General features: G+C 43.1%; 60 protein-coding genes and 1 long non-coding RNA gene across 200 annotated transcripts in view; 29 read left to right on the top strand and 32 right to left on the bottom strand.

Moving 5' to 3' along the window:
- Positions 1 to 1,830: 1,830 nt before the first annotated feature.
- LOC126869268 (uncharacterized) lies at positions 1,831 to 6,947 on the bottom strand. Of its 3 annotated transcripts, XM_050625564.1 has the most exons (11): positions 6,613 to 6,945; positions 6,149 to 6,293; positions 5,629 to 5,751; positions 5,145 to 5,344; positions 4,663 to 4,872; positions 3,191 to 3,356; positions 3,047 to 3,113; positions 2,816 to 2,975; positions 2,501 to 2,638; positions 2,291 to 2,404; positions 1,831 to 2,188 (listed from the first exon to the last, which is right to left on the bottom strand). In XM_050625564.1, the coding sequence occupies exons 1-11, from the start codon at positions 6,684 to 6,686 to the stop codon at positions 1,966 to 1,968; spliced, it is 1,620 nt and encodes a 539-aa protein (XP_050481521.1). In that variant the 5' UTR covers positions 6,687 to 6,945; the 3' UTR covers positions 1,831 to 1,965. The 3 variants fall into 3 exon arrangements, with proteins under 3 accessions (XP_050481521.1, XP_050481523.1, XP_050481522.1); XM_050625566.1 differs by lacking the exon at positions 4,663 to 4,872 and having other exon boundaries at positions 6,613 to 6,947; XM_050625565.1 differs by lacking the exon at positions 5,629 to 5,751 and having other exon boundaries at positions 6,613 to 6,946.
- Positions 6,948 to 7,090: 143 nt separating this feature from the next.
- On the bottom strand, positions 7,091 to 9,411 carry LOC126869271 (HIG1 domain family member 1C-like). The gene is made up of 3 exons (XM_050625574.1): positions 9,245 to 9,411; positions 7,885 to 8,027; positions 7,091 to 7,696 (listed from the first exon to the last, which is right to left on the bottom strand). The coding sequence occupies exons 2-3, from the start codon at positions 8,018 to 8,020 to the stop codon at positions 7,512 to 7,514; spliced, it is 321 nt and encodes a 106-aa protein (XP_050481531.1). The 5' UTR covers positions 8,021 to 8,027; positions 9,245 to 9,411; the 3' UTR covers positions 7,091 to 7,511.
- A 187-nt stretch (positions 9,412 to 9,598) lies between these two features.
- LOC126869272 (uncharacterized) lies at positions 9,599 to 10,505 on the top strand. The gene is made up of 2 exons (XR_007690872.1): positions 9,599 to 10,119; positions 10,336 to 10,505. It is a non-coding gene; the product is annotated as an uncharacterized LOC126869272 (long non-coding RNA).
- On the bottom strand, positions 10,448 to 16,635 carry LOC126869267 (uncharacterized). Of its 3 annotated transcripts, none has more exons than XM_050625562.1 (13): positions 16,388 to 16,635; positions 14,880 to 16,307; positions 14,442 to 14,800; positions 13,960 to 14,313; positions 13,606 to 13,876; positions 13,116 to 13,531; positions 12,797 to 13,021; positions 12,242 to 12,717; positions 12,056 to 12,167; positions 11,239 to 11,715; positions 11,028 to 11,169; positions 10,754 to 10,866; positions 10,448 to 10,678 (listed from the first exon to the last, which is right to left on the bottom strand). In XM_050625562.1, exons 1-10 carry the CDS (start codon positions 16,401 to 16,403, stop codon positions 11,560 to 11,562), a joined length of 3,813 nt encoding a protein of 1,270 aa, XP_050481519.1. In that variant the 5' UTR covers positions 16,404 to 16,635; the 3' UTR covers positions 10,448 to 10,678; positions 10,754 to 10,866; positions 11,028 to 11,169; positions 11,239 to 11,559. The 3 variants fall into 3 exon arrangements, with proteins under 3 accessions (XP_050481519.1, XP_050481518.1, XP_050481520.1); XM_050625561.1 differs by having other exon boundaries at positions 10,754 to 10,849; XM_050625563.1 differs by lacking the exons at positions 10,448 to 10,678; positions 10,754 to 10,866; positions 11,028 to 11,169; positions 11,239 to 11,715; positions 12,056 to 12,167 and having other exon boundaries at positions 12,596 to 12,727.
- A 280-nt stretch (positions 16,636 to 16,915) lies between these two features.
- Positions 16,916 to 19,820, bottom strand: LOC126869259 (major facilitator superfamily domain-containing protein 12-like). Of its 2 annotated transcripts, none has more exons than XM_050625543.1 (8): positions 19,463 to 19,820; positions 18,869 to 19,195; positions 18,590 to 18,797; positions 18,302 to 18,513; positions 17,861 to 18,220; positions 17,628 to 17,778; positions 17,410 to 17,528; positions 16,916 to 17,097 (listed from the first exon to the last, which is right to left on the bottom strand). In XM_050625543.1, the coding sequence occupies exons 2-8, from the start codon at positions 19,170 to 19,172 to the stop codon at positions 16,985 to 16,987; spliced, it is 1,467 nt and encodes a 488-aa protein (XP_050481500.1). In that variant the 5' UTR covers positions 19,173 to 19,195; positions 19,463 to 19,820; the 3' UTR covers positions 16,916 to 16,984. The 2 variants fall into 2 exon arrangements, with proteins under 2 accessions (XP_050481500.1, XP_050481501.1); XM_050625544.1 differs by having other exon boundaries at positions 17,410 to 17,525.
- A 149-nt stretch (positions 19,821 to 19,969) lies between these two features.
- On the bottom strand, positions 19,970 to 20,994 carry LOC126869265 (ribonuclease kappa-B). Its single transcript, XM_050625559.1, has 2 exons — positions 20,799 to 20,994; positions 19,970 to 20,468 (listed from the first exon to the last, which is right to left on the bottom strand). The coding sequence occupies exons 1-2, from the start codon at positions 20,865 to 20,867 to the stop codon at positions 20,244 to 20,246; spliced, it is 294 nt and encodes a 97-aa protein (XP_050481516.1). The 5' UTR covers positions 20,868 to 20,994; the 3' UTR covers positions 19,970 to 20,243.
- A 249-nt stretch (positions 20,995 to 21,243) lies between these two features.
- LOC126869261 (pleckstrin homology domain-containing family F member 2) lies at positions 21,244 to 24,079 on the top strand. Its single transcript, XM_050625546.1, has 8 exons — positions 21,244 to 21,399; positions 21,741 to 21,805; positions 21,958 to 22,095; positions 22,220 to 22,283; positions 22,661 to 22,786; positions 22,858 to 22,964; positions 23,048 to 23,308; positions 23,390 to 24,079. Exons 1-8 carry the CDS (start codon positions 21,336 to 21,338, stop codon positions 23,417 to 23,419), a joined length of 855 nt encoding a protein of 284 aa, XP_050481503.1. The 5' UTR covers positions 21,244 to 21,335; the 3' UTR covers positions 23,420 to 24,079.
- A 137-nt stretch (positions 24,080 to 24,216) lies between these two features.
- On the top strand, positions 24,217 to 26,205 carry LOC126869262 (exosome complex component RRP43-like). The gene is made up of 7 exons (XM_050625547.1): positions 24,217 to 24,474; positions 24,795 to 24,831; positions 24,904 to 25,041; positions 25,237 to 25,531; positions 25,611 to 25,731; positions 25,809 to 25,912; positions 26,005 to 26,205. The coding sequence occupies exons 1-7, from the start codon at positions 24,458 to 24,460 to the stop codon at positions 26,127 to 26,129; spliced, it is 837 nt and encodes a 278-aa protein (XP_050481504.1). The 5' UTR covers positions 24,217 to 24,457; the 3' UTR covers positions 26,130 to 26,205.
- LOC126869264 (uncharacterized) lies at positions 26,183 to 28,025 on the bottom strand. 2 transcript variants are annotated; one of them, XM_050625557.1, is made up of 2 exons: positions 27,879 to 28,025; positions 26,183 to 26,941 (listed from the first exon to the last, which is right to left on the bottom strand). In XM_050625557.1, the coding sequence occupies exons 1-2, from the start codon at positions 27,884 to 27,886 to the stop codon at positions 26,446 to 26,448; spliced, it is 504 nt and encodes a 167-aa protein (XP_050481514.1). In that variant the 5' UTR covers positions 27,887 to 28,025; the 3' UTR covers positions 26,183 to 26,445. The 2 variants fall into 2 exon arrangements, with proteins under 2 accessions (XP_050481514.1, XP_050481513.1); XM_050625556.1 differs by lacking the exon at positions 27,879 to 28,025 and adding an exon at positions 27,036 to 27,184 and having other exon boundaries at positions 26,183 to 26,955.
- Positions 28,026 to 28,092: 67 nt separating this feature from the next.
- Positions 28,093 to 33,672, top strand: LOC126869252 (putative uncharacterized protein DDB_G0282133). Its single transcript, XM_050625515.1, has 10 exons — positions 28,093 to 28,240; positions 28,563 to 29,134; positions 29,242 to 29,455; positions 29,530 to 29,726; positions 29,809 to 29,907; positions 30,004 to 32,311; positions 32,383 to 32,636; positions 32,712 to 32,947; positions 33,036 to 33,285; positions 33,363 to 33,672. The coding sequence occupies exons 2-10, from the start codon at positions 28,613 to 28,615 to the stop codon at positions 33,393 to 33,395; spliced, it is 4,113 nt and encodes a 1,370-aa protein (XP_050481472.1). The 5' UTR covers positions 28,093 to 28,240; positions 28,563 to 28,612; the 3' UTR covers positions 33,396 to 33,672.
- Positions 33,673 to 33,889: 217 nt separating this feature from the next.
- LOC126869258 (phosphopentomutase) lies at positions 33,890 to 37,214 on the bottom strand. Of its 4 annotated transcripts, none has more exons than XM_050625539.1 (10): positions 37,066 to 37,214; positions 36,422 to 36,532; positions 36,080 to 36,336; positions 35,487 to 35,949; positions 35,198 to 35,385; positions 34,944 to 35,121; positions 34,647 to 34,870; positions 34,435 to 34,540; positions 34,139 to 34,365; positions 33,890 to 34,060 (listed from the first exon to the last, which is right to left on the bottom strand). In XM_050625539.1, the coding sequence occupies exons 2-10, from the start codon at positions 36,497 to 36,499 to the stop codon at positions 33,958 to 33,960; spliced, it is 1,824 nt and encodes a 607-aa protein (XP_050481496.1). In that variant the 5' UTR covers positions 36,500 to 36,532; positions 37,066 to 37,214; the 3' UTR covers positions 33,890 to 33,957. The 4 variants fall into 4 exon arrangements, with proteins under 4 accessions (XP_050481496.1, XP_050481497.1, XP_050481499.1 ...); XM_050625540.1 differs by having other exon boundaries at positions 36,977 to 37,110; XM_050625542.1 differs by lacking the exon at positions 37,066 to 37,214 and adding an exon at positions 36,593 to 36,848.
- On the top strand, positions 37,112 to 41,634 carry LOC126869263 (START domain-containing protein 10-like). 9 transcript variants are annotated; one of them, XR_007690871.1, is made up of 9 exons: positions 37,112 to 37,260; positions 37,517 to 37,683; positions 37,768 to 37,981; positions 38,073 to 38,220; positions 38,355 to 38,507; positions 38,582 to 38,706; positions 38,781 to 38,903; positions 40,654 to 40,720; positions 40,824 to 41,634. XR_007690871.1 is itself a non-coding variant. In XM_050625554.1 (8 exons), the coding sequence occupies exons 3-8, from the start codon at positions 37,826 to 37,828 to the stop codon at positions 39,105 to 39,107; spliced, it is 690 nt and encodes a 229-aa protein (XP_050481511.1). In that variant the 5' UTR covers positions 37,112 to 37,260; positions 37,517 to 37,683; positions 37,768 to 37,825; the 3' UTR covers positions 39,108 to 41,634. The 9 variants fall into 9 exon arrangements, 7 of the variants coding, with proteins under 7 accessions (XP_050481511.1, XP_050481509.1, XP_050481505.1 ...); XR_007690870.1 differs by having other exon boundaries at positions 39,018 to 40,720; XM_050625554.1 differs by having other exon boundaries at positions 38,460 to 38,507; positions 39,018 to 41,634.
- Positions 41,635 to 41,989: 355 nt separating this feature from the next.
- Positions 41,990 to 46,217, bottom strand: LOC126869256 (protein HIRA homolog). 2 transcript variants are annotated; one of them, XM_050625533.1, is made up of 12 exons: positions 45,876 to 46,217; positions 45,716 to 45,814; positions 45,573 to 45,635; positions 45,315 to 45,425; positions 44,616 to 45,214; positions 44,248 to 44,523; positions 43,917 to 44,182; positions 43,299 to 43,842; positions 43,025 to 43,214; positions 42,664 to 42,948; positions 42,454 to 42,548; positions 41,990 to 42,346 (listed from the first exon to the last, which is right to left on the bottom strand). In XM_050625533.1, exons 2-12 carry the CDS (start codon positions 45,750 to 45,752, stop codon positions 42,224 to 42,226), a joined length of 2,589 nt encoding a protein of 862 aa, XP_050481490.1. In that variant the 5' UTR covers positions 45,753 to 45,814; positions 45,876 to 46,217; the 3' UTR covers positions 41,990 to 42,223. The 2 variants fall into 2 exon arrangements, with proteins under 2 accessions (XP_050481490.1, XP_050481489.1); XM_050625532.1 differs by having other exon boundaries at positions 45,716 to 46,216.
- A 233-nt stretch (positions 46,218 to 46,450) lies between these two features.
- Positions 46,451 to 108,236, bottom strand: LOC126869257 (uncharacterized). 4 transcript variants are annotated; one of them, XM_050625538.1, is made up of 8 exons: positions 108,088 to 108,236; positions 48,539 to 48,610; positions 48,280 to 48,433; positions 48,060 to 48,202; positions 47,777 to 47,973; positions 47,315 to 47,699; positions 47,005 to 47,253; positions 46,451 to 46,946 (listed from the first exon to the last, which is right to left on the bottom strand). In XM_050625538.1, exons 2-8 carry the CDS (start codon positions 48,585 to 48,587, stop codon positions 46,522 to 46,524), a joined length of 1,602 nt encoding a protein of 533 aa, XP_050481495.1. In that variant the 5' UTR covers positions 48,588 to 48,610; positions 108,088 to 108,236; the 3' UTR covers positions 46,451 to 46,521. The 4 variants fall into 4 exon arrangements, with proteins under 4 accessions (XP_050481495.1, XP_050481491.1, XP_050481494.1 ...); XM_050625534.1 differs by lacking the exon at positions 108,088 to 108,236 and adding an exon at positions 48,947 to 49,633 and having other exon boundaries at positions 48,539 to 48,836; XM_050625537.1 differs by lacking the exon at positions 108,088 to 108,236 and adding an exon at positions 48,709 to 48,836.
- LOC126869255 (thrombospondin type-1 domain-containing protein 4-like) lies at positions 63,205 to 103,021 on the top strand. Of its 4 annotated transcripts, none has more exons than XM_050625529.1 (18): positions 63,205 to 63,669; positions 64,748 to 64,891; positions 93,458 to 93,609; positions 94,614 to 94,716; positions 96,226 to 96,328; positions 96,726 to 96,898; positions 97,301 to 97,505; positions 97,608 to 97,774; positions 97,959 to 98,052; positions 98,157 to 98,229; positions 98,345 to 98,553; positions 99,310 to 99,442; positions 99,536 to 99,785; positions 99,970 to 100,146; positions 100,224 to 100,388; positions 100,520 to 100,696; positions 100,818 to 100,983; positions 101,066 to 103,021. In XM_050625529.1, exons 2-18 carry the CDS (start codon positions 64,847 to 64,849, stop codon positions 101,182 to 101,184), a joined length of 2,511 nt encoding a protein of 836 aa, XP_050481486.1. In that variant the 5' UTR covers positions 63,205 to 63,669; positions 64,748 to 64,846; the 3' UTR covers positions 101,185 to 103,021. The 4 variants fall into 4 exon arrangements, with proteins under 4 accessions (XP_050481486.1, XP_050481488.1, XP_050481487.1 ...); XM_050625531.1 differs by lacking the exon at positions 63,205 to 63,669 and adding an exon at positions 63,746 to 63,880; XM_050625530.1 differs by lacking the exon at positions 63,205 to 63,669 and adding an exon at positions 64,504 to 64,647.
- On the bottom strand, positions 104,901 to 107,361 carry LOC126869260 (armadillo repeat-containing protein 6 homolog). Its single transcript, XM_050625545.1, has 5 exons — positions 107,118 to 107,361; positions 106,325 to 106,656; positions 105,946 to 106,241; positions 105,601 to 105,866; positions 104,901 to 105,507 (listed from the first exon to the last, which is right to left on the bottom strand). The coding sequence occupies exons 1-5, from the start codon at positions 107,232 to 107,234 to the stop codon at positions 105,142 to 105,144; spliced, it is 1,377 nt and encodes a 458-aa protein (XP_050481502.1). The 5' UTR covers positions 107,235 to 107,361; the 3' UTR covers positions 104,901 to 105,141.
- On the top strand, positions 108,023 to 145,024 carry LOC126869253 (phosphatidylinositol 3-kinase regulatory subunit gamma). Of its 10 annotated transcripts, none has more exons than XM_050625522.1 (19): positions 108,023 to 108,171; positions 108,873 to 108,945; positions 109,379 to 109,709; positions 109,787 to 109,900; positions 109,974 to 110,063; positions 110,136 to 110,183; positions 124,588 to 124,697; positions 127,401 to 127,535; positions 130,216 to 130,504; positions 130,793 to 130,891; positions 134,046 to 134,231; positions 134,343 to 134,471; positions 134,566 to 134,773; positions 134,855 to 135,088; positions 135,174 to 135,498; positions 135,596 to 135,843; positions 135,917 to 136,093; positions 136,165 to 136,419; positions 136,510 to 145,024. In XM_050625522.1, the coding sequence occupies exons 4-19, from the start codon at positions 109,816 to 109,818 to the stop codon at positions 136,805 to 136,807; spliced, it is 2,916 nt and encodes a 971-aa protein (XP_050481479.1). In that variant the 5' UTR covers positions 108,023 to 108,171; positions 108,873 to 108,945; positions 109,379 to 109,709; positions 109,787 to 109,815; the 3' UTR covers positions 136,808 to 145,024. The 10 variants fall into 10 exon arrangements, 9 of the variants coding, with proteins under 9 accessions (XP_050481479.1, XP_050481478.1, XP_050481481.1 ...); XM_050625521.1 differs by having other exon boundaries at positions 109,242 to 109,709; XM_050625524.1 differs by having other exon boundaries at positions 108,122 to 108,264.
- A 4,253-nt stretch (positions 145,025 to 149,277) lies between these two features.
- LOC126869254 (uncharacterized) lies at positions 149,278 to 370,314 on the top strand. Its single transcript, XM_050625527.1, has 17 exons — positions 149,278 to 150,574; positions 237,174 to 237,296; positions 251,679 to 251,849; positions 255,853 to 255,997; positions 319,185 to 319,312; positions 323,559 to 324,521; positions 325,377 to 325,553; positions 335,068 to 335,173; positions 335,418 to 335,570; positions 337,582 to 337,716; positions 339,123 to 339,328; positions 340,767 to 341,027; positions 341,565 to 341,629; positions 342,746 to 342,950; positions 343,283 to 343,428; positions 343,793 to 343,921; positions 362,874 to 370,314. The coding sequence occupies exons 1-17, from the start codon at positions 150,229 to 150,231 to the stop codon at positions 363,102 to 363,104; spliced, it is 3,690 nt and encodes a 1,229-aa protein (XP_050481484.1). The 5' UTR covers positions 149,278 to 150,228; the 3' UTR covers positions 363,105 to 370,314.
- Positions 370,315 to 373,776: 3,462 nt separating this feature from the next.
- LOC126869278 (potassium voltage-gated channel protein Shal) lies at positions 373,777 to 489,942 on the bottom strand. Of its 14 annotated transcripts, none has more exons than XR_007690877.1 (7): positions 485,489 to 489,938; positions 450,373 to 450,535; positions 433,482 to 433,670; positions 422,506 to 422,658; positions 405,982 to 406,065; positions 399,797 to 400,090; positions 389,383 to 395,655 (listed from the first exon to the last, which is right to left on the bottom strand). XR_007690877.1 is itself a non-coding variant. In XM_050625595.1 (6 exons), exons 1-6 carry the CDS (start codon positions 486,601 to 486,603, stop codon positions 399,947 to 399,949), a joined length of 1,848 nt encoding a protein of 615 aa, XP_050481552.1. In that variant the 5' UTR covers positions 486,604 to 489,939; the 3' UTR covers positions 399,796 to 399,946. The 14 variants fall into 14 exon arrangements, 5 of the variants coding, with proteins under 5 accessions (XP_050481557.1, XP_050481552.1, XP_050481558.1 ...); XR_007690879.1 differs by lacking the exon at positions 405,982 to 406,065 and adding an exon at positions 411,291 to 411,341 and having other exon boundaries at positions 485,489 to 489,925; XR_007690878.1 differs by having other exon boundaries at positions 395,571 to 399,556; positions 485,489 to 489,939.
- Positions 374,607 to 386,903, top strand: LOC126869283 (glycine receptor subunit alpha-4). Of its 4 annotated transcripts, XM_050625615.1 has the most exons (9): positions 374,607 to 374,942; positions 375,620 to 375,695; positions 376,159 to 376,290; positions 378,650 to 378,827; positions 379,327 to 379,553; positions 379,621 to 379,703; positions 380,196 to 380,507; positions 381,229 to 381,434; positions 384,391 to 386,903. In XM_050625615.1, the coding sequence occupies exons 2-9, from the start codon at positions 375,622 to 375,624 to the stop codon at positions 384,565 to 384,567; spliced, it is 1,389 nt and encodes a 462-aa protein (XP_050481572.1). In that variant the 5' UTR covers positions 374,607 to 374,942; positions 375,620 to 375,621; the 3' UTR covers positions 384,568 to 386,903. The 4 variants fall into 4 exon arrangements, with proteins under 4 accessions (XP_050481572.1, XP_050481573.1, XP_050481571.1 ...); XM_050625616.1 differs by lacking the exon at positions 376,159 to 376,290; XM_050625614.1 differs by having other exon boundaries at positions 375,620 to 376,290.
- A 6,414-nt stretch (positions 489,943 to 496,356) lies between the features above and the next one.
- LOC126869273 (rho GTPase-activating protein 190) lies at positions 496,357 to 507,981 on the bottom strand. Of its 5 annotated transcripts, none has more exons than XM_050625576.1 (25): positions 507,710 to 507,981; positions 506,712 to 506,833; positions 506,131 to 506,477; positions 505,139 to 506,049; positions 504,852 to 505,061; positions 504,616 to 504,627; positions 504,224 to 504,410; positions 504,020 to 504,135; positions 503,795 to 503,947; positions 503,473 to 503,711; positions 503,184 to 503,385; positions 502,943 to 503,113; positions 502,617 to 502,868; positions 502,370 to 502,548; positions 502,072 to 502,255; positions 501,769 to 501,977; positions 501,263 to 501,676; positions 500,944 to 501,183; positions 500,674 to 500,865; positions 500,211 to 500,263; positions 499,771 to 500,128; positions 499,561 to 499,692; positions 499,440 to 499,490; positions 499,260 to 499,356; positions 496,357 to 499,184 (listed from the first exon to the last, which is right to left on the bottom strand). In XM_050625576.1, exons 3-25 carry the CDS (start codon positions 506,299 to 506,301, stop codon positions 498,986 to 498,988), a joined length of 4,932 nt encoding a protein of 1,643 aa, XP_050481533.1. In that variant the 5' UTR covers positions 506,302 to 506,477; positions 506,712 to 506,833; positions 507,710 to 507,981; the 3' UTR covers positions 496,357 to 498,985. The 5 variants fall into 5 exon arrangements, with proteins under 5 accessions (XP_050481533.1, XP_050481535.1, XP_050481537.1 ...); XM_050625578.1 differs by having other exon boundaries at positions 506,753 to 506,833; XM_050625580.1 differs by having other exon boundaries at positions 501,769 to 501,959; positions 506,131 to 506,833.
- A 444-nt stretch (positions 507,982 to 508,425) lies between these two features.
- Positions 508,426 to 513,613, top strand: LOC126869280 (adenosylhomocysteinase-like 1). 4 transcript variants are annotated; one of them, XM_050625604.1, is made up of 11 exons: positions 508,426 to 508,589; positions 510,132 to 510,179; positions 510,587 to 510,671; positions 510,763 to 510,944; positions 511,018 to 511,342; positions 511,398 to 511,548; positions 511,627 to 511,779; positions 511,856 to 512,021; positions 512,190 to 512,436; positions 512,512 to 512,632; positions 512,710 to 513,613. In XM_050625604.1, the coding sequence occupies exons 1-11, from the start codon at positions 508,488 to 508,490 to the stop codon at positions 512,714 to 512,716; spliced, it is 1,587 nt and encodes a 528-aa protein (XP_050481561.1). In that variant the 5' UTR covers positions 508,426 to 508,487; the 3' UTR covers positions 512,717 to 513,613. The 4 variants fall into 4 exon arrangements, with proteins under 4 accessions (XP_050481561.1, XP_050481560.1, XP_050481563.1 ...); XM_050625603.1 differs by having other exon boundaries at positions 510,751 to 510,944; XM_050625606.1 differs by lacking the exon at positions 510,132 to 510,179 and having other exon boundaries at positions 508,436 to 508,589.
- Positions 513,614 to 514,006: 393 nt separating this feature from the next.
- LOC126869274 (uncharacterized) lies at positions 514,007 to 527,299 on the bottom strand. 4 transcript variants are annotated; one of them, XM_050625585.1, is made up of 14 exons: positions 526,502 to 527,299; positions 524,195 to 524,789; positions 523,550 to 523,849; positions 522,810 to 523,142; positions 522,571 to 522,728; positions 522,325 to 522,496; positions 521,931 to 522,239; positions 521,695 to 521,843; positions 520,732 to 521,623; positions 520,510 to 520,656; positions 520,242 to 520,332; positions 520,079 to 520,154; positions 518,718 to 520,003; positions 514,007 to 518,298 (listed from the first exon to the last, which is right to left on the bottom strand). In XM_050625585.1, the coding sequence occupies exons 2-14, from the start codon at positions 524,772 to 524,774 to the stop codon at positions 518,277 to 518,279; spliced, it is 4,515 nt and encodes a 1,504-aa protein (XP_050481542.1). In that variant the 5' UTR covers positions 524,775 to 524,789; positions 526,502 to 527,299; the 3' UTR covers positions 514,007 to 518,276. The 4 variants fall into 4 exon arrangements, with proteins under 4 accessions (XP_050481542.1, XP_050481540.1, XP_050481538.1 ...); XM_050625583.1 differs by having other exon boundaries at positions 514,007 to 520,003; positions 520,085 to 520,154; positions 526,502 to 527,298; XM_050625581.1 differs by having other exon boundaries at positions 514,007 to 520,003; positions 526,502 to 527,297.
- A 373-nt stretch (positions 527,300 to 527,672) lies between these two features.
- On the bottom strand, positions 527,673 to 534,935 carry LOC126869275 (membrane-associated guanylate kinase, WW and PDZ domain-containing protein 1-like). Of its 8 annotated transcripts, none has more exons than XR_007690875.1 (12): positions 534,739 to 534,935; positions 533,761 to 533,840; positions 533,457 to 533,682; positions 532,963 to 533,366; positions 532,695 to 532,883; positions 531,494 to 532,634; positions 531,285 to 531,420; positions 530,675 to 531,217; positions 530,422 to 530,592; positions 530,224 to 530,358; positions 529,832 to 529,963; positions 529,047 to 529,527 (listed from the first exon to the last, which is right to left on the bottom strand). XR_007690875.1 is itself a non-coding variant. In XM_050625586.1 (11 exons), the coding sequence occupies exons 2-11, from the start codon at positions 533,807 to 533,809 to the stop codon at positions 529,111 to 529,113; spliced, it is 3,159 nt and encodes a 1,052-aa protein (XP_050481543.1). In that variant the 5' UTR covers positions 533,810 to 533,840; positions 534,739 to 534,935; the 3' UTR covers positions 527,673 to 529,110. The 8 variants fall into 8 exon arrangements, 4 of the variants coding, with proteins under 4 accessions (XP_050481543.1, XP_050481544.1, XP_050481545.1 ...); XR_007690876.1 differs by having other exon boundaries at positions 529,047 to 529,275; XM_050625586.1 differs by lacking the exon at positions 529,832 to 529,963 and having other exon boundaries at positions 527,673 to 529,275.
- A 155-nt stretch (positions 534,936 to 535,090) lies between these two features.
- LOC126869284 (senecionine N-oxygenase-like) lies at positions 535,091 to 539,289 on the bottom strand. The gene is made up of 8 exons (XM_050625617.1): positions 537,521 to 539,289; positions 536,827 to 537,043; positions 536,595 to 536,733; positions 536,259 to 536,520; positions 536,080 to 536,183; positions 535,927 to 536,014; positions 535,704 to 535,867; positions 535,091 to 535,617 (listed from the first exon to the last, which is right to left on the bottom strand). Exons 2-8 carry the CDS (start codon positions 537,018 to 537,020, stop codon positions 535,309 to 535,311), a joined length of 1,260 nt encoding a protein of 419 aa, XP_050481574.1. The 5' UTR covers positions 537,021 to 537,043; positions 537,521 to 539,289; the 3' UTR covers positions 535,091 to 535,308.
- Positions 539,290 to 539,436: 147 nt separating this feature from the next.
- On the bottom strand, positions 539,437 to 541,529 carry LOC126869288 (RNA exonuclease 4). Of its 3 annotated transcripts, none has more exons than XM_050625630.1 (2): positions 541,384 to 541,529; positions 539,437 to 540,821 (listed from the first exon to the last, which is right to left on the bottom strand). In XM_050625630.1, exons 1-2 carry the CDS (start codon positions 541,434 to 541,436, stop codon positions 539,993 to 539,995), a joined length of 882 nt encoding a protein of 293 aa, XP_050481587.1. In that variant the 5' UTR covers positions 541,437 to 541,529; the 3' UTR covers positions 539,437 to 539,992. The 3 variants fall into 3 exon arrangements, with proteins under 3 accessions (XP_050481587.1, XP_050481588.1, XP_050481590.1); XM_050625631.1 differs by lacking the exon at positions 541,384 to 541,529 and adding an exon at positions 540,933 to 541,357; XM_050625633.1 differs by lacking the exon at positions 541,384 to 541,529 and adding an exon at positions 540,923 to 541,354.
- A 1-nt stretch (position 541,530) lies between these two features.
- LOC126869281 (rho guanine nucleotide exchange factor 3-like) lies at positions 541,531 to 543,743 on the top strand. Its single transcript, XM_050625607.1, has 5 exons — positions 541,531 to 541,679; positions 541,923 to 542,170; positions 542,249 to 542,612; positions 542,718 to 543,146; positions 543,238 to 543,743. The coding sequence occupies exons 1-5, from the start codon at positions 541,614 to 541,616 to the stop codon at positions 543,649 to 543,651; spliced, it is 1,521 nt and encodes a 506-aa protein (XP_050481564.1). The 5' UTR covers positions 541,531 to 541,613; the 3' UTR covers positions 543,652 to 543,743.
- LOC126869279 (N6-adenosine-methyltransferase catalytic subunit) lies at positions 543,642 to 546,517 on the bottom strand. Its single transcript, XM_050625602.1, has 6 exons — positions 546,374 to 546,517; positions 546,128 to 546,289; positions 545,811 to 546,009; positions 545,235 to 545,741; positions 544,355 to 545,155; positions 543,642 to 543,835 (listed from the first exon to the last, which is right to left on the bottom strand). The coding sequence occupies exons 2-6, from the start codon at positions 546,285 to 546,287 to the stop codon at positions 543,811 to 543,813; spliced, it is 1,692 nt and encodes a 563-aa protein (XP_050481559.1). The 5' UTR covers positions 546,288 to 546,289; positions 546,374 to 546,517; the 3' UTR covers positions 543,642 to 543,810.
- Positions 546,513 to 547,589, top strand: LOC126869289 (uncharacterized). The gene is made up of 3 exons (XM_050625634.1): positions 546,513 to 546,714; positions 546,820 to 546,901; positions 546,982 to 547,589. Exons 1-3 carry the CDS (start codon positions 546,646 to 546,648, stop codon positions 547,308 to 547,310), a joined length of 480 nt encoding a protein of 159 aa, XP_050481591.1. The 5' UTR covers positions 546,513 to 546,645; the 3' UTR covers positions 547,311 to 547,589.
- LOC126869276 (patched domain-containing protein 3-like) lies at positions 547,317 to 552,593 on the bottom strand. 2 transcript variants are annotated; one of them, XM_050625590.1, is made up of 12 exons: positions 552,320 to 552,593; positions 550,709 to 550,955; positions 550,465 to 550,535; positions 550,166 to 550,381; positions 549,520 to 550,097; positions 548,814 to 549,437; positions 548,622 to 548,749; positions 548,383 to 548,544; positions 548,049 to 548,319; positions 547,851 to 547,972; positions 547,610 to 547,775; positions 547,317 to 547,524 (listed from the first exon to the last, which is right to left on the bottom strand). In XM_050625590.1, exons 1-12 carry the CDS (start codon positions 552,502 to 552,504, stop codon positions 547,499 to 547,501), a joined length of 2,796 nt encoding a protein of 931 aa, XP_050481547.1. In that variant the 5' UTR covers positions 552,505 to 552,593; the 3' UTR covers positions 547,317 to 547,498. The 2 variants fall into 2 exon arrangements, with proteins under 2 accessions (XP_050481547.1, XP_050481548.1); XM_050625591.1 differs by lacking the exon at positions 552,320 to 552,593 and having other exon boundaries at positions 550,670 to 550,847.
- A 354-nt stretch (positions 552,594 to 552,947) lies between these two features.
- Positions 552,948 to 558,571, top strand: LOC126869282 (uncharacterized). Of its 4 annotated transcripts, none has more exons than XM_050625612.1 (3): positions 552,948 to 553,094; positions 556,291 to 557,165; positions 557,535 to 558,571. In XM_050625612.1, exons 2-3 carry the CDS (start codon positions 556,295 to 556,297, stop codon positions 558,077 to 558,079), a joined length of 1,416 nt encoding a protein of 471 aa, XP_050481569.1. In that variant the 5' UTR covers positions 552,948 to 553,094; positions 556,291 to 556,294; the 3' UTR covers positions 558,080 to 558,571. The 4 variants fall into 4 exon arrangements, with proteins under 4 accessions (XP_050481569.1, XP_050481568.1, XP_050481567.1 ...); XM_050625611.1 differs by lacking the exon at positions 552,948 to 553,094 and adding an exon at positions 554,330 to 554,478; XM_050625610.1 differs by lacking the exon at positions 552,948 to 553,094 and adding an exon at positions 554,472 to 555,810.
- Positions 558,572 to 560,883: 2,312 nt separating this feature from the next.
- LOC126869285 (haloacid dehalogenase-like hydrolase domain-containing 5) lies at positions 560,884 to 564,738 on the bottom strand. Its single transcript, XM_050625619.1, has 4 exons — positions 564,596 to 564,738; positions 564,284 to 564,530; positions 562,701 to 563,518; positions 560,884 to 562,619 (listed from the first exon to the last, which is right to left on the bottom strand). Exons 2-4 carry the CDS (start codon positions 564,338 to 564,340, stop codon positions 562,307 to 562,309), a joined length of 1,188 nt encoding a protein of 395 aa, XP_050481576.1. The 5' UTR covers positions 564,341 to 564,530; positions 564,596 to 564,738; the 3' UTR covers positions 560,884 to 562,306.
- Positions 564,739 to 564,930: 192 nt separating this feature from the next.
- Positions 564,931 to 568,919, top strand: LOC126869277 (eukaryotic translation initiation factor 2D). Of its 2 annotated transcripts, none has more exons than XM_050625594.1 (8): positions 564,931 to 565,552; positions 565,642 to 566,029; positions 566,105 to 566,731; positions 566,804 to 566,949; positions 567,118 to 567,198; positions 567,270 to 567,474; positions 567,554 to 567,722; positions 567,796 to 568,919. In XM_050625594.1, the coding sequence occupies exons 1-8, from the start codon at positions 565,497 to 565,499 to the stop codon at positions 567,870 to 567,872; spliced, it is 1,749 nt and encodes a 582-aa protein (XP_050481551.1). In that variant the 5' UTR covers positions 564,931 to 565,496; the 3' UTR covers positions 567,873 to 568,919. The 2 variants fall into 2 exon arrangements, with proteins under 2 accessions (XP_050481551.1, XP_050481550.1); XM_050625593.1 differs by having other exon boundaries at positions 567,010 to 567,198.
- Positions 568,920 to 573,547: 4,628 nt separating this feature from the next.
- Positions 573,548 to 624,904, bottom strand: LOC126869286 (ELAV-like protein 2). Of its 10 annotated transcripts, none has more exons than XM_050625622.1 (8): positions 624,219 to 624,904; positions 599,968 to 600,203; positions 598,763 to 598,866; positions 597,945 to 598,098; positions 596,234 to 596,272; positions 594,676 to 594,931; positions 592,257 to 592,298; positions 573,548 to 589,134 (listed from the first exon to the last, which is right to left on the bottom strand). In XM_050625622.1, the coding sequence occupies exons 2-8, from the start codon at positions 600,161 to 600,163 to the stop codon at positions 588,810 to 588,812; spliced, it is 1,116 nt and encodes a 371-aa protein (XP_050481579.1). In that variant the 5' UTR covers positions 600,164 to 600,203; positions 624,219 to 624,904; the 3' UTR covers positions 573,548 to 588,809. The 10 variants fall into 10 exon arrangements, with proteins under 10 accessions (XP_050481579.1, XP_050481578.1, XP_050481580.1 ...); XM_050625621.1 differs by lacking the exon at positions 624,219 to 624,904 and adding an exon at positions 610,691 to 612,208; XM_050625623.1 differs by lacking the exon at positions 624,219 to 624,904 and adding an exon at positions 609,666 to 610,669.
- On the top strand, positions 619,728 to 624,182 carry LOC126869532 (cytosolic carboxypeptidase 6). The gene is made up of 7 exons (XM_050626183.1): positions 619,728 to 619,785; positions 619,858 to 620,285; positions 620,353 to 620,789; positions 620,853 to 621,056; positions 621,177 to 621,400; positions 622,488 to 622,683; positions 622,912 to 624,182. The coding sequence occupies exons 1-7, from the start codon at positions 619,728 to 619,730 to the stop codon at positions 623,213 to 623,215; spliced, it is 1,851 nt and encodes a 616-aa protein (XP_050482140.1). The 3' UTR covers positions 623,216 to 624,182.
- Positions 624,905 to 627,992: 3,088 nt separating the features above from the next.
- On the top strand, positions 627,993 to 635,142 carry LOC126869667 (RNA-binding protein 5-like). The gene is made up of 8 exons (XM_050626506.1): positions 627,993 to 628,150; positions 628,898 to 629,497; positions 629,595 to 629,664; positions 630,888 to 630,961; positions 631,830 to 631,943; positions 632,018 to 632,765; positions 632,848 to 633,011; positions 633,087 to 635,142. Exons 2-8 carry the CDS (start codon positions 628,913 to 628,915, stop codon positions 634,104 to 634,106), a joined length of 2,775 nt encoding a protein of 924 aa, XP_050482463.1. The 5' UTR covers positions 627,993 to 628,150; positions 628,898 to 628,912; the 3' UTR covers positions 634,107 to 635,142.
- Positions 635,143 to 636,008: 866 nt separating this feature from the next.
- On the bottom strand, positions 636,009 to 637,691 carry LOC126869671 (beta-1,4-N-acetylgalactosaminyltransferase bre-4-like). Its single transcript, XM_050626514.1, has 2 exons — positions 636,679 to 637,691; positions 636,009 to 636,584 (listed from the first exon to the last, which is right to left on the bottom strand). The coding sequence occupies exons 1-2, from the start codon at positions 637,510 to 637,512 to the stop codon at positions 636,390 to 636,392; spliced, it is 1,029 nt and encodes a 342-aa protein (XP_050482471.1). The 5' UTR covers positions 637,513 to 637,691; the 3' UTR covers positions 636,009 to 636,389.
- Positions 637,692 to 637,847: 156 nt separating this feature from the next.
- LOC126869668 (IWS1-like protein) lies at positions 637,848 to 641,865 on the bottom strand. 4 transcript variants are annotated; one of them, XM_050626509.1, is made up of 9 exons: positions 641,714 to 641,865; positions 641,384 to 641,493; positions 641,074 to 641,185; positions 639,335 to 640,996; positions 639,235 to 639,249; positions 638,749 to 639,109; positions 638,370 to 638,659; positions 638,182 to 638,293; positions 637,848 to 638,107 (listed from the first exon to the last, which is right to left on the bottom strand). In XM_050626509.1, the coding sequence occupies exons 2-9, from the start codon at positions 641,394 to 641,396 to the stop codon at positions 637,985 to 637,987; spliced, it is 2,688 nt and encodes an 895-aa protein (XP_050482466.1). In that variant the 5' UTR covers positions 641,397 to 641,493; positions 641,714 to 641,865; the 3' UTR covers positions 637,848 to 637,984. The 4 variants fall into 4 exon arrangements, with proteins under 4 accessions (XP_050482466.1, XP_050482465.1, XP_050482464.1 ...); XM_050626508.1 differs by having other exon boundaries at positions 641,570 to 641,718; XM_050626507.1 differs by lacking the exon at positions 641,714 to 641,865 and having other exon boundaries at positions 641,384 to 641,707.
- Positions 641,866 to 642,000: 135 nt separating this feature from the next.
- LOC126869670 (mothers against decapentaplegic homolog 3) lies at positions 642,001 to 659,179 on the top strand. Of its 2 annotated transcripts, XR_007690967.1 has the most exons (8): positions 642,001 to 642,425; positions 650,219 to 650,427; positions 650,605 to 650,828; positions 650,918 to 651,141; positions 651,281 to 651,594; positions 651,710 to 651,979; positions 657,962 to 658,457; positions 658,556 to 659,179. XR_007690967.1 is itself a non-coding variant. In XM_050626513.1 (7 exons), exons 1-6 carry the CDS (start codon positions 642,226 to 642,228, stop codon positions 651,976 to 651,978), a joined length of 1,440 nt encoding a protein of 479 aa, XP_050482470.1. In that variant the 5' UTR covers positions 642,002 to 642,225; the 3' UTR covers position 651,979; positions 654,864 to 656,242. The 2 variants fall into 2 exon arrangements, 1 of the variants encoding a protein (XP_050482470.1); XM_050626513.1 differs by lacking the exons at positions 657,962 to 658,457; positions 658,556 to 659,179 and adding an exon at positions 654,864 to 656,242 and having other exon boundaries at positions 642,002 to 642,425.
- Positions 659,180 to 659,572: 393 nt separating this feature from the next.
- Positions 659,573 to 664,701, top strand: LOC126869669 (integrin beta-PS-like). Its single transcript, XM_050626512.1, has 15 exons — positions 659,573 to 659,922; positions 659,994 to 660,202; positions 660,291 to 660,518; positions 660,591 to 660,690; positions 660,779 to 660,949; positions 661,018 to 661,116; positions 661,197 to 661,361; positions 661,434 to 661,592; positions 661,685 to 661,816; positions 661,886 to 662,185; positions 662,729 to 662,950; positions 663,036 to 663,152; positions 663,233 to 663,425; positions 663,499 to 663,638; positions 663,714 to 664,701. Exons 1-15 carry the CDS (start codon positions 659,776 to 659,778, stop codon positions 663,786 to 663,788), a joined length of 2,457 nt encoding a protein of 818 aa, XP_050482469.1. The 5' UTR covers positions 659,573 to 659,775; the 3' UTR covers positions 663,789 to 664,701.
- Positions 664,702 to 679,826: 15,125 nt separating this feature from the next.
- On the bottom strand, positions 679,827 to 742,498 carry LOC126869551 (homeobox protein aristaless-like). Of its 4 annotated transcripts, none has more exons than XM_050626234.1 (5): positions 740,959 to 742,498; positions 693,113 to 693,225; positions 692,823 to 693,028; positions 685,929 to 685,974; positions 679,827 to 682,474 (listed from the first exon to the last, which is right to left on the bottom strand). In XM_050626234.1, exons 1-5 carry the CDS (start codon positions 741,101 to 741,103, stop codon positions 681,884 to 681,886), a joined length of 1,101 nt encoding a protein of 366 aa, XP_050482191.1. In that variant the 5' UTR covers positions 741,104 to 742,498; the 3' UTR covers positions 679,827 to 681,883. The 4 variants fall into 4 exon arrangements, with proteins under 4 accessions (XP_050482191.1, XP_050482193.1, XP_050482190.1 ...); XM_050626236.1 differs by lacking the exon at positions 740,959 to 742,498 and adding an exon at positions 698,410 to 698,854; XM_050626233.1 differs by having other exon boundaries at positions 692,823 to 693,225; positions 740,959 to 742,492.
- A 343-nt stretch (positions 742,499 to 742,841) lies between these two features.
- Positions 742,842 to 768,083, bottom strand: LOC126869548 (leucine-rich repeat and calponin homology domain-containing protein). Of its 2 annotated transcripts, none has more exons than XM_050626228.1 (13): positions 767,724 to 768,082; positions 754,801 to 754,945; positions 754,483 to 754,715; positions 754,148 to 754,284; positions 753,841 to 754,056; positions 753,397 to 753,558; positions 752,893 to 753,014; positions 752,621 to 752,770; positions 752,148 to 752,548; positions 751,905 to 752,056; positions 751,685 to 751,822; positions 751,529 to 751,606; positions 742,842 to 745,668 (listed from the first exon to the last, which is right to left on the bottom strand). In XM_050626228.1, exons 1-13 carry the CDS (start codon positions 767,908 to 767,910, stop codon positions 745,516 to 745,518), a joined length of 2,274 nt encoding a protein of 757 aa, XP_050482185.1. In that variant the 5' UTR covers positions 767,911 to 768,082; the 3' UTR covers positions 742,842 to 745,515. The 2 variants fall into 2 exon arrangements, with proteins under 2 accessions (XP_050482185.1, XP_050482184.1); XM_050626227.1 differs by lacking the exon at positions 742,842 to 745,668 and adding an exon at positions 745,790 to 750,474 and having other exon boundaries at positions 767,724 to 768,083.
- A 347-nt stretch (positions 768,084 to 768,430) lies between these two features.
- On the bottom strand, positions 768,431 to 771,676 carry LOC126869549 (elongation factor G, mitochondrial). Its single transcript, XM_050626229.1, has 9 exons — positions 771,454 to 771,676; positions 771,208 to 771,366; positions 770,644 to 771,142; positions 770,280 to 770,538; positions 770,030 to 770,201; positions 769,672 to 769,962; positions 769,371 to 769,574; positions 768,995 to 769,306; positions 768,431 to 768,923 (listed from the first exon to the last, which is right to left on the bottom strand). The coding sequence occupies exons 1-9, from the start codon at positions 771,523 to 771,525 to the stop codon at positions 768,654 to 768,656; spliced, it is 2,238 nt and encodes a 745-aa protein (XP_050482186.1). The 5' UTR covers positions 771,526 to 771,676; the 3' UTR covers positions 768,431 to 768,653.
- Positions 771,677 to 771,725: 49 nt separating this feature from the next.
- Positions 771,726 to 777,237, bottom strand: LOC126869547 (bone morphogenetic protein receptor type-2). Of its 3 annotated transcripts, XM_050626225.1 has the most exons (12): positions 777,001 to 777,234; positions 776,779 to 776,916; positions 776,162 to 776,455; positions 775,969 to 776,071; positions 775,696 to 775,893; positions 775,383 to 775,619; positions 775,149 to 775,304; positions 774,885 to 775,067; positions 774,644 to 774,813; positions 774,170 to 774,566; positions 773,869 to 774,090; positions 771,726 to 773,786 (listed from the first exon to the last, which is right to left on the bottom strand). In XM_050626225.1, exons 3-12 carry the CDS (start codon positions 776,339 to 776,341, stop codon positions 772,759 to 772,761), a joined length of 2,874 nt encoding a protein of 957 aa, XP_050482182.1. In that variant the 5' UTR covers positions 776,342 to 776,455; positions 776,779 to 776,916; positions 777,001 to 777,234; the 3' UTR covers positions 771,726 to 772,758. The 3 variants fall into 3 exon arrangements, with proteins under 3 accessions (XP_050482182.1, XP_050482183.1, XP_050482181.1); XM_050626226.1 differs by lacking the exon at positions 776,779 to 776,916 and having other exon boundaries at positions 773,869 to 774,036; positions 777,001 to 777,237; XM_050626224.1 differs by lacking the exon at positions 776,779 to 776,916.
- Positions 777,238 to 777,599: 362 nt separating this feature from the next.
- Positions 777,600 to 782,558, top strand: LOC126869550 (PC4 and SFRS1-interacting protein). Of its 2 annotated transcripts, none has more exons than XM_050626232.1 (12): positions 777,600 to 777,894; positions 778,202 to 778,272; positions 778,417 to 778,574; positions 778,644 to 778,789; positions 779,059 to 779,263; positions 779,338 to 779,430; positions 779,520 to 779,853; positions 779,918 to 780,092; positions 780,169 to 780,222; positions 780,314 to 780,379; positions 780,551 to 780,683; positions 780,892 to 782,558. In XM_050626232.1, the coding sequence occupies exons 1-12, from the start codon at positions 777,814 to 777,816 to the stop codon at positions 781,020 to 781,022; spliced, it is 1,647 nt and encodes a 548-aa protein (XP_050482189.1). In that variant the 5' UTR covers positions 777,600 to 777,813; the 3' UTR covers positions 781,023 to 782,558. The 2 variants fall into 2 exon arrangements, with proteins under 2 accessions (XP_050482189.1, XP_050482187.1); XM_050626230.1 differs by having other exon boundaries at positions 779,505 to 779,853.
- A 644-nt stretch (positions 782,559 to 783,202) lies between these two features.
- LOC126869531 (putative gustatory receptor 28a) lies at positions 783,203 to 784,359 on the top strand (the record flags this gene model as incomplete). Its single annotated transcript, XM_050626182.1, has 3 exons — positions 783,203 to 784,009; positions 784,082 to 784,150; positions 784,218 to 784,359. Coding segments are annotated over 3 exons (1,011 nt in total), but the record flags the coding sequence as incomplete, so codon positions are not given.
- Positions 784,360 to 784,396: 37 nt separating this feature from the next.
- On the bottom strand, positions 784,397 to 811,739 carry LOC126869546 (electroneutral sodium bicarbonate exchanger 1). 26 transcript variants are annotated; one of them, XM_050626208.1, is made up of 24 exons: positions 811,619 to 811,739; positions 810,446 to 810,663; positions 803,977 to 804,107; positions 803,215 to 803,355; positions 801,504 to 801,569; positions 799,987 to 800,125; positions 799,669 to 799,888; positions 799,438 to 799,561; positions 798,880 to 799,056; positions 797,550 to 797,654; positions 796,728 to 796,831; positions 796,466 to 796,651; positions 792,770 to 792,976; positions 792,278 to 792,690; positions 792,046 to 792,211; positions 791,501 to 791,659; positions 791,225 to 791,374; positions 790,848 to 791,127; positions 790,383 to 790,768; positions 790,191 to 790,298; positions 789,987 to 790,121; positions 787,991 to 788,169; positions 787,794 to 787,917; positions 784,684 to 787,091 (listed from the first exon to the last, which is right to left on the bottom strand). In XM_050626208.1, the coding sequence occupies exons 3-24, from the start codon at positions 804,098 to 804,100 to the stop codon at positions 787,014 to 787,016; spliced, it is 3,771 nt and encodes a 1,256-aa protein (XP_050482165.1). In that variant the 5' UTR covers positions 804,101 to 804,107; positions 810,446 to 810,663; positions 811,619 to 811,739; the 3' UTR covers positions 784,684 to 787,013. The 26 variants fall into 26 exon arrangements, 23 of the variants coding, with proteins under 23 accessions (XP_050482160.1, XP_050482161.1, XP_050482165.1 ...); XM_050626207.1 differs by having other exon boundaries at positions 811,421 to 811,680; XM_050626206.1 differs by having other exon boundaries at positions 811,426 to 811,680.
- LOC126869552 (uncharacterized) lies at positions 792,983 to 796,459 on the top strand. Its single transcript, XM_050626237.1, has 2 exons — positions 792,983 to 794,167; positions 794,473 to 796,459. The coding sequence occupies exons 1-2, from the start codon at positions 793,957 to 793,959 to the stop codon at positions 794,580 to 794,582; spliced, it is 321 nt and encodes a 106-aa protein (XP_050482194.1). The 5' UTR covers positions 792,983 to 793,956; the 3' UTR covers positions 794,583 to 796,459.
- A 34,505-nt stretch (positions 811,740 to 846,244) lies between the features above and the next one.
- LOC126869500 (protein Wnt-1) lies at positions 846,245 to 860,456 on the top strand. Its single transcript, XM_050626128.1, has 4 exons — positions 846,245 to 850,392; positions 853,410 to 853,672; positions 858,598 to 858,872; positions 858,958 to 860,456. Exons 1-4 carry the CDS (start codon positions 850,199 to 850,201, stop codon positions 859,513 to 859,515), a joined length of 1,290 nt encoding a protein of 429 aa, XP_050482085.1. The 5' UTR covers positions 846,245 to 850,198; the 3' UTR covers positions 859,516 to 860,456.
- A 10,784-nt stretch (positions 860,457 to 871,240) lies between these two features.
- LOC126869491 (protein Wnt-6-like) lies at positions 871,241 to 928,001 on the bottom strand. 3 transcript variants are annotated; one of them, XM_050626108.1, is made up of 8 exons: positions 926,777 to 928,001; positions 925,468 to 925,673; positions 891,435 to 891,577; positions 889,512 to 889,763; positions 881,787 to 882,007; positions 872,495 to 872,614; positions 872,222 to 872,421; positions 871,241 to 872,140 (listed from the first exon to the last, which is right to left on the bottom strand). In XM_050626108.1, exons 2-8 carry the CDS (start codon positions 925,552 to 925,554, stop codon positions 871,679 to 871,681), a joined length of 1,485 nt encoding a protein of 494 aa, XP_050482065.1. In that variant the 5' UTR covers positions 925,555 to 925,673; positions 926,777 to 928,001; the 3' UTR covers positions 871,241 to 871,678. The 3 variants fall into 3 exon arrangements, with proteins under 3 accessions (XP_050482065.1, XP_050482066.1, XP_050482067.1); XM_050626109.1 differs by lacking the exons at positions 925,468 to 925,673; positions 926,777 to 928,001 and adding an exon at positions 891,650 to 893,344 and having other exon boundaries at positions 871,246 to 872,140; XM_050626110.1 differs by lacking the exon at positions 889,512 to 889,763 and having other exon boundaries at positions 871,249 to 872,140; positions 926,777 to 927,999.
- Positions 905,410 to 919,675, top strand: LOC126869494 (protein Wnt-10b). The gene is made up of 4 exons (XM_050626115.1): positions 905,410 to 910,124; positions 913,502 to 913,755; positions 917,584 to 917,867; positions 918,510 to 919,675. The coding sequence occupies exons 1-4, from the start codon at positions 910,018 to 910,020 to the stop codon at positions 919,080 to 919,082; spliced, it is 1,218 nt and encodes a 405-aa protein (XP_050482072.1). The 5' UTR covers positions 905,410 to 910,017; the 3' UTR covers positions 919,083 to 919,675.
- LOC126869485 (neither inactivation nor afterpotential protein C) lies at positions 921,246 to 937,953 on the top strand. Of its 7 annotated transcripts, none has more exons than XM_050626087.1 (24): positions 921,246 to 921,404; positions 925,971 to 926,207; positions 926,285 to 926,466; positions 928,016 to 928,120; positions 930,286 to 930,674; positions 930,749 to 930,839; positions 930,916 to 931,011; positions 931,080 to 931,265; positions 931,337 to 931,525; positions 931,601 to 931,800; positions 931,987 to 932,327; positions 932,389 to 932,599; positions 932,664 to 932,805; positions 932,877 to 933,338; positions 933,527 to 933,816; positions 933,876 to 934,138; positions 934,270 to 934,344; positions 934,500 to 934,681; positions 934,763 to 934,959; positions 935,318 to 935,418; positions 935,953 to 936,170; positions 936,231 to 936,430; positions 936,508 to 936,598; positions 936,673 to 937,953. In XM_050626087.1, exons 2-24 carry the CDS (start codon positions 925,994 to 925,996, stop codon positions 937,006 to 937,008), a joined length of 4,761 nt encoding a protein of 1,586 aa, XP_050482044.1. In that variant the 5' UTR covers positions 921,246 to 921,404; positions 925,971 to 925,993; the 3' UTR covers positions 937,009 to 937,953. The 7 variants fall into 7 exon arrangements, 6 of the variants coding, with proteins under 6 accessions (XP_050482044.1, XP_050482046.1, XP_050482047.1 ...); XM_050626088.1 differs by lacking the exon at positions 921,246 to 921,404 and adding an exon at positions 924,466 to 924,835; XM_050626089.1 differs by lacking the exon at positions 934,270 to 934,344.
- A 91-nt stretch (positions 937,954 to 938,044) lies between these two features.
- On the bottom strand, positions 938,045 to 947,917 carry LOC126869493 (modifier of mdg4-like). 3 transcript variants are annotated; one of them, XM_050626111.1, is made up of 6 exons: positions 947,770 to 947,917; positions 942,830 to 943,340; positions 942,116 to 942,553; positions 941,926 to 942,028; positions 938,675 to 939,105; positions 938,045 to 938,611 (listed from the first exon to the last, which is right to left on the bottom strand). In XM_050626111.1, exons 2-6 carry the CDS (start codon positions 943,007 to 943,009, stop codon positions 938,399 to 938,401), a joined length of 1,365 nt encoding a protein of 454 aa, XP_050482068.1. In that variant the 5' UTR covers positions 943,010 to 943,340; positions 947,770 to 947,917; the 3' UTR covers positions 938,045 to 938,398. The 3 variants fall into 3 exon arrangements, with proteins under 3 accessions (XP_050482068.1, XP_050482069.1, XP_050482070.1); XM_050626112.1 differs by lacking the exons at positions 938,045 to 938,611; positions 938,675 to 939,105 and adding an exon at positions 939,480 to 941,023; XM_050626113.1 differs by lacking the exons at positions 938,045 to 938,611; positions 938,675 to 939,105 and adding an exon at positions 939,480 to 940,978.
- Positions 945,566 to 948,126, top strand: LOC126869490 (uncharacterized). 2 transcript variants are annotated; one of them, XM_050626106.1, is made up of 3 exons: positions 945,566 to 945,714; positions 946,256 to 947,446; positions 947,537 to 948,126. In XM_050626106.1, exons 1-3 carry the CDS (start codon positions 945,646 to 945,648, stop codon positions 947,924 to 947,926), a joined length of 1,650 nt encoding a protein of 549 aa, XP_050482063.1. In that variant the 5' UTR covers positions 945,566 to 945,645; the 3' UTR covers positions 947,927 to 948,126. The 2 variants fall into 2 exon arrangements, with proteins under 2 accessions (XP_050482063.1, XP_050482064.1); XM_050626107.1 differs by lacking the exon at positions 945,566 to 945,714 and having other exon boundaries at positions 946,272 to 946,418; positions 946,493 to 947,446.
- Positions 948,127 to 950,567, bottom strand: LOC126869489 (cell division cycle protein 23 homolog). 2 transcript variants are annotated; one of them, XM_050626104.1, is made up of 7 exons: positions 950,301 to 950,567; positions 949,556 to 950,217; positions 949,297 to 949,476; positions 949,056 to 949,220; positions 948,737 to 948,983; positions 948,404 to 948,665; positions 948,127 to 948,330 (listed from the first exon to the last, which is right to left on the bottom strand). In XM_050626104.1, the coding sequence occupies exons 1-7, from the start codon at positions 950,399 to 950,401 to the stop codon at positions 948,220 to 948,222; spliced, it is 1,728 nt and encodes a 575-aa protein (XP_050482061.1). In that variant the 5' UTR covers positions 950,402 to 950,567; the 3' UTR covers positions 948,127 to 948,219. The 2 variants fall into 2 exon arrangements, with proteins under 2 accessions (XP_050482061.1, XP_050482062.1); XM_050626105.1 differs by lacking the exon at positions 948,127 to 948,330 and having other exon boundaries at positions 948,507 to 948,648.
- A 245-nt stretch (positions 950,568 to 950,812) lies between these two features.
- On the top strand, positions 950,813 to 952,960 carry LOC126869496 (uncharacterized). Of its 2 annotated transcripts, XM_050626118.1 has the most exons (7): positions 950,813 to 950,960; positions 951,269 to 951,836; positions 951,933 to 952,157; positions 952,236 to 952,388; positions 952,461 to 952,609; positions 952,702 to 952,736; positions 952,801 to 952,960. In XM_050626118.1, the coding sequence occupies exons 1-6, from the start codon at positions 950,937 to 950,939 to the stop codon at positions 952,720 to 952,722; spliced, it is 1,140 nt and encodes a 379-aa protein (XP_050482075.1). In that variant the 5' UTR covers positions 950,813 to 950,936; the 3' UTR covers positions 952,723 to 952,736; positions 952,801 to 952,960. The 2 variants fall into 2 exon arrangements, with proteins under 2 accessions (XP_050482075.1, XP_050482074.1); XM_050626117.1 differs by having other exon boundaries at positions 952,731 to 952,960.
- On the top strand, positions 952,811 to 954,882 carry LOC126869497 (CBY1-interacting BAR domain-containing protein 1-A). Of its 3 annotated transcripts, XM_050626119.1 has the most exons (9): positions 952,811 to 952,959; positions 953,043 to 953,144; positions 953,248 to 953,376; positions 953,462 to 953,642; positions 953,737 to 953,961; positions 954,094 to 954,126; positions 954,243 to 954,410; positions 954,499 to 954,606; positions 954,678 to 954,882. In XM_050626119.1, exons 1-9 carry the CDS (start codon positions 952,928 to 952,930, stop codon positions 954,795 to 954,797), a joined length of 1,098 nt encoding a protein of 365 aa, XP_050482076.1. In that variant the 5' UTR covers positions 952,811 to 952,927; the 3' UTR covers positions 954,798 to 954,882. The 3 variants fall into 3 exon arrangements, with proteins under 3 accessions (XP_050482076.1, XP_050482077.1, XP_050482078.1); XM_050626120.1 differs by lacking the exon at positions 954,094 to 954,126; XM_050626121.1 differs by having other exon boundaries at positions 954,499 to 954,882.
- Positions 954,883 to 954,884: 2 nt separating this feature from the next.
- Positions 954,885 to 955,865, bottom strand: LOC126869499 (heat shock factor-binding protein 1). Its single transcript, XM_050626127.1, has 3 exons — positions 955,500 to 955,865; positions 955,340 to 955,406; positions 954,885 to 955,137 (listed from the first exon to the last, which is right to left on the bottom strand). The coding sequence occupies exons 1-3, from the start codon at positions 955,596 to 955,598 to the stop codon at positions 955,049 to 955,051; spliced, it is 255 nt and encodes an 84-aa protein (XP_050482084.1). The 5' UTR covers positions 955,599 to 955,865; the 3' UTR covers positions 954,885 to 955,048.
- A 157-nt stretch (positions 955,866 to 956,022) lies between these two features.
- LOC126869495 (endoplasmic reticulum-Golgi intermediate compartment protein 2) lies at positions 956,023 to 957,915 on the bottom strand. The gene is made up of 6 exons (XM_050626116.1): positions 957,767 to 957,915; positions 957,505 to 957,672; positions 957,049 to 957,421; positions 956,730 to 956,980; positions 956,398 to 956,658; positions 956,023 to 956,330 (listed from the first exon to the last, which is right to left on the bottom strand). Exons 2-6 carry the CDS (start codon positions 957,605 to 957,607, stop codon positions 956,140 to 956,142), a joined length of 1,179 nt encoding a protein of 392 aa, XP_050482073.1. The 5' UTR covers positions 957,608 to 957,672; positions 957,767 to 957,915; the 3' UTR covers positions 956,023 to 956,139.
- A 1,023-nt stretch (positions 957,916 to 958,938) lies between these two features.
- LOC126869487 (E3 ubiquitin-protein ligase Nedd-4) lies at positions 958,939 to 966,017 on the top strand. Of its 6 annotated transcripts, none has more exons than XM_050626097.1 (16): positions 958,939 to 959,105; positions 960,510 to 960,710; positions 960,788 to 960,948; positions 961,302 to 961,470; positions 961,567 to 961,682; positions 961,782 to 961,905; positions 962,466 to 962,615; positions 963,059 to 963,109; positions 963,196 to 963,472; positions 963,558 to 963,616; positions 963,697 to 963,762; positions 963,833 to 964,062; positions 964,137 to 964,258; positions 964,342 to 964,981; positions 965,135 to 965,267; positions 965,347 to 966,017. In XM_050626097.1, exons 1-15 carry the CDS (start codon positions 958,953 to 958,955, stop codon positions 965,235 to 965,237), a joined length of 2,622 nt encoding a protein of 873 aa, XP_050482054.1. In that variant the 5' UTR covers positions 958,939 to 958,952; the 3' UTR covers positions 965,238 to 965,267; positions 965,347 to 966,017. The 6 variants fall into 6 exon arrangements, with proteins under 6 accessions (XP_050482054.1, XP_050482052.1, XP_050482055.1 ...); XM_050626095.1 differs by having other exon boundaries at positions 965,135 to 965,277; XM_050626098.1 differs by having other exon boundaries at positions 961,314 to 961,470; positions 965,135 to 966,017.
- A 2,016-nt stretch (positions 966,018 to 968,033) lies between these two features.
- The window catches only part of LOC126869488 (semaphorin-1A), a 142,286-nt gene continuing 135,144 nt past the window's right edge, over positions 968,034 to 975,175 (top strand). Inside the window, exon 1 of one of the 2 annotated variants that reach the window (XM_050626103.1) lies at positions 968,034 to 968,331. The gene's annotated coding sequence lies outside the window, so the exon portion shown is untranslated. The remainder of the gene's footprint in view (positions 968,332 to 975,175) is intronic. The other variant, XM_050626102.1, reaches the window with a different exon arrangement.

The following is a 975,175-nucleotide window of genomic DNA, read 5'->3' as shown; positions in this document are numbered from 1 at the left end:
ATGCCAAGCAGATAACAGATCATTATTGATGCTTACAGAGAGAAGCGGGGGGGGGGGGCCTATAAGACATTAATAATATATAATAAGATACATATATATATAACTTTTGAAACGTTGAATTTTATATTTTTTGCTTCCTTTTCCTTAATCCAAGTAAAGGTGAATAAATTATATTACATTGTAACAATATGTATCTTAATGTGTCAAAAGAACTCATAGAACTAATTATTTTTACTATAATATTTTATATTTAAGGAATGTATGTAGACTTTTGTAATTGACTGTATCTCGTTTGCTATCTTATAGACAAACAATTAAAATTTATTTTTGATGTAAAATTAATATTCTATAGTGAACATATAAAATATTAACTTGTAATAAAGTAACCAAATATTTATATTAATATAACTTCAATACGAACATATAACAAATGACTTTGAATTTAGCAATATAGAATTAACAATAATTGTTTATTTGAATTAATGGTACTAAAATTGGAAGCTTTTATTCAATATATACGAAATTAAGAAATGGATATTTCAAATAATTAACGTTCAATTGATTTATAACTATAAATTTGTATAATTTATATGAAGATATTGAATAAAAAGCAGTTTAAATAAAACAGTATGTAACCAGAAGTATGAAACCGGAATTTTCCTATAGATGGCCCTAGCTGATAATGTAGTTAGACTAAACTGCGTCTTTGATGCCAAAAGTCTTTGTTGACATCTCACAAACATTTTCGACTCAGAACAATACAAATTTCATACAACAGCATAGTTTGTAATAGCGTTGAACATGTCAAATTTTGTGCCTGGAAACTACGATTTGCGGACAGCATTGATTTTCTGTTACCATTTGAAGAAAACTGCTGCAGAATCGCATCGAATGCTTGTCGAAGCTTACGGTGAGCATGCTCTTGGTAAATCACAGTGCTTTGAGTGGTTTAAAAAATTCAGAAGTGGCAATTTTGACGTGAGGAACGAAGAACGTGGAAGACCACCGAAAAAGTTTCAAGACAGCGAATTGCAAGCATTGTTGGATGAGGATGACGCTCAAACGCAACAACAACTCGCTGATCAATTAAACGTGACACGAGAAGCCGTCTCCATGCGTTTGAAAGCCATGGGAAAGATTCAGAAGGTGGAAAAATGGGTTCTACATGAACTGAATGAAAGACAGCAGGAAAACCGAAAAACCACTTGTGAAATGCTGCTCGCCAGATACAAAAGAAAGTCATTTCTCCACCGAATTGTGACTGGCGATAAAAAGTGGATATATTTTGAGAATCTTAAGCGTAAAAGATCATGGGTAGCTCCAGGCGAACCACCGACATCGACTACAAGACCAAATCGTTATGGACAGAAGACAATGCTCTGTGTTTGGTGGGATCAGAAGGGTGTGATCTATTATGAGCTGTTAAAACCTGGCGAAACCATTAATACTGAGCGCTACCGACAACAAATGATCGATTTGAATCAAGCTTTGCGTGAGAAACGACCAGAATATCAAAAAAGGCAACACAAAGTAATTTTGCTTCATGATAATGCACCATCACATACAGCAAAACCGGTCAAGGAAACGATTGAAGCGTTCAGTTGGGAAATACTTCCGCACGCGGCTTACTCACCAGACTTGGCTCCGTCCGATTACTATTTATTTGCAACGATGGAACATGCACTTTCTGACCAGCACTTCACTTCTTACGAAAATGTACGAAAATGGCTCGATGACTGGTTTGCCTCAAAAGAGCAACAGTTTTTTTGGCGTGGCATCCACCAATTGCCAGACAGGTGGGAAAAATGTATAGCTAGCGATGGGCAATACTTCGAATAAAATATTTTTAATCATTTTCATACAATAAACGTGTTTCCTACACAAAAATTCCGGTTTCATATTTACATACCTGGTACTTTCAACTTAGCAAACATAAAAATTAACAAAGAGACAATTACACATATTTCATTTACCACGACTTTCTGTATTCGAAATATTTCTTTGAGAATATATAGAACCTTGAGTTAATTCTCTCAATGCACCTTTTCTTAATTCTGAATTAGGTCCTTTGGCAACACACCGATTTCCAAAAAGCAAAGTAGCATCATGTCCATTAGCTATTGTTTTGTTATATAACTCTTTACTTAAAAAACTCGGATCTGGTCCTGACCATGGTGCATAATCAGGTCTAAAAAAATTGTAATAACAATAATTCTATTTATTTTTTATTTCAATCATACATATCTATAGCAAAAATATTAATTTATCGAAATAAAAATGTTTAACTTACAAAAGTAAGTCATTATTAGCTCCTTTTGGTAAATCAGGATTTGGTCCAACTGGTTTTGTCAAATATGGAGATTTATATTCATTATCCTCTGTGGTACTAGTTCCTCGAGAAACTCTAAAAATATTATTAGTTATTATATTCTTTATTTTTTTTTTTCTAAATATGAAAAATATTATGAACATGAAAAGATATGATAAAATTTTTTTGTACTTTGGTATTTCTATTTTATTTTTTGAACGTTTAGATTTTTCCGAATTTGCATCCTTAACTATTTTCTTAATTGGAGAAGCAGTTAATTTTACAGCTTCAGTTACTGGTGGACTGTCTTTCCTTTCGTCACTTCTACTGCTGCAAATGTTACATATACTTAATAAGATGTTATATTTTCATAAAATACGATAGATTTACATATAAAACAATTGGAACACTATATTTATTTATAAAAAGTTTCTTAAAACTCTACTATACATGTAAGTAAAAAATATTAATTTTTCAATTTACTACTATTTAGATATGTTGTGTTACCTTGGACTGCTTGATGTACACAAGGGTCTTGTAGCTTCTTCTGTAACCATGATATCTAATATGTGTATTGCTCTCTCTTCATCATAATCAACACTGTCCATAGCAAGCATTATTACTCTTTCTGGTACTGATTTATATTTCTCCATCAATCGCGTTTTCACTAATAAGTTATATTTCAAAAATTCAAATATTGCTATTAATATTTTAAGGAATAATGTTAAATATACCTACTTTTATTTTTCTCTTCTAAACTTTTCATACGCGGTGGCGGAGTAGGTACAGTTTGTTCATTGTTTATCTGTGAAGATAAAATATAAATTAGTTCCTAAAATGACAATGTCAACTAAACCTACAAATAAATGTAATATATATTACCTGTTCCTCCTCTTTTCTTCTTAAAGATTTAGGAGCTGTAGGATTTCGTTTTTCATAGCCCAGATCGATTAATTTTTCAGAAGCTTTTTGAACATTGTTGTCACTTTGTTCCAAAATATCAAGCAACATGGTTTCTTCTACTTTTGGGAATACATTTTTCAGGTACCTGTACATATAGTATTTTGGTATATAACATTTACTGCAATTGTTTTACAATGTACAGAATATAAATATGGACAGTCTACAATACAGGACTGAATTGTGCAAATGATAATTGATTTATAAATCAGACATAGATATGATGCAAATAATTATTAAAACAAATTGCATATTAAAATAACATTATTTTTAATGATTAGTAACTAAAATTTACATAAAACAGTAGTAACAATAATTATTTTGGTATGCACATGTGATTGATAATTTGACATTATACAATATACAATGTTATTACAAATTTATTAATATCGGCAAATTGATTTTAAAAATAGTAAAATGACATATTTTGAATAAGTATAGATATAAACAAATATAGATATTTAAAATTACAGTACACATGCACATACTGTCATGCTTAAACCACATTTTTATTGAATAAATGAGTTTCTTATTGCATGCATAATATATTAATATTCTCTTTTTCCGATTTTGTTGATAATACATAAGAATGATATTGTACATTCCTAGGAAACTCATTTACTACTATAAAGATTTGGATTACAACAGGCAAACAATATATGAAAGAAAAACAAATTTTATGATCGCTACTAAAAACTAAAGCAAAGAATACATTGATGATATAGAACTAAAACCAACCTATCTATGATTTGTGTAAAGTTTACACTATCCAACATGTGGTGTACTGTAAACCAGGAAGAAACTGAAATGAAAAATGAATTCCAAATGACAATACTACGCATAAAAAAAGACCAAATACAAATTATAAAAATAAAAAATTAAACATAGAAAGGAAACGATTAAAAAATAAAAAAAGAATTACTGGTCTTTTGATATCATTCTTTGAAAACTACTTAATACAAATTTATCTACTACACAAGATGTAAATTCTTACAACATATTGCTATAATTATTTTATAAAAAAATTTTGCATTCTCACATTGATTGATTGTTATATTATTGCTTATAAAATTATAACAAATTTTAACACATTGCAGATGAACAAATTTTTAATTTCTGATCATACAATGTATAGAATTAAATATATAGATTTACTTATAAATAAAAGATCTTTGAGAAAGATTATATAAATAGTCTGCAATGTGTACTGACACATGCTATTACTACACAGCACTGTATGGTCATATACATAAAATATATCAGATATTCAAAATAAATCAATATTTATAGTATCCTATCTTGTTATCTGATATATTTCTTTGCAACTATCACAAGATACAATATCAACATCTAGCATCCATATCTGGTGAAATTTATATAAGTATGGGAAAAACCTAAGTTTTATTTTGGGGGAGTTAGGGGCTGGCCGAGCCCCACGAGGTGGACTCAATGTTAGAGCTGCATGTATAGCATGTGGTGGTAATCGCCATCTTGGTATTGCATAGTTTGAATGCACTCCCACAGGTGTGCATGGTCCTGGCGCACAAAGAGGATTCTTTTCCACTTGTAAAGCGCTGACAACCAAAGCTGCTCTGTTATGGTATCTGAAAGATATCAGCTACCACCTTAGCACTATAATTAATACAGTGCTAACAAAACTCATTGAAAAGAAACTAATATATAATTAGAAAAAATGTAACTAAATATGCATGAAAGCATAATTTTATGTGTGTATGTTAATATGGTTTGGGTTTAAAGACATAGAAATTTACATTAATATAAGTAAAAGATTAATCAACATTTTTGTTAATAATAATATATGGTAACATGAATAAAGATCTAAATGTACATACGCATACTGAATTCTAAAACTTACTTTTTCAAAAGAAGTCGAATATGAGTATCAGAAACTGTGGGAAACATAGCATTGATTTTAGCAACTTGTAATTCAGAATCCGAGTTCTGTGTTAAGTATGTTTCCATATTCTTTACTGGAGTTGGAGATCCCAACGTCATATCCCCAAGCCTGTTTGTCATTGCACTAACTGATTTCAGTGATAATGGAGTTTTCAGATCCTATATAAATTACTTTCGTTAGATATTGTTAGATGCATTAATTTCATATTTAATATTAGAAAAATATGTTTAATAAACAGATACATAATAAAGTTATAAAATTACTTAATATAAAAATTTCGTATATATATACATATAAAGTAATGTTCTTTACAATTTATCTATCCACATAATTATTTTTCTATGATGAAAACTTATTAATAAAAATTTAATTGTATCTTCAATTCAATATCAAAGTATCATATAACATACACAATGTACATGTACAATTATAAGTTACCTACCTGTAAACTAGGAGGTAAAAATGCAAGTTGTGGATTATGATAAGGAGACAGTGTTGGATAAATTTGCGGAGCTCTGTGAGCTCCAGCATAACCTAAATGTCCACCACCTCCATTTCCTCCAGTCTATTATTTTGTTGTACGTGTTATATTTTATCCAAATGCAGCATGTGCATATGACAAAAACACATATATTGGAAGTGCAATTATGATCATTTTAATACATGCATAAGTGCAATTTTAAAACACCCAAGTATTTCTTCAGATATAAGAATGGATATATTTATTGTATGATCATTAGGCTGTAGTTTATGGAAAATTTAAAAGTATAAAAATGTACATAATACATATAATATGCAAAAATGTATTATAATAATAATCAACAAGTAAAATTAATCTCTACTTATTATTTATACATCATTAGTTATGTTCACAAAAATATGAATTTTCACACATATTTGTGGTCTACTGATGATCCAATAAATTTTACAGTTTTAACATACAGCAGAAATTATCTACTGACCTGCATAGGTATATCTTGGGAAGTAATAGTTGTAGCAGAACTCAGTGCCATTGAATTTTGTGATTGTATATACTGAGAATACTGCCAATATCTTACTCTTGGATCTTCCCATGTTGTTGTACGGTTAAAATGATTTATAAAATATCTGAAAAATGTTTTAAATTGATTTGTATAATAACTAATAAGTTATTTATTGCACATTTATCACGTAAGATTTGATTGTAACCATGTATAATATTTGATATATCATATATTGCAAGTAAACGAAAAAGATCATTTAATAAAAATAATCATATTCATTAATATTTTCTTTACTAGTTTGTATACATTAAAAAATCGAATAATCAGTAAATCGTGATTGCGTAATATTAGCTTTTTGCAACAAATAAATACTCCCACTCAGATTTATTTCTTCTAACATTAGATAACGAAACAATCGAAGATTTTCTAAAAAATTTACATACGGACGACCACTTCGAATGTCATATCTGCATTCCCAACCGGGTGGCAATTGACTCCTGTCACTTTCTTCAGCCATCTTTGCGTATTTTGATAACTCGAAGTAAGTTCTTCCGGAACTAATGTTACGTACTCACTATTACGATTAATTAAATTTAGTTATATGAAAACACAATTCAATCGTAACTAATCTGATTTCAATTTAAATTGCTATATTTATTAATTCCTAAATATAAAAATTTAAAGTATTATTAATTATTACATTTATTATATATTAAAAAACTACTGAACATTCACCAATAACAAAAATCTATGTAATTTACATATGATATACAACACATAAAGGTAAAGTTACATATCGTTAATGATATTTAACAATATGTGAATTTAATAAAAATTAAGTATTTGCAATGTAATTAAGTTGAAATATTTTCTCTTGTTCTGAAATTTAAAATTGTCTGATATTTTTACTAAATACAATCATATATGTACATATTTTATTTAAATAGACATACATATAGTGAGATATTTAATACAAAAAAAATTCTAATTTTTCACTTAAATATTTATTTTATTACATTTTGTTTAATTTTTACAGCTCTTTTTTCTTGAAACATTATTTATCTTATGAGACACTATATTTCAAGAACAATAATTTATGTAATAAATAGTATCTTTAAATGTAGTATTTAAATAATACTAAACTATTATTGCACATAATTGCATATTGTTTATAGTATTTTTCTACAGAATTTGATAATCACATAAAGTATCTAAATTTAATAATCATAAATAGCTTTCAAGCTCCATTTTACTAAAAATAAGCATATTTTATTTTACTCTTTGAACACGATTGAATGTTCAAATTGTCTCCTTATTTCTTTCTAACATTAAATGATGAATGTTATTCTGTCTTCTTCTTCTTTATATAATCGTTATACATGCCATAAAACATTCCTAAGCTGATGATACCAAGTGCTGTAGCCTGAGCTGCAACTCTGAATTGTACAATAAATATAGAAGGTTTTACTGTTCGTGTTCTCCACTTATATGCACCTATTCCACAAACAGTAGTTAAACCAACTATACCTATAAAGACAATTGTATTTTCACAATAGTATTGTGTATAAAGTAATATTAATATTATAAAGTAAACAATTATATTCCAGTATTGATTGTATCAAAATAAGATAATTATTATAGAATACTCATTTCAATTTAAAATGATATGATATAATATATATTTAAATAAAACATTTTTGGTACTAAAAACATACCAGCTAAAAGAAATGGTGATCGTTTTGCAAATAAATAAAACCTGTCTGATAATGATATTTCATTCTCTAATGCTATCTTAATAGCCTCTTCTGGAATCTCGACTGCTTCACCGATTTTCCAAGTATTGTCGCCCATTACTCACCTGTACATATTATTCATACATATACTTATTATAGAAAAAAATAATTTTATAATACAATTGTTATATATTAGATATGTATATAGGCATAAGATACAGTACAAAAAATATTATATAATTATTAAAAACAATAATATTTTTAATAATTTTATGAAATAAATACTTTATCAAATTTAAAATATTATCTTTTAATTCGTACAATTATATATGTATACACAATAATTTATCTAAAAAAGTAATAAGTTCAAATAATTATTATAAATTATTTAGTGCATATTTATTAAAATGGCTTTGGAATTAAGAAATCAATGTTATATATTGTATAACACAAGAATGTACATTGTTACATTGTAATTAATATATAATTCTTTCTATTAAAAAATTCAAAGATAAATTGACTTTAAAGAACATATTAGTAAAAATCATTTTTCAAATATATAAACACAAATTTCATGTAATATTTAATACATATTGTACTATGTATATTTATATATGTTGTTAATTAACACGAAGTAAAAGATTAAATTATTTATAAAACAATAAATTTTATTTTATATATTTTTATAAAATATGCACGCGCGCGCACACGCAAAATAAAATTGAATACTTCATTTTAGGTTATTCTAATGTTAAGAATAAGTAACAAGCATTAACAATGAGTATTTTTACAATGGTAATAAATTTTACATGCATCTATTATATCATAAGCATTGCATTTGTACCGAGATATCGCACATTTTTGTTATGAAATGTTCTAACAGATTGTAATTATGTACTATATATGTGTATTCGGATTTTCATTTCTTATACATAACTTGTTTTCGTATAACATTGCCCTTTTCATTGATTTTCAATATATCATTCACACATGTCGTTGAATATTACAATCGTAATACTTAAAATAATTCGAAATTAATAATAGCATTATATCAATAGTTCCTTTATACCAATACAAAAATATATGTGTCTTACAGATTATTTATAATAATTATATATTTTTACTTAATTTTTCAGAAATGTAAAACACAATAGCTTTAATTTATAAAATCATTTTGGATATAGCATTATTCTTTATGTAACAGTTATACTTGAACAATTATAATAACACGTTGAGATAAATTTAATATTTTATAATTTCTATACAAAATGTTCTGAAAACTCATAAATTATATATTCCAATTTCGTAACACACTTATATAAAAAATGAATAAACAGTTTACCTTTATTCTTTGAACAATGTAAAAATTTTAAAACATTAAGCTTTTGTCCTTTCGTCCCTTTCGACCGATGTGCTTATGAATAATTCTAAATCTTATGACTCGTATCTGTGATCTGTGACTGCGACCATGCTGTGACCAGCCTGTGTGCACGCTGGGTGTCCCCACCACGAGAGTTGCCAGTGTGCGAATACAACGACGATCCAAACATAATAAACCAACCTTAATACAAAATTACCATGGACATAGGATATATATATATATGACATATTTTTATACCCAGGGTAATTACAATTACTAACATGTAATGTGTAACATGACCTTGACAGGGATAAATCGATATCACCAAGTAAATCGATATTGATACCTTTATTCATTGGTTATATCCAATGAAAGTATCGATACTTACTTGATATCAAAACAGAAGTATTTCACTAGTGAGCAGCCAATAGTTGCAGCTGCAGTAATCAACTTTTGTTTACGTTTATTACCTTATCTCGTTGAGAATCATTGGACAGACTGTAGATTTTTACAATTACTGCAAATGTCATTCTTTTCATAAACCTTGAAAAAAATAATTTTTTAACAAAAAAATGTCAATAACAGATTTTTATTTCATTTAATTGAGGTTGGTGTAACTGATACCAAAAATAGTAATAATTTGAACATCCCATCATAGTTGGCAATTACAGGCATAAGAATATTCCTATGTCCATGGTGGCAATAGAGCAAAGGCAATCCTTTATTAAGCTATTATATCGTACTTCAAACAATAGTTAGATTTATAAATTGCCTTGAAATTTTAAGTGCGGACGTTTGTTACAAAAGTGCCGAAGAATGCAAGTAGGAAAGAGACATTTTGAAATTGCTACGAAATGGTAAATGTTTAATTTATTCTTTAAATGATATATGAATCCACTCATTATTAAAACATGTAATAATATATATAGCTTCTTAAACTGAATATAATAATTAATGTTAAAATTATATAACACTTTCTAGAAAGTATCATATCAATCATATAATATAACACTAAATTTACATTTTTATAAATTTGTACACCACGATATTTAATGTAATTTTTTATGATATAGGATCCCATCTGCATTAACTTATGGAGGAGCAGCTGGTTTGGCACTGATTTATTTTACCGATTGGAAAGTAGTAGCTAGATACATACCATTTTATGGAAGCAAATTCGACAACTAAATTGTAAAATATATTTATTGTAATATGTTACTTAATAAATTATAGTATTATATAATTCAATGGATTATTTATTAAATATATGCGTTACATTCTGTATCTACAGTACAAATATTTTAGTTGATATTGACCCTTGATAGATTTGTTTCTCTTTGCTTTTCATACAATATATTCGTTTCTCTTTCGACTTCCTCCCTTTTGCGTGATGAAACATGATTCTTAAACTTGAATCTGTATATAAATATACGTTTATTATATATCTCATTTCTCACTAGTTGACAATACAAACAATATAATTATATTTACCTATAAGCAGCCAAAGATATTAGAATAACAGATGAAATAAGAAATGTCTTAGTTTGAATATTTATGCTGAATTTGCCTTTCGTCATGAGATGTTTGCTTTAAAATAGGAAGTACTTTTAAAAATTACATTAATAATAAATTAGACAGGTTATCTTATTGAGACTAGGAATATGAACTATACTAAATTTGTTATTTTATGTATATTAAAAATAAAAATCAATTATTTATTCTCAATATTATCGTATAAATCTTTTTTGTAATGCAGGAAACCTACCTTATTTAAGTCTTTGTTATTATAATTTTTTTCAGCGTATTGTTTTAATGGTTCATTCCAAATATAATAACCACTACAAACTCCTAATATAGTGGCCACAATAGCATTAATACGTGTTTGGGAAATTACCATTGCTAATTACCTAAGAAATTTATAGTTACTATCGCAATATTAAATATCTTTGATAAAATTATAAAACGCGGAAGATAACCTTTGTTAAACGAAAAGGCATGTAACCGCCACAGGCGTCGAATAGGCGGTAGGTACTACTATACAATGTTACATAATTTGAATTTTCTATATTTTTAATGCTGAAAATTTTTGAATTTCTATACAAACATATACGAATATTAAAGAATATATATGATCTTGGTAAATACTGTTGTCATTATGGATTTAGTTTAGTAATATTTAAAAGATTACTTTTTCCAATAAAAAAATTATTTAATAACTTTATTACAAATATCTTTTTAATCAATATTAAAATACACTATCATATACAAATTTGTGAATATTGTTTTATAATGATCATTCAGATTTTTCCAATAAATTTATAAAATTTGTTATATGTATCTAACTGAGTTTTGAAAATTTCTTGCATTGAAACAGGTAGTGTTCGTGATAATAAAGCAAGTCCATGTTGATCACACACACTGATTAATTGATTTATACAATTTTGTATAGACATCTAAAATAAAAAGTTGAAGTATATTATATTAATTGTTAACAGGAAATATGGTATTGCTTGCTTAAGAATCCGCTATTCTGAGACTATACCCGAACGTTTATCTGAGCAAATAGAAATTTTAAAAATTGAACAAGAAATGATGTAGGTGAATGGGATGCTGATATCAACATTTAACACATGTATACCAACTACATATCAATGACAACTTAGCATTTCAACAGTATGAATACATAATTCATGGAGATTGTTATAGATAGCAAAACGATGTTCGGATGCTTATGCAGTGAGTACGGTATACGATGCTACATTGTTAAATAAAGTATATCATAAAGAAATTTACCTTAATAAAGTTTGGTATTGAACTTTCTGACAATAATTTTAGTAAATCTGCTACTAAATAAGGAGTTATTCGAATCATATCTTTCTTTAACTTTACTAAAGAACTAGTAAACCTGTATGCAAAATATAATAGTTTGAAGTACGTTTATGATTTTTTCTGTTAGATAAATAAAAGATTTTTACTTACTTTTCAATATCTAATGCAAGACATTTAAATGTGTGTTCTTCGGATTTATTAATAATAGATTTGGATTTATGTATAAAAATACTTAATATTTGTCTGTACAATATTAACAATAAAGGTATCTTGTCGCTAATTAGATTTGTTCTCATTTTGAGCAGTACATTGCACAATGCTAATGAATCACTAAAAATTAGTATTGTATTTGCTTGCAATGATTTTAAACTAACAATTATACTCATATCAATAATATAACCAGGAAGATACAAATGTTTAGCAGCAACAATATTGTGTATTAGTTTCAACAAAGTTGGCCAAAATTTTTCTAGTATATTTACAGTTTGTATTGTTTGAATTAAGTTATTGATAGCTATTAAGCGTAGCTTATTGCGATCATTGGACATATTTGTTTTTAATATAGCGTTCCATATAATACAAATATTTTCTAGATTATTTTCTTGTTTACCTAAAAGTGTTTTAACCTATAACAAACTAAAGTAGTAAATATTTTGTTGATGACAACATTATGCTATATAATATGTATAAAATTATTGAACATACCAACTGATCGTGTAATTCTTCGGTAAATTCAGAAAGTTCATTCAGTTCACTTGATGCTAATAATGGTGTAAGTACATCTATACATGGGTATTTAAATAATGCATACCAAATTGCTCTTATAGTTTGATTTGTAACATGAAATACTTTTTTATTATGTAAAATAACAACCATAAGTTGTAGACCATCTTGCAATAATTCATTTGTAATCTCATTATTTGTATTATTCTGTTAAATAAATACTTTATTTTTATATGATGTAATTTTATTTTAAATTTATCACAAATATGTTTCGTTTATATTTATGTATATTTATATTTACCACAAATATGTGTTCAATTGTTGATTCTGTAACATCCTTTAATTTTTCATCAATGTTTTCATCTTTAATACCAATTCTTAATAGCAGATTTAATATTTTCATGTCATATGAATTTTTCATTTCAAAGGATAGAGTCTCCATTGCAATTCTGATTAATTTTTTTTCCGCCTTTTTAATTATTATTTTTTGGTCAACATTTAATTTTGATTTAACGCGTTCCATAGATTCTAATAAGAAAAACATATTTTCCTTGGAATTAGTGGAACATTTTATAAATTTGTTTAAACTTTTATATGAACAATTCTTGAGAAACAGTTCCAATGATTTTTTGAATGTTTTGTTTTGTGGTAGTAATTGTAGCAACAAAAAAGGATCTATATATTGAAATATATCAATATTAGGCTTTTCCAAGAGATCTAAAAACAGAACAGTTTTTCATACATTATTCACTTTTGATTAGATATCTTATCTGTATAATCATGAAATGTACCTGAAAACATTATATTGCATAAAAAGACTATTTCATTACTCTGATTACATTCCATTCTAACAGCAAATATGAACATAAGTGTTATAACTTTTAAATTAGTATTCAAAAATATTAGTGGTAGATGAAGTAATATTTCTAAATATACTTTAATTTTATGTAAAAGTATATTTTGCATTTGTACCCATTTGTTTACTAGCAATTCTTCCTTTAAAGACATTAATACATCATTTATTTTTTCACATTCAACAATTTCAGCTTCAAGTAGCAATTCCTAAAAGGATAAAAAATTTTTGTCCAATTATTTAATTAATTTTATATAATATATTTGAATATCAATAAAAAATGTATACTCACTGCATCAAGATATTTACTAATAGATTTTGTTATACCTTCTGTTGCTAAATATCCAATTTGTGTAAAAACACCAGTTAATATGAATATCATTAATCTTTTATTTTCTTTTAAATCATTTTTATGTAATACTTTCACCCATTCATTAAAATTATCTGCATTAGAAACCATGTCTGCTAATAATAAATGTGTTAATTTTAACACTTGTTCATTACTTAAAGATGGTATTATTTCTGTATCAAATTTTAATATTAAACCCCAACAACGTTCTATACCACCTATCAAACTCTTGAGTATCACAGGAGATTCAGTTAATGTATTTTGAGACATCTTAACTTGTTGTAAAATGAGTTTGTTCTGAAATTTTATGTAAATATAATTTTCATACATTTCTAATATACAATATGATGAAAAATAAACAAACAAATAAATATTAATTTGATAAAAATAATAAAAGAAGTAATGATAAAATTTTGATAACATACCATATTATTCTTACAATCTTCATTACCAAATTTTTTAATTTTTTTGATCAGTTGATGCCACTGAGTCTCAGATATTGGTAATATCAAATTTTCTGAAATAGTATTTGGCACATAGTATTTTAGAGCTCTTTGTGTTTCATTCCATGAGAATATCGCAGTTAATAATATTACAACTTCTTCATCCTGATTTGAACTCAATGTTTTAACCAGTAAAAGTGATAGAATATTTCTTACATCATCAAAAGTATTTACAAATTTTGTGTAGGAAGTAGATGTTCTACTATATTCAAAAATGCATATACCATCTAACAGTGTAATGAGTAATTCAACTATAGCACGTAATATTAAAACATTTCCACCTATAATAGAAAATATTTAAAATATCATATATAAGAAGATACTAAAATATATAAAAATCAATGATGGTTCCATTCTTACTAGTATTATTAGATTCCAACATTTGTAAACAATCAGTCTTTAAATGGTATGTCAGTGTTCTTAACATAACTACACTTTGTGAATTTGTTACATTATTTACAGCTTTCATTAACTTCTCTTTGAATTCACTTGGAAAACATATACTACTTCCTGATGATATATGATGTGATACATGAGACAAACTATCTTTTAATGCTATTAATATTGCTGAAATTAATTTTTCTTCTTCCCTTAAGTGTATAAAAGCATCCAAAATAGAAATCATTAAATGTTTATATTCTAATACTGATTTTTCTATAAACATTTTTCTTAGTATATCTTTAACTTTTCTTTCAATTATGAGAGGATTAAAATAACAAAATTGTATTAAGAGATTGTAATCTGCATTACTCATGCTTTTACTTATTAAAATATCATTAATTATATTTTGACAATAATCAAATAATGTGATTTCATGTACTTTATTATCAAAATTAAAAGTTATGTCATTTAAACATTTTAAAAAAGTATTCAAAACTTCTCTTTTATGTGTCCCAGAACATTCTACTAATTTTCTTAATATTATATCTAATGTAACAGTGTCTGATTTGAAAGTAATTACTGCAACACGGAAGAGAAAAGTAAATGTCATTAAATTACTTTGGAAATCTTTTGTCTTTGCATGTCCTGTCAAAATAGATAGTAAGTTTTTAAATTGTGTTATATCTTCATCTTTTAGAAATTCTCCACTTTGAGTATGTTTTCTACCAAATATTAATTGTTGAATACATTTATGTGTTATTGCACCTAATCTATTGGTATTATCAGTACAGTCGTGGTCAATTATAACACACAAAGGATATAAGATATCATGTATAAACATGATTCTCAAACTATCTTTTGTAATAAAAGCAGATTTATAAATTTGTATTATATTTTCTACGACATTAATTACTGTATTATATGCTGTCAGTATCAATCCATTGCTTTTGTTAATTAATGAAATCTTTATTCCTTCCGTTGATTTTTCTCCAATGTTAAAGGTGTGTTTAAAAACACTATTTACACATTCTAATAAGGACTTTGTTAAAAGTCCTAAATCTTTTGGCTTATTAATAAAATATTGTGCAATCCTGTTATTAAAAGTTAATAATCGACAGCATTCGAAAACATCCTCACGTATATGTTTTACATCTTTTTGAAATGTTTCAACGAATAATTTTATCAATAATTTTATTACATCACTTTTAATATCCAAATATTCGGTTTTCAAACAATTTTTTAATGAATCCCAAGCTTCTTGGTCCATGGGACACATATTACAAAGCCATTGCAGAATAAGATCTTCTTTATGTATTATTGGTATATCAATGGCACAGAATGCATTTTCTGCTAATTTTAAACGTTTGGGTAAAGGTTCTTCGTCTGAATTTAGACGTCTTAATAATTCTGTCAAATAAAAAAATATATATGTAATTATGTCTTACTAAATTTTAAAAGGTTAGAATTCTACTCACGTGGTAACTTACCTACTGATAAAGACATTTCAAATATATTTACGTACTATATTGATACATTCAATTAACACATTTTAACATATTTTAACACATTTTTCAATATTCTTTTGTACAAACGAATTATTTTAATACATTATATACACAATTAACATGTTACAATTTTCACTTGCGTTTTTTTGTTGTAATGTCTGCCACCTTTAAGATAGTGGAAGTAACCGGCCATCTTATGGCGGCCGGAGTATGAAACATAACCCAAATCTAATCCATTGCATGCATTGTATACAATCCACATGCATTGTATACAACCAGCGACTCACTGGAGTAATCATCGATAGAAGTCAATATGGCGTCATTATTACTTACCTGTAAAATATGCTGAAAATGCTTGATTTTTACATACGCGTAACTTTTCAACCAGTGGATTCCTGCATATTTGGATTTTTCTCGTCAAATTCTGTCAGAATATATACGAAAGGATCAATAATTTTTGAGCCTCCATAGAAAACTACAGCCAGATATTTAAATAAAGATTTACACAAGTAATATATAAAGTATATATTTAGGATTTAACATCAAATGAACAAAATTTTAATTACTATCTTTTTTATACTATGTAACATTTTCTTGACTTATTGAATTGTCAGGTTCATTTTCTATTGTTTCTGTAGTAATAAATATATTATCATGTTCTATAGTTTGTTCACAGTGTAATGTATTATATACTGAAATAATTTATATTAATATTATATCATTATTATAATTAATTTAATAGATAATTTAAGATATTCTTCCAAATGACATAGGTGACCAAACAAGATGTAATTTAATGAGTATCATGAGAAAAGATTATGCAGTATCTAATAATAACAAAAATTTATTATACATATAAATCTGTTTCTTCAAAATGCATAATTTGTTAAAATTTTGATTTCATATTTTTTCATAACATTTCTCTATGATACCTATCAAATTTCATCTGAATTAACTACCAGTGCCTTTCAGAAATACAGTTATGATTTATTATAAATGTATACCTGTATTGTGATGAAATGGTTTTATACATAATATCATTAATAAGCCAACCATTGCAGATGTAGCACAAACATAAACTAAAACACTTTTATAGTAATTTTTACAATCAATCCAAGAGCTTCTGAAAACATAAAAAAGAGAATTGCTTATTTTTGTTTACTTTTTAAAAATTTACTTTTATCATCATTTAAATAATTAATATTTTAAGCTATATACTAACAAATATTGAATAAGCATAACTGCTAATCCATTGCAAAGTTTGTCTGTAAAACTCATAATTCCATATACAAATGCACCACTATTTACATTTTGTCCAATAAAATCTGCAGTAACACCAAGACTAGTCACCAACATAATAGAGCCCGCAGATCCTATAATAAAACAAATTAGTATTTGGATATATTTCATTTATATTTAATTTTAAGGACTTTAAAAAAAATTATGTAATATTACCTAATATTAAGGAAACTGGATAGATTTGATATTTTGTGTATGTTAAGCCAGTACCTAATTGTATCCAAATACAAGCAAATACACCTAACAAAACTCCAAAACAATATGAAACTTTTCGACCCAGTTTTGTATTCAATTTTTCTATAATTAAAGACATCACAAAACTACTCAAATACATTATTAAAGGAATTGTAGCCAAAGATGTAGCTGGCATATTTAACGATTTGTGTAAATACAAAGGAATATAAATTTGTGATAAGTTTACAAACAAACGAGTAGGCATATATATACAAGCTACTTGATATAATTGAACATCTTTTAATAGTACTAATACTGTTCTTGAATTTCTATTCAACGAACCTAAAATAAATGTGATAAAACAGATATTATAATAAACAAAATTTTTAATCACAGAGTGAGTAAATATAAAAATAATTTTACCATCAGAATTATTAACAAAGTTTTCTTTGACAAAGGTATGAAATAAAATAGACGTTACAGCTCCTACTCCAATTCCAATAAATACAACTTCCTGGAATTTCTTTGCATCATCGGGCCCAATTTGGGAATTGGAAGCATTAGTATCTGTTACATGTAATACTGCCCATGTAATACAGTAAACAAAAATATTTGAGAGAACAGTAAAGCTGTATCTAAATAAAATTGTAATAAATATTTAGGGTTATAATTCAACTTTAAATATCTCCCTTCCAATAATTAAAGGCATACCTGATCGCTATAAGTTCTGTTCTTTCATATTCAGAAGGTGTGAGTTCTGGAACTAGGGACAAATGAGATATTTGTACAGCAGCCCACCCAAACTGAAAGATTATCACAAATGCTGCATAATAGATTAATTGAGCCCACTCATGAGAAGTTTCACAACCAATACAACGTGAAAATATAAAAGGAAATGCAAATAATATGCATAAGGTACCTAAAATAAATTGTTTGAAAAAATTACATGATATAATAAATAACATATAAGGAAATAATAACGATATATACCTATTAAATGCCATGTTTTTCTCCTCCCATATTTACATAATCCAAAGTTATCATCCTTATCAGAATGAAAACCAACAAAAGGAGTAGCCAAAGCATCTGCTACTTGACCAATGAGTAAAATTATTCCAGCTGAGATTGAATTAAATCCCAATACCAAATGAAAAAAAACTAATAAATATGTAAACCACATAGAAGCACAAATATCATTCAAAACATGTCCTATTCCATATAAAAGTTTCCGAGAAAAAGGAAGACGTTGTATTATTTCACTATAGTCATCAGTTACAATGTGTTCATTTTCCATTGTATTTAATGCAGTGTAATACTCTACAATGGAATACAAATCAGTTTAATGATTTATATGATATATTTTAATATTTGATATATTAATAATGATACAAAGCAATTGAAATTTAAATTTTTAAGCAATTAAAATTTATTAAAACATTCTGGTACATAATGGCAATCAGATGGAATGATTTTTTACGTTCAAAAACATTTTAGTTTTACTTTGCTTATTACAAAATATTTTATTTGCAATGTATAATACGAGATAATTAAAATGACTTAAATTTTATAGTTATTATACATAACCTATCACTTATTGTTGATAGTGTTACAATTCTACATGCACAATTCATGTAATTTTGACCTTCTTTCTAGATAACAATATAGTAAATATTAAAAAGCATGTTTTAAGATTTTACATGTTACGACAATTCAAAATTTGAAACCTCTCTCTTTATTTCGGCATATGACGTATATTAAATTTGAACACAGTACAAACGTAATCGAAAATGACTCATTGTCGATAATGAATGTATTGTTTTTCGTAAATATTATACGTAGCAATTACATATTTACAAAATCTTTAAAATTAAAATAATGGTATCAAATTCAATCTTTTTTTAATATTCAAAATAAAATAAATTCTTTAAAATTGTTGTGTTGCATAAACATGAAATTTTACTATATCAGTTGTAAATTGCTGTTGATTCCAGCAATTATGTTCATTAATTTAACGCAGTTAAAGATTTCTAATACTACTAATAAATAAGAGAAAAAGAGAAATACATATTTCACATTATGATGAAAAATAAGTTCAACAATAATTTTTTGGTATATTTTCATATATATACATACATAATATGAAATAATCTATATTCTTCTATTTTACACACTTATATTGTAGTATAATTTATTATATGTTCTTTAAATAAACACAAATTCTTAATATTAGAATGCAATCAAAAAATCTGTTATTGAAATTTGTATTTAGCATATTCCTAAATTCCTGTTTTTATATTTATAATGTATCACTATACTATATACTTATATGTACTTTTATTTATTGTATTCACATGCTAATAATATTTTAAACGCTTAAAGATGATCTAGAATTTATATAAAATTGATGTCCAGAAAATAAGAATGTAAGGACATAGATACAAGCTGCAATCCAACAATTATATGCATTTTGTTTATAACCCCTCTCTGCTACAGCATAAAAATCTGTAGGTTTATTAAAAGTCTGTTCTCCCAACGGAAGGTCTTCTATTAAAGCTACACTGTTGTAGTAAAAGAATATTCCCATCAGGAGCTGAAAAATAAATGAATTTTCTTCCAGATTACAATTTTTGAAAAATGTACAATAATATTTGCTTTATATATATGAATAAATAACATGAAATAAAAGAATATACTGATTAATTCAATGAATCCTATAATTACTAAAAGACTGATTATAAATAAAAGATAACTAATTTGTTTTCCCCAAATAATAAAATTCAAATAAACAAGGAGAAACAACATCTGAATATATAAAATATATAAAATGTATTTTTTTGCAATTTTTTATACATGATGCACAATTATTTATTTTAAAATTTCTTAATACATTTAAAATTATTAGGTTAAAGAAGTGACTTACTAATTGGAATATACCCCAAGTAGATAATATCAGGCCACATAGGGCATACTTAGGTCCACATATCTTCATTTTTTTTGTCAAAGTTATCTTCTATTACTTTTGTATAAAATAATCTAAATAGAAGTCTACCACTACTTGTAATTTGCTAGTTTGCTACACCCTTAATAATCATATGATTTTTATTGACCAGTAATATTAGATATCGATATCTCGAAAGGGTATATCCGGTATTTGAAAATCTGTGATACATACATATTGGTTAGAATAATGTATACTGTTATTCTATTAACATTTGCTTATTAATTAAATAGAACTGGAAAATTTAAAGTGAAAATAAATACAAAATTATATAATATGTGTATCATTTGTATTTTATGATAGACAATATTTATTTAAAAATCATAAATCTTATACTATTTTAAATATTACATATTTAAGCGACATAACAAAGATTTTCTTATATGATTCTTTAAATACATTAATTGTTCTTATAATATTTCAAATATTATCCACTGTTAATACTGACAAATATTAAACATGTTCATGATTCATACTTCCTTGTTGTCAGCCCTGATTCATAGGACCATGGTTGACCGATTGGGTTAGTTTGTATTTCATTTATTATCAATTAATTAATGTTATATTCTGTATGCAAAGTTTAATTTATTTTTATTATATAACTTTAATATATAGAATATTTACTTCGATTATTAAATTAGAAAATTCATAATCTACTTATTCTATGATTTTTGAAATTGCTTCGGGTAACGGTGTAATTTAGTAGTTTGTGATTTTGACAGTTGAACACGTAATATATAAAACGTATTACAGAAATGATTAATCTTTTAGTGAATTATATTTGTTGCCGCATATTATGGGTTTTACTAAAATCTTTACCTGAAAGTAACTAAAGGTTATTTATTTATATATGGTTTATTGCAGTAAATAGCGAGGCTAATGCCAGGCGTATTGCTATGGTCGAAAACTGCTTTGGCAGTTCTGGCCAGGTAAGATTGATATTAAAAATCTTAATTTTTCTTATGTTATGCCTTATATTTTCGAAGAACACAACTAAGCAATATAATTTGACGTATGTGGCATCGTTCAAAGCACAAAGATGTTATCTATTAAGTTTACATTAATCTATTACATATTTCAGCCACTTGCAGTACCTGGAAGAGTTTTAGTTGGAGAAGGTGTATTAACCAAAATGTGTAGAAAAAAGCCTAAGCCTAGGCAATTCTTTTTATTTAATGATATATTGGTTTATGGAAACATTGTAATGAACAAGAAAAAGGTAAACATGTATGAAAATTAATAATTATACTAAATATAGTTTTAACTTATTTATTAAAATATAATAGTTTAAAACAATATATTAATTTATTAGAGATATTAAGAAGATTTATATATGTTAACAGTACAACAAACAACATATTATACCACTTGAGGAAGTCAAACTTGAATCTTTAGCTGATGATGGTCGTAAGTTATATTTTCCATCCATTTATTAAATTATGTTTTGTACTTTATTACAAATCAGTTTGTAGTTAGATTTTAATTTTATATTATATAGAAAATATCTTAAATATTCTAGAAGTTTCAAGAATCTATATTATACAAAATAAAAATAACATTAACAGAGTTTGTTGTTAACTAAATATGATTTATACTGTACATATTTATGAAATATTTTGTTTTATTTCTACAAAAAGTTCTTTGTTTTCGGTTAGATTACCATTTATAATAATGTTAGGACTAATTTTTGGATTATTAATTTGTTGTGTATCAAGTACAGACACCATTGAAAAATATATATATAGTTATATAAAAGCAATATATTAGTTTATTATTATTTATAGAATATCGCAATGGCTGGCTCATAAAGACAGTAACAAAGTCATTTGCTGTTTATGCTGCCACTCCAACAGAGAAACAAGAATGGATGGCTCATATTACAAAATGTATTGAAGACTTATTAAGAAAAAGTAAGTAATTATTATTATGATAATTTATTTATTTATGTAATATATAATATGTACCTGTATTCTTTTAATAGGTGGTAAGAAACCAGTTGAAGTTCATGCAGCTGTTTGGGTTCCAGATAACGAAGCTACAATTTGTATGCATTGTAATAAGACACAATTTACAGTTTTAAATAGACGGGTATTCATACATTAATTGTGTTTCCAAACCATTAAATATATTATATTCTCTAAATATTTATATTGTTAATAAATCATTTTCAGCATCATTGTAGGCAATGTGGAGCTGTTGTATGTGGGCCTTGCAGCAATAAGAAGTTATTATTGCCTGGACAAGGAAACGGAAAAGCAGTTAGAGTTTGTTTACAATGTTATGATGCAGCTAGTAAAGTAAAAGCATCATCTCCTTCTGCTGTTGATAACCTAAATAACAAAGATCAACAACGTAATTCTGTAGATAGTTCAGGAGGTGATAGTTCTGGTGATGATGATGATGGAAATAAAGAAGAAAATCATGATCATGAGGTAAGTGACTTTAAAAGTACTGATAATGAATAAATTCAATAAATTTTCAGTGATTTTATTATATATTTTATTTTCTTACAGCCTAAATTTTATTCTACACTTGCCCGATGAAGTTAATTACATCACATTACTATGAACAGCAATACAAACGGGAACATTATTCAGAACTATATTTTTAAAAGTTAATAACATTAAATTGTCAATAATATTACAACTAATAGTAATTTAAAGTTTGTTGAAATTACTCTTAAATTATATTTATACAAAAAACATGTCTGTGTGTATAAAGAATTCAAATAATTTTATATTAAATTTAAAAAATTTATATCTTTGATATATATATGTAATTTACGTGAATGACTTCGGAGGTATCTTCGACATTAAAAGTTATATAGTTACACAGGCATTTAAAGATAGAGAAGACTATTTTTTTAACTCTGTATTTTATAAAATTTTAACCATTTATACTTGTATTATCTTGTTATATTGTACTATTTTGCTATTTACTCTCAGTAGATTCTAATTTCCGTTAATATAATATTTTAAGAATATATGCCACATTGTGCCTTTCTAAATAGAACACTTGTCTTTTCTATTGTTTGTAAGCAATTGATACTAATCTAATGTTAATTTCAAAAAGAAAAAGTACATTGTAATAAATTTTTAAATGTATAAAACTAAAACTATTCGGTTGTGTGTTTATATTATAAGATTAAATGGAATCTTTACGAAATATCATATATTTACAACAAATAAAATTTAATAACATAATTCAGATGAATTTCCTCAGTTAATCTTCTCTTTGAAATTTAAATTAATATAGAGAGCGTCTGTCCATGCATTGTCAAATAAATAGAAAAAAATTAAAAATTCAAATACTTTCTGTCATAAGATTAAAATAAAGCTATAGCATATTTATTTTATCAGAATTTTAATTTTTAAGAAACAATGTCAATATAATTATTTATTAAATATGACAAACTTGACAACTCCCTCTCTAAATGTTTATCGTTTTTTATTTTAGTTCTCACTTATATTTTGTAAAAAACCCATTTTATATATATATTACATATTTTATATATGTATAATGTAACTGAGTTTTTCAATTAATACAAGAAGAACTGTAACTTAGTAGTTAAAATTGAAGTAATGGATTCACAATATAAGTTGGTATTTTCTATCAGTTACATTATATTACATGATTTTTTATTAATTTAATATGTATACTTAAAATAAATTTTCATATAACAGATGCATTATAAAATATAAAATTTTAAATTTGTATATATTGAGTAATTAGTCTTTTAAATACATTATTTAGTTTAACATAACCTTTTTACTTCCATTTCTAAATAATATCGCATTGTATGGAGATAAATTTATATCGTCGTAAGCTAATATAGCACAATATATTATTAACTATGTTTTAAACATACTTTTAACAGTTTTTTCTTTGCAATAAAATTTAATTAAACATAAATTACAGAATTATACATCCTGTGAAATATTTACAAGACCATTTGGTATGTATATAGTTATACATTAATATTGTAAATTGCACTTAAATTACTATTTTAATTTTTTTATTTTTTAAGGCACAAGATATTCGACCAGATGGTAGGCAGTTTTTATCTTTTCGCCCAATAAGTGTAAATATATCATCAATTACTCATGCCGATAGCTCAGCCATATTCAAAATTGGTAACACAACAGTTGTATGTGGTATTAAAGCAGTAAGTAACATCCACTGGATATTTTTGTTTATATTCTATTTGTTTGTACTAATAGAAATGAATATTAGGAATATAAAATTGAAAGGTAAAAAATAATATAAAAATTTTAATTTTTTATAGTAATAATTTACTATTTTTATATGTGAATATATAGATATGTATCATAATTCCTATTACAATAAAATACAATTATAGGAGTTAGCAGCACCTAAAGCAGAATCTCCGGAGTGTGGTTACATTGTGCCAAATATTGAACTTCCTCCATTATGTTCTCCTAAATTTCGGCCAGGCCCACCAAGTGACCAAGCACAAGTCATTACAAAATTAGTAGAAAATATTTTAAGAAATTCAGCAGCTATTGATTTAAAAGATCTTTGTGTCTATAAGGGTAAACTAGTATGGGTCTTATACTGTGACCTTGTATGTATTAACTATGATGGTTCAATAATTGATGCTTGCATTGGAGCATTGACTGCTACACTTAGTACTTGTAAGTTTTAAATAATTTAAAATAATATGGTTCGAATATACTTAACTATATACCTTCAATATATACATTTTTTTTATAGTAACCTTACCTGAAACACTTTATAATGTAGAAACTGGAAGAGTATCTGTAAATTCCACAAAAAGAATAAGGTTCCTGGTTAAAGCATTACCAGTTTCTATAACTTTTGCAATATTTAATGAGTAAGTTATATTTAATTTGAAATCCAACGTTAGAATAGTTAACAAATAAAATTATGAATTCATATTAATATTTTTAGTCAATTATTGGTTGCCGATCCTACTGATGATGAAGAAAGTTTATGTTTAGGAAGATTGACAATTGTAATGAATGAAGAAAAGATTTGTTGCATACACAAACCTGGTATAAATTTATTTGCTATTTAAAGAAGTAAATTTAAGCATATTGTGTTTATTATTGAAACTAATATAACATACTATACATTCTTTATTTAGGTGGAATCCCAATTTCACAAGATTTATTTTCAAAAAGTTTAAGTAAATGTAAGAAAAGAGCAGAGTTGATAAGGTCATTAATTGATGCTGCTATATCAACAATCAAACAAGAAACTTTTAAATAAATGAAAAGTTGTACAAAATTTTGAAGTATATAATAATAAAGTAATAAGTAAAAAATAATTAAATTTTTTATAATTATTTTGTACTGTTTATGAACAAAATATTTAATATTTTTCCAATATCTCTAAGTTAATATCAGTGTATACTATTATATACTATTAACTATTATTTATATTTAGTATTGTGTATCATTATATAAAATAAAGTTAGCTTTTAAATCGAAATAATTGATAATAGTAATGTCTTACACAAATCACACAAGCAACTTGCAGACAAAAGCAATCTTTACAGAATAATTCAAAAATAAATAATGAAATGCTAATACAAACTAGTTTTCTTCATAATACGTAAAAACTCTTCTTGAGAAACTTCTCCGTCCCCATCTTTATCTGCCTCATCAATCATTTCTTGCAGCTCTTCATCTGTAAGATTTTCTCCTAATTCTCGAGCAACTCTTTTTAAATTTTTAAAAGTTATTTTTCCTGTATTGTCATCATCAAAAAGACGGAATGCTTTTAAAACTTCTTCTTTTGTGTCCTTTTCTAACATTTTTGTAGACATTAAATTTAAAAATTCTTCAAATGATAATGTGCCAAGACCATCTGGATCAACATCAGCTATAAGTTTTTTTATCTCTTCTTTTTTTGGTTCAAATCCAAGAGCTCTAATAGCCACTTTAAGTTCTTTGGTAGCTATTCTTCCAGTGCCATCTGGATCAAATAAGTCAAATGCTTCTTTTATATCATCTTTTTGTTCAGCAGTCAATTCCATTTTTGGTACACCTCTTTTTCTAGTTCCAATTGTAGTTTGTCTTCTAGAAGTAGAAGCCTAAAGTAAAATCAGAAACATATATAGAATTTTCAAGAACATAAAAGGTAATAAAATAAATGATAAAATGAGATACATACCATATTTAACTAATTAATTGGAGAGTACAAAAATATAGCTAATATTTTTATATTTCATAAAAATCAGTTACTTTTTATATAATCATCAATTATCTTTAAATTCATTTTTGTCAATTTTGTTACATATTGAAAAACATTTTAGGAAAATTAAAATTCTTAAAACTAATATTTACGATTTTTTATTTGTGTTGATTTAACGGGATTATTAAATCAAAAGAATCGAAGTTCAACCATTTGAAGGTTTATTTTATGGAATAAACAACAGAGAGCGTGACGTATGTATGTATATATTTAAAGTAAATGTACTTGAGTAATATATTATTTATTCAATATTTCTGGCTTATTTATGTAAAAAAATATGTTATATATTTTAAAGTTTAAAATATTTTAGTGCAAGGACCGTTAGTAGAAATTAATTGTAATAAATACTCATTATTTTGTATTGTATATTAGATTATGCAACTTCAAATTTTCCTATGGTAACACTGTATGATATAAGAACATTGTACATTATATCTAGCAATTGCAAAAGTATATTTTGTACACAAAATGTATGAACCAGTGGTTTTAAAAAAAAAGCAACCACAAACTCTCGCTGGAACTCCGGCTGGTAAAGCATTTATAATTACAACTTTAATAAAAATTCTTATCCCTACTGCATTCTTCTATGTACTTGGGTGAATATTCCTTATAACTTTACTATAATTAACTATTATTTATGTATTATGTATTACAATTCTTTTATAAGTTTGAAATATTGCATATAAAAGTTAAACTGAGAGTGAAATAATATATTATATGAATTATAAACATTTAATTTATGAAACAGACGATATATTTAACCTTATCATGTATTGTTGAAACAATTATGAAATCAACAAGTTTTGATGAAATAGTGAATATTACAATTCTTAAATATATAATATTTAACGTTTAACATATTATATTACAGTGAATCTGTGCAAAATAGAAAAAAACTTATTGTTGAACTTGAAGAAGGTTATCGTAATAGAAAAAAGACTTTATATGACGAATTTAAGGAAACACAGGAGTTCTGGAATGAACCAATGTATAGCAATATTGTTTCGCATGTACTTACAAAAGAAGCACAAAAATTATTAAATATTGACAACCTTAAGTCATCTTTAGAAGGAGATAAAGCCAATAATTAATTGGTTTGTACATCAAGACATTTTATTAAAAAAGTAATTCTATTTTAATGTAATAATAATTTGTGAACTTTATACTATGGAGATGGATAACATTTAAAAAGAAATAATATGAAAATACATCTCTTATGTATAGATATCAAATACTTTCATTTTATAGTATTTAAATAATGTAATATTCAATAAAATAAATTATTTAATCTATAAGATATGTTGAAATATTATTTAGAGATTGTTATTTTTTTGTAATGTTTTCTACCTTTTAATATTTGGTATAAAAAATATACTTATACATAAAATATTAATATATTATTAAATATAATATAATATTTATATTTACTACATATATTTATTACAGTATACCTAAGAAAATAGAATTTCTTATATATCATTTTTGAGAAACATAAAATGAATGAACAGCTTGAAAAAAATAAACTTTTATATAATATATCTGTTTTGAATGAAGATGACAGTATATTAGATTTTAAAAGCCCAGAACAATCTCCTAAAGCAAATCCAACTGAATTCAGTCATTGCGACTTACATAAAAAAAAAAAAACAGCTGTAAAATTCAAGAATTTTGTTAAAAATCACAAAGGAGAAAAGTATAGACAACAGCCTGAGAGAAAAAGAAGTTCACAACAGCCTTCGATAGAATCATCATTTTTTAAACCTAAAACTAACTGCGATGATTCCTCTACTGATGTAAAAGTAGCTCTTGTATGTCCTTTATGTTTTAAAACATTTAAAGATCTCAACTCTCGTTCATTACATATGAAGATTTGTGCATTCAAGAATAATATTACCACGAAAAAATTATTAGATGCCATTGAACTTCAAAAGCGACAGGAGAATGAAAGAAAATCATTAGGTTTGCTTGTTGCACCTGTAGTACAAGATAAAAAGAAACCAACTCCATCATGTAGAAAAGTATGTAATTTTTAATATTAATTATAATTATGAAAAGATTTCTTAAATACTTAAAATAATTTTCATCTATACTTTTTCTTTTATGAAATATTTACAAATTTATATAGAATTTATGTGAAGAAACTGATCTTCAACTTGCATTAGCATTATCAAAATCTCTTCAGGAAGCAGAAGAATTAGATAAAATTAATGAAATTGAAAGTTTACCTAAAATATTAAATCAATTTGTACCAGAAATAGATAAATCAGTTTACGAAGGGCAGTTGGAAAAATTTGGATTCGCAAACAGTAAACCCCCATCATTAATAAAAAATAGAAAGAGTATGTTAAATTAAAATGTACATTTTTCTTTTAAATAAAGTTAAACTAATAGCTTTAATACTTTTTCCTAATAGGAAAGAATAATGAAAGAACTTTACTTCAAACACGTTCTCAAGAAGAGAGAAATCATATTTTAACTGAAAAAATTTCAGAAATTCTAATGGGAAATGAACCAGTTACTCAAAATGAAAATGAAGCAATTAAGTGTAATCGTATGATTGAAAAAAAAAATAATCTAAAAAGTCATTCTCTTCAGGAATTTTGTAATAAGGTATGAATACTGCTTGATTATATTTTTACAATTTATGCATTTACTTTTTATTATATTATATTTTCTTTCTATCGTTCAAAAGGATGAAAAATTATGGAATAAAGCTAAACTATCTTCAGATCAAAAGTGTTTTTACGTATCAAGTTTATCAAATTATATAACTCCAGGAAGAAAACAAGTAGTAAGTAAGATAAATAATAAATCTGTTAATATTATAAATTACATTTTTATAAATATTTTTACGATATTACAAACCATACTAATATTGTATTTATAGAAAGAAGAAACGATTTTAGATTTTGCAAATACATGCAACATCTATGATATGGAATCAAGTCAGTACCAAACAAAGCTCTGCAATTATAGTAAAAAAATACATGAAATACCGCATACAGAAGCATGTTTTGTAAATGAAAAATTCGAAAATTATCAAAATATACAGTTTACTGATACCATAATAACAAACTGGAGTAATGCATTAAATGATAGTTCTGCAAGTGATATAATAATATTCGTTAACAACGATAAATATATTTGGGCACATAAATTAGTTCTCTATGTACAGTGTTCAAATATACTACTTGATGTAACACCTAATGATACTTTATTTTTTACTAAAATTAAGGAAAAAATTTCTTGGGGAAATATATCTTATAATATTGCTTTAGCATTTTTGGAATTTATTTATTGTGGAATTATAAAAAAATATTTAGATGTTTTGGATGATTTAGCAAGTTTTCCATTTTTAAGAAATCTAGCAAGGAAATATAAAGTAACAAAATTATTTGTTTTCCTAGAAAAGAAAGAAGTTGAAATTAAACAAATGAAAAGTCAAATGCATAATAAACAGGACCAAGAACTAATTTCTAAGGAGAAAGATAACTTGGAATTAACTAATAATAATATACAAAATGTATTCTATGACATTAAAGATTCCAAATTGGATGATGATAAAGAATTAAATAAGTGTCACTTAGATAAGTACATAAATAAACCAGATTTTGTTGAAATAGAATTGAGAAAAGATACGTATACAGATAAATTATTGCAAGAAGAAATTAACTGTTTAAGTGATACAAATACTATTCGAAATACTAATACATCTCCTGATTTATTTGATGATATCAATAATATAACACAGAGTGAAGTAATAAAGAATAAAACAAAATATGTTAATGAAGTCGTAAATAGTAAAAAAGCAAAAGATAATGAAAGTTCTAGCTTAATTGGCTCAGTTAATCAAGTAATGATTGATCCTGCTAACATTTCTACATCTGGAAATACAATATTTAAAAGTACTGAACAAGATGTAAATTTATTTTCAGATACAACCTATTTTGCTACACCAAAAAAAGATCATTCAAATATACTAGAGTTAAAAAGTAACCTTAGTATATTTATTGAGCAAGTTCAAAGAGAAAATGCAAGATCAGACTCTGATATAGATTCTGATGTTTCAGTAATACCAACATGTTCTAAGTTATACAGAAATCCATTCAATATCGGACAAAATGATTCTCTCAAGGACACTATTATAAAAGAAACATTTAATGCAAAAAGCGATATTTTAAGTATATTTGATTGTAATACAACTTCTAAATCAGGTATCAAAATGTCATATGAAGAAAATAATTCGGATATATGTCATAGTTTTGAGTCAATAGATAGTATAAGTCAATCATCTGAATCTAACATAGAAAAATGTGCAAAGAGGTGTAAGAATAGTTCAATAAACAAAAGTATAAATAATGCGCACAAGGATCTACAAGATGAAGTAATACATTCCATATCTAAAGAAAATGAAAATGAAAATAATGTATTTTCAGACTCTGATACAGATTCTATTGCAGAAAATGAAATATCTATGTACTCAAGATACAAAAAAGGACATGAAAATAATAGTATAGTAAAATATCGAAATTTTACACAGAAACATATATCAAAAAATAACGTAAAAGCTAATATAACATATGATGAATACCAAGAAAAGAACAATATAGGCAATGATATTTTACTATTAGATATAGACAGAGACTCAGAATTTCAAATAAGTCAGATAAAAAAATGCGATGAGAATGAAGACGAAACTAAAAAAATAATTTCTGATTTTGAAGAGGATAAAAAAATATCTCAGCAAAATCTGTGTAATTTTAACAACGAGTACGTTACATTTGATGAGAATAATTACTTCTGTACAAATGTTGAATCTTTAAATACTCAAAAAGATGTTCTTAAAGACCAAAGATTGAATAATTCTAATAAATTAAGATACAGTAAATCAGAAAGTAATATAGATTTACAAGCAGTTAAAAAAAATTCATTCACATCATTAGAATCAAGTACAAATAAGTATAATTCAGTAGAAACCTCAATATTGGTATGTTCCAGTCCTGAATTAGATTATAATATCTTGGAGATGCATAAATATGAAGAAAACAAGAGAAATACAAGTGGTTCATATTGCAAAAGTTCTGAAGATAATAGTCATGTTTTTGAGAATGATACTTATTTAGCAAATGCTTACATTGATAATAGTGATGATAACATTAATACTCCATTGTTTACCAAAAAAGTAAATCAATTAGGTAAACAAATTGTATTCATTGTAATAATTAATAAAAATAATAAATTAACAGTAATAATGATTCTTTTGCAGAAAAATTCAAGAGTAATGGAGGATCATTAAGTACAAAAAAATATAGTAGAAAATTTCAAAGAAAATCACTATCAGAAACAAGTTTACGTATTGATACAAGACATACTAAGAATGATATACCTGAATCTTACAATAATTCTCAATGTATATGTAATTATAAAGAAAAGTTGAAGGCAATTACGTCACCTGAAATTATTCGAGATAGCATCACTCCTCCTCCTAATTATAATGACATGAAAACATCTGAACTTCAGGTTAACGAATTATATTATTCTAATATATTAATATATACATTTATCACACATTTTAATACATTAATTTGATTTCAGATGGAATTAAATAAATATGGATTGAAAATACAGAAACGGAAAAGGGCAGTAAAATTATTAACATACATTTATAACGAATTGCATCCTACAATTAATACTTCAAAGGACACAGAATCTGAATTGACAATAATAAGTAGTGAAGATGATGAACCACCAATGAAAAAAACAAATAATAAAAAGGATGATGTTGATTGTATACATAATTATGAATCTCAATTAACATCCTTCCCCATAAAGTATATTGCATATACCTAATACTGATTTCATTATTTAAATCCTAAAATATTTTCATAAATTAATAGAAATTCCATAATTTTCGAACAGTGCAGATAAACAATTATCAATAAATACAATTGACGAAATAAATCAGTTTGATGAACCTGAATTTACTCCAGTAATTGATAATGCATCAAATATTAAAGACATGTTTTTAAAATTTCTTACTGCTAGAACTGAACTATATAATAAAATTTTGGCTTATGAACCAATATGCATTAATTCTTTGCATTCTATGTTAAAGACAGAAGGTTTCAAATGCAGAATGAGTATCCTTATGGATTTTTTAGATGAACAGGTATCTTTCTATTTTTTTTTAAAGAAGATGTGAAATATTGAATTACATTCAATGTAATAAGATTCCAATCTTTTCAGTGTATTACATTTTATGTTCAGGAAACAAAATAGGAAAAGGTAAACTGATTTCTAAGTAAAAAATATACGCGTTTACATATATTAAATGATTGAAATATGTGCATGTATATTAATTATAAATAAATTTATTAAAAATTAAATAGTTACTGTTTTACTAAAAAATAACATTAGTTATTAATATATATTATTGAAATCAAATATCACTGTATATGTTTGCACGTAATAATGCTTATTTCCATATATAAATCGAATTTTATTTGCTTTTTAATTTATTTAATATGTTGTCTTTTTGAAGAATTATGTAAAAATTTATAAAATTGTTAACAATATTTAACTTATTGTTCTACATTATCACATTTTGTACATGATATAATTAATTGTATTCTATTTAATAAAAAAAAGTTAATTGCTGAATTTTTTTCAGTGGCTAATAGCATTATAAGTTAAATATAATCTCTTCTAACAACAAGCAATTACAAAAAGTAACCAATTAATTAAGTTGAATATAAGTAATTAACACGAGAACATGTCATAAAAAAATATAATATAATTAATTTGTCGAATTAAATAATAATTTTTATGTTTATAATATTATTTAACTAATACGAGGTAGAAGACAGTTTATTTCAGGTTGAAGAAACTCCATCACAACAGCTGATACCATCTCATCAAGAATGCCTTTCAAGGCTTCAATATCTCTGAAAATAGTTATATAAGGTTAATAAATTACTTTAAAATTATTTATACTATAAATATGAAAAATATAAACAACTTACTGTTCATCAGGAGAAGCACATAATTCACTGTAATATTTAATTTTGGGCTCAGTACCGCTAGTTCTTAACGTTATAACCAAGCCATTTTTAAATGTAAATGTTATCATTTGACTAGATTTCGAAGTAGGTAAAACAGCAGTATTTTCTGGTTTTGTGTTATCATAGCCAGTTGTTAGATCACGCACACCTATTATAATATACTTCCCATTAAGAATATTTGTTGGATACTAGAAAATGTTTAAAGTTAAAGTAATAACATTGATATTCTGTACATATACATATGTGTATTTCCTTACTGTATTTGGTTTGCCAGAGTATGTTCGTAATCTTTCAAATATTTTCTTGATTACACTTGGCTCATGACAAATCCAATATGAATTTTTAGAAATATGGTGTCCATATCTAAATCAAATATATTTTTTTAATAAACATGTATGTAAAGTGTGGAATAATAAATAGAATATTCATTCAAATAAATATTTCAAATGTAAATTGTGCGATAGCATACTGAGTATATATTTCGTTTAACAAGTCGTGAAGAGTGAGTCCCATAGTTTCAAGATAGGCTGATAATTCTGCTATGTGCATTCCAGCACTTATGCCATCTTTATCACGAACTTTTGAACCACACATAAACCCTATAGCTTCTTCATATGCAAACAAAACTACTTTACCCATTTTTTCTAATTCTACAGTTCTATTACCCATCCACTTAAAACCCGTTAAAGTTTCCTTTAGAAACAAAAAGGAACATATAAGAATAAAAATAACAAAAATACTTCAAATTTATTTTCATCATACTCACTTCAAAATTAAATCCTTCGTGTTTAGCCATTGATGCTAAAATTTTACTTGAGACTGTTGATGCCAACATGTATACATTTGAGAAATCTGTATCAGGATGTTGTACTTGATACTTATGCATCATCCACCATCCCAAAAGCGCTCCCAATTCATTACCAGAGAAAATATACCATTCATCACTATTAGAGAAATGCAAAAACTTATTAAATGGTAGATATGTATGTACATTGTTAACAAAAGAAACAAATAACATACTTTTTCATTTTTGTAGCACAAGCTAGTCTATCTGCATCAGGGTCATTGGCAAGAATAACAGAAGAAGAATTTTTATCTGCTACTTGTATGCTAAGATCTAAAGCACTTTTTCCTTCTTCTGGATTTGGAAATTTAACAGTTGGAAATTCTGGATCAGGTAACTTTTGCTCTTCAACTACTATAAATGGCTGTAATATATAGAGTAACATTTTAATGAATTATTTGAAATAGAATAGAAGTATACAATTTCTTTGATATATAATAAACATTCAAACCATTAAAGCAATACCTTAAAATTTGCAGCATTAAAAGCTGCAGTCATATATTGATATCCTACACCATGCATAGGAGTGTAAGTAAATTTTAATATTGTATTTTTATTCACTTCTGGATATAAAACAGTTTCTTTGAGATCATTAAAATAAGATTGCATAACATCATCCCATGGATCTTGATATAAAGAACTGTGATGGACTTTTGTTACTTCCCATGAAGATTCCATTGGTTCAAGATTTTTGAGTATATATTTTTGGATTTCTTTATCGTGTGGTGATATTATTTGTGCACCATTTTCCCAATAAACTTTATATCCATTATCATTCTTAGGATTGTGAGATGCTGTAATCATTATTCCAGCTGCACACTTATATTTTAATACACCATAAGGTATAAAGGGAGTTGGTACAACTTTTGAAAACAGATATACTTTTATATTTCTTGCCACAAAAATTGCAGCAGTCAATTCTGCAAATCTAAAATGATATGTAAATCTTACATAACATTAATAAAATTTTACAGACATAATCCATATTTATGTAATATATAATAAATCAAATAGATTCTATAATAACTAATAATTGTAAATTGAATATCCTGATTAACCTTTTACTGCAATGACGTCCATCATATCCTATTATGACACCTTTTTCAGTTACATCAACAATGCTATCAAGTAAATACATTGATAACCCTTGGCCAGTTTGAACTATAACTAAATCATTCATTTGACTATATCCTGGACCCATACAACCTCTTAAGCCAGCTGTACCAAATTCAAGCCTTTTTAAAAATAAATTAAACAAAACTTTATTATTATTGTTAAGAAGTAGCTCTTGAATTTCATGTTCAGCAACTGCATCCTAAAACATATTTCATAAACAATGTAAATATTTAAAGATTAACATAAAAAATACATTTTACATAAAATATCATTAAATTAGAAACCTTGTTCCATTTTAACCATTCATTAATTTTATTATCCAACTCAATATTTCCAGTATTAACAGAAATTTTTACAGCCATGTTAAAAATACATATATCCCAATACAGAATAACCTAAAATATAATTTATAATTATGCATAAAATATTTAATATATTATCCATATTAATTGTACTTAAAAATGTAAACAATAGGCGATGGAGAAGTAAATTTCCATAGCTTAAAAAATGATGTATTCTTGTATCATAATATATACGGTAACTGAAATAACGATCGCAAACGAACTTCAATGATCAGTAATAATCATTGTTCATAATCAGTAATTATCATTAACAAATATTGTATTGCTATTTTTATAATTGTAATTAACAGGTTTAAATAAAAATAGAAAAAGATACATAGCTTGCAAACATATATAGAAAGTCATACTAATATTGAAATATTATTAATATATATTTATGTACATGTATACATGGAGGGTAAAAAGATTATAATACAGTAATAAATTCGTTGATATCTACTTAAAAATTAAAATATTTACGAATGAAATAAAACGTACCTCAAATAAATAGTAAAATGATAAATGTATAATGAAAAACTGGAACTCACGTAAAGATAATCTGAATAGTATGTTAGATACTGACTAACCTGTTATCAGTATATATCATACCCGTAACACAAATCAGTTGATTCTTCCAATGCGAATTTTTGTTAAATGTTAATTTTTCAAATATTTAATGGACAATTTATATTAATTCATAAGTTGAGTATACAAAATAAGTTGTTTCTAATTTGTAGAAACATTTTTCGACTGTAAGCGGTGGTCAGTTCAATATACATGAGGTATGTACATATACACGTAGAAAATTCATTCAGATTGTTTTTACTTTCAAGAGAATGTACGTAACAATGTTTGTGCGGGCTGTTTAAATTTTTGTATTTATTTATATTGTTATTACTTAATAGACTTAATAGATCGATCAGAGATGACAGAATTTACCAATATTAAAATGCTACTAGACAAGAGGTTACATTTCAACCTCTGATTTCAACCTACTATACTAACTTATCAATTATCATATTTTTATTTTCTTTTTAGCATGAATGAAATTCAAGAATAGTATATTTAATTTTTATCTTTGGAAAAGAAAACAATGATTAAGACTGACCAAATACTTCTCTGGCATAAGTGTAAGGCTTATTACATACAAAAACTGAACATGCATTGGTTTTTTATTAAATTGCTAAGAACTCTATGAATAACAGGTATTTTTGTGCTTGCATTTTTATCAGGTTGTGTTAATAAATTATAAAATTAAAAAATTGTGTCATTGTATATTTTATTTTTAGAAATTGTGCATTTAAGTATTAGTTATGTTAATTGTGTCATAGACAATATTCTTATAAAATGGATATTGGAATAGTTAAAATTGCTGAAGATAAGGATTTTGAGAAGTTGAAACATTTATATGATGATAATAATGATTGGAGATTAGATTATAATAAACCTGATTTATCAGTTTGGACAAAATCTGTATCAGGAATTAGTTTTAGAATGGTAAAGGTATGTATTATTTCTGTTATTTGCAACTGAGTTTTCTATTTCTTTTACATATTTATAGATATTTAATATTACTAATGGAAATATTTTTCAGATTAGAACACGTTTTGCCGATGTTCTACCAGAAACATTATATGATGTGTTACATGATCCTGAGTATAGAAAGGTTTGGGACACCCATATGATTGAATCAAAAGACATAGGCTTTTTTAATCCAAATAACGATATTGGTTATTATTCAAGCAAGTATTTAATATTATTGACTAATTCTATTTGTATTTATATAGAAATTATAGTTGTTTGTATACAAATAATGTATATATATATATATATAATATATATGTGTATATCTATGTATATATATATAATCAATTAGTGGCCTGTCCATCTCCATTGAAAAACAGAGATTTTGTTCTACAAAGATCATGGCTTGATACTGGTATAGAGCAATTAATTTTGAATCATTCTGTTTTTCATAAAGATTATCCACCAAGAAAACAATTTGTACGAGCAACATCTTATCTTACAGGTATGATTTAAATATTGAAATAAAATTTATTTATCTCTGTGTATTTTATTACTTATTTATTTATCTTATTTAAGGATATATAGTAAGACCATCTCGAAATGGTGATGGCTCTGAATTAGGCTATGTCTCTCATACTGATCCACATGGAAAATTACCAGTATGGTTGGTTAATAAAGTTACGCAAATATTTGCTCCAAGAGTATGTAACTTTTGTGTTAATTACAATTGAAACCTTTATTTATATTAAATTCTCAAATTAATTTCTTGTTTTAGATGGTTAAAAAATTACATAAAGCTTCTGTAGCTTATCCTAATTGGAAATTACTTAATAACCCAAATTATAAACCTTGGCATTTCCCTGAACAAATTGCATCACCACGTATAAGAATTGAGGATGTAAGTCTTTCTTCTGTAATTTCTAACATCGAGCATTATAGGCAAATTACGTTTTATGATAAAATAGTAATTATGATTTTAGATACAATAAATTTATTTATAAATTGTTTGCAGTGTGTAAAGTCTGCAGAAGAAAAAAATTCAAAAAATTATTATGTTGATGAATCAGAATTAAAAGAGTCAGTTACAATGGACAGTGATTAGTTTTATTCATGAAGTAGATGTTTCCATTGTTAACATTAAGAAAATAATATAATAGTTGAAATTATAAAATGCAGTATTATAGAAGTTTGTAGTATCAACAGAGCTTGATGAAAATTAATTTATTCGTGTAAATGTGTATATAACTATATATTATCTATATACACATCCACACATCTAACTGCAATTCATTAATTATATTGGTAATATTAGTATCACAAATAGTTATATGGCCTATTGCAATGAATGACAGTATGATTAATAAGAATACATCATGGCCTGTCTTGTATTAAATATTATATAGTTATAGTTCCTTATTGAATCGGTGATGTATGTGTTGTTGAAAGTATAATTTGTTACATGTGATTCGACATAACGCACAATATGCAGGTTGTAATTTTTAATTTATGTGTTTATCTATTTTTATTGTTTTATGTGAGTATTTAAGTATTACATATAATAATTTTTGTATATATGTATAAAAATTATCATTGAAGGTACAAAAGATTTACATATTGTCTACATTAAATATTTATTAAGATTAATGCATTATAGCTCGATACATAGATAATGATTGTAGCATCTTAATATTACAAGTGCAATTTTAGGAATATTAGAGAAATCTTAGTGTTTGGATACAAAAATAGCGATCACATACAACAATATAATTATTAATTTTCTTAAAAATGATACTGCATAATATTATTAGTTATAGTTATTAGTTTTGTACTTTGTAATATATAATTGTTGACTTATTTTGTTTTATTTATGTTAAAATTTATGTTACTTATCATATTTTTTATATTACATCTCTATATATAACTTGTCTAGACAATAGGTAAATATATATCTAGTAAATTATGTAAATTTTCTTGCTTTTACCATAGTGTAGTTCTTCTATTTAGAACCTTTTACACATTGTAAAAAGAATTAAGATTTTCTATATTTATTAAATATTCTGCTTCAATTAATGCAATTAACATATCCTATTTATATAATGTCCTATTTACATTTATACAATTATGACATTTATCTCTTATAATAACACATACGTTTTGTGATTTTCTATATCTAATAGTAATAACTAGTTTTCCAAAGTATATGTACATGCATATTTATACTTACATAAATTATCAGAATATACATTGGTATTTAATGTGTTATTTATGAATTTTTTCAATGTGATGAATATTTCAATTTTTTGGAGATAAACTGATTCTACATATTTAATTTTATATGTCATCTTTCGTACATTTAATTATTTAAATGTTTAAAGTCTAATTGCATTTGCTTTAGAATGTAATGGCCTTGATAAATTTAAGATAAAATTTATTTGTGTATATTCAGTACATTCTAGTCATACTAAATATTTTTATTTCCTAAATTACAGTGTCAATTGAAAGACAAATAACTTGAAATTTCTGTATATACATATACTCATGTATTTATGTGATTAGAATTTTTACATTATACATATATATTTCTGTATGTACTTACATAGCAAAAGATAGTTATTATATCAGAATAATATTTGTGATATTATTTTTAGGAATTTTGAAGATGGTTAATGAAGATTTAAAAAAGATGAGAATTGTATTACTTTTTAAATCTACCAAGTAATTATTATCTTTGTACGAAATGTATTGCAGCAGAACAGATAATATGTATTTTATTCAATTTAAAATAATCTATATTCTTATATTACGTCATTCATTGTAGTTTGGCTGATATTGATATCCTGGTGCAAGTTTATATATACAAAGATGATATAAAAGTACATAAATCAATTGTGGATTATTAATTGATTCTTATGTATTATTTTTTTACTTGTTTTAAATGGCCTCTATTTGTATACAATACAATTATATGTATGATTAGTGCAATTCATTATTGAGGTAATTGTTATTTTTATCTGTTATGTGAAAATAATAATGATATACTCTATACATTTTTATCCGAATATATTTAGCAAATTGTTAGAAACAAAATATCAAAATAATGATTGGATTCCATATAAGCATTACTCTTCAATGAAAGGGTTTGATTTGATGTATTTCATAAATTTGACGTAACTGTTATTAAGTTTACGATGAGAAGAAAAAGTTCTAGTATAGGTAATTGTAAACTTATTTTGTACCAGGAAGCTACTGCAGGGCCGGAAGACAAACGGAAATAAAGAATATATATATAATTATAAATTTATTTCTGTCCATTATCACTAATTTTACAATTTTATTATTAAGAGGGTTAACAAATTTCATGTCTATCATATAACAAATTATATGAAATACATCAAATAATTTTTGTATTGTACTATATTTGTGAGTATATTATATTAGTGTAAGTATTTTTTATATTAATATTAAAGTTTAATGTAGTGTGTTATACATTGCCTGACACTTGATTTGTTTAAAATGTACTGTATGAAGATGATATAAAATTGTTAAAATTTCTAATTAATTGGTATGTTTTATTTTCCCTTTATACTTCTGTATAATATTGCATAAAAAGGAAGTTTTTTAGTAGAATGGATAAAATTGTTTAATAACAAATATTTATTAAATGTTAAAATAAAAAACATCATTTATTTAATATAAAATATTACTATTATCATTCAGATATTTTTATTATTATATCATGTATGATATAAAAAGACTGTACAATTTTCTTATTTCATAAAGATTTGTTCTTAAACATATACAAGAAATACAAAATAATTCTAAAATGGTGCTTGAAATTTTGTATCCGTTTTCTATAATTAAAAATAAATAATGAAGTTTCAATAATCACAAACTCACACATTCTTTGATTTGAAAACGTTCTGCATAAAATAAAAGAGGCATTAAAAATTCACAAAGTATGGAATCGAATTATTATTTAAGTGCATATTTATGCTGATTATATATAGGGAAAAAATGTATCATTTTAAGTTTAAAATTAGCAATTCACATGTTACAGTTGTTACAGAAATCAGAAGTTTATGAAATTATGTTCATTATTATATTTTTATTATAGATATGTTTAATAAAATAATTATGTTTTTCAAGTTTCTAGACACCATTTTAGAATGTATAATGATCACGATATAAATTCTATACCTATATGTTGAAAAATTACTTTTAATTAGTTTGATTTTTCAGTGTTGTTAATTGTTCCGTGTACTCAAGATACAATCTTTGCCAGCGAAGATGTCCTCCAATAACAGATAATACATCTTCCAAAAGTTTATGCTTTTTAATCCCCTATATAAAATACAGAAATATGATACTATGCTTGTAACTAATAATAGCATATATAACACATAAAGAAATAGAAACAAATAAATGAAGAATATATACTGAGATAGTACCAAAATTAAAGGATCCCATATGCTCTTAGAAGCTGTTGTGTGACTTGGACCCAAAAATTCATCTAGAATTAACCTTAGACGTTTCTCTAATCCGTCTGAAAGAATATTATTTTGTGAAATATGATAAATAATTAAAATATAAAAAAGGGCATATACATATTTGTATATATGCTTTTTTATATTTTAATTTTTATAATTTAATATATATACCTTGAGTTAATAAAAATGATACTAAAGCCATGAGCCAATGTATGTATTCTTGAGCACTTCCAAGAGCTTTGGAAGCAAGTAGCTGTTGTTCTAAATATGATACTACACTTGGAGCACTATGAGGTAACCTCGGATTGGGTAAAGTATTTCCAGCTGTTCTAAACAGTCCTTCCTGCAAAGAAGATAATGGACCTCTAGGTGCTCTATTTCCAGATGCACTTGATGCATTAAATGAAGCCCAACGCCATATAGGATCTTGACTGTCACCAATGAGTAGCCATGTACCTAACAAGTTATTTTAATAAATGTATTGTATGTAATGTACAATAAATAACCTTATTAGTTAATATAATTTATATACCCATTTCTTTATGATATATATATGCTCTAGCGTTCGTGAAAGCTAAATGGGGCATTCCATTATATAAAGTACAGGATAATAAAGAGGTACCAGGTACTGCTAAATGTGCAGCAGATGTAGAAACTATCATTCTACACGAGTATCCTATTTCCCATACACGCACAGCACCACAGCTTGAAATAACCATTACCTAAAAACGTTTATGTGTATTAAACAATAATTATTCTTAAATTAAAAAAAAAAGTAAAAAGGAAATTAAAAAAGGAATTAATACTGCATTTCCAACTGCATGAACTTTTGCAAGTGGTGCAGGCGGTGCTAATGGAGGTGCTGGACGGCATCCTTTTGTAGGATGAAATGTATGGAGGCTACCATCTTCTAACCCAAGTGCTATAACTGTCGGTGATGCTGCAAGCGCTACAGCGCTATATCCCAGATACAAATCCCAAGTAGGTTCAGAATCTGTGCCTTTAAATACTTGTAAATGAGCTAAACCTTGGCTGTTAGTAACAGTTACTGCATAGTGACCAGCTTGTTGAGACAATGAACTGGACGGTTTTAATGGAGGAAATATAACTTGATTTATATTTCTTTCAGATGCAATTTTTGGTTTCTTGTTAAATGGTGTATGATATGATTTTGGAGTCGACTGGTCGCGACGTTTTAAGGTAAGTGTAGAAGCTTGACTGTTTATATTTGTTGAATTTAAAGATGAAGTAACATTAGGCGTTACGACGTCGTTTCGTTTCTCAATAACAATGGAACTTTTTACTTGGCTTGTAAATGTTGGAGTTCCTAGTCTATTATTTGACGAATCCCTGAGTGAAAATTATTAATATAAACTAAAGAACATATAGAAATTATAATTTCGTAAAATTACAGTCTAACTCACATTGTATCAGATGGTGGTGGTATAAACATTGGTGTTATTCGCCTTTTACCATCTGATGTTCTTGTTTCAATTTGCTTATTAATTGGACCTTTAGCAGGAGTAGTTGTAGTAGTATTGGGTGGATGTACTAAATTTATATTTGGAGGTGCTGAAGTTGGTTGTGTCGATGGTGTCGATGTTTTTAGATTAAGAAGCTCGGGTGCTTCCATTACAGTACAACCTCCTTGAACCAACGGTTTACCATATAATCGTTCATGAAGACTACTCTGTAATGAAATAGAAATAACTATTTATTTATTACTATTTGAAACAATTCATGTAGGCTGCATACTTGTTCAGCAGGATCTAATGGTTGACCTAATTCCTGCTGTGTGAATTCAATAAGTACAACAGATCCATCCCAAGAACAAGCAGCTAATCGAAGACCACATGGTGACCAACTAGCATCTAAGACTGAATGTGTAAATAATTCATGTATTACTACTAAAGGCCTTTTTAAGGACGTCAACCAGACGGATAAAGAACGATCGCGTGATCCTATAGCAACACAGCAATACTGTTTAGAGGAACCTGGTTGCTTTTTTTGTAAAATGTTACCATTAAATCTCTGCAACATGTGGAAAGTTAATAAATTAATTACTTAATAAGTAATTTGACACATGTAAATCATGAAATTTATATCTTGTGCTTAATATATACCACGCAAGTAACAGCTTTACGATGACCAACAAAGTCTTTATCTTGTGTCCATCCATCTCTTTCAATTATTTGAGCTGTGGGACCTCCACCATTCATTGCATGAGCTGATACTAAATATTGTCCATCTGGACTCCAAGAAAGTCTTAGAACATGTGTTGTTCCACCACATTCATCAAATGGTTCTGATATCAATGCTGCTTCTGTCCAATCTGTCGTACGCCATACTCTTAACGTCTTATCATCAGATTGTGATGCCAAATATTTTCCTACTGGATCCCATGTAATTCCTTTTACAAATCCTGTATGGCCCTTTAATACAGCTACTATAGCTGGAAATTTTGATGCATCCCACACAATTACGCTATTGTCCACTGATGCAGAAGCTAACCACGGACTATGTGGTGCCCATGCAAGATCAAGTACATCAGCTTCATGAGAACGTAATGTAGCTATGCAACGCCATGTTTCAATACTGGATTTTCCACCAAATATTGAACTTCCACCTGACCCACCTGACAATCTCCAAATCATGATCAGTTTATCTACACCACCTGATGCTAGCAAACCATTGTTACTCCATCTTACACAATTGACACAAGCTATAAAAGTATTATATATATTTATTAATATGATATACATATTTATATACATGTAATAACATATGAAAAGGATAAATTAAATTTTAACTTGTTTTCATACCAAGATGATTATCTAATTGACACAACATTTTTGGTATATTTTCATCTAATTCAGCAATTTCACTAATTACTGGCTCCATATTCCATATAACAACCCTTCCAGAATCTCCACCTATAATTAATTTTAAGAATAATATAATAAATATACCATAAAATTATAATTCAATTAAATATACTGTAGGTATAAAGGAAAAACTAACAAATTCAACTATTTCCACAAAACAATATTAGGTATAAATTGAAAATATTAATATTATACCTTGCCCACCAGTAGCAAGCCTTTTTCCATCTGGGTGTATATCCACGGAAAAAATTGGATATCCTGAAAAATAAACATTTTATGTTACATTTCAATTGTAAACATTGCAGAAAATAAATCCAAGTAAAACATTTTGTACAAACCATCGTGCGTAACCCAATTAGGTTTTACTAGTTTCATGTTGTTGTATCTATTAAAACTTTGTCGATTCAATGATTATTATCCATAATTGATTTTAAGCACTGTAACATTCAATTAGAATCTAAATTTTCTAAAATATAACTCTTTATTATGTAGTATAACCTTAAATTAGAATCCAAACACATTTTACTACCGGCAATACATTTTGGCGAATTTCTATGAAAACATGAAAGGTGTATTATCGTAATACATAGAAATGTCGCGTACTTTTTAATAAAAAACGATTTATACACATTGTTTACTTGTATGCAATATACTGTCTTACAACAGGACTACCAATATAAGCATGGTGAATATTATAAAGATTACTCAAAGATTGTATGCTATATACAAAATATACGTATTTTAAAATCAATTTTCCAAATATCTAAATCTCAGATGATCGATTTTTATTCTATATTTTGGGTTTATTTTTATTTTTATCTTCTTGAATTATTTTGTATACTTTTCGTAAAAATAAAACTAAGATGTGTTTATAATTGTGGGATATACTATTTACAATGTATGCCATAATTACTTTAAAAATTTTTGCAAAACTGAATCCATTAGCAACACACCGAAATGAAGATATTTACATATATATATACATATGTACTTTCAAAATTAATTTCTTAACGATAAACTAAATGCATCTTATTTTATGGGAATTCAATAAAAAGCCAAGAAAATGATAAAACTTCATTTAAAAAAAAAATATAAAAATGTATTTCATTGCATACATGTTTGTAAATTCTTACAATTATTTATTTTATGTAACTAATTTTTGATTTGATGTCCGATTGCTTAATTCAAGTAACTTTTTATAACGTTCAACTAAATCACCGATTGAACGTCTGCGATGTTTACTTTGTTCGGTTTTACTGATAGCATCATCGTCATTATTTTTAATCTCTACATCTATTGTGTCACATATATCAATCACATTAGCTTTATTTGGAAGATCATTTACTACATCTTCCATTTCCAATATGTTTTCAGATTTATCTTGTTCGGCGACCAATTTTTTTGGTGTGGCAAATTCTACATTTATGTTACAAAGACTTTTTGTTGAAATGTTTAGACTAAGCTCTGATATATCATGCATTTCTTCAATTATGCAATTTGTAATTGCTGTAGAATTCGCATTTGAAGAACAAGGTATAGATATTATGCTTGAGTTTGCTGCTGCTGTTGCTGCACAAAAAAAAGAAGAGTTTGTAACTTTTTAAAAGATTTAATGTTGGTTACGTACCTGTTATATTATTTCTTTTTATACGAGTCGAAAATAATCGTGAATATTTTTCTGCATGTTTGGAAGACAATACATTTTTTTTAGATAAGACCATATGCGTATCTAAGGATGACTGTTCACTATTTACACTTGTAATTGTGTCTTTAAAATTGATTCGTGATACTAATAAATTTTCTCTTAATTTTGGTCCATGTGATGCTCGATTTTGTTTTAGCCGTTCATACCTCGAAAATAGTGATTTATGTGGAGCTGAAAAGAATTTTCGCATAAATATATTATTCAATAATTTTATAAATAGCTTTAGTCTTACCTTCTACTGGAGTTAATTGCAGTCGTTTCTGAAGATTACTTCCTTCATCACTATAATCAGTATCAATTTTAATGAGAGGCGATGACATGACCACATTCATCATAGGTAATATATCATCATCATGGATTTGTATTATATTTTTCTGACATAAAATATCTTGTGTCTCAGATACTATTTTAGTGATATCTGTCAGATATGTTTGAATTATATCGAGCGCTGCTTTTAGATCTGTATGACTAGCTTCTATTTGTAATAAACATTCCGAAAAGTCCTCTAATATATTTAATTTCAATTGGTTTTGCAACTGAGTCAGGAGAAAATTAAATAATAGAATAAAATTATTTAGCATTAATTTATCATCCTTATATAATTGAAATAGAAGACACTGAAATGTGAAATATGTTTAATGTGTTACTCTTCAGTTTATTAATATTTATTAGTAAATGGTAAACAAGTACTTACTTGCATATCTGGAGAAAATAATTCTGAAATTTCCAAATGATTTATTTTTTGTAATGGTTTTGCATTTAATATTTTAATATCACTACTATTATTTGTGATTATATTATTCACTTCATACATGACCTGCTCTACATCTCTTAAAGCTTTATTTTGTATTTGTATTTTGTTTAAGCTTTTACTTATATTCATTTTCCATGCTAGAATTAATAAATAATTAATATTTTGAGAAAGCTAAAACATAAGTATATACATAAATTTAAAAACATGGATTAAATGTATCAACTTTTTATTATTTTATCATTATTTATGTCCCTTAAATATTTCTTAATTGAATCATGTACAGGTGCAGTTTCTGAGAGACTTGCAATTAATAGTTCTTTTTCAAAAATATCTGCTATAATATTATCTAATGTTTCCTTCTCGTTCCTGAAAAATGAGATTTAAATTAAATAAGGAAAATTAGACAACAAATGTATCAATAAAAACAGAAGTAAAAATATTACTTTAAAACAGATTCAACTATATCCTTCATTCTGGATAAATTTTTATGTTGATTCAAAATATTGGAATCAATTCTTGCATTAATTTCTTGTAAAAATTGTTTTGCTAGATTTCCTTTATTTCCTACTTGTGGTGCAAACGCAACATCATAGATAGCTAAACAAGTAAGAACCAGCAATATAATGGAATTTCAATATATTTTATAATAATTGATGAAAAAGATGCGTTAAAAAAATATTTTCTATAGAAAAAATATCTTACTTTCTCGCATAATATATCTTCTTACAACTACTTGGGATAATTTCCACATAATGATTGTAAATTTACTTCCACCTGCATGAATTAAGTGAGATATAAGTATACTTGGAAAACCAATGTCAGGATTTTCTGCAGATATAATTACTAAGTAGTCTTTGACACTGTTACGATACTTTGCTTCAGTCTTTTTGCAAATTATAGGCCATTCAATTAGCTTTTTAAAACGTTCTGAATCATATATTGTTAATAAGTAATATGAAATATGTAAAAAGCCTACTGTGTTGGGTTTGTCAAACATTCCCTATAAATTGAAACATTATAATAAATTAAAATAACGGAAGTATAGAAAAAGATAATATATTAAAAAATATTTTCTAATAAATGTATTTATTTTCTAATAAAAAAATATACCTCGCGAAAATATTTCTTGAACTCATCACTAGGTTGAATTACTTGAGATAGTAAAAGTACATTTCGATGGAAAGATGCACTTACGGCCATTACATCGATATAAAATTGATAGCTTCGTACAGAATTAGGTAATTAGGTAATATCAATTATAATGACAGAATTATAAAGAACATAATTCAATCGGTAAATATTTAGATCACTTTATAACATAATACAAGATGAAGGAAAATCTTGTTATTAACGGCTGTGTTAGAGCATTTGAATTTTAAAACCACATACTTGCTCCATTACAGAAGCGAAACTGATATAGTAAATAGATGACTGCTCTATACATATGTATGTCTATTTAATTTATGATCTTGGGTTTTAATAAACGGATATTTATAATTGTATCAAATTTGAAACTTTGAAAATTTCTTGTTTGTAGTAAATTTGTATATTTTATGGAAAAGCAAGCTGTTCTGTAATTAAAGTCTCGAAAGTATTTTAAATAAATAAATTGGTATGTATTATTGTATGTATTATTGGTATGTATTATCAGAAAGGAAATTTCCTCTCTAGTATTATTATTGTACATACTAAATAGTATAATATATGAACTTGTAATTTGTAATTAATAACATAAATGCTGTATCATGTAGATCTGATGTTCGATACACTTTTTTGTCTCATTATTGTAACCAAAAGTAGATTTGTCATTTTATGAAATTCAATATTCTGAATTTCCGATCATTACGATCGGTAAAAGCGATTACAAATAAAGATACTGTTATGCCATCTATGATTTCGAACGATGAGGTAGGGAATTACATACATACAATCGCAATAAGTTATCAATTATAGGTAAAGTTTGCCTCAGTAAATATAAAATGTTGGAATCATAGACGAAATAGGTATAAAATAAACGTGACATCACAGACGAATATACATATCTTATTCGTAGTCAATAACGACATGCAATATGCAATGTTTTTTCGCGTTCCACATTTTGGAGGTTACCTGACCCTCTTACCATTTTCCTGTCACGTACGACGTTATCGATTCAGTATAATTACTAGTTCAAATTAAAACTAAAGTCTTGTATGAAATTATAAATAAAATGTAGAAATAACATATCCTATAATTGCAACGAAGTATAAAATTTTATACTTTCGCAATACTTCAGAAAGCATTACTATACACCTAACTTACTTAATTTACTAATACAATAATAGTTAAGTGATTCGTATAATTAGTTTCAATAGGATTACGAAGAACATCAAATTACCTACTTGCTCAAGTACCGAAGTATCGAGTAAGAAGTAAGCAACGCTGCAAATCCTCGAATGGACTTCATAAGCTTCGTGATGACAATTCCTGCAACTCGACGTAATTGGCGAACGATCATCGAGTAGTCACAAAGGCCATAGGTGTTTTCAGAGCAACTTACGAATATAAACGGTTATCGAGTGCACGTTGATCCGCGTGCATTCAGAAAACGCGCGAGCGAGTACGTCACGCAATAGTTCGAAGGAACGGAATGATCGCGATCTGATAATCCGCGAGAATAATTTGTTCTATGTGATAAGCGAGAGAGGCAAGGGAGAAGAGATTTTTATTTTTAGTTCCAAGTCAGATAAGCGCACTATTGTATAGAATGAGCTCACAATGGGCTTAACATAGGTATCTATCTTATGGTCAATTCTAACTAAAACACACGATGTTCCTGCGATATCTTACGGTGTCCCACGTCACTCTTCTTAACTTAAATGTTATAAATTAATGGCAGAATGTTATAGATTAATCGTAGATTTTTCGCAATTCTTTTACGAGAGTTCTAATTCTTTCTTCCCTAATACCCTCCTTTCCTTACTTTGATAATTTCGTTTACATGTTTTACGCGATCCACAAGAGAGACCATTAAATGAGAGAAACTCACGTTAAATAATTCTAGGATAGAACAACTTAACAAATCGTGGCAAGCATTTTGCTTCACCGTTTCATTGATTGACAATGATCGTATTGTGGTCACGATACCCATCGAATGGGATTATCAGCGTGAAATGCCTGCGAACAAAATCTGTCTTAATAACGTATGATACGCCAAAGAATACCGTGGCTATCGAGCAACGATTCGTCTCAATCGTGTCACAGGATCATCGTAGTTGATTTATGCTCTTGAGATCCAGCATACAGTTCAAAACCGTCCCTTCTTCCCTTCGTGTGTCACCCACCCTCTCATTTTAACCGAATGCACCCCATGGCGCTGACATATCTCGCGTATGGGTCAATATCCATAGTATTCGTAATCAAATGCACGAAATCTCGTCACGGTGTTATGCATACGAGAAATCTATATGATAGATATCGCTGGATCGTAAATAAAACGCTAATGCAGGAGATACAATGGAGAAAAACGATCTGTGGATGAGTCGTTAATAAGAAACAATTCGCAGCTGTTTTTGAACGTTTACAATCCGAAGCTAGATTCGTTTTATAGGTAGATGTTTCTAATTGAGCCGATGACCTCGTTCTCACATCATGTGGAACGTGGATACGCAGCATCGAACGAACTGTTATCTCTAGATACGTTCCATGCGTATATTGACAAAGGACGAATAAAAACTCTGTGAAGATTCCGACGCTTACAAAGTATCGTTCTTAGTATAAAAATCTAACCAACTATGTAGATCATCGTCTGTGATCCGCGATGTTCTAATCAACCAGTAGATCGTCAAATACATCGCGCTCCTCGAGGCAGCCGTCTATGTTTGGAGATCTCGCAAGCGATCTCGTGATGGCCAAAAAATGCGTGGGTGCGGGTGATCGTCCTCGTGGTACATTGTCAACTGTTGGTTGACAGGGCACAGGATGCGCCTTTTCCGTTCGGAAAGAGTTTCGCTGGCCACTCCCATCCCATAGAATTACGTTCAATCGTCCATCGATCGAACGTGACCGTATCGTCAGCTATACTTATCGATTGACCCTCGCCGCGTATCTTTCCGCGCGACGTTTCGCTCGAAAAATGATAGAGGCTCCGGTTCCGTCTTCTCCCATCGATTTGCCCGTCAAATAATTCTTCTGCACGCTGCGGGCCTCGCGATTACGACTCTTTCGCCGTTCAGCTCGCGTCCGCTTCGCATCGATTGACGCAACGTTACCAAAACGCGATTTACGACGAATCATTTGCCCGGTAATTCGATTTCGTGTTGCACGCGCGCATCGCTGTCGACGACGATGATATCGGAATGATAGAAAATTGATAATATCCATACGAATCTCTGCGTTACGCTATGGGAAATCGACGCGCATTCCACGCTTTCCGCATGATGGCATATACGCGGTAAACGACTGAATCGGTGATGCAAACGAAAGATCGACTCACAATGCAATTTCTTTGTTTGTCCGTGCGACTACTTAATCGTTGCAATTATTCACAACGTCGCTTACATCTTTCTTCCACGGTAGGGGACGACTTACTTGGTCCATTTACACGTCGAGATAGCGTGCGGATCCATCGAAGGAACGTACCTTCGATTTCACCGGCAACGACGCGCCCAGCTCACAGAAAAAAAATTCCTAATGTCCCCATTTACGTGACGCAACATCCGGCCCGTTCGTGTTTCAGTCTTCATCGTGCATCGTCTTCATTGTAATCGTCGTTGAGTCTATATACGATTTTTCTATACGAAAATTCCGCCCTTTGTGCAGTCTGGTGTATCGATTCTTTTTTCTCTCGTGCGAACGAAGAGAAAAAGAACGGCTCCTGCGTTGCGTTCAATGCATCGTCGAGAGAGCGCAAATATTTTGTGAATTCCCGGGTATACGTCGACGAGTGCCATTCAGCTGGATTCATCGACGATATTTGTAGCAAACTCCGAGTCGCAAAGCTTTTTAATACACGTGTTCGTTTTCACGCACTGTGCACCGTGCTTCGATTGTAAGGGTGAGCCAGAGAGTTGCATTGTCAGCAGACTCGTCCTTTATATCCATACACGTGCATCGACTCGTCGTCTTCCACCTCTTCGATTTCCTCGGGTTTCTCTCGGTTACCTGCATCGTTCAAAGGTTTAAACCTTCAGGAAACGATTCTTTGTCACCAGCGGGGATTTATTGGTGCAGCTAAAAACCTAGGAACCGCATGAGCAGGGGTCGGGGGACAGAAATCTGAGCCCCGTCTGTAAAATCACGTTACAGAGAAATTGTCTCGGTGGGTGGACTGCGTTTTTGCGGTTGCCAGAATCCTCCCATGCCTGCTTTTTACCGCGAACCTCGCTGTCGACTCATCGGCACTACTTTCACGGTTAGTTCCAACCTTCTGGACCCACGAGGAACGAAAACAGGGCCGTGAATATTTTCCAGAGGCAACTTTCCCAATAATCTCGTCTTGTTCTCGTTGTTTCGGAGAGGTAACCGCGATAAGAGTCATCTTCACGATTGCGGGGATCGTGCTTCGTCGGCGAAGGAAGAGAATCCCGGGTTCGCATTTAAGCGACTCAATTGATGCGAATAATTACGAAGCCCTCAAAAAGAGCATTCGCGATAGTAGCCAGTTACCGCGTCTAATTATGTAAATCGCGATCGAGTCGTAAATTAATTAGCCTCGCTGACTAATTGAAGGTAGCCGGACTGGCTTGATCGATCGCGAGTCAGCAACCTCGCCGGAGAATTGCATTCGCGTCGAGTCCCGGCTCACGGAATTCTTCGTCGTCACGGATCGATCCATCCTATCAACTTGCTCGGGTGGATCGTAGCGTTTTTCACGGTTCGACCGTAACACGGAAACGTCTGTGTCGCGAGTCGAACATTGGAAAGTGGCGCGAAGCATGATTCATGAAAGGAATGATGAAACAGAACGTTTCGTAATTGAGTTTGAACGATAGTTGATTCGGTAGGAGGTTTCGAGAAGGTCAAAAACAAAACTTCCAAGATTTACCAACGATCTTATCGTTATCTAGCGAGATAATCGATGATAAGAAAATCGACTTCGTTTGTCAAGCACTTCTTTTTAGAAGACTTGTGCTAACTATGAAATTCAGATTTATTAGCTTGATAAGAGTAACGTTTTTCCGCTAAAAAAAAAAAAGTGATTCGGATGGAATAGAAGAAAGTTTGCAGCAACTTCAGCGGTAAGTTCTGTAATCTTAAACTCGTGTAAAAAGATCGCGCGATTATTCCGATCATTCGTGACAGTCAAGATCAATCAGGTTCCGATATTTTTATTACACGTTCCCTTAACATCGAATATAGCTGATTTACAGCAAGTTATTTCTTCCTTTAAGCGATCGAGTACCAATCGAGTAGCATTTGCAAGAGAAAATTTGAGTATAATAACGTTCTTCAAACATATTAATAATTAACGATTCTATTAAATTGATTAATTACCAAAATTACCATTATACACTTACATAGGCGCGAAACTAAATTCAATTTTCTCTTCAATTCTCGTATCTCGAACGAAGGGAGAATAGAAAACGACGAGGTAAGGAAATCTGGTGAAAGACAGAGGAAGAGAAGAATCAACGAGGAAGTGGCAATCCGAACAGTGTCTTTTAAGTTCTCGCTATTGGATCGTGGTAGGCGTCGCGAGTATATACCGCAGGCACCGTAATCACTGTTATTTCATCGTGAACGGTAATGCTCTGGCTTAAAGCCGCCCTACTTATACGTATTACCCGGGCAAAAGCAACGCGGACCGCGTCCCCGGGCAATCATCGTTCTCCAGCGTCATTACGAAATTGCTTTGGCAAATGAAATGCGCGGTTATGCGCGAGTACGAACGATCCTCTTAAATTGAGATTTATTGGAAAATCGAGCGTACCGATTTCCGGTGTGTCCATAAACAGGCCCAAGAGTGGACGGAGCCTTCTTTTGCATCGGGTTACGAAGTCGCGATTACGCGTCCGATGATTCCGACGATTTAAACGCGACCAGCAAGAAATCTCCATCGCGAAATTGCTTCCATTTTTCCACGCTACCTCCTACTATTTGCCTTCCCGTAGTTACGATCTGGCGAGGCGATCAAACGCGTTTCGATCGTTGAAATAAGCGGTCGAAGCGACGGAAGACTTCGAAAGACGTCGAGAGAGGATTTCATTTAAAGAGGAACGAAAGAAGTTGTAACGACTTTCGAGAAACGTCTTTCTCGACGAATTTCATTAAACTCGGTGAAAAAACGACGAATGAAATGAAAGTTCTTGTGCAGATCTGTATGCGTTTGCATGCGCTCGGACAAACATTTGCCGAGTAAACCGATGAATTCCATTTTCACGAGATTTCACTGTTTTAGTTCCAGAATAGACGTCATTTTTCAGGAACCGTCGATTAACTTCGACGGAACTCGTTAACCCAACTTCCGCGGCCTCGATTCCAAGTTTTCCTACGTCGTTCGAACAGTTGACGCGTATTACGCGAGACGAATCGAAACTCGCTACGATGGCGTCGAATCGCCAGTACAACTCTGAAGCTTAGAGACGCGGAGTTAAGCTCGCGGGATCGTCGATGAAGTTTCAGTTTCGTGCCTGTGTAAGCCTCTCGGTAATCCATACCGTTTTCTTCAATAAGTGTCTCTTTCGAAGGGCTCGTATCGACGATAACGTACTATTGCGGTTGCCCGGATGGTTTCGATATCTGGTTACGTAGCGGAATCTTGGTTGCATTCGCAGCGGATGCAGCCGGTAGCCAGCGGAGCAGGGTATATTGATTTGCCCGGATGCCGGGCCTGGCGCGACGTTCAACGCGCTTCGAGAGGATAATGGCGAGAAGCATTTGCCGAAGCGGACTTTTCCTAACGAGTACAACTTGCCACGATAAACGCGAGTCACGTGCGTAAACATCAGCCGTCTGTCGCTTTTTAACTCGACGATGGAAATCGCGGGTAACCGAAGAACCATTGGCGGCGATTGCTTTTCTTGCGATCGATCGGATCAATGGCTACCGACCATTACGCGCTACTTACGAGATTAATATCGCGATACCGTGCAATGAGAAATTTACCAGCGCGGAGTATGCTACGATACGAGGTTTTCAAGTAAAAAGAACAGAAGCATAAATTGCTAGTGAATTTTTGTGAAAGCCATCCATCGATGGTCATATCGGTCATGGTTTTTGGGGAACGAAGATAACACAGTTGTAACAGCCGCACTATCTAAATAGCGTGCCCTGCTAATTCGTTAATGGGACATCCTGGCTGACACGCACTTTAATCAGTTTTCAGCACACCGATAACAGGCTATTATTAAGTGGCCTTCGGGAGAATGGTCACCGTGTGGTTCGTCGTACGAGTTTATCGCGGCGGATCGCGAAGGATCGCTTTACTACGCCATGTAAAAGAAAAGAAAAAAAAAAGAAAGAAGAAAAATTCCCTCGCAACTTAGAATCTTCGCTTCCAAAAAGCTGACAAGTAAAGACTGCCAAAAAAAAAAAAAAAAAAAAAAATTGAGAAAAGATGATTAAAAGTAAAAAAGGCGCTCGAGTATAGACCGTTTCGTCGAGATAGCTCGCAATTACGTACGCTAGTGCCGCTTATTACCGGCGTGTAGCAAAATGGTCATCGGAAACTGATACATTAATTGTCGTTTCGGACGTAGTCATGAAACGCAGTTGCAGTGGAAGGAGGTTGGCTTTCCGTAGCCGCAAATTAAGGCATAACGCGACGTAAGGGCGAGGGACTGGGCAAAGGCAAACGATGTTGCCGGTGTTCGTTCAACTTGGTCTGAAAATGAATTTACGAGGCCATAATCGCCAATTGAGATGAGTACTTGTTGCGTGCAATCGGCCCGGCTCAGACCTTGTGCCGAAGCGTTGCACTCTTCTCGTGTTAGGAACTGTGCTACCACGACTACGTACAGCTCGTCGCAAAATTCCGCGAAAATTAGCCGGGACTCGATCGATCGATTCCCACCGCGATATTCGAACCGATACGGTAAGCAATCGATCGATCCAGCGATTTGTTTGCTCGCGTGTTTCAACGCGACCGCGTTATTCGCTTCGTCATGCCGCGACAAGAAAGCAAACTTGTCGTCGTCGCCTCGACAAAAACCAATTCCAGCGAAACTGTGTGAAAGGAAGGCGACTTGGTGGATCGCGAACGTGGGAGGAGATCGAACGTATTTCGAACTTGCGACACGCTGTACCCGGGCAAATTCAGCGACGATGACGCAAAGACGATTATGCCGAGCGCAACGTCGAACGTCAAGATTAGCGAGCCGTAGTTCGAACCTTAAATGAGAAAGATTTTTCGAGCGTGTCTGTTTTATGTAAACGACCGGTTCGATCGCGACTGGCATATTTTGTTCATCTGCGGATTGTCAATTCGAGCATTCACACGAACGCAGTTTCGTTTGTCCGACGTTTTTCGACGATGCTTCAAATATCCTTCTGAGTTACCTTCTTTTACGATTCTTTAGAAGGGCGTGGTAACTTCTGAATTTCGTCGACGTGTCGCGGTTTCTTTCTGTTTATCGTAAAGAAGCGCGAATCTCGAACGAATATATGGAGGAAAGGCACGTTAATAACGCAAGCGAGACTCGATGTTCTCGAGAGAATGCGAATATCGAATATCGCGTGTATCCGAGAAACAAATGTTCGGCTGTTTAAGTCGATGAAATATTGAGAAGCGAGAGAGAAGGTTCAGCGTTTGTCGGAGGAACGTATTGAAAGACCGCCATTCCACGATTCCCTTGTATTTTTATATTGTTGCAGCTGGTTACAGTTCGATCGGTTGCGAATTTTTTGAACAACGACTACTCGGATTTGCTCTGGGAAACGTAGTTCGTTCGATCTTATCCGTAACAAAGAGACTAGCCGGGACAGACCTCACACGTCGATGCCAACGTTTCATCGAGCTTCACTCTTATCGATGTAATGGCACTTATCGAATTTATAGATACGAAAAATCGCGGAAGAACGCATGGACGAAAAAGGATACATTCGTTCGAAACGCGCATCGAACGGACGCAATTAGCGTGCCTATTTGTCTCCGAATGGGGGGATGTAACGTTATCCCTTTTATCGACGGCTATGCCTCCCAGAATGATCATCGTGTACAAGAAAGCTCTCGAAGGGGCAGATTAAATTCGACAGGAGGTGTTCGACACGATATTTGAATAACAAAGTGTTTGCTCGTCGGCGTTACGTGAAATCATGGAAATTTTACACCGGGGAGAGGTCAACGGAGGGAGAAAATAAAAGTGACGGCAGTGGTAGACGGGGACGCGGACAGGCCAAAGGAGGGATGGGTGAAGGAAGAAAGTTGGTTCGGTGCATTATGACGCCCCGTAAGATGGTCGACTACACGCAGATCCGATCAGATCATACGTGTACCGTGTATTATAATCTCGTGGAAGGGCTGTTAGCCGATAAATTCTTCATCTAGGTGGAACCACTTACAAAAGGGAACACCTTTTCGTGATTGCATGCTTACGGCATGTGAAATAGTGTCCAAATTATAGGTCACGGCGTATAATTCGACGAAGCGTTGAGCAGGGTCGTGCTTCGCCAAAAAGGAAGAAGGACAAAAGGAGAAGAGAGGAGAAGAAAAATAACCGTGGAACATGGGACCCATTTCTTCTTCGTAGATACGTGAGACGCGCTTCCACCTCTTTTCTTTCTCAGCTCGTCTGATCGTCAGTCCTTTCCTTTCTCTCTTTCTGTCGATGTCGCACGATTCTTCCGGACGTTTCGATGACAACCACGAGCGTAATTAACCGATGATTAAAATGGCTCTACGAAAATACCTGAATGAGTAATAGGTACGCGTTTGGCCGTTGATTAATCGTCCTTCCGTCGAATGTATCGATATATCGACACGATGGACTGCGCGAGAACGCTTTTAGCGTAGTCAGTCACTGAAAATGATAATAACTAGCCGACTTCGCTAGTTGACGATCGTAAGTCTCTCTTAATGAGGTTAATGGGAGTCACAACCAGTCAGTTTTTCTTCGGGTTTCACTGGTTCGCTGGTGTAGCGATCGCCAGGCACGGTATAGAAATAGTTGGAACGAACGTTTTTCATGCGCGACGAAAGAAAAGTCGAGTCAAGCTTTGTACATAACTACAAAATTGTTCAGATCTGTTCTTATTCCCGTACAACGCGTTAATCGTAACGTTAACGCGCTAACTCATAGATGTTCGCGTTATCCGGTGAATGACTCTTCTTTTTTTTTTTTTTCATTCATAAAGAGACGAAATCGTACGGAACCGCGTTGTTGGCTCCTATCCAGGGACTTCCTTTTGTTCCGACGAATTATCGCACGGTGCTGCGACTTATCGTTTGAACGCGCGCGCCCTGTGCATGTAAATGTTGACAGAGGCTGGAGCGGGAAGAGAAACAACCCGAAACGGTATGATATAACCAGTTAAGAGGCCATTGGGCCAACGTTCAAGCCGCAACTCCGACTTCACTGCACGAAGCAATAACTGCTCGTTGTACGCGCGTCTTGCATTCACTTTATCGCTTCGTTCACCCTTAACTAACTTTACCCTTCTTTTATTTTACGCTTGCACGAGTCGCCATCTGGCTCGTCCTGCGAAACGTTTCATTAGCTTCTTTGTAGAACTCGAACGATCGTTTAATTACTATTAATCATCGTCAATACCCGACATTCATTCGTTGGTGCACCGCAATGCCAACGGTTGAAAACAACCGGCGCTAAAAATAGAAAAGAAGTGTACCTATCGAGGTATGTTTTAGCCGTTCTAAACTTTACTGTCTGACTAATTTATTAATTATTCGTTTGAACACGCGTCGAAGGTCAGTGTGACGCTATCAATTGTCTCTCGGCCGAGTTATAAGTTATAAATAGTAACTTCGGTACTAAAAAAAGAGAAAAAAGAAAAAAAGAAGAAGAAAAAGTAATACAGTGATACCGAAGGTTCCAGAAACGTCGATACGATGAAATTCTAAGGATTTCTAATACGCTGGAAATCCGAGAATGAAGAGTTTTACGCGGTTAGTCGTCGATATGAAAACGTAATACGATATACGCGAATTATATACGACCGGTAGAGAGCGTTATATAGCCAATAAGAAACAGTACTCGGAACTCGCGGTAATACGTCTGAAAGCGAAGGGACGAGCCGATGGCGCGAAATTGCACGGCGCGAGTTCCATCGACGATGTCCAACGCGTGTGTTATTCTCCGAATGAATCTCGGCGAGTAATAAAATGACTCGGGGCTAGCGGCGACCGAGCGGACGCGCTGATTACTTAGCGCGGACTGTTGTTCACGTTGACATCCGTAATCGGTGGGCTCACGCGGTGGTCGAAATAATAAACGGAAAAGCGTACACGAGCGATCCATTAGTCACGCTACTATTACAACGTTCGGTGGATTTCTCGTATGAAGGACGCACGGTAGAAATATCGCGGTCACGATTCAACCTTCCTCGGTAATTCAAACCGCGATTTAGGCAATTAGATGTTGCGCGCGATTTTAATTGACCGACGATGAAACGAGAAACGATCGGCCTGACTCGGCGTCACGAGTTTAATTCCATTTAGACGCATCGTTCCGGTGAATCGTCGAGAATAGAACTGTTGTAATAAATTTCTCCAAGGTTTAGAACATTCCAACGTGAGGCAAGACCGCGAAACAACGCGTCGCATAAATTAATTAGACCCATTTTATTACGGTCGTGAGGTGACGCGATCGTAAACTCTGATACGCGTTATTGCGAACGAACGAACGAACGAATAGAAATGCTTCGTTAGATTTTTATGCCCTTCTGCGATTCACTGAGAAACTAGACAAGACTTTGGACAACGCTTATTCAAACGTTTTTACGCGAATCACGCATATTTTAAACGACTGATGGTGGTATGATTCGTTCAGCCACGGACGGAATCTAACACCGTCGGTGATCTTCATTTTCGTAATTGGCTCTTTCTCCCTAGTTTCCGTCGAGCTGCCAGACACGCGCCAAACGCGTTTTCCTATCGTTGAATTTGGCCTAACCCTGAACGCAACGAGACCATATGTTTGTCTTTGTTGTTCTTAAAAGGAAAACAAAGAAAGACATATGTTCATAGGAAGATCGAGCGATAAACGTCGCTCGTGTGCGTTCGAGATAAAAGTGCAATTATATCGTATGTATTTCGAGCGTATGCGGCATATTTAAATCGAGAAGCGACGAGAAAATAAATAACCGTGCCGAAAGCGTTCCTTGAATCGTCATTGAACGCGTATTTACTTAGAAACGTTGAGTTCGGTGGTAGGCTGCATCGAACATGCATCGTGTCGTACCGAAATTATTTAAACCTGCCACTGCGAATATCAACCGGCGCTGTTTGTCGAAATTAATGAATTATACGTGGGGTAGCAGTATATTTTAATAAATACATATTTAACGTGGGCAAACAGCGACCAGGATGATTGCTGGCCGAGCATATTCTGTCTATCCGGATCTTCGTATTCGGTCGATCGAAAGTTAATTAATCCGCTATTTATTCGATTTATACGATACAACGCGGCCCGATACAGATTCCCGACATGGATGTAACAACGTAGAAAGATACGCTTTTCCTGGGCTGTGTAACGACGCATCGCCTCCGCGAACGATCCCACTGGCGCCAGACTAATATCCCATGCGCATCGCAAGAACGCGAGTTCGTCTTCAGCGGCGAACGGATGTGTCGAAAGTGTTCGAACAGAACGTTTACGCATATCTTAACGCTGAGATTTGCTGGCGTACAGTTGAAAAACGAAGCGCTCGGGTGGCTATTCTACGGTTTTATTTACCGGTTACGCAAGTTTCCTCGCGCGCTTTTATCGCGTGCCATGGTTATCGCGATGCAAGTACGTTTTGGACTAACGAAGGACTCGCAAAGATCGTTGGTTTCACTTCGAACAGGATTCTCTCGGAATTAGTTTTCAACACTACGCAGGTACAGCAGCACTTCGATAATTGGTCACGATCAGTTGACAAAGTAAACTCGCTAAATTTCATTCACTAGTTGCGTCACTTTCTTTTTGCGAGTCGCAGCAGTGAATATCGTACCTCCGATCCTATCGTGGTGAAAAAGCTACTTAAGAAATGTGCAATTCAAAGAGAAAAAAGAAAAAATCTTGAGTGCCACAGATCCTTGTCACTTGACGCGAAAAAACGGTAATGTAATATAAAAGCTTTTCCGAGAGGAGACGATCGAAGGCCTTGTTCGTTGATAGCACGATCGAAACACAGCTTTTTTTTCAGTCTCGACACCATTCTGGAACGTCGAGTCGATTCGTTATGGTATTTAGTGGCGCGATTCGCTTGGTCGGTGGGCGAAATGTCACGATCGATTCGCGATGCGCGGCGTGCGGGATGCGACGAGCAAAAATGAAAAGCGGAAACGGGAAAAGGTAGAGTCGCGCGTGGCTTCGGGGCGTCACGCTGTCGACGGTGCAATATTCGCGGCATCACGCCCGTAGCACCGTTACCCAGCTATCGATAACCGAAGAAAAACCGCTAGCGTAATCTCACCGGCTAAATTTTACGGGTATTTGTACCACGCTCGCGGTTCGTTGGAACAACTTACAGCCGTAGAAACTGTCAGAATCGTGTCAGTTATTTCGAGACGTTTATTTCACATGTACCTACTGTTTCTATTGTTGCTTCATCGCGGCGAATTCTTCATACGTACGAATGCTTGTGCCACGCGAAAGCGAGAGAGTTCGTTTATCGTCGAATTGCCACTCATAAAAGGAAATGTTCTACCTCCATTTTCGCGTACGCGTAGTTTGTAAAGGGTCGTTTTGCACCTACGTGCGAACAAACAAGCCTAAGAGACAGGCGGTATCGAATAAAACTGCAAGATCCGAGTGCTAAGAGCATCCCTGCTACTTTGAAATCTGCCATTATTAACGTTCAACCTTCGATACCATTTACACGGCGCAATTTAAATGTCGCACGTACTCGTAAATGACGTGACAAATACACCGTGCTTCGATCAAGCTTGCGCGACGAAGTCGGTCGTGACAGGTAAAATATTTACTCTCGTGAATCGGAGATTGAAGAAAGGGAAGGACAAAAATCGAGCGTGCGAGGTGTCCCGAAAAAGGAGGGCACTCGTGACCGTGGCCGATGGAACTCTTCCTTTTTCGATCCGTTTCTCGGGGATGCGTCCCCGTGCACCGGCTGGTGCATGTGCATCGTGACAGGCCGTGCGTAAACACGTGCGTGGCGGCGCGCGTGTGCGTGCACACAGGCGCCGAGGGATGCGTCGACGGACCTCCGCCTCCTTCCTCCTCAGATCCACCACCACCCTGCGGACCTATATATTTCCCGGAGGGTCTCCCACTTTCGCCACTATCATTCCTGTCGCGGCTGCGCCAGCCCGTGAGCGCGCAAACGTGAGTCCGTTCTCGGCTTTCCTCTTCGGAGTTTCCTCGCTGGATGATTACGCGCAAACACCTGCCTTGCCTCGCGTTTACACGTCGATTTTCCACCGGTGGAAACGCCATCGTTCGGTGCAATCGTGTCGCGACGAGTTATTCAGTGCGGTTTCGAGGGAATTCGTAGGAACTGTTCGTCGATGTCAATCGATCGATCGTGAACGGAGGAATTGATTTTCGATAGCGTTAGATCTACTTTTTCCGTTCTTGCTCTTTTCTTCTGTTGTCCAAGATAGAGAGTATCGATCTCGATCGGACGAGTTTTTTCCCGCGGGGGCTCGTGTTTCTTGGGAAATGTGTGCCACGTGTAGTGAGCCCGCGAGTCCACCTGCTGCACCTACTGAATGGGATTAGATGAGGTGCACGACGGTACGTCAAAGTGTTTGCTAGATATTCTTTAACGTTCGTCGTTATTTATGAAAATTTTATCGTATACGAACTCGATGGTATTTTATCGGGCAACGATACCGTACGAAACTCTTTTGGTTATCGCCAACGAAGTTTGCCTTTACACCTTGGAGTCGTATTTGCCACGAAGTTCCAAAGTGGAAAAATATTTTCCTTTGCTGTCAGAGTAACGGTGAGAATAACCGATAGAAGTTTCGCTAAGAAGGCGTCGACAAGGCGAAAATGAATTTATCGAAACAAACTGTGAACGTCTGCACCGAACCGCGAGAAATTTTCCTTGTGGTTTGTCGTAGAATCGCACGTTTAATACCGCGCGAGAATCGAATAAGCAGAGGCGCATTCTTCACAGCTGTTCATACAACAAAACGCGCGCGTTGTCGCGGAGCAAGAAATCGTGAATATAGATGCCTCTTTATACCAGTATTCGCCAAGTAGCGACTTAATATATCGCCTTGTAAATTACTTTCGTATGACTTTTATCGTCGCCTCCACCTAACACCGAATTTTTCCGGAATTTTCGAACGAGTCAAAACGATTCATCGATCGAAAGTTCCCCACGCAAACACCAATCGCTAGAGAATAAATCAACCTCGTTTCTTCCTAACCTTGCAATGCATTAGTCCATATACATAATTCATCGTTCTTTTTATCAATGTTGCGACCGATTCGAAATAATATTTTTTCTTACAAAACTAGGAAACTCATCGACCATCCGGATGTCGTGTTTCCTCCGTGCGACGCGATCATTGGCTACGTAGATGTTAGATAGATAAAGAAAGCTAGGAAAGGTGGAGTTATTGAACACCTTTGCGATGAGCAGATGGCACGGCAAGGGTTTATTATACAATGAGAGAAGATAAAACTTGGACATCTAGAGCCTGAGTCTTAAGGCGATCAACCTTAACCGGTCTAAAGCCGTCCCTCGTGTTTCCGTGCGCGGTACGCAGTGATTTGTTGCGTCGCGTCCTTCTTACGCTCTATATCATTCAGCTGGTAATGAGCTTTGCCTTTAACGCATCGCGACGTTTCTCATGCGCAGGATGGCCTGAGCCTCGGAGCAAATCTTCATGGATCGTTCACGAAAATCGAAAAATGACCGGCCGCCGTGGAGTCCCGCGGAAGTGCCGCGGCGTCGACGATGCGCGCCGCGACGCACCAATATGACCAAAATCAGGAATTTCGGGTAAGTGAGCACGTATTTTTATAGAAATATTCTTCTAAGAAATGTTCAACGTTTTTTTTATTAAAGTAAACACGAGACTAAATCCACGTAACGCGACACGTCTACAACTCTATAAATATTAATGACATGTTGATTTCTGTCGATAATTTTTACCATCGGGACGAAGCAACGAAACGTAGCGTATTGTACGCAGACTTCCTTGGATAGAAAGATTTGTAAAATTCAAGATAACAGAAAATACTCGATAGTTTGATATCCTCGACTCGCAGATATTCAATTATTCATATCCATCCGCCTCTACGATACAATTAATCAAGTTGAAAGGTTCGTGACTGTTCGAGCTGACCAGAGTTGACGTATAAAATTGCTGAAATATTAGCTTAGATTTCCTCGCTGATCGACGATCATCGATCGACACCTCGTGTAGCTCAAAAAATATGTCTGTTTAGAGAACGCTTCTGGCTCACGCGAATGTTATTTAACGGGCAGCTGCAAATGACGTTCGTTGAATGTGTAAACGCTAGGGGCTTGATCGAGGCCTCCCGTTTTGTTTAAAAGTTTTACGCGATATCGTCTTGGAAACGTGAAACCGTAAAAACTATCGATCGAACGTTAACCTAATGTTTCGCTTACCAAGAGCCAAACACGAATCGAACCTTATTGTGTTACTTGCGAGCCGATGAAATACGTAATCGAGGTGCTCGATGTCGCGATTAGAAGTGGATTGTTGCGACAGCTAAACGATTCCGGTTATCAGCTTTTCGTCGCTATATATTTAAAAGCTATCGTCTCGATACCGGCTTTCTGCCCTATATCCAAGCTTAGTGCTTCCGTGTCGCAATCGATCTCGATTAACCTGGTGTCTCCGCTAATCGGAAAGAAAAACTTTGAACGATTCAGAATTGATGATATTAAAAAGGGGGCGGCGGAGGTGGAACACAAAAGCGTGCAAAAGCGCTGGTGATCGCGTTGACGCAAGCTCTCGAGGGCTCAACGATCGGTTAAAGCGTTTAGCCCGGAACACGATACTCGAACGAGCGCACGCGAGCAAACAACACGGTCGAGCGCGATGCGAAATTTGTACACGATTTGTATCGTCGATCCCGTAACCGCGAGCGTGCGGTTCGCCAGAGGAAAATGGAAAAAAAAAAGAAGAAAGGAAAAAGAGAAATGGAACCGAGAACAGCCGAAACACGATCGCCCCTCGATAACTCGTCATTTTAACGAGGATATCTCTCTCCCTTGTGCTGTACCGTGGCTATACCGGCAGTTTATTTTAATACAGACACCTCGTAATAATTCTCAATGTACATCGTACGGAATGAACGGACATCAATCCTTGCCCTCGTTACTTTCGATGCTCCAGGCAGAGGGTCCCTTGTTATATCCGCGCAGTCTCCTTTGTACGGCGTGCATGCCAATGTCCGCGCATAATTACCGGTTTCGATTACAGATCGGCCATGGCAAGTGCGTCAGATTTTCCGCTCGTGCTGGGAAACGTTTTACCCTAACCGTCGTATCCTTCCTTTCTTTTATCCATCCGTCGATCTCTCGCGTGAGTTCCACGGGTTGGACTCGTACACCCTCGTCTCTGCTCCCTTTCATAATTGTCAATCGTGCTTTTTCTTTTCCACTTTTTTCTCTTTAATTATACCTTGTGCCTATATTCGCGATCGTCGATAATCCGTCCGGAAATCTCGGAATAAAAGCTTTCGTATCGCACGTTTTGGCGAATATATTAACATACCCTGGAGTAACGTGATTTCTCAGCGACCGTAACACGAGATTCCCAGGCGTAGTCTCAAAGCACCGACATGTCTGGCAGCGCACAGTTCCCGCTGATAACCGTGAAAGTAACTCATGCATCACGCTCTGTGACACTAATCCCCTGAGTAGGGGGGTGGATAGGGCTCCGAAAGAGTCGACGAGGAACGTAAAAAAGGGGAGAAGGAAGCCATGCGAACAATAAGCAATCTGTAGCGAATATATACGCTAATTATGTATGTTGAGTCTAGACGCACGCGTGCGATTATACGTACGTCTCTCCCGTGGTTCACATGCGGTATACATTACGTATGGTATGTGGTCGAGTTCTCCATGGCTCGCGTGTGTACGGGTCCCTTCCCGTCTCTGATAATACGCGGTGACGGAAAAATACGACCCGTCCGACTCGTCGGTCGAGAAAGTTTTTGCTCGCCTTGAGAACTTTTCGTCGCGACGTTCCGCTCGTCGATAATTATGCTCGTTTCATTTTTCCCCTCTCGAGATCCAACTAGCTCTGTTCGTTTCGACCCTGACAATTTTCGCAGATGTCGAAACCGGAGACTCGTTTCTCGCGCGAGTACGTCGCTTAAATTTCGCCATCCGTTTCCCTTCGTACTACCGTTTCAGAATCGATAAACCGTTCGGAACCTTCGAAACTATAATTCACGATGAAAACGATAGAAAACGTACACCGTTGATTTTCTCCTTCGGCTATGTACGAATACTGTTCGCTTCGGACCTAAGAGGATCTAACTTAACGATCACCCTTTGGGTTCACATGTTGCATAATGCTCGCGTGTGCTCGCGAATGCGTGCCATTACACGGTCGGTATGGTCGCGTAAAACTTACGCCGCGAAGCTTTCTATCTGATGTATCAGGGCGGAGCGTAGCGATATCCCGAAGCGAACCGGAAAGACCATCGACGGCTCTCGGATCCCTGAGGTGCGAACCGCGAAGTCGACTCGAATATCGATTATTTACGAGACGAGTGCGGGAGGTGGGCACCGTAGTCGGAAGAACACGCGAGAAGAAAAAGCACGGGGGTGGAAGGACAAACAAATAGAGGTGCATTAGCCGGCGACCGTGTCAGGAATGTGAAGAGCAGTTGGCACACGGCCTACCTCGCGATCTACCTCCCACTTTGATCTTCGCCGCTGTATCGCGAAATACCACGACATAGGCTGTCGGGGCAAAATACATCTCTGTGCGTGTTGTTACGCCCTGCCCTCTTCCTTCCTGCGCCTTTCTCTTTGTCTCTTAACCCTGGAGCCACGTGTTCTCTTCGTCCCTTCCCCGACGCTGTTCGAGTGCGAGGTACTGTTAATCGGCGTCGAAAGACCGGGTCGTTCGTCCTCGATGACGTAGGACGATCGATCATGCGCCAGTCAATGCGTTTCCGTTCGAAATTCGTGGCGATACGCGCTACTGCCCGGCCGACGTATATTCCGAGGGTCCGTTATCGAATATGACTGTTGGACGAAAAAACCCAACAACTTCCCGGGGCATTGGTATATAGCTGAATGAATCGACAATTGCGCCGTCGTCGTTGCGCGTTAATTAACATCAGCCACCGTTCGCGTTTCCACTTTCATTTCGCATTCTAACAGATTGTGGAACGGTGTTGAAAGCGAGGAAAAAAGGAGTAGAACGTGGTTGCTCGAGTCGAAGGCGAAATAGGAACGCGTCGATCGGAATTTCGTTCGGTCATTCAGGGGCAATAAACGCACCTTTCAGAGTGAGGAGTATCGTTTAATTACGGATCAGCTGTTTCAGTCGGAGCGTGACGGGTTCGCGCGTGTGTGCACGCGTGTCCCGATCGATTTATTTCAAGTATGTATCGAGAGGCTCGCGGGCACCCGAGCGATCCCATCTCGGGATCGAAGACAGAATTACCGTGGAAGGCAGCAATAAACGCGGTCCACTCACGTACAACGAGTACTATTCATAAGTCGGATTGAAGCTAAGGGCCGTAAGTCCGCTCTGAGAGTGGCGCCTTCGACCACCTCGTAATTCTCGTCCGGAGACTTTTCTTCTTCACGGAGGCTCACAATTAACTTCATTATGTACGCACATGTTCCCCACGTTTCCGTTGATTAGCGCGCGTCACGCGGCGCTCTCTATGCTACCGCCTCCGTTCAATGCATCTTCGATCTCATTCAACCGCTTTTTTATTCGAACCGATTGCTTTATGTCTTCTCACAGGGACTAGAACACGGCAAGTGTTCCGCGTTTTCTTTTTCTCTCGTTTCTTTGCTTTAATTTCCTTTCATTCATTAACGTTGTACCGTGCTACCGACGCAGCAATTTCAACAAGCAACGAGACCATGAAGACTAATTGTCGCCGCGATACCTCTTACCAATTGGTTATCGAGTTTTCGTTAAGTCAATTTCCATGTCGTTATCCGGGCCTATTAAAAGGGTCACCGTACTCACTTTCGACCACGGCTATCGGACGGTGGTCTGGCATCGATCGACTCGTCGAAAGAGACGGACTAATTGGAGGGCCTACCTTAACTGTAACTTTTCGATAAGAGATCCCCTTCATTTTCGACGAAGCGATCTCCGATGGCAAGTTGTCTAGGCTAGACGATAATTTTTATTATACCCATATGAATGTTTAGTCGTTGGAAGAACGTCGAAAACACGGAGAGTGCGACAAGGAAGAAAACCTTGTATGGAACATGTGCGACCATAACGAATGTTTACGCGTAACTTCCGGAAACATTAAGAATAACGATTGCACTGGCGCATATGGTTCTCGCAATGACTAGTGACGCTCATAAATGTTGATTAATTTCACCATGGAAAGGCACGACAAGGTCGTGTTTTAATTTCTTTCGTCGAATTCGTACGCGATTGAATTATGCTGCTTGCTGGTAATTTGCTTCTTTCCGAGTGGTCAAAGGTGATTGCACGAGACGAAAATTAAATGGAAGAATGAAGAGAACCAACGACGGCTATAAGCGAGCTTACGAGCCGTAAAACACCACGAAAGTCGTAAAATCGTCAAACAATAGATTACACGGTAGTTAAAGCATTGGCAAACAGTGCTGGCTGTTGGTCATTTTCTTTGAAGGCTCGCGAAGAATCAAATCGCTATGCGGTTTCCCTGCTTATAACAATAGCGCAGCACTCGCTATTGTTCGAAGAAATGGCTTTATAAAGACCCTGATTTCGTTTCCAAAAGCTCAACTCTTTGCTCTTTGCCTGCGCATGAATTTTATAGCTTCGAATTTTCCCAGCAATGGAAAGGCTACGCTGCAATTAATCTTAGAAATGCTCGCTGACGCACGCGAGCGGTTTTTACTTTCTGACGCTGACAACCGCATTACGCTTAACCACGGTGGTGGACCGTGCGCGAACAACCGCGAGTCATTGACTCCCATTTACATCGATTCTCTCCAACTATGGTATTTGCTTCTCTCGATTTGCGTACGCAACGCGGCGCAATGATCGAAGACCACACTCGCCGATTTAACTCGCTCGTAGATATCGACACTTCGAGCATGAGCGAAAAATATTTTTAAATTCACCACGAAGCGACTGGACATTCTTTCGATTTTTCACCGTCTTTGCTGCTTTTAGCCTCCATTGTGCGTATCTTCCGCAATTCTATTGTCAAACATGGCGAAACCTTTCCTTAGTGGAGAAAGACCTTTCGATTTATCGTGCGCCCGTGAGAAGAAAATACGGAGACCGGGCATTTCGATCCCCGGCTCGTGTGCAATTGTCTGACATTCGAGATTCTTTCGGAGCGGAATATTTCGAGGAAAGTTTGCATCTCTCGACGAGGTTCCTCGGATTCTTTATTAGAATTTCTAGGGTCATCTTGAAATTCAGTGACCTGCATAGACCTGCATACGTGACCCTAGATCGACGGAATCCGACTCGCCCTTTTATAAAGATAGAAAAAGAAACGAATGATATAACAACGTTGACACGAGGGTAATGACAGCAATATCGAGCTAATCGTAAACGTCTATTAAGAAACAGTGACCCGTGACGTTTGCAGAGGGTGGGGCGTCTAATGCCGTGTTACCTAAAATATCTCTGATGTCCGACGTCTGTTACAAACAACGTTGTGATTTACAGCGTTACAACCTTCGAAACAGCCTCGAGTGCACGCTATTTTCTCGTACTTACATACGGAGTTATCATTACATTCGACTGTTCGAAAGCAAGGCTTCCTTCGATAAAACCAAAAGGAACGTGCATCGGCGAGAGAGCGTAGGATGAAACAAGCACTTCCGTTAAAGACGCTGCGATTTCTTGGCACGATCGAACGTCGTCCGGAGAGTGGTCGATGCACGAGCGAGAAAAGGCTAAAAGAGATCCATTGGCAGGTATCGATAGGAAGGTGGTACGAAAGGGTGCTGAACGCGAAGGCGGGCGAGAATCGGTGACGTTGATTCGCATCGAGTCCCGCTGCGAAGACCTTGACAGTTTCGAGACGCGCTGACAGCCACGGACGCTTGGCACCGCAGCGAGACGCAACCCCGTGTCTCAACGATGCGTATTCTATCAACGTCCGTAGAGCACGATAACCTCGGCAACTGCATGTTGAATGAGCCGTACGAGAAACGGCGGATCGTTGCGTCTCGTTTCGCGTTACCGTCCCTTTTCTGCAACAATGGCCTTTATGCGCGGGACGCTATTCTAGCGCAGCACGAAACGAGAAAAGGGAGAGAACGACGACGGGCTGATCCACGTCGGCACGGACAAAGCTCTTCCTTTCGCCATATAGGAACCGAGTCGGACAGCCAAGATTTAAATTGATTTCGAGATAAGTGCGTGGAATTAAAGATGCATTCGGACGATCATCCGCGCTCGCTCAACCCTTCGTTCCATTCCCGATACTTGTCTTCCACTTTGCGTACGATACCACCGGCTCTAACAATCGCGCACTGTGTTCCTTTCGTTTCCTCTCCCTCTCTTTCTCCTCCTCTCTTCCTCTCTCCCCTTGTCTCGGGGGAATCCCCCGGTTACCGAGACCTCTCCAGGGTATATCTGTCGTTGTTGAAGAATTAAGAGGATAAACTCGTAGTTTCCTGGTTCGAAGGCAGAAACGAGTGATTAAGGGCTCGAGGAAGCTCGAGCACGAATCGCGTATAAATAACGAGCGACGAAAAGGGGAATGGCGTACGGTCGTTCCCATCGACAACGGCTTGTTTGATGGAAGGCCTGTCGTCGCTGTACGCGATCGTCCCGATCCCGGGCAAGTCGAGCGCGTGTTCTACGTATGGACGCGTGCGCGGCCGTTTCAGCCGGCTTGAAAGTGAAACGAAGTGGTTTCTCGGCTGCTCGTGATTCCACGCATAAGTAAAGCCGTTAACACCTACTCCGCGAGCACCGTTACGTTCACCAAGCGTGAACTAGTAAATCTATGCACTTGACCTTTCGGTGGCCCGTCCAGCTCTCTAAACTCTGTTTCACCGTTCCTTCGGTCGCTTAGGTATTCGTCCTTTGTTACGGAAATTTACATCTTCGGGAATAAGGTCACGAAAGTGGGAATGATTCCGGAGAACTTGAGAATAATAAATTATCAATGACAAAATAGAGTTAGCGTTATGCAAGACAATTTGTTAATGTACGCGTGACGCCAGCTAGAACAACGTTCTCTATTGTTTTGTATTTTAGACCGTCGCGAGAAGATAATCTCGGAAAAAATAGGCTACACGATCTTTTATCGGCGTTCCACGACGCCACGACGAATTCTCTCGACGGTGAAGTCAACGATAACGCGTTGCCGTTGTGTGGGTGTGCGTCTAAGTAGGAGATGAGATACGACGCACTGTAATTGGTTATTATCCGTGATATGACGGTGTACGACGCATCGTAGATTTGCGGTTTCATTGACGAAAGTTCAATAACGAAGACAGACTGAAAAGCGACCATTATCGGTGAGCATTGTACTCGGAAGATGTATCGTTTCGCAATACATTGCTTACATCTTATCGGAACTCGTCCGCTTGCTTGCTTAGAATGAACGAGCGTACAGATATCGGGGTAATTATAGAGTGATACGAAACTAATGTCTATCTGTAATTTAAAATTAGTATACAATCATTTACGAGGAAATATTTACCATTGTATTCATTACTGATTTCTAGAATAAGGATCAATGTGGCGGGGTGAAATTTCATTCTGGAATATAGTTAACGCGATTTTCTTCGGCGATAGCGCGTGAGAGTTAAATTTTGGGCCATAAAGCATTACCACGGGCCACGGAAACGATTTGAAAACGAAGTATCATACTCGCAGATATAAATCCTTCGACCGGGACAATCAGTCGTGTTCCACATTAGGGTGAAAAAGTGTTGTAAATATGGCCGGCAGTCATCAGCCAGTTAGGTATTGTATGCCGTGCATGCACAGGATGCATACCGGATGCATCAGATAAGAGCGTTCGCGAGGTCTCGTAACTCCTTCGTCCGGGAAGGAGGCGTACGGCTCGAAAGCGGCATTAAACGGTGCCTTCTCGTTTATTTTTCAGTGAGCGCGAGATAGCGTGGTTTGACGTGAACCACCGCTACCGCCAGCGGTGCCATCTCATGTCTTACCCATTCGCGTACGCGAAACCTATAATTATTCTTTCGAACGAGATCGTGGGCGAGTGGAGCCAAGCACAGAGCCGCGTGCACGCTCCCGACTGCAATTTCGATTTCGCCAGTTTCGACCTTTCCTTTTGTCTGCTTACCTTGCTTACCAGGCCCGGGCATTACGGTGACGATTTCATTTATGACACGAATCGCGTGTGGTCCGAACCGGATTATTATTTGAAAGTTCGAACATTGAAGAAATCAAATCAACTTTTGATGTACGTATTTCTTCGTTTCTTCTTGTTTCGTGGATACAAATCGATCTCGGACAATTTATCGCCATACAACGAGCAAATTGGATGTAAAAATCTATTGCTATAGATAGCGATCTAAAATGATCAAAAAGAAAAGAAAAGAAAAAAAGGAGGAACGATACTCCAAATGAAGATATTGCAGAATTATTTATTCATTTATTCAAGGATAGACGAGTTAAATCCCCATTAATGTACAATGTTAGAATTAAAGAAGCTACATGCAGTACACAGGAAGCGTACAGTTAGAATGGGCCAATTATAAGGAATTGTTAGAGTATTAACGTCCGTGAAGTAACTAGATACTCTGTGAACGAATGCAAGAGTTCTGAACGCGCGATACAGCGCGAAAAATCTTCCAGAAGAATCTCGTACATCCGTGACTCGGAAAACCAATATGCCTCGTAGTAGTCGCGTTAAACACTCGCAAGGTTTTCTTAATTGATGCGCGAATGATCGATCCGGTATGAGCGGTTTTCTCATATCACGGTGCGTTTGTCAGCTGCCGAATAAGCAAAACATTTTGGTCCATGAGTTCTCTCGTTTCTACACGGCGGTATACCGTACATGATATCGACAAGATATCAAAAGCCGTTTTCCCACGGGCTACGTCGCTCGGAGAGCACCGGGGATTATCGAGCTGCGATGATTATACATCATGCGCAGCTCTGTTATTATACGGAACGTAGAAACAGAACTGTTAATTAGCTGTTGCACGTTCCGCTGACACGATCGACCGAGTCGTATTAATTGAAATCGACTCGAATTTGCTTGACTGGAACTTCAGGTGTTAAAATAATACGAGTAAAGCTATCCGAACCGACGCGTTTCCATTTTAGATGGAAGAACCATTAATTAGCGATCGACATCGTTGATTTACCGCTGTACGCTCGAAATTTAAGCAGCTTACGCTTGTTTGCGCGACCTGACGTGCCGTAAATTTACGTTGAATCGTAACAACGAAAGTGATAATAGAGACTCTCGAGGAATTCGCGAACGCAGGGATCAATTCTCTTCGATTGTTTATAAATCATGCTACCATTTTCAATTTCCACCCTATCTCAATCTCTCGGTTTATTAACCGTACAAAATTGCGGATAAGAGATCGCTCATCAGGATCGCGTTTCGCAGCACGATCGCCAGTAAACATCGTCACGGGAATGCCTCGTTAAAGCGTCCATCGATGTGCTGCTATTACGGTCGTCTCGAAATAGACGTTCGAATACAAGACATAGCCAGAAACGACTATTCACCAAGCCGCACGGCGCTGTCTCGCGGAATCATGCGTCGAGACGCGCGGTCTCTGTTGTTCTTGTCCTACTATTTTCATCGTTTCCCGTGTTGGAAGTCTTTTGGCGCGAGTTTAATGGAAGTTCCGCCGTGTCTTAATCATCAGCTGCTGGCCCACGGGGTGAACCGTTACAGTTCCGAGGCTTAGAACAACTTTAAGCCAGCTTTCGTGGTCGATGTCGGCCAACTCGAAATAGAGAGTCGAGCAAATTTCACGCTTTACCAGTAACAGCCGGAAACCGACGACGACGGACAGGCAAGTTTTCGAGCTTTGAGGATTAACAAACAAACAACTGTTAATGCAACGCTTAGCTGCCCCCTGTTTATCCATGGCCCTGACTCTCGTTTTTCCCCGACATAGTTTTAACGCGATTACACTGCGCGGCCGTAAGCTCGTTCACAATTACGCGCGAGCGTACACACCCTGTGCACATATTTGCACGCGGATCTACGTGCAAATATACGGGCGCTCGTGCACGCGTACAATGGACGCCGGCGTTTCTGCGTGCTGCGACGCGCACGGATCTTCTTAGGCACGGGTAAACGTTTATCTTCGTGTCGGCGCATGTTAAAACTCGCGGCTAATTTTTCTCGTGGAAATCCGCTTCGTGGGAACCGCAAATTTTTTGGAGTTTCCTCCGTGTACATTTTGCACGATGCGGAGCAACGAACGTTGGTGCGACGGTCTTTTTACGTTCGGCATCAGGAGCATGGACATTGAATAATTATCTGTCAGAAATATACCCTCTGATCTTGTATCTACCGTCTAGAGAAACGGAAGGTAGTTTTACCGACGAATCCAATAGCGAGGCCTAGACGAAACATTCTCTCCCTTTCGTTTAATCACAGCGCTGGCGATTGTGGTGTCGATTTCGGTCCAGCTGTACACGACAGATCAAAGTATCGCGACTTCTACAGCCACTGTTTCATCCTATAATTAGTCGAAGCTTCCGAGTGCATGTTGCGTCTGTAGAAACGTTGTTCTCACGGTTCGCTGACGTTATGGGCGTCTTCATCGGGATCCAAACCATGACATCAGTGACCAACAAACGAGCATTGAATCTTAATTCAACGTACTTATACTTGGATCGATAATGGATCGGAGACGATTTCCATTCGGGAGAGACTACCGTGCCACGACGTATCGAAAATCCTACGAGCTCGTTGGGATCCATAGTTAGAATCATTGTCAGGGACAAGAGTGACAGTGCAGAAAGGCGGCATATTTATGACGGCCGTTCTTCCACGCACGCGAAGAACGCGAAAATCAAGAGAAGAGGAGGGCCTGAGCGATCGCACACGTGCATCGCTTCTGTTTTGCATCGGATATACGGCTGACCGGTGAGCGTGTGCCCCATTAAGCTGTTCGTTTTACGAGACTCCCAAACGATATGATCAATAACGAGGCCATGGTCCGTGTCGTAAAGAACGCCAAGACCAACAAGCCCTTAACAGTTTGCAAACGTTTCCTCCGAGTAATTACGTCGTCTCGTTGGAAACGAGACCGGGATTGGAATCCTAGAGCTGCTGACGCTGAACATTCTTCATTCTTCCCCTCTCGCCTCTTCTTTTCGTAAGATTTACGACGGTCACGGTCCGACCGCAAGTTTAATAAAGCCGTAGATGAGAATGGAATGCAGTGTGCGCGTGGAAAGAATTGGCCGGGCTCCTCCGCAAAATTTTCAGCGGTGAATTCATTTTAATTGCTAGGATGCCTCTCTTCGTTGCTCGCCTAGCGTCGAGGTTTATTTAACCCCGTTGAGCCTTTGCGTATTGCGCGAATGCTGGAATTTCAGCTATTCTGTACGAGCATGGATCATGCAAAGAAGAGTTTGAAGCAACGGAGAATAGTCGAAACGCGCTTGTGCCAGGCCAAACAAAAGCTTCTCATGGAGCACCATGGATAACGCGTACCCGCTAGATCGTAAGAAGATCATGGAACAAAAGCTACGGCTTCTAATTCCGCGAGATCTCGAGGTCTCGAGTAAATTCCATCAAGAGATCTGCCAGCTCGTGATATTTCTCACAAATTCGTTACAAAACTCGCGACACGCTCGTAAACTAACAAGCAAAAAATCAGCGAAACTCAATGATTCTCGAGCACCTAACACTCCTGAGATCCGTACATCGCGTTGTGGCAACGCCACCGAGAAAGATTCATCATATTCGTTCTCTATTCTGTGCGTGCTGCCGCAATTGTAGAAATAAGCCGTAGATCGGAGAGTTTCTTATTCAGATGGTAGCAAAGGCTCAGAGTCGATCGATGGATCCCGAGGATATAGCGAGATACGGAACACGCACACTTCTGCGTTCGTTACACGTATATCTCTTTTGTTTTCACACGAAGCCTCTCTCTATCTTTCTGCGACCCTCGGGGGAATCTCTATAGGGCGCACAGCTTCCGCCATTCCATCGATGCTTATATCGACTATTTACGATCCGAGCGCAGCCGGATATTTGATTCCGCGAAATAACGGTTCGAAATTGACGAAGGCCTCTTTTTTTTTTTTGTTCGCTGGATGCGCACCACGGATCGAAACCAACGATAGGAGAGTTTGGATCGCGGAACGTTAAAGCAGAAATATTCGCTCGCTTTTTGAAAAATAATTGGTTTCACGAAGCATCTCGATGCGTTTCGAGCATTCGTGCTCACGGTCGCGGTGCACGAATCGCGGTGTGCGCGCACGGTTCGCGAGTATCGTTTTATTTCAAAGCTATGCAAACAAAGGCCAGCAAGGGATACGATCGATATACGATAAAAGCTTTGCGCAACCGTAATCGCATCTGTAATTCTATGTCGTTCATATATACCTCATCTTACCGGTTGCGTGTTGGTAGGCATTGTATTCGTAAGTCTCTTTTGTTTTGCGTAGATTTGTTCGTCCGCGAACGAGACCGCACGCGGTTCCGATTCGGGATAGAAAACGCGAAAACGTTCGAGGGGAGCAGAGATCAAAATCGTGGAACGGCAAGATAGCGTGGTTTCCGCCGTTCCCGAGCCAGAAACAACAACGGTGGTATACGTGAGCTTTTCGATATACGTGTTCGCCGTTCGTTAAATGAGCGAACCGCGCTTGTTCGACCAAAACAATAGTCTTGTACGCTGGCTACGTGTATTGTGTGCGAGCGCATCGAAAGGCCACGCAAGGCATAGCAAAAGGTTCGAACACCGGCGTAAAAGTCGATTGGAAGTCATACCGGTCTGTCCTCAGCGTCCACGCCACCGCCTACCAACGATCATATCCGGTCGTAGCTAATTATTTCCTGCTGTGGAAAAGCATTAAGCTTGCTCAACGCCATTTACCGCCGCGCTTCTGCGATCGTTGTTCCTTTCGTGCGACAGCCCGAACGATTTAATGAACGACCTCCGATTCGTCGATTTTCGACGCGTACCGAAAATCCTGGCGAGAATTTTAATGATTCTGGGGGAAGAGTTAAAAGACGACAGGTTGGAACGTAGAATTTGGAGAGGAAGTTCTCTTCTTTTTACGGCGACTATTTACGATACCGAAAAACCACCTTACCTTTAGGGGCTCGTTCGAAGGAAAAGCGAGGGAAACGACGGTGACGTTTGCACAGGTGGATGTGGACACACGCGAGCGTTCCCCGTTTTCTTTTAAGATACGGACCCTCTCTTCCGCGGCCGTGTTACTCCGTTTTTCCCCCGAAAACCCTTCGTCCTATCGCGAGCAACAGGTTTAACAGATTCAAGTTCGTATCGCAGATGGTGTGACATTAAAACGTTCACACTTCCACGTTTGGTTCTCGGCAGCAGCGGCGCATTCTGCACGGTTGCCCTTTCCGGCACATTATCTTGGATCGGCGCCTTTGTACGTGACATTCTCGACGCCTGTACCGGCAAGGAAGGGGAGATACCCGTCCACGGAGACGAAAGGTAGAAATTTACGGTCATTAAACGGCGTTCAAAGGCTCACGAGTGGCTCGACACGGCCTCACGTTCGCCCCGCGTGTCCATCTTCCACGGATCAAATGCAAGTGTAATTGCTGTTAAAGCGTTCATTCGTATTACAGCTTCCACACGCTGCATCGCCAGATGCGATTATCGTCCGTTTCGAGGTCAAGACGAACTTCCCCGTTCCGACTTCTCTCTACTACGTGGGAATTAAATCTCTTTGAAAACGTTCCCTGAACGTCTGACCGTAACTGCACGATTCTCCTGGCAAATTCTCATCCTTACGGTATCAAAGGCTCGCGTTTACGCTCGGTTTCGATTCGCAAAGGAACGATAAGCCAGGGTACGGCAATCAGAAGCGATAAATCGGCTGTAAGAGCCGATTCGAGAGGGCACTCGTGCCAACCGATCTAGTTTGCCAAGGAAATTACAAACAGATCCATCTCATCGGGTCGGTCGCGGCGAATTCATGTCCTCCTGGGTTAGATAACGGGCCCACCGAGGCGGCGACTTCCTTATCGTATTATTTACGACACTTTCAGCTGGTCGAGGGGAGAAAAAAAAAGCATCTCGATGGGATCGCTACACGTTGTACACGCTGCATCGAACGATGCAAGTCTCGAATCCGAAGCCCTGGTGGCGCCTGCCCTGCTGCCCTCTTCCTTCGATCTAATCGATTTAATGGTCGATGGCAGCGGCCGATGAAATTGGTCGGACGATGCTTTCGTGCAGCGTCAACGAGTAATTAGTTTAGCGGTTCGATAACGACAAAAGCAACCCGGTTGCCGGTAGTAGATAAAATTAGGGCTTGTGCTCCCGTTACCTTTGCGTCCCGAAAGAAAATAACGTTTCTATTTCTCGATTGCACGGGCATGCCTCTGCCGTGAAAAAGTTGTTAATCTTGTCATTCTAATACCGTTACCAGCTGTTCAAGCTGTACGGTTCCGTAACGTTATTTTGCCTGAACTTTTCGTAAACAATTTTTCCAGAAAATATGTGTCCCCTGATATTCCGTGTATTTTCGTTCGTATATTCCTCGTTAACGCGCCCCAGAGAAGCTTCGCTTCTCAGAACAGAATTTCCGCTATTTTTTTCCGGACTTGGTTTTCTATTCGTTTCCACGAATTCGCCTCTGTGACGCTCGTTTACCTAGCGGCAACGAGACTCGACTGGGTTCGCCTTTTCGGTTAATCGTCGGTGGAAATATCGGGCTTAGGATTTTCCCTGGGAAATCTGTGCTGGTGCCGGTTCAAAAAGAGCCGCGTGCTTGAAAAGGGCGCGATACCGGCCACAAAGCCGGCGCTTATGCCCGGCGTAAATAATAGCCGCGGTGGAAAATGTACGACTGCACGAGCGTACGCTTTCGATTCTCGCAGCTAAATCGAAAGGTCGCGATTTCCAGGCAGTGCTTTGACCCGAGATAAGGGTGCGCGGGAGAACGCTGGGCGGAAAATCGGTTCGTTTTGCTGCCGATTGCGCGGCGTTCCACCGTGCCGCTGGAAAAGGCAATCGGTAATCGTTTGGAGCGAATCGAAACGCGGAACATCGTCGGCGCATTTACCTGTCGGTTATTTTTACGCCAACTCGTGCGAATTGAAGAACGTTTCGCCTTTACGATACACACGTACACGCGCGAATCACAAATGGTACTTCCGAAGGGCCGGTAAAAATAGACTATGAACCAAGTGGAATTCGATGTCCGATCCTTTGCGAGAGGGAATGCACGACGAGGTGGTTAAACGCGACGGAATTTGCTTTTATCGCGAGTAGAAGTCTAGAGGCTAGTTAACGCCCCCTCGTCGATCGTGCGCTAGCAACGGAAATTAATTGATTTAAGTGGCTGTTCGCCAGCCCGTCGAACGTTCCAATACCCTCGAACCTGATACTTAACCCGGATTCCACGGACATCGACAGTATATCCATGTAAACGCGAAAGTAATTTCTTCATCTGCGTGGCACGCAACCGGTGTTCCCTCATCTACGGCACCGAGCGGGCTACCAGTTATCGTGAAATTGTTAATCCAAGCTGGATTAACCAACTGAAAAATCAAACCAGCGTTTCAGACCTGTTCGATTAGGCTGCAATTATCCCTGCAATTTTATGTTTTAATTTATTTGTATCTTTATATTAAGGATACCTTCGTTTGCCAGTATCACATCAGATTCTTTGTAATTATTTAATTCCACCGTATCGTTATTAACGCAGAATGAGCTGTGCAAGTTGATTACCGCTAATTTCCACGTAAATGATAAATAGGATAAATAAATAATGAGAATACAAGAAAGTTTAAGCTATTATCTTTGCATAAACACGCGTGTTCTTATGTCGTTTCTTTAATATCATCGCGTTCTACTTGATCGTCGCATTTTGAACTTTGTCGACGCTTAACATTTCGTCTAACGACCTTCTATCGACAGGGGTTCCGCTGCAGGCGGCTAACTTTTAAAGTGTTCCATAGGTCAGTGAAATGTCGCGGGCAGAGGCCCGAACCAAAAGTCGATCTCGCTAAATGGTCCCCGGACGATCGAGCGCGATGGAACTGAAGAAATAAGAGTGGCGCGACCTTAACGGCGTTTCATGTGATAGTTTCGAAGGCAGCGGCCGCGTTTCACGGAGGCGAGGCTGGCTCGTAACTCGCACGCTCGTATATAATATAACCTGGCCGTAGAATGGAGGATCTCGAAGACTGCCGCGAGCTACGGACCGGTTCTTAATAATTAACATATGCAACGTTAATTTTACGGAATTATAATTTCACGTCACTCGGTGGCGGCAGGAGAGGCCGACGGGTGAAACGTACACATCGACGCGGTGTACGAAGCGCATAGCCCTATAGCCATAGGACGAGGAAGGAGAGAAGAAGGACGTCGCGTGCAATGGACGAAGGCGAGAGAAGGTCAGGACGCAGCGTGCAGGTCCTGTCTTTCAGCTACCGGCTTCTCTTCGAAGATCGCACGAAGGAGGAAAAGGGAAAAGAAATAGAAAGGGGAGATGAAAGAGCAGTCTTTTTGCGTTTCGGGACGAGGTGAATTAAAGGAGTCGGTAGAAAGGCTCGTTATAATTTTTCCTAGTCAAGATTGAGATAATTTCCCGTCCCTGTCTTTATTACGATATACGAACGATTCTAATTGCCAGTCATTAACCATTTAATAACTATTGTACGCGCGCTACATATTAACGTTTCGACGTGTCTGGTGGTCTCTGTCACGACCTGATCGAACGTAATCGACGGCACGATTAAATCGTCTGTATCGAAACAAGAACGTACAATCCCGACAAACCCCGGCTTAATTTCGCGGAGATGTAATTTCTTCGCTGATAGAGGAAACGGACAAACGGCTAAAAGAACGAAGACGTTACCTAAGGCCATTCTTCCTCTTCTTCTTTCATATTTTTCCTCTTCGATTTTCTCTTTTTTACCCGATCTGTTGGTTTCGACGTTTTTCTGAACACGCTCCGAGCCGCAGGGCCAAAGAATGAGGTTTCAACGGCGAACGATGACAAGAAACGCACAAACGATATTTCATGGCGTCGCGTCGTGGCAAAGTGGATCGGGTCAGGAACGACGTCGGATAAAAAGCACCTTGTTGAAAGACAAGCAGTCGCCCAGCCAAAACGTCCTACGTCTAAAGCTATATACAGCGTGTATTCTAAAACTATCTACAGCGTGTCTTCTAAAGCCATTGACAAATGCGCTCGTTGTCGAGCGTGTACGTTGTTGTTCGTTATAATCTACGTTCCTCTGGGAAAATTCTTTTCGCGACAACAAACCCAAGCAACCTAGAATTGTTCCGACCTATGCAAACATCACGAACCTCGTTGCTTGGAATTTAAAAGGGATCAATCTCTTTACCGGATCTCATCAGACCGCAATTTCGCAGTCCATTACAACGTTCGCGATGCATCGAACTACCTGACTACGAATCGAGAAAAACAGGATGTTGGCGAGTGGCGGGCAAAAACAGGCGGAAAAGACAAGAAGGTGGAAGAGGGTATAAAGTTAGCGCAGACTGGCTGCGGGCGGTATTCACCTACGATGAAGATGGTTCATCTACGTTCAACGTGTCTTGTTAACTGCACGCACCACTGGGCATACGTGGCTCTCGCGTTCGCGTGAAACTTAATATACCGAAAACGAGTTGAACGGATGAACGAAGAAACGGGGATACAAAGGATCACAGGTGGAACCAAGACGGATGAAAGTTCCGAAAACGGTGAAAGGGTGCACCGAAAAGCTTGGAAATTGCACGCTGTACACGCGACCACACGTGCTTTGGGTTAGGTCTGGGTACGCGCGGAAAATCTCGCCGTTCGTATCTTTGCTTCGAGAACACAGTGACCTATTTGCGCCTGAAATTTGTAGCCCGCGTTTATCTATCGCTTGAAACTCTACTTCGCTCGTCTTCGCTTTTAACGAATGTCGCGCGGCTTAATTCGAAGCACAGCTTTGAGCCTTACCAGGTTCTTGAAACACGATTGCGCAATACATTGGTATTCGTTCTGTAACACGCTGGAGGAATTGCACGAGGTACGTAGTTTCTGCCGTTAATTAATCGAAACGAAGGCTTCGATGTCGAATTCACGAGCCAAAGGAGCGGAATGTAGGTTAACGAAGCGGAGGACGTTTAAGATCGCGAAGCTGATAATTCGAGGTCGAGTGAGACGCGATTACACCTGGTCCATTGGCGCACATTCTCAAGTGAGAAAGTTGATGTCGTGGCTTCGTTATTCGTCTCACGTACCACTCTCGCATCCTCCCACGCTTCTATTAATAACACCATCAAGAGGTGCGTATTTATAGGCATGTCACGATAGGCATTATCGTGCCGGGCTGAAAAAGGCGCTATATCTAAATGAGTTTTGGAATTCTCTATCGAACTTAAGGGATGATTCGCACTAGCGATCACGGTACGGCCAAGTGAAAAGAAAATCTCTTGTTCAGTGGCCTGTCTTGGTGCGACCTTCTATTTAGAACTTATTTTGATCGATCGACCAAGCCTGTTCTTTGATCCTCTCTCGAGAATTATTCTCCGTGCTTTTGCTTCCTCAGTCTTCAAAAAATAAACTCATTAGAGAGGATTACAAGGTATTATATACTTACTCGCTATAACAGAGGATCGAATGAAACGGCTATGTCGATAACAAGACGCAACACTCGAGACGGATAACAGAGTTTCGTTAGTAGGAGAATTTATTGCACGGCATCGAAGCAGGAAAATTCGCCTTCCCTAAGACTGTTGAACGATCAGCTCCCGATAGGGATTTATTAATACTAAGAGCTATCGAATTAAGATTCCGCCGCGACGGGGGCAACCATGCATAGATCATCCGATTAGACTCGACAATGAGACGAGCATTATAAAGGGTCAATCGGGGTGCTCTTATATTTCATTCCTTCTCGACATTCAACTCGTGGCTGATTATCGCTGTGCAAAAAGTTCGGATGAATCGATAACGATCGATGGAACGCAAAGTTCACGACTGGCCAACCACTGCGTCCACTTACGTTTGTTAGTTCACGACTCTATGTACCGACGTCTTAGCAAAGAATTTCTTAGTGAACTCGTCGCGTTATAACGTCACAAAAATGATTTGTCGAGCTCTGCTTTTCAAGTCTATCGATCCTCTAAGGAAGATAAGTTTGCGAAGGAGGAAAAAGATAATCAGAATGCGATATCGAATCAACCCCCCGAAGACTTTAACGAAGATGTAAAAAAATTAACATCACTGGCCTAACTAAATGGACAGGATAATTAAATATGTACTTTTCTTTTTACGTACAATTAAGTTGAACAATACGAGGAACGTGACACGAATCTTCGGTGTTACATCTCCTCATTATGGAGCCCACGTTCGAACTGTCGTAAAAAGGAAACGGCATCGATCGGTAACCATCGTTGAAACGTGGGTTCCGCATCGGAGTCGAGAAATGCTTTCACTCTATATCCTTTTCATCCTGGCCTGTGCTACGAAACTAATAAACCAACGGACATAGAAGAGGAAGTATTTGCATTTACACGCGACAGCGTACTACAGAGGCGAATGGGCTATGCTAATTCAATGAAATTTTTCGATACCGTGCGCTGAATTTAATTATTTTTATCGGAAAACGTGTTATCGTCAGGGATTCCGGGACAAAGGTGCTATGCCGATAACACGCGTATCGTCGCAATGAAAAATAAAAACGTTATATCCAACGAAATTCCGTCCGCAGTCCGTCGTTATATTCGCGAGTTTCAACGTTTTCACGAAGACCACACGCGTCGTATAAATCGATTAGGAGAGTTTACTGCGAATGGCTCGCGTATTCGCCAAAGGGAGACGTCGTTGTTCACGCGATGTACATTGAGCTTTATTTCTCAGCTGGTCGTCGCCAAGGCGAGGATAATTAACCAGAGCAATTTTGGAACGTTGCCCTTTCGTTTAACCAGCCAGTCGATTTATGGAGACCGCCAGGGTCGTTATGGAGGACCTTGAAAGAGGAGCAGCCAGCTTCCACGTACGCGTACGTTGCGATTCCCATCTGTTTAAATTTGCCTTGGCACGTACCGCTCTGGTATCATCGCGTAAATGTGACTGCCCCGTAAAAATGCGGACAGATCGTGGCTGTACGCCGATTACCTTCGTGTGGCGTCGCAGTCAAGGTGAGAGGGCCGAAACGTGTTTGGCGATACGGTTTTTGTACTGACTATCAAAGACCTGATTCCACGCTTATTAATGCGTTAACTGTTACAAGGTAAGGTCCGTTCAACCAGAAGCATTGTCCCGCGTGCCATCTGCGCGTTTTCAGCTCGTTTCCTGTGAATAGCATCAGATATTCTTACATCAAACACCGACGACCTCCACCTATTTTTCGATTTCTTTACAAGTCGATTGTTCGATCTGTCCATAGAAAATCTAAATTGTACGGAATTTCTAGGGAATCAGTTCTATCGTTGGAGAAAATTACAACGACACAGTTCTCACCGATGTACGCGGAGAAGTACTGCAGTCGATTTTCCTCAATTACGAGTCGTTAGGAAATTTTTCCAACGAATTATCTCCGTAACTGCTACCTACCTGCAGTCGAAAGTACACGTCTGCCGCGACTCATTTGCTTTCTTTTCGAGCAGCCACCACGTTCACAGCAATCTTCCTCAAAATAGAGCTGGCGCTCGGAGGATTTTCCCAGCCACCCTTCTTCGCGTGTATCAACACGCGGAAGGCGCCTGCGGTGCTGTTCCCGACTATGTAACGAGGCAAGAGGAAGACGAACGAGCCTACGAGGACGGAAGAGCCTTACATCGCGGAGGAACTCGCGAGAAAAGATGGGGACAACGATGAATCAAGGGAACAAGAGAAAAATGCGCGACAATACGGTAGACAACCAGAACGGAGAACGACGTGTAGAAAGCTAGAAGTACGCCACGAGGGAGAGACCGAGAGAGAGAGACACGCGAGAAGAAACGAGAGGAACGAGGTAGAATGTTTATGGCGACAACAACGGCAACTGCAGCGTGACAGCGGCTTGGTTATCGGAAACCGACGGTGACGGGGTTCTAGTGCAATAACAACGTCGCAAAACATCTCCCCGCTCTTGGTTGACACAGCAACGCGACAGTAACGACGATGTTTCGATCGCACCAATGCCATTTTACATGCAACGAATTCCTCTGCTTCTAGCCAACATCGAATATTCCCACAGTTCGTGACAAACCAATTATTCTCGTCGAGAACGAATACATTCCACGTGTCTTAGCCTCTCGAGTAATCATAATGCTTTATCAGGTGTAGATCTACCTTTCTTACAGCTACCTACCTAATCCTTCTCATTTCCTTTTCCACCGTATTCTTCTATATTTCGATAAGACATGGCTTCAAGCTGTATAACATATGTCTACGTATTACTGCAACGATTTACCAGCGGTATAGCCAGCTTCGTTCGCATCGCAGGGACTCCATGATCCCTCGTTGAGCGAAATGAAACGTCGGAATAACATCGCATCAAAGACGCGGCCTATACCCGGAAGCTTCAACCGGTAACAACAAGAACACCGACTGTGTTGAAGATCGTCGGATACTCGCTTCTCTACCTGTCGTACTTTCCTTGGCAAATTCTCACATTCTCGTGATACCATTGTTTCGTTTTCAATAAAAGCACGACAAACGGAAAGGAGAAAGCGAGGGAGAGAAAAAAGGAAAGGAGAAGGAAAAAGAAGTCGGAGCGTGCGCGGTAATGCACGCGTAAACTGGAACGTTCGCAGCTTTGCAGTAACGCTTGCATTTATACGCTGTTCGATCGAGGTGCTCCGGTATCATTAGAGGAGCCATTCGAGACTCACGCCCCCATTGTCCGAGGGCGACTTCTTGCTCCTTTCCCTCGGTTAACGCCGGAGATGCTCAACAGCCTACCGAGACAATGCTGTACGTGTATCGTGCATCATATTTCACGGTCATTCTTTTTTGTGTCCGGCGCGTACGTATCGTCTCTGGTCCCCCTGCTGGAGACGAAAATCCCTCGTCTCGGACCACCGTGGTTAAAATGATTTCGCCGGCCTCCCGCGACGCCAGGCTGGTCAGTTATTCTTATCCGCCTTTTGCCCGCAGAAACGCCGCGATTTATCGAACGAATTCCACCGAGCATTGGAAAGTTATACGTCGTCCTTGGAGAGAGCGCCGTTTCATTGTTATCGCGACTAATTGTTATTGGTCGAGATGCTTTTATTTGCTGTTCGATGATATCCTCGACGAGATTAATGAAGTTTCACTAAACGTTAACGATCGGTTTCTACAGGCTTTCAGACGTCGAATCGCGCGATAACTTTTCATAGATTACAACCAAGGAACGAATCGTAGAACAAAGCGTTTAAGACGCGAAGATTTCACAGTCAAGTAGAAAATGAAAATATACCATAACCAAGATAGCGCGAAATATCAAACTACAAGTTATAATTGCAAAAACATTGACGGCTACTGGGAGCAGTTTTGTCAGATTATACCGGCCTCGAATATATTAAAAGACGTCGATAAAGTTCGTTGGCTATGCTGGTCGATAAAATATCGAGTTCGTGTTATCGTTCGTCGCTGATCATACGTACTTGTCACGTTGAATCTGGTATTTGCACCCTATCGTCCCGCCCGTGTTCACTGACCCTAACTCGTTTCAATGAAATATCTCCGGGAGGAGCGAGTGCTAATCGGGCGCAATCGTTGTCTCGCGGGGATCATTATCGGATCATTGCACCAGCTAAAATTAATTTTGCTCGGCGAGCCGTGCGGATTCGTGAAATTCCGGGAAAATATCAGTATCGGATAAATTATCATGTTCCCGTGAGATACTCGACAAAAGCGTCCGGCGAGATCTGGGAACGTAAATCAGACTGTGTGTGTGTTCGCAACGCAATCCAGAGCTGTTTTCTTCATCTCCTACTTTTCCTCTTTTTTTCTTCGAACGTATCGACCTTATAGCGAGAGATCTCACAGTCGAGGGTCGTATCTACGACCCGTTACGACTTGGCTATCGCTGTAGTCGGTGCGTTACATGCCGCGATAAACAATGTCTGTCTTGTTTTCAATGGCGTAGGAATGCTAAAAACCGATGAATAAAGAGTGCACGCGCGTTTCTTGATGCGCTAGTTACAAGCATAGAATCCTTGGCTCGAGGACAAGCGCGATAGGTGACAGCCCGTGGCAGACGTCGAGTCAAAGAATTTCAACGATTTCCACGAACAACGCCGGATATAGCCGAACCTTTTGTCATTCGAATAACGCAAGATATTATTCTCCCTATTTATCTTGCGCCGAGGCGTCGCTACGACGATAATTAGTACGCGAAACACGAAAATGCAGATAAGTGCGATTTCGAGGGAAAAGTTCTACTTCTCTCGAATATCTTGGAAATATCTTCGAAGATATAAAACGAGGCGACGATCGGCGATTGTCTGGTTACGAAGTACACGCTGTACCGATAATACCGAGAAGACGGCGATAATTCTTACCGGGAAGAAAAATTCGTTGTGTAAGCGAGAAAACGAGAAGCAAAAAGGGTAGCTTGAAACAGAGCGGTTCAACGATTTTACGGCGATCTTGCGATCTGTTTAGCGTTACAAAGAATGGCGAGGAACACGTGTTCGCCGTTGCGGCTGGACACGATTGCTCTCGAGCGGCTAGCCATAGCAGTTCCAGGCAAGTGCAATGCTTCATCGCGCCGCTTGCGTGCACCGTGAACGTCCCTTTCTTAGGCGCTATGCATACCGAGACACACAGTCTAGCTCTGTCGTCGTTTATTATTCAATAAACTACATCGCTGTAATTCACAATAATCATACCTAATGGAGATAGGGAGCGCGATATATGTTTGTTTACGAGGTAATTGATCGTCGTAATAGGGAGACAATAAAGCTGCGCGGTTGGTAATTGTAAATCTATACGATAACCTTTTCATCGTTGCAAATCACGTTCTTCGATTCTGCTCTCACGCTTCGCTTTGCCTTTTCCTTCTCTATACTTTTATGTCCTCCTGTTTTCTCACATTTCGTCACTTCAAACGTTCCTTATTTTCTTCTCATTTTACGATATAGAATACTTGTACGAACTATTTGATCATTTCTAAGACAGTACTTTTGAACTTCGATGTAATTCGCTACGGTTAAAAGCTCAAGATTAAGGTAAACGAGTATCCAAAACTGTGCCAACGTTGTCATGGACGCTGTCTGGACGAGAAATAATCTTGAAAGCTTTCGCTCGAAACAGGACACTCCTCTATATCTGGTACGAGACGAGAACGACGTTTAACGTTGATGATCAATGGAGCTCCTGTACACCTGTCGAGCCGACCACTTCTCGTTTCATGCTACATCTTTAAAATGGTACTTGTAGCAAACCGGCCCTCGTGCCAGAGTACTACTATTAATTTTATTCTACTTTACACGGGGCAGTATGTACGGAGCCTTACACGCGATCCGCAAGAACATTGCGTGGAAAGCCGCGATGCGGCTTTTTCTGATTTCGTCGCAGTAATGTGCGTTTACACGTGTTTTCTGTGTGCGTTTCACGCACGCGAGTAGGCGACTACTTCAGTGGCTGCGGGCGGTCCGACTCTCCTGACCCTTCTTCTCTTGTACTCGCTCTTTCTCTCTCTTTAGTATCCTCCTCCGCCACACAGGGGCGTAATGATTAATTAAGCTTTCCAAGAAAACGCAACAAGTGAAACGTTATTAGTGCTTAGTGGCACAGTTTACTTGTTCCAGCGTCGCTGCTCCTCTCTAGCTCCCTTCCTTCATTCTTCTCCCTCTCTCTCTCTCTCTCTCTCTCTCTCTCTCTCTCTCCGTCTCACATTCATCCCCTCTTCTTCTTCAATTTCCTCGTCTATTTCTCCTACCCGATCGGTAGATGCATCCCCGGTGCAGTTTTAATAATTACCATGGCAAAACGAACTGGCGCCTGGCCGCTGCGGTACTATACGCTTCGCATCCTAGATGCATGCACGCCATTTGTGCCGTGAAAATCGAGAACTTTTGAAATCTATGACGGCGATTATCCGCCGTAGGAACGAAGTGGATGATGGAGAACACATGCTTGGCTATTCGTTTCGCGTGAAATCGTTCTAAAAACGCCATAGCCCGTGAGAGGGGCGGATTCTCGTAGCGATTTTCATCGCTATTTAGAGCAGTTTAATTCTGTTTGAACCTTAATATCGTAAAATTCATGGTAATCGTACGATCCTTGATCGTGTTTCTAAATATGCAAGCGCAGCATCTGCGCGAAATTACTGGCCAGTCGTTATTAATCTGGAATCGCGATGGATAAATCAGCGGGGTACATTCGATTAATCGCGGGTTTCGATTCGGAAGCAAGACACGTTCGTTTGTTCGGTATTCAATCTAAACACCATCTATTCGTATCGATACCATTAATCCTTGTCGCGATCCTTTAGTTTCTGTTCTTTTTTTTTTTTTTTTTTGCCTTTTCCCTCGTTGGTAAATGATTTACAGGGGACGAATGCATTAACGAGTCCCGGCGATGTACAAGCAGAATTATCCAGTCCCTCGGACGGGCAGTGTTTTACATCGTCATACTATGCAACGTTACTCATCCGAGGAAGATTATCACATTCTTGAAATATCTAACCCGTTGAAGCCAGCTGAAAGATAGATATTTTACGCGATAAGGGGATAATTGGCTCGGTTCAACAGTCGGCGACCGTTCGTGCAAACCGCTTCTAGATTGACAACGACGATAACAAATTGCATTCCATTACGTCGGATTAATTAAGGCATCTTTGCAATCTCTGTTTCAGATCGATTCTAGCTTTGACAATGCTGACTGCGGCCAGTGTCTCCTCTACCCACGTGCCCGACAAGTATCCCATCGAGGTAACTTTCCATTATGGTTGATTAAGATGTAGTATCGGTTACTCGATCCGTCGACTTTGGACCCTTGTAATTCGAAAACGATGTAATTCTCGGAAGCTCCGATTACATCTGTTACGACTTACAAAAGATGTGGAAGGTATTTTAATTTTGACATGGATACGCGAAAGGTGATCTCCTTCGGGATATGTTCATTAAGTAAAGCAGCTCGTCCAAGTTGGATTTCCAGGATAATTTAATACATAACTTCTTGCCGTTTAACTTACTGCCATAATAACGTTATCATAGCTATCTCGTTCATTAAGATATTTTATCTCGAACGTACGGTTCGTCGGTGAATATTAATTTAATCCACTTACCGGAATTAATAAGCAATTACGTAGACGTTATTCTGGGTGGCACGAAGAGGATAATTAATTGACACTGGAGGAACTTCCTAAATTACACTCGAGCTGGCTGCATCCTCAAGGCCGGCCGAACGATGAGCGTGAAACGCTAACACTCTGGTGTACACAGCTCTCGCAATGACATCGCGTTTCTTGTTACGTCGACTTCTTCTGATCGTTTAAATGGATCGTTTGTTTTGGAAAATATTGCAATATCGTTCTTGGCCTCGAGATCATCATGGTTGGTCGCGAAGATTACATTAAAAAAAAAAAAAAAAAAAAAAAAAAGAGAAACACTGGACGTTCTCAGTTAACGCTCTCGCTCAATCCGCCGTTTCTTTACGACGGTTCGCGGTCGTTTTTAACGAGCACGGCGATACACGATTGTACTCCGCGTTAGTTCTACACGCGCGGTCTACGTTGCAAAGCACACACCTTTGTGTACATCGAGCCTAATCTGTAAAATTTTTCAATCGATCTAGTTAACCAGCATAGAATGCCGACAATTTGGTGGCAACCTGTTGAACCCGGAGCAACCGGGATAACGGCGCTTATCGTTGATTAAACTTACATACTTTGAACGATCGTTCCAGTTAATCGTAATGATTGGTCGACCGGCCAATTTCAATCGTTCTTCGCTAACAAGCGCGACCTTACAGCTTTCTATCGTATCAGAGGTACCTACCGGGAAGAGGAGGTATTCTCCTCACGCGAGTCTCTCTCTCTCTCTCTCTCTCTCTCTCTGTCTCTTGATATTCGTTTCGCGAACGAAGTCGAGAGACTCTCTTCGGGATAGTAGTCTGTTCCAAATAATTCTGAAAATTTCGGCGAATTTTTAAAGAGGCGGCCGCCGTCTATCTATAATTCTCTTCTTATGAAACGTCGCCGTAATACGAGCTTCTTATCCGTCGTAAAGACGTTCGTTACGCCCGTAAGGATCCCTTTGAAAGCTCCCGGGACAATGAGATTAAGATCGTTCATCGTGGAAAGACTCTTGAAACGCGGCTCCATTATTCAGGCCGTTGCGCGATGCCGACCGTTCCAGCCCTCCCCCCTGTTACCCCTTTGTCGAGTATTTTCGCGTTTCCTCCTCTCCATATATACGCATATTCCCGCGCATGTGTACGAAGCAAGTTCATGCGCGGCGCGATTAACGTGCCGGAGTTAATGTCGGTCATCAAGCAAGTATTACTTCGTTTTAACGGGTTAACGACTTTTTGAAAGCTGCTCGAATTTTGAATTGAGGCGGGGCTCGCGCTGAAACCAATCGCGGCTCGCCAACAATTCACAACGCGTTATTAGAGATGCCATTAAATTGGCATTCTTTACCGCGAAATGGTGCGTCGTTAACCTTAGAAAGCTAATTTCGAAATTTCAACGCGATTAGAGGCCGAGACGTATCGACCGAACAAACGTTCTAATTTTCCTTTAGTACAATTTCCATAGCGGATCTTTTCGCGTAATGGCGGTTTTCAGCGAACAACGAATGACGTATTCCGCGATATGCTCGGTTACGAACACCAGCGGATTTTACATCTGCGTACCAATATTGACGGGCGCCACGGATCCGTCTTTCAATTAATTACGGCCTCGCGGGTGATCTGAATCGCGGAAGTACCGATATTAATTATTGAACAAACAGTTCGGATGTCGTCGTTGCAGAGTTACCGTCTCTCCCTCCTCCTTCCGCTCCGTTGTAATTAACGCGGCTGGATTACAACGCGAGGACCTGCCGTTTGATTATCAGGCAATTTTGTTCGCCACCCTTTGATTGATTAATCCGAAGGTGCTTCGAATAAAATTAATTATATCGCGGCCCGCGCGTGATTACATAACGTCTCAAATTCCTCGCACACGAGACGATGAATAATGACTGCGCTGCATAATGAGGGTCTGCGTCAAAGCTTTGACGAGTAATTCGATGCCAGCCGTGAATCGTCGCGATTGCAAATCGACGAGGCATCGACCAGTCGAGACACAACGGTGACAAACGCGTTGAAATCTTTTCCAGGTCTATCACATGCTACGGGAGAAGACTCAATTCAATCTTGGCCGAGATAATCGTATAAGAGGAACCTGGGGACCGTGGAGTGCTTGGAGCGAGTGTTCACGGACCTGTGGTACGGGTATTCAGTCGCAGTCCCGCGAATGCGTGCCATATCAGTAAGTAAAATATATTTTCCTAAGCTGCATCGAAGTTGCTGCGCTTTTCGTGCGAATTACTCCCAAACAGAACGCAATGTATGGAACGTGGTTAAATAATCGATCGCAAAGCAGGGAATCGTGCGTTTTAGTATCAGCTTCGACGATAATCACAGGTTTCGCGATACCGTTAACGTTTCGCGCGACCCAAGATCGTGAGCAACTGCTCCATGACTTCGCGAAACGGTCCAAGAAACACCTAATCCTAGCCATACGAGAATCATAGACGTTGCCGTTTCCTTCCGCGAGATCTCTCTGGCCTTGAATCGATCGGTCTCTGTGAGCTCGATATTCCGAAGCTTGACACGTTCGTAGCACTTGGAGTATACGAGCGAAGAGCACCGAGTGTCGAACAAATTGCAGATCGGTAGCAGAGGAAGATTACACGCTGGCATGCCGACGAGTCGCGCGAGCGGCCCCGAAACGTGTTATCGTCGCTGACATTTACACCTCTGTAACGCTACCTGCGCGGTTACGTGACTTTGCGCAGGATTTATCGATGGACCCGTGAGTTTCTCGACCGGCGATAAAATAGTTTAAGACCTGTTGTACCGTTAAAGTATTTTTCCCCGTCAGTCGACGGTAATAAACGAAAAACTTTTTCACTCTCCCCTGTCTTACGTTTAAAGTCTCTGCATTTTATTCTTCTACGTGTTCCGTAATTGTTTTTAGATAAGAAAAGGAAAAAATAACATATTGATAAACGTCTTTCATCCGTTAAAAAAAAAAAGAAAAATACACGCTTTAAGTGGAATAAATTTTACGTGACGATAAAAAACGGGACTGAAATAGGCAACGTTAATGCGATGCACGTACGTGCACCGTTTCATGTATACACTCTTGCTGCCTTCTAACCGAAAAGTACGTTGAACATGAAACGCGTTAAAGATCGCGAAAATGGTGTACGGAAAGCAAAGATAAATCGTTGGTCGATAGGTAGGAGTAATGCGACCGATTTGTTTCAGGCGACTGTTAAGGAAGCGGAGCATTATCTCGGAGAATGGCACGAGCAACTCGCGGCCCATTTGCATCGGTACATACAAGCGTTACCACACGTGCAACACGCAGGTAAATCAACGCGACACGTAATGTGAATCGATGTTTACGCCTTTGCGTCCTGTCTAGACGCGTGATAAATTAACGTTTGTATTTCAATGACTCCGTGCGTGGTGAACTTTTTCGGTTAACAGCGGGGTTATTAATAAGCAGATCTCGCAGTGAAATAACGAATAACCAGAAACGATCGTCGACTTGTGCTTCTTTTTATCTAATGATCGTAAAAAAACGACATATCTCCGTCGCCACTTGAATTTTGCGTGGAGCGCGCACAACTCGTTAGAAGGATCGTTAGAAGTTTTCAACACGAGGAAGAGCTGCATTTACACAGTGAGCGAGAGTATGTAAGTGCATCTATCATGGGGTCGTAGGCAGGCATAGAGAACAGATGCATATCGAAGATCGCTGGAGGGTTTCTTTTCGACGGTACGTCACGAGTCGCGAACAAATCATCGCAGAGGCCAATTAAGGATACCCACGATGGCAATTTATATGGCTAGCTAAGCCAAGTACACCGGTGTTGTTTAAAATTCATAAGAATAATCACCACCTGCGGAGTTAAAGACTCGTTGGTAATGGACGACTTTGGCCTCTGTCCAGGTACTCGCCAGCGATAATTAGGCCTTCGTGGATATAAAGATACCCGTGACTATTATATCTATGTATATGTGTATAATAAAGACTCGCGTTCGTGAAATCAATACTTCCGGTTTGATTTCAAAGCGTTTCGAATCGACGAATCGTTGATCATTTCGAGTATGCGATCGAATGGAATTCCTTTGAAATTGCTGGTGCACGTACGTTCGTGGGGTTCAAAGGGTCTCGAACGAAAATGAATTTAAATGAAAAATTGAAAATTCACCGTCGGAATCGATCAGCCGTCGACTGATCTAGACACGATACTCGTGGTCGACAATGAATCCATCCTTGTGACGAGCGTAAATTTTAATTGCCTACTCCGAGAGATCTTGTTTCGAAGCAGACAAATTTTTTACGGCTTGTTGCCGACTGAACGCATGCTAGTTAATTTCCTGCGCGTAAACGCGGCATTGCAATTAAAAACTTTGCATGTTAACCACTTGTCTCTTTTTTCGCTACGGCGCCACGACTCGGCTAGATTTACCTCGGAAACGGTGGTTTACAAACATGCGAGACTATTCACGGTTTTACTGGCCGGTAATTAATCTTCCACCCGGAAATTACCAGGGTTACGCTTCTCCTCTACGTACGCGTCGGTATTCTCGTTTCAGTGTATTCGTTCCGAGTGCGCGGCTCCTTTTTGAAGCCACTGAAATCCATTATAAATGCATGGAATTGGGTGGAAATTTAAAGAAATTCGGACGGCTTCTGTTCTCGTGTTACGTTTCGTAGCGCAAAAAATCGTAAAATGCTTCTGGAAAAAATTCTCTCGTATTTCGATCGAGCCGTGGGTCGTCAGACGCCCCAAGTGACAGCGTAACAACTTTCCCAACGATCGATCGTTAATTACCTGGAGTTTAATTAAGCCATTGCTTGCAACAGAAATGCCCGAACTTCCCGGAGGATTTGCGGGCCGAACAATGTGCCAAGTACAACGGAAGAAACTACAAGGGCGAGAGCTACGATTGGGTTCCATTCTTGGACGGTAAGCTAAAGTCGCTGCGAGCTTCGTCTTGCCACTTTGTCGACAATTTAGTGTTAAAGCACGACGTTGTATTGTACTTATCTTAGTACGCTTCGAACGCGTCTGTTTCGAGTCAGCTTTGTACAGCGTTTGGCATTGCTTGTACGGGATGACCGAAATAAAATCATCGAGATAACTTACTTTAAATTCTTTTTGAATCTGCAGCGGAGTTAAAACAAGAAAACGATGACTAACGTAGAAATAACATTATAAAAATTGCTCCGTGTAATTTCAATTTTTTTTCTCTAACTACTCGTCCGTTATAAATTTTTCTCGCGTAATTGAACGTTTCACGAATCGTTCCTTCAAAAGGATCCAGTGTCTCTTTTTTTTTTTAACTGTTATTACTGTTGACCAGTACCGAATTCTTGCGCGCTCAATTGCCGCGCCGTTGGCGAGCGTTTTTATGCAACGCTTGAACCGGCAGTAATGGACGGCGCACCCTGCGACGCTCCGAATCTTCGTGGACATAATACCGGAATTTCTATGGAACGCACAGACCGATGGCTCTGTGTCGCCGGACAATGCAAGGTACGATGAGTCAAGCCAAAGTATTCCTCCACGTCACGACGGGAAATTAATCGTGATTCCTCGTCGATGTGATCGGTCAAATCGGCGCGCGACGTTTTTTTCTTTCCCTTTGCATTTTTTTAATTACACCCGATTTGATGGCGACGCGACTAGTTAACCGTGTCCCCTTTGTTCGTTCCGCTAGTTTCTTCTCTCCCTCCCTTCTGTCCGACGTTGTTTCGCGTTGTGTTGCTTCCCGTTGTTCGATGGTATGTCGTTTCACGCTAATTTTCGAATTGTTTCAGCCCATTAATCCCTTCTGTTATCGTTGAAACGTCGTGTTACGCTCACGGTATAAAACACAAGTCCATTTTCAAGTGCTTGTATATTTTTACTCTTTCGTTTTTTTTTTTTTTTTCACAGTCCGTGGGTTGCGACGGTGTGGTAGGTTCCGGCGTTACGATGGACGCTTGTGGTGTCTGCGGTGGTCAGGGTAAAGGTTGTAGACTGTACGAGGGTATTTTTATGGAACCAATCCTGCCGAGGGGTCATCAACCCGTAACCACCATCCCGAAAGGCGCCATGTCTCTCAACATCTCCGAACTACGTTTCAGTAGTAACTTCTTAGGTATTTCATGAAAAAACACGCTCGAAACCGCGTTTATTTAGGGCTATGAAAGCAATGCCTCTTTCCCTCCATGCTTTGTTAACGAATAATCCGATGTGTTAGCGTTGAAAGACAGCAACGGTAGTTACATCCTGAACGGACCCTTGGCTTACAGTCCAAGCGGCACTTATAAAGCGGCTGGCACGACATTAACATACCAGAGGGGTGACAAAAACCGCATGGAGTGTATCTTGGCAACCGGGCCACTGAACGATTCTTTGCATTTAGAGGTACGCCCATAAAGAAGTCTCTGATATCTCGCTCGTTCGAATTTATTGGATCGACCATCTATTTTCTTTTTTTTTTTTTCTTTTTCTTTTCCATCGAGGATCGTTTCTCGACTTGATATTGTACTTTAACCGCGATGTCATACGTCGATGTCGCGAGTATTGTACTTTTAAATCGCTTCTCCAGATTCTGGCGCAGGAAATGAACCCTGGAGTGCTTTACAAATACATGATGCCGTTCAATGGAAAGCCAGTGATAGCACCGCCGTTCTTTCCGATAGGTAATTCATCGAGGAAGGTTTTCAGGACGATACCTTTATGTAACTGACTTTGGGCGAAGCGCAGAATGATCTTTGAATGATTTGGTATCTTGCCCTTTTCGCAGGATCCGTCGATCGCGGCAACGAAATCCCCGATTCGGATGCTCGCATCCGGCCAACCTTTCCGGTCACTAGAATGTAAATATTCGCAAATATTTACACTTGTTAAATTTGTTTTATCAAGATCGATTATTCGAATTAGTTGAACGAAACGATTCGTACGTCAAGGTAGACAGCACTTTCGCCTTTTCAGATCCAATCAAAAAGCAGATTTATCACCGACGAGTCATAATCAAGATCGAGCACGGGCTCGCGAGAAAGGACGGAAGGAAGAGATGAGGCATTCGCCTACTACGGTGATGGCCGGGGATCAGCCAAAATCGAAGAACAAAAAGAAGAAACGTCTGCGATTCTCTTGGAAGATGTTCGGAGTGACTCCTTGCTCCAAGGAATGCGGTGGAGGTATGAGATTTCTCAATTTCTTCGTCGTTTATTTCGTAAGACGAATAACGAAAGAAGATGTTGCACATAATCGAAGTTACAACGCTTCCCACACGATTCTAATCTGTATCAATGTTTCAACTGGTGATGGGGTCACGAGCTCGATTTTTCGGACACGGTAATTAAACGTTCAATTAGGAAAAAAGCGCGTAGACAATTAAAACGAGCTTTAGCAACGAACAAGCAGCTCGACTAATCGAGACGCGCGTGGGAAGTCGGCCGAGACTCGTTCGTTTCGGTATTATCGCCGGAGTTCGGAGGGCCGTGAGATTACAACGCTCGATTCGCTCATCGCCATCGCGGAAGTGCCATCCAATTCATGAAATTTATTAGCAGGAAGCCCCACATCCGTGACCAACGTTCGCGTTATTATTTTCCAGCGGTCGGCTCTCCGTTCTCTCTCTCTTTGACGTCGGAACGTTTACACGCGACCGTGTCCGATGCCGCATCGCGAAGCCAGGACCACCGAGATTTTTTTCATTTAGACTGACGGCTCATACGGGCGAGTCCGAGATAACGTCGAGACAGCTGTCACGGACCCTTTCTTAATTTCCATTCTCGACAACGACGATAACTGGCCTCGAATACCGCGCGACCCTTCGATCCTTTCGAGCAAGTTGCGATCTCGGCGAACATCACACGGCCGGAAGAATTACGTTCGAATGAAAATCGTAAAAAGAAACGAAGATAGCGTTAAAATGCCACTTCCGTTTCTAGGCGTTCAGACGGCGATCTTCAAGTGCTTCCGCGAGAACAGGCAGATGATCGTGAACGACAAACGTTGTCGTAGCGTGGAAAAACCGCAACAACCGCCCCCGTTGCGTTGCAACGACAACCCCTGTCCGCCTAGGTAACTCGCTTTCTTATGGTAATTCGCCTGCAAAATTGGCTCGCAAAACGATCTCGCGCGTTAAATTTGCAAACGAATTGTACGTGGTTGCAGGTGGAGGGCCGAGCCGTGGGGCGAATGTTCGGTCAGCTGCGGCATCGGGACAAGGAGTCGGAAATTGGAGTGCGTACAGGAACTAAATGCGAATTTGACGATGCGAGTGGCAGCCGGTGCGTGCGTACAACCGCCTGACCTTAGAAGCGTGGAAACCTGTACGAAACCGGCTTGCACGAACGGTCCGGAATTGAGGCACATGCACTCTCAGCACGACACACCCAGATGGGACGTCGGCGCCTGGGGCCCAGTACGTCGTTCCTTTTTTCTTGTTTTTTTCCCTTCCATACAGATAGAGCGCTCCTTGTAAAGTAGCTTTGCCGCTTCCTTTCGCTTAGAAAAGTGGCCCGAAGCCCGGCTAATGCAACGGTTAAGCGAAATGCATTTTGTACTCGAACGGCTGACACGGTTTCAGCGGGCTTTTACGATTTCAGTGCTCGACAACTTGTGGAACGGGAATTCGTAACAGAACGGTGACATGCATCACGTCGGGGGATGCCTGTTCCGCGTTCAACAAACCCGACTCTCGGAAAATCTGCGAATCCGCGCCTTGTATGCGCACCGGGATCGAGCACAGTGCTCCTTGGCTCTACTCGCAATGGTCGTCCAAGGTAAAATCAATAATCGAAAAGGAAGGATTGTAAGACACGGGATATCCACCGAACGCGTCTCTTTATCTTTGATTCAGTGCTCGGCAGAATGTGGTAGCGGAGTGGAAACGAGGCAAGTGGCCTGTGCCGATGGTAGCGAGCTGTTCTGCAATCCCAAAGAGAGGCCGGAAACGGAGAGACAATGTTTCGGAAGAGAATCGAACTGCGATAGCGCGAAATGGTTCACCGGACCATGGTCATTCGTTAGTAACAGATAACCAAACACAGAGTAACTCTCGTGGCTCGTCGTCGAATCTTTGGTGATGACAAAACGACGCCACCGTATCAGTTGCTATCGTCTCGATTGAACAAGCATCGACAAATATGGTTTCAGTGTTCCGTGTCTTGCGGAGTGGGTGTCCAGTATCGAGAAGTTCTTTGCGTCGCAAGGACGAACAAAGAATTAGTCGTGTCGCCGGCGAGCAATTGCAACGGTTCGAGGCCAGCAAACGAACAAGTATGCAGAGCGAGCGCGTGTACACCGACATGGTTCACCTCGAACTGGTCGAAGGTAAATCGCCAGAGTCGAGTCGGGCGCGTAGATTTACGATCGCTCGACCACCGTGACTTTTTGACTTTGCGATATAAATACCCATATAAATATGGATATAAATACCAACACGGTTTTTCAGTGCTCGGTGACATGCGGCACCGGAGTGCAAACCAGGCTGGTTCGTTGTATTCTCGAGGGTGTCAGCAACTCGAATTGCGAGGATGTTGCGAAACCTAGCGGCCACCAGCAGTGCAGTTTGGATCCGTGTAAAAAGGATCCTTCGTCGTCGAGCAAACCACCGAAAAGTAAGCTTTTTGGTCCTTCGTATTTCATTCGGTTCGTATTGCAACGTGTGTTAACGAATCTATAAATTGTTGACAATTTCAGAAGCTTACGAGGCGTCGTCGGAGTGCGTCGACAAACATCCAAATTGTGCGTTGGTCGTGAAGAACGGTCTGTGCCGCATCAAGTACTACAAGTATTCGTGCTGTCGGTGTCGTGAATAGTCGTTCGACGGCGAGAACAAGCCACCGTTTCAGGCAGGTCCACCCAACCATGGTCGCGGCCGTTTTGTGTTCGATTAAACTCGTTGCTTTCCTCCCTTAGCTAAATGTAAACGGGGAAACTTGAACGGGGGATTTCAGCGACCAATAAGACTGTGACAAAGGAACGACCCTCTTACATGTATAATTTTATTTAACGCGATAACAAGCTAACCCCGCGTAACTTTATTCCTTCTGTTATCTTATTCCGACGCGGCACGTTGCGGAAGAACGATTATTTAATTGCCCGCGAAAATGCAGAAAATAGATGAAAATTCGCTAGTACGGAAGAATCAACTAGTCGTTGGAGAATAAACGAGTGTACCGAGGGCGTTTGTAAATGGAACGCCAGACAGCATGATGCGTCTGTGCACCAGAAACTCGTATCGTACGGCATGTATGCACGTGTGTTGCGTGTGTAGATATCTCTCAGTGTGACCGCGTGAACAGCCAGCTGCAGGGGCGTAATTTTGTCAATGCATCGATCTTGGCCCCGCACTCCAATTCCGCCGTGTTCGACCAAGACCGATGACACCGATAATTCGACTTCGAGATCTCGAGTCGTGCGTTTAGAACGAGAGCGAAGCAAACGTTTCTAAAGCAAAAGCATGTGAGCATCGATAAAGGCTATGGGCGGGGGAAGTTGCTATCGAATTTTTCCGAAATCCTGCGATACCGTAGATTTAGTAGGGACCGATAAATACGCTCGATCGTCGGCAAGGAACGAGGGATTATCATTGTTACGCCCCTGGATGAGTTGCGGTCCCATTTGCATGCGCGTTCCATGTGAAACCTGTACGCCCATGTATCCATTTAGGTAAACCTGCGAGCTTGTGCCTGGACAAGCGTGCGTGGACACGCGAAACGAAACGAGCTCCGAGCGAGTACACGAGCTGCCTGCGGTGTCTCCGCGAAAAGAAGAAGCAAAACGTGTCGATCGATACGACTGCATGTGCTCTCGATGTACTACGATAGGTAGGCTGTATTAGTTGCAAAACTTTATTTATGTGCCCGTATAGACTATTTGTACCACGATGGATGCAGGCCGCGGGTAATTTCTGTTATCTGAGCATTTAATTAACATATCGAATCGAATGAATCTGGCGATTTTGATTTACGAACCCGACTTATTAACAAATTCATCCGCGACAAGGACAGCACGGCAACTCCGAACCGGAAGCACGCCGACATCCTTTCCCCTCGTTAACGTTCCTGTCTCGAGGAACGAGTTCGAGAAACGCGTTCGATCTCTAGGAAAATATTTCACCTCGGGCTAACCACGAAAAAGTATCAAGACGTTCGTGTATTCGTCGTTCTATGTGGTCGATGTCAACTCAACTGATTCGCCTGTTCTTAATATGCGAGCATAGTCGTAGGATATTAACTATAGCAATGGTATTGAATCAAATATACGCTTGTCTCTGTGTAGAAAGTATAAAGTCACTGGTATACTGTATACGTAGAATCGAATTTAATTTTCGTCGTCCCTGGTAGAAGTCGCGAGAGGTTTTCGACGTATTATTAATCGATGAATTAATCGCGCGTACAAACACCTTTATAAGATATATGAACGTTGAGTTAATTTTAAGTAGGTAACGTTTTCAAACGATTAACGGAAACCTCGTGAAAACTGCGTGGGCAATCGATTCTCAGTGTCAATTAAATCGCATTCCGGTTTGCCTTCTCGACATCAAGGAAATCTGCGGACACCGTACCATACTCCGAGCCCGCTTTGTGTCTCTCGAGAAGCTGTTCTAATTTCTGTTGCAATTCGTTTCAATAAACTTTCCGTTTTTCCTTGTATCGTTTATTTAATTTACACCGACACAGGCTGATTCACAGGTAAGTGTCGATTACCCGAATTATTTTAGACGAGGTAGAATTTTCTATTCTTCTCGTTCGTTCGGTTCTTTTCCATTTTACTTTCGATTTCCTTCTTTTTTTTGTTTTTCTTTTTGTTCATTTGCTAGTCTTCGTTTTTTATACGCACGTTGTAGCTACCGATTCGAAATACGTGTACTGCATGCGTGTACGAAACAGTTCCGCAAGTTCTAATTACAGACTTATTACCGATTCAACAAAACGCATCTAATTACATGGTTGGTAATGACTTTCGTGCCAGATTGGAGAAAAGTTGCTCAACCGAACGTCAGCTCTTACAGTAGATCTGTATACCTATAACTGTACCGTATCCCGTTTACTATTTGAGTATTAATATTTATGGCTGTGACGCGCACCATGAATGGTAAATGTACGTGTCTCGGCGAAGGGCATCCCCCTACCTACGGTATGTTATTTAAATGGCCAGCAAGTGCTGACTTGTGTTGCAAGGATAGGAATAGAAAAGGAGTAGTCGAGCAACATTGAAAAAAGAAAAAGAAAAAAAAAAGTTTCAAGTACCTTACGATGTGGGCATGCGTTTCGTAGAGATACAAGCGGTGTATACATTTCACCATGTAACGTACCCACACGAGCATTACGTTTGTCTCTACACTTAGAAACGATCACTTGCACAAATCGAAACCGATTCTAGCTATCGAAGGATCGTTGGATTAATAGGATAGCAGCGTAGTTAAAATTCATTTTCCAAAGGCTGTATTTATATTTTCTTCTAGTAGATTTTTCAAATATATACATATATATATTTTCTTACGCGATTGCTTTAACCAAAAGTACACTTGGATCTATGAAAGTAAACGTAGAGATCTAAGCTGTGATTCATTTTCGAACTCACGATATTTTGCGTCTACTTTCGATCACTTTTTAGTAAATAAAGGTATGTTTATTGTATTATCACATTCGCTCGAGACGTATAGAGCTCGCCAGCAAATGTGACCTCGTCAAAGACTGTGATATAATCGTAGTCTCTTGCAGGAGTGAAGTACAACGAAGAATAATTAACAATGGTTTATCGATGTAAGGAAATGTCGCGGACCGACCGCCAGTTCCTCATCGTAAATGTGTATTCTATGATATTCAAAGAACATTGTCTATAACATGAGAAGTTTTCATCAATTTTAACCCCCTAATTCTTAATGTTTTAAATCCTTACCAAAGCCTATTGAGAACAATATCTATTACGTCGAGTACATTTATCACTATTGTTAAAACAGTCGGAGGGGTAATTTCATGGAAACTTCATCCCGATGGTTTATCATTGTATCTGTTGTAGAGACGTGTAAAGGAAAAATGGAGAGTATAGACTGATCGGCAAAATTCAATGTTGTACAGTGTACATCATACATGGATGTGTTTACGTGTTTAAACGTGGATGTAATTTCGGATATTATTCCCAATAATCGGATACATGTATATTATACACCTGACGTTGCTCAAAAGGACCTTGAAAATCCGAAATGACAAAATATTAAAAATCGAGCTTATACTTTACGAAAATACCGAATCAGATTGGTAACCGAATTGAAAAGTTTGTCTGAAATGTCTAGCAAATAAGATACATTCTTCGCGTAATTGTTATTAACCGAATCTCAATTTTTCGGAAATGTATTGTTCCCGTGTTGGCAAACAAGATTTTGTGTTTGTTCAATAAAAAGAAAGAAAAGATAAAACTATGAAAATCCGATTTTTTGAAACAATATCAGCAAACAAGCTGTCACGATAAGAATTATATCAGTGGTTTTCATGCGCAATCGTGAATCATCAATCACATTTTTATCGTATTAAAGATAAAAGTTTATTATAAATTTATAATAATACACAACATATAAATATATCTAGTATATAAAAAACAAGTTAAAAAAACAATATATATATATATATATATAATACATATAAATACGAGTGCTATGAAAAATACTAATATCAGCTGTTAAGTTTTGATATATATTTGACATTTTTTCAAGCAAAATGTAAAAAATGTTTGAAACATTTTCAAGTCGCATATGGTCGCAATGACAATGATTAATTGTTCATGGATACACCTTTACCGGTCCATCGTTCTTTCAATTCTACTTTCAGTCCCAGGTCCCTCAAAGCCGCCTTCACGTCACTTTCGACCTTAGAACCGTGTAGTTTAAGGGCACTTGTCAAGACGTCCTCTATACCATGAGTAATAAATTCTGAACATTCTGCCTTATTTCGTACAGACATATTGCGTACAGCCCAAGCAGCTTGTTTCAACAGAGTCACGCTTTTAGGATAAGCTTTCATCGCGTCTACGATTACAAGCGGCGCTCCACAATCGTAAAACACACCAGCGTTTGAGGGACACCTCAGTGTTAATGCGGAAATGCATGCAAGTCCTGCGGTCACTACACACTCAGATTCCTATGATGTGATCAACGTTTCAATACAACGATCTAGACTAATTACTGGACAACGTGTTTCATTAAAAGCAACGTCAGAAAAATGCAAACTTACTCTCATTCTACTGATAGCAGAAACAATCAAAGGGCCACAGCCTGATGTTATAATATGAGACTTTACATCGTCATTTCCAGCTAAGGCTTTCAACAATTTTAAGGCTTGCCAATTTAATTTCTCTGAATCTGGATGATCGATCATAACATCTATGACGAACTTTAGCCCTCCTGCATCTTCTACTTCCTGACAAAATTCGTTCCGCACGATTAGCGCCGCTAAAGTTATCATTAAGTCACCCACGACCCCTTTATCTTTCTTATATCCTATATACAATAAAATACAATGTTAAAACTTCATGTACACAATTACTTCTAAACACAGGAACGATTAAATGCTATTTACTTGGCAACAACCCAGTAAGGACATTGAGGGCTCCTTTTGCAATAACACTTGCATGCTCATGAGCTTTTCCATATTCGTGTCTAATATCATCATCTAACACCAAGGCTCTAATTACAGCACAAGCATCTCTTAACTCGGGTCCAGACGTATCATCACGAATCAATATTTTTTTAAGCTTGTTAAAGATATCCGCATTAAAAATACCTTGTCTATTAAGCTCGTGTTTTATACAACATTCTCTTATCCACCGTAAAAGTAATTGTAATGTTGAAATATCTGGATATCTATCTAAAATCCTAACAAATGGAACGATGGAATAATGTACAGATGAAGAACTATTACCCATTATATCTGATCATAACTAATAATAACTTCTTACTGTATTTGCAAGGCTATTCCCTCATCATTCAACAAGTCTGGATTACCATTCATTAATGAAGTAATAGCTTTCAATGCCGATTTTATGATAGTAGCATTATTAAGACAGGCTTTCATTAATTTTATTAAAGTATTATATGCCCCCTTCTTTCCAGCATATATTCTACGTGCGATATCTTTGTCTAATTCATTTCTCAATTTGTCTAATGTATGATGAACATTTTCATAATTCTGATCCTCTATAGCATTATTAATTTGATTTAAAGAAGATACGATTAATTCGCTGTCATCATTGAGAATTAAATCTTTAATGATGTTGCTCAAGTCTACACCCTATAAAAATAGAGGTGATAAAAACAACCATGTACTTATGTAACATGTGCTAGATTATTTGAATTCTAGTATTCTTGCACATCATACTCTGAAATGTACAATCAATTCAGTGTAATAAAGATTGACATTTATATGGTAGTTAGCTATTAGTATGAAAAGACATTAATTAATTCCAAACGATATAAAAATAATATAAGTTTGATCTTATTATCGTACAATCACTACCTATGAAACACAATTAACTTAATGGAAAATATGCCTTTAACATAATAGTATAGATGCACTATTTGTTTAAGCTTAAACTACAATTTCAAGAACTTCTATGTGCTAAATAACATTAAAATTTTAATTATTCTTCTGAATGACACATTATACAATTTGCAGTAGACTTCATAACAAATGAACAAGCGCTTCTCACAAATCTCTAAGTTATAAAAACAGAAATAAACAAATCTGAATACCTGAGCTTCGAATTGTTTTACCGCGTCTTCTATAGCTTCTTTAGGAGTCATCGAAAATTGCTCCATATTTTCGTTAACAACTTCATCGTAAGTTTCCTGAGTAATTACGCGAACCATTGCTATACCTTTGTTCACCGTGTCCTGAATCTCTATATTAGGAAATGAATGCTGTCTTGCGAGAGTACGATATGCGTTATCCTTATCCACGTGAGAGCAAAAAGACAAATGTCAATCTGATCGTGTTCTGTAATACGTTATACTAAATACCTATCACGATCGGATCGCAGAATGGTGGGGGCAAATCTAGGGACCCTAAGATACTACTTTTGCTTTATTAAAATAAAGTAAAATATTTTAGCTTCGTTAAAATAGAGTAAACTATATTTATTCTATTTACATTATAAAACTGCGTGTTTTACAATAATTTGTTTCGATATTATCTTAATGAAAGAAACGTGAAAGCGGCTAATAAATAATTTTATTCAATAATTAATATTAATTCATTTACTATATCTTTGATTAACGTTAATTGAAGAAATGATTTTCGAATGTAAACGATAGGTTCACCAACATACTAGACAATATAAAAAATATACATATATAAAAATGAGAGCAAATGAAATGAGTGCGTATCTAGCTTAATATATCACAGATATGATTGTGTGTCAGTTTAATACTTTTGGCGCAAGCTTTCAATACTGTGAAATTATATATATGTATATGTATGTACATATTCATTTGCAACCTGCTCATTCTTAACAGAAATAAAATTATTTATGTTTGTTACCAAAACATATTTAAATGATCGACGTAACGGAGGTAAAGAGGATTGAAAATAAATTTGAACCAGTGGGTTTCTCATCCTGGCAAAACGTAAGCAATGATTGATTGCAGCGCCCTCAGCTGCTTAGCCTGGCCTAACCGTGTTCGTACGTGTTGCGATCGAGGGAAACAATTCTTTGTCACTTACTATTTGATCCTTCCAAGTTTTCTCGTCGATTTGTTGGCAGCCGAAATTGAAAACCTCAAGAATTCGATGTACCGAAGTGCGAAGGTAGTGTTTCTGACGTTTATCGGCTACACGATACCTATATTGTCAAGTCTCGTTCTCGCATCCCCACCGATAGCTCCGCTGAGTTTCTTGCTCGTAAGAAGCCTAATCTTTTCCGAATCACTTTTGGGCGTTGTGTTTTTCATTGTGCTAACAACGCGACGATTTTTACGTGCATCTGAAAAGTGAATGCTTTATGAGAGCTCAAGAAGCATTGCTCTTACGATTATTTACTTATCACGCGTGTAAACTTCGCTATGCTCCATTCATCATCAAAGGCGTGCACTATACAATTTTGTACGTATAAAAGTCGCCATGTGATTAAAATGAATTGTGATATTTACAAATTAATTTTTTAGTGCAACAGAGCAACGAGTTTCATAAAATTATAACATTTCATTGATTATAACTTGGCCACTTTTAAACGCTACGTACTCCATTCACGTCATTCGTTGAATAGATATTATGTTTTTCGTATTTTCCATTCGCAATTTCCATCATAAAAAGTTAATTTGTGTATTCTTTGTAAAGATTATCACAGTATTTTTGATTTAACAGATATTTTAGTATATATTATTCAATGTAATTGTAATGTTTTCACATATTGAAAAATACATTGGTTTATAAAGTGTAGCTATGATATTTTATGAATTTATCTGTAGAGAATTGCGCAAAGAATCTCATAAATATTATTTCTGTTTCAGAAATAGCATTAGGCTTGAAGAGGCGATAGTGGATATGACACGGCATGAAATAAATGTTCATTCGAAGGAAGAGGTATATTTGAACTGTGGATCTCCACAAAAGAAATACAAGAAAGAATGATAAAATCATGATACATCACATTGTCATGCATGACTAGTTATCGTTGTGTTCATATCAAGTTACTTTGATAAATTTTGTGTGTCCAAGGAGCCGACACTCAAAGTATCATAGTTCATCATTTACATTGCTATACATATATATATATATACATATATATATACATATACATATATATATATATATACATATATTATATATATTTATCAAACAAGATTTTTAAATATAATTCTATACATACACGCGAGTAGCCTTAAAAAAGAGTTACTGTAAGTTTTTAATAATTCGGGTGCTGTTTGACATATAATCAACAAAAAAATCAAATTTATAAAATGAGAAAAATCACTTTTTAAATGATGCTCAAACTGCTACAAATAGTTTTAACTAGTGTACATCGATTATTGAATAAGAATCTGTTCTGACACAATCAATGGTATAAATAAAGTCAGATAAAAATGTATCAAGTCTAAGAAGAGGATGCACAACGGTCAGAAGAGATTATGTTCTGTGATTATAGTGTTGTGCAAAATTATTTGTGTTTACATACAATGTATGACTGACAAATGAGTTAATTCTAATATATTTTTCCATGGAGAAAATAATATGTTAATGTGATCGTTTCTTAATAAACTTCGGATAACGCTCCGTTTTCGAGGAAAGAGAAACGGTGCTCGTGATTGTGTGAGCAACAGGAGACCTAAGAGCAAGACTTTGTACCGGTATGAAAATTTGTCAGATTTTAAGATCTCAAATTTATAAAATCGAACGATTAAAACAACGACCGTTTTATTTTCAGACGTTGGAGGTACACGCGAGGAAGTCCTAATGCTGAAAGGAAACTTATCACCGTACTTAGACACTCATAATGAAGAAGAGTCGTCTTATGTAACCCTCAGCAATAGGCCATTTGGTATTTGATAATTTCTAATTGCAATAAGACTAAAGTACATAAAATATGTACTAATTCGTCATTTTTGTTGCAGTATATGTAGCCGAGTCTTCTAATATAAAACCCAAGAGTAATCACGTCCTCATAGATATATATTTTTTAACCCCTATCCTTTGTAAGCATTGTAAGTATCACAGTATTCTGTGAGCTACATCTTTTTTTACAATTATATTTATTTTTTTACTGATTGCTATAGGTGACGATTATGTTTGGGGCACTGGAAGAGTGGGAGTTAAGTGTAAAGGTGAGTCCTTTTAATATTTTTTACGATAAATATTACTGCAATAGTAATTCAAATTTAAAGGATTACCTTGCAATTCGTTCGTGTCATACGTAGATCCGAAAGAAATTTGTTTACGATTTGATTCGATCGAACAAACACGTTTAAAACCGTAAAAAACCGAAACATTTCGAACCGATGCGAACATTGAATTTCAACTAATGGTTTTCACGAGATTCGTAAGAAAAGCGATTATCGAGATATCGATAATTTTTTGAATGTGTTTCGTGAATCATAAGTGGTACCGACCGCGTAAAGAAATTCGCGACATGATCGTCCTCTTCAAAGACAAATCGCGTGCGCCGATAACGCAGTTCATCGTCGTTTCTTCGATCACCGTCGAGGGCGGCAGCGTAGCATAGTAACACATGCAGTCGCGGTGATTTCAAGTGGCGTACTATCGTGTCCCCCTTCACCTTACCTCGCTTCGTTTCCAGCTCAGCCGGCAGTTTCTTTTCTGAAACTCCACAACCCTCTCCTGTCCCTCTTGTTCCCCACCACTGACGTTTTGCCATCGTACGACTCAGGAACGTATCTACTCTCTACCGAGCTTCGTCCCTATGCCGCTTAAATATATAAAATTTCTTAAATATTCGTCAAACCACCGCCATTATGCTCGTTTGCATTCGATCGATACTATTTAACGACTATTAATAATTCTACCAGCTTTGTCATTTAATATGCCGATTGCAAAGAGAGAAACAGATAGCGTACTATTATCCCCCACCTCCTGCTCTTTGATTATACTCTCTTATTATAACGATTGCATTTTAAAATAACTTTTACTGCTATTTCGGTCCTTGACATCGGAGAATCTCCTGTTCCTGGTACCCTTCCCGATACAGATGTGCATCGACTTCGATGAAAATGACATCGAATGAATTTCCGCGATGCGTCATATCCCTCGCGATAAGTCCAGAACTATTTCATGATAATTCGGGCATCTTTGGCGGGCGTGTATGCCGAATATAGACGAGGCTCGCCACGAATACGTGGAAGATACAAAATTAGCGAGCAGAGAGATAGAAGAGCACAGAGGTTTTCTTCGGGTCGTTCCTTGCGAGCGTATATTGGCGTATAGGCCAGCCAGCAGCAGATATCATAGGCTGGCAACTGTGCAAACGAAATTACTTACATTTCGTTGGATTTCACGCTCGGAAAAGGAAACTACCGTGCGGCGATCACGTAGCAGACAAGCGTGCGAGGCGAGTGCTTTTTCACTCAGTCGCATTAGCACGAAATCGTACGAAAGAAAGCAGAAATCCGAGATGTAGTTGATGTGATGCGCTCACGCGTACAATGGTCGCTTTGCACGCTCCTCGGCGGCGTGTTACTCCTTGTCGTAATCAGGCGAGTATCAACCAGGCCTCCCGTGGTTAATCATTGAAAATCTGTGCATTCGATTACCGGGGTCACCTAACCGCGATGTTCAAGTACTCCTACGTGCTTCTCAGCGCGTTTGTTCCGTGTCCGATATCGACGCTTTTGCTTGGTGGAAACTGGAATAAGAAGAACAGAGAGAGAGAGAGAGAGAGAGAGAGAGAGAGAGAGAGAGAGAGAGAGAGGAAAAATAAAAGGAAAGGAAAAGTCGTATCACGATAAAACGGTTTTTTTTTCTTGTCCCTAAGACACGTTTCTGAACGTCTACACCCTTCCATGACCTACGTTCCGCTCGATACGTCCTTGCAACTCCGATTTAGCACGTTGGATTTCACGGACACCTGATGACTGTTCGCTTTTACGATTAGCTTTTTTTTTTTTTTCTTGGGAACGATTAACCCTGGAATACTATAGCGGGGTTCTGCATTCTTTACTCGTGCTGGATTTGGCTATTTTTAAAAGATAAATGTCCTTTATCGTTTATATTTTTTTTAGTAATTTTGTTGTATTAAGATTTTTATCATGCGTGTGGAATTATTTGAAACGGTTGTCGTCGTGTTAAGAAAATGCTGTTTTCACATATTTTCATGATCAGACTGTATATAATTCGCTCGTATAGCGTTAATTGGATTGTGTATGGATGTAATACCGCAGGGTTAACATTGGTACATTATATTCAATATAAAGTCGTACGTGATTCATAAGCAGACGCGTGTACCAGAGAAAGAGAGGAAAATAGAGCATTTCTAAATAACAGATGGAACGATCATCTCAAAGTATAATTTTTTTAATTCAATAGAGAAAAAGGAAGCAGGAGTGAAAGTCCGTGCAATCGCATAGTTATGGTAGAAACTAAGCGCGGGAAAAAAGCGTAGACTGGAAAGAAACGGGATGAAAGAGTCGCATCAAAGTATACTCTCGTATGGTCTGAAATAAGAGGACCGTGGACCGTAGATTATTCAGTTCGCAAATATACTTCCATTCTTTATATGAAACGGTGACTTTTTCGTTTTGTCGTTGAAAAGGAACGCGTTCGCTTCAGAGTCACCGAACAAAAATTCACAGAATCTGACTAAAAAATTCCTCGAAATTCCTTTCTTTCTTCTACTCGAGAAGAAATTTTCGTCGACTTTGGTTGAAAGTTATACGGGGAACCACCGATCGAGATTTGGCAGCGTTTTCGTGGCTCTCGTGACTTTCGCCTCTCGATTCGCGGGAAACTCTGTCAGGAAAATCCGCAAGTGCATTTTCACGAAAATAATTCCTGATCGCAATTAGAATTCTTTCCCGGTACAGTTCGTTTGGCAAATTGTTGGTGCGCTTCTTGGAAAAACGGGACCCAGATGTATTTTAATTAGAATATATCGTAACGAGACAATATCGAAATTATTCTATTCATCGACGAGCGCTGTTCAGGTACGTGCCACTTAACGTCCATATCGTGGCTTTCTTCGCGCATCGATCTGCTCGTAAAATTAAACTCGTGCGTCATTCGTGATCGACGCTTTCGAAATTCATCGACGTTTAGGACCTGTCTTTTTTTGAGTGGCGCCAGAGGTTGAAATTTTGCGCGCGTAAAAAACGTTAGCCGTCTGATATTTTCGTCGGTGATACTCTTCGACTATGCGCGACGAGCTAGAATAGATTATAAAAACGGAGAATCATCGTCCGGCAGAAAGTAAAGTCTTATCGAAACGAAGATGGTACACGCGTTAAGGTTAAAGAGGAGTGATGCTTAAGTGCGATTCAACGATGCGTTTCACTTCTCTCGGTCGACAAAGCGGGAGAAAACGATGAGGCACCGAGTTGTTTCGAAGGACAATCGAACGGGGTCAAAAGTCCTTCTGTTGCTACGTGAAACGAACGAAGCCATGGAAACGAGCTCGTCGCGCAAGCGCTTCGCCCTTCCGCCGCTTTCCCCCCTTTTTTCCTCGATTTCCGGCTTCCCCGGTTCGTGTCTCCCTTCCCCTCTGCCCGAGCAGATACACGAGTTTTTCCACTTTTTAACCATACACCGAACGACGAATCGACGCGTATCGAAATTTTTCGTTCTCGCCAACGAACCGAACGAAAAAGAATCTTTTCTTGTTGCTCGATGTATCCGGCGATGCGACGAAAACCTCGCTCTCTCTCGTGGATTCGTGCTGTCGAACCTAGGCGCGTTCGAACGTTCGTGGCTCGTTACTCGTCCAGGTACTTACTTCGACATTCCCTCCTCTAATTTGTATTCGATTCATCTCTGGAGAACGCCCTGCACATTCTTATCGACGAGGGAACATTTAACTTCCGTATTTGTTGCTGGTAAGCAACGATGCATCGTTTTGCTATGCGGCAAAGATACGAGAGCCTCTCGATAGCGGCTGGATCGTCGACGATCTTAATCGACCACGACGTCGTCAGACGCGTACGAAAGGGTCAGTGGAAAGTGTCTTTTCTACGTTCGTCGCTCGATGTCGGGCCCGATGATTGTTCCGTAGCCTGTGGCCTTAATTGAATGATTTCGATCCGAACGACCTCGAACCCTCCCTCGCCCGTTCCATTTACACGGCCGATCCGAATGCACTTTGACTGTGAAACGGAAGCCTCTCGCACCCGCTACAGTTATGCTACGAGTATCATCCGGTTAAGTTTAAACGGTCGAGTCTTACGCGTTTACGTGGGGGATCGTCGAAGAGATACACGCGTTCGTCTCCAGGCGTTTCCAGCGGCCCTCCTAAATAACTGAGTAAATAATTCGAATAAATAATTACCGGTATCAAAGTGAACGGTTTACGTAGCAAGCTATTTATCTGGAATAGCCGAATACACGCGTGGAACCGCTGCATCGAGTCACGTAGAGATTCCTGTATCCTGAAGTTCGTGACGCGTTGTCCAAGAGTCGGGAAACTCGAAAGTGAATTCCATGGTGGGGAAAAGCAGCGGTTGTCGAAGTTACACGTAAGCCAGCGACGCATAACAAGTCCTTCCGTATGTATAGAAGGCGTGCTTTGACTCGGTCTCGAGTGCGCGGATACGTACTGCCTACTTACGTACGTGCACCGGCGCTTGTACACGAGCTTCTCGTATCAGGTCGGTCGATTAAACTAAAATTAACTCGTCCACCTCGAACAGGCGAGTTCCCTCTTTCGGAGCACCTTCGAGCACCATGCGGATCATTCGTGTCTCGGTGCTTAGCCGCTCTCCGCTCTGTCTTCTTGCCTTTTTCTTTTTCTTCTCGCATTTTCAATTTCAGCCACGCATTTTTTCGATGTATCAGTCTCTTTTAACGGACGACGAAGCTCTTTCTCTCGATGCGCGGTCCACCTAAATAATTCTTTGTGTTTTTCTACTCGACCAAGTTTTTCGATCGTGCAACGCGCAGTTACCGGCTTTTTTCTTTCTGCCTGTTGGCGTTCGCGAGAGAAAGGAGCGGTCGTTGCACGAGCCGGAGTTCGGGCATTTTTGTAGGATTCCCTCGCTAGGAGTTTCTTCGTTCAGCTTTTACGGTTTCGGCGAGAAAACCTTTACTCGACTTGCAGCCGTCTACTCCTCTACCTACCTGGTTCTTCGTGTTCTTTATTTTCATAGCTCGTCGATCTTTTCCCTCCACCGAACCTCGCGAGTTCGAGATCGATTTCTTGCCAGATTCGCAGCATCGTTCGCCGTTTCTTCTCTCGTTCACCCCACGGTTAACCTCGAGTATCGGCGAGTATGCGACACCGGTCACGAACAGCGTTATACTTTTCGCTATTCACGTTATGCGAACGGTGCGAGAAAGTCACGCGGTCGCGCGGCGATTGAAATTGATGGATGAAGGAAACGCGTTGACTCGCCGCTTCTAATAAACGTGGCCGTTGCAATAATTTTCGACCGTAATAAGTTTCGATAGCGCCAGATAGCTCGAGCACACGCCTATCGTTTTTCTTTCGCCGCGGCTCAACCCTCTCTTCGCCCTGCTGACACAATACGATTCATTCATCATCCTTTTGTTCCATTTTTTGATACGCTTCCAGCGGTCTTGGCGCATAACCGATTTACGATATATACATATTTATGAGCGGAATATTTGTATAGCTGGAAAGAGTCGGCCAGAGTTATTCGAGCAATGTTCCAACTAGACTCGCGGAAGTCGCGGATAAAACTAGAACTCCCTATCTCGTCGTGTTCCTCGAGTTTTTTTACCACGCGATATCGAGATTCAACTGGAATCGTACGTGCGCGCGAGCGCACGGATACGCTTCCTCCCTCGCTCTTCGCTCTACGCTAAAATTAATGTATTCAAATTGACCACGGGAGAATAAATGGCTCGCTCGGCTTTATCCGATCTTAAAGGATAAACGGAACTGACGCTTCGTAAAATACAAGACGCGTTGTTAGTTGGCAATCGCTAATGAATTGCATCGCGTTCGCTTTCGGTATAACGGCTCGTGTTCCCGTTCCATACGGATCGACGTGTCTCTATTTTCTCGTGTAACATGTAAATTACGCGGTAGACAGACGCGCGAGACAGTGGAGAAGACGGAAAACAAGGCGATAGGAAACGATCACGCGTGCTTATTTTCTCTACAGCAGCAATCGTTGCGTGACCATTCCGATTAGGCTACCGACTGTATTTCGGCGACTGTTATATCTACATGTAACCGTGTACACGTGCACACACACATGGGACCGGGATGCACGCAATGGAGCTGCATTGATTCGCAGATATAGAAGCCCCCAGGCTCAGGGCGGAGGTCATGGGTAATGGAGTGCACCGTCACGTTGCTATGGGAAATTCAGGATTACCGGGGTAAACGATGGAGTCGACACGAGGAGAATAGGACATATTTCGCGAGTTTCCTAGTTTACGGGTGACATGGGTCGCTGATGGTGTTCCCGTTGAATTAAAACGCCGGTATTTATGCGGACCAGACCGTCAATTTCGTCTTGCGAGGTAATCTCGACGTTGCGACGATACGTCTTCCTGCCCGATATGTTTCCAAGAGATGTTCGCTTGGAATTTCGAAGAAAATCCTCGTGAAAATAATTCCGTTTCGAAAATAGAATCGACGATTTATCTTTCGAGCTTCTCGCAAAGATACATACATATGTACATGCCGAGATGATTAAACCGAAGGACGAGTGCACGCGATTCGCGTTCGCGGATCGAGCACGTACGTTTCCTAGCGGTCACTTTCCGTTCGGTGATTATATTCGTTTGTTAATTATTAGCGTCCAAGCACCCGCAATTTTGTCGATTACGTACCGCTGTAACGTAACTCGTCTCATTACCGAGAATCTGCTGCCTACGCTTCCTCCTATTTTCCTATATGTCATTGTTCGCGATTCCTTGAATCGAAACTGAGCAATTAAGGAGGGAAAGACCGAAGTTTCTCTCTCGCTCTCTGTTCTCTCGCTTTGACTTCTGCTTCAACACGTTTTCAACGTTATAATGGAAACGTCGGCGTATCCCGACCGAACGTAGAATGTGCGTATAAGAGGAAAAAAAAAAAAAAAAAAAAAGAGAACAACACGATATCAAGCATGAATCCGTTTATACGAATCAATTTACATGGTTAAGTAATCGATGGAATCGACTTGCCGTTGCTTTGATCGCTGCTTTTCCCCCAGTGTGCAGCTCTCTGTTGGAATTATTTTGCGCGTTAACTCTTTCGATATGCGCGCGTACGACGACGCGCGAGACGACGAAAGTATCAGCCAGTCAAAGAGCGGAATAAAAAACGAGTTACCGGCACTCTCGTATTATACGGGTGCAGCAGAGCGTGTCTTCGTCACGTTGCCGTATTTAAACATTGACGGAAGCAAAAGGGAGCACGCGTTGCATTATACGAATCGACGCGATCGACCGATTTCATAAGCACGCGAAACGGCTCTTTCCATCCCTAGCATCTGCCCATATTAAGCCGCTTTGTTTGTATATACGCGCCCATCTACTTACTTACGTTGCTGGGGAAAAGTTTCAGTACTCGTCGTCGATGAGATTCGACATCGACGATTCTTTATTATTTATCTTTAATAAATATGCTCTTTATCGTATCGATAAATATTTCTTAAGCCGTGCCGAACAGTCGATAGTGCCCCCAGCGAGCCCCCCTGTGTCGGTTCAGTACAATGCCGCGTATTGTTATCGCGATGTCCATTTAAATACTCGCAACGATTCGCGACTAATCGAACTAGAGCGCCGTGAAAAAAGTTCTTCATTTTGTTTATATCGCTCGATACCGCGACCATGCACGGTCGCCAAGATAAGATTTGTATGCAGAAAGTGACGACAAAGTTCTCTTTGTAATCGGGTATCGGCGTGTTCGTGTGCGTGTGCACGCGCTAACGCGTGACGATCCATCGCGCGCAAGCTTACGATGATCCCTTCGACCATCGTTGTCTTCGAACCGATCGATCGACCGATCGATCTACCATCGGTACCTACATTAAGGATGCCGCTTTTGTACGCGATCACGATCTGGGAGGTTGTTCGGGGCGTGTCGTTTAGGCGTTTAGACCACGCGTATAATTCTGTTCTCGGTGCGTTTCCTCCCATCTGGCTAAGCGAGTTTTTGTCGTAGCTTTTATTTCAGCAGCTACGAGACTCGAGCCGCGCATAGTTGAAAGTTATCAAGCAAGGTTCGCGCAATAGAGATATTTAATAACGTGCGTGGAGCGCGCGTGAAAAGCGCGCCGCGCCTCTTTCGACCTGATTTAAAACATACCACCGACTCGCGCCAAAAGGAAACGCGATTCTTGCCGCAACATCGACAACGTCGGATATCTAAGGATTTCTTCGCTCTCACGATGCACACCTACCAACGTGAAATCGAGAATGCCTCTTAAAACGTTCTCTCGCCTCTCGGTCTAATCCACGCTAGGAAAATCTACTGGAACGGAACGCCATATCGTTCATCGTTCTCTTGGATGCGCCAGAAATACTTTTTCGGTTTTTAAGATCCATTAACATCGTTGCTCGGCAAATCGCACGTCTGTTCCGCTTGACGTATCCGTATCCTATAGAGGATACTAAATACAACGAAAAGAAAAGGAAAAAAAAAAGAATATTTCGTGCGTTTCCGGAACAAAACGAAAACGTTGAAAATATCGGTAAACCAGAGAAACGATTATGGACCCGTCGATTGAAATTTAATCCCTCTCCCTCGTAGCTGTACGACGAGAAAGGGTCTATCATTTGGCTTTCCGATGGGGAATCGATCGGTCCTTTTGTGCCTAAAATGCAGGGCGAAGGGTTGGTACGGCGTTGGTACTGTGACCTTGAACAGGATACCCGGAGCAGGGCGCATGCGCGGCCGAATTCGATCATCCCACGTCCGGGGATCCTTGTATCGCACCGCCTCTCCCCGCGTGTCCCCTCTTTTACCATGGAAAGTCGCTTTTCACTTTCACGTCCCTTTCTTCCCTTTCAAGTACACGCGCGGCCCTTTCATGTGACTCGAGTAGCGGGAGGCCCTTGGTGCGCGCGAGAGCACGTGCGTACGCACTTGAGCGTATCGCATGCAGCGCTTTCACGATAAGAGCGAGAGTAAAGACTGATCGTAAAGAATGAAATCTTATTCTAGTATCGTCAGCATTGACATTTACGACGCGGGAAAAGGGGACGGGATTTTCGATTCGTCTCTCCTCCTTGTCTCCGATTCTCGGGCATAGAAGAGAGAAGTTTAGAGTCACGTCTCTCCATCCCCCTCTTTTCACCAAAGGATTTTCGCCCATTGAATTTCCGTGGAGGCGAATAAGTTTATCCCGAGGCCCGATTCGTTTTATCACCGATTTATTTTTACGCGTTCGAGTCGATGGAATTTTTACCTATTCCGGATCTTTGAGTCATCAAACGGAGGATCTACGTCCGACGCGAACGATCGCCGGGAATTGAACGTTTTGCAAACAAGACACGTGGCTTTCAACGGTACACGACATCGGTCCAGCTCGATTTAGTCACGAACGACAGCGCGAATGGTGTCTCTACTTTTTTTTTTCAAGCGTCACTTTTATATCAGCTATTTGATCGGGATCTTTATTCCATCGTCTGCCTAGAAACTGCAGATACGCTCGCTCCGAGACTTTATCGCAGCTGGTCCTAGATAAGAATAAGCCCGAGTTGACAGACCGATTGTAATTCGATGATAATTTTTAATTAATCGTTCGAACGTATTCCGAACGTACTCTGCGCCAAGTCGACGATTACTTTATACCGTAAGAGAGAAATAAAAAAGAAAGGAGGGAGCTAAACGAACGAAGATTTAATTTGCGTGGACAATCTCGGTTTTACATGATACAAGTCGTCAACCTTTGTCACCAATCAGACTGTAGAATTTCGATAATGTTCAGCCCACCCGTGTATTAGCTTTAGTCGATAATCCAACGGAAAAATCGTGCGCTCCGTGGAACGGAAGTCTGTTTCCACTCGAAGTGAAATAAGACGAGATCCCGCGAGCGTGAGAAGCGTGTAAGCCGAGAGTAGAGAATGGTCGAGGAATTTCCACGAAGCCTCTTCGATCGCTCGGCAAGCCCGGGGTCCGGTAGTCGTTATGTACATTGGTGGCTCGCATAAAGGCCACGGAAAGAGCCGAAACGAGACGGAAGGGACCGAAGTGTAACGCCGACGGTCGAGCACGAGCAACCCTCGGCAGGCTGCGACTGCTATGGCTATTGACCGAACTTGGCGGACCGGCCGGTCAGCTGTGCGCCGAGCCGCCGGAGATATTTTCTCTGGCAGGAAATCGTCAGCGTAGATGTATGATTCGCGGCCGGTGGCAACGGCAAAGAAAAGCCTGCCGGAGAGAACGGAGTCGTCGAGTGTGTCGGACGAGATCCGTGGAAAAGTTTGACGCTTCGGCAACGATCGGCGAATGTGGAAAGGCAGAAGAAACCCAGAGAGACGATATCGGACAGCTAGACAGAGAGTCCGTGCCAAGTATCGTAGTATGTGACCGGTGATTGGACAAGAAATTCGTGGTGCGACTTAACGCTGTGTGTACTTTGGGAAATCATCAAAGAACACTGACTGATTTCTCGCGACTTTGGCGACCGCGATCGAGTGAAAGCCGAAAACTTGGAAACGTTCTCCTTATGCTTGTGAATGATGGAATAAACTTGCACGGAGTAGGAGGACGTCGGTGTGTCACGAAAAAGAGCAGAAGAAATATAGAGGAGAAAAAGGGGAAGAAGTTGAAGACTTGGCCCGCGGTTGGTAGTCGGCACGTAGACCGGCTGTACTCGGCCAGCAGACGAGTGTGAAACAGAGAAGTGGAAGAGAGCAAGGGAACGAAACGCGAGAGAAAGAAACAATAGTAGCGAGGGTAGAAAAAGAGAGGGCGACGAAAAGAGTGAAGGAACGAGAACGGTGGTCGGGAAAGAGAAAGAGTATATCGCAGAGGAAAAAGACAGACGTATAGATAGGTGTCGTGCACATACGTGCAGAAAGTGACGTGTGTACCGTCGTCGTGTGTGCAGGTGTGCGCGTGGTGCAGGCTGCCGGTGCAAAAAGTGCAGTGCCCAGTGGACTTTTCCATCTCGTGCGTGCGCTGTTTCTGCGAGTAGGCACGTATATGCCGGTGTTCCGGTGTGGACTGATCGGAGAACGAATAGGACGGTAAGAGAGTTCGATACTATGGTTTTCTTATGCCAGAAGCTCGATTAATGAAAGAAAAGTCTCGTTTCAAGTGCATCGTAGCTTTTCGCAGTATTGTCGAAATTCGGCTGTGTCATTTTGTAGGAATTGGAAAATCGAGAAGCAAGAATCTTTTAGTATCGATTTAAAAAGCCTACTTGAATCGTTTGTCTCGACGGAACGGTCTATCAAGGAGAAAAGGATATACGTGTGGCGAGAAAAGAAACGAGGTAATAAGATCGTCCGTGACGAACTGCTTTACCGACAGACCCGTTGACTCACTGTTGGTAAGGTGGCTCCATAGTGATCTATCGACGAGGAAGAACGCCAGGCAGACCGAGGAGACGCAGCAGTCGCGGATTACTGGTGGTCGTGATAAGGGCAACCGCGGATGTGTTCCGTTTTGTGATCGACGATCTTTGCGCGGATCGTTTGAATCGACGTCTACTGTTTATTACACAAAGAACGAAGAATATGGAAACGTTGTTAATTGGTTTTATCGTACGGTCGATGACCGACTGTGAGAATTAAAAAAGGAAGAGAAGTCGCCAGATTCTCGCGCAACGTTACGTGTGACTTGGTGAACTCATGAGATTAGCTGAGCACGTTTCTACCATGAACGACCGCTCCTCTGTTCGTCCCTCGCCGCAACTCGAGAACTACTTTGTAACTATATCTAACTCGTGTTGAATTAACGCACGCTATCAAGACGGCAGACAGAAGCCGGTTGTTTTACCGCAATTAACGACTACGATCGAAGGTTACGAAGATCCAGAGCACCAACAACGTCCTTTTTCCAACGCGCTCTCTGTCTCTCCATCTCGATCTTGAAAAGGCAGTGATCGATTTCCCACGGGAGACTAAGAGGTTAGAAGAAGTAACACGAAAGGAGCAACAAAGCAACGAATAAACGTTAACGGGCACGTTTGCTTCGGTAGGCAGAAATAATCGGAGATCGAGGCGCGCGCATGTCGTTGGATCCGCGACCGATTCGATCTGAAGCGTGCGCGAGCAGAAAATCTTGTTCGACCGCATTGGTAAAATAATTCGATCTAATTGACGAAGGGAACCGCTTTAAGGTCATCTGGACTTGCTCTCTCGAATAACCCACGAGGATCTCTCTTCTCTCGTCTATACAGGCTCGCGGGACTACGTTGAAAATCGTTCGGTGTCGTTGCTTGACGAAACCGGTTTCGTTCGGCTCGGCGAATCTCGGCGTTTATACAAAGGTCGTGTGTGCGCGCACGAGAGAGAGAGTGGTAGGAGTGAGATTTATGGAAAACGAATTTACACGAGGTCACACCCACGGCAGCGACTCTCTCTCTCTCTCTCTCTCTCTCTCTCTGTTTTTTTTTATTTTCTCTTCTTTATCTGTGGTGTCCATCTATTTCCACTTGGAGAGTATATTAATAATAAAGGACGAAGTTGAGGAATGCAGCTCGATTCACGTCATTGGATCACGTCGTTGGATCACGCCGACCGAGAAGAGGTTACCCATTGGAAATTCGACGGACCTCCTCTCCCTCCTTTACGCTCTCTATCTCTTTTCATGCTAATAACGAGTGGAATCTTTCCTTCTCAAAGATATCGACGTGTTCGACGATAAGCTAACCATCGAATACGAAACGACACGTTTCTCCGCAGCTGATTGGCAATTAACATTGCGGCGATTGGACGGAGCCGGTTTTCAGCGACGACTAGAAGAAGCCCTTCGAATAGAACACAGAGAAGATCGAGGATCGCGCGTTATCGTTTGGCCGTGAGAAAAAAGAACGGACATACCGGCGAATCGACGAATCACGACCTACTCTACTACTACGTCTGTCTCGGACGAATATCCGATCGCTGAATTGCTCTCTGCCGCGTCTCGGAAATAGAAAACGAAAGGAAAGAAGAAAGTGTGCAGCGAAGCTGGATCACGGCTGCGTTGGTGGCGGCGACATGCGAATGACCTTGAAACGCGACTCGACCGAAGCGATCACGTTTTTAACACGCGAGAATCTGACAACGACGACGAGAACGTACCGTCCCGGAGGGCAGTGGAGACAGGCGAGTAAGTAAAGTAAGTAGTTTGTGTGTGTTCCGTGAGACGGAACCGAAAGGCGGAACCTCGAGAGGAAACCTCGCCAGAGGCAGACGAGGCGAACGCGAAGGCGACGATGACGGGCGACTCGCGTCGATCGAGGGAGGCTCAGGACTCGCCGGAAAGTAACAACTCGAAATCGACAGCCTCAGTGGAACCGTTTAATAAAACCTAGTCGTGGCTGGAGCTTTGATGATCGTGATAGGCCTCAGCGATGAAGCGGGCGTCGAGTGCATCCGCCGCAGCTGCTGCGACCGCTGCTGCCTCGCAGGTGCAGCCTGCGGTCAGCTTACACGGCAGGATACACGATCTCTTTAGCCCGATAACGACGGCGAGCTACGCGGACAAGGAGGAATACGAGAAGCTCGCCGAAACCAAGTTCAGGACCGACACGACCAAAGTATTGCCCAAGGGAAACCCGAACGATGACACTAAAGCTAAATCCACGGCCATGTCGCGGCTCTTAGCCGTCGATTCTGACAATTACATGCTTCGCAAAGGCGCCACCTCGGCGAACGCCGCCGTCGCCTCGACGTCCGCCGTCTCCGCGACGATCGTGCCGCCAACCTCGGTACCGAACGCCTCCACCTCGATCGCCCCTAATCTGCAACTTCATCCCAGACAGATACAACCGCCACGTAATTTTCACGCCAACCTTCTCGCCATTAACAGCAACGGAGCCTACGGTGATCTTCAAAGTACCATTACGATCAGCGCAGCGACGAGTCCCGCCAACTCCACCAAATCTCTGCCCACCAACGAGCCATCGTCACCCCCAGAACCAGTCAGACCTAAAGGAAGTGCCGCGTTGTCCTTGCTCAAACGATACTCCGCTAACCAGCAACAAACCCACTCTGTCAATAATACCACTTCCTCCTCTTGTTCCGCAAATTTCACGAACGTTCCCGTAATCCGAAAACAACAAGTTTTGAAGTCATCGTTGACCGCCTTTGTGGACGAGTTTCGATCCGATCCAACGTTGAAAAGCACGTCGAAGGAATTGCCGGAAAGTTCAGAGGAATTCGCGCGTCTCTGGCCGAGCGGGCTGTTTCCTTGCGCGAGAGCAGCGTCGTTCCATCAATATCTGTGTTCGTGCGAGAATCTCCTGCGGCAACAAAACGGCGAAACGTCGATGAACGGTGTCGCGTACGATCTAGTGACAGAGAATGGCGTCTATTCGAATTCAATCGGTCACGAGGGCTTGGGCGGTGATAGCGGGCAGCGTGCCCTTGACAAGGGCACTGGAGCCGGCCGTGAGCCGGCTGCTATGCGTAATCTATGCTGTTGCATGTGCGGTTCTCTATGTCCTCCAGAGTGCCATGCGTGCTTCCACGTGGTCTGCTCGGAGCACAGCGGGCAGCACCTCTGCCAATGGAGTAGCAAGGGTCACGCGCTACCGGGCCAGGTTCTCGACAAGGACAAGGTCAGTACGATCTTTTGTTTTCCCGCTTCAACTACATTTCTTTTTTACACTTTTTATCTCTTTGCTCTTTCTGTTCCTTTTGTTGCCAACACGTGACGAACGTCGCTGATAAATCACCGGTCGGAGTAAAGTTGCTCTTATCCGTGAACAAACATCACGCTACACGTACGAACGTTTTTTTTTTTTTTTTGCACGGATGTCTATCGTTTGAAAAAGAAAGTTAAGAAGCAAAGGATGTCGTTCATTTTCGCGCTTAGAGATCGCCGACGTGATTCATTTGGAATTTGAAATTGTTTGCAAACGAATTTAATTACTCGAAAGCTACACGCTTTCGTTAAATGGCTTTTCGTCTTCTCGTCGGCAACCAATTCTGTTTACAGTCGAAGTTCGGGTATACGATGGCGACGACGATTTTCTATCCGGTTCTCGTCGCGAGCAAGGTCACGTCCGTGATTTAATCGTTCTGTATTCTACTTAAAATAGTGTCGGTTCGGTGTATTTAAGCGACGATGTGTTGTTTCGAGAGAACGGAGGAATGCTTTTGTTCGTGGCTCGCGGTGCACGGTAGCTGAAACGCGCTGGTTTACAAGGAAAATTGTTTATCGTGCTGCTGTTACTCGGAGGTGAACCAACTGGTTCCACGTTTGAATTTATCTCCGTAACTCTGTTTAATTTGCATAAATCGCAGACACATAATCGCCACCGTTTCCGAGCATTCGAGGTCTGCTTTGAACACGCGCTTTCCCCTTTACTCGTCTCCTGTCTGTTCAGAACATGACTTTGTACACAAACACTAGCCGGGTTTCGTTATCAGAGCGAAACCTTCTCGAGATTCGATGGCGTAACGACCTAAATCGTAACGCTGCTGCTGTCTCTGCATAAAATTTCGAAAAAAGAATCAGATCGCTCGGTGCTCCCGCGTGAGACCTCTTCATTTTTTTTTTTTATCGTTGATCTTCGTCGTCACTGAGTTTATCTATAACTTTCCACGTGCAGAGGTTCCAGACGACGCGACGGCGAACGATTAGGCCAACGATCTAATCTACACTGTTAATTACAGAGTAATACACGCTTTCCGGCAATTTCTCTGTTTACGAATCCAGGTAAACACTCGAGTAGCAACGCGTTCGAATCTACACGCACACCACCCAACAGCACGATATTTTGGCATGGTAATTTCCGACCTGGCGCCAAAGCCAAAGAAAAGACGCGTTCGTTCACTTAATCGTGCACACGTAGCTCTTGTTTCGTCCAACACTCAGTCTATGTTCTTTTAACTACATTTTCGGATTTACGCAATTTCCCCCGAGCGATACGGAACGAGCTCCATTTACGGCGCGGTTTTTTCACCGTTTATCGTTTACATTCGATTATATCGCGCAGCTCCAAACAACGTAGTAGTAATTTAAAGATGAAAATCGTTCGCGTAACGATCGAAGCGTATTCACCGCGTGAATATTCGCAGGAGATAAATGGGCTCGCGACTGTTCTTCAGTGGGTGATACGCTCTGTTATCTCGTTCGTGTCGTCACGACCGTAGACTTAAGGTTACGAGAGAAGGTTACGTTTTCTTTTCCCCTTAGTTTTTACGCTTTCGTTTTATCGGAGCATTCTCGATATTGGCGCTCGCGCTCGTCCCTCGTCCTCTTTCTGTTGCGCCAGTCCTATCTAATCTGAGTTTCTGGTCGCGTGGTAGACGCGCTCGCAGCCACGCTCGCCTCCGCCAACAGCATCCTCACGATTGTGCTCACCGATCCCAGGGATAAACTATATATCTTCTGTAGTGTTTTTCATTGAAATTGTAATTCGGCTTTTGTGCAAGCGGTATACTTACGTCGATGTTTGGTCGCAACTATAGAAAGGACGACGAAAAACGAGCAGCTGGGTAAGCGTCTTCTGTCGCCGTGTCTGATCATAAAGCGGACGAATCTACTTACTCGCTTTCTCGGTGCTTTCTCGTACGGTAAACGGTACGACGAATAAAAGAATTCGTATTAACCCTCTGTAACGCCATAGCTACACCTTTTTTAAAATTTTAAATAGATCGATCCTGTTTTTCGAAAATTTTTTAATTTTAGTATCGCAGTGTTTATGTAACTCTTTGGAAATCAAATATTCAACTCGATTTGCGTATTATTTTATTATTATACCATCGCACTGGCGCTAAATCACTCGTACGATAACTATCACTCCTGAAGAGAAGAATTGTAACGGATTGTAACTTCTTTCTCCGAATGAAATTCTTCTTACCGAAACGGAATTCCAGTTATGGAGGGTTAACCTTTATTTTTGGCACGGGCTAAAAGTAATTTCGCAACTTTCTCAAATATTTTTACCAACGATTTTTAATATCGATGACTAGTGGAATAATAATGATCGGAATTTTTCTGCAAGATATTATCTGTTCTATTTGCACAAGAATTCTTGACCGAGAAAATATTTTTAAATGGGAAAACGCGTCATCGAGATTTATCGGCGCGGAATTCGCGGTGAACGATTACCGGAACCTTACGTAATAATTCCATTCGTGAGAAAGATGATTAATTGTATCTGTGAATATTCGTCCCATGGCCCATGCGCGTGTGAATTTTACTTGTGTAAAAGTTTTCCTCCTGAGTTTTGCACCTGAATTGGGGCTTCTCTCGAGTTCCTGGTACATATCTGAAAAGAACCGTTTGACCGGTATCACGCTTCTTCCAACAGCCCGTAAGCGAGTGGACGTCCCTAAACGTCGTCGAATGGATGGCTGCTCTAAATCTCTACCGCTATGCGGATGTTTTCAAGTCTAAGGACGTCAAGGGGAGCGATCTTCCTTTTCTGGACCGGGATAAGCTGATGGTAAGTGGATTTTTAAGCTTCATCTTTTTCACTCCTTTAAAATCTTTTTCTACGTTTACTCTTTCTCTTCTATTTAATCATTTATTTTTCGTAACTGTTGAAACATTCGGTCGTTCGTCGTTGCTAGCTGGATCGGGAATATCTCAGATCGTTTAAAACCGATAGAGTTTCTCGTTGAGAAGCGAAGGTAAAGGGAGTTGTCGGCCGCGAATTTTTGCCTGGTTTTGCTTGTTTCAAGTCAGAGAACCGTGTCGGGAACGGAATCAACCACGGTGGGAGATCGAAAATTCTTTGGCTAGTACTCAAAGGCGATGACCTCGACTCAAGAGTATCTGGACGACGTTTTCCTTGGCCCGTTGACCCTGTAATTGCCCTGTAGCGTCTGCTCTACAGCACAGTCGACTCTTTATAGTGTCGTCCTCCCTTCCTCCAGTTTATTTTTTCTTTTCCTATCTTTCTTTCTTTTCTTTTCTTTCTTTTTTTTTTTTTTTTTTTTATCGATTATCGAGAGTACTCGAATGCTTTCTCGTTATCTTCCAGCGCATGACTTCGCGAAGCGTTACCTTTCTGCATTTCTGCACGAAACGAAGTTCTTCGAGTTTCTCGACGAGTAAACAAATTAAACGATTGTCCTTTTTTATATTCAACCATAAAATGTCGCAACCTGTTCTACGCCCGTTCAAGAATCCTCTGAGGTGGAATCGGTCGGAGCCCTGGCAAGGATCTTTCGCAAATTTAGTCACGACGCGTCTCGATGGTCGTGTCCGGGCGAAAAGAATAAAAATACTCGTCTGGCCAAGGTTTCTCCGGGTGTAAATCGCATATTACCATGCTAATCGACTCGTAAATCGTCTGGAAGTGTCCTTTCGGCGCGAGAAATCGTCCGATTCCCATTCGCTTCGTCCTTCGTGTCGATATTCGAGCCTCGACCGAAGGAAAACGCATTTCGATGCCACCTCGGGTACCTTAGATCAATTTTAAATCGATTCGTTCGCCCGATACGTTGCATCGATGCTCTCTATCCTTCTCCTAATTGCCAAATTGATCCGGCAAAGTAGATCCTTCCTCTTCGTCGAGAACGTTTCGTATCGGTATCGTCGTCTCCAAGACACGGCTCGATATATTGAAAATATATTAAGGTCGTACTATCTTGGTAGCAACAGCGACACCCGCATCTTCCTTTATCGACGATGGAGCGTAACGATTTAACGACCACCTCGTGTAATATGCCGTGTATCTTCCGGCGGCAGTGCTGAATAAATTCGGAGGATTGATGCGTCCCGTATAATTAACACTCGACGCCGGGTGTCAGCTTGATAAATTACGCGTTGCTCTGTGCCCCTTATCTCGTTGACTGATTCGAGCAAAAATCCTACGCTCTCGATGCTCGTTTTTTGCCCCAGTCACGAGAGAGGCAAATTATTTTTCGTCTTCGTTCGTCGTCGGTTCTTTCATCGTCTGTAGACTCACAGAGATAATCTGGCACGCTGGCTGGACGCGAAACAATATAATTACGCGTCAGATTTGACGGTTGCACGAACTTGTGGACCTCGTAATCACGCGTTCCGTGTATAACACGCGTGCACATCGGTCGTTCTACGCTTCGGCTGCGCGTGCGGTGCTAAGAATAACGTTTGGCCCAGTACAACTCGTGGCGCCGGAGGAACACGTTCTTGCCGGCACATTTTAAAATAGCCCGCGCGAGCGTGCCCCCGAATACCATAATTTGGAAAAAATATTTGCCAGTCACCCGTTGCCGGAAATGGCGATCCGTGTCCTGCCTCTCAGCGAGTAGAATCGCGTCTTATAATTTTTACGACGCTTTTGCGACAACCTTTGGTTCGTAATGGAAATTACGTAACTTGCCTAATTTACACTGGAGCAACACGCTGTTATCGAACAAGGATATCTCTGTATGTTTGAGTTTCCTCGCGCGTGAAAATATTCGATTCGCCAGAGGGGCATGGCTAAGCGTAAAAATCGGCCAGGTGAAGGATGACGTGCGATTATCCTATTCGCTAACTTTTATCCCCGCGGTACATTGTATGTAGGATCGTGCACAGAGCCGTGTATCGCGAGGCACATGTGTACCTGACACCTGTTGGCTCAGGAAACAACTGCACCTGGAAAACGAGATGTCAGTCGCGAAAGACGTTACGACACGTATAAATTACGATCGCCTCGTCGTGTTCACCCTTTTACGAGGTCGTCCCCCGTAACGTTCGCTCTTGTTCGTTACGTCATCGAGACGCCCGTTCGACGGCGTTGCGAGGACCGCTTCCTTGATGCGTGAAAAATCGCAAATCGTTTCGGAGGTCACGTTCGTCGTTCTCGAAAACGGCTCGTTTTCTGGCTTGAAAAACACGCGAGAAGAGAAGGTGTGACAAGGGGGGTTGTGAAAGATTCTTTGAATCTCAGTCCTCTCGCGAGGGAACTTTTGAACACACTTTTATGCCAGCTATATGTCTGTCATATACGCTACGAGCGTGTCAGTTCGTAACTGTACTTCGCCGTTAGGAAATGTCTTTTTTGCGCGACATACAGCCCCCTTAAAATTGAAAATATCGGTGGATGATGCGTTTACGAGAGGAGACGTAACACGAAAGTGAACGTCGTCCGTGATCCGGTAGTTTCAGTTAGCGTCGAACATCTCGTTACAATGCTTGGATGTTGTTCGCAGAATATGGGCATCAAGGATGACTTCCACCAGAAGACCATTTTAGCCTGCATCGAGGAGCTCTGTCATGCTACGTCTGCAAGCGCCACGTTGTCAGAGGCGGCCGTCACGGCTACGCCGAACTCGTCCTCCGGTACCGTGGTCAACGAGGCGATCACCGGTGGTAGCGGCACCGTAGCCACCGGCAATTCGCCGCACACCCTCATGCCTCAGAGCTTTAGCGTGTTGGAGAAGTGCGATAAGTGCCATAAATACCTGAGGGGCCTGCTGCACCAAGGCTTTCTCTGTCTAGGTACGTGTGAAGCATCGATACATCGATGGCCTGATAATCTATATCGAGATAGCGTTTCTTAAACCTTTCCTTTTTTTCCTCTCGCTTTTTTTGCTTCACCGCGATTGCGCTTAGTTGGAGCTGTCGCGTATCGTGGGATGGTCGACGAATCAGTATCTATCGACGTTTCGAGACAACGAGGCGCTGCGCTGACACGAAGATTTGTCCATTAAAGTTTTGGAATTTAATCGTGTTTTCCATCGTCTGACCTACTTGTATCGTAATCGTGTTATTTTTCTTATGCGATAGATTGCGGCCTGGTAGCTCACAGGACTTGTACAGCAACGGGTTTACCCTCCAACTGCATACCAGTCGACTCGGAAAACCGTAGCCATAGATTTACTCCAGGTAAGTGGCGTGTACAGAGAGCGTGATCGCGCGTACGTTGTGTACAACGCACGCACACGCGTGTGCCAGCTTCCAGTTTCGTAATGTGACATTGGTACGGCTTGGTCGTAACACGCCCATTACTTCTTCGTTACGTTAATGGACGGAACACGGAAACAATTTAAAAATTCAGATGTCTTTTAGTTGACTATCCCGGATTGCATCAGAAACGTGTTCGCTGACGCTGGAACTGCTTTGCAATCGCGCGCCGGAGTCGATTATGAAGTTTGTAGCAAGGACATACGATGTGGCGCATTACTTGTCGTTCTAATATCTGAATAACTAAATATTCATGCGTCTTTCGATTGAAATCGCTGGTGACCAGGTTATGGGAGGGGAGAAAATGTTATTTCATCGGTCGCGCTCTTTCCTCTTTGCTCTTTTCTTTTATTCGAATTTGACCGCGAGAGAGAGAGAGAGAGAGAGAGAGCATCATCGTCGCTTTCATACCGAGTTCGACGCCTACGGACGATGAAAGTTGACGGACACGTGGTTCGTCTACGCGCGTTTACGCATTCGCGAGAAGGTAGACGGTTTTCCGAGAAATTCCGTGGCTACTCTCGGAATCGTCATCGAGCACGAGCGGACGGCCACATGATAGATAAAACCGAGCGAGCGGTATGACTGGGTACGGGTACGTATCGGTATCGTCCTCCGAACTTCACGCGCACTCTTGGGCTTGTAAATGCGTGTCGGTTGTTCGACCAAGAAGGAGTGGTAGTGGTAGTTTCATTAAGTTGTCGGTCGCGTCGCGCGTTGTCCACGCGATGCGCAACTACTATATATGGAGAGTGGCAGGGAATCGCGAACGGCGCCAATGGTCAGAGCCGCGGGACGAAGTCTCCGCGTGGTCGCATTATTTATGAAATTCGCACGCGCAAAGTGCGATATATGAACGCAGTTGTTTCGTTAGAAACTGGTCGTGCTTGCAAGAGTTCGAGCGCCGAGAGAAAGAGAGAGAGAGAGAGAGAGAGAGACAGACAGACAGACAGACAGAGACAGAAAGAGACAGAGAGGTTGCACGGCGTTTTACCGAAGGAGGAACGTGGAAGAATCGCGAGCGGCCGGGCCTGACAATAAAAGCATTTCCACGTACTGCTCGTAAAATTGGAACGTCCTCGTTTCGAATTCTATGGCGCCGGTCGCGCGTTCCCTGGTATGCTCGCTGATACGCTCGCCGTTCGCCGATATTGCAGCTTTCCTTCGGGGACCCCGTGACCAGTCAACCGATTGTCCAGGCCCGGTCGAACAACCGTGACGAATATCGAATTTCCGTATTGACCTCCATCCAACGACGTGCCACCTTCGATTCGTACCTTATATACAGCGAATATCGTCGCATGCCTTTTAATTCCAACTTTTCTCTCGCGTCTCTCTCGCCTCGAGCCTGCAGAGAGAAAGATAGGCTACTCGTGAAGAAACAAAATGTCGCTAACGCGGTCGTAAAAATAAATTTGTTTCTCCTTCCCCTCCTACCTCTCCTGTGTGAAATTCTCTCGGTCTTCTCCTCCTCCTCTGTCTCATCCTCCTTCACCTTCTTTTCCTCCCTCTCCCCCCTCCACTATCTCTCCCACTCCTCCCCCCTCTCTCTCCCTCCCTACCACCCCCTCTCCTCTCTGGCGTTTCGTCTCTCTTTCTCTATTTCTTGGTCTCCTTCTTATAATGCATGCGTACACGCCTTTGATTGTACAAGTGGTGTATGCGGTATCGACGATAAGTCGCTTCGAGTCGCGCGGCTCGTTCGAAAATACGACCGCGGCCGAGCTTTGAGTCGCATTCTCGCGCAGATAAGGAATCAGAATATAACCATCGAATAGAATAGAGATCTGGTCGATCGCGTATCGAGACTGGAAAGGCTAGGGCACACCGAAATGGCGATCGAAGGACGCGTAGAATCTGGTACCTGGCTATTAGCCTTTTCGACCACGCAGAAAATACTTGGTGGAATGTTTCGGCGAAGCAACAATGAGATTACGTAATTCCAGAAACGTACACGCATACGCTCCCCTTTGACCCGATTATTTTCATCCGATCGTACCGAATGGAAGAAAAAGCGAGAATCGGAGTCACCGCTTCCTTGAAACGCACGTTCCCTCGCCATGAGCTCTGCCCGGCTTCTTTACGATTTTACGTGTCTCTCGTCTCTGGTCGTCTGGAATGCGTCTGTGAGATGTCAGGAATTTTTTCTTACCAGCATGTCCATAAAAACGGACGAATCTCTTGCAGATGTCGGCAAACTCGCGGCTCCCTCGCGAAGCAAACGCTCTTTCTCCTCCCTCGCCGGCATTTCCAACTTCGTTGCGAGCGTTCCCCGCCACGAATAATAATTTATACGACCAATTAATCTAGCTCCGCGATTATTTCCCCTGTAGCGGGTGGGTTAACGACTCGGACAGTGTATCTCTTCCACGTGCACCTGTTTCCATTTTTTTCGTTTCGTTCCTCTTCTCTTTGACACGCGCGTTACTCCGATTCGCATCGCTTTCGAGTCCCGCGAAATCCTTCCGGCATCGTTCTCATTCTCCTCCTCGTATTCGTCCATGTTCTCGTTCTCGTTCTCGTTCTCGTTCTCGTTGTCCGCATCATTGTCCACATCATTGCCCACGTCGACGTCGTTCATTTCCAGAACTATCGCCGGATAGAGACGATCGTGTGCGATACTCGTATCGTTTACAGTCAAGGAGGTCACGCGACCGTTTAGCTAACGCACAAACCAGAGATATCGCGTATGTATCGAACAAATGAAAGTTTTATTATCGGCCGCTGGTTGAAAAATTCTCACGCGCGCATACAGAGGCTCGCGCGGAGGAAGCGACCAAGTTTCTTAGACTTAGAGGCCGCGGTAATAAATAGAACAGTGAAAGGTAGAGCTTCGTGGTTCTTTTTTTTTTCCTCTTTCTCTTTTTTCCTTTTTCATTTGAACGTCGCCAGGGTACGATTTGATGCTGCTAGATCGTATGAGCGTACAATTTTTTAAATACCCTGTTGCTATGCCCGGCTGTTCGGTAAAGGACGAACTCGAGACGGTGAAAAGTAACCTTTTTTGTTCTCGTTACTCGAAACGGTATCGATTCTTATTCAACACGGTCTGCAACTAGCAATTTATCGTTTACAGTATTCGGTCTTGGCCTGTGTTCGCAATTCGACATCTCCTCGCGCTCGGCTCCGCTGTTGGTGGAACGATGCACTAGTGTCTTGGAGGAGAAGGCATTCGAGGACAGCACGCTGGATCTGTACAAAGTCTACCACAGTAGTCCTCCCAACGAGCAAACTTTGGAACTGCGGCAAAAATTAAACGAAGGTAAATTCTGTTTATTTCCAGCTGCCACGGCGGGGATTATGTTGATTCTGAGATGATCGCGTGTTAATATCGTTGATGTTCGGGTAGTCACGTTCGTCATTGACTTTTCAGATGTGTGTAACGCTGATCTAAGTTCGTATAGTGCTCAATGCGTAGCGAGCGTATTGAAGAAATTTCTACGAGAGTTGCCAGATCCTGTGATTCCTGTACAGTTTTACGACAGATTTATAGAAGCATCCAGTGAGTATCGTAAGCGGGCATCAAAGTAATAACGCTTTATTTAAATCATGGATCGTGCAGATCACGTCTGTCTAATTCTTCTTTTATTATACAGATACGAAAAACGATGAGCAGTGTGCAGCACGCCTGGGACAGCTCGTTTCAGAACTTCCAGATCATCACCGTAGTACTTTGTTTCACTTGATGGCTCATTTCTGTCGTATCTGTCAATTACAACACGGAAGGGGTTACACGGAACCTCCCACAATCCTTATACAAGTGCTGTGTCATATTTTTGTTAGACCTCCTTGGGAACGGATCGTGTAAGCGCGCTTAAGATTGACGTAATCGCTTTGACATATTCTCTGGTCAAATTCATTAATAACCGGTCGTTCGTTTTGCAGACAAATAGTACATAATATCGAGGCGCATATACGAATAGTGGAAGTGTTGTTGTTGCATGGTGATTGGAACGAGAGACTGCCTCAATTTGCGAGCCCACCGCAATTACCACCGCGAAAAGTTTCGAGGCCGCAATTTCCAGTTTTAGATCCGTTCTCCGTTCTCGACGAGGATAATTCGATGGACCGAACGGTGTCAGTCTCGGAAAGCAAGGAGTCTCAGCAGCAACCCCACAGGTAAACGACCGTTTATTTTTACGCACCCTATACAATCGTTGTATTTCTGGTTACTATAGTTCGCTGTATGTTTTGTTTCGAGAAGGCCACGCACGCTTCAGGAGGCTGAATGGTATTGGGGAGATATCACGAGGGACGAAGTGAACGAGAAGATGATTGATTCGCCGGATGGCACTTTCCTAGTACGCGATGCGTCTTCGAAGGGTGGGGAATACACACTGACGTTGCGTAAAGGTGGGACCAACAAGCTTATCAAGATTTGTCAACGGAACGGAAAATATGGCTTCTCGGAGCCGTATAACTTTCATTCGGTTATCGAGCTGGTGGATCATTACAGGAATTGTTCTTTGACGCAGTATAATTCCACGCTGGACATTAAACTGTTGTACCCTATATCCCGGTTTCAACAGGTAATTTTTGCAGAAATTTCATTGTGTTTGATCGTGACAGTTTTAGTATAAATTTAGTTTGTAATACGAATTACACGGAGCCTTTTGTTTCGATTAGGACGATGAAATTGCAAGTACAACGGACATGGCGAACGTTGCACAGAAATATGTAGAACTTGATAAAGAGATAACCGACGCGTTGAAAGAGTATAGAGAACTTTCGGAATTGTACAATAGAACGTCTTTCGAGGTCCAGTTGAAACGGCAAGCGTTAGAAGCTTTTTCGGAGGCTATCAAAATGTTCGAGGATCAAATGAAATTGCAAGAGAAATTTCAGAAAGAAGCTCAACCGCATGAAATATCAACGTGAGTTTTTGTTAATAGTTACGTTCCCATGCACCTCCGGTCGTGTATGCAAATTTGCCGACTATGTTTATAGATTAACTGATAATGCCGAGTTGTTAAAACGAAGACTGAAATCCTTAGAAGATAGCAGGGAGCTGTTGGACTGCGGTTTGAAGGAACAGATCGCCTACAATAGAACTCTGGAAAGAGAAATGCACAAATTGAAACCCGAGCTATTGCAACTCGTACGTCAAAGGGATAAACATCTAATGTACGTATGCTGATCTTTTGACTGTTACGTGTCCATTTACGGTTTAATATTGTTTTATTATCGTGTTATAGATGGTTGAAAAAGAACGGTATGAAACAGAATAAAATAAGCCAACTCGTGCTAAATCATTCGTTGTCGAATCCTTTGTTGGGTGACTTGGCGTACGGAGATCTTCAAGAAGTGGATCTTGAAGTCCATTCCGACGAAACGACTTGGCTATATCTCGAATGTTCTCGGTCCGACGCCGATCGGATACTCGCTGAGAGGCCAGATGGTACTTTCCTTATTCGAACATCAAGAACAGGACAATACGCACTTTCCATCATGTATGTATATTAATCGTTTCTTTTTTCGAATTTCTTTTTATCAACGTTGACGACATAGACAGATTGCAATCGATTTTTTATTCGTTACAGGTGTAACGGTACAGTGAATCATTGCATAATATATGGTACCGAACGTGGTTTTGGATTCGCTGAACCGTACAACATCCACAAGAGCTTGAAACATTTGGTGCTACATTACGCACAGAATTCCCTGGAGGAACACAATGAAAGTCTTAACACGACTCTGGCTTATCCAGCTTTTGCCTCGCCCGCTGCATTGTCGCAGTTGCAGGCTCAACAAATGCAGTTACAGATGAAAATGCACACGCAAAACCAATTACAGCTAACACGTCCCCTCGAAAATCAACATTACATGACGCACACGTAATGCTGGTGTGTCGATCAATAGAATTACAGAATTAATTAGGATGTACGTGTGCATGAATGTTTCCGAGATTAACGTCGAGGTGTGATTTAGAAATTGGAAATTAACGAGGTGATGACAAATGGTATTTCGAGGAGGGCCCTGTGAAATTTCTATTCGTTTTAATCGGTACGGTGGTATTATCTAGGGAAAAACAAGACGCGATAATTGATCGTTCCATTTTTATAGGTCGGAGGTAAACGCTTCCTTAAACAAAGTACAGTGGTATCCATAACGAAGGGAGAAACATTGGTAGCGGTAGCAACTCTCAGAAGCTATAGTTTATAATGTAATTATATACGTATGTTACCGTGGCGCAGCAAATAATTGTTTCGGTCTACAGGACCGCACTGCATAGATTTTACTATTCTCTCGGGGTTTGCAGACCTTTTTGATAGATCTTATGGATGATCGACTGAAAAAATTTACTTGAGCAAGTTTGCGAGACCCTGAGTACTGAGAAATAATCTTTTGTTGTCAGTTTGTATCTTCGATATAGGGAGAATCGTTTGGGTGTTGGAACGTGATACGTTGCATTTTTCAAGATGCACTTATTCGATCGAATACGTCAGAGTAACAGAGGCATATATCTAGTCTTACAGGCAATTTGATGGAAGAAACAAATACGATAGAGCAGAACGAAACATAAGTCTGACCACGCTCAAACTACTCGCAGTTTCGATTGGTAATCAGGGTAGTTGCATTTCGTAAAAATTTGATACTAATCTAAGGTTGATGAACGCATCCGTTCTTCTCGGGGCTAACGAATAAACACAACACATTTCGTAGACCGCTGTACTTCTGACTTCTTCGATAATTTTTTGTGAATATTTCCCAGACCTCCGTTTGTGTAACGCGCGGTACGCGATACGCGCGGGCATCGTTTATCGTGAATATGATTCACAAAGTATAAGATCTACAACAGTGATATTAGAATATATAATTAGAACGCGTCGCATAGAACATATAACTGAGCCTTTTGGATGCTTACGGAATGTTTTTGGTAGTGATATACTAAAGTAGCATCGATCACGGTTGAACAACTGGACGACGAGGCTGGTTTTCGGATATTTCGATCCACGCTACTTCCGATCGATTTTCCATTTGAAACGTGCCCGCCCGCGTTGCTTACGAACTTCATTACAACGAAAAGGAAAAAAGAAAAAAAAAAAAAAAACAAAAACAAAGTTTTTCACGGATGCGCGGGAACTTTTTTATATATATATGTTAGATTTCAAGTGCTGTGCCAGATCTGTATAGGCTACTACGCGTGTCGAAACACGTGTGTGTGCTAAGGGAGAGAGTGAGAGAGAGAGAGAGAGAGAGAGAGAGAGAGAGAGAGAGAGCGAGTGGGAGAGAGAGAGCGAGTGGGAGAGAGAAAGGGAAATCGTTTTTCGAAAAGTTAAACATATTGTCTGTGATTTCGGATTGCCGAGAAAGGATATATATATATGTATATGTATATACATATATATGTATGCATATATATTATACCGTGTCTATAATTTTCCAATTGATTTTTGCAATTCGCTTTTCTTCTCTATCACTACTTGTTTTTTCCCTTTAAGGTTTACGAAGCGTGTGATCGTTGGTTTAATACGCGCGTCGATTTCGACGAATATAGGTAGAATTATATTGCGACGGAATGTGCAGAAGCTAATGGTGATTTTATTAATTGTAACTTTTTCTTACGTTCGGTACTTCCTTTCTGTGCGTCGTGTCGAGAGTCTTACGAGTCTCGTCGCGCTCTTTTCTCTATTCGACTCGGTGTATTGCAGTCCCTGAAACGTCACGAGACGTCGTTTTCATTTGATTTTATCCGTATTCCCATTGCACCGAATACCGGTAAAATCTATGCACGCAGAACGCGATGTTCTCGTAAACGTGGAACAGGGTCGATCTCTTTCTCGCTCTTAAATGTCAAAGCTCATTGTGCTCTTTGAATGATCTCAAAAGGTAACGGTAGTCTCGTTGGTTGGCACGGCAACGAGAAGAATCACGGTTGAACCGGTCGCGATTGAATCGATACTCGAGAAATTTTACGTATTACATTGCGGTCCGTAATCGTAAAAGTGTATCGAGGGCGATCCACGCGAACAATGGTTTCACGACTTGTAGCGGTCACTTGAGTCGAAAACGACGATTCTTCCCGTTCTCGTTTCTTCCCGCGTGATTCTCGCTACCGCATAGTCAAAAGAAAACTGAACCGATATAATATAATGGATCGATGGACGAGCGAGAAACGATCTCGAGCTTGAAAGAGTTGAAAGCAGCGACGAGCTTCAATTTTTTGTTCTTCTCTTTTCTTTTTTCTTTTCTTGGTCGTTCGTTTGTTCCGTATAGGATGATGAATTTCGAGGATAGGCAAGATAGATGGACAAAGACGCAAGCGACAGAAGGGGGGAAAACAGACTGTTTAAAGAAGAGAAAGGCTCGTTGCTCATCCTAAAGGCTTCGAATTACGTAGATTTAGGTAGCTTAGGTTTTTTATACGAGAGAAACAAATTAAGTGCCCTGGCGCTGATAGGCTTATATATCGTAGATTCCGTGATCGTCCAATCGCGTACAGGTGCAGTATTCGATCGTTGTTCAATCGCATCGTCACCGGGTCGCCCGCTTCTTCGACGTTTCGATTATTCAAGTCATTGAACGTTTTGCTTTCGGAAGTCGATAGTTTCCTTTGCATTTTAATCCGTTTATCGTTCGACGTGTTTCGTCGATTCTAACATAGGTCTTTATGTTTATCATTCTGCACGACTGTGAAAGATAGAAAGAAACACTAGGAGAAGAAACTCGAAGACAACGTTTATACCGTCGATAGGAAGAAGGAAGAGCTACGATAGAATCGACAGCGGAATTAAACATGTAATTATAATTTCAAATGGCTGATTAGAATGGTAAAGAAAGCCACGACTTGCCTCGAATAATTAATGACAGCGAAGCAGACGGAAACGTGCAATCCGATGACGGGAAGCGTAGCTTTTACGTGGTATGACCAGCTGTAACGGCGACGAGTTCGAGATCCGCGTTGAACATTCACTGGAATATTCGAATCGTCGAATCCTCGTTGAAATCTTCAAATAGAAATAAAAGATACGCGCGTAGAGAGAGAGAGAGAGAGAGAGAGAGAGAGAGAGAGAGATCTTCGAAACCCACGACCATTACTGCTCTTTTTGTAGTTGGTTCTCGAGTTTGGGAGAACACAGACCGGTTGCTTGTTCCAACGGGATCCATCGGGTTTCTCGCGACTCGCTCTCGTCGTCCTTTCTCAGGAGCAGGAGTAACGCAATCCACACAAGTTAAAAGTACACGACTACACACACGCGACCATCGTACATTATCAAATACATATAAACACACGTAAACAAAGTGTGCGCAGATGCATGCCCTTGTGCGCGAAATACAAACAGTGAGTTAGAGATAAAGAAGAAGAAGAAGAAGAAAAAAAAAAAACATAAAAAAGAAAAAAAAGATACATTCGTTGGCGAAAGAGTATATGTCGTGGAAGTATGATGAAAAAGAGGAGAATGATTTGAGAAAAATGGAAAAAAATATATGAACATATATATATTATATATATTATATATCTATATATTTTTACTTACTTTGAAAACAAACCTTTAATTGATTATTTATAATATATTCGTGCGTATGTTGTATACATATGTGTATATACATATATTATATCGTAGCATCGTGGTGTACCATTCGAAGGTACGTAAACCTTGACGATCGCGTTTTCCACGAGGAACGACGCGCATCGTGGAACGCGAGATCCGCAAGGCTCGTGCGTTTTCGAATATCGTCGATGAAAGGCAACGTGCACGCGTGCACACACACACACACACGTTCAACAATTTTTCCAGGGAAAGACCAGGCATCTTTTTGTAATAACGTGCGCGTTTGTCTGTGACAAGCGTCGACGATTAATAAGCGCGACCGAAGACGTTTCTATTTTTAAGGCCGAGCGAAATACGCTTTGGCATCGCTCGATCGGAACGTGATCGCGAACGGCTGCGCAACATCGACTGGAATCGTTTCAATTTTCACGCGCCCATATTCGAAAAACGCTATTGGCTTGTCTTGACCGATCCTTTCTTTCTTTCATCGTGTGCACGCGTTTACGTCGATAGATTGGATCGCAGGCGGTTTATTTGGAGCATCGATGGAGGCGAATAAGATTAAGAAAGAACGCGAGATGCTCGCGCGCAGGTGAAACCAAGGTCGGGGTAAATTAAGTGCAACAAATACTCTGTGTATAGAACGAATACGGAACGAACTGGGCATCGGAGAAAATTCAAATATTCAGTGGTTATCGTAGTGGCGAGGGAATTTACCGGGTCAACGAAAGGAAATTATGTTTGCAACTATGAACGAAACAGGACGAGACCGAATCATTCCAAGTATTTGTCCTTTGGGCTTGATTTACCTCGATCGTATTTAATCCACTGTACGGAGTGGGCTATATCCGATCTATCCGAGTCGATTTTTCACGTAGACTCGATCACGATCGACCGCGAGACGTTGATCTCTCGCGGTGTCCTTTTGTATTTTTCGAAAAGGGGACGAGTCCTCGTTTGAGATTTTATGGCATAATAAAAAAAGAGAGTCAGGCAACGCTGATTGTCCGATACAAAACACGTGTCACATCACGATGTACATAGAAATATATCCGAGCTATGGTGGTGAGGCTCTTTTATATATATATATATCAATATATATATATATAAAACAAACAAATACTAATAATAAAAGAAAAAAGGGAAGAAAAAAGAAGGAAAAGAGAATGATTTGGAAATTAACGTGGACTTCTCGGCGGGACCGGTCCAACAATTTCTTTCACGAGCCGAAACTTTAGCGAACGCTCGACCATTTCCACGACGGTGTTACCTTCGCGACACTTGTTCGGTCCGATGATCCTTGGAACGATCGATATCCTTTTTTTACATTTGTGCCAGCGTGTCGACCGCCGTGCCTCGTCGAGTCGACGAGTCAATTTCGGGGAACCAAAAGAAATTCGAAGATACGAGGAGAACTACAGAGAAATCGGATCGACTGGACGAGGCACCATGATTTTTGTCGGCGATTCAACGGGTGCTCGCTCTGGATCGAAACGAGATCGATGGTTGGAAAAAGGGATGAGAATCGTTGGATGGTTTGGCGATTGAAGAAGAAAGAGGGAATTTTAAGGGGACGAAAAACGGTTGGGAAGAGAAAAGAAAAGAATGATGCGAGATGAGAGAAGATAACGTGTAAAGTTGCCTTAGTTTTTCTACAAGTTGAACAGGTGCGATATGTGAGCGAGAGAGAGTGAGAGAGAGAGAGAGAGAGAGCGTGCAAGAAAGAGAAAGTAGAAAGGTAGAGGAACAGAGAGGGACGAGATATTTCGTACGGTGCGAATCGTCGATAGACGATCGATCGACGATCAACGAGAATATATTGTACGACGGCAAAAGAAAAGAAAAGAGTGACAAGAGATGATCGATCGAGAGAGTGAGATATTCTGGTGTGCTCGTCACGAAATGAAGAGCCTTGCAACATAAAGAAAGAAATTTTCTGCGAAACATTGATAATCAAATCGTATCGATAACACCTATCGTAATCGAAACCATAATTTCTAATACATAAATAGCGATTCCTGTAATAGTATGCGAGCGCCGATTTTTCCTGACATTTGGAAAACTCATATAGAGGATACGACGAACAGTTTCTCTGGACGTTCGTAGACACTCTTTTTCTAATATTTGCAGCAATATGTATAAATAATATATTACTCTGGCGGTTTAGCTATGGGCAAAACTCTCAGGTTCCAGTTACTAACGAGATATTTAAACTAACCTAACGAACTATTGTACACGGAGAAAACGAGTAATTTAAGCGTTACGATACGTCCTTTTATCGAGTAAACCGATGAAACATGGATTCGATTCCTCTCTTTTGTCAATGCTAACGATTTAAGTAGAAAGAAACAGGCCAATAGGAAATAGAAACTAGTGGAAAGAACGAAGGATCGCCGTAGACCAATATATTGTTACCCTAGGCATAACGAATTAATTGTAAATTGTAAAATCGGAGTATCTCTTGACGCCTCTGCTCCAGAAATGGCTGAGATCGGGGAAAGACGATTCCAAGAGAAAGTACGAGAGTCTGGCGAGAGAAGCGTGTGTATGTTTGAGAAGATGCGAGAAGTTAAAGAGCAAGAATGTTAAAGATCACGCAAGAACGTCGTGTAACGATCTTCGCAATTTACCCAAGTCTGTGTCCAAATTACAGAAGAAAAGAGGTGAAAGGAGAATTCGTTGATCGTGTTGCATATCGGGGGCAACTATCACCGTCTGATATGCTTGAAAAACTTCACAGAATTGGGCGTTATTCTCTAACGAATTTTTCATTTAAAGTTCAAAGGAAACCGAAGACGACTGTGCGTATAAATCGAAGTTGATTCATCGGTAAGCGTGGCTGCTCACTTAGCAAAGTGTTGCGAATATGCGCGACGTAAAATCGTATTCTTGGCGCGTGATGGATCGTCGAGGAATTCGCGTACGCTCTCGAGGACAACGTTCGCCGAATAAAATATTGCCCAACTCTGATCTCTTGCCAGTTAAGTAAAAACACGATACATCCCACTTGGGGGGATATCTCGACCGTCTATAATATACAATACGCGTTCGAACCGCGAGAGCACGGCTTTAAGGCGATTTCGCCCCTATCGATCGTCTGTGTTAAAATAAAGCGCGTGTGTGTTTGTGTGCGTGAGAAAGAGAGGGAGAGAGAGAGAGAGAGAGAGAGAGAGATCGGTCGCACGCGAAACCGTCTTAAAATCGTGTTCGACGGTCGACAGATTTCGTGTACGTCCATTTGGATCCTTGCCAGTCTTTTTCTTTCTTCGTTTTCCGTGGCCGGGTATCGTGTGAGATTCAAATGTGTCGGTGGACATCGGGGCGCCTGTATGCGAGTGAAAAAGCACGATCGTGTGGTGGTTGCGCTGCAAGGCGATAATCGCTGATCATTAAACGAATCGGTTCAGCGAATGGATTCTATTTCGCGGATATGCGAGAGAGAGAGAGAGTGAGAGAGAGAGAAAGAGAGAGAGAGAGGGTGGGTGGGGAGGGGAGGGAAGGGAAAGGGATGAGAAAAAGTCGAGAGGGGCGGGTTTCGGATACCTGGGGCTTATGGGATGGGGATTACACGGGGAGGGTGTTACAAAAGAAGGTAGAGAAGAAGTTATCGATATACAATTATTACGTTATTAACGAATGTATGCTGTCCCACTGTGATAAAACTTTTTGTTTTTGCATGTAAAATATACTATTATTGTCATAAGTATATGAGACGATGGAAAAGAACAAAAGGAAAAAAAAAAGTGAAATCATATTATAAAAACGGTGCATGTATATAGATATATGCGCCGAGGCATGCGCGATCTTAGAACGATCTATGTATGTGTACTTATATATCTATATATGTGCAGGCACACAGACACGAAGACACCTACACAGCAGACACATGTAACACAACACGAGCATCATACATATATTGTGATTGAGTGTGCACGCAGTAAAAGTGTATACTACTACAAAGAATACAAATTTTAATTACCGGACCGACCTGTCTTCATGCGCTTGCGATCGATGGTCGGAGCGAGGGTGGACGGGTGGCGGGATCGTTCGTCGTTCGACGATTTGGTGCAATCCGAGCGGGCGCCAGCGCGTTTTACAAATTTGCAAAAATTTTCTAGCGATTCGAATGCTCTCGCGTTCCAAGGACCGAGATACGATTTGCATATTTTTCTTTTTTTTTCTATTCGAACTACGGATCGGGAGAACAGCTTGCAGTGGTATTCTGTCGAAATTGCGATTGGTACATAGCGGCTCGTTCATTTCGATGTCGTCTCCCGTTGGAGACTGATCGAGGAAACGAACGGTTTAGACGGTCGACGAAATTCTCCGCGAATATATCTCGTTTGTTTTTCGAACAACAACGCGTATAAATTATATTCGGTTTTAATGGGACACGTGGAATTTGACGGATTCTGTCGAAGTGCATGAAAACTGGTGGTACAATGAATGTTTACTCGCTTTTTCGCGCAACGGTCATCCTCATATTGTACCGTTTATTTGGTAGTTCTACCATGTAAAACCATTTATATTTGCATATGATTAATATGTTTTACTTATAACACTCTGTCGTTCCATGTTATTTCGCAATTCGACTCGTCACCAAATCTATTCCTTTCCATAGATCCGAGACATCCGACGAGTAACGATCCTCCCAGTAACAACCCTTCGGAAATTGCCACGCAACGAATCACGAGGCTCGTAAAGTACAGAATGTCAAAATATCAATCTAGATACGAGGAAATTGTTGTCCGTCGCTTTGCTTACCGATTCGATTCGACGTTGTTTCAGATACGAGCTAACGGGAGAAATTAACACGCGAGCAGAGTTGCAAGAAATTACGAAGTCGAGTCCGAGTGGCAGAGTTATTAACGGCGGCGAAATTACGAATTCGAAAGAAATCGTGAGAATCGCGTGCCTTAGTTCGAAAGACGTACCTGCCTGACATTGTTGCGAGGATAGAGATCGGTGGTGGCGACGGCGGTGGTGATCGTACGATGGCCGTGGCGATGGTGTAGGTGGCAGAGGCAATGGTAGTGGAGAATTTAGCTGCTCGTGTCGGTGTATCTAACGCGACGAAACAACGTTCCGATTGGCAGTGTGCATCGCGTAGCGAGCTTGCGCGCCGCATTGCACGGCTGCAGTCGAGTCATTATGCAGGTACTGGCTGTCACTTCTACTCACTGTAACCGCAGACCGACGTTGACTATCGTCGAGTTCTCTATGCATCCGACCCCTCGACGGTTTCGTCGCCCGATACAGCGGCACACCGCTGAATATATTACAGCTCGTTTAAACCTGATTTCTAATGCACCCTTCAAGTATCACTGCGTCGACACTGATTCACGGAATCCCCTTCCCTTTCCTTCGTTACGGTCGTACGCGAGCGCGCGTTCGCTTTTGCTTTTCTTTTCGCTCTTTCTACACAGTCGGCTCTATAGCCCAAGTTTACATCGGGTGTACAACGCAAGACTGCAGTTAGTATCTAGAAATACAAACCTTACGCTTCGGAGAGGGAGACATCGACTGTGATTAGAGGGTAAAATAAATGGCAGTTCGATCGCGAGCAGGGAATTACAGCACACTGCACCCTGTTCTTCGCGACTGGATCATTCCGATGGTTGGATCGCGATACCTTCGCGTGATACCGGTGCACGCGGGTCTCAGTGTTCGGTTGGCACGCGACTAACTTCGCGTTTTAATCAGAGGCGTCGCGTCGCTTTAGAACCGCGGTAATAATCGTCGGCATGTGGAAGAATAACGTAGAATCGAAGAGAATTCGAGCCTCGTTTCGAAAAATGCAGCGAAGGATTGTCGCACTTCCGTTCGCGACGTCCGCTAAAATTTATCGCCACGAAATTTACCATCGTTCCGATTGCATAATTTTCCGCTTTTAAGTCATTCGATCGATCGTTACGAGTCGCTACGAATCGTCGTTACCGTCCGTCTTTTCGGCCAGCGGAATGAGTCGTTGGAACGAAATCGATTCCTCGAGACATTTCCACGACTCGAAACTCAACCGCGTCACGACTATAAATCACGAACCTGGTGTTCGCGGTTGCTTATATTAAATCACTGAATTCGGCGAACAGCTTCCTACGTCAGAATCGTACACGATCGTATCGCGTGACCGCGATCTATCGACCTTTCGGATTTCTTTTCAGGTCTGTCGGTTTACGATTGCGCGCGCGGTGTCCCCGAAACAAACGTCCGAAACGAACGGTCGTCTCGAAGGCGTCTGTTCGCCGTTTTAAACGATCGAATTGCTAACAGCGATTCCCCAAGAACGAGCGACCCGCACGTTCCTCCAAGAAGCATTCTGCTTCTTCTTCGGGCAATCTCAAGTTCCCCCTCGACTTTCGCCTGGACTCGTTACCTTTTCTTCAAATTACACGGCAATTAACGCGGAATAAGGTTCTCTTTACGCGCACTTCTCCCCGACTCCGAGTAAGAGCAGCCTGGGTTGATTATTCGTACAAGTGCTGACTCGGACTCCCCTGCAACCGACGTGATCCGTCCGACCAGCCACCAACTTCTACCACTATCGAATATACCACTCTCGCCTGACCAGTGGCGCGCTTATACCACTGGTTCCAGCCAGCGATTCAGCTTTGTCAGTAAAATCTTTTGAAATCTAGCAACATCCTGCGATTTATTGACGTACGAGAAGTTCGTTCGCCGTTCGTATCGGTTTTTACCGTTTGTCGTTTTTCCGCGGATAACGTACGCGTTTTTCACGGAAGAAACTACGTCGATCGTGTTAAACGGCCGAGTCGGCATACAGAGCGTTCGCGCGAACAACGAAATAATTACACCGCGCGGGCATAAAACTCGATTAATATTACACGTCAATATTAGTTCGGTTCTATTTAACGCGACCAATCGAATCGCGATTATGCGGTGGTCCGGTGCGCAGTCAGTTGCGTTTTTCTGTTGGCGGACTCGAATATCGGATTTTCGGGACGTCGCGACGAGAATTAATAATACCGTGCGCCTCTGCATTATGCGGCGCATCTCGATCGTTCGACGTCCGTGAATTCCAGCAATCACCCTTCCTAATTGATAATGTTTGATTCGCGGACGATGACACCGGTCATTCCGTTGCGCTGGCCGAAATTATCCAGACGAGCTTATGGTTCCTGTCACCGCGAACAACCCTCGGAACGTCTGGCTTCCTCCAACTTCGTCAATTTGTTTGATATTCATGGGGGCGGTCCCTTAACCGATCACGATCCTTAACAACCGCCATCGTTTATTAAGATCGCGTAACCGAGAAGCTACGACGATGGGACCGGTTGAAATTTCCAACCTGTCTCTGACCCGATTCGTTCCCGCAACCATGAAAATTTCACAACCTTTCGTAGATTGGTTCTCCATCTTCAGCTTCGTCGAGTATAGAGAAACTTCGCCGCGAACAAGTGGCTGCTTGCGAACGAGAAATTCGGGCAACCTCTTGGCGAAACTGTCGAAGAAGCGTTATCTCGCGTCTTGTGTCTCTTTCGCGGGCCGTTAGTAGCGCGATGAGAGTGCGATCGCGAACAACCCGGAACGACGTGACGATGGTTAAGGGTTAAGCCGGTTTTCAGGGGTGGACCGGTTCGACGGGGTTCGGCGAGCATTTCCGCGTAACCGACCTCGACAAACCGAGCGAAACGAGGTCAGGAACGGCGCGTACGAGGAACGAGGGATGTCGGTGGGTCGGTGGCTGGTCGGCCGCCTGCCCACCCCCCGGCCAGGGGATGTTTCTCCGCTCGGAATCCCTCGGATCCGCTCGGACGTTGTCGTTTCTACGAACTGCCGTGGAATCGTGTTACATCGACACGTACGCCAGCAGCACGACGCGTACCGCCACATCGGCGAACATCCGAATGTACGTGCTCGATTCCGACACACCGACACGGTCCACACGATGTGCACGCCGGCCCAATAACTACGGACACCGATATCGGGCCAAGCCGAACTTACGAGCAAGGAACACGCAACGAGTACGAGCGCGCCTACGCGCTCCACCACGTGGCGGACGCGTATTCTTCATTTTTCATATCGTAGCGACATCCGTTTGTAAGAGAAAGGATATTCCATGAGAAAACGTATATAGAATACATAGAAAGCAGCATAGTTGGAAATTTTTAACGATCGCAGGTATCGCTGTGTTCTATTTCGAATTGCTGGAAAAGTACCGCATCGTTCCTTACTCTCTTCTTGTCCACTTTGCGGTCAGGTCTTCTAGTAACAACGTCCCTATGCTTTGAAACAGCGTAGCGTCGTTTCGCTTGCCATCCTTGAACTCTTTGCACGCTCGAAAGCTGAGCATCTGTACAATCTCACGCGCACTGGACCACCACCTCCGACGATCCTTAAAAATGCATCGCGACTAATGCGTTGGTCACTCGAACGAGACAGAACCCACGCGGTCTCACGTCGTTGTCTCAACCTGCAAAAGTAAAAAAAAGCTTTCGAGAGAAAAAAACGGAAGGAAGAGGGAGAATAGAATGGAGAAGCGCGAACGAGGCGAAGCTAGATAGATAAGAGTGGCCATCGGGGATTGCGCCTGCGAATCAGGTACGCGTTTCGCGCGTGCACCCCGGAGACCAGTAGCGCTGGCAGGTGTGCGTTCCCCTGCGAGCACCTGAATGCCGTGTTACGAGCGGCTACAAAGGGGAACACACGGAGAGGTTAGTCCCGGTCTGCGCATACGAGCCTGGGGCAAAGCGTAAGGCGAACGTGGAGCGAGCGTAGCGTGCAAGGACACGTAGAGGCAAAGCGGGAGAACGCCGCTCTCGCAGCCTTCGGAACGCGAAGAGCGCGCACACTTTCGCGCAGAAACTATCGTGTGTAAGTTGTGTCGGGGGAGAGTAGGGGGAGAGAGAGCAGGTAGCGACGGTAGAAGCAGGGCGGCAGAGGGTTGGCGGGGCGGTGGTAGTCGCGCGGCCGTCGGACTAACACGGTGCGGTCGTCATTGGGCGTCGGGACGCCGTGGCGACGCGGTCTCGACTCGAAAGCACGCTCGGTTGGCGAGCACGCGCGCGCCAAGTGTGTTCGGAACGCGACACGAGGACCGAGTGCGCGAATTTTGCCGCATCGTTTTCTGCAGCCACGTTAACACCCCGCCGTACTCCAAATCGCCGCACACTTTTCCACGCACGGAGCCATACACACACACACGCGCGCGCGCGCACACATCTTCCTGTACACGGTCACATATCGTCCGAAGCGTGAGTCGCGATCCTCGTCGTGATCGGCAGAGTTGGTGCGGATTTCCGTTTGTTTCTCGATACCGTCCAGCATCGCGGTTGGTTCGCGTGCCGCGTCGTGGCTCGCGCGTGTGATCGATCGAAGATTCTTTCGCGAACGGAATCACGAGATCGGGCCGAGGTTGAAGAGGCTGTTCGGTGCGTCGCGTCGGGACGAAGTTCACGCCACGCGAACTAGGTCCTCGATCACCGTACGAAGATCCTCTTTTTAGGTTGTTCTCGAGTACAAGTTCCACGTTGGTCGTGCAATCGCGAGGAAAGTGTTTGATCGATCGTGATCGGCAATCGTAGAATCCTGCAAAGTGTGCGCGTTTTGCCTCGTACGAGCGAGAGAGAGAGAGGAGAAGAAAGCGAAAGATAGAGAAATAGAAAGGTAGAGAGAAAGAAGGGGAAAATAAGTGTGGACACGATCGCCGGCCGATATCCCGGCGTGGATACAACGACGAGTGTTCGGTTTGGTTGGATCTCATCGAAGGTGGAGGAGACGTCGCACGATGAGACGGACGACGAGAGAATGTCGCGCGGATGCCGCGGGATTCGTCTCAGTCGTCCGACTGGTCGACCGGTGGCCGTTGAAAGCGTCGAAGAGGAGCGCGTTGCGGAGAGGCTGAAGGGCAGCAGGTCGTCCTCAATGCCGTATCATGATCTGATGGGACGAGTCATGTCACGTGTCGTCGGGACGCTGCTCGCGCGCTCGACGCTGCTGACGAGCGTCGCCGCGGCTCTCGTCGTGCTCTTCTGCTGCTGCAGGTGCACTCGCGCCAGCGAGTTCCCCGAGAGAGAGTGCTGCGACCTGATATTCCCGATCCCGGAGCCAACCGGAAGATCCACGTCCGCGCCGACGCCAACGGGGAGAAGCGGTAAGTTTCGTTCTAAGATTTATTCCTTGAATATCGTTTTCAGAATTTTGTCTGGCGTTTTGAAAAAAATCCCACTTTTCTTAGGCTATACTTTTCCGTTTGCGTTGCCTGCGATTCGACGAAACTGCCCTTTGCTCGAAATATCTCGGTCAACTTTGTCGCGTAATCAACAAGAAGAACACGCTCGTCGGTAGGGAATCGCGTTTGTTGACATTGGCTGGCCGGGACTGATTCGTAAACAGTCGCGGTACCTCGATCCCGCGTGTTCGTTCGATACAAAGTCGAAGGTCGTCCGCTATTTGTTTCGCGAAGTTAGTTTCGCTGCTCTTTAGCACCGCGCAGAGTACAATCGCGAATCGGTGATACTTTGGGAAAAACTTCGCAACGTACTTTCGTCGTTGGATTTGCGCTCGTTGATTAATCGAATACGCGAATGTAGGTAAAGCGGTAGTTTCGGTATGGGGAAGTGTGTTCGACGAAGCTCGTTTCAGCTTTTTTTTTTATGAACATTCGTTTTGCCGGTGATTTGATAGAACATTCCAATGGAGACGAGGCGAAGGGCGAGGGGAGAGATAGAAGGGAAGTCAATAATTGAACAGGAACCAATAACTGTACGTATAGCTTGGCCGTATTTTGTTAGCCACCGAGCAGCTATTACAATTTCCGTAGAGGGATGAGCGGATTATTAATTCAATTAGGATCAGTTATTAATTCAACAACGACGGTTTATCGACGCGAGTTCAATGCGGTGGTAATTTAAGTGGCGAAACAACCGCGTAATCGAGTGGCCTGTTTTCAAGCGGAATGCGAGTCACCCCCGACCACCCCTTCGTCTTTTCTCGCAGCCTTTTCAGATCTCCTTCTACTTTCAATTTCTTTCCCCGAAGAAATACCGGGAAGAAACGAGTCGGCTCTTCTTTCTCCATTCTGATTTTTCCGCTAATTAACCAACCAACGTTTCCGTCACATATTAATCTTCGTCCAAGCTACGGATGCTCGAACAAACGTCGAACTAACCGTCGACGTCGTGGCTTTTCATCCGCGAAAACTAGCTCGAAAATATTCTTTACGCTGCCTCCTGGATCGATATCTTTAATTAAGTCGAATTTATGGGCCACGGTCTTTTCAACGTGCCTGTTCGTTATTCATATTCGCGGATTATACGACCAGCTTCGGAACCACCTTCTACCGCCCTCGTCAACTCTTTCTCCACCCTTCTTTTCTCCGTATTCAAGAAACCACAAACCTCGTTACCCCTTAATCTTCCTCTGCCGCTATATTTGATCATTGCTTCTCTTTCGTTTCTCTTCGAACGAGTACCCATTGTCGGAAACGAACGTTACTCGCTCGACCAACCTCCATATCGTAGCTCTACGACTCCAAGTTCACGGAACTAAAAACAAAGGATAGATAGAGCGCACCGGTCGCTGGTATTTTATCGTTGCCGCAGTTGCTCGTTGCGGCGGAAACCAGGACGATTCGTTCTTTTAAGTCTTCTCGGTTTCGGCGAGGTTAATGGAGACAACGGTACTTAGCGGGACACACGCGAACAGTCGGCGGTCGACGTTGTCGTAGGAAGCGAGCGGTGTCTGCGGGCATTTCGGCCCCTACATGGGATGAACTTGGATCGAGGTCAGCCACGATCGAAGGTTATCCGGCGCGTCTATAGACGGTGAGTAAGTTTCAGGGAGGAAGTCATTTATACCCCATCACGGAATTCCTCGCTGGCGAAATATCGCGTACGTGCTCATAGAGTGTTAGTAATGAAAGACGATCGGCTTCATCGGCCTTTTATATTCCTGCTCTCTCTTTCTGTCGAAGGTCGAGGGTGAACGATACCTCGTCCACCTCTTTTCGTTTCGTTCCGCCCTCGTTGCTCCGTTCTTCGGTCTCGTCGTTGCGTTCACGAGAATGGAAATCGCCCCTTTGCTTCTGACGTATCTCGAAGGAGTTTCACGAGTGATGGATTTGATTCGATTCCGATGTAACTGTAAAAAAAAACAGCGTTAACCTTAACGTTGGAGTTTAAACGGGACGGTAGTTTTCAATTTCAATCGGGCATGCTAGAACGAATGTAATTGGTTCTACCACCTCGTTCGTTATAGCGTTGCTGCGTTCGTATATACCGAATGTATTTATATTTCCAGATAATCAATTGCGCAAAATTAATTTATATGTAGATACAACTATATATATATATATATTTATATGTAAATATATAACTTTTGCGATCCTTGCATATCAAATCACGATTAAACTCGATAGAAAATGTGAACGATCTAACGCGATTGACGTGACATATGTGTTCGATACAGTATCCTGATTCCATCGAGGAAAACTGTAACGATATTCGTTCGCTATAGCGTTGTTCGTTCCTCTTCCGGACACACCGCATCTTTCTTGTAAATCGATCGGGGCAGCGTGACCACGCTTTAAACCGCCGAACTAATTAACCGGTCCGAAGAAACGTCGTGTTGAATTCGTAGCGGAGCGCAGTCGCTTGAAAACGAAACTTAAGGTCGGCACAGAGCGAGAAAGGGATGGGCGCCGAGACGAGAGAGGGCGACGTTGCGAAGCGTGGAGGCACGAAAGCGTGCGGAACAGAAGGCGACAGCCCGTCGAGGAGGAATCCTTCTTCGAAAAAAGCGCAGGCACGCTCGCTCGCTATCTCGCTCGCTCGTGGCCACAGCGGGCAAAGATTTTCCCAAGCGCTCGCCACCGTCGTTGTACGACTCCTGGCTTAAATGTCGCGAGTCAGCTCGCAAAAAGGAAGAAACGCGCGGAAAGGGGAGAGGGAGAGGACGGGCTGCGCCCGAGAAAAAGGAGGCGCGCGCGGTCTACGGATAAAAAGAAAAGAGGGGAACGAGAAGTGGCCCATTGACGTTAAATCGCACGGTGAGGCGCTTTTAAACGTCCTCGCTATTTTCATGCGACCTACTTTGCCAGCCGCACCGTAACGAGGTTGCTTTCGCATAAATTCGGAGTGCCTTCGAGTTCCTCTGCTCCACCCCCTGGTCACCTTCTCGTTTATCCCATCGCGATTCTCAAATTTTTCGCATCGGTCGAATCGAATCGACGTTCGCCGCAAGAATAAACAACCCTTGGTTTCTTCCCTGCGCTCGGTGTTCGACGATCGTGCGTATCCCGCTACTCGAACATCTCTCGTGGTCGATCGTATCTCCTGGGAAACTGAACTTTCAGTGGAAACGCGTATCTACCGTAGTTCTGCGCGAGAAAATCTTAAGCGCTGTGCCGCTTCGATGGACATCTATAGTCCGGCGTGATTAATTAATCGCGGTAGAGTGATCGAATACGCTGGAGGATACTGTTTACGTTTGGAGCGGTCTGTTTCCCTTACTCTGGCGTTTCCATCGGTGATTCTGCTCTAGGGTTTTCTAAAGCACCTAGATTTTACACGTACACCTTCTCGAACGATTCGTTTCTCTTCTTTTTAGCGTTATTAATTGCTCGAGGAAAAGAGTAAAAAAAAAGAACGAGGCTGCACGCTCGCATCTTGTATAAAACTTAATATTCCACGTAAGCCACGCAACGCATAAGAGTCAGGCTGGTCGTTGCCCTGCGTACGTATTCCATTTGGTTTTACTCTTTCGGTAGCCAGCCTTGGAAACGTATGCGCATATTTTCGCGCGCGGCAATGCCATTAGTCGGACGAGGGCGCGATTTAAAAGAACGCTTCGATATCGCAACGAACGGTTCCGATAGCGGCTCGCTCCATTAAATTACGGAACAGTTTGATTTCCCGGGCCTCGATCCCCGTAATTAATTATTCGGCAAAATTTCATTATCGAAAATAAATTCGTACGTCGTGTGCTGGCTTCCATAGAGCACTGTGATAGCACCAGTTCGATTCTAAACATTCTGCATCGAACTCGCTCGCGGCAGAGTCCGCTACGATAGCGCGAAACGTGACCTACGCCATACGTGTTCGCGAGACGACAATTGCGCGCCGTTTGCCGTTCAAAATCGCCGTTTCTGCTCTCTGTCGTCGTCCTGATCGACTCTCGGAGAAGACGCAGTTATTCGATGAAAAATTTACACGGTCGTTTTATCGATTCGTTAACAAACGCGTACTAGGCGAGTCCCATAAATATTTACGGGTGTTTTATCGAGTTAGCGCGTTGTACGCGCGATCCTCGATTTCAAGCAAGTTGCCTCGGAAACGAAGATCGTGCCGGAAGATGGTCCCGCGCTCTCCTATTTTATTTGACTCGACCTCGTTTCGCTTCCTCGACGAACGATTCCGCTGGCCGCGCCGTCAGTTCGAAGAGGCGCTGTTATTACTACTCGTATCGCGGCAAAGAGAACACCTCGAACTACGAGAATCCTCGTCAAAGAAATGACTAATTAATTGGCTGGCAACCTCGGCCTCCTTGACCCGATATATACGGCGGTTCCCTTTGAACTCGTCCCTTCGCCGTGACCTCGATCGTTGAAACGATTCGCGAGCCTTCTTGTTGACTTTCCGATTGCAAACGGGACGCGTTTATTCGTCCTGGAATTTTTATTTCTGCTGGCTCGACAACGCCACTCGACTGTTTCTGGCGTGGATACGGCTAGAAGTCGTTGGCTCGTGAAAACACGAAACGTCAGCTCGGGAATCTAGACTTATCCATCTTGGTACTTTTGCGTTTCCGTCGGTTGCGCCGAGGATTAATCGCAGAAGGAAACAGATTCGAAATCTCGTTTGCCGATATTATTAGAGAATTACAGAACGTCTCCGGCGCGCAGCGGATCGAGGGAAATCGGGTCGGCCGATAGACCAGGCGGCTCGATTTGATTAAACGACCGCGTTTGATTAATCCTCGATCTTGAAGATTGCCGCGCGTAATTCGGTCGTCGCCCGTAACCGGGACACGCTTTATACATATTTCATAGGGAATCCCGAACGGAAAAACAAAGACAACCCCCGGACGCTTAATCCCCGAAGTATTTGCTCTGTCGCTGCTCGAAATTAATTCCGTGATCGTTAATCACGCGGGATGACGTTTCGTGTACACCGCGCGAGGAATTGACTTTCAACGGCGTTCACTCGCGAGCAAGTGGCGCATTCCTTCCAGCAATTTCTTCGTCGTTGCTCGGGAACCAGCGCCAGTCGGCCGGCTCTTTCTCGTTTTCCGCTTTCCGTATTTCCCATTTACGCCCTTTTTCCAAGGTTTTTCGCCTTGCCGACCGAGTCGAACTTTCCAAGTGAGTCGAATCGCCGTATCCTTCGCGACTCTTCCCCTATGGAATTTTACTTGCCAACTTCTTTCCACGTTTAGAAGGTTCCAGCATCGAGTTTAACTTTGTTCTTGTCGAAGATTTTCCCTTCTTAACGATGCTTAAACAGCGATTAGAAATCCAATAAGCAGACGAAAAAACAGACGAAGAAGTTGGTAACAGACGATACGGTTGGCTGTTTGATTTTTATCGGTTGTAATTCGAGACGATGGTCGTTCGAGATCGATTTCTCTCGAACAAAGCCCATTAATACCGAATCCAACGACGAGAAAGCGAAGGAGTCGCTTTTTGCTTCGTTCTCCTATACGCTTCGGTTGTCCTGTGAAAACGCTAAAACGCCGCTTGCCGCACTCTCCTCGTTTAATTGGGCAGATTTTTGCTTTACCTCGGTCAAGGGTCGCTCTTTTAATGTAATGAAATTTGCGTTTGATTAACAGAAATGGAAATTAGCCGGATTGCGTTTGACCCTCGCCGGCTTGTTCCACTGTGTACCGCTGCCAGTGGAAGAGCTCGGTTACGGTCAGCCACTCGGGACCCGGTCGTCGGGTGAAATATATTTTTGAAAAATTTTGTTGCCACGCGGCGATGCTTCGGATCGTCGTAGCTGTATACTTTATTATCGTGGTTTGCACGCGTCACGTTTAACCGTGCTGTTGTACGAAAGCGTCGCGCAGTCGATGGAAAGAGCCGACTAGCTTTTACGAACGACGCTTTATTCCTCGTATTTTCCCGCGATTCGGTTTTCCAGTAATTTTCTTCGTTGCAACGCTCGCGTATTCCAGTTGATATATTATATACAAAAGGTCGTCGAAAGTAACCGTAGCTATCCTTCATGCACGTAGATACATTTTATTATACGTATTATTCCGTTGTACGAAACATTTTGAAATTTCATCAGTATTGTTGTACAACTCTACTATCATTACGATCGTGTGGATGAAGTTTGAAACAATTTCGGAAATTATATAGGGATTACAAGATATTCAGTACAAGTACGCATCTCGCAGAGATCACAAACGTATTTAAACAGTCAGTTACCCATCGTATTAACGAAGCTCAGTATGCAGTGCAGCTATATTTATCGCGCGCTTAAAATGGATATTCATGCTGCGTACTACTTTTCTATCAAACACACGTTCGCGATGAATATCGTCTAACCTCTATGTACCTTGTCAAATTGATTTCAAATCGTACCGATGTGATCAGGATAGTCGTGTCTCATTAAAAGTCGCGTCGATGAAATTTTTATATTGAACGTTTTATATTTCGTGCGACACGATAAACTACAACGAACGTTCAAACAGGTGTGTCTAGTTTCGGATATTCGAGAATTTTATCGCGTGAAAAGTGTACCAGTCTTGCGATCAACTCGTATTCCAATTTGCCGAACGAAGTTGATTTGTCGGACATCGAATGACCGTAACGACGTAGTATAGAGAAACGAGCGTCGTAAGAGGGCGCGAAAAGAGAGGTAAATAACGTTGCGAGGAAATCAATATCGACGAGGACTGGAGCGTCGTACAGACACAAGTTCTCTTGCTTGAAACTCGGCCTGCGAGCCAACCTTCTGACGAAAGTGTTGCCCAAGAAGAAGGGAACGGGGTAGGATGAGGTCCGCGATACCCATAACTGCCATTGATCATCCTACAGATATTATGTGCGGGAAATTTCACGTGCTCGCAAAAAGGCTATTCGTGTTTATAAATCGAGTTGTACGAGTCGCAGAAGTGGGTATTTATACGGGAACATCGACCCTCGTTCAATAAGATTACAAGGCAAGGTGGTATCTTATTCTTCGAATATTCGATGTCATTCATATCGTAGGAGATACCAGTTCACGTATATATATATATATCGAGTCGTATTTCCTGATCGACAACTTACGTTTTCCCATTGGTAGAATTTGTCGCGCTATTTTCTTCGTATATTCATATTTCCTCCTTTGGCAAAATCTTTGCATCCTTCTTTATTACTGCAATCGCTTTTTTAAATGTTTTTTATCGCCCTTTCTATTATTGCAATTCCACTGTTCGCATTCCAGCATCGTTTTTCGCCGCTTCGACTTCTGTTTTCGGAGTTCCCGCATTCTTTTTTATCGCAGAAATTCATCCCCTGGAAAATTGGATGGTTCTTGTCGGTAGAATTTCTCATAGAATCGTTCCGTTCCGATTATTCTTCGAAATAGAGATTTTTTCCAAGCCTCGGAAACGTATTCTCGAACGTCGAAATGGTACGTTAAGTTCTGTCGTTGAAATTCGTGGTGGACACTGTTCGTGCGAGTAGCTGGCAACTCTGGGAAAATGTTCACGGTGGTCAGACAGCAGAGACGAAGAATTTTGCAGAGAGCGACCAGTAGCCAACACCGACTGACCGCTACTGAGTGCACACGTCGGTCATGTCGGACGATACTTACCCAGAAGGATACTTTGGTAGCTTCGGACATCTTGGTACTGGGAAAAATGGAAGACGAAGAAATGGATTCGAATCCCTCGTGAAAATCGTCGATGGCTAACCATCCTCCCGTGAATGTTGAGCAAGTGACGTTTAACCTGCAACGGCATCTGGTCCCTGGCAAATGCTCCGCCGTAACTTTCCACTCAAATTGATTATTCCTTAATAAGTTACATAACGCGCAACAAAGTTTCTGCTAATTTCGATCCGTACGACGTACGTCAGTCGTTGCGCGCTGCTACGTAGCTCGATCTGCCAATAAATAAATCATACTCGCAAGTCAAAGTTTACAGCTTGCTCCATTTACCATTCGCTCGATATTTTCGACGAGCAAATTGGTAGAAAATGGCGAATACGCGATGTAAATTCGCCAGCTTATAAACGCGACAAGCACATTTCGGCTTTGATTCAGTACCCGCTGAAAGCGCTAGGATGCTTCGTATTCCTTATCGTCACTGGTTCGACCGGTCTTTGATGCTTTAATTTAAGAGTATCGTGGAAGCTGTAAATTTCTAACACAAAGGAGACACTATTTATACCGTGTCTGCTACTCGATCCGAGCGAAAGGAACGTAAGTTTAATAGCGACGCGCGTAGTTACATCTGACTACCTGTAGTACAACAGGTTAAAGCTATACGTTTAAAGTATCCGCCTGCAAGAAGATCGATCTATCAACCCGATGAAGTTAATCCTTTCGCGTAAAAGACGTTGGCGAGAAGTTTCCGAAGCAGCTCACGCTGTGCTCGCCTTCTAAAATACCGTGTTTAAAGAGACTCTTTACAAAATTTCCATCCACCGATCTTCTCGTTTATCGATGATTAAGCGCCCAACTTGCGAGTCTCTTCTAGTGCGTTCGTAAACGTTGGTCGTTCGGTATTTAACGATGGATATCGTCGAAAGCTAGATAGAAGGAGAGATGGAGAGAGAGAGAGAGAGAGAGAGAGAGAAGAGATGCAAAGCCGAGTATCTCGACGATGCACGGCTGTTTTCACGCGGCCTTCGCGATCTCTGTGAACTTGGCAGCGTTATTTACGAGGCATCAACGAACCGGGTAATCGAGTTCAACGAAACTACCTCTCGTTTAGTCACCGGGGTCAGATTCGAGCGATCGTAACGCGAGACCCGAGGGTCGAGGATCGATCAGGAGATTCGATCGGGATCGACAGGTCCTCTTTAAAACGCGAGCGAAGCCGCTCTCGCTCGCGAGCAACAGCGAGTGTTTTAACGTCCGCCGGACTTCAGCCCCTCGTATATTATAGCTGCCCGGGGCTGAACAGAGATTGACAACGAATCTGATTCCGACCATTGTTCGGTGGATTTTGAAAACCATACCGTGAATTCAGTACCTGTTTCAGCTGCAACCAGCGTAAAATTAAAATCGTTGCTTTTTTCTCCCGTCTGCTTTTTCGACCCGTTATCGGATACTTTTGGCTTCGGATGCGCGTTCGCCTGGAACAGATGATCTTCCCTCGTTTGGTAACGCGATTCTCGGTGACACGACGAAAAAAAAGGCGCGTGGAGAACAAAAAAAAAAGAAGAAAAAATGCGCTGCTATTTATCAGCGAGCCAACCGAGCGAGCTGCTTATATTGGAATATACAATGGAGATCCTGAAATTCATCGGATTATACGTCGAACTCGCATCGTTACAAATCTACCATGTTATTTATTCATTTGTTTACTGTAAACGGTCTGGTCTCTTTCGTATATGTATGTACTCATATATGCGCGTGTACATGGATGTGGAAATTCGATATGTCGGTCATTGAGTGCGTTGGATAAATGTTAGATTTAAAACGGGACGCCGAATCGTTCGAAAAATTGTAGATATCGGCGTTTATTAGTTAGGCTGGATAATCTGCTGACGACGTCGACGCGTGTCCAAGTCGAGAGTGAATCGATAACGTGGGAAGATGTCGACGATCGGTACAGGTGAATTTAATATTAGCAAGAATCGTCGCACAGTTAACATATTCTTTAAATATACTGCGAAAGTGAGTGAAACAATCCGCCGCGATACTTAGCATTCTAACATCAAAGCGATTGTGATCGGTGGCGAATATCGATCGAGTAAACAGCGCGTCTAAGAAATTTGCGATTTTTGTACTTCTCTCGATCGGTGCTAGTCTCTTCGGCGAATAGTCGTTTCCACGCGATATAATACGATATAATCGTACTCGTTGGACTTGGGTATCGTTCGAATTCAATAATTCTCCCTGTTCGGCAGTTCGTTGCTCGTAAACCAGCCGGATGCGACACAACGTGTGCACCGGCTTTGCGAGATGATGCGCGAATGGCCGCGAACGGTCCTGGATAAGAGATACGATGGTGACGATGTAAGGCTTGCAGTGGAATACAGCCGTCTAAACGAGAGAGAGAGAGAGAGAGAGAGAGAGAGAGAGAGAGAGAGAGAGACCGGATAGACTTTTTTACGGGCTCGTGAAATACGCGCGAAGAACCGGGAGCGAGCAACGGTTGGTCGTTCGACGAGCGTAACTTTCTCTTCTCCACGAGGTTCGAACGATTACTCTTTATACGGGTGAACGATTTCGGTGCGAGCTTGCGATAAACGTCCCTGTAAACGTTCCTTCCTTTTGACGCGAGCTCGTTCAAAGAGATTTGCCATTCCACTCCCCCGCGCGATCGCTCGCTCTTCAAGCACAATGCAATTATTTTCTTCTGGAAAGGGCGTTCTTTGACGCGAGTATAACTAGACGGAATCGTGGTTCACCGGAGAATTGGTGATTTCGAGGAGTTCCGATAATGAACCACTGGCGGATAAATAATTCGGCTAAACGTGGAAGGTAGTCTGGATTTGTTAGCCGGCGAAGAAGTTTGTTCGAAGAACGCGAGATCGGGGAGAAGAGAGCGGCAGCCAGCCAAAGTTGGCGTTGGTATTTCGAGGTCGAACACTCCATTCTCATAGACGATTCGGACGAATAAAATCCTTTGATCGGCGAGCGGATAGGGGTTATCAGGTTTCTGGGTTAGCCGAGGGATTAACGGCGCGCCGTGGGAAATAACGAAAGCCGTGACATTGGTAGGCTCCGGACCAATTAACGCAATCGTCGGTATTATTCGGTGCTGGTGTCGGCACGGTGTTTTTCTCCCGGCGTAAAACGCTCGACGTCGATATGACTTTTAAATAAATCCACTGACAAGTAGGGCGTGAATATCCTCGGCCTTTGACGCGATTTATCGAACGACACCCGCCTATGGCAGTCCGTTCTCGCTTCTTCTGTGAAATGTAATTAGCATCGCAATTATCGACACGAACAAACAACGGCTCGATATACGCGCGCGTATATTTAATTAACCGTTCGTCGAGGGTGGAGCTGCGCTGAAATGCCGCCGGCGTTTACGTTCTTTACGCGTTTCAAAGCCGTCGATGCGCTAAGTTTTCATTTTCTACTCCGGTTACAGAGAACACCCGTTTTCTTCCGATCGCTCGAAATACCGAAAACGTTCGGTTGAAAGCCATCGGGAACGCGCCACGTACGGAACGCCGATAGACCATAAATGGAAGCTATAAACAAAGAAAAGAAGGACGGTTGGCCCGTGGATTAACCTTTTTCTTTGTAACCGCGCGCGAAAGTTAAATAAAGAGACACGATAGAATCGCGAGGGGCCTCGGCCGTTAAACTTTTCCATTTTCTTTCGAGGGAATTTTTCATACGTTTTCCGACGCGAAAAGGCCAGGGGAAGGAATAAAATAGCCGTGCGACTTGAATCGACCCCAGCGCGCCGTGCACGTTGCTTTCACGCGATGCCAACCGAACCGAATCGTATCGCGTTCGCGTTTAAAGCCACGGCCAAACGTAAATGCTCGCCGTGGGAAAAGTCGATTTCCCTCCTTGGAACGGCGAATTATGAATTATACCGGCGGATTTGTGGGTAAGCTCGACGTAAACAGGGCGTAAATATTCGCAAGCCCTTCGGCACGACTTATCGAACGTGCCCGGCCTCGGTACATGCGCCAGCTATGTAACGCAATTACCCAGGTGTCTAACGCGTTTGTGTGTCCTTTCGCGCGTTGATGTGTTTGCAGGAACGCGCCACGATCCTCTCTATCTCGCGTCTTGATCCGCATACATCGACACCAGCTGCATCAATAATATCTTTCTCCGACGAACCAGGTTCGTTTTGTAACCGGATTTAATAATCGATCATCCACGCTCCATCGACCATGTAACCGCGGCGTAACTGAATATTTCAACGCTGAACGCGTGCACGCGGTTACGCGCCGTGACGACGGCAAAGGGTGGCGCGAAAGCTTCGCTCATTAAAATTCGACAGCGAGCGTAAAGATTTTCGAGCAAAATAAGTCAAAGTTACACGTGCGATCAATTGTTTTCGAGCTCTGTTTTCGAGGAGATCGATCTCGAATAATCACTGGGTACGCGCGCGCTTGAACTATGCGTCAAAGAGATCTCGATCGAGCGATATGTTATTTACAAGTAGCGATAACGTCATACGTTATGTCGATTCCTTATCAGTCTTACCCGTGTGCCGCTATCTGCCTCTGCTATCTGTCTGCTTAGAAAGGATTTGAGAATGGAAATGGGACGCGTAATATTTAAAGCTCGTTCTAGTAACGTGGCGATTGTTCGAAACGCTACTCAGGGCGCTGCATGTACGCTCCGTATTAAATAACCACGCGTTTTCATCGTACTTTGCGTCCCTGATTCTCCAGATACCGATAGAATTCTCGCTTCGAGTCGGTGAATTATCGTCCGGTATACGGTACAGAGCTTCGATCATAGCCGGCGATTCATTTACCTTTGAAAATTCGAAGTAAGCGTATCGCTGCGCGGAGGGTTTTCCGAATCTTGATGAAGGGAAATCGGAACTGGATGTTGTCTGCGCCACATTGTTACGTGGAACCGGTAGGATTTGTGAAAATTGAACAATCTGCGGTAGTTGGATCGCGGCGCGTTATTGAAATTCCGTTGTTTATGCCGGCGGGATTCGCGGGCTGCCGATCGCGGGATCTGCCGCAAGCCGGATTCCATACGGGCGGGCAATTAAATCACGCGCTAGCTTTGAAATTTTAGCCAGAGCGTAGGCAGCGTCTAGGCGCCGATTCACCGCCATGCCACGTCGTGCACTCGTGTACATCGTGCCAATTAACCACGCAGAACGCACTCCTCCAAGCTTCGAATCTCCGTGTAATGCTTCGAGTAATTGATAACATAAGCCGCTTGAAGCGAGCACCTCGTTTCCGTTGCTCGACGACTCGGAATCTTCCCAGATACACGATCGAACATCCGTGCAATTAACTCTCGAATTCTAGTCGATCGTTCCTCGCGCTCGAGTCCATCGATGCACCTCGTTCGAACGATAATCGCCATTTCCAGTGGGATTTTGCTCGCGGTTACGTTACGCTCTCCGATTCGAATAGCACGTGCCGGAAAGATTATCGAGGCCGGCGGTCGATTAAAATTCCGATCTAGTAGGCGAACGTATCGCCGTGTAATCAAGTTTGACGCTCAACTCTGCGGAGTCACGGGCGCAAGCAACGTCGTCGTCGTCGAGCAACGCTTACGGAGAAATTATCGGCCGGAGGAAAAAAGAAACGAAGAACGTCGTCCGCCCGTTGGACGCGATAGGCAGGAAATCTCGGTGGCCGAGAGCCTCGTAAGGAGAGGAGAGGAGGGTGGTGGCCACGTTCCTGTGCCAATGTTCGACACGAAAGCTTCGCTTCGCGAGCGCGTTTGCAGGCCTTATCGCGAAAAGAGGCTAGCCTGGTCGAAGGGTTCGGCTCGGCTCGCCACACCGCCAGATCTAATCGCGACCGGTTTCCTTCGCTCGCCAACCGGCTGCTCGTTCTCGTGCCGTTACCTCTTATATTCTTGGAACTCGTGCCACCCGTTTCAGCCCCATTTCCAGTCCCTCTGTTCTACGTCGAATGCCCCGTCACCGGTTCCGCCACGAATTTACGCGCGTCGATCGTTCCACGAATTCCCGTTCTAAGGTTACCGTCCATTTACGGACACACAGCATCACGAGTCGCCAACTGCATACTTAATCTATCGACCGATTATACTTCCCATTAGTTTCTCCGATTGTACCTCTTTTATGTCCCTTTTATATTCCCTTACAAATAATATAGTGCCTATTCGCGCGTTACGATACTGTTGCCATCCCTCGACTAGTTGGCGATCAGTTAAATCGTAACTGTTCGGTTGGGGTCACGAACCCTGCACGATATTAACGCTCAAGGTGGAGGGTAGATCAAAGAGTATGACTGTGATTTTGTATGCCTATTCGAAGAGTTTCAATATGATCGTGATGTTCAAGTCCTGTGTACTCTCGAGTCTCCTTCGAAGCCTCTCTTCAAGTATCTTGCATGGTGCGTTGTACGATGATCTTTGTACCATCTAAGTATCATTTAAGTATCTTATTCTCGAAACGTCTGGTGCTTATATTTTAGGTGTCGGTTCAGGGGGTGTATTTTCGTCGACCTTTCCGCCAGATGCAAGTCCACGTCTCTCCAGTCATGTGACTGTGGAAATGTCGCGAGCGTCTCGCGAGTGCTGCGTCCTGTGCGTACTTGTTCGAGGGTGCGTAGCGTAACGTCCGGTGGTCTATCTCTCATTTTGTGTCACCATCCGTCATGTTGTGTGCTTAGGATGCTAAATAGATGGTGCACGTGGTCCGCACTGTACATTCTATAACTTGCAATATAGGAAATTTCTCATTTCAACTTCTCAAAAATAGCAGTTGAATAGCAGTCTGTATCGTAAAATTGGCATAATCTTACATCCTCAACAGCTATTATAGGTATTATCATTATAATAGCTATTATAGCTAATATTAGGTGGATGCCAGGTTTTATTCGTTTGCCTTCGATTGCTTCCTGCGTATAGGTAACGCGATCGCGACGTGCCAATGCACAAAGGGCGAAGTTGACGAATTTGAAAACGTGACTACGCTGCAGATTCTTTTAGCCGGTTCGTGTACGTGTTCGCCGATGCTTAGCGGAAAAGGTTATCGGAATAAATTGCACGCGTTCGAGTTCTTTCGCTTCTGCAGTCGTAGGATATTTTACTGGCGATTGTCGCAGCAATTCCTCATAGACTTCAGAGAAAAGGCTGTTGGTTGTTCCGCCATACGTCGCATCGCGCGCCAACTTTGACAACTGCGTAAATCGTTTTCGCGCGAGTTTCACTGTAAACCACCACGGAGTCGATTTCTTCTACCAACGAGTCTGCCTCTTTTTACGCTAACCCTCTTTATTCCAGTGTACGCGCCAAGCGGATCAAAGAGTCCCTTCGACGACTAGACGCGCGACAATTATGTTCGCGAGCGACGCGACCGCGTTACCGCGGAAACGTTACGAGGCAACTTTTCATTAGTGTGGAAACGTGGCGCGTTATACGAACGTTCCTCCTCTAAATATTTTTTCTAAATAACGCGTCTTAACCGCGGATTACGACGCGACGCCACGAACAGTCGGAGAATCGAACGTTTCCTGGGGCAACGCGAATACGCGCGCGGTAAACGACGTCGTTGGAAAATAACGAAATGGAGGAGACCTACGATATCGAAACAGAAGATCGATCGATGTTCCTAGATAGTCTATCGCAGTCACGGCTTAGCGTCGTAAAAGAACGCGCCGTGGCGCATACGCCGGCGATAGCTCCTCTGGATGTTTTCTCGATATCGGCGGTAAACGATGCCTCGTCGACATCGATGGTACAATTTTCTATTCAATTGGTACAATTTTCTTCCGCAAGAGCCCATACGAGCTTCTTGTTTCGCACGGAGGGCAAATTTCCCCGAGGATAAAAGTCAAGCGGACCATCCGGTCGTAAAAATTTCGGTCCATTATAGGGCCGCTGGCAAGCGAGGGAAAGAGGGTGCGTGCCGCGGTGGGAGAAAATTTCAAGAATTACGACGTTCGTATAGTTCGACGTTACGGGGCTGGTAATTTTTTCGCCAGTCCCGCTGGCGCGCGTAATCACGGAGGAATCATGGTTGACCGTTTACTGCCGAGCGAGAAGCGAGGGCCCGCTCGATGACGACGAATTTGCACGCCACGCGACCGCCGCACACGCGATTCCTCCGTTGCGAACATCGTTACCGCGAGTTCGTCATGCGAACGGGAAATCAGGGGGCCGCCTCCTCTGTGTATCGAAGGAATGCGTTTACGCGAGATCGCCACGCGACTGCCTCGCTTCTATCGCGGCTCGTAAAAGCGTCGGAATTGCAGCACCGCCCCTCGTGCCGGCTCCTTTTTAATCCTTCGACTTAAGGCTACGGCAAATCTCGCGAAAACGTGCCTCTCGACCATTTCGCTGGCTTTGCACACACCGATGAAAAATCCGCGATCCGACGATCGAGAAGACGCCGTTGAAAAATTGATCGACGGAAAAATTGAGCAGCGTGCAGAGAAATCGGACAGCGGAAAAGTTGGAAAGTTCGCGTCGCGTGACTGTTGTTGCGTCAGCGCGTCGATTCGTCGGCGAGTCGTTACCGATCGTGGACACTCGGTGATCGCGTACGAGTCGCGAGCACGAGGTATTTCCATTTTTAACGTCGGTGCGATTGCACGCGATACGCGGTTCTAAATTTGATCAGCCTCGGTAGGAGCTCGCCTCTGCGGTGCGCTCACGCGAAAGGAAAGTGAAAACACCGAGTTTCTCCGACTATCGTGCGATTCGTCGCGTTCGATACCGTGCTCGTTATTTCCAGTCGAGAAAATTTCCGTAGACCTCGAACGTTATTTATAACGACTCGTCGTCGGCCTGTTACTTCGAGTGACACGATTCCATCTCGATTCGATCGTTCTACGTTCGAGACTTTTCTCAGCAACCGGGAAACTATAGCGTCCGTTATGGAGGACGCATTTGGAATTCTCTTTCACGGGGTTAAGCTGCGGACTGGCGACGCTCTGTAATCTAGAACACGTGTTCGCCGTACGTGCGCGTTATCAACCCGCAAATATGCATTAGGGCAAATACGAAGGCTCGTTTTGCAAACAGCGACGCGTTATAACGTGTATGAGAAATTGTATCGCTCGGCGATGGCGCGTTGTTTGTAAAAGGACCGAAACGTGGATCACGTCGTCGTGGGTGTTTGGCGGCTGGTCTGACTAGTCCCGTCCGACTCTACTTCGAGCCGATCAACGTCGTACGAAAACGCACGGATCGTCCAACGTAATTGTCTTCTTTTTCGCTATCGTTCGTTATGAAAACGTGGCCCAGAAGGGAAGCATCGCTGAACACCCATTCGATTCGCGTTTCTTTACCGTTTGTTACGGTATTTTTTTTTCGGGGACCGTGTTCGCTCGAAATTTACAGCGTCCGTTATTAATATCTCGCGAGCAGGCTTTCGCGGCTGTTAGCCGGCGATTTTTCGACCAACGAGAGGAAAACAATTCTACGCAAATTTACGCATTTTTTTTTATATCCTCCTCTTCCTCGTCTGGCTTCTCCCATCTCTCACTCGATGCTTTTTACACGCGTCAGAACCGGTCGGGAATTTCGTGTTAGCTATGAAATGGCTGGTCCGCTGTAAAAACGCTGGAAGCCGGCTACAATTATTCAGTGGTTTCTGGTTTTTTAGTTATTTCGTTTTAATTAATTCTTGTTAGCGTCGCGGCAACCCTGCTGCATTGTATCGGCATTCCTCGCGACTCGTCGTTGTTTTAACTATCGTCTCGTGTAATAATACAGACGCGTGTCGATCAGTCGATAATTATCTCGTTCTTATCGTCACGAACGTCCATCGGGCTTCGCCTCGTCGTTTCTTTTTCTCGATAAATTCGTTTAAATTATCGAACCTGGGCTTTTAAAAGGTAATCAGAACGCGATACATCGGTGTTCGTCTCACGCGATAGGTAATTAATTAAACTGGCGATCGAGAACACGATTGATTCGCGAGGCAAACAAGCCTGGCAAAAAATACGTGCGGCAGATGCAAGTCTTGCGCGGTGCAGCGACCGCCTGCTCGCGCTCCCTCGTTCGATACGGTTTATCGAAAATCAGGGAATAACTGTTTATAGCGACCCATCGTAACGTACGATTAGATATTGCATCTGTCCATAGTTAATCGCACGCTAACAGCTACCTTTGCAGTGTACACGCGCGCGCGCGCGCTCGTGTTTCGCTCGACATAAATTAGTCGGAGGGCAAGTCTCAGGTGTGCCGGGAAATTATAAATAATCCTCGGTTGGATTAACGTATTCCCAAAATACTTTGCGGCACGCGTATTTAGTTTTCTCGAATCGCGCCATTTTGCGGTGAAAAGTGGGAGGAGCTACGAAATTCTCTGCAAGCTCGAATCGATATCCATACCGTAGAACGGAAACTATAACCCTATAGCGTTCGCGAGGCTAGTTCATCCTCGTCGATCTACGTGGATTCGACACAGAAACGATCGATTTCCGACAACACCTGCAACTTCCAACTTCCACGAACTAGCAACTTAACAACGAGTGTCACAGGGAGCCGTTTCCAAGTCCGAACAACAGGAAGAACGCGATCGTTCCCGATGTCCGCGAGCATTCGACGCTCGTCCACGAAGAGGCCAGACGGACTTAGGTGGGATTTGCGAATTACGGAAGTTCGGATGGTCGGACACCGCACCGAGAACTACCGCCGCGTGGGTAATAAAAGCTTCGCGTTGTTCTTCGGTTAATTCGACGACCTTACAACCTCGACCGCGCCACGTCGCAGCGGAGCTCTTTAATAGCGGCTTGTCAACGGATTACCGCGGTGAAAATGGATGCAATGCAAATAAAATTAATCTTTCGTTCTCCGTTTCCCACTTTCCAAGCTAACCCCGAATGGAAAAGTAAGGCCGGCTACCCTGCGAATTAGCACTTCGAGTTTGTTTCGACGAATCTGTGTCACGGACATGGCGCGACGCCAGACGTCCTCAGACTGACGCAATTAGCCGAAGCTTCGTTTTGACGAGCTCACCGGATACTCTGGCCGGGGTTAATTTCAGGCTTAACGGCGTCGCTCTCGGTGTTCCCTCGTTTGCGCGGCCCTAGTCGAGTGCTTTGTGCGTTGCCGAGAACTTGGCCAGTCGAAATCGTTAAAAAGGGTGTCGCCGTTGCCTCACACTCCTCTAAATATCCTTAGGCAATCAGTTATATTAGCCGAGATCGGTTGTTTGCGTGAAAGTACGAATCACACCGAGACATTAACATTCGTTGATACGACTCGCCATCTTTCCATGACGATCTGGTTTAACCTGGTAATTTGAGTAGTGGGCGCCAAACACATTTACGGGGATCGACGTCAACCGACGATCGATCAGTACCCTTAAATACCGTTATTCTTTAACGTTCAACAGAGCCAGGATTTTTCACATAGCGAGACAAATATAACCTGGCGACGAAACGTCGAAGAGGTCGGCACGATCGATGCTCTGCACGAAACCGAGGTCACGAGATTCTGTCGTTTCGTTTATAATTTCGCCGCGGTGCCCGGGGAAACAAATCGCGCGAAATAGCGGACAGGAAACGCTGCGGACCCGATGAAAATCGATAGCCAGGACAGGCTTGGTTTCGTTTCGCAACCGCCGCTGACGGATGAGCGTCTTCCGTGAACCGACACTCTTTGATCACCGGCTACCGATCGTCGTTCTAACGTCGTTTTCGAATTCTCTCTCTCTCTCTCTCTATTCTTCTCTTTCTGTCTTTCAACTTCTCCGACACTCCCTCGATACTCTGACTCTTCGTCGAACAGTCCCAACCGTTTCGTCCGGCCAACTCCAGTAAGACGAGGTCCCGGTGTAACTTTTATCTTGCGCCACGAAGAATCTCTTGGAAAGTTGTTTGGCAAAAATTTTTTTACCTCTCTCCTGTTCTTTCGAACGACCTGCTACTCAGGATTTCGCGTGCAGGTGGTGAATTTTTGAGATATCGCTGAGAAGTCGAGACGTTATTGAATCGCGCGAATTTTCAAGTCGAACGCGCAAGCTCTTCCCTCGGACGAAGGATAGACGTGGCACGAGCAGCAATTTCACTCGGAATTTACTCGCGTGGTTCCCGTTTTATTTTCTCTCGTAATCAGGAGAACCGACGGGTATCGCTCTTCCCAGAGACGCTCGGGACACAAAGGAGCGGAGAAAGAAAAAAGGACGAAAGTGGAGTAGAAGAGTAGAAAAGTAGAAAACTAGGAGAAAGGAGAGAAAAACAGCGTTCCTTCCGACCGTCTACACGTATGTGTCGTTCTCGTCGATTTTCGTCTAAACAACTAGCAAAGAATTCGCCTGGTAAACAAAGAACGGAGCCAGGTCTTCGCTCGTTCTCGCAATCCGTTACGGTTTTTCGCCTTCTCTTTTCCCTCTTCGCCCTCGCGTGGAAGAAACGATAACGCGAAGGCGCGTTATCTTTATGTCGCTATCTTGATGCTTCACCCGTGCAGACGATGTATAGATCGAGAGATCGAAACAGAATAACCAGAGAACCGATCCTCCCTGTTTACCGCGTCTTTTCAATTAGTTTCGCCGCGTTGGTTTAAACAGGTTACGTCAACGAACGATCGTGATTTACTTTATTAAAAACGACGAGTCGAATTCCGATTCGAACGAGAATCACCGTGAATAATCTGCTGAATCTACGTTATCCGCGATCGTACTTTGACTTGGAAAAACGCAGGCGAAGGAAACTCGGTCTAGCGGAAGGAAAAAGGTACGAGTTCGTTGAATTCTCGAGGAGAACTTTCTCCGTTCTCCGTTGAACGACAAAGAGGCAGCGAGCAGTTCGGGAAACGACGTTGTCGTTCGCCCTGTTCAATTTTGCATCGTGACAAGTTGCGAGGTCGCGTTAAATAAGCATTCTCGCGGAACAGCCGCAACGCCATTTTCGAATGGTATTTGCAGGGTGCGCGTAATGGAGCTTACCGGAGAAATCCTGTTTTCGTAAAGCTAACCCAAGTCGCGACGACGACGTTCCGGAGAAACTGAAGGCATGTGCGGCCAGCTTCTGCACTTAAGTCGAAAGTTTCTCTTCGCAGCCACCGTGTTTTCTTTGTCGACAATTTCTCCTATTCTCTCTCTCTCTTTCTCTGAATTCGCGTACATTAGAAATGCATCGACGCACACGCTGGTTCCTTCGGCTTGTAAACGAGATAGTTTCTAGCCAAGATTTCTATTCTCCTCTCGATTTTCTTTCCAATTAAACCGCGCAGCCTGCACACTCTTCCATTAATTTTCGCAACGAATTGGAATCGATCCTCCAGCGGACGATCGACTACAAATACAGCGATATCGAATCGGTAACGTTATCCAGAAATATCGCTTATTTATGTAGCATCGTGGAAAAAAGGCCTGTGGCGGCACTCGATAACAAATACCATCACTCGACACTAACTAGTGTCGGACGACGGCAGCGCAGTGGTTAGCGCCTTAGGTTGCGAACGTTCGGAACCCGGGTTCGAATCCCGGCGACCGGAGTTCGATTTTTCTTCCACGATTAAAAAAAAAAAATGAGAAGAAAAGCGGCCGTACTCAGCAGCGACATCTACTACAGCCTTAAATACTCGCGATATAACTACATTTATTGTTTGCGCTATATATATTCGAATCCGTTAAAAAATAATTAGCAACGTTCAGCGACTAAAACGAGTGGAAACGCATCATCTGGAATTCGCAGTTATCGCGTTACCGGAGTGAAATCGGAAGGCGGGTATCAACGAGAATAGACCCGACCGGAACGGTGGACCAGCTTAATCCGGAAGTTGATCTCCGGAAGGCAGCGCTGTTTTCTTTGGTAGTAGTTTAACTTGGCAGGGTGCATCGGGCCGGCGCGCGCGCGCGGTCGCATGGCTGCATAAGGGCCGAGGGAGCAACGGGTCGTATTAAGGCTGCATCCTCTCGCGCTAATCCGACTGTTATTCCCGGGACTTTAGACAAGGGACAAGCCTCGAACTAACCCAACCTAACTTGTGGCCGCGTCGAGAGATGCAAGGAGAGAGAGAGAGAGAGAGGTTCAGGAGAACTATTTCCTAACCGTTGCTGGCTCGATTGAACCGGTCGCGCGTCTCTCCACCGATGAAATATGCATCGGTTTTGAAGCGCGGCTGCTTCCGGCTGCTAATTAGAGGGAAAAACAGCCGGCAAAGAAGTCTGTTTGTCCGACGCCGGTCGGTCGACCGCTTCTTTTTGTTCGGCCACCCTTTGACTTCTCCCTCTTTCCTCTTTTTTTCGGCCGTCACGAATGGATACGAAAAGGAAAGGCCCGTTTAATTCGTTTAGCATTCGTTCCCTGTACTTTCTGAAAGCAGTTCGGGAGTTTCTATAGCACAGCGAGTTCCGTGTACCGATGCTTTTTTTCGCACACCATGTTTGCCTCGTTTTAACGTATTCTTCTTCTGTTTTCTTCTGTTTTTGCGGTTTTATAAAGTGGCACGTGAAATTCAAATACGGAGGCGGTATCGTTACAACGTTGAGTTCGTACGTACGCTTCGAGTCGCGGGATGTTTGTTCTTTCCAGAATTTACACGAACGAATCTTTTCTCGTTGCTGTGTACGACGGAGAGCCGTATGACGTAGAAACTTGGTCCGTCGAGATGCTTTCCGGTGGAAAACATTTTCGAGGAACGACAGTCGAATCGGAAAGCGAGAGAGGAAGACGTTTGAAAATTTCAAAACGCATCAGCAACGAGCGTGTTTGACATGGACTCGCGGTTTCCCGGAGAATCTAACGGGATACGTCGTCATATTTATTCGAGAAAGTCCACCGTCACTTCCATCCGCTCGCCGCATCTTCGTCCGTATCGTTCTCGCTATTTTTCCAAACAGGTACGCAACAACGCTCGAGCGAATGGAAGCAAACACGTCAAAGCAGCCGATGATCTGCATCGCCTGTACGATTTCGCGAGACGAGTTACGTCGAGTGTGTTGGTGAATCCGTGGCTCTTCGACGCCGCAACTTAGCTGGCGTTAAGGGGATACTTGAGCCGAGTTCATTTATTTCGCCACTACTCGGCTAACAACCAAGCACCGGCAGATGCGAGCACGCGAATGCAAAGCGAATTATATATCGGTCGCGAAGCAACAACTTCCTGCTGCTAATTAGCGAGGAAGACAATGCCGGAAGAACGGCCGTATCCCCTTTGTTTCCATTGTCCCTCCCGCGTATTATTCGCCGGGTATAATTGTAAAGGTGATTGTAATCGAAGCTCGTTGCACGCTGCAAAACTTCGGGCTATAATTTGTCGCGACAGGGACGAACCCGGTCTGCTGACAACCGAAGACGAACCTCGTCACGAAACCTGTCACCGACTCTCGTTCTCGCTCGTTTCCACTCCAGTCGAGCCTAATCTACTTTAGTCTCGAAATTCTCCGGTTAGTTAAAGTATATGTCGGCGTCGCGACGCGTTCGTTTCGTTCCATCTCCGTCGAACCGCTTTTAATAGAACTTCGAGCGTACGTACTTGGTGGACGTAACCTACTGGCGCGAAGCTGGCACACTCTTCGAAGTTCTTTTCTCCCGACGAAGGAATCAGAAAGCATAGGAGAACGAAACGAAATCTTATTTGCCTGGCCGCCAGGGTCGTTCGTCTCTTCGGGAGGGATCACGAGGATACGGACTGCAGAAAGAACGGCTGGTTTCGCAGCAAGGATCTTTACGTGTCTTGACCATAGAACCGGTACAATAGCCTTCGCCAAACAACCGGTCGTAACTCGCGACCAGATAAAAGATACCATCCATCCTTCGTTTTCTCTCTGTTCTTTCCTTTTGACCTCTTTCCGGTGCTGGGGCATTTTCTTTCTACCTCGTACTTGGTTCGTTGGCACGGTACTGCCAAAACGTGCCTAGAAACGAATACCTTGCGTACGAGGATCGTCGTATACACGATGCCGTTCGTCCTGGCCTTCTTCTTATAGGATTCGTCCAGCCGATGAGTACTTGTGTAATCTTACCTGTGTTTTATCTTATCAAGCTTGAAGGAGAGAGAGAGACGGCTCTCTTTTTAGAGATCTCTCTGCTTATTTTGTACGTTGATAAAGCTTTTATTACTATCGCGGTGGTGCTCCATATCGTTCATTTTATGCACCGTAGTTTACTTCGGGAAACCAGCGTAGTAGGTGAAATATTAGTTAGAACCGAACGAATCGGTTTATTAGAGAGTTTCAGTAGGTGAGAGTTGCTAAGTCCGACTAGCGGCGGAGTTACACTACTGAGTCCTTTGGTTCTGCTTACTTGGCTTCCTTTTGGGACTACAAGATCCCTCGAAACGAACGTTCCCGTGTTTATTATTTAACCATAACCGTTCATTACTTCTCGTAAATTGGTTAAATAGTTAAAACTTTTATTCATTGGCGCGACTAATTATATTAGAACTTCGAATAATTGAACAAAATGGAAATTTATTTGACGGGACTCGAACCCGAGTCATTCCGGTGCTAGTTGGCGATGGTACTTGATAGACCATCAACTTCTTCGCGAACGTTCTCTACGTTTACGAGCTTTTCTTGCTTAGCCGTATAAAGCTGCAGCGCGAACCTTTTTTGCCGGTTCCAGTAGTTACAATTTAATGTTCTACTCCTAGAGACGAGCTAATTCCAACACGGGTCGATCATTTTGTCTACGATACGACCGTACATATTCAATTTTCCCAAGTTTCCATCGGTAACCTAATACAGAGTCTTCCGACTTTGACGATCTAAAATCGCAGAAGTAACAAACGATCAGCTATTTTGCAATACTCGACGGACCGTACTTTCCACCAGCGTCTTTCAGCCAGCGCAACTAAAGAAACTCGATTCTACTCGCTCGTGGGAATACGAATGTCAGCGGGGCGATTGAAAATTTCAACGAACAGCTCGTTTTCGGTGTTTCGCCCTCCGAGCGTTAGCTCAAAGGACGCATCGCGAAATACCGTGTCATCGGGACGAGTTCACCGACGAACGTATTCGCTCGTCGCCGCGTATCTAACGAAATACGCTTCGTGTCGCGAGACTGTTGTAGATTTAAACGCGCGGAAACATTCGTCCCGAGGTAAAAGCCGTGCGATTGTCGTCGCGCAGCTCGTAACAAAGAGGTTGGAATTCGATTTGATCCACAAAGTTGCCAGCGTGGCGGTTTGAAACTTCGTCGCGGAGGACCGCCGAGGCGGAGCCACGTAGCCCGAAGCATCAAGGTGTTCATAGTATTCTGTGGCGTTACGCGGTTGGATCGTTGTTGTGGGTCGTCGTTGTCGTCGTCGTGCACCGGAGAAACGCAGAGAAGCGAGATCTCGAGACGGCCGGCAGGAAAACGTGATAAATTTCGAGGGACTTTTATTGCGAGAGCCCCCGAGTTAGAGTCCGCCTTAACGTTCGTGATTCTGACGCTTTATCGGCTCTTTGAAAAGTTTCACGGCCACGGCGAAGTTTTACATGGTCGCGCAATAAGCGACCATGAACCGAGATAAGACAAAGCGGGGATAACTGGGCCGCAAAATTACCGTTCCTTGCGGATTGTCGTCTCGAACCATCGAGAAGTTCTTTTCAACAATATCGCGAGCGATTCGTCGTGAAACTTGAACGTCTGTTTTCGAAATTCTACATCAGCAACGGTTCTTCCAATCCCTACCGAACAACGTGAACTTTCGCGTGAGCTCGAAGCGAGCGAGCGCTGTTCTTAACACGCTGGCTAAAAGTAACTCTCTTTCACCTCGCCAACTTCATCGTGGGAAATTATTCTCAGCGTTGTAAACCTGCCCGAAACCATGTTCCGCTGGAGAAGCAAAGTTTTTACGACGACAGTCTGTGGATAGAGATGTCGAAAAACCCTGTCCTCCGGTGGTAGCAGCAATTAGGTGGTCCGAGACTGGGAACACCTCTCCGCTTATAGAGGCTTTATCGGTCTTCTTTCGCGTACTCTCGACGTACATCAGCCTTTTACGCTGTACATATGTCACGCTTGCGGAGAGCGCATAATACGGACGTTGCGCGTGGTTGCTGGTTATTGCCGGAACGTGTAACATCGCGTGGCAAGCGCTAAAGCCGCGACTTTTTATTACGCTTTTGCCTCCGTCGTTCGGCGTGCCGTGTAACAGCCGTACGAATGTAACGTGGCCCGCCGTTGTCTATGATATTTTCACGAGTTCGTCGCGAATAGTTTAAGGGATGTCTTTTAACGGCATTTAATTTCGCTGTAGAGATGGCTTAGCGAAAACTGTTTTTATTAGAGAACGGGACGTTCCCGCCAGCACGAAATCTTCAGAAACTTTGTCGGAAAGTTTACGATCGCGAACGGAGTCAGTTCTTCGACGATCGTTCGAATCGACGGCGTGTAACCACGATCATACAGTTTTCTTGGCAGGGCGACGATCTGTTTGCCTCGAAGAGTGACAGCGTCGGGGCGAGACGCGACTCGACTCGCGAAGCCGGCGCATTTTGAAAATTTGCCTGCGTCCTCGGCCCGCAGCTATTGGATTTCGCGTACATTGCTTCGCACTGCGCTTTCCAATACCTTCCGAACGAGTGAGATTCAGCGGGAAGAGCGAAGAAAGAGGCTTCAGTCATCAGAATGGATGCCCGGCGACGTGTTTTGCATGCTGCTATTCAGACGATCAGGAAAGTGCCAGGTTCTTTGAATCGCGAGCGGACCAAAGAAGTCTACCGACTTTAGAAACGCGTTCAGCGAAAATCGTTAAGCCGTAAAAGAAAAATTTCACGCGTTCTCGTCGCGTAAAACGTACAGGCTCTTGTCGGTGCGCCAAATTCCATAAACGTATAAAGAAGTTTTCAGATTATATGAGTGGGAACGTCGCGACACGGTTTCTTGGATAGCTGCGCCGAGTACTGTGTGTGTCGCAGCCGAGTCAAAAAAGATACAAACCGTATCTCGCAGAGAGAGAGAGAGAGAGAGAGAGAGAGAAAGGCAAAGAGAGGAAGATAGAGAATCGGAGACTCGAAACGCGCAATGTCCCAGGAAGCAAAGAAGGATTAAGGTTTTCCGTGTACCGGACGGGCGTCGAATCAGCATGCAAGGGTTCCGGTTGCCCGTGACTAGCCGTTATTATTCGCCAGGAATTACATTGATTTACGCTCGTTATTCGTCATCGTCGCCGCTACTAACAAAGTCGGATGTTTTACAATAGGCTAAATGACGCGCTTCATCCAGAGCCCATTTGATATCGCGTTCGAATGGTAATACCGAACGAGCTGGCGCACGGATCGCTTCATTTGCCGTGAATTATTTCCGAACATAATTTCATTTCGAAACGCGTCGCGCCTGTTGCGAATCGGCAGCCTGCGTTTCGCGATACCGTCGTTTGGCCTGGCGAGAGGATCCTCGAATCGTGTCGCGTTCTTCCTTCGAAAACTTAAATCTCCATCTCCGCGGATGTACGCAGAGAGCGTAGTGGAACGATTTTCGCGAAAATCGCGAAAATAAACGGAAGATTCCACGGAAACGTCGCCTCGAAATATGGGAAATCCGATAGTTTTTCGAGTTTGGCCAGGCTTACGGTGGAAAAAAGCGACACAATATGGTCGTCGAACGATCGAGGTGACGCTGTATCGAGAGAATGGCCGCCTATGGAGCTTAAATACGGATAACCGTCACACGAACGCGTTCGAATCAATTGAAACGAAGTCAGCGATACGGTTTTATTCGCGGTAGTGAATAAAATAATATGTATTTTGACGGACAAGCTCGCGTAAGCTGAAATAATGAAATCTAGCAGCATAGCCAGAAATCGCGTCTGCGACTGAAATAAATTTCAGCCAGGCGTTCGCGTTTCACGCACGCTGGTCGATTTACAGCCGCGTATTCGCGAAAACATCGTCTCGTCCAGCGTCGCGTTGCCGTAACGCGATATTCGTCGTCGTTTTGTTCGAAACTCGCGGCGCGTGATACTCTCATCCAATATGGAAAACTATCGCGACGAGATTTTAGAATTAGACTTTAAAAACGGAAATCGCCGCTGTTGACTTGCTTAGGTTTGCCATGATATTTTCGGATGTTTCGACTCGTCGTTTCTCACGCGTAACATACGATTTTCGAATTTGTAAAAAAATTCAAACGTGGCGCGTAAGAAAATCGTAAGCATCGCACGCGACGCGTTCGATCACTCTGGTACGCTGGGGGCATCGACGTCGCGTCGCGACGCGTCGCACCGATCCTTTTACGGTTCCGCTGGTGAGTGTCGTTCGCGGTCGGATTCCCTTTCGCGGCCGTGCATTTGTTGCTGCCGGCGAAACTTTTCTCGTCTTCGAACTGAAAGCGTTTTCTGATAATCCGATACTCGGGAAACGCAATTTTCTCCACGCCCTCTTCCTTTTCCTCTCTGTGCTTGGTCGCCAACGCTACACCCTTCTCGTCTCGAACGCGTCGCTGTAATTTCTTCTCTTCCGGCACTCTAATTAAAAATTAGCGACGTGTTTGCGCTTTCCACCCACCACGATGATCAAGCGTTTCGTTGGTTCTACGATCGCGCGAAGTTACCGCCTCCTGGAAACGATATTATGGTCATTCGCGAATATATTCCCGATCTGTAGACTCGTGGCGTCTCGCTTAGAACGATGGTCACGCGTTTCCACGACTACGTCGTGTACGTTCGTAGCCTAATTGGACTTAAAATTCACAATTTGCTCGAGACGCGTTGTCCGTGCTCGTTAAAACGACAGGTGTCTCCACACGCGCGAAGATGTAGCTAAAAAGATACTTGAAACCAGGTTTATTGACAAAGACTACCAATAAGGGTGACTTATCGCGCGACAGAAGGTGTGTTTTTAATGCCATCAGCGGCGCTATTACTTCCGGCAAGGGCTGCAACACCGTTATCGTCGTGGCTATTGCTCCAGCCAGCGCTACTATTACTGCCGCTGCTCTTTACGATACCGTTATTCTACCTTCTGCCACCATAATCGTTTACACGCCGCTTCTGGTAGCGTGTACCGTCTCGGGTTAAGTAAATGGAAGCGTGTGCGGCAATGTAAATAGTAGCGCGAATGGCAGCAATCGTGTAATCATAACGGTGAATGCCAACGGCCAGGTTCGCTTAATTACCACGGTTGCCGATTAAGCAATTACCGATGCGAATAGCCAGAATGGGCGTAGTACACGTGTAAGCTTTCCAGCTACACGGGGAATAAAAGACATCGGTTGTTGCCTCTCTTACGTCTCTATGCGACCAGACGACGACGAGAAAAAGTTCAATCGTAAAGGAAAATTCGAGTGGCCGAGACCAGATAGAACGAGGATGGTCTGCCACGGTGGCCGAGTGGACAACGAAAAGGTAAAGAAGAGAACGGTGAACCGCGAGGAAAGGAAGGGAAAAATGGGAATGAGCCGAAAGGATGGTAGTTGGCCGTGTGTTTTGCGGCCGAATCGATATCGTTAAAAGATCCACGGAGTTCAACCACGACCCGGATAACTCTGTGGAACCTCGGAACGAGATTATTTTCTCATTTGCGGCGACGAGACGAGCTCTTGTAACGATTTTTACCGAGAGATTCGACACGGATCGATACCCGGTTATACGCTATCTTTTCTTCGTTTTCTTAATGCAACGTGACAGGGCCACGCCAACTCGTTTCTCGAACGATCGACAAAAATCTATCCCGTTGTCCTTTGCTTCGAATCGGTCGTTTCATTTATTCGTAAAGCTCCGTCCGGTTGAACTCGTTACGTTCGTTGGATTAATCGGAATATCTATTACGGGAGGAAAGAGGAAGAGGAAGAAGGGCTTCCGGCGTGAAATATTCGCAAGGACGTGGAGCAGATGCGCTTTCTCATGGCTTTCTTCCGCTCCTCGTGGAAGAGAGGGCACGGTCAGCGGACGACGGAAACGCTTCCTGTCGAGCTGACACGACGGGAAACTTACTCGCCGCTCACCGGATGTTTACTCGCCGCGAGAGTAAACTGGACGTAAAAGCGATAACGGGCTGCACGTCCAGCCGAAATCGGATACGTTTTTCGGGTTTCCGTCTAAAAGCTCGATGGTTTCCCTCCATTTGCCGACGACGACGTTTCTCCGACTATCGGCCGGGTCTACCGGTTTATTTTTCCACCCGAAGAAAGCGTGCTTTCTCGCCGTACCACCTCGGATATGTGTATCGTTCTCTCGGAGTCTTCGGTCGTTAACGATCGCCGATTCATTTTCGGCTCGTCCAAGTATTCCGCCAAGTCCTTCGATCTTTTTCTTTCCATTCAGTGTCGGCCGCCCCTTAATAGCGTGTCAAAGGGTGTTCGATTAATTGCGCCGTTCGAGCGTTATTAGAATTCCGCTTGTTAAAGCCTGTCAGCGTTGCGTAAGCTGCGAGTTTATGCGCGTGGGCGTTATTGGAATTCAACGTTGTTACAATGGAATAATAGCCAGTCATTGTAGATAACCGACGTGCATTAACATACCGGTATTCTACGGGAGAAAAATGGAAAAAAAAAAAAAAAAGAAAAACCAGCAATTCCATCTATGGAACTTTATTACGAGCGTTTCACGATCGAATCCGATTGTAACGAGAAACGGAAATCTCGACCGGTTGTCCGACATATTTTACACCTAGCCGACACGGTTTGAGCGCGCGGATCGATCGCATCCGATTACAAAATGCCTAGCTAGATGTAGCTGCATCGGATTATCGATTCGTGACAGTTTTATTAATCCGTTTGGTTCCGAGGATCGTTCGCAGGATCGGCGACGTTATCGCGCGTGTAGATTTCGGGATCCGGCGATCCTGTTATTAGAACGCGCCGGTCGTTAATCATATTAATTTTAGTAACAGTTGCGTGCCGGACCACCAGAAATATGCTTCAATAACTTTGAGCTTTAATTACGGGCCTGCTTGTAACGCATTCAACACAATGCCATCCTCTCGCATAATTACACGTACGCGTTTAATTAAATCACCTCGTCAAGAGTCACCGATTGCCGACCCCGAGCGACCGACGCTCCATCTAATGCTTCGAATCAATTAGGTATAATGCGCGTATACATACATCGACGACGTGAATTTCGAGTCAGCTCCGCCTACGGTTATTCAGAAATTACTGGCACCGTACTGCGCGCCATCGTCGGACACTGTCACAGGGAACGTGCAAGTTGCGAGACAGGTCAGGGATCATTAGGAACGCGTTTTGTATTCGTTGGACGAATGACAAAACGATACACCGGTCTCCTTCTCTAACGTTTAACGATAACGTTTCTTCCCTTTTCATCGCTTGGCGTTACGGTGTTTTCTGTGCACGTTTTGCAATCGTTTTAACCAAACCGTTGCATTACACGCTTTTTTATCCGGCAGATTGGTCTCTTTTACGTTTTTTTTTTTTTTTTCGTCAATCTTTGTCTCTCTTTTCCATCTGTCGATTTTTTTATGCCCCTACCTTTTTATCGTTTTTATTACGCTTTCTTTTTCATTTGGTTTTATAGTTTTTTATTTTTTGACTTGCATTCGAGTGCAGTGTGTACAAACCATTTATCTAATGAACGCATAAAGTTGTGGAACACGATCGATGCCGTTGAATTTTTTCGAATCTGAATACGTCTGACGAGTTATCGACTCGTTCTACCGCCAGCCTGACCAGTCTTTTAACTCGCTTTTCAGATCCCTCTTCATATTTTATTCGGAAATTTCCTCGTCATTTCATCGTTGTTATTCATTTGCGATTCCAATTTAAATTCACGAATTTTCACGAAATGATTTTTCTATCGTTCGAACGTTAAGGATCACGGTGTAATTGTGATTAGTTGAGAAAAATTCTCAGTCTATCGGAATGTGCAAGTTTGGCCAGTTTCGTAGCAGATGTGGACTTTGCTACCGACGCTATGCACGATTTTTCTCTCCCTCTTTTCCACAGTTTTCAAAAATTCGTTTCTAATAATCCGCTACTTCACGGTGTACCATACGTAGACTCAGCAGTGGAAGAAGCCAGCCAAGGGATTCTTCGTAGAATCTCCAGCACCTTTTTTGCCATGGATCCCTGTAGAACACTATAACTGTATTCAAAACGAGATCGCTGGTTTCCGTATTCTACGCGAGTTTTCGCGAAACGTTCGGGCAAAAACACTTTGAATAACGATTGTTACGAAGATGTTGCATCGTAAGATTGAAAATCGTTCGTTTCCTCCAGCCGACAGAAATTCGCCGAGCTTAACGAGAAGCTTGCCAACGAGTGGCTGCCCCTACGTGGCCCGAATGCCAACGTTCCTCGTGACTTTCCCTCCCAGTGTACTGGAATATCTTCATCGTGACTCTTCGTCGTCGATTTCCTTACGTCCAAGTAACGTGCGCCCCAAACTTGAAACACGATCGCCTGGCCAGTGTTGCTGGTCTCACGATTCCATAATTTTAATAGCGCGCGAAGATTTATCGAAAATCCATTACGAAGCATTCCGAGGCAGTCGATATTCAAAAATTCATTGTCTTCAGCTACGTTGCGTCTCCTTCTATTCTTCAGCCGTCGCTCTTTCCCCGACGCACCGCAATAACGAAACGAAGGAAATTATGGGAAAGACACGGGCGCGTTCCCGCGCGGGACAAACGTAGGGGCGTGCGTGGCGTACTCCGAATTCCGACTAGCAGCTAATTAACGCCGCCAGTAGGTATCCGCGTGGACAGTTGCCACGACTGAGATATCGGAATGCAATATTCATAGCTTGCGCGTGCTCGTGCATCCTCCGATACATCCACGAGATAGATACGGAACAGATAGCTCGTCGCGCGACGTCGATCCCGCCAGCTACGCGGAAATCGATCTCCCTCGCTCCTGGCAATTTCATCCAACGCGACTTTTCTTCTAACGCTTCTTCTTCCTCCGCTTTTCTCTCGTCCTGCCTGCGGTGTAAGCCTTGCGCTCTTCCGGCACCCTCGTTATTTCCATCGAGCAACGCGGAAATTCCAACGCCGCCGTTGTTTACGGAGAATCCGATCGTTATCACGAGCTTCGTCGGTTCCCAATCTGTCAGCGCGTAATCCCCGAGCGGCAGTTGCCGCGTTTAACGTCGCTGTACCGTAAACGTAAACGCGTGGCACCGATGTGACCGCTTGAAAATTGAGTTTTCTCTCGTTACTGGTATCGCGGGCGAAATTTCCTCCGCTTCTACCGCGTTCTCGCGAATCGTCGTCGAACTTCCGCGAATATTCTTGATTTTCTTGCTGTCGACGGGGCTCTCCGGTTCGTTATACGTTGAAAAGGACAAGACATCGACGCGGTTATATCGATTGCCACGATCGGCAAGGAGAAGAATCAACGAATCGGTTTTGCCTCGGGCCACGTTTTTCTCCGCGTTGCTCGTTTGCGCGACTGGCAAAGTGAAACCGGCCGAAGACAAAGCGACAGGGAGGAGAGTGCGCAGGAAGAAGACGCTCGGTAGTCGGCGTGCATTTTCTTCCGGGCGTTTTCTAACGACAAATGAATTTTCCGCGACTGCGAGCAGGCCGAAAGTGCGGCGCGATTACGTGGAAGGAATTGGATTGCGGACGAGCCGCCTTCGGACTTCGAGGAATGTCTTTCGTTTAAGAGATTCGGATAAATAGAAGGTAGTTTTGGTGATTTTTCAGCGGTGACCGCTCGATTTCACGTAGCCCGTCCGTTTCGAATTAAGAAGCATCTCTGTATTTTTCCATCTCCATTTACGCAACGGTCGATTAAGATGGAAAATAAACGCGCGCAAAGGGGAAACTCTCGTTTAATCGAAGAAGTTGCTCTTTTCTCTTTGCGTCTGTTTCACGGTTAAGAACTCTTCTGATTTTGCCTGCCTACGCGCGACGATCTTCGCGTCGTTTAGAGGCGAAACTGTGTTAAACTGCGTTTTTATCGTTACGACGCCTTTTCCCGAGGGGTCGAGAAAGTGGCGCCTTAAGAAGTCCGTCTAAAGGTCGTAAAAGCCTGCGGTTGCGCTCCTTCTGTATACAGATTCCACTCCCCATTTGCATACTCGCGATACCGTTGAAGATACGCTTTCTTTTTAACGAGCAATCTGTATCGGAGATATCGATCTCCGCGAAGGGGATACAAATGGCAGAGAATCTTCGGAAACTCGTCGCGTCTCATCGAGTATTTTCACCAACCGAGAATTTAGTTGCTACGAAATACGAAAAGTAACGAACGGAACACGAGTGGAGAGCAAAAGCGCGGTAACAACGAGAGGCCAAGACGAGGAAGAGAACTGGCATTGGAAAAGGGGGAAAAAAGGTAGGGTCGCGCTATGGCCGGGACTGGTGCGCGCGAATTCGCCATAATAATTATCGCGGAGCTTTCTTCCTGGCGTAGCGGTGGGTGCAACAGGTGGCCGTGAGCGAACAAATCGTTCAGGATAACGACGAATCCGAATCGAAGTTCGGTGATTACCGTCCCAATGGAAATTCGATTTCGGGGTGACCGTCGAATGGCCAAAAGGCGAGGCGAGTTCGGTCGGTCCGCCATCTCTTTTTCTCTTCTTGGTTTCTCTGTTGCATCGACCCGCATCGAGGACCGATGAAAAAGGAGCAAAAGGGAAGGAAAACTGGGTCATGGATGTGCTCGATGTTTCCCTTGTCCAGGGCTGCGCATATTTTCCTTGGCTCGTGAAACATCGCCACCGGGGCCACGTTAACGGTGTGTTCGTTTGGCGTACGGGCGAAATACGCCGCAGAGAAATTCACGGCGAATGAATGGGGCACGCGCGCTTTGCAAACCGATGCCTCGATTCGCTTCGATTCGCTTGCCTTTTTCATTTACCTTGCAACGGGATTAGACCGATCCCTATTTTACCGATATTTCAAATATACATATTGCAGGTCGTACAACAAAGGCCAATTTACATGTTTTAATTCCAGAGTGTGACGCAACGCGTCCTCTGCAAATGATTCGAATATCAATATTTAATGTTTGCTTTAAATATTCAATAGCGTTGGAGGTAGACTATATTTCAGTCGTTTCGGTTGGTTGATTGTAAAGCACAACGATAATCGTTCGGCTCACAATGCGCGTTTATTTTTTAATTCGCCAGCTTTTCTATCGATATCACTGGCGAACCGGCGAGCGAATATTTGCGTAGATAAAATCTCGTCGATTTTCGACGATACTACAGAGCTTGTTTTTTTCTTTTTCAAGCGATAACGAGACGATCGATATACTCGAATCGACGTAATCGAACGTGGATAGAGATAAGAGAACGAGGGAGAAAGATAAGGAAGGCTAGATTCTGCGAGTGACGTCTATCATGGAAGTTCGACACGGCCATTGAATCGGTCCCTTAATCGATACGCGTCCCCTCGAGCTGATCGACGCGTCTGTCTCTCCAGATTACGATGCTGGTTGCGAGATTATCGGTTAGGAACAATGTAAATTGGTCCTGCTCTTGGATACGCATCCCGATTAATGGGAAACTGTTACGTGTCGCACAGCCGGCATCGTTATCGACCAAATTGTCAACCACTGCCACTGCCACCATGATTATTCCTATAAATTGTTCGTTAATTATTTACTCGTAGGCAGATCATAGCCCTAGATAATTTCTCATGAAACGATAGGTCCGATTAAAAATATTAAATTCACCGGCGACCGATTCCGAGAGCGACCGCACAAAGCCGCTTGCTAATTAGATCGGTCGTTGAAAGAGAAACGACGTGGAATCTCCGAGTCTTTGTGACCGGGATTTAACCCGATTTTCGTGGTTGCCTACGATTCCAAAGAACACGATCCTCGAAAGCTATCCTCGTTCTTCCGTTTGTTCGCCGTGGCACGTGACGTGCACGGGCGGTGGCGCGCGCGAGTGCTCGAGTTTCCTTTCTGTTTGTCCGGAGATCGTCGTGTCAAAGTGGCCGTGTCTCTTGGCGTTTTCAAAGCCCTGGAACCAGAGTTCCAGAGTACAAAACGCCACGATAATGGTAACTACCCGCTAATAAGCATTTTCCATGCATCAGTCTTTCAGCATTTAAATCGCTTTCTGCTTTAATTGGCCCGTTGGTTCGCTTCTTTCCGCGTCTACCTTCGCCTTTTGCGCCACACTTTGTTCGCGCTCGTTGAATTCAACCCTCTCTCTGCCAGCCGCTTTTTTCTCCCCCGTGCTTTTCTTCTCTTTCACTTTCTTCTTCCCTCTACCCTGTCCCGGTTTCGCGCGTTCGCCACTCTCTGCTCCCTTCCTTTCCTTTCCCCGCTCTCCGATTCGCGATTACTCATCCGTATTACTTTTTACTTTACCGTACGCGTTCGCTCGTGCATCGAGCTTCGCTGTTCTGCCTTTCTACGCGCGTTGCGAGGTCATCGTCTAGCAGGAAAGCGAGAGACGCGATCGACTTGTTTCCCGTTTCGACTTCGATGCGTTCCTTTTGTCTTGGACCGTTTCACACGCTGCCACTCCGTTTCGTTTTCCACCAGGTCACTGAAAATCGTCCCTGACATCGAATCACGCGATCAATCCATTCGTTTCTTCGTCGCTAACAACGCTATCGATCCTGTACGTGTCTCTCCACTTTTTCTTTCAATTTCCCATCCGCTCTAGGCTACGACTTCATTGGTCAGCAGCTCGTTATTCATTCTCGCGTAACGTCGTCCAGTCTCGTCCTTTATCCGTGATAATCACCGGCAACGGAGCAAAAAGTAGACGAGCCGAAGGACACCGTTCACCTACGTTTTTCCAACCTCCTTTTAATTACACATATTCGTCGCCGTGCCGGCTGAATCCGATGGGAAATGCGTCCGCGAGGAGACGCGATCGGACGATGAGATTTATAGGCGAACTCGGAACGACAGCTGCAACGAGAATTGACGGATTAATGGCGGACGCCGGGGACGTCGGATAAACACGGCGGCGTGCGAATTATATTCCCTCTGGCGCGTCGTTTCCATCGGCGAGCATCAGGCCAGTCATTTCTCGTTTCCATCGAGTTCGCCACGTTTCCTTTCGACTTTGTCCATGCTGCAACTTCGCCAATATCTTGCATCGAAATCGTATTCTCGCGACGCACAGTGAAACGAAGAAATATCCCGAGTGGCCGATAAATAGTTAATTAGAGTTTCGGCTCGATAGAAATTACTTTCCGCAGTGGAAGATCCGCCCCTTCGATCTTCGTCGCGCCAAGGGTTTTCATTTCCATTCGGCCATTCGTTTTTCGGAGTTACGGTTCAATAATGTTAATGGATTTGTTGGATCCGTTCAACTGCCGCCACTCCCTCGTCTGTTCGCTTCGCTCTGAAAACGAGCACCGGCCGAATCAACGAAATAAATCGGACCCGAGTCTGCCGCAGCACCGACGAATCGCTAAACACGCTGGTGTTTCCAATTTTTCGGCGACGACGTGTTGCTTCCATGGTTCGCCACGATCCATCATCCGACGTCCGAGAAATTCAAACTCGGATCTTTCAGCCTCCCGAAGACTGGCACGAAAATTTACCCGACCATTCTCACGATCGAGCGGAATAAAGTTGGAATTATCGCAAGGACCGTCGTCGTCACCTCGATTTCTCGTGCTTTATTATATTCAAAGTGCGATTCGGTGTCGCTTCTCACGGTCCCGCAAAGCGATAGCTAATGGGATTCGATTAAGGAGAAGATAAATTCGTTGACGGCGCGATAACGCTCGAATTAAATAAGAGACTGCTGAAAAATAATATGGAGCGGAAGGCGGCATAGTAGGTTAGTGGGAGAAAAATCGTAGCTAGTTTAAGAGCCTTTAATTTCGTTCGGATAAATGGTCATCAAGGAACAGCACGCGTACCCATGATTATCTTGAACGGCGCTGAAGCAATTTCGCCCGTAATGCCGACGAATCTAATTTCCTCCGGAAGATCTCTTACTGGAATTCCGCCTTTCAGCGTCTTCTTTCAGCAATTTCTTAATTTTTCCACGCTATATTTCTCTCGCTTTCTTTCTCTCGCTTCGATTTCCCTCCGCGAAGTCCTCTATTTTTTTCGCCTTTCCCGACTACTTTCGTCCTCGCTAACTCACCGAGGTTATTACTCCGGCACTCGGTGGACGCATTGTTGCCCCGCACGAAACTTTTCATTTACTCGCCATCTCCGCTGACAGTAGCCTCTCAATTACGAATTATTCCACGGCTGGTTTCATCGCTCGGTTACTCTCGAATCAATCGCTCCTTTCTTGGACCTCCTTGCTTCTTCCTCGGAACATTTCGTAGTAAAATGAGACGCAAAGTGAGACAGAGAGAGAGAGAGAGAGAGAGAGAGAGGGAGAAATGCAGAAAGAAATCAAGATTTCTGTCTCGTTGACGCAATAAAAGCAACCCCGTACTCGCAGAGAATAACGTTTCTTCTCTTTGACCGTTGACGCTGGGATCCGTTTCAAAGGGAATTGTTATCGGAGGACGATTGATGTTCCGCGGAATGTTTCACGGTGGGCAAAGCTAGAGGACACATCCGGGCCGTTTCATCGGCTTACATCGAACGGCTCTTTGCCGAGAAATTGGATCACGAAGTTGATCAAAGAGCCACTCGTTTTTCGCTTCCACTCATTTGCAGCGGATCGCCGTCGAGATCTCTGCGGAGACCTGCCCCGTCAAAGGCCACTTGTCCAAGAGGACGCTCGGTTTCGAGCTTGTCCTACCGAGCGCGACTCGTACAGTTACATTTTCCTATGGTCGTTCGGTCCGCGTTTTGCGCCGCGGACGCGTGATTTCTTGCAGCGATGGTCAGGACGGAGGATGTGGAGGTGCGCGGCGAAACTTATTAAAACGAAAGAGAGTAGCCGGCGATGGAGCCGGGCGCTTATAAAAATTTCAGCCGCGAACCGAGAAACAGCGGGTCAGGTTGAAGAAAGGCAGAGCGAGCGAAGAAGAAGTTGGAAAATCTTAAAGAGAAAAGTAAAAACTGGGCCAACGAGGACAGGCAGCAGGGGCGAGCAACAACGCGGTTAATGTTTTTTTAATGGATAAATTTCTCCTGGGTGGATACCTGGCTCCGTAAATAATCTTGCAGATAGGATATCCAGCGACCTTTTGAAATCTGAAACTTTGCGAATCGTGTCTACGCTGTACGTTCGATTCTTGAACACGAACGGACGGCCGGACAATGCATTTAGAAAGATAGAAAATTGATCCGTCCATGGGAACTCGACGAGTTGGTCCGCTCCGAGGATCCTACGTAGACGCGAAACCGTGCTCCCGGAAGGAGACGAAAGGAGACGAGGATGAACCGGCGCCTTGGCATTCGCGACGGTCCGCAGCTTTCCCGGAGGCGCATTATTCAACGACTTTATCAATCTTTCATCCGAGTAGGCGGAAGGGGATCGAGGACGCGGCTGACCCCGGGGTCGAAGGGAGCGCTTGAAAAACGAGCGCCGAGGTCGTGGCCTAATCTCGAGCAGAAGGTGCAGCGTGTATCCAGCAAGATCTGCCCGCAGCATCGTCGAGATTCGTCCCGGCCGTGGTACGGCTCGCTAAGCGATTATTTTATCTATCGCCGGCGATCTGCCAAACTCTGTACGAACACCACGCTTTTTCCACCCTCCTCGAGCCGGCATTTCCGTCCAACCATTGTCCGCGTCTTTGTTCCATCTTCCACGGTCTTATCGAAAGATTATCGTTGGCCGAGCGACAGAGCCCCTACCGCCTGAGAATTCTGGCAGGCAGAATTTTATGTGCTCGTTGTCGAATCGGGGGAATCGATGGATCAGACTCGGGTTTAAGAGGATTTAAGGAGGCGAATATTCCGAATTCAAGGTTTCTCGAGTCGTTCGACCGGGCCAAACGTTGCAACAGCATCGAGGATGTTTCCAGGCGAACGGTAATGAAATTTGAACGGAAGCAAAAGACTAAGCAAACAACGAGTCGAGGACTAAAACGAAGCCTGGATCGAACAAGAATCGAGGAGCATCGAATCGTGCTCCGTTCACTTTCGCCTTGATTTTCCATGCTCGTGAAACTTTCCTTGTTTGTATTTCCATCTCGTTATCGTAGTTATCGAAGCGTCGTCGAGTGGCGGCCAACCGAAGACGATCTGGAACAGCTCCGCTCCGAGGCCGGAAACCTGGCGGTGCTCGAAAGGAAGCGTTTTAATATCAATCTCCATATCGTAAAAATGATTGCGCGGTGGTTCGGAGCTCATTCGGGTCGCGAAACTCGTTTAAGTTGCGTAATTAAGGAACACCGGTTTCTCCGAGTGAAGCAACTTTTTCCTTTGGAGTAGGTTCGTTCTCTATATTATGTCTTTCACGCAGTTTATCAGCGATTGCTGTGCTCGCCGGCGGCGCAGCAACGCGGTAAACTAATTAAGCGGACTGGAAAATATTCCCTCGCGAGGAAAATTGCGTTAGGAGAGCGAGTCGGTCTCTCTGGCTAAAAAAGAGAGAGAGAGAGAGAGACAGAGAGCAAAAGGAAGGTTTGAACAGCGGCCCAGCACCGGACGAAATTATTCATCGTAAGGAGGTGATAAGAGAGCGAATCCGCTCGGGGAACACGACAAGCTCCTAAGGTATTCCAGGAAAATTGCTTCGAACGGCGTTTTCCGGAACCGTCGAACCGTCGTCGCCCAACTTCCGCCTCGGGAACCTGGAAAACTTGCCGATGGAATTCACGATGGCGAAGTAAGCTTGGCAACTTTCGAGATTTCGAGTGTCCGCAACGTTCAGTAGGAAGTTGGACGTGGCGTTGACAAGTCCGTCCGCGAGGTCGCCTCCGCGACACCGGAAACGCATCGATACCAGAGAAATAAGCGACGCGTGCACGTCTACGTGAGCCGAGTCCTCCGACAAATTGGACGATGGACACGGAGATAATCGGCCTTGTGACATAGCCAATTTCTTAGGGGAAACACGTTCGTCGCTGATCGAACTTTTGTCGTAAGTTGATAACTCGAAACAATTGCGGCATCGTTTTAATATCGAAATTTTATTTACGAGGTTCTATCGATCGTCGAATAATCGTAATTTTTCGCGAGTTCAAGCGGTCAATTTGTTCCGTGGAAATTATTTAAACGAGCACATGGAGCACATTAAGTAGTTGAAAGGAGCGTAACGACGCGACGTTTAACGATGCTCTTCGCGTTGCCTGATTCTATCAGATTTAGTTGCATGCTCGCCGAGATTTACCAGTTATTGCGTCTTGCCGCAATTCTTCCGCTTCCGTTTTCCTTCTATACTTTGCTACCTATCTCATCGAGCCAGCGGCAACCCCGAACAATTGTTCTCTATTGTAGCAGCTATGGGGGGGGGGGTGGTGTATAGAGAAGCGCGGAAAACGAATTCCTGCCATTGTAGGATACGCAGCGAGTAATTCGAACACGAAGAGGAGCTGCTCCCGATCATTCTTACGGATTCGAGAAATCGAATTGCTCCCATGTCGTCGTGCCCGTCCGACGTCATTTTCCCGGACGAATTATTTTGTTAAAACGCGATCGTACAAAATTGCTCTTCCGCCAACGACAAAAGATACGACTTATCGCTTTTTTATCCTATCCCCTTTATATTTGATCGTTGCAGCGTATTCGCGGCAAGATGAGAAAACATGTTCACGTAAACCATGTATTGGAGAAAATTCGCGAAACACCCGACCGAATGGCTTTTCCGCGATCGATGAAATTACTCGGAGATAATTTATGACCGGAATGGCGCCTTGCAGCTTGTCGTCGTGCGGTGTCGGACCGCGTCGAGAAACAGAAGCGGAGCCGCGTTATCCCGTCCTAAGATCTTATATTTCTCAACGCAAAGTTTCAACTGCGAGCTCGACTCCGGCTTATCCACGAAAACGTTTGATCCTCGCCTCACGCCCGGTTCTTCATCCCTTAATCCCGCGGGTTAAGCTCCTTGCGGTGGCGACAAAACGACGAAAAGGATCAATCTGCCCGCTGTTGCCAGTTTATTCGCCTTAGACGATTTCGCTTTGTGTACGAAAATCCATCGTTCGCACTCGCTCATCTCGATTAAAAACTCACAGAGGTGCGGTTAGCGAATGAGACCATACGTCTCTGGCAGAAAGGAAGAGATTTGCCGCGTAACGGTTTGCGAATATGCCGGGATATCGCGTTTTCAAAGTAAATTCTCCGCCGCGTAAAAATCAATCTTGTTCCAAGCTTGTTTGCCCTGTGTTTTTTTCCAGTCGTTTCTCTTCCCGCGATCCGAATTGCCCAGTGTTTTCCATTCATAGCCCTGGCGTCCATATAAAGCGAAGGTTCTCGTTTTGTTTCCTAAATTACTCGCAAGAAACGAACACGATCGTTATCGATACCCGGAGGACGATCGGATTCTGCTGCAGTAGCATTGGATTCTTTGTGTTCGATTCGACGAGCTAGTAATTATGCCATCGTGTAAATTGGCAAAGTTGCTGTAAGCGGAAGGGCGGTTCGCGTGGAAAAGCTTGAAAATGGCACGGTAAAGCGAGCTGTCTGATCGCGATACACGCGACAAAGGCTGTCCGTGGCCAGACCAGCCGCTTTGTAACGACAGAACGTTAATTGATACGATAATTAATTTTGTGGCTTTTCGAACGACCAGCCTTTGCGAGGTCTCTTTTTTTTTCAAATTCGTCATCGCCGATAAGAATTTCAGTTTTCCGCGTGTTCGATTTATCCGCGTGGAAAATTCTGCGGCGAGCGTCGTTTCCTCGTGAAATGTCTATGAAACGTCTATGATGTCTATGAGAGAGAGAGAGAGAGAGAGAGAGAGAGAGAGAGAGAGAGAAAGAGAGAAAGAGAAATCGGTCGGAAGGGAAACTAAGGGAACTCAATCAAGAATGCTGAAGTGGATAAGTAACTGGCGTCACGAAGTTCCAGGCCGACGCGGCAGTCGGCAGAATCAATTTCCCGAATTGAAGCGTTCGTAAACGTGCTCGATGTCTCTCCCCTATCCATGGATGGGTCCTTTAGCGCCGCGTTTCCGACTCTGTCCGACCGATGCGAACCGTTTTCCGCTCGCCACGGAATTAATACCGAGAAACCAGGGCTGTTTCAGGAAGATTTAACCAGACAGGACAAGAGAAATTGAGAGAGAGAGAGGGAGAGGGAGAGGGAGAGAGAGAGAGAGAGAGAGAGAGAGAGAGAGGGGCCATGCGACACGTTACGATCTTCCTTTCTGCATGGAACACCGATTCTAATTCGATTCCGGTATCCTGGGTCCACGCACGTAAATCCACGTTCGCGTGTTGCGTCGCCGCGGGTTAACGTAATCGGGGCACTGACTGGAAAATTAGCCAACAGGGCTGAAAACTCACGCGCCTCCGAGACATTCTGTCGCGCCACGTATGCACATGCCAGCCAATTTTTCCTTCACGCGTCATTCGTTCGACGATGTTCGCTTTGCCTCGTTACCCTCGCCGCACGAATTTCCCTAAAATCTCGGAAAAATTGCAGCAAATTATCGAACAAAGTGCTACCTACCTTCGCGGAATGATCGCTGAAAATTTCAATCTATCGGACGTAATTTTTCTAAATTGAATATCAAGCGCGGAACAATTTTTCGGATATTTTACAGATACCGCGAGATTTTTTCATTTTCTAGCTGTTTGCAACGGGACAAAGGGCGCGGTGACTTTGACGGGGCGAGGACGAACAAGCGGATTGATCTTGCAGATCGGTGTGCAGATGGCATTTCATCAGAGCGCGGGCCACCGCATCAGCCCCTTAATCCGATTAAACGCAATTGCAACGTGGCCGTTATTATCCGGTTGCGTTCCCGTTATTGTCGCGAGCGTCGACTAGTACCAGCGAATACAGCGCGATTTATCGCGCGGATCGATTTCGTCGTTTCGCTCGCAGTTGTAAACAAGAACGCCAGTTTAATTAGTTAGCCCGACGCTAACGCGCAGTCCCGGGTAATTAAAGCACGCGTTGCCTCGTGTTCGCGCGATATTTTCGCTCGTTATCGCGCCGTAATATCGAGAAATAAATTCAGAAACGGAGCATCCACGAAAGACATCGATTTCTATTTCTCTTCCCTTGTTGGACAATCGTCCGTGGTTTTCTAGCATCGTGGAAATCATCGCGGTGGATCCCTCGTCGTGGGATACACGTTCAAACAACAGTCCAGCACCGATATTGAAAGATCAGGGTACATGGTGGCGGAAGGACGCCGAACGCGCGTACTTTGTCGCTAATCGATGGTTCTATGAATTTTAGATATTCCGAAGAAACGGTGGATCGCGTCGCGCTGGCTCGCTAGGCCGACTAAATTATGAATTTCGAAGAAAGTAAGACGAACGAATATCTCTCCGTTCACGACAAGTTCGACAGACTCTGCGCGAATGGCGAAGGCAGAGAGGAGAGCCAATGGAGAAAGGAGCGAAGTATGGTCGATCAGGTTCATAAATATCGATGGAAGTCCCGAGATATTCCTGGAGGATTTGCAATCCCTCGTCTAGTTGGAAACTCGGTCGTTTTCTGCGATATAAACGTTCCACGTGATCTAAAAGAAACCTACCGACTAACAATGAGAAACACGAAAGCAGAGATCGATTTTCCTTGAGCGAAAAGCACGTCGGAACATAGACGAACGATCGTGCGAGATTTTTGCACAATGTTACGAAACGAAGCTGCGATGATCGTTTACTCGTTTACAACATCCTTCGGTTAGTTTGTGAAACAATCCGAGGACAACAAAATTCGTTACATATTTGATTAGTTTATTTCCATGGACGAGGATGGAGGCCGATTTTTGGATGAGCGAGCGTAGGGTTGCAACGACAGGGTACAATTCAAGGGAAAGTTCGGAGGCGGAAAGGAAAACAGACGAGGTTGAGCGGCGAGAAACGGTCGTACGGTGAAAGAAAGGAACCGGAGAGTGAAACGGCTGTTCTCCGGTTACCTTACTTATATTGACCTCCGAGAACCTGTTTAACGTTCGACCGTCGATCCGCTTCTCCCGAGATTTCGTTCTCTATGAAACAAGGAATCGAAGGATTTCCGGCTGAGCTAAGATTTGTTTGCCCGGATCGGTCGATTTTCATTTTATCCCAACGTTACGAATAGAGTATCGACCATCGAGAAGCTTTTTATGAAACGAAGGAACGCCGCGGCGCAGCAGATCGCGATGCTCGTTTGAATATTTATTCCCGGTGTTTTCGGAGGGTCTCAAAGGAAGGAAGATTGGGAAACGTCCGTGAGAATCGCGGAATACGCGTTGTGGGGAAAATTTCAAGCGACGTTTCGGTATTTTACTCGGAACCAGGTGGTTTTTCGAGGTGCAACGAGCGTGATGTGGACATCGGAACGACGATGTTTCTCGTCGGTGATGGCGGGTGCACGAGGAAATGGGGTGGGTTCGGGGGTGTCAGAGATTGGTTCGCGTCAGTTCGTGGCTCAACGACGAGGCACGAGTCGCATCTGTCTTCTCTCAGCCCTATCACGGTTGGGAGGAGGGCTAGGGGAAGCTCGGGGGCCGCGGCAGGGTCGTTCGAACTAGCGTGATGGATACGCGAGCTCGGGGTGGAGGCAGCCTTTCGCATATCAACTACACGAGGTGGCTGCTACCGTCCTCGCGCACCACCCTTCCACACGTTCCTCCACTTGCGGCTTGCCATCTCGAGCGAGCCTCGCCGCCGACCACCTTCTTTCCCCTTTTCTATCCCTCGAGACGTACCCCATCGTTCCGCGTCTTCCTCCTTTTTCTATCGTTCTCTTTCTTTCGTTCGCCGACGAATTCAGGCTCGTCTCCTCTTTGTCTTCTATCGCCTCCTTTTTCCGATTTCACCGGTTCGCCTTTCTTACCATTATTCTTCGTTCGTTCGGTATCTGCAGCTTCTTCTTCGTTCCTTTGTTCGACTAGTCGCATCTTCTCCACTCGTGTCGCCCTTTTCCCTACCCTTTCCAGTTGGCTCGCGACCAAAGACCTGCTTTGGCTCTTTGGCTCTTTCGGACGTCTTTTATTTTTCTTCCATTTTTGCTCTTTGCATCTCACCGCTTCCCCGACTACAGCTTTGCGTTTCTTCGCCACGATCGCGCGTCTTTCGGATGTTCGCGGGTATCGCGTTAGATCGCGACGCCTCGCTTTTCACTTTCGCCTTCTTCTGCCCCCCCCCTACCTCCTGATCGTCGTCCTCAGGGATTTTCGTACTTCCGATCGAACGTCGGCTCTATTTCACCGTCGCGCCTTTCCTACGGACTTCAGCCGGTCTCTCGATCGTTCTGTCGATACGTCATCGTGCCGATAATTTGTCACGGAAGGATCCGACTGTCTGGAAGTTGGTCAGTCGAGGCGTTCGCTCCGCGCCTGGTTTTTGCATAGCCAACTTTTTCCACGACCTTCTCTCTTTGCGTCCCTGACATCGATCTTCCAAAGTACTCGAACAGCGAACGTCTCGACAAAGCGTGTTCGACGCTTCTTGTCTCGTCGCTGAAAGCGCCGTGTTACCAACGTTGCACAGTTTCGACAGTCATGTTTCCCTGCGGTAACGATTCCATTAAGCCAAGTCGGCTAGACGAGTTTCGTGAGCTCGGGACTCGCCAAAGAAATACATTTCTCGAGCGTATGATTAACAGGAAAACGGGATGCCCCTCCGAGTTTCGTTTAATCCGACGTAAAATTCGAGCTCGGTATCTTTTGACTCGAACGAGAACGAATCTCAAGTAGGAGAAGCGCCCAAAGGGCTTTTGAATTCGTCCAGCGTAGCCGAGCAATATCCTCGCGTACCGAAACAAGAGTGGAATCCGTTTCCAGGTTTCCTCGTCTGGTCCTCGCGAGGAATCCTCTCGGAGAGTGAAAGGTCGGCGCATCGCAGGGGTAAAGGGCGTGTCTGGGTGTATACAGAAACGAGAAAAGAGGCTGGAAAGGGTCGCGCGACAGGGTTGAAAGTCACTTGGCCGATGCTCGAGTGCGCGCCACGGAACAACCCTCTCGATGACGATGAATCAAAGCAGTGCTGGCAGACAATAGAGGGAAAGGTGCGGGGGAGAAGAGAGGGCCAGACGGTAGCGCCGGCCAACGTCGACAACGGCCAGCGCTAGGAGTAAGCAGGGGGATTGGTAGAGGGAGGGATGAGTTCGAGGGCTCGCAGAAAGCGGAGGCACGATGGTACCGGAGGAAGAACTTCTGGAAGAATCGGCTGGAGTGTCATACATCGTGGTATGAGCATTGTTCGACGCGCGCCGAACGGTTTTCTATGGGCGAAAGGTCTCATCCCCATCGCGACACCGTCGAGCACCCTCGAAACCGGGGACAGACGAGGAAAGACAAAGGGGATTATGATTAGTCACGCCAGCGATTTCCAGCTTTCTCTATGGTTTCCACGGACTACGGCTGCCACCGTTTTGCGACTGTCGCGGGAAACGACGCTCCACCGAGGCGAATTTTTACCATCCACTTTTTCGCACAGATTCTAAGTTGTACCGATCGATGCGACGACACTCGGTGTATTTAGCAGAGTCGCGTCCTTTTCTCAGGACGCAGGAAAACACAAGGAGGAGCAAAACGTCCTCGAAATTCTTAGGAAGCGCGTGTCAGAGACTCGTTAGAAAGCGTCGGATGGAACGGCGTCGATGGGAGAATACGAGCTAGTTTACGCGAAGTATACGGTCTTTCCATCTGGAACTCGCTGCGCGGTATTCTAAATATTCCTCTCTTTTCTTTGTTTCGTCGTTCTATACCGGGTACGTGGTACAACGCCAATGTTCGTCCCGATCGTTCGTTGTCCGGTCGTTCGCGCTTTATCTTGGCGATCTCTGCGATCGAGTACGCCCGACCACACAATAGACCGAAAATCATAAGCATCGTAACTTTATTTCTCGACAATGGCTAGTAGCAACCACACGACGGCACAATCAAAAACAGCGACAAATAGGAAGGAGGAGGGGGCTCGTTTCGTCACGGTCCGCGTTCCACGGTCACGAGGTTTAATCAAAATCGGACAATACGCTTCGTCCCCGTCCCTCTTTTTCTCCGTGATGCTGCGTTACCATTGGTGCTTGTCCATTTTTGTTCCATCACGTCGCCGTAGATCTTTCTGGACTTCTCCGCGGTGAATGCGCGCCGTTCCGTCGATTCCGTTGGCCCGTCGAAGCAAAATAGCATCGCGATTGAATGGCACGGTTGCTGAATGGCCCATAACCTGACAGTCGAAACGTGTGGTTGTAAAACAGAAGTCGGGAACGTTTCATGATCCCGCCGTTGCATTTACCGAAACGCGCCGATTCAACGATACCAAGCCGTGGTTGTCCGATCGGTCAGCTAACGTTGATCAGAATTTGGAAATGACGTTCCATTAGCGATAATTATTTGCACGCTCGGCGGTTCTCGGCTAAGCCTGTGGCTCGCGTCTATGCTTTTTGTTTCGAGATCGTTGGATTTCGATTAGCTTTGATCCTCGACCCGACGAAAACGCGGAGAATGCGCGAGGATCTCGGTCACCGATGAAAAAAGACGCTGATTTAGTAGGATGCTATCTCAAAAGTTTTCGTGACAGTCGTGGGTAATGTCTCAGCGGACAGCAAAGTAAGAGAAGGTCTTCTATGCGCTCGACGTTGATCCAATGGGATGAACTTCTCGGCGACGAGATAAATCATGACAACGCTCTCCAAGGACGGACAGGTCTAAAAGGGTAAAAGCGCGCGTATTCCCGTTCCAACGTTGCAACGCCAGTTCAACAGTCGCCGCAGAATCGTACTTTCTCGTTGGTTTTCAAAACCTTTTGATTCTGCGACAACTTCGACCGACACGTTTTCCCATACAGTACGGAGAATAGAAAATTTTCCAGCCAGTCTTTTCCGACTCTTTCGTCAGATTTCGGCCAAGGAGGACGCGGATTGAGTAAAAAGGATCGTGGAACTCCGAGCTCTCGTGTATCGTTTTTAAAATCGTTCCGATTTATCGAAGAACCTAGTCGGGGCCGAGGTGAGAACGAAGGGAAGGCGGACGAATAAATTTCGTGGCTCGATATTGGCCGACAAATAGGGAAGGAAACGGTCTTTTCCACGCTGCCGAGTCCCGTAAACCGAGGCTTTTATCTTTCCCCGGGCTGGTGATATCATGATTAATCGAGAATACGATTCGATCTACCGGTTCTGGATGCTCGGTTCGACAAATGATGATTAATGGGACCGTTCTTGGTTGCCGCTCGAGTCCTGGAATCATATCTGAGATCTCGCGGCTTCCATTCGTCCCCCGGCTCGTAACCTCGATACACAAATTAACGCGTTCTCAAGACCGAACATTTGGCGATGAATATTTTGGTCATCGTACAGATGCTAAGTAAGTGAAATTGCTCGAAACGTCTCCCTGGAACCTGTCTCCGCCAGTTTCTCTCGTGTAAATCTCCGGGGTGCGCGCGAGAAAGGGGCGGTCTTGGAGGACGATGGCGAGAAATCGCAGAGGCGCGGGAACAAGTCTAATTTTTCCCCACGTCAGCCGGCGGTAAGTTCCGTCGTTAAGTCGCCTATAAAGCTTGCCGGAGTTTTTTCCTCTGGCGTTCGCATCGCGGCTCAGCTCCGGGCGAAGATGTTCTTGGACAGTTGGGAAACGAAGAGGGAAGCGAAACGATAGTGCGAGAGAGAAAGAGAGAGAGAGAGAGAGAGAGAGAGAGAAGTGGAACGAACGGGGCGGAGATAAAGGGTGGAGGTTGGGAATGGGGCAGAGTTTTCTTCAGACTTAAGCACTAAGCTGACTTTAAAGTTTCTGTTGTGTCAAGAAGTTCCGCACGGGCACTCCCCGGGCGAAAGCTTGCCGGCGAATTCGGCCCGTAACAACGCTGCTGAATTCGCGAGCAACCTTAATTGCAGCGGGCATTATGAATTAATTCGTGCTCCTCTGGCTGCAAGGATGTTGCGTCACCTTGATCCCGCTGTCTTAACGATTTCCATCGCCGTGTCTTTCCTTGCCTTGTTTTCGGCACGCGGAGTTCCGTTCCAGTTCGCTGCGAGAACATCGGGCGAAACGATCGACGGGGCTGTCGATAAGGACTGACGCCTACGATTTGTCTTTTTGCGGCACAAATTCAATAATACTCGCAGTGCGTTTAAAGCGAAGTAGAAAAATTAGATATCGATGGAACGATTGAAACGTCGGAACGACAGAGCTCGTTAGCCGTGACGCGGCAACGATAAGTAGCAAGGTTGGGGAAATAACACTGGAGTGTAACTAATCCGACGAAAAATTGCCGTACACCGCCGCTTTCCTATTTATCGTTAAATCCTTCGCGTAATTTGAAATATTTCCACGCGTGCCGTTGGATTTAGAGCGAAAGGTGCTCTGATGCATCAATTTTTTGCGACGTCTCGATTTTTACCATTCGTTTTTATTTCATTATCCCCGCCGCAGATCCGTCACTGTCGTTTCGCCCGTACAGCGTAACGATCATACAACGAAACACGTTGAAATTTCTCTTCCTATTTTTTAATTCCACGTCTTCCCGGATAATCCAGCTAGCTTACAAAAACAGCTATCGTTCCAGCTACGAGGAACAAGTACATCGCGTGAAAAATTCGTTATCAGTTTTTCCATCAGGGATCGTCGCCTTACGATCTGCCGTAGCCGCTTTCGCTTCGCTTGTTTTCGACGATAAAAACCTGGTCTCTCGACCACGTAACTTTTTCCATCGCTGATTTATAAAAGATGAACAGGGTCGGTACGTATGCGAGCCAATCAAAAATTCGTTTGACAATCATCGGGAACGAGCCTGCTGTGGAACCCGGTGAACACGATGTTCGATACGATCTCGTTGGAACCAAGCGGCTCCACTCGACCGCGCGTCGGGTTGAACGCGTTTTAATCGCAACGCTGGCGAATTTTAAAACCGAATCATCTCGAATTACTTGAATTGTTCGCTCCCTCTAATTCCCCGGGAATTTTTGACTCGTGCGCTTCGCGTAAAAAGAGCGACGGTTAGCGGAGCCTAGGACGTGAGCAGCGGTGGAAGAAAATCGGCGACGAATCGGCATTTTTTTCCGCCCGCGAACTCGATGAAAATCGTGGGTGGGACGGTGGATGATGGAAAAGCGAAATAAAAGCCCGAAGCTTAAATTACACGGCACGTCGGCGGAGTTGTTGCGGCCGAAATGGCGCGCCGTGTAATCGATGTACCGAATCGAGCAAAATGTTTCTCCACGCGTCACCTCGCCACACACTGTTCTCGTATCGTCTAATTGGACAGGCTTCCGCCGGATTTCCTATTGAAACGCCCACGCTTTTCGCCAACTTTCAGCCAACTTCGACTTCGCGGGTCGCGAGTTACGAGGGTTCGTAGGATCAAGCTCGGTGCACGGACTCGAAACGGAACGACAAAACGAACGATCTGGTCGGTGAAAGTTGAAAACCAACGATGTAACGAACGATACTCTGTATGAATTATTGCTACTTTGTCTTCAGAAAACACGAAAGTATTTAAGGCTTCTCTTTGAAATAGAAGCGTTCTTTTCGAATTACTTAACAGCCGTGTGCGCGGCTAAGCTCGCGGATTAACGACTGCTTTTCCAAGTATAAGCCATTTTCGGTATCTTTGGCCGAAATATTTCCGAGGATTAAGCATTGCGAGCATATGGGTCAGGTGGTTAAACCTTCGACGACTGGCTGACCATCCGGGCCGAGCGACTGGTTTATCTACCGGGTAAAGCCAGTCGAAAAGTCCGGTATTATAAAACGCGCAACGATTCGAAGATTCGCGAAATGCCGAACGAATCAGGAGTCTGGAAAGTCTGCTTTAATTTCCGCGTTCGACGCGCAACATTTCGCCGACAGGTTGGAAGAGCGTCGCGGGGAGAATGCAGTTTCGATGGCTGCAGGAAGAATTCCACGGATTCAATTTCGTTGATGGACAAAGTTGCTGGAACACGGAGATGAGTGACACTCGGCGAACGCCGGAACGATTCCGCGACCCGATTCACATAATTGAACGAACTTTGGCGAGGAATGGGCTTTTCTTGGATGACTGGCGCGAGCTCACGGTTCATTACATTCCGAATAAACCGTCTTGATTTTACGCGTGTCGCCAGTCAATCGATCGCCGGTGTTCGAAGCGTTCGGCGATAAAGAGCCTCGATATAAACAATGAGAACGCGCAACGAGAAATGGAAACAAGCGTTTCTTTCGCGTATAGAAAGAAAACTGCCGGTTCATTTCTAGAATGGATGCAACTTTCTTCGCGACAACTTCTCCAATTAATCGAGCGTTTCAATCGACTCGTTTCGTTGGCGTTCCGCTTCAAACGACGAGGATTTCGGTGGCGATCGCAATTCACTGGGAGACCGGGAAACAAACGGGCACGTTCGTATTCGTATCTTAAACGAGTTCGAGAGAAGACAATTCGGTTAAGTCGACACAGTTGTACCGTCGGGGGAAACTAGCGCCGTCTCGAGGAGGCATCTTCCTCGTTTTAGTCCGGGAGATAGCGTCGGATGCCGGCTTTACGTTGGGCGCAATTCGAAGAAAGTTCGCGGAAGTCGTTAAAGAACCGAGTGACCCGCTGTGAAATAGTGGTCCCAGTACACAATTGAGTAAGACTAGATTTCCTACTTTCGCGGAAACAAGTTGACGCGTCGCACGCGGAATGTACTCTATGCCCGACCATCGCTTTCTCGCTCTGTGAGAATAGATTGCTACTATTTAGTCATCGTTAGAATTGTAATTTTTGCTCTTAAGTCTATTGCTCCGTAATTCAACCGTAAACGTCTGTTTTAACGCGTAATTGCTTTAACCGCATCTTTTTCTGGCGTTTCGTATTATATTTCCGCGTATTATAATGATAATAATAATTTCATATTATAACGGTTGGCCGTGTATCGCCGGTTGTTAACGTTGTTAGCGTGACAGTTGATTAACGGGAAATGGATCTACGCTATTTCGAAACGGAAAGATTATTTACAGGCTAAAAGTTCCCACGGTGTCTCCGTAGAACGATGGAAAATCTAGCTGTCGATAATATTTTCCCGTGTAATTTTTCCACATCCACGGAAGGATTGAAACGCCAGGCCGAAGCAGCACGCGTTGATCGTCGGGGCGATTTATTTTGGCCGCGGTCCACCGGCCCGACATAATTTTCGACGCGGCCGGTTTTAGTCGAGAGAGCGCGCGATCCACGCCGAAATTTTAATTACTTCGCCGGTGATTTCGTCGCCGGTCGAAATAAACGGCGCGCGTTAATTGCACTGGTCGATTAGCGAATTCGCAAGGTGGCTGAGATTTTTTCATAAATTACACGATGATCCATTCTAGTTTCGATCGCAATTTTTCAACGTGCAACATAGACTGTTCGTAAAAATGGGGAAGGTTATAATGACTTTCGGCGAAAGTACTTGCTCGTGCTTTTTACAAGAGGCGCGGTTCGGTATTAATTTTCCATTAACTATGTAATCGCGCAACGAAAGAGGATGGGACGGTATAATATCAAGAGAATCAACAGAGTTTCCGTTCTCTTTTGTGTGGATTTTCCACGCGTTCTTCGTTAAACAAACGCGAATCGCCTTTGAATAGATCGATCCCGTAATTAGGCGATTCATTCGATAGAGTCGGATCGTTTAAACGAGTTCACGATGTAAATGTGCCGAGGATTTCGATGGCATTTCGAGACGACGCTGCATTGAAATCGGTATTTGCATATATCTGTGTTAGAGATATATCTATTTATTTATATCGATCATTTAAGCATCGCATAATATAATTCTAGATTTATTATTCGCGGCTTGGAGAACGAATTCGTAGAAGTGTTCCTGGAGAAACGAGTGTGTCGAAATTCGTTGGGGAACCGTAACGCAGCCAGCTGGCGCCATTTCCTGAATTGGTCGTTGAAACACAATGGTCGTGAATCGCCGGCATTAATAGCTCATTAAGTAATCGTTCGGTGAAAAACGAACGAAAAACCAGCAACACTCTTTCCCGTTGGGGAGGGCGGACAACAGGTTCTGTTGATGCAATTTTAATTAGAGGTAGCTGCCGCGTAATCGTTGTGCGTACGTACGAAACGGCGACTGAACACGGTGCCGCGGCAATTTCCGCATAGCTAGCGTGCCTTATTATGCAAGCCAGTGGAGAATCGCTGCAGCCACTCGTTAACGTCGATTCGCGCATCGTTTTCCTTCGCGCCCACGCAAATTCCCAGTGAATGCAAGTAGTTTGCGAAACTTGTCCGCGTAAACAGCTGCCGGATGCTTCCGTCTTTGGTAATCACGCGCCGGAACGTGACTCCTGCCACGGTAAGCATCAGAAACGGGTCTCGCGTTTACGTTCGAACCGCGAGGTTCGACTGTGTTAGACGTTCTTCAGCCGCGAACCACGTGCGACTTCATTTTCTTTAGGAATTTCAGACATGTTGCCCCATCGAGGTTAACGCGAGGCCAACGCGCTTCATGCATACCTCGGGCACCCGGCGTTATTACGTAGAACGCTTCGTGTATCATGATTATGAAAAGGCGAGGCGCGCACGTAGATAGTGTCTTTGAAAAATGTTCGACCGACGCGTTAAAAGCTCGATTATGAGCGTAGAGGCGGCCAGGTGTGGAGGCGACGGGCCGAGAGAAACTAACGAGATCACCGGTGCTAATCCGGTCGTTTTATTAATCCGTGGATAGATCAAAGAGGGTTTAGACGCGGTGCGTTCGGCGAGAAGTCGGAATTTTTCAACGATAGCCGAGGAATATCGAAGCTGGCGTCTCGTCCCCTCTGGCGTTCCATCTTGAATAGCCGATTAGCCGGGTTCAATTAAATCGCCGTAAACGGATTCAGCGTCTCGAACAAAAGAGCCGAGATGCTCGGTTCGATCAACCGTGCGCCCCTGACAGGGACTTTGTAGATAGACTTGTGCCACCCCCACCGGCAGGGATACTTCTTATACTCTTTTATAGTCTTTATCCCGATTCTGTGGAAAGTTTCGCAGAAGAAGCCCTCGCGCAGTCCAATCTTCCAGCCGTACGCGTTTAATCCCGATCTCGATCCGGACGAAACGAGCCTCGGTGATGGAGGCAGGTATTGTTATTTTTAGAAAGAAAAGCGGCCACGGAGATCGTCGCTAATTTATTCTTGATCGACGCGGAAACTGGCTTGAAATCGAGTTCGAAGCAAGCTTTAACGTTATCCGAAGCGAACGAAGCAGGGAATGGCCGTGGCTAGAGGGATTTATCGTGTTTGTATCTCGTCTGGCGCGATTGTAAATCATTCGGATTGTCGCGCACGGCAATGGATGACCTTAATTAGGCTCGTGACAAGGAACGAGGCCACGGCTCGAATAAATCGTATTATAGTTGAAATGGAAACGCGAATAGCCTAGTCGCCTAGTTAATTAATATCGGCTCGTTATTACGCACACTTGACCGATTATCAAACGATATCAAACACGTAACCGAAAAACGATTTAAACATCGTTGGGATTTTAGAAGAAGCGAATGTTTTTCATATACGGGACAGCACGTTTGCTATTGAGAATAATTGAAAATCTTGGGGCCGTATCGTTCGATCTTGGGAAGCTACTTCGACGACATGCTACATCATCGCGGGAATCGAGATTTTCGTTGACACGAAATCTCGTGGATTTTCAATTGCCATTAATTTTTCACGATAATACCGATCGTATGTAATAGCAATTTCGTGCGCGCTTGAATAAATTTTACCAGGAAAAGAAATGGAGAACGATAATGGAACAGATAGATCAAGTTTTAATTGATCCGAGTTTGACTTGACGCTGGATCGAAAGCTGTTGACCGGTGGGCGAAATTTCTTCGGAAAAATCCATTTATTAAACTAAAACGCTGAATAGACGAACTCTTGTAATTATCTTCGCAGCGATAAGATGAAAGTTTAGGCAGGAGAAACTCCAAGTAATCGACCGGTCGAGTCTCGATGAAACTTGTTCACGAGTGTTCGAATGGTCCTTTTAGTTAAAACGTCACTAAGGGCGGATACGGTCGGTTAAAACCAGCAACCTTGGCAGAGGGGAAGCCGCGACACCGTAACTGTAACCGAGACTATACCTAAATCTCGTTAATTCGAAGTCGCAGGCATTTCGACCGAGCGTTTCAACTCGAGAACCTCACTTTCTCCGCCTACCGACGTGGCGCATAGTTCATATTCGGAGTGTTTCAAATTCCCGAAAAGTCACGTTTCACATGCTAATTCAGAGTTGGAAACAATTCTGTGAAGTCTGACCATCGGATCTTCCAACTCGATCGGAAAATCACCGGAGGATTTCAGCAACATTAACTTCAGGCGTATCCGTCGATCGTTCAGAGCTGGCGCGATAGCGAGAAAATTCGGAGGAAGCGCGATCAGCCTGAAGCGACACTCGAAGGAAGAGATTTTTTCCTGGGATCGACGAAGCTCGGGCCTCGCAACGGAGGCTTTCGAGCCGTCAAAGCGGCACTAAACGCAGTTACAAACTCGCAGGTTAGACCGCCGCATTACCGGCTTAACCAGAAGCAGACCAAAGCTCGTTAACCTCTAGTCAGAGTGTGACCCACCGCGACAGACACGTGGGTTAGCCACTTATTTACTTAGCCGAAGGCGGAACGGTAAAAGCAGTGCTGTCAAATGGCGCACGAAATAGAGTGCAAAGTCGCGTTCTACGGATTTCGTACAAACGTGGCGGCGAGATTGAATCGAGTCCTCGTGTTTAAAATCGAAACCGAGAGCTGATATTTGGGCGCACGAGCGGCAAAAATACTAAAATCGAGTATAAACCGAGATCGAGAGGAGAAACTCGAACCGACGCTTCTAATCAGGATCCTCGCATCGGTCGGAAAATAAGCAGAGATGAAATTCTACTCGAAGTGTCGTAGATCAGTTACGTTTAGACTAGTGGAACTGCGGCAATTCCAAGTCGATGTACGATAAAATCTACATATATAGCGTCGATCTTGGTGCTCGAAATCGCGTGGATATCTCCGGATAGAAAGGCGCGTATAAACAATATGGCTACTTAAGCTACGGTGGAAGTACAATCTAATATTTGTCGACGACGTGAACCGGCTTAGTGCTTAAACTACGACGACAAACTGATCGAATTTCTGGTTAAACTGTTGGTCAGCTAGAGTCCCGGGGGGAGCAGTTCCCCGTACTGTGAACTAGGACCACTAACTACCTGCGGAACTGTAGCGAAATCACGGACCAGGCAAGTTCATCTCAGCCTTAATTGTTTAACCAGAATCGCGTCGCGTCTCATCCGTGAACGAAGACGATACCCTGGAGAAGCAAGGCGAGCGCTCGTGGCTAGAATGCACGGCACATTGGTACGAGAACGACTTTGCTCGACAAGGTCGAACGCCAGCGTGTCCTCCGATATCAAAGCTGTTTAAAGCTTATCGCGACCCAGCTTAGATTAAACGGTTCTGTCTATCGAGCCAGCCAAATGATAAATTTATCAATTTGCGTTAGGCATCGTCGATCAACGAGTATTAATTTGTATTCTCGTACAGGTAACGAAGCCACTCGTATGGCGGCATCTCCGAGCCGCAAGCGCTCTATTTGTACTAAACATCGTCTTAAGACAGGCGATACGAGAATCGAATTGAAACGGCCTTAAAGTTTCTTCGGGATAAAGCGAGGGGAAGACGGCGCTAGAGTCGGTCTTAGACGGAATTGGCCGTAGAAACGAGCGCGGGACCTTGGCGGTATTATTTCGGTAGAAATTCAGCGAAACTCGTTTCCTACTCGATGGGTAGACTCGTCGAGTTCGGATGGAGTTCCTCTGTCTCGGTAAATCCCAGAGGAGGATATCGGGGCTAGAGAGCGGCTTGGTTACGCCGGGAATTCCGAGGCAAAATACTCGTTCTGTGTACATTCGTTGCAGCCAAAACGTCACACAACTCGGAGCTCGTTACCCTAAGCCGAGGTGTGACCTCCTATTAAACGCGTAAGCGTTATTTGCTCGGTAGAAAGTCGTGTCGACGATCGACTAATATACTCGACCTTCTGGTCTTCCTTTCCTCTCTTGTTCCTCCGATCGAACGCTTTCGTCGATGAAAAATGAACGAGCGATTCGGAGAAATTGGAGTCGTTGGTGGCGAACGAATTTTTGATCGACCAACGAGTTACCGTATTTTCCCTGCCGATCGAATCGCGAGGGGGAATTAAAGCTTTATGAGGGATTCCCTGGTTGAATTTACTCGATGCAATAGTATCGTGAAATTTTTAGCTCGAACATCTATGGCTAAGGTCAATTTTAGTTTGTTTCCGGTGTATTCTTTATAACCATAAAGTCGATTTAAATTCTATTTCAGCTGAAATAGCTCCGCTTTCGGTTAATTCGATTCGCCGGTTCGCTATCGTCCGAACAATGTTTGAAAAATAGTCTTCGAGGTTGTTGCGTATCGCGATATTTCTCCTCGATATTTCATCCTACCAGCTCGGTCCGTTTTCTATATCCACGATATCGGCGTTTAGCTGGAAGCACTTTGTTGCCTCAGCGGCTCGGTGAAATTGCATTTGTTGACGAGGAAATGACGGCCCGGTCCCTCCTCCCTCCCAGCCACCCCCGTGACAGGGAGGAAAGGTTTTTTCCTAAGCAAACAGCGCCGTTCGATTATACAAATTTTGAATCTTAACGAGGCTGGGGTTGTGAGACCGCCGGGGAAGAGACCATTACGGCCGCAGTCGTTTATCAACGCGGCCACATTATGCACTTGACTCACGACCCCGCTGGCGTGTCCCCTTCCGTGGATAATATCACCATTATGGACAATCGATCGTAGATAACAATTTAAGGCGTGCTCAGTGGAAAATGTTTCCAAGCCTGCCACCATTCCGACACGCGTTCATTCTGTGTATCAAGAAAGATGGACGATCACCAGGGGCTCGACACAATTTATACGACAAACATCGCGATTAGTTTTTAATTAACAATAGCTTTGCCCTGTCCGTGTTATCCTCTGTTTTCCGACGATTAATCGTTCCGTTCGAAAGAAGCGACGTTGATGACGTTAATCCGAGATTAATGTGGAATCTACTACGATCGCAGATGCTTTCTTTACCTTCGCAAGCAACACGAACGATTAATAAACACGTAGATCGTAGAATCAAGCAGAGCTCTATAGTACTTTTGTACACGCCCTTCAATTCGAAACTCCCAGGTGACTCACGTCAACCGTTCCTCTTGGTTGTTTCACCGTTGATACGCAATCGGCGAGCAGCGGACTGTCACGAAATGCTCGCAAAAACTCAGAAACCGTGTCTAAGGAGGGCGCGTACTCCTTGGCGTACGATCGCTGCTAGAAATTACGACGCAGAGTGAATCGTTAGCAAGGACTAAATTCGGTTACGCGTTCCGGATCGCAACTGAAGTCGATGAGTCGCAGTGGATCCCAGCAGTGCGATATAAGTCGCCGTGCAACTAATCGGAAACGTTCGACCAGCTCGTTCACGCACACGGATGCTCGTGAGTCAGGAATCGATCTTCTACCACGAACGCAAAAAAATGTAGAAGGGTGTCGCGATGAAGCGGTTGACGCGTGGTCCCTTCGATTACTCTAACTCACCTTTCTCAAAAAGTTTGATAAGATTTTCAGATGGCCCGTTAGTAAGATCGACATGCCACTGAATTTTTCGTTCAAAATGTATTATCCCAGTTCGAGGATGATCAGCTAAAACGTCAGACTGAACAGGCCAGTCCAACTAGTTGGGAGCGAAATCGAGTTGACCGAGCGTAACCTTACGAGCCAGTTCCTTCGAACAAGTAAATGTATTCATATTCGTCGAAACCGCGATTATCGTGGTATGGTCGTGTTTGATTGATACCTTGTTCGCGTGATCGCGGGAAAAAGGGGTGTACTGAACAAGGACGCTGAGGGTAGTTCGACGTTGACGAGTTCAATAGCGACAACGAGCACGTCGACAGCACGAAGGAATCGCTAGAAAATTCGTTTCGACATGGAGGAGGTTCGACCGCGTTCGAATTTCCCTGTGAAACTTCCCCTCTGTCTGCCATTTGAATTTCTCGAAGGATTTTTTCTCTTCTTCTCGCGCCAGAACTCTCCAAACATCTTAAACTTTCTTAAACTCCTTAATTCCATACTAATCTAATGTTCTGGCGCGTATAAATATCATGCGATTTTTAACTGTGTTAGAAACTGTTGGGAAAAAAGGTTTCACTTAGAGATTCAGAAACTTTCACGTCGCGCAAGTTCGCGTTTAATGGTTTTACTAAGACGATCGTCAACGGGATGGTTGTTGCGTTAAAACGAGCTGGACGACCACGAGGCGAGCTCGGTAAAAATATTCCGGGAAACAACGTTTCTGCCTAACGTCGTGGACGAGGAAACGAGGAACGATTGTCGATACTCTCGAAGGCTTTAAACGAGAGGTCAGAGGAGGAGTCGATATTACGGCAAATGGTAGTAGCTCGATCGAGTCACGACGAATACTGCTAGGCTAATTTTCTAATTTCCACCTCTTGCGTTCCAATTCGCCGACTAATATCCCATTAAGCTGTGCCAGCCCCTTGCCTGAGTCGTTAATGTCTAATCAGCCACCGGGCTTAGACGATCTACCATCTACAGTTTGGCGACAATCTCCATGTATTCGACTACCGCTCTGCCCAGCTGGCTGTTATCGTGTTAATTTCCAACTTTTGTCAAGTTTACTCGATAATTGTTTCGATGAAGTAAGTCGTATCTCGTAGCCATGATCCATATCGAATCCTTTCACTTCTATTATAAATACCAGGCTTAATTGTTGTTAGAAACTGTGCGTAATTTTTCTTTTTTTTTTAACGTTAGCGTTCTCAAGGGCCACGTGTCTTTCGATCGCTAAGATCGTGTTAATCCATCAAGACGATCCCACGAGCTAGCTCGACCTTCTTGAAATTTATGTGAAAGCCAAGTTTCTTGAAAAAGGCAGCAAGGTGCCGGTGAAAGAAACGTATCTTCCTCGGGGAGGTGAGCATGTGTTCGAATGAAAGTGTCATTTATGAGACGTAAAATATTCATGAGTAACGATAAATTCAATTGGAATTTTTAGTGCGACGAATGAGGAGATAAACGTCTAAGAAACAGTCTACGAGATCGCTTCTCCACATTAAGGAAGCTATGTCTATTAAACACCATGACGACAAAGATTCCAGGTACTCGGGACGCTTGTTATTTACCGGGTCGAATAGACAGCGTGTAATCGATTCTTCCACTCCCACGTACTTTTCATCATAGTTTTACGAGACAAGAACCTTCCCTCTATTTTCCGGGACAAGGCTCCGTTTCCAGTTATTCGGCCGAGACAAACGATCGAAGGAATTCCGTTTAATTGCTCCGCTCACAGCCCCTGCAAACGTTCCGTTCTTCCGATCCTTTTCACTCTGCCCTTCCCCGACTACGGCCAAGTAACTGCCAAACAACCTCTTATTTGCTCTCGTCCCTTCGGCCAGCACAATTCTTCTCGTTCGTCGTTTCCTGTCCCATGCGAAGGTTACAATTTTGATCGTGGCCAAGACAAAAGTTTGACCATTTTTCACTCGAACAGCGAAAGCGTGGTGCGAACTTGAAATTATACACACGCGATTTTACGCAGGAAAAATGTGTCAAAATATCGTCGAGAAGAACGTATTTTCGAAAGGTTTTCCTTGATAGTTCGCTAATTCGAACGGAAGCTTCTGGATGATACTATTTTGCAATTTTTCATTATGAAAAAACCGTATCACGATCTATGGTCTTTCATAAAATGAAAAGAATGTTAAGACGGTAGCTGCGGATGAATAAAATTCGCGTGTCGAGCGATACTTGTTGGAAAAAGAACGAGGAGCATATAAATTTGAGATCCCTGGCTTTTCACAGTGAAAAGAAACCTTGGAAAAAGAAGCAAACGAAAATTTTGCGCCCGTTCGTTCGCCGTTCGGAAAGTACAGTTTGATTAACGAGTCCGTTATTGGAACTACTTATCCGTAACAAGACCTCGCAGACATTTTTTCCACCATGCCACACCAATTTACTTTCCACTTTTCCTCTCTGACATGGCGAAATGACGGTAGCTGCTCGCCGGAGAAGAACGTAAACGTTGAGGAAAAAATCGATGGAAAAACGTTCGAGTTAAAGATATTCAAAGTGTGGTTTGTTCGAGGAAGATAGCACTTTGTCAGGATCTAATTCTTGTAGCGACGTGTTCCGGCGACGCTCGGCTGGTGTCGATGCAGGTGACGCCCCAATCACCGATAAATTTATGCGAAAACTTGGCTGACTTTCGAACGAGCCAACATAAATCGTCGTGAGAGAAGACGGCGCCATTGGCTTCGAGTGGAGATGTCTGACGAAGACGATGAAAATTCCGGCTGAAAGTATCGGGAAGTTTGAAAAGATAGTTAGCGGCTTGATACCCCTCGAGGATTAGAGCGCACTTCGCAGAACTCGATCGAGGCACCCGCACTTGCAGCTGGTTTGTCGTGTCAGCTGATTTAGGGACCACGAGAATATTTCATGCGACAAGTGTCCTCTTCTCCTTCGTGTGTCTAGCAGGTTCAATCTTCTCGAAAATATCATAGGCGATATCTGTCGTGAGCCACCAAGAGAGCATTTTCAGCTAAACATCGACCCTCGTTTCTTTTCCGAAATAAATCGTGTTCACGGATCGCGTCGCGTCGAACAGAGAGGGAAGAGGGGAAGAAAAGTGCCGGAAATATGTCGAGAAGTTTTAAAGAGACTGATCCAGGCCGGAAAAGGGCGGCGCAAGGATTGACGCGAGAGAGAACGGTAATATGAGAGTCGATCGTGTAGAAAGGCGACCACCGGCGATCGAACAACGACGCTCTGAGAAATTTCAGTTTTATGGTCGGCTGAAAAATCGATGCCGGCGTTTGGCTGGCGTGAAAAATTACCAAGGAGTCCGTGGGATTCACGGCTGATCGTCCTTTTCAGACCTTTGATCACGGTGCCCGGTAGCTCGCTCCTTTTTCATCGAATATTCAGCCACACGTACCACCGGCTGCCTCTTCCACAATCGGCTGACTCGCCCCGAGAATAAAACGCGTGTCCGATTTGGTCCTCCGTTTAAATTACCAAGGAAACGCGGATCGATAAACGGTCATTCGATCGACAATGAGCAAATTGCTTATTCAGGTGGCGTCAAACGGGAAGTACCACAAAATTGTGGTAATACCGAGCGAGCTAGCTCGTGAAACACTGCGGATCGTGCTTACAGAATAGTCAGCAGGATCAAACAGTGTTTGTAAACAGTTAAGGGGAATTGGTGGCTGGGTTAGCTTAGCGCATCCAATTGCAGCGGCACAATTGGCTGTAACTTAGAAACAAGGTATACAGAGCGTAGGAAATATACGCGCGCAAACTTGTTCTATTATCTTTAACTGTTGGAGCGTTCTGCCGTGGGAGATGGAGGTCGGCCACGTGGAATGCACCGCAAAGTGGATGGACGTGTATCGAGATCGCATGTTGACCCGGTTAAGACGGTCAGTGATGGATAAACTTTTGAATAATTATCGCGCGAGCGATGATATATCGGGGACAGACTGATTATATATAGGTCGGATCAGGCAGCCAGAAAATTGGAATTGGTTCGATCGGCGACCGTGCCAATAATTCGCTTCGTTACCCAGCCGAGGGCTCTCGAGGACGTTCCTCGATACGTGCTCCAAGAGGAAGGCGACGAAGCGGCCTCGACGCTCGTCGCTCGACGCTCGACGCTCGTCGCGGAAAACGAGCAAAATCTCCCGCTGGCTTCGCCAAGCTCGGACGTTTTGGAAATTAGGAAAGTTAGATGGGGATTCGGGGTGAAAATAAAAATTCTGGAAGACAGGTTGACATATAAATGAGGAGGAGTTACACATCCTCTCCCAACTTTTTCATCCTCGAATCGTGATTGAAATTCGTTCGTTGATCGAACGATACGAGATCGCGTGTGCCGGGCACTTCGTCGACCCTCCATCGATCAGTTTCGCAGTCAGTCGTCGTCGTCGGAGTTAGGCGCGCGTTTGAACGTATAACGCGACGTATTCGCGAAACCGTAATGTGTCACAGATAAATTTCGAGACTCTCTTTTGTTCGTTCTCGCGTTGACAGCCGCTTCGGAAAGGCAAAGTTGCGGCGGAACTGCAATCGGAATATCACTCACATTCGCCGTGTGACGTTAATTATGTTTAATTAATCTAATAGCGTAATTTGCATATGCGCGAGGCAACGCTCGTGTCAAGCCGTACAGGCATACCCATATGCACGATCTGCATGTTATATCAGCGAAGGAACGATCGAACTTCGATATTGCGCTGGTTTTACAATAAACGCCAACCGTGTGTACGGACTTTCAAGCCTCCGCGATCACGTGAAATTTCGATACACACCCGGCCGTTATTCGGCCATTAATCCTGAAAGTGGCAGGCGTCGCGTGATTTTGATCGCGTCGTCGTTCGACCCTTTGCGAGCTCGTTCTCGTTCAGAAAATAATAATTCTTCGGTCATTGAACGTGTAAAACGTTACATCGCCAGATCTTCGTGTGTTAGTCGACGCGACGATCGATAGTTCTGTTTCTTTTTCCCTTATGTTATGTACATCGATGCGTTTCGTAACGAATTCAATGCTGGAACGCCATGACGATAAAAACATCGGGGGAAGCGTATCGTTCCTGTTCGATCGGACTGTAATCCTGGAACTTCGGATGTCTAGCCCGTAGCAAACGTTAATACATGTTTCGATTTTCTTTGCAGACGCGTGTTCCGCTTTCTCGAGCGCGAATAAGATTGGGAGGGGAGGAGGGCGGTGAAACGAAAAGAACGAGTTCGGCGCATGGTTTTCCGGCCTCTTGTCGAGATCTCCTGTTCTCGAACGTTGTTTTTCTCGAATGGCACACGTCGCGCAGGAAATTGCTACTCCCACCCCGGCTTTTCAGAACCAGTGACGTAATCGTCTGTATCTTTCGTGAGCAGATTACTCGGAGGGATATTAAATATTCGGACTACGCAATACAGTATCGAACCTCGCGCGAATACTTCCGAGCAGTATGCAATTCAGTCAAACGATGAATTCGCGCGGTAGTTTATCGCGTAATTGCTTTTACGAGCCGGTCGTAATTTTTTTTTTTTTTATGATCTTTCCGATCGCTTTTTGATCGGTCTGTCTAATTTCAGCATGTTCGATCGCGCGAACGATTGCCCGTTCTTGTGCGATGCACCGAGTTTCCAGTACATCTGTCCAGCGAATCTAATAGAAGGGTTCGACCAACCGAATGATAAACACAGTTTCGATGAAACTCTTCAGATAACCGTAAACTCGACTGTCGTCGTTTTCATCGAGTCTGACGACGGATTAATCGCTAACAAAATGACGTTGATTTTTATATTTTATTCACGCCATTATTCACATGTATTACGTTTTTTACGCTAACTCAACGTCTCGAACTAGTCGTCGATTTGCGCGTATCTGTTCGCTGATTGCGTGCGTCTACCGTAAATATCTACGGCAAAGAGAAGAAAATAAGCATGGTATTAACGAAACTAGCAGTTGCGTTTCTCGTAGACTGCGGCGTATTGTGCCGTACGTCTCGTGGGTCTCATCTCACGAGCATTGTCAGAACAATGTGGCGGCTTGTTGTCGAGGCCAAACACTTGTCAGCGTGTGTACGGTTATGCGCGACGCTGTTTCCGCTCAATTGTCGACACGAGAGAAATTCATGAAAAAATTTCTCCTGCCGTGGGAAGCACGCTACTCTTTCGAAACGGCGACTCGACCGACTGCCACCAATTATCTCGTGCCCTGTAAAAATTTCTCGCCACGAAGGAGCTATAACATTTTCAACCTTTTCGCTTCTTTCTCGGAGGTTAACTCGTTCAGTGTTTCTTTCCGGTGCTACCCGTTAGATAGGAACGCGATCCCGATCAGAGAATCGTTTTAGGCAATCTTAAAATTTCTGCTTTGCAATTTCTCGCTCTACCGTGCGGAATACAGAGAGAATCCCGATTGGAATGGAGCGGCTGGATGCAAAGCGAATCGATGAAACATCAGCGGTAACATCTGCAGGGGCGGTAGATTATTTAAACCCGGGATAGAAGTGACTATAAAGTCAGCAGTTATGTCTGGCTATCATATGCATAATACCTTCTATTAGAACGATTACTCGTGTTTATCTTGGTACAAGGCACAGCGTACGTGGCCGAATCCTCCGCTGTAGTTAACCAATGTAATTGGGCATGCAGAAATACGCGAAGCGCGTACGTGCAAACGTTTCGATCACAGAAAAATCGCGAACTCGTCTGTATTGTTCGCATTGTTCCCAATGTTCGAAAATAGTTGGTCGATAATTAAATATTTGATTGGTATTTTTATTTTATTTCATTTCATTGGTATTTCTATCGCTGGTACTTTTAGTATTTGTGGCAGCTATTGTACGGTACAATTTTAAATACTTTCACCGTTCCAAATTATATTTTTTTGCCTGTTATAAAAAGTTTTAAAATAGTTCAATATATCCCTCGAATATACGTTTCCCGTTCTATTGCTTCGTTATGCCAAGTTTTAAAGGAAGCAGTGACTTGCAGCTGAAAAATTAGCCAAGTCGAACTGTTTGCTCGCTCTCTCCTGTCTATCTGAATTCACCACTCATCCATCCTACTTGTAAGGAATATTTACCGTGTAATTTCGTTCTCAGGCACAGTCTTCACTCTCGTATTCCGCGTTAACTCCAGCGTGACGGAAGTATCGGATTGTTTCAATAAAAGTTCGAGCCACGATTTAAAACGTACATACATCTGTTCCAACGAACGAAAAAATTACTGCGGAAACGTGCGAACGTACGACACGATCGTCTGTGTAAGCTCGTAAAGAGCTGCTCAGAATAGCCTCGTAAAGGGAAGCTGGAAAGCTTCGTAAGTTTCTTTCTGTTGCCAGCTCGTATGACCCGCACTCACTTAGCTACCAGCTCCAGCACCCTGCACTCGCTTACTTGCCACGCTGAGCGGCCGCACCGACTTATCTGCCAGCCCAAAAAATTCCACATTTTCATGAATTTTGCCAAATGGATGACGTCTTTATGTATTTTACGTGCACTTAATGGTCCCGCACCTGAGGAATACGGATCAGTCGGTATTTACAAAAACCGGATTGACTTAGTTGCCAGCGCATAGTTCTTTCTGTACTTCGAATTTATTCGGCTGGTTGCGTTCGGTTGAGTCGATCGTTCGGACGAACGTGCAATCGTTTCTCTCCAGGCTCTGTCGATCGATCGCTACAAGATCCTAGGCAGCGATTTTTCGATCTTCCAATCGTGGACTATCCTCTGATTCACGGTGGTCGTCGAGCTTCTGACGAGGTTAAACGTAACTGCTCGGTGAATCGTGTTTTCTCGTTCTCGAAATTCCAACTTGGAGCAAATTTTTCCAAACATCGTGATTGCGTTTTCGAATCACGATGCCGATTCCGCGCAGATCGAGAAGAAAATCTGTGTTTTCTAATGGCGCGATATGAGATTCGGTTGACCTAGGATGTATTTCGTCCTATGTTTACTTACGTGTGTTCACTCGCCATAAAGGAGAGATTGTCGACCGCTAGATAGTGAAAAAAAGAGGATACTAACGAACACGGTGAATATCGAAAGGGTGCAGTCAACTGCAACGTCCGGGAAACAAGTATCGTCGACCGAGCCAGTGATCCACGATAGCTTGGAACGCCGACTGAAATATGGAAATTACGGCGGAACGCGGGCGAGTAGAAAATGCCAAATGGTACGGTACTCTGCAGGTCACGTGAGCTGCGTAATATCCAGTCACGTTATGCGTTCGACTGCAAACCCTTTAAGCCGGCAATAAAATCCAACGATTTTCGTCGTGTGCATCCGCCGTTGTGGCATCCTTTTTCCAGGCCGCGGTACCGTAACGGACCGCCATACCATCCCTTCCTTCCAGCATCCACGTCCTTACATTCACTATTTCGTCCTTATGCCAGCGGGCGCGCATTTGTAAGTCGAAACACGTCTTGAATATACGATAAAATTTTCCCCTAGATTTGGGTTCATCCCGAACTCCCGGCCCTGGCTGCTTCTCTTTGTCCCTTCCAAGTATGTGGATCCACCGTTTCGCATTCACCTATTTGCATATACGCGAATCCAGTAGCGTCTTTGCTTTGTAGCCCATTGTCTTTTCGAATCATCGGGAAGGCTACGTTCGTACTTTAAATAGAAATGGTTTGTTCGTGTACGTGTTGCCAATTTCACGCGACTTAACTCATTGTTATTGTTTGGTCTCGGCATTCGAATTCCAGCAAAGCGGTATTAGATTCGACCAGTTTGTCCAAAAAGTATTTATCCATGTTAGCAAACTGTATTTTCCACGTCAAGGCGGTTGTATTTTTCCTCGTTCTTCCTTCCTCGTTCTTCGGTCGCTTGCACGACACGATTGAAAGCATACAGCGATGCACAGGAAGCTCTCTTTCTACCCGTCCTTCCCCATTCTATCCCGAAGTTTCACAGGGTCAAGCTTCTTCCGACATTTATGGCCGGGCGACCTTACAGATTCACGCCGGAGGAGACCGGACAGGTTGGCCGGTTTTTTTTGCCCTATATAAAAGCTCCAGAGTAAAAAGCTACCGGCCCGTAGGAACGTCTGTGTCGTACAAAATTTTCCACTGGATCGGTGCCTACTGTAATTAAGAAGATGCAACCTCGCCGAAACTGATTATCTTGATGAAGTGCCTCTGAAAGATTTCCTGTGACGGAAATGAATTAAGTAATTAGATCTGATTATGCTTTGCAGCTATGTCGCACTAGTTATAGTGTAACGAAGCCAACCTCATTCAAAAGCCCTCAACGATATTACAAATATTGTACATCGATTTATGTAATCTACATGAGAAGTAACCTATATAATTACTGGGCGCAGCCGAAAGTTATGTACAGGCGGGCACGAGCCGATTCCTCGTGAAAAAATAGGCAAAGATATAAAATAAAATGTTTCCCTCCGAAGCTTAGCTTTCGGGGAAATCTAGTTTGAAAATTTATCGAGCACACTCGAGCACGGTTTGGGCAGTTCCGGACTGGACAGGACTAAATAATCGACAGGACGCGTGAAAGTAAAGTAATCGGAAATGCGGAATAAAATTTGTTCATAAGACGCTTTGTTCTGAGTATTTTCTGGAGAAGGAAGCCTTAAACGGAAGAATTTTATTCTACGCTTTTTACTCATTCTCGCATCTAGAATAACATCCTATCGATCGTTTATACTTAACAAACTTTCAAACTCGAATTTCTTGAAAGCTAAGCTTTGGAGGAAAAAGTTTTATTCTATATTTTCTTTTTATTCTTTTCATATGGAATCACCCCTTGCCTATATATAACGCACATGTGTCCAAGAAACGTTGATATTCCTTCTGTAAATAATATAGAGGAAGTTGAACGATCTCGAGGTTAGGAACATCTAAAACACAAGCAAGTCACGAGCTCGGTTATTCAGTCACATGTTTGAAGCGAGAAATTGAGCGTGATGACTTGCCGCGTTTCGTGCAATTTCTGCGTGTAATTAAAACGAGACTCGTACCGTAGCGCGTGACTTTTTCCGAAAGGTAGCGCCGTAATGAAATGCTGGTTTGCGTTGGAAAATAACCGCGACTTCGGCCCATGCATTGTCGAATAGACTCTTTGCGTGTCAGAGTTCCGTAAACGAACTTAATTACGATATGCCGATTGAAAATCCGGTTTTCCTTTGTGTACGATGCTTCATACAAAAAGCTGCGTTTCAACTCTTCGATTTATTCTTTATCGACTGTTAACCGATCGGGAGAAATTAATCTGCGCGTAAAGATACGGAAATAAGAAAGCAATATATAAGCGAATGTTTGCGACGATGCTCTCGGAGAAAGACCGTGAAATCGTTGTAAAACTGCTGACCGAAAAGGAAACGTGGCTTGATCATTTTCTTATAAGCAACATCGCCGGCAATTTCTCCGTCAAGATTTTACGCGGAGTCGTAACGTTGCGCGAGAAGAAACTGTAAAAAAATTTACGACATCAAGTTCCGCGCGGTATCGTCGAAAAATGGTCGGACGCTAACGAGAAGAAGCAATTTTTCCGATTTTGATTGTGCCTTCGAGAAGAACGTGGTTCCGCACGTACGGCCCGCTCGTAATAACTGATGTAGACAGCGTAACGTGGCTCGGGCGATGCTAGCCGTGGCGGAAAATATCGCCGCGATGAAGGAAATCGCAATAAACTAGGTACTCCAGTTAACTTCCTTTTGTACGGATAAGCGTGCTCTCTCTCTCTCTCTCTCTGTCTCTCTCTCTTCCTTTCTCTCGCTTCAATTTCTTTGATACGAGCCGAACGGGGTACGGTGTCAAAAAGTAATTACGGGAGTGGTCACGAGGAACGTTTATGAAAAGCTCGGCGTGGCGAACGACAATAATAAAACAGGAGGAAGTGGGTAATAATTCTTGGGACAGAGGGGATACCTCTGTCTCGACATTTCCTCTGAGACTTTGAGTACCACGGCCGGCCATTACTGCCACCGGCAAGAAACGGAAGAGGAATTTTTCATGGCGGCAACCCTCGCTCGTGCAACTTCCTTTTGCTTACGTGTACTCCTGCGATACTTGAAAACTTTCCTGACCAAGTTTCAGACGTAACGCGTCAACGAATACAGAGCTTTAGGTCTGACAAGGAAACCAGACTGTGAATTAGAGTGAGAACCGTTTTAAATCCAAGACGAACTTGTTAAAAGGAAAAAATTCTCGTTTTCCGGATCTTAACGTCGCACGTTTCATTCGATTTCGCGTCGATTAATCCAGGAGTGTAGGTTTCTCACGGAGCTGCCACTAATATTAGACAGGTTACTTCTATGCATTGAAGCGACACGAACCGTACTTCCGTTGGAACTTATAGCACGTAGAGAACGATGCGTCCAACCTTCTCCAGAAATCTGGTTACATCGTGTGTACTCTTTGAGCTACCATATTCACTCCATTAATTTTGAAAACCATCAGTGAAATCTATGTTCGCAACTTTGATACGCTCTCATCTAATTTCCTCTGCGGTTGGTGCATCTGACAGGTAGTCCGATCTCGTTGGATGCGTTCAAAGTCGATTGATATAAGATGGGTTTCGTGATAAAGATAACTTTGTGGATCGTATATTACCAAGATGCATCTACTACGAACGTATAATTATCAAGCGACTCTGAATATTTCCGGTTTTAGTATCGTTGCGTTGATGTTCCTATTAACGAGAGCATCGGCGCACTGTTGACGTTTATAGATGAAATTTCTTAAAAATAAATATTTTCAACAAACGGAGAATCGTCGAAGGCGCTTTCCACCGCGTTTCGATCACAGCTTCGACGAAGGAGAGGTTCGCGTGCAATTTTTCGAAAATCTCTGGACGCTTCCGTAGCTGTTCGCGTCGTTGCTCCTCGGGACAGCCGCCTAAGCGAAGTGTCGATCGACGTGAGTAAGACAAGTGCGAAAGTAACCCCCGTCCAATCAATCTTACGGCATATCAAACCCCATCTCCTTGCCCACTCGAAGCTCGGGAATATCCACGTTCCCTGACGTTCGTTCTTCGTTTCCCATCGACCACCCCGTTCTACCCCACGAGCAGCAGCATCTTTCATCCCTTCTTCTTCCGACATGTCTTTCTTCTGGCTCTCCTCAGTCACCGCGAAATCCTCCGTTAACAAAAAGGGCGACACGTTCGGGGTTGTTATCCACAGACCAGTGAGCCGCCCTCGCAAAAAACTTCTATGTTCCTATCTCGTTGTATAGGAAACACGATTGGGATTGTTATCCGTGGAGTGATAGCTGCACATCCACTTTGCTCCACGGCGAAAAACTTGGTAGAGTGGCCGACACCTCGGATGGATGGATCTCCCCGGGTCAAGAATGTCCTACATTTACTTTCACGCTCTCGTTTCGCCTTGCCTTGTGTTTTTTAGCGAGAACGATATACGCCACGCGGGACCTAAAAGTATCAACACGAATCTCTAAGTTACACTTCTTTCTTTACGCTTTAGGCTGTACTTAGAGCGGATACCTGTTCTGATAAATGAAAGATAAAACACGATACACGTAGCTAGTTTCGTAAGAATTTCATTATTCTGACGTATTTGCCAGGAAGACAGTAAGCCAGCATCCGCATCCGCTGTGACCATAACCGCAGCCGTCTTTGCGTTCGACGTTCAATCGACCTCGTCACTGGTACATTCGTCTCTTCTAAAGGACCCCTTATCCAACGAGACAGAGAAGTTAGGGAATCCTTGCGCGCGACAAAAGAGGGGAACGCGTTAGGTTCTTTATCCTGAACGCGATACGACGACGTCGAGGGGAAAGTTGCGGCAGATAGGCAGTATGGTCGAAGCTTGTTGTAGGGAAAGGAGCAAGGAACGCATTATCCGGCGGGATCGAATTGTCCTGGTCGTCATTCAAATTCGTTTAAACTCCCTCGCGCACTTCGTCGTATCCCGGAAGGTATGAAAGCTCTCCTCGTACGTCTTATCTCGCTGGAGGCGGAAGCTTCGGGATCGATCTTTTTCCCACACTCGCTACCGAGTACTTTCGAAGGGTTAAGAGCGCCGTTTAAGAGACAAGAAGCAGAAACCGTTCTTCGAAAGCTCGCTCGTAAAGGATTCTCATCTGTTTCGCTATTAGCGATCCGTTGTTTTCGTCCCTTCACGCTACAGCGAATTCACCCACCGTTCATTTATCTTTTTTTCTTTCGGGCAAATTTCGCAAACGTTCGCGCAGCTTCTATTACGCTAATCGTACGCGCGTCGAGCTTCTCTCTTTGACAAATTAATTTCGATTCTTCGCCGGAGTTAATTCAGAAAAGAATCGTCCTGTGTAATTACGACGTGGAACCTGCAACGATTGCGCTCTTCAAGTTGAATTTCGTTCATTATCCCGGGTTGTATATTTTTTCCGATTAAAAATAAGCACAGGGAGCGATTCATCATGCGGTATTAAATCTCACGTGTCCCGCAAACACACATCGGAACACGAGAGCGTTTTCATCCTTTGTCGTGCTATAATTAAATTGCTTCCTCTTTCCATTTTTCCCTTCGTTCCTCTCTGCTTGCTACATCCCCTTTACCGGGAGGATTTTACACGAACTTTTCGTTGTTTTTATATTTCCTCGAAAGAGAGCGAGAGAGACGAGGAGCGAATGGAACACGGAAGAAAGCAAGAGTGCGCTCGCCGACGTCGTTCATTAGTTCGAGTGATTTAGTATGTTTTTCCTTGGACGGTCTAGCGATGAAGAGACAGTGCACGAACCTCGTCGTGATTGCATGCATCTGTTGTTCGCAAGAATTAAATAAAATCCTCGTCCTCGTTCTGCACAGCTTTGCTTTTTCCAACGAGTCTTACAAATTGGACGCTTAAAAGTGCATGGTTCGAGCGGGCGAGCGATCCCGGTTAATAATTCCGCCCATGCCATCGACCTATCGCTTCCGTTTCGACGTTTGAATTTATTCGCCATCGCGCCGCAATCAAACTTTCATCCTGTTCGATCCATACGTAGATCTCTAACGAACGATCTATGGTCGTGATGTTTTTTTTAAAAGCAATTCGTTCACAATCGTTGGTCGGCATTTTCGAAGTCTCGCTTGTTTTCGATAACTGATCGCAATTGCATGCTACTAATCGGCGCCATAAATCAGTTCACAATGGATCTCTATACGAGCAAATTAATCATTGTAATTAATGATTTGCCGGCGACGAACGGATCGCGCGCTGCCACGTACATATTAATTTTATAACGCAACGCGCCTGCATTCTGATCGCGCGGCGCGTGCTCTAAGTGCGCGATCATGCCATTTCAAAATTTCTGCTTTTCGTAGTCGGGTATTACGTAGATTACTAGTACCGCTTGGGTGTCGATTGACCTCTGAATAATCAAACGCGCCGCCGGTCAGCTTTCCTGCTCCAGTCGTCAACTGGTAAGTGAGGTTAAAACCAATTATTGAATTATTCAACTGGTTTATACGCGAGTTAGTCAAACTTGTGTTACCTATCGAGGATGAAAACTATCACCGCTAAAAGCGAGTTAACGGAAAACGATGTTACGAAGGTAAATCGCGCGAGGAGAGAATAAAACGTATGAGAGTACTCCTCCAGATTGATCGAGAGTACTGAAAGTACGAGAATCGTCCGCAAGCGACGGTACATTAGCTTTAGTCGGTTCTCATCGATGAAAGGAGCGCGGCTATGGTCAGAAGGAAACGTCGACTAAACAAGAAATGGAGCATAAAGGGAGTGAACGTTTGGTAGGTACGTGGGCAAACACCGGAATCGACCTTAAGACTCGGCCATTGACTGGTGTACACAGAGGTACGATGTATTTAAGTGACATCGCATTACGGCAAATCTATCGTAAATAGCTGGGTCGAGATGAAACCAGAGGGACTCGAGGATCGAATCGGAGACGAAACATCGTTACAGTCCGAGCTTTACGATTTTCTTACGTAATTCAACTAAATCTCGTTATCGAAGTTTCGAGCCTGTGTGTTCTTCTCACTTGCGCGAACTTCGATTTGCGATGGCAGGTAGAAGTTTGATGGCATGCGATTTCTATCTGGCGAAATGGCCCGAAGCTCAAGAATTTTATTATTAATAGAGCATCGTCGTGAAACGACCGGTTCGACCGATCTCCCAGAACGATTGAATTTCTTTGTCATTGATTCAGGGATTATCGTCGCTCTAGCGGATTCGAACAGACGTCTATCGTCGAGCCGTTCGTTCGCAAAATGCTGCCTTCGAACTTCTTTCTTAGCCTGTCCACGTTGACGAGCGGAAACGAACGAGAGAGTAAAAGTTATTATCGTAGAAGAGCGAACGTCCGATCTCCTAACGGCATCGAGTCGATTAATAGCGTGTAAACAGGCACGCGCGCAAACTACAGGTTGGAACTCGAAAGCAGCTTATACCGGAGAGAAAAATTAAAGGAGAATGGTACGGCCATTTGGTTGGTTATCGCGTGCAATTTGCAAACACGATCGGTTCTCGTCGACGTCTTCGAAGATTGCCTCGGGCCGAAGAAATTCGAATAACCGTCTATCGTTCGGCGACGTTGGCCGATTCTTTCGGTTGGAATGCCCGGCGTTCCTTCGAGACCGTTTCCTCCTCGGCGTTTTCACCGCGGAAACAGCGGCCGTGAAATGAAATGAAATCGATAATGGGGTACGCTCGTGCGCGAATCGTTGTGAGATAAAAGCTGTTAAGGAGACAAAGTGCGCCGGAGAAAAATAGAGGAGAAGCTTGCCGACTAGGAGGCGGCGCGGCGGTGGCATTGCCGATGGTGGCGAGGTACCGAAGGACGCCGTAAAGGACCGCGCCTTCTTGCGGAAACTCGTGGCTCGCCGAGTTCCGCAGGCTCCCGAACTTTTAAAAACGTCCCCGCAGACTGAAACTAACTTACCGAAGTGTCGTTCCTTTTCTACGCCCTCCACCCTCGCCCTCGCGACTTCTCGATAGCGATATGGCAACTTCGCTTGGATACCGTTCCCCTTTTTCACGGTGAACGCCTAGCCATTTGTAGGTACGTCGGATGCATTATCCTACAGGGCTTCTACGATTTTAGCTTGTCCCCGGGACTTTCTACTTGATAAATGCGGACGACTATTCGTTGACTGTTGGAGATTTTGATCGATAGCAGGTATTTATATTGGCGGCTGAACGTAAGGAAATTTCTGCTTATCCTGCTATATGCTTGTTTCGAAAGGTTGATAGAGTGGAAGAGCGACACAGGGATAAGCGGGAATTCGTAGTCCGAAAACTGACGACGAAAAAGGGTATAGAGAGTAAAAATAGGGTGGAAGGTCGTTCGTGCACACGATAGGTTCCCTCGTGGCACGGCGGCGACAAATCGATTCGTGCCTGGCAATTAAAGTCTTCCACGTTGGCGTGTGCCTAGATGCGATCATTATCTGCGTCGTGATTGGCTTCGCTACCGTCAAACAGCCCCACACAATGATTTTTGTTCGCACGTATCGCGTTTGGTTGATTCAATAACGAAATCTACGTGTAAAAAGAAAATCAACCCTCGAGAGCTCGTTTATTTTTGCTCTGCCAGGCAAAGCTTTAGAAACGCTAGTTAGTTTTAACTTTTATTAAAGCGGAGAACCGAGGCATAGCCGAACGATAGAACCTCCTCTGTTATTCTAGATTTTTCACCGACAAATTTCTATCGCACAGGGTCTACTTAATCTTCCAATCAATCGCCTGATAGATTATGCATTATCTTTAGCCAAAACCGGGCCCCTGTGAAATTATAATTATGCATGTTGATAAATTATTAACGTGGACCGCGACCTTTCCCTATAGTTCGTCTATTCTGTCCAATTAGATGTATCTCATGGATAACTTCTAAATCTAACCGTAGCTTGCGTTATTTACTTCTTTTGTGATTCGCGCAACGAAATAAATATAGTCGATTAGATTAAAAAAGGAAAGCAAGAAATATACGCTACTGGCTGTTCTTCGATCGAAACTTTAACAGCTACCAGAGGTATACGTGCCACGGAATCGCGTACGATCATTCACCGGTCTAAATAAAAGTCGGTTTCGCCGAATAAAATTCTTAAAATTCATTTCTCTGTTAATGGCAAAGAGAAGCTGCGTGCTTCGAGCAGCAACTAGACTGACTCGAATTTGTTATCGATTCGATAAATTTTCGACCGCGATCAACGTAAATTCGACTTTAGGCGAGTTTCTTCGATGCTCGGGAAAGGTCGGCTAGTTATCAAGGCCAATTTAGGGTGTATCGGGAGCGATGACGCGCAACCGTGTGCTCAAGTGTAATGCCTCTCGTTATCGATACATAGTTCTGGACGATTATATCGTCGGAATAATAACCGAGGCTGACCTAACTTCGCGAGATATGATAGCGGCTCGGTTGAACGGCTGAATGCTTTTCAAGCAGAGGCTTGCACGTGCCTTCGTTATCCGGAAAGGTCTTTCACCTTGTCGGGTAGCGGTAATGTTAGGGTTGCGATTTTTCGAGACAACGATCGTACGAGAATTTTCAATTCTACAACACTCGCATCTAGATCGAGTCTCGAATATCGTGAATTAACATAGTGAAAGTTTGTCGTAAAATGTGAGAGAATGGGTCTTTGAAGCGTAGGTCCGAAGATCGCGATATACTGCCTCGTTTTTCCATTGATTACTCTCGTGATGCAGTAGCGAGCGCGTGGCAAAAAGACCCGCGCTCGAGAAGCATATCTGCCGGTTGAAATCGCGATTGGAAATGGGTGTGCTATCGGCGGGTCGATCGAACGATTGTCAAATATTTGAAAATAAAGCAATCATTTTTATAGAATCCTATCCGATGTTGCGAAAAAAGATTTTGCGGTGCGCGTCCGTCCGTGCTACAGTGGAAAGAAAAGCAGAATACTTTCGGTTTAATTAAATCGAGCGGAATATTATTGTCAATGCGTGCCCGCGTATCCTTTCATCCCGTAATCCTGATTTATTCGGTTGTACATCGCTACGAAGCAATCGGAACTTTATCGAAATTAAATGTATTCCCTCACTGACAACAAAAACTGCAACAAATTCATACTGTCCACGTATAACGAGAATCGTTGGCGCAAAGGGATAGGAAAAAGGAAGGAAAATATGGAACTTGGAGAGAAACGGGCAAACCGTATTAATAGCTACCATCGGTTTGAAAGGAGTATTAGTTTCTTTCTGGTTGCCTGCGGGGAAGACGAGCCAACCGGGCCGATTAAACGAGCGAACAGTTTTTCGATTTTTTTTCCACAGGGATTCCGTTGTTTCGCGAAATGCGATTATACCGGATGATTAGCTGAGCACGATAACATCATCAGCACGGCGATCATACTTCGCAACAGGATCTGGATTTATTCCGGCGAGACAGCGGGGCTTACACGACCTTCTATCGAAATTAAACAGGGATTTCGCGTTCCCGCTGACCCCCTTTCCGTCCGCGTACGCGCCTCGTGTTACACGCGTGCACGCGTGCACACCGTGACAACGCACCCCTACATCTCTATACATCGCTATCTCTCAATCTATCTGTATCCATCGCGCAAGCTGGCGAACATTTTAATCGCGTTCCACCGAATTCCACAGGAAATCCCTTGCAAATCCGTGAGGCGCGGCTCCCGCGAACTTCGTTGTCCTCTGGAACAGTGATTTTTTGTGCCATTGCACGCGTTCGAAGGATAATCTCGATGCTTCTTGCCGGATTTTAGTTGTACGCGACTTCTTCGACACCCGGAGATCGGCGGTGCAGCAACGTATTAAGCGCGACTTTTACCGTCCGTTCCTTTCTCGTTCGTCCAACAGCTCCATGTTTCGAATCGTTCGCTGTACGCCGGTAATGCGTTTTATCTGAAAACATATAGGTAGAGGATTTACAGGAAGATTCGTTTTCGATACGTTCTTCTACGCCGATGAAAATGTCCGATCGGTTTTAATTAACGCATTAATCGTGGAAGCTCGTTGATTGGTTTTGTAAGCGATCGTACAAAAATACCTGCATTTCTTTCGATCGTACGTACGCGTCTCGTCGATAAATGACGAAAATAAGGAAGCGAAGGATACATCGCGGGATATCACGTGCGAAATAAGATCGGGCAAAATAGTAATTCGTGGAAAATGCTAGGCGGAGAAAGTCGGATAAAGTTAGGCGCGTCCGTCGTACGCTCTGGTCGATGGAAAACACTTTAATCGTGGTTGAACGATCGACGAATCGGTTCGAGGGAAAATCTCCGGACAAATTCTGACGCGGACTGATATTCCTGAAGAGGATCAAGCATCATCCGCGTCGTCGGTTGCGCCGAAAACGATAACATCTCATGATCTGTTGGTCAGCTACGGATGAACAGCAGCGGCGCACGAGTTTCCTACCGAACCGATAATTGAAAATCACTGTCCCATATATCGATTCGTAGGATTGTCCGCTGGACGTGGTGGTTCCTCCTTCATCCTCTATCCTCGTGTTCGTTCGCTCTATCCCTGTCTCCTTCTCTCCGCTTTCCACCCTTCTCCTGATCGGTTGTCCACCGGCGAGCAAACAAAGTTACGAATTTTTGGTTGAATTTTTTAGTCGGTTTTGTTTGTTTATTAAGCGGACGATAGAGTCTACCGTCGGTATACGGGATGTAACAGACGACGTTGCAAGGTTACAAACCCGAATCACGTTCGATAAAAAAGACAGGAAAACGGGGACAAAGCAGAGACGAAAATCGGAATAACGAAGTTTCGGGGACAAGGGGGAGTTTTCTGTACGGTGATGTGATCAAAGGAACGACAGACTGTACGGCGATCTCGGCTCCGACTAAAGGTTATAAAAAGGGATGCAAAATTGCATAGTTAGTTGATGTAAATTCTTGCTCTCTACTCTCCGGCGTTCTAGCCAGCACCGAATCTCTATTGTTCGCCGAATAAACTGGCGAATCACTCACTTGTAACTAGCGAAGGAGATTAGACATTTATCGTTTGTTTCTTTACAGCTTTCTAATCGGGCGTTAATTCGATACTTCCAGAAGATGGGAATTAATTATTAAATAATAAATTAATTTCATTATCCGCGTTAACGAAACCCGTTCTAAATTTCGACACAGATTCTATCGATTCGATTCAGCGAGATGGCAAAAACCGTGCGCACCTGTGAAATAAGCATTCACTCCAGTTATTTTCCTTTTGTGATCGTTCCAAACCTTGGTGTACAACGAACGCAACTTTCGGCCGGGAAACGTATTTTCTCGCGTGGATTTCTCCGAACCGTGACAGGCGTCCCTTTAAAAAACGGGCATTTTTTGATAGTGCGTGCGCACGATATTAAGAGAATTTCCAAAATCTCGAGAACAAACGAGCTGCGAAAAAGACACTCGACAAATTATGCGATGCTCGCATTCTTGCGAGATAACGGTAGTGAAAAATCACGGCTTCCTGGCCGCGAGATAAGGTAGGTCGGAAAAAGAGTGCCGTATAATGAAAAGGCACGCCTCTGGTCTACCCGACTGATTTAAACGTCTGGAGATAGCTCGCAACGTGTATTCTAGTGGAAATATTTCTTACGCGTCGAAGCTTTCGGAGAAAAATTGCGAAGTATGCACGAATTTCGAGTTTATTAGGACCCGTAGTTTTTAATTTTTCCAATATAATCGTTCGAATGGTTTTGCGATATTCGTGCATTAGTCAATTAAACGCAGCGACGTGGAAAACACGTGCAATGGAAGCAGAAAGACTATCCAAGTCTCCCGATGCAGATTGACCCTGTAACTCGATTGTTTGAAAATTAATCGAACCGCGATAATGTCATTTTATCTGCCAATGGTATTTGAGGTATTTATTGGGTCATCCTCTGACCATATGTACTGAATACAGTTTAACGTTGATTAATATAAAATTCCTTTTCGTCGGATTCATTTCCAGAGACGAGTGAAAAGACCGTGATAACCGATTGTTTGTATCATGAAAATAGTATAATAATAATTAGTAATTTGTAGATTTGTAAATGATGTCTATTATCTTGTTGGTGCACCGCGCATTTGTGACAAATCAACTAACAAAGCGGATCATTTGCGCAAACAATGAGATAATGGTCTGTATATTTGTGGTCTCGATGTTGAAAAATTTGAGGCTACCAGACGTAAGTATTTCGACCAAAGACGATCAAAGTGCGGTTCTTCTCGCTGCGAACTATATTTGTTATCGTTGCTCCGCCGCACGTACTGCAGCGTCGAACAAACGGCGGAAGTATAGCCTCGCGTTTCCGATAGAGGCGGAAGGAGAAGAATCCATTTCATCAGAAAAGAAAGAACGCGAGACAGAACGTGTAATATCGACTCGCTTAAGCGTGGCTAGCTTGGGAAGGGATAAGAAGGGCGGAAAGAAGGCCGAACGACGAGAACAGAGAAGCTGTGTAAGGCGGCGGAAGTAACCGCTCAGGCGGAAGTTCCAATTGCCAGCTAGATCTATATATAATAAGACAGGAGAGTTATACTTTCTGCCAGGCGTCGTAACGCAGTTCGAGTGCAAAAGTTTCGGCCCTTCCCCGGCGACCTTCTGGAATTATCTCTAGCACCTTTCGTCCACCATCGTCGAGATAATTAAATATATCCGTGCACTGAAATGCTCAAACGGATTTTCTCCGGACGAAGGCGGCCACGATAAAGGATTTTCTCCTCTAAGACGAAACTCGGGATTGAAGGGAAAAAGTTTTCCTTGTTTGTCCTTTTGCGTTAAACCCACATTCTTCTGCGATTTCGAAACCCGGCAAATAGAGTCTGACTCCCAATTCCTTTTGACATCTGTTCTTCCTTCAATGAAACAACGATTAAAGTAGAATATTGTCCTGCGTTATATTACCTGGACAAAGTTGGTGCGAACGAAGGACCATAGGCTTCATCATAATTAACTCGGAAGTTGAACTTCTACGATCTTAGCTATCGATAACGCGACCTCGATGATCCCTCGTGACCGTACAGTGATGTGTATTTCCATGCACGTACAAAATGGAATCCCCTGATACTTGTTTCTAACGACACAGAGTTCCTGTGAATAAATATTATTAGAAAGTATATTTGCCTGGAAACGTCGAGAATTTTCAAGCTTATCTAATGAAGTAGTCTTGGTTCACGTAACTTACCAACAGAAAATCAGTGTTCTAATTTGTCAGACCATTTTAGAAAAGGTGTTGAGGTCCGCGGAAAGCTGCCATAGTTCTGTACTTTGAGAAATTTGATTTCGGGAAACGTGGTGAAATTTTCCGGTATATTCGTACTCGTCGGTCGGGCCGGCTCTAGGCACGAACAGAGTGTGGCTTTGGAAAATTGTTGCAGTGGCTGCAGCTCTCTTGGGAGGAGCCATTAAGTTTCATTTTTTCTCTCGTTCTTCGCCCTCTCGCAATTGGGTTAGCCGCGCGAACTTCCATTCCATAAAGTTAGCTACCACCGAAGGACGATAATTATTATGCCGCATAGCGCGACTCGGCTTGTGCCACGGCACTGCGACAACTAGGTGCTTTGGGACCTTGTTCCCGTCCACTTCATTCGTGAAACCGCCTTTGATAAGAATGCCATTCCTACTCCTTTTTTCCTCGTTGAAAGTGTGTTACCACCTGTCTGCGTCCAATCGTTTGCAATTCAACTTCCACGACTTCTTTTTCCTATTTAATTATTCTCTACGCAGCTGATTAAGAGCGGTGACAATTTTTCTTAAAAATTAAGCATATCATAATGCACACGAGTTACTATGCAACGAAGGTAAACAAGGTTGATACGTTCAGAAATGACTAGTTTTCTGAAACTATCCGACAGAATGGCACGTTGAAATCACCCCGATCGGAAGGCCAGGCACGTATTTTAAAGCCAGTGAGGTCGGTTAGAAATTAGTATACTCCGTCCTCGTCTGCGATGTCTACGACTTTTTAATTTATTCAAGGAAAGTTTGCCAGAATTCGTGCAGTTCGAAGCCCAGCTTTTCAGGATCCCGTCTGAATACCGACCGACTATTCCAGGAAGCAGATGCAACGTTTGTTATTTTTGCGTTCCGTTCCATTAAATCTTTTCCATTGTTCTCATTTTGCCTGACAGCGTTCGCTTCTGCGAGACTCGAGCAAGATGAAATGAGATATTCTTTATAAACAACCAACCCTACGCAAAACGAATCTACCTACGACTTAACTTGCCACGTATTTCCAACTCATGCTTGGATTTCTTAAAAGCTAACAACTTTTTATCGAGAGATCTACTTATAGCAAGATATCGTCGATAAATCTCAACAAGCATGTACGTTTTACCATCACCTACTAACGACTCCATGGATGAGTCAATATTTTTACACGAAATCGAAAATTTGTTAGCCCTTGGTTACTATTATAACGGTAGGCCGATTTTCAAGCATGATTGAAAGCAGAAACAGGCTAAGCTGTATGACCGCGTGTACGATCACGACGTGTACACTCGTGTATCCGTGCGCTCGCACAGCTGGACTTTATCGTGCTCGCGTGCGATCGTGAATCATAATGCGTCGCGCGATTACGCATTACGCGCCTCCCTATCTAGCCACTCGTAACGCATTACTGTCCGAGTGGGTTCGTCAATATGCCGGCGAACTGGATTATGGCTATATCCGTGGCGATGCTTTATCGTTCTGTAACGCTCGCGTGTCGCCCGTTTTCTCCCCCTTCCTTCGTTCCTCACACTCACGTGTTTCACTCTCACAGAAATAAAACGCTCGACCTGGCCATGAGACTCTTTCGCGACGAATACTCTGGTTCTCGTATCGATTCGACTGTGTTTGTTCGGTATCGTGACGTGCGAGTTATTCCACGCCACTTTGTTTTCTGTATTCGCATGATTTCGCGTGAATTCCCGGCTCACTGCTGACACCGTTTCTTTAACCTTTCGTTCCCGCCTATTTAGAACGTTTTCGCGTTCTACCGTGTCTCTCTCGAGAACATCAAGAGAATCCAAGAGTACCCAGTTGAGAGAAGAAGTAATTTTCGAGTTCGAGATCTCTTCGGATTCAACGAGAGTGATTTAGCAGGTCCAGCTGACTGAGGAGAGGCTACGATAGGATCCGACAATTAACGGAGTCAGCTGGAATTACTCGGAAGATTGTATTAGCACGTCGCTGATAGTAACGCTGGCGCATGAGCGCAGCGATAGAGTGTTACAGCGCCGTCGTCGAATATTGGCAATATTATCAAACGTTAGTTCTGTTAAGCGACGTATATCAGTTCAGCGAACAATACCCGTCCATTGTCTATAGATTTTTCGGTTAGGCAAGAAACGATGTGTTCGCAGTCAGTCCAGCAATACCGGCATGGCAATCCGACCGTGCTCGCTTTCGACACGAGTAAATCACGATTAATCGCAATTTCATGGACGTTCTGCGTAAGTCATGAAATTAATGTAACGGTATAACTCGCGATTACGTATTACGTGGTTGCATATCTCTCCACTTGTTACCGTTACTACCGTTGCCTGGCTAGTTCAATATGCCGGAATACACAGTTGTTCTCATGCTTTATCGCGTGGTTATAAACCGCTGATACGCTAGGGAATAAGGAGTACGCCAGTCCTCGATAGAAATATACTCGTTACGATACCAATATCTGTATCGTTTTGCGGGGCATTACGCGTCCACAATTAGAGAAGTTATGCGTATCTTTCCACAACTGGATATCGATGTACTTCGATATACCGAGATGCTACTTCCAAAAACATGGAAAATATTTTAACGTTGGGAATATTCTCATCGTATTCTAGTCGTGACGTCGAAGCTAGACTATGATCAATGGGGTTACTTTGCGAATCGATCTGGGTCGCGAACAATCGTTACCAGAGGTACACCGATGGTATACGGTTGTGTAAGTCGTCGCATGATTCGCCTGGCCGCGATATTTGTGCTTTTCATTTGAATTTTGTCTTCCTGATCTTTCTCGGCTGGTTTGCTTCTCTTGTGTTTTCGTCAGACAGGGATGCTCGTCGTAAAAAGCAAAAACAGAAAAGAAACGTGCTTCTGCCTTGGTGCACTTAAAACAAACGTCTCATTATAAGGCGGCGCCGAAAAGAAAGACGGCATAGTAGCGATGAATAATTATCTGGCTGAAAGAAGCGAGATGGTAAAAGTAGTGAGTTCAAGAGCAAGGGAAGTTAAATGGAAATATTATTCTACTCTGGTCGCGCACGTTTTACTTACTATTCGCTGCTACTCTTTTTAAGGACTTCTATTATTTTAGCTTTCTTCATCGTGTCGATAAATTGTTCTTAAATACTTAGCTTTACCAACTTAATTAATCGCATCGAATTATAAATGTAATTGCTGTTTCTCTTCCTTCACTTTAACCTGTTATACACAGAAACGTACTTTAACAGAATAACCTATCTTTTCGGTTGCAGCATTTTATAGTAACGCATAGCGTGTATAAAACATATTTTGCACGTAATTTTTCTGGTGCATCTTGAAGTACAATAAAATATAAATTCTAAAACGAAAAAAAGATTTACATTCTACTCACCGAACGTTGTTGGACGTAGCAATTAATACTACCTTAAATAGCCCGCAAAACACGAAATTGACGTTTAATATCTTCAATAATTTTCACTTTCCACTTAATTTTCACATTCACTTTACCACTTGTCAAAACACTGACGAAACGTTGTCGTAAGGGAAACATACTGTAATATGAAGATAAACATAGACTCAATAGAGCAACTATTTCAATAGTTTTAGACATTCATAAAAAGTTATACCATTAATAATTTAACGTAAATGAGAACGAAAAATATCTTAAAATACATCACTGACACCTTTTCGATTAGAGAATATATTTTCGAGTAATATAATTAGGCGAATTAAAGTTTCTACTTGAATCGTATGGTGGCGGCAGTTGCGATCGCGACGCCATCTGCGCCACATATTTGAAACATCTTGTCTTAAAGACAGGCGATTCTTTTTCGTCCGACGGCTTGTGGAAAGCGGCTGTATGAGCGTCGTTCTACTTCATGTAAGTAACATGAAACAAATTTACATTCACGGCAAAAACGAGCAGTTCCATCACGGAGCGTTGTAAACTTCCACGGCATGCCCGTACACGTTGTTAAACATTCATATTTTCTCGTACGCATGAAATATTCCGTGGAAAGTTTCCTTTGGCGTCCCGTGGCCCGCGTTACTTTTCGTTTCGCGACTCAAAACAATAGAAAGAAGGAAATTGCTGTATTTGTTTGGCCTCGTTCGCCTCTTCTCGGAGCACGCTTCGATTCATTCGCGAAATAAGGGACAGAATAACAAAAGTGAAGCGTTTGAGCAGTCTGTGTGTGTCTCTCTCTCTCTCTCGACTGTTATTGCGTCTTAATAATACATGACACAATAATGGCCGCCTAATTCGTGTTCACCGGTCGTATATATCTGTCTTTTCGCGTTCAACGAGTACGAAAAGACATGCCATGCCCGGCGTGCATTAAGCAAAGACATTTTTCATTCTCTTGGAATCTGTCGAGTATGGTTAATTTCGAAATATCTTGACTGTGCATCGAGCGAGATCAGCCGATGAAAAATGTGTCCACGAAGTCGTAAAATACGAGACCGGAAGTGGCGATCCTTAGCCCGGTGGAACTCGAAAGAGTGGTGCCATGTTAAAAGGTCTGAATTCGATTTACGATTCGAAAAATCCGTCTATCTTCCTAGTGCACTGCTTCAGGATATGCACGGACAACTGTCATGAGAGGGAATATATACGGTGGTACATTTTTTTATGGCTGTTTCCAGCGGTAGCGAACGTTTCGTAATTAATTACAGGGGGGGTGCACTCTTCTTTTATCGACTACCATTTCGCGAATGGCTCGTAAAAATCCGTGAGGGTCCGTGCAGTTTTCCTGTCTCTTTCGTGCCTCGTTTTCCATTTTCTCTCTCTGCTTTCGTTTTTTCTCGTGTGACCGCATCTCCATCTCCTCCCTCCCCCCGTTCCCTTTCTTTCATGCTCTTGGCCATGGGTGCCGCTTTTAAATGTCGTTACGAATTTTCTTTTTTCAATTCTTCACGATGTACGTAAGAAGTAGATGAATAATTTCGAACGTTGAGATAGCCGGTTGTAAAGCCAATCGAATTGGAAATCTCGATTGCTTTTCTCTTTGTGCTTTCGTTTTCAATTTACTCGAGTGTGCTTTTATTGTGCCTTTACACGTATCAACGAGCGAAAGTTGCGTGAATATTTTATTTTTCCACGTATTGTTGATTTAGAGCAAAATTAAGTTGCGTTATCTCTTGAATCTGTAGCTTCGATCGAACTAGTCTACCATTGTAACTTCGATTATTCGTTTATCTTGATTCGCGTCGAGTAATATCGAGCGATATCGAGTGAAAAAAATGTTGCGAAGGAAAAATCTTGATCATTTGCGTTCGATGAATAAACGCGATTTTTCGTGACTGAGTTACTTCGCTAATATTACTGTCGCCTATAAATAATAAAAACGCTTTGCTGGATGGTGTATTAAATTGCGATCGTAACTTTCCATTGTTTTCCTCGCGCGAATTTTCTCCCTTTCTCGTCCTGTTCTATTTTCCAATTGTTTCGGTTGATTCGTTTGAATATCTTCGATTTCCTATAATCAGAATGCATTTCGACGTTCCATTATACGTATGTTTTCTTAGCAGCGCGATGGTGATTACTAAGTATTTTCTGTGCGATCGAAGCTCTGTTCGCTCATCCATTTTCCACTTTCATTCTCTGTATACCCTCATAAAGATATTTTATTTCTTCTTTATTACTAACGTCTGCCATGATATTTCTGCTTTCAGGATCCGACATCAAAGTACCGGTTGCAATACTGAACTGTCTTTACGCGCGTCAATTGTGCTTCGAGGATCCATCCTGCAGCGCCATTCTCGAGATTATACCGAGGGTCTGTGGTCCAGAACTGGGTGAGTACTAACCAACTATTCTTTTAGATTGTTTTTAACTGGTATTAGAGAAAGGAGGGAGAAGCAAACATCTTTATACGTCGCAAACAAGTCGAATTCAACTTCCTGTAGAGCTTTCGTTAGAGTCGGAAGCGATTTCTGAACCGGCTCTCAACTGTTTTCTTTGATTTAAATAATTGCAGCCGAGGGGCACGATTGGATCAAGCTAGAGGCTCGCGAAGTCGAACGGTGTCGAGTAGTGGAAGCAGCTTTCCCTTAGCCCAATGTAACGAGAAATAAAAAAGCGGAGCGGACCGAGGATACGGTCGACGACCTCGTACATTTCGCACTTCTTTCTCTTCTCTTCTTTACGGTTCTTCCTCTTTTCTCTTCTGATTATTGTATCCGCAGAAACTGCAACGGAAATCAGGTTATCCACTGTCACATTGTAAATTATTTTGAAGCTAGATATCAATAGACGTAATATATTATCGACGAAGACGATTATATTCTTCGGTATTACTATTAACGAACATTTTACGAGTTTAGAACGAGATTAATATATAATTGATCGCGAACAGTTTCGGGTACTTTTACTTAAAAAGAGAGTTATAAATGATCCATTATAAACAGAAGCTATGTTAACAAATATCGTTTATCGAGAACCGACAATTATATCCGAGAATGAGCGTAATTTGGATAAAATGTAAACCGCGAGTATCAAGAAATCCAATATTAATAATTGGAATAGTACTGGCATGGTTTGATATCCATGACACGTTGTCTGAGCGACGCTGCTCCGATTTCGTTTACTGTAATCTCTTTTGGCGAACAAAATGCCCGGCCGTGTCGTGCAAATAATTAAATCCAAACCGTGGCCAGATTAAATCTCCAACTTTTTGAATATTACGTATCCTCTAATCAGGTGCTCTTTTTTTCCCGATGTTCTTTTTCCCAAAGCTCGTAGTTTTACACGTCGCGCGAGTTATAACTCGGATAACTGTATTATGAAGTTTTCGCGCCGGGGGAATTACGTTTAAATTTAATGAACGACCCCAAAAATCGGGGCAAATACAGCCCTAACGTGGCTGGAAATTAAAACAAACAGAAGGACGGCCCTTCAACATAATAATGGAATTAGATACGTTTTACTTTAACGAAAGTAAAATGTAGGAAAGACCGTTAAAACGTGCTCTTTCGTACGCGTCTCGGGAAAATGGGATTAATTCGTATTTAATTTACCGAGTAAACGAGGCTGGAAGCGTGATATCGTCGTGGTACACGTGCGACCGCGAGCATGAACAGAGAAACGCTTTGCAAAGCGAAGTAGATTAACATGCAGAACTTCTCCTGTGAATTACGTGTAATTAAAAAATTCTCAGCACATTGATTGGCACATTTTAAATCGCGTGCAACTTTACTAGCCCCTCCTTTCCCTCGCAAAATCATTATATTTTTTCAAGGATTCACGTAGGAGACGAACGATCGAAATCTCGGCGTAATTTAGATATTTATCGTCGATCGGTAATTCGATGATAGAAACTACCATTCATTCCATAGTCGAGGGAGCCTTTTTTTCTTGAAAAATTAAATCGTTATTCTAAATAAAACGTTGGAAGTATGAAACACGGTGGAAAAAATCGCGTAGCCAAACGGGAGAGCAGCAGCAGTTGTCGAGCGAAACGGTTTATTTTCCGAATGACTGCTTCGGCGAATTAATTAGCGCGTTTTCTCGTGATTCAAAGCAAACGCTTGGAAAAGTCCAGTTGGCCGGAAAGGTTCCAGTCCGAAATTAACAATTCGCGATTCAGCTGACGCACCGGCCTCGAAAAAATGACGAAAACTATCGACTGTCGAGTCACCACCACCACCACCACCACCGGTCATGGTTTTCATTACAAATTAACTATTTCCTCGTCCATGGCAAAATCGCTTAACATCGTGAAAAATATTAATTTCGAGTAGAATCGTAAGTCTACGTGCACGCTGGATTACATACGCTTGAATGAATCGTCGGCGAAAGTGTTTTTTCAACCATGAAACGTTCATTGCGTTTCGCTTCAGAGATCACTAATGAACAATCATCGATTAAATTTTTAATTCTGTTCCGCTTAGAAAATGCACATGCCAGTTACCGTGTATTTAACAAATCATGACTTCGATGAAAAGCTAAGCCGCTTCTTACGCTATCGTGAAAATAAGTAGTACAAGTAAATGAATCGGCCGACTTACGGTTATTAAGAGAGAGTTAGCAAAGAGATTTCTATTTCGTCGATTCGCCGACCATCAGAAACGAATAATCTATGCTAGGAGCGTGCTATGTAATTTCGATATTTCATTGCGCAGAGATTCAACAGATACGAAAGAAGCTAGCGGTATCGCCTTCTGAGACCGTATCGAGGGAGACTGGCGTAAATTCTTCAGCTTGGAAATTCTGGGACTGTGATAATTTTCAGAATACCCCTGGGAAATCCAAGTGAAAGGGCATCGACGCGCTTTTTACCTTTTAGATACTACTTTCCTACTTTTACCGCGTATTTACTCGACTATTTTTATGGACAGACCCGTTCCCTTTTTGTTTTCCTATTGCTCTCCGTCTGTAGACTGGAACTCGGTCGTGTAATTAGAAAGTTTTTATTTATATGCGCGGCACTGATTCCCATGGCGATCGAGGTTATCGTAAATTACGCTAAAATTACAATTCCCGGTTGCAATATTCCAGCATTTATGCTATTCTCGCGTTCGTTGGCTCGTCGGATTCACCGATGGACATTCATCGAGCTCATAATCATCCGTCCATAAACAGTGTGGCCCCCGGTACACGAATCGAGATATCGATCCGTGAGGCTTCCTGTTCACGGTCGGCGCCAGTCGAAATTTCAGCTGCGGAACGCATAGAGATAGGTCAAGCGGAAGTTGTCGATGTACTCGACGCATTTCCAACCATATACCGCTGTTGTCTCTTAGATAGTCCCGTGCACTGCAATTTCATCAGCGCAATTACACTCGTAAAAGAAGTTTCGTAGTTAGCGGAGTTAGCGTTGCTTTGAAACTTATCGTTAGCTATGTTTTGCGAATAATTGCTGTTGAAAAAGTTACATTGTTATCTCCACTTTCGATAATCGAATCAAATAGCGTACGAGCATAATATCTATATGACAAAACTGTAAAAAATCTGTATCGGCGGTCAGAAAATGTTTCTTTTTAAGGTGATGATAATAGAAAAACTTGTAAGAAATGTAATATCGATCGGAGCGACGATTTGTCGAATATTTGTAAGTCAGCAGAAAACTGTGGATAAGAAACACGATATAGAAAGTACCAATATGAACGGTTTTCCAGATCGTTAACATTCCCTGAACAACCACAGGAGCTGCCATAATCTTATCCGCAACCCTTATTTCGCGCGCTAGTGCCCCATACGATGAATATTGTCGACCATAGCGGACCTCCATTTCGTGTTAACCTTATCGATGAAAATGATCGCTGGATTCTAGGAAAATCTTCGCAGATAGGAAGCTGTTATTCCGTAAACTGCTTTCGGCGTTGATCTTACACTTAAAGCTTATTCATTCTCGACAAACTGTCTGTGCCAGTTGAATGTTTATTCGATATCGCTTGCATAATTCTGATTGAACGATCGTTTAATTGCGCAACTTGAATGGCCCGCTTCGTTCCCTTTGTGCACATTTCGCTCCTGTGCACTGTCCTATTTTAATTTACGTAATCGATTTGTTGTTACCTGCAACCTGATTAATAAATGCTTTTACTTTATTCGAAAGTAGCGACGATTCGTCACTGATTTTCACGGCGCTCACGAATAATTCCAGTTTCAATGGAACGCTTAAATTCATTGTTTCTCTGTCACATATCGCAAAATATTCGTTCCATTTTGCTTTCGTTGATCGCAAAATTCAAAGAATTTGCGTTTCATTCGGCGAGTTTTGTCTCTTCGAGTATCCGGCTTTATCTGCTCAATACATTTTCATTGAAAATTTCCCGGCAAATAGCGCAACTACGAACGTACTCTGTTCTTGATATCGAAGAAACGAGCTTTCTTTCACTGTTCCTCTTCTCTTCTACGAACGTGCTAACTGTTACAAACGGACCAACGTTAAACCTTAAAACCGCCAGTGGAAAGTCGACGATGAAAACGAATAAAGTACCGCGGCTCGTCATCGTGTTAACGAAGAAAGTCCATGATAAATCAGCGGGTGGACATCGTATTCGCTGCATTCAGCCATTCTGGCCGACAACAAGGATTCAGTTTCCATTTTGCTGTCCGAAGTGAAATTTCGTGAGCGTACCTTTCCAGTTTCCTGAGGGTTGTGCGCTTGACAGCCGACCCGCTAGAGAGGCTTGTCCAGAAAATCGGTCGATAGAGGATGCGTGGGAAGGGGATTCCTAGTCGATTTGGGATTTCGTGACTTCTCGGAACCTCGGTCCATGTGTACGGATACTTGTGAACCGGCTGAACCTTATATGAGCCGGTCGTTCCGTTTGAGCACTCTTTTTCCACCTATCTATTTGCAGTTACACGCCACGTCATACCGTGTAGGCTGCGATCCTCAGCAGGAGTTGCTTCTCGGTGATGGAGGCACAGACGGAGGCGTACCAAGTATGCAGACGTCCAAAGTAATAACGCGTCGACCAGAGGATATGGTATGGCAAGACTCTCTTATTAAAAGGCATCGGTGGCATTTTGCGGCTGGTGCTACTTACGTCCTTAAATAACGACCACCCCTTCCATGTTCTATCTCGTGAGTTTTCTTTTCTCCTCTGTAATCTTTCGATTACGTTGCGTTCCAGGTTCGAGAAGGTACGATCATCGAGACGCCTGTGGTTTGTGTGTCTTTTAATTTCTGGGATTCTCTTGGATGATTGATTTTGAGGTTGTCAGGGCAAACCAATAGTCTGTTTATCGAATAAAGACGATCGTACTAATGAGAATCGAGCGATATGATTATAGGAGATTTCCTGCAAACTTGACAGTTATGTAAATTATTCATTGATCGTTCTGATTCGAAGGGAATAAGTAATCAAGTAAAATAGATTAGAGCGATTCCTTGGGATTATAATTGCTAAGCTAATTGCTTGTTTCAAGCTATTTGTGTTGCGCGAAAAGTCATTACTATGCAAATTGCGGTATACTTGGAAAATTTCTAATTGACTTACAAATAACGCGTACAACTTTTATAATAGCAATCCCTCGAACCAAAGTTGTTTCGATACATTATAAATTAAAGGCTGACAAATCGGTTTAGCTTATTGTTAGTCGAATCGAGGATAGGAGTGGCTGCATTGTTAAGGGCCAATTTTCCCAGCCAAGATTAAGCTTTCCAATCTCGGTTGAAGCGTCACGTACGCGCCGAGATTTATGAGTTCCAGCACGTGCAGATTTTTATTCAAGCGTTTCCCTTTATCCCAGAAGCATCGAGCATTTTCTATGCTTAGTACTAATTCCTTCATATCTCCAGCTAGTTTTCCAGTTCTAAACTATTTTTACCCGGATAACGTTTTTCTCCGTTTTGTTATACCGACCCTATAAAATTAATTTTCACTATATATATATATATATATGTATATCTGAATGTAAATAATCGAATAATTATTTTACAAATTACTCCGGTTTAAGTAAGTAGCGTGCGCACAATTTTAGCCAAGCGGCGCAGAAATTACCTGTCGGCCGCGTAATAATGCACAGACTAGATTTAACTTTAAAATTCAAATGTCAAGTCGTCGTTAGAGGACCCTTGTCCTGTGCCACCGCTGAATCATACGTCAGAACAATGAATAACGCGAAAAGGAATATTAACCGAAGAGAAAGGGATATTCGAATTCGCTTTGGAATCGCGATTGTTTGAAATCTGCAAGGCAGAAGAGGTTCCAAACGTTTATTTGGATTTATGAATCTTCCTGCACTTTTCCCATCGTGTCCCTTTCGCTTGCTCTCTCCGTTTCTCTGTTCGCCTTGCTTTGCTGCCTCATCTCCTTTGCATTTCCGATTTCTCCTTCTGTCTACCGCTTCCTTCTCTTTTCGATTCTCCGCTTCGTCGACTAAGTAAAACGTTAAAAGGGATAGCGTGGACGTTCAAATTAATTCTGATTTATCGCCACATACTAATCCCGATGCTTTCGGGGCTTATCACTAACGCCGCGAAAGGTACACGCGCCGACCATTACGATCGATTCCACTGAATGTATACGTACTGTGGGAAACTTAGAACGAGAGCTTGCCGGGCAATAGCTTCGCTTTTTAACGAGCCGATACCAATTTATAGAATCGACGGGGATAAATTCATTAACATTTTCTTCTAGGCCATTACCTAAATTCTTGACATTATCGAACTAGTCGAATCCTACGTCTGGCTAATTTTTAATCAGATTTCAGCAATATCGTTTACACGCGATTGTTCGAAACAATTGGCAAGCTTAAATGATTGTCATAATTAACGTAACGCGAAATCGTCGTGTTATTTATGCTCGCAGTAAATACCGCGTACAAATCGCGGCGCGTGTAACTGCACAAGCCGAAGTTTATGTTTCCTGTCCCATATTCGACAGTCTGGTTAAAGGTTAAACCGAGCCCGCACCGGGAATCCCCGTGTCATTTGAAATAACGCTTTCATTTGGTCAACAGTTGGCCGAGCGAATGATTGATTGTTTGAACTCGAGCCAAATCATCGATTACGCCTGAAGGTATAAACGAATTTACTTGCCGTAACTGCGAGCCAAATTAATTCAGCGGAAACAAAATAATACTCGACGATCCTATCAGGCTTGCGTTTCTTCGCGATGGATAGCTTCTATCTTACGTTGTTCGCGTTCTCCTTTAGGCGAACTGGGATCATCACGGACCGATCATTCGCGTCTCATGCGGCCCATTTCAATCGAAACGAGATGTAACGTTCAGAATGCGTTCAGAATCTTTTTGATTATAATAGGCGGCCTCCGTTACACGCGTTAGCCAACGCCAGCTTCGTTACTTTCAGCCTCGCGTTTCAGCAACCAGAGCTTAGGGTGTAATTTTTCCTCGAGTCAAGGAGAAAGGCAATTAATAGGAGAGGAATTCCGGACAGATTTTCAGTTTAGAAACGCTCGCGTTTCAGCGCGAATTCCAACGATGCCGGACGAAACTGATGACAAAGTAAAATCGTAGGATGTCTTGTGTGACTTTCGCATCTCGGATCAACGTTCGAAACTTGCAATATAATACCCTGAATTTTGTGTATTCGCGTTGGTCGCTGTAACTGCGATCGATTCGTTTTTATTTCGAAATAAAATGGCGAAAGGTTCCCGAAAATATATTCCAAGCCTGGGCAGCTTCATGAATCGAAGGCGTTCCTCCTTTGGAGGCGAGAGTTTTTCAGTAGGTGTACTCTCAAGGAGAAGCTCGGCTCGGGAAGAAGCCATTTTCATTTAGTCGCTATCGGGGCTTCTATCTTAAGGACGTTTTTTACACAACGTTCCGACGATCGTTTAGTTTTCATAGAAACTTAAGGAAAAAGATTGCCGCACGACGTAGTGGGTATCGTTAGCCAGGCGCTTTAACGTAAAAGTCTCCTGTAAACGTAATTTCGTTGCTGACCGGATTATCTCGTTAACAGTGTATCGATAAGAAACTGCTTTAGAAAATCGAGAACAACCTTAATTCTTCCTTGGCCGGGTTTGTTCGCTTCCCCTTTGGCTCGCTACTTTTTCCAAACTTCGAACAAGTGACCAAGTTGCTGACGACGCGAATCGATGCGTACGAAAATCATATGTTGCGTGGTAAAAAATATCGATCGGGCGACCTCGTGAAAATCGTTGCGTAAAATTCGCAAGGCAGAAAAACCGATCGTTGGCTCGATGGCCACTTATCGAAATGCAAAAACTCATGGAAAATCCAGATAGATTTCTCGATTGGCCGATAACGAGGCAACTTAAAACTGCTTATCCTCGAGTATGGTAAGCCAGCATTGTTTAATTGTACGGTGTCGCGTAGAAATTTACGCGTTTGATTACGTGCACGATCGCACACGATTTTGCAACGATATAATCGGTGAGCACGATTACATTTATTGGGTTTAGCATGAGCCGTAGGGGCAATCAATTTGCTGCTTAAACGTTTATACGGTAAAATGATCCGGAATATACGAGCACGCGGCCCTTCGTCCCTTGTTATGGCAACCGGTAGACAAACCACCCTTCCGTTAAACCCTCGATCGTCGTTCTACCCCGTTCGTCGGGGGAAAATTCTGCCTCGTCGTTGGTTATTATGCGCACGAACGAAAATCACTTTGCGAACGAATACGGCAATATCGTTTCACGAGGACGTTGCGTACAATCTAATTTCTACGACGAAATAACTTGCCAGCCAAGTACACGCGACATTCTAGTCGTTACCCTGCTATTCGTCGAATTTATCGACGACCGTTATCGGCCAGAGAAAAGAAGAAATTTTGAGTCGTTTTGGCACGAGGCTTCCGAATCGTTGCTTTTTTATTCTACGTTATTTCTAGCGGAACTTTCTTCTCGGGGATTCTACGGTGTAAGGAACGCGAGGCGAGCGCAAACTTTCCCATTGGTTCATTGGTTGCAAATCACGGACTGTACAATGAGGACAAGCTGATTAGTCGGTCGCTGTGTTTCCCGAGACCCGGTCGGTTACTGCCTCCACTTTAAGAGCTTCTTTCGAATCCGCGCGCACTTTCCTTCAAATGAAACGGTTAATTATTTCGTCGGCCGAGCTTTACCGGAGAACGGGAAACGTTACTTTTAAACGCGCAGGATTGACGATGCCGAGAATCCGGATGAAATCCGAGGAGGAAAGTTCAGCAAGTTTCATCGCCGTGAAACATCACGGACGTTTCTTTCGTCTCTTTTATATTTTCATGCTCCGTAACTTTTTAATCGTTCCGTGAAAGGCGCCACGGCTGCGGGATATTCCGTTGCGATCGCGAGAATCTCTCGGAATTTCGATTTTTCAAGCGAACGTTCGTTCGTGTCGTAGACAGAGGTTATTGTGAGAGCAAATAACAGGATCCTCGGGTTATTTAATTAATGGAACAAAGAATCGGCAGAGTATTATGCTGCCGGAGTCTCGCGGAAACGTAATTGAGGAGGAAATAAAGTCGGGTCTTTTAGGAAAAGCGTGGAAGAGAATCTGGGCTACCGACGTCGAAACGAATCGGTTCTCGTTGATTCGCGAATAGCAATCCTCGAGAAAACTTCTGGAAGAAAGAGCAAGGAGATAATTTTAAAAGGAACGATGCCGGAATAAAACGCGACTGTTCGAAATCGAAGCTCAACGGTCGCTTGCCGCTTGCCGCCATTAATAAGCGCGGAAAGCGTGGTCTTGCCGTGGAAAAAAGCACCGATAAGGTGGCAAAGAGGGTGGAAACGGTGATGGGGACGGTAGAAGGATCCTCCCATTGTTCGAAAATACAATGTACGTTGTTACGGCAAAGCGCCGTGCACAGTTCTTGAGCACAATGGCCTAGGTAGGAGAAAGATAGCGACGGAGGAGGGGAAATTGTATGGCTGTGTACGGGATTCACACGTTGTGCACGTGTCTGCGTGTGTTCCTAGGTGAACATACGCCGGAGAGAAGCGGATAGAAAAAAGGAAAACGCGAGGATAGAAAGGAAAAGAGAAAGAGGCTGGTGTCGCGTATCCTGCCTCCGATTTGTTCGAGATCGCGAGCTATCCATTGGTTGCACATATTTTTTCGCTTTTCATTTTTCGCCGCCGATGAATTATAACAGAGGCTCGCGCCGGCCCTGGCCACGATCGGTTGTGCTTTTTATCAACGCACCGGTCTCTTCATCACGGCACGGTATTTCCGGAACGTATTCTGATAATTAAAGCGCGACGTGGAACAAGAGAGAACGGAAGGGAGCCCCACGCCGCGCATCAATGACGAACGGACAAGCACGACGATGAAAAACTCAGAATAATACAGAGATAAAAATAGAAATTCCAGGATTTATGCCGTTAATTTAATGTTTTGCGAAAGTTTTTTCCACGCCCCGTTTTTTTTTTTCTCTTTTCAATAGCTGAAATATTACGAGGCAAGCAATATTTTTACCGTTCGAGAAACGAATATAGAAGCGCACGGGTCACACAGATTTTATGATAATTATAGAAGAGAATGAGAATCGAGACAATAGGGATCCGACGCGATCAAAAGCCGATGTCGCTCGCTTTGTAACCGTTCGAATCTAAAGCTTTTTCCGAGGCTGTTTAATAAAAATCGGGGAAACGCGTGGCCATTTGATCGCGGAAGATTTAATAAACGTTGCAATTACATTTGCGGTGTGCGCCCTTTTTACCTTCGACGTCCGAACATCGGCTACATCCTTTGAACTTTCATATTTTTACATCGCTTTAATCGTTCGATCCGGTGGTTACTTTGATGTAACAAATCCCAATAGATCGCGATACAGTCCTACGATTTCCATGTGTCCTGTGGGATACGCGTTTGTACTAGAACAAAACGGCTGCATTTTCACTTGTAGATGCTATGGTAAATTAGATAGTCGAAATATCGAGACTGAAATGGAGACAAAGCGATTCGACCCGTCGATAGAGAACGCAATTGTGCAAGTATCGATAAATTCATCCACATCGATTTCTCGAAGCGCGCGGTACGTTTTTTCACAAACGCATTTCCCCGCGTTTCTATTTTCCTGACAACGTCGTCACTCTAATTTGTTATGTTTCGTTCTGCTCGATTCCATAAAAATACCGTACGTTACCTTAATTGAATTTCGATCTTTTATTTTTCGTCAACTTTCGAACGAAATTGAAAGAAGAAGAAATAAAATAGACACGCGCGCGCGGTCGTCCTCAATTAAACAATTCAAAAAGGAAAGAAACTAATTAGCTATTCTGGCGTTTATGATATAATGGATAAGAGAAACTAATAGCCGACCTGGCGTACGAGTACGAAATGAAAAACAGACGGGAAGACTAAAAGAAAAGAAAAAAAAAGAGATAATAATTCTCTTTTTTTGGCGCACGTAACGAATATGGAAGTTCAGGTTGAATAATACAAAGCAGAACTATCGCGTTCAAATCTCCGAGTGTGTATTGCGAAGAACATTTCGCAACATAGAGACGAGAGTCCTGGTAAAAAGTTGCTAACCAGGATCTCGATATAATAAGGTCGTTATCTCCGGTAAAAAGCAGGACATTTTCATCCGAATTAAAGTCGTTACTTAGGAAATAATTCGGCCGTTTTAATGAAAGCCCATCGAGAAACGTTTTCCTCACTCTGACGATTTCCACAGCGGTTATAAAAATAGTAAAGAAGCTACGAGTTTCTTGCGACGTTCCTTCGTAAGACAAAAGAAGATTCATTTAGCCAGGCTAACCATCCGTTTCTTGCGAAGAAAACGTTTGATCGAAAAATGAGACTTAAAGGAAAAAGGATCGGCAAATTGAATCGTTTAGGCGGAATTTTCAACTATCGAGCTAGCTCTGTATCAATTTTATGATTACCCAGGCTAAGATTATCGACCATCTTTCGATATTATCAAACGAAACAGACACCGTTTCTGCCTATCGTAGTGAAAATTCCTATTTAATTCGGTTAAAAGGTAAAATCGAGCACGGCGGTTAGCTTTGAATAGAGATGAAGGTATCACCTGTGCTATTCATGGAGACAAGGGCACATGTTTCGGATAGTGGTTGGTGGTCCACCTCGCAGAACGCAGATGGGTGGTGCACAATCGTACAAACGTATGTACGTATGATCTCGTGGCGTTCTCTCTCCTGCTTTCTCTGCAGCGCGTAGCTCCCTGAAACCGCTATCTAACAGTGACCATGCGAGTTCTCGTAGAGCATGGTGCATAGGCGCGGTATGGGAGCATTAAACGGGAGAGACAGGACGGTATCAGCGTCGGTGCAGCTGCAACTGCAGCTGCCAGATCCTCGGTTTTGTGCAATATCGTGCATTGTGACGATTTGAGCGTGTTCACGACTTCTACGCTACCATCGATTCAACCCCCGTAGGATAATACGAAGCAAGTTTTACTACGTTGTTTCCGTTGTTTTTCCTCCTTTTTTTTTTTTTTTTTTTATTGGTTCCCTTTTGTTTTCAGAGAACAATCAATCTTCTAACCGTGTCGTTTCTAGTCGATAGCGAACCGTATACTTTTTATTTTCGCCACGGTTGATTTGTTTCCTGTTTTATTAAATCTGTTTTGATATTGCCTTGCAGTTTTCGAATCGTATCGGTTTCGAATGTTGCCGAATTTTATTTTCATTGGCGATCCACCGCGATCGTGTTATTCTCGCTGAAACTATTTCCCGCCGATCGGTTTCTGTTTCGCTTCGTTACGATCCGCAACTTTCCACGTATTACGGGATAGGAGATCGGTTGATACGATTATTCTAAAGTGGTACTAAATTGTCAGATTTAAATATCAAAGAGCGAGCAAGGTACCGGGTCAGAGTCGGTCAGGCCGTTTAAGGACAAAGCAGCGTTTCAATTTCGCAAATTGGCCGCCTAAGCATCTGCAATTCCTGAAAAGTTCCTAGGAGACGTCACTATGGTTTCAATAATCTTATGCCGCGTTCGTACGTATTTATTTTGATATTTATTTGCTATTTATTCACCGAGAACGTTGTTTCTTACGAGAACGAAAGAGCGAGATATCGGCCGAGCAACCTTCCTAGACTACTCGCGCAACGATTTTAACGGTTAAAATATTTCCTCGTTAAAGCAGTTTCAACTCGCTCTCTTCCTCGTCTTTTTCCTGCTCGCGCGAGATTCCCCCGTACGCAGATTAATTAGTACAGCGTCGTTCGGAGAAAGAATAGGAACGAGAGTGCGCCTTAATTACTATTCCAAGACATCGTAAGTTTCGTAATAACCGTGCAGCAGCGGCGATGGGGTATAAGTAATGAATCCAGATGTCGTCGTCATCGTCGAATGTCAGATCGAAAAATAATGACCGAAGTGGAAGTTTCAATTGCGCTTTTCCACCCGCTAACGGAATATTAGCACGGCTCTGCGATCCGATAATCTCGATTTATCTCGATAACAAATCGCGTCTGCAATACGATGCAGAAATGGAAAGAGAAGAGAGTTGCTAACCTGGGAGGAGGTGACCCATTTCTTTATCGCGACCAGCCTTTTAGACGTTGACTCGAAGGACGCCGATGATACGATTTTCGTTGGGTGAATTTTTTGAGAAGACTCGGCGAAGACGGCAACGTGTAACTTGTGGCATAGATTCGTCGCGAACCGATGAAAACGACGTTAACCATCGGCGGCGTCGACGTCGTCGCGACCTAATTTAAACGTTCCGTCGACGAGGAAATAAGAGTGCTGGTGCTGGCATGGCAGAGAAATAAAGGGAATGCCACCGGGGAGGAAAGAAGAAAAAGATTCGTACGAGTCGGAGTTCCGGCTACAAAGCGGAAAGTAAAATTCTCTGGCAGCCAGAAGTTAATGTTTAATTTAAGATAGAGCACTGACTCTTCGTTTGCCATCTTTCCACGGTCTTCTAGGAAAGTTATACCCGGTGTCCTAAAAGCCTGGTTTCCCGGATCGATTGGATTCTCGGCCGGCTAAGTAATGGCCAGGCAAAGTTTACGACGCGACTCCAGGCGAAATCACCTTTCTCAGGCGGCAAATTAATTTTTAACTGTCGCGAAACGAATATATCATGACGTGAAATGCCTCGTCTCGCATATATCGCCTTCTATAAGTTCTTTTTCGCGTTCAGCAATTTCGTAATGTAATATCTCTGTGTTCTTCCCTCGGGTGAAATTTTTCTAAGCGTGTACATTCCTCGCGTATCGCATCGACGACGACAGTCGATGGATCTTACCGTCGCGTCGTGGCAACAAGGAAAAGGGGTTACGTTTACACAGAAGGTTGAACTGTTGTTGCTGAAACGATCGAGGCACCTCGAGTGTTATCCTCGGTTTTCCGACTATAGGACTTCCCATTGCTCCCTACGGTGTAACGCGACCGTTCCATTCTTGCACGATAATCTCTCTGTCGAGCCTTGTTCGGCTCCCGTTACGCCCAATTCCTCGATGGGATTTCCCAGTCTTCGCAGCAACGCGTTACCGACGTTTGTCGCGTCTTCCACTAATTATTGTCCTGTGAAATATAATCCTGCCGAATCCACCGTACACGAGACACGTACACGTGCGACTTTGTCGATTCGATTTTCTTCTGTTTTCGTTTAATCGCACGCGCAATTACGGGCTTGTGTTTCGTCCGACGTCATTCGCACGTTCGAATTGCGCGTTTCATTTCCCTACCGTAACTGTCACGTGTTTACGAGAAGCATTTGATACGAGAGAGGTACGCAAAATTTATTCGTACTCGCGCCTCGTTAAGGAGACGTATTTGTCATCGGCAATGAGCATGCTTGCTTAATAATAATTTAACTGTTTCAGTGGCTTGTTCGACGGTGACAGTGACAAAGTGTCAAGCGGCCCTGCACACTCTGCAAGCTTTCCCTTTCTTCCGCCCAACGTGCCTCTGCAGGGAACCGCATGTAGATCCGGATTGCAACAGTTTTCAGAATTTCCTCTTCGACCACCCTTGCATCTACGTCTCAAAGAAAGGTAAGTTTTCATCGGAGAAAAATTTACATTTTTCGATAGATACTATCCGAAGGAATTGCAACAGCTTTCAGCGTACTTCAACGGGCCAGATACGATCGCCAATCTTTCCACGAATATAAAGTCGTCGAGTTTTTCTATTATCAGAAAATAGGATTCTATAGGCGGGAACAGAGGAAATCAATTAAGATCGATCTAGTCGCCGTGAAAAAGGGATCGAGCTGGACACGCGTTAATCTTCTAACAAGCGTTTAATCGCGAGGTCGTGATTGCAACGAGAGATTCCGAGCGAGCGTCGGGGAAATTCCTCTCGGCGGTCTCGGTCTGTCGCCCATCGACGATGCTCGGAAACTTTTAACGAGTCGTACACGCGCGACGTTTCCAATAATCTGTCCCATCGTTCGTTTCTTGTTTAACCTTAACTTCTATCTGGCGTTGTACGCACTCGAAGCAAGCCGCCAACCGGAAGAACGAGAACGTTGGTCGAAGCTCGAGCGTCCTCGAAAGCGGAATCCGTCCCGTTCGTCTTTACCTGCGAAATCGTCGACGATATTTACCGTTCGCATTCCCCGTGATTGCCCTTCGCACGAGCAAGATTATCCGAATGCCTTTCGACTAGCACGGAGCTTGTAGTCGGATATTTTTTACTAGGATCCCCTTCAGCAATACGCTTTCTCGTTGGATCGACCGGCACGTCCGTCGTCAGTAACTACATATTTTCTATTTTAACTCGGTTTCGCCTGGTTAGACCTTTCGGCCGAGGAAAATTGGAAATACAATTATTCTTATCTATTTTTTCGCATGTCACTCCGCTCGTTCACAACTGGGTCATGTAAGGTCGCTTTTCGTGCCCGGTACTCGCATCGTGTATTCGCTCCTCCATTTCTAATTCATCATCCGCGGTCATTCGATTTTTTAAAACGTCCACAGTGAAAAATCGCATCTCTCTGCTCTCTGTTCGATTGATACAAGATAGAGTTACGGTCATCGATCCGCTTTTCTCTTTTTCAAAATTCCCAACGAGGTGTCTAATTTCGGGATACGCTCGCGAATGCCGGTGTCGGTTAACCCTCTTAATTATTTCGTAGCCTCGACTCGATAATAGGATGGGCGATTTAATTCGGTCGAAACGCTGCCGCAGTATAGCTCGTGGATGAAAAACGAAGGTGGCGAGGCAGAGCCGGATGATCGTAGATGCAACACGTTACGCTCGGCGCATCGAGGCGAAAGCTTAGAACCGATTTCTTCGTTCTTTTTGCGATCTTTTTATGCCTCGTCGAAAGCTTCAAAGGCCTCGGCTGCATAAGCTACAACGCGTTGCTTTTCACTGGATTCTGGAACTGACGTTGACTTCGAGAGGAGGAGAACGCGCGGATCTTTGCGCGTTTAACGGAGGGAAAAGGGAAGAGCTGCTGCGTGCCTTTGCCAGGCCTCCTTTCTCCTTCTGCTTCTTTTTTTTTTCGCCACCCGGAAGCCAGTTCTCCCTTTTCTTCGTTTCCTTTTTTCGAAGCAGGAGGGCGAATTTAATCTCATTAAGTGCCGAAGCTTCCTGGTTTTCGTAGCGGCTGCGGCACGGGGCTTTCATTATCCGCGTTGCCTTTCCCGTATGACCGGCTTTCACCGGACCATACCGGCTTATACACTGGGATAAATGTAATTAAGATTCTGGCCAAACTCTTCTAATTGCTCGACTCATTACTTCCAAATTATTCCTGCTCCTTCGGCCTCGAGGATCGCAATGGCTCGCGTTTCCTCCTTCGTTCTTGATCTCTTGAAACATCCATCCTTCGCTATCTTATTCGTATTTGGCGAGCAATTATATTTTCAGTTACGTTGAGCATGTCGACGCTAAAGCGTTCGTGCGGGAGTTCGGTATATCAGTTTGACGAATGCTTTGGTAACCTTGTCGATCATCCATAAATTCCCTACACCGTCAATCTTTGCTCAAAGTATTTCTACTGCAAAGTTCCGCTTTTTCTTCTCCCTGTTTTAATAGCAAAATTATATTTCAAGGCGGAGTTCACGGGCGGTGAAATCTTGGCTCCTGACCTTAATTTATTTTTCTCTTAATTGCTTCCTTTTCGAGACATTTCCGTTTTCCTTTTGAAATTAACATTTTCACGTCCCATGAATACCGACCCTCGATTCCTGATCCTCTTTCGTTTCGCGTTTGCGGACAAATTTAATGAATATTTTATCGGTACAAAACGCAGCCGCCCCTAATATGTCATTGTCATTTTCCGATAAAGTACATTCGACGCGTATCAACTATCTGAAACGCGATTTAACACCGATCGAATGCTTGATGGATGTTTAGTCCGTTGGATAATTTTACCATGGAAACGAATCTATCGGAAACATTTATCTTTAGGTTTGCCCGTGACGTATCAGATGAAGTTAGGTTAATCGTAGGAAAGTTATCTGGTAAGTTGGCGGAGACAACGTAGCGGAAGTTGTAACGGACATCGTACGACACAAGAAAATTTGATCGAGGTGCCACTCAGCCGGACATTTCCCTTCGATGAAAAGAGAGGATCGGACGCGGCTCTCGTGCAAGAAACAAAAGGATCGCGATATCTTTGACTGCGGCCTCTTATATAACCTCCGCGCCATTGCGGCTTTTCCTACGGTCTCCATTGTTCATTTTCCCGAGGGCTCGCTCGTCCGGGCCGTCGAGCCTTTTGAGCATTTTCGAACGATTCACGGATAATTCCCAATACGCTTCTTTTCACTCACACTCGCTGTTCCAGCCGCGATCCTTCCACCCCCGCCCCTTACTACCTTCTATTCCCCAGCTTTCTCAGCTTTTCTCGCTCTTTCCCCTTTCGTTATCTTTCTCCTTTTTCGTTTTCACTCTTAGCGACGCCAATAGAATGCCTCTCCTCTTTCCTGTCGATTCCGCGAGACGAATTCTTCTCTTTATCTGGTCCTCCCTCTCGCCCATCTATCCCTCCATCTTCCATTATTCTTATTTCGTCGACTCTTCTTTTTTACGTATATCTCACGCGCGTTTGCTAATCATTTTCACCTCCGTTCTTAATTTACAAAGCAGATTGTAAATGCTGCGACTTGACTTCTTCTTTCTCCGATTTTTATCCATTTTTCTTCAACTATCCGCTTACGGATCTCTCCGGCCTTAAACGAATTAATCCGGCGTTTAATTGTGATCGTTTTTGTTATCGCGGAATTCGTGAGCGGAATAAGAGGAGAGGGATGGCGGTCTTTGAAATTATTCACAGGAAATTTCCGGATCCTCTTCCCTTTATCCGCGAAAAATCTCTCCTCGCCTCTTAACACACCCATCCGGACTCTTCTTTCCCCCTTTGATAAGAGAATACCTTTATTATTTTCTGATTCTTCTTTTTATCCAGACCCAGGTGCCCGCACCGGCGACTTATTCTCTTATTTCTCATTGGGTTTCGCGCAGATACGTCTTTTCGTTATATTTGTACGTCCGAGAGCCTCAATTTATTTCGCCGCGATTTCTAGGGCTGCGAACGGTACCATGAATTTTCTGCTTGCTAATAAGGAACGGTAATTTCATTCGAGGAATTTTTTAATTACTCCACCACCAATTACCGCGCTCCTTTAACAAACGCGAACTCAATGTACGCGTAACCCGTTCGTGTTTATTCGTTTCTTTCGAGCGAGCAAAGAGGTGTATCAGATTTTTAGTAGAATTTTTCGTCCATCCGTTCTGTTTAAATTTTACCTCTACTCGTCGCGTCGCGGGCGGTGACTATCTCTTTCGAAAAATAGTTTTCTTTTTTTAAGAAAGGAACATGCTTCGGTGTTTCATTTCCGTCAGCAACGATGCTATGTAAAACTTTAACAAGCTGCACGTCAGATACTCGCAGACAATATTTTCATTTATCCCCATGAAATTGGCGAGCGTCGTAATTCTCCTGCCACACTTCTGGCCCATCGACGTTGTCACTTAGCAAGCCGTCGTTCAACGGAAACACGAACTGAAAATATTGCATTAACTTCTTGATGCTCGTTCCAGATAAGGATCCGTACGCCATCGACGCTCTGCCAACCTGCAATCATGCGCTGAGCGTCTGTTTACGCGGCAAATCGTGCAGCCAGATTTTCGAGGACTTCAAAAGCAACTGCAAAGCGCGGGAGGGCAAGTGCAGGATGGAGAGTCGGTGAGTGAAAACGTTGCATCATTACCATAGTTTATTCTACTTTTGGCGATCGAGCGAATGCAGGCGAACCCACACGAACGAACCAGCGGAAACCGTATGCCACGCGTTCGCCACGGGTTCGCCCCATTTTCCAGACGGCCGTAAGTCCGGAAGTCAATATTTACGTCCGCCTCTTCTCAAAAATGTTCCCTCGGAGGTTTCGTCGGCTTTTCCTATGCTCCTTCTATTCATAATTCAACTTAAAGAAAGCGTCGAGTGTTCCTTTTGAATGTCAATCAAAGAAGTAAATTTCTTTGCTTCTCGCGCTGAATTTCGTTCTTTGCGCCTCTGTATATCTATACGTCCTACCGTTCGTTCAGCCATTCACCGTTCGTCTTCAAACACCGACCAACTTCCCCTTTTTTCAATGTCAGTCGACCCACAGCCTACGTCGGACCTAATGCTTCTCCCTCGATGCCGACGAATTTCTTTATGAAGAGGCAGGTCGAGAGGTAGCGATGATACGTATTTTTTTTATCGCCGGTGGTAAGCGATCGCGCGATATTCAAAGGTTCGATACGCGGAGAAGTTTGACGGGGCTAATTCGAAGCTGTGATATGAGATTGAAAAGCAACGCGGCAAATCGAAACGTTAAGCTCCCTCGAACATTCAATCTCGGCGAACGTGCTGGTAACAACGAAAAGTTAAAGGGGAGTTGGCAAATGAAGTTCCGTTGTCGACTGACAGACCGTCTGACGTAATTTTACACCCATTAGATGTACTGCTTAGCTTCCGTGTAGAATTTCTACGATCGCTCCTCTATTTCGATCAAATCGATATCCTAGGTGATATGGATCGTGCCAGAATACTTTTACCTGTATATAGTAGCGATTCAAATTAGAATGAAATTAGTACGTCGGTGTAGTTACTTATTTCGTGGTTGCTAACGTTTATCGCGACAGAAATACTGCAAACGATATACGACAAGTTAACTCGGGCCTGTGATTCTTTCCGTGACAATGTTTTATAAAATTATTCATCGCGACCTCTCAATTTTACGCGAACGCTACGCCGGTATAATTTACACGTTCGTCCAACGTGTTGCATAGTGTGCCCTGACGGTACGTTTTAAATTAGTTAAGGCTAAAGAGACGCGTGCCGTGATGTGAAAATAAAGGAAAATTTATACAGCAACTTAATCTATCTTTATCTACGTCTTAACGTTAATACTCGTAGTTTATTCCAGATTTTCAAAGTATAAAAGGAACTTACAAAATCTGGATTAAACGGCAAATATATTACACTCAGTGTGCAGTTCTTAGCTTAGCATCGTTTCCCACGAGAAGATGATTATACAAGAGATCCATTTTATGGACCCTAACCTCAACGACCCTTCGACATTTTCGCGTTAAAGAAATCGATAGGCGTTATAGTTCAGAACATTTTTATCCTTCTCAGCCTCGTTTGCCTAAGATTTAGCACAGCGGAAGATCGGCCAGTTTCCACAGGTTTTTTCATCAGTCTGCTTCCCTTCTCTCCGCTCCGTCGTAAAGCCATTAGCGATCGAGCGCGTGTGCGAGCACACGCTTTTAATTACACAAGTTGCTGGCGCGTCGAAAGTTTACGACCGCCTCCCTTGATCTTTCTTCTTGAGTAATCGCCTCGCATTTTTCTTGTCACTTTCATCGTTTGACGTACCGTTCTATGATACGATTATTATCATTACCGAAGCTTTTCTGAATAGCAAAGCAAAGAAAAAAAAGGGGGGGGGAGGGATACAAAACTGCGCTAACTGCACTTTATACGGGAATAACGCGTAAAAACTTGAACAATGACTTTCGTCGAAGCGATTTATAGCGAGTTCCAAGTACGATGCATCATCGTCTCGCTCGGAAAGCGGACACTTTCGTTGAAAAAAGCTCGTAACAATTTCTGAGTACGTTGCATCATCATTATCAACCGCCTCCTACTTGGTTGAGTTTTCCTGGTGGCGCAACGGAAGCGCGATGGTAAACGATGTTTAAGGTAACAACGCGAATGGCACGGTAACGTGGCCGTTAAAGGACGGTAAAACGAACGTGAAATCGCGAACAGTGTGGAAATACTAGCAGTCACTTTCCGCGAAGCAACCGATCCACGCACGGCCCGCCAACGTTGCATGCGACGCCTAAGTAATTTCTTCGCGGAAACGTTGTAACCCCTGCATCGTTCATAACTGACGCGCGTTCTCTCGCACCCTCCAAGTACGTGGCAGAAACTCGTTTCTTCCGTGAACGACTTCCTCTCGGTTGAAAAGGATAGCGGCAGAACGCGAAAAACATCACTACGCGGCATACAACGCCGTTCCACCAACGTGTGGAACGTGTACCGGCCAAGTTTTCGGGCTAAAATTAATTAGACGTTTACTCGGCTCGGTGACTAGCGTAGAAAGTTAGCCGAGTTATTAATAAAACAGCGGAACGCGCACTTCTAATAACAAGTTTATGATTTGTTGCGAATAAACTGCGTTTGAATCGCCATTAAATTGCCACATTTCCATTGGCAAGGGAAGAAATTTGTCAACAGGGTGAAATTCGATTACTTGCTAATAAATGACATCGAACCTTTCTATCGCATATCGTCGTGTTTTCCTCGTTGGCGGGATAAATGCGCGAAATAAACGTTTGTGTCAAGAAGAATCGTCTTTTTCACCCCAGAATTCTTGTTACGCGAAAGAGACAGCTACTTCTCTTGAAACGTACGAATTCCTTTCGTTGCTGCCATTTCCAAAGGAACAAGTTATTCCTCCCCTGTAACGTTCGCGTGACACACAGCATAGAAGGGCTACTGTGCGCGATGCAAGCGAAGCGGTGAAATCTTATCGAAGGATTGGGGAGGGAAGAAAGGCAGAAACGATACGATGTTAAGTACAGGGAAACGTTTCACGTATCCTCTCATTGAAAGGTTCTCAATTCCGCTAATTGAACTGACAAATGCAATAAGAAGACGATTCGGTCTATTCCATCGTTTCAATTTCTATCCGCGTTTCCTTTCATTCTTTGACAGCTACATCTTTTTCTTCGTGCCGGTTACAGTTATTTCTGACAGTTTTGATATACGCTACTCGAAGCGATTAAACGAGAAGAGATACAAAACGACGTGCGGGATTCGCGATATCGCGACGATCGGTGGTGCTGTTGTATTATCGCAAGAGCTTGCGAACGGAATTTGCCGTATCATCTGCTTTACTTCAGCCGTTTTACTCGGATCTAGGCTTACAGATTAAGAGAAAATTGGAACAAGACTGAAAGACGATGATCAGGAATACGCTATCGGTTGGTTTACTTTTATAGAGCGGCACGTTGGATTGAATTTCAATGTTATTACGGACCGGGACCCTGGGAACGTGGATACAGCACGCAGAGAAAGTATTCCGAAACTTCACGGATTTCTTCTGAATTTAAAAACACGCGCGTGACGTGACTCGCGTATTTCTCTCATCATTTCATACCGTTGGTGTTATTTCACTGGAAATAACCCAGTTATTCCTCTACGATCGAATACAAAAAATTCATGTGTTTGCTCGAACGCTACGATAAAGTCACAAAGTCACAGCAAAAGATCAATTTCCCCTGCAAATGATAATTCTTCTATGACTCATAGAAAATGTATACGTGCTTCGATAGTGCGCAAGCACGAATTTCGTAAAGTGCGAAACACCTGTGTACTATTGGATTCTACGTGGTTCGTTCAGTAAGATTAATTTGCCGGGGTGCAAAGTTTCTCAGTTTCCTAGTCTCCTCTAAAATAAATTCGACGAAGTTAGCGGCGTTTTCGTTCTTTATTTCCGCGAATAGGTTGTCGAACATCCGCTCGATATGACAACGACCAGAGGCGATCCATCCGTTACGATACGTTTCTTGTTTGTTTAATTTATAAACCGGCAGAGTTCCATGCACGGGGCCCCTTGCTTTCTAGGATTTGCGGCGATACGGGACGCGTAAGGTTCAAGAAGTGCGCGTGACCACAACTAATGATCCCGTTAATCTAATTAATGCTTGCCATAAAGTTCGCGGTTCGTTACGCCTGGTATAAGTAGACTCGCAGCGTTTCGCAAGAAAAGGGGACAAAAATAGCCGTGTTAGAGGCGACAAATATACGTTTGCCGGTTAAACTGTTCCTCGACTGCATCGCACAGGGATCAAGGCGGATTAAATTCGTATTCGGAATTGGAGTAAAAATTTCTGTTTGGTGATCGGTACGCGATATCGTTCGATGGGAATTGTAGCAGATTGCAGATTGATTTTTGTGGAAAGGAGGCAGGGGTATATTTTTCATTGAACAGCGAGGCGAGAAACACGTGGATTAGCGAAATTGGTATTAATTAGCGGGCTGAGTTGCATCGAGGTTTCTACACAGGCTGATCTACCTGGCTTAACTATCCATTTTCGTGTTTCCCGAAACTTTAGATCCCGCGGGCGTAGACAGTAGCTGATTTTAACCCCTCGTTACCTCCTCTACTTCCATTCTTCCTCTACTTCCCTGTACAAGTACCATCAGAACATACAAGCGATAGGAGAAATACCCGAGGAAGATATCTTTAAGAAGATACTTTAGTTTCGACATAGTTCGAGACTGAAGGTATTCTGACTCGGATTACAATCGACGACAGGCCGACAACCACGCTATAAGACATTCGCGATGTTTTATAAAAAATTACTCTCGGTAGTAGTCAAACGAAACGTTTGAAACGCGCAGAGTTGCACGAACATTGAAACTAAAATATTCGCAGTTGTTAAAGCCTTTGGTTTAACGTTCGAAGTAAGAAGAAGCGAGGTTGAAAGACGGGGTAGTAAATAAATTCTCGTATGACGTTTTATTAAAAAGAGGCGAACGGGAAGCAGTCGACGGGTTGGAATTTTTTTCTCCCTCCTCCGTTGGTTGAAGATATTCATTTTTCAAGCGGCAATGCACCATCTTTTCTGGTGCTGAGTGGATCGTTTCCACGAGAGGACGGACAGGAGAATGCGCTTTCTAAAAAGCTACCACTTTCCCGCTCCTTTCGTCTGTCTTGACGAAGACAAACCTGCTTCCATAGCGTGATCCGGCTCGCGAGCCTCCGACCGAACACAACCTCTTGGAAAGTAAGAGAAAAGAAAGCGAAACGAGAGATAACCACTTATCTTCGGTACGCTCGCTTCGCGCGATACTGCTAGCACGCGCTAATGAAAACGTATCACACCGACGACTCTGTTCTGTGTCCGACATTTTGTCTCTCGTTGCGAGACATTCGTCGCGAAAAAAATCGAAGATTTTCGAATTTATATTCGCTGCAGTCAGCAAACGTATCGTCAACGGAATCTGAACGATGATGCGGATTTCCTGTGGAGAAACGCAGTCCGAAAATCAACGAAGAGTAAAAGTGGCTGACGATTAATAGCTACACGGTTAAGCGTATTTCTCGCGATCAAACGGAAAATAAAAGTATAGAGCGAAAGGGAAGCGGAGAGACTGAGACACCGATAGAAAAGTTGGAAGTCAGCGTCGCGTACAAGCTGTTGACATTTAATTTAAATCAAGTCGGAAGGGGAAAGTTTTGCGCTATCGATCCAAAGTAGTTACAAGAGGACAAGCAAGTAGTTAGGTCTGGTGAACTTTCGTCTCGCGACGTTGGAATTTCGTGCACGGGAAGTACCGGAAACGATGGCCAATGACGATCGTTTCGAAAAAATGAACGTCAATATGTAGCCTTCCAGGGGCAAAGAAACTTTCGTGGAATTTCAAAGTTGAGGAACGAAGGATGGCTTGGTGGAGAACCGGGCGGTCTGGCGCTCGAGTAATGAAACCGGGAATGGCAGGGGAAAATCAATTTCTGCCGAAAAATGCCACCGGCGAACGCGTAATTAAGCATCGAGACTCGGGTATTTTTTAAATTAAATTTATACGAACTCTGGTCGCGCACTCGCGCGTCGCTCGCGCCCTGGTTAACTGAAAAGCGAAAATCGCTAAAAGTTCGGCGATGTAAAAACGAAAAGGAGATACATAGCGTTAAACAGACGGTGGTAACAATACCGTGGTACGATACGCGTCGCGTCCCATCGAAAATATTCACCGCGCGAAATGGCCGAGTTGTGTAGTACGTTAATTAGCTCTGCCACCAACTTCCCAAGGGATAGGAAAGCGAAGATAATTACGGACGTGTCGACGATACTGTCGGTCCCTGACGAAGGAGTTGACGTTTGAAAACGAATGGATTCCATCGACCAGGCCGGTGTTCCGCTATCGAGTTATCCTCGAATACTCGAAACGATCGCGCGTGACAAATGTTGCCGGCTCTTTCGACACTTCGTTCGACGGGGAGGCGCGCTCGAAAATAAACACAGATCGCTGCCGAACGCGTTTGATAAACTATTTTAATAAAGGACGTACATTATATCTTTCATAGAATCGCCGACAGGTTAACAAACGTTTGGATAACAATTAAACATGCAAACGTTTCATTTTCCATATCTTCCAATGGAATTTCATAAATTCCGAAAACGAGGTAAAAACGAATCGGTTTGTAGAATCGCGCCTGTATCGTAGCCTTCGCGAAGAAAAATTATACGCAAGCGTAACGACGGACGAATTTCAAATATTTCCATATTTTCGTCACGCTATCGTTTCTCAGGAATTATTCCCGTCATTATCTTTCCACTTACCATGTCGACGTTCTTCCGGTCGCAAGACGTAGCAACCCAATCGTATTTAAGTCGATCTGCATAGAGGTATCGCGAAAAGCGTTAGGCACAACGCCGTCGAAACAGCAAGATAATTATTTTCGTTGGCGAACAGACCTTGCACGTAACCGCCGGTTCTCTGTTCCGTCGATAGTAAGAATCGCACGAAACTGCCAAAATGCCACTCGTGAATGTTACGGAATACAAGTGGCGGAATACGAGAAATAGGCAGCAGTCACGAAAAGAGTCGATCAGAGACGACGAGATTTAGACGAAGTGTCGTCGGGGGAGAAGATGTTATATCGAAACTCGATGAAATATCGGTATATTTATTTCTTGGGAAAAAAAGAGAAAGAGAAAATAAAAAGTAGAAAATAAGATTGCTCTCGGGGATTTCTATTCTTTAATCTCCTCCTCGAGGAGAAGCGAACGGGGCTTATTTCAGAAAAAAGGAGAAAGTGAAACGGTAGAGAGGCAAGCGGACGAAGAAGGATGGAACTAGGGGAGGGACGGAGGAATCGAAGTGCTCGATGAACGGCTAACGAGGTCCAACTTTGCCGGAAATGACGATGTACCGCTCCGCTTGGAGCTCGAACCGGTGACTTCAGGATCAAACCGCCTCTCTTTCGTTCCGGCAGTTGAACCGGTGTGAAATTGCCGGTGAATTTCTCCTCCCGTTCGGCTTGATAACCAAGAGATCCTCCAGACAAAAGAAACCTCCAGACCCCCGGATCAAAGTAATTTCAAACGAGAGAGCGAGAAGCAACGGCACCGCTGCGCATTTCACCATTCTGTCTTCGATTTTTCCCATTCTTCGAGGTTTGTCGGTCTCCTAACTCCCACTGACGTGGGACGTGTATGCGCGTTCTCACGCGAAGAGGTTAGGACGCGAGCAAAACGTTGGCAAACGTACAAGGAGCATAGGATAAAAGGCTCTCGCGGCCAAGTAAATCGAATCGGCCAATTCCGCGGGCGGAACTGTAAAAGCGCATCGATGCATCGTTGGAATTGTATATGGCGGTATTTCGCCAGGAATATGGGCGAACTCGAGCCTGTAAGAAACCGTCGTGCGGTTCTTACGGGAAATAAACGCGCCGACTGTCCGAACCATCGGAGAACATGGACGAATAATTCACAGAACCAGCCGTTTCTCTTTTAGCGCGATCTCTGCTACGATTCAGCCGGTTTCACCGTGCTTGAATCACGTGGAATTGCACGGAGGCAGGATTAGTAGAAATACCAGGATCGATGCTCCGGTATCAAGCCCTCGTATCGCGTCCAGACAGATTTCGAAAGCAGCAGATTTCAATAAATACTCGGAACACCGATACTTATGGAAAGTTCGCGCTGTGTATGGAAATTTCGACGTCTGGATTTTCTCGCGTGCTCGCCAATCCGGGAGCTCGTATCTTCGTCGGACAGAAGTCGAGTTGAATTGTATAGAGTTTAGGGCGTCGGGATAAGAAGAGGGGAAAGAGAAGGGATGGAAGTCGAGAAGCGCCGGTGGCTAAAGCCGATTGAAACAATCGGCGATCAGTGTTCGGTGATCCCACTTGGAAATGGCGAAGGGTTGGAAACGAAATCGTCTTGACATCGAACCTCACCCCCGCGACCATTCTACTCGAACGATTCGTGTGCTCGAGGCGTCGACTGACTAAAATTTCTCGCAACTGCTGCATCTCTCTTTCTCTCTCTCTCTCTCTCTCTCTCTCTCTCTCTCTCGAGTACACACGACACGACAAGGGAAACAGTTTCGAGTAGTTGTTGTTTGCTTGTCACGTCGTGCATTGGTCTATATTTTTATCTCATTCGGCCCGTCTTTTATCAATCGATTCGGTCGACCTGATCGATAGTCGAAATGTTTGTAATGTTCGTTAGATTTCGTAGAACAGATTTCGACGACGAAAACCGCATTATTTCCGATAGAAATAAATATGGACGAATCGTAGCTGAACGTTGGTGTAAAATTACTGACCTCGTTTAACCGGAACGGACAAAAGATAATTACATACTAGCGATATTGGAAGATTAACATTGCGCCAAATGATCGATGGAACCATGCGCTCTCCGCTCGATCAGGATTACATCGGAGTCGATCAAATTTCGGAAGGTTATGAGCGATGATACGTGTGGAGTATTATGAACAAATAGTAAATTAAGTCAACGCGATTCGCGAGGATCTTGGCCGGGCTTCGATAGGCGATAAAACACGTCGGGCTCGATGGGAATGAATATTTGCACGTTGGTGAATAATTCAGAACGATGGAAGAAAACAGGATTCGCTGAATAATATGCAATCGGTGAAATGTTTCGCTGCATGCGCGGCGTGCACTTGAAAACTGATACGTTTGATAACCCACAGAGGGTGCATTCGAGTGGATAAATGCGTTATTGGAAACCAATCGGGAGGATAACGTAATTGTTGAAGTGTGTGCGTGATACAGAGAGAGAGTTGTCATAACGGGCCGGCCCTTTAACGTGCTCTAGGAAAGGTAAAATCATAATATGTACAACGGATGAACGCCATTCTATATTTACATATTTATTATTATTATTTCCAGCGATAATTTTAATCATTCGCAGCGTCTAGTCGATGGTTCGCGATTGCCTGCGAATCGAGTTTCATTCACAGCCACACAGATAACGAAACTTTTAAAGGGAACAATTATCTCTTTGATGTCTGGTTATTTTAGATTCTTTGCCTTGTCACGCAGTATCGATAGCTTGCCGTACGAACGAAACGCAATATTTATTCGGTTTTTAATTTTCCAACCACGTTTTCGGATCGCCAAAGTACCGGTCTCTCTTGTGTTTTAATCGTCAAACGACGAAGCCGAAAATGAAAATTAAGAAAGGCGGAGCACGGAGGTCGTGAAAGGGGTAGGTAGGGGTGCGAGCACGAATCGTGAAAATGGAAACGAGAATGGAAAGTGGGCGAGTAAAATGCTATCCACCTGGGGGCCGGATAAATATTAACTCTTTTATAAATATGAAACGTGGCCGGAACTTCCTCTTGTTACGTCAGCTGGATAAAGAGAGTCGTGGTCAGGACGAAGGAAGATGACGAAGAGACGAGTGACTACCGATTGGAAAGAGAAACGATCCTCCGGAGATGGACGCGAGGGGTGAGACAAATAAGCAGAAACAACAAGACAAGCTCCATACTTTCTGCATGCGGGAAGAAAGAGAGACCAAACGAAGGAGAGAGAAAGAGAGGCTGACGTGTTGGAGAAATATCGTGGATGTGTGTGTATGTGTGGACGGGCACGCAGAAACAGGGAGATAAATTCCTGCGGATTGCATGGAATCGGCAGAGCGGAGTTTATTTTACGGCTCCGGAGAATATTCCTGTCTCGATGTAATTGTAATGATGATTTATCGCGATAAGAGAATCGATTTTCTTCCGGGATTTGGATGTTTCTGCGAGCTGAAACGGAACCAAGGGTCCATTATATCTCGTGGACGTATATTTATACTCGAGGATGTGTTCGCGCGCTGTTCGCAATATTTCTCGGCAATCTTTTTTCGTCAAAAACCTTTTCGACTTGAGGAAGATTACAAACTCTGATCAAAGGATTCATGACTCGAGTATGAAGGTATCTCGGTGCACCTGGTCGATCGCCGCGATGTAAGCTCGACTAGGTACAACTCCCGTGGTGTGAAGTATCGCTTGTCGGAGTTCACGCAACGGTAACATCTTCTACGTGGATTGTCATTAATTTTCTACGTCTTTGACTGCAAATACTTACGTATATACATATATGGGTACTTCATCGATGCGCTCGAACAACAGGAAATTTGACCAATTTTCGATATCAGTTACATCGGTTTAACAGAGACCGCTTTAACGAAATTTGTTTTTAAATGGAACACGATTCCGAAAACGAGGACACTTAGATCCGGTAGCGATTAAACACCGACGAAAGAACCCTGTCTGCCGCCGAGGATCACGAAATTGCAGCCGTTTCAGTAATCATCGACATATTGTAGCCGAAACTCGAACATCGGGGTAGCAGAGGAAAGGAGACGGGACAGGTTAGCGTTTAGCAGCGTACAGCAGCGTGTAGCAGTGAAAAGGACCGTCGGAACAATTAGCGCGAATTCCGCGTCTGATGCAGTTTTCGCGTCCGTCCGATTGTTTTGGCGCCGTTGAATTTTCCGGGCACGGCCGTAGGAGGCTGGCACGGCAGTTAAGCCGAATTCACACCAGAAATTAGTGCCCGGTTCGAGTCGTTCACCCCTCGGTCACAACCTCCCCTCATCGGGGACTCCGCTTGAAACTCGAACCCGTACGAGGAAAACGTCCACGACCTCGATTGTTTCGGGCATGCAAAAAGGAAAAAACCGCGCTATAGGATTTCCATTCCACCCGCCCCTTCCACTTCCCTTCTACTCCTATTCCATAGTATTCGCAACCCCGAGAACGAGCATAGTGTATTTTTTTCGTTCTTTTCATTTGCCAAGTCCGTAGAAACGGTGGAAGTTCATTTGTCAGCCGAATAACATCCACGGACTGATACGTCAATCCGAAATCGAATTAAAGCCGAGGAGCAACGTCACGAACGTCAGTCGCGGTATCATCTATTTCCAACTTTTAAGCGACGCCACGCTCGGAAAAGTCAAGAATATTTCTTCGCAAACAAGACATCTATCTTTCATTCTATCGACCAGTGCTGCTTCGATCTTCGCGGTCGTTTCGCTCGAAAGTTCTCCAAGAACTTTGTCTCGTCCGAACGCTACTGCAGAAAAATTTGCACAATCGAGGAACATCGTCTCTCCCCTCTGGCAACATTAGTCGCAGTCTCGGCGCGAAATCTTGCTTGCAGCGAAATCGCGGTCCCGCGACCGTATGAAATTTATGTCCACGCTGTATCTTCGGCATTCACGATCAAGTCGAAGCTGAAAGAAAAGCCGAGCACGTTTTTCTCGCCTACCAAACTCGACCTTCGAATTATCGCCATTCGGTTCTTTTCACGCGAATAACGTCGAACTTTGACATTTCCAGTCTTCCTTTTTTCTTTCGATTTCAATTTGCTAAAAATTAGTAACGAACGCCACTACGTATATATCAAGTGCTATAGTCTCTCGAAATCTCGAAACGTCGAAGCTTTGCGAGTTCGCGAGCGATCGACGCAACGGCGAGTGAAAAATAAATTGGGAACGAGTAACTAAGTTTCACTTAGGTAGAAAGTCCGTTTCAATGAAAAAGGGGCGATAGTTTCGGATTCAAGCAATTAACTCGCGTGGCACCGTTACACCGTTATATACACGCTGCAACGAGACCAAGACACTCCAAGTCCGCTGTAATTGTGTTCGTTAATTAAGATTACGATCAGGACGAGGCTGAACGTCTGACCTGGTTCTCCCAATGTTCGTCAATTTTGTAGAGACCTAGCGGCACGGCGAATCCGAAGAATTACTCGGAATAATACGTAGCATCGTGTGCATCGTAGTTTTTATTCTCGCTCGTTTTTCTCTTCTTTTGTTTCGTGTATACCGTGCTTTTCGTTCGAATCGCTCTTTCCAAAGCTACACACTCGGTTTCTTCTTTTCTCTCCGCTCCCTTGAACTTCGCGTTCACTGATTGTTCTTGAACTCGTTCGATAAACAATACAACCGCTACAGGGTCGATTAAAATATTGGTCAGGTAGTTGGAGTGCTCTGGCATTGGTGTGTCTATGTTTCAGAATTTCGCAGGAGTCGGGCCGCTCGCTGCTTGTTTGAACATGAAATCGAGCCAGCGAGGCGCGAGCCGGGTATAATGAAATTGTATCACAAACTGATGGAAATGTGGGTTAACTTCATGCTCTGACAATCACAATTTGCCTTTGATTGAATCGAGGCCTTTGATACGAATTTTTCGTCAGTCGGGGCAGTCGCCAGCGTACATTAAACGTCATTCCACCTTCGTAGAATATCCTCTTCCAATGTAACGACCATCGCGATATTTTGCGAGAAAATTACTGACACGCGCGGCGTTAATCGCTGATGCGAATGTTTCGGAGACTTTTGCAAAATTCACGGACACCGATCTTTACACGTACGTTGATGATCGTTCACGCGCTAGGCACTGATGGTCGACGGTTGATTTAAGCGTACAAGAATAAAAAGCACGATACTTGGTTCTGCTGCTACATGCAACGAGGAAAATAAATACTCCGCGGAACGATATATAATGAAAATCGTGAGCCGCGTGGGATCGATTTGAATACGAGTTTAAAGAGATCGTCAGGGAAGTCGGATATTTCTCGTGAAATATGAATTCGTGCCGATGCACGGCTCGTGAAACAATGCGAGTAGCTTAAAAGGATTAATTAATCGTTGCGTTAAGCGAGGATGAATTAAAAGTCCGAAGCTCGGAATGGAACAGAGAGAGAGTTGCCTCTTCTTTTCAAAACGAACAGGTAGAGACACAATCGATGCTTCTGCCCCTTTGTGTTTCGCTCGCTCCCCGACGCGATTCGATGGTAATCGAATTTTAGAAATCGTGCCGCAACGCGCTCCACTCGTGTCGTACAATGTCGAACGAGGTCGGTAGCGGCGCTCTTTTATCCCATTGTCCCGAAAGATATCCAATGGACACAGTGTGATAGAGCTGCACGCGCAACCAATCCACAAGGGAATTCTTCAAGTGCTGTAAAACCTCGTTATTATCCCGATATAAAAGCTCGACCGGTGGACAGATTGCCACCGATTATAACCTTTACTCGCAACACCATCGTGGCACGAATAAGTTTTCTTCTCTTTCGTCCATTTGTCCATGTTCACCGAGCGTAACTGGAACTTTCACCAGCGAAGAGAAACATAGCGGAAGACACGCGGTGTACTTTGAATATCGTCGAGATCGACTTACGTCTATCGCGCGATTATTTTCCAGCTCGTAGAATGGAAAGAGGTTTCCGAGTGTGTACGGTGATAAACGTAATGGCGGTATCGAGGTCATTAATTCTAGAGCGGGATCGTTAGTTAAGTCATAATCCAGAGTAGATATCCGGTAACTTGGCCCCAAAAAGCAAGAGTTATCGTTTGAAATATGTTTACACGTGGCATGCAGAATTTAGCGAAACGCCATGGAAAACGCAAACGGTGAAACGTCAGCAGTAACATGTTTAAACAGCACCGGTGGAACAGCAGCTACGGTCTAACACGATCAAACGTGAACAAGCACGTATTCACCGTGTTCTCGGGATGTAGTCACGGTGCCGTACCCGCCGGGTTGTTATTTATAAATATACGAATCTCGTGGAACATCTCTTTGGTTAAATATCGCTACGGTGCCGCGGTGGCACGTTTTCTACCTATATTGCTCCACGTGGACGTTAATTTATTCTACGGATGGAGAATCGAGCGGAGCCTGGTCTAACGAACGTACCGATGCGTTTGCAAATGGACGGAGAAGAGCGCAGGTCGAGTTCTCCGCCGAGAAAACGGTGACGACCTTCTTTCGAGCTGTCGACGCTCGCAATATCGATATTAAAAGTTCAAGAGGAAGATAAATGAAGCAAAGGCTCGAATGGATGACCGATAATTAAATTTATATTCTCCGTATAATGAGAAATTGCAAACGGATTGGAACAGGCGGAGAGGTTCTGCCGGTGGGAAAAAGTTTTCTCGGTGGCCGATTTCGAAGGGGATTGGTAACGTCCGACGCAGACACGACTACGGATGGAAATAAATCGAGCAGAGATTTGCGATACAAGGCGGTAAAGTTCGTCGAAGCGTATCAACGTAATCTCTTCGGAACGATTATCAATTTAGCCACTCTCGAAAACGTTCCCGACACGATAGATCGTTTAGACGTAATCACAGTAATAAGGCGTGCCGCGTTGCTCCGTCGACGATGTAATTTTGTTGTAAACTCATCAACATTTACGAGCTACCGCTTCTGACTATACCGTGTCCCCTCGTCCTCGCGTGCATTTTCATTTCAACGGCGAATATATTACATTTAATATATTCATGCGTCTTCGGGATACGTTAACCGAATTTCTGTGTCGGGGGCCTCTTCTCGAATTAAGGGCTTTCACGATGAATCGTAAAATCAAGCGGGTTTAGTCTCGGTGCGTCTCTTTTTTTTTTTTTTTTTTTTTTTTTTGACGCGGCCTTTCCCACAGTTTGCCACCGCGCTTTAAAATAGCGTCCCCAGGGAAAGAGAAAGAGGAGAAAGGATATCCTCGTCTCGGTGAACGAGAACGCGAGGCTCTCTCGCGTCATTAGAGTCGAATCTGTTGGAAGTTGCGATGGAACATCGTTCGTTTCTCTTGTTCGCTGTGGTGTGGACACTCGGCGCGACTCGGAAACGTTAATTGAGAGAATAAGACAAAGTATGGTGGAAGTTTCGGAGCGTGAATCTTTCTTCGGTCTCTTGTAAAGTTGCAACACGTTGGCAGAATTTTAACGAGGACTGGCGGGATGCGGCCGATCGCCTGGTGCTTACAAATCACGAGGTGATACATCGTACGCTTGTTCCCTCAGCTTATTCTCTTGCCCCCATACCGAACCCATCCGTCTGCCTCCAGGTAAAAGGCTTTTCATCCCCGTAATGGCTATCGCGTCTAATTAGTCGATCGAGGTATCGATTCCTCAAACGTGTCCAGACTGTTTACCCGCGATTTTTCTACGGAATTCCGCCGCCGTGAGATTGATCCTTCCTTCTTCAAGAAAATCACGCGTCTGCCCCGTCGACGTTCGCAATGATTGTTCTTTTAAAGCGATCGACGTGGAATGGAATATCGTAATAAGAAATAATACCACGAAAAAATAAATTTTTTAATCAAACGTTGCTTCGTTGCCGATGAATAAGGAGTCGTATTAATTAAAGAGACGCTTCAGAGTTTGCTTAATTTAATATGCAAAATTGGTATCAGTCGGGCGGTTTGTGAGAACGGACGTTCGACATCTTTCCCATCGAAGTTCCTCGTTATTGGAAAAGTCTATAAACTTGGTGAAAGCCGGCGAAACGCGAGAACAAGTTACGGGCATATCAATGTTCCATGATTTTCTTAATTCGCTGGGAACGTTGGCGATCGCCGAGTAATTTCGTGCAACTAACGTACCTACTCGGACAATAACCGAACCGTTTTCCACGGTTCCGTCGGGCAATCGAAGAAAGTTTAACGTCACTTCCTACCGGATTCGTTAAACTTCGACTTTCGAGAGTTTTTACTTTGCCGTTTCATAAACGTTCCACGGCAAATTCTCGACCAAGTTGCTTTTTAATTGGACACGAAGTTTACCATACACGCTTATCCCCTCATTCATTCAATTATGTTTTCGTAAATGTTGAATCGCGCACGGGATGAACAACGCTCGCGTGTAACGCCGCTTTTGCTCATTATTAAACGACCTTAATAGCCTGTAATCAGACAAAGCTAGTTATGCCACCTTTTTTCTGCGATATAATCAAAATGTGGAATCAACTAGGGGAATAATCGTAGCGTAATAAGCCAAGTGTCACGATCACGTGCAATTAACAGGACAAAACGCATCGACCACGCTAGAGGTAATAACGAAAAAAAAAAAGGAAATAATAAAATAAAAACGAACGTGCAGTGCAATAAATTTAGATCGAATGTATCGGTGGTCGGGCGTTCATTAATATCGTCTGCGCGGTCGAACGCAGACGGATTGCATATTTCATTTCGCGGCGTGTATAAAACACTCAGCTCAATAAGCGTTTAATAAGTGCATTCGAACCGGCGCGGAAAGATGAAATACTACGCCATCCTCTTCACATTTCGTATTAGCCTTGTAGGATTTTCGACTACTATTCGAAATTTAACCACGTGTCAGCTGTGAAATATAAGTGACAACAGGAGTATCGACCGCGTTTTAATTAATCTGCCTAGGTTTATTAAAGTTGCTATACAAAATTTCACGCTGCAATGAGTTGCGTTAGATACGCTATACCAAACGATCAGATTGTGAAAAATTAGCCAAGAGTTACGGTTGAAATCGCTTTCGCGGAAGAATAACAGCAAGAAAACAACAACAAGAGAACCTATACAAAAAAAAAAAAAAATAAGATAAGAAAGAAGACCGTGTTGCTTAATTCGACTAACTAGTGGACGATACAAAACTTGAAGATTACATTCTGACCATCGAACTACCCTCGCCTTGTTTTCTAAGATTTTTCATCGTCGCTACACTCACAGCTACGCACAATGGAAAAGCAATGAGACGAGCCGCGGCGCCGATGTATCGTTGATTTTTCAATTTACGAGGTTGTTGCCGGGATGGCGCGTATCACCGGGAAATTTCAGTGAAACAAGGTTCGCTTAAAATAACTCCCGTGTGAGGAGCATACAAGCGTGCTGGTGTATAATAAATGAGGAAGAAGGGTAGCCAGGGCCGTGATGGCGTCACCTTATTAAAATCGGGAGAGAACCGATATCGGGCCGCCAGATGATCGAGTATCGATTCTCAATTACGCCTTAATGGCAACGTGCGGCAACCGTATCGGCCGGGCGTAGCAGATCCCTAACTTTAGGAGTAGATCATCTATCGTGACGGCAAATAGACACGGATGATGGACCGGACGGATGAAAGGTAATATTTTACGCATTAGCGCGTGCTATGTATTATCGAGGGAAACTTCGCGACGGGATATCGATGGGTATGCAAATTGTCCAACGGAAGAAATCAGTGAAATGATTAAAATACAATTCCGCGTGTGCGTGGAGAAAATGGCCAGTGGAACAGAATGACGAGGATGAAAGAGATTAGTTTCTCCCTCGGCTGGTCTTATCTCGCTTAATGAACCTAGCCAGAGTTGGTTCATGATCCTCGTACGAGAGAACTCGTCCATGTTGTATATACTGACCTGACTGAGAACCGATGTGTTAGCAACTTTGCTCGCGTTACTCGAGTTGCATGCTTGCAAAGGCTCTCTCTTCACCAACGAGCATCTCTCTCTCATGCACACACGCGCACACGCTTTGCCTTCATTGCACCTTCTCTCTGCAATGTTCTTGACATCTCTGAAACTGTTATTCCGGATAGACTCAGAGATTTGATTCTCCTAGGCTCAGTTTGTAGCGGACGTCCGTTCAGAAACAACCAGCAAACGCTGTTCAATGCTTGTTAATCTGCTCGCCGATTCTCTGCGATTAAACAATTAAAATCATAGCTCTGTTCTTAGACGATAGAATCGTGAAGACGAGGAATAAAGATATTGGTTGCTGGTTGGTTGCTGGGGTAGGGGGGAAGTTGTGTGACGGAGGGAAGTTTCTATAGCGAAATATTCTTCACCCCTTTAGGCTGATCTATAGAGACGCTATGAATTATCCTGAATTAAAATTTCCACTCGACGCTTCTCATAAAAGTTGGGGCATAAAACTCACGTTTGAAATTATAGCAGTTTCAAGTTATATCGAGACGTCGCGGATCGAATAAGTAGGAGCGTGGAAACGATTATTTCTCGAAAATGCTCGAGAACAGTTTCCCGGACATTCGTTTATTATCTTAGCGAACGCAATTACGTTGCTTCCCGGAACAGACGAAAGTCGTCATTACGAAAAGAGGGAAATTTTCCTTGCTGTCCGGAGAGTCGCGCGTCTTAATAGAGAATCGAGGCACTGTTAATATAACCGTATCCGCGATAGTACGCGATAAAGCTTTATTACCGTGTAATATTGTTGTTAACGTGATTATGCACGGCTGGTTGATTGAAACATCGCAGGACGAGTTGTATAGGGACACGACGTATTGAAAGGACACGGCGAGATATCAATTTCGAAAGTACTCGTTAAGAACCTTTGTGGTTCTTTGTTTAATTACCGCGGTGTTGTCGACAAAGCAAATTGTTCAGCGTAGCTCATTACGATATAAACTCGAGCGAAGAAAGGAAGCTTTTGTGAGGGAATTTGTCTGGTTTCGAAGCGAGACTTACTTAAGAATTCCAAGGGAAAGATGTATCGAGCTACGAAATTTCTAAAGAACCACGAAACCGGCATATGTACAAAGAACGATCAAAAGGAATATTCGGTTTCGTTGTACGCGGCCGTGGAAAATTGTTGATATCCGTGGTATTCGGAACCGGAAATCCAGGATTGCCCCGTCTTTTGGCCGAGAGAGATCTCGGGTACTTTGAACGAAATCGTTGAATTCGTTGGATCGTGGGAATGGTTTTTGGCGACGACGAAGTGACAAAAATTCTGGAAAACAAGAACCGGCCCGGACAACCGCCTTCATATATCCGCTTTGCCGGCGACGGTTTACCAGGTAATCCCGTGAAATCGACTCGGTTCTTCGGTATAAACTGCTCTGTCTACGAATCGAATGAGACGCTTTTCAAAAGCAGAGGAAACACAAAGCGTGGAAAGATTGATATTTGCGGTATTTCAATAGCGAAAAGTTGATGTCGGTGCAAATAGAGGGCAGCTTTCCTCTGGGACATGGTCGATGGTAGAAAAAGTTCTCGTGGAACGGATGATTGTTCGCAAACATTGTTACAGCCGCGGCTTTCAGTTGCTGATACAAAATGTCAGATTATGTCGCGTCGGGTGCACTTAAAAGTTCAAGCACTCCGGACAGGACTGAATCTTTAACGCTTCGAGATGGTTACCCACTCTTGATATTTACCCTTCCATTAACAAGGGAGATCCAACTTCCCATGCCGTGCCAGTTCCGAAGTAATTAAACCGCTCTTCCGTCGTTTTTCTTGGTCTAGCCTTTAAACTCTCGTACGCAGTCTGCTTCTCGTTACCTTCAACGCTTTCTCCCTCCTATTCCGTTACGTTCGTCGAAACAATCTTCGATATACTTGGAAAGCAAAAGTTGCTCCAGTTTCCTCATTTCTTTTCTCTCTATCCTTTCGCTTCCCCTTTATTAATAAAGCACGGTTATTGTCGTGCATCGATCGAGTTTGTTACTTTAGTAAACGAAACGGATACCGGTGAACGAACGTCGCAAAGATGCAGAATTTCTCATTAATCCTCGCAGTGTCTCTCCGCAAAGTGCAAAGAATATAAAAAAATAATAAAAAGGTAAGAAAATGCAAAAAAAAAAAAATAAATATAAGAAAAACAGCGATTGCAGCCTCCGTAATTAATTATATCTCTCGTTGGACGCCGCTCCTTTTTTCCCAGCTGAAACCCATTTCGTGCGGCGTGCTCGCGCGTTTTCCTTCCCTTTGTCGCGTTCTTCGTCGCGACGATCGAAGGGAAATTGAACGCGAACCCATTTTCTTTCGAACCGGCGTTAACGGGGAGAAACGAACGCCAGAGAAGAATGGGAAGAACAAGGCAGCTTTGTGCCTTCCGCGGTTTTATCTCGCGTACAAATTCGCACATTGTTGCTTTTATTCGCAAGTTCCGGCGACGTCGGAGGGAGCGGATTGTCAGCTGGTAGCGCGAGCTTGCAACGCCAGCTTTCTTTTCAACCGCGATTCTTTTTATTTGTTGCCGCAGTGTGGTTGCACGTACGTGCAAACACGACGTTATGGGACAAACGAGAAGGGGTAAGATAGAGAGAAAAAGAGAGAGAGAGAGAAGGAAAAAAATAAAGCGGGTCGAGACTGCTTTCATGCGGTGCCCCATTCACCGGGAAATTAGGGCAAGCGCTTTAAAGTTCATTGAAAAACTTGCACGACGAATCCGAATGAAAAGAAAAAGTTCTTGCGCGAGCGAATTTCGAGAGTTCCTTATTTCGTTCCTGAAAGAGCGCGAAAGTAGCTGTTTCGCGTCACATCCGGTATTTGTTATCGCCCTTTATCTCAATTATCCTGCCTTGAAAATGTTCACAATCATTGAAACACTCCTTGTTTCCTGCTGGATGTTCACTCTTCCGTTGCTTGTTACCCGTATAAGTTGTGGAATCTTCTTTCGGAGAACTGTTTTCTCGTAATTATCTGCTCCTTGGTACACCTTTCCATAATTAAAGGGGACAGTGTTCTTCCATTCCAAGCTACCATCGACCCTTTCACAATTTCCTTATAATTATCACCGTCTGCCAATTTTGTCATTTCAAATTTTAAAATAGAAACCTCTCTCGAGGCGGAAGTTCGAGCTCGTTACATCGAGCTACACCGGAATGTCGTCGCATTTACTGAACGCGACGATTCGTCTTGCTCGCTCTATTTCCATCCAACAACGCGCTCAACCAAAATTTCGCTAGCTCGAACCCCTTGGCCGGCTGCGACAACTCAGAATCAAATTCTTCGGACTGTGCGCTAGACAACCGTTACGAGAATCGAACTAATATCGTAGAACGATAATGGGAAAGTATAGTTGACACATGGATCGGTGCAAAATGGCGGACATCCGACGTCCACCGTGGACACGAACACGGGGCGTAGTAAAGGGGGTGGACAAAATTTACCACTCGCAGCTGGACAAGCGGACACGTAATTAAGCCGAGCAGATAAACACGCAATTACCTCAACGACGACGAGAATCGAGAACTCAGCGCGGCTGGTTGAAGTTGCGTCGTGGAATTGCAGCCAGGCCGGCGTCCGTCTATCGTCCGGCAGCTACCAAAGAAAAACAGATTCTTCCGGCCACCGATCAATCTGTAAATTTGACAATCGTTAGTTAGACGTTAAATTTTATTTGTGCAGTCGGTTTACCTACGGACTTTGAGCACAGCAACGAGGGGTTTATTGGTTAAACACAACGATTACCGGTGTCGATGAACATCTCTTCTTCCTTCCTTTTCATCGCTGCCGGCGTGTTGTACACAGCAGCGTAAGGTAAACTTAAAAGCTGCGATTTCATAGAAACCAATAATGAATTATGCGTAGCTGTAAATATTAGTCTATCGATTGTTTTCTCGTCGCCGAGAGTACATTGTAGCGGTGTTGTTCTAAAAAATTTTCATTCAAAAAGTTTTACACGGGTTTCCTGTTATGCTAACACACGCGTGCACTCTCGGACGAAAATATCGTTGTTCCAGTGCGTTGTCTCTCGTAATGTGGAGAAAGGAAAAGTAGAAGTTCGCGCGCATTCGGAAACGATCTTGGCAGAGAGTTACTGCGAACGTAGAAAGAAACGTAAATTCGTAGGACGGAGTCTTTTTTTTCGCGTGGTCCTTTGCGAGAGATCCCGCTTTCCTTCACTTTAGTAACCTCTGCACTTTGCAGCCCGTCCGTGTTACTTCGCTAACGACTGGCCGTAATTTTTTACTGGGATTTAGGCAAACAGGGGAGATAGAAATCCCGCGTGCCGGTGGAAAGTTTCACGAGTGGAACTCCATAGAGGAAGGAAAGCATAGAGGGAAGAACGAGATTACGCTTGGTGTATCGCGTAAAACCATTTCATGATTTAGTTTAATTCTCGAACGACCATAAAATTCGCCAAGATAAACGAGAGATTGAATAAGATCTCACTGCTCCAGCATCTCGTTCCGTGTGATTCCAGAGTTTAACAACTCTGCCTACGTGCTCGATATCTCAGTTTGCATATCGCGTCTATAATGATTCAACGAAAATTCGAAATTACGTCTTTCCCGTCCGGTGTATAATTCTCGTTGCGTCAAGCTGGTCAGTCATAGAAGTGTCACATTAACAACGACACCCGGAGGCGTTTCGTTCCGTGGCTAAGTAAGTGGCAACGCGAGCGACGTGTTGCTTACCAAGCCCGATGTTCCGCAAGCGAGGGAAATTAGACGTGGCCGTCACTCGTCCGACAAGTAGAATAATAATTCTGACCGGCGTAGTTCGCTCGTCAATTTCACCGTTTATTCCCTCATCATTGGATACCCGATTCGCGGAACCAAGCTTGCAGTTTACTTTGCTTAACGAGCCTCGTTAGTTTCCTGATAGACACGGCAGGATGTTTCCATTTGTCTTAAATAACGGATCGCGGTAGGTTGGACCAGTTGGAAACGGTCGAATCGTGACGCCTAAACGAAGAAGGTCACGTATTTCGGTTCGCATCCTGGCCACGAAGAAATTTAACGGTCGACGAACGAGACGAGGATCGTAAATTTACGCGTTCTATTTTTAATATCTTCGGCCGCGTAGTGGCGTGCTTCAGCGGGCAAAAATAAGGGAGATACGTCGCTGAAAGGAGATGCCAGAAGCGGCGGATTCAGCAGGAAAGAACATTCGCCGGAGGAATTTTCGTATAGCATCGCGCAGATGCCGAAAAGGCCAGACAGTTATCGGATGATAACTTTCGGAGGCATCGCGGACGAAAGCGAGCGCGCGATAATAACCGTAGCAGGCAAGAGACGTCGTTAAACGGTGGCACGGGCAAACATAAATCTTGGGAAAAACACGCGTGGCAAAATTGCCACGGGCCAACCTTGCTCTCGGAAAATATGTATCACCCCCGGTACCTCTTTCGCGTCTCTCTTCCGCCAGCCTCCCTTCTTCCCTCCACCTCCTTCGGTAACAGGTTCACGTATTTTCCGAAACCAGAGAGGAAGGAAGAAATCCTGCGACGTTATCCTGGAAATCCGAAAAGAAAATTCGGTCCATCGAAATTTCACATCAGCGACAACGAAATCACGCGACTCCTTTTCAAATTGTCTAGCCGGTGTACCGTTGTTCTCGTTATTTGTCCGTTCCTGTACTTCCAAGTAGCTTTCCTTCGCCTCTCGATACCACGGCGTGGATCGAACATTACAGAAACCGCCCTCCCCATCGGAAACTAGCAACTAAAGTCTCTACCGTTTCGTCGATCTTCTTGCCTCGTTCGCCGAGTTTCAATCTCAGATCGCCGTTCTGTAACGTGCGTCTTGGTATGACGCAATACCGGGGCATTATCGGCGTTTTAATTATCAATTAGCCGCGTAGCAAGGAAACTAGACACGGATGATCCACGTTCGAAATTCGAGAACTCGATAAATCGCGGCCGCCCTCGCTCCATCTCTTTCCGGCGGTGCGAGCTACTTCTCGGAGCGCACGCTGTCTGGCATATGGAGGAGGTACTGCAATGCAGTTGCTCGCCGCGCTGAGCCTGCCGGGTATTCAGGCATAGCCAGGCACGAGAGTCAGCCACGAGTCAGCCGCGCAGGGAATCAACCACGGTATATATAAGACGGCCAAGCAGAACAGGAAGGCCGGCCAATAGCGTAGACATTCGTTGAATTTTGATTCTTCTTTCCACGATTCGTTTCTCCGTGCCGTGTCGGCTATGGCAACTTTCTTTTCAGTTATCACAACTCGCTGGAAAAGAATCGTAAGGAGAACTCCTATCTCCGGAGTATAGACACGTTCCGGTTATTTAATTAATAAGATTTCTTTTTAATCAGGTACGAAGGGTGAAAAGATAGCGAAAGAAGGATTCCAGTCCCTCGGAGGTTACGACACTGCGTTTGACCTGGCGTGTCGTAACGTCGGTTGTTTTTAAAGTGGCCACTCCACGACATCGCGAGCACCTAGATCGTATTAATACCGATACTTGTGCCCTTCGGCTACCTTTAATTACAGAAACGAAGTGACGATAATCGTCATTATGAACACGGGGGAAGCGGATTCAGTCGGCTGGCTCTCCATTGATCTGTCCCTCGGTGTTATCGACGCGTTAATCGCGCAGTAATTACCATTCCGCTGCATATATCGTGTCGACCCTTCGTGTTGCCACGTTTGCGTTACGACTTATCAGCTTTCTATCAAAATCCACGTTCCCTTTGTCCTATTTCGCGTCGCTCGAACGATCGAACTCGCGCCACTTTCCTAATGGAATAATTTTCATCGTGGCCGATTACCATCTTTCGATGTGGTTTTCATTAATCCGGGTGAAAGGAGAGCAGCCTACGCCAGTGTCGACGAGGTAAAGCGTCGCGGCGCGGAGCGTCGGCCGTTTTTAAGGCGGCCTTTAATATTGCACACGCGGCAGAACGCTCGAAACGGAGCCTCGAAGCCGAGTCTTCGAAGCGGGTCGTGACGAGGTTGAACGGCAAGCCGCGGGCTACGACTCCCTCGCGATAAGACACGACTTAAATCTACAATTCCTCTAGCCACCCTTCTTACGAGCCTCTGGCGACACACACGACCACGTGTACCGCCCACTCGAGCTTACTTGTAGATCCTCCCACGCCGAGCATGCACGCTGGTTATATAGATATTCGAACATTGGCGTATAATCTGTTGCCGAACTTTGGTTGAAAGCTGGCGTCGAAATACGCCAGCGAAACGCACCAACGCTACGATGCAATACGATCGTGTTTCTCGACGTAGAATGTCGATGTACGTCGAACTGCGAGGACGTCCGTCAAGTAAATTCATCGAAATATCGACAGACTTCGTAAAAGCAATCGCACTTTGTCCTCTTTTAGCATTCGAAACGGACAGACTTCGTTGTATCGCGCGAGAAATATTCCTTTGATCCGTTGTTCCATAACATTTGGCAAATGGAAAATAATAAAACAAAGGCGATGAAATTTGATGCTTCTAAACATAGATTTGCAATTACACAGATGTCGTGGATCGAGCTTTTTTCCTTGAAATGATTCTACAAAATAACCAGCGTCTTCGATTTCCCCGAAGCCATAGCTAGCGACGCCAATGACTTCTTGGAGGAGCATCGTAGCAGAGGTCGTTTTCTTTTAATGCTCGGACTTGTCGTTCGATGGGCCACGTTTCCATCGCCTTCGCCGGGATATCGTGCCCCTTATGGCATTCGTTTCGGCGCGAACTGAGACCTCGTTGTCGTCTTATTCGCACGGTATCGTGTCGGGACACACTCCGTCAGTCGTATAATTTCTCGAAATCGTCAGTCCCATTCAATTTGCACGACCTTTACGATTCTCGCAAAAGCATCGCGCGAATTTTCCAACCGAGGGAATACCAAACAGAAATTTCGGAGCTCGCATTGTTTGCCAGGGTTCGACGCCGTCACAGAATGGAACGACGGCCCGTAATCGGTCGGTGTTTTTGCGCATCCAGCCTGTATTGTACAAGTATTTAGTAAAACATCGTTAACTCGCCGCTCAGGCAATATTATTTCGCTCGCATTCCCTTCAAAACTGTGTGTGGATCGTTCCGTTTTCGGTTGCCGGCGAAATATAGATTAACGATAACGCTGAGCATAACTGCGTCGGAAACGGTGGAACGAGGCCGATACGAAGGAAACAATAACCCGATAATGATGAAATATCGTTTTTCTTTCGAAACCGGACGTATATTAAATATAAATCGTTATTCGACGCCGGCACCGTTTTGTTTGCTGATTAATATCATCGAATCACGGAACCGCCTGCTGGAGAAATTTTCGCCGTTATTCACTTGCTTCTTTGTTGACCGTAACATATAGGGCAAAGGTGTGACGTAACATCGGACGATAAAAAAGCGGAGAAAAGAAAGAAGCAGTGTAAACGTAACGTGCAATGAAATAACGTGGCATGCAACCGCGGTATAACCTCTTTGTCGGTGACACATCAGGCTGTTCTTTATTAAAAATATCGTTCAACCAATCGCGCTACGCTTCTCCTGGGGAGCTAGCGCATCGTAAACATTGCGGCCGGTGCAAACAGGTGGCTCAATATCGGTCGTGTTTGCAGCCGGATTAGCGATTCTGTTGGATACTTTATTCCCGGTCGCCTCTTCTCGCGCGATTCGTCCGCAAAATTAAGAACGAAATGGAACGCTGCGAGATTTATCTTTCCCTCTCGGTTGCGCGAAAAGGAACAGCTGGTGCGCGCGGAATGGGCCGTGTTACTCCGTTAACGAGAAATACGTAACGGGATTGTCGTTTCTATTCGATTTTTAAACAGCAACGCTTGCTAGTTTATTTAGCGTCCGTTTACCTTTGTCGAACTCTGATTATTTCACCCTCGAATTCTTACTATAACTCTGTCGGTTTTATTGCTGTTATGGTTTTGACGTATTGTCTGGGAAATTGGTACACAGGAAATGGCGAAATACATGACGAAAAGCGGACTGTGTGGAATATTCCCTTTGTTTCTAGCGTATCCATCGGTGTAATGCACGTAATGGGTGCAAACTCGATCAAATGGTTCTCCTAAAGCTTAGCTCACTCGTTAATATCGTAATAGTCGGAACAGGTCGACGTCCAGCGTGTCGTGTGCGTGGGTAAAAGAGGGAAGGAGAGGAAGAGGGAACCGCGCGTGCTAGCGACACGGAAATTCTCTCAAATAGAGGTACACGCATTGCCTACACACGTGCTTAGGTCAATTCTCGTTGGGCGAGAGAGCGGAGTAAAAGCGAAGAGAGACGAATCGACATTGGGTTTCACTCGGCTGGATTTCGGCAACGCGTCGCGATAGATCTTTTGATCGATCGTCCGTAGAAACGCGTACGGTTAATCTACGATCGATCAGTTTCCACTTGCGAGTATCGAGCCCAACCGTCGAAAAGTGAATTAACCTCCGTTATGGATCTCAGTCGACGGAATTATGTACGATATACCTCGTGCGAAATACATAGTTTTTCTAATTTCTGTGCATCTCATCGTCGATTAACGAAGGAATATTGGCGTTACTGGATCCTATCGATTCGGCACTCTCAACTTTCTTCGTCGTGTTCATTCCTTTGTCCCTATTGGTGTAACAAAGAATAGAAAAAGGGCGAGTTTGTTCGCTTTTTCTTTTTCTTTTTTTTTTTTTTTTTTTTTTTTTTATAAAGCAGATTTAAAATAGGTCGGAAAAATATACAGCGGTGGCGTTAGAAAACTCGAGAAGCTGCGTCGACGACAAAGAGTAATATACGTTCCACGTTCGGGGGCCAGCTCTGATTAGTCCTTTGTTACCGGGCCAATGTTCGTCGGTTCTGGCGTCCATTCACTGGCCGTAGTCCATTGCGATAATCTGAAAACACGCTAACAGGATTATTTGCAACGACGTTCGTTGAAAACCAATATCCTGGAATTCCAGTTTGCAGGGTAATCTTCAAAAAAAATATTCACTCGTAGTCGAGCGAGCAAAGAGAAAAAATCGGAGCGCATCGATGGTTTTAACGTCGTTAGATAAACAAGTGTGTGTGTGTGTGTGTGTGTTAATGCGGTGTCTATTTAATTTGATTTGCAATTCATCGGGAATCGATAATCGGGTTCTCGCGAATCGATGGCGTCAAAGCGAAAGAACACGCGCGACGAGACTCGTGACGAGAGCTCGCTTTTCATCGATTGCTCCGGCATAATCGAAGAAAACCGGAAGACGTATCGAGATTCCACGAATCAACGTCCACCGTGTTTAATTGCTTTCTCCCCGGGGGATTTGAACCGGTTTTCGTTCTCTGCCACGACAATTAAAATGCAACGATTAAGGATTCATTATTGCCGGAAAACGGAGGCACCACTTCTTCCGGTAACCATGGCCGCGCCATTTCTCACGGCGCGCCGGTAAAAAACGGACGATTATTTTCCACGAAACAAAGAGCAAGAGTAAATAATCGTTAAGCGCACCCGGCGATGCAAATGCCTTCTTATTATTCTCGTCCGTTAGAATTATAGTAACGACAGTTTCTTTTCTTTTTTTTTTCCAATCCCTTTTCTTCCGTCGTGCTAAAACGAAGGGATAGGGAAAAGGTTTTCGTTAAAAGTTTTCCATTTGCATTTATAAGAGCGAGAGAATAAAGAACATCGGATACCTGGCAGATCTCGCGTTTGGAAAGACGTATGAATTTGTGCGAGCGTAGGATCAAAGGATTGCCAACTTGGATGTCTTGGCGAAACGATTGGCAATTTTCGTCGAGGAAAAACGTTGTTGCGTCGTTAGTTTGGGAAATGGGTCGGACCTGTGCGTTGCTTTTCAACGTTACTCTCTTAATCTCATAATTTGCCGTGTGAAAACACCGTGGTACGGTAGAATTTCTCCGAGAGAAGCTAGCGGTTCCTTCACTAAGCTTCGGAGAAGAATTCGACTGTTTGAAACGCGGATAAAAGGATTCCATTTCCCGAAGAAACGTCCTCACCTTTCCAGTATCCTTGCAGCGCAAATCGACTAGTCTTTAAACTTGTTCCGCCGGGGTGGACAAATTTAAGTAGCACGAGTCAATCTTTGGTTAGACGTCTATCGGCCGTTCAACGAGCACGACGTATCATCGCGGAGAGTCTATGGTTTCTGAACGGTGAAAAGAGAAAAAGAAAATTCATCGGGTACTCCCCGCGGAAATCGAAGTGGATCACCGTGGAAGCTGCGAGCCTTAACCCGATTTGCGGATGGAAGCTTCCTCCGGAACGAGGTGGGGTACTCTTTCTTCTTCGCTATACGGCTATATATTACCCCGCTAACCGAGCTGGAAAACCCTTGAAATAACTTGGAGAATTGTGGAGAGGGCTCGGTGATCGAATTGGAAAAGAAGAACCGATATCTCGATTAAACGATTGCCTTGTCGTCTCGTCGTCGACGACAACAACGAGATCTTCCTCCTGCTACCGGATACCTCCGTCAGCTCATTTTCTCTCCGCGGACGCCACGCTGCACCGGGTCCACCTTTTTTCATGGTTTGCACGTTTCCACGGGATTTCACGGACATCTCCGAAACGGGAAATAACCTTCATGTGACTGATTACTTTTATCGTAAATGTTGCCTACTGGAGGAGAACGTTAAGTTTTAGAAGCCACGTCGGTCCCATTTTCGGAAAACGAAGCTACGTTATTAAGTTTCTGATACTTCCGATGTCTTCTTAAATCGCTGCCAAAAAGGAAACCGCTTGAACAGTCCGATTCTGTCCACGAGAATGACGCGCGTCAATCCAACTGTCAATTTTCTGGACGAACGAATGTTCGTCTCGCCGGATCCGATATAGAATCGTTAATACGTCCGTATTAGTACGTTATTCAACGTGGATAACGTTTGTTCTCAGACGTATCATTCTGCTTCGATTCTCTTTCACAATTTTTCCTTCTCCGCTCTTTATTTTGCTTTCCCTTTACCGCGTCTCTGCAGAAGCTTACGTTCTTACGCGAAAACGACTGTCGTCCAATGCGTTCTTTTCGTCTTTGGTTCGTGTGTTTGCACGATGCATGTTTGTGCAAGTATATGCACGTGCAATGTCCGCGACGAGTAAACATAACCGTCGGTACAAAGCGCAGGCAGGAATGCTGGTGCAAATGTAAAATGGCCAACTTTTCACGACGATTCCTTCCGTCTTTTGTTCCCCGTCTGTGCTCCGCTTTTTAGGTCGACGTTCAGCCAACTCGCCCCTCTTTTCCCTCTCTTTCTTCTTCTAACTACATTTCTCTTTTATTTTTCTAACTTCTCCCGCGACTTCTCCTTCTTTCTTCTCTTCCCCTTCCTCTTCCTCGTCTTACCCTTCTTCGTACTGCCAAGGCAGGACTCTAAGAGCGACAAGATTTACCGGTTTCTCCGAAGGAACTCAAACGAAAATAAATCGAACAACCGGAAGGGTACACGTCGCGGAAGTTTGTAGAGAGGAAAATCAAAGGACTCTGATGAGAGGTTACAAGCGACTGATTTCCGTACGTTTCTCTTTTAAAGCAGAGCAACGAAAGCATTCGTCGGCCAGATGTTTGCCAGTGCTACAACATGCTCGCGCCGCGTAACGTGAAATTGACTTACGCAGCAGCGACGAACACTTTGATTTGCCAAATTCAACCGGTTCGCTTCGTTCTTTCAATTACATTTTTTAATTCGCGGTCGTCGTGACGATCCGTTTAACCTTTCCACAATATTCTCAGAAACGCGTAATAATATCGTGTGACAACGGTGTATTGTATTCGCAAACGATCCAACCGAATTTCAGTTCGTCGTCCCCCGAGAGCTGGCTGTATTTTCGCGACTCGCAAGGGAGTACGGTCAAGAGCTGGCGAATAATTAAGAGATCGATCGTTGCCGAGTTACCGAAGTTCGCTCTCCCTCTCTCATTCTCCCCATCCGTCCATTCACGAAGGGTGTAACGAGTAGATTTCCTACCGACGATCTTAAATTCGAGATGCGTCGACGCGGAATCAGACGGAACTTAAATCCCCGTTTCCTCCCCCGAGAGTTTCGACGTGGAGCACATGCACGCCGATCGCTCCGCAGTTAGCTTCGTCTTTCTCTGCGTCGTCTCCTCCTTCTGCTCCGTAAATACTTACGCTTCCCTTGTCGTCTAAAATCACCGGGAAACCGAAGTACCGCCACGTGGAGACGATCCAACAACGCGGCGAACATACAGAAAGAGTCGATGATCGCGCAAAACACGCGCAATTCCGATCTACGAAGAAAAAGTCAAACAGCCACGAATCGACACCGCTGCGTGTTCAGGTTGAACCTCTCGAACCTGCTCTCGAACACGATCGTGAAAGTCGTCGCATGGAAATCTGTTCGTCCGCATTTTCGATATGAATGCTGTTCGATTTTTGTTCGTGACATTCGAAATTCGCTATTTATTTACCACACGCGCAGGATGTTTGAATATTTTGTCAACCTGCCCGATCAACGTGTATATACGACCTTTCATATCGGGTTTTGTTCATTTTGTGCCGGGCTGTATTTACGAGGGCGTAGCTCCAGCAATCTTCGATAATCAGCTACGCCACATGACGTGTACACGCCGTTTGTTTTCGTCCTTTCAGCCACACGCTCTCCTTAGAATTCACTTTGCTCGTTGTTCCAACGAAATCAAAGGGGAATCGGCGTAGTCGAAATAGCGAACTTCTGGCTGATCGGTACTTTGATTTTTCCACCAGCAGAGAAACGAGCTTTCACGACGTATTCTTTCGATCCTTTAAACGATATTGCGAGACGAATCGCGCATGTGATTCGTACTTTGGAGACTCTATCACGTAGACGATACATATGTCGTTGTGAAAAGTATAGATAGAATGATCATATGGAGAATAGAAAAACGAAGAACCGAAAAGGACCGTCGGTAATTCGTAAAGTCGAGCAAAATGTTTCTGGAGCCGAATATAGTTTGTCCCGTCCTAGATAATCGACAATTCGCGTTCAAGTTTACTGAACTTTCTCATCACATTTACAACCGAAATGCTCAAATATTCTCACGTTCATCCGAAAAAAGAATCATTAACCGAATAAAGCATTGCTCGACGTAATTTTAGGATCATTACGGGTCGAAAGGTTGGAGAGAATAGAAGAACGGTTTGCAGATTTATCAAGAGGATCCTCTATTTTTGATCTTCGGCTAGCTCCATTTTTGTGAAAAGAGTCTGCCTAATAATATGCAGTTTCTCGTTGATGAAAAATGGGCCGGCCGAGCGTTCTTGAAAGTTGTTTCGTTGCGACGCAACATCTGAGATATCGTGGCAGCCTGCGTTCATCCTCATTCTTCGCACGGTGCTATCCACCTTCCAGCCGACTGAATTCCCCCGTAACATTCGGTAGTCGACTGTTTCACGGCTACTATTTGTCCTGGAATTCCCCGCGGGAAAATCCTTTCCAAACTATGCACCATGTCGAATTGCAACTCCGAATCACCCCTCTGAATATTTTGAATATCAGTCGATTTATCAAAAGTAGCCTGTCCGTCGAGAAAAATTAAACTGGCCGAATCTATAGTCGAAGTTGATTGAATTCATTCACAGATTATTTGAGGTCAGTTGGTCGCATCGTTCAAGGGTCACAGCGATCAACTCGGGGTCATTCAAGGTGAAAGGTCACACAATGCGACCTCGAAGATCGCTTCAAAATCGTTCAATCGTATAATGTAGAATACCCATAGTGTCAGAGGTCCTTCTATATATAATACAGAATACTGTCTATGCATAAATATGTATGAATAATTCGACGAGTCGAATATCTCGTTGATTCGCGCGATAACTTTCGTTAATAAACGATGCAATACATCGATCATCGATATTGTACGCGACCCGTTTGGGGTCATTGAACATTATTGCAACAGATATGTTTAAATATTCTTAAAGCTGTCGTGGTGACAGATCGATCGACTATTCTCGCTTCTGACGCCGATTCAAACGATTTAAGCGCAGCTTAAAACGAATCCCGATATTAAATGACGATCGGTGACTGTTTTAAAATATTTAGCGAACGTCGCACGGCGATGCATCGATCGGTCTCGCAGACGCCGCCAGTCTGAATTATTGGGTACGAGGTCGTACGGGGGGAATCGATATCGATTCATTGCCGCGTTTCTCATTTTTCCGTTCCGGGCTCGCGTAGATCTTTCGCTCCGTGCGCCGACTAAAACGCTCGAAAGGTTTGAACGACAGAGATTTTAATTTACGATCGCTGTTCGATGCGTGGAAGAATGGCGCGAGAGTTGGCGGCGGAAATAATAAATTGACGTGAAATTTAGCCGGTCGAAATGACGAAACGCTTTCAACGTCGTTTTAGCAAAATTCCTTGAATAAACTGCAGATAGAGGAATACAAGAGGGATAGAGTTTTTCGTTAAGAAAGCGGATAGAATTTAAATTCGTCGAACAACGTCGCGGAATGGAAGGAAAAGCAATACGTATGGGAAGACAGTATTCAAAAGTTACGGAATAAATTCACCGCTCGCCAACGAGATTTTCGAACGAAAGTTTGCGCACTTTGTGCTCGCGCGTCGCCGAATGGCCGCTTTCCCGCTTTTTAAAGAAGAATTATCCCTGAGTAAATTCGAGGGACTTCGAAAGTTGCCGCGGCGCGTTGCACGGTCGCGCGTCCGCTTATTATGCAGCCGCTTCTAACCGTGTCAATCTGCCCAGTGAATCTCTAAGAAACAAGGATTCCCGTGGAAATTCCACCGCTCCACTCGACTCGCGACTAGGCTCGAGAGACGGACTCGGAGTGACAATTTTCCACTCGTGGAGCTTTATCAAAATCAAGCCAGTCAGCTCAGCTGGTGTGCAGACGTTCGTTCCGCGAATATTCAGGAATATCGTATCTGAAAATGCGTTGATATTTTACTCAGCGAACAACAAGCGATCATCATCGTTATGGAAGTAAACGTCTCACGATGTCGTGGGACAAGGAGATAAGAATAAGATGGAAAAGCGGGACGTTGAACGAAGGAGAAACGCGCGGCCGTTCGACAATCGAATAGATGAAGCGTCGTGACTGATTTACATGCGCGGCGCGGTTAACCTTAACACGAGAAACACGGTAAAAAGTTAACGGCTGACAAGGGAACGGAGGGGCGTAAAATAAAGAATCGCCATCGAAGTTTCCGCGGCTCGGTTTTCGGGTGGTTGCGGTGTCCCGAGTTTTTGGATGGAAAACTGCGGTCCCCCGGGCGAACTGCTATAAAGTATAACTGTTTAAAGTAGACGGGACAAGCGACCGCGTTCACGGGGCCGTGTTTCAGCCAGAAATAGCCGCGGCTCCATTCTCAATATTGCACAATGCAATTTCCATCGTGTACACGCGACCCACGGCTGCTGCTATGCAATCGGCGCGCTCACGTTCTCTCTGCAAAAACCTATTTCTTCCACTGTTTGGCGTTCGAAAGAAAATATCGTACCTGCCTATCTTTCACTCGCCGTGCCATTGCCCCTCCCGCCTTTGCGCCATCGTCTCGTGACCAGATTTCGCATTTTTATGCCACGCCACTAAATTATTCCACGTCGGCCGCGTAAAGTATTCCACTTGATACTCGGGCCGATGTAACTTGTCCTCTGGTAAATCGCATCGCGTTTCCACGAACGAGTAAATCCACTTCGCCTCCGCGGCCTGTCATTTTCTAACGGGAGCATTACGGCGGCATCAGGCTTCGGTTTTCGGTTCAGCGGTAATTTCGCGGCGATGACGAAGCAATGGAAAAAGTAAAACCAGCCGGATGAACTTGGAAAACTAAGCGACCTTTTTACTCGTCGCTTTCACTCAACTCGTTCACCGATCGAAATTTCGGAACTAATCGCTCGTTCCTCTGGCTATCGCCGTCGTTCGGTTAAATCAAAGGAAACGGTACAAAGTTACGATTCCTCCAACTACCTCGGTCCGCCCTCTTCGCTTTGTCCAGCGATTAATGCGATCGACGTCGCAGCCGGGTACGGTTCGTGGATCCATCGATGAGATCGGATCGAGAGTGAGATCGAAACGTCCAGAGGGATAGAGACAGCGTGCCGAAATCTCGTTTCCGTTTTCACGGTCGTCCGTGGCCGCTTTTCTCCTTCCTCAAGAAAGAAAGAGAGTCAAGGCAAGACCATCGCGAAGAAACTCAATTTGTCGAGATAGGGAGTAGCTCTCCTCTTCGGTTCTTTTCCATTTCTCTGGTCTCCCAGCGAACGTCCTTCTCGCGACTCGTCATCTTCTATTTCCGTTGCGATCACGGGACACGAGTCCATCACGATGCATAATGCGTAGTACCGGGGCTACCTTGAGAGTTTGCATTCCAGCTACGTCTCGTTTCTTATCCGGGTAATGGCAACGCAACGATCGCGAATCGCGCTCTTTTAACGTGTCTGCACGGCAAGTTTGACGGTTACTTGCGGCTACGGATGACCGCAGAGTTCCGAAAGGGAAGCGCGCTGGAATAAACAATGTAGTTGCACGCCTCTCTTTGACCTTAATTAGCAACCGCAGGCGCTCGCAATTCTTCGAACGTTGAACCTCCAGCAGGGAGAAATTTGTCGACCGAGTAACGAAGTAACGGTTCGGGAAATAAGAAGGAATGCTCGGCCATTTTTCCCCATAAGCTTTCGACGGTTATTACACGACGAACTGTTAAACGACCGAGGGAAAAAAATAACATGTGACTAGAGGGAAATTTCGCGGAACAGTTACCTCGCGCGTATCCCGTTAAACATTTAAGTCGATTAAATATTTATCAGCGAACGATGGAAAGTTTTCCCGGTGTATTTTGCCGTGGAGATGGTCGCAATTTGTACGGCCGTCCCGATGCAGCTCGAAAACCGCCGCAAGCTATACACTTAATTATTTAAAACTGCTTCCCTCCTTATCGAGCTGCATCAACGGATAACGAATGCTATAAAGTTGCAAAATGCCGCGATATAAATTCTGCGGCAAAATAGAAAGTAAATACCGCCCTGGTAACTGGTTGCCACTCTCACTCTATTCGCCTCCTTCTCGCTCTTTCGTTTGCGTGCACCAGCCCCTCTTTACCTCGCCGTAACTTATCGTCGCAGATACGGCGAGTTACCGAAGGTAACTAGCCTGCAAACTCACCGCAGCGTTAATTCTGTCTGGAAGTAGCCGGAGGCTGTGTCGCTTACTTTATACCGCGATATCATCCTGTCGTGACTTTACACCTGGTGATGCTCGCACGGACACGAACAAGGAGTAGACAATGTCCCGTTTAATTTATATAACCAAACCTCTCTCAAGTCGTTTCTCGATTTGACGATTAAACCGTTCGCTAGAGTAGCTACGCGGGTACGTCGGCACCGAATGAAAAATATCGAGCCATTCGGTTTGTCGAAGATACCGTTCTATTTTCTCCTGGAAATCTAAGTCCGAGTTCACGATGACAGATGCAAAAATGGTTCGCTGGGAAAAGATGTTATGGAATTTTTTAACCACGCAAGCTTTCCTACGTTTTGGTAAATGAAAAATGACATCTACGAACGACTTCTATACCGCTAGATTCAAGTTTCTGCCTCGTGTACGCCAGAATGAAAGCGTGTTCCGAAATACAGCAGCGAGTTACGGGCGCGGAGCCGCGGGAAAAATTAATTTATATCCCCGAGGCGGTCGAGCGCCACTTACCGATTCCAGGATCGTGCGACAGAGTCTGTCGTGGGCCGCGAGAATAGTGAAAAATGACGATGGCGCGTTGTGGTCCTGGCAATTTAGTTTGCATTATGGTGAGCATCAATCGTGTGCCGCCTTCGCGAGAGATGAATGTTTAGCACCGCAGAGGGTATCTTTCTCCTGAAGGTTAACCTCTGACGACCTGGCGCACCGAGGTCACTCGACCGAATCGAAGAGCAGTCGCGACATTTCCAACAGCTCCGCCTTTTCGTTTCCGATATCTCCTTGATTATTTAGTCTCTTCAATTATTGGTGCCTCTTACGAGTTTCAATCTCGTTATCCAAGTACATTATCGGTATTCTATTTTTCAAAAAAATCGGATATCCTATTTTTGTCGCTCTTTTTTTATCGCAATATGGCGGTAGAAATAATATGCCAACGTTATCGATTTTGTCCAATTTTCAATCGTTGGAGTCGATCAGTGTGACTTCCGAGAGGCTGTCGCATACAACAAGTAACTTGCGCGTTACGTAAATCCGAACAACGTCGTCGCGTGGACGTAGCGTTTAAATGTACCGAAATGTTGGCAAAAATTCCGGCAGCTTTGCGCGCTAACAGCCAACATCGAGCAGTAGGTACCAGGAAGCTCGTTTCTTGCTACGGTTACGTAATCTCCGGCGATTGTTACTTTTCGTCACGGTTATCCGGCCTGTGCAATTATCGAGGACCCGACCTTGACATTCGACCATGCTTCGGTCGGGCCGCTTAGGGCAAAGGTCGAAAATAGAAAAGCGGCCGCAGGATGCACGCGACTACTCGCGACATAAATAGACGCCTAAGGAAGCAAGGGTGCACAGGTGTGGGTGTAGCTACGTGTCCCCTTATCGATTTGTTGGTCGGTAACACGTGTAACACGGGGCCGTGAGCGAGCGAGCGAGCGCGCGCGTGCGAGTTGGCGAACACACTGAAACTCGAGACCGGCTCGTCTTTGTTGACGAGATTTACGCGTCCTTGAGATACTGTCGGCATTCAACGCGAGAACGTCGAAGGATCCTTACGTGACTGCCTTCAAAATGGCGACCTGTTCCACTTTTCGACCGGGAGAGTTTGCTTTTAATTATACCGGTAAACCCGGTATATTTCGGCGTCATACTTGGTTCCTGCCGGGGGCCCAAGGTAAATATCGTTAGAAGCGCGGTTTACACTCGCAACTTACGCCGCGTCTTTTCCTACGGCCACCCTTTCGTTGCTTTTCGATCCTATTGCTCGTCGTCGCCTATCCGCTAACGCGATTGGACCACGGTGACAATGATAATGGAAAATATCGGCTCGTCTTTTCACAGCCGTGGAACTATCACGGAAAAGAAAAGTGCCCTTTGGTTGGAGATAGCTTTCGAAATTTCTAAGTAGCTCTCGATCGGACGTAGCACCATTTTTTTCCATCGTTCTGTTCTATCGCTGGCGCGTCCAAGTTTTAATTTCCTGTCAGGCCAAAGAACGGGGGATTGAAGTTGAAACGCGGCGTCGCGACTGAAGCGCCGCGAGCAACTTTTACGAGGGTTGGCGTTTGAATTTTTGACGCGGACGATTTCGTGACGCGACAGCGGGATTTCGAACGTTATCGTTTTAATCATTCGACGAGTTAACCGATACGGCGGCGAACAGGTCCGTGAAATATTTGCCTCGCAGTAACGGAAAAAGCGAGAGAAGTTCGGATTCGCGACGACGGATGCTTCTTTAACTTTCGTATCTCGCGATCTCGCGTCTTTTCTTTCGCGGCTTCCACAACCTGAGACCCGTTGCAATAGAACTGTTTGTCTAACTAGCTTCATTTACATTTTTGTTTTTAATTAAATTTCCAGTCTTTTCATTTGCCTCGCGTTTCAAAGTTTATTGCGCCACGGACGCCTTCTTTGGGAGCTAAGTCAAAAGAATTTTTTACCTTTTCCCAGGGTAAAGAGGATTTTACACTGCAAGTCGGAATACGCCGCCTGAATGAAAGATATTAATTAGCTGCGAACGCTTTTACTTTGTTGCCATTTCGGCGATTACCATGGCCCGACGCACGCGCGTTTTAACAATTGCGCAACGTGTGCATCCCTGGATTATTATTTCAAGCCCATGACCGTTCCGAAGAACCCTTTTTGTAGCGTGTCACGGCCCCTCGGAGCCAACTATCGATCTTGCGATTCTCCGAAATGTCAACCGCAGCTCGTGCTGTCTTTTCCGAGAAACGAACCGTGCGGTTACTCGGCGAATCGCAACGTTGCTCGACCGATCCTCGTTTCCGCGGCGGTTAATAATTCATTGCCGTTTCAAGTTCGCCACTGCAACGTTCCGTACGAGTATCACCCTCGTCGTGTGTTTACATCGGTCTTCTTTAACAAACGTATCGACTGTAACGAACTTCGTAGAAATTGTCGCCACGGTGGCTACAGAGGGTGAACAACACGGGAAAAGCGACGCGACACGTGGTTGATCCAGCGATATAAATAAAACTCGATAAAGATTCTAAATAATGGCGGAGGTTGTTCGATATGGCGCGTCTGTACGATAGACCGGATATAGATGTTTCTCTGTCACAGGAATCGCGTCCTCCGTGAGATCCATCTTTGGAAATTCGCGGACCGCCAGTACATCACGCGAGTTTTCATCATTTTTTACCGCGTCATTGGCTGTCCGGTCTGTTAAGAATGGTATATCGCGGCAATATCGCTGACTGAGTAACTGCATTGTTGTCGAGGCTACGCTGTCCGGTTTGGACGATTAATCGATCGATCAATCACTCCGTCATTTTTGGCCGTCGTAATATTGGCTCGTTGTTTTTGAATTCGCAACTTCTGTACAAAGCGGCCGCGCGAAACCAGAAGCTTCTCGTGGACACGCCGAAAGAACAAATAAAAACTAATGTTCGATGTCAGTTACGAAAGAACCGAACAAATACGGACGTCGATCGCTTGGAAGTATGCGGGACGGGAAAACAAGCGAATAGAGGGAAACGCGACGACCGTTGGAGTTTCCGCTTCAGGATCGAGCCGCGACAGTTTGCAATTTTATAGCGCCGAGTGTCTCGTAAACTGGCCATTAAATTTTCTTCTTCAATCCCTCCCCTTCAAAGGTTCGAATCGAGACGGATCGCGTATTACGTGGAACGAACAGGAAAATAACGAATGGGACGCGATAGAATGGTGGAAGTGCGGTGAGTTTACATTTCCACGATGTGTGACGTTTTCCATTGGTCGGGTAGAGAGAAGCGACGAGGAATGCGCGAAGCCTGTGCCACGCGAGAGCACATACGCGTCTCGAAATCTCCTGATCGATGATAGAGCCAGGCTTCCGACCAATTTCGCGGAGAACTTTGCAATCTGGCCTCACGTCGGATGCATTTGCAATTTGATTTATTCTTGGTTCGCCGATACGGTTGGTCGGCGGATCGGTAAAAGGATTTCCCGGCGTTTCCCACTTTTCGTCGCCGTTCACCGCCGCAGTTCCGCAGCATCCCTCGTTCAAACAACGATATCGTAACGATAAATTACGGCAATCCTCGTCTTATTTTAACGACCTTGCCGCACGATAATTTTATCTCGTAGCGTTCCGTGTGTACATCGTGTTTCCTTTCGCGCCGCGATCTGAATCGCGAATATGAAACCGTTGCACAGTCGTAAAGTCTATTAACGGCTGTTCTGGAATCTAGGTCTCGCAGAGATAACGTTTCCCGACCTGTTATTTTTATATCATACACGTTAGATCCACCGGGGTCGATTTAACGTTTCTCCAATAGTCGTCGCGACGTCGAAAGGATGCACATTATGGAGCACAATTTTAGGATGACGCTTATGGATCGACTCTCTACCTAATTCGATCAGCGTAATGCACTCTCGATGGGTTTAACCTTTAGACTCCATTAAAGACAGTATCGCGATATTATCGCAACCCTCTTGAGAACGTTACAAACGCTTCCAGGAAAAAAAAATGCAAGGAAAAACGTGCAAGAGCGCGTCGATACATCGGACCTTGAATCGATGCGAAAATTCATCAACCATTCCGAGCGTGTAAGCAACGAAGCAAAGAATTATTGATATTCTGTTGGTGGTAATTTTGTTAAATCCGTTCGGCCTGGTGAAATAAAAGCGCGGCAGGATTTAAACGAGTCGGCCCGCGTACTTTATTCCGGACTTAGTCTCGTTCAAATCGAAGATTAGCCACTCTGACAGTGCTGCAATCCCTCAGAGAATACGACAAGCTATTCGAGGAAAGAATTAAGGAAGAAAGCCATGGGAGGATCTCGACGGATTCTTGAATCCGGTCACGGTAGAAATTAATTTTCGCCGGACGAAACCACGGTGAATTTAGCGTCGGTAAGAAATCAACTCTGATCGCGGCCGTTTCGTCCTTCTTCGTTCTTCTCCAACGATCGAAACTCCGGGCAATTTCTCCAAGAGAAATCGTATCGTCGCCACCGCTATCGAGAGGAACCGACTCGACTCATTTCGGTCAATGTTGGGTCTATTCTTCGCGCGATTATTTCCCGCCATTGTTGCATTTTTACGTGGGAAAAAGGAGCCTTGCAGGATCGCTGATTCCCTCCTGCCGGTAATCTTTCTTCTGCCACGTAATTGGCAGTTACGAGTCATCTTTTCGTTTCATCGTCGTTGACGCGCGGACACATAGCTAACGTGATAAATGAACACCGCCAACGTCGCGATACTCGAAGATTAATGTTCTAATAAGATTCCGTTCGTCCGATTACGAAATGTTTACTCTACTGCCTAGTAGATGATCGTCTGGTTTATTCGTGGAGCAGCATGCATCGAATATTCCGCTGGCGTTGCTCGCTTAATCTTGCAGTTTAACCGAAAATTAAGCCAAAGTAGTTGGACCGACCCGACTTATCTTCAATTTGAAACCGCCGTACACGTTTACGTGCAGTTACGCCGAAACGTCACAGCGCGATTCACGCTACGGTTGGAATAGCTAGGGCACCGCTGGAATTTATTATTTTTCCACACGGGTACCCGCGATTCCACGGATAACGAGGTTGTTAACCTTTTCCGTATGTGTGACCGTCGAATAGGAAACGACGTGGAAACGATTTTCGATTCTTCCGCCGTACCGATGATAAGAGATTAGAATAAGGAACGAACGCGATTTCAATGCAGTCGACGTCCCGGCCAATTTTTTACACCGACGAGCGATTGACTGGCGTGAATGCCGCGGTGGGACTATAATTCGTCGCCTATTACACCTCAGCTACGTAACGACGTAGTACATTTTCAAACATTGATCGTTCGCCGAGTTAACGGCTTTTTTGGGGACCAGCGGTGTAATTGCAATAGTGGACAATGCGACTCACGTATCAGCCGGACGAAACGAACCACGTGGATGAAGCATTTCTTAACGAAGGACACGCGTTTTTGCGAGAGAATCAACCGTCGCTTCTTATATTTATTTCTCTCGGCCTCTGCTTTTTCGTTTCGTTGTCCGTTCCCCTTTAAAATTCCACACAAAGGTGACCTCGCTTATATCCGCTGGGAAAAACAGACTGACTGCCGCAGTCGTCATCCTCACTTTGCAGCGAAATAATATCTTCAACGAACAACCGAACCTTTCATCCCGCAGACGAAGACTCGCGGACAATTCGAGTCCGGTTCGTCATTAAATCGTCGACGAAAGACCGAGCTCGGTGTAAAGGTATCCGCGTTCGTTAACAACGGCCATTTTGAACGTCACTGTATTGCATTGTGTGGGAAGGAAGTCGCGAGAAGTAGAACGAGCACGAGGATACGAGCGAATCGAAAAGCTGGCGTCGACCGTTGCTTTCGTTACAATAACTGGCGCGTTCGTTGGAGTTTAACTGTTGCCGGTCGCCATGTGCACGCGAGCAGAGACGCGTAATCGCGAGTTTCGGTCTAGCCGACACGCATCCACGAATTCGTTGGCGTATCGGCACGCTCTAATTTGGCCAGGCTGCCGCAGCTGGCCGGAGCGGCGCGTAATCGTGTATGAAAGCTCGCGCGAGCAATCCTCTGGACGATAGTCGCGACGAAATTCGGATGGATGCTAATCGTGACGCGCATTACGCGTCGCAACCGTGGACAGATTTTAGTCGTCGTTGTTGGATTAAGGAGGGAAAATCCGGTTGTCGGCAATTCACGCGTCAGTTCACTTTCCGGCCAGACTGAAATGCCGTGGCACACAGTTGCGCTCTGAAGACGATTATTTGAATAATAGAGCCGCAAGAAGTGCGGCGTGTTAAATGTGTACGGGACTGGAGGTTAATGGTGTGGACCGATCGATAACGCTGGCTACGAATAATATGTAATGCACCTGAAATAGAATTGTACCGTTTCATAACGGTTACATTTAAATCTATAGCATCGTATACGTCACTGCGATAAAATACGAAAGACAGGGTAGTCGTAAATATCTTGGAACCCAGAGGTCTTTGGTCGCGCGTCGCTCGAAGTAGATGCCGCCGTACGAGATCGGACCACGAGGCAAGCCCAGTAGTAGCGCTATCGAATGTGCGCGACAAGGTAGCATCGATCTGTATATGGTCGGACATTGGCATTCGTAAAACTTATACCGGGCTGTTGCTTGCTTGAAATAACTGTACGAAACGTTATATTAATCCGCGCTGCGTTAGACGAGAGAACTTTAAACGACACGTAGAACAATGTGAAAGTAGCGGCGGTTGATATTGATTCGGACCACTTCCGCGAGCAATCTATAGAAGAAAAGGACAAAGAATGGGAGAGGAACCGAAATTTTGTGGTTTGTTCGCGATATTATTCTCGTTTCCCTCGCATGATCAAGTAAGTAAATATTTGTCCGGTGTTCGGCGGTAATTCGATCGACGCAGGCACCGAGCCAAGTACCCCCTCAACGTGTTCCTGGAAGAAGCCTCTTTTACTCGTCCCGATTCGAACGAAAAATAGAAGAATTTGTTTTCTCTTTGGATCGCAAGATCCTAACGATCCTCCGCTACGATCGAGATCGATGGGCGGAAATTAAAAGTTAAGTCAATAGAGCGGACAACAATCGACCGATCTCGTGTCATAGCCATAAACTAAAGTCTCCGGAAGCGGGCGTAGTTATCGCTCACGGGGACGCTTGTCGCGACGCAAGACTCGCGTGACTTTATTCCACAAACGACATTGCTCCACTCTTGTAGCCGTGCACACGCCCGTTCCCATTCGGTTGCAGGTGTATAGCCGGTGTCGCGTTCACGAACGAGTCGACTCGGCCTATGGTTACGGTGTAAAGATGTAGTTCACGAGCAACCAACCCACCGACCGACGTTATTTCGCTTCGAGATTAATGCCCGTTAATTCAATGCGCGTTCGATGATAAAACAAGAGTCGTCCGATTAACCGCGTTAATTATATCGCATTTTGCCAGTGTAACACACTGTCTATGTACATCATATAGTTTTCGTATGTGTTTCATATATTGGGTTGGCTGATACGAAGATAGTTATCGGTGTAGTTCGTATCACTAATAACGAGTTATGGGAGACGGTATTTATCAGGACATGACAGGAGTAATCTTTAAAAAATTAATTACGCGCTCTTGGCTCGAAAATAGGTACATCGCTTTGCGTAAGAAATGTATGCACAGTTCAGGTTACAGGTAGGTGCGATAGTTACTTCAATTTACGAATAGAAAACGGTAGTAAATGAACGATTAGAAAGCAGCGAATGAAACTACAGAAAGGACAGAGGTAATCGTCGATGTCAAGGCTACACCTGACGGCGGAATTAAAGGAAGAGCCGACGGAATGAAATTGGCTGGCGACGTACGACGACGGTCTCGGCTCTATAGAACGTGGAGGGACGTGCACCAAAGAAGGATGGATTGCTCGACGTTGTTAAGACAATAAAATTGCTCGACGTAAAAAAAATGGTCGTGAGCTTGAGATTGCTACGAGCAGTCCTTCTAATCAAGCTCGTTCTTCTTCCTCTTCTTTAACCCTCACCCCTCCATTTCCGATTCTTTCTCCCTGGATCGCGTTTTCGTCTAATTTTTCTCGAGCGACGAGACGTCGTTCGCGGGCGCAGCGAGTCGTTCGATTTCGATTGAAACGCCACGATAACGAGCATAAATTTCACCGGCGTGGCGTGACTTTGTTCTGCTTGGCACTAAAACCCGCTTGAGACCGTGCCAAAATTTGCGGAAAATTTACACCGGGCTTTTTTCTTTCGCCGCGATCCGGCTGATTTATTTCTTAGATAGAACAGCTCGAACGTATGCATTCCTCGATCGATCTTCCTGCCCTCGATTGTTCGATTCGCGTTAGCTCCACGACCGAGCGTGTAGCCTATAGCGACCACGCTAATAATAAGAACCCTTAATCCACGTTGATTTCTCCCAAGGCAACTCTATGGTTATTACGACCGCGTGTATCGGTAAAAATAATCCGGTCAAGATTTGTAACTTGGTCTAAATATATTTTCCTATGTCTCGGGCAGAAATAGATTTCTACGAGATCAAACTACCTTTTCAAGATAGCTGTCGATTGGAGTAGTCGTTTGTACGCGACAAAGCGCCAAGTTGATCGATTTGATGGTGTTTTTCTTCCGGGTGCGTTCTGCACCGGTCGGCGAGTCACTCAGCAAGTTCCAAGTTGATAAAAGATCGGTCGCAAGGCGTGCTACTTTTCCGAATGATCGGCTGGTGAAAAAGGTTCTAACGGTGAAGGGAAGCGCGAGAACCGTTCGTTGTCTTAATTACTCCGTGACTCGCGTTGCCACGTTGCATGATAATTACTGGGTAAACACTGATTACGCTGAACCGTGGCTGATTATACTCAGGAATCTGCAAACCGTTCTAACGGCCGCAACTCTCGGATTTTACACGCCCCTTCACCCATAGAAATCCCGTCGAGCTGGCGGGCCGGAAGTGACGAGGGGAAATGACCTCCGAACGTGGAGTATCCTCGCAGGATTCCAGAACACGTCGTTGCATTACCTGTCGCGTCTGTAATTACATGTTGGCTGGCAACCTCATTTTGACAGCATACCGGTTGATTCGTCGCGCGACTAAGTCGCAGACAATCATCCGACTTTCCCGGAAGTTGCCGTTCCCTAAGGATACAACCACACGCGAGCCCCGATCTTTCGAGTCAAGTCGATGGGACAACTTTCGCTCGGTTAACTTGCGTCATAGATCGAATTCGATCGAACGATGCTATAAAATACGAGACGGCGTTAAAACAACGCGCAAGAGCTTGCAGACCGTACCGTGAACAGCTTTTCACAGAAAGCTTCTGGCAGAAGCGTACTTTTTCGGATCGACGAGACGACGATACTTTGTCCTCTTAATTGCGATGGAGTCGACAAAGCGACGAATAGACGTGCGAGAGAGGGAAAGAGACGCGAGATCTTTCGAAACTTGCAGTTTCTAACTTGCAACTTGCATCTCTGTCTAAACTGTTCTCTGATAAAGCTGAACGACGTCGAATGGAAGAAGAACAAACGGGTGGAAGGATGGCGGGCAGGCATCGAAGAACAAAAGCGAAAGGAGTGGGAATCGGTAGCGGGCAATTCAATCTTCGAAAGATAGGCAACGTCATCGAACGAGCTGTTCCTTTTCGATTCTGACAGCGTAATGGTATTAGTCGTGGAGCAACGGATAGAAGGGTGGCGATATCTGGCAGCGGGTAGGGTTGGAAAGGGCGATTGCCATTGCCCGTAAAGGCCATCAGCTGCTATTGGGCCACCTTTGGCCTTAACCATACAGGCATGAGCCTCGCATTACCAGTCGCTTCGAGTTATCTGCGCTTCCCACGTTAGCCAGGCCGCGCAATGTCACACGCCGTGGCCCACATTCGCCAGCACCTGCACTGCAGAATCCCGATAGTGCACGTATATGCACGTCGAACCGTCGCTTATGCGCTTTCTCATGCGCTGCATTTCGACCTCCTCCCCGCTCGTCTCCTCTACATCTCATCTGTGCACTCCCCTTCGCCCTCTGTTTCTCCATCTCTGACACGAACATCCCCGTAGGTGACGATTTCCCGTCTTCTATTATCGATCTAACGAGACGATGCGGTCGATGGAGAACCATCAAATGCCGATGTCGTCTTTGTGTGCCAGGAAGCATCGTTTAAAGGAACGACGTCGATCGTCACCCAGGGATTTCGTCTCGATGATCCTGATTCGCGCATCCTTTCTCTCTCTTCTATCATTGTCAAGATATGGAAGCGATGGAAGTTGTCGTACGTTCATTCAGCGATAAAATTAAAGTCACATTCATCGATCCGGCAACTATCGCTAATACCAGGAAACTCAAGCGGCGACGGTTACGAAATTATTGTTATTACATGAGGGTGCAACAAACCGGAACGAGCGAAGTGGCTGCAAGCTCTGGTCTGATTCAATCAACGTCATCGAAGTCTGAAACAAAGTTGGTTGAAACGCGCTCGAATGTCTGGCGCGCTTGCGCCGCCGCTCGTTTCAGCACGCCTCTAACCGCTAACTACTTGACATCGATCGACCTTAATTAAAGTCGGCACATTCGCAAAGTTTTACCAGCAGCAGCTACGTGTCGGATCCCCCAAAGAACGCGAGGCTGTTTTTACGAGTCATCGGTGGTCTCGCAATTTTTCAATCAGCTCTCGTCATTGCCAAACACAATCGTATTATTCAGATCATTGTGGCAGACGCTGCGATCTACTCGATCGTAAACTCGATCCTGTTGAAATGGACGATGGAGTTTTCCATTTCCGACGGTAGAGATACGACAACGGCGATACGAATCGTCGATGTTTTAAAATTGAATCAGTTGCGAGCTGTTAAATCGTGTCAGCGTTCGAATGTATCGCGTCGATGGTCAACACGTTCGAAACACGGACGATTAACCAGGCAAACGAAGTTTCTTGGCGGCCCGGTCGCATGTATCATCGACCAGGAAGGATGAAGCGGATGGGCAGAGAGAGAGAGGAGGGTTCCATTACGATGCAGCGCAGTTCTTCTCGTGGCGAAGATGAAAACCTCAAGACCGAAACAAGGAACGAACTTAGGTTCGGAAACAATTGTTTCCCTATTGATTCGATCCAAGAGCTGCCCGCGGCGTCAGTTTGTGTAGTTCGCAAACACGAAAATAGATATTCACAATGGAATCTCGTCATGGCGTTTCCTGCCGCATGGTCACGTCTCTGTTACCTACGAGCATAGCTATTCTCAGACGACGAATTGTGCTGCATCGAAACTTTGGTCTTTAACGACCGACTGGTTGCGCGATACGCTTCTGGCTTTGATGGCCTGTTGCGAGCATCTCCTCCCCTTATCTCTCCTTATTTCGCTCGCGATTCTTGTTATAAACTTCCCCTTCCTCTCTTTCATCGAGCTTCGAATTTCTTCTAGGGTCTGCCAATGTTTCGTTTGACCCTGTTCCTTGATAATCTCGCTGTCTTTCTGTCGCGGTCCCCTTTCGCAAGTATCTGTCTGATCATTTTACGACTTAATCTACTTCTTCTCAACCTGCAGTTACTTTCTTCGAATTTTTGCTCGATATTTCGTTCGTTTCTCGTCTTCATTGCCTTTCGTTTCGACGCCGTTTCCAAACTGAAAACGCGATCGCGTTCGGTCAGGTACCTGTTTCCCGAATGCAACTCCGGCCATCGCGACTGTTCGCTTTGCATCCCGAGGGACGCATCCGTCCACCTTCTATTCGCTTCGTTCCTATCGTCCTCCAAACATTTCTAGACTCTCGTTTTTTTAGTCACGTGAAATATCGTCTTGGAAGCGATACGATGATCTCGGGATAGTCAACTTCGACCTGAAATTTGCGCAGCTCCGACGCTTTTCTTCCATCATTCGTGCGTCTATCGCGCATAATCTCGTTTGCATGAAACGAAATGAACACAGACAACTGGGAAACGTAAACAGTTAAACTCGGAGTACAAGCAAAACGTCGATATATAGATAGCGAGAGAGGCAAAAGTAAACCCTTCGCAACCTGCGTACTTCGTAAACTGGATCTATCGTTTCATGACATCTTCGATTTGTTAAATCCTAAATTTTGGATTTCGTTGTAAAGTATACTGGAACGTAGAAATTCGCGGCGTGAAACCCGTCGAACATTTTCATTTCCATTCGGTGTGCGCGAAGAACGTGGAAACGCGGAACTGCCAAAACATTCGCGAAAATCCATGCAGCGGTTTCGTTAGTCGCACGTCCATAAACACGCGTGTACGATGGCGGCGCAAGCGAATTACGAAAACGAATTCGTTAATTCACGATGTTGAAGAATCCACAGCGGTCAGTCGGTATCGGTTGCAACCGAAACTTTTCCATCGTCGTCGACCGTTGATTACGGCCAAGTGGAAGGGGATAAAAGTTGCACGAACGGACGAGAGATTTGCGTGGGTACACGCGTGCCCGACTAAATTACCGCGCTATGAACAATTCAGAGCTACTACCGCAGCGGCGAACTTGTAAATGTAGTAATTAATATACATAGTCGTACAGCCGCTAGGTATTGTGAAATTCTGCCAAATTGTACCGCAACCGTGACTGTGTTATCCCAATTTTCCAGATTTTCCAAACGGAGCTCTGCTACGCAATTACATTCCTACGCGGTTCTACGCCTGTTAATGTCCTTAATCTCCCAGAAATTTCAATACAAAGTAGCGTAGTTTCTAACGGAGAGAAACCGCGGTAACGATATTTTCCTTTTGTCGATTTACAGAGAAAATCGATCGTAGCCGTATTGTTCGTGTCGCGAGGTATTTAATCGTTGCACGCGCGGACACGCAACTTCGACGTATGAACGAACGACGTTGGAATTCTGTCGGTCTTCCACGAGGAAAGGACCGAAAACAGGAACAGCCATGGAACACGGAGGACTCGCGAAACAGGCGATTCCCTAGGAATATTTGAAGGAATTTTTCTATGGAATCGGATCGGGCAGATGTTCGATGTACGCGGAGATGGCGTGGAACTCGTGGACCCAGGTTTCTATTTCGGCGTATAAGCGCCTCATAAATTTACCCCAGGGCCAGCAGCCGGCGTCGGTTGTTTTATGCTCTCTGGGCAGGAACCTTGCCGAGTAATTCTGCAATGCGGTTCGGTCCTACCTATAACCTGCCCGCTAACTTTCTCTCTTTTCGTCGTTTTCAAGTCCGCTCTCTTCCTTTATTCCCGTTTCACCTTTTCCATCGTTGAGCCGTTTCTTCTCCTCCCTCGTGGCAACTATCTTCCAGCGGTCGTCCGTAGAATTGCAAACTAGCTATCAGAACCGGCAACTTTGCTCGGAAAAATTTATGAGCCGCGTTAAGAGGCGTTGAACACCAGCTGCCTTTCTAATGACGATATTTCTCTCGTTCGCGATCGCCACCTCGTCGACTTTTTCTATCGTTTAGAAATTTCGCTGCTCGGTATCGTTTGCCGATGCAACTTAGTTGACTGAAAAGCAAAGGGCAATTAAGACGGATCTCTACACCTTCGCTGTTACTACACGCGAACGCCTGATACCATCGAAATTGAAACTTTGTATCAACCACGTTCCATGTACAAGAATCTCGAACGTAATTTCTCAGGTGGCATCGCGGAATCATGATTTATCCTCGGCGATAACGAAGTCTCGACGTTGGTCGATTTTTCTTTCGCTGGCGAGACTTGTTCGTTCATGGAGGTGGTTAGATCTCGTCTTAAAATGCGATGAAAGCAGCTGGAAGACTGGAAGAAGGCGCACGCGGTAATTCAACTGGTTAAAATTGCAACTTCCTGCATATCGTATGCGCATGTATTCACCTTTCCACCTCGGCCTATTCGAAAGAGATTCGTTAAAACCGTAAATTCACCGTGAACGTACTTTTCTGCGAAGCTGTAATAAATTACGCAATTCCATGTGCAACGGGTTCTTTCATCCTCGTCTTCGAACGCAAGTAACTCGGACCTCTAAACGAAAATGTCTCGCGATGCAGCTGATCTCCATTGGAACTGGCGCGTGTTTCCACGAATAACGAAATTTTGAATGGGGCAAGAGCGAAGAGTCTGTAAACACGCGATTATTTCTAGAAAATTCGATTACGATCGAAAGAAAACCAGACAGACTCGAATGATCCAAAAAACACATAGATAACACGTAAAGCGTAATTATATTTTCGTAAGCTCGTTTCGCTGTAATATTGGCAACTTTGAGCAGAAGTTCCAAGTTTCCGTGTCAAGGTTTAGCTCAACTCGTATTAGATTCGCGATTCCGTATACCGTGGGACAATCGTGGCCGGAAAATTTCGGCTGGCAACGCTAATTTATAGAAGAGAGAGGAAGAAGAGAAGGAGCAGCAGACCGTCTCGAGCGTACAACCGCAACGAGGATTACCGGTAGACGGTGGAAAGACCGCGAGGATGCGAAGCTGCAGAGAACGCATTCATCCAGGTGATAAGTTATTTATATTGGGATTCCTATTGTGGCTATTTTGCAGAAATTGTGTTACAACGAGCCACGCGCAGGAGAGCGCTAATTTATGAGCAAGTCGGTCGTTCCATGTATGCTAGTGCAAAGGAGATTACCGCTGCGGGATGTGAAAGTTATAACGGACTCTGAATGTCTGAATAAAGTTCGTCCATGATCGTTTATCCAATGTCTTCGCGAATCGCTGAAGTTTTATCGGTTGTCCTCGTTTCCTTGCCGAAAATGGCGTAACATAAAAAGGACGTGTAATCCCTGAAGATCCATTTATACTTCCTTGGCGATGCTAATCACGCATACCCAAACCACTCGACGTATTCACGTGCATCCAAAGACAAATTTATTCCCCTAGACCGGTCGACCTCTGATTGATGGCGAATGAAAGAGTACGAAGAAAATGGAGGAATTACTTCGCTTCGAAATGCATAGGAAACTGCAGAGGCCTTCGGGCTCGCGTTAGCTCGATTCCCTCGCGGCTGCAAAATGAAACTCGCCACCGATGTTAACTTATTTACACGGTGGCCTGCGGAGCCGCGAAAGAAATTGGTTAGTCGCGCGAAACAAAGCGCTAATTCGCATGTTAGCTGCGTGTTCGCGAACGCGGCCACGTTCGTCGGATTACAAGCTCGCACGAGGCGGACGCTCGTGGCGAGACGCTAATTCAGCGTGGTGAGCTCTCGTAGCAGGCGGCATACAAAATGCAACCAGGAACCGTTTCTCTTCTCCAAATGTCGGCGCGACGCGCCTTTTCAAATTTCTCGTTCTCGTTAAGGGTATAATTTATTCCAATATCCAGAGAATTCGGACAGCGTGGAAAGGCGCCATCGTCGATACGCTGACCCAGCGGACGCGCACGTTTCGCAAGGATAGATTTCCCCTGGAAAACCGATTTTCTACCGCGCAGAAATTTAGCTCCGCTCATTCGAATCGACCGAGTTCTCGCAACAACGGATGTACCTTGCAGATTTCTGCATGTCCATGACGTCCTTTGCGACTAGTTAACATCGGGGGGCAAATATCACGGGATTAACACAGTTACAGTTTGCGGACGAACGCGATATTCGGGTTTTGTAACGAGGTAAATTCTTCATGGATGACGGCACTTACACATAGCGCAATTAATATTCGGTGGAGTAGTTTATCCGAAGCTGGTGGTCCATCCAGGCAAAAGATGTTCACCAGGGAGACGACGGTCAATCGCGACGATGACTGTACGCGAGTACGCTCGAGTGAGCCGCAACTTGACCGACCGGTTCAAGTCCAATTAATGACGTAACAAACGTGCCATCAAAATCCACTGCCACTAAATTTGCTCCTCGTGCGACGTAATTAACGAGGAGAATCGGTGTTTGCTCGATACTCGAGCAAACACCGATCTACGCTTTAATTGAACCTATTCCGACCGTCGCAAGTTTGCCGCTAAAACGCGCGTTACTATGGAGAATTCTTTTTTGCCATCGTCGAACCAATTTTCTTTCGACCATCGATTCGTTTACCTGTAGATTTCCACGAAAAAGAATATTCCTGTATATCGTTAGTTTCATTTTTCCCAGGTTTTTGTCGTATCTCGATTAACAGGACCATGTTGAGTCGCTTATTAGCACGATACACGCCGGATTCGTCGTTCATCGGCGATACGCAGTTCCACGCCGGTGACGAAAATGAATTAACGGTATGCCGAAAATAAATGACGCACCGTGTTTCATCCTGTCTTTCCGAGCATTCGATAAAAAATGCAACGAGAGTCGTTTTAAAACTGGGAAAAAGTGCATGGCTGCCTCGGGCGACGGACGCATAAAACGGTACATAGTCGCGCCGAGTGTTCACGCAAAAGTCCAACAAGCCTGGTTTGCATGGTCGCCAGCCGTGAAATAAAAACAGGATCGCCTTAACGAGCTATAAAAATCGCCGCGATCATCAACCCTTTCCCTTATTACCTCGATGCTTGTCGGATTAATCGTAAGAAACCGAGCGTTAAAATCCAATGAAATTCCGCTATAAGTTTGTACGTAGTCGACGGTGCTTTTGAAAATTGTGTCACGTAGAGAATTGTGTTTCAGTTACGAGATTTCCGAAACTTCGCGAGTGAAACTCCAGAAATCGATACGTTTTCCCATGCGTTACTTTCTTCCATTCTCTCCACGGACTACGTCACTTGTAAGAAAAATTTTCGCAAAGGATCGGAAAGATCTTTGCCTGTGATTACTGCGAGATACGGTTGAGGGTAGAAGAAAACGCATTTAACGCACCACTGACGAAAACATACTGAAATTATTCTACTAACAGCGCGTTATCGCGTGTTCGATAATTATAGCAGGGACGTAACGAAGTTGCGACGCGGCGGTGTCGTAAAGGCGATGGTAATAAAAGAAACGGGACGAAACGGATGAAAAAGAGGGTTGCGTCTCACGGCCCAGAATATATTAACGTGCATGCACGCGTACATACATAGGCGCGTGTACGCGTGCACCACTCGAACGACCGACGCGTTGCCACGCACGTGGAAGCACGTACGAGACGACGGCCTCGTAATTACAAGCTGACTCCATAATAGGATTTTCGGCGGTTTTAGCACGAGTACCACCGCTAAGAAGAACGATGCTTATCGTTGCGGACGCGCCCCGTTGATTGCGGCGAACATGACGCGCCTGTGCACCTGCAACTCGCTGACACGAGTGCTTATACGTAGTTTGTTTGATGAGTCGTGGATTTTTTAAAGCCGCGTACTTTGTTCGTTTACAAAGTTGAGACGAAAGTTGGTCGACGTTACAGGCGATACGAAAGTGATACGACTGAAAAATTCAAGCTGCGGGAGAAGTTGCAGGGGAAAAATGCGTTTAAAAATTAGTATTTCACGCTATTTCGCGAAATTTAGAATCGCGCTTTCGTACCATTTTCTATTATTCTATCGCGAACGTTTAATTTCATAAAACACTGAGAATTTTTATTTTAATCCTGATTTAAATATAAATTCGAGCGTTTCAATTCTGCGAAACACTTGAAACTTTTTAATCACGATTCTGTTAATTTGTTTAATCAATTATCGTTTATTCTCGTACGGCAGCGAAGGAACATTAAAATGCCGCATAAAGTTGAATTTCTAGGAAAATGAGCGTCGGTTATTATCCAACTCTTACACATACGTGGGGAATTAACCCGACGCCAAGATCGAGTAACGATAATCCTAGGAAAACCGATTATCTAACCAGCGCGGTTGAAAATACAGCGAGGTATTTAATAAACGTAAAATGCAGACCGCGGTTCGATGGAAAAATTAGAAAGTACGCGGGACCCCGGGTCTAATAGTCGCGGCGACGGTGATTTACAGCGTTGATTATTGCTGGCGAAAAGAAGCCCGTAAATCATGGCCGCGTCTCGCGTGCGCTTATTGCGCGCCTCCAGGAATTTCCGCTCGAATTTAAGGGCCGCATGATCGACGCGACAAATAGTACCACCTCGTCTCCTGTTTTCTAGCCAAGATCGAAGGGGATGGTTGAAGGAGCGTAATCGATTTGCCTGGCCGTTTATTAGTCGCCACATGGAAAACGCCTGTTGGAATTAACATTTATAATGCGAATTTATCGATAAGCGTGATGGCTGGGGATTCGCAGTCGGCGCACGTGCGAACGCGACGACTACGTGATCGCATTACTTCCGCGGAAAAAATGTGGAAAAAATTCGGACGAGTCGGTGTGGTCCGACCAACCAGCCGGATATTTGGTGAAATATTGAAATTTTGTTTTGAATTCGGTAGCCGCCGGTTTACATTGGCGCCGTCTCTTCCGCCCCGCAATTTTGTTACCTTTCGCTCGTGGCTCGACGAGTTGCCTAATGTTCTGCTATCGGTGCTGCGACTTATTTTTACCGACATTTAAAACGATGTGTTCTCTATCGAACGACTAAATGGATAAATCGATTCAATTCTATTTAATCTAATTTATTTATTAATTAACCGGCAAAGATCTCTTTTACAAGAAGGTGATATACAATAAGTTGAATACAAGTGTCAGGGTGATACAGTCGCTGTGGGACAGTAAGACAAACATGTGTATAAGTACGCTATACTGAAGCTATAATACTAGTGCACCGCTCGGGTTAGCTAAGGGTACACAGACCGGTTAACACAGATCTCTTTCTGAGATTGCTGCTTGAGGTGGAAGACAAGTTGATATTATTGCGTAAAGCTTCGCCTAACTCGCGTATACGGGCAATGGTGTTTACGTGGGCAAATCTAGGGGAGAAGGACGAAGGGTAAAATAAAGAGAGACGTCCAGAGAAGTAACACGGTGCGTGGATGTGCCAGTTGATAAGGCTAAGAAACCGTGGACAATCGACAAATCAATTTAGGATTCTCACTATCGTAGAAAAACAACATTGTCAGCCGGTCACCTGATTGCGGACGGCGAATAAATTTTATATTCTGCGGTGATAGGAGCGTAGAAGGAGTCTTAGGAGAGATGAAACATCGGTTCGAAATTCTTGCGGAATTTAGACGGAGGATCGTAACGACGTCAAGGAGAAGAAAACGAGAAAGAAATGGAGTGGTAGCATCTGGCCAGGGTAAGAAAACGGGCGAAGCACAGTCGACGACATCGGCTAGAAATGTAAATATGTTTTCCTTGGACGCGATGTCGAGTAATTATTCAGCATGCTAGCGAGAAAAGATCTCATACAGCGGTATCTTTTCCGACGATGTTCTTGCTCGAGAGACTCGCAAGATATTCCAGGAGCTGAACCACGACTCTCGTCCCTTCGTTTCCTCCCATTTGCGGCCCTTTCCTTTCTTCCTACTCCCTTTTGCTCTTGAGACTCCAGGAAAACCTGTTGTTAAAGCTGAGAGTAAAGTTGCAAGTTGAAGATGAATTCAATTTCTCGTAGCTTACGCTTGAACATTCTCCTCCAGTTGAACCGCCACTTCGATAACGCTTTTTGCCGTCTTGCTCGCGGATTTTCGTCTAGAAAATTACGCCAACGGGATGCGAAACGGTGATAGTTAATCGTACAGTATACAGTTGCCGAATTTCGTGTTTCTTGGCACGCGTACTAGTTCCACGAAATTTGACGATACGAAATTTTTGTCAATAGCGTCGATAAAGATCGCGTATAAAATAACTTGTTCTAGCAGGCACGTTTCCGCCTTCACGCCTCACCAAACGGAAATATAATTTCGTTGGAAATCGTTGATCGCTGTAATCGTGGTAACGCGATTACAGTTTAGGAAGAAATGAAATCTCTCAATTAATTCGCATACCAACGACGTGAAATCGGCAGGACGCGATGCTCGCCTCGCATCTAATTCGCGAGAAAATCGTTGAATTTCAAAGCAGCTGCCACTCGTTAAAGCCGTATTAACGGCGAGGAAAGAACGATCGCGAGGCAAAGTGTGCCTGCGTGAGAATTTCAATAATTCCGCGCGGCCACGCTTTTTGTATGCGCGAACGATGCCCCCGCTGTAACGAATCGAACAATTTGCCGCGCATAATTTCCAGATTGTCAGAGGAAAAATTATGATATTTATGAAAAATAACGCGTTTCGCTGTCGTTCACCGTTCTTTATCACCGGTAAAACAAATGACACCTGCAATTATCGTGTTTTGTTCGGAAACGTGTAACTTTATCTTCATCGATAACGAAGTATTCCCATTTTTTATAATAAAATCCAACGGCAAGTCGCTTATTCGCTGTTCGAGTTTTGTATCCTCGCAGTACATCCATCGGTCGTAGTTCCAAGAACAGAATAATTCCTGGGAAGTTCCTCAAGAACCGTTCGACCGAGCGTCCGCAAGGTTGGCAGGCTAGGAGCAGCCCTTCTCCCTATCACGTGACGATACGCATCATTAAAATTCATAAGGCGACTCGCCCATTCCCACTTTAGCACCCCGCGGGCTGAACGAGCCGCGCATCATATATTTATAGACGCCCTCGAATGCACACATGCATCTCAGACACCTTATGCAAGCCGGTCGATTTCGGTGCGCACTTATCCGCAGCCGGATATCCAGCCGGTTTCCGCGAAAATTCCGTTTCCTCTGGCTTCTACCTTCGATATATTGCGTCGAACCGTCGAACTCCGTCGTCGCTTATTCTATGCATGAAATATATCCTTTTATTATTAGAATCGATTTGACAACGAGTTAACATACAGCAGAGCATACAGAAGGATGGCGCGTTTATCCCTACGTGTAATCTATCAGCGAGGTAGCTTCTAGGGACGAGCGATTCCTCGATCGAAACTGTGTTCAAGCTCGTAAGTTGGTTACCGCGTTAGTTATTTATCGGCGCTGTCAGCATCGATGACGTGGAGTTTGCGTAGATTATACGATATCGCGATGTCGTCGTCCCGCAGCGACGCGTCTACGAGATGACGGGAGTGCACTCACGGTGCGCCTATGAATCTTGCATAGGCCGCATGCGTATACGCATGAAATAGGAAGGAGGCCGTATTCCCTTTCCGCGTGTCGGTACGATGACAAATTGTGGCCTGGGTACACGCTAGATAGCACAGGCACTCCAACCAATGGGAATAAATCAAATTTCGCGGTACAACGTATGAACGTCCTTCGGTAAAATTTACGTACGATCGATCTCCGAATGCGTTCGCTCCCTGCGACGGATCTCTTGTTACCTTAAAGAATTAGCGACGAACACGCTGCACGTGAAAGCGTCTGCTGCAATGCAAAGATTTAAGAGGCGGCTGACGCGACGGTCAACCGCGGCGCTAATCAACTTTATTAACGCGCTAATTGATTTATTCTAGAAAGTAACGTCTCAACGTCGCGGATCGCGCGTAATTCTTATTCCGCGTGCCTGCGTGTGCCGAATGAGGCACGCTAAGTTGAAACCAGTAACCGGTCTACCAATCTCTGATAAAATTACCACGCTCAGGTATTTAGCCGAGCGGTGGTTAAGCGTTTTTCCTAGCTCTCCTTTTACTTACTTGGACCCTCCTCGAGAAAATGAACGCGTTACACTTCCAGAGAGTCAACTTTCACTGACCGCGACTCACGCACGATATATAAATGTCACGGAAATCGTTGATACTCTGAGGAAACGTACTCGAGGAATAATCATGCTCGGTAGATTCGAGGTATAATTTAGAAAAGGCTGATAAATAAAGCGTCGTCGTCTGACGTCGCGAGCAAGTAACTCGGACACACGAACGAAGGTGGCAGTGGAAAAAGCGCCGAAAAAGCGACGGGAACTTTTCGGAAGTTATAAGCGGATCAGCGTCGTTAATCATTCCTCGGCCACGCTATAGGCGCATACATTATTCAGAAGCGTCCCGACGCCAACTATGCATAACTTTTGTCCATGTTCACGCGCCTCTTTCTTCAGATAGAGTTAAGATACGATCGCGAGGGTGAAAAAGCCAGTGTCACAGAGTGACAGTCATCCTCCTTCGCCCTTTCCAAGTTGCTTCGAATTCCAGTAATAGGCGTACGAAAAAGAAACTCACGGAAAGTTTCATACTTACATTACGAGCGACGGAAAAGAACTGTGCGAGTACAAAGGCGCACCGGCTTGCGAAAAATGAGATCTTCCTAATAACGATGCAGTATTTCTGTAGTTGTTCAAAGATGCTTGCGATTCAAAGATAGAAACTCTGGGAAGAAAGCGTTTCAAAACTCTCTTCTGCATGTTATAATCAGAAAAATAATGAAATTGTTGGTCGGGGAAGACGTAGCGGAAAATTCCCGAAGGATTGATCGATCGATCGTTACAAAGTTGTCGCGTTTTCTCAGCGGTGAACGATGCACGTGCACGCTGTGGTATGCAAGGGGTGACGCGAGGGTGCGTCAGCACACGCGTAGGCGTACTTAGCACCCCGACTGTGTAAGACCACTCGACCGGCACGTACCGGATCCTTCAGACGTACCTACACGCCAGTAAATTATCGCCCAACCGTATGTACGGGGAAGTACGCTGCTCTCGTTGTTTTACACTCTCTCTTTCTAGCCAGTTTTCTTCCTTCGCAGTCGTGCAGTCGTCCAGCATTCATGCTCCCGTGCGATTTCCTCCACGCCGTACATCCCGCTCTGCCACGACCCATGGCCTCGCTTTTCTCTTTGTTCTTTCGCGCTTTCCAACGTCCCTCTCCTTGTCCATGGCACCACCCGCGCGATAAAAACGAGATTTACGGATTATACCGGTGGTTTCTCTCTCGTTCTCTTTCTCTCTCTCTCTCTCTCTCTCTCTCTCTCTCTCTGTTTTTTTTTCTTTATCTTCTTGACAAGATGAATTTTGCATTCTTCCTACTGTTTTCTCGCGGTTTCCACGCGTGGTTTCATTAAGACCGGTTAATTTTTTAGTCCGCGTCATACCAAAACTCAGCTTTGTCGGAAAATAGGAGTAGCTGCATAATTTCTAGCAGATGTAGCATTTACGCTTACGTTTCATCGTGGATTATTGAATATAGTTACGAATTTATTAGGCTCGTTTCTCTTTCGTTCTCTACCGACGACAATTTTAATTTTCCATCGGATTGATAAGCGACCAGGAACATTCGAATTTAAGAACGGATTTCTCCACGCGACCATCATCCGGTCGAGGTCAGCGTAGAAATAAAACTTATGGCGAAAAACGGAGGAGGTGGATAGGTGAAATCCGACAGTAAAGTTGAAAATCGACAGAGCGGAGCGTATATTTCATTGCCGGCGTGTGATTTTCAATCTCCGCCAATGTCCGTCCACGAGCTCCCCATAACCTTTTCTTTTCACGATCGGTCCGTTGCTGCTGTTGCTGATACTGCTGCTGCCTTTGCCTCTCGAACAACGCCGGATAACTTTGAGCTTTGTAACTCGGCTGCGGAGCACGGCGTGCAATCGAATCGAACGCGAGACATTCGAAAAAATGGGAAAAAATGAATTGGTTGAACAGAACACGCAGGGAAAAGTATTTCGAGATAATAAAAGCTTCTCTTTTTTTGCCTGCGAAAATTCGGGCGAAATCTATACATGGAAACTGAATGTCTTCAATTTTTTAACACCTACGCTTCCGAAATTTTAAATTCGGTATTATTCCCTTTTTCCGTTTCGCTGGAAGGAAATCTCGAGATATTGCCACGTAAATATTTAAAATCAAAGCAAAGAATCGCTGTGGCTGTCTCAAAGTCGGAGGAGAAAGACGCTCGCTTCTTTGTAAATCGCGCTCTACTGGATTATGCTGGCAAATTGGTAAAAAGCGCGTTTCTCAAGTTCGTTTCTCGCCGAAGGAAATCCAGGACAAACGTGGATGCAAGCTGATGCTCGCGTGTGTTTGGCGTGCGCGCGACCAGCCACGTCGGCCGAGATTAAATTCATCGCATCGGGGATAACTTTCTCTAACGTTGATTAACATACGCGAGAAGAAACTCGTCACTTTCTCCGCGGAAACACCCTTTGACACCGCTAATAACCATCTGAAGCCCTCGACACCGGTGTAAATTAAACAGACCCACCTTCTTATCTGGCATTGATTAAGTCCGGAACGTTCCGTCTTCTCGCGCTTCCTTGAATTATTCATGCGTTCTTTAGCTAGGCTTGAGAATAGGTTACATCGATTTCTGGCGGCAAGTCGCCAGAGTGAAGATGATGAGTTAGCCGAGTTACCTATGTTCCTTCGTATCTCTTGAAAGTGTAACTGGCGCGAGATTTATCTGCCAGAATCAATTCGAAAAGGTTGGAAATGGCAAATAGTTGGAGGAAGAGTTCTTGGGTTCATGACGTTGGAAAACTACAGCAACGAGAAACGAAAGATAAACCAGCAAAGTCACGACACGTACTTCTTTTACACCCCCGTAGCTTGCGAAAGTCGAGGCAAACGGATCGAATTTTTCGGAGAAACCCGGGCAGAGTCCATGCAACAAACGTATAACCCAACGGTCGGCCGAGTCAGTGCTCGCTATAAATTCGCCGGATACGAAGCTTAAAGCTGGTATGCTGGAACTCACCGGAGACGGCCTGAGACTGCGTCCGATGCTCGACCAGACCGCACGACGACTCTTGTTTCTCGAACAGACTGCATTCTGGATATCTGTCAGTGGCACACCGCCGACGAAAATCGTCGTCGTCGACAGGCGAAACCATAATTTCATTGTCCACCGGCTAGGGAGCATCGCTTAAACCATTGGTGACGAATTTCCCGCTAAACGAAGCGGATGGAGATTTTACAGGAAATTTTGAGAAGCCTTTGGATAAATGAAGAGAATGTTTGGGAAGTTTGTTCGATGGTATACCGATGTAGAACGCTTGTTGTATAGTCGCTGGGAATCCATACGAAGCTCGAAACAAGTTTGCGTCTCGATGAGGCTGAGTTTCAGGTTTAAAGGTTTCCCTGTAACTTCGACTTTCGGATGCGTTGTCAGTGAAATAGTCGAATGCTTTAGAAATGACGAAATGATGGAGCAAGAAGTTTCACGATACTACGATAAAATAAATATATTTCGTTTTTGCGAAGTGGAAAGAACAGGGTCGTAGAAAAAGCTTGGTTCATCATGTTCGAATTGTTCCTTTCTTCAGTACGAGAGCCCATCCTCCAAGTTACCCGCCGTGCCACTTTTATTTCACCTTCGGTTTCGTATTTCCTTTTGCTTCGTTTCCTCTCTAATTCGTCTAGAGCCCAAGAGCCATGGTACCGTGTGTGCCATTAACCCAAATAATTCTAGAGAGCAGCTTCGCTCTTCTCGAATTCTTCGCTCTTCAGTCTCCTTCGACCTTTCCTCTTTCTTGCCAAGCAGCTGGACCATTAGGTACCCTGTGAGACAAATGACGAATACTTTGAAACCAGGTATTTGTTAAACATTTTTAATTTTATCCTCCTTCCTTTCAACCAGATAGTTCTGTAACATCGCGTAATATCGAAATAAGAAGATTGACATAAATCGATAAAACACTCGAGTTACCTTTCTGTCTTGTATTCGAAGATGAATTTTTATATAAATTATATCGTTGCGCTTTATATAATTCCGACCACGTTGTACATGGCATAAATCTGTCCAGCTCGAGTATCATCTTGACAAGACTCCATTGTAATTCGTCACTTCGCAAAACCGCGAATGTAGTTTATCTCGAAATCCGATTATTTAAAGTCATCGATGGTACGTATTATATTTAGTTTAACTTCTCGATGTAACATTTCCATTAAACTATCGCGTCTGACCTCGTTTCATTTTTCTCCTCTATCTTCGCGTATGTCGATATTAAATTTAGAAAACAGCTTGAAGGTACTTGACGTGCTGGTGACTTCTACATTTTTTATTTTATTCTATTCTTATCTTAAACTCCGTGATTGAAAATTGAGGTTATTAGCAGAAACGGAAGCCGAAAGCTCCTAAAGAGTGCGCACGAATTCGTCTGTTCGTCTACTTTTACTGTAAGTCGTGCGTTATAATCGCGTGGCATTGACACGATACCGGCAATAATTGTATCTATCTATGTATAATTGCTTCTAAGCATAGCAGTGATCTAATCGTATTTGCAGCGGAATTTCGTCGAGCTTAGCGAACAGAAACGTACACGAATTCCGCTTCTCTAATTTTCATACGAATCGATTAATCTATTACTACGCGCTTCGCTGCCACTTTGAATAAACCAACGTGTGATGATAACTCTTAGTTTCTATTTTGTTCCGTGGCCGTGGATCTCCGAGAGTTTTCGAGTTTCAATTAAGCAAGTTAACCACGTTACGAGAAAGACATTTGCCGTGGAGATTATCGGTTTTTAAAGTTTTATTAGCCGGTTTTTAAAATGGCAAACGATAACGATGTTTTAATTAAATTCGCTGGCCAAAAGAGCGAACGCAATGTCCCATTGACGCTGGCCTTTCGATACGGGTTTTAAGGGTGCAATTAATGATATTCGATTTGATTTCCATCGGTAAACATTTCGTTATTGGCAATTGTTGTTAGCGAGCGAAAGGAAATTATCCGGCGATTAAACTTTCAGCCGGACATTTTCACCCATTTTGCCCGAAACTACCGACCGTTTCCATAATTATAAAACTGCCTCGCTTACCAACTAATGCTTGATTAATTTGTTATGCAGTTCGCGTAAACGGTATTAACGTGACGTTCGATCCAGTCACGCAGCTTTCCAACTTTACCCAAAGTATTATTGTTTCGTACGGTATTTTGAAATACTTGGTACCTGACGCGTAGCTAAATTCGCAAATTCGTTCGATCGCCGGTCGAGCATCGGCTGGGAAGTTTCGTTGCTTCGGCTCGGTCGAGTTGCGCGTTGCAGTTACAAATCACAGTTGGCCGAGGCCAGAAGTGGCGTCAGACGATCGCGGTTACACCGACCAGCTCGTGTGACCTGTTTGAAAAGCGATCGAGCGCTAAAACAAGTCCGACCTTCTCCTCTTTTTTTTCCGCCATCAGAGAGGAACGTACGAGGGAAACTTTACGCGAGCTCTCGGCAATTGACTTTCGAACTCGAACGCGTTTACTTGAGAACAGTTAGCAGACTTTACCTTTGCTCTGCCCTTTCTTTACTTTTGCCCTGTAAAGTTCGGCCACTGTAGCGTATTTCCACGATTTTCTCCGAGATCCCACCTCCCGTCAAGGGATTACTAGGAACCTCTAAGATTTTCTTCGTAACAGTGGCTTTGCGGTTAATACGATAGTATTGTACGTCTATTTTTCCGTGTTTCAGCACTGCCTGTCACGATTCTTGGACCCAGCTGCGGCTGTCCCCGATGTTCGGTTGCATCTGTCCAAACAACCACATAAAAAGACGCTGCGACAGGATCTTCTCGATGGTGAATCACAATCCGTGCGTTGGTGAGTATGAAATCGAGCCTGTTTTTAAACGCAACTAATTTTTCTCTACGTTCGTATGTATATCTCTATGTGTACGTGTGAACGTGATACGTTATACGCAGGCATCTGTAACAATGCGTACACACGAGATTTATTACTTGCTTCTATCGATTATTATTCTCTGTTTCGTTGTGTCGACTGAACCCGTGTCAATTATATTTTGGTAATCTTGAATGAACGAGTATACGTGGTAACGTTGGTTAATCGTAACTATTACTTTAGCGCACCCTTGTGGAAGACGATTGTTGGTGTTGTGAAGTAAACGTGTGTATTGTTCCTTTTTCTTTTTCCTTTTATGTACATGACACTCTACAAATTCACTTTTACTTTACCGTCCGTTTCGTTGCGAGGTTCGACTGCCCGTCTCCCTTGTTTACCTGTTTGTCTGTATCTTGTTACCGAAGTACTCTGTTCTAGTCTGTTACCTTTTCTTCGATCGATGTGTGTGTACGCTGCGGATAACGAAATCAACGCTGTCGATCTTGGATTGAAACGCGATGAATTTTTCCGCTCTAACGAATACCAACGTAAATACAAAATTACGTAAATACAAAATACAAAATTACATTATACCCAATTAGCTACGAATTATCGACATCCGCACAAGTGCAGCTTCCGTGGCCCACTTGCAACCAGGTCGTAAGTTCATTTTCGCCGAAACAACCACAAGGAAGCAACTAAAATGCGACTACGGTGAGAAGTTTCGTCGTAAACAAACCCCAAAAACTAGAGATAGTCTGAAAGATGCCTTCCGGCCTCGTTATTTTTCCCCGTTGCGTCGACGTCGAAGGAAAAGGTACGAGGAAAGGCTCGACGGAGCAATTACTCTCAGCGATACCACGGTGTTTAAGGCTCGTGGGACGACGTTATAGCCTCCTTCGGATAAGCTCCTTTCTCCTTAATTAACCAAAGGCCACCGGTATCGAGATGTAGATAAGGATTTCATCGCGTGGCAGGCTCGACCTTAATTTCACTGAAATCCCGTTCCCTTCCAGCAACATCTCTTCTTCCATACCTTCGAGTCTAATGACACTCGACTGGTTATTTTTAGCCTCTCCTTTCATCGTTTCGCCCGTGAAAATATGTCTCCTTTTATCCTCGATTACGATCAACGTCGACAGATCGAAGATCGTCGTTGCGATAAGACGCGGCGTCCTCCCTTTCGGTTCAATTCTCAGTTCATCTTTCTATTCAGGATTCGATGGTAATTCGCTATTCGAATTCGGGTAATTTGCCAAAGTTTCCGATGAAAAGGAACTCTCGTAACTTGTAAAACTTGCAAAACTCTCGTTCGTCCACGATGGACAGCGTAACAATTCGCGATTCTTGTAACATCGCGAATAAGCAAAGGATTACATTTTAGTGCGTTACTACGTAAGTACACCAGTCACACGAGGCGCATGTGCGACCTGCAAGCGTTTGTTTTCTTTCCTTTATAAGTGTGCGTTTGGCCGAGCGAGAACTGATTTTCCGTTGCTGACAATTAGACGAACGACCGTGATCGGTGCGCAATCAATTTTCTACGTTTCAGCCTCGAGGAGTCGAGCTGCGAGTCGCCACGCAGCCTGCCGTCGAATAAACCGGTGCTACTCTTTACGATTTCCACGAATTTACCTGGATTCGCGTTCTGAGAATTCGAGCGTCGAGCGATTGATAAACAGAAATCGAAGCTTCCGCGAGCATCTCGGTATCACTTCCTTTCTTAAAAAGGAAAGCAGAGCAAACGGAAGGTTAGCGTGCTGTTTCGCTTTATTTTCCAGGTTTTATTTATACGATCGAGCATCTCGGCAAATCGAATAAATCGTCTGCAGTTCGCGAGTTGCTATGACGAACATTCTTGTAAACGCGATCGAAACTTCTCCTACGGTCGGTGATGCAACAAGTTTGGATTTCCGATCGAACGCAGTTCAAACGGTATCAAGAGACACGTGTCGTCGAGGAATCGCTTCAATCGTTGGACCATCTCATTTCGTGATTTCACTTCGACGCCATTTTTCTTCCTAGATTATTCTAATCGACGTAAAGAATCTTAATCGCGTTTATGAAAAGACCGATGACGAATCGATCGTGCAGCCGAACAGCAAGAGGAACGGGAACGATGATCCTGGACGCGTCGCGTCTCGTCTTGCGGTGTCGAAAAATCGCCAGCCGAGTATCTGCGAAGCTACGGATGGGAGAGAATAAAAAGGCCTGGATCCAGCCTCGAGATCCTCGAACGAGAAGGAACGTGTGCACGAGAGCACCAGCACACCCCCTAAGTACGCATTCCGCCCGAAGGATCCGCATTTCGAGATCGATCCGCACGATTTCCTCGGTTATACGCGAACCTCCGCAATCTCGACGCGTTTCGCTTCTCTTCAGGTTCGAGTCCTCGATCGTCTAATCGAACTGGGTCAGAACGAATGCTTTTCTCTCTGTGGGAATTCTCGAATCGGCTTTGTACCGGGAGAAACACGCGAGGCCAACGACGCCGAGAAAAATTACCATATCTTTTTGCTTTCTTTTTTTCCGTTTCTTTTTTATTACGCCGCATTGTTAGTTTTATCGTCGATTTTTCGCCGCGTCTCCTTCCAGACGTCGAGTTATCGATACGAATCAAGCAAATCGAGCGCAGCTAATTCGATCGATATCTTTTCTTACGTAACATTCCAGTTTCTCCAAGTTGTCCTTTTCTCCGTTCGATGAAATAGCTTTCTAATTACGAATCGATAGATAGCTGAAAAAGATTCGCGTTCTGTTTCGCGAACGTAAAAAAAGCGATTCGATGAAAGCGGATAAGAATCCGAAAGCCTTCGGGCGCGAACGCAAAGGAGATTATGCACCGCATGCTGTACTTTTGCACGAGCAACTTTTTTTCTAGACATCGTGCACGTTTTCAACCTGCATGCTCGTATTTTTCTACTTCTGTCTGAAATTCGCATGCCCGTCGATTAATCGCCCACCATGACTCTCTACTCTCTGTTACGTCGCTCGCTACTCGATCCTCTCTAACTCCTCTCTTTTCGATCTAAATACTCTCAAACGAACCGATCGAATTTCCTCTAGGTTTACCGTCGATTTAAAAAAAAAAAAAAAAAAAAAAAAAAACAAGAAGCAACTAAAATATTCAGAATAACCTACAAATTACTCCAGTGAATAATCCAAAGATAAAAAATCGTCGATACCATTTTGTCTTTTTCCTTCGTGACGCGTTGTAATATTTACGAACAGAGGAAAAACGTCGATAATATTTATCGCGAAAAGTCATGTTCCAACTATAGCACTTGGCCTTTCGACCTAACCAACCCCCTTTTAATCCTACTACTGCGACCCCGAAGGGTAAAGAAGACCTTTCATCCGACAGAAAGAACCGGTGCTGCCCTTTAAACTTACCAGCTCGCAGCACCGCATACGGATGAACAGTTCCAAGCAGTTGCAAGCAGCTGCACGCTACGAACTGCGCCAAGAGACAGACTCTTCAGGCGGTGCCAATATTTTCCTTTCGCCCCGCGTGGGCCAGCACGGCGCGGCGTGGCAAAGATTCGAGATAAAGATCAAGAAGAAGCCAGAAGTAGAGGGTTAAACGAACCAAGTCGTAATCGGAATCGACGGTCGACCTCGAGGTTTCTTTTGCCGTTCCTTGCCAACTTTCCACCAATGACGAACGGCTAAGGGAGATCGTGATTCTTCTTTCTGCGCGTCACGAGGTTCAACGGCTTTACGTAAAATCGACTCGGGAACGGTAATGGCTCGCGACAGGAAACCTATCGCTGGAGTAATTTGCGGGTTACCGATTTATCGTGCATCGTAGAGGACAATTGCTTGTCTCGTTTCAATAAGCGTGAATTTCGGACAACGTAAGAATCGACGAAGAAGCTAACGATAGAATAGGGTGTTTTGAAAACGTTTAGAGTACAGCTTCTTACGATCTTTTGGTCAATAAAATTGTTTTGCTACAACGCTTTTGCAACACCCTGTGCAAGCAGTTAGTTTCTTGGATCACAGGTAGTCAAACCCCGAAACGCCGGTTTCAGACGCGTTTCGAAAACTGTTTCATCCACTACTCTGACCATCACTACCGTCACAATCACCCAACCACGATATCACCGTGTCACCACGACCACAAGAGTAGCACGTAGCACGCGAAACCCGTCCGTGCACGTGTACCGATGCGATCACGCACCCCACTCACCCCGTTCTCGTCCGCGTCTCTGCTTCTGTGTTACAGAGTTCCTGCCCTCCTCCACCTCCGTAGACCTGTCGGGCACGGACTCGGCCCTGTATCCGTTCGACCCGCAGCAGGAGAGCTACCAGGAGATCTGGTTACCGCCGACCAGTATGTACCCCTATTTTCTGTTCCCCGGGGCCGCGCGCACCTCGTACTACGACCACGAGAGCACGTACGACGTCCAGGAGCCGGGACAGAGGCGTCAGCACGGCCATCGTCATCAGCACGGCCGTCATCAGGAAGCACCGGAATTGCCTGGCAGGCCCGGTGTCCTCGTGGTCGAGACGTACGATCCTCGTGCCGATCACGAGAACCGGCAGGAGGCTCGTGCTGGTACCGACGACGAGCATCGGCCTCTGTACAGGCAGAAAGATACGGATGATCGTGAAATGGAGGGACCTGAGAGCTTCTATGATCGCGGCTCTTCTTCGTCTTCTTCTTCTTCTTCTTCTTCCTCTTCTTCTTCTTCTTTTTCTTCATCTTCTTCTTCTTCTTCCTCTTTTTCTTCTTCTTCTTCTTCTTCCACGTTGTCCAAGCATGATCGTGCCTCCAGCACAGTGCACCTGCAGCCAAGGCACTCCCAAAGCGAGCATGACGCGCACCTGCACCATCATCACCATCACCAGCACCACCAGCACCACCAGCACCACCCTGCACCACCCGCACCACCGTCCGCCGCGACGTCGTCTTCGTCTTCGTCGTCGTCGTCGTTGTCATCGTCGTCGTCGTCGTGGTCGAGTTATCCGTCACCGGCTCGTCCAACGCCTACCGTGGACGAGACAAAACGTATCGAGAGGCCTGACCTTGTGCAGCCGAAGAAATTCGCACCGAGACCCACCTACGAGCACCGGGCAATCTTCGATCGCGCCGACGACGACCTCGATGACGAGTTCAGGATCGGCGCGCTACCAGTCGACCGGCTCTTCGATCTCCGCGAGGCCTTCGAAGGGTTCGTCGACCAAGGTTCGTACACCGGTGTCAAGGTGCGCCAGACACCATCGATCGCGGCTCTTCGACTAATCGAGCGCCGTCATTCTCGCTATCGGACGCGAAAAGTACCAAGTCGCCTCTCTGCGTTCCAAACTCTCATTCCATTCGCTTTTCTCATCGAATATGCATTTCCTCATCGACGAGCTGTGAATCGCTCGAATTACTCTCGGTCCCCTTGAGCGACTTGTTATTTTTATCAACGGCACAGTTATTCGCGATGGTTCGAAGAGCTTCTGGTGCGTAGCGATTATCGAGATCGAATCGGCCCTTAATCGTGTCGGTCCGATTATTCTCCGAGCATTTTCAGCTGAACGGACCTACCGCTGCGTCGAATTTGCTTTCCCATCGCCAGCTTGCTGATCTTAAAAACAGTTACGACCATTTCGAATTTCCGGACGAGGCGATCAATCGCAGCAAGCTTCTTCGAGCAAAACCTACCTACTTTGTCATTTCCGCGTTAAAATACGCTTCTGTGCACAGACTAACGCGACGATCTCGCGAAGATTGTAACCGACTTTTTATTATTCCTCTAGTTACTTGGGCCGTCGCAGCGACGAAATCGAAAGGCTGTCGAACTAGAGAAGTCGGTCTCCTTTAATCTCGCGCCGCGCAGAAAATTCCTGAAAACGTTTGAGAAGCATTTTCTCCGAGTTTCACGTGCCGATATTCACGGATCGAAGAGAGTCCGCTTGGAGCTAGGTCGCTCGATTTCGTGCGATGAATAAGATTTCCGCGGCGGTAGTCGTACCCGATGGAAACGCGGTTAGAATCAAAGATCAGACGCGCGGACGCTTTCCTCCATGCTCCGTTACGTTTGCTCGTTTACAGTGAAGGTCATCTCGCATCCGGACAACTCGACCAGCTTCGAGGTGATCGAGTCGCAGCTCGAGAATCCGTTGATCGACACGGAACATCGTGATCTAGTGGACATGAAGCAGATACCTGTTCCCGTAGGACACAGTCATAAGACGCAGCATAAGAGGAACCAGACGGACGATCGTAATCGTGAGTATCTACCTTTTTCTTTTGCCATTGTACATTTACAGGGTGAGAAGATTAAAGTGCAAACACATTGATACCATAACGTGGTGTACAAATATTAGGTTGTTCCAAAAGCTTCCTTCGTTCTACGAGGAAATACATTTTTTGTTTTATATTGTTTCATTGAATTACGTTTGATCCATTTTGTTCTATTAAGATAAAGACCACAGCATTTGACAGATTAGGTTTCATGTTTGTACAAAGATGCGTCGTTGTAAAACACATGTTTGTAATAGACTTTTGTTTGTAAATAGACTTTTGGTGCCACTCTGATAATTTAATCCTGAAAAAAAAAATGATTTGGAAGTGGCAGGAAAATTGGACGATACGCGGCGGCGGACTGTGTTACTTTCGTGTCGCTCTATGCATCTCGAGCGACGATTTTCTAAAACAAATCTAAACGATTCTAACGTTTCGAGCAGAAATGCTCGATTCCTAAAAATCCACTTTAATCAGACTCGAAGTACGTATGAAAGCACGTTCTAATTAAAACGCGGGAAACAAGCGTATCTCAGAGGAAAGGAAAGCTTCCGCCGGGTGGCAATTGAACTTCCGCAGACGCGAGGCTTATCGGCGATTTATTTCGCTCCCATCTCGAGTCGACCCTACGACGAGATACGTGGATTCCGGCCGAAAAGTTACGTCGGCTCGTCGGGATTAAAGTTCGAAATCCGGCGACTCGGGAAATAATATGAGTAGATAGGAGGGAAACGGGAGGGAAATGAGGGGACTCGGAGGCGAAATTAAATTAAAGTTTCACGGTGATAAGTCTGGTAGAGAGCGGAGATGCTGCGGCGATATTCCGCGTCCGATCGATTTCGCGGCCAACTTTCACGCCGGCGAGCAAGAGAAAAATTTACGAGGTCTCGTTACTACGTTCCGAACGAGTTTGTACCGCGAAATTCGCCGGATAATTTTGCCTGTGCGCCCGTCCAGGGCTCGTCTCGACGTTGAAATTGCCGACGTAAGAGGGGAAGCGCGTCGACGGCGAGTTGAAAAGACGGCTTCAGCCGCTGCGAAACGGATACATATTTTCCCGGAGACCGTCTCGTAACTCGTGCAACTTGATGGATGGACGAGTTGCGCCACGTTAACAAGAAGAAAACTATGGTCAGCATAATTCCACCGGCAAATACGCGCCGTTTTAGCGGCTGTAAATTCTCGCGGACTCGTGAAAAATGCACAACCTGCAATTTTTTCAGAAACGTATTCGTGTACCGGCTAAACCAATCTTTCGGGTGTTTAATGAGAAGCTAAAACAGCTTTATCAACGTTTAAATTTCTCCGAGTGACGTTATTAAATACCACGAAATATGGTTCGTTTTATTTGAAACTTTAAACTACACATTTGCTACCGTGCGTCTGAAATAAAAATTTTTAAGGCGGCTACTGCCTAAGCGTTGGATCTCGCGTTGTTTTTCGTTTGGTTCGAGTCAGGTCAGGTCCGTTGGAAGCGCGAGAAAAAATCAACAGCAAGGAAGACGGATGTGAGTGATCGCGGGGACAGAAAGCCGGAGGGTGGGTGGTAAGCGCGAACTATAACGCATCGAGAATTGATTGCATCCGGATCGAACGGCGAGTAATTATCCTTGGTTATCCTTTAATCCAGCGATTACCCGCGTATCGATGTTCCGTCGGGTGATTGATTCGAACGAAACGGCCACTCCTACGCTCCGACGAGCAACGCGAGGCGATCGTGTCTCGCTGTTCAGCGATCCGTTCGGAAGAAACGCGGATGATGGATTTCTCGGCCGAAAAATCGATTCTGAAAAGCGCGACATCGAAACCAGGTAATTGTTCGTCGTTGTATCCATCTTACCGGTCCTATGATATTTCCACGGTTTCGTTACGTTAGTTTTCATACTCTCCGCAATACTGGAGCTGTCCATGAGATCATTTAAACGCTTTACGTACAAACAGGATGTCACGAAGCTTCTTTTTCGTGTCTGTCGAGGTTATTAGATGTACGAACAGAGGAACGCGTGGATAAATTGTAAAGTAGAAAATATATTTTAACACAAAAGTGTACAAGTAGGAATATAATTTGAGCTAGTCCCGATCCGCACGCTAGCAGTGAAGCACCCTATAACTGAAAGTCATCGTCGTCTGTCTACTGTCTATGGTTTACCTTCGTCCCAGTCTATTGTCTGTACGTTGTCGATGGCTTCAGTGCTTGAGAAAACTAAAAGGACCAAATGTAGAGTTTTCTTGGAAGTGGCGACCGCTTCGACAGTGTCCAATGTTGCGAGGCCAGGATCAAACACAATTAGTCGATATTCGTGACAAGTAACAGGAATGGATTCGGTACGACGTCTCGTAGTTACACGTAGGAATATACACGTTGCAGCCTTTCGAGAGAAATAGTATGGGTGTGAAAATAAGCAACACAAATTATCGATTCGTGTATCACTCGTGTATTGGTCTCGTTAAGGTAGGATAGAGCAGTCTTAGAGTGGCTGTATCTGCTCATCGGGCCGATGAAAATCATCGTGTTCTCGAACGATGTAGGTAGGATTGGAAATTCGTGTAGATGTAATCAAGCCGGCTTTCACCTTGGCGAGGAACAAACGCGCATTTCCCGCCATTCGTCGCGTTCTAATTAAAATTCGTTCGGCCGCTTATTCGGCCGTGTTTCTCCGTGGACCGGGCGGTACGCGGCGCTTAACGAGTCGCTATTTTCTGCCGGTTCGAAAGTCGAATCCTCGACGGACCTGAGCGCCGCTGCAATTTCGCATTCATATATTCAATTTCGGTGGAGCGGCCTGCCGGGACCGGAAACTCGTTTCGACGTTCGAGCGAGGATCTTGCGAGCAGTCGAGGCTCCATTCGAAAAATCGGACCGATAAATTTCTCCTCTGTTCCCTTCCTTTTCTTCCGCGGAGAAAAAAAAGTAGAGGGAAAAGATAGCATCCTGACGGTGGAATTTGCAAAGAATCGAAATACACTCGTTGCATAGTCAGCCGGTGATCGATCGATTCGATCCATCGAAATGCGTCACGTCAGGGTGAAAGTTAAGCGGTCGATCGAGGGCGTTGGAAATTTGATATAAAGGCGGACTTATCCGCAGAGATTGCCTTCGAAATGGGAAAGAAAGTTTCGTCGGTTTGCTCCATTATCTTGATGGAACTTTATCGGATATTCTTTGGTTCATCGGATAACTGCTTTTCGTCGGATCGATGCTGCATCTTCGAAACTTCTCGTTTCTTGTTCGCGCAACGTTATGGCTTTGCATGCTTGCTAAATCTTGAAAGAATATCGATCATCTTGAGTGAACCTGTGTCAACGTCATCGTTTAATAATCCATACTCCGTGACGTCGACTTGAGTCGGGGCACCGAAACGTTCTTCTACTCGATTAGGCGTAACATCGGAAACGAGCGTTTCGCATTCAGCGCTTACAGCGACGCTACAACCCAGTTGTTCGCGAGGAAAGCTTCAATCTGTTTCGCAGGTCTCAGGAAACAGGCGCTTTCGCGAAAACTTCTCTCGCTCTCGAAGCTCGCGAAGGCAGTCGACTATTACTCGATTAGCTTTCAGAACGGGACAGATCCGCGTTCGCGCTAATTACGCGGTCAAAAGCGGCAGCACGCTTTGAGATTTAGCGCTCGATATCGACAGGGTGAAAGCGATTTCGTGTATTTTTCTCCGCGGTTCGTTCCCTCCGCCTCTCGTTCGCTGAAGAGTGACAAGAGAAGAAAAAGAGAAATACAGGGGGAGAAAGAGGTGGGCGCAAAATCGTTGCTCGTTATCGGTGGAGTTAAACAAACGGGTCACCGTAATTATAACTCACAGCGGTGCGCGCATCTAGGTCCGGGCATGCGCCCGCCTCCGCGCACCTGCGAGCACGTTCGAGTGTGCTCGTCAAAAGTGCGCCCCTATCGATTTCGGATATATAAAGTAAAATCCGACCGCGAACGTGCCGTATGCCCTACATTTTTCCTTTTCCCGCGAAAACGCGAGGATTCGGTACGCGCTACGAAACAATCTTTCTCCGGCCTCGTTCGCTGAAACGATCGTTCCTTGGCCAGCGACGAAATTGCATTTCCAGTATCGTACGTTTCAAACGAGATACGAACATGCGTTTGCTTGTTCGGAAGATATTCAAGCTACTGTAAGTCGTGGCTGGTAGTATGCGCAAGTTAAATAGAATCCTTTGATGCAACGTAATTAGGAAAGTATTCATCGTGTTACTCAACAAGTCTAGTTACATTAGGTGTCCAAGCACGTCGCGTCGCCTTGCAAGCCCTTAATCGGTTTACTTAATCGAACTTGCTGGTGCATCGTGGACCTACAAGTTGTTCGCAAGTCTCTTGGAGCTAGGTCAAGGTAGTTCCTAAGAACACCACCATAGTAACCATAGAGCGTGTAAGCCCGTGTTAGATGATAAGGGCAAAAGTAAACGGTTGTTCGTCGATGATAAAGTAACTAGAGAGCGGAAAATAGTTTCATCCGAAATCGTTCGATTCGACATTTTTATACCTATTTTCATTCTCGTTTGGGAAACAACAGCACGAGCTCGGTTGTCGGTAATTAACGCTTGTACATCTTCGTACGTCGTTCCACCAGTCGAAACGAACGAATCTCGTCGGTCATCGAGCCAGGAAAATTCGGAGAACGCGTGGCTCGAGTTATCCCGAGTTTCGTCATTCGAAACGATAATTATCCGTTTCGGAGTGTTTCGTGTTTCCACTGGGATTCGACGTTCGCTCGTCTGCAGATGCGCGTCTTCCTCTCCGCTTGCTATTTCATTTAATTAACAGGAAAGTGGGTTGAGTGTAGTCGCGTTTGAATGATCGTTGCGCCCATCTATATACGCAATAATAACGATAATAATCCAAAGCTTGGACGCTTTTAATAACACTCGTCCCAGGAAATCCTTGCTGCCCTCGCGTTCGCTGGTAGGTCAGACGCGTGACGAATTAGGTTAGTGGCAAAACGACGTCGTGTCGAAATCCCTTGTCGATCACTTATTTACTAATTCAAATACGATACCTATATTCCGGGAAGATTTTTCAACGTGTAAACGTCATATGTTTGATAAATTACTATTTACGTCATGGCTGATCGATATTCTCCTCTCTATCGTCATCCGAGGGTAGGTACTTCGCGTCTCGATTCTCTCTCGTTTCTCCCTCTAAACAATCGATTCCTTGCGGAGAATATTCGTTCTGTCATTTGCTTCAGTTGCGTAACAGTCGCTCAAACACGGTTTCCAATTCGTACGTTTCGTGCACACAGCGACGAGAAACGTCTGGAAGAAAAGGAACGAAACGCAACAGCAGAAGGTACGATCTCGACTTTTACTCGCAATTTCGTTCCCCTCCTCGTCCTTCTGCTCGTTATTTGTATACTCGCCGTTTAATCGTGTCGCGTGTGCACAACGAGGCCAACCGCAAAAACGCTGGTTCGAAATTGCTGTCAAATAATTTTTAGCTCTCGTAGAGAAAGCACAGTTTGTTTTTCATTTGTCCGCGAGGGTGGCGTGTTTGGTTGGCGTCGCCCGATCGATTAGCTCGATCGATCGTATATTTGCAAAGCCCGTCCGGTTCGTTATAAATTTCAACCAATACTTTTGCTTACTTGGAAATTTGTTTTATCCCGCGGCGCCCCACCTTTCAACGTAGCGTTTTTCCCCGCAAAGTACCCGACGTCGAGCAGTCGCGTCGACCGCTTAATTATCCAATTAACTTCAAACATACGAAACGCGATTACAATCGTCGAGAGCCGTCGGCTAGCGACCGTTTTGACGCTTTTTCGCGCTTTCCCCCCGTATTTTATCGGCTATTAGCGGCGCGCTAATTAGTCCACCGTCACGATATATCACGTTACAATCCCGCGTAAACGCAAACAGACGCGACAACGCGTCGCAAGATACACAGAATCAGCGATACGGAAGCATCGATCCCCGCGATTTCCTACTACGAGGATTTCACGCTTCGTCGATTCCTCCATTCCACGAATTCTTCTTCTTTCGCTACCTCTCGAACCTGAATTCCCGCTCGACGCTTCACAGCGACGCGAATTAGGAAAATGGTACACGGTCTTCCTGGTCCTCGAGTCTCATCCGTTCCACAAACCCCACCCTCTCCTACCAGAGAACAATTCCGTGGCTCGGTTTTCGCGGTTATTTAGCCACGATACTCGCAAGTATGTCGAAACAGACGAGCCTAAACTCTCAGACGTATCGTCTGGAAATTCCTAACCACGGAATTTCAACGAAAGCCGAACGATGCCGGTATCGAACGAGTCTGTCGCGTCTCGATCCTCCGGTTTCCGACCAAACTCTCCAAGACTCTTTTCCTCGCGTATATATTTCACCGTGGCCCGAATCGACGGCGAACAATCGCCGAACGAACGCGGTCGTTTTTATCCGTGATGGAGACCGATTTGCCTCGCTCGCGAGTTCTAACGAGGCTCGTCGAGTTTCCAGGCTGGTGTGCAGCTGCGTCACCGGAAAGGTTCGGCGGCTGCTTCAGGACGGATATACCCTGACGGGAGGGCGGGTCGCGGCATCGATCTCTCCAGCAGCCAGACGGACACCGGTTCCAATTACCGCCGTTTCGAATTGGCTGTGTTTCTCCGACCAACTAGAGGAATCTGCTCGCGATCGAGTCAAGGCACCGCCCAGCCCGCGTTCTCCGAACTTCCCGCGATTGATATTCCTGCGCCACTCGACGACCTCGTGTCTCCTTCTTCTCGCTCCAGCTATCGCGCGTCTCTCGGTCAGGAAACTGGTTGCCGAGTTGGTCGAGGAGAATGGTTTTTGTCGACAACGGTAACGATGATTTTAATTGGACGATGCTGCGTGACGTTTCGTGAACGCCTCGGAAACAATTAAGGGGAATTTATGCGGAGGGCGTAACAGATCGGACGTTAATTGGACGTTTCTACCATAGTGATTCAGCGACGATCATTGGAATCATGGAATTTTGCTCGTGGGATAACGCTGACGATGATAACAACAACGAAAGACGAGAATCAAACTTGTCAATCTAAGTAGAATTATCTTCTACGTCACTCGGGTCTCTGACGACACCAGATACCGTTCTTTTCTTGTCGAACAAGAATCGATAGAATCTTTAAGGCGGCGTAACTTCGGACAACTTTATTTAGGGAGGACGATCGGTGCCATCGATTCAAGGACACCGGTGGTATCCGCCTACCTCATAACGCGAGCCATCCGCTCCAAAACTGCGGGAATATCAATAGAGGGAATCCACCGTGGTGGATAGAGTAAGAGAACATGTTTCCACGACGCTGCCGGCGCCAGGCATCCCGAATGAATTTATTCGGCGACCTTAGCTCGAGAGCGGAATTTTCAATGCGCTCTGTACTCTTATTGGCACTGATATATTCGAGAAACTTTTATTCGGGATCGTAAATTATCGGAATATTGCTACCAAAGTCCCGCTTTGAATCAGACTTCGCTTTAGCGTATACGAAGCAAGAGATTGCGTTAAGGAGTCGTTTTATCGATAACGATCCCGACAACTTTTTCTCCAAACTAACTTTCAACGATATCCTCGATAAGAATATACGATAAAGATAAGTTGGACGCTCTTGTTTACCATATATTTTTCGACTAATTTCTCTTGGTCCTTCGGTTGTCAAGACCATCAACAAGCGAGTTTCTTTGACAACAGTTTCGCAACGAGTTCGTCCGCTTCGTTCACCGCGAGTGGAACGGATCGAAGCTATTCGCGAAATCGACTTGGCCCGTGGAAACGATTCAACGATTCTGTTACGCGAGCGTATTCAACAACGACGTTTCCTATCGTACCAGAATTTACGCCTAGCCTTCGATGCTACGAAGATATCGGTTGACGAAAGCGAAGGGAAGTTGCGCGGATCGGCGACTCCTCGCAAATTACTCCGCCGCTTAAAGTTACTCGCTCGCTTTTGCTCGTCACGACGACGAGTTCCCCTTTCGATTTCTTTCAGCAAGTCGGCCGAGTCGAGAAGTTATTTATCGTTGCGGCTCTTTCATCGACGATACAGAATACAACAGCTTCGACGCTATAGAATCGTTTTGTAATTTTATAGGAAACTTGCAGATTCGCAAAGAGGTCTCAGAGGTATCGAACGAAATGTCCGTTCGGCCAATCGACAAGCTCGAAACTTCTCGAGCAGACAACGACGATCGAAGTTGGGTGGAAGGTTAGAGAGGGAGCACCCATCGTAACGAAGATTTGGAGGGCGGCGATTAAAGCGATCAGGGTAGGAAGAAACAGAAAGACGTCGGCCGGTCGTTTGTCTTAATAAAGTGCGTCGAAGGCACGCTGTTCGAAACGGCTGACTTATGGCTAGTCATCCGAGTAGGCTGCGCCCCTCTTACGACCCGTTTCTAGTGGTTTTTCGCTGCGGTAGGAAGGTAGAGACTGGCGTTCCACCGATATTCAGAAGGGTTCTTCGAGTCCCAAGGTCGTTAACCCTGCCTACCAAGTCCATCAATCGAACAAGGGTGGCTGGTTAACGATGCCAAGCATTCGTCATCGGGTGGATCCTATCTCGGCCACCCTCGAAGTTACCTCGTTTCATGCTCCTTTCAACTCCTTTACCTTGTCCCGAGTGGTTTCTCTTCGATGGCCTCGGATAACCGTCGTACTTTGGATATTTATCGCCGATTAGAGGGGCAAATTGGGATAAATGAAAAATTTTCTCCAGCCTGCGTGGACTAACAGGATTCGTAACATTTTTACTTTCGTGTTTAACAGGGAAAATTAACGACAGTTTACACGCGAAAGGAATTTCCTATTCCACGACGTCCGCTTTATTCATCGTCTTTTTGATCTTACTTCATTAATAAGCGCTGCTCGAGCCTTGTAAATTCCAGTTTCGCTCGGCAAAATCAAGTAGCGCGGCCGATGTTATTTGCATAAATAAACAATTATTCTCGACGATTATTTTTAAGTGACAAGTGTACCCAGGATAAATATCGGCCGATAAATATTCAAGATTCGCTGTGAGGGGCCGTCTTTTTTTCCGGACAGGCAAACCGGTCACCTAATGATTTATCATTTGCCTTCGCTAGCCACCTGGAAGCTTGGTTTATATCTCGCCGCATTTTTCCTTGCCACGCTACATGCAGAAGCCTTTTTATCGAAAGAGAACTTGCAAGTTCGTAGACCTTAAATCATAAGCTCCGTCGCTTTAGGACGCATAAGCAGATTCGGTTAAGTTTAACGCAACATATGAACATAAGTTCGCCGCCCTGCTAAAGCTCTCTCTAAACTAGCTAAACATACGTTCCGCTTTCTACGCTCCTCGTGAACTGCGAGCTCTTGCCACACGCTATTCTCCCTTAAGAAGAGACTCGACGTATACATAAACCCTTGGAACCACCAGTTAGCCATGCTAACATTTGTCCCTGTTCCCAGGATCTTTAACTCGCAAACATAACACTCGTATTCGCCCACGAAATCCTGTCAATCTCTCTCACCACGTTCTGTACAACGTGTTTCGATCCTACTTTTCCACAGAGACGTCCGTGGTGTTACCATCCGCCTCGTCGGATCTGGACAAGATCCAGCAGCCGGTCAAGGTCGTGCTTTCCAGCACTTGTCACCACGCGTACAATGCTTGCAGGTGAGTTAAACAAATATTATCCACTCTTAATCTTAATCTTTAAACGCCAAATCTGTATTCTCATATTGTTTCTGACATTTCGAAATTTTCTCGAACCTGACGGTTTCGGTTTGACGATTCGTTAAACGCTCTTTTCGCTGGTAGCTGTGATTTTCTCGGAATTCTTTAACAAAAGTGGCATTAGTCTGCGATAGTTGTTTTTAAGAAGCTTCGAATCTGTTAAGTCTGTGAATTCTCGTTGCAGGAACGATCCAGAGTGCAAGGTATTGATGGAACCGGTGCTGAACCATTGCGACTCGACGAGTTGCGCGAGGAACGAGTGTATGGAAGCGTTGCAGAATTTCTACAAATCCGCGAATCACAAGCACTCGGTAGAGATCGCGTTCTGTCTGTGCAGGTGAGTCGTAAGAGACGCGAGGCCGACCATCGAAATCGCAGAATATGCGAAAGTTGGATCGACGACGAAACGAGGCGTGCACGAAAAATAGAAAATTCGACCGGTAGCAAAATCGTTTCTTGTCCGATCGTGCGATAGTTATCGAAATAACGAGATAAAAAAATTCTATAAATCCACGATACGCAACCCGTGTGAAAATCGTTTTCCGCTCGCAGCGGCTTCGGTAGAGAGAATATTCCGGTGTACTCGCAAATCGATGTCTGTCGACGATAAAAAAACGAACGAAACAATAAAAAAAAAGGGGGTGGGAGAAGGTTGAGCCGGCCACTTGTCGGGGCCCACGGGATTTTATGAATTTGCATGCGATCCGTGTTATTTATATTTATTAAAACAAAAATATTCTTGAACGATTCGAGTGGATTGTTTCGTAGGGGTCAGGTGGCAGATAGAGCGGAAGAAATTGTTATATCGTATTCGTGGATGGCATTCACGGAAAAGAGCAGAAACCTCCTATTTGGAACGGTATCGAATTAATCGCGGAAACAATTAACCCGGCGGGTATCACAGGCGGAAGATAAATTCGGCCGCTAATTAATTTCGTGCTTGATTAATGAAGGATCGAATAACCACAGCCGGCGAAGATATTCCACAATCGTGGTCACCGCGCTGATCGCGATGAGTCAACCAACGATGATGCAACGAATATGCAACGAGTATGCAACGATCATCGACATACGTGGCTATCTTTAAATGAGATCGTGCTCTTCCATGGCGAAATGAAATCCGCGAGAATTTAAAGGATTATTCGAACGAGCGAGACGAAGGGATGGCTGGTAACGCGACTCGGCCGGATACGACTCAATTAAGACCGCTTGTCTTTGTACATTTGCCGTAATCCTGAGTAAACTCACGGCAAAAGTGATAGGGAAAGACAAAGGTGGGTCAGAGGAGAGCATAGCCTCGTACAAAGAACCGTCGTTGCGCTGGAAATACTCGGAGTTCTGCATCTCTAATCCCTTCGCGCGAACGGCAACCAGTCGGGGCTTCTTTTCGAAGGAAACTCCTTTAACTTTTAAGTGGCTTTTGCCCACGAAACAATGCAGAAACTTTCTATCCGTCTTTCAGGTTTTTTCTTCCACCACTTTTTTTTTCACTCCAACTTTTCCCGTACGCCGTATTCATTGTCCCGGCCACCGTTTCTTTGTCTAACCGCCCCGAAACACGAGATATCGGTATCATCTCGGGATTTATTAATATTTGACGACTCTCGTTGTACCCGGACTTTGCCGTGTCTTTGACAAATTGGAACTCGTATTCTCCAGCTGCTATCCTAAGATGCAACGATTAATTTAGCACTATGGGGGCGGTTGCTTGCGAGATATCCGAGGAAAATTCAAAGGATCGTCGAACGATCGTTCGTTTGATCAGCTGGTTTAATTTTTGATCGATCGAATGCCTCGGGATTAGGCAAAATATTAGAACATCCTATAGTTTCGCCCGGGGTATTGATAAAACGTAAAAATTGATAGAAGAAAGAGAGCACGGGCGACGTACGTGGATGAGAAAAGAATCGAACGACACGAGAGAGCAAAGGGAAGGGAAAGTCTCGAGGTCGAATAAAATACGTGGCGGTCTCGTTTAATGCTCGTTGAGCAATACCCACCTTGCGGTGCCTGGGAATTTCTCCCTTAAAACTTGCTGGAGCCCTTGGGAAGGTAGATGGAGATCTCTTACTCTCTGGGTAGACTCCAGGACGGTGCTCTGTGATGCGGTAAATCGTTTCGTCTTCCCTTTGTTTCCGCAATCTGACCACACTGACGAATCGAATCGCTCGTTTTAAAACCAAATATCTTCCCATTATCCGCGCTATCTTAATAATCCTTTCGACAATCTATCGTCTAATCGTGAATTTCGATCTTCAGAAATACGTGTATCGATATCGTTCGACAAAACGGTCGCGAACAAATGTAATAAATAAAATAAGAATAAGGTTTTTTTTTCTTTTTTGCAGAAAAACAGACGGCAAGAAGGACGAGTGCATGATCGCGCAGGAAAAGATGTACCCTGCGTGCGCGCAACGTACCGAGGGCGATTTGCCGACCTGTCACAGTTTGGCAGAAGCCTGCAAGGAACACGAGGCATGCAAGTACGTTTGAAATATCGGAACAGCCTAATTAACAATGTAATATCGATTACGAGATCGCTTATAATATCGTCGTATAAAATTAATACAGCATCGTTGAAGGTTCAGGAAAGAAGGTTAATAACGCTTAATCCAAGAAAAATGAATCTCTCCATTTTCACGGTGAACATCGTAATCTCATAGTTGAAAGACGAAAGAGGCAAGAGAAACGAGATTAATCGAGGCTGTATTAAGATCGCAAAAATTAATCGGCCCCGTGGACAACAATGGCGGGACAATTTTGTCTGGCGCTTATCGCGAACAGCAACGGCTAGATTGTATCGTCGGTCTGGATAAACCGGACCTTTTGATTAAACGCTTCGAATCCTTTTTTCTCGCGTTGGCCAACTCCCGAGTGGAAGGGATGGCCGTTTCAATTTGAAAGTTAAATTGCGAGTCAACGAGACGCGGCTTGATCCAGTCTTGCCACGTAATGAAACACTTCATTATTAAGAAAAAGACGTTCGTCCAGCCGCACTGCAATTACGATAACCGTCGGATCCGCTCGGAATTCGACACGATGCGAGGTCAGCTGAAAAAGCTGAAGCTATTTATCGCCAGTCGATTAACGGAGTGTAATTAAAATCCGGCCGTTGATTAATTCGATTGAAAATTTTGAATTGGAAAGGAATCGTGAACTGCCCCTGCGAGCGTTTATGCGAACGCAAATATTCATGGCGGATCGATTTCGATCGACCGGCGGTTGGATCGCGCGACAATTGAATTACAGCGTACATATATCGTAGAGGCATTTTAATTGATTTATTATCACACCGTGATACGAATTCGTTTTTATCGCGTCGAATATTCTTTAATCGTTTGATGCATTATGCAACAATTTTTATAACGAGGTGCCGCGTTCTATCGAAAAGACGAGTCGTAATCGAACAAATAAATTACGGCGATTATCCTGATTTTATCGTATACAATTGCTCGAATAACAATCCATGAATCATCACAATTATATGTATTATTAATAGCTTCCGTATGCAGAAAACATTCGACGAGCCTATAATCGAGCAAACTCGATGAAACCATCTCGTGCATAACGCTCTACGTCCTATAAACACACACGCGCATATCCTAACAGAACCGCGATTATCCTGAAAACAATTTAGAAAGCAGGTCAAAGTCCCGCGCAAAAATGCGGAAATCCTATTGGGCCGTTGACATGTTTACAAACTCTGACCGAATAATTTCGATTTCAATTTTGGCCGAGCGACAAAGGGACAGAGAGAGAGAGAGAGAGCTGCTGCTCGTCCTCGAAACGTCAGTCTTCGTCGGAAGTTCGTGACGAGCGCTTTGATGATACTGGTCGTTTAGATGCTCGCGAGTAGTTCACGGCGTAACCTAATTACTACGTTGCGTAGAGCGAGGTTGGAGTACTACGAGCAAAACTGCGCGGTGGACAGCGTAACGAAGAAGTGTGCCGGTCCAACGGCAGAATGCAGGAAAGCGATGCTGGGAATACTTGGCACGGAACTACGATCGAACTGCGCGTGCAAGGGCACGGAGCTCACGCAACTTTACGATTGCTTGGGCTGGCAGAGACTCCTCTGGGTGAACCCTTGCGTGGGTGAGTACCTAAAAAAAAATCCAACCTTTAACATTTTATCAGTTGGTCGTTGATAAAATATTACGCGTGCTTCGAGAAAAATTTGTTCGCAAAGCACGAACTTTCTCGTATTTTCGTTTTTACAGTGTTTCCAAGTTAGACGAGTTTATTTATGACAGATAGCCTATGCGTAAATATAGCGCCTTTACGTAGGCGTTCGATAGAAAGAATAACAAGAGTCGTGGGACGCGCGTTTCGACGTAATCGACCCTTTTCGATCGACAAAAATGTTCACGCGATACCATAAGCGAAAGAAGATGAAAGAGAGCGACTGTTTCGTCGCAGATACAATTCCCTCGATGCTCTAAGCGGCGGACGATGTCCGTTCTCCGGGGAAAAAACTTGAAGCAGGCCGTGTCTTTCCCGCGATAAAATCATCCGACGGGATTAAACATTTGCCCAAAAGAACGGTGAAACGTTCGAGACAATACGATGTGCCAGTCCGTACGGTGATTAATATCTGAGACGATTAATATCTGAGCGATGACAGAGCCGATTCCTTTGCGCACGCTCATCTTATTTTTATCATCCGCCCTGGCCCCCGGCTAAATATGTAATTCGGCCGTTTATTGGAAAACGTGATGAATGGCTTTAGTCTCTAACTCTCTCGGCGTTCTGTGTTCGGATACACCTCGATTCTACGAATATCATAAATTATTTTTTAAACAAGATTTATTGCCTTTTTTACAAGGGAGCAAACGGCAAAGAAAGTACGAAATGGAAGAAAGATAGGACGAGTCAATAGAGCTACGGGAACTCGTGTCTTATCCAAGTTCCAGACCGGAGCATAAAGACGTTCATCTGTAGCGATCGTCTAGCGATCGCCAGGGTTCATTGAGATCGCGGAATTGCTATTACATTGAACGAAAGAACGTACGGACGAGCGAAACGGGACTTTTATCGATCTTACATCTGTTACCGCGAATCGCGTTGCAAAACTCGATGGTAGCCGGCATTCAGCCGACAGATAAGTCATTTAGATATGAAGAAATTGCGCTTGCTGCTCGATCGAGAAGTGCATCGCCTGTATACGTGTGTACGCGCGTGTGTGTGTATGTGTGTGTCGGCGTTAACTGCATCGACCAGCTCGATCGTCTTTCGTCGATTCCCGATAGGAAATGTAGGTCAAACAGCAGGGTTTGATGGCCTCCTTTCGCCTGGCCGATAAACACGTTAGATGCAAATTAACCTGGACCATCCTGCTATGGTGTGAATTTATTTACCAACCCGTTAGCTGAAACGTACGATTCGATCGATTCGACGATCGTTCGTTTCATTTTTTCCGGTGTTAAGGGATAGATGTGTTCATCCTAGAGAGCCAAAGTAATTCTAAAAGATTTTTGAAGCAATCATAGATAGTGGAGAGAAGGCACTAAGACGAAGTTGCCGATGGTTTCAGTCGAATCTCAGAAAGATTATCACGCGAGGAGGAAACATCATCATTACCCGAGGACCACGACAACGACGGTCTCATCGACTACCAAGTCACCGGTTAGCACGACGACGGTTACCATGGTGGAGCAAGTGGAAGATAATAAAATACCGGAAGTGACGAGATGGACGACCACAGAACCTACAGAAACTTGGGAAATCACCACCACCAGCAGTACCACCATAAGTACCACTCCTAGCACTACTACCACAACTACCACGCCACCTCGTAAGTGTCCATTAGCTGTTAATAATAATCTTGTCTATCTGCAAATTTTCTTCCCTTTTCAAGTCGTAAACAATTACATCAATTGGTCTTCGAATTGACAACTTAAATAGAGTCAAGTGCGCGACGACAAGGGGCAATTACTCACGCGGGGATTGGCAAATCGGTGAAGTAAAAGAAGCAAAGTATTGAAATCTCGGAGAAAGAAAGTCGACGAAGGAAAAGAGCGATGCGTGAGCGCGGTATTTCTCGAATGGGAAAAGCGCAGCTCCTTTGATCGTTCGAACCGGACGGGAGAGATTCTGTTCAGGACACACGAGGAATTTTCGTTTCGTTGCCGCGAAAGCCCGTGCGTCGAATGTTACAAAGCGAATCGATGGGGTGGGAGGGCTTGAAACGGGCTAAAAGAAAGATTCGAAACGGGGAATGGGTGTGGCGACGGTTAGGGGTTGAGACGAGGGCGGGAACTGGGGAAAGAAGACAGGAAAACAGTTTGCCGGGTAACGTGTAGCACACGTCTGAACGTTCGTCTCTTTATAGGCTTCTGTGTGGTTCAAAGGCCGAGGCAAAGTCACCAATACATAAGGGAGGGCGAAGGCAAGAGGGTGAGTTGGACGATCTGCAAGGTATTTTCGCGAGCGACCGGGCGAAAAGCGTTCTCGGCCGGCTGGCAGATTCGAGAAACACGGGCTACGATTTGGAAACCAATCGAAAGTTCAGGAAGATTAGAGCAGCGAAAAATGCTGGCGGTTGAAACGGAATTTTTCTTTAAATACAGGATAACTGTGGCATGGAGTACGTTGAAATTCGAATGCCGTTTTACTCGCTCGATAAATAATTTGGCTGTGTTTCGCGCAAATTTCCCGCCGGTTTGGCTGCGATTATTAAAAGCGAACAATGTTACAAGTATGTATTGTGCGACGTTGGTGACTTTAATCGCGTACGCGACGATGTAACATAAACGGAAATTCAGAAATTTGATACTCTCGCAGCGCTTAGGGGAAACACGAGGGAAAGCTTTTAATTGGCGAGAAAGTAAAGAAACGCGAGCGGAAATGATAAACAAGCTTTTAACACTGTTTCGTGCAATGTAAAAATGCGAACCATTGAATACGCGAATACGAGTATTGCCGGCGAAAAGAGACGAAGATCTTTTTTTCACCATGCGGGGTTCATTATCTCGTCGATCGATGTCGGTGAATTAACAACAATGTCGAATGGTGACTGGAAATTTTAATTCCGAGTATCGCGATTAACGTCGACGATAATTAATATTCAACGTACGCTGTTTTCAAGCCGGGCCATTCATCTTTAAAACGAAATACCATGTATCTTGATTATCGTGTTCCATTAAAATTATCGATTTCGAAATAATGACACAGCCGGTAAACTGACCGGATCTAACATTCGACTGATCTTGGGACTTTTCCCCTCAAATTTAATCTTCAGAAATTACAGTAAATTCAAACGAGACAAAAAGGAAACATTCGTAGGTCATACTCGATAGCGGATTTTACATTTCCGCATATTTAGAAACGGCAATGTTTTAACGTGTCTTGTTTATACATCTGCCTGGACTTTGATCCTTTTTCTCTTTAACTAAAAACGAGTCGTAGCCAAATCGATTCAATGCAACTCGTCCATGTCTCTCGAAGAAGATTTAGACCAAAGCTATACTCTTTGAACTGCGAACCAACCAGTCGTATACCTGATCCGTGTAGCTGTATCGCGAGGACGAGCCGGAATGTTCCGAGCTGTGTCAGTGCGGCGAGGGTGAAGTTTTGATCTGCAACACGATCTGCGTGGACTCGTCGCCCTGCAAGACGGACTTTGCATTTTACAATCACGAAGCACCGGCGTATCAGGCGCATCGCGGACCCTGTCTTTGCTATAGCGGTCGTTTCATATGCATGCGGCCCTCACCAGGTGAATGTTTTTCATTTATAATAATTTATTTCAGTACACAGGAAATATCAAATTCGCATAAAAGACAGATAATAGCAATCGTATCTAAAAGCACAAACGGGTATAGCAAAAGAACAACAAAAAGACGAACGGCAACCTGACCCAAACGATAATCTAAACGAAATAATTCAAATATTTTTTCACCGATTTAACGAGAAACTTAGTTGCAACTCAAGTTGATGAAACGAAAATACTTTTTGTACTATAGATCGTTTGCCTGGTCTTTAGATATTAAAAATGTTAAATGCTACCGTGGCTCCGTGATAATATCTTTCCATAATTTTTCTCTACAGACGCTTATTCTATACCGCACGGAGTTTTCATGTTCCTGGGCTACAGCGAAAAGGACGAGAGCTTATTGCGACGACACAATAACCTCACCGTCCTGGACGCAGTGTCGTCCCTCGATAACTTCATGAGAGAAGAAGTTAATAACCAGGTAAAACACCTCACCTTATTATCCATCATTCTTACTAAAAACGTCTCGTACCGTCGGTTGACCTACTCTCTCTGTGTCTTCCACTTCTTGAAATCAAAATTCTATCGCGTTCCGCAAACCTAGAGGATCTGTTTCAAACCGGTTCGTCCGAATGGTAGACCGAACGAATTTTAAGCCGAAACGGCGACGTCCTCTCTCGACTGTGCGAGGTATTCACGCGGGGCTGAGAAAAATCTCGAGAGGCGGCAAGGCAGACGGATCGGGAATATAAAGCGCACACGGCTGGGCGAAACTTAATAATGCGAGATAGCGTTGGATGACGTCGAGACATATCTCGTATTCCTTTTTTCCGTTTTATTTGCAGACAGTATGCACGCTGTTCCTGTACAACGCGACCCGAGAAAACGTGATTGCAGTGGCGCGTCTCGGGACTGACAATCCACCCTTAAATAGCAGTCAAGCTCAAAGTCTGCAGCATCTTTTGCGCGTCAAGGTGAGTAAATTGCAAATAGCAACGACTCTCTCTCTCTCTCTCTCTCTCTTTCTCTCTCCCCTCGTCCCGTGAATTCGCATCAATTCTGATCTTATTTGCCGGCAAATCCGTACTCCCCCGACTTTCAGCCTAGTTGACTGGCCCTAGCTCGTAACTTTATTGCCACCCCTAGCTTTTCACTAGTCTGCCTCTCTGTTTGGCCACTCGTCAACCGTTTATACGTAACGCGTTATTGAATTAGCCGCGAGGCACGCCTTGGTCGTCCGACAACTTTATCTCCAACTTCGGGACCGCCCCTTGGGCTTTACTGTTTGCTCCAACATTTTACCGGTTTGGACAACCAGGATATTTTCTTTGGAGTTGTCGAGCATAGAATCGATGCGAATAAATCGAAGGACAAAGATTTGGGCAAGAAATTAGCGACATAATATGTGAGTCGACAGTAGGATGGCACGCTCGCAATTGGCTCGAGAAAAGCTTTGTAGGCCCGTTCGTTACGCTCTCGAGATTTCTTAGTGGCGTTTAAACTACAGACTTCAAGATCACGGTCCCTGGTCGTGACTCATCATCGTGCAGAAAATACAAAAAGAAAGAGACAGGAGAAAGAAAAAAAACGGTGGCAAGAAGGAATCGCGTGCGCAGCGTATATTCGGTTCGCGACGAAAGGGCTGATTTCGTGTTTGCGCGACCGCGTGCGTGCCACGCGCAGGAAGTGCGTGCAGTATATCCGAGGGGCGATATCAAACTTTACAGAACTTTTCATTTCTCTCGCTCGCGCTCTCTCTGTCCACTGCCGATTCGCTCGTAAAACTCGCGACCTCTCGAGGGGAAACGAACCAGACTACCGAACACCCCTTTCGTAGGGGGATTATCGCGATTAATTAGCCGGTACGCCATCCTTAATTTCCCCGAAATTTATCCATATCTCCCTCCTCCGTATCTGATTTTCCGACTCGGTGATTTCCAACCGCGCAAAAATTGTTTTCGCTCGATATGAAAATTTCGTCGCCACGCCGAACGTTCCTTTTTTTTTTCGAGTCGAGAGTTAGATCTGGCGATTCCATTTGGTATAAAAAACTGCCGCTACCAAAAGCTAGTTACCACTTTTGATTAAAGAGAATAAGTTCGAATTTGGGAAAACTGGACGCGAGAGCAGAACGATAATCGAACAAGCGATGCTAATTACGAAAGCAGATTCGTTGCAGCGGCGCGACATTTCCTTCGGTCCCAGGCTTTTTTCTACTCCAGTCGAGGGCGTGCATTGAAAAGGCAATTAAAACGCGACACGATTTCGTTAGGCAGCGTCGCGGAGTCCACGCGTGCTCACGCGCCTTCTCGATCGATAAATTGTTTAGCGAATAACACCGGCGACCGTTCACGGAAATCGTAAATAAGCGCGTCGAGTGGTACCGCGATGTAGCGGATAACGAGCGAACCGATAAAAAGGAAAAATATATGCGTGAAAAATTGATACGCTTGCCGGATACTTCGGCGCGCCAAACGGTAAGCCACGTTTACATCGAACTTCTATCCGTGAAAAATATCCACGCGGGTCTTCCTCGGAACAAAAGCGATCGAAAAAGCTATTCGATACTTCGCGCGCGAATTCACGATGCAATTTGAAGAGCGACTTCATCAGCCGAGAAAATATTCAATTACGGTTACCCTTGAAAAAGTGGTTCTTACTTTCGACAAAAAGTTGTTTGGCGAATCGTCCGCGAAATCGACTTCGACGCGTGTTTATATCGCCAGTGTCATTTTTTCCGCACTGCCTGTATTTTTCAGTGAAAAATCGTCTAGGGCCAAGCGCGGAGAGCGTACTTGTATCGATAGGGTTGCGCTGCAGGCCAAGCGGCAACGTCGAGCATTTTGCGTCGGTCATACGAGCTCCCGCGGCAATTTCCAATTTACGATTAAGCGCCGGTCGATTTGCAATTTGATGGAGGGATCGCGGATTTGAATTGGCGCGCTCTGCCCTGTCTCGTTCGGCGCCATCCACCCCCCTATTTTTCCCCTCCAGGTCTTTTCCCTTGTTTCGCTCTTTAACGTTCTAAGCCGTCCTCGATTGGCAAGCCATAGCACCCGTGCAAAGGAAAATTACGCGGATCGACTCGCAAACACAGAGCCGCGTCGCGAGAATTTCGCGGTCCGGCGAGCATCGCGCGAAAACGTAATTTGCACGCTGCAGATTAACGATTGCCGCTCCATTATCCCTGTTTGCCTCGGTCTTCGATTGGAATTCGTGTCATTGATAAATAATAGCACACCGATAGGCTGGACGATCGCGTGAACGCGACGAATCCTCTGCCGATCGAGCTACCGCGAAGCTGGGACGTGCGACACGAGACAAACCTTGGAAACGAGAAAACCTGCGACGATAACGGGGCAAATTGGCGCTGTTAACGGCGTTCATTAACGTGCTCTTTAATTAAGTCGACGAATAAGGAGGCAAAGTTCCGACGCATGAAAATTAAATGGAATGGAGCGTGATAGATCGGTGGCGGGGCTGGTTTTCCGAATTTCCAGGGGGATCGAGCCGCGTTCTAGATGCGGCTGAGCCGGAAATTAGAGGAGCGTATTTTGGCCACACGTTGGAGGGGGTCGATTTCCTGGAAAGTGACCTATGGAAGAGAAATCAGGGGATGGAGGCTGGTTCGGTTTCTTTCTACCTCGTAATTGAACATACGATCGCAAAGGGAGCGAAACGAGTTCCAATTGAATTCACGATATATCGGCTCCAATGATCCGTTTTAATCAAATAGCTTGGCCGGATATCGCGTTATTGTTCGATTCGCGAGGCAGAAACGCGCGGACCACGCACTTCACCGCTTGTCCGTGTGTATGTGTGTGTGTGTTTTTTTTTCACGGATCCGCGGAAATGGTCGAACGAGCTTCTCGAGCGCAAAACGATTCGAAGCGAGTCTCGAATTTTATTGAATTCCGAGGAATTCGACGGTTTATTTGTTTCGGCGAGCTACGATGGGAAAAAGGGGGGGTATGTGAAAAAAATTATCTCTCGTGACACGTGGGTGGTCCGAGTTTCCGGTTGAGGGTGTGACTAGACTGTTATAATTAGTTTCAGCGAGTTGACTACAGTCGGATCTAGGATAGTCGTTACATCGTGACGATTCGAGCGACGCGACGCCCGTTTGAAATCTTTAATTAAGGCTAGTCGGTGCTGGTCTCCGGCCAAATAAGTGCGATTAAAAAAGCGAATATCACCGACGGCGATTTTTAATGTTTTTCCTAAGCTTGCTACGTGCCGCGAATTCCCCTCGTTTCGCTTCCGGACGGAACGAAATTGTTCGAAGGGCGTAAAAACTGGCAGACGCACCAATCACCAGACTACGCCGAGCGATCCGGCCACGAACACTTTTTATCATTCTCGATGGCCACTTTCCAAGTTTTTACACGGTCACAGATCGACGCAAATCGACGAGATTTCCTCAAAGAAAAATTCCCTATGAGTATCGATTACGTTCAACGTCGATGACCCTCGACGTTTTTGTAAAAAAATCATCCGACGAACGTAGAAGAAACCGAGCCTATAATAGGAGGAAATGCTGGAGCGTGCAATAATTAACAACGACGAACGTAATTAACACGTTGGAAAAACGCGGCACAACAAAGGAAAAATATCGATACGGGAGATCTTTTACACAAAGCAGCAAACGTAGGAAACGCAACGTTAGCAGTTACTCAATTACCAGACCCTACGGGCATAATTACACGTGGGGGCCTCAAAGTGTCGGTTGTAAGGAAGCGGATAGTAAGGGGGAACAGCGAACAGTGGGTAAAGCGAACCGCAAACGAACTTGGCGGAATGGTCGCGCTCGCTCGTTCGATCGGTCGCTTTAATTCGACGTGTCGCTCGGTCTCGGCATCGCGGCTATTTGCGGGGACCTGCAAATGAGTTCCTAATAAAGCAATTACGCGACCGGCAGAAGTTATGGCGCGTGGACCGCGACCGGCCCCTCGACCCGTCGTAAAGCACGCTTCCTCTCGGCCGCTCGTAAATCGATTTTCGGACCTTCTACCTTCATTAGCTTCGATTTCCAGTATCGCTTCGATTAGCTGCCATCTACCGTTTACGCTTTCTCTTTCCTTTTTATTCTTTCTTTTAGCGATTTGGTAAAATCAGTTATAAAAATCGTGGAATTTTTTTAAACAACTTTCCCCTAAAGGTGAACTTAAACTTTGGCGTAAAGGTGAAACGAAAGGTGAACGCCTGAAAATAATATAAAGCAAGGTGAAAGTTGCTTCTTGAGTCTGTCGAATGGAGGCTGTTAAATGTCATTGAATTTTGTTTAACAAAGTCACCGGAGCATCGTAATTTTTCCTCTCCACAAACTCGAAACTTTCCGCAACGTTTCGGATCCAGGATCGCCGAGTCAGCAATTTGCCAAGTTAATTTCTTAGAGTCTGTGTTTGCTCGTCTAAATCCGGGCTCGTTGAGCCTCCGGGGACGCCGCTGGAAAGCGGAAAGATGCCGGAAGTTGGCAAGAATAATGCGCGTTTAAACGCGCAGGGATTTAAAAAGTCGCTTTAATGGCGAACATCGACTAGTCGGTGATGTTGAAAAATTAAAACCGACCTACCTAGAATTAAGCGTCGCGCGAAGTGCCGCTAAAACGCCGCCAGGTACGCGGACGAATCTACATCGTTCAACTATTGCGATCATTGGGAAAATTTTCAAATCGCATCTTCAATTATTCACCGATGTGGCTTGCAGAGAGAATCAAACTGCCGCTGCTATGTGCTTCGATGAAAGGGCCAGTTTCATTGAAGATTCAACATCCATTATTTTAATTCAAAATTCGTTTTCGTCGAAACACGTACTGTGTCGGCCAATATTCATTTTACGTAATTGACACCTGTTTCGTTAGCGAATCCCAATGGAAATTTTGTTCGATGGAAAATATCCTTCGTTTTGTTTGCCCGAAAGTAATTACATCGCGAATATATCTGCGCGGCATAATTAATTTGAAGCGTGCCGCGTCGATTCCTCTCGCGAGCCTGTCCGGCGACTCGCCTCGCAATTGTTCCCTTTTAGTTTCACGGAAACCTAAATCTGATGGGTGTTGGGCGCGATCCACGTCCGCAGATAGCGCAATCGCTTCCGGTCGCCTCGAAATTTCATATAGCTGGCGCTAATCTTCTCACGCGAACCATCAAAAAGTGAGAGACGTGAGATTAATCGCCTTCGAGTTGGCGGAGTCTTTTAAAATACAACCAGCTTTATGCACTCCACTTTCCGCCTAATAAAAGGCAAAATATATTACGTAAAGTTCTCGAGGAGGCTGGTTAACAAATAAAACTCGACAAAGTCTCGACCACCGAAACCTCGGAATTCTCATTTCGACGTCCAAAGGCCACTCGATCTCTCGAAATCTCGTTCGGCCGGGATAAATTGTTCCATCCTCTCCGGAGTTCTTAAGCCACGGAAGTACGAAATCGCGGAAGGAAACGAATACCCTGCACCGCAAACGAGAATCGAGGCTGTTTGAATAACAGCTCGATGGGATTAGGGACCTCGTTTCTGCCAATTCTGCCTGGAGATAGCCAGTTTCGATCTTCCGCGGAACTGGACGACTGAATGGCACGACCTACAGATAGACATATAGATAAATGGACGAGGAACGCGACGGAGCATAGGGGAGGAAGGGGAAATTGAAGAGGAATGATGCAGAGAGAAGAGCGAGTTTAGAGAATTGAATGGACTTATTGGCCTCCGGATGACCGTTATCACTGATCGAACGCCGTATGTTCGCGGTACAACCGCTCCCCACTGCCTTTCCAATCCGCTTCTTGTTCGATCATCTAAAAGAAGAAGAAAATAATTTAATCGGTTCGAAGCGGGCCAGTTGCCGAGATAGAAAGTTCCCTCGTCACTGGCGAACGTTCCACGATGCTGGTTATTGGGGACCACGTTGAGAAATTGTGAGAGGGGTTTGTTAGGTAGCGTGGGGTTTCTTTAGATTAGACTACGTGGAATCTCGAATCTCGGGATCAATGGATTTAAATTTCTTGAAATTCCGAGCCCGCGGTTCGTGATCTCCAGCTCGCTGATAGTCAGCCGCGGCTTTTTGTTTCAATTTGGTTACCGAGTTCGTCGAATTTCATCCCTTAGCTTAGATAGACTACGTCTACGGAGGATTACGCGCGTAAAGTAGCATCGCTCTGAACAAACGTGCATTCTTCCTTTGACGAACGACATCGTAAAACTTTGACGATACACAGAGCGTCGTCGATCTTCGCCTTATCTTTTACGAGTGTCGCTGGAAATCTCGAGTTTGTTCGACGAGTTCGATCGAAAATCGCAACGAACGAGATGCGAATAAAACAGGAATTGATTCGATGCTTTCGTTTTGCGTAATGTACAATCGTAATATAGAAGATGTAGAGGGGTGCCGGTGCCGTCGTCGAATTCATTTGCGAAATTAGCTGTGTGGACGGAAGGGCGAGGTAGTCGCGCGCTTTTTGTTGGTCGTTCGAAATATCGAGCAACGTCGGGCAAGCACAGGTGTTCCACATAGATAGGCAAGCATTGGCAGACGGCCAACAGAGGCACCTATGCCTCCTCGACCCACGGTCACCCCGTACTCCCGCGTCCAAGTATCGATCTCGGCTTCTCTCGTGACTTTTCATTGAATTTCCATGCGCCGTTTAAGAGGCTGCTTCGTTCTCCCTTCGCTCTGCCTTTTTCTCTCGTCTTTTTCTATTTCCCCTTGAAAATGAAGACGATACAGGTCGTGAACCATGGATTCGATGCCTCGCGCGATATTTCTGCTGAAATTGTACGATAAAGATCACAGTCTTCCAATCTGAAAATGTCTCGATACTTTCAGCACACGGAATAGTTTTTTCAAAAAGTCTCAGTTCCAAGCTCGAGATTTAGTAGTTCTGAGCTCTTCCAACGAAGGAGAAAACGACGACACGGGCGAAATAAAACGCACAGTATAGTACATTTAACCAACGATAAGATCGAAGCTCGTTCGGTAGATCAGTTCGTACGCGTTACCTTCAACGAAACTATAAGAATTTTCGGCTGCAGAATTTCCAGCTGCTCCTCGTCGACTTACAGATAATCGCGACAACGCGACGTCGACGATAACCGGCCAAGTCACCGCTGGAAAGTTAATTAAGCACGTTCCAATAAACTTTGCCCGACAACAGTGACGTCGCTGAACGGGAATCAACGACGAGCAGCCGGAACGAGGATTTATCCGGCGGCGGATCGCTGCAAGCCACTCTCTCGGACACAGAGACCGGCTTCAGGGTAACAGATACCACAAACGGTATTTTAGGCGCTCAAGGATCAATTCATTTAGATACACCGAGTCTGGAGACGTCTGTTAGAGCTGCAAGTACAACGTTTACTCGTACCTCGGGTTGCTGAGAGTTTGATATTCGTGAAACTCGTGGTTTTTTCTCGATGATACTCGTCGAGGAACGCGTAGCTTCGAGCTGCGAGCAGAGAATTCTCTTGGGTTTTAAATGCTTCACTATCTTCGCCGGTCTGTGATAATAAAATCTGAAATGTTCTCCGTCAGACATGTCTGGGGAAACGTGAGCTTCGAAATATCGAACTTGTACGATTTGGAATATTCGGCGGGCGTCGACAAATTAACAAGACCTACGACACTTTAGACCCAATACGTCTTTCGGCTCTCCACGAAGTTACTTTTGATCTGAAAAGCCAAGAGCTGTGGATCGCTTCTTGCTGATCTCTTTTCTTCTATTCTGACCTATATTGCAGCGGAATTCGATTCATAGACGGCCGCTAATCGGTTCGGAATAAAATCTGCGAAGGATGGTATGGTCGTCGAAAATTTTTAATTCAACCTCGAACGAAAGTTCCATAGGGAGGTGGAGAGGGGCGGAGGACTAAAAGGAATCTGTGAGTGGCGGCGGCGCAGCCGGAAACGTGGTCTCCCGTTGCCGCGCTGAATTCTCGCATCGTCGAGCCCGCGTCTCGTTCCATTTAACATTTAGAAAGGAAAGGATCGATGAATCGAACGGGAACCGATTCGCATTGTTAAGCAGAGCGTCGAATTATAGGCAAATACCGTTCGCCGTATCCACGACCCTGAATTATCGGGGGTTGAGGCGAGCACAACGACGATGACGCAGACCGTACGCCCCTTTCTATTTTCTTTTCCAAGCTCCAACGGTCGCCAGCGTCTCCGCTCATTCTTCTCTTAAATTCAGAGATAAAGCGCTTTGCCGCTCCATTAAGTCGGCATGCTCCGACAGAAAAAAACCTGGAACTGTCACGCGTTACATCCCTGACTATCGAAGTCCTTCGCGTCTCTTCGTAGAATAATAGAACTAATGCTGGATAGAACGAGAAAGAAAGAAAGATAGAGAGAGAAGGTTGCTCGATTTTTGTTTAGCGAGATCGAGTTGTTTGAGACTTTACGTGGAACAACGGTAGCCGACCAACCATTCTGTCTCGTCAGATAACGATTCTAATGCTGGCGGAAACGAATGAATTCACTGTACGCGGAAGAAAGAGGCTTCCCTTTTTAAGGGAACGTTTTTATAAAGAACTTAAAGTTAGCCTGGCACGAAGTTACCTCCGTGGATAAGTTAAATTCATCCGACGTGGCCTGCGAGTTGTCGCCGCCGGGAATATCATTGCCCCATAATAACGTTTCATTAAAACTCGGCCTAAAGATTAAGGGAAGTACGATAAGTATAAATCTGGCCGATGAATCTTGCGCTGGCGCAATTTTGCCGAAGAATAAAATTTAACCGCGCCGAAACTACCTCGTGCCTGGAACTTTTGCATTATTAAACGAAGGCTCGTTCGATCTTAATTTTCCGTCTGGAATTCGACGACAAAGGGCCGCGTACGCGGGAATAGATATCGAAACGGTGGATGTTCATCGTGAAGCAACGGCAGTCGGACAATACGACGGCGGGACATGGCGGAGGATGTTAGGTGGCTGGCTTCGATAGGCCGACCTATTAAGGTATTGAGACCTTATCTGAATGAAGACGGCGATATCGCGGGAACGCCGCCATTTCGAGTTCCATCTGCTTCGTGCTCGATCGACAATCGCGAATGGCGACGAACGTCATCGAAGCGACAAAGCACCGATTCTCCTCGACCCCCGTCGATTCCTGAGCTCTCCCTTGCGGAGACGTCTGTTGTCCTGGCCGGGTAAAGTGGGGTGCCTTGAAAATGTCAAGGAAACGTCTACTATCGACGTAGGACGAGGTACACGCACAGAGAGCAGCGTTTCACCAAGTGGGTCGTACGTTTGTTCGACGCGTTTCGATTATTCTCCGGGTAGGAGACGGGTTCGGGATCGGTACGAGTGGCAGGATGGAATTTCCGAATCGGAATCCAGGTCGAAATTCTCGAATAATTCTTTGCTTTCGTCCTTGAGAAACGAAATACGCTCCTGAGCCAGTGAATCGATTTCATTAACAAATTCCAGATACCCTGAACCGTGACGATCCGCAGATCAAATCGTCCCCATCCTTTGAAACACACGCGTCATCTATCAACGACGAAATTCCCCGTTGCTGACGATTTATTCCATATCCGGATCGGTGTCAAAGCAGAAGCTAATTTATCCGCTGGAGGCAGTCGCGTTTCGACGCGCGCGCCAACTTTGCGGCGAGGAAAAAACGCGGGAAAGGAAAGAAGGGCGATAGATACGCGAGCAACGAGGGGGATGCATTCTCCCGAGGGACGTTGGCGTGTACCGGCAGCCCCGCGAGAAATGATTCGCACCGGCTACGCGCCTTTGAGCTACCGACAGACGAATCGAGCTACCTCCGATTAATTTTGCCCGCGGCGAAAGGAAGGGCGGGCTTTTCGAAAGAAGAAAGCCAGCCCCGCCAGAGCAAACGAGCTCTCGACCGTGTTCTAGTGTTTTTCAACCCTTTCTCCTTGTTCTTCCGCTCTAGTCCTCCGCCATCTATTTCTCCTCTCCCCTGCTCTGCTCTGTTACGCTGCTCGTTATTCCCGTAGACCGTCACAGCAACTGAAAATTTCATTCGCACTGCGTAATAGATTCCGTGGCACAGTTCCGAACGATAGTCGCGTTGGAATTTTTCCAAGGGGTGATTTTTACAAGAGCATCGTCGTTGTCGTAAGAATGGCCAGAGTGCCGGAATATAGCGGCGACCCAGTGGCGAGAATTGCCGAATCGGACGGTTGGATCGTGGCTCGATTTGCTCGACTAATTGGCCAGAGGAGCGCTTTTAAAGCTGTACGGGTGGGTTCGCGTACGTTTGGCGCGGAGAACTAACGCTGCAGTGGCCTGTTGCGGATCGTTAAATTTGTTTCTTGCTCGCTGTGCGGTGGTAGAATAAACCGACCAACAGAGAGTCAACCGGATGTTACCGTACCATGTTACGTTTCGGTAACACGTAATCAGAAACCTTTCTCCAGCTTTTTCTTTCTCTTTCGTTCTTAACGTTCTTCGCTTAAGTTCTCCTCGCTGTACCGCAAGATTCTCCGCCAACGAATTCGTTTCCATTCTCTGAAATCAACAAATTTCGAACCGATGAAATCTTATCGTCGAACGGTATCATCGTCGTTCCTGTTGAGGTTATTCGATGTGTAAACAGAGAAAACACGTGGATAAATCGTAAGGCAGAAAATATATTTAAATAGAAGTGTAATTATAAGTAAGAATACAATTTGAGCTGGTCCAGATCCGTACGCTAGCTGTGTTAACCAATAACTGAAAACCCCGAAGCCAACGTCGCCTGTCTACTGTTTTATGGCCTGACTTCGTCGCAGTCTTTTGTCTACGCGCTGTCGATGGCTTCAGTGCTTGAGAAAACTAAAAAGATCAGATGTAGAGTTTTCTTAAAAGTGGTAACCACTTCGACAGTTCCAAACTACACGGATTTCGTTGTCCGCGCCGAATTCGGTAATTCTGGTAACATGGTGCGAGCCGAAAATCCGAGCAAAGTGCGTGCTTGTCGCGAGCCGAAAAATACTCCAAATGGTATCAGCCACACCCACGTCTTCGGCGGCGGCTCGAACTCCGCTACGACAAAATTGCACACGAAAATTTACGACACCGTCTCGTGTACGTCGTTCCCGCGACGTTTGCCAATTTGACGAAGCTAGAGCGAACGACTCTGCCTCCTCACCTCTTTCTTTCTGTCTTCTGACACGCGTATATCCCTACGTGGATCGTTTCGATACTCGGCGCACGTCCCAGGACGATCGTTTCCGACGATCGTCCTCGACGTGACGATCCGGCGACGATAGACGACCGTGTTCTTTATTTCAGCGTTTCTGTTTCGCACACGCGAGTGGATCGCTCTCGGCGAACGTTAGAATTAAAATGAAAGCGGTGAATGATGCGGCGTCCCCAAATTTCCAAGCTACTCGCGAAACAAAGACGAATTGCAAATTCGTCGAGACTCGGGAAATGTCGTCTGACTTGGAAATATCAAATCCTCTGGAGTCGATTTCGATAGTCTGGTCGTCAGGGCACGAGACACACGGTGGAAGTTTTTTCCTTTTTACTTTCTAATCTAAACTTTGGAAAGTTTCTCGTGCGATGTGGCTATCGCGAGTGCTTATTTCCACGGAAAGGGTGACCGCGCGTGTCCAGCCGGCGAATATTGGTTAATCGCGATCGCGGGAACGGTTTCGTGCGAGAAATCGTTAAGAGCTGAGGTTAAAGGGTTGCACCGAGGGAGGGCTGTATCTCGACACAGTTTCACGAGGAAACACGGCGAAGCTACGAGCGATTCTTGAAAGAAGCGGGCTCGAGAGAAAGGGCCCTTTCATTTTTAAAACAGTCCAAAGGCGTGCACGGCTGTGCTTCCGTACACACGATATCTTTAGGGTTTAAGAGCGAGAGAGACTCGACCATGCGAAACAAGATGTTTTTCCTTTAACGTTTCCTTAACACCGAGGTTGCTTGGCAAGGCGCGCCAGCCTCGTCTCGCGTGGATGGCCGACTCATTAATTTTAATCGACGCGAGTGCTTGGTCGCGAATTTGAATCGCGTTATTCCGGCAAAAATATAAAATCGACGTTGAACCCGGTCGAACGATCTTTAGTCCCGCGACCTCTAGTTTCGTTCAAAGCGTGTGACACGAAGATTTAGTAGCCGGCCGCGGCGGCGCCGCCGAGGAAACAAGGCAGACAGCGGAAAAGAGGCGGTCTTTCATTTTTAAAACAGCGAAACAGCTCAGCGACGCCTCGAGAGCTTTCCAGGCTTTAAGAAAGGACGTAGCGGAACACGCGAAACGCAGCCGTAGAAAACCCTTTTAACACGCAACTTGCTTATTTTAGTAGAAGGCTGTTTAAAGAGAAAGAAGCGGACGCGTGTTTGATGCCGATTTCGCGGCTAATTCATTCGCACCGGGTCGCCTGTGCTTCGTACTCGGCTAACTACGATTCCTCCGTCGTGTCCGGTGAAAAAACCGTTCTCACGCGTTTCCTGTATTCGCACGTACTTGGAGCACGTTCGGCTTTATCTCATCAGCAGCGGCGAATTTTTGAAAGATTCGTGCATGATTATGCAAACGAGCCTGTCGTTTCACACGAACGTTCCCGAACGATTTCTAGAGAAGCCACAGGGTTGAATGGAATTTTTGCCCCGAGAATCCACGGCGGAGAAAGATTTTCCGAGGCCTCTAAGATCGCGACGATTCCGGCTTCGATAGAAATTTCGAATTTCTAGAGTATCGAGACGATGTGGAGGTCGCCGAGAGTCACGGCCGTTTCTGAGATTTTGGAAATTCGCGTCTTCCGCGATCGTACAGCTGCGGAATCTTCCGACGATGAAATTTAAGACCTCTGACCTCGTATTCGTCCTCGTAATCCTTGGACATTTTGGAACGTAGAATTGCAGATCTGTGGAATCTTCGAAAATTCCCGAAGCTACGAATTCTAAAGCAACAACACTCGCGGTTCAACTCGCATATGGGAAGAATTTGCGGAAGAATCGAGTCGGTTCTCGTCTCGGACGAAGGGAAGTCCCTTCCGGGGTGTAATAAATTCGGACCATGGAGGGACGGAACAAAAATATGGGCAAAAATATCGCGAGAAAGAGACGCCGGTCTGGAGAGTAGCAGGAGTTGGTTGTCGCGCGACTCGAAGGCTCATTTGCATTGCGTGACAGAGCTGTTTTCCACGACGGCAACCCTTTACGTTTTATACAGCCGGCATGCGTTGCATGTCGTTATTCCTTGACTTTCGCCCCTCGACAGACCGGCTGGCTGATTTTTATTTTTCCACTACCCCCCTTTATCCGAGCCGGGTTCGTTCTTTCTCCTCGTTCATCCCCCTCGCGCTTTGCTTCTTGTTCTCCTCTTTTTTTCCTTCCATTTTAACGATTAACGTCGAGCAGACTCGACGTCGTTATTGATTAAGCGAACACGTGAAGGCGCACCAACATCTTGCATGCCGGAATTTCTCCTTTTTTCCCCCTCTTTCCTTTTTTCTTTTCCCTTTTTTGCTTGATCCGCAAAACCTTATTGTTCCGCATACGTCGCCGTTTCGTCGTATTCCCTCTCAAAGCAGAAATATCTTTTTAAAAACTGTCTGATAGTAGCGCTGGAAGTGTAGTTGCTCTGTTTAATTCAATTACGAAATCAGGTTGTTGGTTTGCCGGTATTCTATTTCATTTGTGACACAGACGCCTGATAATTAGCGTGATCATCCGTTGATCCTGGGTTCCCAGACCACGCGTCAAATCCTATTATATCGCCATTATAAATTGACACCGTCGTTTAGGTGGCGCGAACAGGGTGTATAAGGATCATCTTGGATAGAGCGAATAGAGGTGGGCAATCCGCGAGAACAATCGTTCCTGATATCAAATGCATTTGCTTCGATGAAAGGGCTTTCTCTCTGTCGGCAGAGATGGAAGGGCCAGTGGGAATCGTAATTGCAAGATGGATCCCTGCCTGTTCTTCATTATGTCAACCTTGCCGACTCCCTATTCGCCTAGACGTCGTTTCTCTTCGCTCTCTTCTCATCTGTCATTATGTATTATAGCTTGCCACTGATGTCGCACCATGCATTTACATTTTACAACTCGCTAGCTTGCTTAATCTTTATTTCTCTCATGTTTTTATTCCAACTTGTCCCCCTTCTCCCCATTTTTCTTCCTCTTTTTACTCCGTAGTCTATCTTTCCTTATTTTCTCTGCATTATTGTGTTTCTCTCCTGTTTGCATCTTAACCGCAGTCTCATTTTTTCCAACTCCATGAACTTTCTATTTAACATTTTTTCTTCCTTCCTTCCTTCCTTCCTTCCTTTCGCTATTTTAATTTCACATCTTTCACGAGACTTCTCCCCTCTCGCTTCTAGCTGTTTTTATAGTCCGTCTTATTCGGCTGTCACTAAAAAACAGCGCGAGGGAAGAGCCATGTTATTCTGTCAAGAAACTCAATTAGCCGATCATTAATAAGGAATTCAGCGTGTCACGAGTATAAATGGAAGCACCCTTCTGGCTGTCTATAGAGAACAGGACCGCGGGGATTCCACTGGATGCGCTTCCATCTTCCACCTGTTCAGCGACAAGCATCACCAGCCGCGCCATCGTGTTTCTTTATCGATCGTTCCAACGGAGATGCCTTTAATCCCCAACAGTGCGAGCAGTTATCTTTATTTACCCACGACGGAACAATCCAGTCTCGATTAGGAGCAAAGAATTTAACACTCCTTGAAACCTTATCGCCTCTTGACGCTCATAAAGAAAGATTTCGAAATTGTATCTTCCACTAACCTAATCATTTTTTACAGACATAGTTCAGCGACAATACGTTTTCTCTTGGAAAAAATGAAATTACGATTCACGATATTTAGGGCGTTGAAAATTTGTCACGATGAATCGAGTTTCCATATCCAGTTGCACTCGTAGGATGATAATTCAAGATCCAGGTCACACGTCGTAGACGATACCTCGTCGGACCTTTGTATTTTTGACATTTGCTCCTTGCGTCGCGTTGTCCACGACCAGGACAGATACTCGTAATGAAAGATTTATTTTGTTTCCTTCGTTCTACTGTCATTTCGTCCTTTTTTTTCTTTTTTTTTTTTTTTTTTTTTGGTCTTCGTAAACTTCCAACTCATTGTCCGATGTCTTTTGATCTGGACAATGGCCACTGGTCTAGATTCTTCGCTGGTTTCTATCAGATTTTTCGTTCGCTCAGAGTTTCTTCTCCTTTTGTAATTTCTTTTAGTTCGTTGTTCTTTGTCAGTGTTTCTGCCGGCCTGCCACCCCTGCAACATTTTTTCCCTTCTCTTCTATCATACTCTCTCAGACTTCTTTTTAATTCTTGCTACCTCCGTTCGCTAGTTTTTGTTATCTTACGTGTCATTTATCCTCTGTCTTCGACTTCATAAATCTTCTGCAAGCCTGTTCTCGTTCACCAACACCCATGCTCGCTCGCCGTTTCGCGAATAAATTCTAAACGACACTCGGCCGTGAATAACGCCGCGCCAGTCTCTCGATTCTATGCTTTGATTGGCATCGTTCCCACGGAAATTCCTGCGAACCGAGGGGTAGCTCACAGCCGAGGAACATCATTAGCCGACACCGAATCGAGAATGCTATTTAGCCGACGAAAGCGGAACGAACGATTCCTGGCCGGTGTGAGACAGATGTCCTCCCGGTTCATCCTTGCGCATTCTGCGTGAAACTTAGCACAAGAACGTTGCTTGCGGATCAATTTAATCAGCCACTCGCAGCGTGTCATTGTTTCAAGCGCCGGCTGATTATTATTCTATGAAAACGCCCCCCTTTCCCTTCCTCCTTCTCTCCTTCTTGCCTCGAATTCGTTGCGAAACGAGCCTCGAAAACGCGACTTCCTCTTCTCGTTCCGTACTACAGCAGAATAGACGCAAGGCGAATTCGGGGTACGGACGCCTTTTGCTAATTAGATATCGTACCTTAACGATACTCGGAGAAATCGTGTCATTCTCGAAACTAACATTTTGAGAGCGAGCAGCTTTTCTACGTGTTCCTTTCTTTCTTTCTTCTTTTTTTTTTTTTTTTTTTTTTCGACGAAGCTTGACAACTTTGTAATTCGAATGCTCTCGAAAAGAATATTTTATGAGAATATATTCTAGAGAATATATTCGGTTTGGAGAATACTGCGAGTTAATTATAGCTTTGTGATTTATTTATAGTTATTATTGGACGTTAGAATTGAAAATATTCCGGGTTGGCGGTCTGCGCTGTCGCCGGAGAGGCAATCGAGTTAATTATTGCGATACACTTTTTGGTCAATAAAGAGGATGGGAAGGTATTGGGGAGATGAGTAGGAGAAGAGAGGAGCGACGAAATTCGCGGTTGGATCGCATATTCGATAATTAAGCCGCAACACGCTACAATTAGCGTTGGCCAATGTGTAAAACGAGTTACCGCCCAGTGCCTCGACCCGGTCGCGTATAGATCATTATTTCTCCAGTGGTGGTCTGTTCAATTACACCGGGAATTGAACAAGGTCGGACGATTTTTCTCGGCTCTCCGCCGATGAAAGGAAACGAACTATTCGAATCGAGCTTTCGAATTATTATCTTGGAAACAAGTTGCGCTCTCTCGTCCGATGCCAAGCGAAAAAGCCGACGATTACCGAAATTTTCTTCCCCAAGGAGAGCCGTTCCGTTATCTGTTCCTCGTTTTTCTTCACACGCTGACGTTTCGACCGGAGACACGTTCAGACAGCGAAGATATCGAATTTTTCCCTTCGGATAATACGATAGTCGTGCACTGATATCGAGCGATACGCGCGTATCGAAAAAAAATACGGCGGAGAAGGGTGGCAGCGGAGAAAAGAAAAGACATTGTATCCAGAGAGCAGGAGGAAGAAGAAGAGAGGAAGATGGAAAAGAGGAAATAACGTCCGGTAGAACGAAGTACATCAAGACAGACAGCAGAACGAATCGATTTGGATCGCGTGGATGGCTGAGTGCTGTGGAACGGGAATTCTCGGTGCATCGATAATTTAAAGAACTGGAGAGCCTCTGCCTGCTCGCGAAAAGTTATTCGAAAGGGTGCACGGAGAAGAGTCGAATGGAAGAGTGCAAAGGGGTTGGCGGTTGGTTGACTCCCTCCTTTCGGGTGGAATTTAATTTCATTGAAAATCCGACGTCGATGCTTCGGCGAAACGAACGAACGAACCTTTCTGCCGTGGCAGAACGACCAGGGATCCGGCGGTGACGTCGTGAGCGTCGCGACGCGTTCGTCGCTGGCCTGGTCGGGCCACGTGGCGCACAGCGTCGTACGGTAGCGCGCAGCCTGGTCCTCGGAAAATATCGCCAAAAATTGCTCTGGCCTCGGTCTCGCCTCTGCCGGAAATTAAAGATTCAACGAGCCGAGGGTAATTCCGGGGACAAGGAACAAGAAGCCCGAAGAGGAGAAGCGTCAGAAGTAAAAACGACGAAACGTTGAAAGGGAGGGAAAGAGAGAGAGAGAGAGAGAGAGACGGGTGGAAGTAGGAAGGGGAAAGAGAGAAAATGATACGAGGGATGAAAATGGAAATCGATGCGCACGGAGAAGCTGGCAGCACGGCGGGACGAGTTACATTCGGCGTCGTTAAGTCGATATCGGGGGATGCCCGAAGAAAACGTTTAGGGGGACCATTTTCACTACCCCGGGGGGATGGAAAAACTTTATAGGCGTGCTCGCGAGCGCATGAAACACGCCCTTTTGAGTTAATGCGACCGTGACCTTGAAACTGACTTAATTATTCGCCGGCTTACGAAGTCGGAGCGAATTAAAATCGCGTTAAAGGTACTCCCTTTCGCCGCAGAATCTCCCCTCTTTTTGCGCTAATCTTTCGCCCGCTTTTATTTCGTTGGGATGTTTATACCGGGGAGTAAATTAGGTCAGGAATAATTTTGATTACCGGCTAGGGGATAGAGCTGACGGACAATAAGAACTCGAGTGGCGAGGAGGGCTGTTTCGCTTTTAATGTAGGACTTTACGAACTTCTAAATTTAACTTTTGGAACGCGTAATACGTCGTCGATTAGTTTACGAGAAACTTCGCGCCTTTGTCACGCACGTTTATCTTTCTCGCTCGTACGCGAAGCTTCTCAGTGGTAATCGAAATACTTTTCGATACTTGTCCATGGAAAATTCCTCGTTTCTCGGAAATGTCAACGACAGTCGGAGAAAAGAAGCGCGGAGGATCGTTAACGCGGATGAGAATGGCGACAGCAAGGTTGGAAAACTAGTTTGTTCGAGGTAATAAAGTGCGAGCCCGGTGTTTTATAAGCGCGAGGGAGCGGTTCGCGAGGCCGCGGACAAAGGGATCTTGTTATTGTTAATTTAGCATAATTTCCCTTGCGGAGGCCGTGGCACGGCTTAAGCGCAACGACGGAAAAATTAGCACTTGTTATCTGAAATAGCCGCGCAGCGAACGACGTTGGCCTGCGCCAGTACAATAGGAACGGAGCGGGACAAAAGACGGCAAAATTTTCAGGCCCCAGTGATATTACGCGGCGTGATTTAATTTCTGATTACAAGAGAAATCCTGCTTTCCCAACCCGATGTGTTATCATTCTGCTTAATTAAATCATTACGATAACTGGGTCGTTCAGCGCGTCGCTCGTAATTTAAGTAATTTATGTTAAATTATTACAACGGCCATAAATTATAATTACATCGATGTACATCCTGTCACCGTATACTTTTCCACGTATTTGTACAATCCAGATTGATCGATTATCGACAGCCGCCTAGACGTATTAGAACGTACGCGTATCTACTTTTAATTCTGTAGCTCGACCGAATTTCAATATTTAATCTATCCCTTCCATAGGAATATCAGTATACCTTTGGGAGTAGGTAAATTACGTCGCATCGATGTCACGAAAGCTAGTTTTCCATCTTCTTGCTTTAATATAGTCGTATACTAATTCGAGACTCAGCCGAGCTTTTATCCTTGTTTCACACTAGCTGCACGAATAATAATCTTGCTAATAAATTCTTGACGTTTCGCAGGAGGAATGCGCCTCGATGCTGCAGGATCTCAGCGACAAGATCAACAACAAACATCACGAGGTCCATACACACCCGCTACTGTCGATCTTCAAGATGGCCGAGGTCGAGGTCAAGTTGCCGTACAGCAACGAGGTCGGAGGTTTGTCGAGGTCGTCGAGCTTCCTGTTGGTCGCGATCCTCCTACTGCTCAGCCTGTTTCGATCGACGTCGACGTGCCTGGTCGCCTCGTGACACCAACGACCCACACCCATTTCCTATCGAGACTACTGAAATTTCTCGAACGCCTAGAAAAAGCTGCACGAACGTCTGCAAAAAGTCAGCGAGAATCGCGCGCGACAGCCTTCGTGGCTGTTGGATCATCAACGAACGTCGAAGTCGCAGTTTATCAAACGGGGCTCTAATCTTCGTGCCTCGTGGATCAAACGAGTAGAGAATTATGGATCGATGCCGCGATCGAGGATCGTGTTCCGTCATTCTCATTCGCAATTTAGATTTCATTTTCTTTCCTATCCGCTCTTTCTTTCCTTTCCACGGTTATTTCCCTCCCGATCGACCTTCCATTTAATTTTTCATTCGTTTATCTTGCCGAATTTCCTGGCTACTTCGCAACCTCTGCCTCTATCTCTTTTCCCCTTGACCGCCGATCGAAATCGTTTACTCCGAACAGCAATCCGTCGGTTTCGTCGCAACGTCGTTTCTCGTATGTAGGTTCGATGATCTCTCGCGAGACGCACGCGGCGCGAAGCCAAGATTTTTATTGCTACACGGAGTACAGCATCGCTCGACGCCAACGACACAGCCCACTCGCTACGTGGTCAATAATAAAGGGGATCCCATGTGCAGAGAATGGGCGAGGATCGAAACACATGGCCCCCTTAGTCTCTCGCTGCTGGATCAGCGACGATATTGCAAGCCAGATCCCGAACCGATCTCGGTCATTAGAAACGCGCGCGACATTTTCCTTCCGCGCTGCAAGCCGTAACTGCGTCCGAAAGAGTCGCCTCGATAAACGTGGCCCAGTTCGAAGTAGAAACGTATCGGAGATAGTTTCGCCCGATTTCTCTCTGACTTTCGACGCCGGCTCGCGGTTCCATCCCAGCTTTTTACATTTTTTCCATTAGCATAACCCTGCGCGCGGCGTCGTAGTAGCAAATTTTTCCAAGTCGTTCTGGTTAACGTGGCGTTTGAATACGAAGCAAATTTGTCGAATATCTTCTCTCGAGAAAGAACTCTTATTTTAATTCGGTTTTCTGGTCGAGTTGACGGGATAAAACGCGAGGTCCTCGATCGCGTGCAACGACGACGCGTGTATAAAGGAAGCATCGTAGAGTCTGTAAATGACGAGCGCTAATTTACCGTGTAATTAAAATAAGCTAGCAGAAAACGCGAACGCTCCTCCTGTATCGGACCATTAGGTGTTTATTAACGTTGTTCAGAGCTAAATCTAACGGGCGTTTTCAGGCATATCGCAAGAGGCTCGAGTGTGTAGATAATTTGTAGATTGTTAAATAGAATTGTAACAAAACGATGTAATAGAACCGAAGGAAAGGAAGGGAGAAATCAACGCGGACGTACGAACGTATGGCTGGAATGATTATCGAAAACGAACGACGGCTATCTCTCGCGAGAATCGATTTATTATCACCACGATATAATAATCGCTATCTAGAATTTCACTTTTCTCTTTTTTCTTGTTTTCAGTAACCCGTTTTATGTTGAACGTAGATAGCGATGATCCGTAGCTCGTTTTACGAGACAGTCGAGAAAGGCCAAATCCGGCCTGTTTAATTATGTTTTAGGTCGTGACACGATAAAGCTGATGCGAGTCGAGTATTATATGTAGCGTTGCGAGTTTGCGATAATTTGGCCGTTTTGCGAACGGTATCTGCATAGACGTGCGAGTACGTGCGCGAGAGACAGCCGCTTTAAAACGGTCGATTTGTCAGCGGAGAGAAGAGAAAGAAGCGGCAAACCGGGGAAACTTCTAAACAGCTTCCCGGACGCGTGACGTTTACAAACGACGCGGAAATACACGACCCGAAATTATTCAGCGGTAAAATTCCTCGTTCCGCTCGTCGACTCGATTATAATCTCGGCGCTGGCCAACTTTCGCTCGAATGGCGATTTTTGACATTTCCGATTGTACTCGCGTGAAACATCGGCGAGATTCCAATATTTGTCGCAGGATTTCCTTTCGATCGATAGAAAGACGATTGCGCCGGTAAACTGTCGCCTCTGAATAATTTTCCCCTTCAACGTGACGCATTTAATTTTCTTTCGAAACGAGAGAAAGCAAAGGTTAATTCGAAGACGAAAATTATCACGGCAAGAAAAGAGGTGTTTAGTTCCCGCGTGGCAAACCAGAAACCGCGTCTCGAGCCGGGGAAAAAAGAGGGTTTAAACGAGACGAGCGTACCTCGCGTCTGACGTATTCCGCGAATAGCTACGTGCTGCACGTTAGTCACGATCACGGATAAAACGCGGGAAGCGGAAGGGGATGCCGACGAGTGTTAGGAGCGAGGATGAAAAGAAACGGCGACCCGAGAATGCAAGAGATTCGTCAATTTAGCAGAATTAATTGTGCGTGCGTTCGCGCTCCAGACCGTGTAAAAAGCGGCGTGAACGAGTTCGAAGGAGATTCCGGTTCGTGTTCGTTCCAGACAAAGGACGTCTCTTTGTTCTAGCAAAATACCTATGTAGTTTTAAACCGAACAGAATATTTTTCTTTTAGTTTGAAACTTCTGGTATTTTCTTTTTTTTTTGTTTTTTTTTTGTTTTTTAAATACCAGTTAATACTAATATCAATACTATTAACAAAATTGATTTAGAAATATTTTTAACCCCGCTGTCCTCGTCGCTTCTTCTTCGCGTCCGTATCTTTTCCCAGATATCTGTTTTCTTCGGACTGTTTCGTTTGTAAAAGGCGTGGTATACGTAAAAGGTACGAATATTGCATTGGATTGAAGTAAAATGAAATATTTAAAAGCTATGTATATTTTAATGATATCTATCGAAATGAAACATCCATTTCGAGGTCACATAGAACCGAGAAAGACAGCTGGGTTAAACTTAACGAACGTACGTCGATTTATTTGGAATTTTGTCTATCGACGTTCATTCGCGTTCCTGCTGGACGTGTGAATCTTTCCGAAAATTAAAAGAAAAGTCACGAAACAGTTGGCGAAACGCGTCGATGCAATTAGTAGATAGAATTTCGACGAAAACGGACGAACGTGAACCGGATCGAATGTACGTGACGTGGCTATCGGCAAAGCAATAATGTATAAAGTTTACGATCCACGGGCACGTCGCTCAAAAACAGGGGGTGGATTGGGGTTGACGGGTTATATAGCCGAGGCGAAATGTATAAATGTCACGTTATACATAACACGCACGTAGGAGAAACCGTATTATAAATGTAACGCGTATATATGTTAATTCGCGTTGAAAATCTCAGCCCTGTCGGGCCAACGTACAGCTGATACGAACAAACAAGAGAAAAGAACTGTCTCTCCTATAAGAACGTAGAACGATCGATTCCGTAAAACAGATTCGAACAGTTTGGAAAAACTGAAAGAACAGAGAATCGAACGTATACGTACGCGTGTATGTGTGTGTGTGTGTGTGTGTGAGTGTGTGAGTGTGTATATGCATTCTCTTTCACGAAGCACGGAAGACTTTGTCGACGATGGACGCCTGCTTGTAAAGTACCTGTCGCGTCGATAACGAAAGATTCCAATGTTCTTAGATGTAATGAAACGGATGCACAAATTTATGTTGATTCTGCCGTAGCACGAGAGTCGAAACTGCACCAAACACGCACACGTTTGCGATCGTCCCCGAGTTTCTATGCGATTTACGTTTGGTACAACTGTACATAAATTATGGTCTCGCGTATGTTCGTTAGAACTAGGAGTTCGTGTGGCCTAACTGTGTATCTTGTTCGTTATTTGCTTTCGATATTTTACTTTTGTCGTTACGCACACTTCCGTGCTTCGTAGAAACGAACAAGGATAGAATCCTATCGCGATAATCGAAATGGTGTACGACGAAAATGAACGGAGGTGAAAATAACGAGTTCGTGTGCCGGGTGTTTAAACGCAGAGGTAAAAGGGCGAGGAATAAGTTGTTTCTTCCAATAAGTTACGCTCGTGGGTCTTCGTATGACTGTCTGATTCTACTTGGCATGATTTACTGTCGAGACTCGACGTTCAAACATCCGTATATAAAGGTTACTCGTTCTGTCGACGCTTTGTACAAACGTTCATCCTTTTTTCTTTTTTTCTTTTTTTTTTTTTTTTTCGTTTACTCAAAAAAAGTACGAAGACTCATACGAAATCGATTACAAAAGCGACACCGTTGTTTTGAAGTTTCAAGAAACATTTCGAGAGCTTCGCGAAAAAAGAAGCGATGGCAATAATTTACAGAACGAACGCCAAGCCAAAAAGAAAACGCAACGCGAGATTGATCGAGCGTCGTTTCAAAAACTCGTACCGCGTCGCCTCGTAATACCGAGGTCGACGAAAAACAATCCGTGCAAAGACACGTTGATTCCAATCGAACATATCAAGGCCTCTTAGAAGTGGCTAGCCAATAAGCGGTTTTACTCTGGTTTCACGTAGCTTCAGTTTTTTCGATGCTTTTTTCGAACGTGCAGACACGGAAAACACTCAAAGTAGCCCGATCGCGCTCCGTTGCCATTGCACCAGGGATTTCTCCGCGTCAGAGAAGCGATCCGAGACTTTTTTGCCGATAAAAGACACTATTTTGTTGATCTTTTTCTCTTTTCGTCCGATCGAATGAAATTCGGCTCGAATCTTCGCCGACGAGTTTGCTACTTTACCGAGCGAGCTCACTCGGACGCCTCCCTAGATACATCTAGGGGAAAAGCTCTGCGTGGAGGAAATACCTGAACATGGCAGCACTGCACCGGCATATCGACGCCAATCGCTACATATAAAAACTAATCGCGAGTGTATCACCGCGAAGCGAGGACGCTACAAATGTGGCAGGGGTCAGAAATCGATTTTCCACGTGGGTTATACCGCATGGTCCTCTCGTATTCGATTCCTTAGATAGTAAGTAAGATCACCGAAAGCGTTTCTGTTTTACCGACAGCGAGAAACGTATCGTCGCCCAGTATCTATCCTGCTTTAGTAACTAGTTTCGTGGAGAACTACCTCATTCTTGGTACCGTGACAAAGTTCGTGGTACCGACACCAGGCTACGTCAATTTTTAGACACTTTTTTACCGTCCACCAGTTGTCGTACTGATGGAGGATACATTACGACCCTCTTAGCGTTTTGTTCGTTCGATTCTCTGAGCGCAGACGTATCATTGCTGACACTCTTACGTTCCTTGTAATCGGTATGTCTTGATTGTTTCTCATCCAAAGATTGTTTGATGATCGTTTAATCTTCGCGTGAAGCAATGGTGTCAGTTCACGTAAGCCTCCTATGGAAGACGGTAATTCCCCGGACCTTTCCGTCGGTAAATCAGAACGAAAGCTCAACCTCTCCGACTACACACTTAACACCTACTAAACGCGCGCAATTATACATATACCCGTGTGCGTAAATACATATACATAATATACATATATATAATATATATATACATATATTTTATTACTTGAAACGCACTCTGACCCCGGCCACGCGTGTAATATAAAACGTATGGTTACGTAATGTAAACTTAAGTAGCGCACCATTCAAGATGCTTCATCCTTCCTAAACGACACACGTAAATCCTCGTACGACCGCCAGGTTTAAGGGGACCTCGCGTCTCGTAAGCAGGCGACGTCCAGTCAAGCGTATACTTGCTTACACGAATCGGTGGAAAAAGACGTGCCGCCCGCGTATGATCTAAGGAAACTCATTTCTCCTTTCACGAATCAAAAGTCGTTGGAAAAAATTATAATATCGAGATCGAGGGTAGAAAATTCGCCGATACGATCGATCCGATCGAACGTTCGGCGTATTATTCGATACGGCTATGAAGATAATTCCGTGGATCGCGAGATCAGCGTGTTTACGTCAACGGTGAGGCGTGACGGCGCCACTTTTTCCGCCGCGTGAATATTTAACGAACTGGGATGCTTGCGAGACGCCTTTCAGGAGGTCACTTTAGAAAACGCAAAAGTGGGACGTCGCTTTCAGTAGATCTCTCTCGGTTCGCACGCGGAACAGGCAAACAGAAAAGTGGGAGGATAATAAAACTAAGGGGACGTATTCCGACTCCCCGTAGATACTCGAAACGTTCGCGAGGAACGTAACCGTGTTCACGAGACTGTCGAGTATGTCCATGTGTATGAGCGCGCGCGCGCGTGCCCGGAAACCCTGTGTATGGCCGCTTTTTGCTTCGATCCAGCAACACGCCGGGAGAAAAATTAATAGTCTAATAAGAAAAACCCCTAAAGCGATTGATATTCCAATCTGGCTATGTCGTCAACTCGATGACGGTACCGAAAGAAAGGACACCTTCGTGTAGTTTGTTTTAATTCACCGAATCACCTCTGAAAGCGAACATCGAATCTTAAAGGGACAAAAAGAATATCAATCGTTCTGCGTCTCAACCGAGGGGTGTCCTCGAGTTATTTCGTGCTTGTATATAGCAAATGCAACAATGTGCGATGGAGAATTGCCGGCAAATACGCACCGTAATTCTAGCTACTATGTACTCTAATGGACAACGATAATTGCGAATAATCGCGACAAAGACGAGACGGACGAATTCCTTTCGATCGATGCAACCCGCCATCGTAACGAAACTTCAAAATTCTGATTTCACGAGAAACACGGAAGAATCGAAGGAGAAAGGACACCCCTTAAATTTCAGAAACAACACCCTCTCTCAACTAACCCTCTAGTGCGATACCGCGATGTAACGTTGATTGTATATACCTATACATAAGTATACATACATATATACATATATATATACATATGAATATACATAATATACATATGCATATACACGAAGGTACGCGTACCTAAATCACCTAAATGATCAACGGAGATCCTCGAGCGGCCATCGTCGTCGAATTTCGCCAATATCGGTGGTGCCTCGATAGCTTCCAGCGAGTTCGCGCGAACGACGACCGCTCGAGGAACGAACAAGCCGCTTAGAAAAATGTGGTCAAAGCCATCGATTAAAAAAAAAATAAATAAATAAATAAATATGGAGAAAAGCGACGTGGCGACGACTAGGGGAACGAATATTAACGAAATTACGATACACCGGTGCGGGTGGCGATGGTGTACGATAGATGAAAAATAAAAGAGAGAATATTGAAGTGGAGGGTGCGTGAGCGTGCGTGTGGACGATGCGAACAAGAGCGCGAGTACTTGTTATAATATTATTATACGGACGACTAACGAGTTGCCGAGGCGTTGGTAAATAAATACGAACGGGTCCTCCAGGGCCTCTGAAATTATAAAAGCGCTGCTCGAGTTTCTCATTCTTCCCGAAAACCATTTCGCACCAGCGTCCTGTTTATATATTAACCGAAGTACTGGATAACTTTCTGCGTATTTTATTATTACCTGCGAGTTCTCGAAGATCGTCGAACTGGACGCTTACACTGCACCACGAGACTATTCGATCGCTTACCATTTTTACGATGGTCGAGCTTAACGCTACAGAAATTTCCAAATTTGTTGTGCGACGCGTAACGTATCGATACAACGTTTCCATAACTTTGTAGAACATCGTAAAACTATAAAAGTGTAACTATACCTTCGCGAGCCACTGTACGTTACAAACTTGATCTTCGCGAAAATTGACACTTTACTTACCAGAAGCCTATTAATAGGCATTTCGATGGCAATGCTCATCGACCGGCAGTCTATTAATTGGTTTTTGCCAGAACTAGCGACGTGTCCGCGAACGAATGAATCGGTCGGGTATACGAGTTTAACCGCGAGCGATAGGTAAAGTAGCAAGAAAGACGAGAATCTGAACGTAGTTTAAGAAACCAAAGTAAATTCGTATCAAGTAAGAAATCAAAGTAAGTTCGATGCTATTCGAAGAAGAACGAAATTTATTTCTGTCGGTCTCGGCTCTACGCGATCTTCGTCGAATCGACTAAACCGTGCAATCTATAGATCGAGCAACCGATCGGTAGTTAATGAACGCGTCTTACTCGCGAAAGTTTGTCGCGGCCACTAATTAAATCGTCGAGCTGTTTGCAGAGCACACACACGGCGGTCTGTCCGCATTAGCCTCGATCGTGCCTTGGCAAAACACTCCAGCGAAAACAGTGACACGGTGAAATTAAACGTTCAGGCCAGGCTGTGATATCGATATCCACATCGGCCACGGATCGATCGTTCAATTTGGACGTGCGTCCACGCGTGCACGAACGTAGACCGCAAACGCATATAGGTCAAATGCAAACGCAAACGCGAATCGGTCCGTAGGACGCCTGAATGAAATCTGTAACCGTGCCACACCTAAGGATTCCTTCGTTAAAAATACCGCAGAAAAACACGATCAGTCGATCCAACGATTTTTTCTTCTTTCTTTTCTTTTTTTTTTTTTTTTTTTTTTTCTTTCAAGAGGAGCTTCCGTTTTTCGTTCTTCGAATTCCTCGCGGTTCAAGGTTCGCCATTCGGACGCCGTAAAAGAAATTTATTCGCGAGCTGCGGCTGCCGATTCGTTCGAATTCATGGAAGTCAAAGAACAAGGATGTTTTTCGAAGACGATCGGTATTCGAGATCCATTCGCACGAAAGATGGTCCCCACGATGGTGTGTTTTCCACGATGCTTTCACCAGCCAATGCTACGACGACAGATCGTCCACTTATTTCGTTTGAAGCGTTGTAGAATTTATAAAACGCCCAGTACATGTATAACCCGGTAACATCCCTCTTACGATTGTATTTGACGCGACCTCACGACTAGGCCAGCTTAACCCCACTTACCCCTCGGCTGCTCGCCGAGCGCAGAGAGGATTTAAAGGTATATTTCAACCTGCGAATATCGGCTGCTGCCACCCTGCACTCGTTTAACCGCGCCAACTGTCAAAACACTCGCTCGTCGAATAATTGGATTCTAGCGGGTTAGAGCGCGTCTACCCGCGGTTTTCTTCCACCCTGTCGTCACCCTTACTTACCGGGTAATGCATTTTTTCTGTTTTTTTTTTTTTTTTTTTTTTTTTTGTACATTCAGCAACCACGAATACGCGACGCCTAGTTGAAACATAAATTTGAGGCGATACTAAAAAACGATAACGAGTCGACTGGTAGGGTTTCTTGGAAGGAGACTGCTGACTTTCAAGATCGATGGCTAAGAAGCGATCGAAGGGACGATTAATCAGGATGTTCGCGCCGTGTAAATGGTGCGGTCCAGATTCCTCGCTCGAGAGAAAGTCCTCTCTATCAAAATAGATCGGTATTTTCACGCTGGTTTCGCGCCAGCGTACATTATAATTACTCTGAAAGGGGCGCGGAGGCTCTCCGCGGCAAATAGAGCAGACGAAAGCGAAACAAAGCCGTGGTGAATACGCGCGATCAGACAACGACGTCGAACTCGCCTCGATGACGAGCTAAAAATACAGATTGGATTCGACGTTAGAATCGAGCGACTCGGATTTTGATTATCGACTGTTTTTGGCGGTCGATCGCGCCGCACGAGTCGAACAATTCAAACAGAGGCAAAGAATTATCCTCGTTACGCGCGTTGTTCACGAGCAATTACAGTCTGATCTATGTTCCTTTCCGCGATTCCCTTTCAACGACGTTACCTTTCACCGACAGTAAATGCTGCTCGATCTCGATCCTCGTCGAGAAACTCTTCCTTCCGGTCTTTGAACGCTCCTTCAACTTACCCTCGATGATTAACCCGGATCAATTTGACACAGAGAGCTGTAATTAATCGGGAATAATCGAAGAATCGCCGGATCCTGTTTCTGGAGTCGATCGATCGGATCCGCTCGGAAAACCCTGTTCGTTCGTACTTGCGCCTTCGGTGAATCTCATTAGACCAGAAGGGTATCGATACTCGCATGTACACTCGATACAGTCGCGTGTGTGCCATAACCGGCCACGTACGGATATTTATATCCAATAACGTGCATGTGTGCACACACGCGCGTTTCACTGGATGTGTGAATAAATGAACCAGTTATTACGGCGACGGGGACAGGATAAGGCCACGGGTAATTCGACTTTCCATTTATTCGTCCATTGAAAAATAAAGCATCGCGATACATGGCAATTAAATTAATTAATAATAAACAAGATCGAATCTGCATCGAGTTACCTGCCATCGATTGTACGGAAGCATGGAACCGCTAGCTCGAGAATTATTTCTTTCTGGAGCCTCTGGAAAGCCTATAGAATGCACGATGTGCTTCTATGCGAGACAATCGCTCGAATTTAGCATTAACCAAGCATACACGCGCTGTATGGAAATTTCGAGCGAAGTTCGACGCGCGCCAGGTGATCCAGTCACACGAAACGAAAGATGGAAGCACGTCTTGCGTATCCTACGAAAGTTGATGGAAAGTTCGTGAAGCGTGGAGATACGGCGCAGATTTTATTAGCTCGCGCAGGGTCAAGAGACTCGGAGAGTTCGCTGGAGTCGATTCGCCGGCAGATTCGGCTGCGTCTTGCAACAATCTCAAAGGAGGCGAGCCTGTGGCGAACTCAACGACTGTTACCATGTAGCACGGTTCGCCTGAAATAGAGCAGCCGATTATTCTCTTTGCCATTAGCAACACGGGAAACGTGGATGTTGAATAGCTTGTTAAACATCTGCCTTTAAATAGAATCTCTGTGTGCCTTTAGAGCGCAGCTCGGACGTTCCATTTGCGGTGGACCGTCCGGCATAATGGTGAATACATTGATCAGCACGTTCCAGCATTTATGGCACCATCGATTTGTTTACCTAACATGGAGATTGCCTGCTGAGTTCAAATCTAACGCGAATTCCGTTACCACGAACTATCCTAAATTTTCAAAAGACGGTCGACATCGCGAGGATCGAACTGGTCGACCCGACGATTAAATTTCCTTAAGAGAAAAAAAAAAAAAAAGACAAAAAACCTCCGAGTTCCCGTTGCTCCGATTGCTACCAGCCGCCACAGCACGACGCTGTATTACGCTCGTTACGTAATTACTGGTTGCGAATAACGAAACGGGAAGTGGAGATCTGAAAAGTCCATCGGCTCTGGAAAAAAAGGGGCGAATTCTAATAGAACGAAAACGCGGCTGGATCAGCCGCATCGTGGCTCTAGCGTATAATCGTATCTGGTGCTGGAACACGTTCGCATAGACTCTCGACGGAACGCACACGAGGCTGGCCCTGCACGAACGTGCGCGTCTACCAACACGTAGAGAGGCACACAGTGTCGAACAGGGTAGGTAGGTCCAGTAGAGCGTCCACGTCTACCACGATGAAAGAGAGTAGGGCTTAATCAGTTAGTCGATAGGCAAATTGGCTTAGAGGCAGCGACCGACAGGGTGGTTTACAGAACCAGCAAGCCCCGCCAGTGGCCAGTGGCCGAGTGGCGAATCAACCCTTCGCCGATAAGAGTCGCGCCGTGTCCCCGATCCTTGCTGGGGTTTCCTCGACGAATCGTGCACCGAAACTGCCACCGGTGAAATTGCACGGCTAGTGCAAGTGTGATATTTCTCGTCCCATTCGGCCTGTCGGTGTACCGACTGTTTCCTTCGAGCCTCTTCATCGTAGCCGCTTGTCGAACGGAGAAAGAGGAACCAACTATAACAAACACGAGTATACAGAAAGACAGAGAGAGAGGGAGAGAGAGAGAGAGAGAGACACGCACACACACACACACACGAGGTTTGGAATCGGTCGATCGGTTTCGTCGATCCAAACCTCCGATGATCCTTCGCGGATCCAAGTGTTCGTCGCAGATCGACGCGCGTTTAGCTTATCGACTTTGATGGATATTCGAGGGAATTTCCGGCGGATGTGGCTGGTGGGTTGATAAACTGGCTGTGCTACCGTGATAAGGAATTCTGGAGTGGTCAGGAAGGGATTCGGAGTGCGCCAGCTGCTCGATTAAAGAGGATCGGCACGGTAGAATGTACAGCTGATCGGTGAGTTCGTGTCGTTCATCGATCGTTCGATCTTTTAACGTTTTCGAGGACACAGAACTGGCAATTCTTTACTCGGCATCTCCATTTCGATTGCGCCGCGAGCCAACTTCACCGGATGGTAACCAGAGCATATTCAAATTCCTCGTCGGTCGATGGCAAACGTATCGCAAAGGGAAATTTCCTCGCCCCGAACGGTGTTTCGTTCGTATCTCGTCGGATACTCGATTCGATAAACTCTCGTCTGTGATTTCTCGCTCGATATTGATGTTAAAAGAGATCGTACTTGGCGCTCGATCGTAAAGAAATACAATTTTCTTGATTTTTCTTGATTTGTCGGCCAGAGAGTTAGAAATAACGTCTTAATAGCGAAGCATCGCGAAAGAAGAACGACGAAGTTTAAACAACGTCGGGAAACGAGCCTGAAAGCTCGACCTAAATTCGCCTGTGCGGCATCGATAGAACCCCGTGGCGCGAGGGTTTCTTCGTCGAATCATGGGACTTGGTATCGCTAAAAATTTCCCATTTCTGCTAGCCGTTCGTTCCGCTTTGTCGAATTTTTCCCCTCGAAATTACATTGTTCCGGCATTGATCGCCACTTTTACGACGATCTATTCTTTTCAAAGCAACGCAGATGTTCCCGCTTCATTGACATCCTTTCGCACGTATATTTGTTTCAGGAATGACGAGACACTTTCTGGTGATCCTATGCTGCTACCTGTACACGCTCTTTGACATGGCGGCCCTACATTTTCCGTGAGTAGACGAACATACTTGGAAGCTATAGAAGCCGCGATCGGACCAGAACGCTCGAGATTAGCGTTGGATCGAAGGCGGACAGATTGATCTTTCCACTCGTTCGATCGATGGAAATCTCTCGAACCTTCTGTTTTCCTGTTGTGCTTGTATCTCTCTTTCACGCACGCTCTCTTTCGATCGCTGAATAAACGCGATCTCGAGGACGATATCGTGGCCTACATGCAAAAAGAACGAACGTACCGTCGTGAAACGTAAGGAAATTCGCGATTCTCGTTAAGTTCGACTCGCGTCGACCATGATTCTCGTTTTTGTTCGAAAGAAATTTTAACCTGACGATGGCAAAAGAAAAAAGAAGCGTGAAAGAAGAATTGCAAGATTCCTCGGTAAATTCGTTCTCGTTGCGAAACACAGCGACGATAGAAGGTGGCCCAGCATCACCCGCCACTGTGTCGAGTTTCAGCGAGGAAATATGCGAACCGGTACTTTCCACGGAGGTCGAAGGCTGGCATATTAAAGTCGATAGCCTATCGTCGAGTACGTTTCGACTTTCGGCGAGAAAACGCGGGTACCGGTTTTTTCCGAAGATCGCAAGGTAACGCATCAAATGATCGACATCATCAAACAATTTCTCTCCCCCTTTCTCCGTCTCTATGTCTTTGCACACTACGCTATCTTATGTCTCATCGTTCCATACGCTTCTTCCCCTTTCCGATCGTTTAATCAATTTTACGAACGCGCGCACCCTTCCAACGAACAGCTTTCGCGAACGATTTTTGTCGCGAGTTCTGCTGCGATCTTCGCGAACATCCATCGGCGAATGTTTGCTCGACAAACAGAAAAGCCGTTGATCGGTAGACGTCGGTGAAACGGAAGAGCCTCTCTGGTGATCCGGGCTCGGAGTTCCGCGATCGACGTCGCTCCGGAAGAAATTGCAAGGAAATTCCTGAAAGTCTTGTCGTAGATTATCGGCTTGGCAGGTTTCACGGCGCTATAAGGCGCCACGACTCGTTTGACACCAGACCGCTCGAGTCGCGCGCCCGGATAAACGGACGTCGATCCGCGGACCGACATTTATCGCGGTTTATCAACTCGATACACCCGATGACAAATTTTCTCTCGATTATCCGAGTCCACGCGAGAATCTCTGGTCCACTTTACAGGGATGTTCGATCCCACCGTAACTCTCGAATTTCAATAAGCGGAAAATCGAAGATCTACGTAAAAGCTTGAGCGCGAAATTGAAACGAGGAATTACGAATGTCGGCGACGATTCTCCCGTCTTTTCCACGAATTTGGGAAATTTAGAATTTAGACAAGAAACTAAGATTGACGCGGCAGCGAGACAAAGAACGCAGCAGAGTTAAGACACCTTTAGGAAGTAAATTACGAACGAACGATGAAAGAGCCTGATTAAGTAACCGTCGTAGCGCTGATTCGGCATGATGAGTTGCGCGATCGAAAGACAATTTATAGAACCTATAAAACTCGACCGATTGCAAGTTAATTCCGCTGCTTGCAAAGAACGACGAGTCATAAATCACAGATCGGGTCGTCGAAGCGCAAGAAGGCAGCGTCGTATTCCTTGGCAATTCGGTTAAGATCGAACGACACGGTCGTCGAAACCGAGCTCGATGTAAATCACGAAAAAGGGGGCGGGTAAATTGCACGAACGAAAGTGGAAATTCTCGGGGAAACCGGATCCGCAGCTCCTAGACTAGCATATTAAAATGTCCGCGTATAAGGAACACACGAACATATCTCGGCCGGACCTAAAGGTGTGCCAAGCACGAAGACCTATTATGGCTTCTGCGATATTGCTGTTTCATCGGAATCTCGGCAATATTTTAGAGTCCCGTTCGCGTACCGTTCGTGGACTTCCTTTGCCCTCGATCTGCTCGATCCATCGACGTTTCATCGATATTTTCGCGCTGGAAAAATATGACGAAATAATTCATCGAAATTGCCGTCGAGTATCGTAAATCGAGAGCTAACGAGGCGTTCTCGGATTTCCAACCAATCTTCCTTCATCAAGAAGATTTCTATCGCGTTCCGTGAATTTATGCAGCCGCGTTATCGCTGAAGAGCTCGGAATTATAACGGTGTGCCTAAGACGCTTGCAATTTTATTTTTTTATTATCTTCATAGAGAATCGTTATACCGCTGCGAGGGGATAGATTCGTAATTTGATTATCGATGAAACTGAAAGGGACGATGGCTTCGAGCGTCGAAACAGTGACAGGCTCTCTTCAACTTTCCATTCGTGAGTTAAGTGTATCGTTTCGAGATTAGAAGTTGAGGGATGACGTTGGAGAGAAAGAAAGATATCTAGGAAGAACGGGAGAGAAGATGTTGAGAGATACTGAAACTCGTGTTGCTACGTTTTCTTCTCGATTACCATATTCTATACATAAACAAACAGCTAATACGCGCTGTCCGAGGCAATTCAGAAGGGAAGTTCGAACGCGAAAAAATACAGATAGCCTCGATTAGCATATTCTATAAATGTACAAGTAGATGGTAAGATTTGTTCATTTCTTCTTTCTTTTTTTTTTTTTTTTTTTTTTTTTGGCAAGACGATAAGTTTCAGTTAAAATTCTCCATTGAGTTATTCCCCTGTGATCAAGTAGCGGTATCGAAATCAATACGGAGCTCAGTTAACGATCAAAGGCAAAAGATAAGGTAATAAGGTTAAACGAAAGATAAGATGATCTGATAGCTTGAGATAGAAAGAGAAAAAAGTGCAACGGCAAGGTCAAGGACAAAGGAATCCAAGGGAGTAGAATTAAACACGGGAAATATTAAACGAAATGGAATAGCAGATAGAATCATTCGCGAGCTGCGAATTTGTATCGAGAATACGATAAAAAGAAAATGATCTCGCGACGAACGACAGAGTTCCAACGGTTTCCTTTGCCAGTCTCGTTTCTCCTCGCTTCTCTATTCTCTTCCAGGGAGTCGGATCTCGAGGAGTACGGTAGGAAGGAGGCCTCTTTGTCACTCAGGGACATCCTGCCGTTGAATCCGAAGCAGTACGACAAACACAGGGCGCCGAAGTTCCTAGGCCAACCTACAATCGTCTACTTTCACGTGACGGTGCTCAGCCTCGACTCCATAAACGAGGAATCGATGGTAATTTCGCAGACGAGAGAGGCCGACGGTACTCACGTTTAATTAAGACCTAACCAACGTCGGGGAAGCCTGCTCGCGTACGGTATCACGCGCCTCGGACAGAAGCGAAAACCGTGTAAATGGGGTGACTCGGTGCGGGTTGAAGAGACAGCCTGGCTGCGACGTTCCGCACCTTTCGAAACGCCGCGGTTGCGCGCCCTTTTTCTCCTGCATCGTCGCTAAAACGTATGCAAATTGGGCCACGGAGCGTGTGGATGCTCGTGTTTTATTTAGCGTTTAAATTCTCGCCAACCTTCTTTTCCAGTCCTCTTTTTTCGAGGATCGTTGAATAGAAACGACCGAAATAAGGATGAAACGACGATCGTATTAAAATTATCGAATTAAGATCGATATAGAATGAAAAATTCTCAGTTGGAAAATTGTTGAGAACGAATTATTTTAAAAATACGTAACTTGCAGCGTAGTATCTGAAGGAATAAATATGGGATTTTGCTTTTAGACGTACGTTGCGGATATATTTTTGGCGCAAAGCTGGCGGGACTCTAGACTACGACTTCCGGAGAACATGTCGGAGGAGTACAGAATATTGGACGTAGACTGGCTGCACAATATCTGGAGGCCCGATTGCTTCTTCAAAAACGCGAAGAAGGTCACCTTCCACGAGATGTCCATACCGAATCACTATCTTTGGCTGTACCACGACAAGACGCTGCTTTACATGTCGAAGTAAGATCGAGCGAAATCATCGTCTGCCGATTATCCTCTAAAAAACTATATCTTCTCTTTTCTACAGATTGACTCTCGTCCTCTCTTGCGCGATGAAGTTCGAGTCCTATCCTCACGACACTCAAATTTGCTCAATGATGATCGAAAGTCGTACGTACCGTTTACATTTCTCGAGGAAACATCCGACTAGATTAGTCCCCGTCAAAATATATTGCGATTTCCCACAATCCTGTCGAACGTACCTCGTATCAATTAATGAAACTCCGACTCGTTAATCTGATCTATGCTATCAGACAAATAGAAGCGCGTTCGTCCCTCTAATATCACACCGCTCCATATTTGAACAAACCGTGGTTACCTTAGTTAAGAATTAATCATCTCCAACCTGAGAACCTTCTTGATCTCTTGAGAACGTAATTCCTTTCTTGACGACGCGAGACACCCAATTTCGTCTTTAGAAGCGTTACTTTGCCTCTATACATTAACGTTATCCACGCGTTAACTTTCCATACGCAGTGAACTCCCTCGAGGGATTATAACGCGTGCCAGTAAAACAACCTTTTGCTCGTTGACACGAAAACTCCATGCGCTTGCTTAGAATCAAACGTATCGCATTCCGCTGCAAGTACCGTGTGCTTTCAGTGTCGCACACCACCCAGGACCTAGTGTTCATCTGGAACATGACGGACCCGCTGGTGGTGAACCCCGAGATCGAGCTTCCTCAGTTGGACATCTCGAACAACTACACAACCGACTGCACGATCGAGTACTCGACCGGCAACTTCACGTGCATCCAGATCGTGTTCAATCTGCGCCGTCGATTGGGCTATCACCTGTTCCACACTTACATACCGTCCGCGTTGATCGTCGTCATGTCCTGGATCGCGTTCTGGATCAAACCCGAGGCGATTCCCGCCCGGGTCACTCTGGGAGTGACGTCACTGCTGACCCTCGGTAAGGTCGTCGCGCCTGCGACTGCTTTCCGCACGCGGATCGACCGATCCCATCACCGTCTTCGCCACCATTTTTCACCCCCATAGACCGATAAAACCGCACAAACCGCATTAAGATCGACTTTTCTCCTTCTCGTTCCTCGTATTTATCGTCGCGTTCCTTCTATCCTGCTTTTTCAGCCGTGTTTCTTAGTTACGAATACGCGCGCAGATAACGAACCGCTTGAAGCTTTTGAAGCTCGCGACGTTCCAAACGACACGGTATGTACGCGTTCGAGCTGAAACGACACAGGGCACATGGGCTGCGGGGAAAGGGACGTGGGACGCGTTTTCGAACACCACGTAACAAGATGTCTTTAGAATCGTGGGCTTCAAGTTGGCGATACGAACTGTGCGTTTTATGTTCGGGTTTCTGAAGTAGTCTGCGTCGTCTACGTTTGGCAGGTTGCGAACCGTACGAGCCGGTTGAAAGGGATGGAGGATGTGTTTTCAAAAGGGTTAAACGAACGCGTTTAGGGAGAACGGTCGTAGCTTGTTTCGCTGGTTGCTCTCCTATTCGAATCTTACGATAACTTCATCGTCGTACGTAACTGCGTTCATACAGAATTACTTGATAGAGTAGATAGAAGGCAAGGGACGGTATAATTGCGAAACAAATGGCAAACTGCGATGTAATTTTATCAGGAACAGACAGAGAAACGTTTCGTGTGTGTAATTTACAGCGACCCAGAACACGCAGTCCCAGCAATCACTGCCACCGGTCTCCTACGTGAAGGCCATCGACGTGTGGATGTCCTCGTGCAGCGTGTTCGTTTTCCTGTCGCTCATGGAGTTTGCTGTGGTTAATAACTACATGGGACCGGTGGCCACCAAGGCCATGAAGGGCTACTCGGACGAGGATCTAAGAGAGGCCATCGACGAATTCAAAGTACGAATCTGTGTTTCACTCAGCGGCCAGCTTTCACTGGCGAAATTCTGTTTATCTTCTCTCGACAGACTTTCCAATCGTTTGATTCGGAAACTAGTTGTACGATGTAACGAAGACTTTGACGAGCGTGCCACGATTTTTGTAGGCATTTTCTAAAAAAGTAGAACCGTAAAGAAGCACAGCTTCATCTCGAATCTAAAATGTCGAATGGAAATTCGAATGGAAGTAATAAGGAAACGCGAGTGGCGATATTCGAAGCTAAGAAGCAGTAACGTTCGAAGTTTAAAAGTTCCGCCGAAATACGCGTAAAAATATCGACACTTTTTATTCAGAGCGTTATAAATTCGTGCTGCCAGTAATTACCACAGCCGAACGAGGAAATGGGAAATCGCGACGGCACGGCCCGCGTGAGAAGCGGCGGAAAATTCGCGGAAAACCGGCGGAAATAGGAGTAGAAAGGCTGGCCCGTTTTCACAGGCGAGCGTAATTCATGGAACAGTTGCGGCGGCGCGTTCTCGTTTCAACTAAATTTCTTTGCACCTCGAACTTACAATTAGTAAGGTTGAGCGTTTACAAACGACGCGCGGCGTCGGTGACGATAAATAGTTGCGCGGATGGTAAAGATCGATGCGACCGCGGCCAAGCTCCGTCCGCCAGTGAAAACAATACGTTTAACGAGAAAACTGGAGAAACAGAATTACGGAAAATGAAAGAGGCGAAGCCAGAGGAAACACGTTCCTTTCTGGTGCTTTTCTGCTCCTTGTTGGTCGGTCTTCAGGCTCAACCGTTTAATGCGTGCTACGAGAGAAAAACGAAAAGATAGAAAGGTAGCGAATACGGTTCAAAGAAACGCACGAACACCCGGTATACGTCTGACACTTTGATAACACCTGACACACTTAGAATTTCAACTTCAGCGGCTCGAAAGTGCTGCGACTTTAATTAACGCGCTAGTTGCACACGAGTCTAGTAACTTGCTCGGAAAAACTTGTTCAATTGAAATAAAAGAAGACGAAGATGGGGAGGAAAAAGAGATTAACGGAGACATTGTTAAGTTTGCACGATATTCGTATCTCGCGAGATATCAGAAAATTTCCACGCAATTAATCGAACAAGAGGGATGAAACGATCGATCGACAAAATAACAAAATAAAATAACCGGACGAGCTTTCGGAATTTGGCAAACGTTCTCGCCACGTGCCTAATTATTAATTTGTTGATACCAGCCACGGGATCGTTTCAGATTAATATGTAAGCGAGTTTTAATTAACGACAGCGGCGTAGCGTGAATTTAGCATGGACCGCCTTTAAATTCTTTACATCTCCGCGCGTGTATCCTCGAAAAGCGTGACCACGTCGGCTGAAACGCAAACACGTAGTTTGCGCGGCCTGTGAAGCGAGTACGCGTCGATTTCTGTCTTTGAACGTTGCAGCAACGAAATCGAGTTTGCAGAGGCCAACAGGCGACTCGTCGTCCCTTCGTTTCGCACAAAGCAAACCGTATCTGTTTCACATTGTATTCCGTTTCACAAAATTAAACGTCAATTATAGTTTGCCGAGTGGCGACCGGAGGAAACACGGTTTTAGTACGAAATGCTACGAAGAGGTTGAAGAGGACCGTTTAAAGGGAATGGATTTAAATTATCATCGCGTCGAGTTGCGGCGAGTTTATCGAAAAACTGTGACCTAATTATCTTGCTACTCGTTACTTCAGCGGAGCAATTTTTACGCCGTTAAAATGAAGAAGATGGCGAGTATAAATTTCAGGGAATAACGAAGAGTCCTCTTGGCTTGCGAATATATTTACTTTCCTTGGCTTCTCTTCCATCGAAAATAATTCTCGCCCAGTTCCTCGTCCCAGACAGGTTAAACCGTAAAGACTCGTTTAAATAGCGCTGCAAGAGGAAACGCGTAGTGAAAGCGTATAAAAGAGGAGAATCGCGCGAATATGGCGGCCGGTGCGATCGCGAAAAGATGCGTTTTCCATTTGCCAAGCACGGGAACAAACATTATCTCGAGGCGAAATTAGTTCGCCCCGGGTAAGCAAAGTAGGAAGTTTCGAAACTGGCTCGGCCAACAACTTCGCTGAAACTTCGTCCCAACGAGATGGATCCCCGGGAGTCTTTCACTTCCGAGTTTTTCAATCGCCGGTATCACCGATAGACCTTCGAAATTCAGACCCGCGGACGAATTATAAAACTCTGCTGCCTTTTTAAAACGGTCTCGCTTGACGGCTTGATGTTCGAGATTTGAAACTTGAAGTTGAGAATTTAGAATTTGCAGAGTTTAACCGTGCAACGATTACAAATTCCTCTAAATGGGAAAATAACGAGGGACCCGAGACTCGAGGGGAAGAAAGTTACGTTTCACGTCAAAAGCGGCGAAATTTCCCGTTTCTGTAGGGCCGCGTGCACGAGGGTCGAGAGAAAGATTGTCTCGCGTGCCTTGAATAAGACATGGACCCAAAGAACCCGAGTAACTCGAGATTAATATAAATTTCATTCGAGCCTGGCCGTTAGACACAGTCCGGTGATTCCGTAGAAATCCGCAGCGCGTGCTTTTACGGTTCGCTTAATAATTTATTACATGTGCGAATGAATCAGCCGCACGAGAATGTAAGAATCAACGTTACATTCTCATTTTCGACTAAGAATCTCGATGATTATATGACCGCTGATTTATTTCCAACCGTTTGCATTTTCCCTGAGAGAAAACGATCGCTCTTTATTTATATAACAAATGTTACACTTCGTTTATATTCTTGCACCGACTGATGTAAGAGAAATTAAGAACGCGAGGCTTCTCTTCGAAGAAACGTTAATATCCATCTATTCTTGAATCGTTTCGATGATATTGCTTGTTTTTTTTACGTTTATTGACGATTTGTTTTATCAGAAGCTCGAAAACACCGCGTGAAATATTTCAAGACCTCACTGAACGCGCTTTTCTTCAACAGACACCCATGAGGAACGAATCGGAGAGAAGCAGAAGTCCCGTGAGACCTGCAACCGTGCAATACGACACCTGCTGCCAGGGTCGGGCAACAGCGATCTACATCGACAAGGTGTCCAGATTCTTCTTCCCGTTCTCATTCCTCATCCTGAACGTCGTCTACTGGAGCACCTTCCTGTAGGAGGTCTGCCCTTCTCTCGCAGAAGGACGAACACGGAAACGAAGATCGCTGGATCGTCGACGGTCTCCAACAATGTCTTTCGTTCGATCTTTGTTAATCATTTCGATTCAACCAAATGAAACTCCATAGACGAACGAAATGATGATATTATACGATTCGTTACTTGGATAAATCGTCGAGGAAACTTCGGTTTCTGCCGGACAACGAGAAATTTAGCTTTGGTCGTTGGACGGAACGCATCGAACAATTAACAAGAATCGAACGAACCGGACGGTTTTTCTACGACGAGATAGTCCGCTAGAAGAATTTTCAGTGTCTTTTATATAATATAGAGAACACGCGCCGTCAACGGTTCATTAATCGTTTAACAATTAAGTCGCATTAAGGTTCCTCCGAAGAGCGCATATCGAATCGAGCGATCACGTACTCACCCGTTTGGGCGATCCACGGGAGCGGCGTGCACCTTCGACGCGGATCGCATCTGTATCACGTTGAACAATCTCTTAAGACCCGTTCGCTCACCGCGATTGATCGTTCAATTTAGCCGGTCTCTTCGGTCACTTGCTCTTGTCTGCTCGAGTTTTGCTACGATAGATACACTCGATGATATTTCCCGCGAAACGTTCTCGCGCACAGCCTCGCGTTTCCTCGGTATCTCGCCGCACTTTTGCCTTTAAAATAATAAAATAATTCTACGAACATTGATTATCTGCACACAAAGTGGAGAAGCGATAAAAAGTGTAAAAGAATTTCAAGATCGTTGAAAGAATACTTTTATGCAGAAACGTTGTTTTCGTAAAGTGGAACGATTGAAAATTGATAAAAATACGACAGCTTTACAGAGCTTCGACATGCAATCGCTTCGAATATCGCAAACGAAAAGGCAGTGCTGTTCGCGTGAACGTTCGATCGTGATTACATCTTCGCAGAACAGTTTTACTCGTTGTGTGTGATCGCAGAATTTAAGGACAAATAAACGGACTATTAATACGTAGACACGAGCCCTGCTGCCTGCGACGAATCGTTTGCCCCGTTGTGAAATAAATTGCGAAGGTAAAAGGATTGGGTGAAAGGAGCAATGAAAAAGACGTGGAGCTTTGCGAGTCAGCTTATTTATTCTTTCGACAGTCGATAGAGCCTTTTATTCGAGTATTTAAACAGATCCTGGCTTCCTGCCTCCTTGCGTCCCCTTCTTTTCAGTCTGCTGGATCGATGGAACTTGCTTGCTTCCGCCAAGTTCCAACCTCGAAGAGCCGGAGAACTCGAGGTCGCCACCTAGGGTCTACAATCTTGGACAAACTTTAACTTACCATTCTTTCGGTATTAAAAGAATAATCTCTGAATCTATTTTTATCAAAAATAAAGACATCTTGAGTATAAAAGGTAAACACAAAGGAGAAAGACAAAAGGATTGTCAAGTAAAATATCGGGTATCGATACCTGTTTCTCGAAATCGAGAAAGTATTTTCCACCATTTTCGAGCAACAACCCCGATTCTTGTCATCCTTGCACGAATTAACGATCGTGGCATCGTTTAAACCGCAACGGCCAGAGTTGCAGCAACGAAAAAGGATTGTCTGGTACGCGAGCTGTGACGGAACAGGAAGTGGAAGCTCATAGAGAAACAGGGAACTTGGCTGAACGACGAAGGGCCTGGCCATTTCATTTTCCTCTTGCGCCATTTGGATCGCGGCACTTTTAGTCGATGACGAGGATCTCCGGTAAACGACCAGCAGTAATTAATTGGAACGAATGCGCGGCCTGGCTCCGGTTGCTCGCGCGGAATAATTAAATCCGTACGTAAGGTGGCGTAATTGTAACGCGGTCGAATGGGTATCTGTGTGTCGCGAGACGGAACACGTTGCCTCGAAAAGATGTTCCACTTTTTTTTTCTGCGCTGCCGCTTAATTAAAACAACGCGTCGTCGACGTTTTTCCGCGGCTCCTCTACTTCCCTCGTCTCCGATCCCGTTCTCCCGGTACCGCTTTAATAATCCCGAGGAACGCGAAACGCTCCTATCTAATAGGTTTTTAACGGCCAACGTCGCGAATCTCCCTGCTCCATTTCTGATTTCGCCAACGAGCTTCTCCATCGAACTGCGAGCGTCCGGATATCGCTTCGTTAAACGGCGTGCTCTCGTAAGGCGATCGAACCTGTTAGAGGCGAGAAAGCGGAGCGAAATGCTCGCGCTTCTAACCTTCTTTTAATTTAATCTGTTGGAAAGTTTGGATAGGAAGAGGAACCCGCTTATTCTCCGTTGTAATTTCCCATGCCACTTATTTTCCACTTTCAACTCGCTTTCTCCTTTCGATCTTTACACGAGCAGCCAAAATGCCTACGATTATCCAACTTAATAAGTAAGCTCGAAGCTTATTTGTTACATCCTTTAGAGATACTCGTCGTCCGGCCGGAGTAAACTCCTGACCGAGCTCAAACTGGTAACAATAAATAATTCTACGGAAATGTTTCCCTCGGGGCAATTTGTTCTCTAGTAGCGCGCGCCGCCACTTCAAGTCGTTTTACTTCTTCAAAACGCCGCTTTCAAGACCGATCTAGCTGTCATCGCCTATCTCTTTTCTTTCCTCCCTGGACTCTTGTCTTTGTACGCCGTTTCGCCGCGTCTCTGCCCATCCGTACGGTGGCTGGCTTCTATTTGGAGAGAAAAACGGAGAGTCGGGACGATGAAAGCGAGCCGAACAGCCCGCGAGCACCGGAAACGGCGATGACAATGCCACGAGCACACATGTGTACAAACTCACGTTCCAGTCTACGAGGAGAGAGTTTTTAATCATGGCATTTTATCCTGAGAGAGCCTTTGTACTCGCGATGGAGATACTTTCGTCCACTCTAACCCCTCCGTCCATTTTTCTTCTTCTCCTTCCTTTCCTCTCTTTGCTCTCTCCGTTTACGCGGAGAAGCTTTTAGCCAGCCTCTTTATGTTCCTCCTCTGCCCCGCGTCCCAACGATTTAAAGAGTTTCAGTGCGACGAATCAACAGAATTAATTTAAATTTGGAATATTGTTGCAACGTGGCGTCTCGAAAACGTGTCCACCGAGCCTCACAGTCCAATTCTCAAAATTCGCGTGAATGCGCGGTTTGAAAGGAAGCAGCGATACGACGAAAGGAGACGCGATACGACGCGAAATGACACGACGAGGAACGATATGGCGAGACGTTGCGAATTTTGTACGCGGCAGACGAACGTTCGAAGCACCGTACCGACATGACCGGGCTAAACGAATTTCATTTTACGAGGCAGTGAGTTTCGTTTGTGAGATTTCTGGTGGACGATCGGTGAGTTTCGTATCGCGTTTCTTGCCATTACATTTCCAGTACCTGCGACATCCCTCTTATCAGCCATCTTTATCTCCACATATCCATCGGTCGTTTAAGGGAAGTTAACAAGCACGCAAAGTAGGCAATTACAGAATTCTAGAATGTCGATGTGGAGGAGCATGTGATCGGTCGCGATTCGGCGACATCGAGGACAGAGGTAGCCCACCTTTAACGAGATCCCTTCGTTTGCGTAATTAACTATCGACTTTCTGTCGACAATCTTGTTAACGAGAAGCACGCCGATCGTTAATGGATTCCGGCGAGCCGAGGCGGACACACAACCAGAGATGGCGAAATAATTATTCTTTGCTTCCGAATATGCCGGCATCCGCTGCACGTCGAAAATATAACAGGGATGAGAATCGATACGAGCTGGTTTTCGCGGAGAAGATTCGGTAATTGCGAGCTTTCTTCGACCGGCTCTGTCCGCCGAAAATTCCACTCCACTGTGTCAGGAATAATCGGGCAGAGGAGAGGCGTCTCAATTAAAATCGTGTTCCAGGGCCGAGGTAAGAAAAGAGCGCTCTATTATCAACGACGTTGCGTCAAGGGAAATTTCGACCGCTTTCCTTAAAAATATTATTCAACGCGGTAACCCAGATCCGAAACCACCGATATAGAAAACCGTATGCTCTTGAATAGTTCGATGGAATTAGCGAAGAAACGGTGCACGGACAGCACGACCTGAATCTACTTCAAAAAAGGAACTCCATCATCTTTCCGTAATATGTTTCGAAACTTGGATATATGTCTATGATGGGCAAACTATGGACATCTCGTCGAATCTGTATAGAAGCTAGCATTCGTTGCGTCGTCGACGTTCAATTTCCAATTTAAGCTCGGTCCAGTATCGACGTCCTTGACCGACGTTCCGGAAATAAAACGACCTAATCGCGATTCGAAAAAGTGGCACGAGTGGGTTTCGCGATACAGCCATAAATATACCGCGTTCGAGCGACGTTTACGTTGCGGCTAGCAAATACCGTTGCGCCCGGTTCGTATCGTCCGGTGGCTAACGAGCACGTTCTGTCGCACGTTCACGCAAATACGAATCAATTTCCCGCGCAAACGAGAGCGCGCGCCTACCTCTTTCGCCTTTGTGGCCGGTGTTCCGCAAACACCAATTAATTCCGTGTTTTCTTTTCGTTAGCCGCTGCTACAATTCGACAGTGGGACACGGGGACGCGCGGTCTCCACGGACGAATCGCGAGAAGTTCGTCGACACTCTTGGGATGAACGATGGTTAGAGGCGTGATCGGAGATGGAGTGTTTGATGGATCGAACGAACTGGCAGTATTGGAAAATTTGGTTTTCCTTTTAGCCCGTAGCGTCAAGGGTACTAAGCGAAGAAGTCTGTTTCGCTCTTTTTTCGTTTGTTTGATCGATCGGTCGATTATTCGATAGATAAGAAATTAATTCAATCGCGCGAGATTCGCGAGACGAAACGCCGTACGAACGGAATGAAGGGACTGTAGCGTGTTAAATATGAATTTCAATTTATTTTTCACTTTTGAGTAAGGCGTGGAAGCTACCGAAGACGGACAACACCATCGGCTAAAACGTCTTCATCCCGTTCCTAGTTACAACTATCGGGTGTACTTGTTACAACGTGCCGGCGCTTGACCGCTGTCGATAAATCGTCTTTCCAACTACCTTTCCTTTTTTTTCTTTTTTATTCTTTTACTTCTCCGTCCACTTATTACGTATGTATATTTATTTATTCATTCATTTATTTATTTATATATATATATAGATTTTTCTCCTTTGTTTTTTTTATCTGTTTCTCTCTGTTCTCTTTACTCCATCTTGTTTTTTTTTACAGTTGTACGATTAAAAATATCGTTATTGCCAAGTATGATCGATAACACGGTGCGTAACCCCGAGCCTCTGACCGGAGAGACAATTGTCCTCGTGTCCGCTTAGGAAACTAAAGTTAGTGCATCGGAAACTAGACGTTTGCGCGACACCGCTCGACGAACACTATCGTCGCGTTTCTTTCCCCTGGAGTTTCCATCGTCTTTGTCCCTTTTCGATTCTTTCTCGGCGACGTTTCTTTACACGAGGCTACGAAAACAGTCAGGATGATCGCTTTCCTTTCGAACTTCCCGTGATTCTTCCTCGCTGATCGTTCTTCTCGCGTGAAAACTTCGATTAGAAGAACGCTCGACAGTTTTATGTTCGATCGAAAGATTCGAGGATTAATTAAATTTCGTGGAACTAACGGGATCAGAAGCGTTCGAAGGAGAAGCGACCCCCTTGTTCGATCAGTTTTAAGAAAAATATACAAAGAAGAAGGGAAGTTCGACGAACTCGGTGTCCGGCGCAGGTCTCCGCGTTGCCACGATCCTCGAATCACCGGCGGTCTGTTCTCGTTTTCAATCTGGCTCGATTAATCGTCGCTCGATTACATAAACTGTCTAGTCACGACCGGGAGAGGGAACTTTGAAATTGATTGCAACCTACATGCGTTGAGAAACTGTAAGAGCTTTAGTTTCACGAGGGACACGTGTCCAGGAACTGGTGAATCTCGGTAAAAGTTTCAATAACGGCAGGATAGTTTATAGAAATGTACATCTTTGCGTAGCATGTCACGCTGTTACGGATAAACTTACGAAACATCGAGAAATCCACTAAAATTATTTATTACGCGATCGTGAAACTTTTCTAAGAATTATCGAACATCGAGACGAGCTTGGAAAAACCATCGTTTAAAATTAACGTAGCTTCTAGAATTTTCGCACAGCTATTCGTTCTCAATCTTTCACCGTCGGTTTCTCAACGCTTTCGCGTAACACAAGATTCGTCCGTGAATCTACTTCGCTCGTTGCAAATGAACAGAAATTTCGTATTCATTGGATAATTTCCCGCGGCTGGAAAACCTGGAAGTTTGGTTTCGCAGGCTCGATCTCCCGGTCGAACGGCGTGAATCGCAATCACGGTGGAGCGTGTCAGGAACATTGGCCGATCCTGCTACGCTCGCAGGTCCTGTGGACGGTGTCCTGATTACAAAAGGATCGCTTTTTCCGTTCACGATGCAAAAGCAAGTCCACCGGAGGGACCGGCGGAGAGGGTGGCTCTTTTAATCGGCTTCGAAACAAAGCGGAAGCGGCACGGCTGATCGATCGAACCGCTCGAATTCAGTCGCCTCTGATGCTCGCGCCACGGTTCATTCAGTTTCCTTCGATTCCTCTCGCACCGCAGGAGAATCGCGTTGCTTTTTCCATTGATTGTGCGAGGCGAAAGTACCCGCTTCTTTCTCTTTGTGTCGATTACATTTAGCGAGAACGATCGATTCGAACGTATGTTCAGAACGTAGGATTTTGTTGGATCGGCCGTTGCAGCATCGACGGAGTTATCACAGGGGAATAAATCGCTGAATATCGATCAATTTATAGATTTCAAAAAGAACACGGATGCTTGTTGTTTGTTCGAGAAAATTGCTATTATCTTTAGCGGTAGATTACGATGTATAATAGGGAAAAACCGTGGCAATGGTTTAGCGATAAAGAGTAGAACCCTCTGTGACGTGTCCCTCCGGAAACATCGCGGGATAGCTCTCCGTCAGGACTTCGGAGCGACGAAAGAAGACGAACAAAGGTCGGACGAGCGTATGTGGACGCGAATCGTATCGCTCGTCGCGCCAGTTCGCCTCGTCTTAAACTCTTATTAAAGTTATTACGCGTCTCATCGGAAAAATTGGCAGTACGGTAGTGAATTGAAAGACTCGTTATTCATGTTCCTAGCTTCCCTCGATCGCGTGTTCCCTCGATCTTCTCGTTCCTTGTGCACCACAAAGCGAATAAAAAAAAAAAGAGAAGTGTAAAGATCATCGGAACAATGGAAATACCAGTTCGCAGAAAATAAACAATAATGTCAAATAACAGAGATACTTTTCTCTTTCTCTCTTTCCATTTTGTAAATATAAAGACTGTCGTATTCCGCTATAGGAAGCAGAGAGTGTCAAGCAGCTTTTTCCTCGGTGCACACGCATCACGAGAGTCACCGTTTCATCCCCTTTATTTTCTTTTATTCCTCGAAAATTGCTTGCATAGAGCTCGGCTCGAGACCGATCGATTAGCCGGTGAATTGGCCGGCAACGGCAGCGCCGACGCGATTTCCGGCTAACGCCACGAGAAACCACGGGGAGGAAATCGACGAACCAGGGACTCCCGACGATCCGTAATCGAAATCGAAGACCGAGTAGAAAAGGTTCGCGAACGACCCTTGCCGAATCGGAAAATCTCCGTGCATCGCTGCGTCGCGAACCGGAAGTAAAGACGCGATAACTCGCCAACAACGACAGACTAATTAGTTCCGGCAAATTAATCTCTAAATAACTCGCGTACGCTGCTACGTTTTTTATCGATTTTTATTTTCTATGCTTTCTTCTTCTTTTTCTTTTTTTTTTTTTATTCCTCGTTCTTTTACCGAGTTTCCCGAGCAATTTCGTGCTGGCAAAGGCAACATGGCGTCGAAGCTTAACCCGGACAGCCATTTTTCTCGACCAACAAATTGGGTACGTCATATTTGTTATATTTCTTTCTTTTTCTTGCTTTTCCTTAAATTTATTAGAATCTTTCTAAGACAAGAAAGGAATAAAAAATGTACGATAACATCGAGGGATCGTTATAATTGAAATGTTGCGAGAGAGAGGTATTATATTTAAATTCGGATTAAGCTCGAGCCATCGTTTTGCTACGTTCGATTTCTTCGTAGCATTAACCTTACACTCTTTTCTCTATTTTTCCTTCTCTCTAGTTTCCCATTCGCTTTTTAATACGCGATCTCGTGATACAACTGCAGCTCTTTGGACGACAAAGGACCTGACACATTATTCTCGATTATCTCTACGATCATATTAATATAATGTAATAATCTTCTTTTTTTTTTCTTTTTTATTTACTTAGATTCACGTTTACGTCTTTTTCTGACCGTGAACCACCGAGCCGCACCTCCGACGATGCATTTTTCGCATTCTATGTTAATAACTTCCTGACCTCGCTAATATTCTCCCTTCCCCTCCCTTTTCGCTTCAACGTTGAAAATAGTTTGTTCTACATTTTTCTTATTTTCGGCTACACGGTTCGAAGAATTCTGCCGCACTTGACTTTAATCTGTATCGTGATGCTTCCATGCACATAGCTCGCGTGGATGAAAATTAATAAAATAAAAAAATTCTCCCTTCCTTTGTTCCCTTTCCGTCCTACTTTCGATTTTCAAGAGTATTTTGAGCAACCAAAACACGCGTACCCTCGCTCATCTAAAATTAGCTAATATTTAACACCTAAATTAGAGTTTAAAGAAGGGTTGGGCTCGGTGATTCACGAGGGTTGGTCTCCCACGCACTCAGGCACGCATTCTAGTTTTTGAAAGTTGATTTAGAATTTGTTTTATTGCGCGACGCGAGGGTGCTGCAAGTTTGTATGTGTATGTGTGTATGATTAGTAATATGTGTTAATACGTCCTCCTGACGTACTTCCTCTCGTTCCGACGTATTTACGTTCGTGTGCGCCTGTGTGTACGTATGTGTATGTTTACCTGTAGAATATATCTGTATATCTTTATGTATATATATAATATATTCCTTTTCTTATTTGCATTTATCATATTATATATATATATATATATATATCCTCTCTGTCTCTTTTATTTTCTCTGCTTTTGGTTTCTTTTCGTTCTCTTTTGTTCGTCTTCGCTCCGTTAGATCGTTTACAATTAATTACAAAGTTAATTACAGACAACACGAGACTCCTCCCATGCCTCCCACGATTATTTACAGCGTCGTTTAAATTAAAACACACCGATTCTTCGTAGCCTATTGTCGCCCGAGAGAAGGTTCCTGCGAAGTTCTAACGTTGTTTCATCCCCCGAGATAAACGAGGTTCGACCGTGGATTCGCTGGACCCACCCTTCCATCCCCGTATTTCTTGCAATCTCCCACTTTATAATTACGAATTGCGGTAGAATTAAAAAAATTGGCTCATTCACTTTCGATATCCGACAACGATTCCGAACAAATGCAGTTGAAGCGCAACGATTCCACAATCGATTCCCGTTGATTATTCGAATCGGCTGTTCGATCGACAAATCTATCAACTAGGGAAAAAAAGAACGAAAACTGGACTCGTCGAAGAGTTTTGAAAGAACGAGGGCATCATCTTACTTTATTTAGAGTATCAAGGTACGCGGTCCCTAGCGAACGCTCGCGATCGTTTCTCGTCGATCTCACCCATCCCCAATACTAGAAGGGCACCAGCGAATACGGGAATTCTACGTGGATACCATTCGAAAACCCTACTCGTACCATCGTTTCTTACGTTTTACGACCGCGATCGTAAAATTACTATATTTCTTTCTGCTCTCTTATATTTCTCTTTTTATATCCGCCTCGACGAATCGATCGATCATCGTCGTCGTTTCGCGTACCCTTAAATGTATCGTTCGCTAACTTAAACCTAGCGAGTTAAGAGACTCCTTATAAGAAACTGCGTACGTACGTTTCATGGATCGATCGAATTTCTCTCGCTTTCGCGAAGACATTTTTAAAAATCGAATTTATCCTTATAACTAGAAGGGACGTTCTTTCTTCTCTCTCTCTCTCTCTCTCTCTCCCATTCTCTCTCTAACTTTCTCTCTCTCTCTCTCTCTCTCTCTCTCTAACTCTCTCTAAAGAATTACGACGACTCGTAAGAGTTGGAACGATCGTAAACGACGGTTGATCGTTCGCTTTCCCTATCGCCTGGATCGTTCGTTTAAGATCGCTAATACGATTCTTTGACACCGTCCTTCCTCTCGATTATTTCGGCCCGGCACTTCCGGCTACTTTTTCGCTGCGAGAAGCGTCCATTCGAAAGAGGAAGTTCCGACGACGTCCTTCTTGGAAACGTACCAAGAAAGATGCTGTGAAAGAGCGCAAAGGAACGGGGAAAGTGAGCGTTTCGTTGGAACGATGCGAACGAAACTCGATCGACCGATCTATATGGCGACTACGCTCGTTTCCCGGTCGGATTGATGGACGCGCGCGTTGCGGAAATAACGAGGCGGCTGGAACGCGCGCCAGTTGTGCCGGAAATCAGCGAGTCGCGCGGCATTTTCTGCCGATCGGCTGGAAATTGAAAAAGCTCCTTTCCAAAGCGAGAACAGGAGGCAAAGTCGATCAACGTGCACGCATCGACGAATCGTTTTTCACCAGCGTCCGATTTCACGGCGTTCCGGTTCGGATACGTTCGTTCTTCTTTCCTCGTTTTTCTTTCCGTTTTGTTGCAAACAGGGTGTCGCGCCTCGTGTTCTCGGGCGGAAAGAGGCGCAGTTAACGCGGTACGAGACGGGACTAAAATCCATCGATGTCACGTATCTCGCGAGCGAAAACAGAAAGAAGAAGGTGGCGCAGGCGCGTGTGCGTGCATTCGCGAATCTTCGTCCTCGAAAACACGAAGAATTCCGGCTTCGATCGTTGGCGGGAAGTCCTCTTCTTCGCGTTCCTCCGGTTTCGTGTCTTCCGTCCAGCTTCGAGTCGCGCGGAATACTTGCCCTTCGAGAACGTGCGGCTTCCGTCCTCCTCGAGGACGTCGTGGATCGTCGTCGATCCTTTAATGCTCTGCGTTCGTTGAACGTTTGTTTGCTTTATAGTTTTCTCTTTCACAGTGACTCCGTGGAAACTCTCTCTCTTTCTCTCTCTTTGTTTCTCATGGTAAATGGTGGCGCCTGCCATTCCAGGCGCCATCGATTCTCGCGTCTGTCTCTGCTTTCTTACTGAAATTAAAAGCGCTCTGATACACTGGATTCGCGCGTAAGTCGCGGTCGTTCGAAAGATCGATCGAGGTGCCAGACTGTCGATGAAAATCCACGCGGACGATGAAAATCGTCACTCTTCGTTCGCATAATTTTCCACTCTCGAGAGCTCTACTGGTGGTTGAGATCGTGGTACGAATTTATACTTGCTCTTAATTGCTTTCTTATTCCGCTTTGTTTGTTAAACAGGATGATACGAGTTATATTGAAGGAAATCAAGGGACGTTTAGCGATATTTACGGCGTGAAAATAGAATCAGTAGACCGTTATGTTCCAAAAGAGCAGCAGAAATTTTGTCAAAGTCATAAAGTCGAGAAGTATCACGAAGATAAGCATCCCGACGAAATCTCCTGGCACTTGGTCTTGGTCCAATCACTCTTACTTTACTATTCTAGGGCTAAGGGTGATGAAACAGGCTCGCTAGGGAAGAGAATCTTCTCCAAGGAGTTAAATTCAGGCTAAAAGAACGTCGAGTATATTTCCCCTGAAAAAATCCCTCGGTTGGTTAGCGTGTCGCGTGAAATCTCGACAAGATTGCCATTAAAAAGTCGCGCCGTGTGTCACTCACGAAGCGTGCCAAATAGCCACGCGACCAACTTTCTTTTAGAACGAGTCCTTTGAAACTTCCTCCCGGTTCTTTGTACCTCGGCCAACCGTTCCTTTGAACATATCTACCGTTTAACGGAATTTATTGAAGAGAAAAACGTCGCGGAGAAGATTGAAATTCAATTTCAGAGACCTGCACGAAGACTCGAGTTTGGCGAAACACGTCGTACAACGCGTTTTCGAAATCGTGCTGCGATCAGAAAAAGAACGATTCTTCGCGTAAAATTACGTGGAAAACGTGGAATCAAGTTTTTCCATATAGAGCTTCGTTTTGGAGAAAATCGAGTTCGAATATTCGCGGAACACGCTCGCACTCAACTAACCGCAATCTGTTTGGTTTCTCCAGTCTGGTTAACCATCGTTACTTTCATTTACGTTTATAAACAATAACGAAACTTCAAAAATCCCAAGCTTCGGACGTGAAAAATTCGAATCGTCAAAGGCTAAAAAAAAAAAAAAAAACACGCGATAAAAATTTCATTTGCAGCGTCAAAGAAAGAAACAGAAAAAAGAGACAAAAAAACAAAGGAAGAAGAAAATAGGAAAAAAATGACGAGTAGGCGCGTGTCTCGCATCCGTTACCGGGTCGTTGGTTCGAGCTTATTGTTCGCGGCGTTTCAGGAAGTCAGAGAAGTTGGCGCGCGCGGGAACTAGGCCTCCTTTGAAACTCGGTCACGGCGCCTCGGAGAAAAAGGAAGAAGAAAAGCCCGTGCGAACGAAGAAGAACCGATTGTTGGGCTAAGAACAGGCCTGGCAAAACGGATCCCGTCCCAACCCCGCCTCCCCCGTGTGCAGTGTGTAGAGCACGAAAAAGGAGAGCGGCTGGTGGACTCGAGAGTGTCCCCGACTGTAAGTGAAACCTCTTTCGTCTCTGGCGAAAGCGCTCGTGCCGCTGACGACCAACTTATCCGCGCGAAAGAAAAAGCCACCGATGGAAATAACACACTCGACCGGCGGTCGGTGTCTCCCGCGAACCTGATCGATATCTAAAGCTGCATTCCTGGCGCCTGTCTACCTCCGAGTGCTCGGCCTGAAAGCTAAAGAAGAACTCGCGTAGAGTTCGTCGGTTGCTTCGAACGACACTGCATGTTATTTAATATTTAGCTACCTCGCGCTTTAGTAAACGACGATCGGACAGTTTCGCATGATTGAAGGTAACTACGGTCGTTACACGATTCGCTCGATCACGTTAAAAGAATAACGACCTGTGTGGGGCCAGTCTTTACACGACTGCACGCTTAGATAAGATAATACCCGATTATCAAGCCCGTGAAATATAGATTTCGAGTAGCGGGAGAAAGTAGCCCGAGAAGGGTAAACAAGTGTTGCAGCCAAGGGTGAATAACACGGCCACCTGTCCACCACTGCGATCTCAAGATTCTTCCTAATTAAAACGTTCAAGCATTTCGAGGATCCTCCAAGTTGCCAGGAGGTCGACAGGTATTTTACTCAGACCGAGGAAATGCCTCTCTCGCGTGGTCTGTCTCTGTGTTTGCCTTTGCAATCGGCGTTCAACTGTCGCAACACCGCATGAATCGTAAACCCTCGACAAAGGCCTCGTTGCGGCCCCCATCGCCACGACACAGCATTGCGCCCCGCTGTGCAAAGAAATACGGTGGGCAAACAAACGACGCGAGACACGGCGTAAGTCGTGTAGCGTTTGCAACGCTTTCGCGATTCGAACAAGGACGAGGGAACCGTAGGAATGCATGGGAAGGAACGGAGGGTAGAGCGTTTCTCTTGTGCAAATTTGCCTTCGACCTCGTTTCGGAGATCAGGGCCACCTTCCGCGTGCTCGTTGCTCTTCAACCGACCGCTCGAACTCTCTAACCGGCGATATTCGAGTAACGCGCTCTGCCTGATCGATCATTGGCCGATTCATCCACTTCGCAGTCGGCTCGAACCGGAAACCGGGTCGAATCACGGCTTATCGGCCAACCCGAATTACGCTGTAAACGCGATTAAACGAAAAGTCGAGAGGCTCGCCGGTATACCCTGGCAAGCGAGAAGCCTCGTTCCCGACCGATAAATCTCGACTGGCGAATTTCCATGCTCCAAGAGTGGAAATTTTCATGGATCGACGAGAATCCGAGGATCGGTAAAAGAGATGGGTGTAATCGAGTAATCGGTAAGCGTTTGAGGAAAATAATAGGCGGCAGTTTGATTTAGTTTGACTCCGATCGGCTAAAAATCGATGTACGTAGAGTTTCGGCTAAAAGGCTACAGACAAATGTAAGGTAAATCCAATTTCGTAACCGACCAGGCGTGGATGTTTGACTGTTGAAGGTGGTGCAAGCCTGGCAACCTCCGACCCCGCTGTTTTGATCTCTGAATAAACGTGACCAGGCGTTTCATCTTCGAAATGAACGGCGAAAATCGCAGCCAGCGGCCGCTTTCAAAGCTGCTTTGTGCCGTTTTCCGAATATCCTGGCGAAAGCTGCGCTAATGTTGACTCACGGTCGTCTACAAAGCCTCCGTGAGTGAACCGGAAGTCCGCTAGTCCATTGCAAACGTACTCTCGTTCTTCGATACGTGGTGAATCACGAAGCTAGCTTCTAAAATTCCCACTCGTGTCTATTTAACGTGGATCCATCTCTTTGCTAGCGTCCGAAATCAGGAACTGCGCGTAGTTTGATAGATTTAAACAATCTATTTCAATTTCCTCGTTCTCAACCAGCCTTCTCTTCGAGAGTCAGGCACCTCGATCTCGATGTTTCTTCGATGATAAGAGCGAGCCTCGATGCGTCTTCGTGAACGAACGGTAAGCTCTCTAGGCTGGGTAGAGCGATAAAGCTTGATCAACGTCGAGGAAGGGCGGTAGATTTAAGAGGGCGAGCCTCGCTAAATCCTGGTCGCAGCCGCGACGCTAAGCCTGCCAGCAGCCAGACGAACCTCGAACACGAGATCGATTCCGAGGACCGGGGGTAACGCGGCTGACTTGCGTCGCGACGCACCACCTGCTTCCTCGTTGCGGCACATGCAAACAGAACGGGGAATAGAGATCTGCAACTAACGATAAATACTCGGCCTAAATGCACTAGATGCTACCCAGAGGACGACGTTTTCTCATTCTCTCGCTTTCTCTCTCTCCTTGTTTTTTCCTCTTTTCTCAACGGACGAAGAATATTTCGGTTAAGTGAGAATAGAGTCATCGAAAGTAGCCGCCGAGAGACGAATACCTTTACGTCGTTGTACAAACACGAAGAACAAAACTATGTCAGGCTATTTCCGGTGACTATCGATCGTCGATCGTCAGCTGCAAATAACGTAATGGTTAAGAGAAGTCGTTGACGAAGACGCGGACCGCCGGAAGTAGTCCTGAAATTGAACGTTGTCTCGCGTATCGTCGAGACCAGCACGTCGTTTAAATTCTTGAAATTCCGTGCCACGGTGCCGGAAGACTCGAGCATCCTATTATGATGTCGCGGACTACTTCCGGCTGATCACGAGGCGGCAAAAGCACCCGTCGATTAAAAGATCGTGAATGCAGGCTCACCGTTCTTCCGGCCAGTCGGCCATTGTTCTTTCATCGAGTAGAAGAGGAGGACGGTGATGGTGTTTGTTAAAGGTGATATTATTATTGTTTTTTTTTCTTTTTTGTTCATAATAGCGGATATGGTGATCGTGATTGGTCTCGGTGATCGACTCAAGCGGTCTCCGATACCGGAAGCGGTGGCTGTCCACCGGAAGTAGTCATGGCAGGCGCGGTGTTGGTGGTGGTGGTGGTTGGGACCGGAAGTGGCTGTAGGGCCTGCATGTCACAGGTGTGGGAACCGCGCTTCTTTAGGTCCTGGAACAATTCGTATTTCGGATATGTTTCAATTTAGATTCTTCGTCCATCTACGTGTCTTCTTGCTTGCCCCCTTTTTCACTCGCTCTCACTCTCATTTTCTCCATCCTTTCTTCGCGAGACTCTCGACGAATCTCTCGTTTCTTTCACATTCATTTCCTTTCATTTGTTCCGTACCATTTCTTTACTCTCTCCTACATTCTCTCCCTTTCGATCATTCGTTTCAAGCACGCTTCCTTTCTCGCTCTCGTTCATTCTACCGTCTTTTCTCTTTCTACGTTTCTAATGTAACTATTTATAATCGAAAATATAATCGTAAAGGCGTGTTAACACTACTTTCTACGTTTCCTCCCTCTCCCTCCCCCCTCTCCTTCTCTCTTTCTCTCTTTTTCAACGACGTTTATCCGCTTGTACACTTCCTGTCTGCGTTATTGTCTCAAGCTCCTCGAGTACAGTGATCCCTTCCGTTTCTCTTTAGACTTCGACACAAGAACGCAAGAGTTCTCAATCTCTAAATCTCTCGAGACCGAACAAGCTACCTCTGGCAGATAGTTTTCGCATGAAATGGAATGTGAGAGAGATGCGATCTCGCGTGACGTTACGCCTCGTGGCATCGATTGAATTTCGAGCGATGGATCTCTTTTTCATCGCGAACTACATTCTTAGAAAACATGGCAAAGAATCGTTAGAACGTTCAAGAATTCGCGGACAAAAAAAAAAGAGAAAAGAAAAAGATAAAAAAAAAGAGGCGAAGTTCCACGACACCACGAAGGTCGATTTCCGGTTGTGTATAGAGTATCGCGAGGCTAAAGATCGCGTACGAACGAGCGAAGAGAGATGTCGAGAGGAAGGGGGTAGAATGAAAGAGGCACTCGGGCCACGTGCAAATGCAATTCAGAGAGAAACAGAAAGTTCATGCGAAAAGAAGATACAGTGAGAAACAAGAAAACCACCATAAGAATGAGAGATCGAAAAAGCGGAACAACTTGGTGCTACCGACACAGAGATACAGTTTCAACAAAAACAACAATCAGAATATGTATAATACGTATTATGTATATCGAAACAAAGGAAATGGTAACAGCGATACAACAATAGCAATAAGAACAAGAAACGTTTACAATTAAACTGGGTGAACGGAAACAGATAGTATCCGTGTGTGAAAGAATGTGCGCTGCTATGAAGATAAAAGGGTGAAACGATCGATTCATAAAGAAACATGCCAGGTGCAATAAGAACGATCCTTTCGACAAGCCATTAATTGCAATACGTCTGTGACTTTGATTCGTTTCAACGCTGGTGTTCATTGGAACGACGCGTTTTCTGTTTTCGCAACGAATCCTCCTGCAATTCGTATGAATACTCATACTTTCTCCAAATCTACTCACGTGCGTAGTGTATTTTCTGACATTTTTATCGTCTTTTCTTTTCTTCCTTCTTTTTCTTTTTTTTTTTTTTTTTTTTTTAATTCAAAGAATTACAAATCGTAAAGGACGATTTGGAAGAATAATCGTTGCTGTATCAGTTTTGACGTCAAACAGAAACGCATCTACGGAACGGTGCATTGCATACAGGTGCATTCAAATTTGCTCTGAGGATGTGATACATACGTCGAAGCTTCGTCACAGCGCTCGGTAGTCTGCTCAATATTTTTCGGGCGTGTGCGAAAATAATAAGCGGATCTGTTTATCGGCGAAGCTTTCGGTTTGGCTCGCTTTATTTCTCACATCTCCTACTCATCGTAACGAGTTTCTCGAGTCAAGCGTCTTCAGAGTACGCGTTCGAATCGATTTGTCGAATCGAGAAAAAAGGCGATTAATAGTCGGCCCTTTACAACGATGAATTCGTTTATGGTCCCTAGCCTCTTAGTGTGTCTTCGTTTCTCAACCTCATACGTCTTCTATAGTTAATTTAAAAACGCGTTCGAACCAGGAACCATAGAATCCATCATCATCATCGGCCTCCGACAGTAGCGCTAGGTTAAGAAATAATAAAGGGAAACTTCTTTGATGTATTCATCGACGATATGAAAGTCCTATAGAAGTCTACGATCCAATAGACAAGGTTCTCTCGCAAGCTGCTCGTAAATAAAAAACGGGGACAGAAGCGGAAAAAAGGCAAGTCGACGCGTCCTCATTGACGGCTGCATGCAGACACCGTCGGATTTCCCGGGGAAAATTCGCCGACTACATCCGTACGCCGCAATGCGGTTCGTTCTCATCGTCGCACGTTCGTGCTGGTTCGCGTCTTCCTACGACGTCGTTCGACAAGCGTCGTTAATCCTTTTCAACCGGCCTGTCCGAGATGTTCGTTCTTCCTGTCTAAGCGCCGCCTGCGACGCGGCTGCAACGGAGCAGCCTGAATTTAAGGCTCGTTCACGCGAGGAGAATTCACGTCGGTTAGTTTGCCGATATTATTAAATTACGTTTCAGACACTGATCAAACGGAGCTGTAAAGCCAAGTTAGAGAATTATACCGTAACATCAAAGCGAGATAGGTCACGCTAACGATAGTTGGCAATTTCTATTTGATATCGCGTGACGCAAACTTTATGCGAACCACTTTATACTGTGCAAAGTATCGCGTAATGCTTCTTGTTACGCTAACGACGTTCACATTAACAACCTGACTCGGCCGAATTTAATATCCGAGTACGACCGTCAAACACATCGAACAGTGTCGTTGATCGTAAAGAAAGATCAATAGGTTACTGTGACAAATAATATCTTGAATGTTTAATACGTTTTAGCGGTGACACGCGTAAAAACTGATTCGTATCAGGAAAATGCAAAGAACAGAAGAACGTAGAGGCAGAGAATAACAGAAAAATCTGTCGATAGTAAGATAAACACGAGTTCCTCGCGTGTACGAGCTTTAACAGAGGGTCACGTTGCTTCGTTTCGCCTGTGACGCACGAGACACGCGTGTTATTCTCTTTCGGTGGCACGTGCACGCGTTATTTCTGTTACGGCGGACCAGGTTTGTCGCGATTGATCGCGTAGGCTAGGCCGATGTTGCGAGCGAGCTCACGCAGTCTCGCAACGGCCAAGCAGACGCGTCGCTTTGCTTCTATGGCTAAATTTTCTGCTCTTGAATAATAAGATCGATACGATATGATACGGCTGCAAAGATGGATAAAAAATAAATATGAAAGACATCTAAGGCAGTGAAAATTCGTGTCTTGCAAATGAGAATTCTCCGATGATATTTTGAAAGATAATGATATTGCTCGATGCTTTAAGAGCTACGCGATTACTTTTAAAGTGTAGAAGATAGAAATGAAGATGTAAGAAGATAATGGCAAAGGGTAATTAAATTTCAAGCCGTCGAGGCACGAACGAAATTCTCGACGAATTTCTCGTCACAAAGGAGCTACCGGAATAGCGAAAATCTAGAGTTCGTGATACGTCGACGCACACGCGATGCGCACGTTTGCGCAGGGTCGCGCGGCATTAGCACAATACAAGGAAAACGCATTAGAAGGGCGTGATTTCGCCCGACGTCTTCCCTGTGGCCGGGTACATTAATCATCGGTTGCTACGAGGCACGGATGAGACGGCTCGCTTATTAAAGCTGGCTGAAGCCATTAGTCGCTTTACGCACAGTGGAAACTTTAAAGAGAGCTTGATCGTAAAATAAATCACGCGACTTAAAGGCTTCGAGACCGGTAAAAATTTCGAAACGAAAACGGAACGCTCGTTGAATATAAGATGTGGCGAAAGTCGATGAAAATGTAAAGGCGATGAAATATAAAACGATTCAAAGTTGTCGTTACGAAGTTAAATTTAAATTACTTTCGTACATCTACTCTGCTACACCCAACGGATCTTTCTCGGTCTAATTATATTTTCTATGGTTAAAAGATTTTTAAAAGCATGAAAAATATGAAAAAGAGGAACCGTTGTTGAAACATTACGAGAACACGAGTCTCTTTCTTTTTTTTTTTTTTTCTTTTTTAATTGAGAAAATTAGACCGTCGAAGTCCGAAGACCGTGACAGAGTTAAATGAAACTGTATGTAATCGTAAGACGTATGAATCGTGCTTCATATCGTATCGATATCATTTTCTTCCATTTAACGAACAGCAATTCGCGATATTTCTCCAATAAAAACAGACAGCCGTCGTTTCTGCGAAACGTCACAGTGACACTTAAGGACGAAAGGAAGCGACGTATATATCTCGCGCGTCTTCGTCACGAACCCTTTGTCGCAACCTGCGTGTTTTTTCATCTCTCTGAAAGGCCTGAAAGCGTGGGACTACGGGCCGAACACAGGCTGCGAACAAAGGAAGAACGAGCGAATAGCGGACGTGACCGAAAGAAAAGCATGCGGCGTAAAAAGCGCGTAAACCTGCTTCGCTGGAGCCATATACGATCTTCCCCGAGTTTAGCCTGATCCGTCTTCCGGATTCCTCTTTGCCGGTGAACGTTCCCTACTCGCTTCGGTTGTTTAAGCGCCAGGGTACTATAAAAACAGGCAGTATATAAAGTATATTTGCCCCGCTCTCTTCTGCGTGTTCCGTTGCGATATAATTCCTAGCAACCTAGCCGCGATAGGAAGCTCGCTAAAGTAAAAGAAACTGGAGCTAGCAGCGGATTTTAAGCGACAACGGGTAGAGAGGGTACTTAGAGTGGGCGGAAAGGGTGGATAAACCGGATGAGTACGAATACACGAGTTCTATTTGGATGCAGACAGATGTGGGACCAACGAGGGAAGCGAAGAAGCGTAGCTGGATCGCCAGAGAGATGCATAAATCAGAAGCCAGATCAAGAGTCAGCCGCAACACGGTGGGTTCGAGTAGGCACCATGCCAGAAGGTTTTCGTCTGTAGAACGATCGCGAAAGAAAGGAAAAGTAAAAACGCTCGTAGAGACGAACGTGCGAGAACGAAAAAAAAAGTCGGAGGTTCGTGGAAACAACGAAAAGATGGACAATCGATCGATAACGAAAGAAGAAAAGAAAACTGTGAGTCGAGAAACTAAAGGAGTTCGCGATTGAAATAGAAAACTAAACATCGACGTTCGAAACGTATGCGATTCGACGTACGGCAGAGATATATAGGAAAGAGAGAAAGAGGGGTAAGTTTTGCGACGGAAAGAAGCGTAGGAGAAGATGTTTCTCGGGGAAAGCAGACACCCAGAAGCCAATCCAGGGATCAGCCACGCGACACGATATAATTCTCGACCACCAAGGGGATGCATGGGGAGGCCTTCGTGTGTCCTTCGTCCTGATCCTTCCGTCGAAGGACAAGAAAAGCTGCCTCATATTCTCCCAACGGCCACACAATAGTATACATACATATATATGTATATAGAGAGAGAGAGATCTTATACACATTTGATAAACATCATGGAAGATTGTACGCGCGCGCGATCCCACGCGTTCGTTGCAGCGTATAAAACGCGTGCTTGTATACGATACGATGCTCGTGAAATCTAAGGGATATTTTATCCCTTGAAACGACGTTGGCTTCCATATTTCAAACTAGATTTCGTTCAATTCTGAGAGAATAAAATCTTTCGCGGAACATTAATACAACGACTATCATGGAAGATGACTGAATATCCTAAGCTACATCTCGTATTTCGTATAAATCTCATATTTCTTTACTATTACTTCCTTTGTCTTTCTCTCTCTCTCTCTCTCTCTCTCTTTCTCTTTCTCTCTTAAAAAGACACACAAAACCCTAATACGCCGCGAATGATTCGTTTTCTCTCTTTTACAGATGTCCACTTTACATCCATGTATACAAGCAGAAACGTATTGTCCGCGAGGGACGCGTGGATCGTAGAGCGCGCGCACAAAAGCAACGAAACGATATAACATAGTATGTAATGTACATCGATTATCATCGTATCCAAAACGGTTTTCAGGTAACACGGTTTTCTTTACCTTTTTCCGAACTTGTATACGGTCTTCATATACGAGCACCACTCTATCCTTGCTCTCGTTCGACGTGAGCTGATAAGACAAGCTCTAAAAGTGGACGTGCGACATTTTTCAGCGGCCATCGTTGAAAACGCCAAAACGCCGCGATATGTGTTTTATTTTTATTTTTTGTTTCAAATGATTTTTTTTTTAATGCCATCGTACATTCATCGATCACGATGTATTTTTTTTTTTTTTTCAATTCGTTCCCATCGTCGGATCGTTAGCATGTTTTTTTCGTTATCATTATCATTATGTACATATTTTTTTTTTTAATTTATTATCGTCCATGAGATTCCAGCGTGAAAGAGAGGAAAAAGAGGAGAGAGAGCGCGCGAGAGAGATCCATCGGATTCATTATGAATTTCGCACGGTTTCACGTGGACGAATTGTTTATTCGATGTTCGTTTTTGTATGTACGTATGTATATGTATATATATATATATATACACACATATGTATATATTTTATTTTTCCGTTCGTTATATTATATCGGTGATTTTTCGTTCACGCACGTGATATATTTGTATTCGTTAAAAATTCGTTTTATCCATCGTGGAGAACGAGCGGATGAACACAGAGGATGTGAAGAGAAAAAGATGCCGATTCGTAGCGAGCAGGATGAGACAACGGGGCGATTATTTTCATGGTGATGGCCAGTGGAGACGATGACGCCCGTGATGACGATGACGATGATGGGCGGACGATGCGAGGTCATCGTAGGTGTCCAATGTTCCACGTGGATCGCACGGTGTGGTCGGTCGTCGATGAACGGGTGGGCACGGAAATGAGGAAATAGAATTTGATTGATTTATATCTATGTATTTTATAATATCACTGTGTGTGTCTTGTGTCAATTATTTGATTATTTCATATTTTTCTATTTGTTTTCTGTTTTCGACTGATGTTTCTTCCATGTCCATTCGTCTACTTTCTCTTAAACGATCACGTTAAAACGTTTCTCTATTCTCGTTTAATTTGTCCTCTGAAAATCATCTCGTTCGAGTATATTATATTTCTATGTGTCGACCGACTCGAAATCTGTCTGCAAACTGTATCAAATCTCGTGTTACCTTTCTTTCTCTAAACGCTCTCGACTGCTCGGCCTCTGAACCGATTCGAACGTTACTCGTGTATCGTCGTTGTTCTAATCTGCGATTATGCGTTTTCGAGATCCGTTTGTTCGTCTGTTCTTTTCTATCTTTCGTTACTCTTTTTTTTTGTTTTGTTTTTGGTTATTTACTCTGCTCTAGTATTCTGCTCTATTTCGTTTCTCTTTGCCTCGAATTTACTGGGATCTGTAGTTTAGCGTGCTTTACTAGAACTGGCTAAGAAAGTCAGGCCGCTCAGAACGAGGCCTCGACGAGGTAAGTCCCGTCCATCGCAGCCCCGGTCTGCCCCCCTTGGGCACCCGATACTTGGGCCCTTGTCGCTGGGATGTACTGACTGTACGCCTGCTGAAATCCACACCACAAGCACACACTACATTGTTGCACGCTAAGCTCACCTACCCTAAAGAGTCTGTTTTCTACATGGACCTCTACGGTTATCTCTAGTCGTGACACTTTAAACGATCGTCGTTAGATCGGACGTGTTGTACTTTTCCCCGATTCTGAATCGGCTTTGTCATCCTTACGAGGCAGAACCAACTTTAAAAACGTGTTCGGCGGATTCAGTCAACATCCTACTTTCTATATCCTCTCGTACGCTCTTACTAAGTGGATCACCGAGGCTAGCACTACTACAATATATTTTGCAATCCTAATACCATCTAACTTCCAAAGAACCGACGAGTTTTCAAAGGGAGAACACGCGCCATTTCGAAGGTTCCAGCTCGAAGGGCGAAAGGGTTGGCTTCTATCCGAGCATCGTCTGCTGATGCACGATCATCTGTGAATCGGAATCGATTCAACTAACTCTATAGAAAGAACTTGCCCCAGCTATGACAGTGTGTCGTGTTCTCTGTCGTCGAAGCCTACGCGAGTTCTGTCTCGTTGTTTCCTCTTACAATTGCTACGAGCTTCATCTACGACCGGCTAACCGACTAAACGATCCTACCTCGGTCGACGATCGACCATCGATCATGCTGTTCCCGCTGGTTGTTCGCGAAAACTAATTCGTCGCCGTTAATCCCACGGTGTCGGGCAAGTTGCACGCGGAACTAGCGAGTCGGACTTAATCGTCGACTTTAATTAAATTTAATTAGTCCACGTCGCGGCCAGCTGCGGACCCGACGCGGATCGACGGACGTTCCAACGCGTTCGTGTTGCCTGGGTCGAGCCGGATTTACGGACCGCGACATCGCGTTAATGGACGCGTTTCCGGTCGCGGCTGGGGAAATCGACGAAGCGCCGCGTCGCGGTATAAACGAGTTATTCAAGGCAATTCGAATTTCAAATCGCGGGAAAAGTCGCCGATATATCGTTCCAAGTACTTAAAAGGTATCTGCGGAGTTCACGGTCGAATCGCGTTATCAGATCGGTTGTTCTATATTCGCGATTCATGGCACGGAATATTTTGAAAATAATGCGTTCGACAAACGAAAGGTAACAGAAAGTGCAAATTGTTTTCGGTAATCGGTCGTCTTCGAACGATTACCGAATAGCCCGATCGTCAGAGTAAAGTATCTTACAAAGACTCGATAACGAGTTTTCACTGAAAGAAAATAGAATCGTTAGAAGTGGTTGACTCGCCATCGAACGAAAAACGTAATTATCGTTGTTCGAGTCGATCGAGGGACGAGATGAGCCATTGTGGCGTACAAGAAACAACATTCTCCATTGGTTTCCATGCAGTTCTTGCGAAACGTCGCATTCTTCGAGAGCTCGCTAATTGTTCGGTCGCCACACTCGGCGACGAACGTCAACCGAAAGAGAAGGGGCGTATTTCACAACCGATTCTTCTTTCGCCTCTTCTCTTTGCCAGCGACTCTCGTTAAAAGAAAATAAAAGTTTGGTTCGTGGGGTGGGGGCGGCAATTGGATACGCTTGAATAATCCGTCGAGCACGAAATCGTGTCTGAAAAATCGTGAAGAGGTTCGCATTCAAACAATCCAAGAAACAGAGAGGCGTAGTACGTAACGTATGCGAGTAGCGCAAAGGTGTGGAAGAGGAGAAGTGCCAAGAGAACGAGAAGAAATAGTAGTTCGATCAATGAAACAACATTTCCCAAAAAATATTACTAATCTTCAACTAGCAGGCTTTTATATCGGGGAGCGATCAAAAAAAGTAGACAGACAAGTAACAGAACTGACGTTCTTTTTCTTTTTGGGTCTTACCTTAAACGGACGAATGTTTCTACGGGACGAACCACACACAACAGGTGCCGACAGTGTGTATATGTTACAAAATGTACAGACATATTTACATTGTATCGCGTGGTATTTTGCAACGATTACGAAAAGGGATGATTAGATTAGACATAGAAGGGGAAGAATTTCTTTAGTATCAACGTTTCGCCAAATGTTATCGTATTGCCAATCACGAAATTAGCCTCCCTTATGATCTCAAATCGAACAAGAAATATTCCTTTCTATACTAGGTAATCGCAATCGTGTCACAACGATTCTCATTTTCAACAGTCATCGGTTTATGTGACGCGTTAATGCGTAGCGAAACGCTGTGTATGTTAGTTTGGGATAATTTCATCTGTAGCGAGCAATTAAGAGCGCGATGTCAATGGCGGTGGTAAAAATTGATAAACGACAGCCTGTCTCGTCGCGACGTTTACAGCCCGTTATCTATCGGGCGACTTACCTGTTGAACGATAATTAATTTAACAACGTTGGGACTGACATCAATGCGAACTAGAGAGGACGCAGGAGGAGGGAGGGCGCACGCGCGGCTCTTGATAATTACGAGCCAACAACCGATTGAAAATAATTACGAAGGCAGCTGCTGGACCTTTCGCGGAATCCACTCGATATACAACGTTCGATTAATCATTGTACCCAGTGGCCGTAATCGACGCGCACTGACAGGCTGTGCCGACTAATTTCTGATTAATTTTCTTCTCGTCGCGAAGCGGCTCTAAAGCTCGAACAGGCCGAAACAGTCAGAGTGATTAATGTAACGCGGTGCCCGCGAGGAGGTTTCGAATTTCAGCCTGACACTCGTTTCTCCGGCGAGAAGAGAACAGTGCCGATGATTTATCATTGCAAGGCCATTGTTCGCGGCTTGTTAAACTAGTTTGTTTAATTACGCGAAGAACCGACCGGAGAGTTGATAAAGATAGTGTGGTTTTCACCAATTACCCCTTCTCTACAGACATCCTGGTAAACGTGATTCATTTATCTTCTCTTTGCAAGGGGTTAAATAATTTATTCGTTACGACTAAATCAGCTAGTTATTATGAGATTGCGACTAGAGAGATCCTTCGTAGTATAGGAATGTTTGTTTCTTCTTGATGTATAAATGATTTTAATACGGTTGATTTTACACGTGAGATGTCTGTAGGAAATCGTTGGTGAATTGGATCGGCCGTCCTCCGTGACGAACTCGTCCGCGCGATAATTCTCGCTTCGTACCCTTGAACGACTTAATAAAATATACACAAGTAACATGATCCACGTACATTATATACAATATATTTAATCGAACCAGCTATATGGTATATATAGTGTGTGTCATATATAACGGACCAATCAATTTCCAATAACGATTAAATGGAGCAAAACTTGGGGAGGGGGGAGGGGACAGTAACCAACGTTCAACACCCAAAATAGAAGTCGAGTGGCCTGAATACCGAGTAGGTGCAACCGATACTTTTCCACGAGCTTGATTTCACTCGCAAAAAGAGCTTCTTCAAAAGTTCGACAACATCCACGATGTTCCACTTCAATCTTCTAAATCTTAATCTTTTAAAGTGCCTCTTTCCTACCCTTCGATAAATCAAACGGTACTCGATGCTTCTCCAAAGTCCGTGCTTCTCTTTAAACTTTGTCCTGTCCACTGCTTGTTTCTCCTCGGAAAGAGAAGCAAAAAAGAAAAAGAAAAGAACAGGAGGAAAAATGGAAGAAACGATTATCGTTTGCACCACACGACGTTTGGGCCGCTCGATTCCACGGATCGGTAGCAATCGGAATCGAAGATTTCACCGTATTAATTATGTTAACAAAGGGGCAGGAGGGTGAGCTTGAATGTCTTTGAAGAGGACGGACACGATAGGTGGATACTCGAGGAGTGTCGAAAAGATGGTGCTCGTTACTGGGCCGACGGCAAAAGTGAATTGACGGAGCTTTTCAGACGGACACTTAAGATTCAATTTTCTCTTGCCTGGCTGATCTGAAGTGGATGCTCCACTACAGGCTCCCGGTGTTCCTTCGGCTATGCATTATTCATGAAAGCAACTCGTGTTATATTATAATACGCATTATTGGGGCAATTAATTCGGCGCAACGTCGTCGCGTGCGCGCTCGGCTATAATTATTCTTTCTTTTCCCTTTTTTTTCCTCTTTCCTTTACTGATATTTCCATCGAGCAACGCGTAATAGAGAAACTGATAATACGCGCCACTGGACGACCATAGGGTCTCACGGTCGATAGTTTCACGAGCGTTTCGTTCGGCAACGTTTCCCCGGCTTTCGTCGTTGTTTCCGCGAAGCTCGTTCGTTGGTATTCCTCGCTAGAGGCGTTTGTCGTAATAAGCTCGACGCGAAGATACGCGTTCGGACGCAACGACAATTTCAACGAAGACGCCAACTGACCCAACGCGCGAGCAGAGGTTTCCGTGATTCGAATAAAGACACCATGTAAAATAGTTTTGTAACGATTTTGGAAGAGCCTGGCTACGATTTAACTATCGAAACACGTGGCGTCAGTCATCTATATCGGGCGATTCCTCTGGCACGGATTATTACTGGTACGAATGGATAGAGGTGTTTGCGCTTGGCAACACGTTGTATTAATTAGTCTACGTCGGTAATAATTAGCATCGATTCTTGTCTGATTTGTGGAAGAAACTGAGAAAGCTACGGTACACGGAAATAGAATAACTAGAGAAGAAGATCTATTATTTCCTGGAGTACGTATTCGCTGCTGGCGGCTGGGGGATCTTCAATCTTTCGAGAATGAGATTAAAAGATTCTCGACTGGCGTAGTTACAGTCGACTGGAAATGAAAAGCTGAGAAGGAAACGAGCTGGCATAACCATATATTTGGCTCACGGAGCAAGGCAAATTTCGGTGGAACGTCAGCTGTTGCGATTCACCGTAGAAATTTCACGCGAAAGAGAGGGCGTATCGCGGAGCAGATTACATCGACGCAACTTTCGTCGAGGGGACGAAAGTTCATCGCGGCGCATAAATCGATGTCGAGGGAAATGGTGACGTTTATGCGAAGCTAAACGTTTCTAATTGCTGGCATCCACTGGTTAGCGACTGCTCGAGATTTATCGAACACTTGGCAATTCACGCACACGCTGCTTCTTGGCGGTGTAACTGCCACGATTACATTTTTTGACAGGAAACCAAAGACCGTAAAACTGAAGATGGTAACTTTTTGAGAACTGTTTGAATATTTCATTCGAGATAAACAAACCGGAAATGTAAATAAATAAACTGAGTAGGTAAATAAACAAACAGAATAAGTAAACAGAAGAATTTCAGAAGAACATTAAGAAGATCTTAATGACTAATCTTAATGAATAATGGCGTCGCACAGTCTATCGACAAAGTCGATGAAACAAGGTAGATGAGAAAAGTGTTTATACGAAATCTTTTTAGCGAAAATAGCGTCAAAAAAATATCGATAAAGTAGTAGCATAGAAAACTAGTGAACCGTTAGAACGATAGAACGTTGGATTTGCATAGAACAATGTCATGAAGCGTGATGCTGACGTTTAGACAAAAGACGGAGATTAGGCAACGCGTAGGTCAATAATCGAGAACAAAGGCGTTGGCGGTGTAGTACAAAGCCGATAGAAAGACGATTGGAAGACCAGGCCACGCGGATAAACCATTGTGCCATCTCCATTCGATACCTAAACCACAAAAAGTACGTAAAACGTCTTAAAAGATGTTCACGATTTTCTACTTAAATCTCAATGGGAGGAAAAAGCATTGAAGCTAATTTCCTCATCGCGTGGAACAAGTTGAAGTGAACGAAGAAAACTTTCCCAAGTCTGAAGAATCCGTCCATTTTCTCGCCTGATGGCGAAACACGCAAGAAACGTGCCAGAGAATCGCTAATTGTTTTTGCCACTCGTCGCTCCTTGTGAAGCAGCCACGCGACGCACTATAACACGCGACGACGCGCGCGCAAGTGCAACCGTTCCGTGCGCCAGAAGAAAAAAAGGCGAACTCGACAATACGCAAGGCGGGGAAAAATTCACACGTGCGAGGTGAAAGAAAAATTTGACTCGGCTGCGAGTAGATCGCGTCGAGTTCTCGAGTTGACGCAAGTTACCAGCAAATCTCGCGACGCTCTGAACGATGCCGGTCCCTCGGGAAATGTCCTCCAAGATTTTCGCCAGAAGTCGTTAAACCGGAAACTCTCGGAGTTCTCGCTCGACGAAAATTCACCGGGACTCGACTGCTTCGCGCGAAGTTGAACGAGCAGAAAGAAGAGGAAAGAGGCGTCCAGAGTTTAACCATGTAAGATCGATGATCTTTTCAAACGTTTTCTAAAACTTACTCGTCCAGATCCTTGGATGTTGATAAATGTAACTAACGAGATACCTACGGTTCTGAACAAGCTTAAGAAACGTTCACCGCTATACAGTGACAGAGTGTGCGTCTCTAGTCTGTGAAGAAGTGTAACACGAAATCTGATTTTCTGGTGATTGTGTAACACCGAATCTAGCTAACACCAAATCTCGCAGATCTCTACATCCTCCAACGACCATTCGATATTTGTCTGATTTCGAAACCAAGTTACTGGCGTGATTTCACCGTTTCGTGTAGTTTCACGATTTCTATATAAAATCATTACCCAGGAATCTTCGTTAATAACTTCGTTCCAACGTCACCAGTCGAGAACGAACATGATCATCCAGCAAGAGGAGAGAGCTATTACGTTTTACGAGCGTTCCTCTGGTATCTGGGTTAGATCGAATGGTTGTCGGACAACGTACGTGGCAAATGATCGAGGCGTAAAACTCAGCAGGGTATCTTCTGGCCGGTAAAAAAAGCTGAAAATCGACTTCGAATCCTCGACCCCTTGCACTTTGGCGCCAACGAATACACGACATGTGTATACATGAACGAGCACACGCACACACACGCACGCACGCACATATATATATATACACACATATATATACGTATATACGTAGATACATAATAAACGTACATATGTATGTACACAGAAAGAGACATGTACGTGTATACCTGGATGTCCCTAAGGTCAAGGCGACACACGTTGCCGTACAATTTTCTAGTCGATAACCGTGCAAGGATGACTGTACACTCGTAATGAATATCCAACAGCGCTCGTTTAACCCGTTTCTCGCGGTCTCGTTGCCGGCGGAAGTAGGGACGCGACTCTCGACCATCTTCCGCTCGAGAACGCGTTCAGAACTTCTGTTCCGTGCAGGAGCCGCGAGATTCGTCGAATGTCTGCATCGTCGCGGTATGCTGAGTCTCGAATGTGATCCGTCTGCGGCCCACCTGCACGCGGAATCCACATCAAAAGAAAGAACGCGGGGAACGCGACATGATATCTTTTGTTCGATCTCGACGAAGGAGAATTCGAAACTGGTTCGTGATGAGTTCGTGCAGACCACGACACGGACTCGTGATGATCTCGTGGATGAAACGAAGGGGGCGGGGAATGTGATCCGTGCAGGCGAGCGCGCGTGTCGTTCTCAGTGGTTTGGCGGAAGCTCGTTAAAGTTTCGTAAACGACGAACGGACTGCGCGTGGTGACGTGATACACGTCGCTGAAAATTTAAGATATGATCAGAAGTGGAAATAGATGTTTGTTTTTCGTATGCCTTGCATCTGTCCTGCCTTGTCTTTTTGGGGGATTTCGTACGACGGAGATCGCTCCCGCCAATCGCAGTTTCTCAAACGTTACTTTCTCGATTTCGATGGTGAAAGTCGTTTTAGCGAGAAGCGAACGAAGATGTGATCAAAGGAGAAGGTGGAGAGAAACATCGGACGGTCTCGTCGGCTTCTCTGCAAAGTCGGGGTCGAAAGGACGCGGATCGATTAAAAAATCTCAGTTTCTTTATTTCCTTCAGATGTATCGCCTCGTTAAAGGATCTTCGATTTCTTTCTGCCGCGCTAAACAGCGCGATCTATCGGAAGAGAGGAGCGTCGCAGAATCGGAACGCTGACAGATTGCTGGAATGTGTGGCAAAACGTGCTATCTTATCTAAAACGCTTGATCCTCGGCTCGATTAAGGGCTGACTAACCTTACCGTTCTCTGTCAAAGAAAATCCAACACCATACGTGGTATTTAAAACGGAAAGACGTTACTTTCGAATCAAACAACAAATCTCTTTTTACACGTTAAATATCAAATACGTGTGCAACAGTCCTTGGACAAGTTGCTCGCGAAAGTTCGCCTGCTATACTTCTTGAATATCGAGCCGTCTCGTGTATGGGAGCAAAGTTTCTATTAACCGAATAATTCTAGTCGATAGTTACTAGTTATTATGTTAGTGGACAAACGAGGTCCCTTATGCACCGTAAAATTGTACACGTATAATTTGAGCAATTCACCAGACGAGGGTGGAAATGAACGCTAAGGAAGCGATAACGAGTCCAACTTACAAATATTTTTTTTCTTTTTTTTTTTTTTTTTTTTTTTTGATTGCGACAAGGACGGTTTCTATACTGTCAACGTTGCTCAAAGCTTACTTGGTAACTCAATCTGCCGGGCCAGTAACCTACTCGACGATACCGTACAAGAAACGATTCGATCTTCGCGAAGTGCGACAGTGAAAAGCATGATCAAAATTTCGAAATTTCGTTTCTCAATCGATTTGAAGATATCATCTTCCTAATTTAAACGCGCCTTGTATGCCAGTCAATCTGGAGCTAACATTTCCTCTACGATTCGCTGAATAATCTTCGACGATAGCACCAGAAGGGAACGATATCAAACAATTAAGAATTATTCCGCAAATGATCGTTAGTTAGGAAAATGCACGACAACCCTTAATCGTAGTGGAATGGCCGCGAACCGAGGATTGGTCGCGCGATTTGCGGGACTTTAGAGATATCGAGATCGGTATTGCAGGTCGGCTTGCGTCACCAGGTCAAATAAAATCGTTTTGGGGGATGGTAAATCTCGTGCAGAATTCACGGAGCGCGATCGCGCCACACGGATTTATCGCTAATACGAATCGATTAATCGGAACGTCACTGCTTCGCTCGCCGTAATAAATCTCGTCTAGGAATATTTAGACGACCCCGGGCGTGAATCACGATTAAAACGAGCGTTTGAGCCGCTTTCGGTGACAATTTCGCGGGCCAATGACGCGATCATCAAACCTATCCCGATAGATTACGGTCGAAAGTTTTTAAATTAAGATAAAGCGACGCGAGATCCTCCTTTTGTTTCACTAAGTAGGATAGATTATTCTTCCGATTCTTAATCCCCTAAAGAGAATCGTTCTTCGTTTCAGGATATTAGCTTCGGTTCATGTAACTTTCTAAAGGCAAATTGACTGTTCAAGAAGGCAAAGAAAAAATCGAAGGGAAATTGAAGACAGTTGCGTGCACCGATGCAAACGAAACGAGATACTTGCTAACTGTACGGTCGTTGGAAAATAGCGATCGTAACGCAAGCGGACCGGAATACCGAAATATAAGGTTGCGATGGTTCTCAACCGACGACGAAAGCAAAAGTCGATCCTCGAGCGATCGAATAATCGATTCGCACTTCCTATGTACACTGCGTGTAATTGCTAGTATAATCTCGAATGTTCCTTGCGATTTCTGTCTCGTTGAACCTATCTACGAAAAGAAGGTGGGTCCTTAAAGCTACTTTTAGGGCCGTAAGCTCGCACCTGTGGTATTCGTAAACCTGCTGTCACCCAAAGGATCCATCTTTAGATCCCAAGGACGCGAATGTCTGGCTTCGACGAAACTGAGAAGCGGACGCGGCACACCGGGTGCTCGTGTGTCGACCATCGAACGAATATCACGCGCGAAAATCGTACAAGTCGAAAGGTGACACGCTCGACGAATCGTCGATCGATCGATCCTCGAGCGTGGCAGTGGCGCTTCGACTACGAACAGCCGTGGTCGAGTTCCCCGATACTCGACGGAACTTGGACAAGATCAAGGAAACGAAAGCCATCGGAGAACGAGCTTCGTTCGTCTCCGTTCGCGCGATGTCGATTCGATTTCCACGTGTACGGCTTGATCGATAACTTTATCCAATCCCACGAGGAACTGGATAAAGGGAAAAAAAAGAATAGCGGATTGGAAACCGAGAACGAAGCACGTGCGATCAACGAGAGATGTTCCGCGAAATTTGTCTTGCTGCTCGATGAGGCGCACGGCTTCGTTTCGCCGCGAATCTCTTCCGCTGGTTTCCACCGCGGAATGCTTCAGCGTCTTCTCGTGGAATTTCATGGAATCCGGACAGAGTTGGCGTAGTTAGAAGGGTCAGAGTCGCGGGGCGTGATTAATTTGTGCGATCGGACGAGAATAAGGCGGGCACGAGCTCGGGCAGGATTCGATGCGCGGCTTCCAGTCGAGTTCTTTTTAATCTAAAAATGGAAGACGTAGGATAGGGCTGACGAGCGGCGAGGCTCGACTCTAGGCGGGGACGATAGATGTTTCGTCGGTGGAAGACGACGATTCAACTCCTGGATCACTGTCGACTTGTACTTGATCGAGAAATGGGATTTTCGGCATCGTCGACGAGATACGTAGCTCGAGATCGTAACGCGAATCGAGACTCCTGTAATGAACGCACTCATAGGATACTTCCATTCGGTGATTCTACTAGTTTCGACCTTTAATGGAATTCAATCGATTCAAATCAACGGCAATGCTGATCCTTCGGAAGAGGATGGAACTCGACTAAAATTCCTTTCTGAAAGATCGTAATCACGGAAATTTATTTTCCCGATACGCTGTGTCAAAATCATTAGCGAGAAACGGAGAACCGCTACGCGAAGAAGACCTCTGTCTCGATGTAACCGTCCGAATCAATCTATTTAGACGTACACGGAAAAGAAATCCGATCCTGAATGGCACGAAAAATCCTCTCCCAAGGCACGTAAGCGGACTTCCAGGGAAATATATCGCCGCTTGTTCCGTACATTTCGGCAATTTCAAACAGACTGGGCGAACGAAGAGACCCGCGTACATAATATGGCAGGAACACATTTGTTGTACCGGTGACGGCGCACGTCGCGACGACCCGTGTTCCTTCGTGCATATGAATCTTATCATTGATTTAAAGCTGTCGGGGAACACGTTCGCCAACTGACACCGCGCGGTTCACGCAGCGAGCGTTACGTTCGCCTCATAAAGATCATTCGTGAGCGGTCTGACACGTCGCAGACGCGTCTATTATGCTCGATCATCGTCCGTTATTGCGGTTGTTAAAGTCGACGTGGAGTAAACCGTTCGATACAGTCGTCGTATTGGAGCACGTAATAAAAGGTAGATACTAAAAGAAAGCCAACGACGCGAAGCCACTGGAAACTGTCAGACGTCGACAGAACTCGTAAATAAAAATACACGAGGGTATAATCGATCAAATAGAATCGAAATTCTATTTCCAAGTAATTTCAGAGCGGTTTCTGGGGCTGGTCGAAGCCGGCGACGGAAGATCAGAGGCTAATTTACGAGTTAATGAACGATTATCGCGTAATAGGTCGATGGGAACTCGGTCGACCGCTGAAAAATGGAAGCTCGTGGGAAGGACAGAGAAGGGGCAGAGGACGTTTAATAAAACCCCGATGAGCTTCTCTGGTCCGCTGAGAATCAATGAGCTGATTAAAATTAGACGCGGGGAGATTTGGCGCGAGAGTTTCAATTTCAAAGTGGCCGTGGTCCGTGGAAGGGCTTTAAATAAATTTCACCGTTAAAGGCGCGACGTTTGGAAGGTCAACGGGGGATGTCTGAAGAATTAGCGGACGATTAATACGCGACAGAAGAAAATAGAGGATGGTGGACCGTTGAAAAATGGCGTTCATGGAGGAGCGCGAAGCTGTACATATAAAAGGTGGAACGACACTTAATGGGGTTTCGATGGGGTCTCGTCCTCGATCTGCCAGCCGACAGGATCATTTATCACTTCTCATTTTCCCTCGTTAACGTCGCCTTTCGCTATGTGCGGGCTGATTTACGAGTGCGCGTAACGCCTACGTCTTCTTGCAGTCGATACGTTTCCAATTCCCGATATCGAGATACGCTTAACCCTTATTCTTCGCGTGGAAGTACTCCATTTAAATGGAAATTTTCAACGTAATAGTAAAACTGGCGAGACATTTTCCAATAAACAATCGAGCAGCGAATATAAAAGATTTCTCACGATCTCGAGCCACGATCCGTCTCGGCCGCGACACTCTCGAAAGCGTCGCTGGTAAACTCGCAGAGTCGTTCTCACAGGGTGGAACTACTAACGAAGATCTACTACTCTGCGAGAGCGAGAAAGAGGTAGAAGGGTGACTGGAAAAAAAGGCCGCTCGACTGAAAGAGAAGTAATCCTAAGGTCGATCTACGGGTTCTCGAAGAGATCTAGTTGATTTCGATTGGAAGAACACGCCGGACTCGTCGTGTCCGACGTCGTTCATAATTATCTCCCAGCGATACGTCTCGGGAGCACGTCGAGTCCAGCGGTTCTTCTCTCTGGTTCTAACCAGAATTAATTCGCTACGACATCGATTTAGAATTCGCCATCAGAAGACAGTAGATTAAGGCTAGAAGATAATTTCAATTAGACCGTAGATCCTCGACCAAACGCTGGTCAAAGGGAGGCCGATAACGATTCGATAATAATCTACGTAGATCGCTAAATCTATGGATAGAATCTTGGTTTCGCCTCGATTGGTGTTTCAAGAGAACGAGATCGTTCCGACGCGACTCGTTTCGTTTCGACTGGTACACCGACCTCTCGACGATTCGGGTCACGAAACTTGTCCGAACCTTTCGAAAATTGATATGATCCGACATCTACAAATCACTGGAACATGAGACGAAAACGAGCTCGGAGAAGAACGCAGTAATAGCCGCTCGTTTCTCCAAAAATAGAAGCATCACAGAAGAAATGTATCACAAAGAAAAGCCCCGAAATTCCGCGATCGTACGGATCCGCTGTGCGTTTCGATCTCGACTTGCAAGCGAGATACGACGAAGACCATGTCGATTCAAGAAATCCGCGCGAGATCCGCGATAAATATGGATCTTCGAACGGTAAGACGAGAAAGCCTTCGAAACGCGTTCTTCGTTCGGTCAAATGGATTTTGGAGAAGTTCCAAGCTGAAGAACGAACGTTTCCGGCCACACGACTAGCGCGCAGCGACGCAGCACGTGCGTCCCGCGTACTTTCTTTTGTTCGTTACTCCTTGAGCGAGTAAGACGCGGCAAGGTGCGCCAATCGATAGCAGCAGGCTGCAGCATCCATCGTCTCTAGATTTTCTGATTCTCACCGAGGCTGGTAGCAACGCTCGAAAACGAAAAACGATAAACCGATCTCCTCTCGATCACTCGAGGAAACGTATCCGTTTGCGTTCTGCTTTTACTCCAGTTCGCGTGTGTTTCTTCGCGTGTCGTTTCTCCTGTTCCCGATGATACTTCAATGGATTCTTTTAGCTCGAGAGTACAGATCTCCGCCTTTCCGCTTGAGAAAGAAAAATCTAGGCGACGGATGGAGGTATATCTTCGATACCTGCCGGCGTTCGAAACAGCAGATTTATCTAGCTCTTATCAAACGCGCCGAACGATCCGTAGTGCGCGCACACGGGGATAAAGTAGCGAGAATATCACCAAGGAAAGAGAGAGCACACGGTTCGAGATTCGAACCCTCGCTGGCAGTGCTTGTGGGAGAGCCGACCCCCGGTGGGAGTCGTTCTTAACAACCGGGATTCGATGTCACGAACAACCGCGATATTTCGTTGTCGTGGTCTATGTTTGCTCGAATAATTTGTTACGTCGTTTCTGGACTGGAGGTAGCGACTCGCTAACTGGCCACTGATCGAGACCCGATCTAGCCATTTACCGAGGAAGGTATAGTTTCAGATTTACATTCCTAAATATCTTTGTTGCCTGATGATTCTTTACCTTTAAACCACGAGTGACGTCGGGCATCTGCTTCGTGAAATCAGTTGTAAGAGTTGCAAGAATTAGCGATTGACCAGTTAACGCGACACTACTGCACTTGTGACTTCTTAGTCTACCAAGTAAGTATTCAGGTTAGAGTAGGTTGGAATCGAGAGGTGATTTTAATGCGAACCCCGGGAATTAATCTCCAAGCGACCCATTAACCTAATCGTACCGTAAACGATCGCTGGGATCGTCGAGATCCAGTCTCGAGCGAATTCTAGGACACGCATTGTCCTGGATCGGAACACAAACGTTTGGTTCTAGCACCGGATTCGAACGCATCAATCTCTGGTCACGGCGGCTTATCCGATCAAACGGTGAAACGAAGATCGAGGTGATCGATAAGAACCGGACAGATCAGTGTCTTGACGAGATCGAGCCACTTTCATCGACGAAGAATCGAAGCCAATAATCTAACGATCGAGAGAGCTCGAACAGTAACGGGAATAATTCGCCGAGAATTCGAAAAGATTCCTCGTAATTCAGATTAGACCCAAGATCGAAATTAGCGACGATTAGCGTAGACGACCGATCAGCTTGGGTTCAAGCTGTCCTTAAAGTCCTCCTAAGATATGGAACGTTCAGTCTTCTGCTGATACAACGTTCTCTCGTCGCCTCGGCATCGAGAACACAAGGCAAACAAAGGTCCCTGATATTCTTATGCCTCTTCTATGATATGATTTACCTTTACCATAGCTCGCAACTTCGATTGGAATGGAGGGAACCTCCAATAGATCCATCTAATCCATACAGATCCATAGAATCCAAAGCCGATATCTAAACGCAACTTCGACCCGTAATCTGAACAAATCTCGCAACGTAACTGAATAACGTTAACCTCTCCGATTCAAACTCTTCCGAGCGATCTCCGCGAGAGAAAAAGACTCGGCACGAGTGGTGAAAGAACTCACCAAAAAACGAGGATGGAGCAATAAGGTGGAACGACCTTGGAACCGATAATCTCGATCACGGGTCAAGCTGAAAGGAACGAACGGTCCGGTGGAATCGCTGTCCCGAGCTCGGCTCACACCCTTGTCTCGTTGTAGGGGCTGGAGGAGCTGGCACCCTGGCGACGTTGCCGATCGCTGTCGCCGGGCACGTTAAACGCGACATTGGGCACCGTGATGGGGTCAACCGGCTGATAATGGGACTGCACCGGCTGCCCGCTCGGCTGCGATTGGTGAGAGTGGGAGGAAGACGAGGGTGGACCCTCGCTTATGGAGGTCGTCGAGGCGAGAATACGGCGACCGCGTACCTGGTAACGTTGGGGGTAGCAGCGGCCGCAGCAGGCATGCAGCAGGCCGCCCCTCGAGGCAGTGCTGTGCGCGGGGGAGGTCAGGGGCGACGGCGAGCCCGGCCTCTTCGGGGCACCATTGTAGGGTACCTCCATCTCCACGAACTCGCGATCCTGCAACAAAAAAGTTCGTCGTTTCCTTGGTATTCTGCAGAACTAATATGTGTGAGCAATATTTCGTTGTATAACGTAGGTTGAATGTCGAATGAGAGAAACACGGTACGATCGGGAGAAGACGGAGAGGAGGCAGGATTGTGTTTAAAAATAAGTAGAAAACAGGCATGATAGAAATATCGTTTGTAGCGTGGGTGTGAGAATTCGCGTGAACGAGTGATTGAGTATCGGGCGCGTGTTTCGGCTAGAAGATGGACACAAGCGACGAGCGATTGAGAGAATGCAGGTGCAGATTTAGCTGAACGTAGCAAGAACGTGCGTTGTGAAATGTGTCTTGTGAATTCTGAAATCTTTAGCAGCTACGATGGAAAAACGAGAGAATCTTCTGTGAGAATCGGTAAAGAGTTGAAAGAATGATCGTACGTTTACACCGTTGTTGCGCTATTCCTGCCCCATGGTTCGGTATAATTCTCGTTACTTCGTATTTAATACATGAAAACGTAACGTTAACATGCTATTCCCCCTTCGTGTTGGAACAATAAGAGAATAGACTCGTCTATTTAATGTAGCGCCGCAAGTTTTTTTAGATCAAGGATAGAGTTTTCTAGGTTTGCTCGAAGCTACATATACACCAGGCAGGATAGAGCCGCTGCCGGTAAGTTTACAGCCTCGTAATTTGCCGTCGAAAGTTTCGATCCTCCTTGTTTCAACTTTTATAATTCACGACGCGCGTTCCATCGATATCTCGTTACCTATAAATTCCACGGATCCCCTTTCCACGCAAATTCGTAATCCTATATTTTCTCTAGTCCTCAAATGAACGTTACTTGCCTTGTTTGGAAGTCGCATCCGTTCTAAATCGGATGCTCACGCGATTAACTAGATTATGCACGTCGCTACATAACGTTACGTGATACCATACAGTATGTGAATTGTGTATCATGCTCGTTATATATATTATACTTCCTTTCATTAAGGAAAATCCACTTTTCTTAAAAATGTTTACTCCCGTCAAAGTTGTTCGTCGTGACGAACAGATTGTACGCGCTGCCGTGTAACCACAGTAGATCGGGAACGTGACTTGTCAGACAACCGCGTGCTGTTCGAGCTACGCTGTTCGTTCGCCTTGAATGCATCCATTATGCTACGAGGGAACTCGCTGTTCTTTTCAACGTTAATATAACGCAATTACTGCAGTATTAGTTCAGATCCCCTCTTGCTCCATATAATTTACAAACTAATAATATTAAATTAACGAGTTACAAGTTGTGCATTATAGATTCCATCTTCGCAATTTTGTAATTTTTCGTCGTATATAGGATAATCCGATAATTTCTAATTCATGAAATTTCGTTTGTTCCATTAACAAACTTGTTAATATTATGCCAGGGTATTTATTAATATTTGTTGATTAAGACACTTGTAAATTGTGGCTTGTAAAATTTCCCTAATAATAAAGTGCGATCCTAATAATAAAGTGCGACGCAATATCGTTGTAATTTCAATAATAGAGGTCTACGTTCCCGAGCATTGTACCATTAAGAAATACGATGCTAGTGAATCACAATAGCGTCACCGCCGCGAAATCGCAACGACGTCGTATCGTTCTTCTCCGGCGGACTTTAGGTGGAAGTTTGAAAAGTAACTTAGAATGGACAATAAAACGTAGTAGAGGTAGGAAAAGAAATAGAGAGCACGGAGAAAAATAGTTCTGAGAGCAAACGTGGCGAACGTGTTCGCGTGTTGACGCAGAGGAATCGCGCCGAGGACATTTCCAACGAGTGCCATTGTTGCCGGCCAAACTTCGGCCCGCCGAGTATTGCTGAGATCATGTCGCAAGTTGTTTCTCCGCTCGAATTACATAGCCAGAGGGAAAGCACGCATTTACGCGAACGCTCGTTGTTAGCCGCGTGTCCTGGTTATTTCCGTTAGGATTTCGGCCGCAATCACGACGGAAATGCACACCTCGAACTACGAGCCGAAGCTCCGTGACGACTTCATCAACGTTCCAAGTTACTCACAGGTTAATGAGATTGAGTTAAAAAGCCCTAGATACGAGTGAACTATAAATCTCTAAGGGCACTCGTGGGATTTATTGATAATCGATCGGTTAAGGATAGAATGAAAAAAGGGCTAATCAACTTGAAGCAAGCGTCTATAAAGTTCAATCGCAAAAATAGAGCAGTTCGTAACCTCGTAGTGAGAATCGATCGAGAACGATAGAGAATCTGTCGCACGAGTGTCTGACCTAGGTTCGAACCGAGGTTCGAAAAGGCCCATTTCAGCTCCTCTCCGAGTGGTTTTCCAGAAGAGATCGCGCGGTTGTTCGATTGCACGAGATCGAATCTTCTCCGCGTAGGTGAAAAGAGGTTGACTCACGCGGAATTGACGTCGAGATCGCTCGATAACCTCTCGTTTCTTTCTATTCTCCGACTCTCCCTACGTATTACCGTCGTGGAAACGTTTCATCCATCGTTCACGATAGAGATTGAACGATCGGGTGTCGAAACCTTTAACGTCTTTCGCGTGCAAGAACCGATGTCGCAGAATGAAAACTCGTGCATCTCGGTTCTCGTTCCACCTGATGTTCGTCCTTCGCGTTACTGGCATTCTCTTTGCGAAAAATCGATAACACGATGCGTTTGCGTCGATAAATTCTAGTTAAAAGGTCAGATCGACCAAGCACGTTACCGTTGTCCAGCGGAGGCGAAAGTTAAAACGTCCAAGAAGACGCATAGCATCAGCTTTGAAATGGCTATTGCGAGCAGATGGTCTGTATGCGATCGTTATCTACGACGTGCATTCGCACGGTATTCCTTTTCGGTGCACCGAACGTATCTATTGATTGGCGTTTCCTTGTCGATAGACGGTCTATCGACTAAACGAGCGAGGAAACGTGCCGACGATTTCGAATCTAACATTAGCGAGTCTCGCGATGAAAAGCCACGAGATGGCTGCGTTAACATTCGTATGCACGTTCGCGTCGTTCGATAACGCGCAGCCCGTTGCAAATATTTAAATTTCATGAATCGCAACTAGTTGTGACGGATCGTACGCGACCCGAAAAATTCGGATTATTTTACGCGGATAGCGGGAGAACAGAAAGGCAGATGTTTATTCCTGCAGCGAGGCGTGAAAAATATTCCGCACGTCGGCTATAACGAAGGCTAGGGAGAAAATGGGCTAAAAGGGATGAGGAAAACGAGGAAAAAGGAACGAAAAAGGACTGTACTCGTGAACGAGGCAGACTACCGCGGACCTACCGCAGCTTTATTCGCGTCTGTATTTCCGAATAGACTAGCGTCTCTGTCGTTTCCCGGATTAAACTCGTCCTTATCGCGTCAGAGCCTCTTATTTTCGTCCCCGTGAGCATCAGCCGAGCGTAGAAATAAAACGAGCCGTTCCACGGGGGGCTGGATATCCAACCGACAAAACATACCCTTTAACTTGCACCTTCCATTATTTTCCCCGAAGGATCTCGTCTATACGTCTTTCGATAGAAGGAAATGCGATTGGTCTGTGGATCGACGAATGCGCGAATCTGGTGGCGACTCAAAGAAAATCCTTCGTCGGAATTCTTTGGACAGGCCCAGTACCTCGGACAGATTCGTTCGTTAGTGGAAGACGAGCCAGCCGGATGATAGGAGAAATTGCGAGTGGCTATTGATCAAGACTTTGAGCGTCTCGATGAGAACGTTTGAGATAGACAGCCGAGGGAAACGCGGTTGTGTGTGTTTCCCAACTTTGTTTCAAAGCGACAACTTAGACGGTTCTTTGTCACATACTGGAGCAAGGATACGTGCTCCACTTTGATCAACGGACAAAAGGGAGCTGTGGTTCGGCAAGGTAATACCACGCTTTGTCCGATCAATCTCTTCTTGTGTCTCTACTCGATTCGTAAGAAAGCTCAGATGCAAAGAAAAAACAGACTTTCTGTCTGTTTGCGAAGTCGGAGCGTGATGGCCGGTTAGGGGAAACGATCGTTTCGCAAGCTGACGAGATTCTGGATTATTAAACGACTAAGAATAAGATTCAAATTATCGGAGAACGAGTGCGTTTAACGACGAAAAGCGAAGAACTTTTAGCTTTAGGGAAGCTTAATTAATACACGATGAGTAGCCGAGTAGCCGAGGAAAAAGTTTGCTCCGAGTTTACCGAGAATACTAAACTAACTATCATTCATTCGACTTCCAGCTTGATGAATATAAATTACAGTTGGTCGAACTGCTTGCAACGCTATCATTTTTCCGTGGTTAGGCTATTTTCGTTGGAAAATCAACGGCACGAAGATTATTAACTCGGATCGAGTGGAACTTTGATCCTCGAATCTAAACGATTCACAACATCGCTGTGATTTTCACCGGACGTACCTCCGTCGGAAAAATATACAATTTCCATGGAGAATAACGTCAGATAGTGGAAGAACGCCGGCCTCTATAAACAGCATGGTGGCGTTATTTTTGTTACGTAAAGGTCGTAAAGGTGGTTATAAACGCAACTGACCTCTCCAAGATAGTGACGCGTGTCATGACACCATTTTCGAGGGCTACCAATTGCATCTTCTATTTAACGCAGCCATTGATCTAAATGTCGCGGGATTCAGCTGCGCGCGTTTAAATATAAATTAAACAAATTTCCGCGCCCCACGGCTCGCCTCGTTTCCCGCGCACAATCGCGTTTAATGGATCGGAATCGGCGCAGGATTTCGCTTTCCGATCCAACTGCTCGACAACGATCCAGCCAAATTGCAGAACGGTTCCGTCCCTTTCAAATTCAATTGCATTTTGAAAAGTTGAATCCTCCTTCTAAAAATGTCGCGCTATTCGACTTCGAACGGAAACATAATACGTAAGATAAATAACTCTTTCGCGGAGGGTGGAAACTTTATTTTCTCTCAACTGAACGAATTATTAATTAAATTTAATTTATACAGGGTGGTTGGTAATTTATGGTACAAGCGGAAAGGGGGTGGTTCTACGCGAAAAAAGAAGTCGAAAATATAGAATAAACAATTTTTGTTTAATTTTTCCATCGAGACAACGAGCCGTACCGAGCGAAAATTCAAAGTCGATTTTCTCGAAAACAAAGCCTCAAACGAAAAATTTTTATTCTATGTTTCCGACTTCGTTTTTCGCGTAGAATCACCCCCTTTCCGCTTTTACCACCAGTTACCAACCACCTTGTATATAAATTAATTAAACTTCATTAAACGTTAGTTATCTATAAAAAAAATCGGCATTTGCAAGGGATGGTATAAAACAAAAATGAATCTATTTCGCTAGATTAAACACGTATTCTATTCGGCGTCTACCGAACTTCTCGTATCTTTGCAGAAATTTAAACCGCGCTGAGAAAAGGGTACAAATTTCGTTTGACCGTGTGGTGAAGTCGATCGCGGGCGGCAAGTGCTGGCGAAAACACGTACGTGCAACGGGCGACACCATTTTAGAAATGCAGCGACCGCAAGACGCAGTCAGAATGGATATGCATTCCCTGCTTAATAGAGGCGGTGATCAGCGTTCGTAAATTCAGCCGGGCCATCCTCGTGCCCCATAAATAACTCGCCACGCCGCTCGACCTGACCCCGGCACGCCGCGCACTTGTCGCCATTTTATAGATGTTCCTAGCACAATTCGAACCTTCCATCCTATTTCGTAGGACAGCCGTTCGCTTTCGTGTATGACAGAATCTGGATAATCGATCTGCGAGGGGAACGCGAGTTTACTCGCCGATTTTCATCATTAATTCGAAGATGACAGCTTAGACACGCTTGCAGTTTTCGCTAAAACGAATTTAGTCGACCTCTTTATGGACAGTTTGAAAACTACCACTCGTCCAAGTATAATTTCCCAGTATAAATTGCGTTTGAGATCGAACACGAAGTTGTTTTCGTATAACGAGAAGAATATTTTGTAATTGAAGTTTCGGCGATGTTGATTCAGTGCCAAGAGCAACGAAAAAGTTTCACCGACGAGTGTTTAGACCCGAGAAACGTTTTGCGCTTTTTACACGCGATTATTTGCCAATTCTTGGGATTCCCCGGGAAAAAGTATTTCCACGGTAAAGAGATTCCTTTGACGCGAGGACCAGACAAATTTTCATGGAATTAAGGATAAAGAGATTCGAAGTGCAGGCAGAGGAACCGTGGACGAGCGTGAATACGGCAAGAAGAAGAGACGTCTGCTGAATATCCGGCTTTGCGTATGCATTGCTCGACACTGAAAAACGGCGACATGGCTGGGCTACTTGTGAATTTAATATCGTCCAGCTGGAAATAAGCGTACTGGAAAGGACCGGCTTTCCGAGAATAAAGAAAATAGAGTGGATCGGGAACCGGGGAAAAGGAAAAATTGAAGTAAACGGACAAACACGAAGACCGTGACCCAAACTCGACGAAATTTTTCTCCAGATCGATCATTTCTTCGCGAGAACACGTTTCCTCGTGTTCGAGATGAAACGGGTTCCCTGTTCGAGGAAAGGCTCTTGCTGCAACTATTCTCGTCTCAATTTTCTTTCGCAAACTGCTGACTCGGTGAACAGGAAGAGGTACACAGGCCGGACTTTATCAAATTCTTCTTGTTCGTCGTCGAACGAAGACGAATAAATAAAAGAAACGAGTATCCGTACATGATATTACAATTTACTTCAAGAAGTTTAAAACTCGCAACAGACTCGCATAAGGGATCGTCGCTCGCAGTTATAGTCTCTTATCGTTGGCGTTAAAACACTTGAATCTTTTTATGTGTTAAAAAAATGTACGAAGTCCGATGCTAATCTGATGAATAAAAGTTGCTTCTAAAAAGAAGTATTTAATGTTTTATTCACTATGATACTTAATTAGTTTCCCTGAACATTAACAAGATTATAATTAGAAGGGTTTCATAATGTTGTTGCAGAAAGAATGTTAACTTGTCCGAAAAGGATGACTTAACAGGTTCCAGTGAGTTAAGAAAGTTCTAACGAAACACGAATGAGTTTAAAAGCGAAAACAGGTCTGTTTTCGAGAAGTTTAGCAGGAGGAACGACAACGCTTTCTTCCTCGAACGCTTGCGTCCGCTCGTGCCATGCGGATCGGAAAATCCGATGCGGCTACGCTATTGTTGGATCTCTTTAACGCCGTTTTCCGACTATAATTAGTCCCCGGGTCTCGGGATGACGTCTCGCCCCGACGACTTCGATTCCCGAAGAGATTCGATCGAGGCCGACCACGACCCGGAAGAAATCAATACGCCGACACGACGACACCGATTGGCCGCGTCTGATGCTCACGAGCTGCGCAACACACGCGACCGCCTCGAAAGATCTTCAACGGAGATCGTTTGCCTGCCTTCTCCTTACGATTCCGTGAGAGAACAACGTCGTTATGGTACCAAGGAATGCGTCCAGATCGCACACACGCTACCTCAAGTCTGGTCTCGCTATGTGCACGACGTGAAACCAGGATCGAACTCGCCGAGGGAATCTCATTTCGCTGAGTGATGGAGCTCGTAATCATCGACATTGTTTTTTGAAACGAGCTCCTTTGTAACAGTAAGGGCAAGAGCAGTTCAACTCCGTCCCACTTAGAATTCCCTTTTGTTAGACGGCGGCGGAGGCATCGCTGACGCCTGAAACATCCCTTTTTTATTCTTTTTATTCATAACTGTCATCCTATTACCTTCAGAAGCGATTCATCCAGCTGGCGTGAAAACAAAGGAACGAATATTCGCGAGATCCATGTACTCTCACGATTCTCCGACGTGTTAAAAACAACCGCCCGCAGATGGAAAAAGGAGAACATGCTACAATACATTCAGACGTCAATTTCGCGTCATTATCGGGTTCCAACAAAGTCCTTTTTCGCTCGTAATATCCAGTCCCATGAAATGAAGACTCTACCGATTCTCAGATGGCAAAACGAAGCCCACGGTAGATTCAGACTACCGATACAGACGTCTAACAGCACGATCTATCGGCCGAAGTGCCGGTTCGTGAAAGGTCATCGCATCGTCGAAAGGTGAAACGCGTTCTTGTTATCTGTTGACGTGTATCACGTGGCACGTCGTCCATGCACATTCTTTTGCGAAGCTTGGTCGCAAAGACGTTTCAAGGATATCGTGGAAACGTATCGGTTAACAATTATAGGGACACGAGTGAGCAACGATTGGGATTCGATACCAGGAAAAATAAGTATACGTCGGAGGAGGGCATGCACGGTATCCTTAAGTGGATTAAACCAGAGAAAAAGTTTCGATGGAAAACACTGAAGCGAAGAAGAATCGTGAAAGACGATGACACGATCGAGAAAGTGGCAATTGTACCGCGTAATATTCGTCCGACTCGTCGTCTCTTTACCTTGCGGATTTACTCTGTTAGAAACTTTGTATTTATCCAACGATACTGGTACGTTCCACATTCCAAATAACAATGTTCCAACTTAGTTTAAACCGAGCCGAAAGTTACATCTCGGACTCTGCGGACTCGTTGCCTATTCTCGTGCAAACGCATTAATCATTTCTGCGGAGAGTTTTGACAACAACAAGCTTCAGCAGGCCAGGTAAATCGGATGAAAGATTTAAATACGACGAAGGGAAATGTAAATATCATCGGGCGATCTTGCAGAATTTTAAACAGTCGCGCGGTTTTTCCAATTCTAGAAGGATACTCGAGAAGATAAGCAGGTCTAAGATTCCCCAAAGAGAAGAGAGAGGAAAAAGAAAAGGATTCGCAAGGTCGGTTAAAATGGCTGCTAAACGCCGGCAGGAAGTGGAGATCGCGTAGACGCGACAGAAGGCAGCAGGAAGTGGAGCGACGCTCCCTCGGGCCGTATGCGCGATTTTCTTCGCGACTTGACAAAAGCCGCCGGAATCGCGCTTCTTTCTGGGTTAAGTACATCCAGCAGGAAGAAGTCTGAGAAGGTCTGAGACCATCGTAGCGAAAGCATCGTCGAAATAGGACCAACATGATTGAGAGCTGATAAAGAATCAAAACGATGAGACGACACGATACAAGAAGATCTCGAGAGAAAACTAGACGAGGATGGCTGCTATAACGTACGAGTTATCGACATCGGCTTCCATTTCGTTCCTCCTAAAATAATAGAATCGAACGGATCGTTGGGACGAGCGGTTGCTCTTGATTTTGTAAAATGTGCATACTCCTTGATACGGATAACCCCGGGACAACTTGCAATTAACGGAATTTCCGCGGAAATTCAGGCTCCAGTGACCATCGAGACGAAGTTCCGATTTTCAGTACGCCAACTGACCTATTTATCAGGCTTTCGGCATTTGGTTTCGGGACCAGCGCCATGGAAACATTCCCGTTAACGGATGGCCGAAAGGCCGATGCTGAATTTGGATATTCCGTTAAGTATCATCGAAACGTTAACTAAAACCTACCGAGTAAACAATCCGATCTCGTAAAATATTAAATCGCGATGTTCGTGGAAACGGAGTTCGCCGGTAGATTAAAATTCAGATGAAACGGTTTAGGATTCACCTGCAGCTCGCACCAAGAACTGTTAATCGTTAATTTCGATTTTGCATTTACACTTGGCATTTGCATTTTGGCCAGAGATTTCGTAGACGTTGCATTTGTCTGCAGGCGAGACCTGAAACTGAAGGCTTCGGTCCCCACTGTTTCCATTTATATTGCACGATGTTTCGCTTGGCTGATCAAACTGATGATTCAACTCGGAAGTTCTAATCCGAATGCTCGACCCGGAAGAGTTCACCGGATGTCGTTTAATTCGATTGGCCAACCCTCAACGCCAGGTATCCCCCGAAGAAGCAGACGTCTAGGGAATTACGTCGGGCCAAAATGCAAATGCCAAGTGCAAATGCAAAATCGAAAGGCGATTGTTCATGCCGGAAAGCCGATATCAAAATACATCTCACCATCGTGAAAGTTTGAAACACAAAAGATGACGATTCGCTTATTATCGAACTCGCTACGGTCTATCCTATCGCTAAAACGATAACACGACGAAATAAAAAGGGCATCCAAATTATTATCACGGTCTGAAATTCACGGAAACGACAACAAAGGAGTATCTGCCGGCGTTCGCTACACACGGTGGCTGTGTATCTGTCTCAACGACACCCGAGGCCTATTCTCTGTTTATGTGTGTGCGCGCGGGTAAGCTGGGCGCCGCACTCGATGGGTGGCACGGTATCCCTCGTGTACAAGTGCTGTGCTAAAATTGGACGCGAACAGAGGGGGTTTATTCAAATTACTCCGCAGCGCACGGACTCTTGGATTCGAGGCAGGCGACGTTGGTTCGCGCCCGAGAATGAACCGGCGCTTAGATAGCGCGACATTTCCCCCGTTTCGCAACTGATGCCGCGAAATTAAACAAGCGGCCGTCTACCAGGTTTAATGAAGCGAACGTTTCTGCGTCGATGACGAGAAGCTCCCCCTTTCAAGCAGCGATATTCGTCCCTTCTCTTCCAAGCTTGAACTTCAACGTTACGACAGCGTATAGCGTTTCGCTTTTAGTTTGTTTCTTCCTCTCGACAGGCGTCCTGGCTCATTTCGAAAGAGTTACAGAGCCGACACTTTGCTAACTATGCGCTATCGTGACATAAAGGAGACTGGGCTTGACCGAGCTAATGTTACGAGAAGCGGTTTACTACTCAGATTTATAACTCGTCGGCAAAACATATTTCCTTTGCCGTCAGAGAAACGTTATTACGTCATGAGAATCTTCGTAAGCGAGAGTCAGGACAGAGGTAGATAAAATGTTAATCGAATGATAAAGCTGAGGAGAGAGAGTAGCCAAGTCAGGAACTTGGGGGTCAGAGACTAAGGGTAACTGGTGTAAATGATTTTCAAAGACTCACCGTGGTCTTCTCTAAACAACGAAGTAGATGATGATGTTGCAGTTCGAAAATATCCTCCTCCTTGTAGTTGTCGTCCAGTTGAAGGCCGCTCTCCTGCGCGGCCAGTCGGGCCTCAGCCGCCTTCTTTTTGCTCACGAAGGCCGCTCCGCTCGACGCTTTCGCGATCCTGATTCGTGCCAATCTGGCTTTCTGCAACGAAAAAGAAGCAACGTTATTCGCAGAATTCCATAAGCGAGCTTCGAATAGTTCCATCGTTTTGTCTTGTCGCGTGGCTGAATCCATTGATAAAATCGGAACCGGAAACGCCGAGAAAAACAATTAGACATTGCCAAAATATCGAAAAACATCCAAAACATCCGGTGTGTTCACGGTCAACCTAGTTTCGGTAAAGATTTGGAAAGAAATCAAAATTTGGGGGAAAGAAGAAGGAAGCGAAGGGCTGAAAGGCGATCCTTCGGAAAACGAGCGTTGAAGGGAAGAATTCGGTCAAAGAGAAACGAAGTCGCGTGTCTTTCCAGGTCGAGTGAAATTGTCTCGCGCGTGACAATGGAGAAACAGACGGCGGTGTTGCTGCGTTGGAAATCCGCCCGGTGAAATCGCGACGACGACGACGACGACGACAACGGAAAACGCGTCAGTTTCACTCGCTTCGGGAACGCGAATCCGCGCGCAGAAGAAGTCATTAGAGTAACAACGACGCATTGTCCCTGTCTGTTTTCTTTTTTCTCCTTTCTCCGTCGTTCCCCCGAGGCGTCTCCTGCTTGCCGCCGACGCTCGGTCAATTAAGCTTTTAGCGAGGATTTTCCGCGAGAAATTACCGTGTGCACACTATTCAAATGCGGCAAATACGCGACGGCGATCCGAAGTTTTAAACGCGTCCACGCCCATTTCCGCAACGATTATGCCCTAACCGCTGGATTTTCGCTTCCTCCGCAGTTCTACGAGACCTTGTTCAAACAGCCATTTCCACAAACAACTTTTTCAATGTACAAAAAGCAACGGATCGATGAAATTGCCTTTCTCCTCCTTTCTTCCCCACGCTCAATTATAAGGTATATTTTGCGGATAAACAAGTACTTGTTGTACGATAACGACCATTGCATTCGGCCCTTATCGAAATTGCGTTCGATACATAAATTGCAGAATGATTTGCAGCAACCTTGTTACCAGTTATTGCATCCTAGTCATAAGAATCCAGACACTTTTAAGGGAGCTAATATAAGTAAAAGCCTTCGGCAATAAACTCCACAGCCAACGAGAAGCCTTCTGTTTCCGATCAAACAAATCAGAAAAAACATACAGCTACTTGTCATCCTTTAGATTGACGAATAATCATTCGTTAAAGTTAGAATCCAGAAGTAAACTTTACTACATCGCGAATCCTCCAAACTAATCTCCAAGATTAATATCAATAATCTCCTATGACTTTCCGACTACGATGAATCAAATTTTTTATCAAGAGAACAACGTTCTTTTAGTCGTCAAAAACCGTCGAGGTATCCTGAATGTGGCAGTATTTTGCACGTCGGTGACATAACTATCCGTCACGTTAGTCAAAAGATTTGTTTTCGTCCAGATTTTTATCGTGCAAACTTTTTTCGCGAAAAAAATTTTTCGCCAACCAGCAAACTTTTCGCCAGAAAAGCAACGTTAACGTGATTCACCAGACAACGTCATTACGATTTATCTCGACCAGCCAGCCATGCCTATCTGTGGCACCGCTGTATGTACACGCTCAGCTTCCTTACGAAGCTTCTCGCGTGGAATACAAAGAACGCGAGTTAAATGACATCGTTCCGGCACGCAGCGTGACTTCGGTGAATCCATCATTAACGCGTTATTTCTCTTTAACGAGCGTTTTACTACGTCCGCAAGCTTCATAAAGCCCGTAACACCAGAATGAGGTACGAAACAACGGCATTCTACGAGGTTCAGCATCGAGCGAAATTACACGTAGAATATTCGAGATGGTTTTCGCTCTTCCGTCGGATTAACACGCCTATCGTACGATAACTTCATCGAGAATATCGTTACGGTTCGAGCCTAATAAAAATTAATCGCTACTTTTTCCTCCTCGTAACTCACACCGTCGCTAAAACTTTATCTAAGATCCGATTCGGTAATTTGCATTACGACCTATGGTGTATAACCAAGGGTACCACGAACGTGAGAGTTTCGGCGCTGTTCACCTTATCAGGTTTCGTGGATCTCGCGGAAATTCTTGCATAAAATGTCCTTAACGGCGGTATAATGTACGATTGCTGAATTACGAAGCAACTAGTTACGAAACTGTCGAGCGATAAGGCGCGCGCGATCTCCCGCGCGAATTCACGATTATGAGACCGCGATAAATTCTTCGACTCTGCATTCACGCTACCTAACTGACGTTTTCTTTATTTCTGAAATGTTTCATCGATGCTTCCAATTTATTATAAGAACTCGTCCGAAACCAGTTATCGTACCTCTGTAACATCTACCACTTAACGTTCGCCTGTCTGCTTTAGAACTTGCAACTTTCTTTTAAGATACCGTACAGTGGTGAAAAAGCCGAGTATCGTAGGCAGGCGAATATTTATGCGGACCGCTGTATACGACCAGAGAAAAAAGAAATGATAATTCGATGGGTCAATAAGAAATTCAGCATAGCAAATCGTGGGTGCGCAGTTAGACGCGTGTAGAATGTAGCAGGACATAGATCACGTGTCAACGTGACGATATTGCGAAACAGCAACGAGGCGAAACGGTACGGTGACTCGTCAAGGTACGTGGCGTGGCTGCAGGCAGTAAAAGCCGCCGAAAGTGCACGCGGTCGCGGCTGCGCCCCTCGAGTCTGCATTCGAGGACAACTTCCTGACATTTCGCAGCTGCGGTCGGCCGCGTAAACATCCGCGAACACGGCCGATGCCACGTGACACCTTGCAGACGCGAATCGGACCCTGCATCGAACCGGCCGCGATCTTATCCACCGCGAAAATATACGATTCCACAGGGATATAAATATGTTAAACACCCGCGAGCTTTCCTAGCTCGGTGCATCGTCACGCTATAATTAGCGAGTCGCCGATGATGCGCCAGGGTTGCTGTAATCGCGCGTAATTCACGCATCGACGGACAGTGTTTGGCCAATGGCTAAACTTAGGGTGCTACGTAGGAAAATCGTGCTATGTAAATGTTTGACTTTTTGGATCGAACCACGGGAAGGAAGGGGGATCGAATTCCGATACGAACGAATGTTTTGTGGCAAGGGGGCCTTTTGGCAATTTACCGCTACTTCGTCGCTGGTCAGCGAGTTTTCAGCTTCGTTGCCGATTCCATTCCCCAAAGTAGTTACCAATTCTGATTTTATTCCATGTACGGCTTCGATTTGAATTCTTTACCGTAGGCAGGAAACTGGCTGATCGAGGACCGAGGAAAAGGTCTAGCTATGATAAAGATAGACACAGGGTTTACGAATTCGGTGACCGACGCTGGTGGAGACTTCATCTCGCTGCCTAGGAGACGATATCTACGTTAAATGATCTATTTCCCGAACGTACTGTCAAAGTTTGCTTATAAAGATTCCACTATATTCTGAAATACACCATGAAGTATATAAATGAAAGTGGATATGTGTTCGCGGCGGAATTTCTGGATAATCCATTCACTGCCAACTACGAGATATCTCGTAGTAAGCGTATGTACCAAGAGTGCCGATTACGAGACATCTCGTACTTTACGCTAAAGATTTAGATTGATTGCAATCGATCACGGAGTAAGTTTGGGTTAGAAATTATTAGAAAGGATGAACGAAGATTTTATATAAATTTTGTGAAATTCCATGTTTTCCTTGAAATAAGATCTTGGTGCCCAGGGCAAGACGCTTTAAATTTGCCTGGCAGTGAATGAGATAAGCGTAACAATGGAAGGGCAGCGGCATGTGCAGTGGGCGATTCGATAGAAGGAAAGGCCCGAAAGCGAGCACCGACGTGGAAAGTCCCGTACCATTGGGCATGGAATGATCGATCTCGGATTCCCCGGAGAACGTATATCGCCGGAAACGGAAAGCTAAAATTTCCTGGCGAGTCTCCAACGAGATCCATCGCGGTCGTCAGAAAAAATTAATAGGTCGTGCGAGATTAATCGAAACGGAGCGATACGCGTATAAATTATGAGACAGACGAAGGAAACGACTTCTGTATCAACGACTTTGGCTTCTCAACGAAGACAAATTGCCTCGAGTATAGACGAAATTCGAAGGAAAACAGACGTCGCAACACCATGTCAGCGAGTTCGTGAACCAACTAGAGAACTCACTAGAGAATAATTCGCGTCTATTATAAAGTAGACGCGAAGTTCGACGAGCTATATATGGCGTATGGCATAATGCAATAGATTAGAAAGATACAATAATAGAGGTAGGGTCAGGATTCGATCAGGAATTAACCGACGTGGTCGCTAATTAATTCGCTTATCAATGAGAGTTTTTATCGATCTTACCGGACGACAGCTACCTGTTGTCCAGCATCGAATTAATTAACTATCGACATGTTGTGAGCACCGTCCTTCGTCCTGTATAATAGTAATTACCATGACAGAGAGGATCCTCTCTACTTCGCAAACATAATCTTCTAATAGAAAACATTGCTATACGCATGGACAACGGTAGGGAGATTAAATTTCCGCCTGAAATTACCGATCGGACCTATTAAATTGACCTTCTCTCCGTTACTTGAAAAACCGGCGGATCAATTTCGATATAGTTCGTTGGTCGCTGCATTTACAGAGTCGCGGAAAGATCAAGTTCAACGTACGCTTCTGAATAAATTCATTTATCGGCTGAAATCGAGTAGCCCTGGTAAAAATATTGAAACCCTTCTCACATGTATACCGGCACTCGATGAAACGAAACCTGCAATGGAAGCACGAGTGGCTTGAATTTAGTAATCCCAAAAGCAACACTCGACTCTCGTTACGTACGAACGGCGTGGTTCGTCGCTTTTTCATCGACCGTTCGGCCACGTATCCCGCGCGTTACAAGCGCCGCTAACTTTGCCCCTCAAGTACCGCCAGAACGTTGAAACTTCGATTCTATACTGTGGCAAGCCTGTCATTTTTCAAAGATCGCAGCTCTGCCGAACCTTGCAACATTCATCATCTTCCCGCTCACCAAGCGTCCAACAGATGATTTATGTTCGCTCGTCATTCTCTCGTCGAGTCGACTCCGCGTCCCAACGGCGTTATTGTACGCTTTTCAATGCGCGCGACAAATTCCCAACAGTATACGGCTATCCTCTACTAAAACGTCACATATACACGCGAATAATAATCGGTTATCCTCGGGTTTCGTTCCCAGTAACCGTGAAATATCTCGCTGCTCCGAGGTATACACACGCTTTACGATTTCCTCCGCTTCATCCAGATTTGCCCGAAACCTCGATTGTTGGCTTTGGAAAAGGGCATCGGTGCAGGGACACGAACGTGCACGTCTATACACACACAGGCATTGGAAATATCGCGTGGCGGGCGACGATTAATTCAAGGAAGATGAGGGAACCTGGTTGCCGCGCGGCCGATAAGAAAACAGAATGCACGATTGCAACGCGATCGCAACCGACGGTTTTCGAGCTTGGCCGCGTTCACCCCCTTCATCGTTTGTCTAGGTTTCTTCGCTCTGACGGTAAGTTAATTAAACGAACGTCGACAAATAACAGGCGGGTCACGGACGAAAGGGGCGCGGCCTTTCGTTTCAAGAAAGATCCGCCGGAATAAAATACGCAAGACCTACTTTCCTGAAGCATTGAAAATTGAAATAGTAAAGTGCCGTACTGAAAATATTGCCCGCTTCGCCAAGAAAAGCAAAATGTTAGAAAAAGAGAAGAGGAAGAAGACGCGTTTCCCCTGTCTTTTCACCAACGTTTCTTCCTCCTCCTTTTCCCGTTGAAAACGTTAATAGCCGTCTCGTTCCCGAGAGAAATGGAACGTCGCTTAACCGAGTGTAGAGAGCGTTCCAGGTGAGAAAGGAAGTAAATCTCCAAATAATTTCCGGCCTACCTGCATCCGCGTTTAATAATCCCGGTATAACGACGCTGTGTCCTAAGGGCGACGTAATGCGCGACTTTTCTCCTGACCCCGCGAGATCGCGCGGTTAACTTCGACTGAATAACCTTTTCTTCGACCGTTTCTCGTTTTTTACCTCCGGTCGTCGGTACCAGGTAAATCGAGAGAGCGAAATTATTCATCGACGTAACGAGCTGAAATTGTATGCAAATGCAGGCCGGCATATAATCGAGTTGCAAGCGCATTTTAAATAAATACGCGCCATCACTGCAGGCTTCCTTGCTGTGAAATTTCAAAGAACATCAATTTAAATGAATATGTATATATATTCAATTACATATACCAATTTTCTAATATCGTTAACGAACGTGATCGCTTTGTCTTTGTCTACGGACAATTAGATTTAGGTTGGTCCTCGTCCAAGGTACACTGCTGTGGGTAATTGAAACGGTCAGATCGACCGTAATCAGGCGTAATCAGATCAATTACTTACGTTCCATTACATCCCATGAGTGGTTCGCAGTTAGAATTACACTTTTAGCAATTTTTCCTACGAATGATTCGGTCTTCGTTAATTTCTACGCAATATTTGCGCGCTAACGACGTGATTTCACCTCTAAAAATTGTTATCGTCATCACATTGTGCAGCACATAGACGCGAACACTGTTGGAATTGTTCGATCCCGCGGTGTTTGCCAAAAGAGAACCGGTGCGACGCGCGAGATACGTTTCACAGAGCAACTTTGTCCCCTCGTTGGTACGCGCGATATTGTGTCAGCGATGAATGCGTTTTCGAATCTATGCGACTTCCTTCGCAAGAACCTCGCTGCTGGACGCTGATAAATTCCGTGTCTTTTTTCCCCACCGTGCAATCCTACCCCATAGGTTTTCTATTTTCACGAAACTACCGACTTGTGTACCGTCTTCGATTACGCGTTTAATGTCCATTTATCTAATATCATTTTTATTCCGCGCTATTGTAATTTGCGCGGTGGGGTTGATACACGTCCAACGGAGAAATATTGGAAAAGGAGCAGCGATGTCGGCGAATAATCGCGGATTAATTGAAATTGGATGAAACAATGAATCTGCCCTCCCAACCATATAATCGACTGATCCGACGTTTCTAAAGTAAAACTGATGCTAGAACTACGAACGATTAAAATGTATAAATAAGACGCTCGAATTAGTAGGTTAAAATATTTCCACGTAAAATATCATTGCACACCGTGTCTGAACTTTCCAGCCATCACGACGTATTACTTTCTCCTCGGTGAAACAAAATGAATTAAAGAAGTTAGGAAGAGCGGATTGTCTGAAATTTCGTTTAATAACCAGCCACCCTGTCGCCGATATCCTTTTATTTCCATCTGAATGCGATCTGAAAGTCGATTTTCACGCCGAGGCATAAAGGGTTCCAATTAAAAGTCCCTTTACCGACTTCACGCCAAGTTAATCCGTTCGGAGGAATCTCCGGCGCGCTTCCATTGTCCCCGGGACATTTATCGCGGCTGCGTAATATCCCGAATATCAGTTGGAACAAAGGTGATCGACCAGCTGTGGTGGAAACGGTCGAATCAAAGGAACTCGGCGGGGCGCCACCACTTCGATGCCTTCTGTGTTCCTGTCTTCCGAAAATCCGAGGAAAAACCGATCTGTTCTCGATCGATCCCAGACACGATTATTCCATTGTTATCGGTTTATTGTGCGCCACGACTAATATAACAGGAAACTGCGGGGCCATTTGGCAAAATTCCGATAGAGCACGTGCAGTAACTCAAAGATAATTTTCGTAGACGCGTTAATTATCGATATCGCGATACGCGCGATTAAACGCCATTAATTAGAGATCCAAAACGAGCGAAGCATGGGAAACTAACTTTAGAGCTGACGCTTGTTGTACTCTGAGTCGGTGCAATACCAAACTTTATATTGTATTTTCGGAGTTCCGAGCGGGGGAAACTCGACACGAGCGATCGAGACCGTTCAAAACAGAAAATTGATCAGTGGTGATGGATTCGAGGTTGAACGAGGGTTGCGGGTCGACCCAAATGTTTCCACGGACCGCACACGTACCAATTTACCGGAATCGGTGGAATTTTTGAAACACGTGCGCGAAATTGCGGTCCGGCGTATCTGAAATCGACTTACGTCTTTGGGTCGTTCGAATATCCGATCGACGCTGCGTGGTTGCTCGCGACCGATCGGTATCGCCACGTGCCAATTAGCCTACATTAATTAGCCGTGCGTCGTTGTAGCTCGCGCGATAATTCGCGTAACGCGTTGGAAGTAAATTGGAGGGGATCTCGTACGTTCAAATGAAGAAAATACTGCGCGATTCGAGCGCGGAACGAAGAAGCAAGAGAAAGGCAGAGCAACGAGAAGTTGTAGATTTTCGCCGGTAGAAAAATACATACATAACGATTGGAAGAAACAACGGACACGATAAATCTTGAACGAATCGAGGATCGTAGCCGTTCGAGATTCAAGAAACAAATTTTACGACCGTGCGATTGGATTATTCGCAGAAATTCGGTTGGCTGTAAAAGATCGTGGCTACGATAAACAACGGGACTTGGGAATCGAAGACTTAGACCTTTAGGTAAATATTATCGAATTTGACGATAAAACGATCCGATATCCGAGGCATCCAGATTAACAAAAACAATCTAAAAATTCGCTTGGAAATTATGTCTCGTATCGTTCATTACAAAACATTTGAGTTCGAGTAAAGTCAATATATATATATATATTACGAAAACAAGGGTGACATCATCGTTCATGATATGACTGATTCATAAAAGATCTCCTGATAGCAACCATCTAATTACCAGTCGATAATTAACGTTGTAACTCGAGAAAATTCGCGTCGCAAAGAGTTGTTTATATACCTCCTTGAAACGCCAATTGGGCTTTGTCCATATGTGTTGCTTGTACTTTGGAATTCCGATGATGGTCTTCCTTAATTGCTTTTCTCTCTTTGTTAAGTTGTCCGAACAATCTTTGATCCGAAGAAGCCACGCACTACGCAAATCGATGTTTTATCGGTGTAATAACGCAACGACAGCGTATTGGCAGTAATTTAAGCCGGAGTATCTGGCCCGATTTGATTTATCGAACGTACGTGGCCGCTGAAACGCATGCCGATGAGTTTTACGAGGTGAGAACCAGCTTGACAGGCGCCGTCGAACCCTGACAATGATTTTCCACTCTTCCCTTTTTTCATTTACTCTCCACACATCCGTTGGTCGTTTGCGGAAGTTATTTTTAAAATTCGGAACCACTCTTCAAAATCTTTTTCGCACCAAATACACGCGTTCTCGTACTTTCCCCATTTCCATTTGGAAATTTTGAAGGAGAAATTGACTTCGAGCCACAGAGAATCGAAACTGGATCAACTTGACGATAAATGAAAAGCAAATTTATTTTCGTCACTCCGATTCAGCCATGGAATTGTCTTTCAAACGCTGCCAATTCCAAATTTGAACATTTTAACGAAGAATAAGATCGGAAAGTGGAATCAGACACTTTGCATAGATCCAAATCTACGTTGATTCTATACCGACGGAATTCTCTTCTCGTTAGAAATAATCTTCGTATAATTTATTTCGTCTGCTCTTTTCCCTAATTCTGCCATAGAAACTGGCGCGGATCGTGTGTACACATAAATCAGGATCAAATCTAAAGAAACGCCCCTTTATAGAACCGTGTGTAAAAATCTGGAAGAAAAACAATGGAAGACACGAAAACTACCGCGGAGGTGGACGTTTTATCGTCGTAACGCCGAACAGTTTGGTCTGGACGACGTTCTTTTTTTCGCCTTTGGAAATCCCCTTCGCCATAAATTTTCCGCGAGACGAGAAACTACCACGGACAGTTTGCTGACAAGGCGCTCGTACGTTTGTAGGATTACGCGATGCTTTTCGGGGCAGAGACCACGCGTGCTGCTTCCCGGTATCGATCTATTCTCTCGGGTAATCTTTATTGAGACTGGTTAACGCATAAACTGTTTGGAAGTACATCGGTGTTTAGTGCGTTCAAGAATAGCGTGACCGTATTCGAGGCGAGAAAGAAGAGCAGAGCCTCGTCGTGATTGAGCGAATGGAACAGAGAACCAATGACGTCAAATGGGCTAGCCATCGATATCTCCCCGTGTTTATGACCATATACCAACTTCGACGTGACCGAAGCAGATCGACAGATCGCCAGGAATCTCTCTTTTCCTGTCTTGAATCGTTCGGAGTACACTTCGGTTGTTTAACGAGCTACCTCGTGCCGCGAATGCTTTGCTTGTTTTTCTTGCCTCGCGAACGGTAAAAGATTTCGGCAGTTCTTTTTATCCGCCTCCGCGTCAATCATTCTTTCACGGTAATCCTTCGTCTCGAGGATTACCTCATCGATCTCGTGGCTGGTTTTCCGCTAAATGAAGCACACGGGCAGGATCGTTCCATTTCTCAGGACGAAGGATAGATATTGGCGACTTCCTGAACGACGATTTTCCATTATTCCCGCGTGAACACCGAAAATACAGCGGCTTTCGTCGAATCGAACGGTGAGCTGCTACACTCGGATGCCGGAGCACTAAATGGGTTAATCACTGGGTGCGCGACGTAAATCTTCGTCAGTCGACATTCATCGTAAATATTCGCAGGCGTTTCCCCGTGACTTGAATGTCAAAGCGTCTGCCAATAATTGTCCAGTTGTTGCCCGCGGGGAGGGACGGCTTAACGAGCACGCGCTACTATGCCAAATAGGACAAATTGCACCATAAGGCACAAACCGATCGCTTTTGGCCTTTCGTTCCGTTTCGGGATTCGCCTAACCGACGACCTCGATATTTCGAACAGCACGAAAAATATCTGCTCCCTTGGCTTGCCGGTTCATTCGGGAATCAACCGGGAGAGAAAGTAATCGTTGATCGAGAAAACAGAAAAATGAAACAAAGCAGCGATATCAGAGAACGCTTCCGTCCCCTAATCTTTCGTTTCCGCTCAGGTTAGCCCAATCGACGCGTAAAAGTGGCTTCCACAAAAGTAAGTCGGCCGTATCTTTCTCTCTTTTCGTGGTAGAAAATCAGCACAGCGCGAAAGCAATCGTGCGGCTTTTTCAACCGTATTCACCGCGAGCGATTTTCACGGGTATCTTGGCAGGACCGATGGCTCCGGGCGATCACCGAGTCAAGCAAACAAACGAAAGCGTTTCGGAACACGGGGGTGGCTTCTACCCTCTTGTTGCTCGTTATTTTTTTCTTGAAACTCGCTCATTGCGTTCTTGGCCGGGCCAACGAAGCGGAAAAGGCAGAAAGCGTACCGAGAGCCCGTCCCCGAGAATAGAGATACGTGGTAAAGAGGAACTAAAGGAAATTCCTGGCAGGAGAGCGGTTTGAATCGTCGACGACTGGAGCAAAGGGCGCTCGGAGAAACGAAATATTTCATCCGAACCACGCGAAGGATTTTAAAAGACCTTTGGACGAAGAATCCTGGGATAATGGAGATGTGGACGTTCCTCTCGTTTCAAGCAAGAAAGAGTATCTCTCTTTGGTATTAAGGTATCTTTTAGTGTAAGTTTTCTCGTTTGTAAGAGTTCCATTCGAAAGAGAAGTCCTAGCGAGACAAGCGAAAACGTCCGTCACTGGTTAGACCAGGCGGCACAACATTTTTCCAAAACGAAATCGTTTATTACCACAGCATTGGAATAAGTTCGGTTCGAACTGATTTCAAACGACCGTGAGCGCGATTCTCCGTGCAATAAAAATCATTTAAACACTCCAACCAGGTTACGGATTATTTGCATCTCACCGGGCTGCTTCGAGCAGATTTAATGGCTCTAAAAGCGTTAAACTCCTCGATAATCGTAAACCATCCTAACGACGATTGCTTCGAAAAGTTTCTTTTAAAAATCATCGTAGCGATCGGAAGAAGAAAGTCGATCCTCGAGTAAAATAATTTGATGCTAAAACGAAGGGAAGTTACGATTGCACCGTAGAAAATAAGCGAAGAAGGAAGAAAGTTGTCGAGATTCGAGCAGCGAAGAAGATAGTCGTGAAATAATATCTCGTGAAAGTTAACGCGATCTCAACTCGTTCGCACGTTTAATTACATTTATGCGGTGAAACCCGTGGCCTCTCATCATTGTCTTTCGTTTATTCACGAACGGTCAGCAAAAAGACGACGCCACGACGCTTCCATATTCCATGTAATTTTTCCTCTTTCTCTCTCTCTCTCTCTCTCTCTCTCTCTCTCTCTCTCTCTCTCTCGATTATGCCCACTGTTCTTTCTACCTTGATTTTCGATATTGCGATCGTTTTTCGATATCGTTTCGCTCGAATAGAGGATCAAATCCTCGTTGATGGCGCTCCATATAGAAAATGCTGAATAGCGATGATTTTCCTAGCGCATTTCGGTATTCTTATAATTCCTACCGAGAAATTACCTCGGATTCTTTCCTTCTACGCTGTCTAGGATTTTCTACTCTTACGATACGACGATATGAAAGAGGTATTTTTATGTATTCATATTTGGTGAAAAACCGAAATTTATAGAACGGCCGATCAAGTTGCCGCGAAAATGCGGAGTTCGTTTCACGACAGAGAAACTTCACCGTGGCAACTGTTTACTTATGGAAGCTTCTCTCAAATATTTGTTTATCCTTAGCCGACTGAACTCGGATGCTACGTGCAAAATCGATCTCGAAGGCTAGATCGCTGATAGAAAATGGACAACTTCGTCGGACTTGTAGGTTTCCCGTCCAATCTATTTATTTGCATGGTACGAACGTCCATTCGATATCATTACACTTCCGTTCACGTTGATGCTACCGATAAGCTACTTTGACGATTTTCCAACTTCCTTTGCGAAGTTACATTTGCTCGGATTCCGCGTTCTCCCTTGTATCGTTTAATAAACTCACCATGTAACCAGAATAAAATTTAAACCCAAAAAATATTGCATACGACTCGGTTGAAAATACGATTACCACAACGACAATTTTATTCTTGAAAACTGCAAGGACCGACAGTTGTCTAGCTCGGTGAAATTCGCGTTAAAACAGACGATGATACGGAACGAACAGACACAATACCAAAAGTTGTTCTAAAATCGGAACTCGTTCCCGACCGGCCACGTGACGAAAACGAAAGACAGAAAGGGTGGGGGAGGTGTAGAGAAAAGGAAGGATCCATGAGTATCCGAAACCGCGAATCAGAACGAGCGTGGCCATGCATATGTAGATGCGATGTATCTGCATTGCAGATTTGACCGGGCCGCGAAAGAAAGCGAGCTCTGATTTCAGGACTGCGAATTGTCGGGAAACTGTCCTCCCCGCCTCCTAATTTGCAAAAACTTCTCCGTTGATCTTTGACTCGGTGAATTTCGCGCGCCTTAATGCGGCCCGGCAGTTGCCTGTGGTTTTTCCATCGACTTCGTTTCGTCGATTCGACTGCGCTCAAAGAACGATATTTAGCGAAACGAGAATCGGATATGCAGAGTTTTGTCAGACTGTTGGAGAGTTGTGCGCCTGATGCTCGTACAGTTCGCGATAAATACGTAAAATGGAACCGTGTGAGAAAACATTAAGGCACAGAATTGCACAAGTTTGAGTCGTTTCAAAATATATCCATATAATCGTGATAGTCGTTTGTAATTACAGAAAGTTCGAAATGTTCCACTGCAAACATAATACATTCGTTATATGCGTATTTGAATCGTACGCGTGAAATTAGCGGCTGATATAGCGCGGAAATTTTCTGCGTCGCGAAATGCTTCGTCCTCTGTTTCCTCTGTCTCAAGGAGGCTAATACACACTTTGTCTCTTGAGTCAATAGTAATCGAGACATCGCAACAGACGCTTGTAACATACGGACGATAAAACTTTGCAAAGCCTCCACTATAATTCTTCCAACTTTAACGCGAAAGAATCGTCTACTTTAGCGAACGACGCGACGACGAGGAGCAACAATCGCCATCAATCAACCCCGCGGAACGGCCGGAAGTTCCTCGACCGCGATCATACTGGCCGCCACTTTATTCGGCCAGCTGTCTCTGTCTCTCGGAGAACACGGGATAGTGGTAATGAACTGAGGGTAGCCGCTGGCCGTCGGCCAAGCCAAACTACCGCTAGAACCTCGAGCTAAACTGTCCGCGAGGAGCCACCGTAAGATTTCTGATCTCGCCGAGCCGTTTAAAAGAAATTACAAATCGGTGACTGGTTTTTCGCAATCCGCCACTTCTGGCCGACTTCTGCGTTAAACTCCGCCAGGCAGGTTACACGGTCGTTCGTCAACCGGCGCTTGTCGTTTGTGACAGTGAAAAGGGGGACAATTGCCGGCTCTTGTCGACGTTCAGACATATCGTGGAAATAAAATCTAATAACACGAAACACCCGAGTTGAGAAACTACCGGTAAATCGACTAGTTCCTTTTGATCCGCGTTGATTGAACGCGACACGCGAGTCGTTGGGTTACTCGAAAATAATGGCACGATCGAGCAGGCCCGTTTAACATTTCCAAGAGCAATTTGTCGGAGGAAACGTAGGCCGCGGCCGAACCGGGATTTTTGTGTCAAGACGCTCGATGGTCTCTTCAACTTTAACGAGAACAATTGCAGGTAACTGCTCCAGGGAGGAAATAGTGGAGCTCCGCATACAAAAGATAAATCGTGGGCGGCTCGAATGAAAATGTATTCAAGGCTTAATGGGTGCTCGATCAAATTGACCGGTTTAGCGAGTCGGAAAACGAAAGCATCGAGGATAATCGGTGACTTCCATTTGACGATTAAAGGCCCCAGGCAAGTAAAGCCAATCGTAGCCGTCATTAGCATCCGCGATAGCGGAGCGCCTCTCGAGCTTGTTCTTTGATGTTCGTGCTAATAAAATATCGGTGGCTGAGTAAAAATAGCTACGCGGTTTCATCGCAATATAATTTCAATACCGACGGGTTTCTCGTCCGCGATCGCGTCCTTTTTAGATCCTAACGGAACAACGTCGTTAATTTTCTTGTTTCCGGCGATGAAAATACGATAGCGTTGTTCTAGCTGATTATAGAACGCGATACTGTCGGACAATTATCGAGGAACGTATATTTCTAGGTAACTCCGGCTATCGTCCCTTTTCATCGTGCAACGCGAATGAGATACAAACATTTTTACAACAGTGTTACGCTAAAAGCTAAGAAGCAGGCTACTTTGCACAGTCAATTCGAACAATTGATGGAATAGCTACGATTAATTAACGAAGCGATATCCTGGCCAGTTACCGCAACGTCATTGTAAATAGAGGAAACATTGAGGTAGTACAACGTGCCGAGAAAATCTTCAACACTCGTACCGCGTGAAAATAGAAGCTAGACAATGCAACGACTAGACTATTTCTGTTCGAGAGCTAAATCGGGCATCGGGAGAATCCAGAAAGACTAGTCGAGAAGTAGGACTCGGTCGGAGCATTGATTCCCGTGAAACAGGTTGTTGAATTTAAATCGAAACGTTATTTTTGCTTCTTTCTATTTCCATAGGCGATTCATAGAAATTCAGTAGCTTGAAAATACCCGAAAGAAATCAGGAATTTCAACAGCTGTCTTTCTACGTAGAAATACTCTCACCTACTCCATTTTCTCCAGCCATGAACTCGGCCCGTTCTAATCGATTGGTCGCATTCCTGGCCACCAGTGACACCCAGTAAGATAACCACACAGCACGACGATATAGCCCAATTCGATCGGATTATATAACGTCGAATTAACTTTCGTCATTACGCGGTTGCAATCGAGAACGCTCAACGGCCGCACTTTGAATTAGACACCGCAATTTCTCGGAAATTGTCGGATCATCGTAAACAGAGATGTTCTATTTATATTCGAAGGTGAAATTGAAACTAAGCGAAAGCAGAACCTTTTGGCAGGAAGACTCGCGTTGGTAAAGATCACCTTTGGCAAAATTAATCGTAGTGCCCGTTCACGGAGCACACCGCTGCTGCAAGGAACAGAAGCTTAAATCCACCAGGTGGTTGACCCAACATTTACATTTTGCCTGTAAAATATCTCGTCTCTGCTATCGAAACCAAAAGTTTCTCTAACTTTAATCCTATCTTCTACGAGTGAATTTCAAATGGTCGTTCGATCAATAGTTAAATATCGCGGATGAATACAGCGAACGTTGAAGTGTGGAATACAACGGTATAATTGAAAATATCAAAATCGTGTATCGTGATCAACGGAGGTACAAGGAGGAAAATCCTCGATGTCTGTTTGAAAGTTTGCCATGCTATGGCCTTGGGGCCGGGCAACTAGGTCCAAAGACAACATCCAACAATATCGATATCCAGTGTACCAGAATAAAGTGAACAGTCCGTGGCGCGAATAGTGACACAGCTATTTGTGGATACGCCAGGCGTATGTATATACGAGAAAAACGGGCGAAAACATATCGCGAAACACGAATCGCCTACTTAAGCGCGTCCACGATACACCAAGACACGCGATCTGTTCCTTTATCATCCTTCGTGGCACTAAAATCTCTGTCGAAACTTCCCTCCGAACTTTTATTTTTATTGCGTTCGAATAAAAATAAAATCTCCATTTCCATAAGACGTAAATTAAGGTTAATCGGATCCGTTCTCGAATCGTTCTACTCATCGACGGTTCGTTGAATTACAGCTAGATCGGGCCGGAATTAAGGTCGAATTAAATTTCGACCGAACCGGGTTCGTTCACGATAACACGCGTTACCGATAACAGATTAACAACGCGAAGATAGATGGCCCACGATTCGTACGACGAATCGGCACGCCATTTTCAATACGACGATATATGCGTGGATCGGCTGTATCGTATCGATAAGGAGACGCGTAAAAAAATCACACTCACCCTTTGCGCCTTTCGCTTGTCAGCCCGCTGATTCTGGTGATATATTCGGCTGAAATTACTGACGATAACAGGCACCGGTAAAGCGATCACAAGGACACCGCTGAGAGAGCATACACCCCCCACGATTTTTCCCGCGATCGTTTTCGGAACCATGTCACCGTACCTGTAACACACGAGTAATTCCAATTTATTAGTATTATAAATTATCTTATAATCTGTAATACAATAATAGACTGATAAGTGGATACTTAATAAATAATCATAAGTCAATAATCATTGACACACTCGCAGAAACTTTCGAATAAATCGACTACCTTCTGCTCGAAGTCATTTTTCAAAGAATGAGTGCGAGTCTGAGCTATAAGGGAACATAGCTCCTGTCTGACGATAGACGGACCGTTTCCCTTCACTCGATACTTTTTCCACGTAAACCTTACTCCTACTTGTCAACCACACTTTGTTGCGTATTTGTTGCATTTCTCGATATCCTTTCACTCAGTTATATCAAAAACATTTCTAGTGGAAGCCGTTGCAGTTGACAAACTCTGAAATTGCATACTAACCGTCTGTAACTCAACAAAGTCTTGTGAAACTGCGAATCGTTATAATTCGTGTTAGAAACAGCGTAAGAAATAGGACGAAATTATCCGAGTACGAAAGAAACTTTGTTCTTACTTTTTAACCATCTCCAGGAACGCGTTTAATTGGAAAATTTCTGCCCCGCTGTCTGCATAATTACATAGTTGTTTCACGACCGCGAGTATCGCTATGAACCACCGCTGGCACGATTTATAAAATAATTTGCATCGTGATTTTCGCGTCGATACGAAGGTAGCAGAAAAGGGAAGAGAAGAAACGAGGAATGGAACTTTGCAGGGGAAAAGTTGGTGCATTCGCGAGGGTAGCTACGAAACTTCATTCCGAGAGTTACACTTTCAATTTCAATTTTTTGTGGATTGCATTAAACGGATAAAAGAAAACGGGCAAAGGAAGAAAGAAGAAGGGAAAAACGACAAATTCACGATATCCCGTAAAGATTACGAGCGACTTTTCTCGTCGAGCATACCGCGATAAAACTTTTCTATGGCTATACGTGCCCCAAAACGTGGTTGCCCATCCGCCTCGATGCTTTTCACGGGTTGATACAGTTGCAAATCCACATTGGCTAACTGTTTCAATTTTTCAATCGGAAATTACACCAACCGTGCATTTTTTATCGACCTCTTTCCTCTTCCGCTCTTTTTTTTTTTTCAAACTCACCCTTTTGTTTTACCTCGAGCGAGAAATTATTTTAGTAAAACGAAATCTGCTTCCAAAAGATCTCCTAAATGTTCCAAATGAAATCCGGCAAGTGGAGCGAGAAAACTTGGCAACTGGAATGTTTGTAGCAGAATCGTAGACGTCTCGATCCGTTGACTAAGGAGAAGAAGAATATAGTAAAATCGATACAGACGCCGCGCACTGTGTATGAACTAGTCGTGCTTAATGCCCTGTCTTCGCGGAGGCAAGCAACGCCGCAAGCTTGCACCGCAAACGTCAAGTCTGCTTGACAGAGGCCTGGCAACGCGATGTCTGACTATGACGTCTTATTCCACTGCACGAGTGAAAATTCACTCGAACTGTCTCGGCGCACCGGCGTTTATAATTCCATGTTCAAAGCTGGAACAACGCATCACGCAGCATCCGGATTTTATTTTTTAATAGGAAATGGCAACCGTTATACATTTATAAACAATGAAATAATAAAGGAATAAAATGTGCGGCTGTCAGCGAGGATATTAAACTGTTCAAAATGCAAACGAGGGATTTATACGTGACCGTCGAAATGGGGACGCGGAACAATTTTGACGAGTGACGTTGATCAAAATTAAATTGAAAAAGAATGAATAGATTCGCGCTGAAACTAGCGGGTATTCGATAAAACATAAATATAACGCAATAAAGCGAATGATCTCCAAAATTTCGAAATGGAATCAAGTAATTTATCGAATTAGCGATGCGAAATGGGGAAACTCGGTGAAATTTCGAGAGGAGAATTGGTCGTCCGTTGAGGATGAAGGAGGTGCTTAATTGAAAAATGATCGATAACGCCGAGGAGAGAGACACGAACGAAGCTTCATTTAAATAAAAGAATGATAAATCGAACAGTCTGATTGATATTGTCGAGGGAACGACAAGCAATTTCAGAGTCCGGATGTATGGTCAAAAAATAACGAAAAATAAAAAATAACCTACACGCCTATAACGAATATAGGCGTACTTTTTCCAAGCGTCCTCATCTGAATGATGATTCGTGGGACTATACGAGACCGTTTTTCCGTGCAAGATACGATCGACCGTATGGTTTCTGTCGTCAGGTGCCTATATTCCCACGGAATAATCTAGCTCATTCATATTTCTTAAACAGGTGCGCCTCGCGTACTATGAAAAATTACGATATAATTCACGAACACTTTCTTCACTCGGTGCAGCCATACTCGACACAATTTTCACGTGACCCTGGTAAAAGTAGTTGGGTTAAATCGATGTGCCGTTAATGACTGATCGACGATCGTGTCTGGATTTTTATAAAGCCTCGAAAAATTGGGAAATGGCCGGGCAAATTGGAAACGTCACGTTCACGTAGCCACGCAAACCGATCGCACGATCGAAGCTTGAAGGAACGAAGTGCCTTTCAAATAAATAAAACCGCCGGGGACAAAATTCGATTGTCAAACTTTGGTGAATTTATTGGCGTTTCATCGAATGGCACTCGGTGACAGATACAATCGGCGTTTCCAGTCGGCTTCTGAGAGCTGAGGGCTACTCGTCCCAACGAGACATCAGAAGAAACGGAGAAACATGAAAAAGGAAACTTTGCCGCAAGAAGAGGACAATGAACCGCCAGCTCGAATAGGGTAGCAGGTAGTGAATCGTGCTGAAAATTTGAAATTCTTTCGGTCGTGAGTGAAATTTTATAGCAGACATACCGATAGCTATCGAAATAGAAACATATTGGAGGAGAAATTCGCACGACCCTTGACTCTTAGCGAACTTTCCATTTCCTCCGCTTTCGATAAACTCGCGTGAATACCGAGTAGGTCTCGCGCCTAAATTTCCTATGTTTCAAGAAGATTCGTATATTTCATCAAATATTTGTAGCATTAAAATTCTTTTATCGAGTAAACCTACTCGTCTAAAAACACCACCAACCACCACTTTCTTCAAATAAATTGCTTACCCACACCGATAAATCGGCAAACTTGACAAAAAATATGATCAGAGGAAAACGTAGGTTAGCCGGTGCGAGGAGGAAAAGAAGAAAAAGGAGCTGCACGAGAAAATCACAAAGGGTGTTAGAGGTTTATCGATGCAGTCGAGCCCTGGTGCTATTCGTCAGAGAGGGGAGCGCAAAACAAAGACAGGAATCATTGAAAGCTGGGGGCCGCTAAAGGGGCGATAAGCATGGATTCCCGCGGTCGTAACGTATTTGTGCCGGCACGCATTAGTGGCCGGCGGTTTCCACGTAATTACGGCTGGTTGCAGCATACGAGCCGCATATGTAGGCCGCTGCATTATTAAAAAGAGAACCGTGTATACTAATTGGCAAGCGACGAAGGCGGCGCTCGTTACTCTCGCTTTGCAAATCCACCGACCAAGCAATTCATCGGAGCTCGTACAAGTTGGCGGGCTGGCCGAAGAAAGACACTTGAATTATTCCGCAAATGCTACACGCTAAGGTCCTGGCAAGCGTGGAAGGTCGATCTTTGTTGATCTGTTTTCTGAATAAATCATTCAATGTTTATTAAACATTGGTCTGAGTCTTATTTCGGCTTCGCTACGGTACAACTTCATCGATGTAAGTCGATCGAGAAAGCAACGGTTCATATAGTAGAAATATACTGAGTTTCCTTGTCACTCGTAATTTTTAACTCGACTAGTATGGATTCGTGTTCGTGATCGTGGATTCGATCATATAATCAGGTATTAATTAAAATTTTGTTCCCATAGATGGGGTATTACTGTAGACCAAAGAACATGATATTCTCACGGCATAGACCCAGAACAGATTTAGACTAAAAACAATCACTGTAGAAGCCAGATCGTTCACCAAACATTCAAGGAACGATTTCACTAATGCGCGTTTCGACGGTCACCACGCTGCTTTTAATTGGACGAGGTCAACTAATAGAGAGAGAGAGAGAGAGAGAGAGAGAGAGAGAAGTTAGAGAAGGCAAGACGAGGAATCGAGCAAATCGGGCAAACGTTCGGCGAGGCTATGAAAATCCAGGAGGCGACCGCGATCCGGGTCGACGTGTTCCAGCGATGTATGCCGAATTAGTTGACGGCACGCCGGCATCCAGATCCCGCGGGATGGAACGAAACGACGACGTGCATGTCCCGGAAGGACCCCAGGAAACTGCGACATAATTCGATAAAGCGGCCCCGGGTCTGCTGAGAGCGACTACGATCGAGGATTGGCCCGCTGGCGATGTTCCATATTACGCTCGCTCGAGCGACGCTTTTCGAACGAGATGCCACTTAGAAAATAGTGGTATTACGGCCGAGCAAAAACATGGAAATCGACCGAATTATCACCGTCGGAATAGATCCGGTTCAGCCATTCTGTTTCTTCGTTTGCCTCTCTCACCGAACGATCGATCGACTTTCGATTTATTTAGCAATCCGATCACGCGCCGTTGTTTATCGTTTGCGGAAACGTGCCAGCTTGCGCAAAAGCTTTTCATCCAATGTTTATTTTCTTTTTCTTTAGTATTTCGGAATCTGGATTTTCGTTTCCAATTGCAACTTTCCTATCAAATGGACGATAAGCTTTCTCCTTTGTATAACGTCGCCGCGTATGAATTGCCTCATTAAGCGTTAGAATTTTACATTTCTAACTTAGGATGGACCTGTGTACTGACACAAAATGCTACAGAGGAATCTATTGTCCTCCTTGATATACGAAGGTAAATGTGGAACAAAATCGCGTCGTATGATAAATCTAGCTTGTATTTCATCTGTGGTACTAGTTGAATATTTTCCTCTTTCATGCAGCTGTAGCATCGTTAACAAGGACGACACGTGTTTTCACGGACAAGTTCTTCTTTAGTGCTGTTCACAATGAACGAGAGAATAACTAAGCACGGCTGGCTAGCGGTTTTTGTCGACGAGCAGAAACGGGCGATCGGTTTGTTCGACGAAATCGATGGGGCGAAAAGCATTGAAAAACCTTCTGACCGTATTAAAAGTTAATTAAACTGCACTCGACTTTCCAAGTCATTTCCACGAAGACACCGGATTACCTTCGCGTTCTCGTCGAAAGAAACTTGCAGTCAGAGAAATGCGATTTGCAAATTTTCAAGAACTTCTCGTACAATGTTCCATGCTATTCAGAATTTTTCAATTTAATTTACCTACTTTAAAGACGCTGAAAACACCAGCTCCGATCAATTCCTCGTGAACGAACCTCTCCAACGACAATGTTCGTTCCTTAAGAAATAAGCTCGTAATAATCGACCATACCCACGATCGACCAGATCGTAAAATAAGGGTAAACGCGTTCGCAGCTTGCTCGAGAACGAACGATCGGGCTGCCAGGCTTTTTCTCCTGGAATTAATGGAAAGTTGAAAAAAAAGACGCCGGATATAATTACCCCGTAAATCGTGCCGCGCACGTTCTTCGAATTAGAAGGAAAGGAGAAGGTTAGTCGGCAGCCTCCACGATCCCGACCTGATTTCTTTATTCGTCCTCCCCTCGAATCAAAGAAACGAGGATCGTCGAAGGGGCAGACAAGCGCAGCAGAGAGAACTACTTTTCCACACCGACGAATTCGATCGTTCCGTCTTTGAGCGGACAAGCACCGACAACTGAAACTTCAACCCCGCTCCAAAGAAGTTCCTCTTCTCGTTTCGCTCTCCTTTCTTAATTTTTCCCCTTTTTTTCAGAGTTTCCTAAAATACGATAACTTTTCTGCCTCGAGACGCGATCAAACCGATCGAAGACCATTGAAACGGAAATGCATCTCCGAACAAAGTAGATCGAACGACGACTATTCGCATTAAAATTTTTATCCGAACCCAACCATTCAGAGAATTGCTACAGTCTCTTGATTTTTCCGTTTCTCTCTGACATCATTTTTCATCGTCGGGCAAAGGAGTAAGGACGTTTCGTAAAGCTTAAAATTTTAGGAGAATTACACGCTCGATTAGCGAATGACTCCAGAACGGTTTATTTTCGCGACATCTGGTTTCGTCCGAGCGAGAACAATTTGGACGATCGTATCTCGACGATTACGGGAAAATTGATGTTCTTGAGCGAGAGAGCAGAGAGTCGGAAAAAGATACAACGATCGAACTATGAAACTACGAGGCGGCAAAGTTATTAAATGTTAATTAATTACGGATTTACGATTACAGTGGGAAGAATTGCTCCTCTCTATGGACTTCGTAAAGGACTTTAACCATTTAAAGTCTCAGACGACGGAATATCCATTATGAGAAAGAATCTGAAACGTTTTGCGACTCGATTAATTCCAATCGAGACACTGGTTGCCAAAGATTATTCGACATGCTCGCATGTAACCATGGATACGACAGAATAGATCCAGTCTACGCGCGTGTACCTGTACCAAGGTGCGTTAAAACCTACCGTGAAAATGGCTTAATGAACTTTGGAAAACCGATCGCGTCGAGTAATTCGTTTAAAACGAGTTCCGCGTTGCGGAACGGTTTACTTCCGGCAGCGAAGCACATCGCACTGTCGTCGCGTGCTTCTTCAATTTTTCTTAAGAAAAATCCACCCTGTCTTCCCCTGTTTCATTAATATAGTCCACATGAACGCGATGCCGAGTTAATTTCATCTCACTTTAAATACATAAAGCTTCGTTATCGTCTCTCAACGTGCGCGGACGAAAGAAAAAACACGTAACTCGTTCAATGCAGCCTCGCTAACTCGTGGCTGGAGAAAAAAGAAGGAGAAGGATATTTTCCACAGTTGAAGCACGGGGTAAAGCACTGAAAGTAAAGTAACGGCTTATGGTCGCGGAATGGCGACCATTGCGGCAGTTTCAAGGATACGAGAACTCCGAAAACAAAAATCGTTTAAGTGACCATGAGATCGTTTTTACGATTGTTCTTTATTCGATACTAAAAATGCTCTAAACTTTTTACGATTCGAATACTCGAATACCCAACGTCGATCGTTTCGCATCCGTGTTTTGAAACGCGTCGTCAACTTTGTCGCGCGATTGGGCGGTTCGTTAGCTTCAACGCGTATACTTTACCGTAGTAATAATAGAAACGCCGTGTTGGTCGCGAACCTCGATATATCTTTCGTCGACGCTGCACCGGTTTCTCCACGACTGTTTCGTCGACGGACTAAAATTAATTAGGTTGTGTCATTTCTCCGCGGCAGCATATATTTTCCATTGCTCGACGCGATACGACACCGCGCGATTGATCGTTCCTCCCTGTCGAACGAGCTCATTAACTTTAGACGTTTCGTATTCGTTCCTTCGTTCGCTGTCGTCGCTCCGTATAGACAGATTATTTCGTAAGAAAAATCGAGGTTCATCGCGAACCACTTTGCGAATCTGTTCATACTTCGTCGTAGTAAATTCGAAACTGACACATTTTCCTGACCGTAGCCAAGGAAACTGAAATTTGACTAAAGCTGCGCGTTAACGCTAACGTAGAACTACTAACCTACATTACATATCCGAAGATACTGTACGGTAGATGTTTATAATTAAACCGGTGCAATGAAGATACGTAGGTATTTATAATTACGTTTCTGTTTCAATACAAGTCATTAGTTTTGCCGAAGGCACTCGCCTATCTATAGTAATTGCAAAAACAAAAGATTTTGGCAAGTTTGGCACTTCTAATGTTAAAGCAAGCACACTCAGAGTCGAAGTATTTAATTATTCTATGTATAAAGTTTAGCTATCCAACAAGTTTTGTCGCCTGACGATCAAGCGAAGCAAATTCCGTACGAGACGGTCTCTGTGTTTAAATAGAATACGATACGACAGGGAATTCTAGAAGTAGCTAAGATAACACGCTAAATCAAGAACTATTTAGCAAAATATTTTCATACGTCGCGAACCTGAATCTACTTGAATCTCCGGCTCGAAGCTCGTCAAACCAGTAAATATTATCGGAAACCATTTCGTCATATTGGCTGTTCTAACGCATTATGGATAAGAGTGGAAATGAAATTGAACGGAAACGTATCCGTAGTTCAAGGAGAACATTCCGATCGCGGGATGAGTCTCTTATTTGTCGCGGACTACCGGGACACGCGACGGCAGAACGAGTTTAGAATCTAGCAAGAACACATGGATCACTAGTGCTATCTTTAGAGAAGCGCGAACGCCGCGAGAATATCTGCCACTTAAACGCGCGCGTTAAGCTCGTCTTAAAGCCGATCGCCGTCGATGAAACGGCAATCGTAAATAATCCGCTTGAGCGGGCTAACGGAATCGCTGGTCGATAATTACCAAAGCCGCCAGGGAATCACGAGAGAGATAGAGGCAGCCAGGCGTATCCATTTTCGCCCAACGATATACGTATCTCTCTGGTAAATCGTTGGCGAGAAAATTCCTCGTGAAAATCAGTCGGCGATTCCGAATTTTTCTAACGAATCATGCTACTCGAAGGCACTCGATACTTTCCGAGAACGAAAGATTCTCGCGCTCCGGAGATCCCTCCAATTAAATTTGCCTGTTATAGCAAACTGATAGCAACGAGGTAGCTTGGAAAATTCGCGAGAGGATAATTTTTCCCCACAGCTTTTCTAGCCGCGTTTTTCTATCCATTGTTCTCTATCGTGCTAACGAGAATCGATCGTAATGCATGGGAATTTATTCGAACGAACGAACAATGGGGAAAATCAAAAGGAAATAAAAAAAAATGGTGAAAAATGCGTCGACGAAAAAACCGATGGGGTGGGGAGAGCAACGTGTTTGCTTCTTGTTTGCCGTTTGATAACGCAACTGGTCGATAAAAACGGAGACCGGATCGGTTCTCGAGCTTTGTTCGCGGCCGATGTTCATCGACGAGGCGCATCGCGGGCTCTTTCATCGGCCGCAAATGGAACAGTCGTAGCAGCCCGTGTAATGAAAGTGTCATAAAATTAAAAGAGCCTCAATGGGAAAACATTTCCGATCGTATTGTGTATCGGCGCTGGTAAACCGCTCGTCCCCCGGGAGTTCCGCTACGATACGTCTCGTATCGACCTGGCCGAGGAAATTTTTAGATCCAGCAAAATATAAAAATATAGCCTGGCACGTGGGATAATAAAATGATAGAATATCGACGTTATGTCGTTTAAAAGAGATTGATAGACAAAGTGGTATATGGGTGAGCTTAACGAAGAACATCGCGTATGCAAATCTGGATCGTAAAATACATACGTGTGTACAAGAACGTCAGAAAAAATTCTACAGGGTAGATTTACTATGAAACCGTTAATTTTATTTTGACGTTCCAGATTCTTTATATAACTGCTAACCAATCAGCTATTAATAGAGCTCCCTTTTGTTCAACCCGCTTCTCTGTCTATCACCACTTCGTTTCTTTTCACACAAAAACTGCCTGACCATTCCACGCCGCGTTCATCGGCGTTCCAAATAAACAAGGGAAAATAAATGAAAATAAATAAGAGAAATAAGAGAAAGATCGGGCGATTGCGTATTTTTCAATGAGCAATTCGTTTAAACGGTTTACCAGGGCGATTTATGTGGACACTTATTTTTCGAGTCCGCAGTAGGCGTCGAAGCCAGACCAGGATGCAACGTGCTATTAAAAGACGAACACATCGGCTTTCTAGATTTTCGTAGCGGTCTCCTAGCGCGTGTTGTCCAAAAATAAAGCGCATTCTCACCTTGCGCTCGACAATTCGCGGTGAGACGCCGTCGTCGACGAGACAGGAGGAAACATCCATCAGGAAGCCGAAAAGCTCGGGGAACATTCGGGAATCGTAGGCGAAGGAGAGGATAGCGATAGAACCGAAATAGAAAGTCATGGCCTGCTTCTCAACGTGAATTATTACCTGTCTCGAATTTTCGATTCGAACTTGACAAATCTGCTCTCGTTCCAGCATCAAACGTACATTAACGACGTTCTTCCTACAGTCGAGACACCTAATTTTGAATAGGATAATCAGACTTTTTTCGAGCGAAGGAAAGAAACGTGAAAGGGATGAAACAATCTCGTCGTGACGTTGAAATTTTTAACAAGATGTATCGCGACAGGGGGACAAGGGAAAAATATTTGAGGGAATTTCGGGGACGAAGACAAAGCACCGTCGCACAATTTCTCCTCTAACGATGACAAATGGCTCGCTCGTGTGTTTTTCCAAAGTCCATGAAAATTTTGAAAAAGATGAAATCGAAAGAAACCAATGTAACGGGAGATCTTGCTCCTCTGTCGTTATTAGAAGTCTTTCGAAGGATTAAAGACGGAGCGAAAAAGAGTCTGGACGATACGAATGAAGAAATCGTCTCGGATTAAACGAAAGTCGAAACCCACTAGGTCGGGAACCGTTCGCTGAGAGAAAACACGGCGGCTAAACTTAATTCTCTGCGTGATATCTTCGACGAAAGACGCACACATTTCTCGCGAATAACTAGCAGCATGTGACTTATCTCGATCCTTTGCGTGCTACGGGCTAACGTTTCATTCGTCTGCTACGATGTTGCCAATAAAATTACCATTTCCACCAACTAACATAACATAGACCGACCAAACTGCTTTTTTCGCAGTTCCGTGGATTAGAACGTTATATCGCGTCAATAAGGCGAAGTGAAAAGAGTTGAACGTAAAAAAAGAAAATTCTTGGAAAAGAAACATAAAGGAGCTTTAAGAGACAGTTAATGATTCGAATCTCAATGGCGCTTTTTATTTTCGCTCCTTTCCGCTGCAATCCACTCCCGCAACGAAATTGTTCTTTCTCCGTTATTTCAATCGCATTAAATCCGTCGGCGTTCGTCTATTCGTCTGTTTCGTACGATGAAAACGACTTTATCTTCCTTATTGCGTTACTCTATTATATCTACCGAGCGTCGTTTTCCGCGACGCACGTTCTTTTTAGCCTCTTTCCTTCCACGAGGAAACACAAGTCGTACGAATTTGCATTTCGTTACTTATGGCGTGTTGAATTTTAGGCGAAAACGTAAGCGTCGCTCTAACATTCGAGACGCGTAAGCTGGAATATTCGCCTCGATTTAAACGGGTTGCGGGCGAAAATGCGGGACTAAGGAACGCCGGCAACCTCAGAAATATGAAATTCTGTTAATGGAATTTGAAGTAGTACGGTTGGGCCAAAGGACCAAGGAAAAATGATTGACGCTCGACGAAAAAAGAATCTTCCATCTGATGATACGATTTATCCTTCAAAATAATTTTCCTTAAAACACGATCTCTTAACTTTTACTGAAAATCCTAATAATAGATTTGATCCTTCAGTTTAGACGCCGAGTCTTTCCCTGGCGTGAAATCTCAGATATGATCGTGAATCCTGAGAACTAACAGACGAGACGTAATGAAACCTGGTGCCTAGGGTAGAGCACGCGGCCAGATAATTCCGTGAACAGATTACGAATAATTGGAGGTTACGCTTCGCGCATCTGCCGCGAGGCGCAACTTGCCTGAATTATAAGCGGCACCAGAACCAACTTCGTGATTAATCGGATTAATCGTCCCAAGAGCATCCAGCTTCGTCCCCGATCCGTCGCGACATTGATTCTCGCCGTACCAGCGTCCTGTATCTCGCCATTTCCTTATCACGTGTCCCTTCTCGGTAAATTGAACGCGCTTTTTCACACTTCCTTGGCGAACATTTAATCTAAATAAAATTGAAATTCCGATTATCATCGCCACTCAGTTTCAAATCTGAATTTATGTACATTGTAAGCGTGTTTATCTCACAAACAACATTCAGAAATGGAATATAATACGCATCTCTGTCTAGCTTCGAGTACCATCGAGTCTCGTAAGTAGTAGGGAGCTACCATGATCAGACCAGTCGAGTGAAACGTTAGTCCGTCAGGGGAGAAACCTATCGACAAGATGAGTAGCCCCAATGGTCGGACTAATGGAAACTGAAATCCGGATCCAACAATCCGAAAAGACAAACAACAGCCTCTATTATCCGCCGATGAAGCCGAGGAGGCTGTAAGTTCCTCTTTAACAAGGGGATTGATAAATAAAGAAAGAAAACTAGTTATGTGGGTCACGCGCAGGCAATCGTCGTAAAATTATCCAAAGGGCACAGAATAAACAACTGGATCGTTGGTAAAAGGGTATCGCTGAAGAATGTTTACAGGCAGGTAAAACGAGATCGATCGCGTAGGACCGGTGATCCATGCAACAGCGACTTCACCGCGGATAAAGAAAACGCGTCGATCAGCCGCGATCGGCAATGGCTTTATTACATCCCTGTTCAAGCTCGTACGATAAAGGGTAAGAGCAGAGGGAAGGGCGGGTTTGCAAGGAGCAGCTGAAGCTCCATGCACCATCGCTTCTCTTCCTTCCTTCCATTGGTGCAGCCTTCGCTATTTTCATCTCGAACCTGCATGCTATTTATAAATGTCAAGTATTTGCATACGCGTTCTACATTGTACAATTTATGCGTTTCGATTGTAGAACTGGTTTCGCGATGCTTGATCGAAGTTTCCGCGGGCCAAGTTCATAGCTGCCAGAACGCTCAAAAAATTTAATGGCTGTCCATTAAAACCGCGATTCTCGAGAAACTTGTTCTGGAAACGATTTAACGTGTTTTCTTCGATCGAAATAAAATCAAGGACGCGTCTGAATATTTTACTTTTCACGTTAAGTTCTACTCGGTTGAACTATTTTCTAGTGAAAGAGAGGGAGAAAGAGAGAGAGAGACCTTTGCAGCCGTTACGCCACTGCACCAGGTAGCTGCTACTTTAACGACGGTGTAATAACCACGTTCGATGAGGCAGAATGATCACTAAAGGGTAGGAGGCTGGTCGGAAAGTCGTCGGGGTTGGGTTTACGTGATTGGGAATTCAAATGGAATCGCAAAGTCTCATTCCACCCTGGCATCGATTAACCCTATTCTCTCCCCATCGCCGTCTCGCGTCTCTCTCGTCCACGCGTATCTCCGAATTCCATCATAATTCACCATGTAGCTCGTGACGCATAACTCGTACGTGTATGCGCTCAGTTATGTTAGCTGCAACGCGTGCTTCTTAACCTGAGCACCAAATAGAATTCTTCTTTTTTTTTTTTTTTGTTCTTGCGGCAAAATGAGAAGATAACTTGGTTTCCACGCCACTATCATAAATACCGATTTTTATTTTCTAGACAAATTTAAAAAGAAGGGAACATCTCTTTCGATATACGAGTACCGAGTGTCGTTTCGCTTGCTCCACTATGATACTTGAGTTTCAATCAGAAAATATCTATCACCGATGAATCGTAGAACACGGAGCGAAAGTTGGGGAAAAGCGCATTCATTAAACTCACCGTGCCGAAGAGAAATTTAAAAAACACGATGATTCAGCTATCTTCCACGGACATCTTTAATTAATAAATGTCGAAACTGACGCTTCAGATATACTCGGCCATTTTCTGACCCTCCGGAATAGCCCTCTCCTAATTATTGTTCGGCAAGATTGATTACCAATCGGCTCAAGCCAGCGTTTTGGATGCTGGATTCCCGGGAACCTGCGCTTCACGGTTTACGTCACGCGATGAGACTCGAATGAGGATGGCTGGTTACGTGCCCCAAGTTGTTAGAACTTCCGCAGAACCCTCTTAGTATCTCGCGAGCTCTGTACCTTCAAAACTCGTCGAACCTCTTTAACTTGACTGAATTAGAAGTTGTCGAATTTATCAAACTCCGCTACTTTGAACATCAACGTTTGTTATAGTCCTATATATATAAATCAGTTTCTTCTTTGAAGAACACAGTAGAAGAGATCGAGTTATACAAATATTTCAGACTTTCCATTGATACACTTTTTCCGAAGTTCTCGGTGTTCTCTTAAGGAAATGGAAAACGGAAGACAGATAAATAAATATAATAAAAATAATTAACGTCTGTATCTTTTTAGAAGACTTCGTTACCTTTCGAATTTATCAAACTTCGTGAAATAACCAAAATGGGCAAATATAAATCTACCACAGAACAAGTGTCTGAACGTCGTCGTTGGCGATGCTAACGAAAAACAGGGAAAAATTATAGATCGATAGAAGGGCAGTATGAAATCCAAAAGAGTTATGCGTTCGTACGACCAGCCTGACAGTCCATTCAAAAGCATGTTGGTAGATCTAATGGCGATACAGTGATCTGTCCGCAAAATGTTCGGTCCTTTTTTACCAAAATTTATCGCCCTGCTGCCCTGCCATCAAGAAGGAGGGTCGGCGCCATTACGTGGCACAATAAAAAATTGAATAAACCTTAGGCGATCGACATAAATTAACGACGAAGCCGTTTCCGGATCGTGCCGGACTTGAGAGGGTATAAAGTTCGAAGAGGATTTACCGCATCGTTCGAGGGTTCTTTGCAGAGGAATTGAATGCAAATGGAACCCATGCTTCTGTCGAGATATTGAGTGGTCGAAGATAAAGAGCAGATTCGGAGCAAGTAGTAGCGGACAGTAATTTATCAGGAGAAACTGCTGATCCGAAGGATCTTTAGGTTTAAATAATATCGCTGAATGATTATTTCTTGCGTTAGAATAGATGGAGGGAGCTCCATTGTGTGGTTGCCGGCTTGTATATCTAAGGATAATTACTAAAGATATCTACTGAAATTCGTCGTGATCGAGCGGTTCCGACAGTTTGCGCATCTGCGACCAGCGAAAACGTTCCATGTCAGATTTCGATGGGTATAACGAATGGCTATTGTCGAATGTCGAAACAGAGATATTTCTGTGCAACTAGGTTGCTTGTTCGCTGAACATCGCGTGACAAACGGAGAAAGAACATTGCGGAATGCGGCGATCCGGACGAACGTTAACGCATCGAAATTATCACAGCGATAGGTAGAATGGAAAGTGAGAAAACTTGGCCGACCACCAAATACCGTCATCGGCCGATTTATGAATCAGGAATTCTTCCATTCTTCTCGAATTCGAAAGATCGCGCCAAGAAAAATGTGTCGACTAATCCGTTAGTTATCGACGGAAAAACGCGATTAATCGTATATCTTGGTAATTCCGAATAGATAACACGAATGGCTTATGCCGGTCGTTAACTGGAAAGCTTCTACCAGCAAATTAAACACGGGATCGACGGAACAATGCTACGATTTCACGCGGTAATCCGGAACTTTATCTGGAATCGTTGTCACGACATCTCCGGGCTATTAAACGGTTGTTACGTTGTTAACCGAGAACACGCAACAACATTAACAGAAGCGTTAGCATAGTGTCGATAATAAAGTTAAGTTTCAGTAACTAAGAAATTCTCAGAGAAGAGGTCCCTTACACGCTGGACCAATTATACCACTAAGTGCGGTTTTTATTACATATATTTAATGATTTCCCTTGCCCTGCCCATTTTCCTCATTTTCTACCGCGGTAGCCAAATAGTTGTCAAGTACAATTTTAGAGAAAGTGATCACCACTAGCGACCACCAAGTGATCGGTATCCACGGTAGGCACTCGGCCAAGGCATAGTTGATAGTATTCCAACACCTCGATCGTGCCCATAAAAAACGTAAAAGTAGGAACGAGAGAGAGTAGAACACCCTCGTGAAAAACTTCTGGCCACCTATGCTTCTCTAAACTCATGCTATTCTTAAATAAATTTATGAACCTCGCGACAGTGCAATGATCATCGATTTCGAATCCTAACTAACGTGAGTTGCTCTAATCATTGAAGATCGTAATCGTTGACTAATTGCTTTAACGTATCAATGAACTAGCTGTAATGAATGTAGTAGGTAGAAGAAACACGACGAGATGCACATACACGAAGAATCACGAACGACGTTCTTTCAAATGAAATTATCTCGCATCGAGATGAAAAATCGTGAAATATCGTAACGAAGTTATTCGACAGGACAGAAGCCACTTGGCGTACGATTCACGAAGCGAATATGATGAGAAATCAGTATCGCGATAGCGCAACCGGACAATACTAATCGGCTATTAGTTTAGCGACAAGCAATTTCACGGAGTACGAGATGCAATTGCTCGCGTACTCGCGTTCTACGCCGACGAAAACAGAATTAAGCGCAGATTTATGATCTACGCTTACTACAAAGCGGACAGAGGGATCGCGCGCGTAATCAGCTATCGCGGCGCAGCTGGAATTAAAGCGGGGCCGTGCGCGTTTCGAAATTAAAGCCGGCAAGGACCAACACGAGATTTATAGCGACTCCGGCTGAACACCGAGTGAAAAGTGCACGCGTTTAATTAAATATAACTTCTACCGATCCTATGTAGTGGAAAGCTTAGAGGATGGAGGAAAAATTCTGAATTCGTTGCAGCTCTTCTTGGCCAACGGTGCGGACCGCACTCACAGAAATTAATTAAACGTTTATTGCGCGAATTACGCGCAAAGCGGTAGCATAGATGAACGAGAAGAAACATAGGAAACCGAACTCGAAAGTAACAATTTCACTTTTGAATACGATCTCGTGAAAAGATATACGGGGTGCTAAAAAAAACTATGTATTTAAACTTCGAACTCATTGAAATCTGCCGAACCAGCCACTCGGTTATCAAGTGTATATTATATCAACGAGAGTGCATGTTACGTTCAACAAAGATAAAGCTAAGTTAAAAATTTATGAAGAATAATAAGCAATACGCTCATACAGAAAATACTTAAATTGCAATTTGGAAACACTAGGCAGGAGAGGCAACTTCATAGGATCAAAAAGTTTTTCCCTTCTCTACAAACATCTACTAGCTAAGTATTTTAAGATACTGAACTCGTTACTTTCATTCCTAGCTTACCCTACATTTCGTAGAAACCGGGATTAGACGGTAGAATAGTAACAAGAACGAAACTAATTCTTCTACTATGGAGGAAAAGTTTTTTCTCGGTAACTCTATCAAAACCTATACACTGACCGAACGGATGGTAATCCAGCAACGTATCTTCCATTATCGGATTCTCTTGGATGCTTCCCTCATAGAGAAAAAAAAGGTGGAGGACGGAACAGTGGCCGAACGTTCAATCCGACGAGTCCTGGCGGAATTTCGAAAGTTTTCGCTAGATGCCCGGGTTTATTGGCAGAAGCATTGATTTACATTATGGGTCGGCGTGTCCTTTCTCTTTTTCTTCCATTCGCCAGTCTCTTTTATTCGTGCTCGTTCGCCGTAAAGAGAGAGGCTGGCTCGTATCCAAGGGTGCGGAGAGGAATTCAAGGAAGAAGAAGGATTCGAAATCGATGCCTGGCTCTACTCTCTCTTCGTTCTCTGCTCAGCGAACGGAGTACGTCTCGAGCTGCTCCATTTTTCCTTCCTTTCAGGCCTTCCAAACACGACACGAAACCCTTGGGAGCTTCTCCCATGCCAAAGGATCGACTCGCAGCATCCCGTCTGATCGCATCGCGATCGCCTTCTCTCTATTCGCTCGCTTGTTTTCCCATTTTCTTTACCTCGCCACTTCGTTGGCAAATCGACGCTCGATTTTCACATCGATGCCCCAATCTCGCGCTCCAGCGTCTTTCCCATGGTTCGTTTCTTCTCTGCTAAGGATATACACCGAGTTCGATCTCCTATACCCGCTTTCATGCTTTACTCTTACGGAAAAAAAACCAAGCTCGCTCCTTCTTCGTTCTTTCAAAGCATTTCAAAAGTTGGAATTGCCCGTTCATTTTTAGAACATCGGCGAGGCTCGAGTTCGACCCGATGTTTCAATTTTCAATTCGGGACAAACAACAGAGGAGAAACGATGTTTCTCAGGAACGCGAACAAACCCGAGGCTGAATCACACATTTAAATGGAATAATTTTATTAACGCGGGCTATTTCCGAAAGCACTTAAGTGTGGCAAGCACTACGCGACTTGACCTTATTACCTGAAAACCTTCAAAAATTGACGGGACGTCGCTTCGAGCACGAACGCTTTTAAACGATCCGATAAAATCAAACCGCGAATTAAATCCATCGTTCGAGCCACTTTCCCGAGAAGAGCGAAGACGAGATGCTTGAAAGCTCTCGTTAAAATATTCACCCGGCACCAAAAATACAAATTGCAGGATCGAAAATAAATATCCTTCGACTGGGAGAATCGAGGCGAGGTTCGACACCGTTAGCTCCGTGTAATTTATTCTGATCTTCTCTCGCACCGATTACCAGTCGTGTAGACGTCGGAGAAACTGATCGGACCGTAAACCGTGAAAGAGGCTAATGAGAAAGGGCAATTATGTTTCAGAAGGAGAGTCAGCTCGATTAAGCGTTAAATGTCACGGAGAAACAGTATTTTTAGTCATCGATCATCGCGATAGAGCCAGGCAAACTTTGTCTCTGGCGAATTCGTCTCCCCAATTCCAGCCACCAATCTCTCCTTCCACGAATACATCGTCAAAGTTAGCAGCGCTACGTTTAGAGCCATTAGATTCGTTGATAGAGTATTGTTTCTTAAAAATCACGCTATATTCTTCATGATCGATTTAATTACAATAAAAGTGCATCTGTGTGGAGCAACAGAAGTGTACACAGTTCGTATAACTGAAGTTCATGTGATGAGAATCTGAACGAAGGCGATAACGGCACTTTCAAGACTACGAGGCCAATCAATAAGATAAATTCACCAATTCTAGAAACCGACATGGTTGAACAACGATGAGAACGTCACGATCAGACTCGACCAAAGTTGGTACGAGCTAACATAAATTCGACTCGTGCTCGAGAAGCACAAGGTTCGAAAGAGCCGAATTTCTGCCGGTGCAATTCCAACTTTTCGCACGGCCACTTTTCAATCGAACTTCGCCAACGACGACGGCCAGCCGACCGATGCAGCTTCCGCCCAAAGAATGGATAAATCCGCCGATCGACACGGAACCAGAAACTTCTACGTACGTGTCTAGGAAGCTCGCCGAAGAATCCAAGTAGAATAGAGTCTGACCGGACAAGGACACAAGGCTGGGATAAACGGCGAAAGCCAGAGGGTCTTGCGTACTTTCGCCATTGTGCCTGGATGACCGCTTCCGGTTCCGAACAACCGCGTAGCATGAACTTGGACAAGAGCCAAGGAAGCTTCCGCGTGGCAAAACCGCGGCAAAGCAACGCGGCAGAACAACAGGATAGTTGAATTCGTCGGCAAAAACAATCCAACCAGAGACGTTTCAGAGGAAAAAATTAGGCGATGCGCCGCGTGGCCTTTGTCTTGAATTTACGACCTTTCCAGTCACCGTGCTCGATACAGCGTTTTCCTTCCTGAAATCTCTGGCAACCCTGACCGAAATAACACGAACGATGGTCGACTGAAAATTTCTGAGAAACGTCTCTGCGATAGCGGATACTCTCATTCGACTCATCTCCTTTGATGTTATTCGACCGATATATAACGTAGTTTAGTTTCTGAGCTAGCGGCGCGAGTTTAAAGACCTTCTATGCAGGCAAGTGCATCTGTCGCACCCTTGTGTTTTCTTGTGAAAGGAGGAACGAGTAAGTACGGTATAGTACAGGTTGTATAGCATATAAATAGGTGTGGGAGTAGATCATCGAATCGCTTCGACTTTCTTGAGTTCGGTAACGGTTGGAGGAAATAAAAGGGGTTGGTTAACGATGCAGAACCGATTGTTTAATAGACGAGAAGACCGAGATCCATCCGGCTCGAGCAGACGATTTTCCCAGAGAGAAGAGAAACAGCGGCACTAGATGGGGTGGGAATTTCTGTTAGAAGCAAGCGAACCCTTTGCACCAAGTTACCGCCATAATCGAGAGAGCCGTGTTGCTAGCGAGTAACTGGGTCATTCCGAACAAAGTGAGTCAGTCGACATCGTGCCAGAAACTTTCCATTGGTCACCTTTCGGTTACACACATCGCCAATTATCCATAAAAAATTTCACCTAATTACGCTTCATTGAAATTTGCCAAATTTTCTCCTTTGTTAGACTCGCGATTCCATTCTTCGAGGCGTCAAAAAACTTCGTCTTTGTGAAACTACAGCAACGTGATCGTAATTTTATTATTAGCCTCATCATCGCGGTAGATTCGTTACAAGCCTTTTTGAGAGTCGCCGAGGCCAGATGAAATTTCATAATCGATACGTTCGACATACAACAGATTGGATATCTTTTTCGGTTGTATCAGACTCATCCATCGTCCGGAAGCGGATTAAACGATCAGTTGTTATTAATTTTTCTTTTACGCGCAATTTGGCCCCGCCCAAACTGGCCTCGTGCACAGCTCCGGCCAAGCAGATCGATAGAGACATAGATGCTGGAAGGCCATGGAAGATCCTATGGGGGAGAACACGACTAGAGCGGAAAAGAGAGGGCTCGACCAACCTGGAGAAGGATCGTCCCACTGGGACCTGAAAACTGCTGCTTCATTCTCGATTTAGCAGCCGAACGAACGATACTCGGAGCAACCCCGAAGATGACGAAGAATCCTTTAGGATTTTTCGTCTTCTTTACCTTTCGTCCACTACTTACTTACACCAAGAGGCAAAAGGAACGTCAGACGGAATATCTGTAGCCGCAGGGCAATCTTGTTTAATTCTGATATAGGATATCGGGGATTTCGTTCGCGAGTTTTGAGTCTCAAGATCCACCGTTTGATAGAATAAACAAAAGAGCCACAAAAGCAGAGACCGTACCGCGGTTGTAACTTGGATCGTAAAGACTCGAGATAAAAGGTAATCTAACGTAATTCTTTCGGTGTTATCGTGATACTCCGTATCATGGTCCGATGCAAAGTGACGAGCTCGTGGAAGATTTTACTTTTACGAGTGAAGGATGGATATATCGTATTTTAAAGAAAATTCAACGATAGTAAGTTTCCTCCTTGGAAAGGAAATATTAGGGATTTCTTTAAAGAAAAGGAAGGAATCGAGGGATCGTTCGCCATGCTTCTCCTGGATCTAAATAACGGAGGGATAAATCTTCCACACTTAATAAATCCCCAGAATCTCAACGTTGGACCAGAAAACCGGGATGCTTTCTCGCTCGAACGCTCTCTTTTTTTGCTGGTCGCCTCATGAATTACAAATCGTATCTTGTTAACGCTACTGCCCGAGAGAAACGAACAGTTCCGTGGCGAGGAACGGCCACGGTTAACCGAATCATTTTTCGAAAAAGTTCTACACTGTCCATCAAACCAAAGGGGAAAAAAGCTCGAGTCTCGTTTCGTTACCTCCATGCCCCAATTTCACGCGAGAAAAGAGAGCATCGCTGTTTTCCCAATGTAAATTTTTATAATCGATCATTCACGAGACGTCGAATCACGCAACTATCGTTAAAAACGTGTCTACGATTTTATTACACGTAAGGTAGCAACGTCGGGTAGTTTTATCTTCTTGATTGAAAGAAATTCGAGCAACAGGGTGAACCGAAAGAAGTGCTCGACGTTCATGGGCTACCATTAAAATCAGCCGCCACAGCCACGATTAATACTTCCGTTAGCACCTTCGACGAGACAATTTCAGCCTTTCCTTCCTCGTCATTTAGTAGAGCCATAAAAGGGGGAAAAGAACGTTCCATCGAACGGAGGAAACCGTCTTCGACACGCGAACGAACTTCCCTTCGAAAGTCAGTCTGTCCTTGCGTGACCTTAGTGGGTTAAATAAGTAAGCCGAAGGGCGTGTTCTGGTTGTTCGTCGGGGTTGAATCGCATAAATCACGCGTTTTCCCATCCACCGCTGCCGCTAGCGAAAAAGTACGACAGATATTTTACAGAAGGTGCTTCGACGAATGGAAAAAGCCACGTCGAACAGGGGAAAACGCAAAGAGAAAGAGACGAGATAGGTGTACACGTGGACGCTGAAGAACAAAATTGGATATAACGAAGGATGCTAGTATTTCGAAGGATTCGTCTCGCCAAATCTACTCGAAGGTAAAACGACAGCGTAAAAAAGAGAACAGAAAGGTAGAGCGCCGCCACCAATGAAAACATACAGAAACAGCGAGCGACCGAGCATTTGCATGGTATTAATGTTCCACGGTCGGCGTTTTACTCCTGTGAATTTGCATGGCCGTAAAAACGAGTCGTAAACACGGCCAGCGAGAGTTAACGCGTAGAAATGTTTAACGAAAGCAACCCGACGACGAGACTCGCGTCTTGAAACCGGACACGCCGTTGAATCTTCCAATTAACCTATCTCTTCCGTCGTTCCGGTCCAATTATTCGGCAATTGCAGGCCGATCGGGTTGCCACGGGAAACTTTCGCGTTCCCTGCGTTAGACTGCCGCCGGAAATCCGACGAATTCGCATCGACTTCCATGCAGACCGTGCGCTCGAAACGCGGCCCAGAACCAGAGAAAGCTTCATCCTCGGTTAAATATTCTCGTCGCTGGCTCCCTCGAGAAAACTCAAACGAAACCAAATCCTTTGAGCGGGTTTTAATTAACGATCAAACGTGAATCCGGATTAAGTCCGAGGGCGTCGTTCGAATCGTGAAACGAAACGAAACGAGACGAGACGTTGTTCCTCATCGATCGGATTTCTGGAATATTCTACTCGTTCGGTTTCTCTTTTCGACTCGAAGCGATAATCGAGAAGCACGATGGTCACCCGATAAACAAGACTACCCTCCGACCTTTTATGCATCATCACCGTAACGAACAACCTATCGAGGATCGAACAAGGTGTATTTCGGAGGGCTGGATTCTCCTGTTTCGACGAAAGACCCGGGCGATCGGATAATCGACCTCCAATAATTGGTCGAATAGTTGGCAAAATCTCATTCAGTTTAGTTACAACGAGCTACGATTGAGGTAAAGTGACTTCAAGTCGATACTAAACGATCCAAGAAACTGATTGTGTATCATAATTTACGTTAAATGGTCGAGGAAACAGCAGATGCATATTGATAAAGAAATTTCGAGCCATTTAAATCCATGTAACTCGTGTAAGCTTAACGAGGCTTAACGACTTCTATGAAACGCCTGGTGCCCGTATTTTGCAATTGTTTGCACGAATTGATTTTCACGTATCTTTTTATCTGAAACGCGGGGAATTTTCCACGTACTGGCGTTAATATCGGGACAGGCGGGACGATGGAAACGACGTGACGCGACGGTTCGCAGCGATTGCGAGGTAAAATTTCCATGATTTGAATCGTTGATGGATTCGTAGCAATCGACTCGCCGTGCTCGCCGTTGTAATACACCGATGACAGGAGCTCCATTAGCATTTTATTGGGGACCATAGCAGCCTGTTGCATTGATTAGTCACTGGCTCGTATTTGCGAGCGAAGCGCCCTGAATGAACTGATTAAGCCCTGAATAATCCCAAGATCGTTTCACGATATTAAGAATTAAGAACACAACCGCGATCTATTAATTTCATTGAATATTCGACATCCATACGATCGACTTTCGAACCTTTTGATCTGTTAAAGAGGACTAGATCGGAACCGATAATCGCAAGGGTTAACGAAAGGTAAGCAGGAACGAAGAAACAACAGTGACACGTATTCTCGAGGTTGTTATTCAACGTGGAGGCGAACCATGCTAGATACTAGGCGTCTGTCGCGTCCGAGAAACGATGGTGAACGATGGTCGAGTGTCCCGCGTGGTGGCAGAGTATATTTTTATCGCTTTCCAGAAGGAAGCCTGGCCACGAAGTCCCGCCGCGTGGAACGACAGGAAATCGATGGCCAATGAAAGTTCCATTATAAATTCGCGCCACCGTTGTCGTCGTCATCGTTTTCATCGTCGCGTGGCAGAATAATTATAATAAAACATTATTATACGCTCTAAACCGTAAAATAATTGCGCAAATATCGAATCGTTATCGACTATCGCTTCGATGCGTTTACACTTTTTACAAACAAAAAGGAGAGTAATTATCTACCGATGCAAAGTATATTCTGCGTACGATTTATCGAAAAATATTCGCGGCTTTTATTAACTGTGAAGATGTAAAGCTTCAAAATACTCAAATACTTCGAGAGAATGTTATTAAAATCATCGTAGATGCGTAACGATTCAACTCGACAGGCAAACTCGAACAACCGCAATATCGAACAAGCCAGAAACATTAACCGTAAACGACCAGAAAGCATCGTTACTCCCATCTGCAAGGATCTTCAATTATTTTAATTCCGATCGAGACTATCATACTAATGCCTCATAGTAAGCCACCTCTTTTTCTCCGAACAATTATTCCTTTCTTTTCTTTTTTTTTTTTTTTTACATTTCTCCTTATCGTGGAGTCCATTAAAGCTCACAGAGGCACAACGCGTAGCGAACTACTTCTTTAATATCTCTAGGATCGCTGGAGTTTGACGTTTAACCTATTTGAAGCCTATTACCGAGATTAACGTCGTACAAATGGCAAGGCCCGAGCCACGCTCAAAATATTACGAGAAAAAATATTTGGTGTAATATTAGGAGTATGCATCGTCGTTTCAATTATTCTAATTAAAACATACGCTACACCGTTAGGCTATAATATGCGACTCGTTATTCGATGCAGCCTTCCCGTAGGCGAGTCTCGACGCGGTAGCCCATTAAAAATTGTTCGCCGAGTCGATTCGATGAGAAGCGGAAAAGGATGCGCCGCTGTATACTTCGCTTCACGAAACTCCTTCTTTTTCATTTTTTTTCACAAATAATACAAATAGGACCGTGACACGTTCGACATTCGAGAACGAACAAAGCTACTTCTCGGCGGACGGATTTCGAAAGAAGAATACCAGAAGATAGCATGGATTATTCAAATTTTTCTCGCATTCATTACGATGGAAATTTACAATGGTTAAGAAGTCCCGTGAAGGCATACAATAGTGACGTAGAAAATATAGAAGCGAGTCATGTTGTTTAACGCAGTAAATTACCTTCGAAGTAAAAAAGAGGAAGAGAGGCAACTCGAAACCCTTTCGAAGGAAGAATTTCAAGTAACGCAACTTCGTTGGGAAAAAAGCGGCTTTTCTCTCAAAGAAAAAAAAAAGGAGAGGACGGAGAAAGAGGGTGGTGGTTAATGAGGCCGTCGCACGAATTAGCCTCTGTGAACGTTATCTCTCGCAGTGTTTCGCTCTCGTTCGCTCGTTCGTTATGCAATTCTGTAGTCCCAACGAGCCTACGAGACCATGCACGCTTCTATCTCCATTTTCATCCCAGCTGCCCACTATATTTTCGGTTGGTGCCTCTCGATTGCTGCCTCCCGATCGAAAATGCGAAATTTATCCACCTAACCGCGACCTCTGATACGCGCTCACCCGCTATTACTTGCCTAATCTGATATACACAGGGATAGGGAATTAATTGCGAGTAACAACGAGTATCATATGTCTATCGAATCTGCTCTGTTCCTCCGCCACGGATCCTATTGGGAATTGTTAGCCATTTACGAGCTCGACCGACCTATTATCTATGAATTTTCGAATATTCTTCGCGATTCTCGGTTAATCTGCGACGATCTTGTAATTTCCTATTGGCAATTACACGGTGGACCGGTATTGCCGTAAAATGCCGTGAAATCTCGGCTGACGTCGACGTAGTAGCGATCACGAGCACCAGGCTTCTGTGGCGAGACGTATTGCAAAAACATGTCACGTCGAGGCTCAACAAACCTAATTACCCACCCCCTCGAGAAAGGACGTCATAACGGCTAGCAAGGAAGAGTACGTGGCTCGATATCGTGAGCCGTTTCCTGGTCGATTAAAAAGGATCGTTCAAAATTCCTATCCGAGCGTCAGCAGGGCTACGAAACCGCGCGTAATATCCTTTCTCTTCGGTGCACTACTCGGTCCTTGCAATTCTTCCTCGTTGCAATTCCGCGGTGCAATTCCCATTATCATGCTACGAGGACAACCGTTTCAATTTATTATTACAGCGCTTGGATCTTCGTGCAACTGGCTAATCGTTTAAGACATAAGATTGCAAATGAGAACAGGGAACCGCGTCGATGGTCGAAACCAGAAAATAACTCGGTAATTTCCGCGTTATCAGTGACCGTGTGCAATTTTAATGGTCACTGAGAACGAACAGCGAGAGGACAACCACCGAATTACCATCAAGTTACGGGATCCAGAGGTTATTCAGCGAATAAGCGGACTTAACGAGCGTAGGGTATTCAACGCGAACGAGACCATCAGCCAGGAAAGAATTTTACTATGCTGGGTTTGTCGTGGAAAATGGTGAGACAGCAAGGGCAAAGATGAAACACGCGTTAGGCCGACGAATTCGTCAGTTGGTCCACTTTGAATTCGCAAATTGGCTAGACTAAATGGATCGGAACTTTGCAGAACGCGGACGAGCTGAAGCCACTGCAACGACAATTTCGGCCTTCCATTTCTCTTATTTTTTTTTTTCTTTTTTCTGCCACAAATGAAAGCAGAGGCCCGGAAATTGCGATAGGTAGAACGTTCCATTAAAATTGCGGTAATAGCATTCGTTCATGAAATATAAAATAATATCGTACAAATTTTTACTACTCGATAAATATAATTCTACGACTCTTTGTCTCCGCGTTTCCGGTAGTTGAAAAATCTGATAAAAAAAGACTCGCTTAATATTCGCGATTGATCGAACAATCGAAAGTACCAAAGTTTTAACAATTTCCACGATGAGAAGGAAAAGAGTATTTAATGAAAGAGATACTGTAGCCCTTAATACCGTGCCCACTTTTCCAAGGATTTCTCTCAATCCGACAACTTCCACGAACATGCTATACACGTAGTTTTTTTGTCCCATCCACTTTCACGTTTTTCTCCTGAATCCAACGAAGAAGATTGATTCGGAGTTTATATTACACGGCACGCAACATGTAGCGATCTTATGTGAGGAAAACGTCCTGACAGACAAGCTACCCCTATATTCGAAGGATCATTAAGGTTCAGCTTACTATAGTTAATTGAACACTGCTCAGGTTTTTCCCCTCCTGTTTAATCTAAACGTGGCTCGTGTACCGTGCACGGCCGTTTTTCCCCCTAGAATTTTTCTCCGTCGATATCGTTCGACCCCATTTTCCTCTAGAATTTTTCGCTATTTCCCTACTAATGCAGACATAAAATCTTCCTAGGCTATACTGTCGTAGATAACGACGCTTTTTCTATACAAAGTTTCTCAAAAGAAAATTACCTTGATAGAATTATGATAGAGACTGTAACTATTGTCAGGCTTGTGAAAAACTTCCAGTAATTTCAGCTAGGCAACTCGTACGTTAAAAAACCATCGCTTTGCAATATGAGAAAATTTACTCCACGAGCTTCAACTATTACATCGATAAAACACACTTCGTGTAAAATGTAGTCTCGGAGAAAATTTCCAAGACATCTTGTAATAGTTAACGATAAACGCCAGAGGCAATAGTAATCGAGTGATAAGGAAATATTCCAGGGAAAATCTTTTCAACCTCTTCAAGAGTCGAACGCGAGTCAATTTCGTCGAAGGTGAAAATCCTGGCTATTTCACCGCTGAATACTCGCAACTCTTCAACCTTTTCTATATACTTTCCGTATATGAAATCACTACCACCCTCCAAAATATTATCAAAATCTCCATATCGAGTTAAATTTCATATCTTTTACGATTCTCCGTTATTATTTTCATCGTACAAACGCTGATTTACATAAATCTCGATGAAAATTTTACGACTAATTAGACGACGCTCCTACTCGGAAGTAATTTGACGTAAGTATACATAAAACTTTTATATGGCGCATCGTCTATTCGTCCAATCTTTCGTTCGTATCAAACGACTTCCATATCTCTCGCGAGTAAAATCATCAATTTCTATCGCTAGTCCTTCGCACAGTATCAAGCTTGTATTATGTCAGCAAAATTTTACGCCTCTCTGTCTCTTCAAATTTTTACTAAACAATAAAAGAATAACAAAAGAATAAGATCCTTGACGGAAATAGGGACGTGAAAATACGATCATTTTCCATGCGTTGATCCGATTTAACGGTACACACAGTATGCGTGTCCAAAGATTGAAAAAGAAACTGAAGGTTCGGTTTTATGAGACCACACCTGAGCGAAATGTGTTCCGTGTACACGGAGGTTATTTTGGCCGGTTGCCAATCGAACTCGGCGACCGAGAAGTGTTTGCCGATCGTTCATCCGCTTTCGTTATTCGTACTCTTCTCTTTCGCTCGCTCTGTCCTCTTATCTGCTCACTTTCGTCGCCTTTGCCTTCTCGCACCCTCTTCGTTGGTCCCCAATTCAATCGCCGATATCAAAGTGGATAGTTGTCGCTCCAAATGCACCGTTACGCCGACTAATCGACGTCACAAAGAGGCACGAAGCCATCGAAACGCGCTAATAATATTTTATTTTTAATTTTAATCGAGCTAGTCGAGCTGCCGTGGCCCGCCGTGAAGAAGAATCGCGAAAAGAAGGATCGAGCATCGAACAAACGTTTTATTTAAATTCATGAGCATCGAACTCACGTATCCTCTGGAAAATAGTTACGCAACGCAGAATTTTTCTCGAACAGTAGTAGTAGAAATCATTTCTGTAGTTCGATTCTGATCGAGAGGGAACTCGACGATGACCGCATTTCAACGTGGTACATATCGATGAGAATCTTTTTAACCCTGCGATCCGATACGCTTATGATCCCTGTCTCGCCAACGAGAGGGTGGAGATGAATATTCGATTCGCAGTCAGCAGATCCACTGTGAAAATCCGCTCCACGTACCAGTATCGACTTAGCCGCGGTTGAATCTCTGGGATTTTCCAGCCAGAACGACTTTTCCCGTATCTTCGCCTCTCAGTCTCCTTCCATCGCGTTCCATCATCCTTTTTTCTCGATCCGTTCCGCGAGCTTCTCAAATAAAGAGATTATAGCTCGACCCCGATGACAAATAAGGAATAAAATTCGAGTAGGGTGATTCGACGAAAAACCAAGTCCGCCCGCGTTTTACGTACACAAACTCGTCGAACAAGAAATTTCGATATCCCGATTGTTTGTCCTGATAAAAATATTCCAGAGGATTTGCTTAGCCCGAGAATAATGGTCCAAATGATCGTTGATTAAACAAGAGTTAACGTAGCCATTCGCTCGCTTTTTCACTCCACGTTACTCCATGTATTTCCAGTGATTCGTTCAATTCGGCTATTTATCGCAAATTTAACGAGGAATTGGCTATCTTTTATCACACGTATTTCCTACACTAGCGTTACTTGTGCCGAAGACAATTCACGCTGTAAAAATTTTGTTTTTCCTCGTCTATCTCGCTCCTCTAATCGTTACTCTTCCTCCCCACCCTCTCTCTCTCTTTCTATCTCTCTCTCTCTTTCTGTCCTCCTATCTCCCTGTTTCAATTCGAATTGCTGATGTCTGCCTGTCTCTCCACGTCGCGATGAAAGCGTGATAAATCTTCCGAGGCGGGTTATTGAGAGGAAATAACAGGGAAAATCTCGTATCAGCGTAATTTTGGGACGATCCTCGTGTTCCACTACACCGCCATATATTATTTAGCAAAATAATTTTTCTTGCGCCAATGGAGATTATGCTTCTGACATTGAAGTGTATGAAATATTGAAAGTTTGTTAACGATCCCTTATCACGTTTCATAAAACCACGGATTTACGTTAAATCGTATACCACGCTAGGTAGGATTAAACGCCGTCTGGTCTAGATCAATAAAATTGAACTTTATCAAGCTTTACGTGCGAGAAAACTTGCACCAGAAACCGATTTCTACGAATACGTGCTTCGATGTGCGATGAACTTGTTCGTGCTCGATTAAAAAATCATAGCTATATTTCGAGACGAAAACCGCACACGTTTTCCAACCATTTCCGTCCAGCATGGTATCCGGAAGTTCGATAAATTACACGAAACAGGCGTGCATCGACAACAGGAAACGATAGAACGTGCTCTTTCTCTTCTTTTTTTTTCTTTTGCTTTCTTCCTTTTATTCGTTATTTAAAAGGAAGTTACATCGAAGCGGAGCGAAGCTCGTCGATTCTCAACGTTCACGACTTCGCTACAAACATATTCGTTGCACGTAAAACGAACAGTGCTACGATTTAAGGAGTTCTCATCCAGAAAGTTAAATCGGTTACGATCGAAGCTATCGGTGAAAGATTGACCGATAGACGAATCCGTGATTGAATCGGCCACGAGGTTCTAAAATCGGCTGGCGATTCGAAACGAGTACAAACTGCGCGTTTGGATATCTATATCCAGGAGGAAAATAGCTGGGAAAGTCGAAGCTAACCGTAGTTTTTCTTCCTTTTACGAGACGGAGTTGATTGTCCCACAAATCCCTTAATGCCTCGTCGTGTGAACTTTTTCCGAAACAACTTCCTTTATCCACGTTCGCAACCGATAAAAATGCCAACTACGAGAAGCATACTCGTGTTTATCGAAATAAAACAGCTGTGCCTGCTACGAAATCGAACGAACTATTACAGTTCGTTACTAACGAATAGCAACGTACAAAATTCGATACAGAATTGTTTTTAAAAAATCTGAAAAAAATGATCAAGGTTCGAAAAATTGCATAAGTGTGTTTTTCGTTTAACAAAAACCGCGCGATATTTTATTCCATGAGATATATTCGTTTCAGCAACGTTGCTCCAAAGTTTCGCACGCGATGCAGAAAATTCGAAATTCTTTCGCGCATCGTCAAATATGGAGCGCATCGTATACAAATCTGTTTCCAGAACTCATCTTTTTATACACTGGTTCGATACGAAATACGAACTCGTAGGCTCGCGTCAAGCAAACAAATATCTTCTTTTAAAAATAATAATTCCACCTTCACCGTTTTACCATTCGTATCGTCTTCTCTGTAGTAACATTTTGTGCTAGTTTCCAATGACTCGTACTTTCTACCGCATTTTCCACTCTTCAAAAAGGATGCACATTTTTTCACAGGAACGAGATAACCTTTCCCTTTTCTGTGACGTGAACTGCATGAATTGTACGCAATGCACGCGACGTTGCACCACCGCAGCGTACAGTTACAGAAGTAACTGGCCCGACCGAAGTTGTGCAATTTTTGCATGTTTTTTCGCTCCGTTATTTTCGACCGTGCGAAAATTGGAGGCTGCAGATAACGGAGGAGAGAATTTCGTTGATTTGGAAAGGGGAACAGTGACTGAGACGAGGTGAGAAGAAAATTGGCAAACCAAGGTGAAAAGAGATGTTTCAGCTTCAATGGCTCGTTTCTTTTTACTTTCTTCCTGATACGTTCGCGCATGTCATATCACCGACTTCTTCGAAAAAATGGGCCACGCGAAAGAAAATGTACGAAACGAGATTTCAAGAGTAAGTATTGTTCGTTTTATGGCAAAGAGGACTCGGCTACGTTATAAAGCGAAAAGAACAAAAACGATAGGAAAGAAACGTACTGCATTGAAAGTATGAAAAAAGTGCGACGCTATTTATATTATAAAATTTAGATATTCTTCAAAAAGAAAAAAAGAGAGGTAGCTACAGGGATACTGAACAAGCATGGAACTTTGTCTATGGCAACATACAAAACTTAATTAACATACCACCGTAATGGAACTCGAACAGCGATCCCAGATTCTGTTCGAAAGCGAGCTTGAAAAGCCAAAGCTGAATGAATAGCACGATGCAAAGAGCCAAACTGCGTTCCATGAGAAACGTAAATTAATATCGGAGATGGAAATTTATGGGTACCGTGGCTTGATATTTTCATCATCAAACGACAACCTTTCTCTTTTTTGACACTTATCGAAACGCAGGAAACTGTAACGTATAATCGAAGATTTATCTAAGTTCTCAGTCAGACTAAAAGCATCGTCAATCGTCGAACCGGCGGTATATCCTACCAGTTAATAGGAATGGAAGTTCGATACAGTAAACCAGTCGTGGTAGGAATTTCGATACAACGACCATTTGTCTGGCGTTCAAATAGATTTGAAAAGTATCGCGTTAGAAGACTGCTAGAGAAATCCTCGAGGCACCTGTTGATCCTTCTCGTTAAAGTTTGAAGGAACCGACCTGGACTAGCCTGGACACGCAAACTGAGAGGCGATTGCCGCTGACATAGGAAAAAACTGGCGACGTTAGCCCACGATCGATCGTGAGTTCACAGCAAATAAGTATGCACCGACATTCAGCAGTCAGTTTCTTCTAATCGACGATTATATTTCCACTCGAATTTTTATTTTTATTCAAACATTCGAATTGAAATAATCGAAATTCAAACATTCAAACTCGAATTCACATCAAAACTCGAATTTACATTCAAACTGAAATCCAATTTATACGCAATGGTAATACATAAAATCTTTTTCCGTAGCATTACGTTCCATTTATTGTTTCCACCTTTCCTGTAGCGTTCTTGTTTCCCAAGACATAGTCATTTAGTTTATTTAAACCGAAAAATATTTACAGTAGCAACAGAGGCATTGTATTTTTCTCTCGCGATGCCCCAGTAATTTCAGTCAGCAGAGTATTCGTTCGCCCTTTTCACGTTTTATCGAAAAATACGTCGAAAGGATAAACGGAGTGTAACAAACGACGACGCAGCTTTCGAAGGCGAACTTTTCTTTTTTTTTTTTTTTTTTTTGCGGCCAATTTGAAAGCGAACCAGCATACCTGTACGCTCGAGAACGGAACTCGCGATAAGAGCCTGCATCTGTCTAACGTATTCGATGTTCAACTTTGCTTTAAATCAAATTTCGTCACCCAGTGTATATATAAACGAAATTAATTGACAAGACATATTTTTTAATTCGCAGTAGAATGTAACGAAGTTTTATCTGGACGCGGATTTATTTTACGCGGATCTGGAAGAAAGAAGGAGAAGATTGGAAAAAACCATCCGATCAGAATCTGAATCACACCTGAGTTCTAATCGATTTCTGTCAACAGTCGTGTTTTATGCATTTAAACGCGTGCGACAATTTAACGATTTGCGCGATTAAAATTATCAAAAGCAACGTGCTGAAGCGTAAATGAAACTACGAGCACTCGAGAGAGACAAGAACGAAGAGACGGACGAAGAAGAAGACAGAGAGCAGTCTAAATCGCAATATGTAATTAACGAGGACAATGTGAAAACGCTGCCTATTATTAATTCCATCGATGGAACGCTTGTATCTGAATGGCCGCGTCCTAACCTGTGCAATAATGAATCGTGATTATCCTTTAATGAACCACATACATTCCTCGATCTGCGTCCATCGGAAAAATTGATTAATCAACCGTCCATTGTTGTTTCTTTCGATCTCGCCGCAAAACGATTGCACGCGAATGATAAATCTATTCATCCGGGCTATTCTGAATCTCGTTATCGAAACTATCAACTTGTTCGTAGCCGTTGAAAAACTTCATAGCTCAACGAGGCTATATATGCTGCCGGCGTGATCGTGGATCAGAGGAAACGCAGTTTGGCGCAGTAACTTTTTAAAACGACTAGCCACGGCTGGATAGTTGGCTCGAACGAACGCTTGTTCGAGAGAGGCAGAGAGGTGTTAGAATTGCGAAAGAGCACTCCGATTCATTGGAGCCTTTTTACACTTCCTAAATTTCAAATTGGATCACGATGGATGAAAGTCGAGCAACGGGATCAGCCTGAAGCATTTTCCGTTCAACATACGACGTGAACACGAATTTGGCTCTCGCACGAACGACAAGACCACCTAAACCAGACCACCCGCTGCGCGACTAAGATTACGCTGATTGTCAGCTGTCCGTGCGAAAACGAAATGAAAATACCATTGACATAGATTTCGTTTGACGGTCGGAAATAGAGGAAGATAGAGATAGGACGTTGTCCCTTTCCGGAAGCGAACAGACTGAATTTTTCCACTATACCTACTGTCGTCATTCCCCTAACGTTATTATTTCCGATACAGGGGGTCGTCGAGGGACGACGAAATGCGACGAAATTTGTATCGAGAATTCGTATAGAGTTTGATCCCCTGGGAACGTTAATATTTCCGAATGGCTGTATGAATCTGTTGGGTGTAGAGAGAAAATTCCCTAATTTTTTCATCGTTCCGTCGCTTCCCGTAAATATCCAGTTTTTCTTATATTACGCGAAAGATGGTTCAGCTGCTATACGGAAAACAAGACATTATTCATCGATAGGTAATAAAACCGAAAAAAGAGATGGTTGAATTTTTTAAACGCTCTTTATCAATTCTGCTGTATTCGCAACGTTCAAACTTTTATAAAAATCACGTTGTTCCTCCCTCTGCAATATTCTGACTAAAAAAGGAGAAACACGCCTCTGGGAAATCGAAGAAAAAATAAAAAAGAATTGAATTTAGTTTGCGATAGAGAACGAACTTCTCCCTTTCGCGAAGGAGGTAGCGTTTTTGGGAGATTAAAAACAAACACGAGAGTCGGGATTCTCCCGGTTTCGTGGTCACATTGTTTGAGAAAGCACAGAAAGGATCGGTCACTTTAATTCACAGCCAAGGAGGGAAAGGAAGGCAGATAAGTTTACGACGAAAACGGAAAGGGTTAAAACGCGAGAGACGTGGAAGAAATTGTCAGCGAGACTTTCGGGGTCGGTGCTTCTACTTTACTGTAGATATTTAGAAAAAGCAGCGTAGCTCTTCGAGGTAAAAAGGTCGACAACGACCTCTGTTTAAAAATATCACTGGAGACTGGTACTTGTTCCAGCTTCGGGCGGTTTACACGGAGCCAATTACTTTCACAGATGCACCCGTTACTTCTGTTTCATTCGACACATATCCAGTCGGAGCTACGAGTTACCCTGGCTATCTCGGTACTCCGTACATTCCCGATAACGTTAGAGTTCCATATTAGGTCGAGATATGTTACTTTTAACGTTTCGTTATTCGATACATTCTTATCTCAAAAAATTATATGACGCATTGTTTTTCTCGGAATTTTCATGGAAGCACGAGAAAGACTCGAGAACAAAAAGTCAAGGAGGTAAGAAGCGGTGTATCTAAACTAGATCTTAACATTGTAAAATCTTTGACGAGCGTTAAGAGAAAACATTTTCGCTCGTCGCGTGAGTTCAGGTTAAATTGCCACAGGATACAAATAAATTTCTGTGGCTGACTCGGAAGCCAGATCATTAAACCGAAGAAAAGCGAAATGCAAATCACAACTCACCCTAAGGTAGTCATCGTGACGATGGTGTACCAGAATGCGGCAGGAATCGAGGTGAAGTTCGTTCCATCGACGTTCTTCTCCGCGTAGAACATCACTGTGGCGAATATGATGATGGCCATGGCCAAGGAGAAGACGAGGAAGCCAAGCTCCGAGGCGCAAGACTTCAAGGTGTAACCGAGAATCCTTAGACCTTGCGAGTGCCTGGAGAACTTGAAGATCCGGAACACACGGAAGACGCGCAACGTAACGAAAGCACCGGATACGTCGTCGTTGTCGGTGATGCCGAGACCAATGTAGTACGGGAGGATGGCGACCACGTCGATGATGGACATGACGGATCGCGCGAACTTGCACCGACTCGGGGCCGCGAACAGCCTCAACAGATACTCCGCGGTGAATATCATGACGCACGCGGTGTCCAGACAGAAGAAGACGATCTTGTAACGTTCGCCGCATGAAAGCGTACCGGCGCGTCCCGGACGATTACCGCACGGCACGGTCTCGACCACGTTCGCCAGCACGCTCACGGCGATGAAGAAACCGGTTACATAGTAAAATACCAAAGCCGCCGTCGAGATGTGTGGATTCTGAAATGCCCTCCACATCTTTTGCCTGATATCGAGTAACTGCTGAAGATTCTGATCCCCATTCTCGCTCAGCTTGTCATCCATCAAACGTTCCGCGTTCTCCCGTTTCCGATCGCGATAATCTTCGTAGCAACAATCGCCGATCACGTCCGGCAGGATACCAAAGAACGCCAACTCTTCGTCGTAGCTCGTCAGACATTCGTGCTTCGGATAGTGAAGCTTACCGGTTCTATAATAGTTGAGTATGTGACGGAAGATGTCTGGATCACGGTCGAAGAAGTACTCCTTGCTCTCCTCGTCGTAAAAGAACTCGCGCTCGTTCGAACCGAGAAGAGTGTCCGGATACTTCTCGAGGGTGTTCCTCCAAGTCTCGAAGCGACGGCCGCTCACGTTTATCAACAGCTTTTCGTCATCGGCCTTGCGACGATCCTTGGGGATCGGCGGCGGTGGCAGTGGATGTGTCGCGATCGGCACCCAACCAATCGCCGCCGCACGGGCGAATGGCAGCCACGCTGCCACCGAGGCCATGCTCGAAGGTGGAATAGTTTTCTTTCTCTTCGCTAAATTTGTCCACCTTTCTTCCCTCCTCTTACTTCTTCTCCTTATTTGTTATTGTTACTATCGTTATTATTTTTATTAATGTAATTTCTTCGTCGTACTCTTTTTCAATTTTCTTCAGTCTCGTTCACCTCCGGACTGTTCGATAGTTCGCCATAACAATTAGTTCGCGAACGATTATCTCGACTTCGATTATATATAGAAGGACTCTGTTCGTGAGACGCGCTTACGCGTTTTCGACAGCAATTCGCACGTCGAGCGACGAATAAAGATTTTTATGTCTGAATGCCGCCTTAATATTCGTAATTCGACGGCTTACGTTCTTCAAGTATATCTCCGCGGTGGTGTTTTCCTCGATTATCGCTGTTCTTGTACCTTGATCGCATTCGTGTGTTTTCCTCGATCGCTGTTCTTCGCGTGTTCCTCGCGAATTCTACTTCTCGATCCGTCTGAAGAAATAATCCGGCTAAAGCTCAACTGGGTGGAATTGCCGGAGGAAAAGTGATAGCTCGTCCTCGAGCTGAACCAACAGAAGAGGGAATTCCTCGAAGCTTTCGTTCGACGGATCGTTCGAGCTAAAAAGTCCTCGACAATCTCCTAGCGCAGCCGGTCGTGCTCGAGGCCTGTCGCGATTCGAACGATCTATCTATCTGTATTAGCTGATCGTGCAACACCGGCGGCGTTCCCACCAGATACGTGTCGACGACGACGACGCCGACGACGACGACGACGCCGACAACGGCACCGCGATCCTAAGATCGTGCACGACCACCAAGTCCGTCATCGTATCTCGGCATTCCTTCGCTTTTATCGTTTTGTTTACTTGCCACTTGACTCGCGATATTAGCAAGAGCAGCTCGTACCAGAGAAACGCAAGCACCACGACAACCAATCGTCTCCTGGCAACTTGCCTTCCACCATCATCGATACCGAGAGTTTCCGCCTAGTACTCGTTTCTCTGCGTGTTTCCCTCTTTCTCTCTCCGACAAAGTCGAGATCGGTATCGAGCACAAGATCTTCCACCTGTTCTTCCTCGTCTCTTATCCTGGCGTGCAACGTGTAGTATCGAATTAACAGCTACGATCCGACCCTTGCTCCAGAATATCCTCGAGAATCATCGAAACGATTCTGCTACATTGTCGGGGTCGCGAGTGCTGTGCAAAACAGAGCGACTCTTTCTACTTTCATTCACGCGTGAAACTGCCTATCGAGGCCCAGCCACGTACTCTGCAACATTCTCGTTTGAACCACGCGGCAACCGACGAAGCGTGATATTTTAATGAATTCACGACAGCTTCTCGAACCCAACGCGTACCGGACGCGTTGTTGCGTCGAGTGTGATCGATGCAAACCTTCCAAGTAGAAACTCCCCGTGTTGGCTAAACACACTCTCTCTCTCTTTTTTTCTCCCTCTCTCTTCCTCTCTCTCTTTATCTATCTATCTCTATCTTTCTTTGTCAATTAATTCTCATCAACCGGATCATCGTTGCTTATCCTTTTCATCCAAAAGAAACCGAAACTGCACAACGATGTCACCTTCTTTCCGTCTTCTGCCGGTTGTACCAATCTTTGGCAAAAATAACACGCGTTCGATTCTTCAAGTTGTAGTGTCGTCGATATGAACGTTTTAAAAGGAATGAATTCGAACACCGAACCGAATGTAGAAAGAAAACTCTTCAACGACGAACGTTCGATCGCGAATGAAGGCTTTCAACGTCCAGCAACGATTAGAATATTTTCGCGGTTTCCCCGAAGTGACTCGCGAACGGAACTGGTCTCGAGCGATTCTCGAGCATAGTCCGCGAAACGATCAGCGAACAGTGCGTGGCCGTGCTGATTCAGCCTGTATCGTTCTCGGCACGCGCAAGCTTTTTTTATTCGCTCGAGGCCCGTTGCGGATCACACAGCACGCAAGGACCACGCTGGTTCCGTTCGTCGACGTAATACGTCAGAGCGGGGAGGCACACGAGTTAAAAGCTTCACCGGTCGCGCAGATGTTTTCCACGACGCACAGCTCTCGCGATAGACGGCACGTCGCATGCGTCACACCGTGGGCTCCTTCCTCGTGACACCACAGCTCTACGAAGCACACAGCCTCCTGATTTAACGTAAAACCGTTACTACTCTGACCGTTCGATCAGCCATGATTTTCGTCGCGATTTCGACGCTTCCACGACCGATCTGTCTTTTCCACGCCACTCGTTCATCCCTCGAGTGTTCGACCACGAAAAAAACCGGGAAACTTTCGAGAGCGTCTCGTCTCGCCCGAGAACCACTCGTCTCGCCCGAGAACCACTCGTCTCTTCCCTTTGAAAAATGCTACCTGCTCCAAATCTTTGGTCCGTTTTTTCCGCCCTTCTCGACAATATGCCCTCGATCGACACACCGCTGATTATGGAACGGCACAGAACAGTTTACGTTAGGAGGAAGATCAGGAAGCCGGTGCTCCCGCGACCCTCCTCGTTCGACCGGAACAACCCGGCCGGAGCTTCTCTTCTCTCTGTTTACAAACGTTCCTCGAAGCGTAACTGCTCAAACTCCCTCGATGTGGTTCGTATTGTCCACTCGTGTCGTTTCATCATCCTCGCGCACAAAACTACGCTCGCCCGGCTTCGTGCAGCGTGCACCCGCTGGAAAAAGATCCGCAGGATAAACGTTGAAACAGGCTGCGACCGCGGCGATGCTTGTCAGCGTAGCGAGATGCGAATCTTCCCCTCATGGATCATTGTCCGCGTGAACGCACAGACGTCGGATATGATCGAAGAGCGTCGAGATAGGAGAACGGAGAGAGAGTGTGGTCGGTCGGCCGCGTGCGACAAGTGTAAGTGTGCGCGTCAGCGTACACGCTCGCTGGCAGACGCGTTCTCTACCGTCTGGCGTACCCGCTCGGTTGACGACTCGCGACTGAGCTACTGCTCGCGGTGCGGTATCGGTCAGGCGGTCGGTCGGTCGGCTAGTCGGTCGGTCGGTCGGCTAGTCAGTCAGTCGGTCGGTCGGTTGGTCGTTAGCTAGCTAGCTCGCTCGCTTGCTCGATCGTTCGCTCGTTCGCTCGCTCGCTCACTCGGTGGCGAGGTGACCGGCAGCTCCGGAAGGGAAGCGTGCTGCTCTCGAGCCTCGAGCCGCCGGAGCAGCCGCGACGCAGCGCCGAGCGAACGGTCACCTAGCCAAGGTCCAAATTGATTTTTACGTCGCGGCGGCGGTGGCGACGCACGACGGTGTCCCGACGCGGCGGCGAACCGCTTCCCCGTTGCCCGGGCAACCCTCAACTATGACGTCATCCCTCCCTCTATCCTTTACGCCACCCTCGCCTCTGCTCCACCACTCTACTTCGCCACTCTGCTTTGCCACTCTGCTCGCCGTTCCCCGTCTTTGCCTATCTTCCCGAATCCCCAGGTTCTTCCTCTTTCAACTTATCCACACCCCTCTCTTCTTCCCACGGCTTACCTTACCTGCTTTCGTTACCCTTCTCTTTTCGACAAATTCTCGGATATCTGTTTATTCGTTTGTTTGATTCCATCGCCGTTTCTCTTCTTCGACTCTCGTCGTGTGTTCGTTGGCTGCGCGTATGCGCGCGTCAAGGGATATGCCTCGCGAACCTTTCGCTTCGCCGCTTCTCCCTTGCGATTGAATTTAAATGTAGGTTTATGGGGCTACGCATGCTCCGGCCTTGTTCGCGCGACCGACGTCCAATAATTCCACGATCTTAATTTGCCTCCCTGCGCGTTCCAACTTTACACCAATTCCTCGAACGCGCGACCTCCTCTACCTGTCCTTCCTATACGTACACTGTACATGTTAAATTAGAAGTTAATCGAAATCGTTCTCTTCGCTGTTAGATTCTATCTTCGTAATAGTTTGTATGCTTGTAAACGCTTGATTACATTACATACCCACTTGTATCTTTCCGTTTAGGCCGTAGCTTATTTTCTTCCGTAGCACGTACGGAATCTTCATGCTGCAACCAATTACGCGTTAGCCCCATTTTCTTCTCCGCTCTACACGGTTTTCCTCTCCCCTTTACCGCATTCTCCACAGTCACCATTTCGTATTCCATCTCTTGCTCGCGCCTATCGTGCCCCTTGTTTCTTCCGCTTCTCCTTAAGATCCAGAGTTTCACGTCACTACCACTCGCTTCTCTTCCTCCCTTCCGTTGCTTCTCCACTTTTTTTGCTCGCCGCTGCTTTTCCGGTTTCAGCTTAGACGGCCCTCCTTCGTTCCAGCTCTCCCTCCGTGCTTTCTGCTGTTTTTACGCTGCCTCTTCTCTTATTTTGTCGCGCCTTGTTATTGCCGCACTCAAACCCTAATCTTCCAGCTTTCCTCTTGGAAAAACGCCTCACACCGAACTTCTTACCCCCGTTTCCTTTAGTTTTCTCTGAGATTTTTATTATCGGCTAAACTTATACCGTTTACCTGCGGTAAGACGGTGGCAGTCGGGATCTTTCCCTAACTCTTCCTTGGCCGTATTCTATACGGTTCACCGTAACCGACTCCTTAACGTTAATTGAACCTGGAAAATCCATAAAAGGGGACCGTCATCCCATCGTCATTCCCTTTGTGATACGGTACGATGTCACGATTATTCGGTGATGCCTGAATATTCGCGCAAAATCACGAGTGAATAATCTCACGAGTACCAGGACACGGCCAGCTGATAACCAGCTTGTCCCGAATATGCAAATACTGGCGTCATATTTGCGACGATTAGCCAGCCAATTCTTGTAACGCGCTTTGAATTTTCATTCATTTCCGCAGCTTCTGTTTCCTCGTTTTTCAATGAGGCTCGTATTACGGTGACAGGCGAAATACATTGCCACCGTTTCATATGAATACTGGTACTTAATACTGACACTTCATTTAAACTAGAAATTATTCAAAAGGCTCGTATTACTTTCCACCGGGCACGCTATAGATTTTCCAACTCTTATTTTTCTCGATGCATGAAATATAGATGCTAAACTAAACCAGAAAGCCAAAACTAATAGTTACGTCACGGATCGAACGTTTTCGAGTTGAACCTGTGACAAAGTGCAAACGACGCAACGTAATCAAGCTGGGAGATGACTGCGAGTCATACAGAATACGAAGAAGTGGAACCTGCTAATGGCTACGCGTCGAAAAGGGAGAAGGGAGCAAAGTCTGTCGTGAACGTCCTGAAACCACTTCGGATTGTCCAAGACGAAACGAGTGATGTATGCCTCGCCGGCAGGTAAACTGACGACGCTAATGAACGTGCGAAAGTGTGCAACCTCAAAACGCAAGTGCATATCCTCTAGCACGAAGTGTAACGTCCGCTTAAGTGGACCTGAGTTCGCGCTTTCTCCGGTTTCCGGCGTACCTCACGAACTCTTTAAGCCTCCGTTTAATTCTTTGTCCGGCCTCGTGAAAACGAATCCTTGCACGGCATTTCGCTCTGCTGTTTTTTTTTTCTTCTTTTCTTATTTTTTTCTCCAGAAGTTAACGATCAAACTTCACCGTCGTCGAAGATCGACGGAACGACGACTTTTAAGAAGTTGAATTACAATAACATCGAAGAAACATAGGTAAACTATTCTTTGTCCTTCCATTGATTTATCTAAAAAGTTTCATCGGGTTTCAGGCGATCCCCGTCCAACAAAGTAAAAGTTTCGTCCATCATTTACGTCGACCTCTTGGCCCGTTTTCAATGTTTCCACAAAAATGGCCGGCGAGGATACGGCCTTGTTGCCATCAGATAATCCTGCCTCCTTAATTTCTGTTGATCCTACCAGATCAAGGATCGAAGAGTAGCTGACTCGATATCAGCCGAGAAAATGTTGCCCGGATGTAGCCAGAGAGTTTGCCGTCGCCGACGATGTTCCTACTGCGAAGCTTTTAATCGGATTTCAACTTTGCTCGTGGAAGAAACAACAATTCCCTTTCTCGTCTGGACATATCGCGCTTTTATCTGCTCGCGACAATGGGAGATCAGTGAATCGAGCGCTACTGACGTTCAATGGAATCCGATGACAAACGATTCTCGTTATGAAGAACGAAATTCATCGAGAACACCACCACTGTGTATCGCTTTCGATCGATAAAACTATAATATAAATGCAAGGGAGGAGAGATTCGAAAAGTAAAATTCGAGAAGGTAAAATGCTCGACGTCAACGGATTTGATTGAGGTGGCGTGTTAATTAAAAATTCCAAGCGTCGAAATTAAAGAAACTGTTTAACAGTTGGTCCACGGATACGTAAAAATCGCTTGAAGTCCGTGGAACGACGTAAAAGAACTTCCTTTCGCGTTGGCCAAATGTTTCGTTGAAAAAAGAACGTAAAGGGAAAACCAAGAGCAGGAAGGAAACGAGAGAAAGAGAAACGAGCTCCAAATCGTCGACCGTCACTAATTCGAGTTCGTTTTAAGCTCCTAGTTCTCTATTTTGGTTTTCAGGGGACACTTTGCAGTCCGACCACGCCGTCCTTATCCTTTGCGCGTGTAAATATCACGAGAAAAAAACGATCTTCACGACGCTATTCACGATTAAAATCCTTTCCTTCATGGAAACCAGCTAGGAAAGGAAAGGGAACCAGCCAAGATGGAATTGATCCCGTTTGTCTATATATCGAGCGATCCCTCGAGAAGACTAGTTGAAAAATTATCCTCGACACGAGCGAAGGCGTGAAAATTAATTCTGAACTGTTTCAGGTCTTTTCGAGGGAAAATTGCCGCCTCGGACTAACAGTAACCGAAAAATATACCAATGTTAAGCAACTTATTTGGATCATTTAAAAAGCGAGCCGATTTCTCCAAGTCTACGGGAAAAATGAGAAGGATATTTCGTAGGAGATGAAATAGAAAAGGTGTGGACTCACCGGGAGAAGATTGGAAATGTTGAAAAGTTGTGATTCGGCTTATTGCGACGATCACTCTTCGCGGAGAGGAAGGAACTGCGATTACCCTCGATTTCCAGAGTTTCACGCTGCTTACCTGAAGAACACGCAAGAAAAAAAACAATATGAAACAAAAGAGAAAAATCGAAGGAGCAGACAAATTTCGAACGAGAACATTAATTCCGCTGGTGAAACGAAGCACCTCGTTGCAACGATACTCCAACATTTTTCACTTTTAAACTCGAACTACGGCTAAAGTAAATTATAGATTGCCTACCATCGGCCGACTCCAGGAATGTAGCAGCAAGGAAAGGAAAGCGAGCTACCGAGAACGACTTGCAGCAGGGCAATTTCCAAATTTAAGATTCTCCATGGCTTATCACCAAATAGTTTGCCTCTCGTTAATTCACGTATATTTTTTTTCTTTCGCTTTAAATCGAGCTCTTGCAAACAAAGTCGCTGAATCATAACACAAGATCCAAAACTAGCTTGTGTTTCTCTTTGCTCAGATGTATCCATCTGTTAGGACGAAAATACTCCACGTTGATGAACATAAAAATTGAATAAAATAACTTAAATATGAAACTATGCTACGTTCGTGACTCTGCTCGAATTTCTCTTGCGTCAATTGCTAATTTCCCTATTGTTTGGGCGGTTTTTGCTTTTTTGAAACCTCGTTAATTTTCCTTTTAAAAAATGTATACATTGATATCTCAATGAGCAGATAATTCGTAACGAAAAAGAGAGAATAGTGGACAACGTTGAAATTGAACATAAAAGAGATCTTTACTGCTGAAATATTTCTTGAGCACATTTTTCATTTCCATCGTTATTATTATCAAGCAGCTTTGTGCAAGCGTTGTACACCTTATTTATCGATTTCACACCAATAGTACATCTAATCTTAAGTGAAGACTCTTAATAGATCCTCAAAGATCCTTCAAGCGATCGGCGCTTTTCTCTTGATGAGACTATCTGGCAAGTACGAAGGAGTATAAAAAGGTAGATCCATGGTAATTGTCGCATTACAATTACATATCAAACTAACAATTTTACGATACTATACAAATACTATAAAAATTTAAGTATCCTTTCCCCTCTCGTGTCTAGTAACTCGATAGTTTAAACTCTAAACTATTCTGTTAGTTAGTACTCCCTGATAAGGTTAGTTTATATAAAAAGTACATACAGATATATTTTTTCATCTTTTTCTTACGAGGGTAAAAGTTCTAACAAACCGGTCAGGAAATACACGGAAAATCGTGTCACCTTTCTTGCTACTTCACTATTTTATACTATGCTCTTTTCTGCTATAAAAATTCTCTTTTCAAGATGTAGAAATATCCGTTGGCATAATTTTGAGATATCCTTCGTAGTAAGCGGAATGTTATGAAGGACGAAACGAAGCAGTTGTATTTCAGCAATATCACTCTCAACGATACGGAAATATAAAGAACAATTTTAGAAAAGTGACAAGAATTTCATCTCGTTGATATAGTACCTTAAAGTGATGTTTTAAATCAAATTCCACCACGTATAATTTCCTGTATATTTTAACTTACGCCGTATATCCTCTTTTTGTAATTTTTGTACGTGCACGTTTTATAAAATTCAACATTAGTACAACATTGTACAACAGAAGATCAACATTAGTACAAAAATTGTATGTAAATACTTGTGTTAAATATTTCATATTATTCTATGCATTTTTTTGTTAATAATAAACGTTATTACATACATATTTGCTATTTATAGCTGGGCTGAACATCGTACGACAGATTATGAACGAATTTATCGAAAATCATTCAGCTTTTCATTGTTCGTAACGCGATACTAAAATCACTTTTTATTAGACGTTTTAATTGGTAAAGTTTCAAGACAATGCAATGGAAACACGATGCTTTCAATGCAATCTTCTAAAGAGTGAATTTAAAAGGATATCGTTGAAATAAGAAATCTTGATCATTTAATCGAATACAGCATAAGTTGCTCGAGGAAACTTTTAATAGTGAAAAGTTTCTTTGTTCAAGTACAATGTTTAATATCAATATCGGTACAACAAGGACAAACTGTATCCATTTTCATGTGCGTTATCATTATATATACATTTGTATCTTCCTATGTATATATATATATATATATGAATTATTTACAAAAGTCGTTACATGTATAAATAACGATATTTAGAAACACGCAGCTTTCTCAATGATTATAGTACACTCCCTGAATGATGATAGTGAATGAATCGAAAAGTTCATAATTAGTCATTGATTAGTGCGAATGAACAGCCACTCTGTGCGAGATATTCTCGAGTTGTAAGAAATCATTGAACAAGAGGAAAGTGAAATCGAAGGAATCGGTGAATGGGGGAAAACAACAACGCAGTGTTCTGCGTGCCAGAGGCCCTCGATTCTGGCAAAATGAAAATCCACAAACTCGTGTAGAATGAATGAGTGCAGCTTCCAATTTTCTAATGTAAATTTAGTCTTCCTAAATTTGTGAAACCTTGATATTCTTGAAATACGCGGAATTCACGAAGGATGTCATTGGAAGCGTGGAGAGAAAAAGAGCGGAAAATCGATGGAACTTACAACGACGTAACGTCAAACTAACGATGAAACGGAGCAGAACTTAATTCTTCCTCTTCCGAAGAAATATTTTTAAAAAAATCCATACAAAAGAAAATAGAAAAATAATGACATTGGAGAGCACTGATTCGCAAAAATTTGTCAACTGGAGAGAAAACATAAACAAAAAGCATACTTAGAGGGATGGCAAAGCATAAGAGAATAATACGCAACGAAGATCAAGGATAAAAGAGAATCATTGTCAAAGGTATAACGAACAGGTGTTCGAAAAATTTAGCCAGTTTAAATTCAGCGACAATGACAGAAATCATGTCATTATTATTTGAGATAGCATTTGATCCATATCCCAGATCTCACACGTAACATCGACGTCTCTGTTCCTATTAATAACATTATACAATTATGTACGTACGAATGTATAAAATTCTGTTTTGTTTGTTTCATTTTACGACTAATACGGGAATGTACGATCCGTTGTTTGTCGCTAAGCGCCCTCGCGGCGCTGGTTAAATCATCGAAATATCGTTACAACGATTTTCTTATAAATACGACAAAATTTATCGAGAACGAACTCGTCGAGATCGAACAACCTTATCGAAATGGTTTCTTTCTTTTCCTTTCTTTTCCTCGATTCATTTACCTGCAATATATTCATCGTCAAAGGAACATGAACCTCGTCGAATTCGCGCTCGACAAAACCGGAAGTAACTTCAATCGTTACTCGCGGGAATGTTTCTTGTTATAGTTCGGATTATCGAATAAAATAAAAAAAGAAACAAACTTGCTCACAATAGCTCCATTGTCGATCAATCGTCGATTGACTTCCTTGATCCTACTTTTCTTTTCTTTCTTTTCTTTTTTCTTGCTTGACGATTCTTGCTTCCGAACATTTCATCCTCAAATGATGTACGGTTACATTATGATCGTGACAACTACACATGGTATGGCACACCTACGTGTGAATTCATCATTATTCGAAAAGATTTCGAATCGGACCACATTCCGCATTAATAGACGAAGATGTTTTGCACGCTGGAAAATCAATTAATGCTAATATACACTGATCGTAAAACAATAGCTTCGTTTCAACAAAGATCGCATCTATTACGTTAAGCGTCATTGAACAATCCTTTTGCCTTTCTCGATAGTTACTATTATACATTATTAAAAACAAGTAACTACATCACAGTTCTAATGGCTCAGTCGTTTGATCCGTTGATGCGTTCGTATTATCGAATTTCATCTCATCTTCAGAACAGTAACGACGATCGTCAGAACCTTTATCCATGGGAACACATAAAAGTTATCATATGTGTATGAATTTAGAATAATGGTTTTTACCAAAAGAGAATTGTATTTCGGGATAACGCAGCAGGTACAAGAGCAAAATGGTTGAACAGTTTGACGATCGGTTACATATCCTGCGACCGTAGTATTCTAAAGCTGTTCGAAAAATAAAATGTAACGTTGATAAGTACCTTTTGTAAATACAGACGAAAGCTGATACACAAATACAATATGCGATTAAAAACACGAACCTTCGTCTATTATTTAATTATTTTTATCAAATATAACATGCATCGCGTAAAAAAAGATAAAAGCGATTTGTGTAAACGTCATGGCGACCATTGAATAATCTCGAAAGTATCGATCGATAGTCGATCCTCGTAATTCTCGTTATAAACTTTTCGTAGCTTACAATCTTATAATCTTATGTACAATTATTCGCTTTATGAAACTTGAAAAAATGTCTGTGAGATTTTAGGTAAAGTTCTTAGCATTTAGTATTCCCGTGATCTGTTACAAATCCGGAAATCTTCAAGATTTACCTTAATAATTAGAACCATATCAATATCCTTACAATCTTCTTGATATAAACGCTTATTCGCTGCACATCTTGAAAAAATCGCAAATACATGTAACGCTTTTCATTTCCTTCATCTTTTTCTCTTTTTTTTTTTTTTTGTTCGTTTTTGTTTTTCATTCAGACGGAATGGATATATTATGCATTGTATCACCAATGAGCTTAAATAGCTCTATTAAATCAAACTAAATATTCTGAAATACTGGTTCGAGAAAGAGATTTACACTGATTAAATGCAAATTAAAAATGCCTTCCAGACTAAAAACGATAATCGATTAACCGAAAAATTAAATTTTTCATAGAGATATTTTGATGTTTTGATATCGTTGCTATATAAAAACGCGCATGTATTAGAGAAAATTTGTATACCTCGTACATTTTATAGTAATGTCTTTAACACGTTTTAGAATATGAATATTTTTTTATAAGATTGCGCCATTTCTCTTTCTCTCGCTTTTTATCTTTCCCTCCCTCCTTCACTCTCTTTCTCTTTCTCTCACACACACGCATACACGTTGCATACAATAAACAGATCTTTTATTTATAGAAGGACATAAAAACAGAAGGTAAAGGAAAACAAGAAGATCAGATAAAAAAGCAACATCGAGCTCACTACGAGTATTCGCTATTATCAAATATCGAGACTTACACCTAAATATATGTTAATAAATACATCGCTCTGAATACATCCAACATGATACATGCATACTGTTATGACACGCAGATTGACTTTTTATTATTCGCATTATTATCGGGCCTGCAAACAGCCATCATTAGGGCCATTAATCTATCACTCCGTCAGTCACACTTCGCAATGAAACGAGTATGTAAACTTAAATTAATTTGTTCGGTCTTTTTCACGTTACAAGAATTATCCTAGTCGTAGCTCAAATGCACTACGATCAAGTCACGGTATATAAACATAACAAGACCAATCATTATTCGTGATCATAAGGACTAAACGGAAATAATACACATCGTATTGAAGTGTAATTATTTCACATTACTCGTACAAGCCCTAACTGTACGATTAGAAATAATGTAGTCTTTCACTACACCATTACGATAGCTTCTTCACCACAAAAGAGGAAAGGATATTGATCTATCATCGTCTGAACAACATCTTCTAAGTATGGTCTCATTGCTTCAAATCTGCCAAGATCGTTAAATTCTATAGGCAATAAAGTAGGCCACCAGCAGATTGCCAAATTTTTACTGTCCATACTGTTCAGCTTACAATTTTCAGCCACTCTAAAAATATATAAATGTTGCATTATAATGATTAATACTTAGATAATTTAAACTATAATGATAATAGAAACTTACTTTACAAAATGATGAAAGATAAATTTAAGTACATCAAAATTAATTGGATTCAATTTGTTGAGCATCAAACGTAGTGCCAATAGTCTGCAGCTTCGATCTATAATAAATCATAGATATTCATCTTAAACTATTGTCTTTTTAATCTCTTTATTTTGTATAAATTTACTTAATGATACTTACCTTCCATATTCATACATGTTGCGGACATCGGTTTGCTAATACCACGGGCACCTAAGCAAAAAAGGGTTAGCTTCAGCTTTAAACAAACATTTCGGTTAATGTTAAAATTATTATAATTTACCCGAAATGTCCTCGAGTTCGCTCATTCGTTCTTTGTCAATCAATGGTGGTAGCCTTTTTGAAAAAAAGTCTTTTAAAGCAGTCGCAACAGCATTTACAGGTATGTCCAATGAATGTATGTCCACGTTTCCATCTGCAATAATAAAACAAGTTCAAACGAATATATAAACAAAAATTAATATTTAGATATGAAATCATAGAAAAGACTTACCTTCTTCAAACTTTTGAAAGAGAAGTTCAACGTGTGCTCTATTTCCAGGAACCCTATATATCCCTTCAGAATCTAATCCTTCATCTTCAATAAATTGCACACATTTTTCGAGAAACAGAGGTATTCGATTTGTTTCACTTTGTGCAAAGTCTTCGATTAGCGGTTGTTGATTCATACTTAATGCTGAACTAGGGCCTTTAGTTTGTTTTATTTTTTCTTGCTTCTTTTTCTCCCTTTCCTTTTCCTTCTCCGCGTGTTTTTTAAGCTTCTCCTCTTTTTGACGACGCTTCTCTAGCTTCTCATCTTCTTTCGCTTTTTGTTTGTCCTTCTTTCTGTTTAATTTATCGCCATCTTTGACCTTATTTAAAATACCAAAAAGAATGTCTTCAACAAAATTTATACAGAGATATATCTTTACTTTGCCGTATATTTTTACTTACACTGGGAGAATTAATTTCTCGTGGAGACGAAACATCTAAACTGGATTCATCATCTGGAATGTTGCCAAAGGTAATGTCACTCCCCTCCTTTACCAAAATGATAATAATTTCATGCAATATCAAATATATAAGAAGAAATAATTCAGAGCAAACCTTCTGTTGTATCCTGTCTGAACCATCTTAAAAAATTATTGGGAAAAATTCTACAACTATTATTTAAAATTTGTGATATTAACAATTCATTAAAATCCTCGCAATCTTTATTCTTGACAGCTATTTCGAATTAATAATTCGTGAAACTAATAGTACAATTACAGAATCGGAACAATGGCGATAAACCTTTTCTAAAACGCGAAAGATATGAAGCATGCACACAAAAGCTACCAAACATTTTGTATTCTTTTTTAATATCTTTTAGCATGCAAAAGATTTATATTATGATACTAATGATAATCTTACTTACAGGAAGCACTAAACATTTCTTGAGTCATATGTTTTACATTGTAGGGATGTTGTAATGATGTAGGTAGATGTTGTGGCAATGAATTTCCAAATCTTTTTCGTAGACTAGCAGCAGCGTGTTTATATTGTTTTGCTCTCGATCTCGAGTGGTCCGGATCACTAGATTCGGAAGAATCTGGTGTTTCACTAGACACTAATAAGAAAATCGTCATATAACATATTTTAATAATGAAACAATTAACAGAATCATCATAATAAATGCATATAATACCTCTTTCTGTAGGATTTACTCGCCAACTTTTATCCTCTTTAACATTATAATTCAGACCAACAATACCATCCCCACTTCCCATGCTAGCCAATGATGGGACTTTAGGTGCAGCGACAGGTATAGCCGTACGTTTTTTTCGTATCCTTTTGTGCGATGGTGGTTTTTTGTTTACTTTACCTAAGACATCAGCAACCCTCTGTCTCTCCAAAGAACTCCATTCAGAATCAGAATCACTGTATGCTATAAAACAAATTATATAATTAATGAACATATATGCATTAATGAACTCCAATAAAAACTTTTTTAATTGAACCCTTACAGGGTTGTCCTTTCTCGCGTCTGTGACGTAACTTAGGTTTATTATTTCCGATAGAATCTTGTACTGAAGCATACATATAATCGCCATCGTAAGAAGGATATAGGCTTGGTACAACGTCTTTAACTTGGGCATATTCAGAACCTAAATCTACCAATTCAGGTGTAGCAAGAGGAGCATGACCCATAGTTATCTTCGGACCGTGTTCATCCTTTTCACCTACTGTCATTCTAGCTATGGCATCTGTCACATTTGAAAAATCTTTTAAATTTATTTTACCAGGTTGTTTTAAAGTTTGGCTATTTCCTTTCGGTCGCGGTTTTGCCTGGGAAATATGACGCCTGCCTGTTGTGAAAGCTCTATGGGAGTAACTATTAGTTACTCCATCTTGATGCATAAATGTATCTTTCACCCAACCTATTGCGATAAAAAAGGTATAAAAAAATGAAATCATATTTAAGAAGGTATTTTGTCATCACTCCATTTCATTTCATTATTATAAAACTAACCGGATAATTTGTTTGTAATGTCTCCTGGTTTTAACAGATCTCTCTCTCTTTCTTCCCTATAAAAATCTACTTGGCTATAAATATCACTGTCGTCACTAGGCGTAGCTCTATTGTCTGCAAACTGTTCATTTAATCCCGTGTCTCCAAGATCACCATCAGGAGTTAATTGCTCGTACGATTCGGAACCACTTCTGAAAGTTACAGACATACTACTTCACATTAGATTTTTGAAGTACAAAGAAATTTTTATGGTAATCACAATTAATTAGATGACATTTTAAGGAGTGATTTCAAATTACTTACCCATCATCTGGTGTTTGAAGGTGATAACTTTCATGTCGTGGCGGCGGCATAGGATGTAATGCAGAGTATTCCAAAGTTCCTTCGCCACTATCATTCAGATTACCTGGCTCTTCCATATTAAATGCTTGTTCAATTTCAGGTTTTTTCTCCCATACCTCTTTGAAGAATGGGGTATAAAATGCCGCTGTAATATATATATTATGTGTAACACAATATGTATTTAAAAAACGAGATATTAAGTTAAATTAAAAAATTTGATGTTAAAAAGTAAGTAGTGTCTTTAAATACTATAGCATACTCTTTTGTTGGCAACTGGATGCTGAGGTCATAAAATGCGCTTGCAATTTATCCGCAATTGCATTTCCTTCCGTGATAAGTAAATGACTTAAATCATTACTGAAGAAAGCATTAGCACCTCCAGTATCGGTCACAGCCATTATTTGTATCGGTAAGTTTGGTATATTCATAGAAAATGCACTATGAAAAAATGTTGAATTAAAATGATATAGTTTTGAAACATATAAAAATGATTATATTACACGTACTTAAGGGTTGCAAGTGATGCTTTCCTTTTTGTAGAATAAACCAATATGAAACCATGTACTAATTCGTCCCTAAATGCATTTGCTCCATGGAAGCTAGAAATAATAACTTCAACTCTTCGTTTCGATTCTCCTAGAAATGTTTCTAAAACAATCGATCGATCGCCACTAAGGAAACAACATTGATGATTAAGTAAAGGACCGAGTACGTTCTCGACAGAATACGGATCCCCACAAAACATACACATTATTATTCTAAAATAAAAATAATATTGATATATTTTCTCTCTTCTTAACATATAATATAATTTGCTTAAAAATTATCTTACCTAATATCCGGTTCCAAACATTCAATAACACTTTGGTAAATATTTAAAAAACCAGCTCTGTGATTTATAGATTGTATAAGTTGCTGCAATGCATCTTTCACAAGCGGAGCAGGGAACCTTTTGTCTTGCTCTAAATCCTCTATGCAGACATCGATAAATGGACACTGTAGACTAATGTAAAAATTGACTGTTAATTTTTTTCTATCTACAACGAAATATAAAGTACATGAGTAATTAGTACCTATCAGCAAGATTTTGACCCTCTTTCCTAAGTCTTATTGCTTCTAATTCGTCTATAGTTGATTCTGGCACAAACATAATAACAATAGGTAATCCTTGAAATGGTAACCTATCTTCTTGTTCTAAATTCGACAATAAAGTTTTCTCTAAAGAAGAACGAATATATTCAAATGAATAATCGTCTGCGTAAATACAGAATGAACCTGTAAATTTAAAATGCTCTTAGACTTCTATTCTATATAGTATGACTATATGTATATATATATAATAACTATAGCATCGTCATATACCATGAGGCATAAAGTCAGAAGTAGTAAATGAATTGTGTGGTAGTCCGACGTCACCATCGATTATTCGATATCCAAGTGTATATAACTGACAATCAATTTCTACTTCGTCGTCCTCCGTTTGTGCTCTTATTTCACGAGCGAATTCTTCGCCAAGTCCACTGCTTCCAAGTATGACTAAATTTAATTGATTATTATCAGATGTTAATTGCCATTGGCTACTGTGATTCCATGAAGAAGGTCTAAAAAATCATTATTATAATAATATTGGAATACATAAGAAATTTTATTTTATCTGTCTAATTTGAAAAAAACTAAATCTTACCTGTGAGCTTTTGTTCCAAGTATACGTTCTATAAGCGCATCCATGCAATTTGGATAAGCTGGACAATGTTCCCTTATGGGACAATGTACAAAACCCAAATGTTGAAAAAGCATTAATTTTCTATCTTGATCTAGCCTATCTAAAGCCTTATACCTGTACACCATAAGAGATAATTCAAAAATATTTGTAAATTCGTTTAAAAAAGAGATAATTTTAATTAATTACCTAAAATCATCCACCAATGCATCTGTTATTTCTTTAATATCATCTTGTGTTATAGTACCAGATGGTGCTATACTTTTAAAATGATAAAACAAATCAGCATGTTCTAGTAGTAGTTCCTATAATATATAGAATCAGAAAGTACAATAGAATGTAAAATATTTAGATTGTTGTTATTACTATTTATACTAAAATGTGTATCCTTACTTGAAAATTATGTTTTGCTTTCTCAATAATCTCCTTTTGATGTTGATCATATATTTCTTGACAATCATGGTGAGAAAGAGCTTCAAAGCATTCTCTGCCCATAAAAAGAACTCTAACTTCAGACAAATGCTTTCCTGGTGTAACATAGCCAGTTTCTTCCAATAATTGCTTAAACTGTTTTTTCCATCTAATGAACAATGTATTTACATAAATATTATCAAATACTTTCCTTAGTAGAATATAATTATTTATAGATTATTCATTTATGAAGTCTCAAGTATACCAAAATATATATATATATATATAAACTATAAAAATGTTAGTACAGCTAATTATATATTTTTCTAAAAAACGATATTCTAGTATGTAAAGCGATAAAAAGCACAATTTACCTTTTAGGAAGTCTGCATAAAATAAACGCCACCCAGAATAAAGCAAAGCATTAATGTATTGCATATAAGTATTATTATCTAAAATGCTGAATAACTATATAACCTTAATAACTATGTTAAAGCATGTAAGGGAAAACTAGTGATTCTTTTGCTATTTCTAAGTAGTAGAATTTCAGCAGATAATAATTATAATAAAGTATAATCAAGAAATATATGCATATGTATGTAATACTTACTCTAATCGCCGCTGTTCTTGTTGCAATATATTTATATGATTTTTGAAAACAGTTTCTGCTTCTGGTGTTTCCAAAACATCATAAGGAATCTTTGTTCCATTGTTTTCACCAAAATCACAATCAATCCACGGGATATCCTCGGGACATTCATAAAAATATTGATGAAAATCGGGATGTTCTTTTATATACTGTTGTACTGCAGACCACTCTCTATATAAATAAAATACATGGATTCAGTAAAACAACACCTTCCAATCGTAATTAAAAGATTTTAGTTGGAAACATACTCATTAATCAAATTTGTTATATCAGGACATATTTCATGAAGAATTTCAGGTAGCATATCTAAATATCCTTGAATCTTCTTTGCCACTTGTTCATCTTTCAATTTCTTAATATGTCTCCTAAATAATCTTTGGGTTGCATCAATACCAAATAATTCTACAAATGTTGAAAATTCTTTATGTTGGGCTAGTTTTTTGGATGCTTGAGACCACAATGCTCTATAGTCGGTAACATGTATTCGAATCAATCTTTGTAAAGATTCTGTAGATGCATCCAATAATTCTTTTCTAGCTCTAGCTGCTTCCGCGAATGGTGTTAGCTTACTTCGCATTTTAGTTTTATCAATCAATTGGGCCAAAATCATAAATGCCAAATCAATATTGATATTTTCATGTGCAGATGTTTCAACTATTAAAATGGAACCTTTATATTCTTTACGCATTATTAATTTTTCAGCTTCTTTTACATATTGTTCATTAGCATCATCATTTTTAGTTGTTACCAAAACTATTGGTTTTTTAGTTTTCATTAAACTGTTCAATATATTTGCTACTATTTCAATCTGTTTTTCTATAGATCTATTTGGTACAACGCTTACATCAAATACACACAAAAAGCCATCAATATTTAATTTACCATCTGGTAAAACTTTTTGTTCATATTCTTTTTCTATGCCTAATTGATTTTTGCAAATATACATAAGCTTTTCTGCACTAGTAATTTTGGTGGCTGCACATCGTTTCGCATAAGGTTCCATTTTACCACCCTTAAAAGGCTGAAATGATGCATCATCTATAAACTCTGTATGTTCTATCACTTGAAATTGATACTCTGTCCCATCCTCTGCTGTTTTTGTAACTTCACCCCAATATAGGAAATGATCATTATTCACCACCCGACCACTAAAATCTGACTGTAAAAGATAATAGCCAATTAATAAAAGAGTAATCACTGCAAAGCATACAAATGTATCTAACACATATTTAGCTATTACCTGTGATAACACTGATATATGGTCCACATTATAATCATCATTCAAAGAACGCATAAAACGATTACACAGACATGACTTTCCAACACCAACTTGTCCTTTATCTTTCTCAGTGCCAGAAAGACCAACAACAGCGACATTGATGGTTTTGATATTATCACTTTTTCTTGCCATTTTTAAAGCTTAACTTGATTAGATCACTTATATAATTAAGTGTGAAAATAAAAATCTTTTCTTCATCAAACTTTACTCAGGACATTTTTAAGTACCACTATTAATAGTTCTTCTTATTCATTTATCTTTGCAGTTATTAAACATCAGCATTTCTCCCTTTGGTCATTGTATCAAGTCTAAAAATTTATATGAAAATCATCATTACCTCCCTTTGGTAACATTTTCAATAAAATGCTCTTTTATTTTATCTTCCCCATTCGTTTACAACATTCATATATCATGCTTCAAATTTTTGTATGACATGCAAATTTACATATGAATAATTATGAACAAATGTTGTTTGCCAAAATTTCATTTGAGCTTTGTTAATGTAATTGTTATTATCGTAGCTTCATGAATGATAAACTAACATCATTAGAAATTAGTAACACAGATCTTTAAAAGTCTTTACACTTTATCTTTTTCTGTAAAGCATAACATTCATAATTTAGCACAGCTGTGAGCAATGGTTCTTTGGAATGGCACTGTGTATCTGAAAAAAAAAATATTCATAATAGACTAATAAACAGTATTATGAAATGTTAGTTAGTTGCACTCATGTTTGCACTGATATCTTTATTATGGAAATTAGATTAAATATTCATGATAGTATCCACTTCCTGAAATTCACATTAATAAGATATGTAAAATCACGTATAGAACTGCATTCATCATCACATGTATATGCACCATAAATTACATTATAAAATATGCTTTATATTAGTAAAACAAGAGATGAATCAAATGACAAGCAAACATTCGAAGCGAAAGTAATTTCCACATCAACTGAATTTATTAGAGATAAAAATAAATTATTTCTCATATTATACAGGTTATGGATTCAATGAAATAAAACGTTAAGAAACTTTTCGAAATACATTTCTACGTTAACCTCCATATATATAATACGAATCTTGTAATTTCTTAATAATTAGAAATTTAACATGATAATTTTCCGTGGATATTATGTTTAAAAATAGTTACAAATAGTACTACAATGATATTGTTTTTTGTTAAATCGCGAAAGAATATAATTTATAATAACGACGAAGTATTTCCATCGTGATGTAATATATAGCTATATCTCTCATTAAAAATACTAGGTAAAGTCATAGACTTGTTATTGAAATTTACGAGACGTGATTCATGCAGCAGAAACAAATTATTCAATGTACAAATGACAGCTACGAATAGATCAATATGCATTGTACACAACCGCGGTCAATTTTGACACTGATGATAGAGTCCCGGGATTTCGACAAATTTTAATAAGATACACGACCAATATACATGACACGCTGTAACTTATCCAAGCAAAATCAGAAAACCAATCAGAATATCTTGCTCCGTATAACAAAGGCTATGATACCTGTACAGATTTTTGTTCGGCAAGAGAACTATGTATTAGACCAACCGGCCGTCCCGTATAATTATTTTCTCCAGAAACTCGATCGATCCTTCACTGCTATAGAGCACGCACTCTTTCTCGATCTGTTTCACGTACACGGTGCACCGAAAGGCATCTACAACTTGTCTCAATGAACGTTTAATTCCAGGTGTGTAAATAACTTCACGTCAAACATCGAGTATTGCCCCATAAAGGAGCCATCTTGGTGGGTGGGCACAAGGCGATTAATGTTTTCAGGATAGATAGTATACGTCGAACAAGAACAAGGCCGTATCTAGCGTACTTCCTATGATTCATCTATATTTTAATATAGCATTTTTTCTTATGAACAAATTATTAAATTATACTAATCTTTTATTCTTATTCAATTAGATGCACAATTTATTACTAAAATTTCGTTCCGAGTTATATAACAAAAAAGTAAATAAGTAAATGTATCACTAATTTGGAAATGATTCCAATATATTTTAAAATAAATAAAAATGTTTTATTTTGAAGACTTTAGAATACTCTGGTAAAATAAATTTAGTTAAAGTAAAACTATTATATCGTTTAAATTATAAGACAATGATCCTTTGGTGCAACTATTATTTATCTAAATTAATCAATTATTTATGAACAGTATGACAGTATCGACAAAAAGCACCTGGTTGTAAGCACATCGTGATTACGCTCCTGCAAGACCATAAAGGCACCACCTGTCGTTGAGTGAACGCACTAGTTTGACTTCGAATCGAAAATGGCTGACAGCGGGGATGCTGTGAATAGTACGTCTTCAGGGAAAGAGGCTAGAAATACCGTTACCGATGGTCCTGTCACCGATCCAGCATCAAACAACAAGGTAGATTGAAGAATGCTATCGCCAAATAATTAAACAAACGGATTATTTTAACTTCGATTTTGATAACGTAAAATCATGACACTGCGTTGCCACGAGTATTGTATTTACCGCCGTATTAGTTTCTGGCTAATTAAATTACTTATAAAAATAAAATATATCTTTTTTAATTTATACTTTCATTCCATCAAAAGACAATGATTTAACAAAGATATTGTACTTTCTTTATTTCATTGTTTTTATGTTCTTCTATTATGTTAAATTATTTGTATTAAGTCTTTCATTTACCTTTATCTTCCTTTACCTATGTTTTGTTTTTTCTGTCATATTTCAGCCCAACCTTTTCAAGTCTTATGACCACATGTTGCTGTTATATAATACAACACATGGTAGTAATTAATGTATGGTCTTGTATATAACTTCTGTCTATTGTCAAACAAATAACTTCCTTCTATTGTTATTTCAAATTGAAAGATCCATAATCTTGCAATCATGATTCTTATCATAATATACTTCATAAGTATATTGTTAGGAAAACTGGATACTTATTTATTAATGAAATGATAATCTTATTTATTAATGAAATGTAAATTCTGGTTTATTTATTAAATTTACTGTGAGTTTAAATGTGTTTTATGACATAATGTTATTGAAAATTATTGAAAGTTATTGAAAGATATATATACAATACTAAAAAAAAAGTAATGAAAACCTAATTTATAAACAGACTGAATATATGCCTTTGCCTCAAAAGTATTTTTCCATTTAAAAAACTATTGTAACTGGCACTTTATCGTTGTTACACAATATGCAAATGATGTTATGATAATTGGCATGAAAATTGCAGACAATTCATATACATGAGTTTAACTGATAAGAACAATCTTCTAAAGCAACATTCTAAGTACTTTGTTCTAGATATTGACATTTTCTAATTCAACGTGAAAAAGTTTTTAATATTTTAGTTTTTTCAGACAAAAGATATTTCATTTTCTTCATACATTTTTTAATTTATCATTCCTTTATTACATATCCTTCTATGTATAACAGTACTTTAGCATATTAACTATCACAAAAGAAATTAAGTCTTTTAATATCTTCAATGACATCAAATGCATAATACATATACATATATGTATAATTTCAACTTTGATAATGCAAAAAACTAAAAAGTGATTTGCATGCTATTACACATATTGCCTGCTATCAAGGCGCTTATATTATTTTACATATAGAGCATTATTCTCACAGTAGTCCGTAGGTTCGGTACCAATCACTCATGCATCACTCATTATATGCCTAAATACACCATATAGGCATGGCACAATTAGCACTACTGAACCAATGCATTGAGTACAACTGAGGAATGATTACAAAACAAAAAAAGAAGAGGGGGGAGATACCTTTGTGTACATAAAACTGATATCTTATATAAATCAAGTTTTACTTACAAGTACAACCTTTGGGAGCTTTGTACCTAACTACGGACTGTATTATGAAAATTTGATCCAATTTGAATTATGATGGTGGTTGTTGTGATTTCAGAGCCTAGAGGCATCAAATAGTGCCTTTCACGGCGCGAGAACAAAATTAGTAAGTAAGAATATGTGTGTACAAGACACAAGTAAATTTGTACTCCTTTCCATAGAGCAATCCTTGCAATTTCCTCAGGGCTGCTTTAATTCCTATGACAACATAAATGTGGTATGTGCCAATGGGTTTATCATTTTTGCTTTCCCATCAAATAACACAGTAATAATAAGACGATCCTTTTATCAAAGTGCAGCCAAATACTTCATTAGAGTACAAATAACAAGAACAACATAAAATCAAATGATATTACACCAAAAATCGTCTATATTAAACTGTGTCCATTCTATCAAATAAAATAGCTTTATTTGCATTTTTTCTGTTTGTAGTCCATTTCCATCTGTTGCAGCCCTTTTGAAGATGAGAATTATTCACAATCTCATAATTTATTTGACCTTTTAAATGTTTAGGATTCCAAGTCAGGAGCTTTGAAGAAGTCCAGCCGTTATCGTAGTCGATCTTTGTCAGCCAGTAGCACAGATAGTTACAGTTCTGGTACGAATACGGTCATTACAGTGTTGTACATTTAATTATTGTAACCTGATTATTATTAACGTATCGCGGTTAATTTTAGCATCTTATACAGGAAGTTCATCGGATGAAGATGACGTGTCACCTCGTGAAAAACTTCAAAAAACAGAAAATGGTTTCACAGATTTTTGTGTACGCAACATTAATCAACATGCATTTGGTAGAAGAGAGATAGAAATAGCGGAACAAGAAATGCCGGGAATTATGGCACTTCGTAAACGTGCCGCCGATGATAAGGTATACAAATTATTTACTACAAAAACAAAACTAAGCAATATTAATGTGTATAATAAACAATTATTTCAAACAGCCATTGAAAAATGCTAAAATCGTTGGGTGCACTCATATCAATGCTCAAACTGCTGTTCTTATTGAAACCTTAGTACATTTGGGTGCACAAGTTAGATGGGCAGCATGTAACATATATTCTACTCAAAATGAAGTGGCTGCTGCTCTGGCTCATGCTGGTTATCCAATTTTTGCTTGGCGCGGTGAAACAGAAGAAGATTTTTGGTGGTGTATTGATAAATGTGTAGCTGCTGAAAATTGGCAACCTAATATGATATTAGATGATGGTGGTGATGCAACACATTTAATGCTCAAAAAATATAATGCTATGTTTAAAATGATTCAAGGTTTGTCCATTGTTTCTTTTGCAGCCAAGTAGATAATAATAATGTTAATTTCTAGGAATTGTTGAAGAGAGTGTAACAGGTGTACATAGATTATACCAATTATCAAAAGCAGGAAAATTATCCGTCCCTGCCATGAATGTCAATGATAGTGTAACAAAAACTAAGTTTGATAATCTTTATAGCTGCCGCGAAAGTATTATCGATAGGTAAATCAATTGTAAATCAGTTATTGAAACACGCTAAAAGTATCTGCTAATTGCTTCTACTTAGATATCTTATTACAGCTTGAAACGATCCACAGATATTATGTTTGGTGGAAAACAAGTTGTAATTTGTGGTTATGGTGAAGTTGGTAAAGGTTGTTGTCAAGCCCTTAAGGGTTTAGGTTGTATCGTTTATATAACTGAGATCGATCCAATTTGTGCTTTACAAGCGAGGTAGATAGTTTAAAATAAAATACACTGTATATTACATAAACGATAATACAATTATTCATACAGATATTCTTTACAGCATGGACGGTTTTAGAGTAATGAAACTGAACGAAGTAATCCGAAATGTAGATATCGTTATTACCGCAACTGGCAATAAAAATGTAGTTACGCGCGAACACATGGATAAAATGAAAAACGGCTGCGTAGTATGCAATATGGGACACAGTAATACCGAAATAGACATTGTACGTTCAAATTTTGACAATATATAACTACTTCCTTTAAAATTCGATTAGATTTTCAACTAGAGTTTGTAGGGAAAAACTCGTATTTCTTATATTTCAGAACAAAAAAAAAAAAAAAAAGAAATATATTGATAAGACATTAAGACTCCTTTAATATGTTCTTAACAGAACAGTTTACGCACGCCCGATTTAACTTGGGAAAAAGTAAGGTCTCAAGTGGATCATGTTATCTGGCCAGATGGAAAGCGCATCGTGTTATTAGCGGAAGGCCGATTAGTCAACTTGTCTTGTTCCAGCATCCCCTCATTTGTTGTGTCGATCACAGCCGCTACCCAAGCGTTAGCACTAATTGAACTTTTCAACGCACCATCAGGGCGATATAAAAGTGACGTTTATCTGTTACCAAAAAAGATGGGTAAGCCTAAAATATCTTTATGTTCCATTATTATTCAATTAAAATAAGCTGTAAAACAATAATACTACTCGATAGATGAGTACGTGGCTTCATTACATTTACCAACGTTTGATGCACATTTGACGGAACTAACAGATGAACAAGCCAAATATATGGGACTTAATAAGGCTGGACCTTTTAAGCCTAATTACTACCGGTTAGTACATTTTATGCTTCAGTTGGAATTGTCACTTAATTTTATTTATTTAAAATCATTATCTAAATTTATTTCAGCTATTAAAACTACGTGGATAAACAACGTGACACAGTATATGCAATAATCGGAATTTGCGTTTATGAGTATTGAAAAATAAGTGCTTCGTTTTATTGAAGTTTCTTCTATTAATTTTATTTATCTGAATTAATAGAAACGTATAATAGGATTTCATGTTATCTTTAATATAATTCTATTTTCCTTATATATTTCGAAAAGTATTTCTATATGATTCCAACCAAAATATTGTCAGCACTGGCTGCAATAATCAATAACCAGGAGTTATATAAGTAAATATATATTTAGTTAACCTTCACAAGTGTATAGCAATTACTAATTTATGATTTGTGCATGCCTAGAAATACATGTACATTTGTTCAGTCAAATCAAAGTACAAGTTTGCTAAATGATCAGTTTTCCATTTTAAACTGATGTTAAGAAAGGAATTTCCTGCAAAGATCTGTATACGTAAATCATTTCTAACACTACCGATTACGGAATTAAAATTGTTTGTTGCAATTATTTTTATCTTCAGCTACTATCTTCAGTTCTTTTTAAAAATTGCAGTTTTAACATGAATGAATTGTAATGTTGGAAACATATATAGAGGATTTAACATTATAAGATATTGCTTATTGTATGAATAAGTGAAGTTTAATGAGTTATCTTTTGATGAGTTAATGTCTGCAATTATATCCAATAACTGTACTCAGTTTATTTACTGAAACAGCAATTATGTATATTTACAGTTAGTATTTTTGTTTCTAGAAAAAAGACAGTGTAAAAATGAAGCAATCCAAACTATGTACATAATTATTTAAGAAAAATTAGACAAAAACCAACCCTTTTATAATTGGTCATATCATCCGTCGATAGAAAATAATGAAAAAAAAGAAATCAAATAAACGTTTATGATGCCATGAACCTAATAACGTTCTTCTTGATTTATATTTTCTATTCCTTTCTACTGTGTCTTATAGAGAATAATATACTTATTTGTTGAAATTAAAGAGTAAAATGTGGGGATTTATATTTTTGCGTTTTAGTCTTATTATTCATTTAAGCTAATTTGATTACAAGATTTGATATAATAAAGTTAAAATTCAAATGTAATCGATTTACTAAATATAGAAACTATAGTCAATGCTTTATATTTAAATGAATATAATTACGGTAAAGGGAGAATAAAAATCAATACATTAACATAATGAAGCTCAAATAAAGACTTTGTATATATACACGTTCAGAAATTATTAATATCGTAAATTGAGAACAATGAAGGAATACGTTGTAGATTAATAAGTAAAATACATCACATCGATATAAATGTAATATATTTCAGTATAATTATTATAAAGTAATAGCTCCTGAAGCGCTTATCGACAGCATCGATTGAAAGATAAAGTTTTACAAGAATCCTTGTATTTTTCTTTCGATCCGTATATGAGTATTGAAAAACAAAACAACTTTGGGATTGATCGTAAAAATGAACCTATACAAATGGCAAGGCTCAACGGCATGGCATACATATAATGGCATAACAGCAGCGATCTACAAAAAGCGAACTTAAAACACAATTTTGTGTTATAAAGAAATAAATAATAAAACCAAAAAAAATGTAGTAAAAATATATTTTACAATACTCTGTACAAGATCTTATTAGAATTAATATATAGTTAGCTCGGTGTAGATTGGTTATCATGAGACAGGCTATTCATCCTGGAATACTGTTATCCGATTTCGCTTTGCGATTAATATCTTTTATTATCACCGCGCATATGCATTAATATTACTAATCTTATTTGCGATATCAGAAAGTTACTTACTTGCGAAAACAGTCCGGCCATTATTTTAATATATTAATTTCGAAAATTCATTTATAATACTATTTCCAAAAGAGATATGAGTATTACAGTATTCCACGATTAATATTAGCAAAGTTATTATTAACGCGGTGTCTGTACATTTCTGCAAAAAAAATATCCCGATGTTTTTGAAACATTCATCATTAGTGCAAGTGAAAATTATTTTGTTTACAAACACTAACTTCGTTCAAAGATTAAATGATTATTGCAAACGATCAAAACTTTGAATTTTCGCAGAAACAAACAGGCACGTGTAAAATATGTAGAGCGAAATTTTGAAATCTTCCTTTCACTACGTCAACAGTAAATACTTCAATCAAAATCTGATAATCTGCATTAATAATTCACTCCACTCTAAATATATATTAAAAAAAAAATCTATGATCAGAGAGCCCAGATAGTAATAGTTCTTTAACACGGTTATGTTACACGTAAAAGAAGAAAATAATTAATAATATTTACATATATCGATTATATTTGTGAATCATTGCAATAAAACTGTTTCGCACTACATAAAATAATTTTATACCAATTAGTTTCACCCTTTTGATTTCATCAAATTTTCTGTTACACTGAGCTCCCATAATGTTGATGAGAATATATAACATAAACATTATAGACATCCTAACAAGCTATTTAACTAAATTATACAAGGACTGTTTGATTACATAAAAAGTGGAGAAAAAAGAAATTGCGAATATACGCGTTTTATATATGCCTCCTGGTCTCTGCAAGGCAAATTAATAATCGATATAAAGGTAAATGTTTAATAATAGAAATATGTCTTACACGTGTCACGTAAATCATCGGTATATCTTCTATATATATATATATAAATATATATATATATATTTATATGTTATACATATATATATATATACACATATATATACACATATATATATAAATCATTCAAACCACAATTCCATCGTTTAAAACTTTTTCAGATTAGGCTATATATATATATATATATATATATATTTATAGTGCGCAATAAAGTAGTTTTTTTTTCATTTATAAATATGTAACAAAAATAGATAATAATAGATATATTATATGTACAATGTAGACATGTAAAACCTAACAAAGTAGATGCGCGCTTGGTTACTTTCTAAATCAATCTAGAAGCCTTTATCGTGAAAAATACTTAATTATCTCAACATGAGCATATTTCAAAATTTTGCGTGCATTCATGCATTTTGCTTCTCGTTTTACAAAGACAGCATTATTATTTATATTAATTAATCATTTTTTCTCGTCCTGTTACTTTTCCTTTACACTCTACCATTTTATTTAAGGATCTTCTTTGAATGAACGATAATTTTCAAACAAATCGATCGATAATACAATTTTGTTCCAAGATATCGAATCTAGATTCTATACACGTACTTTCAAACAGTTTGTGTTCACGTTCTTATGTAAAAAAGAAGAAAACATCTACGTTCCCGAATGCGAAATTAAATCGGATGTATTCACGACACATCGACTACGTCAACACAGACTCTAGTCCATTGTCATCTAATTTTTTTTCCTAATTCTTTTTTCAACTTTACCTAATATTTTTACGAACTAAGCAGCATTTTTACAGATTACACGCGATTCATTAAATATTAGCGGCTCCTCTCTTAGTAACAACAATATAACATACGAGTATACGTAAGCTCGCTCCAGAAAAAGTTCCACGGATCTATCGAGTTCCTCCGTGGCACTCATTTGAATATCGTTTCACAAGGCCAAACAATGCTTTGAATTACATAATCTAATCTCCATCGCTTTTTTTCTCTACACTTCAAAGAATACTTTCAACAAGATCGTTAATGAAGCTTATTTGATCTTGTAAAACGATTCTACTCCAAAAATCCTCCCAGGCCTTTTTTGTACTGATATACATGTGTATAGTATACTAGAATTTAGTTGTTCGATTGTTCAACACGAGATAAAATGCATACGATCTTATCCAATCGCTACAAATGATTGTTCGTTATAATAGGAGAAAAATAAAATTTTTCTCCTTCTCTTTATACTGTTCTCTCTGTACTTGATAATATAAGTTTGTATAAAAATTCTTCGACAGAGAAATGATTGCAAACATTGATCAGTACAATAATTAACATAGTTGAAATTATAATAGTTCAGCATTAAATGATATGTCGACAAATATGAACAAATTAACAACATATTAATGAAGAGTCGAGGATTAAAAAGAATTTGTTTAATAATTGATCGTAAAGTATAAACAATAACCATTAAAAAAGGCCTGTAAAAACTCATGTACCCCGTCAATGACTAGCTTAAGGTATTATGCATATATAATATATGTATATAATTTTGCTTTGTTTTAGCATAAATGTTTCAATGGCATTGCATAGTTCCTTAAAATTTCTGCAAAGTGGACCGTTTAGTTACAAGATATGGATTCTAGCATATCTTGATTTATTCAATTTTGCTGACTGATCAAATTATATATTCGAGACATGTATGATTCTGTATCTTTAAAATAATTTTTGTCAAAGATTTTAAAAGAATTTATTCACTGATAGAAGTTGACCTAAAAAATGTTAAAGGTTTTTTTCTATTTACAAGATATTGAAATTCTGTTAAAAGATTTTTGTGCAGTCAGCAATGATATTTAAAATATAAAAGCTAAAGTATGTTGTTTTTTAATCCATTTTAATTACTTAAACGTTTTCAAATGCTAAAGAAATATATAAGAAACATGCAAAATCTAATTGGTTTCAAAATTGCGATTTGATTAGCCTTCCCTTATCTTATTATCCTTGACCCTGTACTTGTTGCCATAGTTTTCCTTTTACTGCATACTTTTTATCAATCATTGCTAACGATAGTAAGGTACTACAGGAACGATTTGTAAATTATATACACAGATAAACAAAGTACGCATATGATTGTAGTTCAACGAAAAAAATCAACATAATTTTTTTGTACGCAGTGCATGATTTTAACAAACGAATGATTCAAAAACCGATAATTTTTGCCTCTTACGATATGATCGTGAAAGAGACAGAAACTAACACAACTTTTAATATTTGCAAATAAGCAACTCATAACTGCAATTTCTTTTTTCTGGATCATAGATATTTGTTTTATTCCAAGGATCGATTAAACATTGGAATAATACAAATATCTGTTTCTAGATGTATAGTTCGGAAATTTCATTGAGATTAAAAAAACAGTTGTTCAATATGTGCATATTATTATCATGCATGATAGGGCGAAAGAATGCATTTGTAATTCACGATATAAAAGAATTTAAACGAAACATCATTGAAAATTTTCAAATCGTTTTGAACATATCTCGAAATATTAATACTATTACACAGAGTCGATTAAAAACCTCACAATGATTAAATAACGGTCCTTCTACAATGAGAATTATTATACTACCATAGATAGCGAAAAATTTGATTGTTCGGACAACAATGTGTTTGTCGATTTATGTATGCCACATAATTTACTTATAATCTATAATCCTTACGCTATGGCGTTGCTAGTGATTTTCACATCACATTGCACGATAATGTATATGATACAAAAGTAATTCATTTTGTACATACTTTCACAAATGAGGGTGTTTCATATTCGATGTGTCCTCGTATCGAATACATATATCGTATACGATACTCTTCATTTGTTAATTTTCATTTCTCTCTTTCTCTTTAAACAAATTCTTTTCTTAATTCAGTCGTTGAACCAGCATTGAATCATGCTGTTTTGTATAGGTTCCTAGAAAACACTAAAATTTTAAACACATCGATGTGGACACATGTAGACAGAATATCGCGATGTTCATATGTCTCATAGCATGCACGTTTTGTGTTCCAATTTAGCATTTTTAAGATCTCCGATCTAAATACTATATTTGTAAAAACAAATGTAGGATTTAATTGTCATTGACTACATTTCGAAGCACCTACAAACGTAAAATCGTATTGCACCATAGTTCATTAGAAAAAACGTTCCTACATTGAAGAAAGTTCAAAGTGACAAAATACACAAGCTACACTGCCACAATCAATACATTTGCGCCTTTTTTCTTTCATTAAATAGTACTTGGCACAACAGTCACTTTACTGTATTGTTCATCTGACTGTCCAGTAGTAGTTTGTGGCAGTGGCTTCTCAAACCTCTCATGCTGTACATACGGTGATGACAATGTCGACGTTCTATGTTGATCTAGCTTTGGATTCTCTGCTATGGTAACGTATCCAGTACTCTGTTTAGTCGTAATTGGTTTGTCTGCATCCAACTTTGAGCTTGGCTTCGTACCACTGGTTGGCCAATACAGAGGATACCCTGTCGTAACATCTTCTTCGGTTTCGTTGTCTATCACTTCTGAGATAGGAGTTTCCGATTTTCCCCTTTGCTGTTGTTGTAGCATTTGGAATACGGAACTTGCAAGGACATATGGTTGCGAACCACCGGTCGTAGAAACTTGAGGTACAGTAGTCTTTTGCGACGAGTCTAACGTATCTGCTTGAAGATTTGATTTTTTCGAGACTTCAGAAATTGAAGACACGGAAACGTAGGGTTTCGACGAGGAATCCAGCGTAGACGGCAAAGTAGTTGGACTTGCGAAAGAAGACACGAACGGTTTGCTACATGAATCGGTCAAAGAGGTGGCTGCAAATGGAGTAGACATCGTGCTCCTTGTACTATCGATGCTGCTTAAAGTGAACGGCTTTTTTAATGAATCGATTAAACTTGTTTGCACATATGGTTTAGAGACTTTGTCAGAAGTTGTGAACGGAGTCAAAGATTCTAATTTTGATTTGTTCGACTCCGCAAATGTTAATTCATCTAGATCATGTAGCGAATCGATAGCTTTTTTATCCTTTTGGTTCTGCTCCAAAGATGCTAATGTTATGTATGGATTTGTGGGCTTGGGTTCTGATTTAATAGGTATTAGTGTATCTGCAGTAGATTCCGTTAAATCACTGTCATTCTCAGACTTTGCAGACTGTGCAGATTTAGGAACAGTTCCTATAATACTATAGCTCCCTGCAGTTGAAGTTTCTTTAGGAACAGGACTTGGATTACTGGACAGTTCTTCTGATGATGGCATACTAATGTACCCAGTCGAAGACCAAGTATGTTGCGAAGTTGTGTAGCCTGTACTGTCAGTTAAATTAGGCGTAGATCGTGCCAAAGATAACGTGTCTCCGATGATGGGCTCTCCGGATTTTGCAACTTTTGCGTATCGTTCGCGAAATGATGAGTGTCTCAGGCGAAGACTCGAAGAATCTGAATTCCAAGCTGGTGTTTCAAGCAATTTATTGGGTGAAACCGGCATTGGATCTATCTCCGTACCACTATCGCTTGAAACCTGAGAATCTGATGTTAGCGAAGAAGTAACAGATTCTTGTCCACTTGAACAACCACTGGAATCAGCAGAAGATTGACGTATATGTTGTTCTTTATCAAGAAGTGTCTGTAACAAAAATGCATAAATATAAATAGAAAATACTAATCTTCTATTACCAATACGATCAATATATTCTTGTACCTGTACCATATTTGATGCTAATCCTGGTGGTAATTTAACTTCTACATCTTGCATAGCTTTACACTTCAACCAAATACTGGAACAAGTAAAAACATATGTAAATGAGATTATATTTATTTTATAAGATGTTTAATATATATATTATCTAGGAGGTTATTCATACCGTTTTGATAGATGTAGACAACAAAAAATAACTATTATGGAACTAAATCCTCCTATCACCCATATCATCGTCCACACATTGTACGATGGTCCTATAATGAATGAGTAATTGTTATACACATACATAAAGAAAGAGGTCCAATACATCTTTTATTTCTCTTAGTAAGTAAGCCCTATAAGTATTGGACCTCTTTTTTCTTATCATCCTTATAATTGTTTTAACTAAGGAACTGAAGAATAAAACGAAAAACAAAGAAATTAAGACTTACCTTCACTATAACAATTTCCCTCACCAGGATTAGACCATGGGCCTTTTAAATGGATATTATTCGATGCAATGTTAACAGCTCTTACACGAAATTGATATAGTTTTTCTCGCTGTATAGATTTGCAATCAGGGATAGGTAATCGAGCTTCTAAAACATTTATAGAAGAAATGTTAATAAAAAAGGCAAAATTTTAAAAAATATATTTATCTGCTAAAATGTTACCTGTTTTAGTACTATTTTGTATTTCACCATCTTTCGAAGATATTTCATAGTAATCTAAGTGTCCAGCGGCGTATTCGGGTTTATTCCACATAACGATCACTTGGCTAGAATTCATAAAGCGCACATTAGGTACATTAACCATTCCCGGTGTACCAATTTTCGTAATCTTGCGAATTGTAGGCGATTTGACACTGCAAGATACAGTACATGCGGCTACACTAATGTTATAATATTTATGCGCTAACAGATTTTTCAATTCAGTTTGTGTTGCGTCTTCAACTTTTTTCGCGTGTGTGTTGTAGTAAACTTCGTAATAGCGCAATACACCATTCATTGCTTCTGGTGGTCTCCATACAATGCTCATTGTCGTATTTGTCACATTTATAATTCTTACGTCCTGTGGAGGAGTTGTTGGTGCTGCTTCAAGAGTTGTATTATACAAAGGATCACTATGCAATCCTTCTCCACTTTTTGTTAAAACAGCGACAGCTAACATATATGTTGTATACGGTTTCAAATTGTTTACAATGCCATGGATAGTGTGAGAATCGGCTTTTATCGTTCTATTAAGTTTCGGGCCTTTACAATTCAGATCATATGGTGAAACAATGGGACAATAATAAATATTAAATCCTTCTACTATTCCAATGCGATCCGAACAATCTAATTTCCAACCAACTTCAATAAAGTCAGAACCAATTCTATTTATCCACACAGACTTCATTTTTCCAACTACTTTATTATGTATTACAGTGCATGATGCCCATACCATACCGCTACTACCTGTGTTCGTATTTGCAGAAATTGCAAATTGATACACTTTGTCGGGATCTGGTACAGTCATATTATAAATTGTTGTATATTTTGATACATGTACCCAATCTAAATAACCCTGCAATCACCAATTTTAGTATCAGTAAATTTTTTCATTACCGAAGCTATCAATAGCTAATAAATACATACAGTGCACTGATAAGGGCGATCACGTTCATTATCGCACCAAAAAATTGTATAATTTGTAATTTCCTTATTCATTTTGGGTGGTTTCCATGATAATTCATATAAGCCTCCATCAAACGCAATTTTTGTAAATGCTATAGGTTCGTGCGGTACTGTAATATAAATGCATTATTATTCATACAATGCACATGTATATTAGTTGAGCATCACAAATTTTCATTCGTTTGTATTAATCTTACTTTGGGATCGACTAGGTATAAAAATCTTAGCACGTTCTTCATTTATTCCAACAATATTTGTCGTAACAATTTCGAATTTATAATTATTGATACTAATTCCCTTGAATTTAGCGTATGTTCTCGTAGTTTCATTCGGAACAAGAGACACATTTCGTCCATTTTCTTCTACGCGATCAATCTCATACTTGAAATTATCACCATTTTCTAGATATTGTGGTATAGTTTGCCAGTACAAATATACATCCCTGCTAGCACTGTTCTCCGCTATTTCAAAGCTTCCAATATCGGTTTTTGGAGGACGGCCAGGTACTAAAATACCAAATATATAAAAATATAAAAAATATTTCGGGAAGTACCTAGCAAAAAAATTAAAATTGCAGGAAACGCAACTTACATCTTGGTGGTGTTCTAAAAGTAACATCACTAAATTGACTCCACTTATCTTCCCCAGTCGCAACAGCACTTTTCATAAAAACTCGTACATCATATACAGTATTGGCATACTCCAACCCAGTAAGATTATAGTATCTCTTATGCACATGAATATCATTTGTAATATTGATTACCTAATATAAGATTGCATTAGTAAATATGTTATGCTTCTAAACAAAATATTATCTTAGTATTTATAAATCCTCACCTGCCAGGTTTTTTGATGATCCCATTGGTTTTGATACTTAATTCTATGATATAATCCAGGTGGAAAATTCTGCATTGGAAAAGGCACACTCCAGTGCAATAATGCACTATCAACCGTTTTATTAATAACTGATAAATTAGCCGGTTTCGCAGGGATAACTAAAATTTATATATTTACATAATGCTGAAAATGGTATTATTAATATATCAATATTACATGAAAAAGTAATAAATACAAACCATGAGCAAAATGATGAAACTTATATGTAAAACTGGCATTTCCTAGAACGTTATTTACGTTCAGTATAAATGTATAATATTCATAGGGTTGTCGATAAATTGGATTCGTTGATGTATCCCACAAGCACATATTTGGCTTATCATCTTTGTCCTTTTTATCATCTTTATCTTTCGTTGGACATGGATATAATTTTCTACCTCCTGCTCTTCCCGGTAATTTAAATACGATTGTAAAAGTCGTTGTAACATAGTTTTGGACTGGTTCCCATGAGCATATCATAGTTTCCCAATTATAAGATACGCAACTGAAGTTTTGAGGTTCTTGAGGTTTAACTGTCAATAATTAATAAATAGATTATATTATATCTTACCACTATAGAAAATGCTATATTAAGAATGCTTATAAGTAACTCTTTGTATAAAAAGGTTAAATAAGCTTAATAAAATAAGCTTTTATATTTATGACAAAATGATAAGATATACTTATCTTAAATGATAGTTAAGCGTAAATTCCAAGATACAAAACATATTAAATGATATTCCTATAATTCTCATGAAAGTAGGCACTGAATGCCCACTCTTGTTTTCATGAAATGCCTTTTAGCCTATTCTGATTAAGTTTATCTCAATGACATAATTTTATGAGTTTGTATAATATATATTATATTAAATATAATCTTTAAATTAAAAGATGCTATATTATTTTTAAAAAAATACTTGCAAAGTAAAAAAGTACTTACAACCAACTACAACTTTGTTCAAACAAACTGATTCCAGTTTTTTGTAGTGATTATTTTGTAATCTTAGTCTACAATAATACATATCTTCTGCAGGTGGAGGTTTTTCTACATCTAGTGATATTGTAGTTTCATTGATAATTGTAATAAATTCTGGTTCCATCTCCTTTTGATTACGAAAGAATACAAGATCTGAAGCATTTTTTCCAGGAAATTCAGCATCCACGAAAGATTGATTCAATATACATAATATTCTTAAAGGTTGACCATATTCAAGTACAATATCACCTTGTGGCCAGGTCCCTTGAAAAAATAATATTGTAAAATTAAGTTCAAAATAAGATTTCATTATCAATTAATTTATTATGCATATTTCAGATTAAATATTTAGTAGAATATACAGTAACTTTATCCTAAATTTTAGCCTACACTATACACCTAGTGTATTATATATAGATATATACATTTAGTACCAAGACTAGAATTCCAAAAGGAGAAACAAGATGCAGGAATTATTTATAAACTCAACTGCAATAGAAAGTTACAAATACTTCAAAAGCATGAAATTAACTGCATCTAGTTGTTTAAATTCATGAATACATGTTTCTTTTAATTAAAGATTAGAAAAGTTTTTACTATAAAACTTACTTCCAGGTGTTTTCAAACCAACTGCACATTGATTAGAATCTGCACTGCATATTGTTGCACATAATGACAGAATAACAAAAGTAATTAAAAATATTCTCCAAAAACAATTCTTCCATTGTGTACCAACATTTTTTGTAACTAGTAATGACAAACTTTTATTTGTTCTAATTCTCCATAAATTATATATAGAACACATATAACTTTGTGAGATTTGTTTGTGTTGTTGACAATGCATTATATCACAATTATGATTAGAATCAACACTCTCACTTAACATGCAATGATGAACTGAATACGTGTCAGATAAATATTTAATAGTTGATGAAAGTTCAGTTGTGTCACAAGGATCATCTTCTATCCTGTTGATAACATCTACCTTCTGGCATAGACTGATATTTCTTGGGACACATGTATTATCTTCACATCTCTCTGAATCACAGTACAAATTCTCTGTCATTCTACTTGCATTTGAACATCTAACAACATCATCATGCTTTGATGCAGCATTTTTAAAATCTGATTGTAAAAAGTGAGACATTTCTTGCTGAAATTTTTTGGGATCTGTTCTGTTTGAAGACATCTTGCGCTCCCATCACTGAAAAAGATAAGAAGAATAAAATATTACTTTAAAATACAAATATTAATTTAAAAATATTTGACATTTTAAATTTAACATTAGATTAAAATAATTATATAATAAAATTAAAAATTAAATATTTTAAAATACAATGCAACAACATGATTCCAAAGCTAAGCTATAACTAAGAATGTTTATGTTTTAGAAGCTGAATGTAAGATTGTAATTAATGAGATAGAATATATGTCTCAAATTCAAGGTCATGCAGTATCACTTCTACATTTTTTTATTATGCTGTCAATAGTTCCTTATAATATTTATTTTTTACTGTATGATAAGTTAATAAGTTAATACTAAGTAATAAAATGAAAATATTTATATGAAGAACATTATGAAAAACTGATTACACAATCATAACACAACATATTGAATAATATAGTGCCACAGATATGTGCTGTATATTTTATATATGTAGATGTAGTGAACAATACTTTTGTATTCTATGATGTATCATAGATGCATACTAAATGAATGAAGGAACAAACTAAAATCAGGGAGATAACTTGCTCGGATACAAGATTGTAGAATGAATTATTCATTAGCAGATCTAATACTATTGTTTGACATAAAGGTGAAACAAAATTTTGGGAGGTCATACAATTCCATCTTTAAGTAAACAGTTATTTTTTGTAGTTATTTGAGTAAACAGACCTATTTTAATCTACACATTAATCTTTGAAGTTATTAAAATTTTTGTTAAAAGTTTTGTTTTATAGAAAGCTTTACTGACAAAAAAGATTTACATTCTATACTACTTAAAATTCTATATGACTCATAATAATAATTAGAGAATAACATGTACCAAAAGGAAAATATTAACACAATTTCAATAAATAATATGTGTGAAAACCTAAAATAGTTAATATATAAAAAGCTTTATCATTTAAAAATGTTACAATGCAGTAACTGTAATTAAATCAAATTGGAGTAATAGCAATGAATAAAATAAAAATTAATAATATGTTTATGTAAGGTTTATTATATTATTGATATATTTTTCGAATAATTTTAATAATCATAAGCTGTGATCGCTGTTATTTACTAGAAAAATAATTATCGGAATAATAGGAAAACTGATAACTTGAAAACGTAATCAGCTATCACAGTCGCAGTGTAAGTGAGAAGAAGAAAAAAAGGAAAGAATATGTATATATACACACACATATAGAGTTATATATATAAAATTTCTACACGAATTATTTACTATAATAGGACAGAGTCATTTCATCTATAAAACTAAAAATCTCTCACAGATAGTTGAGAATCATATCGAGCTAAAACCATTAAAATCGTTTATTTACGAACATACACTATGTCCACAGCGTAACGCGTTCCATGTAGATACCCATACCTCGTATTCTGTCTTGTTGCGTGTATATGCTCTGTGTGGTAAGATTGTGTGTGATCTCATGAATGTTGGTCTAATATATGTACATAGCAGAAACGCACGAAACAATGTAACAAGGCTTGTGCATTGTATATACCATATATATATAATACCATGCAGCATGTTCGAGAGCGTAGAAAATATTTATATGATTAACAAGGGAAAATTAGATGATTAAAAAATCACAGCATTATTTATAGAGAAATCGACCAATACGACATATTTCGTCAGAGCTGGGAAAGTCCAAAGTAGTCGCGAATACCACTCGTTTTCGAGTACTTACCGTCAGCAAGTAGTCGACGAATTTCTGCAGATCCCTCATTGCACTTCCATGTATTCTAAATCGTCTCCACACTATTTCACTGAACTTAACACTACGGGCGGTCGAACGTAAACCCGTTTTATCCGCTAGGTATATCTTCTGGTTACCGTAACGCGTTCAAGACTAATACTCGAGACTCGAGACCTCGTGAACTGCTAAAATAGTCGGCACGGATTCACGGGTTGTAAGTTCCATCCACGAGTCGCAGCCGCATAAATCGGCCGCGTCACTTCATATTTGCGAAAAAATTCTGTTTACATTCGCCCAGAGGGACCCAGGAATAAATATATATGATACACATTCTAGGTAAAATACGTGCGATCAATCGACAGTGCTGCCAACATGTCAGTGATCCTTTGTGAAAAATCGAACGACATAACAGGAACGATTGCACAAATCTATTACATAATTCGGGAAAATATAACATTTATATGATGTTTCTGATTATTCTGTTTAATTATTTCAAAAATGTTAGAACATAAAAAGCATAAAAAACGCATGTTTTGAATGCTGTAACTTGACGACATTGACTGACGTCATACGACGTCAAGCGCTGCATTCTTGGAAATGTAGGCGCAGGTTCATAGTTGACCGCGATATCTTCTAATAGGCGCCATTCTCGAATTCAATTAGACAATCATATTTAGATATGTACAGATATATTTTTTTAGTATGTTATAAATGAGGTATGAATTTCTGTCTAATATTTATATATTCATACTTTTAAAGAAATTGACAATTTTAATATAAAATTAATTGTATGTTGATGAAAAATTAGTCTTTCGTCAACAGATAATAATAAACATTTGAAAATGGATTCAATAGTTAAGTGTACATCTTTATTCTCGACTTATGTATCAATAACGACCCTATAATAAAATTCTAATAATATCGATATTTGAAATTCGTTATTCTTATTAGAATTAGAGCAATCAACAATTACTGTTAGTAATAAGGAACTTATACCATGTTATATATCTGTTTATAATAAATATAAAATGTTGCAGCAAAATTATAAAGTAATATAAAGTAACAGATTTCATGACTTAGTACTTTCAACTTGTAAATATAGAATATATTGATTTTCAGTAAACATGTGCAATATACATTGGTAAGAGATAAAATCGTAATATTATTGCAGAAGACGTGGAGAATTTTAATAACGAAATTACAAAGATAGTAAATACATTTTAATTAAAAAATTATTCCTTTACGAGGAGTTTACAATAATTGATAATGTTACATAATTTTCTATAATATGTATTTATATGTATATATTTACAATTATTCTAAACTTGTTTGCACTATCCTACATAATATACAAATTCTAGATGTGTGTGTGTATATGTATGTATGCGTATTGTGTATTTAATTATAAAAATAAACATAATAACTATAGTATAAGAAAAATACGACTCACTTTAAATGCGTTTATCAATGTTTATCGTTGATAAGATATACGGCAAAATTGCTTATTTAAGTAAATATAAACAATGAAAATATTTCACACATACATATATTGAAGCTTTTTACAACGCTTTCTTTATATTTGAAAAAATTTAAAAATATAATCTAAGTCGATCTTTTACTTATTTCGTTCAATGCATTTTACTAAATGTTTTTTTTTTTTAGTTACAATCGACTTACTAGTAAAAAAATATATTTATTAATTTTCTTTTATACGTTCAACGCATTTTAATACCGCAAAAAGATCGGAAGAAATGATTTTTATAAAAAAAATTCATCCAATCTCATTAAAGATTTTCTTCTCATTGTCAACTTCTTATTACAAACATCACTGTATAATCAACAAAGAAAAAATAGTATTTCAAACGAGGATTTTAAATAATGAAATCATTAACATATATTTTTATATTGATCTCCTGCACCGCATCTCGAAATGGTTTTTAAGTGCATTCGTTTCTTTGGTTGTATCAGTACTTAATTTAATTATTGCTATACGCACATATTTCGTACAATTATAATAAATATTATACTAAAACAAAAACAATATCGACAATATCCTTTAAATGCTGCTCAAAAAGATTAAGAGAATAAAGCATCAGTTAATAAATTCAATGAGATTCTTCACTAGCTGTATACACATACTCAAGAGTATACTATTTAATGATTAAGATCACATTAATCACATTATATCATGAATTTGTGAAAACATTCCTGAGTGCATACAATTATTACAGAGTATATAAAAATATTTAATTTAGATGATACTTTTCAGTCTCCGAGATCTTTCAGTTGAAAATTTATCAGTCCAAAATCGTTTTCCTAGACAAATATTAAAATAGGTAACTTCTGTATGTTTTGTGGGTATCAATGCTATTTGCTGTTACAAATAGATCATACTCCATTAACATTCGCAGTTTACCGTATTTGGTTACATTAACTCATGTTTACACAATGAATTTCAATATACAATTACATTATGAACAATATAAGGTAGTTCAATGGTAAAGAAATCTCGAAAGTTTCTTTTCGAAAGTTGATATTTAATTCTATAAAATATGAACTTATTATGAGTAAGATATTACGTTTATGTTGAATAGCTGATATTATAAATATCTATTTTTGGATGAACAGCAGTTGAGTAAAATGAAAAATCGAACTTTCTGACGTTTTTTAGGGTGCACACCCATCTCGTGTAATTTCAATAAATGTCTGCGTGGGGTGCCCTCATCAATCGGTCGAATACTTATTTGGTCGATTGTGAGATTACTCTACAATAAAGTTCAATAAAAAAATGTATAATTGCTTCAGAAGCTTAAGCTTTTACTTAGTAATTTTGTTATTAAATATAGAACACGCGTAAGGCACAATACTCTCAAAGCTATCACACGTGTTAGAATGAATTAATATCTTCCCTTTCAGAAATTAGATCATTTAAATAGAGAGTTAGCACCAGTCCAATTTTGTTAGAATGAGTAAGTATCATCCCTATAAATCGGACTTTTCACAAGTCATATTGATAGCTGCAAGAAAAGTCATTCACATATTCCTTCCTTCAACTTAAATGTATGTAAAACTTCTTATTTTAATTATCAAAACACATTATAATTAATACGTAATTAATATTAATATTACTATATTCATTGTGAATATCAACAACCATGTCCACAATATTCGTATTAATATTGCTAAACTGCAATATATATAATTTGAAGCTCTAGTAGTCACATATAAATAATATTATCAAATATAAAAGCTGCACATGTGAGTGTTGTAAAAATTGATTTCAACGTGTCGTATATAAAAAGTATATATCTTACTACATACCTACATATATGTATAACCAACTCCATAAAATATACAATATAACACACTGTTTCCCATTTGCACCAGATATTTCTGTACTAAATGACATAGTACTATAAAACAGTGTGTGTGTGTATATTAATCTAACTCTCACTGTAATAAAACAACCTCTTGCAATCATTCTTTTCTTTTTCATATTGTCTTTAAATGTTTTTGTTTTTTATTATGGTACCTAATGTTAAACTCTGAAGCTTCAAGTAAAATTATCAAGGAAAATTATAAAAGGGCAACGTTAGCATTAGTATCATCACTTGCAAAAGTAAATATCGTTAATATTTTTAATATTAATATATTGTTATTTAGGATGGTTAATTTCATATATTCATATCGTAGAGGTGTGGAAGAGCACCTACCACTGAAGGCATCTGACAACCGCGTCGAACTAAAAGTCGAACGGATGGTCCACCGTTTCGTATAATTTCAATAGCTTCTGTATGTGTCATATTTTTAGTATTAATTCCATTTATTTCAATTATTTGATCACCAACCTAAAATTTGTATTAAAAAGACCAATTATATGAACTATCATAGTTTGATACCATCACACTTACTCTTAATCGATTATCAATGGATGCCGGACCATTTTCTGCAATTTGTAACACAAATAATGGCATGTTTTGAAATTCGCGTCCTCCACGAATACTGAAACCAAATCCTCTAGTTCCACGAGTCAATTCCACAGCATGATATTGACCTCCATCTCCATCACATGTTGGTTCATCCTAAAGTAATTTATTAAATATCGTACTTATAATCGATTACATATTGAATTTGGCTACAAATTACTTCATAGTTAAGCAATACCTTTTGCGATAAAGACGTATTACTACAACAATCATCAAGAGGATAACCAATTGTCAACGTAACGGAATAACCCGAATCTTTAATTAAATTCACAATGTCTTTATGACAAACATTTGTAATATCTACATGATTGACGGCAAGAATATGATCGCCAACATTTAATCGGCCGCATCTTTCCGCGGGTGAACCTTCGATTATTCTACCTATCGTCGAACCGGCTTTATTAACTGAGGAAATGATAACAAAACCAAAACCTTCATTTTCCATTCTAGTAACCGTCACGTCATAAGGATATTGGAGATTCATTTGTCTATTATAGTGAGTTTGAAGATTTTCTGGAAGATGTTCTTGGGTGTTAATTCGACGACGAATTCCTAGAGTGACTCTACCATTTTGAGCGGCAGCTATCATTAATTGAACGACGTGATGATGTGATGAATTCATAACACTCTCACTATCGACAGACATAATTAGATCACCTGTATTTAATCTGTTATCTAAGTCTGCTGCACCACCTGGTACAATATGTCCAACTGAAACCTGCTGACAATTACATTATCAATACTTTTGATTTCTTTCAGTTGAAGGCATAAGTAACTTTGTAACTCACTTGAGATCCTTCCTCAGTACCACCAACTATTCTAAATCCAAATCCTGTATCTTGTCTTACTAAAGTTACCAGTGTCTCTACCCATTCTATATCAGGCACAATTGGGCACACTAACTCGTTACTATATTGAGGATACCTAAAATGTGAAAAATAATTTCTGTATTTGAACGAAGGTCGGAACATAGACTGAATGAATCCAAGCTATTTACCGCGGTATCGAACTGGAATGTGGTTGTTCATGCTCAAAACTGGTAGTCTCTTTCCGTTTATCCCATATTTCACCAGTATCAACATTTTGTTCCTGACCAATAGAATATACATTATAATCTTGTTCACTATATTGAGAATGAGATTGTGATGTATATAAATCTTTATAATAGTCTGAATGTAAACATCCATTTTGTTTCAACATGTTATCGTGGTGAGGTATATCGATAGAATATACATCATTATTTATATTTAATTTATCGTTTGTAACCCAATCTCTTTTTGCGCTATTTCTTACAGAATCATCATCTAAATTTGTCATTGTAACAAAGTTGTCAGATAAATTTGTAATATTTGCTTTATATGGATCATTGTAATACATGCTATGAGTGTATTCTGAATATTTGTATCGATTATCGAGTGGATTTAATTCGTTTTCGTTTTGTTCATTCCAGTTTGATCTGATCGCACCGGGTGGGGACTTTGGACGATTCCTGGTATCGATAAGTGGAGTTTTTGGTCGACTTGGTACAACAGTCTTTGTTTGAGTGCTATAAATATCAGCCGTCGGTGTTTTACTTCTAAAGAAGTCCTGTGAATTTTTTTCTTTCTTTTCGTTTGATTTGGATGTTGTTCTTTGTACATGTATCAATGCTTCTTCATTGCGAGCACAATCTTTCAACACTTGTACCACTTCTGAGTGACACATGTTTCTCACGTTAATATCATTTATATTGACTAAAATATCACCTTCCATTAAATTTTTACAGCGTTGGCGATCTAAAATTTTTTTAACCTTCTGACCATGAGCTGAATCTGCTATTGTAAATCCAAATCCCATGGTACCCTTTACAATCGCAATACTGAGAAATTCTGATTTGGAAGACATTGATGAGTCTTTACAGTCATTCAAATCGCTGCTTTCAGACAATAAAATATCTGTACTACTAGGTCTCTTAATTGTATTAATCTTATCCGAAATACAAAGATCTGGCATTGAGTTGACAGAAGTAGTGGCAAGGTTTTCACCATTTTGAAGACTATGTACTGGTAAGAATGTAGAATCCAGGAAATTGAAACGACCATTACTTTGTAGAGTAGGGTCTAAATCCATATACATTCTCGGATCTTCTGTTAAAATATCTGAGAAAATAAAATGTATTCTTCTAGAAAAAATATACTATTGTTTAGTAAGATTGTTACCTGGTGCATTAACAGCAATAGTTGTAACCACTTCTGTATTTGGGTCATTTGGGTCAAATGGCAATGGATAACCACGACACACTTCCAATGCAACAGTTTCACCACTGCTAATTGATTTGAAAACATTAACCATTTCATTATGTGTAAAACCCAAAACACAGGTATCATTAACATATACCAGCACATCCCCTATAATAGAATTTCAAATTGGGAAAGTTATCACCTTATAATAAAGAAAAATTACTTTTTATGTGGTTATATATATTACCAGTTTGTAATTTTCCATCTAACCATGCTGGACCATTTGGTACCACACTCTTAATTTGTAAAAATTCCTCAACTGAGTCATCTCCACCAACAATTGTAAATCCTAATCCTCTTGAACTTTTTATCAAAGTTGTTCTGATTTTCTGGCCTTTTAGTTTATCAGGATTTCTTGTGAAGTTAGGACTCTTCCTTTCTCCTAAACTTTGTTGTGCCCTTTTGGCTTGCAATACAGGATTTTCATATTGAGTTCTACGATTTACATGATCAATAAAATATGTACCATAAAGAGTATCATCTATTTTTTCCCAACCATAAGGTAATTCATCATCCAAACATTCTTCAAGAGACCTTTTTTGAAATTTAGATAAACGTGGATCTAACCAGTGAGAAGTGCCTGTATTGTGACTGCGAAATAATTATCAATAAAAATAAGTTATATAATTGTGTAACGAGTATAATTTATTTCCAAAAACATATAATTCATATTATATATACTCTATAAAATAAACTTCTCCTGTGTCTGTATAAGCTTTCTCCCAATTTGGTGGTAGAGGTCCTAATTGATCTTCTGTAGCTTGAGTACGATTTCTATTACTTTGTTCCTGATTGGATATTCCTGTATTTTGTTCAGAACCCGAATTATACAAATATGTTGGTGGAATACGATGATTAGTTTCATCATTTCCACTAATTGCTAATACTTCTTTGTCCATACTCTCTCCTGAAATTACATATATTGTTGTAGTATGTAACACTTCCAAATATAGTTGGAAACAATAACAAATAATAATTTTAGTACCATCATTAGTATTATCAATAGATGTTGTATCTTCTGTTTTTGTAGCCATTTTATAGTTCCTTTAGTTCCACCTTAATATCCTAACAAATAATAACAAAAAATTATGTCTATAAAATCACAAATGCATACATACCAATCTTTTTTTCTGATGTATTTGATTTATTTATTTTAAGGCAAATATTTTAGAATTTAAATTAACAATAGATGGCCTCAATTTACAAATTAAGTTAAGTTAGGTTGAAATATAGTAGTACAACAAAATGTGAAACAGATATACAACAAATATTTGCTATAGAAATAAAATACCGTCGGCAAGAAACACCGTATCAGAATTACGGATTATATTTCACGAATTGTGACACATTTCACCCGACATACTAAAACATTTTTTCCGTTCTTTTAGGATTAGTTACTAGCAGCTAGTAATCGCATTATCCAGATTGGTAGGCTCCCGACAACTGAAAAATTTTTTATCAGCTATTTCAAACATCTGACAGATAAGAGAAACGAAAACGTTGACAGTAACGCGTAGTTGGACTTCCTGACACCGTCTTCCAAATGCCGATATTGATACGATACTCGAGATCCTGACGGACAGGTGTCTGCAGTAAAATTACATAAAGCAGAAGAGGAACACGACACACACGGCGGACGTGAATGCATTCTTACGAATGCATTCACCCGAGAGAGCCTGTGCGTAGCCCACATATCGCGCATCATTGAATGCAACTTTCTATCTAGAAAAGTAACGTCGCCGACTCGTCGACGTAAATAAAACTTTTTGTCACGGTGAAAGATCCGACAAGAGGGTTTCTACTTTTCTTCTGCGCAACGATACGTTGCTTTCAATATCACGCTGTATAATTGCATATAAGCATAATCGAGGATGCACAAAATTCAGCAAGTAGAAAATAACGATAGCACGAACCAGGGAAACATCTATTCCATAGATACTTTTTTACACGGAGATTTACTTACGTTGATTTCTTTCGATATGCTTCCCGATGGCTTCAACCATCGTGGCTCAGCCGTAAAAACGGGCTGAAATATTTTAACACTGAATCACTTCGGGACCGCGGAAATGCTCATCATTTCGAAATGATAATGGAGTGAAATGTACTCGCGTCCGTCACACAGCTACATCACACACAATACTGCACCCTGCACCGCACGTAACCGAGGCATTTAACTAACGTCTGCGTTCAGACATCACCTCGCGGTTGAACTATGCACTAATTTATGGCGCGATATTCAATTACAAAATGAATTCAGCAGGATTCAAGTTATTTTAGGAAAATGTACGAAATATGACTGACTTTAATGCAAAAAATCTTTTCTGACCTACTATTATATTATTACGTAACAAAAAGGTGTACAATTCATCTATCATGTCATCGTTAATATTATAAAATAGGATAAGAAAGCTACATGCTTTCAGTCTGTTTTATATAATCTCTATAATTGGATCTATTCAGCACAAAATATCTTTATACTAATTGTATAAGATCGGAGAATGTTTATTCTTTATTGCGAACAAAATATATCATTTCAAAGCTGAATAAAATTATAGTCATCGATGATCCTATATCTACTTTCTCGATAATGCACCAGGTCATCTAAGAAGCGCGTACTGCTTTCGTTGTGCAATTTTGTAAGAACCGGTGGCAATGGTGTTATTCCCGCAGTATTTGCTAAATCGTCATAGTAATGGCCTTGCTTGAATCCCATCATGTGGAAGTGTCTTTTTTCCAAGCCCTCTTTTCTGCGGTTTTCAAATTCTTCCGCTTCTTCTTGTAACATATTCGCTTTAGAAGGAAAGTCTTTCTTGCCAAACCAATATTGCAAGATAAAACGGACCTTTGATCAATAAATAAGTGACTCATACTAAGGTAGTTCATACGATAAAAAAAACGTTACAATATCAATTTTTCTTTCAGACGCACCTGCAGATCGAACATGCTGAAAGCGCAAACATAGAAGGGAAGACCAACCAAGGCCAGGGTGGGATTTTCGATCGATACTAAATGTTTCCATAATGGTGTTACCATATTGGAATCTACCCGTACTCCACATTTTTCACTCAAAAAGGGGAAACTATATTTATACCCTTTGATCGAAAAGAAAGATTAAATTATCGTTTTATAAATAAAGTTGGACGATAATTACCTGTACAATAAAAAAGCACATCCACGGTTTCTTTACTGTCATCTTCGAAAAAAACATCGTGTTCAGTCACTTCTTTTACATCTGGTTTCTGGAAAGATAAAAATTGAAATAAGATTTCTTACATGTGTGCTTTATTTGCCTTTCATCAGTTACCTGAACAACATTTTCAGGAAATACAGTGCCTATAGGATCCTTCAGGTGGTGACTTAAAATTACACGCTTTGCTTTCCTTGATATTTCCAAAGCCAAATCCATTCCTGTTGTTTTCATAAAAGCAATATTAAAAAGGCATTTTACAACAAAAACCAAAGGCCGCAGGTAATATTACATACCGGAAGGCCCGGCGCCAAGTACAAGTACAGTCTTATCGGTAAAAATATCCGGCATCCTATAATCATGACTATGCAATTGCTGCCCTTGGAAAGTCTGCTGACCTTTTAAATTTGGCGTACTGGGTTCGAAGTAATGACCATTACACACCATAACTGCATCAAATGATTCTGTTAAGACAGTATCTTTTTCTAGATTTTTTACTTTAATCGTCCACTTCCGGTCCCCTGTCGATGGCTCCACTAATTCCACGTTATGAAAAAACTGCAAAATACACTCTTGAATATTTTCTCCAATAATAAACAACATAATTCATATTCTTAAAAATGATTAAATACCCGGATATACTGGCGAAGATTAAAATGATTGCAGTAAGAATTTAAAAATTCAAGTATTTGCGTGCGAGTCAAATAACTGTCGGGAGTATCGGGAACAGGATAATCAGGATACCCCATAACTTCCTTCGGAAGATTCGTTCTATGTAGTGCAAACAATCGAATACATCATTAAAAATAACACAATAAGTGAACAGTTTATCGTGAATTTAGTATTACTCTATAGTTGACTTGCCTTAAATTTTTGTACATACTAGTGTGTATTGGTAGACCGTATAGATCTAAACCAGTTTCTTCCCTGTAAACCCATGTACCGCCTACTTGATCAGTTTTTTCGTAGCATATTACCTCAGTGTCGTATGTACCGGAAGTGCAATGCCGTAAAGCAGCAAGACCAGCTGATCCAGCACCGATCACGGCGATCTTCATATTTCTGAAGAATTCGGCAAAACCTGGAAATTTTGAAATGCACTTGTTCTGGATAACACCTGTAATTTCTTATTCTTTCGAGGACTTCTGTCTTGATTCAATAGCAGCCAAATGGTGATATAAAAAGTAGTTTTTGACGCACGTGTCACTTGTCACTTCCAAAAATGATATCTAACGAGATTGAAAATGCAGATTTAATCGTTAATGATATCGTGTAGTGTACTAGTAGACCCGGTCAAGCTGCAAATGGAAAGGTGCAACGATTGAAAGTAACGAACGTGAACGTTTCTTCTTTTTTCTCTTACAGAACACTTTCGTTACTACCGACATTCTTGCATTGGATAGTAAAACATATTTCAATCGACGTAAAAATGCTTGCAATAGAATGTAGCAAAATATCGCGATATACATATTTGAGAGAAGTAAATAGAAAGCGCGATTTGAATTTGTAGATTATTCTGATTTAGTAGAATGCGAGTTATGTTGACTGATTTACTTACCAGAGGAAAAATCAAATAATCGAGTGTTGAATTGCTAGCAGTACTCGTGTATTATGGTCAGCGAACAAATATGAAGTGATCAAGCGTGAAATAATCAGTATACGGAAAGTCGAAGTGTATCGTTCAAAAAGTGGCTGATGCTGATAACAAGGTCGTCATGTATTCTGTATGTTTACTATATAAGAGATGAGTATATAAAATTCTAGCTATGGCAAATAACGACGATCAGCGACCTTGCTCCTTCTTTGGAAACGTGCTGTTGCATTAACTTTGAAACGGTAAAGGAGTTTTTTTTTGTTACTTTTAGATGATAACTCTTTTCGTGGCGTCATGTGATCAGTCGCTTTCAAAATCATATATAACATTTATTTTTTGTAATATATTTTTAGTACATGTCCATTATATACATATGTTTAGCTTTTACATATACAAAAAGCTTGAATTAATTTTCTAAAAGAAAAAAAGCCGTCTGATAAAAATACATTCAACAATCGATTTCATTTTCCCACTATCGCGTCATACTTTCAAACATATAACAGATAAAAGGGACAAGAGTTGATAACGACTTTAAACACTGCAACAACATCTTTCACTTCTAACAGCATTGCAGACAATCGAATTTTTAATCAACGCGTTTAAATTTAAACATTACATTATGCCGTGACATCAAATTTTTAACATCGGATAGAATAGTCATTAATGACTTTGTTGACCTATAGTTGTAGATCCCATAATTTACGAAATCATCTACAAAATTCATAAAACAATCTTTATGAATATTTGTAATGATCGGAGTCATTGCACCGATTTCTGCGGTCTTTGCAAGATGCTTGTAATACACACCCATTTACTTAACAATAAACGAAAGTGCTTTTTACGCAGTACATCGCTTGTATGAATTCCTAATTCTTCGTTTTCCTCTCGTGACATATCTTTCATGCGAGGGAAATCTTTTTTGCACCACCAAAATGTTAAAACAAATCGTAACTTCGATCAACAAATAATGATTCGTATTAATGGTAATTTCCACAAAATATTTTAATTCCTTTTTTATTGTACCTGTATATCAATCAAATAAAAAGCCCAGATGCTGATAGGAGGGTCGCTAAAACCAAGAATAGGATTTTCGATTGATGTATGTAATATGTTCCCATAATAGGCTGTCATCGTGTTTCAATTTACCCATACTCCACATATTTCGTTTAAGAAAGGACAGTTGTATTTGTATTCTAAAGTCGAAGGAAAATTGTTCGAATGTCACTTTGCCAACAAAGCTTGACTTTTAATTAATTACACCGTCCGACACGAATTTTAACTCTTCATACTCGACTGTCTCCTCTAAGGATACGCTGTAAATTCAACAAACAACTCGGATATCTCCCCTAACGGGACACAAAGAGATTATCGGTGATTATATAGCACAAAATTACACAAGCTCCAAATTTTGTAGAAATATATATTTCCCTGAAGTTTCGCCTCAACATTGTAGGAAAAAAGAAACAAATAGAGAAATGAGAAATATGCCGAGTGCAAAAGGTTAATTTGCGATATCCACTAAGGGTGATGGAATAATTCTACATTGGCATTTATGTTTGGGACGATTTGGCTTATACTTTATACAGATTCTTTTTCTTCCTTTATAAGGAAGAAAGAGCCGAATTGACGTAAAGATTGAGCATCTCTGATAATAGAAAACAAAAATAAGCTAGTACTGTATACTGTGGTATTTTTTGCATGTCATTTGAATTTTTTGTTAATAAAAGTTCGTTCATAGAATCACTATAAGAAACAATGATAGTGAAAAATTATAGATTTCGTTCTTATCGTTCTCATTACGCAAATATTTATGAATCACGCATCTGTATGTAATTCAATTATTTATAATTGGCATTGAAAAAATAAATAATCATGTAAAATCTTTATCAAAAAGAAAATATATTCTGAAAATATATTTTTTCCCCTTTTTGTACATTCTGATAACAGTATTTTATTTACATAGATTACAGTTTTAATTAAACATATACAATGTTTACGTTTTATCTATATACAATTAAATATTTTGAAAAATATACAAAATACGAAAAAATGGTTCAGGTAAAAGTTGTAGCATATTAGGAAACATGTACTGCTGATATTTATGTGATCATGGAATGACCTTGAAAGGGCCTATGAACATTTTGAGCTCTTAAATAAACCTTTTTTATTATATTTATCATTTATTTTTTATTACATATCTTGCATATTTTCAAAGATATCTAGTCACATATGGATAAAACAGGCACACTGTATAGGTAGACTTAAAATTTATAAAATAAAATGTGAATATTATTATTGAATTTAATCATAAGATAAATTCAAATGTCTGATACAAAATTATTTTATATAAAATAAACCTATTCTCTATGTATTTTTTATAATCTTGTATTTAAAAGATAAATAATAGAGATAGATCCTTCGTTATAGTATAAATTATCATTTAGAATAAAATTCAGATTCCCACATATTTTTGTACAGCACGTACAACTGCATTGCAACTCTTGCATCTTCGATAGAGTTATGTTCCCCTGTTTGTATTTCTTTGCCTAATAATTCATGTGCAAGTTTCTTCAAACTAGGGGTATACCCTCCAGATAATTGTCTGAAGGTTTTAAATCTGGAAGTATCTCGTAAATATTTCCTTGGATGAGAAAGATATAGTACATCAAGATCATGTTTTAATGCATGACCAACTAAAGTACGACCTCTTAAAATTTCTGCTACTTCATTCTGAACAATCTGAAATTCTTCTCCATTTTGAAGATCATGAGGCCTAATACCACTAACTTTAGTTCTATAATCTTGAACAGGTTCTCTTGGTTTTACATATTTGTCATAAACACAAAAACCATGACGGTTCACAATAGATACTCTAGCTAACATACTTTCACTGCCATCTCCAATGCCAACCATTTCACAATCTATTGCTATCTGTTTTGTTAGCTTCTTTTTATCTTCATCATAAACTATTTCTTCCTCACTACGTGACATATGATCTACATTCAATACAGATGAATAATGCTTTTTTCTTGACTTTTGATGTGGAGATTTCTTATTAACATTTTCTTTATCAGTAGAATCTGAACCTGATGGTGATGGGTGAAGTACTAAATTTTTAAACATTTCCCAATTTCGACCAGACGCATTACGCTCTGTGTATGGGGTCATACATTGATCAGTTTTTTTATCCTTTGTATTCATAGTTTGCGTATTAATAGATTTCTTAAAACGGCGTTTGCATTGCCGCTCCATGGAAATGTGTTTCCTGAAAAGAAAAATTAATAAAATTAATAAATTAATAAAAAAGAATGTAAATACGAAGTGGATATAAATATACTAGGTATTTGTTTTTAAATATTAAGTTACCTGCCCTAACCTCTTCATTTAACACGTGTTTAAAGACAAATATAAATATCCGAAAAGAAACAATTTTTTACCGAATAATAAAACATACAATAGCTATTTCTGAACTAATACAAAAATAAGCAAATTTTTAGTAAAAGTATTTGTAAAATTTTAGATAATATGTCAACGTAGATATGGCGGCACAATACAAAACACTTATACATTTGAAAATGGATTCAGTTATTTCCTCCTTCTCCAACGCATATAATTAAACAAAGACTGTCGGAAACCTATAGAAAAATTTACATTCGCATGTTTCCTTTTTAATTCAACAATGTTATAGATTAAGGAAATATTTTAATACAAATTAAATGTAGAAAATAGATTTACGAATTAAATACAAAGTAAATGTAGGAAAGCTAGGGTTAATTAACTACCAAATAACGCTTCTAGTAATTTAAATAATGTGAAAAAATTCCTACCATATAAGAAATAATATAAAGATAATATATAATATGAGAGTGAAAGTATTCATTATATTAGAATAAATAGAAAGTATTTAAGAGTTTACACTCGTAAAGTTTGAACTAATGGGTTGTTCTTCTCAAAGGCCTACATTTACACCAACGGTTATCTCATCAGTTATCTCTTATGGAATATGAATAACTGCGTGTATTTCAATTATACGTGAGCTTTTAAAAGTTTAGGGGAAATGTATGATGATAGCAACAATACAAATAAAGATGTATTTCAAGAACCTCGAAAAAAATTTTGGCTGGTAAGATTTTACGTATTGTCGAAGATATCTTAAATATAAAGCTTCATTAACCTATTAGTTTAGTAGACGTTTGATGACATTATAAGTCTTTTATTTCTTAATTTTATGAATTATATCATGGATTTTTTACGCTTATTATGACTGGTGATTCATCAGTGATTTTTAAATACATTTTTATTTGATATTTACTTTTGTATATTGTTGGTGTTTATAATTATAAATGACATTCTACTCACAAATTAGCGAACAAGAAAACGTCCAAAAAGTGATGCTATTAGTATCAACTCAATGGACATATCTATCGAATCAGATGTAGGCAAGAAGAAAAAAAGAAGAAGAATTACAGAAGTGGCCAGTAGCATCTTTTCATCTTCTACTCTAGGTAGTAAACAACAAGGAAATAATTTTCATAGATCTTTCACAATTCAACCAAATACACCAGACTTGCCATTTGTGAATAATGAAGCAGATACAGGAACATTAAAGAAAAAGTATAAAAAACATTATTAAATATACTTTCAACATAATTCAAGGATATTTCATTCATTTAATTCAACTCTGTTTCTTAGGCACAAAAATAATATTGAAAACTCCAATAATATTACACTCAAAAGTTGGGTACTTGATATAGCAAATACAAATATCAAGGATAAACCTAATTATGTTTTAAGCAGAAAAGAAGTGAAAAGACAAGAAGCAATTTATGAATTGTATTGTGGAGAAAATGTATTCATTAATGACTTATGTGTTCTCAAAGATTTTTACTATCAACCACTGATATCTAGCAGTATTTTTAATTCTGATGAATTAGTTACAGTTTTTGGAGATATAACACAACTCATTGAAATACATAATAGATTGAGAAATGAATTAATTGGTCTAAGAGATAAATATGGATTTACAGAAACAGTTGGATCTACAATATTAAATTGGGTTAGTTATAATCAATCCTATTGAATGTTTGAACAAACAAATGTTATATTGAATGTTTAACACAGTTTACAAACTTACATATTTATTTTATCATAATTTTTTCAGATTCCAACATTAACAAACCCATACCTGGAAAGGTGCCGAACACAAATATGGGCAAAACACTTGTTAGATGAAAAAAGGTTGACAAACAAACGTTTTCAATCTTTTTTAAAAAAACGTTTAGAATCTCCTCATTCAATAGATTTGTGGACTTATATAGATGTAGCAAGATCAAGAATTGTTAAATACCCTTTATTGATTAAGGAAATATTAAAGCATACTGTAGCAACACATACAGATCAAACATCCTTAAAGGAAGCATATGATTTGATATCCAATTTACTTAAAAATATAGATAAAACCATGGGTGATGCAGAATGCAAATTGGCTCAGTCAAAAATTAATGTAAAACTAGATTATGATCCTAGTAAATGCATTGAAAATGCAACAGAGTTAATCACTCAAGGGCAGCTTAAAGATACAAGGGGAATGGTAAGAATATTTTGTAAATGATTCTATTAATTATGTGTAAATAAACGGATACAAATTTATATATACATGCGAAAAAAATGATGATTTTTAGAAATTTCAGTGTTTTCTTTTTAACACTGGCTTTGCAATAACTCGTGGAACAAGATCTTCAAGTAAAAGGTACAATTTATTTTGTCCTTTTATACTCAAGGAACAAATCTGCATAAGTACAAATGAAAAGTTTGATTATGGATTTAAAATTGGAGATCAAATTTTAATAACAGAAGATGAACATGGAAAAAGACATTGGATTGATTCATTTAGTAAAGTTTACAAATGCAATATTAGTCCATCACAAAATGTAATTGACATCAGTGAAAAAGAAAATGAGGAAATTTTAACACCATCAAAAACAAATCGATCTACTAGATTGTCTATGAATAAAACAAATGAAAATAATTTTTCATTAACATTAAAAAGGAGTTTTTTAAAACAGAAGCGTAGCAGCAGCATTGGTTTTGTTTAACATTAGACAACTTTGAATTTATTATTTTATGTTCATACATTATCATATATAAATAGAAATATAATTTAGATCCATTAAAAAAACGTTTGAATCAATCATACTAGGAACATCTGTGTGTATCATAAATTATTGTTAAATTCGCTCATATTTCATTACGCTTTAAAGATCACATTCCAGTTTCAATCTAAAAGAATTATTATATATTAACATGTGTACTTACCTATGTACTATTTATATATTTTAAAGTAAATAGTATTAATGTAAAATATATAAATTATATATATATATATATATATATATATATATATATATATATATATATATATATATATATATACATATTCATATATTTAAGTATATAATAGAGGTGCTAATGTGAAGATAATAATAATATATATATATAAATGTAAACACATACTAATTAAGATATGAACTAAATACCTTTAATAAATCTGTACAAATATTTCTGACATTAATTGTAAGAAAAAATGGGGATCGATTAACGTAATTGTAAATGCAATTTATATACGTATGCACATTTATGTATTCAAAAATGGAATTATTTTTTTATGGATATTTTAAAACAGAATAAAAAAATGAAAATCGAGAATTTATATTCAAGTTTTATTAAACACAATTCCATTCTTATAACATTTGTAATAAAATAATTATCCACTTATTTTATATTGTCTAAAATACTTACGGTTTGCTAGGTTTCATTGAATTTCCATCTGGATAACGCTTTTTAAAGGCTTTAATAAGTTGTGGATCAATCAAGTGAACTCCATCTACTTGATTGCCTAATGTGATCCAATTAGGTTGAACATTATGTGGTCGACCAAATAATTCTATTTTTCTTGTTCCTGGGCTCATACGTTCGATGATTCCATAGATTTCGTCAGGTTTGTGACTGGTTGCACGAACTTCGGCTACTATAACATCGCTATCCAAACCTCGATTAATTCTCGGATTTCCTTTCATGCCGACTAAGCAATGTTCTTTGCCATGGTTTAGCCAGTGACCTGTTCTGCCAGTTCTTATTATCCTTTGTAATTGGTTAGTCTTCACCCATATGATCTCATCTACTCTTTCGTATCCCCACAATTGTAGGCACTCTCTACCAAGTTCCATTGCTCTCCCTGTTACCCATAAAAATAGGAGACCTTCATCTTGAAGAGCAGGTATACCTAATTGTCTCATTTCATCATCTGACATGGTACCATATGGTAATTCCATATGTATGTCCCATGGAGGGTCAGCCATTATAACAGCAAATTTACCCAGGACAGTCATATCAAGATAACGTAAATCACATTGTATCCACTGTGGTGGATAAAGAGTCAATTCACTACCTAATGATCCGCTAGGAGGTGGACATGCAGTACTACTACCATTTTTACTATCTACTGTTAAACCTTTATTCACTGCACTATTATTTGCATTGTCTGTTTCGTTTGACTCCTTTTGTTGAGTTGTTGGCCCATCCACTTCGTAATGAACATATCTATACAATAAAATATTTAAATAAAACAAAGAAGTGATTTTACATTATAATTAAAAATTATTACATTTAGAATACATACTTGCATGTATCCATATGAAAGCAAGTATTAAGAAAACTACAGTCACCTAAAGATTCATCTGTGTGACTTTGAATAATTTTTTTGAAATGAAGTTTTTTACACTTTTCTGCAAATCCTGGTCCACCATTTAACTTGACACAATCTACTCTTGTACCATGAGGACAAAACTCCATAACTTGTGCTCCTCCTTGAGACCGAAATCTTTCAGCTAGTGATTTCTCCTTAGATGTTTGCTTTGATAACAAATCTAAAATTTGTTCTCCAACCTTCTTATTTTCTTTTTCTCTAATAGTAGGCATTGATATAAGTGACATTATATCCTCTGTATTTTTCTTATCTAATTTGGGTTGCTTCTCTGCAGGTACATAGTCATTCAATTCAGATGCAGATGTTTCTGCACTCTCTGGATTTTCTGTGTCATCTGATTGAGACTGATATGATGATTGTGATTCTGCCACTGACAATACTGTATATCCAAAAACACCATTTTCTGTTACTTCCTTGATTCTGAAAAAGCATTCAATTATCTATCTGCATATGAAGTTCTGATTTGGGATGATGCAGAAACTTACTAACTTAACAATATCTTGAGCTGCAAGCTTTTCCAAAATTTTGTGAATATCTGGAGATGATACATCTGCATTAAGATTTTTACGAAGTAAATCTATTAGTTCTGCAGATGTAATTGGTAAATTAGGTAATGATTCATGTAGAATACATAACACGTCTCTTTCATATTCACTGTGGTCGGATCGATGTGAATGTCCCATTGAATCTGACAAAGAATTGTATCTTACTTTTAACACTTAAATAAAACTTTAATAAAATTATATTTAAGATTCAATTTCAAATATATGAAAAGAAATAAATAAAAAAGAAATAACTTCAATTACCATTAGAAAGAGGTGATTCATTTGTCAAGGAGGATGATACTGGTGTTGTAGAAGTAAGAGTAAATAATTCATGTCTCTCGCGTTTTCTTTTCTGCAATTTCTCTCGTAGACTGTTTCTTTTTATTTTAATTGCCTGTATCTCTTCAAAAGCGTCTGACATATCTTTGTGACAAATTATTTAGGAGAAAATATATAACCATTTGCATGTTATTCTTTATATTTAAATAATAAAAAATGAATATTTACCTTATAATACTGATAAAAGCTGTCTAAAATACTTAGAAATACATTTTTATCTAAAAATTTCAGCATATATGTATGTATAAACGTATAAACTACGAGCAACTTTACAATGTAAAATCTAACCTGGTCTTAACGACCTAACTGTACCTGAAACGTTAAAAGCACATGGCTGATTTGCCAACTCAAGATGGGTAGTGTTAAATAGGTAATCGTGATTAATTATCGTTACTAATTTTATTAGTAAGTGTTGTTAAGGATTTCTCGTCGCAAATAAAATGTCAAATACAAAAGAATTTTTTCTTTCGGTTATACAACGTATTTTCAGTAATTGGACTGCTTTAAGGGTAAATATCTATTTTCTCAAATCTGCAATAAAATATATGTATGTAAATACAAATATATATATAAATATTTTTACATTTTATATTTACTGAATATCTTTTTATTAGATGGCAGTGGAACATGGTATGGGTACAAAGGGAATGGCTATAAATTTTTGCTTTTACATGACAGAGGTTATGTACATGAACGGTTCGTTATCTCATTTATTTTGTACTATATTTTGATATTTATTATTTTATGACTAATTTTTGATATTTTTCTATCCCTAGAAAGTCTGAATAGTAGTGAAATTGCCAATGAATTAGAAGATTATATGGATGAGCATTTCAATACAGAACTTCAAGACGATAGTGCAATGCAAGTTGCAGAAGAATTATTGAAGTTTTATCGTTATTGTACTGAAAATACTGAAAATCTGGTAACGATAGAGCTTGCGAAACTGCCACCATTACAACCATGGCTTGTTACAAATGAACCTGCAAAAAGAATTCAAACCTCTTGTGCTATAGAAAATGATAGTTCTGAAGAAGAAGAAACATCTGATGGTATGCAAGTTGTAGATGAATGGACAGAAGTCAGAGGTAGACGAAACAGATAACTAGGATTTATTATTTTAAAGGGTACATTTTTATTTCTTTCTCTTTTTTTCTTACAAAAGGACAGATTAACAAAGAATATACAAACTACTGTTTTACAGTACATGTGCATTGCTTGTAATTGCAATTTATATTCTAGAATCTTCTAATCAAATACTTATCTAAGCAGTCTTTGAGACATTGTCAAATTTTATTTGGCAGTTCCAGTCCCTGCTTCTAAAGAAATAAAAATCATTGTAGAAAATCATTAAAGAAAGAAATAAATATTTTGTAGCTTCTAATTTTGTTTATAAAATATCACCTTTCTCACTTTGAGATAAAGGAACATTACAATATCCATTGTGTTCTCTTACTACAGTTTCTTTTCTTTCTTTTCTTACTCTTTCTTCAGGTCCGACTATGCTTAAGATTACTGGTAAAAATAACAGACCGTGAAACAGACCAAATATCACTACACATGTGAATAACTGAAATGGTACAATTCTTATAAAATTTTCTAACAGAATTTTATTGATAAAAATAGATAAATTTTTTAAGAATACCTTAAAGAAGGTATTGAATATGTAAGCTTCGCTAGAACCTAGCAAAACGAATGCTAGGAACGTACTTAAACCTCCGTTAAATACAGCTGGACCAACAATAGAAAGCGTCGCTATCGCACGTTCTGTAAATGTCATTTACATATATCCATGTAATAATCCTTTTTTTCAATCTCGCACGTTAAAGAACTCGTTATTTACCTTTTTTGCTACCCTTTGCGCGTATGAATTCTAATCCCATATGTGCAGCATAGTCAACCGCCAGCCCCGCACATAATAGAATCATGATACTCGAGGACATTTCTATGGTCAAATTTAGAAAGTACATGGTACCCAGTAAGTCAACAAGTGTAAAGAATACGCAACAAATCACCCAAAATGATGCTCGTAAGTTTCTAAGGAACATCAATATTACTACGCCGATGGTCACTATTTCTAGACCTAAATTCCTGATCAATTCCTCTCCTATGACCTACAAAAAGGTAATGATTAGATTGTATAATATGTATTAAACAAAAAAGATTAGGGTCTTTACTTTGTTTGCTGTCCATGAAACGTAATCAGGCGAGAATATTGCTATATAATCCTGGCCATGAGAGAAATTCGTTGCTTGAACCGATTCCCTGATAAGTTGCATCGCTTGTATTTGTTCCGATGTTGTGTTAATCATAACATGTTGTATAGGAATTTGCGACGTCTGAGAAAAATAAAAGTGAATCCCTTGAGACGTACAGCTATTGAACAACTACATTGTACAGAAAAATTTATTAATACCGTTATATTATATTCTCCAGCCGGCAATTTATCGAAATTGATATCTTTTATGTATGCTTGACCTTCTTTCGTCAAAAGTAAATATTCCGTCAAAATATTATAATATTCTTCTTTGCTCTCAATATCACCTATAATAAACATTTTGCCATTGAGTTATCTTTAAAATCGCATTACTTCAAGATCAAGCCTCACCTTTACCAGTAACATTCAGCCATTTCTCATAGGCAATAAACCATGGCTCGAGGGTGCTATTGTTAATGAACCGATTACGTTTTAGAACTTTTACCAGCTGAGAAAGAGATTCACGGTCTTCGTAGTAATCTACGCCGGTCATATAAATTGCGGCTCGTTTCCCATATTTTGGAAAATACTGTTTCAATTTGTTGTTAAACTGAATCGGATAGGAGTCTTGATTCAAATACCAAAGTGGGTCGAAATTTTGCTCCAATTGAAATACTGCCCACGTGTTAACGCACAGGAAGCCGACAGTGATTAATAGGATAATTACTTTTGCTGTGATCTTGGTGATTCCCGGGCCGATATAATTTTCGAAGATAATCTGTTGAGTGTTTCTCTGACTACATTCGTTGGGTTTCCAGTTTAATCTGGGTCGGCAGAAGCAACCGTCCTTGCGAGCTTCGAGCCTCTTTTCATCGTATACAAGACAGCTCACGAAGAATATAACTTCATATATGTATAAAAATAAAATCCCTAATGTGGCGAATGCGTAGAAAGATCTGAGAGTAGGCATCACAGTTGTAATGCCAAAGGCAAACGCGATAATGTTCGTGAAGGATGTCACAGTGATCGACATACCTTAAAAAAAATGTAAAATAAAAGATAAGAAGAAACTACGCTGTGTATACTAAAAACGATATGACATAATGTAGCATCGTACCAGCCTGTTGCATAGTTTTAGCAATGCGTATCGGAATATCCGTAGACTGATCAGTCTCTGAGAGATTCTCCAGGCTTTGCATGATCACGAACATGTTATCGACGCCTATACCAAGAAGTAGAAACGGAAGGATAGAATGTATAGGTCCATATGAGTAACCCAAGTAGTAACACACTCCGTAAGAGGACAAAATCGCCTGACCAACCACGAACACCCCCATTATTGAAAGATAAATTCGTTGTTCTAGCGCGTTGCATTTACCGATCATCGCCATTACGTAGACTGCTATCAAAGATATTCCACAGCATAACACCGTCAGATTACTGTTCAATATTTGATGCAGAGAGTCTAAATAACTTCGCGAAGCTATCGCATATACCTCCATTCCTGGAGGAAACGTGATATTCGAATGGAGAACGCGATTTATGAACTCTAGTTCCCAGTTGGCTGAATTTGGATTAGATTTCTTCAGCAACCAATTTAGAATAGTTGCGTTGGCACCTTTAACTCGACCTTTCTTGTCATAGAATATCCCCGAAAGCAGAGGTGCAATATCCAGCAGGATATTGTCGTTGATCCTGCAACAGATCAAGTGATATAAGAGTTGAGTTAAAATGTCGAAACCTTTGTCTATTTCGAAACTTACTTGTTCCTGATTGCTTTGGTCACGTCCTCAAGCACCTCCTTCTTCGTCAAATTACGAACGTCCTTCTTTATACTGGTTTCCCAAAGTTGTATGATGGATTGATATATACATCCATTTTTTAGCACCGTGTTGTTCAATTCGACCAGGATGTCTGTAGTGACATCGAGATCGTTGAAGATGTCTGTCGTGTTGTCCATGTTGAACCACGTGAAGTACCTGTAATTCAATATGATCTTTATTTACTATTCGAGTCAAGAATAAAAAACAAATGATTAAAGATTAATTCATTTATATCTTACCCTGCACACACATCTTCCCAGGTGTTATTGTTCACTATGACTGATTTTACTGTCTGTTCTATCTTGCTAATCTGAAAGAAAGGAAACACGGTTCAACAACCGACTTAATTTAACGGAGGTTCAGCTCACAGATCCCAAATGTTAGGTAAATCTCGTGAGTCTTGACAAATTTTGACAAGAATCATGCGTTAAAGTTGAAAAGAACCTTCGTAGATACTCGTATAATTCATGATCGCCTATGTACCGAGCGCAGCACTTCCGGCTCCAAAACGTTGGGGGCCGTGACGATGATACTTTCGTATCGGAAATCGTCCCGGAAGTGTGTCTTCACCCAGGCGGCGTCGCTACGTATCACAGAGTCTTCGGGCACGAAGAGCTCGATGTCGTCGAATTCTTCCCTCCAGAAGTACAATCCAGGTGCGCAGATACAATTTATACAGAAGCACACCAACAGCCACAGCCAGGGTCTTTTTCCAATACTCAAACCAATACTGGGGAAAGTTGGAAAAACCACTTTTTTCTTATCAACGTCTTCCACAGGGACACAAGATAGTAAGTAGTCATATATTTCGAAGAAAAAAAAAAAAAGTAAATTATAGAAAGTACTTTTTATTTTGTGGACGAAGCATTTTTTGCAAGAGAATATTGTGGAGACAGTGTCATTTGAGAAGCTTAAGATAATTTTTGTAGAGCTGCGTTAAGTATTATAACTCGTGTAGCAAGCTGAAATCTAAGCTACTTTGATTTAAAAGGAATTTTTGTACGTTGAAGCACTTGCATCGACTTAGAAACAACATTTCACGTACCAAATTAACAATTTTAGGTTTGACTTCTTTTCGTCGAGGTATTACACAAAGTTTAATTGGTAAATAACGAACGATTAAGTAGAAAAAGATTCCTTCTTATAATTGGATAACGAGAGAGATGATCTTTAATAGAAATATTAAGAAAACGCAGAGGGTGGCGCCAGAGTAACCAATGAGCTAATATAGGCCACTTCGTGGAACGAAAGCGACCATTCTTGATTCAGCTAATTAAGAGGGTCGCGATGATCTCACCTTAAGTGGATTAAATTGTACAAGGTTCAAGCCCCGAAACTCGACGCCACTAATGTCATTATTCGACAACGAGATTTATTATGTTTTCATAGTTCGAGCAATTACCTATTGAAAACATACTCTATGGCGCGTGGAGATTGATTGATCCTAATTGCGATTCGACCAACAATCACAAATCACATTTGAATTGAATTTATACGAGATATAAATTCCTCTACAAAGTGAAATATTTCGAAAGAACGAGAACTTTGCTACTAAATTTATATCGTATAGGACTCTAATAAAAAATACGCCATCGTCGTAGATTTTATCGTGACAATTAACTTCTTCGTATGAGACTGTTGTTAACGGAGGCACGTTTTAATGTCAATTCATTCCGAGACAACCTGTTATTTCAACCAGACTAAACATGGTACGTTTCGGTGACAATGCAAAATGAGGCGCGCATCACGAGCACCGTGAAAACGGAGATAATGCACTTCCGACAGAAGAACGCGATCATGTTCAATTTGCCGACATCCGATCTATTTTTTCCTTTCCACGAATAATTTACGAGTCGTAAAATTCAACTGTAAACGCGAGAAAATATTTTTTCCAAAAAGGTTCAATGTATCGGATGTATTACTACGAAAATCGGTGGAATAATATAAAAGTTGACGAAAACGCGCAAAATCCTCGTTTGAAAAGTATAAGAAGCTAGAAGAATATCTTATTTCACCCCAAATCGAAACGTCTCTAGGAAAACCCACCCCCCGCCCCGAAAACGATCAACAATTGGAAATGATGCGTGCACTCACCGATAAAACACACGATCTGAATTTAAATGAAGATCTAACAGCAGATCTTTGAGACGTTTCCACGTGATCCCAGTGTTTCTTCCTCGATGCTGTTCCATCCTCGTGGCTGCGACGCTTACGTCGTTCGGTGGTCGAATGTCCACTGCGGGAGAACGTTTGTAAGCACACAGTGTGGCAGCATGCATGTGACCAACGCTGGAAGTAATCTGCCACAATTATATAACGTTCGGTCCGGAGCTTCGCTTGCACGATCGCGGCTGATGCCATCGGGAGGATGAGGAGGAGCGTGGACGTCGGTCACCCCTCCTATTGTCTTCGTGACTGCTCGTTTACAACGCTTCTCGACATTTGTTTTACTCGAGGATTCTCGCTACTGTACGAACGATCCTTCAAAAGGACCTTCCCACTGCTTTCCTCTTTTGACACGTTACAGGTGGCAATCTCGTACACGCTCGCCGATCTTGAACTTTCGATAGAAGAATATCTCGTTTGGCGCAAGTTGTTCGTCCCAGAGCGTTTTGCATTCATCTTGGAATTATCTGATCATGCACGGAGAAGAGATATATACGGGTCGATTAGCATAATTGTGGACCACGTATCGAGAGTGTCGGGAAAGAGAATTAGCTGCAGCGATCTATCTCGCTATCAGACGGTGTTCATTATATCTTTTGCCCTATTGCTTCTTTTTCTAAAATCCATAGCGCGAGCGTAATGCGCTAATAAAGTAGTACGACGCGAGCACGATCTCTAACCAGAGCAATTTTTGTCGAGTCAGGTAAGTAGTCCACGAGATGTTTAATTTCCGAGATTTGTGTCGACGAGAGACTTGCATCTACAATGACGTCGCGTCGTTGTGAGCAATCGTTCGAAAGCCAGCACAAACAAAATGCTTAAACTATCGTTTGATTTGCTTGTGTTTCGACAGAAATCCTCCGATGTTTGCTTCGTATCGCGTTTATACCCGATCTACGGAACAACGTACTGTCTACTCCAGCTGACCCACTTCTTCCATTAATTAACGCTTTTCTTCGAGAGTTGCACGATGCAAAAGTCTCCACGATGCTGCAAATTGGGGAAAAGAGAAACTTGTAATTTAAATAGAAGCGTAAAATTGTTTTACATTGCGTTGTAGCGTTACATATATAGTTACATCAATAACTGCTTCTTTCACGCTCGATGATAGCCTCGGATCTTCCATGGTTCGTGGATAGATCGAGGAAACAGGATTAACGAAAATGGTGCATCCGATCCGACTTATTAATTTTCCCATAACAATCGACCATCAGTTCTTCTCTTCGAGACTACCCGTGTTATTCCCGTAGTGCACAGCTAGTCGAGATTCATGCGACTCGTACGCGCTCGAATGATCGCGGAAAAAGTGATTTAGCATCCGCAATTGCGGAAGAACGACATTTCTCAAAGATTATACGATTGTAAGCTACACAATTACACGTTTCGTCGATGTTGTTGCTCAAGACCTTGTCGTTTAACAATTAGAAGGTACGATCGTGATGACGATAGAAAATGATGAAAAAGTTAAAGATATCGATAACCTTGAAACGCTCTTGACATTTTCTACCAGTGTTAGATACCTTCTACCACTGTTATCGAAATACAAAGATAAAAAGAAAATAAAAATATTTTCATTCACGAATAAAAATAGATCTCCTTATATAGGCGTGTCAAACAATCGGAGAATCCTAATTAGTCGTACGGTAACTGGCTCGGGATCGTTTTACGCTCTTTGCCCGACTTCCACTCGCAGTTCACTTTCTCCTCGAACATTCGTGACAAAAGAACAGGGACCATTGTTCAGGGAAAAGATTGAAAATGGTCCCGGAAGGCCGCTCGACGAATTGAAAGTAATACGGATTGATTTAACACCAATTTCATCCAGGTAACGAACGACAAGGGGTCGGGATTACAAGCTCGACGAGAAGGTAGGGAGCGTGGTCGAAGTGAATGGCTTTCTCATCGGATCCGTGGATCTTCAGTATTCCTGGTTCCAGTCGGACCGATGGACGGTCTCCTCTCGCGTGCTATTTGCTACATCGGCCGGATCGGTCTGCTCGATGTTCGATGTTCGATCGTAACTGAGAAACTTGCGACGGGACGAAAAATTTAGTGTTCGAACGTCCGGAACGTTTTCTGTCAACTGTGTGAGTAAAAATAATTTTTATACGTTTCTAATTTAACTTGACTCGATGTTACAATTCGATTTAATATGTCTCGAAACAATTCCATCTTCGGCTGCTGATAAATTGACATACATTGACAAGTATTGTGTTTCTAAGAATTTTCCACGAAATAATTGAATTAACTATGCGATACCAGCTCGGTTTCGTTTTTCGTGTACAGTTCCGTTGAATAGTTATCATTCACGGTACACGGCATTTCTGTTTCTTTTCCATGTACGTTCCTATGAACGATCTTGGAGAGATCTATGCAGCACGATCTCAATGTATTCCGACGTTGAAAAGTTAGTTTGCTTTTCAAGTCTGACAAAGCACACGTTTCACGAATGGTGTCAACGGTCGCTGTCAACCGGCGGAAAAGAAATCAAGGCGTTTTTCGAATTTCGGCCAATAGTTGAATTCGTAATGGATTAACGGTCTTTTAGAAAGTTTCGCGGATTAGAATTCCAACTTTTTGTAGATAAGCCACAAAATTTCCGTGTCTTGGTTTCGAAGATTGCCATTAATAACTGTTACTAAAGACCAATAAAAAAGAATATTCGACAGCGTAGATACGAGTATAAATAGGCGGAAGAACCTCTATTTATCTCTGTTTTATTTCGAATAGAAGATTATCGAACACGGAATTGGCGATCTTTCTTATTTGGTCGATTCAGATAAAGTAGAAAGAGAAAAAAAAAATGATTGGAAAAATTGAGAGATGACCCTGAACTCTGGATGAAGAGCAGTGTACGCACGTGGACTGCTTTTTAAACGTAGCCACTCTCTCCGAACGACTTTTTCCGCCGTTTCATCCGAGACATTTCGATAGTTTTCTCTTCAGTGATTCATCGTCTCTTTTTCACCGAGCTCTCGAACGTTCATTAAAAATTCCATTTTAAAGATCGGCTTTGAGTTATCTATAGCTAGCATCCTACGATCCAAAATCTGCGTTTCATGCCCTGTGGTAATGTCTCGATTCATAATTCACCGGCTTATTACGCCAAATTCAAATATTCCGCATGCTTCCTGCATGTATTTACGATCTTCTCGAATAGAAGCATGAAAGATACATGAGTTTCTGGATAAATCGTTAAACGTCTTACGGGCAAGGTACTCTGTCAAGACTTGGACGATAGAAGAAACACTAGTATGTAATCTTAACAACGTGGTAGAGGAAGTATTCTCATCGGGAAACGATTAATGGAAGCGTATTTCATGTCAGCGTGGCTGCATTCACCTTGACCGAAGAAAGTGTTACACCAGTCTTTAACCCGTGCCGGTCGATTCATGAATGTACATTGTACGACTATATCGGTACGTCTACTTTTACCGTGTCGATTATTCGATGCTCGTACTTTTTAATTGAATCGCAATTCGAGTCAGCAACGCGGTATTAGTAATAAAAATATTACGAGACACTGTTCAGTTCTTTTTCTCACACGAAAGTAAGAACAAGTTGTTGAAAAGTAGAATAGATAACAGAAGAAAGGTGTTGGTTGATAATCATTCTAAACGCGTAACGACATCGGTGTGAACATTTCTGCATAACTAGTTTCTTTCTCCGCTTTGACCAGCAGCCATATAAGTGGAAGGATTCGAGAGTATGTAGTTCTTCTTGCTTACTAATCGGTCTAACTATGAACGCAAATTGAAACTGTCAATCGACAAACTTCTAAAGGAGTAAAGGTCTCTATATCGAATTCTATAGATAAAAATATCTATGTATTTCACGACGTATAGGAATTTGGACTCGACAGAATGTCGGAGAGTCAGTAGATTTTCCATTAATTCCAGAACCATGAACGCGGCAACGATCTTGTTGGTCCTCGTGATAGGATTAGCCAACGGTCAATTGAATTTCGAGGGTAACCCGTTGACGGAGGATACCGAGTACACGGCTGTGGAATCACGATTCTCCGAAAAAACTGCAGCACGACAGGAAACCACAGTGGACGTGATCGACGCTTCGGCAGAATCTCCTCAAAACGTTCATCTACTATTCTCAGACGTTAAAAACTCATCTCAATATGCAAATCCGATAAAAACTTCCATCGATGATCATCCAGTGAATCATACGTGGTCGCACCTTGAGAAGCAACAGAGGATCGTTCAATCGGGTCGTCATCTGTCTGCGAATACGTACAATCAAGGAATCGCCTCCGTCAACAACGTTGAAGTTGCCTTGAACTCTTTTCTTAATTCGAAGACGCCGGAGGAATCACGTCTGTCTCTGGACCATTATTTACAAAGCCGAGAAATCCCTCAAAATGCCAAAGCAATGATCGCCAATCAACAGCAATTAACGCAACAGCCAGTAACACGTGTTAATCAGGAGACCGTGTCTTCTCCGGTGAACCAACACTTGACTGCGCAACTCATGCAACAAAGGCAGGCGCCGCAAACTTTTCCAGTTGGCCAACCAGTTAATCAACCGACCTACGGTACGCCTGTGAACCCGGTGGATCTTCGTTCGACTATGTCAAATCCGGCAACCGCGTCACTGATGCAGCAACAGCAGATGTTACAACCGTACGCATCCGGAATTCAGGCAAGGAACGACGTCTACTATCCTGGATGGTATCAACGCGTAAGAAGGGTGCGTGGAAAGCCGTTTCCCTATGCGCAATCCAGGGGTGGTCCAGGATTCTACGCCGGACCGGTTCCTCCAGGTGATATATTACTAACGCGTTCGTAATCGAGAATTAATTAACAAGGAATTAACAAGACTAAGCTGCGCGTGAAGGAAACTTTCTTATACGGATATTCTGGATGTTTGAGAATCTTATCGAATCTGCTAATTAACACGAGATACGTCAACTATGACGGTGAAACGGGTTTAGCAATCGAGAAGTGTATCTCGATTACTAAATCCTGTAATTTAGGGAAATTTCTCTTAACGCAATTCGCATTGTAAGAGAGGCCATTAATTAGGGAATTTGTGAGAGTTTTCTTATCCAATGCCGTAATTGATAATTTTCACTCGAGATAAATATTCACTTTAATTAGCAACTAATTTTGCAATTGACTTTCTCAAGCAGTGCCGTTCAAGCAGAAAGGTCCACCCGTTGAAGTAATCTACACGAAGCCACCAGGATTTCATCGTGGGCCACCACCTATCAACAATCCACCGGTTCCGTACGAAGACGCTAGTGCTTGGTTCCCTGAAGTTGATCATCCACCGGCAGCCAAAGATGTTTACTATTCTCAGCTATACGCTCAATCCTATGATCCTTATTACTACAATTATATCGCCAAAACGGGCAAAATAAAACCTCATCTGTACGGCAAATTAGGTAAGTATCACGAAGAAGAAGGGGACGGTATCTGGGGAGAATTGTATCGAGGATTCAAGAAACACGGCCTGAAGAATATCATGACACCAACGTTTCTCTTGGGAATGACTCTTCCTGTGGTCACTCTGATGCTCACGGCTCTCGTGCAGAAAAGGTCTCTGTCCAGGTCGGATTCGAGAGAATTGACAATGGAAAACACGATCCAGGATTATTTAGAACAAGTTCAGAAAGCCGTGGAATGTTACGAGAAGAAACGTAGGAAGAGGAACGCGAGTACAGATGAGTGTTAGAATTATGATTGATTTTATTAATTTATTGAATGTGGATATCGAATGGGTAATAGATGAAATGGAAAGGATATCTAGAAATCTTGTACATATTTCGTGTAACATATTAACGAGGGAAATGCTCGTAAGATTGTGTAGAACAGAGAGTGATTTCTCTTAGAAATGATTCTCTGTCGCAGTCGGTGGTTTATAGCGAGTGATTAATTACATAAAATCGCGGTAGACCATCACGAGATATCAATGGGGAGAAGGTGACAGTGAAACGTCTCTCGCGACGAGAGTGGCTAAACGTGAGAAGCAAACTTTCGCGGGTCAATTACCTACGACCCTATTCGCATCCGCGTGGGTGTGCAACTCGCGGATAGTAAGATTAATTACCAATGATATCGAGCTACTTTTACTTTTCTAATAAACTACTCGACCACAAGTGGATTAGTAGTAACGGCTTTGATTATAAACGATGCGATTGGGAAATACAAAAACGTTGAAACTTTATTATAGAGTATTTCTTTAGTTCCTTTACTACCGTACTTTAAATGTCTTGTCTTCTTCGTCTTCTTTTTTCTTCGAGCGGGAAAAGGCTTACAAATGTACAGTAATCTTCGGACCATATTCCAGTTATGTATGTTCAGACGAGCCTTGAATTTTGAATTAGGAATGACATCCGCGACTTTACTGCACCGCAAGGCGTGCATCATGGCACAGAAATGAATAACCGGTTTGTCCATTTATGGGCGAGCCGAGCAAAGTGTTACGCATCGATTTCGACGAAATTTTGACTGGAGATCTAAAAATTTCGGTTCGTTATTACTTTCATTTATTATTTAATTAGTAAGTATTAATTTCTCATGCTTCTCTTATATTTTCTAGGCTAACTAACGGCACAAAAGGAACATAAAAAGTCCATAAAAAAGTCAATGCATAACATACAAAAGTACGATCCCCTTACTAGGTGTCAGTGGTTTTACTCATCAACCTTGATTAACAATCTTACAACCTGTTTCGCAAACTGGATCAGTGAACGCAACATTCTCATTATGGATGTCATTTATCTGTTACAAGAAATCGAATTACTTTTATTTCATACTTGAGGTCATATCAATATAAATTCGGTGAATCATTTCCGTTTTATTGCAATCTTTTATCATCGATCTTTTATTTTAAAAAGTCTCACAAATACGACGATCGTACGCTACGTTTTTAATTCCGTTCACGGGCTGACGTAACTCGAGTACACAACGCTGATTAGTAACGCGGCGATGAGGTCAATTACGATAACTCAACCATTAATGAACTCGTAAATTAAGATCATGTGCGATGGAGCGGCACGTTTGGTGTCCAAGAAGAGGCTCACGCAAAGCTCATCCCGAAGAAATCTCGGTCGATTTCTTCTGCTGCCGGAAATGTGTAAATAGAACCGTGCTACTTAGCTCGTTAGGTTTTACTGATTGCTGGTAAGGATGTATTTTCAACCCAAAAAGGCGAGGCACCCGTCGAATCTTTAGGTGACACTTCAAATAGCCCGCATACTTGCTTGAAACCGGTTTTTCCGTCGTCAACTTGCACTCTAAACACAAAAAGACCACTTATGATTACTTTTTTATCGTAGATTGTAGAAAACTGTAGACTCGTGTACCGTGAAAAACTGTTTCTTATCTTCATCTTCATACATTTACACTGGTAATTAATACAAAAATGTCAATCGTAATTATTGAACTTGGAAATGTATGCATTCAAACAAACATCCATGAACTCTTGATAAACCTTTCAACGTAAAACTAAATTTATTCTTCGCGAACAGCGATGAACCGATATGTAATTGAATTATTTCATCAAACGATTGACGGTTTAATTCACAGGTCATGAGACCCAGACGTCTTGCATGTTCCACCATAATGAGAAGCAATGACTAATTTCGACTCAATTTTCTGCACACCATCTAAAAAAAATAGTATTATTCAATGTGCATCTTTAGCTACTCTATGCAGCGCATTCTTCTGTCTACTTACCGATATTCCGCTCGAAAAGCAGCAGAGAAAGTAAGTACATGAAAAATGGTAACGCGAAGGGAAACACTTTCATCCGACGAAATCGGTAGTTTGTTAACGAAAAATATATTGTATATTTTGTTGCATCTAGTTTCTACAATCACACTTTGTTGCGGTAGGCAGAAGAAAATTTGTTCCTTTTCAAAGAATATACGACATAAATCCGTTTGTTTTTGTTTGTGTTTGTTCCAATAACAATGATCGAAACCCAAAGTAACGCGACAAATCATATAAATTGTTTTCGTAAAACGAAAATTAATTTCATTAATCATTTAAACGTCGTTAAAAAATATTTATAATGGAAATTAATTTATCGCGTCGTTTTTTCACGAGGTAAGAATCAAGACGTGCAATAAAAGAAAATATAGGTTCAATGAACGTTTCGTTCATTTAACTAGATAGAGTGTAAGATTCGTGACGAATAATAAATAAAAAAGGATAAATATGGAAAATTTGTATGCCTGTCTTTTATCTTCCACGTGATAGGTCCACAGGCGATACTCGAAGATGATCTTCGAGAGGAAATCGAAATTCCTTTTGACATTTTCCTTTCTTTTCTTTTTTTCCAGAAAAAGGTTTTAGAGAATTATTTCTTGGCACAATCTGTGATTTTCATGAAATAAATAAGTAAAGAAATATATTAGTGCAGAAATAATGAACATAAGTAATCACAAAATGTACTAAAACTTACTCTAATTTTATTTATAAAAGTCACAGATTGTTTTATGGATAAGGCTCCTATAAAATGATTTTTATAAATAAAAAACAATGTAATTTTGTATTGCTTTCAATCTCGCAACACTCTACAATATTATGTACGTATAATTGCGTATAATTGCCCTTCGTTATCTATAGCATTACTAATTTCGCGGAGCGCTATTCTTTCGCAAAATTTTAAGTTATTTTCTATCGCTAGCAGAAACAATGTTTTCTCTTTTTTCCTCTCTTATAATTCGTTAACGTTAAAACAAGTTATCGACCGACTACTGAAAATGTTCGTAATCGATGTAGGTCAGTCTTCGCCTCAATAGACGTCTTGGTATATTTTTTGTTTTCATTTCATTTCTGTGTGGTCTATTTATTTCATTTTTATGACCTATGATCAGCTGAATCAAATTCTTCTATATAGTGTGCGTTTATAATATTTCATAAAACTTATTTGATGCACATTGATAGAACATTTGTGGTCTTTTCTCTGTTCTTTAAATTATTATACATGTATATAATGATTGAGGTGAAATTGTTCAATAATTTGGTAACTAATTCATTCACGCCTCATTCAATAACGGATCACTACTACGGGTCGATACAATTATGCACGGTGAAACTGTTTGGTAGGACTAGACAAGGTTCTGTGTATAAAGCGATATTCACTAGTGAATGTTAAACAGAATAGTTTAAATAATCTGTCTATCACTAGATTACAATTGTCTTCGATTGAAACACAGCACATTCCGTGAACTTCGTATTTCGTTATTTTTTCTCTTTTTTAATTCATTTCATGAACGCTTTTTACGTACTCAGGACTGTTAGGAAAATCTTCCTATAATCTCACGATATAAGATCAAACGATAAGATTATGAAATGAAATGAAATATTAAAAAATTTAATTATCACATCATAATTAACATGATTAAAAATAGAACTAAAAATTGTTGTGTATACATTCAATATATGAGTGCATATATATATACATATAACATTATCTTCGAACATTTTTCTAAATATTATAATTGTATAACATAAATAATAAAAACTTCGAATATACATAAAAATCTCTATAGATTGAAAGACCACTTCAGCTATAATTAATATCTCTAATGTGCAAGCTTGTACTGCCCGCAAATATGATTGACTCGCAATGATAAATAAAAATTTTGTAACTAATTAGCGTAAGATTACATTAGACACAATTCTTTTTTCCCCTTTTTTGATAAAATGGCATAAATGGCAAATAAAAGTGACGAGAACGATTATAAAAAGTAAAACGCTCAATAAAGTATAGTATCTATGTAATCAATTACAGCTTTCTTCAGCTCCTTGCCTCAAAAAAAGGCTGACGAAATTAACGTAATACTTACATTACCGAAGATATATCTAATTTCTCTTGTTTTCTTTCCCCTTAATCGATATTAGCATGTGAACACTCCAAGTCTAAAAATACATTCTATATATATTTAATTCAGTCGAATTTTTCCTCCTTAAACGCGACTTTAATAGCTTCGCCAACATGTTCCACTACGAATGCAGGCTTGATCAGGCTTTCTTCGACTGGTAAGAAATCTCTAGGATTATGTTCCGCTATAAAATCCGAATCTCGTTTATGAACACCAGTTTCAACTAAAATACTAATACAAGCTTTTGCGCTAGGCGGAGTGATATCCTTGTTCAGTAGTTTCTTCAGTTTATCAGACTTTAATGCTTCCTCTTTCGCGGAATATGCCAGATATTTATCGTACAAATTTGCACCAAAAATATCAGTATTGATGTTATCTCTGTAAAATTATGTTGAATTTAGTACTCATTTTAATTTAAAAAATTACGTTAGTTTTTGATATCTTCAAAGTATTAATTACCCAATAGCATATATAGTATCAACATTATGATCTATTCCAATACTTCTAGCATGCTCATGGAGCATCTGATTTGCATGATAGTATGTAACTTCACTAGGTTTTCCGACTAGAGCAGAATATATCATATCTTTTCCTGTAACCTTTTTATACAAAGATTCCAGACATAACAGATAAGCACCATGCCCATATCTAGGAATTGGTGCTTCTGATACCCACAATAAATCCATATTACATGCCAATACTGGAATGTGTGGATATGGGATGTTATCAGATAAACCAGTAGGCATGCCATTAGTCATTAAAAGATCTACCATTAGTTGTAATGGGGTTTCCCAAGAAATTGGTTCGCTAAATAACACAATGCCTTCTATTGCAGGAAACTTTGGATCCACAGGACCACATATTGGATTTCTCTTTTTCACATTTACATAGTCTAAAGATGGGAAATTTTTAACTAGTTCTTGAATAGTTATTGTTTTTTTGAATCCCAATTCTTTAGCTATTTCTTTAACTGGCCCTTGTCCAGTTATTAATACTTGTTTATTATGAAATTGTTCGAATAATTTTAATGGTGAATGAGCCATAACAACTTGTGATTCTTTCACTTCAATTCCTATCCATTTGGATAAATCTGCTGCTTTTTGACTACGTAATGCATTTCCACTGTTAGTAACAAACACAGTTGGTACACGAAATTTGCCATCTTTTCCTGTAAGTTGTTTAAAAGCCTCTGGTACGGGTGGTAATACATTTTTGCCACGCACTATTACGCCATCAATATCAAAGAGTAAACCAAATTTTGGTTTAGAACTTAGATGCTGAAAATCAAGAAATTTCTTAAATATAATAATCCTTAAAGAAAAATTTCACTAATATTCATTATTTTCTGTATCTTTATATGTATAAATGAGACTAATGCTCTTTATATGTTTCATAAGGGGATCTATAGTTATTTTGGAGCAAGATATTAAAACAGCTACACAAGACCTTGAAGTAAGATGTAAAAATATACTCATCATGTTATGAATGCTATGCAATATATTTTTATACTAGCACATAAAGCAATGTCTGATAAATTTTGCATCATTTGTCTTGATTAGCATTATAATTATAATCTAGAATTAATTTTTACGCAATGTGTTACAAAAAATTATATATATATAATATACATTTCTTATTTTTCAATTAAAATAATAATTAATAAGAGTTTACACTAAATTCGTTAATAATTTATAGCAAAAATTGTATAAAAAAATTCAAATTTTTAAATAAAAGGTAATTCGTTTTAATTCGTATTTTTTAAACGGCATTTGAAGAAAGAGGAAGAAAAAGAATAAGGTAAAGAATAGAATTATCAATAAACGCAAATCTCTTCACATAATCGAATAAATAAATTATTACTACATTCTCAATTTGCATTAGTAGAATGAATTCAATTCTATATTCTATGTTCTATATTCTATATTCAATTCTATATTCAATTTTATATTCTAATCTATGAAATAAACAAAAGAAGGCATGTATTACTTTGGAATACAGTAACTAGAATCGAATATAACAATGGCGTATGAAATGTAACTCACTCTAACCCCCGTAAACCTCGCGATGTCTGGTCGTAACAATATCTTCATAATTGCCATTCTGTCAGTGGCAAATGTAAGTAAGGATATAGCGATAATATCTTAAAGTTGCACTATATTCAAAGGCTACTTCTCATAGATTGATTATGCATAATGCAACGTTTTGAGGTTATAATGATCTACAGATCGCACAGTATATTTGATCGTGTTGTTCCCGCGTGCCGTAAGAGGACACAATTTATATTATATACTATAAAATACAACTAAAATTATTATCATGTATGATACATAATGCCTTTTGTTTTTGACACAAACTTCTTCTGAATCAATTGAAGAAAGGGTTCATCTAGATGGATTTCCAGATAAATGCTTATTTGTTTAAATATCCCATATTTAAATGGAGCTCAATTAACTAAGATTAAATGTAAAGTCGATTCCATAGTCATATACACTATACGCAGGTCCGACAACTCCTATGGAGGCAGGTGTTATCATTTTGCTCACGATTTGATGTAGCCTAGTTCCTTTATTAACCGCATGGCGCTACAACAAAATTCCTCGATGGATATCACGGGTGTATACGACCGTGGCGCATATGTGCCTCTGGGTCATATAAACAAGTCTCGACGCTCATTTAAGTAGATTAGGGCAAACCGTCCGAAAATTGAAACGTGAAAAATCAACATGAAAGACACGAATGTGTGATGGCTCAGCTTCTGTCTGAAGAATTTTGTTGTAGCGCTATGCGGCTAATAAGAGAACTAATATAGATCAAAATGATAACAGCTCCCACCACCAAAAATTAGACGAATTGCTGGATCTGTGCCTGTGTCGATTCGAATGTTGATAACTATACTACCAACTGTCAGCAGAAAGATGACAGTGTTAATATATCTTTTTATGTAGGATTTTCGTATTAATGTATTAACAGATACGCTAGAAAAATTGTTAACGCTTATTGGTCCTATTGAATCCCTTGTCATAAATTTTTTTATATTAATTGTTGATTTTTGCGACCTATTGATCAACCATTGTACGCATGTTTCATGCGGAATAGTTGCGTCGTAACAAAGTTTAGTTATCTTGATTAGAACTACAACGATTAAAAAAGCAGATAAAGGGTTGGATAACCTGTATCTCGAATATAGCCGAATTTTTAACAGTGTACTTTCGGATTTTTTAACTCATTTCTTTTTTGTATTTTCACTACATCAAAATGTTTATAAAACCATTTAAAGTAAAATCTAACAATCAATTGAAAGGAACAGAAAGGTTAGTATAATTTGATTGTTTAGTTATAGTGAGTTATATGTACAAGCGATTATATGTATATTAATAAATTCTGTATTGTTTATGACCAGAAAAAAATTATGCGAAGAAATTTTAGCAGCATATCCGACGCTGACAGATGAAGAAACGCAATCGTTGATTCCTAAGAAAGAGACGATAAGCGTTATGAAAATTTTAACTTACAGTGGCCACTCAGGAAAAGTATATTGTGTAGCTAAAATACCCATGTTTTTCCAACTTGAATCTTTGCATCAGGCATTATTACCTACTATATTCACTTTATGGCATCATCCAAATTTGTTAAGGACTTTTACAACTTATCCTCCAGTTGTAACAAAACTAGCTGGAGGTGCAAATTTAATGTTGCCTGGAGTCAGTATCAAGGAGCCCGTAACATTATATTCTTTTGGAAAGTTACAAAAGGGTACACCTGTTTCAGTAAACACAGATGATAATAAGGTACATTATTATAAAAGTTTATTCTTATTTTAGCATAGTTATAAAGAGGTATAATTAGAATTCCTTTTGGCCTAGGCACCGGTTGCTGTTGGCTTTACTGCTCTTTGTAGCGAAGACATGTACATGTCTGGAGGACACGGAAAATGTGTAGAAATTATACATGTAATAGGTGATACACTTTGCCAATTAGGGAAGCCTCCTGTAAGGCCAGACTTAGGACCACCAAATATTGATACAGATAATGATAAATTGGAAAATATAAATGAAATAAGTGAGCCGAGTAATGATAATAATGAAGAATCAGTTGTTGAAATAATGGACGATTTAGAAATAAATAATGATAGAGTATCAGAGATTGAATCTCCTTGCGAGGAAGAAAATAAAATAGAGGAATCTGATGAAATAAAAAATTTATCTACTGCTCAAGAAGAAGCAACTGTGGATCCACTAAAGGAAATGGACAGTTTGTTAGAATATTGCTTTCTAAAAGCTTGTAAAACTTCAGTAAAATCTAATGATTTACCTATGTTGACATCCAATTTCTTTAAAAATCATTTAATAGCTGCATGTCCACCAGATAAAAACATAGATATAAAAAAATCTCGGTATAAAAAGCTATCATTGTTTTTAGCAGAAATGAAAGCAAAAGGTATTATTAACACTTCTGTAACTAAAGGTGTTGAAAGTATATTATCGATTAAGGTAAGATTTTTTAATGGAAGTTTGTTGGAACATAACTTACTCTTAATATAATTATGCTATACCCTTTTGTAGTTTAATCATCCTCTTATAAAAGAACTAGTCATTGTGGAGGAACATACACCAATCCAGGAGCCAGTTGTTTCTAATGCGGCAGTTGTCTCTGAATGTTATAAAGTAACTGCAGATGTTTTGCCAGTACTATCAAAATTCAGATATGAGTGAGTATAGTGTCACACTCAGGATGTGTCATGTTGCCGCGATACACTAATTGCAAAAAGAATGATTTTCTCTGCAGAGCAGAAGTCGACAACTGTTACATCATATACCATTATGCTGTATTATATGACACGAATTATATACATTTTACTCCCATACAATGATTGCAGAAAAGGGGACGTTATGAAAAGAGCTGAAATCAGAAAATGTTTTACTGAATATGTGAAAGCAGAGAATCTTCAAGATGGAAAGTAAGCAGTGTTTAGCCGATCATGTGTTTTATCGTGATTTGGTATGATCATTTAATTGGTTTTGTTTATAGGATACTGAAATTAAACCCGCAACTCGCAGGTATTATGAAAACCAAAGCGAATGTGGAAACTGTGTTGATGGAGGATGGAATAAATAAGTTTATTGGACGTATGACGCATATGCACGAAGTCACTTTAGCTGGAAATAAATTGTTACACACGGGCAAATTGGAACCTATCGACATGAGAGTCACCGTCCGATCCGGTGGTAAGAAGGTACAGTAATTGATCTCCAAAATTACAATACGTACAGTATTATGGAAACGTTAATATTTATTTAGTACTTATATTACAGGTTACGCTAGTAAACAATTTAGAAACATTTGGTATAAATTCTAAAGAGTTCAGCAAGGAATGCCAGAGCATTGGGGCGAGTGCAACAATTACGGACGAACCAGGAAAGAAAACTCCGAGTGTTCTGGTTCAAGGGAATCAGATTTTATACGTATACAAATTACTTACGGGTAAGTAGTGAATTAACGTATTATGAGATATAAACATCTTTATGCTTAAGTCAAGTGAATGTTAATTTTTCAGAAAAATATCAAATAAAGAAGAATTATATAAGAGGATTAGAATTCGCCCCAAAGAAGCAAGGTTCTCATAAAAAATAGGTTGCCTGGCAAAAATTATCACGTGATAGATGTAGCGTTACGTTAAATTTTTCCTCATAAACGATTAAATTTTTATTTATTTCCGATACGAAACTTTCCTGTTACAAGATTAAATTTTTACGAATCATTTAAGAATCTCTCGACTATCAAAAAGACTATATGTAGTCTTCATGATGGATTCTATGTTGAATAAACGTTTATTAGAAAACGTAGGCAGCATTTCTGCCTACATCAAAGCCGTCTGATGCCGCTACATCAATCGGTATTGATATTTCAATTTAGGACGTCCTTAATTCCAAATATACGTATGCTGCCAACTCAATGTATTTCTTTCTAGAAATACTTTTTATTAGGTGTTTCACTAATTCATTAATTACTAACATTGAATATCGAATACAGGAAAACTTCTATGGATTGTAATTGCAATTCGACTGATCAATAAATGAATTCGCAACGAAATTTTATAGTTATTTATCTATCCCTAATCTTTGATAAACGATCAGAACAAAAACAAAATGAAAGAAAACCGATGACTGGATGAAAAAAGAATCGGGAATCGAAGTTTGTTAATATAATTTATTGTATATCGAGGTTTCAACATGGAAAAGTACAAATATTGCAATATAGGGCCCGCGAGCTCTCCTCGGGTGGGAGGGAGGGAGGGAGGGAGGAGGGTACGATTCACAGGAAGGAGAGACAACGCACGTTTAAGATATCTCGAGAATTTTTTCTTCATTTGTTCTGACGAAAATGTGCTTGCTATGCACTAAAACCGGGGATATGAGGTATACATATGCAGATCTTATGTGTTTCCGCTGTATTTTTTCTTTTCGCTTACCTGGCGATAGGGAAAAGTCAATGGGTTGACGAGCAATCCACCGATATTTCTTTTGAGTAAAGGAAGGTTCCCTCCTCTCCACGGCCCCCGCATATATTTAATACTCGTTTTGTTCTTTTTCTTTCTGCTACCAGTACGCACGAGCGCGTTACGATTGTGACGCGCGACGCGCACGTGCGTGTCGTGACAGTTATTACTCTTTTTTTTTTTATCATCATCATTACCATCATCATTATCATCATCGCTATCATCTTCACTTTCTATTCCTTAACTAAGCAGGCGACCTTCGGCAGCCATGATCACCCAATTTGATCGATTTTCCATCTAATTCGTCCATCGAAGAAACGACGAGTTCAGAAAGTATCTTAAAGTACTTACTTCTCAAATTTTCCAACTTGTAAGACGATATTACTTTCTGATTGGATTGACGGGTTTTTTGGGCGGATATGACGTAACACTTCGGTGACTGTTTTCTAGATTTCTCAAGATAACGCGAATCTTGTATTTTTACAGTCATACATTCAATATTTAGGGGTCGCTCGTCCGCGAAGTGTTTAACTATATGTAGCTCTCAAAATTTACTTTCTGGGAAACAACTGATCGTTTCTTAGCCGCCATCGACGAATTATGGTTAAGAACATTCGCATTCAACATGAAATATTTCAGAGCACCCTTGGTTTTTATTTTACTAACTTCCTCTTTAATCTCAAAATAAATAACTTCGTCCGAGATTATCATCACAATTAGCCAAATCTTGATCTTAATCTCGATCAACGAGCGTTATCACGGCTGCAACGAAGTACCTTCGTCTCATTCTCTCCGTCTCTTTCTCACCGAAATTTCGTTATTATCATTACCATCTCGTGTGTCTATATCATTCACCCTCACTCTCTCTTTTTCTTTCCTCGTGCTCTCGTTTAGGTACATTTCTTACTTTCATACTCGCATTCTCTCGGTCTCTCTCACTCTCGCTCTTTCTTATTTCGCCTTCGGAATTTTCATAGTTTTTTTTTATGCAACACATAATGCGACTAGGTAGTACAGGTTAATTAATAATTAATATCGTTAGTTATACAATAATAACGTATGACTAGACAATGCAAGATAATAATTATATCGTAAATAGTAATAATCATGGATCGCAATTTATATCAACAATTGTGATGGCGCGCACGTGTTCTCGAAAATGTTTTTGTCTGTTTTATTTTTTAAGTCATCTTTGTGTCTTTGTTCTGTGCCACAGTGTGCGTGAATGGTCTCTTTTTCTTGTACGTGTGGGTGCATGTAATCATGTATTTGTGTGCTATGATTGTACGCGGAGTTGTAGTACGTCCAATGTATAATCTTTCCGTTCCTCTATTTTGTTAGATGTTAAAGATACAAGAGTACGTTGAGATGTGTATGCCTCGTGTTGTTCATGTGTATATGGTATGCACCTATGTGTGCACTGTAATTTGTCTCGTGTATGATATAGAAAAAGTACATTAGCAAGAATCTTGTAAATTCGTGTAAATATTCAACACATTTCTAGTTCGTTGCCCTAAAGTGACGTTGAGGCGACGACGAAGAATGCTCGACGGAACCCATCAGGAACGAACATCCCGTCGTTGTTTCCTCGAGAAATGAATTCTGTTCCGTTATGAGGATAACCTGCATGCAAAATGCGTATACGTGTGTTCTGCGATGAAGAAAGTGTGTTCTAATTTGCTCCGCTTGGCCGGTTACATTTTAGATCGAATAAACCTCGAATTTGCTATTTGATAAATTATGATTACACATACGCAATGAAACTATCAATATGATACATAGCTACAACACATAAGTAAATATAAAAAGTACATAGATCAAACTACTTACGTAACATCGACTTTTAAACATGTATGAATATTTAAATGAATGTACACAATTATAACAGTACAATGTCACGAAAATTATTATAATATTACGCTAATTTTAACTGTAATTCGAGGTTTTACTTGAACCTATTAAGACGGACTTGCGTATGCGTATGAACGTGTATTATGTGTTTGTGTATGCGTATATGTGTTGTGTAGAGAGGAAGCTTTTTGCTCTGTACTACATATTAAATCGGTATCCCGATTAACCTCTTAAAAAGCACGCCCATATATACTTATTGCACAACAATAGCCGTTGCGGTGTTATTCAGATGCTTGAAAAATTTCCATGTGAGAAATATACGTGTATAATATAATATAATGTAAATACAATATAATATAATGTAATATAATATAATATAATATAATATAATATAATATAATGTAATGTAATGTATATATAGATATATCTAACCTCCACATAATACTTCAATGGGAATTCCTACCTGTAGTTGTATAAATAATACGTGTAAGTAATAATCATGCGATAAGTACACAGTAATATGATAAATGACGATAATTAAATACAGATTATACGTATATAGGTTTAGATTCCTTCGCGTTTCGTACCTAGACAAATTGTAAATAAAACGATGCTCGGCCCCATCAGAAAGTTATACGAAGAAAGTATATTTCGCGAAATGCTCGACAAACAAATTATCGATTTAATTTGATTCGAGAGCGCTAGTCGATTGAAGATTCTACTCTTTAAGAGGTTAAGTGATCTGCTGGCGCAACGTTTCTAACAGGATCGATCGATCGTTGGATCGATAGATCGATTGAATTTGGAAACATATCGATGTATCGACGTACGATGGATCGACGGTTAACAGTGATTACACGGTATCCTTCGCGGTGACGGCACCCTGTGAAATTAATTCTTCGAGAAATAATTTCGTCAGGATCCCGATGATGATCAAAGATGCTCTTTGTTACAAAGATAGAAAGAAAATATCCTCCACGACTGTCACCCACGTAAAAGCTCGAAAAGAAACCTTCTGATCTCTATATTTTCCCCAATTGTCTTCTTGATTCTAGTCTCGATATGCTGCGATCAAAGCACCAATCGTGATTTAACAATGAACAATGTTCGTGTCATTCGCGATCGAAATGATCAACGATATATATAAATGTTAATTCGATTTTCTGACGTGAAACGAAAGTAACTCGCTCGCCAACGTAGAATCACCGAAGTGGATAATCGAGTGTCTAGCAATTAACGAGGTAATTAGAAAGAGGAAGAAGCTCGGTGTTCCGATGCTTGGTCGATGCGTGAACGTTAGGCCTGTGCACGACCGACAGTAGTTCTAGTCCGTGCGTGATCAGACGCAGGCCAAACTTCCTAGCAGAGAAAGTAGCATCTCCGCGAAAAAAGAGACTTCTCTTTCTTATTATTTCTTTTCATCTTTCCCTAGAAAATTTTCTGTTTCCTATTCGCTCGGTAATTCGATCGAGGACCACCCGATCAAAAAGTAGTGTAAGTCCGTGCAAGATCAGACATGGAGCGAAGTTTTTAGCAAAAATCTTTTCACTTCTTAGAAGTTTTTCTATTCGTCGACTTGTCTCGAAGGTCGTTCGATCAACGCTAGTATAAACAGTATCGAGTTTCGATTTCCAAGTATAGGTATATTTTATTTGACATTTAATTCGATCGATAGTAGCGCGTATCGTGTCTGATCAGACGCGATTTGAATTTTCTAAAACACTGTATTCGGAAATGAAACGATGACAGAAGATCTTTTCTATTTTTAATTATATAATTTATATCTAGTTTAAACTAAGCATTATTAGTTTAAACATCGCCACGTCAATGTTCATAGCCTACCGATCGATCGAAAAACGATATTCGAGCCAAGCAATCCTTCCACAAATCAGTCTTTATCTATACTCACTGATCTCCCTCAACCCCTCCATCCCACCCTAAACATTTTTTTAATAATAAATAATCGCTATACTTTTTTTTTTATCGTAAATCGTCCCATCAATAATCGACCTATCACGATTCTTGCGTTCACCGTTGGGTGTGAAACGTGTTAATTTTTGGAATTCCTTCTCGTCTCTTTCTTTCTTTCTTTTTTTAATAGCTCCTCTCTGATGATATTACTCGCTATACATATATCCTATATACGTTCGTAAATCATTATCACGTATGATTTTGTGCAGTCCTTTTCGCGGAACGTCCGATGATATTACATTTAGCTTTTACACGTAGAGTTTGTCCTTTAGCAGAGAACGTTCTTGTAGATTTGACAGTATTTTGTTTGGGATCGTTCCGTAATTACTGGAAGCATCAGAAACTTTGGCGAGAACCATTTGAAATTTAATCCTTAGCCAATGAACTTCATCGATGATTTCACTTTATCAAAAGAAAAATATTATATTAAGATAGTACCATTGTATCGAAACACGGGGTTTACTTAAATGCTCATTCCCTCTTTTCTTACTAAAAACACGCTTTCTTTAATCTATTTTATTATACGCGTAAGGATTAAATTTCATCTTATATCAGTCGAAATTCTCGCTCAAGTAATTCAGTCCGATGAACGCGTAATCAAACGGAAAGAAGTAAAGAGAAACGCGTGTCCATCGGAATCTCTTTGTGCAAAAATCCTTTGGTAAAAAAGACCCTTTCTATTTCATTTCAATTCGATATACTTTCTTCTTTCTCTCCGCTATTTTAATATCTTACTTGTTCTCGTCCATTTTCTTTCCCGTTTCGACGATCTAACGCCTAATCGTTATAATCTTATAGTAGTTTACCGTACAGTTTATACCACCGTGTGTCACGTGTCGACCGATAATTTCTCACATTTAAATAGCGTCTTTTACTATCAGTTACAGTTAAATATCGCTATTAATACCGTATTAAAACCCGTCATAAAATACATTACTCTATTATAATTCGCGTTTTTTTACTCTTTTCCTCCTTGCCTTTTTCCTCCTCCTTTACTGTCTCTCTCTCTCTCTCTCTCTCTCATCTCTCTTTCTCTCCCTTTCTCTCTCTCTCTTTCACTCTTTTGCATCGTTAGTTTCTATTTTCATCTCATTCCGGTTAAACACGCTTCTATCAGACTTTTCTCTCGGTTCGTTCAACAATTATTAACTTTGACGACGTAGCTAGGCGTTTTCAACGAAACTCTCCGGTTGTCTCTCCACTTGGAAACGCACGCGACTCTATCTAGTCGTTAGCCCTAACTCGCCGATTTCTATTGGAAAGTCACGAAGAGATTCGGTTTGAGCCGAATGATCGAGAAGAACACCAGAATACCAGAACACATTGACGAAAGCTACGCTCTGAATGGAACGTCGCTTTGAGATCGTCTCCCGTACATCTCTCAATACTTTTGCCGTTTCTTTGGTTTCGCTGGCGCTAGAACGCGCCAAATGATTTAACTCGTTCTCAGATTAAGTGTAATTATACGAGAGCAACATGTGCCCGTTAAGTCGAAACTAATGAAATTGAGAAAGTATAGCTTTGATAGAGTTTAAGATGGATCATGTTAATACGATTGTATAGGAACTTTAAATTTTCGAAACGAAAAAAGACGCTAACGTTGTTAAGTATTTGAACGTAATTTTTCATAAAAAGAAACATGTTTCGAAATTTGATCAATGTTCCTTTCGCTGACAGATCGCCGACAATCCCTGTCAAAATAGTGGCAATGGTACCCGACTCGCTTGTCAATCGATCAACATTATATATATATTGCGTATCACTTAGTTAATTTACACGACGATATCAGATCGCACCGTATTAAACACGAGTCGAATCAAACAGAAGAGAAATCGAGCGAACCAAATCTCCTTTCTCGATCGCCAACAAAGCAAAGGTGTTTCGGTTGGATCGCGTGATTAAAAAAGGTGGCGGACTTGCACAGAGACGTAGATGAAACGAGAAGGCTCAAAACAGAAGCGTGTTATCGAGAAAATTACAGGTGAAAAAAGTCATGTCCGTGTCAGATTTAAGAGCAACTTATATTTCCTTAAGTTACAAAATCATTCATAGTTTATGGTTTTGTCCATTAAAACGACAATCAAAAGACAACGGTATTTATTCGAGACAGAAAATTTCGGGGGTGACGAATAGCTTCCCTTGCGTTTTTCGTTCGTTCACTCACTCGCACTTTCTCGCACTCTCGTTACGTCTCTCTCTCTCTCTCTCTCTCTCTTTATATCGTTTTTTTTTCTATGTTACTTTTATGTTTTTTTTGCGTTATTTTTAATTGTGTTTTTTTTTTCTTTTCGATTCTGTTTTTGTTTCTCGTTAGATTAGTGCCCTCCGTTCACTTACGTCTACGGTTGTTTCCCATTAAAGCTGTAAATGTTTATTATAAAGACAATTCGTAACAGTCGGACAGATTTCACGTTCGGTCGTGATCCCTTTGAAAATCAACGATGTTTTTGCATTTTTCCATTTTTTTTTTTTCTTTTTAATTATTTTTGTCCTTACGAACGGACCGTCAAAATTTGTCTCTTAAAATGGTCAACATATGTGTACTTCTTTTTTTTATTTGTTTAATTGCTTTAATCTATTTGTTGTCGTCTCGCGTCGCGAAATATCTTTTGATCTCGATCAAGTTCTCTTCGATCTCTTATCGATCCGATTGGCGTCGAATTTCGCGTAAAGTGGACAAAAAACGAGACGCACGGTTTCTCGCCTTCTTTTTCTCTGTTTTTCTAAATTTGTTGTTCCTTCGATTTTGTTTCTTTTTTTTGCATTGTTTCCACTCGATCGATGTGTTTCACACACGCCCTGCAGAAAATCACTGAGAACGATAAATGTATTGCACTGCGTTTATCCTGGGTGATAATAAATTTTTTTTTTATGAACACTTATACATACAACGTTATAATATCGTAATGGTAAAATCTGGTATTATAATAGTTAATACGGAATCACTGCGACAACTGCGAGTGTAGAAACTAGATTCCCTCGATCGCGTCGAGGATCTTCTACACTGGTAATTATCGGTCACACGTGGAATTATTTTTCGAAACTAAACGCCATTCGAAAAACTTTTCGGTAAGATTTAAAAAAAAAATGCACGAAAGAAGATGGAAAAGCTAAAGGGTATATACCACATACCACGTTTCAATTATATATTTAAGGTGAAACCAGATCGATTAAAAAGTAACTGGCGAATCTCTGATCGAAAATATGCTGCTTTTGAAATTGATGGAAAAGCCAAGTTCGATCTAAATTGAATTATCGATAAAATCAGCGTCAAGTTTCCAGAAATGATTCTACAAGTGTGCTGCTCATTTGGATAACATCTCTCCGCGAAAAAGCTCCTCTTATCTTAATACTGTCGATGAATAAACTTTCATTCGATTCCCTATAGAAATCCCTCGTCCTTTCAATAGAAAAAGGATAAATGTCTTTTTGGCGGTTTCGCTCACGAGAACGCGTCCGTTCGAGATCGATCGTTAGAAACGCGTCTAAATATAATTACGTACGGTTATTAATCGCGAATTTTGTACCTCGAGGGTCTTGCCGTCTTGGAATGTGCAAAATTTCGACGATCCTCGTCTACGTGATCCATAAATCACCTTTTAAATGCAACCGTGTCTTCTCTAAACACGTCCATTTGTTAAATCAAACACTCGGTCTAGGTTTAGCAACAGGATCGAAAGAGACTAAATCTGAAAAAGCGAAAAGTAGTCAACGAACGTTGAAACATCGAACGAGAAAGTAAGCATGGAACGAAGTAGTCGTAGACGAGAAAAGGAAGTCTTTTATTCCGCGCCAGAGCCCTCGTACTCGGATGGAATGTATCTTGGATATTACGAGATCGTCGAGATCTAACAAGCACCTCACTGTTTAAAACTTCTGTTCTCCCACCTGCCCTCGTCCTTCCTCTTTCGAAACAACCGAAAGCTGCCTTAACTGTACCACTAATTTCGCGTGAAACCATCCTACAATACGCTTTCGTTCGCTAGTTTTACTGTGCGCTCTTGTGCGATGATCGACGCCCTCGCGAAAACGCGCGATCGATACTGTTTCACGATCTATCAACCTTTTGATCGTCGTCTGGTTCCTTTTTAAAATCCTACGTACGTAAACAGCGTACTTCGATAGACGAGTTTCATCGCTTTAGAAATAAATTCAGCAGGCGAACACGAACGCTGAATTTATATTTAAATATAAATTTCCTCGACGAAGTACCATCTGCGTATTTATACTTATATTTTGTACGATATCTTAACGTTGATTCCTTATCTCGCGACGGAGGATGTTGAGAAGCGTAAAACGACGGGATCCAAGGCGCGATCAAGAGGTTTGATCCGTTCCATTGATTCGGACACAGTGAATTGAGATCATCGATTCCTCTACAGATCGTACCACGACGATTATCCTTTCGTTGCCACTATCCCTTTAAATAATTTATATATCGCGTTCCGGTATGAGCAATTGATTTACCGACAGTCTTTCCGTCTCTCGATTACACTTAAACACGTTGATATACATGAAAAGGAATTAATCTATCTTTCCCCCCTCCCATCCCTGTTCAACCAAGCGTTATATCTTCGGCAAAATATAAATTATTTAAACAGCGCATGGATTACGAGACTCGACCAGTTTCCTCCTACGATCGACCAAAGTCGTTTCCCACCAGTACCGTGACAAATGTTTCAAAACGAAAATGAAACGACAAACGTGACAGAAACGATTCATCGAAGGATTCTTTAAAAAAAAATGTCGCTATCCTATCAAGAAAATCCATGAACGATGATAAGGACTCGATTCGTTTCTCGAATCACGTGTATTTGGTTTCTTTCCTTTCTTTTGTCCTTCTTCTTCTTTCTTCCCCTCTTTTCTTTCTCTTTTTTTCTTTTTTTCTTTTTTTTTTTTTTTTTGAGAAGTCGTCTTCGAGAGAACAAGCTCGAACACGAAGAAAAAGAAACGGAAGAACACGAGCAAACTCATTTGCTGCGTCACGGTGAACCTTCTGAAAAATCGGTTCGAATCCGTTCACGGAATACAAAGGATCGAATGTACCTAGAAAACACCATTGTATGATCCATCTTGTATCTACACGTATGTATCATATATATCGTGCGAATCTTTCCTATTTTGTTAACAGAAATGCGAAAAGCGGCGGTTGCTTTTAGGAGAGCATTTCGTTTACGCGTCGACCACTAGAAGAAGAAGAAAGTGTGCAAGGAGATAAAACGGAAATGAAACGGAAGAAACCCCCACGAAGCACCGTGAAACTCACTTTGCTCTTTGCGTGTCCGGAAAATGTGCAGAACCAAAGTTTCCGGGGCACCCGTTGCAACAGTTCGTTTCTTTTTTCATTCTTATTTCTTTTTTAACACATTTGTCGCTGATCCGCTCGAGACCAGTCCGACCAATCAGATCGCCCTTAATGAATAATATCCGCGCTCGGTTTTTAACCCTTTCTTTGTTTCTTCTCCTTTTCTCTTATTCTTTCCTTTTTTTTTTTTTTAAATCTATTTTGCTTTTTCATCTCGCTTCGCTTTTTCCTTCCTCGTTTAAAGTGGAATTAATTACATATACTGTATATCATCTGGATGCTTACGTGTTTGTGTATGTACGTGTGTGTTCTCTTAAATCGCGTATTTAGTCACAGATTCTTTCGTCGCGTTCATTCTATCACATTTTCTCATTGCCATTCGTAAATCCCATTCAATCTGGCACGATCTCTTGTCCCTTGCACGCGCACATTATCTTTGTATTCTGTTTGTCTGCTGTTTTGTGGTTTCTGTTTTGTTGTTGTTTCATTTTTAGTATCACTATAGAGTTATCGTAATTAAATATTTATACACCCATTGACAAACTAGCTACCACGTTTTTTTGTCGTTTAAATACAGTTCCATAGATATCAATTAATTTAATTAATTAATAGTTATTATAAGTTACGATAATTAATAATTAGAATAATCAAAACATGTACAGAAGATTATAGATTATCTCTTTCTTCCCCCACTGATCCATCTCGCTCCTCCTCTTCCGTTAGCCGTTTTCCCTTTATCGTCATTTTTTTCTAGCCACCTTTGTATTTACCCCTCCCCCCCAACTTTTTTCCTCCTACTTCTCTCTTCTCATCTTTTTTTTCTTTTGTAACATTTTTCTTCTTTTGTTAAAGAGTAGTTATCGACTTTTCTCTTGATCCGCGAGTGACTCGCCTCGGAGTAAATCTCGAGGACTTTTATTTCTTTACTTTTTTCCTATTTTCTACCTGTTCCTCCTTAATCTTCCTCTCTAATTATTCTTACACACACACACACACACACACACACACACTCTCTCTCTCTCTCTCTCTCTCTCTAATTCTCTCGCACGCAATCATCAGTCTCTTTCGTTCCCCTTCTAATTCGCTGATTCTCTTTCTCTCGCCGACCTCACCCTCTCCCTTTCTCGACCGTTTTTTTTATATTTTTTTTTTTTTTAATTAGTTAGCTTAAGTATATAAATACTTTTCATCTTCATTTTCTTTGTTTCTTTGTTCGCTTTGTTTGTTAGTTAGGCCTACTGTGAGCTAGAGCTGCTTTTTTGTTGTCGCGACAATTTTTCTCCCTTCGTTTTTCAATCTGCCCCCCCCCCCTCCCCCTGTAACCGCGCCGACTTTCGACGTTCCGGCAGCGCATCCGGTCGGACGACGTGCTTGAGAACGCGTAAAAATAATTTCATCCTCCAGCGATATACGACGCCTCTCCACGCTCTTTCACCCTTTCATTCCCTTTTTTCCTTCTCTCACGCGCACGCTCGCTCATTCTTACATTCCCTTTCTCTCTCACACTCACACACATATATATATCATTTTTTTCTTTGGTTTTGTGCTCGCTCCAGGGTCGAGTACACCGTCTTTCGTGATCAAAGAAACGCCTCGGTCTGCGAACTCGCGGCAACGATCGAAGCGGAATGAACAGGGATGAAAGAAAGAAGGACGACCGAGAGGTCGAAATCGTCGACAAAGGGACGAGAAAGAGAAAGGGGTAGTAGCCTGACGAGACGAGCGTCGCTCCAGTCGACTCGATAACGAGGACAAGAGGAACACAAAGGAAATCGAGGTGGGCAAAGGGTAGCGGTAATGGTTTTACGACTCCAAGGCAGGTGTACTAGACGCTGAGCGAGTAAGCTGCGAAACTGACAAGACGATCGAAGCTCGAAGGCCCGGCACGGTGGTTTTTAAACGAGAAAAAAGTTGCTTCGTCGAGCGACGGCAGGGGGACCGAGACGAAAAATGAATCCGTCGTCTATTTTCCAATTGCTCGTGTGCAAGTAAAACGCGCGGTGTTTGTCAACCTTTTGTCTCTGGATTTTCCTCGATTTCGTTCACCCCTTCCGCCACCCCAACGTCACGTCAGTCCGCTGGAAAAAAGTTCGTTCGAAAATTCGCGAATTGTCATTTGTTGCTTTTCCTAGAAAAGAAAAAACGATTCAAAAAGTCGGGAGCCTATTCTCGTTCCGGTCTCATCGAGCCTCGCGCCATCGAGCTCCACGTTCCGCTTATATTCGCGTCGTTCGTCGGTCTCGAACGACTCTACGAAGATTTACATCACTGGATCCGAAAACGTTCGTTGCCGTTTCGAGTTGTTGAAACTCTAGCCGCAAATGGACAACGAACGAGAGCTCGGTGATCACGGAGGCTCGATCGATTATCCTAATCGCTGGGGGTTCACGATATACGTAATCTCTAAACAGCTAGTTCTAACGCTCTTGTTCTTCTCCTAAGTCCACGAGAAAAACCACATTTTTGCTTATGCGTTATCCTCTCTTTATTTTTTGCTGTGTTGTCGGGAGTCTCTAGTTTCCCTGGAAGTTTCAGGAGAGTATCATCGATCGCAGCCACGATCATTCGGAGCTAATTAACTTCGCCTAAAATCTCAGTCTCTGCGGTATTTAGTCGCTTCGGTACAAATTGGAAGAGGATTGTTTACCCTTTGTTTTCTTTTTGTTTCGTAGTTTCTTACTTTGCTCTTAGGTTGCTTTTGCTGCTTGATCGCGCGCCCCGTACACCGACGATCCCTCTAGTTTGTTTCGTTCGAAGAGGAGCAACGCAGTCACGGAATGTCGTTTTAAATATCATCGATCGCCGTCTGGCTAAAACCACGTGTATGTCTAAACGATAGATAAATCCACCTCGATCCACTCGCGATCGATTAGGAATCACCTTTCACTCTACCGATCGAAATGTAAATTCCCTACCGTCGATATTGGCCCTTTCTCTCAAAAAATTTGTCTATTCGAGGAGCAAAATTTCACTTTCGATTCGGTAAGTATTTCTTGTGTATATTACATATACCTCTTTGCTTTGCCTTTAAACAACTCGAGATCTTTCGTTCTCATTCGGTTAAAACTGCCCGTTGTCGTTCCACTCTAGATCTGCGCGCGAGCTGTACACGACAGCGAGACGCGAAGAACGAAACAGCGAATCGTCGACTCGACGTTGCCGCGCGATAAACACGGATCGACATTGAATAGACTCAATCGAATATCGAACGAACGATCACGAGGATCGTCGAGCGCGACAACCACAATCGAGCATCTCGAATGCGTCTAACGTGACGATGAAGCGCCTTTCCGGCGACGATGAATGCGAATCACGACGAGCATCGACGACGAGAGAACAGGACGACGATAACGAGGGACAACGATCCCCTGGATCGACATTCAGCCGACAGTGAATCGACGATCGACTCGCCTTTATAAAACGATCGACAAGCTGTCGAATAGAGACAGCATTGTGCGTTGTTCAAACTGACAGCGACGTATTTCATTTCGCGAGACCGTTTCCGATGAAGAATAGGTAAACCTCTTTCGATTCGAATCGATCATGGTGTTTTCTAAATTATTCACCGGTTGGATCTCTTGAAGAAATGCGTATTCACTATTACGAAGATGGAACAGTCCCTTGACCGGAGACTTCGTTCATCGATCGTCATTCACATTCTGCCAGAACCGTAGCTGTTTAGTAGTTCTAATCATTTAATTAACGTCAATGGATAATCGATATAGTCGATGGATTCTTTGGAAATCCGATCGGTTTATACATACTGGCGATAGGAAATGTTGCCTATTTGCACATTCTTTGCGCCACTAAGGGATGTTTGTTCGCGATATACACGTAATGCTGTACGAGGCAGGAGACCTGTTCTCGAAGATGACAAATTACTCCAAGAAAGCTGCAGAGAATTCACTAACTAAGAAAATTACTAACTAATAAGGAACGTAAGCTGTTCGGATAGAAGAAGTTGGCTGAATTTGTCAATTCGTAAAGATCCGGAGAACGAATCGATAAACCACTCCTTCGACACCTTCGTAGAAACACCTTTTTTACTTTTTTTACTTTTTCATTGGTTAAAAGGTACAAGAGAAGTATAAATGGTTGATTTTTACGGGTAATAATATGGCTAATGCGGCTAACCACTAAATGCAAATGTCCTAATAAAGGTAACGTCGTTCGTCCGTCGGTGAAATTATCTAAAAGCCGCGGAATGTGACGAAACTTTTACGTCACGTTCGGACCGATTTCAAAACGCTTTGTATTAAATGAGTTTATTAAAAATTTATACAGGTCATAGGAGAGTTACAGGCGATATAAATTTTTGTTTACAACGTGATCGCAAATTTGTCGATATTCCAATTGTCGTGCGTCGAATAAAAATTCAATTTCCAACTGCTATGCGGCATCCTCTTGTGGAGGATTCGCGTTCTTCGCGAGAGATCCTCAAAGCGTTCGGAATCAGTTCGAAAGCGATTCGATCATCCTCCAGTCTCGAATATCCATCTTATCATCGAGAATAGACACATGGTGCCATTATCGCGTAAATGTGTGCCATTATCGCGTAAATGTGTGCCCTATTGTGTTCCCTGTGTACGTGTATGTATGTGTATATGTCTGCTGACTCCGTATTCCCTCTCTTTTCTATTAATCACCGATAACAAAACACTCATTATCATCGTCATCATCGATAGCGATATAACTAACAACGATTATTGAGACATAAATACAATATATATAATGTATATCTAACGTAATAATCGTATGGTAATATAATTTTATAGTTAAGTAGATTAGCGTGTCCCCCCCCCCCCCCACTCTCGCTGTCTTTCACGTCTCTCTCTCACTCTCTCTCTCTCTCTCTCTCCCTCTCTCTCATCATTCCCTTTCTTTTCTTCTTACTCCGTAGTTCCCTCTTTGTCTTCGCGTTCTTGCCTCGATCGATCTTTCCACGTTTTCCCCTCGCCTTTTCCATGGCTTTCTCTACATTGGAAAGAACGGGACAGGGCCTGCGCTATCATCCGTCGTCCCGACGAGTATCCTCGTCGCGTTGTGCGTCTCTTCGACCCTTTCGAGTCTGTGTAGCATCGACAACCTCTTCTAATATACTGTGCGCTAAATTGAGCAGCTCCGACCGTTATTGCACTCGTTAAAGAGGAAAGAGAGCGAAACACCCTTGTTTTTTAATCTCGTCCTCACCAGGTCATCGTTCCATCATCATCGTGACAATATCATTTTCTCTCGATAATATCCTTATTTACGTAGGCAACTGATGACGTGAACGCGCTTCATTCCCTTTCCCCTTGGCACCAGTTTCCGCCCTTCGACACGGTCTCAAGTTCACCGAGGGACTACGTCCTCGCCTATCGTTATCAATGATTGGTTTTCACACTCCAACAAGTCTCTATCGTATAGTTTTACTGTTTTATTGGCGCAACATTGGGCAGTATATATAACCGAAATGCGCACGAGAGTATTAAAGCTACTTGCGCGACCGCCTCGTGGCATTTGTACTTTTAACAATGAGTTCTATCGTTTTCTCAAGTATCACGAACCGTTTCCATTAATTTTCTACGATCGTGGGCGCCGTTGGAACCTTCCGATCGACCTTCACCTTTCGATACTTAACGCAACATTCTTATACGATCCAATATCGTTGACTAAACGTCCGATGTTCGTGCATTGTAATTGTACAGCGACTATCGATAGGTTTGAGATCAATCTTTTCGACGCGTCGATCGACACGCGAACATTGCCTTTGAGATCACAGACTATCAGTGGGAAAGAAGCAAAGACTCGTGTGTCGGTTCACGCGCCCGAACGACTCTCCTCTCCTTACGTGCGCAGACGGTTAAACTTCTCGATGGACACGAATTTCTTGTCGGTTCCACGGGGTCGCCCACGATGGAACAAAGATAATTATAGAAATGTTACGAACCACGATCGACGAGCGTGCAGTAAATATCCAGCGAAACGTCGGTGTACGCTGCGCTCGCGCGTGCTACGCATCGATTACATCAGTCTCTGTGAGCAACGGGGAATGTCAGGAAGCAGAAGAAGATATATATTATATTTTTTTTATCAGGATGGATAGAAAATGTAGATGTAAACCATGGTTGTTTGGGAGGCTGGTGGCAACTGAAACAAGTAATCGAAATAAAACAAACGACGTATTTGAACCAAACACAAATCAGTTTAATCCTTAAATAAAACATAATTTCTGTTATGTTATATAATAATTAAATAAATAAATAAATAATCGGTAGTAGTAAGCAGTAGTAGTAGTAGTAATAGTAGTGGTAGTGGTAGTGGTAATGGTAGTGGTAGTGGTAGTAGTAGTTGTAGTAGTAGTAGTGGTGGTGGTGGTGGTGGTGGTGGTAGTAGTGGTAATGGTAGTAGGAGAGGTAGTAGGAGTAGTAGTAGTGTAGTAGTAGTAGTAGTAATAGTAAGTAATAGTAGCAGTGATGGTGGTGGTGGTGGTAATAATAGTAATAGTTATAGCAAGTAGTTATAGCAGTTGAGAGAAAGTAACGGTAGTAGTATGATGTTAAGTAAAGTGAGTAAGACGTTTTTTTCCTCTGTAGTGGTACGAAAAATTAGATAGATAATAAAGGCATTAAGGTTTTACACGTAGCTACTAGACGAGAGACACAAAAATTATATACGATCATAATTAATAATAGTAATAATAATAATAGCAATAATAATAATAATAATAATAATAGTAATAATAATAATAATAATAATAATAGCGATGATGATCGTGACGATGATCGTGATAATGAAGATGATGATGATGATGACGATGACGAAGATGATGATAATAATGAATAATAATAATAATGGCAATGACAATGGCAATAATAATAATAATAATAATAATAATAATAATAATAATAATAATAATAATAATAACCAGAATAATAAGTATAATTAATATACGTAATAATAATTATGAAAAGGAGAAAATGTATAGTTTTAATATTAGAAAACATTGAAACTGATTTCTTACATGCGATTCGTCCCCCGTTTAGAGGGTTATCGGACGTTCCCCCTTCGAAATCCTCACGCTTCGCCAAAAGTCATTCCAGCTACAATTATATATGTGTGGTATCATCTCCTATACGCACCATTGTATCCAGTTACGCAACTATCCTGCTTCGATCAAAGTCGTGTTACTATCATTTTGTCGTACGTTCGCAGCAAATCAACCAAGGATCATGATCGGCGCAAGAAGCATCGAAGCAACGAGGGGCGAATCGTTTCTCCTTTATCTCTGACGTCTGTAACACACGCCACAGCACGCGATGACGCCAGTTTGCTTTTTGTCAGCCGACCAGTGTATAATTTGCACTAATATCGAGATCTTGTTTGCCCCGTGGACGCGTCGATCGCGTCGTCCAACAACACCCGATCGAAAGAACCGAAGGGTGTACGCGTCGCACGCGACCGATCGATATTCACGAGTTCTCCAAATAAATAAAATAAAATCTTAGCAGAAAGCATCTGTTGCTTGAGGTTCAAATTACGTTTTTTTTTTTTTTTTTTTTTTTTGGGAGGGAGGACAGGTGTATATCGTCGTGCTTCTAGGGAGCGTATTCTCTTTCAAACGAACAACCCGTTCCTCGCTCCCGGACTAGACACAAGAAGGTACACATAAATAGGACAACATATATATATGTGTATATATATGTGTGTGTGTATATATATATATATATATATATGCTACGCTTTTTTCTGTCGCGTTATACTAAACCTAGGAGCTTAAGAAATTTTCGAAATTTACTCACGATTAAGTACTTACGATCCATGTTCGTTCGCGCTAGTCCCGATCACCGTTACAAGGTAACATGTATTTAAGAAAACGTAATTCGATATTCGTCTATCCAATTAGTCTCTCTTCGCTATCTAAGGAAAAGATTTGGTTTTCGGTTTTCGATGGTACGTCTAATCCCGTTCAAGGGAATTGCTTCTACGGGCTAGCGCGGGCGAAACGGTTCGCTTACCTTATACACCGTATCACCTAAAACGCGCCTTCTTTGAAATCGCCTGTCTGATTTGCTTACTAGTCTAAAGAAAAGAGTTTTCTCGTTCTCTGTGTGGAGAGAGGTTCTTAACACGCGGCGCCGTTTTCTATTCACTGACGCCTCTTTGCACGTAGACTAGACACGTGTTTCCCGATGATCCGAAAATCATTCGTCGATCGTACTTCAACATCATGTCTGTATCACATATCCGTGCACCGTCGCGAAGTGTTTCTTTCGTTAAATCTTTCGTTCTTTCTTCGTTGCAAGAAAAGACACGACGCGTCCAATCTGCGTACCGTATGTATAAGTAAACCGTCTCTATGAAATATTATTTTGTACGTTGGACTTTTTTTTTCTTTCAATATTTTCGTTAAAAAAGGGAAATCGAACGTTCGTGTTTATAAAAATCGGAACATCTTCGTTGCGACGGGGAGGAAGAATCTCCTCTTTGTTCCTTTTCTCCCCGCTGCAAGCAATGTCTTTGTATGTATATGTGTACGTGTGTGTAAAGTGAGTGTGTGTTTTTTTGTTAAAAAGTTGGCTGACAAAGTTCTTCTAAAACGTCCAAGTTTGTGGACGGTGCACATTCGAAGGACACTAATACGCGATGCTCGATAAAATCAGACTCTGCACTCAAGAAAGCACTTTGTACTAACTAAGATCTCTCTTATACATACATATTATCTATACATAAGAAAAATAAAAGAACAAAAAAAAAAAAAAAAAGAAAATGAAAAAGAAAAAAACGAAAAGAAAATGAAAAATTGAATATTCTTTGGACAACCGGCAGAGAAGTACAAGAGCTCGTGACTAGCAAAAAGAAAAGATACAACACGTTGCTACGTTATCAGGAAACGTGACGTAATCCCTCGGGTCACTATTATGACGTTTCGATCTCTCGAATTCTCGCGACATCGCATTGTGATGTATAGCACATAAGCCCTAAAATATTTTCTTAAATAGGTAATAATTATTATACTTCGTCTTTCGGTACTCGTCGAATGATGACTCGTCCTTAATTTAACTACGGATTAAGAAAGTTTAGATTCCTTAAGTACGTTTAGTCTCACTGGCTAAACAGGAAAAAGAAAAAGGGGAAATCGATCGTCTGCATTTAACAACTAGTTCTCCCGCTCTTTTCGGCGCCTCCTCGCATTCTAAAAATCGAACGCGAGGCTTCTCACATACATCAGCGTCATGGTTTTCACTATTGGTATTCCCGTTTCCCTTATATCCTCTACCAGAGAGCGATTTGCCTCCTTTCGTACTTCGATCGATCTATCGATCGTCCCCGTCCCGTCCTCGATCGCGATCCGTCTGTATTGTCTCGCCACGTCCTTCTATTCTCTCTCTACTCATTCGCCTCTCCTTTCTACACCATTCCCCTACAGTCACCTACTACTACGCACTCTTTTCCATCCTCCATATGTATGTCCACCGATCCTTTCCATCAAGTTCACACGTAGTCGATCTAATCGGGAAAACACGAGGCACTGTCGCGTTTTCTTGTCCGCTTCTCTTACGTCGTGAGTTGTCAATGATTTTAGAAAAAAAAAAGGAAAAAAAATCAATCAGGCCCTGCCTTTTATAAATTTTGCTCGAGTCTCACAGCCTGACGTCGTCGTGACTCTTTGGTCTAGTAGAGGGGACTCTCGTCCTCCCTTTATTTCTCTCGCCAACTCGATTTTCATGACAAGTTTTCTCCTCTATGTTTGTCGATCGATACGGTAACGTTATTATTATTATTATATTTAGTATTACGTGGCCCGTGTATCCGCGTACATATACATAAATCGGCAATATGTATGTACAATATCCGCAAGCAGTCGCACGAGCCACGTTTGGTCGCTACGGACGTCCCTTTCTTTTCGTCCGATTTCATCTTATCGTTTATTCCGTCCAAGCCGCGGGAATGAAGCGACACAGTCGCGAATCCCGCGAGCTACGGAAGCCGACAGGACCTCGCGTTAACCTTCTGTCGTGGACGAACAGCGGGAGAAAAGAAACGAGTAACCAGAGAGGGAGAGGGTGAAGCTAAGGCGAAGGAAATGAAAAAAAAAGCGAAGCTTCCTCTTTACCCTCCTCTTCGTTCCTACACACGATGTATAATTAGGAATATCGGGCGAGCGATCGCGTACCACGACCTACCTCTCTTCGTCTTCGCTGTCTGTTCGTCCTCGTCTCTCTACGTCCCTCTCCCTCTCAGCCACGCGCACCTACTGCATATGCATCGCACCCTTGCTCGTACAGACACACGTATACACGCACACACACGCACGAGTATCTCTTAGCATTCTCCCCTTTCTTCCTGTTCTCTCACTCTGCTCCTGTCTTTTTTCCTTCCATCATCCCTCGGTCGAATATTCTCCAGGGAACTCAGCATCCTCCGAATATTAGTCGGAATTGTACTCGTCGTCGTGGTTCTCGTAGTCGTATCTGCCCCACCGATATTTTTTCGAGGAGGCCCTAGCCGTCTTTTCGTATTTGGACACATCGGCCAGGTGATCTTTGAACGGGTGATTCTGCTGCTGTTGATGCTGGTTATGGTAGTTCTGATTGTTATGATGGTTTGCTCCGCGATCACGACTGTTCACGGTGTTGATCACGGAATCGACAGGGAGATGGTGGTGGTCGATCTTCTTAGTGGAAGCACAGGCAGTCGCGAGCGCTTGGACGGTCGCGGGCGTGACCACAGCCGCAGCCGCAGCCGCGGCCGCAGCAGCAGCGGTCGCTGTCGCGGCGACCACCGCGGCTGCTGCGGTCGTTGAACCGAGCACGGTTTTGGTTGCGGTCGCTTGACCGATCACGGCCGCGGCTGCCGCCACAGCTGGCGTTGCTGCCACTGCTGTCCCTGCTGCTGCTGCTGCTACCGCTGCTGCTGCCTGATGATGGTGATCGTGGTGTTGCTGGTGCTGTTGCTTGTCGTTCTACGTCGCCTTGCTCTTGTTCGTCTTGAAGCTCACTTGAAGAACCCGGTTACCGAGCGTGTAACCGTTCAAGCTCTGGATGGCGACCACCGCCTCGTCATAGTTGGTCATCGTCACGAAACCGAAGCCTTTGCACTTGTTCGTCTGCAGGTCGCGGATCACTTTGACCGATTGGACGGCGCCGAACGGACCGAATAACTGCCACAGCACGTTCTCCTCGGTCTCTGGAGCGAGGTTGTACACGAAGATACACCAGCCGGAACCGTTCATCGCGTTCCCGGGTAGCATTGAGTTCGCCAAGAGATCGCCTGCCAGCGGGCTGTACCTGAAACAGTTTAGTTGATCGTGTGAAAACGTATGCTCATCGACGACCGGTATTGTGCTCGTGCTTTGGTCCATGGGTTTCCCTTTTTACCTCGCGCTCGCGTTACAAGGCAAGAAAAACGTTCTGCGCTCTGGCGGAGCAACGCCGTTAATCTACGCAATCCAACTGATCAGGATTGCTTTCGTTTCTGTTACACGGTACATAGTTATTTACGAAAGAAATTCTGTTCGTCGACGGCGCTACTCAACGCTGCTACCTTCTTCTTTGGCTATTCTTATGGAAGAATCTCGGACAAGATTCTTTTATTGCGAACAAATTTGATCGTCTACACGATTAAAGTGCCTCGAACAAATGCGACTCGACTGAAACACTTTCTTTCACAAAACACTAATTTTTCCTACGATGTTACTGTCGCAAAAGAATCGTACGAATAAATTAAGTTCGTGCAAGTAGTGCCGTATAAAATCACTCGCGTCTTTTCATTCAACGAAAATATTCTACGTACAAACGAACCTGAACGGAAAGATAAACGACGTCGGTTATCTGACCAATAATCCCGGCGCGAAAAATCGTCACTTTCTTGCTAATTAATTTCGAAACGAAACCCTTGACGGGAAAATTAATCGTTGCGCAAGGCTGCATGCAATTGTACCGGTAAAAGCGTTCCAAATGAACAAGTCGCGTCTCGACGCTGGCTAACGGACGGAACTTTTAATTAGATAAAAAAACAAAAAAAAAAAAAAAAGACAAGAGACAGGGAACGAGAGTGATGGTGGAACGAAAGGAGCGAAAAAGCGGGAAAAATCGCGAAATAAAATAGGGAAAATTCGCATGCAAACGTTCGTTAATCGGCATGCTAAAAGTTACGAAACGGCGGATGTGAAGGTGAAATAACATCGAGGCAGGACATATTTACAGAGATGTAAAAATGTAATCTACGTACCTACTTGACGTCACAAGCCGCGTTAAAACAGGGCACATCTCAGTGAGTATTCATTATAGGGTCGAGATGACAGTAATTAAGCAGGCATTCGTTACGAACGCTCGTTAGGAACCGCGTCTTTTATACGCACGCGTATGTACAACGCGATTTCGTTGGTTGGGGTGGCTTTTTCTTTAACGACACCTCGAATGAACCCCAAACTCGATTCATCGGTATCTCCCTTCCTTTTTTGCTCCCCACCCTCTTTTTCTTTTTTAAATTCATTCATCTACATTTTATCCAGAGGATATCTTCTTCTTTTTTATCTGTTTTTTAATTGTTTGCTAGATAAATCAGTTGCTCGATATCTATAATCGAATCTAAAACCATTGATCAAGTTAGAGGTTCGATTGGATCAGGTTGCAGAACAGAGACGTTCCTTCGTGAAAGAAGAATCCACGTTTCCTTTTAACTAGCCGATACGGTCACACTCGTTCGACTATCGTTTAATATTCCGAGGATTGTCAGAAACGTTCGATCGGAGCAAATCTCTCTTGAACCACGGAGGCATGGATTCTCATATTGCCCATGCAAATATCAAAAGTAATATCGCAATTTATTTGGTCGACGATCGATCGTTTCTAAGGCTACGAAAGTCGACACATCGGTGCGTTGTTTTCTAACCATAATCAAGTGCGATTCTCTTGCATTGGTGTGTGCCAACAAAAATACATATACCTATATATTTATACATATACGTATATATATACGGTTCACGTGAGTTCACGTAATTGCTCTTTCAAAGATCGTGCGCCTAGTCTCGCTCCCAGCTCTCCGCCAACGATTCAGTGACACGTTGATCTTTCAACAAATATCGCTGCTTTATATCGTCGTTGTTCTACCATCGAATTAATTGTACTATCGGCGGATGCAAACTGAATCATGTCTTTCGTGTATTGTTACGTTGTGCGTTCATTGGAACTTTTATTATCATTTTGTTGTTTTCTTTTAATTACAGACAACTCATCGTGCGCTGATCTAGCCGAACATTCTTCAGCTTATTCATGTTTTCAAATAGAGGGGTCGACTCTGATCGTTGGCAGAGAGGCCGAGAAATCGCAGGTGCACGATCTCGAGTCGAACACGATCGATGAAGGCAAAGAACCAAAGAAAAGAAACAGTGAAGTAGGAGAAGAAAATGCGAGCTTGTCGAGGAACGTTGATTCGAGTCTCTATTTGCAATATTTTTCTCTGTTCTTTGTTGTATTCTTTTTATTTTCTTGCCAGGCATGGCGACCCGTAGTTTCGCGAGAATCTGTTTAATCTGTTTTATTCTTCTTTCGACGACGATTGAAAAATCGGTCGAAATCCGTCTGTACAGTCCTAGACTATGTTACTTTTGTCAGGATACTATACAAAAGCTTGAAAGCTAGCGGGTAAAGAGGAAAAATGAAAATTCTACGGTTATTTCTAATATCGGTTAAATCAGAGTGAAACTTAGATCTGACTCGCGAAACTCAGAATAAATTTGAAGAACCTCCGACAGAACGTAGAGATGATTTAGAAAAAACAAACGAGGTAATTGAAAAAAGAGAGTAAAGGCAATTTTCTTTTCTTTTTTTTTTCTTTTTTGTCGTTCGTGTATCGAAGGAAATGAGAAACGTTATGAATTGAGATTGTACACCCGAATCGATTCGCATTCTCGAGAAAGCGCTAAGATATGCTCTGTGACGTTTGGTGGATAGAGAAGCGTTTGAAGGACAACAATTAAACGGAACGAAAGGCAACGAGAAAGAAGAGAAGAGAAAATAGAATAGTGTGAGGCGAGGGGGAAAGAGAAAAAGGCTTTAAAAATTTCATATAAAATATAAAACGTGGCCGTTTAAAAGAACGAATCATAAGATTGAACGGAAATCTCTAACGATAACGATGAAGATTTTCGTTTCGATTCGATATTTGACTTATTCCGAATGAATTTGATATATTATTAGTATCGTGATTAAATATAATTCAACTGTATTGATAACAATTCGTAAAAATGAAATGAAAGTCGAATGAAAGATGGTGTGACCATATGAAATTTTTAACGCGGAGCGTGTGTGGAAGGTAAGAGAACGAAGCCACGCAAGAACAGAAATCAATCATCGAAAAATGAAAAACCGGGAGGGAACGTAGTGGTAGTAACGAAAAAAATACTGACCTCTGTAAGCCTTTGTTAATGGCAAGCATGGCCTTGCCAGTGCTAAAACAAAACACAAAAAGAACAACGTAAGAAGAGAGATACTCCGGGAATGAGCCAATAAAATCGGGATAAGAGTCAGTCGCTTCCTTGTGCTTCCGTTTTATCTTTTTCTCTGGCATTCTTTTTTCTTTTTCCTCGCATGGAACTACCATCTATGGTGCCTCTCCGTTTTCTTTTCTCATCGTGGATAACGCAACAGGCAGGGAGATAAAGATAGATTAAGAAAGAACTAGAGAAAACAAAGAGAAAAAAGAGAAAAAAGAAAAAAGATTGTCAAAAAAAAAAAAAGAAAGAAAATAAAATAGATAGAAAATGGAATTTCTCAAGGTAGCTTTCTCCCTTTTCTTGAGAGGAGAGGAGAGACAAGGAAGCGTAAAAAAAAAGAAAAAAAATAGATTGCGGCGACGCGGCATCGATCGAAAAGGAAACGATAAAAGTACGGAATAGAGGCAAGCGAAAAAAGCGAAGCGCATTAATCTACTTTTTCATATTTCTTTCCTATTTGCTTCTTTTTTTCTTTTTTTTTTTTTTTACTGACACACTTCGAATCGTCGAATCTTCGTACGTGTTCGATTCGATCGATTCAACGGTTACACGAGTCTTCCGTCATCAAGTTTACTCGCGTTTGACTGACATGGACAGACAGACGGACCTGAAGTACGCTCGATATCCGGTTGTTAAGCAAGTTAAATGACACGATGACATGATGAGCGAAAGTCTTTATCGTCATCTTCGTTCGTTATATCATGTCTCTGAATGATAATTTTTTTCTTATTTTTTTTTTTTTTTTTTTTGTGATGGCACGCGTCGTGTTTTGCAGAGGCACAGAAACGCGGAACGAAGGAGAGACGAGAATTGCTTTTTCTAGTCTGTTTTGTTATCGACGTTTCTCAACTCCATTTTAATCGAATTCGTCGTCAGCCTCGCATCCACGGTAACGCATTTCCGAGGACCGCGAAACCTTCCTCGCGTTTCTACGAACGAGAAATTATTCAACAAATTTTCTGTCACGCATCGTCGTTTCAATCATACCATCGTGCTAGAAAAGAGTAAAATCGTTTCGACGAGCCAGCTTACCGTGGATCGCGAAGACCAAAACCAAGAAAACTTACAGAAATAACAGAACGTTTGTATGTGCCTTGCTCCTCCATGTTTCCAGAGTGGTCAAGGATCAGTCTTCTGTCTTTCATGCGCGATCAAATGCGATTTTTTTCTGGATCAATAGACTTACATCTAGGTAATTGGTAATTAACTTTGGAGACCACCTTGTACCACTCGTTCGTTGGGAAAGGGCGATTGGATAGGTGATGTTCGGAGGAATGGAATAAGAAAACGATCCAAGTAATAGAAGAAATCAAGGGAATAATCGCTGGTGCTAATGATACGATGAAGAAAGGCCGGACGACGTTCTACGTGTAACTACCAGTGATTTCAATTAACACGGGTCTCGATTAGATTAAACCTCGATACACGTTGTTTCATTCCCGCGTTTCACCGCGTGTCACAGCCGATCGTGAAATATTGATATCGCAACGTCGATTCTACGGTCGATTGAAAGGTTTCCAACGATTGCCCGACTGGTAGCACCTGTCTGGTCTACACATTTTTCTGACGCATATTTGCTCTGATTTTCTGTCGCGTGCATAAATTCTCTATCGCGTTTGTTAAATTTCGTAAGTATCACTGACAACGAAAGTGCAAAGTCGTTCGTATTGAAAAATTGACTTTTGATAACCGCGACGACCATTCTTCGTGAAAGAGAACACGTGACATAAACTAAAATCTCGATGAGAAATGTGCGCTTAAGAGACGGGCAAGATGAAACTTTGATCGCGTTGAAACATGCTCACACGTAGTCGAACATCGAATAGACGAATCTAAGATGAAAGAGGGAAAAAGAAAAGGGAAGAAAAGAAATGAAAAGAAAATATGAAGACGAGGTAATATATCGTATGGTAGATGAGGTGCGTAAGGAGGAGCCTGCAGTGTACTCGGGTACTTAAACGGTGAGTGCGTAAACAAAGAGAAAGAGACAAACAGCGAATCGATCGACCGATCGTTTTAGACTCTACGGGTCACATCGTTGCGTGCAACTATCAAATTTAAACGTACAAATTTCTTCGTTCATTATCGATCGATCGATGGATCACGCCGAGTATGCGCTCTATCGAACGAGACGCTAAACGAACCTAAAAAATGGAACGGAAAAAAGGAACTGAATCGGAGAAAGGAAATGAAACTGAATCGAACTAAATGGAAATAGAAGAAGAAGAAGAAGAAGGCGAAGAAGGTGAAGAAGAAAACAAGGTAGAAAAGAAGAAGAGAAAAAGAGTAAGAGAGAGATCTTTGGGTAGAGCGAGTAGAGGCGAGTAGGTACCTGGATAGTGGCGACAGTGGAATGTACCTGAAGCGGCCGGTTGGATGGTGGATCGGGCCGCCATATCGTCGGGTCGCCTGCGGTGCCAGATAGGCCAACGGCGGTATCGCCTTGTTGTTGTTACTCGGATTGTTGGCGAACTTGACGGTGATCGGCTCGGATGAGCCCTTCGGAACGGTACCGTTTAACTCTTGAATCGCCCTCTCGGCCTCGACCCGCTGGTCGAACCTTATGAAACCGACCCCTTTCGACAATCCTGTCAGTCAATCGGTTCAAGTTATTCATTAGACTATCGTTCTTTCACGTTTTTATCGAACGAATAACGGATACCGAAGATATGAGAACTTTGGCAGATTCCTCGTTGACTGTTGAGTGACTATGCGTACATGCGATTCTTGACGTTACGAGAAATCTCTCGATGATTCAAGATCTTCCAATCAAACTGTCGCTACGAGTTTCGTAGGTGTGGCAAAGGCAGGGTATTCGCATTGCGATGATCGCGGATAATTTTGAGGGATTAAGCGAAGGAAAATGGACACTATTGTTATTAAGAAAGTATTCTATGTATAGAAATACGTAAAACATTGGAACGCAGTTTACTTGGAAAATCTTGGAATCCTCAAGAAACGCAGTAACAATCAACCTTCTATGAAATCCATCAGCTACAAATCGTAATTGTTTAATAGAAACATTTCAATAGCAATCCAATTCGTCGAAGAAAGTTGCCTTTGCATTAACGATACTCGGCGATTTCTAATAAATCGATCGTGAATGCCAGCGAACCTTCTTCTTGTACTTTCCACCCCGTGATCAACGACGAATTCTGTGTAGAATGCAACCAAGTGCATTCGAACGAGTGGCTCGGTGCGCACAGATTCGTTTCTTTACACCGATGTCGTGTGTTCTCGAGTGAGTCGATCATGTTTTCTCTTTGAAGCGATACCCGCGAAGCTGAATGAGTTTGGTAACGCGGCAAAAAGGAGGCGAGAAGGTGTGCGTGTGCGTGTGCGTGTGTGTGCGCGCGTGAGTTTGTGTGTGTCTGTGTTCGTGTGTGCCATGGATCGAGGGCACGGTCGCAAAATCATAATCATAACAAACGACAAAAAGCGTAAAGAAACAAAAATGGCGCTCGGGATTAAAAATTTTGGTCTTGTAGCTGTTGTCGCGGTCACGTGAAAAAAGGCAGCCAATGAGAAAATCAAGAGGAAGTAATATAAAATTATAAAATTAAATAGGAGAGAACAAGAAGTCACTTGTCTTCTATTGGTTTCTCTTTTTCTTTTGTTTCGCATGGTTGATCGTTCGTTCCACGCGAGAAATTCGTTCTCTTACTTCCTGTTCTCTCCGTTGCTAATAATATAAATTTAACTTAATCTTTTATATCGGTGACAGTCTAAGTAATTGTTTCGCGAGACGAACGAAAACCGAAGCATACGAAGGAAAACAATAGAAGAACAATTTTAAAAAAATAGAAAAAAAATTGACTGAAAAACGGCTGCTTTTGTTTGAGCTTCGACGTAATGAGGGAAAAGAAAAAAGAGTTGTATGAGTTACGTACCGGGCAAATAGTCTCCGCCGCCGGTCACAAACTGTCGTACTAAACAGAAACGGAAAAAATCATATCACGTTAAAAGTCAACTGGCAGCATACACGATTCGCTCGCCCCTGATTCGTCTAGGTGGGAGGGTATGTAATAACGAATAACCGGAAGAAAGAATAAAAATTGACGAGAATAAAAGAAAGAAGAAAATAAGAAAAGAAAGTAGTAGAAAGAAAACAAAGGGAGAACGCTTTTTTCTCGAAAAGTATTGAATCTCGTGATCTTGAAATTACGATGAATTCAAATTGGAAGAAAGGAACAAATAAATAGAGCATGAGGTTTCAAATGGATTCAACACTAGGCACAGAGAAAAAAGACGTTCGATCTGGAAATAAATTTCGACAACGTTCCTCGTATGATATTCACTCTTTCATGATGTCGAATAATCAAAATAATCGGTGTCTGAAGAAACAATAAATCAAAATTGGTCGCAATGAGATGAATAAGGGGCGAGCGATCATTCTGTTAGATGTTTTACGCCTAAAAATTTCTTCGTCCTTAAGTATGTAAAGAAGTCTCGTTTTTGTTTGCTTTCTGTTCAAACAGTACTCGAAGATAAACTGAAAAATGCAAAGAAACGAAACGCAACAATAACGAAGAAAAGAAAAGAAAAAAAAAAAGGAAAAGAAGAAAAACAGAAATTGATCGTTCGAATCGAGGATCGCACTGTGGAACGAGTGTAATACAGGCAAGCCAGGAACGAAGGAAGAAACAGAGGTGGGTTCCACGTACGATACGCATCCTAACACCAGTGTCGTAATAAGAAAATAAATAAAATTATGAAGCTACAACGGTAGAACACCAAAAATTAATGACACAGTACGAAAAACAGGAACCAAAAAGGAACAAAAGAGAGAAACGAAAACAGAACTGATTAATCGTGCGAACGATGGTAACGAATGTATCAAAATGAAAGGTAACAACTCACAATCAGAGGAACCAACAACGAAAAACGCCAATATGGATATAAAAGAAATGTAACGGTACAGGGTGGTTAGGCCATGAGGCTGTGCGTGAAACTGGGGATGCAAATAGAATGCACTGCTAACAAAAAAGTAAGCTGAGAACGTAAATAACAATAACGAGCGAAAAAAAGACAAAAGAGTATGGAATCAAAAACGAAAATTTGCGATCGTGTGTCCTCTCGAATGATCTCGAATACAAAGTGTTCTTTGTTACTAACTAAAGAGAAAAATGGACGAGAGAAAAAGAAAGGAAGAAAGTAGCAATCGTTAAACAGATCGGAATGAAAGATGCGTAAACGAGATCACGCAGCTCCGAGACGACATCGACCAACGAAAAGTGTATACAGCGTTCTCGTTCGCTGTCTAAAATTTAATTGAAATATTCGTCACTCGTTCACAACGATCGTGTTCGTTCTCGCTCTGATTGCAGGCGCACCGATCCACCCCACAATACGACTAAAACCCCATGGCCTACTTTTTATAATTCTTCGTCAAATTGTTCACCAAGCTTCCTAACGAATCTCCTTAATTGAACGGGCGCGAGTCTGATTCGCGCGGTCTCGATCTACTTTGCTCTTCGAACAAAGCGAAGGGAAACGGCATTTTCCCCTTAGAGCTGCCGAATTCCATGGCCTTCCACAGGGCTGATTACATTCTACTGGCCGATACGATCCTCGTCAGTTGTCAGGTAATTAGCAACTTACCGGTGATGTTGTCGCAAAGTATCCGCGATGTGATGATTCTGCCATATGGGTTGAATAGATTCTCCAGGTCTTGTTGCGTCATGTTCTTCGGCAAACCGCTCACGTACAGGTTTGCCCCTTTGATCGCCTCGCTGCTCGGTCTCGCGTACGATACCTGCCAAGGTGAACACTCGTTAATTATACCAACCGATAGAAAAGTAACGCGAGTCAGAATTAGAAAAGTTTGTAGGTAAATGCGTTATACGTGACTCGGAAGAAACTAGAGATAGGAGACACTCTACTTCGATCTTCTTTTTTCAGTGGATTAACATCATGTACGTGGTACGTGAGCGGAACAATTTTATCTGTTCTGGTGGAGTTAATAAATAGCAGATGCGATAGTGTCTTTGAATTCACGCCAGCCTATTTCCATCATCGCCACACCGTCTAATATCATGAATAATCTCGTTCGTATAACATATTTCAAATGATTAGCTTTGACAAAATAATGACTGCGAAGCGCGACTTCGCGAGAAAACGCAATAACGACAAGCTATTACAGATTTTCGCGAGCCTTTTGTTCCCGAGTTGTGGCTAATTTATTTCTGGCCAAACTATGTAAATGCGTTAATGAAAGGCTCCGTTACACTGGGATTAAAAGTAGACTCGAGTTCGTGATAGCATATAACCCGTGTAGTGCGTATAAATCAGATCATTCATGGGAACTTTAGCTCGCAAGTCGAGTATTTAATTCCAAATATATATATCTAAAGAAATCCTAATAAATAGATGAAATAAAGATAGTTTGGTATGTCTAGAGATATTTAAGGAGAACGAACCTTGATCGTTTTGTTTTGCAGACGAAGACCGTTGAGCGTGTTTATCGCCTTCTCAGCATCCTCAGGCCGGTGATAGTTAACAAAACCGTAACCTAAACTCTGACCTGTAACAGAAAATAAACCGTCATATTAGACTATTGGACACTTAAAAACAGATAGATATACGTAGATCGATATTTCCGCCTTTTACGATTATTAAAAGGTATGATTCGAAGAAAACGCAGAGTTCGCGTACAGTAAACGCGTGTTCGTTCATTGAGTAAACGAGTACGTGACAGCGACGAGTGTTTTTGAAAAACAGGAAACGCAGGCGGTGCAATACGGCCCTGAGAGATCGCGGCGAGGTCGAATATAAAGCGGCAGAGGCTCGAACCAAACGACGCCCCCGCTACTCCGATGCCCGAAATAGCGTCGCGACGTCCACGCACGTGCTCTCCACTAACGCACGGAATTCAGAGACGGGAGTACGCCAGGCGAAATTACGCTGGATTACGCGCACTCGAACGTGCACGGTCAGTCAGCGCAGCGGAAAAATTCGTCGACCAAGATAACGGAAACACGTTGTTGCGTAATCGTTCCTTTATTCCTCGGTCAGCTTCCCGAGATTATCGATAAAAATTCGATGGATTCTTCGACGATGAAAACGTGTGGTGTAGCTCATCCTCTTCGTACGATTGTTCGAAGAAAAGGAGAACTCTGACTGATTGTTGGTATTCTAAAGAAATATCATCTGGAGTGACGTTACGAGTGTTTAGTATCATGATAAAAATGTAGGAAATCAATGGGCACGTGATGTTTGAAACCGCGATATTTGTATTATTCAACTTGTGACCTAATGATTTATACTGTGTACCGTAGTTGTATCGCGTCTTTACGAGATTGTATTCGATTTGAAAAGGCTTTCAAAGGGGACTGATACAAAATAAACAGGCGCAGACGAATCGATGCCGAATACTCGACCAAGACTAAACACCGTCCCTCGGTAACGTCTAGAAATCGATAAACAAGTGTAGAAAGACGTAACTTCTTCTTATGTTGAACGTTTATCCGTACTATCGTAATAGTAACTTTCCGCTAAAATTATCATAACAATGAGCAACTGTCTGTTATTCCATCACACTGGAACAAAGGATTTTCTCCAAATTTTTCAATAACGATCGTTTAGCATCGACCGCGATAACGGATGCAGTGGAAGTTTAACTTACCGGTGAGTTTATCGCGAATCAACTTGCAGCTCTCCACCTCGCCTATGCTCGCAAAGAGGGATCGAATCTCATCCTGTGTCATGCTCTGTGGCAAATAATTTACAATGAGATTCGTCTTGGACTCTTCCTGCGAGGCCTGTCCGAGGGTGGATCCACCATTTTGTTGCACGACTGTGTCCATTCCGTTCGCCATCATTGCAGTCTTCTACCGAGTTCTCTCTAACTACGTACGAAATCTGAAACAAGAAAGCGTCCTTTTATCGTTACGCAACGAATAGCTGATACGTTTCTTTTCAGCTTCTATGTATTTGCTAAAATAGTTTCGTCCTCTATCTCTCGGTACTCTCTTGGGTCAGCATCGATAATGTCAATCGTCTGGCGTCTACCGATCGACGATACCTTCTAAAGCTCTTTATTACAATGCAATCGATCACCTTGTTGTTTATTTATCGTGTAAGGAAACAAGTGTGTCACTGAGAACTCAAGAGACAGACAGTGATACTCAACCATTGAAACGTTGTTCGAATATTTTGTAAAATTATAACGATAAATTCCAGGTTTCCATTCGACTACTCGCGGACCCCGAATTTCACATGTACATTTTTTTTTATTGAAATAATTATCCCAACGATAATATTGATATCTCGCTAGGGGCTCCTCGATAAATTCAACTAACATGTCAAAGTTAGGTTATCGAGGCGACGAGGAAGAACACAGGAAGAAACAGACAAGTATAAACACGGGCTGTCGTTGGAATTTTGAAGGACGTAAAAACGCCTGCTAATCAACACGCTGTAAATGATGCATAAGCTTCTTGCGGCACTGACAATACAAATTCGAAGAGACATAGGTCTTTGCTCATATTAGGTATTTACATGGTAACAAGCATATTTTCGCTAATGAAAACAAAGCATTATAAACAGTTCTTAATACATATATACGAATTGTTCGAATCGATTCGCTTACGACGAAGAATTTTTTTAAGCATTTGAAAAAGGCTTTTTCTTTTTTTTCTTTATTTTTTTTATTTTCTATTTTTTTAGCTATAACCACACGCGAGGATCATTATCTTTCTCGTAGATTAAATTAAAAGCAACTGGAGAAGACAAGACGCGTGGCACGGTTACGGGCAACTTACGAAAATTCATGGTTCACGCAACTGGATGCTGACGTAATCTGACAATGACTTTCAAAACACAGCGTGAAAAGAACAGGCGGAGGTGGTGGTTGGTAGGGACGAGGGTAAGGTCCAATAGAAACGCGGATAATTTAAAGGGGCGACGACCCCCCTTTCTGGTTTAAAGGGCTCGCCTCCCTCGTGCCTTCCCCTTCCGCCCTTCCAACCAAACCACCGAACTCGATGCGTTTACAGGGTGTCCAATATCAATCGTACGTCTACCATTCCGTTCCCTTTTAAAATTTTGTACATCTTTCTTCCAATTAAACTTCGTTATATACCAAATTCTTTCTTCTAACACAACAAATGATATTTTTAGCAAATGTCTAATCAAACGTAGAGAAAATGCCGTGGAAACTTAAAAAATGAATAGACGCAGAAACTTAACGTTTAATATTTTCTAGTTCAAAAGGTCAACGATCTCGACGAACGATCGTCTATCGATTCCTATTCCAACGTACCCGTAAGAAGAATTAAGTAATTTTGATCGAAACACCCGGTATGTGGTCGCACACGCCTCGAGCGAAAGAGACAGAAAGCGAACAAAATAAAAGGCGAAAAAAAAAAGGGAAAGAGAGAAAGGGGAATTATACGCGATGGCCGTAGGGTGCCGATGGTGTTCATGGTTAAGGCGAATACACACAGCTGCTACGACATGTACGTATATCAGACCCGGCACGAGCTATCGGTGGTGTACATTTTAATTCTCTCTTTCCCTTCCGCCTCCTAGCTTCTGTCAGTCGTTCAACGTAGTCATCAGCTGTCCTTGGAGCCACCCCACGCTGGGAGCCTCTGTGTCTCATGGCTGTGGTCACCCCAATCGAACTGACCACGTTCTCTCATGAGATATCTTTTATTATATGTACAGGATAGATAGCTTTTATCGTATGCATCGAATAATGTGCCGTATCCAACACGAGACATGGGAAAGAATAAACTACGACGGCGGACGCCTGTGTTAATTCAAATTTCCTATTCGAAACGCATCAGACATAGCTTTCGTGTTACGGTTACAGGGTGTCAAAGACCTCCTGGGAGCCTTTCGAAAGGTTTCCAACAACATTTCCTATTAGGGGAATCGAATCCTCTTGAAGGAAAGAAGCCTAACTCAGGACGAACGTTCCACGAAATTTTAAATCCACGAAACCTATATCGCTACGCTCGTGACTAGTAATTTTACAGAAACCTTATACCAGAAAATTATAAGACTCCAAGAGTCCGCCTATAAATATCACGGTTTCTAATTTTCCAAAAAGATATAACGACGCGTTAAGAATAGCAAAACTTTTAGTAGAAGCAAAAGATTGTTCGAAGATAATCCGTAGACTGTTGTGTGTATGGCACAGAATGAACCCCTTCGAAAAGTGCCGACGGTATTCTTCAACAGATTGCTTGGTGGGCTTGATGGTGTTTACGAACGAGGCGAAGAAAAAGGCGCGCTCAGCAGTCGGAGAAAATGTCGGAGCCAGCAGTTATCGTAGCCCCGCATCTTCCGTAGTTATCGATCCACGTTCTCTCTGTCTCTGTTACTCCGATGGCCGGCATCGCGATATTTTAGGACGGCAGAATGGAAGCCGAGAAACCCCATTGTTGGACGAGAAGAACGCATCGAAAAAGTATCGTTCGCCGGTGACTTCGAAACGTGACTCCTGTGCCACCGTCATTATCCGACGACAATGGACGTTATGCATGGATGCGTGTACGCATATACGCGCAACCTGGGGTTGTCCGCGCCACAATGCGGAAAGCCACCCCCTTTCGCCAGACTTGGCCTCGCAAAAGTCGATCTCCGTTTACGATCGTCTCTCGGGGAATCGTTCAGCGACAGATAGCCTTCCACGTTTCTTTATCGCTTTCAATTTTAACTCACAGGTGTTTAAGTATATTATATATCGAATCTAATTTTTTTAAAGACAGAGATTACGAAACGAGATTGAAAATTACGATAATTACGGTTTCATATACTTTGTAAAGCGCTTAACGATATGGAAAAATTATGCGAAGTGTTACGCGTAATTTCTACTTAATGATCCTCGGTGTAACGAACTGCAACTGAAATTAGAGTTCGTACGGAACTTTGCTAAGAGTACAACCTGCTTTTATTACCTTGAAACTATAGTCCGTCATTTATAATTCGATGTTGTAAATTAAGAGATTAATATACTATAAATAATGCAGCTAACAGAACTAACGAAGAAGCGAGGATTCAATATCCTTGAGGGGAGGATATCCGGAGATTTCCCCGAAGACAATCTAAATTTCGAACGAAGGTAGCAGGTGGGTCTTGCAGGGGGTTAAAGTTCGATTTTCACGTACGCTTGGCAGATACGATCTTCAGCCGGTGGCCAGGTGGCCATGGCGACGGATCGTGAAAATCGCGTGGCCGGGACCGATCAATACGAGCGCGACTCCTCGGTCCCTGCCTCGCTGGTTCACCCCTCCCTCACCCTTCCTTCTATCTTTCTCGCTCGGTCGTGGTTCGGGAGTTGTCTCCCTCTTTCTCGCTTTCTGTGGTGCGCGCACGAGACCCCTTCCTCTCGCTACAATTCCAAGGGAATCCCCTCCCGCGCTCGCTGACGCCCCTTTCCGCGCGAGAAAGCACACACGCACGCACGCATGTACACGCGAGCCATGCAAAAACGCAGTAGCTCGTCCTGCTATCGGAAAGGAATATGTAGCAGCGGCACACAGCAGAGGGGAAAAGGGTAAAGGCAAGTGGCGGTCATGAGGATGATGGTGGGACCGAAGCGGCGGACGGGTGGCGTGTAGAAAGAACGACGACGACGAAAGCATGCAGAAAGCAAAGGGTGAGAATGAGAATGTGCCACGAAACTCGCAAGGCACGTGCTCCGAAACCCCTCGAAGAACGAGCTGCTGCACACGCAGCATCCAGCGTATCTCTCACTGACAATGAGATATTTGCGATTAAAGTGGATGGAAGACAGATGAAAATCGGGAAACCCGAGCAAGCGAAGAGAACGAATCTTCAACCCGGCTTACCTGTTTCCACGGTCTTTTCAGGATCCACACCTTTCTATCTTTACGATCGATGCACGCGTAAGCACACGACACACATCCACACAGAAACACAGAAAACACTTTTCTTTATTTTTTCGAGACGCGACACTCTCCGTACTATTTCTTTTCCTCTCCGTCTCTCGACGTTTATTCCCTTTTCTCTTCCGAAAGCTCTTTTCGGTCGCACGCGAAACCGAGCAACGTGCAACTGGCCCGTGCTACGCGACTACTCTCGTGGTGCTGATCGATGTATCGCGCCGGTCCCTGGTCTTCTCTCTAACTCTCTCTCTTTACGTGCACCTACTATCACGCTCTCGCACCGCCGCCCGGAACAGAAGGGGAAATCAATGAAAGAAAAGTACGACGCGAGCGCTCGTAAATCGGCATTTATGCTCGCCTCCTGGTCGACGGTCCCTCGGTTTCACTTTGACGAGCACATACGTGTGAGTGTACGTGTATGTGTACGAGCGGCTCTGCCGAAAATTAGTCGCGTTCGATATCGTCGTAAAACGGGATCACCAAATTTCGTATTCGTCGATCGTGATAAAGAAAACGAGGGGTCGGAGGTATACGGTGGGTATGATGTAAACGTACGTGTATATGTGCGCGTGCGCGTATGTGTGTATGTATGTGTGTAAAAAAAATAGAATACGATATACGTGTGTATGTATATGCGTGTATATGTGAATGTGTAGAGGGTTACGCGAGACTAGAAATTAAAGCGTTAAACACTATACTAAGGAAACGGAAATAACGATACAACACGGGCGGAGGCTGCCTAGAGACTGGACACGCCAGTCGCGTTCAAGCGGCTTGCACAGCTCGGCGAGCTCGTTCGGTCAACGTCGGCTTGATTCGGTAGCGATCGCGCACCCTCGGCTAAGCTCGTCGCCAGCCCACTACGAACCCCTCGTTTTATTACGTATCTCCTCCTACCGACTCGCGCGTACGCTGCGAGGGGTTGCCGATCGAACTAATAAGAGACGTATGCGCGTTCTTAAATAAACTGTGACCTCCCATCGCCGATCGAACTCTTTGGCCCCTCTAAACATCCTTTTTTTCCCCTCGTCTAGTTTTGCCAAATTTCCAATTTCCACGCTGTATCACGGCGTTTAAATTATTTGCAAAGTAAAGCTATAAATCTTTCACGGTTCGCTCTTGAACGCTTACAATCTCGAGAGTCGAGTAGCGCGTCACGATTTTTGTTTATTCTGTCGTTCGGTTTAAAAGTAACACCTGTCACTTTGTTTCAATCGCGTCCTGTTAACAAGAGAGTGGACAAAGTACAGACAGTTCGCATACAATATTTCAGTGTCCCCTCGAGATGTTTGCAGGGGTTTGTTCGTTAGGAAATGTTTGCAACATGGCTCCCCGACATTACGAGGCAGAAGGTATACCGCCCTCCTCCAGCCTCCCTCACCCTGCTTGCATCACCCCTTGCATCAGATCATGACCACCCCTTCACGGATTTTGACCCCCGTCGTCTCGGTGCGCTATCGCGTCGATACAAGAGTACTTTTACCCCTTACGAGGCCGCACTCGATCGGTAGTGAACTCGAAACCATGAATTACATCGTCGAAACTCGCTGGTGGCCATTTGCCAAAGACCATGAAATTGAATCTTTCGAGGAGAACCGGCAAGAAAAAAAAAAAAGAAAAATCCGCGTCTGACAAAACACTACAACTCGCGCGAGAGTCAAAGTCAACGAGGTGAAAAATCTCAAGGATAAAGTCGACGTACTCGGGGAACCTTCTGCCTGATTATCCCACTCCAATTGCTTTACTTTGATTCATCGATCGTCGCTTTCTACGTACGCACTTTATGCTCGATTTGTTTAGAGTTTTGCCATTTTAGATTTTTGGCACTGTTTTCACCCTTTTCGCTACGAATAATTTCCAAAAGCGATGCAAGTGGCTGGCCACGAACGCGGGAAAGTAACGAGGAAGAATCCCTGACCTTACCCTGGCTTTATCTCCGCAGATCGAGCGAGGCCAGTCTCGAAAATGACAGTACGCCAAAATTATGCACCGCTGACGAAACAAGCCGAGCAACACTTGGCGGTCGTGCCAATAACCGCAAGTTCGTGTTTTCGGAAATTCATTTCCGTTATATTACGTCACTGCGCCAAACGAATCAAACTATTTTGCGAGAACTTCCTGGACACGGATCTGTTTGATGCATCCTCGCCTTGAATCATTTTTAAAGCTATTGCGCAAACTTACGAAAATTTAATAGCGATCATTCGCCAGTCTTTTTATAAATGTCCGAGAGGTCTCTGCACTTTGCAGCCGGTTAGAGAGAACAGCGAATTGACTCGAAAGAATTCGCGTTATGTTAACCGTTGAATGCTCCAAAAGCACGAGTAATCGGCACACAGCTCGTCGCTGCATGCACCAACTGTCCACCAACCATCTACCACTGAAATTATAAATACATCCACGTATAAACACTATAAATATACACGATGGAGTTATACGGAAAAGCCTGTCTTGGCCTCATATCTATGCATTGGAACGACGATAAGCCGTATCATCGATCTACTCAGATTTTTCGATATAATTAGGAACAGCGAAAACATCTTGCCTTCGTAACGAAAGTACAATTTATACTTTACATCGCTGCCTCTATCAATTTCTCCTTTAAAATCACTATCGAAAAACGACCTTTACATTCGCTCGCCTTAACGAATTAAACAAAGAAACGATTTTTTCGATTGACTTCCTGCTTTCGTTGGGACACGAACGATTGACCAGGTTCTTTGCATATTACGTACATGACCGGACCTAACGTTGACGAAAGAAAGAGAACGAGGGAGCAAGTCGGTATTGTCTAGCCGCATGAGAAAAGAGGGAACGAAACTGGGACCGGGGTACGGGACTTGCAACAGATGCGAAACGGTATGCAGAAAAAAATAGGGACACGTAGTGGACGCATATGCGAACGCGTTTCATTATGTTCGGTGGCTTTAAAACCGGCCACACGGTGCGACAGGAAGTTGTCACCGCATTACCGTTGGAATTATGAAAGTTTGCCGGCCTCTGATCGCCTTAGCGACAACCAACGGCGAAACAATATTCTGGTCGTTGAACCAAGAGGGAAATTTGTCCTTATTAATGTCTAGAATCGCTTTTTATTCTCGCTCGTACGACCGGTAGTTTCGTAATTTCGATTTGCGCGTAATGTTTTACGAACGTTTCGATAAAGAAACGCGTTACACGCAGTTTTCAGCGAGAAAGATTTAATATCCTCCTGTGGAAGAGATCAAAAGCGTGAAGAAACATAGATCGTGAATCGTTCGTAGGTAGGTGGTTGACAAACGTGAATCGAACAACCCTGTTCTTTCGTTCGGTTATGATCCAGCTGTCGAAGTCTACGTTTTTGGGGTTTGGCCCCACCTTCGTCATCGATCCGCCGATACGGCCGTGCACGAGCATAATTCTACTCAGCTCTGCCACGGGAGCAGTAATTCCGTCCGTGAAGTTTTCCTAGGGTCACTGAACTCTCGGTGAGATTCGTCGATAATCCACCAACTTTCCTATTTCTCGACCTATAGGCATTCCGTGAGGAATAAGTTCGACGCGTGACGAAAACAACTGAAATACGACAATGAAAGTAACGGAAAGAGCAACGGTAAACGTTGATAAAAATAGTTCCCTAAATACAAAGTTAAACATGCGAGGGGATAAATAATTATAAAGGACGTATAAATAATTCTCAACGACCAAGAGAACGTTTCACCTCTGCTATAGTCGATGGATATGCATATTCCGCGTCAGAGGGTCGAACGTTGGTATTATCGTTGAAAACGATAGAAGAGGGATGACGATTTTAACGAGCATCTGCACGAAACAGACGAGCCGACCCCACCTAGGGAAACAGAGGCCGAATGTGGTGAATCGATCAAGCGAGCATGTAATCGCTGTGCTAATTAAGGTGCGATCGATCGATTCGTTGGTGGTCGCGCTTCGGCGTCGCTTCTCCCGTCGTCGTTTCAACGCAATTGTACGCGTCGATCCGTGGATCGTTTCTCTCTCATGAGGCAATGATCGTATCACAGAGTACCCAGGGAAACCTTACTACTCTCCTCGAAGACCACAAAGAGTGATTACGTAAAGTAAACAAATGCTCGTGAAGAGAAAAGTAGCGTCCGGTCATAGCCGGATGATCGAAAAATTCTTTTCGCCTACGATGGTACGCGCCATGGTTTTCATACGTCGTACCGATTAAACGATGAAAAAGCTATCGGGGCTACCTATGTCGTTAACTTAAGCGTCATCGACGTCACGGGCAAAGGAATGGAAATGAAATGAGCCGGTTAATGAAATTCGACGCTGTAACTCCGTTCAGGGTCTCAGAGAGACTTCAAAGATAGCGATAGAAATAAGCAACATCAAACGAGACAGGACAATTTTCACGGCACCACTCATGTCGAGACCATCGTTTATTCAAAGACCTAGGGTGATGTTTAATAGGAGAGCCACGTCGGCTACCTCCATTCCCTATATTGCCGTCGTTTTCGTCCTCGATAACTCGTTAGCAGGATTAGCATAGCTCTGTTTAAACTCGAACGAAGTTTCGATAGATTGCCGCGGTGCGTGGGTACACGCATCCGCAAGGGTGGCGTTGGCAGGATGCTCGGCGTTGTCAACGTTAATACCGTATAAATCTCGGGAAGGGGACGGCGCGTGTGTGACGCGTACGATGCAATCATATTACGTATGATGGACGAAGAGTCGCGAATAGAACGGAGGAAAATCGAGAGAAAAAGAATGACGAATGGACGGAGGGAGAAGAGACGAGAGAAACAGGGTGAGACAGAGAGGTAGAGAAGCTCCATTGATTGGTCGGTGGTACGGTGGAACGTTGCAGTTGCCCTGGGGGTATATGAACCCCGGCACGGCACTCTCTCTCTCTCTCTCTCTCTCTCTTCTCGCTCTTCCACCTTCCTCCCCATAGTTTACCCTCGCTACGATTTTACCCCACGGCAAAACGCAGGCGCGTCACATGGACCCAGAAACGATCAATACGAGCTTCCCCAACTAGACCTAGTCTCTCTCCCACTTGCCGCTTTTCTATCCTTCTTTCACAACCATTCCACTCTATCATCCTCCTACTAGGTTCGCAACCCTCGGTCAATCTTTGATATCGTGTTGTTCGCCTGGGAATTTTCATAGAAAAAGACCCGAAAGAGGAGAAGTAACGTACGATGCTTAGACGTTAGAGGAGCTATGTCTCTTAGCTTCTTCCTTTCTCCGCTCGATATTTTCATCTTGCGTTTCGTTGGAACAATCTGGTTCAGAAATGAAATAGTCTCACGGATCGAAACGAGCGAAATGAAGAAATAAAAGATGGCGATATCGTAATTTCTCTGGCACAAAAAGGCGGAACGGAAATCGTTACGGTGAAACATAGGAAAACGGAAGGAAGCGATACTGTAAGATCGTGTTCGCTGAAAACGTTCATTGGCACACTATCTAACACCCCTTTATCCCTCTCACGCACCATTGTGATCGAGGCCATCGCGGACGGAAGCGTCCCTCTCGAGACTTCCTGCTTGTCCTCGACGAGGACCCGCAGTGCCAGTTGCTCCATCCTGGATCTGCTTGATCCTTCATGCACACTCTCGCCGTTTTCCATCATCTTGTTACCGAACATATTCAACATATTCGATCGACCGTGTTTTTCGAGACCGTATTTCTCTCTCGTTTTCAGTTTCTCGTCTTTCTTTTTTTCCTCGTTTAATTATGACTTTTTTTCTTTCGATTCTTTTTTTTCCGTTTGCTCTTTCGCCGGTTGCTCCGCAAGTGGGAAGAAGGATTCGAACTGAAAGTTGGCCGGAGAACCGTGGGTTTGGAGTCTGCGTTCGCGTTCTCCTGGCCACGTTGCTTTCGGCTGCCACGCCCAAACTTCTCTAGCCCGCGATACTGCGCCGTAGAAAAACGTCAGTTGTTGCGCGCCGATATTTTCACCGTGTTCCACGGATAGAAATACTTTTTAAATCGTGCTTATCGTAACTGAGAATTCACGCCCAATGTCAATCGATTGCTACGACGAATTAACATCTCAATTCCTTTTACACCAAGATCGGTATCTATCTTTTTCTCTGATGGGATAACGATAAATTTAAATCAATTTGAATTTGAAATGAAGCTGAAACGAATTTAACAAAATTTGAAATATGTTTCTACGAAGCAATGAGGGGAAAACGATCCCCGTAATCGGCCAAGAGAACGCGAGAAAAATAAGTTCGATAAAGGAGAATGATCATGGCTGCCGGAAGGATCCTTCGTTTGGTCCTGTATAAAGGATGTTCCGGCAAAGGGTTTACAAACATATATTATAATGATCGGCACCTGATAGCGCGCTATCAAAACACATAGATCGATATACATAGAGATCGATAATAATGTTTGCAATTATAACGGTAATAATAACAACAATAATAACAAGATAAGAATAGAACAATAATAATAATTCGAAGGTCAGAATCACAGAAGCAACAAAAGTAAAGAAACAAATGAACATACCGGTTAACGATGAAAATCAGTGGTTGGAGGATGCCGATATCTGGGCGTAGAACGAAACGACGGTGGGTTAATGTTTTTTTTGCGTTTTTATTAGTTTTTTTTTAATGAAGTGTTATCTCTGCCTTTTTTTTGTATATATTATCTATATCGCTAGATTTTCATTTCGTTGTTATCTCGTTTGATGCTCGTTCTTTGTTCCGTTTCGTATTTAATTCTCGTTCTTTAAACGACGATGTGTGCGTGTTTCGTTTATCCGTTTGTTCGTTTATTTTTCGTTCTGATCCGTGCCCGTGTTTTATGCGATAATTTTAATCGATTTTTAAACGGCCAAGTTTGTCGAATTACGGCGACGAATTACAAGTTCAAGTCCTTCTCCAGATATCTCTCTCGCACTTTCTTCGATCGACAACGAAGAATTACAGTCTATACTTTATAAAAACAATCGAACCTACTGGATACACGACGATCGCACGTACATATGACACTTGATTTGTTAATGTATCGACGAAACGAAAGGGGGAAAAAAATGACGAAGAAAATCACGGAACACACCCTCGAGTGTCTCTCTTTCACACCCACCGGCCAACACTATTACTTCGTCTTTCTCCCTCTACCTCTCCCTTTCTCATCCGTACGTTTTCCTTTTTCCTTCTCCTCAAGACCTCTTCTGCCGACTAAAGGATCTTCCAGACGACGATTCCTGCTCTCTGTATTTTTAACACCAACCTCGTCAACGTATCGCACACTGAATTATCTTCGTGGAGAACCGGCGACGTATATTTTATCCTCGTAGCTTTAATTATCTTTTTCTTTTCCTTCGTTCTTTCTCTCTTTCTTTTTTACACGAAGTTAGAAGGAGAGCCGCGTGCACGTCGATCGAGATCGATCTTCGAGAAGCTGACCGTTCCAGGAGGCGAAGGGATAAAAATAAGGATCCGGGAAGGGGGGGTAGAAATGGACGAACGAAATCATAAGATCCCCGACGAAGACGCGCGTGAAAGAACGTGGTACGACGATCCAAGTCTGTTGACGAAATTTATTTCTCCGCTGACCGATCGATTTCAACTTCGATTATTTCGTTTTACTCGTTTTCTATTAATCGTGTTTTCTATTGATTACTGTTGTTGCTGTTGTTGTCGTCCGTTGTACTCTTTTTGCCTTCGACCTTTTCGTTTCTCTCTTTTCTTCCTTCTTTCTATTTCGTTAGTTTAAACGCGGTTCGAAGTTATGCGTGAACACACGCGGTTTTCGATTAGTATCTCGTTGACACGTGGGCGGGAGAAAGCAAGAATGATTGATCGGTATATACGGTGAGGACGATTCTATATGTACCAACGATACGAACGTATTGTCAAATTAAAGGGTCAGAAATGAAGATATACAAGCAAATAGTAAGAATGTTGCGGGTATAACGGTGTCTACAACGCAATGCCTTTATGTGGTGCGGTAACTAAACTGACGGAGCCAGGCCCTGCCGCCAATCGCTGCACCCTCTGTTGCCCGCTGCCGCCACCGCCCCCGATGCTACTACTTCTACCTAGGCTAAAGGGGTGGGAGCCGCGAGGAGGATAGAGGTCGAAGGTAACAATCAAGGAAAGCACGTTGAATAGAGGAGGATCGACGAACATTGAGGAATGTACGCAGGCGCTGAAAAGAGGCAATGACTGCACCCTCTCCCTGGATCGCCACCACCGCCTCGATATCTCGCGGCACGCCATCTCTCGATGGAGGGGTTGCGATGGCCGCGAACACGGCCAAGAAAAACGGAGGGAGCTAAAGCGAGGAGAAAGGATGAAAAAAGAGAGGTAAGGTCGAAAGAAAATAGCAAAAGACCGATCGAAGAAAAAGAAGAATTTACGCGAGCGGATCGAAGGCGATGGCTGCATCTTTCCGATACCAGCAAGTATGGTTGTCCGTTCGTCGACGCGGTTTGAAAGATGGAAACCGGGCCACGGAGAGCGGCAAGGAGGAAACGAAGAAAAACCGTAGCCGGAGGCGGCGGAATCTACGCAGGCGCCGAGTGACGAAGAAACGCGAAGTAATACTTGGTTGGAAATTGTCGTGACGTTAACTCATTCGACGTAAAGAGTTGCACGGATGTAACTACGACGGGGATGTATGCGTCAGAAGGAATTCTGACGAAGTAATAACTCTTGCTGAAAATAACTTTGCATCGTTCCACACTCCGCGTGTAATACTCGTTTGATGATTGAAACAGGAACACGAAAAAGCAAAAGATCGAGGAGTTCATAGAGGACCTAAGGAGACGCGTGCGTCGGACAGAAATCAAAGAGGACTGCTCTCTGACCTATCTGGACATTAGGATCGGCTGAAAAGCTGTTGAGACAAATACGCAGAGAAAGAGAGAGAAAATGAAATCGAGGGTAGTTGCACGACGCACGCAGGCGCTAGGGAAGGGTCGTGAACAATGGCTGCTCCCTCTGGAGATCCTCTGGACCTTGCAACCACCGATACTGATTGAAAGAGCACTCCCGGGGACTATATACGTGGAGGAGAAAGGAAGAACGAGGGATGGAAAAAAAAGCAGTTAGTGGATAGCTGTTGATCGAACAATCGCCGTTTGGGACAAAGATTTTGGAAGAAAAAGGGAACTCTCGACTCTAAAATAGCAGGGCGTAGTTTGCATACAGGTGGCAGAAGAGCGCGGTAAAAGGTTGGAAAGGGGAAAGCAACCGCCGCGCCGCTAGCTGGATGGTCCGGGAAAAGGTGTTAATCGCGAACTCGAGTGGAGGCGGACGGTACTCTCACAGACAGGGATGCTACAAGACAACTCAAGGATCGTTGTTTCAACGACGTTCGCCAAAAAAATTGAAAAGCAGAAAATTTAAAGGAACGGTGAACACGAGATAGATACGTGGACGCAATTAGAGTCGACGAATAATAAATTCGACGTAAAAATATATTTGAATATTTCATCAGAGAAGTTGGTCTCGCCGTCTCGTGTTCCGAGGAACGGGGGTTGAATTCGAGGGGAAGAAGAAAAAAATGGCTAGACGTACGGGGGAGTGCACGTGCGCAAGCGCTACTCTCGAGGGTTGAAGAGGAAGGGGTGAAAATTCAGGCTCCGCGAACGACGGAAAGAAAAGAGAGTGGAGCGAAGGCTTGAAAAGGGGAAACGAGCGTAGGAGAGGCGGGTTGGTAGCCCGTGCAGAGCTCGAGGACGCAGGCGCCACGTTGAAAATGGAAACCGTCGTCCCAGGGGTTGACCTCCCTCTTGTACGAAAGAGCTTTTCGACCGTGCGAATGCGGCCAAATTTCGCCGTGCCTTTACCACATAGTTCACCACTATTCCCCCCCTACCTTAATCTTCCCCAGTCCTCCCGCCCCCCTTTTTTAACGTGCACGGACATCGACCAAATTTTCCAGAAAGTTAAACTCGAACCGATATTCAAAATCCGATGATTCGTCCGATTCGTTCTTTTTCCCTCGTTGAATATAATCGCTTTAACTTCTCGACTTTTGTCCCTTGCGTCTCGTCCCCTTTGCTGCTGTCTCTCGTCACTTCTTTTTTTCCTTTCCCCTTTTTCGTTGTAGGCACAAGATATTACAGGCTCCGAATTGAATCAAGAGCCCCTTTTTTGTCGGAGCCCTAGCTACCTGGAGGAGGTGCATTCATCACGGAATATTGTAACGCTATCCCTAGCGGAATCTTGAGAGGACACGTGCTGCGTAAATGGGTCCACGTGCCTCGGGCATCGGTAAATCACACAATACGACGATGCAGCGCTAATGAAACGTTAACAAAGAAAAAAAATCGAATTACGCATTTCCTATCGAAACTTTTGTTAGTTAAAAATAGTACCCCACTTTTCCTGATCCCCTTATAGTAACGGCAAATATACGAAACAGTAAATTTTCGAATGCAATTCTATTCGGATAAGAACAATCACGTCGACCACGTAATTTATAAACGTCTGCCTCTTCAACATGTGCGTAAACGAGTAAAATCATAGTCTGCACTTGATCGACGATTATCTTATCTGTGATCGAGTACAAACGAGGAAAGTATCGATCGATAGGATAAAAAGTACGCGAGCCGACGTGAATATCATTTCCACGTTATTACTCGAACGGCGTCAATGTTAACGAACGCTCTGCAAAGAGGGCTCGCTAATGACTCGGCCTCGAAATTACGAACGTGAGTCGATCATCACGGCGGAAATAATTGGTTTGCTCGTTGCCGCCTGTTACATTCGCAACGCGAGATGCAAGATACGCGGATGAAAAAGTCACGCTGAGAAAAGAGCTGCCCAGGAGGGGTCGAAAGAAAGCACAAACGGAGCCAGATAGGGGGAAAGACGAAAAAATGAGGGGATGATAATCTAATGGTAAATAGCATGCATACGAGGACAGACACGGGCAACGGCGTAGCCTGTACAAATCTATTCCATCGTACCCTATAAATAGATGCTCGAAGAAAACGAAAGTATATGTATTAGATTTGAATTTAAATCAGAATATCACAATTTTGACTTGTGCCTCTAAAAATCATCATATAAATAGCTTCTATCAACTGAAATTACCATTTTACTGTCGAAACAAGATAGTTTCATACTCCGGTTATCTCCATTCGCACGAAACAAAAGATAACATCCAGCCGTATCGTAATACCAGATATTAAATCCGACGTGATAATAGGAAAATTGAAATTATCCGTCAAAATATAGTCTGGATGTTCGATGAAAACGACGACGTTAAAAAAATGCAGCCAGACAGGGATGGGGCAGACGGTAGCACCGCGTAAATCCCGAATCCCGTCTCGGGCAATTTATAACGCTCCTCCTCTTTGTCCCAAACTTCCGTTTGTTGAGTATCCTGGGAACAGGCAGTACCTAGCCCAATTGCCCCCTCTTGCTACGCCATTGGGCGTGGGGTGGCAAGAGGAGCTCGGTGCCCAACGGCACAGGGGTTTCGAATATCGATCTCTTGCGTTCTCCTAGTTATTCACTCTCTCTCCTACACTTGCACCGGCTCTCTCTTTCTCCTCGTTTCTCTCCCTCCACGTTGCACAGAGCTCGGCTGCGAACAACTCGGGGAACAGAGAGGGACGAGGGTGAAGGAAGGGTTCACCAGGAAGTCCCAGCCAAAGCCCAGGAACGGAGGACATTCACCAGCCGAACAAACACACGTACATGCACCTACCACCGATGCGAATCTTGCCCGGACCGCGACTCTCCAATCTTCAAATTCCCAACTCTTTACGCTCCTGATCCTCTGCCCGACGATCGATGGATACGGTTCTATCCAGATGAATTACAAAATCCATTCGACTACCGTTAGAACCCAAGATGTTCTTATTATACGTAGCGCTCCCTTTAGAGAGTGTTTTCTTATCCTAAGGATCGCGAGAGAAGGAGTTTATATCCCTTCAGAATTATAACCACTTCTCGTTCCTTAATGGAGTCGTTTTTTTTTGTCGCGGTTAGGGTAGAAATACCTTGGGAATCCAATAATCCTTCATTCTATAGAAGTAATCTCCACAACCAGACCGTGAAATTCTACCAAACTTCTGTTTAACCAGCAATTTCGAAACCACTTTTGGATAGTTTTACACGAGTTTTACCAGCGTGGTTCGAGCTAGTGGAAATAGTTCGTAGGACGAACGGTGTCCAGGAATTATGCGGGTTCATCGATTAGTGGACGCAGGTAGTTAACATAGTTACGCGTTGTTGGAGCATTGAACCAACTATTCGGGAATGTATCTTTTCAGAGGCAACAGCAAGTTTCCATAACTGCATCCCTTCTCCCGGTGGCACGCCATATTTGCGCTTGCTCATCCGGGTGCTTGGCCAAACAATAAATATGCGTGACTTAAGCTCACTTTGCATGTTGCACGGAGCGGGTTGCGTGGACCCGGGAACGAGGCTGCACACGTGCATCGGAGGCTGAATCCGTGCGTCCCCCCGTAGCCTGATAATCGAGCCAGGGTTGTGCATGCGGATTACGTAGCTTCCAGTCGCGTATCAAACGCGTGCCAAACTCGTTATTTCGAAATTGTGAATCTTCCATATTATAAAGGACGAATTATTCATTGTTCGATATTCTATGCGGCTCGTGTATCCCGAACGTGTTCTTAAAAATCTTTCCCCACTCAGCATGTTACATCGAGTACGTAGAAAGAAGGACAAACATTCTTGCGCAAATATTTACCACAGAAACGACCGATCTTCCTGTTATAGATTGATAGATTGTGTTTCAGGGGTCAGATCTTTAGCTTTTATCCAAGCAAAATAAAATACCACGCGTTACAAAGCACGGTTATGATTTTCCTTATATTTCGGCCGTACGACCGTCTCGTTGGAGGTTGCAGTAGTTCTACGAACTTTCGTCGAAACTCTATACGTATAGCCAAGGGACAGTCACGCGAGACACAGAAAATTTCATGGTTGAAGGCAAAAACGAAAAGAAATGGCAGCAGGGACATCTATCGATTCAACAAACCAAGGAAACCAGGCGCGTGGATCCGCCGTTAGTATCGTCCAGTCGATGAGAAGTTGAGCCTCGTGTGGACCAGTTCGGGACAAGTCAAACTCCGCTCTCGATATGTCCGACGTTGAGGAAACTGGTACGTACTATGCTCGATCCGTCTTCGAGAATTGTTCGTAACAAGCTAGAAACCGTTCCGTGACTGAAACGCGAGCACGTAACACATGCCACATCGTCTATCTGCGTGATCGCACCTCTACACGAGAGAGAAACATTTTGTCTATGAACGTGTGCTTCTATATTTCGACGTCGTTTCCCGATAGATCTTCTGTGATCCGTCAAGCCGACTCAAGGAGCAGTCACGCGAGGATCAACGCTAGCTCGATGCTTATTGCCCTCTGACATTTGGCAGGTGTTCCTCTTTGGAGACCAGTTCGCCTCGTGATATAACATATAGATCGCAAAATTCACCGCAGAGCAACACTTTCTCGGTCGGTTTTCCATGTGCGAGGGGTGACTTTCCCTTTGTGACTCGAAGCTGCCATATCCTTCCCTGTTCCCAGCTATTATTACCGCTCTGGTCGCCTTTTTCTCTTTCTCTCTTGACCTAACTTCCGTTTTCCGCGTCACGGAATAACGAATAAAGTAGAAGGATGCCTCTTATAGTTGGATTCTTCTAATTTCGTTCGATGTAGATCGCGATCCAGGGAAACCGTGTCGAGGAGAAAAAATATAACGACCGAGGCTGCTTTTCCTTTTTTTTTTTCCCTCGTAGCCGGAACTGTTGAAGATTTAGTATGAGTTCAGCGGTGCGTATCACAGTGTATCCTCTCCCTCTCTATCCTCCAGCCACCCTTGCCGTCCCCTTGATTGTTCCGTGCTTTTCTGTCCAGCCTCTTTGTCCCACTTTTAATTGCTCTTCCCAACCGTCAGCTCCAGAGTGTCCTCAGACCTTTTTTCCCTCCAATTTCCCAGGAATTTTCTCTTTTTTTCCCTCTTGCTTCCACAGCCGTAACCGAGGCGAGACAACACACCGCAGACATTTGCCTGGGCAAATTGTAGAACGTTTCCCGGAGGTGGAAGCTTGTCCCGTCGTGGATAAAGTGTTGCCACTAATGCCAAGCTATCAACCTTTGTCGTTGTCCAGCCTTTCAAGAAGAAAAATACCTAACACTAAATTTAAATGGTCGTAAATCGAGAAAACTCTACGGGACGAGACTTCGTACGATTTTCTACGCTTCTATCAAATCTGATCGAACGAGAAACGAGTCACTGTCGGTCACTAGCATTGACTGGCTAAGTTCACGTGACTCGTGGTATAATGGTCAGGTTTTGCGTCAATCGATGAATAATTGATAAGAGAATTGTGCAATCTCAACGGAAGACCGCTATAGCCTAACCGACTGAGTTTAATTTCCCTTTTTCTTCGTGCTTTCGTTCCTTCCAGGCTATAGACGCGTAGGTTTTAGCTGGTGGATGTGTCACTTACGGGCATCGTACGAACCGCATGGAAATAGATATCGAACAAGCCTGATTTAGAAATCCGCACGCGACACGCTATGCACCCATCGGGCAAAGAACAATGCATGATAGAACGGAGCAGCTAGACTTGAGACACCACGACGTGGTTTGTCGAAGACGTGACGTGGACGTTCCTGTCTCTGTTTCTTACTTCTTCGAGCACGCGCCACGTGGATCTCGCCAGTCCTAATATAATCTCTTCGCTTCTTCGAATCGTTAATCCGCGAGAAAGAATAGATCCAGAACGTTATAATGCACTAGATACGCGGAAAACTATCAGATAGATTGAAAGAATGAAAGTTAAGAAGCCGTCTAAATCCGTGGGGGATGGTCTTAAAAATTTCGTATTAGAACAGACTTAAACACAGTCCCTGAGAGATACAGATGATACAAAGGTGACTTTAATCTATGCGGCTATTTCAATTTTTATATATAAATACTATACAAAAACACGAGAAATGTGAAAAATATTTCGTACATGATCTCTCTCGTACATGATTCACGACCTCCGCAGGGTTGAAAACTAAAGTTCATCGCTCAATTTCAAATTCCGGCGTTTCGTGACCAGGAGCAACAGCGCTCTCACTCGCCACCTTCGTTCGTTCCCACGAGCGCGAGATTACGAAAGGATACGAAGATCGGATTTAGAAATAGATATCAACGAACCGAATTTACCGAGCACCAAAAGTAAATTACCGATGTAGCCTCTTTTCTTCGTCTAGATTTCGATCAACTAGCTTCTCGTGACCGCAAACGACTTTGTCCGTTTCGTTAAAGCCTGCTCTGTCGATCCTGTGGGATCTTTGACGCGTGGCAGCCACGCGAATTCCCGCCAATCTTGCTCGATTGAACCGCGCGAAATCACGAACCTAGGCCACACGAGAGATTCCTCGCACGAGAACCGACACGAGAATTAACCGTAACGTGCTGATCCAACGGCACGATCGGTGTTACAGCCTTTATCCACGTAGGTGGTAACACCCGCCATAAAAGGTAGTTTAGACCCAGAGGAAAGTCAGTCTGTTGCCACGTCTTCTGCCTAGTGGATCAGCGCGTTTCCTCTTTCGGAATGGCTCACGGGGAGGGTCGAGATCCGTTGGAACATACCAGCCTCTATCAAAGAGCTGGTTCGATCCTTTTTTTGTTTATATTTCGTTTCGATTAATTCTTTTCTTTTTTGTTACTTAATTGCGCTTGATTGAAAACGTTTTTAACGAATTACGAGGATGTTGAGAACTACAAACAGACGTTTGACTGTGCAGAGAGCGAGGACAGTGATACAGAAGGAGGTATGGGAAACGTGAACAAAATGATAATGCGACCACCGGGACACAGCGGAAAGGCGAAGAAAGGACACATTTGTTTCGATGCCTCGTTCGAGACCGGTAACTTGGGCAGGGTGGACCTTATCTCAGAATTCGAGTACGATCTGTTCATCAGGCCTGATATCTGCAATCCGCGACTTCGCCTGTGGTTCAACTTCACCGTGGACAACGTGAAAGCAGATCAACGAGTGGTCTTTAACATAGTTAACATATCGAAGAGCGCAAATCTGTTTCGAAACGGAATGACGCCTTTGGTGAAGAGCAGCAGTAAACCAAAGTGGCAAAGGATTCCCAGAGACCAAGTGAGTTGCCGTCTACAGAAAACGATGAAACCAATATCGAAAGATATTCCACGAAACTTTCCTCTAGGTATTTTACTACAAATCGGCGCAGCATCAAAACCACTACGTCCTCAGTTTCGCCTTTTCCTTCGACCGTGAAGAAGATGTGTATCAATTTGCTTTGACCTATCCATACTCGTACAGTCGCTATCTGGCACATCTGGATAATCTTTGCACCAGGCTAACGTGTACGAAGAGGGAAACCTTAGCCACGTCGATACAAAAGAGGAAAATCGAATTGGTCACGATAACTTCAAATCTGGAAGACTCTCAAGATCATTCAAGGAGGGTGGTGGTCGTTCTTGCCAGAGTACATCCAGGCGAGTCACCCTCTTCCTTCGTTTGCCAAGGTCTAATGGACTTTCTGGTCAGTTCCCACCCCATCGCCCAAGTGTTGAGGAATTACGTCGTTTTCAAGATAGTACCGATGCTAAACCCTGACGGCGTTTTTCTTGGCAATTATAGGTAAATAGAGAATCCTCTGCCAAACGAGAAACAAACGAGCGACAGAATGTTCTCTTGTTAAAGATCTACTCTGATGGGGGCAGACTTGAATCGTTCGTGGAACAAAATCTCCGATTGGCTGCATCCTGCTCTGGTAGCGATCAAACCGATGTTGAAGAACCTCGATAAGAGTTCCCGTACACCATTGGACTGCGTACTTGATTTGCACGCTCATACCAATGCTACGGGACTTTTCGTTTATGGAAACACCTACGACGATGTGTACAGGTATCTCTAACCGTTTTTCCTTTTTTCTCCTAAAGAAATTTCCTCGAGATATTCGTAAAGAAAATAAGATCCTTCCGTTTCCAAATGACACTATCTAATCAACGGCTGCCAGCCTCTCAGGTACGAGAGGCACATCGTGTTACCAAAGTTGTTAGCGCAACACGCCGAAGACTATGAAATAGGGAACACGATGTACAATCAGGATCCCCATAAGGCTGGGACCGCGCGTCGTTATCTGTGTTCCATTCTCAAGGAACATGTAAACTGCTACAGCATCGAGGTATCGATGTTCGGATACAATAGGAAATCCACGCCTGGAATATTTCCGTACACCGAGGAAGGATGTATCCTTTGATATCTGTATTTATTTTCCGTAGATACGTGAATTATTTTCTACTTGTGTACGAGCATTTGTTTCGCTTAAAATTCTCCAGTAGCGTCTGTCTTTGGAATTCTTGCAACAGAATGTTTCACAAATCTAGAATAATCTATATATGTGTCGGAGTGAAGTTGGCATTTTGGGACGTTCGATGAACCTTTACTTACTTTACCGTCGCGGATGTAGCTAATATTTATCGGTACAAATGGGGGCACTACAAGAGGCTATGAGTTATGGCGATAGAATGGTCGAGATGATGGTGACAACGAATTCAGGTTCGATGACGAATCCACGGTCCACGGGAGGACAAGTATCAACGTAATACTCGATTCGGGTAACTTCTCGATAACTCAATCAGCAATTCGTCCAACGACTAACTAACAAACTAACTCTCCGTAATCCAAAAGAAACTGCCCTTATATACCCTGTACTTCTCGGGTCAATCTTTGTTTTTAAGGAGAGCCATATAATCATTTCATACCTCCGTCAGGTACACGTCCCTCCCGTGACCGTGGCTACGTCTAATGACCCGCTATGTCACTTAGAGACCGAACCCATCGTCATAAAGTCAGATTGGAACATTAAAACTATTTCTTATTTTTATTACTTAAGTGCAGCTATAGTAAATGTCTGGACTAGGTATTGGGATTTTCCCAACATTCCGGACGGGAAATCCCGATGTTCTTTCATCTCCGACATATGTTTAAACGAAAATGTTCAAGTGTGTTAACCCGATAGTTCAGTTGGTAACTAGGTAACCAACTAACTTTATATTGCCACAATCTTGGAAATGGTAATTAATCACTCGGAAGGCAAACCGTCTTGAGAGCATTCCAAACGAAACAGCTGTTAAGCCGCACGGTTATTTCGCTTCGTTCCGTGTTTTTCGAGGGAAATTAAGCAAAGTACTATTGAATAATTTATAACGCGATCAATTAAAGCGAAAGCTTTGCGTTAAAAAGTTTGGATGCCAATCGATCATCCGGTACTTAACGTAGGCCCGTGCTACGATGCGATGAATCAACTATCTTGACTTGCCAATTAAATCACAGATTATAGATTAGGCCGCAATCTGGCCCGTGTATTCCTAGAATATTACAAACTGATGGGCATCATACCCGCCGGTCTTCCCGATCAACCATCCACCAAACGATCGCGACAATCACGAACAAGGCGTCGAGTTCTTAGAGAACCTAGACCGAAGACATCCAGGAAACCTGCGCCTATACATCTGGCCAGTATTCACGAGTAATTTCACTCCCATTACTTTGTTATAGAAATTCATACGCCTCTTCTTTACTCTGCTACTATTTTAAGAAAACTCTCAAACTCTTCTTAATAGAAATAGCTACGTAAAATCTACTATATAAAGATAAAATAATTTCATTCTACGAGTTAATAGTTGTGGTTTAAGAATCAGGATAGAATGAAAATGAACAAGTTGGATGATGAAATCCGCATGGCCGTGATCGTCAGGTACTTTCAAGAGGAGACAGAGATGGCCGCGAGCGGCGGTTACCGATCGATGAGCGGCACGCGGATGAGCCAGCTTGGGACCGGAACTGGAAGTGGAACGGGCGTCGGCGGGTGCAGGAACCGGAGCTACAGGTTCCGGAGCCCCGGGGCACCGCTCGACAGGGTGCAGGCCCTGTCCAGACATCCCGTCGAGCCGAGGCTCACCATTATCGATTTCAATCAGCTGACAAGGGGCGGTTTGGAACTGGCTACCAGCAAGAACAGGGCAAAGGTCGCTCGAAAAGCCGCCAAGTTGAACAGATAGCGATCTCCATTTTACCTCAAAGCGTCGTCTTAGCACCGATAATCGATAGATAAAATAATTCTTTAAAGAGAACTTCGAAGCGTCTGATTCGATTTAACTAACGTGAACCGCTAGATTTAGACTCTTCTTTGCGCAAAGAAATTTTTAAAGAATACTACGAATTAAAAATTTCTCCCTGAAGCTCTACGATGACGCGTACTCGCGGTCTTTCAAGAATTTGTAGGTGATCGATCGACGAAAGAAGAAGAGAATAGCAATGTAACGTAAGCATGTGTAATCCGAAACCGATGTCGATCGTATCAGTTTCGTAGAGAAGCTTCTTTACACGGTGGTGTAGGTTAACGATTACCTCAATGTACACATAAAATTGATGGATCGAGTGGTATACGAAACTGCCCAATGCCAATAACGTCAATCAGTGATTCGTGTATGCTGTATCGAATCATAAAGAGTCGATTTGTAGAGTTGTTACGTTCTTTTATTCCTACACACGCGCCGCTTTCTTTACGTACATATTTCTTAGTACGCCCGACCGATCGGTTTATTCACTGAAAACCATTTTTACAAAGATGTTCGCGTTCCTTCGGTTTAGCGACAATAAGTCGAGGCTCGTATTGTATGGCAACTTAGAATTACAACAATAAAACAAACATATAAATGCTACGGAGAAAGGAAATAAAAAGCATGCACAATTTTTTTTACTATCTGGTACACTAATTGAATAAAAACGTAACCCCCGAACGAGACAAATTCTGTCCATCGTTTACGCGATTTCCCGTGTTTAAGACTGAAAATTTATCTCGTGGATTATAATAGAGATTCTTTACGTCGCAATGATAACGGTGTAAATGAGATCGGATGAAACGGTAATCTCGTCCAAGGGTTTCTACACAGCTACCCATCCGTATCGGTGAGGGCTTCGTGGAGAAAATCGCGAAAGGGAAAAGAAGAATGCGAAAGCTGTTGCTTTCTTAGGTCACATAATAGAAATTTGTTCACGTACCTGAATGCGAGAATTACGTTTCCTAAAACTCAAGCAATCCGCGAGCTTGTTGCACGCGTATTGGATGGACAGAAGACACAGGTACTACGGGGCCTGGTACACTTGATCAGATACGGACCTAAAGATACGCTAGCTGATCACGGCTGTATCCGCTTATTGAGCATACGATAAACAGGAGAGCCGGTACAGTGACTATTGAGCGTGCGACTCCTTGATCACAACAAACCAATCAACGAATGATTTTTGTTTTCTTTTGCGTGTACGTTTCTTTCTTTCCTTTTATCAATCTTGTTTTTTTTTTCTTTTCTATACGTGACCAAATTATATATTCAAAACACGTTGTTCGTTGCACGCGCTCGCGCACGCTTCCGTATGTCCGTGTGCGTGTAATATGCGTGTGTATGCGTGACAAGGGTAGCGTGATCACGTACATATACGTTGCACGTATACCACAGGTGTACGAACGTGTCGCGCGCGACCTTTCTATATGTTATTATACATGTATTCGTGTGTACGTTTGTGTATGTGTGTGTTTATATATGTGTGTGTACCAACGTGTCAATCAATCGGAACTGAAGAATGAACTAAAACGGAAAGAAATGAAACTATAGCGAAAGAAGGGAGCAGACAAGCGGCCAGTAGCTCTTCTACTCCTGGGCTCGAGACGGAACTGGCCCGTGGGCCGTTCCGCTCAACACCACCTCGACTCTTCTCCCTCTACAACCTCCCCAACCAACCCATTCCCCAAACCACCTCGTTGCAACCCCCTCGAACTCCCTAGCTTCTTTCCAACCCCCTCTACTCCCCTAATCTAGTATCTAGCGCGACCACCGAGCCGCCCGGTACTTCGGGGTTGGATGATACTAGGGCGGTGGTCGTTGAACCAAGTATATAGACGAGCTGTCTGCGTCGTGCCGATTGCGCACAGACGCCTCTGCCTCTCTTTCTCTATCCCATTTTCCATCTCATCCCATCTATCCGTTTCTCCCATTCGTTCCAACTCGCTTCTGCACCCCCAGCTCGCAATTTGCATTTCTCTATCTCTTCCACGATTTCCCTTCCTTCTCTTTCCATTATTTTCCCCTCTTGTCCCTCCGTTTCTCTTGTTACTTCAATCCCTTTCCCATCATATTCCCCTCCTCCTATCTCTATCTCTATCTCTTTCCTTTTTCATTTATCTTGCACCTCGACTCATCCGTCCTCTATTTTCCTTTTTATTATTTTTCTCGTTTTTTCTCTTTGTTTTTAATTCCATTTTTAACATCTTCCTTCTCTTTATTCTTTTTCACTTCTTCCGGTATCTGGTTATCTTCGAGCTTTCCCTCGCCCCTTTTCTCATTCGTCTTCTCGTCTTCCATTCGTACCCTATTTGCCTCTCACGCTTTCTCAACCGAGCGTACTCTCCAACGTTCCTCGTCCCTCCGTCTGTCGTGCACTCTCGCGATCGTGAACAGATCCCCAGACCAGGTAAAGCTAGCGACCTCTATATAGCTGAATAAACACGAGCGGGCTGCGACGAGTCACCAACACGCTCGTAACCCATGTAATAATGAAATAATTCTGGGATCGTATACGTGGGTTAGAGAAACCCTACGCAGACAGATCCCGTTTCCTGATTTTTTATCGGCCATGCTGTTATGGTATTTCTGATAATCTATATATATATTAATGTCCTCTACTTGGAAATCGTTACACCGCGGGAAAGTACTCTCACATTCGGAGAAAATGTCTAAATGAAATTTGAATTTCAATCAGTAACAAATCAGTTTAGATTTTAATCAAACAGATTTTTCTAATCATTCCAAATTAATTCAGAAACCGCGGTATGTATAATGTACTATGCAATATTTCTCGGTTATACTCGTGAATAATAGTACAAATATGTTCGTCAGACTTCAGAATTAATTTTTATCAGAAAAAAAATGAATAGAACTTTGCAATATATCAAAGGAAATATCTGAGAGTAGCTGTATCACTTTGCTAGATTTATAGGAAGGTAAAAGGATCAAGGTACCCTTTATCTGACACTGATGCATGCAATCAGACATCCCATGCAACAACAGCGACCACTGACAACCACCTACAGGACCGAGTAAAGCCGAATTTCAACGAAATCGCGCGATCTGGATAGGTAAGTTGCGACGTGGGCGGAAACCGACCTCGATTGCCTAAGCTTAACCCTTTTCGCAGATAGTTGCGCATTGCGAAGAATCCTACCATTTTATAGACAAACCATTCGTCACAAAAAATTTCAAAAGATCGAAAAACGAATTCCGCATATGTACATTATAAATGTAAGAATTTATTTGAGATAACCTATCTAGCGTATGTAAGTACATAATAAGAAAAAGAAATTGAAACTAATTATCATCGTAAAAATTAATTGGTTTATTGTAACGAATCAATTTTTGGTTTTCAAATGACTAAGAATAACATCATCGATAAATAATCGTTCAGAGCTCGTTACACATTCCAGTGACAAAAAAAAATAATTTTGTTTATTGTATGGACAAAAATATTGTATTTAAATTCCGATTATTTAATAACAGATGAAATAAATATATATTGTATTTATATAAAAATTTTCTATGTAAGCTTACCGAATAAAACCACGTTATGCATTTTCTTCAAGACGAAATTGTTATCTTCATTGAATAATGTGTAGACAGATCGATAATTTGAACACTTTCTTGCTCCTTGTTTGATGCTGTCTAACACTGACAGACTTTAATATAATACACTGGTATATGGACCATTAAAATTTTGTAATACGTAGTTTGAGGTTATACTTTACAAAGTTATTTACATCACATATTGCATAATAATCATACACTATTATGATTAAAATTTATTTTCAAATTAAAAGGATATCTCAGATACACTCTCTTATTCTTATCTGTCCGACGAGAATAATTGTCAAAAATTTTGAAGGATAATTGTAGTTGAACACAAAGACACATTATTGACAACGTACTTTGTCCGAAAACATTCAGTTCTTTAATCTCATTAAATTAAATGAAATAAGCCTTTTACAAAAACTAGATACTCTTCGATACATATATATATATATATATACACATACATGTAATAAAAGCTAATTTATGTGAAAGATCGTGTTACAGCAGCTAATGGATAAATGACCAAACTTTACAATAAGGAAAAGAAAAATGGACATAAAGATAAAAAATACTACTTTGTCAATATATTTTTTATCAAAAACATGTTTATAGTAAAACGGAATAAACACACTTGAAAATTAATCCAAAATTTAGGTTGGATCACACACGACACTTATCATACGCTCTAGTTGTTTCAATTTCAACATCCTAACGCGGGAAACTGACGCAGCGCAATGACGCCATCTTGCGTTCTTCTCAGTAATAGCTTTCCTACTGGAAAATTTAAATTTATATTCGCATTTATATGTACGTATATATAATAAAATTATCTTTCCAGAATTTTATAAATTTATTAAAATATTATATTATTTATTTAAATATTATTTGTATCTGTAAAAGATGTTTACATTATTTTCATTACGCGACACTTTCATGGAAACTGCTACAACTTATCAATTGGCATGCTCAAAGTAGAATATACGACTATGATCCTAATAATGTATATGAAATATGTAAAAAGTTTATTTACAATATCAAAATTATTTGGTTTGATATATATGTGTTAAAATTAGGCTAGTAGAATACTGATAGAATTTTAAAACAAAATTTTTCTCTTACAAAGAAAATATGTAACGGCACAGAACGAGCTGGAGCGCCATCTACAAAATATTTCCTGATAGAACATATTTCTTGCACCACGTAATGAGTCCGTCTTCCACACGCGACGCCATATTGTGTGTGAATCAGGAGGTGCAAGCACGCCATTGCGCACATTACGTTAATCTACGACTATTTCCATAAATAACGAGTAAAGTAAGTAAGAAAACGAAGCTGTTATAAATTCACACCTCTAAAAAACTCATTCGATTCAAAATTTTGTTTTATTTCAATAGTTTTTCTATAACATTGAATGATGATTATTAATCAACACCACGATGTTTCGTTCGCTTTTGCGGATCGAAATTTTCATTTCGATATTTTTGTTTTATATTGTTTTTTATCTTGTCTCCTAATAGGTGATTACTATTTGATCCTATTTACGCTTATAATAATAATAAAATACATGCCTCTTTTTTTCCATTACGTTTTCTGATAAAAATGCGTACAAAATTTCGGATGAAATCTGTCACTACAATTTAAAATGATCGTGGAAAATATACTATTATTTTGTTAGAAATAAATGTACTTTTCAAATCGGACTACATTATTAAAAAAATATTGTAATTCATATTTTTATGTATAAAATCTATATGTCAAATGTATTCCATATAGTTAACATTACTACTTTTGGAATAAAATTAATTTGTATCCATTTAACATATGATAGTTTGTTTTATATACTTTAATTCATATATAAAGCAATAGATTTTAATTTAATAATATGCTCTGTTCATTGCTTTAATTTAATTTTAAATGCTTATTAGCTGCCATTTTTACATTAATGGATGGCTGTTAACATTCTAAATTACAAAGTAATGCATTAATTGAATTTGTCATATTTTACATTTCTTATTTAATAAATAATTACTAATACAATAATCGAAAATTTGATTGTTCCAGAAATTATTTAAATGCATGGACAACATGTACAGTAATAATATTGACCCCTGGGAGCCAGGTTACGGACCTGAAAGGAGGGGACATAATTCAGATTATGATTATCGTAATGATTATGGAAGCAATAGGTCACCAGATTACGTAGAACACCGTGACAATGATCATCGTGATAGAGACCATCGTAGTCCAGAATATAGAAACCACCGAGGCCGAGATAGAGATCGCGAAAGGGATCGTTCAAGAGATAGAAGAGACCGTAGCAGAGATGACAGAGATCGTAGCTACAGAGACAGGGAGGATCGTTATGGAAGGCAGAGAGACAGAGATTCTGTAGAAAGAGACAGAGATCGGGATCGTGATCGCGATAGAGATAGAGATCGCTCCAGGAGAGACAGGGATAGGGAAAGAGATCGAGATCGTAGAGGGAAACGGGAGGAGAGAGATCGGGATCGCGATGACGATCATAGCCGAGAAAGTATGGATTTTGAGCACGACCATGGACGTACCTATGGTTCGTCCATGGAAGGCATCCACTACAAATCTCAATCTCCAAACAACACCATAATGATTCGTGGGCTTGCTCAGCATATTACAGAAAATGACGTAGGTTCTCAACTTAGCGGCCCAACATAATTGGCCACTCGTGAGCCAGCATTTGCAAGCATACATCACTGTTATTATTATGATGTGTGTATCACAGGTGCGGCAAGACATCCTTAACTGTGGTCTCATGCCCAAGGACATCAGGCTGATTCGTAAAAAGGATACAGGTAACTATCATTATTTTTGTAAGTTAACTTCCCCTAAACCTAATGTGCAAATTAGTGAATTGCTTTTTATCTCAGCAAGTTGCATTAGATTTGTGTAGCATAAGTTATTGTTACATTTTTAATGATTTTAAAAAATGGTTTGGAATCTTTAATATACGAAACATTTGATCTTACAGGGTGATTCTCTCCCTAGTTGGCTCAAAGAAAATGCCGGTATAACAGTAACGTGTCGGTATACGTGATCGATCATGAAATACCGACATCGATCTTGCATTATTGTAGATGTAATTATGTGTGTATGTGTGTATGTATACGTAAAATAATCCGCGGTGTAATTAATGACGTTGCTTTTGAGTCAACTAACGAGAAGGTCACGCTGTACAAATAAGCAAAAAATTTCAAACAATTTTTTACAATACTGTACAATCATCTATATTAGTATTATGTCGGTACCAATCATGCATACCCCAAAATTGTTCAATTGAATACCAATCATTAATTAATTTACTAATCTTGGAATCAGGTAAGTTTATAACAAGAACAGAATTTATTACATAGGAAGAATATTTTGAGGGAAATCAGAACATCATTATTCATCTTACAAGGGTGATGTAAAATATTTCTAAAAATCTTTAATCTTATACTATATATTATATAAAATAATTGGAATATGAATCTACCAACCAATTCTATATAACTATTCTAGTTTCGAAATAACGAAATTATTATTATATTCTATTGTATGGAATACATACAATAGAATATGTGACTCTTTTTGGTACAATAAGGCTCTGTTGTTAGTATCTATAAAAAATATCAGTTTCATTTTTTCCAATATTGTTCATATTAATAATGATTGTATAAAATAGAAATTTTTGAAAGGGGAAGTATTTTCTATACAATTTCTACTATTGCTCCTTTGATCTATTCACGGTAGTGAACATAAAAAAATGAAAGGAGTATAGGAGACTTGGGTAGGTCTGGCATTAAATTAAACTTATCGCGTAAAGATACTAAAGAAAGATCGTCTGTCACCCGTGTAGAATTCATTCTGCTGAGCTTTAGGCAAATGGAAATGAAAGCAAGCGACGAAGCGAAGAAAATACTTCGTTCGAAAGTCAATCTGTCAATGGTTGGTGCTGTGATTGCCTGCCCTCTCAGAGTAGAGACTCCCAGGCAAAACGTGGATTAACTTTGGATATGTGTGTATTTGCTCTGTATAGGTGCTTCGCGAGGTTTTGCATTCGTCGAGTTTAACGCGACTCAGGAGGCCGCACGGTGGATGGAGATGAAACAGGTAGAAAGAAGTTCAGTCCAGATACCCAACCGATGCGTTGTACGCGTGCCACCGACGCCCCGTGGCGGCAAGGCACGGTAACGCAGCCCCTTGGCCTTCCCCATGGCCATGGCTGTGCACCTATCAAAGGCTACTTCAATCTACCATATCTAATTATTTATCTAGGAGTCCCCACATACTTTGCAGACTTTTCTTATAACTCGCTCGCAATTCCGTCTATTGGATTATAAAGTTACATTATATATCGAAAGGCCGCGGCGCGTGCTTTTTACCTATCCTCTATCTATCATAAAAGTTTGTGGACTAACAATGAAGATCGGAGGAGGGTCATTCCAATCGTCTTATCTTCTACATACAATGCATATATTTATATTTGGCATGGCAGTTTATTCATATACAAATCACATTTTGCTACGTTCATAATATTACAAAATAGTTTTTTCTTTTCTTTTCGTTGTATTATTTAAGTCTCTGCTTTTACAATTTTAACTTTATACTCTCAATGCAATTATTTAATAATCAAGCATTTTAAAAGAATGACAATTTTTATGCACGATATTTTTCCTATTCACGTATAAATTTGTATGCAAGCAAATCATTGTATGTTTGCTTGTTTCCACAAATTCAATTCTTTTGATCGGCAAAAGAAGTTTCCGCGCATGTACAAATATACGTATAGTCGGTCCGCAAGTCGTGTGGAATGGCCCACGTTATAAGACCATGACATTTTCTTTACTGTTCGTTCGAGACGGAAAGCTATGAAGTAGAAAAAAATCTATAATTTCGTCAACCAAGAAGAAAGTTTACGGGTTATGCAGCTGCTTTGGGAGGATGTTGGACGGGATAACACTGAAATTCTCTGTTTCAGGGAGTACTGATGCTGCAGGACCAATATCGCGCTTTAATGCAGTACAGTATACCAAAAGATTGCCATGTAGATAAACCACCAGCAAAAAATACACAAGATTGGCACTGTGTTAAGGTAAACCTATTTATAAGATTTTATTATTTGTCTAATGTAACTCAAGTATTGCAATGTTATCTTTTCAATCGCAGTGTGGTGCACACAATTTCAAAAGAAGGGAAACATGTTTCAAATGTTCTGCGTCTCGAGCAGAGAGCGAAGAAGGCGGAGAGGGTAGCGATGAAATTAGTCCTCATCCTACAAATACAGTTCTTCTTCGTGGATTGGATGTACTAACGACCGAAGATTCGGTCTTGCAAGCGATGAAAAATCTTTCATCGATGCCGATACGAAGCATTCGTATAGGACGTGATTCTCTTACAAATACATCAAGAGGTGTGTGCTACCTAGAAATGGGCAATGTAGTGGATGCCATGTATTTACATACGGCCCTTACAAAACAGGGATTGGTAGTAGATGGTAGGAAAGTGGAAATTACTTATTGCAAACTTCATCAAATAAATAATACCAACACGTGGAAAGGAAATGACAGCCAGCCACAAAGATATACTTTGGATGATGTTGCTCAATTGGCCGAATATAGTGCCAATTTATATGCAAAGACACCTGCACAGAAAGCTCACTACCTTCAGTATTATACGCAATATTATCAAAATCAAATAATGCAAGGATCTGCAATTACTTTGCCATCTTTAAACCAAACTGATCGAGTGAATGCAGCTGCAGCCGTAGCACAGTCTGCGATACAACAATTACAAGCATCTAGAAAATTAGGGGATTCTGAAGAAATGAAAAATAGACCAACACCGACGGCACCGTCTAGTACTACCTTGGCGAGTGGAAGAGTTCCTGCACATGGTAGCGACGGTAAAATATATTGTAGGTTTTTTAAATCTAATAACATGATTCTAGATAAATTTACTGCAGAATGATTTTTTTAAACATTCATATCTTTTTACAGCTGTGCCAGATGTTAGCACTTATCATTATGATGAGTCATCTGGTTATTACTATGATCCAAGTACGGGGTTGTATTATGATCCAAATTCGCAATATTATTATAATAGTCACACGCAGCAATTTCTATACTGGGATGCTGAATCTTTTTCATATCAACCGGCGAAGGTAATTAAAATTTCTATTTCATTATTAACATCAAAGTTTTTGTAACTTTTACTATTAAAGATTTTATATATGCAGACTGCTACAACCGTAACACAAGCAACAGGAACAACGTCTAGTGGAACTACAATTACTGCTACAGCAAGTAGTACAGATTCAACAAATACGATTACCAATCAAGCAACAACTTCCTCAGTTACTACCGCGACTCAAGAAACTTCGAAGGAGGATGAAACTAAGAAGAAAGACAGCAAACAAGATAAAGTAAAAGTAGCGAAAAAGATAGCAAAAGATATGGAACGTTGGGCAAAAACCTTGAATCAAAAGAAAGAGAATGCAAAGAGTAATTGGAATTCTGAATTTGCTGGTGGTGATGGCAATCAAGGTGTCGGAAGCGGAGCTGCAGATGCAGGATACGCCATATTGGAAAAGAAATCTCTTGCAAATTCTTATCATGAGGATGAAGATCAAAGTGGAAATAATGGTTTGGTTGCTGCCTATGGTGGTGGTAGTGATACAGAAGAGGAAATAGAGGATGTACAACAAGAAGAAAGGCAACACACAGATTGGAGTAAATTAGCATGCTTACTGTGTAAACGACAATTCCCAAGTAAAGAAGCATTGCTTCGACACCAACAGTTATCTGATCTTCATAAACAAAATTTGGAAAATTGGTATCAAGTACGTGGTTTAGACCCAAACGATCCACAGCAAAGAAACAATAAATATCGCGACCGCGCCAAAGAAAGAAGAGCAAAATATGGTGAACCAGAACCTCCACAACCAAATAAACTTAAGGAAAAATACTTAAAAACTAGGGTCGAAGAAATATCGGTGTCATATGAAGAACCTACGAGAGCCGGTATTGGTTCAGACAATGTTGGTAATAAACTTTTACAAAAAATGGGATGGAGTGAAGGAATGGGTCTTGGTAAGTCGAACCAAGGTAGGACGAGTATCATTGAAGCTGAAAGAAGGGTTCCTACAGCTGGATTAGGGGCAAAATCATCATCGTATAGTGCGTTACCAGGGGACACATACAAAGATTGCGTAAAGAAAATGATGTACGCGCGTTATCAAGAACTATCTGATACATAATACATTGGATATAGTGAAAATAGATTTTATATATAAATAAGTACTTGTACTCTCAATTTTTCATAGACGAATAGGTATATAATATGCGTATCATCTTAATGTGCTGATTGTTTGCTGGTCGTTCCATTCTTGGGATATATACGGTTTATATTTCTTCTTTTTTCTCCGATTCTGACATTTTCATTTAAAGATGTTTAAGAAATAATGTAAATCAATTATTTTTGTTATTTCATACTTATTCATTGAATCGTAACGTAATTTAACTGATAGATAAAAATACTCCTGAACTTTATTTGCATGATGCTTCTGAAGTTCACATTACAGTCACATGCAATAATATATGCTTGTTAATTTAACAAAAATTAGATACTTAAGGAAGGACATATCCAAGAGTGTATCACAAATACCAGTAACAAAATAATTCACTTACTAAACAATTTTTGTCCAACACTTCATGCACAATATACAATACTTTCTGTACTTTAAAAGGGAAATTCATTGAAACATTATGAAGTATATAAGGAAAATTAAATTATTTCATTCAAATTTCATAATGTTACTTTGAATGAAAATCAATTTACATGCTTATGATCCAGTGAAACTGGTATACTATATATATTTATTATATTATACTAATTTACATTAAATTTCATAATTCCTTTATAATGTAATTATATTAACTTCACATACTTATAAATATATATATATAGTTATATATATATATTTATACTTTGTATATGTATATATATATATATATATATACTTATATATATATATATATATATATACAAAGATAATTATATATTTATAGTCATACATATATGTCAATTCTTTCTTTTTATTATGATTTATTCTGTATTTTTGGAGATCACACAATTTTCGCTATACATACACATTTCTATAATCATTCGTACACTTTAATCTTATTTTTTTAATCACGTGTTAAACCCATGTAATAAGCAATAGGTTAAAAGGCGATAATAAAAGTACACGCGGCATTACTGCTTGCTATATACTCCTATTCATTTTTAAATAATTGAAGTTTGTTTTTGCCTTATCTTCGTCGTATTTTCCATTTTGTAGTATTGAAATTTTAATATTCGAAGTAGTAAATTTTTGTGGGATTATGTTTCCAAATCTTTTTAACTGTACGAATGTAATTCACCGATTTGTTGTTTACAGTAAAACATGATCTTAGAGTAGAACTATATATTACTTTTTTAAATAGATTTATAATTTTATATATGTTTCCTTTTCTTGAGTTCTTAAAGCACGTATTAATATCTATTGGAACACTTGTATTTACACTTAGACAAGTGAAATATTTTCAATGATCAAAAATTTTTTATTCCATTGCACTGGATATGAGTTAAAAATTTTTTTACGTTTCGGTATACATTTTTTTATCACATTATCAATATTCAAAAATTAATTAAGGCTAATACTAGTGAGTACTATTTGAAATATTTCTATTATGACAATTGTATTTAGTTAGTTTCGAACTTAATATATTTTACGTTTCCACTGATTTGAGTATTAGAAGTAACTGATCTTATTTTAATGATAATAGTATGTTTGTCTTTTTTCAGTCAATATAAATATTATACTCAGAAATATCGAGGCTATTAAACAATTAAATTAATACTAATGTGTTAGAAAAAGATTTATGTGATTACAATATCAGTTGCTAATACTTCGACATGTAGAGGACATTAATAGAGGAACAAACTATAATCTATTTGTAAAAAATATCTTTGTACTATTAAATCTGCACTTGCTTAAAAAACCAAGATTTCGTGAAATACCGCGTTAATTCAAACAGGAACATAATTAGGAAATATGTTTACATTGTTTTTTGAATACGTTACGTAATATTTAGAAAATAAATTATTAATAAAAGTATTACATTTGAAAGGAATTTTAATATCAATTAAACAACATTATCATCCCATGTTGATTAATAGTTTGTTTCTCCAATTGCATAGAATTACAATTTATTTTTCCCTAAACATATTATTATATCTTTGGTTTGACACAGTAGAATATCAAAAGATTTATATTCTCAGATTTTTACAGAATTGTGCGAATAAACTATATGATAACATAGAAATGGTATACAAAATAATTTAATAGGTACAGTTATTATAAATATTAGGAGCATATTTCAGAGTATAACAATTCTATAAATTGTTGCTAACTAAATTATCATAAGAATTATTTTCAATTCTTTGAGGGAAGTAAATTAAATTGCAGTAAACACTTTTAAACAGAAGATAAAGGAAACTAAACATCTGCTAAAATCCAAGAATATAATGGTCTTAATTGGTGATTAAGAACTGTATATTCTAAATTACTGATTCCATCAATATCATACCTTTGAGCACTGTTCTCAAGATTTTCAAATCTAGAATTGCTTGGAGATTCTTTTTTGTGTAGTAACATGTAATATTGAGCAATATCAGGTCCAAAACGTGTAACCTGAAATTTAATTCAAATATAAAAAATAATTTAACAATATTTCATAATGTCACCATTGGTAATAATCTTAGTTGATAATAAATATTTAACATACTTGAAGACCTTTTGATTGTAATCGACTGTAAAAATCATCATCTTCTCCACCCCATCCATAGAAAATATTAGAGAATCCATTAACTTTTTCAAACTGTTTTCGAGTTAATGCAATTGCACCACCAAACAAACCACTGTATGGTAAGTTGTAACGGAAAGTATTTACACTTGAACTCATGTGTCTGGGCATTTTAGTGCAGGCATAAATGTTGTCCGGATTCTGAGGTATTAAATCTATGTCTTGAAAGATGAAGCAGTGAAAATCATTCACCTTGGTCGCCTCTGCATATCCAACATTGAAAAGTTTAGCACGATTAAACTCATGTATTGGACTTTGTTCTATCACAAATATTCTATAATCAAGATTTTGAGCTTGCAAGAAGGGATGAATATAGTTCATAAAAATAGTGAGCTGTGTTTGACGATTTCTATATGGTAATATAATGGCCACATTGAAAAGAGGGTGACAATTTAGAGGTTTCCACTGTCCTCCAGGTAATATACCCAGACGGCGGGCCATTGCCACGGGATCTTCTCGTGGATGTTCCTCTGGATAAAATAATTGAGAAGATCTTCGCGGATTAATCATGATCGTGCACGAATTATCTCTTGCTGGATAAGATCTTTCCATTTCATCGTAAATATCTTCTGTTTTTATAAAAGTGTAATGTGATGCAAATCTTGCTGGGTGTAAGCAATAACCCAAAATCAAAATCGTAATGATAGCGTATGATAATCCTCGTGCATAGTCATAAAAAAAAGCGACAAACATTTTAAAAATATTAATAATACTCCTCATCCTAACCTTTGTTTCAACTTCCAATAAACATTTCATTCAAGCAAGTGCGTTATATTTATATTTAAATTTGTTAGTTTGTTCGATAGGTTCAACATAGTTCAAAGTATTATTTTATAAGTTAAATATGAAACTTGGAGTTAAATAAAAGTATTTATACAAACGCGCTTTTAAGTACATAAATGCAGGCTAAACTCAATTTTGACAGCAAAGTGAAAACTTACGTTTGCGCAATACGTGAGTAAAACATGGCAGAACCACCGACGAATAGAACACATTATCAACTAAGACTATCGTAAGACCAACAAATCGGTATTTCAGAACGTGTGTAAAATGATGGAAGCGGTGCGTTTTAATGAAAATGAAAGTGGATGTATACAGAAATCTGCATTTTTATTAAGCACAAATCTGATTATAACCTTACGTTAATACAATTTCATATCTGAATTAATGCTTATAATTATAGAAGTCTTGTATAACAGTTTGTCATAGTAACTAAAAATTATTAACGTTACAAAGACATTTTACGGCCTTCAATAGATATATCCACAGCTCTTCTAGTTGCTTTTATCCTTTTACTATCCATGTAGTTTTTCATATGCCTTTCAAATCTATTCATTTGTTTCTTCGTGCTCTAAAATATTATATCATTAATATATTTTGAACCATTAACTTACTAAGAACAAAATATAAGATAGTAATATTTACCCTACTAATATCAATGTCAGATTTCCAATCTGGTCTGATAACATAGTCTTTATTGGAAGGTCTGGGAACTCTAGCTCTTCCAACCCAGCCAGGATCTCCTGGCCTCAATGGCCTAACAAACAAATAATTAATTACATTATCCAAACAAAATTAATTATTCTGATAATAGGAGTTCGAAAAATTCATACTTAGCATCTCCTTTTAAAGCTTTATTAATATCTTGCGATTTCTGAGAAGAACCACCATCATCACATTTTCTTCGCTTTTGTGGTGTCTGTTCTAAATCTCTTTGCATCCTTTCTTCTTTTGATAGAGCTTTAAAATCTGCAGATAAATTAAATATAGGTCTTGCCCATTCATTAATTAATTTCCCTGCTCGCTCTTTATTTTCTTTTGTTTCTTTAGGATGTTTATACAGATACATTACAGCTTTACCAATACCAGATTGTTTTAAAGATGCTTGATCAATTCGTGGAAACTGAAATATATATATTAGATTATTTTATTATATTTTTATATATTTTATACTTATATATAAATATATAAGTGACTAAAGCATGAACTTACTTCCCACAAAAGCTTTAAAAGACTATCCCGAATTTTTAAAGATGGTAAGGACCGATCAGGCATCGGAGCCAACCAATCCGTTAAAACTGATAATACATTATGCTCCAAAAAGGCCAATTGAAGATCGTGTTTTTTAAGTTGTGATAATACTTTAGGTAACATTGCAATTTTATTAGTAGCTGGTTTGTTTTGTTGATTTAATTTTCTATCTTCCTCTGATGCAGATTTCATATCAGATAACAATTGAGCTATGATATCGTCATTATCGTTAATTATATCAATATCCTTTCTTTTGCGTCTTCGTGATTGTTCTTCTTTCTTACGAGCCATCATACGATCAAAATCCGATAACGAATCATCTCTGAAAATTAGTACATTTATCGTTAATTTTAATTATAATGAATTACAAAATTCTTTAATGAAGCTTTTTTTATGAATTATTGCTTCATTTTAATTCTTAATCTATTATTATATATTGTTACTTACAAATATCTGCTACTCCTGATAAGCATACGTTAAATATTATATACATTAAATTTTTATTACACATATAACTTTTAAAACACATAAAATCTAATTTACTTACAATCCTCTATCCGCAATCATTCCATCGTCAGAATCTTCATTTTCTTGTTGCTCATTAGCTGTATTATCTACAAATTGTTTGTTCTCTGCTTCTTCATCACCTTCCTCCTCTTGTTCATGACCCTCTTTTTTCATCTTCGTTAGTTCATCGTCTCCTTCATTTTCCGAATCTACTATTTCATGTTTTGATTTCTTTGTTGCTTTAACACCATCCTCTTCTTCCTCAGAATCGGATAAAACTCTATTTCTCTTTCTAACAGCACCTCCTGAATCTTCACTTCGACTTCTTGATCTCCTAGACTTTGATGCTGAACGAGATCTTGATCTTGATTTAGACCGAGATGAATGTCTAGATCTGGCAGCTGACACTGACCTTGATCGCGAGCGTGATGGTGAACGCGATCTTGAACGTGATCTTGAACGTGATCTTGAACGTGATCTTGATGGTGAACCTGAAGCGGATCTTGAGGGAGATTTTGACTTTGATCGAGATCTCGATTTTGAACGCGATCCAGAACGCGATCTAGAAATAGATGCTTTTGAGCTGGAGCGAGATGACCTAGAACTAGACCTTGACCGAGAACTTCTCCTTGAAGCTGGAGACTGTGATCCTTTGCGTGATCCAGATACCGATCTGGACTTCGATCTTGATTTTGACCTTGACATTGATTTTCTTGACCCAGATCGCGAACGTGATCTAGACTTTGATGCGTGTCTCGAACCTGATGGTGTCCTTGACTTTGAACGTGACACTTTAGGTTCCGCTGAAGATGATCTGGATAACGATCCTTTTGGAGACATTGTAGGTGACTGTTTCCTTGATCCAGAGTCTGATTTAGATCGTGATCGAGATCGAGATTTACGTTTGCCATCTGGAGACCTCGTAAGAGATTTTGAACGTGTACTATTGTGCGAATTAGGAGAATCTTTTCTTGATCTTTCTATCGATTGAGACTTTGATCTAAAACGTGATCGAGAATTTCTAATAGGCGATGGTGAGTGTTTTCCTTCCAAAGATGGGGAAAGTGATGCTTTTTTTTCACGAGATCTAGATCTACTACGTGATTTTCGACTCGGACTATTGGAAAGGGACCGAGATTTTACCGAATTTGATCGAGATCGGGATCTAACAACTGCTTTCGGAGATCTAGAAGGGGAACGGGATGGTGATCGAGAATTCGCTTTATACGGTGTAGGAGATCTAGAACAGGAACGAGAATTCACTTTTGGGGAAGAACACTTAGACGGTGGGTTACTTCGTTTAGTCGACGTCGATCTGGACCTGGATCTAGATCGCGAATTTTCTCGTGATGCTAAATCAAGACTTCTTCTAGATTCTGCCAAAGAAGAACTCCTTGATCTTGACCGGGATTTTGCCGAATGTATCGAACGTGGTGATTGTGATTCGCTTTGAGTAACTTTTCCATCTATTTCTGGTGATGGAGATTTAGAAGGTGATCTGGAATTACTTTTTCTTCCAACAGACTTTGAACTAGATCTAGATGATCTTTGATTTTTAACAGAAGACGGTGAGATCGATTGGTTCCTGGAAGGCGAACGCGAAGGTGATCGTGAAGGCGATCTAGAATATGATTTCCTAGAGTTAGCATTAGAAATCACAGAAGCTGGTGATCTTGGTTGGGCAGGCGACGATTGATTAGATCTAAAAGAAAATCTTAAATGTTGTTACGTACTACAAGTAATATTTTAGAATTATTTAGATAGATACGAATGTAAAACCTTGGAGAACGGCTGGCAGAATTTGATTTAGATCTACTTCTAACAGATCTTTGGGAATCCACCGACGGACTTCTAGATTTCTCTCCTTCATCTTCGGACTCGCTTCTTTCTTCTGAAATAAGTAACCGCTACATTACAAAGGTTCAAAAACGCAAGCAATATTCCTTATCATATGCATATTAAAAAAGTTTAATTTTAGTAATATTAACTATAATTTAAATTTATCTTTTATTTTTTAGTAATTACTTTTTCCGTTAATCGTGTTTAGGTTAGGGGTCGTGTTTAGAAAAATTTATGCCATTTCACTTACCTTTGCGATTCATTGTACTTATATACAAATAAAAATGGATACTTTGTCAATAATTATTATTAAACACTTCTTTCTCCGAAACAATGATGTACGTATTTTTCATAAAGGTCCTGCTAAATCAAAAAATAGTTTCTTGTTTTTAACAATAAATCAGAACTGACATACATATTCAAGAAATACATTTACAGTGGAATAATTTAAGAAATATAGAAAAATCGTCTAAGGTACGCGTGAATAGCCACTTTGGTTTGACTTTCTTGTTAGGTTAAGGTTAGATATTTAGACTGAACTAAACTCTAACACTAAAAAGCTCTTTAAATCGAATCTAACCTTTAATACTTCAATACGACCATAGACAAGCTCTAAGTATGTATATATACATGTGTATTAAAATAATTTTATGACGAAATTGTTAAACATATGTAATACTTTTATTATATTATAAATTATTGCAAAAGGCATTATTAGTAAATAGGATTGATTTGCGGATTGAAATATAATTTATGGAATATAAATGGAATATAATTTGAGTGAAGTTTAACGTAATTTTACTGCGACATTGCTTTCTATCGTGCGTATATTCGATGGTTTGGTCGAAATTGACCGAAGATTGTCGAGCTTCATCGAATATGCTTAAAGAACAAAATGGCGGCTTTGGCAAAGTTTTCGCCGCCCGTATGAGAAATTCGCATTCATCAAGATTGAATAGTTCACGGTAAACGTTAATCGTCTAGCAACCCTGTCTGGGTTATGTAGCTAAGACCGCGAGTGAAAATTCGTTGGTGTCGTAGTACGTCGAGACAGCCCGATGCAGGTCGCGCGCAATTCTCGTAACTCAAATCATGACTTCGATGCTATCCAGCTTTAACCCGCCTATCGTTAAACGATTGTTGGGTTGGAAAAAAGCAGAAGGAGAAGACAAATGGAGTGAAAAAGCTGTTAAAAGTCTGGTTAAAAAGTTAAAAAAATCCACCGGCCTCGACGAACTCGAGAAGGCCATTACTACGCAAAGTTGCAACACTAAGTGCATTACTATACCGAGGTACGCTTATTTACTTTATATGCTTTTGCGTGTATATAAATATTGCAACCGATGGAATTATACTTTTTTTCACTATTGTTCATTCATTTTTATGTCTATTTCATGGTACGTACGATGTCAGCGTAAGGTATTCGGGTATTGGATTTATTTGTATCATCTGCATTGAAACTCGGAGAAATAGAAAGCGTTCGCGTGTGCACTTCGCCGTTCATATTTACGTATCATGTATTCGTACGTATGTCACATTGTATGTCCACTGACAGCTCTTTTTACTGTTGACCAATATAAACAAAAGATCCATTCCACTCTTTTTAATAGATTTATCAAGTTCGGTATTTTAATAATCTTCACCTGATAATTGTATCGTGCCAAGTGTTTCCACTGTAGTATCATAATTTCGATCGTGATTGTGGTTAAGACACGCATAGCCGTACGTTTGTTGGTCATTACAGTATTTAAATATTGAACAGAGCTGTGCTTTAAATTTCTTAAAATTCTTAATCGAGTTCACATAGTTTGATACGTATTCGTTATTCATACAGTTTGGGATAAACAAAACTTGAGAAGTTTTCCATTTGGAATTGTATCATCGGTTGCTAATATTATCTCCGAAATTCTAATACATGTCATTCTTTCAGAGAGATTCGGTTTCTCCGTTATCACATTTAGAGTTAGCCGATCTAAAATCGCGCGAGTGCTTGCCTACGAGTACGTTCTATTTTCATATGTTAGAGAGTTCGCTAAGCATTCTATAACATTTCTTTTTTTCTTTTTTTTTTCTTTCTTTCTTTCTTTCAGTAAAAACCTGAAAGGCTGTTTTCAATCTAGTTTCTATACGGATCTCAAATAATCGTTACACGTACATTTCCTGACACGTTGTGTATTAATTATCACATACATACACGATAAATTCAACACGATACTAATGTTATAATGCACGGTTACATATTTGTTTATTTTTTGTAGGTACGATACGATACGATAGCCCATACGATAGTTGTACGTGTCGATTGTACATCGTTATCTTAGTAGTTATGTAATAATTTTAACGAAGATGCGATCGCAAACAAATAAGTAGACGGGGAACCATGCGTAACAATGTCCGATACGGAAAACGATGCAAATGAGATTTATTTCGGTAGCGTTTCTCGTTTTCCGTTTCCAATCAAAATAAGCGGCGATGAACGCACGCAGCATCCGTTCCGATTGAAATGTGCGTTATGAATGAAACTCACGTGTGAGTCACGTTGCTGTTCGGTATCCATCCTTTTACGCTAGAATTTTCTTTGTCATTACGATTGTCTTATTTTTCGTTTAGTAACCAGTGGTACCAGAAGCTCGCATATTCTCAATAGGTGTAATACTTACATTGTACGTACCGTCATTTGCGTTTTTCGCAAGCGGATGTGCTTCAACTATATTAATAACACGTACTGTGTGTTTTAGCGAATACTGGATACCGCGACAGGATTAGACAGTTGCTGCTAATGATGGTCGATGATAATTAGAACCGTTTAATAACACGAACGTTCTACAATACGATGGCTCGTCGTGATACTCTTGTGACATAATTTTTGCTCCAAGTATATTCCACGCGCTGTCTGTTAATATTTATCCGACAGTATACGATAGGATAAATATCGATAACCTAGCCAGGATACGCTGGTTCTAGTTAGTGTGCGTGAATAAATCGTATATCGAAATCGATTGTAGCTCGGCGCGCAGCTCGTAACGACTTTATTAATAGTAATCCTAGCCACGTTGTCGCGCGTTCAAGGATATTCGGAGAAGAGAGGGAAAGTCTGTCATCGAGAAAGGCAGATCCTTTTGTAACTCGAACGAACCGCGTTTGCTTCGCGGTTTCGTTCGCTTCGCTTTGCATTACGTTTCCCGTTTCCCGACGACGCGTCTCATCGCGTCAGGGAATCTCTGTCTGTTGCAGTTTTTCGATCGATCGAGATCGCACACCGTGCGATCGCATGATACGCGCCCGGAAATTCGATTTCGCTCGGTTATCTGACGCTCCGCACAACGTCGCGCCTCGATTAAATAACCATCTACCTGGAGAATACTCGGTCATTAGCTAATGTTTGACTTTGCGCCGCGATTTGCTCGCGCGCACGCTTACAGCAGGTAATTCCTATTCGAGGGAATTACATTCTTGCTCGTCGCGCGCACACGCCGAGCCGAGTTGTTCCGATGTTACGAAGTACATGTTCTTCTGTTTTTCTATTGACTGTAAAGGTACGCTAGATTGGTAGCTTTACCAGCTACACTGTTGCGTTATCACAACTTTTTTAACCATCATACCTTTTTTTCTAGACATGAATTTTCGCGTTGTTGGATCGATCGACCACGAGGTATTTATTTAACCGTAGGTAGCCACACACACACACACACACACCACACACACCACACACACCACACACACGCGGTAGAATTTCATTTATCCGTAATAGTTGGAAGACAAATAATTGAAACAACTCAAGTTCGAATAACGATAGTTGATCGGTTTTTCTATTACCGTCTACTACGATAAAAAAGTTAAGTTGTCTTCAAATAAACGGAGTTCTACCGTATATGATAGGTTGAAAGACAGGAGGAAAATCAAATATCGCGTATCATCGTCGGACGAAAGTTTTGCTGTCATTGTTTCTTCTTTATCTGTCTGAGAAAACAAGAGCTTCGTCCGTTTCTTGCCGAACCGTAACTTTTTCGATTATATCACAGCGTGAACGAACAGGCGAATCTCGTACGTAGCATTCTTCTTGGTAGGTAGAATCTGATCGAAACGTCCTATTTACATTATGGAATCGCACGCATTATCGACAATACTCTCCTTGCCAGTACCTAGATTAATCATTGTTTACGTAACGAGATCGATACAGCGAGGGGTATTTACGTAAAAAATGAATGACACGGATTTCGTAGTAGTTGATCTTTATTTGGTGGAAAGAAAAGCATGACTCGTAGCAGGAATTACGTAAGTTCGTATAACGTCGTTCGTCGATTCGCGTTGATTCTCGTTTACCTGGCGAACGAGTTCGTAAGACCTACGAACCTGCGACGTGATAATTTTTCAATAACCTTGTAGCTTTCGTACGATCTTTATCATCGTTTCGATCTCCAGCGAAATACACGGAGAATAGGTATATAGAAAAATGGAAATTATTCCGTGAACCAGCGTGCAAATGCGTTTCGTTCCGAGAAGCATTCTGGTTATCCTTGTAACTCGTTGTTGCGCGTATGCATCCAAGAACGGAATCAGAGTAGCTTCGTTCCAGATGATATAATCTATCTCGTTGCTTTCGTTGGCTGGCTTTATCGAAATAGCTTCTTCCCCGCAATTTCTCTCGGCTCTTTTTCTCATTCCATTATTTCGTAAGCGAAATTCGTCGTCGCTTTATCGATACGAGCAATCAGAAATTTCTGACGAGACCGCGTTCCCTTACGTCCCGTTGATCCGATCTCGTTGATTCTATCGCGTTTATTCTATCTACGTAGATGAAATTACTCGATAGACGACTAGTTGCTTTTCGTCTGATAATCGAACGTAAATTTGCCGGTTTATCGACGAGTTTGCTTTGCCCCTATCGAGGCCAGCGAAACTTTTAGCCGCTCGAAGTACTTTCGCGTTCTCGCAAATGTGGCGACTGTCCATGCGTCGTGAATTTGTTTTTGTTCGGATATACCTAAAGAGGTATAAGGTCGAAAAATAGTGGAACACGCAGGATCTCTTCTATCTGTTTTATGTGTTTTTATGCTCGCGTGAATGCGTGCGTGCACGCGCGTGTAAATGGAGCAGAGATGAGCCGGGCTATACAGTGACTCACGAAAGTATTCGAACGTTGGTCGTTAAAGCTCGTAACGATTAGAGTGTGCACGTTACTCTTAAGACCCGAAAAACAATGTTATAACTGCTGTAAGATACAAATATCAATTATCGTAGGACATCATTTGTAGAGATATTATGAAGCATTTATTGCAACGATGTGCAAAAACAAGGTCCGGGAAGTGATCGAACGTGTAAATGTTAAGCGAGTTAAAGTTTGCATGCATTTCTGTGCACACGGTGGAAATGTTGGTCGACTCAACTGTAGAAATATCGTGTACCGAGCTTCGTGTTTCGCTGAGAATAATATTGGCTTGCATGCTGACAAGGAGTTACAAAAGATCGGAAACACGGATATTCGAGAGGGAATCGATATTAAAACCGAGATAGATAAAGCGAGTACGCAAAGATGGAAATATAGGCAGATCGACAAATTATTAGATAGATATGCGTTTACGATACGTTGTATTTTCGAAAAATCCAAAGAAACCGAGGAAACAGTCGCGTACAGACACCGCACAGACGGACCGGAAAAGCTAACCGTTAGAGAGGAAAAAATGATTATACGCGAAATAAAAAAAGGATCGAAGTATCTCGCGCGACGATACTACTTCGGAAAGAACGTTCATGCGGAATTATGTCACAGGATTTTGCGAAACAACGATTTCCATGTTAGTATTCCAAGAAAAAAATCATCCATCGATAAAACGTATCGAGCCAGACGTTTAAGATTCGCAAAGGAATTCATAAATAAAGCGCATATCATAGAAGCAGTAATCGAAGCCAAAGGAGGCGCAACTAAACATTAACGTAAAATAAGGTAGGTATAATTAATACCGTTCGATTATTTCCGTTACCCTGTTTCTGTATATCGTCGCAACGTTTCGTAACTTGTACGAATGTTATCCGATTCGCTCCAGGTTCTAGGTATATAATTCTCATACTTGTATCTTACAGCAGATATGATACTATTATCAGATCTTAAGATCGACATGCATATTTCGGTCGTTTAAAGATTTAATAGCGGCCGTTCGAATACTTTCGTCAGCCACTGTATATCGCAGCCAGCGCGAATAAGTGCACAGCTCACGTACTGTCTGTTTTCTTTCCTTTCTTCCTTTTAAAAAACGTGGGAGCGCACTCCGTCTGGTTGTCCGTGCAATCGACGATTAAACCCGATTAAGTCGCGCCTCTCGTTTGATGCATACGTGGAAAGAATTTCACGGCGAACGCGACTCTCTGTCCTCGAGTAGGCAATGGTGCGTCAGCAAGATGACTGAAATTGCAGAAGGAACGAGACCACGGATCGCTACGTTCTCCTTATTCTCCAATAGAGAACTTTGCTATTTCGTCTAGCCGCGATTTTGCACTTTTTCAATTTTATCCGCTGTTTAAGTTACGCGCGTTCGTTTGTTTTGGCCCGCCACGATCGCCATCACGATCATATCGCCGCTATACGGACAGGCGAGCGGCGCGTTATCGTTGCGATTTCAGTATCGCGGTGATGATGAATCGTTCGACAGATTTATATTTCCCGTAACTCGATATTGAAAATATAAGGCCCGGCCTGGAGTGATGTAACCTCGTCGAGATTTTGTAGCGCCAACGACGTGATTCGGCACCTTCGCTTTCTCAACAGAGTAATCGCGCGCCTCTGTGCGTCGTTGCACCGTTGAAAACGTAATTCCGCGGAATCGCGTAGAGTCGCTGCCGCGAAGTTACAACGACGTTCGTTCGCGTCGGGCCTTATTATTTTCCCAACGATGCAATAATCCACGGGCGTGCGATCTTGTTATCGAAAAGGTAAAGTTGCCGAATCACACCGCCGCCAGATCGCTGTTACATCGCTTTGCTCGCATACGCCTGGCGGTCTCTCCCCGCGCCCTAACGATTTCCCTCTTTATCTCTGTTAACGATCCGAGAATTATCGAGAACCAATCTCAGAACGGTTATTAATCGGCGTAGCTATCGGCCGATCGGGCAATTGGTTCATCGACGTATCGACAAGAAGTTTCGGTGTAGATGCGGTACGCGATGGCTCGTGCGGCCACCTTTCGAAGCGGTCGATAAAAGCCGCGCGAGCGTCACTACGAATGGATCGTCGAGACATTCGAGTTACTCGATATTGCTGGAGAATCGGCGATATTGTTGTCCCCGTGTTTCTATTGACGTTACGTAACAATTGGATACAGTAGACTGGGAGGTCGGGGGGAGGCGGACGATCGCGTATACTCGCGGTATCATAGGAGACGTTTCCTCGAATACCTCCGTAAAGGCATCCGCGGTGATTCCGCTCTTCTTCTCTTTCCCCCATGCAAGCTGCTTCGAGGAAGTTTGTACGGCTCGGAATGATTTGTATTTTCCGAAGAACGCAAATCACGTCGAAACGTCGTATATACAAAGATACGCCGTATAAGATGCCCGTTCCGTGGTCGTTTCACTTTAAAAATCGTTTCGGACGTTTATTACGTTCCGTTTAGGCGTGCCGTTTATTTGTCATCGAGATGACGATGAGATCATCGTCGATGAAATGCGAAACTCCGTTCTGTTCGAACGTTTGGTCGCGTAGTCTCGTCCCGCATCTTCGGAAACTATACTTTCTCCTATGGCAACTCGATAAGCTCGGCTGGATCGCAGCGATAATACTTGACGCGCGAATTCAGGCCTGAAATTGAGATCGAGATCGCGCAGGAAACTACCATATAAATTCCGTGCCAGCGTTTCTGAATTATTATGTAACGAAGAGTAGTGTCGAGCGATTCCAATTGAGGGTCACACGCACGTACGCTATACACGACGAACAGATAGATAGGCAGAGAAAGCGAGCGAGATCGGGGGACAGAGAAGAGGAGGAAGGAGGAGGACCGTGGAGACGAACCGAGAGGAAAAGCAGATTCAATACATGTAACGATTTTTGAATCTGCTTTTTGAATCTGTAACGATATACGTACGGTGAATTCGTTTTAATTTTCCGATTAACCGCGCGTCTTACGAATTTTTTAGCAGCCGTTTAAACGAATATTTGTCATTTTCTCGCAACACGGTGCCAGATGAAAAATGTCGAAACGTTACGTGTAATCCTTGCGTCGGTGATCTTGAAGAACCGGTGTCGTTCGACTTGACGGAAAATTTTCTCACGAATACCACCCTGTCCTTGCGCGAGCGAAATAATAAATATTTCATCAAATCGGGCAAAGGGTTAATTGCAAGCTTCTTAAAAATCTGCGTCCGAGAGACAGAATCGTAAACGCTAGATAGGCGAAAATTACACGGTTGCTTCCGCCACGATCGTTTGCCTCGCATTTCCTCCATTCGTCGGCTATGAGTTTCTCCGTTTCCGGTCTCTTGCGTCTCCCTCGAGCCAATTCGAGTCGGCTAAGCCGATTACGAGAAAGATACAGAGGGAGAGATCGAAAGAAGGAACGATGAGTGGTGATCGACGATCGAGCGAGACGATTCGTTCGGCAAGCTACCCTCGTCAAGAGAGAAACGTTGCAGCGAATGTGCGGCGGCAGTTTCTTTTTGTCGGCAGGCGCCACCGCTTCCGGCGCGGCAGACGCGAACACAGGAGTCTAGAGCGAAAAAGAGAGAGCAAAGGAAGCAGGAGGAAGTTTGCTGGAAGCGTATATACATTAAAGCAAGAGTTTTACGACTCGGTCGGGTGTCGAGCTCTCGCGGCCAGCTTAAGCCTCGATGTTTCGGCGATGTTACCCTCTTAGAGGTACGCCGTACCATCTAAAGAAAGTGTCGCGTTGCTAGTCGCGATTCTACTTCCGTAAATCGAGTTACGCGATCGATGTACGTACGATTCGTTCGACTTTGCGCAAAGCTTCTTTTCCCACTGGTCGGTCGCGTGACAAGATTAGCGTACGTACGTAGGTGGCAGGATTCTAAGCCCTTTCGAAAGTTAAAAAAAGATACTTAGGAAAGATTTGATTTTATTTCTGTTTCTGGACGCAAGGCCTAGCCCAGGCGGTGTCGGTGACAACGGTGTCCAAGGAGTACGCGGCAAAGGTTTGCCGCACGTGATCTACTGCCGACTTTGGCGCTGGCCAGATTTGCAGTCGCACCACGAACTAAGGGCAATCGAGCATTGCGAGTACGCGTTCACGCAAAAACGGGACGAAGTCTGCATCAACCCGTATCACTATCAACGAATACAAACACCAGGTACGTAGACGGCACGTTTCAATGACGGCTCCAGTTCCTGTTTATGTTTGTATTTATCTCCCGCGCGACTCGTTCGATATGTTCGGTGTAACATCGACGTCTATCGGTTGCTTGAAATTCTGAAACTTTGGAAGGTTGTTTTTTCTGTATTTATGCAAACGTTTAACGAAATTTTAGTTTTGCCAGCCATTCTCGTACCACGGCATACCTTGGCCGGGGACGAGTCCGTCCTATACAATACTTCCATCGAGGAGCTCAGTGTCAGCGTGCCAGAAAACACGAGCTTCCACGCGACGTTAAATCATCAGCATCATAATCAACAAAGCATACCGCAGTCACCGCAACAACAGCAGCAACAACAACAGCAACAACCACCGAACAATCCGTATCAAGGAATGCAGGTTGATATCGGACAAAGTTCCGCTTCTTATTTCGATAAATAACGCGTACGAATTTTCTTTGGATAGAAGAGTATCTTTTTCCTTCTCAGAGTATGCAGGCGACAAGTCCGGCTAGCGTTGGGAGCCTAGGAAGTGTTCAGGGTTCACCGCATCCAGCGCCTGGGTCCATGGATCCTCCTGCCGATACTCCACCTCCGGGATATATAAGCGAAGATGGTGATAACATGGATCACAACGACAACATGTCCTTATCGCGTTTGTCTCCCAGTCCTGTCGACGCACAACCAGTTATGTATTGCGAACCAGCATTTTGGTGAGTGATCGTTCACGGGTTATGCAACATCATGCTCGAACTTCCATGCAAAGTGGATCCAGTTTGACGCATTATCCTTGTCAAGGGTCGATTCGAATTGTTCTTTATATCTGATTTCTCTCTTTTCTGTTCCTACAAGGTGTTCGATAAGTTACTACGAGCTGAATACGAGAGTAGGCGAGACCTTTCATGCGTCGCAACCGAGCATAACGGTGGATGGATTCACCGATCCCAGTAACTCGGAACGTTTCTGTTTGGGTTTACTGTCGAACGTTAATCGTAACACCGTGGTTGAACAGACGAGACGACATATCGGGAAAGGAGCTAGATTATACTACATTGGTGGTGAGGTGTTTGCCGAATGTTTATCGGATTCGAGCATTTTTGTTCAGAGTCCTAATTGTAATCAACGTTATGGTTGGCATCCTGCCACTGTTTGTAAAATACCACCCGGTAAGTGCATAATTCGACGTAACACGTTACAGGTTCCCCTGTACTTCTTATATTCCTTTGACTTTAAAACCGAAGCTTATTTTATAGATCTTCTCTCGTTTGATCTTTCCCGCAGGTTGCAATTTGAAGATCTTCAATAACCAAGAATTTGCCGCATTGTTATCGCAATCAGTTTCCCAAGGATTCGAAGCAGTGTACCAGTTGACTCGTATGTGCACGATCAGAATGAGTTTTGTAAAGGGTTGGGGAGCAGCGTATCGTCGGCAAACCGTGACGTCGACTCCTTGTTGGATAGAGTTGCATTTAAACGGTCCATTACAGTGGCTCGATAGGGTACTCACACAGATGGGATCGCCGCGTTTACCCTGTTCCTCAATGTCATAAGGTTGTATGCTTTTCTCCTTGATGGATGCGGGAAAACAGGGACAATTCGCATGCTGTCATTGTTGTCGTCGTTGTGTACATTGGTTTTTCTTACCGCGGATTTATTGTTTTATCCGAATTCTTTCCAACTACCACCGACCACAGTGATAAACAGTGCAAGAAAAATAGATACGATCACCGTTTTTACGAAGCGTATACGTGTATCCTAGCTTGAAAAGTGCATGGAATACGAGATCGTGTTCGAAGTGCCAGAAAAGCATTCGTTCGGACGAATGAAGATAAAACTGGCGATCGGTTAGTTATAGAAACGCTCAAGTGCTCGAATCGCGTTGCTTCGTCGATGTTTCCTACGAAGAAAAGGAAAGGACGATGTGCGGGCAAATGAGTGAAGATGAGACCGGTTGAAAATATCATTTATACAGCTATCATCAGTACAGAAAACCAATTTTTCAATAAACTGGGACATTACGGTTGAGAATAACAAATAACGAAATAAGTAGATACTATTGACTCACTTACCGCATTGATATGTGGATATAGTGCTTTACGATCCAGGGTTACGAATCCGATTTTAACTGAATTAACAGGGCGAAAACAAGCGCGACTCTGTGTGTGCATGTGTGTATGTACGTATACATATGGGCGTACGTTTGTATCCATATATGTAGGTGCATATGTATACGTGCATCGCATTAAAAAAAAGCTCAGTCTTTACATATTTTTATCGCTTGTTAAGTCAATGCACTTCAGTCGTACAGTATACGTCAGCCCTTACAAAATAATACATATTATGTACGTTCACACTGTTTATAGTCTGCTGAGAAGAATTTCTATATAGAGTGGGTAAACGTGTATACCCGTTGAAAAGTTTCTAACAGCACTGGTCTATTTGGAGTCTTTGTCAGTGTTTTTCCTACGAATAAAGCGTTAAAAAAGAAATACATCTGTAAAGTCTATTTCTCTTACACGATAACGATACGGAAGGATTACAGTGTTCAACATGTACGTAACTATTTACACGTTTCATTAACGTTATTACATCCTTGGATGGACCAGAATGTTCAAATATTCTCATAATGGATCGCATCAGGACGGATAGTTATGTTTCTGCGTATTTGGAGGTTTTGTGAATGGTTAATCAGTTCAGACGAATCATTCAGCACATAATGCGGACAATGTTTTAACAGACATTTCTGGGTCGAAATTGAAAATGTTGTTACGTATTAAGGTGTCTTATCTCGAGTAATTGATATTCTTATTAAGGATAAGCGCTATATTTCTTAACGTTGATAGGAGTACTAAGCGCACGAAGTCTATGGTAGACAGATATATCTATTTACTTGATATCGCATGGAAAAAATTGATCAATACTTCAGAAAATTATGTACGTATATTTACTATCGAGCATCTAAAACTTTATGCGCCACATAGCAAACGTTAACCGTATGAGTGCCACGAATTATCGCAGAAGTTAATCGGCAAGAGCCAATCTTATCCTTTTATCAATCTCTGTTTTACAATTTACAATATCCATTATTAATTTAGTTGTTTATAATTTAAAATTATTATTGAAGTTTCTGTATTGTAATATTTCTGTATGACAGATGCGATGGCATTTTCCGATATAGCGTGCGAGCAGCGTAATCACGTTGCGTGGCACTTAGAGGGTTAAAAAGCACATTTTGGTGTTGATATTCAGCGTAGCGAATCACTTGTTATTTAAAAATCGTTGCAGGAATGTTGGTTCGTTGTATAGGATCGTAAACGATGTTTTTTTTTATGGAGAAAACATGCTTTTGCATGCAGAAGATAATCAATCATTTGATTATACTGTAAGCTTTGAAACAATATAATTGAAATGTCTTCTGAAATTTTATATGAAACTAATGAACGTAGGAAAAGCGCATACAGTTTTCGAGCGATACAAAAGGCACAATAAAATGAAAATTTATAAGGATAAGGAAACATTATCAAGTGAGAGTGCAAGAAAATAATGGTCTGGCCTTGAATGTGAGATGCTTTTAGATATATCGAGCACATTGTTTCTACACTATTTTAAATTCATTTACAAATTGTTTTAGAGTCGAGTGTATTAAAAAGTTTCTATTTTATTGTAGAATTTATAAAATATTTCATATTCGAGACTAACCGAAACAAAAGGAAAACAATTTTTAGAAACATCAACGTCTTTCACGTAGAACATATGAACATAAAAATGAGATAACGAAGTTACGTATTTTATTATATTATGAGATATATATTAATATCGATGTACGAATAGTCTTTGCACCAAGTGCATGGATTCAGTTATCTTCTTCTTCTTTTTTAACGAATAAATTTTTAAAAATAATCTATACACGACTTCTATGGAGTCTTTATGTACGATAGGGGCCAATTGCACGCACAGAATGTGAGATTTGATCTCAACAAAAACGTCAAATCTTATAAGGAATCGGTTCCTTTTTTATATATTTTTTGCCAGTATCGATCATTTTACAATTTTTCTAATTAACTTTTGAAATAGTAGACAATTGGTTTAATCATTAATTCGTGTATAAAATTGTATAAATTTTATCAAGTAGAAAGGAACGATCGAATGTTTCCGTTAATTATTAAGGCAAAGAAAACATTGTCGTGAATAATCGCAAATGCGAAAAATCTATTTTTTTAATAGTGTCTTAATCGTTTTGACGAAGAAACATTATGTGCTAAGTTTTTAATCACTTTAATGAAAAGGCAAGTGATTTTTCATCCATTATAGATACATAATAATTCTCATGAATCGATCGACGTCTTTTGTTCGTATTATGTAGCTGATCACACTGTAATATCCTATATCATTTTTCTAATATTTTATTTTTCTTTTTTTTTTTTACTGTTTACAGACCTGCCTTTTGTACGTCGTTAGATCAAGAAATACGGCAGTGACGAAGACGATTCGTGAACTTACTGATTACAAATTTTTATCGAATCGATACCATGTTCCAATGATTGTGTTACATTATCAATTCTAGAAGAATATCGAAGGGAGGACGAGCTTGGGCAGTAGCTATGGAAAAGATAGTCAAAAAAACGTGATTTTAAGCGATATAATTTTATTGATTCTTAGGTAGTATTATTAATTGCACAACGTAATAACACGAATACGTTGATCTTTTACAAGGATATTTCCTACTTCTAATCAACATGCATATCTGATGTTTCATTCACGAGGAAAATTTAATGTCGTCGTACGTTCTTCGAAATCATAAAAAAAAAAAAAAAAACGTATACAGACCTCGTGAAAGTCAAACACGACATCGTCGGGCAGCTCGAATAATCGAATAGTAATACAAACGAGAAAGAAAATAACTATATATTAGTAATATATGATGCACACCTACTTGGACTCGTGTTAATTGATATTGTCTCGCGTAAGGAAAAATTAAAATCGTTTGATCGTCGAATACTTAACAACCACTTGCCTCTCTGTCAGACTGCCACTAGTATATTAATTAAGGAAACATGAACAGGGGAATCGAAGAACCCGCCCTCGCCTTTCTTCGTCGTCCTGGAAATCCTACTCGTTCGTTTTACGTTAGCATAAGATCAAAATAAATACATCTATGACGTGAAGAAAGAGACAGACCACGAAAAAACGCGTTTAATTCGCCAAAGTATATTAAGTGTAGCAATTGCCAAAGTTTTCCTTTTCTTTTTGTAAGTACAAGAACGTCGAGCCGACCGCGACTGTAGTAGTCGCGATTCAGATGCGCACGAATTGTTAAATTGTGACGTTCTCGTTTTTCTTTTTCCCTTACAAATTCGTAATTGTTACCATTGTTACCATTGTGTTTCTTTACTTTTATTCTAGATATGTTTAGTGTCTTGACCTGCCGAACAATCGAGCGGTCCGACGATTTTATAAATTTTTAATTCTATAGCTACTTATATATTTTGTGTGCTAATAGACGCATGCACACAAAGGGAAGCATCGACTAACGTATAACTTCTACAAATCAGATATTTTTTTACATATTAAAAAGACGTGAAATTTTTTTGCGTGCGATACATTTGATGACGGTTGTTATCGTCGATGTTCCCCTGGTGTGGATGAGATGTTTTACGAGAATACGAGATAAAATCGCGAGCTTGAAAGAACGAGTGCGAGAGTATATAGGTGAGAGACGTCGAGTCGATAAATATCGAGTGTGAGATTGTATGATAATTATAAATAAATGTACACATTAAGTCTAATAAACATGATTCTGTCGCTTTTTATTAATTCATAGTTACGAAGGGACTGTACCTAATGATATCGCCAATGCTACGAATATACCCATAAGTGCACGGTAACATTTTGTTTAAGATATTTACGTGTTTAGGAATATTATAAATTTTAGTGCAATTTTGTAGAACCGTAAAGTAGGACTAGGGCATATAAAACATAAATCTACTAATAAAAGTGAATTAACAGTTTTATGGGACAAAATTTTGTATCATTTGACTACGATGAAGTGAATACAATCTATACAAGTGTACAACATTGCGCTTATATTACTTATTATAACTCATCGGTGTCTGTGACTGAGTAGCAGCAACAATCGCAATAAAACTTCGATAAACCGGTTTCGTGCCATAAAGTAACATGTTTAAAAGCTCTTACGAGTTCTTACAAATCATCCATCCAAAATGATCGAATCGCAAAATTATCGTTTTTCTGTACATGGCATGTTAACTGAATACATAAAGAGTTCCGCAATACGAATCAATTGTCGATTTATATCGCTTACGCGAAATTACATTATACGTTTTACATTTTTATAGTTATCCCTACTTTAAGTCTTTGTTTCTCGTTTGAAGTATTTATTAAAATGTGAAATCGCACGCATGTTCAATGTAGTTAATGTGTTTCGTTAGAAAAAGATTAACGTTTGCGGGATACGACGCGATAATATAAGACTTCTGATTTCCGCTATATAATACAATCAAGGGAGTTTCTGTAATATTCTAATATTCGGTGAGAATCTTTCGTCCCAAACAATTACGCTGTCTTTCCTCTTTTTTCGGATTAATCTGTTGCTGCTGACTTTAATAACAATTTTATGAACGACCATTGTGTTTCGAGGCTAGCAACTTCCTCACAGAAAATACGCTCATAGATAGGCCAATAATTGCAAGTATACATGCTGATGTGGTGGTATGGCGATCGATCGAATTTCTGCGGAACACAGACGAGACAGATCCCTACAACAATCAATTAATTTTCTTTCGTGATGTTATAGTTCAAACGAATCGAAAAAGGTATAATATTTCAAGATTTTATTTTTCTAGGAGAAGCACAGTAAACGCTATTACATAACATTTACCTTTACATGTCGAAAATACTTTACCTGTTGGAATGATAATCTAAAAGCATAGAGGGTTGCAGGAGTCAGATACATCTTTAAACCACGGCTTTTCTTCGTACTCTAAAAAAAAATGTAGAATGCGTAGATCACGTATTTGTTATATAATCTACAAAAAAAAAGGCGGGTGTCAAATTTACAGATGGAGAATATGTAACATTGGATCACATCCAAATTGGTTATTGTAAACAATTCGGATTGCGCTGTCAAAAACCACACATTTTTATCATGCCTAGAATTGATCCTTGCATTTGATTTTTATAGAGAATGGTAGCGTCAATGTACAAAATTGTTCATAAAATTATGTTAAAAAAGCTATTTTATTTTTAAAATTATCTCACGCTATATATCATGAATTTTTATTTACTATTTCAATTTTTTTAAATTACGCTAAACAATTTGTTTAATATTTTACTTTTGGAAACTGAGAAGTACACAGGAAATGCAGAATATCAATGATATGAAAGTTGCATTGATAAGTGATCAAGGCATGCTATGTTTCGTCAAAAGAGTACTATGTATTGCGCAAATATCGAGATATCGCTATTTAACCTTTTCAACATGAAGATTTACGTAAATTCTTTTTTCGATTTCAGGTGACACTTTGTCGAGGTTACCAAGAACCGTAATTATTGATACTCTATATCGCTAAGACATCGACCGTTTGATGTATAACACAAGGTCCATGATATTTTTGTTGGCAAAGCTATTATTATGTTCGTGTATAAAACAACCTTAACGGACACTGTTGGATAAACATGGCTTGGCGCCGTCTAAGATTATAATGTTCTTCTATATTTAAGTATATTTATGTAATAATACATGATATTTTCATTCAATGACAGAAACGTAATAAAATTTTATTTGTTGCAGTTTAATATTTCGAAATGTTATACAGAGTGTACCAGATTTTTCTGAGAAAATTTTGTTAGGACAATCTAGATTTTAAAGAAACAAGCGAGGAAAAATGTCGTATAAATACACGTTATTCGGAGCATTAATAAAAAGTTATCAAAATAGAAAATATTCTGACTCAAGGCCTTTGATATTCAACCACAGTAAAATTTATATAATGCTAAATTTACATAATATGTGGGTAATCAAATTTACACTTCATTATTATTATTAACTTTATGTTATCATTAATATTCCCATTATACAACATCAAAAACTAGATTTTGTAATACTAGGAAACTATGCACACGTGATATTATAAGCTGGAATACAAAAATGGCGTGTGACGACGCTTACGGCACATTTATGACTCCATTTGTACACGATATCGCATACATCAAATGCATGAAAAGAAACAAATACATTTTATAATACAAAATCTACCGTTGATTTAGTGTAATTTAGTTTTTATCTGAACATAAAGTTCAGTTAAAATAAACAGTTTAGTTAATCTTTTATTTGTTTTCATGAAAATGCTACGCGTGGTTAAGTGAATCTATACATTCACAATGAAACGGTTTTCAAGACAAAAATAGAGCGATTGAACACAAAAGTTTAATGAACACGATTAAAACCATTATTTTTAATTAATGTCGAGACACTGGCGCGTTATTTCATTCATTAAACGTAAACGGGAGAAGTTTTTTTATAGGTTATCCGGTGTAAATTAATGAGATGTACGATGTGGAACATTCTTACATGTTCTCTTACGTAATCAATAACAGTAGCGTTGCATATTCAAATAAAAAAATTCAAGTCTACAACGAATTTTAAGTAAAAGTGTACCTTAAATTAACGCACCTACCGTTGTATCCAAAACCAGCCGACGAAAGAGAATGATCACTGAACGAGCACGAACCTTCGTCTACAGTTCCTTCGCCGCTGTCGATTTCCAATTTCTAATTTCCGGTTAAATGTATTGCGCCATCTTTTGACGTTTCAATATACTTAGTTCATCATTTCAACGCATGGCTGGACAATATACTGTAAGTTGCATTTCCAGAATATGATATAGAAGCTATATATACTTATCATGCGATGGTATCTATAGCTGACACTTTCTAAATTACTAAAAACATAAAAGATGTCACTATATCATACTTTAGCGGTCTGTGCTTTAGCGTAATAAATTAAATGTTTACGTAATATAATAATATTCTTGTATATTCTCGGTATTTAAATTCATTGAATTATATCATTTTATAATAAAATTTCCTGCTCGAAGATGTTCAATAGATTTCTAATGCCATGATCGTAACTGAAAATAAAGGCCTTTGTTTAACGCTTACCTTACCGTTGATTAAGACATAAACTTTGTCAGTAAAAATAGTTACCTAATGACGCATGGTCACTTTATCTCGGAGTCATTTCCGTGGGATGCCACAATATCCTTGTAACTTACCAGTGTAGCCACACCTTGCTCGTTTAAAATTAAAGTGACATTAAGAGAGAAGCTATGACTCGCTGGACGATATTTCTCTTCTGGGTTCAATTCTTCTCGTTGGTGTTTTGTGAATATAAAGATCCGGAAAGCCTTTGCGCGTCTCAACAAACTTGCAAAAATTGTCTACAGATTCCACGATGTGTTTGGTGCTCTACTCCGGTGGTTATCGTTTTTAAATCGTTAAAGAAAAAGTTTCGCCGATTCGAAAATAATAAGGAATTTATGGTTAGGTTTCCAATCAAAGCGTGAACAGTCCATTGGTTCGTTGTGTCACCAGAGAAAAATTTTCAAACGAAGGCGATCACTGGTGTCGAACGTCGGACGTAATAGATGAGATGAATCAGATGCTGATACTCGAAGATCGACCGTTGTCTTCGACGAGAGGCACAGATCCAGTTCAAATTCAACCTCAGAGAATTCGCTTGACACTAAGACGAGGAAAGTATAACGTTTAGCATCTACGATTAAGTTATTTCTCTCGGGTAGAAATTTGATTCCAATTGATACGTCTGATCGAATTTCACAGGCGAGAAATACCGATTGACTTTAAAATATAGCCAGGCAGAGGGTTATCCGGTTGATCTGTATTATCTGATGGACTTATCGGCATCTATGGAGGATTCTAGGAATTTATTGTCAGAATTGGGACATGAATTGGCAGATGCTATGCGAAACTTGACTTCGAACTTTCGACTAGGATTCGGTAGTTTCGTGGACAAAGTTGTATTGCCTATGACTAGTACGCAACCGGAGAAGTATCTTGAAACTTTGACGATTTTTGTTCTGTCGATATCGCTACGCTTTCCTGATCCGTAATTTTCTTGCAGATTAAAATCGCCGTGTACTTTGAAAACAGGAAAGCCATGCGCAGCGCCGTACGATTATAAGCATCAAATGCCTCTTAGCGAGAACATTGATCTTTTCAAAGTTCGTTTCAAAAGTCGTTTCACCGTATCATTTGTCTCGCGCGTTACTTTCCAACTTCTTGATGCTGATCGATTGCTTTTTGGCATAGACTCGCGTACGAGAAGCACCGGTGTCTGGTAACTTGGACGCGCCCGAGGGTGGTCTCGATGCGATGATGCAAGCGATGGTTTGCACCAAGGAAATTGGCTGGCGACAGGATGCTCGACACCTTATTGTTTTCTCCACAGACGCCAGTTTCCATACCGCTGGAGATGGTAGAGTACGTAAACGCGGTTAAACGTAGATTGCTTTTTCTTCGTTCGAGTACTAAACACGATCGCGTTTCAGCTGGCAGGAATTATCGAACCCAACGATTGTCTCTGTCATTTGGACGAGAAAGGGTTCTACACGCACTCGCTTCTCCAAGATTATCCGTCCATATCTCAAGTATGCAACTTTCTATTTAGTCGATTAGACGTGCAGAGGCGAAGCATTCATTTACAGTTTTATTCTACTATCGAATGTAGATCAACAAAATAGCTCGCGAGCGTAATATCAACATCATATTCGCGGTAAAAAGCGACAGGAGAAAGACGTATGAATTGTTAAGCGAAAGCATCGGTGGCTCCTCTATCGAAACGATACGGAACAACTCTAAAAGCATAGTTGACCTTATCAGAGGAGAATACGAGGTATGAATTTACTAATCTTCCTAACTCTATTACGCGTTTCATAGATAAGCGCAAGCTTGACAATTTGTTTAGAAACTGGTTAATTCCATAACAATGACGGATAATGCGCCGAAAATGATCGATGTGAAATACTATTCTCGATGTTTGGAGAAGAACGAGGAATTGAAAGAACGACAAAAATGCGGGGGATTACGAGTGGGCAACGTCGTCGAATTCGAAGTAACATTACAGGTACTTGCATAAATCGGACAAGTTCATCGGCATGCTGTAAGATTCTGTGTAATTTCGTCTTGCGAGATGCGAAATGTTCTTGCTGGTCGTAGGCGACCGAATGTCCAGCGAATTCCAGCGAATGGCAGACGAGTATGCAGATAAAGCCGAGAGGTATAGACGAGAGCTTGACGATCGAGCTGAGCATTATCTGCGATTGTCCTTGCGAACATCCAGGACATCCGGTAAGAATGACGATTGAGCGCGATTTCTCTCGTTTAAACTTGTCTCACGCGTCTCGAATGAAAATGTAGGGATACGTGGCAGCTTCGGAAGATTGCAGAGGAAACGGTACTTCGGTTTGCGGTGTATGTTCTTGCAACGAGGGCTTTTACGGGAAGCAGTGTGAATGCGAAGGGAACGATGCCGGCGCTGAGAGCGCAGCTGCCATGGCCGACTGCAAGCCTAACAACGAGACCACTGAGATTTGTAGCGGCCATGGAGACTGCAAGTGCGGTGTATGTGATTGCGCGAAGCGTCCTAATCCGCAAGAAGTTTTTTATGGGAAATATTGCGAGTGCGATAACTTTTCTTGCAAACGCAGCGAGGGATTGGTAAGTGAACGCTTGCTTCAATGACACGTTGACTACGCTAGGTGATTGTTATGGACTTGTTAAATATAAACCTATAGACTCAATTGTACGAACGGTTGTATTCGAAGATTCGTCGACATTTAAACCATTATTTTTAACAATTGTTTTTTGATATGTGTCGTAATCGGTGAAGCGGCAAACACTCTGGTGTTGCGTGCAAGATATGCAAAATACAAGGACAAAGATGGTTCTCAAGGGTTAGCGAAAGATATTTTAAAATACGAGAAGGATGACAGCTAAACGATTTCACGTACGGTGTAGAAATTGTACAATGAATACAGGCGTAATCAGAATCGGCAATCACCCAGCTCGTGTTATCAGCCACGGACCGAACGTATATTCGCGTATCGTAAACTCACTTCGGAATCGTTTATTCGTACGATGAAGTTGCTCGGGTAATTTCCCTTTTAAGGAAACCTGTACAGTACCTTTCAGGTAGACGGTAGATAAATTACACGCGTTTGCGTGTATTCTATTATTCCGACTGACGTTGTTGCGTTTAAGGTTTGCGGCGGGCGAGGCAAGTGCGAGTGCGGGACTTGCAATTGCTTGCCGGGATGGGGCGGCGAGACGTGCGATTGCAAAGAAACGAATAGCACATGCATACCAAGCAACGGTGAAACCATGGAGATTTGCAGTGGACGCGGGGACTGCATTTGCGGTAGCTGTCATTGTCATGAAAAAGACAGCATTCGATATTCTGGACAGTACTGCGAAGAGTGTCCTGTAGGTTTCGTTCCGCTTCAAGAAAATCCGAATATTCACTTTGTTAGACTACGGTTACGACGAATGCGTGTTTTCGTGATTTCAGATATGTCCTGGACAACGATGCGAGGAACTGAAGAACTGCGTCGAATGCATGGCGTACGGAACCGGGCCTTTTGCTGGAAATGGAAAGTGCGACGCGTGTCTGCATGAGATAGATATCGTAAGCCGGTATTCTCTAGAAATATATTTATAAGTTTCACGGAGCGTCAGTTCATGCGCCTGCGATTTCCAATTAAATAGGTAGATAAGGTCGTAGAGGATCCGGAGAAGGATCAAGAGACCGGAGCTCGTATTTGTCGAACTCCAGGAGACGCTGGATGTACGTTTGTATTCAAGTACGAATATTACAGAGGTGGTAGCGGAGGAGATATTAAGATATACAAGATTCTCGCTGAAAAGGAGAGGGTATGTCCTACTCCTATCAACGTCCTCGGTAAGCAGATTATGATAAATCAAATATAATTTATATATTTCGTAATATATGAATTTTAACTTTCGTGCCATAGGTGTCGCTGTGGGATTAATCATTAGCACCGTGATTATCGGTTTCTTCGTTCTTCTCGTTTGGAAGATAGTAACGACGATCCACGATAAACGAGAATATGCAAAATTCGAGCGAGAACGAGCCCTGGCTAAGTGGGATAGGGTAAATAACGTTAATTTTTTATTTCAATATGTTTAAATAAATTCATTTTATTGATGTAATAACCAATTTATTTAGGCCGACAATCCGATTTACAAACAGGCCACATCGACGTTCAGCAATCCGACGTTCAACGAAAATTCAAAGGATTAAATAAAATTCATTTTCGCGCGAATTATTTCCACGAGAAGAATTCGATTGTATCGAAAGGTAGTCGATCCGGTAGGTAGCGCCACCGTAATCGAATCGAGCACGTCGACGCCATGTTGGTTAATTGCTTTGTGAGAAGACAATTTCTAGTCGTCGAGATGAATGTTTATTCTTCCAATCCCGTGGAGAACAACCTCTGTCTACCTTTATTCCTGCATTCTTATCCAGTAAGTGACGATATATCCATCTTTTCCTTAGCTTTTGTTCTGAAATTTTTCCCGAACCTTGTTGGTACCTTGCGTCGCATCTTGTCATATCTAGAGCGTCGTAGGAATTTTTGGCGGCAATTAATCTACGCCGATATTTAACGTAAAATATTTCGCGAGGGGGGTCTACCAGGAAGTAAAACAAATGCGATCGGGACGGATGAGAAGACGAAGGTCGATAAGCGATCACTCGTAAATCAGTTTTAAATTTGATCGGAGGATTTTGCGTGGAGATAGGTCCTGGCCTTTCAGACGATTGTTTCGAATATCCTCTGGCCTCGTACTTTATTGCTTGCTATGCTCGAAGAAGGCAGCCTCGTAAGGAGCTCGTAAATTCGTCACCATAGTCGGCTCCTGCTGCAAAACCCTGCGGCGACTCGCTGTATTTCCCACCAGAAACCTAAAGCTCCACTCACATTGAATCCGCCCATACGACTTGATTACTCGTCCCTGATTACCTCCTTGGTCTCCATTATGTATAGTGGCGCTCGTTTTACGGATAAAGACGTGTCAAGGAATGCGGAACAGCACTTTCAACGATTTACTTTATCATCGTTATTAAGTGTTACCGACGATTGGCAAATTTCGGGAGCTAAATTATTGTCATCGTTACGTCGAGATGTAGCGACGAATAAAAATCTATTTACCAATATCGTTTCTTTATTATAACAGAAAGTCTCACTGTCGTTTTAATTTTACCATACTATTATTTCGATAAATAAATTGAATTTTTCAAAAGACAAGACGACGTTAGATGGCGATTATCGCGTAGATACGATAGTTGGTAATTCGGTGAAGTTAGAAACTATCGAAAATTGAAATAATCGAACGGACGGCAACGATTCGATCGCGTAATCGGGCCTTAAGGATAGCACAGAAAAGCATTCGAAGGAAGGAGAGAATAGCGGAGCCGGCGCTCCGCATACTAAATCACTGCCGCACGTCCGTTTCTTTACATTGTACAGATTTTATTGATTATTTTACGGCCGGGAACATTGTAAATCTCTTCATCCTGTATCGGCGTCTCACCTCGGTCTGCCATGAGATGCTCCCACCGGGTGCCCATGGCGCCAATTACGCGAGTCGAACAGTATTGTTGTCGTATTCGTTCTGATCTGTCAGCCATAGCCTCACGAGTATTCCCTGCCAACTAACGATTACTTTTCACGTCCGCCGCTGTTCTTGACGAACCTTTTGGATTTCTAAAGGAGTTAGCTGTACCACGATCAGCATCGGCTTGCCTGTGACGATAATAACCGTCGGTAAATAGAATACGAATTTATTACGATCGAATGTTTTAACAAGCGACAGATGGAAAGTTTCTTTGTTTCTCGTCTATATTGTCCTTACAAATTTTGTTAATACAAAATATATATATATATATATTTATATTTTATATATATATATATATATTTATATTTTATATATATATATATATATACATGATTTATACGAAGTCTACCGGGACAAAATAGGACAAATAGATGGTAATACAATAAATAAGGTCTTGTTGTAATCTACGCAGAGACGAAATTTTATACGCGTTAAGCTATTCCGTGCGTTAATTTATACACATTGTCTGTTTATTGGCATCTCGGTTTCGTGTAAAAATTTCGATTGGTCGTTGGAGAGTTTGATATATGCCAGTACGCGTCGATGAGCACCGGTCGGGTTTCGCCCGGGGAACAATGTTGTTCGTTTTCACGGTCGCTAATGGCCGCCGCCGGTGCCTTAATTACAGCCAAATACGGTCCAATCAGCCCTCGGGGGCCGGCGATGCCGGCCCGTTTCGAGTTTTCAAGCCGTTTGGCATATTGTCGGATTCAACGTTTCGACTGGCTTTTATCCCTCCTCGGTGCATCCATGCTGAATGTGGTGTTTCTAGAGCATTGGCGCCGATATTGTAGCATCGAAGGAAGGTAGCGTGCGACGAATCGCATTTCAAAGAGAGTCGCGTATAGGACGAACGAATGGAATGGCGTTGGTCGTATTTCGCGGACGATAGAACGTTGTTTATGATACGCGAATGGATTGTTGGTATCTTAGACGGTCGGAAGGTTGATGGGCGCGGAATAAATTTTCGGCGATACCGTTGATCGTGGCGCATCGTGCGGCCAGAACACTGTCGGCCGATCGAGAGCTGGTGAACGGAGATGCACCACCTCTTCGCGTTCAGCGCAGACCCAGGCTCGTTAGTGCGCGCCCGTAAATCAAGCCGCAGGGGTGCCAACCCGCTAATATTACCGGGGTTCCTTCGGGATAGGAGGAGCACGTTCGCACCGCCGACGCGCACAGTAAACGTTCGATATATCTCATCGATAATGAGTTTGTTAAATGGATTAATATTCCAGTTTTTCTTTTCCCTTCTGCCGTTTAAACCGATACTCAAGCCGGTCGTTCGAAACAATCTCGGAATTCACATCGATTCGGTTACCAAGCTGCTCTTTTGTTACGTGCAATTCATGACGATCGTTTCATATCGACGCATCGAAATCTTATATATGTATATATATATATATATATATAGATATATAGCTGTATAATCTTACGATCATTGAAAAAGATCGAGGAACGAGCACAGGTTTTAGTACGCAATGGTTTCGTTTAATGGGGAAAGAAGAATCGCCTGTTGATTGGATTTTTGCCTTCGTTCAATATCCTGTTGAAACGTTTTTTTGTAGAAGTATCGAACAGCGTGTTTCGATGTTACGATTAGCCTGATCCTAACGACGGCTAACTAATAAACGAGATAGCGAACTCTCGTACGTTTCATATCGATTATCGGTGAATATCGTTGGAATTGTATGGAATCTAGTGCGCTCCTGGAGGCTGGATAACTCGTATACACAGCCGGATAATTAATGGAGCCGGTAATGAGCTGATTATTATTAATAATATTTAGCCGAGGTTAAGCCGAGGCGACCCCGCCGTGCTGGAGCCCGGCTGCTCGTTAATTGAATCTGCCAATCATCGTAATGAGCGTCAGCGCCGGATCCGCTGTCTGTTCTTCGTTGTTGCTCTTTAGGGCCTCGAGCTTGATGCTCGTTGCTTTCGAAAAACGAAATACGCGTCTTGCTCTCTGCAACCCTATCCTAAGAAATGTGAGCAATTTTCTTCACCGACCGCCTTTCGAGAACTTGATCGATATCGCGAACCCCGTCTAGAAACCTCCTCGTAATTGTTGCTATTCGTTTACATTAATTACACCATGCGCGCGAAACAAACTTTTAGTAGCTACGCGAATCAAACGGTATACGATTCGTTCGTACGATTTTGCGTACGTAGTTGCGAATCGATGGACGTTTTCACCTATCCTTCTCTCTGTTCGCGTCGTCAAAACATAAAAGTCGAAAGTAGGATGCATTTAAAGCGCCTGCTTTTAAACCTACTTTCCCCTTTACCTTCTTTTCGTTGCTTTCTTTTTTTTTTTTTTTTTTTGGTAGAGAGCGACCGTATTCTTGGTCGCGTAGGTGATATTCGAAAATGGAATTGTTTACTCGTTACGAGGCAGGTTAGGCGGCAGAAGTAGCCGCGATAAGTCAAAGATAAAACGTTTGGCCCCGACCACTTCTACCCTCCGTCGTCTGACCAGAATCCCCGAGAATGCGTCCTTATCTTTCGACTTTCGTCGTCCGAAACCAGGATTTCCGGCAATTTCAAGTACATAGAATGCTAATCGACTATAGAGCAGTAAATGTCTATCCGTCTTTTCTTCCAATACCTCACGTACAATTTCGACAAAAGCGTTTCCAAAGTAGTAACGGAAGGTACGGTAATCGTAGTTTACGTAATAACACACGTTGAGTAAAACGGATTAAGAGAGTAAAAAGGATGGCGAAAGAGAGGGAGGGAGAGAGAGAGTAAGTCGGGGGGAGAGGAAGAAACAGCAGAGGAAAAAACAAGGATACACGGTAGAAGCGGTTTCGCGAAAACTCGTTTCTGTCGACGCCCGGTGGTAATTTCGTGTATAGGAATTAATAGATTAGCGAAGAGCACGTTTCCTCTTAATTCCAGCCCATTACGGGTTCGGTTTCTTGGCGCAAGGCGGGTCTGGTCGATTATGGAAGATAGCCGAAATCACCGGTGGATCGCGGAATTAGATCGAATTACCCAGACGCGAGATGATCGCCGTACGTAATTTCTCGTCGAATGACCAACAACTATGCCGCCTGCCACGTTTTTCACGTTACCTCTGTCTCTTATTTTATCGACGATATTTTCGTTTCCGGATATACTCGCCGTTCGCCGTATCGTAATCACACGTAAATCACATCCGACAGGAGGACCCATCCTGCGTTTCGTATCTTTTTCTCTTCCGATTTTTTGCTCGCTTGATTTCGCATAGATTTCAATTACAACGAAATTAGAAGCGAATCGTGTTACACGAATATATCGGCGGCACGATTCTGCTACCGAATGACGGGAGAAATTAATCAAAATAATCATCTCTGGGGCCCGAAGCGGCCAGCGGGGCCTGTCATTTACTCCCCTGGAACTCTTCTCCTCCATCCTGCCTTCGGATAGCCGGCGTATATATGTGTATATTCCATGCTATCCGGTAGCCGACCGAAACCTCCTTCAGCCTTTAGCCGGGAATCTGAAAGTCCACGGTGGGGCCAACCGATCCATTATTCCGAATCTCCCGAGCTAGAATTTTAAATCAACCTTCCGAGACGAGTGTCCGACCCCGAGGAAATTTCGTTCCAAAAAAGATTTTCGGCCGTTCCGAGTAAGAGCAGGCCTGGAACGACGTTCGATTAACGTTTATGCGCGGTTCTCCGTTTTAAGACAAACCTTTCGGCCGGATGCAATTACCAAGCCCATATACGAGAGCGCGTCCGCGCTCCTGCTGCGTATTTAAAACCAATCTCGAAACGTGTTCCGTAACACTTGCTCTCGATATTTACCGCGCAATACACACGCTGTAATTCCGCTCGAATATTCCGTCGTCCATTCGAGCCGGAATTTCTTCGGAATTCACGAAACGACCGTGAACGATTCGAATCGATCGTTTCGTGGATTTTCTGGACGCGAAACGCAACCAGGACCCGACACGAGACGAGAAGAGAAAGAGAGGAGCAAGAGAGACGTGGTTTGGAGGAAAGTGGAGGACGAAAGGGGTGGGATTCGAGGGCGCAAAGTAACGCCATCAGACACGCGAATGAGAAACGGGACGGTGTTTCGTGGAGGCAGGAGGTCCGAATGGGCCAATAACTTTGCGAGCTTATGTTCCTGAATATAAAGGGGACAGTGGTACTTTGCGGCACGATGTCACTCGAGTATCCCCTGTGGCACCCTTCCTATTATTCCTGTTGCCCCCTGTCCCCTCTGAACGCTCTCTGATGCACGACTGTCGTTTTTATTCAAATGCACGCCCCTGCAAAGCGAACGCGATGGCTCTCGCAAATTTGCTCGGTGATTCACGATTCGCCATTACATCCATGTCGCGACCGAACCGAACATCGTCAAGGTTGCGCGTTTCTCGTCACGTGGAACGTCGCGTTAACGTTGCCACGTTGCTTCGTCGTGTTTCTAAGCGATGTACGCGAATCGTTTGAATTCCACGGTTGAAATCGGCCGAAAGAAAGTCGCTGGTCCGATGGAACAGCATATTTTTGTGTAGGTCGCGAGGAAGCGAAGGTCGGTGCTTGGCACGCGGAGAGCAAAGACTCTTGGAGAACAGTTGCTACTCGCCGGTATTCGTCTACAGACACGCGGCACGTTGCCCGCGAGCTCCTGTGGTGCTCACCGGGTTTCGACACCCACACGCCGTGTCGCCTCACCAAACACATAAATAACGACAGTTTCGGAGACTCTGCGTCACAGTTCACCGTTCACCGTTCACCGTTCACCGCGCGCCAGCCATTTTCGACTCCACCAGACACGTACTCGATCTATCTACTTCGCCATCGTTGGAATCGTCGTCCATGGCCTCCAACGTTTCACATTCTCCTTTAAGCAATCTTTTTTTTGGTATAATTTGTGAGACGATGGATCGTCGTTTCAGTTACCTTTGGTTTCCCGGCCGGAAACGGAGCGGCGCCGGGATCTAGGCAGAGGGTAAATTGGAGTTCTAAAAGGGGAATTTTTAGCGTCAATTGGCTCGCCGACAACCGAAACGCCGAAGTGAGCGATCGACCAAAAATCGCTTTCACGCGGCGCCTTCGTTCGTTTGCCACCTGTTACGCGATAAATTTCTTCATCTACCTAAATCATCGACCAACGTCGAATGTACGGTAGACGGTACGTTTCCAAAGATTCCATCGGAAAGTTTCGCGACAAGGTTCGAAGGCTTTTCTGCTAATACGTTCAAAGTCGCTTTCTTAATCGCGCGTTGACGAACATTCGCGTTCTGGCGATAGCTACGAGCCAAGCTGAGATTTGCATTTGATGTGTTCATTAGAAAACCTAGAGACTCGTGTTAATAATTACGCTTACCGAGAGTGCGAGGATACACGTCAAAAGCAAAGGAATATTCCGTGACGCCTACGCGGATCTCGCGTGGCTGCGGGCATTAAATTAATCGTGCGTTTCGTTTGTCGAGAACCGCGGTCACAATCGTATACAACGGATACTATGTTGCCGCTGTCACGAAACTGACGTTTCGCATTTACCGTGCTCGACGGACGACAAGTCCCGTACCTCGCTTTCGATTACCCCGACGACGCCTTCGAGATCGTCTCGTGACCGTATCTCGACCGAGTCGGAAAACGATGTACCTATCGCTCGTCTATATCTCTTAGTCGAGTGAAATCGTTCTGTCTTTTCTTTAAAAGAAATTCCTTTCGGTACGATTATTTACGAGCTGTTGCATCTACTTTTCTATCAAGAGTTAGTTCTATCGACCGGTCTTTATTCCGAAGAAAGGAATAGTCCGCCTTACGAATGACTTTTCGTTCGCGAAAGAATTCTAATCTTTCGATCGTGCGCGCTCACGCGTGTGTGTGTAGACGTGGGTCTTAATAACGAGTCTATCTTAATTAAATTAAAATTCTCATTCAGGCCCAGCACGGCCTGTTTCTAGGGCGTGTCCGGGATGTTCGTTCGGAGCGGCCAGTGAGTTAGCGGTAACCTGACCTCCGCTGGCATCGTCGAGCCGAACCAAAGAACACGAAAAACAGTTGTCGAAAAATCATTTGAAAGTTCTCTCTCACGCAGCTACGCATACAGAACACCGTGGTAAATTAATCTATCCCGAGGAGAGGGCTAATCGATGAATTTACTTTGTAGTTTCCACGCCTTTTGCTCCGCCGACCGTACCGTGCACCGCGTCTTGGGACGAACACGGGTCCCCTCTCTTTCTCTTTCTCTCTCTCTCTCTCCCTCTCTTGAAACGTAGCATCCGCGAGGCATAATATTACCATTCTTTATTCTTTAACGATCGGCAGCCAGCCGAGTGTTTCATGGTCGAAGCTCGTCTCCTATCCTCCTCCTCTCTTCTGTCTCGCTGCTGTTCCTTCTTTACGATTCCGTCCCAATTTATTACGAAACCGAGGGCTTTTCCCGCGAGAATCGAACGACGGACTCGACGGGCTAGCGTCGACTCTCCAACGCGCCCTCATTTCGTATTCATAAAGTGGTAGATTCCGAGAGTCTCTTAATATTCGGAGAATACGAGGCTTCCTCGACTCGTGTCTCCACGATCTGCACGACCCTGAACGATCTTGTTCGACTAATTACCGTGAAACACGAGCGATCGAGAAATTCGGGTAAAGCGCGCCGCGTCGTAAATCGATCGATATTATTCACTTTACCTCGATAAGCGTCGTCCACTCGTTCGCTGACAATCGATACACCGATAATTTGGATGGCGATCAGCACGCCTTTGAATTTTGGCGAGAGGCAAAAGTGGCGAACTCGTAAAGAACATTCGCTGGAAGGAAAGAGCTCGATGATTCCGAGTCGATTGGTTATTCCGATGCAGGAATCAAAGTCGCGTTAACGGTACGCGCGTAGAACGAAAGGCGAAGCATCAATTACGTTGGAACTCGTTTCGTTGGACGTTGGGTTAAAATTTTCGAAAATTCTCGTTTCGTAATTGTTTATTGTGATCGAGGGTTCGGCTGGAACGAAGCGCCCCCCCGTGGCGCATCGCGAATGGGATCTAAAAGGACGAGAGGAGTGGAACGTGGGTTCCTACCGTTAACATCCGACTTTACGACGCATCCTGGTCGCACGAGGCGTGCACCTCGCGGGGCCTTGTACAAGCCCCCGTAATTTGATAATATAGGGTTATGGTGGCGCCAAGCTGAGCCGTTTAAATTCATAACATTGTTTATTCCTATTAGACCGACCTATTGGGTCCGTTCCGCGCGATATTTCATTCGAAACCAAGGCTGTGCCGCGTGTGGACGCGTTCTTACCTTGATTTCGTCCGGTCCCGAGCATTTTATGTAGCGACCATTATTGCCGACGAATTTCCTCTCGGCTATAACCTGCGACATTTTTCAAATAAAATATTCGTCGTAACTCGTGTCTCGAATAGCCTGCGTGAGAAGTCATCGTCGTTGACTATCGACGAACGCGATTAGAAACTCGGAGAATATCTGACCATTTTGGTTGTGTCAGACTTGCTCGTTTTCGGTCTTCGTTGCCTTGTACTTGTACCTACTCTTTTAACAAACAGACACGAGTAAATGTTGAATTTCGATTGCGAGTTAATTATCTCGTCGTGACGATGTCGAATGTTTCGAGTACGTGTCACTGGTGCAAAGGATTCGATTCTCGGAGGATGATCGAACTGTTGGGCATCGTCCCAAGCTGTTTACGAGCACGGCGTGCTTGGAGTTCCTGCGCGGGACCAAACATTCTACGTCCTTGTTGCTCCTGGTCGGCTGGCTGTCAGCGAGAACGTGAAATATCGTCCTGCCCAACTAGCATCCAATAATTAGTTTACTCCTCATTACGGTTTGGCCCGCGTTATTAGGAGGGCCACGGAGGTTCCCCGGGATGAAGGGAGATGGAGCAGGCTGAGAGGAAAAGGAACGGGCAGGAGGGAGAGCTCTAATTAACTGAACGTTTAGGGGTTACTCGACCGGTCGACTCGCGACCACGCCCGATCGGTTAACCAATTCCTTTCTTACCTGCTTTGTGCACCTTCCAGATACTTTGTGCCAATCTGGCACCCTATGTTTGACCAACCGATGAACTCTGTTTCTCGTTTTTTTTCCTCCCTCGACGCGAACATCGAAAAGACGAACGGAACGAGCGTGAATTCCGTCGTTTCGCGAGTCTTTCGTAACGTTGGATTTCACCACGACAGATCACGGATGGGAAAATGGAGAAAAGCTAGGAAGAAAAACGATCGATGAACGAGGAGAACGAAGAAGAAAATGAAGGAACAACAGAGAGAAAGTCAGGGTGCTCGCGCGAGAGGTTATCTCCGATCTTTGATCTTGGCAAGCGGTTCGATCGAGTAGTTCGGGGAGCCTGAAGGTGAAACGAGGAACCCGAGGAACGCGTAGGACAAGAGAAGGAGACGGAGAACGATCCGTAGGAGGTACGATGCGCGGGAGCCATCTCTGTTAATCATCGCGTAATTACCGCTCCAATTATCAGATACCGAGATACGAGCATGGTGGATCACGCAGGATCGGAAGAATCTGTTAGCCGCGTCGTGCCGCTTCGCCGGAGCCTGGTTTGCGCCGAAGCTGTTCGTCATTCTGAATGAACGGGTAACGACGATCTCGATCGCTTGGTAACCGCTGCGAGAAAGTGTCAATTACCGCTAGACGTCGATTGATCATCGTCGAGGAAATTAATCTGGCGCCATGATCCGAAAACGACGCGAGAGGAATTTTAAGCGGGCGATCGAGAGAGGTGGCGCGAACGATGGGATTTAGGGGATGTCGGTGAAACGGCAGAGTGTGGCACGAATTTCGAAAACGATTCGTTTCGAGTTGGTTCTCGAGACGCGCACCATCGAATTTAGGGTTGAACAGGGGCGGGACAATACTTGTCCAGCGGCCGGTAGGTTGAACAGGGCGTTACCTGGCATTCCTTGGTAAATTAACTTAGCGGGCGGCTGCAGCGCGCCGGCGAGCGGCGCGTCTCCCGCCAAATATTCATTTAAAAAGGTAAATGCAATTTTGCCGTTTTACGTGATTGAGATAATGCCCTCCGATTAACGGGCCATCTCTTCTTCGCTTCCTTCGTTTACGCCCGGATCTTTTCTCTTCTTCACCGAGAGCTCCACGATCCAACAACCCCTTTTCTTATTTCTCTCTCGTCCTCCTTTTGTCCTGCTTCCAAGAGTATCCCCTCTTCCACCCTACGGTAGCAAACGCGTCATTACCAAAATTCAGCCGGTCGTCCCACGGACATCAGCGCGCCTTATGAAAGCGAGCGGTTCAATTTTCTCGCAGGTGTACGAATTTCGAGTCTCGCGGTCGCGTTCGACGCCTGGACGCGTTCGTTTTTGTGCTGTGGATCGTGCGAGCCGGCGAATCGTTCGGATCGGGGCTCTTTTAGATCGCGTACGCACGGACAATGAAACGAGCACTGCTAATGCCGGCCGGTTAAACTCGCAGAAAGAACTCGATCGGTCGTTGATTCTCGATCGTTCGGTGGCTAAAAGGGGCGAGATTCCAGAGAGAAAACGAGCCGACGAGTAATTCGCGGAGGTCGTACATCATCCCCGGTGAACGGTTGTCCGCCTATTCGGTCGCTTCGTTTGGGTTTAAATCAAATTTACTAATTAACACCATTTACCAGGATCTATAGCGAGGGACTCGCGCTGTCCGCCGTCCGTGACTCTCTAAGCTCCTTTTTGTTTCCTCTTCAACGTCGGTACGCGTTATTGATGATGCTCGTTAAAGAGCTCTCACGTGCCGGTGGGGCAGTTCTTCTTCGTCCCGATACCTTCCCCCGTCTCTCGTCTCGGCGTATACCATTCCAGGGACTTCGTCTCGGACTCCTGTATGGCTGTGATCCATCCTCGTGCCACTCGGCGTGGCTGCCGCGGGACATTAGTCATCGACAATCAAGATGAATTCACTCTTAAACAATGACGCTTAATTTCAAGAAGCCACCGACGAACAATCACCGAATTCCCGACCGGCTTCCCCAACCAAACCGAACAATCTGCTCTCGGTCACGACCGCCCTCGCTCTCTCTATAGCTTTCTCTCTCTCTCTCTCTCTCTCTCTCCCTCTCTCGTTGTACGCGTACGCTCTCTCGCCAAAGAGCATCTCCACCGGGACCTCGGCTCGCACGTCCGCTTCTCTCACGTTATTACCTTCGTACGAACACACCGTCCAGGGTAGATTTATGGTGCGTCGCATTATCACGTAAGGTAACGCGACACCGCAATTCCACTCGGCGGCACTGACGGGCAAACGCGCAAATTACCATCGCGATTGCGGCTAACTCGCCCCTTTACGCTAATAACGCAACACCACGCGGCGAATTGCAAACAAGGACGTGGAACGCGAATACTGCTCGCGGGACAAGCAATCTTTCCCACCGAGGGCGTAAACCGCAACCTCCTGCCACGTCATCCCGTCGCGGAATATTTATTTATCCGGTCAATCGCCGTCGCTTCTGAAGCTTTCACGCGATCCCGCATTATCCTTAACAAACCGCTTACTATGCTCGCTCTTTCCAGCTACTTTTTTTTACTCAATTATCTTCACGCGTTGTTGATCTCTGTTCTCGGGCCTCTTTGATTTTTCCTTGAGATCGCCTCTCGATTAGGTCGAAACACGATCGAGCGGAAATAGTTTCAATGTACTCGAGTTGCCACGATGAAGTTTCTCGGCGAGGTTTATGGACACCCGAACGAAGGATTTTCTCACAGAGAATGCGTAAACCGCAAGCAATATCACGACCACAGCTTTGCACACGGCTCGACCACCGCTAGTTCCGTTCGTTGCGTAGAACGACGAAGGAACATTGTGCGCACACTGCTGCACGTCGATGTCGTAGAAGCGAGAGTCGCGAGGAAATCGAGTAGAGTGTCAGCGTCGCTTCGAAACGAAAGGGGTCGTTTAGGGTAATCGTGGGCGTTTGTTATTTATCAGCGGCGACGTATACACGCGTAAGTTTTATCGTATAGACTCAGTGGGGTTACATATCCACCGACGCGATCGAATGCAAATACCACGAGACGCCTGAGCGGAATTATATCATTATTTCTCGGTTCCAACGATGGTGTGGTCGTGGTCGTGCTCGTGGCCGTGTCTTTTTTCAAATAAGGAAATAAATTAAGACGTAATGGGCTTAATAAGGCTCCGGCCGGATAGCATTCCGCGACCGTGCCAGTAACTAATGGCGGCGTTTGCGCGTTTTATGCCATGTCGGGGGAACTGCTCGCCTCGACATGCCTGCGTGTAAACTTCCAAAACTCCAACCGCCTCCTTTTTCCCCTCGACTAAAAACGCTGTCCGATTTTCAAACGGCCATCCAACATGTCGGTCGCCCGATGACTTTTTAACTCGACCGTCTTTCGAATCATCGAAACCGTCAAATCGGATCACGCGTGTTGGGTAATATCGGGAGATTCCGAAATTCCGTAAATCTCACGTGGCTGGCTGTGATCTTCCGTTTTAACATCCCGTTCGGTGTCGTCGAACCTGGACGTTGGCTCGTTTAGTCGATGATCGATGTCTACGCTTTATCGAATAGCCGCTCGTTGGTGAAAGAACAAAGAATACGGAGAAGGAACGAGCGAGATCGCGAGATAACGTCGAGATGGTTGCCGATGAATAAATTATCCTCTTGCCTTGCATTTATTTTCCTTTTCGTGTTATGCGTCGACGTTAACGAGAAAATTTACACAATGTGCGTAATATACACACTTATTATGCGTACCGATGTGGAGGGAGCCGATTCGACGAAAAATGAAACGGGACGAGAAAGATGGCAAAGGGGGGTATAGAAAGAGAGAAGCAAAGGGAGAAAAGAGAGCAAAGAGGCGAGAGGTATGAAAGAGAGAAGGAAGCGGTGTGGTGGAAGCAGAAGCAGCCAAGCCAGGGCCAAATATGATGTGGATCCGCTACAGAAGACTGATACTGGATACCTGGGATACAGGAGGCCGTGCAGCGGTGTAAATGCAATCAAGAAGGCCTCAATTAGACCGTCACGCCGTACATCCCTCATCTCGGAGTCTCGCCGCTCCTCCTTCCTCTTCATCCACCGTCGGTTTCGTCGTCGTCCACCTCCTCGTCGTCGTCTTCTTTTCTTCCACCTTCTTCCCTTTCTCATTCACCTTCTCTGCAAGCCTTTCGTTCTTCCCATCTCTTTTATGCCTTTTACGTGCCTCTATTTCATCGTAGGTACTTACTCTTACTCCCGTATCCATCGTTTCGACAAATTTAAAAAGGAAAACAAGAAAACGCAGAGCAATCGCGACGATGCGAACGGATCTCGGAACGGATGCCTCAAACTTCTTGTTATTCGACGATAATCGAAAGTATAACGAAACGTTCGACACCTTATGGCCTAATCGAATTATAAAATTGGAGACATAATTCAAGACATAATCGAAGGAACAACGATTACGGTCGATTAGTTGGAGGTCCTTGGCGAACGTCGGGATGGGGGCCGCGATTCTGTCGTAAACCGTTTCCCTATCGTTAGACCCTATTAAACGAACTATAAGGGAGCACAAGGGAGGTCTGCGAGGTTCGAGCGAGCTTGCAAAGTCTGAGATTAAGGTGCTGTTTAATCTGCATCTATCGCGATGATAGGTAACGTAGCTGGAGAATCATCGTGGGGGCCTTCACGTTAACCGAGTTAGTTACAGCAAACCCTGCAATTAGGGATTGTTAACCGGATAAAACCTTACGCGTGCTCCGCGTGAGTGGACGCGGGAAAAAACGAGCAGCATTTAGAAAATGAGGAGTAACGCGGCTCCCTGATGCGTTTAAACGAATATTTTATCCTATGAATTTCAGCCGGACGAAAATCAAAAGCTATTACTCTTCGTTCGGTGGCTTCGAGTACCTTCTGGCGAAATTGATTCTTTCGTAATCACGATCCTCCTCCTTGTTCGAATCGAATGGTTAAAAAATCTGCGTCTACGTAGTTGCTTCCTCCGATATCATGGAATAGATCCATAAACTATCCTCTCCACGAGCTATTGGTCTTCGTTCGATATTTTCAAGTACCTGCTTGATGAAATGGATCCTTTGGTCGGATCTTTTGCTAGCTGTAGTCCGCGATTTTTTAACGAATCGTAAGAAATTTCTAACAATCGTGCATTCGGTTCATTTTAAAGCTCTCTTTCTGAATTCGAACGCCACTCTGTGAGAGGAATAGAACGGAATGGTATCGTCGACCAAGAACTATCTACGGTATCGTTGACCGTGTATAACCCTAGCAGCAGCTCGGAAATTGGTATCGAACAAATCACTGTTTCGAGAGCACATTCTTTTCGACCCGTCTAATATTTCTTTTTTGGAGAACGTAGCCGGTTTGGAAGCCGGTTGCTACCGATCGCTAAATTCATTCCGATGTAGACAGTTATTAGGTGGCTAGAGCCGGTGTAAAACGTCGCTATAATGATCGGTTACTAACTAACTGGCTTTCTCCACTATCCCCGCGACGTATAAACATCTACGTATGCATACGTAGACCGGTGCACGTAGGCCGACGTACCCGCGGGCATCGTCGATACTGTTTACACCGTAGTAATTTGCTAATGGCCAGGCCAACACGATGAATTTGGGATCGAGTGGTTGCGTGGTCTGCATCACGATCGCGCGGGATCGACAGATCACGCGGCTCGAATGATCGAACCTCGATCACCATCGGGACACGCCTCTACTCGTTCTCGTCCACCTCTTATCGTACGCCGCGCGTTATCGAGTCAACTTTTTCTCAACAAATTTTTACAATCGAACGCTCCAACGTCCCACTATCGTTCGACGCGATTGATATTTGAAGAACGACGCATCGCGGCCTTCGTCGTTTTCGAACTGTCCTTTCGGTTGTTTGGATTTCATCTAGAAAATACGTACGCGAGAAAAAAAAAAAGAGGAAAAGAAAAGAAAGACGATTATACGCACAGCGGATAATCCGGTGTCCCAGCAGGTAATATTTTCAGAAAATTAGATCGCGCCGTGTTGGATCGAGCGTTAAAGAGTAAAACGCGTGATTAAAGCGCGTCCGTTATGCGTTTAGTTGCGATTGAGTTCACCGGAGCTCGCGAGACATTACTTAAACCCTGTGTAGCACGCAAGTTCGATCAGAGCATATGGTCGAGTTGAACGAAGCAGCGTACCTAAGGCTGCGTCAGTTTTGATCGGCGGATCGTTTTGTCGGTAATCGTTCGATTTATCAACCTGAAGATCGTTAGCACTCAGAGGGGGACGAAGGTATTCACGATGCCGCTAATTAGCTGACGCGCATTAATGGTCTGGGACTCCATTAAACTGTAAAATATTTAAATAACTCGTCGACGGGCGTGCCTGGGCGCGAATTACTTGTCATAAGTCAGTCGAGCAGGAGTTGCAAGCTCTTGAAAACTCCTAACCAGAGTTATAATGTATGTGCAAGGGAATAGCATACTCTTCTTTTTCCTTCAGGAAGTTGACGAACCTATAAATTAAATATTTTTCATCATGTCGCGCGTGCTTTTATTCGTTGAATATCGATATCATTGGATAATCGATAGAAAGGGTTCGTATAATAAAGAACGCCGTTCATTTTCTTTCTTTTGTCTGTCCCCTCGCCACCTCCGCTTGCTCTTTCTCTTTTTGTCTTCCTTTCGCCTAGCAGTAATTTATTCGTGGTAAAAAGGGGAAGGTAAAAGGATCAATGAAATACAATGAACTGGAAATCTAGTGTTCGTTTTTACTCGTGGAAAATGAAACGAGAAATCGTTCGAACGACGTTGTATTTTTTTCGTTTTGTCCAAGATCTTCGAATAGATTGATAATTCCTAGTCACAACTTCGATCACTCTTTACACTAACATCCGAGGAATCGTAATATTTCTTCTTCACTATGGTACGATGCGAACGTTTGGAACGTTGCTCCTCTGAAACGACTTTCGAAAAAAAAAGTCTAATATTGTCGTGCGATACGCAGTCGGGAAATTATTTGCAAGATCCCCTCACAAAGTTACGTCGTTAATTATTTACAGGTAACTTACGCAACTAGGTATACTTATACAGTCGTAAAACTTATTATAACTTGTCGTTGAACATTCAAGAATTAAAGAACGCGTATATAAATAGTATTTTCTCTTATCTAAAATGCGTACGACGGTCTATGTAAAAACAAAGAAATAATCGAAATTAAATAATTTCGTTCGTATCGGACGAATATTTCGTCGAAAATCCTTTAACTCGCGTCTTACAATTTCATTGGTTCGAAACGTTAACTCTCCTTTTTAGAATAAAACATAACAATTTCGATATTGACGATAAAAATCTTGTACGGTTAAAAATATACTCGAGAGCGAAGTTCTTGTCGCGTAGCCAAGTATTTTTCTGGACGGACATCTTTCGATGATGTTTGCTTAAAAATAATCTTATAATCGCAAGTAGATGTTCTCGGTTCGCCAAACACGGTGAGTGACTACGTCCTCCATCCTTTCGCCGATTGTTTTTCAAATCTATCGAATCCGCGTTGAACGCATTTAAAAATTCCATGAAAATTCTGTATGTTCTCGTCCGGTGTTCCTCGTCGGATGCTTCCCGCGAGCCATAATCACAAACGTACTTGTCGTTGTTTTGGCGAAATCTGTATTCGCGGAATCCTAAATTTTCACGATCGCCGAAAGATAGATTTGAAAGACATTCCGAAGCACTTCGTGTAAATATATATATATAGTATAGATATACGTATATTATAGTTCGAAACATTGCCTCACCATTACTGCATATTATACACATTATTGTACACGAAGAAACACATTCGCTTGATTCTTCGTTCTTTCCGTAATCGTCTAAACGTAGAGTCGGTATTCTGAATGACATTAAGAGAAAGGTTGAAGAAACGTGTTTGTACATGGACAGGTATATCGTCCTTCTTTTAATGAACGATGTCGTAAAAACTGTCTGTCGCTTGAGTCATTGATTCATTGGGTCACGGTCCATGCTAAAGAGCAATGACAATTCCAACGTCCACCAAAAAACTCGTCTGCTAATTGCGAGTTTTCTAAACGGTCGCTCGAGTTGTCAACGCAGACGCGACGCTTGAATCGTTGGTTTCTCGTTGTGTATTGCAAGAAATCTGTCGCACGAAGCATGTTGCCTAAAGTCTACCGAGAGTCTTCGAATTCCATAAGAGCCAACGATAGTTAAGACGATGACAAGTATCCCGAGATCGCGTTCGGTTTACCTCTTTAACTCGATAATCGCTGGCACGCAATTTGAAATACAATCGAGTCCAGCGTTCCTAAGATTAGATATTACGTAACGAAGGCACAAAGTGATCACAAAGTGAAAGAAGGATAACTATTGTTCAACCTTCCTTCGCGTACACGCGATTAATTACAAAGTGGTCGGCTACTTCGCAGCGACTTCTTTGGCTCGTATCTTGTACGAAACATACGAAAGCGTGGACCTAAGGAGACGCGAAATACTTTGTATCGGTCGGCAGGATCGCATTAGGGAACGCGTATCTCGGAGGTTACGAGTGAATTTTTCCACCACTTGTCGCATCGGCCACGCCAGCATGGTAGGTCGCGTTTCAGGTTTTTTTCTACGCAGTTCCGTTCTACTGGCTCCGTTTGGTCGATCTGGGTCAAAGGAAACAGTGGTTCGATGGGAAGAGACGACGACCATCGTCGTGGTTGGCGATTTGGATCAATGAATCAGAGTAGATGTAGAGGCACCGGTGATGGAATCGCAGTTTCTAGCTGTTTTTAGAACAGCGAGTCTCTTCAGCTGATGAGATCTCCGCTCTTGCGAAGCATCTCCAGGTGGAGCTCGTATTCTCTGGCCTTGAGTCTGAGAGAGGCGATGCTGTTGGTTCGTCTGTCGATGTCGGGCAGTCCGACGCTACCCGTGGGCGAACCTTGGGGTGAACTGGCTGTCGGCGGTGGCGGTGGAACCGGTGGATGCGCGAGACTGATCGCGGGCGCCGTTGGAGGCGGAGGCGGAGGTGGTGAACCGCGTACCAATTTCGGCCTCTGCGCCGCGGATATGTTCGCCAGGAGACTTTGAAAGGACGCGGCCGACGTGTAAGGCAGAGGCATTCCAGGTGGTAGCAAATGTGGCGGCGCGCGATGATAGGGATGAGCGGCGTAACTACCGGGAAGGACCGGTCCGTGACCCAAAGGTGGGTAACGAAATGCGTCGTAGGGTTTCCTCAGGGGAAACGTGCCCAGGTGGGCGAAAGGGTTCGGCAAGGTCGGCGCGACGACCGCCGATGGTGGTGGCGCACCTGATCCCAAGTACGGATTGTACGGATGTGCCTGAGGCCCAACCTTCTCCTGTTTCCGCCACTTTGCGCGTCGATTCTGAAACCAAACCTGTAACCAAACGGCGTATTTTATTCTCTCACCTTTTTCTTCGTCCTCCATCTTTGTCTTTATACAGGCTGTTCCTCTTAAACGTTTAAACGCTACCGAACAATCTACGATAATGACGATTTTTCTACGCTCGTTACCTTTTTCCTTTTCTCCCCCTCCCTCCCCCCCTCTCTCTCACTCTCTGAAACCGATCTACCTCTGAGTATGTCTATTTTTGGAATATCGTCCGTTGTTTCGTCGATGCGTTTCAAGGAACCAGGTCGAAGGACGAAGAACCGAGGAACGATCGAAAGAATCGATTTCAAGTCCGGTTTCAGGAAACCTATTCATCCGATTCCGGGTCGGAAAGCAAATACTACTTCGTTCTCTGAAAGTTGTTGGCGAACCGTGGAAGTGCGAATTCTGGTTAACGCGACGTATTCTCCCTTTTTCAGGAAACTCGCGGTGTATCATTATTGTCGAGGATGGAAGGAAACCGACGATCGCTGCGAGGCAGAGCCAGTGATCTTTGTCCGTTCGTTCCTTTCTCTTTCCCTTCTCGCCTCTATTCCTCCATCGGCCTATCCAGTCCCTTGTGTTTTTTTTTCTTCAAAATTAACGAAATATCGGCCATCGTAAAACCGTTAGCTGGCATTCCTCTGGCCCATTGTTACCATCCCAAAAATTCGAAACCCGAGGAAGATCCGCTAGACGAGCAAAAATTGAACGTCGGTTCTTCTCGCGAGAAACAACGGAAATCAAATCACATTCGTTCTTCCTACACCGAGCAACGATTTTTCAAGGGAACGGAGGGGCCTTCGGGAGCGTGTAAACTGTATCGAACAAACGATTACGAATGAAACAAATATCGTTCGTGATGCGTCGACCATTGGAGCGCATTCCATCGCGAAGGTTCCTCGAAGACTCGAGCTCTAATCAGTTCAACGGAAGCTCTCCTCCCTCGTCTTCCCTGCTCGCAATCCCCTTCTCTTCCCAGAGTCCTTTCTTCTTTCTTTTTTCCTCCCCCCGTTTCTTTAACGGACTTTAATTCCGCAGTCTCCTTTTCGGTTGTTAGGTCGATTTCGTGTGTCGTGCTTCGAACACGAACACGCGTATATACGTCGGATTTCACGTTATCGTGGAGAAGCCTCGCAGAAACGAGACAAACGGTTCCACTCGAACAAATTGCCTTCATATATCTCGTGACAGAACGTAATGACGACGACCCAACGTGGTTCGATAATCGCGAGCTTTGTACTAAACATCTGCTCGTTTCTGCAAGACGACGAATCCACGAAGATACTTTGTACGCGTTCGTTTCGTAACCACGACGCGATTCAAGTTCGAGTAGAAAACTTTACGAAGCAATTTGTTTCGAAGTACGGTTTTATAGGCTTAGCGACACGCGACAAATTATCTTTGACGATTGTTTGGCCAACTCGGTTCGGGGATTCTTCGCTGCATTGGAAAATACCTCGTCTTGAGGTGGTAGGAAGATTCTTCCACGTGGATATTTTTATTCTCGGCTAGGAAATCAAAAGAACCGCCGGAACGTGTAGACCGTAGACACTCCCAGTACAATCGGCGACGATGGAGCCTCGTCATTGCATAGGCAAGGGAATGGGATCGATGGAAGGATATTTCGGGATGACTTAGCGATTCGAAAATCGATTCGATCGATCGTTCGACGCGAGGAAAGTATTCTGTGACTCGTGAGATTATGGATCATGTAGACTACCAAACTAATCGTTTTCCCCTTTCCCCTTCTTTTTTTCTTTTTTTTTCTTTTTTGTTCCCTCGAAAGTTTCGATCTCACTTACATGATATTACACGCACTAGAAAAACGAGTGGCAACTTCTGTGAGTGACGTTTTCTTTCTATCGAATTCTCGGTTAATCGAGAACGAACGAGACCGAGTAATATGTACATCGGTTAGAAGGATTACGTAACGCGAACTGGTATATTCGGTCATGGAACACGAGGGAAAGAAAACGAGAATACGAGAGTGGAATAGGAAGAGAAGAGAACGAAACGCGTGTGTTCCACGGGTGATTCGAACGATCGGACAGACACAGTGGAACATGCAAAGTCGTTGCTAGGCGTATGGAGAGTTAAAGGTGACGGGGTGTGGGGGGTCGGGTGCCAGGACCCCCCACAGCGAGCAGGATTGCCCCCAGCAGGGAGCTAAACATCCGACTTGTGGCTTTTAAAACAAAACGTAACCACGATTCGCCGCCGGAACCTAGTCGTTTCGTGCTTAATCGTGCCGCATTAATTACGCGGACGCCGGCTACATTCTCTCTCTATCTCTCCCCCTTTCAACGGTTCTCTTGCTTCTATCCCTAGCCGCGGCACCACGAGCACTTCCTCAAACGAAAAACCTTCCTCCTTAAATAATTATACTCTACGATAGACCAGGAATTAATACTCTCTGGAATATTTCTCAACGCGTCTACGAGAACATAGATCAAAATTGCTGTTCAACACGGACGACGTGTTAGTTAAACTAACGTTGATTGAATATTTGGATAGATGTATACGTATGTTCGCATGTATTTGGACACCTCGAGTATACATATTACAAGATGTACTTTAAACGACTTATTTCTTTGGTCTAATGTCGGTCTTTGGTCTCGATCGAATTACACCAGGTGTCCAAATACTTACGGGGTGTAAGTGCATGTTTTTCGACGAGCAAGCAACGCCTTAGACAAACGAGAGGCGTGTACAAGTTCCGGCGGATTCTTGAAAATGATTAGCACAGTAGCGAAGTTCCCGATACCGTGGCATTCGTTTAATAGCGATTCTCGTGGCGTGTGCTCGTATAATGACTTTAAACTCGAAATAAATCGTCGATTTGCAGTGGATGGAGACATATTTGCAAGTATAATGAAAAGTACCGAGCGTGGACTTCCATGGGGCAAGAGAGACGCGTATAAATGCGCGCTGTGCGTTTAAGAAAGACGAAAAAAGTGTGCCGAGAAAAGAGGAGACCGCTATATAAGGAACGTTCGAGTGACGAACTGGAAAAGGGCGAGACCGAGTAAATACCGAGAATAAATTAAACTAATTGAGCGAATTAGTCGGTTGTTCGAGCACCGAACTTCTACGGACGCATTCTGCTTGCCAACGTGACGCGCGCCGTTGTCACGCAGACGATTACCGGACGATACTCTCGCCCTCTGTTCTTGACAGCTCGTGTTCTTTCCGTTTATCGCGACTACGAGGTAGTTCGTCATTCTAGTAAATCCTACACTACTCAATTACGTTGCTATCAGAATTATCGGGGGAAAAATATTAATATCGTTACTACGATTTTACAAAAGTCATAAGTTGCAAGTTATCAATATCGACAAGCTCTTTTGCGTAACGATCATCGAACGAATAAACGTTTCAAACGACATTTTATTCGAAATTCATTGATATTATTTTAGAGTAATAAAATAGAGGAGAAAATGACGTACGATTTACTAACCTGTATTCGTGCTTCCGTAAGACCGATCTTCATCGCTAATTCTTCCCTGGAAGCAAAAAAAAAAAAAGGAGATAGAAATTGCAAGGTTAGCGAAGTGATATATAACGTGGCCGGATAATTACGAGCGTATGCCGCATTAAATTGTATACTTTTAAGAAAATTAAGACGTTAAACGTATGGCGATCGTGTCGTGAATGATTGTAGTAAAGAGACTAAGAAATCTCCGTAACAGAAGTAATCGTACGTTAATTAAACTAATTAGAATGCTAGTAAGATATCAATTAATTGCATTAAATCTTCCAACATACTTGTTTTTCAATTCGATTGCCATTCGCATAAATTAATGTGACGAGTGTAACGCATTGTAGCACAACATTTTCATAATTATTCACTATTGCCCGGGTAGATTGTATCTTGGTCTTACATACATACATATTTAACGAAGCTGCATGTGTGTGCAATTCTGTTTATCGACGTTATTACGCGCATATCATTATTTACTATAAATTAAATGATTATTAGCCTCATAAAATGATCGTAAAGTACAACTGTTTATGTAACAAAATTGTCCGTACTTCCGCAAAGAAACGAACGATCAGTAGGCATTTTTGCTCCTCATCTTCCTCTCTCTCTCTCTCTTTCTTTATCTTCATTTTTCTACAACAATATTTTTTCTTCGGTCTTCTTCTTCCTTTTGCTATCGATTCCATGTACTCCTCTATCACGCGATCGTGAAGCAAAAGTCGAAGAAATAACCGATCGATATAACCGTGTGTTGCGCGTCGTTCGAACAAAGCAAAACAAAATTCCGGAAGCCTTTCGTTTCTCGATCTGTAGGGTTTTTGCAGGTTCGAAAAGGATTGACCAGCGATTACGGATCGGTGTCCGAGGCAAAAGCGAATCTCGCAACGGCTGTCTCGCTAGACGGCCTGCGGGGTTTCTCATCTCGCACGCAAATTGCCCAGATGTTCCACGAAATCGCAAGGAAATCTCGGTGATTATATCGCGCACAGAAGCTGCTGCTGCCCCTCTTACCTTTCGATCAGCTTCGCTTCAATTTCGTGTTTAGGCGCATTTGAGTACACGAGCTTCGTTTCAGTTAGTTCCCGCCCGAAATTACAGGCAGTTTCGGGCGAATCGTCCAAGATCGACTGCCCTGATTTATACCGTTTTTATCGTCGCGTTTCTTCTTTTCACTTCTACCGGATATAACGTAGAATCACCCATCCGTTTTATTGGAAATGAAATCGGGTCAGTACGTCTATACGACGATATTCCACGCAGTAGATTGGTATTGGAACTTTGCTCGTTTTAACATATTGCGATATATGTTTCAATCGCACAATCTCAGGCAAAGTTGCCCGTAATATCGATTTCTACGAACGGCGAACCAAGGGAAAATGTTAATGAAAAACGTGTGAATAAAGACCGGTTATTTAATACTCTCGTTCCCATCCACGATCGGTATTAAAGATCCTACGTAAAATCGGTGTCTCGGCAGAGTCCTGAAGAACGCTCGAGATCCCAGCGAGCACCTTGGCCTGCGAGTAATAATAATTTAGCCTTTCCCTTTTTCTCTACGGCACACTCACGAACGTCCTTCTGGATTTAATAAGATCACGAAATTTCGCGGTTAGACGGGCGTCCCTAATTACAACCGCCGTTCACTGCGACTCGGTTATCCTCGATTCGCGTATCGTTATTATTACGTATCTCCCCTTCTTCGATGTCCTTGCCATGGGAAATGTGCTAGTTGCTAGTACTCTGGGAGGCGCACACAGCGTCTCAGATTAGTCGTACGTTCGAGTTAACGGGCTTGTGCAACTTCTTTCACAAATCCTCCGTGCAATTTATCGCTGTGTAATTTTTTAACAGGCTCATCCATCTCCGACCTGAACGAGCGTGCGCGATGACGTCAGGCATATTTGTATCGTAAAAGTGCTGGTTTCCTTCATCGAGGTTAAAACTCGTGTTAATACCGTTGGCGATCGTGCGAACGAGACGTGTACGAACGTAAGAGAGGAAGTAAAACGTTCGAGTTTCCTTACGATAGGACGCGATGTTGATGCAACAGGCAACCGGCCGCAATCAACTTCGGAACCAATGCGAGAACGGAACTGCTATTTCGCAATCTCATCGTGATAGAACAAGCGCTCTCCATCAAAGCAGCCGCTAAGCGGATTAAACGCGAGCTTCTCTGCAATCATTCTCGCCTCGACTCCACTCCGGTCGTTTCGTTCTTCTTTTTCTTTTTTTTTTTTTTTTTTCAGATCCTTGTTTCTCTCTCTTAAAAAAACTCACCGTAACGTATGCAACAATTTTTTCAACGAAATCGCGGGGACCGATTTTCTCGCGTTACACTCGCGATTTTTCCCCGAGGCATTTGTCCGATCTCGTTACGTTGCTCGTTTCGCTTCATTAATATTTTATGTTTTTCTGGGACGAATAATGAATAAATATCGCGAAGCTAGATAAAAGATTAGAACTAATGCAAAATTACGATGTCTGACGCGAAGTATAAAACAAATTTTTTTTCCTCCACTCAAGTACACGTGTGATTTTGTAACGATTCAATGCGATATCGTGTACGTTCGCTTCGTACGTGTTTCTCTATGGATCTGGTATACCCGTTCGAACGAAGAGGAAAATGATAGGTGGCGTACGCGATCAAGGCGAGGCGAGAAAGGGATGGATAATGAAACCATGACTGGGAGGAAGGAAGAGAGAGATATGGAATCGCGCGAGTGGCGTGTGGCGATATAGTCAAGAGAGGCTTGGCGCGCGAGTAATTCGAGTAATTGCCGGACAATTACATTATCTAATTAACCTCGGAGGTTGAATTAGCTAGCCGCTGTGCACTGGCGAGTTCGTGATTGTCGCTCCTGTGACGCAACCTTGATCGTTATTGTTTAACATTGTCGCCGTCCGCGATCGGGCGATCAATCGATTCACGGAAATTCGAAAGTTAAGATAAAATTGTCCTTTATTGTTTATTATTATCGTTCCTTTTATGACGCGTAGGCATCCGACAAGCCATGCAATCACGTTGCGCGATTGTGCGATCGGTCGTTCCAACCTCGTGAGTCTCTTCCTCTTCCTCGTTTCGCTCCATCCTTTGCTTTGTCCGTCTTTTTTTCATTGGCAACCGGATATCAATCAAACGATGGCTCGAGCGTACTCAAATTGCCAGGACACGTGCATCGCGATGCGTTCGGCGCGGCGCTCGATGATTTTACGCTGCCGCGAAGGAAGGTACAGAATGTGCCAGATCTGTGTCGTGCAAGACGATAGAAAAGCTGGTAGCTACGAGGTAATATCCGTGCATAATGCGATGCAATCCATCTCCGCTCTAACGATCGGGTTGGTCAACGAACAACCCTTGGAATTTGCCATTAATCTCGGTATAAATCATACGTCTCGACTGCTGCTAGAATGTTGTGTTCGAAACGGCAATTACCGATGGAATGACACGGCATTACGGACTATTTCGACGGTAGCGTGGCAGTCGCTTTCCTAAGAAAAGCATAGCACGGAAATTAATTTGCCGTAATCGTAATAACGGAAACGGGATGTTCCGAAATTAAAGTCTCGCGGTGCAGGTAAACCATCGAAATTCACCTGCGTTTTCGTCTCGATTTGACCGCTTTGATCGCGTTAGGTGGAGACGGGATGGAAACAGAGACATAGACAGACAGATAGATAGATAGATGAAGAAAGAGAAAGAGAAAGAGACACGGAGAAAGAGAGAAAGAGAGAGAAAGAGAAAACAAAGTCGGTAGTCGGTCGCGTAATGCGTGCGAAATGCGTGCGTAATATGTGCTTAACACGCGTACGCCGTGAAGGGCCAATTACCGATTAGCTACACTGTCGTCGATCGAATCGCGAACGAGTCTCTCTAGAAGCCTCCGACGTCCGTTCCTTTCGAACGCTTCGGCTGCGAATCGTGGAAAAGAAGATGGGTCGGTCGGGTAGGAAGTTCTCGCAAAAAGTTCGGTTCTGCGATTAAAGCGAAAAAGCAGAAAAAAGGATTAAGCGCAACGGGATCGTCGATTACGCTCGCATAACGAAACGAACAATAAGAGAAGCAGCGAAAATTAGAGAGGACGACCGCGGCGTTGATTTTCGAGCGTGGAGTCGTTCTAATTAGCGATCACAGGGCCACTAATCTCATTTGCCAAGAAACGAATAACGGAACGAAGAGGCTGGCGGTATTTCTAATCGGGAGCATGACTCGTCGGTCGATTAATGACAGAAGTTACAAGCCGGGACAGGGTATAGAGGAAAGGTGGGAGAGAAGGGTGGAGAGGTGGGCAGGGACGAAGAGAAGGACAGGATCGAGAAGGTAGCCAGAGATCCGTGGAACTGGTTCCGTTCCACGGATCACTGGAAACAATCATCCTTATTAAACTCACCACCGACCCACCCCACGGATATAAAGGTATTCTTCGGAATGATTTACCGAGAACCGTGTTCTGCCCTTTCTGAAACAGGTGGATCCTTTGAAACCGCGTTTCGAACCAACGATAAATTTTATAAGTGAAACTGCAGCTCTATATACGACCCGGCCTTCTTTTTCTTTTTCATTTGTATCTTCGCTTTCGTCCTAGAAGTTTATTCGTGATAAAAACAACGAAGAGAAGCCAGAGGAGGAGGCGGAGAAACAAAAATGAAAACCAATAGCGAGCTATTCTGTCCGGCAAGAGAAGAGAGTTCCGTCGGATGATTAGTCGAGGCACGGTAGCTCGAGCCACACGATTCTAATCTAAATTAGATCTTAAGAGCTCGTAAAAGTAAGTGGCTGCGTTTGAAGGCTTACAACATCCTCGCGTATCTAGATATTTCATCGTACAGATTTCTTTGACCTCGTTGATCGGGACAATTCGATCGGTCGAGACGTTCGACGATCGATCGACATTTTAAAGCCACGCACGCTCACCAAGCGCTTTTCCATTTTGATGAAAATTGCGTAGAGAGAAGGCAATCGGCAATGGGATCGGAGTAGCTTTCGATAGAACCAATCGCGTACGCTCCTTCGTAAAAGCAGCTAATGAATATGCATCGCGATCGAGCGAGGCTTACCTCCTCTCGGTCAGCTAGTCAATAAACCTAAGCGACCATAAAATCCAATTAGTGTGAAATTAATACTCCAACACGGTATCGAGAGAGGAGAAGCAAGAAACGTACGACCGAGGTAGGGATTAATTTATATGAAAACGGCAAAAAGATATGGCACGACTTGACGCGAAGAGGAAATGATCCACGATTACGAAACTGTGGATTACGCTGGCAAGGCGAAATTACGTACAAAAATTGATCGATTTCTTTATCGAGCCACGCCATCTATTCGCCGCGCTCTCCTCGGAAATTGCAAAATTAACCTTACCATCGGTGTTTTCCGAAGAAAGCAAAAGTGGTCGGGAGTCGTCGTCGGAGAGGAGCGGATCAGACACGGGTTTCACGTCGTCGAGATGCCACAGACATTAGGCTTTATCTCGAGACGCGAGCCTGGACTTGGAATTTTTCGATAAGCAGTCGGGTCCACTCGTCTGTCCGGCACGGCCATAATAAGATAGCCGTTGAAATTTTTACTCAAAGTATCCATGCGTTACGGCTGCCAAATATTCGTTGCACGACTGCTAAATATTTCGTTGCATCGTCGTTGTACGCTGTTTGTCAACGCGTCTGCAGTCTGCATACGTCTCAACCAGCGAACTCTTTCTCCGTTTCGAGCTGTGAATTCGTAGCGAATTTTAATCGCGCGTCTATTCTATCAATGGAACACCTTAGCTGTATACCTGTACACTCGCTCTTCTGCATATCCCCTGTTGGTTAATTACGAGAACCCATACCCTGGCCGCAGGACTGGACCTATTACGAGCGATTACACCGCTATTAGTTACCTACCGGGTGTTCCAGGCTATGAAAGAAGCTACAGAGAAAAAGGAGATGAAAGAAAAAGCTACTCGGATAGATTGCGCTACAGTCCGTTGCCGACACGTTACTCTATGCAACTGGATCCAACAGCCGGGAACTTAATAACGCGAATCCATGGTTTTGACGCGGCGCAATAGAATTTACAAGTGGATACACGCTAACGGGAAAAGTAGATGATCGATGGGTGCGTATATACCGTTTCCCTGAATCGATAGATCTCGCGAGCTTTCCCGGATTCCGCTAACAACCTCGTCGATCATGCATCATCGTGAGAATTAGGATTTTTCTGGTATCGCGTTTCATCGTATATCTCGAGTTACTCTTCTCGCTGTTTCGAGAACGCTGCGCATATAAATCATTCGAGGAAAAAGTATGACGGAAAAATTACGCAGAGAATTTTACTAACAATAGGTCGTTCGATATTCCGTAAGATATACGTCACGAGCAAGACACCCGGGTTTGTTTTACGACCACGTCCAAGGTCTACCTGTACATCGTAAATTCGTTCGACTATGGAATCCATTAAAAAAGCAGATTTTCGAATAGAAGGATAAATCGTTGCTAAGGATCGTAATTTCGCTTGAAACGATTCCGTAAACGTTGGTGAAAAGCGCACGGGAGTCGCTGGTCACGAAATATTTCGGCTCGATAGCAGCTAATAGCTGGCGCTGCAACTTCTTGCCGTATCTTGATCCCGTTACACGGGAAACCTGGCGAACGCGATTAGACACCTCCTGTATCGTCTAGAGTAGCCTAGACCTCCAGGAAGGACACGAGCTTCTTATCAGCCGTAACAGACGGTCCCGGACGCTTACCGAAGAAGGACAATTTGGATAGGAAACACGTCAGGGATTCCATATTTTCGAGCTCGTAGATATTAGACGATAGCGCTTCCGCATTTTCGCTGGCAACGCTACTTTGGAAGAACAGCATTGCGTGTATCGGTTTTACTGGACTTACCTGGTGAACACGTCGGGATAATGAGTTCTCGAGAAAGCTTTCTCGAGTTCCTCCAATTGGAAGCTGGTGAAGGTAGTCCTATATCTGCGTTGTTTCCTTTTCGGTGCAAAGTCGTCGACCTCGGTTTCACTTTCAGGGCTGGTCGGCGCTGCTCTAGGGTGGTTGCTCTCTTCCTCGGTCCTCACCTCTTCCGTAGAGATTCCCATCTGAGTAGATTGAGGTGTCGTCGTAGTAGGTGGCGGTACCGATTGTTGTTGGTGAGCTTGTTGGCTCACCTGTTGTAGGCTCACCTGAGTCAGCTGGCTCGAGCTACTCGTGCTGCTCGCAGGACTTGTCTGCGGGACAGCGTGCTCGCCGCCGCCGCCTCCTCCTCCTCCTCCTCCTCCTCCTCGTATCGAATGATCTGCGATCAGAAAGTTGTCTTTATTCGTGGATCACCCTGTCACTTGATTATCAGAGACCCGCTCCATCTTCACATGCAAAGTCAGTGAAAGTTATTTTCCAATGAATTGCGACCGTTGCAATTGAATTTAACGGGCAACATGTACACGTTCGTGTCGAGTTATCAGTGTTTTAAACTGGATTCTCCGACTGGATAGGGAAATCCTGTTGGTTTAGCTTCCGTCGCAGACGAGCTTCTTGCGAGCCGCTGCAATTTCTTTCGTTCGAATCGCGTTTTTTACCGTCGTTGATTTCGATAGAATGCATCGTTAAAAGGTGGAGAAATCCCTAATGGAAATTGCGAGTGCTCCAACCATTCACCTAGCATCAATGTCAGCCACTGTACCTTCATAGAACTAGAATCACATATATGACGCACGATATAGGTTATTTCAAAAGTGCGTCGGCAAACCGAGCGGACAGGCGGCGTTCGCGACCATCGGCAAGAACAGACGCGTGAAATTAAAAAGAATCGCGTAATTAGAAGATACGGTTATCAAGGTGTCGCCGATATTAGTTAAACGATGATCGTTCACCACTCGAGATCGGTCAGTTGTTTTTGAATCGGATTATATGTACGACCACGCGGACACGCAGAGACGGAGACACCGAGACAGAGGGATACGGAGAAGGACAGAGCTATCGTTCCTTTCACCGACCTTGCTGCATTAATGATCCCTACAAGCCCACACTTCGGCACGTTCGATGCTGTGAGTGATCATGTAACAGCGTTCGATTTGCTTGTAACGACCAGAATCATTTTCACGCGCGATCGATACATGGACATAGCAGCCGAAGGATCCTACCGCGTGCTTACAAGCTGCTACTGATAATTCTCATTCGTAATTTGCAATGGTATTTTACTGCTCGGACCGGTTTTCGGTGCTTAATAAATTTCGTCAAGTTCGTTTGCCACTTGATTCGATATTATTGAAATCTCGTCGCTCCAACAGATAGTCGGAAACTCACGGATCGTTGTTATTATCAGGTGTACACTGTAAACGCGAATCGATGTAGAATTTAAAAGGTCGAAAGAGAATTTGATTTTTGGCCATTCGATACGATAGCTCGAAATCAAAGTCGTGGAAGCAAGAGCAAGGCACGGCACGCGGCCAGCCAGAGGAAAGAGAAGGAAAAAAAGGATAGACCAAAGCGGTTTGTGCAGGCTTTAGCAGCTGTTTTTATTTGGGCCGATTTATCGGAAATGAGTTTATAATGCAGGTAGCCTGAACGTAATGCGAACGATAAGCGAGATCTAAGGCTGGCAAAGTTTCCTTTTCATTTTTATTAGCTTTCGCCATAAACATCGAATGCGCGTAGCATCGTACATACAGGTTCGTGTTGTGGCTGCTCGCAGATAGAGAAGGAGAGTAAGAGAGGAACGCGTAGGTAGCCTTTTACATTATAATAGCATTAATGGGCTCGAAGCCGCACTTAATGCTCGTTCGTTCGTTGGCCAGTTCGCTTCGTTATTAACTGAAAATTACCGAAACCGAAATCTAATTCGCGTAAACACTGTAATTTCACGGAGGGAGGAAGCGACTGTTCGTGGCCGGCGCGCAAACTCGAGATTCCCCCGACTCGAGAGAGAAGCCCTCGCGTTCAGCTTCCCCAACGAACCCGGCAGAGTCTTCGTCCAGAGACTCGTTTCTTTTCCACATTTTTATCAGTTTTCCGGTCTAATTTTGATTTTCGAATTAAAAGAGAAACCGGAATAACCGGTACTCGAAGAAGGAAAAGTTCGCTGGATCGACGATCGATTCGTTTGGTGCCTTTTTCTAATTGTCTCGTTATTAATTCATCGTTCGTATTAAAAAATTTGCAATGTTAATTCGTATCCACTCGGTCAATTGCGAGTAGTTACAGCGTATAGCAAATAGCCGATTAGATGCGTCACGCTCGATTAGATGGTTCGGATAGAATGATTTCCCGGAGAGCGGTTTGAAAATCTTGCTAGTCATATTTGTATTTTCTGTTCGTCATTTCTGTCATATTTACACTCTACTAAAAGCCTTGCACGTGTTTGAAACAGTCAACTTCTATACATGTATACACATTCATTTGGTACATTACGTGTTCTGTGTATATACGATCGCGATTTATGGGCATACAAATTAGCGCGGCGTAATAAACTAATTAGCCGACTCATTGAGGCCGCGTATATTTCTCGCGGATGCGTTATAATAGGCGTACAGCACGTTGGAACGATGATCTTCAGTTACCAACTTCTCGAGAATTTTCCACGATTTTCTATCGCGATCCCTTACATCCGCGTAAAAACCTGCGTCTCTTCGCACGATAGTATGTATCGCGCGATGCGACTGTTCCTCGCGCGAATCCAACTTTGCAAAATGCGTAACAGATCAACTACGCAAATAAGGGGCCGTACGGATGAAAAATTCGCGACGAACGAGCGGCATGAATGAAACGATAGAGCTATTTACAGCGCAGAAAATCATCGTTATTCCGAAGAGTGCGTTGATGCGTACGAATCAGGGAATCGAGACGTCGGCGTACCGGGACGCGTTACATCGAAGGAGATGTTTTTGCATCGAATCATACTTGCAAATTCTCGCTAATAGACGCATCAATGCATCCTGTGACAAGAACCGGCGACGGTTGAACGTGTTCGATTTCTCGGCACGATAATAACAAGCAATTACGAATTATCGGCAATCCTTTGTAGCCGCTGGCTGCTCACGCGATAGCGCTCCCGATAACCGCTGATATTTACCTTCCGGATGCAGGTTACGCCCGCACATGCGTTTTAAGCTTTCCAGCTGAATTAATTAGCCCGTATAATACATCGACTGGCCGATAGTAATTGCAACAATGAAGAGGTTCGCGCAGAAGTATTAAAAGATGTAAAAGGGGAGATGAGGCGAGGCGAACGCTCAAGCCGTGTCGATGCGAGGCGTGGCGAGGCGAGACGAGGCAAAGAAAAGAGGGACGAGTGAGCCGAGTCCCTGTTATAACCGCTTCTATATATATATATATATATATTTATATACACACATATATATACACATATATATACATATATGCACACACACATACACACGTGTTACCTCTGTATTATCTACCTACCTAACGTTGCACACTACGAGAATTATCTTACACTGGATCGTAAGGAGTAATTAAGTTGGTAACAACGAATTTTTCTTATTTCTCTTATTCGCGTCCAATGGGTGTCGAACTGGCGAGAGTTTCCCATGGAACATCTGCGACGATATACGCCATTCGAATTCGAACAGGGAAACGATCGACGATGCCAGCGGTTATACCGTAATTATCGTAAGTTTATTCTCAACATGCAATAACGTTTAATTAGATCGTTAATGGATCGAATTTCACAGTTGGATGTTCTCGAACTTCGTTACATCATTAATCCGATCGCGTAACGAACAACCGAAACATCGACGATTCTTTTGTAATATCGTCTCTCAGTAACCGTGAATTATCACGATTCGCTATTCGGTTTTAACGTTATAAATCGGTTTGATTTCTCGCAGATCGTTGAAAGAAGACCAGGAGTTTGATCTTACGTAAGAACGACTACGTTTTTTCTCGTTTGATAAGACGTCGTACGAAAGTATTCGATAGAAAAGAGCGCAATTTTCTGCCGTAATAAAGGAAACGATGTTCGTAACCGTTGCTCTTGCTGGGTAATAAAGCATTTCCAGCGATTAAACGATGAACGCACGAAGTTGTATGCATTCGTTGTTAGATGCGTAATAAGTCGGTAGACAATTGCTTTCCAGTAATTAACTCTACCGCGAGAACGATACCATTTTATTTATCTGGGCAAGAATCGCGTAACATATTTTTAGTGTTTCTAGTTGTAATAAAACGCGATCTCGTTTTACGACTCGAGCGAACGATTCAATTTGCGGGCACACGCGATTTATTCCGACTCAACCTTCCATCAAATTGTAGGTACGCGTGATCGTTACCAGACTTACATTATATACGCGAAACGATTAAAAAATTAGCCGCGCGCTACCTCTAACTCTGCTCGTTTGAGGTAAATCCAACGATAATTACGTGGCGCGTTGGTTAATTCCTGGAACGCGGTGTGTTGTAACGTTGATCGTGCGTTTCGTTCTTCCCGACTCTGATGAAAATCTCGAGACGGCACGACTATAATTTGCAAATTACTCCATTAGACGTGGAGTAAGCTGGATTAACGATTGAAGTCCGTAAAATCAATTAACGATAGAGAGATAGCGTTGAAATAATTTGTCGACGTCAGGAAAATTGGATGATCATCGATCATTCGGATATCAAAGGAACCTCTTGCTCGCGAGAGAGAGAGAGAGAGAGAGAGAGAGAGAGAGAGAGGGAGGGAGTCTATGTCCCGAACTGGCGAATAAAAGCGAAGCCCAGCAGTACGTGCTGGTTTATCCGTTTTGCTGGCCGCGTACTGCCTGTTAAACCGTACCGTTCCGCTCGTATTTCGAGCCGAAAGGAGGATGTTAATGATTCTCGTAGACGATAATCGGACACGTGTAATGGCTGTGAGCGATATTTTTGTTCGATCCACGCTCCGCCACTCGGCGTACTCGTTTTGTTACAAATTGCGTGTAATATATTAATGCTTAACGAGAGGCAAGGTGATCTTTGAACCGAGCAAAAAATTCGAGTGAGACGCGATGGTATGTCGTAAAGACGAGACGTCATAGAATCGACGCATGGTAAAAGCGCGTTCGCGAACCTCTCGGAGCCTATCGGTGTTCGGATAATCGAGAATCGCGAGTCCTGGCCGATTCGACGAACGTAACTTTCTTTACGTCGATTGCTGATAATGATCTGCAAACGATCATTAAGCCGATCCTGAAAGGTGCGTGGTACGCACGATAAATCACGCTGGCCACCGATGTGCAATTTACTAGCGCACTAACATAATTGCACGCATCCTAATCTACATCTAAATACACAGCTACGGGAACGCGTAGTTGGCTTGTCATAAATTGCCGATAGCGCCTCTCGTTTCTTATTACGATCGGTTCAATGAACTTTCATAGATCGTACGATGCGAATTACGCTGGAATCCTCCCAGCATAACAATCGGCTCCATTTTTCCCTACCGTTTATCGAATACCTTTCAAAGTATTTCCCTTAATCGTATTTGCCATATAATACGTACGTATATGTGTCGTATTTGTCGTTACGTGCATTAGTCTCTCGTCCTCGTAGCAGTTCCAAGAACAAGCTCATCCTTGCTTGAACAAAGCGAGACCGGACTCGGGTACCGTCGACAACGGCGATGACGACCGCGATGAAGATGGGCTAGGTTTGCCAGTAAAGAACACGCAACGGTGCATTCGTCGCTTTTTTTCTTTTTCTTTTTCCCTCGCCAGCATAGTCGCGACCAACGGATAGAACTTAAGTACAATTACAATTATTTACGGCAGTTAATTATCCGCAATGTCACCATTAATTACTAAATTGCAGCGTTGCTGCGCTTCCCCAGTTGGCGTATCACGGTCTTCATGCGTGGAAAATTGCGCGCATGCGAGGCGTTGAAAAAGTTTTATAGAAACCGATAATTACTCGCGGTACCGACGATAAATTTCAAACACAAGCACCGACTACTTGTAACCATGATCGCGTATTACTTAACCGATCGTAGCTGACGTGTAACAGAATCTGATGAATAATTATCACGGAGTCTCCTTCTTACGTTCGCAATGTAGATTCGAGTGGAACGTTTCAAACGCGAAACTCGAGGAACTTGGAAATTTAAGAAGCTCGGAGACCTTCCTAAATTGAAAAACTGGAGCAATTTCTAAATTGGAAAATTAAAGAATTTGGAATCGTGAAATTTAGGACGACACCAACCGCGTTGAACGGTCGATCGGCTGAATCATGTTAGTCAATAGGCATGTTTTAGTCATGAAATTAAGTTATCGCGTTTATCTTTTCGTATTATCTTCGGCCTTGTTCGCTATTCTTTCAGAGTTATTTTCCACAGAGTAAACATTTCGCGGTATTTGTGAATTAAGGTAATCGTTGGCGGATAGGTGGTGGTAGTGGATATGGTGGGACGATAGGTAACGCAAGCAAGAAAGAAAAGAAGACGCGCGTGCGAAACGGAGATAGGTATAAACGGTTGCGAAGAAGCGGGCGCAGGCTTGTTGATTAATGGCGGGTAATTATGTTTTTTGCCGTTCTTCTAATTGTTAATAATTGAACGTAATCGTAATGCCTTTTTAATCGCATTAGCTTGCGTCGTGTATTACGCAACGGAAAAAGAATCACCGACCGTGTTCGCTTGCCAGCTACGAATATCCACAACGACGACCACGAGGACATTTTCTACGGCGGAAGACCGTCATCGTCGTTGTCGTCCAGTTTTTTGACATCCGCGGAATTATAGCAGTTTATGATACAGGCGCTTAACTTATAGGACTAGCTGTGTGTTCGCAAGTACGCGGCCATCCACGATACACGTTAATTAACGTGACGGTAAAGGCGAACGTTTAAAAAGATAATGCTGTTATTCGGTAATGTCATTCTCGTTTGTTACCACGTTGAATGCAGCAGGAATTATTAGGTATAGTTTTGTGGCGGAAGTGCATTATTCGTCGCAACGTTTTTTTGTTCTCTCGAGAGAATAATAACAGCGTTGCGGGACGATGCACCGGGGCGCGAATAAAAGGACGGCTGTTTTGCATAATTGTTGAACCGTATACCGACGGTGTAATCAAGAAATGAGGCAGCTTTTTGGAAGCGGCCTGGCAAATTTCACCTTGTAAGTTCGATGCCGCCTCTCCGCAGACCGATCTTGGCCATTAACTGGAATCTCTTCTCGCATGAATAGCGCGGCCGCGAAAAAGAAATTGAAAACTTTATAACGCCAACAACCTTCGACAGGCTACAACGTGTTTGCAGTCAGGTCGTTCGCTCGTTCCTTCGTTTCCATTTACCAATATTATGATACTTTTCGACCGTCCGGTAAAATCAATCCACTTTCGTACCCGATATTTCCGTAATTAATACGAGCTCATAAATTATCGAGCAACTACAGAGGCCACTTCATTAAACGCGGCCAGCGGTTGCGCGCGCGCGCGCGCGCTATTGCCCGTAGAAACCGAGGAGGGAACGAGAAAGCGGTAATCAGGTTTTCTACCGGTTTTCCAAATCCACTTACGCATCGTTATGTCGCATACATCGTACGAAACGTTGTTTCTTTTCGCCGTGAATGAAGTCGTTTGATTTATGTACGACGGTTAAGGGCCGATTACTCTACCTCCGCGATACTTTATCTAGCTATCGATCATAGCCTCGGGATTTAGCTATATATCGTACAAGACAATGTACCACGTACCACCGTTCTTCGATCTTCTAATTTATCCCTGTTTCCCTCTCTAACTATTATTTCTGGCGAGTCACGGGCGACTCGATTAAACATCGAAACTCGAAAATTTCGGATCGCCAAGGTGAAAAAGTAAATAGACATAGGACGAGAGGAATCCACTAGTCACGAACATCGGATGACGTTGCAAGGTCTGAGAGTATAGACCATCTTCTCGCGGACTACCGGCACTTGGCGTACCATTGTTTTAGCCTTTCCAACGGAATTCTAATTAAGGAGATCGACAGATAGGCCAGAGGAGCGTGGCCTAGCGACTAGCGAGGCGAGCAGGGTTATTAGACTTTTTCTTTTTTCTTCCCTTGAACCGTTGCCGCGCTATGGAAGCGGCGTTCGAAGGAAGGGAGAAGGGTGACCGAGGTCTGCAATTATTATTCAATTTCCGTAACTGCACCTATCTTAACCCGATGTCACAATCGCGCAAGCCAGGTATCGCGTTGTTGCGTGCATCTTGTACACGTACGCCGCGCCGCGCCGTGCTACGTTTACGCTCAGCCTTTCCCTGTTCGAGTGTGTTGCGCGGTAGTAAACCGGTGGAAAAGAAGGAGTTGCCGCGCGTTGCAGAGGGTCACAATTAAAGCGCATTAGTGCACAGACCACACACTCGCGCAAGCAATTTTCGAGTCACCGCAGCACCTTGACATTCTTAGCGCCGTTCCCTTTACATCGCGCCGAGTCAGTTCCCTAGTCGTTCGCGTTACCTCTTCCTTTGTAAAGCGATATCGTCGCATTTTCAATATCATCTACGATCGTTAATCCGTTTCGTTTTCGATAGTTATTCCAATCTCTTACAGTCCCCATTTTCCACTCGATCGCATCTTTCTACTCTGCAAAAAATTCTCAGGTCTTTTCGTCCTTTGAAACAACGTTCAAGGATTGCATGGTAATTGTAATCGTAAACATAATGTTTTAGCGAATAGACGCTTGTAACACACACGTTGAAATCAACTCTTATCCGTCGCAAACACGATGAGATCGTAATCCATCAGCATCGTGGAAACGATCCACGGAGATGGCAACAAACTTCGATCGTTACTAACCACCAAAGCTATTGTGTGCAAGTCCCAAGATGCTCCGGTAGATACAGGAAACAGGCGAGTACCACAATTGTGTGTGTACCGCTCGATAAGGATCGTCGTGGCTACAGTCAGAGAATGGTAGTGGTGGTAGTTGTCATCGTTTGCGGCGACATGCGTCCTTTTAATCGCGTTCCGAAAGCCTGCCGAGCGCATCGAGGCGACAACCTGCATGACCCTTGCATTCTACGCGAGGTCCCGCGACAGCGGAATAATTAGTCAGGGTAGCCGTGAATCGTCGTTAAGTGTACACGACGCAGGATATCCTCTATAGCCGTAGTATACGCAGGTCGAGCGCGATCTCTGTCGTACACGCGTGTCTCTGGTACACACGCGCGACAATTAGATACGATCTTAGAATTGCCGTGCGAATCGTTTCTAGATAATTACGATGTAAAATTCCTGAACGAGCGTTCTCGACGAATCGTTTATCGGAAAAATATTTTTAGGCAGAAAACTCTGGTGGTCCGTGCTCGCGGTGGTTGATCGTGATCCGTAGAAATCGGCCGGACGTAGCAAAAATTCTCCCAACAACAGAAGTTTCCGATTCCAATTCCATCTCTCTGCCGCAGTTCCTTTTCTTTAATCTTCTCCCGCGGGCAACTTCTTCTCTCCTGCTTCGTGGAACCCGGGAGGATTAACCCGTCACAGATTCGGTGGAGGCCCAGGGACCAATTTAGCCTCTCTCTCTCCATTTCGGCCTGCCGGTGTCTTTCTCTCGTCGACAGGCCGCTCTACCACGGGCTTTCAACGAACCCGGGTGTCGGGTTCTCGGAGTTTCACGGTGGTTTTCGTGGCGCTATCCTACTGCTATCTGGAGCCACGGTAATGTGCTTGCCTTGTCCCCGATTAATCCGAGTCCTCAGGACCACTCTCGACTACAGATATGTGCACGTCCTTCGACAGTGGCGGTCAAAACGTCGCTTCGAATCTTTTTTCGTAGCCGGCCACCGCTGCACAGGAATTCAACGATCCTCGGGTGTACTTCGAATTTGCCGGATTTTCGGCACAGTGTAATTTTCTCCGTCGACGGGACAAACGACCGATTGCCATCGAACGCAGAACGATAGACCGTGGCGAGTTTCTCGATTTTTCCCCTCTTCCTCCCGTTTCCTCGTCCCTGCTAGTTTCTCCAGCTGCGGGTTATCCAGCATTTTCTAAATACGAACGCGTACAAGAGAAAGAGAGAGAGAGAGAGAGAGAGAGAGAGAGAGAGAGAGAGGAAAATACGAGGAAGGAATTGGATCATCGAAACACGCCAGTTTCTACGACGGAGGTCCCCGAGGAGGAAGACGGTTATGGGTGCCGCGTCCTGCGGTGTCGCGTCGTTTTCGCCCCACCTCGTAGGATCATCGGATGTTATCTGTGACGTGGAATGTCGCCGTAGGTACGAAATACAAATAAGGTCTCATGGTGTCCACACTTCGAATTAGGATCGAGAACCTTTTTTTAGATGTTATCTGAGATTGGCGCACGCTGTGGAGCCACGTGCCCATTCGTAGCGACGCATTCTTCATTGGTGCCCGTCGAAAAGCTCTAATTAGTCGGTATGTCCCGAGACCAGATTCAAATTTGAATTTTCCCTTCTAATTTGGAGATTTAGAAAGTATCGTCGGTTGCGCGCAACGTAAAAACCAGCGAACATATAGAAATGGTGTAATTAAGTGATCGGCTTGATAAGTAACGCGTTGAACTCGAGCGTCCGTTTGTCAGAAGAGTTTTGCACCCGTGTAAAAACAAGCTGGCCGCATTATACTATGTAGGTAGTTTCCTCCGTTAATGCAAACGTCGATTGGCAACGTTCATCGAACATAGTCACGCGAGCAATTAGAGTAGAAGAAGTTTATTCCGGTCGCGATGCACGATTCTCCGTATCTTGACATTCCACGATGACTTCTGAGAATGCGATCGTTTAGCGGGCATATGGGAGCAATTCATCGAGACAACGCATTCCGCTGTCTAATCCGTTTAACATAAAGCCGCCGTCCTCGTCCCGCCTCTTCTTCTGCGCCTTTTTTTTTTACCAAAGAATCCGCGCGCGACGAGTCAATCCTCTCGGTCCCAGGGGAACGTTCGGTTCGCGACAACAGAAACCACCACCCGATGGGTGGTCAACGAATTCTCCAACCGCTCGAGACGGAACGACCGGCTATATAACGAGTAGAGAGATGGGCCTCGAAGTCGAAAGGTTGTGTTTTCTAGCGGTCATCGAAACGTGCCACGAATCCTTCCTCTCTTGCTCCTTCTTTTCCGCCTCATTTTTTTTTTTTTTTTTTTTCAAACATCGTCAACCTCCTCGTTGCTCATTCGTTGCTCGTTGCTCGCCTCTCACCACGCTTTTGTCTTTTATCCGGACGAAAAAACAGGCACAAGGTGAAATTGCAATTTTCGCAATTGGTTTTTAACGTAGTCTGGTCGAATTAGGGTCGCGGACTCCGCTCTCGATAATAATAATAGTAGCAACGATAATAATAACAATAATAGCAATAATAAGCGCGACAAAAGTAACAATAATAATACGGCCATTTTTCGAATTACTCACCTTACGAGACTATCTCTTTCTACTATCTTTCGCAACGTAGTCGCGCACGAAGCACACTTTTACAACTTATCACCGTTTCACACTAGCAAATAGTGCTTTGTCCCCGACATTATTCTTCCATTCTGTCGTTGAACGCATCGGTGCACACCGTCGTCGTCGGTGCCCAAAGCCGTCCCGGCGTGTTATTATATTACGTTGAGTCATGGTGCTCGTTCGTTCGTTCGCACGTTATTCGAAGAAATTGTGCACGATTTTGAAATGTTTCCTCTCGACTCGTAAATAGCCGCACTCGATTCGGATCGGCGTCGAGCCGTTTTTGCGCGATGCTCGAGCGACGGAAGCACTTAATGCATCATTTCTGGCGACACTCGAGCACCGATTTCTTTTTCCGATCGGGACTGTCGTTCCCCGAGTGGGAAGACGTCCATAAAAGTCCGCACAGGTGTTCGACCTAAACATGGCAACCTTCGAGGAATCGACTAAAGTTTCTTCGTCCGTGTCGGAACCTTATAGGATCGAAGCCGCGCGCGGATTCCCCAACTGTCAACTGTACGCCGCGGCTAGGCAGGCAAGAAAGTCTGGAAGATTATCGGGTTGCCGATCATCGGTTGCCTTCCGATCTTCTGTTCTCGTAGCTGCCGTTCGGTTCATGAATTAAAGAGGGAGGCGCGCGCCATCGGCGATGACACGCTGCCTACCTCGCGCTTTTTGCCCGCCTTTCGTACGCTCCGATTTCCACTTGGACGAGCCGTAAGATCGACCACGGCGTCGTTTTGCGGTAATTGTTCCCTCGACTCGAGCTACCCGCTCGATCGTCTTCTCATTGCCCGTTGGTGCCATTAAAAGCTTTTCAGCCACGTCCCTCACGACTTCTGTCCCTCGTATATTTCCTTTCATTCTTCTCTCCTCTAGCTTTATCTCTCTCTCTCTCTCTCTCTCTCTCTCTCTCTTCTTCTGTATCCTTTGCCTTCTATTTGCTTCTTTCTTCAGATGGACCGTCCACTTTTTGTCCACGAGCACACATCCTGATTGGTAGTTCCCTGATGAAGACGTCCGCTCGTACGGTCACATGCTCGACAAAACTAGCGATACCTTTAATCCGGTTACCCACTCCGTTTCACATCCGGACATGTATACCTTGTTCCAAGAAATCGGAAATTGCAAGTGAGACGCGCTGATATATTTTTCTACTTTTCGATGGTCGACCTGCCGTGTTCGTATTCTTTTTCCAGGAAAGAGAAAAATCTCGACAGATATACGCGTAGACATTTTATACCTTTTGGTCGATGGTTCGATCGACTTCCTGCGGGGCGAGTATGCACGCGGAAGTGATAAGAAAGCTGCTTTGGCTCGTAAATAGAAACGATATCTCGTTTCATCGCGTTGTAATTACGCGCAGTTATTATCATGGAGAAAGAGCAAGATAGATTGGTAGATATACAGATAGATAGATAGATAGATAGATAGATAGATAGATAGCGAGAGAGAAAAAGAGAGAGAGAGAGAGAGAGAGAAGAGAACGTACTTCTCGTGCGCGTTCCCCAATTCGATAATTGCGAATTATGCGTACCTTTGGTCAAAGTGCTGCCCTTCTGTGCAGCGTCCGTAAATCAATATATTTATCGTATGCAGGAAACTGGCACGTGTGAACTGGCTCTAGGCCTCGGTTACTCGTAACACCTTGTTTTCATCGATTCATCGAACGATTTATGCATTTACATATTCAACATTAGAAATGATAATCTCGCTCGCTTCCCGCGAGGCACAGACCGCGACACCGTTTTTACAGCTTTCAATTTGCATGCGCGCATTCTATATTGAATACAGTGTTGCTGAGATAATAAAATTAGCATACGTTACCAAAGAACGTTGCAAATTGCAAATAGCGATGTCGTGCAAAACGACTGAACGAGTCAGCTGTTTTTGCAGCAGCAACCGTAACTAGTATGGAAACGAGTCGTTGGAAAACAATTTCTTTGAGTTCGAGGTGTCGTTTCGCCCCGCCGGATAAAATACGACCGAACGGAACGGACGGTATTAATTTTATCCCATCTGGACTCGCCGTGGTTTTTCCAAAGGGGCGTGTTCCGAGGTCGCATTAGCTAGAGGAAAACACCTGTACGATTACGGAAAGGCTAGACTACCACGTTTAAACTCAATTAGCCACAAAATTTCATTTCCTCTGCTTGTCATCGTCCTACGCGCAGGCTTCGTTCACATGCATGGCTGCATTCCACGAGCTAGCCAGCAACGAAGCTAAAGAACAGAAAAGGAGTCGAACATCTTGGAACACGGATGTTTGTTAATGGAAGGAACGCAGCTGCCCGTGAAGAAAGGTGTGCGATGAACCCTGACCTTCCCCTGTCCGATCTGACTGACACTGACTTTACAATTAATGAAACGAGCGCGACGGATCCTCGAAAACTGATCGATACACTTTCGCTGGTTAATTAAATTTAGCGCCAGCAAAAACTTACTTGGGATCAACGTTGAAGAAAGAAAACGATAGTTGCATTAATATTCGCGAGTACGCAGGATCGAAATTGAATTACCGAGAACGATTACGTGTTGAAGGAGTGACGGGATATACGCGAAACGATGGAGGAAAAGGGGGACACGGGATGCAGAAGAAAAAAAAGAGAGGAAAGGGCGCGCGTATCGGCCTCGTGGGCTGCATCCGTATGATATGCAACGGTATGCGTGCACGATTCGGTGCCCGAGGGCATACTTTTAATTTCGCGGGGCCCATTACGAAAAGTGATATGCACCATTCGGAAATAAATAGCCAGCAGCGAACTCACGTGCTTTTTGTAATGAGCCGAAGCAAGTTGCGAGCGGACAACGAGAGGGGGATAGCGAGGAAAATGAGCGCAGGTATGGTGGCAGGTAGTGGTTATCTCTCGAGTGAGCTCCCAGTTAATGACAACCCCTGGTCCAAGCCTCTGCCCTGCCTATCCCATGTATATCAGCTGTCTCTACCATTTCGCATCTTCTTACGACCAAGTTTCGTGATTTCGTTTAGCGATTTCGCATCGCTGCCTCGCCATCACCCAACCACCGTTTCACCCTTGCTTCCCCTCTCGCCTCGTCTATACCGTTCACCACCGACTTATCTAAATTCGCTTAATGCCTTCGATATCTGCGTTATATTGCCGAGGTACTACACCGAGTGCAACTCCAGATAGATATAACGCTCGATGCGTTCGACGTAATTAAAAGTTAGCCACGACGCGTTTCTAGATTGGCAAGCAGACGCCAATTCAGACGCATTCCAGCCGATTTCAACCGACGCCGAGGCACCCGGCCGATAGAATCGCGCGAACCCGTTCCACCGGCTAAAATTAATCGAAGCCTTAAATAACACGGTTTTACGACATGGAAATGTATAGTGTCGCGACTGAGTCGACCGATGCCATAAAGCAATTTGTCGCGAAACGGCCATGGTTTTCCTATTTTTCTCTCTTCTCATCCCGCTTTCGCCCGCCATACGCGTTCATCGCGAGTACGATCGTCGCCGGACGACATTAAACCGATGTATCCTCTTACGACGCGATCAACGTCAGCCTCGTACGTAGCTAGACGAGCCGTCGTTCGCGGGAAGTTATGCAAAGTAATCGATAAAAGACAAACGTGTCGTAACGAACACGGATTATGGTTATCGTCTAACGATATTGCCGGTATTTTAATAATATCGTTTGAATAGCACAATCGCCACGGGTGACACGTTGCTGAGGATAATTCATTTAATAACTTATAATACGCACCGGCAGCGGTTGCCAGCTGAAAGCGAGCATTTTTCAGCCACGCTAGATTATTAATCGACTAGAATAGGGGTAGAGAGGCACGCGGTTTAATCGAGTATTCCATCAAGTTGGCGTAACGCTTACCGACGTACACTTATACATTTATGTATATTTGTCTGCAAACGAAGATAGCGCCCGCATATCCTCGCCAGTTTTTCCGCAGGTGGACGGGATGGACGGTTAACGAAACGGAACCTGCATCGTGCACTCTTTGCCGGACACTGCAAGCCGAACCAAGCCGAATCATCCTCTGACTTTCAACACTCCGCTTAGCATCTAATAATCGCGTCTACCTGTATCGCCACTCTGTATTTTCCGTCTCTCCTTCGTAATATTACATCTCACCACGTTATCGGGGCTGGTATTTTTCTTCCGTTATTTTTTTTTCTTCGACGCGTCACTTCGTTTTAATACAAACGAACGTACAGACGGTGCAATAAAAAACGCGCACTTAAACACGCTCGCAATCCTATCCGCCTACCTTTTTGGTACACCTTTTGCAGGAAATCGGCCAATTTATCGGCAAACAAAATACTCGCTGCTCTGAATAAATTTGCACGCGATTAAGCGGCTTTCGATTTAGCGCTAGAGACGAACCGAGAGGAGGGAGAATTTGTGTCAGCGGAATTTTTTTTTTGCTACCTGAACTAATAAACTCGATTAGTTGATGTGTCAGGATTCTACGTATTTTAATTCACGTTATTTATATAGACTGTGATGTCTCTCAAAACGTTGGGGTCAAACTCGAGGAACGTGTAACATATCTTGTTCGTTGTAAATAAAAAAGCCCGAATAAATATGTAGCAAGTACTATGTGATATGTATAAATATCGTTTGCTACAAAGTTACGTGTATAGTATATATAGTATGCGTAATATATACGCATACATATACACACACTTTGTCTATATGTATATAGTCTGTTTAAAGTCTGCTGCACGTGTCTTTCATCAAAGTAGGCATATTTTATTAAAGAGCGTGCTTCAATGAATGAATTTACCTCATTAGAATCGAAGATCTCTCAACGAATGCGTGATTACATGAAAAAATAGGCGGCGATTACATTGAGCACACGTAACAGACAGAGGATAAACGATGCATAATCGATGAAAATTTCCTCTGTCGTCGAATCTGCTGATTAAACCTACCATTTGCTCGAGACTTTGCGCACGTTTCGGCGAGTACCATATTACTCGTCGCGTTTGATCTCAGCTTCTTGAAACGGCTTGTATAACTCGATTGTCTGTTTGATCGTCGATAATGGTTCACGGCGTTGATTGGATGTTTCGACACGGACCCGAGGAGTAAAAAACGAAGCAGCCGTATCTGTCCGTAGTTTATTTGTTGATTTGGTTCGGTTGGCTGCCGCTGTCCGGGGTCAATCTACTGTAATCGAGGAGGAGGTACCGAGGGATTTACGAAGATGCACGCGATAATGAGTTCCTGTTAACGCTATCGACGCTTTGGTCGAGATACAAACGTGGTAACAATAATTGTTGCGGTCGACGGTGAGTACGCGCAAGGGAGAAAAACCCTGTGATCGTTCGAGCATGGAGAACAGCTTTATAGTGGCGTGAATTATTTACTCTCGCTGTTTTTCCATCCGATTATTATCCGCTGTTAGCGCAATGCGTAAAATACTCGTCAAGTTTCGCGAACGAGCAATACTACGTTAATTAGAGCATAAACTTATTAAAACCAGGCCGAGCGTACGCGGATTAAGCGTATAATTGTTGGACGAAAGGAACGGCTATGTCGGTCATCCAAGCATCCTCTCGTTAGCATAGTATCAGGAAAAGAACCGTACGTGTGTGTTCCTTAATGCGAATCAGCAAATATTGCCTGTAGCTATACTGTATCTGCTATAAACAGTATTGAAAGGAAGTAAAGACGATAAATAACACGATGAGGTATCGTAAGGTGAACGTAAAGCCATTATCCATTTGGACATTCGTATACTATATATGTACTGTATACTAAATATATACCCACGTACTTTTTCAAACATCGTTCGAATCCGTACAAATTAGTATTCGCTATGACAGCCTATTATATTCCTCGAATTTGTCACCTCGCGTCTTATTTCTTTCCTGAAAGCGACAAACATGTATATGGATGGCACTGTTCGCAGGAAGTGGAGGTAAAGACGACGGACCAGTTGATGAATATCTCGACGAAGGCGTCTCTACAGAACTTCTCGAAGAGTGGAAAACGCGTATGCAATGATGTGCAAATGACAGTGGAGCCTGTTTAGAATTTAGATGGTGAGCACGATAAAATTGTTATAGCTTGTTAATAAACCGGTTATTTAATAGCCGAAGTAATATAAAATAGAACGGTCTTGGTTTTTATGCCGAGCTACTGCACGCCTAACAAGGCAAATGAAATCGTTAGACAACGAGTTTCAACACGGAGACTCAGGACAAGTCATTCAACGCGTATCTAATCGTCGCGATAATCGAATTACCGATCAACAATAATGTCGAATCAACTTTAAAACGGAGATTTCCGTTTTTCTATTTTAAGCGAACGAGAGAAACTCATTATCGCCTCATTGAGTTTCCCCTCTTTATACTATCTCAGCGAACGACAACCCGCGTACCGTTAAGAAAGTATGATGGCGTATAATGGTGTAACCGAACGATGTAAATGTCGTAAAGAAAACGGCCAGCGGAAAAAGAAATCGGTTTTGAACGAAGATGCTGTGCGATGGCACGTTCGACTCCGCCACTGACGCGCTTTTTCGACGAACAAGGGCCCGGAACGCGGTTACCCATCCGATTGTAAACTCGTAAACGGTAGTGGTCGCTTCGGGAACCGGAAGTGACGCAGTCTGGTAAATGGCAGTTATCGATAGCCTGTAGTTAAGTTCGATGCGCGCGTTTCGCCCCGACGCCAAGACGAAGAGAGAGAAAGAGAACGCCAGAGTTACGCCAGAATACTGAAAACCGAACAAAAGTGGTCGCAACTGAATGGCAACCGAACGAATCACCCTCTCCTAAATAATAGGGCGGTCGACCAAGCCGTAAACCTTTTACAACCCCCGGTCAATCATTTCTTTTTCCCCGCCTGTTTTCTTCTATTCCTCTATTCCGCTCCAGTTGCTTTATCTCTGCCGGTTTCCTCTCGTAGACCCGACGTCGCGGTACGCATCGTTTTTCTCTTTAGCCTCGTTCGAAACGGCGTTCGCCATATCGAAAAATGTGTTTTCACTGGAAATTTAATAATCCGCTAGCTCGTAAATTCGCTCGTTAATGCCTGTCATTGGCGTCGCGTTCGTTTGCCGGATTCGTGCAACATCCGCGAGGCAGTATGTGATTACAAGCGTGGCTGTACTACATTATCGTCACCGGTAATTACCACGAATAAGGCATAACGATTATTATCGTTTGCCGATTAATGCGCCTGATTTCTGAACGCTCTTATCGTAGCCGCAATTTGTATATTCAGAATATTGCCGTTTCTCGATTAATAAGCGAGCGGGAATTATCGGCTCGAACAGCAGAAAAACAACGTTCCCGGTCCCGCCTAGCTTTCCCTGACGTTTGAGTCACGAACCAGCCGAAGCAACTCCTTCGCTAGAAAGAATGTTCTTCCGTAACGTAATCAAGGCGGCGGCAGCTCGAAACATCTACGGAAAATCACATTGGAAATTCGATTTACCGTGGATATCGTACTACGATTTCAAACGAGTATCCAATTACCCGGGTTTTCTGGTAATCAATGGGAGCAAAAAACGATTTCCAGCAACGTCCAAATACGTTATCGACCGTGCCCAGGCCGAACGTTAAATTCACGCTATCCGAGATTTCGAAATGCTGATCCCTCGGCCACTCGTGCAAAACAGTAGGATGCATGTGTACGGTGGTAAGAACGATGATGTGTGCGTGCGTTGAGAAAGCTCGAGCGTACCGAGCCTCTCTCACGGTTTGCATGGTTATTTGCGGTTTGCAAAAACGCCCGTTGCAAATCTCTTTAATTACTCTCGTACCTTCGCGGTGCTTGCAAAAGGATTTCACGAGCTCTTCGTTGGTAATTAACCAAATTTAACGCTCTCCTGCTCCACTTCCGTCTGGTCTCTCTCGAACCACGTTGCGCAACGAGATTTCGCGACGTCGCCGACAATGTCGATAATGAAAGGCGTTCAACCGATTGACGAGAATCGCGCGATTTCCTCGTCGTTAGAAATATATCTTTCGTTAAATGGAAAGTGTAGCGGTGGCATATATCGTTTCTCGTTCCCGCGATTATCGTGCCGGCTAGGATAGGCACGATGCGAAACGATATCGCGGTAAACGCAGAAAGACAAGCGGCGATATGCGTAGACGGTTGGAGCGAGTACGGCGGTGAAGGTGGCCACCGCACGAGGATCGGTAGGATGCTTTTAGCCAGCACAGGGACGACAAGTTATTTATTGTTGCTATCTGCTCGTCCCGCGACAGCCAAAGAGCCCACCGGTTCGTGGTAGTGCAGGTACGGGAACCTCTCAATCCTTCTCTTATTAAAACCTGCCCTCGCTATCGGAACTTATACTTTAGTACTGGCAAGCAGTAGGTACAGTCACTCATAGAAGTTGTTAGGAGCTGAACCGTCGTTCTTCGTTTCGATTCTGTTCGCGTACAGCTCGAGCCAGCAAATTGAAGCTTCCGCGAAGAACTGCTGTCAAAAATGGCACGATAACGGGAAGTAAACGAAAGCACGAGAATGTAGGCGTCGAAAATGTCGCTTTTGCACGGTCAACCAGGAAGTTTGTTCTTCGTTATCCCAGCCAAGGATCTCGAAAGTCCGTAAACGGACGTCGATGGAAACCGGAAGGAGCTTCGACCGCGGAAATTTATGGCCGAACACAGGGGCGGAGGAGGAGGAAAGAGCGTACTTAACCAGAATAGGAAGAAAGCAGGATGTAAAAGCAAGTACGAGAGCGTAGAGCAGACAGAGTGGGAAGAGGAGGAAAATTTTAAGAAACGTTCAGAACGCGGGGAAGAAATTATGTGTGGAGAAGAGACGAGCGAGAATTCGGCGGGTTAAATGCGAAGACTATACGGCAAGAGCCATTACGCTAATGGGACGACCGAGCCGAGAAAGCTGGTCTCTATCAGCTTCCCGAAAGGACAAGAGGCGGGTAGGAGGGCAAAGAGGCACCGGATGAAAGAGGTAGAACGAGAACCACTGGCGGAGAACGTGCTAAAGAACGCATTACTCATAATCTCACCGAAGGGCGAGCTAATCACGTCATAAAAAAACCGCAGCACAATTGTTCTTCGGTTCTCGCATCGCAGCTACATCCTTACTTCGACGTATCGGAATTTTATTCGCAACGTTTGCGGGAATTTGCCGCGACAATTGTTCTTCCGTGTCATAATTATTTCGCGGTCTATCTATCGTTCGATTTCTTCAGGTTAGACTCTACGATAATTCATTCTCGACACGGTGACTGTTTGACAAATTGTCATCTACATGCCACGTATTTATATTGTATTGTTGCTTATCGTCCGATCTACGTATAAAAGTATAGCGCTCCCGTAATTTATTACGCTTAGACGGAAATTGTCACAGGAGTAGGATAACGATCGCTCTAAGGCTGTAATTGCCAGTTCTCGGAACAAGAAAGCACACTGCAAACGGACAACGAGTGTTTGTGAATGAAGGCAATTAGGAAGGAAAGCGTTGTCTGGCCGAGAAGAGCCAAGTCCGACGGTAAAAGACCGCCTTTCTCTTTGCTCTGGATATACGCGAATATGATTTACCTTTCCGTCACGTCAAACCGATAAACGTTACAAGAACGTTGCGTTAGCAAGGGTAATGAGCAAACAATATCTCATTGAGCATAGAGTTACGTAAGTAGATAAATGTTGTACGATAAAGTTTAAGTAAAGATCCTTGTCGTAAACGAGTCGCGTCGTATTAATTAACCAAATATCGAAATACAAATGTACGTCTGTTGTTGTACGAAATACGTAATTGGTGGATCGCAGGGATAGGTAGTTAGAATGCTGAGTTATCGAGCCGTAAAACCGAATGGTATTTTAACGGGCGGGGTATGTCGTAATAAACGCGAACGTAAAGTTTCATTATCGCGTTTCCCGCGGTTTACGTTCGTCGGTATTGTAGTCCGCGATAAATTTCATTAAGGCGTAAATCGACTGTACAAACGCGAAACGAGGAAACGGGTAAACGAGCAGATGAGAAAACGAAGAAGTAAGCTCTGACGATAGTAGACGATAAAAGGAGATAACGAAGCAATGGGAGAAGATAAGAAAAAGAAAACGGTGCGGTAACGGAGTTTACCAACCTTGATGCGTCGACAGGGTTGTTCTGGTTGAGGCCGATCACCTCGATTGGTCTTCTCGAACACAGTTGTCGAACAAAATAGAAACACTTGACTATCGCACAGCTCGTCCACGACTACGACTGACGTTCGTTCACGCACCTTGAGGTCCACGGATAAAGTCACCGGCGAATCTTCCTGATATCGCGATGACGACAACTCGACAACAGCACGACGAATCGGCGACAGTCGGTACGAAATGGAAAGCATGGACGCGGACGCGCATGGAAAACGAGGCGAACGGGGAAAGAGAAGAAATAGGAAAAGATCGACGCGCACTGGAACGGCTTTGCTCGCGTTTGGAAGAAGCGAGAGGCGTACGCTGCGGCTGCGCGAACCGGTGTGTGGGGCCGTTTCCTCGGTCGGATAGCTGGATGGAAGAGACGGCAAGGTAACTTCCCCCACTGTGTCCGGAACTTTCAAATGGTTCGCGCTGGTGCTGGTGCTGGTACACGTCCACCTTGCCGTGGGTCGTTGGGTGAACCAGTCGTTTTGAAACGCCCGCCTTCGAATCGCGACCCGCCTCGACTCTCCTCGCACAGCCAATCCTAACAGCGTGCACCGGCGCCAATCGACGCTGTTCTATGGCTACGCCTTCTCTTCTCTCCTCTTTTCTTTTCTCTCGCTTTCTCCTTTTCTCTTTGCTCTTTACCTTCCCCTGCAACGTGCCACGACTCTTCTTTTACCTCGTCCACAGACCAAATCCCAAAGGTTCCCCGAGCCCGGTTGAAAATGGCAACCGGACCATTTCCTCTTCGATATTTCGCTCGATCGTTTCAAATACGCGCCAATGAGCCGAAGAGAGGAGCGCGAGATAAGAAAGAAGCGATCTAAGTCGAAGATTCGACGTAGACCGTGGTTTTGTCACCGAGAAGGAGATTCGAATTGTGCTAGAGAATACGCTTTTTCTCTCGTTCGATTCCGATGATTATTCCGACGCCTGGATGAGTCATTTTCCTCCACTACGTAATCCAAACTATTAAGTTGCTTCAGGTATAACTCCGAAATCTTGACTTCTCACGATCTAGTTAATACGCTGTTCGAGCATGGAATCAGGCTCATTAGTAAGCAGTTGCGCGGTGTAATAAATACCGACCGATGAAGAAGTTCGATCGAACCATCATCGACGCGTCTGAAACGCATTCGACAGATTGATTGGGCAAATCGGTAGCGGTGCCACGGTAATTTGTCCGATAAAGCGTATGTGAATCTGCGTTTCGGAAGAATCAGATCTTCGTACAGCGGTCCAGACTTTCGATCAAAATTTCGTCGAAACGAACGGCGCGCCCGAGCTTTGGAATGTCGAAGACCGTGGAATCGAAGTCGCGCGATATCGATGACGCGGCGAAACGAGTTGCTTCGGAAAGATCATTGACCGTTCTTGTCTCGATAATTACGGGTACCCCATGCGGCGAGCTTATCTTCAGTTTCACGGAGCACCTCCTCCATCGAAGAAGGTCCGCTATCCTCCAGACTCGTGTATCTGATCTCGATGATCGATTGCTGCTACCGACTCTCGAAATTACATACGGTTAACCGCGGCTACAAATAATTATCCCCGAGCTACTTTCGTTCCTTCTGGCGATTCACGTGATCCATCCAAGCCCGGAGATTATTGAACGTATTATCACTTAATCTCCCGTTACAAACAATAAATTATCGCGGTTATTTGGCGAAAGAAAACAGGAAATTGAGATTCGGATCTGCCGATTCGACCAGATATCGCGCTTCTCGCTCAGGTTTAACGATATTTTAATTAAAACGAGTGCGATCGTTTTGCAATTTTGACAACTATGCTCGATCGTCGTTGCTTTTTTCAAGATGTAACCGAGTCGTTGTAAATTACACCATCGCGAGAACCGGCATTGATCGATGCCATTGACATGCGGCACAACTACGCGCACCACCGTGTCTTTCTCTCAATTGAACTGACACTCAGTTCGTAACTTCAACTACCAAAACTTTCAAGTTTCGCTGATCGATTGCTTACCGTATTTAATTTATCGTTAGAAGGAAGATAAAATGAATAATATTCGGGACGATCGACGAGCAACTTCCAATATGTCGTCGTCGGACGAACGTCCAACTAATTGTAAATCTTCGAAGTGAAAACTTAAAATCGAATCTTGGAACGTGGCTCGGCTCGTCGTACGAACGAACTACGTAACGTGATTTATAGTCGAAAGGAAGGTATTTGGGATTATATTTGTTGGGCAGTCGTCTCACGGGTATCGTGCCGGCGTCGACGGACGATCATCGCCCATTGTGATCATGTTTTCACGGTGTTGTTCTTGCCGTGTCTGTATACACAATGACTGAAAGGAAACGATTACGTCACGATGATGTCATTAGCAGGGGCCACGCCCCCTACGGCGCTACCCCATTACGCCGAATCATCGACCGGATGAGTTCTCCAGGTTGCCACAGCCTCTTCGTTCCCCCGTCGTCGTCCCCTTTCCACGACTCGTCTGCCCAGGAATCGTTTCGAGGTGTAAGAAACTCCGAAGTTAATTCGAACTCGTGGACCTCCGAGCGCGTACGCGTGGAACACCCGCCATTAACAGTGCTTAATTAAATAAGACTTTTTGTGTTAGACGGCCGACCAATAACTGACTATTTCTTTCTCCTACCTTTGTGTAAAAACTTGATAACCTTCGAGTTACTTTGGAATTTTACATATAATTTATGGATGTATGCTGGTCGCAGGTGTTTTTCTACTTCTTCGTATCAAAGCAACGTGCTTCGTATCGGGATTTTACCGAAAGAGAGCAGCTCGTTGTCGACGAGAAAGCCACGGAATCGTTTCGGTATATGCCTGGACAGGATCGAAAGCTGATATAGATATCGAGCTACCAAAAGAGAAACCTCGGTACCTCGATACGACGAAAAAGAAACAAAGTTAGTAGCAAAAGAAGAAGCCGAGGATGACGTAGAAAATGAAAGAAAGGGGATCATTGATCAGATCGGACGATCGATAAAGGGTCCGACTAACAGTCATTAAGTCGACTATTGTGAGGTAGCAACACCCGTTTGATTGGTTAATCTACACCTTCGTCCTTTCTGAAACACCATCGATAAAGGACAAAAGCGTCTGGATCTCGATTTAGTCGTTTCGGAGCACAACTAATAATGACTCATTGTTGATGCGTTCTAACATCCAACAAACCGTTCGTTTCGAATTTAGTTCTCCGCGCCGAGATATCTTCGCTCCTCCAGCCGCTCTTCCGTCTCGATTGAACGCGTATCCTGCATCTCCATATTTTCACTGAAACTAAGGGACGAATGTTTTAACCTGTAGTAACTTCCGATCCATCGACAGATATCATCGAAAGTTGCAACGAGATTTTAATCCCGAACGCTGCCAGTTCTACATGGCTGGGTCTCGGTGGCGGATCAAATACGCAATGACGCGAAACGAAGGAGCAGCCAGAGAATTATTATACAATGTTACATCGAACGAGTAACTTTCGTAATCGCGCGTTTTCCGCCAGTTTCTCTCGATCTCGAATAATCTTCCTCTTTTCTACGTCTTCTCTCGCTTCTTCGTTGTGTATTCTCGAGTAGTCCATTGGTTTTATTTTTCTGGCAAATTGCTGGCTGATTTACTTCGAATCACCGATCGAACGAAGGACTTGCGGTCGGGATTCGGCGAAAAAATCGACGGGGAATCGGCGCGAACTTGCCCGATCGAGCACCGAGGATCTCGTTAAACAGCCGAAGGAAGTGCTCTGCGGTTTGCCAAAGAACGCGCCTCGCGTTCAAGCCTGTTTGTTTAACAGGAAGAAGCGAGCAGCTGCCTCTTCTCTTCTCTTCGTTTTTCTTTCTCGTCCTTCCTTTCCATCTGTATTCCCTGTCTTTCCGTTGGTGGTAAGGTCGTAGCGACGATTTGCTCGATGAAAAATTTGATCGTTCGCGCACAGGTCGAGGACGAACGATCGAAGAAGCTCGGCAAAGACTCGAAATCGCGACTCGAGACTGAAATGCCACTTCGATGATTTGCCACTGAAACGGTTAGAAGAATCGGCAGGCGAGATGGTACGAGGCTCGTTGCCAGCAGGGAGACGCGGTTAATAGAGATAAACGTAGCGTTGAACCGGCGGTCGATTGTCAAATTATCGATGATATTGCTAAACCAACAAGATCATGCGGCTGATGTCCGCGAGACCGATGCGAATCGACGAACGAAACCGCAGAGTGGAGATTACGCGGACCGAATCACGCGTCCGTACCAAGAAAATACAACGACGAACCTTCCACACGCGCTCCTTTGAACTTTTATTGCCCCAACAGCCTACCTGCATGATCTTTATGCACGCCACTCTCTCTCTCTCTCTCTTTCTCTCTTTCTTTCTTTCTCTCTCTCCCCATCTTTTTCTCTCTCTCTTGTTCCCGATGCAGAACGTGCAATCCTCTATTTAACCGTATCGTTGCGCGTTCAATCCGCGATATAATACTCGGCTGGTCGATAGAACTGTCTGGTTGTGGTCAAACCGTTTCTAGAGGCGCAAGATGCGATTACGCACGATTTCCGACGATCATCGCGTCCCGGCGTCGGATATGATAACGTAGCGAGCTGTCGAATGGAAATGCAAATTGATGGGCGTGTTCCCGATCCCATGGATAATAACGATACCAGGGATGTGCGTGGCAGGCTAATATCGCCTATATCTTCTCGAAATGCGTGTTACAAAGTGTCGATAACGCCTCGCGTAATGCGGAGAAATGATACGCTGGACAAGGAATTTCTTACGTTTTTACCACTATCGTTTCTCATGCCATTATACATTGGAAAGGACGATTCGAAGGAAGATTCAATAAGACGGTGAGCGTAGTACGATTTTTTCGTTTACGTTCGAACGAAAATTATCGCAACGTATGAAAAAGTGGATGGTCCACCAAGGCGATTAGATCGGAGGCATAAGCGTAGTATCTGAAAGGGCGACCCAATCCTATTCTTTCGTTCCCTTTCCGTTCTTCATTTTGCCGTGTGCTTCGGCTGGATTACCCAACCTCGAATAACCTCGTCGATTTCCGACTTCTTCCTCGGCCGGTTCTGATTGCTCGATCAAACCAACTTCTTTCCTCTAGACCCCTTTCTACCGCGTCAAGATATCAGCTTGCAAGCCGAATTAATTTCCACGTTTCCGATTCCGTGAATCGACGTAACCGGTAACACGTGACTAGCACGCACAGACGTCGGTCAACGATCTATTCCAACGAACAGTAACTTTTCGCTGTTTCGTCGAATTTTTCCAACCATAGAAAGTGCGACGTCCATTGACGACTAAACGAACGAAACAGTATGGAAACTCGGGCTGGATTTTTGGTAGAGACCAAGATTCGCGGTTCGTTTGTATCTCTGAGAAATGGATGTGGTCGGTGACGCGACAGGAAGACGCGTAAGGCATACGTTTAGCTGTTCTTGTCAGTTTCTGACCAGTCAGCTTGTTTCTCGAAAAAGTAATTAAGCCGATTAAAAAGCATTGTTGCTACGTACATTGTGTCCTGGATCATTATCGCGGGCGGGTATCGTCAAATACTTATTAATCGGTGCCACACACCGAAAGGGGTTGAAAACAATTTCAGCACTTTTGTTTTTTCGACGCGCCGTGTTTGGTTGTGCCGGGATGGATTATAATTCAACCGATAAAGAACGACAGTGGCTGCTTGGAAAAAATGCCACGTCGTTTTAAGGATAATTCAGTTGAAAAGAATCTTGATTGCGATCTAATTTTGTAGATGGGAAAAAGGGAAGAGGTAGAACGGTACGGTTCTTAAACAAACACGGAGGTTCTACGTGTCGGATCCTTTGGCGTTTTAGCCTGTGTCGTATAGGTGTGCAGGTCGGAAGACGAGCCAATGGTGACTCTGCGAATTCGCTCGGCGTCAGTACGACTCCTAGCAATTTCACGGCAGGTTAACCGCCACCGCGATGGGACAGTGTTTTTTATCCACTTTATAGAAGGCTGATTGCGCGCGATGCGTGTCTCGTTCTCGATTGGTCAGCGGCCACGCTTATTTCCATTTTTAATAAGATCATATCGTTCGAATTCCCTCGCCCTCGTCCTCATCGTTCGAACTCCCTCGCCCTCGTCCTCGTCGTTCACACTGCAACTTTCGAATTTTCCTCGAAAGGAGATCGAGCGAAATTCGCCCGACAAACAATGAACAAACGAGGTGATTAGCGAACGAGTATTTTTAAATCGAGAGATAAAATTACTTCGCGATAACTATAGGCAGTAATTTGTACCTCGAGTCGATTATTTGACCTTTGGAGTAAAATATGTTCGATAAGAACCGCGGTTGAACGCGATAAGAAGGCGCTAAACTATTTCCTTGGCCGTTTCGCGCCGCCGCGAATTCGAACGTTGTCCGTTCGATGGCAACATTAGCCGTATCGCCAACCGATAACGTTAATTATATTTTACGATACGAGCATTACGAACGAGGCAGACTGCGCGTTCAAAAGCTGCCGCCCCAAAAGTCACCTCTGCATGTCTACGTATGCAGAAATATTTCCTGCTTTCTGTTAAAGGCACGCATTTAAACGCGAGGATACGACAACGAAAGCGAGCACGAGTCACGATTGGGAATCGGCGGCCACGAAGACCACGGACGAGGGCAAACGAAAACGAGAGACGGAACGGAAGAAATCACGATCCCGGGGTTGATTTTGTTCCTCGAATCGGTTCCCTCTCGACGTCTAATTCCCCAATTTGAATTTGCACGCGCATGCGCTCGAAATCAGCCGGATTCCCCGGCGCACACATCCCCGGCAATCAAACGGAAATGGAGGGCCGATCGTCGGCCCGTCTTTCTCCCAAACCTCGTCTCGACTCCTTCTTCGTTCGGTCCTAACCGAGGGACGATCATTTACCAAGACGTATATAAGCTAGTGTACGACTCTGTAGACAAAAATAATCAAGTGTGATTGCTCGTAATGACGGGGCTAAGCTGTCCAGCTTAACAAATGATAGTCCTCCGAGCAGAGGGAACGAGAAAAGTAGGAATAAAGGGTGGACAGAGGAGATGAGAGTCTGGTATCCAACCCGGGGCCAGATCGGTAATCGATCCGATCCGCATGGAAAACACCGCAACGATGCGCGGCCGTTTCTTATTAATAGGCAGCCTCTTCTTTCTCTCTTCTTTTCGTTCTCCTCTCCTCTTTCGTCTCCTCCGAAATTTACCGGTTCGCTTTCGAACCTTTCCGAATAGAATTCGCGCCGTACAAGCTAGCTACGCGCGCTCGTAGCTGTCCGCGTCTCTCGAGTCTAACTTTTAACTACTCTCGTGGACTTAAACTTGCTCGTTCCGTAAGAGAACGTGTCTCGAATACGTTTAGGTGTCGCTGTCCTTGTTTGGCGAGCGACGATGTTACGGCATCGATGCTTTACCTGCTTGTTTCATAACGCGGTAAAAGTTTCCAGTAAACGGTGCGGTATTTACGCGCGACCGATCTTTAACGTCGAAATTAGAGACACTCTCGTCCGTGTTTAAACTTTCGCCAGTGGCCGATTTTTCACCTAGAGATTCGCGCTGTTCTTTCGCTCGAAATATACCGGCTACCATCGAGCACGCGAAACTTCAGCGTTTTGCACGTTTTACCGTCGTTATCCTTTCTGCACGGATTACATATTTTTCGTGGTCGCGAGTAACTCATCGAACGAATGGAATTCGTGTGATCGTCGAGCGGCACTCGAACGAACGATGTCTTTTTGTTCGAACGAATTACACGCAGCTTGATCATGGAAATTTTCTAAACGCGCGAGGAGAGACGAGTTCCTCTGACGTACGAATCGTTCGTAGCTTGTAGTAGACGAAGAAAGAGACGAAGATAAAGAAGAAGCTAAAGAGAAAGAGAGAAAGAAAGAGAGAGAGAGAGAGAGAGAGGTGGATGAAACTGAAGGAGTAACAGGCGGCTACCGTCCTCGGCAGCCTTAATGAAGGAGAACAGAGGGCGTGCTCGGGTGCACCGGCCAGTAAGCAATGTATCCAAACCTGTAATTATGTAGCTTGCTATACATCTCATCCATAACGGTTATTAACAGGAACCTGACGTCTCTTGCTGCTTCCTCTCTTCCCCCCTCGATCGTTCTATTTCATTCTCGCGTTCGGACCTCACGCTCCAACAAATTTTTCTCGTTCTACTTGGTTGACTCGGCGACACATTGGCATGGGCTCGCATTAAAAATAATTTATCTCTTCTAACTCGCACCCGGCACCGAATTAGAAAATTACACCGTTTGGTTTCGCCGTAACGCGTGGACGTATCGCGAAACGATCGTTCGATCGATCAACAAAATTAACTCCTCGTGATCGTAAGTATCGGTGTTGGTATCAGGCGAGAAAATAGCAAACGTATCGCGTCAGTTGGTCAGTGTTCGTGTTACATATCAAGTTCAGAGCGGAATAGAAAGAACGAAACGAGTTAGCGTTCGTGGTACCAGAGGCGACAAGGGTAGCGATAAAAGCGACTATGATTTACTATGATTGACGAAATACTCGGTAGGAGCGGGCCGTGCGCGTGAAATACGAAGCAGATAGGCCGAATAAATTCAAAGATTGCAACGACACGTTGCTGGCACCTTCGCGGTACCGAGAATCATGCCCGATGTTGCGGTATCGAGCGGCTGACGAGCAGAAGGCGCTCATCGGCCAACGTAATTTCCTCTCTTCGGTAATGATCGTTTATAGCCAATCAAGATCGCGTTAAGTTCAGTTACGAGCACCGTGTCAACCGGTGACAGCGATCCTAGAAAATTACAAGACCGGGACGTTGTATCTATCCGTGAAATACGATCCACCGGACCCCGAGGCAATTAATTCGCGCACCTTCCACGGGAACAAACTTTGCTTTTCGATGGTAATCGACCTTTGGGGCACGGATTATTATACGCCACGTGATCGGTAGTCTCGCAGTATATACGGCATGTACGACTTTTTGTCGATATTATCATCGACGATCGTTGTTACGAGCTGGAAAAGTTACACGACCAGCTTTCAGCGTAGCTTAGGAAATACCATCGAGATCGTTTATCCGATATTAATATTTTCGATAATGAGTCTATCGAGAGGATCTCGATACTTTCCTCCACAGTCGGCGTACGAAGCGCTTTCCTATTTTTCTTCTGTCGTATGTTTCCACGCAGGAATGCCAAGGCGTCGCTGAGACTTTCGTTCCGCGAATCGATTCCACAAGTTCCGGTGTTCTCCGTAAAAGTGGCAAATCGTCCTTTAGCCGCGGAGTTAGGAACGGGGACACAGAATCAACGGGGAAGAGGAATCAGAGACCGGAAACCGCGGCCAACTAATTTTACGATATAAAAAGAGGGCCGGAGCAACTATAGTCTTCGAAGGTAGACAAAGAACTGCCAACCTGTCATCTACCGGCAATCTAACCTCGTCTCGGTGTGGGTGAGTGCTCGTAGCGAGACAGGAAAGATCAACGAAGGACGTTCCGTCCCCTTTCGCTTCTTCCACCGCGTGTTCGCCGAATGGTAGGAAAATTTCGAATCCCTCGCGATATTCCATGAACTCTCGCTCGACGTTTCAAGAACGACCGGATAGTAGGAGCGATTTATACGGATCGGTACACGAGAGAAGTGTCTTATTACGAAGCAAGGGTAGAGGGACGACAGAGGTCAGCGGGAAAGGGGATAAATTTTTTTTTTTTTTTTTAGCCGGAGCTTCATTGCTGGTCGTAGTCACAGTCGGTGCAAAAAACGGGCAGTTACCTAATGAGCGGCAATTGAGTGGCGACCAATTACAGGAGAGGCCGGTCCAGCGCATAAAATGCAACCGTCCAATGAGCACTGTTCAGCATCTCTGCCCTTTCCTACTCCTCTCGTTCTCTCTGTCCGCTTCTTCGCCTTATCCTTTTCCCTTTCTTCCACCTCTGCTGTCGTAGCGATCGTTCCTGTTCGCTAGCCGCGATCTCTCTGCCAGAACCGCCGATGGAAAAGCGATGAGAAACGAAGGAAGAGCGCACCAGCCGGAAACGAGGTGGTGGGGGGTAGCGAAAGAGGGAAGAAAAGAGACGAGAAGAAAGAAAGAGTGGCGAAGAAGGAAAGAGGACTCGTGTCGTTTTCGTTTCGTTCCTCGCGCGCGGTTAACATTTGAGCAGAGCGGTACCGGAAATTGGCGTACGTCACGGAATCGAAGGCTCGGTGGTCTCTAATATGGTGAAGCGAATGAACGAGGTGGTGGTTCGTCTCGACCACCTCGCCGGCTACGGAAATAATACACGCCTCTCTCGGTTTCGTGAATTTCCTCGTGTTCGATCACCGTGGATGATAAAGTCAGCGTTGGTTTATGGCTCGATGCTCGAATCGTTTTTTTACACGAAAAACCCCAATCAAGCGTAGTTTCGTTATTGGATTATGATCGTTATTCCGTGGTTGGTATACGATCAAGGACGATGGTTGGTATCGTTCGACGAAGGCCGGTGTCGGCAGCAACGGTTTCATTTAAAACGCGTTCTTAAGCTATTCTTCGAGGCGACGAGGCGATAAATCTCCTCCGATATTTAATCGATCTCACCGAAAAGACATCGGTGACAGGTAAAAAAAAAAAGGAGAAGACTATGGCACGATGATAGCGTGAATTTTCGAGCCAGTTACAGGTCCATAGATAACCGGTCGCATCAACGATAGCGTGCCCCGATCACGAAAACGATCGAAAACGATTATTATCCGAGTTGCCACGGTCTCCTACGGTTACGGGGAACAAAAGTGAAGACGTCAACGCGACCAGTGACGTCGATTCGACACGCCACCGTGTGTTCGTTACGTCGTTTCGTAAATATCTTTGTACAGAATGTGGGAAAGAAAGCGTAACGCTCAGCCACTTTTATTCCCTTCTTTTTGCCTCCTTCAAATACCTCGATCTCGTGAATCAAGCGAGGTACACGCTTTACGAAGCCGTTCGGAAACTTAATCTCCAGTTCGAGCGGCTTTGTTGTTGGAATTTTTGAAAACTCGAACCGTCCCTGACAATTAGTCGCATGGCGACAACGCGCTACGCTTCACGCTTCCTCGCTAGATCATCGCCGGCCGCAACTTCCACTTTTCTCTCCTCTTCCTTCTCGTCCTCGCCCATTATACGTCTCTGTCGCTGTTAAAGAAGATTGCGAAAGAAACTGTTTCCTTTCGGTGGAGACGGCGGCGAGCGCGGAAGGACGACGCGCTTGTATTAGTCGAACGGTAAACAACGACGACCTCCTTAGAAAATACCAATTGAGACCAGCGTCGTGTTTAGCGAATCCTCGTTGCCGCGCGTTAATGGATTATTAATAAGAATTTATACGCCAGCGTACGTCGATACGTTCGAGAAAATGTACGGCTTGCGCTCACGGTCGCGGTAACCATTAGAGGAAAGGTAATAATATTTAATTGCATTTTACGACATCCCCGGTTTGCTGTTAATTGTAATTACCATCAAAGATGGCCGCACGGTTAGCATACAGCGTTGCCACGATAAGCACATCTTCGGTACACTGTCACGCCAACTAACTATGCCTTATCCGTCTTTAGCTTTCCCCGCGTCGTCCTCCGTACGGGGCTACGCGTATTATTTACCCTTTCTTCTTCGTACGGAAGAAATAATCCCGGACTCGAAGGCAAAAGCGACAACGTTACTGACCCCGTAAACGTCACCCGCTACGTTTTACGCTGTGCACGCAAATTTTCTACGCTGTAGCCCGCGCAATGTCGCGCTAATCAACTCGCCCTGCTATAAAATTCGTTCTACGTCTCTGTGGTTTTACAGCTCGCGCTAATTCCAGTGACAAGCGTCGTCACTTTTCAACGACATCGTCCGCTCGACGTTTAACTCTCGCGCCGCGACCTTTTGCTGCAAGAGTGACGCCAGGAAATTTCCTTCCACTTTCCTAACGAGTGTTTCGCTTATCCTCAAAGATTCCGTTTGGCTTCGCTCGCCGCCCTGTACGATGGAAATAATAGCACAGGATAGAACGTTCGTTTCTCGCGCACCCTGTAAAAAGTCGTTATCGCGAGCAACGCGCATCGCAAATTGCAGTCGATAAGGAACAAGGAGATAGTATCGGATAAGGGACGCGCGATGTGGCACGACACACGCGCACCTAGCGCTACTGTGTACGTAACCAACGAAGAATGGAATGGTCGAATCTAGGGGAAACGAAAGGAGACGAGCGAACGACCCTGGCTCGATGCCGTTTAAGTAAGAGGTAGCAACAAGGCTATGCATACAGGAAATGAGAAAAATTTATTATCGCGTTATTAATGTGTTTAAAAAGTACCTCGCAAACCCCCAACCGAAATTAATCATCCAGCGTTTGCACCTATGTAAATGCACATGTATGTTATCAGCGATCTCAACGATACCACTGATATTTGCTATTTATATATATCATAATTTCGTTTTATTTATCGAGTATAATAAACAAGCAAAGCCTTTTTTGGAACAATAACGTAGAATAGTAGGAAAAATATGCGATACATAATCCTTCGGTCGTTGAACAGCGTGAGCAGATAATGTCGCGTTACCTTTTTATTGCACTTATTATCCGCGAAAGATGCATAAATAAATTATTCAACGGTCGCGTAAATTAACGCGATGATACGATAATCATCTCGCCTTAGTCGCATGCAGGGGAAACGTTTCCTGCTCTACGCTGAGATCGTTCTCCTTATCTACTTAGCGTGCTGCTCGTGTTTAGAAACGAATTAATAATCGAGAGAGAAAGGATCGTATCGAAAGCTCGGGCGGAGCTCCAACGGCGTCCGTTTTACTCCACTTTTGCAACATGTGCTCGGATCTCGGTGAAGACATTTGACCAGGCTGTATCAACCGATCTAAACATCTTACTTTACGGTACACTTAACCCGTTAATGCCCGTTAATTAAGGGCCGTTCTTTCGTCTAACGATTAACCTATTCCCTTGCTACATTACATTCGTCAAGCCTCGTCGACAACGGTATTCGTTTAACCCGCGACTGTGTAGCGAGAAAACGTAACATAATTTGTGTAATGCGATACGGTATATCCGATCAAGCTATTTTTTTTTCCTTTTTTATAATTCTCTACTCCAAACAAGTTTTACCCGAGCCAGTATCAAACATTGACCACCGCTTTTATAACATCAACTGCACGATAAAAAAAGAGCAGCGTACAGAATGGAGATTCTAAAGATCTGCAGCGCGGAACATATATTTAATTACGAAAGAAAAGCACTAATTTAAGAACTATCGGAATATGCAATACTCTTAGCGCGTCGCCGCATCGCTGAGTTAAACACGTTGGTCCCTGTGCGAAACGATGGATGGATACGCCAGTGGTGGCTCGCGTGAGTTCGCCTTCTTTGGCCAAACTACGCCAATGTGATATATGCTAATTGCAATTACACCGCGTGTACGGTATCGCTGACTGCTCGGTGCTCGGTGCACGGTGCACGGTGCACGGTGTTCCCTATTCTCGGTGCCCCGCGTGACGGACCACAGAGTTCCGCCAACTTTGCGCTAACTTACTAAACTCAAATTTAACCGGATCTCATTTACCTCCACTTGTTCGACCGTATACCTTATACTCTCTACACCCTGTGTACTTCGTCCAGACCAGTCTGTTTTGCCACGAATTGAATTATATCGCCGTCCCGAGACATTATCTTCGCCTGGTCTCCACGACTCTTCCGTGCTTTTTCACCCCGGAGCTATCGTGGCTCCTACGAAGTCACGAAGAAGGAAATCGCGAAGCTCGATAGAAGGTTGGAGGATCTTTCTTCGCGGACAGAACGCTCGTAGTTTCGAAATCGACGGCGAACGAAGACAAAGATGGCAAGGAATTTCACACGAGGGCAGGCGGTCTGGCGTTTTCTTACACGGTCCGATTAATTATCCGAAAGGTATAGCAAGTTCGTTTCACCATTAGCGTACACTATGGAAAGATTTATAATAATATCCTTAATTGCTGTTACCGGCACGATTAAATTTATTCGCTCGCTGCCAGTCATTAGGGAGCGCTTTATCGTGCAAAACGATCGGCATTTTTGCGCGAGACGTTCGTGCCCCGAGTGCATTAGAAAAACACACAATGGGATCGTACCAAGCGGCATTATATTGACGTTAAATGATACGAAACAAAGCACGCGACTCGATACAAGATACGCGGGCTAGCTTCGTTTACCTTTTGCCGATACCATTTTGTCGAATCCATCGTTCTCGTGTCGAACGTTCCTGTCTGCAATTTCCGGATGTCGTTTCCGATCGTCTCATAATTCCTTACAGAGGATCAAACGACAACATATTGAAACTACAACGTACAAGCTACAGACGATAAACTTTATCGCTGATGAACGCTTGGCATAGCTTAATTCCTTCTGTCATCCTGTAGCAGCCTAACTTTCAGCTTTTTCACATAGGTAAGACGCGACGATAACGTCGCATAAATCGAGCTTAAGTAGGTAATCGAAGGCAATAACGAAGAATGACGGTAAGTAGACGAGACACGATACAACGATCGTGTGGCGATTTTTCGCGTTATCGAAGCGGCAAATTAAGGAAAAACGTCGGATTTGACGAATCGATCGAGACAAACGACAAAAGCGAGAGATCTCGCGTCGATAACGACGGTTGGGTAGGCAGTTAGTAGAATGGTAGTAGGATTATCGGTGTTCGTGGAGGCACGCTCGCCAATGGATTATATCGGTAGGGACACGCAACCGTAATAGATTTGCCACGGTTTGGCACGGTTTATCGAGTCTACCTTGCGTTTCGTCATGTACGGTTGGTTTGACGGTCTCACGATCGGCCGCGGTCTGCATTTTCGCGGCTACTTTTTTCATTCCGAAGGAAGGGGAAACGGTAATTGAGTCGTCGAGCATTTAGTTGTGCGAGACGTGCACGGTATACGGAGTCACGATATACGATCGATTCATTTTTCATCGATTTTAGGCACCGTCGTCGCTCGTTTTATACGTTTCGCGGGCAACCTCGATATTCGAGCAGTTTAATTAACTCGTTTATTCGAGGAAAATAGATACGAAAACGTCCGGTTTATATTATCCGGTGAAGCGATGGCAGACAGGGCGCGTAATAAACTTAACTGAAAAAAAGAGGAGTACTCACGAGTCCGGATCGTAAACACATTAGTATTTACGCGACGATTCGGAAAACGCAGCTGCGGCTAATAAAAATCCAGATCCGATGGGTAGGATTCGCGTGGTTAAAAAACGAGCGAAAGAGACGACGGTTGAACGGCTCGTTTCACCGTGCAATATCTGAATTATATATGCACTCGTAAAACTTGTAATACTTCCTAATTGTGCGTCGTTCTTTCTTGGTCGCGCGTTTTGTAATTATTAGCCGGCGTGTATATCGGCGTAATTATGCGACACTTTGATTTGCCCGAGCATTCATCGATTTACACGCGTTTATATACGCGCCCCTCTCGGCCGCTCCGCCCATTCGCCGAGCTACCACATTTTATCTACGCCTTTCGTTAATCGAAACGCCGAGTATTTCATGGCCTTTTACTTTTATCTATGGCTTCGAAGAAACACGTGTAATCGAACCTGCAGTTTGCTTTTAACGATACTACGACGACTGCGGACGACTACAACTCCTAACGCACCTCATCGATAACGAATCTCGTAGAATTCGATAGAAAATATTATTTTCCGATTATTATAATCATTTCCTCTGTCTGTAGCGATCAGATCGAAACGCCGCTGATCAGGCCGTTCGCCTTCGTACGTCGCTTACGATCGATAGCGATTTTCGTACGAAGAAGTTTCTGTTCGTCCATCCGTAACGACCTCTTATCCTATTCGTTGTCGTTCACCGTGTACGACTCATTCTCTGCTTCGCGATAAGGTCGCTCGAAGGACCCTGGATCCAGTTATTCTCTTCTCGGAGACCACTTAAACACCCAAATGGACTCGATAATTTCATATTGATTTACCGTTCTTCCCCTCGACACGCCCATCTTTCTCTCCTCTTTTTCTCTTGCTTTTTGCCCTTTTCTTTTTTAAATCGTGCACGTTTTTCGCGAAGCAACAACTAGCGACACGAAGTCTGACCCGAATACGAGAAAATTTGCCCGACGAGTCTCAACGGAGCAATGGCGACAATTATCGTGCCAATGATCGAGAAAAAGTAGAGATCCGGCCAGGTCGGATCGAGTCGAACGGTATGCGAACTCGTAACGCAGGAATTCTGGAATATCTATTCGATGGCCGATCGCTGGCCGGCGTAATTGCTCGTAATTGATCGTCCGGCCGAATTCTCGATGCTTCGGTCAGCGTATCGTTCGTTAAAGTCGAAACGAACGATCGTCACGTAGCAACGTGCCGGGCAAAAAGCCATCGTTCGCGAATAAACTTCTCATTTTTAGCTCGCCGCGTGGCCAAACTGATTTATCGATGTTAAAGGCAAGGATCTCGACTCGCGGCCAATTATCCGGACTCGATCGTCCCGCGGATATCCACGCGACGTTTTTTGCCCGGCTATCTTTCAATGGCTACGCAACGCGACCCGATTCTCACAGAAATCTCTCATCTAAACAACGCATTGCACGCGAACGAACTGTGCAAGTCGGTGCGTAGCGGCAGAACAGAATTTTAGTTATCTCGTTTACACGCGTTCCGTGATACCTTCGCGAAACACGCGAAACGCTAAAAACGAATTCAAAAATATATATCTCTTCTTTATTAAGCGGGTATATCACCTTGTAGGGATTGCACGATAATTAGGAATTTTATCGGACGAATGGATTTCTCTCTCAGGGACGAGGCTAATCAACGCGACGAATCTTTAATTCTCCCTACGTCCGACGTACCTATTGATACTTAGTTTTTAATTATCCTATACATTGCTATCCATCCCTACGTCCTGTCAGGAGTCACGAGAAAATATTCAGCAAATAGACTCGTAAAAGCATACCGGGCGCGGAACGATGCTTCGCGTATTATTTTATATTACTTTACGCGCTTCATAAAAAAAAAAAAAATTAGAAAAAATTCCTACGATCGTTCAATATTTTACTCGGTTCGTTTTACGTGTCTAGTCGTTATCGTGGAACCGGGACCGCAAGGCATCTACGTTGTCGCAGCAGCCGAAAAGATAAACGAAAGACGAACCCTCGTCGATCGAACAGCGAAGTGAAACGGCGAAGGAAAGCGAAAGACCAGCGCTAATTACGGTCAATGAAAAGAAGCGGAGGAAGGAAAGTATCTTGACCGAAAATAGAACTAGAGGGAATAGAGGGAATCTGTGACCGGCTTTTCTTTCAGACCGTCCAAGCACAATGTCTACTTGAACGTACGAAACTTGCCTCTAGCTCGGTGAAGCAGGGCAAAGGTTCGCGAGACCGTGTGGATTAGGCACGCGAAGAAGGGTAGCCGGTCCCTTTGAACCTGGCTCGGGACTCGCGACTGCGTAACTCACGCGGCCTCTAGCCTCGCGCACACGCTCGGTTTGCGTTCTCTCGTTCGTCGACGCTTCAGACCGAGGATTGTGATAACGATAATTAATGTTGCCCGACGTTGATTATCCCGCACGCGATACCCGTGCCTACCCTTCCGCCACGTCTGGCTCTCGTTCCGTCTTTCTCTCCTTGACTAACCACACCTTCGTTTCCACTCTTACCCTCTTTCGGTTCGCTTCGTTCGCACGTACACCCGAGCGAGATCGCTTTACCATCGTGTCGTCGTTGAGATTACGATCGCAAGGTCTCTTTTAGAAGAAATTATCGTCCCTGGTCTGCGGAGCTGCGCAGTTATCGGAAATCCCGACGGGATTTGGAACTTTATCTCGGATCGATATTAACACACGTGACCGATATTATTTGGGGAACGACCCGGAAACACTCGTACAAGGTACGAGGAGTAAGGATTGTTTCTCGACTTCTTAGCGGTCCATCGATGCGAAATTAATCATGCGAGCTAACAAGTAAGTTCTGAGAATCCATTAAGCGGCGTGCCAGGGACCACGACCGTATTAACCGGCTTCCACGATATCGTCATTAGGAATCTTAATATACGGGCCAAACAACCAAGGTGATCCATGATTCTCGACAAGTGCGATTGTCCGCTAAAATGAATATAAATCAAACCTTCCGTGTTCGAGCGAGAGAGTGCCGTAATGGCCTCGCGACCAATTCGCAGGTAAACGACCCTTGTTTGTTTTGTAACAACCAACATGGTCGAGCGCCGATGTAAACTGTGGAATCGGGTCGCTCCGATCCTGCCGTTTCGTATCTCGTTCGCATCTTCGATCTCCTTCTTCGCGATCGTAACCGAAAAAACGAATTTCGTGAAAAGTTCCGAGCAAAGTGGGCGAAGAGACGCTGGCTCGAGTGAATTCGACGATAGGGAATCCGGTCGTTGCGAAGACGAAGCCGTTTATCTCGTCGCTGTCGGTGAAGCGTCTAGACGGGCCGACAGAAAAATTCTCCGGGCAAATGCTCGCGTTCGGGTCGATTTACGAGCAACGCCAACTTTTAGTGGACCATGGCGTAGTGGACTTTCGAGAGGTCTAATCGTAAGTGCCTCTTCATTGCTGGTGCGTGCACCCGTCCGGTAGATAGCGGAATACCTCGGTAGAAAAAAGAAGGAGAAGAAAGGAGGAACGAGTGGCTACTCTTAACCGATCAGGACCGTGGCATCTAATGGCTTTGCCACGCCACGTGACCCTCGAACGCTTAATGCGGGTCCGCAGGTGATCGCGGCCACTCGCTGCACGACTCATCGCGAGTACAAAAATTCGAAGCAAATCGCTCGTGAACGCGTGCATCCTCGTCTTGTCGCCAGCCGTGGCGCCTTTAATGCGCCCAGAATCCTCGCGTTCTTACCCCGCCAACTAATTAAGCCAGATAAAACGAAGAAGCGGAAGATGCACGCGATTTCGGAATAGACTCTCGACTTTCGTAGACGTGGCGTAATCGCAATTACCTAGCGTCTAATTGAGACGATCTACGGGGATCTCGAGTGTGGATCGATGCAAGTAGAATGTTCGCGGTGTCGCGTATATTCGAACGAGCCCGTTGGAAGGACGAGACGAGACGTTATCGGGCCGGAATAGCGGGACGACTTCATGGTGGGCCTGCTATCTTAACCGAATTTACGGAAAACACTTTGCTCGCTGGCCACCGTCACCAGGAATGCTTGTCCTGCCACCGACGAACGGCCGGTATTTCTGGCATGCTCGTCCGGTCTCGACCGGTGCGCTTCCAAATCGACAATCGTGTTAAACCCGTGTTTCCTAATGGATTCTCGGAATCGTCATTCGCTCCTCGAATCACTCAAAACGATCGCTGGTACGAGGCTCATCTCGGTTCACCGGCGATTCGATAAATCTTGCGCCGAGAAGAGGCGACCGATCAGGAAGCGAAAACGTCACGCGGTTCTACCGTCACCGAACCACAGTTGCGGATAATTCGATTCTGGAGCGAACTGTCGGTCGACTCGTTGCCGTCTCTCTATCTAGTCGAGACGAGGCAACGCGAAGCAAAGCGAAACCCCGTAGCCTGTTCGTTCTCCGTGAAGAACGAGAACGGAGAACGAGAGCTGATCGTGGAATGACGACGGGCGACGGACGATGGTTCGTTCGTGGCGCGGAACTAATGACGAGCACGGTGACGAACGACGACAAAGAACTGTTAGTGGCAGGTACGAGAAGGGAGATTGGCAACGCGGCGAACAGGAGAACGGAGATCCGATAAAACGGCGCGTTTTGCTACGCTGGCTTTCGTCCGGGCAACACCTGCGCGCCGTGCCGTGTTACGGCCGTGCTACATCGCGCCTCTATTGTGCACGATTAAAGGACAAATCGAATTTAGCTCGTAACGCGATACAAAAAAAAAAAAAAAAAGAAAAGAGCCGTCGCTCTTTCGAGATCGACTCGTCTCTATTAGCTCTTCTCGAGATTGGCAAGCAGATCGACGAGACCCGTTCGTGGCGATCGCGACAGCAGGATAAACTCGGGCGTTTCGTTTCATGCGCAATCAGATACCAGACGAATTAACCGACCACTCGGACAACATATGTCAGCAACGTTGTAGCGAACTTATCGAGATCGCGGTAACGACCACTTACGTTCTTAAGACCATAAATTAGGATATTTCTTTAGTTCAATTTATCTACGCGGTAAAGCGAGTCTAATGGGTCGCCGAGTCGAAGAAGTCGTCGTTGTTGTCTTTGTTGGTATCGAGAGAGAGGGAGGGAGAGAGAGAGAGAGACAGAGAGAGAGAAGAGAGAGAATACGTTCCGGTGTGTCCCGTCAAGCACGACCATTAAAAAACTTTTTTCCTCGGGGCTCCAGAGAAAAATTTAGTCGTAGAGGCTGTCGAAAAAATGCAAACAGTGCCCGTCCAACCGGATGAGAGGAGATTGAATCGAAGGAAAGAAGCGATCAGACGCGCCACGAGTCCGTCCAATTCTCGACTCGCGAACGCGGAAAAAGAAGCACAATCTCTCCGGTCTGCCGAAGCGTGTCCAGCATGGCGACAAAAAACTGCCCCCAGAAAATCGATCGACACGCGCTTTCCGTGTTCTTTAATTGACTCTGGAATATTAACGAGAATTCCACCGCGAGATCTAAAATCCGCGCTCCATAGAGCCAGGCGTCGAGCAGCCAGCCCGAGTAAAAAGTTGCTTCTTACAACTGTCGTAAAGTAGCGACTTCGCTTTATCCGTTTATCGAACGCGTGGCACGTAATCGACAGCCCTTAATATCGTCGCGAAGTAACGTCGCATTTCGGAAACGTCGTTTTTCGCCCTATCTTTACAAGGGATCTCGAAAGTCTTGCGCGTATTTTTAGGACGTCCGTAATTACGGGTATAATTTTACCGGTCATTAAGGCACGCACCTGCCGATAATCTAAACAATCTCGTCCTACGGCGAGATCTGATAACAGCATTGACGTACCTACTTCTCGCGGTATACCTTCGTTGCGCCAGCCTTGCGTTACTCTGACTCCACTGTGCGATACTCGCTTGCAACGGAGGTACGAGTTCGATCGTCGTGGTTAACCCCTTGTCGCCTTACCGTCGTATTTCATTAAGGCGGACATCGTAATTTATTATTTGATCGCATGGCACCGAGTCACATTACGCGCATAGGGAGCAAAAAACGTATCGAGTATTCAAACGTGATTAAACTCCTATCCGTTGGTAATTGAAAGATTCAGGACACGCATAATATTCTTTCCTCTTGCTGTTTTTTCGTTCGTCGAGAGGATAGATAGGAATTTATTAAATTGGAAGAAGTCAAAGTATTTATAACCGTACGATAAGCCACTGATTTTTTTCAATCGTGCAAACTCTTTTAGTCTCGCTCGTTCGTCGTACATTTTCTTTTCTTTTTTCTTTTTTTTTTTTTTCACTTTGACAAAAACATCAATCTACGATTTTCAATGACGTTGCATCAATACCGACTGCAAAGTTCTCGAAGGCTAATAAAACTTTCAAACAGACGTCGCTTGTTCCGCGAGTGTCCGCTCGCACCACGATGTCGCTCAGCTTTTCCCATCTTCGTCCAACTCGGATCTTTTTCTCCCTCGAGCGTCGACGCGTTCTCTGCGAGCGAGGAACAAGTTAACGAGGTGAACGCTTTCCGTCCGATATTTAACCGGGGGCTCGCCTTGGGTCTCGTTTTATCGGGTCATATATCAAAACTCGGCGGCCGAAAACGTCAGAAACAGAAAGGGAAAGCGGCGACGTGGTGCCTTTCTGACCGATTCACGAAATTCCACCGAAGAACGCGAGACATCGTTTCGATCGACGATCGTGGCACCGATCTGTACGGGACGTGAATCGGTCGTATCGCGTTCGCAATACGCGAGCTAAAGCAGAATCGAATTACCATAGTATGCGTCCAGCTAATGGGCCAATGGGAAAGATTAAATAGAATTCAGCAGGATTCGCATGATTATTCGGATTTTAATTGGCGGTGGCCTGCGGACACGCGGTCCTCGTGGACACAAGATACCGATACCCTACCACCTCGAATAGATTGAAACGTTCGGGAAGGCAGGGTCGAAGGCAAAAGAGGAGTACGGTTGCTCGAGCACGGTGGAGCGCATAAGCGTGGGTTTCTCGCAGCCATGGCCCACATTCCAATAAATAACGAAACAAAGGAGCTGGATATTCACCCCTCCCATCTGCTGTTTCGGCCTGCCGCCATATTTACATCCGATAACGAGCCGCCGGCAGATATTTACATTTTTAATAGCATAAACCCACAGACCTGACGGCCCGTTCGAATAATATTTCCCTCCTTCCTCCGTTCCCTTCTTCCATCGTCATCAACGACCCCACCGTGGACGCCATTTATTAGCCCTAATTGATCGAAAGGGGTACGTAAACCTTTTCCCCGTCTCTCGCCTCCAATTTTTTTCTCTCGTTTCTGTCGGTCGACGAGCAAAGCCAGCGCGCATATGGGGCTGTTTACGCTTACGTTCCTTCCAGAGAGGAAGATTCGTCGAACGAAACTGGAGAAGGATAACGTTCGTTAACGGCGGCAGAGAGGCTCGAAAATCGCACCCTCGTTTACCGCACGGCACATGACGCCGGTATTTCGGTAACGATTAGCCCCGAGTTCGACGAGTTAACAGGTGATCGCTATTAAAAACCAGGAGAACTATACTTTCGAAATCGACTCGTTCCCCACCCTTCGTTCGGAGAGAAAAGCGGGCCGAGAGGAACCGCGAGGCAGACCCGGAGAATTCCCTAATGGACTCGTCACGCTGGAAAAGTTGGTAATTTACGATCGACGGGTCTGGGTTAAAGCAGGAGGGTTGAAACGCAGGGTGAAACGCAGGGTGAAACGAAGCAGGACGGATAGAAAGAGAGAACGTTGGACGCGTAGTGAAACATCGGGGCGTCGAGAGTCGAGTCTAATCCCGTAGTAGGAGGGTTAATTGGATGGAGTGTTTGAGCTCGCAATTAGCGATTAGCAATTACTCGGTATCGAAATGGATGGAAAGGGTGGGGGAACAGGGTGGTTCGACCGTCTCGGGCCGACGGAGCGATTAATGAGCCAATCGGCTAATAACGCGTCACGCAACAATACGCGGTAACCGTTTCGCTTCGCGACGCGTTGCCGTTCGTTCGATATTGTTGCCGTTATTAGGCCCGAACCTAGAAAACACTGCCGTTGCCACATCCTCACTCCCACGAGGATCGTGGCTCGTTACCCGATTACACCGGTCTTACCGCACGGGCGGAACGCTTTCGCGAGCTCTTGAAGCGAGCCGCGCAAAGATCGATGCTCCGCGATAGATAGGCTTGCCCGTCTCCCTCCCACTTCGATCTTTCCCTTCGTGTTCCTCTTCTTTCCGCTCGTTCTATTTTGCAATCGAGTATTAGCCGAGTAATGCGCTTTAATGGGCCGCGCTCGGAGAATGGATGGACTCCGCGTTCGTGTTCGCGCGCGTTCGAACTCGTTCGATTAACCCCTTCGTGAGCGCAGCATCCGCTCCGGTCGTCTCCGCGCCGATGGATAAATGACGTCGTTTCGCCGCTCCGGGGAAACGTACAACGGTACGGTATTTTCCAGCGTTCCTTCCACTTAAGTAGCCATCGATCGCCTCGAAAGATCGAGAAAATTTTTACACCGTTTTCGGTCAGCTTTTGCACGGTGAACGACAGCTGAAGACGAAGTTCGAAGACGATGCGACAGATGGAACGGGACCGAAGATCGGGCGAAGCAGGGTGCAACGCGCGAATCGCCGAGCTCGAGGGAAGCGACGGCGGTTTGGAGAGACGCGACGAATTTCTTGGAAAACGATACGTAACTGGCCCGGGTGAAATATGCTCGAGGCTTCGAGCGGGATAAAGCTCTGCTAATTGGTGGCGAGGACGAGTGGTGCGCGCCTACACTAGCATCGGTTCGCGAGTCGCGTAATTCCGGCTAATTTATTTGATTGCACCGGCATGCCCGACTCTGCTCGCCGTAATAAGACTTGCCCTCGCCCCTTTTACGCTCCTTCTCCTCCTCATCCTCCTCCTGCTCCGTCTGTTTTTTTTTCTTCTCCTCTTTCAGAACATCGAGCCCCCTCGCTAGTCTCTCGAACAGACGAGAACGAAATCGGTAAGCTGGTTGCCGCCTTCTCTTTCGAATTCGAAGTTACCTCGTCCAAGACCATAGAGAATCATAGAAAATTATCTCTTTTCTCTCTCTCTCTCTTTCTCTCTCTCTCTCGCGCGCGCGCGATAAAAAGAAAATAGTCGAACGAGACTGGGAAAACGATCGCCAAGGTTTCGTGCGTCAAACGGTCGGGCGTGGACGACGAAAGCAGCGATTCTCGGAGGCCGTAGCTCCTTAACAGCCCCTAACGAGGCAACGGAGAAGTAGCAGCCGTGTGTCCACGCGTTTTATACGCACGCGAGCGACTGTGTGGCCCTTTGATACAGCGTAAGGACTCTTAATAACAATGTCGTTTATAGTTAGTACATGGGCGGAGGTTAGTTAGCGAGCATCGTGGATGTTCGGCGGCGAGGGGAAAGAGAACGCTAATAAAACACAATTAGCGGCTCTACCGAGCCGACCAATCACCGGGTTCCGCGCGCTCTATCGTGTACGCACGCGTAAAACTCCGGCACTGGTTATTTATGGCTTTCCTGGCGCGCATTATTGAGAGAAGGGTATCCTTATTTTTCGCAATCAGCTCGCTCGTTGTTACCGGTCGTCGTTTTCGTCGTCGTTTTCGTCGTCGTCGAAACTATTCGCTTCCTATCTGTATTATCACCACATCTAAGTTCCATGAGGCGTCATCGCGATCTTACGGCGATCGTACGATTCGATAAAAGTGTATTATCGATGGTAAGCAATACGCCTAATCGAGAAAGAAATATCTTTTCGCTATCGAAGATGCGGAAACGCAATACCATCGCTGCGAAATCGCAACGATCTCGTGTCCCTGGTGTACGCCAGGACCCATCCTCGCGAATCGTCGCCATTTCTTTCACGAGGGTGGTCGAATTAGAACGAGGAGAACCCTCGTTGAACGACGACCCTTCTGCCTCGAAACCAATCGACCGCGAACTACCCCCTCGTTCGTCGAGTCTTATTGGCGAGAGTTAACCCACGATTCGGCCACCATTTCCGGCCAACGATGAAAGAGCGCATGGCGGTCAATTAATCGGTGCAGACGGTATTTTCGAAACGTTTGGGAAACATCGAGGCAGAAAAACGATCGCGTTACGCCATATTTGTGCCGAACCGGCTGTTAATCGTTCGACGATTAACTATAGAAGCTTGTTAGTGGAACTGTTAGCTGCTAAGTTACACCGTGTTTTACGAATATTCGAATGACTCATTCGAATGGCTAATGGCATCGAGGCTATTTTGACGCATAAGTTCTATCTTCTAAATATTAAAATTTTGATATTCATATTAGCGATCGTTGTCTGACAAGGACAGGCGATCGTTGGTCGGAGAACGCGTTCTCGCAGGGTCTGCATACGCAACATTGTCTCTTTGGAAGACTCGACGTTCGTAATTTGTTAATCGGCGCGCTATCTTGTTAATTACCCGATAACAGAGCGATACGGTATACCCGCAGAATGAGATTCCGTTATCGCGCGAGCTCGTTTCGGTTTATCGCCAACGGTTAAATGGTAATTTGCTATTTATTTTCCGAGGGAGAAAAGTCGAGTAACGCGAGTTATCGCGGTCGCCGGCTATTTTGCATATCGACCAGCTAGAAACTCGGACTGGCGGAGTCGCGCCAAACGCGTTTCCGCGCCATTTCAAAATCCAGTCGTCGACGATTTTCCATTTCGCAGATATCCATCTCGCTCGAGTAGGATTGCCGGTCCCAAGGGAGCGGATAAACAGCGGCGTAACGTCATTGAAATCTCCGACCACCGAACGCTGCCTGGGACGAAGACGCGCGACCGCTGCAATCCGTCGTTCCGACCAAAGAAAGCCACCTCGTTTCGTGTAACGTTTAATTGGAGCGGTCGGAAACGAGTATTAATTTACCTTCGATACGTGTCGGCAATAACGACATTGATACACTTTTTGCCGATGGCCACGGGGAGGGGCAAGCAACTAATTTCAACTTAATCGTCGTCTTATCGCAATTTACCGAGTATAAGTGAGCCTTAATTGACTCGAGTGCTGTACAAGGACTGGTTGTTCCCGGCGAAGCAGTAAGCACAAAAGGCGCTCGCCTGCAAAAAGTTCGCTTCAACGAGCATTTCTCGGTCGTGGAATGTCGAACGGCTCGCGGTTCCTAGAACGTTCGTCTCCTCGATCGTCCCGATCTCTTTCCGATCGTCGCGTCGCGAGGAAAAATGGTCATGGCCAGCACCGAGCCGGCTACGAAACCCTGGAATTCTGACACTCAACGTTTACGCGATTTCAATGGAATCGTCCGCGAGCGTGCAGACGACACGAGCTTACGGAATCCGCCGGTTCTTTCCAACGAGCCACGTTATCGCGAAACGCGTTTACGCGATTCCGTTCCGTAGGCGAATAAACTTTCGCTCGACCGTGCAGTACCAACCGGTCGATCGTCGGTAATAAAGTCATCTTTCTGTGTAAACAGTATAGAAAGAAGAAATTGATATCGTTACATGGCGAAACTCACTTTGCGTCTTTTCCATATCGTCGGCAAGTTCCGTTTCCCCGACGTCCACCAAACTCCGGATGCTGAATACGCTCTTGGCGACCCGGGTTTTCTGAAGCTCGGATACACCCTCGGGTATTCTTCTCGGGGTCGTGCTCAGATCCATCGTTGTTCTCGATACGGACGATTCACTTGTCGAACGTTAATCGAGGGAAAAGAGGAGGTGCGTATACACGTCCTCTCACAGTACACGCGAATATCGTATCGTCCTTTCGTCGATTCGCATGGTATACAGCACGCAACTGCTATCTCGTACGATTCGTGCCGTATAATCGATGATTCGAACTGTTATCGTTCATGAATTCAATACGAACGTCGCGGAAATTTGACGATTCGTTTCCCCTAATCAAAGACTCGTCGATCGAAACGTACGATACGTTTCGTTTGCGGATATGGCCACAATTTTCGTTCGCGATACTCGATCTCGTTGTCGAGCGATACGGATCGGGCCGTTTACTCTTCTTATCTTTTTCAATGAAATATCAGATCCTTATCCGATGGATCGGCAACGAGCCGGTAATTTGATGTTTGTCCCTCGATTGCGCGACCACCTGACGCGATGCGATTCAGCGTCTCTTTTCAAGGTGTCCAACAATTCCATCCAGATGGATTTCGCGATCTTTCGAACGTGTACGTCTCGATTTCAATTTCCGCAAACCTGGTGCACTCGATTCCAAAGACGATAGGATCGTTGGCGGCGATTAGATCGACTCGATGCGCTCTAACAGTACGAATAATCTGGCCACGGAAAGCAGAATATCGGACGATGCTCGCTCGTAATCGATCCGATCGTTAAGTGTTGCGCGTATCATTGCAAACTAAAACGATCAACGAGCTATGTTGTCTCCTGCACTATGTTTGTATACCAACGTTCACGACGTTTGCTTTACCTGGAATCGTCAATGGTCTAAACCGAGTCTATCGAGCTGTTGCTGATGCCTCGATCTTTCTCTCGATCGTGCTTATCGTTCGCTCGAAGTCTTCGTCGGCGGCGAATTTACCGCAACCACTCTGCTTCCATCAATTGATCGAATTAACAGCTCGATCATCGATCGTTCCTTGTCTGGTACGCTCGATCACTACACACCGTCCCCTGCCCGCCCATTCGATCTCTCTACGGTTTCTCGAGTCGGCCTCGATCTCGCGATTAAACTCGCCGAGAAAGCGTACGTACGAACGATCCAACGAAACGTCACTTGTTCGCGTTCGAACGTTCGATTTCAGGATAGAATCCGCGAAAGAGTTACGATCACCAGTTGCACGAATCTCTTGCCTCAAGGACGATCGATGGTCGTTCGTCCGGTCGTTGAAGGAATCAAAGTTGACAGGTGACAGTTAATGGAGGGGAACAGGCGAGAATGTCGGGCGCGCGGTTCTACGCAGCCACGCGACGAGCGAACACGAGAAAGCAGAACCGGCCAGCACCGAGCACACGCGTATCGCGAACTCCTGTTCGGCAATGTTCGCGTTCGAGTTCCCTCCACCTCGAGGAGGTCGATCGTGTCCCAAGGTGGTACCACCTGGTAGAGGGGAAGGTGGAACACCGAGACCGCCCTTCTCGAACAAAATGGAGTTTTCTCGAGCTTTCAGCTCCGCCTATCGTGATCCACCCACGTCGTTTACAGCCTCGAACGACCTACGAGTCGCACCACGGATCGTCTTTCTCTTGTCTTAGGTTCGCTCGAATCCCTCCTCGAGCCCTGAGCGCGACACGACCGATCCAGATCGAGAGGCTGTTACTAAAAACCCTCGGAGGTTCCTGACGCTCGCCGTCAGTTTCGGTGGTTAACGGAGGCGAAAGGAGCGGATTTTCCAGGGAGGGAAGAAACGCCGACAGTTGGACATACGTAGACTTTTTTCGATTTATTTTTTATACACTGTATCCGTTAATCTTTAAATATATTACGTGCGGTGTATTTAGGTATCAATCGCAGGGCAAACGTTTGGTACGAATCGATCGACTCGGTGAACGCGATTATCACAACGGTGGGAGATTTTTCTAAAACACGTTTGGAGGAGTCTTCTATCGGTGGGATGATCGGTAATACTGTTGGCGATATGGCCTGCTCGATCGAGACGTTCCAAACGATGGCCAGTCGCGTCACAACGGCGCGTCCGTTTCTGAGAAACGCAAACGCCGTTCCAGCGAACGATACAATTCCGCAGCGATGCGTCGTTTGACGAATTCGCATATACCTATAAACGAGAGGTGCTGATCGAACGAATTAAACGTAAGGGTGAAATCGGGCTAAAGAGCGAGAAGAGGTAAGAGAAAGAGGGGGAAATCGAAAGAAGATTAGTAGAAAGTCCGGTACGGTGACGCAGCTGCGGTCCACGTACGTACTTTCGTATAGACGAGAGCGAATCGCGTCTAATTCCACTTGCAAGTTGACGCAGGAGATACGGACGTTCGATCAGACAGACAGAGCGGCGCGCGATCGTCGTGTCGTTTCGACCACGCATCGTACATCCAACGTACCTCGTCGAAGGATCTTCGACGTTTCGGTAGCGTTCTTCGTAGTTATTTCAGAAACGTTGTTTCTTTCCTGCAGAGATTCGTCCTCGATGAGAAATAGAAAGAAAAATTAACGTATATAACGTAGGGTATATCTTTGGCACAATAAATACGAATACACGGTACAATCTTCTACGGTAGATGTCTCGCCGATGAGTTCGGGAACGTTAACGAGCATTGAAACACCTCGACGAGACACCGAGGCGTAATCGCTTGACTCCTTACCAATCACGACGCATGAGATCCTTCGTATTCCTCTTACGCGATCATTTCTAAATAAAACGAAATAAAAAAAAAAAAATAAAAAGAAAAGAAGATTCTGAACGAACCTTGCGACGATATAGGAAATTACAGCTAACGATATTACGCTTAGCACCTAATGGGGTTTTATCGTTTCGGGAATTGTTATCAAATCGTGGCAGTATCCGAAATCGTTACTCCGACGATAAAGACAGCTCGATATCGAATACGCGCCGAAGATATATAAAAAAAAAGAGAAAGGGAAAGAAACGGTTAAGTGTCTCGCACTAGATAAAAGAAGGTTGCAACGCTTACGCTACACGTTGCCGTGAACACCTAGGCCTTAATTTTACATAAACGAACCAATTATATTTAATATACCAACGACTTGTTTAGTACTCGTTGCCGACAATCTATCTCGATCAGCCGACCGAGCTCGTTATCGATCGTCGATAGTATTGAGAACGCCCTAACTAACTTACCGCTCACGCAGAAACCTACTTAATCCGCAGTAGATCGCATATGTATCGTTTCAAGACTAAAAACCATGACCAAAAGCCCAGCTTTCTAGTATTCTGTTAGGTGGTGAACGAAATCGTTAATGTGTCGCGGAACAAACGAACCGAGTATCGCTCGATAAATAAAAATATATCGAATCTCTTGGAACGAGACGATTCGCGTAAATTTCTGTCGGTTTAACTCCGTTCTAAGCTACGCGAATTCATCCTCTGTTGCAAGTATATATATATATATATATACATACTTGGATTAATTGCGGAATAATTCGAATATCGATAGAATATCGACGGGTTCGTTTCGATCGAGTAGAAAACCGCGTTATCGTTCGTCGTGCGCTTTGATTTGATCGTTCCACGTTACGATATCGAAATGCCTCGTAATTACCAGCTATTTAGAAAGCACGGATATACAAACTCTGTTAATAGATATAGGAGACATTTTATTGGGAGTGAACCTGAACTGTGGAACAACGAAAAAAGTTCGCGCAACTGCGATCCTCTTCTGATAATCGTTGAAAAACAATCGTCTCGATCTAGATAATGCTTGGGCTGATATTAACGTATGATAAGTACGAAATATGAAAGCGCATTAGTTACACGCGCCTAGGAACTTTTTTCATTGCTTCGTGGCTTCGGAAAATCGAGCCCGAAAAAAGTGTCTCCGATATTTACTAACTCTTCGTATGACTGTTGCATTCGCGCGTCGTAGCCTATTCTTCGTGTAAAACTCCACTACGATTTTATATCCTAGTTTCCTGCTACTTTTTCGCTCTCTGGTACAAAGATACTTGTCTTGTCTTTCACATATAAAAGTTTCATAGTACAACTATATAATCGAGTGTCATGATTAATCGCAGTCTACCAGTTGCGTCCAATAGCCGCGTCATTGCATTTTTCTTTTGATTTGGAAAAAGTCGCTGGGTCGCGATCAGACGCGCGATTACCTGACGCGTACAATACGAGTATAAAAGTGTGGAGATTATCGGTCCCCTATGGCATTATTGTTCGATCGAGAAGTTGGACCAAGAAGCGCGGCGTTTCCTTCGGTTTTGTACGCGCTATGAAATCGCGTGCCTCGAGTATATAGAAACGCAGCACGATGCTGCTGTTGCTGCTGCTGCTGGGTCCATCCTTCCTTGATATACGTGCGGTAGATTGGAAAACGTGGCCGCCAGTCCGTTCCCGCTGTGGTCGACGATCTTTTTTCTTTTTTTCCTCGCCACATCGACTTTATATAGTCTGGCGCTAAGCGGATACGTGGTTCGGCACGTTCGACGATGACGTGGTCTGCAACGGGGACCGTGACTGATGGAACCTGAGCAATTCCGAGACCGTGACAGCCACGCGAACCACACCTCGACCTCCTTCCAGAACGTCGCTAGCGCAGCACACGAGATTCTGAAAATGACAAGCACGCGTGCGTTCTTCGTTAATCCAAGTCTATCGAGAGCCGGCATGAAATCGTCGCGTCTGAGGATAGTAGTTCAGGTGACGACCGTTCGTCATCATGCTCAAGCGATTATACCAAAAGAATATTTTATTATCAGTGGAAATAGTATTACAATCGTTATGATAGTCGTACAATCGGTGTTACAGAGTACGTCTCTCGAAAGTAAAACCGAGTATCGTTAGTAGCACTGTTGTTCGAGTGGCGAGACAAAGAGTTTCCCAACGATTGTTCTCCGGCACGCGAACTATGCGACACTGGGAAGCATAGAGACGCCGCGACTCGTGCTCGATTGTTCCAGGCCATCCAACCGATCGAGCTCGCACGAGCGCGCGCGTTTCATTCGCTTTCGCGCTATACAAATTATTCGAACGGAGAATCGAGCCAAATCCAGAGTCGTGTAAAAATTTGAACCGATAAGCAGAAAGTGATATTTGTTCGAATCGACTCGATTTCGCTGCGGCAACGTAGCCGCCTTTTCTTAGCGCGTGTGGCATAGAAACAAAACACGAGACACGCCGCCCACGTTCACCGTTCACGCGGCGAGGAGTGATCGTCGTTATCGCCCGACTATGCCCCATTGTGCGAGTAGAGTCGGAGAAGTAGAGAAGACACGAGCAATGGTCGTTTCGACGATTGTCCTTGTATCGCTGTGATCGTGAAATCGTTGGACGAACGTGCTGCTGGCAGTTCAATCAGATTCGATCGTACAAAAGTGGAAAAGTAGAGAGAGAGAGAGAGAGAGAGACAGAGAGAGTTAGAGAAAACGAACGCGTACCGTCTATCGATCATGCTGTGTATCGTCCAACGAGCACGAAGTGATTGTTCAAGCGTTCGACTCGATGGATGGACGCGATCGTTCGAAGGAACATGAATTAAATAATAAGAGAGGCCTTTCTTCCCTTTCCGATAATCGTACAAAAAAGCTTAAGCTTAAAAAACAACAAGATAAAAAATGAAGCACCGAGTTTTAAAGAGCGATCGTGATCTAAGCTCGTAATTTGCGACGAATTAGCTTACGTAGTACAATTTGAGAAACAAAAAAACGACCAAAGAGAAAAATAGTATCAACGTACCATATATCTGTGTCCATACAATACAGTATGATATAATATAATATAATAATAATAATATATATATATAATATATAATATAATATAATATAATATAATATAATTTATCTCTATATGTATATATACGCTCTCTTATTCTTTCTCTCTGTTCTTTACATAAATTATACAATTATACAAGCTAATGCAACGGAATGATCTTGTGTTCGGTCTCCTCATCGCTCGTCTTTTCTACTTGCGCCCATTTGCGAGCAGATAGAAGGACGCAGCCTCTTGTGGAAGCGACAACTAATCGTAAAAGAAGAAAACCACTGCGTCAGAGCGCAGAAGACGTCGTACAGAATAAAAGGTAAATTAAAGTGAAATAAACAGTCTTACGGTTGCGATTAATTCGATGTAATTACGTCCTGTCCGATCGTTACAAAAAAAAAAAATAAAAAGAATATAATACTGATGAGATCGTCGCCGTTCAACTCGATATCGTCGCGACTCTTCTTTAAGCTAGCTTCGTCGAAACGATTCCTATTTTCAAGCGATAAGATCTTTGGATGCATCTGGGAATTTTTGTTTAGCGAGCCTCACGGACAATTAACGCCCAAGCAGTCTACGAACGACAACGAAATCGATCGGAAGAGTAGTAGTGGAAGAGACAGCAGGAACGAAGAAAATTAAGTAACGAATTAAACGTTAAGTCACCCAGTGAGTACGAGACTTGTTGCGTATAACTTAGATGGGAACGAAGATTAAAATAAAAAAAAAAAAGAACAAGTCGAGCTGACTAGAACCGGAGATGAACTTAACGAACGATTAGAAGTACGTAATACCAGAGACTAGAAAATTCATAAACGTTCTACCGCCGACCGATGCTAGTTGCCCGAATTGAAACGAAATAAAACTTTACGATCAAAGAAACGCGGTATTCTGGAAGATGCAGCTCGCCTTGCGTTCTCAAAACTTAGCAACTCGTGTGTTCGTTCGTCGTGTCATAGAAACATCTCGCGAACACGCGATCTACGGTCAGTTGGAAACGCAGAAATTCCATACAAGAAGAGCCAACGCGTTATATCTAAAAAGAAGAAGAAGAGAAACAAATTTGTACGTCTCTACTTGTAAATAGACCGTCGTATTAGACCGTAGTAGAAACGATTGATTTCTCGTAAAAATTCCTTTGTGCGTTCTCGATCAGATAATCCTCGATACGTGTTTGAGGCCACGTGTTCATTCGTACCGTTTTATTCGACGTACTAGCAGCGATATAAAAGCATCTCGGAGAAACAGAGTCGCGCGACGCGTACTACACGGTTCGAGTGTCTGACGCGTTTGGCACTAATCTACCGCAATGTATTCGATTCGACGCGTCTGCGGAGCGACAACCGGAAGCAAAGACCTCCGGCAATCCGAAGACTCGATCTAAGCGACCCGCTCCTCCTTAAGTTCCTTAACGTAGACAATATAATACTTATCGTACGAATATATGTAGAATAAGTTAGACGCGTGTATATTCTAGACGATATACGTATTGTACGTCCGCTACGATACTTTTGTTTTCTTGTTACGTTAAACGCGTTTATATGAAAATATGGAGATTATCTTAGGTCTACGACCGAATTGCTTGGTCGGTGAGGTGTAAGTGCTCTCGTTTGCACGTCCCTCCCTCAACGAAAAGCCATGTTTACTTGCCTCGGTCGAGACGAAGAGAAAGAGAAAGAAGATTTATCGTTGCCGCGATCTCGTTGGGGAGGGACGCAATACTGCCCGTAACTCGTAAACGATAAAACAATGATCGAATGAGAAATTCCTTTCGAGTTCGAATGTGCGTTAAACCTACGTACCAAAATAGGAAATCTTTGAACTTAAAGAGATTTCTAGCACCTTGTTGCGAATCCTGTAGTACTCGAAGGCTACCTATCACAGACCCATCAATCCTGAAAGAGCCGTAGGCGATTTGTATTGGTCGAACGTTAAAAAAATACTACCATCCGAGGTATACACGAAAGTTCCTTCGTCTTTCTTCTCTTTGAACTTTGCCATTCTGGCGTGATTCTAGACACGTCACGGGTTCCAGACGATGCCGCAATACCAGTTGGGAGAATTCGATTCGCTTATTTCTCTGTTTTCCTTTGATTCGTTGATTCCGTCATCGAGAGAAATTATTTCGAACCCGAAGCTACCGACACCGATGGAAGATTTCTCGAACGAGTATTGCACACTGACACGCCGCTTCGAACACCGTCCCTTCGCGTAGCAAAATACTATTTTCTCAACAGATCCTGCTCGACGATAAATCTCATCGGTCGTTATGATCCAGCCATTCCAACGAACGATTCGTCTGTTCAAGGTACATACATACAAGGTACATACAGGCGATTCCATCTGATATGCGAGCGTCCAACAGCTTTGATTGCGCTCTTTGATTTTTTTTTTCTTTGTTTTTTTCATTTTTTACGTTCTATTCCATCGTAAAATGTTCGCGTTCAACGATCGGAACTCGAGAACAACGTTCTACGCTCGAGTCCCCGTCAAAGGCCTTATACCAAAACAGAAACGGTTAACTAACTTGCGCACTACGTAGCCGCTTCTACAACTAGGCGGACTAAATGTACGATCAAGCTGCCTTTCGATACTTAAGGGGCTACCGAATACTATTTCGTCGAAAGTTTTAAGCGTCTCTCTCGAGCCACAACGACGAAGGCAAACAAACGAACAACCTTGTCCAAGCTACAGCTGTGACGTAGTCGATGTAAATTAAATCCAATATACAAGCGAAAGCGCTCAGTTGCTTCTTAATTAGACCAACGATCGATCGCACACTGATTAAACGTCTCTACGCGGATAAAAAGTTTCGAGTGTCTCGATTCGATGGCGTTTCGTTTAAAACGAAGGCGATGAAAAACGAGAAGGAAAGTTAGAAGTAGCGAAACTACGTCGAGTTGGGGTAACGAGACATTTCTGACAACGGTAAATAGCTCTCGATACGTTTCTTTCGGGTATCGTACGTATCGTGCTTAAAATAAAATCGCAATTAAGATCGATGTCGGAAGGGGTGTGATAACTCTGCGCGACACTCGACCCCGTTCTTCGCCCGACAAAGCAAACGAAGGATAAAGAAAATAAAATTAGAAAAATATCATGCCGCTCTATGAGTACTAATTGGGGTAGAAGAAGTGGATAGAAGAGTGTCGTGCAGTAACTCGATCGAGCGACTCGACGGCTCGGCGAACGAACCGAAAAATTGCCGACAGAACGTTAACCAGAAAACTATAAGAAACCGTGTGTTTCCCGAGTCGTTGCACCGAACCAAGTCGCGTCGCGTGTCGATATATCGGAGTAATCCCAGAGTAATCTTCGATTGTGCTTTTCTCTTGCGAGCGTCGTTCGTTCCATCGTTTTGCACTCTGGCGTTCTCGTCTTGGTCGCTCTTTTTCTTTTTCTCTTTTTGTTTTGCGTTTAATCGGGAATGGGAAAGAGATAGAGCAGAACGAAGGTGGATAGGAATGTGGCAAAAAGCATCGCGGATAGAACGCGATCCTGAATCGTATGGGATGAACCTGCGGCCGATTCTTCGGTATCGTTCTCTCCTTCGTCACGGAAAAGGAGAAGAGCGGAGACGAGACGCGCCAGAGCCTCCAGCCCGTACGCGTCCATGTAACCCACGTCCATGATTGCGTCCGCGTCCATTAACACCTCCTGCAACACCAACAACGATACTACTCAGTCCCAGTCTCTACTACGTCGCTGGTCGTTCTGAACGTTCTCGTTTTGATACAGAACCCTGTCCACTTATCACTCTTACTTCTTCGAAGCGACACCTTCCTCGAAATCAACGATTCGAACCTTTTGCGAAAACTTGCCTCTTTCGGACGAACATTGCACGAAAATCGTTCGATTTAGGTGCTTCATCGAGAAAGTGAGCAATGCCAGACTTGGGTATCGTTTCATACGTATCGTTGCTACGACGAACGTACCCAATTCTGGTTCCTATCTCAAAAAGATACAAATGCGAATAGCTAGTTTGGAAGATAGTCGAAGAGCGCGGGCATAGTTCGGAATTTATGCCAGTCGAAGTGGTATCGTGGTTGTCGTTAAATCGTATCGAGAAGTGAAGATACTAAGACGAGACGCGTTCAAAGCGTTTTCCGATGAAGCGACGAGCGACACAAAAGCGAATACGAGTCTAGGCACATGCAACTAAAGCTTCTTTCTTGGTTTCTCTCCACTTCCTTCTTCCAACTCTTGCATTTTTTTTTTTTTTTTTTTTTTTTGTACTTTTGTGCTTTTGCGATTTGTGGAACGAGAAAGATTTTGAAAAAAGGACGAATCGTATACCCTCGTGACTGAATGAAAATCGGGGACTGACTAGTAGTTGTTGGAAATATCATGGACAAACGTACCGGCTGTTGTCGAAGCGTTAGTTACGACCTTGCCAAGAGGCGTTCGATCGACGATAGTACGGATGCCTATATTTCTTTCGATTTTGCGCTCGAACCGTTTCTCTTGTAACACTTTGGCCGTGCTTTCACGATAATAAGACACGAACGTGTTTGCAGGGCGTGTCGAGTACAATCGTCACGGAAAAAAATCGTTAGGTAATAAAAGAGGGAAACAAAAAATGATTTTGTTCCACGTAGAAGCATACAGTGGTTTAACGTGCGTTATACATGCCGCGGGACCATTAGCGAGAGATAAAGCGCGAGAATTCTCGAGAAGTTGTTTAATAAGAGGTATCGAGTGAGTAGCTTACCTCATCGACGCCTATCTTTCGACACGCCTCAAGAAAATTGTCGACGTTACGCCTGCATCTTGCCATTGTCAACTTGGGCTGCAAATTACGATACAATCGTTATTTTTCGATAATCTGAAAATCGTCGCGTCGATTAGACAGCCCGAGAACGCTTACCACAGCTGGCGAAGGAACGTGAATACTGGCAACAGACCGAGGTCTTACGTGATTTGCCAAGTGACAGAGTACAACTCCGTCTGTTAACGCCGGAGCAAGATCTTCCGGTAGAGCCATCTTCAACCGCGTTTCAATATGCTAAAAGGAAACTCAAACATTAGCCACTTGTTTGCTACAACAAATGACAAACGCGTGAAAGTCGATCCTTTCCGATACTCACGTTTCGGAGCTGCTCGATCAAGTCAGCTTCTTCCTTGGCACGTTCAAACTCCCTTCTCATGGTGAACGAATACTTCTCTGGCACGTTGCTGTTCCACGTAACCGATCGGGGAGACTTTGGACTTCCACCGTTTCTGCTGGGACTTTTGTTACCTAGCAGACATTATCCATATTCCATTTAATTGTGCATGACACCAGTCGTTCTATCTATTTGTCTCATTGCCTTTGTTCAATGGTTTTTTACCTTCTACGTAACCAACAGCTGTTTTGACTAGCCTAGGAGTGTGTCCCGGGCTGGTGTTGGAAGATAAAATGCTCGAAGATGTTTTAATTGGCGAATTAGGCTTCTTATACGGCTGCTCGAGGTACTTTCCGTTCTTATTGTTGTATTCGTTATTGCTACCGTTGATAATTGGCGTGTTCTGATAGTTGATGCGTGACGGAGTTACCTTCTGTACTGGTCTCTTGGTCGCGTTTTCCTCGTTGAAGATCTGTTTACCGACCATACCAAGTGCGTCTTTACTGCTAGCCAAGTCTGTCTCGTTGCTCTGCGATTCGTTGTCTGGCGGAGTGACTTGTTCCCGTGGCCTGTACACGCTAGGCCCTTCGTTTGCCCTTTGTTGTCTCAACGCCTCTTTATACTCTCTATAAATTCATCACGCGATATCATCGTGTGTCGTTGCTTCTTGACATCTGTTAGACGGTACAAACGCATACCTGTAAGTTTGAATGTGATTCAGCGGCCTTTTCTCATCTCCGTTCATTAAAGAGGTAGTAGCGTTCGAGATCGACGTTTGCAGCGGTTGCACGGATTGCGTGTTCGTTGAGACTGGCACCGCTTGATTCAGATGAGCGGATTCGAGGGGACTAAAAAAAACGCGGGAAGGCATCTGATGCTTCAGCTCGTCTATTAACCGGTAAAAATCACTACGCAAACACGTGATGCACAGTGGCAGTAACGGTGATTGGCTTATTAACAGCTCGCTTACCCGGGTGGCGTAATCGACGCGTGGTAGAGGCCAGAGGTCATCGGTCTTCTGACATCGGCTCCATTCTCCGAGGTGCTCCTCTCCAGTTTTCTCTTTTCCAACTGATCGTGCAGTATCATAGCCTGTAAATACGGTTTCGTGGAGAGAGAGAGAGAGAAAGAGAGAGAAAGAAAGAGAAGATAAATCTAAGTAGAGAGATTTGAGAAGGTAAGGTGAGCGCATTCCTAGCGCGCCACCTTGGATGCTACGCGCGTTAATCGCGAGCGACGCTGACGGCGAGTTCTTTCAATGGGTTAAGGTCATTCAACGAGGCTTGAACGACGGCCAAGCTCAGCTTGACAACACAGATATCATTTTCAAGGGGCGCGCGAATTCTATTCACTCGCTAAATATAGACGTTGTATCATACGCGCTCACACTTGGAGTAAGCCTAAACCCATTAGAAAAGCTTGGTCAAACAGGATACCGCACGGAAGCGACTGACGAAAGCGATTCGAAACCTACCTTGCCGAGCTCATCCTCGAGAGACGTGTGCTCACCAGGCGAGATGGTACTAGGAGTCGAGGTTCCGCTGCAGGATCCATTCACACCCGTCTCGTGCGGCAACGTGATCGAAAGGGGCGAGCATTCTTGACGCCACAGCCCTCGAATCTCGCCATCATGCACCTGCGCGCAAAAAGGTGTCCAGCAGGAGGTACTACGAGAAATCGTCGACCGTGTATACGTGCTTGCGTGCGTTTCAAAGTTTATTGTTTGCGTTCTTTCTACATGTTTGGACCAGTCAGAGTACAGGAGTGTGTGTATGTCAGGAAGGTCACGCTGAATCCAGATTGTTATCTACAGCGGGATTTACAAAGTTTCGTAGCCGAAAAACTTGTTATAGAGCCAGGCGAAGAAGAAGAACCGTAGAAATAGGAAGAGGGTGAGAAGAAGGACGAGGAAACTAACCGCGCTGTGAATTTCTTGAGACCAACGTTTGTCGACGCCGTCGCTGGTGCTATAGCCACTGTCGACGTTGTGCCGCCTGTGAGTTCTCGTGTCTAGAGTCGCGTGACCTCTAACATCCAAGGGTGTCCTTCTCGCGCGGCCGCCTCTGGCTCTCTCGTGTTTCGCCGCCTGTCTCTCCAAATATTTGAAGATGTGCGTTCGCCCGCGAATGCATAGCTGCGAAAACAAACGAAAATAGTCGGCTGGATAATTGGCCGATCTATAATTAGACGGCTCCATCTCGTTTGATTCAGAAGCTTATGCTCACCGAGGCAGGCGGCGAGGTCAAAGGATTATCGGACAGCCGGAAGTCGACCAGGCTCTTCATCTTTCTCATCTCGTTTGGAAGCACGGATATTCGATTGCCACTGATATCCAGCTTTACGAGTCTCAGGTACGTCAGTTCTGCGCAGAACGTTCGATTTCACGATCGTCAATTGCATCGGATGCAAGGTGAGACATGGCGAGTGGGGAATCGATAGAAGGGAAGAATTTTGACGCGCGCATTAAAGGGACGTTAGCCCGGTTCCCTCGGATAACTCGACAAAGCTCCTATCTGCGACGTGACGCGGGCGGAAGCATCCGTAAACAGGCGTTACCTACCTATAGGCAGGTGCACGATCATGTTACTCCTCAAATCTAAGGACCTAAGTCGCGCAAGATCACCCATCCTAGGGGGCAGGTTCGTGATTTCGTTGCAGCCGGCGTCGAGCTCCGCCAACGCCGACATTCTGCCCAATTCGTCCGGCAGAGACGCCAGTCTGTTGTGAGCGACCAATAACGTTTGCAGCGGTAGCCTGCATATCTCCCGAGGTAGAGACGTCAATTGATTGCGACTGCGAACAAAAACATCTCCGCTCGTTAATTCTAAGCCCGCATCACGGAGAATCAGAGGCCTCGTGACTTCCTGTCCTTACTGACCTAAGATCGAGGTAGTTGAGGGACTGCAGCATCACCACAGTCTCCGGTATTATTCTTATCGCATTGTGGTAGAGATGCAGCTTTTCGAGGAACAGAAATTCCGTCACTTCTTCCGGCAATTCGGCGAAACGGTTCTTCGAGAGATCTGTAACAGGAACGAAACAACGATATATTCGTCGCGTAACGCCTTCCGAATGATGTTCGCTACAGGGAAAGCATAATACTTCTTGAAGAGGCCTGTTTAATTGAGAGACATCGTCAGGATTCCCCGTAGCAACAGCTGTGCTCCGGTTAGGGTGATGCTTGGGTTCGTGGGGGGTTCTTATGAATGGGGTGCGACGGTCACGTGCGTGTACAGTCTCGAAACGTAGGAAAAGGATAAGGGTGGCTCAGCTGCTGTTGGCTTCGAGCCTCCTTTCTGATCAATAACCACGGCCTGTGTGTGTGCCTCCGTTTCCTCCGGGAGTTGGTTAGCCAACGGTTCGACTCGTCATTTTCCTTCGCGCCAGCTTTTCAAACCCTCTGGCTATCGATCGGACGCTTCATAGCGTCCGACGGCACTACCGGCATCTGATATTTTTCCCGAATCCTCGACACGAACCACGGTCCCTAGCCGTGGTGTCGAAAGTGGCCCGAGCGCGAGTGCTGAAACGTTAATTCGAGGAAATTTCATTCCGCTTTCTCGGAAATTCGATTTCGGCTATCCAGTTTACGCGATCGGAACGGAAATTGCCAATCGATCGTCAACAGGATACCCCAGTTCTCTTGCAAATACTCAGTTCGTTATCTTCTCATTTGCACGATTTGCAAGTCTTATTGCACGACGACTTATTACTTATCGAGGAACAGCCGCGTTTCCCTCGTGCACGCCCACGACCGTAATAGGAACGAGTCCATGGGGTGAAAAGCAAAGCCTGGAACCATTGGTGCACGGTCGATCGCATAATCGTCGAGCAAGGGCGTCGGCCCGTTGGTGTTGGTGCGATGCAGACGAAAATAGCAAACCCCTATTCTGTCTCTGTGCCATCGCCATAACTCTCTGCCAATGAAACTAAACAATTTTTAGCAGAGCGTCGTCTGCGTGATTCTATTTACTTTCCACGAGGAATGACAGAAACCGTTCTCGCCTAACGTTTGATAAGAAATCGATTCCTAAACGAATCCTCTACAACCGGCTTCGTAACGAGCGCGAACGATTCGTCGAAAGTTAATTGCTATAGAAGTAGTAATAGGGAACATATAGTGGCACATATAGGGTGTTTCACGAAGGGGTCGATGCACCAGGCGATTCCAAGGGCCAAGGTCGAGGTCCGGCCAACCCAGGGATCGATACCACGCACATAGATTTGCGTGACGCTGTACAAAGTTGCTAGACTGTCATTCGCCAACGGATGGGCGTGGCCCTGTTGTCCATGTTGCTTGTTTTTACGATAAAAACAATTACGCGGATAAGCGGCGTTTAACCAGGCTGCCAAGTCTGCCTCTTCCGACCTGCTAATAATACGACACCGACGCGGCGGAATATGAAGTCCGAGCGATCGAAGTGTTTGCATTTTTATCGCACGACTCGCTTGCTTATGCATACGCACAAGACAATAACGCCGGAAAGACGGTTCACGCAATCGTAAAGGGTTGGACGTATATGCGACGTAACGTACGAGTAGAAAGCGTCCGCCAAGTAATTTCTACGATAATCCGCGTGCTAAGACGAGAGACGCTGACGACCGATGATAAAAATAATTTTCCTAGGAAAAAATGGAACGCTTATCTTCGTGCAATTAGAGCTATCGCATTTTTATAGATTAATACACTTTTTTAAACGATTAAAATACTTAATAATTAAGAACGCTATATATGGTTGATTAACTTAATAATTGCAAAGATAAAAATTCCGAAATCGCAACGAGTTTACTCGTTCCAGCCTTGATTAATCGTTCGAACATGTTATCGGAGCGAAAAACTTTCGCGTGTCACGAACGAGATAACTCCTCGCAAAACGTTCAATGTTTTAAGAATTTTTGCCTTCTTGGCTCAAAACCACCATAATCATTGTACGTTTTACATAAATTTACGAGAGCGGAGAGCGAGTGGCGGCGTTGCTTGGGCGTGCCGCGTCACGAAACGCCGGCTCCTATCGCCGATACAAAACACAGGGTCAACGACCATAGGCAAAAATTGCCTCGTGCGTTAATTAAACTACGGAACAGCTGGAGACGCAGAGAAAATAGTAAATCGTTCGGTAGTGGCAACCTTGAACGATTCCTTCGCTATTCAGCGAGAGATCGACAATATAATATGCACGAAGGCCAATATGGTCGACGTACAACAAGCTAGCGTGTTCGTGGGAAGAGACGCGGATAAAACGCAGGAGAAAATACTCTAACGACGTTAAGTTATCCTTCTCGGAGTATATGGGGTTATAAGAGCTAGCATAAGGGCTGCCGTGAAACCGTGGAAACAGAGGGTTGCCGGATCGATAACGCCCCCATAGCAGATATCGTCCAGGGGGTTGGCTGTACGAAGAGCGCAAGGTGTCCCATGAGCGGCATGCTACCCTCTTTCCGAGCTTTTCTGCTGGAAAATAAAATCATTCGAGGCGAGGCGAACTCCTCGCTAACCAATGATCGGTAACGACGTTAGAAGTTCGCTAACGAGCCACATGGTCCGAGGGCTCGAAACCGATTTAATTCCACTCCAGATACATTATTAAACGGTAACGCGCTTAACGATCAATTCTACGTAAAAGCGTGATTAACGCTCAACGCGGAACGTACTATTGCTTCTTCGCGACGATTCGAGAGATAGCGCGTTCTCGATCGATCGATTCGAGAGTTGTCGATCGCAGCATGCGCCAGGTAATTGCTTTCCAGCGTAATTCCTGAAGTGTCACGTCGAGGACACGGGAAGAGAAAAAGGCAAGAGAAGGACGAAGAGGAACACCAAGAGCGAAGGGAAAGGGAGGAAATTCTGGTGGCGAAGTCGTGCATAGACTGGGAACGCTCGCTCGGTGCTCCCTTCGCCCTTGAACCATCGTCGTTACTGAAGAGATCGCGTCAAAAGCGAAAAGAGAAAAGCGCGGAGAAGCCACGGAGGAAGCAGGCGAGAAAGGACGTATGCCTCCGTTGCTTTTGTAAGAGACCGACACGCCACTTCCGGCGACGAGGACGCGAGTGCGAACACGACTCGCATACTCGATCAAACTCAAAGCGGACGGAACCGAACAACTTCGAGCACACTGGATGGAACACGGGTGAAACATCGATAGACGTGAAACGATCGATCGCTCGAAATTTATTGTTCGATCGGTCAGTCAGTGACAGTAACCAATGCGCTATCTCGAGAAGTCTCATAGAATTTAGATGAACTTTTGATGGTCGGTCGCCACGACGCGACGCAAGGTCCCACGTTGCGAGGACCGGACTTTTGCATTTAAACTAGTAGGACGAGTCCGTCGAGCATCTGGTAGTTGGTGATTCGACGTTGCATGAATTATACTCGAACGTGGGGAAAGATCCGAGAGAGAGAAGGTAAAATAAAGAAGGTAGTATCGCGCAGCCGGTTTCCATACTCCTGCCGACTGACCGTGGCAGGCAATGCGTGCCGAACAGTGCGTCGCATTGTGTATGCTACGTGTTCGAGCGTGCCGGTACGCGTGCACGCCTTCGTGTACACGCGTGTACGCTAAAGCGAGCCGTATGCGACGAATCATGCTGCGCGAACGGAATACGCGTCTCTTACCATCTATTGCTACTGATATTTATTTATTCATTTATATACGCATAGGCGGAGATGCGAGAGAATGACGAGAACAAATATCAGGCGCGTTAATTTAACATTTTTCTATGCGTGTAATTCAAGGCGAGAGCGTGAACAATTGATTCGTCGTTGCGCGCTTTCACGAGGGTGTAAAAACTTCTTTCGCCCGTCGAAACGAGAGTTCGCTTCCCTTTCTTCATCGGCAACGGCGGCGCTTCAATTATTGCAGCATCGTGGAAGAGCAGCAACAGCACCAGCATCGCCCCTAAAGCACCGTTCGCTTTCTTTCTCGCTGCCTACGAAAAGCTTCGCTCTTCTCGTGGGTTTCTCTTCGTTCCTTTTCTCGTTTACCCAACCTCTTTTACCTCGTTTTCAGTGCAACGAGCGCGAACCGAGTTTTCAGGTTGCACCGACTCCGCCATCCTTGACCTAAAAACTAATACCCGAGATGAAAAGAACCGAGAGCGACCTGGAACACAGGGAAAACTAGTCGAAAGCTGCACGGGGTGTAACAAGACCACGCTCGATAACGCGTCGAAATATCGCGTTACACCGGTACGACCAACGTTTCGTTCGAACGGAGCATTTTTTTTCAATGACCTCTCGCTGCTATCGGATGGCAGTTTGCCGTCTCTCTATCGTATTGAGAGAACGCGATATCTTTACCAACGATTCGAGGCTGTTTAGCATTTGCGATCACGAGCCGTTGGTTGAAAACGCTAAACTTAGGCTGCGATCATCCGTAGACGGCAACGCGGTGGCACGGAAATCGAAAGCGTTCGAAAAATCTACGGTTGTTCGCGATGACTGGAAAGGGCCCGGTTCGATCGTACCGCAAGTCCCTTTGTTCGTAACCATGCTGCGTAACCACAAAACAAAGCCCTCCACGCAGGTACGTCGTTATCCCCCCAGAAACTAAACCGAAGGACGCACTCTCGTCGAGGTATCCTTTGTTCGATGTCATCGCTGATAAATCAACGGCACTTTCTCCGTTGGCGACGTATCAGCGACGGTAAATATCGCGGCGATCGAGATGGAACGTTCGAGCAAAGGGCCAAGGTTTAAGTCTCTCTGATGACTCGGAGCAAAACAAGCCGCGTTTGGGACTGCTCGTTAACGACGAGTCGGTTAATTTAACCTCGGATAACGAGATCGAGGAGAAACGCCAGCCTTGTAGATTTGTTTCCACGCGAATTATTCGGCCGGCTCTGAACCCGGTATCTCCTAATTGAAGCCACGGACGATGCTGCATGGATACAGATTCGGTTAGCCTTAATCGCGTGACGACCTACTAATTATCCACGCCCGCGATTCCCCAGCTCCGTGCGTCGCTTGCCCGGAACCAGAGAAAGGTACGCTCTTCTATGGCCAGAGATCTATCGCGCTTTATCTTTTCGATCTTCGATACGCATTCGCGTTTCGAGTCCACCGACAACGTTATCCCATACGATAATTCACTTGAAAAATATTTTGTAAAGCGCATACCAGCGTGCATTTTGGAGCGTTGAGTAATCGGCCAAATCTACCCACTTATCTTTGTTCGATGGCCTGATTGTACGTCGTAAACGTCACGCTGTTTACCCTTGAATACATTTTAACGACCAGCTCATCGGGAATGAAACGACTTAATGGGAACCGAAGTGTTCTTAGCTACGAGCATCGACTTTCCTCGAGGTTCTTCCAAACGGAAATGAGGAAAAGCGAACAGAGGTCGAGCGTTATTTGAAGAAGCGAATTCTACGAATAGCCGAAAGCAGCGCGTTTGTGGTCGAAACGATAGAAAAAAGTAGCTTTGATCTTTGGAACGGTAGTTTTCGGGTTACCGCGAGTTTAGAGCCGATGGTTGGCATTAGTGGAATCGGTAACGAACGCTACCCTATCTGTTCTCCACCTTTTGCCCGCCAGCGGAGCGGAAGGCTGCGAAAGCGATGAAAAAGCGATGAAAATCCGATGCATTAGCAAAATCAAAGAGATTAAAGCAGTTGGCGAGCGACAGACAAACTCTCGGGGTTCGCCGTGCCGCGAGCGAGCGAATAGACGGTAAGGAAAAATTCAGGAGAGGAGCAGGAATGGATTAGGGTTGCGTCGAGGGATTCAAGGCTGTGCGACAGGTACAAAAAGCGATCGTACGGAGCCGGTTCAAAGATTCGGGTTTAAAGAGAAAAGAGACAGTCTCTTGTCACGTTGGCGGCCAGAGAGCCGGCAAAAAACTCGTGATATGCAAACAAAGCCGTGCGCGAGATTTACTCGCTCGTTCAACGGTGGAAAATCGTTTCGCGAACAAAGCGCGGGAAGTAAAAAAATTCCAGTCGTCTGGCGCAGATATAAAGTGTCGCGAGAAGAGAACCGCGTAAACGTTGTCGCGTCTTTCATGAAAAAAATATAAAACGCTGTTCCGACGATCGTTTGCAAAGCGCGACGCGACGCAACGCGACTCCGCTGCAGAAATTCGCGCGTTTTCACGAAGGATGGTGCAATGCGAAATAAAAGAGCGAGTCGGAATGTAGGACACTCGCGAATAGAAGTGACACGGAAGAAAAATTTCAAACAGACGAACCGTGTCATTTTCATTAAATCGCTCGACTGGAGGTGGATTTCGCTACAAACCGCGTTTACACGCCTCGTTCAATAATCGTAGCGTCATTCTCGTTAAAAAATTAACGCCGAGCCACGAGACAAATTGCGTGTCGCGTCGAACGATGTCGTATCGACGCATGCTCGATTCGATCGATATCGACCCTCTACGTGGAAGAAGAGATTCGACGCCTCGACCTCGTCGGATCATCTTGTACCGAAGCTTCGGGCGGCAGCTTATCGTACGACGACCCAAGAATAACATGATTACATTCATTAGCCATCTATAACGTTAGCCCGAGCAATACAACAGAGTCCGAACCATAACCATAACAGTATTTCATACCGTTTCATTTCAACCCGTGCCACGTAAGAAGCGTGTATGGACTGACAAACGAGATTACCTAGAACGATAATTAGAGGCCGTCCCTTTCTTCTACCTGTCTTGACTATCGATACCTGCGCCGCGACGAACTGCTTTCCAAGAAGGTACGTGTTCTTCGTACCGAATCGTGGTCTGTACAAAAATTTTGCGTAAACGCAACGGTTTCGTTCGTCACGCTTCCTGGCAAAAGATCGAGGGAGAAGGGTTTCCTCTTATCCGCAATGCGGCTAGAATTTATCGACGGACAAAACACGAGTAGACACAACCACGCCAAGTTAAGTTGGCGGCCGGTCGATCGACCCGCCTATCTTCCTTTCTCATCGAAACGGACTTAAGCGTTTTACCGCGTTTGCGGTTGTTGCACCAGGCCAGGAAACGCTTCCGTCTCTTGCCAACGTCGAGACGAGGATTTCTGGATAGTTTAAAATTCTAGAGAATCCACGAGGCAAACGAGGCCGTCTTCGTATTTTAAAGAGCGAGGAGATGAACGATTGTGACCCGGTTTTTTAAAGCAGCTTTGAGTCGGATGTGCATTCGTGTTTAGAAATCATGGATGCAGGGATCGGGCAAACACGGTACGGCAAACATCTTTCACTCGAGTTACCCGATACAGCGAGCTCTTCAGCGGTATATACTAGCAGTTCGTGGGCATTTTCTAATATCGCTTCGCCCTTGTATCGTGAAAGTTTGCAGGGCACTCGTCGGTGCTCGTCTCGACGCCGATTATCTTTTGTAACCGACGCTGGCGAGGGCTGCTACTACCGTGATATCTCGCGCGTATCAGCGAATTTCGACCCGTTTCAGGGTTGACCCAGTTCGAGAACTCGCGGAACGCGAAACGCAACGGCGGCAACCCGATCGCACAGTTGCAGAGGTCATGACCGTGAATATCTCTCTCGAATTTCAACGCTTGTAGAACGGGATGGAGAATCGTGTTGTAACGCAGAGTCGGGTAACAATTTACACGTTTTGATTGAAAACGATACCTCGTACCACTGTCTTTTATAATAAAAATCTCTTCGTTGCGTAGACTAAATAGAAACATAGAGAGAGACATTAATATCCAATACTCGACTCAAAATACCAAAGTTTTAAAGTCTAAACGTCGCTTTTACGAAGATTCTTTTAAGGAACGGCGCGGATAACGACAGTCAAGTAACAAGGTACTACTGTAATTGATTAAAAATACGGAGTGGGTTCGCAAGTACGCTAGGACGGCCCTGCGATACTGCTAATTATAACTCGGCAGCGAAACCACCGCGTTGGCTTGCACGCGCGATACGCGCGAGATCGGTGCATATACCGTAGATATACCGTAAGCCGGTGCATATTAGCAACGGGTCGCAAAATGGGCAAAGCGCCGCTGAAAACGCCGGGTTTTCAAAGACACTGCTACCGCTCTTGACTAGCGGCGGTTTCACGCGCGACTACTTTCGTCCGCCCCTTTCTTCTATACCCGCGAACCACGTTCGTCGACGCTAATTAGCGAGCCGGCTTCTAACTCAAGGTGTTTAATTAATGTGTCTTTTAACGACGAGCCGTTGCTCGAAAGTTAACGCGAAAGCTATTGCCTAGCCGTGACACACATCGATTGCCCGTTTAAACGGTATTCGACGAGCGCTGAGAAATGTCGCCGCTCGTTGGCTCGCGGAAGAACGACGAACCAGGAAGCAGTAGTTTGCGGTATTTATTAAGAGCGTGCTGGCACTCGGGCGAAAGACAAACAGGGCGTATCTCGGGGGCACACGAGATACAAGACACCCGGTATCGGAAACATTCATCGCGTACTCTCGAAACGTGCGCGATATCATGGATAGGTGTGAGTACCGGCGCGGGCGTGTAATGTGCCGACACGCTCCTTCTACACAGTACTTAGAAGTTGAGTTCAAACTTCAGCAGCATGTAGTACTCGTTGAAACGCACAAGACAGCCTCGATAAACGTGGATCCAAATATCGTTAGTTTCAGAGTTTCAATAGATATGCCGCGTGCAAACACGTATTAAGTGTGTTTCGCGTTTGCCAAAAGATCGTCGGCGCTCTCGTTCGCGTCCGACATTCGTCAAGCGCCAAGTAGATGTTTGCCGCGCTTTGGATAAACGAATAAAGTCGTGTGCAACGTCGAAACGCGCGAACATTATGCGTTCGAGCACTTGAAGCGCGTGCGCTCGGAACGCGTACTCGACTTGTTTGAAAAAAAACGCTGGCAGCACTTTGTCTTTACTACTGCTCGCTGCGTGAACTGTAGATCTAAAGTTTCGAGGTCCTCTTGAGACGCGTGCCAGCCCATTCTCGGAAAGCTTCGGTTGCGAAATAGTCGTTCTCCGGTGATCGTTCGCCAGTAGTGCTACTGTTAGGTAGTGGTTCGACGAAAAGGGACGGGGAACGAAGCGACTTCTCCGCCCTTAGATGGTTGGCGAGAACTCAAGAGACTTCGTCTTCGAGGAGTGCTCCTTTGGCAAAGAGACAAGAGCGCGAGATAACCGAGCACCCCGATGCTATATGGCGATGCAAACGATGTAACGCGTTATGGAGTATCGACCTGTTGGCACCCCTGCCTCTGCAGCTGCGGTGCGTCTCTATCTTTAGCTCGGACCGGCCCATCGTATGGGACTCTTCCATAACCATGGTGGCTGCTCCTTTTCCCTTTCTCTCTCTCACTCTCTCACTCTCTCTCTCTCTCTCTCTTTCTCTTTCCTAACGTGCTTGTCTGCATACAGCGCGCGCATCATTCTTTGCTCCTGTAAAGACGCCACTCCGCACCCTACTGTCCTTCCATCGTGAAATACCGGGCGAGAAATACGTTTGACAAAGAGGAAGGAACTAGTGTCTCGTCCCTCTTTGAAGTGCTGGTTGCAACGAATCAATCGAAATCTCTGTCTCGAGTCATCGTGACGTCTCCGAGACTAAATTAGCCTGGAGCGATTCGAGAAGAAAACGCTTTCGATTCGCTAGACCGGTTCTCGCCGAGAGACACCTGTCGCGAACTCGACCGCGCTCGAAGAGAGACGAGCGGCTCGGCACAAAATGGGAAACAGAGAAGGGAAACGGTAAGAAGCCAGGTAAGAGAAAGACAAGAAATAATCGTGCCACCATTCGATCGGTGCAGTTATCCCGAATTCCTTCCTTTCTTTTCGTTAATCACGGTGCACCTCCATCCATTCGAGCACCTGCTCTCCCTGAAAATCATCGGCCGAGAGATACGCGTCCAGGACGATGAAAAATAATTAGATGTAATTGCATGTTACATGCGCGTTGCAGCTCCGTTCGGGCTCTTACGGTTAGGGTTAAGAAATCGACGATGCGAAACGCAGCGAATATCTCGGGGAGTATTATTTCGAAAGTACCCACACGCGAAGTAGCGCCGACTCGGAGAGTATACGGTTGAGTTAACGCATTGGAATGTCGAACAGAGAGGCAAGGGTTCGCGGGAATAAAAAAAAAGGATCCCGCCCTTTTTCTTCCTTTTCTATTCCTCGAAGAAAGCGCGCAGTGCACCGTGACATAATCGATAAGAAGCTTTTTCCGCAGCGAGACTGTATCGCGATCTCTCTATTTGCCTATCCGCCTGGTCTCGTCGTTGATACGACAACCGGTTTCCGTGTTTTCGCCGTTTCGTCTCAACGAAGCTGAACACGCCGGAATCCATGATTACGCGGCAAGTAAAGTCATTAACGGAGTCGATGTTGAATCGACCGCGAGGAAACAATTTGTTCGAAGTAGTAATCACCTTGCTGGCTCTCTCTATGGCTGTCTGTTCGCGCATCCAACTCGTTTCCTTTTGCTCTTTTCTCCTAGAGCGGAGCACCGTGTGCGGCGTGTGCTGTGTTTGCTTTTACTGGTTCGCGTATGCGCCACGGACAATGGATCGGCTTTTCCTTCGATAGCCGGCGACATATCAAACCCACGGGTTTCTCCGGTGAATGGGGACCGCAGGGCCTACCGTTTGTGATACTCCGTTCTAGAAATCGTTGTAACATATAGCCGGAGGCTGTGCGTAATTTTCCTTGCCGTCGGATGCATTTATATTAGTTTTAGCAATGGCTGACATAGATTCGAACAACGTAGGACACGGTTCATCGAATCCCTCGTCGCGACACGAACTGACCTGGGGTCCTTAATGAAGTTACGTCCCCTTCTGTCATCGTACGGAATATCTCGTCGTAAGACGGCCTCGACACGAACCGTTCGGTTCGATAATACCTCGGTGAAACTGTAACGGGTATGAAAGTTCCCTTCCATTGGACGATCGTCCCTCGAGCATCAAAGAACACCGAACGAAATTGCCTCGTTCCCTTCGTTCGGTGAAAAATTACCATCGAAAACCGATAAGCCCCACTCGGTGCTACTGGCAAAGCCCGTGCAACGACGAGGCGCCACGATTATCATTTGTTCCTTCGCAACAGCAGAATAATCACGACACGGTCTTGATTAAAACACGCATCAGTGACGCCAGGCGAATTTTCCTTTTGCGAAACTCATCGTTTGCATCCCAATGGGTTTGGAAACTAATGAGAACGCTTTTCTTAGAGAAGCAATTTTTCACCCGAAGGAATTTCGTAAACGAATATTAAACTCTGTTGACTGTCGCCAAGAAATAATTTGGGTCGATGCTACATCGACGGAAATGAAATACGTTTATATCAAAGTAGTATATGCGAAAAGTATGAACGATTGAAATCCACGTCGAATTTCATTTTCTTGCAAGTTGGTAAATTTTGTAATCTGTATCGTCGTTGATTCGCGATCGTCTCGCGTGATTGTATATACATATTTCTATATATACTTTCTATTTGTTGCCATTGTCGTCGAATGTAATATACGCGTACGACGAACGATATGATGAAGCTGACTTACCCTCGAAAGGTGTAATCCTCGCTGATAAGGATATCTCTGTGTCGCATATTTTTTCCACACCGAATACCTGTATCGGTCGTGGAAACATTATCACGGTTAAACGCAAACATTCCTAGCGGCGAGTAATCGTGTTATCTTCCGATTTACGTCGCGAGTCATATTTAGAATCGAATCGGGGTCAGGGGGATCGATCGATTTCTATATTTGCAAAAGTATCCTCCAGGCGACGCGAAACTCACGATCCTTGGTCGTTAACAACAATATTGATAGTCTGAAAAGTTGGAGTATATACTCTTATGCTTCTGCGCACGTAACTCCTCGTGGTGTGCCGGTGATATCAACGAATATCGAATGCACGATTATCGCGGTAACAGGAAACATCGGGTGTGTCGCGATAACGTCTCATCGCGAACTTTTTACTTATGCACAATCTTGTACGATGCATTTGTTTAATCGGTTGTTTTCTAAAAGGAATATCAGGATTTATGGAAACTTGTCATTCACAGGAGCTGTCGGCGTCCAAAAACGACGTCTGATATAAATCATAACCTACCGCGGTGATGCATTTATATTAGATAAAGCTACATGTGTCTCTTCAGCAAGTAAGATGAAATGAATTTACCTGAATGAATGAATATGCAGATACCTCGCCCCTTTTTCGTGTTTCTAACTTGTACACTTACTTCTTTTATCAGTCGAAGATTAAAACGATGATATCAACGCTACGAAATCGTAATCACGGTGCATTGCACCGTCAATACAGATGCATTTGTATTATGTAACACTATTTCACGTTAGTCATTAGACTAGAGAATTACGAAAAGACTACTATATCGTTCTCCAAAAGACGCTGTCTATGCGCGTTCTTCTGTTTTCTCTTTCCAAGCTAATATGTAGGATTAAATTGTTTCAAGCCTGTTTTCTGAGAAATAACGAATGAAAAATGATACATAAAGCTCTGCAGTTGAATAAAACATCCAATTGTAATGTGGAAAGTGTATGCGTTGGCAGGGTAACATTCGGCGACACATACGTGCCGGAGTGTGATATAAACACGAGAGTTCGAGGTTAACTCTGGCAGAATGTACAACTTTTATCGAATCAGACGCAAAACATTTACTAATATGTCTTCATCTTCTTTCTAGTTGTTATAAACCAGAACAACATTAGGAAACAAATTTTTTTAAGATAGTTCCTACAACATAGTAAAAACACTTCGGTTCGAAAATATTTGTAGTATCTTTTCATAGAGCGTACATTTTATTTTTGGGTTTATATTTATCTTCGTGCAAACGTCAGTTTCAATAAAGAAAGGAAAATTGATGATAGAGCAAAATGCTGAAAAAAACTCACCGGCAATAACCGTATCCTGAAGATTATACTTGCTAGAACCCGTTTTCCCAACTTTTGGAAAGTCCTTAAGTTTTCGTCCGCTAAGCTTGAGTTCACCGCTCAAGTGTGCTTCCTCCAAGATTCGCTCGAGACTTCTGGTGAGCTGCTTTTGTATGTGGCCGCTCATGTTCGACGCGACCATCGCCATATTACATTTTTCGGGCACGTATACGCGAAAGCACGGTAGTGAATATCTTCTCTGGCGTACCAGCCACTCGTCTTTTAAACGGCGAGGCAAGATGGTCCAAAAACTCGACACCCACCAACTTCTCCCGATACTTGCTCCTGCACTACTGATCACAGCTTAGCAAAGCGCATGGATGCAAACGATTCAAGCGCCCTCGTTTAGACGCCATCTTAAGAGGAACATTCAAGATACACCATTCGATTTCGTTCGAGAATCGCAATTGCAATCGATTTTTTAAACTTTGATAATTTATTCAATAGTTGATAGTTTATTTTTCGCATTGCGTTTAATCGTATTGTAATTATTTAATTTGTATAACGCTTTAATGTAAGATATTTGTCGTGATAAATACGAAGTGTACAAAGTGTGCAAAAAGTGAGAAAATGAAATATTTGGGACCCAACATAAGCAATGACCTGAAAATTAGTGTTCAATGTACTTACTGTTGAAAGAAACAGGCAAAATGAAACAAGTGTTCAGGTATATTTTGATATTTTCTAATAAAATCATTTTAATTCTAAAATTTTTCAAGATTGTTTAAGCATAATTCCTTACATTCCAATTAAATGTACATAACATCTGCGCAGATTTATAAATATATCTTACATTCATTCATTTTCTTATACATACGTCAACGTATGTTACATGTCTTATATAGACAATCGAAAATGATTCCTAATATGATGAAATTAGACTATTTGTGACTAATTTTGTTTTCGCTGCGTTTCTGGAATTAAATTATTTGCTATTTGATATTCTCTTATTAGTCGTTCTTCCACTTCTTGTAGACAAGGTGTGTATCTTGCATATTCCATGGTAAACTCTCCTTTTCCTTGAGTATTAGATCGTAATTCCCCAATATATCCAAACATATCATTTAATGGAACTTCTGCTTTTAATACAGACCATCCCTCATTGTTGTCCGTATTAATCAGGATACCATGCCGTTTAATTATTTGTGCCATAACCGTTCCCTTCAAACATAACAAAGTTTAAGTTAACATAAAATATAATTTATTATCCCGTAACAAAGGTGTATTTTTACCTGATATTCTATAGGAACCGTTATTTCCACCGACATAATTGGTTCTAAAACTTGCCATGATCCGTTGAAATATGAATCTTTTATTGCACCTTGTCCAGCAAGGAAAAATGCAAGTTCGGAAGAATCCACGCAATGATGCATACCATCTATTAGCCGAAATTTAACACCCGCTACTTTATGACCTGTGAGAAATCCCTTTTCACACATAGTTCTAAATCCTCTTTCTACACCCGGAATAAATTGTTTTGGAACATTTGTCCCAATCGTTTCATCACAAAATAAAAGTTCGGTATTTTTTTCTGGCGGTAGTGGCTAGGAAAATATTATTACAATGCAAATTATCGTATGATATGATTCAGATAAATGAAATTGTTACCTCTAATACACCAATTACTCGAGCGTATTGACCAGCTCCTCCTGATTGCTTTTTATGAAGATAATCGAATTCGACGGGCGCACGTAATGTCTCACGAAACGAAACTTTTGGCTTTCCAAGTATAACAGGACAGTTAAATTCACGTTCGAGTCTTTGAGAATAGATTTCTAGATGTAACTCGCCCATTCCAGAAACCAAAGATTCCTACGACATAGTGTACATTTTAGATTCCCTGAATTCATTTGTAGCAGAATTCTTATGTCTATTTTGTAAATGTATTGCGTAATTTTTAATATTTTACCTTGTTGTCTGGATCATAGTGATACCTTAAAGTAGGATCTTCTTTTGTGAAGCGTGAGATGCCTTTTGCAAAATTTTCTCTATCTTTTGAATTTTTTACTTGAATAGACATAGATACCACAGGCTCAGGTACATAAATAGATTCCATTGACAATTGCAGATCAGGATCATTAACAAATGTATCACCTGACGCACAATCTATTCCGAATAAAGCAAAAATGTCACCTGCATAAACTGTGGTCACATCTTCCATCTGATTTGCGTGAAGTCTTACTAACCTTTGAATTCGAACCTGAAAAATAGTATTTTTATACAAAAGTTTCACAATTTAAATACTGTCATACTACAAATGAACGAACTTTTTTTTTTGTTCTTGTATTATATAAAGTATCTCCTTTTTTTACCATCCCTTGGTAACAGCGAAAATAAGTTAATTGACCAAATTTACCAGCTTCCAATTTAAATGCTAATCCAATAAAAGGACGCTCATCACTCCTTTCTGAATTCAATAGAATTCGACTAGCTTCCTTTCTATAAGTGACAAATTAATTGTTCCATATCAAAAGAAAACGCTTTAAAAAGCGAAAACTAATATGTGAGAAAATTTACTCATGCTCAAATGCATAGTTTTCTACTTCTCCAGGATTCGGTAAATAGTCCACAACTGCATCTAGTAATGGTTGAACACCTCTATTTTTTAAAGCAGTCCCAACCAGTACTGGCACAAAAGTTCTTTGTATACAACTTCTTCTGATAGCATCTGTTATGTCTTTTTCAAGTATTTGCATTTCGTTTAAATACATTTCTCCAAGTTTTTCATCAACATTGCTCAAGTGTTCAATTAACTCTTGTCTTTTATCTCGTACCTCTGTAGATATGAAATATATGTTTAGTTGATTTAATTAGAATAAATAATGTTCTTATCTGCATTAAAATATCAGTAAATGGGATACCTATGTTTATATAAATATACCTGTTCTCATGTCTGATGGAATTTCATCTTCTCTTATAACTTCACCAAAGTCTCCTTCAAAGTATAAAGCTTTTTGATGAATTAAATCTGCTACTCCTCTATTTTTGCTTTCTAAACCAATAGGTAATTGCAGAAATGCAGCATTGAGATTTAATTTTCCTCTTAACTGTTCCAATGTTCTTTTATGATTAGCACCTAATCTGTCCAATTTATTAATAAATGCTAGACGAGGTACATTATACCTTCTCATTTGACGATCTACAGTTATAGTTTGTGATTGGACACCACCTACAGCACATAATACTAATATAGCTCCATCTAGAACACGTAAAGCTCGTTCTACTTCCACTGTAAAATCCACATGACCAGGGGTATCGATAATATTAATATTATGATCTTTCCACAAAGTATAAGTTGCAGCAGATTGAATTGTAATTCCCCTCTGTCTCTCTAATTCCATACTGTCCATTGTCGCTCCAACATTATCTTTACCTCTCACCTATTAAAAATATTTTATGCACTTAGATAGGAAAAAGGTCAAGATTAAAATCACTTGTAATTTACCTCATGCATTTTAGCTATTCTTCCAGTATAAAATAGTATACGTTCAGTCAAGGTGGTTTTTCCAGAATCAATGTGTGCTGAAATACCAATATTTCGAATTTTTTCCAAGGGTTTATGTTCTGCATATTTTGCAAATGAGGACAAACACTGCAAACTATTCTACTTAATAGAAAATAAAAGAGATTAATTATATAAATAATTTTGAAATGTTGTCTAACCTATTTTATATAAGATTGGACTTATTACCTTTAAAATATGAGAACGAGAACGCAATGATTTTAAATTCATGTCGTACCTTAGAACTGTTATAATAGACATGATAACTAGTTACTTTTCACACTTTAATAAATAAGAATAGTTTAGGATATGCGAAAAGTAGTAATAAATGTCTGTTGGAAAGTTAAATACTTAACATCCGAATATAGTCGAACATAACCGAACAAGTTTGAGAGAACCATGTTTTTATCACTTATTAAAATCACTATAAGCATATAATGTGAAATTAAATAAGAAATGAATCTAGGGAAAATCTTTTTTTTTATCTTTCGTAAAATTATATATTCCATTTTTTCTTCACATTGCCATTGGAGTACAATTTATCTTAATATAAATAGTGCACACACACTATAAACGTATGATTGTAATTTTATTAAAAGAAAACATAACAAGCTTGTTTAATTCATATATTAAAATGTTTATATGCTACAAATATTTACATTGAGCTTACGGAAAGTACGAATTTTGTGCTTAGACAATTGTAATTTCCATTTGAATGTAAAGTACATTTTTACATTGCTTTTATTTTATGTAATTATATGCTGTAATGCGCACTTTTATGTATTAACTATAATCTTCCTTTTGTGAAAAACATAAAGGTGTTTAAGGAAAAAAACACGTTGTGCATTAGAATTTATAACATTTTTTCTAATCCTCAGAAATATATGTCATTAAACTTTAAAGATTATATGGATAAGATTTAAATTTAGAAAAAAAGTTCTATATTAAGAACAATTGTCTTATATTGTATATTTTTATAAACAATTGACACCGATTTTCTTGGAATAATTGTGTATAATTCATAAAAATTATAAACATTTAAGATAGCTATGTGCTGACAATGGGGATTATAATGTACACTCACTATGTGTATCAAAATACATTTCTAATGAACTTTTTGCTGCTACTTTGAATGTATGGAACATTAATATTAACATTGATATAAGATTTATGAATAGATATTTGTTATGCAAGAAAAAGATCCTTTAAGCACAAAATATACTTATAAGGACTAAGTAATTAATGTAAATTATTCAATAGCTCCTTTAATGTCTTAATATTATTCGAGTATATTTTGTTGTCTTTTTTTTATTTGTTTTTCCTTCTTTTCTTTAATATTTGAATTTTCATAATGCATTTCCATTAAGAGTATAAAATTTGACTTATCATTACATATATTTTTCTGTACATACACATATTGAAGCTGAAGTTATAATACAGCCCTGTTTATGCTTATTTCTAAAATCTTTACAAATATGTTAGTACTATATTAGATTAAAAGCAAGTAACATTTTTGGTACTAAATTTAGTCGACGAATGTTTGTCATCGCTGTCGCCAAGATCCATGCCAAATGGTACTGAATTCCAAATAGCTTTATCACTTCGGTCGTCTTCCTCGCTTAAAATATTGCACATCATACGATCATCATAAAGAGAAAATCTAGCACTTGATTGTCCACGACCACGTATTTTTCTTACAGAAGGCGGCAAATCTCCCGGCGTTTTTATTCTCATATGAGGATCCTTTAATACGTTTACATTAGATCCCACGTTAAAAACTTCGTTGAATTTATCGATGCTTTCCTGTCTACTGATATTTTCACTCTTTTTATTTCTTAGATTTACGAGGGGCAAGGTAGATGGTCGGGTGTTTGTATTATCATTATCAAATTTCTGTTTACCAATTTGTATAGCATTCTTATCATTCTTATCTAGCGTAGGGCTAAAAGTAGGTGTTTTTGTAATAATACCATTTACATATTTCCCTGCTGGAGATATCGTTACATTAGTCTCTACAGTTTTGATCTGTACGTTCTGTTTTGACAATAAGTTAGATTTAGAATCCTCTCGATCTATTTGATACTTATTATATGGATACATCTTTTTATTAACAAGTAGTTTTTTAAAATTTGACCATCCAAACAACTTTTTTCTGGGGCTATCTTGCGGACAAATTTCATGTACGTTTGTCTGTTTTCTTTTACCATATGATGATGCACCATCATCCGAAATAACATTTTGAACATATGGTATAGGTGTAGCTGGTCTTAGCTGGGTTAATTGCGTCGTGTGTTGACTCAAATAATCATGGGAAACAAGTCCTTGTGCTTCTGATACAATTCTGTATTGATCATTACACGCATGTTTCATAGATTTATCAACGAGTACATTACCATTGCACCCTAAATCTTCAAGTGAATCTGACTGTAACATTAAATTTCGTTCCATACAAGGGTTTCGCCCTTGATAAGGTTGAAGTGTTTGAGTATGATTATATATTGCTACTTCATTTGAATTTTTAACTAAAATATAATAAAGTTCTGTATATAATATCGGATTCAATAAATTCTTAAATCTACAGTGTAATAGTAATAAAATACTTACAGCTATGCTCATGGACAATGCTTTCAGAAGGCGATAATGTTACCAAATTTTCAACAATGCCACCTTCGTTACTCGAACTGTCTTGTACTGTGTGCGATGCAAGTTGAGTGACATGAACATTATCATGATACGAAGATTCGCTATAAAGGCTGTTTGTGGTTGAAGGCACTAGAGTACAATGAGAGTTTACCATTGGACTTCCATCGGTGAAATGCATTGTTACTGAAGATTTACCAATCATTTCTTTCTTATTTTATTTATTTTTTTGTACATATGTATATTATAATATAACAAAATTTACCTCGATGAGATTGTAATTCCGAAAGACGCTCTTCTATACATAAAGCAGTTAATCGAGCTTCTGCGTCTGCATCCCAACAATCTTCCATTGTTTCCTTAATTAAACGTACTCCGGGCCTGTCCACTAAATTACCCTCCAATAAAGGTCTTGCTTTATTACGAGAAACTAGAACTTGCATTTGTTCAAATGTTGGATGTAGACCAATTTCTTTCTCATATGGTTGTCTATAAGGAGGTATTTCTGATCCTAATACATAAATATCTGAGCATCTTGAAACTAATTCCCATAAGACTAAACCCATTGCATAAACATCTATTTGTTTTAAAGAGCTTTCACAATCTCTTAAATTTACAGCCCCTTCTAATATTTCTGGCGCCATATATCTCAAAGTACCGACCTAATTTACAAATTAGAGGTGTAATTATAAATTATTTAAATTGTTTTATATTTTTTATGCTTAAGTTATCGTCTTACATCGTTGATTGATTTTATCTCAGCATGTTGTGCTTCTCCATTTGAATAGTATTTAGAACCAGAAATTTGAACTGCTAATCCTAAATCGCATATACAACAAGTACCATCGGCTTTGATCAATATATTTCTCGAATTAATGTCTCTGTGTGCAATGCACGGTTTAAATTTATCTGTAAATTTCATTATTTTTTAAAGAATATTCTTCATTATATTCTAAAACATCCTGTTTCTTTTGACTTACCACTTTTATGTATATCAGTGTGTAAGTAAGCAAGTCCTTTCACCATAGAAAGACCCATTTTGCAAAATGTGGCCCAATCAATTGTATGCGTTCTTAAAAAATCTGTTAAAGTACCACCTGGTGCAAAGCTAAGTACTAAAAGATATTCAACACTACCTTCCATACTGATTCTTTCATCAACACCTAAATAAAAATTAAGTATAGTTTTCAATGTTATGTTTAAATAAGTAATACAATATCATTTAAGAATAAAATATTATCAACCATAATAACTTAGAAGAGATGGGTGTTCCATAAAAGGAAGACAATAAGTATCTCTCTCATTTTGGAAATAATTACGATAATGGGAAGGAAATATTTTTACAGCAACATCTTGATCTCCCATGCTGCCTTGCCATACCGATCCATAGCGTCCTTGTCCTGAAATTATACATTGTATAACAGACAAAAATATTTATTTTTATCGTAAATTAATGGTTTAATTAACAAAGAACATACCTACAATTGTTGTAAGTTTCAAATGATCTACTGTATAAGTACCAGTTCTTAGTGCCGTGCTATCCATAAACTGATCTGTATAGGAAAGTGGTTTTCCCAATCTTGCTATCATATTACTATGATATACACGATATACCATTATAGCCACAATATATATTACTAATAATATGCATAGTAGAACACTTGTTATGATAACAATCCATTTCCCAGAATCTGATTGTTCCAAATATTCAGTTGCTACAAGATTTCGTAAAAGACATTATAATGAAACTATAAATTAATATAGAACATTCTTTGTATCATTGAAATTTACTTGGTTGATTATCTTCTGCAGGAATAGAACTATGTGCATTATTTTCAGAGTATAAGATATTAGTACTATTGATATTAAGATTACAATAATCTCCATGACAGCAACAAAATTTTGTATTATTCAGTGCTTTAGTAGAACGTTGAAGGGCAATGCATTCTGTTGTTTCACATTTTTGTTCACCAGACTGTTTCCAACAACCTAAATCGTTAAACATAAAAAGATATAATAATCATACATTGTACATTATTGAATGAAAAAACACTTCATCCATACCTTGAGATAAAATGATAATTTTGGTTCCATTTACAGTCTTTTCTTCTTGCCACAATGCATGGCAAAAATTAGTACATTTTTCAAAATTAATATTATCATCCTTCTATAAAAATTTTAACTCAATTTATTTACTAACCAAATTATTTATAAGAATAATAATACAATATAAAATGCAATATATTTCAGAACTTACTCCAGTATGAATTACATTACTGTCATTGAGTAAATCTTCAGGTACACTGGGTGTATTTTGTTTTAAGAGAAAATTTTCATTATTTTTTTTTCTGCTGGCACATATTCTAATGGCACTGATGGGTACTGAGTTTATCCCATATAACAGCACGATCAATGTAATTGATACAATGGCTTTCATTGTGCCTTAGCAGGCCTCTTGAACTTGAACACTTCAAAGGAAGCGTTGCTTCTCAAGAACTGACATCTTTGATTACAACATCATATATTGCTGCCATGTGCATAATGTATTCATCTGTTTGTTATATACGATGCAAATATATTTATTGTAATAGACATATTATGAGAATTTTGTACATATAAAGTAGAAAATATAAAGAGTTATTTTAATAAAAAAGAATTACTGGATTTATTAAAAAATTGCTTCAATATTTCGAATCTATATAATTTATATACATGCTAATAAGTAGGAGAAAAGAGATGCACATGTGAAATATTAATATACTACATATTTCTATTCTGTAGGAAAAAGAAGTTTATTAGTAGAGTAAATATTAGTGATTGCTACAAATTATGGTATCCATGTGTGAATTAGGTCTTTATATAAAAAATAATTACAGCAGTAAGAAAGTACAATAGGAAAAAGAAGTAATCGCGAAAATATAGTTCTATATAATAATACAAGAAACGTTAAATTTTTCGCACAATTGCATATGCTGTGCATGTAGATCTGTATAAAAAGAATCGTAATACATGCTGTAAAAAAAATGAAGAATTACAAAATGAAAAAGAAAAATTTCGCAGAATGCATTACAAGCAAATTAAAAGAAATATACTTACATTTTAAGGAATAGATTTTTTAAGTATTTTAGTTGAGAATTTTGGAAAAATATATTTGATACCAACAAAAACATTGCACATATCCGCGAAGTCGTATTAAATTTTTTTTACAATGAATCTTGAATCAACATTAATACATTTGACAGACAACCCGTATCCATTAAATTGTATTTCATTTATGTGTTCGCAAAGGCAACGTAAAACATCAGATCTGTAATGTAGACTGTAGGTAATATGCGACTGACACTTACTATTTGCACTGATGATATTATATGTCACGTAAAATCTTTGTCTAAATTGATTTATAAAACTGCATTTAAAATTTGTCCTTTATTGATGTTAGATATAAAAAATATTTCTTCGTTTAGAAATTCAGTAATCAATAAATATAGAACGCTTCACAAGGAATATGGAAAAAGGTATTTTTGTAATCTTCTTATGTATAAAATCAATTATCTTTCTTCATATGCTAAATGATTTAAAAAAGCAATATAATGAATTTTTAAGGGAGAAATAATTTATTTGTGTACCATCGATACTGTCGAGGGCAACCAATGAGAGATTCAACTTTACTTTAGGAGTTTTCAATCTACATTGTCCAGCTTCGTTAGTATTCGTAACTAGAGACTCGTGAATTGGCGCGCAGCGTCTTATTCTGCGTGTTTTCTATATTATATTGTGCAAATGGTGGCTTTAGCGATGTTTTGTTCAATGTTTCTTAAAAATTAATCAGTCTTATTGTACGTCGTGTATAGTAGGAACAGAGATAATATTTGCTGTTTAACATTCAACTTGGAAAAGCTTGCGGACAACATGGTGAAGCTCCATAAGAAATTTTTCGCGGGTGACAAAGTTTTTGCTAAAGTTCGAGGTTATCCACCGTGGCCAGCAAAAGTAAGTTCAGCTATACAGTTTACAATTACTTTTTAATAATTTTGTTGAAATTCGTAATGACAAGGACTTATATCATGAATACTAGTGATAATAACATTTTTAACCTGAAACTCATTATCGTTTGGATATTGTTGCGTATTGAGACATAATATTGATATCAATACATTACTCTTAAATTATGTTGTGAAAGAAATTATTTAGTCGTATATAGTCTTCTTCGAAATACATATGTAAATATATCTTACAATTTTTTTGTTAGAAAGAACATATTATAACATGGTATTATCATTAATCTCCATTTTTTTAGGTTGAAAAAGTTGTTGATGCCAATTCAAAAAATTCAAAGTATAGTGTTTATTTTTATGGTACAGGAGAAACGTAAGTAGCAATTTTTATAATGTCTTATTGTATTTAATAATGTAAAGTATATATATATATACGTATATAAAATTATACAAATATAATACATAACTATATATAAGATTTAAAAAAGCATTAAGATTTTTAAATACTTAATTTTAGAGCTGTATGCAAAGTAGAAGAGTTGTATAGCTATTTAGAGAATAAAGCAAGATTTGGTAAACCAATTAGAAGAAAGTTTTTTCATGAAGGTTTATTGCAATTAGAACAAGAACTTAAAAATGACAAAAATAAAGCATCGGACCTTGCTGATCTTAAAGGTAAATATAGTATTATATGATATGCAACTTAAATATATATAAGATATTAATTTTTATCCATAACTGAAGAAGTTGGAATTGGCGAAGGAGCAGGAAAAGAAGGTGATACAAATTTACCAACAGTTAGTGCCGCAGATAGTGATATGGAAACAGGACTTGTTATTGATGAGGAGGAGAAAAAGAAATCCATGAAAAGGAAGTCCGTTTCAGCTGCTGTAATATATTTTTGTATTTAATTATTTATATACCTAATCTTGCATATGATATTTTATTCGGAGTTTTTACTCATTATTACAATATTGTATAAGAAAACAATTATTGAATTGAGTACTCCAACAATAATTTAGGAACTGCCGACAAGTATTTATTAAGGCTGAATAGTTTGTGCGATTTTTCCTTACATTTATATACAATTTTTATTCTAAGAATAAAATTCGCAGCATTGCATTATGTTATATAGTATAAACAAATTCTGAAAAATTAGGATACACCTGAGGTTAAAAAGAGACGTGGGAAAGCGAAGTCTTTATCTGCATCTACAAGTGATTCAGTGAAACAAGAAGCATTGGATTCTCAAGGAGAGGAATCACCAAAAGAAGTTGTAAGCCGCAGCGGTAGGAAAATTAAGCCCAAACGGTTTGCTGACTTTTCAAGTTCAGAAGAGACAGATGCTACAACAGATAAAAGTGGTACATATCAATACCTTTGTTTAGACATAGCGTTTTGTTACAATTTTTGTTAATAAGTATTTTACACGTTGTAGATCATGGAAGAGGTCGTACTAAAGTTAAAACTGAAGATTCTAACGACCAAGTAACACCTAGTGCAGTGAATAAAAAAAGAGCTACTGTGGAAAGTAAGTATAGAGAAATCACATATATGGTTAATATTAAATTATTGACATTTAAACGTTATATATTTTATACACAGAAAAAAATAATTTAGGTGAAGCACCTATATTAGAAGGTACTGTGGTTTCTGGTACCGCATCGTCGGATGCCCCGGGACGACTTCTATTGGCATTAACATTTGCTGGCGAATATGTAGGAATCAAATTAGACATGGATAAGCCAAAATCTTTTGAAAGTGATAAGGCTCAAAAACAATGGGACTGGTCTACTGCTAGAAATGCCATGAAATTAAAAGCACAATTGGAAAGCGGCGAAATTTTACCAGAACAAGTGAAAGATTGTTTGGATTTCAATGTACATGTCCCAGATGAAGAAAAGCGATTATTAGCAAAAGATGGAGCACTTCATCGTAAAACAAATAAACTGAGGTAGTAAAAATAATATGAATTTGACAAAATTTGTAGACCTTTAATATGGATGTATTAATTTCAGATGGCTTCGTATAGAAGCACAACTTCTACAGTTGGATGCTCAAATTAAATCCAATCTCGGATTAGATCGAGCATATCCGGATAAGTGTTTGCAGGCAATGGATGATATGTTATCTCTTTCAATTGATCCTTTGATGTTGAAAAAACATCCACATATTGTGGGAACTGTTAAAAGGGTAAAAAAAATACCAGTTATCATTCTAGTGTTAATTAATTCACTGTAATCCTAATTGAACTACTGACAATTTTCAGTTGAGACGATATATTGGCAATTTAGCCGATTGGAAATTAAGCGACGAAGAGGAGGTATTATACTTTTTCTTTTTGGTTTTTGAAGAATAAAATACAATCTTTAGTATATGATCTTTTTATATTTTTTCTAAAAATTTATTTGTAGGGTGTTTTCAAACAAAAGGCAGAACAAATTAGACAAAAGTCTGAACATATATACAACAAGTTTAAGGTAATCATATTTAGCCAGATGCGTGTGTAATTTATACACGACTTGTACATGCATAAAATATCTGTCATATGATTATGTTTGAGATTTATGTTAAAATCTATTTGTTTCTTTTTTCTATATTTTCAATATGTAAATATAATTATATCTTATCTTTCACTAAACGATATACAGGCTATGTTTACCATACCCGAAGGGCAATCGTTTTGGCAATCATTTTCCGACCAAGTGGTTCATTTTAAAGAATTAACAAAGGATATGTCTGAAGAAAAAGTATTTTCTCTAATGTCTGATCCTGCTTGTCCAGGTAAATATATAAATTCGTAATTATGTCTAACATATTGATTACTGCGTCAGTTTCGATTATTAAATAAGTTAGTTATTTGATATGTAAAAATTCTATTAATATATTTACACAACAGCGCAGTAATCAGTATGTTAAGTTAATGTAGAAAATAAAGTTGTTTGTTAAAAGAGGGCTTGCATTTTTATGAATGCAAAAATAAAATTTATAGATGCAGTCATATCAGGAGATTTACCTGCTGATGAGAGCGGTAGTCAACCAGATACAGATGCACCTGTTGAAGTTAAATCGGAAGAAGTGCCTACATGGAATGAAATTACAAAAGAGTCAGAGGCCAAGTAACATAGTGACATTTTGTATCTGACAATGTGAAAATTATAACTAATTTTTTTTTTGTACTAATTTAGTGCACTACACGACATGAGTGTCTTAAAGTTGAAAAAAAATTCACTCTTTTCCGCTAGAATAGCACTTTCGGATAAATTTTGACCATATTTTATTTAATGGGTCTTCTTTAGTAAATTTGTTATCATAACTCATGTCCCTGGCAATAACTATAATCAGAAAGCCCACTATAGTGATGAACACTCTCGAATCTGTTAAAAATGTTAAAAAGATTGTTTAATTATAAAGCATTTTAGAGTAGACATAATTATTTACTCTATCTGATGAAACATTTCTTTAATAATTACAATTCCGTTTTCGTCGTTAAGTAATACCAAAAAAGAAAAAAATATTTCTGAAGGTAATACTATCTTCATTCTTTAATGTTTCGCTAATGTTGTGCTAATGTTGTCTATTTACGTAACATCAAATACCAATGTATATATAAAAAAAGGAAAAAATGGAAATTGCAATACTCCTCTATATGCAAAAATCAGAGACGTAATATGTTGTAGAGATTTACAATTGATTGCATGATTTATTAGTTTCAAACCAAAATTTCAATAACACTTATTAAAATTAATGCTTCACATTTTTAATTGCGTTTTCATGGCACTTTAAAGGCATAATTTGAACAATCATTTGAATAAAACGAAGATGCACGTTATTTCACTTATACAAATTGTTGGTGTATATGAGTTAAACATTTCCTAAAAATTCAAATGTGTTCACAAAGCTGCTACTATTACTGAATTGTACAAATTAGAAAAATAGTAATTTTTAAATTTCTGGAGAAAAAGACTTCTAGGCAATTTGAAGCGGGTGAATATTCATTTTGAGTAAAATTTTGCAGAGTAAAAGTTCTTTGAACTAATGTAGCTTATTGTTACAATTGCTTAATGTTACAATGAAAATTATAAATTACACTTTTATACAAGCTGAAGATAGAAAAAAATAGATATATTTATTTGCATTCAGTACTTTTTATAATTCAAGACACAATAATAGTTTAATCTCGTTCATTGTTTCATTGTAATGATATTATATCTAAATTAAGCACAGTATCTATCTTAATAACATAAATGTACTTTTGTAAACATTTGTCGAAAAAGAATGCTGTAAAGGTGATATTGTTAATAAAAACAAATTGGTGTATTCTTTTTTGTCGAATGACGAAGAAACCATTCTTACTTTTGTTCATTTATTTTTTATGTACACTTTATTTATTCTTACGTTAATTCGAAGAAATGCCTTTGAAGTGTATTGAAAACGGAAAAGGTAAATGAATATTTTCTGTTCAAAGTTTTACCCTATATCTTTAGTTAGTTAATATGTTCTTTTTTAATAAGTATGTTAAGGTTTATTGCGTATCCTTTGAAAAAGTAAACGGATAAGTATGTTGCATAATTAAGGAAATATCATAGTTACTAAAAAGATAAATATTTCTTTCAAATGTCAAGAAGCAAATATTTTGAATAAAAAACTTACTGTAGATTTGTATGGCTCTTCTAGAGCTTTTATAAATTTTTTCATATGATTTCTATCATCGTAATCTTTATATTTATAAGTGCTAGAAATTTGTTCAATTAGTATCGATCGTGTACGCAGTACTAGTAATAAATAGCATATCAAGTTTATTGCATGCAAAGTAATCGCATGTACTTGCGATACAATTTAATATTTAATGTTGTTTTTCATACAGAGCTATGAAACCAGACGGTAATCGTAAAATTGTTGCACTTACGTTTTATGTCACTAGAAATGGAACAATTATTTTTTGGAAAAAATGAAAGTGTTGGAACACAGAAATAATGAATTTAAAATAAAGCGATATTTAGTTGTTGCATACACAAAAGAAGAAGATAAAGTGTGTTGTCTACAAATTCCATGTTTGTTTACGAATAAGTGAAAATGTATATTGTTGAGAGTATTTAAAATTCATTTTTCGAGCATAAAAGGATGCCAAACAAACCCTTTTAGCCGCAAAATAGGTATCGAGTGACTCTGTTATTTTTACCTTTCTTCAAATTCGTCGGACTTGCAACGATTTCTTTGAAAAACCGAAGGGCTTTGAAGAAAAACTGCTCGGAAAACCTCGTATTTTTCACTGACTCTAAACTTGGAGTATTTTATAATTTATTTTCAGCTGTCTAATAATCGCATCGAATTTCATATTCCTACCAACCATATACAATGCAGAATATGCGTTCACGACAATTGTAACACGAATCATTGAAATTTCTCAAGCGGTGCTGGGTAGCTTTGCAATTTTTTCGATTTTACTCTATTATTGTATAAATGAATCAACTTTTCTAAAAATTGGAAATTATTTGATCCATCTTGAGGGTGCTTTATGCCGGTTAAAACAACCACTGAATTGGAAACACATCTCTTACGTCTTGTCCTTTGTGTATTTGTTTAATTTCAGTTTATTTGTTTCTGTTTTTGTTACCGATATCATATCCTTTAACAGTTCTGTTTCATCCTTCGGATCTATTTTGCCTGCAATTCTTGTGAGTTTTTGTTTTATTCAATATTTTTCCGCGCTTAGTTTGACGAATGCAATTTCTATAAACATAAATTGCGCTATACAAGATTTTTATCGATCTAAGTTTGGTGATATTACACTTAACACTTTATTTGAGACTCGACATGTGTTTGTTAGCTATTCAAAGATTCATCTTGTTGTTCGAATTCGAGACGTTCACGGTCAGCTTTGTGACATTACCAATGAAATTTCACGATTTTATTCTTTGCCCATCCTGATTACACTCTCTCTTATATTCTACATATTATTGTACAACGTTTACTACCTTTTTGAACCAATCACGGTTCGGAATGTAGGCGTGGATTATGTGATTATAGTAAATACCTTGCTCTGGATAATTTCTATGCTGTATCCTCTTGGTTTATTAACTTCCAAAGCGGCCAAAGTTACAAACGAGGTAGGAATTTGAATTTCCTCCCTTAAAAATGAATGTTCTAGGTTCTAGATAATTTTGTAAACTCTTTTGCAGATCGAAAAAGCTGAGAATCTCGTACACGCGTTGTTGAATTGCACGATTGACCGACAAATAAAAGTCGAGGTAAATGATAATTATACAATGTGATCGAGTCAATATTTCCGTTGTCTAACATTACATTATCTTCTAGCTCGAACAATTTTCACTTCAGCTGTTGCATCGGGAAATAAAGTTTGCAGCGAATCAATATTTCACATTAAACAATACGCTTTTTCAATCGATGAGCAAAGAATACTTAATTGATTTAATTTCTGCTAGAATATAGTAAGTAGTCACCTGTTTTGATATTTGTTTCTTGTTATTAGATATCGAGTACAGTGACTACGTGTATGGTAATTCTGATTCAATTTCAAGTGGCGACTTCGGTTGCAAATGCTTACCCCTGCAATTGCACGCAATGATCATCGTAAGAATAACGTCATTTCGAACGTCGGATACTGTTTCTCGTCGTTGAAAACCTAGAAATAATAGAAAAGGGAGGATGCTTAGGAAATTGATGTAGGACGTGAATAAGAGCTCACTTCTGCATTTTATGATCGAAGCTTACAAGCATTGGGTAAACATGTAAAATGAAAATAAATCGAGAAAAAATGAGCTTTGTGGGTAATCAATATTGTATTTGTTTCTTTTTCTTTTTTCATCAGGATTTATCAGCAATTCCGTTAAGGAGGACTAATAATACATCGATTGCATGCATGGCAGCGAATTATATGATTGCAACTGATTATATACATTGTTGCTCGCAATGAGTTTCCTCGTTTGTTCGTATATATACACACATTTATGACCACCGAAGCAAGTGTCCAAAGTGTGTATATTCTTTATACGAACTACAGTTAATCATTAAGGAAGTTATTTGTTACGTACACTTTTATTCATGATGAAAATTGAATGATGTTCGATGCGATGTTATGCGAGGATAAACAACTCCGCGTATATACGCTGAACTTATTGCTCGTAACAAAATTCTATTTCAGTACCTAAAATAAATTTCTACGCTTTCAACTTCGGTATCCATCTTTATCATTAACGGTATTCCGTTGCAAATAGATACGTTGGATAGGAAACTAGGTCTTCTAAACACGGCGCGGCACACTCTCGTGATATCTTTGTAAAAAGTTGCAGCAAATGTGTTCGCGATTTTTAAAAAATATGTAAATTGAAAATATAGCGGAATACCGTATCACGCGCATTCACTGCTCTGTTATTATAATTTGTTACGCGAACCTTTTAAAGCAGAATTTCGTTTACGTCGCGTAAGATTTACAAAATTATTGAAATCACTGTTCTTTCACTAGGAAGTACTTACACATCATCCATAAAATGTTCAAAATTCTAATCACAACCATTTAAAATACTATAATGACGATCGTAGCCCGTTAGCTTATGGCAAACATGTGTCTGAAACGGGATCGAGAACGCTCGCATGCGCTTCTATAATATCTTTCCCATTGCGAGCGTGTATAGATCTGCGAGCGGATTTCTTTCTTAAATTTATACAAACACACGTAACATCAAGACGAACGGCTGCTTCGTATCGTACTTTGCTGTATGTATAATACATATATCGATAGAGATGTTCCAATATATGTTGTATATACAGGTGGAGGCCTATTAATGCCTCTTACCTCTCTTTATTATTAATCTATAGTGCTACTATCTCATCTTCTCACTAAATACGAAGACCTAATCTCATTTATCGACGAACTTATCACGCAGTTCTCGAGCGGACTTGCAAATCCTCGGAGGTTTATTCCAACGTGTAATAATCTGATAACGTGTCGCTTGAAAAATATCGTATGAAATTATTCTCTTCTAATATTCTCGCACCAATCGGTTCGTTTCCGTGTCTGTGTCGGTTGAAAACCGGCGAAGAAGGAGAAATAACAGCCTATTCGTGTAACGATCCGCGCAATGTTCTGAAAGACTGCAGTACGTTAAAAATCTCATTATTCCTTTTTTCGAACGAAAAGGACATCCTTCAAGGGACGGCGTTACGCATGGAAATTCAGTCGTGCTAAAATTTCGATAAAAAACATGGAAAACTCTTCTCTAATATCCTTGCGTACGAATTTTTTCTTCCACGCAATCGAATTTTCCTATTCTCAGCGTAAAAAAGATGCTGTACATTTACCGTATAATGAATATATTGTCGCTGTTGGCCGGTATCTGACGTGTATTGGAAACTCGAACAATTTTAATAAAATCCAATCGTGCTAAAGGAATGTTGTTAATGTTGCATGAGCGTTGGTGAAGAATGAGTCTCGTCACTGGGGGTAATACCGACCTTTTCGGCGCTTTCTCTACGATCGACGACGCGTATCGGTCAAGCTCCTCTGCGAGACATCCCTCGAAGGAAACGTCGATATATCCAAAGGGGTTTTCTTGGCGTACTTTCTATGGGCACAAACTACTTAATCCATATAATCGCTAGATTACAAGTATACGTTATTGCGCACTGACAAGAATAGATTCGAGATCCAGCGATGACAATTCACGCGTCGATTTATCAACAGATCCAATCTTAAATCTAGATCGCTCTACTTTAAGTTTCAATGATGTGTGCGTTTCTTTTTTCTTCCTTTTTTTACGAATAAAAGGTTCACGACAGCTACATCTAGGTATCCGTCAATGGCGTTTGTTAATTGTACTCGTCCAAGCTACAACGCGATGAAATTAGATAATCTCGCGTGCAATTCCATTTCCTATAAAATATTGTCCTTGTAATAACTTTTCTCGACTGTTCCTGACCACTATGATCGCGTTTACCATGACTGGACGATAACGCGTACGAGGAAAATCAAAACGTGCTTTGTACCGTTTAAATTGGAACTAAAGGAAAACAGAATCTTCGGAATCGTTCAAAGATCGAGTGATCGTTCAAAGATGATCGCGAGCGTTCGTTCCCAATGTAGCGTTGTTTTTGTTAGACAGAAGTCTCGGCCGAAGTAGTGCCGTTAATCGTTAACGGGCTGATGCTTTCCTTCGATCGTATCAAGTCTACCTGAAACGATTAAATCAAACATTCCGCATAATTTCGCGAAGCGCATTAACGAGAAGCCAATCGTTTCAAACAAGCATCTACGTACATAGAAATCTTTGAATGAGCCGCGATGACAATTATTCGTTCCGACGATCGAACTCAACCACTCGTTACGGTTGTGAAAACTATATGTCACGGTAATTACGTTATCGCAACGGATAATATCGCTCCGCAATTTCTCTTATCCATGGATGGATACGAAAAATTACACTCGACTATCGATAAATGCGTGCAAATGATAGATCAAATATGAAAGTGCGAACAATAAAATTCAACACATGCAAAAATGAAATTTTGCTCGATTCTATCTTGATAATTGGACATATAGAAAGAAAATCAAGTCCACTGATATCTTTTCTGTTGCTTTCTATTTTGATACTTATTGGCGAACACTGCATGCTGCAACTTAACTATGCATCGGATACAATCGAGAATGGATGCGAAAGTAGGTCTTCTTCTCTATCAGAGTCGTCGTTGTTCCTAAGGACGGATCTATCTAAGACGACTCCGAGGGTTCCGTGCAGCCCCCTTTTATATTCTTACTCACAGTAGCGTACAGGGGGTATGTTGCATGCCGGTGTATTGGTGCTCTTGCTGTGTGACTTGCCATGTGATTTATCAGTTTGGTGATCGTGGTGGTAGTTAGAATTTAGAGTCATTTACGTTTGTCACCTTGATAGAGATTCCACTGTCATCTTCGTCCTCTTCGGTCATCGTAGTCAGCCTCGTAGTCTCGTCAGCCATCAACAGGTTTTCCTTCTTCGAGTGCTTCTTCTGCTTTCCCGCGCTAAATTCCAGCCAAGTTAACAACGTCGTTTTCACGTCGTTACTCTATCTACATCCTAATCGACTACACGTACTTGATAAGTTTCACTTGTTTCGTTTTCTCGTTGCCTTCGTTCACTTGTTGCCAAATCCCGGTTTTATTCACCTCTTCGCTGATATTGATGCTCGCCATTGGGATCTTCATAATGTTGCCGTTCGCTAACGAAATCTGTATGTTTCCCGACGGTCCGTATGCCATAGACTCGTTCTGTTCCTAAGGGACAAATCGTAAACTCAGCTTTGCGCTTGATTCTCGTTGGTCTCGGAAAAGAAAATAAACCAAGCCATGCATTGAACTCGGCAAAACTCTCGGCACTACCGTACTCCACAGACCTCGAAGAACGGTGGATTTGGGTATAAAAGGAAAGCGATATTTCGGTTAGCATCGTCCGAGCTGAAAAAGGAAAAAAAAAAAAGACAGAAAATGAAACTTGCATTCGGCTGAGAACGAGCAGGTATCGCGTGGAAAAGTAGCCTTCGTGACTCGTGCAGAGCCGAATCACCTCGATTGTTTTGTTGCTTATTAATGATACCAGAATGACAGTATCGATAGAGCGAATCGCTGGAACGATGGACGGAGTCTATGCCATCGTTGCCGCGATCGCGATCGTGATCAAATTTGTTAAATCGCAGTGCACGACGTCTGAAGTTCAGCGTAATAAAGGTGTGATCTTCAGCAGGAAGGTAGATACAAATGTAACAATTATTCTCGAGGCCGAGGAACTATGGACGTGCGCTTATGGTCACGTACCGATGACAGCCGCAGGATTCGACGACCACTGGTACCTTTATGTCTCTGGCATTCTTTCATTTCCACATCGACTTTCCCCTGATTGTCCGATTTTCTGAGAGAACTTTATCTTTTTACCTTTTCCTCTCCCTCTTTTTTCCCCACAAAAAAACGCGCGTGTCTCCTTAACTGCGTATTTAAGTTATGATGTTTGGATCTTGTGCTTGGAAATAATATATATCTGATAAAAAGACGGATACTATACGCGAGAACAGCGAGGAAAGGTTTCTGTTCGATGCTGAAGGTCCATCTGATCTGATGTGTAGTCTGGTATCCTACACGTGTCGGGAACTTAGGATTGCATGCAAACGGGGCGTGTTTGACTCGTGTGCTATGTGTCAAACGTGTCGGTAAATGCTTCGTAAGGGAGAGTTAGGATTACATAGAGATTTGTGTGTGTTCTTAAACAATAATGTATTTTCATATGTTAAGGTAGGCAATCTGTGTTCGACGATACATCGAGCGGATACATGTGTGTCAAATGCTTGTCGAAACATTGGCATCGTTATAGTTTTGCGTGTGTTGTCACGAACTGGTAACGACGTTTCGTAAATTCAATTAAAAAAACAAAAAGAAGATTCGTCCGCGTTTTAATAAAATCTCGTAGGCCGACAAAAGGTAAGCAATGTTACTATTATCGTGTTTACGAATCTTTCGATGGTATACTTTTAGTAAATATGCAATTACCTACAAATCTATGTAATTCAACTACGATAACAAATTTATCTATGTTTTAAAACAGTCGTGTCCAAAATGCTAGGTATTATTCGAAGAAACAACTATTACATGTAATTAATACTGGTCGGAGTATTTTGGCACGCATAGTTGTGCGAAAATTATTTTGGTCGAAAACGTTTACGAAACCACCGAATATATTTTTTGTTTTCTTCAATTTTGGTGCGAGCCATTCTCGTTGTTCAGGCACGTTGTTTAATGGCAAATTATTATTATTATTATTATTATTATTATTATTGCTTCGATCGGATAGATATTAACGAAAACAGCGATAAAACGACGTCGAGGAGGACCGTCTGCTAGAACACGTGCAGTAAAATTTAGACCACGTGCAAATGATCGTTCGTTAATATATCGCGCCGTTCGCTGCGTTTCCGGCAAAACACGGGTTCATCGTAATCGCCGACAGTTACCGTGACCACGGGGCAAATATTCGCCACGCGATCACTTTTTTTGTGCTATTTACGACCAATGATGATATTTAGTACTCGTCTCACGGTGCTAACCTCGCCGCTCTCCAGTTGTCGTAGATCTTCGGCGTGTTTCCTGCTTGGTTCCGGCATTACATCGTCCAAGATCTTTAACTCGCGTTGAGTGAACAACAAGTCTAAGGACTTTCGTATCCCAATCATCACCACCAACTGTATAAAATATCGTTTGTTTGAGAAACGATGTTATCTTAATTTATTATCATTTGATAAACGACTAACCATCAAAGGAAACAGGATGGAGGTGCTGCTGAAAGATTTGATGATCCACAAGCAGGCTAAACAAGTCAACTGTATCGTTGTAAACAGATGAACGCGTTTCAGTGGTACCTACGACAGTTTACGATTAGTGGATTATGAAAGATCTGATCGTTTCTGAGCAACGCACGAACCATTAGCTGTTAATTATTTTACCTGCCGAAGGAACATATAGTCAGGTTGGTATTTAACCGGCATCAGCATGATTAAAATTCTGTCGAAAAATTGAAGTCCCTTCAACGAAGCAACTCCCATGTAGAGGAAAACTCCAAACAGCACCGGCATCGGTATGTGTCTCAGCATTGGCGTGAGCAGAACCGAGCAGCCGATCATCAAAAAAATTAAAATGTGTGTAACACGCTGTTCGCGGACACCGAGGAACTGCGGTTTTTCACCTGGCGCGGCACATTCCGATTCCAGCTTCAACGAATTCACGTGATTGATCGAGAGCACCGTTGCCGCGACGAACCAGGGCAGTCCCATCACCGAGCAAATTTCTATCAGGATCGCAAGGACGAACAGATCCAAATGATAGCCGCATCCTTTCTAAACACCAACGATACACTTTATCGATGCCTTTCGGGCAACTTTTCGATCGCTTTTCAAACGAGGAATAGACACTTGCCTTTAATTTGTTCTCTTTCCTATTGACTATCACGGCCGTAATTTGTTGATCCATAAAAATCAGTATAGTGCCTAAGAGAGCTGGCAGACACGCGACGATGGCGCTCCACCATGGATTGCTTTGGAAAGGCCAGATCATCCATCCCCGACCGGCCAACGTCGGCTTGAATTCCTCCGGTACTTCGAGCTTGGGCGTTGGAATATTCACGAAATGGTCGAGCGTGCTCATCGAAAATATCGCGATGATCACCGCAAAATCACTGACCACCTGTCTGACCTGTATGGTACGCGCGACCAATGAGACTTTGATCGCTAGCTTTTACCGATTTTTACGCTGATTTTCACGCGGCTAACGACGATCGATGTAATACTACCTTTGATGGAAAGAAGAGAGCGTTCTTGAAATCTTTGAGCTCGACGGATAGCAAGAATGTGCCCATGAATAGTATAATTGACATGAGGAACACATCGGGTATGTAGTGCGGTAGGTTGCAACCATCGCCCACCAGCGTGCCGTTGTAACTCTGAAAGAAAGTTAACGACATTCTCATCAGTGATATAACGCTGTATCGAGTCAGCCTTAAGATCAAGGTGCGGCTGCAGTTTGTAATTTCGGCTAACGAGTAGTTCGACGCTGACGTTCAACTAACCTGGCATGTTTTTTGATCGAGCGCCGTCCAATTAATGTTGTCGTAGCTAGACGGTAGGCTGCCATTCGGCGGCTTGCACCAACACTCGTAGTTGAACGGTTCGTTCGCATGAGTATTTATAGGATACTTTTTGCCGATGGACAATACGTTTTCGATGGCCTGAAACGCGTGAATCTTTAGTCGATTTCCTCTCCGAATACTCTCGATTAAAAGCTGACGAATTAAATTAAAGCTTAAGAACGTTCGATTGTCGTTGCCACTCTCTAGTCAAGATCGAGGTCGATCGAACTTTCGGCTCACGGTTTCGAAGCCCGCTTAAAACGCTTCGATTAGACGCGTACACTGCGATTCGTGACCCAGATGTCGGCGATTTCGCTGATTGTGCGATTCGCGAAGCACACACAGTTACACCATATCCAATTAACCCGTATCGCAGCAGAAGGACACTGTTGCGCAATTAAGATTCACGTAGGTAACGAAAACGGATTCTTTGCGAGTGAAACTTACTTTTCCTGTTGTTCGAGATGAGAATATCGGTCACGTACCTTGTAAATGAAGATAAACGCGATCAGAGTGGCGAAGTTTTCCTCCGTGAACCGCGTGATGTAGCACACGAAAGCGCTAGCGTCGATGGCCACGAGGATTACCAGAATCAGTGTTATCCACGAGCCGATCCAGAAGCGGAATGACATGTAGTTCCAATCTGATTTCCTAGGAACATAACGATATACTTTTACGTTATCCACGAAACCTCTTACGTCGTAAGAATCTACTCACTTGCAAAATTCGTAGACTATCGTCTCGAAGACTAAGACCGGGCCGGTGGAACCGAGAATGGTGAGAGGTTGACCGGAGAAAAATCCATATCCGATGCCGCAAACGAAACCGGAAACGAGCGACTCCATGGCGGCCATATTTTTGCCTGTGGCTTCGCTTAGCAAACCACCGAATGTAATTATAGGCGAGAGGCAGGCAAAATACAGGAAGATAAAAGAGGCTACGCATTGAAGAGCTAACGCGTCCTTGAAGTCGGAAAAATAAAACGGAACTTTTCTCTTTATGTCGTTTACCAAGCCACCGAAAAGCCTGCCAGTTCTCGAGAGACCGGATTCTTCCCTCAACTTTTGCTCGTCTGCTTCGTCGTCTAGGTCTTCCTTCGGTTTCTCTTCTTTTGGCCGCTTCCTTACATCCTGAGCAGATCGATCGATATGCTTGATTACGAAAATATAAAATTCTCGATTTGCGAATGATTTCTCATGTATATTTTACCTGCGAAGGAATAGCAGCAGGCGGTTCTATTCTGATCGCAGGGTCCCATTCTCCTGGCGGTAGAACCGTAACAGCGTCTAAAAACTCGTCGATTCCTGCAAGTAGATGATTTCTGTTCTTGGCCTTGTACGCCACGTCGTGGAAGACCTCGTCGGACATCAGCGTAGCCATGGCACGGCCAATCTCGTGGAAACCTGTGATTCCACCCTACGATGCAAACAAAGTGTATGGTTAAAGGAAATTGTGAAAGTTCAGGATAGATAGAGAAGGAATGCCAGATATCAATAAACGAACTTATTATGCACGAAACAACTAAGAATCGAGAGAAAGAGGAAGTTGTCGGAAGTTCTCGTTCACGTGCGATGTGTTAAGAACAACGTTATGTGTTAAGAAAAGCTCGTGATACTCCGTCATTCGCGAATCATAACGACATTGCAGTCATTTAGCGAACTTAGAACTCCTCCTATTCCTTCTTTTTTATCAAATAGGGGTGACATGTTCCATAAATATAGAGCACGATTATACATTCAATGCGGCATTTAAATATGCACATTTCATACGTTGCGCAATTCTATTATATGGAATTGAAAGTAAACTTTACCATTGATAAAATGAAACTGAAACTATGGAAGATACTTATTGCTTACTGTAGAAAACACGATTGTAAGTTAATAATATTTTAATAATATTTTATTTAACGGTTGCAATTTTTTGTAAATAGGTTTGAAGACACTTTTAACGATAACTCAAATAAGATGATTTGTATCATAAAACGCTGGACTTTGGAAACGTTACAAACTTCAAACCTTCGAGCAAATGTATATTTATCATCGCCAGTTGCTGCAACATTCGAGCGAAGAAATAGATAATATTGTTTACCGTTTTGAAGCAGCAAGGTTTCAGAGTTTTGAAAATTGACATATACCATACATTGGACCGAAAAAATTTGCAGCTGTAGGATTCTATTACATAAGCGAAGGTGATAAAGTGACATGTTTCGAATGTCAAGCAAAGGTATGGTATTGGATAGAAGGACTTTATTCGCAAATTTAATTGTGCTAATGTACTAATTGGAGTGGATCCAGCAGTTATACCGCCATTACCAAGAAGTACAGACATAGGTATAATTGTAGAAATGTATTTATAAATAATTACCTACATCTAGTCCTGATAACCATAACTTCTCAATGAAATTAGAACCATCAATCACAGCTAAACTTTGCTGTTTAAGTCTGGGAAGGACTAAGGAACTAGTATATCCTGGTTATACTGGTTACAATGCTAGACCACATGCATTTGCAGCATGGCCAAAATCTATGCCACAAACGAAGGAACACTTAGCAGATGCAGATTTTAGAAGAGATAGTTTACAAGATCGGGAAACACAAGATGATCTTTGTAAAGAACAAACCAAGTGGTAACTGGGAATAAATGTTAAGAAAAAAAAAACAGAATAGATTCAAAGTTAGAGACTACTTGGCATGTTTCTCAATAAAAAATAAAAATCAAATAAAATAGGGTAAATTCATGTGCATTGTTTTCTGACATAAATCTTATAAGTATGTGTAGTTAAAACTTCTTTAGAAGATGAAGAGATACCAATTGGTAGTAGCGTGTTCCTTTGGAAAATGGGAGAAAAGACACAATGCACATGAATCTACCCAATTTTGTTTGCTCTTTTACTTTTCATTAATGTTAAACAGCTGGAGGAGATATGCGGAGAGACCCTAACATCAAACACCCACCACAAGTGGATGATCATCCTGAGCATCCTGAGTATTCCGAATCATTAGAGGACTGCACACTGCAATAAACACAGTGTACCAACTACGAATAGATTGCGAAGAGCTGCAGAAGATGCTGAAAATTAATTGAAAGTCGAGGATTCGAAACTAAGAACTTTCGGTTAGGAATCCAAGCCTCGACCAACTTAGCTATCGCTGTTTTATTTACAAACATTCTTTAAGAAATTATAATAAGGAGTTGAGAAGTTGATTGTCAGAATGTTACGGGAAGAAGGGGGCAAGAGATAACTCAGTTTGCTCCGCCTGTCCCCACTTCTGACACTGTCACAATGTTTAGATAAGGTACATGGTGTCAGATGTAGTAGTAGGATTTAAATATCAGCGAGAGGTTATAATCACCTATATACATACATACAGTCTACAAACGTAGAAACAGAGGGAAAGAAAGAAACAGAAAACAATCTACAATCGAGTTCTCGAGATAATGATATTCAGAGTATTGCAAGCAATAGAATCCGTGAAAGAAAGTGTAGAAAATTTATGAATATAAAATCACAAAACATTAAACCTACAGACAGTGCAAGAATGTGTAAAATATGTTATAACGTAGAATTAGAAGTAACATTTTTAGTATATAGACATTTGGACGTACGATTGTTTATGTAAAACGTGATCCTGGCATGACAACTTGTGTAGCGTGAACCTATTACGATGAGTGCACGAGTTTTCTTCTCGCTATATTTCATACGTATTCATAATATTTCAACAATTATACATAAAAATACATTGCACATACATGGATAATATATTTATGGTGATTCTGTACTTTGAATTTTATTTTTAAATATTTTTGACAGACCGTTTCAGTATGAGCGACTGTATCTTCTATAGACCATCTAACGAATCGAATCAGTATCGATGAACGAAACACTTGTATGTAAAAAATGATTTTATTATTGATTGGCTAATACTAGTTAATTGTCAATGTTCATGAATCTATATCAGAATAAAAAAGTATTAATTATTTCGAGCTTGTTTTGTAGCTGTATTTATTCTGTTATTTATATTTGTTGTCATAGTATTTGTACACATGCTAACAATGAATAATCTCAGAGTGTAGCGAATAAATTAATATTCTGAGAAGTTTTATAATGTTTTGGGATTATGAATTCAATTCTAATCAATCATTCCCATCTAAATGAACCCATTCCCATTATGTTTATAAATATTGGCTTGACCTGTTTGATGATCGGTAGATGTCAACACGTTTACCACCCCTTTGAGATCATTATATAAATAAAAATATTATTAGAAAATAACCATTAGTTATACCTTATTTCAAAGATTTCAATTCGAGCAGAATGCCTTCCTAAAATAGATTTAAAATGAAACATCGGTGAGTGATCGATTAAAGAAATGAATCCGTTCATTATGTCGAGATTAAACAGATTAATTTACTGATTCTGTAGCAAAGATTGGCGAAAGCTTACAACACAAAGAAAAATATATTGAAGATAAAGGATTAGAATTGTGCACAATGCAAAAATGCTTCGAAGTCGTTTCATCTAGTCTAGTGGATTGAAATGGATCGCTTCAGTCATCTGAAGATTCATTGTGGTCGATAAACTAAAGATAAAACGTTCGCTGATGAAAAAGAAACGCGACAAATCATTGGAAAAATCAAGCTCTCACCGAAGCTAGGTAAAAATCGGTTTGTATATCGCTCTCTCGAGATCGAGAATAGTCCAGGCAATCAGAGTAGACAATTGCTTCGTTAAAACGTTAATTACGCGAAAGGAGCTTTTCATCGAGTTACCCGAGAATCCACATCTGCCCGATAGGTATACACAATCGATGCTCTGTTAGCGATGCACGCTACAATTGATATTCCAACTGAAATCGCTTTACTCATCGACAAAGTGCTTTCGTCTAGATTTCAAACGAATCTTACCGTAGGTCCGAGCAGGACAAATATAAATCTTGTTGGCACAGGAACTTCCGTTAAGTCACCCATTATTCCCGCCTGGCTTAGCCGAATAAAGGCTGACAGCGTTTTATCTAAAAAATCGACTTCTCCTACGAGAATGTTGCTCGCCTCGGCTCCAGCTGGTATTTTCCGCATAAAATGAGTATTACCCTGGTGAAAAGACCATAAAGAAACATTTCTGCGCACAGTCTGATTATGATGGATGAGATCGTTAAAGTCTACGAACCTTGTGATTTGCGTCTCCGTTTTCTAAGGCGGACGAACTGTGATTTCGGCTAATTGACACGCTGCTTGGACTTCGATCCATCCCGTTGGTGCCTGGTTCTTGGCCTGAAAGAAATCTAGCTTACCGCCTACTGCGTCTTCCCAAGGTAAATTACAACGAGAAGTCGCGTGGGCAATGTAATCGAGGAGCTACATATTTTTCCGTTTCCTCTCAATTACCACCTCTATCCAGCACCGCTAAAAGTTAGATAGTTGCGGCCCACGTTCACGTGTCGAAAGCGTTTCCGAGTTGCGGGAATCTGATAATAGAGACTTCGCGGGTCAACGAAGAACGAAGAGATTACGTCGTAGATCGGAATTACTTCTGCTTTTCCTTTTTTAACGCGAACGTTAATTTTCAATTCGAAGATTCCCCGTGCAGAAGCACGTAGAACTTTCGTTAAATATCAGGAACACGTAACTCAATCCTTTCGAACGGTAACCAATACGGTAAACTTTTCCGATAAATTGACCACATAGCTGCGGCCACTCGAGGACGGAGTCGATTTTGTTTTCCGTGTTCCCACTTGCCCTCAATAATCGTTTGCCGATAGAGGTGTTATTTTAAACATCGTCGTTTCAACCTCGATGATCGCGGAGCGTTCGTTCGACTCGGGATTCCGACAACTCGTGATACTCTCTCGTCGTTCAGACTTTCGTGTTGAGAGAGTACGTGATATGATTATAGCGTCTTATAGTTTGCTACGGGAAATTTACGGCGACGAGAGGATTCTCTAATATGTTAAAAAATAAGAAAAGTGCCAAGCACAGTAAAGCAGTTTACCGGGATTACCGGGTATGGCAAGGAAGCGGCTACCGGCATTCAGCGCTGGCCCACTGCCGTGACTTGTAGCGCCGGCGATCGCCGGGGCAGAATTCGATTCCTCCACTAAAAATGAGCATGAAACACACACCAGGATCGTTCTTTATTTACAGAGGAAGGACCCAAGGAGGAAGGAAATCCCATTTTCATTCAGTGCACTACGTTTCGCCAACGGTTGCCTATCGAGCGAAACTCGCTCCAACTCGCAACTCGTTCGCGAGATCGTAATCGTTTATCGTTTAAGGGAAATAATAAAAGATCGCAAAGACAGGAGAGGAAGATTAGTTGGAACGCTGAAAAGGCAGACGTTAGTCGATTATAAGTATGGCAGTTACTAGTACAAAGTATATCGAGTAATTAAAGTATACATTGAGTCACGTGCATATTATACAATTAGAGAGATCATGCCTCCTGATTAGTACTGTGAAGGTTCACCTATGCGTTCCCGCGATCGTGCACTTCCTTCGAATCGCTTCTATCTCAGGAGAACGTGAAAAGAATTGCTTGGAATCCCGTGTATGTGTGTCGCGTCACGGTCGCAGTAGTAACGGCCGACACTCGCCAGACACGAGCGTCCTTCCGAGCCGCTTTTGCGAGACCGACCGATAATGAACGCGCTCTGTGCAATATTTAATTACTGTAGAACACCGAGAAGTCCACGGGAAAACGAATAGTGGGAGACGATGCACATTCGATACGGAAATATATGTCAGGAAATATTACATTATTGCGGTTCTAGAATATATACGAGAACGTGAAAAAAAAAGAGAGAGAGGGGGGGGGGGGGAAGAGACAACGAAATGCAGAAAATTACCAAGTAGACGAGAGTACGAAAGACACTGATTTGTGCTCTATCGATAAAAATTTATAAGAACAATAACCACCTGACAGTCTAACCTTTTAGTTGACACATCGCGAACCATGCTGTGAATCCGACCACGTGGGGAATGCCGAATTCGTCTGATTGAAAAATAAGAAACAAGTGTAAATATTCGTACCACGATCGATTCAGGCGAAGTCGATGGACTTATTATCCATGTAGCCACATGTAGCCACTGTACACCATATTGACGAATTTTTACGCAAAATGAAAACGAATCGAATCTTGCGTGCACGTTCATACAAATTATTCGTGAATAAAGGTTAATGTTTAATAGCGGGTTAAAACGTTATTCGTAGAGAAGGGTTGAATACTGTTGGACAATGAGAACAAAGGGATGTAGAAAGCTGCGAAAGCACCGTAACCCAAGGCAATCGAGGCTGCTTAGCCTTAGTCTGGCCTACGTTATACCTGGAACTAGAAGGTACGGTCCTTTCAGATCTTTCGCTTCTTTCGAAAGCAGAGCCGTATTCGAATTCGGGCAACTGCTACTGCGAGCGACGGAGGGAGCGTAGGCGTCCCTAGCGTCGCGACGCTCCTGTAAATCTGACGTCAACAACGCATGCAAACCACAAGTACAGTCGGAATCTGAAAATGTCGAGCGTGTTGCACGCGTTTAGTGTGAGGAAATTTTGAAAGGTCTAAAGTGCTGTCGGATATTTTCGACCCCACTCACATACCATTTACATTTCTCCAATTTCTCGTTCAACATGTTTGGCATAATGTCGAGTAAACAAATAATATAACAGATAAATATCTTAAATAAATTAAATTTTTCGCAAAAGGGAAAAGAAATAAAGTGCAGAAAATATTTAGAGCTTAAAAAGAGGTATACGCTTGATCGAATCGGGATAATCGAAAGAACGCGTTTTGTTTCAAATGACCGCACGCGCGATAGCTAAGTATTAATACCCTTTTTCTCAGGTAACATCGAATGATCTAATCGAAAATGCATGATGGCGAACTTACTCTTCGAAGAGGAATGATTTCGACCTATTTCGGCCAAGGATCTGATAATTGGTAGCCTGGACATGTTGTTATCCTTGCGTCTCTCGTGTTGATGCCGATGCCTCACCAGAAGAGCTTCCCTGACCTGTATTCCAAATAGCTTTCTCGTTAAAACTTGCGCTTCAACATTTCATAAGCCAGAGAGAGAGAGAGAGAGAGAGAGTGAGTCTGGTCACGAGCCTCCATCCATACCTTTTCTCTCGCCTCGATCGGTAAGGAGCCCTTGTTGATCATGTTATCGAGTACCAAATCGGCGATTTGTTCCAAACTCGCCGCCTCCATGTCCAACATCACAGTTCCATTTAACAGCAGGCTCCTCAGCTCGAAGAGAGCGTGCAGCGAGAGCGTCGCTACGTGAGGTTTGCTCCACCTATTTCCACCCTCCTCCACGTCTTCCTCGAACTTAATCCACCTGAATGGAAAATGTCAAGATAAATATTATATTTGTCCGATATCGGGAAAGAATTTCGTCATTGCCGAGAATAAAAGGTTCTAAGGAGCTGCGACTACCTGGCCGTTTCCTTCCATTCCATCTCGTCACCATCCTTGACGAGCTCCTCCATCTCGGAGAAGAGGGGGTGGGACTCGTGTGCATCGTCGCCGACTTCCTCGCCCAGAATAAACTGCACCCTCTGGGCTGGCGGTGTAACTGTAATTTCAGACGTGCTTCGTGAACCATCAGGCTTCTTGTCGTTTAGTAAAAGAACAAACGGAACAACGGAACATTTTATGTATACATTATATAAAACAGAGAAAGAGAACACGTCTGATAAAACACCATATCGAGATATTTCAACTACTTTTTAAAGTTGATTGAAATGACATCGGGTGAACTGCGAATAACCTTACGATGATCTGAAACAAATAGGTGATCGCTATATGATATGATCTTGAGCGGTTTCGAAACCATCTCCGTCAAATGACTTTCACATGACGCCTCGAATGATCTTTGTACGGCTTTCGAATGACAAAACGACCTTGAGATGACTATGAAAGATCTTGTAATGACATTGATATGATGGAACGACCTTCGGATGATATCGATATGACCTCCAACCATCTTCAAATGAATATCGAATGACTTTTGGTACGTATGTATCTTATAACTGTGTTTCTCAGTGCAATAAACGATGTTTTCAGCCAGTTCAAGTGCATTGTTTGTAGGAACAACGAAAGAATGTCGTGCGTACATCGTTAAATAGTAGGGAAGAAACGTGGAGTTTGCGAAAAGAGAGCTGACAAGTTCACCTTCGAAAATGCGAGGCACTCTGAGAGCAAAAGTATGCTAGTATCAGATCGAGCAGTGCAGAATGATCAACGCAAATATTGCGTGCATAATGACAAACGACACATGCACACGCTTAAGAAAAGTGTTAGAAATGTATTTTTTTTTTTTTTTTTTTTGAATTATCGCAAGCTGTTCTATAGTGATGCATGTAATCGCAAGTAGAGTCGAGTGTCATATCGGAAAATATCTAACGAGACCATTCGTATGGTTGTATCCGATTAGGATTATTATAAATTATTGTTTCGTTTCGCTGGCCGTAAGAAAATTCAATCTTTTTGGTTCGCGGAATATCTACGTAAAGATAATCTACATTAACGCAATCGCGTCACGCAAACGAATGCAGCACTCTTTATGTAACAGCAATAAATAGTGGAACAAGTCGTGAGTCATTATATCGTACACATAACGATTTGATCTGATAAATATTAATCTTCTTCGAGCTGGATCATGCTACAACGTGAGTACAAATTACGAATCTAATCGAACGTAATAACTCGCCAAATTGCCGGAGCGATTACGGCAGCCTTGACAAGATCCTCAGGTATAATTGCTCTTCGTTGTTTCTTTAAATCGTCGACTCTTTCTCTTACATTTTTTAAATGCGCCTGAACGATTAAGCGAACACTGAAAGTTCAGGGAAATGGAATTTTCGAGCCATCTTCATCTTCACGTACGAATGATCTCTTTGGTAAGTGTGTCCGAGAATACATAGAATTCAGTTACGTGTATTTTAGCTTACGTATCATCTCGCCGTCGGGATCGCAGATATTAGATAGTCGACTCCTTCGAGTCATCAGCAATTGTCCTGAAACGTCAACGATACAACAAACATTGACGCCAGTTCGCCGATCAACTACGAATTTCTCCCAATTACTCTTTCATAGTTTCGTTTTTCACGGTGACTCGACACGTCGTACAAGAGTGTTTCCGCGTGGCTTCTCAACCTCGAAACGTGGCCATCTCGTCGAATCAACGAGAAATTACCTGGAGCCAGGTGGCTGATATTCGCCAGAAGGTTTGCGACATAAATAGCTTCTCTTGGACGAAATTAAAAATGTCGCTTGCAGGTGACACGGGTGACGGGGCGAAGGAAAGAAAACGCGAGTCATAGCTTCGATATACATTCAAATAACGTCGATAGAGATTAAACGACTGTGCTGAGCATAGAATCATAGGTTTATCAAATGAATATATATATATATAAATCTATTTTATCGGGACGAAGAAATTAAACGTTGATCGAGGAACTGCGGTCAGCATTTTTAGGAGGATGACACGTTTCCAGACCAACGATCTAGTATTACTCAAACGCGAATCATACTTATACGTGAACGCGTTTCTATAAGAATTTGTTACCAATATTTTTTCCCAGCTTCTTGTAAGAAGAACAAGGAATGGACGCGAAGTATCTCGCGAGACAAGGGCTGGAAACCCTTGTCAGAACCCGATATCGGTCACCCTCTTATATTCAGTGTGCCAAAGATAGGGTGAACAGCCAGAGAAGTCGTGACAAGTGGTTGGCTGGTTGCCACATATCGTTCAATAATGCCGCAAAGTGTAACATACCATGTAACGTTTAGCCGCGCGTTCTGCGGTAGCTACTTGAACGACACGACACCGCTAATGGATATGAACCAACCGTCGGAGTAGTTTTCAAAGTGTTACGGTCCGTATGAACGCGCGCGTACATCAGACGAAAGAACCGTTTCAGCATCCGCTAGTAGCGACGCTGTTTCGTTTTTTTATTTCCGACAATAGCCGTGCGAAAGCACGCGAACGGCTTTTCTCGCGATGCTCCGCGATCTTAACGACGTGGCACAGCGTCAGAAACTTTTCGCGGCTCGTTCGTCGGAACCTCCACGGATCGGTGAAAATCAAGCGAACCAAGAAGTTGGTGAGAATTTCCAGCCTTTCGTATCTTGACTTCAAGTGCCTTTCTTCAGCCAACTATAATAGTAGATCTTTTTGAAGCCGCACGAGAGCGATTAACTAAGTTCGATGTAGTAGCATCGAGGCTACTTTAGTCTCGAAAACTCGTGACCTACAAGAGACATTTGTCTCCCGTTTCTATTCGCGGTGGTTATCGATTACGTCGGAGAGCGTCAGTCGTCCTTTACCGAAAGGGAAACACATGATACGGATTCGGAGGAGACGAGATTAGGTTGGTTCTCTCAGTTTGGGACGGCGCGGTGCGGCACCGATCGATCGTTTTACCGAAACGGTGGGCGTGGATCTGTCGCGGTTTTGATTTTATGGATTAACCAACGGTGTAGGGAAATGTTAGTTGCGAGGAAAAAAACACGGGTAACCCTTTAGCTGGAACGCGGTCCGATAAGTAGCCGATTTAGAACAATTGGGGCTGCGACGCGACACAGGGAAAGATCCAACGGAGGGTAGAAAGCGAACGAGGGTGCGTACGAAGCAGAAACGCAAACGAGGAGAAAACTTACTGGGCCTATCGTTGTCGACATTCTCCTTATCGGTACTGCTTGTTCCCAACTGACGTTGAGAATGATGGTGCTTGTGATGACGACGATGTCTCCTTTCGCCTGGTAGATGCACGCCCACATATACCGTGTGCGCTCTGTGACCTGGAAGCAGATGAAAGAGAACTCGCGTCAGTGGCTCTCGAGTCGACGTTCCACGACATTCCTACGATTATCGATAATAAAAATCCTATCGAGCACAACAGAAAGAGAAATTCACCGCGATCTTTTCTCTATCGGTCGAGGACACTCGGTGTCTCCCCTATCTTTGACCGACGACCGACAGACCTTTATAATCCCGTTGCCTCTTTCCATCTCCACGTTTCTTAAACCTTTTACACCCGCTCTATTACCGTGGCTAGATCAATTTACGTCGGTCGATGCGAATAGTTACGAGTCAGCCGGATAATCCGAATCGATTTGTTCGTCTGTGGAATGTCGACGGTTCAAGATCGCAAGGGGACAGGTGACCTCGAGCCCGACGTTCAACGCAGACGAGAAGATCACGACATTGCTAAACGGAATAACGATTTTCGAAGCACCGGCAACGCGTTCTATGAGCAAACACCGAAGCCAGATTCGTGTATCCAGCTGACCTACGCTGGAACGGTAGACATCGACGGCCCGATTAAATCGCAAAGAAACATAAAGGTGCGAAAGCTGCTTTCGATAATCGGTGGGAATCTTTTAAGAAGATCAGAATATAAATGGAAGAAATTTCGATACCTTCAAAGTCTTTCTCGGTGTAAGATTGATGAGTGATCCGAACACCGGGATCTTTCGGAGCCTCGTCGTCACCTGTCCCACCTACGTGGGCCGCGCCACCTCCGCCTCCGATACCTGGCTGCATCCACGGTCTAAAAAATAAATCAAACGCACACGTGTAATCATCTAATGGTTAGGATAATTTTTCTGATTCTTTGTGAAATCACAAAAATTTTTAACAAAGTGATTCTACGAAGGTTGGAAGGTTGTTTCGTTTCAATTCGACATCCTCGATACACCGCGAACGATTTACCTTCGTTCGCCGCAGTAGCAGCGACGCGTTCAAAGATGTGTATTTCGTGGGCTCGTTATCGAAGTGAACAGATGTTCGCACGAATAGGATAGCGACTCGTCCGCTGCGGTAGCGACGCGTGAATATATCCGACTCTCGACAAAAGTACCGATAACGTGTAAATCGTTCCCCCGAATTCTCGTCTTTCAACGACGCTTATGAAGGAAAAACGCGCGTGGGATTGCGAAGTAACGCGGGGACGGTCGTCTGCTCGCGGTTACTGGCGATGCACACGCGATTTTATAATAATTAAACTTCCTCGACAGGAAGTACTTTGTTCGTGTTGCAGCGCGAGCACGCACGCGTTCTCTTATTTCCCTCTTCTCGCTTACTTGCTATCGAATCTTTACGCGTAGCGATTTGCAGCAAATTTGGTCGCCTATTTTTCAAATACGAGCACTCACGATGAATCATAGCTGACAGATATTTCCTCAGGGTCCATACTTCGTTGCATTTTTAATTACGCACGACGAGAACTCTAATCGTGATAAACGTCGACAATGCTCGACGATGTATTCGCGAAACAATGGCAGGAGTTCTGAGTGTTTGTGCTGCACGCGATTGACTTTGTATCTCTCGTGTTTCGTTTCTCGTAGACGCGTCATCTTCGTGGTAGATAGATGAAAACGTGTGACATCCGTCAGTTTGAAGCAACTCTTGTTTTTCCATCGACGATACTAACGAGCGAAATTCTAATGTAGGTAATAGTTGCACGAAGATCGTGAATGGCTGTCACGCGATACGCGCAATCGGTTGACACGTGCGATTATAGACACAACCTGATCGCTATGTCGAAGCAGATTAGCTCGGAGTATATCGCGCATGTATCTCGTGTAATAAAGCATCGTGAAAACGCGGCTCTTTCGCCGATACGATGCCGTCTACTACGTGAAACCAGCACGTTCGCTAAGGGTAATAATTGCAACGAACATGATGACAACGTTCCGAACGACATTGACCAGGAGACAAGAATTTACGAGCGGATCGTGAATGTTTCGCGCTACATAAGAAACTTAACGATCTATCCGATTTCATATGATGCTACACGATCTCATTTCGCGATCAGAAGACGTGTAATAACTTATTTTCTGTTTTTTATAGTAACTTACGTGTAATCATAAATAATAATAAATTACATCTACATCGCTGTAAAAACAAGCGATGAACGCGACGATTAATAAAGGGCCATTGAAAAACACATAAAGATGTACATATATGACAGTAGTTAATCGTGAAAGAGAATTTGTTACCGGAAGAACTATATGTACAAATGCAATCGACTATTCCGTTTTTACCATACGTTTGCCTTCGTATTTTCTCTTTGCTTTGGACGAGTAAACGACGTTCTCAAACGGGAAAGTCGGAGAGTATAGATCGAGGGAAGGAGGTTGAAGTGTATTGTTAACAATATAGGACAAATAATATTTTTGATATTAACAATGTACGTTCAAGATGCGGTTGTTCGGGCCCGTTGCACCGTATTCTTAATTGTGCAAATTGCTTTGCCGACTGCTTCGACTTTTTTGCCGGAAATATCTCTTCGTTGCAATGCAGCTTGTGTAATCTTCAAGTGTAGATAGCGGTTTGATATCGCTTTTGTATTTTCAAGCTATGTTTATATGATTGTCGTGTTATGTACACATATAATTGGTTTATGGTCTGTTAATATATGATATATTTTATGATATAATTATGATCTATTTTACTATTACTATCATTATATCGCGAGAAATCCTTTGAATCACTGCGTAGCATCGGTGGCACTCGATCCTAGCGAATATTCATAATATCTTTGACTACGAATACAATAAACGTATTATCACGGATGCAAGTTGCATTTTGATACAATCGTAAAACGAAGATGCGCAATTCGTAACCGGTTTCTCTGCTCCTTCGTCTGATTAAATTTCCACGAAGCACGAACGTTCGTGGAAGTTTCGTATCGTGGGATGCGGGGAAACGCGTTCACCAAATACGCGAGATAGTAGGGCCGCGAGAATCGATCAGATTTTCGGTGTAACGAAGCCAAAGCATTCGAAGAAGCTTCCTCTAATCGAGGCCGATTGCCGGAATGTCAAGATCGCGACAAACGTCAAACAGTCAGCCGAGGATTACCAGCCGTCAAGTGGATAATTACCGGGTTATGATTATCTACGTCCCACCTATGTGTATACATACATATACATGTAGTTTTACATAATAGACGATCTCGTCTGCCGCTTCGACGAAGGGAGAGTGGCATAATAAACGAGGGCAGCACACGATAATTGTTTAATTGTTGGAGGTCAATCTGGTGTTCGTCGATACGAAAAGGCGGGAAATACGACGATTCATACCGATTCTCTGGCTTCAAAAATTTCTCGTACTTTCGATGTTCCACCGAAGCCAAGCGTCAATTGATCGATGCACGCGACAAATTCGAAATGCCGGCGAGTGAAACGCGTGCGATGGACGATGCTAAAAGCGCACGAAATCCACGATTACTAAGCAACGGAAAGGTCCATCAGACCGGTCAATGAAATGCATTAACGAGCGATAACAACGTCAAATGAAAAAGTCCTTGCAATACGCTATTTTTTGTAATTCGACCAACGGCTATCGTCTGGGATAAAGTTGTGCCGCTCGCGCGGATACCGGTCTGTATAATTGAAACGTAAAAGTATAACGATCGAAATAATCGTCAGTTACGGGGAGTCGTCGCCAAAACAATCGACGACCAAGTCGGCTATGAGTCGCTCGATTCGTAAGATCCGAGGAGAATCGCGATCGATGCAGGCTCTCTGCCAAGAGACGACGCGATCGGTTGAATTTCGATCAATTTCTAAACCGAGATCCAAACAGACGTATACATGTATATGTATACGCGGTGAACAAGTCATCGGAGTCTCTTCGTCGTATATAGTGCTCATTGTAATGACTGTAGTTGGACTACCAGATCGTTAGAATGACATTGTTCCGGAAAAGCAGCGATGCGCTTTAACATTGAAATTATTCTCGCGCGTTGGCGAGCTGCGAAGAAAATTTCGCAATGTAGCGTATTACGCGCATCACTTGCAAGAGCATAGTAACATGCAAGGTGGTACCGACTACCATGTTAAACTTGGAAAACTACGGCGGAACTAATAGAAAATAATAGGCATATACAGTGACGCGATACATGTACATGTTTGGCGCTTCGTATTCGACTATCGCGAACTACGGCTCGGAATCACCTCGTTCTCGATACCAACGATATAGCGTGACTTATCGCCTGGACAATTAGTTTCTTCAAGTTCTTTCGTATGTACTTTCGTCTGCTTTTTCCGTTCGCTGTTTGCTTTATTTTATATCGATATGCTTGCCGGTGTGAAATTGCATAAAACGCAAAGTTCAGGAGATTTTGTTTAACGTGCAATTTGTTAATCGCGTCTGAACGAAAATAGACGGATAGATATTGCAGTGTATTGTTTTTATATAATTTTGCAGACCAATATCCATGAAAAATCCAATGACGATGTACAGCGATACAAAGTCGAGTAAAATGAAAAATTGACCGTGATAACACCGATAACAGATAAATCAAAGCTTCTAAAGTATAGTCACTTCATTTAACGCGCTAACAAATGGAAAAGTGTTTGAGGCTGGTATCATTTGAGTTTACGGAAACGAGTGCAAATATGCTAGGGAATGTGGAAAGAACGCTATCGACAAACGCTAATAGATATGACGAGGAATTCTCATTTACGGAACGACGATAAAGGGGCAGCGTCTAATGCTTTCGGTATTTAAACGAGCCGATAAAAATAATCTATGTACCTAAAAATTCGGCCTTGCACAATCCATCGATAAAGATCCTATCTATCGTATTGAGTAACGTCGAGGTTAAAGTGCACCTCCGTGCCATCATTTTTGTTCCTTTAATCAAGAAGTTACGTTCGAGAGAACAACACTGTTCTTTCATTATGCGAATCAATGTGTTCGCGTTTTCTGTTTCCAAAGTCAAACAACTCGAATATAATGCTTCTTGATCGTTTTCATTATGTCACAAATTGGCGAGAAAGGCGCGAGTTGTTGCATGTTCAAGGTCGTTGGAAATTTACATCGTACTTATATACGCGCCTCCAATTCCTTGTAAATCGAACCAAGGATAAATGTGGTTACCTCGAATCGTACCCGAAGGCGTTACAGTTCATGATCCGGCGTTTCTTCCTCCGATACTCGAGCGAGGAAGCTGCGATGATACGATGGCTACGATCGGAGCGGATGAACGACGATGGGGTTAAGTAGTTGGATGGCGATCGGTCAGACGGTCTTCATGGCCGAATTCGAGTAACGTGGAAACAGAAACGCCAATGTGGGCGTGATACACTCTCGATGAGACACTTTCTGGTACGGTAGCACGGTGCTGGCACGAAGGCACGTTGGTACGGCAGGCTGCTAGACAGACAGCGGAATCGCGGTCTGCACCGGTTGATCACACTCGCGTGCCCACTCTCACACTCGTTACGTAGCTTATACGCACGTTTACGTATGTCCAAGCAGCGCGATGATCGCCGATCGACTGTTTACGACCAGCTGACGCCGATGTGTGTTTGTGTTCCAAGGGCTTACCGTCGACGATGGTCAGTGGCAGTCGAGGAACATTAGTCAGCCAGTCATCGCATAGTTTGATAGTAGTCATCGGTCATTTGCTGTTTCGTATACGCACAGCTAACGCTGATAAGTCAACTCCACTCAGATAATACTTCAATATCGTGCTCTCCGAAAGATCGTTCGAACGTGTGCAACTTTGTTTCACGACTCACAAATTTTACCAATTCCGTCTCGTGACGCAAATGACCCGGTGGAGTTTTCGCGTGAACGATGCGGGAGAATCGACTTACGAGTTTCTCGACTTCCCAGATGTCCCAAGTAATTCCTTTTCCCCCTCGCGAACGACCAACTTTCCCTCTTTTCATATTCTCGTGACGTCTTTTCCACTTTCGAGATAGATAGGTGATATTTGAAAAGAAAATGGAGCGTGTGAGCGTGGCCACGCGTGCCGATTAAATAGACGCAATCAATTCTCGCGTAATTCACAAACGTTTGCATTGAGAAATTGATACCGCGTTGTCTGTTTGCTCGCTCTTTGCAGCGCTTCGCTAATTTTTGTCCAAACAGCTAGTTTTCGAGGCAGGTTTTTCCGTTTTAGCTGACAGGTTCGGAGCAGCCGTGCTCCGCGTCCCTAACGTACCGTCGTTTTTACGATCATAGGTCAGATCGCGCGTCCAAACTATTTATGCTACGATTGCACAAACTAACTGACTTGTCGTGTGGATCTCGCGATCAACAAATACCAAGGAATCGATGAAAACCGCTCGAAACCAGTGTCAACTAGTTAGAAGTCGAGATATTCGTGTGATTGAATGCAGGTGAGATTGCAAGAAATTGTGACCAAGGTGGGGCATGCAATCGCGGCGCGTCAACAACGATGAGCAAACTGTTTAACCTTTCACTCATTATCATTATCATTTTGATAATCATCGATAAAAATAACACGGTTCGGTGACTGACAGTTCATGAAAAAACATAAAACATTTGTATCAGGTTTATACGTATCAAGAATTATATATATACATATTATCGTCGAATTATTGCACTCTTGTGCGTTGCGCGGGTAGTTCGGATCAGTTTACGGAAAACGAACGTCAGTGGACACGCGCTCACTGTGTGTTAAGTTATTCTTTATTAGCGTTCGTTCGAGCATCGCCTATCTTTCCAGTGTCAATCAAGAAGGAATCTTTCACAAGGAAACAACGATTGTCCGCTTCGCCTATCGTTATCGCTTGGTTAGATCCAAGTCGTTTAACGACTAATCTTCAAAGAAGTGCGTTAATCATACTTAAGTAAAATATAATTACAAATAAAGCTTAGAGTTCCGATAAGCAGACACTTCACGGAGCGCTTATCAGCCTAATGGCCTGATTACATTTACCTGTTGTTCATTCGTTTTTCATTACGAGTAGCTCTATCGTGTATCGATGAAAATCGTTTCTTCACGATGCACAACCTTTCCAGGTATTTGTAGGTTTCCACTGACACGATCCAAAGTACGCGAAGAATTCTCTCGGGTAATTCAGGTACCGATACGAGAAAGAGGATATTAAAATATTTGCTTACCTTCTAATTTGCTGGAAGACTCGAACGTCGTTTGATCGCGAGTGTTTTTCTTTGGAACGCGATCGCGTTATATCAGGCAGCCTGCATCACCGCGCGAAAACTCGCACGTCGGCGCACCGATCGGTACACTTTCACGATTTTGATCGCTACCCACCGGATCCACCGATATCCACGATTAGGATGTCATTTTACGTTCTCCACGAATACAGAGCTGCACGCTAAAAGCAGAAAAGGCGAAGATGTGGACGTTCGAGCGGAGAGAAAACGCGAACGAGTTGTCACGAGATAAAAGATTATAGCGAGCTGAACGACGCGTTATATTTTTCGAAAACGGAGACTCGTTACATCGACGCCCCTCCCTTGCTTTTCCAATTTAACACCATCTTGCCATTTGGGAATCGAAATACAAAGCGATCGACTGCCTCGCCCATTCTCTCTCTATCTAAATAGATATTATTCTTTCAGTGCTGTGCTTGCAATTGTACTTATGTAACTTTACCTCTGAGATAAGCGAAATCTAGAAACGTGCTCGAGCATTTGCAGATTTTTTTTAAACGTTCATGTTCTTGTTATCGATTTAAAAACTAAGAATCGCGTAATGTAATGGAAGCATTGTCGATAGTTGCGTGTCGATCAGATTAGTTAAAAAAGAAACCAAGTTATTCCTTTAATTTTTCAATCATTACCACGGATAATGATGCAAACATCGCGTGTTCAGACGCACCAAAGTTTTCTATTTCCATATTGTTTGTACGAAGAGGTATAAAACGATAATTTTGTCCGTTCTTTCGTTTACAAGTATTTCGTTCTTCGAGCTAACTTTTCATTTTAGCGAGTTAAATGGATAGAACGAGGTAAACGAGTAAATGCAGTGGCAAGTCGTTGGGCGAGAGTCGGTCATGACAGGTGTCAGGTCGCGAAACGATTAGAAGGAGAGGCAAGGGTCAACCACCGAGCAAGTTTAACGCGCGAGACCTCACAATCAGAGTTTCCCTTGAGATAGCAGTGGAATGTCATGTTCCTACGGCCGCGGCCAAACGGAGTGAATCAAAATCCTTTTGGGCTGGGTTCGGATCGGTGACAAATCGGAAGCAATAGGAAGATCGAGTGGCTCGAGTACGCGAGTACGTCGCTAACGTAGTCGTTGAACCCCTGTGCTGTGTGCTTGCTCACTGTGTGCAAGGACTCGAGCGAGGAACGTGCGGCGCGTATCCGCGGCGCGAGCATACTGCTACTCGTGAACAGTGGAGGCAGCTTCACCCTCTTCGGTATTGATCCACGTGGCCAGCTCGACTCTTTCCGCCACCAGCCCCACTGCCTCTTCGCGACCATCCACCGACCGATGGCTACCGATCCATCCACTCCAAACTGTTCATCCCCTTTGCATTCTCCCCTTTTCCCTTCTTTCTCGTCGTTCCATCGGTTCATTTTTCTTCTTCCCATCAACGACCTCGAATCGACGTTGTTTCCAACGAGTAAATAACTTAAAAATCGATCGATCGCGATTGAATACCAACTAACTTAAACTATATCGGCGTTTTGGTATTTGGAATGAAATCAACTTTACCTGGTCACATTTAGATCAGAGCGCAGAGAAGGACAAACAAATTTATTTAAAAGGTTCTTCGTCGACGAGACCTTTTTGTAGCCGATAGAAAGATTTCGTGCACGAAGGGGAAAAATAAATACTTAGAATGTTCGACCTTAAATTCGTGCTGCTAACGTAGCCGCGGGAGCAGAGTCGTAAAAGTACGATCGTTCCCTTGGCGTAGGGTCGGAAGCTGGAGACGGAGAGTTCATCCGTTTGGATGTAGGTCGTTGCCCCATCTTCCTCTGTGAAAACATATCGCAGGCAATGCCGTGATACGTTTTATTTCAGACAAAATAAAAAGCTTTTTCAGTATTCGTGCTTAGTGCGACCGACAGTATGTTGGTCAACGTTGTTCTAGGAATATTTTTCATTTAATAAAACATAACTCGCAGAAAATATAGACGAATTCGTCATTCTTGTAATAATTAGCAAACGAATATTCATTGATGGAAACAAAATTTTAACAAGAGCTTAAATGTATCTAGCTAGTAGGAGACTTTTTGTATAGAAGGGTTTCTATAAGGTAACTATATTTCGTTTCGTGTATTTTCATATAACTGCTAACGTCTTACCCATTTCGCAATACGTAAAAGAGTAATCGTTTAAAATTTAGATAGTAGATTTTTTAATGATCCATGCAGTGTCGGTAAAATCGCCAAATGCAAACTGTTGTTATCGTTGGTTGGTAACTGATAGTTTACTTTTACCTTTGTCGATAACATCGAGTTATACATATATACGTCGACGAAGTACAGAATAAACGTAAATTTTACTACAGATTAGGTACAGAGTAGACGTGACGTTCAATGCCTTACCGAGATTCACGTTTTGGGAATCGCCTGACTGCCCGTACCATTTTATGTCACATGCGACGTTACCGATTCAGCATAGTACTGTTTTGAATTGAAATCATTTACCAAGGACAGGATAGACAGTAAATGGAACCTCGTGTCTAAGATTCTGAAATACCGACTTGCCAAAATATCGGACTGTTTCTTGTGCCTCTGTGATTTCCAACGACGATCTATCGGAATTATTACCGACGAGGTACAGAATAATGATACTTGCCGAGCCACCGAAGTCTTGCTGTTTTACCGATATAATTTCTACAAACTTTTCTATCTACCTCTGCTCTGCATTTGACACCCGAGGTCTAGGTATGCAAACGTGAGCCATACATACTGTTATCCCTGATATCAGTAACCATTAAAGGGATGGTTACACCTAATGCTTCATGCCTATTACTAAGCAAGGACCAGAATGCCCGAGCTGTATGATCGACGTACAAACATCTTATCGCGTGTCCAACTAGACGTAGGACGAAAGCGCCTCATGATCAAAAAATGCATTACGGTGTCCAAAGGTGTCCAACGGTGCAGTCCAGTCTAGATCCTATCAAAATTCTCTTAGTGGCTTTTGGTGATCCAAACTGGACTGTTGCGTAGTTCTTGGCTTGGTATCGTTTTCCAAAGATTAATACACTGATTAATTTTTGGAAAAGGATGCCAATTACCAGGTCTCACCACGAGGAGGTGACTACGCACGAGACCCGCCCATGAGTTATTCAACATTATGCATCGGTCTCGACATTCAACCTATTGGCCAGAATATCGAGTTCTGACTCTACTCGATCATGGGCCTGCGTAAAGAGATAGTTGTTTCGTAGCCTAACTGCAAAACACATATCTCCAACGCAGCGCTTACATGAATCTTTACAAACGTAGAACAAAGCCTACGTAACGCAACATCCATCTCCCACACAACGATTACATCGATCAGTACAAATATCGTACAATAATTCGCATCCCTACTGGCATCATTCGGTATCAAACACACATTTATCTAACTTGGAATGAAAGGAAGAAAATGTAGCTACTGACACTGTATATACCATTTCGTGTCTCGCAGAAGGGACATACGAGTCGCTGTACTAAACTAGTTATCGTTCTATTTTTGCGACACTGTAAGATATTGAAGATACTGAAAAGTTATAAACTCTAACGTGATCTCAACAAGTATCCCTTAAAAATAGGAAAACAAGAGAATGCCCGATGAATCAGATGATAAGGGAAAAAATCGCAGCGCGCCCGAAACGAACGAGATCGCGATCTCTCGAAAGAACTAACAAACCTACGCGACGTACCCCCGTACACGAGAAAACCCCGAGGTTCAGCGGAAAGCCCAAGAATTGACCGTAACTCGATTCCTGTTTCGTCATTCGAAACTTACACGAGTCGCGGTCGATGGCGCCGACCGATGATGCTAGTGATCCACGGGTAATTCAGCCGTGGATCCAGCACATAGGCCAGCAACTTAACACACTCCAACTGAACATGTGGAACCCGGGGATGGATCGCTGAACAGGATTACGAAGGCAAGAGGCCTCAACTGAACAGTGGGGTCCACTCACGGGGAGGGACCGCTGAACAGGATTACGAAGGCATTGACGTCAACTGAACAGTGGGGTCCACTCCCGCGGGCCCGAACAGAATTACGGAGGACGTGAAATTGCAGGTCCCTGACCGAGTACCAAAGTACCAACCGGACAGGACTGCAGATCCACGACTGAATCCCCAACAGATTCGCTAGCATCACCGGCGGGACAACTCCCGCGATCCGATGCGAACGTCGAGCAGTCGTCGAGCAGTCACCAAGACAGAGGTGTCCTTGGGGCGACTTACGAATCCAAAGAGTTGTCCAGTGCAGGTTGACCCGCACGTACGCGGAATACGCGCGAGCGAGTACGTCACGCTACGGTTTGAAAGAACTGAGTGATCGCGAACCGATAAATCGCGAGTACAATAAGTACTGTGTGGTAAGCGAGTGAAGGGAGACGAGGTTTTTCTTTTTTTCGTTCTAAGGTGGATAAATGTCGTTGTACAGAATGAGCTCACAATGCACTTAACATAGGTATCTACCTTACGATTAATTAAGATTAAAACGTACGCATCCCACGGTGTCCCACGATGTCCCACGGCGTCCCACGGCGTCCCACGGCGTCCCACGATGCCCAACGGCGTCCCACGGCGACCCACAGCGTCCCACGGCGTCCAACGGTGTCCAGCGGCGTCCAACGCTATCCAACGATGTCCCACGATGCAGTCCAGTCTAGATCATCCAAAATTCTGTAGGAGGCATTTGGAGATCCAAACTGGACCGACGGTATCCCACGGTGTCCCACGGTGCAGTCCAGTCTAGATCATCCAAAATTCTTTTGGCGGCATTTGGAGATCCAAACTGGACCGACGGTATCCCACGGTGTCCCACGGTGCAGTCCAGTCTAGGTCATCCAAAATTCTGTTGGAGGCATTTGGAGACCCAAACTGGACCGACGGCGTCCCACGGCGTCCCACGGCGTCCCACGGCGTCCCACGGCGTCCCACGGCGTCCCAAGGCGTCCCACGGCGTCCCACGGCGTCCCATGATGTCCCACGGTGTCCAACGGCGTCCCACGGTGTCCAACGTTGTCCAACGGTGTCCAACGGCGTCCCACGATGTCCAACGGCGTCCCGCGGTGTCCAACGGCGTCCCACGGTGTCCAACGTTGTCCAACGGTGTCCAACGGCGTCCCACGGTGTCCAACGGCGTCCCACGGCGTCCCACGGCATCCCACGGCATCCCACGGCATCCCACGGCATCCCACGATGTCCCACGGCGTCCAACGATGTCCCACGGCGTCCAACGATGTCCCACGGCGTCCAACGATGTCCAACGATGTCCAACGGTGTCCAACGCTATCCCACGGTGTCCCACGGTGCAGTCCAGTCTAGATCATCCAAAATTCTTTTGGCGGCATTTGGCGATCCAAACTGGACCGACGGTATCCCACGGTGTCCCACGGTGCAGTCCAGTCTTGATCATCCAAAATTCTTTTGGCGGCATTTGGAGATCCAAACTGGACCGACGGTATCCCACGGTGTCCCACGGTGCAGTCCAGTCTAGATCATCCAAAATTCTTTTTGCGGCATTTGGAGATCCAAACTGGACCGACGGCGTCCCACGATGTCCAACGTTGTCCAACGGTGTCCAACGGTGTCCAGCGGCGTCCCACGGTGTCCAACGGTGTCCAACGGTGTCCAACGGTGTCCAACGGTGTCCAACGGTGTCCAAGGGTGTCCCACGGCGTCCAACGGCGTCCCACGGCGTCCCACGGTGTCCCACGATGTAAAACGGCGTCCAACGATGTCCCACGGCGTCCAACGATGTCCCACGGCGTCCAACGGCGTCCCACGATGTCCAACGTTGTCCAACGGTGTCCCACGGTGTCCCACGGCATCCCACGATGTCCCACGGCGTCCAACGATGTCCCACGGCGTCCAACGATGTCCCACGGCGTCCAACGATGTCCCACGGCGTCCAACGATGTCCCACGGCGTCCAACGATGTCCCACGGCGTCCAACGATGTCCAACGATGTCCAACGGTGTCCAACGCTATCCCACGGTGTCCCACGGTGCAGTCCAGTCTAGATCATCCAAAATTCTTTGGCGGCATTTGGAGATCCAAACTGGACCGACGGTATCCCACGGTGTCCCACGGTGCAGTCCAGTCTAGATCATCCAAAATTCTTTTGGCGGCATTTGGAGATCCAAACTGGACCGACGGTATCCCACGGCGTCCCACGGTGCAGTCCAGTCTAGATCATCCAAAATTCTTTTGGCGGCATTTGGAGATCCAAACTGGACTGGTGCGTAGTTCTTAGCTTGGCATCGTTTTCCAAAGATTAATCAACTGATTAATTTTTGGAAAAGGATGCCAATTACCAGGTCTCACCACGAGGAGGTGACTACGCACGAGACCCGCCCATGAGTTATTCAACATTATGCATCGGTCTCGACATTCAACCTATTGGCCAGAATGTCGAGTTCTGACTCTACTCGATCATGGGCCTGCGTAAAGAGATAGTTGTTTCGTAGCTACGAAACACATATTTCCAACGCAGCGCTTACATGAATCTTTACAAACGTAGAACGAAGCGTACGTAACGCAACATCCATCTCCCACACAACGATTACATCGATCAGTACAAATATCATACAATAATTCGCATCCCTACTGGCAGCATTCGGTATCAAAGACACATTTGTCTAACTTGGAACGAAAGGAACAGTATGAGGCTACTACGGAAAAGGAGCCCCAACAATCAGACGATGAAAGAAAAACCGCGGGGCGCCCGGAACGAACGAAATCACGATCTCTCGAAAGAACTAACAAACCTACATAAAGTACCCCCGTGCACCAGATAACCCTAAGGTTCAGCGGAAAGTCCAAGCATTGACCTTCGCCCGATTCCTGTCACGTCGTCTGGATCTTATCACCGTCGATGGCACCGATCGATGATACTAGTAATCCAGCAAATAGGCCTGCAATTTAACACACTCCAACTGAACAAATGAAGGCCCGGGGAGGGACCGCTGAACAGGATTACGAAGGCAAGGCCCCAACTGAACAGTGGGGTCCACCCCCGCGGGTTCGTCACTTGAACAGGATTACGGAGGACGTGGAATGCAGGTCTCTGCCCGAGTACCGAAGTACCAATCGGACAGTATTGCGGATCGCAGGCATCACCAGTGCGATGACAACTCCCGCGATTCGAGGCAAACGACGAGCAGTCGTCGAGTAGTCATCAAGACAGAGGTGTGCTTGGGGCGACTTACGAATCCAAAGAGTTGTCCAGTGCACGTTGACCCGCACGTACCCGGAATACGCGCGAGCGAGTACGTCACGCTACGGTTTGAAAGAACTGAGCGACCGCGAACCGATAAATCGCGGGAACAATTTTTCCAGTGTGGTAAGCGAGGGGATCACGAGAGACGAGATTTTTATTTTTTGTTCCAAGATAGAGAAGTGTTTTTGTACAGAATGAGCTCACAATGCACTTAACATAGGTATCTACCTTATGATTAATTAAGGCTAAAACGCTCGCATCCCACGGTGTCCCACGGTGTCCCACGATGTCCCACGGTGTCCCACGGCGCCCCCGCGGGGGGGTCTTAGTCCGGTCTAGATCACCAAAAGTATTTTGGATGATCAAGACCAGACTATATTGAAGTAGTTTTTAGCTTGATATCGTTTCTCAAATACTAATACTAATATTTAAAATAGTACTTGGTGTATTATTATTTGGGAAACGATACCAATTACCGGGACCCACCACGAGGAGGTAACTACGCTCGGGTCCCATTTACATACAGAGTTTTTAAGCATTAATAGCTTAAATGTTAGAAATTAATGGTATAATTGTATAAAATAACAGTTTAAATGTTAAAAATTAATAGTTTAAATGTTATAAATTAATGGCTTAAACATATAGAATAACAGTTGAAATATTGTAAGTTAGTCGCCTAGATGTTGTAAATTAATAGCCTAAATGTTATGAATTAATAGCCTAAATGTTATAAATTAATAGCTTAAGTGTATAAAATAACAGTTCAAATGTTGTAAATTAATGGCTTAGATGTTGTAAATTAATAGCTTAAATGTTAGAAATTGGTAGTTTAAATGTTATAAATTAATAGTTTGAGTGTTATAAATTAATGCCTTAAATGTTTACATAATGTAAAATTGTAATAATGTAATGTAATAATGTAAAAATGTAAAATAACAGTTTAAAAGTTACAAATTAATAGCTTAAGTGTTGTAAATTAATGGTTTAGACGTTATAAATTACTGGTTGCAATGTTGTTATTTGATTTTTTTTTTATTTACCTTATATTTAAATTCTTCTTCGATGTTCACTCTCCGGAATTTCAGGCACAACAGAGCTCGCGCGCGACTTCCGTGTTCCTTATATACCTTGACAAGGTGCCGGTTTGTCAATCAAACGGTAACGATTTTTTCACATAGCAGGGGACGGTTTTTCCATTATAACAAAATCAAATTGAACGATTTCTTAATTTTTATCGTAAATTGGCGCCTTCAACGATTTAATACGATATGCATTTTTACCATTTTAATAGTTTCTACAAGCTAAAACTAAATTCACACTTCTTTAATACTAGTTTTCGACTATCAATTGGTTTGAACAAAAAGGGGAAAAAAGGCTAACGGCAATCGATGACGTTGCTGTGGAATAAGTTAAGGTATTAAATAATCAGACAGATAAAATTCATATTAAGCATTATATTATATTATCGATATTCGTTCATTTACTCGTTCTAATTACAAAATGAAATGTTCCTTTTTCTTGAGTAACACCTACTTCACTGTATGCGATATTTAAAATTCTTATTTAATACTTACTTAAAAGTCAGGTTCTTTTTCAATTCCTCTCAAGTTAAAAGGGGAAATTTACTCGTTATAGTTGTAACATAAAATGGCTTTATTTCTTCAATACCGCCTGCATCGCTGTACGTGATACAGTTATTAATTATGTAGCGAACAATATGATCTAATTGGCTGTAATCACGGTTAGGTATTTCTTATTGATTCCTTGAAGAATGGTGTGATTCTTATAAATTAATGTTTTACATGTTGTCAATTAATGTTTCAGTTGCTATAAATTAATAGTTTAATCGTTGCTAATTATTTGCTTAAATGTTATAAATTAATGTCTTGGACGTTATAAATTAATAGCTTAAATGTTAGAAATTGGTAGTTTAAATGTTATAAATTAATAGTTTGAGTGTTAGAAATTAATGGCTTAAATATTAGAAATTAATAATTTAAATGTTAGAAATGAATAGCTTAAATGTATAAAATAACAGTTTAAATGTTGTAAATTAATAGCTTAAATGTTATAAAATAATAGCATAAATATATAAAATAACAGTTTAAATGTTGTAAATTAATGGCTTAGATGTTGTAAATTAATAGCTTAAACTTTATAAATTAATGGCTTGAATGTTATAAATTAATAGTTTAAATGTTAGAAATTAACGGCTTATGTTATAAATTAATGGCTTAAATGTATAAAATAACAGTTTAAATGTTGTAAATTAATGGCTTAGATGTTGTAAATTAATAGCTTAAGTGTTAAATGTTATAAATTAATAGCATAAATGTTATAAATTAATAGCTTAAGTGTTATAAATCAATAGCATAAATGTTATAAATTAATAGCTTAAATGTTATAAATCAATAGCATAAATGTTATAAATTAATAGTTTAAATGTTATAAATTAATAGCATAAATGTTATAAATTAATAGCTTAATTGTTGTAAATTAATGATTTAGACGTTATAAATTACTGGTTGCAATGTTGTTATTTGATTTTTTTTTTATTTACCTTATATTTAAATTCTTCTTCGATGTTCACTCTCCGGAATTTCAGGCACAAAAGAGCTCGCGCGACTTCCGTGTTCCTTATATACCTTGACAAGATACCGGTTTGTTAATCAAACGGTAACTATATTTTCACATAGCAGGGGACGGTTTTTCCATTATAACAAAATCAAATTGAACGATTTCTTAATTTTTATCGTAAATTGGCATCTTTAAAGATTTAATGCGATATCCATTTTTATCATTTTAATAGTTTCTGCAAACTAAGACTAAATTCACACTTCTTTAATACTATTTTTCCACTATCACTTAGTTTGAACAGAATTCTCTTAGAGGCTTTTGGTGATCCAAACTGGACTGTTGCGTAGTTCTTAGCTTGGTATCATTTTCCAAAGATAATTCAGCTGATTAATTTTTGGAAAACGATGCCAATTACCAGGTCTCACCACGAGGAGGTGACTACGCACGAGACCCGCCCATGAGTTATTCAACATTATGCATCGGTCTCGACATTCAACCTATTGGCCAGAATGTCGAGTTCTGACTCTACTCGATCATGGGCCTGCGTAAAGAGATAGTTGTTTCGTAGCCTAACTGCGAAACACATATCTCCAACGCAGCGCTTACATGAATCTTTACAAACGTAGAACAAAGCCTACGTAACGCAACATCCATCTCCCACACAACGATTACATCGATCAGTACAAATATCGTACAATAATTCGCATCCCTACTGGCATCATTCGGTATCAAACACACATTTATCTAACTTGGAATGAAAGGAAGAAAATGTAGCTACTGACACTGTATATACCATTTCGTGTCTCGCAGAAGGGACATACGAGTCGCTGTACTAAACTAGTTATCGTTCTATTTTTGCGACACTGTAAGATATTGAAGATACTGAAAAGTTATAAACTCTAACGTGATCTCAACAAGTATCCCTTAAAAATAGGAAAACAAGAGAATGCCCGATGAATCAGATGATAAGGGAAAAAATCGCAGCGCGCCCGAAACGAACGAGATCGCGATCTCTCGAAAGAACTAACAAACCTACGCGACGTACCCCCGTACACGAGAAAACCCCGAGGTTCAGCGGAAAGCCCAAGAATTGACCGTAACTCGATTCCTGTTTCGTCATTCGAAACTTACACGAGTCGCGGTCGATGGCGCCGACCGATGATGCTAGTGATCCACGGGTAATTCAGCCGTGGATCCAGCACATAGGCCAGCAACTTAACACACTCCAACTGAACATGTGGAACCCGGGGATGGATCGCTGAACAGGATTACGAAGGCAAGAGGCCTCAACTGAACAGTGGGGTCCACTCACGGGGAGGGACCGCTGAACAGGATTACGAAGGCATTGACGTCAACTGAACAGTGGGGTCCACTCCCGCGGGCCCGAACAGAATTACGGAGGACGTGAAATTGCAGGTCCCTGACCGAGTACCAAAGTACCAACCGGACAGGACTGCAGATCCACGACTGAATCCCCAACAGATTCGCTAGCATCACCGGCGGGACAACTCCCGCGATCCGATGCGAACGTCGAGCAGTCGTCGAGCAGTCACCAAGACAGAGGTGTCCTTGGGGCGACTTACGAATCCAAAGAGTTGTCCAGTGCAGGTTGACCCGCACGTACGCGGAATACGCGCGAGCGAGTACGTCACGCTACGGTTTGAAAGAACTGAGTGATCGCGAACCGATAAATCGCGAGTACAATAAGTACTGTGTGGTAAGCGAGTGAAGGGAGACGAGGTTTTTCTTTTTTTCGTTCTAAGGTGGATAAATGTCGTTGTACAGAATGAGCTCACAATGCACTTAACATAGGTATCTACCTTACGATTAATTAAGATTAAAACGTACGCATCCCACGGTGTCCCACGATGTCCCACGGCGTCCCACGGCGTCCCACGGCGTCCCACGATGCCCAACGGCGTCCCACGATGTCCCACGGCGTCCCACGGCGTCCAACGGTGTCCAGCGGCGTCCAACGCTATCCAACGATGTCCCACGATGCAGTCCAGTCTAGATCATCCAAAATTCTGTAGGAGGCATTTGGAGATCCAAACTGGACCGACGGTATCCCACGGTGTCCCACGGTGCAGTCCAGTCTAGATCATCCAAAATTCTTTTGGCGGCATTTGGAGATCCAAACTGGACCGACGGTATCCCACGGTGTCCCACGGTGCAGTCCAGTCTAGGTCATCCAAAATTCTGTTGGAGGCATTTGGAGACCCAAACTGGACCGACGGCGTCCCACGGCGTCCCACGGCGTCCCACGGCGTCCCACGGCGTCCCACGGCGTCCCACGGCGTCCCACGGCGTCCCACGGCGTCCCACGATGTCCAACGTTGTCCAACGGTGTCCAACGGCGTCCCACGGTGTCCAACGGCGTCCCACGGTGTCCAACGGCGTCCCACGGTGTCCAACGGCGTCCCACGGTGTCCAACGGCGTCCCACGATGTCCCACGGCGTCCAACGATGTCCCACGGCGTCCAACGATGTCCAACGATGTCCAACGGTGTCCAACGCTATCCAGCGATGTCCCACGTTGCAGTCCAGTCTAGATCATCCAAAATTCTGTTGGCGGCATTTGGAGATCCAAACCGGACCGACGGTATCCCACGGTGTCCCACGGTGCAGTCCAGTCTAGATCATCCAAAATTCTTTTGGCGGCATTTGGAGATCCAAACTGGACCGACGGTATCCCACGATGTCCCACGATGCAGTCCAGTCTAGATCATCCAAAATTCTGTTGGAGGCATTTGGAGACCCAAACTGGACCGGCGGTATCCCACGGTGTCCCACGGTGCAGTCCAGTCTAGATCATCCAAAATTCTGTTGGAGGCATTTGGAGACCCAAACTGGACCGACGGTATCCCACGGTGTCCCACGGTGCAGTCCAGTCTAGATCATCCAAAATTCTTTTTGCGGCATTTGGAGATCCAAACTGGACCGACGGCGTCCCACGGTGTCCAACGGCGTCCCACGGTGTCCAACGGTGTCCCACGGCGTCCCACGATGTCCGACGGCGTCCCACGATGTCCCACGGCGTCCAACGGTGTCCCACGGCGTCCAACGATGTCCCACGGCGTCCCACGGTGTCCAACGGCGTCCCACGGTGTCCAACGGCGTCCCACGTTGCAGTCCAGTTTAGATTATCCAAAATTCTCTTCGTGTCTTTTCGTAATCCAAACTGGACTGTATTAGCGTGGTTCTTATCTTGGTATCGAATTATTGTGCAATGTTTGTACTTATCGATGTAGTGGTTTTCCGAAAGTTAATCAACTGATGAATCTGCGAAAACGATTAGATCCATCAGTACAAGCATTGCACAATAATTCGCAACCGTACTGGCAACATTCGGTATCAATGATACATTTGTCTAACTTGGAACGAAAGAATGAAAATGAAACTATTGACACTGCATATACAATTTAGAATCTTGCAGAAGAGACCGACGACTCGTTGTACTAAACTTATGAAAATATCGAAAAGTTATATACTCCAACGTTACCGCAATATACTTCTTTTAAAAATGGGGAAACGGGAAGAAGCCTGAACAATCAGACAATGGAAGAAAAATCATTTCGGTATCTAGCATACATATTTGATATGCTATGAAATGTCCATGTATGTAATTGAAATCTACTTTCTGCTAATTGATAAATTTGAAACAATCTCATTTACTTGATGTGGTATATGAAAGAAACAGGTATCTTTAAGACGAGAACATTTTATACATGAAAAATAAACTACTAATAATGGTTAATTATAGATAAAATTACTATTGATTAAATTTTAGCAAATATAGAGTATCATTTGTATCTTTTTAATCGAAACTAGGGTTACGTTGAAAACAAGTATTTTAAGTAATTGAATTTAATCTGAATAAAAAATTCAATATGAAATTCGAATATTTATAAAATTCTACATTACTGTTAAAAGATTGAAAATATCGCGGTCGAAAAATGTAAAAGTTATGGTTCTAAGAACGAACAATCACCAGCACTAGTTCCAATTGCGATGAATTAAATTTTAAAAAATATTTTAAGCCTTCATAGCAACATTAAGATATTTCATTATAATACTTTGTTGCGCATGAAATCGCTCACAGATTCATATATGTAAATATATATATATATATATATATATATATATATATATATATATATATATTATACATTCGTAATAAAGTTCTGTATTTTAGCAGTCATGATAACATCAACACTGACAATGAAATATGTCTTATAGCAGTATTTTCAGTAATAAACGTGGTAATAAGGGGCGCTGAAAAGGAAACAAAGCAGTAGCCAGAAGGGCTACTAAAATTCAATCGTCTTCCACTCTATATAAACCCGATCAACACGCCGAGAGTGGAACTGAATATTCTTATTTCGCAACACTAATTTACTACTAATATTTATGAAGCAGAAAATTCTCAAAATCAAACGCGATGAGTGCTTCGTTATATCTGCAATATCAATTAATCTACCATTAAAAAAAAAAAAAAAAAGAAAAGTCTGAACATTCCCGATATTTGATACGCAACGCTAAAAAGTATAAATCTACGCACTCGTATTTAAGCAATACGCAACACTAATAGCGAGAGATAGAAGTGCAACCATTTAAGAGGTTGCTGATGAACGATCACATTTGCACAGCTCTTGCAGCTGTACGTGTGATTCAGGAACAGTGTCCGACAATTGCAGTCGGAGGGTTTGGGCAGTTTATGAACGCAACTCTACTCAACAAAACGCGATCATTCATTATCGCAACGCTAACAGGAAAAATTAACAGAACTCGCGATGGAACATTATCGCAACGCTAACTCTTATAGTGAATTTAATAAAAATTACTATTTACTATATAAAAAAGCTACTTTAAATATTCTGGTATTGCTACTTGCAATACTATAAAATTAATTGAAAACTAACACTTTTATAATCTAATTTTAAACAATAGAAAACAGGAAGAATTCTAAAAATTGCAAAAGACAATCGCGATATCGTAATTCGCAACTCTAAAGCAAACGCGGTTATCATTTTATCGCAACTCTAATTCAAACCGTAATCATTTTCTCGCCACAGTAATGAAAAGCCGCGATGTTATTTCGCAACTCTAATACAACCCGTAATTAATTTGTCGCAACACTAATAAGAAAAATCGCGATTTGCCCAATGGGACGATGGACCGATATATACATCGGCCAAAAAAGCAAACTACTACTACTACTACTACTACAAATACTAAAATCGAGCATAGTGACAAAGTAGTAACAATAATGACTTCCCATGCTCTGGATGACCCAGAAGATGAGGAGCCATTAGTAGTTGCCCTCTTGAGTGGCAGTTTGCCGGGCCTCTTCGGCTTATAGCCTCTTCTTTCTTCGGGCGCAATGCCCGCTGAAACTTAAATCTAAGCTCGAGACTTCTAAATCGCAAACAAAAAAAGAAAAAACTTACCAAGGTAAAATAAAAATATAAACCGCGGAAGCTGATTGAAGTGCACATGGACTGACCAACGATCACAGCAGTGATCGTTGCTCACTCGCATGTGCGTGCTCGAGCAATAAACGTTCGTTTCGACCCATTCGCGACCGCGACCGCGAAATTCGAAAAATCGAAAGGCAAAACCAGAGACGAGTGCATGCTCTACTCGTGCCAGTTTCACCGTCGATTTTTCAAATTAGATTTCCAGAAACAGGTTGGTCACACGAAAACGCGCCTACCCGACCAGAGACTGTGCCAACCTGCCCTGCCCTACCTACTTATAATTAACAGTCATACCAGAAAGTATACTACCTATCCTACCTAGCGCTATATTTAAAAATGGCAAAACAGGCACACCAACACACTCGCTCCACGGTTCTCACACAAACGCTCGGGCGCAAAGGTCCTACACTAGAGAGGACGTCCCGGGACGCCTCCGACACCCGAGCTTAACACACAGCATGCATACTCTAAGGTACGTACCATTTTCCTGAAATCGACTGACGAAGGCTAGTGACCATTGCGTAAAACGTGATAAAACACGTCTGAGGAAATGATATCGTTAAAATAAATGTAAGTAAACTTGGAATTATAATTGTAATTTACGGCAATATTACATGCGTGGTTACATTTAATCGCGTGGATGATATTATCGCAAATTGTGATTGTATCGAGACGTAAATTGAATCGATATATGTCTCGACATTTTTAATATTTGAAGTTTTAACGAATGAGAGAAAGCGACGCAGTTCCACGGCCTAACAACACACACACACATAATGTGGAAAATACGTCGTGCACGATACACTAACACATCGTCAGTCGCTGATCAATTATTACATTACTTAATTCTAGATCATCGTGCCCAATGTCTCTCTCCCATTCAAGTAGCACCTGGGCACGTGAATGAGATCCTGACAATGGGCACGGAAAGGGTTAAACCTGAAAATCCTGATCTAAAAGGATGATTAGTTTGTGTAATTTTTATTTAACGGACTAACGTTCTTTGATTTTATATTTTACTACTTCGTTTCTGATTAAATCTACTTTATTAATTTAATAGTAACTAAGTAACTCTACTTTATTAATTTAATAAATTAGAACAAAATTTTAGTATTGCAAAAAAGGTAGCGTTAATTGAAAAAGACTGAGACTCGATCAAATGGAATAATTGACTCTAAATATATTACTAAGAAAGAAATAATCTCAGGCGATCTCTTCATCAAAGCATATACTCGAAAGTGCAAAAGCAGTGTTCAAAATTATTGCTTTGATTCAAAAATCTGCCTGTCGCGAAGTGTCTTCTTGCACGTAAAATTTCACACATTCTTGTACGGGAAAAAATGAATTTTAACTCATATTTTAAATTCTAGCCAAAGTAAAATAAACGAACGTGACTTAATATTGTCACGATTAATTCATTGCTTAGGATCAAGTATATTTATGTCAAACAGATATATTCGTGTGGATATTTATCATTTGCAAATATTCATACGGAATGTTAACATGCATATTTATAAATAACACGAATATATTCTCAAGTGTATATGTTTAAACTAATTATTAAAAAATTGATTATTATAATCGCGCTGTGCAAGAAGACCTATCCTAAACTAATAAATTAAAAAAAAGAATGTTACTACTCACGGGTATAAAAAATACCCGCGGTCACTATGCTCGCAAAAAATTCTACGTAATACAACCAGTCACCCGTGCCGATTCGGACCTTTCATCCTACGACATGATTGGGTGACCGGAGGAACAGAAATGCATGCGACTCACCGTTCGAAGCTAAGAAACAGAGGACGTACCATGGATGCTGCGCCAACCCAGCGAATATCATCAGGGAGACTAACATCAGTCAGGAACCGTTGAAAGAAAGGCCACTGGTGGAAATGGACACTAACTCTACAACCGCATTGAGCGCGGTCACAAATAATCCCTGAAAATGAAGTTGTTTAAGGGCGGGGGGGGGGGGGGGGTGGTAAAGAAAGGAAACGTCGTTTCGACAATTTTCTTCTTTTTCCTATCGAACGTTTATTTAGAAAATACTGCTATTTTTTTACGCACAAAAATTATTATTAAGAAATTGGAACAAGTTTGAAAAATATTATTTAGTTGAAAATTGTGAGATATTTCTCGATAGCAAACAAATGCTCATGAACACCGTGAATGCAATGCAATCGTTTGCAAGAATTATACTGTTCGCAATTAGAATATATACTGTGAATTTTCGTTATTAGAGCACGAAATATACATTCCAATAATACACTACAGTCGCGTGTTTTAAATAATGGAAAATATTTGCAAGAATTCAAAAGTTCACCAATAAATATATTTAAAGAATACTGCTCAAACGCGCGCGAAACCTTGTTTCGAAGTATTTGAATCTACCTATTACGAATTTGCAAGTTTATGACGTTATAACTCAATTTGAAACAATAAGATAATTCGTTAAAAATTGGCTTGCAATAAGAGAATGATTTCATACATCGGGATCTTTCAAAAGAATCAATAGACTCACGCGATGCACTCCAATGCACAAAATAACCGCAAGATTCAGTGGAAAAAAAGAATAGATTTTTATATCTCGTTCCAAGTCAGATAAGTATCATTGTACAGAATGGGCTCAGAATGGAATCGACTTAGTCAAGACACATCCCACGGTGTCCCACGGTGTCCCACGGTGTCCCACGGTGTCCCACGGTGTCCCACGGTGTCCCACGGTGTCCCACGGTGTCCCACGGCGTCCCACGGCGTCCCACGGCGTCCCACGGCGTCCCACGGCGTCCCACGGCGTCCCACGGCGTCCCACGGTGTCCAACGGCGTCCCGCGGTGTCCAACGGCGTCCCACGGTGTCCAACGGCGTCCCACGGCGTCCAACGATGTCCAACGATGTCCAACGGTGTCCAACGCTATCCAACGATGTCCCACGATGCAGTCCAGTCTAGATCATCCAAAATTCTGTTGGAGGCATTTGGAGTTCCAAACTGGACCGACGGTATCCCACGGTGTCCCACGGTGCAGTCCAGTCTAGATCATCCAAAATTCTTTTGGCGGCATTTGGAGATCCAAACTGGACCGACGGTATCCCAAGGTGTCCCACGGTGCAGTCCAGTCTAGGTCATCCAAAATTCTGTTGGAGGCATTTGGAGACCCAAACTGGACCGACGGCGTCCCATGGCGTCCCACGGCGTCCCACGGCGTCCCACGGCGTCCCACGGCGTCCCACGGCGTCCCACGGCGTCCCACGGCGTCCCACGGTGTCCAACGTTGTCCAACGGTGTCCAACGGTGTCCAACGGCGTCCCGCGGTGTCCAACGGCGTCCCACGGTGTCCAACGTTGTCCAACGGTGTCCCACGGTGTCCCACGGCATCCCACGATGTCCCACGGCGTCCAACGATGTCCCACGGCGTCCAACGATGTCCCACGGCGTCCAACGATGTCCCACGGCGTCCAACGATGTCCCACGGCGTCCAACGATGTCCCACGGCGTCCAACGATGTCCAACGATGTCCAACGGTGTCCAACGCTATCCCACGGTGTCCCACGGTGCAGTCCAGTCTAGATCATCCAAAATTCTTTGGCGGCATTTGGAGATCCAAACTGGACCGACGGTATCCCACGGTGTCCCACGGTGCAGTCCAGTCTAGATCATCCAAAATTCTTTTGGCGGCATTTGGAGATCCAAACTGGACCGACGGTATCCCACGGCGTCCCACGGTGCAGTCCAGTCTAGATCATCCAAAATTCTTTTGGCGGCATTTGGAGATCCAAACTGGACTGGTGCGTAGTTCTTAGCTTGGCATCGTTTTCCAAAGATTAATCAACTGATTAATTTTTGGAAAAGGATGCCAATTACCAGGTCTCACCACGAGGAGGTGACTACGCACGAGACCCGCCCATGAGTTATTCAACATTATGCATCGGTCTCGACATTCAACCTATTGGCAAGAATGTCGAGTTCTGACTCTACTTGATCATGGGCCTGCGTAAAGAGATAGTTGTTTCGTAGCTACGAAACACATATTTCCAACGCAGCGCTTACATGAATCTTTACAAACGTAGAACGAAGCGTACGTAACGCAACATCCATCTCCCACACAACGATTACATCGATCAGTACAAATATCATACAATAATTCGCATCCCTACTGGCAGCATTCGGTATCAAAGACACATTTGTCTAACTTGGAACGAAAGGAACAATATGAGGCTACTACGGAAAAGGAGCCCCAACAATCAGACGATGAAAGAAAAACCGCGGGGCGCCCGGAACGAACGAAATCACGATCTCTCGAAAGAACTAACAAACCTACATAAAGTACCCCCGTGCACCAGATAACCCTAAGGTTCAGCGGAAAGTCCAAGCATTGACCTTCGCCCGATTCCTGTCACGTCGTCTGGATCTTATCACCGTCGATGGCACCGATCGATGATACTAGTAATCCAGCAAATAGGCCTGCAATTTAACACACTCCAACTGAACAAATGAAGGCCCGGGGAGGGACCGCTGAACAGGATTACGAAGGCAAGGCCCCAACTGAACAGTGGGGTCCACCCCCGCGGGTTCGTCACTTGAACAGGATTACGGAGGACGTGGAATGCAGGTCTCTGCCCGAGTACCGAAGTACCAATCGGACAGTATTGCGGATCGCAGGCATCACCAGTGCGATGACAACTCCCGCGATTCGAGGCAAACGACGAGCAGTCGTCGAGTAGTCATCAAGACAGAGGTGTGCTTGGGGCGACTTACGAATCCAAAGAGTTGTCCAGTGCACGTTGACCCGCACGTACCCGGAATACGCGCGAGCGAGTACGTCACGCTACGGTTTGAAAGAACTGAGCGACCGCGAACCGATAAATCGCGGGAACAATTTTTCCAGTGTGGTAAGCGAGGGGATCACGAGAGACGAGATTTTTATTTTTCGTTCCAAGATAGAGAAGTGTTTTTGTACAGAATGAGCTCACAATGCACTTAACATAGGTATCTACCTTATGATTAATTAAGGCTAAAACGCTCGCATCCCACGGTGTCCCACGATGTCCCACGGTGTCCCACGGTGTCCCACGGTGTCCCACGGCGCCCCCGCGGGGGGGTCTTAGTCCGGTCTAGATCACCAAAAGTATTTTGGATGATCAAGACCAGACTATATTGAAGTAGTTTTTAGCTTGATATCGTTTCTCAAATACTAATACTAATATTTAAAATAGTACTTGGTGTATTATTATTTGGGAAACGATACCAATTACCGGGACCCACCACGAGGAGGTAACTACGCTCGGGTCCCATTTACATACAGAGTTTTTAAGCATTAATAGTTTAAATGTTAGAAATTAATGGTATAATTGTATAAAATAACAGTTTAAATGTTAAAAATTAATAGTTTAAATGTTATAAATTAGTGGCTTAAACATATAGAATAACAGTTGAAATATTGTAAGTTAGTCGCTTAGATGTTGTAAATTAATAGCCTAAATGTTATGAATTAATAGCCTAAATGTTATAAATTAATAGCTTAAGTGTATAAAATAACAGTTCAAATGTTGTAAATTAATGGCTTAGATGTTGTAAATTAAAGAGCTTAAATGTTATAAACTAATAGTTTAGACGTTATAAATTAATTGCTTAAGTGTTATAAATTAATGCCTTAAATGTTTACATAATGTAAAATTGTAATAATGTAATGTAATAATGTAAAAATGTAAAATAACAGTTTAAAAGTTACAAATTAATAGCTTAAGTGTTGTAAATTAATGGTTTAGACGTTATAAATTACTGGTTGCAATGTTGTTATTTGATTTTTTTTTTATTTACCTTATATTTAAATTCTTCTTCGATGTTCACTCTCCGGAATTTCAGGCACAACAGAGCTCGCGCGCGACTTCCGTGTTCCTTATATACCTTGACAAGGTGCCGGTTTGTCAATCAAACGGTAACGATTTTTTCACATAGCAGGAGACGGTTTTTCCATTATAATAAAATCAAATTGAACGATTTCTTAATTTTTATCGTAAATTGGCGCCTTCAACGATTTAATACGATATGTATTTTTACCATTTTAATAGTTTCTACAAGCTAAAATTAAATTCACACTTCTTTAATACTAGTTTTCGACTATCAATTGGTTTGAACAAAAAGGGGAAAAAAGGCTAACGGCAATCGATGACGTTGCTGTGGAATAAGTTAAGGTATTAAATAATCAGACAGATAAAATTCATATTAAGCATTATATTATATTATCGATATTCGTTCATTTACTCGTTCTAATTACAAAATGAAATGTTCCTTTTTCTTGAGTAACACCTACTTCACTGTATGCGATATTTAAAATTCTTATTTAATACTTACTTAAAAGTCAGGTTCTTTTTCAATTCCTCTCAAGTTAAAAGGGGAAATTTACTCGTTATAGTTGTAACATAAAATGGCTTTATTTCTTCAATACCGCCTACATCGCTGTACGTGATACAGTTATTAATTATGTAGCGAATAATATGATCTAATTGACTGTAATCACTGTTAGGTATTTCTTCGTTAAATCTGACGATCTATTCGGCTATTAGCGAGAGACTTATTGATTCCTTGAAGAATGGTTTAATTCTTATAAATTAATGTTTTAAATGTTGTCAATTAATGTTTCAATTGTTATGAATGAACAGTTTAATCGTTGTTAATTATTTGCTTAAATGCTACAAATTAATGGCTTAGACGTTATAAATTGATAGCTTAAATGTTATAAATTGGTAGTTTAAATGTTATAAACTTATAATTTGAGTGTTATAAATTAATGGCTTAAATGTTATAAATTAATAGCTTAACTGTTATAAATTAACAGTTTAAAAATATAAATTAATGGCTTAAATGTTATAAATTAATGGCTTAAACGTTATAAATTAATGGCTTAAACGTTACAAATTAATTGCTTAAACGTTAGAAATTAATTGTTTACCTCGTAAAAGTTTTTCCCCGATCTTCGCTGTTCGAGATTTCAAACACAAATGAGCTCCCGCGCGAGTCGTGCTTTTGTGGTCAAATCTAATAATTTTTTATTTCTAACTGTGAATTGACAGTGTCAGCAATTATTAACAATAACCATTTTTATAATTGTAATACTTTTTACAAGTTAAAACAAAATTCTCACTTCTGTAGTACTAGTTTTCGATTTAGAACTGCGTTAACTTATGTTGAATACCAGTACATGATGAAAATATTTGTATAGTTACAGTCAAACAGTTTAACTATTGTAAATAAAGAGCATAATTATTTTCAATCAATGGGAGCATATTGTTATAAGCTACAAGCATAATTGTTAAAAATTATTCGGGTAACTGTTTTAGATTGGTAATAAATTGTTATAAATGAATAGCGTAATTATTATAAATTATTAGTATATTTGTTATAAATTAGTGGTTTAAATGTTGTAAATTAATTGCATAAATGTCATCAATTAATAAATTAAATGTTATAGATTAATGACTTAAATGTTATAAATTAATAGTTTAGATGCAATGTAGTAATGGTCTAAATGTTATAAATTAATAATTTAACTATTATAGATTAGTAGTTTAAATGTAATAAATTAATAGTTTAAATGCTATAAGTTAATAGTTTAGATGCAATGAAGTAATGATTTAAATGTTATAAAATAATATCTTAAATGTTATAGATTAATACCTCAAATGTCATAATTGAATAGCTTAAACATTATAAATTAATAGCTTAAATGTTATAAATTAATAGTTTAAATGCAATGAACTAATGGTTTAAATGTTATAAATTAATAGGTTAAACGTTGTAAATTAATAGTTGAAATGTTATAAATTAATAGTTTAAATGCAATGAATAAATGATTTAAATGTACAAATTAATAATTTAACTGTTATAGATTAGTGGTCTAAATGTTGTAAATTAATAGATTAAATGTTATATATTAGTGGATTAAGTGTAATAAATTAATTGTTTGAATGTTATAAATTAATATCTCAAATGTCATAAATTAATAGCTTAAACGTTATAAATTAATAGCTTAAATATTATAAATTAATAGCTTCATTGTTATAGATTAGTTGCTTAAATGTAATAAATTAATGGTTTAAATGTTATAAATTATTACCTTAATTCGTAGAAGTTATTCTTCGATCTTCACTGCAGGGGGTTCCAGACACAAAAGAGCTCGCGCGCGAGGCATGTGTTTCTTATATACCTGATGACATGCATATGTCAAGGTGTCGGAAAGTCAATCAAACAGTAACGGTTTGTGATATCATAAGAAGTGGTTTTTCTACTAGAATGCAATCAAATTTAATCATTTGTCCATTTTTATTGTAAATTAATGCCTTTACCAATTTATTACAATAATAATTTTTATAATTTTAATAATTTTTACGAGCGAAAACTAAACTCATACTTCCGTGATACTAGTTTTCGATTTAAAACTGTGTTAACTCATATTGATTGCCAGTTTATGATGAAAATAATTGTACCGTTGCAGTCAAACAGTTTAACTATTATAAATAAATAGCATAATTATTTTCAATCAGTGGGAGCATATTGTTATAAGTTACATGCATAATTGTTAAAAATTAATCGAGCAACTGTTTTAGATTAATAATAAATTGTTATAAATGAATAGCGTAATTGCTATAAATAATTAATTTAATTACTATGAACTAACGATTTAAATATTATACAATAATAGTTTACATGTTGTAAATTAAGAGCTTGAATGTTATAAACGAATAACTTAAATGTTATAAAGCAGTAGTTTAATTTTATTCTGGATATTTTGGTCGATTTTTAATTGTCAATAACTAAAAGACAAAAGCGGAAACGTGATCTTTTTACTCTTGATTCTCGTTTTATACCAACTTCAAGAATCAGCCATTAAGTTTCCTGACATCTGCAGTCGGACACTCTGTATTTTATTTATGACCCGTTACCATTTTTGCATCACATGCGACGTTATCGATTCAATGTAGTATCACCGACAGACATTGGTGTCAACCTCGTCCGATCACTTTTACTCTGTATCTCATGCGTGATTTTATCGATGATTTCGACGTCAGTCGTTGCATCGTATTTGTGATTCTACATCTTTCTCGGAGATGGTACTGCGCGGACTCACGCTGTATAGACAGAGCGTTATTTTATTAACTGTCGGTAAGACAGCGCGGACTAATCTGCATTTATCTAAACTGAAATATACAGATGTCTATTCATGTTGGAATACTTCGATCAAGTGTACAAAACGTCGTATGTCGCTCAAAGTTTCATCGCTTAAGTTTGATTTCAATCATATTCAATTCGCAACTCTCTATTCTTGAACATCTATTAAAAATGAAAAGGAACGTTTAATCTCGTTATTTTAAATTCGGCGTCGCGTAACAGTGCATATGTTTATCACGATAAGAAATCTGATCGTCGATAAAATTCGTATGAATATAATCCTGACGGTAAAACTGCGATTATAAGACGGAAGCGAAAGGATGGTGAGTGAACACTGGCTAAGACGTGACAAGAAGATCAGATAACGAATCGTGTCTCTCTTGCCGTTTCCTTTGTTCGGGAATTAAGATAAGGAAGCGAAGAGTGGAGATGTAAGGACCGTGGAAGCTTCACTGTTTGAGTCGCAGCAGGAACAAACCAGACGCACCTCCTTTTCCTTCGTTCAACTCAAATATTATCAAATATGTACGCTTTACTTCCAGCACTTGCGACGAACGGACGAAGTACACGCCCGTTACAGGTGTAACGTTCTTTTGTTTAACATTCTATGTGACTTTAAAATCGACGGATTTTAAATTACGCGGTTCTGCACGATCTATCGACGTTCGACGTAAGTACGCAGTATTCGTAGTAGAGCGAGATCGGCCCTGGCTGTTTTCAAATCGCTCGGATGAAAAACCGATTTCTTTCGCTCAAATCTTCTATTTGCCGTGCACTCACGAACGTCGACGGCCGAGAAACGACACCGGGAACAGCCGTGCGGTTTTTCCGGCCACGTTGCTAGCAAATATTTACCGGAAGGTGGTGGAGGTCCTCTTTAAATTCCACCGGCAATCGGCGCCTCGGTATACCGAAAATAACTTTAACGATCTTTCGGCTTAGTCTCGAATATCCATAAAGCTGGTAATGACTGGAAACGCGATGCAAGGCTGAGAGCCGGCTGCAACGAAAGAACGTACGGTCGCACGAAGCGCGATACGCGGTTCAAGCACGGGAATAGAAACGCGGATAAATTTCGGTGGCGACGGAACGGGGGAGGAAAGGATACGGAGAGGTGCGAGGAGGAAGGAAGGAAGACAGAAAGAGAGAGAGAGAGAGAGAGAGACAGAAAGAGAGAAAAATAAGGAGAGAGGGATGGAGAGGAAAAGGAGGAAGGGATAGAAGAGCAGCAACTGGAAAGCCCAGATTTCGTTCCCAGGACGAGCGCCCGACCGCGCTACGCAGGATTAAGCAATCACACAGGCCGATGGTTTCTCGATAGCGATGCTAATGTCGGGTCGAAAGGGCCAAGCACGCGTTTATGGCCCTTCCGTTTGCTTAGGCAAATCGAAGACATTCGCAGCAAAAGGGCCTGTGTATCTTCTTTCACTAATGGCCGAGACTGCAATAGAAACTACGATACTCGAGTCTCTAATCTCTTTAACGGTGAAAGCTACTCCACCGAAATACTCGAGCCACGGGTCTGGATATTGTTAGACATCGATCGTAAATACGCGCAAGTGGAACACAGCGCCACGACGCGACATGCCGGACCGTACGATAAATATCAAACGTTCTCCTTGTTCGTTTCCGCGGACGCGTCCGACAGGGGCGAAACACGGCGAGGAAAGACGTTCGTAGGATCGGTAGGCCGGATGATCGATGACGACCGGCGTTTTCACGCGTGTTTGTCCATTATATCGGTTATGCGCGGTAGGCAACGAACGATCAACGCGTATCGAGGTATTCGAATCGATCTCACGCTCTCGTCACAGGTCGTTGAGTCCGAATCGTATCGGCCGATTGTGAAACATTGTCACAACAGTCCGCCTCTGCGATCTACTCGCGCGATCACAGCGCGATCGATTTTTAATCGATCGACCGGAGATTCTCAAGACAAGGCGGCTCTATCGGGCTATCATCGCTGCGATCGAGAGAGGAGGACGAAGGTTCGGCGAATTTGGCCGTTTCCGGGAGAAGCAATTTCCGGCAGGCGAATAGGGAGGAGCGCAAGGTCGCTGGTTAAGGAGCGCGCGGAATTCGTGAGAAAGCCGAGGGGAGTCAGTAGCTATCCCACGAGTGTCAGGAGAGAAACGAAGTCGATAGACGTCGAGGAAGAGGCCGGCAGAAGAGCTTAACGAAGGATAGGGTCAAAGGGGTGGGGTTGGTAGCGATTAACTCTTACTTAAAGGCTGCCTCCGCCCTTGCGAGCCGTCACTTCAAAGATGTCGTGCAACAATAGAGCGCTTTAACGCCGCGAATACTTAAGTCATCCTAACAGCCAATCGTCGGGCACTGCCTCCCCAATTATCTCGGGACAAAACAATTAAACGCGACTCGTTGTTACCTTCTCGGATCGCCTAATGCCTACTAAAGACGAAATCACCCGTAGGAAGCTGTTAAGACTACGAACTTGCCACTCGTCGCTTCTCTCCGGCTTCTCTCTGGCGTTAGGGACAAAGGGATGTGCATCTTCATCCAATTAGGCGATAATGGAACACGAACGCGCGTTTTGCCACGGGCCCGGCACCGGGTCATTTTCGATCCTCGCCGATACCTGTCTCTACTCTTTTTCCCCTCGGTTCTCTTCTTACCACCGTCTCCCTGTCCTCCTTTCCCTCCTTCCCGATTCTTCGAGAAATCAAGGCCGCGATCTCTCGCTGTATCCCGACGAGACTCGCTGCACCGCGTACCGTTCGCGCACGAAATTTCGTAACGCGGCGGAACGACGGCGGGAGGGAAAAAATGTGAACGCGCGGACGGAAAGCAAACGGGAGATTCGTAGGAGCCTGTGCGGAGCGTAACGCTGGTCGGTATACGCCAGGGTCGCGGAGACGAGAGAAGCGAGAGAGCGGGTCCGAGGCAAAGACGCCCGGATCGCGACAGTCCCGATAACTGTTTGCCTGCGTGAAGAGCGTTCGAGCGCGTTACAACTCAAACCTTTTAGCCGTTGTTTGCACGGTGCTTTGTATTCTATTTGTACAACCGCTTAAACAACTTCGGCTGGACGTATAAGCCGGTCTCGAGCCTCCTCGAGGGAGTTGTGCGAACCCTTGATCGACTCGAGGGTGCCACTTTCCGGGCCAACCTGTTGACGCTTCGATCCTCGATTTCTCCGCTCGCTCCTCCTTCGTTCTCCAACTCCGCTCCCACCCCGTCACCTCCCGTGGAACCTGTGGATCGTTAACGATTCGTATTAACGTTATTCCGGCCAAGATAAGGCCGGTGAAGCTGGTCCGCGCGCACAGCGGCGGAAAAACGTCGGCGACGTTTCGTCGTCGATGGGCAGAGCGGCTGCGATCGCCTTCTTTGTTTTCACGTTCCGATTCGTTGGCTTCTAGGCTACGATTTTTTGGGTCGTCTCGATTTCACAATCTCGAGAATGTCGCGTCGCGTTAAGCAGCGGACGACGACGCGGCTACCATCGCGTTGGCTGGATCGATGATCGGCACACGGACGTACACGATGCCAGTGTTCTCGTCTCGTAGTTTCGGTTGGGTTAGAAGGGACGAACGGAGGTTCGGGGGAAGAAGGAGGAAGAGAAGGAGGAAGCGAGAGAGATAAAAAGGAAGAAAAAAAGAAAAGAAAAAAAAAAGGGCGAGAGAGCGAGGGAGACGAAGACGCGGAGATTTACCTGCACGGAAGGAATGGGTTACTGCGGAGCTCGTAGACAGGTAGGTGGATAGCAAAGCGACGGTACGATCACTAAATTAAGCTGGATTAGCCTAATCTGGCCCCGCGGATCGTTAATTAACGAGGCTATTAGTCAGCGGCGGTGACTATTAATTCGAACGATAGTCGTGTCTCGGCGATACGTTATGGCAATATCGTGTATTTGTCACTATCGTCCGGCTCACAAATTGGTTACAGCGCACCTGGAATGTCGTGCTCCTTCACAGAGGGATCCTACACTCGATGTTCGCCTCTCCATCTTCGCCGTTTCTTTCTTCTACACCTCCCCCCTCGTGCTGCTCCTCCTCTCGCCGTTGTCGCTGCTGCCACTGAAATTACCTTTCCTTTTCTCTATTTTGATCTATCCTCGTCGTGCACGCGCATTCTGCCGGTGCTCGCTTTGTCGTGGTCGGCGGTCGTTTCGCTGGGACTCGTTCGGTGGGAGCGTAGGTCCGATCGCGTCCCACAAGTTAGACGTTTTGCGCGAAATGCCTGCCACCGGGTCGTTCGCATGGCGATGGGACCGAGCGTCGATCGTTATCGTCCCTCATCAACGTCGTTTCGCTATTAATTTATCGTCGTGTCGCGGCACAACCGACGAACGATACCACGATCGGACCACACTCGGGATACCTCGGCCGAACCTGCTCGATAAATTATGACCACCGACGATCGATTAATTTACCGAAATTGGATACTTTATCGTCGAATACTTTGTGAAAGCGAACGATGAGAAATCGATCGATGGTCGTCCCTGGAGATTCCGGTAGCGCGCCTCGATCCTCTATCGTCCTTCCCTCTTCATCTTTTCCATTTCTCTTTCTCTTTCTCTTTCTCTTCCTCTTCCTCTTCCTTTTCTCTGGCTAGATTCAAGTACGGCGATGAATGGACCCGTTAAAACTGTCACCGAAACGATACCAACGAGCCAACTAGTTCATCCGGCCATTCATGGTCAGGTAGGTGTCACGGCAGGGTTCCACGCAGCCCCCGTGGGTGTCACTGGATCTTCGTTTAAGAAGGGCAAATTCCCCTTTGACCGAGTCTTAACTAGCGTGCATCCGGGTTGACCGACGACCAGGGAAAAGACTCTCGCCACCACTCTCACCTGGCTATGACAAATTCAACAAATATTTGTAGGCAAGCCACGGAGGTAGAGCTGCGCGTACGCGCATCCACTTCGAAAAGACCGTTCAATGGAAAATCACCGAGGATAGCTAATTCGGAATTCGTCCCTGGACCACAAAGTAGTCGCGGAGCTCGGTGGCCGCGCGTCGTTGCCTTCCAAATCTTCCGAACGTTTCTATTTTCTCGCCGCCTCGCCGCCTCGCCGCCTCGCCGCCGACCCGTTGCATCGTCCGTCTTTTCGTCCAGGCCTCGTTCGCACGATTCCGAGATTATTAACGATTTTGCACGGGTTTCGAGGAGCACGCTAGAAAACCGCCCGTGGAGCGTACCTGTTTGTGCGTTTCTTCGCGCCGAAATTACAACAGGACGCCTAATTATCGTTCGAAGGGAGGAAGAGCTGGCTGGAGCTGGGAGGAGCCGGCATTACCGCGCGTCTTTTACCTACCGCGACGGTCGTTGATTCGTCCCGGGTAAGAACGACGCGAATACCGCAACCCGACGATCACCGCCTCGTCTCTCGCTTCGTCGTGCGTAATAACTTTATTCTTCGAATTACACCGCTGCCTGCCGGCCGCGTCTCTCACGCGAACGGACCGTGCCGAGTAGTCTCGATAGGCGAGAGAAAAATTTCGACCAGCAGGTTGTTCGAAAACCGTACGCGTTGGTTTCCCGCGCACGGGTGGTCGCAGGAGGACGAACGGCCGAGAGGAACTCGGGTCGTCGTACCCGTCCGTGCCACGGGAACCATAGTTACACCTATTTGTTCTTTGGATTCCACGTAGCCGAAGCATTTCTGATTTTTCACGCGCCTTAACGTCTCCGTCGGCTCGCGGGTGGCCGATCACCGGATGCCCATCCGTGACCGTTTCGTCCGTTTTCGCAGCCGACGCTTTCATCTCTACCTTTCGACGTCGTCGACACGCTCGCCTAAATACCTTTCCTCGCCTTCGTTTGCCTTACGAACGGTATCGACGCGGATCGCCTCGGGCGAAAACTTCGCGTCGGTCGACGCATCGTTTCGCGATCCTTCCACGCGGCATCCGGTTTTCGTTTCGACGCGATCGAACACGCCACGTTCGTTTATTTCCATTAACGAAGATGACTCGTCAAGGTGATTCTCGCGTAAACGCTCTGGACCGTGCGAGCGGTTTGCGGAAATGACGCGCGGCCCACCGAGCCGGTGATTCACGGTGCTCGCGTCAGCCTCTTCCTCGAACCGGTGCGCTCGATGACAAAGTCGACGGGCGAACGGCGATTGCATTCGTCTCGAACCGCTCTCGATGGAAATAGATGGATGATCGGTGGCACGGTAGAGTCTCTCCGCGGTCGGAGGGCAGCTCGGAAAATGAGCGATCGAGCGATGCTGAATCCTACCGAACGGAGGCTTCGAGGGGGTCTTCGACCCTTTCGGGACTCACTGTGGGAATCGTAGATATCGATGACGGCGAAGGAACGCGTCCCGCGGAGCGCTAATGGATCGATCCTGGGTGGTTCGATCTCGGGGCGCGCTCGCGCGATCACGATCTTCGTGATTCGAGATTCGGTGAAGAGGGCTCTCTGGCGTTAGGTCGCCGAGAGGTCGCCGTGGAGGAGGAAGGAGCGCGCACGCGGGACGGTCGAATGCGCCCCGGGCCAGTTCCAGAGTTCCAGGCCCGCGCCATTCGCCGATTCGCCTCGCGTGTCGCGTGATTAACGCAACGTTATTAAAACGTATATATCCGCGTGTCCGCGGGGCCACGAGGAAACGTACGGCCGGCCATTAGCTCTAGCGAAACCGTGGTGGCTAATTAATCGGAGCAATTAAGAGGAGAAGAGGAGTGTCCCCCGTGCCCTCCGTCCGTTCCTTCTTTCGATCTTCATCCGCCTCCCTTCTTCCCCCCTCTCACCCTGTACATCGTCCGAAGCCGAACCTCGCATGGATCCCCGCGTGGATCGTGGGCCCGCGACACGATGATCTACGCCCCGTGCGTCCACGCCGATTTATTAATGCGCGCCCACGGCATTCGTTACTTTTTTCCTCTCGGCGGAGACCTCGGGAAACGGACGACGACGGACGCCGTGCCGCTCGCAGCAACGATGAAACAAAAATTCGATCTGGTCGCGGAGCCGTTTCTACGGGGTGGTCCCGAAACTACCGCATTCGCGAAACACGGAAAACACGGCGGTCGACGACCAGTTTTCGAACGGAGAGAGTAGCGGCGGCGGATTTCGACGAAAGATGGAACGCGAGAGGCAGAGGGGCGCAAAACCTTTGATCGATTCCCCCGTAGGACGATTTTTATTCCATCGGTGGTGGCGTTTCCCTCGAATCGGAACGCGGCGTGCCTTTGGAGGCTGCGCGTGGAGGCTGTCGCACCGGAGGCGAAACCAAGACGTCTGTTTCTCGGTGACACGAGCGCACACGTTCGTTTCCGTCCCGGAGATGGCCGACAGTGGATCGACGCGTCGTGGCACGCGCGAACAGCCGCGCACAAGAAGCGGCAATCTTTCCGGGCAGATCGGTTCGCGCCAGCCGCGGGATCCGCCTCGTAAATTTTTTTTCCCTCGATCCGCGAATCGGCAGGCCCGCTGCGTTCGGCGATACGTCATTTCTTGGCAGATCGGACGATCGACCGATCGATATTAACGCGTCCCGTCACGCGAAGAATGCGTCGACGCGTCTCTATTTCTTTTTCTCCGGCCAGCTACACCCTTCTTTCGACCTTTTCTTCTTCTCTCCCTCTCTTCCGCTCAGCCAGCTTGTCTCCGCTGTTCCGTGCAGGATTCACGAGCGACGAGCTCGATCGACGGGAGCCTCGAGATTTATCGACCGGTTCCCAAGACTCGTTATTGTTCCATATCGTATCGCCCTCCTCTCCGTCTTCGGATGATCTCGCGAGCACGCGCGTCGAATGTCGATTCGAGATCGAACCAACGCCGCGCCGTTATACGAATTTACGCTCGAACCCGGTTTCGACGACGCGATCCGCGGACAGAAATCGACGACGATCGACGACACCTTGGAATCGACTGTCGCCTGGAATGTCGACGAGTCGAACGTTCGCGCGGCGAGCGGAGAAAACGGCGCGAACGAAATCGATTTCGCGGGGTCGCACGGTCCGCACGGAACCGGGCCGACTCGTCGGCTCCAACGGGATTAATTAATATTAGTAACACTGGGGGAGGCCGTAATTAATTACCGGACCGGGGCAACCATTCGTCTTAATACGTGCGCGTTATGCGCCCCCTGGCATTCGCTCGTTTGTTCGCCCGGGCCAGATAATGATCGCGACCTAATGAAAACATTATGTTCGACGATGGACTCGAGGCGCTTCGAGTCCATTCGAATATTATTCCGAGTTACGAGCCCCTGCGAATCGTAAACGGCTCGTTCGATCTATACGCTTCGTAGCGGGTCCGTGCGTTTCGATCGATATCGCGCTTTTCAACCGCGTTTTTCTCTAATCTTCTGCTCGTTCCTATTGTTGTTACCGTTATACCGGATACATCAGATAAGAAAAAGATTCCGTTCGATAGCGGCATTGCAAATTGAAAAAGTCACGTCACGTTCTTATCCAAAGTTGGAAAGAACGTTTGCGATACGCTTGTCCTCTCTTTTCATTTGGTCGTTTCTATCGGTATCTGGATGCTGTCTCTTTTTCCTTGCTCCCTGAACGGAGACCCTGCAGCGAAATACCGAAGCAGTAGTAAACGCGTATCGATCACGTCCGTGAGGTTATTATGCCCCAGCCGTTTGTCCAGCAATAAATACATAAATGTTTGCCCATAACAGAAGGGATAATTCGGCGTGCAAGCCCCGTGGGTGGTGGTTGGTGCTCCAGGTACCTACTCGTCGGAATTGGTCGGAGGCCAGGGTCTCAGGTAAAGCCGACTCGGCACGCGTTTTCGTTCTCGTGAAATCGGTTCGTGTAGTTCGAAGCTTGGAGTCGCACGTTCGGCGTGACGTATTTATTAAGTCGATTGTGGCACGGAGAATCGAGGGGAGGAGGATGGACGGAGGTGAGAAAAGCGAGGTCGGAAGAGACGATCGTTCGGCGAAGCCGCGGAACGAGCTGCGAGCAACGAGTTCAACGACGAGAGACCCTCCCTCGGGTCTGCCCTTTTCTCACCGCTGGTCAGACCTCCGTTGCGAATCTCTTCATCCGCGAACGTTTGCGAGTTTTCCTAGAACCGATAAACTAGCTTCGTTCACGTCGTTCTGCGTTCGCTTCTGCCTACGATCTCTCGAGTCCTCGGGAACGACCAGACAGAATCGAGCGGCAACTCCTCGCGACTTTTTTGTCGAGTCACGAGGCGCTGTTCCCTTTTTGCCAGGATCGTTCCGGAACATTACGGGGTAATTTCCCGGTCTCGCGACGCGTCGGCGACGGAAACGATCGAGAACGGCAGGCGCGTGCTGAACGATCCGCGGGGCGAGGTCGACCTCGTGGCGAGACTACGCGACGCGCGATTCAAGAACCAGGGCGACCTTGCGAAACGGAGAACCAACGGAATGCGAGACCGTGGAGAATCGTTGGTAAGTCGAACGGCGTTCTCTTAATTAAGGGCGTCCGGAGGAATGTCCGGGAAAGCAGGTTCGTCCCGCTATTCGTTTCCAGCGATTAGCTGTAGCGAAGAAAGCTGGCTGTCACGATGGAGTAGGATAAGGCGAGGGAAAGAGGCGAGGAGGGAACACAGAGTGGGAAAAAGGGAGAGAAAGAGAGGGTGAGAATGGCAGCGCCTATCGTGCAGGCGCCACCGCGTTCACGGTTCCGCTTGGTCGGCATCGAGAAACAATAATTACCTATCGCAGGTCCTTTGATGTCCACCGACGCGTTCGCACCCCGCCCAGAAATCCCCTCATAGGTGTCCCGGGTGGTCGTAGACGGTCACGCACACACGGACTATTCGTAGCTACGAACAGGCCGTATACACGAGCCCGCGCGCCTTTCGCCGAATCCAGACCCGCTCGATTCGTGTCCAACGACGCTCAGGTTTTTGCATTCATCCCCGTCGGGGGTTTGGAATCCGAGGCAACGACTGCTCTCCGGATCCGGCGCTCTCCGGCCGCGCGTCCTTCGAATTTTTTTGCCAGCGGACGAGCCACTGTGAAAAGAGAATAGCCTCTGCTCTCGTCGGCTCGTGGCTCCTCGGACCGAATCGCTGTCAGTGTTTCCTATAAACCTATCGCTTCGGAAGGGAAAATCGTTCACGAGACGGTAATCCAGAAAATAGGATGAAAACCGATTTGCCACTTGAAAAAGGAAAACGAACAGAGCCGGGGATCATCCGAAACAAACGAATCCTTGCGTTTGTTAGACCCGTCAGCCTTTTGTTACCCATCCATTCAGTTAGCTAATGAGGATGAACGTTAACCTATATTAAGATAATCCATCTTTCGAAAGGCTTTCCTCGTGGCGGATCTTCGACGAACAAGAACGGACGAGTCCTCCTACCGATGACACCTGCCGATAAAAATCGATGTCACGCGCGTACTCGCGGCAGTGCGATCCGTGAAATCGGATTAATCGACGAAACCTTGGAAAATGCAGCGAGGAGGAAAAACCGCCAGGCTCGCGAACATAGTCGACGATCGAGTCAAGGCAATTTTGTTATCGAAGAGCGGACGTACGGGTCAAGAGATACCGCGCGTGGAAGCATTTAGTTGCGCGCGGCCCGAACCTCGGGACGAGCACGTACGGGAGACAAAATATGCGGGGTGGTCCGGTCGAGTTTGCGGCGGGCCACAGGCCGCAACTTCATTTACACCTATTCAGCCTCCTTCCTCCTGAACACGGCATTTAGATTTACGAGCTATCTCGCTCTCACCTCGCCTTGCCTCACCTTGCCTTACCCTTCCTCTCCTCGCCGCTCTCCACTACCCTCGCCCTGCCGAGGTTCGTCTCGTTTCGCCGCGCCTCTTCCACCATCTTCTTCGGTTCGCCGCCCCACCTCTTCGACCCGATCGGCATCGAGCATCCCGACGCGTTAGATCGCCACGCTTCCGAACTTCTCGTTCCAACGATATCGCCAAGGTGCTCGTCCGCACCCTCTTCGAATCTTACCTCCTTCCGCGATGTGTCGCGCGTCTAAATCGGTACACGAATACGCCGAGAAATCGATAAGGTAATTGATTTATCGATCGGTCGGGTAAAAGGGTATCTGCTCTAAAAGCCACGCGCCAGATCCACTCGCGCGGATTCGAATAGCTGCGCTTATTTTTACCCCGTTGCTCCGAAGCGGCGTGTGCTGTTCGCGCCGGCCACGCTGCTTATTTTCGTCGAAACGCGGTTACACGCGTGGAACCAGCGTGCAACGTTACCACCGAGTCCAGGAAAAAGGCGGCCTCGTGTAACATTGTACAACTCGTCGACATTAAGTCATTACCGTAAGCGTCGAGCCGAGCGAGCAATCGGCGCGGACAGTCTGTCACGCGAGACCGAGGCCTCGCTCTCGGCGATTCTGCTCGCTAACAGCTTATTCGCCCGTGACTCGGCCGCGATTATTTCAACGCGAGCTCGAGAAGAAACGCATCCAACTTGCCCGCGGCACCCGCCGCTTCGAGTCGCCAACGTTAGCGGCAATTACAGTCGGATCTGGCTTTCGAACGCACCGACTTTTCCTCTCGCTCGAACATCGTTAGATACGATGAACCGAGAGAAAGAGAAAGGAAGGAATGGCGATCATTTTTTGCCGCAGATCGCGAAACGAAACAACGAGCATACTACTTACTTGACCGAACGAACGCGGAGTACGCTACACGCATGTGCAAGTAGATAAGGGCAAACGAGTCTGACACGTTGACGCAGACGTTGTTCTATGATCTCGCGGGGTACTAAAACGTTTGTTTAACAGCGTTTCCAGTTGATTCCTACACTCGCCAACATGATTTTCCCGATTCTTCTCTTCGCTCTGCTATAGATCGTCTAACGTCTATGTTACGCGATACATCTTGACTCTGTTTGCTGTTTTCACGCCCCGTATGTTCTCTACGTACTAGGTCGTCCTATAAGTAACGCATTCGTTGCTTTTCGCGTCCCGGATGAAGATAAAAAGTTACCTGTCGACGATCGGTCAATGACGAAATTTCCCGTACTTTTACCGCGATTCAATACCTTTTCCTATCAAGTTTTTGATTCGAATTTTTGTAATACCTCGATGTATTACGAGATATACTTTTAAACTGAACTCGTAGAAGCACCGCGTTACTCACGGCATGACCGAATACGGTATTCGTCCGTCTCTTTTTGCGTTAATTTTCCCAAACTGTGTTATTCGTTCAAATAGATACGTAAATAAAGAAGCTAACTGCTTGTAGACGACTACAGGTAGCGTCACCGATTTGACAGTCTTCCAACATGTCGTTATAATTCCTTTCAGAATCTTCGCTCGTAGGTCGCGTTTGATTCGCATTTTCCCGCGTTCCTTATCGCGACATCATGGATGCAAGAAGGCAAACAAAGAAGCCCGGTGGTTTTATCGTGACGCGGACGAACGATCAATTTGGAGACGTCAGCGGTCGACCGCGTGTGGTGCAACGGTGAGCGAAAGAACACGGCGGGGAAGAAAGGTATCGCGAGGTTCGGCAGCGGAGAGCATTCCCGCGGTATAATTGTCCGGGATCTTGCCGGCGACAAACTCGGGGTCCGCTCCATTCCCTCCGCCCGAGTTTCCAGCGCGATCCGTAGAGAACGCTGAAGTGTGTGTGTGTGTGAGAGAGAGAGAGAGAGAGAGAGAGAGAGAGAGAGAGAGAGAGTGGATACGCGTCGACAAAAACGTAATTGCGCTCTCGTCGCCGCGACGATTTACGCCGATCAATCTCCCCGTAACTCTTCGTCGGGATTGCGACCGCTGCGAGCTGACCTCGTTCCCGAATATCCGCCGCTCCGATCTTTTTACGTCGACCGTAAATTGCTCTTTCTTGCCTCGTCTTCGCCGCGTTCCTCCGCTCCTCTTCCTCCTCCTCCTGCCCGTTCCCCTCATCCACCTTCCGTGCGACTACCGTTCGAGAACTTTCGTTTTCCAACGCGACACGTAGCTGTTGGCGATTTCCGCTCGCGGTCGCGGGATTCGCGGTCGCGCACGGAAGAAAGGAAGCGAGAGACGCGAGGGCGATGGAAAAAGGTCCGCTACGGGCCGGCTCGCGGATCCATAGGTACGCGCGGCGCGCTTCTCTTCTCGCATTCCGAGCCGCGTTCCCACACACGCATGTGTGCACCTCTACCTTTCGATTCGTACATTCTCGCGACGTCGAACCGAGGGAGACGGAAGCGGGCCGTGAACGGAGACGAACCAGCTGCGACGGCTAAAGGGGAACGGGGACCGAGAGAGCCTCTCGACGGATGAATGAAAAAAGAGGAGAAAGGAGAGACGCTCCGGAGAACGGCGACGGGGAGGTCGAGGAGAGCGTCGCGGCGTTCGTACTCGACTGCAGCCAGGAAGGGGGAGAGAAGCGAACGGGGAAAGAGTAGCAGCGCGATAGTGGGAGGGGGGAGAGAAGCAAAGAGAGAGAGGGTGATATCTGGGAAGGTTTTCGGAGAGTGGGAGAGCTTCGACAAAAGTTCCTTGCGCGATGACCACGAGGAACGTAGTGGGGAACTCGACAGGCGTGGCCTTGATAAGGACCGCCCGCCATTTCCCCTTGAAAGCCACGTGCTAGACTACGTGGAGCAGAGAGAAGAGACGTCTACCAGAAGCTGCCAACTTCATCTCCTCCGCGGGTTTCACTCGCGATCGAACAACCCTCGTGAAAAAACGTTCGCCGATCTCGCTTTATGACCGACGTTCATGCCGTAAACGAACGTTCGAGTTCTACTTCGCTGTATATTCTTCGCGATCGACGTCCAGCACTGCGATCGCCGAGAAGGAGGAGGACGCTTCGTCCAAGAGTGACTCGAGTGACGAAAATACAAGGGGGAAAGCGACGCAACGCGAAATCGAGGAAAGGAGGAAGTCGCGAAGCAGAAACGAAGAAAGAGAGGATCGAAGGATCGGAAGATCGAGCGGAAGAAGAAGGGCCGGGGTCGAACGAAGAGAGGCGGGGCGAGATTCGATCGGCGTTGGGGGGTCCGGCTATCGAGCGGTCGAGGGGAAACGGACGCCGCTGCCGGCGTCGCGCCGAACGACGGAGTGGAGAAGAAAACGGAACGGAAGAGAAGCGAAGAGCGGAGAAGAGAAGACGGACGACGAGAAAAGGGAAGAGAAGGGAAGAGACGAGAAGAGAAGAGAAGAGACAAGAAGAGAAGAGAAGAGAAGAGAAGAGAAGCGAGTAGAAGAAGAAAGGAAGGAGGAAGAGAAGGAAGCACGGAGCGTGGAGGAAGAGAGAAGGAAGGAGTCCGCTAGGGGGGAGAAGAAACGAGACGCGTAGAGGAGCCTTGGGGTGGAGAGGGGAGAAGGTTCCGTTCTCTCTCTGAAGAGAGATCGGCTCTTCCGCGGAGGAGCGCGTGCAGTCGCTAGCCGAGGCCTATACTTGTCCGTCGAAGGGTATTGGTTCTCCAAGTCGGTACCGTACCCCCCGAGACCGGGCAAAAGAGAAGGAAACGACGAGTCTCCCCTTGGCGCGTTCTCTCGCGGGTCGACGCTCGTTCGCTCGTTGCTGGCTGCTCGCTTGCACGTAACGCGTTTCGTTCGTTGGTCCTTCGGTTGGTTCGGCGATTCGTTGGTTCGATCGGCCGATCGGTCGATCGATCGCGCGCGCACTCGTCACGCGGCAACTCGCCCTCTCGATACGTGATAACACCCGAACAAGGACGATCGTCGTTGCTCCGTTTCGCTGCACGACGCGAGACCGGACGACACGAGACGGGACGGGACGAAAGGAAACGCGACGAGACGCGCAGCAAGACGGAGGAAAAGAAAAGAGGAACGATCGAGTATACGACGCGACAACGACGCCGACGACGACGAAGGATCGAGACGAACGATTTGAGGGCTACCGGCCTGCTTACCGGTTTTAGCCTGTTCCGACGGAAAACGTCGATGAGGGTTGCCAGGTATCCTTCGGCCTTTCCGTGCCTCTCCCACCACTTCTGATTCGGCGAGAACTCGGCAAGGGTGACACCCACCCCTCGAAAAAGAGCCCTTCGGGGGGTGAGTTTCCAGCACTCGACGTCATCTGGCCCGCTCTACCGACTACAGTTGCCCAACGAACGGTCGCTTGTCGGTGTTACGGTCCTTGCGATCGTGCTGCTGCCATTGACAGCTGACCGCTTGTTGCCTACGCTTCGTGCATTCGATCGAGACACCGGCAGCTGTGGACGACTCCCTCCTTCCTTCCGAAACACGGAATACTCCGAATTGTCGTCTTGAACGATGGTTTGAACGTTCGTCGAACGATCATCGACCACGTGCATCTCCGTCTTCATCGAGTGTGTCCACGACGAACGCTTACTATGTGCGCGACGCCGTTCCCGAATATTATCGTGTGATGTTCGCAATACGGTGAGTGAGCATTGGTGCATGGTGTTTCGCCGCTCGACGAAGCTCGATCAGAATCGCGATAGGATCTGCGCGCCGCGATTGCATTCGATCGCGAAGAAGAAGAAAAAGAAAATGAGGCTTTGGATGATCATCGGCGCTCTGGCGGTGGCGACACACGCCTCCATCGCCGAAATTACCAGGAACAAAAACCGTGGAAGAGGGTCGATGTGGTGGTGAGTAAGAAAAAACTTCGAATATTAGCTGCGTAGAAAGCGGAGAAGGACGGCGTGTCGCCGCGCGCATGACAGGATCGACGCGACGGATCGACCTCGACCGCGCCTCCGTCGCGCGATTGTAAAAAGTCAAAAGGGAAAATGGTTTTTCGCGTATTGGTCGATGTAACCTTTGGAGGTTAATTAGGCGGGCCGGCAAGAGTCGTGTTAACACCTGTCTCGCGTCTTTTATCGAGCTAACGGTGGCAGCGACACTCGCGCGCCTTCTTATTAATTCATTAATCATAAGTCTCGGCTCGTTCGTTTCAATCCGCCAATGATTTCTCATAGGTTGAAGCGCGCGCACGTCGCAGGAACAAGAAAACGCTGGATGGATATTAGATAATGGCTAACTTCATTAGCCGGGTAATAAATAACGTTGGCGGTGCACGACTGAGCGAGCGTGCGTGCGTGCGTGGTTGCTCGCTCGCAACCGAAAGAGATAGCCGCGGAAGTATCCGCATAACGATAAAGTGTCGGCGATAAATCAGCCGAGCTCGATTGCTTTTCCAGTCGCGTTGATTTAGCACACCGCCACGCACGTCCGCCGCGACGCGCAAGTAATTATTACCTACGAATTAATTAATCTAATACGACGGTAAATTCGCGTGGACGCGTACGACAACCTGCTTCGAATTTCGCAGTCGAGCGTAATTTATCGCCGGAGACTTGTCGGCGAAAGGCGGATTGACTTTTCGGTCGAATTTACATCTACGAGTCTCGTCGACGTTTCTTCCATAGATATCGTTGGCAGATCGGTAATATATTTGCCGGTAACAGGGTATTACTTATCGCGTTAGCGCACGTTCCCGCTAGCTAGGCGAAACGCGTGACAACGATTCTGGGTGGTCCCGTTCAACCGTTCGATCGCGAGCAGCCGACACGGAGAGACGCTCGATCGTTGAAAAATCAGACGATCCGCGGCAGTGAAGCAGCCGCGGGCGACGTTAAGTCGGTCGACGGGACGGAGTGAAAAAGACGTCGCATCGTCGAATGAGTCTCGTGACGTCTCAACCTGGTTCGCGACATCGTTCCACATGCGATCGCGATCCCATCGGTCGATATACGTGGTTCGACTGTTGAAAGAAACGAGCGATTTCGAGACGAGAATTCTTGCAGACGAGGGGAGAATTAATTCAGCGATAATCGCGCGAATTTAATATAGCCTTTTGTCACTGGGAGCGCGTGGCACCGGATCGTTATTAGCCCTGGCCGGTCGATAAATTATTTTCGTGGTGGTGGCGTGTCCGCTGGCAGAAAACACGTGGACAGGCTAGATGGAGAGAAGCGAGGGGGAGAAAGGGCAGAAACCGGGCAGGATCGTTGAGAGTCGTCCCTGAGCTTTCTGCCCGACGTAAATTACAAGCAATAGATATATCCTAACCGGTCCGGAGCGCGGCTTATTTATGGACATCGCTTATCGAATGCATCGTATAAACGTTCCAGTGAGCAAGCGCGCGCTCGAACCGGCGGATTCGTCGCCGCGTTCGTGGCCAACGGATCGAGCGCGGTAAGAATTTCGCGCATCGACGAAAGGAGATTACGGTTGCGGGAACGAAAGCAATGGAAAAAGACGCGAATGCCGACCACGATGACGCCACGCGCTCGGTATCCAGTCTCTCGAGTAATTATCGCGCGTGCTTCGTCCGAGATTCCACCGGATTTCGCTCGAATCTCCGCACCCTGGATGCGATCGGAGCGAACGCGCGCCGCTAACGCCGACAGAAGAGCGGAAAATCGGTCGAACAGAGCCGGATCGCGTCGAGTGGCCGCTACCACCGGCGTAGCCAGTTCCGGGGTGTTCCGCGTGTTCGCTGCTTTTACGAGCGGTGTATCGCGATACGGTTTATTTACACTCGCTGGCACGGTGTCAACGAGAGATCTCGGTCGCAGCCAGATGGGTTTTCGCGGTATGGTATCGCGCGGTCTAGCTGCTCTAGACTGACTGGTAGGCTGTCTCTGTTAGGCGTCAAGTAACTCGTTGACAACGGACCGTCGACGGAAATTCGAGCACAACGATCAGCTGTTTATTGTGCGCGGCGACGACAGATCCGATCCCTACCGGCGCGAGCTATTTTTCCAACGCGTTCCATTCTCAACTAGGAAAAATAACCAAGCGTGGCTGCGTCTCGCGCGTAGCGAAACGGCAGCCCCGTAAACGAGCCTCGTCTCCGCCAGCGAAGATTGTTCCCGGCGATTTCGAAAAGGTCCCGATCCCGCCGCGTGCGCGCACGCCAGACGTTTCTCTAAAGTTTGCACGTTCTTCCCACGAAGGGACGCGGGCAGACCGCTCTCGAGCGTTTTTCTGCGCGACGCTCGATCGATCGAGACGCGAATTCTTTCGCAGCCAGAACTCGCGCGGCAGCTTGATTTATATATACGCGGCTACCGTTGACCGAAACTGTTGAACCAGTTTCGTCTTTCGAACTAATCCTTCTCCGTGCTCCTTCCCCCCTTCCTCCACCCTGTTCTCTTCTTTACGCCGCTTCCCTTTCCGTCTCTCACCTCCTCTCTCTTCCTCCCGCTCTCCAGCCGCTCTCGATATACCGTTTTTACGCGTAAACCAAATTAGCGTCGAGCGAACGCACGAGAAATATCAATGACGCGCGATCTCGACCGTGAATCGCGGAACGGGCTATTTCGCACGGTTCGCTGTACGCGAGAACCAAAGTATGTCGTGGTAAAACACCGCGTTCCGCGGTTCCACCGTCAGCGTCCGCTGTCAAAACTCTTCGTTAACGCGATCTCTGTTTGGAAGGGTGTCTTTCGCGCGGCGGCTGTCGGCTTTCTAGGCCAGGCCCTGTCCCTCGATCTCGCTCGATCCTTCTCCGATCCGCTATCCCGAGCAGAATTCGGTCGAAAGACTCGAGAAGACGGTCTAACACGTCTCTCTCTCTCTCTCTCTCTCTCTCTCTTTATCGAACGACAAACACGCGCGACGAAACTAAACAAAGCGATTCGTTCGCTTTTCTTCCCAGGGGAATCGCCAAGGCAGGAGAGCCCAACAATTTTTTGCCAATGTCCCCGGCATCTCTTCACATGGATCCCACAGTGTACGCGACCTTGAGGAGAAAGCAGCGCAGACTGGCCAGGGAAAACCCAGGAGTCCTAATGGCCGTGGCTAGGGGTGCGAACCAAGCGATCGCCGAGTGCCAGCATCAGTTTCGCAATCGTCGATGGAACTGTTCGACCAAGAATTTTCTTCGTGGGAAAAACCTCTTTGGCAAGATCGTCGACAGAGGTAAGCACATTTCCTTTCTCTTCGCCGCTACTTTTTCTCTCTCGACCAATCACCGGTTTCGTTAATTGCCGCTCGAAAATTATCAGCGGCGCGAGTCTCGCTAATTGGCATCAAAAGATATACGTACGTTCGCTCTTAACGATATTCGCGACCGATCACGAAATTAGCAAACATTTTTACGAGGCTCGAGTCCTTTCTTCTTTCTCTTTCCCCTTCTTGTCTCTTTCTCTCTCTCTCTCTCTCCCTCCCTCCCTCTCTCGTGCCGTGGCTACCACTCGGACTAGATTCGAGAAGAATCGAGATTCGCGATAAAACGGCCGCGTCCATATATACATGTATAACGGACCATAAGGTGGACTCGTTCCACGTTCCAAAAAACAGCCCATTGTCCGTGGTCGTCTCCGACAACCGGTATTCCCGATAGAGATTTACAGAAGACAAGGTTTCGAGGAAAGAGACCGAGAAAAAGACGAGCTAGTGGAGAGAAACGGAGAGAGGTTTCTGAAATCGCGGTCGACGAATCTGTGATTTCGTGGCGTCGATTCGCGACCAGCTTATCGCCGCTGCGAGCGACCGCGCGTGGCTCGAAGTCGTCGGACGATCCGATAATCGCGCCGCATCATCGATAGACGGGACGATCGCCGAATAACCTATACAAAGTGGTCGAGTTTCAACGCGGTAATATCGTTAGTCGATCGATTCGCGAAGCACCGTAAAACGCTAACCCTTCAGCCGTGTAATTAAGGTACAAACGTAATTAGATTACGGTTCGTTAGTTAGTACGCGATTAATTTCATCGTAGTGTAAATCGGTCACGGATAGGAGCGGTCGACTAACGCGTTTTTTCTATCTCGAATGGAAACGCACGTGTTTCGTCCGGGCGACGGATCAAAGGGTTTTGCCAATCGGCCTGGCAAAACCGCGGACATCGGCTATTCGAAATTCGGCGGCGGGAACAGGGGTGGCCGGGACGGCTGGACCGGAAGATTATTCCAAGACGACAGGGTGTCCGCTCGGAGGGTTGTAGCGGAAACCGGTGTGATGGGATAGGGTGAGGATCAGGATCGCGGAGAGGAACGAGGGGATCGAAAGGGGCGTGCCCTTGGTCCGAAGGCTCCGGGCACGTGCCCTCACCGACCAGATGTATGTTTTGCAACCTGATAATGGACCTTCTCGTACCAGTTCTGGCTCCCCTGCGGCTCTTTTAGATCTCGTCGAGGCGATTGTAAGCCGAGCTTTTTCGCTCGGCCCGCTCCCGCCCTATTACGTTCGGTGTCCCCATATGGCCACTTATCGCGCTAGTAAAACCGAAAAAGAAGCACGGGATACAAAATAGCGGAGAGGAAATGGATCGGAGCACCGTAACCCTTGCGCGACGCCACGCATCGACGCGCTCCAATACGTCCCGTGTCTCTGTCGCCTAATCGGAATACGGTCCAACGGGAATCAAATTTCTGAACGCTTTTTGCGAGAATCAAGTTATCCATCGATTCCTGGATGCAGCAAGAAACTGCGCCTCGGCCTTCCACCCTTTACTTCGACTCGATCAGGGAGCACCAGTTTCTCTTTTCGATCGCGATCCGGTCTCTGTCCCTTTTACCCGAGATTAGATCTGCTCGGGGCAGAGATCGCGTTTGCGCCCGCGAGGGGAAACACAGCTTTTCAAGAGTAGATCGTTATCTTTGATCCGTAATGCTCGTGCGTACTCGTCGTATTTAGAGATCGAAGAGGGGATCTAGCGCAGACTGGTCGCCGCGCGACGACCTAAACCGTCGTTTCCGGATTATGCAGGGGGTCGAACGATTACGCACGACGCGTGTGCTTTTCTTCTCGTTTTTCATCCGAACTCTCGTTCCTCTTTCTTCTCTTTTAATTCCTCTCGACCGTGAACGAGATCCGTTCGATTCGGTAACGTCCGTTCCTCGAGACTCGAACGGCAGAAATATGCCGCGCGTGTCCAAACCGAAAGAACGCCGCGATACTTTTGGAGGCGTTTGTACTCGATATTATAGCTGGTAGTGAATAGGTTCGCGGCCTGTAATCATTTCGCCGCCAAGAGCCACCTACCGCATCGGTGTCTACCCTCGGTTTCGTTGGTGCTCCTTCTCCGGCCACGGTTCTTCTCTCTCGTTTCCCCTGCGGCGCGCATCGTTCCGAGGTGTCGGCCTCGCGTGGATTCCGAGCCGAGCTCCGTGCTCGTCTAATTGCTCGGTAAACTGCGAATCTCGCGAGGCCTCCGTGCTGGCCTCGCGTTTTCCCTCGATTTCACGGATCTCGCATCGAATTCCGCTCGGGCAGAGAGAGCAACGCGGAACGAAAACGATCGGAGCGCACGAGCGCGCTCATGAACGACGATACATCCGGTGCACTTGGCGAACTCGGAGATCGAGATCGAAAGAGACGGAGAGAGAGGATGGTGAGGATCGGGAGGCCATTTACAGGGGAAATTCGCGATCGATATCGGAACGGCGTGGCGCGCGAGCGTCGCGTCTTATACGGAGACCCGTCATCGGGTTTTTACGACGGCGTTACGCCGCCATAAATCGCGGCCTATGATGGGCTACATGTGTCGACGGCACGCCACGATTTCTTGCGAAAACGTGAGCCGCGAGCCAATGGGCCCGTTGCCCCTCATCGGTCCTCCGTGATTTTTACATCTTGTTTGCTTCCACGCTTCTCGGTACGAGTTCCCGCGGCAGTTCGCGGCCTATATGGCGATCGCATTTTCGCGCCGCTCTCCACCCCCCTCTGTGCCCCCATCGTCCCCTATCCTCCAGCACTTTTGCATTCAAGCGATGCGAGCTTGTCGATGCAGTTTTTCGAAGATCGACGTTGCTCGTCTCGACCAATCGCGCGTTCTTCGCCTCTCCTTCTCTCTCTCTCTCTCTCTCTCTCCCTCTCTCTATCTACTTATCCATCTATCCATTTATCTATCCATCTATCTATCTATCCATCTATCTATCCATCTATGTATCTATCTATCTATCTATCTATCTCGATCGTCGTCCGACTTCCTCCGGATCTTCACGGCGGTAGCAATAATTTCCGGTGATTTTATCTTTCTGGAATTTCAGCACGGCCGTGGACAACCGTCGTAAAGCCACGTCGCTATGTCACTCGGCTCGATCTCGCGTCGACGCCTTTTTAGTCTTAAGTCGAGAATCTCGGACCTTCGGATCCTTTCTTGCGCTCGCTTTTTGCAAAACCGCGATCGCGAAACTCGACTCGTCGCCGTGTCGTCGATTTTCCTCCGGACGGACAGGTACGGAACGACCAGATGCGCAAACGAGCCAAAACTTTCCAGCAATGCGTCCGACTGTTTGCTCTACGGCAAACGAGCCGTTCCTCCACCTTGTTCGTTCTATTTGTACGGGCCGATAAAGCGAACGTCAAACCGTTTATCGCCCGTCGAATGACGAAACCGTGGTCGCACGCTACTCGTCCACGACGACAAACAATGGATCCCTAGGGATTATTCAGAGTCGTGCTTTTCTCTTTTCGCTTCGCCGCGTTTCCCTTCGCCCTTTTCGTTTCTTCTCGAACCGTGTTCTCTTTCGATAACGATTTTTCGCCTGAAAGGCCATTCTCGCGACTCGCCTCGTCACCTTTTATCTCGACCATCGACTATTTGACGATCATAAAATCGTGAAGAAAAAACGGCTACGATAAACGCTCCGAGTATCCCGATGATTTCATCGTCGACAACGCGGCCCGTTCGTACGCGTTCATAACGGAGCGTTTTCGCGAGAAAAACTCCCACCAGCCGTGTAATCCTTTCGTTATGGCAGTCGGAGATGATGAGGAATAATATCCGTAACCGATGAAATTTCGGGGAGACAGGTCGAAGATCCGGCACGGTAACGCGGTGGAACGGCGTAAATCTTGCGTTGCCTCGCCGTCGGCTGTTCCTCGTGTGTTACCTCGAGGCTGGAAAGGACCGTCGCTCCCGTCGACCACCGTTTTCGCCTCCGGTCTTCGCTTCGGATTCGGGGATTAGGAAAAATCGTTCCTTTCTTTCCACCTCTCTTCCTTACCTCCTTCTATTCTTCCTCTATTTCGGCGTGAAGGCTGCTTTTCTGGTTCGCATAGACCGCGTGAACGCGAACGTTGCCTACTGCCGAGTGACAGCCCGGCGCGGAAAACACTCGTGACGAATTCGAATCTAGCTCTACAATTTGATGCGCTTGATTATGTTTCCAATACCGGTTTCTTTTCTTCCACTCCGGAACCGTTTAACGTCTTACTTTGTTCAGCCACAGATGCTTCGATCCGGCCATCCTTGAGCGTCCTTTCCATCCGGCGTATGCTCTTTACCTCGTTCACGTATCGATACAGCTCGTCGAAGTATCGCGCGATAACTCGGTGTTATCTGCGCGGCCAAAAAAGTGGCAATCGGCGAAACGACTCCTCGGATCGGAGGCAGCTCGCGGTGCCTCGGTCGGCTGGCCGCAAAGGTGCCGCCAGGCACCTGCGCCTTATGCAGATAAGGTCGAGGTGCCTCTCGGGTCAGCCCACTCAGGGTTAAGGTCGCGTTCCCTTTCTTTTTCTCTCTTTCTCTTCCTTCCTCCTCGTCCCGTTCTCGCTCCAGCCGCTCATCTCCGTCCCTGTCTCTCGCTGGAAGACCGTGGCGCGTTCTTTTCCCTCGACCACGTCGTCGTGGGTTCCTTCCACACCTGTGCGGAGTGAATCTCGCGCGCGCAGGTAGTCCACGCGAACGGCCAAGGATTGAGACGTTGCCTGACGTCACCGCTCGCCTCCCACGTTCCCGTCCGCCGTCGCAAAAGTTTCGTCCGCTTGATCGGCAGCGCGATTCCTCCCTCCAACGGCGCGCTTCCGGCTCGATCGGTGGACGCGCGGCAGAACAGCCGAGAAAACGAATGGGAGGAATCGATTCGACGGACATTAACGGTGTCGCGTCGTTACAGGTTGTCGAGAGACCGCCTTCATCTACGCCATCACGAGCGCCGCCGTGACTCACAGCATCGCGAGAGCGTGCAGCGAGGGCAGCATCCAGTCGTGCTCCTGCGACTATACCCACCAATCGCGGCCACCATCCGGCACGCGGGATTGGGAATGGGGTGGCTGTTCGGACAACATCGGCTACGGGTTCAAGTTCTCCCGCGAATTCGTCGACACGGGGGAGCGTGGCCGAAATCTGCGCGAGAAGATGAATCTGCACAACAACGAGGCCGGCAGAGCGGTAAGTCTTTCTCCCGTCCTTCTCTCGCCGAACCAACCAATTTGCTTGCAGATTAGAGAAAAAAATGTCGTTTCGTTTGTCGCAGCACGTGTCCTCGGAGATGCGGCAGGAGTGCAAGTGCCACGGCATGTCGGGCTCCTGCACCGTCAAGACCTGCTGGATGAGGCTACCGAATTTTCGCGTGGTCGGGGATAATCTGAAGGATCGGTTCGACGGCGCGTCCAGAGTTATGGTGAGCAACTCGGATCGGGTGCGTGGCAACGGGAACGCGATCGTGAGCAATTCGGCGAGTAATTCTGTGCACGGTCATCGGGAGGGTCTGGGTCGTCGACACCGGTACAACTTTCAGCTGAAGCCGTACAACCCGGAGCACAAACCACCAGGTCCGAAGGATCTCGTTTACCTGGAGCCCTCGCCGCCGTTCTGCGAGAAGAACCCGAAACTTGGCATTCTCGGCACTCACGGTAGACAGTGCAACGACACGAGTATCGGTGTCGACGGCTGCGACCTGATGTGCTGCGGCAGAGGCTACAAGACGCAAGAGGTGACGGTCGTCGAGAGATGCGCCTGCACGTTCCATTGGTGCTGCGAGGTCAAGTGTCAGCTCTGCAGAATCAAGAAGACGATACACACGTGCCTCTAGGCGTTTCTCTCTCTCTCTCCTCTATACTCGGTCCCTTTTCTCCCGAAGAGACTACCTCCTTCCTGGCGAAGGACGCTTCCGTAGTCTCGCGTGGATCGCTGGATCATCGACGTTGTCGAAGAGGTGGTACGGATGATCCTACCGCGAACAACTCTGCGTTCAGTTTCACCCGTTCAGGTTGACCGAGCCGCGCGACGGAGCCTGCAGTTACGAGCGGGTTGCTGCTCCTTGTCTCCCAGTATTACGCGAAACGATCTAAGCCGTATATTTATTACGACGTTCCACGGACGCGTACTAAAGACTGAGACGGCGAGAAGAATTGTTATCGGATCGCGATCGTAATCTTAGCACGTTAGACGTAATAATCGGCGAGTTGTCGTTGCATTGTACATACGATAATCCCTCTTGTTCCCCGTTTCGCTTCGAATCGCTTCGTCACGCGGCATCTTCTTAATTTTAGGGAGAACGCGGGACCGCGAGATTCGTTATACTCGTTATTTATTCCGATCCTTCGGATCGCGTACTTGTATATATGCATAGATCATAGGTATATAAATACACAAATTTATATGCAGATGTATAGATATATATATATATATATTTTTTTGAAAATCGCGCTCGTCCAAGTGTCGCGCGAGAAGTCTGTTGTAAATAGTCGACACCGTTGAGACGAAGCCCACGCTCCGCGGGGTGCGAATAAATTATTTTTATACGTCTCTTCCTGTTAACTCCTTACTTTTGGATTCGCGCGGCGCTGTCACGTAGAATTAGAAAAATCATTAGCCCGGTGTTAGACGATCCGACCTCTATCTCCGAGCAAAGAAACGGTTTTTTACGATACTTGTAACGCACAGTAGACTTTTTTACTTGACTCTTTGTAATTTATAAAAATTGAGGTATAAGAAGAGGAAATAAAGACGACTACGAAAGAGTTGAAAGATTTTTCCAGGCGTTATTTTTGTCACGCTGGCCTTTTAAGACGCGCCGTCATCGACGTTCAGATCCAACGACGGCGGCGTCTCCGCGGAAACGCTGGTCGTTCGATGGCGTCGCACCACCGCGCGCACCTATCCTCGCGAAATATAGCCAACTGGTTCTCCGGCTGGACGACTTCATAACTCCTCACCGGGCGAATATCGTGGGAGGCCCGTACCTCCGAGAGGACTGGTTCGACACTCTCCCGCTTCCCTTCCTCACGAACGACCGTTTCCCATCGCGTTCCTTCCTCCTACGTCTCTGCCTTGTTTCGTTTCTCCTTGGCCGCGCGCTGCACGCGATGATAACGAACGAAGGAATCCCGCAGGAATCTTCGTACGGGATAAAAGGATTCTGACCGCATACGAACAGGCATCCGCGCTAATGGTTCCGACACTCCCGCCGCCCCTGCCTCCTCCTGGTCCCTTTCTCTCCGCGACCCGTATCCAGCCTCCTTCGTCGTCTCCGCCGCTCCCGTCCCCGTTCTTTCCTAACGATCGGTATTTCCACTTGTAAGCGCATTCCGAGAGAGTCCGCGCGTCGATCGAGCACGATCGAGAGCTCCGGCGAACGTACGTCGGTCCTCGATCGGCCGATCGATTCGCAAGGACCGCGTGACCCGGCCGTTTCCTCCCGCGAACCGAGTCGCGCGCAACGGTCCGCGATCGTGCGGCAGCGCGCACGATGGAATTAGGTGGCACCAGGAAGGGTAGGTTCGCCGCGATACTGAAACAAATTCTTGCCGCGCGAGGGGCTCCCACCATCCCGGCAGACAAGAATCTCGAGCAGCCGGGCCACTTCTCACGGCGGTGCCTTTGATCTCGACCGGCCACCCCCTCGTCTCCATCACGGTCACTCGAGCACCGGCAGCGCGACCGTCTGCCTCGCCAGCCAGCCTTTTTACCCGCTGCTGTGTTGATGCTACTCTCTGTCCCCTGCCCCTCGTTACGCTCCCCGACCAACCTCGTCGTCGTCGACGAAACTGCTCCAAGAAGCCCGAAAGCCACCGAGATATACCGGACGCGAAGGTGGATTCATTCGGTTTTACTATTATTACGCATACCGTCACGCGTGCGGCTCGTTCCGGAATCTTCCAAGGATCCTGCTGAACTAAATCTCCCAAGGATCTCTGCGCGACTCTGCCTGCTCGCCGGCAGATGCTCGAGAACCGCGCGTCGATCTCCTTCTCGCGGAACTTTCGGCCGCGTTACGCGTTATCCGGCCGAACTTTGATTTGCTTGGATCGTCGGAGTCGGTCGAAGTCGAAAGGAGGAAGCTACCACGATCGGCGGTATATACCGTTTAACGTGGGGATTCGAGGCCCCGAGAAAAGATGCCGAACGAGCGAACGAACGAGACTCCGCGGTGTCTCACGGTTTCGCGGGAAGATTCGTCTTCAGCGGAAGAGGCTCATTATGCCGGACGAATACGAAATTCGGTCGACGAGGTTGACAATCGAGGGCCCCCGAGAGACACGGGCTCGCGTCACACCGTGTACAGGACCCCATCAGGGATGCCACGCGCGTGTGATCGGCCACGACGCGCCGCGTGCCGTTTCGCCCGCCTTCCTGCACCGATTTTATCATTCTGCCCGGCTTCTCGTAACCCTTCGGCTTTCCTTTCTACCTTCTCACCATTTTTCTCTATCTCTTCGTCCACCGTGGTTTTTTCTCTGCCAGTTTATCTGGTGAGACGGGTCGCGATGGGTCGTTCGTTAATAAAATTACAACGAGAAAAGATCGGTAATTTCGAGCGGCGGAAGAGGAGAAACAAACAGAACGATCCGAGTAAAAAGAGGCCGGCCGAGAGGTTTAAAGTAAACGATTACGAGGACGAAGGTGGAGGAAGGAAACGACGAGAGTGGAGGAATAAAAAGAAAACGGTGGAAGGAGAAAGAGGAGAAGACGAAGAAGTCCGGCGTGCTTCCTGTTGCCCTAATCTTCCACTCCGGCGAGATCTCGTCCTCGGGAGGAATTATTTCCGATAAAAAACGGGCGAGTAAATCAACTAATTTATCGTTTTTGCGATTGGGAAGAAGGTGGTTCGTGAACGCGTTTGCCGGAGCATAGGCTGCCGGAATGGCAGGAATCCCTTTTGGCGGGCCCTGTGGATCTGGTCGTCCTTTCCGAGGGCCATTCGTGGGAAAGAATATCGGCTGACGTTCGGGACCACACGGTCGAATTATCGGTGTTTTGGCGTGTTATAGGACTCGGCCGATACTCTCTCCACCTCTTTTCGTCCCTGTTCCCGTTCGGCCGAATTGGCTCGCGCGAGCGCGCGTCCGCTCGCATACGCCCCTGCCCCCGCGGCCACCGCTGCTCCCTTTGCCGTCTTTGGCCGTCTTCCGCGGAACGAGCAAAGGGAATCTCCTTCGGAATCCACGTCCCTGCCGACTGTGGGAACGAAAGCACGAGATCGCGATTCCCCGTACACCGTGTTCAGACGCGTTCATCGACAACCAGATTCCTATCCTATCTAGCTTTATCTCTCCCTCTGTTCCCCTACCTCTCCCTGTTGCTCGCTACGAGATTCAAGAAGTTGCTCGGTATCGAGCTGGAATTCGCGGGACGCGTACGTTTCGGCCTTCTAGTATCTAGCCTTCTTCGTTCTTTTCCATCGACATTCCCGTTTCGCACGAAGGTCGAGACCGTTGTTCGGCGACCGTGCGAGTGCAAAGAATCGCGTAAGAGTACCGTGACGAATTGACGCGACCGGTACCATTCCCCGTGGTTGGAGTGGCTCGCGTGGATCACGCGCGATGTATCGCGAGCGGGACGATTAATCGGCGGAGTCGGTCGAGCTACGGCGAGAAACATCGAGAAGAAAATCGAGCGCCGAGAACGGAAAGCGGGATCGGTAATGAACCTGGATGAAGAAAGAGGTCCTTTCACGGGAGAAGCGACTGGCCGGGATCGAGAGACGTTATTATTAATGTCGAGCAAAAACGCCGAAATACATCATCCGGTCAGCGACGGCCACCTAAGTAGTCGACCGACACCGGAGGCACGAGGGGCGCAGGAGGAGGGTTGGCGGGAGGGGGAAGAGGAGGAGAAGGAGAGAAGGTTCGGAGGCAGAGCGAACCGATACACCGACACCGGGTCCACTCGGTAATTAATGGTTTTACGATATTGGAAATATCTTGGAAGCAGTCGAGCAGAATCCGTTCAGGCGTCAAAACGAAAGGTCGGTCTCCGCCCCTTCGGTCGCGGTGGCCCCCGATCCGCTCCCGATTCCACGATACACACGTTTTTACGATCGATCCGCCACGACCGAGCGGATATACCCGCGGCTAACGCGAACAGAGAGAGAGAGCGGGTGGCGGGAGGCAGGGGGGAGGACAACGAGCCGGAGATCGGGTTTATTTAGCTAAAGCGATTCGACGTCGAGATCATCGGGAGCGAAGACGAAGCGAGGGAAAAAGTCGAGAGCACTCGGGTGTGTACGCGCAAACAGGGGACCACCTGGTCATCCGAGGACTCGGCTCATTCTTCTGTCCAACGTCCGACGAACGAGAAGAAGGGAAGGTAGCAGCAGCAGCAGCAGCAACAGCAGCAGCGGTAACGGAAGAAGGAGAGGCGGAGGAAGACAGAGAAGAGGAAGGAGAAGAAGAAGAAGAAGAAGAAGAAGAAGAGGAAGAGGGATTCCTGGTAAATTAGTATACACCGCTGGGATCGGTGACTACGGGTTATCGTGCCTCTTTGTCCTCGTTCCAGAAAACGTACGAACGACTCCTGCCGGCTATTCGCCAGCGAAATCGCTAACCGCGAGCGTTGCTCCGCGTGACATTAACCTGCGGGAGAAAGCGGGATCGATCTAAGGGTGGGAAAAGGCGAAAGGACTCGGGAAAAGATCCGAGCTACGAGGGCGAACCGAATCGAGCGAACGAAGGAGGGAGAAGGAACGGATGAGAGGGAGAAGGAGGAAAGGGGGTCGAAGGACCCCGTTGGACCCACCGCGGCGTTCCGCGAGCCTCGTAATTACACTGTAAGGCTGCCGCGAAGGAGAGGCGTCAAAATCGTCCTCTCCTCTCCTCTTCTCGCGCCTCTCTCCACCGTTCTCTCCCTCTCGATTTCGTTGCTCGCGCGAGAGATCCACCGACCCACCGGCCATTATCGAAATTGATATTTTATCGATGGCCCGCGCCACGTATTCCACCGGCCCCTTATTGAGTTATTTCCCGGTAATTACGAATCGGCGACGATAATTCGAGGTTAATCGACGGAACGTTGCCGTCGGCCCTCGATCTCCGACCTCCGCCGCACCACGATCGACTCGCGCGTCCCACGTCCGCCGCTCGCCTCTCGCCTCTCGCACCGTTCGACGCGGAGAGCGGCCTGCGCGGGGCGATAAAATTTTTTCCCAACTGGCGACGATAAAAATTAGGCTACTCGTCGGCGGCCCGGATAATTTAAAGGTAATAGCCGAAATTAAAACGGGCGAACAGATAGCTGCGCGTCGCTCAACCAACGTAGAGAGAAAGAGAAAGCGAGCTGGTCAGCCGAGAGGCAACGAGTTTGGAGTTTCGAAGAGACGCGCGAGGTCGGAACGGAGGCGAGGAAAAAATCCCCTGCGGTCGCAAAACAAAATGTCACGTAATTATCGCGGTAGGTGTTCCATCGGGTAGAAGGGACGAAGAGAGAGCAGCCTCTCTCTCCGACCGCTCTGTTCGCCCTCATGATCGGTAGGTAAGCTTTCAGGCAGCGCGCAACGGGCAAAAAGTGCAGCGAAAACCACCGTTGGGATCGTAAAACGGATCGTTTATGAGATGGAACCGACGCGTTCGGACGAGGGACCGTTTTCACCGGTCGTAGAGTAATAAACGTTCTCTAGTCTTCCGAGCTAGACCCATCGAGCCAAGCGCACCTGCGCACTAACCTACCACCGTTCTCCTTTTCTCCGTTACTTCGGGTTTTTCGATAAATCGGAAGCAACGTTCGGTTCTCGCTGACGCAAAGCGATAGAGCAACGATGCACGGTTTCGGTGCTCGCGATGATTCAACCGCGTCGCGGCTCGTCCCCTCGACTAACTGCTCGCATCCATATCCTCCCGATCGTGGGTGGACGCGCGACATGAGCCAAAAGCCACGAGGACAAGCACGAGACACGCCGCTCCGTTCTGCGTGCATTTTCATAACCGAACCGGCCACTTCAGACCGAGAAAAATGGTGCGCTATCAACGAGTCGACGACTCTGTTCTTTCTCGTATCTTGCTTTTCCGAATTTGCAACGAGCGGCGATAATTCCGTCGAATCGGCGATCGGTCGATCGCGAAAACGAAAGAGAAACGAGACCGAAATCGTAAGCGCGGCAGGGCATCGGCAACGGTGAAGCAGCGAACGATCGAGGAGGTCCGCGGACGACGGGAGATCGTTGAATTACGTTGGAGCTGGATCGTCGATCGATGGCTGGATCGTGCGGATATACGAAGTCGAAACGTCGATCTCAGATCGACCGTTCGCGATAAAGGAACGATTCTCGCTCCCACCCACGGGACAACGGTGGGTCCGTCCACGAAAACGGCTTCATTAGGGGATCAGGCATCCCTCGTATCCCGCTGTCCGAAAACTCCCAGACGTCGCCTCTCGTTACCTCGTCGATCCGCGTCCCCTTCGTCAGTCGGCCGATCGGCGCGTTTCGCGAGTCGCGATCCGATCTTTCGACTGCTACGATCCGAGGTGAAAACGGGAGGCAGTCGTCTCGTCGTCGGCTGATAGGTTTACCGCTTCTCTTCTGACGCACACTGGTCTATGTAACGGAAGAGAAAGTCATCGATCGCGGTATTGTCTCCGTTTCAACTGATTCCTCAGCGATCGAGGATCGTCTTCTACTCTCGCCAGCGCGAACCTAGACGCGAGATCGGTCTTTCTTTCCGATGTGCCTACGTTCTAGCAAAGGCAGAGCCCAGCGAATAATCTCCGTTCGTTTCCGAGTTTGCTTTTCCTCGGATAAAAGCGATTATCGCGTAAGCAGATAAGCGAAAGAAAAGAAGGAGCGGGGAGAAGGGGGAAATAGGATGGTTGTAAGGCAGGAGGCTACACGATAGCGAGGCGCAAGTCCGCGATGACTCTTTATCTCGTACTCTCATCGTTCCATCGTCGCCCCTTCTTAATTCACAGCCAGCCACGGTCATAATTCGCGTTTTACCTCGCGGTGTTTATGTACTTTTAATAATGCCTGATATCTCGTCGAGGCGCTGCTCGGTTCCTCGGGACCCTCCACCACCCCATCAGGTCCCCTTGTCCCGCGAGCCATGACTCTCGCAGTCCCAAGCTCCCCGCTGTGCGCCCATGCGTGCACCAGCTTGCCAGAGAAACTTTCGACCGTTTCTCGAGCTTCCTCGCTCGCAACGTCTTGCTACGCTCTTTGCATTTACGGCGCGTTTCCTCTGCTTTTCCCACGACGATTCGTTGCAGTTTCTCTTGGATCCAAGACTATTCGTCTTGTAGACGAGAGGACAACCCCGGGAGTTTCGCGAAGAACTCTATCCGATTTGATCGTCGGTAACGTTCGAGTTTATTCTTCTGTCTGATAGAATAGAACCGAAACGTGTAACGTTTGGCGCGATATCGACTGCTACGTAAAATGGTAGTCGAATTCGACGAAAGCACGACGAAAGTTTGACCGCCTACGGAGATTGGAGGAAGCGCAATACTTGCCCGGTCATGGGCCGTTCCTTCCTTTTTCGTCGTCCCAACCTGCCGGTCGGTCTCTCTCGGTTTCTGCGGCGCGTTCGCCGTCACCGCAACCCTCCGGCACATGTTAACAGCACTTTAAAGTTTTATTAATAAGGATAAATCAGAGGCGCCCCGCGGATGAAGTTGTCGGTGCCACGGTCCAGCACGTATAATCTGGCATCGGAAACACAGAGCGGAGCTCGGACAGGGAGGAGAGAGCCGAGGGCCGAGAGGGCTCGGCAACACGTCGCTTTACGACCATTGCCCACAATGTCGTGTGTTCGCAACGCGACCTCACAGAGATATTTATCGTCCCGCTGCCGCTCTGTCTCTGCCCCTGCACGGCACAGCTCGTTCCTCGTTCCGCTTCTCCTCTTCGCGACCCGCTTGTGATTTTCACTGGACTCGCCGAATCTCGGGCGCGAGACTCGGCTTCGCGGGCTCGTTCATCGTCCTAAATAGAAGCGATTTCCCTGTCGTCAGAAAGATTTTATCGAAAACCGAACAACGAAATTGGATCGCGAGCGACGCACGCTCGATCGTTGCACGGGTGGTCAGCGAAGAGAAGGAAAAGTAAAATTATCGAGAGAAGGGAAGGAATGACGAAACGATACAGGTGATTTTCTTACGGGTTTGGAACGAGCCTAGGCCTTGTAGCTGTTGCACCCGCGATAACGCCGCACCGATAAAGCGAAATTCCTCCTGGTCGGAGAAAAATTCTTTCGAATAAATTCTCGGATATTATGCGACCGATAATTACGACACGGCTCTCGACTCGAGCCAAGGGAAAATTACGCGTTCCTCGCGACCGTAATTCCCTTCCCTCCTCCCGTTCCTACGCGGCTATCACCGAAACGCTGTTCGGCTTAACCGATTTTCCGCGATTCGCTTAAATCTCGAGCGCGGATCGAATCGCAACCGCGCTTCGATCTCGCGCGATAAGGATCGAGGAACGGAGAGCGCCCGCGGCCCGTCGCCGCCCGACAACCGCGATTTTCCGCTTTCGTTTTAACTTCGAAACGGCAGAGAGACGACGTCGAACGAGTGCTATTGCTATGAGTCGAGGCATCGGCAGGGAACGCGGCCGAAGTTCGTTCCTCGGAGGAACGCGGAAGACAGCGTACAGCGAACGCTAACCGCTTCTAAATGTTTCTCGAATCGATGCGAATTAGCGCTCGAGCGCAACTCGTGACCGTGCTTCCGAGGTCTGGTGAAAATCGAACGATACGAGCAACGAAATTAAACGAACGTCGTACCGCGAGAACGACGAGGAGGAGGAGGAGGTGAAGGACGATGAAAGCTTATCCGGAGCGCATTCCGAGCGAAAATTGCTAGCTTCTCCCGACCGTCTTAGCGCTTGCCCTTTCAGTGGAAAAAAAAGAGAAACGCGTGGCTAATTACGCAAGACCAGTGTGTCAGGGGGAGAGAAAGAGAGAGAAAGAGCAAAGGGATGCAGAGAACGAACGGAGAGGGGGTCGAAGAAATTCCAAGAAGCTGGAAGAACCGTAAAGATTTCAACGACCTCTTCCACCTACCTCGTGGCACGGTCCTTCGTCCTTCGAGAGATGGCTGGAGAAGAGAGCGCGCGAGGTAGACGAGAAATATCTTTTGAAAGAATATCTCGAAGGAGGAGGAAGAAGAGAGTCGTCGCGGCCGGTGGCCCGCGTTCGGTAGAAACGGTAAACGGTGCACCGGCTTAAAGCCCGTGGAATTATCCTCCTGTAAACACCTACCTAATTAAGATTGGAACATTTTAACGTCCTGCTCGGGGACCCCAATAAACCGCCTAACGTACAGCCAGTTTGTTAGGCGCTTATGGGATCGTTTAATTAATATTGGCGTCGGACCAGCGCGGCCGGCTCGAACGACCGACCACCTCCGGCGCCTCGATGTCTTGCCCCTGTACACTTGCAACTTGCACCGTCTAACGCGTACGAGGACCTGCTTCCACAATTTCCTCCCTCCTCGGTTCTTCCCGTTTCTCTCCTGCTTCTTCGTCTTTTCCGATTCGTTCAGCCGCTTCTTCCGCCGAGTGCCAACGTTCCTCCAGACTCGGTGGAAAAAGCTGGACGAACGCGTGTCGCGAACGATCTTCGACTTGTAACTTTCGACGAACCATCCGGTTACCGATCAGGGCCTTATCGTCGTAGCTTTCCTCGCCGCGGTTCGAAGGCGACGGGGCGAACGGAGTGACGCGCGAACTGGCAGGACCTCGACGAGAAGCGGGAAGCGAGAAGCACGACGAAGAGAAGAGAAGAAAAAGAAGAGGAGAAGGAGCGACGGCGCGTTGCCGGCGCACGGCACTCGGTTCTCCCTCTCTGGAAGGCGAGCAGGACGATTAATCACGGTCGCGTTTTGCGGTTTTGTCGCGCGTCACGACCCACGTGCGTTCCGCGGACCCCATTGTTCCGCGTCTAATCGTTCCAAGAACGTTGCCGAACGATCGTTCTTCGTGGGAGAGTTCAGCTCGTTCGTTCGCTCGCGCGCCAGTGTCCATTCAATCGTTACGTCCCGTCATTTTTCCTTCCGCTTTACGAGCCTTCGTAACGAGCAACCGCCGCATTACCGCTCGTTCACCGACGTCTTCCACGTATCAAAAATCGAGCAACGTTCGACCATCGTTAGAGGCTCGCGCGCGAGGCGACGAGAAAAATAAATAAACGCGTGAACGCGGTAATCGGTAAATCGAGCATCGCGTCCGGCCGAGCGGGTATATGCTCCGCGATGCCGATGTTTTCATTAGGCCGTAATAACCGGGCCGGATCGGCGGATGTCGAGCGAAATTGAATTACCACCGGAAGATCTCTCGGCCGTGAGCAACGGGAGAAACTAAAATGGCGCGTTGCAGAGCGAGCAGCGGGTCTCTGGCACGAGGTGCGCGCGCGGTTACCCCGGGACCAATTTCGAGGGGCCATTTTTCCCTCAAAGGGGAACGTCGACGGCAGCCGAAAATTACCCTGGTTAGACCACCCAGTCGGCTCAAAGCAGACCAATCTCCTGGCCATGGGCTAATCGAGTCGAGTCGGCCCGGTCGTTCGGCCTGGTGGGGCTAATTGCAGCTCACCACCTTCCTACCCTTCGGAGGTCGACCTCTCTATTAAGAGACCTTTACGCGGCCTCTTCTCGCGCGCGCACGCACGTATCTCACTGTTCCTCTCTGCCGCGTCACGTATTAAATTGAAGGGTGTAAGCGCGATCCTAAATTTTTTACTTAACCCCTGCCAACGAGTTTTCTCGGCCTCGAGGACCCTCGATTCTCGTTCACCGGCTCGCCCTTGTTCACCCTTTCCTTGTTTATCCTTCGCCCCCCGTTCAAGTCCATCGACGCTCTTCGCTCTTCCACGCCGACGATCCCACCTATTTCTTCCTTTTCTCTTCCCACGAAGGAACGACCAAATTCGTACGTACGTGTAAATTTCATAATTTAGAGGCCGTATCCATTGTCGTCGTTGCGGGATCAGAGGTACGGATCGAGGGAACGAACCGAGCGTCGCGCGATACAATAGCAAACGCGTTAATCTACGCGTCCCACGAACGAACACGGCCCCATCGACGGATGAGACGGACGGACGAGCGCTTGTCAAGGGAAAAAAGATTTCTATTCACGGAGTTTATGGCTTCCGCTATCGCCGAAACGTGGCGAGCGTGTCGCGATACGGCGCGAGCCTCCTTTCCGACTTTATGGTTATGCGAAATTCCTCTCTCCAGTCGGCTCGTAAAACTATTTTATAGGAGATGTAGACACCGGTTGTTTATTGCTTGCACGACCTCTCCCGTGTACAAGGTCGAATTACAGCTAAAAGCCTATGTTCTACACGACGCGATAATATACGAGGCCTCCTAACGTCTCCGTGTTTCGTCGATTTCCTCTCGGTCTGGGGCCCCCGGCATTCGCCGCTCTTCACGAGCACGCGTTCCAACCGTTTTACGCCGCAGCCCGTTTTCTTTCTCGGTTTTATATGCAATGCGAAATACCCGACTTACCTTGGAGGAAAAGCTTCGCCCTCTAGTCGCTCGATCTAATCGATGTCTCGGCGACCTCTACGAGCGGCAGCGATCGATGTGCCGGTCGATCGTCGATCGACGCGATTGCGGTGCCATGTTTCGAAAGTAACGAAAGAAAATTCGGCCGGGGATACACGTTTTTATTCGCATTTCACGCTGCACAGTATAAACTTTCGTCCATTCAGTCTTATGTACAGTAAATGCGGAGAACGCAAGCGCAAGGGGGCAAAAAGGGGGAATGGGAGAGGTTGAAAGGCGGCGTGTCGACAAAAGTCGAACGAAAGCGAGTAAAGCGACGATCGTTTCGCGCGCCGCGAGCAAGCAAAGCGCGAAACGCTCGAAACGAACAGCTGGAGATACTTGGAAAGCTTCGAACGATGGGACGCGAACGATCGAGCTCGCGACTTATTTACGACTGATTGTTCGCGACTCGACCCTCGCGTCCAAACTGTTCGACAGCGCGTCGCGTATATTACAAACGTTTATTCTAACGGTGGACAGGCGACTCGTTAGCGACAAGTGTTGACCGTTTTCTTAACCAGGCAGGTGTTGCAAGTGACCTCGCAGCACCAGCGGAACCTGCATTCGCAGCTGATCTTCTCCTTGACGACTCTGGTGTCGTAGCCTCTACCGCAGCAGAGCAGCTCGCATCCGTCGACCCCTTGACTGGTGGAGTTGCATCGTCGTCCCTGTGTGCCCAGGGAGCCCGTTTTTCTGTTCGGCTTGCAGAAGTCCGGCGAGTCCTCGCTGTATATCAGATCGAATCTGTCCGGCGGCTTGATGGTCGGCCCCTCGGTGATGAAGCTGTGGCCGTCGTTGCTCGGTATCACCTTCGCCGCACCGTCAAACGACTCTTTCAGCCTGTTGCCAACGTCGCGGAACGCCGGCATTTTCCGCCAACAGGTTCGAACCGTGCATGATCCCGAAAGTCCGTGGCACTTGCATTCCGTGCTCATAAAGTCCCTGATGGCCTGCGGCAGAGACGAGAGAAAAACAAAGCAGTCGCGATATACCGTGAAAGTTCGGGGAACGCGAAAGCGCGCGTTGCCTACCAGACGACCGGCGTTGTTGTTGTGCAGCTTCACCAGCGTTTTGATGTCGCTGCGCTTGCGGTAAGGGGCGTCCATAAAGTCTCGTGACTTCTTAAATCCAAACTTTACGTTGTCGCCGCATCCACCCCACTCCCAGTCACCCTCGGTCGGCAGGCTCTTCTCCATTTCAGCGGTACGGGTCAATTTACCGAGCCGATTACCTGCGCAATTCGCGATGTTCGCGAGATCCGAGTCTCAGGGTTGCGTAGCAAGAAATCTAAACTCGTTGCTTACCTTTCGCCGTCATCTTGTCGCAGGAGCATTCGACGAGGTGTCCCATGGTGCAAGCTCTGGTCACCGCGTAGGTTACTCCGGCCGCGGTGATGGCGTTCACAAAACCCGTCTCCCTGGTATCTGCGAACATCGGCACGAGTTACGAGAATCGATTAGCGGCCGTTTGTTCTTTACGACCCTGAAAAGCTTCGAGATTCCCGAGCCTCGCGTTCCCAGATTAGACAGACTGCCGAACGGAAGAAATCGGATTACGACGAACGAGGTAATTGCAAAAGGGAGGATAAGTCCGTTAATCGAGTATTCGCTGAATGGACGGAAACGAATTTAACGTTCGATAGAGGGGAACGACGAGCATAGACTTCGTCTCGCGTCTGAAAACCGTGCGGACGTCGGAATCCTGGAGGAAAGAAAGGGCGCGCCCTCCAAGCGGAAGAATTTCGGCAGCAACGGAGTTGGTTGCGACAGACTCGACGTTTCCAAGTGGACAGACAGACGGTCGTCGAGGGATTCTGGCAGCGACGCGAGAAGAGCGAGCCAAGCAGGAGAGAACGAGGTCGTCGGATTTCGGTGGCGTGTGTATTCAGTTTCACCTGTCACGTCTCCACTCCATCATTAGGCGGACAATGCACGCCGGAGGTTCCACCCCTTTTCAAAACGGCAGATTACCACCGCCTCCGTCCAACGGCTCCATGTCACCCATTGTCTCTCACCTGTCCGAGCATCCGGGTTTTGCAAATCCTCTCCATACCCTTCCTTTATTTCCGCGTGTTCACGAGCCTGCTGCCTCCCTGTGTTCCCACTCCTTCCGTTTCTCTCCCGCCTCTAGACGTTTCCAATCTACGATCCCGCAGGCAACCCGATCGCTGGTTTCCCGCGCGATCAAAGTTTGCGCGAGCGGAACCGCGATAGAATCTCGCGAGTCCGCGTTGGCCCATTAGCGGATTAACTTATAATCGGAAGGCGGAATGCGGGTCCAATTACCGATTCCTTTGGAGGCGCGGGCGCGCGATCGGACTCGCAGCTGTGCGTCGAGTTGTTGCGCGGCCAGCGCAGCGGAATCGGTGCCCTCCGTCAAAGTATCGAGAGCGCGTATCTGTCGGCAATCGGTGGAAGCCGGAGCAGCGATCGAATCGAAGCCGAGCGGCCGTTCGAAGCGTTTCCGCGCCGCGAGGCAATTATCCTTTTCGAACGTTTAAGCGAAAACCAGTCGCGAATACTAATGCCGCGCGGCGCGGCTGCGTGGATCGAGCCTCGAAATCTCGGACGACATCGGGAAGGAAACGCGCGAGAGAGGAAACGGCGCGCCGCAGCGAAGGAAACGGGGCTGCGGGGCTGGCCAGAAGGAGAACCGGAGTGCCGACCAGGGTAGCGAGGGCAAGAAAAGGGAGAGACGGTGGCGGCGTGGCTCGCCTCTGGTCTGCGCCAGTCTGGGAAGGGGTTATACGCGTTAAGCTCGGTTCTCCGTGGTTCCCATGGATTCCAGCCGGGTATCTTCGGCGCGGATCGACACGCGGACGGACGAACGAACGGACGGACGGACGGACGGAACGAGAAGACGCAGCCGAGAGGCAGCCTGCCACCGCCCGCGTATCTTCCGATGCATCGCCTCACCTTTCAGTGCGTATTTAAACGATACGATAGTTTTATACGAGCGATCTGATATCGAGGTTCGAGAGCGAAAGGCCCTGGCTCGTTCCTGCCTCCGAGCTTGTATTCCCTGACCGTGTTCCGCATCTCCGCTGCTTGCCTTTTGCCTCATACCCGTTGCTCGCGTCGTTCGCTCGATCGCGATCCTTCGATTCTCCCTTCTCCTTGCTCCTCCTCCTTCCTTCTTCTTTCTTCTCGCGATCCTTTGACGCGATGGAACCGTCGAATCTTTCTTCCACTTCCGGACGCCCTCGATCGCCGATGATTCGCATAGGATCTACGAGTTATCGGTACCTACGTCGACGCATCGATGTACGTTGGACGATGGAGCGAGCGACGTTCGTGGCGAAGAAAAGGTAAAAGAGCGTGGCACAGAGGGCCGGGAATGTTCGAGGCGGAGAAGAGCGGCAGGTAATATAAATCACTTGGAATCAATTAGACACGAGGGATCGCGAGCCGATGATCTTGCAGTGCTGCCAGGTGCACGGAGCGCCCATCTTCTCGGGTCGCCCCGACGGCTCAGCCAATTATCAGCATTCCGGGGCATTATCCTCGGAGCGAGACTTACGCCGTGTTTAATTGCGAGTGGCCTTCTTCTTCTTCTTCTTCTTCTTCTTCTTCTTCTTCTTCTTCTTCTTCTTCTTCTTCTTCTGCTTCTTCTTTGTCGTCGTCTTCGTCTTCTTTCTTCGACTTCATCCCTCTTCCTGTCCGTAGTCGCCTCCTCTTTCAACTCGTCGCGGCCTTCTCTTACTCTTGCGTCACTTCTGATTTTCGCGTTTACTCGCGAAGCATTTCGCTCCATCGAGAACACCGTCCCATCGAGCTTTCGAACGTCGTTAGTCCTCGTTGAACGTCAAAGAAAACGCAGAGAAAAGGAGCGTGGTATTCGTGGAATCTCGTTACTCCGTTGCTGGGTGTCGTTCGTCATCGTCTCCGATCGGTCGTAATCCGTTTGCTCGTCGATTATATAAGGTGACGAGGATTCATCGCGCGGTATTTATACGCAACCGAGGCTGCCGTCGTTGCCCCTTTTTGCTACACGGCTCGCTTAACGGGACACGCGTAACTCTTGTCTACGGGTCAGCGTGAAATGCAACCGACCGACGAATCGACGTGTTCGCCTTAAACGGACGACGCGTCGATCGTACGACGCTCGGTGAAACGTCTTCGCGAATGTTCAACGTGGTCGAAGGACGCTGGTGGAAAGGTGTGCATCGAAGGTACACCGATTCTAAGGAAAGATTCGTTCCAGCGATCGAAACGAAAGATCAGGGTGGATGATTTAACGGAACCGTCGCGGTCGCGACGAAAGTCGAGGCCGTAAGGCGAATCGCGTACTCGGTCATACGTGTCTCTGGCGAGTCGCGCGGCGATTAATCGGTTCGATGGATTATGCAAGTGTGTAATTTGCAACGGTGCACCGTGTGCGCTGCCATTGTAGGAATTATGTCGCGGACACGGACGATCGACGCGACCAGATACCATCGATCGGACTCGGCGAGTGATTTGTTTCGCTGGTTCGCGATTTATCGCGGTGGATGCGCCGATTCCTGCGCAATAGATCGGTCTGTCGCTCGCGAAATCGCTCGGCTCGGGTATGTAAATCTGCTCTCTCGATCGGCTCCGCTGTTTTCAATCGAATCGCTCTCGAAACCGGATATCGCGTTACCCCCGCGTTTCATCGAGTACGCTCTAATTGCGGATGATCCTGCGATTACGAGTAGCGTGCGCGCGCCGATCGACCGAAAGGAGAACGAAGACGGAGAGACGAGAGAGAAGATAAATCGCGGGAAGCGCTCGTAAATAAAGAGAAGAATATCGAATGAGAAAAGAGGCACGGCTTACGGCGTTTAGTTAACCCCCGTGTATAGCAGCATCCTACGAGAGAAACCTTTCCAATAAATACAGCGAGAACGGACGCATGAATGCCAGCAAAAATCGCCCAATGACCAATTGCGGCAACGGCCACTCGCCTTTTCCCGAGATTCCGTGGAATTTTTGAGCCGCGCACCGTATCACCGCTGGATTCTCTTCTCTCGCAGGAATTTCTCTCTTCTTCCGTCTCGCTCTTTCCCCGCTCGACACCCGTCGTTCCGCGCACTCGTACTTTGCCAGCCGAAGGAACCTCTCGGCTCGCAGATACCGCGGTAATTACGGCGAATCGTCTATCCGTCCCTTCCGTTTCTTTCCTCTCTTTCTTTCTTCCTTTCCTTCTCTCGGTCGTCTCGAGACGGTCGACACAGGCGCGGATCTAGACCGTGCGACGATTCCAACGTCGCGGAATTCGCGTGGAAAAGCGGCTGGTGTTTCGAGGAGCCGGGCAGAATCGCGAAGCCGCTCGAGAAAGTCCCGAATGGGGACGGCCCTGTAGTACACGGTTCGACAGAGAGAACTCAAAGTTCTCGTTTTCTCTCCCGGCTCTTCTTCCTCCGGTGTTCCCTTCGCCAACGTAAAATCGACCAAGCATTCAAATGTCACCGGCGAACGGCCAAAGTCTAACAGAATAACAGATCTGTCCCAGTGTTCCGATCTCCTTTTCCTTCCCGATATCCCGTCTCCCTCTTTCGCCTCCTTTCACCCTTTCTCCTGCTACCGATCCGAGTTAAAGCCACGGTAGCCGAGATACAATAAACGTACGGGACATTAAACTGTTTGCTATTGTCAAACCTTTGTGGGAGATACCGGCTTCGCGTCTTCTCGTGTCTCCTCCGCTTTTTCGAGTACAGTCCATTGGAAAAGTACCGATTCGTTATTAATCTGACGAATCGATCGCATCGGAAGCGAAACACTCCTTCTGCCGTTTCGAGCGATCAACGGCTTATCGAATAACCGATGACATCGCTTACGGGATAACGCTGGATCGTGCGTCTATCTGAATCTGCGCTATTTCGAACAGAAAGGTAAGCGCGGATCGGTATGCGGGTGGCAAACTGGCGAACAACGGAGAAAAGAATGGACGATGACGGAGGAAAAAGAGTACTGTTCCGGTGTGGTCAGTAGACACCCAGAGGCGTCGCTTTAGTTACGGGCAATTTCCCTTCCTTGCAACGTGTACTCGGTCGCGCTGCGAGCGAGAAAAATTGAGTTTTCCCTTTTCACTTGGAAGACACGCTTCCCCCATAATTGGCGCTCATGAATCGTGCATTGTCGTTTCCTGTGGCGAGGTTGCTGACTACGCAGCTACCACACCTCGCCGTTGCAAAGTCATGGATAAATCGTAAAAATGGCCTCGCTCCGACCCACCGCAGGCCCTCGTTTCTCTCCACCGTGTCAATTACGTTCCGCGCGATTCGCCGAACAATAAGGACCGACGACTAAATTCGACCGTCCGTTGGGATACTTTGTCTACAGGCCGATACAGACGTTGTCGAATAAAAATGTCAGCTTCCTCGAAACGTTCGCGCGAAAGTGTCTACACGAACGAGGCGAAAGAATCGAGAAAAGCTAACGTTAATAAACGAACGACGTGTGCGGCAGTGGCTACGCACGGAGAAGTACGCGAACGAAACACGCTGGTAGATTCACGAATGTCCGAAACGGTAAAGGTGAGAGGCGCGAAAGGAGGGATGCGGTCTGCGTCCTCTGCGAACCGCATTAGTTAGCACCGAGTTCGCGAGGCGACAAAACACTTAGCGCCATGGCGCTAAATCGCTTTTAGCTGGCTCATTATCGTCCCGTGCTGTTTCGTTCCGTTCCTTCTTGTCTCGTCGTCGTGTCTTCGCTCTTCTCTCGAAGAAAGGAGCTAGAACCGCGGGCGTGTTGTTCGCGAAACGATTCGACGCGTTCCGGCGTGTTTAGGCCGCAGTGGAACGACGCGAGAAACGCAACAGCGACACACCTGGGGACCACCTTGGTCGACGAGCCGTCTTATTAAGCGGAAACCACCTTCTTTATTTCGTATCGTTGATACTCGAGCGTCCGTACGTTGATCGAGATATTCGACGGCTTATTTGCGAACAGGTTGTCCGCGTAATCGTTTGCTCGTTATCGTGTCGGTGAATCGACGAGCACGAGTTCACCTTCGCCAACGACGACAAAAATCTGCGTATTCTTGCCGAACTAAAATAGAACACGGTAATTATCGTGGACGAAACGTTGCGAAAAGAAGGACCGAGCGGACGGAATAATCGCGCGACGTGGCTCGAGTTTATTAACGCGCCAAGGTGAGCATCCTCGTTAGAGCCGAGGAACATCGACGAAAAGAATGTTTCCGAGGCAATGGAATATACGGGCGACCGTGTATGTATTATATATCGTGTGGTGCACAGCGGCGGAGCAACAGAATGTTCGCGATCCTTCAGCGAAATTTTTCAATAGTCCAACTTTGTGAATATCGACGCGGATCCACGATACGGCCATTTATTCGAATGGGAATGGTTCGCGCGTGCGGGAAAATACCTCGAATTTTCGATTCGAGGGTTCGAATGAGAATCGGTGTTCGAAGGGGCTTTGAAATCTCGACGGTCGAATAAAATCGTCCCTGCTCCCGACTCCGCCTCTCGATCGAGGAGAAGAAAGAGCAATTTGTTGATTCGACGAGGCCGCTTTTAGAGAGCCGTTTCCTTCGTAGCCGAGTAATACGCTACGGAATCCCGGGTGAACGAAGAAAACCACTCTCTTAATTTGGTCGAGACAGGGGCACACGGTATCGAGACGAGGATCCGGGGATCCGTAGCCGCGCTGAATCCTTGCCCTTCGGATACCGAACGAACGCGTCGTGGCAGCACAATAAATTCCTTCCTCCTTTCCTTTCCCCTGGTAGCTCTTTCCACGGGTTTTTGACGCCCGTGTTCTTCTTATCGCGACACGCGGCACCCCTCAATTAAGAGGTGCTGCTCGTCCACGAATGTTCTACCAGTCCAACCTCGGATCTCTTCTGGACTCGGACCACACAGCAGGAGCTACCTGCGAGGCTAACCTATCGGCCAGATCGCGCCCATAAAAATTAAACGTCGCCAGATAAATAAACGTCAATCGAGAATTAAGATAGGCGCCGCCGGTAGCGTGCCTTCCTCCTCGCTTTTTCTCTATGCGCTCGCCCGTTAGGAATTTTCCCTCGCTTCGATCCACCTCGTCTCCAGGATCCACGGATAACCGACCATTCGATACGCTCCCACGAATTTCTCTCCTCTTTTTTTCCTCCGCTATCGACGCCTCCTGTTCACCCAGTCTCGATCTCGACCTCCCATCACGATCCTTCATAGCTCGCGATTACGATTTCCTTCCCCGAATGCGGCGTTGATCGAGCGAAAACAGCCGAACGATGGACACCGTCGTTTTTCGACTAATCTAGTTCCATTTGAGAGATACATCTTTTTAAGGAGAAGAAAAGAGGTAAACGAAAGACGTAACACGTAAGTGAACGTAACTCGCGAATATTCCGAACGTATTTAACGTGCAATCGAAGATTTAAGGATGCCTGTATTCGTGCGAACAGGAACACGACCGTTTCACCCCCGAACGTTAAAAGCATCGTTGTACGGCTGAACGCGTCGAGGGTGGGCCGAAAAGTCGTATATTTCTCACCGCAGACTTCCCAGGGCGAGCTGTCTTCGCCCGGGGTCGCAGATAAATGACGACGTCGAGGATTGTCACCCGAAACGACCGGTTAACACATGGTCGCCCCTGTCATCGATCCGCATCGTCCAATAATGCACCCGGCAGCCAGGGTTTATGTACCTGTCGCTCGACCTTTCCCATCCGACACGACGTCCCGTTTCGGTGACGGTGCGTTCGGAACTCGGTCGAAAACGCCAAGGGAAAAACGGGAGCGGCTACTGACCGGCTTGTAAACCCGTGTCAAGCAACGGGTGTGCCACCGGTAATTACAATGTTTAGCGAATAAGCACGGCGATTACACGAATTTCGCGCAAAAAGTCTGCTGCGATGAAAGCTCGTTAATTGTTTACGGCATAGCCGGCCACCGCGAGTTTACGGTTCCTCGACATAGCATAATGTAATCGGACTTTGTCGTGTTTACGACGCGGTATCGTTTTTATGGGGTGAGGCAAGCTCGTAAGTGCCAGCTGAACCGCAAATTAGATCCTTTTCGGTGGATCCTTTCGCTGCTTCCCTCGATCGTCGTCGTCGTCGTCCTCGTCGACCGCGGTAGTTCTCCGATATTAACGTGACTCGACGCGTCGCCGTGTGCGGTATCGAAACTCGATTTAGCGAATTCCATCTCGTGGCAAGAACATCGCGCGCAGCAAATATCGTCCGGCAGAGTTAATTAACCCGTTGGCCGGTCGGTTTCGCGTCGAGCTAACCGAGAGCAGCAAATCGAGTATAAAACGGTATATCGTATCTGCTGGGAATCTTGGAGGGAGCGAACACCGATTGTCAGGCATCGCCGACAGTGTCGGATATAATTCGATCATCGATCCTCCGGTCTGGAATCTACGCGTCCGATATTCGTATCCGTGGGTTGCTCGATCCATCGACGAATCGCATCCAGTTCACCACGAGATCGATCGTATCGATCGTGCAATCTTTCGATCGTAGAGAAGCAAAGAGAAAAGGAGAGAAAGAGAAGAAGGACGAGAGATTAAGAAGAGGGAAGAGAGTGAGAGAGAGAGAGAGAGAGAGAGAAACGGGCAGAGGATCTGGAACGGTCCTCGAGGACGGCCTCGCTGGCAATGAAGCCTTTAATTAAGGAAACATATTGCCACTAATATCCGACGAACAGTGTCAATCTGTCAGGCTACCAAAAGGTACCGATCTGATAGCGCAACCTAGAGAGCAGTTCGGCCTATTGGACACGCTGTCTTCGATTTAGTTGTCGTGCTCGATCACCGGGAATTAATACATCGGACGGGTAACTAAGCGAGCCACGCGGACAGGTTCGCTCTCCTCTCGTCTCTTCTCGAATGCGCACGCTAACTCAACGTGAGAATTTTTCTTCGGACACGAGCCCGTCCCTGCCTCGACGACGTTCAATTTGTTCCATTTACCTCGGCAACCGTTTACGCGCCGTATCTTCATCGTTACCGAAACCCTGTCGGAATTCTAGCACGCTATTCCGGACGATGTCTTTCCCTTTGCCAACTACGCAGTTCCATTTACCTGCGCGTACGACGTAAGCAGAAGTTTCACGAGGCTGGGCGTTCGGCGTGAAATCCACAGAGACGAGAACGAAAAAGCTCGTGCGAAGCGGAAGTCTCGTACGCGATTCGGAGGAGAAGAATCGCCGGGGAACGAAGCGTTGACGTCGTCACGAATTTCGAGAAGCAACACGAACGTTTACCGTGACACAACTGCGACTAGCGCGCAAATAATTTCTGTGATTAATGGAACCGACTGTTACGCAATCGCGCCGACAAAAACCGCTTGTCCAGACCGCTTTCCCTCGCTCGTGATAGCCTCATCGAGGTTAATTTGAAAGTAATGGCGCGTGTTCGACGATAACTCGAGTAATACCAGATCGAGCATCGACAGGATTCGTCTCGAATGAAGCGGTTACCGTTGAAGGAGCAACCTTCTCCTTCAAGGGATGTTGTTTAGTCACCGGCGCGGCGTTTAATCGTAACGAATGGAGCTGCGGGCCTGAAAGGAAGCGTGTAATCTGCCTGGAGCGCGTGTATCGTCCTTCTTCCATGCGAATTCGCATACAGAGAACGAGGATCGACGTCAAACGAAGGTTACTTACCGCGCAATAAAATTTTTCTCAGCGACCTCCTCATGGTGGTGCAGTTCCACCTGCGATTTCGAAATTGATATTGGCACTCTTTGGTTCCGACCTGGACGCCTCTCGCAATTTCCTTCAACAGGGAGGGTTCCTTGCGACAGATGTCCGCCATTTTACCCTTCAGTCTCCTAGTCTTCTTGCAGATGAGCATCGGATCCATCACCACCTGATTTCCAACGGTCCTGCGGAAAAACGAAAGATCGATCGGTAAGCAAAGTTTTCGTCTCTCGATGCCGGAATCGTACGTGTCTGCATCCGAGGACAAGCGGATCGCATTGCAAGGATACGAAGGAACATGGAGCCGGAAAGGTAAACTTATCGAAGTGGTTGTTATAATTAAATCTCCGTGCTCATTGCGGCGAGTTACCACCGACGGGACACGGTCTACGGGGACACGAGTAAAGAAGAAACCAGAAACGGAGAGGACGAACGAGCGAAAGCAAGAAGAAGAACGAACCGAGGAGTATCGCAGACAGTGGGAACCGCGACTTCCCTCCTTCGGGACCAGAAAGAAGAGGAGCAAGAACGGGAGACGACGAACGGCGGACTAAGACTAAAGAGTTTGATATAAAAAATTGAGGAAACAAGACGCCGAAGAGAGGGGGGAAAGGGAAAGAGGAACGAGAAACGAAGAGAAACGGACGCGAGAGTGGAGCGAAGGGTAGAAAGGAGAAGAGAGGAGAGGAGAGGAGAGAACAGTCCGAGCGACCTTCGTTACGAAACGTTAATTAAGATCATTAGTTCTGCGTCGGTAGGATGCCGGGGCGCGTACACGACGGCCTCTCGGGAATGCAACGACCTTAATGGCAATAATTCCGTTAAGGCGGTTGCTCGCGCCCGTGTACGTTGCTGGTGCGCGGCCATGGATGCTCCTGCTTTTCGTTCCGCACGAACCAGAAGAAAAAGAAGGAGTTCCAAGGTAATACGGGCGGACAGTCGTGCACCGGTGACATCGTCATTTGGGCGAGGATTCCAACCTCGGACGACGACTATAACAGCAAGGACAAGAACGTTGGTTGCGCGGACAAGAATTCTCGAGAAACTCGCGAACCGGAGAGATCGAAACGCGCTTCGAGAGGGGAGGGATATCGAGAGAGAGCCGGTTGCGATCCGTGATCCGCGTTCCCCGAGAAAAAAAGCTAAACGTTGCTCTGGTTCTCGAGCAAAATATGGCGCATGTTACGTCTCGCGGGACGATCGGACCCGCTGCCAGGGAACAACGCGCAAGAACTTCATTCGCCTCCACGATATTCTTACTCGATGCTCGTTCTCGATACTCCATAACGGAACGAGGCTCGCCACCTTCCCCTCGCGACATCGGCCCGGTACCGGATATACTCCAGGGAAAACCGACCACCGAGGCGCACCATTCCTACGATCTACCGAGGAATATTCCACCAACATGGCCGATTTCCCAATAAATCCCATATCCCTGTTTGCGTCGTGTCCTTATCAAGAAGAACGCGAGTTAACAGCTTTTCCGGGAATCGTTTCGCGCGCGCTAGTTCCCGACAATCGCGAGCCGCGAGCAACGCGACAAATTCTCGCGCGATTCGTTGGTCCGCGCGTCGGATAATAGGCGGCCGGCATAGATATAAACGACCGATTTTCCAAGAAAACGAAAGTTATGACGCGATGACGCGCGTTCGTCAAACGTCTTATCGCTGTGCTGACAAACGAGGAACCAAGTCTTACGCGTGTCTCTAAAAATAACCAACGCCTCCACTCGAATTACATATTTCTTGCTTCGAAACGAACGCACAGGCATCGTCGAAGAGCATCGCAAACACTACTCATCGATGTTCGACAAACGCGCAATTTTCCTCGTAGCTCTCGGCGTTTCCACGGAGGAAAAACATATTGGTCCCGGGTTTGAAAATTTTCCGCGACGTGCGATGTCGCGACTCGTCGCGGCCAGGTGGAGGAGAGAGGAGAGAGACGGAACCCCGCTGCGTGACACTGTCCTGACATTTACAGTTCAAAGGATCGCGGCCAAAGAATATTTGCGCTGGTTCGTTAACGACTGCGCAGCTAACCTCCCAAGTTAAATAAACGTCGGGATCGTGGTCTGTCGATACATCTCTTCCCTGTTGCGCGAATAACGTTACGACGTTATTAATGCAAACACATCGCGTCGTTTGACGATCGCGTATCGGTTCGTTTCGAGGTGCCGGCTATTAATATCGCGTGTGCTCGCGGTCAGCTTAGAGGAATTGGCGTGGTCAAGAACCGAGCGGCGGGCATTTCCGCGTAACTTATTTTTGCTGACTGGTTGCTCGAACAGAGGACGAGTTGCGAGAGGGCGATATTCGAGGTGACACGGTGAAAAAAAGAGTAGAGAGAGAGAGAGAGAGAGAGAGAGAGAGAGAGAGAGAGCAAAGATAAGGAAGAATCTGTCGCGAACGGAGGGAATCGAGGTAGAAAGGGTTAGGGATCCGGACTAAAACGAAGAAGGGGTTGTCCTCGTGTACGCGGAGGCAAGAAAAGAACCGGAGGATGGACACGTCGTCGCGAACGAAAAGCGTGGAGAGGCCGGTTAGGGCGGTCGACTTATTTATTGCCTCATTAGACGCACTCACTTTGCTCGAAGGCAGCTCCACGCTGTCTGCTCGGATAGACAGTGACGAGAGAGCAACGTTGCTCTGGCCTCACTCTCGACTCGTCGGTGTTTGTACGCGGCCGAATCGAGAGAGTCGGAAAGGGAGAGAACCACTCTCGATAGAGAGTACCAGAAAAAGAGAACGGACCCGTCCTCCGGCTGCCGAAAGGAGTTCGAGAAGAAGAAGGAACGGAACGACGGAGCAGGAGGAGGAGAACCAGCAGAAGAAGAACGGTCGCTGGGTCCACCGGTGAATTCTTCGAATATCTCTCACCGTCCGAACGAGACCCTCGAGGATAGGAAGAAAACACGACGGAAGTTGGGAACCTCGCCTCCAAGGACATCGAGAGTAGGGTAATCCGATCGACCGCGAGATCCATTGCTTCTTCCTTTTCGTTCGTTTGTTTTCCCATCGCGCAACCACCGGAGGAATCTGTCCGTTCAGGGACACGACAGAGACACGGTGATACACCAAGGGACGAGGCAAGCAGAAGCAGAAGAAAAATAAATGAAAAGCACGCCAAGCGGAAGTAGAAAGTCACAACGCACGGCTCGTGTCGACTAAATACGCGCACTTAATCTAAATCATCCTCTTGTTGCTCGACGACGCTGGGGGAGGCACGGGGCACGACGCGATGTAACTACGGAATACGAAGGGGACAAGACCGAGCAAAGAGACCACGGCCGCTCCGTCCTCCCGGATAGACCGTAAGTGGATGCCGCGGACTGGATCGTTCCACGCTCCGATTTCCAGTCGATTTTCGTTGCATCGATCGCGGGCAACTAAAAATAGAAGTATAGTCGCGGCAGAAAGAACGCGGAAGAAAAGGAATATCCGGAGGAAACGAATAGGCATACGTAGAGAGGTCGATTTAACTGATCCGAAGAATGCCCGAACAAATTGGTGGCAAGGGTTAGCGCGCAACCGAGTCTAGGTTGCGTTTCGAGCATCGTTTCTCAAGAACCTCGTGGAATTCGTGGCGCGACTCTCTGTCTCTCGATCGGCCAAAGAGGAGAGAGGAAACCGCGGAGATTGCAACGCCTCTATTTCCGCGTCTCTATAATCGTAGACTCGAGCAATGGCGTACTCGCGCTTAACGAATTATTCGAAGCACGCGGCTTAATGAAAACCGATCGAATCGGCAGAAGCTAATAAAATTAGAGTAAGCCTGGATAACGCGGGGGTCTTAAAATTCCATACATAGCGGCTACGTCGTGCACACGCCATCGAAACAATTTCAAATTCTTCTGCCGGAACGTCTAGCGTCGGGAAACGCTGCTACGCCCCCGTCCTAACATTCCACGAAAATCGATTCCGTGCTTTTGCTTGTACGGGACACGCGTGCCTACACGTTAATTACCTCGACCGGCTTGTCCCTATAACTTTTATCGTCTGCGACGTAACGTCCGTGGAGCAGTGCTTTAAACTAATCGCTCGTTACGTCGTCTGAACGCGCGTTCGCCATTAGCCGAGCTAAACGAAATGCCTTGTGTCGCCACGATCGAATAAATCTTCGACGATTCGAGCGATTTTGCGTCTCCGCGCGCTCTCGAGAGCGAAAAGGAAGAGACACGTTCGCGCGACTGTAATATGAACGCGTACCGTAATTAATTCCAGGACCGCGGAGGAAAAGGACGCGCGAAGATCGCCGTTGATGCCCGCCAGAAGAAAATGATTCGCGCTTCCTCGGCGGGTTTACGAGAATCGACGTCGTAAACCGTCGGACAGTGGCGTAATTGCGCATCGGCCAAACGTTGGATTCCGTAATTACGGCTATTGTCAGCTGTGCGGTAACAATTTGAAAACGCGTTTGCGATCAACGGCGATAGAACGAGACGCAAAATTTGTTCGTATCTATGCAGAAAGACTGGAATTGATAGCCGAACCAGTCTACTACCAGACCGGACAAACAGCGCGGCATTCGTTTTGCGCGCAAATTTTGCAGGCCCGCGGAGAATCTCGGTAATGTTGTACGTTAGGAGATAAATCAGGGTCGGACAAAATTATTTCTGTCCTACATGTTGGGGGATCGAGGTGTCGCGGTCGAGGAAGTTGAGAACTAAATTTATCGTTTCGCCGACGTACCGTAAATCGAAACTGAACAAACGATATACGGTTGCACCCAAGTATCCAGTGATCTCTCTTCTCAATTGGAACGCTATCGAAACGCGGTCTCGCGGCGAAGATATCGCGTATAATTGTAAACGGAAGAGAGACCAAAGTGCCGCGGCGAAAAGAGAACGAATTTTCCGTGTTTACGTTGGCACCGCGTGCATCCCTTCTCAAACGAAAGGTTGAGCTTTTACGGCCGCAAATAGACAAACCGGCGCAAGAGGGTACTAATCCTCGGCGAAACTCGGAGGAGCGTTCGCGACGAAAATAAGCATTACGAGCGAAGGCTGACCGAAATACGGCCGGTATCGGGAGCAAACATCCACTCCGAACCGCGGTTTACAGCACAGCCGCGTAGTTGCAGCGCACAGCAAAAAGGAAGGAGGCGATGGAATCGGTAACGCAATTCGGCAGGTTGCCGGGGCTTGTGCAAGATCGAGCAGGCGGGAACATTTCTCGCGAATCGCTTGCCCATAGACCGATAAAAGCGGAACGGGTGACCTCGCGTCACACGATCCGCGTGCTCTTATGATTATGATTATACCAGCGCGGGGAAGAAAGAGAGAGGCCAGGTAAGATAGAGTGCATCGGGTGGGAGTATCGGGTTGTCCAACCAGCGAGAAGGTAGCTGCGGACTGCCCACCGCGGCTCATTGGCCAACTTTGCGACCCGACCGAACGCTATCGTATTATCGGCAAGTGCTCGTTACGATACCGGCGTCGATCACCAATTTCCACCAACGACTTCTCCGTCTGTACTCGTCCGCTCTGCAACGCAACTTCCACGTCGAGCAAAGAAAGTAGAGTCGCGAGACGCACGAGTCCCGGAGAAACAATTAAAACCGATTACGCACCGGCACCGAATCGTTCCGTTTGCTTTAGGTTGCGACGATCAATTAGCGATCACCGCGTGTATCACGCCGCGCCGGCTAGAAAATTAACGAGCGAACCGGGTTAGCGGTACGTGGACCAATTAAACGCAACAGTGCTGAACGCTGAGCGCGATACCGGCAATTCGTTTCGAGAACGCTCCGGAACGAGAACGGAGCGCGAGCACGAGCGCGGACGAGAACGGGACGCGGAAGAATGCGTCCGAATCTACGGCACGCACGGTTCTTCTTCTCGGATGCTCTCGATTTTTCTACATCGAGACGGGTCGCGCGGTCTGGCCAGAGACGAAGAGGGATCGCGCGCAGGACGCGGCAAAGAAGGAGGCGAGAGGGGAGCAGGCGAAACGGGGCTGCTGCCGACTTACAAATTATACGCGCTCACCGAGATTTACGGGTGACGCTTCGAGCGAGACCATTGTCCATCCTCGCTCGTTTCTTTACCTCTTTACTCTTCTACTCGGTCGTCTTTGTCCACCACGGTTGGATCCTGCGGGTCCGGGTCCAGCTCCGCCGCGTGTCTCCGCGCTACCGTGAAACGCACCGAGAAACAGAGAGGGAGAGTGCTGGAGAACCACGGCAGAGACCAGGGGAACGAACCGAGGATAGTATTCCTCGCGACAAAATCGGGGAATCTCGATCGGGAACGAGAATCCGGTTCCGATCGAGTAATCGGGCCTCGATTCGCAGGAACGGCAGAACGAAACGCGTAGATCGACAAACTTCCTCGCGAGCTTGACTCGTGCAACGCGAAATGCCAACGGCGCGGCGACGCGACCAGGAAAAAAGAGAACGTTGGAAACCTCTGACTCCGCAAAGACATTCCTCGGACCTACTTAAATACCTGTTAAATACCTGTCGTCGAAACAAACCATGAACCTTCTAATGTATTTATCAAACACTCCGTCGTGTAGACGTCGCGGACAGGTAAGAGAGCAAGGTGCGACGGTACAGTGTCGAGACTGCGCGCAGAAATCCCCTTTAAATCGTTGACAAATATTTACTCGACCTTAGGAGAGACCACCACCTTTCGCCACCTTCACGGGAAACTACGCTTTCGAATTTTAACGCGAACAAGCCTAATCCGTCGAACCGCTTATCGAAGAATTGCCGCTCGGTGAAAAGGATAAATTCGAGAAAGTTCTCAGCCGGTGGAGAGACGATGTCGCGACCCGGAAAGTCGAGAAACCCGGGAGGTCCGAGTCACGCGTCGCGTCGTACGTAACGCGAGCTTAGGCGAAGACGCGAGGAACGGTTCGCTAGACGACTTGTCTCTGGATGCTGGTACCTCGCGATGGTGCAGCGGCGATAACGGTCTATCATCGTACAAACATTTACATAATAAACTCGAGTAAACATCGTGCACTCGAGCTACCGAATAATTTACTGTTGTTCGCGATACCTCGCAAGTACGTACGTAACGTGGTTACGGAGATCGCGTCACGCGCCAGTTGCGAATTCGCGACGTTTCACGACGATCCCTTCCCGCTCGGTCTACGAGGACGCGCAGTGCGTCTCCAGTGGATTTCGAGTTACGAGACGGACAAATCTGCGCACGACTGTCAGTCCGCGAGTCGTGCCTCGAGGAAGTCGAGATTTCCCGGTAACGGTAACGAGCAATTTAAGCGAATCGAAATGAAACCGTAAATCTCGGGACAGGTCTTACTTACCAGAGCGCAAGTAACTACCAAAGGTGGATTTATGGCATCATTAATCATTCCGCGAGCGCGTAACGTGCCGCGTAATTGATAACCCAGATGACGTACTTCGGAACTGGAGCACTCGTTAGTTCGTCACGTTTGGAAAGTACTGACGTTAACCGCTCTTGAAGAACAACTATTTTTCACATAATTACCGACATAAAAGTGCAACGCTTTTGATTACAATGACGGCCATCTCTCTCTCTCTCTCTTTTTCTCCGTTGCCCCTCGCTAGGGTATAATTGCTGAAGACGCACGACCATGAGTCCGCTCGAGACGAAAAATGACACTTACAATATACGAAGGATAGCGTGTTTCCGTTAATCGTTAGGTTTCTGCGTTAAGAGGAAAAACGGAGGAAGAATCGGTTAATGAAACGAGTACGTACCAGAAAGAGCCGGCGATGGGGGTAACGAGAAGGAGGCAGATCGCCACGAGAACGAGGCGCATCTCCATCCCCTCCGCCCCTCGGTGTAACTTCGACAATTGCCGATTTCTTCCCTCGTCTGCCGCCCGTAGTCTGCTGGATACCGGAAGACAGGCGACGTTCTCGACTCGAGAAAGACGAAGGAAAATCGAAATCGCGCCGGTATGGAAATCGATCGTGTCTGGCACGGCGTAGCGCCACCAGGTTCCTGACCTACGAAACCGGCGAAAAATTGATCGACTTTACGCGTGACGTATCGGTAGCTCGTAACAGGTCGGGTCACGCGTGCTCCTTTGAAAAATACTCGACGATCCTTTTCCTCGATCTCGAAGGAGAAATTCTTTATCGAGCACCCGATCTCCTCGACCGTCCACTCTCGACTACTTTCTCGTATCTGGTCTTCGCTTCTGCCAACACTTCACCGAAGCACGATCGTTTTCTTCTTCTTCTTCTTCTTCGGCGTCGTTACAGCCCTCTTCTTCCTCTTCCTCCTCCGTCCGTTCGTCCGCTTCTTTCTTCTCCAGCTTCGAGTATAACGATCAAAGCGAAAGAGCCTCTTTGAAACACTCGAACGGATACAAATATTGACCACGCGAAATCCTCATGATATCTTTCCGGGCCACTGGGAAACCATGAAAAAACAATCAAATTTTCCCGTTTGCTTTGACTCGCCGAACGTAATCTTTTGGAATCGCAAATGGTCCTTATCACGATGGAGAAATTCCCGGAAGAGCAAATCCTTCGCTTCCGGTCTGTTGAACTAGATATCCCCCACCCCTTCCCGTCACTCTGTTTCTTGCTTTTCTTTCGTTTACTTCCTCTCGATCCCGCCACTACTCCTACTCCTCCTCCTCCTCCTCCTCCTCCTTCTCCTATCTTTTCCGATCCTTTTCCTCTCGTTCGCTTCCTTTTGCTCAAGATCCGCTCCTCTTCGAACCTCTTTTCCCTCTTTCTTCGACTCGACGAAAACACCAAAGACGAGACGCGATCAAAATCTAGGAAGGTGCTATTTCCTTCCGGCGGGGACAAAAACGCGTCGCGTTCCTGCCAGAACTACGTCACCACGAACTTTGAGTGTTGCCTTACCCCCACCAGAATTGTACTAAGGAGTAGAGAAGACAGCCCCACCATTCACCTTCATCTGCTTCTTTCTCTTCGTCTTCTTCTTCTTTTAGTTTTGCTTCTTCTACCGCTTCCTTTTCTCCTCCACCACCGTTTTCTCTTTCAGCTTGCCTCGAGACACCACCATTACCACCTTCACTACACCACCAACGTCGACGTCACCATCGCCGCGGTATCCTCGTCGATAGTTTCGTGATCGCGAATGCGCCACCGAGGGGACATCCCTCTGAGAGAGATCGCGCAAACGAGAAAACCCAACGAATTTTGTATTTTCGAAACAATGCGAGTACCGCGTATGCTCGATAGGAAAAGATTAGATCGGAGGACAGTGGGAAAAGCGGAGGGGGAAGCGAGGGAGTCGGGGAAGAGGGTACCGGAGGGTAGGAAGAAGGTCGAAAAGCTCACGTGGTGCAGCACGATCGTGCGGAGGTGGAAAGTGGTCGATGGTAGGGGAGAGGAGAAGAGAATCGTTCGTCCGTGATCGGAGACGAAGCTCCTGGTCGGAGCGAACCGTACGAGACTGTTGCGGACTAGGCAGGTGAGCGCCGCTCGGCGGCAACGAGACGCAACCGAGCCCCTCTTTTCCTCTTTTAACTCTCCTACGAACCTCTCGGCTCCTCTGTGCTTCGCAACCTGCCGCTTCGGCATCCACGGAGGGAGGACCAACTTCCAAGCACAACGCTGCCTTTTGACCCTTCCATTTCGAACGTTCCCGATACGGTTTCGCGAAGATATAATCAAGAACAAAGACTCCGAGCTTACCCCATGCTCGCGTTCCAGCTTTCTACGTAAAGCTTCCTCCTCGTTGCACGATCCTCGTAACGAGCAGCACGATCCGCACGGCTGAGCAAATCCTCCCGAAATCCATTCTCATCGTTCAGCTGTCTCCTCCTTCGCGGACTGATCTACAACAAAGACAGAGACACAAAGGAATATCGTTGGATTAGTTGGTTTACTCAAAGGTGGACATCGATTACAATAGCATTTTCGCGGTTTTCGTTTCTCCAAGTTTGGGAAAAAATCCGATCAACGGATCGTTCGAAACAGCCCGGCACCAGCTTGTTCTCGGTCGGTCTCCGCTTAATCGTATACTTCCACTTTCAGCGCCGCGTCCTTTTCTTTCCTTTAGAGCTCTGCCAGTGGCTATCTTCTTTCCTCTTGTTGCACGCTGGTCTCTCCTCTCTCATCGGTCATGTCTCGGTGGTACACAACGAAGACGCATCGAACAGAGCTATCGAAGGCTTAAGCTGTCGTGCCGTGCGACTCGTTTTATCGTCTCGTTTCGGACATTTATCGATCCCGATTCTGTTTCGGCGTCTTTGAATCGCGTGCAGATTTTTCAGGAGTTACGTCAAGAGTAGCAATCGTCGACTAGTCTCAAGCTGCTGGCCCGCGCCAGAGATCTGTTACACGGGGACATTCTACCGACGGAAAACTTCATATTTCCCCGAGTAGCTTGAGCGAATATTTCATTGGAAAAACTTCGAGTAACGTCGAAACTGTCGCTTTCGCGTGGCATCGATAGAACTCCTGTATCTTAGATACTAGCCGTACTTTCGTTCCTCCCCTTGCTCTCTTTCCTTTCTCCATCCACTAGTAGCGGAGCGCGGAGAACGGTTGACCCAATTGATGGATCGCTCTCTGCGTATCTCCAGCGACGGGTCAACTACTTCGTTGACCGAGCGAATGCGCGAGCGATCGGTCTCGATGTCACGACCATTCTCCGTTAGTTCGCAGAAGCAATGAGAACCGTTTCGTACTCGGTCGAAGGAAAGCCGTTCTCCATGACATAAACCCAAGTGTCGCACGCGCATAGGTAACTGTAATTATGGAAACCGTAGAGACGTTCGTCATCCCCGATTTTAACGAGAAAACGAGCGCGTCGAACGACGGGCCAGCGAGGAAGAACGGGCGATAACAGCGACAATAGAAAAACGAAAGGCAGAAAAACGGTAAAAGGAGTAGAGAAAGTAAAAACATCGTGGTAAGTGTGCCGGTAAGAGGAATCGTTTGGCGTTGTTGTATCATGACCACCGAATTCTACCCGAGGAACGAGTAGTTTTGAACGGCATCGGGGGGAGAGCAGGCAGACGGAGCGGTACGAGTGAAAGAACGAACGATTCGATAGAAGAGGAAAGGAAGAGATTACGACGGAAGAGTAGGAACTGGCGAGGTAGAGCAGGAGAAAGAGAAAGAGCGAGCGCGGGGTCAGCGGGGGTCCGTATTACAGCTCATTTAGCAGCGGGGTCCTGTGCCCCTTCAGCGGCCAGAGAGATCCTCTCGGATCAGGCTCGCGTTCGACCTACGGCAAAGATGAGTCCGTTTCATTCCCATAGACCGTCTGCGAGACCTCCTGGCACCTAGATCCGTCTCTCTATCGACTATTGCTTAACTCTACGCTGTCACGTTCCTGTCGTCGCCGTTGTAGGCACAGAATCGTGATGAAATTTTCGCCAAGTTCCTGGATAAATCAACGATCGTCGGTCGTTTATCTCGCAGACGAGGTATCAAATAATATCGGGTTGAAGGAAGAATATAAAGGACAGGAATAAAGACGGGAGGGAAAGAGAGACGGTAGAAATGGAAAGGCCGGAGAAGAGGAGGGAAGAGGAGAACATTACCGAGTTGTGACCAACACAGACACGGAATAGCTAGTAATTTATGGGTGAGACTAATTACCGGGGAATGCCGCTCCTCCGACTCTTCTTTGCTCCTAAGACCGCGTCTCTACCAGACCAGTTTTCAGAGACGAGTGGAGCTTCTCTTAGCCCACCTTCGTCTTCGTTCATCGTCGTCCGTCCTTTCCTTTTTCGCCTTTTTCTCCTTTTTCGACTTTTTCGCCTCCCTTTTCCATCCTCTGACCCGCGCCTGCGTTTAAACGTTAATTTGCGCCGACGCGTCGTCGTAAGAAGACGTCGATTCGACCGACTTTATCGTAATCGATCTTGCTAGCGATTACCTCGCGGAGAGGGTCCTCGCGCGTTCCTTGTAAATTGTTCTTCGACGATAACGTCCGAGCGGGACCAACGGAACAAAAAAAAAAAAAAAAAAGACGGAAAAAGAGAAGGAAGAGTATTTTCGAAAAAGGAGAAAAATATCGGGCGAGGGTGTTCCACGGGATAATGGAGAAGGAAAAAAACAGGCGTGTTCCCACGAGCCATCAGCACGGAGAAGGGTGTCGGAACAATACCGAGTCCCGTCCTCGGACGTCGTTTCGACATTAGCCTGACCTAACAATTTGGAGCAAGCTCACTGCCCCTGCTACCACGATTCCTCTTCGTTAAATGCCATTATACGTTTCACTTGGACACCCGGTCGTCGCATGAGTCGTGAATTCCTGAGAACCTGCTCGAACCTGGATGGGCAGCAGCGTGCCGGTGGCGGCCACCGGTGCCGCTCGAAACGATAGAGGCGGGCCATAGCGCGCAGCCACGAACAGATTCTTCTATTATGACGAGAACGAATCGAGAGAAAAAAGGACCGCCGCGGTAACCTACGCGCGTGACGAACTCGCTTTGATAGAGCCGTACACGCTGCTCTCTCGATGCGTTCGATTCTTTTCTCGTCCATCCTCGATACGTTCGTGTCGACGATCGAGAGTATAAGCCTCGCGATTGCGTGCAAATAGAAAAAAAGAAAATAAAAAAAAAAAAAGAAAGGAAGACATTCCTACGTCTCGAAATCCAGCGAGTATCCTCGAGTTTGAAATCGATTCTAACGAATCGCAAGAAGAAGGAGAAGAAGAAGGAGAAGAAGAAGGAGAAGAAGAAGAAGAAGAGAAGACGAGATGAAGAGATGAAGGAGAGAAGGAAGGAAGAGCACGGGAGGACCCGCAAACAGTTTTTGTCGCAAACCTCGCAAGGCCGCGTCGCAGACGGTCAAGCGGGACCTCGTGACCGAGTAGTGGACCCGAAAGCCGCGGTTGGGACCGATGACACGGCATCGGTCCCACGACAAAGAAACACCGAGACGAGCTGGATCCGGCTGTTTTTCTGCCTCCTGACGTTTCGCCAATTTATTGCGCCTCTCCCTGTCATCCACGTTCCGACGTATCCTCGAAGAATTTCGCGTTGGCCGATCGGCGCCGGGACGAACCGTTCTCCTTTCGGTGATTTCGTGCGACGCGTCGAGCCGCGGTTCGAATAAATCAACGGGAAAATCCCGCGGAAGGATACGGGACGTGAGATTCCACCGGCTTTACGCGAATCGATTCCCAGTCGGAACGATTAGACGCCGATAATTATGGCGAGGGTACGTGACAAACGGTATCGGGGCTCGAAGCTCGTAATTCCCGATATCGGAGCATTATCGAAAGGTCCGGGGCAACTGTCCGCGCGCGCCTATACAGCTTCGAGGTAGGAGATATCGAAACTAATAATTATTCGATTCGCGTTTCATTCCTAATTACCGAAGGCCACCGTGTCGAACGGTTTCGAAAGAACACGTCGGGGCTGCGTCGTTAATACGAAACAGATATCGATCGGCAGCCAGTTCGTACAGGTAATAAGCGCACCGTTGCCGAGATGGAAACCGATTCGAACGATCTCGAATGGGCGTTTACAGCTCGGCGTTTTGCGATCGAAGTGGGTAAACAGATGCCCGAGCAAACGCGCCGTAGCAATTACACGGCACTTACAGACCCGCGTATAGAACTGGCCTCGAGATACTCGAGTAGTTTCTCTCTTCCCTCCTCTCTCTCTCTCTCTCTCTCTCTCTCTTTTCGTCTCTCTAAGTCCCCCACTTTTTGTCGTCCCTCTCTTCGCGGCCGCGTATACCTTCGCGTCCCCCTGTTCTTCCTCACCCCTCGATCTTCTCTCCTTAATCCTTTCTTTTCCTCTCCCTCTGCCATCTCTCCCATCGCCCCTTTCCCCACCTCCAACCCCCTGGTTCCCCCGAGTTTCCACAATCGTAATTACGAGGCAGTCCGCTCGTAAATTTCACGTAGGCTAAACGTACGCACGGGCAACCGCGAACGCCGCGTGGCCACTTTCTATTTCCCATAGGATCTCTGTCGTGCACGCGGACCGCAGCCATAGAGGAATCGATACGTTCCGATCGAGAACGGCCGGATTCGGCGACGGAGAAGGGAACTCGATCCAGCTGACCCGCGCAGGTTAAACGACTCCGCGAGCCCCGTGTTCTCCACTTGTCCCCTGGTTTACCTCTGCTCGTTTCTCTTTTCCCGGTATCGTCGTCGGTACCTCGATTCCGATCTGCTCGAGCTTTCCTCTCGTTCTCGCAACCAACGTCCGCGATAGTACACGATCGATCGCGATCACGACGTCTATCCGCGCGCAATTTTTCGCACGGCGGATCGTCCATGAGCTCGCGAGCGATGTTAACTCTAGGATCGAAAGGATCTGACGGCCGCGCGATACGTTGTCCCGGTGCGGGGCACGCGGACGGATAGGCAAACTGAACGTGTTGCGCCGAGCAAAGGCCAGGGGGCGATTGTATTTCGTGGAATCGGCGTGGAGAACCCACGCGAAGGTCGTCGGTTCGACACGAGACATCGACGAAAGAGGGAAGCGATCGTGCTTGTAAATCGCGAGTTTATAGGCCACGGCCTAACAACGAACGTTCCTTATGAAACGCTCGTGTTCCCTGCGATCCGTTGCGTTGTATCTCTCGAATGCCTGTCCGATTTATTGCGTTAAGAGCGAGTCTCGGCCGGCGATGAACAGCACGCGGAAGCACGCATCCACAAGAAAAATAAACGAGGAAAGAGAAAGGAACGGAACTGGAGAACCAGAGAACTAGAAACGGAGTATCGCGTCCTTCTGAGAGCAGCAGCCTCGAGATCCACTAAATGTTCGAAACGTGTCTCGAGCGCATCAAAAGCGGACCTGGCCGCAGGCCGGCGTTATAATTTCAGGCAGTTTCAGGGAGGTCCTGGGCCCGAGGGCCAAGCGAGACCAGTTCAATGAAGTCATCAGCTAGTCGGAGCTGGGGTGCTCTGTTATTATACCGTGGTACCGCGCCACCATCCTCGTTTCTTTCTTCCACCCAACCAGTCCTGCCTGAATATCCTTGCCTTATCCGCGGATTTCTCTCCAAGCTGCTCCTCGTACCGACCGAATACTTTTGTCGAGACGAACCAGAGGATCGAAAGGAGGAAGGCAAAGAGAGAGAGAGAGAGAGAGGTAAAAAAGAAACACTCAGGCGGTCGATGAAAAATCGAACGTTTCGAGTTTTCGGTGGAAAGGAAACGACGGCGATAACGTAAATGATAACGATCCATCGTCGGGTCCAAACGCCGACCAAGTATGCGGAAGTGGCGATTAGAGGACCGTAAAACGATTGAAACCCAAGGGATACGCGAGTAAATAGAAGCAGGTTTCACGACAGGTTTGGAAGCAACGTTAAAACAGAGATAAGCTTCGAAGGGTATATACGAACGAATCCTAATCTGATGGCTGGCAATAAGACTGGCGAGGGTTTCCTTTACAATCGGCCCGAGGGCCAATTAGATCTAAAGTTCTTAATCCGTTTATCAGCCGCGCCACGATGCACGAGTCCCTTTCATCGGAACGGATAAAAGAGCTTTCCAGCTTCGATCTCGGAAGTTGGAATCCGATCCGTGAGGAATGCGCCTGTGTGTACGTACCCTCGGGAATACATTAAGCGTTAATAGACTCGTCTTCGAAACGGAGACTAAATCGTGACGCAACGAGAGGCGTTCGCGCGCGCCTGCTTGCGCTGAACAAGGCGCGTTGCGAGAAACGCGAAAGATGCAACGATTAAATGCCGGGGCGAGTACGGCGACACCGTGTGGTTAATGAAAAAAGAACGCGAGAAGAAGAAAGAAGGAAAGGAGGAGGAGGTGAAGGAAGAGGAGGCAGAAGAAAAGGAGGAAGACAAGGGAGATCTCTTACTCGTGGGTAAAGATGGCTTGGCTGTTGATAGAGGGTATAAAGGGAGAGCAGAGGAGGGAAGTAGAGGGGACCTGTTGGACCACGGGGGCCTCAGGCATGGCATTCGTGTGGATATTAGAGCGATTGTCGTGCCTGATTCGGTACGGTCTTGAAATAAGGCCCCCGCGGGCTGACAGCGGCGAGGGCTCCTCGTACAAAACCGGCTAACGGTGCCCACCCTCCGACTGTTCTGCACGAGAGGCCCCACCGTCGACTTCTCTCCGACGCCTTCGAATACCCTAATCTTCCTTCCTCTCCTCGAGCTTCTCCAGCCACTCTCGCTTCTCTCTTTTCTTTCCTCGTTCCATCTTTCCATCTATTTTCGGGTTGCCTTGCGTTCCGTCGCGGGACACGCACACGTCGCTCTCGACGCGCCCTCCTAATTCGCGGGAGCAACCGTGTGCTCGCGTTCTCTCGATTCCTTCCAAGTCGAGTGAGTGGTCTGCGAGGCAGAACGATATTCGTCGCCAAGCTCCAGCGAATCGAGGGGAAGGACAAGGATGAAAGAGGCAGCAGCTCCTTCCGCGATTCAAAGTCCTCCCCCGGAGGTCCGGCGGTTGTTTCGTCCTCGTCTCTCCCTCTGACCGTGGTCCGTATCATCCTCGGGGCCGACGTACCGGTCGGCATCGTGTGAAGTCCGGCCGAGCCATTATATCCCCCTTGGCCGCCTTCGAGGTGTATATACCGTCCAGGCATCTTCGGTCACTGCGAGATGCAAGGAGGGAAAAGGGGTACGAGACTGCGGCAGTACCAGCCGGTGGGAGGGAGGAGACGCGATTCGCCTCTCTTTCACCGTCGTCCGCCTTCCCGGCCTTCCTCGCTTCTTCCTCTTTTCCTTCGACGCTGCTGAAACACAGAGAGAAACGGCCGAAAGGGAGAGAAAGGGAAGAAGGAGAGAAAAAGCGGCGTGGATCGGGATGGAAAGGGATGCAGGGTGATGGACGGGGGCCGGAGGGGAAAGTGCGTGCTGGATCACGGAGTCGAGAGGTGTCGGAACCCGCATTAAGGGGGCGGAACGCCTCGAAGGGGCCCCGAATTATGACGTCACGGACCGCACACGTCGCGATCAGGTGAACCGAATACAAAAATGAATTGTTCGGTACGGAGCGCCGGAATACGGCGATCGTGCGCCCCTGTCTCCCTGTGTCGTCACTAGCCTTCCTCGCCAAATTTCTAACGCGCACTCGCTTCTGGAATTGCTTCTGGACCACGCGTCCAACGTCGAGGCATCGTCGTCGGGAATCCGCACGCGGAAGAAAGGAGGGTCTCCCGTTCGTTGACGAGAGACCACGTTCGAGAATAAGTAGTCGTCAAATTGGTCGGATTCATTCTCACGGGCACAGACATTAAAAGTGAAACGTGCGCTCAGCAGGTCGTGCCATTCTAGCGGACAGAAGAATCATTCGGTCGATTATAAGATAATGCTGGTTCAGCGAATGGAAAAAAAAGAGTGATCGGGCAAGCGAAGAAGCGAGCGAGAGAGAGAAAGAGAGAGAGAGAGAGAGAGAGGATAGAGGGCGGGGAAAAGAAGAGACGGGGAGAGAAAGCTCCACCTTTAGAAACGATCGTTAGATGTTCCGAGGAAGCCGCAACGCTGGTGAAAGAGAAAATAGGCGATACAAGGAGAAGATCCAGGGGAATAACAGAGAGAAACCGAGAGAAAAATAGAAAGGATCTGTGGGGATCGGCTTCATTCATGAAATCCTTTATCTCGCTGGATTTCGACGAAAATTGGTTCCCACAGGACTGGAGACAATGAGAAACATCTTTTACGACTGCATACCCGTAGGTGGCCAACTCATTGTGAGCTTTAAGGTTGCATTACACGCAACGTTCGAGCGATCTCGCGCGAGAACAGCTTCGTCATAGGTGCTTGCTTTCGTCTCTTTGTTTTTTCTCTTCGAATCTATGATTCGGCTGTTTTGCGACCTCTAGCCGAGAGAAGATTGAGTTATCGAATTCCTCCGTAATCTTTCAGGGAAGAACGTTCCCCCTGAAGGGACGCCCATTCTGCACCTATTAGTCAGCTTTCCGCAGTCACGACGTCATTACCCGCGATAAGTAGAAACTTGGAAACGTACTTTCTTGCTCATCTAGAAGGTGGTAGCGTGGGAAAGGGTCAAACGTCGTAGCCGCAACGAATCGCAAATTGGTCCGATTCGCGGGCAATCGATTTGCCGCAACATACCCGATGCATGGCGAAATAGAAAATCTGCACAGCACCGCTCAATTATCGTGACATCGTGGCGTGCGTCGTACGCGTCGGAACAGACGAACGACGAAACTCGCTTTGATTTAGGTACTCGGCAACGCTTACCTCGGCTCCTTCTTTTCCTTTCTCCGTCTCCGGCACCGACAAACGCTACGCCAGTTTGTAAAACTAATCCGTACGTTCGATATCGTCCCGTAAAGCAGGTATCGTTCGTCATTCGTCGACTTAGGTACGAGATATCGCGCATTAAATCCTCCTGTCCCGGCAGCTGCTGCGAGAGCCAGCGATAAATATAGTTACGAGCTAAAATCGCTCATTAATTATGTACACAAATTCATATATCCGAATCCGCCACCCGTATAAGCGTAACGAAGTCGACTTGGGCGGTGGTGAAAACGTCGCTGGACAGCGAAAGCCAAAGCAAAGTAGAAGAACAAGTGGAAGAGAGACGGAGCAACGACTACCCGCACAAATGAGTATTTATGAGCCCGCCACGGCTCTATATTATGCCTCATTTTGCCGGAGGATCGATTAGCTCTAATCGAGATGTACAAACAAAACGTTAATAAACGTTGCTCGTTTCTCGTCCCTCTTGACTTCTTTCGCGAAAGCCTGTACCAGGCAACAGACGGCGAAAAGAGAGAGAAGGGGAGCTAGAAAGAAATTAACCGGCTCTCGGATCGAGCGTGTGCTCGCGCGTACGTATAGGTATTCCCCGTGTGTGCTCACTGGCCGTCGCAAGCACGTGACACGTGTTTCTCGCACGTGCTGCACGCACGTGTACGTGTACGTGAGTTCGAGAGCGCCTCACGATTAAGTATCGATTAGTCTGCGCGCGAACGTTCGAACGACGCGACTTCCGACCAACCCTTTCATCTAGAGTAAACCGCCGCGTGACGAGAAAGCAACAACGTTTTGCAGAGACGCGATCGAAACCGCGCCTGAATTTTCTCGATAGCTAATGCGCGTAACTCTGACGCGAGGACCGATAATGGACGGCGAAAAAATACGAAGGAATGCGTTTAACGAGACGCGGCAAAAAGAAAGGAAAAGAAACGACAGGGTTCGCGAAGAAATCGCGCACGCAGACCGATTCGCGTAAAACCTACGTTATATCGTTGTAATCGATGCAAGTGCAACGAATGGATCGCGATAAATCCTGGGACGAGTCCCCTGGGACTCAACGGGTGGTTGGAACGTCGATCGAGAAATCGTGAATCTCGATCGACAGCGAGCGGCCTGCGAAGAAACGCGTAAGTCTGGTTGTCCACGTAGATCGGCGGGTGGTCTCGCGTCCGATTCGTTGAAATCGCGAAACAGGAACAACGACTCGTGCTGTTTACGACTCGCGGAGATGAACACGCGTCTCGCGATAAGCAGCCAGCGATCGGCTATTACAACGTTACGCGTCACTCGGCGAACCGCCACGGCGTTTCAACGTTGATACTTTGAATAACGGATTAACCGGCAACAGAAATCTGTCCGCGATGAAATCACGGTAGGGCGAGACGACGGACCTACCGCGCGCCACTTTGATACTCCTCTCGATCTTTCGTGGCACTGGCTACGATCCGATCGACTCTCACCGATCGCATCGCACGGCGCTCGGATAATAGAGCCGCATCATCGTATTTAATAATCGTACAATGGTCGACGCGAACCGATAAGATCGCGATCGTTTCGGTAGACGGGTGAAGGCTCGATAAGCCGTTCGGCCCGTAATAACGCAATTAACACTTCTTTGTTCGATCAATTTTCATCAGCTTGTCTTCGCGGCTGGTCGCGAATCGAAAAAGGTTCACGCAGAGAAAGGGATACCCCCGTCTTCCGACGCGAGTCTCGCGTACCGTGTTCGCATTCGCGTTCACCTTCCCTTACCCAGTCGCTGACGTTCGCCTTTCCAAATCTTCCACGATAGCGACATAAAAACGCGCATCACTGGGATCTCCGGCCAAACGCTGCATCGTCGCGTCGTCCAGCCAAATATAAAGTATCTATATTATATTAACTAATATATTTCTCTTTGTAATTCTCGGACACTACGAAGTGGTCGATACACCGGCTCGAAGCCGGGGCTTGGGTTGATTACGATCGTTTACGACCGGTAAATCATTCGCCGACTCTCTTTACTTTTTTCTCTTTATTCGCGAAACGTCACGATAGCCCTAATCGTTGAAACCGGTAGTAAAACGATCGTTACTAGTCGCGACAAAGAAACCGCCACCTTCCAGAACAAACGAGCCAATAAACTCGTTTTATCGGTCCCCCTTCCTTCCGTTTTACTCGACGTTCCTTCGAAACCTCTTGCGTACCCCTTCGTTGCGTATTTAACATACCAACTAAATGCAGACAACGCTACAGATACTAAGAGAAACAACGGGATTCAAAGGGAACACAAGTGGGGCGGAGGGAGAGTAGGGTTAAAGGAAAGGAACGCGTTTCTTCGACGATCTCGGCGTGGGTGTCGAGATCCTAATCGGATCTGGCTGCGAGTAGAACATCGACGATTAGGCTTCCTCCTGCTCGATCTTGGGACACGCTTGTATCACCGATTCTCATCGTTCTAATTCGAATTATACACGTATCCATTTGGCCGTCGCCCTCCTAATTGAAACTTCGATAAAACGACCAGGAAATAATACGATATAATCGACGAAAGAGTAATCTGTAGTCACGAAGCGGTAATCGAAAGACAAGAATCGCCGACTGACTGAATAGGTAGAGAAGGAAGGAAACTGTCCGATCTATAGGATCGAGCCGGAGCTATATACATGTATACATACATACATACGTAGATACATATGCATGGCAAGATAGCTCCGCATCTACAGGGAGTGTGAGATCCGACAGCTTCGGAGGTGGCAATGAGCCTGGGTCCCGCCTGCCGCCACACCCACGCGCATATATCTTATTTTCCCTCTTTATTTATTCGAATTGCCGTTGGTCGAGGGCCACTCTTCGAATCCCCATGGCTCCTTTGCCATAATAGGCGAGCATGGTGGCCCATCGCCTCTCTGGCCTTCCCTCGATCACTCTGGCTACCATTCCTCATCCGTGGATGCTCCTTATTTTCAGCTACGCCATTTCCTATCCCTCCGTCTACCTCCGCTGAAATGCTCGAACCTCGTCCGAGCCACCGCCTTTCTTCGCACACGCTGTCGTTTATCGGCCACTTTGAAAATTCCTTCGCGTTCGTCGATAATCGAGGATCGCTTTGTGCGAAAAACATCCATCGAGTGGAACGTAGCTCGTTACGCGCGTCCAGGCCGAGATACAAACGACGAGAACAATGGGAAACTCGGAAGCGATCTCTTCTCATCGAGATCCTCTTATCCTCTTAAGTCATTACGCTGAATCGACGCGTATCGGCCTCTGGACGTACCCGGCAACAACGAAGTACTCTGTTCCGTATCGAAAGCGGCATTGTCCGCGAGACGAGCCGGTGCAAAAGAAGCAACACCGGGCAACGTTTTGCGAAAGGTTGGAAAACCGAAGCCGATAGTTGCCGTATTTTCTAGTTGCTGCTTGGGTAAAACTTCTTTGAAGTGTCGGGACATTTTACAGATGCGTGCGTCTGGATACGCACGAGAGCACAGGGAACAAACGAGTTCTTTTCGAGTTTTTCAGCGAGATGCGAGCAAGCACAGGCTCGTACTGGCGAATAATAAACAGTTGGAACGCCTATGATCCTCGAAAGCAGATTATCCGGGAGCTACTTTTAGCCGGCAAATCGATCATGCCCGAACGCACTTCAACAAGTGGCTTTTAACAGAAACGATAGCCGATCATCCGCGTTCGGTATCTCTTGGTCGATCGTGCGATCGAGCGTTACCATTTTGAAACGGATATCTTTTTGACCAGCGCTGCTGCTCATCCTGCAATAGCTTCGAAATCGCGCCAGCGAAAAATACCGGGAAGATCCTTTCTTCGGGGGCTGGACGATCCACCCGTCCCTGTTCGGCACGCATCGTTTCCGAAGAAAGAAAAACGTCTCTCGATCGACAGCCGTTCAACGACGTGTTTCGTACTCGAATGAATGGGCTGCCCTTTCACGTCGGCCGTTTTGCGCGCCTTCGTCCGAGATCGTGATCGCGAAACCCATTCCTACCGGTTCTCGAGTCCACGATCCACAACAGCGAATGGAGTAGCGCGGGAATCTGGGTCAAACGAGGAGTCGCGATCGAACGAAATCGTTCGTTCCCGGGACGGTGGACGCGCCGCGCCGCTTCGCTCTCCCCGGGAACACCTCTTCGATTCTTTTCCGGTCGGTTCCCCGCATCACTGCGGACGTACCTTTTCATCGTACGCGTTCCTCCACGGTACGCTCCGTACCGAAATAATCGCAAAGAACAAGGCAACGAGCTCGTTAAAAGGATGGGGGCGTAACGACGACGTGCACGCACCTTTCTCTCTTCTTTCTTCTATGGAACGTGGGTGTTGCGCTCACTTGACGCACCGTTCTACGACATAATACTTAATGACGGGGCCGGTCGAGCATCCAGTAAATTCGTCCTCGGATGCGTTCGTCAAAGCGCACAATGTTCGTCCTTAAACGCAATAGGAAGTAGGACGTTCAGACGAGTTCGACTTTCCTTCTACCGTGTTCCTTTTCGACCTGCCTTCTCTCTCTCTCACTCTCACTCTCTCTCTCTCTCTCTCTCTCCCTTTTCCTCTCTTTCTCTGTCTCTCCCTCTTCTTATTCTTCTTCCCTTTTTAATATCGCTTCCATAAATGTATCGCGTTACCTTTACAAACCTACGCTCGAATCATTGTCGTGGTTGTTCGACAAACACGCATTCTTTCGGCCGAGAAAAATAGCTGGTTAATTATATCATAGTTATTGTAAAGCAGGCTGCGAAGGGTACAATGCAACCCCCGAGAAGCTTTCGGCGTTCACCCGGCAGGAATGCATATTATTAAAACATTCCGGACAGTTCTCTGTCTCGGCTCCCACAGCTTCCACCGTTTCCATGGTGAGCGGATCGCTGGAATTGCTAGGCTTCTCTCGCGCCGACACGGCGTATCTTTTAATCGGGTCCGGCTACGCTCTCGTTTCGAACCGATCCATAGCGAACAATGAACGCGCCGTTTATAGTTGGCGCGATCGTCGGCTCGTGATGGCAAAACGATAAGTCGCGCGGCTTTCTCCGCGCTTCTCGTTAGGGATTTCTCGCTCGGTTAACCGATCGACGTCTCAATCAATCGAGAATCGAAAAAAACCTGGACCTCGTCTCGTCTCGTGGAAACGAGTCGTGACACGCCGTGCGGGAATCGATCGATTATCACGCTCGAAACGTGATCGTTTTTCTGGCACGAAAAGCGAAGCGAAACGCGTCTCTGACGAATCAGCCGGACCGCGTTTGTAAAATCGGTCGAAAGGGGGGAAACTAATTACAGTAGAGAGGAGGTCGACCAGTGGAACTAGACGCGCGAGACTGTTGAGAAAGAAAGCGAGATAAGTACGTGATACCCTTCGCGGTGACAGATAATTCGTTTATCGGGATTTTCATACCTCCAAGGGGCTGACACGAGCGAGAGCGTGACACGCGAACGACGCTCGACCAGACGGTAGTGTTCTTTCCGCCAACGTTACGCTCGAATCGTAGTACCCAACGTACGTGAGATCAAATACGACGAAACTCATAAATAGACGCGTTCTTGCGCAAAGCGGAGCAACGAGAGAGCCAAGTTAAATAGGGAGAAAAAACAGAAGAAAAAGAAAGAGGAAGGAAGAACGCGGGGCAGAGAGAGAAAGTGAGAGAGGGTTTGTACCCCTTTTTGAACGCCGGCCAATTAGGCTTCCGAGCAGCAGTGCACCAGGGCGCATTGCACGGCGATAGGATGATCGAGTGGTTCGATGGTATCGCCGCTCGCGTGCCAAGATCATGGTCAGGACACTCGATAGTCCGATAAGTAATGCACCCAGATAGGATGACAGAGGGTACACGTTGAAAAGGAGAGGGAGAACGATTCAAGAAGAAAGAGAGAAGTCGGCGAAAGCGGAGGAACGGAGAAGGAGGAGAAACTCCTCTGGAAGCACGAACGATCTTATCGCAGTGAGGTACCTGGCTCGGCAATGAGCGTCCACTACCAAACGAATGGAACGTGGTCGTTGGCTCTTGCGTGCAAGAACAACAAAAATCGGATCGCGCATCGGCCCGCGTGCCCCGACAAACACTTTTTAACGATATCGCTCGCCAAGAAGTACGCGACTGCACGACTACGAAATTCATTTACTCGGAGAACGTCGAGCTGCCCCCGAGCGAACGAGGCATTCGAGACGGACTTTCCTTTTCCCTCGACTACGATTCCGATTCCCGCATGATCGGACGTCTCGTTCGACCTCCGATCGCTACGACTCGCTACGACTAAAGACTATCGTGGCGCGTGGAATCGCGCGAGTTTCGTTGAATCACCGTTATCTTCTTAGGCGGACGAATGACGAGCGGACAAACGGCAGAGTACCGTACGAGATAAAACAGGAAAACCGATACGATAGTTAGAGAGGTTCGCGCTCGCCGACGTTTCTCGTTTCTCGTTCGATCGCGAAGCGGCGCGTTCCCGTTTATCGCGGACGAACATGAATTCTAATTAGACAGAGGTAAATCGCGGCACGAGCATCGTCAAACGAGTTCCATGCGTTTCGATCCGCGTTTCTGGCGATCCTCTGGAGACCCCGACCGAGTACGCTTTGATTCAGGATGTCGTTTGATCTTCGACCACGTGGCACGTTGGGGTAACTATGCCGGAGCAACGTGAACGGGGTCGTTGCGACTAATTGCCAGCTCAGCGACCACGTCCGTGAAATCGGCTCTTCGACCGACACGATCGAACCGAAGGAACGATAGAGGAAAAAGGACAAAGGACTGGTCAAAGGTGGAACGGAGGGGAACGGAAACGTGGATCCAAGGGGGAGTCGAGAGTTCCCTCACTTCATCCCTTGTAATCGCGAAACCGAGACGAATGTTCGTTCGTCGACCGTTCTATCGAAAGCCTGGCTAATTGGCTGCGAACGATTGCCTGCGAGCGAAGAAGAGACGCGATGGCCAGCCGAGCCGGTAAAAGTAGGTGAAACGTAGGAGTCCGCGCGTCGTCGATTCCCTTTCATTTGGATACGGGGTGCACGGACGATGCACGAGCGGATTTCGCTTCCGTCGAGGAAGTAACTAGAAGTATTTTAGCGACGAAGGAACGGCGCAACCCCAGCGCGCGATTCAGCGGAATGTGCGCGCGCGTAACAAAATTGCACGGAAACGAGCGAAGAACGGGAGGGAAACAAACGGCAGGGTTGAGTAGGCGGAAAGCGGAGTCGGGGAACGAGATAAACCTCAATTATGCCGATTGAGCATCCTCCAAGGGATGCCAGGTAGGGGAAGTTCGCTCCTCCTACTTTTCCTGCCACGTGATCAAGGGCAACCTCCCTTTCTTCTTTCCTTCCTTCCTTCCTTCCTTCCTTCCTTCCGTCCTGTCTTCCGCTCTTTCTCCTTCTTCTTCCTTCCTCTTGGCAAAGGAGGAACAGAAGTGTGGCGTTCGGTCGTTGGAGCGCGCGTAATTCCCAACGAACGTTCGCAGATGAATCGTCGCAGCGGACACGGTTGTGAATCATCATCGCGAAGGAACGACTTTAACGATCGATTTCGCGAACCAACGACGTTTCACGGATGTGGCGGCGGTGTGAGAAAGAGAGGAAGTGGCAAGGTGTAAAACAATCGGATCGTCGACGCGAAATACCTGTTGGTCCGCGAAGAGGCGTTTTCAGGCAATCGTTCGAGAAAGAGGGAAAGAGGGCAAGAGAGAGGGCAGTGGGAGGAAGAGGAACGAAGAGAGAAGAGAGACGTAAAGAGAATCGGAGGGAAAAGGATGGTCGAAAGTGGGAGGAAAGAGAGGGAGATGCAGAAGCAGCCTACGGGCTCTCCTCCGTTTGACCATCTCATTCTATTTCTTTCTCAGGTTCTCCGTCCATCTCTGGTTCGTTCTGCGCTCCGTCTCGGTTCGTCTCTGTCGATGTCGGTCCCTCGGTCTCGCGCGTCTTTCCATCTCCGTTGGTAGTTTCACTTGCGATCGTGCGTCCTCGTCTCTCGGTTTGAATCTCAGGGTGGTGGCCGACGGTAGTGGTGGTCGTGTCTAGATGGTGGTGGTTATGGTGGGGGGGTAGTTGGTTTCTTCGTGCCTACCGCTCCCTATCTCTCCTTTCTCTCCCTATGGGAGGGCGAGGAGGGCCCCCGTAGCCGCGCACTGCGCACCGAGTTCATCATAGACAGACCGATCTCCCTGACAGCTCCTCGTCGGGCTTGAACGGAGGTGGAATCATCAGATTCTGTCCATCTCTTCTTTGGCTCGCAGTAGCGTGTCGGGATAACGAACGCAGGAACACAGGGACAACGAAAGTGCGTGGTCCTGCGTGGTCTCTTTCTCGCGAATCTTCGGCCATCGCGCTCGCTATCGCGGTCCGGTCTCGGTTTATCGAGCAGCCCTTCTCCCTCTCTTCGATCTCCAAGGTTTCACCCTTCGTTACTCCTTTCCATCGACGCTCTTCTTCCCTTCCTCTCCTTCTTCGCCGTGTTCGCGCGGACCCCACGTTTCTTTTTTTCCACTTCCTTTTTATCGCATACCACGTCCTTCCGTTCTTTCCACCCCTTCTCGTTTCTCTTTTTCTCGGCTCCTCTCGACCTCGCCACTCTTTTCCGCGTTAATCCGCGCGCCGGTGACCGTTTCTCCGATTCCAAGCGACACCGTCGTCGAAGCAACGTTCCTTCGCCTCGGAACATACCAACGCGACGGCCGATCGTTGGACGACACGCGCGCGCTCGGTCGTCGTCGTCGTCGTCGTTGCCATCGTTGTCATCGTCGTCGTTGTCATCGTTGTCATCGTTGTCATCATCGTCGTCGTCGTCGTCGCCGCCGCCGCATAACGCGACCACGGGAAGTTTGCTATTCGACTGTTTACACGGACGAAACGATAGCCACGGTGGTACGCGCGCGAGTAAGAGAAAGAGAGAACGAACCAGACCAACGGTGGAAGAGGAAAGCAAGCCGAAGGAGGGGGATGTGTGCGTGGGAGGAGAAAGAGATCCCGGAGGGCGACTTTTCTTTTATTTGAGCTTGACACTTCGCCGTGAACGCGCGCACACACCGGAAGTACCGAACCGCCGTCGGTCTTCTTCTTTTTCTTCGGCACGTTTGCGCGTCCGGTCCACGCCTCGACAACACCGAGCCCGAATCGAGAAATCAGACACAATATCTCGAAGAAACGCGGATCCGCATAACAGAACTAGTACTCGACGTTGTGGAGGGTGCGAGCATCACTGACAGGATGCCACGATACGTGAGAGCGAGCGCGGCGAACAAGGGTGTCGCGACGGGCGTTTTCGTCGTCGGCCGAGGATAAACGGTTCTTCGTCGTTCTTCCTTCGGATCCGGAAGTGTCCTCTCGTTTCGTGGGATGTGAAATATCCACGGGGCTAGATCGATCGCGGAAAAGGGAGTTACGCTAACATGTTTAATCTCGACGACGTATCGGTGCCACGTTCGCGACGATCGCAACAGCAGTGTCAGTGAAGTACGAGAACGAGAACTCGTCGAAGCGACTCGGAAGACGAAACAGACAAGGTATTTTCGTGTTTCGATCGATACCAACAGTATTTTTTCTCCAAAGACAAGAAAGAAGAAGCAACGACGTTCGTAGACCAAAGGTGATCGACTATCGTACCTCGAGAATCAGCGAAAACTACTTCCGGTAGCGGAGAAACCAAGGAACGGGAAAGAGAGGAGAAGGAAAAGAAAGGACGAAGAGAACGGGGTGAAAATCTACGGTGGTCGGTCGACGAACCGTTCGATCGTCATCGAGGATATTGTCCCGGGGTAGTTTTCGGAGCGACCCCTCGAAGCGGCGAAGCTGGAAGCTCTCGAATCGTACGGAACGTCAAAGCAGAAGCGCCGGTGCCCGGGGCGAGGAGGAGTCCTCGACGCGTGCCAGGCTGCTGATCACAGGCACCGCGCCAGAGACGGGAGACGAAGAGTAGGAGAGGGATTCGAAAAAAAAAACCGTACAGAAACAGAGGAAAAGAAAGAAAGAGAGACGGCATCGTCGTCTCTCGAGCGAGGGGTTCTTCCGTTCGGGTGCTAGGGGTGTGCAGCCTTGGACGAGGGGTCGCACTCGACTCTTTTAAAGTGGGCAAACCGCGCAAAGAATAAGAGACGTCCTCGGGGCGATGACAGGATGCCTCCTTCTCGATCAGGACGCGTCTACGAAGGACCACCGTCTAGGATCGCCATTAGAATCGGACCCACCATTGCCCTGTTGCTGATTCTCTTCGAGAATCGTCGGTAAGTGAAGCCTGCGCCGAAATTCGTCCCCTTTATCTTATCCTGCTTGATTTGTTATTATAATCATCGTACCGCGTGTTCGACTCGCGAACAAGATCATTTCCGTTCGATATCTTGTATCGTCCCGTCGAGGTTTCAGCTTCGATCGAGAATATTTATTTATTTTAGACCGGGCCACGGTCATCGTATACCGCATACCGCAGCAAGATAAATTGGACGTTGAACACAGATGCGAATCTGTCTTTGATCTCGCGAAACTCGCCCGCTGCCCTTACCTCTCCTACGTGATACACGATAGAGTCATCGCTGTGAATCGTATTTACTTTGAGAACAAAAGAGGTGTGAAACGACAAAAGTAAGTGCTACGAGACGTCGAAGAGAAGGAAAAAAGAACGGAGGGATAAAGGAGACGATAATTCGAGACGGTCGCGTACAATCGGTTGGTAAGAATCGACAAACCCGGTGACAACGCGACTCCGATTTCATCCTCCTGCTCGTTCTCTCCGCTCCTCTTCTCATTCCATCTCTTACAGAAAAAATCTGTCAATAGAGACGCTTCGTCTCGACGGCGGTCGCATCGACAGTTCGGAGCAGAGTACAATGACGGAGTGCAAATAGGCCCTTTCAAGCAGCTCCGTGCCACGAACAACGAACGATCCCGCTGCGATCTTCATTATACCTCTTCGATACTGGCTGGCACTGTGTCGAACGCCTTGCACGCTCTAATCGAATCTTTCTTTGGCCAAAGGGGCGCTCGGTGGTCGGTTCGTTTCGCGTGACCAACATCCTTTAAACGAACAGCGGAGGAAATCGGCCATTTTCCGGAACGCGGAGTTAAACGCGGAGGATAGTTCCAGGAATCGCGATAAATTCCTTCGCCGGTTACTTCCAAGAATACGATTCGCTCTTGTCCTCGGTACACGAAACGACAAACATTCTCCACTATCTGTGACAATGTTGTGTCTTTGAGATAGAAGTGCCTACAGGCGTAGGTACGGCGCGGTCCGACCACTACGAAGCGTCCGGCGTACTCTCCTTCGTGCCCACGCGGCTTCTCGTAAATAATTACAAACAGCATCCGGGAACAAGGCCGTACGTGCACCGACACGCTGCTCGCATGCACGCGCGTAGATATAGGTACGCGTGCGCTTCGACGTATTTACGGAACGGCATTGAATTACGGCATCGCGAATAATTCCCGTGATGTAATGCCCGATAAACCAGTTTGCGCGACACGGCCGCTTAACACTCAGTCGCTGTTACACCAATTTCCCTCGACACCGTATAGAATACGTCTCCCCTCGTCCCTTTCGTCCGTTCAGTCTGCATCCTCTCGACGCACTTTCGCCGTCTTTCACCGATGTCGCTTCGACGCGGCTTCCGAACCGGCGATCGACCGAAAACATCGGGACGCGATACGACCAACCGGTGGAGGCGACCCATTCGCTTCGCGCGAAAATAAGACAAGCAAAGCGATTCGATATCTGCCGCAGGAATTCTCGCGAGTCACTCGTAACGAGTTCTCTCTCCGCGGGTATACCTCCATTAAACGCGAAATTCCGTTCCGTGATTCTCTCTCCATGCCCCTCTCGCTCTTTCTCTCGTCCGTTTCCTTGCAAACAAGTTAAATAAAACACGTGCATCACCGACGCCATCTTGGATTCTTCGGCGACCCCTTGGATCATTGCAAAAATGCAGGACGCGCTCTCGCGTCTTCGACCTTTGATTTGCTCGACGATTTCCCACGAGTTCGGAGAACACGATCCGAAGATATGAACCGAGGGAGATCAGCCTCTCTCTCCCCCTTATTACATATTTCCTCGATACGTACGCGCCTACCATACGTACGATACGTACGGTGCGAGCCGAAAGATAAAAGTCCAAAGTCCTATTTGTTTTCCCGTGCGACGACACGGGCGAAAAAGAGGAAGGGTAAAAATGAGAAACAACAAAGGAGTAATGGAGAGGAAAGGTAACGGGAGGAATCCCTGGACTCGGTCAGACTGGCACAGGTACGCGATGTCTTTGGTAATTTGTTTCGAGAAGTAAAGATCATTAATCTGCTTTCGGTAGATCATCAATAGCGCGAAAGATAACAGCGATGCAACGGTGTATCGGTAATGGGAGCCCTCAATAACCTCTGCGACCCTAAAATCTCGGTCTTCCTCCACCGTCCTTTCCCACACTACGTAGAAACCGAGCTGCCAGGACCTTCTCCTCGCCACCGACAACACACCACCACCACAGCCACCACCTTCGCCGCATCGTCCGCATCCTCTGGATACGTTCTTCCTTTTTCTTTTGTCCTCCGAGATCCCTTTATACGTCTCTTTTCTCTCTTTTCCACGTTCGCGCGGGTGCTATACACAGCTTTTACTTTAGGAGAAGCTCGTCGACTAATTTGTACCCGCAGATAACCGACCCACCGAGAATCTTGCACCCGTCCGTGACATCCTTCCAGACTCCGAAAGACGCCGAAAATCCCTCCGCAAAAAAATTGACCACATCGACCGGTCACCAACGAATAAACCGACTCCACGACGTACAGCTAAATCTCTTCTTCCGTCGCTGCAACGGGACGCGTTACCGTCCTCGTTCCTCGTCGAACGAACATTCGACGAAACGTCGCGCCTTTCTCCATCGACTTTGTACGTTCAAAAGTACTCGCGATACTTTCCATTTGGTCGCATTTCACGTGGAAATTAATTAACATCGGGTATTTGGTAACGCCAAACACCGCTAGATAGAAGCTAACGCTTAAGATAAGGCTTTAAGAGCTCTTCTTCCGAGATACGAATGGCGTTATCGCGACGATGCGAAAGGACACAGAACGAATGGGGGCTGGAAAAAGGGTAGCAACCGAAACGACCGATACGAGGTAGGGATACGAACCATGAAAAAGACGAGCAGATATTCGGCTGGTTCTTTGAGAGCTATCTGCATCTTTGACCCCGGCCTCGTAAAATTGTCTAATGGAAAGCAGACGACGAGTGCTAGATGCACGCGAGTACGTATTAAAGCGCGAGCGCGGTGCAACGAACTCGGTCCGAAAGGATATCGGCGCAAAGCGGTTGTAGAATAATTTTACGTTTGGGCTACTTAAAGGCAGAGTTCGATTAATCAACGATGAATCCAAAAGCAGCCGCGTTCACGATCGGCAATTCGATAACAGAGGTGAACACGTGGTAACACAGTTGCAGAGAGCGAAACGAGGGATCGAAAGAAGATTGCGGCGTGCCATAAGTACGAGGAATGCCTTCGGCTAAATTCCCTGGAAGCAGAATCACTCAAAGGATCGTGCGCGACCGCATTCACGAAAAACCGACCATCTCCGCGCGAATTCGAATTTAATTGGTAAATTTACGTTTGATTTGCAGCGCAACCTGCTTAATGAGCAACTCCGTAGACGATTGGGTGAGCGGCGATGCCGTCGTCTGCAACGGTATTCCAGGAGTGACGAAGGAGCAACGCGAGCTATGCAACAGAAATCCGGACGTGACGGTGGCTGCGATCAAAGGGCTGCAAATGGCGATAGACGAGTGTCAGCATCAGTTCATGTGGCATAGGTGGAACTGTTCGACCCTGACGCCTAGAATCCGAACACAGCAGAGCAGCGTACTCTTTCAGAGAGGTAAGAGAGAAGCGGGATCGCGAGCGCGCGCGTCATACACAACGACGAAACGTCGCACGACCTAAAAAAGTTTAAATGGCCGCGAACATAGGTGAAGCACGGTCTCTCTTACTCGGAGCGGATCGAGCCTCGGAAACCGGGGAAAAGGTGAAATCTTTTACGACGTCGTTGACGTCGACGAACCGGCGTAGGCGAGAGACGGACATGCTTCCTTAAATCAGAATACGATGTGTGTGCCTTGGTTGCGACCAGCTCCGAGAACCTGTCCCAAATCCACAAGCGGGAGCAGGAGAAGAGACCGGCCGAGACGAGAAGAAAAGAGATTGCCCCTCGACTGTCCTATTCCAGTGTGACATATAAATTCGTCGTGGCGCGTACGTGCGTCGAAAGAGGAAACATATATCGTGTCGGACGAGTGCGCGAGAGCGCGACATCGAGCGCACCTGACCTGAAAGCTTAAGATCGTCCGCAGCCACGATCTCGGTGCCCGCCACGTCTGTCTTCTCGTTATCTGTCTCCGTGGATCGGTACACCTTTTTTTGCTCACCGGTCAACAAAAGGTGTCGATTCCACAACTTTTTCCGGAGTTATTTCAAACGACGCGACGACTCGAGACGCGCGTTGACTCGCGCTCGTTCTCCAAATTTCAAAGTTTCGACGAAAGAAAGTCGACGCGAAGCAAGTGCTCTTCCGATCGTTGGTCGGCTTGCGGGCCAATTTTCGAGGAAAGACCGAAGGAGGTCGATCGTCGTTCGAGTTCGACTTCGAAGTCAGAGGGCAGCAGCTTCCGAGAAACGGCCCGTACTTCGCCATTACCAACGGTTCCAGCTTTTTAAGAAACGACATCGGTGGCCAGGTGAGGGTCCGCGGTCGTTCGAGAAATCCACCGTGTCAAATTCGTGCTGGCTACGTATCTCGAAGAGAACGCGCGTCGTTAAATCTCTCGGACACGGTCCTCTCGTTGCTTCTTCTTTCATCCTCTCGACTCCAGCTCGCCCCGTTGCCTCTCTCTTCGCCTCCTCTCTCTCTCGTCCTGTCCTTCGGCACGTCTCACTTTTGCCACGTATTCGTTAAACCCCGGCAAAACGACTTAATGTATTATGAAATGTACACGAAACGGTCCTCTTCTTTCTCTTCTTCCGTCCCAGAGGCCTTCTTCTGACCCACAGGCCCACACAAGGCGCGCTACGCACCGTTCGCTTGCTCGCCAGAAACAGCAACGCTATTTACAATCCGAAATACGGCAAGATCGTCTCGAAACGAGGTCTAAATTTTGTCAATCTCTTCGACGAAATTTTGTTTCTCCAACCGAGACATTTGACAAATTTTTACGGCTCGGATGGCTATAGCGAAAACGTAAAGTCTCGCCTGCCTCCGGCATAATCGAGTATAAAAAGCTACGGATCGTTGATATTAAGGTCAAAAGAATACGAGTCGAGAGTTGGTAACAGAAGGGTTAAGACAAGCGTTAAAGTCGAAACGACGCGACGAAGAAGAAGGCACACGCTCCCGTAAACATTACCGAGTGCGCGTACCCGCTACGCTATCTATTGAGTTATCTAAACAGTGATTTGGGCTTGACACAGGGTAGCAGGGTAAGGCCTGTGCGCCATCCGTCACCGCGTGCCTGCGTCAAGAGCCGAAGAGTAAAGAGGCAGCGTGGCCCTCTGTTGTGCACCTCAGCCTCGTTCTCTTCTTCCTTCCACCTCGGCTTCTCCACTGTCCGACACAAGAGACGTACAACTCCCCGTGGAGGATTTATTACGAGTCCCCTGTGCTCCTCTTACCACCGAACAGCACAAGCAGAAGCAACAGCAACGGCAGTTACAGTAGCTGCAGCCCTCCAACAGTTATCTGCATTATAAAACAGTTGCTGCCAATAGCCGTATAAAGCGCAAGCTTTCAACCACCCCTCCCACCGTGAGTCCATATAAAGAGCTGTTTTCGTTCTCTTTCGACTGGAAAGCCGGTCCTCGCCGAACGAAGAAGGTTATCATCCTTCGAAACGGAGAACGTGATATCCGCCGCTGCGGCAGAATTCGACCGGGGGCCCCTCGATCGTTCTTCGTCGTCAACGTTTCTATCGGAACAACGATCTGGAAGAAAGTCTGCTCGTCGCGTCGTATGCTCGATACTTTGCCTCGGTGTCGACTCTTTAACGTCGCCAGGTTTCGTACGGTCGACGAAGGGCGACGTAATCGAGCACCGGCTGTCCGATCTCGTTCACCGAAACGGATCCGTCCTGTCGGTCGATCGGTCCGTCCACGAATCCGTCGTTCGAAGACGATGCCGCGCCGCGCCGCAACATCTTTCGAGGTAAAAGGAGACATTCGGAGAACGTCGGACGAAATCACGACGCAAAGTTTCTCGACTCGTACGATGGTCCCGATGAAACGATCGCTCGTGGACGCGACGCGATCCGATACGACGCGATGCAGGAGAAATTAGAGAGAACCGTTGAAAATCGCGTGGAACTGGACGCGCAGTTTGTTGGCCGGGCCTTGACGCGAGTCGCGTTCGGAACCTGGTCTCGAAACGGAACGGACAAAAGGGCAGCTTGTCGAAGGGGGACGACGTAACGACAGCGCAGTGGCTCATCGGGTGTCGAGAACGAATACCACAAATCCTTTCGAATGTGCCTTTAGCGCGTCTCCCCGGTATCTCGTTCTCATGAATACTGCAAATACCGCCCGGTATTCGCGGATTGGAGTAGCTCTTTCTGGGCCTGAGAGGTGGGGTAGAGTAATGTGTGGGCATTGTCGAACAGTCGAGGAGAAAGGGACAGTTTCGACCGCGTATTCCATACCCACCGGCAGTCGTGTGTCGTATCGTTTGTAAGTTGACAGCCACCATTGCGGTTTGACGATCGGCCATCCGTCAATCCGACTCCAGCGACGCTTCGGAGACGAGAGGCCTTGGAGGCAGCGAAGAAAAAGTGCGTTTAACGTCGCATTACTTATCGAACTGGCCCAACCTAAACCTTTTATTCGTCGATGGACGAATTTCCAAATTCTACCTGCAAGCATCGATCGAAATCCACCTTCAGGGTCCTTTCCTCTGTGGTCGAGCTTCGACTTTGCTCGATTCCGTTCGATCTCGTGGATGGTCGAGCGTGTGCGCCAACGAAGCCAAAGAGAACGATCGAAAATCGTTCGACTTTGCAATGAGATCGAACGAGGGTCAAAAGACGGGCGTAAAATTAGCGTAAAACATCGAGAGTTGGAGTGGAAGGCGAGGTGATCGCAGTCAGAGTTTGGCATTGCGTCTTCAGGAACCCCAGCGTGAGATCGTTTATACATGCAGTCAATGAATGCCCGCCGGCCGCCGCTGCTGATGGCCACGCTTTGTTTTGACGGACGGCTGAATAATCTACCTCTGAACTTCGTCTGATGGCTGTCTGTCGGCCGATCCGTCCAACGATCCGTCGAACTCGCTACCGAAGCTCCTTCTACGGAAGCTCGGCTCCACGGTGTCCCGCTGGTTCGCGTTCTCGTTGCTCACGGTAGAAGCGACGAACGTGATCGCCGCTGTCGCGTTGCGTATATTACTCCCGTCCGTAGACCGGCGTCACCGTGGACAAGCGGCAATTTGCTAACCGGTCCGCGTGTCTCTCGATCGCGTTCCCCTTCGTTTCCATCGTACACGAAAACCACCGTTCGATATCGAAGGAACGTACGCATTAGGAGAAGGATGATCGATCGTGACTTTAAGCCACGAACGATCATTCCTAATCGCGTTGACCTAATCTTCCATGACAACCGTGATCGCGTCGATACTTTACCGACGCGCAAAAAGGAGCATCGAATGAAAAAAGATTGTTGGTTGCAGGTTACAGGGAAACCGCGTTCGCGTTCGCAATTTCCGCAGCTGGGGTGGCGCACAGCGTGGCCCGCGCGTGCAGCATGGGACGGTTGCTCTCCTGCGGATGCGACCCGTCGAGCTACAAGGGTAAGCCGCCTGCCAAGGCCAGGGGCACCCAATGGAAGTGGGGCGGCTGCTCTCACAACCTCGACTACGGCATGGAGTTCTCGAGACAGTTCCTAGATACGCGCGAGAGGGCCGGGGATATACAGTCGATGGTCAATCTCCACAACAATCAAGCTGGCCGCTTGGTAAGCCGTTTGATTAATCTTCCCTTTCATTCTCCCTCTCTGTCCTCTGTCATTCGTCTTCCTTCTGCCGGAGTCTTGCTCTCTCGCGATAAATATTTCATTCCGTGACAATATACTTCTTCTCCCGGTATTTTTGTTCGTTCCATCAGGTTCCGCTGATTCTTCGCGTTTTAACGGTGATTCTTGCCTGCTGGTGCTAGAGCAACGCGAAAAGAAAGAAAACGAAGCGGAGAGCGAGAGAGGGAAAAAGAAAGCGATGAATAGGGGTGGAGAGGAGGGGTAGAAGTACAGCCCAGTCCGTTCCTCTCCACTATGCACCTCTCCACGCTCGGTCTCGCCTCGACGTTATTAAGACGAAGCCCGGGGCTGGACCACCCAGTCGTAGACTCATTAACTGTTTTGTACGCGACACCTCTTTGTTTAAAAGAAATTGCCCCCCTTTCTCTTCAGCCGCTGTTCATGCGACTCTTGGCCATTCCGCGCGCACTCGCTACACCGAACCGCGTTCCGTAACCGTTCGTCGACAGTCGCGACATACCTTTTTTCCTTCGGTCCCCGTGATTGTCGTTTAATTCGTCGAACTTTGCCTCCTCCCTTTCCCCCCATTATTCGATCACGACACGGAAATCGGTCAAATTTCAGGCGGTGGCGAGCAATATGCAAGTGCGCTGTAAATGCCACGGTATGTCTGGTTCCTGCGAGCTCAAGACCTGCTGGAAAGTGGCGCCGGACTTCCGAATAGTCGGGAAAACGCTCAAGGATCGCTTTCGAAACGCCGTATTAGTCGCGCAGAGCAACGACTTGGGAAGCGTGACCTCTTTGACCAGAGTGAGAGGATCGCGAAGGAGGAGGCCGGATCGCCAGAGGCAGAGGAAACATCGCGGAGGATCGGGCGGCGGTGGCGGCGGCGGCGGCGGCGGAAACGGAGCAGGACGTAAGAGAAGACCGCGAGATCTAGCCAAGCAGCTATTTTACTACCAAAAGTCTCCAAACTTTTGCGAGAGGGATCCAAGCGCGGACATCCCAGGCACCGCGGGTCGGACCTGCAACAAGACCAGTTCCGGTGGAGACGGATGCAGCAGCCTGTGTTGCGGCAGAGGTTACAACGTCGTGAGACAACGACGCGTCGAAAAATGCAGATGCAAGTTTCACTGGTGTTGCTTCGTGCAATGTCAGAACTGTACCGTCGAGGAATGGATCACCGTTTGCAAGTGAACGAACGTTGGCATCTATCTTGCTCTATCGATGATCGAAGCTTGGACCGGATCAAACTACCAACGGATTCAATTCCGGATTCAATCTTATTACAACTTTGATCGTTGTCTCGTCGTTAAAAATCTCTCTGTTTCTTTGTAGCAGACACCGAAGAGAACGAATTTACGAGTTGATTCGCTTTTGAGACGCGCTTTCAAGTCAAACGTAAAAACGCGACTCGCGATGCAGAACGGCCGCGGTACGAAGATCAGCCGTAACAGACCAATTCGACACCGATCCAGTGACTGTACTTTATTCACGCTTAGTATACTATCGAGACGCGTCGCTTTAACGCCAAGAATTACGTCGGAGTGTTGGTGGTAAAGACAACGGAATAATTGTTCTTAATCGCGCGAAAAATGTAATTTAATCGGTAGATTAAGCGGGCCAATAATTTATTTATAACGTTGCCTCTATTTAATTAGTAGATAATTTGAATATCCACAGCAACTGTAACACCTCCGTCACAGTATTATTAGAAGAAGCAATGTGCGTGTGTAAGATTTGGAATGGATGCGATTGTATACAATTTAATAATGCGCGTACAATAAAGAGTTCCTTTGACCGATAATCGACCTATTTGTTCCTTTCTTGCGAACGCAACTCGACAGCGAGAAAATCGCACCGTCGACAACCGACCGATTACCCACCGGTCCTCGCACAGAAATCGTTCGAAAACGTAATGTAACCCTTTCGGACTGATTTACAGATGACCGAAGCCTTTCCGATACTTTTATTCTTTGCTCCGATAGATTCGTTCGACCTTCTTTTTCATCGATCGAACGAACGATAAATTGTCCCGTGTTAAAACCTTGGAAAAATCTGTGCCAATCCCACTTACATGCAAAGCGAAAAGACCGTTTCAACGACGTTGCGAAACATCACAGACGTACGCTCTCTCGATATCGTCTATCTCTCGACTTTCGTTTTCGATTCGTCCCGAATCGCGTGTGATTGTATCGGTAGCTCCGGCTTTTTCGTTTTCAGCCACGAGATTCAAAGGGAGCCACTCTCCTCGCCTTTACGCCGACAACGGCCGCGAATTATCTTTCGCGGTCGCGAATATCGAGCACCCACTCGAACTGAATCGCACAAAGCTGGAATTCAGCGATGGAAAATTAGGTTCTCGAGTCTATACCCAATGACAGTGACTAGGATTCCGATTAGATTAGCACCGAAATCGGACGAGGCCTTTCGTAATCGTATTTCACGCGGGTCGCTGCTCTCCTCAACATCGATAGCCGATAATCCAAAGCACTCGTCGTTATAAGTTTAAACAACCTCTCGATCGATCGATAACTTCCGTTGCGACGCGAACAGACGATGGGAACAACGTGGAACGCGACTTCCTCGATAATTACGTGACCAAAAAGAAATCTCGAGAAACTGTTTGATCGAAATTAGCGTTCGGTTTGCACTCGCGACGAAACCCACGCGACAGCCTTGCAAGGAGATGCGTCACGTCGCGTTGCATCGCGCCGTGGCATGACACGTACTCGCATTAACCGCGGCTCCCTTTGACAACTACGTCAGCTAGGACGACCCTGAAGAAGCCACGATAAAGCGCATTAATTTATCGCGCGACCCTCGGCAGATCTTTTTCAAGGCGCATCGATTCAACCAACGAGATTAGAAGCGGGAGAACGACGCGACATTTTTTGCCAGCAGATACCTGTACCTTGACAATTATTCTCGTGCCCTTGCACTTTGTAATTCGCGGCACGTTTGCTACTGCCGAGTGCGAAACAACAACGATTGTCTAAAGCGAATCTCCGTAGACAGCGATAACGAGCGTTCTCCCTTTTATTATCTTATTTAATCTATTGCTCCCTGATATTGGCGAAATGGAGAACGAATCTTTCGACGAGGCTCGTCGATAATGTGAAAACAACGGGAAAATCGAAAAATATGCACTTGATTGACAAAAGGATAAACTACGAATACTTCCTCGAAAGGAACCAGAAGCAACAAGAGAGAAAAAGGGAGAGAGAAAGAGAGAGAGAGAGAGAAAAAGAAAGAGCGAGTCAGAGCTGGACGACGATCTCGCATACGAAATCAATGAGCTAACAGGCTTGCGAGTTAGCAGTTAGTTAATTAAGTCGGCGTTATTGGATCATGGAAGCCAAGCACCCCTCCCCAGCAGCACCCCCTCGACGCAATCGTGACTACCACCCTGCACGAGCGTCGTAGAGCTCGGCTCTTACTCCGGCATACGAGCATTGCGAACATTGCGAGGGTGGACGCCGCAGGGCCTGCACAACCTGCCAGACGTTTTAATTAGAGGTGAGTTTCATCGCGAGCCAACGCTAAGAGCATCCCTCCCCTGTTACTTGTCCCTTACGAGTAAGTGTTTTGCACCTTCCGTGAAAACCCTTCGTTTCGTCCGTTGCTAGATCTTTACACAGGCAAACTCATCTCTAGCGTGTCGACTCTCCGAAATCCGATGAAAAGAATCAGCGACGAGCCGTCGAAAAAATTCGAATAAGCCGCGTAAACAGCCAGCCAGTGATCTCGTTCTCGTCAGATTCGCCCTTCCGATCGGTCGCCAAAAAATTCCCTCTTGTTAGTTTAATTACGCGACGACTCTTTCTACGCCTCGTGGGTCTAATCACCTCGCGGATCAACGTGATCTCGATTCGAAAAGCGATCGTTCGACGAACGAGTGAAGTTTCACGATATATTCCGATTACGTGTATTTATTCCAAACCCGATCGAACTCTCAGAAGGAGCCGTATTATCGCGAACGACCTCGAGATGACACGAGATCGCGAACTTCGCTGCCGAGACATCGTTATCGTTTTCGGATCGCGAATAATACCGCAATTAACAAGTTTCGCTCGAAGATCGGAATAGAGAGAGAGAGACAAAGAGTTGGTGAAAAGGAGAGGAAGGGAGGAAAAGAGGAAAGACTGGAAGAAGCGTGTCCACAAGGAGGAGGAGGAAGAAGAGGAGGAAGAAGAAGAAGAGGAAGAAGAGGAGGAATAGTGGAAAAAGGAAAGAAGGTGTATATGCGATGTGCTTTACGTTCCACGGTGCGCGTCTCGAAGGTGCCGGAACATGTGTTTCAGGATGTTTTGCGACGAGAAAAAGAGAGAAATCCGTAAATACAAAGAGAACGGGAGAAGACGGAAGGTAGCTGAGCTGCGAGCCCCGCGGAGAACGTTCGTCTCGTAGCGGTGCAGCTACCGTGGAGGTAAATCCAGGCAGGTGTCGTTTCGAACCAACTTCGGTCGAGCAAGAATGACGAAGACGGACACGCGGTAGTTGGACCGACGTATCGGTATTTCTAACGAGAACGAGAAGGAAGATGAAAAAAAAGAAAGGACAAGAGGTACATTGTGGTAAGACAAGATCGAAAGAAAGAGACGAGGGAATCGTAAGCGCGAGCCGCGAGCTCGAGGAGAATATAGCGGAAAGTTAAATGTTGCATGAGCTTCGAGGAAGAAGAACAGCGGCGAGATTCTCGGTATCGATTAACCCCCTGACGGAAATAACGTACGACCGGCAACGAACGAGCGATTTTTCGAGCCTGGCTCGATCGCGAGAATAGCGACACCTCCGCCTCGGAATCCCAAAGAGGAGAACGCGTTATCTGCCGAAAGGATCGATCTTCGAGAATCTGTAAAAGGTAGCGGAGAGAAAGAGAGGGAAGCAGAGGGAAGCAGAGGGAAGCAAAGGGAAACAAGGAGAGAACGAAGTGCAAGAAGCGGAAGCCTCGTGCCTCATGGGGAAAACACCGCGTCTCGTCTGCCACCGAGATCCGCGTACCTCGACGATCCGTCTGACTCGTCGATCGGCGAGCTTCGATATCGTCGCGCGCACCGATACGCGACGACGTCGGTACACCAGTTTTTCCGCAAAGAACGAGAGGCGGCGTGATAGCCGACGAAACGGGAATCGATCGCCGAATCAAGAGAACGACGATTTGCGTTTACTAGTTTTTCCGATTAACGAGGTGAGACGCGACGTGTTTAAAGGTACGATGATTCTGCGGAGAAACAGAAAAGTGAGAGAACAAGCCACTTGTCACCAGTTTACCGTACTTTCCGGCGAAAGGAGTGTCGAACCCTTTTCAACCGGTCCGAACCGGTCGGCTGCCGATCGTTTTCGGCTTCTACGCCTCTTTTTCTTCGTCTTCTTCTTCTTCTTCCACCGCCACTACTGGCGTTGCTGCTTCTTCCCAGGGATTCGCGGTGCTAACATTCCGGCGCTATAGCAGGAGACCTTCCTCGGCCAACGGATATCGACTTTCCCACACGGTTCATTTCGGGGAGTTTGCGTTCGAAACTTCGAACCCGCCCAACTTTCGTTTCGCTTCGCTTAGTCTTATCGGCAGCGAAGGGAGATGAGCGCGGGAGTAGAAGAAATAGGTCGGACGACGATAGAAGCGACGAAGATAACGAAAGTGACCGAGGTGACCGAGGAGACGGAGATGACGGGCGAAGGAGATGGTCGTCGATCGAGAATGACCGATTTTCGATTCGACCGGAGGATCGTGTAGGTCCGCGAAACTTTCCCACAACGATCGTTTCGTCGCCCCCACGCTCGTTCCCTTTTAAAGAGCGCGAGCCCTGCACAGGTTCGCCTCGGAAGAAGAAAAGAGAGAGGACGTGACTCGCGGACCAGCGCGAGAACGAAGACGAAGAGAAAGAACCGATGGACCGAGTGGCACGGAAAGCTTTTTCTGAAATCACAGGACCCGTCCTTACCTCGCTACCCTTCTTCCTTTCTTCTCGTTCGTCTTCTCGCGACGCGCAGTCGGGCATCAATAATTTAACGCCCTGTCGTACCGATAAACCTGCACCGCTCGACGACCAGCAACGAGGAAAAGGAAGAAGCACAAGGGGAAGGAGCGAAGGTGCGCGGCGCTCGTTCGCGAGAGACCACTGAGAAAACTGAGAGGAAGCGAAGGAGCAGCGTCGTATCGCATACGAGCAGAACAGAACAGAACCATCGTGTGGACATCGTGGATCAACCCGAGTTTCTTACGTCCGTTCGTTCACATATAGTCAGTGACGCGTCGCCCTCTCGCTCCATACCTCTCTCATCTTCTTTCTCTCCCTTACCCTTTCTCCCTTTCCCTTTCCCTTTCCCTCTTCGATTACAAGCGGCAAGAAGCGGCAAGAAGCAGCATTACACGAGACACGCCGCGCCGACAAATCGACGGATTATGCTGGACGAGCGCCGACCCACCGGGAATAAATGAATTGGCTAACGACGCGAATCCTCTCGTTACTCACTCCCCCCTCCCATACCATCCCACACCTCTCTCTCTCTCTCTCTCTCCCCTCTCCTCTCCTATTTTCTCACTCTTCTCTTCCATTTTCGCTTTTCCTTCGCGTTTTCTCGCGGATCAGCGTCTCGAGATTCACGCGATTTCGCGGGATCGTCATCGCCGATCAGACCGAGAGAAAGCCCACGCCACCGACCGAACGAATCGCGGAAACTTAAACGCATTAGTACAGAACGAGTAACCTGCATTCACCAGAGGCAAGCTGTCGCCGAACGCGACTTATTACCTTGGCAACTCCGCTAATGAATTCGACGAGGAGATTACGTAACTTAGACTAACGATCCAATAACGAAGAGATTCCCGCTGGCAGTTTCGTGCCAACGAAGCTTATCAACTGCCCACACGCAATAATGGCTATACATAGAGAAAAGCAAAGATCCATGGAGTCGGCCAAAGTAGAACCGCATCGATCGTGTCTTTGGTAAGGCAACTAAGCGAGCCAACCGTAACCCTTACGCAATCCGTAGGATCCGATAAATGGGATGTGCATTGCCGTACAGCAGTTTCCGTAGCCCTACAAGTACCAGATGAGGTCCGGACGACGAAAAAAACGACGTAACTGACGTTTGACAATTCGGCTTTTCGTATAAAAAAATCCTACCGCATTGCCGCGTTATCGCGTTATCGCGCGAAGCAACGGTGTCAAAGTATCGACAGTGTCTGAAAAATTGTGAAACGTCGTCGTACGATCCATGATCATAGCTGGAAGAGTGAAAGCCACAGAAAACCCGCAAGTTCTACCGTATACTGGCTCGCCCCGACTACATCGCGATTACCCGGCGAACGACGAATCGGTACAACTGTAACACGGCTCGTTGGTTATCGCAAGATATTCAGAACTCGAAAAGAGAATGTTCTATATTCGGCGTCACACGGTAGACAGGAGACGGAGGAGAAACGCGATGAATTCCGATCCAGAACCGAACGCGATATCTTTCGAATTCCTGACGCAGCTTTAGCCTTCCCTCGTAGAAGCATTCAGGAAGCAAGCTACTAATTAGCGATTACCACTCGTTCACGCGGCACTCGAGAAAGAATATAATTAGCACTCACCTTTGTGCCGATGCGCCATGAAACCCTCGACCGGCCGAACCTGGCCTCTCGTAAAAAATCCGTAGAGCGTTCTCTTCGAAGAGTCATTCTCGACCATCTCGTCGTTCGAACAGATGGAAAGAGGCACCGGTCCCGCTTTCCCGTGAGTGTGAAGAGGTACGCGACGATCTCTTCCTATGCCGCTGCATCGACGCGAGCACTCTATCCTGGAAACGAGAACAAAATTAACGAACTTTTTGTCGTGCGGTTTCCATGGAATGCACCGAGCAGAGGTTTTCCCTCTATGCAACTCGATCGGAACCGTTTAAATTTTATTTCTTCCGTTCTTTTTCCTCTTGTTTGCCATCCACGATAGAATCATCATTTCCGATTCTTCTTGATACGTTTCGATCGCGCAATCGTTCGTTCCACCGCTCAAAGCCACAACTTTTTCTCCTTCTGTTTTCATCTCGCGTTTAACAGAATATCGAACGAGCAATCGTTTTGTTTTTCCGATGTTTCAGACAGCGACGAGAAACGACCGAAAATGAGCGAGTACGGATACGACAGGAGAGGTGGCAGGGAGCAGCACAGACGCGGGGGAGGCAGAGGTGAGCACGAAGACGATCTCGACGATCGAGGAAGAAGCACCTTGCAGCGTTTCGATAGCATACAGGATCCCGGAAAGCGTTATCTGCTCAGAGAGTGCATAGGTTCTGGCGTGTGCGGCGATGTTTACGAAGCGATCGATCAACAAGCCGGTACAGTTTCGGCAATCGGTTTTTACAACTGTCAGTTTCACGATACGTTTTCTTCGACACGCGTCGCATTCTTACAGGAAACAAGAGAGTTGCCGTGAAGGTGCAGAAACTCACTCCTGAGTCACAATCCCTGATCATCGAGGAATACAAGATTCTTCGTGACTTTGCGTCTCATCCTAATCTGCCAGACTTTTATGGGATTTATCGCAGAAGATCTGGCAAGAAGACCGAGTACGATCAAATATGGTTCGTCATGGAGGTAAGGTTTGCCCGAGGGTTCGTCTCGAAGTATACGGCATTATCGCATACGACGTAAGTGTTATTTGCCTGAAACGTTTATATCGCGTTTGAACATCGATCCCGAGATATACCCCGTAACGCCACTCCTCTAACATCGTAATTCTTCGGAGAAAAAAAGAAAAGTTTGGAGACCGCGAACAGACACGGCATGAGAGGAGCGAGGGTGGGGTTCGGGTGGACGAGGCCGAAGGGGTGGGTGAGGAGAAAGAAGGAAAGAAATAAAGAAAAAAGACGGATGGCAACGGCGATGGAAGAGTTGCTGTACGTACCCATGCCAGGACCCGGAGGCAATTTCAAGCATTTGAGACGGTCGAATACACGGATAATTTACGACACGCGCGGCCATTAAACAATCATTAAACTCGTTCGTGTACGCAGGTGAGCCCTGGCACGTCGCGGCCCTAATTTACGGGTGGACCTCCTCGGTGCGCCCGAAATATTATTACTTATCTCAAGCAAAACGTCGATATTCGATTTAACGTATACGCGTGCACGTTCAACCTTTCTGCTGCTCTCTAAATATCAATGACGTTCCGTTTTTCTTCCTTTGACGCAGCAGCCTCGACACGATGTCGCTACGTTTTGTAATTTAAAATTTACCAATGTGTTTCTATTTGAAAACGAATTTCACGATAGAACGATAAGTTGCTCGTTATCGAGGATTATACAGTCACGAGATAGTGTACGGGCGAAGATGGAGAACACGGGTAAAGAAACAGGTGTACAATAGGTGGCTTGGCACGGGCAACAAAGAAAATAACGACGGTTTTGCAAGTCAATCGATCCCGGTAAAAAGCCCGGTAAACGATCGCGAAGGCAAGACCAGACCGGGAGAGCGGCAGGCAAGGAACAAGCTGGAAAAGAGGAACGACACGCAACGACAATGTAGCTAAGATTTATCGCCGATGGTATTTCATATCGTATCACGGGCAGGTTTTACGGTTGCCAGTAGACCAAGTTTTCGTGCAGCGCTCGATGCGCTTTCGCCCGAAAGAATGCATCGACCGTGTGCATCGCGTGCTTGTTCAGTCCGCTTAAAGCTCGTACTGTACGACTAAGAGCTTCCCCATCCAGATTCACAGACACGAAACCGAACGATGACGAATTTGCCAGAACGCGAATAAAATTCTTGATTCCAGATCCCTGATGAAACTGCGCTAGTCTCGCGTTAGAAATAGAAACAGGAACCGTTAACGTCGAATCTTAGATATCGAGATCGCAGGCAATTACGCGAAATCACTAGGAAAATTAAGCTTCTCCTCGAATACTCGATTTAAATTGCTTCCTCAATTTCGCGGCTAAAGCCAAGCTATCAACGCGACGTACGAAGTGGCGACTCAAATCGAAGATTGCTTTCTTAAGCCGTGATTACGATATAATTTTAAGAATCGGCACATCAGAGTGGCTCTCTCTTACGTATCTTAATATACGCAAACAGCATCCTCCTATAGCTGGCGAGTTTTACCTTCTATTGTCTCATTGTTTAATATTCTTTGTACGATTTGTAGCTCTGCGAGGGTGGCACTGTGATGGATCTCGTGCACGGTCTTCTAGCTATGGACAAGAAAATGCGCGAAGAACACATAGGCTTTATCTTGAAGGAGGTGATCCAGGTAAATTTCGCAAAGCTGATAGAGCGAAATGAAGCTTGACGAAGCGCTGGAAATACTGCAATTTCTTCGTATTAGATATTATTTCGCGACACTCCTTTTTACGGGCTTTAATTTGGAACGAGCAGCATTTTTGTAATGCGTACGAAACCGAAAGCAACGGAGAACAGGATACCAAAAGCAGGTTACCCGTATTACGATTCAACTGTAGTATCCTTTGGCATATTTCGAGTATACCCAGTGTCATTGCGACCAGGCAGGCATAGGCGTCGCAAGTAGAAGAATCATTTTTGAGGTTACTCGAGTCGAATGGAAGAAGCTAAAGGAAACGAAGAGGAGAAGGAGAAGGAGAAGAAAGAGTAAAAATGACGTCGGAAAGCGGACAAAGGAAGAGGGAATGAGGTAGTCGGTTCCGTAACGCGATCCGAATGTCTTGCGTGGCGTCGACGAAAGGAGCTGGTCTCGCGCGACGGGGTAACTCGCGACGGCATTCACCGAGTACGTATTCGCTTTTACGTACGCGCAAAACCAGGGAGCACGAGAAAGATCGCGAAAGACGCGCGTCAATGGGCCGCATTCTACGGCGTATAAATTACAAATAAGACAGGCGAGATAGCTCGCTAATTAACCTGCTCGCAAATGAAAGGCTGCCCGCTCGTTCGCCCTTCTCCGCGCTGTTCGCACAGCGATCTCTCCGGTTGCATCCAGCGGAGATCAAGAGCGCAAAGACTTCCGTCCCATTCTCCTCTGACGCCGGTACTCGCGTTTCTCTGTCCCAGGAGAAGGCTCGCGCGCGCGCGTTATAGTCAAGGACAGAGTTGGAGATCTCGCGCGCGGCTAAGGATGCACAGGACCTTACACTCGCGGCAGAAACGTAAGAACGAAAAGGATCAACCAAGGAATAACGAAGAATCGCGACACGGGCGAATTGCGAACGTTTCCCGCCTCGAGGTCTATAATTTTACTAGGGAAAGGATTCGCTCGGTCACAATGGGATAATGTTCCATAATTCCGTTCTCTTTCCTCCTGGAATATAATTTACCTTAATATCGTACGAGACGTTTCTCCGACTCGGTATCCTCTCCGAGCGTCGCGGTCCGCGAAACAACTACGGAAACCGAACGAACACCAAGGAAACATTTAGAAGAAAAAAAAAAATGCTGGACACCGGAATGAACAGGTGTCATTTACGCGTCAAACGCTGCAACCTGATCGGCGCCGAGGGTAAAACGCGCGTTTCCGTTTCGAATCGTGCGTCGTTTCCTTTCCGTTCGGTATACCCGAGACGTGCTCGTGACATGGTTCGCGGCTCGGTATCCCTGCAAAAACATCGGGACCGCGTAAAATCGATGGGTTCTGCTAATTATCTTCGCCGTGAGAACTTCATGAACCTGATTCCTCAAACCTCGACGAATTCGCGCGCGAATACTTCCTACCTTGGATGCTATTTCTCTATATATCGGTGCTACGCTTACGGAACCATCGACCAATCAACTTCTCATACGCGCTGCCAAGAAAAGATAGGATCGATGAAACTGTCAAGTAGCACGAAAGGCTGAGCATTCGATGCGCGTTACCGTCGCGGCGTCGTCAGTTCGCCGTGTTACGCGTTCGATCGTCTCTAATTTCTCGTACGTTACACGACAGAAGATATGTTACCTCTTTCCCGTGTATCGTCTTCGACCCGATTGATTTCCGATCGAATGAAATTATCGGACATCGATGCGTTTTCCGCTTACAGCGACCATATTTACAGAAGCGTTTTTCAACCTATGGCGCACACGTGCGGGATTTCCTACGTGCTTCGTTCTTCTCTTTCTTTGTCTCTCTTTGCTCGTCTTACCATCCTTTCTCGTAAAGTGCACGCAACCCCTTCTTCTTCTCTTCGGACGTCGCCTTCTTGTTCGAGTTGGTACGTGTTCCATGGACCCAGTAGCGATTCGTCCACGGTCGCTCGTGCGGTAAATCAGGCCACGTTGACGTTTAATGCCGGCAAATTACACGCGAAATAAATGCCCGCGAAGGTCGAGAAGGTACCGATGTCTACTCTGCCGACGAAATCGCGCTACGGAGTATCGAAAGAAGAAGGAAGTCCAGACCTGAGATATTCGATCGCGCTTCGTCCACTCGTCCTCTTTCAAATCTTAAAGAGTCACCCTGTTTCTCAGGCGATGGTTTATCTCAACGAGCACAACGTGATGCACCGTGATATTCGCGGCAGTAATATTTTACTGACCAAAGAAGGAGAAGTGAAGTTGGTCGATTTTGGGCTATCGAAGATGTTCGAAGGTGAAATGGGAAAGAGATACACGTGTATAGGATCGCCGAGTTGGATGGCACCGGAGGTGGCCATGAGCAAAGGCAACAGCTCCGAAGGATATGGTAGCAGAGCCGATGTTTGGGCGGTCGGAATTACAGCGATCGAGTTGGCTGACGGAAAGCCACCGTTTCAAGATATGCATCCCACCAGAGCGTTGTTCCAAATAGTTCGAAATCCGCCGCCAAATTTGTACAGACCGTCCAACTGGTCGCAAAATTTTAACGACTTTATCGCCGAGTACGTTCTCCAAATACGCACGAATATTACACTTTTACGTCACTGACGTTCGCTTCATTCCAATGTCGTTGCAGATGTCTCGAGAAAAATCCTGAGAACAGACCGTTCATGGCGGAAATAGCCGAACACCCTTTTCTAGCGGATTCATCCGCGGACGATTTTCTGGTAAGGCGGTAAAAAGATTTTCCAGGAACAGCGCGAGTCCGAGTAGAGAAGGTGATAACGAGAACGATGTTTCTAGCTAGCGAAGGAGATCAAGATATTAATGACGGATGTCTGTGCGAAAGGCAAACACGTGAGAAGACCGGAAGTAATAGTTCGAAAGGGTTTCCTGAAGGTAACGTTTCGAGCAAACGTGACGCGTCTATTGTCGCTAGATATACTTTTCTTTTATCTCTCCTCCAGACTCATCAAACAGACCCTCTAGAACCTATGTTCATGGAAGATCTAGCCGCTCTCGAGACGCTCACGGAAGATACGATTTTGGACGAACTACACGAGAGACTGCGGCAAGGTTACTACCACAGCTTTATTGGCGATATCCTTTTGATTTTAAATCCGAACGAGCAACAGGACATTTACGGGTCCGATGTAAGAATCGTGCACCGATCTAAACCGTCAAACGAAATCGCACTAATTATCGACACTTCCCTTGATTCCAGTATCACACGAAATACCAATTCAAGTCGCGATCGGATAACGCGCCTCACATATACTCTGTAGCCGATAGCGCCTACCAAGACGTGCTGCACAACGAAGAGGCTCAACATATTTTACTAGCCGGCGAGAGCAATTCGGGGAAAACGACCAACCTGATGCACCTTGTCCGACATCTCATGTATCTAGGAAAAGTAAGCGATTATCGGCTGAATCGCGTAAACCGAACAAGCTGTTTTTCCACCTGATCGTCGTGCGTTTGATTCCAGAGCTTGCAAGACATCGGGGCGAGATTAATGCGAGCTATTAAAGTGATTCACGCTTTCAGCAACGCTGCCACGCCTCTGAATCCTAATTCGACCAGGTGCGTGCTAGAACTGGAGACAACATACGGAAGTTCTGGGAAAGCCTCCGGCGCCATATTTTGGTTATATCAGTTAGAGAAGTGGCGAGTTTCTACCCGCGACAGGTTAATATCGTGATCTGCTATTTACGCTAGCGCGCATTAGGTTGTTCCATTACTGGATTCTGTGCAACTAAAACTAGCAATTTACTCGTATGTTAGATTTCGAGATTGCGTTGCAACTTTAGCGGTAGATCTAATCGTACGTTTATCGATTGGTCACGGTAGTCGCGAAATATATCTTCTCGACAGGAATCAATCGAATTTTCACGTGCTGTACTACTTTTACGACGGCCTCGACGCCATAAGCAAGTTGAAACAGTATCATCTACCACCGGGAAGAAGGATGCGATACCTCAGAATAAGCGAGAAGGGAACGGAGAGGAAACGATCGTTCAAAGTTCGAAACGATCCACGCGGGAACGTGGCTAAGTTCGAAGAACTGAAGGAAAATCTGACAATCTTAGAAATGGAAGAGTATTGCGAAACTATCTGGAAGATATTAGCAGCGATTTTAAATCTGGGAGAAATTCGTTTCGTCGAAGGTAACAACGGGGAAGCTGACATGGACAACCACGATGCGGCCAACAGAGGTATGAAATATCAATATTTTATCCGTAAATGTTTATGTCTAAATGACTTTTCGTATTTCAGTTGCCCAACTTCTTAACCTAGACGAAAAGAAATTTAATTGGGCGTTGCTTAATTATTGCGTGATCGTAAAGGGAAATGCCGTACGTAGAAGGCACAGTTGCGAGGAAGCGAAAGAAGCGAGGGACGTATTGGCTAACACGATCTATCAGCGATTGGTCGACTGGATAACGAATACCATCAATTTCAAGTTTACGGTTACTCGTGCTCTATTGTGAGTTTCAAAACGAAATTGATTAACAAGACGGAATTATCTAAAATATATGCGTACCTTTCAGCGGTGACAAATATGCGATTAACATAATGGACATGTTTGGATTCGAGTGCTTCGCGACCAACCGGCTCGAGCAGTTAGTGGTAAACACCATGAACGAACAAATGCAGTGTTATTACAACCAAAGGATATTCGCTTGGGAAATGGTAAGGTTTCGTGAAAAATTCTACTCGAATTTTTAGGCGGATAAGATTTTTGTAACGATCCTGATCCACAGCAAGAACAAGAAGAAGAGGATATACCGATGCAACGTTTGCACTTTTACGACAACAAAGACGCGATAGATCAATTAATGAGCAGAGACAGAGGTTTATTCAGTATAATCGATAATGCGTCGAAAAATATGCTCGATTATCAATATATCATAAACAAAATCCAGCAACGATCGAGCAATGTTTATATAAAAGCGGTGAGTTCTCACGAATTTACGGTCGCTCATTACACAGGGAAATTGCTTTACGACGCTAGCGAGATTGCCGAGAAGAATCGCGACTTTCTTCCTCCGGAAATAATCGAAACGTTCAGGCAATCGTCCATCGAAACCGTGAAAGAAATGTTCACGAACAAACTGACGAAAGCTGGGAATTTGACCGTTGTCGTTGACCATCCGAAAATTGCGGAAAAGAAGACGAGCAAAGGCAAATGGGGCGCGCTCATGCAGGAAACGTCTAAACCAAGGGTGAGATTGCTTAATATAATTTCAATGTCTGGTATTTCGTAGAAGATAAAATAAATGTAGAGAAATGTAAAACGAAAAGCGGAAGGGTAAAAGAAAGCGATACGCTATAATCGACGGTCTACCGAAGAAATGGAAAGAATCGAAATGTAAAAATTGTGATCACCTCGCGATTATTATTTTATAAACAGAGGTATAACACCGCATCCCGAGGGCAATACTCCCAGACACGGAAATTGAGAACGTGCGCGGCTACCTTTAAATCCACCAGCCTCGAAATCCTTAAGAACCTTTCGGCAGGTGGCGGAAGTAGTGGTATCCATTTCATCAGGTGCATAAGATCCGATCTCGAAGGGGCGCCTCGTGGTTTTTATCGAGACGTTGTCAGACAACAGATCAGAGCGTTGGCTGTCCTTGACACTGCCAGAGCCAGGCAACGTGGTTACCCACATAGAATATCTTTCCCAGAATTTCTTCGAAGGTAATCTCCTCGAGTATCCACGTCACTTTTGTCACATAAAAATAATCCTTCGGCCTTAGGTATCAATTCCTGGCTTTCGATTTCGACGAGAATGTCGAAATTACCAAAGACAACTGTCGATTGCTACTGATCAGATTAAAAATGGAAGGCTGGATAATTGGGAAAACTAAAGTGTTTCTGAAGTATTACAACGAAGAATACCTTTCGAGATTGTACGAGACTCAGGTGAAAAAGATAGTAAAAGTTCAATGCATGATGAGGGCCTTTTTGGCACGCAAAAACATGGCGTCGAAGATCACGAAGAGCGTAAAGAAAGAAGTTGGTAGGTAAACTGTTTGTCAGGAGAAGCAAGATCGAGTGCGAGCCGATTCTCCATTCCGCCGCGTTTTTCGCTTTTCGAGAGGCTCGTACTTCTTCCATCCCTGTCGAGAAATTTAACGAGTATTTTTTCAGTGAAGAAAGCGTCTATAAACAAGAACGAATCGGTGGACATGTCGGAAGATCAGGCAGCGTTGATGATTCAAAAAGGTAGGGAACGGGTGACGAGAAAGAAGCGAGCGACAAAAGAGATTTGATTTTTGACGAGCCTAATAGTTGCTATTTTCATTCGTGTATTCGATTAATTCGCTCACGACGTTTCTCGAGAATTGTATGATCAAGCGATTTCTTATATGAAAAAATAGCATACAGGGGGCACGTAGTGAGGAAGGAAACAGCGCCTCTTCTGGGGAAGGGGAAGATGGATCCGGAAACGATGGACATGATGAAATTCTACAGCAGCAAGTGGAGGTCGAAGAGCGTGTTCCAAGTCCTCCTACGTTACCGTGCAGCCCGCTATCAAGACCTCGTGCAGTTCTCGCAACAAGTGAGTGATTTCCATTTCCAGTGTGGGAACAGGGTAGATAGCTTTCCGAGTGGTTTCATCGGAAATTTTGTTCACAAACAGGTGCATCTGTTCAATCAAGCGATAGTAGCATCTCTCACGACGACGAATGAACAAATATCCATAGATCGAGTAGATACAAACGTTTCCACGTCCGCGTATTTAGGCCAGTTGAAACCACCCCAAGTGCACAAGTTACCTTTCAACTTTCATCAAGAGTTACCTTTTCCCGATATGAAGAGTGGAATGAGAGGTGTTGGGTGAGTCGATTTTACGCTCTTCTCCTACCGATATTGTGTGTCGACCCTCACCATTAGATGTCATTCACCATTAATCGCATCGTGTGTAGCTGACGCACAATTTTCTATGTTTTGTTCGCGTTTTATTAAGAACCAATCGCGAAGAAATTCACGCAAAAGGCAAGAGTTGAAATGTGTTAATACGTTTTTCATGTTTCTTGATTGTTTTTGTCCCACGTGTTCCGCGTTGCACTTTATATACGCACGCTGTTTTGTCATTATTTTTCGTTCTCCGTTGTGCCGTCTCTATCTCGAGGTAAGAGTCGTTTAGGAACTCTTCGGAGACTTGTGGCGTCAACTGAGAAATACGTTCTCGCAGATCCGCGTCGTCATCGGCGTCTGACGATGAGCACGAAGCCTGGGACGCGCCATTACGGAGACAAACAGTGCCGTGGGCCAACAGGAAGAGTCGTACCAGAGGTGCCTATCACATTTTGTTTCGCTCAGTCGAGATGCATCGATACCGATACTCGCTTCTACACTTTTATCAACGCGAAAACGAAACTCTTTTTCATATCTTTCTCGTACATTTCAAATATCATTCTTCTTTCTTCTTGTCCGATCCGAGTTCGCCGAGTACGCATACAGGGTGCTCCGGATACGCTTTTCCCGAATAGTAATCTACTCCTTAAATTCAAACAAACGATAACGATTCCGATTCCGTATCACTCTGTGTATGTAGCTCGGCCGACTCGGCGCGTTTTCATCAAATTCCCTTTCTCTTTCAGTCGTAATTACGATCAATTCAGCCAATTAATCGCACAATTAGTAACTAATTTCGAATCGTCGATAGCGATCAATTGTCACGCAAGATTATTTCGTTTGAGAGATTCGTGTTGGGCGTGGAAAAAGAGTACAAAAGAACACGAAAAAGATCTCGATTACCTGAGGCGAGTGACGACTCTTTTCCTCGGAGAGAACTCACTCCCCATCGGATTGCTCTGCATTTTTCAGACGTCGAGGTTCAAACAACGAACTCGCCACAGCGAGTGGCGCATTCGGGCACCGAGGGACAGAGTCTGATCGACACTCCGTTTTCCAGAGACCCGAATATCTCGGTCCGATGTCCACCCGAAGAGTCGTCCCAGAACAGAATGGGTAACTCTGGATTTCAACATCATTCGAGCAATCGTAGTCCTGTACCTTCTGCTAACGCTCATAATCCTCGCTCAGTAAGTTTCGCTATCGACTTATTTGCCGCTGTCATATTTCCTGGCCATCTCTCTTTTCAGAATTACGATAGTACCGGATCGATACGCTCTAGAAAACACGCACCGCCTCCACCTGTTCCGTTCAATCAATCGCAACCACCCTTGACGCGCAGCGTCGACAATTATAGCTCGGATATTCGAAGTAAAAGCAACGTAGATACCAGCAGCCACGATTGGGAATACGAGGATAAAACTAACAGGAGTAGCGGCAATGCCAATCGGTTCGTTCACGCTAAGTTAAGCCGAACTATTGTTATCAGACGATCTTGAGGAAAATTTCTTTTCGTTTTCGTTTCAGCATCAATCCGATTCGGGAACTACAGATGATCGGTCGTAAAAGTAACACTGACGGTAACGAAGACAGCGATGAACCACCATTCAACTTTCAGGTGAGACAAGGAAAAAAAATTACACAGACGCGTACGTAAGCGTTCCATCTAATCGTCGACGTTTGTTCGAACAGGCGATGTTGAGAAAAACGAGCCATCATCGAGCGTCGATGAAGCGTACACCCGTTTACGACAGCTACTCTCATTCTCCGTCACCACTGCCAGGTTCAGGATATCGTGGGAATCGCGAAAACGAGTCACACGTTGTATACAGAAGCGGAGGTAGTCGCAGAGATTCTCCCGAATGGAGTCCCAATGAAATGGTCAGAATGTCTGAAAAATATGCGAAGGAGGGAGCCTGGGGAGAAGATCGGACGGGTACCGGGGGTCGAAGCAACGTGGTCTCGGAAAGTGTCACCGAAGAAATTGCACCGGGAATCGTTATCGAAGGTTACGTGGCCGAATTGTAAAATTCGAGCCAACGACGAAAACTCCTTATGTATCGAACCACGGTAAAAACTGGACTAGTTGGAATTGCTAATACCACGAGAAAAAAAAGAGAAGCCTGCAAGGTACCTGTAGCTGTCCCGATGGAAACAAATGCACGACTCGTATGATTTGAAAAAACGATACCCAATCCACTAACGTTGCTGACTCGGAGAGAAATTTTTTTATCCACAAATATGTACATACGTATATTTTTTTAATACTTTTCTTCTTTTGTCTTTTAAGTGGAAACAAGTTACCGCAACGATTCGACGATAAACTTCTTTTGTAACTTTCATTCGCGCCCCGAGCGACCATCGCCACTTTTGTCCGACGTACAATAATTTTCATCGAATGGTTCGTTTTTCTATCTGCCTGTCTTCTCCAACAGTTAGCAATGCTCCTTACCAATGTGCGATATATGACCATTATTTTTTTATTGGCCTCGACAAATATACACACACACACACACACACACACACACACACACACACACACACACACACACACACACACACACACACACACACACACACACACACACACACACACGCGCAAACATACACTCTTGTTCAACCGTTAACGGGTGTTTACATTATTACAAAACGAAAGAAATAATAATAATAATAGGAAATCATTTTTAAAAAAAAGTTACAACAATGTACGAGAATATCATACAATGAACAGGATGCCAAAGGTACTTAAGGGTTTATGTTTAAATTCGCTTTCATACGCTTCATTGCACGCAATGATACTCATTCGCGAAAAAATCGAATTATTATCAACAAAGTGCACCCTGCACGACCGGTTCTATTGCATAGCACGAAACTCCTGTCACTTTTACGAAGTACATATATAGTATTTATAAAAATGTCAACTGACTGATGCACGAATGTTACCAAGATTTTAAAAAATAAAGATAAAAATAAAGAACATAACGATTTGATTTTTTAAACCATACGCTTGTGTCTCGTTTCCTTAAAGTGAACGCAATACAGCAGCTCGAAGCAGCGGAAGAAATACTTTATCATACATAAAATATTTATTTGCTTTTTTTACAAAAATTGAATTAATACAACAATAAAAATATCTCACGCTCGACAGCGTGATACTGGCCATTGATAATGACTATAAAAGCGATATATACAACGAAAATATACGTATATAAAAAAGACGATTAGGCATTTGTGGAAAATTTGGTTCATTGACGTATTTTCTACGAACGAGAATAACTTAAACAATGTTCTATCGCGTAATCCTGTACAGCGTAACTGTCCTTCCAAAACCGTCCGTCGATAGCAAAGTTTCGACTACGAGTAAACGATTTGGAGAACGACCCGGGCAGGTCGATATATCACGATCCAATCTTCCAATTCAATCTTTGTCCGACTGGGAATTCTCGGGATTGCTATTCTGTTGGGAATTTTGTTTAATTATGTTAACTAAAGTATCTAACCTGGTGGGGCGCGCAATTTGTAAAACCATATGCGCTTCCTCTAAAATTAGGAGCCCATTATGTGCGTCGCTCGCAGACAGATTATGCGCTAATATTACGTGACGTCTCCAAGCCGCATGCGTAGGAAGAACCTAAAAATCATTGCATTTACCTCGTACTTTATCGGATATTATAGTCGCTATCTACATACGCACCTGTAAACACCATTTGCAGTTTAAGGATGGCGAAATCGTGTGCACGGCTTTGATGTGCCTTCGACGAAAACCCCAACTCGTGTACGCTCTATCACAGAACGGACACGGAAATGGTGGATACGCTGTGACGCCATTGACGGTCTCTTCGGGGAATTCTGAATTGCCAGCGGTGCCAGGGCAAGTTGGAAATACGGAATGCAGAACTCTTGCATCTCGTTCCACGAGAATGTTTGATGTAGATTCCTGTTGATCGGGCATCGATTCCGAATACAAATGATTCGGCAAGTGAAGTTCGTCCGAGTGTCGGTAAGTATTCCAAGGTGGAGTTCGATCAAGGTCAATGGGAAATCTCGCGCGCGTTTCTGGCTCGGACGAAGGAGTCGAAGTCTCTCGTGCGTCGGCGATTACGGTTACATTCGGCTTCGATGATCCTGCAAGTAATTCCAGTCCGCGACTTCAAATTTTCTTCACTCAGTTCGAGATATTTGTCTGTCTTCGTCAGTCAACGGAACCAATTGAAAGGAATTCGAACAAGGATCTTGTCGGTTCATCTAGGATCTCTCTTTTTTTCTTTCTTTGGGAAATGGATAATCTTCGAATGGATGAAGGATGCGATGAATTAACTCATAGTATGTCCAACGTTCGTTCTTCTTATAATTAGTTCATTCTTCTCCAAGTCTTTGCGAATGTACGTTTAAACGCGCAAATTATCCGAGAAAGACACCAAGTAGAAAATCTAATAGTCCGTACATATAATATATGTATGTACAGAGGAAAACAGGAATATCGGGAAATGACGAGACAATTAAAAATGTAAAATAGGTTTATTTGCAACCAGTCGTTTTCGTGTATGTGTGTATTTTGTCTACAATCGCATAGATTTAAATAACAGTCAACTCGAAGCATTTCGTACCTTCTCAAGATCAAACGAGAAAAAAACAGAAAGATAACAAATAAATGGGAAAACCAGATTTATGTGTTCGTTTGATTCAAAATAAACGATAGAATAAGATTGTGTGCTATCGATAGCTGCGAATCGTTTGCGTGAAGTTTCGTCACGGCATATTAAACGCCTTAAACATCGTAAAAGCATATCTTATATTACTACTTCCATCGTAATAGTTTCGACGTATTCGTCTTTTTTAAAGTCGTCAATAATGCGAAGCGCAATTATGCACGCACGCGTATATAGTGTGTACGAAGGTAAACGTAAGCACCTTCACCTATGTATCCATCTACGCGCGTACAATAACAAATGTGATCTTAGTTGTCGCGTCTTTGAGCGTAAAAAACTCTGCGGGGTCCTTACGACACGACGCGATTACTATTAATATCGTGTTATGTAGATCGTCTACGGCGAGAGTGCACATCTGCGTGAACATTGTAAATGGAGAATTGGAAGGAATGTTGCGTTGCACAACGTACGAGATGCAAGGTACAAAGAAAAAGAGAATCAAAGGAATCAAAAAATGGAACGATCGACTTCCTCAGCCGTGAAACAAGTCTCCGGAGCACGTGTTGCGTGATCGTTATCAGAACGAAAGACAATGGTAAAAAATAAAATTAGTGTAAAATTACTCGATCATTTGCCCCGTGAAAACAAACGTGAAGCATATATATAAGTAGTTGGACCATGCCTAGAATGCTTCCCGTTCCTCTACTCTTTCTTTGAACACATTCTACTTTTTCGTGCCATTTTCTCGCTCCACCTACTCGCATCCTTCTTTAAAAAGAAAGGATATGGAAACGTTCGAGGCGATCTAAGATGATCCTAGATGATCTTAGACAATCGAAACGACGAATCAGTGATAGAAACACCTCATTCTAGCCAGTGAAAACGTTTCCGTTTTACCCCTGACCTGAAACGCCCTAGTCATTGAGTATAAACCGACCGCCTTTGGAATAGATACCTCTTCAAACCCCTATTGCTAGTATCGATTTTAGTTACGCAATTTTTCCAAGTTTCCTCCCATTCCACGCTATTAGGTGCAATACCACTAAAGTGCAGCAAAACTTCTCTTATCAAATGTATTTTGTTACTATCGAACTGCTGTTTTCCCATCTTGCCGTTTACGTTACAAAGAATCCTCTCCTCCGGGGTAAAAAGGATCTTCATAAGGTCACAGGCCAAATGATCCATCGGTCGAGAGGATGCCCACGTTGAGATTATCTCCGGACTCGGCAGAAGATCGGCGTAAGGTAGTTGCTGATACGCGTATAGCAGTGGCTTCACGTCCGAGAATCCAGTTAGGCCGGATAACCCAGATAAACCGGAAATGTCTTCAGCAGGGCTGTTCCCAGACCCTGCCACACACATCAGAGCACAGCCTGCTTTAGACACGGATCCCCCTGACGCGTGAATTGCAGCGTACCGAACAATCAAGCAAATTCGACCAGGTTCGTTAATGTCGCGTTAAACGATCGATCGCGTATCATTCCATTTGTCTTCTCCGTCACGCATGCACAGATAGTTTTACGCGTAAACGTAGAACAAGATCTAGATGACGTTTTTGAGTACTAGAAGCCAGGACTTTTCGTAATAAACTACGTAAATATACTAATAAACGAGACCATTCAATTATTTCTTTCTCCTCTCTTTCGTTTAGTCACCTGTTGAACTAGATAACTTGACGTTATTTACGCCTTGACCTCTAGTTTCTCCAATCGTACAATTTTTATTTACGCATATATGTGTTTATTTACTATCTACACACGTTCCCATTTCCACTATGAGTTTGCTTGTAACATCGAACGAAATAAAAAGAAATGAAAGAAATACGTGTCACACCAATGTGGATAATAAAGCAGAAGTGACGATCAAAGCTAACTCAACGATTTGAAAAAGCATCGAAAACGAGTATGCACCTAATTTGAATGAGATACTCGAACATACACAATATGAAATTTTTATCAATCAAATTATAAATTCTATCATACACCCTAACATACATTTTCCAATATTAACCATAATGAATCGATTTATGAACTGAATTTTACCAACACGTACGCATTGAAATGTATACATTGCCCTATTCTTCTCTAATTTATAAAATTTGTACACATATCATACAGTTTACCATGAGATATGAGATTGAATGCAATTATAAAATACATAGACATATATAATATCACAATATACACAAATTGTGCAAGATAAATATAATATATTCTTAAAATAACGTGCATATGATTATGTCTACTACTATTATCTATAAAGCGATATCGTAATTTCATATATGTATACTACTAACCTTGACTCCCAACGAGTTGCCCTGTGTCTAACCTTTCTGTTGGGTCCTTGTCCGTTGCAGATTGTTTTTGAGAATCTTCTAGCACAGTTTCTAATGGTTCTATCTGAAACACAATTCATTCAACTTTATTTCATATATTCGATTAATCGTTACTGCTTAAAAAATATTATTAGTATAATATACAACCAACCTTCATTTCTAAACGATGATATATCGGATTTTGCATATTTTTCTGCAATAAATAATCTCCCTCTTTGCCACTCTGTTCACTGGTCGTAGATTCATCCGTGCTCTCTACTTGCGATACTTTAGGTGTCAGTGCTGATTCTAATATAGAATTCTGATGTTTGTTTAATTTTTGTTTTTTTTTTGGAGTTTCTTCCTTGGCAGTAGCTGCTCCTTCTTCCACCGCTTGTTCCAATTCCACTAATCTTTTATAAGATTCCTTAGCAAATATATCCCCTCCCGAAAGACCACGAATTTGCAGTGTCTCTGCAGCTTTTAAAAGCGCTGGCAAATTCTTTTGCTCGATATTTACTTCTCCTTTATATATAAATATAAGTAAGGCTTCTAGTTCGCTAAAGTGCACATCTTGAAGTATTATGACTGGATGTTGACAAGGGTTTGTCTATAATGCAAAAAAGATCAAAAAAGTAATATTTTTATTAAACTGTAACACGATCGTTGGTAAAATTCACGTGACAGTTAATCAAGACAAGTTCGAAATAAAATTCGTATTGTTCAAGATACGATAACCTCAAATGTTGTGCATTATTGTTTAAGGAATTTTTTCGTTACATCTTACTGATTAAATAGATTAACAAAGAATTTTACCCAACGATAAAACGACTGCCAAAACGTTAACGAAATCATAAATGTGAAGTAAAGAATATAGAAAACTAACCTGGAAAACTTTTTTAAAGAATGGACTACTTGCTGAGAGAATCACTTTGTGAGCAGTAAGACACTGTCCATCACTTGCCAATGTCACATCTACTAAACCTTCCTCTTCCCAGAGACTTTCGAAACTCGTTGCTATGTTGTTTAAAAAACTGTTCCATTTTAGACATATTTGATTTGACATCTCGCGAACAGAAAGTGTCAATTCTGTCAAAATGTTATCACCGTGTCCTGAACTATTCGATATCTCTGCACGTCAATGGCTATTACTATTCAACGACGGGAGCAACGTTGACGACGATAATAAGAATAACAACGACAACGACGACGTTGACGACAACGACCGCGATGTAACAGCAGTGGTGCCAGGCACGCACAAACATCCTTGGCACTGGGTTGGGAGAACACAGTCAATATGGCCGCCATGCTCTATTGAATTGCGCGCGAGCTTAGAAACGTTCTTCGAAACGCTATACATTTTCTATTATTTATTTGTATGTAAAATGGCCAATATCCTGTGTATAAAGAAAATAAATTTTAGACACAATATTTTTAAAAATAATTTAGTACATATAGCAAAAATATTTTTATTGAAATTTTATTACAAGATAAACGTAATAATCGTATTTAAAAATGATACGTAAGCATAGTTAAATTATATCAAAGCAGCAATGAAAAGTGCGTGTTTTTGTATTGCGTGCATACATACATTCAAGTGTATAGGTGTGCACGACCATTAATTTTCGCGTGCGTGCAACATATTCATGCATGCATTCAAGTATGCGTGCGTACATTCTCGCGTGTCTATATGCTTGCGTGAGTTTGTATCCTATAACAGTATTCCGTAATTGTTAAAGTTCTACCTTTACGTATCTCACGTAATAAAGTTATAGTAGTAGTTCCATAAAGTAACCGCTTAAAAAATAATTTGAAAAACATCAAGATTTTAAAGCTGTAATCTTCGATAAAATCTAATTTATCTTCTAATTTGTTTTCATCACATTCATCAAACGCAAAATTAATAATAATAACAATGTGCGTAACAAGTTAAGATAATGACGAAGAAAATATAAGTAAAAACATTGACGCAACGGAGTACGCAACACGTAAAGACGATGATTCATCAATGAATGGAAAACCAGTCAAAATAGTTACTGGTTAAAAAATAAAAACTCAGTCAAGTTCGGTCCTGTCACGAAGGAGAACTATGGATAGGCGTGGGTCGCTTTAGAAAAACATGCTTATCCCATTTTATACCTGATTGAACAATAACCCTAAGGAACATCTCGACTTGAAAAGTATGTTGTAGTATTTAAGAGCCTTGATGGTAAAGCAGAAATGCTTAATTTTATGACAGTTCCTTGGGATTATTGCGGCCCGACTAATTATACTTGCGCAGCTAATAGCCGTCTTGGCCGAGGGATGGAGTCTGGTTTATTACACATTTAGACAATTTATTAGACAGTCCTCGGACGTAACAAATAATAATAACAACATTTATTCGTAATTAATTACAAAGAATATTATTTTGTACATGTTACATATTAAAAGAGTACTCCAGAAGACGGAGTTGAAAAATAATAATATTATAATATAATAGTATACTATACTATAATACAGAAGGGGGAGTTGAAAAATAATAATATTATAATATAATAGTATACTATACTATAATACAGAAGGGGGAGTTGAAAAATAATAATATTATAATATAATACTATACTATACTATAATACAGAAGGGGAAGTTGAAAAATAATAATATTATAATATAATAGTATACTATACTATAATACAGAAGGGGGAGTTGAAAAATAATAATATTATAATATAATAGTATACTATACTATACTACAGAAGGGGGAGTTGAAAAATAATAATATTATAATATAATAGTATACTATACTATAATACAAAAGGGGGAGTTGAAAAATAATAATAATATAATAATACTAAATAAAGAAATAACATAAATAAATGAAAAAAGAAAATAATAAGATGGAATATACGATCGGCGATTAATGATTACGGATCGCGTTGGAAGCTGATACTGAAATTGTCAAATATTTAGAGCGGTGGAATTATTTGAAATATTTATTTTAATTAATTAATTATTTTCGTAAAATTAAATTTTCAAAGTCATCTTTTTTACATTTAAGGAAATACAAACCTCTTGCCATAGCGGTAATTTCGTCGTCGAAGGATGAAATACCTGGGAATGTAAAATTAAGAACAAGCAAATCTTAAGAACAAGTTTATTACATTCAATTTTATTCTTAATCCTCAGCCCTCGACCCTAAACTTTCAAAAGACCCAAACAGGTCAGGTTGTTAAGTGTGAGTTTTCTTTTGTTCTAGTTATACATAATGGGACGTCTGCTCACTCGATGAATATTTATGGATAACAAATGACCTCGACTGAGAAAATTTGATAAATTTTCCTAATCTGTGTACTTGTTATAAAATGCAGGTAGAGCTCGATCTGCTTAAGGTGTCTAATAATAAACGGTAAGGTATCGAGGGGACCTGACTGCGGAGAAGTATAAATGTTACAATTGAGACTTCGCAAGGGATAATTACCCCCGAATTTTAATTTTTCTACAAATATTTTCCTAGGCAACTGATTGGTCGACCAATCAGGAAGCAGAATACCGGCACATCCTTGGTACAAAAGTTCGCGCTTAAATTTTTCACTTCATTTGCAGTTCCTCAGGTGTAGTGAAGACCTAGCATGTACCTCAGACTCAACTAAATTTTGAAACGATACTTTTGCCAATAGTAATATAAGAACATAACAAGACGAGTGTAATACAGCGACAATTATGAAGTCAAGGGAAAATAAAAACACATGTGTACAAAGAGGCGAATGTCAGTGCTCTCATATTGATAACGTAAGTACTATTGCTTGAAAAAAGTGGGAAAGAAAAAAAGCCAAATGTATTAGTATCTGTCTGTGCAATATTATTTTCTAGAAGAATTAAGTAGAAGCAATTTCATTAAGATATTTGTTGCTTGAGACAGTAAAGTAATTGAACGGTGTCTGGTACATCATGACGTCATTTTGTAGATAAACCAATACTAATTAAGTTTCAAATTATCTAAATTTTAACAATATTTACGTAATGATAAATTCCTTTGATGCTTGAAGAAACGCTCACTTTCGACAAGATTATCTCGCGTAGAGTTCGAGCGAAATTCACCAATTGTATTTCATCACACGACTGACTTTTAATATCTATGCACAATATAATGATCAACATTTTATAGTTTTGCGCTTACGCACGTCAATGTTTGAGTACACATCAAGTGTTTTCTCATATTGCACGCATTATCATAAAACACGTATTTAGAACACTACAGAATTTGCTCAACATATTTAACAAGTAATTCCAATAAATCATATGAGTTAGTACGGTTTTATCATTTTTACAGCAAACTGTATCGAGTGTACAGGAGTCAACAAAATCTATGGCCAGAGACAGCGGCCACAATCTTCAACAAGTATCAATAAAAGATTCAACACTAACGAAAGAAAACATGATCATAAGATCAATGAAAAGTTTACGTTTGTTGAAAGATGTTATCATAGAAAATGGTATCAAATACACCTTGTATCTTTTATGCTTCCATCTATTTGACGCAATTTCTTGGATATTTCCTGATTTCAAGGAACACATAAAGACAAAACACGCCGTAACATGTAATGAAAATCATGAAAGAAAGAACGAATGGAAGCCAATAAATCAAAATTGCAGAAAACAAAGAATGGGAAACCACAATTCGAACGACAAACCGTTGATAGAACCTCAAAATGCCGAGAAAGATTCTGATTCTTCCAGAAATCAATCGAGCAACGGTAGTAATGAGACAACAAATATGCCAATAAACTACGAAAACATTGACAGCTGTATATCGCACACTGCTTTGAAAAAGCCTATGAATATATCAACTGAGAAACATAGTTTTAACAAAACGCAGTTCCCGATAAATATATCTCAAGATACCGAACTGTTTGCAAATAAGCGAAGTAATGTTGTTCGAAATAAATTTCTGAAATCGTATACTCAAAAACAACGCAGCAATTTCTGCGCGAATAAAGGAAATAATGCACAAATCTTTAATCAAAAATTCACTTCTTCCGATAGCATGCATTCGTCATCTTCGTTTCCTAGGTCTTTCACACCCTACAAATACAGAAAATCAAACCAAACTAATTTCGTTTACAATGGAGAAGACAGCCAATTTTCTAATGATTCCCCAACTAGACCTTGGTTAAAAAAGAACGAAACAAAACAAAGGAAGGAACTATCCATCAAATTTACTCCTACTAATGAAAAGGAAAACTTTATATTTGATGAAGAGAGGAACAAAAAGCACCCGGAACAGAGAAACGAAAAGAAAACACAAGAAGGCAATTTCCGACATGATCCGACTAAATACAAATCGCATTACTCAAGAATATTCGTGAGAAGTAAAAAATCAAAACAAGATAATCTGAAGTATAAAGAAATGGGTACGCAAACAGATAGCACCTTTTCGACGGATAAGGCTGTTCAAATGGTTTCAGTCGGAACGATGTGGTCTGAACAAGAAATTTACGGAAATGCAACTCACAAATCTCAGGTTAAATTACAATTACTATTTGATTTCCCTTATAATCATTCTATCATATAAACTAAACGTCCTAACATGATATTAATTTTTTCTCTCCAGGATAAAGATACGGACCAGAAAATAAATTATATGGATTATATACTAGAGTATCAAAGAACGGCCGAAAAATTGTTATTATCCATACATGAACAACTTTTGTCGCACAATGCACCGTTTTCATCGACAGATTTTAGTTCCAATGAACACACATGTGCAGCCCCTGATAGCAATATCGCAGCGAATCGATGGTCCACAAAATTTACTAATAACATAAATACCTCGGAAACACCTACTTGTACTTCTCCTGACTTTCCTGAAGTATCACATTCGCCGTCTTCTTCTACTGATAATTCTGGACATATACTGCTGCCTTCCGTAAAAGATGAGTATATCCCGAAGTTTTGTACCAAACCAGTAAAGGTTACACCGCCAGCGCCCTCACCTATCTGACATCCTCATTATGATCATCCCGAACTTGTACAACTACCTACTTACAGTAATTCATCAAACAACTTATATTAAATATAATTGTAGAATAATTATAATATTCTAGAAAGTAATTGCTATCTGTAATACTCTTATCACAAGAAAATTTGTATGTTTATATGAAAATTATACAATAAATGAAAATTTATGAAAAAAGTCGATGATTTAATCGTACAATATTTATTAAAAATATATACAACATATAAACTGAAAGTTTAAGTAAACTTAGAGAATTAAAAAATATCTTTCTCTGTATCTTACGGCGTAGGCATAAATGACAAATTCATCGGCGATAACTGACTTCCTGGTGTAGCATCTGCTCTTTCCCCTTGTTCGATAACCGGGTCTGTTTCATTCATATCTTCCACCTGTAATAGATACAATATTAAAAATTTGTTAACACTGAATGAATGTAAGATATCATAAATATTCTATAATTACCACCATCGAATGTTCAAATTTTCCCCTCTTTTGTGCAATCGTTCTTAGCAATGCTTTAGCTTCTTCTTTTGTCTCGTCAAATTGCAAACATTTCTGAGCATAATGATTAGCATGGTCCAATTGTTCTCGTTTTAAATGATACTGCGTTAAATATTTGTATGCATGGCTTAAGTCAGTTCTATCCGCATTTATAAATTCATCCATCACAAAATCCGTATACGCTGCTGCTGCATGATCATGTTCACCTAATTTTTCATATAACCTACAGTGTATTAAAGCATATTTCAATTTTAACACATTTCGCAATAAAAAATGTTGAACTTTAATACATACGTGGCTAATTTCAGCAATGCCATTCCTTCGATATCACCAACATTGCATGCTTTATAATAACATTTTAACGCGTCTTGTATTTTATTTTGTTTCTCATATGCTTCTCCTAATGCCTGTACCATTCTACTATCATGTGGCCTTAGTAATTGAGCCTGTTTATAATAATACAGTGCATAGAACGGCATTTTTAAAATTTCATATGTCTGACCCAAACCGTACCATGCTCTGTAATCCCGCTTATTGACTTCTATATAAAAAAAATGGATAAATAAATAGATGCTCGTATTTCATTTTATACGTACATACAGATAATACATACCAATAGCTTGTCTATAGCTATGAATAGCACCATTGGTATTTCTCATTTCCATAAACTCATGACCAAGTAATGTCCAAGCAGAAAGATATTGTGGATTTAATTTTAATGCTCTATGGAAATACATCGATGCTTTTTGATGATCTCCTCTTAAACTATAATAATTTCCTAAAAGATACTGCTTTAATTAAACAGCAAACTAGTAAATCTATAACTTTTTTATATTAAAATACGATAAACTTACCTACTATGCAACATGTTTCTAACCTGTATTTATCAATTTCTGTTGCTCTGTGAGCTAAATATGCCAGCTCAACTTTCATTTCTTTCACATAGAGGATATTAGAATATGTATCCATATTGTCTAAACAATAAGGATCTGCTTTTATTATCCTCTTAAATGTTTCTATAGCATTATCAACATCTAAAATGATAATATTATAATGTAACAGGCCATAATAGTTAAAGTCCTTGTTAACAATTTGACTGAGAAGTTGATTTACCTCTTCTGTAGTTTACAGTCATTGCAGTTTGAGCAAGTACGTAACCATTTTTTGCAAACCCCATTGATTGTAATTCGTAATATAATGCTAAACCCTCATCTATTAATTGCAGTTCTAAATACATATGAGCCATAAAAAAATGCTTCATCCAATGATTAGGTAAGCACAAATTTTCAAGCTTCTCCCTGTCAGTGATTAAAGAAGCTAATTCTAACCAAGATCCCCAATGCATGGGTTGCTTATGCGTTGCATCAACCAGCACATCCATGGCTTCCCTGGTAAGTTGTAATTTTTTTAAAGTTACACCAAAAAGATAAAGACTAAAACCATCAAGTTTATTTGCCAGGTGATCTTTTCTTAAGTCAGCACATAACAATCTTAAACTTTCGTTTTTCAAAGGATCTGGAGGCACCACTGTCATGTCATCTATTTTTTTCTTTTCGCCTGATAAATAGCGAGAATACAGATGTAAAAATCGAACTTTTGATGTTTTACACTGCTCGGTGAAATAGGCAGCTCTATCATATTCTTTTAAATCAAAATAAGTTTTTGCTAAAATATACGTGTCTTCCTCTTCGCTTGTCTCTGATAAATACAAGTCAACAGTAGTGTCATGTATATTTAATTTAACATCTTTCAAGGAATAACTTAATTCTGCTAGCCTATAAAGATAACATATTTTTGATCCTTCCTATAGTAATGGAATAAAGATTTTACTTAAATTTATATCAGGAACTGTACATACCATTTTGTGGTATGTAATAATCCGCGTTGGGAACATTCATTTATCGCGCGCAAAAGATCGGTTTTAACCTCCTTAATATCAAACTTTATCGATTCTTCCATTGTATATGTTCCATTAGTACTTTACCCAATGTTATGATCAGCAAAATTTATTAAAAAATGATTTTGTACATATTATGGAAAGAATTCATGTTTGTATAAACAAAACTAATAAGTTAAACAAGAAATCTGTATGCTTTAGGTTTTGCCGCCACCTATATCGTATGTCCTATGATGAAAATACATTCAGTCATAGACGAGACATAGTGTAGATCACTTACGCAATTACAATCTTTTATCAGCTAACAACATTCTCTTACCACATTAGTGTCATCTCCAACCTTACCGATCTAATGTACATACAGACAAGATATGCTGAATATAATTCATTAATTTACTACTTTAAATTGTAGAGGGCAGAGAAAAACTCGATATTTCAGTTCCTATGACTTATGACACAAAATTCCACAAAATGATAGGTCTATTTTATGTTTTATCCGTGCTTCAGTGTACAATTATCTATTTTTTAGTTTATTCATTTTTTGGTTGGGTGTTTTAATATATTAATAAGTAACAATTTCCAGACATAATTATAGCAATGTCCTATTCCTTAATGTCGTGGGTAATATAATAAGTTATTTTTATCGCATGTGCTCATAATGGTTTCATTTTAAATATAAGTAAGACTCTGTCTTATATTCATAGAAAATATTACTTTTTCTATATTCACATATTCAAATAGTATTTTCATGAATAATAATATCAATATGATCTGATATTTCTAAAATAAGATATTGTACGCGTGCACTTGTGCTATTAGAAAATATTATTTACGATCGATAAAACAAGATTTGAACGGAAATCTTACTTCTGAGCGGGAATATTTTAAACAAAAATATTGAAATCAAACGAAACTAATACTTATTATAGGGTGCTAATTCTCACGGCCAACTTGGACAAGGAATTGAGTCGGAAGAGTGTGTTTTACCATGTGAAGTTGATTTATCAAAGTGCTCCCTAGAACCGAAAAAAATAAAAAAAATAGTTGGCGGTGCTGGTCACACGTTAATTTTAGATGATACCGGTCGCGTTTATTCTTGCGGTTGGAACAATAAAGGACAAGTAGGCTTTCCGACGAAGGATAGTATTTTATCATTTCGAGAATTAAATGAAAAATTGAAGAATAAGGTTATCGTGGATATAGCGTGCGGCTGGGATTGTTCCGCTGCGTTAACAATAGAAGGCACTTTACTCCTGTGGGGCTCGAATCGTTTCGGTCAATTAGGAAAACATCCGAACAGTCTTCAATGGACACACGAACCCTTCGAAGTTGTAACTGGTCGAAAAATTAAAGGAATTTCAATGGGTTTAAGACACACTGCCCTACTAACAGAAGATTGTAAAATTTTAGTAGCAGGAACAGGTAGCAAAGGGCAGTTAGGATTAAGCTTCTCGAATAGTAAGGGATCTTTAAATGCAGCATATAGTTTTACAGAAGGTAAATGTACTTAGATATAAAACAATTAAGAGAAACATGTTTTCACAATGTAAACAAAGATTATTGGATTTAAATTGGATTAATGGATTTAAATAGTTTTAACGTTATCGGACATCGAGAGCGTCAGTTGTGGTCAATACCATACAATCGCGGTAGCGAAAGATGGAAATATTTATGCATTTGGTGATAATAAATACGGGCAATTAGGATTAAATACAGATGCATGTCCAAAAACATTCATTCCAATAAAACTATCGGATGTTCAGTTTAAATTGCCAATTAATATGTACAGTGGTTGGTCGCATGTAATTGTATTAAATGGTAATACTATTTCACAACTTAATTAACACAATACATACATATTTTCAAAATCTGATTGCTTTGTTAGTTTACTATTAGATAATAACATTTTTGGTTGGGGCCGAAATACATATGGGCAGTTAGGTATTATAAAACTCGAAAAGCCATCAATTTGGAAAGCTACGCGGATCGAAAATCTTCCGAAAGTGCATCGAGTTTCTGCTGGCTCAGAACATAATGTTGCATTAACTGGTATACACGTAATAACTAACAGCAACAAAAAAAAAACTTGATGAAAATCAAATTTTATTTATAACATTTTAGAGAATGGGGAAATTTTATGTTGGGGTTGGAACGAACACGGAAATTGTGGAAATGGTCATACGAAAGATGTAAAATTTCCGGAACAACTGGTCCTGCCCTACAATTACACAGGAATTCTTATCGGAAGTGGCGCAGCTCATTCATTTGCAGTAATAAAGACTATTTTATAAGAAATAATGACAATAAAAACAAGATATTTTTTAGTAATTTTTCCGCTTTTCCCCTTCCTAAAAACATATAGAAAATTTGTAATTCTACTTAAATGTACAGTTAAAGGTAAGCAAAAGCCAGGTAGATCGATGAGAGTATATACATACTCAAAAGTCGACCTCACCTGTAGGGATAATGCACCACCTGCCAGTAGTAAACTATCGGTGGGGTATCCATACGGACGTAGCAATGGAACCTTCCATATGAAGATCGATTGATTCAAATAAAAAAAAAGTTGCGAAATGATATAGAACAAAATGTTACGTTCAAGATCTCAAAGCAGCATTTGGTACATATTTTCAATTATTTATATTTACACAAACTTCAGTTTGCATTGAGATTCATATTTATAATTTTATTACATTTATTCAGGGAACAAGAAGCAAAGTTTGTACAAGATCGAATATCCAACGTAGAGAAACATTTTGCAGAATTATGCTCGACATTTGCAGCATATACAAGAAAAGCTGCTAGGTTTGTACATAACAACGGCTTCTATTGATCTTGTACATATCGATTATTTCTCTTCTATGGTACTTTATCTTTCTGTGTATAAATTTATGTAATGTACTTTTAGATTACGCGATAAAGGAGATGAAATAGCAAAAATTATCGAAACTTACGCTCAATCGGAAACGATAAATCGATCATTATCTAACGGATTAACAAACTTTTCTGCAACTTTGTCAGTAATTGGGGATTATAGGTGGGTATTTTCTTGTTGAATCACAGAGACAAAAAAGATTAATTTTACTGTTTAAATTATCACAACTTTTATTCGTTATTTTTAGGAACGCTAAAGTGCAGAGATTTGATGCCAAAATAATTTCTCCACTTTCTCAATACGCGACAATCTGCAAACACGCTCGCGATGACGTAAAAAATACATTTACAACACGCGATAAAGAATTGACAAGAAAAAGACATCTAGATAGGCTTAGGGAACGAAATCCTAGAAACAGACAGATGATTGTATCCTTACATTCAATTTCAATGCATTTAACTAATTACATTTAGGCAGTGTTAAAAAATTACAATTATTTTAAATTCTTAAAAATCAACATAGTCTCAAGCCGAATCTGAGCTCATGAAAGCTTCTGTTGAAGTTTCAAGAGTTGTTAAAGGTTTAGAAGAACAAATCGACGCATTCGAAAAGCGGAAATTGCATGATCTGAAAACTGTACTTTTAGATTTTATTATCATTGAACTAAGTTTTCATGCAAAAACTCTTGAATTACTGACAAAAGGTTACCAGGATATTGCAGAAATCGATGAAGTTAAAGATTTAGAGGTAGGCCACCTTTTACTTAAATAATATTCATAGTCTAATGTAAAAAAATATTTTTCACATATTTATGTTGGATCTGTTGTATAGTCTTGAAATTACCTTAAATTAGTATTATTTTTTGATACTTACTCGCAGGACTTTCAAATAATAAGAGGAAACATGAATGGGGTAATTTTTTTATTCCACTAGTTATTGAGTATTAACTTGTCATATAAATTATTAAAATATAAGTAGAGAAATATGTTTCTACCCTTTAAATTAATTAGAGCAATGATTAATTCCAGGAATTTCGTGAAGTAATGCATATACCCGATTCTATTGCGAGATTGCCTACCGTTGGGCGAACTTCATTTCGGCAGTCTTATTCACTTACCAATTTGGCAAGTCGTTTCATGTCTTCGCCCGCAAATTCTCAGAAATTAGCTAATCATGCAGTCGAGTCTACCTCGATTGTTAGTATAAATCAATCATCATTGTATACCAGTATGTTATAATTCAATGCAAATGCTTACGCTATAACTGCAATGGATATTTTTGTAGGATTCTGCAAAGTCGAGCTTAAAGACAAACTCTTCAGAATCTGTACAGATTGAGGAATTTAGAGATAGTTCAGAAGAAACAGAGTCTGAATCTACTAAAGAGAAACCTGTGAGAACCAGGCATAAATCTATGTAATTCTAAATAATCTATTATCTCCAAAATATTTTGTTCAATTCTAGATTGAATTGCAAGCTAATTCTGGATATAAGGATTCAACAAGACTTATTGTCAAAACAATACCACCAATTCCTGTATATCAAAAATTTCTAACAATGCCTATGATGATCAAGCATGGGTGATCTAATAGTATTTATCTAGCACTGAAATGTATTGTATATTTTTACTTACAAACAGAAAGGAAATAAAATATGCATTATACCACTACATTATTGCAAAAAAGTCATTTTATTGTTTTAATGATCAAAAATTCATACCAATAATATACAAATACCGTTCTTGTATAATAATATTTGTTAGTATAGTATAATATATGTTATATGTAAAAGATCTCTTTGTTTCTATATCAAAATTAATAATATAATAAATACAATCATTTGTCACCTCCTTCTACACCAGCTTGTGTCATCAAATCTGTAATATTCTTTTCTAAATCGTCTATTCTGTTTCCCATTTCATCTAGTATTTTGTATTAAGGATATTTATAATATTATTTATGAAAACGTTAAATAAATTCCCTTAAATAAACTGTTTTTCACACATGTAATAATTTGTATTTTCTTAGCAGAAAAATTATGCTTATAAAAATATACACTTTAATGCACACTTTATTTTTGAGGTTATCTAAGAAAATGCATCTTAAGCAACTAATAAAAAAGGATATTTTTTCCAAGAATTTGATCTGACATTGTTTGAAATTTCCCTTGCATATTCTGTAATAGTGTTTGTACCTAAAATATACAAAAAATATAAACAAGAATAGACAGTCACATTATGGAAATATTAATAGAGAGTATCACAATAATGAATTATATCATACTCACATACTCCGTCAATTCTTGCATATTTTTTGGTTCAGCACTATTACCTATTCCATAATTATCAGTATCCTCAGTTTTATGATCTTGTTTAATATCTGCCATTCCTAAACGATTTGTATTTATTCAATCTCGCTTCACAGTGGGATGAGCTTTGTTCTTTCGAATAGTTCTGTCAAGCGCATGCGAAGATTTTCTATCAACTGATACTTTTGCTACGTACAATGCAAATTATCGAAACATCGATTTAACAAATGTAAATAAAATATCATTTTTCGATCAAACTTTTAATGTGACTCAGACACGATTACTTTCTTACTATTTCTTTCGTACTCTATTCAAATAAATGATTCTATTGGTGGAAATTAAGAGAAGGGGAAGGTTCCTCCCATCCTTGTTTGATAGTGTAAACATAAAAGCGCATACGTATGAAACGCTTGGTGTTTGCAAATTAACATTGTAATATACAATAATATAGTTGTTATTCGCAGTGTTAAAAAATTAAGAAGAAAAGAACATACACGGCTGATAAATATAAAATCGCTATTAATTTTATTGGTATATACAGAACAGTTACAAACATATTTATTGATTATTAGCTTCGTATATTTAAAAGTTATTTTAATATCTAATTAAAAGATTACCTTTATTGAGGTTTAAACACAATATCCACATTTTCTGGAGCTGAAATATTCAGAAGATTTGCTGTGTCAAACGATTGATAGTTTGAAGTAGTAGGTGGAATGGGGTACTTTTGGTCATTTTTGTTTTCCTTGGTTGCAAAAAATTTGCAACACAAAATATACCAAAAACTTTGTACAATACTTTTTATCATACCTACAAAATTTTCTCTGTAAAAAATATCTTCAACGGCACAAAATAATTCAAGTAAATTGATATTTACCGCTTGTAACAAAAATACCTCCAACAGTGGCACATAATTTCACTAGAAATTGACACACTGTATCACGTTGTTGAGTAACTTTTATTTTAAGAGCACTCATATCATATTTAAAAAAAATTCCTGGACTTCCATGAGATTCTTTTTGGTGATCAATTGGTCTTTGATGATCTTTTACGCTATACTGATAAGTTTTGGAAGTGCTCAGTAGAGTCTGTATATCTGTGGGAACCACTTCCACAAAATACTGATATAAAATCATATCTAAAATATATTTCGTTTCAAATAAATTATAAATATTATAATACTTATATTTACATTTCATACAAACTTACTGTTGTCAGCAATTTTTTCATCCCCTTCTAATGGGTGAATAATACCTGGACTAGGTGCTCCAAATGAAAATTTATTTATCCTATGAGTAAAGTTATAGTCTTCGTCCGTCATGAAAGCTAAAATATGTATATGCCCCATAGGAAATGATAATGATTTTCCAGCTGTTATATGAAAATTTCCAGCAACCTTGTTAGCATTTAAACTGCCATGAATGCGACATGAATTTGGTGGATAACTAGGCTGATGGGTCCTGCAAGATGTATTGATATATCTATATAATATGTATCAATTATGGGTATAATAATGTGATTTATATACCGTTTTGGCATTTCACTATATAAAGTAATTTGATTAGATTTCCATAATAATTCATGAATCGCATGGTATTCCTCTCTTAGATAAGAATTCACATTTTTTAAAGCTTCAAAGTGAGATCTCTGCTCTTGTGTCAATTCCCACCATGTATCTTCTTGTTCTAATGATTCATGTCCAATTATATTTTGATATGTAGAATCTAAGACATCAGCACTAATACGGCTACATGTCATAGCAATAGTGATATCAATATTTATTTTCAATTTTGCATCAATATCTGTGTCTGTTTCAAATTTAAATTGTAGTCTGCTGTCAAGATAATAACTTGTTTCAGCTATTATTAAATATGCAATAGTGCAGATTGTAAATATAGAGACTGTAATTGTAAAAATTGTACTTGTAAAAGTAAGATATTATATTTAATAATTAGAGCAGTAAATAGTAAAACAAAAAACTTACATGTTCCTCCAACTGCAGTTTTGTCTACATATGGTTCAGGAACTTTAGGAAATCCATCCAATTCTTTGACAGTTTTAATATTAATATTCCGTCTTCGTAACATTTTAACAGTTTTTATAATTCAGATATTAGTATATAACATTTATTCTCTAACTAAATTCTATTAACCTATAAAATGTGCAAGAATAAATTTGAATACACATTTATTATAACGTACGTACATGTATATGTATGCATAATATAAATTTGGCAATATTTTTACCTTAATGTTACATTTAACATGAATAGTATGTACATATTTACAAATACACATGCATGTCTAGTATACAATATTTCAAATACATATATTAAGTTCCATGGGTCAAGTAGTCACATATTACAAGTAACAGACTTTGATACAAATGTTCAACATTTTTCTATTTAACGACAGATAAAGGTTAGTTGTTTCGGACGGTAACTAAAGGCGCCACCATACCTATAAAAAGAACGAAAATTAGTTGAAATTATCATACACAATCAAATGTATGAACAATAACTGATACCATCGCAATTGTTAGAAACAAACGATTGTTTAAAATAGTAATAAATATATGTTATGAATTTTTATTCATTATAATTTCATAATTGTTTATTTAATTCCAGAATATTTGATGGAGTAATTACCCATATATATGTTTATGAGGTTTCCAATGTATTGGTTAATTCGTAGTTGAATGTTGAATAAATACGTGTTATCACTTTAATGATTTAAAGCATTCCTTATCTTAAACGATTTTTACACTTAATGCTCGCATCGAAAATAAGTGATTTTGCAGTTATGGACGACCACGCATTATGTCTTTTGTAGCTTAAATATATATAAGTCAGAAATCAGTTAATGGTGAATTATGTGCACGTGTTATATTAAAGTGTTAATTTTTATTTAAATGTATATATATATATGTGTATATATATACACATATATCACATCTTCGTGTATCTTTTTTCTGTATTTTTTGGTAATAATTTCAGATAAGATTTATTATCAGTATTTATTAATATACATTTATTTTAAATATCAATATTATTACTCATCTTAGATGCAAGTATTTAGTACGTTTATTTATTTAATTTTTTATTATTATGTTATCTTATAAATTTATTATATAACAAATAGAAACAATTAGTTTTTATTTATTTATATGATCTACACTATGCTTAGTGGCACCTAAAAGCATATATGAAATACTGTAAAATGTACTTGCAAAAGGTTTTGTTATGCGAATGAAATTTAATTCTTTTTTAAAGATTATAGAAAGCAATTGCAATAATTATTTACATTTCAAATATACTATCTTTATGTAATTATATAAAATTACATATAAAAAGAATAAAATACATATAATATCATAGTGAATAATCTTTGTGTTAATGTGTTAAAACTATTATTAAAAGATTAAGAACACAAGATGCCTGGTACTTTGACCTACCCAATGTATGCTGGTGTTGAATCACCTCCTCAAAGAACTCGTGCTTATACTTGGAATTCTCAGCATCGTTCTGCATCTCGGGCATTGCAAGCTAACAGAAGACCAGGACGCTTTTCATTGACAGAACCTGCAGTATGTAAATAATCATATTTCCTTGTATATGTGATATTTGTACAATGCATTATTTTAAGAGATAATAACTTAGAAATTATTCATTCTTATCATATCTCATGATATTAAACTGAAAATTCAACTGAACAATATAGCTTATTATCATACATTTTATTTTAATATCCTTATTAATGTCAATACAAAGACCCTCTGATATTAAAACAATACTTTGATACTCAAGAAACCGTAAAAAAAAAAAAAAGAAAGAAAAAATAAAACAGATATACTAGAAAACACGTGAGTCACTTTTTATGCGCATTAATCGTTAAAACGTAATGGTAGCGTTGTAATAATGTTTTGATGAAAAACTAAATTCTTACAATTTCGATTACGTCGTTCAACTTACTACATTTAATAACGAAAGACGTCTATTTAGAAAAATTTGGAGAGATTTTCGCAGACGCATTAAAAGTTGTTCGTGTCAAGGATATCTAAAATTGTTTCGTAATCTACTTTTCTGGAATTTTTGTTTGTTCTAATACTGATAAAATTGATAAAGATTAAGGAAAATATACTTTGTAAAATATACATATACACAATAATGGTTCTTTTTTTATTTGAAATGATTGAAATGGATTTTAGTCACGTTTGAATATTTAAAAGGAAGTTAGCCATCTTTAAGCGCGAGTATATCATATCCGTTTCGTTCGTGCAATAGTAACCGAGAGGGGTTAAGACAAAATAGGTTTCTTGATGGCATATAAGAAACTGTAAACGTAGTAAAATTATAAAAAGTAGTCATCAACGATTAAGAATAAATCGAATACACATAACGTTAATGGCAGAGGAACATGTTTATGGATATAATCCAACGTCTGGAGCTGACGGAGAATCCGTACGTAACTATTTTGACAGTTTGACAAGTACAGGTTGGATTTTTGATTGATAGACTTCAAAAAGATTGTCACTTCCTCAAAGTTGTTGATTTTATGATTAATAATATTATTGCGTTAATAATAAAATTTTTATATTATTAATAATCGTAGCACGAATCATCTTTATATTTTTTTAATCAAAACAATCAATAAATTGATAAAATGCATCAATATTAATATTTTTATATTTTATTACCCATCTACATTAAACTTAAAAAACAATATATTCTTTTCATTTTTTATGTATAACTTTATTTATTTTCGTAGTGTTTTATATTTTGTGTTTTTATAATTAATGTATTAAATAAAATATAAATAAAATAGTTAATTGTTTGTTTATTATATAAACTATATAAAACTAACCAGAAAATTCTTATCATAGTTATTAATAGAAACAAAAGACATGACAAGTTTAACTTTTTTCTATTTAACATTTTGAGAATCTAGCGTTAATTAATGTTTTTGTTTTGTTTTTTGATATTGTATATAGAGAGATGAAGCTACCCGGAAGCTGAGATTAAAAGTGATTGCTGGTCACCAATTAGCAAAAAAGGACATCTTTGGTGCAAGCGATCCTTATGTGCGTATTGATTTAAATACTTTAAATGGCGACCAGACAATAGATTCTGCACTTACGAAAACTAAAAAAAAGACATTGAATCCTGTCTGGGAAGAAGAATTTATATTTAGAGTAAGTATGATTATATTATAATTTAATGTCAAGATAAATTCAATATGTTAATGAAAATATATATTCTTTATTGTTAGGTTAAACCTGTCGATCATAAATTGGTGTTACAAGTTTTTGATGAGAATAGATTGACAAGGGATGATTTTCTTGGTATGGTAGAATTAACATTGATTAATCTACCTAAAGAACAAGAAGGTCGTACAATTCCTGTTAGGCGTTATTTACTTCGACCACGTAGGTAAGTATTTTTATAATATATGCTTAAAGCTGTGTATTTTTGTATATTTTAAAAATTTAATCTGTTTAGCTTCCTATTAAAATTATTTGGCCTCAAACTACAGATATGGTTTTACAAGCTACTATATATTATATATACAATAGAAATAATTGAAATACATTACTTTTATTCATTAATTTTCATTTTTATTATTTTTATATGCACTGTTACATGTTTTGGGTCAGTTTTGCATCTAGTTATATTTATTGGCTCCATATCACCATAATGGATTTTCATGTTTAGTTCATTAATATATTTCTTTTGTATCTTTCATTTGCAAATGCAAAATGAATAACTTACGAGGATATGGCTAGTAATCATTCCAGTCAGCGTTCAAGAGTAAAAGGCACCTTGGAAGTATATCATGCATACATTTCTGACTCATCAACTGTGGACAATGATAATGGAGATACTGCATCAGACTCAGGAGGCTGGGAAATGGTACAGCCAGTAAATAATAGTCCTGTGGAACAAGCTGCAGAGGTATGCACAGTTACATCTATACTTTAAACTACAAATATTAAAGATGACTCTACTCATGTATATATAAACTAATACTTTAATTGAATGTTCTTTTAGGTCATGATTATCAGACCTTTACCACCAGGATGGGAAGAGAGACAAGATGCAAATGGGCGAACATATTATGTCAATCATGTAGCAAGATTTACACAATGGGAACATCCATCAGAATCGTATGTAACAGATATATACATATATATATATCTGCTTCAACATATTTATTGCGTAATAAGTATAAATAATAATGCAGAAATATCTTAATTTACTTATAGTACTACATCACCTAGTGGAAATATGACTATTGAGCGACATTTCAATACTGCAGTAACTGAATTTCAACGTCGTTTTCACATTAGTGCCGATGAAGAAAATAGACACAGAACTTCAATTAATCAGGTAATATTGATGGTTGTATAATTAATGTAAATACCGTAAAAGAAAGAAAAAGATGAAATGAATTTATTAACTAGTCAGCTTAGAATCTGTTTTCAAATTTGTGTATTATAACAGAATATTATGTCTTATACTTTATTTTAAGATTTAGAGTTTATGTAGACTTGTTGTGTGTAAAAAGATACACACACACACGCACAAAACCCAAGTTTACATTTAATATATTTTTGAATAATAAAAATATATTTATATCTTTAGGTGGGAGTAGATTAGAAATTGTTGCGATATATATTTTTTGCTTTGTATATTATCTTTTCAATTGTGTAAATTAACAAAAAGTTTATAACCAAACGCTTACGTAACCCCATTTAACATATATAGATGCATCATACTCTGTTTAACTATAGATATGTGCTTTAATAGATAACTGTTAACTGTCAAGATGTGCATAAATTATTGAAAGACAAAAATATGAATATAAATGTCTAAACAGTATAAAAACCTTCTAACAAATAGAGTATTTAGCATGCAGTATGTAGCAATTTTGTGCATGTGTGTGTAAGGATGGTGAAGTTCTCCGTGAGGATGGCGAAGATTCGGATGCGAGAAATTATGAGATTGAGAATCATAGGGGAGGGGGTAGTGGGGATACTTCGTCAGACTCTGGACATTCTGTTGATCAACGCGGCTACCTTAGTGAATATGAAGACCAGGTACTCATTCATAGATATGATTATTTTCAATTGTATAAGCTGTTTTTATTTACATGTGTTCATTTATTTGACGAAAATAAAGGCTATAATTTGTAAACAGAGATTATATATTTTTTTCATGTAGTGCATTGCTGTCTGTATTACTTTGTGTTCCAATACAATTTAAAACATTTATTACAATACTTCACCATGCAGTTGAGTGTTACAAACTAACCATTCTTTCTAAAAAGTACTCTTAGTGTTAACAAAAATTGTATTTCTGTAATTGACATATTGCACTATTTTGATTAATTTTGTTGTTTATTACGCAAAAATCATAACAAATTTGTAATACATTATAAAATGTTGAAAGTGTATAACATATAAATTTCTTTGTAAAATAATATATTGAAATTATTTCCATGTACATGTTGTATGAAAACATATTACTATTGTACTTGCAGAGTGATGATAGTGTGGATAGTCCAGCTGGATCTAGACGATCATCTGAACAAGTTAGTACAGCGTTTTATTGTAAATAATAACAGCGAATACTATAAAAATTATTTACCCTAATTCCTGTTACTGATTCGATGTCTAGATCGAAAGTCAGAAACCTGTGGTTCCTGCGCCAAGTGACGAGGGATTACCACCTGGGTGGGGTATGCAAATAGCTCCGAACGGTAGAGTATTTTTCATTGATCACACTGCGAGGACAACAACATGGATCGACCCTCGAACAGGGCGACCAAGTTCAATACCTAATCACATTGCTCCTTCTACTACACCAAGAAGTGATTTAGATCAGCTTGGTCCTCTTCCTGAAGGTTGGGAAGAAAGAGTTCATACGGATGGCCGAATATTTTTCATTGATCATAGTATGTGAATGTCTACCAAGATTTTGTAAAGCTCGAAAATTTTGGCTTTGATCAAAATTTTTGTTTTTCTATTCTTGCTCTGCAGATACAAGAACAACACAATGGGAAGATCCTCGCATGTCCAATCCTCAAATTGCTGGACCGGTATGAGTCTCTTTAGTCCAAAGATTGTGATATATGAAGTATAACTCATTTAATTTGTTAATATTTCTATATTTTCACAGGCCGTACCATATTCACGAGATTATAAACGTAAATACGAATATCTTAAATCTCAGTTAAGAAAGCCTGTAAGTATATGATTGTACAAAACTTAATCATATTAGATTTCTTTTATATTTCATCCATATTTTTTTTCAGAGTAATGTTCCTAATAAATTTGAAATAAAAGTTGGTCGAAATAATATTCTAGAAGATTCGTATCGTATAATTAGTTCTGTCAACAGAGTAGAAATATTGAAAACAAAATTATGGGTTGAATTTGAAGGAGAAGTTGGTTTAGATTATGGAGGTCTCGCTCGAGAATGGTTTTTCCTATTGTCTAAAGAAATGTTTAATCCTTACTATGGATTATTTGAATATTCTGCTACGTAGGTATATTTATGTATAAAATCATTTGCATTCTATAAAATGCAAAAAATAATAATAACTGAAATGTTTGTAGGGATAATTATACCTTGCAAATTAATCCATTTTCGGGGGTATGTAATGAAGAACATTTAAATTATTTTAAATTTATTGGTCGCATAGCAGGTATGGCTGTGTATCATGGTAAACTGTTGGATGGTAAGAATTATTTCAATTATACAGAAGATATAAAACATTTCATTAAGAAAAAATATAAAAGGAGCTCCTATCTTTTTTTACAGCATTTTTCATTCGTCCATTTTATAAAATGATGTTAGGTAAATCTATTGATTTGAAAGATATGGAAAGCGTTGATTCAGAATATTACAATTCATTATTGTGGATTAAAGAAAACGATCCCAGTGAATTGGAACTTACGTTTTGTGTGGATGAAGAAAGTTTTGGACATACGTCTCAAAGAGAACTTAAACCAGATGGTGCTAATATACCATTAACAGACGAAAATAAAGATGAATATATAGCTTTAGTTATACAGTGGCGTTTTGTATCAAGGGTTCAAGAACAAATGAATGCATTTTTAGAAGGATTTAATGCTCTTATACCACCAACACTAGTAAAAATATTTGATGAAAATGAATTAGAATTATTAATGTGTGGTATTCAACATATTGATGTGAGAGATTGGAAACAAAACACATTGTACAAAGGAGACTATCACGCTAATCACATCGTTGTTCAGTGGTTTTGGCGTGTGGTACTTTCATTTAGCAATGAAATGAGATCCAGACTTTTACAGTTTGTTACTGGTACATCGCGAGTACCTATGAATGGTTTTAAAGAACTTTATGGTAGCAATGGTCCACAATTATTTACAATTGAGAAGTGGGGTACACCAGAAAATTATCCAAGAGCTCATACCTGGTATGTAAACTTTAACATAGTGTCTAATCTTACGCGTAGTTGTTAAAGTAAGATGGATTAAAAATTATAGTAATCTTTCTCATTTGAAAAATTTGGAAAAAGAAACCAAAGAAAGTGTAGAGTTATATCTGATGATTTATGTACCCTTTTCAGTTTTAATCGTATAGATCTCCCTCCATACGAAAGTTATCAACAATTGAGAGAGAAATTGATAAAAGCAATTGAAGGTTCTCAAGGTTTTGCTGGAGTGGATTAGCACGAAATACCCCTTTTCATGATGATATCTGTAATATAATGTACATATATACATACATATAGATACACAACCATGTATACTGTCTAATATTAACTTAACTATTTAACAGGATAAACATTTTTCTGCACTCTGAAGACTTAGGTGTCTTTTGACTGCTAGTTACAACATTAAGACAAATCAATGAAAAGTACGTTTAGATATTACTTAACCTCTACGAATAATTCGAAAAAATTTTACGCATGATGCACTTTAGAAATTATAGGCTATATTTAACAAACAGAACGAAAAAAGTTAATAGTAATCTCAAATGCTGTTTCAGCAATTGATGAATTACAATTTATTAACTCATTCACATTCTAAATGTAATTCCATATTTTGATGGTTACTACACTTTAAAAGTGTTCTTTGGGAAAATTTTATTTGCTGTTATAAAAACATTAATCTGGTATTAATTGTAAATAACTTAAGATAAGAGATAATAATCTATATATTAATTACTTATCTCAATTTGTTGATAAAATGCCTTGTTAAAAGAATTTATAAATAATATGAGTTTACATATTTAAAAAGTTAAATTATACTAAAATATATAATGGACGAGAAAAGAAGTTTTAAATTTTGTTACGTAGGATTTAGTATGATTTTCAAATATATCGAATTTCAGTTACATTCAAGTTAAATGAACATCTGTCAAATTATATTGTATACAATGACGCTATAATTTACGATGAATTGTTGTGCAATGTTGATTTGAATTTTAATATTATACACATATACGTATTTTTTTGGTCTAATTTTATAACATAATTTACTAAAACGAGATCGCTTTCAATGACGATTTCTAATTTTTCCACGAAATTAAACACTATTTTTTAAATCAATAATTTGTTTGAAATTGGAAATGTAATAATTTCACATTTTGTTTTTATATAAAGAAATTAAATCTTTAAAGACTCGCGTATTACGCATGTTTAGAAACCTCTTTAAGGATTTTCTATCGTAGTAACAAAGGCTAGAAAATTTTGTTTCTTGAAAACATATATATATATATATAGTTGCAAAAATGTATAAACAGAAAGTTTTGGGAAATCAATTATGCTATTAGAAGATGTAGCAAGAAGAATAACAGACAGTGTGAAATACGTAATTTATTTCGTTTTCGATCAATTTAGAAATTTATGGTAAAAGACATCATTTAATTTAACATAGATATAATTAAAAATAAATTATTTTTTGGAACAGACGTATCTGTTACATAGTTTATTCGTATAATAAATCGAAAATTTTTCGTATTGGACAACGTTCTTCTTGTGTGTTCTTCTAAGAACTGATGATGGAAAGCATATTATACTTAGCTCATTGTATATAGCATTAAATAAGATAAAAGAATATATACATCAAATTGCTTAAAAAGCGAAATTTATTTATATATTTTAGCAATTTACGAAACAGTGGACATAGTCCATTCTTTCGTTAAAAATGGTATTATCTATGAAATTGATTATTCGAAGATATCGTGATCGAATTTGTAAATGCGTACTTTGTATAATAATAGCTATTTCAAAAAAGTAACAAGTATTCTAAACGAATATCTAGCATTTAAAGCTAATGAAACATTCCATCCTATTTGTACAGCTTATTTTATTGTAAACAGATACGTCCCATTAGGTAGTAAATATTATTATTACGACAAAAATTTTGTGGCCTTAAATTATGATTATTTTCGATTTTCTATACGCTGGACGTTTTTTAATGACGAAAATTTGGCTTCTTGCATTTACACGATAAACGTATTATATCCAGAATGGAACAATGCATTTCAACGTATTATATTTTTTAAAAAGCCAACGTTACTTGGAAATCGTAGTATTTTTTCTAACACTAAGTTGTAATTTAATTGGGTTAAAAGCTAAGACTGTTAGTTTCCCACGTTTCGTGATATTTACTGAATTGTTCGTTTATTATCATTATTGTTATTGTTATTATTATCTACCTTAGAATTCGCATATATTACTGAGTAATATAGGATATCCAAGTTTTATTTATTATTTTTATTAAAATGTTATATGAGATAATTTGTTGCGAGCTCACAAATACAGTGACTTAATTTCTTCATAACGTCATACTACAGACATGATTTATCAGCTTATCCACATGTATCTGCGTAACTTGCAAAAATATGTGACTAACTCCAATTTACCTCTCTTTAGATTGTATGTAAATATAAACATATTTCTTGTAATATATCGATTACAAGGTACGTACATTTTTACTGTACTTGTGACAGATGAACTTGTAAACAAAATGTTTGTGAGCTAGTTTTTGCGATTATTCATTATTATCGAAATACGGCGAAGTTACACATCGTAATAATTAAGAATTAATTATACGATCAATATATATATATATATATATATATATATATATATATATATATATATATATATATATATATTCTTATGATTGCAAACTAACTTATGTTCTTAAATAATGCTGTGGAAAAATAAATCTATATATACAAATAAATTATACCATGTTGCGTAATCTATTGTAAAAGATAATAGTTTCATTATATCCCTATAATCACATTTTGTGTCATAACTACTTCGATATTATTTTTATATCCGCGTTTACAGGTATCTAGATTGGAATACTTGGTCGTCGATTTTTGGTTAATCATTTGAATATTCGCGGCGGCTCGTGAACGGAATAGTTGGAAGAGTTGTCGTCAGATGGCGATAGTGGCGGGCACATCCGCAGAATCAAAAAAGACAGCTGGGAAGTGTAACATCACACATCGATTCGGCGGCCCTGCAAGCTCGAAAAACTTTCCGTTTCCGCGTTTCTTGCGGCTGCTGATGTTTCTTTACAAAGTAAGCGGTAGTTTGTTTTCGTTGGTTTGATAGGAACGCGTGTGGTGCGGTGTAGAAAGTGACCGTTCTACGAACCGATGTGCTGATAGAAACGTGACTGTTGGTTATGCGGTGGTTCCTGTCACGAACAGCAGCCCTTGTTCAACCCCTGTTTCACGAGTCTCGCTGCGACGAAGGAGGGAAGCTCTGCATGATACAAGCGTGGAGGTCACTGCATTGCGGTGAGTACAATGAACGCTACTGCTTACTTTCACCGATATATGTATATTTCAGCAGTCGATTCTTTCTCTGTAAACCGATACAAACTAACGGGGTTCATTACCCTCCGTAACAAGCATGGTGTACGTCTGTAATTTCAATACAAATATGTAGTCGGAGCGTGTTTCATCCATTATTTCTCTTTCTCCGTGCTTTATCGCTCGAAGCGATATACGCATTTTATCGAACGGAAATTTGAAAAAAAAGCACGTATCCGTATCATTTCTAGAACGTTCATTTCCGGCGAACCGAATGATTTTCGAGCGGCACGAGGATAACGTAAGAATGAAGCGTGTCAGAGAGTTTTCATTCATGGGACGTGTGACTCATCAACATAGCCCGAGTTAGAAAACAATTTCGATAAGAAACCCCTGTAACACGGCGTATCGAGATCGAAATTCGTTAGGTTCGCGGTGCGATTAAAATCTCTCCCCTGTATCGGTATGGACGGGGGCATTGAATTTTCGGACAGTCCGAAGCCACGTAAGTACGTGTGCATCAAATATTTGTATGCGCACGCAGAAGCACACGTAAACCTCGAAAGTGTCGACGACACCGTTGACACTGTGCTGCAAATCATTTCGACGATCATAATATGAACTTTCCTCGTGACGCTATATCCTCGGTGGTCACGAGATAAAAGCGTTCTCGATTAATATATAAGGGAACACGCCGGTGTCCGCACGGTAGAAAAAGGTCGAGCATCAAAGGAACAATTACCAACCGTGAAATCTGTTTTATCTCGTAATATTACCAAAGTGTTTTATGCAATGTACCTAGTTGGTAAACGATAAATGTAGACGGGGGAAAATAGAGGCGCTCCACGCATGGGTAAATTGTGGAAGGTGCGTTAAACTCCTAACAGGGTCTCGCGGTTCCTGTGTCCAAGTATATCTGTAATCGATTCGCAGGATCCAAAAATTCCGGCCATTGTCGTAGTCCCGATAATATACGTAGGGATGACAGATTTTTTCTCTAGGATGAAACGACCAACCGTCGATTCTTGACTTCTTGGAATTCTGTCAGCTACTATAACCGTTGTCGTGTAACGCTAATGCAGGCTACGTGCTTGCCTCTAACAAAAGCATCGTCGTCTCCGTCGTTCATCGGTACAAGCTGACACGAGCGACGTCGTTATCCGGTGATTGTTGGTTCTCCTCGCATTCTCGGAATATTTATCAACGCGGTACACTACAGGAACAATCGCATTTGTACATACCAGTCAAGCATCTTTAATAATGGGAAATGCGATTACACGCAGGGCCGTATTAATTTTGGGCGCAAGCCGTGGTGCAACCCGTTTTCAACCAGTGCCGATGGAGATTAATGGAAAGACACGCGAATTCCCTTTCCGCGCACTCTTCGTTCGCTACCTTCGTTATGTTGCATTCGTTATCTGCGAATGCTCGCTTACGAATCCGAGTGTTCCCTTAAAAGTCTTCTTTTCTCTTTTTTTTTTTTTTTTTTTTTTTTTTTATTCGAAAACTGTAAACGTGTCTTCGATAAATGGCTTTTCCGTATATTTGTTACATGGACAAGCTCCAAAACACTCGGGTACACCGCTGTCTCGCCGCGTTTATTCGTATCGCGTCTTTGAGGTCGAGTCGGGGGTAGTTTTCGATTCGTCAGTTTTAAGGTACATGGCCAATCGTCGACGACGTTAATACGATTACGGTCATTGCTCCGCAAGTATCGTATGTTTCTTACGTGCTTCGGAAACTTGGTTGAAATTCAACGAATCCCTTCAATCTATTTACGTTCGCTAAATTGACACGGAGTTATCTAGTTTTGAGGTTGCGCCATTTAACCGAGCGAAACACGTGTCATCCGATTCCCTCGGCAGTTACGTCGTCTACGATAATTGTATACGTAACTTGGTGTCTCTTTAACCGCGTTAATTTATCGCAATACCAACTGGAAACGGGGTTACAGGATCATCCTCTGGGAAAACACGGACCGAATTGTGGCCGGGGAGGAACCGGATGGGAACGAATTTTTGGCGATAATCACGTGGACAATATTTACGTGTTTCGACGCGTATAGATTTTCCATGTCAAAGTCGTAGGTACGATCGTAGTCTAACTTGGATTACGTGGAAAGTTTGGATTGACGATTCGCGTGGCAATGCCGTAGCGTATTTGGTCTCATGTTCGCCACGATTTCTCGTTCCGTTTCGCTTTGGACCTCGCGTCGATGCTCCTCGTCAATACGTTTACCGGTCAATCGTTATCGACTTTCCTTTTGCACGGCACCCTTTGTGCGCCGGGTTCTCGCATCAGTGATTCACCATCGCTACGGCACGATAACAATATTTTGTCGACCGATAACGCGATCTTCCCGGACAAAGGGGAACAGGGAGACGACGGGGGTGGCCACCTTAAGCCGTTTGTTCTCGATCTCTTCCTCGCAGGGTTGTTCCGTGTTTCTTCGACGTTCCGTCGAGTTTAAAGGGATGAAATACCGTTCGTTTTATTTTTTCTCCCTCCAACCATCGGATTACCGTCTCGGCTGTGTCCCTTCCGCTTTAGACGCGTCCTTCACGTGTTCTCGACGTTTCGCGATCAAATACCTCCGATCGAGTACGTCTGTTTGCGTCTTAGATTCGAAACACGATAAATAGAAATAAAGAATGTCGCTTCCGAAAGAAGACAACAAATGGGGTGGCGGGAAGTGGGAAAGTCAACCAATATATATCGTGGTAGAAGGACAAGCGGTGTATTAAAAAAGCTAAACTTATCGCGACAATAACAGTTTTTCCAGAGTCAGGGTTTCGACGTAGAGCCATTTTGTTGGTTCGTAAAAAAGCGGTTCTATTCAGGGACACACGGGGCCGGGTCGATTCGGTGTCCCAGCAAGCCGATTCGTAAAACTGCCGTTAACCGGCTGCCGGATAAAATTCTTTTTGCCACGAGAAAAACTTTGTTCGCTAGAGGGCGAACGAAAGAGAGAAGCGAAAAGAAGCGAAAGCGTATCGCGAAAGATGCGCCTCCAGTGTGTTGGTCGTTCCATCAAAGTCGCCCGTTCAAGGCCGGTCAGGGATACGTCGTTTTCGTCGCTAGCTGATCGTTCTTGGTTGCGCGATCAATCGAAGCTTTCTTGTTCCCCTTTCCCCTCGTCCTTTTGCCAATCTTGCGGCCATAGACCTCGCTGTGACAGGATCCTGACGCCCTGCCCGTGCGAAATTAACCCCGCGGTATATAGAGAGCTGAATTTGCATCGTATTTCACCTTTTTTTCTCCTTTTCCTCCGTTTTTTTTTTTTTAATAGTTTTCCTTTTTTTTCACTCCTTCCTCACCCCGCTCCCCGCTTTTTTTCGTTTTTGTTTTAAATGAAAAGTCAGGTAGTCGTCGGTCGTCGAACGTTGACGGGCGAACGAATAGAATTCTTGAAATTGTGCCCCGGTTTTTGCGTCGAGCGCGTTCCGCGTATTGTGTACCAGACGTGAAAAAAAGATATACATATGGTATTGTTAGGTAGGAATTTTCGATCGCGTTTGTAGAACGTGCGAGCCGGAAGCGGTGCCGTTGGTACAGCTTCGGAATCGCGAAATGCGAGCGTGCATAGAATTTCTAAGGTGCGCGATAAATTTGACCAAGTGTCGGAGATGATCAGCGAAAATAGTGGCGCGGACAAACTCCGCTGCTGTTTTCCGTCGATAGGTCGGTCCGTGCTATCGTAGGAGCAAATACTCGCATCACGGTGTTGCCTAGTGGCAGTCTGAAAGCTGCTCGTGAATCGGCTCGACTACGACTTTCACGGGATCGCGCATGCATCCCGACATCTCACCTCGCCTATATATTACTCCGTGGCAATGTAGACGCGTGTGTATAGCTTATCAGTGGAGACTGAGGTCTCTCTCGAAAATGGATGCAATTCCAGGGGCGTACCGAGCGTTCCGCACGCGTTTAGTACCGCGATCTTCCACCGTGGGTACATATGTGTATACATACATAGACCAGGTCCAAACCTAATATCGTGTTTTGACCTCTCCTTCTCTCGCAAATACACAGCCCTCGCTTGCTCTCTCAGTCAACCCCTCTGCTTACTGCCAACCCCTCTTCCCATCCTCCTTCCTCTTTCTCCGCTTCTCTCTCCGGGCGTAATCGTCGTCCTCATCCATTCGCCTCCCTGTCCCTGTCTCGCTTTTGTGCTTGCATAGGACGACACCCACAGGCAGTCACCGGCACACAAGTTTGATGTTTACTGGCTGCGGTGGTGCGTATCGTACACACTCGCGTGTGCACAGGCACAAAGTGTTAAAAAGCTCGTGTAACCGCAATGCGGATATCTCGTGTGCCTATCGTCGCGCGTATGCAGATCGTGATAGCTTCCCTCTGATTCGACGCTCGTTGTTTTCTTCCAATCGGTCGCCGCAAACGATCGAACTCGATGAACCCTCTACCAGATTTTCCATCCGTCCCTCTGCGTCGCTGTACCTGCCTTTGTCGAGTTTCCAAACACAGTGTATCGTTAAGGCGTCCGACGCACTTTCGAATCGTTCCACGACCATCGTCTTGCGAAACATCTTTTTAGCCAACGATCCGATCTCATTTTACGACGATTCGTTGGAAATCGAACCGGTGTATATTTTCGCGTATCACGAATTTCCTTTTGTCTCTTGTTTAATTCTCGCCACCACGTGTTTCTCTCGTTCCTGTCTTTCTTCCTTGTCGCTGTTGGCTACCATTATAGTCGCGCGACAAGAGCCCCGTAGAAAATAGAAGTTTGATTGGAACAGAAGGAATTCCAATCAGAATCGCTGATTCGTCGGGCTGTGTCGTCGACTGTCACTTCGTCGCTGTTGCCACTGTCGGCGTTGCGACTAAGAGCACCAGGAAGAAACGGCTTCCCTCGTAAATAACATTTGCTTCTCCGCGTACAAACGAAGTTACGACCGTGGAACTTTGCATGAAACGAAAGACACACCGTCGGATGGGAAACGGAAAGAAAGAAACGACGAGTAACGAAAGGGTGCACTGGTTGTTGCACGCAAACAAACGCCGATTTACACAACGTCGAAGACTTCGTCGAAGTATCTCGGAGAAAATCGAGGAATATGCATACCGAGAAGCCGCGGCTCGCGAAAGCTCCGCCCCGTTATCGGTTTAACTTATTTGTAGACGCGCGTAGGGCGTCGAGTCGAAACGGGCAAATCGGTCTGCGCGCACCTGTAAATTCTGCTTCGTGCAATTACAGTTTCTCGCGAAATAGTAGAAAAAATTCTTTCATATGAGAAATTGTAGACACTTGCAACGACAGAAGGGCACGTGTAATTGTCAGCGCCTGATGGTAGTAGCGCGTTGATGTTACTGGGAGAACCGGACTCGCGCATTTTTTTTGAAGAAACGCAGAAAGGTAAGACAACGCCGCTGCGTTTCGTCCGTATAAACCGGAACGACGAAGGACACCGATGGTGGTGCTTTAAAGAATTTAAAGAATCCATATGGGAAGGACCAAAATGCATGCTACGAAGGCGCGACACGAGCAGAAACGAAAAGTCACGGTGTTGGTAACAGGATTTATCGCGTTCTTAGATCGTGCATCATGATACCCGGTGAATTTACAGCTCGTTTCCGTGCACTAGGGAAAAATCGATGAAGTGTTCTGCTCGAAAATATTGGAAGAGACTTTCGACCAAGAATACCAAACGATTTTCGTCGAGACTTGGCCGGATCTCTGTTTCCGGATATTTTCGAGTAAACGAGGATATATTTTTACTCGTGTATCGTTTACGAAATACTGCGCAACTTTTCAAATATATAATGTGCCGAGGCAGAATCAAGGTGTTTGTAGCTTGTTGCTGAAAATCGAGGAAAGCGTGCGGTGTAAACGATGTTCCCAAACGTTTCGTGTTAAGGGAAAGGTACAGGGGAGAGGCTGGTAAAAGCGAGGACCGGAACGCAGGAAGCAACGAACGGAAAGAGCGAGATAAACCGAATGCGTTAAGCATTCATGCAGACGTCGGGGTAGCACCGATTTCGTCGATATTTCGGTCTTCTCCACTCTGGCTTTCCCCTTGGCCCCTTCGAATAGCAACGGCAGCGTTGCTGTACTTTCGGACGCGACTTAATCACCGTGAAGGCTTCCCTTCTGCCAGTCAACGAGAAAGGATCCGGTCTTTATCTGGACTGGCACACGTTGCGTCGCTGTTAGGATTATTCTGTATCCATTCAATCGCTTCGTTAATTTTGTTCGCCGAATTACGGTAGCATTGTATCCGCACGCGATCAATATTTAGCCAAAACTATCTATCTATCTATCTATCTATCTATCTATCTGGCTTTACCTCTTCGTTTAACGCGATGTATAGAATTTTTCACGATTCGACATTAGGAGGTTTTCCCTGGTTTTTCCCATGAACAAGGTCACCAACGAGCTACGTTGGTAAGAGGCTTCCTCCACGTACCTTCAGGCATTAACGTGGGTCATAACTAATCGACATCGCGGATCGTTATCCTCACTTTTCCTAACGAGAAGTGTGAACAACGAATCCGCGTTCTTCGTGCAAAGGGCACACCCACACCGAGCTTTCTTCCGTAATAACATAGGAGCGACAAGGCAGTCTGTATCCAGTCTATATCGAGTCTTAATCACGTCATCCCTCTAAACTTGTTCTCACATCAGCAGAACAGTCAAATCTCAGTCAGTCTAAATCAAGAACCAGTCGAAGGCCAGTGCAAGGGACATCAAGAGTCAGAAGTCCAGCAAGAACCTACAAGTTGAACACATACGTCATCATCGTCAGCACGAAAGGAGTCTCAGGTCGTACTCGTTCGTAGTTGTCACATCACATACTCACTCTTGTAT

This window comes from Bombus huntii, chromosome 9 (genome assembly GCF_024542735.1).
Source record: "Bombus huntii isolate Logan2020A chromosome 9, iyBomHunt1.1, whole genome shotgun sequence".
NCBI classification, from domain to species: domain Eukaryota; kingdom Metazoa; phylum Arthropoda; class Insecta; order Hymenoptera; family Apidae; genus Bombus; species Bombus huntii.
This window is presented reverse-complemented; position numbering and strand designations above follow the sequence as displayed.

Bases quoted from the DNA above. Each gene is read 5' to 3' on its own strand.
- LOC126869489 (XM_050626104.1), bottom strand. From the start codon at position 950,401: ATGGAAGAATCGATAAAGTTTGATATTAAGGAGGTTAAAACCGATCTT. The intron at 950,218-950,300 runs GTATGTACAGTT...TTATCTTTATAG, and splicing joins TTATTACATACCACAAAATG to GCTAGCAGAATTAAGTTATT. The intron at 949,221-949,296 runs GTAAGTTTATCG...AGTATCTTTTAG, and splicing joins AGAAACATGTTGCATAGTAG to GAAATTATTATAGTTTAAGA.
- LOC126869546 (XM_050626198.1), bottom strand. From the start codon at position 808,479: ATGAACTGTAACGCCTTCGGGTACGATTCGAG. The intron at 800,126-801,503 runs GTAAGCTAAAAT...CTGAAATTACAG, and splicing joins TCCCGACGGCGAGATGATAC to TTACACCGCCAGCCCAGAGG. The intron at 791,375-791,500 runs GTTAGTTGAACG...ACTTTCTTTCAG, and splicing joins TCGATCAAAAAACATGCCAG to AGTTACAACGGCACGCTGGT.
- LOC126869550 (XM_050626230.1), top strand. From the start codon at position 777,814: ATGGTGAAGCTCCATAAGAAATTTTTCGCGGGTGACAAAGTTTTTGCT. The intron at 778,790-779,058 runs GTAATATATTTT...CTGAAAAATTAG, and splicing joins GGAAGTCCGTTTCAGCTGCT to GATACACCTGAGGTTAAAAA. The intron at 780,223-780,313 runs GTATTATACTTT...ATTTATTTGTAG, and splicing joins AATTAAGCGACGAAGAGGAG to GGTGTTTTCAAACAAAAGGC.
- LOC126869490 (XM_050626106.1), top strand. From the start codon at position 945,646: ATGAAGTCAAGGGAAAATAAAAACACATGTGTACAAAGAGGCGAATGT. The intron at 945,715-946,255 runs GTAAGTACTATT...TCATTTTTACAG, and splicing joins AGTGCTCTCATATTGATAAC to CAAACTGTATCGAGTGTACA. The intron at 947,447-947,536 runs GTTAAATTACAA...TTTTCTCTCCAG, and splicing joins ATGCAACTCACAAATCTCAG to GATAAAGATACGGACCAGAA.
- LOC126869279 (XM_050625602.1), bottom strand. From the start codon at position 546,287: ATGTCAGACGCTTTTGAAGAGATACAGGCAATTAAAATAAAAAGAAAC. The intron at 546,010-546,127 runs GTAATTGAAGTT...ATTCTTTGTCAG, and splicing joins TGAATCACCTCTTTCTAATG to ATTCAATGGGACATTCACAT. The intron at 545,742-545,810 runs GTTAGTAAGTTT...ATGCTTTTTCAG, and splicing joins GCAGCTCAAGATATTGTTAA to AATCAAGGAAGTAACAGAAA.
- LOC126869288 (XM_050625630.1), bottom strand. From the start codon at position 541,436: ATGAATACTTTCACTCTCATATTATATATTATCTTTATATTATTTCTT. The intron at 540,822-541,383 runs GTAGGAATTTTT...TTTTCTTTTCAG, and splicing joins TTTATATTATTTCTTATATG to GAAACACATTTCCATGGAGC.
- LOC126869263 (XM_050625548.1), top strand. From the start codon at position 37,826: ATGGATATTGGAATAGTTAAAATTGCTGAAGATAAGGATTTTGAGAAG. The intron at 38,707-38,780 runs GTATGTAACTTT...TTCTTGTTTTAG, and splicing joins CGCAAATATTTGCTCCAAGA to ATGGTTAAAAAATTACATAA. The intron at 38,904-39,017 runs GTAAGTCTTTCT...AATTGTTTGCAG, and splicing joins CACGTATAAGAATTGAGGAT to TGTGTAAAGTCTGCAGAAGA.
- LOC126869280 (XM_050625603.1), top strand. From the start codon at position 508,488: ATGGCTGACAGCGGGGATGCTGTGAATAGTACGTCTTCAGGGAAAGAG. The intron at 510,945-511,017 runs GTATACAAATTA...TATTTCAAACAG, and splicing joins AACGTGCCGCCGATGATAAG to CCATTGAAAAATGCTAAAAT. The intron at 511,780-511,855 runs GTAGATAGTTTA...TATTCTTTACAG, and splicing joins ATTTGTGCTTTACAAGCGAG to CATGGACGGTTTTAGAGTAA.
- LOC126869548 (XM_050626227.1), bottom strand. From the start codon at position 767,910: ATGGCGATGGTCGCGTCGAACATGAGCGGCCACATACAAAAGCAGCTC. The intron at 754,057-754,147 runs GTGAGCATAAGC...TTGTTTTCGCAG, and splicing joins TGACCTCGCCGCCTGCCTCG to CTATGCATTCGCGGGCGAAC. The intron at 753,559-753,840 runs GTTAGTTTCCTC...TTTTGCGCGCAG, and splicing joins CTCAAGAAATTCACAGCGCG to GTGCATGATGGCGAGATTCG.
- LOC126869667 (XM_050626506.1), top strand. From the start codon at position 628,913: ATGGACAACATGTACAGTAATAATATTGACCCCTGGGAGCCAGGTTAC. The intron at 630,962-631,829 runs GTAGAAAGAAGT...TCTCTGTTTCAG, and splicing joins GGTGGATGGAGATGAAACAG to GGAGTACTGATGCTGCAGGA. The intron at 632,766-632,847 runs GTAGGTTTTTTA...ATCTTTTTACAG, and splicing joins TAGCGACGGTAAAATATATT to CTGTGCCAGATGTTAGCACT.
- LOC126869494 (XM_050626115.1), top strand. From the start codon at position 910,018: ATGCCTCCTTCTCGATCAGGACGCGTCTACGAAGGACCACCGTCTAGG. The intron at 910,125-913,501 runs GTAAGTGAAGCC...TTTGATTTGCAG, and splicing joins ATTCTCTTCGAGAATCGTCG to CGCAACCTGCTTAATGAGCA. The intron at 917,868-918,509 runs GTAAGCCGTTTG...GTCAAATTTCAG, and splicing joins ACAATCAAGCTGGCCGCTTG to GCGGTGGCGAGCAATATGCA.
- LOC126869257 (XM_050625534.1), bottom strand. From the start codon at position 49,036: ATGGCCGTAAGTGCATCTTTCCATCGAAATGTACTTTTACTATCTCAA. The intron at 47,974-48,059 runs GTTGATACATTT...TATTAATTCTAG, and splicing joins TAATGATAAAATAATAAAAA to CATGGAAAATGAATATAAGT. The intron at 47,700-47,776 runs GTAAGTACTTGT...TTCACATTTCAG, and splicing joins TATTTTCTCCAGATATGCAA to TGTCTTCTATTTCAATTATA.
- LOC126869547 (XM_050626225.1), bottom strand. From the start codon at position 776,341: ATGAAAGCCATTGTATCAATTACATTGATCGTGCTGTTATATGGGATA. The intron at 776,072-776,161 runs GTAAGTTCTGAA...AAATTTTTATAG, and splicing joins GTAATGTAATTCATACTGGA to AAGGATGATAATATTAATTT. The intron at 775,620-775,695 runs GTAAATTTCAAT...GAAATCTTGTAG, and splicing joins TGCAGAAGATAATCAACCAA to CAACTGAATATTTGGAACAA.
- LOC126869491 (XM_050626108.1), bottom strand. From the start codon at position 925,554: ATGACTCTTCGAAGAGAACGCTCTACGGATTTTTTACGAGAGGCCAGG. The intron at 882,008-889,511 runs GTACGTACTCGT...GTTTTTCCGCAG, and splicing joins CCCATCGCCGGCTCTTTCTG to GACCGTTGGAAATCAGGTGG. The intron at 872,615-881,786 runs GTAAGTAACCTT...CGATGTTCGCAG, and splicing joins GAGAAAAATTTTATTGCGCG to ATACCAGGGAGACGGGTTTT.
- LOC126869255 (XM_050625528.1), top strand. From the start codon at position 64,776: ATGGATCGTTCACGAAAATCGAAAAATGACCGGCCGCCGTGGAGTCCC. The intron at 98,554-99,309 runs GTATGAGATTTC...TTCCGTTTCTAG, and splicing joins CTCCAAGGAATGCGGTGGAG to GCGTTCAGACGGCGATCTTC. The intron at 99,786-99,969 runs GTACGTCGTTCC...TTACGATTTCAG, and splicing joins ACGTCGGCGCCTGGGGCCCA to TGCTCGACAACTTGTGGAAC.
- LOC126869289 (XM_050625634.1), top strand. From the start codon at position 546,646: ATGTCAAATACAAAAGAATTTTTTCTTTCGGTTATACAACGTATTTTC. The intron at 546,715-546,819 runs GTAAATATCTAT...TCTTTTTATTAG, and splicing joins GTAATTGGACTGCTTTAAGG to ATGGCAGTGGAACATGGTAT. The intron at 546,902-546,981 runs GTTCGTTATCTC...TTCTATCCCTAG, and splicing joins AGAGGTTATGTACATGAACG to AAAGTCTGAATAGTAGTGAA.
- LOC126869267 (XM_050625562.1), bottom strand. The intron at 13,877-13,959 runs GTGAGTATACAT...TTATCCTTTTAG, and splicing joins TTAGTAAATATCTTGATGCA to GAATTGCTACTTGAAGCTGA. The intron at 12,718-12,796 runs GTATGTTCAATA...AGTTTGTTATAG, and splicing joins AAGAATTACACGATCAGTTG to GTTAAAACACTTTTAGGTAA.
- LOC126869259 (XM_050625543.1), bottom strand. From the start codon at position 19,172: ATGGAAAATGAACACATTGTAACTGATGACTATAGTGAAATAATACAA. The intron at 18,798-18,868 runs GTATATATCGTT...AATTTATTTTAG, and splicing joins AAAAACATGGCATTTAATAG to GTACCTTATGCATATTATTT. The intron at 17,098-17,409 runs GTATACATTTAT...AAATTATTTCAG, and splicing joins ACCATTTCATCACAATACAG to TATATAATACATTACACTGT.
- LOC126869670 (XM_050626513.1), top strand. From the start codon at position 642,226: ATGACTTCGATGCTATCCAGCTTTAACCCGCCTATCGTTAAACGATTG. The intron at 642,426-650,218 runs GTACGCTTATTT...TCTGGACGCAAG, and splicing joins AAGTGCATTACTATACCGAG to GCCTAGCCCAGGCGGTGTCG. The intron at 650,829-650,917 runs GTTGATATCGGA...TTTCCTTCTCAG, and splicing joins ATCCGTATCAAGGAATGCAG to AGTATGCAGGCGACAAGTCC.
- LOC126869549 (XM_050626229.1), bottom strand. From the start codon at position 771,525: ATGTCTATTATAACAGTTCTAAGGTACGACATGAATTTAAAATCATTG. The intron at 771,367-771,453 runs GTAATAAGTCCA...TCTATTAAGTAG, and splicing joins CTCGTTCTCATATTTTAAAG to AATAGTTTGCAGTGTTTGTC. The intron at 769,963-770,029 runs GTTCGTTCATTT...ACTATTTTTCAG, and splicing joins ATACAAGAACAAAAAAAAAA to GTTCGAATTCAAAGGTTAGT.
- LOC126869274 (XM_050625581.1), bottom strand. From the start codon at position 524,774: ATGTCTTCAAACAGAACAGATCCCAAAAAATTTCAGCAAGAAATGTCT. The intron at 522,729-522,809 runs GTTTGTATTTAT...TATAAATTTTAG, and splicing joins GTTTCATCATTTTGCTCATG to TTATCCCTGCGAAACCGGCT. The intron at 522,240-522,324 runs GTAAGTTGCGTT...TTGGTATTTTAG, and splicing joins TTTTAGAACACCACCAAGAT to TACCTGGCCGTCCTCCAAAA.
- LOC126869258 (XM_050625539.1), bottom strand. From the start codon at position 36,499: ATGGCTGTAAAAATTTCTGTTAATACTGGAAATATTGAGTTGGATAAT. The intron at 34,871-34,943 runs GTGAGTATGATG...TTGTTTCTAAAG, and splicing joins ACGAAGGATTTAATTTTGAA to GAAACTTTAACGGGTTTTAA. The intron at 34,366-34,434 runs GTAAGGAAATAC...AACATTTTCTAG, and splicing joins ACTCTGGCAAACCAAATACA to TATCCAACAAATATTCTTAA.
- LOC126869493 (XM_050626111.1), bottom strand. From the start codon at position 943,009: ATGTCAAATCAAATATGTCTAAAATGGAACAGTTTTTTAAACAACATA. The intron at 942,029-942,115 runs GTTGGTTGTATA...ATTGTGTTTCAG, and splicing joins ATCATCGTTTAGAAATGAAG to ATAGAACCATTAGAAACTGT. The intron at 938,612-938,674 runs GTGCGTATGTAG...AATGATTTTTAG, and splicing joins ACTGCAAATGGTGTTTACAG to GTTCTTCCTACGCATGCGGC.
- LOC126869487 (XM_050626097.1), top strand. From the start codon at position 958,953: ATGCCTGGTACTTTGACCTACCCAATGTATGCTGGTGTTGAATCACCT. The intron at 961,906-962,465 runs GTAATATTGATG...TGTGTGTGTAAG, and splicing joins ACAGAACTTCAATTAATCAG to GATGGTGAAGTTCTCCGTGA. The intron at 964,063-964,136 runs GTAGGTATATTT...AAATGTTTGTAG, and splicing joins TTATTTGAATATTCTGCTAC to GGATAATTATACCTTGCAAA.
- LOC126869495 (XM_050626116.1), bottom strand. From the start codon at position 957,607: ATGTTACGAAGACGGAATATTAATATTAAAACTGTCAAAGAATTGGAT. The intron at 957,422-957,504 runs GTAAGTTTTTTG...TTACAATTACAG, and splicing joins AACTGCAGTTGGAGGAACAT to TCTCTATATTTACAATCTGC. The intron at 956,331-956,397 runs GTAAATATCAAT...AAAATTTTGTAG, and splicing joins AGGTATTTTTGTTACAAGCG to GTATGATAAAAAGTATTGTA.
- LOC126869496 (XM_050626117.1), top strand. From the start codon at position 950,937: ATGTCCTATTCCTTAATGTCGTGG. The intron at 951,837-951,932 runs GTAAATGTACTT...GGATTTAAATAG, and splicing joins AGCATATAGTTTTACAGAAG to TTTTAACGTTATCGGACATC. The intron at 952,389-952,460 runs GTATACACGTAA...ATAACATTTTAG, and splicing joins ACATAATGTTGCATTAACTG to AGAATGGGGAAATTTTATGT.
- LOC126869281 (XM_050625607.1), top strand. From the start codon at position 541,614: ATGTATGATGATAGCAACAATACAAATAAAGATGTATTTCAAGAACCT. The intron at 542,171-542,248 runs GTATAAAAAACA...TCTGTTTCTTAG, and splicing joins ACAGGAACATTAAAGAAAAA to GCACAAAAATAATATTGAAA. The intron at 543,147-543,237 runs GTAAGAATATTT...GATGATTTTTAG, and splicing joins TTAAAGATACAAGGGGAATG to AAATTTCAGTGTTTTCTTTT.
- LOC126869277 (XM_050625593.1), top strand. From the start codon at position 565,497: ATGTTTATAAAACCATTTAAAGTAAAATCTAACAATCAATTGAAAGGA. The intron at 566,950-567,009 runs GTGAGTATAGTG...AATTGCAAAAAG, and splicing joins CTATCAAAATTCAGATATGA to AATGATTTTCTCTGCAGAGC. The intron at 567,199-567,269 runs GTAAGCAGTGTT...TTTTGTTTATAG, and splicing joins GAGAATCTTCAAGATGGAAA to GATACTGAAATTAAACCCGC.
- LOC126869260 (XM_050625545.1), bottom strand. From the start codon at position 107,234: ATGGTTCGCGTAATTACTCAGGAAACTTACGATGAAGTTGTTAACGAA. The intron at 106,242-106,324 runs GTAAGAAGTTAT...TCCATTTGTTAG, and splicing joins GGAATAGCCTTGCAAATACA to GATTTTAGATAGATATCCAG. The intron at 105,508-105,600 runs GTAAGTTTGCAT...ATCACATCATAG, and splicing joins CTGCTATCAGTAGAATGAGA to GAATCTGAGTGTGTAGTGAC.
- LOC126869285 (XM_050625619.1), bottom strand. From the start codon at position 564,340: ATGGCAATTATGAAGATATTGTTACGACCAGACATCGCGAGGTTTACG. The intron at 563,519-564,283 runs GTGAGTTACATT...CTTGATTTTCAG, and splicing joins CGAGGTTTACGGGGGTTAGA to CATCTAAGTTCTAAACCAAA. The intron at 562,620-562,700 runs GTAATTAATACT...ATAATTTTACAG, and splicing joins GATACTATATATGCTATTGG to AGATAACATCAATACTGATA.
- LOC126869262 (XM_050625547.1), top strand. The intron at 25,042-25,236 runs GTAAGTAACATC...ATACAATTATAG, and splicing joins TTGTATGTGGTATTAAAGCA to GAGTTAGCAGCACCTAAAGC. The intron at 25,532-25,610 runs GTAAGTTTTAAA...TTTTTTTTATAG, and splicing joins GACTGCTACACTTAGTACTT to TAACCTTACCTGAAACACTT.
- LOC126869499 (XM_050626127.1), bottom strand. From the start codon at position 955,598: ATGGCAGATATTAAACAAGATCATAAAACTGAGGATACTGATAATTAT. The intron at 955,407-955,499 runs GTGAGTATGATA...TGTATATTTTAG, and splicing joins TGCAAGAATTGACGGAGTAT to GTACAAACACTATTACAGAA. The intron at 955,138-955,339 runs ATATCCTTTTTT...AATACAAAATAC, and splicing joins AGATCAAATTCTTGGAAAAA to TAGATGAAATGGGAAACAGA.
- LOC126869256 (XM_050625533.1), bottom strand. From the start codon at position 45,752: ATGAAACTAGTAAAACCTAATTGGGTTACGCACGATG. The intron at 44,183-44,247 runs GTATGCAGCCTA...ATTTCATTACAG, and splicing joins CATTAGATCCTGCTGAACAA to AGTAGTCTTCATGAACGATT. The intron at 43,843-43,916 runs GTGAGTTAGACT...ATTTTCACTCAG, and splicing joins CCACCACCATCTGATACAAT to GGATTCGTCAAATAATAGAC.
- LOC126869271 (XM_050625574.1), bottom strand. From the start codon at position 8,020: ATGGGCGACAATACTTGGAAAATCGGTGAAGCAGTCGAGATTCCAGAA. The intron at 7,697-7,884 runs GTATGTTTTTAG...TTGTCTTTATAG, and splicing joins ATCACCATTTCTTTTAGCTG to GTATAGTTGGTTTAACTACT.
- LOC126869286 (XM_050625622.1), bottom strand. From the start codon at position 600,163: ATGATGGCGAACGGAATGGACACAGTCGTGCAACAAAATGGTGGATCC. The intron at 596,273-597,944 runs GTAAGTTGCTAA...GTTTCTGTTTAG, and splicing joins ACTTTGCGACAACATCACCG to TACGACAGTTTGTGACCGGC. The intron at 592,299-594,675 runs GTACCTACTCGC...GTTTTGTTTTAG, and splicing joins CCACTGTCGCCACTATCCAG to CACTGGCAAGGCCATGCTTG.
- LOC126869278 (XM_050625595.1), bottom strand. From the start codon at position 486,603: ATGGCCTCGGTGGCAGCGTGGCTGCCATTCGCCCGTGCGGCGGCGATT. The intron at 433,671-450,372 runs GTGAGTGTGATT...TTTTCGTTGCAG, and splicing joins ACAAGCGAAAGGCGCAAAGG to AAAGCCAGATTGGCACGAAT. The intron at 422,659-433,481 runs GTGAGTCTTTGA...TTTTTGTTGCAG, and splicing joins GTTGTTTAGAGAAGACCACG to GATCGCGAGTTCGTGGAGAT.
- LOC126869252 (XM_050625515.1), top strand. From the start codon at position 28,613: ATGAATGAACAGCTTGAAAAAAATAAACTTTTATATAATATATCTGTT. The intron at 29,727-29,808 runs GTATGAATACTG...ATCGTTCAAAAG, and splicing joins TTCAGGAATTTTGTAATAAG to GATGAAAAATTATGGAATAA. The intron at 29,908-30,003 runs GTAAGTAAGATA...TTGTATTTATAG, and splicing joins CTCCAGGAAGAAAACAAGTA to AAAGAAGAAACGATTTTAGA.
- LOC126869497 (XM_050626119.1), top strand. From the start codon at position 952,928: ATGTTACGTTCAAGATCTCAAAGCAGCATTTG. The intron at 953,145-953,247 runs GTTTGTACATAA...ATGTACTTTTAG, and splicing joins TATACAAGAAAAGCTGCTAG to ATTACGCGATAAAGGAGATG. The intron at 954,607-954,677 runs GTGAGAACCAGG...GTTCAATTCTAG, and splicing joins AATCTACTAAAGAGAAACCT to ATTGAATTGCAAGCTAATTC.
- LOC126869669 (XM_050626512.1), top strand. From the start codon at position 659,776: ATGACTCGCTGGACGATATTTCTCTTCTGGGTTCAATTCTTCTCGTTG. The intron at 660,950-661,017 runs GTACGTAAACGC...ATCGCGTTTCAG, and splicing joins ATACCGCTGGAGATGGTAGA to CTGGCAGGAATTATCGAACC. The intron at 661,817-661,885 runs GTAAGAATGACG...ATGAAAATGTAG, and splicing joins GCGAACATCCAGGACATCCG to GGATACGTGGCAGCTTCGGA.
- LOC126869552 (XM_050626237.1), top strand. From the start codon at position 793,957: ATGAAATTAGAACCATCAATCACAGCTAAACTTTGCTGTTTAAGTCTG. The intron at 794,168-794,472 runs GTAAAGAACAAA...AATGTTAAACAG, and splicing joins GGAAACACAAGATGATCTTT to CTGGAGGAGATATGCGGAGA.
- LOC126869532 (XM_050626183.1), top strand. From the start codon at position 619,728: ATGGCTCACGGGGAGGGTCGAGATCCGTTGGAACATACCAGCCTCTAT. The intron at 621,057-621,176 runs GTATCTCTAACC...CCAGCCTCTCAG, and splicing joins ACCTACGACGATGTGTACAG to GTACGAGAGGCACATCGTGT. The intron at 621,401-622,487 runs GTATCCTTTGAT...ATTAAATCACAG, and splicing joins TCCGTACACCGAGGAAGGAT to ATTATAGATTAGGCCGCAAT.
- LOC126869283 (XM_050625614.1), top strand. From the start codon at position 376,034: ATGGCAAAAGAAAAAAGAAGCGTGAAAGAAGAATTGCAAGATTCCTCG. The intron at 376,291-378,649 runs GTAACGCATCAA...ATTCTCTTCCAG, and splicing joins TTTTTTCCGAAGATCGCAAG to GGAGTCGGATCTCGAGGAGT. The intron at 380,508-381,228 runs GTAAGGTCGTCG...TGTAATTTACAG, and splicing joins GACGTCACTGCTGACCCTCG to CGACCCAGAACACGCAGTCC.
- LOC126869261 (XM_050625546.1), top strand. From the start codon at position 21,336: ATGTTCATGATTCATACTTCCTTGTTGTCAGCCCTGATTCATAGGACC. The intron at 21,400-21,740 runs GTTAGTTTGTAT...GGTTTATTGCAG, and splicing joins GACCATGGTTGACCGATTGG to TAAATAGCGAGGCTAATGCC. The intron at 22,965-23,047 runs GTATTCATACAT...AATCATTTTCAG, and splicing joins TTACAGTTTTAAATAGACGG to CATCATTGTAGGCAATGTGG.
- LOC126869254 (XM_050625527.1), top strand. From the start codon at position 150,229: ATGTCGCGCGGATGCCGCGGGATTCGTCTCAGTCGTCCGACTGGTCGA. The intron at 324,522-325,376 runs GTTCGTACACCG...GCTCGTTTACAG, and splicing joins CGAAGGGTTCGTCGACCAAG to TGAAGGTCATCTCGCATCCG. The intron at 342,951-343,282 runs GTGAATGTTTTT...TTTTCTCTACAG, and splicing joins ATGCATGCGGCCCTCACCAG to ACGCTTATTCTATACCGCAC.
- LOC126869671 (XM_050626514.1), bottom strand. From the start codon at position 637,512: ATGAAATGTTTATTGGAAGTTGAAACAAAGGTTAGGATGAGGAGTATT. The intron at 636,585-636,678 runs GTATGTTAAATA...ATTAAATTTCAG, and splicing joins TACAATCAAAAGGTCTTCAA to GTTACACGTTTTGGACCTGA.
- LOC126869276 (XM_050625590.1), bottom strand. From the start codon at position 552,504: ATGCATGCTGCCACACTGTGTGCTTACAAACGTTCTCCCGCAGTGGAC. The intron at 548,750-548,813 runs GTGAGGCTTGAT...TGTTTATTATAG, and splicing joins GCTGAATGTTACTGGTAAAG to GTGATATTGAGAGCAAAGAA. The intron at 547,776-547,850 runs GTATTCTTAAAA...GTACCATTTCAG, and splicing joins TATTCAATACCTTCTTTAAG to TTATTCACATGTGTAGTGAT.
- LOC126869265 (XM_050625559.1), bottom strand. From the start codon at position 20,867: ATGAAGATATGTGGACCTAAGTATGCCCTATGTGGCCTGATATTATCT. The intron at 20,469-20,798 runs GTAAGTCACTTC...TTTATTTTTCAG, and splicing joins CTTGGGGTATATTCCAATTA to CTCCTGATGGGAATATTCTT.
- LOC126869273 (XM_050625576.1), bottom strand. From the start codon at position 506,301: ATGGCAAGAAAAAGTGATAATATCAAAACCATCAATGTCGCTGTTGTT. The intron at 503,948-504,019 runs GTAATTAATTAA...TATGGTGTACAG, and splicing joins GCATTGGTGGATGATTTTAG to GTATAAGGCTTTAGATAGGC. The intron at 499,185-499,259 runs GTAAGTTTCTAT...ATATATTTTTAG, and splicing joins ATCTTTCATCATTTTGTAAA to AGTGGCTGAAAATTGTAAGC.
- LOC126869282 (XM_050625609.1), top strand. From the start codon at position 556,217: ATGTATTTCACGACGTATAGGAATTTGGACTCGACAGAATGTCGGAGA. The intron at 557,166-557,534 runs GTGATATATTAC...TTTCTCAAGCAG, and splicing joins CGCCGGACCGGTTCCTCCAG to TGCCGTTCAAGCAGAAAGGT.
- LOC126869668 (XM_050626509.1), bottom strand. The intron at 640,997-641,073 runs GTTTTACATTCG...ATTTTCTTTTAG, and splicing joins TCTGCCAGCCGTTCTCCAAG to ATCTAATCAATCGTCGCCTG. The intron at 638,108-638,181 runs GTAAATATTACT...ATAATATTTTAG, and splicing joins CTGACATTGATATTAGTAGG to AGCACGAAGAAACAAATGAA.
- LOC126869500 (XM_050626128.1), top strand. From the start codon at position 850,199: ATGGTGTTTCGCCGCTCGACGAAGCTCGATCAGAATCGCGATAGGATC. The intron at 853,673-858,597 runs GTAAGCACATTT...GCGTCGTTACAG, and splicing joins TGGCAAGATCGTCGACAGAG to GTTGTCGAGAGACCGCCTTC. The intron at 858,873-858,957 runs GTAAGTCTTTCT...CGTTTGTCGCAG, and splicing joins ACAACGAGGCCGGCAGAGCG to CACGTGTCCTCGGAGATGCG.
- LOC126869253 (XM_050625519.1), top strand. From the start codon at position 123,489: ATGAAGCGGGCGTCGAGTGCATCCGCCGCAGCTGCTGCGACCGCTGCT. The intron at 130,505-130,792 runs GTACGTGTGAAG...CTTATGCGATAG, and splicing joins CCAAGGCTTTCTCTGTCTAG to ATTGCGGCCTGGTAGCTCAC. The intron at 136,094-136,164 runs GTACGTATGCTG...ATCGTGTTATAG, and splicing joins CAAAGGGATAAACATCTAAT to ATGGTTGAAAAAGAACGGTA.
- LOC126869284 (XM_050625617.1), bottom strand. From the start codon at position 537,020: ATGAAGATCGCCGTGATCGGTGCTGGATCAGCTGGTCTTGCTGCTTTA. The intron at 536,184-536,258 runs GTATGTAATATT...TGAAAACAACAG, and splicing joins ACTTGGCGCCGGGCCTTCCG to GAATGGATTTGGCTTTGGAA. The intron at 536,015-536,079 runs GTAACTGATGAA...TTATCTTTCCAG, and splicing joins TTCCTGAAAATGTTGTTCAG to AAACCAGATGTAAAAGAAGT.
- LOC126869275 (XM_050625586.1), bottom strand. From the start codon at position 533,809: ATGGCTACAAAAACAGAAGATACAACATCTATTGATAATACTAATGAT. The intron at 532,635-532,694 runs GTAACAATCTTA...TTATTTTCTCAG, and splicing joins TATTGCTGTTAATGCACCAG to ATATTTTAACAGAAGATCCG. The intron at 530,593-530,674 runs GTATTGCTTAAC...AAATTACTTTAG, and splicing joins ATACGTCTTTATCGCAAAAG to GATGAACCAACATGTGATGG.
- LOC126869551 (XM_050626233.1), bottom strand. From the start codon at position 741,103: ATGGATCTGAGCACGACCCCGAGAAGAATACCCGAGGGTGTATCCGAG. The intron at 685,975-692,822 runs GTAAGTCCAGTA...TTTTGCTTCCAG, and splicing joins TATCCCGACGTGTTCACCAG to GGAAGAATTAGCGATGAAGA. The intron at 682,475-685,928 runs GTTAGTAAATCG...GTTTGGTTACAG, and splicing joins TTACGGAAGCACGAATACAG to GTTTGGTTTCAGAATCGACG.
- LOC126869268 (XM_050625564.1), bottom strand. From the start codon at position 6,686: ATGGCTGAAGAAAGTGACAGGAGTCAATTGCCACCCGGTTGGGAATGC. The intron at 4,873-5,144 runs GTAAGTTTTAGA...GATATCTTTCAG, and splicing joins ATTCGACTTCTTTTGAAAAA to ATACCATAACAGAGCAGCTT. The intron at 3,357-4,662 runs GTTTTTCCCATA...CTATATGTACAG, and splicing joins TCCCCCAAAATAAAACTTAG to GTACCTGAAAAATGTATTCC.
- LOC126869485 (XM_050626087.1), top strand. From the start codon at position 925,994: ATGAGCGAGTACGGATACGACAGGAGAGGTGGCAGGGAGCAGCACAGA. The intron at 926,467-928,015 runs GTAAGGTTTGCC...TACGATTTGTAG, and splicing joins AAATATGGTTCGTCATGGAG to CTCTGCGAGGGTGGCACTGT. The intron at 936,431-936,507 runs GTTCGTTCACGC...TTTTCGTTTCAG, and splicing joins AGTAGCGGCAATGCCAATCG to CATCAATCCGATTCGGGAAC.